This window comes from Podarcis cretensis (assembly GCF_951804945.1).
Source record: "Podarcis cretensis genome assembly, chromosome: 1".
Classification (NCBI taxonomy): domain Eukaryota; kingdom Metazoa; phylum Chordata; class Lepidosauria; order Squamata; family Lacertidae; genus Podarcis; species Podarcis cretensis.
Window position 1 is genome coordinate 97,073,717 of NC_137170.1, and position 1,063,360 is coordinate 98,137,076.

Here is a 1,063,360-nt window from a genome sequence, read left to right on the forward strand (position 1 = left end):
CCCCTAAATTCCCGCATCTAGTAAGTGCTAGAATTTAATCAAGCCTCCCAAATCCCTGTATCCAGCAAGGGTTAAAAGATAAGCCAGGCAACTTTCCTGATGAGGTAATCACCTGGGAGATGAGCCATTAAGAAACGAAAGGAAGAGTCCCCAGAGGGCTCCTGTCAATTTTCTTCCTGCTAGGGTGTGCACCCCTTGGCAGGTGCCATGCAGACCCTTGATGCTGGACCTGGTCCTGCCATCTGCTTGGCACCTTGCCATGGTCTCAGTCTAAGAATTGCCCATTTAAAAATGTGTCCAACAAAGCCAAGTACAGCTGACCAGCCTCGTTTTATGATCTGATGGGGGCTTGGCAAGCCCCACAGGTGCATTTGAGTTGATGGGTCACAAGTTGTGTAGGCCTTGATCAAGAGGAGAAGACAAAACTTGTGCTTCTCTGGGTTATGCCAGAGATTCATGAAAATGTAGTTAGGGCACATCACTTAAAAGTGAAATGGAAGGGTAGGGCATCTAAAATATCACAAGCCTTAAAGGTTCTGGAATGGGACTTGTATTAGCTCTCTGCCTGTGAAGTAAGACATTCTAGGATGGAGGAGGGAGAGAGAGAGGAGGTAAGGTTGAGATCCTTCTGTTTCCTTCTGTGGAATTCATTGTGTATGTCTATGTAGTGGGGTACATCTTACCTGTTTTAATTCATCAGTCCCTTAAGTCCGGAGGGACAATAAAAGCCATGCTTCTGAAATTATCATTATTAATATTTCACTCAGATCTAGCACTTTTCAAGAAAATTAATTCCATATGGTTATGCTGATATTTCCTTAATAAATTGGGAAGGAAACCCGTGCACAGCATTAATGAATCACATAAAATCTCTTGTGCAGTGCTACTTCCAGATAATTCTCCCCCTAAAAAGGCATATGAATATAAACATGCCCTTGGTAATGGGTACAGAGATAATTATTCTAACTTTGCCTTGCTTCATAATAAAAGCCTTTAGGGTACGCTAATTGGATGTTAAGTTGGGAATAGTTAAAGTCAGGGATCCCCAGGTATCACACTTGATATAAGCATACATAATAGAATCATTATATTTCTGTTTATACTCAATGATTTTATTTAGAATACAAGACCAGCTTTAACCCCCCTGAAGTCTTGCTGTTGACTCAAGTAGCTTTCATTACAAGCTTATTAAAAGGCAAGTAGTCAATGGGTATTCCACACTCATTTAAACCCATTCAAAACCTATTTAAAGGTCACGACCAGTGGTGAAATGACTGCTGCTCTGTGGAGAGCCAAGGCATCTGCAGTGAAGACATCTCAGCATCCTCACACAGCTCCCGTTCCTAGAGTTCTTTGAGGAGAGCCATTACACTTGCATTTGCTTCAACCTAAATCATACTTGAAGTGAAAATACACACTTGGGTATGTGTGGGTCACATTAAAAATTGAAAGGTTTCTGTGCTCTCCCCCACCCTCATTTTAAAAAAACAAATCTGCCTGTAACCTGTAATATAGCACTTTAGAGAGTCCATGGCTACTACCATGATGCAGGCATGGATGTCCTACACCCGTCATTTGCTGTCGGGAGAGGGCTGACAGTGCGGCTCCTTCCCATACACCTGTCAGGCGTCAGAGGATCCAATCCCCCAAGGTTGCCAGAAATGGATAAGACAAGGAAAGTTCTTACCAATGCTTTTTATTCAATATCCACAGAGAGAGGCTTAGAATTGCAGTCTCTTGGCATAATGGTGTTGCTCCAAGTGAAACCCCACCTCCACCGTCTCTCCCACTTCCTCATGAGTCATTGTTGTGGGTGCCGGAAAGTGCCAGAAAGTACCTTTTGCCTTTGAGCTCTTTGCTCTCCTACTTTCAAGGAGGGAGGGTCTGGAATGCTTTCTAAAGACACTGAGTCCATCAGCTGCCTCTCCCCTGGTGCTTCTTCTTCCTTCTCCTCCTCTCCCATTATTTCCTAACTTACCCCCTCGTCTGCCTCTGAGCTGTAACCTCCCTCAACCCCTCTTGTAATTCTGAACTGTCTCCTCCTTCTCTCGAAAGGTCAGGCTGGGGAGGCGCTCTCCACCATTCATTCCCCCTCTGCCCAGTTCCTGACAACACCCTACGGACAAGATTGGCTGCTAATCAAAATGGGTTTCTTTAGTTCTAACAGTTTCGATACAGTTTCCCCCCCATCCAGAAAGGCTCTGCGTTATAAAATATTCCCGTCTTTGGTTTCACCTGCTCTCCTGTAGATTTTAGAAAGAAAATGTAGGATAAAGCTGTCAGTGGCTATTAGCCGCTATGGCTATGCACTGCCTCCAATTTGGAAGGCTGTCTGCTTCTGAATAGCAATTTTTGACATTCACAGGTGGGGAGAGCAGTCCTGTGCTCAGGAGCTGCCCTCAGATTCCCCACAGACAGCTGGTCAGCCCCTGTAAGAACAGGATGCTGGACTAGATGGGCTGATCCAGCAGGGCACTTCTTCTGCTGTTAAGACACTTTCTAAATTTGTCTTCTTCATTTTAGGCAAGGAGTTTATTCTTCCCAGAAAGATCTTGACAGAGGCGGCCTTTAATATTTCACCACCGCCACCATCAATAACCTTCTGCACAACAAAGTGATTTGCTTGCCAGCGGAAGGCCAATAATTGCTTCAGATGACTGCAAAGTGGTGGTGCCAGAGTTGTGTCCCGCTCTAGCTGCCCCCTTCTCGCCAACCCTGCCTCAGGCTCCCCGGGAGAGTAAATTGATGTTTTCTTCTTTGGAGAAACCAGCAGCTTCAGCTAGAACAGAGAGGAGAGGGCAGAGACTGCTCAAGTATGTGGGAGGATGAAAGGCCATTTGAACATATTTCATTTGCTTCGCAGAAGGGAGCAGGAAGAGCAGGTGGGCAGCAGAGACAGCCTGTAGCAGCCACTCAGCAAGAACCGCGGAAAGGCTGGGAAAACAGAGATGGGGGGAGAGAGGGGAGGGCAGGGATGTGACTTAAGACTGAATCTCTTTTTTATATAATTGAAAGGGGCTCGCTTCTTTCCTTTTCCCGTCCTTGTGTGTCCTTTGTTTAGAACGCAGTAGCTCAACGCCCTTTGATAGCCCCAAGGAATTCCTATGGTTTGGTTTGTACAGTGCTTGCTTGCCTGTTCTCACAGTGGAACCAGGGAACCTCCTTTGTCTGGGTTTCCTTTTGCTTTGGTATTAAAAGTTGAGCCCCAGAAGCTTGAGGACCCAACAAAGTCTATCCCCATGCGGAGCCCATAGGTGCCCCCATAGAGGTGGTTGCCATCCCAGGCTGCTGTTTCCATGACCTGCCCATTCCATGCTCTGAATTCAGAGGGAGCCCTCTACAGTTACTTTCTTTCCTCTCAAAAGGTTGATTTTGACACAACTGTGATTATTTCAGCAAAAGGGGAACAAAAAGTATCTTACAGATTTAAAAAACGGAACAAATAACATGATGTTAATTGGGCCTGTTTCTGAGTATTTGAAACTAGCTATAGAAGTCTTCCATCCATTCATTTCTCCCATTGTTTAATCTCTCATTGGCAAATCTAACAGTGATGTAGATTCTTGGGTAGAAATTATACTGCCTTGAGCATGTACTCCAGGCAGGTAATTATTAAGAAACTTGACACAAATGATTATGCTTCTTTTCTAAACTAAGGACTATTTATCAGCACCTTCCACTATAGAACATATAGTAGTTTCCTCTAATGGTAGTTTTCTTCTTGTGCAGCCTGCTTTTTTTGTTTTCAGCAGGAACTCACCAGAACTCGGTTCCAGCACCTCTCAGGTGGTGGCCATTGGCATTCTATGAGAGTGAGGGAGACGTTCATGGTGAATTCTGGCACCTCTTTTTCTAGAAAAATAGCGTTGGAAATATTTTTATTAACATTATTACTTTATTCAGCTAAGCCAGAAAGTCTGGCTCTAATAAAATCTCTTTGCTGTCATTGGTTGATTGATTAGTTAATTTCTATACCACTTACATATTTAAAATATAAGCAGTACACTCAAGCAACAACAGACAACTTAAAACAAAATATTACAAAAATACTAAGTTACTAATATATATAAATCAATATCAATTCACTTTCCTTCTGACACACCCTCCCTCTCAGCCTCACCCAGGGTGCAAACAAACTTTCAACTCACCCACAAAAGTCTCATAACAAGAAGATTTTGTGGAGAAAGTGGACATCACCCCAGTCTCTCACTCTAGACCTGCTTTTTATGGGCAGGGACAAGGTGGATGGGACTTCCTCAGGCTGGGTGGTACTTCCTTAGGTTGCCCACAGCTGTGATTCCACATCCCAGCTCCAGGTAAAGCAGGTTTGTTAAGTTTCCCAGTGGGCACAAATGATGGGGAAAGGCTCACCTTCCACTCACAGCTCTTTCTTCACCCTCTGTCCTTTCCTCCTCCTCCTCCTCCTCCTCCTCCTCCTCCTCCAGCTGTACACCTTTAAGTTAAAGACTTGGTTTTAATTTGCAAAATTATCTTTTGTTTTCACAAGAGGTTTTAAAAACAGTATAAAGAACTGCAGTGCTTTCCCCCCACCTTGGAATGGTTTAATGATAGATATGTTGATCCAGGAGAGCAAGGGTGTATGCACATTCCTCTATGCACGCATGACCACTGAGCTAGTGTAGTCAATCCTCTCTCTCTTTCTCTCTTTCTCTTATGTATGTAGGTTTACCTGCATAACTTTGCCAAGGGCATACAAACTGATCCTCCCCCCCCACCCCATATTGTGTGATTTGCTTGGTATCATGTCCAATCTTCTTATAGGAAATTGATGGGGGATGGGAATCTTTGCAATACATTCATGTCACTTTCAGAAAGTAGCAGGCAAAATTGGCAAAGAGATCTTCTGTTCTTGACTGGGCTGTGCCACCTTCACAAAGTGAAGGTTAACATGCATACCCCCTCCCTAACTTTTAGGGAAATGTACCTCCTGGCAAATAGAAGGGGAAGAAATGGAGGCAGTGAGAGATTTTACTTTCTTGGGCTCCATGATCACTGCAGTTGGTGACAGCAGCCACGAAATTAAAAGACGCCTGCTTCTTGGGAGAAAAGCGATGACAAACCTAGACAGCATCTTAAAAAGCAGAGAATCACCTTACCAACAAAGGTCCGTATAGTTAAAGCTATGGTTTTCCCAGTAGTGATGTATGGAAGTAAGAGCTGAACCATAAAGAAGGCTGATCGCCGAAGAATTGATGCTTTTGAATTATGGTGCTAGAGGAGACTCTTGAGAGTCCCATGGACTGCAAGAAGATCAAACCTATCCATTCTTAAGGAAATCAGGCCTGAGTGCTCAATGGAAGGACAGATCCTGAGGCTGAGACTCCAATACTTTGGCCACCTCATGAGAAGAGAAGACTCCCTGGAAAAGACACTGATGTTGGGAAAGATGGAGGGCACAAGGAGAAGGGGACGACAGAGGACGAGATGGTTGGATAATTTTCTTGAAGCTACCAGCATGAGTTTGACCAAACTGCGGGAGGCGGTGGGGGACAGAGGTGCCTGGCGTGCTCTGGTCCATGGGGTCACGAAGAGTCGGACACGACTAAATGACTAAACAACAACAACAACAACTTCAGTACTGGAGAGAGCAAATGCATAGCTTTCAAAATCAAGCGGGAAGTTGGAAAAGGAAGGAAAATAACTATGAAATGGGAGATGTTTCTACTGTTGCATCAAGGACCTCTTCCTACCAACACACTTGACCAGCCCACAGCAGGTGTGTCCACAGCATGCTAGTCATGGCATAGGTTGGATAAACTTGGCACATGCAACTATTGTGTTCATCCAGTTGTTGCTCCTATCTGCAAATTCTACCCTGTACAATCAATGAGCCACACGGCCCAGTGAAGAGCAACTGGATGAACATAAGGGAGGTGAAGCCCAGAAAGGAGAAGGAATGTTCATCAGCAAATGACAGGAGTCACTTTGCTCAGAGGAAATATATTTATTTGGCTTTTACATACAGCTAAGGGCTCTACTGACAGAGGATCTGCTTTGTGTGTTTTGAGGAGCGGACAATGGCCCCAGCACATATATAAGATAATATGACAAACCTGGCGCTAACATATGCCTTTTCTTCTATGGAGTGAAGGATCTTCAGACAGATAAGTGCATAGATTGGCCCTCTGTAACAACAGTTAATTATTTGTGCTAGTCTCTACCTCCACACTCACATCCAAATTTTCTGGAAAAGCTTGGGGAAAACTCCATGTGCAAAGTAGAATTAGAAGTATGGACCATTCCTTGAAATTATGGTAGAGCAGCCTCTGCTTGCCTGGGGAAATGGGTATACATTATAGTCTAGCTAGATGGTGGACTAAACGCTTACTAGCCTTAAGAGGCATGACCTGTATCAACATGAGAGCATCAGAGAAAGGAGCCTTCAGAGGGAGGATGAAGGCAAAAGCTCACCTGGAAGAAAAGGCTATACAGTAAGTCAAGGTTCATCTTTTGGGTTGAATACTGAAACGTCAGACACTGAGGCAAACTGCCCTTTTCTGGCAGCCACAGACACCAGGGAGAACTTGAAACGTTAAGCATTTGAGTTAGCAGGTTCCTAGTGGACTACAGAATATATTGAGCCTGATGATGAAGGACATTGCAGAGTTATACCTTGAATGTGACTTAAGCGACTGAAATGCTAATAGAGCTATAGTTTTTTATTTGTATTATAATAAACCTATTTTTGATATGGAAATAATGTTAATGTGGAAATGATCTTTGAGTTTGGAATATAATGGAAAAGCTCTTTGACATTGATATCAGGGTCTGCTTAGTAATGCCCATCTGCTTTGTAATTCTGGTTCAGTATTTGGCTTTAAGTCTGAATGTTATTTATGCAGCTTGCTACTCACTTAAAAACAGTAGCATCAACTCAAAGGATAGAAATGATTATTAATGATTTTGGAATTTGGCACATTTATATACAGCTAGGATTTGCACAAGGAAAAGAGAGAGGAAAATCAAACATATATAATCTCCTAGTTGTTTAGACAAATAATTCTGTGCATGTTTTGAATTGGAGTCCTAGTGACTTTTCCCCCCTTGGTGAAGGTGATGCATCTGCCAAGAGCAGTGCTACTCACATCTGAAATGCAAAATGTTAGCAGTGTGCTGGGTATTTAATTCATGGTGCATAGTAATGTTTACAAGCCAAGTTCCCTTGGGATGCTTTATAGTGTGGGACAATGCAGGGAAGCATATTGCTTTCTTTTCATTAGCTTCTGTTTCTGTGTATAAATTCTGTGTTGACTACATGCCCACAGGACAACATCTTCATTAAAAATAAAAGTCATTGATAAACAAGACCTTACCCTGCTATGGTTTGCATTAAAGAACACAACAGAAACACAGAAGAATTCATATCCTGCAGCTGATTAATTTGTGAAATGTACTTAAATTTTCATGCAAATGAGGCCATCAATTTTCGTTGCTTTTATCTCTGGGTCTAGCGAACCAGCTAGGAAAGGTATGCAAACCAGTGTTAGAATCATCACACTGATGCAGGATATACCCCCATGAGCATTCGTGTTGACGCATAAAGGTAAAGGTAAAGGGACCCCTGACTATTAGGTCCAGTCATGACCGACTCTGGGGTTGCGGTGCTCATCTCGCTTTATTGACTGAGGGAGCCGGCGTACAACTTCCGGGTCATGTGGCCAGCATGACTAAGCCACTTCTGGCAAACCAGAGCAGCACACGGAAATGCCGTTTACCTTCCCGCCAGAGCGGTACCTATTTATCTACTTGCACTTTGACGTGCTTTCAAACTGCTAGGTTGGCAGGAGCAGGGACTGAGCAACGGGAGCTCACCCCATCACGGGGATTCGAACCACCGACCACAGCGCCACCCGTGTCCCACGTGTTGACGCATATTCAGCAGCAAATGGAGATTGTCATAACAGGGTCACCTGAAGAACTGTCCCATGTTCTACTATAGCCATCAGATACCATCTCCTTTCTCTCCTCCTACCCACACCATTGTTCCAAATGATGCAAACACTACACTCTGTAGACCAGGGGTGTGCAGCCTTTTTCAGACCGAAGGTCACACCTAGTGGTCTTCACCTCTCTGAGGGCCGCATGCTTTCACTCATGCATACACACTTACAAGCTCACTCACAGAACACACATAGCATACACACACTCAGCAAAGGGGGAACATACATCCAGGCAGATAAGCATACATGCAAATCCAGCCGTAACAGGCAGGGGGAATAGGACCAGCAAGACACACACACACATGCCTAAAGGCAGCCACCACTGCTGCCATAGGAGCTTTCTTCACCCTCTCCCTCCATGCAAGGGCTGGGAAGATCAGCTACAATGCTTCCTGTAGCTTCCTGCCAATGCCCACCGAAGAGAGATGTTCTCTAGCCATCATTTTCAAGAGCAGGCAAAGTGCTTGGCGCTCGTTCTGCGGCTTTGTGCTTTGACTGCTCTGAATAATTTTTATGTTCACCAGACATTGGTGCAAAGCTACAGGAAGTCCCTGTGCTGAAGGTAAATAACTGGGTGTTGACCTCAGCTAGTGGCTGCTCTATCTCCCAATGGCATTGCAATCAGCTGCTATTAGCCCACCTGAAAACTGCAATGAAAGAGGATCAGGAATCATTCTGGGGTGCACTAACTAGCCCTCATTGACAGTGGTCAAAAGTACCTGAGGGCACTTGGGGAAGCCAAATAAAGGTAAGGGAATGCTTAAACTGTAAAAAAAATAATAAAAAATGAGGGCATCATTCCCCACCTTGTTGCCAATTTACTGCAGATTTTTTTGGATCCTTGTGGACCATCATTACAACTTTGATAAACCATATTTGGCCCATCGGCTTCAAGCTAGCCACCCCTGCCCAAGACCCATTTTGCTTGCTATTCAATGCCCATTTTGGAGTCTGCAGCACTAGATATTTAATTTCCTATCTCGGGAATAAAGTGCACTTTCTTCCATCATCAGTTGATCCATGGTTATTTGGTTAGTCATTGGCAAGGATAGTCACTCTCCTGAAGAGCTCTTTGCTTTGAAATGAGTATTGTTACATTTGGGTCTCTTATATCTCTTGGATTTCCATGTTTCCTTGAGTACCCTTATTGACTATTGAATAGTATGTTAGGTGTCCCAGTGGAAAGTCTGGAGTGATACAGAACTTGGTAAGGCTTCTGAGGATAAAGTTATGGCATCTTTAATGTGTAATTTATTACCAGCTGAGATCAAGGAAGCCACAACAATGTACTCTTTTAGATATATCCTCAAGACACTGTAGTTAGCCAGGCTTTTTCTGACTGATATTTTTAATCATTGTCAGCTGATCATCATTTGTTGTTCTACTGTTATTTTATACCTATTTTGGCTTTTTGTACACCACTCTGATATTTTATAATGTGAGTGGTTGATTAGAAAAACAAAAACATTTGAATAAATAAATAAATAAAATTTTGAAGGAAGAAAGGAAATGATCCCGCAGCTCAAAACATTCAGCATGATCTTCAAAAAAGACAATGAAGAAGACAAAGAGTCAGTTGATGCTCAATCAGGGAGGCTGCTGGTTACAGAGATGCGAAGGTATGAGTTGCAGGAGTCAGTGTGGTGCAGGTGTGGTGGCGGAACCCATCAGATTTATTTAATTTATTTCATAAAATTTATATACCACTTTTTTAAAAAACAAAAACCTCAGAGCATTTTAGAAAAAGGATAAAACAATGAAATCATCAGTAAAAACAACTATTTAAAATACTGAGAAAATAATTTCAACCAACAATAAGCTGAAACAGATTAAACCGCAAGCCAACATTTTACATATTTGGGTAGGCTTGCCTAAACATAAATATTTATAGTAGGCATGGAAAATAATACAATGAGGATGCTTGCCTGATGTCAACAGGCAGGGAGTTCTAAAGTGTGGGCGCTGACACAGTGAAAAATCTGTTGTTGTTGTTGCTGCTGCTGCTGCTGCTGCTGTTGTACAAATGCTCCTGCTGCCATGCTGCACCACACTGAACTCCCCATTTTTCCACCCTATCCTCTCCTTGGTAAACGGCACCAATGCTTGGTGTTGGAAAGTCAGAGCATCAACACTGCCTTCCTCTGCTGCCTCACCAACCACTACAGGCATTACCTTCCCCTTCATTCCCCATTAAGCATCAAAACCAAGGAAGGCCTATGTAAAATCATTGCCTGATTACTAGTACACCTGTTTTTTTTTAATATTAAAAAACAGGAATAAGAAATTAAAAACAGTAAGGATCATAAAGGATGGCATCTGAATGCTACTTTAACAAAGTGCTTTTAGTTCAACAAGAGGGCAAGGTTAGGGAGCACTTGAAACCTTACAAATAGAATCTTTCAACATTTCTTGCTTCTAATGTTTAACTAGAGTCTGCTGAACTCACTTGGAATATTGATGCATTAATACTAATAGGCTAATATAAATTGTCCTTGCATTCTTTCAAAATTCACAAAAACAAACCTCTCGCCATTATCTGTGCACCTTTTAGGCTGCATTTTTGGTGTGTTTGATTATTCAAATGTTGTTTGTTTCTTCTCAGAACGTACTTAGCCACAGAATGGGTAGTTTAATTTCATTGTATGGGATGTCATTCTTACATCTCCTTGTTGTTGTTGTTACTGGTAGACAGAACTGTTAAGAATGGATGCTATTTTTATATTTAAGCAAGCAAACACATTGTCATCAAAGAAGAGTACGGCAGCACAGGAATGTTCCTTTGCCTCTGGTTTCTTCAGTTGCATATAAATGAAAACACAGGAAGTGATATTTCTGAGAAAAGAGATGGTGTCTTTCAGTAGCAGTTGGTGGGGTGGGGTGGGGTGGTGCCACCTAGCAGACCACTTGTCAGTTGTGTTACTGCTGTTTACCAGGAGGTAGAAGGGGTGGACCAAGGCAGCAGTTAGGTCAGCATAGTGCAAATGCACCAGTAGAGCCAGTCATGAGCAATTCCTGCTGCATTTGCTTCCTGCCAACCTTCTTTTCTTTGGCAATCACACATAGCCGAGTAAGATTGTCTTCCATAAACACAGTTTTAACAATGAGTCCGTAAGTGACTGTGGAGGCCAATTCTGGATCCACACGTCCTTCCACAGTGGGGATATTGGTTTCCGGGCAGGTTGATCACAGTGTCGATTTGCCAAGCGTGCCTTCCTCTTAGCACATTTCTCCCTTGTGTCCTGAGTTCGAGTGTCTTCAAAGCCCACAACACCTTTGGTAAAGGCTGTTCTCCAACTGGAGCACTTGCAGACCAGAGTTTCCCAGTTGTCAGTGTTTATGCTACATTTTTTAAGATTTGCCTTGAGACAGCCTTTAAACCTCTTTTGTTGACCACCAGCATTATGCTTTCCATTTTTAAGTTCAGAATAGAGTAGTTGCTTTGGAAGATGATCATCAGGCATCCTCACAACATGACCAGTCCAACGAAGTTGATGTTGAAGAGTCATTGCTTTGACACTGGTGATCTTTGCTTCTTCCAGTACACTGATATTAGTTCGCCTGTCTTCCCAAGTGATGTGTAAAATTTTTCGGAGACACCGTTGATGGAATCTTTTGAGGAGTTGGAGATGGCGTTTATAAGTGGTCTATGTTTCACAAGCATATAGTAAGGTTGGTAGAACAATACCTTTGTAAACAAGCATTTTGCTTTCTCTGCAAATGTCCCGGTCCTCAAACACTCTGCACTTCAATCGAGAGAAAGCTGCACTCGCAGAGCTCAACCCTGCCAACCTTATCACCACCTTGCCAACCCCTGCCTTGGTAAGTAATAGCAGCATGACTGACCAGAGGTCAGGTGAGTGGCAGCATTCCACCATGTCCTCTGCTGGTGTGTTTCCTCTGGGCTGTGGGACTCTGGCACACTAAATGAGTGCTCCTGAGACCTTATACTCCCTCTGCAAATAAGGAGCATAAGACAAAACTAGTAAATTTCAATGTTCAGCCTGAACCTGGCTTCAATTTTCTGCCTATCCAAGGTGTCATTATGAGCATCAATCTCTGCTTCCTTTCCCCATTTGCGAAGTGGATATTTGTCTCTTACACAAGCTTGTTCTAACTATACACAACATGATAGCTGTAGAACTTCGTTTGTTTCACATGCCCTGCCATCTTTATTATTGGACCTGACGCATGATGAAAGAAGGTGCTTTTATTGCAGGAGGGGGATCTCACTCCCATATTGGCATGGGGGCGGGGGCTGTAAACTTGGGGGCAAGTGTTTGCTCATTCAAAATAAGGACAGGAAACACTGCCTGATTGGTCATGCAGCATTGTTAGGAAGCTTACTCAGATTGCTGGCACGCTTGCTGTCCTCACCTTGATTTGGCATCACAACAACATCATAATATCTTACACCTGACTCAGTGCCCGATGCAACACTATGATCCCTAAAGAGGAAGTCTCTGTTTTTTGTTTGGTAGCAAGGGAAGGAAGCAGCTGAAAATAGCTGGAAAGCACCATTCAGAAAGAGTGTGTGTGTTGTAATGTGAACCTTCTTTTGCTTACCCTTGCACAGGCAAAAACTCAGCACAGCCTAGTTATTACGCTTAATCCAGGCACCCTAATTGCTCATCGTTTTAGGTGCTCATGATATTGATACAGCATTTCCTAAGATATAATTTTAGTGGTGTCTCTCTGTGTCAGATGTGACAAGCTTGATCAACCCCCACCTGCTGAGTTCCTTTCATTCCAAAAGAATAGGCTTCCTATAGTACCTTTTCGCTTCAGCCTTAGTATCTAATGCAGATTGTATTAGTCAGATGAACATGCCTCTTCATCTGAACAGATCAATTTCTTTTCCTTTCAGTGTTGACTGAACTTTCATGCATGCAACAGGGAAGCTTTTATGGAATATATCCAGGACTGAAAGGAAAAAAAATTGCCTCTGGCAGTAGGCAGCAGGGCAACATAGGCAGGGCGATGTTGCTCTCCTGGCATCCAAAAACTGAGCACTGCTGCTGGTTACAGACAGGTGGTGCTGCAGGGAGCTCAGTGTGACATGGGTGCAATAGAGAGCCAATCCAGCAGTCCTGTTGCTGCAGCCACACTGTGCTAAACTTCTTGCCCCTTCTCCATCTGGCAGCAGTGGTTGGTACTGGGAAACCAGGTGATCAATGCCACCCTACCTTGTCTGCCCTGCTGGCCACTGCTGGTTGCCCCCATGCAGACCTCTGTATACACATCAAACCCCATGTGTTCAGGGCAGCCCAAGGCATTTTGATACTTAAGGCAGAACAGGAATGACGCTTCTTCTCCAAATCAAGGTGCATAGTATATTGGCACCTCATGCAGAAAATCCAAGTAAAAATACAATAATTAAAAATTCTGTTACTAACAATTTGCTGCCCTTTGATAGCATCCCAAACCAGTGCCTGACCTGATTACAACCTTAGGCAACCACTTCAGGTGACCACCATACTCTGACTGATTGCAATTGATCTGACCTGCAAGATTGAAACGCGGGTGGCGCTGTGGGTAAAACCTCAGTGCCTAGGACTTGCCGATCACATGGTCAGCGGTTCGAATCCCCACGGCGGGGTGCACTCCCGTCGTTCGGTCCCAGCGCCTGCCAACCTAGCAGTTCGAAAGCACCCCCGGGTGCAAGTAGATAAATAGGTACCGCTTTATAGCGGGAAGGTAAATGGCGTTTCCGTGTGCTGCGCTGGTGCTGGCTCGCCAGATGCAGCTTCGTCACGCTGGCCACGTGACCCGGAAGTGTCTGCAGACAGCGCTGGCTCCCGGCCTATAGAGTGAGATGAGCACACAACTCTAGAGTCTGTCAAGACTGGCCCGTATGGGCAGGGGTACCTTTACCTTTACCTTTAGGCTGGGTTTCCCCAGTGACTCTGGGTGTCTAGGTTTGTAAGAGCTTGTTTATATTTCTTATGTGTTCATGATTCAAAATTCTAAGCATAGAATAGTTTCTACAGAGATTTATCCACTGGGTATTGCATATGTTCCTTGGGAATAATGCATGAAGCCAACCATTTGTATGATTCACACATGAATCAGCAGGCTGAGAAGGTCAAATTGAAAAAAAAATCCATTTGCCAAATCAATTCAGGACATCAATAAGTTTAATTACAGAACCAAATCACTGAGGCTTACTGTATGGCGAATATGTTGAAAACCTAAGATAAACATTTTAAAATTAGGTTATTTCATTTTCTTTAAAATATGAAGGCTTCATGGATTTTTTTTTGGGGGGGGGGCATGGAGGGGAGAAGATTTCCTTAATAACCAGATGGACAAAATATGATTGTTAAATTATCACTCAGCTGAAGCTTTCCTTGCTACTGTGATAATATTTTCTTCCAGCAATAAAACTTTTGAATGGTGATTAAGGAAAGAGGCTGTGCATGTTTCTGTCAATCATTTTAGTCCCTCTGTCCTGATTTTATTCTCAGAAGCCTCAGGTCTGATTCAGTTCCATTCTGGTGTGCAGTTAAAACAGTGGTAGTTAATGCAGTTCCCTTCCAAGGTTGTTAGACTACAATTCCCATCACCCCTGACCCTTGGCAATGTTGGTCGGGGTTGACTGGAGTTGTCGCTCAATATTATCTGGAAGGCACCATGTGGGATTTGCCTTGTCTTAGAGCTCAACTCAATTCATGTTCACTCAGAAGTTCCGTGAGATATCTTCCCTGGTGTGGACCTGCAGCCTAAGGCTGAAAATAGGGAGCTTACTTCCAAGCAAACATACACAGGATCATTCTGTTAATCCCTAGCCTGAGCGCTACAGAATACACATGATTAATCCAGAGCATGAAGATGTTCTGCAGATAAGGGATACATCTGCTACTGCTGTATCATAGCTGTCATTACTTTGGTCATTTAAAATATATTTAAAGTGTTTTTCTATTTATTGTGCTATATTTACCAGCTAGATATTTTGTTTAGCAACAAAACCCATCAGCTCTTCAGCATGTCACTAAATCATATATAAGCTGCTTTGGGACTACAATTCCCATCACCCCAGATCACTGGCCCTACTAGCTAGAGATGATGGGAGTTGTAGCCTAAAAACAACTGGAGACCCAAGTCTGGGAAACACTGTACTATAGGATTCTACCTACAAGGTACCATAAGGAGAGATGATCCTACCCTTGGGATGGAGGAAATTCTGGGGTGGAGCAACCATTGCACTCATGACCCTGCTGACTTGCTGCAGTCAGAGCAGGAGGTAGGGGACAGAATTTTGCACTTTCCCTCCCATTCTGACCACATGTAATTCCTAGCAACTGCTATTCAGAGGCATACTACCTCTGATGTTAAAAGGAATAAAACAGCCACCATGGGAAGTAGCCATTGACAGCCTTATCCTAAATTAATTTGTCTCTTTTAAAGCCATGCAAATTGGTGGTCATCATGATGTCTTATGGGAGTGAATGTCACAGTTTAACATGTACAAGTGTGAAGAAGTATCCCCCTTTGGACAGTCCTGCATCTTTCCACATTCAACTTCATTGGCTATCCCTGAGTTCTATTGTTATGATAGATGGAGAAAAAACTTTTCTCTAACCACTTTCTCCATGCATCATTTATACACATCCCTTGGCCAATAAAGCGAGATGAGCACCGCAACCCCAGAGTTGGCCACGACTGGACCTAATGGTCAGGGGTCCCTTTACCTTTATCATGTCTCTACTTGATCATGACAGTGGCTGCAATTCTTTCTCCTTTTTTTGCTAGACTTTTATACAACTTTACCAGTTGTTGTGACAAACCACTGGTGTACGAGATCTCAGAGCTACCCATTTTAATTACAACTACATAGGATGTATATTTCAGATCTCATCTTCATTCATCCTGAAGACATCTTTGCTTTTAATAAACTCAATCAGAAGTGAGTGGGTTTTTTTTAAAAAAAAGAAATCAGTTTGCTTCTGCAGCTACAAGCTGAAGTAATGTAGCATTTCATACATAAATGAAAATCCACTTCATTTGAGAAACTGTTTGATTGATGCTGCTAGCATTAAATGAAATAGGCTGAGTTCCTTAAGATGAAGCTTGACTGATAGAGAGGTGTTATTGGTTATAAGGCATTTCATCATCATCGAGCATCTGAGGGCTGTAAATTGGATATGGAAACAATATTGGCCAAGGATTATTCAAAGTAAGCACTTAATCAGTGGTTGGGAGAAGAGAGGAAAGGTGGTTAATTTCACTAGTGACTAATGCTGTGAGATCTGCTGCATCATAAATTATGGTTTCTGCAGTTTCTCTCTTTATATCTGTAGAGGAAATTCTCTCCTTATATCTATTGAAGGGTGAGGTATACTTCATAAACAATTCAGGTGTGCTAGCCTAACCAGCAAGAACAATTTGAGGACTACAGAAAATAGTGAAGATAAAATAATTTAAAAATGAATGTAAAATCTACCAAGTGATACACCTTGAATTCATAGGATCATTTGCTGATAAGTTGTACCATGATCTGAGCCAGGGATTAGCAAGGTTTAACTCACCTGGGCTGGTTCACTCCAGCGGAGATCACACTGTGGGTCAGAGTGCACATGCATGTGAACGTGTGCACCTGCGATTTCCAGCATCTGCGCAGATGCGATTTCCGGTGCCGCAGAGGTGAGTCCCTGCGCCAGTTTAGAGCAGAGTGCAGGGACTCACTGAGTGGGTGGCTTCATTCGGGGGCGGCTTGGGGGCCGGATAAACGGCTCCCATGGGCCACTTGTGGCCCATGGGCCATAGGTTGCTGACCCCTGATATGAGCAGTCAGCTTTTAATGTATCATGTCTAAGTGGTTGGGTGTCATGGGAAATATATCACACCCAACAATTCTAGATGTGTCATGAATGTGCAGCAGTGTCCAAGTCTTCCTTATGCCTGGCAGCTCTTTGGGGACAGATGAGACTCTTTCCACTGCCCCTGTTTTTACACAGCAGCTTGAAGCAGGGGATAACAGGACGGGGCACTGGGAGCAGGTAGGCCTGAGTATATCTTGATGAGTAAGCGTCTTTCTAATTGAGAATGAGGTCTCTTTAAAAATGAATTAATTTGAGTACACCAAGCAGACCATCTCTAAATTCACCTGTTTTAAAATTATCCATTCTCAGCTCAAGATTAAGAGGGTGAGGAACCCAGCCACCACTAAGAGTTTATCCACACTTTGTCTTGTTCTGCTGCTTCCCCCCCCAGGGACAACTGCTCCCCAACACCCATTTAGAGCAAACAGCAATTTGGGTTTTCCCTTGGAAAGGAGTAAGGCAAGGGGAAAACCACTCAGATCCATGCCTAGAAAGTGTGGGTCCAGTGGAAAACTGCTCAGAACTGTGCTTTCTAGACACTGGAGAAAAATGGAAGTGGGGACGAGCCCTAATACTGAACTAATTCAACAGTACTATCAAAAAGCAAGGAAACACCATCCATAGCGTTCATATTTTTAGTATATTTGGAATAAGCCTGAAACTCATGCCTAGCCCAGACATTTGATTTAGCTGGACCTTGTAAAATGTCGACACCTATAATTTCATTAGGCGAATGGTATGAAATATGCTGGCTCTAGCTGAAGTCTTGCCAAAGATTTATAACAACAATAATAATAAAGCTAAACTGCGTCATTTGTCTAGAAATGTTTTCAGTAATCATGACACTTATTTTCCCAACCTGCTGAATTAACTTATATTCATATTAAGCAGGAAATCATGTTAACTGAAAGGCAAGACCAATAACTTTAAAATACAATTATTTCAGTGACAAGAGAAGGCCAATTATTTAATAATTGCTTCATATGCAAGGGGCCTGTTGGAGCGGGGAGTTGTTTTGTTAGACCTACTATCTCAGGTTATATGAACTTTTTGGATATAAAAACTTGCCACTAAACAAAATTGAGAAAATATGGTTCATAAATACAGGCAAGGCTGTGGGCACAATTGAGTTGTTCATTCAATTAAGAATGTGTTTATCTATCCAACTGAAATGAATGAGATTAAAAGTGGCATAGTTGGAACTGTGATGATCTCCCTTTGATTTCCTGCTGCTGCAATATTCACCAGTGGATTTCATTTTGACTAAATTTCTGAGCATTTTCCTTGAATTTTTGCACCTTGAATGCTGCTCTTCCCATAGTTCAGCTCCTGCAGTTTGCTCTACTGAGCCTTGGCTTTTTAAATGAGTTTTATCCAACACAGTGTGAGTGGCATAGTGGTTGTGTGACAAGACTTTTCCTTCCTCTTCTTTCTTTGCATGCTCCTATAATCTATGAACTGCCCTGAGACCTCTGGATATACGGCGGCATATAAATTAAACAAACAAACAGACAGACAGACAGACAGACAAACAAACAAACAAACAGTCTCTTCAAAATGCAGGTTTTGAAATCCTTAAAGAATCAGAAGACAGAGTGCTTCATCTACCTATAAAATCCATATATATGGCAGTTGGGCTTCATTTGCTTCGCTGTATTTCTCTACAGTGGTACCTTGGGTTACAGACACTTCAGGTTACATACGCTTCAGGTTACAGACTCCGCTAACCCAGAAATAGTACCTCAGGTTAAGAACTTTGCTTCAGGATGAGAACAGAAATCACACGGCGGCAGCGGGAGGCCCCATTAGCTAAAGTGGTGCTTCAGCTTAAGAACAGTTTCAGGTTAAGAACAGACCTCCAGACTGAATTAAGTTCTTAATCTGAGGTACCACTGTATTTTGGATATCCTGGTAGTCATGATAGTCCCCATATGTTTGTTGTTTCAGCTTATATTGATGACTAAGAGGATATCTTACCTAACTTATCTCTGCTGCTCTAAAATGTGAAATGCTTATTGTGATTCCTGTATTAGGCTTTTATTTGTCATAGTTTTAGGGTGTTATAAACTTCTTAGACAGTTTCTTTTGAAACAAAACATGGTACATAACATTTTTAAATGCAAATAAATACATTTTAGCTGGCAGATTTTGGAAGTATAAAGTTACTAGATAATACCTCAAAGTTAAAAACCGTTTCTAATTTAGGCAATATATTATACAGTTGGCTGCTTTTCAGGTTAAGCTACCTGCCCCTCCAAAAATTTTACAGTGGAACTTTCAACCCTGGTGTACTCTGAAAAGGATATTCAGGTTAAGGTAGTATAGAAGAGTGAACTGTCACTGGAAAACAATTGCCTGATCTCTGGGCTCTGTCCAGGGTCCTGAAAGACCTATTTTCAACTGCTATTTTTAATGAAATTTTGATCTGCAACAGAACCCAACACACCTTTCTGTTTGTCTTCTTCCTCTGTCCCAGTCTGCTTGCTGGACCTTCTCAGTTAGCTGAATGGGTTCTTCTCTTTGGAACCAGATAACTACATTATTATTATTCATTTCGTTTTGTTTCATTTCTGTATCTTCATATTTTTTTCCATTAAAAAATATGGTTTACAAAAAATATATTAAACATGAAAACATTACTAGAGCAAGTCAAATATAAAGTGCACATTTAAAACAGCATAATTAACAAGATAATAAAATAGCAGCATAAGCATAGAATATATCTGCTGCTGTTGCTGCCAATCCTACCAATGGTGGTTCATGACTGGCAAAGGTGATGGAAGCTTGATGACCTGGGTCCGCACTAAGGGGCAGCCAAGATGATCTCTAGTCATCTCAGCTTTTGCAGCTGGAATTGGTCAGGGCCTCACCCCCCCCCCCAGACCAGGTGGGAAAAGGCCTGCAAGGCAGGGAGCAGGTCTTCCAGGACTCCCAGACAAGATGGCCTGCTTCATTAACATTCAAGCCCCAGCTCCACAGTTCCACATCATGGGTTACCAACTCGCTTGCACCTGTGGATATGTTTTTCAAGGACACCTAAGTGCTCCATGGAAAAGGTAGAAAATTCAGCACAGGCACATGTGTAAATTTAGCCACAGAAAATCTTAATTAATTAATCCACAAGAGATTGGTGTGCAGTGCAATACTGCCAGGTGTGAAGTGGTGGATTTTATCAAAGTGTCAATGATTTACATTGCTTTAAAAAACACACACACATTTTCAGGTGTTTTTTTATATAGGAATTTGAAAGCCATTAAAGTTTAATAATTAACCTTTAGATGCTGATGTTTCATTTTTAATTTATGTGACTAAATGTTTCCCATGGGGCCCAATTAAACCTAGGAGGGCACAATCACCCTTAGATAGCTCCGAAAACAAGTTCCAACAGCAATCAAACATTTAAAAACCCATAATGAATTGTCAATAAGATGCAATTACAAAAAGGTGAAAGGTTTGCTTTGTTTATTCAAACTGCTTTCCTTAAATTTAGGCTCTTCTTTTCATGGTGTAGACCTGTCATTCTTAAGTATTCGTTTGTGGAATGACTTGAAAATCAAAATAGAGGGGATCAGCTGTTGAGGCTGCATGAATGGCAAACAAGGTTTATCAGTTCCACTGAGATTTGAATGTACATCTGCACAGAAGTGTTTCATACTTTACAAATGAGCAAGAAATTTGAACATAAGAATTCTTTCTGGAATCCTATCTACTCCAGTACACTGTCTGTTTCTAACAATGGCTAATCATATGAGTGCTGGAGGAGCACAGAGCTGCAAGTGTGCAGCTTTATTCTCATCAGAACCATGAACTCATTGGGTAGCCTTGGATGAGTCACTTTTGGTCTCTGTCTCCTATCTGTAATATAGATGAAATGACGAAGTGGCCCACTTTTGAGCTGTCTCGATGTAAACAGAGGTGGAATGGAAGTACAGTCATACCTCAGGTTAAATATGCTTCGAGTTGAGCGCGTTCAAGTTGCGCACCTCGGCAACCCAGAAGTAACGGAACGCATTACTTCTGGGTTTCGCCACTTGCGCATGCGCAGACACTCAAACTGACGTCACACGCATGCGCAGAAGTGGTGAAAAGCGACCCGTGCGTAGACATGCCATCGCTAGTTATGTTTACCTCTAGATGCGAACGGGGCTCCGGAACGGATCACGTTCGTATCTAGAGGTACCACTATAAAGTACTGTATTGATGGTGAGTTGCATGCCACATTAGAGGGGGCTGCTGGGAACAGAATTGTTTAGAGTGCTACAGGGCAAGGAGGAAGGGGAACCAAACAACCCAGGAAGTGGTAGACAAGCAGAATGAGAAGCTAATGAAGTCAGCCCATCCTAAAACCCAAAGAGTACACTAGGTAGAAAGCTTGAGGGAGAAGCAAGACAACGCAAGGAAAGTCTGGGCTAAAACCCCAGCAGCAATCATGGGGCCAATACTCCACAAAGACCTTCTAATGAGAAGAGTCCCAAATGCCTAGGAGACATAGGGTCCTACCAAACAAACTCTATGTGAATAGATTCAGAACTTACAGGGTTAAGAAGTTCTGAGTGACGTCTCACATTCCTGAGGCGTGGTTAGGTTTCACAGAGGGGAGTGTTTTTCTCTGTGTCTCTGTTCTTCCGTGCTCTCTCGCCTGGTGATCTATGAGTTGTTTTTCTACACGATTAAAGACTGAAAGAAATACACACTAACGCCTGAGTGTGTTTGATTTGGTACACACACGACAGTTTCTACGCTGCGGAAACTCTGCTACAAGTAGCTGACGGAGGACGGAGAGCTGAGCGGCGCAGAGGAAGTGTGCCAGGCTCCATCCAAAAGCTACGCTATTGCACACTCTAAGGCAGGCATGGCCAAACTTGGCCCTCCAGATGTTTTGGGACTACAATTCCCATCATCCCTGACCACTGGTCCTGTTAGCTAGGGATGATGGGAGTTGTAGTCCCAAAAACATCTGGAGGCCTGCTCTAAGGTAAGGGGCCATTCTGAAGTTTTGAGGGCTCTCATTTCAAGGCAAAATGGCTTACTGTGGCTGTAGCAAACACTATTGAGACAATGCATTCAATACCTTCAGTGGACCACCATACACTGCTGGTGATCTATGTTCAATGTATTTGGTGACAAGTTTCACAGGTGTACTCATGAGTGATTTCAGTGACTAGATTCTCTAAATGAACACATCTGGTCCTTGGGGAAAAACCCTGTGAATATTATCTTGAAAGGCAATTATCAAAGAAGTACACATGAAAACACTTTGTTGCAAGGTCAGGTCTTTTCTTCTGAGCTTGTGGTCTCTCAGCAGCGGGGCTGTGGATTTATATCACAGAGAAGAGCTTTGAGGGGCAGGTGCATGTATAACAGCTGTGCCTATAATGACAAACCCCGAGCAAATCTCTGAGCTCTTTGTAGAATAGAATTTCAAGGACTGTTTCCTGCGGTAAAACAAAGTTCAGCACATCCTAGCCTCTCTTTTTCATATTTTAAGCCTTCTGCTCTTGTGGCACTATTGATTCCCAAACCTTGCTGCATCACTTGCTTAATGAGAGCTTGTGTACAGCCATGCTATTGGTGTTGTGAACTTCCCCCTGATTCTTCCCAGTCTATTTTCTAAATGCTGACCCACAAACTTTCTGCATAGCCAAGCAACTGTCTTTGTTGAAAGCATAGCATATGGTGTGCTTAAGACAAGGTGCCAAATGCCCTAAGAGTAATTAGATCCATAAAACCAAACAGTCTGTGAGATTGCAAATGAACATGCATACTAGGTAAGCTGCCATGGACAAGAATGGCCAGTTTGAGTGTACATCATGTGGGTACCACAACTTGGATCTGCCACAGAAATTGATGTCTGGGGGGCTGATTTACATGCCATCCTCTAATGAGGGGACTGTATTGGCCACTCCTTCCCTCCACCTTTCATGGAATTCTGTAGGAGGAAGCAAAGTGCCTTTTACCACCATGCAAGACAGCAAGTGGAGACTTTCCTGGGAGAGTTATGGAGAACAGAGAAACAGAAACCAGTACTAGAGCTTAGTTCTGCAACATAAGAACAGCCCTGCTGGATCAGGCCAAAGGTTCCATCTGATCTTGCATCCTGGACTGGATCAATGTCAGTGACTAGATTCAAAATGAGCACATCTGCTCATTGATTGCAGAAAAGCTGAATTAATCCCTTGCCTCTATCTTCAAAATGGAAGATGTAGGGCAGATCCCAGTGCCTGGTACAAATCTTGCAGGAAGGGAAATATGTTTCAGATCATTTAAATTCCAGTAAAAACCAACAGGCACTTATTTTAAAAATGCAAGCTGAAATCTTTACTTCCCCCTGAATGTTTTTATGGCTTGTAAATAAAGGGGAAGAGGTGGCATATCTGAAAAGGGGTTTCTGACAGTTCCACAGGGATTTTTTTTTTTATTTGATTAGATTTTTCTCAAAAAACAATAATTAGGAACATAGAAAGCTGCTGTATACCAAGTCAGACCATTGGCCAGTCTTGTCTTGCTCAGCCTTGCCTATTCTAAATGGCTGCAGTTCTGTGGGGTTTCAGGCAAGAGCTCTCCCAGCCCTTCCTGGGGATGTTGGGTACCACAGCTGGGACATTCTCTGTGCAAGGCAGATGTTTCCAATGCAACCATCACATTATCCAAGTAACGACATGTGGATTTCAGGTTCTGGAAGCACTGCCACTCTTCCTTACCTCCACTGTAAAAGTGCTCCTGCTCCTGGGAAAGCAGGCTGGTGAACAAAGGTCGAGGTAACGTCCTCCTTTAGAATGGAGGGGGAAGCAAGGGGTAGGCAGGGAAATGGGCAGAGCATCTTCCAGGTGTGCACCATGGAGTTGTGATTTTTATCTTTAACAGTATTAAAATCCAAATCTGAAAACAGCTTTGGATTTGTTTGACTAGAAGATTGCAACTGTATTAACAACCCAATCCTGTGGATGCCCTACTGTCTTTAATGGGGCTTACTCCCCAGTAAGGGCAAAGGACTGCAGCATCAGTAGGGCATCCTGCAATCAGATATTTCAATGGAACCACCTTTGATTATGGGGAAGACCTTTGAGCTATTTATACACTACAAAGAGATGAACATTGTGCACTTTATTTCCTAAAATATGGAAGTCAAGTAAACATGATAAATTAGATGCAGATTGATTTTAGGACATTGGGGAAATTTTCAGTTCAGCAGCTATTGGAGAAGCCACATGGTGGGGAGGTGCATGTGGCTGAGGTATTCAAGGACAACCTGTCTCCCTGGTTTCCTTTAATGGAGCAAAAAATGCTAGACTAGCCATTGCTCAGTGGTAGAGCATCCAATTTGCAAGACACCGGAAAATTGGGGGAAATGACATCCTGGGAAGCCCTTTCCAGTTAATGTAGGTCAGGGATAGGCAAAGTGGTCCCTTTCAGGTGTCACAGTCTCCAACTTTGTGTGCTCCCCAAGGAGCTGATTCTTCAGTTACATAGTACGGTCCATAAACATCACACAAAAACTGTTCAGGAGTGGGGCTGGGAAATAGGAAGACAGTAAAGAAAAACCAAATGTCACAGTCTGGTAACCATGTTGTCTGAATTCTCCATGAAATGTGCATGAACCAGTGTAGGGTATGGTAGAAGTATCTACACACACACACACACACACACACACACACTTTCAACCAGTGAAGTGAAATGGCAGAATCAAATATACCACTTGAAAACTGCGTTCCACAACAGGCCATGCATTAAGGAAGGTCGTGTAGCCATGGCTTTCAGCTACTGTATGATTCATTTGCACTGTGCACTATCATGAAACTTATTTGGAGAGCAATTAGCTCTCCCTATTTCTTTTTATTCATATTTTATTTTATTTTTTAAAAAATGAAATTGAAAAGAGCTCTGAATTCATATATATGGGACGCAGGTGGCGCTGTGGGTTAAAGCCTCAGCGCCTAGGGCTTGCCGATCGAAAGGTCGGCGGTTCGAATCCCTGCGGCGGGGTGCGCTCCCACTGCTCGGTCCCAGCGCCTGCCAACCTAGCAGTTCGAAAGCACCTCCGGGTGCAAGTAGATAAATAGGGACCGCTTACCAGCGGGAAGGTAAACGGCGTTTCCGTGTGCGGCTCTGACTCTGGCTCTGGCTCTGGCCAGAGCAGCGATGTCACGCTGGCCACGTGACCCGGAAGTGTCTCCGGACAGCGCTGGCCCCTGGCCTCTTGAGTGAGATGGGCGCACAACCCCAGAGTCTGTCAAGACTGGCCCGTATGGGCAGGGGTACCTTTACCTTTACCTTTATGATTCATTTGCACTGTGCACTATCATGAAACTTATTTGGAGAGCAATTAGCTCTCCCTATTTCTTTTTATTCATATTTTATTTTATTTTTTAAAAAATGAAATTGAAAAGAGCTCTGAATTCATATATATATATATATATATATATATATATATATATATATATATGAACAAATGAGATAAGTATTTGGATGGAAATGTTTTCCCACTTGAGGATGATTGATAGAGAATAAAAAGCAGAAATTAACTTCTCTGGCAGCTTAAAACTTCTAGGGAGACCTTTGTACCAGAAAACTATATAAATGCAGCATGCATAAAAATCAATGTCAAATGCTTTTTTCTTTTTTTCGGTAAAAGTTCTAGAATACTTTTCATGTCTAATATGTAATATCCATATCAATACCAGAGAAAACTAAAATTAATAAGAAATATAGCTTCTTTGGAGAACTTAATGGAATCTTTTAAATGTAAAATCTATTTTCATTTATAACTGCTGGTCAGAATGGGCTGGGCATAGGCGTTTGGATGAGAGTCATATGTTCAGCAGTGAGAGTGAAGGCATAATCTTAGCCATTTCTATGACTGTTTAGGAAATCAGCCAAATCTGCAAAGTGCTGCTTTTTATCATGCCTACAGGATTTCCAGGAAGTCCAAAAGCTGCAGGTTTTAAGAAAGCACAGAATTCACTTTGCAAACTGCTCGTTCCAAATGTACATTGATATTGTAGCATGATTGGCTTCTGATAGATCCCTCATTGCATTCTCTCATACAGCAAAACTCAATGTGCAGGGAGGGAGGGAGGGAGGGAGGGAGGTATGAAGAGCCATTTCTCCCCAGAACATTAAATAGATTATAAATATTTTGAGACCAAAAATAAATATTACGAGACCAAATGCTACCTAGCAATCAACATGGATTAATGATCCCATCAAAGATATCCCATGAATGCATACAATCTATAATCGAGCTCATATAATCAACATTATTCTGAAATCACTGGCTAGTTTTCAATAAATTGCCAGCATCTCTGGGCCCACACTCAGCTGAGGAATTTGTTTTTCACACCAAAACTGGGCTTGCAGTCCCTCCACACACACATACTGTGCAAGATGTCTCTATTTCAGAAGCCTACTTTAGAACCACAGCACTTTTTTTTTTTGTTCCTATTATTAATTATTTGGGAATCAGAAACCCTTGTCACCCTACTACAAATTATTGAGAGGTTTATTGATAGGTTCTGATCTTGGTTTTTGAAGGAAGGCCACCACAGTGGCTCAGTGGTAGATCACATGATTAGCATTCCAGAGGTCCAAGATTCAAACTGTGGCATCTCCAGGTAGGACTGAGAGAGAACCCATCCAGAATCTTGCCAGTCAGTATAGATAATATTGAGCTTGGGAGGTCATTGGTCAAACTCTGTCACCTCACCACCCTAGTTACCATCCCACCCACATTGAAAAAAATTCTTTTTACAACCACTCAGCTTTAGGGGAAGGGCTGTAGGTGCATGTTAAAGCACATGCTTTGCATGCAGAAGATGCCAAGTTCATCCCCATCATCTGCAAGCCAGGCTGAGAACGTTCCCTCTCTGAAACCATGGACAGCTGCCACTGATCAATGTGGACAATATTGAGCTCAACGGAACAATGGTTTTACATGCTATTAGACATCTTCCTGTGTGCCTAACTCATTCCTGACTTTCTCTCCCTGCTATATCATTTTATCCTAACTCATTTGTCCTGAACCAGACTAATGGTCCTGCATCCAGGACAGCCCTCCTACAAACTAAGCCTGAAGATTTGGACTGATTAGGTGGACATATGTCTCCTTGTTTATTCTTTCAGGAAGAGCTAGCTGCATTTTAAATGCCTGCAGTTCTGCTACCTTTCCATTATGATTTATTGAGTACATTTGAAGTCCATACAGCATATTGAGCACAATTCCTTTACCGCCTGCAGACATGTGTAAGCCTCCCCACCCTCCCCGCGGCATGTTCTTGTGCTACCATTTCGTGGCATCAGCTTGCAAACCACCATCTGGTCAGATTTTCCTGTATTCTTTCTGGCAGGCTACCTGAGATTAAAATATTGATGAACAGGAAGGAAAACTCAGCTGTGCAGTGCTTGTGTGTGTTTCTGCCGTGTCTTCTAATCAACTTCCCTTTTCAAATGAAGGAAGTCTGCAAACATTCGTTTTTGGACATTATACAACATTACCATACATCTCTCACTGTTCTGAAATAGAGAGTTCTAGACTTTTATATGGACTTTCTTAGGTTGCCGTGCTAAACACCCATCAGGATGTCAAGCATATGAGCACATGGCAGGCAGCCTGTCCATACATAAATGTCAAGAAACAGATACACAAGTGTAGGGCAATAAAAGTACTGCTCCCCCAGCAATATATGGTGGTCTGCCAGTGTTTTTAAAAGCCTCCTGTTTTTGCAGTGTTAGGAAAGAACAAAAACTAACCTATGATGGGCCACCATTAGAGGGATGAATTTGACCAGTGTGCATGTCTATTTCAAGAGCCAGTGTGGTGTAGTGGTTAAGAGCGGTAGACTCGTAATCTGGTGAACCGGGTTCACGTCTCCGCTCCTCCACACGCAGCTGCTGGGTGAACTTGAGCCAGTCACACTTCTCTGAAGTCTCTCAGCCCCACTCACCTCACAGAGTGTTTGTTGTGGGGGAGGAAGGGAAAGGAGAATGTTAGTTGCTTTGAGACTCCTTCGGGTAGTGATAAAGCGGGATATCAAATTCCCCCTCCCCCCCCCAAAAAAATTGTGCAAGCCAATTCTAGCAATTGGTATATCTGTCACTTCTATCTTCTTCTCTTGTGACCTATGGACAGGTCTTTCAGCCCCAGGGGTCATCTAGGGCTTATGGATGTCCCCATGGATCTGATGCATGAATTATTAGGTTGAACGTTACATGAAGATTCCAGAGAGCAGAACTGACTCAAATGTGCTGCTGCTTTCTCTGTGATGAACAAATCACCCCTCAAGTTATCTTGACTTTGGGGAGGTTGCTTCCACAAAATAGATGATAGAAACCGAGATCTATCACTCCTTGTCATTTGTGTCTTATTTTGATCTTCTCAATTTATGCTGCTGATACTCAGCTCTATTTCTTTGTAACTTCTGCATTGGGAAAGGATCTGCAGCCACTCTCTCTTTTGCATCTGAGCCAGTCACACCTCAGCCATCACTGAGATGCAGGGAAGATCTTTCTCAGCAGTTCATGCAAGAGAAGGAAGAAGGAGCCATTTAGAGCCCAATCTATTCATGGCTTTAAAGGTAACCAGGAGTTCTGTGTTGTGTGCCTAGAACCATTTCAGCTTTTGCAAAATGTATCTGTAACTTAAATATTTCTTGATTAGTCCTTTGATGTTGTTTTAAAACTCAGTTGTCCCAGTAAATGTGCACGCTATGAAACTGTGTGCAAATTTAGCTTGACATAGGTTTGTTTTTTATTATTATTTTTTAAAAAATTTAAAAATTATTTTTTATTTACAACATAGTCCACAACAACTCATACATACAAAGAAACCCACCACCATTGACAATTTAATTATCAAAATTAAACTCCTATCCCCTTACACAAAGAAAACATAACATAAAAATAAAAGACTTCCTTTATCCTGCAAATGGCCTCCTTATTTACTTCTTGTGTACTGTTTCTTTTATATGTGATTATTACAATTTTTCCTAATTATGACTTTAAAAACCACAAAGTCTCCTATAGAAATTAATGGAAACAAGTCCAGGTGTATATTTTAGGGCACTTTTTGTTTTGCTTCTTCCAGAAACTTTGTATGGCAACTGTCAGGGCACTACAGTGTTCAAAGACTTTTGGTTTTATTTGTAAACCTAAAATAATAGGAATGTTGGTGGAATATATGTTAGGAGTGCATCTGTACTTCTTTTTTGCGTGGTCGTACTAAGCTGGTGATGCTGTGTTGAAGGGCAGTGACCATACTGAGCATAATTGGAGAGATAAAATCTTGGAAAGGTGGCTTCAGGGAGTTGCCTGCCTGCCCTTGGCCGCTTCATAATAAATGGATTTACTTGGCCTAAGGACTCCCTGCTTCTAATACCTTGATTTCATCTGTCCTACCTTCATTCACTGTGATATCCAAAGTCTCTTTGAAAGCTGCTTCCTTGACCTTGTGGAACTTTACCAAATCATGTGCTTTTTCGTTCTTCTTTGTCTACAGAGATACCTTCTATCAAAAGATCTTCAAGCTCTGTGGCTGCACGGCTTCCTGAATCTGTGAACGCTTTGGTTTTGATGTCTCTTTGATATCTACCCTGTGATTTCTGTTGCTTTCATGTCAAAACACGCCTCATAATTATTTGGCTGCTTCATGTTCCCATGAACCTTCTCTGATATGTACTAAGCTCCCTCAACTCGCTAACCTTCCATTATCTTTCTAATCCCTCAGGCTAGTCCTTATTCATCTGGCTTCATACTTCCTTCTTTCTTCCTCATTCCTTTTGCCATTCTGACATTTATCCTCAGCCTTCTGAGTCTGAACTTGCCAGTCTTTGTAATTTAAAACGTAGCCTCAATATTTCATTAAGGAGCATGGTTGATGCTGAGAACTGCTTTGGTTTAGTAGTTAGGGTGTCGGAGTAGGGCCTTCAAACCCCAATTTAACCATGAAGGTCAGAGGGTTATTTCGGGGCAGTCACTGTCTCTCAACCTAACCTGCCTCACAGATTTGCCATGAGGATAAAACGGAGAGGAGGAAACCACATGACCACCTTAAACTCCTTGGAGGAAAGGTGACACATTGATGTAATAATGAATCAATAAAAAGGAAATGAAATCATACCACAGTTTCCAGTAACACTTTCATCAAAAACAGAGTAAGTTTATTACATAGGAAGACAGAGAATGGGAGGGGAAATCAAGCAGAGGCTGGATATAGTTTTCTTTTTCTTTCATGGGGTCCCTACTTCAAACCAGAAGTATTGCTTGTTTGTAAGATTTTCTCAATAAAAGTTAAAGATTGAAGATCTTTTGTTAAAGCTCCATCTATTGTACAAGTTGAACCTATGCAGTCAGAAGTAAGCGCCATTGACTTCAAGAGGGCTTACTCCCAGGTCACTATGCATAGTGTGTGTGTGTGTGTGTGTGTGTGCGCGCGCACGCGCACATCTGACTGCTTTTTTGGACTCTTCTTGGGAGCACGTAATGATGGACTGCTGCACCTCAGAAATATATCACTACAACTGTTTGATCATGTTCTCCTCCTTCTAGAAAGGATACAGAGCAGAAGACTTTCCTGGACAGTTCCCTTGCACCTAGATTCCACACATATAAAAGCTTCTAAGCCTAGCTACCCATCTATTTTAAACACCATTCCCCTATTAATGGCAATGAGCCTGCATCATTACAGGCAGGCTGCAATTCTGGGTCCAGCCATATACAAGACATCAGTCATTATATGATTTATGTATCTTTCAAGAATGCTTCATGTTTTGTACAGTATAGTGTTTTCCATTTGTGGCGCTCAAGGCAATTGTGGAGAGGCAGACTGTAAACAGCAATATTTAATTCCTCTCACACCATTGCATTACGTCCAGTGAATGAAACTGACCACTTTCCTTGATGTAAAATCCTTTTGTAGCTTCCATACAGAAAGCAACTAGATGAACAGGAGATAAGCTGTTGCATCTGCAGAGGGTTTTTCTTTCTCCCCCCCTTTTTTTTGTTTAATTTACTGCCTAGCTCTTGGTCTTTTCAACTATTTCAGTCAGCACATTCGTAGCTAATAGGAATAGATCTTTTACAGCACTTTAGCAAAATGGAACACTGGTACATTATGAGTGAAAATCTATATTGTCGTTTGTCATTTTTTGTTATTACTACTTCATAATAATTAAGCAATAAATAAAACAAGGCATGCTGACAAGCCAGAGAAAGTGGAATGGAATTGAATGGCACCAGGAAAGTAGTTGACAAGGTGATTTTTAAAACACCAAATACTATACAACAAAGCTTCATGTTGCATTTTTAAAAGGCTGCTATTAACAAAAAATGCTTAGAATTCCTTCACAATGTCTCCTTCTAAATGTGATGATATCCACCCAGGTTTCCTATGATGTTTCCTAGCTACGTTTCATGTATATAGCTAATCTACCAATCTGTCAGCTAAAGAGATCCACTAAATAGATCCGCTAGCGCAAGCACTTTTAGATGAGCAAAAGAACTTCCTCACCCTCTTCTTTTCCTCACCCACCTCTTTCTGTGCCCTAAATCTGCTCCAGGCAGTTGGTGGAATCTCCATAATACAGTGGTACCTCAGGTTAAGAACTTAATTCATTCCGGAGGTCTGTTCTTCACCTGAAACTGTTCTTAACCTGAGGTACCACTTTAGCTAATGGGGCCTCCTGCTGCCGCCGCACGATTTCTGTTCTCATCCTGAAGCAAAGTTCTTAACCTGATGTACTATTTCTGGGTTAGCAGAGTCTGTAACCTGAAGCGTATGTAACCTGAAGCGTCTGTAACCCAAGGTACCACTGTAGATTGGGGAACACAAAGAGAAAAGAGAGGGAGATTGTGGTCTGTTACACAGCCAAAAGAAATGGAGCTATTTAGCTGGATACTGCCCATATTCTGTAGGCCACTTGGACAGTTTCCTCCACTGGAAAAGTGCATAATAATTATTAGTAGGAGTAGTAGTAGTAGTACATTGATATGTATGTATGTATTTAATATATACCCCCCTTTCTATCTAAAGATCCAGTGAGATCAACAGAGTAGATTAAACCATTAAAATTGAAACAACATTCAATTAAGAGCATTGTTAATTTAACTACACATGAGAACAGTCAGAAACTTCATCCTTGTTCCTTCCCGCCCCCAACATCCCCCTAAACAATGTTTCCTTCACTTACCTTCAAAAGGATAACAAAGAAAAATGCCCAGTGTACTTCCCTGGGAGGAGCCTGGGGTCCACTCTTCCATCAAGGCCTTTCTAACATCCAACTATGGGGTGCCCAGAGCAGGCCTCTGTTGACCATCTCAGTACACAGAGAGCTTGGTACAGAAGACGTCTGTTACAGATACTCTGGTTCTGGTCTAAGGATTTGCATGTGTTTAGGTGTTTGTATGCCAATACCAACACTTTGGATAATGCACATTGTGTTCCCATGCTTTTCTAGATTAACAGGCTCAAAGTAGTGAGCCTTGGTTAACAACTTGTCTGCTGCATTCTGAATCCATTGTAGTTTCACACATTTTTCAAAGACAGCCTCATGTGAAGTGCATTGCAGTAACCTAATTGGGAATTTACTAAAGAGTTAGCATTACAATAAGAGTAGTGACATCTTCTTTGCCTGGGACAGAGCACCGCTGGTTCAGCAATTGAAGCAGATGACAAGTCCCCTGAGCCAGAGACACCACCCAGGAACCTAGTACAGGGTCTGGATCACCCCAAGCTAGAAAGCTGATCTTTTAAAGGGAGTGAAGACCTATAAAAAAATTAGGACAAGCAACTCTTCAAAGTTTAACTGAGGAACCCAACACAAATTCTGGAAGATTGATTCACAGCAGACCTTGATAGCAAGGAAAGGAACTGTCAGGATAGTGATAGATGATGTATAAGTACTGAATTGATTGGGGATGCAAGACCAGTATAGGCATGACCTCCTGGGTACAAGTTCTATTGGGGCTTTTTGTGTGTGTGTCTCCATCATTGAATAAGTTAAAGGAGAGTGCTGCATTTAGCATAATCAAAGGCAAGAATATGATGGATCTTGCTGGCATCAGGGAAATGGAACGGCCTGACGAGGCTTCAACGTATACTGACAGTTCCTTTGTGAAACTAGGGGTGTGCATCATCTCTGTATGCAACCCAAATAATTGGGGTCATTTGGGGTAGTTTCTCGCATTACTGAGTTTGAACACACTGTTAACAAGGTGTGTTGAGGAGGATGAGGGAGAGCCCAATCATCCTATTAGCTCTGTTGCCTAAGTTTCCCCCCATAAAGTTAAATGCAAGGTCATTAATTCCCCTTCTTTTATTTCTGAGATGCAAAACCAAGCTGACTGCCAAGTGTCCAATGCTTCAGAGGGGATGGGGTATATAGGAGAAGTGAGGGGATGGAGAGGTGAAGGAATCTTTTGTGTTTGTGTTTTGAATCTTATATTTTTATTCAGTCACAATGAATTATTGTCTCATTGCACTCCAATTACAGTGATTTGGGGGAGGGATATTAAAGTGCACAGTCTTTCCACAGGGCATTAGCAGGCATAAGATGTTAGACTATTGGAGTGGTCAGTCTCTGTCTCAATTGTTATTTTTCTTAACAAGCAATTACAAACAACCTATCTCTTTTCCTGCCTTCCTCCCTCTTCCTCTCTTGCTCCCTTCTCTTTTTTTGAAGCCACTTGCAGGAAGAGTGTGTGTGAGGAAAAAACAAATTTTCCCATTTTTAAAAAAGGGAAGGTTAAATCACAACAGCACAATAACTCCTAGAATTATTTTTCTGTGTCAGGTTTCTTCCTGAGGGACATCCTTCTCATGTCCCCAGATTTCACTCCCACCTTAAAAAAAAAAAAAGGGGGGGGGAGAAAATGTTATTCCATCTCCTCAAGAAACAAAGAAAAAGGCCAAGTCTGCTCTTTTGGGATAAAGGCTGCATCTATCTTTCTGAAATTTGGCAGGCTTTATCCTCTCAGAAATGGTGACCATGCCTGTGATTTGCATCCAATTCTGGCAAAAAATAAAAAGTTTGAGATATTTTCTTCAAAGGATTAAGGATTCCTTGAATGAAAACCTATGGATAGAGCTGCCTGAAATTTGGCATGCTTCATCCACTTTGGAGTGGTTCCTTTGCCTTCAAATTTTTTCCATGTACAGGACAAGTGGGAAGTTATGGCTATTTTTAGATTTTTCAATGGAGATAAAACAGAGTTTCGGAATGAGCAGATCAGTTTGGAACCTGAATGTTGAATTGAACCTGAAACATATTGAGCTGTTTCCAAACTTTATAAGTAAGTATACAGGACAAATACTGTGGTTGCTGCACAACCTGATGTGGAACTTTTCCCCTGACACACATTCGACACCCCCCCCCATGTGTTGATGGCTACCAACATAAATAACCTTTTTTAAAAAAACAACCTGGACAAATTAATGGGATGCAAGGCCATCTGTGGTTATTAGTCATAAATGCAGCTTCTAGGATCAGAAACAATATCACTAAGGAGCAACAATGTGAGAGGGCTATTGCCCTCATATCCTGCTTGCGGGTTTTTCAGAGGCATCTGATTGGCTAGCAAGGAAAACATCATGCTTACTAGATGGGCATTTGATCTGATCCATTGGGACTCTCCTAATGTTCAAAGTTTTACCAGTCCATCTAAAACACATCTACCATGTGTTTTAATTTGAACAAAAGTCCCTGATCCAGTTAGGTGCATAAGTGTGTATACCTACACCAGCCTGGCGTCCTGAGGGTGTTTTGGACCACAACTCCCACCAGCCCTATGCTGACTGAGGATGATGGGAATTGTAGTAAAAAAACCCACAGAGCCTAGGACTTGTCGATCAGAAGGTCAGCGGTTTGAATCCCTGCGACAGGGTGAGCTCCTGTTGCTCTATCCCAGCTCCTGCCAACCTAGCACATCAAAGTGCAAGTAGATAAATAGGTACCGCTCCAGCGGGAAGGTAAACGGTGTTTCTGTGCGCTGCTCTGGTTCACTAGAAGCAGCTTAGTCATGCTGGCCACATGACCCGGAAGCTGTACGCTGGCTCGCTCGGCCAATAAAGTGAGATGAGCGCTGCAACCCCAGAGTCGGTCACGACTAGACCTAACGGTCAGGGGTCCCTTTACCCTTTACTTTTTATGCATGCAACAACCCAGGTTTTTGCATGCGTTGGCATTGGGCTTCTGTTACACAGAGTCAAATAGATTGAAACATTGGGCTCTGGGTGAGATTTTCATTATTTGCTTGTCTACATAGATCAGCTCTGATTAGTTCATTTTTCAAAATAAAAATAAAAATAGTGCAGTGTGTATTTTATTGCTGACTTCTTGCCATCATGTTGACTTTCATTGTTGTGTTCTCTTTTAAAACTCATACAAGACACCTTACAACCTTGTTGCCCTTTTGCCAATAAACTTCTTAGCTGTTACAACTGCCTAGGAACTTGTAAGATAGCACGAAGAACCCTGATAAGCAGCAGGGTCAAACAGTTCTGTATTAGTTCTCATGAAAAGAGCCTTGACATTGTTGATCCCTGTATTTAACTGCAGTTTAAAATGGCATACATACAAACCATGAAATGGCAGTAAAACAGCAGACAGAAACAGCACCAGGTTCTAACAGCAATGCAGCACTGCCAAATGTCTAAAGCAATAATTAAAAAAGAGAGATTACAGAGAGATGTTGACCATCTCTTGAAGTGATGTCTACCAAACCTGGGATTTGTCTTCATCATCAAGGAGTAAATCCAAGCAAATGTTGAAGCAAGCAAGGCGGTTGGGACAGCGGTGGTGTGCTGTCAACAAAAAAGGTGGTCACCAAAAGAGGTTCAAAGACTCTCTCAAGCCAAATCTTTAAAAAATGTAATATAAACACTGACAACTGGGAAACACTTGCTTGCAAGAGCTCCAATTGGAGAACAGCCTTTACCAAAGGTGTAATGAGTTTTGAAGATGCTCAAACTCAGGATGAAAGGGAGAAACGCGCTAAGAGGAAGGCACGCTTGGCAAACCCTCACCATGATCAACTCCCACCCAAAAATCTATGTCCCTGCTGTGGAAGGATGTGTAGATCCAGAATTGGCCCCCACAGTCACTTATGGACTCACTTTTAAAACCATGTTTATGGATGACAATCTTACTAGGCTACGAGTAATCACCAAAGAAGAAGAAAAAGAAGAAGCTAACCTGCTACCAGTGCTTTTAGAAAATACTTTAAGTGTAGGTGGCAAATCAGAAAATATGGTCTGATGCTCAGACGATGTAACACTTTGGGTGATGCCCAAAGATGTAACACCTACAGACAGGCCTTGCAGAAGGTGGGAGCAGACAGGTACACTTGCCCCAGGCCTCAGATGGCTAAACCAGTGGTGTGTAGTGAAATTTTTCATAGGGGAAAAGGAAACCGGGCAGGAGCTGAGTGGGGATGGGGCTTTCAGGGTGCTTTTCAATGCCCTACCACCCCCAGCCCTCGTTGCCAATGGCCAGGAGCTGGCTTCCAATCATGATTCCCCCCCCCCCAAAAAAAGCTCTGATTGGGATTTTCTATCCCTGTGTCCCATATTGTACCCAACCAAAGGTGGCAACCCTAGACTGAAGCCCCGTTCACCCCCTGTACCTGGGGAACAGGAAACCACCACAAACATTTTTAAGCTTCTCTTAGGAAACCACAAAAGACTGCCCTCTCATGGCCTGCTCGCCAATGCAACCCGGCAGCAGCAGTACCCAGCACCCCTGCTCTAGGGGAACATCTAGGGGACTAGCCTAGTCCCCCTAGTCCACTGACCATACACCACTGGGCTAAACCAACCGGGAGATGGGGCTATCAGGGGTCTGCCAGAAGTACAAGAACAAGACTCCCACCCCAGGCCTCTGACAAGCTCTTTATGGGTCTAACCCAAAACAAATGCAGACAAAGAAAAGCAGGTGACCGCCCCCCAAGGAAATCCCTCCAAAACTTCCCCCCACAAAGTTTTAAATAAAACACTGAAAGAATCAGGGTTCCTTCACAGGCACCAGGAGGCACCGTGGTATCCATGGGTGCCATGTTGGGGATGCTAGTTGTTGTTTTAGGTCTGTTCTTAGGCCTGCATCCCTAATCTATTGTATGCAGATGCTGTCCACCAGAGGTAGCCATTGAGGTGCCTCCAGATGCTGTTGGACTACAACTCCTGTCAGCTCTGGTCAATAAGGCCAATGTTCCAGAATGATTGCCCTGCTGTAGAGCATCTCCATACATGAGGGTTTAGGAAGGAGAGCTGCTAGATCAAAGATCTAAATTCCAGAGACTTGTACATGGTGAAAGGCCATAACTTAGTGGCCCAACATTTGCTTTGTATGCAGAAGGTCCCAGGCTCTGGCAGCTCCAGGTCAGGGTGGGCATGTCCTCTTTCTGGAACCCTGGAGAGCCACTGCCAGACAATACTGAGCTAGATGGACCTATGGTCTGACTCAGTAGAAAGAAGCTTCCTATGCTCCTTCCTCCATCTCCTTACATATTAAGGACCGAAGAGAAGCATAATTAGGGATGCATAATTTCTTAGAAATGCTCATCCATGTGCACAGCAAATACGTCCAGCCAGAAGTCAGGGATTCAGCTTTACCTTGGGGTAAGCATCCTTTGATCTGGCAAATTAAGGGCAAGCGCTGCTTCAGTGGGGCAACACGAGCAGGGCTTGCAAGGTTATGGTATAATAGAACCATGTTATCATCATGGGCAAATGCTCCAGTGACATTGCTTTAATTGTTTCAATTTTTTAAAAGATGGAACTGGAATACAGGTCACTAAGGCCAAATGGCTTTCTCAGCCCCTAATTATCCTTCATAGCACTTTCAGTTTTCAGAGGAAGCATGAATAATATTTCCAAAAAAGAACTTATTTGGATAAAATACCATGGATTTTGTTGCAACAGACTCACACTCCGAGTCTTCAAGAAGATACCTCTGTGGAAGGTGTTGGATCTACATCTTCTCTAGCAGCTCTTTGCTTATGGAAGCTTATGCTACAATAAATGTGCCAAGCGACTCTTCATTCTAGATTGGTGTCTCATTTCACTCTCATACTTTCTAGGGTTCTTTACAGCATCCAGAACCACTTACTTATTGCTTTGCCTTCTTCTTTTTAAGTGTATTCTTAAAACAAGTTCATATATAGTACATGTCTGCCGCTATATAAATTTCTGTTATCAATGCATATGCTTTTTCCTTATTCTGGATGAGTGGCACTGTATGACAAATGGATTTGAGAAAGATGAGCATTTAGTTTCCAACCATTTTGGTGGCGTCTTATTTAGCTGGCAGTCAAGGGCTGTAACCAACCTTTGGGCTGCTGGATTCCAAAGCATACACACACACACACACACACACACACACACACATTCCACCTCACTGTTTCATTATCCAACCAGAGAACCAGACAAGGCTCTCCTTTTCATTTTTTGCCCTTTAGATTCAAGTAGGTAGCCATGTTGGTCTGACGCAGCCAAAATAAAAAATTAAAAAATAGCCCAGTAGCACCTTAGAGACCAACTAATTTAGTTCTGGGTATAAACTTCTGCGTGCACGCACACTTTTTTATTTCGACTGCGTCAGACCAACACAGCTACCTACCTGAATCTAGAATCAGGTATCTGAAGAAGTGTGCATGCGCATGAAAGCTTATACCCAGGACTAACTTAGTTAGTCTCGAAGGCTCTACTGGACTATTTTTTAATTTTTTATTTTGACTGCCTCAGCCCTGTTCTTGATGCATAGTCTTTCTCTCCCCCATCTTCCTCTCTCCCCAGGCTCCCCTGTCCAGATCATCTTCTTTCCATTCTTTCATGTATGCCCCTTCCTTTCCCCCACTTCCCAGGTCTCTCCATTGTGCACCTTTCTTCCTCCCTCCTGCTTGTGGCGAGGCTTCACACAAGCGCAGCACAGCATAGGTTTGCATAGATATATATTCCAAGGAGACATAAGCTTGAAATGGGCTGCATAGGTATTTCATTAATGGTGCAATCCCTGTGTATACATTCAATTGCAATGCACTCAGAAGGACACCCAGTAGGTGGCCCCACTAATTATATATGCAAGCCTGAAAAAAAAATCCTTTTCCTTTTTGACTCCAGTGTGAATTTTATAACTTGCCTGCTTGATTTTAATATCCCAATACATTGTGTTATGAAGCTTAGAATTGTGTTTTGACAATTCCTAGGTCACCCCCGTGCTGCACATTTTTTCTTTCACTGGAATAAAATGAATTATAAGCCCCATTTTCTATTCTTCTCCAACTCTTTGTATTTTACCGCACACCTTCTGAGAATCTTTTTTTTTTTTTTTTAAGTATTAGGAATGACTATGTTCTTGTTAAGAAAACAAAACCAAATTCTGGGCATGTTTATTCCTAACAATGTGTCCAGTAAACCTTTGAATACAAGGATAATGCAAAAGCTTTCTTTTGGCATTTTTTTTTTTTACTCCTTCTGTGTGGTAGGCCATGAATTATGTTTGTGGTGAAATGTTATTTTTATTACTTTCATGCACCAGCTTTGCTTTAATTCTCTGCTGTCTTTCTGGGTTGTATTGTGCTATTCTGTACCGCCGTTGCATTGTTAATAGCGTTAGTAGAAACACCGCTGCTATCCAGAGCTATGTGAATGCACCACCCACACATATGAAGCAGAATTTTGATGTCAGTTGCTCATAAGTGTTTTTTAAAAGAGCTCTTCATCTTGACATAGGGACTCCCTGCATGACTGATGTTGTGGCTATTGTCATGAATGAAATGCAAGATAGGAGAAGGAGGGCACAGAGACCAAGGCTGCATACACACAATATATTTAAAGCATATCCCCCGCTCTCCATTCATTGTATTTTCCTCTCACGGTGCCACCCCTCCCCAGACACCTTTCCCCCAGACAGAGTTTCATGCTCCGCATAACAAATACAGAGCTGGTACTTGGGTTACTGGTTTGTGGGATGTGTGTGAGAGAGCTACTGGGGAAAGAGGTTCTGTGTACAGGGGAGAGGGTTCAGCACCCTGCCCTTTTCCCTGTTGCTACTCTGCTAGAAATTGTACCCCCACTTCCCTAATTTGCAAAGGAGAAACAGTAGCCAATACTGAAGAGATAAGGTTAAGGCAGATTGTTTTGTGCTTAGCATTCATCTTTGCCTGCCAAACCAGCAAAAGTGAAAGAAAGCTAAAGCTCTCAGGCCTGGTTCAGTTTCTTTCCCCTTTAATGTCTGAGGAGTGCTGCAGGTGTTGAACTCTCTTTAAGAGGTCACTTCATATTCTAAGGCAGTGGCGTAGCATGGGTTGCCAATGTGCAGGGCCACTTGGGGGGAAATGGACAGAGTACACACTGAGCTGCCTAACGGCATCTACATCACCCAATATATTGCAGCCATAGAAATAAGAAAAGAAGAGACATTAAGGTGTTGAAATTTTGTGCCCCTAACAATTTTGTGTCCCTGTGGCCCCCTCCATGTTACACCACTGTTCTAAGGCAGAACCTGTGTTCCTCCAGATATTGATGGACTCTGACTCCCACCAACGCCAGCCCACATGGCCAATATCCCCATCCCTGTCCTAATGTGAACTCTCTGAAACACCCAGATTCTTGCCAATATTACTAAGCAATATTCCCCGCGCTCATTCACAGGCACTCCATAATTAATCCTAAATGTGCAGTGGTGGAGTGCACTGGTGGAGCTTGTTGATACAAATGATAGCAACGTGACTTGAAAAGGAACAGCAAGCAAGGGCACTTCTTGTGAAATATGTTCATTTTGCTTTCAGGCCTCTCCACATTTTGAAGGACTTGGAAATTCTGTCAGAAACCTGAAAGATTACAAAGTCCAAAACAGGGGGAGTATTTATTTAGACAGGAGCTTTCTCCATTGAGAAGGCAAGACGGCTTTGGAGCTGTGTAATGAACACCAGCACAAAAATACCTTCTTTTCCATTTGTCATTTAACACTCCAGTGGGCTCCAGCTTTTGGGATTCAAGTACTGTGCGGTGATATCCAGGTACCGTCATGGCACTTTATTAGTTCTAGTGTAATCTTTTTATGCCATTGGTAGGTTTATCCAGCTGGTAAAATGCTGTGGCTTTGAAGTGAGCTCTGCTGTTTAGCATTTAATATTCCCCTCTTTTGCTCTGCAATTAGCTTCCCTAATGCAATTTAATCTATCTGAAACATTTCTCAAAAATCATGGCGGTAAACACGAACTAAGCTAAATCTCTTGAACTTTTCCTTAACGCTAATTTCAAATGCCAGCAGGGCACCAACTGCTGCGAAAATTAATGAATGAGCAACACCAGACTGTCTTTCATTTTCATTTGAATGATTTTTGCACTCAGAGAGCATTTGCAAGCAACCAAATGATGCTAACGATGCTGAAGCAACAACCGTTTAGCTCCTGGCCAGGCCATTGTAGGAGGCAGACCTTTCCTTCTTTTCTCTGCATTGGAATGCATTGATCCTTTCAGAAAGACATGTTGTTTTGATTTATTCACAAATACAGCAATACAGTACAGCCAATACAGCCTATAGCTTGTTGGCCCCACCCCATTTTGAATGTGGCAGAGAAATTCCAGAAGTCCTACAAGAGAGGCAGAAGATATAAGGGTATGGAGCAGCCTTTCTCAATATTGGGTCCCTAGATGTTGTTGGACTAAAACTCCCATCATTCCTGACCATGGTCTTGCCAGCTAGGGATGATGGGGGTTGTAGTCCAACAACATCTAGGGACCCGAAGTTGAGAAAATCTGATACAGGGTAACTTTCTGCAGAGCCCCTTGAATTTCTTACTCATCCCAATTCAAGGATGGTAAACCTGGTGCTTTTTTTCTTTAATTTTTTTTAGGGGTACTCTCATTTTCCTACTCATATTGAAATACTGCCCCTCAGTGAGGCCAAACTTAGATTCACGAAATGTTTAGGAGTATGTGTACCCCTACGTCCCCCCAGAAAAAAGCACTGGGTAAACCTGTGACTCTCCAGATGTTGCTGGACTGCAACTCCCCTCAGTCAGTGGTCAGGAATGATAGGGGTTGTAGTAGAGCAATGTCTGATTTCCGACAGCAGAGATTGGCCCTGGATCATGACTGTCTGAAGCAAACCCAACCGTGTTTGTGATGATGTGTGGCAAAGAGTCAGGAAGGGAGACCATTGTACAGTAGCTGCAGAAGAATCTATTATTGGGAAGAACAAATTGGAGATTCAAGTCCTAGCCTTGAGCTAGAACAAGCCAAATGTCTGAAGGAGAGCTCCCACTCTCTCCTAGGCAAATACACATGGAATCAGAACTTGGCTGATGTGGTTTCCAAAGCATTTGCCCTAAGCCACAACATCTAACCAAAAGGAAGTAGTTGCCACTTATGAGGTGTGTCCCCACCTCCTTGAGCTGAGCTGAGCTAAGCTAGGACAGTGAAAAAAAGAATTCAGGGCCTGGGGTGGGGGTATTAATACACTGGGGCTGTGTCCAGTAAAGGTGCTGTTGTCTGGTCCGGTTACGGCAGAAAGGGATAATGCTGTTTGTGGACTGTACTAAATTGCTGGTAAAATATATTTCCTCATACAAATTTTAGTGATAAACCCAACTAAAATCTGAATCAAAGGGACTCCCCCATCCCACTATGCAGGGAACTTGATGCTGAGGTAATCTTAATTCAGCAAGTGTACTTTTTTGTTCTGCCATTGGGAGTCTCTGATAACAAGCATGTGTGCGTGAGGGAGAAATCAGACAGTGTGACCATTAAAATAAGTTTCATTTTCAACTAACTGATCAAATCAGCTCTTTTGCTGGGAACTAGCTTAAAGTATGGTATGGCTAAATAATAAATAATTCCATCTCCCCCACCCCAGCCTTTTCTTGTATGCGCAGACACATGCACAACCCCTCTACATTGCAGCAGTTGCCTTGAAAAGAAGAACAAAATAGGAGGAAAAGACTAATTGCATTTGCACTTGGTAAAAATGCCTCTGCAGTGTTTCCTGAAGTCACATACCAAATGGGAACACTGAGTAATGCTAAATGAAAGCAAGCAAGATGAGGCTGGAGCACATTATTGAAATGATGAGGATTTGCACATTTCCCCTCCTGTCTGCACTTAATATCTAATGGACTTAAACAGCAGTGGTAGGCTTGTGATGATGAGATGTGAGCGGCCGATCCCACTTAATGGATATAAATTAACAGAAAGTTCAAGTGCATCTTTAGAAGATGGAACATAAAGCAGCTTGTAAGCTGCCATCATGCGCAAATGACTTGAATGGGCATCACACCATCTCTGTGGTAGAAAAAGGGCAACTATTCCCACTTCCTGCTTCATGCTGGGGCTGGGCAGTTAACTTTCACTTTCTCTTCTCCCTTTCACTCTTGGTATTCTCCAAGGGCAGGCAAGGTCCTCAGTTGTGTCATTTTTCATCACTCTCCTAGATAAATGATGACATCCTTATTCTCTGTTTGTTGTCGGTCGCAAAAGCTGTTTGCGGGTGGGGGACACACATAATTTATGAGGATGATTTATACATCTAAACACCTGTCAAGCTAAACTTTAAACAAAATAAAGTTTTCAAGCCTACATTGGCACAAACAGCATATCTAATGGCGTAATGTCACGCTTCCTCGAAAGACATCGCTTCTGTCGGTTTGTAAGAATCCTTCAAGTAAGAATCACCATGGCCAGCTCTAAGTCGCAAGGACACTTGTTTCCTTCTGGATGTTGTCTCCATCATTCTCTCAGGTGGGTGCCATAGGTGGGTGGGTAGTAATCCACCACCAAGGGTCACTGCTGCACATAGCGCGCACATGAAATGTGCACAATACCAGACAGATAGTTAGCTGGTGCTTTCAGCTTTGATGGAGTCCAAGCATCTTTCCTCGTCTGGTGCCTGAACTTTATCAAAGATGAAGGCACCAGCTAACTCTCCTTCTGGTATTGTGCACATTCCATGTGCATGCTGTGTCCTTGCATGTTAACAAACACGGACATGAGAACACACATCTTATATTCAATTCAATTAGGATGTTAATGGCATAAAGGTATGCTGATGGATAATAGTCTCAACAATGGGAATAAATGCTGCTCATTCATCTCTTATGGAGATGGAAGTTATCACTTTACTGCCCACTTTATTATTATTATTATTATTATTATTATTATTATTATTATTTACTGAAGGTTGGTTCCATCTGCTTCGGCTCACAGTTCTGCAAAATATACAGTTCAGTATTAACCTTAGAATACAGTGGTACCTCAGGTTACATACGCTTCAGGTTACAGACTCCACTAACCCATAAATAGGGCTTCAGGTTAAGAACTTCGCTTCAGGATGAGAACAGAAATCGTGCTCCGGTGGCGCGGCGGCAGCAGGAGGCCCCATTAGCTAAAGTGGTGCTTCAGGTTAAGAACAGTTTCAGGTTAAGAATGGACCTCCGGAACGAATTAAGTACTTAACCCGAGGTACCACTATACTGATTACAGAAGAGGAAGGAGCAGGAGCTGATAATCTGAATGTTCAACTTGTGAGCACTGTGTTTACCATCCAAAAAGGAGAGGATAATGCAATAAAAATTGGTGGCAATGTTTTTCTTTTGCTTCGACAACACCAGGATAATCAATATTCCGATAATAGATGTATATTTCCTATACAGATATCTATTTATCTAATGGTTTTGTGCATGCACACACACACACACGTCCTAAACACACACAACCTAATACACACACACACACATGCGCGCGCGCACACACACACACACACACACACACACAGACACTATGTATAATGTTTCGTCCCCTGGACTGTTGGCTTAGAATTTCCAGAATGATGCCTTTTTCTATGTTGCATTACCCACAATTACCAGCCAGAGGCAAATGTTAAGTATCACCTCAGAAAGACATTCTCATCTCATTATTAATACAGAAAGCTTTATTCAACCAAGAGATTAAATCCCACCTTTCAGAAAATTGCAAATTGTGAGGAGCAATCTGCATACATTTGAACTTCTGTACTTTGACAGCTGATTCTTTCCCCACTCAAAGCTGTGCTCAAAATTTTTAATAATACAAAAACCTATGCTTAATCTATTCAAACATTATAAAAAAAATTCTCTTGAAATGAAAGCACTGTGGAACATGTTTTGGGATGGGAAAGGTAGATGTTCTTACAGATCCTTTTTAAAAAAAAAAAAATCATGAATATTTTAACTGATCTTTTTGATTAATTTAAAATCATATTTCCTGAGCAGCTGACTCAAAGTCAAGCAAAGATTAAATTTCAATCGGACACTAGTATTTAGATGGTAGTCGTTTTCTGTTTGAAATCTATTTCACAATGCACAGAGAAGCGATTAACAAAGGAGTTCTTCCTCTTGGTTAAGGGATGTGAACATTTAAATATGTGGTAGGCAAACAAGACATTTTAATTGGTATTAGCACACAATCATGGTTATGGCTCTGTCAACATTTCCTTTATTAACCTTGATGTCCAAATGCTTATGACTAGAATGCTGAAATCCATGTCCGGCTAAATCTCGATCTGTTACTTTTGGATTCATCAAACCGTTTCTACTGCAGATGTTTGCTTATTAATTTAAATTCTCCACCCCAAAGGTTCAGTGTTGGAGCAGGAATGCATCATGTGGCTCCCCACCCCCACCCCCCGAATAAACACAGCAGTAGAAATGAAGACAGTACCAAAAATAAAATAATTAAAGCTTCTGTATAAAGCTGGCAGGAAATAAAGTTTTCAGCAAAGACAAAGAAATCAGAGTCAAATATGCAAATAATGCAAGTTGTGGCCCAATGATAAATAAGGTACTGAAAAGTTCAGTTGATTTTATTTGTTTCTTTGTTTATCAGTATTTTTTATACCGCCCACCAATCATATTCCGAGGGCAGTATACAAAAAGAATAAAACAATTAAAATGCAAACACAATAAAGGATGGTAGCCAACTATACTCATACTCAGAGCAGACCCATAGAAGAGCCCACTTATTCCATTGGGTGTGCATTGATTATGACTAAGGTAAGCTATATCACCCAAAATGAACTAGAATCCACAAAGTTAAAATGTGAATGAGTTAAAAATGTGGATATTTTAGCTGCATTATACTTGTGCAGAGCATTCCAGTGAAGGCAGAGCATTCCGAGTCTCACAATGACAGGGATGAAAGTGAGGGCAGAAGGGTGAAGGAGAGGGATCCTCTGATTTGAACTAGGAATGCCAGTTAGGACCCCCTCTATCAATGGTAATGAATTTGTTTTATTGAATACATCATCCACCTGAAGCACACTTGTATTCATGCACTTGTTATGTAGATATGTTTGTGTATACATTTATGAAATGTCCACCCCATTACCACTGGAACCCAGGACAGCCAATGAAGCAAACAACAGAATTGTTTGTTATTGCATAGTATATCCCTGAGCTGTAAATGTAGCATTTGAAAGAAATAGAGAGATCATAGAGACGATCCTATGCAAAGCTAAGTGCATGAAAATGTAGTTTAAATCAAGGTGACCCATATGCGCATAACATCATGTACAAAATCACCAAAGACATTATACTGGAAAACACACTTTGGATGCAAATACCAATCAGTTATTTCTATTTCTTGATTCATTGGGGTGCAATCTCCTATCCATACTATCACAAGACTCCAATGAATCTCCACAACAACAAAATAAACATATCAATAGATGTTCTGTCTACTTACTTCATCGTAGAAATCCATAACACCCAAGCTCAAGGACTGTTGCTGTTTTATCTACAGTGAATAATGTATGAACACCACTGGATGTATTCTACACATTAAAGAACCCAGAATCTGTTGTTAGAGTCATCTATATTCACAACAAACGTTACAGTTGCTCTGAATACTGAGTTTCTCAAAGAAACAGCAATCCCAAGGACATTCTCAGGCCCCCAGTGGTAGTGGGACAGCTGCCAGTGTGGTTTGCAGAACAGCACTTTGGGGGGCAAAATACAGTCGGGGGGCGGGGAATAAATTTCCAGTGGAAAACCGATGCAAGGACATGATTTGGGTTGGACATGTTGGGGCTCTACAATGGTTCTTTCTCCAAGATAACAGTAGACAGGTTAAGCATGCTTCTTCAAAGATGTACAATTGGGCCTTGAGACACAACACGTTTCAGTCTGTGTGCCTTCCCACTGCTGCCTCCTCTTCTGCAAACCCACACTGCCACCTCTTCCCCCGCAGCCTCCTGACTCCTTTGCAGTCTACTCCCATGCCGAAGGCAGCAGAGGAGTAAAAGGAGGCTGCAAACAAGATCTGCCATTGGGGATGACTACCTCACCTCACCTCATGGGTATGGTGACTGTTTCCCATCTATGTTGTTGATCCAGCTCTGCTATGCTTAAGTTGCCACTGAATTCTATAAGGCCCACAACAACAATCCAGGACTAAAATTAGTGTGACAGCAATGGAGAAGTCCAGCCTTTCTGCTGTCTTTGAGGAAGACCAAGAAGCTGACTGCCAGTGTGAGGCTTGGCAATCACTTCCAGGCCCTCTGCCAAACTTTGGCCATTTGGCCACCAGTGCTGTCCCAGTTATTTGCAGAGCCTGAGAGCAATGCCACCACTATCCCTTGGCTCCCTGTTAACCTATTCCTTCTCTTCCTTTCCCTTCACTTATTTTTGTTGCTGCTGTTGTTAAATTGCCACCTGCAATAGCGGATGGATTTGCTGGAAAGACTTCTAAAGCTCAGAGGCTCCCAGACAAAGCAGAGAGCTGAAGGCTGCTGTGTATGGAAAGCAGTGCCTACATGCCACCACCTGGACCTGGCAATGCCAGATTGGGCTACTGAGGGGCCCTTCTGAGTGCCGTTGCCCAACCTGGACAGCCAAGGGTGCTTGGCCTGCTTTTAATTATGCTGTTTCATAGTTTCACAGCTAGCCCTGTCACCTATCATAGCAAGCAAGTGGGGATTCTCTTCAGATTCTGCCTCCAGCCACAGAACACTTGGATTGGCTATTCCTCAACATTAGCATAGCGTAATGTTTCAGTCTCACCATAATCACCTTCCACAATGCTGCTGCATTAGTATTTAATGAGGTCAGAATTAGAGGGAGAGAAAAGGAAATTTCACCTTTCCTGTAAATTGGATTTCTGTTAATTGGATTGCAAGCCAGGTCCCGCTTTGTTCTGTCTGCTATTGTATTCTGGCCCTTTCCGATTGTGCTCTACTGCTGCCCAGATTTATTTGGATTTCTTGCCTATATGCTGTAGTGTCTAACTATTAGTGACTGCACTGTGACATAGCCACATGATGATGTCAAACAACCAGGCAGCTTACCTACCTGCTAATTTTTTCGAGACTTCAAGTAAGTGATATTATAATTAGAGGGAAAACTCTACCCTACAAGTGGCAGTAAAAAAATGCTGCTTTCTCTGAGCTGGGATTTTTGCTCTCTCTCCATCTATCATCTATCTATCTATCCATCTATCATCTATCTATCTATCTATCTATCATCTATCTATCTATCTATCATCTATCTATCATCTATCTATCTATCATCTATCTATCTTTCTATCTATCTATCATCTATCTATCTATCTATCTATCTATCATCTATCTATCATCTATATCTATCTGTCTGTCTGTCTATCTATCTATCTATTTATCTATCTATCTATCATCTATCTATCTATCATCTATCTATCTATCTATCTATCTATCTATCATCTCTATCTATCTATCATCTATCTATCATCTATCTATCATCTATCTATCTATATCTATCTATCTATCATCTATCATCTATCTATCTATCATCTATCTATCTATCTATCTATCTATCTATCTATCTATCATCTCTATCTATCATCTCTATCTATCTATCTATCTATCTATCTATCATCTCTCTATCTATCTATCTATCTATCTATCTATCTATCTATCATCTATCTATCATCTATCTAACTATATCTATCTATCATCTATCTATCTATCTATCTATCTATCTATCTATCTATCTATCTATCATCTCTATCTATCTATCATCTATCTATCATCTATCTATCATCTATCTATCTATATCTATCTATCTATCATCTATCATCTATCTATCTATCATCTATATATCTATCTATCTATCTATCTATCTATCTATCTATCTATCATCTCTATCTATCATCTCTATCTATCATCTCTATCTATCTATCCATCTATCATCTATCTATCTATCTATCTATCTATCTATCTATCTATCTATCTATCTATCATCTATCTATCATCTATCTATCTATCATCTATCTATCTTTCTATCTATCTATCATCTATCTATCTATCTATCTATCTATCTATCTATCATCTATCTATCATCTATATCTATCTGTCTGTCTGTCTGTCTATCTATCTATTTATCTATCTATCTATCATCTATCTATCTATCATCTATCTATCTATCTATCTATCATCTCTATCTATCTATCATCTATCTATCATCTATCTATCATCTATCTATCTATATCTATCTATCTATCATCTATCATCTATCTATCTATCATCTATCTATCTATCTATCTATCTATCTATCATCTCTATCTATCTATCTATCTATCTATCTATCTATCTATCTATCTATCATCTCTCTATCTATCTATCTATCTATCTATCTATCTATCATCTATCTATCATCTATCTAACTATATCTATCTATCATCTATCTATCTATCTATCTATCTATCTATCTATCTATCATCTATCTATCTATCTATCTATCTATCATCTATATCTATCATCTATCTATCTATCTATCTATCTATCTATCTATCTATCTATCATCTATCTATCTATATCTATCATCTATCTATCTATCTAGGGACGCAGGTGGCGCTGTGGGTTAAAGCCTCAGCGCCTAGAACTTGCCGATCGAAAGGTCGGCGGTTCGAATCCCTGCGGCGGGGTGCGCTCCCGCTGCTCGGTCCCAGCGCCTGCCAACCTAGCAGTTCGAAAGCACCTCCGGGTGCAAGTAGATAAATAGGGACCGCTTACCAGCGGGAAGGTAAACGGCGTTTCCGTGTGCGGCTCTGGCTCGCCAGAGCAGCGATGTCACGCTGGCCACGTGACCCGGAAGTGTCTCCGGACAGCGCTGGCCCCTGGCCTCTTAAGTGAGATGGGCGCACAACCCCAGAGTCTGTCAAGACTGGCCCGTATGGGCAGGGGTACCTTTACCTTTATCTATCTATCTATCTATCTATCTATCTATCTATCTATCATCTATCTATCTATCTATCATCTATCTATCTAATCTATCATCTATCTATCTATCTATCTATCTATCTATCTATCATCTATATCTATCTATCTATCTATCTATCTATCTATCTATCTATCTATCATCTATCTAATCTATCTATCATCTATCATCATCTATCCTTTCTTCTTCTTCTTCTTCTTCTTCTTCTTCTTCTTCTTCTTCTTCTTCTTCTTCTATTTATACCCCGCCCTACTGTCTGGGTTTCCCCAGCCACTCTGGGTGGCTTCCAACAAAAGATTAAAAATACATTAAAACATCAGTCATTAAAAACTTCGCTAAACAGGGCTGGGAAGTTTTCTTCCTTCTTCTTTCTTCCTTCCTCAACTGAGGGCAGCATTACAACAGAGATGGGGAACCTGCAGCCCTCCAGATATTACTGGACCAATTCCTATCAGCCCTGCCCATTGGGCCATGTTGGCTGGGCTGATAGAAATTATAGTCCAGTTATATCTGGAGAGCCACAGGTTCCCCACACTTTAACTAAAACATTTAAAAGAGTCATCTTAACTAATTATAGTAATATGGGCAAATGGGCATTAACATTTCCAACTTGTTGCACATTCTGAGGAAGGGGGTACTGTTGAGCAGGTAGAACCCATGCTTTCAATCACACATTCAGTACCTGACATCTCCATGTATAGCTGTGAAGGACTAAAACCCCAAAAAACACTTTTTCAGTCAGTGTAGACCACACCAACCAGGTGGACTAGTTGGTGTTTCATGTGACAGACTATATTCTTCATACATTCAAGTGCTTTGTTTCTGACATCCGTGCCTAAAAGCACCATGACAGGTTTAGAACCAAGCCTGAAGAAATGTGGGAAGTCAGCGAGGAAGATTTCCCATCATTTTCCCTTTTGCTAATTATAGTACTTGCAGGCTCATGGGGATGCTTTGAAAAGTGGTACTCTGGGAGAGGGTACCATTTCCCTCATCTAAATTGCCCCTCCCCAAAAGTAGTTTATCTTCATTTTAGGATCTTCATTTGATGCATTTTCCCAGTGCAGGCGGGGAGGGGAAGCTGACAGCTCTAGGCTGACCTTACTCTAAAGGGGACAGAGGCTCTTGCACTCTATGGGTGATGCCGTGATGTAATTTAGAGGAAAATCACAGCTGCTTAATGATCCATATTTCTTTGCTCTTTAAAGAATAAGCTCTTTTTCTTTTTGGAATAGGATTGTGGATCATGCTTGTGTCAATATTCTAGCCTAATTTCCCCAGTTCAATTATACCATGTGATGCAAGTATTTCACTAACAAACTTTCGTGTCTAGGAAGACTTTTAAAGTTTGGGATATTCTGTGGGTAACACAGCCTATTACTTTTGAGTGACTGTAACAATTCAAGTAATTTTCAATATGGAGTCATGCAGTGTAACCTAATATACAATTAACATCTGTCGGGTAGTTTAGTCCTTTGGCACACCTCCAACTTCTGCTAAGAATCTTAGCATGAAATAAGCCAAACCAATTTGTCCGGGCTCTTCAATCAGGTGATGGCAGCTTGCAAGGCATTAAAACAATTACATGTATTTATGCAAGAGAAATTACCTACAGCCAACAAAATGAGCATTTTATGACATGGCAAAATATTATAATTTACAGAAAATAAATAGATCAGATTCAAAAGCCAATTGTGGGCAACTCTGGATAATGCAGACATTATTTTGAAATGTATAAGGTATTTTCTTTTAAGAGTGCTAAAACACACAATGCATTCGATGTCATAAAGAGGATTGATTTGAAAATGACTACCGACTGAATGGTTTTGTGTTACTAAATCCTAGCCAGATTGGATGGTGAGCACCGGAGAAACCAAGCAGGAGAAATCAGGAGAACACTTGGACCCAAGAGTGAGTCCTTCAATTCTCCCAGTGTCCAGATTAACCCATTACTTTCTTCAGCCACAAGACTTGCAAAACTTACAACTGGTGGTCTAAGGCAGTGTTTTTCAACCACTGTTCCGCGGCACACTAGTGTGCCATGTGATGTTGCCTGGTGTGCCGTGGGAAAAATTGAAAAATTCGAAAGATTTAAAAATAAAGTATTTTATAATTTTTCATATTTCTGTTTACTTACTATTTCATAATAAAGTAATTATAAAATACTTTCTTTGTGTTTATTTGATTCCTATTCAAGAGAATTACTTTATATATAGTCAATATAGGCACAGAGTTAAATTTTTTTAACATTTTCTAATGGTGGTGTGCCTCATGATTTTTTTCATGAAACAAGTGTGCCTTTGCCCAAAAGGTTGAAAAACACTGGTCCAAGGTGTTGAGCAGCCTTGGTCACAGTCTGTTGTAACTGTGGTCTGCCAAGACCCAGTTCTCCTGAGCCAGGTGGAAGAGACCTGTCTGCCAGGCAGGGGGCAGATCTGGAGATTCACAGCCACTGGTCTCAGGCCAGAACAAGGTGGACTCTGAGGCATAGAGAGCAGTGGGAGGTACACTCTAGGAGGTTAAGACAGGCCTGCAACACACCCACATACACATAGCTGCTGTTTTGTGCAAATCTGATGGACTGAGAAATTTGTGTGTGTGTGTCGTGTGCTTACATGTAAACAGATACCAGTGTGCATGCCCATAATGACCTCAGCCTGCATCCTGGCCAGGCTTGTGTCCTGGGCACAGGACATTGCAGGGTGCAGGCTTCTGCTGGGCGAGGGGGCAGAACCTCAGATCATTGACTACTTTCAATGATTTTCAATTATATTTGTGGATCCCACTTCCGCCCCTTGGCTACGCCCATGGGCACAGGAGATGAGGAGGAAAGGGGGAGGATATTAAGCAACAGGTAGCCTTTCATATGAAAAACTCCAATTCCTTTCTAGAGTGAGACATCATTTATTTTTCATTTTTGGACTGCTATTTTGTATAAGCATGGTAGATCACATAAAGTGCATGTGCACATGTATACAAATACCCATGGATCTCAGGTTTCCTGGCTTGGAGCAACACACACACACCTGCTGTTTTGTGCAAATCTGACGGATTGAGAAACTTGTATTTCTTTACAATAAAAAAACCAACTAAAGGTGATTGCTAACAGGTAAACAGATACCAGTGTACATGCCAATAATGACCTCAGACAAGGCAAGCCCATCCATGTAATGGCTTGAAGTATCTAGCTCAAGCATCAGAAGCTCCTGAGGCAGCACCCTCCTGGGCTCCTCCTGCCACACCCCCACCTATGCCAGAGAAGTGGTGCAAGTATCGGTGCTGCTTTCCTGCAAGATCTTGCAAGATCTCATCAAAGTCTTGCAAGATGTCAAGGAGATCAAAGGATCTCATGAGATTTGTGTGAGATCTTGCAAGCTGTTTCAGGGAATGCCAGCACTGCAGTGTTGGTACAGCTGGTGCAGTAACGGCAGGTGGCACAGTGGTGGTGAGTGTCTCATGGGTGGTGGTGGTGTGGTGGTTTGGCAGAGCAGGGTGGCATTTCTTGTTTTGCCTCAAGTGGCAAAATGGGACGTACCACCCCTGAGGTCAGGATTCCAGAACTTACAGCTGTCACTTCTGATGGAAGGCAGGCAAGGACCTACAAAGCAGTTGGGGCTCGATAGCTTGGTGAGGAGGTGTGTGATTCATCAGCTGGAGTAGGCTAAGGACAGGTGAGGGTCACATGCCTCATCAAGTCCATAAGATATAACAGGAAAGCCGTCCTGGCCAGGCGTGCGCACAAAACTATGGCATCAGCTTTTTGGGGGCGGAATCCATAATTTTGGGGTCACATGTTAATGAAGTTCCACAACCACATTATTGCTGCCAACACCTTTATTTAAGATATATTTATAGTGCTTTGAACACTATAAAGTGCTATATGAGCCCTTTTTGTACTCAAACCAGGGTTCAAAACTCCCATTGTTTTAGGTATATTTTGTGACTGGGAATTTCTTTAGCCCAAGCAGTTTCTGAGCTCTGAGCACAATACTGTGCCTAATATTTCAGATTCAAACTGTAGAGTGAAAGGAAAGGAGGACCTTTTTCTGTCTCCTCACTTCCAGCTACTCTCTGAAGACTGGGGAAGAGACCCTCTTAAGAATAATAGGGGGGTTGGGCAGAGGAAGGACTAGACTAGACCATGTGAAATCTGAACATAATATTTTAGGTGCAGTTCATTCATTTTCAGCTATGTATTCTTGTTATTAAAAAGCGCACCTAGACATTCCATTGTTGCGCCTTTAACCTAGGCTTAAGTTGCCATTTAGCTCGTAGCTTTCATATCTCAGTTTTTAATGCTGACTCAAACCTACAGGAAGGCAGTTGTGCTTAAGCCTGAATGGCAGAACTTATGAATAAGGTACAGTAAGTCTGAGGACATAGGAACAACTTTGAGCCAAACTATACATGAAGTTAATGTGCAAAAATCATTAACTATGACTGTTATGTAAAAAGCAGTCATGGGAAATCCTAAGAAGTCTCTGTATAGTCACAGTCCTTATTCAAATCACTCTACAAAGTTGCAGTTTGCATTTAAAGGGAAACCTCTATTGATACCAAGGAGAATGTAAAATGGAATACAGTGGTACCTCAGGTCCGTACTTAACCTGAAACTGTTCTTAACCTGAAGCACCACTTTAGCTAATGGGGCCTCCTGCTGCTGCCGTGCCACTGGAGCACGATTTCTCTTCTCATCCTGAAGCAAAGTTCTTAACCTGAAGCAATATTTCTGGGTTAGCGGAGTCTGTAACCTGAAGCGTATGTAACCTGAAGTGTAGGTAACCTGAGGTACCACTGTACAAACAGCAGCTTCATATAAGATTCTGCCTCTCCCATCTGTAGCAGGGAGGGAAAGTATTAAATTTTCCCTCTCCATTGCCTGCCCGCCCCCTTGCCCAGAGACTGATCAGGTTTTCTCCATTACTGCTGTTTACCTAACAAGAGAAGACTAAAAACATGTAAACAGGAACAACTATACTTTATGGTAAATGTTATAGTTCTTCCCGGTAAGACCGTGTGTGTGCCTTTTGCCTGTACTTGAGTCATTCTCTTTCCGTGCAGGCAAAATAATTAGGATAGCAAGATCAATGGTTGTGACATTTTTTTATTTGCACTACCAACTGTGTGATATCAGAAAGTAATCTCTTATTACAGTTCAGATATTTGAGTGGAAGAAATTATTGATAGCTCTAATGTTGCTTTGCTTTTATTATTCTGTTCATGTTTTGACATGTGGTGAACATATTTTCCTCTCCTTTCATTCTCACCCCCCTCCCTGCCTGTTTCTCTTTTGTCATTAAGGTGCTAGATTCTCTGTGGGATGCAGGGTGTATAGTCTGACTCAGAAAGCCGATTTCTGGAGGTATGGGCTGAAAACTTTGTTAAGAGTTTCCTGTGCAAACCTTTCCGGTGAGAAGAAGTCAAGGTAGCAAAGGGAAATTCCTCTTGGGCTGCAGCCAGATCTACAAGGAGTGGATAAAACACTAAAATGTAATACAGTCGTACCTTGGAAGTTGAACAGAATCCGTTCGGAAGTCTGTTCAACTTCTTAAACATTCAGAAAACCAAAGCGCGGCTTCCGATTGGCTGCAGGAAGCTCCTACAGCCAATCGGAAGCCGCGGAAGCCCTGTCAGACGTTTGGGGTCCAAAGGACGTTCACAAACCGGAACACTCACTTTGGGGGTTGTGGCATTTGGGAGTCAAAATGTCCACGTACCAAGGTGTTCGGGATCCCAGGTATGACTGTACTAGAGCTGATATCCACACCAAAATATTTGGGTTGTGTATCCAACAAAGTCACCTTATTCACACATTGACTTCTGCTTGTGCAGTATTATTTGCTTTCTCTCTCTCTCTCTTTCCTGGGTGCTCTCTGTTTTGTGTTTCCTCCTAGCCTTCTTAAGCAGATTTGAGGGGGTGCACATGGGGAGAGGAGAGGGAATGGAGATTCCTTTGTACAAGCAGAATTAAATACATAATTAAATCTGACTTGGCTTTTCTGAACTTCTGATAACTTCTGATAACTGATAACCATGACTATATTACCTTGGACTTTCTGCATTCAAGAAAAAAATAAATGAAATGTTGTTTTTATATTTGTATGTATCAGGGAACCAGAGGACTAGAAGAGGAACAGACAGTTGGAGGCCAAGGGAAAAATAAATTCAAAGCTGCAATGTTGACTTACCAATTGGGTGACCTTTCTGAAGCCATCATTGTGGGCACCACCAGCCTTGATATTGAAGTGCAGTTCACATTTTCTATGAGAATAAAAAAGAATGCAAAACAAAAAGGGGAAAAAGGGAAAGTTTGTGTCACATTCAATTTGTTGCTTAGCAATACTGTAAGGTTATGCTATTGTTGAAAGGGGTCAGTACTATTATATGAAAGAGCACAACTGCGAATTTTGCAGAAAGATCCTGTGCTCTCTGTGGGATAGCGCGTACATTAATATGTTTTGTGCATCTCTTGGTATATAGCATCATGACTAGCTATTCAGACCAGGTCCCAGTCATGTCTTCCCTTATCCTTTGGATATGGTTAGGTCAGGAATGAGAAACAAATAATCACACCTGGATGAAAAGAATGAACAGTACAGTGATTTCTTCAATGAGAATCGTTCATTAAGCCATCAATCAGAGCCATGTGGGTAACCAAATTCAGCAATGGCAACAATGGGCACCATGAGCTGGGCTGTTGTGGGGACTTTTTAGCCGACCCTTCAAGCATTTTTCTAATACAAAAGTTCCCAGTATAATCCAGCTTGGAATGAAAAGCCAAACCAGCCAATTTCCTGCAACAGATCCCTTTGTGAAGCCTGATTCCCTAAACACTACAGAGAAATGAATAATATGTTCTGTTGGTACAAGTCAAACATCAGACAACTTCCCCCTTTTCTGAAAAAATGGAATTCCAAAACTGCACAAGTAGTACATGTACTGGGAGCCAGGGGAAACGTCTATGGCCCACTGTGTTTGATTTTCCATGATGCCATGGCCATGCAAACACAGCATCTGGCTTAGGCTTTGCCTCTTGAGCTAAAATTTTAAAGTGCTTCACCTGGAAATGAGAAAAGAAACTTGGATTCTTATCATTGAGCTGAGGTACATGGTAGGCAATGAAAAGAATGTTGTGATTATGGAACTGATGCACAAAAGCCTAGAATTTCTTCAGAACTCTTAGGGCACGATTCACTTAAAGAGCCACATCAGTGGAAGCCCTGCATAAGGACTTCCATGTGTGTAATGGGGCTTTCCCCCTCTGCTCCCTCTATGTACACCCTATGTACATTCGGCTTCACGGTCCAAGTTTCTGACCCCATATTTATCGAGAATTGCTGACAGATCTCAGGAAGCCCAAATAATATACTTATTAAACGACGAAGGCACAAGTAGATCCCTTGCAGTCACTAGATACCTGATTAATGTCTTATTTCAAAAGAGGAGAAATGGATCACTGTATGACTCTGACAGCTTAGCTAAACTTAAGAACCATCAATAAGTGCCAAAACTAAGACGCATATGCCCCAAAATCTGAGGGATTTGAATTGCGGTTTACATAGAGGGAGCTTATTGTGTATAGTGTTTATTTAATTGAAGTAAAATTGGTTTTATATGGGTGTTTTAACTTGGAACTGTGTAAATTGTATTGTTTATGGATAAATTTTGATGTATTGTTTTAGATATGGGCCAATGGCCGTAATAAATCAAACCTATGTACACCCTGTACCCCTGAAATTGGTTCAGGAGTGGGAGAACCCCCAGAGGAGGAAGTGTGCAGGGGGAGGCAAGTGCTGATCATTACATCTGGCAAGCTGATATGCTAGTGTAGATGGAATGTTGAATTTCATCTCTGGTGTTTTGAATGGCAACTAATTCATAACCTATACATATCCTTGGCTATCATACCAAAATATTATCTGCAAAAACATCAGCCCAGATGTGAACTGCAAGTATTAGTGATTGATTTTTATTTTTATTTTAAATAAGTTCCTGGTAACTCCATTAGCTTTCCTGGTGACATACCACTGCTCAGTACATCAGGTACCCTGGAAATAGACACCTGCATCCAGCACCAGCACCAGCGTTTGAATGAGTCTGCAACTCAACTTCAAGAAAAATAATACTATCTGCAAAAAGAAAGTGTGATTGCACAGGAATGTAGACAAATAAGATCCCAAGTAAATGATGTTGGGTGTGCCAAAGAAGCATCCCAAACGTGTGGTTTTTTTTTTAAAAAAAGAAGAAGCTGTGCCTAGGGCAGCATCCTTGCAGGCTAAATTCAAATGAAAAACTAAAATGCACCTCTGTCAATGATATTTTATCCTGTATAGCACATGGTAACCCAATCCTTAAACCAGACAACTTTGAATAAGGCAAACAGTAGTGCTGAACCTGTAATTTCAATTTGACACCCAGGAACTTTAAGACAGAGAAAGGTCCTCAGATTTTTTTTCCCCAGGGGGCAGAGGAAATCCAAATTCCTCTGCCAATTTACCCAGTGGATGCATGAGATCTAAATACGTACCTGACTTCATCTTACCAGCAAAGAGAAAAGTTTCAAATAATGAGTGCCTTCAGAAGAAAAATTGAATACAGTCGTACCTTGGAAGTCGAACAGAATCCATTCCAGAAGTCCATTCAACTTCCAAAACCTTCAGAAACTAAAGTGCAGCTTCTGATTGGCTGCAGGAAGTTCCTGCAGCCAATCAGAAGCTGAGGAAGCCCCGTTGGATGTTCGGCTTCCAAAAATAGTTTGCAAACTGGAACATTCACTTTCAGATTAGAGATGTTTGGGAGCCAAAACGTACGAGAACTAAGCTGTTCAAAAACCAAGGGACGACTGTAGATTGAAATAATCAGGATGAATAGGAAGAAGACATAAAGCATATTTAATGTCACACATGCCCAGAAGCACAGTCTGACCACAGTGAGGCACCATGTGTGCAACCGTTTCAATGGAAGCAAAGGTGACACAGCAGGGTAAGACAAGTGATGAATGTTGAAATTTCACAGGAAATGTTTTGGAACAACTCCAAACAGAGATATCTTAAGATATCCTAAAGAAAGAACAATGAAAGGACCAGAAAACTGATCCTCCCATCTCTCTTGCTAGTTTTGAATGGACAACGTCTTGAATCTCAGACCTCAAATTCCAAGACATTATATGAACCCTGGGCTCTTCATAAGGAATCCAAAAACCCACGAGAAAAGACCTGAACTAAATAGGCTGTTGCCACTGTACTGAGTTAGTTTCCCAAGACACAGATAAGCTTATCAACCCTACCTCCTTCCATGGAATATTCTAGGCCAGGGAAGGGTTCAAGACAGCTCTCCTTCTAAAGTTTTCATTATACCTGAGCCACATGGAAACTGGGGCCACATCCACACCCTATATTTAAAGTAGTATAATGCCACTTTAAACAGTTGTGACTTCCCCCAAAGAATACTGGGAAATGTAGTTGAGGGTGCTGAAGCTGTTAGGAGAATCCCCTATTCCCCCCAGAGAGCTACAGTTCCCAAAGTGGATTAACAATCAATTCCTCTTCTCTGAGAATGCTGAAAGTTGTAGTTCTCAGCATTCTTGACAAACAACAGTTCCCAGAATTCTTTGAGGGAAACCATGACTGTTAAAGTATATTATTAATTAAAGTGTACGGTGTGGATGTGTGACCCAGGTATTCAGAATCCCCCAACTCACTGTGGATAATATCTGCTACTTCACCAATGCTGGGTCCCTCTTCAGTTGTAAAATTACATCTGTATAAATGGTGTAACTGGACAACCATTTACCCCAGTTTCTACTTTCCTGCTTATCTGTTCTTTTTCTTGGGATTCAGCAGAGTGCTTTTCTTTAGACTCAGGCTCAGAAGATAGCAGAGAGAAAAAGATAACTCTATTCCTATAATATTTTATTTTTAGTTGCTGTAAGCTAGTCATCACCTAAAAGGCCAGTTTCCTCATATGGCTACTCCCCGCTGTCCCATACACAAATGTTACAGACCTGACATGGAGCCTGGCTCCTTGGATTTAAAGGCAAAGAATGATGGCCCCAATAATGAGGGAGACGAACAGGGAGTTGGTCTCCCCCTTGACAAACTGGTCACATGGAATATATAGGCCTTTGACATCTACACATTAGTAGCAGAAAGATATTCAAACCTGACTTTATTAGGCATACTTTTGAGTAGGCAAAGTAGATGTCAAAACAAGGAGGGTCATTCTGTGGCCAATTAAATGATGTGTTTAAAACCCTTGTGTGTAACTCTGTGGCAAAATGGTGGCAATATGATATATGAACATGTGATTGTTCCCGGTACCTGTGGAGTGCTAGTTCATGTTCCTCTGCCATATGATCACTTCCTTGCCATGCAAATTGTTGCCATGTATCAGCCACATGCAGCCTGGAATCACCTCTGTGGAGACCCTCTGTTTGTCTAATGGCATCGTTTCGGGCAGAGAAATGAACACTTGCACATATAAAATGTAGAGTATGAACAAAACAAAAAAATGCAAAGCATCTGCCATTTAATGCAAGCAATTTTCAAAATAGGTCACCATCAAGGTTCCTTTCTATTCTCGGTCATCAGAAAGGAAAGAAGACGGGGAAATGAAATTTGCAGCGAACGTGTATAATTTAAACTGTCCAGCTGTCTAATTTTCAGCATGTTTGACTAGTTCATTGCTTACACTGCAGCAACACTGTGCATAGAAAAAAGTTATCCAACCATTTATGAACTGTCAGTCTAAAGCTCAAAAAGACTAAGCTTTTGGGGATATGCCGTTCCCAAGCCTTCTGCCTTTTTGCCTCTAACTACAGAGATAGAGGACAGCATCTGGTTGCTCTGATTCCTTTCAAAGTCATACCAAATATGGCTTAGGTAAATTTGATGGGATATTTTGGCCCTTAGGATATAAAATGTGTTCACTTTCTCTTGCGTGGATTTGTATTTAATCCATCTGTTCAAAAATGTCTCATATTTCAGGAGTTTATATGTTGGCCCTTGATCAAAGAAACTCCCATGAAAGACACACACACATCTCGACTGCCCATTCAAAGCTCTCTAAAACATGTAACGTTTTCCCCAAAATGGCAGCCTCAAATATGAGGGATCCATTGCCTATATCTCACAGTGACTTGAGTTGACAGCAGATGAGCAAGATGCTTTGATTTCAGGCAGTTATTTTTCCATGTGGTGTGAAGCCGATTTGACTAACTGTATAGAGAAAATGAGTATAATTTGTAAACCGGATCTGAGAATGTACAGTGAATTCTTTGTTCTAAGTCATAGCCACTATTTATTCCCAGCATCTTCTTCCAGTTCCATGAAGGGAAGGCAGCCCATTGCTGCCACCATCCCATGCTGCATGGCCCCGGTAAAGGAAAAGGTGAATTAACATGTTCATGTTTGACATCTTCCCAGCAAAGCGAGACAATAAGGAAGTTCAAAATGCCAAGGCAAAGAGGGGAAATGTACTCTGTAAATCATGTTATTACCTGACATGATCATGTTGTCTAAAGTGTAGAAACCTAGAATAAAATATTTGTTACATATATCACTTAGGTGATCTCAGTCAGGTCGCTACCTCAAATCCATGATTTTTGTCTTTAAAATAGAAATGCAAGTGATCTTCCCTACTAGGTTTATTGAGAGGAAGGATGAGATAATTATGAGAACTTCTTCAGTATGCTAAAATATCTCACCCTTCTCTACTGTAGAGACTGCCAGCCTGTTGGCCCTCTGGGTGGAAATGCCAAAATCTATCAGTTTTGGGTTATCTTGATTTGTCTCATCTTTTCCAGTTTTAAGTTCAGTTCTCCGCATTTTCACAATTTTTTAAAAAGTCCACATGAGAAATCAAAACATTTTTGTGTGCATTTCACTTAATATACACAATTTAGCTTAGTATACATACATTATGCAATATATGGTATTTCTGTACGTTATTTTCACCAATGCAATTTTTTGTGTGAACAATTTTTTCTAATACTTGCTTTTTAATGCATTTTTGTTGTCGGAGATCTGTATTGCAAAATCTGGAGAAGCGCAATTTCAAAAGATCATGGTCTGTGTATTGTTCCAGGAAGTAGTTAGGTTCACATTAGAATGTGAACCGGATAAATTTCCTCCATTCCTATGTCCAGATATCCAGCATCTGGAGGGCTAAGGTAAAGGTAAAGGTAAAGGTACCCCTGCCCGTACGGGCCAGTCTTGACAGACTCTGGGGTTGTGCGCCCATCTCACTTAAGAAGCCAAGGGCCAGCGCTGTCCGGAGACACTTCCGGGTCACGTGGCCAGCGTGACATCGCTGCTCTGGCGAGCCAGAGCCGCACACGGAAACGCCGTTTACCTTCCCGCTGGTAAGCGGTCCCTATTTATCTACTTGCACCCGGAGGTGCTTTCGAACTGCTAGGTTGGCAGGCGCTGGGACCGAGCAGCGGGAGCGCACCCCGCCGCAGGGATTCGAACCGCCGACCTTTCGATCGGCAAGTCCTAGGCGCTGAGGCTTTAACCCACTCCATCTTTGCTTAGGGTGTCGGTTCCTGACTTCAGTGAATGCTGATGCATTCATAGTATTGTTCCAGCAGTGAATTTTCCAGTGTTCCTTGTACTAACTTACATCTGAATAACTCATCAAGTATGGTGAGGAAATCAGTAGGCATACCATGAGGAAGTAGGGCATTTGCACATTGAAAATACCCCATGCTTGTTGAACGGAGTGTAGAAGCTGTTTGTTTCCTCTGTTCCAATAGAAGAAAGCTAGTGTACTTTTGCAAACTGTTTTGACCTCTGTGACCAGTCCTGTACTAGCTCACCTTCTCAGGCAAACACCACTTCCTACATCACTCCCCTAGGGAGTCAGCAAGCTTTCAAAGACAATTGTGTGATGAACATAATATGAGGTGGGCATAGGGCAAGATGTTTTAAAACAATAAAGAAATGAGCAAATTGTTCACTGCTCTTGTTCATGGCCTAGTTACTGAAATCAATGTGTCTGCAATTGTAACTTGCCTCATAAATCATTAGGTCACAAACCTTAACAATGTCAATGTGCTGTCATTATCCTGTTCAATTACATTACTAACCAAGGTAATATTTAACAGCGCTTTTTTCTCAGAAGAATGTTTTAATGTATTGATGGGGAAGGCTAATAGATGTGGCAGTCAACTTCGTTAAAGCAGCATGAAAGAGTAGAATAGAGGGGCTGCAAGTACAGAGAGAGGAATAAAAGACAAAGGGGTATACAGTACAGTCAATTGAAAGCTGTCATACTGACATACTGCAAACTTGTAATGCAAAGCACATGTAATTATTACAGAGCGGGGATAGGAAGCTGGCCTTTGTTCCAGGTCCTTCAAACAGAATGGAATTAGTTGACTTGGGCAACTCATTCGTATACCCAGCTCTGCCAGGAAAACAGCTCCATGTGATGAGCGTGGCCAGTGGGATAATGTCTTATCTTCACCAAGAGCTGTAATTTCATCACAATTGCTTTCTAAAAAGTCCACTTCAAACCACAAAGCAGCAACAATTAAGTCACTAAGTTATGGAAGCAAATAGCTTATACTGACTCGGATCTGGGACACCTGTGAGTGCAACTGCACTTGTGGGGTGTGCCTCCTGGAAGATGGATGGTGATTTTTCAATGATTCCTCTTATTCTAACTCTGAAAAGCTCATCTGAAGGACTGAGAGACCTTCGCACTAATGCACAAGCAAACCATTTTTTTAAAATTTTATTTTTTACAGCTGTGGTGTTGTTAGTGCAGGCAGAGCTTTCGAACGTTTCAACCAAACAGTGTGGGGGGGAGCAGCTTGTTAAATGGAGTGTACGCATACTGCATTCAACAAGTGTCCAGGGGGGGCTGGTCCAAGACATTTTGCTGCCTGAGGCAAACCAGAAAAAGAGAACCTTTGGGAATTATAGTTTGTTAAGGGTGCTTAACAACGATCCTGGGAATTGTAGTTTGTTAAGGGGACGCAGGTGGCGCTGTGGGTTAAAGCCTCAGCGGCTAGGACTTGCCGATCGAAAGGTCGGCGGTTCGAATCCCTGCGGCGGGGTGCGCTCCCGCTGCTTGGTCCCAGCACCTGCCAACCTAGCAGTTTGAAAGCACCTCCGGGTGCAAGTAGATAAATAGGGACCGCTTACCAGCGGGAAGGTAAACGGCGTTTCCGTGTGCGGCTCTGGCTCACCAGAGCAGCGATGTCACGCTGGCCACGTGACCCGGAAGTGTCTCCGGACAGCGCTGGCCCCTGGCCTCTTAAGTGAGATGGGCGCACAACCCCAGAGTCTGTCAAGACTGGCCCGTACGGGCAGGGGTACCTTTACCTTTACCTTTTAAGGGTGCTTAAGAGAACAATCATCTTGCTGCCCCATTTTCTTTAGTGAACCTCAAAAAATAATAATAATGGAATGGTGTTAGCTTGAGGCATTGCAATCCAAAAGAAATTGTGCATTAGAATTGCTTTCCCTCCCTTTTTCTTTTCTTTTCTTTTTACTAGAGATTTATATTTCTATTCTTGCGACATATCATCAGTATTATGAATACCTTTATTTTCTGTGTGCTGCTATAAAATTGAATACCACCCTGCCTTTTTTCCAGCACTGAATAGAAAACAGTGTTGTACCCTATTGCTGCCACAGTTGTATTTCATGGTTGTTCAATTGACAGTGCCTTTTTGAGATATGATTGCACGCCTCTCCTTTTTTCTGTTTTCAGTTTTGCCAAATGCATTGATTTTCATAGCTATGCCATATTTTCTGCTTCCTAATGGATTCCTGTTCACTCTTCCCATGTCTAAATCAGTGTGTGTGTGCGTGTGTGTGTTATGTTGGAGGAATTAATCAGTGGCGATGACTTTAAAACTTCACACCTATGACAGTTTTCACATTCTCGATCCTGAAAACATTTGGTACATCAATTCCCTTTGGGGTGTACTTTATCTTCTTTTCAGATTGGAAATTATTGCCTCCTTCCTTTCACCGCTTATTATGGAACAGACTCACAGACATCAATGATCCTATTTTAACATGATTTTGCCTCAGATACGCTGTAATCTCCATTGTCCCCCACCCCCGGCAAAAATGTAATCCATTTAATGCCAAAAGAAAATCCTTTTTTTGAAGAAATTTTGATGTTGGCCCCTATCCAGAACCCTGCAGGTCTTCTGTACACACAGCACTCTGCAAATTGGGGAATGTCCCACTTATGCCATTGTTATTGTACACGAACAGCATTCACACATGACACTGAAAAAACAATGAAGCATGTGTCTGAATAGCAGTCATTTCTACAAAATGTATCTTGACTTTAGATGTGTCTATGTCAAGATTATTATTTCTCTGATTCTTGCAAAATGTGGCTCTTTACTGTTTTCACAAGTGCAACCATGCACACTCTGTGTTGTTCCATTGCACAGATAGCCTGTTACAGTTACAGGTTTTAATCTGGTTTTAATCTGGAAAACTCTACAAGGCTCAGGACCACTTTTTTGTATATCTGTTCATGTGCCACTTATGACCAGAAAATAAACCCTGCTCTGTGAGATGCATCCTAAAAACTTTACCTGACAGGAGTAACTTGGTTGAACGTATAGGTTTATGGCCATGCTGTAGTGTAGTGGTTTTGTGACTGTGATAAAAGGTGGCTGGGCTCATTGTCTCGGGGTTTGGGGGGGAGAGGTGACAAAACTGATTCCCAATAAGTGCCCCCCTTTACTTCCATAACAAGTCCTTGAGTCTGTACTCTGAATAGTGACACTAGAGACCTAGAAGGTGCAGGGCTTGTCAGTCCAACCCCTGCACAGTCTCACCAGGGCTGACAAGAAAGCAATTGGAGCAAGTTGGCCAAATTGGTCCCCGCGAGCTGGTCCTAAGGCGGGGCCCACACCAGGGCAATCTAGATGGATTTTATTTATATCTATAAGATTTTGCAGACTTTGGCTGTGAACTGGGGCTCTACAAAAAAAAAAAAATGAAGTTGCGCCCCACTGCTTCAATTTGGACCCCACTGGTAAGCCCTGAGTCTCATAGTTGCTGGGCCTGAGTTGCCCTGCCCTTGCATGAAGTCTTGGGTTTGCAATTTTGGGAGAGGGAAGACTGTGGCACTGGGGAGAGGGCAGGCTGGCAATGTCCCCTAGATTTAGAGGCCCGAGTTGCCCTGCCCTCGCATTAAGTCTTGGGTTTGCAATTTTGGGAGAAGGGAAACTGCCTGCTGGGGAGTGGGTGGGCTGGCGAGGCCCCCTAGATTTAGAGGCCCTAGGCTTCAGCCTACTTAGCCTATACATAAATCCAGCATTGAGATCCACCCCACAGTCTCATTCCATGACTTTGTGCTGCAGGGCATGTGAGAACTGTTACCTGGTAGATGACACTGGATGGGTTTTCTGTTTGTTTTCCTTTTCTTAAAAAAAAAAATATGTACCATGATTTCTGGACATATGAAATGTATACCTTTGGGAGCTTTTCTTGGCTCAGTAAAGATACTGCCCTGATATGAAGGAAAGTGAATATCCCTCCACACCCCACCAAAGTTCCCTGGACTTGCATGTCTACAATTTGGCAGATTTTATCTACTCCAGAGAGATTCCTGACAGTGATTCCTGAAAGTGAAAAAGAATTCTAGGTAAAAAAGAAAAGAAAAAAAGAAGTCTCCATAGAACTGAATGGGGAACACAGAGCTTTGTTTTAAACAGAAAATCTTGGAATCTGGATTATACACTGAACTGGAGATGGCACAGGGTAACCCAGAAGAGAAGACTCCCTGGAAAAGACCCTGATGTTGGGAAAGATGGAGGGCACAAGGATAAGGGGACAACAGAGGACAAGATGGTTGGATAGTGTTCTCGAAGCTACTAGCATGAGTTTGACCAAACTGCAGGAGGCAGTGGAAGACAGGAGTGCCTGGCGTGCTCTGGTCCATGGGGTCACGAAGAGGCAGACACGACTAAATAACTAAACAACAACAATCCAGAAAAAGTTTGAAAACTTTCCCTATTAGCAGTCAAACTGAAGGCACATTTTTCAAAACATCTGAATCTCCAAATCTCTTTGGAGGTCTCTCCTTCAGGGTGGGATGCTTTAGAAAAGATCCTGCTTTGTCAAGCCCTGGATGTTTCCAAACAGGCTTTCTTCACTTCTTGCTTCAGCATTTGTCCAAATCCTTTGCACACACGCCTATTATCTAACTCCCAGAAGTTTCACCTGGATAAAACAGGCTTCTACATAACTTGGTAAAGAGCAGCGCTCGACAAATCTTCCATATTGAAGCATAACAGAGTGAAAACAAGAGTGTGAACGAATACAGTACATTATGCCAACCTAGGGAACAGACAATAACAGCAGCAAAGCCCAGAAACATAAGCTTTCTTAAGTGAGTTTCAAACACAACTACATCTATTGTATCCTAGAAAACTTTTGACAAAAGAATGTTAACGTCTGCTTAACTCAGAATATATGTATATATAATTGTGTCATGACTTCCTTTGAGATTTTCTATGTTTTCTCACACCTGTATATGTACATCAAATAATATATTTTTATTCCATACATTATCACCATCTTAATTCTTGAGTTTCTGTTCAGGGCCCTTTTGCAACTTGTATCATTGTGCGTGTCCTTTGTTAAAGCAACTTTTCAGTGAAGGTGGGGTTGTAAATGGATAGGAATAGGAATTCTTTTGGCCTTCCACAGTTCTTGTCATCTTCAATCAGCATTTTTTTTATAGCTTACGTATTACTATTTCACACCTTTGCTTAACAAAGTTGAATGCAACACAGTTGCCTGATTACGCAGGAAAAACTATACAGAGTGGATGAAAGGAACTCACTGGGCATCAGCAAGTTAATATTTTTCTCTCTGTCTTGGTCTTGGGTATCGCTGCATTTACTTATGGATGTGGGAGTTGAAAAAATCAACAAAGGCACTAGCCAGAAAACTCAATGAATCTGAAAATAAATGGTGGTGTAAAATCTTGGCTATTAAATGAAATGACTTCATATTGATCAAGACTTATATAGAAAAGGATCTTTTCTTTCACCATAATATTTCTTCAGTGCAGTCAGTATATAACTGCTGATTATCTACTCCTAATGCACCAAAGAACCTGACCACAAATAATTGACTTAGTATTATTCTTTTTTATAAGTTCTTCTTCGATTAACTTTTTTCTTGTCCATACCTTTATAATACCTGTGTTCTGATTTCAGTCCCTTGAAAATGCTTCTAGGATACAATCCTGTACACACAATGGCCACACTTACAAACATGGATTTTATAGTACTTGGAAGTTTAGATACATTACCAATCAAGTTTGGAGACTAAAAATTGATTTTTCAATCCGTTTCCAATGAGTCATTGGATCTCCATTTTATTATTGTTGCTATTATTGTTATTAGTTTATTTGACTTTTGTGTTTGTTTGTTTTTCTTTCTCCCATACAGCAATTTCCCCTACTTTTTATGATTTTATGTATGGGCTGCTGTTGTTTTAAACTGTTTTTATATTTATATTTGTTTTTATATGCAATCCTTTCAACTATTTTTACACATGTAACTGTTTTATATATGCTATTATATTGTAAACCACTTCAATATAAAGAAATTTCTTCCTATCTGCCAATCTTTCCTTCTCCCTTCCCCTTAATATGAGCATTACACAAACACCTAAAGTGACCTGCCGGCTTCTTAAAAAGACAATTCAAAGCAAGTTCATTTGTATAACTTCTTATCACAGATTTCGAACAACCTAATTCAGAATCAGGGCTGCATCCACTGTAGCCATACTCAGGTTCAAAGATAGGCAGATATGGACCTTGAGCAGATGAATATCCAGGATGGTCAAATAGTATATTGGGCTTTTGTTGTACCCAAACAAACAAGAGATGGGAGGTGAGAACAGATCACCTTACACAGTTATGCTGTCAATGTTCCAGTGTGCTGATTGCATGTTCTTTGGCAGATTTGATTCCCAGAGGGGCAATGAGGGTAGATGCCCATATGGCCTGCCGTGGCCTAGTTTGTCCACAGGGACTTGTGTTTATTTCAGAGTTTCAATTACATCTTCACAGAGACACTGATTGCTATATTGGTTTGCAGAGCTCTCAACTCTAATGAAAAGTCCCCTTTATAAAAATGAGTATTTGGAATTTTGTTCATGCAACAGTCACTGAATACATCTTCACAAAATTTCTCATTATCTATTTGTGTGTGTGTGTTTAATAATAGGAATACAAGCTGTAATTTAGTTTGGCGTTGTATTGAATAATTCTAAGGCATGCCAAGCCAGTCACATTTCTGAGATGTAGAACAAAAAACCTTAACATGGAGTCAAGAATTTGGCACCACGTTTTTGTGCAAAATTACTATTTAGAAGATATTGTAAGATGCTGAATCAAGGGCTTAGTCTTTTCTTCTTCTTTTGCATATTGGTAAAGGAAGAGAAATTTGCATGGTATGTTAGAGTACACTTCACTGGTGACTGACATTTTGGGAGTTGTTTGTTTCCTTGGCAGGCTGCTTATATCATTGTGTATATTCCAACCATCCACTGTTCAAATATTTATTTATGAATCTTTCTTGCCTTGCAAATCACCTTGATTTGCATATAACAAAAGTAACCCCAAATGGGAAACAAAACTCAAATGACAATAAAGATTAGAGCACAAGCTTAGTTGACGGCGAAATGTGTGTCTGACACTTAAGCACTCCCCTACATGCAGAACTGAATTAAGCAAACTTGAAAGGCCTAAATATTTAATCCAAGGGTACCCAATCTTCTGGTGTAGTTGGCGACAGCACCCATCAACCTTGTCCATTGACTCTGCTGGCTGTGGTTGATTGGAGTTTTCCAGAGGCCAATATTGCATTGGCTACATCTAATGCAATCCATCTGGCCCCTGCATGGGTAGTACATAGAATATCTATACAGTCATATCTTGGATCACGAACGTCTTGACTCCTGAACGAATCAGCTCCCAGATGATTGAAACCCGGAAGTGAGTGTCCAGGTTTTTGAATGTTCTTTTGGAAGCCGAATGTCCGATGGGGCTTCCATGGCTTCCGGTTGGCTGCAGGAGCTTCCTACAGCCAATGAGAAGCTACGCTTTGGTTTCCGAATGTTTTGGAAGTCGAATGGACTTCCGGAATGGATTCCGTTTGACTTCCAAGGTACGACTGTATATGGAAGGAGCTAGATGGAGGGAGAGCCATGTTTTTATCCACTAACCAGGGCATTAGTACAGTGTCATATCATCAGCATAGGCTTTGAGCTCAAAGCTTCTTCACACATGAACGTATCTCTCTATAGAGGTGTGTGTGTATATTTGTGTGTGAGAGAGATTTCATTTGTAAAAAGTCATGCACCATTATTATAAGTCTATTTTTTAATGTAAAGATTATGTAGATATTTACTATGCATATAAACTGGAAGCCATCGTGCACAACCCTGCTTGTTTTTCTGGTAAGACAGGCAGTCATGCCATTCTTGCACATTAAAGTGCACACAAATTTACATAATCACAAATACTGGTAGCAAATCTACATGGCTGCTAGGACAAACACCAAGAACGCAGGGTCAAAGCATAGCACAAATAATAATTCTCAGGGGCATCCCATCCTGTTTTGCCACCTGAGGCAAAATGGCAAGGGATAGTCCCTCCCCCTACTGAAGCGTCGCTTACCAGTGCCATGTGGCTATAACAGTTTCCAGTGAGATATTGGGGAGTTCTCACGAGATCCCACAAGAATTCTGTGAGATATGACCAGATGCTGCCACTACAGCTGCACCATGCAGCTGGTGGTGGCAGAGATGTGCAGTGCTGCAAACAAGGATTGATAACAACATCAAGATGCAATTGTGGTTGGTGTTTTTGCAGTACATGGCACATAGCTGTCAACCATCCCTTATTTGGCGGGAAACTCCCTTATCCCAACGCCATTTCCTGCTGCTGTCCCTTATTGATGATGTCCCTTAAATTTCCTGGGTTTCAAAGGAAGCAGCTCCTCTCCCTCCCTCCCTGCCGGCCAGGGAGGAGGGAGGCTCCAACTGTGTTGCTTAGCTGCGTTCCTCACCCAATAAGGAGTCTAAGAACAACTGGGGGTGCGGCTTGCATGCCTTGTGCCAATCAAATCGGCCATGTTGCCAGTGGAGAGGTGACGGTGGTTTTCCTTGCTGCATCCCCTTTGCCGGGTTGCTGCGCTGTGGGAACCACCACTTGAGGCTTCGTTCGGCTGCTGGCTGGGCTTTCTGGCTTTGGCTCAGAGGGGCTCAGAAGTTGAACATACCTGTGCTCAGAATTGGATGGATACGTCATCAACGGCCCACTCACCCTTGCTGGGGAAAAGGTCTGTTTGGAGCGGGGGCACATGGTGGGGGAAAAGGAAAGGAGCTGGTTGAGTACAATGGCGGGCGGTGGGAGGCGGGGCTTTTGGATTTGTTTTGGAGGCTCCTTTGATTGACTGTTATGGGGGAAAGAAAAGGAGCTGTTTGACTAAAATCTCTTATTTTGGCTGCTGATACCTTATTTTTGAGGCTGCTGGTCCCTTATTTTCAAATCTGTAAGTTGACAGCTATGACATGGCAGACATTTTTAGAAATCTTTGTTGAATTTTTTTGAATTGATACTGCAAGGGTAGCAACCTTGTTTGTAGTAGGGTTATTGTAACATGCCAAAAGATCACAAAGAATATCAATCAGGGTCCAGCCAGCTCTTGCTCTCAAAAGGTCTCCCCCCCAAATAAGCACTGATATACAACAGACGCTATATCTTCCACCTCCACAGTACACTATATCTTCTACATCCCCAGTATCACAAACTCATGTCAGCTGGGCATAGAGAATCCTGCTATACTTTCACTCCAAATACAGTAGACTGAAGGCATCATTTCAAAATGAAGAGCAGTGAATGCTCTTCTAAGGGTAACAGAATTTTACACATTTTCTCCTCGTGCATGTGTTCAAGGGTGGAAGAATCAGTCTGCTTCCAGTCCATGCCACATTTGCACGTGCTTATCCAAAATACAATTCTGCTGTATTTTTCAGCATTAAACTATTTTTTAAAATAAAAAGCTGCACAAAAATTTGCACTACATTTTAAAATATAGGTTTTAATATGTATTTTCTAAGAAAAGAAAGCAGTTTAAAAAGAAGGAAGGGAGGCCATTTTAATTGTATTTTGATACTCTTTTTGAGTAGAAATGTTTGTGTTATGTATGCAGGCATTGTGGGCTGAAGCCAGGCTGTATGCATGCAATGCAGGCCTAGGCCTTAAGGCCTCCTGGAGCTCAGGAGATTCATCTGCATATCAAAAGAAAGAGGATTATAAAATCCTACAATGACATTGTTAGTAGCTGTCAGGCAGCCAATCCCTGCTGAAATATGGCCAGTGTTGTAATTTGCTAATTGCAGCATTAACACGACCTATAACAGGCAAGGTATGTGTTTTGCCTGGGCCAGCTTCAGGTATATATACAGTGGTACCTCAGGTTAAGAATTTAATTCGTTCCAGAGGTCTGTTCTTAACCTGAAACTGTTCTTAACCTGAAGCACCACTTTAGCTAATGGGGCCTCCTGCTGCTGCTGCGCCGCCGCCACACAATTTCTGTTCTCATCCTGAAGCAAAGTTCTTAACCCGAGGTGCTATTTCTGGGTTAACGGAGTCTGTAACCTGAAGCGTATGTAACCTGAAGCCTATGTAACCTGAGGTACCACTGTATACCTTAAGTGACTTTGTTTGTCGGACTTGTTCCTGTTGTTACAATAAATTCTTTTGAGCTGCAATCTGGTCTTGGGCCATGCCTGAACCCACCTACACTTCAGTTTGGAAAACATGAAAGCCAATGGATAACTATGTTCCAGTCTGCACACACTGAAGGCCATTGGTTCATGTTGGAATTTCCAAGGCATCCCTATCATCCAATTCCTGCTGTCAAATTCACAAAACATTGACTACCACTAGCACAGGGCCATCAGTCCTCTCATGTAAATAGGAGGAGAGCTTTACCTCAAGACAGTGGGAATGACTAAGGGTCATTCAGCTGAGTCTTGTCAGCAGAAACCCTGTGCAAACACTTAAAAACTGGCTCAGGGGAGGGATTGGTAGACTGCCCCCCCCCCATGGCATGTGGGAAAAGGAGATTGTTCCATCTGGCAAGATGAGATGCTTGCCCTGACAGAACTATCACCTTAGTGTTTCTCCACTGTTCTACCACTGAATTCCTCCCTAAAGCCCAATCTGCACCATACAGCATACCATTTTGAAAGGTTATGGCTCCCCCCTAAGAATTCTGGGAGCTGCAGCTTGTTAAGGGTGCTAAGAGTTTTTAGGAGACCTCTATTCCCTTCAGAGAGCTACAATTCTCATAACTTCCAAGATAATTCTGATAATTGCATCTCTGGGAGGGGAATATATGGCTGGGAGTCTTGCACCAGGATTGGTGAATCACAAGTTGTGATGGACTGGTCTAGGTCATGGCCTCCAGCTATTCTGTATTACTTTGCAGATGATGGCATGTGAAATACAAACAGCACAAAACACGCTTTGTCCATCAATAACATTATTGCTTAATGATTCTTCTCTCTCTCTCTCTCTCTCTCTCTCTCTCTCTCTCCATGTCTCTACAAATCTATGTACAATTCATTTCCATTTTCCTTTCTTTTTCCGTCTTTGGCCTGCAATTTCCATCTCAGCATGCACAAAATACTAGAGTTTTGGGGAGTTTTAGATATCATGGAGTGGAGTATTGGGTTTTTTTGGTTGGTTTGTAGAACTGAACGGACTATCACCATTGGCACAGGATAAATAATTCATACATGTAAAATTAATGGTTAGCTTGAAAATGGTTATAAAATATTTAATTTGATTGAAATAGCTAGGCTGGTGTGTTATGCATTTCAGATATGAAGGTTTCAATCAAACAATAAGACAGTTCCATTTTTCATGCTGTTCACACACACTGTTCTCTAGTCCTCTTCTTTAATAAACAATTTCAGAACCTAAATTTGATCATTACATGAAGATTGTCATGGCTGATTATATCATTTTGGAAAACTGATTGCAAGACTAGTTGTTTTTTCTCTCTCTCTATTATTCCATATTCAACGGTTCTTAAAGGAAGACATGTGGCTTTAGAAGCAATATTTAAAACACAATAGCCAATTTACTAATGCAGGAGGCACTTGTGAGCATCCCATCCAAATTCCATTTTTTGAAAAATTGCTGGATATTTCATGTGATGTAAAAAAAAAAAAAAGAATAGCCCTGATTCAGATAAGTATGGGGAAACCTGTGGTTTATACTTGAGACAAAGCCTCCTGTTCCCATAATACATCCAGGGCTTCGCTGGTCTTTTGTCAGGAAGGAACGTCTGGCTAAATGGCTGAGCAAGTCTAAAATGGCAATTTTAAAAATGGTGAGCAAAAGCAGTAGGAACCAGAGCAGAGCTCCAGACCCTCCAACACACTTACACGTCATATACACAAATACATCTGACCCAGAGGAGCCATCTTGTCCTCAGGATTGTGGGTGCCTGCCACTACGACGCAGACATATGATGTCATATGCACATGCTGGCGACTCCTTCCTCCTCCTATGCGTAGCCAGCAAAGCACCTTTTTATGTGGGGAGGTGCTTGGAGGCAGAGATGGAAGAAATCCTCTTTCTGTACTTCTCCTGATGGAAACATGCAGATGGGGACAGATATACCCCTGCTGTCTTCCCTTGTACAGTGGTACCTTGGTTTCCAAACATAATCCGTTCAGGAAGACAGTTTGACTTCCAAAACATTTGAAAACCGAGACGCAAAGGGCTGTCTGTAAATTCAATAGAGAAAATGGGGGGGGGGACTTAGCGGAAGTCATTCGACTTCCGAGGCACCTTCAAAAACAGAAGCATTTACTTCCAGGTTTTCAGCGTTCGAAAACCAAAATGTTTGACTTCTGAGACGTTCGAAAACCGAGGTACCACTGTATATTATTTACTACAAAGCTCAATGACTAAGCTCTTTAGCGACGAAACATCTTATTACCAGAACGACATCCGAGCACTGAACCACTGGTATATCAGAAGTGAGCTCTTTATTTACTGCATTTGCAATTGCTTAAGATAAAACAAATTTGTGAGGAAAAACTACTTTTGCCATTTTTATGGACGTTTATTGTTTGTTTACTGATACAGTGGTACCTCGGGTTAAGTACTTAATTCATTCCGGAGGTCCGTTCTTAACCTGAAACTGTTCTTAACCTGAAGCGCCACTTTAGCTAATGGGGCCTCCCACTGCCGCTGCGCCGCCCGAGCATGATTTCTGTTCTCATGCTGAAGCAAAGTTCTTAACCCGAGGTACTATTTCTGGGTTAGTGGAGTCTGTAACCTGAAGCGTATGTAACCTGAAGCGTATGTAACCCGAGGTACCACTGTAGTTGCCTTGGTGATATTACCTTTTGTTGATCTCAATAGTCATTGCATCACCACCGTGTTCATTGTTTTATTGTTAAACTACAGCTCCTATCATCAAAGAGCATTGTCCATGCAGGCTGGGGTTCCCCACCCCTGCTCTACAGAATATAAAAGGATACATCCTGCTTTGCAGTGCTCATGGTCTAAAATTCAATATGTTGTTGATTCAGCTGCACATACTTAGGCTTAGTTGGGCATGAGAACTAGAAGATGCATGTAAGCATCATTGTACAGAAGAGCGACCATGTTTCTGCTTTACTATATAGTCAGATCTTCATTCAACCCAAGTTTACTTCACTGCTGAACAGCCCACATTTCTGGCAGTTCTGTGGTAGCATGACAACCCCATGGTTGTTTGGGCACCTGTTATACTTCTGTTCAACCTTCTTTCTCAACCAGTCAACTGGCTGTTGTGAACTGACTCAGTGTTCTGGAGAAATAGCAAGTGACTGTGGAAGACGACTAATACATCCAGGGCTGATACTGCAGTATAATTAAACACTATGTTTGACAAGAAGACTGTACAGTCTGACACTTTAAAAATGGTCTGTGTTAAATGTAAATTTATAGCTCTTTACGCATGCTTATTCTCATCTAGCTGAGTTAATGTATTCCACTTCTCCTGAATTTCTGCCAATTAACAGATAAAAAGGCACTCTTTACAAGCCTCTACTGTTTCATGATTTTGAGGGCACAAAATCAACACAAAAAGAATTCCTTAATCCACCATTGACCAAGGAAGTTTTATCCATACTCACTTGTTTTTTCCAATTCACTGTGAAGTATGAGAAACAAGTGGGTTAAGATATAACTTCCTTGAGTAGTAGTGGATTAATAAATTATTTTGTGCTAATATTTTATTAATTCCATTCTTTCCCCCCTTTAGTTTAATGGAACAGGAGAATAACACTTATATGTTATTTTAAATGCCATACCCACCAGCCATTTTTGGATTTCTTTTGGTGTGGATGCTGTTCTTTCTGATGTTTATCTGCTTACTCAAACTGTTGCCTGCTCCACTTCTCTCACATGAGCTGAACCATCAATCTGTGTCATGTACCCAGTACATGATAGGGAAATTCATTGTGTCAGTCAACAGACAGTCAGAGAAGTTTATCAGTTTCTGAGAAATTGTGGTATGGTTGCCTAGAAATCACAAAATTCGCCCAAAGTAGGTGGATCTTAAATTTTTGAGAGTATCAGCTGAAAATCAATGAAGTCAGATTTGGAGTGCAATTTGAGAGATAGCAAATCTTGTCTTATGACCCCCCCCCATTTCCCCATCATTTGAGACAGCACCTTGAACACCCTCTGTAAAGTGACTATTGTATCTTGGAAACACAAAAAAGAAGAGCATAGACACAGAGGGATAAACTATCCATTGAGAGTCACCTGCGGTGGTAGATCTATAAAGAGTGAACCCAATGTGTGAATGCTTAAGAGTTAGCCCATTTCTGGATGGCTCACTTTTGAAGGACTTGCCCTATCAATCTGACTAAGGAGTGTTTTCTTTTTATATCCTATTTCAACATGGATATCCAACACATCTAATATACGGATATGTGACAGAAAGTTGCAATTTTATATTTATCCTTGACTGATGCATCCTTATACAATAATGACTCTTCAGTCAACTCACAGGCATAAGAGAAATTACCGGCACAGGCATGAATGTCATTGCTCACATTTCTGAAAAGGGTTCTACGTGAATGTATCACAGAAGAGTGGTAATAGCCATAATCACAAAAGCATTCCCCATCTCAACAAGTTTAAATGGACAAAGCACCACGAGCTGAGGATATTAAAGTCATTTGGTTTGTCCTCTACATTCTTTCAAGAATGCAAAGCTGGCTAGAGTGGAGGGAAAGAAGAGCTGACACATGAATCAGCTCACTTGAACACCACAAAAAGAAACAACTTCCCTGCTCTTCCCACCAGATTTATTTTTCCATTAAAGTGTCTACAGATGCTTCCTTCTGAATAGGCAGTGCGTAAACATCTCTCAAATAATGTGCCTGCCCTTGTACGATTCCTAGAACAGGCAACCCATATATTTGACTAAATTAAAAGTAGTGCTACTGACACCAGGCATTTTCACAACCAGTATGAGGAATACGTTCTGGATGAATTTCTAACATTACCTCAACAGCATAGGATCCATAACAGCACCAAGGGAATGTGAGGCGCTGTGGACCATTTGGGACAAACTCCTGCTTTCTAATCTTATGCATCAGGGCAGCAGCGGAAGCTGAAGAGCTTGTATTGGGTCAGCTTTGAGACAAATGAAATTGCAAAAGGAATGACAGGAAACTGTGGCCACCAGGTTGGGGAGTACACAGGGCAAAGGAAGAAAACAATAAATGAAATTACTTGATCAATCTATTTTTAACTTCAGGTGACTGTCCAGGGTGGCACATTTTTTTGGTTATCTGTTCTGCACATACTTCATGAGCTTCTGCTTGTACCAATTGTGTTGATGTTGCCTAGTGCGGTCACACCATCAAGAGCACTAGATGGGAGCTGCTCAACTCTCACCAACCTTACTGCCACCTTGACCCTCCCTGTCTCCCTCTCAAAGAGCAGCAGTGCCACTGTTGCCAGGAAGCTAGTGTTGCAGCTCCACCCCGCTGGGTGAGTTGTTCCTGCTTTTGTGGCATGTCATGGACCTCCAAGCTATATTTCTGGTTCTTCTCGCTAGGTTCCAGACATGCCCCTGGGACCATCCAGGTTCTCTTACACATCTCTGAGTTTAAAATGTGAGGTAAAACGAGTTTGGATTAGACCGTAAAGAATGATCTCAAAAGTCACAGATTAGTCTGGATAAGCCTCTTGCTTAGTATCTAACCAGGGACTAATATGGATATCTGAAAATACACAGAGACGAGGAGGAAATAAATATTATCTTCAGATGAAATGAGAGTTGCCCTCTGTGTAAAAGTGCCTTCATTACTATCAGGAATACATTTTCTTGTCTCATTATTTTGCTTCAGTATGGAAAGAAACAGAAAGTGTGTGGCTATTTTAGGGGTTTGATTGCTTCATCAAGATATCTCTCATGAGGGTTGACCTTTGGTATTATTATTTTGTCTGGTGAATGAAACAAGACAGTATCATTATCAGAAAATACTCTTTTTTTCTGGTGAGTGAAAATAGAGCCCATGGAGGAAAGGGAAAGGCACTGTTGAGTCTCACATTATCTGCTATAAAGAAATTGTTGTTTCCAAAGTAGCACTACATGAATGTTCCAAGCATTCAAAGATTTCTGCTTCTGCAACAGAACCATTATTCCCTTCTCCTACCCATGCATTCCCTCAATCTGTTGTTGGCATTCTCCCAACCATTTGGAGCAATTGGAGAAGGGGCAAAGGAATACAGGAGGAAGAGAGGATGAAAGTTCCACTGTAGATGTATAAATCCAGGAGGTTCAGGGAAAAGGGTGAAGTGGATGGGAGGTTCCATTTACATATAACACCAGCTATGCTGTAGTTGAAGCAAATGAAGAGACCGTCTCTGCTCATCCCACAATGATCCCAGTCCCTGGAGGAGGCATGTAGGACATTTCATATGCATAAAAATGGGTATTGATTAGCTTTAATGTATTTTTAATCTTTTGTTGGAAGTCGCCCAGAGTGACTGAGGAAACCCAGCAAGATGGGTGGGGTATAAAAATAGTAAGTTGTTGTTGTTGTTACCTGAATGCTTGCTGCCTTTGTGATAAATGGCTCTTTTGATCACCTAGTTAAAGGACATGTAAAATATGTATTTTATGGGAAAGCACATTGAACAATATTGAAAAATATGGGGGGTATTTGGAGGGAAAGGCATACAGCAATGCATGCAATAATACATATAATTTCAAAGCAAATGTTTAATGCATTCTTTTAAAAAATCCACACAAAATGGGAGGCATGGACCTATGACTGAGTGCTAGCAACAATGAAATTGGGTGGAATTAGGAAGATTTGTCCATCGCTACAGTGGAATAAGAATCAATAGGAAAAGACTGAGCTTCTCATTGGAAATATATAAATGAGCTCAGCACCACCAATAGAATTTTATGTATCGTCTTTGATCTGCATGAACTTCTGAATAAATGGTGGGTTTCTCCATTCCAGGTCCTTGTTTATTCTTTCTGGCAGTTAAATTTGGCATGGATTAAAATTCTATTTCTTCCCCAGGCTGGGTGTACATAATGCTCATGAAACTGAGACGAATTACAGTGGCTCAGCTTAGGTGCTGCTTTGACAGGGACCACATGCCAGTTTAAATCACTTCTGAATTGTGAGCACTATTCCAAATGAAGGAGATGGTGCCAATTCTGCTGAACTGTTTAGAGTGTTCAGGGTATTTGGATGATGAAACTAATAAGCCTTCCAGGGTGGTTACTGCCACCAAATGTGAATTCAATAGCTCCATGCATACAGCTCATTATGATGCTGTAAATTAGAATGGATAGAAATGAAACAAAAACTCGGCCCCCAATATTTATAGCTGAATGTCAGAATCGTCCAGGTGCCTAGCTGTCTCCATCAATCTCTTCCATGAGTATCTAAAGTAGAATACACACAGGTGATCATTTCTTCTGGAGTGACTTCATTTGTTGAACATTTGTTTACAAATTAAGGTTACAGAGGTTGTATGAAATGGAAGCTTTTATTGCAGCCGACAGACAGCTCCTAAAGGCCAAGTTACCCCTGACATCATTCACACAATTAGTATCTGAGTTACTGTTTCTGTCAGGGGTAGAATCTGAATTGAGATTGTGGTGTGGGTTTAGGAAGCATCTTTTACTCTGACCGTGATCCCGATAGGCTGCTGTTTGCATCCTGAACAAGCCTGATGACAATGGGAGTTTTCCTTAGCAGCTGTGGGTGTGCTCAGATGGGATCAGCACCATGGCAGAAGCAATGGTATAAAGGCCTCTATCCATCTAGCTGTAGCTCCATCCACTGGCCAAAGGAACAAGAACCACCAACTGCTATTTAAGGAAGAACCAGTGAGGTAAAATCGGCCTGGCCTCAGCTGGGTATATTCAGTCACCTCATTGTTCTGACCATGAAGAACTGGTCTTCCTCATCTGGGTTTCCCACCTGTTTTCCTTTTCTTGTGTGTCTTGTCTCTTTGGCAGCCATCTCTCTCTCTCTCTCTCTCTCTCTCTCTCTCTCTCTCTCTCTCTCTCTCCATGTGAGCCACTTTTGGGGTGTGGGGCAATTCTCTTCTGAAAAGCAGGATAAAAATACAGTAAATAAAAGCATTTACTCTGGTGTTTAGATCACAACTGGTCAGTTCTTTTGGAAACAGCAGCATGGTAAAAGAGGGGCAATTTAACTAGATTAGCAATTTCTTCATGATATAAGCACAAAAACCTACTCCCATGCCTCACATAGCCAATGAAGTGTATATCTATTTAGGTCACAATATTCTATTAATATTTCCAATGCAATATTTGGCAAATCTATGATGAAGTTGTCATTAGTATCACTCTAAAGAGCTGTGACAGACGAGATAATATTGTCCAGACCAATTAAATAGAAACTGTAAAGAGGAAACTGGTGTTTGTGGGGAAGACAGTCCTAACACGGGATAATGAGGTTTCCCCATTCAAGTCTAACCCAGAGGTTCTGACATGAGGGAACACTTCCCACCTTCATTTATTCTGCCTATGCCCCCTTAGAAGTCTGCCACACAGCACCCCTGAAACTCAAGTTAATTACAGGACCACTTGTAAGAGACTAAGAAGTATTCAGATTGGTGCATGGGGCTGCTGCTATGGACCTAAGAAAAAGCACTTTTGAAACTGTCATTTTGACTGCTGGAGGTGGAGGCTTGCCAAGAGCTTCTTGAAATGCTCTTTGTATGTTAGACTTTTGTAACTTGCATTTAATCTTGCACTATGGTTACTCTGCCACCATTGCCTCTGCTGCCTCTTGGTTCACTACTGTTCTTCATGGACACTGTGAACCTGAATGTATGTGGGTTTCATGACGAATTGGTCAGTGGAAAACTGCCTACCAGTAGGGAAGGGAGTGAGCTAAGGATTCTGTGATCAACCGAAGTGTCTCTCAGCCTGGAAAACAATTTTTAACTGTTGATTCAAATGGACCTGCTTAGAAAGTGTTGTTTTGTGGGTTTGTTTGTTTTTTTAAAAAAGAAACTCTGGATAGGAACAATACCTTATAAAAAAAGGAAAGCAATTTGAGGGCCTTTGGTAGAGGGAGAGCGAAAGAGATGGCTTTAATGACAGAGAAATCACTGTGGAAATTTCATTCATCAGCAGCATCACCACCAGCAGCTTAAATGAAGTAGTTAATAACATCCTCCCCTCTCTCGTTCTGAGTCATCTTTCCTCTTTCACATACAAAAATTGAGTTGTTGACTTCCTCAATCTTTTTCTTCCTGGACAACCCCTGCTTCTCCATCAATACATCATTGAGGCATCTCATTTGTATGATGCATAGCAATAATCCATAACTGAAATGCAATTACTCTGACGATAAACCACAAAGTGATGAGGGCCAGCTGCTGGGGCTGTCTTTTGTGAGTCTTACTAACAGTTACACTATTATTTAGAAGTGATTATTTGTGTGGGGTGCACATGGGGGTTTGTGTGTGTGTGCGTGTGCGTGTGCGTGTGCGTGTGTGTGTGTGGTAGGGATAACTACTGGCTTGGAAAGGCTTCTGACTAGGAAATGCCTTTCCTCCAACTCAGCCTAGCACATTTATTCTTGGTTCACAAACAGAGCAATTTAACTGAAGCAAGCAATTGCTTCCCTTCCATGCTGAGGGTTAACCGATCTTTATCTTTGTTACAAAGCACTCACAGGATCACATGATGTGCATCATATCAGGTCAGGCAACTTCCCCCTCTATCTTGGCTTTGTCTATTCTCACCAGCAGCTTTTTTGCCAGGGTCTAAGGCAGAGGCGGCTGGTGTGGCGGAGCACAGCCCAAATCCCTATTGTTATGGTCAGTGGCCAGCATTAAAGAAGCAAAATAAGGAGCACAAAGAAGACACTATAAAGTAGCATAGAGTTAGTTAGTTAGTTAGTTAGTTAGTTAGTTAGTTAGTTAGTTAGTTTTTTAAAGCATCAACGTTCTAAAAGTTATGGTTGTGTCCTGAACTCCAAAGAGGAGAGTTGTAAAATATCTGGGATCATCTCCTGATGGGTTTTGCTTGCTGCAGCGCAGCAGTTGGCCACATGGGGAGTGGTAGATGCATTTTTATCAGGGGCCGGGGGGGGGGGGGGCTGCCCTCCTAATTCCAGTCTCACTACAGTTTACCTGCACTGTAATGGAGTGAGGCAATGTAGCAGTTACACAATTATATGCCCTCCTCTCCTAAGCAGGCACAAAAGAGAACTTTGAAAGGCTGCGAACAGTGTCTGGCAAACAGTGTAACATAAGTGACCCAGAAGTCATTAAAAAAAATAAAAGGAACTTCCATACCATGCTTATTTCATCACCCTCTCATAATTGGTTAAAGTGTGGTGCTGATAACACCAAGGTTGCAGGTTTGATCCCTGCAACTAATATCCCTGCAGCTAATATGGTAGCTGCATATTCCTGCATTTCAGGGGGTTAGACTAGATGATCCTCAGAGTCTATGATTCTATGATAAGAGGAAGAATAGATTCCACCATTCCTTTAAGCTACCTGGTCCCCCATCTGTTCTCCTTTTTGATTGTTTTTAAACACCGTAAACCTTCAGCAGCTTGTGTTGTGCCTAGCTTGTCTGATTTTTGTCAGAGTTGACCCAGAAGTCACCTTGCACATATGCTAAACAAAAGAGAATAAAAGCCACAACTGCATGCATCCCAGACATGGGAGCCCTCTGAATGTTATCTCTCATTTCAGAAGCTTCGTTGGCTTCAGCACTTGGAAGCACTTTGCATCCCTGACTGCCTTTTTAAAGTGCTTTTCCTCCCCAAGCTTGTTCTTCATTCCATGCTTACCTGGAGGATGTAAGTTGACTTTGAGAAGCAGACCACCCAGGTGAACTATAATACAGTAGTATAAAAACAGCAGGTGACTGCAAAATAATATAATATAATATAATATAATATAATATAATATAATATAATTAATATAATATAATATAATTAATATAATATAATAATATATTATAATATGCGATTGTTGTTTAGTCAATAGGTCGTGTCCGACTCTTTGTGACCACTGAAGAATTATGCTGGAATGGAAATTCTCAAGGTTGTTTGCCATCCATCATTTTAATGTTAGTGTTATCATTCCTTCTGACCTGACTGAATTTGTATTGTAATCTCAAAGAAAGCAATCACATTAAACGAAAGACATTTATGTCTAAATCCCCCAAACAATTTTGGATTATAGTTATTTACTGTACACATGAAATTAGAAACACACTAACAGTGATACAAAATGACAATCAAGGATGTGACACAAAGGTGCATGTCATGGCAGTGATAAAAACAAGTTAATTGCCATTTATTTTGAACCAGGGGCTGATCATACTCTAATTACTATTATAATAAGAAAACTCCCCCCACTTTGATAAATGCCCTGTCAAATACCTCTGTCATTAAAAGCTCATATTAAAACCAAGAAGCTAGAATATGAAAAGAAATGCCAGAAGGCCTAAGATCTGAAATCCTTAAGGAAGTTCATATTTTTATTACATTGTGGGTGATTTATATAATCAGTTCCATACTATTGTCACTCTACGGGGATATGCATCACCTGTTAGTTTAATGGGTCTTGGGTTTGCTCCCAAACAAAAAAGTGCAGGGCTACAGTTTTTGAATGTGTACGAAAGTTCATGTGAATATACATATAAATGAGATACTGTTATCATACACTAAGTAGAAAGTAAAAACAACATTGATTTACATTCTTTTAAAAAGAAGCGTTCCAAGACTCTAACTTGCCTCAAAGTCTCTTTTCGAGACTCGTGCCTCTAATCTTAAACTTTAGGAGTGCTGCTTTGGTTTTTGAAAGGGCCTTTCCTGTGGTGGCACCCTGACTTTGCAAAGCCATCCCCAAGGAAGAATGCCTGGCAGTGACATTACAAGCTTTTTTGCATCAGATGAAGACCTTCCCGTTTGTAATTTTAGATTGTGGATGGGTTTTCTATTCTTCCACGTGAGGAGAGCAGATTAAACAGGCAAGACATAAGGCTAGGACCAATTTAGAGCTAGGACCAATTTATTAATTATAATTTGTGATCTGCATAGGGGCAGTGGTAGGCTCTCAAATTTCAGCAGTGCCCTGTGCAGTGCTAAAATTCGACCCCCCTGCCTCTCATGCTCCATTCTACAGCATTGTTTTGGTGCCTCCTGCAGGGTGGCAACCAGTGCAGACACACCCGTCGCAATACCCTAAACTGCCTCCGATAGATGAAACCAATGTGTGGGAAATATTCCAAAATAGTTATGAGGCACCTAAGTCTGTCAAAATTGGGTGAGCCTATCATACTGAGAGGGAAAGTGGCTGTAATTTCACCTCTCCCGCTGTCCTACAAGTCTTCAGGTGATGAGGAAGGCCTTCTTGATGTCCCCTTGGTGCCCCAGAACTTTAAATGAGTGATGCAGATTATCCAGAAACTCTGTTTGCCTGAAAAGTGCCTCAAGGTACTTGCTATCTGTGTGAACCTGTTTCCTTTCCCACACACAGTTGACCAATTCAATTGACTTATTTGACTTGGCCCTCACCCTGACCTACAGAATGGAATACACACACAAAGAAAATTGTCTACTGGCTAATCACTGATAAAGATTTCTAAAATTTACAGAAATGAGAGTACACTAGCATTATGCAAATCGGTGTCCTCTTTTTCAGTCTCTCTCTCTCTCTGGTGATGTGTAACTGGCCCTCCTGGTGGGGGACCCTTGAAGTTTCTCTTGCCCAGAGCCCCTTAAATTTGCACTTCTTCCTTGGGGCTCAGATTTGTTGTGGAAAAAGCGCAGAAGGAATTCTTCAGTCACTGATGCCCCATCTCACAAAAAGTGGTCCAGTTTGGCATTCCTCGGTGCTGGTTACAGTCATGCTCAAAGTCATTTTCTGTGAGAATTGGCTAGTTAGTCTTTTCTGACACTTCGTCAGCCAGTCGTTCAAGTTGAGCGACATGAGGGATTAAGACGGGCATACAAGAATCCAGTGAAGATCCTCTGGAAGACTTTTCTTCTATTCTTCCACGTGAGAAGAGCAGATTAAACAGGCAAGACATAAGGCTAGGACCAATTTAGAGCTAGGACCAATTTATTAATTATAATTTGTGATCTGCATAGGGGCAGATCACAGTAACACTAACTTGTGCACAATCGTATGGGCAGATAAACATTTCTGTTCACCTCATCTCTAACTTCAAATAGATTATATACCATAAGTCCTAAAACTCCAACATTCCAATCTTTATAGCAATAGTCCATTTTCTCTAAAGTGGCATATGCATCAGAACCTGGTCGAAAATTCGATAGGCCCTTTAGTTACCACTCAGGGACAGTTAAATAACAAATGTAGCAAATAAATCCCCAAAACAAAAATAGGCCTGTCAGTTTCACCTTTCGGGGGTGATAGATTATCTCTCTAACCTATACTTACACCACTTCTGAGTCTTATGTGTTTTCCGGTAATTTTTGTTTTCATCTAACCACTTCCTTTTAAAATAAAGGTTTGTCATGTTAACTTTTAGGCTAACATCTGTTCAAATTTAAGGTAAACTTTACAAAATGCAGGACACTTGATGGTGAAGACAGTTCTCCGCTTATCAGCGAGTTAATCAAGACAATCAACATAAGCTTTGTAAGAGACAAACAGCAAACCAGAGCCCCTCACATTAAATATAATAAAAATATTATTTATATGCCACCCATATGACCGGGTTGCCCTAGCCACTCTAGCTGGCTTCCAAGAAAATATTAAAAGCACAATTAAAGCATGTTACCAAGTTCTCAATGAGCTTTGCAAGAGGTTTATTGAAAATAAGCTTTGCTCTGGCTTTGAACTTGCAAAGGTGCTTTGTAGGTAGTGCCAGAGAAAAAGAGGTCCATGTGTGCCTCACAAAACCTTGTCATCTATCCATCCATCCCTCTCCATGCCTTCCAAGAAACTTCTATTGCTTTGAGCATGAAAGGGAAAGACTAAATTGAGATATGGAAGATTCATTAAGACCAGAGCTGGCCCTATCGTTAGGCAGTGTGAGGTAACTGCCTCAGGCTACAGAAGCAGCTGTGGGTGGGAAGCAGCTGCAAGATGATGGAGGACAAAGCTGTGTGCGTACAGCACAACCTGCCCTGTGCCCCCTGAGCTGCCCTCTGATACAATAGTTCGGTTGACTTCTGAATAGGGAATGAAGGGAGATCTCTATCTTGCCCTTTGCCTCAGGCACCAAATTGTCTTGGGCCAGCCCTGACAAAGACACCCCCACTCCAAATTTCCTCTAACTTTCCATTTTCTCCGTGTTTCTCAGTTGCAAGTGGATCATCCCCAATGTTATTCTAAGTGTAACTTTTAAAAAGAGAAAGTTTAAGGAAGAATATTGAATCTGAACACGGTCCGCTCCACAGGTACTTTGACACAGAGAATTCACGAGGCAGTGAATGCCTGAGTCACAGGCCAGGTTTTCACCGCCTCTTTTTACAGAGGATTTTTTATATATTCGATTTTGAAATATGTAAGTGTCCTTCTGTCAGTATATCAGGATTGCAAATATATAACCTGGAACCATATAGATCCTTTGAAAAGCCTTGCTACCTCCAGCAGCTTAAAGGCTTCCAAATATCAAAGACCGGGCTTAATCTTTTCTGTAAACCTTTGTGCAGTTGCTTTAAAGTACTCCCTCCCCACTGCCAAAGACCTCAAAGTATAAAAGTGAAGTCACATAAATACATCTTTCAGATGAACTGCAAAGTGATGTATGGGGGGAAGAGTGCTGTCAAGAAAAATAAAATAAAAAGGCAAGCCATATGAAGCCTCCAAACTCCAGCAAGAGTGTGAATTGAAGTGGACAACCCATTTTCCCCTGAAATACATTTTGCCCATAAGTTTGTGTTGCAGTCTTAAGGCTGAAACAGATATCAAGAAGAAAATTCTTGACTTGATCTTCTCACTTTTAAATGTATACTTTGAAGCAGTGGTGATCCAATTGTGAACAGAGTCATGGCTCCAGAGGTGCATTTAAAAAAAAAAAACCCCACTGTATTGTTATTCCCAATGTAAATCACCTGCTGTTAGCACCACTATGGAAAAAAGAGGCTTGACTTAGGTGCCTGTGTCCCCCCACCCCCCACCCCACAGCAGCTTCAAGTAATAATTGGATTTAGAAAACAGTGTGAATGGAGAAGGTTAAATCCACTGGGGGACATCTGTGGCTCAGAGGCAGAACACTTGCTTTGCATGCAAAATGTCTCAGGGCTGATCCCTGGTATTCCAGTTAGGGCTGCATACAAACTCCTGTCTGAAACCCTGGAGGCTTGTTGCCAGTAAATCAGTGTAGGCTGGTGTAGTTAACATGGTGCCCTCCAGTCTTTTGCAATTAGTTTATTTTGTACAATTCTCTATTCCATTTTGGTTTCAGTAGTTGTAGAAATATATGGAGGTGGTATCCAAATAACAAGTGCAAGGAGTTACACTTGTATACTGGAGCTTCCCCCATCTCCTACCCCTGTGCACCCCGTAAATATTTTGTGAGAGTTCTCCCAACCCTCCCGAGTGAATTTGGGGAGGATGTGGACACATGCAGGTATGAGGGGACAGGAAGTTCCATTGCACATTGGACTAAGGACAGTCCTCCCCTCCCTTTAGTAACTTCACAGCAAGAATTAACAAGCAATTTGTATTTTATAGTCCTTTTTATTCAGTCATCCGGTTGCAAGCAAAAAGCCACATCTCTCCACAAGGAGAGCAGTTGACTACTCTAAATCCTTCCCCTTCCGTCCCCAGCAACATCCTGGGTGCCAACGAGAAGTTCCTCATCCTCTCTGCATTCTTTGTTTCTAATACGGATGAACCTCCTAGTTCTTGGGGAAGGAGGGTTTCCCACACTCTCTAATGACATCTCTGCTGGCTGTTTCCTCCTTTCTGTTTCCCTTTCCATTATCTTGTAACTAGGCAACTCCTGTGGAAGCTGCTCAGTGTCTGTCTCTCTCTCTGCTCCTGAAACCGCTGGAAACAGGAGAGGGTGAATCTTCCCCCTCCTCCTCTTCTTCAGAGAGAAGCTGATCAGCCTGAGAATGCATTCCCCAGTCCTCAGATCCAGACCACTCCCTGACAGGTGACAGTCGTCCATGCCTTCATGGAAGTTGAACAGGTTGGTGAAAGGCAGTTCCCATCTTCCCTGAACACAAGCCACGTTGATGAGGCTGATGGGATTTGTAGTCCAAACCATCATTCACTTGACATGTAGTGAATGCTGACCTAGATAGACTAATGGTCTGACTTAGCTTTAACTTGCTTCCTATGTTCTTTAGATCCAGCCCAATGCCACTGGTCCAATCAAAACTGAGTTTCCAATGGTTTGTGTATCCCGCCACACCCCCCGTAAAGAAAAATGGATAGTTTCAATGATGAATATCTTCTGTTGCATTTGTTCTGTCCCATAATATTTTGAATGCAACGGCACAATTCTATACATATATAGAAGCAACTCCCATTGGTTTTCAATAAGGTTTACTTCCAGAGAACTGTGAACAGGACTGTAGCCTAAATGTAAATCACACATTGAATAACTTTAAATACCATTGCATTCTTCAGTCAGATTATACTTTCTGTATTAAATTTCAGAAACATTTAAGAAATCATTGAGAGTCATCTGAAGGCCCCCTCAGCTCACTTTGGGTAAATCTGGAAAGTGTGACCATGAGACAGGATCAGATATAGATATTCGGTAAATTCTGGCAATTTCTGGATTTCCTATAGATGTAGGATACTTATCCGGAATCTTACAGTGTGACTGATCTATAATATGCAAGTGCCTCTGCATATAATTAAGTATCACTTTCTCATGCATTATAACATCAAACTAGCTTATCAGCTCATACGGAAAAACAGATGGGTATCATGTAATCAAGAATAATCCAAAGTAAGATAAATAGTGGCATATTTAATCATCTCCAATCAGGATTTCTCAAGAAGAAAAATGCCCTTCTGAGAAAGGATCAGGGTTCCAGAAAGTGAATATTTGCTATTTGGATAAAAGACTATTCATGTAAGAAGGCAAGTACTACACCTTGCAATTATCTTTTCATATTTGACTTTGAATAAGAATTTTCAATTCACTATCCAGCTTTTGCCTCCTGCTTAATCCTGAAATTAAACCTCTATTTATGGCATCAGCACCTGTTGCCATGGAAATGAATGTGATGATCCAACATTATGGATTCACCAGAGACGACGGTAGGAGGGTAAGAGGGCTGGGAAAGAGTAAACATTGGTTCATTTGACTTTCTCTCAGGATTAGCAAAGGAGGAAAAAGTAATGGGGACGAGAAACAAAAGAATGGCTTTACCAAATAGATTACATTATAATTGTGAAATTTTAATGGTGTTTGCTCTTCTTGTACGGAGCAACTTGCATTTAAGATGGGAACAGCAAAGCAAAGTGAAGGTCATGGCATCTGCACAGTGTGGTGTGACCACCATTATATTTTAGGACCTCTGATTTTTCAGATGAAACAAAGTGTGTAGCCCAGGAAACTTTGTAGAAACTTCCAGGAATCAAACTTTCTAAAATGTAGGTCAGGTATCTGCCTTCCTCTCAACCTCAAGTGATGAGGGTGGAAATTGTTGCTGATCTGATCTCTTTCACGTTCCTAACCTTTGCCAATTTTGGTGGTGATCTCTGTTTTTGGTTTTTTTCAACAAAAGAAAAAGGAGAGAGAAAGCTCTTTTTGCAAAATACAGTGTTGGCTTGATTTAATATTACAGCTTTGAAAAAGCTTTGTCCCAGGACTGTACCATTTTGGCCTTGGGTGGTAATCAACTAAGTTTTACTCAGAATAGACACATTAATGTGACTAAATTAAGCCCATTCATTTTAACTAGTCTACACTGAGTAAAACTTCATTAAAATGTAGATTGGTATTCTACAGGAGCTTCTTATGAGTAAAACGTTGCTGCTAAATGACTAAGTGTTTTAAATGGGTTTGGGGCTCGCATTTTGATAAAGGAGATATTTCAAGAGAAATGTGTGGTTTGACTTTCATGTGCAAACCAGTAGATAGGGGCTTGATGTTGGTCCATGCTCCTTGGATATCACTATTGGTCTCAGATCTGAGAAATGCCTGGCCCATTGGGAGGGGCAAGCTGCTCTTCCTTGAAAATTCCCACCCCTTTGCCATGTTTCTTGAGCTGGGAACCTTTTTGCTTCTATTTTCTGGGTGCCCCTACAAAATGAGGTCCCTACGAAATGGGAAAAACCCCTTCTTGGAGGTGGCGTCCAATCTCTACAATGCTGTCCCTTCGGAGCCACGCTTGGTGCCTATGTTGGTCATTCCTTTGGTCCCCAACCCTTTAAACACTATTATATCTAAGCAAGAGTGCGCCCTCTTCTAAAAACTTTAGTTTGTGACAACATCTCACTTTGGGGGTGGGGGTGTATATAAACCTCCCCAGTGAATCTTTTCTTTAAAAAAAAAAAGCAAGAAAAAAACTTTATTAAACTGAAACTACTGGTGAGTTAAACCCAGAGAGAACAAAACAGCACCAACCATCAGCAGAACTGCTCAACACTGAAGAGACTATACAGGGTACAGATGAGGCATCTAGGTGGCTCTAGATGCTGCCAGACTCCAACTCCCATCATCCCTGATTATTGACCATATGGGCTGAAGCTGATGGGACTTAGAGTCCAACAATATCTGGAGAACCTCAGGTTAGCTACCCCAGATAAAGGGCATCTGTGAGGTGCCCCTGCCCCAAGCCCAGCCTTGGTCAACCCTTTAAATACTTACAAGTTCCTAGGTGGTCTAGGTGTTGCGGGTTATTATTTACAAATGAGGGAGAAAGGAGCAGATTAGATGGTTCTACATTTTTAAGGTAGCCATGGCCTAATTTAACCAGGCTTCCTCTAGTATTCCAGACAGCTCTGCTGTAAGTGGGTTCAGGCTGACCCAGGCTACACCTCTCCGACTGAGTTAAGCACTTGAAATTGAGTATTTATTTGTTACCCAACACACTGAATGCTAAACAAGAAGCCTGTTTTTTACAAATAGTTTGTTGTCGCTGTGGAAACTCTGTTTGGATGGTTGCTGACATGCCAGCATCATGGGGGACAGTAGTTCAGTTGTGAAGTACATGCTTTGCATGCAGAAAATCCTAGATTTAATACTTCACGTCTCCTGTTAAAACAGGTAGCAGGTGGGGTGAAAGCCATTTGCCTGAGAACCTAGAGTACTGCCACTTCTCAGAATTGACAATAAATACAGCGCTAGATGGAACAATGGACTTGTATCAGTCTAAACTGGGCCATTGTAATATGTTGTGCAGGAATGTCTTCTGTGTATGATGAGAGATGCTACACTTCTCTCTTCCTGATTTTGGACAAATGTAGATGGGAGAAAAGCAGCACCATGTTGCTTGTAGATATATATTGAACCAGGACCCTTGTTTCCTGGGACTTTCTGTATTTAGCCCCTAAAACCTCCTTGACATATGAAACACCATTGTGAAAAATTCTACTGAGTCTAACGTTCTCTGGATTGGCCAGGTTTGGTATTTAACAATAGTCATTAGCCTTCTCTGACCTTTCTTGGTTAGCAGAACAGTATTGTTGTTGTTGTTGTTGTTTAGTCGTTTAGTCGTGTCCGACTCTTTGTGACCCCATGGACCAGAGCACGCCAGGCACCCCTGTCTTCCACTGCCTCCCACAGCTTGGTCAGACTCATGTTTGTCGCTTCAAGAACACTGTCCAACCATCTCGTCCTCTGTCGTCCCCTTCTCCTTGTGCCCTCCATCTTTCCCAACATAAGGGTCTTTTCCAGGGAGTCTTCTCTTCTCATGAGGTGGCCAAAGTATTGGAGCCTCAGCTTTACGATCTGTCCTTCCAGTGAGCACTCAGGCCTGATTTCCTTAAGAATGGATAGATTTGATCTTCTTGCAGTCCATGGGACTCTCAAGAGTCTCCTCCAGCACCATAATTTAAAAACATCAATTCTTCGGCGATCAGCCTTCTTTATGGTCCAGCTTTCACTTCCATACATTACTACTGGGAAAACCATGGCTTTAACTATACGGACCTTAGCAGAACAGTATTAGGCTTGCACATTTGTTTGGGGACAAATGAAACCATTAAATTGGATGGGGATACTTCTGTTCAATTTTTATATATCTGAACCAAATGTGGTAACTTACAGACATGAATAGGTTCCTTGTTCATTTCTCTTATCCATACCTATCCAGACTAGGTAGGGTGGAGATGAAGACTTTTCTCCAGCAGAAACAGAGGACTAGTCGGTCAGTGGCTGCCTCATGGTGCCTCCTACCATTTTCTTTCCCCCAAATGCCCTACACATTGTATTGTTCTGGAATATTTTGGGGGCAGGGGGAGCAGCCAGCTCATACACACATCCTCACCAGAATAGTAGCTGCATGGCAAATATAAAAAAACCCAGTAGAAGAAAAAGAAATACATGAAAACTGGTATAAGTGGCAGGAGCATATGGAATGAATGTATGCATCATGAAACAAATGTGGTTTTGAGAATGAATGGTGAAGGGGAAAATATGTTTAATAAAATAATAATAATAATAATAATAATAATAATAATAATAATAATAATAGAATTTTGGGTGAGGGAGGAAACCTCATTTCTTACACATCCCAAACTCTGCTTGTTGTACATTAGGATCTAATTTCTTGCTCCCCAGTTTGGCAAGTTTTCTCGATTGTCTTCAGTTGCCCTACTCCACATCCAGCAATTTGTTAATAATAATAATATTAATTTATTATTTATACCCCGCCCATCTGGCTGGGTTTCCCCAGCCACTCTGGGTGGCTTCCAACTTAACATTAAAATACAATAATTCATCAGATATTAAAAGCTTCCCTAAACAGGGCTGCCTTCAGGTGTCTTCTAAAAGTCAGATAGTTGTTTATTTCCTTGACATCTGATGGGAGGGTGTTCCACAGGGTGGGCACCACTACCGAGAAGGCCCTCTGCCTGGTTCCCTGTAACTTTGCTTCTCGTGGTGAGGGAACTGCCACTCTGGTGAGACAGTCTGTGGGCAGGTAGGGTTTCAGCCTGCATACCAGGTGGAGCTAGTAGACAGCTGCCCTGGACACAGCATTGACCTGCGCCTCCATGGAATGCTGTGAGTCCAAAATGACTCCCAGGCTGTGCACGTGCTCCTTCGGGGCACGGTTGCCCCATTCAGAACCAGGGAGTCCCCCACACCCACCCGCCCCCTGTCCCCCAAAAACAGTACTTCTGTCTTGTCAGGATTCAACCTCAATGCATTAGCCACCATCCATCCTCCATCCATTTACCTCCAGGACCCCTGGTTGCTCAATACACCGCCTCTCAGTTTAGATTTGGTTATGGTTAGCCACAGTCCTAGTGTGGTCCTGACAATATCCTACAATCCATGGTGCATGCACACATTTCAATCAGAGTCCATAACACACTTCAGTGTGAGCACAGAAAGGCACTTGAATGTCATTGAGATCCTGGTCTTAAATAGTTTACATGGTTTTGACTGCCTCCCCCCCCCCCCAGCATAGCACACATTCTACCCCACCCTCTGGTAAATAATCCACAAGTCATCTATTCTAAGCAACAGGATACAGATGTCTACTTCCTTTGATACACTGCCTAATCTATTGGGGTTAAATAATAGATCACATATCTGTTCAATTAAAGCACTGCCTGTAGCCTGGTAAGCTGACTGATAGCTGGATCTGTTATATTCTCTCTCTTTAAAGCATATGCACACACAAGTCTCATCAAACCGAATGATCTGTCATCTGTCCAGGAGACTTATCAGAGTAAAGAGTCAGTTACTTGAGGTACAATTAAAACATTAACAATGTTTCAATTGCTTAGGAAAGCAAAGAGAATGACCACCATCTTTCTCTGTCTATAAATTTTAAAACAGCATCCTATGATATATTACACTGTTAATTTTTGAGGCAACCTTTTGCAGCACTCATGCAAAAGTGCTCACTGTTGGCATGAACACTGAGACAGAAACATGAGAGGCAGCCCTCTGGGGATATATATGTTTTGGAGACTTTTGCACAGCATTAGACACACAATCAAGCAAGACATGCAATCAGCAGAATGACATGTTGCCATTCGGAACGAAGATGTCCAGATATCCTCCATATAACATTTCCCCAGTATGTATTGCATTTCCCTAGGAGTTTAAGTCTAAAGGTTTCCCCTATTGTTCATAAGTAGGATTTACTGTGTGCTTAGTGATGAAGATGACATTCGACAGGTTTCTGAGCATTCACATATGGAATTATTCACTGGGGCTTTTATGTTGTAAACCACCTGTGGTGTTTGGGTGAAAGGTAGTGCAATTAATTAATTAATTATAATAATTTTGCATTTGTTCAGTCCAGCAAGAGCTGCACAATAAATTCTACAGGATTTATGGGTTAGTCGTTTACCATGAAGGGTAGATTAACTTCTAAATTAGTGGAGTCACCATGGAATAATCTGTTTTGCCACCACAGTTGGAATGAAGATGGAAACAAAACATACAGTGTCAATAAAGGCCACAGCTGTTTTAACGTGGGTTCTGAGGAGATCTGCAGCAATATCACCTCCCTGCATTTCTGTGGACAGAAGATTAATGAGGAGGTAGGATGGAGATTCCTTCCCTTTCCTCATCTAAAAGACACCACCTTGGCTTAGAATTTAGCACCCATGAATGGCAGATGTGAGTCATTACTTCAGTGGCAGACCTTGTGGCGCCCCCTGCAGTGCCCATGAGGCTTTGCACTTTATCATGAAGGTGAGTTGAAGGGTAAAACCAGTAAGGTCCCCCCCCCAGTCTTCCCGGAAAGGAATAGGCAAGGTGAAGCCTACAGGGCCTCATGAGCTTTTCACTATTGTCTACCACCACCATCACCCCTGGATCCAGATGGCAGGGATGGGAAATGGCAGGACCAGGGATCAAATGCAACTCTCCAGGTCCCTCTCTGTCTCTCTCTAGCCCTTGGGCCTCCCTTGGCCAGACCACACCCCTCACCTGCCGCACTTCACACAGTTCTTTTGCCTGCATGGAGAGACCAAACTGAAGAAACCTCTGGCTTTTGCATAGCTGAACTATACCTACTATGCAAAGGATGCACAGACAAAGCAAGCAGAAAAAGCAGCAATGATCCAGCCATTTTACAATGCAAACAATTGTACTTACAACAGCTGCAAAAATCACAAACACAAAGAGCAAGCAGTATTCACAATGAAGAGATTAAGCAGCAAGGGAATCAACAGTTTATATGCCAAGGTAATCTCAGCTGAAATTCCTACAGAATTTCAGTTTCAACAGCTGTAAGGACCCCTGCCCTCTTTTTCACCTGGCCACCTAATGAAGAAACTTACCTAGCTGCAGATGCCATTACCAAATTGTATCTAGCTATCAATATCACAAAAAACAGGTATGACTCCATGTTTAACCTAGAAAGTCTAATGATGGAAGGAGGAGAAAGGGCAGAACCACGGTGATTGCTTCTGAACATTTCCATCTTTGCAATGGCTTAGCAAGCTTATCTTCCACAACCATAGTTAAGTTGCAATTGATTATACATCAGCTGGGGTGACACTAGGAATAATATATATCAATGGGAAAGTCTTCCGATGATATGGAGTGATTGCTGCCTAATGTATGCTGCAATTACTCAAAGGCAGACAGCTTTGAAAAATGATCCCTCAAGCCACATACATGGGAAGGTCACACAGAGCAATTATTTTGCTTTAGCATAACCTTTCACTAGAATGTGATTACCTGCCAGTATAAAATATATTGATGCAAGCAGGTTGGTGCTTATGAATCCTATGGTGGAACCAATGGTAATATGAAAGCAGAATGTCCCAGATATCCAAAAAGAAAAAGAGGGTGTGAGTGATGTAGGTGGCTCAAACAGAGCTTGCTTTCTTGTAGTTGCATCAGTCTCCTCTCAAGAATTTAGCTCTTGCCCATAGAGGTGCTTGTGACTCTATCAGGTATTGCCTTCCTGTATATGCATGAAACCATATGTGGAGTCCTTCTGAATCAGGCCAAAGGACCATTTAGTTCAGTATCATTTTCTCAAAGTGGCCAAACAGATGCCTATGAGATGCCCACATGTAGGACATGAACACAGTATGTTTTTCCTATCATTTCTCAGCTCTTGTTTTAGGTATGTCATAGAATCATAGAATCATAGAGTTGGAAGAGACCACAAGGGCCATCGAGTCCAACCCCCTGCCAAGCAGGAAACACCATCAGAGCACTCCTGACATATGGTTGTCAAGCCTCTGCTTAAAGACCTCCAAAGAAGGAGACTCCACCACACGCCTTGGCAGCAAATTCCATTGTCGAACAGCTCTTACTGTCAGGAAGTTAAAACAAAAAAATTCCTTCCGGTAGCACCTTAAAGACCAACTAAGTCAGTTCTTGGTATGAGCTTCGTGTGCATGCACACTTCTTCAGATACACTGAAACAGAAGTTTCCAGACCCTTCTATATAGTGAGAAGGTGGGGAGGGGTATTACTCAGAAGGGTGGTGGGAATGGGTGATTGGCAGATGGCTGTGATGAGCCTGTTGACGACTCTTAACGACTGCAATAGGTCTTACAGGAAAAAGCAAGGGGTGAAAAGGTGAAAAATGGCTTTGTCATTTCCAGGCCTTTGACCATTTTGGTTGCCCTCCTCTGGACACGTTCCAGTTTGTCAGTGTCCTTCTTGAACTGTGGTGCCCAGAACTGGACACAGTACTCCAGGTGAGGTCTGACCAGAGCAGAATACAGTGGCACTATTACTTCCCTTGATCTAGATGCTATACTCCTATTGATGCAGCCCAGAATTGCATTGGCTTTTTTAGCTGCCGCATCACACTGTTGGCTCATGTCAAGTTTGTGGTCAACCAAGACTCCTAGATCCTTTTCACATGTACTGCTCTCAAGCCAGGTGTCACCCATCTTGTATTTGTGCCTCTTATTTTTTTTGCCCAAGTGCAATACTTTACATTTCTCCCTATTAAAATTCATCTTGTTTGTTTCGGCCCATAGTGTGGTTTATTTAGATCTCTGGGTATAGGGTGGTCTATAAATTCAATAATAAATAAATATAAATACATAGCACCTGTATACAGCCCACAAGGATTTTCAACAAACTTTTGATTAAGATATGCATTTTTGAGAAATCAAGCTTCTCCAAACTAATGCAACTTTTTTGTTTGCCATCTTCAACAAAATATGCACTTTTATTCACACCTTCCCCTAATATAATGCATTTATGTACACATTGTTGGGTTGGCAAACTTCACTGCAAAATTCACAGAAGTGTGAATTTCAAAGGATAGCTGTTTTTTCAGTTCATGTATGTGGCGATCACACACAGGGCCCCTGGATGTTTGACGGTCTATTGACCCTGTGCCACCACTGCAATTGTTTTTTCCACTGCCACCACCCCATATCTCACAGGGACACACGGAGCCCAGACAGTTGTTAACATTAGCAAATAATCAAGTTTATTTTTAAATGCAGGAACAAGCTTATGGTTTCAGTTAATTTTTCTTGTCAGTTTCTTAGATCTTAGTTCCTAACAACTTCAAATTGATTATTCCCAACTATCTATCTGACTCCACCTCACAATTCCTCTCACTCTCTCACAATACAATTCGACCAACCCACTGCCTATTCCTCCCTCTTCCTTCTTCAACTCCTCAAACCTCAGCTGACTTTCAAAACCTCCCACACTAACTTTTACTCCTCCCTTGCATTCCCACTGGCCAATCACATCACACTCATTTAACCCTTTCCTTATGACCCACCTAGGAGGCAAACGCCACAATGTATTGATTCAAGAAGTATGAATTAGGTAGTTTCTCATTAGAATGAAAACAAAACTGAATTTCTTCCCCATCTGTAGGGCCAGGTAAAGGGGTCCTTACCCTGTAGTGCCCCCTGTTCTGGACAGGGCATGGCTCATTTAGGCTAGTTCTCTACACTGTTCATTCCCTGTATGAATGTTTGCTTAAATAAAATGTGGCCCAAGCTCAACCCATTTTACATGCCATTCCTCTTATATTCTTGTTCTGGTCACCAAACTAATTAATAAAATCATGACAGACACACTTTACAAGTGTGATTATCTGAATCTCTCCATACTTTCTTCATCTCCTGGTTAATTTTTCCTATCATTTACTTTGCTTTTTATGCTGAGCACATGCTGAAGCTCTCTTTCTATTTCAGTAATGAAATATAATAAAAGGATTGGGATCTATGATTCATGCTTCAAACCTAGTTCTTAGTGTGCAATGGAAAATCAAACCAGGGGATTATTTGGCTCTATTTAATGCATCGTTTTGCTCATCTTGACCTATGAACATCCCTTGAGAATGTAGATTTCTTCATATTACGCTACAGCTTTCTGGAAATTTGTTGCATACTATAGGAATGTGTTTCAGGATTTATGCCAGTGGCTTTTGCTCCTTGCAAATTATTTATATTACAAAAGCAACCCACCTCACCTTTTCGCCAGCCACAACTGCAAGTGAGTATGTAACTTACAACTCAGCATATAATAAATCAAAGAAGTGAGATTCAACAGAAACCTGTATTAACAGAACCTAGCACTGCAGGCAACAGATAAATAATACACATTCTTAGGGAATTGGGACTAAAGACTGGGTCCTTCACATCCAGAAATGTAGGACTTTATTGCCTGAGTAAAGAAATGGTAACATATCCACTGCTTGTACCAACTTATCATCTCTATGGACCAACAACTGGAGGGCAACATCACACACTTGTGCACACCACATCAGAACATTAGAATGCACTGCTCTGAGTTGTATTGATCATGCCTTCTGTGCCTAAACGTTTGCACAGCAGTGAAAAATTCCCAAGTCCTGGCTCTCGCATGTACTAAGCTTGGAACTTAGATCAAAATTGGGTAGCCATGGCGTAGGTCTCAGTGGATTCCTCAGCCCCTGCACATACACACATTTACTTGTTTCAAAGACACGTAGTAAGGAACCTGGAAGAAATATTCTTAGGATAGTGTTGCTCAGTTTGGAACTCTAATTGGCTGCCTATAGAAAAGAGCCTTTCCCTTGCACTAAGTAAATAAGAACACTGGGACAAGTCTTGAGAACTGATGGTCATGCAAAAGCATTCAACCCTGTAAGGCTCACATTCACTGTTTGTAGTAGATCAAGCTTTATCATGAGCTAAAGTGGAGTAGCTGTTGGACAAGACATTGAATATCTGCATAGTATGAGTGTGATGCATAGATTTGTATTGTGGATTTAACCATCAGTTATCGTTCATCACTTCATTACATTTCTGGGTATTCTTTTTTGCGATCCCTCGTAGCCGAGTAAGATTGTCTTCCATAAACACAGCTTTAACAACGAGTCCATAAGTGACTGAGGAGACCAATTCCAGATCCGCGTGTCCTTCCACAGTGGGGACATTGGTTTCTGAGCAGGAGTTGATCATGGTGTGGATTTGCCAAGTGTGCATTCCTCTTAGCATGTTTCTCCCTTGCGTCCTGAGTCTGAGTGTCTTCAAAGCCCATGACACCTTTGGTAAAGGCTGTTCTCCAGTGGAGCACTCGCAGGCCAGTGTTTTCCATTTGTCAGTGTTTATACTAAAAAATTTTAGATTTGCCTTGAGACAGTATTTAAACCTCTTTTGTTGACCACCAGCATTATGCTTTCCATTTTTAAGTTTGGAATAGAGTAGTTGCTTTGGAAGACAATCAACAGGCATCTGCACAACATGACCAGTACAACGAAGTTGGTGTTGAAGAATCATCGCTTCAACACTGGTGATCTTCGCTGCTTCCAGTACACTGATATTAGTTCGCCTGTCTTCCCAAGTAATGTGTAAAATTTTTCGGAGACACTGTTGGTGGAATCTTTTGAGGAACTGGAGATGGCGTTTATAAGTGGCCCATGTTTCACAAGCATATAGCAAGGTTAGTAGTACAATAGCTTTATAAACAAGCATTTTGGTTTCCCAGTGAATGTCCCGGTCCTCAAACACTCTGCACTTCAATCGAGAGAAAGTTGCACTCACAGAGCTCAGGTGATGCTGGATTTCGGCATCAGTGTTGGCCCTTGTGGAAAGATAACTGCCTAGGTAGGAAAAGTGATCGACATTTTCCAGCATTACACCATTGAGTTGGATTTGTGGCGCTGCAGAGGGGTTATTTTGTACTTGTTAGTGTAGCACTTTGGTTTTCTGGATGTTGAATGATAGGCCAAGCTTTTTGTAAGCTTCTGCAAAGATATTTAGGATAGTTTGGAGGTCATCCTCTGAGTGTGCGCACACTACGTTGTCATCAGCATACTGAAGCTCTATGACGGAAGTTACGGTAACCTTACTCTTTGCTTTCAGCCTGCTCAGATTGAAGAGCTTTCCATCTGTTCAAAAAATGATTTCTACTCCAGTGGGGAGTTTCCCTTCGACAAAGTGTAGGATCATGGCAATGAAAATAATGAATAGAGTTGGGGCAATAACACAAACCTGCTTAACACCTGATCCCACTGTGTATGGTTCTCTTTGAGAGCCATTGTTATCTGTGATTGTTGCTATCATATTATCGTTGAGGAGCCGAATGATGTTTACAAATTTATCTGGGCAGCCAATTTTCAGGACAGTCCACAGAATCAGAATGAATCTGAATCCATTCTCACAATAAAAAGCAAGTTGTAGCCTTGAATAAGATTTATGTATTCACAGTGCTAAAGTTACAAGCCTACATACAAATTATTATGGTGCTTTATGATGATGCATGGTGCTTTATAGTGTACAAGTGAACTAACTGGTCCCTGCCCCCAAGGACTTTACCATTTAAAGTTTGGCATAGGAAACCATGGATGAAGGAAAGAGAAGTGGAGGCAATTGCAAGAATGTGTAATTGCTTCAGTAGCAGATGCTCAGCTTGGTCACAGTCAGTGCTTTTTTTCTGGAGGGACCCAGGAGCACACATACCCCCAAACGTTTTGTGAATCTAACGGGAGAAGATACTAAAACTACTTTTCTGAGTACCTTTCAGAAAATAATATTCCATCATCTCTTATGCCTCTTTTAAACACAATCAAGTACATCCCAATTTCAACCAGTGAGTGTGACCATGGCTTCTCTCAGATGAATTTAATACTGACTCCAACAAGAGCTTCATTGCATTTAAACCCTGTAGCCAACTTAATGTTTATGAAATCGGTAGGCCCTCCTTTGTTTAAGCCTTCAGTGTATGTAAATTCATGGTTTTTGAAAGGACGACATCTGGCGACAGACACCAACAGCAAGCAGAGGAATCGGGAAGATGTTAGTGCACAAAACCTCATGCCAATGTGGAAGTTAGTGTGAGCTGTCAGCTGTGTTATATGAGGTAATGCATGTTCTTTGTACTTTTGTCTATTTACTGTATTTATTTTCCCCGATTTGAACTATAAAATGGTGGTTTTCTTGAGTCAAAATGAGAGTACCCCTAAACATATATTTTTTTAGAAAAAAAGCACTGATTACAGTCTTAGAAATTGTATGAGTATGTTTATTCGCAATGGGCTGAAGCATTCTGTCCATACCTTTTGGCCATTTCAGAGTGTCTGGAGGCTGGGCACAAGTCTGCCCAGTGATGATAGCGCGCGCGCGCGCACACACACACACACACACACGCCAGAGGCCCTGTCGAATAATACTACTTTCTGACAGGCTTCTCATTGCCACTCTACTCCTGCTGGTTGTAGCTCTACCAGTGCTTGGAGCAGGAAGGAAACTTTTTTGTGTCTAAAAAGAAATAATAGCAATGGAATCCTGTACCACCTTGTATTGTAATGGTGAGCCCCAGATACTGCCCCCAATAAATACCATATTTTAGAATCTCCTATGTGAAAGTGGCCAAAAATCCATTGGGGCCCTGGCAGGTAGCCCATTGCAGCTATTTGTTTAATAACATTGTGCAAATCTTACATGACTAAATAAATTGGGATTAACACTCATCAAATCTCTGTTAGAGGCAGAACAGTGCCCCCCTTCAAAAATGTTTTCTTATTCTGTCCCACAAGTAAGAAACTACTGAAAAAGTGGGGTGGGGGTGGGAGAGAGAGAGAGAGAGAGAGAGAGAGAGAGAGAGCGCACCGGCTGGTTGGGAAGGTCATTGAATGTCAGAAGAAAACTTGACACAAAACTTGTGATTTTTTTTTTTTCCAGAAGTAGAAAGAATCTCAGGTGGAGTACCTACATAAAGAGACATTGATTTCTTCTTCTGCGGATAGTCGCATGTGGGTTTTAACAAAGCAATCTCTGAAAAGCAGAGAATGAGCTGATAATATGCAATGCAAACTGGTGATGGAGAAAAAGGAGTAGGAGGGAAATATGCATTGAGTGGGACACACAGAAGCTGACAAATGAAGGTCAGGGTGCAGCCTTAACAACAGGACAAACCCATGAGTGATTAAACAGGCTGCTCAAAAGACATTATGCTTCTATAGGAAACAGGTGGAATAAAGCGGGAAAAGAGATAGAGTGGAATGCCTGAATTTTAGGCTTGCTTTTCGTTCTTTAGAGGGAGGAGCTTTCATGTTGAATCCTTTTCTTTTTTTTAAAAAAAATTAAATCGACAAAGCAGATGACAATCTTTTATAAGATAAACAACTTCCTTTTATTTTTCTCACCAAACATCTTGTCAGTGTGCAGAGCAGATCTCCACCCTTCAGTGAATCACAGATGTCTAGCACACCAGACACTGGCACTGATTCATTTAGATTAACTTTGCCAAGACATCTGCCAATTTATGCCGCCTATCACAGCAAACCCTATTTGATATATTGTATAACCTCAGTTCCTTATGAAAACCTTGGCTTGATTTATGAGTGATTGGTATCCTGCAGGATAAGGGTTGTGTGACAAGAATTAGAATGACTCGTGACATTTAAAGAAGATTTCTTGATGAGAGGGCAAACCGTCTAAACATTTTTTTCCTTTTGGCCCACTGTGAAGCATCTGCTACAACACCATACTAGGATGTTTCAAACAGAATCGTGCCTCTGGGCCATTTGGAAAACAGCAACATTTCAATGAAAGCCATAGGGGGTGTGGGGGTATTGGATATTATTAAAATGTTCAGATAAAAGGGAAACCATTCATATGGGGCAATATGATTCATAGAACCAATAAAATCAAGATGAACCTGAAGACCATCTTTATTTATTTATGAATAAAAATATTTAAAGATATATCACAGTGGTTTACAACTAAGAGAAAAACATAAAAATGAAAAAAAAATCATAGAAAGGGAAAAACAAAAAGAAATTAAAAACAAACATGAATAGAATATTGCATCAACTATTTGCATTGTGGCAAAATTCTCTTATAAGAACTAGGAAGGGGATATTCCCTAAAACCTAAGGCACTTTAGTACTGAACTGATTGTGGGGGGGAACGCCTCTCTAATACATAGTGATGCACACACACACAGAGACACACACACAAACAAACATCATCATCATCATCATCATCATCATCATCCTGGGTGCTTCACTGTTCAGTGGGAGGCTTTTTGTTGTTGTTGTTGCATTTCCACAAAGAGGTCAAGAAAATGTAGCTTAGAGGAACATAGTTAGTAATGAAAGCTTCTGCATATGCTATGGGTTGCTTTGCTTAGCATTAAGCAGGTGGCACTGTGGTCTAAACCACAGAGCTTAGGGCTTGCCAGTCAGAAGGTCGGCAGTTCGAATCCTCATGTGGAGGGAAGCTCCCGTTGTTCCCGTTTTTTCACTCCGGCAGGAAGGTAAATGGTATTTCTGTGTGCTGCTCTGGTTCGCCAGAAGCAGCTTAGTCATGCTGGCCACATGACCTGGAAAAACTGTCTGCGGACAAACACCAGCTCCCTCGGCCAGTAAAGCGAGATGAATGCCACAACCCCAGAGTCATCCACAACTGGACTTAACGGTCAGGGGTCCCTTTACCTTTACGCTTTACCTGCACTCAGGCAAGTGCAGTGTTGCAGAACCTCTTCCTCAATGCATGGGGGACATCACTTGACGTGCCCGTTGATACTTAGAGCTTGAAAAGTCCTCCTTGCTTACTTCTTTTTATGTATAGCCTAACAGACTTCAGTTACAAAGCATTCTCTGAAAACACATAAACTTTGAAAAACATTGTGACAATTATTATTATAGCTTATATCAATAAAATTCTCTAAGTGACTTGTAAAATAAAAAAAGTTATGCAGTAATCATGTATTAATTAAAATCAATAAACAAACAAACAAACAAACAAACAAACAAACCCAACAGCATAAAACCTTCCCAAGTAGACACAGAATACATTTTACAGCATTCTGAGCTGCAGAACAATTTTTTGGGGAGAGAAATAATGGACAGTTTGTGTTGCATCTGAGCATTGAGAGCCAATAAACTTGTATTCTGTTCAGGTACGACGACTTTCAGCAACATCACTATTCAGCAGACAGTTCTATAATCTCACTTCAGCTGCAGAGAAGGTCCTATCTCAGGTGGTAACCAACCACGCTTCAAGATAGTGGGAACAAGGAATAGAATTTCTAGATATTTTCTAAATATATGGCTCACATGCTTCATATGGGAGGTTCATGCTCATCAAAAGTCAAATAATTCCACACACACCCCTCCTCAGTGCTTGACACAATAATTTTGCCTGTTATGGATAAAGTCAGAATGCATAAATACTACTTTGGGGAGAAAAAAAATTGGTTAGGTTATAATATTTTTTAAAACCATATACCAACTATTTGGGGTTTGACAATGGGTCAGTGTAAATGGACTCCCTCCTTACTTCTGCCAAGAGATTGATGTTGATTCATTGTATATTTCCATGGCCCTCTTTGATAAATGGATAGACGTTACGACAACTCTTAAACATACAAATGAATTGCTTTTAAATGCAGATTTTGTATGGATAAATATGATATTTTGAATGTATTTATGAAAATTATAATGACTTGTTAATAATTTTACACTTGTTGGAATAATTGTATTACTTATATATATCATATTGTATTACAATTTCATGTTTTTCTTTCTTTTTCTTTTTTCATTTTCCTTCACTTCATTTCCTCACTGAAAATTTTTGATAAAATATAAACAGGAAAAAGGGGCACATTGTCTGAAACTTGTTATTCCAGAGCATCTCAAATAGAATCTGTCATTCTGGAAACTGATTTGGTTGTCTCCCATTACTTTCTCTTTGGTAGTATGTTAATTTAGAGTATTATAATATTCAAAACTCTATTAAACCTTTCTGAGACTGATGGAGGATTATTTTTCTCTCCAATCTGTTGCTATACAGATCTTGCCAGCAGCAAAAAGATTAACCACCAAATTGACATCTGTAATTGAATTCTTTAAGTAACCCAAAAGGAAAACGTCTGATGGTAGCAAATATCTTGTCATTTCCATAACAAGGTTCCATATTGTATGGAATATTGGACATTTCCAAAATATATGTTTAAAATCTGCTACTGTGTTAATGATAAATCTAGCTCAATCTATGTGGTGTTAGATACTATTGGTACTAGATTTTTTTTGGTGGGGAGAACACACCTTTCTTTTACATCTTTTAAATACCAAATTTAGAGGTATTTCCATTTCTCCTATATTGTGCACTCTGCACATCTCTAGCAAAAGACAGTAAAAGACAGAACTAGTCCCTATCTTGCTCATTTGTTATTTGTAATCCCATAGCATCGTTTGTTGATTCTCAATAGGATTATGATGGTGATGGTGATAACATTTGTATACTCACCACCCAGCCAAGTTCTCTGGGTATTGACAATAAAATACAATTCGCAATAAAAGGTAAAGCCAAGAAATCACTTATGCAAAAAAAAAAAAGCCCAGCGCAAACCAGCAAACACTTAAAATCAATACAGAACCCAGCAGCTAAAACAAGATAAACAATTCCAATCCAGCATGGAAGCAGGGGGACTCGATGTAAAAAAGGGAGCTACCTGCTGTGATTTAAAAAGCCTGGGTGCAGAAGTGGATATGGCTGATGGGCTGGATTTAGACATTCCCCAATCCTCAAGAGCCACTTTGACAGGTGGGTGGAACTGTTCACCTGTCAATCTCTCATGAAGGCAGGTAAAGACTCCCCTCCCCCGCCACATGGTTTGATTTCAAATTGTGCTGGCAAAGGAAGCATCTCCCTTTCTACTTCCTTTGCCCATGCCATCTGAAATCAAAAGGTGCTGTCCAAGGAAACAGCAATTCTCAACGGGAAGTTACAGCAAACTGCACTACAGATTTTCCAGCTGGAAACTAACCTCATTGGGCATGTGGGGTGGAATATATTCACTGCTGTGTTAGAACTGTAAATGAAAGACTTCTAGATAGTTGTACCCCACCAATATATTGGAAACATTTGTAAAATGCTGTCATTGTGTATTGGTATAGTGGGTTTTGTGCCTTATCAGAAAAAGCTCCTTTGTAGAGAGAGGTTGACAAAGTTTATTTTATCAAATTTATTAATGAAGAATCAATAGTTCCAATGACCCCAGCGAGATATGCCAGTATATGGAACAGACCATAGTTGACCCATGTCCCCAGTACTCCTGGAATTACCAGCCATTCTCAGCTAACTCTGTGAACAGCAGTAGAATAATTAGAACAAATAGAATGGAGTCCAAATTTGGGGGGCATTTTTAATTATTATTATTTTTTGCTTTCTTCTTCTTCTTTCTCCCTCTCTTTGTCCTCCTTTGTTTGATTATTCCAGATGCTTTAATGAGATGCAAGCTTTTTTTTTTTTTTGCTTTATAAACTCAATAATGATTTCTTGCACAATTTAGTAAACTCAATGGATTCCCAATTCCTTGAAATTCACTCCTACGACTTATTTACTCTTCCCCACCCTTCTAGAGAAGGATAGATGAGGTAATTTTTCTGAACTCTCAGACTGACTTGGAAAAATGGGCTGCAATATTGCTCCCACCACCACCACCACCACCAGAACTTGGTTAATTTCCAAGAGTCTGACGTGCTCCTTGTTACAATTTTAGGCACATGTTTATGCAAAACTTATGTGTACACACAGAGGAAAATGCAATGTGGGAAGAAGCTCTAAGATACCAACAGAACTAATCTGGGTTTAATCCATGTACTTCAGTCTAACCAGGCTGTGGACTGGGCTGAATGTCACTTTGATACCTTTTTTTATGGAACTAAATGTAAGATGGATAGAGCTGACTGCACTTTTAACAGCTTGTGCTTGCAAAGGTTACTCTGAGTCAGCTGGCAGGAATGGATACCAATTAGAAAGTCGGCTCCATGATAGTCTATTTGTTTTTAACATCAGCTAGCAAATATGACCATCACTCTTGGGGCACCTGTCATGCCTGTCAAAAGGAAAGATTAACATCTGAATGATTTGAAGTGTTGTAAGACTCATGCAGGAATACACCCGCCTATTAAAATATAGAATATACACTAAAACCCAGTTCCAAGAACAAGTTGATTTGTACATATTGCTAAATCAAAATTTATGTATTTTTAGAAATAGAAATACTGTTGCATGATATTTACGGTTTGGATATTTAATAATCAGACTGGCCAAGTTATTTGAGTTCAAAATTGAGTATAGAAAATATCAATTATGAAAATGATGAACTCAAAATTGAGGTTTTGTTACATGGAGATGGATGTGACTTGGTATATTGTTTGAATTTCATCATAGGTTCATAGTTTCCATATTTTTTTTCTTTTAAATGCCTATTGTGAAGTTACTTGTGATCCTTAAAATCTGTGATCAGAATTACATGAGAAAAACCACAGAATTATCCAGTGCTTTTTTTCTGGGGGGACGAAGGGGGACGCATACCCCTAAACATTTTGTGAATCTAAGTTTGGCCTCATTGAGGGGCAGTATTTCAATATAAGTAGGAAAATGAGAGTACCCCTAACATTTTTTTAAAGAAAAAAAGCACTGAAATTATCTAATCTACTTTCTTTTAATTGGTTCCCAATAATATTAAGTACCTAATAATAATATTCAACTATTTATTAGCTATTTCCAACGAGCACACACTCTTCTATCCATATGCTAGACCAAAGTCGCATCCCAAAAGGTCCTGTGTCCCAAATTAGGAGTCCCTTTCTTCCTTGATAAACTACTGTATACACAAGGTCAACTGGGCATCTGATTCTGGTATCTAATTATTATTATTTATTAAATTTGTGTACCGCTCTATATCCGCAGGTCTCTAGTTAGCATTGATAGTATCTACTTGCATGCAATGAGTTGTGATGCCATATGATTGCAGTCGCTCTTTATACTTCTATTCTGTCTTCCCTCCTGTTTACCTATGATCCCCATCCAGACACTGCTCAGGCCGGACCTCCCTGGTCTCAGTAGTGGAACTGATCACATCTCACACCTCTGTTCCTTCTCTTTTTGTTAGGGCAAAAATGGGCACATTCCTTCCTAAACATTTACCTAACGATGCAGCAAGTTCTAAAAAGAAATGGTTAGCCTTCATTATTTTGGAATGAGATACATAATGGATGATTTGCCCAGCATATGTGCTGTACCTTAATGAGAACAGTATCTTAATTTAATCGTCGGACCACATCATCATTATTTTAGTAGAATCCTTCTCTGTTAACTAATTGCTTTCTTTCTTTTTTGAAATGTTGAACAGAGTATTCTACAAGAAGGGGTCAGCAAGATCCAGATAAAAATGAAAACGAAGCAGCACATGGTATGCTTTGCTCTGAAAGCTGCTTTGAAAGTGCCTCCCTTTGGCACCCCCTCCTTGAGTTTCATTTGGTAGTGTCCAGTTGCTTTCAGAATTCTAATCAGGCTGATTAATGTCCTGGCAGCTTTCACAGTGCAATAGCTATTTGCATGGTAGAAGCTGGCAAGGAGTGGTACACCTTTTGGTAATTTAAAAGATAGAGACAAGTTCAGATTATAGCCTGTGCCATCAGTCCCTTTGCCTAAGATTAAAACTGACCAATAATGGAATGCATTTATTTTGTAAACGATCTTCAACCATCCGCAGATCTTGTATTTCACTAAAGGCAAGATACATCTAGAAAATGTAGCCTCTCACAGGAATTGTGCCTTATTTGTTTACAATTAGTTTTAAAAGTAAAAGAAAGTGATCCAGCAAGCGGACAAACAAGCAAACACTGGGTTCCATTTATATGTGTATTTTTATTGCATTCTCTTCCTTTTAATTAGAAGAATAACAACTACAACCAAGGGGTGCTTTCTGCAATTCAAATGTTAATACCGAGAAAATATGTGTCTATTTGTGATATGGATTATTTTTTACTAACAACAGCCTATTTGGTATTAGGTGACAATAATATACCTAATTCTCTTTTATGAAATATGATTTTAAAATAAATAAACATTTTAATGATGGTGAGCTGTTGCCCAGAGCAGTCTGAATGAAACTGAGGGACTAACTTTGATGCATTGATTTCAGTGGGTCTACTCTAAGTAGAACTTAGTGGCATCCAGCACTGTAAATTTAAGTGTGAGATTGGATTAACATAAGTGAGTATCAACTATGGTTCCAAAGCCCAGTGGAGTTCAGCTCATTCTGGAAGAAGGTGGTGAGGAAAAAGGATCTCTTTCCTCTATTCAGGTGAAATGGGCTGCCTTTCATAAATGAAAGGAGCCCTTCACACAACAGCCAGACTGGATCCAACCCTGTTTAACTTTGTCATCATTACTATTAGCATTTTTAATTACGGTAATATGTTCAATAAATTTGTCAATGTACTTTAGAATTATTATTTTTTTAGAAAAACAACAACAACAACCTTGGGATACTAAGCTCTCGGTGGTCAAAATCCACAAACTGAGATTAACAATGGTATCAGAAAAGGAAAGGAGATCATCATATCATTCCAAGGGAGGAAGGTATTCCCCAACACATTATAAAGGGAAAGAGGACACTGAACACAAGCCACATCCCTACTCCTACTCCCTAGGCAAGTCATGGACTACCATCTCTTTTTCCTTCTACAAACTGAAACTAAGGGATTCCATTCAAATGACAAGGAGGCAGCCTTTGACACCCACCTATAATCCTTCACTGGGGAAGAGGCAAATTGTTCCTTCTAGGGTCTTTATTAATAAGTGATATTTTATATTAAAATGTTTTTTAAAAAAACAACACCACACACCTGGTATAGAAATATCTCATATACACATTTGTAAGATTAGGTAAAGGTAAAGGACCCCTGACAATTAAGTCCAGTCATGAACGTCTCTGGGGTTGCAGCGCTCATCTCGCTTTACTGGCCGAGGGAGCTGACATTTGTCCGCAGACAGTTTTTCCAGGTCATGTGGCCAGTATGACTAAGCCGCTACTGGTGAAACCAGAGCAGTGCACAGAAACGCCATTTACCTTCCCGCCAGAGTGGCACCTATTTATCTACTTGTACTTTGATGTGCTTTCAAACTGCTAGGTTGGCCTAGGAGCTGAGACTGAACAACGGGAGCTCACCCCTCCGTGAGGATTCGAACCGCCTACCTTCCGATCGGTCCCAGCGCCTGCCAACCTAGCAGTTCGAAAGCACCTCCGGGTGCAAGTAGATAAATAGGGACCGCTTACCAGCAGGAAGGTAAACGGCGTTTCCGTGTGCGGCTCTGGCTCTGGCTCTGGCTCTGGCCAGAGCAGCGATGTCACGCTGGCCACGTGACCCGGAAGTGTCTCCGGACAGTGCTGGCCCCTGGCCTCTTAAGTGAGATGGGCGCACAACCCCAGAGTCTGTCAAGACTGGCCCGTACGGGCAGGGGTACCTTTACCTTTTTTACCTATATGCATACATTAGACACAGAGCTCTTCAGTGGCCGGCCTTCGAGGAGCAAAGCCTGAATGTGTGTGATCCCTGCTGAAGAGGGTAACATGGGAGTAGATCTTGCCTTCACTCATCTTGTCACTCGTGAAGGATGCACACCTGCTCAGGTTTTGTAAGTTAAACAAGCTTTGCTGTTTTGTCACTGTGTGCTTTCAAGAGTTACAATAGCACTGCGCATTTAAATGTTAGTACTGTTCAACATGCTGACAGTTCAATTTCTACTTGTCTTCACTCCTCTGTCTCCTTGTCTTTCCTCTGCTCAATATACTGGCTTAACACACTTCCAGGTTACCGTTTCAGTTATCACATGTAATTATTTTCTTAGTTCTGTTGTATTTAGTTGAAGTCTAAAGTTCATGGAACAGCAGCCAAATATTTAAAGCCTCAGCAGGAGAACCTGAGTTGAAAACAGAACTGGAACTAGCAGTTTCTGTGCCCTGGGCAGACTACAGTTTTAACATCTCAGAGTGGGTTTTTTTTAGGATTAGGAAACTGTCTTGATTGACCAATGGTCTGCCTCTGTATAAAGCACTTTCCTATATTCCTGCATGGGTCTTAAATGTTCTCAGAAGTTCTCCAGTTCCTAACAACCAATAAGCACCTTGAATTCTACTCAGAAATAGAGAGGAACGTCCAGTAGAGCTTTTCAGCAAGTTACCATTTGAAAGCCAAACTGGTGTCTTTCAAACCATCTGAAGTTTGCAGGAGGTCCTCAAGGACAGTCCATGTAGGACACATTGTGTTAGTCAAGCCTGCTACTTCTGACCAGCACCAGCCTGAGCTGGCAAAGAGTGCTTTGTAGCCAGAGTAAGGTACTCCAAAAGAGCACTCAAAACTGTGAGCCCCATACTTAAGAGAGTGTGCGATCCCATCCAGAACTTTAAACATCCTACCACCTCAGTAAGATTGACCATTCAGCCAGACACATTTCCAGGCTGTCTGGATTAAGCATCAGTATAGTATCCCTCATTTGGTACGCTGATGATTCTGTTTAGGTTGGATAGTACTGTTTCAGGGGGCATGGGCTAGAGACTATATGGCAATAACAGAAGGGGCTGAAGCCAGTTGTGGGTGGGATCAGAGACCAAAATGGGAAGGGCCACTCACCCACCTTCTCTCTCTCTCTCTCTCTCTCTCTCTCTCTCTCTCTCTCTCTCTCTTCCTCCTCCTATCTTTCTAAAAACTGGGGGTCTGCTGTTCTTGGGGGGATTACTATATCAAGCTGAAACTACAGTAGTACCTTGATTTTTCAAAGAAACAGCTTTTAATCATAGCTACTTAAAATGATTGAAATTGCACTGAAAATGTGGCAAGAAAAATAAAGAGCATAATTTTGTCAAAAGATGAATCCCACCGAGGCTCTTCATACTCCAAATGGCTTAAGCAGCAAACAGCAGAGCTGTGTTTTCAGTTAATGAAATGGGTAAATCACAGTGGCAAAGGCAAAAAGAAAACCAGGAAAGAATGGTACAATCATTTTCCTGTTAAAAGCAGACCAGAATTGTAGAGTCTTAGAACACTGCAATTACTGCAGTGATATTTGGTCTGTGTGCATTAGCACAATTTATTTATTTATTTATTGCCAATATATAAGTGAAAAATGAGGCAGGAAATTATTTATTTATTTACCTGTTTTCCTGATTTTCACAAAACAAGAATTGGGAAAGATGCAAAACTATATTTGGTTCTGTATTAACCAATCAACTCCGGCTCCCATCTAAGTCACAGTGGTAGTGTCACTTGCAACCATCAGACAGCAGTTTGAAAATGGATGCACTAAGAAGGAAGAGGGGCTCCTAAATGCTCCTAAATACATTTAGAGTGTCCTCAACAGACTCTGAAAAAGAGACTGTGGAAGCATGACATGTGGAAAGGAAATGTGCAAAGTGTGAAGAGGAAAAGGAGAGAATAGTATGTACAATAGGGAAATGAAGGAGTAGATGCCAGGGGTGACCTTTAACCATAAGGACTAGAAGTTTGAGAGTAATTGAAAAGTGAGAGGGACCTGGTGCAGAGATGGGAGGAAAGGGGGAAATGGCTTAGCCACTCAGGAGCATTGGGATGAGTCAACTTGATGCAGTAACAAAATGAAAGCTCATCAAGTAACATCTGGAATCCACAGGCAGGCATACAAAGTAACGTCTCATAAAAAGCAGAGCGAAAGTCCTCTGATATTCTTGGTATACAATACATGCTGACTTCTGCAAACAGGCTGTCAGAACCAGATGGAGTGGAAGCTCTGTTAATATTATGGAACAGTGATGGATGCCCACAAGGGCATTTGCTTACAGTATGTTGCATTCAGTACCTGTGGTGCTGATTTTATAATGCATAACAAACTTTCTCAACATATTGCTCATAAGCAGTCCTGTCCGGGTTAAGCTGTAAGCAGCTATCAGGGAAGAGCCAAGTATTGTGTCAGGGGAGTCAGAGCTGGGGAGAGGCTCAAGGCCTACAGTAAATGAAATATACTCGGAGTCGAAAGTGGATTTCATACTCTTTATTCAGCTCATAGTGGTGAGGAGGAATGGAAGTTCCCCCAGGATGTCTGCTTTATATACATTATTTACACAATGGGCGCCACGTGATTGGCTAATTCCCGGATTCACCTGTAGGCCAATCAGGTTGCGGATTCACTTCCACCTGGAGCTGGATTGGGTGGCTCCTGTGGACCAATCAGACTGCTGCCTTCTGGTCCTATTGTTCGAGGACCAGTCAGACTGCTGCATTCTAAATCCTATTGTTCTAGGGCCAATCAGACTGCTGCATTTTGGATTCTATTCAACTCAGTACATAACAGTAAGAGTGTTGTGAAACCCTCATCTTTACATAGCTTTGCCCTGCGTGAAATTCTGCTAACAAATTCTTTAAATGCCAACGGTCCATAGGCAACGGTCCATACCCTCCTAGGGTACAGAAGCTTCTAAATGGGAACCAAAGTTATTCCAGGAAGAAGAGAGAGTGGAGACTGCAAGGAGAGTAGAATGGAAAAAGCCACTGAGTTTTCCTGAAGGAGGCATGGAAGGGCCTAGCTATGTGCGAGTGACCTGGCTGTGAAGTTGTGTGACTGCAAGCTCCGTGTTGGCATATAGACTTGAGGCTATTCATGGGAACTGGCAGGCCACAATGGCTTACACTGGAAAGCTCTCCACACAGATTTCCATAGAAGTGGAAGAACTACCTCATGGACATGGACCCCAATGCAAGTTTTTACCTTTGCTGTTTGGTTTCCGAGACTACTTTGCGTACCGTATGTAGTACCTGTAATTTCATTTCGCATTAATGGCAGAGCTGGACCATGCTGCACTTCAGCAAATGTCTGTGTTTGGGCACCTCCAGACAATGACAGATATTCTCCCATCAATCTGCGAGTGAACCTTCCACTGTGTCACGAGGGCTGTTGTGATGTCATCTCTAATAATAGATCCTATCCAGGAAAACTAAAAAGCAACTTGGCGATTAATGCTCCTGGCACTGTCAAGATTGATCACACTTCAAGAGACAGGTGCTTCTAAGAAAGAAACAGCGGTGACTTTCATGGACAGTCATTGTGGAGTGACAAATTCCTCCTCAAGTTTCTAGAAGTTTGGAGCTGCTCTTAACACTTGGTTCGGCGCTTTGAAGCATGCAAATCATGCCCACACACCTGCTTTGTAATATATTTACCCCAAAGGTCTTGGAATCTTTCTCAATAAAGTTTGCAAAAAAAGAAAAAGAAAAATCCTACCAGGCTATCTTTCCTTGCCAGCTTTCCCCCAAGCAACCCAGAAGCAAAGGGAAAATGCAAGAGTGCTAGATGGTGCTAGTTTATGGGCCTGAAGAACACAACTGCCATCTCATTGTATACTCTATTTACTCAGACATACACACAGCACTCAGGTGAACCAACTGCATTTTCCGATTAATATAGCGGTGACAGAGAATGTAATTTCCCCAGCGAAACACTTCTTGGAGTATGCTGGATATGTGAATAGGGGCTACAGCTCATCAGGCACACAGTGCATTATACTTGGACAACGTAATTTAATTCCCAATCTGTTCCTAACAAAGTAAAGAAGCGAGTAGGCAGACATTATAAATTAGAGCTCAAGGCAAACCCAGTGTCATTATTATAGCTATATTACAGAGTCATTTATCAAAATGGATTAAATATTAATGAAGTTTTAATTGCTACTGCAGAGTAACACAGGAGCGGTAGCCAACACAGGCACAAAAACTGCAGGTTGCTTCTCTGCCAAAATTTGACTGGATTGTTTTGGTTACGTGTGGGCGTTTTAAGCTTCTGTGGTGCATTCCAGAATTAAGAAGAATTCCCTTGAATCCACTGAAAGTCAAAGCTCTTAGAATACTTTAATATAAAATTACACAGTCTTATTACAGATATTCATGCAAACTGATGGTGCATCACTCTTAGAGCTAGCTCATGCAGTTAGTTGTCTCAGGGATGGGGTTTGTATTTTTATTTGTTTGACTTCACTGTTGCTCTTATAACAAAAGATTAAGATCAAAAAGTGGAAACCACATCCTTAAATTAACACTCTGAGAAAATTGGCACCCTGTTGAGTCATTTTTGTTAGTTCCAGGTATCCGTCCAGCAACATCTGCAATTAGCTCAAGACAACAACATTAGTCTTGGCTTGTTATGAGTGGCAAGAAACACACTTCAAAGTGGGCTGCTTTCTCTCTCATGCTTAGCTGAGCTGTTGATTGAACTTTTACAGCAGCTCTGTCCAGCAATGATAGCACATAGCCAGCAAATTGTACCCAAACGTTTCCAAAGTTGGGAAGCCTTGAGACTGCCAAACTTTATGAGCATCAGCAAAATGGGTCCCGATATTGGGAAATCAGTGAAGCAAGGGAAAGAAAAGAATAACCATGATGTGACAGATATATCACATCCACACATTTTGCTATAAATATGGTACCCTCCAGATTTTGTTGGACTGAAACTCTTATTGGTCCCAACCAGCATGGCCAACAGCCAGGGGTGATGGGAATCATAGTCCAAAAGATATGGAGTGCACCACAATGGCTATGCCTCTTATAATAATGTTACATCAAGCTATTCCTCATAGTAAGGATGGTGCAGAATTTACATGAACTCAAGTTCATTATGCCTGCAGAACACCAGCCCATCCAGCAGTTTAGGATTCTGAGAGTAGTTAAAAGGTAAAGGGACCCCTGACCATTAGGTCCAGTCGTGACCGACTGGGGTTGCGGCGCTCATCTCGCTTTATTGGCCAAGGGAGCCAGCATACAGCTTCCAGGTCATGTGGCCAGCATGACTAAGCTGCTTCTGGCAAACCAGAGCAGAGCACGGAAACGCCGTTTACCTTCCCGCCAGAGTGGTTCCTATTTATCTACTTGTACTTTGATGTGCTTTCGAACTGCTAGGTTGGCAGGAGCAGGGACTGAGCAACGGGAGCTCACCCCGTCACAGGGTTTCGAACAACCGACCTTCTGATCGGCAAGTCCTAGGCTCTGTGGTTTAACCCACAGCGCCACCTGCGCCCCTACTGAGAGTAGTTAGGAGGCCCCTATTCCCCATCCAGACCTCCTGCAGTAGTGCCAATTCTGCTGAATGGAGCTGCTGAGTGGGCACATATGGGGTAAGACGATCTTGTAGGTAAACTGGTCCCAAATTGTTAAGGACTTTATATACTAAAAGTAGCACCTCGAACTTTGCCCAGCAGCAAATGAGCAACCACTGCAGATCTTTGAGCGCAGGTGTTATATGCTGACAAGGCCTTTCTCCTGTCAGCAATTGAATTGCAGCATTCTGCACTCATTACAGCTTCCGGACCAAGCTTGAAGGAAGACTCACATAGAGTGTGTTGTGGTAATCCAGTCTTGAAGTAACCAATGCATAAACTACTGCAGCAAGACTTTCCTGGTCCAGAAATGGCCACAGCTGTCAAAGCAGTTGCAGTTGGTGAAAGGCACTTCTATCCCCTGAGGCTACTTGAGCCTCCAGTGACAGAGCTGGGTCCAGAAGCACCCTCAAGCTTTACCTGCTCCTTCAGAGAGAGTGCAACCCCACCCAGGGTAGGCAGCTGACCAGTTTTATGGACACAAGACCTCCTTACTCACCCACAGTGCCTCCATCTTGCCAGGATTCAAGCTCAACTTGTCCTGATACTACTATAAATGTACAGTGCAGATGGGGCCTTAATAAAGATGTTGCTCACATTGCATTTCATTTCATTCTGGTGGTGTGGGGGCAATCATGTGATCTGGACCATTAGCTGGCACTACACTGCTTAAACAATGAATTTGAAGACTGCTGTAATGTTCCCTTTCTAAAATTTTTTTCTTTTGCTTTGGGTTTTCACTCTCTTAACCTATGGCTTCTTTAAATATGTTCTACCATGAAATCACATTACAATATACTTTATAGTTTGCATTTAAATATGAATAGCTTCTTTGTATACCTGGGGTGTGGGTGTGTACCTCACTTATATCTTATCCTCCTTAACTGAGTCTTAGCACCACAAATTGTGCAATGGGAAAACTACATGGCCATCCAAAATTACCTGCTGCATCTTCTTTAATCAGCAGGAGGATTTATAGAAAGGTGATTAAGACCAAGATGCTTCATACTGCTAACCTGCCTAGGTTATATTCTCGATTCTTTATCTCAAATATCTGATAGTAAGATAGAGGAAATTTAAAAGTTAAATGGAGAAATAAATGGTAAGAACCAAGAAAAATGATTAAACCTAAGGAATACATCTTCTACGTTCTGGAATTCATGCAACTATTAAATGATAATTTAAAGGGGTGGTTTTTTAAAGGGACTTCAGGACAGGACAGAGATTGTGTTTTATTGCACAAATACTCCTCAGTTTCTGTCTACTTGCTTTAATTGGCAAGACAGGATCCTAAAAGAAGCCACAGACCATATTTTTTCCAATTAATATTTTCCTCATTCATCTTTTGCCCCCGCTCTTTTGTCACCAAAGCCATCTATCAAATTTCAGTTGACGTCAGCGATGCAAGTCAGTGCCCTTAGTTTCAGCTTTCACTCCTCATTTCTGACCTTTGAACCCCATTGCAGACAATGCTTCTTTATTACTGCCACACGTAGTTTCTGCAGAATGTTTTGGGGAATAAAACAAAGAAAGAAAAACAAACTAAAGATAGAACATTAAAATGAAAATCTATTGACAGTTGTTCCTTCTCTCTTCCTGAACCACTCAGGGTTATGTTCTTCTTTTCCAAAAATGACCCCTCCCCCAGCAAAGACAATAAAAGTTACAAAGCTTTTCATAAGAGTAAAAGGCACACAGGTTGCTGTGCTTGATTTAATAATTGATTTAGCATTTCAAAACTTAGTATTAGACTCTAGAGAGGCAAAAGTTGTTTTGTTTCTTAAATTTAAAGTCCAACTCCATTCATTGCCCAAGGCATGTTTCTGTACCTCAGCTTGGTTCGGTTTCTGTATTCAGAAATTCAGTTTAATAATTCACTTAGTATAACTTGTAAGTTCTTTTAAAAAAAGATGACACTAAGGTAAACAGCACAATATGAAAAGTCTCACAATGCTACTCACATAGTAGACATATTCTTTTGAAGATTTTGGGCATCATCAAAGTATTCACAGAACTAAGTTACTTTTAATAAATTATGCCTTTGAAACATTTTTTTAAAAAATAAAAATAAAAAATCAGTCTTACAATATTTGGCAAACTATGGGTGACATCTATTGGTGGCAGAACACAAATGGAATAGACTTCCACTCGTGCCATAGCACCTACTCTGCTTTTTCTCCCTCCTCCAATCCTTCAAATATGGGGGACCCCATGAAGCGGGTTTGAGAGGTATGCAGGGGCTGTGAGGAGAAGTGGAATGGGGAAGCCATGCTGCTCAACTGGAAGTCTGTTGGGAACTGGATGTCATCTTTAAAAAAAAAAAAGTTCTATCAGTAGATGTACCTAAAGGAAACGCTCGTTAGGCTGGGTTGTTAACTATTGTTCCCTCTTACTGGAGATGTTGTAAAGTGGTATGGAATTTATAAAGCCTTTCTGCCATTGCTTGTTGGAACATCTGCTTCTCCCGCAAATGGTGAGCAGCTTGTGTGGTTGTTTAATCACATACCTGACTAATTGATCATACTAATCACCAACAGATGGAATTCGTGGAATCACAGAACTGTAGAGTTAGAAGGGACCCAAGGGTCATCTAGTCCAACCCCTTCCAATGCAGGAATCTCAGCTAAATCATGCATGACAGAAGGCCATCCAAAGAGGGATTTGACATAAACTTTATCAATCTGCTGTTGAAAAAGGGAACAGTGGATCTCTTACACAATGAACCACTGGCAGAACAACAATTGAAATCTCCCTGCTAAAGATCTTGTTGTTATTTTCCATATGGACAGACTTCCACTGTTACTGAAGACTGTTCAAAAGTATATTTCAAGAGACTTGGACCTAATAAGGTAACTGGCTGAGCTAGTCAGCTTGGATGAAGAATGACCAGACTGAAGACATTATTTTTCTGGAAACCTAACATTTGTCAAGCTTTCTCCTACCATTTTTTAGTACAGTGGTACCTCAGGTTACAGATTCTTCAGGTTACAGACTCTGCTAACCCAGAAATAGTACCTTGGGTAAAGAACTTTGCTTCAGGATGAGAACAGAAATCACGTAGCAGCTGTGTGGAGGCAGAGGGAGGCCCCATTAGCTAAAGTGGTACCTCAGGTTAAGAACAGTTTCAGGTTAAGAACAGACCTCCAGAACGAATAAAGTTCTTAACCCGAGGTACCACTGTATGGCGTTTTAAGGTTGTTTGTTTGTTTGTTTGTTTTGTACTGCTTCAAAGATTATTTGCTTGGATTCAACTAACCCAGCACGCAGGGCAGACTTTGGTAATCTTTCAAAATATGTTGCCCTGTGTGAAGCCAAAATTTGGTGTCCCCAAATGGATTTTCCCAATTATGGATCTTCTCAATTCCGTGCCCCCTTGGCTTGGTGCCCTGTGCTGGGGAACCACCTGCTCCACCCAAAATCCAGCGCGTCAGTACAGAAGCCAGCTTAAAGACTCCTGCTAGTGCAACAGGACTTCTCTTCTTCTGTGCTCCTGTGCCTCCCCCAAATCCTCTCTGAAGGGTCACAGAAAGAGCACAGAGGGGAAGGAAAAGAAGATCATTCCATCTGGCAAGCAAAAACACTTCCGTTGATGAAATGATAATAATAATAATAATAATAATAATAATAATAATAATAATAATAATTTTTATTTATACCCCACCCTCACTAGCCAAGGCTCGGCTCAGGGCGGCTAACAACCATTAATAAAAACAAGTTGAATGAATACAACTTAAAAACAAAATTAAAATACATTAAAATATTGAAACATTAAAATATTAAAATGTAGCCTCATCGCAGGAGGAGAAAGGAAAAGAAAAAAGAAAGAGGGGGAGGGAATCAAATTGGCTCCAAGCCAAAGGCCAGGCGGAACAACTCTGTCTTACAGGCCCTGCAGAAAGAAATCAGATCCTGCAGGGCCCTGGTCTCATGAGGCAGAGCATTCCCCCAGGCCGGAGCCAGTGTTGAAAAGGCCCTGGCTCTGGTTGAAGCTAATCTAACTTTCTTAGGGCCCGGGACCACTAGGGTGTTGCTATTTATGGACCTTGAGGCTCTCCGTGGGGCATACAGGGAGAGGTGGTCCCGTAGGTACGAGGGATCAGAAGTGTGTGGTGATGAATTCTTTCTCACAAATGCAGCTCCCACCCATCCAACACAAGCGTGGACCCCATTAATTGACCATCCATTTGTTCTCTCTTCCATTCATTGGCTTGCATTCAACGTAGCACTAAGGTGAATGTTCCATTAGCACAAGGATTTTTCTTTTTGTGATGGAGCATTCTCCCTTCTCTTCCCCACTTTGCATCCCCTTAAACAGCTCCCTTCTCTTTGTCCAGCAGGAGAAGGATTGTGGAAGTGACAGTAAGGGCGCTGGGGACTGTAGATGGAGGCTGAGGGTCTCATGCAGCCCAAAGGCCGTGGCTTGCCCAACTCTGCTAAAGAAGTCTTAGTGGTGGTGGTAATGAACGAGAGAACTGCTGTACATTCATCTGCCATGTTGGATATATATGGGGGCAGGGACGGGGAAAAGGTATACATTCTCCATCATACACTTTCCTGCTATTTGTTGCTAAGAGTAAACAGCAAGCCTGTCAGTGTAGAAGAGAATCTGTTCAGGAATGACACAATAGATAATTTGGTGCACTTTATAAAGAACTCTGCTATAAAATGGATAGCTATAGGAGGGAAATTTTGATGGCTAATAATGGAAAGGTCAGGGTCGAAACTACCTTCTCTAATGCATAGCTTTAAGTTGTGGTGGAGCAATAGGTTATCATGGACATTTGTAATAGTTTTAGTCTGGAAATTGCTGATAGTTTGGGGGCAGACTATTGCCATTTGGGTCTTTCCATGATCTATTAACTCATCTTTGTAGTGAGACTATAAAAATTATTCTTCCCTAGAAATCATGTAGTCAGGCTATCAGTCTTGTGTTTGTTATTTTCTTTCTATCACAGCTCGTGATTTGTTTGACAATGTTTCTGCGGCCAGCCTTTGGGGAAATTGTTTTAGGTAAACAGATTTGCAAAATCTTTTCTTTTCTGTGCTGTGTCATCCCAATAAATCACACAGAATCTCTGCCCTTCATCAATAAAGTGAGGGAATGTTAATCCCCTTTATGTTCCTGTATACTTTAAAACAACCTACATGGATTATCATGAAATTTTACCACTCATGAGACTCGACTGTACTGCAGTGGCATGTTCATAACTGCCTTTAAAACACATGACAATAATGTGATGGTTCACAACCTTGAAGCTTTTATATACACCGATGTCATACATGTTGGCATTTTTATTCTATTAAATGTTGCAGCCTTGCCGCCCCATGAAAGTCACTGTGGGGCCTCCTCTTCAGTGGGGCATGCTTTCTTTCTAGAACTATGTGGCAGCCATGATCCTTAGCACAAAACAATGTTTTGTGGGTCAATTGCTGTTGATGGAAGTCTTCAGCACTTATTACTCCTTCCTTAAGGTGATTTTTTTTTCCCTTGAGGAAGAGGGGCCAGGAAAGGAGGACACAAAATGATAGAACTGGGTTACGAGTCCAATGCAAGTGGTCACCTGTTTGTTTTTGTGGACATGCATGTCTGTCCATCCATTTGTTCTGCCACAATGTACAAAGAACAGTTTTGGCTACCTCCTGAGAAAGGAGCACAATACTGAGACAGCAGAGGGGTGGTGGTCATGGTAGGGTACGTGGATTAGCTGCGAGGCAGGATTATGGTGAAGGAAGACTTACTCAAACTAACCCCTCAGGCAGATCTGGGAAGGCAGCAACCTGAGGCCCTGGTGGCATAACAGACACCAACTGTTCAATGCCATTTATCCTAAATGGGGGCCAGCAAAGATGATCCCACCTTAGAGGCAGGGTGGTATTGTACAAACAGGATTGTCAGCCAGAAACATCCCTCCAAACTTTCCCCTAATGATAGTGACTACACTGAGAGATGGCTAGGGGATGGATGATAACACCCTGTTTCAGATCTAAGTTTGTGGTGCTGATTACAATCTATAACCCTGCTTTTCGTCTTCATTCAAAGTGAAGGAACAATCAATCTTCCTACCCCCAAAACAAGTGATTGGTGCTCTCAAGGCACTGCAGAAAGTACAAACTGGCCTGGAATTGTACACTCAGTTTCAGTGCAGTAAGGTGCATCTTGCAAGCACACCAATCCGGGAACAAGATGCTGCTTTTACTCTACATCCATGAACACATGCAGCAAAGTTACCTGTGCACCATATGCCAGTCTTGGATGGCCATAGTTATAATGCAAATTTGTAGAATCCTATAGCTTATGTTGCACTTGCTTGTTATTAAAGCAGTGGCACTGTATGTGGGTCACATACACAAGAAAAGAGAAATACTGAGGTTGCTAAAGACTTCTTTAGGGAAATCAGCACTGTATACCTATAGTCTTTTTTCTCCTTCCTTTGAACTGAAAAGTATATATGTGCTTTAATCCATTGACCTGATATGCAAATGAATAGATAACTTTAAAGAAATTCCTTAGAGAAATGTTATCTTTGTACCATGTATATATATTTTCCTTTAAAAAAGGAGAAATAATAGTTGCAACATGCCAGACCTTCTGTTCATACTGGAATAAATGTGCTTCAGAAATGCTAAATAATTAAGTGACACTTCATATTGTATTTATCTTTTCAAAATATGTTTCACAGCTCCTTTTAGGGTTAGAATTTTATTTTTAACATTTGAATTGTTTTGATGCAGCTGCAGCATTTTAATAGCTCTTCATGGTATCTCCAGGGTAATTTCAGGTTCTGCACAGACTACTTTTGTTGTTCGAAATGAGGGATGTTTGCACAAGACTTTAAAAAGTTTTAGAGCTTTACCATAGCTGCTTGTGAGAGAATCAAATGTTTACTTTTAAAAACATATTAAGGATTTATGATGCTTTTATTTGAAGCATACAATGTCATCTTATTCACTGCTTTCTTGCCTCCGACCTAGAATAAGGAGTGCAATTCAGTGTAAAAAAAATTTGCAACTTACACTGCCCGTTAAAGGATGCAGCCTACAGCCCATTAACTCAATGACAAATGGTTTGGCATTGCACACTATATCACAATCACAAATGTGGATAAATTCAAAATGTTTCCATTGCAAGCTGTTGCTGAATACATCAGCCATTGTCACTGGATGTATTCTATTAAAGTCCACCACAATGCCCTATTTATGAAATATGATTGCTTGAATAGAATGGCTAGAACCACTCTACAAACTTTCAAACAGGCTACCACTCTACAAATTTGTCCTCCCCCTCTCCTGAAGCAGGAGGGTTCAGTTCTGCAGGGTGCCCCTTCGCAAACAGCTTCTCTGCCAGCGAGTGAGCAGATGCAGAGGCAGTAATCCTACAGGGTGTGGTTGTATCAGGCAGGAAGCAGAGTCAGGTAGCCTCAGGCTCCGACCTTCTCCTGAGAAATACAGTCGCAGATCACTCTGGACCATCCAACCCAACCATCAGCAATCCCTAGCTGTCTCAACCCACCTTAACAACGGCCAGAAGAAAATAATTTTTCATCTTACAAATTTTCCACAATAAAAGTAACTATACGTTGATCTTTGACTTCCCTTTCCCTCCCCCCTTCCATGGTTTCCTCCAAATATCCATTTTTACTGCATATTCTAGTCAATCCTTAACCTATCTCATTTTTAACAAAACTTATACTGCTGAATTTACTCTAAACCTGCTAACGTTTTAACCCGTTTACAGCGATTCTTCATATATTCCACAAACATTTTCCAATCTCCATTGAATACTCTTTTCTCTTATTCTTTGATTTTGCTGGTTAGATTTGCTGGTTCTGCAGAACTGGTGTCTATGCAAATTGGCCCAATTTGGCTCAGGCCTTGGCTGAATCCAGGGCACAGCCCTATTAGTATCAGGCTTTAAGTAACTAAGCTGGCCTCTAGGGTGATGCTCATCTTTTAGTGGGGTGGGTAGAACTTGCCCTCATCATTGTGTTATTAGAAGGGCCTTTTTTAAGTCTTTTTTTTAATCAATTCAGTATATTTTCTTTTAATTGTCAAATAATTCTGTGTACATTGCGGCAGCCTTTGGCTATGTGCAATAAAACTGACTGAGACTGAGAAGGGCCTTTGAGGTATTTTGTATGGTACGCAGTTTTAAATTGTCTGGTTTTTGTTATCATGTGTTTATATTTTATCCTGTGAAGTTGCTCTGAGACTTTTTTTAAAACTAAGAAGTGATAACAACAACAACAACGGCTCCCTGGGACTGTAGTTTAACAAGGCTAGCCTAGTAAGAATCAATACATAGACACACACACACATGTTGGGCCCAAGTTGTTTAAGGCTTGGTGAATTGACACCAAAACCTTGAACCTAGCCCAGTAGCAAATGGGCAACCAGTGCACCTTTCTCAGAGTAACATGTTGCCAGAAGTCTGCTTTTGCTGCATTCTGCACCAATTGAATCTTCCAGGTCAGATACAAGGGCAGAACCACATAAAGTGTGTTACAGTAATCAAGTCTTGCTGATTCATGGACCAATGTAGCCAGACTATCACAGCCCAAGAACCATCACAGCTGGCCTATCAGCTGAAGCTGATTAAAAAACAACAACTCCACAGGCCACAGAGGTCACTTGGGAGAGAGATGGCTCAGTTATAGCTTCTATAATTTCAGAGCTTAAACTTCTTATATTGGTTCCCCAAATTAAGTACACAAGGAGGTGTTTCATTTTAATTTATTCAGTCCACTATGGTTTCACAATACTTTGCGGGATGGATTCAGTTAACCCAGTGCACTAGTGGAAGCCAGTTCAAGAGCTCTTGCTCATGCAAAGGGGCTTTCCCCTCCTCTTCTTGCCCCGTTTGGATTGTGGGGGTGGGTCTGGTCAGGAGTATCCCCAGAACAGTGCACAGCAGGAGAGGGGAGAGTGTTCCATTAGACATAGCATTTCTGCTTGCCTGGTGGAGCAATCATATTAGCATGATGTTCAGTTCCACCCTTGGTGACCTTTTAATGCAAGATATAATTAAAAACAAACAGCAAAATATGAATTGTTAGACTGTATTCTTTTTGAGCACCTGGATTACTGTATCTGAACATCAGTTAGAAATTAATGTTATCAGTTCAGCTTTGGCCATTCAGAGGTGTTCAGCAATCCAATAAACAATGGATAAAATTGTAGCACTAAATGAAGTGCTATAGCTACAGCAAAAGCACCCCATATAAATACACATTAACATAAGAAATAAATGCTAATAATTCTACAAATATATGTTTTTTGAAGGGGAAATGCCCAAAAGGAACATGAATTAATTTCCACAATATAGTTCTTTTGGAAACATCATTTTGCAGCTAGCAAAATAACTTGAGAAGAGCCATTTGCTGTCAAAAAACCAAAACAAAACAGTTAACTTCAAGGATTGCCTAGGGATCCCATACTAGCAAATAAAATTAAAAAATAATGGGAAAGAGTTTCTGTTTTTCTTCTCTGGCTTTATCATTCTGAGCTTTCAGAATTGTGTGTGCTTATTATTTCAGTAAATAGCCAAACACGTCAACACTCACACAGTAGCATCTTGAGGGATTAACACCCCCTTTTTTTGGTTTCCATTTCATGCATCATTTAAGCTCGGAAGATAGACGCATCCTTAACGCAAGGTTAAGAAGTTTCCCCAGTGTTAGGCCTGTTTGAAGGTTTTTCCAAGAGAAAGACAGATCTGTGTTGTCATTCCCTGTTTTAAGTCTGTCATTCCTACGGCACTATATGAAAATAAAATAAAAGCAAAGCTACAAAACAAGTACAACTTTTAACATAGCGGATCACACTTCTCCTCTTCATGTTATGAGTCTCGGGGAGTTTTGCCTGTCTGTGTGCTTCAGTGCTCTGCTGCAGAAATGTCTGACATTCTAAGAAAGAAAATGCCCGGAGCCAGAACCTTCAGAACCTCCTGAGCATCTCTGTATTGTAAACCATGTACTCACATCCATGTTGTACCAGCCCTGGTTGAAATAGAAAGAGGTTAGGTCCCATACCTGCTGTACTATACAAGGCCACACCTGTTTTGTTTGTTTTGTTTGTTTGTTTGTTTGTTTGCTTGCTTGCTTCCTCAATACATTCTCTTCACATTTGTATAGACTGCCACTTATGTGCTAGACTTGGAAGGCACTTCTGTTCACAGGAGCAGGTCCTTCCATGAGGGGAAGTGGCATGGCTCAGTCAAAGAGCATCTGGCTTGTGTGCAGATGGTCCTGTGTTCAATCCCTGACAATCCACTGGTAGGGCTGCATGAGACCCATGACTGAAACCCTGGAGAAACTGCTGTCAATCTGTGCAGACACTGCCAGGCTACATGGGCCAATGACCTGACAGTAAGGGTCCTCCCATGAGCATAATTCTCTTTCTGTGAATGGCAGGAATATGGATCCAAAGCTATATCTTGGTTTAAAGAGCGAGGCACCACTTTTCATTCCAAAATTACAAAAGAATGTGTTAATAGAACGCCATCCCATGTCAAACGGAAACCAGAAAGTCACAGGTTAGCATCTTAACTACATTTCTGACACAGAACAAACCACAAAAACATCCTACCTCAATGAAACAAAGGATCAAACACTATCTAAATGACCATAAGGTCCAGTGCCAGCTCCAGTTTTGGGGAAGTGCTTAGAGGATGCCCTCAAGTAGTCTTCTCTCCTCCTCCATGCAGTCACCCACTTGCTTTCATGGTGACTCTGACCTCAGTCCCCATTACTATCCAAAGCAGGGCAGATGACTGTGCAGCCAGTGGAAGTTGCTCTTCGTTTACATCACTTCTGCCCCATACTGACACTAGTAGGATAGAGTGGGCAAGCAGGAGACAATGGCAAGAGGAAAAGCAATGAGGCCAATGAGCTCTGCTGGTCTGAATTGGGCTCTGGTGGTCTGAGGAGCCTGGAAGACCTAATCAGGCCAATGGGCAGGCACATTTCCACTGCTGTGGAATCTCATTTCATTGCTATTTTCATTTCAGTGAAAATTCCAGAACTCATCAGAGATTCGCTGATCTGAGCCAATGAAACCAGCCCAGGAGTGGTCTATAGACAAATATCACCACATGAAGCAGTTGGGTTTTCATCATTTGATCAACAAACCACTGAAAAGTCACCTAGCAGCAGTATCAGGCTGCGGAGCTCAGGAAGAGAAGAGCAACAGGGCTAGTTGCTCATCTTTACCTAGAGATCAGCTACCCTCAGCCTCCTGCAACTGCAGCAACCATTCCGTTAGAATACCCGAACAGTTTCCAGCTTGTCATTATAACAACTTTAAGAATTGGTACCCTGGCTTGCTTTCTGCTCTCCTCCCTCCCCATTTCTTTTTCTTTCAGCCCCAGGAAAGGGATTGCATTTATCGCTGATTTTCATGAGCAGCTCTGGGAGCCCTATCAGTTGAAGGGCAGGTTAAAAGGGCTTTAAACAAACAAGCACCTGGACCTTCTGCTTCTCAGAATTCCACCTGCATATTATGTTAATGGAACCTTATTATTTTTGAATGCACCGCATTTCCTTTTGTCCAGTTAACCATGTTGCAGATTAGTATTGGATAGCTTTGATGAATATGCAAAACTGTTCAGATAAATGAGGTTTTTCTACATATACTTTAGGATATTTGGCACATTAAGAAACTAGTGCTTTTCTTAAAAGAAAAATAAAACCCCATAAAGTAAAAATTATTAAGCTAATAATCTATTCAGCATTTTGACAGGCACATTAATCAGAGTAGTTAGGCAATCCTTTTCCAACCCAAAAAGACATTTTAGGCTGTTATTCTACAGCATAAAATCCTACTGGCTCTTAATTTACTTTTGTCAAGAAGAATGTTTGAATTCTTCTGGTTGCTTGTATTATTTTGATCTCAGGGGCAGGAAACCTGCTGAAACCTAACAAATCTGTGTTAGATTATATAAGTGCTGAAATGTCAAACAGAATGAAATGCATCACCAAAGCAATGCTGTAGTTATGGAGTGACAATCCGGAAAATCAATTATTCATTGAACCACATCTCCACACTTTTTTGTTGGTGCAATTCCCTCACAAGTGAATACAGCTTACAATTAGCATTAAGGGCTATGAATTGTATATCTGAATGTATATTTCTTGCAGCGCCCTTAAGCTTTTAACTAACAAATAGTGCAATCTTACTAGCAGTCATATATGGAGCACTGCCTGGGAATTCTAAGAAGAAAAAGATCAGTGAAGTTTTATCAGGATGAGGAACACCTTACATTGGCCAAACGGTCTGCATGCCAAAAGCAGGTGGAGCCAATCAGGACTGGCCCAGGACATTTTGAGGCAAAATAGAAAATGACAACCTCTGTCACTGCCTCCTCTGCCTCTGCCCCCCATCTCTTCTGCCCTCCCCTCTGTTGCTGCTGCCTGAAGGTAGCAGTGGTGGGTGGTGGCTGAGGGGGTGCGTTCTTTGGGGGCCTGGATCTGCCACTCCTCCCAGCTGTCCCCAGCCTGCCACGTGACGCAACTGCCTCACCAAGCCTCATCAGCGTGCTGACCCTATAGACAATGCCCAGAGTGGCTGGAAGGAAAAATAGGTGTGGCCACACACAAAAATCATGTGTCCTTAATGTACACACAGGGACAGTGTTGCACCCAAATGCAGTCCTTACACACACTTAGCACAAACACATAGGGACAGAGAGAGATTGACTTTCACACCCACACTTAACACAAGCACACATACAGTATCTATTTCCCCATAGTAACTTTCTATTGGAGCATTTTTTAAGAAGTCTAAATTAGAAGCCTAGATGTCAGGACTACCCTGCTGTTCTGATCCCCTGGCCTACCTGTCAGACAGTGTGCCAAGACAAAGTTCCAAGTCCAGAAACCAATCCACACAACAAAGTTCCAAGTTCAAAAGCCAATCCGCACAACGAAGTTCCAAGTCCAGGAGCCAATCCACACAAGCCAAGTCCAAAGATCAGGACATGCAGTCCAGGGTCAGTCCAAGTAAGACAAATTCAGCAGTCAGGATACAGTCCAGAGTCAATCTCGAAGTAGAAACCCATGAAGGTCCAAGGAGAATCCCAGGCGAGGTCCCTCAACATGGACAGTTGAGCAAACACAGTAACTCAGCTCTGCTGCCTTCTTATACTGTGTCTGCTGATTGCAGCATCTGGGCTTGATGAGGCAAATGACCCTACCTCTTAGGACCTGCTGTGTTCATGGGAATGGGGGACTCTCTGGCTCTGGGGAGGGGTCCCGCTGCTCAGCTTCCTGTGCATTAGCCCCTGTCCCCTCATCATCCTCTGTCACCCTGTGAGTATTCAAAATATACTAATACACCACTTCAAAATAATGTATATATCATACAGTACATCTCACAAAATATACAAGTGACTGTAAGTTGTCGTATATATATGAGTCAAATGAGGAGTCAAACAAGTCAATGAATAATGAGGAACGCCAAGCCGTCTCTCAAAAGAAGATGATCTATAAAAGTCTCAAAGGAAGACATCTCTCAGAAATCTTAAAAGGAAGTCTCAAGAGGACAGTGTATCCGGAATAGTTCACTGTTTCAGAATAAAGTGCTATTTTAAGTCTGTCACTTTATGGGTTGCCTTTACATCGTGATACCATATTGACATACTGTCCCTTTAAGTTTCTTTACATTGTCTTCAATTTATTGTTATTTGAAACACCTGTGGTCAACTCTATATGTCCTATGCATTTGTGTTGTAAGCATCAGCAGCTACACTATCCAGTGAGCACTGATCCACTAGCAAGATTCCCACTAGTATGAAAATTTCCCATTGATAATTATTCGGTATGTACCTCTTTATAATTTTTGTTTTACTGTATAACATACATGCAGGTTGCTCAGTTTTGTTGTCATTCATTGCTAGCAATGCCTTCTATTCCATTTCCAGCTGATGAATACTTTATTCCAAAACAGTGAACAGTGGCGTATTAGTATATTTCGAATGACATTGTAATTAATTATATCTCCACTACCAGTTATTAGCCAGTGTGTTGTGTTTGCATTTGTGTTGATTGTTACATTTTGCAACACGCCCTCCTTCCCCATCCCCAGCTTGCTCCTGTGTGACCCACTCCCAGCTGCACCCCATGCCAGGATCCTCTGCCTTCCCTTCCTCCTCCCTGAAGTCCTGCCAGTCCATGACACTTGGTTGTCCGAGCAAGCAGAATCCATATTTGCTCCAGCAAATCATACTTTGCCTCAAAATAGGAAAGGAGGGAAGGGCCATATCTCAGTGGTGAATCTTCTACTTCATGGCAGGTTCAATACCATGTTCAATCCCTGACATCCCAAATTAGGATTGAGAATGTACCCTGTCTAAAATTCTGGAGAGGCACCATAAATCAGCATAGATTATACTGAGCTAAGTGGATGCCGCAGTGTAAGGGAGCTTCCTATACAGTGGTACCTCGGATTAAGAATTTAATTAACTTAATTCGTTCTGGAGTTCCATTCTTAACCTGAAACTGTTCTTAACCTGAGGTACCACTTTAGCTAATAGGGCCTCCCACTGCCGCCGCACGATTTCTGTTCTCATCCTGAAGCAAAGTTCTTAACCTGAAGTACTATTTCTGGGTTAGCGGAATCTGTAACCTGAAGTGTCTATAACCCAAGGTACCACTGTGTTTCTATGTAGGAATTGGTGTATGCAAGGAAAGAGAAAGGAAGGGGAGAAAATAGACACAAGATAACCTCTAAATGTTTTAAGTCATTCCATATAGAGAAGGTGCTTCATGCCTTTATTCGTTTCTGTTGCCCTTTTCCATAACCAAAATGGAGATAACTTCAGGTTAAGGGGAAAAGATATATGTACCCAGTCACTTATGTCAACGATCTTTATTTTATTTTACCACAAGTACACAGATAGGTGGGACGCAGGTGTCGCTGTGGGTTAAAGCCTCAGCGCCTAGGGCTTGCCGATCGAAAGGTCGGCGGTTCGAATCCCTGCGGCGGGGTGCGCTCCCGCTGCTCGGTCCCAGCGCCTGCCAACCTAGCAGTTCGAAAGCACCTCCGGGTGCAAGTAGATAAATAGGGACCGCTTACCAGCGGGAAGGTAAACGGCGTTTCCGTGTGCGGCTCTGGCTCTGGCTCTGGCTCTGGCTCTGGCCAGAGCAGCGATGTCACGCTGGCCACGTGACCCGGAAGTGTCTCCGGACAGCGCTGGCCCCTGGCCTCTTAAGTGAGATGGGCGCACAACCCCAGAGTCTGTCAAGACTGGCCCGTACGGGCAGGGGTACCTTTACCTTTACCTTTACACAGATAGGTATGTTGATATGTAAGCTTATACCTGTTCTCTCTTGGTTTATCTCACATTTCTGCAGCTGTTTGTTTGCATCCCCAGTTCCAATATGAAAGCTGAGCTTTCCGTAGCTATAACAGTTCCTCTTAAAAGTGATTTATAGCATCCAGTCAAAGAGACTTTGGTGCAAGAATATTTCAAAGTAATCAAGCTGGCATATTTTATAGCCAGAGGTCTTGACATTTGCAAACAGCCAAATGTGTCCAGTATATTAATGACCAAATACGTGTAAATTAGCTCTCCAAGTTTTGATGTCCTATGTTTTCCTTATGAATTCAAAATATGATTCAAGATTAAATGTGCAGCAGAAGCAAGTGCACGGCATTATTTTGCCCATATAAAATACTAACAAAATCCTACCAAAGTCTCTAGACCATCTGATGTTTTATGGCAGTATGTGACTCTCACTCAAAAGACACTTATGCTAGATCTTCTGTCCAAAACAACTTGCTCTGTTTGGGTCTTACTCAGATGTGTGCATAGGTATCTTGTGATCCAGCAGGCATCCTTCAGCTGTTATCTCACAACCTAGCCCTAAATGCAAGTCACAGAACATTGGTTTGAAATGATTTAATTCCAAATAAAGCGTACAGATTCAGAGAGCAAATGACACATGACTAAATATAATAGTCTCCTTTCCTTCTGTACCCTTGACATCCATGGAAAATAACTCACTGTTATGCTTTTTCCATGCACATGTTTTGGAATAAATAACATGTACCTTAAAACATGAAATTGGATAAAGAAATTCCTGTGTTCATGTTCCTTCATTCCCTTCCTTGCCTGTTTATAAACAGGCATTCCCATCTATTGTAACCAAGTTCTCCTTGTTAATTTAAACAGCTCCAAGCTTACTGTTTTATGATTATTATAAGTATCATATTATTTTCAGAACAGCATCAGATGATTATAGAGCAGTATGCATTAATACATAAAAGTGAATACCATACATTTTACATCATAAAACATGCTAAGCAACAGACATCACAATGAATTCTGAATAGCCCATATGACATCAAGCTCTTTCCAAAGCTGGAATGCATCAACACACTTGGGGAAAGTGACAAAAGGAAACTGTTTGTATGTCCAATAGATGGGAGTTTCATTTATTGAGATGCCATGATGGTGAATGTCCTGCTGCATTCCATTGTGTACCAGGCAACACCTGTCACTGCTGCACCTACAGGGTCCCCCCAGCTAATCTTAAAGGCTGCAATGGGAATCATAGAATCACAGAATCAGAGTTGGAAGAGACCACAAGGGCCATCGAGTCCAACCCCCTGCCAAGCAGGAAACACCATCAGAGCACTCCTGACATATGGTTGTCAAGCCTCTGCTTAAAGACCTCCAAAGAAGGAGACTCCACCACACTCCTTGGCAGCAAATCCCACTGTCGAACAGCTCTTACTGTCAGGAGGTTCTTCCTAATGTTTAGGTGGAAATTACTGGGAGTTACTGGGAAAGGTGATCTATCAAGGGTCTTGCTCCTGACCATTTGGGGCTTTATTCACTACTCCCTTCAATAGAATTTCAAGACATAATAGATTCAATTCTTCCGATACCTGCAATGATGTTTGTCTAGAAATGAATTCCCACCTGACCTGCGCTGTGAGTGCTGAGCTGGTTGAAGGTGCAAAGGCAGCATAACTTCCAATTCTGTCATATTGCCTTTGGGGTATGTCACAGTCTTCCTATGTCACTGAAGGGCTGGCGACTGCTAATAAAGCATTCTCAGAAGAATTACTGCTGAGGACTGGTCTTATGAAATGTGCTCTTCTTGCCTGCATACAAAATTTAGAACACATTATGATGATACAGTGTAAAGTGTTTCATTTAGGATCTTGAGTTTGACTGTATATTCTTATTCCCTGCTCTTTCTCTTCCTCAGGTTCTTTTGTTCTTTCCAAGGTTCTTATCTTCATTTCTCACACTGCATGCTTCTTTGAGAAGGGACCTGTTGGTCTTCTCCTTTGTCAAGCACAAAACATGTGTCAGTATGCTGAAGGGATGTAAAAAACAAGTTTCTCAGACTTTAGTGCTTAAGAACTAACTAGCTGAAGTCCCATTTAAACTTTTGGGGCTATATCCCATTGAGCTTGCTCCCAAGCAAACATGGCTTGACTGGAGCTGCATAGCAGTTCAATAGTGACTAGGAAGTTCTTCATGTTGACAATATTCCTGAAAATTTAGCATCACATGTTACTTATGGACTTAAGCAATGTCATGCTTAAAGATCCGTGGGTACCAACTGCATCTCCAGTAGCTAGACAGCAACCTCGCCACTAAGTGACAATGCTATGCATTTCTTTATACTAATGATGGTTGAGCTCACCCCAGTTTATGAGTGATTGGGTTGGATTGCTTTGAAGTGCCCTCCCCAGCAAAACCTGCAAGGGACCCTCTTGCCCAAAGAATGCTCTGTAAATAGAGAGCTTTTGCTCCCTGGACCAGTTTTTCTGGGGATAGCCCTTCAAAGCCGCTTTCCAAACAATGCAACAGAGAATTTCACATTTGCTTTGCCTGGGGGCAATGTCTGCAGACATCTGGGGGTGAAGAAAGTGACGTGTAGTTCTTTAGAATTACAAGTAATGCACAGCCCTAAAGCCACTCGTTCCATGTACTGGATTGAATTACATTCAACAGATGATAAATGATCACATAGGCAATGAAAAACCTGAAACAGGATTGGCACATATCAAGAAGTCCAACTCCAAATAAGCTAATGTGTTTGCCTATAGAACACTACAGAGATGCTGTGGTCTGAAATTGAGGCCTCCATAAGGTCCCTCAGGAAAAGTGATATTTTAGACTAAAGATGAGTGATATGAAATGAGGGCTATCTGATAAACAAAATGAAACAAGGACAGAGCAAAAAGAAAACAACATTTTACCTTTTTTCTACTACAGAAAAACAAGCTGAACGGTTTAATCTTCGAAGTATAAAAGGATACTCTGTTTCTCACAGAATTGCGGGGGAAATGGAACCATTTGGCACTGTCAGAAAGATTCACATGCATTTGCACTGCTCTCTTCTGGGAAAAGAGTCCTCTTCGGCAAGCGACGTGCTGCCTCCCAGGCAAATGCTTTGCAGCTATGCCTAAAGTGACCTATGACTCAAAACAGACCTTTAATGGTAGCAGGGAGAAGTTCTTCTTCACTGCAAATGTTCGGACTGGCAAACTAAGTCAGGAGTTATTTTATCCTGATTATTCTTACCCCCATTTCTTTAAAGAGAGTGTTCTGTAGAAAGTTTCTACTTACAGTGAAGTGATTATTCTTTCCAATCAGGCCAAGAAAAATGTCAAAGGTTCAGAGGCTCAGGACCAGCTTTTTGTATTCTGGCACTACTTTTTGAATAGAGGAAGGTGCTTCAAACAAAAAGAAAACCCTTGGCTGAAAAAGAAAAGAGATTAAATAAAAACAGGGGTCAGGTGGAAGCAAACTTACAGCAAAAGAGCAGACCTAGAACTTTTATAAAACATTCCCCAGGCATCTCTATTAGTCTGAATCCCCACTGGTCAGAATCCGATTGCTGAGAATCATAAAATAGAAACAGGAATTCAGGAACTATGCTGCCATACCCAATCATTCAACAATCATACTCCCCTTGCACCCACAACAGCATTCCATCCACTCAACTCTCACTTCAGTAAAACACTCAAGCATTTATTAACCAATAATCATGTGGAGATAGATGTGTCCACTGAATAAGAACAATCCAACAATAGGCAAAAAGCCAAAAAACCTGACACTCATTTTCACCCCATCTCTCATCTGAAGTGATACAAACAAAGACCCTCTTCCCCATCACTCACCTGTAGAGAATTGTCCTTCCCTGCCAACAGACTCTGACTTTGTGGGGGGTTGGATACAGCCACCAGTAGACCTGATGCTTAGTACCTTCCAATCAATCAATCAATCAATCAATCAGTTTCCACTGAAGAACAATAACGCCCCAAGAACATCAAAAGTGGACAGCTCCTTGAATCTACACACCATTTGGCTGGGCATCTTGTCATTAAGATGCCAATCACAGCGATAACTTCTTCCATGCAGCTCTTTGTGAGCTTCTGCTGACTTTATGAATATTGCCCTACATGTATTAAGAGGGTTTGTGTGAAGAATCCACTATGCAGAAGCTGTTTATGGCTACTTGTATGTCATGGAGGTCTTGTGCCGATTCTCCAAAAAGCTATCAACGTCTGCTAGCTATGATGGCTGAGTACCAATTTCAGCATCTGAGGCCGTATACCTCTGAACATTAGTTGCTGGGAATCACAAGTGGTGAGAATGGTATTGATTTTGTGTCCTGCATACAGGACACATGGGCATCTGCCTGGTCAACGTGAGAAGAGGATACTGGACTAGATAGGCCTTTGGGGGGGTTACACACACACACACACACACACACACACACACATTCTTATGCATACATTATGATGCTAGCTAATCTGTAGTTAGATGATCTATACTTCACTAATGAAGAAAGGGGCTTTTAGTGTTGTGACGAACATTGTCAAGGAAGGAATTCAATGTTGCTCTAAGGCAATTGCTCCATCAGGAAAACCACTTTGTCTTGCCATATGGAGTGATTCCCCACCACCACCTTCCATGTGCTGTTCTAGGACATCTCCCTACCACCCGCCCTAAAAAAAATCCAGGAGCATAGGGAAGCCCAGTCCTTTTTTTTTTTTCCATGAGTTACTCAAGGGTACACAGTACCAGCACCTCTTTTTGTTGTTGATGAAAGGTGTGGCACTTACCGTAACAACTTTATGGTGAGTACTGGCACCTATTTTTCAAGGGAAAAAAGCACTGGGAAGCCCCATTGCATAAGCAATGTTCTGGGCTTCCACCAATGGGACTCATTAGTGGAGTCCCATGCTAGCACGTTTTCCTATGGAGAAACATTTGAATCCTGATCAGATTATGAGCATCCATGCATATGCCTAGATTTTCATTATTCTACAAAGAATTCATTGGGGGGTAGGAAAGGTAACAGCTACATCCTACACTTATTTATACCACTTTAATAGCCATAGCTATAGGGATGCGGGTGGCGCTGTGGATTAAACCACAGAGCCTAGGACTTGCCAATCAGAAGGTCGGCGGTTCGAATCCCCGCGACGGGGTGAGCTCCCGTTGCTCGGACCCTTCTCCTGCCAACCTAGCAGTTCGAAAGGACGTCAAAGTGCAAGTAGATAAATAGGTACCGCTCCAGCGGGAAGGTAAACGGCGTTTCCGTGCACTGCTCTGGTTCACCAAAAGCGGCTTAGTCATGCTGGCCACATGACCCAGAAGCTGTACGCTTTAAACATGTCAGACAGCAAAACTGAACATTCCAAAGTACGGCCAAGAAAGCGAGATGAGCACTACAACCCCAGAGTCGGTCACGACTGGACCTAATGGTCAGGGGTCCCTTTACCGTTACCTTTAATAGCCATAGCTTCCCTGAAAGAAAACTGTAGTTTGTTAAGAGTACTGAAAGTTGTTACAAGACCCACCCCACACATAGCTACAATTCTTAGCACCCTTAACAAACTACACTTCCTAGGATACTTGCTCTAGTGGACACCATGACTGTTAAAGCGCTTAAAATGTTTGGTGTGGATTTGACCAAAAAGACTTGGAGGGTGCATGATATTTTCTTTTTTAATCAGGTACCTCAGACACTCAAGCAATGAGGCTACAGTGAAGCCCCAAGGTCAACCTTAAAGTGAGTCATTATTTTATAGGAACTTTATAATGTCCCACTTACATTTAAGAGTTGATAAAAACTTTTGTGAACCCTTTAACCATTTTGGAAGTATCACTGAGTTTCTTAAGCTCTTCTTGCCGGTTCTGAAACTCACACATTGATTTTCTTAAGATTGTCCTCAAATAAAGCACAGAAAATAGGTCCATGTCTGAAATTCATGTTCCTGCCAGACACAGTTCTTATGATATGTTGCAACAATACATCAGAGAAAAGGAGCCCTGTTGATCTATTGCTGCGCTACAGTGCACCCATAGAGAAGAAGGAGCAAGCAGAAGCTCCAGCTTTGAAAAACTGACCCTGCTTTTCAAAAGTTGTCTGCTGCTGGCAAAGGACTTTTACTCGCCCTTCCTTCCAAACTTCTCATTTAAACATGTCAGACAGCAAAACTGAACATTCCAAAGTACAGCCTTTGCAGGTAATTTTTTTTAACTGCAGGTTTGTTTTTGTTTTCTGCTACTTGGAAAGCATCCAGAAGTTCTTCCTAAGTGCTGTAAAACCAATCCCTTAGTTGCAAAGTGTATGAGGTTGGTATAAATCCATTTAATGGACACACTCTCAATCTGAAAATAGGACAAATGCTTAGGAAATGGTGGAGGGTGAATATAACCGAGAAGAACATGCTACCATAAAAGAGCACGCAGGAGGAGAAAATGGAGCTCTTTGGTTGGATATTTTGCTTGAAATCAGAAAGAACAACCTTTTACAATTTCGTTTCCCTGAAGAATCCTTCCTGTTTCAAACCAGCATCTTAGAGATTAAATTTAATTAACTTTGTTTCAGTTGAAACAAAAGATGACCCAGACTTTGTAATTAGCAGTCCATGTCCCACATTAGTGAACTGCCCAATGGCAAATAATGTATCTCCCCTCCACCCCAGTTTCTTTCTTTCTTTCTTTCTTTCTTTCTTTCTTTCTCTATCATCTATCTATCTATCTGGCATTTGCAGTCCAAAGAACTTCAGTTGTGTGACCTATAAATGTAATTGCACCATTGCTTCCTGGGTCATCTTACTTTTCCTTCCTTCTTAACATTTTCTTTGATTTAAGCATGCAGTGAAGATGGCTCATTTAGTACATCTGCCTTGGCTTCCTAGTAAATCCTCCATATGGCCCCTAATTCATATTTTTTGGAATCTTTCGCAGTCCATAAAGCACATGCTCCTTCTTCTTCTCTTTAGCTAGACATAAAAGGGTAAAGAAAGACTGCAATAATTCCTTGAAATATAAAGTTAAACAAATAGATAGCAGCTAGGAATAAATGTCGTGACTTACTTGCAGCGGGTTCTTCTCATTTCTCTTTTGAAGTTCATGCTAGAGCCTCCCTTCCAAGGTCTCCCCTGCTGAGAGAGTATGAAATGCCTAACATGTTGATCAGGTTCAGATCAAAAGACAGGGAAAGGGACTCTAACTTTGACTCTCAATTACTTCAGTGCACAAAGTTCCATTTGCGTTAGGAAAAGGTATTTCTACTGAAATAGGGCATCTTTGAAAACTGTTTTTGTTTAAGGAAGCACATTTTTTTTCAAAAACATAAAGGGGTTTATACCACTTTCTTGTTGCCTTTAAACTCCTTGGGTCCTGAATGTATATAGTACTATACTATGCGCCCTTCAAGATGGGTCCCTATGTTGTTTTTATCTGCCCTCTGCATAAGAGATCATTTGTCCTCACTTGCCTTACCTTGGTTACATTTTCCCTGTCTTGACCTAACATTTCATGTTGTGACATGGGTTTTTCCTTCCTTGTCCAGGCTTTGCCTCCTCAATCTGACCTTCCCTACTGTGACTTAAACTGTGTTTACCTTGACCAGATTTTACCTGCCTTGATGTGATTAGACACTACTGATTCTCTTCGAACTAGATAGCTAACAAGTGTAACCACAGCAACAGTGGTGGACCTTGGCATAACAAATTTCAGTGGCACCCTGTGCGACGCTAAAATCCAGTGCCCCCTTGCCTCACCTTTCATTGGACATAACAGTAGTGGCATCCACTGTGGTGCCTCAAAAGCTTCATATCCAGTTCAACTGCACCGGTCTCGCTCCCCTAGAGCTGCATTTGATAGCAAATTCACCTTCTTCCTACACCACTGGGAAGACAACTGGTACAACCATAGTGATATATGATAGTGCCTTGAAAATGAGCATATAAACACTGTGGGACCCGACGAAGAACATAGGAAAATGTGCATGTAGTGTACCCCCTCTTTCTTCCACTTTATATGACAATGAACACATAATATATTCATTATTGTCACACTGTAAGTTTATCTCTGAATGTTGACACGGCCTGTCCAAATATGTGACTTCCAGTATTTCAAATGCAAGAATGATTTGAAAAATTAAAGGCAATAACTTGGGAGAAGCCAGCTTGTGGTGATGTATATCTACCCATCAGAGTTCAGTGGCTCTCCCCTGAATGGGGCAATTGTACCCCTGAAGGACCAGGTGCACTGCCTGGAAGTCATTTTGGACTCACAGCTGTCTATGGAGGCACAGGTTAATTCTGTGTTCAGGGCAGTTTCTGATTGAGGGGCTGGCATGGGTTGTGTTGCAGGGGTCACTGGGTGCATGCATGTTATCTTTTTGCTATTTTTGTATTTTCTGGTTTCTCTCCCCCCACCCCAGGTTTGAGGACACTTTGAATTTGGTGGCAATTCTGACAGCATAGCAGTGGTGTATTTACTTGAGCTCTTCACAACTAAAGAGACATTTAATTATACCACAAAACCAGCAGACTTTAATTTAACATCTGTTAGCTATGCGTCCATGCCAGTAACTATGTTTGGAAGTATTTGCCAAATATTTATTCAACAAGCTGCCTTGTAGAACCAAATAATTGATTTGGTAGATGCAAATTGATTTTAAATGTTTCTGAAATCTGATTACAAAATGAAAGTTAAAGAGGTTGTTATATACGGTAGTTAGATCATCCTTCAACATTCACCCTCCATGTCTTGGTTAAGTATAATTTAGAACAAGTGAGATTTGGCTTGTGCTTACTTTTGCATGTAAATATAAAGGGCATTTCCTGATCTGTCTAGCAGTTCTTGAGAGTCCATCTGGAAACTGCCATGAAATTACTGGAGGTTCTACAAAGTATCAAGCCATACTGTTGTTCAATTTGCACTTATCTCAATAGTGCCGCACATGTCTCTTTTGTTTCTTCAATTTGGGTGATGTCCAACCAAGTCATATGCAATAGACTAACTGAAATGAAAGCTGATTAATGTTGGCTATTACCCATAGTCTGTTTACTTGATGTACTTACAGACTAGAAGAAATGAACCTCCAGACCATGGATCTATATAGATTCAACAAGGATCCCAAACGGTCAAGGTGACCACTTACTCCACTCCCATGTCCCCTGCACCTGACATCATATGTGACGTCAGCCATGAGACAGGTAAGGACACTGATCCAGAGGAACAACTTGGATCTCAAAGTGAGCTCATTGTTTCTTTGAAAGTGGGGCTCACTGACAGTGCCAGTCAGTGCCTTGAAGTTCTAGAGTAAATTGGATTCTACAGTGTTTCAGGGATTGGTTGTTTCAGGCTCTCGATGACAAAATTACTGTAGGGATGCCTGACCCATGAAATAAACATTTACTGAGTAAAAAGGAATTCCTGCCCTCAAACCAAGTACCACATTTTAAAGGTGCTTTAAAAGTAAAAGCCATATTCCATGCTTAGGAACAGAAGGAGGCTTTTTAAGCAGACCGACCTATTACCAGTTTTGATGTATGATTCCTGCCACTATAATTTATGAACCAAGTAGGGAAGCCTGGCAATGAGTATTCCTCCTATTGCATTATTTCAGGCCCTTATGAGTTCCTTTGATTAAGCTGGGAACCGTCAGTCAGAAATGGTTATGTGATATGTACATTGTTATTTATTGATTCATATATTGCATTTCTCTAATTCCATACAATAAATCCCACTGGTGTTATTTACTGAATGTTTGCTGAGTCCCATCAGCAAGCTTGATGTACTCCTGTGCAGAAACATGTGTAAAACTTTACATCTCAATTATTCTGCAAATTTACCAAATGCACATTATGTTTCCTTTAAGAGAAGGGGGATACGGAACAGATCTGAAACAAATATTCACTAATAAAAGCATGGGGAACCTGTGGCCCTCAAGACACTGGCAGTCAACACAGCATGGCCTATGGTCAGGGTTGATGAGAGCTGGAGTCTAGCAAAATATGGAGGGCCACAAGTTGCCAATTCTTACACTGATATTTGATATGAATTCTTGGATCCTCCTTTCAAGACATTCTTCTGTTTTCATGGCCCACCATAAGGTATTTTATTGTAAATGGGCATTTGGTAAACACATAGCAATATCTAGTATTTGGTTTTGGTATACGCAAATAATAAGGACTTTTTATTGACCAGGGTCTTTTCCATGCTGTTTTATCACATGTTGAAATTTTCATGGGCCTAGTATTAGTTATAAAACCTATTTTAAATTAAAATGACATAATCACTTATTTTGGTTCTCTTTGGTTATTTTTAATTTCCTGTGAGGTATTAGCTACACTGAAAACCCTTTGGGGTTGAACTGCATGTATAAACAAAGTATCTGATACATTCTAAACTATGCTTCATGGATCACAGAAACATCTACATTATTGATCCTTGAACCATCAGCTCATGTTTGATACTCATTGGTAGGGTATTTTTGATCCAGTAGGATAGAAAAGATTATATAGAATGCTTAAAAAGTATACTCATGCATGCAGGTGCGCATGCATGTGTGGTATGCACATGCATACATGAGTATACAGTGGTACCTCAGGTTAAGTACTTAATTCATTCCAGAAGTCTGTACTTAACCTGAAACTGTTCTTAACCTGAAGCACCACTTTAGCTAATGGGGCCTCCCACTGCCGCCGTGCCGCTAAAGCACGATTTCTGTTCTCATCCTGAAGCAAAGTTCTTAACCTGAAGCACTATTTCTGGGTTAGCGGAGCCTGTAACCTGAAGCGTATGTAACCTGAAGCGTATGTAACCCGAGGTACCACTGTACTTTTCAATCATTTTGGGAGTATGTATAATGTTTCTCTCCTACTGCTGGGTAGGTTGGCGCATCAGCTGCTTTAGAATGCTGTAGCCCTGTGTGCATAGACAGGCTACACAAATAAGACCCACCCCACAGTTCTCTCTCATCCAGTTAGCAGTCTACCCAGAGCAAGGATGTCCATTGCAAGACAAATGGACACCTGACCATGTGATTGAATTAATTCCACTGATATGTCCTATAGTGTAGGGTCATACCAGGAGGAATTGGTTCTCATGCCAATGGGCATGTCTGCAAGGGGGACAGGGGGTCACAGAGATGATAGTTTCACTTCCCTCCAATTGTTCTTGCCTCTCATGTGAACAAAGTCAAACCAAAACAGTTTGTGAGCAGAGTCAGCTGAAGATATTTAGCTGCCTGAAGTGAAAGATTAGATGGTAATCCACACCCCTATTCCATGGGCAGAAACCAACTGGCAGCTGGATCTTACTTTGACACTAGGGAAAGGACATCCTCCTCCACTATGCCCAAGGGCACCAAGTTACTTTATGGCAGTGGTAACCAATGTTGTGTCCTCAAGATGTTGCTGGAACTTATCTCCCTATCATGCCCAAGCAGCAAAGCTCAGAGATGATGGGAGTTGGTGGCAGTATGATAGGGGCAATACTGGCTCATATACAAAATGTATGGGCCAAAGATACCATAATCAGCCACTAAGTAAATCCAGCCAACCAACCCTGAACTCCCCACTCAAGAGAACATATTGTCACCCCAGACCTATCAGCTAGTAGAAACAAAGAAGATAGAAGAAGAAAGGGGGGGCAGAAGACAACTTGGATTTCCCAATGCAAGCATCACAGTGGTGCTATCCATCTATCATCTATCTATCTATCTATCTATCTATCTATCTATCTATCTATCGTCTATCTATCTATCTATCTATCTATCATCTATCTATCATCTATCATCTATCTATCTCTATCATCTATCTATATCTATCTATCATCTATCTATCTATCATCTCTCTCTCTCATTTATCTATCTCTCTCTCTCTCATTTATCTATCTATCATCTAGCTATCTGTCTATCATCTATCTATCTATCCATTATCTATCTATATCTATCTATCATCTATCTATCTATCTATCATCTATCTATCTATCTATCTATCTATCTATCTATCATCTATCTATCTATCTATCTATCTATCTATCATCTATCTATCATCTATCTATCTATCTATCTATCTATCTATCTATCTCTATCATCTATCTACCTATAATCTCTCTCTCTCATCTATCATCTATCTATCTATCATCTATCTATGTATCTGTCATCAGAAATGGCCCTCCCCCCCAAAAAAAAAAAAACTCTACAGAGTATGGAAGGCATCAGTGTGTTTCATTTATCAAAGGGAAAGAAATAATATGCCAAATGGAAAGAATGCATGCTTTCTAAAAACAACATCACCCACAACTATAGTGAATAGCATTCATCAAATATACTGCAAGCTTCCACAGCACTACTCATAAACAAAGGAAAGATGAAGAATTCTAAAACCTTTTCAACAATCTTTTGGAATTATTCATGAACAAAAGCATTTTCAGGGAGAAAACATTAACAAGCTTTTTAAAGGTAGTTTTATTCAAGTCACCTGCCATGCAGATGTAGCCTACATACACAAGAGAGTTATCAGCAAACCTGGGATGTCTACAGGAGTATAAAAAACCAAGGGGGGGGGGCTAATGAGAAAGGGAATCTCCCTATATAGTCCAGTAAGGACTAATGACCACAGAATGCTGACTGACTGAAAAGAAGAAAACAGAGAGGAGGGTGGGGCTCAAAAAGGAAGATGGCAACAAATAGAAGAAGAAGAAGAAGAAGAAGAAGAAGAAGAAGAAGAAGAAGAGTAGGAGTAGTAGTAGTAGTAGTAGTAGTTTGGATTTGATATCCCGCTTTATCACTACCCGAAGGGGTCTCAAAGCGGCTAACATTCTCCTTTCCCTTCCTCCCCCACAACAAACACTCTGGGAGGTGAGTGGGGCTGAGACACTTCAGAGAAGTGTGACTAGCCCAAGATCACCCAACAGCTGCATGTGGAGGAGCAGAGACGTGAACCCAGTTCCCCAGATTACGAATCTACTGCTCCTAACCACTACACCACACTGGTGGTGTATACATGGGTATAAAAGAGTAGACTGAAAAATCAAATTGTCCCTGTAGCTTTTCGGTGGGAACAAGGAAACAGCCTATTTTTAAATACTGTTCCCAGAAAATAGAATTAAAATTTCCCATTAAAATCAGTGGAAAATCAAAGACACTCTACTCCCCCTGCCAAAAAAGGAAGTCCAAAATAGCCATCAAAAGTAGCCAAACGTAGACTGAGCATGCTTCTTGGGCATGGAGCTGATAGGAGCAAGTGGCAGTGAGCCCTGAATATTTTGTATGTACCATTACCAATCTCAGCTCTCTGGGGTACCAGTTGGTAAAACATCATCACCTACACACTAGATGGAGAAATATCTTCATAGGAAGCACAACTGTAGAAGTGGCAAATACCTTTATGACCACCATCATCACCACACACAAACACATATACACCACCAATGAAGCAGTTCTCTCCAAATCAGCCCAATGAGGACTGAACCACCCTGCTTGGTGTTTGGGGAGGTAAGCCAGTGGGATGGGAAACAGAATGGAGCGTCAGTAACCCTGAATGTCCATACCATTATCTAGAAAGTGACAGACCATCACTCAGGCACATAAAAGTTCTTTGGCTATCCTGGCTACCATGCAAATGGTATCTGGCATTTTGTTTAAAAGAAGCAAGATGGATTTCTGAAGTCTTTTTATTCTTCCTTGCAATCTTGCAAATAAATACTCAACACATTTTCAATAATCATGTTCTGCATTCTCTGAAGATGGCTGGTAGTTACCTTGTGATCATTAAATTCTTTTCAAATTTTAATCTTTTCTTCACAGCTTCAAGAAACAGTAGATAACTCCTACAGTAGGTTAGTAAATATTTACCATACAAATGAAAGGAAGGTTTTTTTAAGATACTGTATGCCTTTTTAGTTATTCCATCTGGGTTTGGGTTTTTTAGGGTTGAGGTTTCATTTTATTTTTGTTTTGTATTCTTACTTACTTTCTATGTTACGCAGTTCTTTTTAAGGAATGCAAAAATAACAAGACAGATGAGAAAAACTAGTTGTTAGGAAAAGTTAAAAACAGAACAGCAGGGTAGATGCAGAAAGAAAATATTAATACAAATATTTATCATAGACTTTAAGCTTTCAATAGGAAAACTTGCAGCCGGATCCTATTTTACTTAGAAGCAAGACCCAACCAAGTTAAATTTGGCTGACTCTCAAGGGAGGGTGTGCCGCTTTGCAGGCAAACCTGGGCTGTTTTATTTCTCCAAACAACAGCAGAAAGAGAAGACAACCACAGGATTGATTTGAAGTTCACCCATTTTATCCTCACAACCACCTGTGAGTTAGGCTTGGATAAGGAGTCACCCAGTGAGCAACATGGCTGACAAGGCATTTGAAACCAAGGTGGAATCTACACACATATAAAAAAACGCTGTGAAAAATGCTTCTTTTAAAAAATGTTTTGAAAAATACATTGAATTTTGCATAGCTCACTGTCACCATCTAGTGTCACATGTGTATATTGCACTTTACAAAACATTTAAAACATTTTATTTACAGCTGTGTAGCTGAATCCCAAGTCTCTATGGTAGCAGCCTAGCATTCTGATGACCACACCATCTGGCTAATATGTGGAAGTATGTACCTGACTGCTTATGCTTCCTGAACTTAAATGGCTGTATGGGAGGTGTTTACCTCATGATCTCATTATCCGGTCTTTGACTGAAGCATGAGCATTCAGGCTGGCTAATAAGTGCAGACCACTGGTGAGATTATTAGTGAAATGAAGAAAGAACATTCACAAACATCCCCTCAAAGTAAGATAAGTGTGGCAATCTAGTCATGAGAATTTCTCCAACATTTCTCTTCCCTTTGATTATTTAACTTTCTTTCCTCATTAACTGATGGGAAATGGGGGGCGGGATTTTTTTTTTTTAGTACAAGAATAATAGCAGCTGGTGTCTGGTCTCTGATCTCTGACGTGGCTGAATTTGGTGCTGACTGGAAGTTTGTAGTCCATTGGGTAGATGGCTCCTACTTGGAGGTTCTGAAAACTGCATGGTCTCTAGTTCTTAAGTTCCTCTTGAAAATCGTCTGCTTGTACTTCCATATCCCAGTTCAAATGTCAAGACTCACAGATATTACACCCATGTTTGAGATGACCTGCAGAGCACAGATACCCTGCAGGTCAGTTCTGTAGGGGGTGACAATACAGTCCAAGTATGGCAAAAGTGGTTTCCTGCATTCCCCGGGGCGGGGGGGGAACCTCCTATGCCTATGATGACATGAAAAGGCAAAACAGAGAGAATGAGATCAAAGATCACCATGCAGGTAAATGGTACTGACTTGCATTGCCCTTAGGGTGATCTTAGAGTACAAGAACACACGTAGGCAGAATGAACTCAGAAAGCTAGAGAGAAAATGGAGCACTGCAAAGGGTCAGAGAACTTTGCTACTAAGAAAAGAAAAGAAAAGAAAAGAAAAGAAAAGAAAAGAAAAGAAAAGAAAAGAAAAGAAACTACCTCTTTTTTTAAAAAAAAAAGATTCATCATGGAAGAATATTTTTACTTTCCACCTCTATATTCTATTCACCCCCACCCCAGTGGTTGAAATACTGGCCCAGTACTGGATTAAATACTCTAACTTCAAATCCCTGCTTGTTTTGACTCTTACACTGTGATAACTGAGCACATTTAAGGCTAATTCCTGTTGGAACCAAATTATGTAAAAGTAAAAATTATGTGTGTTATCAGAAAGAGGCCCACAACATACAGTAAAAAGAAATGGTTAATTATCCCAAGGTACTGTTTAGAGATGGGGGGAAATGCGATATCAGTTCTCTACTAGAACATCACACAGTCCTACTACTGGGAAGCAAGATAAGTATGTGATCACTCAAAAAGGTTTAGTAGTGCAATAACCATACATTTGCACTACAGCCCTGGGGATGATATAAAAATTCAAGGAAGAATATTCAGCTTCTTATAGAAATGATGTTAGCATATAAAACCATGCTCGATTTGAATGACTTTTTCTCAGGTACTAAAATAAATTAAAGGAGCTGCCTTGAACCAATGGCTTATGCTTCACACTTTATTGAGTTGGAAACCTACAATTCATTCCTGCAAACGTGAATAGCGGATGGCTTATTTGAGCATCATTGTTCCTGTGGTGGTGCACATGGGAAGGAACTGCCAAGCAATTCTTCTTCTTTGACATACACAGGCTTCCATGTGGCATCTTGCTGGAACAAGCCAATGGCCCATCTAGTCCAGAATCCTGTTCTCACAGTGGCCATCCAGATGCCTGTGGGAGACCCTCAAATAGGACACAAGCACAAGAGCATTCTCCCTTCCTGCAGTTTCCAGCAACTGGCATTCAGGTGCTATTGCCTTTGACCCTGGATGTAGAGTATATAGCCATTGTGGCCAGAATTTGTCTAATCCTCCTTTAAAGCCATCCAAACTGGTGGCCATCACTGCGTCCTGTATGAAGGAGTTCCATTAGGTTAACTATACACTTGTTGTTTAGTCATTTAGTTGCATCCGACTCTTTGTGACCCCATGGACCAGAGCACACCAGGCCCTCCTGTCCTCCACTGTCTCCCGCAGTTTGGTCAAACTCATGCTGGTAGCTTCAAGAACACTGTCCAACTATCTTGTCCTCTGTCGTCCCCTTCTCCTTGTGCCCTCCATCTTTCCCAACATCAGGGTCTTTTCCAGGAAGTCTTCTCTTCTCATGAGGTGGCCAAAGTATTGGAGCCTCAGCTTCAGGATCTGTCCTTCCAGTGAGCACTCAGGGCTGATTTCCTTCAGAATGGAGAGGTTTGATCTTGCAGTCCATGGGACTCTCAAGAGTCTCCTCCAGCACCATAACTCAAAAGCATCAATTCTTCAGCGATCAGCCTTCTTTATGGTCCAGCTCTTACTTCCATACATCACTGAACTATACACTTACAGGGAACTATTATAGGGAGGGAACGCAGACTGAAACCTATGGAAGACTTAAGGAGTCAAGTCATGGATTGGTTACAATACCACCAGTTACATGAGATGTTTAAGTCAGATTTTAAAATTGGATTTTTGGACCAAAGCTCACAATTTGAAAGAGAATTATTACAGAACAAGGATAAACATTTGTTTAAAATTTATAATTTTCTATTGGAATGGGAAGCAAAAGATGAGCTTGTTAAAGCTTCAGTGACACACTGGGCAATAGATGTAGGACATAGTATAGACTTAAACCTTTGGGAGAAACTTTGGAAGTATGATTTGAAATTAACTGCATGTTTTTCACCGAAAGACAATTATATGAAAATGATTAATCGATGGTATCTAACTCCAAGTAGGTTGGCCAAGATGTATAAATCAGAATCTGATGTGTTGGAAATGTAAATAAATTGAAGGTATTTTTTTTCATGTGTGGTGGACATGTAAAAAGGTAAAAGAATATTGGAAAATTATTTATAATAAGGTAAAAAAAATGTTTAAAATAACTCCCTGCCCCCCCCCAAAAAAAACCAAAGAGTCCTTTTTGTTCAGAATAATCTGGACAGAAATTCCCAGATATCAGAAAAAAATATTTATGTATGCTACTACGGCAGCTCAAGTTTTGTTAGCCCCAAACTGGAAAGTGAGAGAGGTCCCAGGTAAAGAGGACTGGAAACTTAAAATGTTAGACTATGCAGAACTTGCAGGTTTAATGTATAGAATAAGAGAGCAAGAAGAACATATATTTAAAGAAGAGTGGAAAACATCTAGTGACCATATGGAAAATAACTGCACACAGCTAAAAACGCTGGCAGCATAAAGATAAAATCAACAGTGCAATTATTGTTTGAGGGATGTAAAAATGGAGAACTGACAAAAATGGTTTTAGTAAAATATGCAGGAAAAGAAGATAAATAAAATGAACTGAGGAAGGAGAGGGAAGTCATTGGATATTCAATGGTATGTAAAATGTTTGTTTGGTTTGTATAATTGAAAATTCAATAAAAATTATTGTCAGAGCTGCCCGAGGTCCCAGCTCACAAAGGACCAACGCCAGTCCGTTGTTATATATAAAAGTCTTTATTGAAGTGCAGTTTCGATTTCAAAGCCGCGGCATGCAGCTCTACGTCTTAAACTCTAGACCTCTGAAGCTCCGTCTGAATCTCCTCCCCCCCAGACACCAGTTTAAGACTCTAGCCTTGTTCCACCTCTTCCTTTGCTCTTTCCTCCTCTGGGTCCGCCTGTCCGCTGGGGTCTTGCCCTTTCTAGACTCTTCTGACGCTGAGTTCCCTGAGTCTTCCCCCTCCCTCCGGCGGGCTTTAGGACCTGGTTCCCAATCCGGGTTTCCTGCTGTGCCGCGCGCCTGTACATTCGAACTTGGCGCGCGCGCCCAGCCGGCAACCTTCCTTCTGACCGTTACACTGCTCCTGTCACTGCTTCCCCCTTCGGAGAGGCTAGCTGGACCTGACTTCCCCTCCATTCCCTCACTCTGCGATAGAGGCGTGGCCAGCCCTGATTCATCGTCTCTCCCTGCTGGAGGAGAAGCTGGCCCTGATACATGGGACTCTTCCCCCCCACTACGCTCTGGTGGAGGAGCTGGTCCCGATCTCCCGCTGCTGCTTTGGGAGTCCCCGCTGGCCCCTTGCTTCTGGTGTGTCCCCCCTGGGACCCCCCTTGCCCTGGCCATAGGCGCCCCCCTCTGGGAATCTTCTGAATCGCTGGAGAAGCTCATGGAATCTCTCGGGCCACTTTCATACTCCTCTACGCTGCCCTCCGATTCTTCCCCTTCGCTCTCCATTTCCTCTCTCCCCTGTGCCTCTGCTCCTGAGCCCCTGACAATTATTATTTAAAAAATAGCTCCATAGTACAGGTTGTTGTGTTGCTCATGCAAAGGCTAGGAAGCCAGGCAACTAGGGAACTCCCTGCTCCCCCCATGTTTAGAAATGGCAAGATAAAAAAGTATTATTATTACTACTACTACTACTACTACTTTATACCCTGACCCCTTCACACACAAACATTTTCCTCATAAGGCAAGCTTATAGACAGTTTCAGTAGATTCTTGTCTACAGCCTTTTTGTATGTCTAAATCACTGACATGCCAGATAGTATTTCAGGAGTGCACATCAGTTTGTGCAACTCATACAGATACCGCCAAGACACCGTGCCTCAATTTAGAAATTGAGATTTGTCTAAATCCAACGCACCCCAGTAATAATTATGTCCCCAATGAGGTAGGACATATTGTGCAGCCTTGCAGTCAGATTCTCATTTATACAATCCTTCACACCAAAATGGGTGAATGTATCCAAACTGCATAAACCATAAACCCGAGAATGTTCTCAGTGATTGTGCCCTTTACCATAATACCTGGAAAAAACCCTTGTAGACAGGAAAATGCTTTATATTTCATGAATTGTAAGGGTTGTATATCTCAACAGCATTTATAAAATCAATGCAACGTAATTTCATAAGAGGGAAAGACAAGTGAAAAATACTGCCATATAAATCAAAACTATGAGAAATAAACATGTCACAGACATCCTGGACTGAAGGACAACTAGAATTAAAAACAAAATAATGGCTGAACACAAACCACAAAGTATTATACTCATGGGACAACTTAAGTAGGTAGGCATCTGTTAGATGCCAAATGTAGTAGCACAAATTTACAGAGGACAGTGTTGTGGCCCAGAAGGCCCTCAAGAAGTCAACCACCAAAATCTCCACCCTATTTGTGGGTGATGAAATTGAGTGGATGGTAGGGTGGGGAGAGGCATTTTTAGAATATTATTGGGGGGGGGATTGATTCACGTAAATATATGGTCCAACATATATATATATATATGGATATTATATGGATATATATATATATATAGTTATATATATATAGTTATATATATGTAGATATATATATATATATATATATATATATATATATATATATATATATATATAAAATGTCCAACAATATCTGGAGGACCAGGTTCTTGAGACTCTACCTGTAGTTCCCAAGGGCTTTGAGGTTGAAGGAGGGTCGTAATCACAAATTTTGAATGGAAAAATTACAAGCAGCTCCATTCAATCACACTTCAATTGCTTTCCCAAGCTAGTCATTAATGGTTTCTCCATCTTCTTTTTCTGGGAATCCCCTGAAGTGTGCCAAACATAGCCTAAACACCTGAACCAGAAACACTGCTTAAAACCCTATAAAATAACCAAATCTACACTCAAGAAATAACACTTTAAAACTTTTGGCTTCATAAAACAAACATCTCACCTGGTGTTCAATGTCTTGGAGTTAACATATAAAGCTTCTTGGCGATCACTCGTAGCCGAATAAGATTGTCTTCCATAAACACGGTTTTAACAATAAGTCTGTAAGTGACTGTGGAGGCCAATTCTGGATCCACATCTCCTTCCACAGTGGGGACATTGGTTTCTGGGCGGGAGTTGATCATGGTATGGATTTGCCAAGCGTGCCTTCCTCTTAGCATGTTTCTTCCTTGTGTCCTGAGTTTGGGTGTCTTCAAAGCCCATGACACCTTTGGTAAAGGCTGTTTTCCAATTGGAGCGCTCACAGGCCAGTGTTTCCCAGTTGTCAGTGTTTATACTACTTTTTTTTTAGATTTGCCTTGAGACAGTCTTTAAACCTCTTTTGTTGACCACCAGCATAGAGTAGTAGCTTTGGAAGACGATCATCAGGCATCCACACAACATGACCAACAAAGTTGATGTTGAAGAATCATTGCTTCAACACTGGTAATCTTTGCTTCTTCCAATACACTGATATTAGTTCACCTGTCTTCCCAAGTGATGTGTAAATTTTTTTTGGAGACACCATTGATGGAATCTTTCAAGGAGCTGGAGATGGCATTTATAAGTGGTCCATGTTTCACAAGCATATAATAAGGTTGGTAGTACAATAACTTTGTAAACAAGCATTTTGGTTTCCCTGTGAATGTCCTGGTCCTCAAACACTCTGCCATTCAATCAGGAGAAACCCGCACTCGCAGAGCTCAGGCGATGCTGGATTTTGGCATCAATGTTGGCCCTTGTGGAAGCTTCTGCAAAGATATTTAGGATGGTTTGGAGGTCATCCTCTGAGCGTGCACACACTACGTTGTCATCAGCATACCGTTCAATGTCTTGTAGTTAACATATAAAGCTTGTACAACCTAGAACCAGGTTATCTAGCAGATAACCTTCAATATATGCCAGGGCCATCACAGAGATAATCAAAGGGGAATTTTTCTGACCATGCCATGACTAGGGCTGGGCGATATCTCGTTTTCAACATTGTGATAGATCAGCAGCTAAATACTGTGAAATGCGATGCAGATATCACGATGCCTGGAATGTATCTCAACTGCTTTCTCCTTCCCACCTTAGCGGAGGAGGAAGCAGTCAAAATACATAGCCCAACCCTGCAGCTGAGCAAGCCCCCATACCGCTCTGGCTCATGTGAGCTGAAGGGGCATGGAGGCTTCCTTAAATGGCTGACCTGGGAGGCGGGAAGTTTGCTTATGTTATGTTGTCGCTCTTCACCCTGGACCCAACCCTTTTAGCACAGGCATTCTTGAGAATTGGGGGAATGGTTCCACCCCTTGGTAGTTTCAGCTGGTCACAATCTGGAAGCTCCTACAAGGAGACCCTTAGCACCAGCTTCAGGGGACACTGCTGCTCCTCAAGGTCCTCAATCTGTGGAGTGTCTGCTTCATCATCCAAGGACTGTTTCTGGTACCAAGTTGGGGCTAGGTGTGACATATATTTATGTTGCACAGCCATGGATAGAGGGCATTGGGGGGTGTATTAAATTTGAGATTTAACATTTCTAATGTCAGCTAAACAGTGAATGCTATGTTAACAGGAAACAAAGATTGTCACAAGACAGGGACAGATCCTAGGCATTAATGGCACATCTTAACAATGTCATCATTTTTCAAAGCTTTGCTTAAAGAAGAAATAATCCTTTCATAACACAGAAATAGATTATAAAAAGATTGATCTATGTCTTTTGATGAATAACAAACCAAACGAGGTGACACTACATATTTATCAAACCTTATCAGCCAACAAGAAAATATATCTGGCAGCTCAACTGTTTCAACTTCTAAGATAATATCTCCATGGAACACAATGTCGAAAAATACCATATGTCTGTCAGTGCCATTTGTATACAAGACTACAGCCACTGGGTGCAACCTGTCCTGAAAGGAAGCAATAGCACAGCTCCCAATGAGTTTCTGGATTTAGGTTTTCACAATGGATGAATTGTGGCTTATTATTTAATAATACATAGCACAGAAGCTTTTATTTTGATTTTGACAGTCTTGAGAAAGCCTAGGGCATCCTTGCTTTATTTAATGCAGGAAAGTTAAATACAGTAGTACCTTGGTTTAAGAACAGTTTAGTTTATGAAGATCTTGAATTAAGAACGCTGCAAACCCATAAGTAGGTGTTTTGGTTTGTGAACTTTGCCATGGAAGCAGAACATGTTCCACTTCCTGTTGAGTGTGTTCCATTTGTAAATTGAGTCCCCCGCTACTATGGGAAAGCACGCCTTGGTTTAAGAATGCTTTGGTTTAAGAACGGACTTCTGGAATGGATTAAGTTCATAAACAAAGGCGCCACTGTATATTGTTGCACACTACCCCAATCTTGGAATGATGCAAGATTCTAGGGATTCCAGGCGCTTACCCAGGGTTTGGTTTCCTCAGAATGAGGGACAACTGAGACTGGGTGTCTTTATGATATATGGTTTATTTACACATATATTCAACCTGAACCTATGATTCAGGGGCTCACAGCATTAATACCTCAAGAAGGTATTGCTACTCCCATGGCCACAGAACGACAACAAGGAGGCAGCCAGTCTAGCTTCTCTAGGAAGGGAGTTCCAAAGTCTGGGAGCAGCCACAGAGAAGTGCGTAGTTTTATGAACATTGCATAACTTGAAGGGAGTGCCAGAGTGTCAGATAAAGAGACTAGGTGAAGAAGAGGTTGATCATACCTGTGCAAGGACTACAATACTAACTATATTGTTTTGGGAATGTGTGCGAATGATTTTGGATACTTACCCTTCCCCATGTTTTCCACATGGATTTTTTTCTAATTCCCTTCTTATTCCTTGATCTCATTGGAAAGCGAGTTAATGTTTTTTACTGTTTCTGCAAATAATACAAACAATTTTAGTATATTATTTGTATTAATATATATTGTACTATTATAACCATATAGACCTACACACACACACACACATGCATATATATATTAATACTAATATAGCAGAAAAATAGTACTGGGTAGAATTTGTCTCTTTTTTACATTTATTTAAACATTTTAAAAATATACACATAACTAAACTATATGCACATGACGTATTTGTTTTGTTGTTTTGTTAATAATTATTTCCCATGTGCTTTACCAGTAATTTTATCAGGCACACAGCTTAAAATGCCTTTTAAATTAATTGTTCTATAATTTTTTCTAAATAATAAAACAATTTTACATATGATACATATAATATACATATTTCTATCAATTTGCATGTAATTAGACAATACACAAGCAACTCAGACCTAAGCAGATGCCTGATACAAGAATTGGTCCAATGTGGCAAATCTTAATCTGAGTCAGAACTGCCAAATTCCATATACTGTATATAAAACCATTTAAAGTGGATTCCTCCTTCATCTCTGTGTGTAATTTTTATTTTTTCTCCAAGACCATATCAAATTACCCATAATTATTTCCCCTCCTCCCCCATCACTTTTCAACAATAAAAAGTGGAAGATTCTTTTGATCAGACAGTGCTCCATTTCTCAAATTATTACAACAGAATCTTCATTTATTATTTTATTATTAATAAAGAGCTTAATGCCTAAGCCCACTTGCCTCTTTTTTAATGTTTCATTTCAGCCTAGCTACTATTTTTTAAAAAAGATAATACCTTGCATCTTGCATCTACCATTTTGGGATCTGGGATCTTAGAAAAACAGATGAGCCATTGAATGTATCAGACACAAATAAAGAAAGCCAAACTCTGGCAGACATGCCCATATTTACATCAGAATCAATAGGACAGTTGGCTGCATTTAGCACGGGACAGTGTTTTACACAGCCAGCATGATGGTATAATTGCTAAAATGTCAAAGTCAAGTATGCAATGGTGACATATCTGATGTTGTACATCTAATGAAGCACACTTTTATAGACAATTCCTTTGTCATCCGACAAAGACACTGATAATTTATTTTTAAAAAAACTTGCTGTACTATTAACGACCTCTTCTATTCCTACTAAAGTCATTGGCAAAATTACCTTTGACAATGACCAGATCTAAGTCTTCTATGAAAAGCACTCCTCCATTCTTTGGGGATTGCTTAGATACATGTGAATTAACTTTCCTTATACTGTTTGAGAAGAAACAGGAAAATGGTGCAACATACGTTTTGTTGCTGTTGTTGTTGTTGTTGTTGTTGTTGTTGTTGTTGTTCCAAGGGTTTGATGTGTTTTCTTTCTGTTATCATTCATTTGAGTTGCAATCCACTTTTTCTCAGGTCTGTTTCTCAGGGGTGGGTTTTTTGTTTTTTGTTTTGCCCTTTAAGGACAAAAAAATGTGGCATACCTTGCAATCTGGCATTATGGTTGATTGCTTTGCCAATTATCATAACCACTAATTGTATTTAGCTTTTTAAAAGGCAACCAGTGCCAAAATGCCCTTGCTGCATATGCATCATATCACATAATTAGGGTTCTTGTTTATTTGTTCAGAGATATATACACCACCTTAAAATATAAAGATTTAAATAAAAATACTATTATATCATGTATACCACCCTTAAATAAGACTATCACACTGTATGCCCTGACCTTAAATATGAACATTATCACGTTGAATATCCTATCTTTAAATATGAATATAGTACAGACTGGTGGTGGTTCAGTAACTGGAGGAGTTAATAAATTCCATTGTCATGGGTGGACCACTTCCTGGCGATGTTTAGACTGGGGGCAGTATCTTCCTCCTGTAGGAGTGGGGGACCCCTGAAGATGGTCTGACCCCAGAGACCAGTGAAACCAGATGGATTCCTGAATCTTCTGGGGGTGCTTACAATTGACACAGTTGGCACTCCTTGTCTCACTACAGAATGTTGAAACAGAGAGAGTCATCAACATTGTTTTCCCTGTGTGCCCTCTCCGTGGATCCTGGAGTGTCCTTGGGTTTATAGAGTGCAAATACTTGTTCTGGATTGGTGGATCCATCGCTGGCATCTCCCTCCACCTTCCAGCAGATGTGGATCAACAGAAATTACTGTTCAAGGATATAGAAAAAGTCAACTAAAGATAGTCCCCCTTGGGACTGTTAGTAAGTGTTCTTTGGCTGACCTCAACATAAACTGAGGAGACATAGTTTGTCAGGCCATCTGAAAATAACCAGGAGCCCAAACTTTATACAGTTTTATAGATTAACTCAATTCCTTGAATTGCACCAAGATACAATCTCAATAGGCACTAGAGCTGAACAATAAGGGAGGAAAACAACACCCAGCTATAATTATCTTATGCCTCTTCAATCTTCCCATTTATAAGGAAAGAAATCCAACCATTTAGTGCTGAAAAAGGAATCACTTCTTTTAGAAGACTTCATAGTCTTCACACAAGCAAAAGTCTAATTGTTCTGGGTTGTCTCCCACAGAGAAGTGTACAAACTTTGTCCACCTGTTTGCCAATGATGAGCAATTTTCTGCCAAATGATTGAACAAGAAACACTGCTTTGGCAGTCCACACTAGGGCTTGGGGTGGGGGGTTCATTCCGAAGCATGCTAATGATGCAACAGTAATGCATAAGTGGTGAACCATCCAGGTGGAATCCTTGTCAAACCGCTCTTACGGGCAGAAAATTCTTCCTGATGTTTAGTCAGAATCTCCTTTCTTGTAAATTGAATCCATTGATTCAGGTCCTAGCCTCCGGAACATACGAAAACAAGCTTTCCTGGTATCAGTGTCAAGCTCACAGTACTGTAACTAGTTACCTGGGTTTTCTTTTTCCTTCTTTTTGAAAATGGGAGCCAGGGCTTTTCTTCAGCCAGAACTCACCAGAACTCAGTTCCAGCACCTCTCAGGTGGATGCCATTTATATCTATGACATCCAAATGTCATAGACCAAATGGAGCAAAAAGCACGCAGACCTAGTGGTGGGAGGAAAAAATCCTTAAATAAGAGACACGGGGGAATGATTAATGGACTTCAATGTCTGTACACTAATGCGCAAAGCATGGGTAATAAACAAGATGAGCTTGAGCTCTTGGTACAGCAAACTAAATGTGACATAATAGGCATCACTGAAACCTGGTGGGATAAGTCCCATGACTGGAATGTAATAATGGAGGGTTACGCTGCTCGGTCCCAGCGCCTGCCAACCTAGCAGTTCGAAAGCACCTCCGGGTGCAAGTAGATAAATAGGGACCGCTTACCAGCGGGAAGGTAAACGGCGTTTCCGTGTGCGGCTCTGGCTCGCCAGAGCAGCGATGTCACACTGGCCACGTGACCCGGAAGTGTCTCCGGACAGCGCTGGCCCCTGGCCTCTTAAGTGAGATGGGCACACAACCCCAGAGTCTGTCAAGACTGGCCCGTACGGGCAGGGGTACCTTTACCTTTTTACAATCTATTTCAGAGAAACAGACCAGACAAGAAAGGAGGAGGAGTGGCGTTATATGTCAGGGATGTGTATACCTGTGAAGAGATCCAAGATTTAGAACCTCAAAACCAAAGTGAGAGCATTTGGGTCAAAATTAAGGGAGAGATGAATAACAGGGACCTCATTGTGGGAGTTTACTATAGATCCCCAAGCCAAACGGAGGACATAGATGATGCCTTCCTGGAACAGATGGCCAAGCATGCAAAAGGAAGGGAGATAGTAGTAATGGGGGACTTCAATTACCCGGATATTTGCTGGATGTCAAACTCAGCCAAGAGCATAAGGTCAAACAGATTCCTCACTGGCCTTGCAGACAACTTCATTGTCCAGAAAGTGGGAGAAGCAACAAGAGGAACAGTCATTTTAGATCTGGTCCTAACCAATGTTGATGACCTGGTTAGTGGGGTAGAAGTGGAAGGATCATTAGGCGCGAGTGATCAGGCTCTTCTGAAGTTTACTATACAGCGGAAAGGAGCAGCCAAGCATACTAGGACTCAATTTCTTGACTTTAAGAAAGCCGACTTCATAAAACTTAGGGAAGTGCTGGGTGAGATCCCATGGGCAATAATATTAAAAGGAAAGGGAGTTCATGATGGCTGGGAGTTTGTTAAGAGGGAGATAGTAAAAGCACAACTTCAGGCAATACCAATGAGACGGAAACATGGAAGGTGCCTAAAGAAGCCAGGGTGGCTATCTAAAGAACTTTTAACTGAGTTAAGATTAAAAAAGGATGTGTACAAAAAATGGAAAAGGGGGGAAACCACCAAAGAGGAATTCAAACAAATAGCCAGCACGTGTAGACACAAAGTCAGAAAAGCTAAAGCACAGAATGAACTCAGGCTTGCTAGAGAGGTTAAAAGCAACAAAAAAGGCTTTTATGGGTATGTTCGTAGCAAAAGGAAGAACAAAGAAACAGTGGGGTCACTCAGAGGAGAAGATGGTGAAATGCAAACAGGGGACACAGAAAGGGCTGAACTCCTCAATGCCTTCTTTGCCTCAGTCTTCTCAGATAAAGAAAACAATGCCCGACCTGAAGAATTTGGAGTAAATGATTCAGCAGAGGAAACACAGCCCAGAATAACTAAGGAGATAGTACAAGAATACTTGGCTAGTTTAGATGTATTCAAGTCTCCAGGGCCAGATGAACTGCATCCAAGAGTATTAAAAGAACTGGCAGGTGTGATCTCAGAACCACTGGCAGTCATCTTTGAGAATTCCTGGAGAACAGGCGAAGTCCCGGCAGACTGGAGGAGGGCAAATGTTGTCCCTATTTTCAAAAAGGGAGAAAGAGAGGACCCAAATAATTACCGCCCAGTCAGTCTGACATCAATACCAGGGAAGATTCTGTAGCAGATCATTAAGCAAACAGTCTGTGAGCACCTAGAAAGGAATACTGTGATCACCAATAGTCAGCATGGCTTTCTGAAAAATAAGTCATGTCAGACTAACCTGATCTCATTTTTTGACAGAATTACAAGCCTGGTAGATGAAGGGAACGCAGTGGATGTAGCCTACCTTGATTTCAGCAAGGCATTCGACAAGGTGCCCCATGATATTCTTGTAAAGAAGCTGGTAAAATGCGGTCTTGACTATGCTACCACTCAGTGGATTTGTAACTGGCTGACTGACCGAACCCAAAGGGTGCTCATCAATGGTTCCTCTTCATCCTGGAGAAGAGTGACTAGTGGGGTGCCACAGGGTTCTGTCTTGGGCCCCGTCTTATTCAACATCTTTATCAACGACTTGGATGATGGACTCAACGGCATCCTGATCAAATTTGCAGATGACACCAAACTGGGAGGGGTGGCTAACACCCCAGAGGACAGGATCACACTTCAAAACGACCTTGACAGATTAGAGAACTGGGCCAAAACAAACAAGATGAATTTTAATAGGGAGAAATGTAAAGTATTGCACTTGGGCAAAAAAAATGAGAGGCACAAATACAAGATGGGTGACACCTGGCTTGAGAGCAGTACATGTGAAAAGGATCTAGGAGTCTTGGTTGACCACAAACTTGACATGAGCCAACAGTGTGACGCGGCAGCTAAAAAAGCAAATGCGATTCTGGGCTGCATCAATAGGAGTATTGCATCTAGATCAAGGGAAGTAATAGTGCCACTGTATTCTGCTCTGGTCAGACCTCACCTGGAGTACTGTGTCCAGTTCTGGGCACCACAGTTCAAGAAGGACACTGACAAACTGGAACGTGTCCAGAGGAGGGCAACCAAAATGGTCAAAGGCCTGGAAACGATGCCTTATGAAGAACGGCTAAGGGAGCTGGGCATGTTTAGCCTGGAGAAGAGGAGGTTAAGGGGTGATATGATAGCCATGTTCAAATATATAAAAGGATGTCACATAGAGGAGGGAGAAAGGTTGTTTTCTGCTGCTCCAGAGAAGCGGACACGGAGCAATGGTTCCAAACTACAAGAAAAAAGATTCCACCTAAACATTAGGAAGAACTTCCTGACAGTAAGAGCTGTTCGACAGTGGAATTTGCTGCCAAGGAGTGTGGTGGAGTCTCCTTCTTTGGAGGTCTTTAAGCAGAGGCTTGACAACCATATGTCAAAAGTGCTCTGATGGTGTTTCCTGCTTGGCAGGGGGTTGGACTCGATGGCCCTTGTGGTCTCTTCCAACTCTATGATTCTATGATTCTATGATGCTGTTGCCATTATAAGAAAACAAGGGAGGCGTTCCTGATAAGTTCCAGCACCTCTTTTTCCAGAAAAACAGCACTGATTGGGACAACAACTGCCCGCCTCCAGTCTGCAATGCTGTGTGGTTGGACAACTTTTGAATGCACAAAAAGATATTGACCATCTGCACTGCACTTACAACAGAAAGTGAGTTTGGATATGCAGCCGTATCCTGTCCTGGCTAGTCAAATAAATTGTGGATACAACTGTATGTGGTATCCACTCTTACTTACTGTGTGAATTAGTATTTTTAAAATGAGGATTCTAAGAAACAAAAATGGCTTAGCAATGAGGACATGTTCCACCCAGCACACTGTAAAAAAGGAGGGGTGAGAAAAATCAGAAATTACATATTGAGAGACAATAATCTTCATCAAAATGTATACCAGCCCAGCTACCCAGTTTCAGCTCAACACTAAATGTGTTTCTGTAGCACCCTGCTTGTGGTTAACGCTTAGCTGGAATGAAATATTCAACGCAGCAATAGAGAAATTAAAATAATAATTTATTTGTCAGACAAATAAATGAGAGGCACAGTGGTATATGGTTACCAAGCTCTGGTCTGGCCTCTTGCCATTCTGGCCAGCACTTATATTTCCTTAATCCAGCCCCCTTGCTCCTCCTGTGGCTGCCTCTGTCCAATCAGCCTGGTTGAAATTCCTATTGGCTGTTTGCTAGAACCAATCACAAAAGATACACCCATTTCCTTCTGCCCTTTTATGGGAAACAAAAAGATATATATTCTTCTATCTATAAATGACAAATAAGTAGTAATATATCTTACATGTGTCTCAACAAGGAACCTTAATTACCACCTCACCTCGCCCTATTGCCCTCCAAAACAGATGGTTAATCTTAAATTTTTATCTTAAACAGATGTCAAGGATCATCATTGAAAGATCTCCTTCCTTTGGAGGTCTCTAAACAAAAGCTTGACAACCATATGTATGCTCTAATGGCAGGGGGGCTGGGCTGGTGGCTGACTTAATTTCAGGATAGTTACAACTCTTACAACTATATGAAATAAGAATCCATCATTTCTTAAATCCTTTGCATATTACATTTAAGCCAATATATTTAATACATAACATAAATAACCTTTTAAAAGGAAAAGAAATCTTAAAAGGATCTCAGTTTAAGAAAGAAACAACTTTAGAAAAAGACTTCCCAAAATACTCTCTTCCTTTCTGCCAGCTAGATGCTTTTCCATTGCTCTTGACCTTTGAACCTTAGGAAAATATGGCTCAAGTTTAATGGGAGGCACATGGTTTTATTTTACTATTTACCCACTCTTAATTATGTTTATCTCTGCTTTTTTATCTTCTGTAATATGTAGGGTCAGTGTCCTCGCTCTCAGCCTGTAATTCCCTTTTTGACTTTGAGAATTGTTTTCTGCTATAAATCAGGGGGCCCCCTTGTCTAGGAGGAAAAACATTGCCAAGGTTCTTAGGCAGCTGCTCTTCTGCCTGGCATGAACATTTGAAAATCTTTAAGCTCATTTTAAGATACAGGCCCTGATCAAAATATAAGCTTGATAAAAATGCAGGCTTATGATTAGATGCCTCATTTCTTTTTCCTCTTTTGCATTTAAACACAAGAAGCTTTTAAGCCATGTGTTTAAGTATGCCTGCCTACTTCAAAACACTTGCTGAGTGAAGTGAAGTGACATGAACTCCCTTTACTTTACAGAACAGATGAACCCACAGCTTTTGAAATGAGACTTACCCTAGGAACCGCGTTGCAAAGAGATAGCACAGAGATTCTTCTGGTGGCAGTGGGTTAATGTACTGTCTACCCACCCATAGAGGCCTGGTCTTAAATGCCAGTTTAGATCACACAAGTGTATTTGATAATGCTACTTGCAATTCACATCTCAAAATGGCCACGAAATTAGACCCAGCAGGGAGTCTTTGTTCCACCGAAGGCCTCGTCAAGGTTTAAGGTACTCTGGAGGAGCTGCCTGGGAGCACACCTGCCTGCCCTGCACTATGCCGCCTCTTCCATTTCAGAAGACCCCCACAGAGAGACATACACTTCAATTGCCACGAATCGCAGGCAGCCATTATGTGAAGAGCTTTGGGAAAGGGTCTCACCAGCGATGCTCAGCGTCTCCAATCTGGCACAATTTTCCAATGAGCTTTCCCCCCCATTGTTTGCAGTGCAAAAGGCACATTTTGCAGGCTGCCCCTGAAGGACAAAGCCATCACTCGGCGTGAACTTGGCAGAAGGGCCAAGGATAGGATAGGAAGGGTAGCATTGCAGCCCCTGCTGCTGATGAAGAAGCCTGTTTTTAGGAATGACGAGTCTGTACAAGCAAAGATGGGAGTGCTTAGGATAACTACCGATATATAACATAATTTGTATCTCAGGTTTAAACCTTGCCAGATACAGTACTGATAAGTACTTACAAAAGAAGAGACTATTGCTGTGCTGTCCTCTTCAATTTTGTAGATTATTTTTTTGTTTATGCACAATATAGAATGTTGTGGGCAAGCAAGCAAGCAAGTAAATAAATTCTTCTGTGTGTCTGTGGCTGGGTGTGCTGTGCTGTAATTTGTGCAGGGCTGCCTGCAAGCACTTAATGCAATCTTCCTCAGCCTTGGCCCTCCAGATGTTCTGAGGCTACAATTCCCACCATCCCTGACCACTGATCCTGCTAGCAAGGGATCATGGGAGTTGTAGGCCAAAAACATCTGGAGGGCCCAGTTTGAGGAAGCCTGACTCAATGGATGTGGCCTTGAAGATGTTTCGGCTCCATATTCACCATACACTTAAAGCGCATGGCTTCTCCCAAAGAAGCCTGGGAACTGTAGTTTACCCCCACAGAGCTACAATTCCCAGCACTCTAACTACAGTATGGTGTGCATGCAGTTTTAGACTGCAATCCTAACCTTGTCTGTTCAGAAGCCAGTCCTCTTAAATTCCACAAGGCTTACTTCAACTAAGTGGGATAAGGATTGCTGCCTTAATGGTGAGTATAAGAAAAAGAGCAGAGAGTTATGTTCATCGTGTCAACATTTTGCAACATTTGGCCAGAGAGCCTGAAGCAGCAACACACTGGAAAGCATCAGTAAACGTCACCAACTTCAACAGCATGAAGCCCACTAGGGCTCAGCAATAGTGAAGGAGCTGGTGTATGGAAACCAAAGGGCAACTGGAGCATTAGAGATGGTTGGTGGAGCACTCTGCTTCATAGCACAAAGAGGCACCCACTCTTGCCCACTTCTCTAGGCAGGGAGGGAGGAAGAAGAGCACCGAAAACCAGCGGTGACTAAGGCACATGGAACACCACTGCACCAATCTCAGACTGCCCTTGCCAGACCCCACTCCCTACCTTCCTACTTACAACAAACCCAGGCAGAGGGCCCTGACTGTCAGCTTTCTCCTCCTGTCAGTGATGCCCTTGCAGAATCCAGCAGGGAGGAGTTTGGGTGCAAAATTGTAATGACTTGGCTCTATCTGTCATTGGCTCTGGTTGCCTCTGCTGTTTGGTCTCCTTGCCTTCTACCTTATCAGTCCAGTGGGCACCAGTCACAACTGCTGACAATAGCAAGCAAACAAGCACCATGGCAGCAGAGAGGGAGGGCAGTAGTGAGGCCCCCAGGATAGCAAGGGAGCACATGGAAGCCACATTGCCCAATACCTCCTCAAAAGACATCTGTTAATCTCCTTTTAAATATCCTGATCCAGCAGAAGATATGTCTATTCTCATCCTACATATGTGACCCACACCCTTACTGCTTGCTGTGTGGTATAGGTTGGAGCCCTGATCAATTACAGCACATCATGGAAGAGGAAATGACAGGTCTGGGTGTTGGGGAAAATGGACAAGGACTGCCTATGACTGCCTTAACTCCTGTTGCATTGAAAGATTTCAAAGTATCAGTCATCATACCACTACTACTGGTTAGAGTATATTGTGGAAGAAAGACCAGAGAAAAGTCTGGAGGCAAATGAGACATTCATATTGAGCAGGTCTCGATGTGAAACTGCCTGGAGCCATGTGTAAGAGAAAGCAATCAAGGGATGGCATTGGCAGAAATCACTCTGCTCAGCATGTGTTCACCAGCCACCTGCGCCCAGTTAATATATCTATGCATGACATAGATCAGCTTAATACTATCCAGATTCCAATTTCAGAAACACAAAACAAGAGCCCTTTGGAGTGAGCAGAGAGGTGTGTTTCTATGTAAGGTATATAAAGCAGCCATAGCAAGTCCTTTTCAGGTGACATTGTGATTTGCAATATGCAATTGAGTCTGATGCAGTGTAGGCCTTTGACCCTTGCATTACATTCCACATGCAAAGCCCAGTACAGTAGTCAGTGGGGGATTTGGGGCTCTCAAATTTCAGTGGCACCCTGTGTTTCACTAAAAATTGGCAGCCCCCTGCCTCTCTCACTCCCTTCTATAGCATTGCTGTGGTGTCCCCTGCAGTGTGGTGCCCAGTGCAGCCAAACTGGCCTTGCCACCCTAAAACTGCCTCTGCAGCAGTGGTCAGTTAGTACTTTGCTTGATGAAGCTACTGACGGCCTTTGTATAGCAATCAAGGGGGAAAGGGAATCCTGTCTATGCTTTAAATCCAGTGAGGTGCTGACAGAAGCAAACAGAGATGCCACAGCCAGCTCCATGCAAGGGCACAATTGGTGGCTGAATGGCTGCCCTGGTGACATTAGCAGTCTGTGTCTACATCAGGACAACTGCTCAATAACATACCTTCAGATATGAAGCAGCCCCAAACCAGGACAACATCTTTCGGGACCCCCCCTCCCACATGAGTCATGTGACCCATGCGAGATCGCAGCCACCCAAGAAGAGCTTTTTCTGGGCACAGCATCCAAAACTACATATTTTGGGGTGCTGTGCAAGATCACCGTCTCAGAAAAGCAGTTTTTCAGGGTGGTGATCTTGCATAGTGCACCAAAACACATGTTTTTGGGTGCCTGCTGGAAAAAGTGAGGCCCGTAATCAAACAAGATCACAGTGGTCATTTGGGCTACTGTCTTCTTGTGAGCAAAAACAGGATGTCCTATTTTTCCAGAGCAGTTGACAGGTATGCAATAAGCGACTGTGCACCTGCATCAATCTCCATCTCTTCCTCCCAGCTGTGCTTAAAGGGTTGGGATGGGATGCCCCTCCTCCTTTGATATAAAGGCAATGGCTGTCAGCAGTTCTGCTCATGAAATCACCTCACCACCTGCTGTTGTCCCACTATAATCTGAAGAAAGAACTCCTGAAAACAGCTTCCTCAATATATTGCCTGCACTCCCCACTCACTTAAAAAAGGACTGTTTCTTGTTTTCTTATTAGTTTCTTAAGTTTCAAAAAGCCGACGCAAATAATGGTATCCAGTGACAATGTTTTTATTCTTTATGGCCTGTTTGTGTTATGAGTTGAAGCTGAAATGGGTAGAATTTTTACTTTGATTGCTATTCATGTTGGGGCATTTCGAATCCTGTGATGTGGGAGTTTCAAATTATATCAAAGTCCCCAGCTATCACCTTGATCTGTGGACTGATTTTCCTTTCCCCTAAGGCATCAGTTCCTTCAAGTTCATACATTCTGCCTCTGCATGTCATAAATATTCCCGTGCGTCACATTTCTCATTACCACAGTTTTGGCTATTGGTGAATAATTTTATTCGGGGATTTTTTTTAAGGGGAAGGGAGATATAGTCCGCTTTTTGTGTTGTGCATAATGGCAAAAAATGGCTATGATGAGTATAATTTTTAGGGGTGTACTCTGAGGACAATATTTGGTTCCGATCCCACTTGAGAAAGTGGGTTGGTTTAGCTCAGATCAATTCAGGGGATGTGGGTCCAAATTAGAATCTCACTTCATAAAACCTGAAGCTTTATATGTCTCCCCATTGACTTACAAGGGGAAATGGCTGTACTTAGATGAAAGTCGCAGGCATAACAGCTTGTTCTGAATGGTCGAAGACTGGCAAATTTCATGCTAAAGGTGCAGGCAGTTTTATGCAACCAGTCTTTAAATTTTGATATTTTAAAGAAGAGGAATGCCTGTAATGCTACACTTCAAACAACCACAAAATCTCTTGAAAATACGGTATCTCACTTCCATTCAGGATTCAGAATTCAGAATTCATCTATACTGAATGCATACCCCTAGCAAAATTGTTCTACAGAAGAAGAAAACTTGGGAGTTCCTGATACTGATTCAGAGGCCCATTTTTATATTTTCATGTTATATACAACCAGCATACATTTGCTCATTCATTTTTTCCTCTATTGATTTAAACATTTACTTATATATTCCTTATTAAATATCATACATTATGGGGCAGTTTTTTTCTAGATTACATAAGAACTATGTCTGGGATGCAACTGCGGTCCTTGTTCTCCATATGGAACTGACAATATTGAGCTAGATCGGGGTAGTCAACCTTTTAATGCATCTTTCTTGATGGTAAATTTTCCTTACCGCCTACCAGTGCTCGATGGAAGGAGGATTCAGCTTGTGCCATAAAACCCCCTACTGCCCATCTAGAATCCTGAAACGCCCACCAGTGGGTGGTAGGGACCAGGTTGACAACCCCTGAGCTAGATGAACCAATGGTGTAATTCACAATATGAATTCCCTGATTGGCAGTTGCTATCTAAGGCCTCAGCCATTTCCCTTTAATCTGGGAATCTTTTCAAACTGGAGATACCAGGGATTGACTTTAGGCACAGTGTAAGCACCAACAGATGGGACGCGGGTGGCGCTGTGGGTTAAACCACAGAGCCTAGGCCTTGCCGATCAGAAGGTCGGCGGTTTGAATCCCCGCGACGGGGTGAGCTCCCGTTGCTTGGTCCCTGCTCCTGTCCACATAGCAGTTCGAAAGCACGTCAAAGTGCAATTAGATAAATAGGTACCACTCCGGCGGGAAGTTAAACGGCGTTTCCGTGCGCTGCTCTGGTTCGCCAGAAGCGGATTAGTCATGCTGGCCACATGACCCTGAAGCTGCACGCCGGCTCCCTCGGCCAGTAAAGCGAGATGAGTGCCACAACCCCAGAGTCGGCCACGACTGGACCTAATGGTCAGGGGTCCCTTTACCTTTACCTTTAAGCACCAACAGATGTCCCCCTCAGGTGATAGTCTCCTCTAAGCTTCTTTCTCTTCTCACCTTCCTGAAATATATGAGAGGAAATAACTAGCATCCAAGGAAGCTGTCTTATACTGAATGAAACTATTGGTTCATTTAGTCCAGTACTGTCAGCACTAGCTAGCAGGGTTTTAGGGAGAGCACATTCTCAAGCCTACCTGGAGATGCCAAGGACTAAACCTTTTGAATCCAGAACAGATGCTCTACCACTGACCTACAGACCTTTCCTGGGCGTGAGCATATAAGTAACAGGGGGAATGCTCCTCTTGATGTCATGTCCTCCCCCTTTTCCAGAATTTGAAATGAGAATGAGGCCAAGTTGTGCCGGAGGGAAAGAAGTCTTCCTTTCCCTTAGCACAGCACAGTCTGTCACTCCTTTCCAGATTTCCACCTGGGGATACTGGTTGGGAAAGTAGAAGGAGACAGTGATGATGCATAAGGATTGTCACCAGCTCTAATGCTGTCAGTAGTGGGAACCAAGCATCTGGATGTGCATACATTACACACATAAAATTACACAGATTTATTGCCAGTATGGGAGTGGGTGGATAAGTATTACAGGAAAAGAAATGGGATTTGCATGTGGGAAAGGATCTAGGCCGTATTTTTTTCAGTGCTTACAATTGCCTAAGAAAGTATGAAAATACTAACACAGGATCATACTTTGCCAAATCAGTGAAAGCTCATTATCTGTACTCTTCCCCCGCCCCCCATTTGGGTCTTATAAGCCTAGAATTATTATTTTTAAAAATAATATATTGGCAGCTGCCCACATTACATACTTCATATAGCCCCATTACAAATGTTGGGAGAAAACATTAAATCATAGAATCATATTTACATTTTAGTAAGGTCAAATATTGTTATGGCTGCTGACAGACCACCCTTTTAAAAACCGATTGCTTGCAATAGTAAGAGATAATCTGTTCAGATTCCTCCAATGGGAGCTAATTGTGAGGAGAGGCTTCTTTAAATGGATTATTCACCTGCAGAAGTGATATATATGAATCTGCAGGGTATGTGCATGAGAGAGTGACTGATTTACAAATTTACAAAAAAATGAGAGAGCTGGGAATTTCTAGCTGAAGTTGGCTGAAAACCAAGGATGTGGCCTGGGGGAATCCCAAGAACTTCAGAGTTTCCCTCTGGTAGTATGATACAGGCTGCTTGTATTAAGAGTATCTGTTTGCATCCCAAAGCACCTTGTTTGTGTTGGCTATTTGCAGTATGGTAGCGCTACAGAGAGCTTGCTGGGGAGATCATGCATTAAAAAGAAAGGGACTCAAAAATAACTTAAGGTTTTAATTACGAAAAAACAAAAAACTCCTTATACACTAAATACATTAACAACAAACCAGACCCAACCACCAACCCAACCCCCAGGGTAATGGGAGAGCTAGGTGCTGCTCCTTATATACTACATGCAAATGCTGACACACCTTAATCAATGCAACTCGGCAGCACCTGCTATGTTTCACAGCTGTAAAGCTGGGTCTCGTTATCTTGCTCTGGCCCTTGCTCTGGCCCCTTAAAGACATACACATTAGGTGGAACAATGATGAACCTTTACATTTAAAGTAACCATTCAACAGTTTGTACAATTGTAAATAAACCAAATATTGCAAGGACACAATAGATTTCAGCATCCAAAAGGAAACTAAGACCTAGGATAGATGCCACTCTGCTCTTGGGTGGGCAAGGTGAGGGTAAGAAAAAGAAATAGTAGTCATGGATTGGGACAATGGCACATACAGATGGAGAATCTGATTCTTCCCTCAAGTCCTTTCCCTCCTGAGAATCCCTCCCTGCAAGCTGCCATTTACTCCTGAAATATGCCAGGAAAACAGCATTTGTGGAATGGCTTTTGATAGGAAACAGTATACATGCTTCACCTCACCAAGCACCATAATCTTAACAGGAAATGGTTCCTCACAGCTACTATTTGTATTCTTTTTCTTAAAGATAAACCCTGGCTAGGTTGATGATCACATGACAACTGCACCATCTATTCTGGGTCTCATCCTGAGGACTAACTTCTATAATGTCTCACCACTCAGGAACATGTAGACTATGTAATCATACTAGGTAAAGGTAAAGGTACCCCTGCCTGTACGGGCCAGTCTTGACAGACTCTGGGGTTGTGCGCCCATCTCACTTAAGAGGCCAGGGGCCAGCGCTGTCCGGAGACACTTCCGGGTCACGTGGCCAGCGTGACATCGCTGCTCTGGCGAGCCAGAGTCGCACACGGAAACGCCGTTTACCTTCCCGCTGGTAAGCGGTCCCTATTTATCTACTTGCACCCAGAGGTGCTTTCGAACTGCTAGGTTGGCAGGCGCTGGGACCGAGCAGCGGGAGCGCACCCCGCCGCAGGGATTCGAACCGCCGACCTTTCAATCGGCAAGCCCTAGGCGCTGAGGCTTTAACCCACAGCGCCACCTGCGTCCCATACTAGCCAGGGATTAAACCTTAAGGTGTAGAGCTTTATGGAGTTCAGCAATGTGAGTTCAGATCCACAGAGAAATATACTTAAAATAAACACACACACATATGCCCTTGTCTGATTTGTGTTCCCAGGAGAAAATACAGTAATGGAGAACACGGAGCCATTTTCGTTTTTAAGGAATTTTGGCCAGGCAGGGTTTAAAATACATTTGTTCAACACCTGTGTAAGAATGAAATAGCCATAACTCCTGCAGTGATTGTCAACAATAGCCATTTCCAGGCTCATAGGAAAACACATGGGTGAGTTTAAGCCTCCTGTTCCGATCCTATATTGTGTGCCACCTGTTTTTCCCCACCATCACCCCCACTATCTACATGTGAGCAGAAGGCAACCCACAAAAAAAATAAAAAATAAATATTCTACCAGTAGGAGCCTCTGTTGGATCTCAGTCCCTTGTGTTCCAAAAGGGGACACTGGATCCCATCCAGTTTCTTGAAGACTAGTAGGTTCTTAACACAGTTACCTTGCCTTGACAATAGAATCAAATTCTAATCTCTCTCTCTCTCACTTTTTATTTTGCTATGCCTTTGCCATTCCAGTTATAACTGTATCCAGCTCCGAATTTATACCATTATTGCATGATGTAACCGAGGTTTAGTACTTCCAGGTCCCATTGACTTCTGGCAGAGATGAGCATGGGTTTGACTCTCTCTCATGGTGGGGGTGTGAGGGGGGGAGAGAAATTAAAACTTCATAAATTTGGTGGCTTAGGTTCCTAGTCCTGAATAAAACATTAAATATATTTGAGCAAGAAGAAGTCTAAAATATTTAAAATCTTTCTGCTGTCTGATCTTATGTTGTTTTGGTTGACGGTGCTTCTGATATTGCATCTTGTATTTCAAATGTGCAAACTGGGAAATGAGCAGCACTGTTTATTAAACCTATTTGTTTTAGAAGAAGGAGGCTCATGGTTAGCCTATGTCACACACACAAAATTATAAAGTGGATTACTATAATGGTATGGTGCAACAGAGTTCAAGCATAAACACATTAGTTAAAAGCAGAGCCTGTACAATACATTTCCCCACAGATAAGTGTCCAATTCTAACTGATTGAAATTCTTTCAACTTTACTGCAGATGTTTGGCCTGCATTAGACCATCAACATTCAATAACAACTCTAAGTAAAGGTAGACTCCTTACATCTCCCAGAATTACCGTATTTTTCGCTCTATTAGACACACCAGACCACAAGACGCACCTAGTTTTTGGAGAAGGAAAAGAAGAAAAAAAATATCCTGAATCTCAGAAGCCAGAACAACAAGAGGGATTGCTGCGCAGCAAAGGCAACGATCCCTCTTGTTGTTCTGGCTTCTGGGATAGCTGCGCAGCCTGCATTCGCTCCATAAGACACACACACATTTCCCCTTACTTTTTAGGAGGAAAAAAGTGAGTCTTATAGAGCAAAAAATACGGTATTTCTCCTCCTTTGTGCATGTTGCTCCTTTAAAGCAAGTTGTTATATTATTGCTGCTTTATAAAATCCATGGGGTTATTTGAATGAATGAAGATTTGAAAGGAATATTCCTTGAAATTTGTAGGAGAGGGGTGGGAGAGACATCATGGCACTGATTTTGAAGCACTTTCTCTTTCCTGTGAACCAGAGAGGTTTTGGAGGAGACTATAACATGGGTTTTATGGCTCTGCACATCTGCAGGTCTTGTGGGCATGCTTGAAAAGCATGTGATCTTCATAGCAAAAGATGCATATACAGAATAGCGTCCCTATATTGCATCTTTCAAAGTGCAAAATATGTGGCTATAGAAACCTATACACAATACGGCACGTGTATTTAAAACTTCATGACTCAAGTCCCTAGACATTATGTATCAAAGCTGAATTGCTAAAATGTTCCAGGGCTTTACTTTTCTTTTAAAGACTGGTGCTTTTAGAATCTTATAGGAATGTTTAGATCATTTCCCTCACAGGGTTTCGCTCCATAAACATGAAGGATAGAAGCACCCTGAAATGAAATAAAATGCGTTGCTAAAGGATTCGTGAGTTTAGTAGCAGAGCTTTAAGAAAAGCACCAAGCAACACCCAAGGTTGTCAAGGGTAATAGGAAGATTATAAGAAATGTCATGGCCAAAAAGAATTCAATCCTTGCATGCCCACACTGGAGGACTCTAGAACTGGAGCTCAGGTCAAGGGACCATGAGGATGACTAGGGGCATCTGGGTTCTTAAGGAAACAGGAATCCAAGCAGCTAGCTGCTTCTTAGAAACAGAGGCAGATTCTCTGTCTCTCTGTTGGTGCTGAGGGATTGTGATTCTGGTACAGTCCCTGCTAATTCTCAGATGCTAGTGTATTATGTTGGAAACTCAGCACAAATCAATAGGTGGCATTTGATCACTACAAATATTGGGATGGACACCATCAAATTTTACTTGGTTCAGTTTTCAAAGGGTGTGGAATTAATTTGTCATTCTTTGCCAAAATTACAGTCAGTCATGGAATCTGTAGCAGTTTTTTCACAACTATCCTGTAATTGAGACTGCTAGATTGGGGGACAGGAGGTCTAGCATAGGCATGTGACCTTCGATGCAGGTAAACAGGAACCTTACCATACTGCCTTCCCAGAAACTTCAAAATAAATATGACTACTACCTGCTTGCATCTTAGGCTGTGAGATACAGTATATGCTACAGGGATCTAAAACAGATTTTTAGGTGTGCTATTCCCTCTGCCTCCCACCCTCACATCTGGCATTTTCAATTGAAGGCATGGGGTATCATAAAAAAAAAAACCATTTGGAGCACTTCTTTGCATCAGAGGAGACATTCTGGTGGAGGGAGTAAAACAAATAAATATAAATGATCACACACAAGTACACTGACTGAATCTAAAACTGTCAGATATGAGATTAGGGAGATGTATCACAGCTAGGGGGCTGAGGTAGACTTCTCTGCATTTGACAGTCTGAGAAAGCAATCTACCCTTCTGCCTGTATCCATGACTCTCTGGTTCTGGCAGCCCCCAACTCCTGTGCATAGATCTCTGAAAACCTCAGATGAAGGCACACTCGTGGGTTCAGTTCTGTGCTGACACTGGGGCAAGGAAAAAATGGCCACTCCACATTTCTGAGAATATGAAGCCTGACTTGTAATCAGTGATGGAAGAGAAATGCCATTTTGTTTTCATTTTAATGAGAAACAACCTATTTTCCACCTTTTTTTTTTTTTTTGAACTAATGCAAACCAAAATACAGCTGTGCTTCAAAATTCACAGGACTCTGTGAAACACAAAAAAGGAATTAAAGAGCAGAGAGAGCAACTTTTTATTTTTCACACACACACACAAACATATAGGAAATAAAATAATATGCCACCTGGTTGACTCAATAGAAGCAGTCATTCATACAACCGTTAAAAGATTCCTGTTGTGAAATAATTGAGTCGTATTCTGTGCTGCTCTTTCAAATAGTACATTCAGGTTTTACCAGGGTTACTACAAAACGATGGGTCCACATTTCACTTTGCTGAAGGCTTACTTTAAAAAGAGCACCTATCAAAGAAAGCCCTGGACTGACAGGGAGGGGAAGTTCTCTCAATTTGTACTGTGTTGTTTAAAATGTTTATTTTTCCCATTGTTAAATTATTGACTTTGAAGCCACTTTCTTGCCTGGTAGTGTCATCAGATGTCAGATCCCTCCCCACTGGTGTCCATTGTTCTTGAACTGCAGAGAGGAAATTGCTTTCTCTTAGAAAAGGAGCTTGCTGTCAGGCAGCTGTTAAGTTAAACAATAGCGGTAGGTGAAGCTTTTTGAGCCCCCAATTTATATTCTGACATGGCACCAGGAGTGTTGTCAAGGCTTTGAAAGAGAAAGGGAAATAAGAATAATCACCTTAGATGTGTGCAGTAGAGTTGTAGCGCACTGGGCCTAGAATACAATAGGAAACAGAGAAAGGGAAGGGTGTTTGGGTAATATCCAGAATATTATGTGACCACTCCGAAATGACCTACAATGATACAAAGGAAAAGTCAAAGAAAGCACATACTCGAGTTATGTCAAAGGTTAAAGAGAGCACATACTAGTGCTTCAATACATATTAGAGGTGTGCACTAAGCAGGAGATTCAATTTGGACAATGATTCAATGCTTTGGAAAACAACATCTCTCAGTCTGAAGCTCATGGGAGACTATCTAATTTGGGTCAAGGTATGAGGCCAAGTCCACTTCAGGAGGTGGGGAAAGCACCTCTTTGGGGATGATATTTTATAGTCAGGGTGTCCATATTGAAAAGAGCCTCTCCAGACAAGTCCCTCACTTCATTTGGCTTGGCCACTCAGAAGAGGACTTCTGAAGCAGATCTTAAGGATTGGGTAGACATTTACAGGAGAAAGTGACATTTTGCTTTTGCTTAGTCATTAAATTTGTATGCCATCCTTCATCCGAAGATCTCAGAGCAGTTCACAGTATAAAAATACAAGATAAAAACACAAAATACATAATAAAAAGAAGAAGAACAAAACAAACCTGTTAACTTGCTCTTATATCTTTGAGGATAAAAATAGCATGGTACAGTGGTACCTCAGGTTAAGAACTTAATTTGTTCTGGAGATCCATTCTTAACCTGAAACTGTTCTTAACCTGAAGCACCACTTTAGCTAATGGGGCCTCTCACTGCCACCACACAATTTCTGTTCTCATCCAGAAGCAAAGTTCTTAACCCGAAGCACTATTTCTGGGTTAGTGGAGTCTGTAATCTGAAGCGTCTGTAACCCGAGTTACCATTGTATACTGGAACCAGGAGGCACTGTTGTTGATACAGCACAAGTGAAAAATGGCCAAAGCAACCAGCCCCAGTTAATAAGCTTATGGGCCCCATTTTGAACCTACTTCAGTTTCTGAATTTCTTTTAAAGTCAATTCCATTTCTAACACATTGCAACAGTCTCAATATCAGGGCGCCAAAGATGAATCTGATAAAAGGGGCTTCAAACCACAGAGGCTCCTTTAATGTCTGCGACAACGCTGATAAAAAAAGCACCCAGATTTCAGACCTGATCCTTTCAGACCTGGTCCTGCCACTGTCTCGTCTGGATTGAGTTCCAAGTTTTTCACCCTCGTCCCATCCAAGCACTCATTTCTCAATGTCTATAGCGTCCCACCTGATGAAAAAGAGGTAAATCTGGATGTGTTTGCGTTGATGACACCTCAGACCAAATCAGACTGAACTCCTGGTTGTTGTTTAGTTGTTTAGTCATGTCCGACTCTTCGTGACCCCATGGACCAGAGCACGCCAGGCACTCCTGTCTTCCACTGCCTCCTGCAGTTTGGTCAAACTCATGCTGGTATCCAACCATCTCATCCTCTGTCGTCCCCTTCTCCTTGTGCCATCCATCTTTCCCAACATCAGGGTCTTTTCCAGGGAGTCTTCTCTTCTCAAGAGGTGGCCAAAGTATTGGTGCCTCAGCTTCAGGATCTGTCCTTCCAGTCACGTAAATGCTGAACAACATGAGTAAAAAATAGAACTGTGTGGATCCCCATAGCACAGCTGTAGAGGTGTTGAGCAATGGCCTCCTTCAGGAATTGCCCATCCAAGGAGGAGTGGAACCATTGCCAGGCAGTGCCTCCCACACCCAATTTAGACAGCATAACCAGAAAGATGCCATAGTTCATGGTATTGAAAAATGTTGAGAAGTTCAAAAGCAGCTCCAATGCGATGTGTTTTCAGGAAATAAAAATACCGTCCTAGGGGACACTCCTATAGAACAAAGAGGATGCAGTTATGTTAATAAGTTGAGGTGACATCTGCTTATAGAGAAATGCCATGTTTTTAAAACTCCATGTTACTCTGAGATGTCACCTTGGAATAGGCAAGCTTATTAAAAACAGGTGTCAGTCGCCTAGAATGAAACCTATTTCTGAATATCATTACCTCATTCCTATCTGTGAAATTCAATAAGATGGGATTTTATTTGACATACAGTACATGCAGTTTCACAATGCCTTCCCCTGATTGCTGTGCAACACAAGTGAAAGATGGCCTATTGTAATCAAACGGAATGTGACAGAACAATGTTTTTTAATGCTGTTTTCAACTTCAAATGCTTTCTTTTTTATGCATTTATCCTACGGCCAGCTTCTTTACAAGATCATGTTCTATTATTTTATTATTTACATCAAAATAACTTCATTTCAAACTGATCCAAAAGTAATCTGTGTCTCCACTGTAAAACGTGCTTCTAACCACCCATTTTCTGCCAAACCCTTAAAAAAAGAAGCACCGGGTGTGTAAATATATCGATCATGACACTTTTTGAGATTGTTTCCACTCCTTATGAATTGCAACCTGCCCCAGAAGTAGAAGTAATGTAAATCAGAACATTAAAATTTTTATTCTGTTCATCTGAAGGCAGCCCTGTTTAGGGAAGCTTTTAATATTTGACAGACTATTGTATTTTAATATTTTGTTGGAAGCCACCCAGAGTGGCTGGGGAAACCCAGCCAGATGGGCGGGGTATAAATAATAATAAATAAATAAATAAATCATTATTATTATGACAAGAATCCAAGAATCACAATAAGAAACAACCATTTCTCTATTGTCTCTGCCTTTTATTCTGAAAGCGCATGATTCTTGAAATATGTACTGATGAGTAATGATCTTTGAACATAGTGGAATTTTAATTTATATTTGTTCAGGTTGGTGTGAAATATCGATCTCTGGTCAGTATTCAAAAGCTGAAAATATATGACATAACCACCTGTCATATACTTTGTCAGATCATTGGTCCATCTAGGCCAGTATTGCCTTTGCTGACTGGCAACTGCTCTCCAGGGTTTCAGACAGGAGCTTTCTTTCTTTTTCCCAATTATTTATACTTTTCAGTTTGCAACAAACACGAAATATACATTTAAATTTAAAAAAGAGAAAAGCCAAAACTCAGGACACCAGTCTTACTTGTAGCTAGGAAATCTCACTCAGTCACAGGCCCTCTCTCTCCTAAGCAAAAATAAGGAAAAAACTCAAAAAAGAGTCCAACTAGCTGAGTATTGTCTACTCTGACTACCAGAAGGCTCTCCATGGTATCACAAAGGTGTGCATTTATGAAAACTGAGAAGTGGGCTGTACTTTTCAAAAACGCAATGTATACATAAGTTGGTGAGTTTACATATTTCAAATAATTATATCATTCCTTTGGGTTACATTTTTTATATATTGTTTTATAAATTGTTCTTAACATTGCATATTATTTGAAGTCATAGGAACTGGAGACATATGGGTAAAGTATGTTTTTTTAAAATTGCTTTATGGGCATTTAGAGCTCATATATACGGAACTTCTGTATGAGAATGTATGCTACTAAGGGTCACTGACCAGGCTGAAATGCATTTGGCATTCAAAGGATTCAGAGAACTTCACTGAAGGACATTAATAATTTTAACAGATCACACTTAACCTGCCATGTTTTTAATACATGTTGTTTACATCTGACTATTATTACTATCTTATAGTTCATGGATTCAGCCTTCTGAGGTTTTTGAATTGAACAGGTTCTGTGGAAGGTTGTATTTACTAAGCTTTTATCCTTTTGTATCTTTGTTTATAATCTTTGCATATATTGCGTCAAATGCATTCTTATCACATGCTTGTATAAGTATTGGAAATGTCAGTAGGTTGACTTTATTAAGAATTGAAAAATACGATATATTCTTTATTTGCAGCTGTTTTACCTTGACTTGGGGGCTGTTTCTCAGGGATATTTTCTCTCCATTCTGGCTTGATTTCACAGGTGGTTCCTGCAGTACTGGGTTTTCCTCTGCAAGTTTGATTAATGTTAATACAAGCAGTTCACACATTTCAACCCACCAACATGCCTTTATTTTCAGCCATTACTGCAAACACACAGGTACAGTCAAAAATCACTTTTCTCCAGGTCTAGAATTCTTCTTCTGGGCCTGAACTGCTAAATTTGATATTCTAGAAAGGAAGGCAAAGATTGCGTGTCGAGGTCCCCAGGTCCACCCCAATAACTCACACATCACACAGAAATTTTTGTTTAAGATTTTTGGCATAATTTTGGCCACAACTTTATTAAAACACAAATTTGTGAGTGGTTGCGTAGGCATTGGTTGCGACTATCTGCCCCCACCATGGGGGACAGACTGACATTCCGTACGATGCAAAAGTCAGAATGGGGGAATACACTTGGGGGTTACGCGGAGCAGGGAACCTGCCCTCACCCCAAATGCAACCAGGAGCTCATTGCTATGGCCCGAGCCCCCTTGACAGAGTGGACAAGCAATAGTTAGCTCCCAATTCCTTTAACGGAATCCCTTGCAGCAGCAGCATTAGAGGGGCAGGCACAGCCAATCCATGCCCCTCAACCAACCAAACCATAAACCAATGCCTAACCGCGAACCTTACAAGTTGTGACGATTTGCTATGCAGTAGGCAAAAACCAAATGACCCCAGCCAATCAGCCAGATGGACAAAATTCCTACCAGGCCCCCGCTCCAAAGCAGACGACCCCATGACAGGCATAGCAAGGTCAAAGCGAACAACCCTATTCTAGGGAGGGAGGAACGGGCAATCCAATGCACAGGCGAAAAGAGGAAGCCCTAGCCTTGTGCAAGGAGTTTTACTATTTCTGGCTGTCAGTCAATAAATGGCAACATTAACTTCTTCCCAACAACAAGGGAAGCCCCAATTGCATCAGTGGCCAATGATCAATTAGCCCGCCCCCCAACTTTGGAGTGTCCTGGCGGCCCCCACCGCAACACGTGCTCTCCATGAAGGAGAACACGCTTTGCAGGAAGCCATGTTGGCCTAATACCTTTATTAGGACAAAGTGAAGCATCACAAAGAGCTGCTTTGAGTTTACCAGAACTCTTATTTAAGCTGAGTGTTAAGCAAAAAGAAGGGGTGGGAGAAAGAATGTTGATGGCCATGATGATGGAAAAGCCAAGTCTGCAACTGTAATAGCCTTAAGACAGAATGAAGGTGTTCTGCAGACTTGAATAGGTTAGACTGTGCCTAGTGTAGAAATTACCTGATTTGTCTTTTATTGACTCTTCTTCTACTGGATTACCTAAAATGAATGTCTATCTCTGCTGATATATAAACAACTACATTTTTCTTTACTGTTGCTGTTTGCTTTAGAAGTGTCATGTGTGTTTAGTTAGCTCTGAATGACTGATGAATGCTACATTTTGAAAGGGAGAACCATCATGGTGTCCACCTGCATCATCTCCCACCCTCCCCAATCTCTTTTTGTTGCTGCTGCTTAACACTGTTCCATTAGCATAATGCTGGGGAACTTGAAAGCTTGCATGCAGCTTTGTGGCATTTCAATTGGTCTGACTAAAGATACTATACCACAGCAAAACTGGCAATGCCACCTTTAGCTTTGGGTCAAAGCAGAGGCGGAGGTAGCTGTGCACCTGGGGGCGGGGCTAGCCGCCTGCCGGGGTGGGGCTAGCAGCCCACGGCAAGCATCCCGGGGGGCGCCACCCGCAGCGAGCATCCTGGGGGGGGGTGTGGCGATGTCACCCACCTCAGGGATGACACCTGGGGCGAACCGCACCCACCACACACCCCTTCCTCTGCCAGTGGGTCAAAGGCTGCAATAATAATAATAATAATAATAATAATAATAATAATTTATTTATTTATACTCCACCCATCTGGCTGGGCTTCCCCAGCCACTTTGGGTGGCTTTCAACAAAATATTAAAATACAGTAATGCATCAAACATTAAAAGCTTCCCTAAAAAGGGCTGCCTTCAGATGTCTTTTAAAGGTCTGGTAGTTGTTGTTCTCTTTGACATGCCCATAAAGCAATTTTTTAAAACATACTTTACCCATATGTCTCCAGTTCTTATGACTTCAAATAATATGCTAACTAATGTCTCAAGATACCACGCTTGCAGATAGCAAAGTCAGCATCTTCAACCGGAAAAAAATTTGCAATGTTAAGAACAATATATAAAACAATATATAAAAAATGTAACCCAAAGGAATGATATAATTATTTGAAATATGTGGGAGGGTGTTCCACAGGGCGGGTGCCACTATCAAGAAGGCCCTCTGCATGGTTCCCTGTAGCTTTGCTTCTCGCAGTGAGGGAACCGCCAGAAGGCCCTCAGAGCTGGACCTCAGTGTCTGGGCAGAACGATGGGAGTGGAGACACTCCTTCAGGTATACTGGACTGAAGCCATTTAGGGCTTTAAAGGTCAGCGCCAACACTTTAAATTGTGCTCGGAAACATTTATAATGAGTGCGTTCATTCATTCATTTAACAAAATGCATATACTGTACTGCCTTATTGTAACAAAACCTCCAAGTGGTTTACAAGAAATATGTAAAAATAGTCGGATGTGGATAATAACCTTTTCCCCCTTGATCTGTGCCTGAGACAGTGTTCGGGGAATTGTTGGATGTGGCATCGGATGTCTTTTACTGTTAATTTTAAGTACTGTGTTTTCTTTAGGGATGGGGAGACATTTGATTCAGCTTGCATTTAAAGCGGAATCTATCAAATTTTGCACTTTCCAAAAGTTTGAGAACTGAAACACAGCCATCCTTCAAAATGCGCACTTATCTAAATGTTGCAATGTAGTTCTTGAACCAACATTCATAAAAAACATTATTCATTCATTTATTAATTATTAAGAATATTTATATTCCACCTTTCCAGCAGAATACTGCTCAGGGTGGCTAAGAGTAAAGGGAAATTGCATCAAACCAGAAACTAAGCCATATTAAAATACACAATGAAACTCACACACTAAAAAAAAAAGTACGTAAACACAGAGAAGTGTGAGGCACAGCTACAAGCAGCAGAAAAGAATGTAAAGCCCAACTACATAACAACAACAACAACAACAACAACAACAACAACAACAACAGGAAGTGTGCATAAAAATGAATATACTTGTGATGCATTATATTTGAGCAAATTACTTGCAAAAATGTACGTTATTCAAAACAGTATATGAAACTGTGTTTATCAGGGGAAATTTGTACTAAAATGCCAAAGAATTTTCAACGGTCAGAGGTTGCAGCAGAAATGTGGAAAACTGAATTTAAGTTCAGAAAAATATGAGAAACTGGGAGAAGAGAAAGCAGCACATTCTTCCATCCCTACCTACCTTCAATTATTGGATTTTAAAGAATCGGATTGCATGGTATTCAGCTAGGTTTTACTCAGAGTAGAACCACTGAAATGAACAGCACTAACTTAGTCGTGTTTGTTAATTTTGATGACCATTCAAAATGTAGGTTGATTGCCACCCATTGTGAACTGCCTTGTAGACTGATTGTGGCAAAGGGCAGGGTAGATTTTTTAAAAATAAAACAATAATCCTTAAGATAAAGGTGACTGGCCTTGCTCCTTCAGAGCACAGCAGTACAATGGGCTTCAAGGAATCACAGGGAAGGGGCTTCAAGGTATCACAAGGAAGAAAAACCTGATGAACTCTCCAGCCTGATCTGGGAACATGTAACATCTATAGCAGGGGTCAGCAATCTGTGGCCCATGGGCCACAAGCGGTCCACAGTGGTAAATTAAATGGCCCACGAGCCGCCCCCAAACCAAGCCGCCTCCAAACCAAGCTGCCTGCTCGATGAGTCCCTGCGCGCTGCACTAAACCGGCACAGCATGGAGCAGGGACTCGCTTCCGCAGCGCTGGAAATCGCGTCTGTGCATGCGCAGACGCAATCCAGCCCACGGAATGATCTCTGCAGGAGTGAACTGGCCCAGGCGAGGTAAACCTTGCCGACCCCTGATCTATAGAAAAGGAACACAAATGTGCACTTCCGAGGTCAAGATAAATGAGGTTACACTTTGTAGCAACATGGTTGACTTTTCCATTGTTATTTTTCTTTGCAGAGGCGTTTTGGTTTCAGATAGAATACTGGAGGGTGGAGGAATCTCCCTCTCATCCCTTCCCCAAAAGAGATAATAAAAGGAGCATCTCAGTCCTCACTGCAGCATGTTACCAAGATGAATACTTGGTAATAAAACATATAAATCACCAGCATTTTGTATTAACAACTTGACAGGACATTCTGTGCTGCAGACACTTTCAGTAAATGTCATTGCATGAAACTCGTTTGAACACTCACCTAATTATAGCCATGCATAATACACCAGGCAGAATACTGAGTAGGTACCTCAGATAGCACTTGAGTCTGCAAAGGCAACTGGGCCCGAATGTAGGGAATTCATGATCTTAGTGCTTCTGCTATGTGAGGGATGGGCATTTTTAAGGCCATTGCTTTTTCAGAATATTAGCAGAGAAGAAGAAAGATCTCTTTTCAAGGTGAGGGTCATCATTACCTCATGAAGTTGGCAACCATTTCAAGGTTAATGATAATGAACTGTAGAAAATCTGGCTTACGGTTTGACCTTGTGTCCAGCGATATAACCATTTGGTGACACATATGCCAGAGTAGGTGTTTACCACTGTCCCCATTTTCTTAGACTGCCCTTGGTAACAAGCACACTATCTCCACTGAGCACAGAAGTATTAATTCCTGCCTGACCATGCATTGGATTGAACTCTTAAGGTTCAGTTTGCTAAATACTCTAGGAATACCTCTAGTTGACTGTGCCCTGCCCATCCACCATTCCACAATGGAATGAACCATTGAAGGAAAAACATGGATGTTAAAACATGTACAGAATCTGCTCACACAAGTGCCTTCCTCAAGCATGGTAGTTTCTCATTACTCTAATCACACCATACAATTTGAGGAGGGGGAGAAATTTAAGCATCTTAATATACTTTTAGTTAACTCACAAATATGAAACCTTTTCCCTCTATTTGAAACCTACATGCTATACTGTTCTTCATAGGCTTATATAGCTAAATGTGATACAGCGGTACCTCAGGTTACAGACACTTCAGGTTGCAGACACTTCAGGTTACAGACTCCGCTAACCCAGAAATAGTACCTCGGGTTAAGAACTTTGCTTCAGGATGAGAACAGAAATTGTGTGGCAGGAGTGTGGCGGCAGCAGGAGGCCCCATAAGCTAAAGTGGTACCTCAGGTTAAGAACAGTTTCAGGTTAAGAACGGACCTCCAGAATGAATTAAGTTCTTAACCTGAGGTACCACTCTATTCCATGAATTTAATTCCCTTGCAGACACTTGGAGCTATGTATGCTGAGAGGACCAGAAGCATGATGGGAACATTACATAAGCGGAATATTCATGTACCTCCAAATGTGTTACTTGCTTAAATTTTTTTTTAAAAGGTAGAATGCAATGCAGGTAGAAAATCCTGCAGTATCAAAAGCTAGGTAATAGTAGGATGTCATGACCTACTGCAATGAAACACTGAACTCTGTAAGTACTTTCCTACAATGAGATTTGGGATTCTTATTTTTTGGTACTTTGGTCCTCCATTCCCTCCATTTTCCTAAATGCACACAGTGACTGAGTTTTGAAATGCTATTTAGCCTCTTCTTAAACACCTCCAGCAAAGAAGAGCCTAATACCTCCCAAGGAAATCTGTTCCACTGTTGAACAACTTGCATTACAATGTTTCTCACAATATTTAGACAAAATCTGCTTCCCTTCTGCTTCCACTCATTGGCTTGCTCTGAGGCAGACTTCAGGTTGTCAAAACACCACATATCAATGCATAAATGTGAATTTTGAGAATTTCTCTGACATCCCTACTTGAGACCTCCCTCAGCTTTGACTCAGAGCCATTGATAAGCACTAACTGGGTTGGATTGTCCAACCAGCTGTGGGATCCATCTGAGGGATGTATGGTCCAGCCCACATACTACCATCTTGTCAACAAAGGTGTCATCAAAGACTTTGCCAAATGCTTTGCTGAAACAATCCACTAGGAGAGAACAAACCTATTTTTAAAAAGCCTAAAAAAAAAGTTGGTCTGGAATGGCTTGTTCTCAATAAAACTATACTAGCATTCACTAATCATTGCATTATTTTCCAGATACAGGTATCATTTAATAATACCATTTAATAATATCTTATAGAATTTGGCCTTGTATTGACATCAGGCTGTCTGGAGTGTAGTTCTTTGGATCCAACTTCCCTTCTCCCAAAAATTATACAAAATTAGAGTTAGTGACTCTGAAATAATAACTGCAATATACAATGTGGGGCCAGTTCATACATGCAAACCAGCCTCTTACTTTCATATAGTGCAAGAACCAGGAGGAGGAGGCAGTTGTTTTCCAGGGAAGGGAAGTTCCATTATGATTTTCAAGTTTTTGGCTCCCCAGAGAAAGGAAATATGTAACAGCAGTACATAACACCCTGCCTGTGCTAAACCAATATTTTAAATCATACCCTTATATTTGTCAGATTCCCACATCCGGCAGTAGGCATTTTGTAAGCATTTCTCTCTGTTTTCAAAACAGCATCCCTCCTGTTTCTCAGAAATGAAATGTCACAACACTTGACAATCACTCTTGCAGCACTATGCGTATAAAAAAGGACAACACACTAAGCTTGAAGTTGAAAAGAAATCTCCTTAGGTAAAATGCAAGTAGAGGAACCAACTTGCCACTTCATAAGAAGTGGGAACCAAGGACGCAATATACCACAAAATAGAAAAGAACAAAATGCCCATTCCCCTCTAAAACAGATAAGCAAGAGATTGTTAAATATTATGTATGAATGACAGCAGCATAAGAAATCCTGTGCAAGCGGCCAGTATTTTTACAGTACAAGTGGACAAGGAAAATTATTAAGATCAAATTCATTTGTTTGCCATATACAAAGAGAACAATTGCTCTCATAATGTACCAGTGGTGATCATTTCCCCATCTTAGGACATTTTTTCCAAGAGATTCTTTAATCAGTTTTTCTATTTCTGCACCCTTGTGATGATGTTCCACGATACCATGCCTGCCATTTTCTTCTCTGCTTCCACTTCTCTCCAGCAAAATAAAGAAAATGGCAATCAGTGACAGAAATCAGCAACCAATAAGGCATTTCATCTAAAGGAAAATGCATATCCATCAGATTATTTGGATTAAAAATACTTGGCTTGCACTTTGCACACTATATTCATAATTCATACGTACAACTTTACCAACCAACGAACTCCCAAAACAAAAATGCATCAGATACCCATTAGAATGAGCAAACCCAGTGGCAACCGATGAAGCAGAAATCTGATAATAATAATAATAATAATAATAATAAATTTTATTTATATCCCGCCCTCCCCAGCCGAAGCCGGGCTCAGGGCGGCTAACAACATTAAAACAGTGTGATATTATAAAACATTATAAAAATGAATTAAAATCAAAATTGATGGCAACCATAAACTAAAGCTTTGTAAAGATTGCCAGAGGAGGGGGTCAGGCTGCGCCCTGACCAAATGCCAGGTGGAACAGCTCTGTCTTGCAGGCCCTGCGGAAAGATGTCAAGTCCTGCAGGGCCCTTGTCTCTTGTGACAGAGCGTTCCACCAGGTTGGAGCCGCAGCCGAAAAAGCCCTGGCTCTAGTTGAGGCCAGCCTAACCTCTCTGAGGCCTGGGACCCTCAAGGTGTTTTTATTTGAAGATCGTAAGTTCCTCTGTGGGGCATACCAGGAGAGGCGGTCCCGTAGGTACGAGGGCCCTAGGCCGTATAGGGCTTTGAAGGTTAAAACCAGCACCTTAAACCTGATCCTGTACTCCACCGGGAGCCAGTGCAGCTGGTATAGCACCGGATGAATGTGATCTCTAAGCGAGGACCCCGTAAGGAGTCTCGCTGCGGCATTCTGCACCCGCTGGAGTTTCTGGGTCAGTCTCAAGGGCAGCCCCACGTAGAGCGAGTTACAATAATCCAGTCTGGAGGTGACCGTCGCGTGGATCACAGTGGCTAGGTCAGGGCGAGAGAGGTAAGGAGCCAACTGCTTAGCTTGGCGGAGATGAAAAAATGCCGCCTTTGTTGTAGCTGCAATCTGCGCCTCCATGGAGAGGGAGGTATCGAAGATTACACCCAAACTCTTAACGGACGGTGCTGGCACTAATTGCACCCCCGCAAGAGATGGGAGTTGCCCCCTCAGTCCCACGTCGTCCCGTCCCAGCCAGAGGACCTCTGTCTTCGAAGGATTTAACTTCAGCCGGCTCCCACGTAACCATCCAGCCACAGCCTCCAAGCATCTGATCAATGTGTCTGGGGCCGAGTCCGGGTGGCCGTCCATCAACAAATAGAGTTGGGTGTCATCAGCATACTGATGGCAGCCCAGCCCAAAACTCCGGACAAGCTGGGCGAGGGGGCGCATAAAGATGTTAAAAAGCATAGGGGAGAGTATTGCACCCTGAGGCACACCACACACCAAGGAGTGGCGGGATGACAATTCCCCCCCAAGCGCCATCCTCTGTCCCCGACCAGAGAGAAACGAGCGCAGCCATTGAAGGACTGTGCCCTGGATCCCTACGTCGGCAAGGCAGTGGTCCAGGAGTTCATGATCGACCATGTCGAAGGCTGCTGACAGGTCTAGAAGAATCAGCAGCCCCGACCCGCCTCGATCCAGCTGCCTGCGGAGATCATCTGTTAGGGCGACCAGAGCCGTCTCGGTCCCATGACCAGCGCGGAAGCCGGACTGGAATGGATCCAGAGCTGATGTTTCATCCAGAAACCTACCAAGCTGTTCAGCAACCGCTCTCTCAATCACCTTACCCAGGAATGGAAGATTCGAAACCGGGCGGTAATTGGATAGATCTAAGGGATCTAATGACGTTTTCTTTAAGAGCGGGCGCACCACTGCCTCCTTCAGTTCCCCTGGGAATGTCCCGGTGCCAAGGGACAGATTGATGATATCCCCCAGGGGGGCCCGCACCTCTTCTGGACACGCTCTAATCAGCCAGGACGGGCACGGGTCGAGAGGACAGGTGGTGGGCTTTCCAGCTCGGAGGAATCTGTCTACATCAGCTGGGGATATCCAGTCAAAGTGGTCCAATACTGAACCCGAGGACAGTCGAGGGGCCTCCAGTTCCTTTATTGTATCCAAATTGGCAGGGAGGTCATGGCGGAGCAACAAGACCTTCTCCGCAAAAAAGCTCGCAAATGCCTCACAGTCCATCTAAGTCCATCTAACTGAGCATCATCATCATCATCATCATTTTTACACAGACTGGCAGCAGTACTCCAAGGTTTCAGGCAGAACTCTCTTTCAACTCTACTTGAAGATGCTGGGCATTGAATTTGGAATTTTCTGCATGCAGAGCAGATGCTCTGCTACTGAGGCTGAGCTCAGGTTGAGTGTGAAACAGTAGGCTGCCACAGAGATGCAGCTAAGAAAAGCATGGGAACTGATACCATTACTGGTAGACACCTGTTAGAGGCAACCAAGCCAGTGATAGCTCATAAGAACATATGGAAAGCTCTGTTGGATCAGATCAAAGGCCCATTTAGACATTCAAGACTGTGCAGTGTATTGTTAGTATACAGTGATTAATCCCATGGTAGTGCTGCTGGCTAGATGCCTGAAGTGAATTGTGTGAGCCATCTCCTGATTTAGCTGCCTCCCACAACAGGCACACAGGGCTTGTAAGGGTTTAGAGCAGGCATAGGCAAACTCGGCCCTCCAGATGTTTAGGAACTACAATTCCCATCATCCCTGATCATCCCTGAGCTAGGGATGATGGGAGTTGTAGTCCCAAAACATCTGGAGGGCCGAGTTTGCCTATGCCTGGTTTAGAGCTTCCCCTCTTCTCACTGCCAGTTGCCGTTTGACTTCTCTCACTGTCAACCAATGAGTAAGCCCTATATTACCACAAGTTGTGCTAAACCACCAAGCCTCTGATAGTGATTCTAGTCTTTTAAGAACAGGCATTCCAAGTGGGGCATTGAGTTTTCAATCTTATCAGCAGGGATGAAAACACATGGAAGACATAGGGCTCTAATGCAGAACTCAGACTTGTATGGCAAAATAATAATAATAATAATAATAATAATAATAATAATAATTTATTTATACCCCGCCCTCCCCAGTCGAAGCCGGGCTCAGAGCGGCTAACAGTAAAATGATACAAAACTGATCTTGGGCCTTTGTAGATGCTTTATGTGGCTTGATAGCTGAGATTTTTCTTCACAGGGTGTGCCAAACCAGGGAGCCCTTTAGTGGCACAGCTCTACAAAATAAGTATTTCCGCTGGGTCAACATTGGGACTGTGTTGAAACCATGTTCATGAAATCATAGTAATGGAAGTCAAAATTCTAGACAGAATTAAGCCTCTGACTTTTATTTTTGTATCATTTCCATCATTATTATCTTTACTTACTTATTTTTATTGAATTATTCATTTTCTGAATAATGTTTCATTATTCCGTATTCATAGTCTTAATGTTCACACTCACTTTCTCCCAGCCCTTGCCTTTTTAGCTGCATGCTAAAAGAAATCTGGGATTCTTGACAGCCAACCCAAACCTCTCTTCTTGATTGTTGTAAGTTGATCCACAGCTACTTTCAGGTGCCAAAATGACCTCAAGCTGTTTGGATGTTGCTTTGGTATTTTACAGCATCTGAACACTAACAATGTATTTTTGAAGCATGTAATACGATTTCAAACCTGGCTTTCCTTCTGGGGAAAGATTTGCTGCTGAATAACCTACAAAAAGGCAGCGATATGAAGCAAACGCAAAAGGAAACACATACAACACGACAAGGAATGCATTATGGATGCATCATAATTGCATGCACAGTTCTGTGCATCGCTGCAGCCGAAGTGTGATTGTATTATTTTATAGTAGAGAAGAACTGACTGGCATTTTAGAAAATCCTTGTTTATTCCTCACTTTCACTTATGGCCAGTGTGCATTTTTGCTTCTAGGATGAAATTTGTAGATGTAGGAGGAGACCCCATACTGTTATCATCCAAGTCATAGTAGTATGATGGCTTTTGCAGGCACAACTATGACAAGGTGAGAGGAAGGAGTAAATAGCAGCAGTCCTAGACAGTTATTTCACAGACACTGAGGTTGCTGTCAGGCTCCAGTAAGAGTATATGGGAGTAAGTTATTGCTCGTGCAGACTTAAACACTAGTGTCCACTATTAAGCCATTGCCTCACGTTGTATGATATTAAACTCTGTGTCCATACAATGTGGCCTACTCGTTTTATAACCACATTGAATAAACTATGGGGTTATCTGATAACACACGGAATATCCTGGGGATATGATTATTAATGCTTCTTCTTTGAAGCCAAACAAGGCAACTCAAGAACCGTGCCACTTCATTATCAACTATATCAAAGGCTGTAAAGAGACCACAATGGGATCAATAGGGTTCAATTACCATGATTGATTTTTTAAAAAAAAACAAAGATTGTCAGCAATAGGTTCAGACTCAATGAAATATTTGGACAGCAATCCAGTCTGAAAGGGGAGTGTGAAGTTAATAACATCCAGTTGTTAATGAGGTTAAGAACCACCCACTACTCAACCACCCCTCCAAATGGTAAGGCTGGAAAGGGGACAGTAGCTGGCTAGGAAGTCAGTATCAAGAGGTTGGCTTCTAAGCACAAGACAGAATGAGCATCAATTGTGGCTGTGTGTATATTCCACATGCCTTTCCAAATGAGTGACTGACCAAGCCAGCGAGAAGAGTACCCAAATTTTCCATGCCAACCTTCGCCATCCTAGATGAATGTGGGCCCCAGCTGAAACCAGTACAATACCCTTCTGCATCACTTAAAGCTACTGACCAAGACTTATATAGATAAGACCAATCTGCTTACTGCAGTATTCTGATTTGCTATTGTTCCACTTCAGTTGACTACCCCACCACCTATAAAGCTTGCGGTGCAGCTTTCAGAATTTTGGATCAGGTACTACACTCCTTATACCTGGCATGTCCCCGTGAACTAAAACTGGGAGATGGCCAGTTCTCCTGGACAGGGACATCCCTTTGCATTAGGGTGTGCCATATAAGAGGCTTGGGGACAGGGGCAGACCTTGGTAATATGATGCCCTGTGTTAGGCCAAAATTTGACGCACACATCCCAGCCCAAAGCTACCTCCCCAAAGCTGGGTAATGGAAGTGCAGGGCTTTGGGAAGGAGGCATGAGGCTCTGGCAGGGTCCTAGAGACCTCCCACCTCCTTCCCAAAGCTGGGCTAACTAGGCTTTGAGAAGAAGGCAGAAGGACTCTAGGATCCTGTCAGAGCCCTCACACCTCCTTCCCAAAGCCCAGCACTTAATAGGCTTGGGGAAGGAGACGAGAAGGCACCCCCTTTGCCCCTGCACCATGTCGGGGGGGGGACAAGTAATGCGACCCTAAACCCGCCTCTGTTGTGGACAAGGATGAGGGAGGATAGTCTGAGAGGATAGTGACAGTACTATTGTACAGTGTAGGTCTTATGGCTCTTAAGGTTTTATTCCATGTCCCCAAAGTCAGCAAGAATATGTAGTAAGGGGGCTGGGATGGAAATGAAAATACTTGGGGGGGTGTAGTTTTCACTTACCTTTTATTATAGGCTGCAACTGTTTTTACTGCTGAGCAAAGCTCTTGCTCGCAGTGTGGCAGCTACAGGTGGGAGGATCGGGTCAGGCTAGCCAGCTGTTGCCTATGATTATTCCCTATACTGTCACATCAATTACATCTTCTTGTATTGTAAATTATGCATGTTGTAGTGGTATAACAGAATTTGTTATCATTCATCTCAATTCTAACTGGCATGTTACCTTTTACTCCATAAATGCCTATTACGAATATGACTCCGGTGAACAGTTATAGAGAAAGAATTTACTACATAGTTAAACTGAAACATATAAAATCTGTTCTCACTTATAGGCGGATTTAAACAGTGGCCGTCTGGTGCTATTTGCATTTTATCTCGCAGGTTTAGCACAGTACACTGTGTAACTTAATACCATACTGAGCTGTGTGCGATTAAAAATGGCATATTTTGACAAAACATGGAAGTCTAAATTATTACAGAAAGGGAGAAAGAGACAAGGATGTGCCGCCTTTACAAAATTCACAGCGGTGAAATTGTAAGGTACTGCTCAGTGCAATGTTTCCCACTGAAGAAGTTGATCCTGTACTCCAGTTCATTTAAAGTGCATTTATCAAAGTCCCCCTTTTACTATAACTGTGAAATTGACTTATTTGGTACAGCCCATAATACCTGATTAACCTTCCTAAAGCCATTGTGAATACATATATTCAACCCTAATCTTCTGCGTGATTTCCCAAGTTGCTCTGCACTTGGCATTCTGCTGTAATGATTTTTGTTCCGCCTGCATTTTAACTAAGATAAGAATGCCACACATAAGTGTGAGGCCTTTCATTCATTTATTTGCTTTGCCTTGAGCAGGTAGCCAGTAGAATCAGACATACTGTAGGAGCCAGCTATCTAAATGGCAACAGGTTTAACCATGTCCTCACAAACAATAGATGAAGTTGAAATTACGTCCCTCTTCAATGTGTTTGGTGTGTATGTGTCAATAGGACTGAATGGCCCTACAAATCAAACAACAAAATCCTTGCAGCTTGAAAATATCAAGGAGAACATTTTTAGACTAGACTTTTCCTCAGCAAGCTAAATTTCAGTGAAAAGGGAATTTGGAGGGATGGAAAAAGAGAAGTGACCAGAAGGGGCAGTGCCCACGGCACCCATTCCCAAAATCTGAATGTATCCACAGGCCTAAAAAGGTTGGCAACCCCTGCCTAAAAGAAAGGTATCTCACAGAAAGTATATCCTTAACTATGCCTGTGAGTGAGAACATTATATGCAAATAGTGGGATTCAGTTCTCCATTAATTTTCACTCCTCTGTTTTGTGTTCTGATCTCTCACCAATTCTGTCTGTCAAAATGTCATTGATTGATAAAACAAGGATATAATATAGCTCTCTATTAGGAATGATAATATCAACTAGTTGATTTTTGTCTGAGCTTGGAAATGTGAAATCTTGTAAAAGGATTAAAGATTATTAGAGGTAATATAGATGCAAAGAAACAGATTTCGTTGAAAGATGGGTAAATTGCCATTATTCCTTGCAACGCTTTTCTCTTTCTTGTGGTGTCAGTCTAGAAATTTATTTGCAGTCTATTTAGGTACATGAAATAAGAATGATCTCAGTAAGATGGAAAGGGTGTTTGGGGCTTCTGATTAGAGCTGGCCCTACCATTGGGAAGATCAAGGTGACCATCTCAGGTAGCAGGTGCCTGAGGCAGCAAAATACCTTGGGCTGGCTCTGCTTCTGATGGTGCCAGAGGAGGCATCTGTTTGGACAGGGTTGCACTTGTAATGAAACAGTGAGATCTACTGGACCCATCACTATATAGAGTTCATTACAGTGATCGACCTGGCACAGCCAGGTTCACCTTCTGCAAGAAAAAATGGGATCCTGAAGAAGTTGGAGCTGGTGATGTTATTCATGCCTTGGTCTGTAAGGCAATCTGTGTGGAGCTGCCCTTGAAGACAATCAAGAATATGGTGCAGAATATAGCAGCCATACTTTCTTTTTTGGAACTAGCATGATAGATCATACTATGCTGAACTTATAGCTTCTCTGGCTATCAATTTGTTTCCAGGGTGAATTTGAGGTGCTGGCTTTTGAAGCCTTGATCAGTTTAAGGATGGGGTATCTCAGAACTCATGTCCTTCCACACGAACCTGCTAGAAGAACTTTGAGCACTTCTTGCTATCCCAACACTGGCAGGTATTCAGATGGTAGGAACAGGAGTGCTGGCCATTTTTGAATGCAGCACCCAGATTATGGAGTGATCTTCTCAGAAAGATGCATCTAGCTCCCTCATTACCCATGTTTAAAATTAGCTAATAAGGCTGTTTTTGCAGACTTTTTGTTAATTAAGACATTCTAGGCTTATGTTTTAGTGCTTCTATTTGCTCTTACAGTACCATTATCAGCTTTATTTGAATTCTAATTAAACTTTTCATATTTTTTTTGCTGTTGTATTGCTTTGTCCTGTTTGCTCTAAGCCATCTTGTGCCTCCCCTGCAAATACAAAAAGGTGAGATATACAATTTATTTAAAAGTTTAAAAAATATTAAATTGAATTATTTAATTAACCGCACAAGTTTTAGACTGCAGCTTGTATCTGCAAGATTCCTACTCAATTCAGTAGACCGCCACATTGAAAGCAATCTAGGGTTTCAGCTTGTTCTGTTCAAAAACGCTTTCCCACACATTTTAGGACAATCTAAAGTTTCATTCTTCTTCAATGCATTCTCAGTGGATAAAGGCAAGATTAGCTGACGCTCCAAAATCCTTGGGATATTTTCATAGCAGCTTCATTTGTAAATCACTTGATGATTAATCACTTATGCAGTGATTAATATTTGAACTGTAAATGACACACAGAGCTTAATTTTCTGCTAGGAAAACTACCTCATGATCCTCAACTGGGAATTAAGCTCTGTGCATAATTTCCATTGCAGCTAAGGAAAGGTGGGGGCTCTCTCCGAGACTTTTCTGCTACTGTAGTCCACTACCCCTCCCCAAAGTGAGGCTTTTGTGGGAGAGAGATGGAGAAGTGGGACTGTTAGAGAAGATGAGAGCCATGCAAATATGTTGTGCTTTTTGAGAATCACTACCATAAAGGTGGGACGCGGGTGGCACTCTGGGTAAAACCGATCGCATGGTCGGTGGTTTGAATCCCCGCGGCAGGGTGAGCTCCCGTCTTTCGGTCCCAGCTCCTGCCCACCTAGCAGTTCGAAAGCACCCCTAAGTGCAAGTAGATAAATAGGTACCGCTTTATAGCGGGAAGGTAAACGGCGTTTCCATGTGCTGCGCTGGTGCTGGCTCGCCAGAGCAGCTTTGTCACGCTGGCCACGTGACCCGGAAGTGTCTCCGGACAGCGCTGGCCCCCGGCCTCTTAAGTGAGATGGGCGCACAACCCTAGAGTTGGACACGACTGGCCCATACGGGCAGGGGTACCTTTACCTTTACCTTTTTTACCATAAAGGTAAAGGGACCCCTGACCATTAGGTCCAGTCATGACCGACTCTGGGGTTGTGGCGCTCATCTCGCTTTATTGGCTGAGGGAGCCGGCGTACAGCTTCCGGGTCATGTGACCAGCATGGCTAAGCTGCTTCTGGCGAACCAGGGCAGTGCACGGAAATGCCGTTTACCTTCCTGCTGGAGCAGTACCTATTTATCTACTTGCACTTTGACGTGCTTTCGAACTGCTAGGTTGGCAGGAGCTGGGACTGAGCAATGGGAGCTCACTCTGTCGTGGGAATTCGAACCGCCGACCTTCTGATTGGCAAGTCTTAGGCTCTATGGTTTAACCCACAGTGCCACGCACGTCCGTAATTACTACCATAGACATACCCAAAAACCTACCTTCACAATTCTTGTGTATACCAGTTGTTGATCCTCTTTGAGGGCTTCTCATAGGCGTCTTTGTTGGCCACTGTGAGAACAGTTGGACTCGATGGCCTTTGGCCTGAACCAGCAGAGTTATTACTATGTTCTTATACTTGCAAATTCATTCAAAGTTTTTGAGCATTCAGCAGGAACATGTGAAAAGCTCAGTTGGCCTTCAGGGCACATTTGAGGGGCCTCTCACATTTCTACTTGTGGAGCTGGCCTTAAAATGTACTTAGAATATATGGGGTCCTTAAAATTTACAAACAAACAAAATCATTCCTAGAAGTCATGTTTATCTTATGAACTTGGGAGATGATCGAGTTAATAGTCAATGACCTTCTTCTTGCCATTCATTTAAATACTGTACTCCCTAGTTGTATGTGTGATGTCCTAGCACTGTATTAATCAGGGAAATATTGCAATAAAATTTGTGTATGAGCCAAAGCTGCTTTGTGCACAAAATCTGACTGTCTACATGAAGAGAGAAACACTGGGCTAAGTATTATCCTTGATATACACCAGATTGAGATATATTCCAAAGATTTTAATCAAGTTGGGCTTTCATACTTCCCTGCACCCCAACTGAATTAAATATGACCTTGTGCTATCACATGCACAGTCACCAGCACTCTCTTTATTTATTTGGTGTATTACTTCATTTTTAAGGTCTTCATGAGCTTTTACTCCATTTCATGATATGCCCAGGGTATTTACTGTGAACACAAAAGGGATCCTCAAATAAATTTCTCAGACAGGTAAGTCTGATCTAGAAGAGGAATTTTCTGTCTTCCTTGTGAGGGAGTTATGTATTAGAATTATTTATTATTTTAACAGGGCTTTTGCAAGTCAGTCTCCTGTATGGCGACTCACTAAAATAAGACTTTCCACAATTCCAGTGGTCCAACCTATTTGAACTCCTATCCCTCCACCCTTTTGAAGTGTTCCCTATTCAGCTGCTGTTCTTGTCCTTCAGAGATAATTGTCCATCAGGGAACCTGCCATTTCATATTCACCTCACCTTAAACCTCTGAGTAGGTTTCATATTTGAAATCATTTACTTTTTGGATCACTTCTAGAACTTATTTCCTCTATATCAATTCCTAAGTATACATGGCCCTGTTGCTTGCTTATGAAACCAACATTTGTCCAGTTGCCCAGGAAACACATGGCTGCATGCAAATTACAACAGATTGCCAGCTTATATCCATTTTATTAGCCACACCTTTAGCAGATGTAAAGAATTATAATGTAAGACCAAATTAGACAATACAATAAATTTGTATTTTGAGTATCTTCACATCTACAAATTTACCAATTTCCCCCAAACAACCTTCCTTTTAAGTTATGGTTTATTAGTATTGAAAATAATCCAATGAAAATGTGGGTGAAAACAAGAGCTGGGGGATGAACTGCTTTGGGGCAAATCAGTTTGGGCCCCTAAACAATGAATTTTGGAGCTGTAGCTGTCAGCTGAACTGTGTTGAATCCTTTCTGGCCAGGAGTTATATTCAACAAGCCACTGCTAGAAGCATCATTTGAGTAATGCACTTTGGTTGAAAATATTGATGGCCAGCAACTTGCCTCCCCAAACAGCTTTCTGTCTTGCAGATAATTTAAAAGTTTGATGAAAGAAAAAGGCTCCTGAAAGAAAAATGTTTGTTGAATTTTGCCAGCAGCTGAAAAAGTTGCCAAAATGGGCACACCCCGATGGGATGGCAAAATGAGAAATGACATTTCATCCTATCCATATGGAAACAGACAATTCCTGCCTCTACAAAAAAGAGAGCATTGTTATCCTTATTTCTGAATGCCAGAATGTTATTCCAGACTAATGTTCCCTGAAGTTGACAAACCAAGGTGTGATATATGACTCAGTAAACCAAATCTGTTGAGCAATGATTGTTTTGGTTTGGTTTGAGATTCGAAATTTAGGTGCTGTTTCCCCTTACTACTGCTCATAGGTTAACTATAAATATGCCAGATTTCATTTCTATAACTTATTTGGTGAATGGTTAGTGTTAAGGTAATTTATGTAACCTCCTATATAAGTCAACATCAGCAATTATTTGTAATATAATATTGACAGGCACGCTTGAAAAATATATGATATTCTGTTCCACAGAAAGCTGATAGATGAACACAGGAAGCTACCTTATATCAAATCTGACTCTTGGTCCATCTAGCTTAGCATTTCCCACACTGACAGGCAACAGCTCTCCAGAATTTCCCTCAGGAGTCTTTTCCATCTCTATCTGGAGGTGCCAGGAATTGAACTGTATGGAAAGCAGATGTTCTACCATTAAACTATGGCCCTTCACCAAATGCGTATAAGTTGAATGGTTTGGAAATTAGCAAAAGGCAAATGAAACCCATTGAAATAAATGCCTATTGTGTGGATTACACGATTTATCATACCCCCAAATCTATAAGAATTATTTAAGTCTACCCCTTAATTATACATAATGTCACTTTTTCCTAGGAAAGCATTTTTTTCTTTCACTCTTCCCAAAAAGTCCATGGCTGTCATGTTTCCTGATAATTAGTCACTCCTACAACATAACATCTGGTAATCGTTGGATTTTCTGCTGGTTAAATGAGCTGCATCTAATGCTGAGACTAAGAAAAGCACCTCAATAAATAAAGAAGTGCAGCCACCTTGCAGGCGCTATTAACTGCTCAGTGCTGCCGAACTCTCCAGGCGGACTTGGACAGACTGTACGTGGGCACAGCTACTGGGTGCCTGAAGAACAACAGATGCTGTGGAGCATTAGAGACAACAGGGTTAAAGAAAGCCAAGTTGACACTATACATCTCAAGAGGATTCAAGAATGAAGATTTGTTTCTGAACGCACATTGCAAACATCAAGCTGCGGTAGGGAGGGTGCTCGGATCAAAGAAGATGCACATTTTGTGAAAAAGCAGAAACTACAGTCCTTGCATAAAATGCTGATTCATGACAAAGCCTGCTCTGGGTAGGGTGGACTTAAGAAACTCCCTCTGAAGAACCAGGTTCACAATCTGAGGGTGATCCTGACTGCTCAGGCTATGGCTGTGGCTCGAAGGTCTATGTGACCACCATCACCTTGGTTGCAATCTGTTTCAACTACAGTGGATGTTTGGTTTGCGAACGTGATCCATGAGGGAAGCACGTTTGCAGCCCACAGTGCTGTGCGGGTTGCAATTTGGCACTTTTGCACATGCGCGACCACCGAAACCTGAAAGCAACCCGTTCCAGTACTTTTGGGTTTCGGCGCATCCGTAACCCGACAAAGCACAACCTAAAGCGTCTGTAACCCAAGGTATGACTGTACAGTGGTACTTCTGGTTGCGAACGAGATCCGTTCCGGAGGCCCGTTTGCAACCTGAAAGGAATGCAACCCACATCTGCGCATCTGCGATTCGTTGCTTCTGCGCATGCATGTGATGTCATTTTGTGCGTCTGTGCATGCGTGAGCGACGAAACCTGGAAGTAACCCTTTCTGGTACTTCCAGGTCGCCGCGGGATGCAACCTGAAAACGCTCAACTTGAAGCAAACATAACATGAGGTATGACTATACTGCAAAGCGCTATATGTGGCACTGCCTTTGAAAAGGCTTTAGAAACTGCAGCTGGTGCAAAATGCTGGGGCAGGCTGATGATGGGGGCCCAGCTATTCAGAGCATGTAACTATATTGTCATTCACTCTGCGTTGACTCCCAGTATGTGTCTGAGCCCAATTCAAAGCCAGTTTTCATCTTTAAAGCCGCACTGAAGTCAGTGTGACTTACTTTTGAGTTGATGTGCATAGGATTGCACTGTTAAAGGACTTCCCACTTCCATATGATTCTACTAACCCACTGATATCTACCACGGGCAGGGTGGGGGGGACTTCCTCAGTTTTCTACTATTGTCTAGAATTTGGGCTGGAATGAAATCCCTCAAATGCCACCACCTGCATTTGGAAAACTGGCAAAGGAGAAGGGCTATTTTGGTCCCACAGGACTGGCAAAGGAGAAGGGCTATTTGATTCCCACAAGAAGGGGCACTTACTATTCAGTTTTAAAGCTGCTTCTGGTTCTGCTGGCTGATGCCCCTGCTTATACTGCCATGCTTCCTTCCTAGGAGGTGTTTTATTGTACAGTTAGTATTTCACACCTGTGTGCATGAAAGGGTTAACCTGGGCCCTAAGCTCAAGATTCCAGTGGGTGGAGCTTGGCAGGTTCCCAGCAGCCTTTGCTTCCTCCCTTTCTTCTCTGTGCTCTTTCCTGGAAGAAGCTGCAACATAGCTCTCAGGAGCAAGAAAAACCATATGAATGGAAAACTTCTCAAAAATGAGATTTCTTTCCTAACTCAAAGACTGCATGGTACTTTTGAGATAAAACAAGGAAGCAAATGCAAGGAAGCCACTACTACTACCATGGGGCAAAATCCCAACCCAGTTGGGCAAGTTAGCATCCTCAAGGTAATTAGAGCCTTACTCTGTATTATTATTATCATCATCATCATCATCATCATCATCATCCCACCTTTTATCCAAAGACCTGTTCCTCCCACCTCCATTTTAAGAGCAACTTTGTGAAGTTGGGGTGGCTGAGAGATGGTGATTGGTCCAAGGTCACCTGGGGAGGTTTATAGCTCCAAGGTTCCACTCTAACCCCCTTGGTGCTCTCATGGCACTCCCTCCCATCATCCCTGACCATTGGCCATGCTGGCTGGAGCTGATGGGGGCTGTGGTCTGAAACAGGTTGGGGGGTCTGCATTATTTAGACAGGCCTTCAGTTTGGAGTAATCTGCCACTTAACAAGGTAGGAAACTGGCGTGTGTGGCTTGTTTTGCTTTGTTGCTATTTTTTATTTTTATTATTGTTTTATTGAGTGTGGAGGGTGTTTTTTTTGCGAAATATTTTGCATGCATTGCCACTTGGGGGGCTTTCTGAAAAGTGGCTGTTAAATCAAAGAAAGAAAGAAATGTAGTAGTCTGATGGTAGCCATAAAGTGAAAGATGACAGCTTTGTTTAGGCTGGGACTCAGACTGTAAAATTTTAAGTGTTGCTTAGTTCACAAACATACATTTTCCAAGAAAGCAATTCTGTGAATTTTAATCTCAACGTGTCTCCCAGGTTCCGTAACAACTTACTTTTGGCAATTTCAGATGAACTTGTTCTAAAGAAGGGCCCGTATGTCATCCTAGGGAAGATGGGGAAACAAGCTCTGATTTTGTTTTCTTTAGTTTCACTTTTAATTTGTATACTGCATTTATATACAGCTACACACAAGGTGGTTTACAAATAACAGAAACAATAGGTAAAGGTAAAGGTACCCCTGCCCGTACGGGCCAGTCTTGACAGACTCTGGGGTTGTGCGCCCATCTCACTTAAGAGGCCAGGGGCCAGCGTTGTCCGGAGACACTTCCGGGTCACGTGGCCAGCGTGACATCGCTGCTCTGGCGAGCCAGAGCCGCACACGGAAACGCCGTTTACCTTCCCACTGGTAAGCGGTCCCTATTTATCTACTTGCACCCGGAGGTGCTTTCGAACTGTTAGGTTGGCAGGCGCTGGGACCGAGCAGCGGGAGCGCACCCCACCGCAGGGATTCGAACCGCCGACCTTTCGATCGGCAAGCCCTAGGCGCTGAGGCTTTAACCCACAGCGCCACCTGCGTCCCTAACAGAAACAATAAAGACATCCTATAACAATCTGATCCACGGGATGTGATTTGATGGGATGTATTTTCCATGTTACTGCCACAATGTGCAGTATGGTGGCTTGCCTTGTGTGTGTTAGGATGCTTAAATCAGGAGTCACCAATATGATGCCCGTGAGTACAAATGTGCCTTACAGAGGCCTTCCCACAGGATCCTGACCTTCGCTGAAATTAGGCTTGAAACATAAGAAGAGCCTGCTGGATCATGCCAATGGTCCATCTAGTTCAGTATCCAGTTATCACTGTGGCTAACCAGATGCTTGTGGGTTTGAGCACAAGAGCACTCGCCCCTACTGTGGTTTCTAGCATCTGCTATGCAGAAGCATTGCTGCATCTGACTGTGGAGGCAGAACGTAGCCATCATTGCTAGCAGCCATCGGACAGCCCCCTCCTACATGAATTTGTCTAATCCTCTTTTAAAGTCATCTAGTTTGGAGGACATCTCCTGTGTGGGTGAATTCCATAATTAAACTATGCTTCTGTTGTAGCCAACGGCATAGGTTGCAGTGTGCATTTGGTTCTGTGGTGTGTATGGTGTCTGCAGCTGTTTCCCTAGTTGTCAAATGTGCCTCTATGAGCCCCCATGAGCCCTGTCTTAGATGGAGGGCTCCCCCTCACCCTGCTTTTTAAAAAAAATCATCTTATTTTGTCGTGTTTGATATTACATTAAAACTGTCCTTGTTGTGTAATAATAATAATAATAATAATAATAATAATAATAATAAATTATTTGTACCCCAGCCACTCTGAGTGGTTTTCAACGAAGATTAAAAATACATTAAAATGTCACACATTAAAAACTTCCCTGAACAGGGCTGCCTGTACTTCTAAATGTCAGGTTATTGTTTAGCTCTTTGACATTTGATGGGAGGTTATTCCACGGGTGCCACTACTGAGAAGGCCCTCTGCCTGGTTCCCTGTAGCTTTGCTTCTCGCAGTGAGGGAACCGCCAGAAGGCTCTCGGTGCTGGACCTCAGCGTCCGGGCAGAACAATGGGGGTGGAGATGCTCCTTCAGGTATACTGGGCCATGGGGCAACATACAATGCTTGGGGGCCAATTACACTTCTTATGGTATGATAACATGGTCACAGTAGCTCATTCATTGGTAACCTTGAGACAGGATTGCTAAAATGTGCTCCATGTGGGGCTGCCCCTGGTCCTGGTCTGGAAGCAAAAGCAGCAGCCAGTCGGCTGATGGGGACAGATGGCCAACAATGATATGACAGTACTGTTTGCACATGTGTAGCCAGTGTAGAGGTTTCGTCAGTAGAAGTTCAGTGTTCTTAGGTTGATATACAAAGCCCTGAACAACTTAGGTCCAGAGTCCTGACCCAGAGAAACACTGTTAGTCGTACCCCATGTTACAGAGGCCCAACAGGCCTCGCCATTTAGTGTTGCCAGAGGAAGACTCAGAGATTGGGCAGGCACCCTTGTTAAATTCACTTTCATGTGTAACTTGAAGACTTCCTTTGTGGCAGCAGGCCTGTGCTTGATTTCTTTTCTGAGTAGCCAGTCATTTTAATGATCATTCTGTACTGATTTTCAAAAAAAGTGTTTTTATATTGCTTTACCCCTACCCCTGATATTTTACGAGAGAATGGAATATGCTTTTATAAACAAACGTGTAAATTGGCTCCCTCACAGTTACCTCTGTCATCCTCCACATACTTTTACAATTCCACAAAACAGGGCTGCTGAGTACCTTTAACCGCTCTGGAGCAGATCTACATTTTCGATGTGAAATGTTCTTAGAGACTGAGTAGTAAGAGACGAAGCCAGCTTGTTACTTTGTATTATGTTGACACTTTTTTTTTTTTTTAAAAAAAAGTTATTTTATTGAGATGTAAAAGAAAACAAGAAGTCACAAAGTCGTAACACTGAATGGACCATGAAACGAGTCACTAGAAAGGCTGCGTAAAGGAATGAGGTAAGTCAAAAGGCAGAACAGTGTGCCAGGAAGAAGGCCCCAAAATACTGGGCTTCAGGGGGGGATTTTATAAGGAGGGGAAATAGCAATAAGGAATCATACTGTACTGTATTGTGAAATAAAGTACTGGTGTTTGGTTTTCTTTTTTTAAGGATGTCTGGCATGGTTTAATGATATTCTGTGATATTATTTGTAAAACCCATTATTTGAACCTATTATTTGAACTTTCTTTGGTGAAATATTAAGATTGTAACTGAACAGTGGCATGAGTAAAAAGATGCGATTGTGCACATTCACTTCACTTATATCTTTAATATAATCCAAAAACTCTCCTACAAATCACATGCATTTGTCATTAGCCATGCTCATAAAACCACTATTATTATCAATTAAGTTAAGTGATGGCTTTATTTTCTGGGCAGAAGGATGTTATAAGCAAATTTGCCCCATTATGGTGCCTATTTCCTTATGCAAATGGACTTTAAAATGTGATGATAGCCACCACGTTCCAAAATTGTGCAGTCATGTGGACTGGAACTTATAATGCCACTTTTCAATTAGCACACAGTCCATCAGCATCTAATGCCTTTTTTTGGAGTGCTTAATGCTATCTGTTCTATTACTTTTTATTGCTTATCAGTACTGAACAGTTGGGAGAGTGGATTTGATTTTTGTTTAAATGTTATTGTTTAAAGGGCAATTAAGAAAGGCAACAGCAGAAATGTACTAGGGCTGACCTTGTTTACAAAAAAAAAAAAAACCCTTACGATTGATTGTACACATATACCTGTTTATTGATTAACCAAATTGCTCATAAATTAAATGGCTCACAAATATCCCCATCAATTTTGGGTACACTCCTCACTTCACATGGCCCATTAAGCGTTAGCTCCCCGGAGGTTTACTGTTTTAAAGTGTCTATTTTATTGGATGCAATTTCCTCATGAGTGATTGTTATGCTGTAGGAAGCTTCATCTGTATCAACTAGATGTTTATATACTACAAAAAGCCTTGAGCAAGGTAATACCGTTTGCATGATAATTATATATGGAGGAAATAGATTAATTAACATAAGTGTAGCTATTCTCATAGGGCTTACTTCAATGTATATGATCCGTGACCTCTTCCTGTTATTTGTTAGACAGATCATGATTCGCAGTTCAAGCTCCTTAGCAGACAATGAAGCTAAAGATGTTTTGCTAAAGTGTTTAGGAGAATGTCAAGAGAACTTGTGAGATCTCTAAAGTATTTTGTAAGCATTTTGTTGCTTTATTGTAATAGGGGCATATGTTCGTGGCTCCAAGTATTGAGAGGAAGGGATTACAACTGTATGGATTGATCTCATGCATAATGAGTGCCCATGAATTGACAACACACTGTTTGTAGGGTATAGATGTGATATCACTATAGATCTATTTGCATTATTTGTAGACTGCTTTTCACCACTGTGTAGCCACAAAGCAGTTTAAAATGGTCAATAATACAGCGCACATTTAAATTTAAATCAATAAAACCCTATTAAAAACATCGTAGATTCAACTAGGAGCATACCAAAGTACAAAACAAACCTGAGATCCAGAACAGGCTTAATCAAGCCTGGATGAATAAATGTGCTTTAAGTTGGTGATGGAAACTCATCAAAGATGTAGCCATCTGCAGTCCAGGGCAAGGGAGTTCCACAATTGAAATTTGTCTTAGCCTGTATTCCCCTGGCAGTAAGTAACAGCTGCTTGGTGGAACAATGGGGAGGACCCTTCACCCATCTCAGAGCCTGGGCAGGCTGATATAGGTAGATAATGCATCACATACCTAGGTCCCAGGTATTTCAGGGCTTTGTAGACAGTTAATATCAGCACCTTAAATTGGGCTCAGTAACCCATTAGTCCAAGATCTCATTCTCCTCATAGGATACCTCACCTTCTAGTACCAAGTAATTCAGCGTATGGTGAGGGTGTATCACAGAAGAGCAGCCATTACCTTGGCATCCTTTTTGGAGAGAGCCAAGCAAGATCGGCCTCAGCCTACAAAATCCATAGCCAGGTCATGAACAGGTTAATCTCTCACAGCTGAGTTTTGGAACGGATTGGTGGGGTGAGGTTAGGCACTTCTGATTAAAGGACCAAAGGAGAAGGCGGTCCCTTGAAAAGGTGAAGCATCTCTCCTTTCTAATTGATCATGTGTAGGTTGTAGCATTGGGTCTCTCCCTCCCTCTTCAACCACTCCCAGTACAAGGTGGTTGAACTTCATTTTCTCAGACAGTGCAAAGGTTTGATTGATATGTTCATCCATCTACGTGTTGTAGCACCTTCGGGGAATATAGTATGAAAATATAGCCCTCATTTTGTTATTACCTTTCTGAGATTTCAGTGCTCATCTTGATTCCTTTTCAACGTGTTGATGAAAGTAGGCTCCCCCCCCCCATCTCCTCTCTCTTGCAAAGGACTCTGTATTGTGGAAATGAGATCCAAAGGACATCATGCAGAAAAATCTACTTTGGAAACTCAATGGGTTGCTATTGATTTTCCTTTTTCAAAACTAGGTTTGCATGCTTTAAATGATTTATGGTTCATTAGTTCAGGTTAGATAAAACTTTTACTTTGTTATTTTGAGCTGGAGAATTCAATAAGAGAAGGGAAAGCTATTGTGCTTGTCACTCAGGTTTGAGGGGGGTTGGGGGTTGCAAAGAGGAGTTCCAGTGTATGGGTTCGGATTTTGAAATGGTAGTTAAGAATGAAAGGCACATTTTCAAGTCTGATTCTTAACCTATTTTGTAAGCACAGACTGCTATAATCTATGTGCTGCATTGGGGACCTATGTACGTAATTAGCACTTCAGCCCCTTTACCTGTGTTTGTTTGCTATGCCATGCCATTGCAATCACGTTGTTGTGAGGCAGGCAGGCACAACGCAAGACCCAGGGAGTGATTTCAGTAGCTATTTGCAGTCCCTAGGCAGGAGCCAGTATAGCACCACTGCACCACCTGAGAAATGGCAAGAAAACCTCAGCCATGAAGATGTCCATGCTGCTGCTCCAAACTACTGTATGCTAGGGTTTTGCATCAAAAGAATGCTTAGAAGCATGCTTAGGGTCATCCCAGGTGGCATATGGTTTCTGAGTGACATCTAACTAAGCGCTACACAGAGCAGGCCCATTGAAATTATGGGACACAAATTAGTTACGTCTACTAATTTCAATGGGTCTAGTCTTGGTATGGGACGTGGGTGGTGCTGTGGTCTAAACCAGAGAGCGTAGGGCATCAGGTCGGTGGTTTGAATCCCTGCGATGATAGGGTGAGCTCCCATTGTTTGGTCCCAGCTCCTGAAAGCACATCAAAGTGCAAGTAGATAAATAGGTACCGCTCCGGCAGGAAGGTAAACGGTGTTTCCATGCGCTACTCTGGTTATCCAGAAGTGGCTTAGTCATGCTGTCCACATGACCTGGAAGCTGTCTGTGGACAAACGCTGGCTCTCTTGGCCTATAGAGCGAGATGAGTGCCGCAACCCCAGAGTCGTCCGCAACTGGACCTAACAGTCAGGGGTACCTTTACCTTTTTTAGTCTTGGTATGGTTAATGTTGGATGCAATCTTCTTGCATTATCTTGGTGGTTTAGGAAGGAGCCACACTGTAGCAGTTCCTACACTGACAGCATAATGTAAGAAGGCCTGCCAGGCAGATGAAAGGGTAGAATAATATTTGCATCACTACATCTAATTCAGCGATGTTACAATAATTTAAAGAAGGTTAGTTCCTGTCCTTGGCAGGAAGAAGTACTCTGCCAATAATTGCCCCAGCCATCATCTTTCCTGCTTACTTATCCTGCCCTAGTATTGGGCCCTAAAGAGATGGCAACAGGTCCCATGTTTTGATCACATATTTGGAAAGCCCCTTGAGGGTTTAGCTGAAGTACTAGGAAAGTCTCAACACAGAAGGGGACAGTTGTCAACCCTTACCTCCTCCTCTCCATTGTTTCAGGAGCTTGTGATGAAGTTGGCTTCAGGCAGTTCATTCTGTTGCAGTCAGTCATGCCGCACAGCCCTCTGATGTCCTCTTCAATGAGTTTTCACTAGAAAAGGGAAAATATTGTGTGCTGCTGCTGAATTTAAGAAAGAGTGCTGGTGGGGAGAAGCAGGAAAAGAAAGGAGAAAAAATGCATTGAGATTAACAGGAAAATGAAAGTGGGGGAAGGCAACAAATTTGGAAGATGAGGGCAAGGGGGGGGGAGAGAGAGAGAACCCAGGACAGACTGGATCTATGTACAGGAATCATTTTAATGTGAAGACTTGTGAAGGTGACAATTGATGTGCATCAGCCCATCTGCCTTTCATTAAATGCCTTAACTGTGCAGCTGTAATAAATGATCTTGAATGCTAATTATTAAGGACAGAAAAAAGCAACTACTTGTACTGAAAAAGGACTGATAACTTAGCATGCAGTTAAGAGTCCCAGTTATGTCAAAAACTGAAGATTTTCAATATAGATCCATTTCTTAATTAATTCAACTATTTAACAAAGACTAGTTCTGAAGACCAAATCTCACCAGATGAGAAACATTATTATTCTGCAACAAAAGTTGCCAACATTCTTGAACCAGTTGGCACATTTCAAATTTTGAGAGAGTGCTGGGGCCACCAGTCACAAAAAAAGTTGCTAAATGGGAGTGTGGCATGGTGTAAAATGCCTGCCATGATGGTGATGATAACAACAGCAACAACAACAATTTATTTATACCCCGCCCATCTGGCTGGGTTTCCCCATCCACTTTGGGCGGCTTCCAACAAAATATTAAAATACAGTAATCCATCAAACAATAAAAGCTTCCCTAAACAGGGCTGCCTTCAGATGTCTTCTAAAAGTCTGATAGTTGTTTTCTCTTTGACATCTGGTGGGAAGGCGTTCCACAGGGCGGATGCCACTACTGAGAAGGCCCTTTGCCTGGTCCCTGTAACTTGGCTTCTCGCAGTGAGGCTAACTGCCAGAAGGCCCTCAGCACTGGACCTCAGTGTCCAGGCAGAACGATGGGGGTGGAGACGCTCCTTCAGATATACTGGACCGAGACCATTAAGTATGGCATAACGCAAAATTAAAGAGACTGACCCCCCCCCCCTTGTGCTTACTGTGGGAAGTCAGCTATATCCAGCTGGTCCTGGTTATGGCGATCACACAGTATTGATTTTATACACACACGTCTTGGCTTTTGGATGGAGCCCGGCACACTTCCGTTGCGCCCCACTGGGCTCCCTTGGATAGCTCTCTGTCAGCTCCCTGTAGCAGAGTCGTCGCAGCAGTAGAAAACTGTTGCAGTGTGTGTGTAATAAATCAGACTGCATGCAAGCGTTCTTGCTTATCTCTTAACAGTCTTTAATCGTGTAGAAAAACATTATAAATCACCCGGCGAGAGAGCGCACATCTTGCTGCCTCGCCGCAAAAGCGAAAGGAAAAAAGAACACAGAGAAATCACTCCCCTCTGCGAACATGCCACGCCTCAGAATGTGAGACGTCACTCAGAACTGTTTAACCCTGTAAGTTCTGAATCTCCTAACAACATGTACACATCCATGCACGTGTGTGTATACGTGTGTGTGTGCGCGCGTGTGTGTGTGTGCGTGGGCACACACAGATATTGCTGCTTAATAGCAACACGGACCATTCCTCAGTGCCAGGAAAAATAGACAAGGTGGCCACAGCAATCACTTAGAAAGTATCTGCACATTTTACCCCCTAACCAAAAGAACATAAGACGAGCCTGTTGGATCAGGCCAATAGCCCATCTAGTCCAGCATCCTGTTCTAACAGTGGACAACCAGATGCCTGTGGGAAACTTGCAAGCAGGACCCAAGCACAAGAGCACTCTCCCCCTGCCCCACATGGTTTGCAGAGCGTAGCCATCATGGATAGACTTTGTCTAATCCTTTCTAAAGCCCATCCAAGTTGGTGGTTATCACTGTCTCCTGTGGGAGCGAGCTCTGTAGTTCAACTGCGCTGCATGAACAAGTAGTTTCTGTTATCTCTTTTATCTGTTACAAGAGAGGGAGTAAAGCTTTTCTTTATCCATTTTTTTCTATGCCATGCATTATTTTCTAAACTTCTATGATATCACCTCTTAATTGCCTTTTTAAGTTATAGAAGTTCCCAGTACTGCAAACTTTCTTGATAGGGGACAGGTTCCTCATGGGGTGAAGTTTATTTTAGGAGGTCTTGAGACTCTTCCTAATTGAAAGCCTTCATGGGCACTGAGTTGGCACCCCTTGTTCTAAAATAATGTGTCCTATTATGTTCAGAATACATCCCTGATGTATTATGCTAACCCATGTGACATTTAAGTAACACAATTATACTCTGAGAATGATTGAAATGCAGGGGCAATCTTAAACATGCATAGCAATGTTAGTGAACCAGGACCATTATAGTACCAGATATTTATTTCATGGGGATACATGTATTCAACCACAATTTCATAGTAATTTATTTCCTATGAGGCATCTTTTCAAGGCAGTCACACAGCTCATTTTTGGAAGGTTCGGACTGCCATCTTGTTTCAAAATGGCATCCAACTGTATCCAAGCATAGACAAAAACCATCCTTCAAAATTTGCCTTTGATAGCTTAGGGGGTGCCCAAATGCATAATGGAAGAAACCAACTTTACAACATATATAGCAGATTTTGTTTTTTAAAACTCTTACTAAGAGTCTATTGAATTTCTGGGCGCTTTCAAGATACTCTTTTCTGTTGCCTTCTGGAGGAGTGAGAGTGGGAATGGTGGTCAGCCACAGGCAACACCCTTTATGCTGATAAAATTTCAGTCCTGGGTCTCACCTCTTTCTCCTTGGTGTGGATGCAAATGCTGGAATCTGTAAAAATCCATCATTGCAGAACCACAAAACTCTCGAGGTTCTGATAAACCAGCAATTACATGACGATACCCATTCTTTCATCACTCTTTTGTATATAGTGATAATAAGTGATGCATATCTACAGTGACATTGCTGCTTCTGGAGTTTTGTTCTTCTGGGCAGACGTTTTCCGTGCTGTCGATTCTGAAGAGACCACATTAGCTCCAAGTGGCAGTGATAACTCAAGTTATTTGCAAGAGGCCCTGCAGCATGCTGACTTGCCACCCCTCTTGACAAACTGCTGGCACAGTCCATCTTGCATGTTGCCTTGGTGACACTCACTTTGGAGACCGGCAAGGCAGAGCTGTTAAAATGAATGATTGCATAAACTTTGCAAACCGATTAATGTGCATGGAACACTGAAAATATTAAAATCTTTAGTTAATCATGATGCCGGAGGGACCAAATCAAGACTAATGTTGCGGTTCAAACTGCCTTCCTTGTGTTAAGAGATATAGTCCTATTTACTCTTATCGGGCTCTGGAATTTCATTCAAGCACTGTTCAGACTGTTTCCAGCCCCTTAATCAATAAGCACTCATTTCTGAAAATGTTTAATCTTCCAAACTGTAATGTGATACCAAATGACAAAACAAAACAAAGCCACCCCTTTTCAGAACAGGATTTTCTGTTCTGCCACTTCCAAAATCATGGAAATATACTGAAACAAATGCAGGGCAAATTGTTTTTTACCACTTAGTTTGCTATTCCTTACTGTATTCCTGTGCTGAGTGAATCAATAGTACAGATGACTTCCAGCAATCCTTCCAATGTTTGAGTGTGGAAGTCTGCAACTGTAAGTAAATTACACAATTGTTGTTATCCTCAAGCAGAACACTGTCAAGTTTACCAAAGACAAATCTGTGGACAATCTTTATACTGGAAGATAATAACTGCACACCAGAATGGTATTTATGACTAAGATACTTCAATGTACAATGAACCTTTCAGATATCTGTTTGCTACATAGAGCTGGCACCTACTACAGTTTAAATCTTGGTATATGTAACAGATGGAGATAGAAAAGAAGTGGAAAATTATAGAAAGGGGGGACACATTTATTATTTCCATTTATGAGCCATATAATAAAAACTATTCTCTAGGTGACATACAAAAGGACAAACAAAACTAAAAACACAACAAAGGCAGTTCAGCAATAAAACCAAACCAGGAACAATGCAGCAATAAAATCCAACAAAGCATAAAACAAACACAACTTGTGATCATAAATACTGAGAAAATCTGTAGTCCTTACACAGGTTACTTGGGAATAGATCCTGTTGAACTCAGTACAATTTACTTCTGAGTGAATGTACATTTTTGGATTTGGCTGATGGGAGTTGGAGTCCAACAACTTCTGAAAAGTGACGTGTTCCCTACCCCTTTCCTAGAGCTGAGTTCTTCAGCCTTGGATTTCCAGATATTGTTGGACTACAATGCCAATCATTCCCAATCAGCTTAGCTAGTGGTCAGATGATGAGAATTGTAGTTCAACAACATCTGGAAACTAAGGTTGAAGAAGACTGACCTAGAAAATCTTAAGGAACCCAAAGAAAAACTAGGAGATCCAAGTGCAATCTGCTGTACACCAAAACTTTGCAGAACTGAAACACTTGGTTCCACCCACCCTTACATTGGGAAACTCTGTACTGGCAGCTACTCACACAGAGTCAATTAAGGTTTGGCAGACAGCCAGAAGGCAATCTGAAGGTCTGCCTGGTGATAACAGAGACATGGAGACCGCTCCCTGATTGGTCAAGCTCTCTCAAGGGAGTGATAATTAATGGCCTACTAACTGATAGTTCAGTATTTCAGTGTTCAGAGTTCTGTGTCAGTGTAGGAGTTGTGAGTCGTATCAGAGAGAGCTAGCAAAAGATCCATGTTCTGTTCCTGTAAATAGTCCACTGTATGTAATAAACACCTAACTACAATTTCCTGGTTTCTGCTTCATCTATCCTGTCTGCAGCCAAGTCACCAATTGCTTCCATGGATTCTGTGTATACTCTGCTAGGTCTGGCTAAGGTCCTGCAACTAGTCAGAAAGTTGTGAAACACCAATAAGTTTTACCAATACCTTATTCATGAGTTTTTGCCTTTGGTGAACAACTTTTGCTAGTTTGGGGAATATTTGCATCATACATTTCATCCTTGGTATGTAGAAGCCCCCCCCCCTCAACTGAAGAGAAAGTTAGATACCACACTGTCTCCTTCCGTCTACAGAGATTAGTAATTTTTTGATGTAGGCAATTTAACAGAGGGAAAATGGAAATTGATGAGCAAGCTCAGATGAATAAGAATTATGTGCTGCTGCCTAAAATACACTGCTCTTGCAGAATTGCTGGTTTCTCTTCCCAGTTAACACACTGCTGCTAAATGACATGACCAATTGACAAACACAATCACCCAGGACACAGACATGTCTAGTGCATTATTAAATTATCGGCAGATTAAAGTCATTATCATGTCAATCTAAATCAATGTGTTCAAAGGCACGTGTTACCTTAGAGGAATTAGCAAGGCTATTAAAGCTGGCAAGGAGATCCATCAGCAAAACAGGTGCTAATCAGCTCTGAAGAAAGATCATTGCATGAAGAAACAGATGCTGTCATAGCCTAAACTGGGACAGCTTCTGACAGACGGGGAAAGTAAAAGCTGGAATCCAACAAATGTAGATTAAAATACTGAAGGGAGAAATTACCATCTAATGAACAACGCAAAGCATTGCCTAGATGAGTTGTGGTTCAGAAAAATGTGCCATTGAGCAATTTATCTTACAAAGGCAGAAAAGCTCAGTGCCCAGATTTTTCTTGAGCCAGAAACATGAGAGACTAGAGGAGGTACTTAACTATAGTTTCAAATGTTTATCCCAACAAAAGCAAAATATAATCCTGTTGAATTCAAAACAGGTAATGATTGGCCATCTGTCCAAATAATAGTGGAACCATTGGTAGAAAAGCCTGCTAAGATTCAGCCCAAACAATCTGATGTAGGTGAAGAGAAGGCAGCCATATGGTCTAAGAATGATAAAGTAATTTGAACAGTCTTGGCCCTGAAAAAATACCTTTGGAATAGGATGCAATGAATGTCTCTTTAAACTTAGAACAGGGATGAGGAACCTATGGCCCACAATATGTTGTTCAACTGGAAATCCCATCAGCCCCAGCAAGCATGGCCAATAGAGAGCCAGTGTGGTGTACTGGTTAAAGAGCGGTAGACTCGTAATCTGGTGAACCGGGTTCGCTTCCCAACTCCTCCACATGCAGCTGCTGGGTGACCTTGGGCTAGTCACACTTCTCTGAAGTCTCTCAGCCTCACTCACCTCACAGAGTGTTTGTTGTAGGGAGGAAGGGAAAAGGAGATTGTTAGCCGCTTTGAGACTCCTTAGGGTAGTGATAAAGTGGGATATCAAATCCAAACTCTTCAATGGTCTGGAAATATGGGAATTGTTGTCCAGCCACAACAGGACAGCATCCATCCCTCCTTTAATTCATCCCTAATTAATGAAACTAAAGTCAGCATCCACTCTCTCTACTGCACTCTTTGTTGTTATAGCCTGCTAACCTGTCATTATGAAAAATTATTGGCTCTACACAATTCTCATTTTAGGATGTCTGTTCCTTTTTTTTCTTCCCCTATCTTGAAGCCTACATTGTTCCAATTATCTTGAACCTGACGAGTCATTAGCAAAAATCATTGTTGCTGTTTGTTTGTCTTCTTTATTAATGCAGCATCATGTAATGCATTGTGTTTGGACTAGCAAATTAATAGTGCTATCAGATCACACTTATCCTGTCATTTTAATGATGGATGCAATTTAGGAGTCAGGGAAAGAAAACTTAAGTTCAGTTTGCTGGGGCATTATCCCTTGTATCACCCAGCCTCCTACATCAAAGCCCTTGTTTAAAGAGATGCTCTTGGGTACCCTCCTGATGTCACAATTTTCTGGAGACTTCCAGGTTTTTAACATCAACATCCCAGGATATTGTGTCCTGGGAGAGTTCAAGAAACCCTGCACACAACAGTAATAGAAGAGGATCACAGAGGTCCTGTTTGTGCCACTTTATCATTGTTTGGATGGCAAGAGCTGCTAGCTAGGAGGGCTGGCATACTTGTCTCTCTCACCCTATGTGGTTTAAGGGACAATGTCCTAAATTTAAACATGGAGTAACTAATAATAATAAAAAGCAGACAGATGCATTCCTTATCCCTCCTGTTTTTTTATGCTAGTAAACTCTTTACATTCAACTGATTTCATTTAGAATTATTATAAGCATGGTTTCTGTCATCTGGGCCTCTTCCTCTATCATAACTGTAAGTCATTATTTCATTTGTTTTGACTGCATTATATCCATTCACTCCTGTTCTTCATATCTTTTATTTGATATTTTTTTTCAGAGCAGCATCAGTTTAACTAAAGAATGCTGATCTCATCTCATATATATAGCAAAAGTGCTGTTTGCATTAATGCATCTCATTAATGCTAGTTCCAGGAAGGGTTCTGTCATGTACAAAATAATAATATGAATCATGTGTATAGTATTTACTGCATGTTCAGAGCATACATCACACACACAAACACCATTTCAGAAAACTGTATTAGTCTTGCAAGGTATGGGTCAGTATTAAAGCTGAACTACAGGCAGTTGCAAGTAGTTTAGGGTCTGGAGTGCAATTTAAAGGGGAACGTTGCCCAAGATGATAAGGTTGAGCACCCTTCCCCATGCTCCACTTTCCCAAGATTACAGATGGCTACAACAGCTTTTTTGTTTCGGGGGGAAATAATTGAAAAACGTTGTACATAGGTTTGCATGTGCTTTAGCTCTTTTTATACCCATATTGTGGAAGAAGAAGGGAATTATTATTGAAAGCGAGAGAGCAGTTTTCCTAAGGTCACCTGGTGAATTCATGCCAGATGAGAGATTTGGCATCCTGGTTCAAGCTCTGTTTCTACACTGGAACATATTTTTTAAATAAATGCCAATTTCATGTGGATACCTATTTGGACATCTGGAGGGCTTGTGTTGACTTATTTGTTTAATTTCAGAAAGGAATATTCATGGCTATTGTGTTCTTAGTGTGAGCTGACACTGTGTATAGTTATTGTGTGTGCTTTCTGTAATTTGTGGTTTTTTTGTCCATTTTTGTCCCCCCCCCCACTTCTTTGTTAAACTTGACACTTAATAAAATAAAAGCTCAGCTTCTTATCCAGTATGTTTCTCTAGTTTTACAGAACTTTCTAAAAAAGAATTCCCTGGGGGGGGGGGGGAAATCCAAGCAAAGCATCTAGGACTAGTACAGGGGAAATCCAGCGGTGCATTTCACACTTCCATTTGCATCATTTTATAGGCCTGGTCACCATTTTAATCCTGCCCACTATAGATTGAGCTTTCCAATCTGCACTGTTGATTTTCCTGTTGGTGGGAGTACTGAACCAAATTGGGGATGGATCGAGATCACCAAATTGGACCCCAAATCGTATGGGTAATGCCTTGCACATCGCTACTTACACATATACTGAACTCATATATCACAAGTCCCATGTATTGGTGTTTCACTTGTACTCTGTTTGTAATTATGTAAAAAGATGGAGAAGACACGATGGACAAACAAACTCCATAGAAATTTCAGGTGCTGGCATACTATGGGCTACTGCAATGAGCTATGGATGGCAATGATTTGTTTTCAGTCTCAGAACCAGACTGAACATGACATTAAATATGTTTTTGCAAGGGTGTGCACAGGCATCCATGGCAAGAATGGTGCTCTCTCTGCTTCAATATGTTTTTCAGATTCTGAGCTGCTCTGTGTAAGACAGAGCTCTGTGTGTCCCCTTTCACAATAATGGGAAATTGGAAAAAGTATAACTCCCTCTGCTCTTGTGGCCAAAGTAGATTAAATTTACAGGCAGAGTGGTGCGTTAAGTCAAATTGCAGACAAATAGGTCCGGGGACATTTTGTGGGAGAAGTGAAAGGGGGTTGTCTTTTTCTTACCTGAAAATAATTAAGAGGTGATTGTGTGATGTGTATTCATGTGTGTACTTAAAAAAAACAAAAACTCTGCAGCTTCACACTGGGCTTTCTCCCTAGTGGTTCTTTGTTTCCTCCAACAACCCTTATAAGCCTCTTGATAGGCCTCTGATAGGCCTTACTGTGTGAGAGATCGGGTCCTCCCTTAAAGAGGGCACATGTTGCTGTGACACCTGGCAACCAAATCCTGTGTTGTGAGTGGGAATGATTGGATAGCCACAACACCCAATTGGTAGGTCCCTTGGTGCAGGGTTTAATCAGGCCAATGGGGCTCAGGCTTAACGGATCAAGGGACCTATATATACCTATGCACGTGACCCAGAGCTTCCTCTTTCGGTACGCGCATTGGAACACCCGCCCACCTCCCCCTATATTTAAGGATTGTGCGCTTGACATTGATATGTCGCCGTATGTCATCTGTCATTGGGACAAGGGCACGGCAGGAATTTTCCCCACTTGGCTGGTGCCATTGGGGTTTTGTCTGCCGTGTAGCAAATTGTTACAACTTGTAAGGTTACGGATAGGCTCTGGTTCAGGGTATAGGGATGGGAGAACACTCTTGCCATCCCTATGTGAAGGGTATTCTGTTAAAGGAATCCAGGGACTCAGTGGTTTGGTCAACCCCTGTAAGGGGGTTGTGCCCGTGCCTGAGTCCAGGGGTCATTTGGGTGGTGGAGATGGCCTGTTCCCGGCTTTCTACTTATCCAGATGTTCACCCTTGGCTGACCTATGCTGGTGCCCTGGGTCAGCGCTACCTGCAACGGTGCAGGGAGCTAGTCAAACCAGAGCCTATGCAACCATTCACTTACTGTAATCAATAAAGATGTGGCCTAAATTCTGCCAAAAACCAAACCAAAATTTGAGTCTTGTCTGAATTTATTTAAGGCGGAGGTTTAGAGGTCTAAACACACAAACTTTAGAATGCTAACCATGGGGTTTTGAGGAGCTCAGGGGCTGAGGCTGTTGCTGTTAAAGCAGAATACTGTAGGATTCTTTTTGAAAAAGATTTTAACTTTTTTTAAAGGATCCTCCTTTTCTGTGCTTCAAAAACAACAAAAAGAGGTATTCGGTATTTTGCAGGCAGCATTTTTGATAGCCTCCCTTATTGCAAAGTGACTTAGAGAAATGAAAATGTAGGGCAGTATACAGCACAGAAGCAGAAGGGCAGAGCGACAGTAGCAGACATGCGAGCCCTGACCTTACTTGGAGCAGGGGCTACTATTATAATGTTTGGATTTGCGGGGAAATGCCCCAAATCATCTTCACACAGATCTAATGCACACACACGCCTCCCACCCTGGGTTTGCATTTACTCATAGTAATGTAGAGTTGGAAGGCACCCTGAGGGTCATCTAGTCCAACCCTATGCACTGCAGGAATCTCAACTAAAGCATCCATGACAGATGGCCATCCACGATTTAATCTTTTCCTTCCTTTCTGCAGTCCTCATGAAAACTGCACTAATGAGATGACTCCATTGGATACAACCCACTGTGTTTAGTTTACTTTCAACATTATTACTGCTTGAGTAAGGAGAATATATTGCCTGGGTTGTGCTGATACAAGCAGAGGAACAATATCTGCAATATTTGCAGAGCTATTGGGATGGATTTTATATATGTAAATCAGCCTGTAAAAAAGGAATATTGAGAGGGAGACTCCATATTTTGCTTGTATCACACAAACAATGCACTTCTCTCCCTTAACACTTGCATTGGTCTGAACTGAAAAAAATAAGTTATAGCACTATTTTCTGGAGGAGGAAGGGGAAGGAGAAAGAAATTTCCCACTGCAGAATGTATTCTTTAAATCAAAAAACAAAAAAGTATATCACAGAATTTAATCAGAACTTTAGCTCATCCACTATATGGAGACATAAGCTAATGCCCCAAACCTGGAACCAATTTATCACATGTCTTTGTCAATCTTACCTGTTACAATCCAAAAACCAACATTAATTAACATGAAAACGCAGCTATCTAAGGAAACCCTTTGCTACCGAAGCCACTCTTTCATTACAAACTTGGTTTGCCTCCCTTATTAATTTCGACATCTTGAAGTGCCATATACTTGAACATGCCGCTGCTACATTTCAGAAAATGCCATTTTTTTTGTAATAGGCTTGCTGATTTAATGCTGTCACTGAAGCACCACTTGATATTTCAGCATCCTGAGAAAAACAGAAGAGTCCACATTGGGATTTTATAAGCATTATAATATTTCTAGCCTAAGCAAGAACTTGTCAGGAATCCAGTCACTGGGAGCAAATCTACACTCATATGGCTACTTGGCAAAATTAAACACCAAAAACCTGCTGATCTTTTTATTTTCTCCAACATAGTGATTAATGCTTAAGAGCAAAAACACCTCAGGACTTCCATTTAATGAGTAATTTACAGGTCAGAACACTTCAAGTGTTATAAAAGCAAGAGGAACAAAGGAGAGGATGTGCATGAAGTGGTGCTTAGCCCTTAAACATAGGGAGCATTTTAAAAATAATCCCAGTTTGTAAAAGAAAATCTGCAGAAGGCAACCCTTCCATAAGTGTCATGGCAATTCCGTTCTTTTAAACTTGATCGTTTTCTTTGGTTTTCATGTTATGATGGTGGAGAATGACTTGCCGGAGTTGCTGCGGCCATTGCCTTTCATTTCCATGTAAGTTTTGACATCAGTGTTTCTTGTTCTCCAGCTCCCAACCCAGCTGCTCTGAGTTGTCCTCAAAAGAGTGTGGTACAGATCAGGGGTGGAATTCAGTGCCACGCTGTTGTGAATGTTCCATCTGAATGTACCATTTCAGCTTCCCAGATGAAAAGACCCCCTCACCCATTTGTTCCCCATGCATGCTGTTCTGGGGGTTCTCCTAACTCTCCAGAACCAATTTTGGTGGGGTGTACAAGGGGAAGAGAGAGCTTTGTTGTTCAGGCAGAAGTCCTTCTTGCAGGGCTTTCATGTCTTCTGATGCTTCCTACCCTAAGTGTGTGTGATAACTCCCCTTTGATAACAGTTGATTTGGATGTGGCCTGGCTGGCCTTGATTTCTATCTTGATGTCAAAGTCCCCTACATGCAGTGGCGTAGCGTGGGGGGTGCAGGGGGGGGCCGGGCGCAACATCCGGAGTCGCCGAAGAGCCTCGGGCGCAGGCTGTAGCAGAGCCCCATGTCTCGCAGAACCGACGAGCTGTGCGTGCGTCCGGGCTGAAGGCGTCCGGCAGGCAGCGGCTCTCAGCACTTGCCGCGGTCCCCGCGCTTCAAGGCTGCGGAGGGCGCGCCAGGCAGCCCCTCCTCACAGCCCCGCCGCCGCTGCTGCTGCTGCTGCAGCTGCTGGGCCATGTTGCATTTTCCTCGCCTCTCTGCCCTCCTCCTCCTCTGGGCAAGTGGCAACATTTGGGCGCCAGCGGCAACTCGCCTCAGATCACCTGACACGGACCTGCCGCCGCCGCCGTGGCTACCTTACTGTAAATACCCCAGCCCAGGCAGCAGCAAGAAGAAGCTGGCAGCGGCGGCAGGTTAGGGGTTAGGGGCGCAAATTACTTGCCTTGCCCCGGGTTAGGGGGTGCAAATTACTTGCCTTGCCCCGGGTTAAAGGTAAAGATAAAGGTACCCCTGCCCGTACGGGCCAGTCTTGACAGACTCTGGGGTTGTGCGCCCATCTCACTTAAGAGGCCAGGGGCCAGCGCTGTCCGGAGACACTTCCGGGTCACGTGGCCAGCGTGACATCGCTGCTCTGGCCAGAGCCAGAGCCAGAGCCGCACACGGAAACGCCGTTTACCTTCCCGCTGGTAAGCGGTCCCTATTTATCTACTTGCACCCGGAGGTGCTTTCGAACTGCTAGGTTGGCAGGCGCTGGGACCGAGCAGCGGGAGCGCACCCCGCCGCAGGGATTCGAACCGCCGACCTTTCGATCGGCAAGCCCTAGGCGCTGAGGCTTTAACCCACAGCGCCACCTGCGTCCCTTGCCCCGGGTTAGGGGGCGCAAATTACTTGCCTTGCCCCGGGTGCTGACAACCCACGCTACGCCACTGCCTACATGTTCCCTAAGTGGTTATACTTTGGTATTTAGAATCCATTTTATTGGCTTATGACGTTCACCAAGGTTAGGGGCGGGTCAATTTGGGGTTCTCCCTCCCCCCTCTCTTTGTCTCTGGATTGTAAATTCAAATCTCCAAATTGCATCTGTATGGTGGCTCCTGGCTCTCTTTTGAGGGATGTGATACATTTTTATCTGACTTTCCATAGTCAAGACTGGCTCCAATTTACACTGACCTACTGTGCATGAGTTTTAGTGCACGAAGTGATATTAGGGTTGCCACAGGTCCGGAATTTCCTGGACATAGTCGGGATTCGACAATTGAAAACAGTGTTCAGGCGGAAATCGCTGAAATGAGGAAGTGTAGATTTTGGTGAATTTCCTTTAAAATAGCTCAACAACCTTTGTGTCCATATTCTTCCTTTTTAAATATGGCAACCCTATAATAGATAATAAGTAGGAAGGTCAGGTTGTATGAAGTCTTGAAACATCCTTAATTGGGTTCCAATGAATTTCTTATTCTGAATCTAATTTGGATATTTGGCCTTCAAATGACTCTTAGAAATATTCTATTATTTATTCAGTATCACTGAATTCAGTATTCAGTATTTATTCAGTATTATTCAGTATCACACAAGGCATCTTGCACCACAACAGATAAACACTTTTAAAAAAACAATAAAATATTGAACCACCCCACCCCCATAAAACCCACAACAATAATAAATACACATTTCAGCCCATATAGGAAACAAAGGGGTTTTTCCCTCCACAAGTCCATAAATCTAAAGGACCATTACAGAAGCATAGAGAATCACTTATGAATAAGCTAGTGAAAATGAGTGGGTCTGTATCATGGAAGATATGCTATTAACAGCTACTTGCTATGATGACTATGTTCTGCCTCCAGTGTCAGAGGCATCATGTATCTGAATGCCAATTGCTGGCAATCACAGTTGGGCTGTGTGCAGTTGCATCCATGTCCAGCTTGCAGGCTTCCCACAGGCATCTGGCTGGTTGCTGTGAAAACAGGATGCTGGACTAGATGGGCCATTGGCGGAGCTTCCGGGTTGGCGCCATCGCCAAATGGCGGACTCCCTCCGAGCTCCGGAGGGAGTCTGCTCGGCAGGGGCTGGGTTCTACCGCGCCGGCGACGCGGGGACCCTCAAAAACCATGGGCGCTGAAACCCATGGGCATGGTGACTCGGCGGGCACCGTTTGCGCCCCCCCCCGACCACACGAAGGAGCCTTTTTAAAGGCTGCGGAGCGGGTGACGGGGGGGGGTGCTGTGAGTCCTCCGCTTCCCCTGCCGAGCGAAGCCGCATGCCATTTGGCGGAGAGCGCTGACTTCTTCCATTGAAAATCTGGACTTAAAAGAACAACCCGTGAGTAATTGGAACTTGGATTAAAAAGGGGAATAATTTTTTTCTTAAATTCGGAGCGAGCAGGGGAGGTATAAAAAGGAAGTCAACCTCCCCCCTGTTGTAGAGGAGCTAAAGCAAAGGACCTGACAACTAAGATCGAGCGCAACCTTTTCTTTTGATAAAGATATTAATTTCGCGATGGAAAATTATAAGCTGGGCTGGAGGAGAAGAGTGGAATGTGAATTAAAATACAACCCCCCCCCCCGGAAGCCCCGGAAGCGATCCGTGAGAGCGCCTGGAGAGGAGAAATAGAGGTTTTGACAGCTGTCAAAGGAGCTGCCAAAACTGAAGAACAAAAAGAGAACTTTGTTACGAGGACTTTGCTGGTTACATTTGTTATAAATTGGATATAAACTGTTTAAAACAAGGAATAATAAGTTACTTTGACTGGTGGGTGAGATCGGGAATGAAACTGAGTTACTATAATCCCTCTAGAGGAGCTGTGGGTTATTACAAGTATCGCTGGCATGGAATTTGAATCGGACATTTTATCTCCTGGGAAACTGCAGAAATGGAACACTATTTTGTCTACAGAGGTCTACACACTAAAGGAGACAATAGATTTATCTATTGAAGAATGGAAGGGACTTGACGTAATGTTTTGTTCCTGAATAACAAAGCCTCTGTAGAGGAATTACAAGCTTTTTGGAATTAGAACATTTGTGCAGGAGAGCAGGGGGAAAAAAAGGAAAAAAAAAGAGGAGAAGAGAGAACATCAAGAACAACAAGAAAAACAAGAACTGGACAAAGTTGGAAGATAGACCCTTTCTAAGATTGGACATTTGAAATTAAAGATGATTAAAAGACGGTAAAGATTACTAAAAAGACGGCAAAACGGACTGGTGAAGGATTATGGCTTAGATTATGGTTCAGATGTGGGAGCTCCAGGAGACAGTGGATTTGATGGACATTGGGAACGCAACTGGGAAAGGGGGGAGGGAAATTTGGAATCCAAAGGGTGTTAAATTATATTTTATTCTTTTTTAAATTCTTTTATGTTAATCTGTATCTTATATTAAAGAGGGGAACTCGTGGAAGGGAACAGGTCGATTTTAGGGGATGGGAAAATATTTTTTAAATTGGGTTAATGATAATAATTTTAAAATTTGGGGTAAGAATTTGTTGAATCTATTTGAAAGAATTGGAATACAAGAGGGGGTGGGGAGGGGGAAGTCCTGGAAAGATGATATTGAAAATAAGGCCTTAAATTTGGATGTTTTTCTTTTTTTTTGTTATATTTGAAAATCTTTAATAAATATTATTAAAAAATAAATAGATGGGCCATTGGCCTGTTCCAGCTGGCTCTTGCTATGTTCCTCTGACCTTGCCTGTCAGTACTGTCTGTGGCAAGCCGTTTATGCTATCATGTGTCAAGCTTGGCCTTGCGGTTGAGGAGCAGGGTGTACTTGCACCTGTCTCATGGTGCTTCTGTTTAACAGGGCAAAATGAATTTGATAACTACAACTGTTTCTAAGACCCCACTGACCTACTCCTTTGTTATCAGCCCTTTAATAAAGTCATATGCAGTTTAAATCCAATTTTGTTGTCAAGGTCTTCCTTCCACCTCTGCTCGCAACCGTAATGCCTGAGCAGCCCTCATGTGCCTTCTTTCCTGCTCACGTCTCCCTGTCAATAATATACAGTTTTCCTTTTCCTTTGGCCCTGTGATATTTCCCCAGCCTTTTCATCACAGTTTGACTACTTTGAATCTTTCCTGAAGCCGCGGTTGAAAATGGATCTTTAACTTGCCTGGCGTTAAACTAATTTATTGGCCAGCTGGCACTTCAGTAACGAGAAAAGTGTTTCCTTCTTGTAAACTGCAGGAACACAGCACCAGGGATATCTCTGCTATCACTTGTTAGTGATTGGTATTGTTTTCTTGCAAGACTGTAGGGCCCCTGAATAACTTGAAATAAATCCCATCATAATCAGCAAGCAACTCTTTCCCCCAGCCTCCTTTGCACAAAATGCCATTCAGTTTTATGTTCCTTCCTGGGGTATGTAACTGAATAGTAGAAGCAAAATCAGATATGAGCCATGGCACTTCCTGTTCTAATAGCTTTGATTACTAATGAGTCTATTTCCTGATTTTTGTCGGCTGCAGATGAATCCCGAAGAAGTCTCGAGTCATCAGAATTTGCCTTCCAAATAACCCGATAGTGTCCTTTTCATCTAACGTCAATTAGATTAGCAAGCAATATACTCTAATGCACCACAAGAGAATAATATCCTTCAGCACAAATGCTGTCCTTTTAAGACTTCTGATTATTTGTGGTAATGAGCAGTCTATGGTCTTTTCTAATGTACTTTATCTTCTCAGTTGGTAAAAGAGTTGGTTCAATCTCCTGCAGAGCTATTGGTCAAGTTCAGAAAAATAACAGCTTTTCTTGTTTCTTTAGCTGTTGAAGGTTGAACCATTCTAGCATCAAATCTGAGTGGCTTTCTTCACTTGCAAAATAACCAACCCAGATAAATAGTTGTTCTTGTTAATGTCTTTGAAAGCTTTTGCCTGTGTTTGTACTCTGCATCCAAAACTCTTCCCCTCTCATCTGAACTTCGGTAAGCTCAGGCATTTCTCTCTCTCTCTCTTTCTCTCTCTCTCTCTCTCTAACTGTGGTGTTGAAATGGTTCAAAAGTGTACTCTGAATTCGTCCAGCACAAAGATATCACCACTTGTTATTAAGGATGTGCAACTTGACAAGAGACAAAACTGCTGTTCTCTCCACTTCACATGGATTTAATTCTCGGGTACCACTTGAGCTCTTGCTGCAGTCTGGAGATGCCGTCAGGAAAAGTGCACTTACTACTCACTGGTTTCTTTTGTGGTGCCTCTCATTTTTCCTTAAGGGTCCTCAAAAGAGTCCAAGCCGTTAGCATAAATCATTCTTCAGGAGATACCTTCTCTCAGAAGCCTAGAGTGGTCTGTTTACCTGGTTCAATAGAGGTAGCTGCTCTGCGGCATTTGGCATGACTCCTTGCTGTAGAAGGTAACAGAGCAATTGAATAAAGTACAAGCCATCATTGAGCAGTTACGCCTTCCAAAGTAATCAGTCCTTTCAAGTGGAAGTGTTTTTTTTTTACTAAAGAACTAGTGTGTGGTGCCACAGGAATGCCTAATTTCAGCAATGGTGTGAAGATCATATGTGAGACTGTGTGCACATTCCCTACTTACTAAAGCTGGTGTAGCTCCTTGAGAATACAGAATTTAAAAAGTTTTCATTTATTGCATTGTGGCCAGAAAATCTAGTGTGGATGTAGTATCACTTGCATCACTTCGATGAGCCATGAAGTTGAAAATGCAGGTTTGCTACATTCTTCGTGTCCCTTTTTAAGTCTTCACATACAATATCTTCTTCCTACCAAGCAATGTATGAATCAGCTGATCAATAACAAGGCTGTTCACTCTGATAATAAGGATAAGAATTTCAGTTTATAAATAAGTAAATAAAATCACTGCAGATTTCTAAACTTCAGTTCAATTACAGAGAGAGAGAGAGAGAGAGAGAGAGAGAGAGAGAGAGAGAGACTCAGCGCTCACTAGAAGGATCATTAAAGTGGGGTGGGATGGGTTGCGGAAAACCTGCTCCATTAATTCCTATATTTAAAATAAGTAATGAAATCTGACATCTTGAAAGCTAGTTTATATGATTACATCAGTACAGTTTTTCAAGCTGGAGAGTTTGAGCAGTGGAAGTACTTGATTTCTTTTCTGGGCTTGCTTCATAATTTTAATTTGTATCTGCATTTTTAAAAGAGATTTCAACAGTCCTGTTACCTTTTGAACATATTTGTGACCCCCTTTCTCCTTTCCCATGTATTGTGATGCAGATAGTTCTGTTGCAAATAGTAAGGTCTAGTTGCTTCCTTTGAACTTTTGTGCACTTTTCTCATTTCTGACTTGAAGAATAGAATAGCCCTTTGGGAATCTGAATGTTATATCTTAAAAACTACAAATAGATATGAACAATATTTTCTAAAACATTCTCTCTCTCTCTCTCTCTCTCTCTATATATATATATATATACACAATATAGATGAAATGGTGCTCCACAGTCTATATAGGCTTAATCTGTTGCCATGCACTCCAGAGTTCTATGGCCCTTCCAAGACCTCACTCTTGGTTATTGCTTTTAGCTAGAAACTCCCTTCTTTTTCTGCCTCTGCTAATTCCAGTTACAAACCATATTGCTGTCTTGCTGCTTCCTTGCCTCAACTTTTCCTAGCACTGTTTGGTACAGTGTTTTATTCCAAATATTCATGGGAGATACCCAGTGTCACTTGTGCGAGAGCGCAGCACCAAAAAATGTGTGTCTTTTGCAAGCTCCAGCTCATCCTACTCCCTGCCAGAGGCAGCAACGCTGGAGGGAGAAAATGGGACATTCCAGGATCCAATGAGAAGCTGGGATGGTGTCTGTAATTCCAGAATGTCCCAGGAAAATTGGGACAGTTGAGGCATGTGAAACAGGAGCCAGTCTTCCTGGACTATTAGCCAGCAATCAGCCTAACATAGGAGCCATCAGCCAACAGGATTCACCAAAGAAGAGGGTTACAGAGTTAGCGATTTGTATTGCCTTGAATATTGAATTAACAGGTACTATTATTCTGCTGCCATTCTGTAACCCCTGACAAATCAGAGAGATAAATAAAGCCAGTAAAAGAATATGAGTTTGTATGTACTGGATGTTTCTAATACAGAAATGGATGGCAGTTTGGATCTTCTGGTATTTGACTTGACATACAAAGCAGACAGACAAGTAGCACATTGATTCTAGGATGGTGTGCAACAGCAGTGCAAGAGGATCAGAAGCCTTGTTTTGGGATTAATTTGAACTCTCTGTACTATGCATTTGTGTTTAAAGTAATCCTACATTTCTCTCTCTTTTGTTCCTCCTTCACTCACTTTGGTGCTTGGCCCAGAAACCTTTGATTGAGCTTTAGGCCTTTTTATTTTTGCATTGATTTTGTCTGGCTGGGCAAACACTTTTGCTCTGGGAAATCCTTGCTGAGATTCCATGACCTACAGTTGTCTGGTGATGCAGAGGGCAGAGATCCAAGAAGATGAAACTGTGCTTCAATCAACACCTGGAAAAAGGGGTCTTAACATTTTTGTGCTCAGCAACTATTTCTCCTGGAAACCTTCCTTATAAAAAAGGACTGAGCCTAAAGTCATGCAGAGAACTTGGGGAGGGGGGAGTAGACCTAGAATCATGTCCAGATTTGCTCTTGCATTTGAGTTGGGATTTTGATTGATTGATTGATTTTTACAAGTCCTGGGATCTTAGGTATTGCACTTAAACTCATCATTAGGAAGTTGCTGAAGATTTGTTTATTTTTCTCTAGTGGGTAGGATCTTTTATTCCCGGTTGACAGCTACAGTTATTTCTGTGTACAGGACGATCCAGGTCTTTGCTTAAATGTACACATTTGTCTGTATCTTCCTGCAATCTTGTCCCCACAAAATACATTTGAGATATCAAAGAACAATTGCATCAGATGATACACCAGAGTAACTGAGACTGTTCTTCAGGTTGTACTGCCAAGGCCTATTTATCTGTTGCCTTCCTGGGAGTAATATTATTTTGGCCACTTTCAAATAATCAAGCTGGGTCCTGAAGCAAATATTTCGGGTGGTGAGGGAGTGCCAAGATGAGAAATAATGGCTAATAAGTGTATATTTGGTTCTGCAGACTTATAAAATGATGCCACAGCAGACTGAACTGTGGAACAAGCACCCTTTGGAATGCTTCCTTCAGGTGATTCTAAGATGGCTGCTAGTTCCTTGCTAGTGTTCCTCAGAATTGCTTGTCTCCACAATCCTATTCACAGAATACTTTTACCCCATTCCGTCATTAGGGCTCCTCTCCATGCATAGGATGAGTGTGCAGGTGGAAGCCCTCCACTCCCTCCCCTACATACATCAAGACACACTTCTGCAATATGTATTAAAGGCTCATCCAGACTTCTGTTTGCCCTGCCAATTTATTGCGAGAAAACCCTATCTTTACCACTGAATTGGAGCAAATGCCAAACAGGTTTTCCGCAGTTTGACATTTATTCGAATTCATTGCTAAAGAGTGGGTTTTCCCAGTGGGGCTAACAGAAAACTGCTCAGACCAGTGGAAAAGCACTCAGACCCATGCCTTCTAGGCTTGGAAGTGTAGACGAGCCTTAAGAGTGCTCATGTAGGCAAGTCGTCAAGTGAACTATTCTTTCAGGTTTCCTGATCACATGGAGCCGTGCCACCATGTGTATGAATGTATGCGTGAATGCATTTTGCAGGACTGCATTTAAATGTGTGGATGGCAGGAGGTGGAATCTACCGCTGCCTGCCATTTGCATGTTCATTCCGCACCTGGACAGGAGTCTGAAGACATGAAAGTAATTTTTGATTTCTCCTTTCCTTACACTAGCTGTAAAAGAGCAGAAGCGATGCATTTTATTTTGGGGAAGTGGTCAACAGTGCTATGAAAATAAGCAAAGAAGGACACACAGATACAAGGGCGTGCCAACCTAGGTTTCGCTGCTATAAATGATGTCCTGGAGAAGTTGCTTCTGTTACAGTTTTTGGAACAGAAACTGAGTACAGTAGTTATATTGATTTGTGTTGAGCACAGTGCAAATGAAATTTGTGCAACTCTGTTACAATGTGATTACACAGAGATAAATCCACAGGTTCAGCCTTCAGGAGGGGTTGTAATCTGTGTTCAGCAATACCAGGTTACTTTGACCAATTCTGGTAACAGAATTGGAGGGAAATGAACAGAGTCTCATGAAATACCGTATTTTTCGCTCTATAACACGCACCTGACCATAACACGCACATCGTTTTTAGAGGAGGAAAACAAGGGAAAAAACATTCTGAATGAAACAGTGGATGTATCATTTTTGTGCTTCATGCTGTGGCCACAGACATGTGATCTGATGGTGAATTTGGGGTGACCCAATGCAAAAATCCTGAGAATCCCTGTGGATCCATGCTTTTTAACCACATTTTTGCACCATTGCAGCCCCAGGCAACAGTGGGTGCGTGATTTTTGGGGGGCAGGCTGTAGCCATGGACATGCTATGTGATCTGATGGTGAATTTGGGGTGACCCAATGCAAAGATCCTGAGGATCCATGTGGATCCATGCTTTTTAACCACATTTTAAGTGGGGAGGGAAGGAAAAACACAGAACGGACAAGGAGCACGAGAGGGGTGTGCAGAGAAGCAGCTGGCTAAGAATGCAGGAGAGGGGTATAACGGGAGGGAGGAAAGGAAGGCAAAAGTTTTCCCTCACCTACCCACCCAAGCCAGCCAGCTCTCTCTCTCTCTCTCTCTCTCTCTCTCTCTCCCTCCCTCCCTCCCTCCCTCCCTCCCTCCTGCATGTTTTCAGCAGCACGGAGCACAGAGACGACACTCTGCTTTCCCCTCTGCTTGCCTGGAGGGGAGGGGCTTTCCCTGCTCTTTGTTCCGTTTGACCAAACACAGCAAGGAAACAGAGGTGGGTGGGCAGTAAGACCCTGAGGCAGAATGCAGGAAAGCAGCCGCTTCCTCTTTTCAGGTTTCCCTTCTAGGAGACGTGCGATTTGATTTTTGCCTGATTTTTTTTTGCCTCCCCTCGCGCCATTTGGCTCCAGGGACCACACATTCGCTCAATAACACGCACAGACATTTCCCCTTCCTTTTTAGGAGAAAAAATCTGCGTGTTATAGAAGGAAAAATACGGTACTTAAGTGCTTCCTGCAATGTAATGAGGCAATCAATTTGGAAGTCAGTGACAGTAAAGGTGCTTATTTAATTATTTGTTTTATTTGATGTTGGCTTTTATTTGTGAACCACCTTGATATTTCATCTTAAACGAAAGGCAGTATATGCAGTCCATTATTATTATTATTATTATTATTATTATTATTATTATTATTCTGATGTGGCAATTCTCTGTGTAGCCCATCTACAATTCCTACCAGGACCCTTCAACCCAGACTTTCTCAACCTTGGGTCCCAGATGTTGTTGGACTATTATTCCCATCATCCCTAGCTACCAGCACCAGTGGTCAGGGATGATGGGAGTTGTAGTCCAACAACATCTGGGGACTCAAGGTTGAGATGCTGCTTCAACAAAATATCCAGCCCACTGCACATCACAGAGCTGAGCTCACCAGCTCTTCTAGCTTTCCCCCTATATACATGATAATGATCACTATTATAACTGAAGTAACCTATGCTGAAGGCTGGAGCAAGAAGCTGGATATTGTGTGATACCTATGCTGCATGTAAGCCTCTGAGTATTTGAACCTCAACAGTGTGGTTCTGTTTCATTTGAAGCCTTATGTTTTCAGTGGAAGAGTGGCCAGAAATGGACAGAGAACTGATTAATACAACTGTTACAGCCATGCATATTTACTAGCCAATTCCCAGACAGGATTTGAGAAAAGGCACCATGAGACTTAATGTATTGCTTAAGGTAGCACGCCTGTAACAGCTACTGTTGCTAGACACTTGTAGCTTAGATTTTATTAGTTGCCTTGGTCCCAGAGGCCATAACCTAGTTATGGAAGAGCATTGGCTTTTTAGCATTGCAGCTCTGTTTGGTGTGCCTATATTAAATGGAGTTGCAGTTAACTGGGGCTTGCCTCATGTGGGTTCCTTGATTTGCTTTTAACTCACTCAAGTCTTTCAACGATTGCCAGCATGGGCCCAGTGGAATACCTCACTCCAGGAGATAGGAGTATCAGATGCTGATACTGTCTATATGTTTAAAATATAAACTCACATCTAGTTCATTTTCTGTTTGGGCTTAAATTCCTGTTTCGTGCCTACTAGTACATTTGAAAGTTGGTGTTTAAGGATAAAGAGACTGCCAGAGTATTTTACACACACACACACACACACACACACACACACACACACACTCTTTTGCTGCCATTATTGCTGTTTGAACTGCTTTTGGTAATGGTGTTTTTGAAAGACCAGCTCTGAAATCCATCTCTTAACATTGTTTGTTTTTCCTTGTAGTTTATGTGCAGGTCTATTCCTTTTTAGCTCTCCTCTCCTGCAGCTACTCATCATGACTGCTGATTCACCGTGTGTTTTTCCGCTCACAGATAAATCTTTTATTTACTAAATTGAGCACTGAAGCATTTGTTTGAGGGAGAATTACGGGGAAGCACAATGTGTAAACTTAGCAGCAAATTGAAGAAGAAAGGGTCAGTGAGATTTCTGTGCTTGCTAAGATGGAAAGGAATGAGGCACCTAGGAAACCAGGGAGCAATCACATTGCTCCACTGTGCATTTTACAGCCTTATGGAAGGGGGGAAGGAGAAATTGAAACATATATTAAGAAGGCTATCCAAGTTGGTCATGAGAGAGGACATTTGGTTAATCAGGGGAAGTATGCCAAAACTACAAACATGAAAACAGCAAGAAGCAACCACTACGAGACCGTGTCCAGAATTCTGTTTTCTAAGGTTGAGAGGAATCACAAGCTCATAAAAGGACTGAGTATAGAAAAGGGCAACCAAAATGATCAGGGAGGTAGAGCAGTTCCCTAAAGCAGGATAATATTTCAGACATTTATTCTAGAAACAGGTTATTTATTGTTATTGGCCTTCATTGGCATAAGTTTAAACAATAAAATCATACAAAGTCATCCAAATACATTGATGATCCAAACACATACAATATATAAAAGACTAGATAACCACCACTGAATAAATCAGGCAACTTTAGATTTTGCTTTAAAGATCTCAGCTAAATACCCCAGAACAATCCTGGTAGTTTCAGGAGAATCATCCCTCAACAAATACTGGATTATAGACTCTTTGTAAATTGGTATTTTAAGCTGTATGGGAGTCACTAGGAGATCTCTGCAAAGGGTGTCAAGAAGAGAGTAATCCAGAATTATGTGATGTATTGTATCTGGTGTTTTCTTATTATCGGAGCAGAATCTGTTCTGGAAGGGGATTAGTTAAGGTTAGTTAAGAGGCGACTTCCTTCTCCCATAATAGAGGCTTCTGTTTTTCTGCCTCATTTGCAGGTTGCATTAGAAATCTTGAAAGGTGCATGGACTGAGCGTACCTCTTTGGCCCAGGGTGGATTGTGTTCTCTTTCCATTAAACATTTGTCCAGCGTTCTGCACGTCCTTGTCTGGGAATGCCCCACAAGACAAGTTGCCTCATGATGTCTCCCCCGCTCCAGCAGGAAGCCAGAGACACCAGCTACAATCACACCTGAGGTTTCTGCACTCACTTATTTTGTTTGTTATAGAAGTCCTTCCTTTTACCTTTTAAAGGCTCTATTTCACCCTGATTTCTTTAAAAGCTCCTGGCTGTTGTTAACAGCTTCTCATGCCCAGCCAAAGATGCCAAAGCACCCAGGAACACTGCAAAATGCAGGCCACAGGTGTGGTGACATGGAGTGCAAGACAGGATGCTATAAAAAAATAACAACCTGCCATCTTGAAAGCAAAGTAGATGCAATAAAATTTGTATTGCTTTCACCCCATTGCTGAGTAACAAGAGATTCACATAAGAAAATAGAGGAAAGATTCACATGGGGGGGGGAATAAGATGGGTTTTACTTTTATACTAGGTAAAAACACAATTCTCAGTGTCCCAGCCATGTCCCATCATGGTTGCTGCTTTGATCCAGTAGGTTCCAGTCTGGTCTGAGGCCTACAGGCAGTGAAGTATCAGTACAGTGGTACCTCAGGTTAAGTACTTAATTCGTTCCGGAGGTCCGTTCTTAACCTGAAACTGTTCTTAACCTGAAGCACCACTTTAGCTAATGGGGCCTCCTGCTGCTGCCGCGCTGCTGGAGCTCGATTTCTGTTCTTATCTTGAAGCAAAGTTCTTAACCTGAAGCACTATTTCTGGGTTAGCGGAGTCTGTAACCTGAAGCGTATGTAACCTGAAGTGTATGTAACCCGAGGTACCACTGTATTCAACATTAGTTTGCAAGAAGGCACCCGGATTCAGTGCGAGAAACTTCTTTCCATCAAAACAGCTAAACCTTAAGCAGTATGTTTCCTTTGCAGACTAATAAAGCTGAATACAGTATATGTATTCCTTTTCAGTGGTTACCCAGGCTGTGACTGAGGCTCAAACTACACATTTCGCATCACCGCTTTTAACAGTAGTCATTTAAAAAACAAGACATCGTGTTTTTGTGTTAGTAGAGAAACAACCAGAAATGCTCAGTCCCATTTCATGCCCAAATTACCAATCATCCATTCTCCTCTCCTCAGTGGCTATTCTTTCCCCACTTCCGACCACTCTTTCCCCATTATTTTCACAATTTCACCTTGTCGCATTTCTTGAAGGCCACATTGGCAATGGTGAGAATGGCGATTCTGGTTTCTAACAGTACCTGTGACATACACACACTTCGGCTAGTAGGTAGCTTCTGAAATATTGCTTGAATATCTTGTTATTTCACCCCATCCCCTTATATTTTCTTGTATTTGGCTTCTCCCGCAGAAGATGTTTCACCAGACTTAGATGTCTCCAATTTCACCTTGAATGACAGCTCAAGATGTTCTGCAGGCTTCATTAATGTATCAGGAAGCCAATACTCAATAGGACTTCGTTTCATTACATTCTAGTTTCTGGGGAAAGAGTTCAGTATTTTTGCACCTTTATCACAAAATTCGTTTTCTCTTTCCATCCTACTTTGTCTTGTATGAAAGTGATTCACATCTCTCCGAACTGAAAGAGATTTATTGGCAAGAAGCAGAGATTCCAGCCTTCTGTTCATTAGCACCTGTGGAAATGAGAGAAATGTCTAGTCACTTTAATGACTGAGGCTTCAACAGTCCTTTTAGTATGAATACATGGACAACAAACCTTCCCTTTCTCTCCTCCTCCTCCTCCTCCTCCTTAATGTGTATTGCTGCTTTGGACATGGAAATTCTGCATTTATTATCATTTTCACGCCACCAGCCACTGAAAGGATCTCATTACAGTCAGAGTTACACCAAGGAGGGAGAGGAACATTTTCTCTTTGGCGTATCCTCATCTGTAAAAAGATTCTGGTGACATGAAAATGATTAAGCGGTGACTTATTTGTCTTTCCCACTTATTTAATCTTCTTCCTATTGAGGAGAGGAAGGAGGGTGTGTGAAACTGTGTTTTTAGAGATGCAATGGTTCAAAACTCTTAAAGCAAATGCTTTAACTGTTTTTATAAGTGCTATTGTTTTATATGTGTTTTATTGTATTCTGAAATTGCTTTGAGATGCTTCATAGGAAGCAATTCAGGAATGAAATAAATAAGAGTAATAACAATAAATAACCTCCTGCCCTGTCAACTTTAAAGAATTGCAGTGATTTAAAAGCAGTCTTGAGATATTCTTGTTAGTAGTGCTCTTCCCTCTTAAGTTTCTGCCAGCAATTTATAATTCTTGCATTGGAAATCTCTCTTGTGCCACCCCCTCGTATACCCTCACTGCCCCTTCAGACTTAACCTTGACCTTAACTATATGGTGCTGGAAATCGAAAAGCAAAATAACATTAATTTCTTTAGACTCAGCATTCTGTTGCTGTTGTTGTTTATTTTTTACAGTGGATGACACCCCCATTCCCACTACCCAATACTACAGTTAGTGATACAGGACATATAACATTAGGCCCCCATTTCCCATGGCTCCTCCCACCCCCCAACGCTTCAAGTCACTGGTGTCTGAAGTTCCATAACTTACATACTGTAGAATTGACAGCTGTCATTTTTTACAATCTGGCTATTCATATATATGTATGTGTGTGTGTGTGTGTGTGTGTGAGAGAGAGAGAGAGAGAGAGAGAGAGAGAGATTCTTTTAAATAATGTATAGCTTGTTACATATTTTTGTTTTTTATATTGTAAAATTGCAGGTGTCTGTTCATAACTCCCTGCGTTCTCCAATTCATCTGCTCCTCTCAGTTCATTACTCTTTGCTTTAAAGTGTGAAGGTGGACCTTCTCCCCACCCCCACCCCTATTTGTCCTCTTCTTATTGTTCTCACGGTGCACTAGTTCACTAGTAGGTTTTATTACATGCAGACAGATATTTGCATTCCCCTCTCCCCCTGATCTCATTCCAGGGGATGTAAAAACAACCACTTTTGGCTTGCTATATCATACTACCACCAAGGTAAGAAAACTGACACCTGCTTTAAAAAAAAAATCCCAATGGAAACCTTCAAATTTTGTGATTAATAAGGTGCTGTGTGGAAATGTGATGGCGTATTAGTTGTTTTGCAAGTCAATCTGTTCAAGAGCCACAATCCTAAGCACGCATACTGAATAGTAAGCCCCATTGAACTCAGTGGGATGTCCTTAGGATCATGCAGTAATAGCAGCAAAATGTAAATTCCATGATTTAAATGGAAGTGCCACATTTCTGACAGTTTCGATTAGTCTTAGCGGTTTTCTTACTCCTCAAGATGGTGTGTACCACCACATTTTTAAAAAATGTGCAAGAAGAGCATATGCCAAAAGACACTGTCCCCTGAGGCTTTCATATTATTTTCTTGCATTTTCTTGAAATAAAATGCGTCAATCATGCGCAGGCAATTATTTGACAGTTTCTTTAAACATATTTCTAAGCTTTCTTAAAGAACAACAGTTAACATACCAAAAGCCCATTGGTTTGATTCATAGGCTAGTTTCTGAAAGAGGTACAATATGCGCAGAAGTGCCCCATTGTAGTGGCTGAAAAGTGTTCTTTGACCCCTTCCTTGCCTTGCCTCATTCACCCTCTGACACTATAGCATCTGCTCTTGCACTGCAAAACAAGGAAGTTACCCTCTGAAATTATTCTCTCTAAAATTGGCTCCTTTGATTTTCAAGTTCTCTTAATTTCAGTAAAACGCTGTGATGACAAATTCTGATAAGTCTGTCTTTTGCCCTTCTCCACCAATCTGAACCTGCAATTTTACCAGCATGAACTCTTAATGACTTTCTCCTCCTACCTTTATCTAGGAAACTTTCTTCTGTTCTCTCTCCACTTGCTATCCTTTTTCAAGATGCCACCATGCTTTGTCTTAAGCTATATGCCTTCAAATAAGATCTGGATAGCAGAATATTAGCATAATAGCTTGCAACAATGGTCAGGCCAAGACAGTATTTGCATCTGAAGAAGGTCAAAACAGATACTCCATGAAGGAGGGACTTAAAAGCTTAGAGATCCAGGAAAGGGAGTGGGATACATGTCCCTTTTTGTGATATAATAAAGGATAATAAAAAATGCCCCTTTGGTTCTTCTTTCTTTTCCTGAAGGAATTTGTATTTATTTTTTTCTAATGTATGTGATTTCTCTGAAATGCTTGTGAACGCTTTACCCTTTTCATATTGTATGTGATATTCTCTTTTTCAGCTTTCCCCTTATGAATGCATGTCCTTTTTTGGTTGTCCTACATTTCCCTTGAGTGTAGGATGTAAACTTTTACTATGTTTCAGATATGTGGATTACTCTGCTTAAAAAAGTTTGCTGTCATGGCAGTGTTATATATTGTCAAACATAAAGCTGAAGAGAGGAGGAACTATAGGCCAATTATTCTGCTGTTGGGATGTATATAAGCAAAACTCCATCAATTTCAGAAGTGGTTACTGGGTTATATTTGCTGACGAGCTAGATATAAAAATATACACCAAACCATATTCAGTGATTGTTGCCAGCACCACTGGAGGGGGGAGGGGAGAGAAGTGAAATAAAAATTAGCTTGAGGAAATTCTCTCCCATGCAAGCATATGGAACTGAGTAACCACAGACAAATAATATATCCTCAGCTCTAAGGAGAATGATACCATTTTCCATAGAATTAATATTCTAATTTATTTTAGCCCTTCATTTGTTGCTTTAGCTTATATTTGCTGCCCTTGAATCATACAAAAAATTCTGTGTTAGGCTTTTTAAAAAAACCCATGCTGAAAGACCTACTCGCATATATTTATACATTGATTTTGAATGGAGGCCTCGCACTCATCTGCTTTGCTCTTGTAGCCTTGAATATGAAACACTGCTGAGCTCTTAACTCTGTTTATCTTGAAGTGTCCTTGCCTCTTCTGTGGTGTTATGCGTATTTGTGTTTTGAGTAGAAGATAGCTGAACTTTCAACAGCCACCAAACAGATTTATTTTCTCAGTCTTCCTGGAAGGGGGAACATGATCCACTGCAATGTTATGACATCTGCTTGCTTTCCCAGAGCTTACCTGCCTGCAGTAATTCAGCTCAGTTGAGTAGTTAGGAGGAAAGAAAATGTCCTCATGGCTGGGTAAACTCTGGTCTGGTTTAGATGTTCATTCGCAGCTTCACAAACTGTGGTTTATGACCTTTGGGATGATCATGGGCTCAAAAAGCTTCTCTCTCCTTTTTCTCCTTGTCACCTCCTGGCTCTGGCATGGAGACACAATGAGTCTAGTACAAAACAAACCTGGATTTCTTCTCCAATGTTAGAACACGATGAGAGGAGAGGTGAGGTGTACTAGGGCTTCTGTGTGTATGTGTGGAGGAGTGTATGCAGGGCTCTGGATCAGGAATCATGTGTCTTATTTTTTTTCTTGCATTATACATATACATCAATGTTGCATTCATATGCCACCATCTGTGATGTAATAAGGGATTACAGCATCTGTGGTGGACTTTTTTTTGTTGAACTGTCAACCCCCCCACTCCCAATGATGTATGGGAAATGCTGCATACTTGGAGAATGAGTATGTAGCTTTGAGAGTAAAAACAAGACATTGAACTGTGGCTGACCAAAATGTGCTCATAAAAGCAATAAGATATTATCTTATGGTTACATCTTTTAAACAAAGTGAGCCATTAACAGTAATGAAGGAAATGGAGTGTAGACAGAACTGGCTCAGTCTCAGATAGGTGGAATCCATTGTTTGTGCCTGTTAATGCAACTGAAAATGGAAGTCCATCTTTTGCAAACACCTAGTCTTTGAGTATCTTGACACTGGCTCCGGATGTAGGTTGGATGTGGGGATTCGGTTTCTCTGTTACTGCCTAATGAGTCTGCGATGAGCACAAGGTTAAGCTATATAATGAAGAAGTAGAGTCCATGCATAAAATAGTCGACTAGTAAAATAAGGAGGCATCTGGAGTAGACTGTGTAAGCAGGAGACTGAGAAGTTGTTTGGAATTCAATAAGTGCTCACATAGATGAAAATATTACCTGGCATATGTTGTGGGAAAGGTCAATTATTTGACACCAGTTCTGAGGAAAGTACCATGAAAAGACTGGGGGGAAAGCTCTGAACTGCTCGTGAGTGAAAATCCTATTTCATGCTGTGACTAGCCTTTCATTTCACCCAAGGGAGAACCCACCAAAGGCCACCATCGAAACTAGCTGTGCAGTACTGTTCATTTTCCATGGTAGAAGAAAATTGCTTAGAAGAAAATTCCTTCACTTACTGAAGATGGTGTTGAACGATGGGGGTAATTCAAAGCTTTGCATGTACAGGGGCCTTTCTTTTGTTTCTGTTTAATAAGGGAATGTTTCATGTGCCTTTAGGAATATCCTGCTCTGCATACACAGAGTTACTGTATTCAGGGAAGAGGAAGTCTCAATGTGTGCATATTAACTGCTGGATCTCAGCCAATCATTACATAAACTTATAGTAACTGACAGACATTTTTCATTCATAAATATAAATATTTATAATATTTGGCAGCATTGAAGCATCTCATTTTTGACAGTGTATCCTCAACCAGCTATCTATAGAAAACAAGCCATTAAAAAAGTAAGAAAACCATTTGAGAAACTTCATGTTCTATTAGTTAAATGGAAGGTATTTATGCCTCTCTCTTTTAAACTGTTGCAGAAGAAAATTGCATCTTCTTTTGTGATACATCTTCTTTCTATGCAATTTAAACATACCCAGTAGATATTTAAATAGGACACAAATTCTAACAGTCCAAAACTGAGGAATGCATATTCCTTAGGAAACTTCATGGGTAGAATTTGTGCAGTGCATACAGACAAAAATTTATAGCAATTAAAATGAATACAATTTACAATAGAATCACCAAATAAAATCCCCACAAAAAAAACACACACAACCAACATCAGAATAGCAAAACAGTGGTACAGAAATTCAGTGCACAGCAATGTAGAAGAAGGGGAGGGATCCCCTCAACCAAAGTGTCTCTTGTCAGTCTGAAAGAACTCTAGGAGCTTAGACTATATGGATTGAATGTGCAGCAGAAAATGAAACCTAGGTGACCAAAGACATTAGCTGCCTTGCCTATTCACTGTGGAACTCATTCCATTAGAAAAGAAAAACTAAAAATAAATATTTACATTATATCCTCTCATTTCTAAATAGCTGAAAATCCTTATTAAGCTGTCCCACCTGCTGCTTACTGAAGATGTTCTCAAATATCCCTAGCCTTGGCTTAGAGAGAAAAATGACTATATGAACCTCACAACTGAATCAATCAATCTTACATCTTGTTAGAGCTACCACCACTATAAATGAAGGATTCTGTCATTCCGCCATCCACCCCAAGCTATGAATGATTTGGTTTCTGTCTGCTTCTATCTTAGTCCATCAGTAGATAGGTAGATCTACTGAACAGTAATTAAAATTTTGCAGTAGCCTTTTAAATATGCTGCCAGGTTTTCCTTATGAGTAATGATTTAACTATCAGTTAAATAGTTTGTTATTGCTCATTTTCATGTGCAGCATTTTATTATTTGCAGAAAGGTATCAAATTGTGTATGTAAATCATAATGCTCAGGTGGCTGCATTGATTACCTAATGATCAGCATTTTTAAAAGCTTTTCAGAAGAGCTTGTGTACATCAAAGCACAAAAAAATTGCCAGAAGGAAAATTATGAGCAATTAAGTTTTGGGAATATATTTGTAAAATCAATTTATAATGATAGGTTGAAGAATTCTGCTGAAAATTGAAAAGGAAACAGAAATTACGGCAAAAACTGAAATTCAGAAGAACGGGAACATCTCTGATTATGATGAAAACAAGTTGGAAAAAAGTCAATGCCTTCTTACATCTCTATGCATAATGTACTCATTGTCCACGGTTAATACAGGATTCTCACTACAGATATCTGTACACTATGGTATAAGCAAATTTTGGTATAGCAATGCCTACTGATGCTTCAATACAGGCCTGGTAGAGGCATGAGGAAAACAGCTACATTTTCCAACAGTACAGTGGTACCTCGGGTTAAGAACTTAATTCGTTCTGGAGGTCTGTTCTTAACCTGAAACTGTTCTTAACCTGAAGCACCACTTTAGCCGCGCTGCCGGAGCACGATTTCTGATCTCATCTTGAAGCAAAGTTCTTAACCTGAGGTACTATTTCTGGGTTAGCGGAGTCTGTAACCAGAAGCGTCTGTATCCCGAGGTACTACTGTACTGAGATGATTCAGCCTTAGCCTGTGAACTAGTATGAACTTACTGGGAAAGAGTTATGGCTCAGTGGTGGATCATTTGCTTTGTATGCAAGAAGTCCCAGATTCAATCTTGAGGGGGCTGTGGGAATAGTCCCTACCTGAAGAAAAAAAAAAGGTTAACCACAATACTCAGCTACTTGGACCAGTGGTCTGACTCGGTATAAGACGACTTTCCTAACTTTTTGGATTGTAGTATAAGTTGCAAAAATGGTTGTCCTAAGGCATTGGCTGTACAGTGGCAGTAGTTGTGAAGCAACATGTTTTCTTTAAAGTATTTAAAAAGTGCTATTTTACCATCTAGGAATGCAAAGAAGTGACTGTTGAATAATGCTTGACATTAGAGTGATATAGAGGTGGCATTAGATCAGCTTCAGATAACTGTAATGTTTTGTGAGTGGGTGTTTAACGAAGTACACACCATTTGTTCAGATGGCGCTTAGCAGAAATAGTGAACAGCAAGATATATTTAATCTTTATTAGATGAACTAAGATTTGAATATGATCATGAGATGTCTGACACACTAATTAACTTGCCAAGCATATGGATGCCTTTTGTTATCGTGCCACAATATGTTTCTTTCTAAATGAAATAGAGAGAGGGTTTTTTGTTGGGTTTCTTTTATTTAAAGAAAAAGTTAGGTGACAGAAATTTATAGCCTTTTGAGAGAGAAGGCCTTAGGCATCTATGGTTCCTTACATTGCTGCATGAATTGGAGATTTATTTCTGCTCAGTGAAAATTTATTGCATACATAAAAAGTGGCAACACACCAAGATCCAAGGATTTTAAGATGCCATTTCCCACACAATTTGTAGTTTTCTATTAAAGAATATTTATTCAGTATCAAATGCTAGGAGTTAAACATATACTATTTTTTAATAATGTGCACTTTGGGTTGGTTTATTAATATATTTCAAAAGATTTACTATTATAAAATATAAGATACAAACTCCTGAAAAGCTGTGTGTATGTGTGTGTGTTAAACTATTCTTACTTTTTAAAAGTAGATAGGCCAATAATTAGTTGTCAATTACAGCTTTTGCATAATCCTTCTTGTGTTGACTGCTTCCTACTGGGGTGGGTATTACAGTTCTGTTCTCACAGGCTGGACCATGCTCCAGTTTTTCACATTGTTGGGTGGAATGTGATAGATAGATAGATAGATAGATAGATAGATAGATAGATAGATTAAAAGCATTGAACAGAACTTCACACACAATCACTCAGGATCTCGCATTAAAATAATCTCTGTGTTCCTCTGATTAATAAAGCAAAGCATTTTTTAAATGTTGCATAAATGTTTTGGTTTCTGCTTTCATCAGCTACTCTGATAAAAGGAGAATGATGCAGTTTCCAAGGTAGCAGGTTGAAGACATGCATTGTTAATATGTCCTTAGTCTCAACCTAGAGCAATGCTTGGCTTCAGTGAATAAAGCCCTTCTGAAAGCATTCCATCTTCAAAGCTTTATCACTGCTACCTTGAAAATGGCATTATTTAATCTTTATCAGAGCAGCTGATGATGACAGGAGTCCTAACCATTTCCCACATTAAAAAATAAAACCCTTCTGTTTTGTCGATCACAGCAAACACATAAACACACATTCTCATATACATACAGATTTACGGTTTTCAATGTGCAGTTCCGATTGGAGGGTTTGTGGTGCTGCATCACAGTCCCGGACTTGAAAGAAGTCGGGGATGGGGAGGGGAGCACAAGAGAAGGCAGGTTTTAAAATGGCAGTTCGAAACAACAGAGGGTTGAATAAAGCAGGGCTGGAGGGACACAAATGAACTGTGTAAATATGGGGGGCTTAAAGGAGCTGGGAAGGGATGGGGTTTTGGAATGAAATGTGACGGGAGAGGCTTGGAGAAGTTGGCAAGGAGTGGGAGGTAGGCAGCATTGACAGGCAACTGAGCAGGGACAGCAGCTTCTAGTCTCTCTCTGTGTGTTGGGGGGTTTGTTCTTTGGCCAGATGCTTATAATAACAACAATAATAATGATTTATTATTTATCTGCTGCCCATCAGACTGGGTTGCCCCAGCCATTCTGGGAAGCTTTCAACAAATTACAAAACCACAGTAAAACATCAGATACATTAAAAACATCCCTATACAGACATCTTCTAGAAGTCAGATACAGTCATACCTTGGGTTACAGATGCTTTGGGTTGCGCACCGCACCGAACCCGGAAGTACCGGAACAGGTTACTTCTGGATTTTGGCACTCACGCATGTGCAGAACCACTGAATCGCAACTTGCGCATGCGGGTTGCAAACGCTGCGGGGTTGCGAACGTGCCTCCCGCACGGACCACATTCGCAACCTGAGCGTCCACTGTAGTTTCCTTGACATCTGACGGGGTAGTGTTCCACAGGGCAGGCAGGACTACCAAGATGGCCCTCTGCTTTGTTCCCTGTAATCTCACGCCTTGCAGTGGGGGAAATGGCAGGTTGACATTTCAAATAAAGAGATTCCAGGTGACTAATGAGTAATTAATACTCATGATGTGTCTATGTGTATGTGTATATATATATATATATATATGCTAAGCCTAACTTGCTATGAATATATTATATTCCCCCCCCCTCAAAAAAAGGCTGCTTCAGCATCGTACTGGGCTATATCCTATTCTATGGAAGGCCAACTGAGAATTACCACACTAGAATACTTGAAACAGAGAAAGGAGTGACAGAGAAAGAACATATAAGAAATAGCTGCTTTAGGGACCAAATATGATTGCATGTTTTTGCAGAAATATTTATTTATTTTTAACTCAAGAAATATGCCTTTCTTTTCTTACTATTCCGCATTCTTTCTTTTATAAAAGTTCTTCTTTCTAGTAGTTGGGTATCCTTTCCGTTTTATATTAAAGGACGGTGAGATTTCTCAGGTGTTTAGATGGAATAAAAAGATATTGTGACCATACCTTTTTTTTTTTTTTTTTAGTACTTGGGACAAACTGGGACATCAGGTAAGCTTTCTGCACAAAATTACTACTATGCATAAAACGACATATTCACTGTGTAGCAATAAGAACAGATTGCCTTGCTGGTGCTCTCAGAAACTCAGGCTGTTTGAGATATGCAATTTGAGCTCAATGAGAATTCAGAGTTTCCTATGAAATATTGATTGCAAAAGGTTTCTTTGGCAGAACTCTTCTATCAGCTGGTTAAAATGCTGATGAGGGTCCTCAGAGAACACAGCAATATAGCAGTAAGCGCCATAGCTTTAGCACATGTCGAAAGCCCTGCAGGCTGCAATCCTACACACACACACCCTATGCCTGGGAGTAAAGCACATTACTTTTGAACAGACATGTACTGTATAGGATTGCACTGATAGTAGTCTGAAATCCAATTCTTGAATTAAAGGGTGTGGGGAGCCGAAGAGATTCAACCCCCTTATCCATCCTTGGCTACACAATCGTAACACCTCACAATCGTAAGGTAAACTCAGCCCTGTGCTCTACTAAAATTCTGAAGTACTCTGAAGCAGAATTGGAGGATAGATTTAATGTTGTCACTGTGTTTCCTTGACATTTTGGTATAAAAGAGCCTCATGTTATACTTCAAGCCACCAAGAAAGCCCTATGGATAAATAGTTAAGCATTTCCCCATCACAACGTCACTTCTAGTGGGAGAGTTAAGTATTGTTGCATGTCACCCAGTCTCTGAGCAGTGTGAGATTCCAGGGGTTCCAAACACCCTTGTTCTCAGGCACTCGCCACGGTGTCCCATTGCGCCAGAAGTGGTTTAGTCATGCTGCCCACATGACCAAGAAAGTTGTCTGTGGACAAACGTCGGCCCCCTTGGTCTGAAGCGAGATGAACGCCGCACCCCATAGTCAAGTTTGACTGGACTTAACCATCCAGGGGTCCTTTATTTTTAGCTTTACCCAGGGTCTATGTTTCCTTTTGGAAAATAAGGCACAGCAGAGACTGTGGTGTCTTTATGATACATGGTTTATTTACACATATATACAACCTGAGTCAGTTATGGAGGACCTCCCATCACTACACTTCAAAAGAGTCTTGCCTCTTCCATAGCTGTAGCCTGGGATCTAAATACACCCCAGCCATGGCTCCGACTCTGTGTAGCTTGCGGCATTTAACTGAATACCACTTTTTGTCCATCCTACATCATCCCCAACTGCAATCCTAAATTCTACTCTGTGTCTGCTGATTTAGATCTCAGGGTGCCGCTCCCACCATTTGCCAGCTGGCACACCATCTTTGCTTATGTCCCACCCCCCTGTCTTTGTTCTCTTTTAATGGCTCAGGCGATCACCTGAACACAGGAAGCTGAGACCAACTATTAAGAGTCTGATTTCCAGTTTAACTATCCAGGAATTTAGGGAAATCTAGCACCCACAATTTATAACAGTATGTTGCTTAAGTTTCTCCCATTGAAATAAACTTGACCTAAAAGTGGATGAATCAGTTAAATACTGGGATGCCTTTATCTGTTTTTTAGTGTCTGCCTGCCCCTTCCCTCTCTTTCCCTGTTTTAGGTGATAAAATCTTAACAGGATTTTATTGGGCGTTACGCAACGACATGGTTGCAAGTGTTCTGAAGGCTGCATAATTAGGGTACTTGTCAAATATGTACTATAGAACCCGACAGTGAACACAGAGAACATCTTAGTTTGTGGCTTTTTAAAGAGCACAGTCTATAGGAATACTTATTTTATACTGCTGCTAGGCTTCTGGCTAAGTCAAGGGTCAGCTTTCAACAGACAACAGAAGATGACCTAGAAACAATGGAGCTGCAGAGAATTATAGAGAACAAGAGACTTTGCTGTGAAATGGCAAGATGCATTTAGATAGAAGATCAGGTCAAGATAACATGTACATATATTAGCTTTGAAGAAAGTGAACTGGGGATTCAGTGGACCTTCAGCTGACATTTAGAAAAGTTCACCTGCTTCACGAGCGATTCTTGAAAATTGTAAAGCAGAAAATAGATAGCTAGAGTATCCAGCTGGCACGCTTAGATGAAATGAGGATATGGTTCTTACATTTGGAAGCAAGGTTTCTGTGATAAAATAGTGATTCAATTTTGGACCCATTTTTCCCAAACTAGAGGAGAGTGCCTTCCTATATGCAATTATAATGGCAGCACCCACACGCAAGAGAGAAGTGGGGGGAAACTGGGGAGAACCCCAAGAGTTTCAGAAATACAATGTAATTATGGGCATAACCTAGGTTGGGAAACCACGCAAACCTGCCCCATAATGATTCAGAATGTTGATTTGAGGAGGGGGCTGACAACACATGGAATGAAGTAGGTGGAAAAGAAGGAAGCAGGAAGAAACGCATAGAGATTAAAAGGGTACAGACAGAACAGTATCATTGCCCAGATAAGTCACTTCCTGGATCACACTCAGAAGCTGAAAAAAATCCATGAAGCAATGCAATGTAGGTAGAATTGGGCACCAGTGTGTTTAACATCTGCACCCCAACCCCAAATAGCAGCAAAGAGAATCCATGCACTTTCTCACTTCTTATCTATGTGAAACATTTTTTTTTAAATATTCCATTTGAATGTAAATTACAAAGCAGATGCAGCGGGTTCTCCACATTGAAGGTTTAAAGCAACTGTGATTTGGAAAGTGTTGGCTTACGACAGCTCAGCTCTGAATACAAGATCAGACCCTGAACAGCTTACAACAACCCTGCAGTGGTATCCACTGCTTTTATCCCTGTATTGAAAATTGGGTTGAGAAAGCAGAATACAACAAACCTATGGGTGTAGGTGTGTTTGCTTTTTCATCCATCACATTCATTCTTAGTACTTACAAACAACCTTTCAGGGCAAAGTACCCTCTGCACCACAAGGCAGCTTATATAAAAAAATAATTAGAGTCATACAAATACAAGACAAGTTGTCTCCGTAAACATAGCCGTGGCTCTGAGCTGCAGCGGTATCTATCCAGGCACATTAGAGGGGTGCATGAGTGAGCCTTCCTCTCCCTCTGATGGCCTCAGCAATGGCAGCTGGTAACTGCGGTTTGATGGGGCTCTCAGCTGGAAGCTATACAGTGGTACCTCTCGTTGCGAATGGGATCCGTTCCAGAGCCCGCCTCTGCGCGGGTCGCGACTCGATGCTTCTGCGAATGTGTGTGACGTCATTTTGTGCGTCTGCGCATGTGGCGAAACCCGGAAGTGACCCTTTCCGGTACTTCCGGGTCACAACCTGGAGCAAACGTAACATGAGGTATGACTGTATCTAGTTCAGTGTTAGAGCCCAGTTGCAGGTTGGGGGGCTGTGCTGGCAAAAGATAGCTTACAACAGTGGTGGCCAAACTTGGCCCTCCAGCTGTTTTGGGACTACAATTCCCATCATCCCTGACCACTGGTCCTGTTAGCTAGGGATGATGGGAGTTGTAGTCCAAAAACAGCTGGGGGACCAAGTTTGGCCACCACTGGAATAACCTTGCAATGTAGGCTGTTGCTGATATTTTTCAAGCCTTTAAGCCACATGCTAGGGTGGCACACACACACTCACACCAAAGATACACTTCCAACAGTTTGTTGTGTGGCACTGGTTGTCACCTGTATTTTACTCTGAAATGATATTCTAGAATTGAGGCAGCCTGTGTTGTTTTTGTTTGAAGTGTAGCTATAGCAAATAGATTGGCAGGGGAAGGTGAGGACAGGATTTTCAACCTGGGCTGCTCTGTAATCTGCCTGACTCAATGAAGCAGGTGACATGAAATCCATATATATATTTCTGGGATCAGTAAGATGGTATGGTGAAGGGTTTTCTTCCTTATTGGCATTTCACCCATATGACAGGAATGTTTGCTTATGGGACCTAGGATTTGATTCACTGTCCACTGATGCCTGTTGCAAAATGCCCCAAACTGTGATCCAGTTTTAACTGCGCCAGCAAAATTATTTCTTTCAATGACACGATCAGCAGTTGAACCACAAAGATGCTACTTGACAAACAAAAAATGATTGTATGTGTCTACGTGCACAAAGTTGCGTGCTGCTAGTGGCAATCACACTGCTATAGTAGCAAAGCCTTTTCTAAATAACCCTGGCTGTTCCCTTGTTCTCTTGACTGACCAATATACAGTCCCATGCATCTGTCTTTGTTACAGAATTACTGGTAAGTCTCCTGAGGAGAACCGTGTCATTTCTCCCCAGTAACCAACAACTTAGTCCCTTTCAGAGAACAACATGTTTTTGGGTGGGGTATAAATAATAAATTGTTGTTGTTGTTGTTCTGTACCACAGATTAATTCTATGGCGTTGGGGTGCAGGAATGCAGTGTCAGTTCCCAAACTCGTAGATACACACATACATAATTTTATAGGAATTTCACCTTAGCATAGTTAAAACCATGCTCAAGGCATCTTATATAATTACAAACAAAAGTAGTCATAAACAATAAATAAAACCTAAAAAGTACGCAATAAAACTGAACAATTTCAACAAATTGTAGGAAAAGGCCTGCAAGGCAGGGAGCAGGTCTTCCAGGATTCACAGCCAAGAGGGCCTCTGGCCTCTTTAGCAGCTGCAGCTGGAGTCAGTCAGGGCTCTGCCCTTCCAGGCCAGGTAGAAAAAGACCTACTTTGACTGCAAGTTGAGGAGCCTGCCTTTTGCATGGTCTGTTGAATCTGCTGAACCCACCTCTACACACACATTGGGGGGGGGGGGGGATTAGCAGCCTCATATAACAAACATGCTTAAATCTAATTAATGCATGAAGGAGTTAATACCATAGAGCAAGCTGTTCAGCTAGGCTTAGCTATGTCACTCCCCTTACCTTAAGAGGAAATGGGTAATCAAGCTTATTGTTGCACTCCTGTCCACCTGAGAAGCTCAGCTGTGTGAGGAGGTTTGAGCTGCTTGGCTCTCATCAGCAATTCTTGAGTTCTTACAGCAATAATTTAGGAACTTTCACCACTTTGTAACTAAGCCAAGTTCTACTGCCTGTGCAACTTTTCCGAAGGACGTGAACCTGACCTTTGAAGCGTTTGTAAGTAAACCATTCTTTTATTTGCCAAACACGTGGTCTTTTTCCCATGCTGAGGGAACTGGGAAACTTTGAAGGAAACCTTTTAAGGGGACATTTTTGCAACTCACTTGGAGGGGCACATATTTTAAAGATCTAACAGCCAATATTTCCACACTTTGCTGCATATTTTGTGACTTTAAATCTATGCTGGGGTTCTGTTACCAAAGAGTACATGCCCCAGACTTTGTTCTTGGCATCCAGGAATTCTCCTTTATACATACACACATATAACACCAACAAAATATGACCATTTTTCTGTTCTCTCTGTGTGAAATTTCTGACAAATTTATAAGTGGTGGGGGAGTGGTTGCACTCCCCTTAATAATGCTACAATATGACTGTTCCTTCTTACTACATTATTGATGGATTAAGTGCAGAGGCAAGTTTACTGCGGCGATTCTCCTGTACTATATTGGTGAATTTTCCTTCTAAAATCAGTGATGCAACTACAGTCCACTGGGAAATATGAAAGGAAGCCCTATACAGTGGTACCTCGGGTTACAGACACTAGAGGTTGCAGACGCTGCTAACCCGGAAGTAGTACCTTGGGTTAAGAACTTTACCTCAGGATAAGAACAGAAATCGCATGCCAGTAGTGCAGCAGCAGTGAGAGGCCCCATTAGATAAAGTGGTACCTCAGGTTAAGAACAGTTTCACATTAAGAACGGACCTCTAGAATGAATTAAGTTCTTAACCTGAGGTACCACTGTATATGTAAGGTTTAAATTGGGGGCAGTTTCAAGTGAATATTGATGGCCCAAATTATACTTCTTTTTATCACGGCACAGACTGCAAGAATAATCTTATACCTGCTGCAACAAACACCAAAGGGGATTCTAGAGATTACGCCTGGTCAGGGCTTCAATTTATATCTTATTCAAAAGGTAGCATCTGCTAAAAGTGGTGTGCAAGGGAATTACCACAGAACTGACACAGATGGCAGAGCCTTTCAGCAGCAACTATTCCCTGCAGAGCACAAGGTTACCTTATGAGGCCTCCTACTCAAACTATAGCTAGCTAAAGAATGTGTGGTTTCTGTTAAGATCACAACCTGAGGTGTTACAATTTCAGAATCTTCCTGGTTTTGAAGATACTTGTAAATGATTCACTTCTTATGTTCTGCTCGCAGAGTTTTGATAGCTTTCCTAGCTATCGCAAAAATACTCTCTTCTAATATAAAGGTTCTTAAAGTGTGTGAAATGCGAGCCCTCTCTTTTAGGGGATCACCAGCCTGTCAGTATTTTGGGAGATGGGATTCAGGTGCCTTCCAGAACTTTAGGTTTGCCTATTTAAAAATACGCAAAATAAAAATAAAATAAAATGTTTTGTGGTTTGGAAAGTGATGGGGAAAGGCGTTGAAAAGTATGAGATGCAGGAATGATTGAGAGGAAGGCAAGTAAATACCCCTCAAGCAAATCGGGACGAATGCGAGATGAATGCTCATTGTCTTCTCTTTTTTTTTGAATTTTTTTTTTCAATGCAGAATCATAACAAAAATTACAAACATTGAATCCAAAATAATACTATACAAACAAAAAAACCCGTAACATACAAAAAAAACAGAAAAGGAAAAGGAAAAAAAAGCAAAGGAAACAAAACTAAACAAAAACGAAAAAGCACACATCTACAGAAAAAAAACCATATCATTACGTACATAAACACAAATTGACTTCCTTCCTTTGTTCTAAGACCTCAAAAAAATTACTCTTGCTGTATTGTTGTGTCTAATTAGATTACTTCCACCTTTGTACTTTTCTTTTTACACCATTTTTCTTTTTCTTTAACCCTGTAAAGCATCATTCATTACATACCAATATACTTACTCTAGAACAATGTTTTTTCATATACTCTTTAGCACAACCCCATTCTTTTAATAATTTCTGGTCCGATTGTCCCCTTATGTAAGCTGTGAGTCTTGCCAGATTTATGTATTCACAAAATTTAATTTTCCAATCTTTCACTGATGGAATTTTTCTGCCTTTCCAGTTTTTAGCTATAAGCATCCTGGCAGCTGTTGTTGCATAAAGGAATACTTTCCTTTGATTTTCGGGGATATCATTTGTAATTAAATCTAAAAGGAATGCCTCCAGTTTTTTACTGAAAGATATTTTAAACATCTTTTTGAGTTCTTCATAGATTTCATTCCAGAATTGTTTAATAGGTCGGCATTCCCAACCCCAGAGTCGGCCACGACTGGACCTAATGGTCAGGGGTCCTTTTACCCTTTACCTTTTTATAAAACCCCTCAATTGCAGCTATGAGTTGTTTTGCTTGCTGAATGCTGGAGAGCTGTTTGCCCTTTGAGGTATTCATTACATCAGCCATTAGAGGTAAAAATGTGCCAATATCAGATTTTTCTTATATGTGTTTTTCCCAAAACCCTATTATATCAAATGTCTGGCCTATATCTGGAATGAAAGTATTTCTAACAATGTTGACCCATCTGTGAGTGGAACAGGCAGGTGTCATTGTTGCCGTTGGTGCTACACAACTGAAAGAAATATATTTCTGCCTTGAGGAGTTGTGTCCCCAATTAGCTGATTTCAAACTTTTATCCCTAATTTAATTACTGATATAAAATGTTGCCGAGGCTTCAGCTTGAAGTGGGGGATTGGAAAATTTTCATTGGATCTTTGGGGTGAGGGTATTGAAGGCCTTCTTATCCCTTTTCCCTTGGGATAGCTCTTCTCACCTAAAATTTACCCCAAGCCAAGACGTGGAGAGGAAGTGTATAAGGCAGGCATAAGCAAACTCTGCCCTCCAGATGTTTTGGGACTACAACTCCCACCATCCCTAGCTAACAGGACCAGTTGTTAGGGATGATGGGAGTTGGAGTCCCAAAACATCTGGAGGGCTGAGTTTGCCTCTGCCTGGTATAAGCAATAGGGAAAATAAGAAGGGGTGTGTGTGCTTTGTTCATGATGTCATTCAAATATCCCATTTACTATTCTATGGTGTGGAGGCAGCTAAGCCCCTATAACATGGATTTTCTGGAAACAATCCAGCCAGAGTTACAGCGTGAAGTCCAGTGCAGCATAAGCAGGCTACAATGTGGCTTCTCCTTCATCTACTCCACCTGCAGCCCAAATGCAGAAGTGGGTAGACATCACTGGATGTGGCCTGTGCATTTTGCAAAATGCCATAGGTTTCAAAATGGAATTGAGTATGTACCAGAAACCAGAATATTTTCTTTTGTCTGGATGGTCTCCTTTTGTATGTTGGAGAGTAATCTCTATCTTGATTGTATGCAATGTCCACAGTAAACAGATAATGATTTCTTCTTTATCCAGAATTATGCCATAATAAAGAGATGGTAGCTTATTGACTGTAGCACACAAAACTGTACGGATCAATTTATAGGCAAGAACATAATACTATTTATGTGGCTTTTATGTAACTAGGTTATGTAAAACACTGATTAATAATGAATCATGCCATTGGATTGGCCCATTCCAGTTCCATAAGCAAGTCAAAACCTTATTATAATGCTTGCCATGTTCCTTAACTAACTCACAATCATTTTTTTTAACAAAAACCAGAGGTACAATAAGGTGCTTGAATTAACATTCACTCCGCAAACTCCATCATGATTCTGCTCACTATAAAGTATTGGATGTGCTGCCTTCTCTTGAATTACTTTATTGCACTTAAATTATCACAGCATTTTCCCTCAGATAATAGCAATTGGAATAACTACCAGGAGTACAATCTGGTAACTATATCCTGCTATTTAAAGTCATTGTCTGTCTCATATGTTTCTTTTAAGTAGGCTGAACTGTATGTGCAATAAAACCAAAATAAATAAAGTAAAACACTCACCTTAAAGAGCAAGTCTGAGAACCGGGGAAATAATTCGTCTTTGCAATCCCACAACCTTCTGAGGCATCCTGTGTGAAAGAATATCCTTTGCATGCTGGGGAGAGAAGAACACAGCTTTAGTCAGATAGGGCTACTTCACACTCTAGTGAGAACAAGTTTTTGGATCCCTCATGGTTGTTTTCGTATGTCTGCTTAAGCCTAGTTAATCTCTTTATAATCAGACTTCATCCTACTGAGCAGATAGTTAAAGAGAATGGCATATATCACGGTTGGGATTTTCTTCCCCAGAGGCAGATGTTCTGTGTCACAGTTTATGCAACACAAATGAATGTGCACTCAGAGGATGCAGGTGGTGAAGGAGTGGATATAAGTCATTTTGTATGCACTATTTATGCTTTAAAGGTCTTCCTTGTCTGACTATCGCAAATCTCTGTATTTATATTGGCTGTCTCAGCTGACTGAACTAATTAAAGAGGGTCTTTATCAAAGCATTCATAGGTATATGTTTGGAGGCAGAGGTAGGGAGGCAGGAGAAATTCATGCAGCTTATATTTTCAAGTGAACGAATATAATTCACAAGTCCTAGAGTATATGTGGATTGGAACACAACTATCAACCTGATTACACACTTCTATGATTTTTGTGGTGGATTTTTTGGTGAAAAGATGTGCATAAAACACAGACGTGTATTTTAGGGGGCGTAAATGTATGTTCCATGTGCACAAATGGAGCGATAATTCCTGTGCCTGATGGAATTATCTCCCCTTTCTGACCCCCATGTGCTGTTCTGGAGGTTCTCCTGAAACCCTCCTGAGTCAATCTGAGCAGGCATGGGAGTCACACAGTGGGAGGAAATCCTTTCATATTTTTTTCAGGAGCCATTCACAGAAAGCCTGCATGTGTGTGAGAGAAATAATGAAGAAATAATAGAGCTGAGAGGGAAGGGTTAACTGGAACATGCAATCAAATCTGAAAAGCACCCGTGTCAGCTAAATGCCACTAGTGTCCAGAAAACAAGTACAGTAGTACCTCTGGTTACGTACTTAATTCGTTCCAGAGGTCCGTTCTTAACCTGAAACTGTTCTTAACCTGAAGCACCACTTTACCTAATGGGGCCTCCTGCTGCTGCTGCACCGCCACCACACGATTTCTGTTCTCATCCTGAAGCAAAGTTCTTAACCCGAGGTACTATTTCTGGGTTAGCGGAGTCTGTAACCTGAAGCGTATGTAATCTGAAGCGTATCTAACCCAAGGTACCACTGTAGTGCAAAATGTGGCCACTTGCATGCTAGCAATTTCAAACGATTGTTTGGAAAGTACATCAGCAGATACCAAGTCTCAAGGGAAGTCAGCCTATCCTTATGTCATGCTGCACTTACTGAGTATTTATTGAACTTCCTCTAGTATTTATTTATCCTGGAGAAAACCCAACCCTGGAGATGAGAAACTTTATATATCATCATGGCTTACATTTTGATTGGCAGGCCTCTTTAACAGAAAAATGTATGATATGATACATCTTACTGAAACAACATAAATAGTAACATAAACACAATGCAAATATCAAATAAATTATTGCACTACAACTGCCTGGAAAAACTTACCCAAGTGTTTGCCACAGTGTAGCATTTGTAGTGTGCTTGAGGCAGTTGTTGCAGCCAACCTGGCTTCTCTTGGTACCAGTATAATACAAGTATATGCACTTGTTTTTCCACAATTATTCTTTACATTTTAGAGGCACACCTGAGTTGTTTTTTTAAATCTACACCTTAAAATGCAATATGAAGAGGTCCTTACGCCCCTTTTCTTACTAGCCTCATTAGAAAGCAAATCTCATTGGTCTTAATAAACTTACTCCCAAATAGTTGTGCTTACACGTAAAATTACCCAAACAGAAATGAGGTGTAAAGGGTGAGGTGTAAAGGGATGTGGGTCGGACTGGTGCGGGGGAGGGGGTTGTCCAAGGGGTTGATGGCTAGGGAGGGGGGGTTGGTGAGCAAAGCCAGCAGGGTTGGCAGCCCCTAATAACAAATAGTTTGTGCAAACTGCTTTGAGGGTTTTATTAAACTAAGTGTTGTATAAATCTTCCTAAGGAAATAAAAATAAATTTAGTATTCTGGCCTAGGGAGCTTCAGATAAGCAAGACTGATAAACTGGGAGTTCTTCAAGCAGCCGTGGCTGATTGCAGTGTTCTGGAAGCCTTCCAAGCCATTCAGATATATGAAGTTGTTCTGAAGTCATTTGCAGTGCTTATCACCACACTTTTGAAGGAACTATGATTAAGAATATAAATATAGTTCATGATAATACTGTTAAGTAATAGAATATTGATTCAATATTTTCATAATTGCTTAGTTCGTAGGAAGTGAGCGGTACAAAGGATATCTGATATTATCCCATTTCTTCTAATAACAACTTGCCCATGGGAGATTCATGTTCAACCTAATGCCCTTAATTTAAAAGTCCACCTTATTAAGACTGCAAGCATTAAGCTATGGCGGCCTGATGTGAACCGTCTCGGGAAACAGATAATGCTAGGACCCAAACTGTGTATTCTTTGCAGCACAGAATGAAAAAGACCAAGTGCACATCCTAAAATCAATAATCACTCTAGAAAGAAATGGAAGATCAAAATCAAATGAGAAAGAAAAACGTTCCCTTACACACTCCTGCTATATGAAGTTATTCTGAACATGCTTACTGGTCTCGTGATTAAGAATATAAATATGGCTGCTTTGCATAGTTGCTTCTTAAGAGTTTATTGTCTTAGAGCAAGAATGGGGAACATTTGGCCCACCAGGTGTTGCTGAACTGCATATTCTATCAGCCCTAGCAAGCATGGCCAATGACCAGAAAAGATGGGGTTGTAGTTTAGCAACATCTAGAAGGTCACAGTTTCCCCACACCTAACTTAGAGTTCACATAAGTCTAACAGTTTACTTAGCTTTGCAGCATAAGGCAGTATGATTCTTACAGCTGTCATTAATGAACCAGCCCAAGCAGTAGCTCTTTCCATGAGAAGGGCTGGCATAAATCAGAAGACTAGACCACAAGGAGAGCATGCTAATCATGTTTGTATTCCACTGTGTATTGCTTTCTCCATCCAATAAGGCCTCTCATCCTTGTTGGTGGTTCCCTACTGCTGTGCAACTCTCTTGGCTGCCTGTTGAGCAGCAATAAACAGAGTTGTCAACACCTAGTGTTAACCAGCCTAAAAACCTTTATACCTGTCTGCATCTGTACTGGAACTGATTTTTAACTTAAATGTTTGCATCGCTTTTTATATTTGGAATGGTTTTTCATTGTTTTATCTACAAACCACCCCACCTCTTAATTTAATCATTAAAGGAGGACAACCTCTTCCCTGCTGTTTCTGTTCCCTGTTTGTTTGGAAATAAAGTCTATTGCTTGAAATTGTCTTAAGTGACAAGATTCAGGCTTACCTGTCCTTAATTTTTGTGACCGGAATTATCTTATTTTGGGGTGTGTATCTCATATACCATCTCCATCCGAAACACAGATTTTGCTTTGTTTTTACTTGAAATTCAGCACTTCATGTTTGACATGTATCATATGGGAGGGGTGAATTGGAATACATTTGCTGTTTCCATGGTGGATGTCGCTGCAGGAAGATTTCTTATTCCAAGTGAGAGTGAGCCAGAGTACTTCTGGTGGACAAGGGAGGTCTTGTTTTAACTGACAAGGAGTGATGCCATCTGAGGAAATTCACCCCTTCTTCTTTTTCCTTTTCATTTTTTTAAGAAACCCGCTCACAGCTGAGACATATGCTTACTAAACCCAGTGATATTTCTCCAGTGGAACAGCTATTTTGCTCATGGCAATGCTACTTCTTCGTTCAGCACTGCAAGGCACATCACAGCTGGGTAGTATCCAACAACCATGCTGCCATAAACAGATGGGGAAAGACACCAGCTATACTTGGAACTGATGGCTAAACACTGTTGATAGACAATGTTGGATAAAACAATCACTTATAGAACATTAGAGAGACCAAGCCTGACATTTTATTTAGTAATTCAAAATTTCTACTATAAATTTAGTTGCTTGGGTGTAGCTCTATAGAGTGAATTGCATTTTTGAATGGAGAGTAACACCTGACCCATATTTTATCAGTACTGTAAACTATTAAATGGGACATGGGTGGCGCTGTGGGTTAAACCACAGAGCCTAGGACTTGCTGATCAGAAGGTCGGCGGTTCGAATCCCCGCCGACGGGGTGAGCTCCCGTTGCTGGGTCTCTGCTCCTGCCAACCTAGCAGTTCAAAAGCACGTCAAAGTGCAAGTAGATAAATAGGTACCTCTCCGGCGGGAAGGTAAACGGTGTTTCCGTGCGCTGCTCTGGTTCACCAGAAGCGACTTAGTCATGCTGGCCACATGACCCGGAAGCTGTACGCCGGCTCCCTCGGCCAATAAAGCGAGATGAGCGCCGCAATCCCAGAGTCGGTCACGACTGGACCTAATGGTCAGGGGTCCCTTTACCTTTAAACTATTAAATGGCTCTGTTCAAACTGAAAATGGCAATGTCTAATGACCTAATAAGAGGGGACGCGGGTGGCGCTGTGGGTAAAACCTCAGTGCCTAGGACTTGCCGATCGCATGGTCGGCGGTTTGAATCCCTGCGGCGGGGTGAGCTCCCGTCTTTCGGTCCCAGCTCCTGCACACCCAGCAGTTCGAAAGCACCCTTAAGTGCAAGTAGATAAATAGGTACCGCTTTATAGCGGGAAGGTAAACGACGTTTCCGTGTGCTGCAGTGGTGCTGGCTTGCCAGAGCAGCTTTGTCACGCTGGCCACGTGACCCGGAAGTGTCTCCGGACAGCGCTGGCCCCCGGTCTCTTAAGTGAGATGGGTGCACAACCCTAGAGTCGGACATGACTGGCCCGTACGGGCAGGGGTACCTTTACCTTTAATGACCTAATGCAAAGCAATATATTTTGGACAGAGCTTCCCTGGTGGAAAGGGTATGCTGCTTGATGTTTCACATGAAGCAACATATTATTTTACATATTAACAGAAGCGACATGTTTTCCCCTTGGGAAAAAGGATTGAACTCCTAGGCATTTGTGTTGAAATAAATGGGCTTTAATATACTGGGGAATGAGAGTTGTTGGGTTAAAAAAAAGAAGAAAGACATTTAAGATCCCCCCCCCAAAAAAAAAATAGAGTCTAGTTCTGTGCCCACTGCTTAAAAAGAAGTGGTAATGATTAATGAGAAAAGATTTATGAGGGCTAAGTGTTATGAAAGAAAAAAAGGGGCAGCTGACAAAAGCCTGATGCTCTGCAGTCGTGATTTCCAATTAACCACTCACTTTTAATTATTTGTCATCTTTATCTTTTTTTGACTGTTTTTTAAATTCCTCTGTCACTCTGCGCCCTGTACCTTTACACTTTGCCTCTCTTGTTACACAATGCACCACAAAACAGAATATTTGGTAGTTAGCAAGAATAATCATTTATTTTAGTACAGTGTCATGCCAACCTCCATTAGTTAGTAATAATGATTGGCAGTGCAATTTTTCTTGGCAATGAAACCAATTAACATGCACCTCAATGCCTGTAGCTGAAGTATTTCCCTAAAATTCAAACTTGTTCATGCCTGTTTATCACGAGCCATTAAAAATTTCCATGACCCAGAAACGCAATCCATAACCTGTCCCATTTTAGATGAAAAATAGCAATGAATGGGTGGCGAAATGCATGGTACAAGATCAGCGAAACCTGCAACTGTATTTGCAATGCTCATATGAGAGGGTTTAGAGGGGGGGAGAGACCTTTAATGAATAATCATTTAGAAAGAAATAGTTCTGAGAACCACCTGGCTGGACATTTAATAGCAGCATAATTGTAGCTTCAATTTTTTTTTTAAATCTTCATTGCATTTTTAAAAATTACAGAAAAAGCATGAAAACATTACATCTATTGAAAAATACAAAATACAAAAAACTGAAAATATAAAAAGAAAAAAACTAAAAGGAATAAATAATAAAAAATGAAACAGAATTAGTCAAGTATGCAAAATTGTTCAAAGGATACAAACAGTAATTTGAATATTCTATACGCCAGGTTGAGCTTCGAGGCCCCCCCAAGCCCACTCCTGAGAAATAAAGACACAAGGACACAGAGATTAAAGTTAATGTTGGTGGGCGAATTTAGGCCACAACTTTATTGATTACAGAATGTGAGCGCTATTGGCTTAGGCACTGGCAAGCAAGACTATATCTGACTTCCTGCCTGCTTTGCTGGAAGTCAGGCAAGGGTAAACTCCTGAAGAGGCAGCCCGGCCGCCATGAACCAACTCGAGCACCTCGGGGTTCTCCTGGTCATGGTATGGCCCTAGCCCCTCCGTAGGCTTCGGACAGGACCCAGACCCCTGGATTCCTTTAGCGGCATACCCTAAAGCATGGAAAACTACTTTGAATCCCTGCTTTTTAGTTGACTTCCCTCTATCTTTGCAGCTTCAACATTTCACTTAAGTGACAAATATTCTGTATTTCGTTTATTAAAATCAGTTTTTCCCCATTATATCATAATTGTAGCTTCTAATCCAAATACTGCACATCAACAAGAATAGATCTTTTTTATGGATCTGGATCTGGAGAAAGACAAATCTTACTCATCAAGCCAGCCTTCAAATCATTCAGCGCTAACATAAAGTCTGTGCCATTTACAGTACAGATTCATTTATCTGTACAGTCTATGTGACATCTGAAACGCTCAGATAATCAAAGGATTGGATCAATGGGAATGTTTTCACAGTGTAATACCGACATGGAGCCACACAGGGGACACAATAAAGTCCAAAGGCTTGGAGCTTCAGACACACACAAGAAAAAGATTTCAATAAAAGCTTCATCACTAAGGGATAAATTAAAAAGGGAAAGGAGTAGAAATGTTTATGACTCATGTGAAAGTAATCACATTGGAACATGGACTTAACTTTGGTGGGGTTTTTTGCACAAATGCTAGACAGGTAGCATGGAATCCCTTTTCTCTAGGCCTGAGACTGTATAATGTTAGGTAGGGAGAAGTGGGCCCATGCCTTCTTCCTTATCCCTTACATTCCCAGAGTTAGCAATTTTGTGTACTTGGAGATTATGCGCTTACATTGCCTGCGTAAGTTCTATGCATACAGAAACAATGGACAAGTGGAGGCTGTGGAAGGGGAGAGTAGCTGCAATCCCACTTCCCCTCTGATAGCTTTGTAGCCGAAACAAGTCCATCAATGAACTTGAAAAGGAGGATTCTTTAATTTGGGTGCAACCCCAAGTTATGAAGAAATTGAGCACCCAAAAGGGGAGGGCTTTATTTAATATTTGATATCTGTTCATGCTGTAGTGACTGCTCAGCGTGGTGGATAAAAATGGATGATTTTAAAAAAATAAATCAGATTTTAAAAATTTAAATCAGATTTTTTTTTATTTAAATCGGTTTTTTAATTTAAATTGGATTTTTAAAATAAAATGCTTTTGGAGGAAAAAAATCTTTCTAAAGATAGTTTTCTACTTAAGTTACCGTATTTTTTGCTCTATAAGACTCACTTTTTCCATCCTAAAAAGTAAGAGGAAATGTGTGTGCGTCTTATGGAGCGAATGCAGGCTGCGCAGCTATCCCAGAAGCCAGAACAGCAAAAGGGATTGCTGCTTTCACTGCGCAGTGATCCCTCTTGCTGTTCTGGGATTCAGAATATTTTTTTTCCTTATTTTCCTCCTCAAAAACTAGGTGCGTCTTGTGGTCTGGTGTGTCTTATAGAGTGAAAAATACGGTACATTATAGTCCAAAGGGCATTAGGAAATAAGGATTTGTTTTAAGATTTTCATGTGTGCTGAAACTCAGACTAAGGGTTTGTTATTTAAAAATGTTTAACCACATCAGTTAACAAACATGGATACATATGCTATAATATTATTGTTTTAGTTAAATAAATTGTTTAAATTGTTATTGAGGAAATGATTATTTTTCTCTTTCCAATGAAGTACAGCAAAAAAGTTGTCCAAATATAAACAGTTAACTTATTAAACCTCACAACAATTTCATAATTATCTGTCTATCAGTAATCTTTGATTTAACTGTAAAATCTACTCTGAAAATTTATTATTCCAAAAATGAAACCTTCATCTGGTTGAAAATATTAAGATTATACCAGCAGGAATGCCTTTCTGTTTAAAAAAAAAAGAGATTTAAATCAAGTCTTACTGACTAGTGATTTAAATCAATTTGATTTGATTTTGATTTAAATCATATCCACACTGCTGCTCAGCTCCCCTGACCATCAGAATTCTGGCCTCATGCATGGAAGAATGTAACAAGTGAAGAGAAGTGAAGAGCCCATGAGATTGTGAGAGGCAAAGTTCAAGAGGGAGAGGAAGCAGAGAAGTTAACAATTGGGGAGGGAGAGGAAGAACCACCAGCAGAAAAGAGACATGTTGCGAAGGGGCCCGCAGAACTCCTGAACAAAATTATCTTATAAGGATTTGCATTAAGCCTGGGAATGTCAGGCAACTTTTCTTTTTCTTTTTGGAGGTTCTAACAACAACAACAGCTCACTAGCTGTCATAGCCATAATAGTTAAGTCACATTTTGGGAAAACTGAGCAAGCAGCCCTATCCCATACAGCTTAGAGAAGTACTGAGGACAACGTTTGAGCTTCTGTATTATGTAGAGTTCATCGAAGCTATTAAATGCAGCAATCATGAATGCATTACAGTGTTTACTTTCAGAACTTAATCATATAGCACAAATTCGATGTTGTGGATGGTCAATCAGTAGCCTTTAATACCGTTTCTTCTACCTGAATAAATGATTATTCATTAAAGGGACAATGAATAAATAAAGAGCACCAAAGCAAATGTGTCGCTAAAGGGAATGATTTCCTGTGCAATTGTGGAATTTGTACTTTGTTCCCAGAACAATTTTGAACACAAAAAGATCTAGTCATGTGAATAAATGAAAAGGAAAGAACATGGTCCAGATAATCAGCTGTTTGAAATTGAAGCAACTATTCATAAATATTATTTGGTGCAGTGGTACCTCGGGTTACATACCCTTCAGGTTACAGACTCTGCTAACCCAGAAATAGTACCTCGGGTTAAGAACTTTGCTTCAGGATAGAATAGAAATTGTGCGCCGGCAGCGCGGCAGCAGCAGGAGGCCCCATTAGCTAAAGTGGTGCTTCAGGTTAAGAACAGTTTCAGGTTAAGAACGGACCTCCGGAACGAATTAAGTACTTAACCCGAGGTACCACTGTATAGTAGGGCTGCTGTCCAAATATATTTGCTACAGTATTTTTGCTGCAGTATTGTGTCCTGGGCTCTGTACACACCATGCACTTAAAGCAAATTGCTTTCATCAATGAATCCTGGAAATTGTAGTTTACCCTTTCAGAGCTACAATTCACAGTATCCTTAAACTATAGTTCCCGAGATCATTTGGGAGCTCTCAAGTGCTTGGAACATGCTTTAAGTGCCTGGTTTGTATGCAGCCTTGTTTCTGCCGCATGCCACTCCATTCCCCATCAATTCTCTGGTTCAGCTGAAGTGACTGTTAGTGCTGCCTCTGAATATGAGCTCTTCTGTCAAGCTGTCTGAGCAAGTCTGCGGTCGGAACAAAATGATACTTTTCTGCCAAAAGGCTGGTGCAGCTTAGATGGCATAGGGCTCTGTTTGATTTGTTACCATTTGGTATGGAAGGACCATGGGGAATATCTTCATTTGCCATGGATTGTAGGCCCAGCAAACTAAAACCAGCTTGGGTGGAGCAGAATGGAGCTGATCCATTGAGATAAGTAATGAGGCCAAGAAGTTTGTAGTGTACTCCTGGAGAGCAGAAGTGCTTACATTCTATGGATCTGGTGCAATGAGTGTGCTACTACAGCTGCACTGTTCCATTCGTTTATTATGAAATAGTACTGCACAATGGAAGGGGCCTGTGAAGGAAACTACGTCACAAGCAGACACTTCTAATACATTTTTTTTAATTCTAAAGAATTCATGAAGTTTTGTAAGTATTATTATTAGTATTATTATTACAATTAATGACCCACCCTTCAACCTAAGGTTCCGGGGTCGGCTACAACAATTAAAACATAATAACAAAAACAGTTTAAAGCAAATTCCCTAAATAAGGTGGGTCCTAAAAAATATACATCTAAGTGTCAAGAGCCAGCATAAAGAGGAGCATCTTAATCATTTGCCAGAAGCTGCATAATGAGGGACGCTCACAATTCAGGGGCTGCCACATTTCAAGTTTTGAGCACCTGGACCTGGACCTGGAAACCAGTGCAGCTGTTTTAAAATGGGGGTTATTATATGAGATCTGAAGGGAACTCCAGGCAGTAATCTGGCTGCTGCATTTAGGACTAATTGAAGTTTCTGAGTCATCTTCATGTGTGTTGGTAGCATTTGACTTAGACACATTAAGCGAAGACAACCTTATAGAAACATTGCAGAAAGAAAATTGGAAAACATGAAAGCCTCATCCCAGCTAGCAGGTGTGTAAGTTTGTGTGTGTGTGTGTGTGTGTGTGTGTGTGAGAGAGAGAGAGAGAGAGAGAGAGAGAGTTCCCCCCCCCCCCTAATGCAAGTTTTATCTGTCTCTTTGAGGTCTAGTTTACAGAATGCCACATATTTGAGAGTTAAAAGCTTAGACCATGGGTAGGCAAACTAAGGCCCGGGGGCCAGATCCGGCCCAATTGCCTTCTAAATCTGGCCAGCGGATGGTCCGGGAATCAGCGTGTTTTACATTAATAGAATGTGTCCTTTTATTTTAAATGCATCTCTGGGTTATTTGTGGGGCCTGCCTGGTGTTTTTACATGAGTAGAATGTGTGCTTTTATTTAAAATGCATCTCTGGGTTATTTGTGGGGCTTAGGAATTTCGTTCATTCCCCCCCCCCCAGTATAGTCCGGCCCCCCACAAGGTCTGATGGACAGTGGACCGGCCCCCTGCTGAAAAAGTTTGCTGACCCCTGGCTTAGCCATTATAACTTGATGCATGAAAGCACAACTGCAGCCATTGATTTTTCGGTCTTTCTATCCTGTCTGCACAATGTGCTGAACAGAATACGCTTCTCACGCAATGCAACGTGCTTCCCTTGCATACACATTTTACTACAAACAAATTGTTAAGTGGAGCTCTGTTGGGGAAAAATTTGCCCTTGGGCACTGCAACAAGTAGACAATAGTGAGGTGGCAGAGAATACCTAATTAATAACTTGTTTTGGGATGGGGTGGGTGAACCTTGCTTTGCTTGACGAGGCAAGGATTTGGTTTCCTGCATGGCATAGGCAGGCAATCTTCAGTAATTTCAGTGATTCTTAAGAGCAGTTGTGCTGACAATGCAGAATCTGACAGTTTATCAGAGCCTTCTGACAACTGACAGTCTAAAATCCTTTATTCGCTATAAGCAGGATGGATGGTTGCTATTTGCTTTGTGTTCTTCTGCACGCCATATGTGATCTTTGTAGCTTGAGATATCTAGCCTGGCTATGTAAGAACAGAGAGATGAGGTTTTACTGCCCGAGGCAACCTGTAAATACCTGGAATGTCTCTAGCCACTTTTCACACTATACAGTAAGATATTCTGCTACCCTCCGCGAATACCTCTTCTTCCCTGTGGGTGTTGCTGATGGATCCAATACTGAAGATTCATATCACCACAGAAAACACGCAACGTCTTGACTGGATGATTGGGGGGGGGGAGAGAATCACTTTGAAGCTATGTTATCTCTTACCATAGTCTCTAAATAAATCACCATGCTCTGGAATAAAGGAAATAAAAAAAAAAGCTGCAGGATTCCCGATTAAAAGGAATATTCCTTGGCTTCATCTGACACCCAGCACAGATGAAGACTTAAGATGTCTCATTATTTCTAATGCAACAATAGAGCGGAAAACTCAGAAGGGGAGCAACGGCCACTCTGTTTTCTGTAAACCCTCTAAAGCATGGCGGTGATACATATGGAAATCATTGTCCTAGTTCATCCTCTTTATTGGCAATGTGCAGTTGGGCAAGAGTGCCACAGTTAGGGCGCTGCCACTGAGAAGACCCACTTACACATGCCCAACTCCTTCCAGTCCAGCAATTGCCACCAAGTTGGCTGCTAAAAAATCATGCAGTGCAGAATATTAGCCAAATGAACCCCATCAACAGATACATAGGAATTGTCTGTTTGGAATGTCAGGTTGCCATAAAGTCTCCCATTGTTTGACTGATCACATTTATATACTGCCTTTTTGCCAAAGAGGTTTGCAGTTGTAAAGTACTAAAACAAATGATAAAAACGTAAAATTGGCCAGAGGGGGGAGCAGTCCAGTTGGAGCAGGTTCTCTTGCTGACTTTGCCTGTCTACCTTGCTCAACTGAAATATTAAGACAAACCAAAGCATTTTATCATGGACCATTTTGTATATTTTTCACTGCAACATTTCTAATGGGAATTGTATGCCCTCAGTTGAAATATCATGCTCACTGGATGTGCTGCCAGAGCTCTGTATCAAAGTCTGAGTTCTGCATCAAAGCTTCAAGCTCTGTATCAAAGTCTAGCTGAAATTGTTCCGGGGAGGGGTGTGTGTCATTATTAGAACCTTAAAACAATTAATAACCAAATGCTTTAAAAATGGGTTTATTTTCTACACTGATGCTCTCTGGCCCTGTAGTCAGATCCCTGATGTCACCAGTTCCTGGAAGATATGACAGCTCTTTCTGTCTTCTTGCTGGAATAATTCAATGCCTAATGGTTCCTTTTAATACATGAAATATAACATCCTATGTTAAGAAAAAGAAAGAGAGAGAGAGAGAGAGAGAGAGAGAGAGAGAGAGTGTATATATATATATATATATATATATATATATATATGTATATATATTTACTCAACTGTCAACAATAATACATTATTGCTCAACACTGCTGAAAGTACCATGTATGAGTTTTATGTTGACAGGAGTTTTTAATAATAATAATAATAAATATTAGAGATCATTTGAAAAGGGGAAGGGAAACAACCTGTTAATAACAGAAAGTAATGGAACATATAGTCAAACCAACACTATGGCTTGTCAGAATCAGTGCTCGCTGCAAGGCCGATTTTGTCAATCATTCATTTTATTGAATGTTAAATATTCAGATGGTGTAACATATGGTGGTTCTTCATTATCTAAATAGGAAAATAGGTCAACAATATTTTAATAGAAATCAATATTGTATGCCCTTGAAAATCCCCAAACACTGAATGGGAATTACAAGACAGCTAAAAAGCACAGAGTAGAAATGTGTAAACATATTAATTTAATTTGCCTCTTGTGCATGTCATTTAGGATAATATTCATAAATTTGTAATAATTATGATGTTTGTTTCAGCCGGATATTGTACAAAATTCAGCTGAGATATACATATTTCCCAAGGGCTGTTGGAGATTGTGTATCTTGACTGGTAAATGTGCACAATTCCCTCTTCGTGGAATGATTATTTGCACATTCTTTGTGATGCCTGGTGAATGTGCACAGTGATCAGTAATTATGCCTGTTATCCTCTCAATTTTCATCTTGTTTAACAGATATACAGAAACAAAATAGCTCATAACTGTTTAGTCAGGATTCACTGTAGGGGGTGCAAAATTCCATTGTAGTCCAGATGCTGCTATTGCATTCAATAAGAATATAGGGGTTCATCACAGGGATTATGAGGATCTGGAACAGAAAGTGGGCGCTAAATATCCTTGATCCGTATATGACACACTACTCATGCCTCTTTCATTCTCAGTCCACGGCTCTATACACCCATGGCTACACAAAATTAGGTTCTAAAATCCATTAGAGTTCAATACTAACTTTGCAGCTTTTAACACTAATAAGGACAACTCAAGATGGTTGTATTTAAATTATGCTTCCTTATATTAAAAAAAAAATATGGGACATAAAAACAAGATTTTCCTGGTCATTTAAATCCATATGTCATAAGAATGAAAGCATATCTTCAATCAGTAGAAGAATCAAGCTTCTAAACAGGAGAAGCAAGGCAGCCATTCCAGACTTTGCAGTTAACTCCAGTTATATTTTATAGGAAATTGTATGCAATATTTTTCTTGGACAACGAAAGCTAAGCAGAAGTCATTTGTCTCAACACCCTGTGGTTGCATAAACCAGTAAGGACTCCTGCCAATGACTAGCAGCAAGCGTCAACACACAAGCAGAAATCGAGTTGATACTTTCTTCTCCCCACCCAAAATAAAATTCCAAAGGGCACATCTTGTAGACTGCAAGACAACAGAGAGGAAAACAGATGGCAAAATCATTTGCAGCCTGAGCAGAAGCAGATAAAACGATAAACTGAGGCCAATGGACTTTTCTGCAAACCATCATGCGCTAATCCATCCAAGTTATTAAATAGCTAATTAATTGATCTCGGGCCCATTCTCCTTCCGCAATTGTATAATCAGCGCTTCCTGGCTTACCTTAAAAAGCACCCATTTTGTACTTAGGTGAGTAGAGCTCTTCATTTCTTCTTCCAGACCCTGTGTAGTGGAGCTGAGGACAGACAATCAACTGCTTCATTAAGTAGTCCCTATTTCACTCACTCTGTTTCTAGGCAGCTCCTATAAAGGCTTCCTCATAGATACTTCTTTTCCTAAACAAATACTTACTTTTTGAGAATTCAGGAAACAGATTCCGAATGCAACTCTTCCTTGGCTTTTGTGGTCTGTGCCAATGTGTCGTTGCATCTGACAGGCTGTCAGTTATGTTAGTCTTACCACTGTCTCTGAAAGCATTCTTTGCCACGAGCTGTTTGGGGTGGCAAGATATGAAGTCTGTGCAATGGTTTTCCAAGGCCCTTTCTCTGAGTTAGACTTAACAACACAAGGTAGGTTCAGTTGGGCACATTCAATATGCTACTTGATTTCCTCAGCACCAGACTGGCAGCTGAATGTGAGAGCTGGTGCTGTTAAAAGCACTGGGGTATGAGGTGAAGGAATACAAGCACTTTCTCTGTGGTGTTTCATCTAGGATGGCTCATTCAGGCACACAAGCCACTGGGTATCAAACAGACATGTAAACCAGTACCCCAAACATCTAGAGAACCACAGATTCACCACCTTTAACTTGCAAAATAACATTTCTTAAAGAAGTCAAACAAGAAAAACAAGTCAAAAAATAATAAATTAAGAAGATTATATAATGGCTAGGGTCAATAGGTCAAGGGGCAATTAGATTCCCCATGGTTTGGTGGGGGAAACTGGTGAGGCCTGCACTACTTTATCTGAGTGTTCTGTTTTCCGAGGGTGCTTATCATAGCAGCAATGACTTCCCCTCCTTCCTTCCTTCCTTATACATTTTAAAAGCTACCACCTGTGAAAGTTGAGGAGGTGGCACCTGAATTTAAAACTAAAGCTGTGGTGCTTGGAGCAAGAATTATGGCAACCTTTCTACCCACAGACTGTGATTCCAGGGACAGAAAAAAGGAAAGGGAGGAAGTAATGAAATCCACCGCCTGTCACTGTAACATCACCAAAACTGGGTGAACTATGAAACCTCAGTTCATTTTGGCAGGGGAATCACTCTTCTGGCAAAAAGCAACCACTGAGTAACCATCATTAACAGTAGACTCATCCATGTAGTGTGCTAAAATAATAATGCACCTGGAAAAAATCATGGCAATTTGGTTATTTAAATATTTCCTAATAAAGCATACTGGTTTGTGTTCTCAAGAGAACAAATGCTTCTTGGGCATTATGTATGAACAACATCCCCCCTCCCCCACCAAAGAAACCCACAACAAATCACCATCTAAAACTGAAAGAACCATAATATTTTACTGTAGTTATTGTTTAAATGACCTCTTATAGAGAAATTCAAGGGTCATTCTGACGGAAACTTTCAGAGAAAACTGATGCCACCAGAAATCATTTTAATGGAGCCTCATCTTCACATCCTATTGATTTATCTGTGGAGTATGAAGGAAAATCAATATGCAGAATAATCTTCAGTCTTTTAAACATTTATGCAAGCCAAGAAAATACTGTCAAGTGTAGGCAGGAGTCTTTGGCAGGAAAATAATAATAATTGTAATTAGTAGGTTTTAAATCACTTTGTTTTGTTGTGTATCAGTCTCCTAATTCTTATATGTTCTTATATTGCTCTTTCAGAGCTCTGCCATCACCGACGATCTCCGGCATTGAATGTGTTGGTCTCGTGTGGGGCACCAAGGAGAGCTTGGCTGTCTGGCTGGTGTACCGACCACCCAGCACACCTGCAGCCACCCTGTCAGACCTGCTGGAGGTGGTGGCGGGCTGGGCCTTGGAGTTCCCAAACCTACTGGTTTTGGGAGACTTCAACGTCCATGCCGATGCCGCTCCCTCCTCACAGGCTCTGGACCTAGTGACTTCCATGGCAACACTAGGGCTCTCCCAAGTTGTTTTGGGCCCCACTCATCAAGCAGGCCACACGCTGGATCTGATCTTTGGGGCTGGCATAGATGTGATCATGCTCCCTGCTGTGGAAGTGCCATGGTCTGATCACTACGCCCTGAAAGCCAAGATTGACTTCTCACTCCTCCCTGGCTCGGGTGGCGAACCTATTTGGGCTCGTCCACGAAAACTGATGGATCCTGATAGATTCCGACAAGCCTTGCGGAACCCTGCTCCTCCTGGCGACTCATTAGATGACCTTGTTGAGGACTGGAATAACCGGCTCTTGGCAGCCATTGATGAGATCGCACCTAAGTGCCCTCTGCGACCCCGTCGAAACCGGGCCCCTTGGTTTACTGAGGAGCTCCAGAAAATGAAGCGGGATCTCAGACGGCTAGAGCGAGTATGGCGACGGACTCGTGACGGAGCCTCAAGAACATCTTATAGGACGCTTATGAAAGCCTATGAGACGGCTATGAAAGCTGCTAAGAAATCTTACTTTGCAGCTTCCATTGCATCCGCTAGCTCTCAATCGGCACAACTTTTTAGAATAATTAGGTCAATAACGTCCTTAGGAGAACAACCAAATTTAAGCACAAATTTGACCCACAGCTGTGAGGCATTCGCGAGTTTTTTTGCGGAGAAAGTCCTGTTGCTCCGCCGTGACCTCCCTGCCAATTTAGATACAGTGACTGAACTGGAGGCCCCTCGACTGACTTCAGGTCCAGTGTTGGACCATTTCGATCGGATACTCCCTACTGATGTGGATAGATTCCTCCAAGTTGGTAGGCCCACCACCTGCCTCCTCGATCCGTGCCCGTCTTGGCTGATTAGGGAGTGTCCAGATGTTGTGCGGACCCCCCTGGTTGAAATTATCAATTTGTCCCTTGACACGGGGACATTCCCAGGGGAACTGAAGGAAGCAGTGGTGTGTCCACTCTTAAAAGAAACTTCATTAGATCCCTTAGACCTTTCCAATTACCGCCCAGTTTCAAATCTTCCATACCTGGGTAAGGTAATTGAGAGAGCGGTTGCTGAACAGCTTGGTAGGTTTCTGGAGGAAACATCGGCATTAGATCCATTTCAGTCCGGTTTCCGTCCTGGTTTTGGGACGGAGACGGCTCTGGTTGCCCTAACAGATGATCTCCGTAGACACCTGGATCGAGGCGGGTCAGGACTGCTGATCCTTTTAGATTTGTCAGCAGCCTTTGACATGGTCGATCATGATCTTCTGGACCACCGCCTCGCAGATGTGGGGATACAGGGCATAGCCCGTAACTGGTTGTGCTCTTTTATCTCTGGTCGGGGACAGAGGGTGGCACTAGGGAGGGAAATGTCATCGTGCCACTCCTTGGTGTGTGGAGTGCCGCAGGGCACAATTCTCTCCCCGATGCTTTTTAACATCTTTATGCGCCCCCTTGCCCAGATTATCCGGAGCTTTGGGCTGGGCTGTCACCAATATGCTGATGACACTCAGCTCTATCTGCTGATGGATGGCCACACCGACTCGACCCCGAACACACTGACCAGATGCTTGGAAGCTGTGGCTGGATGGTTTCGTGGGAGCCAATTGAAACTAAATCCTTCGAAGACAGAGGTCCTATGGCTAGGTCGGGATGGCATGGGGATGAGGGACCAACTCCCTTCTCTTGCGGGGGCCCAATTAGTGCCATTGCCTTCCGTTAAAGAGTTTGGGTGTAATCCTTGATGCCTCCCTTTCCATGGAGGCGCAGGTTACAGCAACAGCCAAGGCGACATTTTTCCACCTTCGCCGCATCAAGCAGTTGGTCCCTTACCTTTCCCGCCCCGACTTGGCCACAGTGATCCATGCGACAGTCATCTCCAGGCTTGACTACTGTAATTCGCTCTATGCGGGGCTGCCCTTGAAGCTGTCCCAGAAACTCCAGCGGGTACAGAATGCTGCAGCGAGGCTCCTCACGGGGTCTCTGCCATGGGAGCATATTCACCCAGTGCTTTTCAAGCTGCACTGGCTCCCAGTGGAGTACAGGGTCAGATTTAAGGTGCTGCTTTTGACCTTTAAAGCCCTTCACGGCCTAGGACCCTCATACCTACGGGACCGCCTCTCCCGGTATGCCCCACGGAGAGCCTCAAGGTCCATAAATAGCAACACCTTAGTGGTCCCGGGCCCTAAGGAAGTTAGATTGGCTTCAACCAGAGCCAGGGCCTTTTCAACTCTGGCTCCAGCCTGGTGGAATGCTCTGCCTCATGAGACCAGGGCCCTGCAGGATCTGATTTCTTTCCGCAGGGCCTGTAAGACAGAGTTGTTCCGCCTGGCCTTTGGCTTGGAGCCAATTTGATTCCCTCCCCCCCCCTCTCTCTTTTTCTTTCTTTTCCTTCTCCTCCTGCGATGAGGCTACATTTTAATATTTTAATGTTCCATTATTTTAATGTATTTTATTTTTGTTTTTAAGTTGTAATCATTCTTCTTGTTTTTATTATTGTTTGTAAGCCGCTCTGAGCCCGGCCTTGGCTGGGGAGGGCGGGGTATAAATAAAAAATATTAAAATATAAAAAAATAATTATTATATGCTGTTCATAATTTGTATTTTTAAATGTAACTAATAAGCAGAGAGAAGTGGAAGAAGTGTGACTGATTTTTGCTGATTTTTCTAATTTAATTCAGGTGTTGCTATTATAATTGCAATTAATTAATTAATATACCACTTAATGCCCAACAATTCCACAAAATGCTTAAAACACAGACTCATTAAAAACAGTCCATAATTAAAATACACAATCCTATTGAAATATGAACAACCATTATTAAAATGTGTAATAATAATGTTTTATTAAAGCAAAACGGGAGGCTTGGGTTAAGATATCACAGGCATGCATGTGTAAGCAGCTTCAAAAGTCAGCAGAATACCAGTACAGATGGGGCCTCCCATATATCATTAGGGAATACATTCCACAACACCCGTGGCACTAGAGAACAAGCCTGCCTCTCCTTGTCATCATCAGGCTGTGATGAACTAACTGGGTTCTATTTGTTGAGCTTAATGCCCCTACTGAACAACTGAGGGGAAGTATGTCTTTCTTATAACCTGGTCCACCAGTGTTAAAAATGTGGCTTGTAGAGCTCTCCTACTGGGAGAAATAATAGTTTCAGGTGGTGCTGGTGGGAGTTATGAGTATGGGATGATGGAGGGCAGCATAGAAGACGCAGATAGCCTCAAGCATTGGAGTGGGGAGAGGCATATCATCTCCTACCTCTTCTTGTGCCAGCACCGAGGGATGGTAAATACAGTACCATTTACTCGAGTAAATATGGTAAACCATCACAAGGATTAAGCCAAATGAAGAAAATATCCAACAAGAAAGAAGTTGCTTGATTGGTGGACTGGTCATGTAGTTCACAATCGTCAATGAGTTTCATCAGGAATTAGCTGTTGATTAAATAACTTCTGCCCATGATGCACCAACAGTGCAATTGGCTTTATATAGGTAGTTTCAAACCAAATACACATTTCATCATGATTCAGGGGTTAGCATTAAATAGCTATCTTCTGTATAGAGATCAAACCAATTTTAATATTACATCACTGCACAGTGTAGCAAATATAAATTGCTCTGGAAGCATTTTCGAAAAGCTAAGATGATATTATTTCACTTCAAGGACTGAGGTTCACATATTCCTCTCTGCTAGTAGTTATCCTACGTAACCTTAGATATGTCCTCAGGTTGCTCATGTTATTCCACAGGAAGTAGGTGGCCTGCCACATTTTCCCACTCCAGCCTTTCCTCGTGGTCAGAACTTGTTCTGAAGGCAGATGGAAAGGAAAATATTGAAGGAAATACATTTTACACATACATATATGAAATAGTGTTAACTTTTGGTGCCTCTGATCTTCAAGGTAATAAAATGGGTGACGTGGGAAACAAATGGCAGGTTTTTCTCTGTTCTCTATGTCTAGTGCGCCAAAGTTCAATTACTCTCATCTGGCAGATGAAACAGCTTGCTAATTTCAAATTAGAATTTCAACATGAAGGACAGAGATTCCTCGAGGCTTCCCAAACTATATTGCTATTAAATTCCAATCTCCCTGCAGCTTCTAATCTTTGAAAATCTAATCATGCTTTCTGCTGGTATTATATTGTCACATCAAAGAAATCATTGTTGCTACCACCATTTCAGGTGTGCAGTCTTAAACACTTGAAACTTAAGTTTAGGATTCTTTCGGTGGGCAATCTGATTTCTACATTCAAGCAAATGCTCTTCCTGTGGCCGCATCTTTCCCATCTTATGAACCAAGGAAAAACCATGGGGATGAGGTTCCGCCTCACATCCAGAAAATTGTATTAACTGATCATAGACGCCTGCCTTGTAGCACCAGGGGTAGACTCTTCCTGTGGGTGGAAACTCTGGACTTTCAAGAGAACATTGTTCCATCCAAGAACATTGTTTCACCCAAGGATAACGTTGACAGCAGAGGGCAGGACTTGCTAGGGACTTCATAGGAAGCTATGTAGGCATGGCAGGGAGTGATTGTTAATCATATGTAGTGAATGCTTGACAAGGATTATAGCCATTGTACCACAGCAAGGAAGACTAGTAGTCTATCCTCATGCTCTGACATCAGAGGGGTGAGTCTTGAGGAATGTCCTGCTCTACCTGAAAGCTCATCTGTCAGGAAGACGCCTGTTCCTCTGGGAAAGCATGGGTTGATCCATGTTTCCTTCAGCTTGCCATCAGTCAAAGTGAATGTGCTGATAGTTTAGCTGTGGCTGCAAAGCTGAAAGTAAGCCTACATTGAATTCACTGAGAGCTGCACTCCTTTTGTTGGATTTAAGATATAGACAATCATCATTCATTTTCAAGCCTTTTTCTTACTTCAAAACAGAGCAATCATACCTCCCTGCTTCTGTTTTAAAGGCAGACATATTCAAAGGATCCTTAGGCAAAGACTGGAGAGGGAATTCAAATGTCGTGTCAAGTTGCAATTGATAGTATTTGATGATAAATTACCATATAATCTTAAATGATAGTGATAAATTGGATTTAACAACATAAAATTATAGTCAAATTCTTTTTTGCAGATAATTCACATGACAAAGGATAATAACTAGAAGAGACCTTTTATAGCAAGCTGCCACATCCATCACTTTGACCATTATTCTTGGCAAGGGAAGCACAGAACATTTTTGCTTCGAAATACTGTTGAAACACTGGACATCTTTCTTGAGTTGGATAGGATACTGATTTTCATATATAATTTTGAAGTGGAATGAGCTCGGCTTCCTTTGCCCATTTGCATCAATGTAGTTATCTCCGAACTACAATCTCAGAGATAGGGAACCTGTGCCCCTCCAGATGTTGTTAGACTTCAGCTCCCATAATCTCTGGCCATTGGCCATGCTGGCTAGAAATGATGGGAGTTGGAGTCTAATAGCATTTGGAGGTCCACAGGTATGCCACAGCTGCTCTAGCTGGTTTACAGTGTCTAATTCAGGCATGGCCAAACTTGGCCCTCCAGCTGTTTTGGGACTACAACTCCCATCATCCCTAGCTGACAGGAACAGTGGTCAGGGATGATGGGAATTGTATGCCTGGTCTATTTGAATCATTAGCACCCCACATGTATTGGGCGTGTTCAGTTCTCCTGAAACACACCTCTCTACTTGAGAGGCTGTCAGAGTTGAAGAAGGTACTCCCATAAGAAAGCATCACATGAAGAAAGAAAAGAGAGGTTATGGAGAGGAGGGTGAATTTCCCTTTCCTTTTCAATTTGCAAGAATGTTACAGTAGAGAGAGACAACCCTTGTATTTTAGGAAGGATACAAATATTGTGAATGAATTAATTGGTATTGTGTTACCATTAGCAGCCCACCAAACATTTAGCAGGCGTGTAAGATATCAGATGTTTCAAAGAGCCGTTTTGATGTGATACACTGACTAGAATGTGTGGCTTTGACTGAGGGGATCAGCGTTTAAAGCCACAAACTTATTCAGATAGCCAGTCTTGCTAAACTAATTTATGCACCTGTTACACAGGGTTGTCGTGGAAGTAAAGTGGATGAAACACATATGCCCAATCTCTTTGGAAGCAGTATAAATGTGATTGTGGTTCGAGGACCCGACCCCCGCAATGTGAAATGAATACACAAAGACACGTGATATAAGGTTAATGGGCAAGGAAAGGACACAACTTTATTGATTACAGCAGTGAAAAGGTATTGGCTTAGGCATTGGATCTCTAAAACAAGTGGGTTTATTCATCAGTAGGTGGAGCCTGTTGATGCTAATCCAACTATAGGCTCACCCCTGATGTCACCGAGGGTCGTGCCATGGCCTCCCACCAAGCAGGCTTCGGACGGAATACACGACCGCCAGATTCCTTTAACGGAATACCCAAAAATTGAAGGCATAGGTGATGGCCACACCTAGCACTTCGACACACCACAACACATTATTCCAATGCCTAACCTACCCACCAATACCACGAAAGTTGTGACGATTGCTATGAGGTAGGCGAAAAAACCAAAAAGCCTAATGCCAAATGGAAAAACTCCTACCAGGCCCTCTAGGCAACCAGGGCGACCAACCTAAGGTCCATAGCAAGGCCAATGACCTAACCCTAACTCAAAGGGAGTGGAGGGTGGGTGACTCGCGACGAGACGACGGCAAAGAATGAGGCCGGGGAGAGGCTGGCGCTGCAGCAAAAGGCTGCCGAACACGCCCCCTATGTGGCACCTCGTTGGATGCCTACAGAGGGGCGTGGGCGCCAGCCAGGTGAGGTGGAGGCAGGGGGCTAACGCCCCCTGCTAGGGGCAGTGCTCGGGCTCCCACCCACAACCACTCCCCTCTCTTCCAGGGAGGAGAGTCCTTGTGGTTCGAGGACCCGACCCCCGCATCAGTATAAATGTGACTATAGCATAATTAGTTTCAACAGCATCATGCTGTTCAGTTTCCTGGGAGGGGGCATTGATCATTAAACCACTCTGTGAGTCTCCTAACAACTCTCAGCACCCTTAACAAAGTACACTTCTTTGGGGTGTACAGAGTTTCTTGGGGGAAGACATAACTGTGTAAAGTGGTATGATACTGCTTTAAACGTATAGTGCAGATGCGGCCTGAATAAAGCTCACGGACCCACCATACCAAAAATCCACCTCTGGTTGTAGTGTCACACTGTGAAGTCTTTTGTTATCACAAGGAGTTAGAAATGATATCGGCAATTGCCTCTTTCTAATGTTCCTGTATGAGGTCTAACAAGCCTGGATTTAGCATTGCTTATGTTGTGTTAGTCTTTAAAGAGTTATAAGACTCCTTGTTCTTTTGCAACAGACCAACACAGCTACCCCTCTGGAAGAATAAAAGGCACATGATTAATCAAGAAGATAGCATAAATAAATAAATAAGACAAAACCATATTGTATGAAAATATCAACAGAGCGGTAATGAAGGCAAAGTGCTCAGTCTCAGGAGAATGAGTTACACAGATATTGCCAGAGGCTCTGATCATTAATGGATACTAATGAATTTATATAGCTTGTAGTTAATGGCAAATTTAATCACAACTGCGACTACAAAATGGTCTGAATCTGCTACTGTCAGCCCTAAGACAGGCATTCCACAAATTATCACTTCAAATATACGATGCTACTATAGGCCAACAATACTTAGACACAAAACTTCTTCCACTGCCAATGAACAGCAAGGCTTTAATTTTATTTTAATTTTTAAAAATATATAGTGACACCCAAGTGGATCCCTACTTTTATCAGGGATTGGCTGCACTCGGGGACTCCTGATCGGAAACCTGTTGTCTCCAACTGAATTATTGCAACCCCCCACTTTTGGCAGGGAATGGTTGGAGTTTATGGGGTGTGCTGTGGGTTAAACCACAGAGCCTAGGACTTGCCGATCAGAAGGTTGGCGGTTCGAATCCCCGTGATGGGGTGAGCTCCCGTTGCTCGGTCCCTGCTCCTGCCAACGTAGCAGTTCAGAAGCACGTCAAAGTGTAAGTAGATAAATAGGTACTGCTCCAGTGGGAAGGTAAACGGTGTTTCCATGTGCTGCTCTGGTTCGCCAGAAGCGGCTTAGTCATGCTGGCCACATGACCCAGAAGCTGTACACCGGCTCCCTCGGCCAATAAAGCAAGATGAGCACTGCAACCCCAGAGTCGGCCACGACTGGACCTAATGGTCAGGGGTCCCTTTACCTTTACCTTTACCTCTGAGGGGGCACTTCTCGGGTAGTTTGTCCGCCTTTGGTCCCCACCCTGCATTCAGTTCTCACCTGTGGCTCTTAGAAGCTGTCAGCATGCAACAGCGGCCACACCCCAGGTTGGCTAAACTAGTTGAGGGTAGATGATGAGTCTTAAACTTTCAGTAAGCTAGGGACTTTCCCTGCATGTGAAGACAGGCTCTAGCAGATTGAGCAGATGAGACCAATAGTGGGTCCAAGGGTAAAGAAGGCGGTTTCTGTATCTGCTATAGATGGAAGTGAGGAACAGATGGGGCTTGTCAACCTGGGAAACGTAGCTCATCTAGGAGAAGGAAAACTCTCATCCTAAACCTCAGTTGCCTTTTGGGAAAAGAAAAGGCTAAGGAGTTAACCCTGCACAAATCCAGAGTGGGGTCCCTAAGATGGTTGGATGATGTGTACCTCCTTCTAGCAACTCCTGCTGCCAAGCTGGAACCTAGTGTATTGCTCTGCTTTCCTTCGGACCACATCAGTGAGGCTGAGAGAGGGGTCTTGTTGTCTAGGCAGCCCAGGATCTTCATACACACTGCCCAGGCTTGTGCCCTGGGCAGGTCACTTTGATGCTGCTAACGCAATGGTTTGACTTCACCCCTAGACCTCACCCCTCAGGAGCTCCCAAGTGGAAGCAGTCTCAGTGGGGCTTTTATTTGCTGCCAGATTCAAGCCCCACTTTCCAAGGGACAATCTAGACCACACTTAAAGGCTCCTATTTGTTCACTTTCCTCACACCTACATTGGCTGGGCACAGTTCGGGGAAAATGGCACCATGAGCCTAATTAGGACCCTGACTGGGCCTAATTTGTCTGACAGGCTTGAGGCTTCCCACTGCTGCTTTAAGTAATACATTCTGCGGGATCACATAGAGCATTGGTAGAATAGCAGGCGATGATGGAGTACGATGTAAATCAGGGTCTTGAATCAAAGTATCTAGAAGTATATTCCCAGCCCACTCACATTCTGTAAGCAATATTTTCGTTCTTTCATGTGATTCAAGGGAATGATTCAAGGACCAGCTTCATTTGACAAATACCACCCAGCAAGAAGCACCAACTTCCAAAGGCAGTAAAGGTGACATAAATCCATGCTACTGCTGTGCCATCTTCACTGTGGCATCATGACAAATTGGATGCACCCATTATGCTGCTGGAGATGAACATGAATATGCAGTTGGCATTACTATTTCCTTTCAATGCTCTGCTCAAGCTCAGCCCAGCAGGACGTATTGAAGACGAAGCATGCTGCATTAAGGATAGATTTTCAGCATTATATCCCCATTGATTTCCCTTTTCTTTTGCAAGCTTAAATTGGATCTTTTAATGCTGCCTTAAATATGCTTTTTTTGTGACTTAATTATACTAGTAGTGAAAATCAGATTACATACCCCCTCTTTCCGTCGCTTAGATTGTGGAGGAAAAAGTACTACTACTAAACAAGTGAAAGTGCATCTGTTGAGAATAAAGGAATAAAAGTGATGATCAAGCGGAGTGAAAATAACTGTCCCCTGCCAGACTGAACCAAAGCTTGCTAGATTCATTAGATTAGCTTTAGATCACAGGGAGTCATTTTATTTCCCTATGGCAACTCAAGGAAAATTGTATGTTTTAAAGATCCTGGTATTTTGGTTTTCAAACAGGACAAGGAGAAAAGCATGCAGCAGCAAAGTTTACAAATAACCCCAAGAGTTAATGTCATTACTTTGTTTTGTCTCGGAAATTCCCACAAGAATGTCTGGCTTCAGCATAATGCACAGATTCTGCCAAACAGGCTATTGGGCTGGATCATTTTTGGTGGGGGGGAAGAGATGCACAGGTGTACTACAATCTCTGTTTTTATATTAGCATCCCTCTCTAGCACCCAAGTGAATCAAATACTAATATTTAAGTCTTCCCCCTCCCTACTCACTTGTTTGATTGCTATTATTGTCTGGCACGATGCAGGAGCTGGGCATGTTTAGCCTGGAGAAGAGGAGGTTAAGGGGTGATATGATAGCCATGTTCAAATATATAAAAGGATGTCACATAGAGGAGGGAGAAAGGTTGTTTTCTGCTGCTCCAGAGAAGCGGACACGGAGCAATGGTTCCAAACTACAAGAAAGAAGATTCCACCTAAACATTAGGAAGACCTTCCTGACAGTAAGAGCTGTTCGACAGTGGAATTTGCTGCCAAGGAGTGTGGTGGAGTCTCCTTCTTTGGAGGTCTTTAAGCAGAGGCTTGACAACCATATGTCAGGAGTGCTCTGATGGTGTTTCCTGCTTGGCAGGGGGTTGGACTCGATGGCCCTTGTGGTCTCTTCCAACTCTATGATTCTATGATTCTAGGAGTGGGTGGCACAGTGGGTTAGTGCATGCTAGGTGAAGTAAAAAGGTAAAGGACCCCTGAACGGTTAAGTCCAGTGAAAGGTGACTATGGGGTGTGGCGCTCATCTTGCTTCAGGCCAAGGGAGCCGGCATTTGTCCACAGACAGCTTTCCAGGTCATGTGGCCAGCATGACTAAACTGCTTCTGGCGCATGGAGAACCATGACAAGTGCCAGAGTGCATGGAAACACTGTTTCCCTTCCCACTGCAGCAGGACCTAGTTATCTACTTGCACTAGTGTGCTTTCTAACTGCTCGGTTGGCAGAAGCTGGGACAGAGCAACAGGAGCTCACACTGTCATGCGGATTCAAACCGCCAACCTTCTGATTGGCAAGCACAAGAGGCTCAGTGGTTTAGATCACAGCACCACCTTACCTGTATGCTATCGGCCTCCCAACAGCAGTGCTTACCTGGATGAGGTGGGAGCATAGAAACAGCAAGGTCAGGGCTGCATGGGTGCACTAGCAGAGCCAATCTGGTGTTGACTCAGGGCTGCTTGCACAACCCTGACCACGTGGTTGTCCGTCTTCATTGCAGTAGTGACACAGCTACCTGGGTTGCAGCACCACAGCACCATCCCGCCATGCTGGCTATTCCTGGTACTACTGCACCTTAATGCAGCACACGTGGCTAATTCTGCAGGCAAAGTTAGTCTTCATTCACTCTTCACCACTGATTTCTAATTCTACACTATTGCATAATGTGGCTGCTTAATCCCATTATAAGTGTGCATTGTCTTTATCATTTGCTGTGCTTTGAAAATGCCTTCAATGTAATGTATTTGTCTTAACATCTTGCTACAAGGGTGCCAGCTCCTGGGGGCAGGGGCACTGGGGCCCCCAATCTTTCTTTTGAAGGGGCCCAGGCCCCTCAATGTTCAGAGGGGTGACATCAGGATGTCAGGTGGTGTTACTCGTGGGCCCCCTCAATCCTCTGGTGAAGGTCCTGCCTCTGTCTATAAATTATAATCTTGGTGGCTTATAGCTATGGAAGAGTAACGCCAACAATGTACGTAGTATATGCAATCTTCTGGGGTTGCCATAAGTCCGGAATTTCCTGGACATACCTGGAATACTGTTGTTGGAACCAGTGTCTGGACGGAAATTGGCATAAATGTCTGGGGAAATGTCTGTACGTATGGCGGGCCATGTTGGCAGTGTTGTTTTTGCCAAATTTTCTTTAAAACAGCTCGACAACTTTGGTTGAAAAAGAAAAAAGCTCAACAGCTCTGCCCCCCATCCCAAAAAAATAAGCTCAACAACATTTGTGTCTGGTTTTCACTTTTTGAAACATGGCAACCCTACATTCTTCTGGTGTCACTTGCTCTTGTCAGATACCCAGTTTAAGTACAATTGTATAAAAACCTTCTAAAATGCTGGTGATAACCTTGCTTGTGATATCCATGGATGGGTGCTACTGTACAGCAGAGCTGCTGGAATATTGCTTGGAAAGGATCATAGCCTGGAAAGTCCATTTACTCCCATAGAGTATCCTTCTATCTATCCTTCTAACTTTTCAGAAAAATCTTTTCACTTTGAGGCAGTAGTTCTCCAAAACTTAAGTCTCTCGTAGCATGCTAAGCACATCATACACATCTGAAGCTTTTGCAGTTCTTTGCCATTATTTCACAGTTCATTCGGCATTATTTAGATCAGCTTTATATCTACTAACCGCAAAAGGAAAATAAAAGTTCACAAACGTGGCCACTAAAATTGTGGAATGACAATAATACAACACCGTAGTGCACAGAAAATAAAATGTTATGGTTGCTTTCTAGCACTGTGTTTTGTATTAGACATTCATGGAAAATTGGCAAGCTATATAGTATACAGCAGGGTCTGATACCTCTAGTCGTGTTTTTCTCTCTGCAGATACAGCAACACTGGCTGTTTTGCCCTGCCTCAGTTGCTCATTCAGTTTTTCATTTGTTTCCTATGTATGTGTTGATTTGTTAAATCTTGAAGGCTGTTTTTACAAGATCTTATGCTTCTAAACATGACTAAGTCATGAAGAGATTGCCATAGGTTAGTTGTATAACAATTTAAATTGCGTTATCATCATCATGAATGTTTTAGTAGCAAATGTGCTGAAATGGATTGAAACTTAGAAAGCATGAGACATAGCCTAGTCTCGCACCAAGCCTGATGGAGCTGCTCTTTCAGTCTTACAGGACAGCCCTATTTTTCTTCATTACTTGACAAACAGCCAGTGGAGTCAGAGGTGCTATTCATGAAATAAGCACAAGTGAGGGGGCAGGGGCAGTGTCTGAGTGATAATTAGGTTACGACACTCTGGCCTCAAAAGGATTCAGCTGTGTCAAAAAATATCAAGTACACAATGCTTGATTGGGTTTTAAATTCTGCTTGTCCACCTTCTTACTCCTCAGCCAAGCCAATTTTACTGCATCCCTTTGTGAGACATTGCATCAAATGTCAGAGCTTAAATTGAGTAGAAAAAGTAATTGCGGAGCTGTCTCCGTGACTGAGAGCATTGCAGATATGTAAATTCTATAAAGCAATATTTCTTCTTTTTGGGATTCTTCTAGAAGGCAAAAGCTAATAACAATTTTTATACTGCTGCATCTTCCTTTGTTATCTTGTCACGTCTTGCTGGATAAAGTTAATATCTTAAGCACACAAAAGTGTGTGTGTGTGTGCGAGAGAGAGAGAGAGAACCAGCATTGTAGCTTCAAAAGAGCAAATGGCCTAAGGAAAAGAATAACAGAGCTCCTGTGGCACCTTAAAGACTAACAAATTAAATTTGTTATGAACAAGCCAAGATTCAGCAAAATATTGTGAGTCAACCCTACCCATAGATTTTCAAGTTATTCAGATTTTATATTATTTTACAGTGGGCAGCTTAGGGTAACAAAAGGAAGAAGACTAATCTGTCAATAGGTTGTTGAGGATTTGCATCAATCCCAGTTTGTTGTAACTCTTTTTGGGCACCCACCAGATAGGTGTTTAATGACATTAGTATCTTGCATGCAATTGTAAGCCTCTCTGAAGGGGCTGATGGCTCCTTAAACTACTGGACCCAGGGTCACATAAGGATTCCTTTCTCCCACATGGACCTTCATGGTTATTCAGAAGCCAGATCTCAATAGCCCAATACTCTATTCATTACTAAACATTGACTTTCCCACACAAATCAAATGGGATCAGAATGACAGATTTCTCTCACTAGCAAGAGCACCTATGTCTCAGACTGCTTGTTATCTAGCAACATAGTTTTGTTCTACAAGTTCTTACATTACAATCTAGTAGTCTAGACGCTTGGTAGGGAGACTTCAGGCTTGTAAGATCTACTTTGCTTTTTTACTTAGAACCCCAAGACTACCAACTGAAATCGTGCAAAATTATGGCTCAGGCAGCTGAAAAGATGCTAAGGAATAAGGAATAAGATACACCTGAGTATACACTCAGCCTAGAAATTGGCAATCAGTACCAGAACTAGGGACGTCAGAGACTTCCGATGAAAATGAAAATGGGAGCAGAAATTGCTGGTGTTACTTATTCACACCATGTCTGGAATAGAAATCAGTCTATCAAATACTATCCGTATTAACTGTTGTTACTTTCAGTCTGCAAATGATACATAACAGATTTTGCTCCCCACCCCCGCATTTTCAATATATTACCTTTGCATTGAAATGAGTGGAGTGAAATAACATAACATAATGACAACATAATATATGTAACTTACATAAATGATAACAAAAAATATGCAATTTTTCCACACTGGAAAGTGAGATGAATAACATAGCTTTTGGTGGAGGGTGAACTGCAACTGAACGGAAACGCTTGCAGATCTTCTCTCATCAATCTACCTGTAGATCCCAATCTACCTTCTGCTCTTGCACATGCCCTTGGTCCAGACTATATACTTTAGTCTTTCACAGATAATCTTTGCTCAAGTCCATATGCTCTACACATGTAAAGTATATTTGTGCATTTAGCTCAGATGGCTATACATCCAGCTAACAAGTGTAATCTGGAAAGGGCGGAGAAATCCCATTAACCCCAGAGCCAAGTATTAGACCCTTACAAGACTCAGCATGAATCTTGCATAAATAATGTATGAAATAATCACACTCTGAAATGTAGAAAGTGCAGAATAGTGTGTGCTTCATGAGCTTGCTTCTGCAGTTAGGGAGACAACGCAGCTATGAAGCTATTAATCACTTAAGTGTAAAATTTGGAGTTTCCAATATATCTTGCAGGACAGATCCAAAGCACAGCCCATTGCACAGTATGGAAGACATAAGGTTACACATTTTCAAACATCTTCCTCTACAAACGTTTTGCTGCTGATAATTTACTACTTATAACCTCAGCTAGATTTGTTAGCAACTGGAGATGTAATGTAGTGCCTAATTCTGTGTGACCTATGACCTGGGAAGTCCATTAGTTTCTAACCACGTCCAATACAGGAAGAAGTTGTTGCCATTGTACATCATTTGGCTCACTCTGCTATTCCTGACTCAAAGAATCAGGTCACAAAATTGTGCAACGAGCTTGTGGTGGGTAGGGCTCCATTTCCTGCATCTCTTTCTTTCTCTCTGGAGTTTTGGCTCCATTTTGATCTATCTTGTACATGTGGGCAAGGCTCTAATAACAAAAGTTAAAAGTCACCTCCTGCCATAGAAGGTTTTTGATCCAGTGGACCAATCTCATTGATGGAAGTGAGAGAAGGCCCTTTCCATTCACAAAAGGCAAGGTCTGGATCAAATCCCTCTATCTCACAGTAGTTAAGATTATACCAGTTAGTATCCCACCCCTTATTCCCTTCCTTTCAGGTAAGTCTTGTTATACTGCCACAGCACTGTACATGAGCTTGTACTGCCAGCACACTATCAATAGTTGAAGTCTGTCGCAAATATTTGTTTGACAGTCTTAGAGTTCATAGGATTGCCCCCAAAGTCCTCAACTTTATTTTATATGCTTAAATATTCACTTTCAACAGTAGCATGATAGTAGTATGATACCTTGTAAATTTTGGTTGCTAAAATGAATGTGTTAAATTCACAGCACTGAATATCTGTAGTTCTATGAATCCAGAAATTCCCTATATATGAAACAAATGGATTTGATTGTTTTCTCCATTATCCTTTACACTCAAATGAACATTATGTTCCTGAATGGGCATTACTTAAGGCAAGTGATTCTTCTTGGATGTTGGACAGAGTTTTTTAAAGACACATATATCAAAATGAAATGTGCATTTCCACTGATGTTGCATTGAATGATCCTTCAGTAAAAGGTACAGTAAAACAATACATTTTCCCCAACTTTCAGTGTTCATTTTCAAAACAGCCCTCCTGGCACCCTTACAAAACACCTTCATCAACTATGTGTATTTGCAAAAAGAATAATCAGAGTCTGTCTTTAATGAGCATATGGATGTCTGCAAGTGTATAACTTATGGGCATGTCTTATTAAAGGGGTTAGGCTTAGATCTGCAGAATCTTGTCTTCTATTATTTATGCCTCAGCCTCAAGTCCAGCCAGCAGCCAGTCTATCAATCTATCACCATTTATGTAGAACATTCCCCATTTTTTGTGTGAACATATTCACGCCCAGAACACCCTTCTGCAAATATGCGGAATGCATGCAGGGCTTGCTGAATTTGAACATGCCCTTTTTGTTACCACCTTCAAGATGCTGATGTGGTGATATTGTGCATGTATTTTGCATCTCATTGCACAGGGGATTGGTTAAAACAGTAGTAAGAAGAGGGATCCACAGATGTACAGCAATTAGAACTGGTTAACTACGTTGTTCTCTTTCCCAACAGAAACTTAATGCATGAAAGTATGTCACATATTAGGGATGCAGGTGGCGCTGTGGGTTAAACCACAGAGCCTAGGACTTGCCGATCAGAAAGCCGGCGGTTCAAATCCCCGCGACGGGGTGAGCTCCCGTTGCTGGGTCCCTGCTCCTGCCAACCTAGCAGTTCGAAAGCACGTCAAAGTGCAAGTAGATAAATAGGTACCGCTCTGGCGGGAAGGTAAATGGCGTTTCCGTGCGCTGCTCTGGTTCGCCAGAAGCGGCTTAGTCATGCTGGCTACATGACCCGGAAGCTGTACGCCGGCTCCCTCAGCCAATAAAGCGAGATGAGCGCCGCAACCCCAGAGTCGGTCACAACTGGACCTAATGGTCAGGGGTCCCTTTACCTTTACCTATGTCACATATTGAGGAGGAAGGAGAAAGAAGTAATATGGCAATTTGTAACTGAGCCAAGTGAGCACTGCTTGAACAACAATGCCATAATGTTTGCACTGACAACATATTAGTAGGTAAAAAAAGAGGCAAGATACAAGTATGAAGGGTTGAATTGAGGCCATGTTTTATTCAATCCAGATCTCCGCAGAAGGTACAACAGTATTGCAGGAGCAACCATCACTCAACCAAACATAGGTGAGCACCATTTGCTCAGGGCTAGGGCATGACTTGCTCATAACCCCCTAACTTGAGCCTCTCTGTTAAGGTGACTAGGATGTCTTCCTGACTCCAGGCCAGGGCCACATAACTCTGGGTAGGTGGCACTGGGTAGCCCCAAAAGTATTCTGTATCTAGCCCCGCAGGTTGCACAAGCCAGAGGGGCTAGCCTAAGAGTGCCAAAAGAGTGTTAACCCTCTCATCTTACAACCCTTCCTTCCCACATACCCACCTGCCAAAATATTACCAAATCAACCTATTTATGCACACCAACCATTTGACACTTTCCTCACCACACTTCCCCGCAGTGCAGTAAAGAGTAAATGAGAGGGGGAAACCTGCCCACCAAAGCCAATTCACAGAAAAGGAAAAAAATTGTGACTCAGTCCTGCAGCAATTGGCACCAAGACCTGTTTTAAAATATAAAAAAGCACAGCACATTTTGTGGTTATTAAAAAGGGAAACCAAATTTCTGGGATGACAAATGCCAGTGGGAAGGGGCTTCAGGAAAAATTGCCACCCCCTGCCACATAATATAGAGACTTTACTTTCAGAGGTGAGCATTCAGCCATGTTTAACAAAGGAAAACACTGTCAAATAGCCTGGCAGGCAGAGAAATAAGGGAAGATACAAACCAGAAAAAGCTGCTATGACAGAAATTATTTTATGGAAGGACATTTAGCATCTCTGCTAGGAACTAGCTTGTTGGAACTGATAGCTTTAGATAGATTTTTTTTAATTGCATTTTTTAAAATTAAATTTTAAAGATTAAATTTATCCAGGAAATTTAAAGATTAAATTTCTCCAACAGTTTCTCTGGAGTGGGGCTGACCCTTACACAGCTTCTTTCTCCTGCCATTCCACCCTCTCCTCCCAGCACGTCTGCAGAAGATAGCAATAACAACTTTTGAATCCATTTTGCAGCCTCCACAAAGCATCATTCTGGGCATTGTGTGCCTGGAGGAGAGATGGTGCTCCCCCCCCCCCAATTGTAGGGAAAATTCTACAATGTAGTCTTCTTTTATAGGGGGTGAGGAAAAGGAAAACCTCCACATGGTATCTAGTGTGCCTGTTTTTCTAGAACAAGGGACGTACACTGTGGTTGTATGTTGTGAACCGCCCTGAGATCTGTGGGTATAGTGCAGTATACAAATTTAACTAAATAATACTAGCACACTGGTAGAACAGAACCTTTCTCTCTTCACTCCTGCAGCCCCCTATTCAGTCTGAAGACCAACTCTGCAGCACTAGGGAACCCTCCAGAGAAGATTTGGGGTGGGGCACAGTGGGAGGAAAGAAAACACAAATATCACTGTGACAGCAGAACTCTGCTGGTGCTGGTGCTTTGGATACAACCCTCAGAAAAATGTCTTCTGAGGAATTTTGACTCAGCTCTAGCAATTACAGGCATAGAAATGTTGCAGTACCATGAACCCTCTTTGTGGTGAGCATTGATCAACTAAGACAGACATTATACACATCTGTGGGTTCCTTTCTCATAAATGCAACAGTCCTCCCACACTCCTCTTACTATTTAGTTAGACAGTTTATATACTACTAACTTTAAAAAATAAAATGTGCTTTACAATGTATTTTAAAACATAGTAACAAATGATCAGATAACACACACACAAAGGCAAACAATTTAGAATATCGCAATAAACAGAAAACGGCATCTTCTTAAAGATCAGAATAAAACACTGAATGTGAAAATCAGCTACAAAACATACCAATCACAACTCCATAATTTAGAACATAATTACCGGCTTTTTTTGCTACTAGACAAAAGAAAATAATTACAACAATTAGCACAACTGAAACACACCCTTCCATAATCAACGCACGTAAACACTATATGGCAAGATACTCTTCCAGCACACTCTCCAATCACATTATCAACACTCCGCAACCCCCCCCCCCTTTAAGTCAATCTCACATCCCTAACCAACAATCCGCTCGTTATGTCTGTACCATATGACCTGGAAGAACCTAAACAAATATTGCCAAACAAAGAAAACAGCAATACAGAAATACCCTCAGTAGAAAACATTCATACCAAGCTCTCTCTCCTCTCACTTGTGGGGAAGGAACCTGGAATCTCTCCCCAAAAGCAAGCAGGCAGCAAAATGGGATATGATCAAGTTTTTGGTGATCCACATTTCGATGGCTACAAGAGCGGAAAGCCAATGCAACACAGTACACCACCTCAACTGATTGTGGTCATTGCCTGCTCCTCCTCCATTCCCCCCACCTTTTACCTCCCCTCTCTCTCCACTGCCTTTTCCTTCATCATCATCTTCCTCCTCCCCCTCCTCTTCCTTCCTGCTGTTGTTTCCTGGCTGCCCTGGCTCTTTGAGCCTTCCTTTACTTCTGCTTGTAAGTTCATACCTGTTTTTAGCCATCACATGCTGGTACAGTGGTACCTCTGGTTATGTACTTAATTCGGTCCGGAGGTCCGTTCTTAACCTGAAACTGTTCTTTTTTTTGAAGCAAAGTTCTTAACCCGAGGTAATATTTCTGGATTAGCGGAGTCTGTAACCTGAAGCGTCTGTAACCTGAAGCATATGTAACCTGAGGTACCACTGTAGTGTCATGATTCCATGTCCCCATAATCTTGAAAACCCTTGATTAGTCAGGAAATTGTGTGTAATCCATGTACCTGTATGAATACGCACATACTATTTTAGTCCTACTACTGGCGGCAAAGACAACTGACACAGGAAAAAACTGAGGACAGTACTGAGAGAGATGAAGTGCTCTGTGAGTCGTGTAGTCCGTTTCCCTTTCTTTGGGATCCCTGTACCATTCATTCAAAGAAAAGCAAGTGTCAGCAGGGTTGAGGACAGCTCCTTCTGGGGACACCCAATGCCAGTAGCTGGCATTTGTCTTACCTGACAAATCTAGCCATCAGCTAGATGCTTTGGAGCATCACTTTGGGGTCTTTAGCAGCTAGAAAAGAAGTGCCTGCCCCTAACAACAAAAAGTGTAATACTGGAAGCAATTCTCTGTGCATCCATTGCCAGATTTATTTAAAGAATAAAATAGTATTCCTGCTGCCCTAAATGGTGCCAGAGGACCAATGCATTCTCCAATTGTGCTGAGGAGGTGAAAAAGCGATGTCTAATCTCATCCTAATGAGACTTCCTGTTTGAGTTTACAGAACCAGAGGAGTTTATGATTCAGTGTGCAAAGTTTCCTTTAAAAACAGACTTCGGGGGCCTTGTATTTTAAAGCTCAAGTTTCATATTTCTGCCCTCCACATAGAACAAGACACTTTCATAGCAGATGCCTGTGGTGACAACATACATTTAAAACACTCTTATACCACTTTAAACAGTTTGGCTTCTCCCAAAGAATCCTGGGAACTGTAGTTAGTTAAGGGTGCTGAGAGTTGTTAGGAAACTCCCTATTCTCTTCACAGACCTACAGTTCTCAGAGTGATTTAACAATCACTCTGTGCATTGTAGCTCTGTGAGGGGCTCTGTTTAAATTGGCATGTCACTGCTTTATATGTATAGTGTAAATCGGGTCTCTGTTATAAGTAAGAGTGTATACAAATTTAGAAAAACTCATTCTAAAGCAAAGTGCATGTCTTTTATCCCTGGATAGGGGTAGCTTAGCCACTGTGATTTTAACACTGGTAACCACCTGATTGGATTACTGTAGTGCCCTTTATTAAGACTGGCCTGGAAGATGCCGCTGGTGAAGAATTCAACAGCCAGCACCTTGGTTGGAGGCAAGCATTATGCCTGTGTTGAAAGAACTGTACTGGCTGCGTATTAGCTACTGAGCCATCTTCAAGGTCTTGCTATTAACCTATAAAGCCATGAGCAACTTAGGGCCAGTTTACTTAATGCACTGTCTTCCCAGTAGATCATTAAGATTGTCAGAGGAAGCTTACAGATAGTGCTGTGACTCGTTGAGTGTCATCTGCTGGGAGTAAAGAAAGGGAGGCCTTTTCTGTGCTTGCACCAATACTCTAGTATGCCCTTCCCTGTTATTCAGGAGGCACAGATTGTTAGGTGCTTTCATCATTTTATAAAAACCCTGTTTGCTCAGACTTTCCTTGTCCAGCGACACTGTACCCTTCTGCACGATTATCAGTTGTGTGGTTCCTGTGCTTTAACTTGTTTCAATATTTGTTTTTACTTTGGTAAACTGCTTGTGAGATTTCTTTTAATATAAGCAGTACAGAAATATTATATCTTATAAAAACACACATGGGAGCTCTCCCCCAGCCTCCAAACCTGAAACCTTGGGCCAGATGTTTATAAGAAAGCATTCTTTAACTTCTGGCATTATATAAAACACAAGACCTTTCCTTTGCCACAGAATGTGACATTTTTTCCTGCAATGGGGACACTGAAGTTTAAAAATTCAACACCAGGCAGACAACAAACAAACAGCCATGTGGCATTGCATGCAGCCAACATCTCATTTCAACTTGCTCCTGGGCAATTACATGTGGTGGCGGCCATGCTTTAGGTTGCTAACACTTCATGTTGGTTTCAACAATGTGCTAGCCATGTGCAATGCCACATAAGTGATTTCTCTTTCATTAACTGGGGCCACAGTTAAATGAGGCCTAAGGATGATCATCTTCTTCTTCTTTGGCAATCACTTGTGGCCGAGTAAGATTGTCTTCCATAAACACAGTTTTAACAATGAGTCCGTAAGTGACTGTGGAGGCCAATTCTGGATCCACATGTCCTTCCGGGCAGGAGTTGATCATGGTGTGGATTTGCCTTCCTCCTAGCATGTTTCTCCCTTGCGACCTGAGTTTGAGTGTCTTCAAAGCCCATGACACCTTTGGTAAAGGCTGTTCTCCAACTGGAGCACTCGCAGGCCAGTGTTTCCCAGTTGTCAGTGTTTATGCTACATTTTTTTAGATTTGCCTTGAGACAGTCTTTAAATCTCTTTTGTTGACCACCAGCATTACGCTTTCCATTTTTAAGTTCGGAACAGAGTAGTTGCTTTGGAAGGCAATCATCAGGCATCCGCACAACATGACCAGTCCAACGAAGTTGATGTTGAAGAATCATTGCTTCAACACTGGTGATCTTTGCTTCTTCCAGTACACTGATATTAGTTTACCTGTCTTCCCAAGTGATGTGTAAAAAATTTTCGGAGACACCATTGGTGGAATCTTTCATGGAGTTGGAGATGGTGTTTATAAGTGGTCCATAGCATATTGTAAGGTTGGTAGTACAATAGCTTTGTAAACAAGCATTTTGGTTTCCCTGCAAATGTCCCAGTCCACAAACACACTGCACTTCAATCGGAAGAAAGCCGCACCTGCAGAGCTCAGGCGATGCTGGATTTCGGCATCAATGTTGGTCCTTGTGGAAAGATAACTGCCTAGGTAGGAGAAGTGATTGACATTTTCCAACGTTACACCATTGAGTTGGATGTGTGGTGCTGCAAAGGGATTATTTTGTACTTGTTGGTGCAGGTTTTTTGGATGCTGAGTGATAGGCCAAGCTTTTCGTAAGCTTCTGCAAAGATATTAGGATGGTTTGGAGGTCATCCTCTGAGTGTACACACACTACATTGTCATCAGCATACTGAAGCTCTATAATGGAAGTTACTGTAACCTAAGAATGATATTCCCTGCATATCTCAAGTGACCTGGAGGTCAATTCAGTGGGTGCAACTGACCAGCATGAATTTCAAAACACAGAAGCAAGCAAAAAAGTTGGAACAAGGGAGTCATCAGTTTCCAAGAAGAGAGACATAAGCAATTAGTCAGTGAAGCCAAAATGGAGTCCATAAAAGTAAATCACTATGAAATGAGTACAAACAACTTGATAAGGTCGGGATAATGCACAAGCCCACTTATCATTAAGTGCAATAGTTGCTGCAGTGATGATAAATAGCATTGTAAATGCCCAAATTAATTTACCATGAAATATTCTGACTTTCTCTCCAAACACAGTCGTTTATTCAAGAGACACCCACAAATCTCTCTGAATAGCATTTGTTGTACAATTAATTAGCTGTAAATACCATGAAATCTTGATTTTAGCTTCTAGGAGAGCTGCCAGCATTCCATTGTTCCTCTTAAGAGCTAATTACCAAAATGTTATCTTTCAGATCTTCTTCCACAGGGGTTCTTGTATTGCTTCCACCATGTAATGTTCTCTCTCATTGAATTTTTGGACATTGTATACATCAATATTCAACGTAGACATGCAAAGATAACCTTCAAGAGACACAATAGCAACTAAGACAGTTTGGTGCGTATTTTAATCCAGACATAGTGTCAGATAATACTGCTCCATTATCAAAGCCCATTAAAAACACAATATTTGTATTTACTGGTACTTAGATGTCAGACAAGTAAATTTGTTTAGTTAATAGTCAAAAGGCACACATCAATATTCAAGCAATTGTTGCCACCCCTGGAGAGCCAGAAGGAAGTAGATTTCATTACCAGCTGTATGACAACTTAATCATCACATTCTTCTCAAATTCCAGAGACAACTATTTTGCTCGTGCATCCAAATGGCTTTCTGAATAGTGGGTGAACAGATTGGCTGGTGTTTTCTTTTTCTTCTGAGGATGAATGTTCTTGTATGGATGGATTTTGTATTTCTAACAGCAATCCACAGTGGGATTCCAACTGGGAGAAAAACAACAATGCTGTGAAATGCGGCACAACAACACAAGAACCTCTGTGTGTCTAATTTCCATAACATATCTTGGGCAACAATCCTCACAATGTCAGGTCGATCAACAGAAGGCCTCAGAGCAGGAATTGGGGAAACAATTTAAGAACTTCAAATTTTGAATGCATAATATACCATCACCAACTTCATATGACAGTGGCAGATGGAAGGGGTTTTCCCATGTATCTGGAAAGATTTTCCTGTTCTTCCACTAGCACTCTTTCAATGCCTCCATCCCCAGTAAGTGCACTCCAGGCAGTATTTAGCAATTCAGTTATCTTCATTCACATTAACCTTGAAGCCAATAGCAAATACACAATATGGCTGGATCAACTTTAAAAAAAAAAATAGAGAGGGACAAACTTCAGAATCTAATGAGTAAACTTTAGCAATGGGATGGATGCTTCATGATACATCCAATATTTATTGGCACTCTTGGCAAGAATTTGTTGAATCTTTTTACAACCCTTATCAATTTTATATGTTTGAATTGCAGGTACTGCATTTCAAGTAAGACCTTGCAGTGTTCTTGGCAAAGGGAAAGCTGGGGCTGCCAGATTTCTATCCATATATATTATTTAGCATTTTTCATGCTCCTGGTTGTTAGGCAGTTTTCATGCCCGGTGTACTCATCTCATCTTCACTGGCAAATGACCTGAAGCTACCATTTTCCTAACCTAATGGGGGAAAGTCATTGCTCTGTGTGGCCATATTATGCATACAAACATGAAGCCCGCCATGGCCATCTTCAGAGGATGGGGTGGAGGTGGGATGTTGCTCTTTCATCAGAACCATAGCCTCCCCAGTCCCAGCTTTCATTTTAAAATGTGTAAGAAGTTTCTAACATTTGTAGAACCTGAGATATGAGAGAAAATGTACAGACATTCTTCTCAATTTTTTTGTGAGAGAAATTAATGGTTTAATTTGCCCTACCTGTATAAATTCTGCTACCACCCCAGAAAAATTACTGTGGGTGCGCATGAATCCTACATAATGAAATCTAAAGCAACTCTTCTGACACATGGCCAATTGTCGAAAGAACTCACATTGCAACATATTTTCACCTTTAAAAGGTTATTGTAGAGTTGGAAACGGTTCAGAAAAAGGCAACCAAGATTATGGCTATGATAGAGCGAGTCCCCTATGAAGAACTTTAAATTTTAGAGAAAAGGTAAGAGGTGACATGATGGAAATTTATGAAATTATGCATAGCATAATTTCTCACTATCTCATAACACTAGAACTTGTGGACACCCAATGAAACTAAATATTCGAAGGTTTATGAGAGACAAAATAAAGTGCCATATTTTTCACTCTATAAGACACACCAGACCATAAGACGCACCTAGTTTTTGGAGGAGGAAAACAAGAAAAAAAATATTCTGAATCTCAGAAGCCAGAACAACAAGAGGGATTGCTGTGCAGCAAGGCAACGATCCCTCTTGCTGTTCCGGCTTCTGGGATAGCTGCACAGCCTGCATTCACTCCATAAGACGCACACACATTTCCCCTTACATTTTAGGAGGGGGAAAGTGAGCCTTATAGAGCAAAAAATACGGTATTCCTTACCCAGCACATAGTTAAACAATAGAACTTGTTCCCCCAGGAGGTAGCGATGGCCACCAAACTAAATGGCTTTAAAAGAGGATTAAACAAATTCTCGAAAGGGGAGGGCTATTGATAGCTACCAGCCATGATGGGTTTGCTGTGCCTCTGCTGTTGAAGGCAGCGTTGCCTCCAACTACTAGTTGCCGGAAACCAAAGGAGGGAAGAGTGCTCTTGTACTGGAATCCTGCTTGCTGGTTTCCCACAGGCATCTGGTTGGTCACTGTGAGAACTTGAAGCTGGACTGGATGTGCCATTGGCCTGATCCAGCAGGCTCTTCTTATGTTCTTATGTGTACTTTCATGACATCTGCCAGCAATGCTGAGCGAACTCCATTCTGCAGTGCTCCTGGTGTCTTGTTCCCAGACATAATAGCATGCTTTGAAGTCAAGGAGAATCCAGAAGGTCACACTCCATCAGGCTGACTGAAGTTATTTCTGTCCCCTCAGCAAATAATCCATTTAATCTACAAGAGCTTGGAGTTAGCTAGCCACCACCCTCTCAAGTGTTGTTGTCTAGGAAGGGGGTATTTGTGACGGGATAGTAATTGTTGCGATGGTCTGGATCCAGAGAGGTGCTCTAAAGGAGCAGTTGCTCCAGCACTTCCTTCAAGGCACCTGAAACTGCCCCCTCTCTCTTGAAGCGGGGATTGCTTCCTGGACCCACATAATTGTTAGAATTCTTGCTCCATGATTGCAGTCATGGGATTTTTGTCTTTCACATGACGGTATATGTTTTGACTCCACAGAGTGGGAAGTGATGGTTACAGGATGTTTGTGTTCCTGTGTCCTACTGGGTCCTACTCGAGTGTAGGCTGAACTCCTAACAATAATCAGTACCTTTTTGCTAGGTGTATATAGCAAATGGGAGATGAACTGAACCCCTCCACTGACCTGGTCTGCATCCTTAGGCCATAACAACTACTATAACTGTTGACTTCACAAATCCAAAAGGATTTGTCTAATAAAATATACAACGTACAATGGAGAGTACCCTTCCATTAAAATGAGCTTCTTGCTATCTTGTCACTTTTCTTCATATATCTCTCCCATGGTGTTTTCATTGCTAAGATGATGCAACCATTCAATATTTCATGACTGAACTGTTTTTAAATTAGTTGGGGGGAAAAATATGGACAAAGCATGGGAAATTTATAATCAGTGCCACCCACTCTGGCCTCGGTGACAAAATAATGTGAAATAGATTTTGTTACTGAAAGTAATCTATGATAGGGTTGCCATACATCTGGAATTTCCCAGACATTGCTGGGATTTGGCCATCAACAACTTTGCCAAAAAATGCTCAACAACTTTTGTGTCCAGATTTTCACTTTTTGAAATATGGCAACCCTAATATCTGTATTTTTTCATTATAATTTATTTTAATGTTGTTGGATTTGAATTCAATCACTGAGTATAACATTTCATTTTTATTTGTATGTATTTTAGCTTTAAGGGACGCAGGTGGCGCTGTGGGTTAAAGCCTCAGCGCCTAGGACTTGCCGATCGAAAGGTCGGCAGTTCGAATCCCTGCGGCGGGGTGCGCTCCCGCTGCTCGGTCCCAGCGCCTGCCAACCTAGCAGTTCGAAAGCACCTCCGGGTGCAAGTAGATAAATAGGGACCGCTTACCAGCGGGAAGGTAAACGGCGTTTCCGTGTGCGGCTCTGGCTCTGGCTCTGGCTCTGGCCAGAGCAGCGATGTCACGCTGGCCACGTGACCCGGAAGTTTCTCCGGACAGCGCTGGCCCCTTGCCTCTTAAGTGAGATGGGCGCACAACCCCAGAGTCTGCCAAGACTGGCCCGTACGGGCAGGGGTACCTTTACCTTTACCTTATTTTAGCTTTACAGTTTTCAGTTTGTCTGAAAGCCACTAGGAATCCTCTTGATTGGAAAGCTGGTTAGAAATGTTAAGGAATAGCTAATTACAAAGAGCTAATACTTTAGGCTGCAACCCTAGACATAAGGAGTGAATGTGGATACAAGCAGATACATTGGAACTTACTTCTGAATAAGCATGCATATGATTGGAATATGACTGGGATTCTGGAAATAGGCCATGTCTTCAACTCAGAGTAGACCCATTAAAATGAATAGGCAAGGCATATTGATGCCAGTTTCAATGGCTCTACTCTATGTAGGACCCATTGGGTGGTACTTCAACTCAGAGTAGACCTATTGAAAATGGTTCTTAGTTATGCTAGCTCTTTTACTAATCTGGGTCTGTCTGTTTCGGAAAAAGCCAAGGTTCACCCAACACCAATTCTTTTCTTTTTGTAAAAGCAGGTGAACTTTGCAAATCTTTCTGCTGCTTGTACCTGTGCCTTGTGCTCTTCTTCGTTTCATGTGTGCTGCTTTCTCCTTGGTGTGTGCTTTTCACAGAGTATTTTAATCTGTTTTAGTTTCCAGATTGGTACATTTTCCTTTAATTCTTTAGCTACCTTAAGCAACACTCTGTTGGAAAGGTGTGATATAGATATTATTATAATTAATAAAAATAAGTAATGTGTTTATTAATTTTAGCAGCTATGGGTAAAATGTTGTTAAATACCACCCATTAATTTTAATGGTCCTTACTAGTTTCCACCATGTTTGCTTCCAGTAAATAAAGCCTATAAAATATAGGCTGCAGTTCTGTATGCAACTACCTGTCAATAAGTCCCACTGAAATCAATGGCAGTTGATTAGGCATGCATAGGATTGCACTGTTGGATACTTAAACATTACATAAATGACTGAAAGTCCAATCCATTGAAATTATTAGGAGGACTTGGCATCTGAAAGGATAATAACCTTTTGAGGAGATTTCACCCCTCCCATATCCAAGAATCTCCTGATGAGTCTGCTGATTCTCCAGAGAGGAGGGGGCGTGTTCTGCTCTCTACTTATTCAGCTCCAGCACCACATCAGTCAGTCAGTCAGTCAGTCAGTCAGTGTGTGTGTCGGAGAGAGAGAGATTGAGTGTTAGATATCGTGTGTATAGATAAGGTTGCTGCTAAGAGCAGCTGCAGACACTCATTGCAGTTCAGCATTCATTTATGTTTAGACCTCATTTAGCTTTGTGTATTATAGCTGTAGATAGAATAAAGAAGATATTCTACAGAGCTGCTCTCCGAGTCGTTTATACTCTGCTAGAATCTGCTAGACTCTGCTGTGCGACGACTGTCTTCTTGTGAAAGTGAATCTGGTGCTCACAACTCTAAGCTGTCCACAGCACTTTGACCTGTTCCTGTGCAGAAGGTGGTCTCTGGAAGTGCTACCCAGCTTGCCTAGTCCAGTCGGGGCTGAGTGGATGAGTCCAGTTGGTGGCACTGGCTCAGGGGCGATGCTGACACCTTTTAGGTGTATAAAAAAAAATAGCACTCCCTTTTGCAATGAATGTGCAATAGATAAAGCCACCAGGGTGTATTTGATCATTCCAGCCTGTTCAAGTGTCTTAAGTTCTGAAGGAATGTGTGCCTTTCAATATGAACAGTGAGCTAATAGCAAAGTTGAAGAGATGAATAGCCTGTTCCTGAATCTTGTGAATTCCAAAATGGAGTATGTTGTGCTGCTGCTTCTCACCATTTCTGTATATGAAGGCTGGAGTAATTACAGTATACATTAGTGGGAAGCATAGGTGTGGGATGGGGAGGGGGGCTAAGTCCTCCAGCCCCCACAACATTCTCTTTGAAGGGGTGGGGCACTCACAATGTTTTGCTCCGGGGCCTGCAGGCATGTGAGATGTCAGCAAGGGCCTGGTGAGAAGACAGAGATAAAAGTATTGGACTTATCTGATAAGCCACAGTGAACTGTAGGTTTTCATGCTCCCCCCTGCTTACCCTATCTCCAGGATGACTGTGAAGAGAAGGCACTTGAAAGCTTTCATTTCTGGTTTAGATTAACTGCACCTTCTTGTGTTATGCAAACCCTACAAACTGTGGTTAATATTAAGTATGGTTTGAACAAGTTGGCTTGTATTAATAAACCATAGCTGGCATTAGTCATGGTTTAAAATGTGGATAAATTGAAATTGAAAAAGAAAGCTTCTGAATTGCTTCCTGTGACCATTCCAGAGGAGGAGAGGTGGGGAGTCAGTGCACAAACTGAAAGCTCAGTGTGGCTCATTGTCATCATGCTAAACTATGGTTTAGTGCAGCAGTGGGAAACCTCCAGCCTATGGTGCTAATTAGACCTGGGTAGAGGTCCTAATTTTGCCTGTGAGGTTGTTTTCCTCAGAAACATGCCAACCTACTCCACATCTGATGTCATTTTTATGTCCTCAGATGTGGGTGGGTAAAGATGCGGATGTAAAGGAACAACTGGGAGCTTACCATGCGCTCCCAATTGTTCTACGAAGCTCCCTCTCAGCAGGGACTATGCCCTGTGCAAGACCAAAATTTGATGCCCCGCCCCCCGCTCTTGCACCACCTTCCCAAAGTTGTATAAGTGAGGTGCTGTGCTTTGGGAAAATAACTGGATCTTACAGGCATCACCAGAGTCTCTTCTCTGTGTGTACCTTCCAAGAGAGGCTCAGAGGGTGGCAACATGGGACAGAGTCTTGCCATTTTTAAACACACACCCCTTGTAGTGCTAGCAATGAAATCCTTTCTTTGTCATGCTTAGACTTTACAGACATTCACTTAGGGACTGCTCTGTGTTAGTCACCCAACAGTCAACAACATAAGTAGCCTCACAAATAACACTGTGATATAGATTAGACTGAGAGCCAGAGTCTTGCCCTGAGTCACTGAGGAAACTTCAAAGCTGACAGGAGAACTTAAGGTGCCTTCCATGTCCAAGACTATAGTCACTGAGTTGCACTGATTCAAGTTGCCAGTCTGCTAATTTTTGAACGTTGCATCGATTTTTAACCTAAACAAAATGGAAAGCTGCCTCAGAATACATTTCAGATATCTTTGGGTGCTAACGCCATGTCATTTCCTTATCAAAAAGAAGAAGAAGAAAGAAATTATAGGAGTTTTAATTTGTTAGAGATAAAAAAACAAAACTTCACTGTTAGGAAGAAAATAATCAACCATCTCGGTCAAAGAAAACATTGACCTCATGCTTATCTTCATTCAGAGATTTGAAGAGTGATATTAGCAGCACTTCCTTCAAAGGCTGATCTTTTCAGAATTAGTGTACGTATTCAGCTTTCAATTTTTCTCTTCTGATAATGGGCCACCTAGTTAGTTACCTTTAGTGCTTATCTTTCTGCCCTCCCAGGATCTTCAAGCTGCGTGGATGAAGTCAGAGAATATGCAAAACTTACTCTGACAGTTGAGTTCATGGATTTACTGTTTAATGAGCAGGAGGCTGGGGTCAACCCATTTCCTTTCAAAAATATATTTCCATCTGTTCACATTAGGCTGTAAAATGACAAAATATATTTATAGGCTGCCAGAACTTTTGGGAAAATTATTGCAAGTTGTCAGCAAACCCTATACTGGGAGCCAAAAAGAACTTTTCAACATTAGACTGTTTGGGGCATCTTGTCCTTTGATAACCCAAAAGTGTAATGTTGTCAGGACTTTTGGCTTTATTATTTCATCAGTGGAAAGTAGGCCTTTATTTTATATATATATATATATATATATATATATATAAATAATTTTCATTCATTTTCCAATAAAAATCTTCCAATTATTAACAAATCAAATCAAATCAAATCAAATTATATACATCATCGCCAATTATATATTCCAAATTCAATTCAATTCAATTGATTTCCAGGGACTCCCCATGTTCTGGTTTCTAGAGGTAATGTCTTTTATTTATGTTCTGCTTTCTTGTTTATTGGTTCCAATTTCAAAATTCTAATTGTCCATCTTCATCTTATCAATCTGTCAGTCTCTGGTATATGACTCAAAATCTTGTTTTAACAGGTCCTTATATCTAATTAGCATGCCTTTGTCAACATTATATCTTAAAGTGTGAGTCTTAAAAACAAAAACAGCTGAGGTCCTTTTCAGCTTTCTTAAATGATAATTAAAAATGTTATGTTTCACTTACATTACATTATATTTAAATTTAAATATTAACCCTTGAGTTCCATAGCCACCTTCATGAATATAGCAACATAATAAGTATTTGCATCATTTAAGATATTTTGCCCACTCTGTGTAGTGGAGGAGTAAACAAAAAAAAGTAATTGTATAAAAAATAGTGTGTGGAGACAATTATTAATTTTCAGATGGGTAGCTAAATTAATCTCTGTTCCAGTACAACCAGTTTAAGGCCAGTTATACAGTGTCCTGGGAGGCTGAAATGCCACTCCCCTGCTTTACTATATTGCCGTTTCTGGTGGCAGATTCATGCCCATTTATTCTTTTGCATAGAGACTGACCAATTATTCCTGTGCTGAAGAGTATTGTTGGCAGATAATGGCACTGTGGCCATTGGAAGGTTGAGCAAGTGAATGAACTCCTCGTGTTGTTGGGCATGACATTGTTTTGTGCTGTTGCAAAAGTAGATATGGGGACTGAGTTGGTATCTGTGTCTGCCATAGGGAGTGCAAACATCAGAGTGGGGAGAGGGTGGAGGGAGTGTTTCTTTGTGACTGGCAGCTCAAAGTTGCAATCAGAGGCCTCACTCTTCTCCACATTGTATTAATGGTGCAGTTACACTAGACCTAAAATGGTGGTCTGCATAGCTCACCGAGGCCTGTCTGCATATTGCCACAGGTATGAGCACCAGCTGTGACTGCAGTTCTTTTTGTTGCCTCTCTGAACTGCTGATACTGTTTCTCCTTGCCACACAGTCATGCAAACATTTTTTTCCTTCTATTACAAGTGTTCCTTTCAGTTAGTAGACACTTCTGTGATCGTCACAGCTATCACTCTCTGCCGTTCACCATTGTGGATTGTTCTTCTTAGCAGCTTTTATTTTCTCCCTTCACTTCCCCACCCCAATTCTTCCCCACCCCAATTCTTCAGCCTTCTTATGATCAGTACAGTATTTAAGGATATGCCTCTTGGAAGCACTTCAGTTTTTATCTTGATGGCCCAACACTCTGGGTGGATCAGATTTGTTTTCTCCTATTCTGGAGGCTAGAACCTGAATCAATGGATTCAGGTCACAAAAAAGGAGATTCTGACTAAACCTCAGAAAGAGCTTTCTGACAGTAAGAGCTGTTCAACAGTGGAACAGAGTCCCATGAGAGATGGTGGACTCTCCTTCCTTGGAGGTTTTTAAGCAGAGGTTGGCTGGCCATCTACCATGTATGATTTAGTTGAGATACCTGCATTGCAGGGGGTTGAACTAGATGACCCTCATGGTCCTCTACAACTCCATGAATCTGTGACAGAAAAGAAGAAGCCAAGAGAAAAAGAATAAGTTGAGTGTGTTGCTGTGAATTCTACAGTTTAAAATTATACTTGGGTTGGAAGGAATGTGCACTTTTACATGCCCAAAGATATAAGATGCAGCTCAAGAATTGCTGCCCAGAAAGAATTTGTCCCAAAGCCTGTCCTAGCCTATAAGAAATCATTTACAGGAATGGGCCTGGCTAAAACCCAACAACAACTGAAACTGCAGCCATCTTATAACCTTAATTTGTCCGAATCAGGTGTTTCCAGCTGAGCACAGGCTCAAAGAAAAAATTATACTATATACTCATTAAGACAAAGGTCACCTGTAATGCTCATTTGCGTGCATCCGTAGAGAGAAATCTGATTTTGTTAAAGAGACTTTTTTTGTTTCACCTGCAATACAAAGGTCACATTTCACATTAGGGATTCTACCCCCCCCCCCTTCACCAGCACATGCAACCCAGTAATAAATGAGTGCAGCTGAATTTCAGGAGTTTAATCTCCCCAGGAACACAGAAATTAACTGCATGCCATTCACTCAGTGAATGATGTGTTACCATCAATTTGTATTAAATGTTTTAGGATAATGATAATAATAATGTTTGTGTGAAGTTACTTTTCATCTGAGGGTTTCAAAGTCCTTTACAAACATAAATAATAGGGCTTCCGGCAGTAATTGAACCTCACAACAGTCCTGTGAAACAGGTATAAAGCAGATGGGAGAAAATGAACCATGGAAATGCTGAGAGACTGTCTCAAGGTCACCTTGTAAGTCTGAGACTCAGTGGCGGTAGTACATGAAGCCATTGGATTGTATCCATCATTTACATTTAGAGCAACAAAGCCCTAGTGATAAAGCTTCTTTATTCAAGGGCGGGACCACTCCTTTTTACAAGGGCATGCTAATATAAAAATATTAGTAGCTTAGAAACTTAAAAGGCTCATGTATGCAGATCACACAATTTTATTTCACAGTATATCACAGCAATGTTAAGACAAACAAAATATGATTAATTAAGGCCCAGAATAGGTTAAAAAAAACCAGTTGTGGTGTACAACTTACCTTTTAACATTTGTTAAGGCAGAGAGGATTTTCAAATACCACTAGTTAATCACACAAATTTATTTTTTTTGGCCAAGTTATTAGAGTTTATTTTTTCAAGATTGCAGACCAGAAAACACACAGAGTGTGTGCCTTGTCCTTCTATTTCCTTTAAATATATATAGAAGCATCAAAATGGAAGCCAAGAAAAGGAATAGCAATCAGTTTTGTCCTTGATTTATAATTATGGGGGCAAACAAGAATTGTTTTAGGCAACAGCTGTCAAACTGTCATAAATGTTACTCTCAGGGGAATGGTTTTTGCTTACCCTAAAAGCTAGAAACTGAAATATAATGTTAAAGGGAGAGCAGAGGGAAGTTGTGTTTTTTTAAGAGGAATTAATTACTTAAGTGGAAGAGAATCATGTTGTTCCTTGTCACAAAGGAAAGGTAATAGGAGTGGGTGGTGAGTCAATAATCCCTCTTCTGGAACTGTTGCTAACTAGAATGAAGGAAGGAGAAGCATTTTCTACCACCATATTTAAAGTGTGGGGGGCTGGGGATGAGCTGAACAGCACACTTCTTCATTATTTCCCAGTTCCTTTGGGAAGTTTTTAGACATCTCTTTGTGTAGTAAAAAAGGTAAAGGTAAAGGGACCCCTGAGCAGTAGGTCCAGTCATGGAGCTGTCATACAGCTTCCGGGTCATGTGGCCAGCATGACTAAGCCACTTCTGGCGAACCAGAACAGCGCACGGAAACACCGTTTACCTTCCTGCCGGAGCGGTACCTATTTATCTACTTGCACTGTGATGTGCTTTTGAACTGCTAGTTTGGCAGGAGCAGGGACCGAGCAACGGGAGGTCACCCTGTCACGGGGATTCGAACCGCCGACCTTCTGATCGGCAAGTCCTAGGCTCTGTGGTTTAACCCACAGCACCACCCGCGTCCCTCTTTGTGTAGTAGTTGGACTTAAACTAAGGAGATCAGATCACTGACACAGCAAGCACACTGGTTAACCCTATGTCAGCCTCTGTTTTAGCCTCACATACTTTGCAGGGTTGTTCTGGAACTGGGAGACCAGGGACCTACACTGCCCTGAGCTCCTTAGAGGAAGGGTAGGAGAATCATCATCATCATCAACAACAACAACAACATCTAAGCTGGAGGAGGAGGGCTCTTAAGTGAGAGAAGCTGGGTGTACTAACACCAGATTCGTTATCTGCTCAAAAGCACATGCTACAGAGTTCAGTGGGATTTATTCCCAGGTAAGTGGGTAACGGATTGCAGCCTCAATTTTGTAAAAGCTTCAAACTTTCATAAGAATAATTTTTAAAAAATCAGAGTGCACACAACCATCCAGGAGAGCAAAATAATTACTATTCTTTCTATGATTTATTAAAGAGTAAGTTTTTAAAAATGCTTTTCTCTTTATTGCTCTTTCTCCTTTCTTTCAAAAGGAAGCACACCCATAGCAATTCCCAGTATTCATCCTTGAATGTGTGTAATATTTGGGATTGTAATTGTTTTGACAACAATGTGAAATGGTAAAGAGATTTTTATATGCATGATGTTTTGTCCTTGCCATAGCAAAACATTTGCACCTGGATCAATATTGGCTTTTATTCTTGTGGTTTCTCATTACCAACTCAATGAATCATTGGATGGTTGGGAATCTAAAGCCCTTGACATTAAGATATGTGATCTGAGAAACCATACCTTCTGCAGCATGGATTTTCTGTTGTGTAATAACACTGGGAGTTATGAAGTATATCAAGCCAAACGGAGGACATAGATGATGCCTTCCTGGAACAGATGGCCAAGCATGCAAAAGGAAGGGAGATAGTAGTAATGGGGGACTTCAATTACCTGGATATTTGTTGGATGTTAAACTCAGCCAAGAGCATAAGGTCAAACAGATTCCTCACTGGCCTTGCAGACAACTTCATTGTCCAGAAAGTGGGAGAAGCAACAAGAGGAACAGTCATTTTAGATCTGGTCCTAACCAATGTTGATGACCTGGTTAGTGGGGTAGAAGTGGAAGGATCATTAGGCGCGAGTGATCATGCTCTTCTGAAGTTTACTATACAGCGGAAAGGAGCAGCCAAGCATACTAGGACTCAATTTCTTGACATTAAGAAAGCCGACTTCATAAAACTTAGGGAAGTGCTGGGTGAGATCCCATGGGCAATAATACTAAAAGGAAAGGGAGTTCATGATGGCTGGGAGTTTGTTAAGAGGGAGATAGTAAAAGCACAACTTCAGGCAATACCAATGAGACGGAAACATGGAAGGTGCCTAAAGAAGCCAGGGTGGCTATCTAAAGAACTTTTAACTGAGTTAACATTAAAAAAGGATGTGTACAAAAAATGGGAAAGGGGGGAAACCACCAAAGAGGAATTCAAACAAATAGCCAGCACGTGTAGACACAAAGTCAGAAAAGCTAAAGCACAGAATGAACTCAGGCTTGCTAGAGAGGTTAAAAGCAACAAAAAAGGCTTTTATGGGTATGTTCGTAGCAAAAGGAAGAACAAAGAAACAGTGGGGTCACTCAGAGGAGAAGATGGTGAAATGCAAACAGGGGACACAGAAAGGGCTGAACTCCTCAATGCCTTCTTTGCCTCAGTCTTCTCCGATAAAGAAAACAATGCCCGACCTGAAGAATTTGGAGCAAATGATTCAACAGAGGAAACACAGTCCAGAATAACTAAGGAGATAGTACAAGAATACTTGGCTAGTTTAGATGTATTCAAGTCTCCAGGGCCAGATGAACTGCATCCAAGAGTATTAAAAGAACTGGCAGATGTGATCTCAGAACCACTGGCAGTCATCTTTGAGAATTCCTGGAGAACAGGCGAAGTCCCGGCAGACTGGAGGAGGGCAAATGTTGTCCCTATTTTCAAAAAGGGGAAAAGAGAGGACCCAAATAATTACCGCCCAGTCAGTCTGACATCAATACCAGGGAAGATTCTGGAGCAGATCATTAAGCAAACAGTCTGTGAGCACCTAGAAAGGAATACTGTGATCACCAATAGTCAGCATGGATTTCTGAAAAATAAGTCATGTCAGATTAACCTGATCTCGTTTTTTGACAGAATTACAAGCCTGGTAGATGAAGAGAACGCAGTGGATGTAGCCTACCTTGATTTCAGCAAGGCATTTGACAAGGTGCCCCATGATATTCTTGTAAAGAAGCTGGTAAAATGCGGTCTTGACTATGCTACCACTCAGTGGATTTGTAACTGGCTGACTGACCGAACCCAAAGGGTGCTCATCAATGGTTCCTCTTCATCCTGGAGAAGAGTGACTAGTGGGGTGCCACAGGGTTCTGTCTTGGGCCCGGTCTTATTCAACATTTTTATCAACGACTTGGATGATGGACTCAAGGGCATCCTGATCAAATTTGCAGATGACACCAAACTGGGAGGGGTGGCTAACACCCCAGAGGACAGGATCACACTTCAAAATGACCTTGACAGATTAGAGAACTGGGCCAAAACAAACAAGGTGAATTTTAACAGGGAGAAATGTAAAGTATTGCACTTGGGCAAAAAAAATGAGAGTTACAAATACAAGATGGGTGACACCTGGCTTGAGAGCAGTACATGTGAAAAGGATCTAGGAATCTTGGTTGACCACAAACTTGACATGAGCCAACAGTGTGACGCGGCAGCAAAAAAAGCCAATGCAATTCTGGGCTGCATCAATAGGAGTATAGCATCTAGATCAAGGGAAGTAATAGTGCCACTGTATTCTGCTCTGGTCAGACCTCACCTGGAGTACTGTGTCCAGTTCTGGGCACCACAGTTCAAGAAGGACACTGACAAACTGGAACGTGTCCAGAGGAGGGCAACCAAAATGGTCAAAGGCCTGGAAACGATGCCTTATGAGGAACGGCTAAGGGAGCTGGGCATGTTTAGCCTGGAGAAGAGGAGGTTAAGGGGTGATATGATAGCCATGTTCAAACATATAAAGGGATGTCACATAGAGGAGGGAGAAAGGTTGTTTTCTGCTGCTCCAGAGAAGCGGACACGGAGCAATGGATCCAAACTACAAGAAAGAAGATTCCACCTAAACATTAGGAAGAACTTCCTGACAGTAAGAGCTGTTCGACAGTGGAATTTGCTGCCAAGGAGTGTGGTGGAGTCTCCTTCTTTGGAGGCCTTTAAGCAGAGGCTTGACAACCATATGTCAGGAGTGCTCTGATGGTGTTTCCTGCTTGGCAGGGGGTAGGACTCGATGGCCCTTGTGGTCTCTTCCAACTCTGATTCTATGATTCTATGATTCTAAGACAGATTCATACAGTTACTCTATTATTATTATTATTATTATTATTATTATTATTATTATTATTAATGTTTCTAGAGCACCATCTATGCACATGGAGCTTCAGAAAGCACAGGTTTGACAGATTGCTACTACAGTGGTACCTCAGTTTTTTGACATCTCCATTCCTGATTGTTTTGGTTTTTGAACGCCGAAAATCTGGAAGTGAATGCTTCCGTTTTTGAACGGGCCTTAGAAGTCAAACGGCTTCCGCTTTGTGTACCTGTTGTTTTTCATAGTTTTCTCTATTGAATTGGCAGACCACCCTTTGTGCCTCAGATTTCGAACGTTTCAGAAGTCAAACGATTTTCCGGAATGGATTACATTTGAAAACTGAGGCACCACTGTATAAGGGGCTCATCATCTAAAGTGGACATAAGTAAGCTAACAGAAAAACTGAAAGAAAATAGGGAGGAGTAAGGCATACTCAGCCTTCACCATGAGTCCCTGCATCCAACCCAAAACACTTGACTGCAAAATATAGAAAACTAGAGATATTCAGGCAAAAACTGGCTTGTTGCCGCTAATGTGTATGATTCTGCCCCCCCATCATGTCCTCTCTTGGGTTTCCCTACAACCCAGTTTTCCTGCTGTCCAAACAACCTTGTGTTTCTACTCAGTTCCTTTCAAGAAAACACAGGTCTTCTTCTGTCTTAGACCTATATGCAGCATTCCACAAGAGGGAGTTCCACATTGACACTTTCTTTCCTCTGCTTTTGACTCCTCCACACTTTATATTCCCTCAGGTTCTATTCAGGTTCCTACTACTTTGCACTTCAGTGTGTAACAGGAACGTCCCCTCCTTTTGATGCCTTGCCTCCTCCTTGCTGTGTCCCTCGCATGGGAGGACATGATAGAGGCAGGGATGGTTCTGTTCTCTCAGTTTCTCATTTTTCCAGTCTTGAATTCAGTTCTCTACATTTCTGTAATGCAATTTGCACTGAAGGAAATTCTCATGGAAATTCTCCAGTACAGTAGTTTAGTGTGAGTTTCTTCTAATAAACACATTTCCGTGTGCAGTTATTACATGCCCATCTCAAACCAGTGCCTCTAGCTTCTCATACCTCCTAAACTTTATTGCTGGTTACTGCCATTCATACCCTGGGGTTCTGTCTTTTCCCCCAACAGACCTCCCTCTTACGCAAGCCAAACTGTCTGTTAGCATTCTAATACAGTGGTACCTCGGGTTCCAGACGTTTCAGGTTACAGACTCTGCTAACCCAGAAATAGTACCTCAGGATAATAACTTTGCTTCAGGATGAGAGCAGAAATCGCGCCGCGGCTATGCAGCAGCAGTGGGAGGCCCCATTAGCTAAAGTGGTACCTCAGGTTAAGAACAGTTTCAGGTTAAGAACGGACCTCCAGAACGAATTAAGTTCTTAACCCGAGGTACCACCGTACAGCACTTTGCCACACTGTCATAACTGCAGTTCGGCCAATGGCTAATAGGAATTGCGGACAAACAAAAGGCAACAGTGAATCAAACAGCAGGAAGGTTTTAACACATCCAAAGGCCAAACTATCCTGTAGCTGACATTTGGCTTGCTTTGATCACTCACTACCACAACTCATGTTCTTGCATTGCACTGCTGACTGATTTCTGCTGATTGAATCAGACGGATACCTGACAGCAGTCACCACCCACACCAGTTTCGGAAAGGCTGCTCAAGGCCTGATATTAAGTGACCCATAGTAAGGTTAATTATGTGCTTCCCTTTGTGTGGAAATATAATTTAGAAGCGATAAGAGAACCGCTTACTGTATATAGTTGTCTGATTAAATCTTTGTATTCAAACAGAACAAGAACAAAGATAATTAAGGAAAATTGTGTTATTTTGTAGTTTTCAGTGAAACAATGATGACATCCTACAGATAAATCAAAGGGATTTATTTAGATTGACACCAGATTGAGTTTATCTTTGGAGAACTAAATTAAATACAAGGAGTGGAAAACATACCTGACAAAAAGACACTGACAATTTAGTTCTTCTCTTTTAAAAGAATAGCAATCAGTACAGTGATCGGTAATCTAATGACAGGTATTACAAAATGATCAGAGTAAGCTATTGAGCATGTGTGGTTTACACATTGAACAGATTTCCGTGACATCAAACAAATAATCGAAACCAGCGCCAAGCCAAGGCAATGATTGTCATGTTGTAACCCTCAATGTCATGTGTTGCATTGTGATCCAGTGACTTCATGTTCTGAGTGCTATATTTTAAAGTTCTTTTTTCATCCCAAGAGGAAGAAAAGTTGGTTGCAAGTAATGAGAACTTGCAGGTTAGACTAGATGAACCTTGGGTCCCTTCTGACTCTCAGATTCTATGAGAAGTTCCAGCGTTCATACAGGGCAACTTCCTCTTAATTATTCATCATCATTATTACTACTTGTATGTAGTAGGCATAGTATGTCACATAACTTTTGGGTTACAGTCATGGGCCCAGGGACAGAGCCCATTATATATAAAACCTACCATTCAAAGAAACTCCAGTCAAGTAATCACAAATGGCAAGAAGATTGTTTGCATGCCGCATGAGTGGCTCTGGCTGGATTAACAATTTATGAAAGCGTCATATACTAAGGCCACCAGTCCAGCTAGTTCAGCACTAAAGGCTCTCATTGACATTGCCTATTCAGGTTCTTTCCCAGGTCTTCTGCCTGTGATCATATTTTAACTATAGACATATGAGGGATTTAGCCTAGGACATGCACTCAGCTATGGAGCAATGCACAGTCAGCGACAGACAATCTGTGTAACTTGATAACTGTTTGGAAACCAGGAATTTGGAAACAACTTAGTAATTCTGGACTAGAGGCACAATTGCTTAGTCACAGAGGAAAGTCTTAATCTTCTCTGTGTATCTAGAGTCTGAGCCTAACTCAAGAAGCCAACCATATCCCAAAGGGGCTACATCATTAGAAAGTCATGGCAAATGACCTGGGACCTGAAAATAGCACCACATCAGAAAGCATGTGTATATAAATATTGGACTGCAGTGGTTTTAAAAAGAAGGGTAGATGGTGAGGTGGCGGGGAATCTTATTTACTGCTTAAAATGTTTCCTTCACATACTTCAGGAACCCAGAGGTCATTTATTGTAGTTGTAACTAACACATTCATTTCCACTGAGGATAATAAACATTGCAAATTAAGTTGAATAATGACTGCACTATCTGTTTCATTTCCACAGGAGAGAGGCACTTGGGACCAAATGTAAGACAGTATTTATAATGCAATATATAAGTTTCAGTCAAAGATGGAATTGCAAGAAATGTGACAAACATTTATTTATTGTTACTGCCTTAGGAAAAAGAAAAACTTGTACGTGCCACTGAGGACAGAACTAAAAAATGAACAATTTTCCTAGCAATTTATAACTTTATTTGAAGAAGAGGGTATAGAGCAACTTCAGGAAATCAAAAGTGAGAAAGAAATGAGTTACAGGCAGCCAGTTCACAAGGTTTTAACTAGGCTAGGAATGAACTGCTTATTTTTGCATACCTCTTTTAAATATTTCTATCAAAAATAATGGTAGAGTTGAAAACAAAATCACGTCTAGCCTTGGCAGAAAAGAATAAATGGGAAAATAGTATGTCACTGCCATAAATAAGCATCTGCAGAGCCAATTCTCCAGTGTGTTCTAGGTTGCTGACATGCAACGCGGTGTTCCCACCTCAGTTTTCATGATTTGTTCTGACATAAATGGAGTGTGCAAATGCTACAGACCCACCATTCAAAGTAGTTAGATATGTTAAGTAGGCTAATGATGGATGGCTTCCCTCTTGTGCGGGGTGGGGGGGGGGAACTGGGAAACTGGGAAAGGAAATATGACTGGGAGACTCAGATGAACTTCTGAATGAAGTTGGAAGGAGATAAATGCTTGAAGAAAGAAAGATGGCAGTCCAGTAGAATAATTTATTAGAAGCCCAGTGGTCAACATGTGTGGAAAGTGTACTTTGGACACGTATTAGTTAATATCGCTCTAATGCATATTAGAGTAGTTTTACCTCAAATCTACTGAGCCTGGAAGCACAACAGCATGGAACTGTGTATTGTTTCAATCCTAGGCAAAGACTCCCTTCCCACCCAGGATTTGAACACCACCAATGATTGGGAATTATTTTATTCTGACCATACATTTAATATGTTTATGTATCTTTATTATTTCTTTTTTTCTTGTTGAAATCAGGACTTTTTGCTGAAGGAAGTGATAAATTCAGTATACATAAACCTAATACAAATAAACGCCAAAGGTTGGAACTTTCCCATCTTTCATCCTGTGGTTTATCTTCTACTCCCCTTGTGTGGTATCTCATAATGAACTTGATACAGAGGAAGTGTAATAGCTTAAGCATGAATGTGTTGGGGTGTATGCAGGAACATGGTATGTGTTTGTATATTTTTGTCTGTTTTACAGATGACTACAGAAGTCAGACAATTGAGTAAGAGTTTCCTTAAATCCATTATTTGGAGCTGGTATGGTTGAAGAGAGCAGGGCTTGTTGACATCTTGTGCTTTATCTGCCATAAGCGTGTGTAGTTCGTATGTTTAGAAACCAGGGACTAAGACTGAATAAAATTTGACAACTGAGAGATACAAATACATTCTTTAAATCAGGAAACCCAAATTGCAGCCTGCCATTTTAAAATGGAGGTCATTCCAGTAGGCTGAATTTGAGTGGCATACTTTGAAGTTAACCCTTTAGGATACAATAATGGTTTTCAGTGAAAACTCCCCCCCCCCACCCCAGGATGCCAGCTCACCTACTAAAATGACAGGCCATGTATCAGTTGATGATTGTCATGGGGGCATAGCCATTTTCCAAAGGTGATGGATCTCCCTGTTCAGCAGGGAACATCTGAGTGCGGAAAGAACGTTGATTGCAGTATGCAGATTGCAGCTCTTTCATTTGCAAGGAGACCTGCTGCATGAAGATCAATGCAGAGAGGGAACTGTGTCAGCAGAGAGGCAGACTTCTGTTCCTTGAAAAATCTGCAAATGGTGTCCATGCAGTTAACAATGGCATACATGCAATTTTGAGGATGCAGCTGGATTTTGAAGTTTGAGCTTCGAATAGCTTTAAGGCAGGGCTTTCAGTTCAGTTGTGTATTTATTGATCTTGTTTGCATTTTTCTGGTGAATTTCTTTTTCCTGAAAAATATTTCCCTCGCTTGTCCTAGAGTAAACAATGGCATTCAAGCATGATATTATTATGAATGCAAGCTACATTCTCTTATTGTGTGGCCGGATACAATGTACTTGTAGTTACCTCTGGTGCAATGTAACCTGTTAAAGATGCTAATCCGTATTTCACAGTGATAAAAATATATTTGCCGCAGCAAGCACCTTGAAGCAAAAGACCAAAGAGGATTTTTAAAAAATGAAGTTCCTCAACAGTAACCGTCCCTCGCCAGGAAACCAAAGCCAGCTATCCATTTTAAGAAGATTAAGAAAATATGCCAGCTGGTCATAGAGTAAAGTATAATTGTTACAATGGGGACTCGTTCCAGGTTTCATAGGAAGCTTCCATTTGTGGCAACATGTCCCAGCAACTTTTCATTGCTGTGAACAGCAATTGCATTTAAAAGACACTGGCCCTTGGAGACCTGCTCTATAGAGAATAAAGATGCCCTTTTATCACAGACGATGTTAATGAATCACAATGCTGACATGGTGTAAAGAGCAAACACAGTGGAGCATATTAAGAAAGATTTGGGAAGATTCATCCTTTATGCACTAAGAATAGTGTTGGACATGAATTCTGAATGTCATTTCTCAAACAATAATTAACTACTTGGGTGCACGCACAAAGGTGGTGCTTTCTAGAGGTTTGCAGCAGGCCCAAAATCTGCCTTGTATGTATATTCCAAACACACTCCACTGGGGCAGTGCACTAAACAGGAAGGTCAATAGTGGAGAGATATAAGTCCATCATGGACAAATCCTTAACAATGTCACATTCAAAATGCAAATTTGATTTTTGTATTTCTTGCTCAGAAAATTGGATGAGAAAATCTGATAAAATTAATAATAATAATAATAATAATAATAATAATAATTTATACCTCACTCATCTGGCTGGGTTTCCCCAGCCGCTCTGGACAGCTCCCAGCAGAATATTAAAAACATGATAAAACATTAAAAACTTCCCTAAATGGGGCTGACTACACTGTCTTCTAAAAGTCAGATAGTTGTTATTTCCTTGACATCTGAAGGGAGGGCATTCCACAGGGTGGGCGCCACCACCGAGAAGGCCCTCTGCCTGGTTCCCTGTAGCTTCAATTATTGCAGTGAGGGAACCACCAGAAGGCCCTGAGTGCTGGACCTCAGTGACCAGGCTGAACGATGGGGGTGGAGACGTTCCTTCGGGTATACTGGACCAAGGCCGTTTAGGGCTTTAAAGGCCAGCACCAACACTTTGAATTGTGCTCAGAAATGTACTGGGAGCCAATGTAGGTCTTTCAGGACCGGTGTTATGTGGCCATGCCCAGTCACCAATCTAGCTGCTAAATTTCAAGGTTCATTTTGATGGCTCTAGACATTGCACATTTTCTCTAGAAGTTGAAAAGGTGTGCCCCTTTGCCACTGTTCTTTGCCCCACTTCAGTTTGCTGTTCTACATCGCCTGCCATCAAAGATGAAAAATGGGATCTAAGTAGGGTTCCTCCACATGCCAACCACTGCTGTCACCTTCTGGTCATACTACAGACAGGCAGTAAAAAGTAGGAAATGGGTGTCATCAAAATTTCTATAGGAAAAAACCCTTCTTCGACAGAGGGGAAGGTTTCAGAGCATCCCTGATCCCACTCATAAACATTCATTTTCACAATGAGCAGGAAAACACTGGAAGGAACCGAAGGCTGTTAATGTGTCATTGACCTTCAGTACTAGTGTATTCCCTTCTCCCTAGTGCAGTGCTGATGCTGAGCCACTGCCTTTTATTAGGCAACCAGGGATTAACTTGGCAGCTATCATAGTTCACAGGACTATTCTGCCCTCCCTTTCTCCACACACATAACCCTAAAATGTCAAAAGCGGCCACATGCACAGGTTGATAAATATGATCCAAATGCCATTGGTGTGTATTTTCAGGACCTCATTTTGCTATTATTTTAGGAAGCACAGTAAAGAGACAGTGACATTTTGCTGGGAATTACACTCAGGCTCCTGTGTATGCTATATGGATTTTCTTTTGGGACACAAATGGCAGAGATAATATTGCATAGATCTCCACCTAAAATGAGAAACAAAGGCCCAGACCAAGGCATTTTGCTTCCTGAGTTTTCGTGGGAAATGTGTTTTTTTAAAAAACAACAACAACAACTCACTACCACACACAAGTTAAGTTGTGCTGTACCCAAAGCATGCCAAATTATTTTGGTACTTGATGCAGAAAATCCCACAAGGACTGGCTTGTAAAAAGAGAACAATAATAAATTTAAAAACAGTTTGTTGTCCTTTCATGACACCTAAAATAAATTTCCTGATATAGCCTTCTACCTCTTCCTAACAGTAGGACTGGTCTTGTGGATTACTGAGAAAACATATGTGAATTCTCTGAACACTTGTTATAACACTGGACCAAAGAAATGTGCATTAGCATTGCCAACATAAGAGATCTGTGGCAAAACCAAAATGTTTGGGGGTACGCTGAATGTTGAGATTTGTCTTTTCATAATTTTGGCATTTTGGGAATTAATTAGCGATATTTCCCTTTTCATGCATGACTAACTAATAAAGAAAGCAGCAGTTTCTAAGAAAGCTGTGAAACATAATCACTTCATTGTTTTCCAGTGCAAAAGAACATCCAGCTTTTCTTTAACAAGTATACTCCATAGCTAATTAGCTGAGATAAATACATAGTACATCTGTCATCAGAGTTAATCTTCATTTCCAATAAGGTTTTTAGAGATGTAGGCCTTGCCTCAAGACAGATGAGGGGATGAAAAAACAACTCTATATGGAGCAAAATATCTTGTTTGTTGCCCAAATAAATTTGTTTATGTTCCAAAGAGTTATGTAGTTGACTATTCTCTTAGCACGTGCATATGTCTGCCTCATAATAAATAAACAGAGATATCAGTCCGTGATTGGACTGATAACCACATTCACGAACAATCATACTGCATGTATGTGGCAGTTTTGAAGATGAAAGAGAGTGAGACAAATTCAGTGGCTATTGATAGCAGAGACATCACCTTGCCAACAAAGGTCCATATAGTAAAAGCTATGGTTTTTCCAGTAGTGATGTATGGAAGTGAGAGCTGGACCATAAAGAAGGCTGATCGCCGAAGAATTGATGCTTTTGAATTATGGTGCTGAAGGAGACTCTTGAGAGTCCCATGGACTGCAAGAAGATCAAACCTATCCATTCTGAAGGAAATCAGCCCTGAGTGCTCACTGGAAGGACAGATCATGAAGCTGAGGCTCCAATACTTTGGCCACCTCATGATAAGAGAAGACTCCCTGGAAAAGACCCTGATGTTGGGAAAGATGGAGGGCACAAGGAGAAGGGGATGACAGAGGACAAGATGGTTGGGTGGTGTTCTCGAAGCTACAAACATGAGTCTGACCAAACTGCGGGAGGCAGTAGAAGACAGGAGTGCCTGGCGTGCTCTGGTCCATGGGGTCACGAAGAGTCGGACATGACTAAACAACAACAAAAACCCAGGATGGCTGTGTTCTGCATCCACATTTTGGAGGGTAGTGTTTCTGAATACCCCTTACTGGAAACTGCAGAAAGATAGAGGGCTCTTGTGCTTGGGTCCTGCTTGTGGATTTCCACAAGCATCTGGGTGGCCACTGTGGAGAATTGAGTATTGGACTAGTTGGGCCATTGGCCATTGGCCTGTTCCATGCATCATTTTGCAATTTCATCTACAGTTATTTAAGTTCATCTCCAGTTATCTTGCCCCATACATCCCAGTATGAAGACTTCGTTGTTTAGTCGTTTAGTCGTGTCCGACTCTTTGTGACCCCATGGACCAGAGCATGCCAGGCACTCCTGTCTACCACTGCCTCCCGCAGTTTGGTCAAACTCATGCTGGTAGCTTCGAGAACACTGTCCAACCATCTTGTCCTCTGTCGTCCCCTTCTCCTTGTGCCCTCCATCTTTCCCAACATCAGGGTCTTTTCCAGGGAGTCTTCTCTTATCATGAGGTGGCCAAAGTATTGGAACCTCAGCTTCAGGATCTGTCCTTCCAGTGAGCACTCAGGGCTGATTTCCTTCAGAATGGATAGGTTTGAAGAAAACTCCATGGACAAAGACAACAGGCATATAAAAGTTATGACACTGGAAGATGAGCCCCTCAGGTTGGAAGGCATCCAACATGCTACTGAGGAAGAGCAGAGGACAAGTACAAGTAGATTCAGAGCTGAAAGGTCACTCAGTTGCGGATATGCCTGGAAGCGAAAGGAAAGTCCAATGCTGTTAAGAAAAATATTGCATAGGAACCTGGAATGTAAGTATGAAGACACATAACAGTAAATACAGTGGTACTTCTAGTTACAAACTTAATTCGTTCCGGAGGTCCGTTCTTAACCTGAAACTGTTCTTAACTAGAGGCATGCTTTCGCTAATGGGGCTCTTGCTTCTGCTGCGCCACCGGCACACGATTTCCGTTCTCATCCTGGGGCAAAGTTCTAAACTCAAGGTAACTCTTCCAGGTTAGCGGAGTTTGTAACGTGAAGCGTTTGTAACCTGAGGCGTTTGTAACTCAAGGTATCATTGTAGATTGAAAGATGAGCCATGACTTTATTAATTTAGACATATGATCTGCCAATATCCTAATCTGTTAAATGTAGAGGGTGGGCACCTGCAATCTCATAGGGATGTGGGAGGCTCCTAAATTTCAGAAGCCGAGGACTGTTTCTTGTCTGTCTCATAATAAGAAATTCAGAGATGTAGTTCCACAATGCCATATGTTGCTAAACCTCAATTAACATCATATTTTTACCAGTCCTTGGAAATATCCCCCCCCCCCCCCATTTGCTGATCTTTCTGTTTCATTCCCCTTCCCCTTGGTAATGGTGTAAACAGCAGTGACACAGAAATTTGCATAATTAACTGTTCTTCGGTTTTAGTTTAACAAATGATACTTGTTGAATGGGTGATGTTAACTTGTACAACAGGAAGAAAGACTAAGTGCACAATTTCAACACATGATTAATGAACGACATCACAGGACTCATCCAAGCATTTACAAAGGGCTGGGACATTTCTGCCATTATTTTGGAATGTGTTCCAGCACTTCATTAGCCACTATTAGCTCCTGAATATTTCAGAGGGTTTATAACAGATTTTGATTCCAAAAGATGACACCCATTGGGAAAAAGAGAGCATGTTCTGAAATAGCTAATTCATAAGGAGGTTGTATGAAATCCTAGTTTTTATTTACATGGAGAATGACAAAGCTTCATTAATTGTGGTCTACATTTCTTCCCATGAGACGCAACTGTGTAATAAGATGATTATGGATTTCTAATGCATTACAAGATAGTTGGGAATTCATTTGGTATTTTGAGTCCATAAAGAATTTGCATATGTTTTAAGTATCCATTTTCTTTTGGTCTAGAAACAAAGAGATCTCTGGAGGCACAAATCTCACAGATGTTTAATGAATATGCGAAGGGTCAGTATGCATACCAATACAGTCTTATCACAGCCTGTCATGGGGAAAAACAATAGTTTAAGCTAACCCAATTTGGGCTCTGTGTTAAACAATGTGGGAGGGGGAAGTTTTCATTTTCAAAGAACTATGAAAGGATAGCTAGCAAGCTTTGTATTTTCTAAATTACTTAACTTATGCTAATTAAACAAAGGACAGTATGTTGCAAATAATACTGTCGCTCTGTGCTCATTCAAGTTCAAGGCCAGCCCAGGACATTTTGCTCTCTGAGATGGAAGAGCAGATTGGACATGTCCTCCTCCCAAAATTCCCTGTACCGTTCCCAAGGTCAGCCAAATTATTTCAGAACCTGAGGCAGAGAATCCAGCAAGATGCCTCACCAGGACAACAATTTGTAAATCTAGGTCAGCATGATCTAGTTGGACAGGCAGCAGATCTTTAGTCTTAGAGAGATGTCAGTTAACAGCTAGTTGCCCGAATCTTTCCCATCTGATAAGCACTTGGCAAGGATTACAGATTTTCTGGGGAAGGCCCAGGTGACTGGCCCCTTCATCCACTCACTGTCTCCAATGGCATCACATATTGGAAGAAGCCACCTGTGTCACTGAGGCAGGCCAAGAAGGTGCTGAATTTTCTCTGTGTTGCCACTGTAAGACTAGGACTTTCTTCACAGGAGACATGCCAAGACATTACTTCAGAATTTTATGTACAAAGTGAAACCCTTTTGAGTCCACTAGGCTGGTATTGACAGTAATTGATGTTCTGCTTCCTGTTTTATGTTGTGTTTTGAACCCAATCCTATGCAAGTTTAGTCAGAAGTAACTCCTGTTATCTTCAGGGCTCTTAAAGAGCAATTCTAACCATAGAAAGTCTGTGCCAGCAAAATTTGCACAGGCATAAATTACCCTCATGCCAAGCTTAATTCAGGAGGAATTTGACTTAACCACCTTTATTTGCCGGCTAAGTTCTGCTGACTTGCTAGGTCATGTGACCCAACAGAAAAGGGTTTGAAATAGGTGTAAGTCTCTCCTTGCCCTGTCCCATCCCTGCCACACACTCAGAATGCCCCTTTTTGGAACTTAGGTTGGTATAAGTTCTGCTGGCTGAACCCCACTTAATGCTGATGCATTTCCAGCTGAATCCAGCTCAGCCTGGAAAGCCCCAAATCTGCTACATTAAACTCCCTCATCCCAGTAGATCTTGGGGGTGCATTACACTGTTATTGTATTTCTCTGTGTGTGTTGAGCTTGGATTCCACAGGTCTGGGCCCCAGTATAAAATAATTTCCCTTTAACACCACTTAGAGGTTTTATTTACAACTAAGTGGTATACCATTTTGTTCTTAATTAAGAAGTGCAAAGCTGTTGCTCTTCTTTATGCAATAATTCTTCCTGATCATGTGCATATTCATACACCACATTTGCAAACAGAGCTGATCTCATCCAGTTCTTCAGCAAGGCTCCCTTATCTCCACTTAGCTGTGATTCAGAAATGGCAAGAATGATTCTCTGGCTGCATTTTTATTTGTCACCAATGTCTATAAGAGAAATGCAGAAAAAGTCCTTTTTTTCTGTGGCTGGCTAAAAAGGTCCATGAAAATGTGCCCACATGAAGCTAATGTTGATATAAAAGGCTCACAGAGTTTGCACCTCTCGCTTCAATTTTCTAAATGGGCAGGCTGGCATGTCTTAGGAAGTACCAGCTGTGAAAGTGTTATGGGAAATTGAGATGGAGCTGAGTGGATGCCCACCCAGGGAGGCTACATATGCCTTATAAAATAGACATTTAGTTATTTTAATACTGAAGTTTCTGAATTCATTCCAGAAGCTTAAGACTTCTGGAAGGGTGATTTGGGGTGTGTGTGTTACTTTCCTCTCCAACCCCGCCCCAGTCTCTGCAATTAGAGTGCACCGTCAGTTTCCCCGGATTATTTAGAAGCAGAACATTTTATGCTTCCCTTTTCTCCTGTGTTCATTGCTCAGACCTTGTGCAGTGTACCTAGTCGAGTTATTGGCAGTGAGAGGTGCCAAAGTGAATGCCATACAAAAGGAGGATTGTCATATTGTAATCATGAAAGAGACAGACTTCACATTTTAGGCACCAGCCAGAATAGTAATTAAAAAAGCAAAAAAAACCACACACCAAACTTCATGTTTACGTAGCACTTTTGAGTATACTTCAGATACATTATCTTGAGTAGTCTGCGCAACAGGCTTGTAAGTAGGTCACCACATTTGTCCATGTTTTGCAGATGGGAGGCTGCAGTTGAAAGGCAGGAGCTTGCCTTAGAGTCTACTGAGTCATAGGCTCAGTGGTGTAGGGCTGTAGCTCAGTGGCAGAACTTCTGCTTTGCGTGCAGAAGGCCCCAGGTTTGATCCCCAGCATCTCCAGAAAGGACTGGGGATGACCCTCCTATCTGAAACCCTAGAGAGCTACTGCCAGTAGACAATACTGATCAAGATCGGCCAGTGGTCTGAACCAGTAGAAAGCAGCTACTTGCTTTTTTCCTAAGAGTTTGAAACAAGAAGGAAGATTTGAACCAGAGATTTTTCTGGCTCAGTTTCTTAATCATTTCATTACAATAGCTTTGAGATGGCAATGCATTTTTCAGTCCCAATTAAAAATAGGGATACACATATAAAAGATCAAATTCACCACCTTGTACTTGTCTACTCATAAGAAAGTCCCATTGACTTCAATGGGATTGACTTCTGGGTAAGTGCAGCCAAACAAGGGAGTCCTGTGTATGTTTACTTGGAAGCAAGTCCGACTGTGCTCATTGGAATTTACCTTCATGCAAGTTTGTTGGTGTTTGCAGCCTAGGGTTATAATCCTGTACATCAGTGATGGAGAACCTGTAGTCTTCTGGATATTGATAGGCCATAGCTCCCATCGCTCTTGGCCATTAGCCATGCAAGTTGGAGCTAATGGGAGGATCACTGGTTCCTGTTGCTATAATGGAACTGACTTATCAGCAAATGTCTAGGTGACTGGGTGGTATGAATCCAGCTGACCCCACCAAGACCTGTTTCAGTTATTCAGTTTGTGAAGAAATGGGTCTTGAAAGGATCCTCACCAGAAGCACACACTGCTTCCAATATGTGCTTAGCTTGAAATTCTCAAGTGGCAATTTTCACCTCATGCCCCACAAGCACACTAACCGAGTTTCTGGCAGACTAAAAGGCCTGCGTGAGTTGTTCCTTAGTATCCTCAGTACATGCAAACTTTGCTACGGATTGTAGGTGTGAAGTAGCCTAAGCACAAGGGAGATAAGAGGATGGGAATAAAGATTCTACTTAGCAATGGTAGCAGCTGCTGCAAATCTCTCAGAGGTCAAAAGCAAAAGGCACTCTCCTTCAGGAGTACTGTACCTGGATGTTCAGATTCTGAGAGATTAGATCTTAATCCTTGTTCCTGTGCTTACCCTTATGCACTGTGAATGGACTTGGTGAAAATCAATGGATCTTCTTTGACCATGTTAAGCATGCAAAGATGCCTGTAAAATGAGGAGCTATTCAAAAGCACCACTGTAATTCCAGCATCTCTCTTTTCCTTTACACCACAAGAATAAGATTTAGAATAAAGAGACATTTCCAAATGCACACCATTGGCACAGTATGAAACAAAAAATTATAGATACTGAAGAGAAGGCAAGGAACTGGGGGAAGGACTAAAGCTCAGAGTTACTGATAGAGCAAATGGGGTGTACTCAGAGTAGACCCACTGGAGTTAATGACATGACTAGGTTAGGCCCTGTAATTTCAGTGGTTTTACTTTGAGTACAAAGTTGAATGCCACAAATTACTTGCATGTAAAAGTTCCTAGCACCTCTAAGTAATTCAGAGAAAGACCCCTATCCCAAATTCTGGAGAGCTGTTACTGGCATTGAGCTGGATGGACCAGTGATTGACTTGGTATAAAGCAGAATCATATATTTTTATGAGGTCAGTAGGAAGCTGCCTTAAACCAAATCAGACCATTAAACTGCCTAGTTCAGTTATCATGGAAGGGTGATAGCTCAGAGACTGAGCATCTGCTTTGCATGCAGACAATCCCTATCGCCAAGTAGGGCTATGAGTGTCCCCTGTCTGAAATTCTGCAGAGCCACTGCTGGTCAATATAGACAATACTGAGCTAGATTGCCCAGTTGTCTGCCTCAATATACGGTAAGGCGGTTTTCTCTGTCACTGTGTTCCTGCTGTCTACATGGACTAGCAGGGACTTTCCAGGAGTTTCAGACAGGAGCAATTGCCAACATTGCACGGAGAGTATGAACCTCCTTGCATATAAAACATGCAACACTACACATGAACTATGGACCTCTTTTCCTCTAGCTTGCCTACATATTGAACCCAAAATGAGAATCAAGTAACACTGAGAAAATTCTCAGATAACATCTCAGTGCAGAGATGTTTGCATAGGAACCTTCCACACCTGAGCAGCTTTCCTTGTGCAGAATTCTGTGCCAATGCACAGACCCCACCTGAAGAAGCATGTAGATTCTACACATGAAGAATACCTGGAAAAAAAGCTATACAGTGGTACCTCGGTTTAAGAACAGTCCTGTTTACGAACGATTTGGTTTATGAACTCCACAAAACTGGAAGTAGTGTCCTGGTTTGTGAACTTTACCTCGGTCTACAAATGGAAACCGAACAGTGGAAGGGCACCAGCTGTGGGAGGCCTCATTAGGGAAAGCGCGCCTCAGTTTAAGAACAGATTCGGTTTAAGAATGGACTTCCAGAACAGATTAAGTTCATAAACCGAGGTACCACTGTAGTGTGAAAGACGCCTGTTTTCTACTTGGAAAAAAACAGATAAAGAGAACCATAACGTTGATATGAGGTAGTGGTAAAACCCTGCGTTCTACATAAACAAGTAGTTACTTATTGTAGAGAACTTGTGGGAAATGTGTACAGTTTCACTCTAGAAATAAGTAGTCTTTAGGGATGGGTTGAAAGGATTCCAGGGAGTTTATTAGAGTGTTCTAAGCTTAGTACAAAAATATTAATTTTTGACTGCTAGCTGCACATTGCAGGTGAGATTTGTACGTTCATGGAAGTTTGCCACCCACGTTGAAAGCTCAGTTTCATACATCCCAGATCGTGTAAGTAAAACTCACTGAGGGAAGTGAAACAACATAGGAGTAAATTTGCACAGTAGCATCAAACTTTGGTTATCCATATATTTCCATGCACATGAAAGCCTGCTGCAAAGGTGATGCAGTTAATGTGAAAAGAACGTGGTGGCCTTATTTTCACAGGTATTATGGGCCTCCCCTTCAAATGTTAGCACACCCTCCCAGTGAGCATTAGCTTCGTGAAGATCCAGGATAAGTGTGAGAAGCTGTTCTCGCACACTGGTTCTGTTTCCCCATCCTAATAAGATCGCTGGAGTGCTAAATCTCAAAATGAAAGAGAAGTACACTATGTGAGTTGGTGAAGAAGCATATTGTTGTTGTTTTTAATAATTTTTATTCGGGTGAAGAAGCATATTGAATATGTTTGAGCATCATCTAAAAAAAAAATACTTCTTTCATCTTTCCTGAACCTGCCTGCTCATCCCCTGATGACACGTTGTCTAGGTATATGTTTTCGTTGTTGCTTTAGTTTGCATTGAAAATAGGTGTAGGGGTATACTGTTCTTCATTCAAAGTGGAGGTCAGCTAGCTATTTTATATCTGCTCTGCTTGTCATTTTTTATGTTTCAAAGTAAAGACTGGCTTGCTGCCAGATACCTTGTGAATATATAAGACACCTGGACCACTTGTGACAAGAAATGTTCAGACTATTTCCTAGATGCATCCTTTCTTGTGTTGGGCTGAATTATTTGGTGCAGGTATTTTCAGTGATATTGGGATCAAAGTGGGCTGAATACTGGTGCTATTTTCAGGGGGTAAATAGTATGCATGGAGGGGCTGGAGACCTTTACACATAGCTGTCAACTTTTCCCTTTTCTTGCGAGGAATCCTATTCGGAATAAGGGAATTTCCCTTAAAAAAGGGGGGGGGGAATGTTGACAGCTATGGCCTTTGCATGACTATATAAGGCTGTAAATTCTCCAACTTTTCCCTTCTTTGCACATAAAGAGGCTAGGTGGGGCAGCACCCCCCCCCCAAAGCAGCAAGGCTCAAGGCGGATTACAACATGGGGGGAAATTATATGGTTCCATTGGGCAAGCTGAAACATTTGCACTGATGGAACTACTGGAAAAGCACAATGTGGAATTCCTCCCTTCAGAATTAAAATTTCCCTGTGCACCTGGTAAAACCTGATTACAGTGGTACCTCGGGTTACATACGCTTCAAGTTAGAGACTCTGCTAACCCAGAAATAGTGCTTTAGGTTAAGAACTTTGCTTCAGGATGAGAACGGAAATTGTGCTCCAGTGGCGTGGCAGCAGCGGGAGGCCCCATTAGCTAAAGTGGTGCTTCAGGTTAAGAACAGTTTCAGGTTAAGAACAGACCTCCGGAACAAATTAAGTTCTTAACCCAAGGTACAACTGTATCACCAAAAATCTCCAAATTTAGCTAACAGGCCCTCCATTATCTGACTCAAATCATGTAGATAATCGGTAGGAGGAAACAAGAAAACACCCCAAAAAGTGTCAGTTTAAACCAATTAAAAGCCTATCGCAGTGGCAAAAAAGGAACAGTGTATTAATCTCTCAAACTTCACCACCACCGATTGTTCCATTAAGATGCACCAAATGGAGTGGCGCCTTCTGGGGACTTGAAGCAGCAAGAGCAGCCGCTATACTGTAGCTGAAGGCAGACAGGGCCTTGCCCTCCCAGACCAGAGGGAAATGACAAATGAGCCAGAGAGAGAAGGTCTTGTCGCAGAAATCACAGTGAGATGGTCTCTGAGCACCTTCATGCTTGGCCTGCTGACCATTTTGATTTATATCACTGCAACCTTTTGCAAGGAGTCCTCACGTAACTGGAAGCTTAAAAAGGGCCAGCTTGAAAGAATGTTGTCAAGGTTGCCAGGCTAGAAGCTTGCCTAATTTAATTACATATAAATATACAGTGGCAGCTTTGACTCGTATTTATAGCCGGGTCACTTGAATATGGTAGGACTCGACTGGCATGGACATAAATAATGTTACGGTGATAGATATATACATACACTAGAAGGGTTTATCTCCCTGCATGCGAGGCTAGTGAAAGCTCATAGATTATGGCCAGAGTCCAAAGGGCTTTGCCCTAAGCAGAGGAGAACCTTCTTTCCTCCTAAAAAAAAGCAAGTTCCTGTGCTGACTGAAAAACTGCCCACAAATTTTGGAAAATTATCCTATGCAAGAGGAGCTGCTGTTTAGAGAGCAGAAAAGTTAAGATAAATTCATATATGCAAAGGGGCTCTATAGATCTCATATTTGGTTACTGCCTTGCATTCTGGTAGAGAAGAATTCTTCACAAAAGCAAGTATCTTGTTCCACACCCCCAACTGGTTTGAGATGTGCGCCACAGATTCCAACCCCCCCCCCCCCCCAAAGCATACTTTGAGAGTGTCCCCAAATATTTTGTAATTGATTTGATGCATTTATGTCTCACTTTTTAGGAGGGGACACCTCACAAAGTGACACACAAATGCCTCATCAAACTGCCCCCCCATGCAAAACACCATTTTAAATTTTTTAGCAATATCCTAATAAGGGTGGATTGAGCAGCCTACTTCTGCCCCATTTCTATTTCACTGGCAGTCAGTCACAGTCAGGTGGCACAATGGGTCAGAACATCTGGCTGTTAATCAGAAGTTAGGTGGTTCAAGCCCACCATGGGTGGGATTCCTGCACTTCAGTGGTTTGGACTAAATGACCCTCTGTGCCCCTTCCAACTCTATGATTCCATGACTTCTAAGTCCACCTTGTCTCACTTTGTGTAGATTTTTTTTTTAAGAACACAGGAGAGGTCCACATTTAAATTGTATTCCCTTTGTATATACTTTTTGCATTAAAAACACATTTCCAATGCATTTTCTTGTAAATTACGCAATCTGTACACATTTCTCGTATAAAATACTGTATATTTCCGTGTATAAGACTATAATTTTTCCCAATTTTTAAAAGTTTAAAATTTGGGTCATCTTATACACAGAATGTTGCAATTAATTATTCTTAATTTTGGGCTCAAAAATTCGGGGCCGTCTTATACATGGGGTTGTCTTATACACGGAAAAATACTGTACATATTTTGTGCACCGAAACACCAGAGTAGCATATAATCTGACATTCTGATCTGCAAGCAAAATTGGTCGCATTGAATGGGGTCAGTCCATTGCAAAAAGTGGACTCAATGAATTCTTCCTTCACTCTTACTTTTAATAATCTTGAAAATAGCTAGCATACAGACAGTCATCAGCTTAGTATTCTACTGGGCACACCATAGGCAAAATGAAAATAGGAACACCATTGTTCTGTTGCTCTGCTAAAGTCAAACCACAAGAGCAATGGAGAAAAGAGAGGTTTTCAAAGCCTGTTTAAAATTTTACACTGATAGGGCTTGCCTGATCTCACGTGGAATTGATATACAATGGATACATAATACATGGGCAACTCCAGGGCCAGGCATCAATGAGCAAATTCCTCTTGGCTAGATTTGGAATTGGCTCAGTATTTACAAGCTTCCTTTAGCTAGTATTCAGAAAAAAGCTTGACTGCTTCCAAGAGTTCTGAAAAGACTCTATTGATGACGCATATGTGCTGACTATGCTCCATCCATGATCATTTTTGTATTACTCTCTGCCATAAGAGAAAGGCACCTGGAAATTCACCCTCTTTCCTGAAAAGCACACTTGTGGAACAGGTGGGGAGGTTAGATCAAGGATAATGAAGGTGGTGCTGGCCAAGTGGTGTTGGTTTCATCAGCCTCGGCCAGCATGGTCAATGGTTAGGAATGATGAAAGCTGTAGTGCAACAACATCAGAAAGGCACCATATTGACTATCTCTCTTTTCATATCGAAGAGATACAACAGCAAAATGAAAATATTTTCAAGGGAGAAAAAATCAAGACAACTGAATAACGGAAACAGAAAATACATAAGGCTGCTTAGACAGGTGGTTTGATCATGGATCATTTATTCCTCTGCAAGAGAGGCTTCCATTTTGCTTTTTTATGTATAATTTTGGTGGTTGCAGGTTTATGAGCTTAGGCAATTGTTGTGAGGTTGCCAAGGATGGTGCATGTGTTTTTCTTTGCAGTAAACGCTTCTCCAGCACTCTGCAGCCTCCCCAGCTGTGCATATCTGTGTAAAGCCCCATGGAATAATTTATGTCACAATGTGTTGCCCTGGGCTTTGATTGACGTGCAGGTATGCGGTAAGGTGGCAGAGTGGACTATTGATGAGATAATTTTCAGCATGAAAGAAATGACATCACAAACAGCCCTTGTTTGCCTCAAAAGTACGGTAAATACAACAAAAACTCTGCATCCCTTTCCCACCCATGAGATTTTCACCAACATTTTCTCTTCCCTTTCAACATTATTTCAAGCAATTTCTTTTTCTCATGAATTTATGGAGATGGTTGGCAGGGAGAATTGACCAGCACAAGTACTAAGTGAGGCAGAAGAGGTAACAATATTTTAATGGCTGTGTTCTTGGCCTTCCTGTGGGTCTTCCAGTTTTGTCAAAATTCGAACAGCTCTGTAGCTGTACAGAGGCCTGCGGCACCATGATGAAAATGTTGAAAAGATCCATATTTTGTGATACTGCACTAGTATACTTGTTTACAAACCTCTTGTTCTGGCTGAGCAAGCTTTCCATATGGCTATTTGTGAGGTTTCTGGAGTTTGTGATTTACTACGTGTCACAAAGTGGGCCAAATCTTTACTTTCAGAGTCACTGTACGGGCTAGATTTTGTTTTGTTCTGTTCTGTTCTGTTCCATATGCATGAACTGTGAACATTACTATGCTCATTCAGGACCCCTTTTCAATGTTGAAATCATAACATTTCTCCCTTCTTTATTTGACAGCATAGATTCCCCTTTTTAAGAAATCACTGTAGTTACCAAGCCCCTCCTGCCCCACATCCCTAAACTCCAGAAGACCATCATTATAATGCAGTACATCATCTGCTAAGCCTGTAATTGAAAGAGCTTCTGGTGCATGGAAAATGAGATTCAGGTGTATGAAGAAATCTGATGGGACATCACAGCACAGTCCCTTTAAAATGTCAACGGTCCCCTCTGTCTTCTGCCTGCTCTGTGTGACATTGCTGCCGAAAGAGTATAGATTGAGGGCAAGCTCATCGTAAATGAGTCCAATAATGGTGATTGATTTAGATGACAGTGTACTCAAAGGACCAGGTCCTAAGTGGGTAGAACTTGGCATAACACCATTAAATTCTGCATCTCATATTGGAGTTATAAATATCAAGAGCCAACGTCACACCTAGAGCAAGTAGGTCAGATTTCAGCGACTAGACTGGTATCCATTTTTACCATAATTATACAGATATCCACTAATGTTAAAAGTTATAGTGCATTAATTGTTCCTATAGCTCTGAAAGCAAACGGCAATGTAAACAAAAGAAAGATAAATTGCAAACTTTTCATTTCTGAAGTTATCTTAATGCATAAACAGGGTTTGGTTTTTTTAGACAGGACTCAACCCCCAAACCTATTTCAATGACTACACTCATCCTCAAAATATTAGCACATCTGAATGATGCTATCTCCCAGTTCTTCCAAGCACATTCCCTGGATATTGCCATTTCTGTTACGTAGTGAAAAAGGATGTTCTGTGAATTTGCAAAATTGTTAGTGCAGAGAGTGCCGTAAAGCATTTGCAAAGAACCTTTTCACATTGGTAGCTACAGGCTGATACCATGAAAGTGGAATGAGCTAAATTGAATTATTTAGTTTGGTCTAAACTAGTTTAAGAATCAGTTATTAATTTATGACCTACAATTCGCAGATAACCCTGGAAAATGTAGTTCTGCAAGCACTGCTGGTGGTTAGGAATCTCTGAGAATTGTCTGCACCTTACTACTATTTCAAGGATTCTTTGAGAGAAGCCAGAAAAGTTGAAGTGGTATAAAATATGTGTTAGTCAGAGGCTCCATTTTGTTTTTCATTCAGGACTAAGGATATGTGTACATTTCTTCCTTGGTCAGAACATGGATTCTTATTTACATGTTGGCATTTATAATATTTGTACATTACTCTATTGAGTTTTGTGTCTTTTTAGTAGAATGAAAGCAGGTTTATACAAAAATATGATGGACGTGTGGGCGGACTACTCTGCATTGCAGTACATGGGAAATTAAGGCAACAGCTGTTTGCCATTTTGTCTGCTTAATACATTATAAATGCCAGTTGCTGCAATTCTGTGGTCTCAAGGCACATTTTTAAATCTTACTACTGTTGTTGGAAATCAAATATTACTTCGATAATGCACGCCAGGCTTAGGGAATGGGCCATAGCTCAGTGGTACAGCACAGAAGGTCCAAGTTTTGAGGAAGAGCCATAGACCATGTGCCACTACTTCAGAATACAGCTAAAGGGCCACATCACTGAATTGTTTCTCTAGCCACATAGAACTCTTCCAAATAATTGGTATATAAAGGGAAAGCTGTACTCAGGACAATGTACGTGATGTGCTATCATAGAATTGTAGATTTGGAAGGTGCTCTGAGAATCATCTAGTCCAACAATGTATATTCCTGCAATGCATTATGTTTATATGGACTGTTCTGCACATATTGTATATGGGCATTATTCAGTTATGAAAACTCATCTGTGTCTTCTGCAGAAGTACAATCCCAGAAAACCTATACCCAGTGGTTTTTGTGTGTGATGGCGTTCGCCATTATGGAGTACTGTCACCTCTTTTTTGCTGTCCTGGGCAGCCTTCCCCCCCCCCCCCAGCACCCATGGCATTTTTATGAAGATATGTACCAGCACCTCAGTTTTTATCAGAAAAGGAAAACACTGCCTGTGCCAGGTTTTGTTTCTTAAATTGTAGATCACCCATAAATAAATCCCATTGAACCCAAGTTTGCTGATTCACTAGTTGCAATGCTTAAGAGAAGGTTCCTTCATTACTATGATGTAGCGAAACAAGCCTCCAGGCACACATCTGCAATATATTGGTGCTTTGCGTTAATCAGTTCCCAAGATCCCATAGCTATATTAGGAATGGCATTTGCGACCACAGTAGGGCAATGAACGAAATCAGTAGCCTCTTCTAATTTGCAGTAATCGGACTATCCCAGTTTAACTATTCACATATTATGGTATTCCATGATGGACTCAAGCAGCAGCACTAATTAAAGCACAATGTGCAATCAAGTTTTAAATAACATTGAAATAAACTGTTTATATAGCACTTTATGTAACGCACAATGAATACACTAGGATCATGCTCTTAGTTAATTTGATACGGTGAATGTTACATTGCATACAGCTGGAAAGTGCTCATAAAGATCGGGCATTTTTCAGTAGATATTGTACAACATGGGATCTTCATTTATCCTTTTTATCCATTTACTTTACTTCTTATATCTGCTAGCCACTGTATTGCTAAGTTCTCCCCTATAGACTTAGCGAAGCCTGAAATGTCATTAATGAAACACGACTTACAATAACAATAATAAAAATCCCAAGAGGGTAAGATCAAAATTGCAAATAGAAACAGTCAAACACTACTTTGGGGCATTGCATTATTTCAATTGCTCTTGCTTTTCATAAAATGTGAATAAATATAAATTTTATTAGCTTTTCATTCATGATTTCCCTAATGGGTACAGATTGTAGTATAAATACTTTGTTACAATATTTGTTACTTAGAAGGAGAGTTACATTTGAATTAGCTCCAGTTTAATCAATGAAATTAATCAAAAGTTGCTTCTGAATGAGTTTCAAACTCTAGGGATAAAAAAGAAAGTTGCCATAATCCAAAAACCAATGCTCACACAATTAGTGGCAGGGGGTGGGTATCAAGGGATGTGTCGTTTTCCCATTCATTTCTACAGAAGCAGAAGCTCCATTCATGCCTTTCTCTGCACTCAAATAGCCCCTTCATCCAGCAACATGAATGAGGTTGCCCTTGTGGTCAGGAGAGGGTGCTGCACCTATGGGAGACAAATCCAGAGATCACTGGATCAACCTGTTTACTAAATCAAATATAGTGTTTTCTTATGTTGTACAGATAAAGACAGTTGGCATTCTCTTTGCTGCTGCAGTAAAACAGTAGCATTCCAGACCTAGGGTCTAATTACTTTACCATGCCAGTGGGACAATAAACCTGCCCTCTTTCCCGCTTTTCAAAAATCATGTGCAATTTGCTTCTTTCGGGAGGTTGCTACCAGTAACATGCCTTGGAGGCAGCAGCATAATGCTTTGCAGGCACAAATGTGAGATGTACATCAGTAAACTAATTTTGGCATCAGAAGGAACACTCAGTCAGCCTGTTGCCTTATCAGAATGCTTGCAGATATACCATCTCCAGAGATCCTAATATGTATATTTATATCATCTCCTCCCTCTGTCGTCAGAGTTTGCCAGTTATGTGCCCAACTAATCATCCTCAGCATCGGTAAGAATCATCCTGCCCTCTGCAAAACACCACAGGCTAATCTGAGATTTTAGTACATCACAAAACAAAAATTCCTGTCTTCAAAACAGATGCCTGCCTTAACTAATAAAAATTGAGATGTCGGACATACGCATCCATTGCCTCCCAACCCATCTCAAGTGCAGCTCAATCATGGCTCTGTCTTCTGCTTAGTCTCTTCGGCGCACTTTGCATCCCACTAGATGTGCCTTGTTTTGCACGAGGTCTTTCCCTGGAGCAAGAGGCTGTGAGATGCCATCAAGCTGATTGAAAGTGACTGGCTGCTTGACAATTCAGCCTGGCTGTTTCCAGGGGGCATGTGCGTGTCTATTAAAATCACACACACACGCAAAAGTTAATATGCAATCCAGATATAGCTGTTAAATCATTCATTTGGAAGCAAGCCTCTGGTCTTTCAGGCTGTGTGCGTAAACAAGGCCTTTTCTGATGCCTCATTCTGCCCATCCCACCTCAAAAAACCCCACTCATCCAGGTGGCATTAAAAACATTACATTGCAGTAGCAGTGAAAGAAGGAGCAGTCTTCCCATAGATGGACAGCCCTTCTGCTTTCTCTCTCTCTCTTTAAACAGAGTGGGAGAGGACCAATTCTACCGTTGGCCTCATGCCAAGAGATGGGACAGGGCTGGCTGTAAGGCCATATGGTGTCATGGTAGAAGCTTTGTTGAGTGAGCTATTTATGGCCAGGCTCCACCTCCTCTAGACATAGTCAATCAGTCCAGCACTCATCATTCCACCCTTGGTACAACGTGAGAGGTTTCTGCTTGCCAAGTTTTTTTTTGCCACATAAGAATATATATTTTTTCTTTTAAAGCTATATGTTGGTCCTGAGACTGAACTGGTGAGCACCTTGAGGATAAGGACAGAGGCACTGGGAGACTCACTCACCAAGGCTGTGGGGCTTGGAGACAAGGACAGGAATAGGGCTGGACAGACCCATAAAATCTGTTCTTTTCCTGGAAATATGGTGGCCATACCAGCTCTCAAACTGGGGTTGAGACCACAAATGCAACAGCCTGATACCCCTGACAGGAAGCAGAGTGCCCACCCCCACCCACCCCCGTAGACACAGACCAAAGCTTCCCCTGACTGCAATAGAAGTTGTGACAAATTATATCTTCATTAGTTCCTAACTGCAGTATTGCTACTAGGAAAGCAAAACCTCCACAACTCCAAGTCTCCGTTGTCCATATGAGTAAAATTCCTGCTCAGCCTTGTCAATCAGTGCTTAACTTCTGTTCATAGCAATAACAAACAGCTCTTCTACAGAAGCTGGGCCAGGAAGTTTGTAATGGCCATGCTGAAGCCAAAACCTTGGCTCTCCACTTGTGACCAAGGAGCAGAATTACTCTCGCACACACAGAAAGGGAGAGGTTGGTGCTGCTGGTGCTGCTCATTGCCTTTGAGGAGCAAGGCCTGCCCAGCCTACATGTATTTGGTCATGGTATAAGTGATTCTGCCTGCCTCTATGCAGACAAGGACCCATGCTGCATCCTGTATAATGGAAAACATAGGTTAACAGCATGAATCCTTGGGGCAAGATGTGTAGGTTCCTTATAGCAATTGGAAATTTATTGCACAGTAACATGATAATCTAGAGAGACTTTAATACTTCGGATCAAAGCAGATTTAAGCTGAACTTTCTCAGTAGTAAATGATTTACAATTGGCAATAGTTGAAGCTCAAAGCCAGAACAGTGTGTTGAGCGGGGATTACACTGTGATCCCAAAGAATACAAGGTCAAACAAATAAATTCTTCATTCAAACACAGTCAGGAAATTGACTTTGATGAGTAAGCACAAAGAGCACGGAAGAAAGCATGTGCTGTCAGAGTCTGAACGCCAACCAGTCTAAAATCAGGATCAGGAAAGCGCTGGACGGCTTCAGTGAAGTTGCAAATATACCTCCAAGATTTGCCTTCCCTGCCTTTGAAGATGTTATTTAAAAGTCTGATGTGTCTTCACTACAAAAGCAGAGGTTTGCCATTATGCTCACTTCCCTCACCCTTAAGAAAACAACAAGGTTGCCTGTAGGTACAACTGTTCAATTCATTAATGATTTTCTTTCATCTACCACAAAGCAAAGGAACCAGAACGGTTAGTTGCTGTATACCCTTGTCTGCTCAGATCAGTATTTACAGAATCCCATATTTAAAGTTGGAACCCTACATACCACTTTCTGGCAATCTGAGTTTGTACCAGCTCTTCTGCTCAGACTTCACTAAGGCAAAGTGCCATAGGTCATCCTTGGTTACACATTGCTCCCAGGAAGCAAATACTCCTTGTGCCTCTCATATCCATGCAGATTTTCATTTTTCATTAGCACATCAGTAGTTCATGCCATCTCTTTCAGCAACAGAATCAATCATTTGCATTCAGAAACCAGAGTGAGGTATACCCCTCCCACCTGCAAGCATCTTCTCAACCCACAGGGGATGGGCTATGAGCATAAAAGAAGTGCTGAGAGCAATAATTTAAAATTATCTTGGTGAATCAGTCTACTCTTTTAATGAACATTGTTTTCTGTTCCATTGGGAGAACACCAGCAAGGGAGGAAGATAACAGGGCATCTTACATTTTATGTCAATGAGCTCTCCTACTGTAACCGAGAAGTAAATGAGGTGTGAAAAAGCAATGTTTTTGTTTCTATCTTTTCCCTTTATCTGATTGAATTACAGCAGGAAAGGTGTCTTGGGACAATCCAGATAGGGAAGTTTCAGGTTTTATAGTTCCGGTCCGTCATAGACTATTACACCGGTTCTCTAAGTAATACAACTAAACTGCAATAGCAGCAATAGCAATAATGGGGTCACTGTGTTTAAAATAGGGCTGAGAAAAAGGAAAAAAACCCAACTGTTTCCCAACCCGTTTTTTCTTGTGTTGGAAAGTGTTTGCTGAACTTAAAAACTGATAACTGCTTTATTTCCATTCTATGAGTTGCTATTTCCAGTCTTCCTGTTCTTTGCAATCAGCTGGTAGGACACAAGACTCTTCTTCTTGGGATCATGGGTTCAAGCCCCATACTGGGCAAAAGATTCCTGCATTGCAGGGGTTGGACTAGATGACCCTTGTGGTCCTTCCAACTCTACCATTCTACCCTTCTATCACTGTTTTCATTTGCCCTCCATTTGCCTTCGTGGACATTTAATTTGATGATGTTGCACTGAGCACATAGCTGACAATTGAATGAAAATGTATTGGCACAGGAGAAGGAAGGCAAGTCCAGAAGATCAATATTTGCCAGATTGGGGAAGGGGGACATTAGGACTGGAAGGAAGAAAGACACTTAATAGCTATGGATAGGCTGTTCCAAATTAATTGCACCAGGTGATTAGCATAACTTGTTAATTACTTTGAAGGTGGCCAATGTAAGTTGCGAAAAATTCCAATAAAATACAAATTCTCTCAGTCATCAAGATTTAATCTTGAATGAAGGCTTGGACCTGAGACATAGAGGTCTACTGTGACAAACCCACCCCACATATTTTTATGCAGAACAAGAGTACCATCTGCAGCATCTTGGATCTGGCACTCATCCTGAATAAGCAGTACCCTGGGTTTTTTACCTCCAGTGCATATTCTGAGTTTAATCAATTCCCACCCCCCACCCCTCACAATAACTCAACTGGTCTGAAAGTGAAAGTTCTTCTGTAATGAAAGTTAAAGACTAAGTACATTTCTGGTTGGCTATCACTATCCTTTACATCAGATATGAATATTTTCTCCCCATTGGACCAAATTACAATTCATCTCCAGTCAGAGGCTGGCTTTTATTGGTCTTGGATTCCCATGACCCTGTAAGGCATCATCCCAGCACTTTGAACCACCCAAATCAGGAATCCAAAGATGCTCTGTAAGGATACCTTTCACAACCTCTTTCCTAAAAGCAGGTCTGCATATGCCCTGACATCCAATGTTCTACTCAAAAAGTTCTTGCATAACTGGCTATGTCAGATTGTTTCTATTGATGTTTATTTGCAAATTTATGTGTGTCCATAGCCTTCATCCCCACCCCTACCCGCACCCATACACAAATTGCCCGTTGACATGTGTATTCATTGGCTTAAAAAAAAGTAGAAGCTTTTCTCTGAAATTTCTCACTGAAATCTTCCCATGATTGCACAGCTGTTAAGGTATTGTGCACTGGGTTCTATAAGATCTCTCATCCTCTGGGATTTAGAAAAGTAAACTTAAAATTACTTTATTTTTACATTTTTCAAGAGCTGGGCTAAAGAAGAACCCTTGTCTGAAAGGCTTAGAAAGAAACACAAACAGCTTTCATTATCTTGGTCTAATGACAGCCTAATATATCTATATATCTATATCTGTCTATCTATCTATCTCTATCTATCTCTATCTATCTCTATCTATCTATCTATCATCTATCTATCTATCTATCATCTATCTATCTATCTATCTATCTATCTATCTATCTATCTAATCATCATCTATCTATATTGGGGGGGGGGCTACACAAAAAACCCCTTGGACTGAACTTGGTGAGGCAGTGCCTCATGTGTCCTCCACTGGTATAGCTATGGGAGGGAAGGTTTCCTGTATTTTCAGAAATTGTTTCTGTCCCCAGCTATTCTATCATCACACCAAGTGCAAAATATATATTCCTGGTGTTAGGCAGTAGCACTTCCAGGATTATTAAGATTCTGGCTTTAAAATGTTGGATCAATTTTATATTTTTTAAATACATTGTGAGTCACATTGGAAGGGGGAGAGCTAATCCCATAGAAAGTGACCTGCAAATACTGATATAATAAAAATTTAAAAGGATCCTCCCCCCCCCCCAAGGCTTCAATTATCTATTTTAATGGAAGTGTCTGCTTTTAATGATGCTTCTTCCTGTTGTTTTATCCGACTGGTTGTTTCAAATCTTATTACAGTGGTGCCTCGCAAGACGAAATTAATCCGTTCCGCGAGTCTCTTCATCTAGCGGTTTTTTCGTCTTGCGAAGCAAGCCCATTGACGGCTTAGCAGATTAGCGCTATTAGCGGCTTAGCTGCTTTTAGCGGCTTTTAGCGGCTTAGCGGCTTAGCGGATCAGCTGATAAGCGGCTTAGCGGCTTAGAAAAAGGGGGGGGAAGGGAAAAAAAGCGCAGGAACTCGCAAGACATTTTCGTCTTGCAAAGCAAGCCCATAGGGATATTTGTTTTGCGAAGCGCCTCCAAAACGGAAAACCCTTTCGTCTAGCGGGTTTTCAGTCTTGCGAGGCGTTCGTCTTGCGGGGCACCACTGTACTTGGCTTATTATTTTGATACCCTGTATGCTATTTTATTTTTTAACGTCTACAGAGGCCTTTCTTTGACTGGCATGTAAGATATAAGTTAATTAACTAATAATAGTTAAATCAATCACTGCTTGTCCTTTTGGCTAAGATCAACTAATAATGGTTAAATCCATCTTGTTTTGCAGGTTGTGTGATGACACCACCTCTGACATGTTATTTAAAGAAAATCCAGGTCTGTCGCCGCACTCAAATTTTGGCACAGCAAAATCCAGATTAGCTAGCAACATAGCTTGGCAAAGCTGCTGACAGTGGAAGCAAAGAAGGAAAATGGTGCCAGGAAGAATCAAGCAACCATCAGAAGAACAAAAAGGCGCCAGGCGGCACTGAAAGAATGTCAGCCTTTCGGTAAGTCATGTTGAATGTGCTACTTTTGATGCAAATATCAAAACTAGAGCATTTTGTGCAGCTTTCATTTTCAGCCTCAGGGCTCCATTCCCTACTGGGCAATGTGCCATGTGGAAGTGGTGGATGGAGCCAAAAGTGGATGGGGCAGGGGATATAAGATTTTAATCTTGTACAGGAGACTAGTGCCTGCACACAAATATCCCTCTCTAATCTCCAGCCTGGCAAAAGTCATCATCAGCGTTCAAGGACACATTCCAGCTAAGCCAAAACATGTACGGCCAGTGTGAAGCAAGGTCCTGGTGAGGGATGTGCCCAAGGGTTGGACAGAGAGATCTGGAGGGCCACGTTTGGTCCCTGGTCGTGAATAATAATTAATAATAATAATAATAATAATAATAATAATAATATATTATTTATACCCCGCCCATCTGGCTGAGTTTCCCCAGCCACTCTGGGCGGCTTCCAATCAAGTGTTAAAAACGATACAGCATTAAATATTAAAAACTTCCCTAAACAGGGCTGCCTTCAGATGTCTTTTAAAGAGAAGATAGCTGCTTATTTCCTTCACATCTGAAGGGAGGGTGTTCCACAGGGCGGGCGCCACTGCCGAGAAGGCCCTCTGTCTGGTTCCCTGTAACCTCACTTCTTGCAATGAGGGAACCACCAGAAGGCCCTCAGTGCAGGACCTCAGTATCTGGGCTGAACGATGGGGTGGAGACACTCCTTCAGGTATACAGGACTGAGGCCGTTTAGGCCTCACCCCATCATTTCCATATTTTGCATTGTTTATGTTATGATAATATCTGTGTTATGGGAGGTACATTTTAAATGCAGGGTCTGCTAGGTTCAGGTGCTATTTTCTTCAATGGCAAAGAAAGTTTTACATTTCATTTTGAAAACAGAGTAGGAAATTCTATTAAAGTGCAAAAAGAATCCAGCCATTGCTAATGAACATTTTCGCAAAACAAAAGATAAACTTTTTCCACATCTCATTTGATTTGTACTATTGCCTTTGCACTCTTGAGTGCACAAAGACAGCAGCTTTTACCTGCCAACCAAATAATTTAAATGGCATAAACGTTAATCATCAAAACAAACACACACTATTAACTGCTTGAGGGAGTATCTTAAATGAGTGAGATGGTGAAGAAAACAACAGCATTTGCTGCTACTGAACTTGCAAATCCTCTGGGGTTTCATCAGAAGCCTGTATGCATGTTTCCGACTGCAGTATCTGACGTATTACATGCAGGCAGAGGACTGGAAGAAAAAGGGGAAACACCCTATTTTGTTCTCTGTTCTTCATTCCCCTTTAGTTCTCAGTGGAATATTCATGGCTTATAATTCCTAACTCAGTTATAACATGCACATATGGATGATTAATAGGAATCAGTGACACTGTAATGCTAGTATTTAATTAAACTTCCAATGTAGCTTCTCTTGGGAAGACTATAACGAAGGGCCATATCTCACAGATAGAGCCTATGCATGGCAGGCAGAAGGTCCCAGGTTCCATCCGTGATATCTCCAGCCCCCAAAAAATTAGGAAAATAAAATTAAAAGAGGTATAGTGTCAGGTGATGATAAAGACCTGTGCTGGGAAGCTACTGCCAATCATAAGAATATAATATAAGAAGTACCTGCTGGATCAGGCCAATGGTCCAACTAGTCCAGCATCCTATCCTCACTTTGGTCAACAATATGTCTGTGAGGACCTGCAAGCAGGACCTGAACACAAAGCATTCACCCATTCACTGTGGCTTCCAGCAACTGCTATCAAGAAGGGTTACTGCCTTCAACCATAGTCATCATGGCTAATTTGTTGTTGTTGTTTAGTCGTTTAGTCGTGTCTGACTCTTCGTGACCCCATGGACCAGAGCACGCCAGGTACTCCTGTCTTCCACTGCCTCCCGCAGTTTGGTCAAACTCATGCTGGTAGCTTCGAGAACACTGTCCAACCATCTCGTCCTCTGTCATCCCCTTCTCCTTGTGCCCTCTATCTTTCCCAACATCAGGGTCTTTTCCAGAACTCTTCTCTTCTCATGAGGTGGCCAAAGTATTGGAGCCTCAGCTTCAGGATCTGTCCTTCCTGTGAGCACTCAGGGCTGATTTCCTTCAGAATGGATAGGTTTGATCTTCTTGCAGTCCATGGGACTCTCAAGAGTCTCCTCCAGCACCATAATTCAAAAGAATGAATTCTTCGGCGATCAGCCTTCTTTATGGTCCAGCTCTCACTTCCATACATCACTACTGGGAAAACCATAGCTTTAACTATACGGACCTTTGTTGGCAAGGTGATGTCTCTGCTTTTTAAGATGCTGTCTAGGTTTGCCATCTGCAGTGATCATCATGGCTAATAGGCAATATCAACTTTCCAGGTAACGAGATACTTATATGCCATAGGAAACACTGAGGAAATATACAGACAGAAACCAGGATCGTTAACCAAGTCAATACAGCTTCACATTTCATGTTCAGGTGGATGAAGGTGTTCTCCCTGAAATCAAAACCAGTTTGCTGTGTATCTCTAGCTTCAGCTGTACCTTCATGCATGTTTATCTGACCCAGGATGTCTTTTTCAATTTCAACCTGTTATTCTAGCCCTGAAGTCAGTGTTGATGCTGGTTTTTACTTCCAAATAAACCACCAAATCAAAGAAGCTTACTAATGGGTAGTTTGTGATCACTGATTAATTTCAGTCAACAAACCTGCTGTCAAAACACATTAAAGTTGAGTTCAGCTATTTTTAGAAGAAGGGTTGGGCCAATAAAATAGGGGTGAAGGTCAATAATTACATAGGGAGTACACTGAAAGTGATAACCGGCAATATTTTCACATGGCAAAGATGAAGGGAAACTGTTGATTCATCTGCAGCGCTGCCTCTAGAAAGGATATTGATTCACCTGCCAGCTGAATGCCTTTGATATAAGGTGAATGCTTGGCTTTTGCATCTGTAGCCCTAAGCACTTTGATGAGTATGATTCAGTGTTATGGCTTTGGAGGCATCACAGCTAGGTTTGGTTCTACTGTTTTCATTCTCTCACAGTGAAAGCAGGGACACGGCCATGACCGAGGGAAGGAAGCAGTCTGTGGAGCAGTTTTCCAACAATCTGACACATTTAAGGACCATTCCAATGTTACTTTTTGTGGCTTGGGAACTCTACAACTTGACTTCTGCCTGTTGTAGGAACTGAATAGGAGTGGAAATCCATGGTCACACACTGAGGAATCGTGCTGTAGCTTCTTCCTCTGCGAACATGGGAATTACCCTAAATATCACCTTGAAAAATGCATGCAGAAACAAAATCCAGTTGAAAAACAGGTTCGGGGATGACAGTATAAATGTCGCCCCTTTGTAATGTCGGGAAGAAATCACTATGCAGTCAAATGCCATCACATTTTGAGTTTCCTTCAAAGGGGTGGAGAAACTCACAGTATAGTGATGGGATCACATCACACAGCTAAATTACCAGGTGTTACAAGTAAAGGGGGAGAACAAATCACAGAACAGGTATTTTCAATAGCAGCATCTTGCCTGTTAGAACATTGCAGGCTCACCCTCCAATTAAGCAGACTGCAATCCCCCTTCGTCTCCAACACCTTACCCTGGCCCTCATGCCAAAATAGGACATTCACACCTCTAATATAAAATATTTATCCCATACATTTGCCACATTCATTGTGGCTGATTATTTTTAAACTGTTTTTTGACCCAGACAAACAAGTCAATCCAAAATAAGAGAACTATCCAGAGCGGATGCCATTTCCCCAATTATTATTCCAAGGGGCTTCTTCTCATCTGACACCAGAAATGGACAAATGCAATTAAATGTGCTGAAAGTCAGGGTGATAATCTTACATAATACCCAATTTGTTGTTGCTTAGGTCTAGGGTAGAAGGATTAGTAACATGAGTGACATTTCACTGTTTTGAACCACAGGCTTCTGCTTGACAAAGGTGCTTTCCTCCTGCTACATATCACACCAGAACACATTTGCGCTGCTCTGTAATGTGTTGAAAACATCAACATTTTTGCTCCGATAATGTAGTAACATACTGGTAGCAGCATGATGGAAGACCCACTTTGTCACATGCTTCAGTATCCTTGTGCCCTATTTTTATAGAATGAGAAACATTTCCAATTATTTAATGTTATATTAACTTCCCGTTTGCCTCATCCAGCTTTGATTTATTGTACAGCTTCTTGCCAGAACTGCTGATTCCCTATAAATCACTGCATGCAAATCAATAAAATGAAATCAAACAAATCAAGGGACCAAACAATATTTCATTACCTCCATTTTTACTGTTTCATATAAACTTAATTAAAGTTTCAGATTAATTAAATTTAGTTGTCATCCGCACTGCTGCATATAAACGACTTAGCTTCTATTTCTTCTGTGGCACTCTGTGGTGGGGGGAATAGCAAAGCAGCGCTGGCAATTCTGCAAAAGAATGCTTAGTAATTTCTCTTCTGCTTTGGCCTCTTGAAGATAATTGACAGCAAGCTTGGAGCTCGACATCTCCACAGCTCCACAGCACAAGTTCTGCTACTGGCTACTTATGTACATACCATATATCTCACCTGTGCATTTTCTCTGGTCTAAAAAAAAAGTAAATTTTGTGTGGGCATATGAATGGCAGATTAAACAACATGTTATATGCACGAATGTCCGAGGTTCGTTGTCATGCTCTTCCATACTCTATTCTGCATACCTAGGTTTGTAAGTTCTGGCCTATTTTATTCCTCATAGGGAAGGAATATTCCCTACATATGATTTGTAGCAATCATTGATCTGTTATGTCAAGGACAGCTGCCACTGAATACAAGATACTAGAATTTCAGTGCGGAACATTTGGTGTATCTCTCACCACCTGACTGATTGCCATCTCTTGGAGAAAGGAACATTTCTGCAGATCCATTTGACTCTTGCCCGGAATATATTTTTATTTCTAATGTTCCTTATGCAAGACAAGGCTTGAATGCTGGCTTGGCTTTATGCCATTTTGCTGCTTTGTTGTTTCTCTAGAAGTGTGTAGAGGTTGGTGGTTGGATGGACCCACCTTCTTCTGGGCTCCTCAAACTCTGCAAGATGCAAAGACTTGCAACACTTGGAGGGGCATTTAGAAAAAACCAGATGGAATCCAGCAGATCTACCAAGGAAGGATTGAATACACCCCCAACTGACTTTTGGAGCAAATTTATTCTGACAAATCAGGAGGAAGAAAAGTTGATCTCTTCCACCACCCCATTGCATTTGTTGTTGTTATTACATATCTTTCAACGTGTAGGTACCTTACAACTATCACTTAATCATCCTCACACTGAACGATGAAAACATGATTACGGTATTTCCGTTTTACAGAAGGCTGGAAATATTGCTTTTGCTGAGTGGTCTGGTTGACACCTAATGCTACAACCCAATACACTGTTACTTGGAAGTAAATCTCATTGACCTCAATAGGACTTACAGCTAGTGCATTTTACAGGGGGTACTCAAGGGTACGCAGTACCAGCGCCTATTTTTTTTGTTGGTGTTAAAATGTGTGGCACTTACTGTAACAACTTCACGGTGAGTACCGGCACCTATTTTTCTAGAAACCAAGCACTGCTTACACTCGAATAGCAAGGCATAGGATTGTGCAGTACATTAGCTGAAGAAGCAACTTCATGGCTACCAACTAGGGCTGGTATATGGATGGCTTTGCCCTTCTTCTACTGTTGAAGCCAGTATGCCTTAATACCATACACTCAGATCCTGGCTTGCAGGTTTCCCATACACAATTGGATGCCCATTGTGAGAAAAGGATGCTGGATTAGAAGGTTCTCTGGCCTCATCCACATCAGGGCTCTTAGGTTCTTGATGCAATTGCTACCACTCTCAGCACCACCTGTGTTTCACCCCACATTATTCGGAAGGGTCCCATGACCTCCTCACTGCTGGAGAAGCTTCTTGGTAGTGCAGGTATCTGCTGTGGGGAGAAGGGGACAGCAAACTTTCCTTCCATGGTCTTCCTTAAGTTAACCCCTATCCTAAAAATACAATCCTATACACACTTACCTGGGACTAAGTCCCATTGAACTCAACAGGGCTTACTGCGGACTAGATTCATATAGGATTTCATTTTTAGTATCCAAATCAAAGCCATTTTGATGGCCATTTACAAGAGCTTATTGAAACGTTTTGCACACAACTTCTTAGACTATCTGATTTTGAGCTGGTTTGTCATTTGAAGTTGAGCTGCACGCCTGTTCGCAGTTAAAACGCTTAACTCCACCTGACTGCTATCCATCTTCTCAATTGGAGTCTTACAACTTAAAACACTTTCTATTGTGAGGCAAGAGGGGGAATGGCCGGATACATTGGAAGCCATAATGGAAAAGATAAGTGAACTCAAGCATCCACATATTTGGATAGGAGAGGCTAAGGCGAGAGAAAGCCTTTGTATACAATTTCCTTACCAAGAAAAACCCCCAGTCCTTTCGACATTATGTGGTTAAGCTTTCTGGGGAGTTCTATAAAAATAAAATGATGCAATTTGAAAGCAGGCAAATATTCTCAACTTCCCCAGGAACAGTACATTTGCTATGCTTAGCTATTTTGGTCGATCTAATTTGGTTCTGTAAATGCAAGGAAGCTGTTCAAATACTACCACCATTTGCCTACAATTCTCCGCATTTAGTGCTATTTGTTTTATCCTTAAATTCTTCTAGCTTTGAAGTTGCCCTATATGTGCATGCAAATGTACACTTCAGGAAGCAAACACGGTAGCTGTCTATCAATGTAAATCTGAAAACGAGGGTCTTGAAGAGTGGAATTCTCCCCCTCATTTGAGTTTAATGCACACTTACCATACATTATTTTTAAAAATGTTGACATTCCGATTGACATTACTTTCATCATTTCCTGCCCCCAATGCATCCTTGCTTACAATTAAAAAGTACAAGTTTATAATGCTAAATAATTTATTCCCTCATCTCTCCATCCTTCTCTCTCTTGCCTTTATCCTTTACTTCCCATCTTGCCGATACGCCTATAGAGAAGAAAATGTTGCATTAATGCCCACTCTACCTCTGTGCTCTTGTTTGCTACTGCTTTGGGGCACCATCTTTCCTTTCCTTTTTCTGCTGCCACCTCTTTCCATACCAAACACATTTAATATCTCTCCTTGATGCATTAGGAAATTCATTACTGCCACACAGACCTGCCAAGATGCATCTTTTAATGCAGATAAATACGTGCAACCCCCCCCCCCCAGGTTAGTACTGATTGCATGTTATCTAGCTGTGCACAACTACAGCTGGATTGGAGTAATGACATACAGCGGTGTTGTAATTGTCGCTGGGCTGATATATCACCAACGCGCCCCCCCAAAAAAGAAAAAGAAAAAGCGTGAGATGGTAGTGGGTTGTGTGGTGTAAAATGTTCCTCCAGGCTCATTGTACTTGTTTTCCATTTCTTTTGGAGTCTTGATGATCCACCTCTCTGCTACACAAGTTTGCCTCAATGTGAAGGAATGCTTACTAGTTTCTTTTTTTTTTTCATATAATATTTTATTAAATTTTACAAATGAAAAACAATACAAAAAAATACATATCAAACATACAACAGACATCAAAACATCAACAAATACAGACAATTAAAACACAGCAAAAAAGAGAAAATATAACAGAAGCAAAAAGATTAAAGATTTAACAAAAAAAGAAAAAGAACCTCTTTTCAAATTCTTATCATTCATAAACATATTTTCCTGACTTCCACCCACCTTCCTTTCTTGTATTCCACTTTAAAATTGATTAGCAAGTTCATTCTTATTAGTTTTATCCTTAAATAATTTCCCTCACTTATTGTACTTTCCAGATTTTCATCCAATATCTATCCCTTCTTTCATACTCTTATTTACTTTGTTTACTAGAACCCCTTCATTTCATTTCAATGTCATCAACATTCAAAAAGGTTTTAAACTTCTTCCAATCTTCTTCTACCCGCTCTTCTCCTTGATCTCGTATTCTGCCGGTCATTTCTGCCATTTCCATGTAGTCCATTACTTGCATCTGCCATTCTTCCAAGGTGGGTAGTTCTTGTGTCTTCCAATGCTTTGCAATAAGTATTCTTGCTGCTGCTGTAGCGTACATAAAAAAAGTCCTATCCTTCTTTGGCACCAATTGGCCGACCATGCCCAGGAGAAAGGCCTCTGGTTTCTTCAGGAAGGTATACTTAAATACCTTTTTCATTTCATTGTAGATCATCTCCCAGAAAGCCTTAATCCTTGGGCACGTCCACCAGAGGTGAAAGAATGTACCCTCAGTTTCTTTACATTTCCAGCATTTATTATCGGGCGAATGATAAATTTTAGCAAGCTTGACTGGGGTCATGTACCATCTGTACATCATTTTCATAATATTCTCTCTTAAGGCATTGCATGCCGTAAATTTAATTCCAGTGGTCCATAACTGTTCCCAGTCAGCAAACATAATATTATGTCCCACATCTTGTGCCCATTTTATCATGCTTACTAGTTTCCATAATGCTTACTAGTTTCCAGCCAGGGCCTAGGGCTGCAGATTGCTCATGTGATACAGGGCTATACTCCGGACTCAGCACGGGAAAGGAGAACATGTCCTAGGCAACACCTTTAACACCTTTCCTTCTTCCTGCTCTGTGCCATAGGCAAACTTTGCCTAGTTGCCATAGGCAAACTTCTCTACTGCATCCCACCTGCCAAATGCAGCTTGGTCAACAAGGGGACGCGGGTGGCACTGTGGGTTAAACCACAGAGCCTAGGACTTGCCAATCAGTAGGTCAGCGGTTCGAATCCCCACGACGGGGTGAGCTCTCATTGCTCAGTTCCTGCTCCTGCTCCAACCTAGCAGTTCAAAAGCACGTCAAAGTACGGGACTTCCGGGTTGGCGCCATCGCCGAATGGCGGACTCCCTCCGAGCTCCGGAGGGAGTCGGCTGGGTAGGGGTCGGGTCCTGCCGTGCCGGCGACGCGGGGACCCTCAAAAACCATGGGTGGAGATGCCCATGGACTTGGTGACTTGGCGGGCACCGTTTGCGCCCCCCCAACCCGCGAAGGAGCCTTTTTAAAGGCTGCGGAGCGGGTGACGGGGGGGTGTGGTGCTGTGAGTCCAATGCTTCCCCTGCCCAGCGAAGCCGCATGCCATTCGGCGGAGAGCAACGACTTCTTCTTTGAAAATTTCGGATTTGGACTAAAAGGAACAACCCGTGAGTAAATTGATTGGACTTAAAAGGGAAATTTGATCTTTGAATTTGGAGCGAGCGGGGGGAGTGCAAAAAGGAAGTCCGCCCCCCCTGTTGTAGATGGCTCAACGCAAGGATTTGACAACTAAGATCGAGAGATGAACTTGTTTACCTGAAAAAAAATTTTAACTTCACGAAGGGAAATTACAATAATTGTGCTGGAGGAGAAGACTGATTTGTGGGAACTAAAATGCAACCCCCCCGGGAACCGGGAACGATCCACTATGAGAGACGGGTGAAGAGACACAGAAACTTTGACAGCTGTCAAAGTAGCTGTCAAAGCAGGAAAATAAAAGAGAACTTTGTTACGATGGCTTTGCTGGTTAGATTTGTTACAATTTGGACATAAATTATTGGAAATAAAGGCAACAAGTTATTTGACTTTTGGGTCTGATTTTGAAAGAAATTAAGTTACCATATTCCCTCTAGAGGGAGGCTGGGACATTGCAACAGTAGCAGCAAGTGGAAAAATACTATGAATTTGAGCAGGATCTGTTATCTCTTGGGAAAGCTGCAAAAACGAAGCATTATTTTGTCTACAGAGGTTTCTATACTAAAGGAGACAATGGATTTATCTATTGAAGAAAGGAAGGGACTTGACGCAAGTTATGTTCCTGAATAACAAAAGCCTCTGTGGAGAACAAGAAGTTTCTGAATTAGAAGGTTTCTGCAGCAGAAAAGGAAAAAGCAACCTGAGGAATAAGAGCTGGACCAAATTTGAAGCCGGAGTATTTGGAACATCCAGACTTTAAAAGGACCAAGAAATAGAATTTAAGTTAGACTCTTAAACATAGAGGTCTGGATGGAAGAACAATGACTTTTTCTGAGAGTTTTTTCGAGATTGGACTTTCTGAAATTAAAAGCTATCAAAAGACGGCAAAGTGGAGTTGAGATATAGTCCAGGAAAGATGCCACTGGCAGTCCAGGAAAGATGCCACTGAAACCAAGTGTAAATCATATTTGTTTTTTCTTTCTTTCTTGCTATCTTTCCTTTTTATTCTGGAAAATTTTTAATAAATATTATTAAAAAAAAAAAACAAAAGCACGTCAAAGTACAAGTAGATAAATAGGTACTGCTCCGGCGGGAAGGTAAACGGCATTTCCGTGCGCTGCTCTGGTTCATCTGAAGCGGCTTTGTCATGCTGGCCACATGACCCGGAAGCTGTACGCCGGCTCCCTCGGCCAATAAAGCGAGATGAGCACCGCAACCCCAGAGTCGGTCACGACTGGACCTAATGGTCAGGGGTCCCTTTACCTTTTACAACAAGAGTTTCAGTAGCTGTCTATTTTAGAAGGCCGCATTAAGGCTTCAGCCCCCTAATCAAAATACACACCAGATATATAAAATTGCTTCTTACTGGCATTGATCCAACAAACATCTTTTCTGTTTTTTGTAAAGTCTCCCCCTCCAAAAATGCCCCACTTCCAGCTAAGTCATACTGGTATGGCACATGGAAGTAGAGGAGGAAACCTGTGTCTCTGTCTGCCATTGATACCTAAACATGAGAGATAGTTTAAGCCCTGCTGATGTTAATGCGTGGATTATGTATATGCTTTCAAAAAGTTGATACTTCTGTTACATCTACTTGTCTGTTGACTTTATTGGTATTTTTTTAAATGAATGTTTTATATTTTATGTATAAACCACTTAGAAGTTTCTTTAAATTATTAAGTAGAATATAGATTTTGCTAAAAGAAATAAGTTCCCCACTAAATGAGAGAGACTTGAAACTGCTCACCTTTGACTATGGCATGCCCACAGGTTTTTATTTTTTATAGAAGCTGGGGCGGAAAAATACAGCCTTGAAATATTACAGAGGTTGTATGATATTTTGTGTTCGAGACAGGGGGAAACAGCTGTCAGTGGAAAAAGACATCAGCAGGAGATGTTTACCAAAGAGATAATGGAGCTGAAACTGACAGAAGCTTAAGGATGAGCAGCGTCTTTTAAAAGTCTACCTGTTTCATCTTCCCCTGATCCCTCTGTGTGAAAGAAAGTCCTTCAAAGGCATACTAATCCCTTAAGTAAGTGAGCTCTTGCACTTAAAAAAATGGGGAGAAGCCAGCAAGTATGGTACAAGGGAATGATGCTTTGATGGGCATTGGTGGAAAGTGACATATTCCTACAATCCCTCATCTAAAGTGGTCTCACTGAAGCCACTGAGAGTAGATTTACTGGGATTTCGGGTCATGCATTCATTTTCTCAGTCCAGTAGGTTAAGTTTCAGCAACAGCTAAATGAACTGGGGGAGGATGGAAGGAGAGAGCTGGTTTCATGAGTTGCTTGTTTGATTAAGTAATGATATTAAATCCAGTTGTTAAAAGCCTGTGTGGTGTATGAAAGCAGACGTTTGCCAGAGTTCTTGCAAATGGATTAGGTAGTCAAATAGGATGTACGGGACGGTGTGTGTGTGCGCGCACACATGCACACACACTCCTATGTTGTGGACTTAACCATCTTCTTACGCATGGTTATCTTTTTTTAAAAAAACCGCCTTCCCCATTGGTTCCAGTGGGGGGTAAGGTTAGAAATATATAAACATGGGGTTAGGGGGGAACTCCCCTAAACCCTAGAAATTGATAGATGGTAGGATTTTGGTTATTTGGGATATGAAGGGGGAAATACCAGCTGCAGAGGAATTCCTGAGTTAGCCTATGCAAAACCAACCTGGCCAAGCTAGGGCCATTAAGAAACAATACAAGGCCATTAGGGCTATTGGCAGTGCAAGAGAACAGTGCTTCCCACCTGCCCTGAGGTGTGAACAGAGACTGAGGGGTTGGAAGGTTGCCAGAGTAACTGGGTGTGATGTCACTGGAAGAAGTTGGGGCCTTTGGCGCAAGGCTTGGAATACGAGAAAAAAGACAGAGATCCATCTTGGGCAGGCTAGCTGAAGGCAGACTGGGAGAGATGCTTTGGACTCCAGTTCTGCACTGCTGGGGGCAACAATCCTCTCTTGAGATAACCATGCTGTAAGATCTGAACTCCCTTCATCTAAACTTAGGTGTAAATATGTGAATAAATCACATTTATTAAAACTATGACAGCCTCTGTGTGGCTTGGCAGGGATTTGGATGGTCAGCAACAATAGGAAGCTGCCTTGTCCCAAGTCAGACCATTGGTCCTTCACAGAGTCAGACAAGAGCCTTTCCCAGAGGCACCGTGATGGAACCTGGAACCTTTTACATGTGCTCTGCCACTGAGCTATGGCCCTTCTTCATATGGCTTCAGGTTGCCATGAGGTGTAGGCCTTTTGTCTCGTAGATCCAAAGCTGCCCCACCATGTGTTTTCCACCACTACCCTGGGGGTAGCTATTTATTTTGTATCGTAGATCCAAAGCTGCCCCACTGTGTGTTTTCCACCACTACCCTGGGGGTAGCTATTTATTTATTAATACTATTTTATGTGACTTGATATACATGATACCTAAGCAGTTTACATAAGATGTTAAAACCAAAATACAAATACTTATCACCAAAATAAAACAGTTAGCACACATCAATTAAAAAAAACATGTTAGGAGGTCTTCATTAAAAAGGGTGCATTTCCAAGGCACATTTAAAAGTAGCATTTTAAAATGCTCTCAGATGAATCCTGGGACTGTATGTCAAACACCACAACATCCTTCTGAGATGGGTTGACCAGAACGCTAGGTGGTATTCCAAAGAATTATGATACTGGTTTTCTTGTTTTCAATCTCTAGCATGCAATTTATCTTTTCCATTGCCACCACACACTGAGTTAATGCTTTTCACTTACCTGTATCCATCACCACCCTATGATTTCTTTCTTGGTTGCTGACTGCATGTTCAGATCCCATCTGTTTATGTGTGAATTTAGGATTTATTTATTTATTTTGCGCCACTGTGAATCATGTTTCAGTACTTCTACCCTGAACCACTTTTACAAGTGATGATTTTACACTTTCACACTGAACCTCATTTGTCATTTTGTTGCCTGTTGCCCAGTTTTAAGAAATGCTTTTGGGGCCCTTCGGTGTCCAATACCAGACAACATATTAATAAGTTTAGCAGCATTCGCCTCAATACTCAGAAGTAGTTTAAACTGCACGTTATGCCTGATAATACATGGTAGTTATGATTCCCAGCACCCTTAAGAAGCTACAGTTCCCAGGATTCAGTGGAGGAACGTGTGTGCTTTAAATGCACTTCAAGTGTATGTTGTGGATGCGAGCCTTGTCAGCTAGGGTTCCTGTCCCCATGGAAAGTGTGTGTGTGTGTGTGTACATGTGCTGCACATATTTTGAGAGCATGAGGTTTCAACACACAATGAAGCAGTTATATGAGATCATGACCACGCGTGTGTTTGGCATGCATTTTTACTACATGGAGTGGTATCAAGGATGAAATTTCACTTAGTCTGAAGACAGACAGATATCAGGATGACAGCACACAGGGATGGAGATTTATTCCTTTCCAGCCATGACTCCCACCAGCCACACAGCTTAATAAAAAAAAGTTCCCATCGGCACTTAAATCCCATCAATTAAAGAAAAACAAGAGGCATTGCCACATCATCTGCATTAACCTTGACGAGTTACCCATTAGAACACTTCATTTATATTGTCCAACAGCAGAGAGGAGTTAGAATAACTATCCTTCACAGTTTCTAAATGGGTAACAACTGTTTCCTTCTCTGATATATATATATTTAAACAAAGAAATCATTTTAAACTGTACACTGGCTCTAAGGCTAAAAACAGCTGGATGTTCAAGGCCCATTTCCCTGACTATAGAATTTTGAGATTAAGAAGAAACTTCTTGAAATTGTTTGTCCACCACTCAATTGCAAGGAAACATCTCAGCAGTTTATAAAGCTATAGAATCAAACTTTAAAATTCTTGATAATTTCACCAGTTTAAAACAGGTGTCCGTAAAGAAAGTATAGTATCATATACGGTCACCGTTGTGTAAAAGCCATTGTGACAACAGCTTGACACAGCATTGATAGTGCCCAGAAATGACAGAAGTGAAAAAAAGCACTTGGTGAGCTTGGACTGGCATGAGAAATGTCAAACACGCGCACTGAAGGATTTGACATCTTTGTCAGGAATATTAATGGCTTCTAAGAGAGGGGAAAGCACTTTAGCCAAAAAGAGCCCGAGTCACTCTAAGATGAAAAGCAAAGTCATAACCTTCAATCGCAGCTGATTTTTTTGTCTATTCAAAGATAGATAGTGCCTGAGTTTTCCTGTGCAGCTCTCCAGGTCCAGACTCTGTTATTTTAATCTCAATTCATTTTATCTCTATCATGTATTATCAGGTGCTATTTAAAAAGTGGGTGTGGGTGTGCGGACTTTGTTGATATCCGTCAAACCATACCAATACACACTTAATAAGAAAAACTTCTGTGGCAAAAAATGTGGTGGCAGAGGGAGATCTCAGGGTCTGGAACAGCCCTAACTGTTTCCCCACAAAAATATTCACCACCCACCAATATCACCACCTCTCCTTGGTTTCCCCTTGAAAGTCAAGTCCACAACTTCACCACTGTAGGTTAGAGATGGCAGATTCTGCCAGGTGCCCAGTTGCAGCCTCAAATCTTACGTCTTACGCTACTTTGCAAGAGAAACTTGCTGTAGAGTCTAAGGGGTGTGGGTGTGCATGCACACATTCTACTAACAACGGCCGTGGCTATGCATGAAGCAGTTAGTATTCCAAGAAGCAAATTTTAGACCAAATGTTTAAGTAAGACACTTGCTGGAGCTAGCTGTACATTAGCACTCCCACCACTATTCTAGTAACTAACCAGGAGTGGAGGTGAGGAAAAACACCAGCCGACATGTAGAATCAGAATGGCACTGCGTAGCTGGGATACAGCTCAACCATCTCATTATTAGGTATGTCAGTCCCAATAGGTAAGAATTCCCAGTCAACAAAGATGTTATTTGCAATTCAACACACTTTGAGCTGTGTGTGCCATCATTGTATGCAGCCTTTAACCTAAGAACATTGATGGCTTTGTAGTTAAAATTAAGCCAAAATTTGGTCGTTTTAAATGAGAGTGGGAGTAGCAATCTGACCCCAATGCACACAGTTCCCTTTCCTTAAATGTGGCTCCAGGTTATTCTTCTGCAAAAGGGCATGTCTTCAGTTATCAGACAACAAACCAAATATGGGTTTACTGAAAAATAAAACTAAACACAAAAAAGAGTATTCCAGTTGTATAAAACAATAAAAGAAAACAGGAACCCACAAATCAAAGAATGCATAAATTTGATTTTATTTGTATATAATAATTTTTTTTTTTTTTTATAATAATTTTTATTAATTTTCCACACAGATAATAAACAGCAATATAACACAATATAACTTCATACTCATCGGTTCATAACCTTTTTTCTTTGACTTCCCCATACCTCCCCATCCCTGCATCCTTGTTTAATAATTCTTTAGCAACCCTTAAGTCCATTGTCTTAATTCCTTTTCGTAAATATTTCTTAAGTTTTTTTTTTTTTGTTTACTGCTGCAATTCTTTACTTCTTACCCCCTGACATCTTAACATTCCTCAATTTTACAATTATTTTTAAGATATATTTTGAAATTCTTCCAGTCCTCTTCCACTGTCTCTTTCCCCTGGTCCCGGATTCTGCCCGTCATCTCAGCCAGTCCCATAAAATCAATCACCTTTGTTTGCCATTCTTCCAGAGTAGGTAATTCTTGCGTCTTCCAATACTTTGCCAGTAGGATTCTTGCTGCTGTAGTGGCATACATAAAGAAAGTCCTATCCTTTCTTAACACCACTTGGCCCACCATACCCAAAAGGAAGGCCTCTGGTTTCTTAGGAAAAGTCCACTTAAGGACCTTCTTAATTTCATTATAGATCATTTCCCAGAAAGCTTTAACCTTTGGGCAGGTCCACCAAAGGTGGTAGAAAGTGCCTTCAGTCTCATTACATTTCCAACACTTATTATTAGGCAAATGATAAATCTTTGCTAGCTTGACTGGGGTCATGTACCACCGGTAGATCATTTTCATAATATTTTCTTTTAAAGCATTACATGCAGTAAATTTAATACCGGTGGTCCATAATTGTTCCCAGTCAGCAAACATGATATCATGACCTATATCTTGTGCCCATTTGATCATAGCTGATTTCACCGTTTCATCCTGTGTATTCCATTTTAACAGCAAGTTATACATTCTTGATAAATTCTTAGTATTGGGTTCCAACAATTCTGTCTCTAATTTTGACTTCTCTTTCTGAAATCCTATTTTCCTGTCCTGTTTAAACGTCTCATTTATCTGATAGTAATGCAACCAATCTCGAACCTTAGGTTTTAGTTTCTCATAACTCTGAAGTTTCACCCTTTCACCATCGTATTCTATGATCTCATGATATTTTGGCCATTTAGAATCCATATTAAGCTTTTTTACTTCCCTAGCTTCCATTGGTGACACCCACCTAGGGGTTTTACTTTCCAACAAATCTTTGTATCTAATCCAAACGTTGTACAATGCTTTCCTTACAATATGGTTTTTAAAACTTTTATACACCTTTACCTTGTCATACCATAAATATGCATGCCAACCAAAACTATTGTCATACCCTTCCAGATCCAAAATGTCAGTATTCTCAAGAAGTAGCCAGTGTTTCAACCAGCAGAAGGCTGCTGATTCATAATAAAGTCTTAAGTCCGGCAGGGCAAACCCCCCTCTATCCTTTGCATCAGTTAAAATCTTAAATTTAATTCTGGGCTTTTTGCCCTGCCAGACAAATTTTGATATATCTTTCTGCCACTTCTTGAAACAGTCCATCTTGTCCACAATCTGCAACGTCTGGAATAAAAACAGCATTCTAGGCAATACATTCATCTTAATAGTAGCGATTCGGCCTAACAAGGAAAGTTTCAGCCTTGACCATATTTCCAGATCCTTTTTAACTTCTGACCAACATTTTTCATAATTATCCTTAAATAAGTTCACATTCTTGGATGTTAAGTTTACCCCCAGGTATTTTACCCTTTTTGTAATTTCCAAACCTGTTTCATTCTGAAAACTCTCTCTTTCTTCCATTGTTAAATTTTTTTCCAACACTTTCGTTTTTTGTCTATTCAACTTAAAACCTGCTACTCGACCAAATGTTTCAATTAGTTCTAATACTCTTTTAGTACTAGTGTCTGGCTGTTGCAAAGTCAATACTAGGTCATCTGCAAATGCTCTTAATTTATAATGTCTAACTCCGACCTGAACTCCTTTAACCAACTGGTCCTTTCTAATCATGTTTAACAAAACCTCCAGGACCGATATAAAAAGCAAAGGGGATATTGGGCAGCCCTGTCGTGTACCTTTTTCTATAAGTATTTCTTCTGTTACCACGTTATTTACAATTAATTTGGCCTTTTGTTGAGAGTATATTGCACCTATACCGTTTTCAAAACCTTGTCCTACCCCCATCCCTTGGAGATTCTTTTTCATAAAAGTCCAACAAATGTTGTCAAAGGCTTTCTCCGCGTCCACAAAAATCAAAACTGCTTTCCTGTTAATGTCCACGTCCAGCAGCTCCAAAATGTCTATAATGTTCCTCACATTGTCTGACATATATCTACCTGGGAGAAAGCCTGTTTGGTCCTTATGAATCTCTTCTGCCAACACTCTTTTCAATCTTTTTGCCAAAATGTCTGCAAAAATTTTGTAATCCACATTGAGTAAAGATATAGGGCGGTAGTTTTTAACCTGGTTCTTCTCAGTCTCTGTTTTCGGTATAAGTGAGATGAAAGCCTCTTTCCACGATTCAGGTGCCTTTTTCCCCTTCAAAATTTCATTGCAAACTTCCTTCAATGGTTGTATCAGCCATTCTTTCAGCATTTTGTAGTATTTGGCCGTCAGGCCATCTGGTCCTGGTGATTTTCCCAATTTCATATTCTGAATGGCACCCTCTATTTCTTGTTCTGTTATTTCCTCGTTTAAGATCCTTTTACTTTGTTCTGAGATTTTTGGTAAACCGTATTTTCTGATGAATTCTTCTATTTCTTGCTCGTTAGTTGGCCCTTGTGCATACAATTTCTTAAAAAAGCTTTGAAAACAATTGTTAATCTCGTTGGGTTTGTGGATAATCTTTCCATCCATTTCTAAACTTGTTACCGTATTCATTTTCTGCCTTTTTTTCAATTGCCATGACAGAAGTTTCCCACATTTATCCGCTGATTCAAAAGTTTTTTGTCTCATTTGCTTTATCTTCCATTCTATTTGTTGGTTCATGAGTTCCATGTATTGCATCTGATGAAACTTTATTTCTCTCAAAATCTCATGGGACTTTGGTTTGGACCTCAACTTCTTCTCTCCTTCTTTTATTTTTTCTAAAATTTTTTCCTTCTTTTCATTTTGTTGCTTCCTCTTAATAGAATTTTGTTGAATTAGGAAACCTCGCATCACGGCTTTGCTTGCGTCCCAAATTATTCTTTTTTCCACATCTGTTTTCCTGTTGATCTCAAAGTAATCTTTTAATGTTTTAAGGGCCTTCTTATGGATCTCTTCATCCTTGAATAGGGTGTCATTCATTCTCCATCTAAAGGAACCAGTTGTTGTTAGTTTCATCTCCATCTTGACCGCATTATGGTCGGAGCACGTTTTTGGGCAGATTTCTACTTTTTTTGTTCTTGACGCCAGACTACTAGAAATCCAAATTTGGTCTATTCTTGTCCATGTCATTTTTGCTTCTGAGAAGAAAGTTCCCTCTCTCTCTAAAGGATTCTTTGTTCTCCAAATGTCAATCAAGTCCATTGTTTCAGTCATTTCAAAAAAGATCCTTGGTAGTCTCCCTTCTTTCGAAATCACTTGTCCCAATAGGTAAGAATTCCCAGTCAACAAAGATGTTATTTGCAATTCAACACACTTTGAGCTGTGTGTGCCATCATTGTATGCAGCCTTTAACCTAAGAACATTGATGGCTTTGTAGTTAAAATTAAGCCAAAATTTGGTCGTTTTAAATGAGAGTGGGAGTAGCAATCTGACCCCAATGCACACAGTTCCCTTTCCTTAAATGTGGCTCCAGGTTATTCTTCTGCAAAAGGGCATGTCTTCAGTTATCAGACAACAAACCAAATATGGGTTTACTGAAAAATAAAACTAAACACAAAAAAGAGTATTTCAGTTGTATAAAACAATAAAAGAAAACAGGAACCCACAAATCAAAGAATGCATAAATTTGATTTTATTTGTATATAATAATTTGGCAAGAAATCACGTTGCACACATTTAATTGTGCGTATGGTTTAAAGTCTTTTGTTGTGAAAGTCAGATATGTGGCATGCAATAATAAAAAGAATTCATTGCATGTGGTGGTGTTACAGCACAATCCAAATCATGTCTCTTTAGAAGTATTGAATTCAATATGACTCACAACTCTTGGGAAGTTAGGAGTGAATTTAGCCTGCAGGCCTATCCCCACTTACCTGGGAGACATCCCTTCCCCACTGAAGTCAATAGATTTCACCTGTGAATAGGCTTATGTTGTTAGTCAAACACACTTCTCCCACCTGTAACCTCTTTTAAAGATCTGCAGCTGTGTTAACTAGCTAATGCAGCTGTGAGGTGGATGAGGAAAGCAAGCTGAGCTTGAATCCTGGCAAGATGGGGGCACTGAGGGTGAGTGATTCCCATGTCTGTGAAATTGATCCTGGTTGCCCTTCCCCACTAAAAGAGCAGGTTGGGGGTCACTGGTATGACAGCTATTACTAGTCATGGACTGGGAAAGCTTGGCCACAGCAGGCCATGATTTGGATGAGTGCAATGTGGGACACCACTCACACTTGATCCGGAAGCTGTAGCTAGTACAGAATGCTGCAGTACGGTTGCTGGAAGGAGTGAGACCCAGGGGAGGCCCTGCTGTTGGGGCTGCCACTTGGGGTTGCCCAGGAGGTGGTGATACGTGCCGGGTTCTTCTCAGTGCTGGTTCTTTGTTTCTGGAATGCCCTCCCTAGTGAAGTGTGTCTCTCTCCCTCATTATTAATTCTTATGAGAAATTGAAAACGCATCTCTCTTTGGGTGGCTGAAAGTCCTATCCCTGGCAACTCTGAATTTGTTAGCCTGAGAGCAGGTGATTGCCTTTATGTGTGTGTTTTTGTTGCTGCTTGTGGAAGTTGGTTTTTTAGAAGATACAGTGGTACCTCGGGTTACAGACACTTCAGGTTACAGACTCACTAACCCAGAAATAGTACCTTGGGTTAAGAACTTTGCTTCAGGATGGGAACAGAAATCGCGCAGCAGCAGGAGGCCCCATTAGCTAAAGTGGTAACTCAGATTAAGAACAGTTTCAGGTTAAGAACAGACCTCCAGACTGAATTAAGTTCTTAACCCAAGGTACCACTGTATAATTATATTCTCTTAGTATTGACGTATTTGCCACCCTGAGCTTCTTTGAAGGATAGATGGGATATAAATTAAGCAAGTAGCAGTTAGCTGCGAGATGCACAGATCTGTGCTTTGCAAACACGTGGTCCTTATAGGCAGGTGGGATGAACCTCTCCTGTTCTGTGAGATGAGACAGCATTGCAGAAACAAGCAAACCTATGAGGAAGCCAAACTAAATCTACTATGTAAGAAATGGAAATAAAAAATGATGCAGGAAAGGTTTTCAGCCATATGGATTTGAATACAAAAGACCCAGATAGAAAGTAGATGAGGTGGAGAAAGTCACGAGGGTTTCTCTAAAACAATCACCATTAGAATGGGAACCATTCCTGGAGGGTTTGGCATAGAACCCTTTGCCATACGCTATTAACCTCACCTTCATAAATGTTTATTTTATGGTCTCTATGAACATTAGAAGGGCATTATTTTCAGTAAGCAGCAACAAGGCAACAGAAGCTAAGTGAATGCAGTGATATATGTCTAGTTGTAAAACTGAACAGCTAAGGCTTTTCTGAGCATATTTTTCCCTGTAAGGGTAAGAATGTCATTGTGTGTCCCTCCTCGCTTCCTTTGGGACCGTTTCCCTTCTGTGGGTGCTAACATGATGTAGAGGGATTTTTGAAATAATTGACACATTGCATTCACATCTTTAATCAGTGTTGCTCTTGTATTCTACTGGGACAGATTAGATAAAGAATTGTTCTCAATTTCTAGTGAGGATTACTCGCTAATATTCAGAGATGAGCTAATTGCTTTTCACACAGTGTGGGGAACTTTCTTTAGACTGTGGAAAGAAAGGCACTGTATTTGATCAAGAAAATATATTTCTCATTGCCATTTATATTCCGGATGGAGAAAACAAAAGTTAAAGCTTATGTATTAGCAAGGAAAAATGAAGGAAATAACTTCATATGAAAGTCTTCATAAGAGTGCACCAACAGGAACCAAATAAATATTTTTTAAAAAAAAAATTAGTTTGGTTCTAGAGTATGAATTTATCAAACATACAAAACCCAGAATAAAGTGTGGGATAACCAACCTCATATAATTCATGAAGGTGTTAATACATAGAATAAGATGCCCTGCCAGGATTAGCTATGTCCATCTCATCTTGGGAGGAACTAGGTAATTAAACCTCCCTCAGTCTACCTGAGAACTTCAGCATGTGAAAAGGTTTGAGGTGATTGCTCCAGCTCAGCTTTCATCAATCATTATTGAGTTCTTATATTAATAATTTAGGAACTTTAACCACTTTGTAAGTAAGCAAAGTTTTACTGCTTGTGTATTTCCCCCCCCCCCCCGAATGCTGTATGGAAAAACAAATCTGACGTCTAAAGAGTTTATAAGTAAATTACCAAATGTTTGGTCTTTTTCTATGCTAGGGAGCAGAGAAACTTTGGAAGGAACTTGAAATGACCCATATTGCTATGCTTTATTTTGCTGCCTATTTTGTGATTTTAAATCTCTTCCGGGGTTCTTTCACCAAGGAGTACTTGCACCAAACCTGGGTCTTTGCATCCAGCAATTCTTGTGTGTGTGTGTGTGTGTGTGTGTGTGTGTGTGTGTGTAACCAACAGAAAGAAGTAGCTGTGAATAGTTTTCTGAACAGAAATTCCTCTCTAGGGCCAAAACAACTCACCTTTCTTGGTACGGGTTCTTTCGATAACAATTACAGCCAAGCTAAGCAACTTGTTCCAAGATAGTCCAAGATGGCGGCGCGTGCAAACGCTGCGGTTGAGAGCTCCCGGGAGGGGAGTCAGGGTTTGTTAGGACGAATTATTTATAGCTGTAGTATAGTGTATTTTAAAATGGGGTTTTAGAGTTTTTTAGGGTTTTTTGAATGTTTTATGTAGTTTTGTGGTAGTTTTATGTAGTTTTTCAATTTCATTGTTCCGCAAGGGACAATGACAATAAAGATATCGTATCGTATCGTATCGTTGTTCTAACCCTCTGATTTAATCCCTCCTGCACTATTTGACAAACTGTTTTTCTGCTGTTATTTTACAGTCACTATACTTAATTCTGTTACCAAAGTTTTCATTACTTACAGACTCCTGCAGTTCTTTGTAATTTCATGGTGTAAGCATTTTAAAATGATTTTCTATTGCAAATGTTGTTTCATTCACGTAAATGCACCAAGAAAATTAGCTGGTATAACCCCTGTCCTTAAACACAATGTAGATGACATTTCAGCCATCAAGTAAATTAGTTGTCTCTTGCTATAATTTCTGATGATGATGATGATGATGATGATAATAACAATAATAATAATAATAAATAATAAATAATTTTGGAAGCCTTTAGAAACCAACCATAATGCACAAACAGATGCCCCGATAACTTTTTTGCGGTTAAGTTCAATGTATGTGGCTCTCCTTTCCAACTGAAAAGAAGCAATCCAACAGAACAGAGGAATCCTAAGTGAGCAGATATGTCAGACGGGGGGGGGGGGGGGGAGAGATAAATTAAGCTTATTCCTAACTGCTTCTGGCCAGAGTTAGGTCTGTGTGTGAGGGCAGTGCAAATGTTTGCTTTCTCTGCTTCCATTGATTCCTGTGAGGTGAATTACACCTGCATTTTGGGTGGTGTAAGTTCCACCTAGTTCTACATGCAGTATCAAAAGAAGGAGGGGGTTAGAATGAAGCATAATTCTGTTCATCCCTCGCTCTACCCATTCTTTGCCCTTGGCATCTTTACAAAGGCTTTATGACAGCAAGGTTAAGGTTATTTGTTCCAGGGTGCGTTACAACGTACTGCAATTTTGACTCATCTTAGAATCATCTATCCCTGGGGTTGGGAACCAGTGGCCCTCCAGATGTTCTTGGGACCCCAGCTCCCTCCATCACCAGTCAGCAGGGCCAATGGCTAGGAATGAGATGTGGACTCTCAATATCTGGAGGGCTTCAGGTTGCCTACCCTTGATCTAATCTGTTTCTCATTTTTTCAGAAGAAATTGGGTAATTTGCAAATCTCTCTTCTTTCCATTGGACAGTTTGCTAGCTGCCAGAGCACCACATCCACCACTAGGTACAGCCCTGCTGGATGTTTACAGGCATGGCCCGCAAGTTTGCTAACATTAATGCTTCCCGTGATCACATTTTGTAGACAAAGCTGTCCGTCTATGAGCATCTTTCTTAAAGGATAAGCTGAGCACAGCAGTGGACAGTGGGGCTGTTGCAATGCTTGGCCTCAGATCAGCAGAGTTGCTGTTGCTTATTGAAAGGTACAAGGGACAAGGTAGTTGGCACTGGACTAATGGGCCAGTGGCAGCAGCAAATGGGCTCTTCTGCTGTGTCTGCATTGTGTAGTGCAAGCATAGGCAAACTCAGCCCTCCAGATGCATTGAGACTAAAATTCCCATCATCCCTGACCACGGGTCCTGTTAGCTAGGGATGATGGGAGTTGTAGTCCCAAAACATCTGGAGGGCTGAGTTTGGCTATGCCTGGTGTAGTGGAACTACACTACTACTGCTGCTAGTCATAAAAGTTTGAAAAGTCCACACATACAAACTGAGGTTTCTGGGCAGGGTAGGTTTCTCACAAGTGGTGTGCCTTTGCATAATATATATGTGACATATATATGTGTGGCGAACCTACATGAGTTTCCCCACCATCTTCAAACAGCAATACTAGATAAAGTGCTTTTTAGACACAACTGCTTAGAAAGGGCATAGAAGATGAACCATCAATCCAGTCAGACATCCATTGGAAACATATTGGAAACCTTTGCTTCCATGTTGAATGGAATGTAGTCTTTCAGATATCAGATGGAAGAATCGTAATTGCCCAAGGCACTTTGTTAGGATATTTTTCAAGCTTAATTGCCCTGTCATTTACAATTAGGGATGTTAATGTGACTGTTAAATGTCACAAATAGCTTGCAGCTTTTACTCCCCACTTGGCAAATGGGAATGTCCGGCTGCATATTTTATTTGGAAACATTTTGATGCATTTTAAAACTATGTTCAATGACAAGTTAATCAATTTAATGCTACAATTAGGCATTGCCTAATTTTTTTCTGCTGAACTATTTCAGCTGCAGCTACATTGGGTGGTCATGCATGATAATGTGCAAACAAACTTCATTTTGTTAAGGTGGCCGGCTAATTGGGACAAAGATGGAGCAGGAGCAGCATTCTAAGTGCATCGCACAAAGCTGATATATGACTGCTAGATGCTTCTTCAGTTTCCAAGCTGTGTGCTCATCTGCCAATTTCTGCAGTCATCTACTGCAGGAAAAAATCCATTAGGATTTTTATTTATTATATTGATGGACAGTTGCAATTTTGTTCCAACAGAATAACTTGTTTTGCAACCACGCAAGAAAATAAAGAGGCAAGACAGAAAGATTAGGTGCACGGAGTCACATTTATTTATTTAACCTCAAATAGATCTGTATAGGGAAACAAAGGTCTATGGTGCATGAGCCAGCTCTACCAACAGTGAAGGGCAGCTTTTCTTCTAGCCTACCTTACAGCTAGGGATTCCATCCTGCTGCACCCACTCCTGCGGCGCCACAATGCCAGGCAGGTGTTACAGGTTGGCACCAAAAGCGCTTCCTAGCCATGCCAGCCCTGAAGGCAAGCCTCTGGACTTCACCTTTAATGATGCCCATGGGTGTTCAGCTAAATCAGCTCTCCTCCTTTAGTATTGGAGCTGTGTGTATCTACATGCTGAAACTACTTGCCAGGCCCCTTAATTCCCTAAGTAGCTGCAAAAGCTTTGGGCACAAGAGGGCCATGAGATTATTCTACCCAAGGACATTTAAGTTTTCAATGTCTGTAAGCTGCATATTTTATATGAACTCAGGATCCAGAACCAAGAGATACCTATAATGCTCACAATTCTGAATTTCAAATGTGACACGGGATCTAAGGCATGCATTAACAAAAAAAATCAGCACAATTTTGATTAGACAAACTGGGTGCCATCATCCTCAAATGATACATTCATAATGGAACAGAGCAGGGTTCCTCTGCTATGGCTACAGTTCTGTTGAGTGTCCTTCCTGAATTCTTGCTAAGGCACAACCTTGCCAATGTTAATGGTGAAAAGAGTAAAACCCTGGGAGGAATTTAGTGTCATGCTTTCCTGGCTATTCCATTAAAAAGGTAAAGGTAAATGACCCCCTGACAGTTAAGTCCAGTTGCAGACGACTCTGGGGTTGCGGCGCTCATCTCGCTTTACTGGCCGAGGGAGCCGGCGTTTGTCCGCAGACAGTTTTTCCGGGTCATGTGGCCAGCATGGCTAAGCCACTTCTGGCAAAACCAGAGCAGCACACGGAAACACTGTCTACCTTCCCGCTGGAGCGGTACCTGTTTATCTACTTGCACATTGATGCTCTTTCGAACTGCTAGGTTGGCAGGAGCAGGGACCAAACAACGGGAGCTCACCCCGTCGCAGGGATTCAAACTGCCGACCTTCTGATTGGCAAGCCCTAGGCTCAGTGGCTTGTCAGATGCAATGATTCCGCCCTCTCCTCCTCCCAGGCACAGTTCCTGGGCTTCTTCTGATTTCATGGGGCATGGGGGGAAAGAGGGTAGAAGCATATTGTGTCTAAACTTGGGAAATGCTTCTCTTGAAATAATAGAGGTTGTAGTCCCCTACACTTAATTTAGTCATGTTAATTAATTTCAATGGCACTGCTCTGAGTAAACGTTGGTTGACAACCCCCTTGTGTTTAAGGTGGTATGGAAGCTGTGATGAAATCATGATTTGGAGTGTAGTATAGATGATTTGGAGTGTAGATTTGGAGCTGCAGTGATTGCAGCAATGAATGTTAATTTGTGAATTGTATCTTAATTGCCGATATGGCAAGATTTAGGACTGGACAAGTCAGCATTTGGTTTTGGAATTGTAGTCTTTGAAAGGACCCTTCATATTGTGTATAGACTAGCCAATACAAGGAGTCAGAAATAGCAGTATTTACAATTTTGAATTACTTACGATGGTTTAAAGATAGTGGCTAAACTCCAAAATAGTTAAATCACAATCAAATTTAGGCATTATCTTCAAAAACTAAATTTATATGCAGGAGGAGAAGGATCTATCAAAGTTGTAATTATTGTAGAGAGGTTGTGCTAAAATAAGTTTGTGATCTATACACTTTCCGCTCCTTGGCCAGTTGCTCTCGAGTTCACAAACATCACTTACCTGTCACAGTGGCTTGAAACATTTTGCTCAGATACGAAAAGCTAAGGTTACTTTTTATGGGCAGAAGCTCAGTTTCAGGGGATGTGCTTGGCATATAGAAGCCCCAAGGTTCAATCCCTAGCAATTATAGGTAAGACTGAGAAAGAACTTGGTCCGAGGTACTAAAGAGCTGCTTTCAGCCAGTATAAACTAGGGCTGTGCCCTGGATTCAGCTGAGACCCAAGCCAAATCAAGCACCTTTTGAGGGAGTCAGGTGCAGGACAAGTCAGGTACAGGCAGTCATAGCTTGCTACAAGTCGGGTTGGATGGCTGGCCCAGAATGATCCATGGCTGTCAATGACTGGGGCATCAGGCAGGAAGGAAAGACAGGCACTGGGTGAGGGGGGGGGAACATCTGAAAATACCCTGATCACCCAGAAAAAGTAGGAGCCCACCACTTAACTTTCTTTCCCAGCATGGTGCAGAGTGCTCCATTACAAATGGCTTTCCTGAATGGAAATTGCTTGCAAAGGAGCAATATCTGCCAAGCAGAATTGAGGTGTCTGGTGAGCAGCTCTTCTGCAGAGGCACCGATCCTGCTAGCGAAGCCACCTGCAAAGGAGGACCCACAGAATTTTCCCCACTGCTCTCAGTTGGGAAAGGGGAAACTTTTCCTTCCTCCTCCTTCTCCCTTCCTTTTCACCCTCCCAGCTGTATTTATTTTGACCCTAAATAGACTTTGGGACTGTATCCGTAACAGGACTCGTGGTCTACAGGTTAGCCCAGGGCTGGTTTGGGGGTGCATTGTGGCCATGGTATGGAGCTATACACAGCCCTAGGGTGCACAGTGCTTAGCCAGACTGGCCAATATTTTTACTTTGTATAAGGCAGCTTCCTACAATTGGAGCAGCCCAGATGAAAAAAGAAGAAATTGGATATAGCTTCATCCCCCTTCTTTGCAGAATGATTAATATATTGTTTTAATTTATGCAAATATATCCAGATGTTACAGTGGTGTGCAGATAAATTATTGTATAAATAAGCAAATATGTCAACAGTGGGGATAATTAGCTCACTAAGAGAACATGCTTCATGATAAGACAGGTTCACCACCACTGGTAGCCTCAGTGACAAGATTGATAACATGCCTTTGCAAATATTATAGCCTAACCTTTTGCATTCTGAATTGAATTCATCAGTGGTTTGCACTAGGCTCTGGATCAATAGGAAAAGCCTAATGGTGTTATAGATACATGGCGGCAGTGCTTACTTGATAGTATCTATATTGTTTGCACCTTCAAATTATGGTCGAGGTCCAGATGAATGTGTATGTAATTATCTTGTGCTTCCTGCTTTTTTTCCCTTTTCATCTTAGCGGCTGCCTCTGGCTCCGATATCAAACTCTCAAACCTAAAGCTATTTGTGTAACAAACTATTTGGAAGGCATCAATGGCTGTTCCTATTGAGTGGTGTCCTAGCAAAAAACCATATACAAGAGAGAAAACCCAATGTAGCTCTCCAGCCATCTATAGTGATCTGCCAGGTACTTGATAAGGACTGTCCCCCCCCCCTTTTTGGAGGCAGTAAAAACTAGAATCACCCTCCCAATAGGCTGCTCCACATAGCTGGCATGGTGCACTCAGCTTAGCATGTTAAACGTTCTTCAGGCCTTTTTAGTTTTGAGCAATGGAACTAGGATGCCAATACAAACCAGCAATTGTTTTTTGTTGTAACACCTTTTCAAAAACCATCTTCCATCCTATATTCATTTTTTCCCCACTTCTATTTTGTTGTTGCCTATTCTTCCTAACGCATTAATGGAGTATTTGCTCTATTGCTAGTAAAACTCATGATTTGAGGGCATGGAGCTACAATGAAACCTCCCAGATCTAAGCTGTAAATGAGTTAGGGAGCATCCTGGGAAAATTATCGCACTCTTGTACATCATATGAGCCTAGAAACCAAACTCATATGATGGGCCCTGGCATCCCAGGCAAGAAGCAAAGATACAAATATTATCAAGGTACTAACCTATGGCTAGCAGGCCATATTTGATTTCGTAGTTCAAAAGTTGCACAGGACTAAGGTACAAAAAATGTTTGCTAAGGCACACACTTCAAAACTAATGTGAATGCTGCAAGGTACTCAAAACAGGAGACAATACTAATGAAGAAAGCCTGATTTGCAAACTATCCCTTATCTAGTAATTGTAGCTATTTAAAATATTGTGTCTATAGATCAGATTTCTAAACTATGACCCATTATGTCAGGTAGTAAAATGTTTTGACACAAATAAAATTTTAAAGTGGGATATTTTCAAGTAAGTATTTCCCCACATAAAGTGGATTACTAGGCACACTTAAGGAATTGAATCTGAGTGCTGCTCTTTGTGCTTTTTCTGCTGTTTTTGGTTTGATAATGTGTGTTTTAATCAGGATTATTGCTATTTGTTAGCTGCCTTGAGCAGCTCCTTTTCTAAGAAGGAAAGTAGGATATATATATATTTTTTAAAGGAAACAAAATGCACAACATTGTGGTAAAAGCTATCAAGGCCATTCAGCTAATGCATTTAAGTGCAGTCTTGTAAATGTATTGTGTGAACAAAAAAAGGAGATAAATTTGTGTTTGCTCATCATCCCAGTGAATTAAAGGATAGGGCTATAGGACTAGTTTCCATGTATTCATCTACCACATTTCTCTTGTCGTTGGTTGAATGTTCTTGCCATTCTTTGATGCCATGAACAGCAGAATATGGACCTGAAGAGACAGCTCTGTGACCAGCTTGAAGAGCACATTAGAGTAATATACCACAAGAAGTTGTAACTTCTAACAGTTTGAGGGATTCATCTGCAGGGTGTAAGGTACAACAATATTGCATGTCAAAGAGATGCTCATCTAATAAAGATGAGCCAGGCTGGCCCATTTTTACCACCTTATTGGGAGTGGAGAAATGGATACAACATTGGCCATTTTTGCCCCAGGAAGAGAAAGCGCTACAAATTATTTCAGGCAACTCTGCTGTCTCAAGAAACTCTACAATTTTGTTTCTTTACAACTTAAAAGGTGGGCTTTCTTTTGATGCACAGCAAGAAATAGATAGAGCATCCTGAGTGTTGAAACAATGCTATAGTACTTGTAACCTGCTTCCACAACGAACACAACCCCCAATGCATAGTGCTTTTAAAAACAAAAAGTGAAATACTCAGGATCAAAACTCCGAGGGACAACAAAAAATTATTTGGGTTGGACCCAACCAACTTGCCTCATTAGCACAGGTTGCCTCTGCCTGCACAATGGAACTTTCCCTCCCTCTCCCTCGCCATGTGTCCCTCAGTCTCTGCTGGGTTTTCCTTGCCAACTTTTCAGTGTTCACATGAGGGGCAGATGAGAGTTTAGCTGTGCAAGCAAAAGTCCTTGTGCAAGTTGGCAAATTTCTTTGGATGAAACAGCGTCTTAGAATGTATCTAAAATTAAGAGAATACAGAACTTCAACCGTAGAAGTTAATATTCTGATGGCCAAAGTTGAGTGGGTTGTTTATTTCATAGTGTGATTTGTAGGGCTGTAATTCACCTTGACAATACATTTGATGCATTTCAGGGACTTCACCTGAATAAAATAAAAATTTTAAAAATCATTCATCAGAAGGCTCCTTTAGAAATAAAACAAATCATTTCCCAGGCTGAATTTAAATCTTCATGTAACAGCCTAGGCAGCTGTGACACACCAAATAAAAACTGACAGACTGTTCTGTGATGCTCTACCACAAGTTGGCGTTGAAGTTCAGAATGGAATCTCAGCCCATCTGCAAGAACCAGCTTCACAAATGATTCATCAAAGTAGTACTCAAATGGCTTACATTGTTAATAAAATCTCTTTATCTGAAACTATAATTTAATATTCATGTATCTAATTTACATGTGACAAAGTAGCATATTCTAAAATTAGAGTGTAACCAGCAAACTATTGACTACTGTAAACAATACGAAAAAACACAACCCAAATATTTCTTAGTAAATGAAAAGATACAACTTTTAACCAGGGAAACTATTTTAGTTGTTGATACTGGTTTAAACATAGCTGTAATCATGGCTTGAAAAAATTGTTCAAGCACACAGACATTTTCTGTGGAAGGAGTTTTGTGTATATACATAAAGTCCAAGCGTATACTACCAAATTTCTGCTTATTGAATTATAGTTGGTACAGTAAAATAGTGAATGCTTGAAAAACTTTTACAGGGAAGGGAAACAAACTAATATGTGTATTTATCGGACTTAATCTGATATTGTTTCCCAATGTAAATTGAAACAAAATGATCTTTTCTCAATATTTTGAAGCTTGACAGTGAAGAAATTGCACTAATTGAAAAGTTGCAATAGTTGGTTAGGCTGCAGCTCTCCTGTGCAAATATCAATATTTATGTCAGGTGTGCATTATGCTGAAATTGAGAAATCATGTGCATTTTAAATAAAAACAGAGCAACTACGTACAGAACAAACAGTGAATCTTAACAGAATCAACATGCACTAACCCTACTCTTATGCAAAATTAATTTCTTCCAGGAAACTGCATCTGACCATTGGCCTTCCACAAAGGTATATGTTTTGTCCCTTGGTAATACATTTGGACTTTTGTATTCAAATCCCAGTTTGTTAGCTCATTGTGACCAAATGTGCTGCTCCACTGGTATATCCTTTAGCTGCCCTTGGGCTTCTGTAGAATCTGTTCTCTCACAGTCACTTTTATTTATGGTTTCAGTGAGCCTCACTGAAAATCTCCTCAGTTCTGTACAAATAGCTTCCTTATTCATCTTCCTCTGGTTCCTGTGATAAAATTGGCGCTTCCTCCTTTAAACAAGCACTAAAGAAGCTGAGAATTGTGCTATAAAGGTGATATTTACTCTTCTCTGATGTGATGTAATGACCTTCATCTGGGTAGATCTGGGTGAGGAAATGTAAAAATAAATAGGCTTTAAAAACCAAATGATAGGGGTCTCTGATTTGTTTTAAATGCTTTTGCATCAACACAGAATTAGGCATTAGGCAATGTTATGGCGTCATTGAAAGCTCATAAAATTCAAACTAAAATTCATTTTCCTGATATTTTAAATAAGCATTTCATCACCTACACTGAAAGTTTTAGCAATAAAAGTATTTACATATATTTATTTAAAATGGCCTTTCTGATTTGGATTTTCAAAATGGTTTAGGGGGAATAGATATTTAATTTCTATAAATTATTGTATCAGCCTTATATACAACCTGGTAAAAATGTGGATCTAGTATGACTTCAAAACTAATCCAGAAAGTTTATTGTACAGTGGTACCTCGGGTTACAAATACTTCAGGTTACAGACTCTGCTAACCCAGAAATAGTACCTCGGGTTAAGGGTTTAGAACTTTGCTTCAGGATGAGAACAGAAATCGTGCGGCGGCAGCAGGAGGCCCCATTAGCTAAAGTGGTGCTTCAGGTTAAGAACAGTTTCAGGTTAAGAACAGACTTCCGGAACGAATTAAGTTCTTAACCCAAGGTACCACTGTACCTTGTTTTGAGTCTGGGATCCATTCTGGAGCCCCGGATGCTCAACAAAGTGCTGTTTTGCGTCCATGCGGTTTTGCACTTCTGCGCATGCACAAAGCACGATTTAGTGCTTCTGCGCATGCGTGAGCAGCAAACCTGGAAGTAACCCAGAAGTAACTTCTGGGTTTGCTGCAGACATTCCACGAAATGGATGCTAAACAGGGCAGACTCACAACAAGGTACTACTGTACTAGCAATATTAATGACATGGAGCCCAGATAGTGGGTGGGATTGTATATTGCTGCTACTTGTAATATTTGGACATAAACATGGGTATTGATAATGATGCTGGACTACCTCTGTGGTTTTACTTAACTGACAGCTGATAGGAAATGAAAACTACTATTACTGTACAGTTGCCAAACCACATTTCATAATTAAAATGTTTAACGAACATATTTTACTTAAACAACAGTCACACATGTTAACTGGTGTCTCCAAATATATTGTTCCAAAATATTTCTGTTCTCTATCTTCTACATGTAGTCTACATTTCAGTAGTGTTTCACAACCTTAAAAAAAAAATTAAAATGGCTTGGCTACTTCCAAGCATTTCATCCTTTCTAACCAGCAAAAGCAGAGTTTTAATTTCCAACTTAACCTTATAACAGATAGGAATAATGCACTTACGAACAGCACATAGAAGTATGATTAAATCATTAGCTTTGATCAGTAAGAGGTCAGAGCTTATCTTTCAATGTCACTATAAAAATAGTATTGTGCTTCTAAATACTTAAAAGAGCATCAAAGAGGCCAAGATGCTCAAGAAGCAGTGATGTTTAGGCACTAATACCACTAAAGCTGTCTTCCTGCAGTGGAGAGTCCTCTGTGCAGAAATCAGTCTGGATCCAATTCTCTATTTTTCATTTTATTTTTTAAATAGATTCATTTTTTGAAGTTATTCAACTATACATAGTCTAGACAAACATGGTGCTATTTTCTTATATATTGTGTACTTGCAAGGTAAAGAATAACAAAAAATTCATAATTAAAACATACTGAAGGATGCACTATTGATATCTGACCATTACATACCTGCATAGTATAATTCACTCCAGCTTTTATTAGATGTTTAATTAATTCTGCTGAATGCTGGAAATGAACTTTAGCTGTGGGACAATAACATGTGTTAGCAAAAAAGCATTATTAATGTCAATCAGATCTTACAGATAAGCTGCAATCCTGTTCAGGCTTCAATCTAATATGCTCATACAAAGGACCTTATTATATTTCTGCACTTAACATGTGAAGGTCAGGGACACTGTAATGACGGGGATCTATCAGTGAGGCCACAAGTGCATCTTCTCTGTTGCTGTTGTGTGTGAGTGCCCTACACACAAATAAAGTGGGTAATTCTGCTGAATATTCTTTCCTAGCACTTCCAGAAATATCTTCTTTCTTCATAGCAGAACAGCTATAGCATAGTAGCTAGGGATAGAATTCTCTGAAACATCTCAACGCCAGGCTTGGTTTTTCCTATTTCACAATTTGATCTAAAAAGTGAATTTTTTTTTACTGGTTTGTCTATTTTTTCAAACTATATGTATAATATTATATACACAATATTATATTGCATTTAAGTATTTTTATTCAGTTGTATTCATTCTGTATACAAATACTTATAAAATATGGTGCAGAAATATAGTATTGCATGGGTCTTATATGTATTATATATAGGATATACATATTAATATGTTTGGGTAATATATGCATTATTAGACACATTGACTGGTGAACTGCATCACAAAATTCACAGTAGTATGGATATTTAAGGATAGCTTTGTTTTTATTTGTGTGTTGGTTTAAGAAGGGCAAATTAGATTCTGAAGTGAAACTGAACCTCTTAGAATTAGCTGATTTTTCCAGGAAAATATATTCCTTCCTGCCTCCATTCAATTTTAGTTTTGCCTTCACATTGCAGGTAGTGATTCCGGGTCTTCAGCTGGACTGGCTGAATGATTAGCCTTTTTAGCTGTCCAATGAGGTAGAATGGTTGTACCCATCCATTGAATTGGAACAAGGTGTTCCAACATCATGAAAGTGTTGGAAAACCCACTCCTCTGGAAATATTATTCCCATACTAGTTAAGCCTGTGTCTGAACATATAAATATAAGAAATCATGCATTGCTTAGCAGTGAAGAGCAGTACACTGTAAATGCACTGTAGAAATTAATCCACTACAATCTATTGTACACTATAAGTCCCCCCACCCCATTTATATTTTGCCAATGGTGGAATCAATAATAATTTGAAAGCTGATTAAATATTGAGGCTGCCATTTATTAATATATGTTGCCATCTACCAATGACATGGGTGTTTTATATGATTTAAACAAATTGGTACCTACAGCTGCTAAGAGTTACAAATATTCAGTTATGAGAAATGTCATCTGTTCAGATGTAAAACTGCCAATTGACTCTGACAACAGGCTCTCTGGGGGCAGACAAAGCTCAGTATTATCAAAAGAACACACACACACGCCTCTCTTTCACTGAATTTAGCTGCGCCACTAGCTACAACTGTAAATGGAACTATTTGTGTATCTACTTACTATCAGCTGTCCCGTGGACAATTAACAACTTTTCTTCTTTAAAGCCATGAATATTGTGTAGCACGCTGGATGCCTTTAGGAGAGAAACACACACACTTGTACACCTCTACGAGTGATTTGCATTTCAAGTGCCCCTGCAACACCATAAATATCTAAAGTACAACTTGCTTACCTGATAAGCATTTTCTTCTTTAGATGGAAGGCCAAGGTATCTTTCTGAAAAAGCTGATGCTGCAGGGGAAACAGGATTCTTTTTTATTTGTTTCTGTTAAATTGTTTCCAGATTAAATGAGTTAACATTTAGGGACCTAATCACACGTAACTAAACCCAAGGCTTCATGGGTGCAGAATGGGTACAGTCCCTTCCAGTGTAAAAGATTTGCCACGTCTGTTATTTTTTAATCCGTCAGAGGGGGGAAATTGGGTACCTGCCTAGTAGGTAAACTGAATAATACAAAATACTCACCATACAATCTCATGTCTGTAATTGGTGCAATCACTGCTCCACACTTGAAAAGCCTTTCATTGGACTTGAGAATCATTGATGCAATGTATCCTCCATAGCCCTACAAAACAACCTAATGTGAGTTAAAATGTGCCCATTATTGCCTTAATGAAACTGGCTTTTTTGTTATGCAGTACTGTAGCAATTTCATCTATTTCTATGGCCTTCTGATCTTCTGTGAATTATAAATTGACAATTAAAGAGAGACTCAAACCTGTTTTAAGCCATTTTTTTGTCTTAAAAGGGTGTTTTGAGCCAATATTCACTACAACAGAGTGCCCTGAAATTATTTAAAGTTTATATGTAGTGGTAAAAATGGCATTTTAGCTTCCTACTTCTCAGTAGTATGGTGGCTTGGGAAGCATAGGAAGATGCCTTATACAACCAGTATTGTTGACTGTGACTGGCAGGGAATAAGCCCTATTATTCAAAGGTTAAGTCATGTTTTTTTCTTATTTACTTATGAATAAATATTTGGAGTCCAGAATCAAATGTTACAGGAGATGTGTGATGTACTTAAATATTTGATGTATTTATTCATTGGTGGAAATGGTGTGGGGTGGATGTTAATGATGGGACACAGCACTTGTCCCAGCTTTCCTTGGCATTTCATGGGCTGGGCAGGGTCAAAATACACTGTAAATATTTATGAGATATTTTACAAGGGATTTCTAAGACTTCTCAACCGGCACGGGGGTTATGAGGTAGCTGAACCTTGTTGTTGTTTTCTTCTGCAGATCAGAGCCACCCCTTATGGAATGAGGCTATATCATGATGGGCATTCAAGCAATAGTAGAAGAGAAAAATCAGTCACCCCAGATTAAGGTAAGAATTAAGAAAAGGGTATGTCATGTGAAAGTTCTTAGAGCCCCACTCCCCTGCGAAAGGTAAGCAAATATAACCCCCTCCCCACATTTTTTCAGGGGAATGGGCCTTCCAAAGTGGTGATGGGGAACTATTTGGTGTGTGTGTAGAAATTCTTTGGCTTTTGGCTACACACTGAATGTGGCTATGGCAACCTATATAACACCTTACGTTGATTCTCAGACTATGCCATCTTAATAGGCAGGAAGTTCATGTTTAAATGTTTATCTGATTTATTTGTTTTTTTAGGAGGGAGGAGTGTATCTAGAAAAATAGCATATAAGGAGAAATATCTCTCTCCAACACATGCTTTTGTGCAAGGGGTTTATGATGCAAGAGGGAATCAAACAATTTATCAAAACTCGGACAGTTGCAGGAATGCTGTAGCAAATGATATTTTTTAACATACAATAGGCTCTAAAAAGTAAGCACTGGTTTGCTCTTCACAAATTATCTCCAGTGTCAGATGTCCACCACAATGAACATTATGCCCACAAAGCAGCTTATGATGGCCAACACCTGCATCACTCAAAATTTATAAATTGTTCTTTGTTGGATGAAGATGAACTGTTGAAATAGCTGTTTGTTTGTTTTAAAAAAACAAAGCCTGCTTGTTTTGTTTCCATATAAAATGCTTGCCAATTGATTCCAGACTTCTAAGAGAGAGAGTTCAAGGTCTAGCAATCCTAATTTAAGACTTATATAACCAACAGCAGGTTTCTCCAAAAAACCTGTGTCATTCCCTACTCTGTGGGAAGAAATCCATCCCTTTTAAACCGAGATAATAATTTATTAATCATTATTATTATGTGCAGAGGATTTTTTGAGTCCTTGACAATATGGACTTTCACTGTGCTCTGTGTATGTCTACCTCAGAATAACATAATTTATTTAAAAAACAGATATCCCTGAAAACTACAATAAAATTTTATATAACCCAAGATAAACAAAGTTTATGCAAAGCACACAGTTCAAGATTTGTAAAATAAATTACTTATAACTATAAAATACAAATAAAAAGATTGGGGGAAAATTCCTTCATTCCATTACTTCATTGATCTGATCTGCCACTCTCAGACGAACGTGGAAATCAGAACATAATTATGTTTTGGATTTTGCACTTTTCCGAATTTTGTGATATAGCTGTTGACATTAAATACATTAATAATGCATTTTAATGAATAAAATACACTTAGGAATTTAAATATTTATTTTATCTCAATGTACACATATCCAGGTCTTTTTTTCCAGCCAGAACAGCATTCTAACACCTCTCACCCTGGCCCTGGGTGAGACCTGACCAGTGTCAGCAAAACCCCACTGCACCTCTGGCTCATGAGGAAACCCTCCCCGGAGCCCAAATGGGATATCCTCTATGGGCTCTGGAGAGGCAGAGGCACAGCGGGGCTTTGCTGAGGCTCTTTGGCCTCCCAGCTGATGTGGGGGGAAGCCCTGCTCCAGCTCACGTGAGCCAGAGACGCGTGGGGGAACCTCATTAAGCTCCTCAGTTAAGCAACCTCAGCAATAGGCCTGGACGATGTATTGATACATCACCCAGGACTGGTATGAGGGCCAGAGTGTGATGGTGGCTTCACATGGCAGTGTATCACAAGTGAAACTGCTGCTGCTCCTAAGCCCCTCTGCCACCAGGGCGCCGGGGGACTCAGGAGTGGCAGCGTTTTCACCAGTGATGTACTGGCTGGGTGAAGCAGCCATCACACTCTGGCCCTCATACCGCAAATGGACTGTGTGGGCAGGCAGCTTCTTTAAACTGCTCCACTCAAGGGCGTGCGGCTGGTTGCATCTCAGCGGAGCAGTTCAACAAATTCCGTACTGTGCTTCTGGCTCACATGTGCCAAAGGCGGGGGGGGGGGGAGAGAGCTTTGGCAAACTGTTCTGTTGAGGCATGGGCAGCCTGACAGAAGCTGCCTCTGGTTCACAAGGAGATCCCCAGCCCAAATATATCCTCCTTGGGCTCTGGGTGGGTCTTCTGAGGGAGGTGTGTTCTGGCACCTTTTACTCTAGAAAAAAAGCACTGCTCGTCTCGGAGCTTGGCTGAGTGCTGCATACCAATGAAAGTGCCATGGGCTTATAAAATAGCCCAACCAGAGATGGTAAAAGCGGGGGGCTATTTCTGTTATACAAGGGGGGGAAGCATTAATTGAAGTGGTAGAGCAGGAACCTTGCTTTTGGACATGAAGGTTGTGTGTTAATAGCCACATAATTAAAGATATATCTAAAATGTCAGCAATAAAGGGGAAGATATATAACTTGGACTGCTAAAGTAATGACAGATATTTTATTTGATACTGATGGATACTTGATGCTGAATGTGTGAAGTCTGTAGTACACTGTATGTGTGTCTGCGGTCACAAATTGTTACAGCATTCACAATGAGATTTACAACTAGGAAGGGCACAAAGAATAGATGTCTTAAAAGAGTTGCTTCATCTCTTGCATCCAAAAGAAGCAAACATCGATATCTGAAAACTACAACTCTTTTTGTGGTTAAGTTCTAAACACGGTTTGAGACAGAGCAAGAGAGATGGTTGAGAATCTATTTAACTTTTTGCTAAAGGTGAAAGTATTTGTCTGGCTCTTCTATTTAACGCCAGAGGCAATAGCATCCAACAGCTGACAGACTAACAAAGGATATCTTGAACAGATGGCACAAAAAAGGATGTTACTCATAGCACAATAGGCTGTGAATGGGTTTGCATGTAAAATATGTATTAAAAAGGGAATGATGAAAGTAATAGCAAGCCACATTTGCATTTTTGGAAGGAAGGTTTTTTAAAAAAGATGTAGGATAACTTCAAATGCAGGATTGTAACCATGTTGGTCTGATGCAATTGAAATAAATAAAAAAATTTAAAATTGTTCAGTAGCACCTTAGAGACCAACTAAGTTTGTTCTGGGTATAAGCTTCTGTGTGCATGCACACGTCTTCAGATACACTGAAACAGAAGTCACCAGACCCTTATATATATAGTGGGAGGGTGGGGTGGGGTGGGGTTTTTCTCAGAAGGGAAGTAGGAGATGGGTGTTTGACTCAATGGGTATGGTAAACCTGTTGATGACCGTTAACGACTGCAAATGCAGGAAGTTAGTCTTTACTTCTACCATGACTTCTGTAACCAAGCACCTCCAGAAAACATAAATATAAAAATGAAACTGCTTGATTCAAAAAAATTGGAAAATGTTATCTATTAAAGGCACAATGAAGTCAAATGTCATACTTTCAAGTCTCATTGATTTCCATAGGCAGATTGACCATGTATTTAACCTAAGTGGACTTTAAAGTGATTAACTTTGGCTATATTGAGTTCTCAACATTTGTTTTTTTCCTTTTCAGATGACAGTAGCACTTAACTCTTCGTGGTTTGAAGTTAGCACTCAAGGCTGCATTCCTAGCTTCACCTAAAATTGGCATTAGACTTGTGCAGCAATCTAATTTATTGTCTGAAATAGTATGGTGTTCACATTGCAATACCGGCTCAAGTTGCCTGAGCAGGTCGGCTGTGTCTTTCCTCTTCGGGTGGTCACTTGCTCCAGGAGGAAAGATGCAGCCCACCAGCTGGGGCGAAAACAGGCAGGCACCTTTGAGGGAGCCCTGGTGTCTCTCGGCTCCCTTACCGTTGCACGGCTGGGCAATGTATCTCGGCTGCTTCTTCCTCCCATAAGGTCGGGAGGAAGAAACAGCCGAAATACATGACATTGTGATATATCAGCATGTAGAATGATGTTAAAAACCAGATTATTGTCCAGCCCTAATTGGCATATTTTATTTTTAAAATGTCCACTCTATATAGCACTCAGAATGTCACAATGAAAACAGCAACAAGTCAAATAAAAAGGTACCCGTATTAAAGAAATCCTAAGAAGCCCTGTCCCAATCACTACCTATCTGACATGATGGTGGGGCCATTTGGAGTAGGGCTGCTGGTGCTGACGTCTGAACATGGACTGGCAGATGTACATTCCTTCAGTTACACTGATCTCAAAGTATGCAGGACTTTAAAACAAGAATGGGTAACCTGGGCCTCTCCAAATGTTGTTGGACTCCAATTCCCATGAGCCTGAGTCAGCATGGCTAATGGGAGTGGTTGTCCAGTAGCCTATGTAGGGCAACAGGTTTACCCATTCCAAAGTTAAGCACCAGCAATTTGACTTGTGCTCACAAACATTTGTAATTAATGCAGAAGTTTAAGAATCCTTCTGATATGGTTCAACCTATTGGTCAAAAGCTTTGCAGCTGTATTTTGAACTTGCTGAATTTTCCAAATCATCCTCAAAAGTAGCCCATGGAAGCAGCCTACCTGGAGGTTTCACAGCATGGGTAACTGTAGTTATCAATCTCCAGGCACACCCTGCCTGAGACAATGCCCCTGAATCTCCCAACATCAGCATGGCTGAGTTTCAGTTTACTGGGCCTTATCCACTCCATTATGAATTATAGGCACTGGTCTAAGACTTCTAGTGCTTCAGCTGACATGGATGTGAAAAATAAATACCCTTGGGTTTAATAACCATACTGATGCTGCCTCCACAGCTGCTTCATATAGATGCCAAAAGGAGTGGGAGAAATAATGGAACCCTGCAGGATCCCTAATATAAAAGCCAAGCAAAAGTCTCACTACATCACTTCTTGGAAATGCCCCTACTCCAAGACCCACCAGTCCCAACTGCAGAGTGTCTATGGAGAAGGTTACCCAAGTCCTCCCCCTACATACCACTCATAGGTTTTTCATCAGGGTTATCAAAGCAGTATCTGTGAGAGTTCCAGGCCTGAAACCAAAGTTAATTTAATCTAGATAATAAGAAATAAATAATCAAAGAATACCTGGAGTTGTATTACCACCACTCCTAGAGGGGGATATTAGTAATTGTTTGTAATGAAAACAAAATGAAAACATAAAAGAATCAGAAACTGACGAAATGCTATTTAGGAGCAAGTTGCTACATCATATTCATTCCAGAATGTTACCTTTCCAAATATGCTCAGTCTCTTGGAGTCAACGAATGGTTGTTTTATCAAGTATCTGTAACAGGAAGTTTATATCGTATTACAAAAAAGTTGTTTTTCATTAAAGTTATTTCCTGAAGAAGAATGTTCATATTTATGACTACTGTGCTGCAGATAATTCAAAAGAGGATATTAAATAAATTACGCTTTGTTTTAAGTCTTCCACATTTTTTCTTGATCCCATTGATAATACATACTGTAGTTCAACATAAAAATAAAAGCTGCAGTGTTCACAGCAGGATAAAATATTAAAGACATTTTGTGAGCTTAGGCCACAATTCTTGTTGTCCCTAAATGTGGGATCCCAGGAAAGAAAAAAAGCATTCAAGCAACCAAAACTTCCATACTCCTGGCATTATAGATGGTGTCAGGCCCTAGGAAGGTGGGTGTGGCTTATCCAAAATGGCATGATATGATAGCCTCCAAGACTTGGTGGGCCTTCATAAGATTACTGTTGTAATACAATTTGATGCATTTTTAGCTATTATTAGTAAATAACACAATTTTTCAAATCATTCAGACTTTTGTATATCTTAAACAGGATTATTCATTAAGCTATTACACTGATTAGGGATGCATTTTAAGATAAGTTAAGAGTACAATCCTGTGCATGTCTACTCAAAATTAAGTTCATTTTGTTCAATGTGACTTGCTTCCAGGAAAATGTGTATAGTATTACAGCCTAAATAACTTTGTCAAATGAGTGTGGGATCTGATAAATCAATTTGATTTATTATGCTGAAACAGGATCCTTAGCCCAGAAGAGGGATAAGCAGAATTGTACTCTTCATAACTGGGATACATTGCAATTGTCTGATACATTTTAACCTTTTATGCATAACATATGGAGCCCATTCTCCATTATGTGATGTTTAATTAGTCAATTAAAAAGCCCAGTTAGAGTAGACCTTGAAGTTTCCTTTATCAGGAAATCCCAAAACAATGGTTCAGTGAATTTTATTTAATTTTCTTGCTATCAAACATTAAACATTTTTATATTGATCCATTACAGCAAATATACATTTCCAAAATAAACACTGGATCAACCCAAATAGAATAGAATATAGGAAATAGAATAATATTTTGCACATACGTACTCTACAGCTGCTATCTGGTCCTTCACTTCCACTGATCCTAAGGAACGGTGGACTTCTTGCAGAATCTTTAGACCTTGAAATCCACTCCCTCTTCCATCAAACTGAGCTACGATGACATTATCAGAGTTGACAAGCACAGAATCCCAGTCAATGTGAAACTTATCTGTAACCAACTGGCTGCCTGGAGCTTCATCGCTGTAAATACCAACATACCAGACAGAAACGAAGGCTATTGACAATGTGATGCACTTTGCAGTTCTTCAATATTTTATTTAACCTGGATGGCAGAGTTCACTAGGAGTTACGCAACCCAGTTGAATTATTGTCAGTTTAATCTATAACAGCACAGTAACCACTGCTGTTATCACTTATGGAGAACAGTAAACACAAATAACTTCTTGAACTGTACAGAAATAAGCTGTTAAGATTAACACGTTGTTTACTCGTCTCATAGCCAGGAAGGAAGGCACACACGAAGATGCTTTGTACCATGTCAGACTACTTGTTCATTTTGAAAACATCTCCCCAAGGTTTCATGAGAGATACTTAACCTGACACTTTTAAATGAAGAGACTGAACGCAGAATATGATGGGGTGGGAGGATAACAGTGGCCAGGAAAAAGGCATGAATAAATCTTAACCTGGACAAAACCACCTGGACAAAAACATTTTAGATACAATTAGAGCCCAACTGTTTTATTTGCTGCAGTGTTTTCAGGGAAGGGGAAGGCAACCTACCTGCATTTTAGCCAGTTCTATTTTCATTTTCCAATCAACACTACTTTTGCAGGTGGCTGGTGGTGCAGGAGGAAAAGTACATTTGGTGACATCTATCAATCAACTTAAACTTGCACAACCAGCCACCTGTGAACCATCTTTCTTTTTTTAGAAAAAATAACCATCCTATTTCCAGTTGCATATTTTCAGATTTGCTGTGCATATGAAATAAAATCAGCAAAATACTATGTGTGAATAATAGATGTGCCTTCCTCCCTTGTTCACTTGCACACTCACGATTTGTGTGCATCTTACCCAGGATAGATAATATGTGATTCCCCCATAAAAGATGTACAGGTTTTAGCACAGGAAACCGATAAGCAAAGAAAGACGATGTGTGAGTAACTCATAGCACTTGCTTCTGTCCACTTACATAATCTCCATAGTTTTGATGAGTTTACTAGGCATAAGTACAACTGCTATTTGGAGGATTCATAACCACACAGGTCTGAAAGTGACGGAAAGGCCAAATTCCTGCACTATAATTTATTTTTCTTTATTAAATTTATAGTCTTCTCCAGACAGGCAAATGCCCGATTGGATTCTATAATAACCTCTAGGAGATTTAGGAAATGCTGTTGAGAAAAACTCTTTTCTCCTTCCAAGTTAGTAAGATACAGAAACAACTGTAACTTATTTTGTGACTATAAATACAAATATTCTAGGATGGGGTGAAACACTTCTACTGACTATTTTCATTCAACACTGCTGCTATTCATATTTTTTTCAATGACAATTAAATGTCAGTTTTGAGAAAGGTTTGTTATTTTCCCCCAGCCACACATGTCATAAAACCAAGCAATCTATCAAGAAGTGGTATATCTCAGTGAAAACTATATATGCCAGTAGAATTAAAATAAATGTATATTTGCTTGTACCTTGTGTGGAAATTAGATTGGACAGTATCTATGAGCTCACTGTTCAGGGTTCTTGAAGAGTAGAGTAAAATTAATCACTGTGGGAGTCTAAATTTAAGAGACATAGAGGAACATACTAAAAATTACAACTATTCCCTTCAATCATTGTTCTTTCTGGGAACATGGAGGAGATCATCTGACAGTGTTGCTTTGCCAATTTACAGCAAGACAAGCATATTGCATTCCATGATGTCATGGTCAATGACAGTAAGTCCTACTAGGTCATAATCTTTTAAACTACTTCCAAAGAATAAAGAAGTTTCCATTTATGAACATAATTCCAGATCGCAACTGTTCACAAAACTGTCGTTTATGTGAATTACAGGAGCTTTATCTCTCACCCATTACATAACATCTTGGGTTCTTATTACCTCTTTGTTTATTTTTTTGGGGTTCTTTGCATCTAAAGATGTGACACTTCGCTTTTTTTGAGGAAGATTTAACATGCCTCCAAAGGACTAAAAGAGGTATAAATACTGAACACTATATCTATCTATCTATCTATCTATATCTATCTATCTATCTATCTATCTATCTATCTATCTATCTATCTATCCAGTTATCATCTATCTATTAGAATTGATTCCCCACTGTTTAGCTGAAAGGCTATCATACACGGTTCCTGGCCTCACAGGCATTTACTTTCCAAACCTTGCAAATTTTTGATCCATGTCCTGTGCATATTCGTCAATCAATGGTTTCAGCATTAAAAAACCCAGACAGAACTTATATTATCACCCGTTGTTATATCAAATGCTACATTTCCCCCCCCCCCCCCCATGGAGGCTGCTCACATATTTCGCAGCCATTCATCAAGCGCTGAGTAATAAAGGAATAAGAAGTGAAATACACACATGCAGAAACCAGATCTTATCTGAATCCCCACAAAAAGAAAAGTGCATTCTGTTCTAGTAAATGAAATAGCAGCAAAAAATAGCTCCCACTCAACTGATAATGCAGATTTCTGCAGATTTCACAGTTCAACCACAGAAGGGAAATTTGCAGAAGATACCCTTGCTTCCAATTTTTTATTGGCCACTTCTACCCAAGCAGTACTACATTGATTTTAGGCAGGGACTAGTTTTCCTCTTGTCCCTAATCCTTATGAAGTCCATGTTTTTATTTCTGCATTAGCAGTATCCTCCAACAGTGCAGTCCTATAACTTCATTGGTCTACAAAGTTGACACCCACCAAGTCTGTGCCTGCAGATACTAATGATATATATCTTATGAACTTGCAGTGTTAGCAGGATGTATTATGATTCAGAACATCTGCCAAAGCTGATGTGCCTTTTAAATATACAGGAGATACCAATTACACAGCAAAATGATGGACCTCAGCAGGTAATTTGCAGGCTTCCAGCAGTGCAGTCCCTCACACAATAGATATTCAAGAGGGAGAAAATGGCAGCCCATCACTTGGTATTTGAAATCTGAAGACTAAACCATAACTTCTGCTTGGAGCTCTGAGGGAAATATGAACTCCATTACTACAATTAGTATCAGATCTGACAGTTCTGGACTCTGCATCTTCACTTTCGTACCAATCAAGAATGCAATGAAGTTTCCCAGCCTCTTTTGTCTATTGGACACTGTATCACTATATACAAAAGGCTAATTAATTTCAGTGAATGAAGCAACAAAACAAAATAAGCAAAACACAGTCTTCTAAGACTTGCAATTTCAATTCAATTCCTCTTCCTTTCTCTTAATAAACTCTCTTATGCAAATGAACCTGAAACAGCTATGCAAAAGAGATTGACAATAAAATGTGTAGCTACTATCTACTATGTCACTATTTAAAAATTCAAGGATTGTTTAATTTATTCATATAAGAATTTTAACCTGACCTTCTAACACAAATGGATCTGTCAAGGCAGCTTAAAACATTTAAAAATCTTAGTTTAACAATAAAGCAGTTGTATTTTTTTTTTAAAAAAAAATCAATTGAGGGAGGCAGAACAGAGATAACTGAAAACCTTTGCTTAAAGCATTATTTGCCTGACAGCTGTCAAGGGAGTAAACCCTTGAAATTTCATGAAGCAGGGTGCTCCAGAGTTTGGGTGTAGCCCCTCTCCTGTCACAGCCTGCCATGCTTCTGTCATAGGTAGGACTGAGGTTCACCAAACTCTACCTGCCTAATTCCCAGAACAAATAATCTACCAAGAGGACCAAAGCTGCCTGAAACCCCAAACCTAGGCCTGAAGACAGATTGTCTAGCCCCATTTAAATCTGTTTCATCCAATCACCCTTGGATCTGAGATGCCACCACACCTTCAAGCACCTTCCCCAAGAAGAGTAGAGCAGAGGCTGGCTGCCCACCCAGAGAGAGATTTTCCTATAAAAGTTTCATGACAGCCACCTTAAGGCTAAATAGACAAATAGACAGTCTCCACTCTCTGTGCCCACTCAACCAGACCTAGCTTCCTTAATGTGCCAGGAAGGGCAGGGATCACTTGATCTTGCCCATCTCCTCAGACTGTACAAATGAAATGAATCAAGTACAAGACATGCAGGAGTCAGAGATACATAATTAGGATCTGGTACAAACACGGCATATAAGTCACAGTAGATGTGAGCAACTTTATCTGCAAAATGTCTAGCAATACTGTCAGAATGGGAAATCACATCCTTTTCCTCAATTCTTGATGCAACATACTATTTAAAACTCATAGTTCAGCTAGGTGCCTCTCGATAGAGGCAAAGTGTGGGGTTTTTTTCATCACCACAGCAGAGGACTCAACATGGGCTCTAGTCCATGTCCAGTCATGTTGTCTTGAGTTTTCCTCCCACTGTTGCTCAAATAATTGTCTCTGCCACATTATCACCCTGAGTTCCCCAAAAAACAAAGGAGGCAGCTGGCTCCATTATCAGCTGCCTGAACCCATCAGTTTGGGTTAAATTCTGTCAACCACCTAGGTCATTTTCCTATCCCAGAGACAGGCCGAGACTTTGACAGAATCACTGGTTGATATAGCAGAAAACTCAGAGCAGTTAGGAAATGATTTAGATCCATCTTTGGACCTTTATAATGGGTCATGTACCACTCTGAGCTTAGGAGCTTATTTAAGCCTAAACCCCACAAGGTAGGAATCTATACATGACAATAAATCTATGACCCTAAATCCAAGTCCATACCTAGCTCACCAACCACCCCATACAGAACCAAAAAGCCAAGTCAAGAATCTGTCCTACAATATGAATGGGCCCTGATATCAGTTGGTAAATTCACACAGATGCCAAGTAGTCCATGAAGTTCTGAATGTCTACTGAAAGGTTCGCATCAACATGGGCATTGAGTCATTTAACCACTAATCAGAGAGACTACCACTGTGCTCAATACTACTCTAGCTAGCTCAGGCAAGGAGACTGTTGGGCAGCAGGGAGACCTGAACCCAGGGGCAGCGCATCCTGTTTTGCCACATGAGGCAAAACAGGAAGTGCTGCTTTCCCCTGCCCTGCTACTCCTGTTGCGACTGGCATACTTGTTGCCACTGGCATATTTATTGCCACTGGTACTGATTCTCTACCTGCCTGCTACTTCCACTATTTCGGGCAAGAGTTCACATGATTTCGGCTGATACTGGCAGCACTTCTGCACTGGTGGGACAGGGGCGGCACCTGTGGGGCATCCAACTTGGGGGCTTCTGCTGCCTTAGTCTGCCTCATGGCAGAGCCAGCTCTGCCAATATCCCAGCAGAATTTCCTATCCTCATGTATAAACAGGAAGATGGTTTAATTGGAATCTTGGTTATGCTGATGGAACTTCAACACCGCAGCAGCTCTGCTTCCCTACCCACCTCCCTAGCACTTGGATGGGTGCTATAGAGAGAATCCTGGAGGAGAGATCTCCCTCACCCAGGATCAAGTCCTAGATGGCCATGCCCTTCCTATTTATGGAACTACCTTCTAAGATAACCATCTTCAGACTAAGAGAGATGCCACCACAGCCCCAAGGAATGTTTGACCAAATGAGCTGGAAGAGAAGGAAAATACTACCTAGTCACCCCTGCTTTTCCTGTAATGATTAGTCTACCATTCCTCCCATTGCATGCAGCTCTTATGACCATATATGGCTCCTAAGGATATCTCCAATACTGGACATTAATATAAATCTTGACACATGCCTGTAAACCCATTCCAAGTAACATTTACAAATGCAGTAAGTTACATCATTATGGTTGTCCGGCTTGTTTTAAATATACACCCCCATTTTTCTTCTTACCTTTTAATCAAGTACATAGTTATAGCTCTGCCTTAAAAAAATAGCATGGCATTATAAAATGTAAATCTGCATGTATTAAAATAAGTTATGAAAATGGATGATTCTCCTATCCTGCCATGTTGTTAATCCAAAACGTAATAATTCCTTCACTCTGTTCCTAGAGAAAACCTCCAAGGACAACACTAACTGTACACAGTGGGTTCTCTTTTATGCACCTATATTTCTAGATTGCAGACTATACAGTTTTGTGCAATAGAAAATACCACATGTATTGTAACTTTATACTGAGCTGTGTGTTCTTCCATTATCATATGCATCACATATTGATCAAAGCTAAGAATATCCTTGTGGCAAACAGACCAGAGGAAATCAATAAGTATAAGAGTGCTATATTTAAAGTAAAATTGCAGCTGGATAGTTCTGCTTTCCTATGAACTTTCTGCTGTTCATATTTAATATAGCATAGTCTGCGTTATTCTATCCTGCTGTTCTATGCAGCTAAAATTCACTTTATCATGTTTTAAAAATCCAATATGATAATGAGTAATCTTTTATAGGAAGCTTGGTAGCCAATGACTGAAATTAAGCCAGATCTGAATTATTTTCCATTTGCATAAAGCAAGGATGGAGAACCCGTGACCCTCCAGATTTTGGGGTACAGGTTTGGGGTACATAATTATAAAATTAACAATATATTGCCTTTTGGGGCATAGGCTACCCAAAGCAGTTCAAAATTTCAAAACCCACAATGAATATGACATTCTAAAATAAACTCTGATCACTGGCCATGCTGGCTGGAGTTGATAGGAATAGGAATTCAACAACACCTAAAGGCCACTGGTTCCCCAACCCTGGCATAAGGGAGGCGGAAAAGAGTGCAATCCAGTGGGTGCCCTTGTACTCATGGAAGGGAGCTGGAAAGGGGGGGGGGGTAAATAATTTACATTACCTACTCCACCCCTTCACCTCCACCCCCCAGCTTAAACTCATATCCAGAAAGTTGGAGGACTTTTTAGATCATTGGCTGCAGAGGGAAAGTGGGCTTGGCAAAAATTGCCCCCCTTCTCTTCCGTAAGTAGATGCCTCCACTGTGAATGAGACGGGCACCAATTGGATTCTACCTGCTGCAGAGAAACGGTAGCTTATCCTGGTGATTTAATTGTTAAGATTACTGGAGACATGTGCTGATTCACTTCTACTACCCAAATTTTCAAACAGTATTAAACAATGGATGCTACCATTTAAGATGCATTATCTACACATTTCAAGGAAAGAGGTTAATTGTGTCAGAGAGAGAAAAGAATGATGATCACCTCTCACTTTTATTATACAGATTAAATGCTGCTGCCTTCACTCTACTTAATTATTTCCTATGCAGCCAGGGAGTGTATCTTCCAAATCTCTAAATGAATAAGGTGGACATTAATGAGGAAAATCAAAGATCTGAGAGTTAAACTTTGATCCTAATTATATAGAAGAGAGATAATAATCAGTCTTTCAGGCAATTATGGTACATCTCTCTAATCTATAGAGTACAGTATATATAATGTAGTTAAAGGAAGTTGAACATGAAGCATATTAGAATGGGAGGACCAAACTGAAGAATTAGAATTTACAATCTACTTAACAATTTTAGTGTATGCATCAAAATGAGAGAGGGGGGGTAAGTACAGATAATTGTAACATGTGTAAATGTAGAGGCTAACACTTCTGCTATAGTGGAAATACAATATATACACATTTTACAACTTTCCTTGAAATATCCAAACCATTTATGTTGAAATAGTCCACAGAATCAGTGTACTGAGAGTAGACTAAATTATACTTTGAAAAGGAGGAATGGCTCAACATGGGGGTTGGGTCTTTACTGAATATACACATCTGATGCTACACCCTTTAAAAGGGGCCCAAGGGAGTTATTGGAACAACGCAAATGGAAACTGCATCCTTCAAAGCAACCACATCAAACAGCTGCAACAAAAAGAAAGGCTTTAGTAGCTGAGGGAATCAGCCAAGACATATCTGAACTTTGCTTGACAAAACGAACCTAAAGCCTTTCTGGGAAAGTCAGTTGTTGTAAAGGATGAGACTTCACAACATTAATACTAATAATATAGGGATCATTTCTCCTTTATTTATTCATTGTTCCTAAACCACCTCTCATGCAAATGAATCCCTGGGCAGTTTACAAACAGCAACAACAACTGCAGATAAAAATATAAACTATAAATAAAGCAAAAAGGACAAAAGGTAGCATAAAGTAGTAGATTTAAAAAAAAAAAAACTGCAAAAGGCAGAATACTGCTCAAATCATGAAACCTTGGAGATACTAATCAGTACCACTGAAAGTGGGACATGGGTGGCACTGTGGTCTAAACTACAGAGCCTAGGGCTTGCTGATCAGAAGGTCGGCAGTTCGAATCCCCGCAACAGGGTGAGCTCCCAGTGCTTGGTTCCAGCTCCTGCCCACCTAGCAGTTCGAAAGAACGTCAAAAGTGCAAGTAGATAAATAGGTACCACTCCGGTTAGGAAGGTAAACGGCGTTTCTGTGCGCTGCTCTGGTTCGCCAGAAGCAGCTTAGTCATGCTGGCCACATGACCCGGAAGCTGTCTGCGGAGAAACGCCGGCTCCCTCGGCCTATAGAGCCAGATGAACGTGCAACCCCAGAGTCATCCGTGACTGGACCTAACGGTCAGGGGTACCTTTACCTTTTACTACTGAAAGCCTGCTTGCAAACATATAGTAGCAGTACCAGTAATAATAATAATAGTTGTTGTTGTTGTTGTTATTCTGGGTGGCCTACAACATAATATATAAATATAAAAACACAATGTTTTGACTTGGTACTGGAAATCTATTGATGTAGACTAACATACCCCTAAAGGTAGAGGGTCAGATTCAAGTATCCCACTACACTAGCTGAAGGCAGTGCAAGGACTCCTGCTAACACAACAGGTCTTCCCTCTTCTCCTTCCCCCAGATTTGCTCTGAAGGATTGTGAGAAGCCCCAAACAGCATGTGAGGGAGGGGAGGTAGTTCTGTCTAGCAAGCAGAAATGCTTGCACTGATTGAATTATTTTATTAGTGCAACATGGATTCCCTCCTAGGGAATTCCATAGTCAGGGTGCCACCATAGAGAAGGCTCTATGCTGTGTCCCTATACAATGAGCAGTCTTCATCCACAGGGCACAAAATGCTGCCTCTGCAGATCTTAGAGCCCAAGTTGACTGGTACAGGAATCCCAACATAGCTCCTTGCTATGACCTCTCTCACCTGAATCTTAAAAGCAGTGCATACACATAACATAGTATGATTCTAAATACAACTCAACTTTGTTTTAGGTTACGAATATATGGGCCTTCCATATATGTCTTCCATGTAAGTAGTTAAGAGCCGTTCACAGGCACCATGCTGATTGTCAGAAACTCATATGACAATGTCTTTTGGCACTGTAGGCTTGCAATACACAGGCCTCAAGCCAGGCCCTTCCTCACCCTCCTTTCAGAAAGACTTCATGACTTATTTCCAACCAATGAGGCATATTCAAGCAATCCATGTTGTAGCTATTGCTGCCTGAAGAGAAATAGAAGGTGATAATATTGGCTGAACTGATGCTCAGGTATTACTAAGTGTATGGAGGGGGTAGATTCAGCCATGCTCACATAACACTATCTGGCTATCTTCTGTCTTCTCATTCTTATGAGCACTTGGGTACCCCCCCCCCAAAAAAAAATGCCTTCTTCAATAACTAGTTGCTATAGAAGTGACTTTTCTTTGAGACTGATAAAAGGATAATTGCCAATACTGTGTTCATTCTAAAAGGAGGAAGTCCTCTTCATGCCTTACCCAGGATTACTCAGGTTTCTAAATCACATGGAATGCCTCTGTGTGTAGATAAAGCTCCCTGCTGCAGAAGCTATATTCAGTGTAGCTAAATATACAATCAAGATGCTTTCATTATGTATCTGAATACCAATTACTTGGGATCACAAGCAGGAGAACACTTTTGAATTCATATCCTGCTTGTGGGCTTCCCATAAGCATCCATCTGGCCTCTGTTATAACAGAATGATAGAATAGGCCCAAGCAGGGCTCACCTAATATTTTAATGTTCTTTATATGTGAGCAACGCATGAAGAGGGCTACAGATTCTTAATATTGTCCTCTTATATCTAATGGCCCCAAGCCCTTCATATCATGCCCACATTTAGACGTGGAGCTTTAAATTAATTGAAGCTACAGTAGCTGCGGCACTGTATCAAACTGCAAACAGTGTAGAAAAACAAACAAGACCAGGAACGTTGGCAGAGTTCTGAAAATGCTTTCAGTTAGGTGTGTTATTGTAAAGGGGAACTCCTGAAAGAAATTAAATCTTCGAAGAGTGATACAACTGTCTGAAGCTTCCAGCCCTTCAATATCCAAGAAGGTGCGAACTACGCTGATTTGTAATCAGGAATAAAGCATTCTGCAATATCATCTGAAAGGAAATTAACTGTTTACCATATGTGCACCATCATACAAAAAGAGATTGCACACAGAGACCTGGTGTGATAGGACCTTATGTTAATTGCAGAACTACCACTTTCACAATGTAGAGCTTTGATAATTGACATCATAAAAGGCATCTATATCACTGCTACTTGAAACGGTGGGAAATTTATGCAGCCAAACATATCTATACATAATTGTCTGTAAGAAAGGGGTTAGGGATCCCAGAGTTCTTAACTGCTAGAAAAGACTCAGGTTGGTCATGACCTCTCTCCTTTGGGCTGGTTCTTCTCTTGCATGCAATTCACCAGATACATGAAGCTGGAGCTCCCAAGCAATGACTCCATATCCAAATATACTTTTTTTATATTTTGTAACTTAAGAATACTTTATCCATGCTGATTCTGCTGGGGCACAGAGTTCTCATTACTACAAGTAAAGCATTTAAACTTAAGGTTGTGGTCTATTCACTCCAAGGTGGGAGAGTACAATTGTAAGTGCTTAATACTGGGGCATATAAAGGTTTAACCACACATATTCCCCACACTTTGCAAATGCTGCACTTATTTCTGTTTTAAACTCTGCTGGGAGCTCCGAGAGTGAGTCAGGCCCCCACACTTTTGAATTCAGACAGTCACCCATTTTTCTTCTGCTGTTTCCTACACAAGGGACTTCAGAATTAACTTATATCCCCCTGATATTTCCCAAAAGAAACAACATGATTCAGTATCTGAAATAGCAGTACAGTGGTACCTCGGGTTACTTAATTCGTTTCGGAGGTCCATTCTTAACCTGCAACCGTTCTTAACCTGAGGTACCACTTTAGCTAATGGGGCCCCCACTGCTGCCACACCGCCGGCGTGCAATTTATGTTCTCATCCTGAGGTAAAGTTCTTAACCCAAGGTACTACTTTTAGGTGAGTGGTGTCTGTAACCCAAGGTACCACTGTACAGTGGTATCTCTGGCTGCAGATGGATCCCAAGGTTTTCACAACCTGAGGACCGCTTCTGCGCATGCACAGAACCTTTACTGCTTCTGCGCATGTGGATGTGGTGAAACCCAGTAAAATACTCCCGGGTTTGCCGTGCACGCATCCCGAAGTTTACGTAACCAGAGGGTTACATCAACATAGGATCGACTGTATTTTTTTTTAGAGCAGGTACTTCTGGTGTTGAGAAGGAGGAAAAGGTCACTGCTTGGACATGAGAGGGTTTTTTTGGTGTTTTTAAGTGCCAATCTATATTTCCCCCACCCCAAACCAGATATCTGAAGTCTGCACACAGTTCAATGGACTTAATGCTGTATTCATTCTGGATAGAAGCAACATGCGAACCGCAAAAGTAAGTTCTGTATTCTCAGGTACAATTTGGGCTTATCTTTAATTATAAGAGGATACTAATTCGGCATTTTCAGGGTAGAGGTTCTAGCAAATTGGAATGAGGATTACCACCTCCTGCTCTTCTGAAAGATCCAAGACAAATTAAATCAGCCCCAGAAGGTCTCTCCTGACAGACTTTTAGTATTGACTTTTCATTATATTGTGAAGAGATTTCTAAAAATAACTTCTCTAACACCAGCAGTGAAAATGTATAACTGAAAAGGTAAGGGGTTCAGCAGAAAGAAAAGAAAAATGGTTTACTGTTAGAACAACATAGAAGTGTCAATGTGTTCCTTTCGCCCCACTTCTTCTTTCCTTGGCAGTGAGCACAACATAATTGCATTTGAACAGGGAGGCCAATATGGTGGCTCCCACAACTTGTTATACTACAACTCCTATCTGCCCAAGTGAGACTGGCCAATGGTCAGAGATGTGGAAAGTTGTAGTCCAGCAACATTTTGAGGGTACCATGTAAGCAACCGCATGCCTCAGAAATATAACTATTCCCATGTTTTAAGATTAAGTCAGATGCGTGAACTGTGAAGCTTGCACTCTCAGAATTAACACTTTCCCAGTACCCTTCTGTTAATTCAGTTGTCTCAACTATTATTTTCCAGATCTCTCTTCTTGCTTCTATGTTCTGATCGTTCTTTAAAACGACAACCTGGTACATCCCCATATACAGTTACACCAGAGTCTGTCACCCCTGCTTGCTCCACTCACCAACCCCTTTGCTAACTCCTCTCCCCCTTGGCTACCCCCTCACAGCTAGCTCAAACCTCTCCTCACCCTATAGCCTCACAACTCATCCTACCCCACCCCTTAGAGTAGCACGAGTTGGGTCTAGTTGTTTAGGCCATTACAAACAAAGGCCTGGTCTCATTAAAGATTATACGCACAGTGGAAGACGGGATATGTTTGAGTGAAACCAAAGTTCACTCCTATATCCCATTCTACATATCACGGTCACATGTGAACTGACTAACAGAGGTTTTCCGACACTGCTGGAAATCAGTGCATGTCTTAAAATACCATCCTGGATTGAAGAGGTTTCAAACTGTAGCTCTTTGGTTTACAATTGAAGACCCGTAGGTCAAAAGGCAACTAGCAATCCAAGAAATAAATAAAATGAGTAGAACAGAAAATAGCAGCCACTTAGACATCACCAGAAGAAAAGACTAAAGAGAACACCGATTTCTTAAAATGTGCATATTTAGATGCAAATTTAGTAACAATTGCAATACTTTAAATAGAAATACAAGACATCTCACCAGCCTTCTGCCCAAGTACTAATTGTTGATGGACAACTTCAATGCCCCAACCCTCCCTTCTTATTGTTCTTTGTTTTAAAATTATACTTGGACTATACAGTCCTTCAAGTAGAGGACTGTCTTCTGTTAAAGTAGGACACATGACAACCCAAATCTAGAGTAGTGTTTTGTTGCCTTACTGATAATTATGGATGCTTCATCTTATACAAACGATTTATGTAACCATACATAAATATATACTTTATGACGTAACTTAACTTGCTCAACGGTGTTCTAATGTTGCAGACATGTGCAACTGTAGAAACTCTTCAGCCTTTTAAAAGAGTTCATAACTAGCATACTAGCAAATAGTACCCACATATACTAAGTAGCAACCCAGTTGTACTAGCAATAATTTAAATATTGTAAGAAAGAAGGAAAACTAAATGGACAGCAAAAACAGAATATTTGGAGAAAAGTATATGAGGCAAACTGCCTGAAAGCAGCACAACCCACAAGTGCGACAGCTCTTTTCAGTTTTAGGTGTTCTAAAGGGGTGGGGGGAGAATATGATAAATTCAGTCTTATCAATAATCAAAGGTTAGCAGATGCTGAAGGTTCTTCTGTGCACTTCCCATTCATGCTAATGAGATTCCTTGCTAATTGCTATTTCTTTTCATATTGCTACACTGGGAGGTGGGGGGAATCTGAAAACATTCTGTAACATTATGTATAGTTTAGATGTGCAACTTTCTGATTCATTAACTAGAATTTCCTTTGCACTGTGAGAGCTTTATGAGAAAAAGACACGCCGAGGAATCTAGATGACGATGTTCCAAATTTCAAATGTGCTATACTTAGCAATCTGAGCAATCCTAATTTGGCAGGTGAGCTAAAGACTGTATAACACAGCTCTGTTTGCCATTTCCCAACACTGGAGCAAGAGGATGACAAGTCATCAGCGAGCTGTTACAAATGAGGGTTATGCAAGGAGGTGTACAGGCCAAGATATAACTACATAAGCCATATATATCTAGTAGGGTAAAAGTAAAATATCATAATAAGTGAAAAGTGGTCCAGTCCAGATATAACATTAAACCATGATTTAACATTGCCAAAAAGGGCCTTCTCTAGCCTTGAAGATCAGAAGCAACCTCATACTGAACCAAACCATTGGTCCACCTATCCTAATATTGTTGACACTGACTGGCAGTGACTCTTCAAGGTTTCGGGTGGGTGGTATTTCCCAGCCCTTCCTGGAAATGCCAGGAATCGAAGTGCAACCTTCTGCGTGCAAAGCCTGTGCTCTACCACTGAGCTACAGCACTTGCCCCTAAATGCCCATAAATTATGAAACCAGGCCACTATCTAACCAAACAGTAAGTTAGGAATCCTTGATGCAAATACAAATGATTAATTGATGATGGATGCAGTCTGAGAAGCCATTCTAATTCCCCATCTGAACTATGTAGATCTCTTAAGCTTGGAGGCCTTCCATAACACTCCCACTACTTTCTGAAAGATATCAGCCTTCAAATAGCACATCTGTGTTAAAAAGGTAATTGTGTGGTGGGCCCTTGGCTTCACACTGATGGCCACGTGTGAAAAGCAGCTCATACAAACCAGGTGATTTTTAACTACAACAGAATCCTCCCCTTTCATTTCCCCACTGGTAAGGACTCTGATCCAAGCGAGTCAGAGGTAGGACAGGTGATAATTGTTGGTCTGCCTCCCTGCCTGCAACTCCCAATACCACTTCCAACACAGCTCTGGTTTTCCAGTGCTCCAGAGCAACATTTTGGAGGAAACAGAAAAGTGGAGGGGGAAAGGGAAATCTGCAAAAAAAAATCTCTTCTCCTTCCTGCTTTCCACCAGCAAGAGCAGGGTTCAAAGGAAATTAGGATTCTATCTATCACAACTGTTCTGTGCTATTCTTTTGATTGATAATGGTTTAATTTTGCCTTGTTTAATTTTTGCATTTTTAAAGAATTGACCACTTTAAGTTTTTGGGGAAATGGTACAATATATTTAGATAAATATATATAATGAATTAATGAATTCTTTGCACACTTTTGAATCAGACACTTTTATTATGGCCAGTGCAGTTCTGCTGCCATGATCATATATGAATTCTATTAGCACAGTGACCTCCAGGTGCTACTAAACTTCACTCCCAACCACTGACTATGCTGGCTGTGGATGGTGGGAGCTTTAGTGAGAATGTGGGTGTAATTTTAATCTGCTTTAGTATATTAACTTCTGTATGTTTTAAAGTAGAGTTGTAATTTTATTCTTGGTTTTAGTCTTTCATCTTTTGTAAACTGCTTGGAGGTTTGTTTGTTTTTTACTATCGAACAATACATAATTTTTTATGAAACAAGGAAATAGTTAAACAACATCTGGAGGGCACTTGCCACACATGCATCAGATGCTTAAAAAGTCAGAAGCAGATTATTGTGGTATGTGCTCACTACAATTTAAATCAAATCTGATATCATTTTTCAGCTATTACATATAATCAAAATCCTTCTATCTTGAAAAGATTGTAGGACAAATTATTTTTAACCCAAAAAGCTTTACTTCAAGAAATTTCACCCAGGTAAAATACTCAGTTTGGCACACACACACCTGTGCACATTTGCGTGTGTGCACAAACACAGACCGAGCCTCAATGGTGCCTCGAAAACCCAGATAGCCCCCCAACCCTCATAGCTACGGCTCTGGCTATTATTATCATGAACAAAAAAAAACCTGTGCAATCCCTGCAATGGTCAAAGCATACAGGAATGTTTTCCATGTTCAGAAATAGAGAAACTGCAATATCCTGAGCCTAGTCACTATGGGAAAAGTAGTAGCGACTTGTGTAGATCCCTTTGGTTTTCTCTCAACATTTGAACAGTTTCTGTGAAAAATCTACCATCCACCCCAGGGAAGATATTCTTGGGATAATCAAGTGGTTATTTTGTTTAACATCTGATCCCTTCCAAAGGTGGTGTGCGCATGAGCGCATGATGTGAACCAAGCAGATAGCTCCTCTTATGGACAGCTGTACCTATATCTTTGGGCAGGATTAAACTAATGAATGCTGTCACCAGAAGCCTGCTCAAGGACTTCTGCTTGCAGTTCCTTCAAATTTGGCTCTGTGGTGTTGGGGAGAGTCCCTGAAACAGCACATGGGAAGAGGGGGGATAGTTCCATCCAGCAAGATTAAATATTTGCCCTAATGGAACGATGGTCATATCTATTGATATATAAATAATTTACAGGATGTTTAGTGAAGCTCTTCATACAATGACAATTTCATGTGACCTAGAATAGCATGCAAACAAACCATTTCATAAATCAATTTAACTAATTTTAATGATTTATACTCACACTATTAAGAGGACAGGATATGCACTCCGTTCTGTGAAATCCTTTGGAAATGACAACTGTAAAGGAAGTTCTTTTAAGAAAAGAGTAAAACATTAAAGGCTGGTAGTTTCAAAGATGAAAAAATATATTATTTGAAAATGTTCTGTTTGGTTCTCAACAGCATTCAGATATATTTACCATAGTCATCAATGTGAAGCATTTTAGTTTCCGTCCTGAATGTTCTTTTCTTTAAGACTGCTTCATTTAATACAGAATTATTTTCTAGTATATAAAATTCTGCAAGAGCAAATGACAAGAAAAAGAAACGCATATGTGTGTATCAATTGGTATAGCATAAAAATAACAATCCGTATTTTTAAGGAGGCTAAACCCAAACCAAATGCATGTCCTAAAAACATATTTATATAATGGATACTATGAACACTCTTTAGCTCAATTTGTAACACAATTGAATTTGATCCATTGTTAAATACTGATGGTTACCTAACTAAGCCTGTTCTTGGATGGATCAGGAATAATATTATCTATAGAGTATAGAGAGAAAGGATGTTCAGCTGAGTAAGGCCACAAATGATTGCCTTGAGTATTTTCCTATTTCCACCTTTCGATTCCCTGGGGTAAACTAAACTACTGTAGGCCAGACCTGGCTGAGGTGTGTTTGGAACTGCCCTGCAGCCTCCCCACCTCAATCCCAAATTAGGCTAAGGGGGAACAAAGTATCCGTTGAATCCAGGACAGGGCAGGTGATTTTCAGGGCAGTAACAGGGCATAGAGAAGGTCCAAAATTCAATCCCTGACATCTCCAGGTAGGGTTGGGAGAGCCAGGTGGACCAATGGTATAATGTGGCATACAGCAAAGTCCTCTTAATTAAATGAACCAGTGCAGAAAAAGCTATACATCAGGGAATAGCTTGCCCAGCATCCCAGAATGAAAAGAGAAGTTAAACTCTAGTAATGCATTTTTCCAGTGCTCAATTCAGAATGCCACAGAACCTTAACATTACAACATGGTTTGAATTAATATATTTTTAATCCAGCTGTATCTGGATAAATATTTGATTGGTTTTCTCTCAGCTTCAATCTTCGTTTTTCATTTTTTATATCTCTCCTCATTTAGGGCAACAAGGGATAATCTAGGAAGCTAGGAAGTAATTTCTGGGCAGTCAACCAAAATATTGTAATCATTGTTTCAGATACAGTAATTGAAGTAAACTTCAATCGTGTATTTTCTGCTTTATTAATAGAAGAGATTATCTAATTTTGCATTCAGGCATTAGATACGTCATTGGTTTTATCGTAAATGGCAAACAATGATCTCTAGACATTATCCAATTTTCTGCTAAAAAATGCTCTGAACAAACGAAATCTTTCCTTTGAACCTTTGCAGATGGAGACTCTAAAAAGGATCAGAGCCAGTCATTGCTTCTTTGTACAAGTATCAAACCATTATGCTGACAACTGCCTAGTCCAGTTAACATAGACAAAAATATTGTACTTTAAAGAGAAATATCAAAAAGACTTGAACAAGGGATCATTTGGATCCAAGTCTTCATCAATTAAAGTGCATTAGTTACATTATCCAAATGATGCACAGCTGCATGGAGTGGACTGAAGTCTTTCCAGACATACATTTGAAATTAAATTATATTTAATGCCAAGAATGTTCAAACTAAATGCAAGCAGTAGAGTAGTGCTAAAATTAATGAAATGTTGATATTTATTTTTGAGATTTCAAATAAAAAGGTAAGGAGAACACTGCAAATCGCCAGCTCTGCTGGCTGAAAGAAGTTAAGGAGGAGAGCAGGTGCCTGTTCACTGATAGAAAAGTGTAGAGCAGAGGTTCCAGTATAGGGTTCCATAGCTACACTAGCCTGGCCCCAAATGGAACCAAATGGGATAAAGAAATAAAAAGAAAATCCAGCTGGGGAAGCTTGTCCATACTTCCTGCTTTGGCCAGGATGAGCCAACAGGGTTTGGGATGTGGCAGGTAATCTGTCACTTCACACAGTCCCAACCCTACTGGGCTTGTACTTTTATATCATCTGTGGAAATTAGTTATTAGAGTAGAAAGAATACTGAGGAATTTGTGTGGGTGGGTGGGTTTTTTATTGGATATATCTTACAGTTTTGGAGAAACACACTGCACATTTTTAAAGAGTTTTGTAATACTGCAGAAGATTAAGAAAAGCAAAATTTGGTTTATTAAACGTAGGTTGAATTAGACAAGTAGCACTCCTAAAACAGCACCTTAATCCAAACTAATTGGATTACAGCTTTAAAGTATTTCAAAGCATATAACAGAGTCCCTGTAACAGGAACTCAATTTGCATAGTTAGTGAAAGGGATCGTGCCATTGTGCCACCTAATTAACGCAAGCATTAACAGGAGTTAAAAGATATACATCTAGTATAACATCAGTCTGCAAAATCCCTGGTATGTTATAGTCACTTGATTAATTTTCCTCTACTCTTATCACTTACAGGGATGTTTATTGCTAGGCTGTAATTAAGATGGGTTTTCATAAATTAATTCTGTGAAGGTCTAAAAGTAAGAGAGAAAATCCACAATGAACTAGTAGTGTAGACTTACTTTCAGGATTGCTTGTACTATGCACACTGACAACTGGAACACCAGGTCCTATAACATCAGACAACATACACATACAATTATTAAACATAAAATTATAAAATATAGAGGCATCAGCACTTCAGTAGAAAGCAAGCATCTCATGATGCGATTTAGCTGCTCTGCACTCAGTCCTCCAAACAATTAATGCATGTTCTTCAACACTAAACCCATGAGTAGTCTCGTTAATGCCAGTGCATTACTAGGATAGTCTCATGGCGAATAACACAAGTTTGAGGCACTATTATTATTATCATCTCAATTTTACAGTTGAGAAACTGACACATAGAGCGATTAATAGTCTGATTATAAAAAGTATGGAACACCTGCAGCTACTATTAAATTCAAAAGAGAACAGTGAGTATTCAGCACTTTTCAAAGTCATTTGGAGGCTGTTAGAGATTTAGGGAAAGAACTCAAAAGTAATGTGTCCCATGCTCAGTTCAAGATTCAAGGGCCAGACAACAGTATCACAGTCAAGGACAGCCTGACCTCAATTTATGTTCTGGCTGCTGCGATTTCTACTTTCCAACAGTCAAGATGGCTTCTGAATCTGTTTCTTTCCAACTGTGGACTGCTAAAATGAAAATAGGAAAACCACCCACCCACTCCCCTCTTCATCAGCAGAAAGATCCTATGCTCTTTCCTGAGATTCCTGATAATGAAGGTAATTTGAGGCTATAGGACCAGTTCTCACATAACACTAAGCGAAACCATGGTTTAGTGCAAATGAGCAAACATGTAAATGGCAGCAGCAAAGATTAGACTGCTTTGCTGCTCCCACAGTCCTGCTCCTGCTCTGCTGTGTCCATCAGAACCCAGGCTTGCGCTTTTTATCTTCCAGACAAACTATGAGCACTAAACCAAGAACAAACCTTGATTACACTTTGTGGTTTCCTTGGAGTGACACAAACCATGAGCTGTGTTCGGACATATCGCTAAGCCAAACCATGGTTTAGGCCTGAGTAGAGCATTAGAACTGAGGGGGCATCAGTCTTGAGAACCTGCACATTTGGTTTGCCTTAGCTTTATGTATTAACTGGGCTATAGAGAGCTTATGTTATTTTAGATCTTTTAGGGACTTAGTGGAGTCTGGTAATAACAAATCCCAATATTTATTTCTATCAAATACAAAATTTGGCATCAGGTTGAGAACTGGGAAATCTTCTATGCTATCTATGCAAATGTGGCTCCCTGTAACCATGGCTTAGGCTTTAATGTCATATACAGACTGTTGTCTTTCCTCTACCAATACATATACATATGCACTTATATATAATTCTAGACATATTTTCCATCTCCTTGTCATTGAGCTTTAGCAGGGTTGGGGGTGGGATTGGAAATAAAAAATGTTAAAGCATTGTCCAAGAACGCTAGTTACATAAACCAGCTCTGAGCTGAGCCACAAGGAGCTTATCCATCACTATTTTGGATGAGTCTGGAACAGAGCTTGCAGAGTGTCCATACTCTTTTACAGGAAGGGGGAACCTATGGCCCTCCAGATATTATCATACTCCAATTGCTATTGGTTGTATAATTGCATATGGCTGCAATCCTGGGATAAACTTCCATTGACTATTGTGGGACCCACTTCTGAGAAAAAATGCATACGATTGCTCTGCTGCCTTTTTATAGCTTCCACCTTCCCTCATGTTCTCTTCTCAGTTATGCTCTTAGCCGATGCCACATATTTTTATTTCTTTTCTGCAAGGTCTGAGTTCTTTAAATGAACAGTGTAGTATTGTGCTGTGCAGTTGTGACTACCACATCTGCTGCCAGCTCCTTCCCACCTCTATTCCATAAACTTCCATGGATTGATGGCATGAAGCTTATGGCAAGATGACAAATGGATAATAAAAAGGCAAAGTGTTGGTGTTTAAAATAAATTGAAATACAACTAACATCAAACTGAGGAGGCTGGCTTACCTTTACATTGCAGAATGAAATACTTGATAGTTGGGCTAAACTTTGCATTGAAATACGTGCACTGATCTTTCATGAAGTTGCATGAAAGGCATTGGCGATTCAACAATTCAATCGTTGACACACTGAAATGCAAATATATATGCATATCTTGACAAATCACATGTCAACATTTAACAAATATATACAAAGAAGACATTACGATAGCATGCAACGTAAGCATACACTAGGTTGTATGCAATGATGGTGTAATCAGAGTAGACCCATTAAAATTAATGAACCTAAGTTTGTCATGTCTATTAATTTCAATGGGTTTACTTTAATATTAGCATTGGATACAACTATGAGGACCAGTATCACAGGAAACTAGCTTAAAGGGGACAAACTTTTTGTAAATTACTTCATTCCCCCAGTCCCATTTCTATTTTCCTGAAATGTTTCAATGTATACAAAACATTAACTAGACTCGGTATCAGGATCAGAAGAGAGACTGAAAGTGGCACTCGTTTTATCACAACATACATCACATATATAAAATAACATCCTTTGTAAGACCACAGAATCGTATTGTCTGTTTCTCAGGTAACTAATGGCACATGAATAAGAATGCATGGAGCTATTTCTTCAGACATTAAGGATAACAGGTTTTATAAACAAAGAGGCACAGGTCCTGTCAATCAGTTGGAAAATATGCTGCTGTTGTTCTGCTTACCTATGTAGCTGTCTTCCTCTTGGTGAACTCTCAGTACTTAAAAAATAACTGGCAATGAAAAAGAAAATTAAATACCTTTAGCTGAGATAATAGTAATTTGTTATAAAGATAAACAAAATGAGTATCATAACTGCAGCAGATATATGCAGTAGAGGATATTTTGTAAATGAATTTTTTTCCTATTTTGACAAACTATCTCAGAATCTATTGGTACAATTAAGAGATAGATTGCAACATTATTGCCAATAGCACTGAACTGCTTTATATGGAATGTGACCTAGCTTAAAATTGTCTGTCTCTCTCTCTGTGTAGTATAATGTATAAATAATGTGTTCTCTTAACCGGGCAGATTAATTCATTCTTACATCAGGTACTGATAAAGGGCCACGTTATGATGTGGAAACCTCAGCATAATAAAAATTCTTAGAAAATTAACTAGGGGAATCTCACAAACCTAGGGAGCAGTCCAAACCAAAGATCCACCAGGATGAGTAGAACAGGCATAGGATGCCTGAACTCAGCCAGGGATATGCTGGCTAAAGTGCCTCATCCCAGCTCAGCCAGATATATGCCTTTCTAAGAACTAGATCCTGGCTCTGCTGAAGAAAGGGTGTTCTAGTAGCATAGTGGTGGCGAAACAGGGCCACCTCTATTTTGGACTCATTTGACCTACCCACCTGGTGGAAGCTACACTAGCAAAAAAGGGTGGTATAATTCAAACTCCACTTTAAAGGGTTGTTTTCCTTCAGCCAGGCTTGGGCAGGCTCAGCTGGCAGCAGCCCTGCTCCTGAACAGAGTTTGAAATAGGCATGTAAATTATGCTGGCTTCCTACAGTTTGGATTGCTCTGCCTACCGTATAGAAGAATTACAATCATAGAAACATTTCTTACTCAACCTTCGAAAATGCTTCTTTCCCTTGATAATACTGCAAGGGTGGCAGACAAGTCCTTTTATAAGCAAAACGCCCCCAGCACATTCATCCTTACCGACGATATCCGACATTTATCCCTAAGTATTCTAAGGAACACAATTAATCTGTAGGAGATTTGAGAATGTAATCCAATATATTAGCTTTACAAGTTGTATTCAAGTTATGCTCCTTATTTATTAGAGCCTAGAAAACCCCATTTTTTATTTTAATTTCTGTTATTTCTGCCAATGTAGTCAGCCAGAAGATGTCACAGTCTATCTCTGCTTTTTATCTGAGAAAGATTCTTCAGTACATTGACAGATGAAATGAATTAGGACTGCAATCCCTGTCTGGGGATTGGCATGGCTTAATGGAGGCTGACAGGGCTGGAAAGAGGGGTCCTTTGCCCAATCCAATATCCGCCCCCAGCCTAGTGTAAAGTGGGATGGATTGCAATTTAAGTTTCCATTTATATTTAGGGCTATATCTTATGGTAGTGCTTGAAAATTAAAGAAATAGTTAATGTGGTTTCCAACAAAACAGATTTTTATCTTGATAACACATATATTTTACCTGAACAGACAAAGAAAAATAATGCTCACATCTTTTGCGTATATTCGTCATATGCCAAGATTTTGATAACTTCCCAGTTTCCTGATGTCAGATGTCTTATACTAAATTGTTCACTCTTGGTCTGCAAGAAAACAAACAAAAAATAATAATAATAGGTATGTCAATGTCCCCACTCCTCTTCCCCCCAAATGATTTTCTGTTGCCTCCTGAATTACCTTTAAATATGATTATAATGGCATTTTCAAATGTACAAGTTTAATGTACACAAAATGCACATTAGGAAGACGGTGATCATGATCCTGTGCATGAAAGGCATTGCATTCCAAGCCTAAATATGTAGCTTGAGCCAGAGTCAGATGATCAAAAGTCAGCTTGTGAAATGAGGGCTTTCTTGGGTTGCATGCAAAAATGCTACTCTGGCAGGACTTTTGAGAACAGCATTTGATGGGGTATTGAGGAACTGCTGCAAGATATGGAAATTGGGGGAGGGAAATGGGAGGGGCTACTGTGAGCAAGTTTCTGCTCTATCTGCTTCTGAAAAACATCCCTGGATACAAGCCAGGCTGCATTTTTGAAGGCTGCTAATATGAAGTTCAAGTGTGTGTGTGTACATGTGGAGTGCTAATTCATTTCGTCAAGGTTTTAATCTACAAAAGTCTGGATATGGTAAATGGCAAGAAAACAACTGACCAATTTATGGGGGCTACCTATGATCTGCCAGTAGCTGACATTCTTTCAAAGAATGCTAAGCTTGCAGGTCTTACTCTAATGCAGCAAGACATTTCCTATGTTCTTATAGAAAAGTAAAAAGAAGAGAAATGCTTGTGGTGTCTTAAAGACAATCAGATGTACACAGAGAGACAAAATAAATAAATAGTGAATTAAAATGGCACTCAATGACAATTGATGTACACAAGGAGGGGAAAATCCCTGTCTCCCATGTTCCCCTGGGTGTGAAGGAAAGCCTTCTCTGCCAAAGCAACTATGGAAAATATTAATTGGTTTTTCAAAATCTGTCCTGTCCTTCCCTTCCCCTTCAAACTAAATGTGGAAGAAAGTGGACTTAGAGCTGGTAATATCTTTGGGTCTGTCCCTCTTGACTCTTGAAGAGATTTGGGAAAGAGGTATGTTCAGAGACAAGAATGCATTCCATTTGGTCACGTTTGAGAAGTGGGCCAAATGTGTCACTTAAAGGATAAAGGGACACTTAAGCCAACCATGGTCAGAAAACCCAAGCTGAAAAAAATAATAATTCAAGGGCATAATCTTGTGTTAATATAATAGCAACTTATTTTTATGCACAACCATGCATTTACTGGAAACTGCAGAACTGACACATACGCTCAAGCCTTGTGTCTTTCTGAAATGACTCACTATTAATTTCCTTCAATCCTCAGTGACACTCTGGCTACAAGCCACAATGCTATGCGCCCTTAAAATAGCTTATTCCTGTGGGATTCAGTGGAACCAACATTACACTTTGTCAGTCATTTCTTTTTATTTTTCATGAAAGTGATCTACCTATGCAGAGGAACTAGAGCAATTTCCAGCACCAGAGAAGTATACTGTAGGTATCCTGATCACGAAAATTAGGCAACCGCACCATGTGAGCTACTTGTTCACACAGCAGGGTGTTCACATTACTCATGTGAGACTACTGCAAACATGAGAGGACAGCAGTGGAGAAATAGCAGAGAAAATGTGATCTGTAAATTAACCTTAAGTAAGTCTACTCACTTTGTGGTTTGGGAATATGTTTCTTTTTGTACCTAGTTCTATGTGATAAAAGTCTAATGAAAATAGAATTCTATTGTATACAGATATTTTAAATTCCATATACATTTTAATTCCTATGCATCTCAAATAAAATCAATATATGATGCTAATTTTAATCAGGACTACATAAAGCTTCTCTGAGGCCTGGGCCAAGACTTTGCTGGTCTCTTCCTATCCAAGATATAAGGCACCTATGTACATGGAATTCTATCATACAATACTCCTTTTAAGCCCCACGTGGAAGGCATGAGCTAACACTGGTTCCTCGTCCTATTTAAAGCAGCCTTATTTCTTATTGCAGCAACAGTGAATTGGTTAGGGTGGGAAACGATTTGAAAGTGTTGTAGTTACTGAAAGGGAATTATAATTACCTCCTTTGTCAGTGGCTTTTGAAAAGGATCATGTAACCCCAGATGTAATATCAACCCAGGAAAAAAAGTTTTCTTACTTCTTCCTTAGTGTTTAATGCAGCAAAGGTAAACAGTGGTCTAAATATGATAGCAATTTGACTCCACCTCTCTCTCTCAGTCCCAGACATAGATGAGTAGTGCAATGTAAAGAGGTTTTCCATCACTACAACCCCAAGCATCCCTCAAAACTGTTGCTGCTCTTGAAGTTCTCCCTTGAATGTCAAGTGATTGGGCCATGAGAGGCTCACATGGAATGGAGAAACTGTGAGAATTTGGTGGGGCTGCCACAGAATCATGGAATGGGAGAGTTGGAAGGGGCCGCAAAAGACATCTAGTCCAATCCCCTGCAATGTAGGAATCTTTTGCCTAATGTGGGGCTCAAACCCATGACCCTGAGGCTAAGAAGGAGACTTGGATCCAGATTGTGGCAGCTAGACTGGTGACTGGAAATGGCCACCAGGACTATATAACATCGGGCCTAAAGGATCTTTGTTTGCTCCCAGTATGTTCCCGAGCATGATGCAAAGTGTTGCTGCTTTAAAGCTCTAAATGGCCTCAGCATCTCCATCTGCATTGTTCAGCCTGGACACTGAGATCCAGCTCCAAGGGCCTTCTGGGAGTTCCCTTACTGCGAGAAGTGAAATTACAGGGAACCAGACAGAAGGTCTTACTGGTAGTGGCACCCACCCTGTGGAACGCCCTCTCATCAGATGTCAAGGAAATAAACAACCATTTGTCTTTCAGAAGCCAACTGAAGGCAGCCCTGTATAGGGAAGTTTTTAATGTTTGATGTTTTATTGTTTTTAATATTTTGTTGAGAGCTACCCAGAGTGGCTGGGGCAACTCAAACAGATGGGCAGCTTATTCTTATTCCCATGCTTTACCAAATGAGCTATCAGGTGGATTATGGCAGAACAGAGTCTCAAACAAAGACGTGCGCTCCCAAGACCACATTCCTAGCATGTTCACACTCTTGTTTCAGCAACATCTATGCTGGCTTGGTCATGTCCACAGAATGGAAGATGGCAGGATCCCCAATGAGGTGTTCTATGGGTAGCTGGCTTCAGGCACCAGGCCTGCTGGCCAACCAACTCTGTGTTATAAAGACATCTCTGGTTCCAAGCATTATACATATACATTTTTATGAGATTCCATCCAGAAGGACTAACATTTCAGTAAATGTTAATAGGATCTGAGCAACTGAGATTCACCCTGCCTATGGAAAGAATGCTAGAATATCTCTTAATTGCTATTAAAAATGTAATCAACTTAATAAAAAGAAAATAAGGTGTTCCAGCATTATCCAAAGTATAAAACACAGGGGAAAGCATTAGAAGCATTCACTGACAGATCACGATAATCACGCAAAGCTTCAGTACTGCCGCTGTGGCTTCCCATGGCTTTTTAAATCCCATGACATTTCACAGAATGTTCCTCTAATTACTACAGAAACATTAAATGAAATGCCACAGACAGTTGTCATATATTTCTGTCAGTACAAATGTATAAAGTACAATAAATGTGCACTTTAAAATCTACAATCTCAAGATCAATAGCATGGTATATAGGAGCAACATATCAGGCGGTGGGGAAACACACTGAAAATACAAATCCAGCACATACATTTCAAAGTCAAGTCGGCACATTCCCCAACAGACCTTGGCTGAGTCTAGACTTGCAGCACAATGAAGTGGGTTCTTTAAACTACTGGTGGGCAATAGCACTTTTGATAGTGACCTCATACAAAGCAAAAACAAAACAAAACAACCCTCCACATATGACCCCATAGCCTCCCCTCTCCAAGTCTGCTCTGGAAGGTAGAGTGGACTCCCAGAACAGTGCATGTGGGGAGGACAGGGGAGATTATTTTGGCAAGCAAACAGAAATGCTTGCACTGATCAAACATTCTTCTTAATGTTAGGATGAATGTCTCACAACGCTTCTAGCTCAGCTCTCTGCCTTTTTTTTTGCTGGTTTTCCTATTTGTGCTACATTTTTAATGTAAGGAGGCAATAAAAAAATGTGATCTCCAACTAGTAATACATCATTTCACCATACTACCACACACTGCACCCTACCGTCTCATTCTGCTGAATGTGTAGACCAGGTCTCTGTTTCTTCCAAGTAAGTACAACCAGTGCTTTTTTCTGGGGCTACTCAAGGCTGCACCTTACTACAGCCACCTTCCCCCCCACACACACACATGTTAAAAGTGTGGCACTTACTGTAACAACTTCAATGAAAGTACCAGCACCTTTTTTTCCAAACAAAACAAAACCAAAAAAAAGCACTGAGTACAATGTCCTGAGATACTCAAAATGGTTCCAAATGCTCCATTCACTGGCTTCTTTGCAAGTGCTCTTTCATGAAACAGCAAAGGAATCTTTAGTCATTCACCAGCTTTCTTGCCAAATCAAATCACCACATCAACCTGCTGGGAACATGCTTTTCATCATTTCAGAGGACAGAGCTTTGCATCATTTGTGTTCTGTGATTACGACTTTTGTTAATACCTACAAATCAGTGACTAAAATCAGAATATATTTGGAGTAGCGTGCAACTCAAGGCATCGTACGTCGCTTCATAAGACATTTAAGCAATGGTATAATTAATTACAGACTTGTGCAATTATGAACTTGAAATTGTGAAATAAACTTACCTGAACATTAAACATAGCAATATGATGGAATTCACCACGACCACCTTGCTTAACAGGAACTGTCATAAAGAATTTATTGCCATCTTTAGAAAAAACTGGCTCTTCATTCTATAAAAATGAAATAGAATCAGAATTCTGAAATTTTCTGTTAAGCACTATGCTTGCCCAAGGGATCATATTACACCAATCCTGTAGTAGCTACACAGGTTACCAATTTACCTCCAGGCACAACTGATAGTATTGGTGGCTCCCTTTAAAGTCCTAAATGGTTTAAGTCCAAGATAACTTATGGGCCCCCACCTACCATTCATCTTGCTATCTCCCTAAGATGAGAAATAGGGAGGAATACTCCTAAGATGGAATCACATCACTATGCATGTGAAAAGCCATGTGATTCTTGCCTGGTACATTAAATTTTATTAATTAAGATCAGACAGCTGTATACACCTGACACTGCTCCTATGCACCTGTTCCAGAATATCTGCTTGAAATGCCATCCCAATACCCTTGCGAGTTCAGTGTACTTCCAGAATTTGTAATACTTCTGCAGTTAATCCAATGCTTAAAAACCATTTTGTTTGCTTCTCTTAAATTAACCTTTAATTCTTTTTCAGATTAATGGATCGACATAGTCTAGTTTAAAATGCAGACATTTACCAACATTTTATTAACAGCCAAAGTATTAATGATACGTTATTAATTGCTTTGAATGGAAAATGTGTAAGTACCTGTTTAGAAAGCCACACTTCAGATGTAAACTCATATTTCTAAAAAGAAATATATATAAAGTTATAAAATACATATACAAAATCTTGCAAATTGAAAATCATTGCATTTTGCATTTTCCTCTGTTACCTATTTAAAATGCCACACAAACAGGAATAGCAGCAGGTTGCACTTTGAACCACATAGTTCCTATAACACAGGCAATTAAGATGGCCTTTTTTAGAGAGAGCGCACATGCAATTTCTTTGTTGAAACACTGCCTTTTGATTTATTTCCAGGCATCAAAGTGCTGCTGCTGACCTTTGTTTAGGATGTTGAAGAACCACTTTCCCCTGCTGGAGTCTGCTTGTCAATTGGGCTAATCTTTGGAAGCTCTCCTGTGTGTCTCAACATCCCCAGAAATATGCTTATTTGAGAGTGAGGGAGGACTCTTTTTTTGGTAGCTGCACCTAGGCTTTCAAACCAGATTCCAAGGGAAACCCATGTTGTCTCCTCAGCAGTGACCTTTCAAAAACACCCCCTTTTTTAGAAGGGGTTTTGGCTGTAAACTGCTGGAATTGGTATTAACTGTAAATATTTGATTTTTTTTTAAATTGATGCATTATGTTATTATATCCTGCTGCTGTTTTAATGTTAGGTTGTAAAGTATAATTAAAAATTTAACATGTTTCTGGCTAATTTATGTTTTTATTTTCTTTTGGAAGGTGCTTTGAGCTCTTCGGAAAAAAGACAGGATAGAAATATTTTAAAATAAATAAATGAAGTGGTATCCTAAAGAAGATTAAATTAGCTACTGACCCTCTCAGGTGCTAAGACTGGCAGGAGGGCTTTCTTTGTTGTCTGTCTGTCTCTCCATCTCTCTCTCTCTCTCTCATTCTCTCTCTCTCTCTCTCTCTCTCTCTCTCTCTCACACACACACACACACACACACACCCCTACCCCTGTGTGCAGGGAATAGTGGCCTGGAAGAGGGCTTTCACTGTGGAACCCCCAAATTGCAGAACTCCCTTTTCATAGAGTTGCATCTAGCATCTTCTTTGTATAGCTTTGGCTGTACGATGAAGAAACATCACTTTTTCCTGGCTTTTGACAGTTAAGGGGTTTTGATTTATGGGACCTTGTTTTGCTAATTTTGTACTGTTCTGGCAATAATGGTTTTACTTGCTTTTATAACCGTAACTGTTTTATCTGTTCCTCTAATTGCCTGTTATAGCTTATAAACAACTGAATAGGTAAATTAAATAGCATGTACTCTGTACTCAGCTCTGATCTAACTCCTGGAAAGCTTTTGATTGGTCACCACTAATTTGAGTAGGAAGGCTTTAAAAACCTATGTCATTTGTTTGGGAGTGAACGTGTATTTTGATAGCTAGCATTTCAATGTTAGTATATCGGAAGCATACAAACAACGAACAATACACCTATATACAGTGTCTTTGTAACATAGCTCCGTCACACAATATCAAATAATGTTTGATTTTATTAATTATTTCAGCCCATCATAACTGAATATTTATTTTATGGTTCTTTTGGTTAACAATTATACATCAAAATGAAATATTTAGATTAGCTGACTGTTCAGTGAAAAAAGTGAGCAAATGTGTGTGCTTGAATAATATTTACAAAAAGTGTGTTATTAGGAAACATTTCTAAAATGCATGTAAACAGTAAGGCTGAAGTTCTAAATCTCCTGCTATTTTTTATGATTCTCAGCCTTACTCTGAGAGTTGAACTCAAACATTTTGCTTAGACATAAATCACACTTATGTCAATAACTCTGATAATGAAGAGTACTCTTGTGGTTACTAACACTGCTGGAACACAGATTTATCTTTGGCTAAAGGGCCAATTATTGCTGCTGCTGTTTGCTAAGTGCTTCCAAAGACCCTACTGAGAATCCAAATGTTTCCTCGGTGTATTGAGTTTTGGCAGGTAGAAATCTGTGTGGAACTCATGCTTCCTCTCCACACACCCAGCAGCCCTCCCTACTAGATTATCATGCCCAACTTTTGAGAGGAAGTAAAAGCATGGCAGCAGGGCAGGTGTTTGTGTGTTTTTCCATTCAGAACAATGTGTTCCACATTATTTCAACCACTCGGTGAATTCTAACTCATGGAAATAAATTGGCCTCTGGCACTGGCAGTAAAACAAGCAAACAAATTAAAAATAAGGACCAAAAGCATGTGCTCTGCATACAGGGACAATAACTGTAAATCTATCCTATGAAAACGATAACAAAAATAAATTGCATACCATGCTACAAGCACCAGTTGTCGTCTCGCACACTGTAAGGATGGACAGGTTCTGAGGTCTGTTTAACCACCGCACGACAGTTTTAGTATTGCTGACCCACTTCACCATCATTATGTAATATTCTCTATGGTAGATACACATTTAAAAATACAGTGGTTATATTGTCCCCACATAAGCTGTGAAATTATATCCTGCGCACTGCGATAAAGGACACTGATCCATTATTCCACTCAGCATTATACTGGTAACAAACCACATTCCAAGAGCACATTCAGATTCAACATGCAAGACATACATAGCGAAATTATTGCACAGTGACTGTACAGTGGTACCTCCGGTTATGTACTTAATTTGTTCCGGAGGTCTGTTCCTAACCGGAAACTGTTCTTAACCTGAAGCACCATTTTAGCTATTGGGGCCTCCCGCTGCCACCGCACTACCGGAGCACGATTTCTGTTCTCATCCTGAAGCAAAGTTCTTAACCAGAGGTACTATTTCTAGGTTAGCGGAGTCTGTAACCTGAAGCGTATGTAACCTGAAGCATATGTAACCCGAGGTACCACTGTACTGTATTTTACAAAATTGGCATAACAATTGGTTTACTGGTTACCAGCTGTCATGTTGCTCTTAACAACTTAGGTTGCCTTATGTTTTACAGTTTTGCTTTAGGTTTTGTAACAAACAGTAGTGTTTTCAGTGATATGAAGTAGTCAGAAATAATGTAAAATGCCAAGGACATTCTGCAAACACTCTGTGCAAAAAGGGTAGCCGACAAAGCAGCACAGATACTTGCTTCCATGGAAAAAAAGAAAAGAATAATAATAATCCCCAGCACTGTATTGCCAAATAGATTGCCTGCCTGCAAACATTTGTAGCTAAATCGGTTTTATCAGTGGTACAGAAAAATGCTCTCTCCTTCTAAATCCTTGTTAGATTGCCATGATGAAACTGTTACCAAGACCACCTAGTACAATCTGTCATGTCTAGGCAGTTCAGTACATTATTTGTGGCTACTGACAAACAGCTATCACCTATCATACTCTACTAGCTGACTCCTTACCCACCAGACCTTCTATGGGAAATGTGGGCTGTTGAGGAGGTTGCGACACTCAGTGCTAATACTGGGGGCGGGGTTAAGGTAAATGAAGGATACGCATCATTGTAACCATATTAAGTATCACTCCCAATCCACACACCCCAAAATTTCAGGGAATATCTTCACATTTTCTCTCATTTTTACAGGAAATTCCCAATGTTCAGGGGTGATGACTTTTCACCTTTCTCTTCCACATAAAAGCCTCAGAATCAGCACACCCCTAATTTAAGCTACTCTAGGAAGCTGGGATGTAATTTTCAAGTACTGTACTGAATGAAGCAAAACTCCATTATCTTATACAATGCTACTCAAAAGACAGTGGCTTCAAGAATGCAACTCTAAGCACATTTTAGCAAGAGGATCATAGCATATGGATAACATGACATTAATGTAGATTTGATTAAATGTTCATTATTGTTTTTACTGAAATATATATACCTATATTTCCAAACTGTAGGAATGATGAATCACACTATGTATAGATATAGGTATAAACACACACACACACACACACACACACACACACACAGAGAGAGAGAGAGAGAGAGAGAGAGAGAGAGAGAGAGAGATTTCTACAGATGTGCATGCAAAGACTGAGAGATACAGTTCAGAACAACATAGTTGAATGAATGAATTCATAGTTGAATATGCCCTGACATCTGTAGCATTTGGGATTGTTTTACTACCCATTCCATCTGATGCTTAGCTCCTATTTGATTAGCAAGGAACTTTAACAAGTCATCTTTCTATGCATCACATACCATCTCTTTGGGAAAGTATGTTTAGTGCTTTTCCCCTTTTAATTTGATGATTCAAATTGTTTGTATTAAAATGCATTCTAATACATTTATTAGAATAAAAAACTGTCAGAATCCAGCCTGGGTCATCCAAACCCCAGCAGCACAGAGCAAGACCAAGAAAGAAATTTTAACATACACAGTCATTTGAGTAAGGACTGTTTTCAATGTATATACAATAACACACAATTTATGTGGAGTGGGGGAAGAAGAGATAGAAATTGGACAATATCTATCTCTCTCTCTCTCTCTCTCTCTCTCTCATGCACACACACACACACACAAAAAAAAAAAAACCACACACCATATATATGAATGGTTTATACTGCTTTGGAGCAGCAATATTCAGTAACCAGAGCATGATTTCATAGATAAAATGGATTTTCCTAGAAATGTACATGGTCCTCAAGGCTTCTGTAAAGTAACAGCAGAATGGATTTTTAAACAAGCTCCAGCTCAAAGAGAATATCTCAAATGCATGGAGCTTTTAGTAAGAATGTATGAACCACCGTTTTAAAAACAACTGTTGTCACTTTGATCTGCAGCATTCTTGCAATCTTCCAGCTGGTGGGATATTACTTATGTGCCTACACTTGGTTGAAATGATTAGAGAAAGCCATGTTTAATAGTCAGAGCCAGAAGGATGAGTTAGAAGCATTTCCAGGTATGACTGAGTTTTGGTATGGTACAATCAGGTCACATCTACACTATATGTGCACATTACTACCACTTTCACAGGCTTGGCTTCCCTCAAAGAATCCTGGATGGGCTTTACTAAAGTAATGGCTACAGGTTCTAGTTCTGGGATTGGTCAGTTTCCATAAAGAACTTTGTGCTTAAAAGAGAAGGGAAGCATCAATGTTCTAGGAATTCTATAAAAACTTTATTGGAAAGAAGCCTATGAGTGGGATTACCAGTTTAAAGAGAGTGTCAATTTTGGGCATTAAATATGTGAAGAATTATTTGTGTTTCCAAGTAAGAAAAGAGATGGAACAGAAACTGGCAAGCTGTAACTTAGTAGCTGTAGTCTCCTGATACTGGTTGGCTATGATGTCTAATTAACACCAGTAACTTTAAATTCGTTCAGTTCGAAATTTAAGGGTATTTGTGAGCTGGGTGTGCCCCTTAGATCCTATGGGCCCCATGCATCTCACACCCATATGCTGTTTATGACAACCACTAAATCTGGACCAAGTTATTATGCAGAAAGGATCGTACTTTAGTTCCATTGCATTGTTATGCACTGGTCATTACAAGCCTTATAATAAAGATACAGTCTATTTAAACCCAAGCTGATAGTCCTGCTGTTTTTTCCAGCTACATGTTACTTCCAGAAAACTGCTGCAGGACTGTTATCTTAAACCGAGATTAACTTCAATTTATTTGTGCATGTAGAGAGTCACAGATTGTTAATTTTCAGATAATATAGCTGCTTACCTTGATTTAAAGCCATCTGGTGGCATGAGTTCCAATGTATGTGTTGGTCCATACAGATTGACTACGTATAACTTGACTGTTGGATTCATTTCACCTGCCTTTGAAAAGAATGGATGAATAAGTGTGATATGTATTTGCAGAGACACAGAGAAGAACCACAGCTGTATGTGAAAATGTTAAAGATGGATAGCATAGCTAACCAATTGTCATTGGATACATACATTAGTTGAATTCATGTGTCTTAACCAAATGTTGAGAATGCCCAACCCTATGCTCCCTGCTATGAGGCCATGAATGACTACATACAAGAAAACATATATTCCTGTAGGCCTGGTGGAATGCATTACATATCCAGAGTAAAATGATTTAAAAACATGGATTTTAATCTAAAATGGGGGGAAAGAACAACTATTATTGAAAACATTTACTTTCTGGATGGACTATTCTGACTCCTGTCTTTGTAGTTTGGGGAAGATGTGTACTGCATACACAAAACATTGTAAAAGTGGAGATCAGGCTTTCAAGTTAAGCTGTGTAAAAAGAAAGAAAAACACCTAACCTTAGTTATCACTTGCTTGCAGCCCAAATATGCTGCTGTCATGGTGTTACTTTGGTGTGTTTTTTTAATCTTCTTCGTCACTGACTGATTCTAGCTAATCAGGAATTATATAGTGACTACATTAACAAGGCATCAGAGAGCCAATCAGGACCACTTCATGACAACACTGAGGGTAAATGAATCTCTCAGATTGTCCTTATTCTGATGGGGGATGGATGTGTCATCACTGCTGCAGAAAGCAAGCAGTCTGGCATTCTTTTCTCATTGCATATGTGTTTTCACTGAAATAATTCAAGTCATAGATGGCCAGCTGCATGGCAGAATTTGGACAGAACCTGAATGTGGATGCCATCCATATGCATTTCATTCCTTTCACTGAAATGTCCATTTGAATGTGCAATGCCATCCCAATAATGTTGCACTGAATCAACTACATATGAGATTAGGATGAGGGAATGTTGCCACAAGAGGGATGTGTTCTGTCTTCCCTGACACCCATCACCTTGTAAACACTTTTCACAGGGGTATGTCAAAGTTGCTGAAAAGGATTGGTGCTTTTTGTATGGGATGAAAGCATTTGTAAAAAGTGCCATGGAAACTCTATTTTGGCTCAGCAGCAGTCATAAATATTCCAGTAGTAATGAAGTGGAATACTGTACTGCAATAACAAAGTCCTTTGTCAATATTACCAGATCACTAGCTTCATAATTAATTATGGTGAATTGAAAGCTAACAGAAGTATTAAATAAAGGTAAAGGTTTTATTACCATAATTCTGCATTGCCAGTGATAAATGGAACTAGACTTTCATTTCCTCTTCCCAAAGCTTAATTTTATTGTACAGCTTGTCTTTAATTTTGTTTTCCTTTTGGCACTATAGAATAAGACATTGCTAAAGAAAACTAACAAAGTGATTCTAGAGATTAATTTTCCTGCTACTGAAAAGAAACAGGATATCAACTGATTTATTAAGTAAAAATAGTGTTGCCATTCAGTTGTAGGCACTGTCATATCATTTAACAATTTAATTTAGTTAAATGAAATAATTGTAACTGTCAAACAGATCCTATTGCATGATAATATTATTAACTTGTTATGTTTATATTAGTTTTTATTTATGATTTACTAATATTGATAGGTGAATTCAAATATTCACAGCAAAAAAATATCCTTGAAATCTTGCTGATCCAAATGCTTGTAAAAAATACCCAAACCCTCCAGATGTGCATCATATGTAGTTATATTAATATATTAAGTTATTTTGTCCTATACTAAACAAAAGAGCTTTTGTTTTATTCTTTAATCCAGAAAAGAACAAAGCTTTTGTAGCTTTTTGAGAAAACAGTGTGTACAGTAATTTCTGTAAAAACCATGACAACAAAAAATGGCTTCCTTTCCTTTTTGAAATAACTGTTTTGGTAACACTGAACGCTATACCTTATGCAAGTAATGAAGATTGTATGTAAAGCTTCCTTACCTTTGGATAAGGGTACTGTTTTCCTCTGGGATACAGGAATCCAGTAAATCGGGGAATAACCATGTTTGGTACCAATGAGTCGTTTATCATAAGAAATGCCAGCCTCTCTCCATCAGGTGACCACCAGTGAGTTATGTGAGAATGAAGGAGCTCCTCTGGGGGAGGGGAGGGGAAATGTTCTTAAAACCCATGAAATTAACAATTGTCATATATAATTCAGATCCCAATCTGAGGGAAGAATCCTAATCCACTGGCTGCCCACAACAGTTTCACCACTTTCTCCACTGTCGTCTAAAATCTGACTGAAGATTGCTTTATATACACATTTTGCTGCTGTTGGCAAACTTCCTACTGTTAAAAATAAATCAAACAGAGCAAACAGACAATGCTACATTATTTTGTACCAGTTAGGCCATAGCACAGCCCGGAGGCTGTGATTTTGTATATTCAACTAGATTAGTACTGTTTTGAAATCTGTTCTTCAATATCTCAAAAAAATATATATTTTTTTACTGCAAAAAGGCTTTTCTTTTCCTTTTTTGTAGATCTCATTCTCAGAATACTTAGAATTTCTGTGATTGTGGGGTTTCAGCTTACTTTATTCTTTCGAGCTGACCCAAGGTGGTGTGTCTGTTTCCTCTCCAGTAAACCTTTCTGCAGTCTCCTTAGCTGCTCACACTTCCTGATCTGAAAACACTCAATTGGAGGAGTAACCTCATGATATCTTTACCTAGTCTTCATCTGTGGAAAGCTGGAGAGGCTGCAGAGTGAAGACCACTGGTGGGATGATTTAATGAATGAAAGAAATAGACACCTGAGAATTTCATTGACACTCTCTCTCTCTCTCTATATATATATATAGAAGTGGCTGTATCTCCTTCCATAGTCTTGTGAAAAATATAAATTGAGATGCTGCAGGAAGAAATGTAAAATGCCAACAACTTTTTAGCTGCCTTGCATGAACCACAATTTCTAATGCTTGTCTTTATAACCACAGATTACTTCCAGGGCACTGTTGGGTCCCTTATTATTCTGCATCCCTATATTTATTTGTATCAGAATAGTTATATGCAACCGAAGTATAATATTTGTGATGCAATACAAAACTAATAGTCATATTTATAAGTTGAGCATAATCATATACAATTTCTGCAAATATGCCAATGAAAAATAGGTGGAGTAATTTTCAGGGCTGTTATGCAAAATAATGTATGTTCTTGTTCTGTTCCCTTCCCCATACAATAGTTTTCTTCTTGAAACAAGAAAATAAGGATTTTGACAATTTAAATGATCACAAACAAAAGCTTATATATAGGCATCCCTTTGTTATAATGCAGACAATTTTGCAAGAAAACATTAAAAAGAAAAATCAACAGCATTGTCCTATAATGAACAGATTGTTCTCAGAAAAATGGAATGCATGTATGTCCTCTGAATTTCTAATAAAGTTGCATCTGTGCAATTTACCTTCATATAACCAGTCTGCAATTCCATTAAATACAATTCCTTCTTTTCCAGACGATGTTAGTCGCAATGAGCTACTCTTTACATCAGGCTGGTAGTAGATGTTGTTTTCAAAAATGTAAATCTAAATTAAGTAAGAGGGGGAAAGGTTTAATGCAGAAGCTAATGAATATTTTCAAGTTCAGTGACAGGGGGAAAATATGCAGTTTAATAATATTATGTACTGTAAAGCAGTGTTTCCCAACCTTGTGCCTCCAGCTGTTTTTGAACTACACTCCCATCATCCCTGACTAGCAAGACCAGTGGCAAGGGATGATAGGAATTGTAGTCCAAAAACAGCTGGAGGCACAAGGTTGGGAAACACTGCTGTAAAGGATAACTCTTTCTAGTTTCCCACCAGCCATTTCCTTCCATTTACTGCTTTTTATTGTGATGTAGATTCCAGACATTACCAGAATGTGGAAATGGATAGAAGCTGAATAACGCACATTCACATTCACCCTGTTGACCCTCTCACAACTCCAAAATATTCTCATTCATCAACATAGCAAATGTTGTTTTGCTTCATGCTGTTCCTGAGGGGGACCAAGATAGTAGGCTGTATGCTGAAATAGGACTGAAACTGAAGGACATAGCTGATATCCACAAGCTAAAGCTTATTTTGCTATTTCATCGTCTCTATATTCTAGTTTTCTGGAAGTCCTACAACCTGTGTTACGGCCACCCAGCTGTGTCAGCTGTCCTGCTGTCATTGTTGGACCATAAATATTCAATCTGTTAGTGGAGCTGAGAGTTGTTAGTGCACAGTAGACCTAATGCACTTTACAGTTTAGTTGCTGAATATCCCGCCCCTCTGTGAGCTGGGCCCAGCAAATCCCCTCAGAACCCACCTCACCAGAGCAGCTCCCTCTGCCTCTCCCTTCCTTGCAGCTGGGCCCCAGCTCCAACCACGTCACAGCGGAGTGACCCAGCAGCGAAATGTGTAGCCCCACAAGAAACAGGAAGGGAAGGGAGAATGCGCAGTCATTTCCTAACCTCGCCCCATGATGTGCTTGGCTTTCCTGCTCTGCCCTTGCCACCTTAGATCAGTTCCTCCTCTCCAGATATCTGGTAAACATATCCATTCATAATTATATTTATTAATCTACCTGTGCTTTTTTCTAGAAAAAAAGGTGCCAGTACTGTGTACCAGCACATACCGCCAGAAAAAAGAACTGGTCCCACATATATGACTTTTTAGTTGCCATTCTAATTCCAGGGTCCACCAGCCACCATATGCATATAAATTGATTTGATGCATGTGTTCTTGTTGTTTTGCTCTCTCTCTGTATACTTTTTAAAAAAGTATTTATGGAAATATTGTAACTGTTTATATGTTTTCATTATATTGTAATTCGCTTTGGGATGCCTCGTGTGAAGAGAATCATAAATGAAATAAGTATACATATATATATATATATATATATATATATATATATATATATATATATAAAATCTCCAATATGGATACTAGCACTCCAAACCAGAACTGTGAATTCTCATTTCAGAATAAAAAAACTATAGTTCCACACAGGCATTTGACACTGTGTACACAGTATACACAAAGGGTTGTATACTGGATCCCTTATGGACAGGCCATGAAGTGTTACAGCATTAGACCAAAAATGGTGGTCCTCTAATAAGTGGCTATTTTTTCCTAGGTTTTTAAAAACATTTATTCCTTCCCTTATTTATTTACTGTATATACTCGAGTATAAGCCGAATTTTTCAGCACATTTTTAATGCTAAAAAAGCCCCCCCCCCCCCCATGGCTTATACTCGAGTGAGGCCGGTGGCAGTGGTGGCGGAGGGACGAGCAGCCCGGAAGGAGCCCTTTCTCACCGCTGGTCCCGCCACCGCCGCCCGCCTCTCGCAAGAGCAGGCACAGGAGCCATGGTTGGGAGAGGTGCTGCGCTGCACTGTGCCTCTCCCAACCGCGGCTCCTATGCCTGCTCTTGCGAGCAGCAGAGGCAGCAGCGGAGGGACGAGCAGCCCAAAAGGAGCCCTTTTGGGCTGCTCCTTCCTCCTCCACCGCCTTTGCTGTCACCACCAGGTTTGTGGTGTGGTGAACCGGCATATACTCGAGTCAGTAAGTTTTCCCAGTTTTTTCTGCTAAAATTAGGTGCCTTAGCTTATATTCGGGTCAGCTTATACTTGATACAGTGGTACCTCGGGTTAAGTACTTAATTCGTTCCGGAGGTCCGTTCTTAACCTGAAACTGTACTTAACCTGAAGCACCACTTTAGCTAATGGGGCCTCCTGCTGCCGCTGCGCCACCAGAGCACGATTTCTGTTCTCATCCTGAAGCTAAGTTCTTAATCTGAAGCACTATTTCTGGGTTAGCGGAGTCTGTAACCTGAAGCGTATGTAATCTGAAGCGTATGTAACCTGAGGTAACACTGTATCAGGTATCTTTTACAGTCTCTTACTATTTTACTCTCTTTTGGACTCAAAGTTACTCATTAAAGTTGTCCTTTCCTATGTGCTTGTAAACAGCAGCCACAAACAGCTGTGTTTCCACAGAACTTAATTACTTTTTATAATGTAATTGCATAACAGAAAAGAACGTACTAGCGATAGTGTAAAAAACAATGCACTTCTGATACTTTAAAAATACACAGGTATCTATCACTATAATCAGTTTAGGAGAACACAAAACCTTCTCATCTTTACACATAACAGTATGACCTTTGCTCCTTCAGCTCAAACACTCAGGGCTTCTGGGGCACAGCACTCCCACAGAGAATGTCAAGCAATTTTGGTTTAAAGAAACATGCCCCCTAAAGCTCAAAGCAATACACTCTTTCCTGTCTCTCACACACATTTTATACTTTTATTTGAACATTTCTATCAATCTATTGTTCTCTGGCCAATCAGGTCTATACAGCACTCAGTGTATCCAAATCCCAAAGTACAGAATGACCCAATTTCTAAACAAGAGGAATGTATTTAGAAGGACTTTAAATGATTTCAACTTTTTGAATAAATCCATGAGAGGCACTGTTAAATAAATGAGAGGACTGTTAAATCAGTAGTTCTACAAATATTAAATAAAAGAAGTGACAGCATCCAGTTTTAGGAAAGATGTGAAACTCATGTAATAATTAAAATAATGAAAGGCTACATAACCTACAGGCATGAAATGGAAGTGTTGCTTGTTTCTCTAGCCTTCTAAAAATATTTCTACGTATATTAGATTGTAGCCCCAAGGTATAAGATTCACAGGTTTAAGACTGAAGGTTGTGTAAGCAGACTTCCACCTGTGCCGTGGGACTTCACCTTCCCCTTCTTCCCCACTGTACCCCCAAAATCTGCCCTGGAAGATCTTCCAAAGATGAGAAATCCATTCCACCAAATGTGTCCATTCCACTGGTGGGCACTGTTGAATTGCACCCAAAAGTAGTACTGTATGTTATTTATAGGGCTAATGAAGATAATATTCATTATTTATTTTTAATACTAATCTCAGATACCAAGCTACTCAAGAAAAGAATTGTTTTCTGTTTCTCTACTCCTGTATGATCTTGGAAAAGATGCAAAGCATGCATAAACTTACACTTCAAAGTTCTATTAGCTATGCTTACACAACAAACATATAACACAGAGACACAAACATATGCAGGCGCCTACCATGTTAATCCTCATCGCAACACTGGGTGTAATTTCTCATTAAAAAATACTTTAAGGCTGACACTATAATTTGCTTCACATATCATTGTAAGCCAAGCTATGACTTATCAGATCCACATAAACATGCTGTCTACTGGAGAAAATATTACTCCTCCATGGTCCTTTTAGCATAGACAGCATGCTGCAACAACTAAGCCAAAGTCTGACTGAACCCTGGATTGTGGGGTTAAGGTCTCTCCTTCCTAAACACAATCATGAGTGGTGGTGGAAGAGTGGAGCCTGTACTCACTTGGCTCCTCTTTGGGAGCAGGCTAAGAATGGCTGACCCTTGGACCATTCCAGCTGAATTTGCTCCCTTTCGGCTGCTCAGCGATTTATGTTAGCTGGCTTGAATTGCACTGCCAACCTGCACAACACAAGGAAAAATATGCTACCTGACCAACAAACTAAAGCCAAAGACTAAGTAGGAATTTTTTTTTTTAAAGTCTCCCTCTGTTTTGGGACTACAATTCCCATCATTCTTGACCACTGCTCTTGCTAGCTAGGACCACTGCTCTTGCTAGCTAGGAATGATGGGAGTTGTAGTCCAAAAACAGCTGGAGACCCAAGTTTGGGAAACACTGGTCTAATTGATATGATATAATTCATGATCATGAGATTACTACACAAAAATGTCACTAATAGGTATAGGAAGTTGTATTATTCAGGTCACTGTGCTCAATCCAATATAAATTTTGTGCATCTTCCAAAGCTTAGATATTTGACTGTCAGCTCACCGCTATAATTGTATATAATATTTAGAAGAATTTCTCGTGTTTTCCTTACCCAAATTAGTCTGAGTGTAATTTGCATTGCCAGCACTTCAAAGTTGTTGTTTGCTATGTTATTAATAAAGTTATGGCCCTTTAACCTCACTATTAGTAAAGCTATGGCCCTTTAACCACTTTCATGGTTTTTAAAGTGTTTCACAAACATTATCAAGTTGTAATTCTTACAACAGCCCTGTAGGGTAAAGCATCAAAACAATGTGAGGTATATATTTCTTTTTCTGTAATTTCTTTCACTGTATCAATACTATATTGCAAGTACTGAATGTTCAGTGCAGTCCTATATATTATGATGATATATAGCATAATTCTGAAACTGCAGTTCTCTTGAAAATAGTTGAAAGAGAAATTGCTTACATGGTATCATATATAGATTCAAGTGTGTTCTCATAAATTTATTGGTGGCTTTGTGCCTAAAAAGCTTTCCCTGATTTTTGGCATGAAGATAAGAAATAAATTGAAAAAGGCAAGAGGTGGAACCAGGCTATATTACCTTGCATGAAAATCCTTTTTAAAAAAAGAAAAAAAAAGAAAAAGCTTTTCTCCTAACTGTCCCTCTGTGAAGACTAATACCTTTGATTGCAATTTATTTAGTGATTAGTAAATTTGAAATATTTACAAGCTGGGACACAAATACATGCACACACATGCATATTTCCATGTTACATCACAGAGCTCTTATCCTTTGGCAGACCCATTCATGTACCATTTTGTTATTTAATAAATATATCTTTGGAAATTAGGATTAGAGGGGGCTTAAGAGTTTATCATAATCACATTTTTATGATACTGTGAAGAATTAAGGACGCAGTCATATTAACATGGTACCTCTGTAAGGAAGCCTCCATGATACTGTATATTTATAGTTTCATAATAAAATGAAATGTTAATCATCCAGCTAAAGTAATTGTCATCTCTATGATGATAAAAACAAAGGTTTCGGGACCCAGTTACTGGTTCACATGCCGTTATCGGAACAGACATTAATGGAATTGCTGATTTCAATGGTTTGGCAAGAGCTTCTGATACTTCAAGGCAGTGGTTTTCAACCTTTTTCTTCAAGTCCAGGGCTCCCTTGACCAGCCACGTTCTTTCTGTGGCTCCCCTGGGAATCCCCACTTATGCAAGGGTTTCATTCTGGACCACTGTTCACATCGCCAGGATGAGAGTAAGTGGGGATCCTCTCTACTCTGTCCCTGCCCCACCCCTTTCTAGTGCCATTTTCAATGTGTGTGTAAGTGGGAGTGTGCGTGCTGATTGTACACAAGTGAGGATTCCCCTGTACCAGGTAAAAACTTGTGTTGTTTTTGCCATTTAGTGGTTTTGCATATTTTTGTTTTGGGGCAAAGGTGCCCTGCCTGACCTCACCTTTGTGTTTGGTCTGGATCTCCCCCCCCCCCCCGCCGCCTTTGATGCAGCAGAGAAGGAGAGCTAGGAGGGGGAATAGAGAGAGAAGCCACTGTTTCTGCAGAGGCATGTACATTTTATCTTTAATGTGGGGTTGCAGGGTTTGTTTGCTTTTTAAAGAAGAGGGTGTGAGAGGTAAGGGCACACACATGGAGAGAGAGACGGGGGGGGGAGGAAGAGGGAGTGATACAGAAAGGAGCTTCTACGTAGCGCACCAGAATTGTACAGGGGGAAGGACTAAGAATCTTACTTACTTACTTATCAAACCTTTATTAGGCATTATGCAGGTAAAACCATAAAAGGAAAATAACATATAAAAGCCTTGAGATATATATAAAAAGGCAGGAGTTGGCTACATACAAATATAAATATATACATATAGAATCAGTGGTTTTCCTTGTTAACCTGCTCCTTGGAGGACTGCTGCCAAAAACTCGGCTACCCCCGCCGTTACCCTTTGGTCAGCGTCGGATAGGTAGAGTCCCACACATTCAGCTTGCTGGGGTTCCAGACCACCCGAAAGGGGGGACAGCACGCGTTGACGGAGCGTACTGTACAATGGGCAATGAAAGAGGATATGCTCTACAGTGTCCGGGACATTCATAGAACATCTGCAGAATCTCTTGCTTCTGGGAATGTTTTGATATCTTCCCCAGACAAATGCTGAGGGAAAAACATTCAAACGGGCCAGCATAAAAGCCCTACGTTGGGCTGGGATTATTAATTTAGAGACGTAATTGGCTCTGCAATCTAAGATATTTAAATCGTAGAATCTGGGGGAGCAAATTTTGTTTACAGCTGCCATAATATTTTGTCTCTCGACATCCTTTAGTCTAGTTAGGATATTATGGAGAATATATTGCTCATTAGAATTGTACAGGAGCTCCAGCTCGATGCCTAAAGATTCAATTTTTTTTTCAAGGTGCTGATACCATCTTGATTTATAAGGGTCTTTGAGCAAATCAGCGAGCAGACTTGATGGAGGGCAGCGAAAATGGCAGCGTAACCAATACTTTATTGAGGTGGACCATGCCCAGTATTCCATTGTGTGTATGCCTATTTCTGCACACATTGTTTCATATTTGATCATAAGAGGGAGTCCAAGAATACGTCTCAAAAAGCTGGAGTGAATCTTTTTTATATCACTGTTATATGCTTGGACCCATAGCGGGATACCATAGAATATCTGGGATTGCACTTTTGCTTGAAATATCTGATTGGCCGCAGGAATAAATTGATTACCTTTCTGATAATAAAAACGGGCAACTGCTGATGAGATGCACTTTGCCTGTTTTATGGCATTTGTGCGATGGGTTGCCCACCCTAAGTTGCTCTGGAATAAGATTCCCAGATATCTATGGATTTTCACTTGTTGGATTTCTTGCCCTCTTATTTTCCATTTCTCTAATTTCCAACCATTCGAGAAGACCAAAATTTTTGTCTTCTCATAATTTATAGAGAGTTTGTTACATTCGCAGTAAAGGATCAGTGAAGATATAAGACGTTTCAGACCCAAGCTCGTTAGTGATAGTAAGACAGCATCGTCTGCGTATAATAAGAGAGGAACGGGTTTCTGATTGAGTTTAGGGGCATGTGATTCTATTTTTTGAAGGTAATCTGGCAAGTCTGATAAAAATAAATTAAATAGAAAGGGGGCAAGAATACACCCTTGTTTTACCCCTTTCTTCTAGAGGTTATATATTTGAATCTGCAACATGTTTGTTTGTGTGCGTGTGTGATGAAAACATCTTAAATTTTTAAAGTTCCTTTTTAAAAATGTGTTAATGGTGTTCCTAATTGTGTGCTGCAAGAATGGCTTTAAAAAAGCCTGATTTATTTTCTTTTTTCTTTCCTTTTCAAATGTTTCCTTTATCCAGTGAGGTTTTTAGGAAACACAAGTGCAAATTTACTTCCATTTCACATTACAGCCCTTTTAAAAAAAGTTTTCATTTTTTGTTACTCAATACTTGAGCTGTAAATTAGACATGGGGGGAGGGGGGGCAGCAGCACGTGAGGGTTCCGATGTGTATGCTGGGTTGATTTTTCCCCCCGTTGCCCCGTAACTTGAATACTTTTGTTTATGTTGTAAGACATTGTAGAGTTTATCCTGGAGCTGTTTAAAATTGTAAATGTACAAAATGTGAATAGTCACTTATCTAAAAAATATGGGTAAGTTTTGTTTTGCCTATAATAGTAGATGTTTATAAAGAAAGTGAAGGACAATGTTTGTCATTTTTCTTCTTGCTTGCACAGGTTGCACTATTGAAAATTTGAGATTGTATAAACCTGTCCACAGAACTGCAAGATACCAAAATCTTGTAGGTGTCAAATAAATAAAAAAGCTATTGTAAGAAAACGACTAAGAATCTAGGACATATCTGGGAGAAGGCGGTGTGGATTGGCGAGAGTAGGCAGGAACAAGGAAGGGGAAGGGGAAGGCAGTGGCAAGGAGGAAAAGGAGGAAAGAAAGGTTAGCTGTGGCACCTCTGAACATTCTTCGAGTCTCCCCAGTGAGCTGTGGGTCGCCAGCTGAAAACCACTGCTTTAAGGAGAAGAATTCTTAGTGCCCACTGCAAACATTAATCAAATGAAGAGAATAGCAGCACTATTTCCAAGCATGTGCATGCACACACACTCTCTCTCCAAAGACAATATAAAAAGGCAAGTTAAAAGACTATATTATTATAAGGCAGTTTGAGCTAGAATACCATAGCATGATATCTCTAAACTATTTTGGCTCCATTGTCTTCTTAAACTCAAGCAATCAGTACTCATCTAGGAACAGTAAGCTTATTATTATGCAATCAGGTTACCTCACAAGTTCTTGACAAACACACCCCTTGCAGATAAAGGACAAAGGAAATTCTCTGCCACAATGTACTTCAAGCCTTTTCCTCTCTAAAAGTACTGCATAAGCTTTATGCCATGAGGTGAGATCGCTCAGGGATGGTGTTTATGTTAGACACACTCACAAGAATCAACGGGTTGAATGAGCAGGTGCCCTTCTGTAAGCTGAAGGCCTCTTCTGCATGCAAAAGAACTTTTTCTGCCTCTGTTCAAGACCACTGTGTAAGAAGAGAGAAAGACTATTGAAATGTAGAGGTGTACGTACATCTGTGCCAGGCATTGTGCTTTCTTGCACAAGGTCTTTTTAAATTCTCTCAGAATTTTTTTATTTTTATTATTACTTAGCAGCCCTTTTTGTGGCTTTTTATATGCTTTTAAATATTGCCCAACCCCAGGCTTCTTGAAGTTCATCTTTGCTGTGGCGAATTTTGTATTGTAACTGTGTTCCCATGGTTGTGCATTATGTGTTACATTTCATGTTACAATTTTACATGCTCTACCCAGAGCATTTTGGTTATAGGCCTGTGCACTGGGATCTAGCCGAATCCGAAACTGAGTTGGGCACGAGTTGATAGAGCTCAGGGTCGGCAAACCTGAAGCAATCTGGGGTAGTCTAAGGCTATCATAAGATGGGACATCAGGTAGCGGGGGGCGGGGGGATAAGGAAAGGCAGGCAGCTTCTGCAAAGAGTAGTGCAGAGCCATTTGCAAAGGAGCTTTCAATCAGTCACACTCTGCACTTGGCTTTGTGTGCCTGTTCCCAGTAGGGGAACATCAGTACACAGTCAAACTGAGCAAGACTGAACCCAAAATTAAGTACAAAAATGGCTGAAAGTCATATTCCTTTTCAGGAGGTCAATACAGATGGGTTGTATTTAGGCACTGAAGGCGGCAAAATGTTGAGCAGAGGCAGACTCTCCAAGTGCCCCTATTTTCCAGGGATGTCCCTGATTTAGAGAAGCCACCCCGGTTTCTGAATTGATCCTGGAATGTCCCGCTTTTCTTTAGGATACCCCTATTTTCATTGAAGAAATATTGGAGGGTATGGAGTTATCCAACACCCGAGCTGTCTGAAGGAAGCCCTGTACAGTGGTACCTCAGGTTAAGAACTTAATTCGTTCTGGAGGTCCATTCTTAACCTGAAACTGTTCTTAACCTGAAGCACCACTTTAGCTAATGGGACCTCCTGCTGCCGCTGCGCTGCCACTGCACAATTTCTGTTCTCATCCTGAAGCAAAGTTCTTAACCCGAGGTAATATTTCTGGGTTAGCGGAGTCTGTAACCTGAAGCATCTGTAACCTGGAGCGTATGTAACCCGAGGTACCACTGTATAAGGATTTTTTTTTATGTTTAATGTTTTATTATGTTTTTTAATATAGGAAGCTGCCTAGAGTGCAGGGGCAACTAATAAGATGTGTGGGGTATAAATAGTAAAATTATCATTATGCAATAGGACGTCCCTATTTTCATCAGAAAAATGTTGGAGGGTATGCAGAAAGCGAGGGAGGGATAGGCATAGGCTTTTGCAAAGCATCAAAAGCACAGAAGAGGCCCTTGGGATTCCTAGGCTGAGTGTAAGTGTGAATTTAGCTAGGTTGATGGCAGAGGAGAAAGATTTTTTATCACACTGTTCCATCCGTTAGATTACTCCCACCAAATGGCTTTTAATACAAAAGTCACAAATGCAGTAAAAACTATTCAGACTCTTGCTGAGGTACTTTGGACCCAAGCCATTTAGGGCTTTAAAGGTCAGTGTCATTTTATCAGCTGATTGATGGGAAAAGAGGATTGCAATTGGATAAGTAGAATGCACCATCAAAGATAATGGAATTATTCATTGTACGTTTCAAGGATCAGTAGGTTTTGTGACAATTTACCCTCTGCAAACCAGGTTTGATAACCTCCTTAAAACTTAATGTTCTAGACTAACAGATAATAACAAATGTCTGATGTCTTGATGTAGTGAGTACACAAGAATTCACACCTCACTGAAACTTTTTTGTGTGATTTGCAATAAACATATGGGAATATTCTAACCATAGTATATTACTGAGAATATTAATCTTGTATTCTTGTCAGTCCTGCTTGTTTATTTTATTGTCTTATTTCTTATATTTTTTAACTTTTGTGTATTATATAATATTGTAAGACAGGACTAGTACTGGGCCCACAGAAAAATGCAGCAAAGTGCTGAAAAGAAGTTGTGTGTCAAACAGTGGTGAAAAATCAACCCAAAAGATCACATTTCACAGCCAGGTAAAATGTTCACAAAATGGGTATTTATTAAGTCAAAATAAAGCGGCAGAATCTTTGGTTCCATCAGACTAAAATCTAGTTTTATACAGAATGTGGACTGCGCAAAAAATATAAAAGGGTCAGTAAAAATATTGTCACCCCAAGAGTGTAAATACTGAAAGACATGTAATAAAGGTTCTCATTGTTTAGCTTGCACTCTTCCATTTTCCTAAAAATGGAGAACAAATAGGAACATCAAAAGGAAGTGAACAAGGCCAACGGAGCATGGCAAATCTAAATGGTGAAATCTACTGCAACATGATGAAGATCATTTTATTATTGAAATTACTGGATGGTTACAAAGTGAAATATACTCCATGTTGATTTCCAGGAATAAATGTTGTCAGGATATCCTGCTTATATTCAGGTAATCAGCTTCTCTATCATCCATGACACAAATAACTAAAGATCCAATTCTTCAGCTCCCATTACATTAAAAGTCTAGCCTATATGACATCTCTCCTTGATGTGATATTGCCAGCTAATTAGCTGAATGATTTAAAGCCTTCAAGATGTTTTCCCATATGAACAAGTTGCATATCCAATTAATCCATCACAAGTAAATGGACAAGAATCATGTTGTCCTGGTCATCAATATGCAATGCTCAACATTGAGATAAAACATGAATTTCTTTGAAGTCTGGAATAATTATTAACATGTTTCTTTACCATGCAATCCATAATACACATATACTCAGAAGTATATATTCAGAAGTATGCTGAAGTCATCTTGAGTCCCATGAAGCTTAATCCAAGGTAAGTGGGTATCAAATTATAAACCCAATGTAACAAAATAAGAAGAGACCAACTTTTATACAGGTGGTAACCATTTTAGGCGTGAGCATGATTGCTTACGTCCAGGTCCTTTTGGACCCAGAAGGGAGCAGGGTGGGGTATAATGGGGCGGGTCACACTTATGTACACTCCGCTGATGCACATCTGGGTCGGGAACAGAACCCCCACACAAAATGGCCACCACCTGTACTTAATATGTGCAGATAATTCTAGACATGCAAACTCAGATGCTACTCCCCTGAGTTCAATGAAACAGAATTCTAATGAAATGTGTATAGAATCACAGCCTAAGCCAGCAATCCAAACCTGATGTGACCACTTAGGCTCTGCTGATCAACCACTGCATCCACAGTCCAGACATGCACTCCTTGCATCACTAATTGAATACATATGCCACGCTAGACAAGGGAGAGTAAAAGATAAAGAGACAAAGGAAGGCTGGCTGTGTAGATCACAATTTTCATTACTAAGCTTTCAGCCATCACTTGACATGCACTTTCAAGTTTTTCTGTTCCAGGCTGGAAACATACATCAATACAATTAAAGCTGAAATTCCAAAGAAGCTATGTTCTGAATCTGAATCAGATGAGATTCTGAATCTGGATTTGAATCTGAATGTTTATAATCTGAATCTGGATTTGTTATATCCTATACCCCCAGAATTACAACCTTTATCTTAAGACCGAAGTGAATGCTCGACATTCATCCTTAATATATTTGGGGCAACCCATCATATCCTTATTTATAATCAAAGTATTCCTCATAATAATAAAAAAGCACCATAAACAGGAAAAAATGTGATACCTTAATTGTGGAATACTCTCCCCTTTGAAATTTAGCAAGTATCTACTCTTTCACTCAGATGTACCTTAAAATGTGGCTCTTCAGTCATACCTTTGAAAGTAATAATGCCCAGCTGGAATGACAGTTTCTGTGATGAATTGTTAGGTGCATTTTATTCTGCTCTTAATTATTAGGGAGTGTACATTTTTAGACTGATATTCTTTTCACCAGTCACAAAATCTCTGGATGTAGGGTAGGGTATAAATGATACAAATAATAAAAAAATAAATGAATAAATAAAAATATCCTGAAGGACTTTTAAACTTCTGAAACATGTCATCAAATTCAAGTGATCTAAAAGGTTAACCTTAAAAAGGAGTGTGATCAACAAATCTTCCCCTTGCTTCAGAAATACAGAGATAGCAGAAAACTTGTCCATGTCTTGTATGCTTTGTGTTCAAAACCTACATGTAACATTGACAGTGACACCATTATCAAATAACAATGCACAATCATAATAAATACCAGCAATTATTTCACCCATTCACCAGTGGTACTTCTTCTTCTAAGCAATGTGAATGATACAATTACAGCTTGTCACAGTGGGAGTCCTTAATTAAGACAAAAACATAAAATATATGGGAGTGGGAGAGGTGTATTCAGATAGGTTCATTAAAGGTACTTTGTTTCTTTCTCAGAATCTCATTAGTCTATCACAGCTCATTGGGCAAAACCCCTAAATGTGGCTAGGATAAGTGTGGTATATAGAATCTTAAGAAAACGGGAAAGGGCTCTGTATTATCTCTGCTCTGCTTGAGTTGCAGCAATGCCATTATCTATCTGACAGTTGTGCTTTAGCATTATAATTTTTACAACTGCACATTACCTAGAGGACTATTACATCTCAATTGGTGTTTCATTGGTTACGCATATCCGGGACATGGAATGACACATATTCATCAGAACACAGCTAGAAATGTCTCTCCCCACCCTCAACATACAGACATACTTTTGAATAAGCTGAGTTGTGGCAAGAACTGACATAAAGCAGGTCCCAGGTGGTCTCAGAATTGCTTGTGCAAATAAATATACTCCAAAACTTTGGAATTGGATATGAGACAGGCCACTGTTGTTATAGCCAAAACACAGCCATCATTATAAAGGAGACAATGTATGGCATGCAGTTTGAAGCAAATAAAAATAAAAATACTGTTTATGGGGGATGCTCTGAGTTAGTCATGCAGATGCAATTTTTTGCATTTAACTGTGGTTTGAACATACCGTATTTTTTGCTCTATAAGACTCACTTTTTCACTTCTAAAAAGTGAGGGGAAATGTGTGTGCGTCTTATGGAGTGAATGCAGGCTGCGCAGCTATCCCAGAAGCCAGAACAGCAAGAGGGATTGCTGCTTTCACTGCGCAGTGATCCCTCTTGCTGTTCTGGCTTTCGAGATTCAGAATATTATTTTTCTTGTTTTCCTCCTCCAAAAACTAGGTGCGTCCTGTGGTCTGGTGCGTCTTATAGAGCGAAAAATACGGTACATCTGGTGCTCAGGGGGAAAAACCACCTAGCTTGGAATTCAGTGACCCACCCTGCAAAATTTAGGAAGTATTTAATGACATAGTTTGAAAGAATTGATGCAGTGAAGGGGCAAGAATCAATGCAGAAATGAAATCAGGTCTCTAAAGAATGCAACAAAGTCCACATTCAAAGCTGATTTCCCTCTGCAATGGCAGCTATACAGATTTAGCCTCCCAAAGTAGGAATTGCTGGAATTGCAGAATTTCTGCTGCTACAACAAGGATCTGCTTGCTTTGTGTTATTTTCTTGTGAAAGTCAATGCTTATATTAAAATGTGAAGCTCTGGTAATTAAGTAAGTAAATGATGAATTCACACCAAACTGGCTTTGATGTATCTGAAAGGAACAGTTGCAGACTCCTTAAGGGTTCTTATTAGATGAGCCTTCGTCATCTAACCATGCATTTTTCTCACAAATAATCCCTCAGATGCCCCAATAAGTCACATATAAAGACAAGTGCACACAAATGCAATTAGGGAGCGTGGCTGGAAACTCTTTACCCACATCCATTAAAAAAAAAATTCCTGGGGTTGATTCCTAATTACAACTCAGTTATCAACACATGGTTTTCATAATATATTCAATAAGCATTTTATCTTTCTGTCACTGCTATTACTATTTGTCTCATTAGGACAAGAATGAAAAATAAGTATTCAGGAAATCTTTTGATAGTTCTATTCATGATTTAATGCTGTTTCATCTAGCAGCTTAGCAAAAGGCTTTGAAAAAAACACCACAAATAAAAATAGCACCTTTAAAATATTTATTTATAAAGAGGTTTCATTATCATTAATTAATTTCCCACTTGGCTCATGAACTTTGTCATATTTCCCCCTCTTTACATTGCAAATAAATTTAAAAAAATCCCAACAGAGTATTCTAAAAATTCCAAGGGTACTAAATACTAATTATGGTGATATAAACTTGTAACTCAGTATTTTCCCAAAAACCCCCACAACAGATGTGTTACATTGTGTGATAACTATATTTTGAAAGTTGAAATTTGTTATATAACTAATAGGAATTAGGCTTCTACAATGAAATGATTTATCCAGCGTGCTATTCCACCATGATTCCTAAGGATGCAAGCAAATGCAAGAATCAGGGACGCTAAACCTTTTATACAGGTTGATTGGAGAATTTCCAAAGATTTAAAAAATGAACAGAAGTAGACCTGGTTTTCAGCTAACATTAAGCCAAATGGCTAAACATAGGCACATGAGAATGTGGTTACTAACAGGCAAATTCACGGCTGTTTTGCTCCTCCTTCTGAACTGCTCCTGTACTACTGGACCTAAGCCATCATTTGGCTTAGCATTACATTAAAACTCAGGCTTGTGGTTTATCTCTCCGAGAGACAAATATTCATATCTGCTTCTGGGTGTTTCTTCTAATCCAATTTTCCAAACTGGAATGGAGCAATTGCATTGGGATTTTTTTTAAAAAAGTGAAACCTTTCCTCCAGTGTTGTTTTCCCAATTTATATTACCACCTCTGCCTGAAAAGCTGGTATTTGTATCTATTCAACTATATACGTCTTATATTTATGCTATTCCTTTCTTATTATCCTATGTTTGACTGTAATATAGCATGTGTTGATCTGATTTAACAGAAAAGCAAACTTTAAAAAAAAATAAACAAGGGCAGAGTTTAGAAAATAAATATGCAACACCAATGAAAAACCTAAATGTTTGAGAGACCACGAATGCTCTTAGAATAGGCCAGAACTCACACCAGAAGAAATATATGCTTAGGATAAAGGAAGATTGGAAGGATGGAAAAGATCCCATTCCTGAGACAATATTTGTTGTTTAGTCGTTTAGTCGTGTCCGACTCTTCGTGACCCCATGGACCAGAGCACGCCAGGCACTCCTGTCTTCCACTGCCTCCTGCAGTTTGGTCAGACTCATGTTTGCAGCTTCGAGAACACTGTCCAACCATCTCATCCTCTGTCGTCCCCTTCTCCTTGTGCCCTCCATCTTTCCCAACAGAGACAATATACAGAAGGCAAATAGCATATACCTGTCTTGCTATTGTCTTCCCTGTAACTCAGCAACTGCCTCAGCGCTGTGGAGTGAAGATGGGAAGAAGCTAACTGTTTCCTTGAAAACTTGCTTTGGGGACAACTGAGCTATTAGTGTTCCCTAAAAAGTGACAATACTTTCTGCAACACATCTTCTAAGTTGTCCCCACTCCCCTTTGCTAGCAAACAAAACCAAAGACCAAAAGAGCAGGTAACATGGAGAAACCATAGCTTAATGTGGCATTACCATTTGCCAAGTGGTAACTTACCACCATATACATATAAAAGCTGGTTGTCTGGATTGCAAGACCAGACGCAGTGAGCCCGGGTTCACGGGGGGCAGGCGGTGTGAGAATACCAGTAAAGATAGGAAAAGAGCTTGAGATAAATATGGCCACAACTTTATTGACCACAGGTGTAAGTCCTAGCCCAATTGCTGGTTGATTGCTCCTTTAGGGTTGATTCTGTTTCAGTGTATCTGAAGAAGTGTGCATGCACACGAAAGCTCATACCAAAAACTGACTTAGTTGGTCTTTAAGGTGCTACTGGAAGGAATTTTTTTGTTACAGTATCAGAAGCTCATATTTTACACCAACACAACTGTGCACCTCTTAGACAATTGCATAAGGTTATGATTCCAAGTCTATGTTTAGCCAAAATGCATGACATCAGCCTTCTCCCCCCCCCCCAGGAATCTTAATTCCTAGCCATCTTGTTTATCTGTTCAAATATTTCCCTACCCTTCCATACGTAACAATTAGACAAAATCATTCTTTGCTTCTAGTGCTTTTACACACACACACACACACACACACACACACAGTCTTTTTCAAATGTTTCAGGGATGTGCAATTTGATGAAGCAACAGTCACAAAGGGTGTTCTTGGTTATGTTCCATTATATTGTTAGCTGCCTGTGTTATATAGCCAAGTGTGAAGAAAGAAGCCCACTCTTCCTGGTAACATCTTGCAGTATATATAGGGAAACCTTTATGTCTTCTGTACTTTTACCTGCCTTTCTGTCAAGAGTGCATGCTTCAGTTAGTTGCTCTCCTCATATTTCCGACATATTTAATTCTGTCGTTATGCTCTGATGTATTGATAAATTAGCATAGTTAATTATTTAAACATTACCAATCATGTTCCAGATGGATGCAATTACTTCTCCCTTCAGCACTGTTTCCTGCCCCTATTTGTTTAATGTGATACATCCTAACCAGAGGCATTTTTCACCATTCATGCAATCTTGATTAACGATACATGAAGCAGTATATCCTTACCAAGTGCTTGACTGTATAGACTATTAGAAAATTTCTGTCTCTTATCAGAAGCTGCATGTGTGTGCCCAGCTCCAAGATCACAACCCAAGGCAACAATAAAACATACTCATTTTTGAATATGTGTGTGTTTTCACCAACTCCTAAGGGCCCAGGTCCCTTTGGCCCACCTCAATAAAATATTTGACCTACCCACCTCCATTGATGGGTATTCCTTTCTTTTCAACATTTGGACTTAATTTCACAACAAGCCCTGCAAAAGAACTTGTAAAAATGTTGTTGGATGGCAAGAAAGCTGGGATTGGGCCAGCTGATGACATGGTTCACCAAATCTCTTTTCTGATGAGAGCAGCTTTTGCATCTCATTTGGAAACCAAGGACCCAGAGTCTGGAGGAAAAATGGGGAGGCACACAATGCCAGATGCTTGAAGTCCAGTGTGAAGTTTCCACAGTCTGTGTTGATTTGGGAAGCCATGTCATCAGCTGGTGTTGGTCCACTGTGCTTCATTGAGTTCAGGGTCAACACAGGTCAACACAGCCATCTACCAGGAGATTTTGGAGCACTTCATGCTTCCTTCCACAGACGAGCTTTATGGGGTTGCTGACTTCATTTTCCAGCAGGACTTTGGCACCTACCCACACTGCCAAAAGTACCAAAACCTGGTTCAATGCCCATGGGATTACTGTGCTTGATTGGCCAGCAAACGTGCCTGACCTGAACCCCATAGAGAATCTATGGGGCATTAACAAGAGACAGATGAGAGACATGAGAACGAGCAATGCAGAAGAGCTGAAGGCTGCTATTGAAGCATCCTGGTCTTCCATAACATCTCAGCAGTGCCACAGGCTGATAGCATCCATGCCACGCCACATTAAGGCAGTAATTGATGCAAAAGGGGCCCAAACCAAGTACTGAGTACATTTGCATGCTTCTACTTCTCAGAGGTCCAATACTGGTCTATTTGCAATCCTTGTTTTGCTGATTTCATTTAATATTCTAATTTTCTGAGATTGTTAATTTGGGGTTTTCATCAGCTGTACGCCATGATCATCACAATTATAACAAATAAAGGCTTGACACATCTCGCTTTGCATGTCATGAGTCTATCTCATATATTAGTTTCACCTTTTAAGTTGAATTACTGAAATAAATGAACTTTTCCACGATATTCTAATTTTCCAAGATTTATACTTCTTTGCAATTATACTCTCTTTTCCTCCCTGGGAGCACTCAAGAGATGTCACTTAGACAGTAAATGTGGAATCCCTAGACTTGTCTCTCAGAGCTACTGAGCTCAAAATAAGGACAAGGGCTTGTCTACTTCAACAAGAAAAAATAATAAGCCCAAAGGGATGGTCACTGGATATGTGAGGTGTGAAGGATACGTGGCTTGCTCTGTGGGCAGAGGTGCCATTCAGCCAACTACATCACAAGTTCATGGGGATGCTGGTAGATAGGTATATATATCACAACCTACTGCAGGTTAATTAATGAATAAAGTTGTTTATTTAATCTGAAATCTAGTGTTTTGTCTCCTTATTCTCAAATGTTTGTGCAGTAGATCCTTATTTGAAAGGAAACCTCAAGTGGATTAGAACATATAAAAGGACTAAATGCTTAGAAATCCATAATAATAACCATCATTCCTTTATATTTTATCCCCCCACTTAACAGCCCCTTTAAAGCACAACCGCAGATAAATATGAAAATTATTTGTCTTACCAGTTGCTGGCCTTGTACACCCCATGCTGCATACTGTAAAACTGAATCCTCTACCTCCGGAGGGTTTAACTCCCAAACTTCCCTTGAAAAAAGGTAAACATTTTACTTGAACACATTTGCACCATTACATGGCACAGAACAGCATCTATATAACACCATCTTACCTCGTACGTATGTTGTATATCACATATGAAGCCGTATACGAGTAATGAAAAACCTGTAAAACAAGGAGAAAAAGTAGACATGAGCACCGTCATGGGATACATTTGGAAAACTTGGGGAGAAGAAAACTTATTCATGATGTTAGATATCCCATTGTCTAAATTGACATGGCAGGCTTGCATAAGTGGGCTTGGTCTGTGCTAAGCTGTGCTATCTTTAGCTGTTAGTACTCTTTGTTCCAGTTCACAAGTACATGTTTATTGTCACTTAATGAGTATAACACCATTCAGTGACATGCATCTTTGAATATGCACCACAGATCAAATACTAAAGATTGAACTTTCAAACATTATCATGAGCACAATACTTCCCAGTGGAATCATACATTCAGCTGTGTGAGTTATGAAGCATTAAATAATCACGGAAGGAAAAGTCAAGAGAGGTACTTGCATGTGTGTGAATACGGTCAGGATAAAGTGTCACCGGAGACCACATGATTTTTGTGTAGAGACCACATGATTTTTGTAGCCTAGATTTTTTTTTCTTGTTTGTGCAGTTCAAACAAATAAACACAAACACCCTTGGGATCTTAACATCCATAATTCTACCTTTTAAAACATTTTTTAGTTCTAAAACCACTATGAATCATGCCTGCAAAACTGCAGTAAAGATAAATAACTGCCCTTGGAAACCTGCTTCTTGTACTTTTGATTCAGAATAATTACTTTATACAAACATATTTGGCTAGGGGAAAAAACCCATTTGTTACACTGAATTCTTACTAATTATTATAAGGTTTTCCAAAGCTTAATCTAAATTTCAGCTGAAGCAGGGAACTACAACCACAAATTAATAAGGACAATACTCCATCAAAACTATTTCTGTAGGCCAACAAACTAAAAATAATTCCTATATGAGATGTTTTCAAACCTACAGGCACATCATAAATTAAGTACTTCAAATATTTTTCCCCAGAATGTTGATATGTACCGGTAAGCAGTATTTAATAAAGCACAGAACTGTATTAGCATTCAATTAAAATAGAGGCTGATCTAATATATGCAATACATGGACAGCTCAGAACAACTACAAAAAAGCAGACACTCAAATTTCTGGAACGAAACTCTAGATACAATTGTATCGCCCAATTTCCCACCTTACCTGGAAATTCCCAAATTGCACCCAAGCACGGTGAAGGTGGGAAACACTGCTGTTTGACTTCAAACAAGCATGGCTTTACAGCCACTGCAGCAATGAGAAACAGCTGGGTTGGAATGTGGACAAGCCCAACTTCAGGTGGGTAATTGGCTTCAGCTTGGCTTCCCAGGGGAGGGGAGGCAGGCCTGGGAGTGGATTAGCTTTTCTCTGGTTGGCTCATGGTCTAGTAAAATAGGCCCAGCCCAGTGTGATAAAGACTTCCCCAGTCTCCTTCCCTAGTTACAGAGGTTGTGCTTTGTTTTTGTTTATCTGGTTCATTTTGCTGTTTTGTCTGTTCCTCAAGATACACTGTGCTATGGTATTAGACAGACACTGGTTACTTTTACCTGTGGGCTTTTTGCATTCATTATAGTAACAGTGCTATATGATATTGATATATATTTTTCTTTCACAATTTCCCTTAGCAGTAGAGGCATTGGCCAAGTTCTATTGTTGAATAAAGCAAGGGATCAGCTCCCCGCTCCCCAGTGGAAGATCTTCTTAAAGGCAGTGTTTCTCAAACTTGGTCTCTAGCTGTTTTTGGACTACAGGTCCCATAATCCCTCACCACTGGTCCTGCTAGCTAGGGATGGTAGGAGTTGTAGTCCCCAAACAGCTGGAGACCCAAGTTTGGGAAACACTGCCTTAAGGGATAATGGGATGTTGCCTTGTGCTGGGTTGCAGCACTCCCAAACTGCTTGGGACTAGACTATGCTGATGTGGGCCTATATACTTCAGCCCATGAGCTAGGGGCCGTGGACACTGGACAGCAAGGGGGCTGCACATTGAATAGATCTTGTACTCTGCCATGGTTGTTGTAACCAAAATAAAAGTTGTGGCATTGTTCAACCCATCAAAGCCTCTGTCATTTACTGCTCTGACACCCTATTCTGGGCATGCAAACATCAACACAGGAGCTCAAGGTGGTGACACATTGACTGGTCCAAGGTCACCCAGTGGGCTTCATGCCTCAGTAGGAATTTGAACCCAGGTCCAACACTCTAACTGGCAGTCCAACAACTAAAGTAAGTAAATTTTTATGTATACCCCGCCCTTCCCAGCCAAGACTGGGCTCAGGGCAGCTAACATCAAATGTCAAATACATTAAAACACAAACAATTGATTAAAATACAGCTTAAAAATTAGAATCAGGATAAAATTAAATGACTGCCCATGAAATTACAACCATAGGGGTCGGAAACCTCAAGTATGCACCAGTGCCAGCTATCCATGTATGCAATTATGCTAATGAACTGGAGTTCCAATGACATTCTGCAGCAGGCTTTAAAGTCATCGTCTTCTTTAAAGTGGTGTGATACCAACATAAAGCCACTGAATTTGAAATTAATTAGGAACGTTTGAGTAAATGTTCATTATAAGAACCCCAGTCTGTGTGGAAACTGGTTCGTCCCCACATGGTGAGGAGAGCACAGTGTCGAATGAGACAACATGTTGGTGGGACAATCATTTGGGTCAATGGAATGCAAAATAGCATTCCCATGGGAGGAAGTTAAAGGTTCAATGACAAAGACCAAGTGTACTCACTTGATCATGCTCACATGATTGCGGCTTTCAAATGAACTCTCAAGTCATATGGAAAAACATCATGGAAAAACAACTCCAGCTATCATAGAAAAGCAGCCATACTTGCAAGGATGACTGCAGGTATGATTTAACAGGTAATTAGTACAGTATCATCAGTAATATAAATATTAAAGTCAAAGGAAGATTACATGCATATTTTAATATGGTGATTTTTCTAGGTTTAAATATGGAAATAAGAAACTTACTGTATTTACAATAACATACATTTGCATGTTTATATTTAGTTTTTCTAAAAGGCTGCTATTATATTGCCAACAACTTATATTTTAAAAAGTATTAGTTGTCAAATGTGCTTTAGAATCAATTATATTTTATATACATGCAGTAAGGTATTCTATATTCCATTTAATTAATCTGCATTTATGTTTAGTGAAAAATCTTTTAAATATTTATGAGGCTTTTGCTGAAAGTACCACTTATAAACTAAAAAAATGCAGATTTTATAGATATCCTAGAATTACACTTCAGCCCTGTGTGAACAGTTGTTTATTTCAAAGCATTACTACAATAGTTAAACAAAGTCTAGGTGCCTCCTTTTCATGACGTCATGCTGAATATAGGGTTGCAGTACCCTGTGCATTGCAGGGGGTTGGACTAGATGAACATTGGGGTCCCTTCCAGATCTACAGTTCTAAGATTCTATGATTCTGTACTTCACTGATACACACAAAGAAGGCATCAAACCTTTCTGTTGTATTTGCAAATAATTTCACTAAATACAAAGAGTGTTTATCTAATTAGAGGTTCAGTAGTAAGTGTAAAATGGACAGACAGATGTGTTATAGAAGTAAGAAGCTATTAGCTGCTGATGCAAAAAGGAATGAAAGAATTATAACACTTCCCTGCAGTTTTGTTTAATTAATATATATAGTGTTGATATTTTTTATTTTCAGTCAGTTAAACAGAGATTACCAAATCTGTATCTTAAGGCACTTCAACATTTACAGTAGACACCCACTCTCAATTTCTCAACCCTTTGATTTCACTCGATTACAAGCACCTTTAATCTTTACCCAGGCAACTCAAGTGCCCTGATCACATCCTCTATATCTGTTGCTTAGCCTCTGATCCAATTTCCCTGTTATTTGATCTCCATTGGCTTGTGACATGCAGCTGACGCTTGCTTATTCCATTCCGGTAGCAGACTCATCCGTGTTGTCCAGTCACCCAGCAGTACCAAGGGTGAAGACAACCATAACACTCTACAGAGACAATCCTGTAAACCCTGGAGTAAATCCCATTGGACGCAAGGGGGCAAATTACATTTCCCTAATACCATACTAAAAGGAATTAGCAATCCCTCAACAGACAACCTTATAATAAAAGAATATACAAATTTATTATAGAAAAAGAGAAAGATTGATTGATTGGCAGGCAAGTCCTTAAATAAAACATTTACGATTATGCTCAGCAACCCTCAGAATAATTTCAAGGTTCTTGGAGGGAGATAGATATCAGGTGGTGTCTTGTACAGGGGTGTTAGACATATTTCAGCCTGAGGGCAGTATTTCTTTCCGGGCAGCAATCCAGGAACCACATACCAGTGGCCAGAGGAAAAATGGGTTGAATGATTGATGTAAATGTTATCTTTGTACAGCAAGCTGCTTTCTACACAAGGCCAACATACCCCTCTCTATCCACTACCCAGGCAAGGAAGGGGCATCATCGGAGTTCAAGGTCACATTGCAGCCAGGCAAAAACACTAAAAGAAGGGAGCAAAGCAGGACCAGTGAGGGGTGTGGCTGGGGACGGGGTGTGGCCTGGGCAGAGTCCTGTGGGCTACAGCTTAGCTTGGAGGGCTGCATCTGACCTCTGGGTCCGAGGTTCCCCACCCCTGCTGTATGGGAATAAAACAGTGATAATCTACATCTTAGAGAAACACAATAAAGTTTAAATTAACTATAGTTTATATAGTTATGTAAATGCATGGCATTTTTGTTTTTACTATTCTAGGAAGAGGGGGTGGGGGGAATGGAATAATCCAGTACAAAAAGGATGAAGGATAGGGAAGAGGGTTGAGTTAGGTGGGCAGAGCTGAAATTGTAAATTAGCCACAAACTCTTCTGGCGTATCTGAAACAGCTCCCAAACTCAGCAATTTACATTTTCATAAATACCCTGACCCCAGAGGATCCCAAACTAGCACTCCAGTTTTATAAAACTCAGCACAGGTCCAAAACATTCCTGTTTCAGCAAATGTCATTGATGGAGCTGTAGGAGATGCCAAGGTACCAATTAATCCTGACTAGATGGGATTGCAAATTCTGCCTCTGATCTGAAATCATTATACAGAAGACAGAATCAAACATAAACATGTGATCACAAAGGAAGCATTATCATCCCCCCATGATTCAAGTTTCCACTATCAATTTTTCCACATAACTGTGATGAAAGAATTGCACCTGAAAATCTACATATATAAGTGCTGATGGGATATGATGCTGTTCCATTTTTATACTGATACAAAGAAGAGTAACTTCTTGATATATAAAATGATGTTTGAATGATATATTTTGAGTCTAACATGAAAGAGACAATGAAACCCTTTGGTGTTGGCTTAGAAAACTAAACTCCTACACCAAGAACAAAATACCTACCCACATCTCAAGATTTTATTGGCCCATTCCATTCCTACAACAAAGCAATATTCTATACTTACTCAGCTTTAACTTATAGATATCTGACACTGCTAAGATTGCAGTATAAAGAAAATAGAATCCGTACTTAATTTGCCCAGAAAATTTTCAAGCAGCAATAAAAATGACTTATTTTTTTACTTGTTCTGTCTAAGGGAGATCTGTAGCTTTCCTGTTACTAAAACATCTGATGCAGTTAATAAATTGAAATTAGTAGCAGCATGTCAGTTGCCTATGGCAATGTAGAATTGATAGATAGTAAGAAGAAAATCTCCACTCCAGTTCACAGTGCATCTACTAAATAAATTAGTAAGACCATCAATAAAGTTTAAATTCATTTTATGTTGAAGCACCATTATCAATATAAGATGCAGTCCTTGGCTTGGTAGACTCATTGGGGCAAATAGTCCCATGAACCTCCAAATGTTGGGTTCTAGAGAGAGAACCATGACACACAAGCACTCCTTTGGTGAACCTGAGAATTCTCATATAGATATTGGTTTCCAATGCCATGACTCTTCAATGCTGAAATCATATTGTGCCCTCATCAGCACAGAAATAATGTATGAAGTTCTAAGACTTAAAATTGATAACCAACAGATTTAATGCCATATACCTTGCCAGAGAGAATGCATGGGCCCTAAACTGAAGCTGGCATTCTTTATTTTGTCTGATTCTAATAATTTACATGTTTCCAATAAATTAGAATTATAGGCAGTGCTCAATAGGATGCTTGCATTTAAATGCCACTGTAAGCTCTGGTCTGGAAGCTCCTTAGTATTTCCTAATTTCACATGGAGTACAGTCACAAACATACTGCTCCATGCGTGTCTTGTTATTAGGCTTATTCACCAGTCTTCAAGCTGCTTGTTTCTGTACCAACTGGAAGCTTTCAGAGAACTCATAGAGTTTCTTGTATTGGACAATAGACATAAAGCAGCATACAGAAAAGTTCATTGTGTTACATTCACTGAATTGAATTCCATTCAGGATGCTCCCCTTAACAGAAAGAGGGGAGGAAGTTTCACCAATTTCCCCTTTCTCCTGCAGCCTCGGCATCACACTATTTCAGAAGGATATTCTGGAGAAGACATTCAATAATATAGGGAGCTACAGGGAAGGCGCTCAACAAAAATAGGCTCCCTCTCCGTTCTGCTAATAGGGTTTATCAGACAGATCAAAAGCCTTTCACGGATGAAAGCCCTTCCATTTGTGGAGAACAAAGTCTGGATTCAACCCACTGCACTCAACCATACTGCAGGTAGGGTCTCATTCATATTTCTATACTGAAAAAAATAAAATGTAAGTTATTTTATCTAACTGGGGAAGTGATTAGCTACATTAGCCCATTACATAATATATTGCCTCAATCCACCTAGAACAGAATGCATGAACTAAAAGAGTTTTGAGGACCTTTTTTCAAATAGAGAACTACCATGGTGTAGTAGCTAGATCAGAACTTTCCAAACTGTGTGTCACAACTGTTGACTATTTGCAGTATGGTAGCGCTGCAGAGAGCTTGCTGGGGAGACCATGCATTAAAAAGAAAGGGACTCAAAAATAACTTAAGCAAGGTTTTAATTACAAAAAACAAAAACTCCTTATACACTAAATACATTAACAACAAACCAGACCCAAACACCAACCCAACCCCCAGGGTAATGGTAGAGCTAGGTGCTGCTCCTTATATACTCCATGCAAATGCTGACACACCTTAATCAATGCAACTCAGCAGCACCTGCTATGTTTCACAGCTGTAAAGCTGGGTCTCGTTATCTTGCTCTGGCCCTTGCTCTGGCCCCTTAAAGACATACACATTAGGTGGAACAATGATGAACCTTTACATTTAAAGTAACCATTCAACATTTCCCCTGCGGTTCATCATTGTGGAACAAAAACATAAAGCATACTTTGTACATGTCTTTCATGTGTAACCTTTGGAAGTGCTTTTGTAAAAATGTCCGCAATTTGATTGTCACCTGGAACATATTCAAATACAATCATTTCATCAGCAATTAGTTTCTTTACAAACTGCAAACGTAATCTTAAGACTCTGGTGCACTGCGTATTGGTCTCTGAGCACAGGATAGCAAGGCCGCTCTGGGAATCAAGGTAAACTTTTACTGGTAGTGTTACTTGCATCTGTAGGTCTGTGAATACTTGCAGATACCATTCTACATCACGAGTGGCCTGAACACATGCACATAATTCACTCTCTGTTGTGGAGAGACAAACAATGGTTTGTGTCTGGGACTTCCATTCAAAAGGACAACCGTTATAACAAAACACCATACCAGACACACCCCTGCAATTATTTTGTTCCACTGCATGAGATGCATCGCAGAAAATTTCAAAACCTTTGTCAATACTTGATGTAAACTGCAACCTATAATGTTTGGTATGTTTAAGGTACATTACCACTCTCTTAAGAGCAGAGAAACATTGTGTAGTGGGCTTTTCCACAAATTTTGCCAGAAAGTGGTCTTGAGATTCTTTGAATGAAATTTAGCTTGCCTATGGCAGAACGATACAGAGTTTTATTAGAGAATGGCTTATCTTCACCTGTAAAGGTGTAACCACACACCATAGGCGTTTCCTTCCCATTTGCATTTTCTAAACGTAGCATTTCAACAAGATCATCAATTTTTGCAGTTTGATGAACCAGAAAAGATCCATTTTTGCCTTTCTCAATTTGCATGGATAAGTAATTTTTAGCTATGCCTAATTCCACCACATCAAATTTCTTCTGTAACTGTGAAACTACCTCTTCATATTCCTGTTTAGTTTTTGTAGAAATTAACACGTCATCTACATACACACATATCTTTGTTACAGAGTTTGCCCTTTCCTTTATAAACACACAGTTGTCTGCCTTTCCTTGTGAAAAACCAATATCCAGCAATTCTTTTGCTAAAGTTTGGTGCCAATTCCTTCCACTTTGGTGCAGACCATAAAGGGATTTATTTAATTTGCATACCAAACCTTCAGCGGCGTCTATGCCTTCAGGAACACGCATAAAAATTTGTTCTTTTAAATCTGCAAACAAATATGCAGTTTTTATATCTAGGTGATAAACAGAATGTCCACGTTGTGATGCATCTTTTAACAAAAGTTTAACTGTTTCATATTTTACACTTGGCGAATAACACAAATCATAATCTTCGCCTGGAATTTGTTGAAAACCCCTAGCAACTAATCTTGCCTTGTACCTTACAACTTCATTTTTGTCATTCATTTTAACTCTATAAACCCATTTTGAATCAATAAGTCTCATATCTGGGGTTTGTGGTACAAGAGACCAAGTGTTATGCTCTTTTAAAGAAGCTATCTCAGAGTTCATAGCTTTATACCAATTTGCAGCTTGGTGCTTAGGTAAATTCTGAACATCATTGTAGCTTTTTGGCTCAAAAACCGCCTTATTGGCATACACAGTATTAAAATGTTCATCTGCAAAACGTTGTGGCTTCTGCCTCTTTCTATCTGAACGTCTTAGTCCAGAAGGAGAGTCAGACTCCTCAGACTTAATGGGACTAAGTGAACCACTAGTTTCAGGTTGTAAATCATCATTGTCAGACTGAAGAGGTGCCTGTAGGCTAAGCTCACGGTCAGAAAACTCAAGAGAATCTAACCTCCCCTCGGGTGCCTGTGACTTTAAATCATCAAACAAATTATCAGATTCAACAGGCTTTTCGTCTTTTTCCATTAATTCAGAAGCACCATTTCCTCCTGCTGCTGCCTCTTCCTCCTCTTCCTCAGTATTATCTATACCATTAGTATCTTGGAAGACAGCAACTCCATTCCAATTTACAGTTTGTATCATGCTTCTGGTAATATGAAATTTGCCAGTTGCTGGTATGTAAATTCTGTACGCCCCCTGCTGGTAGCCCATTAATTTTCCCTGAACACTACGCTCACCCAGTTTCTGCTTAGCGGGATAATGCATAATTACATCTGAACCCCAAATGCGTAGGTATTTCAGATTAGGGCGTTTTTTAAACAGCTTCTCATAGGGGGTGACATCTAAACCAGAATGATAACTGCGATTTCTAACATAACAAAACGCATTAAGCGCTTCAGCCCAAAAGTCTTTGGGCAGTTTAGCATCATGCAGATAAGTTTTAACCCCTGCCTGCAAGTCACGCTGCACCACTTCAACAAGCCCATTTTGCCAGGGACTTCGGGGGCAAGATAACTCATGAGTAGTCCCCTGCGCTTCCAGGAAATTCTCAAAATCCTCAGAAACAAATTCCCCGCCCCGGTCAGAAAACAGGTTCTTAATTGGTTTGTTAAAGTGTGTTTTTACCCAGTTGCAAAAAACTTTGTACTTCTCAAATGCTTGGGACTTCTCAGCTATTGCATAAGTCCAACAATATCTACTATACTGGTCTATGAGAGTGAGCCAGTACTTAGAACCTCCTAATGATGGCGGGAGTGGGCCAACTAAGTCACAATGTACACGCTCAAATGGCTCAGTTACTTTCCTATCTGAGCACCTACCCTTGCGTGCAACCTTAATCTTATTCTTGCAACAGGATAAACATTGCATAAAGAATTTACATGGTTTTAAGTTGAGGCCATTAACAATATTCTTCGTCCTAATTACATCAGCAAAATTCAAGTGTCCCAGAATTCTGTGCGCCTCATGGACACACCCAGAATGTGGCCTTACATTCCTCAACCCCTGGCTTGACTGTGCTGCTCTGCAATTTATAGGCGATTGGGAATAGGTGCGAAAATACAGTCTATATAAACCATCAGAGTCCCGGGCATACAATAGACGTTTGTTCCCCTCAAAAAACTCACACATTGAATTTAAGAAACGCACACTTATGCCTTGACGAGCAAAACACCTTACTGATAATAAATTGTCCACTGATGGGCAGTAAATGCAGTTCGCTATTGTAATGTTTAAAGAGTCAAGTTTAACAGTACCTCTGCCAAGTGACTGCAAGACTTGTGAATTGGCTAAATGTACATTACCAATTTCCTCTTCGAAAGAAATAAACAAGCTTCGATTGTTGCAAACGTGGTGAGAAGCTCCTGAGTCCACAATAAAAGAATTCCACTTGGCACCTTTAATTCTTTTATGATCTGCAGTCCGAGCATGAAAAGCTCGCGGCTCATTTCTGTCTTTACGGTGCGATGTTGGCTGCTGAGATGACAACCGTGACTGACGAGCAGAAACAGGCTTAGGAGTACTTTGCTTTCTTTTGGATCTGCAGTCCTTTGCAAAATGTCCTTGCTTATTGCAGAACCAACAACGCTTTGCAGCTTTAAATGCAGTCGCATCACCAAAAGGTTGCATATGGCGTTCCTCATTACTTCTGGAAATAGGAGTGCTTATGGCACAAGCCTCCCTTCTATCCAACTCGCCCATTAATCTTGCCGTCACCCCTTCCACAGTTAATTGTGCTGGTGGGACGGCAGATATCTGGCTAGCTATACCATCAAAGTCCTCATTAAGGGAACAAAGAATGATAAAAACATACTGAATATCAGGCATGTCCATGTCCCTTCGAATTAATTCGCCACGTATTGCCTCCAGACGTCTCAAGTGTGCTGCCAAATCACCACCAGGCTGCAACTTCGTCTGGTACAGCTGCTTGAAAAACGTCAATGCAGACGCTGACTCTTTTCTAACATGCACTGCTGCAAGACTGTCCCACATTTCTTTGGCAGTTTTCTTATTCCTTATATAGACTACTTGCTGGTCGCTAACTGCCAAATTAATTATCGCCCTGGCTTTTGCATCTCCTTTCGACCAAGCATTAGTTACAGGGTCAGGAGGGTCATCAGTCACATAGGTCCATACTTCCCTAGAGGTCAAAAGCGCCTCCACCCGAAAAGACCATAAACTATAGTTCTCACCTGTTAGCTGTGGGAAGACCAGAGCCTTCTCAGCTTCAGGAACCCGGTCAACCATTCTGGAAATCTTCCAGACCCACAAAAACTACACTAACAGGAGAAGGAGTTTTCAAACCTTTCTCAGAGTCCAAAAATATGCAGTCATCCACTCAGCAGCTGGGCCCATAACCAAAGATGTTGGCTATTTGCAGTATGGTAGCGCTGCAGAGAGCTTGCTGGGGAGACCATGCATTAAAAAGAAAGGGACTCAAAAATAACTTAAGCAAGGTTTTAATTACAAAAAACAAAAACTCCTTATACACTAAATACATTAACAACAAACCAGACCCAAACACCAACCCAACCCCCAGGGTAATGGTAGAGCTAGGTGCTGCTCCTTATATACTCCATGCAAATGCTGACACACCTTAATCAATGCAACTCAGCAGCACCTGCTATATTTCACAGCTGTAAAGCTGGGTCTCGTTATCTTGCTCTGGCCCTTGCTCTGGCCCCTTAAAGACATACACATTAGGTGGAACAATGATGAACCTTTACATTTAAAGTAACCATTCAACAACAACATGTTAGTGTTAGCTCGTCCCAAGGCTGGAAAAGGATCAATTTAACCTCTGGTTTGCTAGTAAAACTGAATTACTGTGTCATGAAATGATGCATGTCTGAAAAGTGTGTCACCAACATGAAAAGTTTGGAAAACTCTGGAAATTAAGAGAACACTGTAAACAACTAAAAACCCTGGCAGTATTTGAGTAATGCTTATAATGTATGAAAAAACATGGAAAAATGGATTGCTATTCTTTTAACAAATTAGAGAAAATATGATAAGCAGTTGGAAAAAAAGATTGATAATGGTAACCATGGAAGGGCAGCGGGAAGTCAAAGGATTCAGGGAATCCTAAATGAAGAGGTGAATGATTTGTTTGAATTTAAATTTGTTATGTAAAATATATTTTTAAAAAGGGCAAAAAAGAAAAATTTGGAAAGCTCTGGGCTAGAGTGTTCAACTAAATCCAGGGAAACTGAGCTTCAAATATCACTCAGAGCAAATATCGCTAAGCTCATGGAGTGATCTTGAGAAAGTCAATGTCTCTCAGTCTGAGCTACCCCACAAGATTGTTGTGATGATAAAATGGATAATGGAAAATCGTGTATGTCCTTATGACCTTACACAGCATATTGGATATAACACTGCTTGCTTTATATTTAATTTCAATTCCTGAATCCAGATAATTGGTCAGCTGCCTGGTTTGGAAGTGGTTGTACTCTCCCTGAAGTACTGTTTGTTTTGAGAACTATTTCATTTACTAATAAGCAGCACTCAGAATTGCAATACAAAGATCACACAAATAATCCTCTTAGAAACTGTTAGAAGTTTCAACATAAGAATGAAATTAGAAGATCAAATTATTAAGGGACCAGTTCTATATATTCTATATATACCAGTAATATATTCATCTCATTGAGTAAAACAAGATGGTATCAGTACGAATTACTAGCAGATCAGTTGGAGTGTGGCACTTCTGATATTGTTTGCTATTCAAGAATTCCTTCTTATGAATAGCACCCAGCCAATAGTTACCCAGCCTAGCAAAAAGAATCAATATGCTTTGAATTAGAAAATCAGGGATAAGAACATTGAAACAGAAAACACTGCAAGAAACAGACTATTTTGCTTTTCTCTGCCATTTTGTCTACTGATTCAATTTGATGGCCTAAAAAGTGCAAACTAGAAGTTTTTTTACCTTCACTTCCAGGAATTTATAAAGTTATGTGGGTTCCTACAGAAGCATTATTGGGTGTCTTAAAGCACAGCACCAATTCGAAAAGAAAAATAAAGAAAAGAAAAGAAGTAAGAGAGGTGATTCCAAACAGATACAATGAAGTTAAATGACAAGGTCATAACCTCCTAAAGCATCACATTTATTTTATTCAATCAACATCAATTACTTGTCATGATTGATGGCAACTATTGCATATCATTGGACGGAATTTATGGATAGTATTAACACTTTTGGCTGTGAAATATTGCTACCATAACAACGATATGCTGCCAAGCCAAAATAAATATAAGAGAGGGAGATTTCTAGACATCTAATTCATCTAACAAGAAAAAAGGCTGTCAACCAAGACTAAACAAAAAAAGCACATCTAGAAAATCTGTTTAGGCTTATGCTGCACTACTTATCATTTTTCACTAAGATTAATTATCTCATGAAAAAAGTCATCTTCTTTGGAGTGTTAATTAATTCACAATCAATTAAACTCAATGCAGCTAACCAAACTTTCAAATGTGATACACACTGCAGATGAATACTATTTTAGAGAAACCCAACTATGCTTGCAACTATTTCTACCAGCATTGAGATCCCTAGTCCTGTACAGTATTTGAATGCACATTTCAATCATTTCTCTTTTAGTACCTAAGCATTTGAGATGAGTGAATTACTCAAAAAATGTTTCCCATTACCACATTTGAAAGCGTCATATATCACTGTCAATGGAAATTCTTTTACTACATTATCTTGTAAAAAAATGCCTCTTTTGGAGTCTCTGCAAGAAAAATAAAACCAAACCATAAAATATGGAAATAAGTTTAATGTCAAGTGATATAAGAAGCACCGCCCATGACAACATTCACAGGTGTTGTTCACAAATTACTTTCTAGCAGAGATGGAGGAGATTTTGTTCAGTCTAAATTTTTCAGTGAAACAACCTGATGATGATGATGATAAATATTGAGACCATATTTAAGAAGTTCAACTTTTGTTAATCATTCAGTGTAGCACTAATTAAAGTGATTGTAATGAGAAAAGGTTCTAATTCTAGACCATCACTTCCCTTTCCTCCCTACCACAAAATGTGACGGAGTACAAATTGCAGGGAGAGGAAGAAATCCCCATAGAGTGAAAATAAGGAACAAAAGCAGCAGCAAAACAACAAGCATTCCCTCTAGAAATTCAATAGATAAAGAAAACAGAGTTGTTTGATTGCAGCAAGAAAATGAAGATACTGTACAAGTGCAAGTTGTGAGCAAGCATGAGGATGCCAGAGTCACATATGCTAGGAAGGGAAAAGTATAGTAGGGAAGGGGTAAAGTCGAGTGACAACTTGCATGAGAAGGGTCAGAACTTCAAGGGGATGAGTTACAGGGTAGGAGTAGCAGAAGGAGCTATGTGGATGTGATAACCGAAGCACACACATCACAGGAAAAAGCTGCAGTATCCCAAGAAAGAAGGCTGCCTGCAGCACATGGAGCATCATCCTGTATCTATAGAGAATAAAGTCAGAAAGCCAGTAGCAGCCAGCCAGTCCATTTGCACCCACCAACCTCCCCGTTGCCTGCCTTCCTCTTTCAAGTAAGCTGTAGTGGTAGAATCACCCAGAGCTCACTATGCCATCCACTACTGCATGAAGCGGAACCAGAAAAGAACTTGCTCTATTCCTCTTCCTTTGATTGACAGTCTTCAATCAAAGACTGGCAATGAAACATAGTACAGATTATGAGCACAATCATTTCCCATTCCCAACAGCGGTGCTCTGTGGAGTGGCAGGACCACACAGAAAGTGGGGTAGCAGGACCATTGGGTTTGATGCCGTCACATGACAGCACTGTGACCAGCTCAGGAGCTAATGGATTTCAAATTGGCTCTGCCCATCTCTCTACCAGACTTTTAATTGCTCCACTTCAGGGCCATCTGCTATCACTGGTGGGCATTCTGCCAACAGCACTCCTGTCCACCCACCCATTTGACAGCTGCAAGGGGGAGTGTTGCACCAGCAGCCTGCAGAGGGCCCGCTTAGGCAGGAGAACTGGGTGGAAGGAAACTCCACCCCAAGCCTGGTTTAATGAGGAGGAAGGTTGGATTGTTCACTAACAGAGGAGTTTGAATCACAGTGGTATTTTGAGAGGAACTCCTCCACACTATTTTACCATACTTTAACAACCCCAATTGCCTAATGTAAGGAAAAGCTGTTTTAATGATTGCCTAACCTGCATTGCATAATGACAAGTATGAAAACGTTGGCACTAAACCATATGGTTGGTTGTAAAATCAGAAGATGGATGTATCATTTATGTTAATCTGGAATAAGTGGGAATATGATTTTGCTAATTACCATCATGCCAGCTCAAAGAAGGATCAACATCAGGCATATTGCTCATATATTTAGAATAAATTGTAATAGTGCTGGTATCATTAACCAGGACTCTGGTTTATCCATTATGAAGATTATTTTCATGACAGTTTACATAATAGCGGAGAGATTAAATTATAAGTTATAAAATATTATTAAGATCATATTTATTGACTAATTCCTGGTAATAAGCTCTAAAATGACCCTTCTAGAGATGAACCAGGGTTAATTTCCAGTATCTTACTCTCTTTGTGGTTCCAGATTAATTTAAATATAATTACTCAAGCTTCTTGGGAAATACTAAGGAGCTTCCAGACCAGAGCTTCTTGTCTCACAACCAATAATATGGATTAAATTAAATGTTTCTATACTAAAATTAAATAATAATATTAAAATGATATGGATTGTTTTAGTTGTTAAAATACATGCCTTCTGGGATACCATGCACAGTTCTGGTCACCTCACCTGAAAAAAGGATTTTGTGGAGTTAGAAAATGTTCAGAAAATGGCAACCAAATTGCTGAAGTGGATGGAGCAACTCCCATACAATAAAAGGTTCCAGCATTTGAGACTTTTTAGTTTAGAGAAAAGGTGAGTAAGAAGTGACATGATAGAAGTTTAGAAAATTATACATGGTATGAAGAAAGTGGATAGGGAAAAGTTTTGACCCCTCTCCATAACCCTAGAATCCTTTAACATTCAATGAAGCTGAATGCTGGAAAATTCAGGACTGACCAAAAAACAACAACCACAACAACCTCCTTATGCATGGAACTTGCTCCCACAAGAGGCGGTGGTGGCCACCACCTTGGATGGCTTTAAAAGAGGATAAAGGTATCAAAGGCTACACGCTTTCTCCCTGGATGGAGGCAGTATACTTCTGAATACCAATTGCTGGTAAATGGAGGAGGGGAGAATGCTCTTGTGCTCAGGTCCTGCTTGTATGTTTCACACAAACCTCTGGTTGGCTACTGTAAGAACATGATGCTGCACTAGATGAGCCATTGGCCTAATCCAGCAAGCTCTTCTTACATTTTTAGGTGTTCTTAACATGCATCTGTTAACAGTTCTTGCTGAAACTAAGCACTGAAGTTCAGTGTTCTACTTATTAGCCCTGAAAGTAATTGACCACATAAATGTAGCTGAATAATATATCAACAGTCAAGAATGGCTTACTTGTTGTATTCTGCACTTCATTAGTAAAACAGGAGAAGAAATATGTAGAGAAGATGCTAGGATGGTCTATAAGACGTGTGTATTTTGGTACACCCATGTTTCAAGCCTGAGTCATTTCAATTTAAGACATGATTATTGACCCTTGGGTCATTTTATTGCTCTTATTGTTTTGTGTGTCAACATTAGTCACAAAGGTACTGTAGAAAGACATTATCTTAAATATCCAACTTGGAGAAAGGATATTGAAAAAGAAGTCAGTGCTAAGCTACGACAGATCTTTCTGCCTGGGAGTAAGCTGGTCACTGAGTGAAGAAGACTGAAGCCCCATCCCAGAGAGAGTTTGCCAAGTGGCAGAGGGCTGGTGCTCAGCAGCCATTTCTGATATTTTTGAATCAGAGCTTACCATAATCCAAAGATGTTATTTTAGGCAGCCTTAATTGTTATCTGAGCCAAAAGAACTAAGAACTCTGCATGACCACATAGCCATGCCAAATCTCCCAATAAGCATGCTGGAGTGTAGGGACCCATTTAATGAAAAAGGACTTACTGGAATATAAGCTAGAATGGTATCTAAGGGCAGTCAAAAAGTATTTCATATTCATTTCAGAATGAACAAAGAACTTTGCAGCTGATGGGAAGTTTCTCGGTATGAGTCAATTTGAAATAAGGAAATGTGTGTTATAGTTAATGTCTATGTGTAGCTATATCCAGTGAATGACACACAATGGGGGGGGGTGTCGTACACAAAATAAACATGTTTAAAGGAAGGTATCGGGCTTGGCAGATTTATAACCCCTTTTAACTGAAAGCATATTTTTTAAAGAAATCAATAGACATTTTAGACATTTTAGAGATAGTACAACTTATAGCCAACAAATCAAACATCCTCCTTTGTCTAATATAGCATATTTTCTCTACCTTTGGTGCATATAGTTTAAAACATTTCTTATACTGGCAGATCTGATTTAAAAGGATTTGGCTCTGCATTGCATTTCAAAGTATTCAGTCCTTTTTTGAAAATCTTCAGAAACATTTTCGGTTTATCTACAGCACAGAAATGGAGCTAACTGTTATTCTCTTGGGATTCCCCTATTCAACAGTTCCTTTTTCAACAGGTCTCTTTTGTATATTCAGGTATGCAGTGTTTAGAAATGCAGAAATAAAAGTGTATAGCAGCTCCCTCCCCCCCCCCCAGGTTTTGGGAATAGTCTTTTATACTAGCAAACAGAATAAAACCAGCCATCATTAAGAGGCAATCATGGCCTTCCTATATCTGAAAGAAAGGGGCTAGCTCACCAGGACAGGATTACTTATTTTTTTACAAAGAAATTGGGAGGAAGGGAGCCACTGAATCACATTCAAATGCCATGCCTGCAGCAACTTTGTTCAGCAGTGTAACTCTGTTGAAGTCTTTAATTTTGCTTCCTCTTTTTCGTTGTGCAGGACATCCCACAAAAGGGTTCGTGATAATTTGATTCTTTCCCACGCACCCAAAAAGAAATTAGTACATCAGGAAGCTGCCATAGTTCCTGTTAAATAAAGAATTAACTGTATAGATTTCAGTTACCCAATCTGAGGATGTGGACAAGGTTCTGGGAGAGATGCAGCCTGCCACTTGTGAGCTTGACCCTTACCCTTCTTGGTTCATAACACTGAGCACATAACATTCTGAAGGCTGAATGTATCCTGCTGGTGTGCCTGCCTGCTCCTCCCCATTAACATCCCAGTACTCGGCAGGGACTCCACTGCCAGGAGGCTTTGTCCATGGTGTTGCACCTCCCCCAGTGGCTACTCCTCCTGGAATCAGGTGTGTTGAACCAGCCCTGCCAAGCTTAAAGAATCCCAAAGTAGCAATACAGTGGTACCTCGGGTTAAGTACTTAATTCATTCTGGAGGTCCGTTCTTAACCTGAAACTGTTCTTAACCTGAAGCACAACTTTAGCTAATGGGGCCTCCTGCTGCCGCCGCGCCACCGGAGCACGATTACTGTTCTCATCCTGAAGCAAAGTTCTTAACCTGAAGCACTATTTCTGGGTTAGCAGAGTCTGTAACCTGAAGCGTATGTAACCTGAGGTACCACTGTAATGAAATAAGATGGGTAACAGTAGTTGAAAAGGTCAGCTCTGTGTAAGCTTTGTGGAGACTTAGAACTTGCAAGGTGGCCTCACAGAGTAGCACCACTTCCAAACAGGAACATGCACAAAGAGGCCAGTTATGCTATTTTGTACATGCCCCCCAAAAAGTATCTTAAAAAGTAGAGACATCACCTTGCCAACAAAGGTCCGTATAGTAAAAGCTATGGTTTTCCCAGTAGTGATGTATGGAAGTGAGAGCTGGACCATAAAGAAGGCTGATCACCGAAGAATTGATGCTTTTGAATTATGGTGCTGGAGGAGACTCTTGAGAGTCCCATGGACTGCAAGAAGATCAAACCTATCCATTCTGAAAGAAATCAACCCTGAGTGCTCACTGGAAGGATAGATCATGAAGCTGAGACTCCAATACTTTGGCCACCTCATGGAAAAAACCCTGATGTTGGGAAAGATAGAGGGCACAAGGAGAAGGGGACAACAGAGGACGAGATGGTTGGATAGTGTTCTCGAAGCTACCAGCATGCGTTTGACCAAACTGCGGGAGACAGTGGAAGACAGGAGTGCCTGGCGTGCTCTGGTCCATGGGGTCACGAAGAGTCGGACACGACTAAACGACTAAACAACAACAACATATGCCCAAAGTGAGCAACATAAGGTATTTCAGATTCTGTGTGTTATTCTGGAGTTTTCGTGTGCTAGAATGAATAATTTATACCAGAGGCATAAATATTTATACTAGTGTATGTGGCCCTCCAGATGTTGCTAGCCAATGTTCAAGGATAAACACACATTTAATCCAACAATATGGAGGTGGGGCAGTTTTTCCATATCTGGCTTAAAGACTCTCTATGAAAACTCTGGTGGAATGAAGACACTTGATTTAGCTCAGTTCTGCTCTAGTACACTAATTCTGCATAGTATGCACTCAAAATGTCAAAACTACTGTATCTCAGAGGCTACTCCAGTCATTTGTCTAGGGACCAAGAGCATCTAACTCCATAATGAAAATGGCACCATCTCACAGGAAGGTCTTCATATTTATGGAGCATATACACTCAGTCATAGAATTAGATATCAATATGTATGTTTGCATATTACATACAAAATCCAAGAAAGTAACTGTTACTTTTGAGTGTAACTCTTTACAATTCTGGTATGGCTATCAGCATCCAGAATAATTTCTTTGGAGTTGCATCTGGTCCATGGACACCAGTTGGCCATCGCTGACCTACACCTTATACAGTTTGTATGATGCAAGATGTTTAGAGACTGTGAACCACTTACGGTATATTTTTTGAAACATCTGTGAAGGCACCAACTCTTTTCATTTCCTTTATTTATTGCCTTGTCAAGCCAGAGACAAAGGTGATTTAAACATGAGTTTCTAGAGAATAGAACAACTGTCTATGTTTTGTTGTGCCTTCATGTTAGCTGGTCCTGAATACATTATATCAAATGTGTAGGTCATAGGTATTTCAGCACAAATTGATAGTGCAGATGGTGCAGCCTATATTAATATGGGGCTCAAGGGAATTAACTTTATTTTGCTCCTGTTCCTTTGTCTTTCAACATTTGATAATTTTGTTGATGTATTTATAGAATCTGAATTTCCCATCTGTCAACAGGCTGGTTTCTTGTTTCCATCAAGTGAGATTGGTTCCAAGCACATTAATGCAGCTATTTTATGAAGCCGCGTTCCATTGTCACAGGATGTTTATCAATACATACAAAATCCACTGGTGGCCACTTCACTTATCACTTTGCAATGCAGTATCCAGGAATGTTTTAAACTACCTATATTTATTAAATAACCAATAACAATTTCATAATGTTTAATGCCAAGAGGAATTCCAAGGTTACTCTGCCAACTGAGTTGATAAGCACTCAAGGATAAAGCAAATCTATTTCGTTGATTACCCTTGAAAAATAATTTGCAATCATCTATCTGGGGGGAAAATCAGTGTGTGTAAAAACCAGCTTCAACATTATAAGTAGTTCACTAAATTTGTATGGAAAATCCTTAGTAATATTAACTGCAAGTTTTTAACGGATGGGCTGAATAAACCCTTTTTTTATAGCTACATAATGAAGTTATTCTGCTGGATGCAGAATATAACTTAAATAGATATTGCTTTGCATTTATTTTTTGTTGATTGACCCACAATCCTTTGCAGGGTGAGACAGTGAGTTTCATTTATATGAAGTTCAGGTAGTAGGGCCTGGTTAATAGAAATAATTAAATAATTTAGTTTCTCGTTTGCTTTGATAAAATAGTATGAGATACATTTATTGAATTTGCTATTAGCAGCTTCAGCCTTCCTAGTAACAGTTCAGTACAATGGCAAACAAAATTGAGATAACCAATGAAGCTTTGTGTGTGTGCCACATTTTATTCAACCACTTAAATAATCAAATGTGTAGGAGAGCTGTCATTAACGTTCTATAGCCAATATTGCACAAGCTCTGAACGCACCAGATTCCATCATCATTCTTATTAGAATTATCATAAACTATACTGTTTTAACTAAATTATACTAACTTCTTTAGTACTTCCTATGCCAACATGGTAGCAGACTTTCAACAAACATGGTCATTCGGTGCACTTTTCATTCAATATTTCTGTCTATAAGTACTTTCAACACAACTAATAATATATAATCCATTTGATCCTTGGATTCTGCAATGTTGCCAATAGAATCAGAACCAGAAAGAACATCAGGATGATTTTATTGATATTTTCAATATTTATTTCATCTGTCAAAATGTGGGAATGAAACATTCTGGCTCTGTCAGCCTCATTCTGTGCAAACAGGTTTAGCAAGGAGGACTGTAAAACAATGTAATGTTGCTGACAGATTTAGATTTTAGGAGCAAAGAGTGAGTTCAGCCTAAATCTCAAGTCTAACAAAAACACTAGATAAAGGACCTACAGAGGAAGAACTAGGAGAATATAAACAATCTCATCTAGGATATCAGTGGGCAGTTTACATTGAGAACTAGGTCAAATTAGATAGATAGGTAGACTTCCCGTAGCATGTTTTCCTCCATGTTGAAAAAGTCTTATATTAATAAACTCAAACTCAATTTAAACATGGCAAAGGGTCTGTATGGTGAAGTGAGTTTGAGTTTGTTGACCTTTATCCAGCACAGAAAAAAAGACTTTCTTGTGAAGTGAGTATCTCATAAGAAATAGTCTGAGCCCTTTTCATCTCATGTATTCTTGCGTGATCAGTACCATGATCAAGCAAGGAGTGGTTCTGTTCATTTGTACAATGACATGACAGATGGACCCTAGAAAATGAACCTAAAGGACTGAACTGTACAACTCGTGTGAGAATGCCAGGAGGGCCAGGCTAGAACTGAACATCTTCCATTCTGTATGCAGTTGCCCCGTGCACTGCCATATAAGAACTACACTTTGGAGTAACTTCATGGCAGTGAAGTATTCTCTGACTCTAGGCTAGCCTGACCCACCTAGGCTAGGGAGAAGGGGGGGGGGCTATAAAAGGTTTCCTGGTAGGGATTTTGTTTGAGAAACAAGATCTTCCTAGCTTTGGTGTGCTTCAATTGATTTGGACCTCACAGAATCATAGAATTGCAGAGATGGGAGTTGGAAGCGACCTCAAGGATAATCTTGTCCAACCCTCTGTAATGCAGGAATCACAGCTAAAGCATCCATGACAGATGGCCATCCAGCCTCTGCTTAAAGAATCTGCAATCTATTGAGGGAGTAAGGACTTACATCTGAAACTCCTTATAGCTCAACCTTGGGGGCCAGGGCAGAGAGATCTTATACCTTATTTTACATATTGTAAAAAACCGAAAGTATTAGGATTGAGGTGTGTGTTTGCATTATACAGGGATATTTTAAGACAAAGAAAGCACCCCTTTCCCTTTGCAACTCTCCTGAGTATTTCCTTTTCCATCCTGCTATATATGTTGGTAGCCACATCAAATCTGAGCCCTCTATTCCTAAGTAGCTCAATAAGGAAAGAACTGGAAATATGCGACTTCCCAATTCCTTTTATGACCCCTCTCTCCAAATAAATAAAGACAGACTTCTGTTACAGGGTATGTAGAGCTCTGAGCAAATGCAGTGCTTTGGGGGATTGGGACACATTACAACAATTCATGAAGGTTGCACTGATTTGACAGTCAATTCACATCCATTATTTCAATATGAATAATTAAATGATTAAACCAAAGTAATTATATATGTAATGAGGAGATGCATGTTATCAGCCCCTTACAAAATTCAATTTAATTGGTGGGAGTTGTAAAATTGGTAAAGTACTATTACTTTAATTCACAGTTGTTTTCTTGTTCTAGTCTTAATAAAAATAAATTACTCATCAAATCAAATGAAACTTCTCATGCTTTTCAGTAAGTTCAGGCTAATTCATTATACATTATTTAAAACACTATTTGATGGTATCATGTAGAACCACGTGCAATTAAATTTCCTACAAAACTGGTTCACAGTTTGTTCTTAAATATGCTGCTGTAAGAATGGGGATATACCGTACATTATTTAAAATAGATACTTTGAACCTGTATTTCAGAAATTGCTTCAACTGAATCATAACCAATACTATTATGTAAACAGATGAGAGATTATCCAACTCTAGGGATGAATGAGCAACATGGTGGAATTAATATGATGATGATGATTGAAATTATTTCCTACCCTTCATCAGCACATCCCAGGACAGTTAACCGCTATCTAAAATTCAGCATTAAAAGCATTTAAAACAAATCACAGTCACAAATATAAGGTGGACCACAAAAACACATATCTCAGGGTGTCTAAGGCTTGTGGAAAGAGGCATGTATTCAGCATATAACAAAAGCTATATAATGAAGGTGCCAGATACATGTCTGTAGTGAGGGAATTCCTAGGAACTACTACAGAGAATGCTCTCTCTCAGGCAACTCTCTTCCCAAAAAAACTTTTGAGGGACATGGAATTACCAAGCCCCACCCCCTTTGCTGATCTTAACACTCAAGATGGTCTGTAAGGAAGGAGACAATTTTGCAGATATTTGGGGCTAAGTCATTTAGGACTTTCAACACTAACATGACCATCTTTAATTGGGCCTGGAAAAGACCTGGCAACCAATGTAGCTGTTTTAAAACAAGTATCATATGAGTTCTAAAGGAAACCCCATCCAGTCATTTGGCTGGTGCATTTTGAACCAGCTGAAGCTTCCAAGTCGTCTTTGCGAGCAACCCCACAATCTTTTTTTAAAAAAAATAATATTTATTAACATTTTAAAGACTACAAAATAAAGAAAGAAAAAAGATTTAAACAAAACAATACAATACAATACAAAAATAAAAACACCACACAACGCCAACCCCAAAACATTAAATTAACAAAACCAAACAAACACAATTTAAAACACATCTAATAAGTTCAATATCTTAACTTTCATTTACTTGTTTCAACGACCTCCTCACACCTCCCTTTTTGTATTCCACTTTAATTAACTGTTTCAGCAATTCCTTTCCATCTTCCTCTGTTTTCTGTCCTATAATTTATCTTAACATATTCTAACCTTATTTTTCCCTTTAATATATAACTGTCTTAACATATTTTAACTTTATTTTCCCTCTAATACTCTAATAATCTATTTGTACTTAATTCCTTATAACATTTCTACTAAAGCCATATAGCTCCTTTCCAACATTTTTCTTACACTCATTAATTTTACAATATTTTTATAAATAGTCTTTAAACTTTTTCCAATCTTCTTCCACCGACTCTTCTCCCTGGTCCCGGATTCTGCCAGTCATATCTGCCAATTCCCTATAGTCCGTCTTCTGTCCGATGCTCTTAACTCTTTTCCAAGTCCCTTCTGCGAATCTTCTTCATATTTATACATGAGCTTTACTTTGTCTTCCACTGATCTTATTTTCCTTTTCCTTCCTTTGAGGCTAAAGAGTAGATCTCGGGGAAACTCCCACCTAAAAATGATTTTATTCCTTCTCGACAGGGCAACCAAATCTCTGTACTTAAATCTAAGATCCAAAAGGTATTTCAGGACGTCTTTCAAAATTTCCACTCTTGACTGTTGTTCTTCTAAGTTCCTCTGGTAGTTCCAACAGTCTCTTATTTTGTTCTTCTCTTTTTTCCCTCCTCTTCCAAATCCGAAAGCCCTCACAGTTTTAATCTCTTCTTGACCCAAGTCCCGGTCCCAAAAGTCATCAAATTCCTGTGTGAGGAAATCTATCAAACTTTACTTCTCCAGTTCAGGTAGGGCTCTGATCCTCGAAATCTGATTTTCTTTAAATTCAATCATAGCAGGCATCAACTTATGGTCATCAAATTGCATCTGTAAGGCTGGGACTCTCTCTCTCTCCAATTGTCTTACTTTAGGTTCAACGGCAATAACTTTCTCCCTAGCCTTTTCCGCAGTTTGCCATGTCAAAATAGATTCCTGTGTCAGTTTCTGAATAGTTTCTATATTGGTGTTCACTTTTTGTCCCAAATTGTCGATTTTAGTAGTTACCACATCCACCTTTTTGTGAAGCTGTTCCAGTGAGTCACTTATCTTACATAATACAACCACTAAGGCCTCTTCTGTCAACATTCTTAACCGATTCAAGGTCCCCGGAATCTCACAGGTTTTAATCTTGCAGCTGGAAATTCCCCCAGCTCAACTCTTGTGACAGTTTCAAAGGCTTCCTCTAGAGGGAAACAGTTCCTCTAGAGGGAAACAGTTTCTATTTGTATTAGTCCTTTTAAACTCAATTCAAACAATAAAGTTAGTTTCAATTTTCTGTTACTTTTACTCCTTTTTAAACGCAGACGGAGACAATGGAAACAATGTATTCCTCTTATTTAAAGTTATTAACATCAGTGAATGTTCTAATCACGGTCAGTCCTGTTGGCAGCCCGTTTCCAGGATCGGAGCGGTGGAATATTAACTCTGTTCGCTCTCTCCTGCAGGTATACTTAGTCCAAAACTTCCCCCCCTCTTCTCCTGCCACCAAGGGGGGTTTAGTATTTTTTACTGATGGAAATTTAGTCCTTTACAATAGGCTTTCCGAGACTTCAGCTTGCATCCTCATTGCTTCAATCTATTTACAAAAGGGGAAGGTGGACTTCCTGTTTTAGACCTCCCCGTTTCGGCACCAAATTAAGACGTTTAAAAATCCAATTCTCCGCTCTACTCACGGGTAGTTGCTTTACGATCAAATTGTCCACAGGAAAAAGTCAGCGCTCTCCGGCAACAGCTATGCGGCTTTGCTCCGTGGAAGAAGCAGTCAATTCGAAGCACCGCGCCGCTCACCCCACGTCGCTCCGGATCCCCGAAACTGGGTTTCCCCGCGAGTAGGGGAGGCGCAAAAGGTGCCAGCCGAATCCCACATTCACAGGCTTCACCCGCCTGTGATTTCTAGTGGGTCTCCGCCTTTGCCGTGGCGGCCAGACCCAGATTTCCACGAGGCAAATTCCTCCCGATCAGAGGAATTCAGCCATTACCGGAGGCGCTAACCCGGAAGTCCCGCGAGCAACCCCACAATCAAGCGCATTGCAATAATCCAAATTGGAAGTTACCAGAATGTGAAGTATCATGGCCAAGTCATCTGTCCAAAAAGTTGGTGGAACAACTGGAGTCAGAAATAGGCACTCCTAGCCCTGAGACCACCTGAGCCTCAAGAAACAAGCTACAAACAAGTAGAACCTCACCTGTAACCATCTTCTCACCTCCAGGACTCAAGGACTTGGAACATATAACACCACTGTCTTTTTGGGACTGAGCTTCAGTTTTTAGGCTCATATCCAGGCTATCACTACCTCCATCTACTACCTCAGCTGCCTCTCCTGATTCAGATGGAATGGAGAGATAAAGCTGGGTGTCATCCACATATTGGTGATGCGCCAAATTTCCAGTTGCCTACTCCCAGTGGCTTCATGTAGGCGTTAAATAACGTGGGAGACAAAATGGAACCTTGCAGGATGTCACAGGAAAGCTCACATGGCAAACAGTTCTCCCACCTCAGAACTACTTTCTGGAAATTGCCCTGGAGGTAGGAGCAGAAGCACTAAGGTAAAGTGACCCTAACCCCCATATCCCTCAGCCACTCCATAAGAATACTGTGATCAAATGGTATCAACAAAGGAAACATCTCGCAAGTTAGTGAATATGGGATTGCAGCTTTATTTGTGACTGTGTTGATTTCAATGGAACTTAGTTTCAGGTGACTTTTGCTAGATTATTCCCTTATCTATTCATAAAGTACACAATAAAACTTTTAAATTACAATAAAGAAGTAGTTTCCGGCACACATTTCCCTTCAAAAAATGTTATCAGAATAATACTATCTCTCTGCCCCCTTTCATTACACAGGGACACGATAAAGAGGAGACATCACTGTGATTGGGTTAGCATAGGAACAGGGTTAAGGGAGAGAGGAATTCTGTATTTCTAAGTTGCCTGGAACTGCTCTTATGTTTCCACTGATATTTCTCTAAAATAATATGAAAAATATATTACTGGAAGCAGGTGAAATGACAAGATCAGCAGGAAACCTAGATACTAGTAAATCATTTCCTTGCTCCATCAATCTCAGCCACTCTAGGAAGCAGTTTGTGCTTGGAAAAGGCAATCTTGCCATGGAATCCTATATTATGCCATGTTTCAAACTGCTCAGTTAAATATTTCTAATAGGCAGCATATACTACTGTACCAAAATCTCTGAAGACTTTCATTATTCTAGGTTGGCTTTGTCATGGATTAAAATTGTGACAATTGCTTTAAAAATATATAGTTTGTTACTCAGATGTCTTTCTACTTTCTGTAAATTTAAGGTGATTATATATTAATATTACTGTAGTTTTCATATCCTATGTACACAAAAATGCACTTCTATGAGGTACCATTCTCTTTATGTGCTACTTATTGTGAAAATCACAATACAAATGGATCAGTGCATTTATTTCCATATACTATCCAGAAGGCTGCTCAATATCTTTCCACCTCAGTTAGAAAAGTGACTGAAATTATGATCTCTTCAACAATTTAAAATCATTATTTTGCATAGGCAGTAAATACATGGCTGTTAAAGAATAAGTGCTGAAACCCATTTTGGTTATTACACCTGTCAACTAGGCATTTAGTTGCTTTTTATTGTTTTCAAAATGCCATATAACATTGCATCTTTATAACTATGGAAGATAAATAGAATGACTGATTTAGAACCAAGCTTGTTGATACTTCATAAAAAACACCCAAAATGTAAATTGATAATATGCATGTTAACAATAATCATAAGAGAGTATGGAATGATTAGACAGTTTCCTAAACCTAAGGAACTAGGCCCTATAACCAACTCAGAAGCCAACTCAGGACCTCCGGATTCTATTATTAGGCCGTGTTAGAACATCGACCACATCCATTTACACATCTTCCAGTGAACAGATATCACCTTCTTTAGAATTTAAGCTGTATTATGCACCCATGTTTTTAACTGGACAACTGGTGTTTTAACTTCTTGCCTTAATTTCACATATGCTTTGTTATTGCTTCTTTTGTAATTTTTTTTTTAAAAAAGAGTGTTGCTAAAGAAGCAACATGCAAATATGTTTAACAAATGATTAGAGAACACATTTGATATTTGAATATAATAAATGAGCTGAAAACCATGAGGTAATGTTTGATGAAAACTGATGGTAGATAACTAATAATTATTCTGCTTGTATTTCTGTATGAGGTTGTGGGCACACACAAGTTTTCAAAGAGATTCAAGATTCAAAGAGATGCAAAATCTCTCATTGAAATCTAAATGTCCCTTAGTTTTCACTTGTCAGCCAAAAACACGTAGCAAAAAAGGCAGCTTCTTCTAACACACATTTCATAAGGGCATGTTATTATATTGTTATCCTCAAGGTGCCTGCAGACTGATTGCTTTATTATCAGCTTCAGTGAAAAATCCCATGGCGAGGTTAAAGTAGGTGATTTGTAATTTTCAGAATCTGTCAGTATTCTCTGAGTGACTCCTTTTGTTTTCTTGCTTTTCTGATATTTATATCCACTTTGTTTCTTTCCTTCCATTTTGTGACTTCTCTGTGGCTGAGTATCTGGCTTCATCTGTTAATTGTAGTTTCATGTCCTTTTTCTACAAATTTGATTTTCTCCAGTTTTATTTCTGGAGGACAAGGCAAAGACATCATTTCATCCTAAAATAAATTAAAACACTGTGAAGGAATTTTTGCCTTGGAATCTAAATGCTATAAAAGCAGAAGGCAGCTCTGAGCAGACTTTGCCTTTCCCCCAGCAAATGGAAAAGTCTATTCAGAGAAGAGGTGCCCTGTATGGTGCCCCCCCCCCAACGTTGGACAACAACTCCCACTATCCCTGAACACTGACCAGGTTGACTGCGGCTGATGGGAGCTGTATTCCAACAATATCTGGAAGGCACCACACTGGCTATTGCTACCCTAGATGATTTGGAGGACCTGAACATCATAGGATGGGGTTTATGTGATCTGGAAACTGATGAGGAGGTGGGAATTTCATAAACAACATTTTGCAGAGGGAACTGTGGACAAAAAAGCCATCTTCCATTATCTTCCATCTGCTCATTGTTCTCAGGACCCAAGTCATTGAGATTGTCATAAAAACAAAACAAAACAACATTCCAAATATATGGGCAATTTGATTTTTAGAATTTTCAGGAGTCTGCAGCTGGGCTTACGAAATATATCCCTTGGTTTGTCTAAGATGTCTTAAAGCACTGGATTCCAATTTGTCTCTGAGCTGAATCCTTGTCACTTTGGCTGAAAAGAAAGGAATCAAATGGTGATGGGGAATTTCTTTTCTCACCTCCCCCTTTTATTTACTTGTTAAAGGCACTGGCTCTGCCAGAGGTATGGCAGCACTAGCCACTGCCATCTTCCTTTCCAGAGCCAATATGCAGCCAGCATTCTGCATTTTGATCAATTTTAAAAGTAAAGATCCTGATGTGTTTTAACTGGTGGAAGTCACCAGATGAAGCCTATGACACTCATCAATCAATCAATCAATCAATCAACAAGCTAAATCAACTCCACCATTAATCAACAAATAAATGTACAGACTGAAAACAAATAATAATCATCCAGAAATAACAATATCAATAACTCGTGCTCCAGGGCTCCCCAGACAGTCTGTTGGTGTGGTGTTTGGGTCCACAGATGCAGCTTGGAGGCTGGGACTCACAGCCTTTGTATGAAGCTCAGGGAAGGAAGGAAGCAATTCGAAAAGTTTGCTGCAGCGTCATTTTTGGGGAAACGCTTGGGAATTAGTAGCAGAACCAAAAGATAAGCACTTAAGAGGTAAATCAAATCTTCACAGATGCAGAGATGCTGAGACAAGATATTTTCACACCTCTACAGTGCCCACAATCTGTTCTGCCAGCAGCAGCTTTCTGAAGCCCAAAGAAGGAAATTAAGCAAATCAAAGCACTATTTGGATAATTTTGTAGCTTAAAAAGTTGGGTGTATGTTTGAACACTGATTAAAGGCTGAGGCTGAATCATCATTAGGTTTCAGGCAACATTATTTGCAAAAGACATTTCTTAAACACACACACACACACAAAAGCAACAAAAGACATGATATAATAATTTGAGTAGAAATACTCAGTGGTGTTGTAGTTAGTACACTTCTTCACTTTGATAACATTTACTGGTACTTCACTTCTAGAAACCTTCACTATTGAGATTAAAGCTGAATACTGAATATGTTCATATTCAATTTCAGCATGATGTAAAAATCTACCATTTACTAAGTATATGGAATGCTAATTTCCCATGATCTACCAAAATGTACATCTAATTCTCCATTGAAGAGTTAAACACCTCATTTTTCTGCACATTCAGCAAAATTTTTATGCAAAGCATTCTATTCTCTACAAATACAGTCACATACTTTGATTTGTAGAATGACTTTCACTTTTACTGCCATTAAGAACAGCATAGATTTGATGTAATATAGGTATGATTTTTAAAAAAAATATAAATATTCTAAGGTTCTGATACACATTGGCAGCATTTAACTAACGAGTCACATTAGCAGAAACTCTACACAAGCACTTTCACTTGTGCAAAGGGATTTGACCTTCCTCTCCTCCTGACACACACCCCAAAATTGGCTCTGGGGGGGGGGAGTCTCCAGAATAGCACATGGAGGGGTGAGGAGAGAGGGAATCATTCTTTCTGGGAGCCAAAATGCTTACCCTGAAGGAATGATTGTCTTGGCACAAGTATAGGTACATAAGTATAAGTACATATTGATACAATTTACCTTTACAACAGCCTTTACAACAATGTCAATCTTTATTGCAGATATTAATATTGCTCAGCTTGAAGCAACAGGATTAATAAAAACTGACTCCTCTTAGAATAAAAATTGTCCAGTCCCAAAATAGGGCTTCAAAGCTTTACTAACAGAACTTTCTTCAAAACAGAACATAAAATAATTATGCTATATCCAGATAGTTGCATAAGATCATGTGCTTGTCCAAGTACAGGTTCTTCTTCTTACAAATATGAAATACAGTACTGTTTATAATCTGAGCTGAGAGAGTTCTGTCTCTCCCAGAGACTCCATTATCCTGAAGGCTGTTTTCTCTCCACACCTTTGTCTTCTGTGGCTTGGGAAAAAAAGGCTCACAGAAAATGGAGATTTGCAACAGAATAACATGTGATCTACGTTAGACACACGGAGGGCCAGAAGAGATACTTAAAGTTAATTATCAACCTGGTGGCACTTAGACAGCTCCTAGTTTAGCTCAATGGAATATTTTAAACCCTTTTAGCAATACACATACAGAGCTATTTTCCATTTCAACAATTAAACCATCATATTTAACAATCTTTTATTAAACTAAGGGCTGCCCAAGACATAATGGTTTGTAATCTTAACGCTTTGTTATTGTTAACTTTACAATTTTGAATTCTTCTCTGCTCATGATGGATTCCATAGAGCAAATGCTGATCCCTCTCCTAAACACATTAAACTTCAAATATCACACGCACACACGTCAAAGATTGGTGGGAGGTCAAAACTTTTTTTTCTCCTGGTATCAGCCATACTGCTTACATCAAATTTCAAATGAGTAAATGATATTTTATCTGCTGGTAGATTATTAATCAAACAGAAATATTCAATTGAAGTTTCTCGTTCTAATTAAACTTTCACTTTGCATAATATGCCATTTACTCCATATCTACAGTTGCAATCACTGCTACATAAAAGAAATGTCAACTTCAAAGTAAGTGTTCCTTTCAGATAAGGAATTCTGCCTCTGTGCATTATGTGTAGCTGACTCTCAAAATAATTTAAACTTGGATGAACTACATTTTTCATTGCATCGAACGGACATTATGCTCAAGATGATAACATCAACTAAGGCCGTTAGATTTAAAGTAGAAATAACATGCACATCTAGAAAATTATGAAGCTAATGTATAATAAAACTCCAAAACATGTATTGAGTATATGCCATTTTTTCCACAGAGACTTGCACCCATCATGGGTAAGATCCAACTATTCAACCCTACTCCTTTGCCTCAGAAGACATCAATATCTGTAGCAATACAAGTGTACAACATTTATATTTTTCCACAGCCACCATTGCATAATTAATATCATTTGACTCTGGTTGCACAGTCCTAATATTTATTATTCAATCTGAATGACTCCTGAACTGGGTGGCTAAATTTAATTCAGAGTGGAATAATTGAAATTAATGAATGTGATTGACTTTGGTCCAATAATTTCAACTGTTCTAGAGTAAAACTTAGTTGAATATCACCCACAGTCTCCAAAGTGTTGCAATTATTATTCACAACACCATTTAAGGGGAATGTCAGGGTAGGGAGAGAGGTAGTAGGGGAACTGGACTTCACTCATTGAAAGCTTCCAATCCAGGGGTAGAAGGTCAGTCAACACTTTCCAATCACTGTACTTAGGTGGGAGGGATATAATCTGTGCTATGTTTTCTGTGTGTTAGTAGTCTGTCTTCTGTTTGTGTCAGTAGGCCTTGTAGGGAAAAAGTAGCATATAAAAAACTCTGGCCTGTCACCCAGCCCTGCTACTTCAGAGAAACCAGTCCCATGCAGGCAGGCAGGCAAGTGGGCACTGGCATACAGAGGCAGGCAGACAAGGGAGAAATACTCTTGCCAGGCTGGCATCCACAGACCCCATACGGCAGTGCTGAAAAAGCAAGGAAAGTTGAGCTACTATACTGGAGCATGAGAATTGGCAGGATTGGAGTGCGAGAATTGGCAGCATTGGCCAGTGCAAGTGATTAGGAATACCAAAGATTTGGATTTGTAGAGCAGGACAGAACAATTTTTGTGCTGAGTCGGGGATAGATCTGGATGTATTAATTCAATCCCAAGCAAGATCAAGGAGGCTTGCACAAACAATCCCAATAAAAGGAAAAAAATGCACTTAATACAAATACAAATTTACCACATTTGTATTCCAATGTTTACCAAACACCACTTTCTAGCCACGTTATTTTATGAATTAAAATGAAGTGCCATTATTTGTGTTGATTGGAACTATTCTGGCATGTAATGGGAGAAAAATATAACGGCAGAAGCCCTATTTAAGTCAGATACCATAATCATTGCTATGAAAAGAAACAGCTATAAAACAGTATGCCTCCAAGCGAGTGTCCAAGACAACATGTGATCCATTACTCTTTTCAGATATCTCTTCCCTGGATTTTGCATGATACAAGGGGAGTTCAGGCAATTTTTCCATTTCACTTAGATCACCTCAAAAAGACACTCTAATGTAGGCATTTGAAATCCTTAAATAAAATTATATGTTTCCCTGTATTTCTCTCTGGGATAGAAATTCTCACAGCATGCTAGAAGCAAAACCCTCTCATCCTTATTTCACCAGGCAAGCACAAAATCACACTTTATATACAGAGAAAACCATGCACTGGATTCTCTGTTACTTTTATTCACAGCAGCTTGCTTAGATTCTACTATGTACTTCTGCAAAACAACCCAAGGTAATTTTTTATGGTAGCAATAGCATCCCTATCAAACTCTTCCTTTCTTAATATGTTTTCCAGGGTATATCAATAGGAAAGCAGGATTCCAATCAATAAAAATACCTACCACTCATCCTATCTTTTTATCCTGCTGTTATATACTTTTAGAAATATAGTTTCATATTCCATTCCAAGTCCTGTTTTTAGTTTGGGTTCTTTTCAGTCTGCAAATAAACAGTGGGTAGTCGATAGGCCATTATACTACTCGACAAGGCTAATAATGATGATCCAGCTCTCTCTGCTCCCTTCTTATAACTTATTCAGATAGTTTCATTTATTATTTTCCCCATCTTATATGTCACACTCAAGAACTGGTTTCGATCCCACTAAAAGGTGAATACAACATATCCCTTTGTAGCTAAATCCTTCTGTATCTGCATTATGTACTCATATCCCAACAACATAAAAGGTTCCTGTTAAAGAATGCTCCTTTTCCCCAATCACAAAGACTTTTTTTATTGTGAACACAGAACAGAAAGAAAAGCGTAATATTACCACTTATATGATCCTACTGTTCCAGTACCTATCTTTGCCCAATTTTCCTTAATTTTTCATAATTATATTAAATATTAAATATTAAAATAAAGAAAATCCTGTTTTTTAAAATAATAATTCAACTGTTGAGGAATTGTTGAGAAGATTTATTTTTGTACTGAAAGGATCCATTTGTAATGATAGCATCAGTCCTTGTGGAACTCATGTTTGTTGGATATGTGTGATATGTAGGTCTGGCCTGATTTTATTAGGGGGAGGGGAACACAATGCTACTTCAGTTTAACATTTTAATACATACTTAGGGTCCCACAAACCCTTCCTTCCATGTTCCTCCTTTCTGCAGCGATGGCTTCTAGGCAGCATTTAGGCCTTTTGGCTGAACATTCTAAGCTCTGAATAAAGGTTTTACAAAGCTGTTACTGGCTGTAGCCTCCTTCTCCTTGGATGAGAAAGAGTAGACCTTGCCCTTAACTACCGGAACTTCCTGGCACCTCCCAGGAATAGTAACCCCCTCAGGCTGTATCTAGTAATTATTTCCTTGTTACAGTGATAGTCCAAACCTCAAGTCACTTGCATTTAAACTTCTGCCTATTGTATCTAGGCATTCAATTTTTCCTGATTACCTAGCACCTTTTTTACTTCATAAAAGGCAATTTTCCCACCTATATCCATCTCTGAAATAATAACTGTCTCAAATTGAAGGGTTATGGCTCTGCTTTGCATGCAGAAGTTCCTAAGTTCAGTCCCCAGCACCTTGAGGTTAAAATTAATGCTCGCTAACAGGAGAAAAACTTGTGTGAATGTGATTATTGCTGTTTGTTATTCAAAAGCATTTAAGACTACCTGAACATTTTCAATGTAATGCTTTCTTTGAGATGGTTATTATATTGTCAATAACTTCCTTTGAAACCACCCGGTATGAAGAAGGAAACTTTATTTTTATTTTTCTATCGATCGGTCAGGTATGAATCAATATAGAAATATTTTCCTTTGTGAAACAATAAAACAATTATTGCTCTCTACTGTGTAAACAGGAGAAGGAGAAAGTGAAGGAAGAGACGTTTCATATCCAACTTATTGGAAAACTAGTCTTAATACACATAACAACCATTCAGGTGAAGAAAAGCACACCTGTAACTTAAGAGAAACCACAGAGAAAAGTTGTACAATTCAGCAATTTCACAATACTTCGCTCTAATTGTTATAGGTGCAAAGCGTTCCCTAGGGACAATATAAGAAGAGAACGGATCTTGGTAACCTGTCTTTAACTCCTGGGGGAAAGCAGCTTTTTCAGTTCACCTTCAAATCCAACTCAGAAAATAAAAATCTATGTCAGGTGGTGTCCATATATTCCTTTCCATGAGAAGAAAGGCATTTTTTGACAGCCTTGTGTTAAAAACACAGAATTAAATTTAGAGGTGTGTTTACATTTGTGCAAAACATTGCTCAATATTTTCTACAGGGTCTCTTAAACAAAGTCCCAAGATGCGTGCTAGCGCAAGTTATTTCACAGCAACACGAAATAGTTTCCAAGGTATTTTCCTACTATGGTACTCAAATCATTTGGCTATGCTAGCAGATATCTAAAAATCCAGAGAGCCACTGCCACTCAGTGTGGGCAACATTCAGCTATATGGACCATTGGCTAGATTCAGTACAAGGCAGCCTTATATGTTTCTATGTTCTAATAGTCTAGGTATTTTAATTCTGGAATTTACTTTAATTCTTAGCTGCAAACTTGGTATACTCCTTTGTAATCCAAGATCAACTTGCAAGCACTCGTGATCTCTGGCTGAAAACACGGCCAGCTTCCTGCCACGCAGGACATTGGACAATCTCTAGTGTTTTTTGGCAGGAAGGGAAGGATCTTGTATCCTTTCCCTATTCATCGTTCCACTTGACTTCATATACAGAAAGTGGCATTTGTGAACTCCTAGCTCCTCAGAGAACATTGTGTTATACATACAAATGCTAAGAATAAATAATGAGTAGGAGAACAAAAACAATCTCCATCCTGCTGAGGGCCTCTTACCCATTCTCTCCATGTAATAGGCCCTCAGGACCTTTGTTGGCCTGAGGGTATTATTCATTCATGGGCAATTACCTAGACCACATACCAGTTGTGGAAGACCAGAGATAAAATTGGATAAAGCAATGACGTGATTCTTACCTTATATATTAATTTACATTCTAATCACAAGACAATAGCTAGCTAGCTAGATAGATAGATAGATAGATAGATAGATAGCCAAGGAGGGTGTAGAGCAGGGCTGCTGAGGGGTGTGGTCCAAAGGCCAGACGGAGAGACCTGGAAGATGTCTTCATCTCCTGGTTCTGAGGTTCTCCATCTCTGCCCTCAGGGGCAGCCCATCCAATTTCATCATCCAAAGAGAAATGGAAATTACTATCTCCTGCCCCACTTGCTGTGCTAAATCCCACCACCAAACCCACCACCACCATACCCTCCTTATGCTGAACTCAGCAGGTGCCAGGGCATTCCTCAAAGTATTGTGTTCCTCAAAGAAATGTCACATGCCAGAATGCCTCCCTTGTGGTGAACAAAGCAGTGAGGTGGATGCCACTTCTTGTACCTCTGCTGCCTGAGTCAGGTGCTTCACACCGCCTCATGGGTGGACCAGAACTGCCTGCCTTATAAGGACACTCGAAAACTGCAGGGAACCATATGCCTTCTGTGGCCATAGATCTGTTAAACAAACTTGCACAGCCAGTAGATAACACAATAAAAGAAAAAAAATTCCTTCCAGTAGCACCTTAAAGACCAACTAAGTTAGTTCTAGGTATGAGCGTATCTGAAGAAGTGTGCATGCACACGAAAGCTAATACCTAGAACTAACTTAGTTGGTCTTTAAGGTGCTACTGGAAGGAATTTTTTTTCTTTTATTTTGTTTTGACTATGGCAGACCAACACGGCTACCTACCTGTAAGTAGATAACACATTAGTCTAGGCTTTGACAGTCAAGGATGGAAGCCACAGACACACAGTACTTACTCATGGAAGGTTAGCTTCATGTGACCAGTGGAGCTCACATGAGGTCTCCTCCTGCTTAACATTTAGCAGCCAAGAATTGGAAAGGCTTGTAAATTTGTACAAATATAAATAAATTTGACTGATATATGGAGACGGTCTCCTAATTTAGACTGTCTTGCAAATGTCCTAGAATCTCAAGGAAATGGCTAGGTTTAGTTCCAAGCCAATCTGAGGCATGTCACAGGTCTGTCAGTTATCTTTGAGAAGAATACAATAGAAATCAGATTTTCATTTCATGAAACAAATTCAATAGGCAATCCTGAGCAGTCCATACAATGGTACCTCTGGTTATGAACTTAATACGTTCCGGAGGTCTGTGTTCTTAACCTGAAACCGTTCTTAACCTAAGGTACCACTTTAGCTAATGGGGGCCTCCTGCTGCCACCGCATCACCACCATGCGATTTCTGTTATCATTCTGAGGTAAAGTTCTTAACCCGAGGTACTACTTCCAGGTTAGTGGAGTCTGTAACCCGAAGTATTTATAACCCGAGGTGTTTGTAACCCGAGGTACCACTGTATAATAAAGAGAAACCTCCTGTACCAAAATAATTTCACAGTGTTTGCTTTACAACACAGAACTCTTAATGTTAGAAAATATGAATAGCCTGAACATTTTAAGGTGTTGAAGCACTTAAGATCTGAACTTTATTGTTGTTTGCATCAAGCTCCATTAACTCCTCTCCATGGGATATCTCAGCATGTTATACTAGGGATCTGTTACGCAGTGTGTGGTTGAAATAAACAATGAATATAAGTGTGGAAGTGCTCTTGGATGTTTCTTCTTTCAATAAATTGTTTTGGCAGAGTTTGAAAAACTTCAGAACAATCCCTGTTTTTCACAGTACCCAAAACATGGTAAAACTATTATTCTGTTGTCTGTGAAGCAAAAGAGGAGAGGGAAAAAGTGCTAGGATTTAATCACTCTTCTATTTTATGCTACAGTAAAGCTCTGTACTTAAGATACTTCCAAGCTTTTTCTTTGAGGCTGAGGGTATGTGAAAGCCACAATGGATCTTGATTTGTGAAAATGTCAGGGGAAATAACAGACAACCCATGATTTGGCCACCCATATGGGATTCCACAGCCAACTACAGATGAGACAACTATACACATTCAATGGAATGCAATACTGAAACTGCCTCCCTAAAACTTGGTGTGTACATCAGACACAGCATAGGGGAGGTGCACTTTAGGAGCCAGCAATCAAATAGGGCCTAGTCCAGGCTACAACCCAACTACTAAAGGAGGTGGGTGTGGTGGGTGTAGGATATTTAATGAAGATTATTTCCCTGAGTCTCAGTTCTTAGAACGAACTAGTTCAGTTAAACATAAACAACAATATCTGAACTACACCCTGACCAACTAAAGATGAATTAGGTTCATTTTGGGGTAGAGCTTCAATAATTTCAAGTTTATTTTCACATCTGGCCTGAAGGAAGTTGCAGAAGTGATGGTAGCTTGCTATTGCTCGTTTGCAAAGCACTTTGAAGGTAAAATTGCTTGCATTCACTGGAAGATTGACTCCACTGTTACAGCAGATGATCTCAAGGGTGTCCAGACCACTGTCTAGTGCTGGTGTACTGGATGTGTTTGGGTCAGGGAGGTGATTGATGGCTCCCTGCAAGATAGGGTGGTCGCTGCCTGAAGGAGGCAGTGGTAAGACCACTCCTTAAGAAGTCATTTCTGTTCGTGGGATGCTTTCCCTAGAGAGGCTTGCCTGGTGCCTTCATTACATATATTTAGGTGCCAGACAAACAACATAATGAGGCAGATACTGTATATAGGTACTGCTGTTAGTAAGACTGATTAGTCCCTTAATCACTGTTGCTAAGCAATTTAAGGGAAGAAATCTGAAGCATTTCATGTATCTTTCCTGCTGAAGATATTTGCACTCTTCCAACAGGAGCAGATTGCAGTAAGAAGTACAGATAAAGGAACAAAATGAATTATGCCCTGTGTCTAACAGCTGTGTGGCTGGCACATATTAAATTGGGTAAGTTCTTTTCCAGTTCTCTTGGCATTCTTTCTGTCAGAAATTTTATTACTTGTGTGTGGCCCCTAATTTACTTTTGCCCCTACACTTCAGCACAGCAGCTTGTAACATTCTCAATGCTATATTTAATTTTGGTGTGGTTTTTTCCCTTTTCGCTATGGATGATCTTTTTTGTGAACTAAAATGTTCATCTGGATGAACATGTACTGAGCTAGTTTCTTTTAGGGAATCTTGAACTGCAACTAGTTCCTTTGGGAAAATGAATGTTTAATGAATTCCTATTTTAAAAAACCACCTAATTTTCCAAGCATTTTTGTATCTATAGGTCTGTTGTCCAGATCCTATGAGTGAGATTCACCTAATGAACCACAGCAGTAGAAGCCCTTGCCCTTGGGCCTTTCCAATCTTTCTTCCCCACCTTCCAAAATTGGCTTGGGGGGTGTCAGGGAGATGGCTTCAACTAGCAAGCTAATATGCTTGTGCAGATGAAATTGTTGTAATACCGCAATGTTGAATTCTACCCTGCAGTCAGCAGTAAGTTGAATACTCTTGACACAGCTTAAGCCAGTAGTCGCTGGCAAATTGTCTGGCAATCTGCTGAGCGTTGCTCATTGCCTTTCTCAGTGCAGCAAGTGTCTTCTCACAGGACACACATTTGTAGTTCAAAGGAGCCTAGCACTATGTAGTGACAACAGGTTCAATGTCTTTAATGCCAGTCAGGGATCTGCTGCTCTCTTTTGCTGAAAAAGGGCATAGCTGTATTATAGGTTGCCTCTTTGATGTACTTCCAGCTGATTTTGACACTGTCTCTAGGGCACTTCAGTAGTGCTGGTTAGATGGAATCAGAGGAGCATTCACAAAGTTCAAGTATGACTGCTCTAGAAGTGTTGATTCGAGGCCACACTTTCTGCTTTGTGCTATAGGCCATCTTTGGCTGGAGAAGGATCTTGCTCACCACCAGGGAGGGATCCTTGTCACAATCAGCACTGTGATAGCATATGTGACATGAACACAGTTCAATGCCAATTGCCTCGTAACAATCAAGTCCAGCTGGTGCCAGTGGCCTAACCTTGGATATCTCCAGGACACTTGCCATTTTGCCTTGGCAAAGAAGAATGTGTTTGGGATGCAAAGGCTGTGAAATGAGCACAACTCAAGCAGACTTTGTCCATTCTCATTCATGCTGCCAATACCAAAGTGCCCTGTGCAGTTGTCCCATGTGTGATGATTGTCCCTAACTCTGGCATTGAAATCTCCCATCCAGAATAAGTGTTTGCAGGCCAGAGGTTCATTTCATAAACAATGTGATCTGCACCTGTCCATGAGATGTTGTGGATGTGTATTGAAAGCATATAAGTGACACTTGAAATATAAACGACACTTGAAATGACTGATCAATCCAATAAAAATCTACTGTGGTTTCTCTGCTACGCTCTGCCCTGTGTAATCCATTATATCATCATTACTGCTTTAAAAGGGCACCTACTTCCTTATAATCTATCATCCCTCAGTGTAGTGTATCAGAGAGAGAAAGGAAAGAGCAGACACAGCCTTGGGAAACAATCATGTTACAATACCATGAGTAGCATCTCCTACGTAACTTGAACAAATAAAGTAACTATTATCCATAAAATTTACTTCTCTGACTTGAATTTTAGCCAGGATATGCACTCTTCCACAGATTTCAAATTTGGGCTTGAAGGGAGCCAATGTACCTTTGCTTGAAAATCATTAGACAATATCCTTCCTTCTATTAGCTTAGGTTAAAGTGTATATCAAATTATACACTTACAAATTAATCCATGTCATATTGATGACAGTGAAGAAGATTTATTGCTCAGATAAGTCCTGGCGTCCAGCCCACTTCGGCTGCGCACTTCGGAGGCCAGGCCTCCGCACTTCAAAGGGCCACATTCCGATGCTCTGAGCAAACGCAGAGTTAAGCAGCGGTAAGAGAAAGCTGCAAACTTCAGTGCTTTCTTCAGTGTGCTTAAATAAAGTCCACTCAGGATATTAGCAGCTAGAAGCAGTTTTTATTTACAGCAGACTATCCATTGTCGAACAGCATCGTGAAAACACGTCCACTCTCCTCAAAAGCGAAAGTAGAAAGAACAAAGAGGTTTAGACTCGCGGATATGACGCAGAATCTCCCCCCTCCCAATAGTAGGCAGGGCGTACACTCTGAGCTGTTTAACCCTGTAAGCTCAGGTTCTCCTCACAGACAGTGTGCCAGAAGTCGAAAAGAACAGTGTGTCTGTTACAAGAGCTCAGATATGACTGAAAAGTGCAGTTATAGTTAAGGTAAAATGCTTGTTCTTCAGAGATGAAATATCTACTTTAAACCCTCAAAACATGTTATTATACTTCAGTTAGACACTTACAATAATTAATGTAGCTGGTACCCAGTCTATCTTGCCTGCGAACTTTATTTCTGACCTTTTTTGAGACTTATAATTTCAGTCTACTAACAACTGTTGATGCTGTTGCTGCTCCTGCTGAGTTTACTCATTAAGGAAGACTATTGCCAACAGTTTGTTTGATTGTGTTCACCTTTGATGGTCAGGGGGATTTACTATGACTAAATTATAATGAGCAAATAACACTATTTTCCATCCTTGTATGAGTGCTTATTATGTTTGATGCAAGATATAAAATCTCCACTTATACAAGCCCTGTTAATTTTAATTATTTTATCACTTATTTTATTGCTTTATTTAAAAGCATTTATATGCCACTTAACATTTCAAAAATCTCTAGGTAGTTATTATACCCCCAAATCCTGTTGTAAACATGGTCCTTTCTAAGTAATGAGTGGGGTTGTTACACGAAGCCAGTGGAATTTATATCACAAACAGTTTAGCTGTGGGAATTCCAACAGAAGGGTATGTACAAAATTTTGCAGCAGGCTTGAGGAACTAATGTTTTAGAATCTAGACGTTGATACATGCTGCCAACCTACACCATCACTGCTCAACCATATTTGTACTTGAAGCAAAATAACCCCTATGGTTAGAGTGTTACATGACTGGGGTGCTATCACACACACAAAAACCTTTTATTTGGCAGTCATTCAGCTCACCATGGATGACAGTGGTGTCATTAGAAAGCCCTCCAGTGAAGTTATATGGCTAGGTAAAGATGAAGGCAGGTGGTACTTCAAGTACTCTGGTCATTCACTTAATAGTCCAGAACAGACTGGTAAAGTACAGCTAGCATAGTATAGGCACTAACTGCTGTTTCTCAACAGTCTTCAAAGGTAGTTTCACACATCCCATGGTTGTCTAATCTGGAGACCACTAGAGTATGGATAATTTACAAAATGATATATATTACTATTATCTCTTAATGCAATAAAAACATTAAATAAATACAAAATACAAAAGTTATTTTAGACTGTTGTATCAAATTAAAGAATGCTACTAACCAAAGTATGCATAAAAAGGAATGTTAGCAAAGCTATACAGTTGTTTTTCTTCTTTAAATGCAAAAATTATCAAGTTTGTTTAGCAGAGGCATACGTATGGGTCAGTGAAACCTGTGCACGCCCAGGGTGTGGGTGTGTGCAAAATTCACCTATCAGACTATAGACTACTGAATATATGACATATATGTGAGTGCCGACGCACCACTGCTATTGTGGAATTGTGATTTTTTGTGGAGGAGGGGCTCTTTGCTGGGGGTGCCAGGGCCTCTAGGTACACCTCTGCTATTTAGTACCCCATGGTGCTTCTGTATAGGCTGTCAATAAGATTAAAATTCAGAATATTGTGATTCAATATTTTTTTAAGATTAAGTGCTCACTTGCAGCTAAATTCATCAATACTAATGGCATATTGTTTAAATATTTAATGCACGAGACATAGTACACACCACATTCTCTGCCGCAAGCTACTGCAGATTTTCAACCACAACACAGTATTTATTGACATATTTAATTTAAAAATGCATTTTCTAAAAAAATTGGATTTGCTAAAAATGTTTCGTACATTAAAATGGAAAGGTATGCTGTTGTTAGTGAGGGCAATTTTCCACGATTGCCTGGCTTTGTGCCTGTAGATAAAGGGAAAGAGTTTGTGGGGGTCGTTAAAATGAGCTCTGATGAAAAGGATTTTGTAGAACACTTTAGCACGCACAGTGGTGTCACTGAGTCCTACCAAAAGCAGCTCCCCTGACTCTCAACATGGTGCTCTTGAAAATCAAGAGGATTAAGGAGTGACTTCAGATTCCCAATGGATGTACAGTTCTAATTATATCATGTAATGGCTTTCAAACACACTGTGTAAAATCATTTTTCAGAGTCCCATATGACAATGTAGATATCTTGTGTAAATTATTGATTTATTCATCAGCAGACTTTGTTCATCTGACCTCCCAGAGTGTGGTATGTATGCATGAGCCAAGCTCACCAAACTTAACTGAGTATGATCCATCAGTAAAAGACTACTAAAACCCTATAGAACAGCTATAGAAGCCAACTCTACTGTATCTAAAACATCGAGAAAGTATACAAATGCAAAACACAGCAGGGCTAAAAGGTAATTCCCACAGAAAATACCAATATATTTTCTGAGTGTTAAGAAATACCATTTAGTTTGTACAGTATTTGAAATACATTTCAATACCCAAATTTTCAGTACTACCCACCTATAAAACACAACAAAAGTGTTTATCCAGTAGAATTATTAGTACAATTTTGACACTGAATGTGTTATTTGAATATCAGGCCTAACATACACCGTTTTGTTATTTTTTTGCTTAGTTAGCCAAACAGCAAGAGGTTCTACTGCATTCTATATTCACTATTGCAGGGGTTCAAATTTTGATTCTTAAGTGTAACTATACTCTTGTGCTAATATAATAGCAAATTTGAAACATTCAAGATGGACTTAGTTCTAGCAATAACTTGCAGCTTTACTCTGCATCTTACAGCCACTTACCCGGAAGTAAATGTCACTGAACTTAATGGGACTTAATTCTTGTAGACATTTATAGGATGGCATTCCATCAGCATTTAAAAAAGGCACTTATCATAAAGTTTTGGTAGTATACATATTTAGTGAACTGGCTAGTGGCTGATAAATTATTATTTAATTGATTTACAGTACTGATTACACTAATAATGTCATTCTTCCCTGAATTATTCTATCATCCCTGGAAACCTGATATTGACAAAACCGTCTGCACAACTGAAAGAAACAGGTTATGTCAAAGGACATGGGTTTCAAAACAAGGACAGAGCTACAGATAATCTCTGTGGTATCCATGGAGATGGAATGTCCAATATCAAAATCATTGTTCAACTTATTATTTCCCCAGGGGACAGACATACAGCATCTGTAAGCATTTGTGCTTTAGCTTACAGAACCACGAGGAAAACAACACTGGAGAAACCATGAATCAATTAGTAGTTTTAGGAAGTCAGCCATTGTAATTGCGTACTTCACATTTCTGTATCTTGGTAAGTGTGTCCACTATATAACTAATTGGTACTTCAAAAAATATGACACCAGTCTCCACTTCTCCTTCATTGGAAAGTCAAGCAAGAAATAGCTCACTTATGCTAATATGGATAGTTTGACTAAATAGTAACAACTAGGCCACATGTTGAATATGGCAAAGGAACAAGAAACAATTGTGCCTCTAATGGCAGACCCAGTTGGTTAGTTCTAAGCATTTATAAATCACTTTCTGGCATACAGCCTTCCCAAGCAGTTTACAAAATGTCATAGTACCATAGCAAATGAGGCAATCCCATCTCTCCAGTTAACTGATCTAAGCCTGGGCCATTTACCGTGATGTGCAAATAGTGTACTTATCTTCGGCAATTGTCTCAGAGTCTTAGCTAGAATACTTATAGGCAATGCTATTTTTCTAGAAAAAGAGGTGCCAGAACTCACCATGAACGCCTCCCTTGTTCCCTTATTTTCTTCATTTTTTCTTGCTGTTAAAAATGGGATTCAGAAACCATTGCTGAACTATTGTCAATAGCCAGCAGATCTGCCATTAGATGCTGATCTACCTTCTGTCAACCTCTGGTGTGGGAAAATACAGAAGGATCTCAGCTGAGAATCTTAATACCAGACAAGTTATAGGGCTCTGAGGTTGGCCTCTTCTGGCATACCTAGTCTTAAGACAGACAGTGTATGGATGGCTTTTTTGAACTTGCCTTTTGTGATAAAGGAGTGACTCAGATTTCTGCCTGTCTTGCCATTATTATGGCCAGTTAAGAACAGCAAGGAGCTGGCCACTTCTCAGAGGCAGCAGTAGATGTGTATCAAGAATGAAGGAAAATTTCCCTTCACAAACAAGGCCAGTCTAACTAATTTACCTGGGCATTTGCAATATTGCTGCTGGCTTTAGTCACACTGTTGATGTGCAAAACATTTCTTGATAAATGTTTTGCTGCTAGAATGTCTGCAGGGGATAGGCCCAGCCCTACCCCTCAACTACACAATAGAATCCAGTTCTGCTAGGATGGGGTAAGAAAATACTCTCCCATTCCTTCCCCACTCCCATTGTAAAGTCTGAAAATTGTTAGATATTTTGAGCTGTAGATTGGCCACCTTGTACCTAAGTACCTTACATTTTATACCAGCATAGCAGCTTATCTGAAGAGAGAGCTGCTGGCTTGCTATCCATTGCACTTGGATGCCTCCCATAAATAAGTGTTCACCTGTCTCTGCAAAGCCTTAGTATGTATCCCTGGCCCTCCAAGAAACTTTCTTTTCTTTTTTAGTGAAGACTAAGCAAGTGCCATACTTCATAGTGTCTGCACTATCTATCTATCTTTTCTGCACAGGACGTGGACTAATTTGGATTTCAGGCTAGCTACTCAAAGTCTGACAGTCCTCCACTGAAACCACAGTGTTACCAATACTGAAGCAAAGTGAGGCTTTAGGTCTAGCATTGCCACTTGCTCACATACAAACTATAGTGGGTGAGGTGAAGTGGAAGGAATAAAAAGACTCAGAAGTCTTCTAATCATCACCGCCATCACCACCTGCCAAAACTGATGAGCCTATTACAGTACAGAATTATGTGGATGGAAAAATCAGCATGCTATAAATAGTTTCTATAAACAAATTATTCTACTATTTAAGTAAGTTCAACCAAAATGGTTGAACTTGAGCAATGTAATTGGAAATTTATTACTGGGTTTTGGGATTTTTCTCAAAGATTCTTCAGAGAGCATTCTGCAGTTTAGTAAGCCTGTCAATATGATTGAAAGCAAATGCTTGTTCTGTGAATAGATGTATTTTGTAAAAAAATATCTTTGACAAATGACAAGTAGCTTTCAGGGGGGGAGGGTTGGAAAAAAAGCTAAAACTAAGTTACAGCCTGAAAACTGTTTTCTCAAATTGTAATTATAAGAACCTGAGCAATTAAAACAGAAATTACTGAGGTGTGTATGAAAGGAAGGCTAGCAGCCATATTAAAGTAGAAAACTGAAGTACAGAACATCTCCTGAGGAGGTAGCCTCCTCGCTGTTGGAACTCCACTTCTCCTGCCTATTCCTTCTTTAATCCATGAACAACCACAAAAGTATCATGCCACAACTCCCAAGTGGTGACAGACATTGAAAATTGTAGTGAAGTATCAGCTGGTATTTTATCATCATTTTATTTTCATCTGCAGTTGTGGAAGAGACCGTGAACATTAACCAAAGTCTGTTCTAAAGGTGCACCAGCATGCTAGCTTGCTAACTGTAAGCCAAAGTTTGGCTTAGCTTTATGTGTGAAATGAGTCACTAAAAAAAAAATATTTCATTGTTTGACAGTGGGAAGAGATAAAGTGAACAAAGGATTAATAACCAAAGATCTACTATTTCCAACTTGCTTCAGAGGCCTCATTTGCCAATCCGTGTACAGACCACATGATAAAAACTCCTGAAGCCTTACCACACTTAATCTGAAGAATGGAAACACAATAATATATCTGCCCTACCTAATTGGAGATATTTCCTAGGTACCTAAATATTTGATATCAAATCCTTGAAAAGGAAAGGACTGTGGGATGATGTCTGTCGTGCTCAAAGTCACTCAAAGTTTAATTCATCAGTACCTCATGTGTGAAAACTTTTATAACCAGAATCAAAGTCTTCCATGACTAGTAAAGCAGAATGTCATACACACATATGAGGGATGATGTTTAAAGAATCCATAAACTGGGCTCCAGTAATCTGAATCCTTTATCTCACCTTTTCACTGCCGATCTTACTTATAATACCAATTAGGATTACTGTGGCTACATTTAGGCTGTATTAGCCTTTTTCAGGGCCATAGAGCTTCCAGCAGCAGCCTCAGAGGACTACCTAGGTAGACCCTTGCCTTGAGATGGTCCTTCCATTCCAGGTTTGACTGCTCAAGTGTCAGACCCCTGCCAACAGCGGGCTGAAAACAGAGCCTACCTACATCTAGAATCAATAAAGTTGTGGCCAATTTTAAAATCCCAGAACATTGTCCTGTGCAGTTTTTTGTATCTGTCTTAGACTAGGTCTTTGTTCCCTGGGGGCAGCAGGAGTTGTGTCACTGTCATTGGATCTGCAATTATGGCTTTCTTCTGTTAGAAGGAAGAGCACTGTTTTGTACAGGGGTGGAAATGGTATTGGGCAGGATCAACATAATAAAGGAGGGAGGGTGGCCATAGTACACCCAAGCTCAGGGTGAGGTCTCTGTCTGGCTGGAATGCTCACCCTGGTCACACAGCGAGACCTTGCCAGCTTGACTTGCACCATAACAAGGTTCAACACTGGCCAGCTCCCAAGGAACAAGTCTAGTATGGTTCAACCCCAGCTGATTCTATTCCATCAGCATTGGGTGGATGGAATGAAGACCTTATCCTGATCCTACTGCCATGCCAGTCCTTACCCTGCCTGCTCCAGTCAATACAAGATTTGGTCAGTTTGTTCATAGCAACACCTGGTGTCCTGTTTGCTTTTCTGGGTCACATAATGCTCCTAAAAATGCAAAATGTAGCTAAATATCTGTATGGGGGGGGGGAATGACTTCAGATCTGGATACAAAAGCTGAAGTGAACTTTTCCCGCTAAGAATTAACATACACATATTTTAATAGCCCAAGTTTATAGAGCAACATCACAACAACTGCAAAAGCATGCATCTAACAACTTTCCTTATTCTATCGTATCCAGCATGATTTAAATGATTCATTCAATTATTACTTTTGTATTCAGAAAGCTTATTTTCATGCAAATTTACATCCCGTTATGAATAAAGGATATTCTTAATTGTGCTGAAACAACTTCAAATTTAATTAAAGTTTGACTTTCCAAGCAGAAAATAGATTAAAGAAAATGCTGACAACATAAAAATAAATATTCAACTATTTAATTTAACTCTGCATTTATTTTTAATCCAAACATCAAAATAGCTATGGCTCTAATTACAATTTCAGGGCAAATGTTGGGTGGAACATGTGTCCTCATTTTTTTATTCAATTTGTTTAAACTTTTCAGTCGTTTTCATGCAATAGTTTTGATGTAAAAATTGTCCACTCTTTTATGTAATGTGTATTACCCAAGGAACTATAAGATTTTATTTAGAAATCTCTATTTCTAAACTGTCACTAGGAGGAAATAAGGAGGGAAGGTAGAATATTATTTTCTAACAAGTCCACCTTTTCTAAAGATTATTCATATTCAAATGACATCTCTTGCCCTTTGAAGACTAGTGTGACTTTGAAGACAATTACCTAACTTAATGACAATTATGAACAGGAAACTAACTCTGTGATTTGTAACTCACTCTGATGTTCTTGGAAAAAAGGTACAACAGAACATGATAAGGAAAATTTGACCTGCTAGCAGCAATGGTGATGCTGCTGACACACATTGTAATTAGTTAACATGCAATCCACTGTAACCATGTAAATGGAGAAATAAGCAAAACTGGGAATGAAATGGCAACAACCATTTCATTCATGTCACTCTAGGAAATTTGTTTGGCCAATATGAGCTATATACACTTGGAAGCTGCCCAGAATGGCTGGGGAGGCCCAGCCAGATGGGAGGGGTATAAATAATAAATTTATTATATTATGCTATAGAGTATATGTTCTAAGTTCCATCCTATTTTTCAAAGAACACATATATACATGCTAAAACCTGACAAAGAATTTGGTAGCAAGTTGTTTTCAGTTTTTGCTTTTGTTTTTTTAAACATGACAGCGTATTCAAACATGCAATCTCTTGTAGCATTCCGAAGTGGCCAAAAGAATTGCAATTAGCCTAAGCAAGCTGAAATATATTCAGTAGAGTGGCCATTATCCAAGGGTCCTTTACCTATATTGTATAAGAATAAAAGCTCAGCTCACAGACCTCTAACTTAATGACACTATAATTCCACCTTAGGTAAAGGTAAAGGTACCCCTGCCCGTACGGGCCAGTCTTGACAGACTCTGGGGTTGTGCGCCCATCTCACTCAAGAGGCCGGGGGCCAGCGCTGTCCGGAGACACTTCCGGGTCACGTGGCCAGCGTGACAAGCTGCATCTGGCGAGCCAGAGCCGCACACGGAAACGCCGTTTACCTTCCCACCAGTAAGTGGTCCCTATTTATCTACTTGCACCCGGGGGTGCTTTCGAACTGCTAGGTTGGCAGGCGCTGGGACTGAGCAGCGGGAGCGCACCCCGCCGCGGGGATTCGAACCGCCGACCTTTCGATCGGCAAGCCCTAGGCGCTGAGGCTTTTACCCACAGCGCCACCCGCGTCCCTAATTCCACCTTAGCATACTCATAATTTTCATACTTTAATTCTTTTCTTTCTTTGTCACTTCAGCCTCAGCCTAAGACCAGAGAGATGTCAGGTAAGTAGCACAGTTCTACCATGCCATTTCCTAATGTTTCAATGCATTTTTCAAGGTTTATATTAATTACTTTACCTAGCTAATGATGGTGATATTTATTTATTTGATTTATTATCCTCCCATAAACATAAGGCCACAAGGGTGGGGGGGACATCAATTTAAAAACACAATATTAAAACCAATTTCAAACAATTTTCAGTAGGATGAATCCTAAAAATATATAACTCAGTTGTCAAAGGGCACCTAGATAATGAAGGTGCCAGATGTACCTCTATGGAGAGGGCCCCCTCTATTGATCTTAAAAACCTGACCATGTCTATAAGCGATTTGGTGCCAAGTTGTTTAGATCCCTTGGAAAAGTCAATCTTGCATATGCACACATTCTTGCCCTCCCTAGAGTTTTCATCCTGATCCAATTCCCCCCATCCAATACATTGCCCCCTATTGCCCTTAATTTTTTAAAAGCAATAGATCTTGATTATGGATCTTTGGAATGGCATATGGTTTAACCCACAGAATTACGCTACTGTAAAAAAAAGTTATCCAAATGTAATAAAGAATTGTTAATCCATCAAGACAACCTTACAGAAATGTCAGTAGTAAGAAATTCTAACCAAAACAAGCTTAATCCAAAAAGCAAATGGGACCAACACTTTGAATCCATCCTATTAACACAGGATGTCATCAGTATTAAAAGAGTTAAATATATATTGTTTCATAAATGAGGATGTTCTAAGTATAATTTTCTGCATATTACTATGCTAAGACTTCTAACCAGCATGTATTCTAATTTTATTTTTGGCCAACTGCTAGCTTACCTGTTTGATGTCATATGCAAGGAGAACATATTTTAAATCTGGGGAGACTGAATATCTTGATGCTTTGAAAGTTACCTAAGAAAGGAACACAGTGTTGGTAAGTTTGTTACGTGAAGAAAACTTTGTCTTAGACATTTCAATTACATTGTATATATATATTACATTTTTAAAGACCCCAGAGAAAGGTTACAGATAGGTAGCCGTGTTGGTCTACCATAGTCAAAACAAAATAAAAAAATTCCTTCCAGTAGCACCTTAAAGACCAACTAAGTTAGTTCTTGGTATGAGCTTTCGTGTGCATGCACACTTCTTCAGATACACTGAAACAGAAGTCACCAGACCCTTCTATATAGTGAGAAGGTGGGGAGGGGTATTACTCAGAAGGGTGGTGGGATTGGGTGATTGGCAGATAGCTGTGATGAGCCTGTTGACGACTCTTAACGACTGCAATAGGTCTTACAGGAAAAAGCAAGGGGAGAGAAGGTGAAAAATGGCTTTGTCATGTATAATGAGATAAGAATCCAATGTCTTTGTTCAGACCAGGTCTCTCCATGGTTTTAAGAAAGCTGCTGAATTGCAACTTATTACCAAACTTAAAACCATGGAGAGACCTGGTCTGAACAAAGACATTGGATTCTTATCTCATTATACATGACAAAGCCATTTTTCACCTTCTCACCCCTTGCTTTTTCCTGTAAGACCTATTGCAGTCGTTAAGACCTATTGCAGTCCCCACCTTCTCACTATATAGAAAGGTCTGGTGACTTCTGTTTCAGTGTATCTGAAGAAGTGTGCATGCACACGAAAGCTCATACCAAGAACTAACTTAGTTGGTCTTTAAGGTGCTACTGGAAGGAATTTTTTTTATTTTTTTCCCAGAGAAAGGGATGTTTTTAAAACAAAACAAGTATTAAACAAAACAAGTATTAAAGTACATTAAAGTACAGTATTAAAAACACCAAGAGAGTTTAAAAGCAATTGATGCAAGAAGCAACAAGGCAGCATGATTTCTTGATAAAAATGCAGATACATATATCATGCAGTGAGATTTTTATTTCCCCTGGTCCAAACATTTTACACAACACCTACTTTTTATTTAAGAAAATGCTTTACAGAAGATTTAAAATCCTCAGTGGTGTGGCAAAAATGGAAAAGGAGAAGGGAACATTATCAAACTAATAACACTTTATGTCTAGATAAGAATACATGACACCCAATTGAATTCAAGGCTATAATTTAATCAAGAGGTAATGGTGGTGTCAGAAAGAATTTAATGGAGCTGATGTAGAGGAAGGACCAGAGCATACTTGAAGCAAAGGAACCATTGAAGGGATTTCTTTTTACGTGGATATGAAGATAGTTCCCATCTGAAGAACAAAGAGTTCAAGCACAAGGCACATCAATCGTGCAGGGAAGATGGAAAGAGTATTTATCTGTAGCTGAATTATTTATTACAACTAAAATGGAAAGTATAGTGGGGAAATGTCTTGCGCATGAGCTTATGCCCCTCTTTGTCCCATAGGTAAAGGTAAAGGGACCCCTGACCGTTAAGTCCAGTTATGGACGACTTTGGGGTTGCAGCGTTCATCTTGCTTTATTGGCTGAAGGAGCCAGCGTACAGCTTCTGGATCATGTGGCCAGCATAACTAAGCCACTTCTGGCGAACCAGAGCAGCGAACGGAAACGTCGTTTACCTTCCCACCTATTTATCTACTTGCACTTTGACGTGCTTTTGAACTGCTAGGTTGACAGGAGCTTTGTCCCATAGGAATGGGAAATTTGGAATACACAGCAGTGAGTTAATTAGCACAAAATAGAGCATTTGTTGGAATTACCAATGAATTACTAACGTGTTTAAACAACATTTTGTGAACTGCTGCAAGTAAACTGTCAAAAATCATAATGCTAAGTTAAACAAGCAAATATATTCAGGTAGGTAGCCGTGTTGGTCTGATGCAGTTGGAAAAAAAATAAAAATAAAAAATTGTCCAGTAGCACCTTAGAGACCAACTAAGTTTGTTCAGGGTATAAGCTTCTCTGTGCACGCACACTTCTTCAGATACACTGAAACAGAAGTCACCAGACCCTTATATATATATAGTGGGAGGGTGGGGTGGGGTTTTTCTCAGAAGGGTAGTAGGAGATGGGTGAATGACTCAATAGGTATGGTAAACCTGTTGACTACTGCTAACGAGTGCAATTAGTCCTACAGGAAAAAGCAAGGGATAGTATGCAGATGACCAAAAATAGCATTAGCATACGTAATGAGACAAGAATCCAATATCTCTATTCAGACCAGGTCTCTCCATAGTTTTCAGATTAGTAATAAATTGTAATTCAGCAACTTCTCTTTCAAGTCTATTTAAGCAAATATATGTTGTTCCTAACAAAAAACCCAAACCATTACTAATTCTTACAAATGATTGTTCCTGCCCTGGAAACTGTCACATAGATTTGTTAGTTCCAAAGAAGCCTCAAGATAACATTAAAATACATTATCATATTTGACCAAAAAAAAATCACAAGGAATTCAAATAAAACAAAGTTAATAAAATCATAGGAATGGAAGACTAAGTTCTAGACAAAGTCATTCATACTTGAGTGACTTCTAGATAGTCCATTGATCGTCAAGAAACTTAAGTTTGGGCAGAATGTCGCAGCCTGGCTGTTAATATCCTGGAGTTGGCATTCTCATATTACATTCCCCATCCCCCCCACAAATAAATTCCGTCAGCATCTTTAGTACCATTGTGTTTCTAGTGTAGCTGTTTCCAGAGCTAATTCAAGATGCTGGACTTGACATATAAGGAAATAAAAGAATACTTGTGAGTAAGCTACTCCTCGTGAGCAAAGCAAATCTGTAAGCAATGTGCAGCTGTGTTCTGAGTGGGGCTCTGAAAACTCAGGTTTAAAAGTCTCCTTTCCCAAGCACAGAGGACTAGTACAACATCCTTGAACTAGCTCCCTCACTTGTCTTTGCCTGCCACCTAGCTGCTTGCTGCACAAGGGGGAAAACTACTACCCTAAGACAGTTTCTAGATCTTTCGTCCTGTGTTGCCACTGTGTTTAGACTTTGGACTGCTTTTTGGCCTGGCTTTTTGGGGTTTTTTTTTTTGCTCTGTTTGGACTTTAAAGGTAAAGGTAAAGGTACCCCTGCCCGTACGGGCCAGTCTTGACAGACTCTGGGGTTGTGCGCCCATCTCACTTAAGAGGCCAGGGGCCAGCGCTGTCCGGAGACACTTCCGGGTCACGTGGCCAGCGTGACATCGCTGCTCTGGCCAGAGCCGGAGCCAGAGCCGCACACGGAAACGCCGTTTACCTTCCCGCTGGTAAGCGGTCCCTATTTATCTACTTGCACCCGGAGGTGCTTTCGAACTGCTAGGTTGGCAGGCGCTGGGACCGAGCAGCGGGAGCGCACCCCGCCGCAGGGATTCGAACCGCCGACCTTTCGATCGGCAAGCCCTAGGCGCCGAGGCTTTAACCCACAGCGCTACCTGCGTGGTTTGGACTTTAGACTGCTGTAAAACTGTGATCTCTGACTCATAGCTGCTCTACCTGGGCATCACTTGGAGCAGGAGAACAGTCCCTAATGAAAACTTTACATATGGGCCCCCATGCACACCTTAGTGAAGTTACTACTCTACTGCTCTGTGGGACTACTCACAGCTCATTTCTGAGACTTGGAAAATACAAGTATTCAAATTGAATGCTGTATCAACACCAGCTTAAACCAAAGATCTCCCAAATACTTAAATTCAGGCTGGAGGCAATCTCGAAGAAAACAGAAGCAAAGAGCAGTTCTGGAATTTATATGATTTGATAGAACTCCTTCATGGATTAAAAGCATTTAATGTTCGTCAGAGCGCATATTGGAGAGAGGTCTGGGGCAGGAGGCCCTAAGAGCCTTATGAGATCTACCAGCTTTTCATACTAAGCCTGGACCACATAGTCACTTGAAAGTAAGCACTTTTCTAGTTTTTGGATCGTTTTGTGCATATATTTATAGTTCAAGTGTCAAGCAGCTGGATTTTCCTGATATAACAGTACATTTTACTGTTATATAATATATAGTAAATAGATAATGCCACCCCACATATAAAAATATTTGCCCGAAGTCATCTCAGCAAATAAATATTTGGAATATTTTCAAAATTCACAAGGTGAACAATTTATAGAAACCTGAAGGGAGCTCTCCATGTATGCCTAATTCAGTTTTAGGCTCTCTTTCAAATCCCTGATTAAATAATTTGGCAACTGAAACATATAGTGGATTGGAAGCAAATTCAAGAACAAGGTCCAGAAGTAGTTTTAAGGATATTAACTACAGAGCAGTTTAAATAACAAAACAAATAAAAACAACAAAATGCTTCACTTTTTACAGTACAAACACAGGTCTTTCTATCTAAAAAATATATCTAACACCCCCCCCCCCCAATATATATATATATATATGCTAGCAGGTCAAATAAAAACAAAGGAAATCATCTATTACGTCTGATTTTGCTTTCTGTGGTGCATGATTGTCTGCATCAACCAACTTTAAAGTTACGTAATTCCATCACGTATATCTGGGATTATTTTGGAGATTATCAAACAGAGAGTTGTTGGCAATAACATGTAAAGACAACAACATGTGATTACCCCCTTAACTAATGTATATCTTCTGTTGTTTTGTTAACACAACTCTTTCCCAACTTATCTGAAGTATCCCCAAAATTTTATTTACATAAAAAAATATGAAAAGGGAATCATAGATTTTTTTCCCATATAATTTTTATTAATCAACATCAGCAAACAAAACAAAACAAAATACATTAATTTCACATCGTTTTCATAACTTATTTCTCTTTTGGACTTCCCTCAGCTGTTCCGTAAATCATCCATAGTCATAATTTTAATTACACATTTCTCAAATTTATATTGACATTATTTATCTCTTTTTTCCTATTCCCTTTAGACAATATTTCTTACTTTTTTACAGTGCTTCTTTAAATCCCTTAAGCGTCATCTGTCCTTCACTTAAATATTCCAGATATTCCACAAATTTCCCCCAGTCCTCGATGAACTTTTGGTCTCTTAAGTATCTAATCTTCCCTGTCAATTTATCTAGCTCTGCGTAATCTAACAATTTCATTCTCCACTCTTCCACGGTCGGTATTTCTTGCTGTTTCCATTTCTGGGCCAGTAACACTCTTGCGGCTGTGATTGCATATCAAAAGAATTTGCAGAATCATAGATTTAATTAGTTGTCATTTAAAAAAGGTAAAAGTTTGTTCTTTTCAGATAAGAGGATTCTCATTCTACTGACAGCAGGATTGGGCAAAACTGTGTAAAACGATTTGCAGATTGAATTTCTTGCCTTTTCTCGAAAAAGTGCCTTTCATGACCTGAGTTTTAATTCTCTACTTGACAGTGATACATGAGGGTGCGATGCTCCTTGGACAAGCAGCACCAGCCTCTTCTCTGCGCCCAAGAATGCACTTGACAACCGTGACCACAAGTATTGCCAGTACCACCGATGACAGGGGTGATAGTCAAACGGAGACAGAAAGATAAAACACTACAAAGAAGGACTCCCACCCCCTCCATTCTCAACCTTTATTGTTTCACGTATTCTAGGAACACAAACATTAGTTTTTGCTGAAAGTAAAAATTGTTCTGTGCTCTGAAACAATCTATCAGTCACTGTGGCCCTGAGACTAGAGGACCATGCAATCAAATGAGGGGAACAGAAAGAATGTAACTTCCATGCCCCGCTTCAGTAAACAACTTTAACATGTCTCTTGACATTTGTGTTTGCCAAAAGTATCCGTTCTTTTCCAAGCAAATAAAGCACACACTCATGTACCAAAAAACAGTATAATTAAGGACACATTGTTTTAATTTTCCCACAAGTTAAGTGGTAAATTTCTACAATATCTGAGATACTGAATTAGTTTTCAAATCAGCCTGCAAGAACAACTTAGCTCCAGCCTTTCTTGTTTACTGGTAATTGTGCTTCCTGACTAAATACATACCCTGTGTTGCTGCTGTTGTGTGGCTGGTCCTTTAATCTTTGCTCAACAGTCTCATTTGCTATGCACTACTACTGCATCAATTTTAATTGCTTTTAAAGTACAGTTAGTGTCCTCCCCCCCCCTTTCAACTGAACATAAGAAATGGGGGGGGGGGGAGAGAAACTGCACCACATCCACTGTTTAAGAAACAAAGGCTCACTTCTAAAATACATTCATTTGTGTAGCAGCCTTCAACCAAGACCTACCTTTAACCTCAATCTACAACACTGGATTATTGTCATGGATATTACAGAAATTTCACTTTTGCTCCTCATACTATATTCATTTTAGTCCCAGCAGCCAGCCTCTACATCTTTGCTCAGGGCTATACATCTAGGAGAAGGAATTTGTTACAATGATGAAGAAAACTAAATTTATAGTGGGGGGGGGGGCATCTTCCTGAACTTAGTAATATTTCTGCTGTCTAAACAGCCTCTTGATCTTTTAAACAGGGAAAATGATAAAGTTATGATAAAATTATGATATGATAAAGAAGTAAGATTTCTAGATAAAGAAGTAAAATTTCTAGTTATGATAAAGAAGTAAGATTTCTAGATACTCTAAATGACTGTGTCCCAGAATAGCTGGCTATGGAACTGACAAAGGGAGGAGACACTGAACTTAATCTTATGTGGTGCCCAGAACCTGGTGTGAGATACGTGTTGTTGAACTGACTAGGAAAAGTGACCACAGTGCTATCAAATTCAACTTACACGTAAGGAAGTCCAACCATTACATTTTACTTTAAATGTCCCCAAAAATGAGGGGACTGGTAAAAAGGAAGATGAAAGTCAAAATGAGGAAAGTCAAATATCTCTGGAATATTTGGCATTATTCAAAAGCACATTAACACCAGCTCAGCTAGAATGTATAATGCAAATCAGGAAATACATCAATGAGAGTGTCTGTATAGTTAATAATCATAATCAAGGAAGCTATTACAGGCAAGAAGGCTTCCTTCAGAAAATGGAAATCTTGTCAAATGAGGAGAACAAATAGGAACACAAACTGGGAAATGGGACACTGTTGTTTTTATATTGTGGGAAATCTATTGTGATATCTTTTTTCTTTAGTATTTATAGGGCACAACTGGAAATGGTTTTCTGGGGTTTTTGAATGGCTTGTCATCACCATCCAAATAGTGGAAGGAAATTTACCTGGGACATAAAAATGCACATGTGTGCATTAGGGAAAGCTGCATATAAACATAGGTATATTAGGATAAATTCACACTAAGAGCTGGTGAATTTTCTTGAGAACTAAAAATAATAATCACAAACTGATGTGGCAATGTGGAGACCTGTACTTAAGACAGGAAAAATTAGAAGAAGAGAGGAACCCAAAGTGACAGATTCCATCCACCCCTGTTGGGTGCACGTCCTGAACTACTGTAAATGTGTTTTATATGACAATGCAAAGGGTTGGACTAAATGATCCTTGTGGTCTCTTCCAACTCCACAATTCTATGATGCTAAGACTTTGTTGTATCCACTAATAACCTACTTGAAAACAAAATTATTTATTTAAAATATTTGTATTGCACCACTTAATCACAAGGATTCTTTAGACATTATAAATATATGTTTTAATATCCTAAACGTTGTTTTAAAAATTAGGAATAAAAATCCATAACAAAACTGAACAGATAACACAACCAGCACATTCATTTTATCAGCAGCACCAATCAAATTCATTAAAAGTTAAGAGAAAGATAATCATTTTCAGTTGTCTTCTAAAATTCATCAAAGCCTGAATGACACGGTCAATGGAGAGAGTTTCAGAAGCAACAAGAACTAGAAGGCCCTGTGTTGTATCATCACCAACCTAACTACAGAGTGATGACTTCTGCTTAGGACTACCAAAGGCCAGGCTTCTGTGGGAGCAGGTGGTCCTTCAGGTAGCCACAACCCAAATCCAGCACTTTGAATTATCTGAGGAAACTAACTGGTAGTCAGCATAGTTCTCTACAGGTGGCATGTGTTCCACACTAAAAGAAGAGCTAGCATCCTTGGTAATAACGTTTTCCACATCTTGTTTACAGACAAATGGAAGACAGATCCAAGTAAGGAAGACCCACATTAAGCAGACTGCAATAATATAACCAGTTATCAGGTCGTGTTTGATAGTGGCTAGGCCATTCCATCTCCCCCACCACCCTCAGAACAGCATAGCTTATAAAGCAGCCAAAGCTTATAAAAATCACATCACTATCTTCAAGTGGAGTATAAGCAGAAAATCTAGCAGTTTTATTCAGAGAAAGGACAGAAATAATCAATAATCATGGAAAACCAGTGTCTACATGTCCATAATCTGCTCTGCTCTACATATCTAGAATTGCCTGGAAAGAAGGTGAAGATGTTCCACAAGTATGGTGAGCAGTTCCACCATGTCACATTGCTAACCATCTGTACAATTAAGCTTCAGGAGTTTGAAATGAAGGCGGGGAGGGGGAGAAAAAAAGAAGCTGTATTGGTATGCATTTAAGATATGTGGTTCTTTGCCAAACATAGTATAGTAATTTTACTAGGTCTGTGACTGTATAATAGAACTTGTTGTTGCCATAGTAATCGTAAAAAGAGTTAATACTTACAAAAGTTGCATTTTCCAGCAATAACGTACTTGTATTTGTTTCTACATTCAGTTTAACAACATGCCCATGTCTGCTTTTATACACCACTTCTGTATCTGTTAATAGAAAAACACATTAAGGATCAGCAAAGGCAAAACATTTCACGCAATAGCTTCTTAGTTAATGGACCTATTCAACGAAGAAAAGACATCACTGACCATCCAATACATTAAAATGTGCTTAGGTTGAAGTAATGAATTCATTAGTAGCATCTAATTTTGTTGATTTGTCCAGAGATAATTGGAATGCTCAGTGCTTCTAGTCTTTCTGACCTTGCTAATGGAGGTGGTTTCATCAAATCAGTATAGCCACATCCTACTCCTTTGTGTAAAACAAGTTCAATTGTACTGTGTAAAAAAAGCAGCAACATTGGCCATATGGTCTTAACCCTTGAACCTTTATTTGGTTAAATGGCTGTTAATCAAGAATGAATTCTGATTGCACTTGCATGAGAAAATGGATACGTAACCAAAACATTTACAAGAACATCCAACAATTTCATTGCTTTTATTTGTTTGTTTGTTTGTTTGTTTGACTGTATTTATAACCCACCTTTTTCTCCCAGTGGTGCAGCAATAAAACTGCTAGTACATTTAGCATTTCAAGCTATTGGACTAGATGACCCTTGAGTTCCCTTCCAGCTCTACAATTCTATGATTCTCCAAGGAGTTCAAGGTGGCATACATGGTTCCCATCCTCCTCATTTAATACCTATAACAACCTTGAGAAGTAGGTTAGGCTGGGAGGCAGAAACTAGTCCAAGGCCAGTCAGTGAGCTTCATGGCCAAGTGGGATTTTGAAACCTGGCTTCCCAGGTCCTAGCCCAACACTTTAACCATTATGCCACACTGATTTTCAATCCATCTTTCTATCCATTTTTTTAAAACAAAAATAAAAACACTGAAGCATGAGAAAACTTTTACTGTGGTTTTATCATTCAACCTAAACAAAGCCACTTTAGCATATTTCATAAATAGTGGTTTAGTGATTTTTAAAACCCTTGCGCTGTTGGTAAAACCTCAGTGCCTAGGGCTTGCCGATCGCATGGTCGGCGGTTCAAATCCCCACGGGGGGGGGGGGTGAGCTCCCGTCCTTCGGTCCCAGCTCCTGCCCACCTAGCAGTTTGAAAGCACTCTTAAGTGCAAGTATCGCTTTATAGCGGGAAGGTAAACGGCGTTTCCGTGTGCTGCGCTGGTGCTGGCTCGCCAGAGCAGCTTCATCATGCTGGCCACGTGACCCGGAAGTGTCTCCGGACAGCGCTGGCCCCCGGCCTCTTAAGTGAGATGGGCGCACAACCCTAGACTCGGACACGATTGGCCCGTACGGGCAGGGGTACCTTTACCTTTACCTTTTTTACATACCATGGAAATGAAACAGTGCAGAAGGAAGAAATTTACAGAAAAAGTACAATGATGTAACATTTTCTTGAGCAGAAACATAATACGCAAAACCTCTGTTAATGTATATTAATTGTTGCCACATGTTCTGGCCACATGCTGTGTATTTTTCTGTCTCTCTTCATTCGAAACCCATGTATTCTGTGAAGTCTAGTTGTTCTGGTCCTTGTACCTGATGGCCTGCAACCAAGCCTAAGCAATTGCAACTGGAACATTTGCTAATTGCTTCCCTGTTCAATTCAGCCTCCACCTGCCTTCCTACGTTACTTTCTCTCTGTCAAATTATAGATCATAAGCTCCTTGGTGTGGTGACCTGCCATTTTGTACTCTGAAAAGATATGCAGCTGATATGTTTGCACATTAGAATCAGATGAATAGGAAAGGGTAGGTCCATTGCTTATTTCAAGAAACTTTTATAGTACTTCAAGAAACTACTTTGTAGTTGTCATTTCCCCTTATGTTTGAATAGAAAGTTTTAGAAGAGAAAAATGGAATGACACAAAAAGTCAATTCTTTTTCATTGTCAAAAGTATGATGTTTGCAAACAATGAAGATGTCTGCTGAAGAGTCATACAGAGACCCTGGTGTCACAGTCACCTTGCTATAAAGCAGAAAACCTCATTGCAGTGAGTGTGAACAGATAAAAATCCTTGAAGTTTTGGAGATACTAAAATAAAGCTGTGCATATACATAAGTACTAAGCAAGTGCTGAGAGTAAGTATAGTAATCATGAACAATCACTATTAATGTCTATTAAAGTGTCAATCCAATGAATGACATTTTGTGTGATAAAGAACACTTCCTAGACAGAATAATGGAAGCATTTTATGGCCACTTGACAAAATGATGGATTAAAAAAAAAAAATCTACAGAGCAACTATGGGCATTTTTTCTTCAATAACAGGGGGAAGTAAGGGAAGTGGGCAAAGGTAGCCAGAAATGATACTTGGCAAGTATTTAAACACTTACAGATACTTTCCTTTCCTTTTTGTTTCAAAGAGGCTGTCTCCTTTTTCATAGGCATAATACTTGTAATACTGGTACTGTACAGCATTCTGCCTCTGCTGCTGCAACCCAGTGATGATTTCTGGCAATGGGATAAACACCCTTGGTGGCAACTCATTTGCATCAAGTAGCTAGCTCTCTCCGAGCCCCATCCAAGCAAGCTTTAAGCCAAAACACAGGAAACATGTGGACATCTAAGTAACATTGGCTCCTAGGCTGGAACTCCAGCTATCCTTCAGATGCCAGCCTCTTCCTCTGTTCCTGGTTTCCAAAAGGCTTCCCTGATCCTCTCCTTAGCCTATTCCTAAGTCTCTTGCTATTCCACTCTAACTGAGGAGCTCCAACAGGTACTTTCCCTGACCAGTATTTACACCAGCCAAGCTTTTACACCCAAACGTAAACCTTGGATGAAATTTCATCCTCTTATTGGTCTATAATTATGAGCTAATAAGAAGAGGATTTCAGCATTGCATTCTTCTGATCTTTCCCTCTGACTCTCCAGAGCAGATTTCAGAGCGGTGCACGGAAAGGGGGAGAGCCCTGTTGCACTAGCGAAAACCCTTGCACTGGCTTCTGCTAGTGCAATGGGTTAGTTAGTTGAATCTGGGTTATGATGTCCACTAACTGGCCAGCTAAAGCTGACCACCCCTTTGATTCCAAACATAAAGCCAGAGATCTTCCCATTTGTTGAATTATAGATAAATTATGCTGAGGAACAGTGCAACTGAAACAATAAACATGAAGGGTGACTAATATTGGGCTTAGGCCCTACAAATATTTGGATTCTTTCTGATTCAAATGCAAACCTATTTTGAAATAACATTTAAAAATAAATAGCCCTTTAGTTAGCTGGGAAAAGAGACCTGTCTAACAGTGAGCAGCATAGCGTGACTGGCAAGAATCATGTTTAAAAGCATGGGCATTCTATGCCCATGCACTGACTTGAAAAGCTTACGTGAGAAGTTTCATCTAAATATGAGCTGATTTGTGATGGTTTTACAGAGTATGAATCATAATGCAAAGCATTATAGACAGCTGTGGGGAGAATGAAAAGCTGACCTTATAAATATAAACCAGATGTAATTGACAAAGACAGTACAGCATAATAAAGATTTTAACAACATGCACCAATCTTCAATGTAATGAATATGTATATATAGTTTGCATCATAGCACACAGTGTGTTTGCATGTGTGCAAGCATTGATTAAATTGATAGGAGGTTGGTTTAAGCTCAGTTAGCACAGTGCAATGATTGCTGAAGCCTGTCTTAGCCCCACATCTCCACAGGTTGCATGGTTGCCGAAGCCCCACACCAAAGAATATGCCACAGTTTCCCTGCCACTCAGCTTCATTGGCTTATATGATGTGGATAAACCTTTAGCATCACAATTTTAAGACTAAGTATTACCATAAGAACATAAGGAAGAGATGTGACTTGCCAAGAAAATGTACAGCCTTCAGACAGGTAAAATGAAACATTTGTTTACTGGACTGCATACAAATTAATGAAGGAATACACTGTCTGTAAGGTGTAGTAATGGTCACTACCCAAGATTGATTTTAAAATGATTTGATTGATTAATGTTACCAACGATAACGTTCAGATGCAGTAGTACCAGAACCTGATTTTGGGCTCCTCAACACAAACTAGGGGCAGGGGTAGCCAATATTGTACCCTCCAGATGTTGCTAGATTAAAATGTTAGGATTGCTTTATAATGAAAAGAGGATAACAAATTTAATAAATGAAGAAAATGCAACTCCCATTATTCCTTCCTATAGTTCATATTGGCTGGGGCTCATGGGAATTGTAGTTCAGCCACTTCTGATGGGCACTGTGTTCGCTACCCATGCTAAGAAGATCATTATCATCAGGCCCTACCTGTGAATTTCAAAGAGGCAATTGCCTGGCTGCCGCTAAAGACAGAATACTGGGCTGCATCAGGCCACTTGGCCTGATTCAAAAAGACAGTTCTCAGAAAATCAGCAATGATTTGTTTTCTCAACTAGAAAATTGAGGGTTTCTTTATGGATGCTGTGCTTTTCTACCTGAGGTCCTGCTCATTTTGCGCAGCTCAGGCTTATAGGGGAACTTGTGAAGAAATGACAGTTTGGTGACAGTATGACAAATGAGGGTCACCACCTCTAAAATTGTGTTCACTGTTAATGATAAACATCAGGATGCACAGGGCTACTGTATGTCTAGCCTCCTAGGTACCACTGCTCAGAAGGCTTCTATCCAAAATCAAAAACAATATGCAACAAAATGAAAAGGAATCAATCTTTCCAATCTTTTTGTTCTCTCAGGTATAGAAGTCCATAATATACAAAACAAAAACAATACATTTTCAGTAGGGAATATTGTGGGCTAGCTTATCTCCTGAGTTACATCTGTATGGCTGAAGAGAATAGGACTGCATTGGAAAAGACAGTTATACAAACATATAACTATGACAGTTTGTTGTTGTAAAATTATCTGAAAGCACTACAAAAGTACCTATCCTAGGTCACAGCCCACCTTGCTATAAATAGCTCAAAGTATTGAAAAATGCCTCAAAGATCTTAATACCTGGGCAGGTTTGTGCAGAAAGAGATAATCCTTGAGGTACTTTTAGTCCTAAATTCTTAAAGTTAAAACCAACACTTTAAACTGAGCCCATAAATTGACTGGGAGCCAATGAAGCTGTTTCAAGACTTGGAAATGTTTTCCATATGCCCAGGCCTAGTTAGTAACCCTAGCTGTCACGTTTCGTATTAACTATAGTTTCTAATTTTATACAGTTCTTCAAGGGCACCCCTATGGAAAGCACTTTACAGTAGTCCCGAAGGGATGTTACCAGAGTGAGAATCACTGTGGCTAGACCATCTGTGTCACCAAACCACTAGTTACGGTCAGGTCTAAAACCACCCCCAACCTATGAACCTGGTCCTTAAGGGGCAATACAACCCCATGCAGAACAGGCTACACAGCATCTCCCAAAACATACAAACCACCTACCAATAGCATCTCCGTCTTATCGAGATTGAGCTTCAGCTTACTGGCCCTCATCCAATCCATTACTGATCTCAGACATCGGTTCAGCACTTCGACAGCATCACCTGAATTTGATGAAAAGGAGAAATAGAGTTGAGTGTCATCAGCAAACTGATGACACCACACCCCAAATCCCCAGATGACCCCATTCAGCAGTGGCAAGTAGAAGTTGAACAGCATGGGAGACAGAATATAGCTCTGAAGAAGCCTATAGCATAGCTGTCTTGGGACAGAGCAGTAGTCCCCCAGCATTGCTTCTGGAACCGACTATCCAGGAATGAAAGGAACCAAAGGAACCAATGAAGCACAGTGCCCCCAGTTCCAACCTCAGGTAACAAGTCCATAAGGATACAATGACTAAAGATATGTATCAAAAGCATCCAAGAAAACTAAGAGAATTAAAAGAAGCACATTTGTCTTGCCTTTCTCCCAACATGTCATCCATCAGTGTGACTAATGCTATTTCAGTGCCAAAACTGAGCTGGACACTTGGCTGAAATGGATCTAGATCATCCATGTCATCCAAAAGTGTTTTTAGCAACCATTCACTCAGACAACTTGCCCCCAAAGAGTATCTTTGCAATTGGCTCATAGTTGGAATAGTTTTCATGGTCAAAAGACGCTTTGATAAGGAGAGGCCTTATGACTGTCTCTTTGAAAGTGGCCAGGGCCATTCTAATCAAAAAGACTCAGAAATTAACTGAATTTAGCATTATTATTTATATAATTTATGTGGGGAAAAATAAAGTTTTAATAACTTTGATGAACATGTTCAAAAAAGCTTTTAACTCTGTCATTTGCCTATTATATAAGCAGATGTTAAAAATGTCCCTGAAAAATAGGTAATACTTATTATATCTTTTAAAAACCCCCACTAATTTTAGGGTTCCTGTACAAACAGCAACAACCAACAAACATCAGCTTGAAGGCTCAACACTCCTTTCTTTCTGAAACACACCAAAAAACCACCAAATCTTTTAAATGGCAAGATTTTAAATTTCATTACTGAAGACAGCAAAACAGAGACACCCAAAAGTACACTTCTGGAATCCGAAGTTTCCAATTTATATTTAGTGCCTTCTTAGAAAACACTATGCTTGCTCATTCACACTTCATGTACATTTGGTCTTGTCAAATGGTACACACATAATCTATCCCAAAAACTAAGGTGAGAATGTAGCTCAAGTGATGTGCTCTACCATTCACAAAAAAATGATTATGACTTGTGATTTTTATGCCTTATTTGACAACCTCTTTCTTTTTTCTAAAGACTTAAAAGGTTGTTTCACAGCATGGGAAAATGTGTAGTGATGTGACACAAATTATTTTGCCAAGAATAATCATGTATTCTGGACGGGGGGGGGGGGGGGGGAGAAGACTCACGGTAGCATTATGTGAACCTGTCATATGAGTGTGGCTACATTTGTTAGTGAATGCATCAGTAAGCAGTGCCAACCAGGATCACAACAGCATTACTTTTCCCAAGTTCAGATGTTATCTAGAGAGCATCTTAGAAATCAGTAGAAATTCCAACACTGGCTTATCTGTGATCATGAAGAACAAAGTAAAGGGATCTTAAATGAGAAAATAACAGAACAAGAAATAGAGGGTGCCATTCAGAATATGAAATTGGGAAAATCACCAGGACCAGATGGCCTGACGGCTAAATACTACAAAGCGCTGAAAGAATGGCTGATACAACCACTAAAGGAAGTTTGCAATGAAATTCTGGAGGGGAAAAAGGCACCTGAATCATGGAAAGAGGCTTTCATCTCACTTATACCGAAAACAGAGACTGAGAAGAACCAGGTTAGAAACTACCGCCCTATATCTTTACTCAATGTGGATTACAAAATTTTTGCAGACATTCTGGCAAAAAGATTGAAAAGAGTGTTGATAGGGGAGATTCACAAGGACCAAACGGGCTTTCTCCCAGGGAGACATATGTCAGACAATGTGAGGAACATTATAGACATTTTGGAGTTGTTAGAAGTCGATATTAACAGGAAGGCTGTTCTGATTTTTGTGGATGCGGAGAAAGCCTTTGACAACATTTGTTGGAGTTTTATGAAAAAGAATCTCCAAGGGATGGGGGTAGGCCAAGGTTTTGAAAACGGTATAGGTGCAATATATTCTAAACAAAAAGCTAAGTTAATTGTAAATAATGTGGTAACGGAAGAAATATTTATAGAAAAAGGTACACGGCAGGGATGCCCAATATCCCCTCTGCTTTTTATATCAGTCCTGGAGGTTTTGTTAAACATGATTAGAAAGGACCAGTTGGTTAAAGGAGTTCAGGTCGGAGTTAGACACTACAAACTAAGAGCATTTGCAGATGACCTAGTATTGACTCTGCAACAGCCAGACACTAGCACTAAAAGAGTATTAGAACTAATTGAAATATTTGGTCGAGTAGCAGGCTTTAAATTGAACAAACAAAAAACGAAAGTATTGGAGAAAAATTTAACAATGGAAGAAAGGGAGAGATTTCAGAATGAAACAGGCTTGGAAATAACGAAAAAGGTGAAATACCTGGGGATAAACTTAACGTCTAAGAATGTGAACTTATTTAAGGATAATTATGAAAAATGTTGGTTAGAAGTAAAGAAAGATCTGGAAATATGGTTAAGGTTGAAACTTTCCTTGTTAGGCCGAATTGCTACTATTAAGATGAATGTATTGCCTAGAATGCTATTTTTATTTCAGACGTTGCAGATTTTAGACAAGATGGACTGCTTCAAGAAGTGGCAGAAAGACATATCAAAATTTGTCTGGCAGGGCAAAAAGCCCAGAATTAAATTTAAGATTTTAACTGATGCAAAAGATAGAGGGGGGTTTGCCCTGCCAGACTTAAGACTTTATTATGAATCGGCAGCCTTTTGCTGGTTGAAACACTGGCTACTTCTTGAGAACACAGACATTTTGGATCTGGAAGGGTATGACAATAGTTTTGGTTGGCATGCATATTTATGGTACGACAAGGTAAAGGTGTATAAAGGCTTTAAAAACCATATTGTAAGGAAAGCATTGTACAATGTTTGGATTCGATACAAAGATTTGTTGGAAAGTAAAACCCCCAGGTGGGTGTCACCAATGGAAGCGAGGGAAGTAAAAAAGCTTAATATGGACTCTAAATGGCCAAAATATTATGAAATTTTAGAATATGATGGTGAAAGGGTTAAACTTCAGAGTTACGAGAAATTAAAGCCCAAAGTTCGAGATTGGTTGCATTATCATCAGATAAATGAGACATTCAAACAGGACAGGAAAATAGGATTCCAGAAAGAGAGGTCAAAACTAGAAACAGAATTGTTAGAACCCAATACTAAGAACTTATCAAGAATGTATAACTTGCTGTTGAAATGGAATACACAGGATGAAACGGTGAAATCAGCTATGATTAAATGGGCACAAGACATCGGCCATGATATTATGTTTGCTGACTGGGAACAGTTATGGACTACCGGTATTAAATTTACTGCATGTAATGCTTTAAAAGAAAACATTATGAAGATGATCTATCGGTGGTACATGACCCCAGTCAAGCTTGCAAAAATTTATCATCTGCCTAACAATAAGTGTTGGAAATGTAATGAGACTGAAGGCACTTTTTACCACCTTTGGTGGACCTGCCCAAAGATTAAAGCTTTCTGGGAAATGATCTATAATGAAATTAAGAAGGTCCTTAAGTGGACTTTTCCTAAGAAACCAGAGGCTTTTCTCTTGGGCATGGTTGGCCAATTGGTGTTAAAGAAGGACAGGATTTTCTTTATGTATGCCACCACAGCAGCAAGAATTCTACTGGCAAAGTATTGGAAGATGCAAGAACTACCTACTCTGGAAGAATGGCAAACAAAGGTGATGGACTTTATGGGACTGGCTGAGATGACGGGCAGAATCCGCGACCAGGGGAAGGAGACAGTGGAAGAGGACTGGAAGAAATTTAAAATATATCTTAAAAACTATTGTAAAATTGAGGAATGCTAAGATGTCATGGGGTAAGAAGCAGAGAATTGCAGCTGTAACTAAAAAACTAAAGGAAATTTAATGAAAGGGAATCAAGATAATTGACTAAAGGGTTGCTAAAGAATCACTAAACAAGGATGCAGGGAGGGGGAGGTATGGGGAAGTCAAAAGAAAGAAGGGCATGAAATTATAATTTAGAAGTTATATTGGTTTAATTGTTTTGTATGTTTTCGTTTGTGTTTTGAATTTCTTGGTTTTTTTGTTTGTTTTGTTCTGTTTTTATTATGTGTTTGAAAAACGAATAAAAATTATTTTAAAAAAAAAATATCTGTGATCATGAAGTGCCTTAGTATACCTATTTTTTTCTAACTATAGCCTGCTGTACAATGAGCTATTCTAATGCTATGTTGCCATCTAGGATGCCACAGGAAATAATATTTGGAATTAGGTTTATTGTACGGATTGCCCAAAGCACAAGGACAATCTCCATGCCACACATTTCTGGTCACTGCTATCTCTAATATAGCAACAGTCCATCTGCTCAGGTAATTCAGATTTTATGCAACACTTATACATTATGGACACTGCTTGACACATCCATAAGTCTTTCTTAAAACATCCTATGTGACAGCCATAATATCTTTGTTGTATTTGATAATAAAGTTATCAATGGTATGTGGTGTGTAGATGTTTTAAAGGAGATTGGCTATAACGATCACCTCTCCTATGACTCACTGAATGGGATTTGTGTTTGTGCTTTTATTTCACCAGCTGAGTTTTGCAGGGGTGGGAGGAACAACACTCAGATCCATTCCTGTTTGTTAACTGTCTAATAAAGCAACAGTTCTGCAGAAGTCTGCTGGGGTGAATGGTTAACAGGGAGGTGTGAAATCATCTGAGTAGATGCACAAAGCACCCATGTAAGAATACCACATGGTGTCAAGAGTTGGGCCTATTCCACACTGGTATCTGAGCAGTGTGGTTATGGCAGAAAGAGTGCCTTTAGGAAAGTTGCTGCTTCCAGGCAGCACGGCCAGCAAGAGGAGGAAGCAGAAGCAAGGCATTGACGTTTATAGCATTGCTTGTGGTGTAGATGCAAAAGATGAAAGATTCCATACTATTTCTGTTTCTGCATGTGGTTGGAGAAGAAGCCGGGGAGGTTTTCAAGAGTTCCCAACCTTTTACTGAGAGGCGGGCAAGCAGAATACCACAATTGTTACTGTGCTCCAAAAAAGAACGTGACAAGTACTTAACCAGAGCTGGAACAGAAGAGGGAAATAATTGATCCCCATGTTACATAATTAAAGCTGCTTTACAAACTTGTGATTTGTTTTTTTTTTTTTTATAAATATTTATTGAGATTTTTTTTAAAATACAAAATACAAAAATAATAAACAATATAACATGGATCATAACACATTTTTCAGAACTTCTTTGAACTCCCTCACGTCTCCCACTCCCACTTACATCGTTATAAATTTTTTCCAGCAATTTATCATCTTGTTTATATTCTTAAGTTTTGTTCAGTTAATTTAGTCTATTCTCCACAAATTTTATGTTTCCCTCAATCTCACTTATCGTCAGGTTCAATCTAATTCAGTGGTAGGCAATTATTTATGATCTAGCATCCTTCTTAGCATTCAACCAAATTACAATACTTTTGTAGATAAATCTTGAATTTCTTCCAGTCTTCTTCAACCCTCTCTTCTCCCAGGTCTCGGATTCTGCCAGTCATCTCGGCCAGTTGCATATAGTCCATCAGCTGCATCTGCCATTCTTCCAGTGTGGGTAGATCTTGAGTTTTCCAGCTCTTGGCAATGAGTATCCTTGCTGCCGTTGTTGCATACATAAAAAATGTTCGGTCCTTCTTTAACACCTTCTGGCCGACAATGCCCAGAAGGAAGGCCTCTGGTTTCTTAATAAAGGTATACTTAAATACCTTTTTCAACTCATTATAAATCATTTCCCAGAAGGCCTTCACTCTAGGGCAAGTCCACCAGAGGTGAAAGAATGTTCCTTCATGTTCTTTACATTTCCAACATTTATTATCAGACAAATGGTATATTTTGGCAAGTTTAACTGGGGTCATGTACCATCTATACATCATTTTCATTACATTTTCCTTCAAAGCATTACATGCAGTGAAGTTCAGCCCAGTGGTCCACAACCTTTCCCAGTCCTCAAACATAATATTATGCCCAATATCCTGAGCCCACTTTATCATAACCGATTTAACCATTTCGTCTTGTGTATTCCATTTCAGCAGCAAGTTATACATTCTTGATAAAACCTTAGTTTTTGGCTCTAACAATTCTGTTTCCAACTTCGATTTCTCCACCTGGAACCCTAGCTTTTTATCATTTTTAAAAACTTCTTTAATCTGAGCGTAATGTAACCAGTCTCGCACTTTATCCTTCATTTTCTCCAAACTCTGCAATTTCCAATTGTCTCCATCTTTTTCTAATATTTCCCAATATTTTGGCCAGTTGGCCTCCATATTGAGTCTTTTTCGGGCCTTAGCTTCCAGAGGTGAAAGCCACCTCGGAGTTTTATTTTCCAATAAGTCTTTGTATTTTGTCCAGACTTTAAAAACTGCTTTCCTGACAATATGGTTCTTAAAGACCTTATTAATCTTAACCTTATCATACCATAGATATGCATGCCAACCAAAGGCATTATTAAACCCTTCCAAGTCCAATACGTCAGTGTCCTCAAGAAGTAGCCAGTCTTTTAGCCAGCAAAAGGCTGCGGCTTCATAATACAACTTTAGGTCTGGCAGGGCAAAGCCCCCTCTTTCTTTTACATCAGTTAGTATCTTGAACTTAATTCTGGGCTTTTTGCCCTGCCAGACAAATCTAGATATATCTCTCTGCCACTTCCGGAAACACTCTGTCTTGTCCACAATCTGCAATGTTTGAAACAAAAACAACATCTTTGGCAATACATTCATCTTGACAGCAGCGATTCGGCCTGACAGAGAAAGCTTCAATTTTGTCCAACTATCCAAATCTCTCTTAATTTCAGCCCAACATTTTTCGTAATTATCCTTAAATAGACTCAGATTTTTTGCTGTTATGTTTACCCCTAGGTACTTTACTTTTTTAACCACAGTTAGTTCCGTTTCTCTCTGAAACTGTTCCGACTCTACATCTGTCAGATTTTTCCCCAACACCTTAGTTTTCTGTTTATTTAGTTTAAATCCTGCCACCCGACCAAAATCTTGAATCAGTTGTAATACTCTTTTTGTACTAGATTCTGGCTCCTGCAGGGTCAAAACTAGGTCATCTGCAAAAGCTTTAAGTTTATATTGTTTCGCTCCGACCTGTACAAACTTGTGATTTGGAGGCATGGGTGACTCACTCATTAGATATTGTATTATTTATGGTATTAGATCAGACCAGATGAGGGCTGGCAGGCTGACAGGCTGTTGTCATTTATGGGGCTGAAGAAGAAGAGGCATAGCAGTAGCAAGCTCTTGGAGCTGCAGAGAGGAAAACACATGCAGTGCTCAAGAGAAAAAGAAAGTTATAGGAATACAAAAAGTAAGTAAGTTTCCTGCAAACTCCAGCACAAATGGAAAGAGCAGACCCAGGAATTGCCAGGCGCATAGAGCTGTTTGTTTTTATTGCTGAGGAAAACATCACTTTGCAAGACCGTGCAGGGCTAAGCAAACAACTGAGCTTCAGGATATGGACCTGAATGCTCTGTTTGTAGATACTGTATTTGCAAGCCAGAGAGCGGAGCAGAAGGCATCTACTGACTCCTGGCATGCTAAGGTTATTGTTCTGGAAAGCCCAGTTCTTTCAAGCTTGGCACTGGCGCAAAAGCTAGGACTCTTCCAGAGGACATAGATTAATTATTGCAAATAAAGGTGCAAAACAAAACAAAACAAAACCCGCCCAATAGTTGTCACTTTGATTTTGTTTAGGGGTGCTAATAATCATATCCAGAGGTGTGTTTACAGCTCTATGCGAGAAAGGTGCACTTGAGGAAGATACTACATTATTGATTACTGCTAAAGGAGATCCATCACTCCAGGGTTATGCTGAATGTGTGATGCGACTTGGCCAGGCATGTGCATGAAATCTCATGTCAGTGACCCACAATTAAAGATGATTTCTTTGCTGCATATTTTGATGTATTTGCAGGGCTGGAATGCTTTCGGTAAAAAAAACCAACAGTCTACCTCCAGAACATTCATAGAAAAATGTGAATACAGTACTGCAAAGACTTCTGTTACTCAGAGACCAATGGAAATATTCACTTTGATGCTCCTATTTAGATACTAATTAATTCCAGGAAATGTTACTATGAGCATCATCCAGCACACACCTTCCCCAGGTGGTTGGATTTACATTGCTTGGCAAACAATTCCACCTTTATTCTTTCAGAACACTTTAGAAAGATGACAGCTCTCTAGTGGAAAAATTATATTGTGATGTCTGATGACAGCTTATTACCTGTATTCATTGTCATTTAATGTCCCTTCTAACTAGGCCTGTCCTTAACAAGACTGCCTTTTGTGTAAGAGTTAAAGCCTGATAGGACGTTTCTTTCATATAACTTTCAGTCCCCACTTTGTGCAGCCAGGAAGCTATTCTACACTATTCTTTTCCAAGATGCTCCAATCAAGGGGTCGCTGTGAGAGTCAGACTTGTTTAGCTTCCGCGAGACACCCCCCCCCCCCCATTACCCTGCCTTTACACTGTGTTTGTTATTTTCTTTGGGACTAGTCAGGAAGCAAAAGCCAGTGTCGACTGAGGATAAAACTTTCTGAACAGGATTCAACTAATGAGTTCTATCAACAGAAGTCACAAAGAAGGACTTAACCTTTGTAAGGGAACATTCCCTCTTCCTCTCATGCATCACACTGCTCAAAAACATGTCCTTCCCAACAGTGGAGAGCAGCATCTCCCACACAGGGGAAGCACTGTCTCTTTATGCAGTTAGTTCTTGGCTGGCAATGGCTCTTCCACACTCCACCAATTACCAGTTGCCCAAACATGCATGAGCACTTTTGCCTTTCTGGATCACAACCTAGACACATTTTCAGGATGGATATAATATATCCATAAACTGTTTTACTTGAATGATAGGGCATCCCTCTCTTCCTGTTCCCATCTCTAGCTCTCTACTGAACTACCTTCAAGTCTAAACTTATTTAAGTAGAGTTGATTTCTATAATTCTGAATATCACCCCCTGCACACACACATAGCTCCCTTAGAAACCAATACATATTTTGACTAGCAGCAGCAGGAAGTTGGCCATCATCACTCAGGGAGAGCAATAAAAGGCAAGAATTGAACTCCACCATGATGAAATATTTCCACAACTGAACTATGCCATTAAATCATCAGGAGGATATTAAGGTCTGTCAAGAGCTATTTTGAGTAGCACTGTATAGCTTCCATTCCTGATATACTATACATCTTTCCCAGTTGCAAGAGGAATTCTGAATTCCTTTATCATTTGATAGCAAGAAGTGCCTTAGGACAACTTTTTTTTTAATGACGCATTGTGCAAAAAGATTTCCAGTTTGTTCCCTAACACATGGCAGTAGAGTCAGAAGAATAAAAGGAAATCAAATTGCTCTTACATTTCTTATTCTTATTCTTTTCTAAACTTCTTTACTAAATATCATAAAAAGTGATTTTCACTGTTGCTCTGAAGTTGATGCACTACGATGGAATAAGTAACTCTACGATTTCCCTCTTCAATAGGGAGAAGCTGGAATCATATGTTCTAGAGCTGTGGATCAGATTCATCTGAATACCAAGCTGAACTGTATCAATTAATCAAGATTCAGGATTTCTCTAAAGCAGCTCATAGCAAAACAGGAGCCTGATGAGGATGGGGAGGGAGAGCTCTTTTGTGACTGACTAGCTTCGAATCAGAAGGGCTGATTTAAGAAGGCTCTCCAATTACATTGCCTTGATGGAGGGATGCTGTGGTAATGTACAGTGCTCTTTGTATCTCTGCTAGTGCTGCTTACTTGAAAAGTGCTTGACCTTCATGTCATGCTGCTTCTGGAGTTGTTTCCTCCTGCCCCATTTATCATAAATCCCTACCCTTCTATGATACATAATATTTTCATAGTGAAGTACCCTAATTGCCTGCAAAACTACAGTGAGGAAAGTTAATCCCTGTTAAAAGAAATGTAAACACAAGAGTATGTTAAAATGTCACTAGTGAAAACAAAAGTAAGCAATTTGTTCTATACTTATAAAACCATACCACATTTTATTAACATCCTTTTATTAATCAACATATGAAAACTAAAGTTTTTTTCCCCGCATGGAATACTGTACGCCACCTGTTTTAACTTTATATTTCACTCTTCTTCTTCTTCTTCTTCTTCTTCTTCTTCTTCTTCTTCTTCGGGGTGGCCGCCGAGACCACATAACACCGGTCTTGAAAGACCTACATTGGCTCCCAGTACATTTCCGAGCACAATTCAAAGTGCTGGTGTTGACCTTTAAAGCCCTAAACGGCCTCGGCCCAGTATACCTGAAGGAGCGTCTCCACCTCCATCGTTCTACCCGGACGCTGAGGTCCAGTGCCGAGGGCCTTCTGGCGGTTCCTTCATTGCGAGAAGCAAAGCTACAGGGAACCAGGCAGAGGGCCTTCTCAGTCGTGGCGCCTGCCCTGTGGAACGCCCTCCCATCAGATGTCAAAGCGATAATTCAGAAGACATCTTAAGGCAGCCCTGTTCAGGGAAGTTTTTAATCCGTGATATTTTAGTGTATTTTTGGTTTTTATGGAAGCCGCCCAGAGTGGCTGGGGAAACCCAGCGAGATGGGCGGGGTACAAATAATAAATTATTATTATTATTATTATTATTATTATTATTATTCTATCTTGAGTGCCTAATAAAGGGCTTTGTTTTAATTGTGTCCTTTCCACGGAAGGCAATGGATGCTGAAGATGATTTGTATTTTTGAAAAATCTGCCACTTAGTATTCCCAAATCCAACTACAAATGGCAAGCCCAGACATAATAGACATGTTTAGCAATGCTAATGTTGTTGATATTATAATGTTTCATTGTGTACCCTCAGGCCTTGGGATTGGGCAAATATAAATCTAAATATTTATATTTTTATATAAAAGTAAACAAATCCATCTTCAAGATGCACCTTTCCAACTTATTCCCCATATGCATTAACGTTAAAATATTAAGACATCATGAATCTGTGTTTTTCTGGAGATTAACACACCTCATTTTACCTTAGATTCCTAGGACTCTGAATATGTTTTTAAAACAATGTAGTGTCCTTCAAAGCAAATGAAGTCACGTTGATTTCAGTGGGGTGTAATGAAGCATTCAAATTGTACTGGATTGTAATATAGTTTGATTATAATAAATCTTGAGGTACTGAGGAAATTTTAGGAAGCAAAATTAATACAGCTGCCTGTTTTAAACTCCAGTCAAACCTGATACAGAGTACCAGGTGTAGCACAGTTTCAGCACACAACCTTTGAAGAGACCAATTAACTTACAATATTCTGTAACACACTGTAATTTGCTTGTAAACCAGAGCTGAATGCAGATAGTACAACTGTCTTGGGAACAGGATAAAGAGCCCCCTGTTAGTTTGACCCAATTAAATCAAATGTTTGCACTCTGTGATATCTCCAATTATAATGTATTTTCACACTATCTCCATTAATACATCATGAATTCTTGTAACTACTATACTAGTAGCAATAATTGCCAATGCTAAAGATTTACTATGCTATAGATCCCAATCTTTATAGATTTATATTGATCACGAAAGGTATGGTGATGTTCCACGATAAACATACCACTGTGGGTAACATATTTTGTTAACCTTTAGTTGAAATACTCACAAAGTAAACTAGTGTTTTAATGGCGTGTCCCACTCCAAACCTATGAAACCTGAATGTTCTTCTGTTATTCAGCTGATATGATGCTATCTACACACTATTTATTCAGTAAGTTGCGCAAACATTGATCATGTCACGCTACTCTAAACAGATACAACATATTGAAATAACACAGCAGACAGAAAATTTCAAATAGAAATTTGCTGTGGTTTTTTTTAAAATCCTCAATCCAATTCATAGTTGTAGAATTGTATTACTGAGGTTTTACAAAACAAACAGCACTGCTTAAAAAATTAAAACTTAAGCATTCCTCTGTTTTAAATTTTCTGTGTTGTGTGGATTTATATGAATCATGTCCTTAAGGGCGATAGGGGAGAAAGGAAGCAGTACTACTAAGAGTTTACCCCAGACACTCCTTTGAGTTTACCCCACAAATGACAATCTGCTGACATTGTCAGCCTCCAAATAAATAGACTTCCTTCCTTGGAAGTCAGCTACAGTTAAGGTAATGTTTTTGTTCTTCATGGGTGGATCTAGCTGATCAAACAGTCTGGCTCCTCCAATAAGCTGCTGTTCCCTAACTTCAAAAGAACCGTCATGGTACTGTGCGCCTGCATGCACCTTATTGTATTGTCTACTGCAAATTTTTCATTCATAGCATTTGCCATGGTGAGGAACTATATGGAAATCAAACCATTCACTGCACAAAATCAACACACCAAGAAACAAGAGAAGCTCTTAGATGCTGGAGTGATGGGACTACATAAAACACTTGCAAGCAACAGTAAAGAGAATTGAGTGTAATAGAAAATATACTCCACAAACAAAAGGATGATTGGTCTAGTAGCCAGCTCCCATAGTTCACATAAGTTGAGTATGCAGTTAACAGAAGCCTTATTCAGGCATGTACCCTTTTCAAGTGGGGACTGCCAAATGCATAAACTAGCCAGTGGGAACATACGACACTAGCTTTGCTCCTTTGATGATATTGTGCTCCACAGCAGTACTCTCAAGCCAACACTTCATGCCACATATGAATGATTACCTCTGCATCCGTATTTAGTAGGATTTCCAGTACAACCAACATTTACACATGCACAACTAATTACTGCATTTTGTATACAAGAACAAGATCTAGAGTACATAAAAAGTTTCTCCCACACTTCTTATAGTTTTTTTTTTTGGGGGGGGGAGTTGATAAATGATTGAAAATAGAGTTTTGACTGTAGCCTCACTGAAACTATGGAGTTACAACATGAAACTAATGCTGAAGGGATCTCCATATCAAATCTGAAGTGTTTCAACATGGCCTTTTCTAGCCTTGCACTGAATTTAACTGTGTTAGTTTCAATATGAATAATTTTTGAACTGTACCATATAACATGCCCTTGACAAGGTTTGTCTTTAAAGACTCCATTCCAGTCTTCTTAATATGCCATGAATGACATGGCTGGTGAGTCTCCTCATTACACAAGGCCATCTGAACAAAGTTAATACACTTGTCTCATTCTAAACTGCTCAGTAAATTTCTTAAACACACTGGGTGGAATCCAACTGAGCTCACTCTACTTACAAAAAGCACCCAAAAGCAAAACAGAGAGAGAAGATTTTTGTTGAAAATCCATCGTCTTCCCTGCAGCTCCCCAATTTGCCTCAAAACATATTCTGGAGGATTGCAGGAACCTCCAGGGCAAATTGTATGTGGGCAGCTGAAGGGGTTGAGTGGGGAGAGAAATTGGCAAAAAATGTTTCCATTCCCACTGGTGGAATCTATTAATTACAGCATTACAGCTATAATGTAGTTGTATAGGATACAACAGCTTACCAAAAGAAGAAAAACAGATGGCTTGGAAATTAAACATGTCTCAACCCCCCTAAGCATACTCAGTAGTTACCACAGACAACAATACAAAATACAGACAAAATTACAATATCTAGCTGATCTCTGGTATTTTGGGGGTATATAATCTGGAACCTTATAACAAACTACAGTATTTAGTCAAGCTAGTTCAGTGTCTGGTTTATAGAGAGAGGCATTTGCATAATGTTGTTCATTATATAAAGCACAGTAATTTTTCTCAGAAGGGCCTGGAATGGATTCTCTTTTTTCATGACACACATAGTAGATATATAGATAGAACTTTATCCACGGGTACAAGAAAAACGAGCATAGCTGTGAGAATAAGAGCAATGTTGCCACTGTAATGTACCAATTTGATTCCTGTCTTCATTTCTATAAAGCAAAAAGATAAAAGGAATGAATGTACATAAATTCTAGAAAGTGATATCTACCTTCTTTCATGATTCAGGGCTATAATCAAGTGATTATAGTTGCCATTAAGCAGAATAGTCAAAGAGTACAAATGGCAAAATTGTGTTTGAGCACATAAAGTGTGGGTATGAACCCTTCTAGGAACAGTTTCTTGACACATCTTTAGAACATATATAGCATACATTATCAGTTTTGTAGTACACTGTATAATTAAGTGTTCCAATTTCCAAATGTATAAATAATAGTATGACACAGTGATCCTATTTTTGCGCTTGGCAAAAATCATTCTGACTACACTGAAGAAAACACCTAAATGGATAAAAAGTTGTACAAACCCTTATGTTTGCAAAGCCCAGGTCATTTTCAAGGGTGTGACTTCTGTTTACAAGAGCTTTAAAGATTTGCAATGGTCTACTGGTGGGCCACAGTCCACCTTGCAGATAAGCTGTATTAATAACATATGTATGTAGGGTTCATATTTACCCTACATGGACTCATGTCTTGATATTGCTGTTGGGGCAAATGTCATTTCTTTTCCTTGCAGTTCAAAAGCTTTAGTTAGTAGACATATTTGTACCGTGGTACCTCGGGTTACAGACGCTTCAGGTTACACACTCCGCTAAACCAGAAATAGTACCTTGGGTTAGGAACTTTGCTTCAGGATGAGAACAGAAATTGTGTGGCGGCGGCGCGGCAGCAGCGGGAGGCCCCATTAGCTAAAGTGGTACCTCAGGTTAAGAACAGTTTCAGGTTAAGAACAGACCTCCAGAACGAATTAACTTCTTAAGCCAAGGTACCACTGTATTATCTTGCTGTAAATGAGTGGTTATCTCCAGTGCTTTTTTCTAGAAAAACAGGTGCTGGTACTCACCATGAAGTTGTTACAGTAAGTGGCACATTTTATCAGCAACAAAAAAGAGGTGACAGTACTGCGTGACCTTGAGTACCCCCTGGGGAAAAAGCAGGCGTAGTGGTAGTCAAAAAGGTGCTATCCAGATATTGTAGACTACAGCTTCAACCAGCATGGCCAATGGTCAGGGATTATGGGAGTTGTAGTCCAAAACACCTGGAGTCCAGCACATTGGCTGCTGCTGCTCTAAAGAGACAAATTACAAAAATAATAAACTTGAAGATTAAATTGTCAAATTGCTTTGTGACTCTGAAAAAAAATGCTTGAAATAGCAATATTCCAATTTGTTCATCCTATATACTAGCTGTTTCTCACAAGGCTTGAAATCAAATATATATTGTCTTGTAGTTTAAACTAAACAGTGCCATTTCTAGCAAATGAATAAAAGAGAAAGGTGGTAGTGGCAAGAGGAGTAAAATAAAAACTAAACATACAACCCAGTGAATTGGAAGTGAGGAGTGACATTTGAAAGGTGTGAGCCGCTAGGAGAGGAAGAGAAACAATTAAACTTTCCCTATCCCCAAATGCCAAACATTCACTTTCAGCAGGAGTTTGTGACTTTCTGTCACACTCGATTTTCCATTCTTGGTTAAAGCAAGATCTAGAGAAGTAAGAACAAATAAGAAAAACAAAATAAACCCCAAGAGCAGAGATGTTAGAAAAGATGAATTCTTATCAGTAAGTAGGATAATGCATTAGAGATAGAGATACATTTGTTTTATTTTGTAATAAAATTTCTTTATCACTTTATAATCAAAGGAATCTCAAAGCAATGTACAGAAACAGAAATCAAATCCAACAGAAAAGAATTTCAGAACAAAGTAGAGGTCCAGCTCCATACAAAATTTTATCAAAACCATGTACAACTTAAGAGATACAAAAAAAAGCCAAAAGTGAATGTTTAATTGAGTATTATTGAATATTTACTACTGAAAGAATAGGAAATTCTCAGCTCTACTTCTGTAGGTTTTTTTTTAAAAAAAAAAAACTTTTTTAATACACCAATTTGGAATATGGGGAGCAGCCATCTATTTTCCATACCCATGATCTCTTGGAGGATGGCATGTTATCATATACCATCCTTCCCAGAGATACCTGCTGTCACTTTTTGAACAAGGGCACGCCAGTTTCTAACATGCTTGCAGTAGCAGCTACCGGCATGGGAAATATTTTCAAAGTTTTCTAAAGGCAGTCCTGCTTTCAGACTACTATGCAGAACTGTGATTGTTTCTGTCCTCCCAATTTTGCTGAAGTTAAAAACAAAACAAAAAAAATCACTGGGAAACAGGGCATAACAGACCAAGAAAAGATCAATGTTTAAAGTGATACTGACTAGAACTAATCCATTCATCCCTAGATTTAATACGGAATTAGTTTATGTAATTTGCCAATGGAGTTTTGAAGTGGCAGAGTTCTAGGAGGACTATCAACAGTACTACAATCTCATTGGAATTCAGCTGTAGTTTATCTGTCCTCATCCAGCTTCTCACTACCTCCAGGCAGTGTTCTAGCACATCTACGGCCTCACCTGATTCAGATATAATGGGATGGCCACTGGGTGCTGTCCAGTAGGCATGACTGGGCTTTCTTGGTGGCAGCTCCTTATCTAAGAAATGTCTGAGGTATGTCTCCCTCCCTCATTATTAACATTCAAGAGGGATTTTTAAATAATCATGTTCACCCAGGCATTTGATGGCTGAACTTCTTTACTGCTCCTGACAACTTCAATATGATCAACTGTGAGGGCATGCTACTGTTTTAAAATGTTCATAATGGGTTGTATTCAACTACCTTTTATGAAGAGTAGACCCACTGAAATTATAGGACACCAGTTCATCATAACCATAAATTTCAATGAGTCTACTCTGAATAAAAAATAGTTCAAAACAATCGTTTCTAAATGTTTTTAAATGTTTTAATTTTAAAATCTTTTAAATATGCTTTTGTTTTTATGTTATTTGTATTTACTGATTTGTTGTTGGCTGCCCTGGGTTCCTTTGGAAGGAAGGGCAAAATAGAAATTATGGGTGGATTTCAATGTAGCACTAAGGAGATTGTTCCATCAGCACAAGCAAGTTTAGGAGGTCTAAACTTCCTAAACTCATATGTGGTCAGTGCATCACTGGCTTGCATAAAAAACCAGTTCATTATTTTTTCACATTTTCAGTGACCGAACGCTGCCAGTGGAATATGATTTAGAATTCTGCATGTAACCCAAAGGCAATTTTCATTGGTAGGGAAGCACATCTAATAAAAAAAAGAACAAGAGCACAACTCCAGAGAGAAAATTATGATAAACTTCACAGAATCTTCATAGAGGAATATATTTTTTATGAATCGAGCCACAAAGTTCCAAAATTCCAATTACTACAATCATCTTTAAATCAGATTTACTTGTACTTGCAATTTCTGTTTCCCCCTTTTTTCCTTTCCGGAAAGTAGCAGAGGCCACCATAGCTTTTACAATATGAATTACAACACAGATTATGAGCTAGTGAAATGTGGATTACTGCAGCTGAGGATCTAATCAAGACGATCATTTAGAAGAATCTAATAACCTAATAATTAGACTCCACAGTGTTCCAGACCTTGCCAGAACATAGGATGCATGGAAGGTCACAGATTTTGGCTGAGATTTCGGTGCTGCCAATTCAAAAGAAAAAGAAAAAGAAAAAAAAGAGTGCTTTTAAGTATCTGGTCTCCTGCCCTCATGAATCTTCATTCGTCAAATTATTGGCAACATTCCCTGACTTATTCAGTTTCTTTTTTTACTGGCTCTCAGTTTTCATTGCTTCCCACTTCACAGTTTGCTATAATTATTGCACTGAGGACATCAATAATTTCAATAAAATTTTTCCTCCATTACTTTACTTTTAGTTACAGAAGGTACAAACCTCAGCCAAGGAGGTCCACTTAAAATGTCCATACATAATGTGTACAGCTGCCTTTTAGCATCCACATTTTTAGAAACATTTAAAACCTGCAAGCTACTGCTGCCACAGTCCTCTTTAATTTACAGGATGGCTGGCTCCATGTTAGCTAGGATGAGTTTGTGGGAACACTGAAGAGGAGGAGGAGGAGTTAAGTAGCTGCTAGGAAAGCATCCAAATATGCCTTATCATTTCCTGATCAAATTGAAATTGACAGAGAATACTTGGCTAGCTACCTAGTAGCTTCCCTGTGATGGTCTCCACTTCCTCACTCTCTTCCTAGAATGCAGTGCTTTAGAGCATGGAGCCAGCTGCCTACTATGATGCAACAGCTATAGCTGAGGGGATGTTAACCAGTAATTTACATAAGTAGCTGCTCTGTGCAGCCAAATCTAGTAGGCAAGGAGCCCTTGTGCAGTTGCAAGCACTGAACAAGTGATGCAATTTACTCCAATGAAGACATAAGAAATGAATGCTGCATCTAACCAAAAACTATATTTCTTTTACCAATTTTAGTGCCTCACCTTAAAACTCTTCATAAGGGTGACTCAGCACTGGTTTTTAAAATTAAGATTCCTTCACCTTTTATGTATATAAGATCTCTATATTTCATCATTTATATTGTACAGCTCCATTTTTTAAAAAAAGCATAAAGCAATATGTATTCTTATCTTAGGCATGGGGGATGAGTCTCTGGCCTGTGGGATGGAAGAAATCTTCAGGGCCTCCTAATATAGCATGTATTCATTCTTTCTTGGCCATATTAAAGGGCAGTTAGGCTTTATAATAAAACTTCTCACATAATTCCAAGGGTTATTTTTTAACTTAAAAAATAAAATAAAATCATGATTAATCTTTCTCTTTTGCTAATAAGTACCATAACTCCTAATTTCCTTCACTTTATAAAGAGCATTTGTATTTTGGTGATCTAGTCATTGAGATCTTGTACATTTTATGCCTTTGTATAAAGAGAATTGTTCCTCTGTATTTGCTTCTAGCAAGTCCAATGGTGTCTCAATACCACTCTTTCATTTCATTACACAGAAGTTGTTATCTTCTGGGGAAGGGCCCAAAGCTTGAAAAATCCTGCTTTTAAAAGTTGCCATTCTAGCTTCACCTTCATCTGAGTTTTTTGCAGTCTCCTTGTAATGATGAGACATAGCCTTGTTTGAGAAATGATGATGGAAGGAAAATGATTCAGCTGTAACCTCTGTGGGTGAATGATCTCAACAGCCAGTGCTAATAACCCTAGATATTGAAGTATTTTATTGCTTTTAAGTTCGGCATAAATTACAAAATAGTATACAAGTTAATAAAGAAACACGATTACCACTTTATTTATGCTTCACTTCTTATTTTCAATGATTCTATGCTAAATTCTATGCTAAATGAAATCTCGTAAACAGTAAAGTAATATCCAGCAAGACTTGGATGCAGCATTTTTCCATTTGAAGTGTGCAAAACAAATGCCTTTTAAAAGGTATGACATTTTGGTAATGTGCAAGTGCCATTTAAAGCAACATCTAGATTTCTCCTTTTCTAAATAAGCTACAAGTTTTATACTTATAGGAAGAGGAATATAATGCAGGCATCAGAATGTGGGCAACCTGCATGTACCGTAGTTGTTATTATCAGAATCACTGTAACATTTGTATTTTCTCCAGTGCCTTTTTTTGGGGGGGGTGGGGGGGGTACGCAGGGGTACGCATAACACTAAAGTACAATTTGTTAATCTAAGTTTGGCCTCATTGAGGGGCAATATTTCAGTCTAAGTAGGTACCTCGGGTTAATAACTTAATTCGTTCTGGAAGTCTGATCTTAACCAAAAACTGTTCTTAACTTGAGGTACCACTTTAGCTAATGGGGCCTCCCGCTGCTGCCGCACCGCCGGAGCACAATTTCTGTTCTAATCCTGAAGCAAAGTTCTTAACCCGAGGTACTATTTCTGGGTTAGTGGAGTCTGTAACCTGAAGCGTATGCAACCCTAGGTACCACCTTTTTTAAAAGAAAAAAAAAGCACTAATTTCCTCCTTCCTCCAAAGATGCATGGGGTTTAGACGCTTATATGTTCAAAACAACCCTGTGAGGGGGATTCAGCTTAGAAACAGCTACTCAGAAGAATTCATATTTAGCTTTGAGGAAGGATTTGGATCAAAGTCTCCTCAGGCCAAGGCCAAGATTCCAACTAAACTCCATTGCTTGAGACATAACAGTTGGAATTACAGTAGTACCTCTGGTTACGAACTTAATTCATTCCTGAGGTCCGTTTTTAACCTGAGGTACCACTTTAGCTAATGGGGCCTTCTGCTGCTGCTGTGCTGCCGCTGCAAGATTTCTGTTTTTATCCTGAGGTAAAATTCTTAACCCAAGGTACTACTTCCGGGTTAGCGGAGTCTGTAACCCGAGGTAGTATGGTAGAAATCTGCATAAACTCTTGGGCCATCCTTCTCATCTCTTTTCTGGAAGGAACAACCCATGTGGTTCCTGGATGAAAAATAAATCAATGCACATAAGTGTCGTTTCTGCTGGCTTGTGTAAAAGGAGCCAACAGGGGCAAGTTAGCAGGAAAACTAGGAATTAATCTGAGTGATCTAAAAGGAACAGGAACTAAGAGGAACTAACTAAAAGGAACTAAAAGGAACAGAAAATTCAGTGCCTAGCTATGTTGGTAGTATGTACGGTACTTTACTTTCCTACTAGGACAGAGATCACTTCTGAAATTACAAAGCACCTCCCGTTTAGAAAATTTCTTCCTCCATGGTGCCTCTCACAGCCAGAATGTCAGCAGCATACTATTAGGGAAAAGCAGAACACAATCTTTTTCACTTCAAAATATTCTTTTCAGTAGAGCTGTTGGGCTGATTTTAAAGGGTGAATGCTTTTCAGTGTATAGAAATTTACAAGCTGATATAATAAAACCATGCACTCAAGTTTTAGCACTGTGCAGATATTGTATTAATTTATGGGAGGGGAACAGGATTGACCTCATTACAAAAGTAAAGTGGCAGCACTCGCCCTTTGGAACTCCTGCCCATCAAATATCAGATAGTATTTTGGGTACCTATTAAATACCTTTCTATTCCAACAAACCCTTTAAAACAGAGATTTTCCCTCTTGGCTTAAATATTGTATTTGCACAGATTTTTATTGTAGAAATAACTTGCGTTGTCAAGTTTTCAAACAAGTCTCAAAGAACCTTCACACATGCACCTGCATGGAGTCTCCTTCTTTGGAGGTCTTTAAGCAGAGGCTTGACAACTATATGTCAGGAGTGCTCTGATGGTGTTTCCTGCTTGGCAGGGGGTTGGACTCAATGGCCCTTGTGGTCTCTTTCAACTCTATGATTCTATGATTCCATTCTATAACCCTTTCCACACATTCAGGAATCCTGAAAAACCAGGATTCCTCATCACATGCAAAGAACCAGTGACATGCGCAGCTGTCCACAAGAGGCTCTTCCAGGCCTTATAAATAATAGGTAGAGGCTGTGCATATGTGATCCTACTCTCCCTCTCCATGTATTCATATAATTGTCTGAAAAGAGATCTTGCTGAACAGTGACATTTATTTTCCTCCGTTACAGCAAAGTGCACCTCACCTCTTTTAAAAGCTTTTGTTTGTTTGTTTGTAATTGGCACATAGTTTCACCAAAGCCCCATTGTTTTTAATGGAGCTTGTTTCCAAGTAGTTGTTTTTTTACATCTATGAGATTTAAAACCTAATACTGTACTCTATAAAACTGACAAGGCAAGGTGAAGTTCAGTGCACACACTGTCAAATGCCATTTACGGCTTTGCATGGTGTTTCCACACTGTCTCTTTAAGGCTTGTTGAATATACGTTGCTGATGTTAAGGAGACTGATTGAGACTGGTTATGGCAGAGTAACTAATTTTTAGAGGAGAAACCAGGTAAAAGCTACCATGCTGCAGAAAGAAATTTATATGTGGCAGATGAAAATTCCAGCATGGAATGGATTATAGGAAGTTTGCCAATATGAATGTATGTATGTCAGATAGAAATAGGAGCAGAAATTGTTGATGTGCACTTATTCATCCCATGTCTGGTACAGGAATCAATCTAGCAAATATTATTGGTACTCACTGTTGTTTTTAGTCCACAAATGATATGTAATTGATGATGTTCCTGTCTCCCCACCCACATTTGAACTGCACTTCCTCTGCATTGAAATGAATGGTGTGGAATCACACAAACATAATATTGTTAATTATGTAAAATTTCACCACAGCATACTAACTTAGTTTTTGTCAGAAGCCAAGCTGAAGTGGAAGAGAAACTGTGCTGCATGTGATGAGCACAGGTTGGAATGGAATCAGTGCCTTTTTACACTGTTAACAAAACAAAACAAAAGTTTTACTGCTTTCCTTGTGTTAATTCTTATCTGATTGGGAGAGATTTTCTGGATTTCAGAAGGCTTTTAACCAGGTTGAGGAGCGGTTGTTTTTCCTTTTACTTCTTTAGGAATATTTATTATGCACATTATGCCTGCCTTTGTAATGTCTTTGTTGTTGTATCTACTTTGTTTGGACAACAAAGAGAATCATTTTTATCACCTATTCTTAACTGTTCCTCAAGACAATCCCCCCAGGAAGTGATGGCCGAACTCTTAGCTGATAAAGATCCACAAACTACATACCTGATAACCAAATCTGCTCCTGCAGAAGCTCCGTTCTGGATATGTTGATACTATAATTTTAAAACTATATGCTGTAATTTTGTTATGCTGTAATTTTTTTATAGGTTATTGTCAGAGCTGCCTCTAGGTCCCAGCTCACAGAGGACCAACGCTAGGCTGTAGTTATGTACAAAAGTCTTTATTGCGATTCAGTCTCCATTTTAAAGCCGCAGCGTGCAGCTCTACGTCCCGACCTTAGACCGGCGAAGTCCTGTCTGAGTCTCCTCCCCCTCCACACCAGTTTAAGACTGTCGCTTTGCTCCACCTCTTCCTAAGTTCCTTTCTCCTCAGGGCCCTCCTGCCCGCTAGGGTCTCATCCTTCCTGGACTCCTCTGACGCTGACCCTGACGATTCTTGCCCCTCCTTCCGGCGGGCTTTAGGACCTGGTTCCCTATCCGGGCTACCTTCTGTGCCGCTCGCCTGTACCTTTGAACTTGGCGCGCGCGCCCAGCCTGCAACTTTCCTCTTAACCGTTAACTCGCTCTCCGATGGAGGCGTGGTCAACCCTGACTCATATTCTATTGCTGGTGGTGCATATGTGGGCTCTGACACCTGGGGCTCCTCCCCCCCACTACGCTCTGGTGGGGAAGCTGGTCCTGATTTCCAACTGCTGCTCTGGGAGTCCCCGCTGGCCCCTTGCTTCTGGGGTGTCCCCCTTGAGTCGCCCCTTGCCCTGCGCATTGGCGCCCCCTTCTGTGAATCTTCCGATTCGCTGGAGAGGCTCATGGAATCTATCGGGCTGCTGTCATATTCTCCTACACTGCCCTCGGATTGCTCCCCCTCGCTTTCCATCTCCTCTCCTCCCTGCGCTCCCGCTGAGTCCCTGACATCCATCCCCCCCTCGAAGCCCCCCCTTCCCCCCTCCCCCTCTTCTGGCGTGGGTTCCGGGTGCTCCAATGCTGTGGGGGTGCATGCCGGATACCGGTCTTCCCCCCTGGCATGCTGCCAGTCCGTGACGGGTACATCGACGTCGCTCTCCTCCGCTTCCATCTCATTGCCGGCGTGCTCGAAACCAGGATCCTCCCCCAACCCGTCCATGCCCCCTTGTTCCCCCATTTCCTCTGGGTAGTCTGCGTGCCAGGGCCCTCTGAGCAGTCTCCTGCGCCACTCCTCCTCGGGTTGAGTGTCCCACCAATAAGAGCGTTCCGCACCCAAGTCTGAGACCGACCCCTCCGGCGAGGTAGTCTCTGGAACCGTCTCCTCAGCCGAGGAGAACCCCTGAAACGTACTGGCTGAGAGTGTGGGGGTGAAAAGATATTCGTCAAAATAATCCTCCGGCATGGGCCTGTGTGGGAAGAGTGCGTGGAACTCGTCTTTGAGGTAGTGCTCCTCCACCGCATAGTACGGCACCCAGCTGTTGGCGCTGGCCGGGGCACCTTCCCTTGCGATGAGATATTCGACCCCCTCTTCCCCCCATCTCGAGTCCAAAATCTCCGTCACCTCGTTGAGTGGCCCCGCCCTCGGCGACCCCCCTGTCATGGGTGCATCTCTAAGCGGACTGGGAGCTGTCCCTGGCTCCTGAAACCTGTGAGGTGCCTTGTAGGGCGTTAGCACCGATCTATGAAAGACCGGGTGCATTCTGGAACCCTCCGGTAGTGTCAAACGGAAAGCCACTGGGTTGATCTGTGCCTCGACTAGGTAAGGGCCCAACTGCTTGTGTCCTAGCTTCTTCTTAGCTAAGGATCTGGCCGGCACTGCCTGGGCCGCTAACCAGACCCAGTCCCCTACCCGTATGTCCTCCCCCACTCTTCTGTGTTTGTCTGCTTGCATCTTGTATACGTGTTTTGCTAGGTCTAACTGTCTACGGAGCTGTTCATGGACCTCCTGTAACTCCTCTGCCAATGCCTCTGCTCCCTGTGGCTCCCCCTCCCCCTCTTTCTCTAAGCCCGGGAAGGTCCTGGGATGTCGCCCGTGGTTGGCAAAAAACGGTGTCACCCCCGTGGACACGTGTTTCGTGTTGTTGTAGGCAAACTCGGCCAGGGGCAGATAGTCCACCCAGGTCGAGGGCTGCTGGTTGGCGTAACATCTCAGGTACTGCTGCATGACGGCGTTGACCCTCTCCGCTTGTCCGTTGGTCTGCGGGTGTCTTGCTGACGCTAGGTTGACCTTGACGTTCAGGATCCCCATCAGCTTCCACCAGAAACTCGAGATGAACTGGCGCCCCCTGTCGGACAGGATAGACCGTGGCAGGCCATGTACCTTGAACACGTGGTCTATGAACAGCTTGGCTGTCTGTTCTGCTGTGGCCACCTTCGCGCAAGGAATGAAGTGCGCCATCTTGGTGAACATGTCGACTACCACGAGTACTGCTGTTTTGCCCCTCGAGCTGGGCAGGTCAGTGACAAAGTCCAAGGCTACCCTCTCCCACGGTTCGGACGGGGTCTGTAGCGGTTCTAACAGTCCCGCCGGCGGTCTGTGTACTGGCTTGGCCCTTTGGCAGGTGTCGCACCTCGTGACGTAATCCGCGACTTCTCCCCGCATCTTGGGCCACCAAAAGTCTCTGGCTACTAATTCCACCGTCTTTTCCTTGCCGAAATGTCCGGCGCTGGGTGCGTCGTGTAGCTGTTGCAGTACTGTCGCACGGAGTTCATCTCCCGGTACGTAGATGGTCCCCTTGCGGAGGAGCAGTCCGTCGCGTATCTGGAACTCGTCGTCCTTTGCCGTGCCGCTGCGTACCTCCTCCATCTTGGAGCGCGCGAAGGAATCTGTTCGCAGCTCGCGCCGTATCGCTTCCAGGTCTACTGTGGCAGAAGCGCATGCCCACGCCTTGGGTGCGAAAATGTGTTTGGCCGCTACCGGTGCTGCTTCCTCCAGATACTGCGGCTTCCTGGATAGCGCATCAGCCATGATGTTGTTGTCTCCGGGGATATATTCTATCCTGAAGTCGAAATCCGCAAAGAACTCCGCCCAGTGGATGTGTCTCTGGTTCAGGAACCGCGCCGTGCGCCAGTACTCCAGGTTCTTATGGTCCGTGCGAACTTGCACCGTGTGTTTGGCTCCGATGAGGAAGTGCCGCCACGCCTTGAATGCTGCATGAATGGCCAGCAACTCTCTGTCCCAGATGGTGTAGTTCTGCTCCGACTTGCTGAGTTTCCTGGAGTAGAAAGCACACGGCCTCCAATCCCCTTGCGGGTCTCGCTGCAACAGGACTGCCCCCACAGCTCTGTCGGAGGCATCCGTCTCCACCCTCATGGGCTTGCTGGGGTTCACATGCAGCAGTTGTTCCTCGGAAGCGAAAAGACGCTTGAGTTTCTGAAAGGACTGCTCCGCCTGCTCCGTCCAGATGAACTTCTTCTTCTTGGAGCTGAGGGTGTCCGTGATGGCCGCCGTCTGCATAGCGAAACCCTTGATGAACTTGCGATAAAAGTTAGCAAAGCCGACAAACCTCTGGACCTCCTTCCGATTGCGCGGGCTCTTCCAGTCCAGTACTGATCGTACCTTGGCGCTGTCCATGGCGATTCCCTTGTCGGACAGCTTGTAGCCCAGGAAATCCACCTCCGTCATGTCGAACTGGCATTTCTCCAGTTTGGCGTAAAGCCTGTGCTCCCGTAGTCTTTGCAGGACTTCCTTGACATCTCTCTCGTGAGCCTCCTGCGATTCCGAGAAGATCAGAATGTCGTCCAGGAAGCAGACGCACTTCTTGTAGAGGAGCCCCGCTAACACGTGATGCATGAAGGCTTGGAAGCAGTGGGAGCCATTTTGTAAACCGAAGGGCATAACCCTATACTCATAGGTGCCCAAGGGCGTGAACATGGCCGTCTTCCACTCGTCGCCCTCCCGCATGCGTATAAGATTGTACGCCCCTCGTAGATCCAGCTTGGTGAAGATGCGTCCCTTCCTCACCGTCGCGAGCAAGTCGTCGATCTTGGGCATCGGGAAAGCCGTGGGCTTGGTTTTCGAATTTAAAATTCTGAAATCAACTACTAGCCTCTTCTGGGGCGTGTCTTTTTTCTTCACAAAGAACACAGGACTGCCCCCCACTGCTTTGGATTCTCGGATGAATCCCCGCTTCAAATTGTGATCTATGAACTCCCTGAGCTCTTGCAGTTCGTCTTCAGACATGGAGTACAGTTTTCCGGTCGGCAGCGTTGCCCCCGGCAGGAGGTCAATCTTGCAGTCGTAGGGTCTGTGGGGAGGCAGCTTGTCCGCTTCCTTCTCGCAGAAGACCTCCAAAAACGCCTTGTACTTGTCGGGTACCGCTTGCAGCATGCCCAGTTGTAGCTGTGGGTCATCCTCTTGCCCCTCGTCCTCCTGGTTAGTCATGATGCAATGTTCTGCGCAGTAGGAGGAGCAGAAGGTCAATTTACGCTGGTACCATGCCAATGCCGGGCTGTGCCTGTCCAACCAGCTCATGCCCAACACTATGGGCGTGTCTGACAGTTGGGTGACGTTGAAGCTGATGACTTCGCGGTGATTTCCAATGCGCATCACCATTGGCGGCGTTTGCTGTACCACCTGTCCCCCCAGCAATTCTCTTCCATCGACTGTCACTACTTTCAGGGGCATCGTGGCAGGCAGGAGCGCTATGCTATGTTGCTTGATGAAATCCACTCCTATAAAGTCTGCATTGCTACCAGAGTCAATGGTAATAGGCACTTCCATGGTGAGCCCATTGGGAAGCTGGAGTGTTGCGGTGAGCTGCACCACTGGTTTGGGCGGGAGGGGGTCTGTGGGCTGTAAGATTCCTGGGGACTGCTTCACTGATTCGTCTGGCTGGACCCCAGCGGCTCTGCTTCCAGCCAGACTTCGTCGTTTCCCTGCTGCGGTTCCCTCTGCTGAGCTGCTTCTGTTACTTTTGCTGAGGCTGCATTGTGCTTGTGGAGCCTCTGGGGGCACTCTTTTGCCATATGCTGAGCACTTTCGCAGATGTAACACTTCCTGTTCCCTCTAGGAGGCTTCACCTTGGCTGCTCCTGGTGTGAGGGCTCTGGTCGCTGACTGAGCCTTGGCACCACCTATCTCCATCGGCTCCTCTCCCCCTCCCAGTGGAGGCGTGGATTGAGCGCGCGCTGAGTCTCTGGGAAAGAAAGGAGGTGCCCTTGCTGGCGTGCGTCCCCAACGCCCTTCATCCTTGCTCCAGGGACGTTCTTCTAGCCGCACACCAATCGTCAACGCCTTCTGGACCACTTCTTGGGTGCTCCTCCTTGGGTCGCCCCTTGCCCTGCCCATCGGCGCCCCCTTCTGTGAATCTTCCGATTCGCTGGAGAGGCTCATGGAATCTATCGGGCTGCTGTCATATTCTCCTACACTGCCCTCGGATTGCTCCCCCTCGCTTTCCATCTCCTCTCCTCCCTGCGCTCCCGCTGAGTCCCTGACAGTGATGTTGTGTGATTTCAGAGGGAAACTTTGCTCTTGCCGCCTGTTGTACATTGTAAAGGCCTTTGGCTATACACAATAAATTGATTGACTGATTGATTACAGTATATCTACTTTGCATGCAGGTCCCAGATTTAATCCACAGTACCTTGAGGTAGGACTAGGAATGCTTGTTTGGACCAAGGGTCTGAGTTAGTTTAAGACATCTTCCTATGTTTTCAATTATTGTTAGTTGCCTTGTGTAATATGTATGTATTAGAAGGATGGGGTACTTTAGATAAATCCACTAAATTTATATTGATTTCTCTCCTTAATATTTTATATAATTTCAAATTTTAATGTTATTCCATATTTATGGAATTCTATTTTTTTACTGCAGCCATTTTTTGTATAAAAATACATTATAAGATAATTGATATTTTCTAGGAAAACGAAGTACCACAGCACTAGACATGGGGCACTTATAATATATCAATATAAAAGTATATTTTGCAGTAATGTTGGCTCATGAATCACAGCATTGCCCTAAATGATGTGAAGCTTACAAGGATTTGTTGAAGTGCTTTAGTATTATAGCTGCATGCCTCCTCCTTCCTCTGTTCCACGTGGTATCATTTATATTTCACTAAGAAATGGATAAAAGTTCCAAAATGATCGGCTGACGATCTTTTCTTCCTCACAGGATAATGTCTCTTTTCATGTTTCATTTTATTTTAGTAATCTAGAGTTTTCCTTCTATTCAGACCCAAAAGAGAGAATAAGACAAAGAAACACATCATAGATCTTCTTCATTGTAGCAGCTAGTATCAAGGGCACCATACAGGGAGAGCAATCCATCATACCACATTTTTCAGACCACATGTGATCACTCCACATGAGAAGCTATATATCTGGTTATTTTGAGCAATTGCAGGAGGGGAAAATAATACTGCAGAGCCTCTTAAAATACACTACTTTAAAAAGAGAATTTTTTATGTTTGTTTAAACGGCATTTATCAAAAAATATTTTCAATTTTAATAGGAAAGACAAATTAACATACAAAAAAATTAACATATGAAAACATGGTAGTAAAGTTAACCACACTCTAAAAAAAAGAAAGAAAAAAAGGAGGTAAGATACAACACAGAATGAATGGCCCACATTTATTTATTTTAACACAACAAACCGGCAGTGGGCAAACATTACGTGGAATACAGACAGCTCATAATCAGCTGTGGGCCAGCCAACCCTGCCAAGGGTGAGGAGGAGTGTTTCATCTACCTGTTACCTGCCAGAACAGAATGCTGGACTAAAGGGGCCTAAGTCTTATGTAATTTAATGGGACAAACCTCCAATAAGGTGTGCATAGGATTGCACTGTGATGTGGGGGGTGGGGGGAGTGTATCAAGTGTGCAATATTTGCAATAATATATGTGCAATAATATGTGCATACTGCCTTGGGGCACAACATTAAAGTCCAGCTCTTGACAATCCTAGCTGTAAGGGAAATAAGCTTGCTATGCATTGAAGCCTTATTCACCCCCCCCCCCGCCCCTTCTACAAAAAGAACTATGCACAATAAAGAGAACATAGCAAAACACTGGGGGGGGGGGGGGGAGAGAGAAAGTCTTTGCTGTGACTCTTGGAAGCCCTGCTCCATGTCTTGCAGGCCTTTCTCCACCTTGTCTGGGAAGGCAGGGCTCTGATTCCAGCTACAGAAGCCAGGCTGTTGAACAAACTCTTGGGTTGGAGTATTGTTTTGTGGTGGGGCTTGTTGCTGTTTTTGATATTTTTATACATAGTGCTTAGTAACAAAAGCTTATAATATAGAAGCCTTAAAATCAATAAAGAAGTTATAGCTGGTGAAATGTGTGTCCTGTCGTGAGTGGTGTCAGGTTACCTGAGGAAATTACTTCCACTACTACACTAAGTCTTCAGAAGAGACCAAGGTCCAAATTTCCTGAGATCTAACTAGCAGGGTTAAGGAATAGAGCTTTCTCAGGGATTGTGTTCTGTCAAGGGTTTCTCCCTTAGGGAAGCTTGTATGGACAGATGTTGCAAAAACTGGTGAAATCCATAAAAAAAAGCATTCCTTCAAGCACTTAGAGGGCTGCTGTTTCTGATACAGTACTTATCTTATCCAGCCGTGTTACTGTTTGTAGTTTTAAGTGGATTTTAATTATTGATGTAATTGTGGAGTTATTTTACTCTAAATGTTACTGTTTTTAATTGCTTTTGTTACGGATTATGATTTTGTAAGCCGCCCTGAGGGCTCATTGGGCCATGTGGTAAGATGTAAAATATTATAGCCACTTTCCACTAGGTGCACAATACGGTCTTAAAGAACTGTTTTTAAAGAATCGTTTTCATAATATTGAACAATACTCTAGGAACATGTATACCATTCAACAAAATATGGTAGCAACCTGTACTGAACACTTCCTGAAAGCTGCTACATTCATTTGCCTAAACGAGACTGTATAATGAGCAAATAAAAATACTATTTTGGAGGGTTTTTATACAACTGAGGTTTGTCCAGGTTTCTAATGGCAGACAGTGTTTGAAAATCTCTCCCTAAAATATTAACTGCATAGCTAAACTGGACAAATTGACAGGCTTGATACATGTAGGGTGGAAGAATTAACACTGAGGTTAATAAAAAACATTTTGTCCATTACTGAAACTGCTACTGCAAACGTTTTCTCTTAGGGATATTTACTCTAGTAATTTCAGTTAGTGGTTATGTAAGTTTTTACTATGATATTTGTATCATATTTCTACTTTTCCTTCCCAGAATATATTTTAATAAGAGCATATTGTGTACAGGAACTCCCAAGTTTCTTACCCAAACAAAAAATTGAAAACATATAACCACACCCAGAATCAAGGACCAACATGGCCTCAAATGGGCTCACCACCTAACCGGCTGCCAACTCAAAATGAACAAACCTTCCTTCTTTCGTCTAACCTTTATAAGGCATTACAAATATAGGCCATCATAAAACATCCATATATAAAATTTTAAAATATACACAATAACAGCCATGTAAAATATGCAATAACGAGGATTTTCATTGGAGTTTCTTCCTGCTAAATAATGCAATTCACCACTCTAAGAGATACTACTAACAAAAATTCAGCCACCCTTGCAGTTACTTCCGGGTTAATGTCAGACAGATTAGAATATGATATTTTCATTGTGCCATGATGTTAGATTACCCAGAAAAGGAGATAGCATGTATTTGTGTAGCTGGTTATACAATGGACAGTAGGAAAGAATATGTTCTACAGTGTCGGGCATATTCAAAGAACATCCACAATGTCTATTGTTTCTGCGGGTGTTTAAATATCTGCCCTTGACAAAAGCTGAGGGGACAACGTTCAGTCAGGCTAACATAAAGGCCCTGCATTGGACTGGAATTATGAATTCTGAAATATAAGTTACCCTGTTATCTGTTGTATTTAAACCATAGAATTTAGGGGCACAAATTTTGTTTACAGCTGACTTGATGTTTTGTTTTTCAATGTCCCTTAATCTAGTATGAATACTGCGATAAATATATTGCTGACTTGAATTACACAAGAATTCCAAGTCAATACCAATAGATCTAATTTTGCTATGTAAGAGTTGGAACCATCTGTATTTATAAGAGTCCTTAAGTCAGAAAGCAGACACGAACAAAAATGGCAATGCAACCAGGATTTTATAGAGCTAGCCCACACCCAATATTCCACCGTGTGTATACCTAGTTCTGCACACATTATCTCATACTTGATTGAACTTGGGAGCCCCAGGATACGTGTCAAGAAACTAGAGTGTATCTTATCTAAATCACTATATGCTTGTATCCAAAAATCTGAATAGCAGCTGGCATAAATTGGTTACCTTTCTGAAAATAAAAGTGAGCTACTGCTGAGGAGGTAAACTTAGCCTTTTTTATAGCACTTGTGTGGTGGTTTGACCAACATGAATTGCTCTGGAATGAAATTCCGAGATATCTGTGCATCTTTACTTGCTGGATTTCTTGTCCTCTTATTTTCCATTTCTCTAATTTCTGAGAATTAGAGAAGACCAGAATCTTCTCATAATTTATTGAAAGTTTATTGGTTTCACAATAAGAAACCAGGGAGAGTAAAAGACTTTTCAGACCTATCCACGTCAGTGATAATAAGGCTGCATCATCCACATACATTAAAATTGGGACCGGGTTTGGATTGATTTTTGAGGTATGTGATTCTATTGTTTGAATGTGCACTGGAAGATCTGATAAAAATATATTGAAAGGAGGCAAGAATACACCCTTGTTTTACACCTTTCGTATTAGGGATGTCGGAAGAGAGGTGAACTTTGGCATTGAGTTTGATTTCACAGATGTTAAAGGAATATATAAATTATGTATTAAGGTCACCAAGCGTTGATCGATTCATAACTCTGCAAGCTTCTTCCACAATATCACATGATCGACTGAATCAAAAGTGCCACAAAAATCTATGAAAGCTACATAAATCTTGGATTGGTTTTGAAGTCTATATTTTTCAACAATGGTCTAAGATAGAGAAGCCTTTGCTCTTTCCCTGGTCAGTTTAGATTTTTCATCCAGGTAAGTAATTTAAGTAAAAGGTGCTTAGAATAGATTTTCCCTATCACAATGGACAGCTCCAGTACTAAGCCTGGGTGGCCATAGATGGTGTCCACTATTTTAGTTCCTCTAAAATGCATCTGTGGCCCCAACATATTAAAATGGTGGGCCAAGTAAAACTGGCAGAGCTTGCACCTGCACAAGATTTATTTGCTACTCACCTGCTGCTACCAAGCTGATGGAAGGGCCCAACCATAAGGATGAACAAAGCAGACATTATGTCAGGCCTGCATAAGCCACCCAGTGTGTGTTTACAGAATAACTCCCCAAATTTTACAGCAACTTGAATTATTCTATGAGTGTTTCAGATAGTCAGAGAGCCTTGAGTTTGATTAAATCCTCATAACATTTCACACCTTGCTTCTCCCTGGCCAGCAAATTAAGTAGACAGCAAGAGAAATATCAAAAGACTACACTAGGTCCACAAAGGATAGGAGAAAAGTGGAATCAGATCAGACAAGTGCATGCTAATTTACATCTGGCACAACATTTTAAATTTATTGTGCACATCATTTATTGTGCTTCTCAGGTGGGTGGGATAAACAGGACAGGTTATAGAAAACCCAGTAAAAGACATGTGAAAGTAGCTTTCTGAAAGTAGCTTTCAGAAAATGTATCTAAATTTCATATTAACTGAAGATTAATATAGTTCAATTAATAATAATATCGCTCTTGCTGGTCAGAACCTTGTGGAAAATGTTGCAAATAATATACACTAAAATTGGAAGTAATAATAATAATAATAATAATAATAATAATACCCCACCCATCTGGCTGCGTTTCCCCAGCTATTTTGGGCAGCTTCCAGCACATAAAAAAATAATAAAACATCAAACATTAAAAACTTTTCTACCTAGCTACTCAGACTCCTTGTCCTGGTATTTGCTGTAGAGCACTAGAATCACTGAAATGTTGACACCTTGGAGTGCTGACTATCAAAGATTACATGTATAAGTTTATATGGAACCTTCCTCTCTTGGGTACTGTTTGCAACCTGAGTTCATTTGGATACTTCACTGTGCATAAATGGTTTTCAACAGCTTAGAAAGTTTGTTCAAACAACTTTGAAGAACATGTTAGGATTTCAAACTCCTGTAGCTCATATTGATTTTCTTTAGCTTTGGCACATTTCTTGTTTATTTTTGATTTAAACTCCATCACTACCCCAACAGATAAAACAGTACCTTGGGGGAAATAATAGAAAAAAGCCTCAGATGTACAGTTGAGCCAATAAAATTAATCTATTAAGGCAGCACTCTTCAAGCTGTTCTAGATAAGAATAAAAAAGCCACAAGAAGCTTAACTATGGCCTTGTGGCATTAGATCATGTTTGTACAAATACAGTATGATCTGAAATACAATCCATCAAGACTGTAAAAATGTTTTGTAACTAAAAATGCAAGAAACACAATTTACACAACATTTTTAATACAGCAATCTGCAGTACACAATGGCTCACAATGTTTGTTTTGTAAGCAATTGAAAATAAAGCTATCAAGAAAGATACAGAAATTAAAAGTCAAAATCCTGTCACTATTGGATTTAGGGATCTTCTGTCACAAACTGCACTGGAGTGTGCCAAAAGGACTTCTAGTTAAACTTACTGCTGCATGACAGGACTATGCACCCAAAAACCCATATCCCCAACCACCAAGTTACTAAAACAAACCATATTTATGGAGCAAATAGCTTGAGGTAGTGATGATCAGCAAAGAGGGTGGCCTGCACCTGCCCTCTTAAATACACCAGGGGTAGGCAGGGAGAAGCCCCCATGTCCCTGCCCCAGTTGGCCTTGTGGGCAAGGCCTGCCCCCCAAATGAAGAGGAACATGGCTGAGGTGGGTGGCACCAGGTGACCATTACCTCCCCTGGCTGCGCAGGAAGATGACGGCCTCCCAGAACCAGCTGCAGATGCTCCATACGTGGCAAATGTTGTTTAGAAACTGATGAATTAATCTAGTTTGTGCCATAAAATTTACAAATAAATAGTTTGTAATAGGAATAATTTATGAATAGAATAGGAATGTTTATGTGATAGGAATAGTTTATGAAACAAGTAGGAACCCAATGTAGGAAAGTATTTATCCATCACTGGAAATATAATAAAAATTGTGCCCAGGTATTCTATGAAAGTATCTAGAACAACAACTGTGAATGGAAATCCAAAAATATGGGGTCAAAAATTATAAAAGGCTATTTTTTTCTTCCACAGCTCTTCCCAAAATATGAATATTGGAGAAAAAGATTGTGCAAATGATGCTCTGAATACAAGCATATCTATTCTGCATAATTTATTCCAAGCCTAGCATTTTTATTGCCTTTACACAGAATATTGGTGGCAAAAATAGAGAACTTATGTCAACCTGGGCATTACCAATGATTTTTGAATATTCTGCGGGGGGGGGGGGGATTTCACCTGCTTGCCATGTCTTATCTTTCTTATATATATATAAAAAATAATGTTGCTATGACTACCTTTTTATGTAGAAGACTTTAATGCTGGTGGATGAATAGGATTTGACTATTTTTTTTAATAGCAGTGTTTGGTTGGAGATATTGTGTTTGAGAAATCTGTTGTATTGTGAGAGGATAAAAATTGCATACAAGAGGAAGGATGTTTTTCTCACATTTAAAAAAAATTGTGTGTGCGTTTGTGTCAATGAATGTGTTGCTGTAAGAAATCATGAATTCAAAAACTTATTTCATGTCATATGGCTTAATTCTAAATAAGAGGCATGGATGTATGGAGTCAATCATGTTTGAAAATCATACTGGGGCCCTCTTACATAGACGCATGTGCAGAAAATAACTGAATTTTTTGGAGAGAGGAGAATGTCACAATTTCCTACTTAAGGACTTTACAAATCTTATTGCGATGAAAACAGCAAGTCTGAAAACTGCAGCCCTACCAAGTCAACATGTTACCAGCTGCCACTCCCTGCAACTATGCAAGAAGACACCTTAACAACATGGTGGTTAAAAGTAGTGTGTCTGTGCACATGCATGAACACACAGTGATTTATCTTTGATATTGTTAAACATAACAAGATCTACTATAATCCATGCCTACTGGACTGAATAAATATGGACATTACATGAGGAAAATTTTCTGTATGGTTGGCTATTGCAGCTACCCCTGTGGAAATTGACCACAAATACTATTTTATTGTTCTTGTTCCCTATCCACACCAAGCCCTTCCTTCTTTCTTTCATCCATGTAGTTTTCGATAATCAAGTAGAATAAAAATGGAAGAGTCTGGGCAGTAAGCATAAACTATTCCCACCCCCACCCACTACCGCCCCAGACCTAGGTATGGTATCATCTGAAAAAATAACAAGGAACAGCAGTGGGGGTGTAACTTGTCAATATACTTTTAGGAAAAAAATATTAGTTGCTGTCAAGAAAAGCCTGATCTCAAGTTAGCCATGAAATGGATAAGTTTAATGGAACAGCTATTTTCCTGTCAGCCAAAGGAAAATAGAATAAAGACAAGAATGCAGTGGCGTAGATAATCCCTGAAAATTTGAGCTAGAAGAAAGCTAATTTAAACACTGTAATTCCGTGTTTTAAACTACACGCTATATCAGTATCCGAAGTACAGTGGTGCCCCGCAAGACGAAAAACTCGCAAGACAAAAAACTCGCTAGACGAAAGAGTTTTCCGTTTTTTGAGGTGCTTCGCAAGACAAATTTCCCTATGGGCTTGCTTCGCAAGACGAAACGTCTTGCGAGTTCTTGCGAGTTTGTTTCCTTTTTCTTAAAGCCGCTAAGCCGTTAATAGCCGCTAAGCCGCTAATAGCCGTGCTTCACAAGACAAAAAAACCGCAAGACGAAGAGACTCGCGGAACGGATTAATTTCATCTTTCGAGGCACCACTGTACAAGTAAGTCTGAGTTTAGTGGACTCATTCCCAGGGAAGATTTATAAATGATAGAGAGGAGGGAGGAAAAAACAGGCACAATTGTAATGCCAGCCTATATAGTCCTACACATATAAGGTAAAGGGACCCAGTCGTGGCCGACTCTGGGGTTGCGACGCTCATCTCGCTTTATTGGCCAATGGAGCCGGTGTACAGCTTCTGGGTCATGTGGCCAGCATGACTAAGCCACTTCTGGCGAACCAGAGCAGCGCACGGAAACGCCGTTTACCTTCCCGCCGGAGCGGTACCTATTTATCTACTTGCACTTTGAGGTGCTTTTGAACTGCTAGGTTGGCAGGAGCAGGGACCGAGCAATGGGAGCTCACCCTGTCCTGGGGATTCGAACTGCCGACCTTCTGATCAGCAAGTCGTAGGCGCTGTGGTTTAACCCACAGCGCCACCCACATCCCCCTATACGTATCCACATATAGAAAAAGCCTGAGTCTACAATGGATAGGCTCACAGCAGCACTAACATCCCAGAAAATCTTGCTTCTCCCATAGTCACAGCTTTGGATTCAAGCAGAAAACAAGCATGGCTCTCACTATCTGGCCTCTGCCTGCTTCTAGCCCAGCTTTCACACACACCCTTTGGTTTTATCACTACATAGCCAGGTGAGAAAGGGGGCAACCCATTGTTTCCTTTGTTATACTAAGGATATGCCTAGGCCCATTAATTCCCAAGCCTCACAACATTATTATAAATGGGAACCAGGTAATGGCAGCAGAATTTTTTTTAAAAAACATCACTTACCCACCATTCTCATTTTAAAAACAAAGCAAGAATATAACCCCAATAAGTGCTTTTTTACGGGGGTACTCAAAGGTACACAGTATTGGCACTCCCCCCCTCCCCCCGCAAATGTCCCATGCAGTTCAATGGAGCTTACTCCCAGGCAAGGGAGTGTGATGCTGTAGAATCAGATATATTTTGCTTCTGCTACCTGCCTAAATTTCACATAGCGTTTACTGCATCCAAATCTCTTTACAACAGCCAGATCTCTTAAGGAAAATACATGTATATTTCTTTAAAATAAAGCTTTAAAAATATAAATGGGCATTATTTGTTTCTTCAAAGTCCCATGCTAGTGCCAAAAAAGAAAAGAAAATATAAGAGGCTGAATCAAGCCATAGTGTTTGATACTTATAGTTAATTTCCAATGACATTCTAATCTGGCAATGGCCATTTAAATGACTGGGGTTTGTGGTGGCAGAGAGACTGAATTAGTAGGGAAACCAAAGCCATCAAACCCAGGGTGGACATGTATTCTGTTTTACAGACATCAGTCCTCTGTTTGAAAGGCTGTCAGAGAAAGCGTGTTCTCCATAACAGAGAGCACGTGTTGCGGTTGGGGAAACAGGCCACCCTGCAGTGACTAGGCAAATTTGGTGAGGAACCCAAGCCTTTAAGTGGTTAACTTTGGGTTGCTGGGGAGTTTTGATTGTTGTCAATTTGGAGGAGGGGTCAGAGTCTTTAAATACAGGGGCCAGACGTAGGACGTCCTCTTGGCCATTTTGCACCGGATCACCCGCCCTCCCTCCCTTTTATAGGGTGGTTTTTTCATATCGCTTGACCTTGCTATGCCTGTCATGGGGTCGTTCGCCTTGGTGCGGGGGCCTGGTAGGAATTTTGCCATCTGGCTGATTGGCTGGTGCCATTTGGTTTTTGCCTACTGCGTAGCAAATCGTCACAACTTGTAAGGTTGGCGGTTAGGCATTGGTTAAATTGGTGCTTGGAGGGGTAAGTGCCTATCCCTCCAAATGATGCGAAGGGAATTCCGTTAAAGGAATCCAGGGGCTTGCCATTCTTTTCGTCCTTGTCCCCGGAGTCGGACTTGGGCCGTGCAAGCCCCACCGGAACATGAGGGTGAGAGGTGAGGGACTGTGGCCCAGCTCCATTTTCTCACCCAATACTTGTTTCCCACGCTGGCTTCCGATGGTGGCCGGAAGACCAGCTCTGTCCCTGAGGGCAAGGACAGATAGTCATAACCAATGCCTAAGCAACCACTCACATTTTTTGTATTTTAATAAAGTTGTGGCCAAAATTATGCCAAAAACCTTAAACAAAAAATCATGTGTGAAGTGTGAATTTTTTGGTGGGTGGCATTGTGGGACTCAACACGCAACAGCCTTCTATTTGAAGAGCTGTCTCGTCCAAGGCTGGTTTAAAGATAAATAACTCTAAGGGAGAGCAGGGGATGATGGTGGTATAAGTAGTGTATCAACAGTTAACACCTGGACAGCAAACTGAGCAGATACATAGGTCACCCAGCTACAGTATTCTACAATTATTTCTAAACTTCCAAATATACATATAAATCAATGTGTACAAATTTTATGCAACTCTGGGTCATCCTATGTTCTCTTTTTTGGATGCATTTTCTCTGTATTTTGTTTGTTTGTGATAAGTACAGTAGCCACCCTAAACAAAATGGACCTAAAGTCACTACTGATTTAATTTAAACTGTTAACCTGGAAACTTGGGCTCATACTCGACCAACATCATGCAAAATTGTGCAAATCAAATGTAAACAGTTAATCATCAAATAAAACTCCTATAATTAATTAACTGCAGTTTTAATTAGTCTAAATACAATACATCTGCATACACTGGTACCAGGACATTTTACCTTTATGTATCACTCACTCAATTTAGGACCAGTTTTTGTCTTCATTTATATTCTTCTTCTCAAAGCATCACATTTTCCATTTGTGTGCACTGAATTTCATCTCAAATCTTACTGCCAGAGTCACATAGTTCTTAACCCACAGTATTTTATTGTGTTTCTCACTAAAGTGTGTTGTTACTCTTGTCTCTGAACTCTGCCAAAATGTTTCCGTGGAGCTTCAATTATCTTGTATGTTGCCCAAAATTGGGGGAGGGGGGGAGAGAGAGCGAGAGAAAGCGCAACTGGGCATTAAATCTGTTGAACAGCCAAGAGCAGCCAGAATTTCTTGGAAGTAAGGTTTTCTATCATTCCTTATGTTAAAGTGCCCCATATTTCTAAGATGCAAGTACAACACACAAAACCCAACTCTAATACTTTTTATGTTTAACTTTTTTGACCTTGAAACTCTAACAGAAATCCCGACAAAGTGTTTTATTTAAAATGCTTGAGGGTCAGGCATCCTAAGCATGTTTGCTTTGAAGTAAATGCCATCTAAATCAATGCTACTTATTTCTAAGTAAATTAAGTTAGGATTAGGGTGTTAATTTAAGAAAATGTTGGGGAAAGTCTGGCCATAATACAGCATTTCAAATCCTATTGATTACAGTCCTTTTAATGAACAGGACTTTTTAAGTCCTTAATTTAGGTTGAGTCACACTCATTTATTCCTAGTTGACTCTCTCCCACACACCTTTTAATACACAGATAATTCCTAATTCTAAAATCAAGGGTGAATTTACCACAGAAGAACCAGAACACAAGGCTCTAATCTGTGGGAGAGGGGCTGTACTCAGAGTTTCTTGCCACAACTCATAAAAAATAATTCTGGTGCAATAGTAGTGAGGGCCATTTCACACCCACCTACACCCACACCAGAGTTGAAACCATTTCAGTGAAATATTATATACTGTGGGGATACACATGTGAATAACATGGTCACCTGAACAGGGATTTAAGGGGTATTTTTCATAGTCATCACCCTTTCCCCCAAGCTAGGGAATGCCCCATTGAAAATATATGAAAGTACAGCACTCAAAATAGACTCCCATGCTGAGTGGGGGGGGGGGGTGTATAGAGGAGCAGATTTATTATAGAAAATGTGTATTTTATCCTTCCACAGTAACTTGGCCTCCTATGCATCACCAAAAAAGACAAAAGATATATTTGTTATAACAAGTGTTCCCAGGTGTATGAATAGATTTCTGCCATAGGTGCCCATTTTGTATTTTTTGAAACTTCACACATGCTATTTTTTATTTATCTATTCATAAAATGTATTTCCATACCACCCTTTCATGGTGGTACACAGAATTGCTGGTACACAGCAATATAAAAACATTTTTAAAAAACCATTAAAAGCAGTACTGAACTACAGTGGTACCTCGTGTTAAGTACTTAATTCGTTCCGGAGGTCCGTTCTTAACCTGAAACTGTTCTTAACCTGAAGCACCACTTTAGCTAATGGGGCCTCCTGCTGCCGCTGCGCTACCAGAGCATGATTTCTGCTCTCATCCTGAAGCAAAATTCTTAACCGGAGGTACTATTTCTGGGTTAGCGGAGTTTGTAACCTGAAGCGTATGTAACCTGAAGCGTATGTAACCCGAGGTACCACTGTATCAGTGAAATGGCAGGCTATTCAATAAAACTTTTAACAACTACATAGGTGCAAACTCAACAAGGTAGGAGCAGGAATAAGTCCAGACACACTTAGGCACCAGAAATGTTCCAAGGGTCAAACCAACTTTGATTAGAAGAGCTTCAAGGTGCCCTCTAAGCACAGTTCAGGGATAAGCTCCTGGACTGAGGATTCCAGGATCAGCAGCTGCAAGGTGGGACTGCACAACAGCATGAAGTTTTTCTTACGTTAGGCCTCACCTACACATTGCACTTTTAAAAGCGGACTGGGAAAATCCAGCTACTCACACGCATGCCTGCCTCACTAAGGATTCTTGGCATGAAGCTAAGTGCTACTTCTTGCGGGCTTGGTCTGCTCCTGCCTCTTGACGCATGGCCATTGCCTCTGAGGCAAGGCATGGCTTTCCTCTCCCTGCCCCAACATCAATCCCCCCACTTCATCGCCCAGGGTGAGACAGGTGCAACAGAGGAGCTTGGCTGTGAGTCAAGGGCTTGAGCAGGAAGGCCTGTCCTCATCACAGTGATCTGGGAGGCTTATGATAAAATATTCAGCTAGATGAATGACAGTTGTGTGTGAAGACCCCCCAAACCACCCCCAAAATAAATGCACAATAGACATAGAATTTTAGTTTAAGGTTTTTGGCAATAATTTGGCCACAACTTTATTGAATTATAGCATGTGATTGGTTGCCTAGGCATTGGTTCCCAACTACCTGACCCTGCACGGTGGCAGGGCAGGACTGACAACTGGACTCCACTAGAGGTCAGTAAAACATACAGGCTCCAGTTCACCCCATAAGTTCCCATGGACTCTGGTGTGGCCCTAACCCCTGAAAGCGGATCAGACAAAAGCAAGGCGAGCCCCTGGATTCCTTTAATGGAATTCCCTAGCAGCAGCAATGGAGGGGCAGGACAGCCAACCACTTCCCCTCCGCAAAACATTGAACCAATGCCTAACCACCAACCTTACAAAGTTGTGGCAATTTGCTACACGGTAGGCAAAAACCAAATGGCGACAGCCAATCAGCCAAATGGCAAAATTTCTACTGGGCCCCTGCTCCAAAACAGACGACCCCCTAGACAGGCATAGCAAGGCCAAAGAACAGCCCTAAATATAGGGTGGGAGGGCAGGTGATGCACGTTGCAGGAAAGAGAAAACTCCCAGCGACATGAAGCTTAAATCGCCCCTCGGTGGCCAATAGGCCAAATTTCTGCCGCAGCAACCGAGGGGCAACTATTGGGGTGTTGTGGCTATCCAAACGGTCCCGCCCCAGAACAGGGAGGCAGTTTAGGTGATCTCACCGCAACACGTGCTCTCCATGAGGGAGGACACAATCTCTAGAAATAGGAGAAGATTCCTCTGTAAGGTAGGAAACAAGCCCACCCTATTGCACTGGTAAAAAAAAAAAATTCCTGTGGTGAGAATTTTAAAAATATTTTAACTTTTATATAATTTCAAGTATAATGTTCCGTTGTGCCCCCCCCCCTGCAATTGTATTATGCTGTTCCATCACTGCTAGTTCTTAGGCAGCAGGCTAAGACACTTATATCTACTCAGGCCATTGATGGTTAGGTTAGCTTCTACTGTGGTAGTTATTTCAGTGGGGTGAGGTAGAACTTGTCCTTTTTATTGTGTTGTTTGATTAGTATTTTAGATATTTTGTATTGTACAGTTTTCTGATTTTTAATTGGTTTTATCCATTTGGATTTTATTTTGTTAAGTCAGTTTGAGACTTTTTATATCAAATAGTATTGTGGGGGGAATTAATGGAGAACAAACCAAGGAAAGATGAGACTGCCAAGACTTCCATTTTGTAAATGTGATTTTTGTAAATGGATTCTGTATTTTTCTGAGCACTCACTTCTACATTGGTTTAAAGGGTGATGCCCATAAGGATCAGACAACAATAACTAAAATTTTGGGAATCACTCTTCGTTTTATAGAATTTATGAACTCCTTTAATTAAATATCCCCAAATGGTATACATTAATAATAAAATAATACAATCTTTAGTCCATAGACAATTGAAATTCCATACATTACAGTATACATTAGCATTATGCAACTGCAAGAGAGTTCTGAGGTTGGGAGAGCAGACCAGTTTTAAAACTGAAAAACGTTAGAAATTGAAAGTTTTCTCATAATAGGCCATAAAGAACAAAACACTGAGACCAAATACTTTGGATAGAAATAAAGGCCCAATCAGTGTGGAACACCAATACTCCAACTCAGTCCAAAACCTGATTTTTTTTTTTCTTCTTGATTTCAATGTTTAGCAATTTTATTTTAACAAAGTTCCCAGAATTTAATTATCCCACTAGAGAGAATATGAGTTTGTGTAGCCCCATTAATGGATGTAAATCAATCTACATTTACTTATTTGGCAAAGAGAAACATGGCTGCTATAGTCATTACTAGTTGGCAAATATATCCCACAAATTGCCTGGAAACTTTGTCAGACTGGGATAAACAAAAACATACCAGTTGCCAGTGGTTCAATTTAATGTTACTCGGTATGTGCACCACGTCCAACTTTTGCAGCAGTAAATTAAAAATGTAATTAAGTCAGACCATCAAAAACATAATCAACCAAACCTCATAGTACTTATTTTGTTTTTGTAGCACATATTTCAAACCAAGGGTTAAATTGCATCTGTGTACCCAAGACCCAAGTGTGGGATGTAATGCCTAAGCAGCATTTCCTGCAGGCAATTTGTCTAAGCGGAGTGTCCAGAAAAAAATTATTGCAAGGCAGTGATAGAAGCTCTCTATCAAATATCAGGCAGAACTGGCTATGAGACAAGCACATTTGTAATTTGCAGAAATATATCCTCAAACTCTAGGGATTCATCCATCCATCCAGACATATGCTTTTAATATCCGCAATTCTCCCGCTTCCTGCCCCCTAAGATTGTGATAGCAGCTTCTGTACTATAGTTTAAGTACCATTATGAGGGTAAAGGTAAAGGACCCCTGGATGGTTGAGTCCAGTTGGACTTGACTATGGGGTGTGGCACTCATCTCACGTCAGGCCGAGGGAGCCAGTGTTTGTCTGCTGACAACTTTCCAGGTCATGTGGCTAGCATGACTAAACCGCTTCTGGCACAATGGGACACTGTGACAAGTACCAGAGTGCATGGAAATGCTGTTTACCTTCCTGCTGCAGCAGTACCTATGTATCTACTTGTGCTGTTATGCTTTTGAAATGCTAGGTTGGCAGCAGCTGGGACAAAGCAACGGGAGCTCACCCCATCACATGAACTTGAACTGCCAGCCTTCCAATTAGCAAGCCCAAGAGGCTCAGCGGTTTAGACCACAGTGCCATCCACTCCCTTCTGTTATGTATCAGCAATGGTAAGAAAATGGTACAGTAAGGACTGAAGTGGTCACCACACAACTATAAAAACTTCCCCAACCAATTCAGTGATTTCCCCATCTTTTCCATATATGTCTATAGCTGAAGGTGTTTTTAAACAGAAATTTATGACGTAATATGGGGGTTATTCAAAATTACATGAACAGAGGATCAAAGCCTGTGGCCTTGTGAAAGACATCAAGGACATTTGTTGCAAAAATCAGGACTGCCAATACAAACTAGAGTCTATGTCAGCCAACTGCTCTCTGAATCCATTTCAGATGGAATAATACCACCCTCCTCATTTGAAAAAGTGAACATTATTTAATCTAGAAGATTGCCACTCACCTGAAAAGAATAATGTTGTTGCCAGTTGGACAGATAAGCAGCAAACTATGCTTGTTATGCCCTCATTCTGTACATCTGCTATTTCCTCATACTGGTACAATGATTGGCCAGATTTGTGAATGGAAGAGTGCAGCTGTTATAATAGGATACGGTTTCCCCATGTCAGATGGAGATCAAAGGAATGCTAAAGCAACCATGCACACATTTGCATGGAAGCATTGTCATTCACCCTAACCAATCCCAGAAGAGTTCCACCAGCAGTCCATCTACATTCCGTACTTGGATTATCTTATTACCACACGAGGACTCATTTCAGTAATGAAAACCAGCCTGTGGAGTTTGCTGAAACTACATACATCTCAGATACACTGCACTGAAGAAAATGACTTTTGAGCCAATGCCAATTCCACTCAGGAACCTTATAAATTTGAAAACTTTGGGGATCAATCCCTTACTTTGTAAGAGTTGTGGGTAAAAAGACATACCAAAGAAATTCACCCGTAATAATCTGGCATATCCAGCATGGGTCTTACTGAACTCTTGGACTACACCAAAAGCTCCCTGTTAATAAAATGTCCTCACAGCTCATTCCCTCCCAGTTACAATATACACAAGTGAATGATTTTAGCACTTGGGACAGGGTGATGATGAGTGAAGATCGATTATTATTTTTCATTTCATTTCTATACCGCCTTATATTTTAAAGAAAAAATATCAAAGTGGTTTACAACACATTAAAATATTGAATAAAATAATCTTGAATAAAATAAAATAAATTCAAGCTTCAAGGAAAATATTTCAGATCCTTCTCTAAGTAAACTGTCGCTTTCCCCATATTTATTTACCTACTTAATTTAATTGCTTGGCTTGTATTGTTGCGTGTCCATAAAGAAAAGTTTAACACCTATCCCAATGAGAAATTTATAGAAGAAATTATTGACTATTTTGTTTAAGACCCTCAGAGACTCAAGTTTTTGTTTAAAGAGTGTTTGACTTTGTATTATATTTTCCTTTATGGATAGACAAGCGTTAACAAAAGAAATTCTGTCTGGTTTCAGAACTTATGTCTGACATTCACCACAACCAAGGCAAATTCTAGGTAGTGAAATTCAGCCTTAGGGTTTTAAAATTTGGTTTGGAGTAGTATAGTTCAATGGGCAAACTAAAGCTGAGCAAACTGAGCCCGGCCTTGGCTGGGGAAGGCGGGGTATAAATAAAAATTATTATTATTATTATTATTATTATTATTATTATTATTATTAATGTATCTTTGAATAGAGTTCAATTGGTGGAGAGAAAAACTATTTACAAATAAAAACTTTCACTAAACTTCTCCTCAGGACTTAACAGCCAGTTGAGATCCTTAACTTTTAATTACAGTTTCTGTAAGCCTCTGTAGGTACTCTAGAAGGTTCTGTTTCTATTATTTACAGGGACCTCCTAACATGTGTTATGGGTTCTAATATGAGTTTGAAAGCAGTATGGGACACTGACAATGATACTGGTACAGCAGAAGATCAAACTTGACAAGCACTGTGGCAAAAGCATCCAATTAGAGTTAGATATTATATATTTCAGAACTAACTTGTAACAAATTGCTTCATTTGTCTGTTTAACAATAACAGGCACTAGAAAAACTCAGCTTTATTAAACAAATTATGTAACCTATATAGGCCTTTGGATTTTTTCCATTGTTCATATTGAGCGTATTTGATAGGGTATTGGGGTGGAATTCAGTATTGAGTTCCTACATTCATTCCGCCTCTGCAAGCATTGCAGCTTACCAACTGGAATAATCCCCTTCTCTGGCTCTTGTGTACTGTTTTATGGTTCTCCCCAAAAGGACAGAGCCCTGTCCTCTGCCTGCACCTCAAAGCAGAGCTGGTACATCACATGAGGCTGGGCACCATTGGCAGTAGCCTCCTTGCCCATTCTCCAGCAGCTGCCCAAGGAAGGAGACCGACAGCAGCTGTAGTAGGTTGGATATACCTAATTTACCTTCACTATGATGTGTGTGCATTGTTCTTCCCATTAGTAATGTGACTATTGTTTTTACCATTGACTTTATTCCTTTAGTAGTTCAATAAAAAAATTAAGGTTCTGGAACAGGTATAGAAATTTAGGCACAACGTTCACTTTTACTGCTCATATCTGCTCAAACCAAGTCCATTTGCATGCTTTGCATCTTTTAAATTGAATCAAATCTTTGGGGAGAAGAATACCAAGGTATTTAATGCAGCTATCAACATTCCTTTAATCAAACAATTATCATGGAAGTTGACATGCAGCTGGTTCCTGGAACATTTTTTTCAAAGCTTTCTCAGACAGTGCAGTGCAGGTGCCATGCTCTGAAGGTGTTCCTAGTAGCTTTACACTGATAAATAAGGAGACAAGCAAGCAACCTTCAGACAACCTCATAAGTAGGATCCATAATATGTTTCTTAAAAATTTTGTGTGATTTGTTTAGCTTTTTCGCTTTAAAAATTCACACAGAACCAGGATAGGATGAGAGAGGTCAGTTTTCTGGTGTATTCAGAAACAAGATATAAAAGATTTGGACCTGGTTGTTAATCGCTAAACAGAGGATCATGGTTTTGCTTTGTTGCAAGGGCTCATGGAAACTTTCCAGGATTAGACGTATGTATTCTTCAATTTTCACTACCAATGTCTATGTTTTCCTTCATGCCACAGCAATTGGCAGGTTATGGTGCTTATTTATGAATGCTCTGGCTGCTTGGCTGACTAGATAAATGTACTCTGACTGCCTACTAGATCCGTGTGTTTTCCTCTCTTATCCCTGGGCTTTGTCGTCTATGCATCCTGTTATCCTTCCTCATTCCCATTGTAAAGTGAACACTCAAGCTCTCCATCCATCTTGGCCTGAAGCTTGTGCACCTGGCCCTGTGGCTGCCTGCCCTACATTTCTATCTGCAGTCCAACTTTTTGGTTTCCCATCCTCAGGTCCTGCTGCAGTCTGCTTACTGACTACACCACAGCCAAAATCATTTCTCACAGATCTGCTGCATCCTCTAAAAGCTCTCTTTCGCTCTCTTTGCCTGCCAATATATCATCCTTCCTGTTGCTTTTCTCATCCTCTACATACTGTCACAAAGAGCTCTACAGGATCAGCCTTCTGATGCCACATTAATCATTTTTAGCTCCATGACTTCTTCCATGCTTCTCACTGTGCTTTCTTTTTTTAAAAAAATAATATTTATTCAAAGTTTAAAAGTTACAGAAAGCAAGAAAAAAGAAAAAAAAAGAAAAATACAAAATACAAAAAAATACACCAGCAACAAAAAAGAAAATACACTCACTTGAAAAAAAGAAAATAAAACCAGATTAAACCTTTACCTGACTTTCTTCCTTTACTTATTTCCTTGACTTCCCCACACCTCCCATTTTTGTATTCTAGTTCAAATCGTTATTTCTGCAAATCCTTCCAACCTTATTTTCATTTAAGTAATTTAATCTATTTTAGAAAACCACTTTTACTTTATCGAATCTTAACTCTCATCCAAACCTATATATCAATACTGTGCTTTCAACAATTGCGTCCTTAATGTTTATCAGGAAACATTTTACTTTTCCTGTAAACCTTCCACCCTGTATGTTGGGACTCTTAGAAATATGCACCTGTATTCAGACTATACTTAGTTTATTTTAGAGCTGCTTGCTCGTAACTAGCCAAATGCAGATTAGCATGCTTCTTTGTGAATCTTCCTTACTCCTGTCTGTTTTCTAGGCTACTTGGCTAATTTTGAATTTTGAGAGAATGGTGTGGGCACCAGTCACAAAATGGTTGCCATGGGTGTGTGGCACAACACAAAATTAGAGACAGTACAGTCATAGTGAAGTTTTTTCCAGAATTGTATTTCTGCACTGGAAAAGCTTTGATTTGTTGAACTTTTGCCTGCCATATAGCTGTTAAAGGGACAATAAATTACAATGTTAGGTCAGAGCGAAACAATACAAACTTAAAGCTTTTGCAGATGACCTAGTTTTGACCTTGCAGGAGCCAGAATCTAGTACGAAAAGAGTATTACAATTGATACAAGACTTTGGTCGGGTGGCGGGATTTAAATTAAATAAACAGAAAACTAAGGTACTGGGAAAAAATTTGGCAGATATAGAGTCAGAACGGTTTCAGAGAGAGACAGAACTAAACGTGGTTAAAAAAGTAAAGTACCTAGGGGTAAACATAACAGCAAAAAAACTGAGTCTATTCAAGGATAACTATGATAAATGTTGGTTAGAAATTAAGAGAGACTTAGACAGTTGGACAAGACTGAAACTTTCTTTGTTAGGCCGAATTGCTGCCATTAAGATGAATGTATTGCCAAAAATGTTGTTTTTGTTTCAAACATTACAGATTGTGGACAAGACGGAGTGCTTCCGGAAGTGGCAGAGAGATATATCTAAGTTTGTCTGGCAGGGCAAAAAGCCCCGAATTAAGTTTAAGATTTTAACTGATGCGAAAGAGAGAGGGGGCTTTGCCCTGCCAGATCTAAAGTTGTACTATGAGGCCGCAGCTTTCTGCTGGCTAAAAGATTGGCTGCTTCTCGAAGACACTGACGTATTGGATTTGGAAGGTTTCAACAACGCTTTTGGTTGGCATGCATACTTATGGTATGACAAGGTTAAAATCAATAAGGCCTTTAAGAACCATATTGTCAGAAAAGCAGTGTTTAATGTCTGGACAAAATATAAAGACTTATTGGAAAATAAAACTCCAAGGTGGCTTTCGCCTCTGGAAGCTAAGGCCCGAAAAAGACCCAATATGGAGGCTGGATGGCCGAAATATTGGGAAATACTAGAAAAAGATGGAGAAAATTGGAAACTGCAGAGTTTTGAGAAACTAAAGGACAAAGTGCGAGACTGGTTACACTACGCTCAGATTAATGAAGTTTTTAAAAATGACAAAAAGCTAGGGTTCCAGGTGGAGAAATCGAAATTGGAAACAGAATTGTTAGAACCTAAGACTAAGGTACTTTCAAAAATGTATAACTTGCTGTTAAAATGGAACACACAAGACGAAACGGTCAAATCGGCTATGATAAAGTGGGCATAGGACATTGGGTATAATATCATGTTTGATGACTGGGAAAGGTTGTGGACCATTGGGTTGAACTTCACTGCTTGTAATGCTTTGAAGGAAAATGTAATGAAAATGATATATAGATGGTACATGACCCCAGTCAAACTTGCAAAAATATACCACTTGTCTGATAACAAATGTTGGAAATGTAAAGAAAATGAAGGAACATTCTTTCACCTCTGGTGGACGTGTCCTAAAGTGAAGGCTTTCTGGGAAATGATATATAATGAGCTGAAAAAGGTATTTAAGTATACCTTTCTTAAGAAACCAGAGGCCTTCCTTCTGGGTATTGTTGGCCAGAGGGTGATAAAGAAGGATAGAACTTTTTTTTTGTATGCAACAACGGCAGCAAGGATACTCATCGCTAAATACTGGAAGACCCAAGATCTACCCACACTGGAGGAATGGCAGATGCAACTGATGGACTATATGGAACTGGCTGAGATGACCGGCAGAATTCGAGACCTGGGAGAAGAGAGGGTTGAAGAAGATTGGAAGAAATTCAAGATTTATCTGCAAAAATATTGTAATTTGATTGAATGTTAATAAGGATGCTAGATCATAAATAATTGAGCACCATTAAAATAGTTGGAATCAGGATGTTAAGGTGAGATTGAGGAAAACAAAAAATTATTTTATTTTAAGAAAATTACTAATTATATGTAAAACGAAGGGGACATAAGAATGCAAACAAGTTGATAAATTGCTGACAAAAATTTTATTATTGAGGTAAATGGGAGTGGGAGGTGTGAGGGAGTCCAAAGAAGCTTTGAAAATATGTTATAAAACATGTTAAATTGTCTTTTAATTTGGTATTTGTATGAAAAATCTCAATAAAATATTATTCAAAAAAAAAATAATTACAATGTTAACCCTAAATCAAAGCCCATTTGCCTGGATGCAAGCTCCATTAAACACAGTAAGACTTACATCTGAGCAAGTGATAGTGATTATGATTCTTTTTCTGGCCCTGACTTTCTTGTCGCTGCCTTACCTGCTGGTTCTGGACTTCTTAATTCTGAAATTGATCTGGCTTTAATTCTGAATATATATAGCCATAGCCATGAGGAATAAGACAAAGTATCTGGAAATTCCGGGAGTGGGGTGGAGCCATTCTTCTCATACATTCTAGTGCTGGCATCCCCAAACTTGGCCCTCCAGATGTTTTGGGACTACAGTTCCCATCATCCCTGACCACTGGTCCTGTTAGCTAGGGATGATGGGAGTTGTAGTCCCAAAACATCTGGCAGGCCGAGTTTGGCCATGCCTGCTCTAGTGGGACTAAATTCATTTCCGCAGAGCAGACTTTGGTAAATAAAATTCTGAATACTTGCTGTGCAGCAAGATGCACCCATGGGCTAAAGATATTTATAACAAGCAAAAGTTATAATGATGGGAAATAGTGAGTAGAATGTGACAAGAAGGGGAAAACAACATATTTCTTTTCCTTTTCCTCTCTTCCTATACATCCCAAGGACATTCCAATGCAGTTGTTTGCACGCAAGACAATTCTGTTAATAGTCAAGTAGGGACGGGAAAGCATCTCCCCATTGCCTCCAAAATCATTAATATTTTGCAAGCATTCCCTTCAAATATGCACAGAACCTCAAGGGCTTTGCAAGCACTTAAAATAAATGCTTGCAAAAACAACAACAACGCACCAGTGGCTCTCTTCCTTTTGCAAGTCGAGGGAAACCGTGGGAATAATACAACTTTACCTTTGTTAGAAAGGTGGGAGAAAACCACTGGCAGAGGAAACACACCTTACTGGCTGCACTTGGTGAAATTGTTGCCAGGGGTGGTATGCCCACCCACTGAAGAGGACCCTTGGAGCAGGGCAACCTCCTTTGCGAAGAAGTTTTTCGCCCATAGCAGATAATTTTCACAGTTTAGCCCTTCAATGCATTTCTCTGTGTACATGTTGCTTAGAAGTGTTGCACCTGAGAAAAATGCTACTGCATGTGTGTGGCAGAGAGATCATCCTGAAAAAAGACTCAGGGTTGTCGGTGGGTGGGTGCCTCCCAGCAAGTTTCGCATCATAAAATCATCTGGGACAAGTCAGACCTTTACAGGCTGATACCCTGTTCCCCCTTCATGATTATTATTATTGTTATTAATCTTTCTTTCTTTCTCTTATAATTTGCAGACATCTGAGTAGAACTGAGGAAGGGAGATCTGTCTGAGGTGGGCTGTGTTAAACTGAATTCTGCTTACAACACTTGAGCATTTTCTCTTCAGATTGCAACCCCATCCCTACAAAGTAGCCACCTGCAAAGTAGGCAATAGTATATTGTTAGAAGAAATAATTATGATAATCATGATATTAAATCAGAAACAGGAAACTGGGTAGCTGCTATAATTGAATTCAGCCCCCCCCTCTTTTTTTTTTAGTTTCCCATTCTGCAAAAATATCAACATAGCAGTGTAAGTCCACAAAAGTGTCCCTTTAATTATTAAAAAAATAAAACTTTCTTACACTAAGTATTAAGTATCACGCATTTAAAAGATGCAGGTGCCTTCACTTTAGTCTTTTCAGTGTCTGCTTAAAACATTAATGAGAGGTTTAAACAAATCTAGTGCATGTTTACTCAGAAGTGTGCATAATGGGATTTGCTTTCTAGTATGTGTTTGGTATAGCAGTTGCCAGCATAGTTCTGCATGTTTACTCAGACTTAATTCCTATAGCAGAGCTTTCCAAAAGTGTGTGTGTCGTGCCACGTTAGTGTGTCAGCTGCAGTGAGTAGGTGTGTTACACGAAAGCTCCTTGCACTCCAATGGGGCTAGAAAGGGGTTAGTTTAACCTCCGGTTTGCTAGTAAAACTGAATTACTGTGTTATGAAATTATGCATGTCTAAAACGTGTTTAGAAAGTTCTGTCCTATAGTATTCATTGGTGGTGTTTAACTAGTGGTGGTGATTCACCTATCCAGCTCCGTCAGCAAATCTGCAATTGCACAACATGGCTGTCCCCCCTCTCATCCCCCTGTGCAACCCCCTGAAATTTGGTTTATGGTGGTGGGGGATCAGGAGGGACCCCCTGAACAAAGTATGAAGGGAGAAGGTGGATCATTCTATGTGAAAAGCTGCAGTGCTTACACAGAACAACTGGAAGAGTATGGCACTGATTTCCAGTGTATTTAGAACTACAGCAAAGCACTCTGTTGTGTTCTCAGATGAGAATAAAGCTGAATTTACCCCATAATTGCAATATATGAGGTCCATTTCTTGTTATGCCTCTTGTCCTCTGCTTCCCTGCCCAATCAGCTTTGTTGAGCATAGGGAACTTCCTGGTGACTTGTTCACTGATCCTTCATCCTGGTTTGTTTACAGGGAGATTAGTCAGTATTGGAATGAATGCTGATTAAATAGCCAATTTGTTTGCCTGTGGCCTTATCTGATCAATTAACTATTTTATGGAAACCTTCACATACATATTCCTGGCCAAAAGAACAGCTTCTGAGTACAAGAAGCATTCAGGCCACAATCCTAACTCAATTTACTTGAGAGAAAGCCGAATTTAATTAAGTTGGGCTTACTTTTGAGTAGACATGGTTAGGCTAGTACTGTGGGTGGCTAAAGATACTATAATAATAGAACCTGAAGTTTGGCCAGTTTCCTTTGTAGGCATAGGAGACTAATGTGTATAGAGATTACTAGTTAAAATGACTTTCAAATAGCGCAGCATTTGTGTATGTTTCAGGGGGGAAACCTTACCAAAAATATGCCTGTAGAAAATAAATATGACAGTGTTTCAACAAGTATAGCCAATGATGAATTTTCATGGCTTAAACAATTATTAAAGTAAAAATTTATATTAAGAAGTTAGAGTCACTATTCTTGTAATATAGTGATTTCCAAAGATCTGATACTTTCAAATTAATTAGAGGAGCCCTAAGATGGATCATGCACTGAACCAACACTTGAATGAATTATGGGGTCCCAAGATCCAGCACACATCACTTTCCCCAAGAATACTACCCCATGTCCATGCCAATTTAACTGTACTTTACAAAGATTTTTGCAACTGAATTCTCATGCATTCCTTTAATAGCCTTGCCTTTTTGTAATTCCAAACCATCTGATAACCATTTTAATACCTCATAATTCAATGCAGCAGTGTAGCTTAAGCAAATTAAGGCCATTTCCTCCCATTTCTACTTCTGTGGCATAGCCTATACTTCTCTTTCAATGTGCCCTTAATCTTAACACATTTTGTATCACTCACTGGCAGCGTTTTAAATTTTCACTTTTTAAAAATTAAATGTTAAAAATCAATACTACTAAAAGTAGATGCACTCTCATTTAACATCTTCAAAAGCCTGACAGACATCTAGACCTCTTTTCAGAATCATATTAGAGAACAGTGGCTGATCTGATAGAATTTAATTATAGCATAAAAGACATAGGCCACAATCCAGAGAGCCCATTTACATGCTCTCAAGGGATTGTTCATGCAGAGCCAGGCTTTCTATAGCTCTCTTTTGGTGCATTAGGCATCAACACCTGTAACCAACTTGTGGGGAGTGGGAAAGGGAAGCTCTTTCAAAAATCTGCTATAAAATTTGTGTAAAAATTAAGAACATACCATTTTGTGTAAGAGGTTCTAGCATGCTACGATAATTGTGACTGAGATACAGTGAAAATACCAGTGTTACAAACTCAGTGAAATGATATTGCAAAGAATAAATGCTGCCGCTGTCTTAAATAGAATTGTGAAATATAATGCACTCATTAGTATATGTGGCTCTCACTGAGAAACACTTTGCTGAATTTATCAGTATGAGAACTTATTTCATGTCAGTGTCATGATCATTTGATGATATGCCACAAGGTAGTGACTGAATTGATATTATACTTTATATTTGAATAAGAATTAAGTGTTATTGCCATAACTATTTGAATGTGCAGAAAAAAATATGAACATCAAAATCTGAATTTACAAAATATTATCTCTGTCGTATACCAATTATTGCACTTTTCTTGTCAACCCTTCATCCAGTTCTCATAAATAAGTGCTGTAAGAAGATATCCAACATGCCTGACTAAATCAGGGTTTACTCCAGCATATGTTATTTATAGCCTAGAAAGAACTGTTTACAAAACAAGGCTCACATTATTATTTAATCTTACTAACCAGAATAATATCCCAAAGACAAATACAAGGCCCACATACTAGTATGTTAGATTTATGTTCTAATATCTAATAGATACAATATCATCACACACATACAACCCTTCTCATCCCTACAGCACTGATGCAGAGAAACCAATATCCATGTACAATTCTCCAAAGCACTTCCATCTACTGACTACAGTGTGTGAATTATAGCATGTATGAGTTTGGTTTAGGAGGAATGCTCAAAGGTGTGTGTGGTGTGTGTGTGGTGCATTTGAGTTCTTTACTTTAGAACTGAAGCTCAGATTATTCATATTTAAGCCAGTCCACTTAGATCAGTTTTACTTAGTTTAATACTAATGTTTGCTGTCTCCAAAGGGACTTTCATCCTTATAACAATATTAATTTCAGCCTTATAGTTCTGCTGTGCACACATAAAACAACTTTACAACATTATTGAAATCCTGACGTGTCAATGAATTACAACATACCTTGGTGTTTCAGAATGGCTTCTTTATCATACCTTTCTTTTTCTGCCTGAAGAATGTTAGCTTGCATAAGTAATTCTGAACACATGTACCTCAGACTACAGCTTTGGCAATATATTGGCCCTAACTTTAACCCATGCTCCCATTCCCTCTTGAAAACCATTCTCAGTTCCTGCTTCATTTGAATATTTCCCAAGGAGCTGCGGCTCCTATCTTTCAGTTTTGCAACTATTGGGTACAACCCAATCAATAGTATTAGAAAAACAGGTTTCCAATATTTTGCATAAATCTCAGCCATTGTTATGGATACAACATGTGCAAAATCTGCACATCAATCTACAAAACACGTAGTTCTACTTTTTATTGCTAACATAAAAGCAAAGGCCATTCTGTATCTATTGGTGGAGCGAGCATAGGCATAGTGTTGATACATAATCTAGTATTAGTTCCCAACCCTAATATGTCACAAAGATAAATTCTGAAAATATATTTTTTCAGGGGGAGCATTAACAAACAACAAGAAAACAACTACAAAATCAATTACAAAAATCCTCAAAGTTTAACTACTCAAATCTGTCTACTCCATATTTCAAGGTCTCCATTGTATTAACAGCATTCCCTGTCATCTAAACACTGTTGCTGTTTTTTAAACTATCAACAAAAAATACTGCCTACAAACTTAATGAGCACCACAGGCAGTTATTCATAAGATCCTAAGAAAGACAACATAGTAAAAGTGCCAACCTTTTTGTCTATCAAATGAGAAACAGGCTAGGTAGCCGGCCCTGGAGAACAATTTAAGCAGCAACACCTGGAACCACTCAATACTACATCTCCCATAGAATTTGGCAGTTCACCACTGAGTCAAAATAGATGCAGTAAAAAGATGAGAGGAGGAAAGAAAGGAGGAAGGTGAGAAACCAGGAAAATATAATAGTGGTCTAGGGATAGAAGAAGCAAGTGGATAAGACAGGAGGAAGCAGTAGTATATACAGTGGCTGGGAAAACCCAGCCAGATGGGTGGGGTATAAATAATAAATTAGTAGTAGTAGTAATAGTTGTATATACGGCCTAATGCATGAATATTGTGAGATAAGGGCTATATAATGGTAACAGTGACCTCATCTGACAAATCTCAAGTCTTCTGGCATCATTAGGACATCTGGGTAGAATCTACACACATAAAAATGCTGTGAAAATGTGTTGGGTTTTTTAAAAAAAGTTTTGAAAAAAGATAATTGAATTTGCCATAGCTCGCTGTTGCCATCTCGTGTCAATTTGTATATTGCACTTTACAACACACTGGCTATCAAAGTTTACCCACCAGATCCAATTATCAATCACTGCTGTAGGTTGTGATTGATGGATTCAGAGAAGAAAGCAGTGGCATAGGTTAAAGTTATGTGATTTTACAGTTGTGTGTTTTGCTGTACTGATTTTAACATTATTTCAATACCCAGAGGCAAAAGAAGACACCTTTAATAGTTGTTAAGAAAAGGCAACTTCAACAGATACAGTGATCATGCAAGCATATCAGTTTGTGAGAATTTTTTATTAGACAATTATATGTTTCTTTCAGCCTCCTCTTCTCTGCACTACCTGTGCCTAATCTTCCTTATGCATCAGGACCTTTTCCCAGTTCCAAACTTGTTCCAGAAGATTTATTCACAACCAAACTCGCAGCTTTTCCTCATCTCACATAAGATGGTCTGCAAGCTGTTTAGTTTCTTGAGCCATACCTCAACTTATTGACAACAATCAGTACCAAAATGAAATAAGTTTTTTTCATAATTCTTGTACAGATGAAGTTATGGTGGAATTATTTGGACATGGGTACCTGAAGTTTCACAACGTGATAAATCATAGGTTGTCCAGATCTTAAGATCAATCCTCAGTAGGAAGAAAATTCTCATGTGTAGACCTCATCAAATTAAGAGTTTGGTTGGTACAGCAACTGATTTCCCCTCTAATATCGCCATTCCCATATCTTTCTATATAGTACTAAAAAGAGTATGTGCAACATACCATTGATCCATTTGGCTTCTGGATTGTGAACTATAAATTCTTTTCTGAAGAGATCTTCTAAAGACAATCTGCTTTCTGATGAATTTGACAGTTCATCTAAAGAAAAAGAAAAGAAAATTGAAACAGCAAATCACACTTTTTTATATAGAAAACCCTGATTAGATTACCAAAGGCTTCACACAACCCCAGACCCATACTGAAAGCTGAATCCTTCCCATTCATGAAAAATACAGCAACAGTCAAGTAAAGGTAAAGGGACCCCTGACCATTAGGTCCAGTCGTGACCGACTCTGGGGTTGCTGCGTTCATCTCGCTTTATTGGCCGAGGGAGCCAGTGTACAGCTTCTGGGTCATGTGGCCAGCATGACTAAGCTGCTTAAGGCGAACCAGAGCAGCGCACGGAAACGCCGTTTACCTTCCCGCCGGAGCGGTTCCTATTTATCTACTTGCACTTTGACGTGCTTTTGAAATGCTAGTTTGGCAGGTATGTGGGAAAGCCCTCTGGTTGCTGGATGCAGCCAGCTACAGGGTCAAAGCCTGCAGGAAACGAGAGACAGTGTTCCCTCTTCCAGTTCTGCAACCATATCACCTGCTGCAGGTGATGCCGTGGTCCAGGGGACATTATTGCTTGCTTGAGCATCTTTCCTGACATTTTAAAGCCATAGACTACTAGGTAATTTGTAGAAGAGAAATTGCTATTTTTATTTTTATTTTATTCCTTGAAGCTATTTTTTCTCTCCATAAAGGCAGAATATATAGAGATATATGGTATTCAAAACACAGGTCACAGCATTTCACTGTAAGAGCTTAAGACAGACAAGTACAACCTTTTCTACAAGCTCATGCTTGTCTTTCCTGGCACCCACAGGGTGCCCCCCCCCCCTAAATTAGGGCTCAAAGAAACATTCTAGTGTGGTTCCTCTGGTTTGCAAATCAGCCCACAAGCCCTAAAAGGTTGGTGCCCAATGGAGTAAAAGAACGATTAGAAAGTTTGCTAAGTTTCTCTGTGAATATACAGAGGGGATAAAAACAGCTGAAACTGGCAAGTCCCAATTGAGATGATATACCATTTACCTTTACCATTATATTTAGACTTTTAGATGACAAGTTTACAAAGAAAGAATATATAGAGAAAGACAACCAAATTATAGTACAATATATAAAAAAATGTTGAACTCCTCACTGCATCTGCATTTACACTAATCCTACCTCCTTTGAAGCATACAACTCTTCATTTGAAAGCCTTAATTCCAGTCCAAATATAGCTTATGAATCCCCCAATAAACATGCAGTTTTGCCCCTTACATCCCATCTTCAACAGTATTAATACGCCTTCCACCATGCACTATCAATCGAATACTGAATGCTGCTGGAAAAGGTAGGAGGCCCCAATTTCCAAAGGATGTCATGAGGCAGTGGCCATGCTGATACCATGCACTATGCGGCCATTTGCCACCACACTGCTCATGTGCCTCCACTGCCTCTTCATTGATGCCCTCCAGTAAGGCTACTGGGTTCCCTCCTCCATTCAGCAGCGGTCAACAGCAGAAGCTAGTAGTCTACTGGGATTTCATAGAATCATGGAATCTTAAGAGTTGTAAGGGACCCAAGAGTCATCTAATCCAATCCCCTGCAATGCAGGAATCTCAATTAAAGCATCTAGTTCAACCCCCTGCAATGCAGGAATCTCAGCTAAAGCATCCATGACAGATGGCCATCCAACCTCTGCTTAAAAACCTCCAAGGAAGGAGAGTTCACCACCTCACATGGGAATCTGTTCCCCTGCCAAACAGCTCTTACCTGCCACCTGATCATTTTGGTCCCTAGGAAGCATTAATATTCACAATACATGTAATTAATGAGGTGTTTTCCCCCCTCTATGGCAACATTTTCTGATCTCCCTGTTTCTTTGCTATAATCATCTTCAAATCAGGATTCTGTAAATTTATTTGAAAATCACTAAATGTTAAATAAAACTGGCACTTTTTTGAAACCCTAAAAGAATCTCATGAAACCACTGAGAGTGGGGAAGAACCCTTTAAACCATTAGACAGATGTAGCAGCTTTGTTGAAGATTCTGAAAAGCTGGCTTTGTTGCATGTTTTTGAAAATATACTTTACCATATAACATTACTGAAGATGGTATTGAGAGCCACCCATTCTCTTGAAAAATGATGTATCTTTTTGTATGTAAGCTAGAAAATTCACATCACATCACTGTCCAATCTTTTATTTTTTGTACTAAATCTATGTTGCTACCTTTGTCTAACATTTCAATAAATGTTGTTCTGGCTTCAGAAATCTCACAAATTCACAATGCACAGTTTATACAATGCAACAAAAGTATTTCCCCTTCACACTGCAAAAACTTTCTGAATCTTGTAACCAGGGGAACTTTTCTTTTGATACCTTTGTGAATTCATATGCATGCTTTATATTTTTTGCCTCTTACTGGAGCATATTCCTTTCTCCTTAATGTTTATTCTCACATTTCACAATAGGCTATCCATTTTCCATCTCCATTCAAGATTATATTGAATTATTCATTGACAGTATGACACTTCCCAATTCCTTAACTGGCTGATAGATTTTTTTAATTTGAAGATATAAATACTGAGTATAGATTGCAAGCCAGAATAGAATTCTGAGCTGTTTAAAAGCTCCACCAGAATCCAAAATCATGATTGCAGAAAATTAAGCAGGAGATTTAGCTAATGTTGCCCAACAGGAAAGTGTTCATGTACTTCACTATGACTATGATCCAGTCCTTCCTCCACAGTTTATAACCCTCCTGTCACAGCCCATGAAACAATGGGCCCACATGGACTGTGTGTGCACTACAGTTATCCCTAATTTGCTAGACATCATTTCAGGGCCTGGAATATGGTAATGTAATCTGACATAAGCAATCGTGAAGACTGAGCATCAAACATACAACTAGAGTACTTGGAGTGTCCTCCTGCAATCTGTTTTATTATTCCTTCTTGCCGACTCCCAGACCTTAGCAGGCCTAGTGAACTACTTATATCCAGTAAATGCTGTATTGAGGCCCTCAAACTGGTGCTCCTCGGGATTTGATAAGACACAAGCTATGATAGTTATAGTTTTGATAATTATTTTGCTTTATGCCTAACAGTGCAATTGTTCTGCTGCTGTTTCTTCCATTCTTCATCCCATCACCGAAATTCTTTCAAATCTGTAAATCAGGGTTTGGGCTGTAAAGATGCCATTGATAAAGGTGTTGTCAGGGGCTCAGGAGCAGAGGCACAGGGAAGAGAGGAGATGGAGAGCGAAGGGGAAGAATCCGAGGGGAGCGTAGGAGAAGAGGACAGTGGACCGAGGGATTCCATGAGCCTCTCCAGCGAATCGGAAGATTCACAGAAGGGGGCGCCAGTGGCCAGGGGTAGGGGGTTCCCAAGGGGAACGCCCCAGGAGCAAGGGGGCAGCAGGGACTCCCAGAGCAGGAAGCTGGAAGGGACAGACATGACCCAGAGCAGTAGTTGGAAATCAGGACCAGCTTCCCCACCAGAGCAGAGTGGGGGGGAAGAGTCCCAAGGATCGGGGCCAGTGCATTCCCCACCAGGGAGAGAAAATGAGGCAGGGCTGACCACGCCTCCATCAGAAAGTCGGACAACGGAGGGGAGGTCAGATCCGGCCAGTATCCCGGAAGAGGGAAGCAGTGACCGAAGTAGTGTAACGGTTAGGAGAAAGGTCACTGGGTTGGCGCGAGAGGCAAGTTCAAATGTACAGGAGCGTGGGACAGCAGAGAATGAGGATTGGGAACCGGGTCCTAAAGCCCGCAGGAGGCAGGGGGAGGAGCTAAGCGACTCAGCGTCGGAAGAGTCCAGAAAGGGCAATGCCCCAGCGGGCAGGAGGACCCAGAAGAGGAGAGAGCAGCGGAAAAGGTGGAGCAGGGCTAGGATCTTAAACTGGTGTCAGAGGAGAGGAGACTCAGACGGGACTTCGCCGATCTAGGGTTTAAGATGTAGGGCTGCGCGCTGCGGCTTTGAAATGGAAATTGAACTTCAATAAAGACTTTTGTACATTACGACAGCCTAGCGTTGGTCCTCTGTGAGCTGGGACCTAGAGGCAGCTCTGACAGGTGTCCTCTATCAACAACACATTATAAGAAGTTGTGCTGGAGTGCCTCTGCCTAGCAGGTATTCAAGCTCAGTTTATTTTCCCTCATCTATCCCACCATTGTGTCCAGGCCTTAGTCCAGGTCCTGCACAACCTCTCCTGATTCAGATGTTATGGAGAAATAGAGCTGGATATCATCACTGTACTGATGGCACCTTGTCCCCAAACTCTTATTGATATCTCCAGCAGCTTCATGTAACTATTAAATAACATTAAAATAGTGCCCTGCAGCACCCCAGGCTGTGAAAAAGCACTCTCCCAATGCTAATCTCTGGACTTTGTTCTGTAGGTAGGACTAGAACCACTATAACTGATATATTTATAAAGAGACTTGGTTGTCCTCTATCAATCAAACAAGTTTCTGACCACACAACCCAAAGCCCATAGTTACTTGGCCAAACCAGACTAATTATCTGCATACCTCAGATGCAGATTCTTGTTTATAACTGGCCATAGCTGTCAAGTGTCCCTTATTTGAAGGGACAGTCCCTTATTCCAGCGCCATGTCCTGCTGCTGTCCCTTATTGATTGATGTCTCTTAAATGTCCCTTAAATGATGTCCCTTAAATTTCAAAGGAAGCAGCTCCTCTCCCTCCCTCCCTCCCTCCCTCCCTGCCGGCCAGGGAGGAGGGAGGCTCCAACTGTGTTGCTTGACTGTGTTGCTCACCCAATAAGAAGTCTAAGAACAACTGGGGGGGTGGAGCTTGAATGCCTTGTGTGCGGCTAGTTAATGCAAGCTGAGGGGGTTTTTGAATGCTGGATGCCATTTTGTTGCACGTGCTGCTGCAAACTTTGCAGTGCAAAGCCAGGTCGGGGAGCCATCTTAAGTTGAGGCTGCATAGGCCTTGTGGTGCATGTGATTCAGATTCTATTCAGTTGAACCTCTGGTTACAAAGTTGGTTGGACAGTGTTCTCGAAGCTACCGGCATGAGTTTGACCAGACTGCAGGAGGACAGGAAGACTGGAGTGCCTAGAACAGGTGAGGCTTCAGGTCCCTTATTTTGGCTGCTGGTCCCTTATTTTCAAGGCTGCTGATCCCTTATTTTCAAATCTGTAAGTTGACAGCTATGTAACTGGCCCAGTTGTATGTGTTCTGTGTACTGCTGCAAAATAACCTATTTTGATTGGTTGGGTCCAGAAAGTTGAGTATGCTTCTTTGCATGAGGGATTGGTGCCTATCACCTTAAAGGAGGTAGTGGCACAACAACAACTGAAAAAGCCAGTCCTGGATCCAATTCATTGTAACAACTATCACTCAGTCACAAATACTTTCTTTCTAGGGAAGTGATTGACAAGGTCAAGGTGGAACAAATGCAGACATTTCTGTAGACTGATTATTTGGGTGCCAGTCTAGTTTCAGTTTGGTTTGGGACCAAATTAGCCTTATAGTGAGACTGGCAGGCAGAGTAGAACCCTGCTCCTTCTGCTCTTCTAAAATTTTGTTCAAAAACAAGCTCCCATAACTTTTGCTTGGATATCAGAACTCTAGCTGCTCATTGCTACATAACTATATCTGAAGAGTGTGTGTGTGTGAGCTGGGGAGACAGCTTCAGAATATTCTCCTTGACTTTACAATAATACTAATGCCAACACTTAGGTTAAGATGAAGTGTGCTTTATATGTTTGTTGGTCACCAGATTCCAGGGTAGGGTTTGGGGTGGCACACCTCACTGGAGACCACCTCTGGGTGTCTCTAGTCAGGTGTGCTGCTCAAGCACAAAGATTGGCTGCTCCTGCTCTATGCAGTGCAGCTGGCTTTTTGAACTCCTCCCATCCCTTTATTCCATGGTTGCCCTGGTGAGGACGTTCCAAGGACCTTGCTATTCAGGGCCAGTGAGGAATTTGCCTGCAGATAAACTGGGCCTGTCTGGGGTTTTGTCTACTTCATAGCAACTACCAGAACTTTCTGGCAGAGAAGACATTGGAATTGGATCCCTGGGCTAGCTGGAAGGGACAGACATGACTCTACCTCCCCTACACAACCCATGTTTTGGGGTACCCCCAGCAAAGGGGTGCTCTGTCCAGAACACCAGATGGAGGTGGACAGGCTGCAGACTCCCACACACAGAGACCTAATGGCTTCTCATAGCACTGTCTTGATTTGATGTGCATCATAGGGTGGTCCATAATTTAAGATTGATCCCAACATAACTACCAACCAGTGGACCAGGTTGACTGATTTGGGATGCAAGCCCAATGCCTAGAGACAAGACCTTCTGACATCTGTAATAAATAAAGTTGATTTCAAGTGGTTTGTCCTGTCTATTACTAATTCTATCAACAGCCTTGACTCCTGCAAGCTCAGTGTTCTTGGGCCCACAAAACAAATACAATACATCTGGTTCAATAATAGGGTAAGTACATGATGAATAAATCCTACCTGGTGTTAAAAGAATTACAGACATTGTGATGAGTGAACATACGACTAGGATCACCAGCAGTGCAATTGCTATTCCCTTCCAGTTCCTCTGTGGTGGGCTGTTGCTTCCAAGTTCCTGGAGGGAGGGAGAAAAAACAGTATTTCATAATTCACACCAAACAGTATGATATTCAGTTATCAGAGCTCCTTTCTCATGAGTTCATTTAATTATTTATAGATGTGTAATTCATTCTAAATAACAAATAAATCTCACCTACCCACCAACCCCAGACATGCACACCAAAACAATAATCAAATTAAGGGTATAAGAGTGCTGTCAAAATGTGAATAGAGATCTAATGTACTGAAGATAAACTTCAGGACAACATGAACTAGCATTTCACCAGATAATTGGGGAAATAAAATACAGCAATTTACTATAATTCCACCTGAAGTGGTGTAGGCCATAATGGTTTAAATACACATGGCTTTTAATGTGCAGTGCTAAATGTCCTATTCAGAACCAAATAAACATTTGTTGCCTGAGGTTCTGGTCATTCCATTTTAAATTGAACATCATTTATTTATATCATGATATGTTTTATATGCTGCTCTTGTATTACTCATAAAAATCAACATTATTATGTAGTAGCAATGAAGAAATTCTAGAACTCCAAGGATATAGTTTCCTCTAGGATTTGTGTGTGCCCCAACTCCTACACACACTAGACAATAGAGACCTAAATAAAATCCTGCAATAAAATAAATTCTCTCTGCCCATCTTAAAAAAGACAGCAAGAGAAGAATAAGAAAGTTTGTGCTAGATTTTATATTGTTATATCACTTTAACATGCTATGAAAACAAAGAGCTAACACAAATTTTGTTACATTCTTATAGACCAAACAACCAATTAACCAATTAAAATTATCATCTGTGCTATGATACAGAGCTAGCATTATCAGGAGGCAGACTTGCTAAGGACGGGGGAAAGTTGCAAATTCTGTTGGAGCCCTAAAAGTTTGATATGGAGCTTGCTAGTGGTTTTCAGACTTACAGGCGCTACAGGGACTGCTTGGTTAAAAGTAGCATGTAAAAGTTTAAAGTTCTTCATACTTCAGGGCAGAGGCATAGCTAGGTTATCTTGCGCCCTGGCAGAACGGTCCAGATTGCACCCCCTAGCCTTGGACAAATTAGCTTTTCTTTCCATCTCTCCCCCAACCTCTACCCATTCAATTCACCCTCTATTTAAAACCTTTTCTCATGAGGCAATAATCAGTATTTTTATAGACATATTTATGGACGTATTTTTAAGCTGATTTTGCCCCCCCCCCCGCCTGTCCCCCTAGGTGAGGCCCACCTCACCACCCCCTAGCTACAGCCCTGCTTCAGGGGTCCTTGCACAATGACAGAGTCTCCTGGGGTATACTGCACCACTTCTAACCCTACTAAATAGTAGATAAACTACTGACTAAATGTGGAAATCCAAATTTTGTTATTGGGCCCAAGTGTGTGTGCATGCGTGTGTGCATGCACACACACACACACACACACACACAATAAAACAACATCAGTGTAACTAAATGTCACTGGTGCCAGCAGCCTGTGGAGACATTCAAATTATGTTAGATATTCTAGCATGTCACACTAAATTGCACTCACACTAGTGGGCATGATGTGACACAAAAAAGAATACCATTGGATGCTGCTACTCCCCCACCCATTCTGCACATGCATGCTTCGGTTCCACTATAATTCATGCATGAAAATGGCAAGAGAGAACAGTATGCTAGTATAATAATCCAAGATTTCATCACTTTATTCCTGTGATTTTCTAGGTTAATGTAGTTGAAAGCAGTTTTTTTCTGCAAGCAATTAATTATATTGTCTATTATTATTATTATTATTATTATTATTATTATTATTGATATACCACCTTTCATCCGAAGATCACAGGGTGGTTTATAACATAAAAGCACAAAATACCACCTGCTGCCCGCCAACACGTTTAAAAGGCCATAAATTGTTTAATCAGCTAAAGATCTGATTGAAGTGGAAAGTTTTTACCTGGTGCCTAAACATATGTAATAAAGGTGCCAGGAGAGTCTCCCTGTGGAGAGCATTCCACAAATGGGAAGCCACCACAGAAAAGACCAATTTTCATGTTGCCACTCTCTAGACATCTCACGGAGGAGGCACACAAAGAAAGACCTCATGATGATTGCAGGGTTCATAGAAGGAGACGCGGTCCTTGAGTATTACAATCCGGAGTCATTTCAGGCTTTATAGGTCAAAACCAGCACTTTGAATTGGACTCAGCAACTAATTGGCACCCTACTACAGTTGGACCAGGATTGGTTTAAATGCTCAATTCATCATGCCCCAATAAGCAACTTAGCTGCTGAATTCTGCAAGCTTGAAAATTAATATACTGCATATTCCAACTCTATACAATACTTTCTCTTATATGTCATTAACAAACCATTGCTATAGAAAATATGTAAATTTATGTTTAAATTAGTTATTGGTCATGATTACAAGCAGTATATTAAATGCACCAAAACTGCAATTCTGAACATGTTTATGTATATCCAATTCCTTTATAGAACTTACACAGCATAATAATGCATCATTCATATCATTACAAACTATATACTGAAAAATCTGATCACACAATTCACCCATTATGGAAAGTATGGCCATTATTGTCTTTGCTAATTAAGTCCCAATCCTAAAAATGTGGTACCCCATTGCTTTTATTCAGGTTCAACATGAATTAATAATGTAGTAGGACTAATGCTTTCAAAAATATTTATGCTACAATTCTGAATCACCAGAATCAGAAAACAGATACAGAGTTACCACTAATGCTAACATTTCAGTATCCCTGACTGTTGTGCTATCACCATTCCCACATCCTGGCCATTACTCAACCCTTTTTATCATGCTTAAAGGAGAAGAGCACCTATCTAAAAGCTGGTACTGATTTGTCGATCTTGCATTGATATAGAGCTGCCTTAGAGCAATGGCCTTGCAGATTCCCAGACCTATAAATACCACCTTAAAACCTCCCTTGGAGTTCTCTATTCAGTATTGACAAATGCAGACATAAACAGGTGATGAAAAAGATGACTGTAAAGACATCATTGGGATGGATTTAAAGTTTGATTTGGTGTACGGAGTTTAGAAAGGTGGTGAAGGGGGAGCTTGCCTGTTCTACAAAGAAGTGTATGAAAGTTACCAAGCCAGAGAAGTAATGACAGACACTGTATTGACAGATCTTGTTACATGTGTTTAAAAACGCAAAGACACTGCCTTTCACTTTGTAAAATTGAGGCCATTACTGTGAAACTGTAGGGTGTTCAGATGACACCCCCGCAACACATCAAAGCAGTGCCTGAAGAATGGGGTTGCATAGGCTAACCTTCCCCACACTGCCAATGTGACCTGGGACTAGATTGGTAAAGAAAAAGTGTTTTGTAAGTGTTGTATATGTGATATAACACTGACACCAGATGGCACTTTCCCTACCAGATTTCCCTGTATGAGTTTACAACATGTTTAACTGAATCGCTTCTTTGATGCGTCTACATCCAGCCCTGCAGTCATGTCCTCTATCAATAGTGAGAAGCGTCAATCTCAAGTGTGGGTGGACAGAAGATCATGCTATTCAACACAAATATCTTTCAATCAGGCCCATTTTATTTTGGTAAATTATATACTATTTGTAACCAATATAGAAGAAAAGAAAAATCTGAAACAAAATAATTTTCCCAACTTTGCAAAGGACTAATTGAAATTTATGTGTTTTTACATCTGCAACTCAGTGAATCTCTTCACTGCTTCAAATTTTGAAGTTCATTAAATGTATTTGTTTTTCTTGTGTGTGTATTCTACTGTTTGTTGTTCAGTTTGGAACTATGAATTCTGTTAATATTGCTTGTTGCTGCATTACTCTCCCGACTGTTAGGGCAAGGAGAACAAATTTTTAAGTACGATTTCATAAAGAAGAGTTTTCAACTACTCATTTTTAATGTCTCTGACTATTTTATTTGCTACGGAGATACTTAAATAACCATATTTTGATGTGATTTTTAAATAATATATATAAACTGTCTTCTTGTTCTTTTGATTCTTGGCCTAATTTTCTTTTATTTATTAAATGATTTCTGTATTGTTTTGTGTATGTATGCATTGTGCATAGAATGCATACCAATAAACCCATGGAATCTTATTTTCTTTGTACACACAAAACTTAAAGCTGGAGACAGGCATAGAAAGATGGGCTGTCCTTGCTCTGGCAGCTACTTGCCGATGCAGCGGCTGCTAGCACAGTATCAAAACCTATTCTCTGGTTTCTCAAAAAATATGTTGCACAACACAAAATGAACTTTAGTCATGACCATGGATACGCTGAGCATGACTTTGTTGGATACAACCCAGTATCTCTCCCAAGAAGCATGCCACTAACAGAAACCAATAAGGTTATTTTTTACCTTCCATTAATCTGAACGGTAAAACACATTAAATAATCTGCAAAGAAAAATACTGAACTTGAGGTATCCTAAAATTGTTGTAATTGTATAACTCAATGTCAATATAGATGTCAAATGCTTTTAGATGAAAGTATCACTCCAAAGTGGTTCCTCCCTCCTTTAGCCTATTCTCATGTCAAACAAGCTCTCACATTTAAAAATCACACATAAGGAGTTTTGTAAAGACCATTTTACTGTATCGGTGTTACACTCAAATGTTGACAAGTCTGTCTCAAAATTATTGTGTTATTTCGCTGGGTTTTAAAAAATAATTATATTTCTAATAAAAATGTTTCTTTGCTCATGGCTTCCTTTCTGTAATGTTTACTCCAGGAATAGTAATGTCCAGTCACCAGACACTGACTATTAAGACTCAAGAAGGCTGGATTCCACTGAGCAAACTTGAAGAAAAAGTGTCTTTTGTCCATTAGAAGAATATGCTTCTTGGGACAGATTGGCAGTAAAGCTATCTGCTGGCATGAAAACTTTCATAGTAGTAAAGTACAAGTGCATTTAAAGGTTAAACACATTGACCCAAAGGAAGAGAATATTTCTTTCCTTTTCTCCTGAGTCCATGATGAAGGAAAACATCTTGTAAAATTGACTTTTTGGAAGAAACTTTTTCAATCGAGGTGGCTGACCTTTTGTGGTCTAAGGGCTACATTCACCCTTAGACAACCTTCTGTAGGCCACATGGCAGAGAAGGATGTGACCACCCCACACTCTTACATGTACCAGATGTGCACACAACATATATTTGGGAGGAAGTTTTCTTGCTAAACCATTACAAATATCTCACTGATCTGCAGAAACAACTATTGCTTATACTTGGTAACACAATAATATATGAGGTAATTTTAGACACAAGCTTTCTAAAATAACAATAAGTAAATTGATAATTAAATCACTTCTCACAAACTAGCAAACTTCAGTGACAGACACATTTTATTAATTTCCTTCATTTTTAAGTCATGACCAATTGTATGATAATAACTTACTACAAACAAAAAAGTGATTATTGTTGTCCAGAAATAGGTTTATCATATGCAAGTCAGAATACTTAATGTCAGAGTATTTCACTGAACAAAGATCTTATGCCAAAATCCTCAAACCTAGTGGGTTGCCTCAGAGCAAAAAGCAAATGTCCGCAATTCATTTCGAAATCATGCTTTTGTATTAGGCCGGGGCACCAGGTAGGGGCTGAAGGACCTTGCTCCCTCAAAATTTTCAAGGAGGAGGATAGGTTCCTTCAATATCCCATGGCAATGTGCACACACTTTGCATTTATACCACACAACATGCTCACGTCACTTGCACACACCACTTGACATGCCCATGTCATGCACGCAAGCTGCAAGGCATGTATGCAACACAAGTGTGCGCGTGTGGTGTGAGCATGTTAAGTGGTGCCAGCCCCCTCAAACACAGGGAGCAAGCGGCTGGGCCTGTATTAGGCAATTAGCAGTTTTCATGGAAAATAAGAAAAGAGGTGTTTGCTACTTCTTATCTCTTTTCTATCAAAATTAATGTACATATTTTAATCTCCTTCCAGTTCTGAAACGGAAGCACTTAGTCAAGCTGTACAGTTTGGGGAGGGTGAATAATGGTAACCTAATTCAATTAAGAGCATATTTCAGGTTGTATGTCTGTAGAAAGGTTTTATCCTTTTATTTTATTGTATTGAATGTGCTTTTTGCTCAGGATTGCAGCCTTAGAAAGCTAATAATATGCATCTTCCTGGCATTACCGTAAGTTATTATTATTCTTTATATATGCCACATTTATATATGATGGCCAATGTATAACCATATGAGAAGCAGATTAAGGGCCCCCTTGATTTTCTGTTAGAGCAGAGGGATGCATTTCCAGCATAAGAAACCTATTTGAGTAGATATACTTCACACCCCACACAATTGCTAGACTAACAATGTGAAGTAAGTTGAAATTTTCACACAACTATGTGTGCTTAATGGTTAGTGACTGACTGGATCGTCCCCTGTGTGTGGTTTTGCAAGTGCTTCTGACATGGTCTAGTATAGGTAAATTGGAATAAATCTGAATTGATTTTGTATCAAGTAATGTATTGTATGTCTGAATGATGGTTAAAAATACATTTAGTGAATATATGAGATAATTATTGTTTATTCAATGACTGAAGACAAAGACCATAGCTAAGTGCCAAACTGGTGGAGAGAACCACAGAGAATTTGGAAACATCTGCTGTAGGACAGAAAGCCAAAAATCCAGACAATTGTCAGATTAAAACAGAGTATTTATTTAAAGGTAGATTTGGGAAACATTCTCATATTTCTTGTTTGGATCAAACCATTAACAAGGTATTTCAGGTTAGTTCAGAGACTCACAAAGCTTCTAAGACAATCAGTGGTCTCAGCAGAATGAAAAATGTACAACGGTTTTTTTTATTTTTGAGAGTAATGAAACCAAGCTGATTTAGGAAATACCGAGAGCTCAGTAAACAAATTGGGGGGGGGGGGAGAAGTGAAGGAATCTTTCATTTTGATTAATTGATCTAGTTTTCAATCTTAGTGAATTATTTTCCTAGGGCAGTCCACTCCCAATCAGTTGCAGGAGGAATTAAAAAAATTAAACTGTACAAGGGGAAGGGCATAGGATAGGTTCACCACCACCAGTAATGCTTGGGGTAACAAGGTCCTTGCTAGGAGACTGACATTTTCCCCACCACAGTATTTCCTGCAGATCCTTGGTCTTCTCCACTCCGGACTACCAGCCTTCCTCTTTGCAAGCCAACTGAGAGATGTCTCTGGCTTAGGAAAAATCTGTATCCCCATAGGTGGCAGAAATCCAGCCCCACCAATGACGTGGGACATAGTGTCCTTACTAGGGGAGGAGCTACATTTCTGCCATCACAAACTTTCTTGGGAAGTTTCCTGTCTCCCCCCACCCCCAGAACCACCATTGCCCTCTCTGATTGTATCAACGAATTTGGCAGGCTTCCTTCCAGTGGAAGGGGTAGCTATGCTTGTAAATTTTCTGTCAATTCTAGCTGAAAATGTGTACGTTATAGATGTAAATTCAAATTACGATTTATATACATTTAAAAGCGCCCTGCATTAGCATGCCTGGATGTATTTATTTATACATCCAGGGGCTGCCCTGGCTGTAAATTTCATCTACTTCTATGAAAAGGAACCTTAAAGCCATTCTAAAGGGGTGTGAAAAATATTTTGGGGGCAAACTTCAGATCTAGAAAGGTGTGGCTTTCTGATAGGTGAGTTTTTTGTTTAATTGCTGGACCTAAAGTTTCCCTCTTTAGTCTACAACTTAAAGGAAGAATAAATTGCACCGGTGCACACCCAGTCCTAATTACACAACAAGTGGTCACCCAAAATTACTCTTTTTTAAAAAAAGGTAACACAGAAGTACTTTTTAGGTAGTTCTGAACTGTATGCAGAGTAGACCCATTGAAATTGATGGACTAAACTATTTTAAGTCCATTGATTTAAATGAGTCTACTCTCCGAATATTACTTGTGTTGTGTATAACCCATTAGTCTTGCTACTGAAAACAACTCTTTTGTAAATTTACACAAAAATTAACTATGGTACTTCCAAAAAGGTAAAATGCTGTGGTTTCAATTCTAGCTGTTTTATTTATCATAGTTCCATACCGTATTTCATAACAGATAGTCTGAAAGTACTTACAGATACAATATGTAACTTACTGGGGAAGGTAGAAGAAGCCAAGACATTAAACCAAGCAGTTTTAGGTACATCTGTTGTATAATTATTTTTCATATATAAATATCCTTTGTAATAAATTAACCTTCTATGAAATCAAGGGAATTGCACCAATATAAAATGTTTTTAATGTACTTCATTGTTCTAAATATATTAGTAACAGCCAGGAATGCTGAATGACTCAGCTAATATTTGTATGAACTCCTGACCTTCATCTTTTTAATTAATCATCAGCTCCCTAAAGCTATTTGCAGGTTACCTAGATTCATGCCAAAGACCATCTCTCTTCATCTGCAGTTCCCATTTCTATTAATACTGCATATGCTTAACATAGCAAGTCTTTCTGAAATTCCTAAAAATAATGAATAGTAAGCCATTTTCGCACCAAAATGGTAATTAGTCACAAACTGGCAGTGAATGCATTTAGACTATTTCACAGTCTCTCGCCTCTCTAGGTGCCAGCAAGAATATAATATTGTGTCCAAATACCACATCTATCACATTTCTTTTTACTTTTATCCCTATATTATTTTCTTTTTGGAGCAATTCATACTACCATAAGCTACCAATTCCCTATTGAATAATTTCTCTGAATAATGCAATAAGCAAGAACTTCAGCGTGTAAACATTTTATCAGCTTTTTTTGGACAACAAGTCTACTCTGCAAATCACCAGACTAGAACTTTGGACAGTTATAAAATCACCTGTTGGGGCAAGAGCTTGGACAGAACATTCAAACTACCAGATACATAAAAACTCAAAAAGTATCTGCACTTACTGAACACAATAATAAAAGGGAGGAATTGTGCATTTGATATTGCAATAATTGGCTTGCTAATTTTGGTGTCAATCCAGGCCCCCATTTCAGCACACCATGTGTGGGGATGGAGGAGTTGGATGAGGCAGAGGTCTGAGTGAAAAAAATCTTCACCAGCCTCTGCCCATGGAGCTTCCTATTATACACACTCTCTCCATCTCCATTGTGCCCATAAGTAATGAATGCCAAGCAGTAAAAAGAACCCCAGCCACCATCGATAAATTTGTCCCTGTAGATAAACTTGCACCCCCCCAAAAAAAATATCATAGGACAAAATGCTTTGTTCCATCAATTTTCAGCCCATTCTTTATGCCAATCAATAAATGTGTTTATTTGAACCCTTAATATTTCATATTCCAATACAGACTATAAAAAAGGGAAATTCTATAATAAAAGTAATATAATAAAATATTGCCATCATGTGTTATGCCCAGAAGCAGATGTGTAGTGTGGACGGGAAATATGAGACTGCACACAATATTTGTCAGACCACTAAAGGTAAAGGGACCCCTGACCATTAGGTCCAGTCGTGACTGACTCTGGGGTTGCGGCACTCATCTCGCTTTATTGGCCGAGGGAGCCAGCGTACAGCTTCTGGGTCATGTGGCCAGCATGGCAAAGCAGCTTCTGGCGAACCAGAGCAGCGCACGGAAACAGTGTTTACCTTCCTGCCAGACTGGTACCTATTTATCTACTTTCACTTTGATGTGCTTTCAAACTGCTACTTTTTATTAAATTGTGGTTCTTATCCATATTTCACATACCAAGAAAAGGGACCCAATAACTTTGGAAGATGTCCTGATACCAGTAATACATCCCAACCTGACCACTGAACAAATGAACAGGAAACAAGGCCAGCACAGAGAAGGAAATAGCTTTTTCCAGCCACCATGACCAACCCAACCCCCCTAATGGACCCGAAGTGAACCACTGTTCCCAATACATTTTAAGGATGCTCCAAGGCAAGGGCGTGCTAAGTGCCCATTTTTGTTCAGCCCAGGTTGCAGCCCTGTTTGATGCCCAGAGGCAGTCCAGAACTAGTTTTCTGAGCATGATAAAATTAATGTTTCCTATAAGGCAGGCAAAAACTCTGGAACTGACTAGCTAGTCAGGAACACAGATACAAATCCAATTCAACTAGCAATGAACAACCATCCTATAGCAAAGCAAGCAACCTGTAAAGAAGGTTGAACACTAAAAGAGTGAAGACAATTGGGCAAGAACACACTACCCTGAACACACTACCCTGAGTGAACCAGAGGTTTCAGTTTGTGGATTACAAGGAGGGCATGGTCCTTCCAGTTTACACCAAATCTCTCATCAAGGGGTGTCAGGCTTCATCAAATGGCCTGGGAAAATGGGAAGATGCAGCCAAATGACCACACTGAGCCAGCTCAACCCGTGTTCCTGCTCACCACCCTGTAGCACTGGACAAAATTGTGGTGCAAAGTGGGAAACACAACACCCTTTCCCCCATAATAAATACTGCTAGTTTTATATAAACAACTTTCAGTCCATTGTCTTGTCTTTAGATGTCTCTAAATTATCTCTGAAATTTCATTTTTGACAAAATTTTGTAACAACACTCTTCCACCAGAATTAACTACCGGTATATTAAAAGGCCTTGGAGAATTTTTTAGTCTTTCCTGATGCAAAAAATGACATTTATGTGGCTCACAATTATATCTAAATTGTAGTTTCATACACAAGATAAGAGTGAGATTCTCAGTGACAATTTGTTATGCTGAACTTGAGGGTTTTTTATTGTTCCATTAGGGGAGAAGGATGCTTCCACTCACTCAGAGTTGCTTATATAAAATACTAAATTACACAGCACTGCTAAGTACACTATGTACGTGCAATTTTGCATCACAATTTAGTTAGGAAGTTTTTAGCACGCTAAAACTGAATGCAGTATTTCTCCTAGTTACATAAGTGCACTGATGTCACTTGGACTTATTTATGCATAACTGGATACTGGATTGCAGCAGATACTACACATTAAAGGGGGTTTTCTTGCCACTGACTTTGAATTTTGTTCGATTTGATATTTTGCACCAGTGCCCAACATATAGCAAAACAAAACCGCTGGTTCTACATGCAAAATATCAGACTGCATTCTCTTTCTTTATTGAAATGCATCAAATATTTGGTTGTAAGAACTTGTTGTAAACAAGTTCCCAGACTGTGTAGTAAGACGCTTCTTTTCACCCCTACTAACAATCTCTGCAACATTCAGCGTTATGGGGTGTTAGAGGAGCGGTAGTACCTCTGGTAAAGGTAAAGGTAAAGGTACCCCTGCCCGTACGGGCCAGTCTTGACAGACTCTGGGGTTGTGCGCCCATCTCACTTAAGAGGCCAGGGGCCAGCGCTGTCCGGAGACACTTCCGGGTCACGTGGCCAGCGTGACATCGCTGCTCTGGCGAGCCAGAGCCGCACACGGAAACGCCGTTTACCTTCCCGCTGGTAAGCGGTCCCTATTTATCTACTTGCACCTGGAGGTGCTTTCGAACTGCTAGGTTGGCAGGCGCTGGGACCGAGCAGCGGGAGCGTACCCCGCCGCAGGGATTCGAACCGCCGACCTTTCGATCGGCAAGCCCTAGGCGCTGAGGCTTTAACCCACAGCGCCACCTGCGTCCCTAGTACCTCTGGTAGGTTGCCTTTAAAAAATAGATTTTTTTGACTTAAATTTTGTATTTGCATGTTGTCCTCTGTGAGTCACCTTAAGGACCTTTCTTATTTTTGCCAAAAGGCAGCAAAGAAATAAACTCTAGCCAAAGCATAAATCATAGGTAATACAGTAGTACCTCAGGTTACATATGCTTCAGCATACAGATTCCGCGAACCCAGAAATATTACCTCAGGTTAAGAACTTTGCTTCAGGATGAGAACAGAAATTGTGCAGCAGCAGCGCGGCAGCAAGAGGAGGCCCCATTGGCTAAAGTGGTGCTTGAGGTTAAGAACAGTTTCGGGTTAAGAACGGACCTCCGGAACGAATTAAGTTCTTAACCCAAGGTACTACTGTATATAAAATATGAATATTTATTGCATTAGGCACTGGTACCCCAGTATAGGCCCCATTGGCTAAAGTGGTGCTTGAGGTTAAGAACAATTTCGGGTTAAGAACGGACCTCCAGAACGAATTAACCCGAGGTACCACTGTACATAAAATATGAATATTTATCAGTATTAAAGGGATAGTACGGGACGCGGGTGGCGCTGTGGGTTAAACCACAGAGCCTAGGACTTGCTGACCTGAAGGTCGGCGGTTCAAATCCCCGCGACGGGGTGAGCTCCCGTTGCTCGGTCCCAGCTCCTGCCAACCTAGCAGTTCGAAAGCACGTCAAAGTGCAAGTAGATAAATAGGTACCGCTCTGGCGGGAAGGTAAATGGTGTTTCCGTGCACTGCTCTGGTTTGACAGAAGCAGCTTAGTCATGCTTAGTCAGCCTATAGAGCGAGATGAGCGCCGCAACCCCAGAGCCGGTCACGACTGGACCTAATGGTCAGAGGTCCCTTTATCTTTACCTTTTATGTTTGCTCAAGACTTGAGTGGTGAACCAGTAACACCAGGATTGTGTTATGTCTCACCAAGGTTCCACTGATATCAATGGAATTTAATTAGTCATGATTAACTGTCTGCATTTATTTCAATAAGACTTAAATGCAAGACTTAAGCCTAATATGATTGGGAAATTGTGCATTAGTTATGTTGGTCAGGGACTACCTGGGAAGAGTCTGTCTTTAAAGTTCAAAGGGCTGACCTATTGCTGTTTACAACTATCTTTAGAAAGGCCCATTTTTTATTACTTGTGAAAGTGAACAGAACCATTTAGGTACTATATCCCTTGTACAAATGGGACAACTTCATTGGATACAACCCTATATATTTAGTAAATTAGAATTGCACCAAGCTGTAGTATACAGGTATTTTATTATTATGTTTAGCTCTCAACTCCAGGTAATTGCTAACTTTATGACACACACATTGGACGTAAAGAACAAAGGCAGCTTCCTTTCAGATGAGACTTCTGGGAATAGGTGCATTTGTCACATGAACGTTATCCCACTTAATGAAAGTCATGATTTTTGCCATACTGTTTCAGAGTAGTACCTATGGTATAGTACTAGATACATCAAGTTAAGCGTTTTAAAATATCAGGAGCTAATGGAATGATTTCCTTCTTTCTTTCAACCTCAGCTCCTGAAATAATCCTAGTAAAATATTGTCTTAGGAAACATGGCAGAAGCCATATGTCAAGGACCGGCTAGATAATGAGGAGTGGTGAGAGGTACCAGCACAATGGGTAACATCCACTGCCACAAGAGTAGACTTCCACTCAGTAGACTTTCCTCTCCTCCCTTCCAAACTCCCACATCACCTTAGATCTGCTCTTAGGTACCCTCCAAATTTTGGGGACCTACAGGGAACTGTAAGGGGACAGGAATCAGTTTCACCAATGCTATCTATTATTTTGGGGAACATTTTTTTTAGTACATTTTACACACTATGTCATTAATTGCAATATTGCAATATACAATATGTTGGGAATAGTTTGAAATAGTTTGGATTTCTAAGCTTTCACTTCATGTCTAGAATGAGTTTATATTCAGGAAAGTCATTTCACATACAAAAGGGGTCCTTCTCTGAACTGAAGCTCCTTCATGACTGGAGCAAAACCTCTGGATCAATTCCAAACTAGTGTTGGGAATTGTAAACTAAGTTTCTCGTCTCTCAATAAAGAACACTCAAAGAGGCCATTTCAAGGGCATATTCTAATTATAATTTTGACATAGTTTTTTTTTTCCTTTTGAACTAAACATGAATTTAAAGTATACATGCTTCACTTGTCTTGTCTACTTCCTGTTTTAATATTCAAATTTTAATGGATTAAAGCGGTCAAGGATAAGATATTTAAACGTAACCTTTTAATAAAACATTGCAGACTTGTATAAATAAAAACAAGTTCTATAAATAACTCAGTTCTTTTTAAAGTTTGCAAGAAGACATTATTTATTTATTTATTTATTTATACATACCCCGCCTATCTGGCTGGGTTTCCCCAGCCACTCTGGATAGTTCCCAACCAAATATTTAAAACACAATACAGCATTAAACATTAAAAACTTCCCTAAACAGGGCTGCCTTCAGATGTCTTCTAAAAGTAAAAGTAAAATGACTACACTAATGATTTACACAACACTTTTAATTTGTAAAGCAATTTGCCATCTCAGAGTAGCTTCTAAAACAGCTACTATGAAACAGACATTTTGTGGAAAGCAAAATGAGTTTTCATTACACTGGGACAATTATAACGGTGACATCTATATATCCCTCGTGTTGAATAATCCCAAACAAATGAGTATTTTAAAAAATGCCCTCCTCCTCCTCCTTCCTCATTTTGAACAATCCCAGAAGGGAAAACTTTCAGAAAAGAAGCACAAAAACTTCCAGTGAAAATACAGGGACCAAATGTGCACATGGGCGTTGCCTTCCATATAAGGAAGGGAAGGCTTTTATGCATCTGTAAAGGAAATTATTGACGTGGGTGGCGCTGTGGGTTAAACCACAGAGCCTAGGACTTGCCGATCAGAAGGTCGACGGTTCGAATCCCCGCGACAGGGTGAGCTCCCGTTGCTTGATCCCTGCTCCTGCCAACCTAGCAGTTCGAAACCACGTCAAAGTGCAAGTAGATAAATAGGTACTGCTCAGGTGGGAAGGTAAACGGCGTTTCCATGCGCTGCTCTGGTTTGCCAGAAGCAGCTTAGTCATGCTGGCCACATGACCCGGAAGCTGTAAGCCGGCTCCCTCGGCCAATAAAGCAAGATGAGCGCCGCAACCCCAGAGTCGGTCACAACTGGACCTAATGGTCAGGGGTCCCTTTACCTTTAAAGGAAATTATTATTATACATTCCACCTTTTTCCCTGACCAGAAAATAGTTTCAAATGTTCAATTTCTTGCAGTTGCTTAACAGCAGTATAAAATAAAGGTCGCAATATTTCCAGATTAAGCCTAAAATAATATATTGTGCCCTCTGCAAAGTTGTCTACAATTTAAAGTACTCAGCCAAGTACCAGAAAGCACGTCCAAGTTTGAAATAGTCTTCAAGTTACAAAGGGCTTAGCTAGATCCTGGCCCCATATTCTGTTTCTGAAAGCAACATCAGCTATCTTTTTTAAAGAAGACTATGTAGTCTTATCAATAAAAAATTCAGTGTGGCGCAAGCAAATTTGATTCTGAAAGTGTGTCCCAGAGAAAAAAGATTGAGATAACAACACTGAATTCAACCATTCATGCTAAGTCCTAACACTAAAAATACCAGAGTATAATCCAAATAACTACAAAACCGGGGAACCCACATCTTAACTAAAACCATATTACCCTAAAACAACAATCCCTAAATCAGTCAGAGTCCCTTGCCTCCCAGCTAAGTGAAATTGAATAATCCAGGAAAAAAGAAAGGGACTACATCTTGCAGGATTCACAGTCAGATATTCAGTGAATGATTAGAACATTTTCTCATTTTTGGAAGCTATGTTATCAAGTGAGAGATGAAGCAGACTGTGCAGTTGAGAAATCTTATTTCATAAAAGAAAATCCTTCATAAATGGTAGCTACTTGATATGCACTGGAAATTATTATACATCTATACAAAATCTCTGCTTCTCCTTTTTCACATCAAATTCTGATTTTTAGTTAGTTCAAGGTCTGTTTCTTTTGTGAAGGCCTCAAAGCATCTCTTCGCATTCTAGCATTGATTTCAGCATTGATCTCCATAGCCTTCTTTATTTAAATATTCATAAGAATTTGTATGATATTTAGCTTCCTCTACATATATTGTAGCTTAATTTAGCCTAAAAGCAGTTTCCATAAAACCGCACTGGTGTCCGAAGCTACTGCAATAACCTTCGCAGTTTATTGACTACCAGAAATTATGGAACACAAAAAGATAAAAATGCTCTGCTGAAGTTGTGGCAGACATAATATCAATGATGCACTGAAACAGCTTTCAGACCAGAGTTATTTTCACATGATGGACTGATGATGAAAACAGATTTTTATACTAAAACTGATTTGAGGATTTAATGCAACTTCTGAAGGTTAGGCAAGATGAGGTCAAACAATAATTTGGCTATAACAAAGAATTATAAGGTAAACATCAAGACAAATGTGACTCAGTACCAGTTTATTTTTTTATTTTTATTTTTTTGCCAACTGCTTACATGTCTACTCAGAAGTAAGTCCCACTGAGTACAATGGGACTTATGTCCAGGAAAGTATGCACAGCAACCTTTCCCAACCTGGTGCTATCCTGATGTTTTGTACGACAACTGCCATCAGCTCCATCCAAAGACGATGGGTTGGCAAATGATGAGGTTGTGAAACATCTCAGCACAGGCTCAAATAGCAACATGGGCTAGAAGTTATTGTAAACCAGAGTTTGGGCGAGGACTTCATGATGCATTTCTCTTACAATATGTTTATAGCATGATGCATCTGCACTCAATAATAGGAAAGCAATTGGCATGGAGGGTCTGCTCCAGGTTTGAGGGGACCCTAGGTATCTTCTAGTTATCCCCTCCTTTGTAAGTGGACTGTGGTGGCAGTGCTCCAAACATTGTTTGGTGGCTGCATCTAACCACTCTCTTAATTTCCAACAATATCGCAGAACAAAGCTGGGTTACAGGCATTGTGGTAAGTTTGGGGCCCCAAAGGCAGTAAGGTACTGACAGACACCTGATCCAAGCCAAACTGCTTTAGAAAATCACCAGGTACTGAAGTGATGTGAGACGTGGCTTTTAAATTTTGGCAAAAGGCAAATTAGTAAGGGAGGTGGAAGTAACTAGGATGGCACTTATCTAGATAATAGTAGAACCAGTTCATAAGATAATAAATCAGTTCATTGAAGTCCATTATTAGAAACTGAACACAAAGTACATTCTTTCATGTGCATTATACCCCACGTATACTTATCACAATATTGTTTTTCTTTCTTTAGCTAGACTACACTTTATTACTGTATGTGTGAGAGACTGACTATATCTGGTGTCCACTGAGTGACAGGTAAGATTAGAAGGTAATGATGGACTTTTGTCACCGGGAGCCAGCTGAAAATATGATTCTTGAGAAAATGTACCAAGTAGCTAGTTTCTGAGATAGTGAACAAAAATAATCAAAATGACCTCTATCTTAGCAGAGCAGAGTTCAATTTTCAAAAGGTTCAGTACAGTAGTGCAATGACTTTATACCAGCCTAATATGACCAAAGCATGGGAAAATGCATCCAACACACAGCTGCCTCTAGAAGCAAACAATAAGAACAGTGACTGTTTTATTAAGGATGACATTTGCAGTAATGAAAAAGTGCAGCACAGTGCAACACATGTAAACTTACAATAAATTATTATTTCATATTTAGGGGGAAAGATAACAGTGTATTTCCCTTGAGGCATTTAGTTCAGACTGCTAATGATTTCAAAATAAGATATATATCAATTACAGCTCTTTTGAATTCAATGACACATTCCCTATTTGTTTTAACAAGATCAAGATCTCACACTGATCTGGCAAGGGTTATTTTTTAAATGTGTTGCCTTTCATCTGTTTTCCGGAAGCATGGAAGGCTAAGACCCTCCATCATCTTTTCACAAAACAATGTGTTTAGAACATGTAAATCAATTTCCTCTAATCATTTATTCTCTCCCTAACTACATATGAAGCAACAGAAAAACATGTTCAAAAACCCTTATTCTTTCAGATGCGTATCTGAAATGACCCATCCATAACTTAGCCATCTATTTAATGTCATTGTATATGACTATGACTTTTTAAGGAAACTAGAAACTATGCAGTTATTGGTATAAAATCTGTTTGTTTCACCATTGCAAAGAGTGAAAGGATATTATGGCTAAATGTCTTGTTTTTTGGCAGGAGGATCCTGCTTTGGAGTGTTCTCCTCCCTACCACCTGCCTTACTATGGCAGGAAAAAAAATCTAGGAAATGTCTAACCAGATGTTGTAACACCCCACCAGCTGACTCAGTAATGTTTTGAATCTCTCATATCACAGGGTTACAAAGCCTTCCATTTAAGAGAAGAGTCCTTACACATTCATTAATGTTTCCAAGGAATGAAAACTGCATGAAAGAGGTGCAGTCCCATACCTTCTTTAGTCCCGTTAAAGTAGACATGTATAGGGCTGTGCTGTAAAGCACAGGACAACTTCCGGTACTTCTGAGTAAGCATATATGACTGGGGTTCATTACCAACCCACACTAAAAAAAATAATGTTTGTAGCTCACAAAAAAGAAAAAATATTGTATGTCAATATATATCTGGGTGTCACTGGGTGATTTGAACAATTTATTCACCTTGAGGAAACTGTTATCTACACCAAGTGACTTGCCAAAGCAAAATTATGTCTAAAACATATTGAGGATCCTAAACTTCTTAAGAATATAAGAAATTGCATTTAAATGCAAGAAATTGCATTTTTTTAAAAAGAAAAAAGAAAAAAACCCCACTGTTCTGGTTGATAGGAATTGGGTGATTCCTATCAACCAGATAGGACTTGTAACATGTGGTGAATATTGTTAGACACCACCCCCAATTCCAAGGAGTTCCAGGTGCAGTTACCCATGGTTCATGTTTCCTTTTGGAAATGAGGCACAGCAGAGACTGTGGTGTCTTTATGATATATGGTTATTTCCATATATATAGAACCTGAGCCTACGATAGAGGGGTTCCCAGCATTATGCTCCAGTGAGGTCTTGCTTCCTCCATAGGGACAGCTCTGGATTCAAATGGACATCAGCCATGGCTCTGCCTTTTCTGCTTTCTGCTTCTCCATCACATAACTCCTAATCCTAACTCACTAAACTCTGTGGCTTGATCTGTTGAGGGAGGGATGAGGCCCATTCTTTGGCCATCTCAGAGTCCCTTGATCCTTTGTTCTTCTAAATGGCCCACCCAAAGGCTGGCATCTCATGAGGGTTAGCCTTGCTCAATTAGCTTTCAACACATGCTGACTCCAGGAGATTAGAGAGGGCAGCTTAATACACATGATCTATCACCTCACACAGGAGACTAGCCTAGCTTATAATTTAATTAAGGCTCGGTGTGTCAAAAGGGAACACCTACTGGACCCATGATATTAGGGTGTCTAGCACCCAAAAACTTATAAAAATCTGTTCGTCCTAATTCTTCCAAATTATTTGGAGAATTTTGGACACAGACACACTTTAAAGGCTAGCAAAGTACACCTGCATGCATATGCATAGGTCAAATGATAAGAGCAAAAGGGAATTTTCATGTCCTTGTGCAAGCATATGTAGATTCCCTTTCATGTGGTGATTGGATCAACACATATGAACACTGAAAAAGTGTTGAAGATATGCAAGATGCAAAATCAACTTTAGAAATTCTCAGGCTGAAGACAGAGATGAATGACATGGAATCAGAGTGCCTGAGAGGTTGACTTCTCCCATATTCATATCTCCATTTTTTTCTGGTGATCATCTGGCACCTGCTCTGTACCCTCCTACCTTCAGAGGGTCGGTGGGTGGCTAATATGTATAAGGACTCTTCTGTGGTGGCACCACTGTTATTTATTTATTATTACCACTCATTCAACATAACTACCAAAAGCATCCCTTCCACTGATCTTAAAACCCAAGAGCATTTGTGGGGTAGGAGGCAATCTTTCAGATATTTGGGCCCTAAGCTGATTATGGGTATATTTCCAAGACATTCGTTAAATACCCAACCAAATGGGGGAAAGCTATTATCAGATTCTATTATAAATTAAAAATATTTTTAAACCTAAAAATACTATATATCTGTGAAACTTATCATTGTACTGGTATTCTTTCTATTCTGATTAAGCCAACATTAGTTTTCCAGCAGTAACAACTGGAGTAGGTTCAAAACCAGCCCATCCAAATATGAAATTAGTGCAGAATGAAATGAAATGAAATGGCTGGTGCCAATATCTCACTGTTCGTTGCTCTGGAAACACAAAAGGGTTGTAGTGAACTCTTTGAAGGTACAATATTTATGCCATGCTCTTTATTCATATGCAGCACTTTCAACCGTGTTAATCAGTCTCAACAAATAGTTCTATCAGAAAGCTCAGGGCAATCCTTTGATGCACAATCTGGTTTTGTGAAGGAAGTGCCATGGGGACTGAATTTAAGATTTTTAAAATAGAATCCACACAGAGAAGGCAGCTGCGCTCAAGGGCTTAGCAACAATGCTTATGGAAAAGTTATGTTCCAGACCATGATTTTTTCTCAGGCCCCTGAGACAGGTAGATACTGACATCAAAGAAACTTTGGAACTTGTTGCCTGATTTCTAGCATGCTGCTAAGAAATAAGCAGGTCTGTGCCAGGATATCTGACAGAGTTCAACATGCTCTTGCTTCATCCATTTTAATTAAGCTTTATCACAGAAGCAACTCTTACTGAGCATTTCAGATTCCCAGCACTGTCATGCACTAACTTAGTCCCATTTCCCCCATCATATTCTGATTCAGTGTTGGGGGGGGGGGGAAGCTCAACAAGAGTACAAGGACAGGAATATCTAGAAATATAAGAAGGTTTTTAAAAAATAAATGATAGCAGCACAACAATGTAGTGATAAAGAAAAAAATATCTAGGATGTATTAAATAGTTTGCATGCTTGGCCACAATCCTAAACCCAGTTTCCTGTGAATAAGCACCACTCAACTCAGTAAGTTTCACCTCTGAAGAGACATGTATACTGCTAACAGAACTCAATGACATTGTAAGACGAACTATTGAAAATATCAATCTATCTCCTCAATAAATATGTGATGTAGCTAGGAATTTGGCTATAGCTTGCATTTAGCAAGCAGGGAGATTAACTATGTACCCATATTCAGACAATTTGCTAAGCCAAACCAGTGCAGTGCGGGAATACAAATACCAGGAGAAGCAAACAGACTAAGAACTCCCCTCCAGGGCTCACACATTCAGACAGTCCCAGTAAGCCATAGTTTGGTTTGCCATGCCATGCCATGTGAACCAGGCCATTAGCTAAGATTATAGTACTGTACTAAAATGTATTTTGCCACTTAATTAGTTCCACATTTTAAATGAGATTCAACCAGAAGCTAGAAGGGTTATGTTTTTAATACACAAAGGGAATCAAATGGGATTTCAGGACATTGAAGTTGCCTTTAATGGCTCGATCTGGCTCAGGGATGTGAGAATATTACCCAAATCAGCCCTGTTTCCCTTCTAATTCAGGTGGTAGTAAATGTTTCATGTAACAGAACATGTAAGGTTTTCGGTAAGAGTTGAGACTGTAAGAATAACTTGTTAGAAATAGGGTTCCTTCTGGGTGCAGTATGACTTGGAGAATGATGTTATGATATGTGTTAGGTTGGGCCATCAAAAAGTTAAACATTTATGCATTCTTTTCAATCATAGTAGATATTAAAACTGCAGTGGTTTGAATTCCCCAGATTTGTTATATGAAATTGGCCACAATATACCTGGACAACTATACTTCCCTACAACTATCTCCATGCAAAACTCTTGCTAAGCATATGCTCACAAAGGATATCTGAAATTGAATATGGGTGCATCTTCACTCTCTCCCAACAGTCTATTAAAAGTATCACTATGTCTATTAACCAGCCTTCCTCAACCTGGTGCCTTCAAGATGTGTTAGACTGCAATTCTCATCAACCACAGCTGACAAGCTGAGGCTGATGGGTGTTGTAGTCCAAAACTTCTGGCAGCACCAGGTTGGGTTAAGACTATACTACATATACATCATAGAAAATTGGAAGACATTGTACCAGGTTATTATTGCCTTCCTTACTTACTTACTTAAAACTTTGTAGGCTGGATCCAGAGAACAATTGGCAAAACAATTGACTTTCACAGCCCTCATGAACATGCTGAATGGGGTGCTATACAACATCTTCATGCTTCCTAATAATAAACTCATTATTGCTTATGCCTTATTGTGAGCCAAATCAATCACTGTTGTTTGAACCTTGGGTGGGTGGGGGGAGAGTACTGTACCACATTTGAAAATAATGTGTTCAGTCGGCATACAGCAAAGAGATTGCACATCATTGTTTTCTGAAACTAAAGCAATAAATAGCACAAATACAGACAAAAGCCTGACAGATGCAGCTTCTTGATTTTGCAGCTTTCTTTTCATTCCTCCCTCATTTATTCTCGGGGGAGACTGGGGGCAGAGAAGAAAAAGCAGCTGTGCTCCAAGTCTTCAAGTTGGTGCTCTGGCAGGTAGTACAGGCAGGCTGAATCAGTACAAATTCTCCTTTGAGTGTATCCAGTGTTTGAAGGAGAAATGCACTCATAACAACTTCATCTTAAAAGATGTACAGATTCTGACTGGATGTCAGAACCCAAGCTTAAACAATTTGCAAGTTAAATTTTAGAACAATGTTTCATTTCTAAAGTTTGTGAACAAATGCAATTGCTCACTGTCGACTACACTATTATACTTCTCTGATGCATTTCATCACATCTGCAAAGATACCGTACATAAAAAGTCCCAGGTGGAGCTTACGCTTTGTGTCTCTAGAGGTCTGTTGCTGTGGAACAATCCACAAATATGGGTGGTCTTGTCACTTAAGAGCTAGTGATTTGATATCATCAGCCAAACAAATATTCACAGCCTCCTAGATGCCAGGTTTTCCAATTGTATTGAGAATAAGCACCAGTTTGCTCATGAATCTATTTGCCATAGGTAGCTAAGGTAGCCCCACCTGCATCAAGCCCCCTTATGGCTGCAATTGATTAACAAAAAGAATTCCTGTCACAAGACCAATCTTAGTATGCAGAGAAGTGTCAAAGACATGCAGTGTTAAGAACAGCCTAGAGAGATCAAATAAATGTTTCCTAAACAGAAAGACATTTTCTGTACATTGTTAAGGTGTACACTTAAAAAAAATAAGCACAGTTTCTTCAGAATTTGATTGTTGTCTTGCCAAGGACCAAGCAATGCTTCTTGGATTTAGGTAGGTGATGAAGGGAGCACCAAGCTGGTTACTTTAACAGATTTATTTGCAGGTAAGGCAAATAACAGGTAAGGAAACAAAGCTCAGTTAACTGGCTTGGTGTTCCCTTTATTGCTTACCTGAATCCAAAAAGAACCCTGTGGCAAGACGATAAGCATTGTGGACAGGATCTGAAACTATACAGGGACACTACTGGAGTTTATATACTATTTTCAACATCTTGTAATGACATCACTAGAGTTTTCTACTCTCCTAGCTATTGACTGCAAAACCAACATGGGACTTCAAAGAACTGGCTAGTGGCCAAGGGAGATAGCTCACTTTATCTTGATGGCCTATAAGGGGATCCCACCACCCTAATTACTGTACTTTCTCACACCCTGAGTCTTACCAGAAGCTCACAGCTCCTCCTGATGACATAACACATTCCTAAACAAAATCAACTCCTTAAAGACGGATTATTAATTTAACAGGTTCAGGATTATATATAGCCCCTGAATAAAGCATCAAAGAGGTAATCTGTTGAATGCCACTTTCTCCCCATAACACAATTTCCCACATATTCCATAACACATATTTTCTGTTTTTATCCAACAGCTTGTAAGCCAAAGGAGGAGCTCCAAGGAATATCTTAACACGTTAATGTGGAAAAGGAAATCCATATAGTATCCTGAGCTCAAACTGTTTAAGGATTTATACATTAAAACCAGCATTCTTGATTCTGCTCTAAAGGAGCTACTGCAAGCTTCCTCAATCAAGCTTCAGGAAAATATCCTGAAAGTTTCACAGAAGGTTGAATGAGTTTCTGAATACCACTACCTTGCTATTTCAATTTGATTAAATCAGTAAGAAAAAGGTGTCAACCCTGCAGCTCATGTTTCAAGGAGAATTGCAATTTATCTCTCTTCATTTCTTCCCCAACGCCTCAAAATTACTATAGCTGTGAACTCAACTATACTATACCATAACAGCTAAAATACAGCATAACAGAGGTATAGGTAATGTGTTCAGCAATACTGTATAAGCTGCTGGAAAGGAACAGAAAGCAGTTCTATGGGGAAATAATAAAATTATACACAAAGCCCTGAGAGGGTGGAGATCAGGAATTCTAAGAAACATTGCTAGGTATATACATAACAATTTGATTTGAACATTTTAATCAGTAATTAAAACAGTTTCAGAAAGAGTGCCAGTTGGGATAAAAGCTAGTGTTGTACAGAGTTTTCAGCCACCATCAGATTTAAGGCTATTAAAAATACTATTCGTTCATTTATATTTGACATTTTATTTGTCACCCATTCACCAATGTTGGGACTATCCCATACCTGATTAGAAGGAACAATTGGCAACCCTTACCATGCAAGTAGTGCATAAAACCACTCAAAGACAAATATGTACCGGTAGTTATAGCTTGAAGTTTACACTGAAATATTGCAGATGTTAGCATTTATTAGTGGCGACATTTTGAACTTCCACATTTTGTAAGTTTTGTGTTCAAGAATAAGGCAATGGCAGCAGCTACTAATATGCTTCTGGTTTAAACCTTTAAAGCCCTAAATCAGGCTTTCTCAGCCCTCCAGATGTTTTTGGCCTACAACTCCCATGGTCCCTAACTAGCAGGACCAGTGATCAGGGATGATGGGAATTGTAGTCTCAAAACATCTGGGGGCCTGAGGTTGAGGAAGCCTGACCTAAATGATTTGGGTTTGAGTTACCTGACGGTCCATCTGCACCTATATTTTCCTGCCTACGTTCTAAGATCTACAAAAAAACCCCTCCTTGTTTGCTTGCCACCTGAGTCAATGAAATTGGCAGGTTCAAGAGAGAAAGCTTTTTATTTTATTTACCTGTTGATATCCAAACTTTTGGGGAAATTTTCTGGTGGCTTTTAGAAGGCCAATCAATGTTATTCAGCTGTGGGGAAGTTTTACTGATTATAGAACTTGTGAACTGAATTGCTCTTTAGGACTTTAAGAGGTGCTAATTTGTTCAGTAATAGTTTGTGTACTTATGTTTTGACATGTAAGCCACCCTGAAGGATTTTTTATTTAGCAAGGTGGCATGTAAATATATATAAATAAATGGTTCATGCAATTCTGAACTTTTTGGTGTCTGTACTAGACTTTCATAGCAAATGATGGCATTTCAAGGTATAGTCAAATGCAGTGTTCCAAATCTCTTTTTCATAAAAAGAGGTAAGGGGCGGTGGAGATGAAACATGGACACCACTTTAAAAAGGCCAACAGCAAAACTGAATGGCACTAGTAATTTCAGCTGAACTCTAATTAAATGAACCAATACAGCATTTTATATAAAAGATATTGTACCCCCAAAATCAATCTTTCTTAAAGTGGATCTTTTCAAACTCAAGACTATTCTCTAAACAGCACGCTTTGCTTATTCCTAAGACGGGGTGGGATCAATACTGTCGCCTACAGAATTTACCACGACAAACAGTGAAACAAAGGTTTAAATAAATCTTAACAGTTGCAGTTGCAGGATTGCAATTCCGCAATACAGGATGCCCCCCCTTTTGAGTAAACATTAGCAATTGTAAAGCACCTCATGACTGAGCATCAAAATTGCTTTATTAATGTTTTCAAATATATCACTGTAGCTGCTCTGTGAACAACACACCACAGATTGAAAAAACAAGACCCTAATGTAAGAGATTACAACACCTTAAAAAAGAATATGCTAATAATTACAAGGAATAAATAATTACTGTTGTTTTCACACTGCTGGCGCAATACATTTTGCTTGCTAGAGTAGAGTTCAAATCTCTTCCCTGCCCTGCTCCTTGCTGCAGCAGAAAAACGCCAGTTCCTGCTTTCCTCTCACAGTTCCACCTGAAGCAGGTTGCTTCACCTTGCTTGCGAGGCAGGACTACTCTGTTGTTACTTATGTCCATTAATTATAATGAGTCTGCTCTCTAAGCTTTGCTCAGAGTAAGCCCACTGAAATGAATGGATCTAAGTTAGTCATGTCCATTAATTTCAATGGGTCTATTCTGAGTATTGCTACTGTTGGACACAATATCCTATGAGCATTATTACACAGACACATCTGCATACTTTTAATCAGGAGCAGTGAGGAGGGGCAAGCACTGCACATCTGGTTTCCATGGTACATATCCCAATATGTCTGTTGGTTTCCATTCAGTCTAGATACAGTCTATTAATTCTAAGCATTCAACTCTGACTGGATTGAATAAGGAGGTTTAGAAAACACACTTCAAAATTTATGAAGTGAAAATCCTCCAGCTCTCGGAAGGGTTTATCCCCACCTTTAATTGATTTAGTGACAATTCCCTGCTATCATAATTTAAGATATCCTGAAAAATATTAGATTGATTTCTGAAGGCATTGCTTTCCAGATGTCATTTTGTCCGGTGTCAGTAAAGTTTCAAATGTAAGATTTTGCAGAAAAGTATCACATAGGCTTCAGTATATTTAAATATTCACTGCCATTTATTCATATTAGAATGGATAGTCAAATGATAGTTAGCTGACCGTGTATCCTACTCTTCAGAGGATAATCATTTCTTTAGGATTTAGACAATCCTACTGTCAGAGAACAGTACTCTGCTTGAAGGTATCCTCTCTTTGAAGACTGTTATCCAAGTCCAGTTTAAAGATGAAGATCCACAAGCAGAGAGAAGAGGAGCCTTAATGTTGGTCACTGTCATGAACCCCTGGCCTACCTGACAGGAAGTCAATATGCCAGGGACAAGCCACATGCCCAAAGTCCAAACCGAAGCATAGTCTCACAGAGCATCCAAGCTGAGGTCCTTCAACACAGGAAGTTGAACAGACACAACACCTCATCTCTGCTGCCCTTTTATACTATGCCTGCTGATTGCAGCATCTGGACTTGATGAGGCACCTGCTCCAAGCCTACTCAAGAAGAGAAATCAAACAAGTCCTCCCAGAGCTAGTGAGCCCCACCTGGCCAGCTAGGGAGCTTAGCTGTGGGCAAATTAGCAGATGATGCACACACATGTGCCACTATATTAGGATATAAATTTTATTGGAAGCAAATACTGAGACACAGAGAGTAGAGATCTAGAGCTATCATCAGACACCACATAGTTACATATGAACAAAACTATATCAGAAAATGACACCACCAACTTCAAAACTGTTAAGGATATATCACGAGTTCAGCTACTGAACGCTATAACTTAAAAACAACCATGAATTCACTTGCTGGGATTCTGAATGATGTCAAAGTGTACAAAATCTTGATATTCTGTGAGATGGGTGTTAAAATTTTCAGTTGCCAAACTGTGTTATTTATGATGCATTATTCCCCTTAACATAGAACTCTTCTGTTTTGAACTGCTTCTTTGCCATGGAGAACATAATGAGTTCTGTAATATTAATTCATTAATGACAAAGCTAAATATCTTTAACACACTGTCAGAGCTGCCTCCAGGTCCCAGCTCACAGAGGACCAACGCTAGGCTGTAGTTATGTACAAAAGTCTTTATTGAGATTCAGTTTCCATTTTAAAGCCGCAGCGTGCAGCTCTACGTCCCGACCTTAGACCGGCAAAGTCCCGTCTGAGTCTCCTCCCCTTCCACACCAGTTTAAGACTCTCGCTTTGCTCCACCTCTTTCTAAGTTCCTTTCTCCTCTGGGCCCTCCTGCCCGCTAGAGTCTCATCCTTCCTGGACTCCTCTGACGCTGACCCTGACGATTCTTGCCCCTCCTTCCGGCGGGCTTTAGGACATGGTTCCCTATCCGGGCTACCTTCTGTGCCGCTCGCCTGTACCTTTGAACTTGGCGCGCGCGCCCAGCCTGCAACTTTCCTCTTGACCGTTAACTCGCTCTCCGATGGAGGCGTGGTCAACCCTGACTCATCTTCTCTCGCTGGTGGTGCATATGTGGGCTCTGACACCTGGAACTCCTCCCCCCCACTGCGCTCTGGTGGGGAAGCTGGTCCTGATTTCCAACTGCTGCTCTGGGAGTCCCCACTGGCCCCTTGCTTCTGGGGTGTCCCCCTTGGCTCGCCCCTTGCCCTGCCCATCGGCGCCCCCTTCTGTGAATCTTCCGATTCGCTGGAGAGGCTCATGGAATCTCTCGGGCTGCTGTCATATTCTCCTACGCTGCCCTCGGATTGTTGGGATTCAGAACTTACTGGGTTAATTTTGTTCTGAGTGTGCCTCCCATTCTTCTGACGTTTGAAAGGAGGGAGGAGCTCTACTTGTTGTTCTCTCTTTGTCTCTGAGAGAGACGGACGCCATGAATGCTAGCAGTCCAGGAGAATTTGAGAAATGCTGAGCTGTAAATATTTGCTGCAATAAAGAACTGATGAATTTGGACTTACAGGTGCTTCGTGTGTTTGTCTGGATCTGAAGCAGACTGCAACGGTTTTGTTCCGCTGTGTGTTTACTCTGCAAGGCGAAACCGGAGAGAAGAAGGTCCGCGCAGCTTGGCTAGGAAGTGTGCCGGACCGCATTATACTGGGGCTAATTGCGGCCATAAAGCAATTAGCTGGCTAGTGCCAATTAAGATCTTATCTCAGATCTTCACAGGTTATGGGGGACCTAATTACCGCTAATAAAACTGTTGCTGAGAGTCTGCCGGTGAGCTTTGAAGTCAGCTTTGAAGAGCTGGGAGGACGCTAGACGGAGCGGAGGTCTGCGTTCTGTGTTTTGCCTGCTGCAGAGAGGCAAGAGTTGCTCAGAGCTGAGAGAGCAGCTGAAGAATCGGGTGCCGGAGGGCTGACTGGTGATACGTGAGTACAGCTGGGGCCCCGGGGAAGAGGAGAAAATGGCAGACAGCCATGAGTCATTCGTAGTCCCGTTTGAAAAATTGGACGGCAAAAATTGGCAAGAGTGGAGCAGAAGGCTGAAGGCATGGCTGGTAGCGAAGGGGCTGTGGGAGGCTGTTCAGGGACCTCCACTACCCACACCAGCGGCAGGAGCTTCAGCTGCAGAAATTGCAGATGCTCGTGCTTCACAGAGAAAAAACCACAAAGCCCTGGGAGCTATTGTGCTTAGTGTGGATGGCTCACAGCTGCCTTTGGTAGAGGGGCTGGAGAATGCATGTGAGGCCTACCAAGCGTTGGAAAGGGTGCACCACAGAACCACGGCTGGGGCAAAAATACACACCACCAGACGCTTGTTTGAGATGAAGTTACGTCCTGGGGATAGCATCAGGAAGCATGTAACTGATATGCTGGCTGTGTTTAACCAGCTGAGACTGTTACAAGTCAACTTCTCAGAGGAGCTGAAAGTGTACATTTTGCTCAGCTCTCTGGACAAGAGTTATGATAATCTGTGTCTAACTCTGGAATCGATGGATCCCCAAACGCTGACTTTGAATTACGTCACAGGACGCTTATCAGATGAAGAAGAGCGCCGCCACAGAGAGGGCAAAGCTGGCACCGGGGGCTCTGGGTGTAAGGGCGGAGCCAAGCCAGCGGAATACACGGTCCAGGCTTTTTCCGTTCGTCGTTGTTACATCTGTAATTCGACTGAACATCTGCGTCGCAACTGCCCCCACCGGAGCAGAGAGGCAAGGCAGGATGTTGCCAAGGTCACTTCCCACGGGAACCAGCCAGGTTTCCATGGCAACCAGTCTGGCAAGGCAGCCAGACGTGGAGCTGAGCAGAGCGGACGTGCTAAACGCGAAGAGGAAGCTTATCAGCTGGCTGCCAGTATGGTTTTGTTTGAGAACAACTCTGAGAGACACACTAATTTTCGTTTTTTAATCGACTCAGGAGCTAACTGCAACCTGATCCCAGAGACCCCTGCAGTCGAGATGTGGAATTGCAAGGCAATTCCGGCTGGGAAAACTGTTCAGTTTGCAAGTGGGGAAAAGAAAAATGTGAATAACATTGCAAATGTCTTTTTTTCTGTTTTGCAGGAGCAGATGGAAGTTTGCATTGTGCCAGGAGTGCAACACTGTATTTTATCTGTGCCTTATTTGTTGAAAAAGGGGTTTAAGGTTTGCTTTGAACACGATGTTTGTACAATCTCCAAAGGAGGGAAGCAACTGGTTAGAGTTGCAAAGGGGCAGAATGATCTCTTCATTCTTAAAACGTCTCTGGAGGGTGAGGGGAAGGTTGAGAAAGCACAAGCCCTGCGTGCTACAGTTCCCACTCATGTTTCATGTTCTTGTGCGTGGCATAAGAAGACAGCTCATGCTTGTCATGAAGAACTACAGGTGCTACCTGAGGTTTCCAAAGGCTGTAGAATTGAGGAATGTGCAAGAGTCCTAGATTGTCAGGCTTGCAGACAGGCAAAGGTAAGAGGGTGCAGTTACCCCAGGGTGGAGAGGGTAACCACAAAACCTTTTGATCTTGTGCACATAGATCTGTTGGGTCCCATGAAGGAACCAAGTTTGGGAGGAGCCAGGTTTCTGCTGACGCTGCAGGATGATTTTTCGCAGAACACCTGGACACATGGTCTCAAATCCAAGGAAGATGCAGCACAGCTGATTAGTCGTTGGATTGAGGAGGTGGAACTAAGGTTCTCCACCAGAGTCAGGGAAATTGCTAGTGACAGAGGTTCACAGTTTACTGGGTCTGCTTTGCAGAAGTTCTTTCACAAGAAAGGGATAAGTCACACAGTGACTTCTCCTCAACAGAGGGGGATGGCAGAGCTCAGAAGTGAGGCTCTGGTTAAGGCTGCACAGGTGATGCTGTCAGATTCTGGGTTATCTCCGAGGTTTTGGATGGAGGCAGTTAAATATGTGAGCTTCACCTGGAATCGGTCCTACAATTCAGTGGTAGGAGACACACCGTTTTTCATGCTTCACGGGAGGAAACCGCAGGTTCATTTCCTCCGTGCGTTCGGATCAACGGCCTCGCTGCCGGTGCCTGAAGCTTTGCGAGGGCCAGGTGAACCCAAGTTCCAGAAAATGATCTTCTGTGGGTATGAGCCAACGGCTCGTGCATGGAGGTTTGCGTACCCGTCAGGTGATCAGAGTAAGCTGCTGATCAGTAAACACGCTGAGTTCTGTAAGCAGGAGGAAAAGTCAAAGACCCCTGCCAGACGCGATATTCTTTCAGAATGTCTTTCTGATTCAGAGCAGGAAGGTTCTGATGAGGAGGAAGGAGAGCCAGGGGCTGAGTCTGCTGATGACGATCAGCTCACTGACCAAAGTCAGGAGCAGGATGGGGCATCTCCACAAGTTGTAAAAAGAGAGCCCAAGAGTGAGCCTAGTTCTCCTGTGAGGGTACTTCCAAGGGTTCGAAGACGTGTTAAGTCAGAGGGGGAATCCCAGGATGCAGAGGACACACCTGCTGACCACAGTGAGTCAGAGGAAGTGCCTGAGTTTGTGCCCAGGCGGTCCAGTCGCACAACGAAGGGAATTCCACCTGAGAGGTATCAAGCCACAGGTGCGTGGGTAAGTTTCGCACAGTGCGAATCTGAGAGTTGTGAGGATGTTCCACAGATGCCTGACAGGAACGCCAGGAGAGGGCGCAAGGCATTGGGGAAGGGATTGATCTCACAGAGGTCTGCAAAGGTACATCCACAGGTCTTGTCAGGAATGGAGGCAAGAGGGGGTGTTGGGATTCAGAACTTACTGGGTTAATTTTGTTCTGAGTGTGCCTCCCATTCTTCTGACGTTTGAAAGGAGGGAGGAGCTCTACTTGTTGTTCTCTCTTTGTCTCTGAGAGAGACGGACGCCATGAATGCTAGCAGTCCAGGAGAATTTGAGAAATGCTGAGCTGTAAATATTTGCTGCAATAAAGAACTGATGAATTTGGACTTACAGGTGCTTCGTGTGTTTGTCTGGATCTGAAGCAGACTGCAACGGTTTTGTTCCGCTGTGTGTTTACTCTGCAAGGCGAAACCGGAGAGAAGAAGGTCCGCGCAGCTTGGCTAGGAAGTGTGCCGGACCGCATTATACTGGGGCTAATTGCGGCCATAAAGCAATTAGCTGGCTAGTGCCAATTAAGATCTTATCTCAGATCTTCACACGGATTGCTCCCCCTCGCTCTCCATCTCTTCTCCTCCCTGCGCTCCCACTGAGTCCCTGACACACACATTTCAAATGATCTATTTAACAGAAGGAGAAATGTTCAGCAGTAAGTACACACTGAAGGCTTTTCTATATGATATTTCCATTTTCCTACTGTCTACAGGCTTACAGCCATTATGGAAAACTATTAGAATATAAACATCCAAAGTTCTATACGGCAAGCAATTCTCAAAGATGCTTCATCAATCATTAACAGGATAATATTGTCAGCTGTTTCTGTATGAATTTTCCTTCACCACAGTTTAATCAACTTCCATTCTAATAAGCATTCATAAAAGACTGGAACATCCAAAGTTATAATTAGTTTTTAAAACGTTTTTTAAAAAAACACTTGCTGAAATAAAAGTTCAGCAAAACTTATAGGCAACATCTTTTTAGATTCGATCTGTGGGCCAAATCCAAAATCTTAACAATAAATATTATTTTAATACAGCTTCAGTTGAAAATATTTTATTCAAAAGAATCATATGTGCACATCATTCCGTCTGACAGCACATCATCAGATTACCTTAAAAAAAATGGATTAAAAAACCAAACCAAAAATGTTATTCCTAATGTACTCACAGTTCTAAATAATTGCCTTTTGGGAGCTCAGGATATATTAAAACTACCAACATTGAGATTAAAATCTTGCCCCCTCCATGGGGGGGATAGTATGAAACATTCCAATTTAAACAATGAAGAGTCTTTTGGCACATTAAAGGCTAACAAAATTATTTTAGCGTAAGTATCTTTGGACAAAACAGAAAACTATGTTTAATTAAATCCTTCATGGTTTAACCACAGTGTGTAGTGAAGGGAGGAGCGAAGGAGTTCAGTGTGGCAACTTGATGTGTGAAGAAAAGGCATGCACAGGGAAAAAGTTTGTTCACAGCTCCATTTAATAAAATGAGATACAGGAACATGGGAAGCGAACATATACAGATGGTTGGTCCATCTTACTTTCCAGCATTTCAGGTAGCTATTCTTTCCCAGCACTACCTGGAAATTCTAAGAAGTGAATTTTGGACCTTCTATATGCAAATAATTTGCTCCAATGCTCCCAAACCTTCCAAGCATTGCTATAGTTTCTGTGCAAATGAGAAAACAGAAAAGAATGGTGAGGCACCTCCCACAATATCTACAAGAGGGATTTTATTATATTTTCCACACTACGGTAGTTTGACAACTACCTTATGTTACAACTAAGGCTAGATTATCTGATTAGAGAGAGTTATGCAGCCATCAAGAGATGATTGCAGCAGGTACATCAAGGAACGATTATCCAAGGAACTTTACCAAAAAGGGAGGCTGTGTTTCTGGATAAGGATTAGCAGGACTTATCTGGGTGTTGTTGTTTTTTGCAGCTTTGGTGTAATTTGGCTTGGGCTGCCTCCTGAATTGTTTTGTGGGAGAAAGCCAATGAAGGGCAGAATGGAGTGACACATGTGCAAAGTGGAATTGCTTCAGAACCACTATGTGTGGAAGATCTAGACCAGGCATAGGCAAACTCGGCCCTCCAGATGTTTTGGGACTACATCATCCCTAGATAACAGGACCAGTGGTCAGAGATGGTGGGAGTTGTGGTCCCAAAACATCTGGAGGGCCGAGTTTGCCTATACCTCATCTAGACAAGCCAAAGAAATAATGCATGAAGCTTCTAACTTGGATGGACCCAGAGAAAGCCTCTGTAGGGCAATGGATAGAATGCAGGGCCGTCTTAAGCATATCCAGTGCTGTGCTGCAAAGATCCCTCCAGTGCCCCACCCCCCATTTCCCAGAGCTGTCAAGCTTTTCCCAAGCCTCTGCAGGGATCGCTTGGGAAGGAAGCTACACGCCAGCCAGCCATATAGTTGGTGGGGCGCAGCTTCCATCCTAAGCCTCTGCAGGGATCGCTCTCCTTCCACAGAGGCTTGGGAGGCAAGCTGCACGCCTGCCAGCCATATGGTTGATGGGGTGCAGCTGGCGGGCGTGTAGGAGGGAAAGGGGAGGCCGTCAGCAAAGCTGTGCAGCTCCCCTACTCGCTGGGGCTGAGTGCCCTGAGCGCAACGCGCCAGTAAACCCAATGGGAAAGACAGCTCTGATAGAGTGTTAAACTAATTGCACCTTGGATGTAAATGCTCCACTACATTTAATATGAAACAGCTTTTCCTTCCTACTCAGCCACTTGTAAATATTTGTTGAAGAAGATTTGGCTAAGGACAGAACAAACAGTCAAAATGTGAACCTTTATGGTGAACCTATAGCTCCTTTTCAATTACTATGGAAGTAGTAAGAGAAAAAAATTAAGATATTCCCCATATTATTGACAATTTTAGTACTTGGGTTTGAAATGTTGCACTGTAAATCTGAGGGAAAGTGTGATTTTATATGCATCCACAAAATGTGAAAGTGTAACAGAAATTCCACTAAACCTCTGGGAGAATAACACTCTGAAGGGAAGGATATTTTTTTTCTTTAACATGCTGAAAAATGTTCCCATGTTGACATGATATATTGCTTTCCATGTGTTTTTTTCACAAGGTGTTTGTTATCTTGGCACATGTGCTGTTAAGATACTAGGTTACCATGGAAAGCACACATTTTTTATTGAACTTGGGGGTAAATAAAATAAAAAGATGTGCCATGTGTTGGCAACTCAAGTCAGCAATGCTTAAAAGCTGCAGTAAATTACACACTTAAAACTGGTTCAACTTTCACTTTTCCTAAATAAGAAACTTGACATGTTATATGGGAGGTGAGAAACATCCCTGCCAAGTGCTTGTGGCTAAACTCTACTGTATTTAAACTGATTAGATTTTAAACATAATATTTAATGTTATATACACTGTATATACATAATACTGTGGCTATAAATAAATCTTACATATATACTTCTAATGAATGGATTACGTGCAGTGAGAAGATTATTTTTCAGTTTTGTCTGGTGTGCACTTTCTTTTCAAAAGGAATTGCATTGTGATTTACAATGCTACTTCTGCCTTACGAGTATTTTAAGTAATAATACAAATTTCAACAAATCTTTAAAAAATAAGACTAGTGTTTCACTGTGGGGGGAGGGATTCATCTTTTACCAACTGATCAATAAATTGGACTATTCCTCTGTTTGCATATTTTATAACTCTGGCACTATTTAAATTGTGTATATATTGTCCAGTTACAACAATTCAAAGTAATATGCCTAGGGATTCACATGATGGAGAAAATAGCTGGCTATATTTTAACTGAAAAATACTATTAGTAGTAGTAGTAGTAGTAAATAATAATAATAATAATAATAATAATAATAATAACAACAACAATAAATTATTTATAACCTGCCCATCTGGCTGGGTTTCCCCAGCCACTCTAGGTGGCTCCTGACAGAATATTAAGAAGAAGAAGAAGAAGAAGAAGAAGAAGAAGAAGAAGAAGAAGAAAGAAGCAGCAGCAGCAATAAAACATCAAATATTAACAACTTCCATAACAGAGCTGCCTTCAAATGTCTTCTAAAAGTCAGAGAGTTGTTCATTTCCTTGACATCTGATGGAAGGGCACTCTACAGGGTGGGCGCCACTACCAAGAAGGCGCTGCGCCCCTCGCTTCTCACAGTGAAGGAACCACCAGAAGGCCCTTGGAGCTGGACCTCAGTGTCCGGGCTGAACGATGGGGGTGGAGACTCTCCTTCAGGTATACTGAAGGGGGAGCACCTTGATCAATGGAGGGCACTTTTCTTCTTATCATATCTATGGCTGTTCTGGAGCAGGAATACTTTGTGACCTGAGAGCAAAGTGACAACTGTATACAAGATGTATTATAAGAAATCCCTGTTATGTAAGAAATGCCCAGTGTTCTATGTATGTAGACATTGGAAAGTGTGTCTCACAATCTGATAGCGGAGGGCAGGAAGGCAGCTCCACTGAGGCCCATGCTTATCCTTCCTGCAAAGCAACAGTATCCACATTGGAGTGAACTGTAGCCTAATAATTTGGAAAACAGAATACAGTTTACAGTGAATAATTGAGTGGCTACAGGGTTCTGACTGTAGTTTCAATCCAATCATGGTCTCATAGGGCAGCTTCTTCCAGTACATTTTCTGCTTAGTACAGATATATAAACTGAGTGAAAATACAGTGGTACCTCGGGTTACATACGCTTCAGGTTACATATGCTTCAAGTTACAGACTCCGCTAACCCAGAAATAGTACCTCGGGTTAAGAACTTTGCTTCAGGATGAGAACAGAAATCGTGCTCCGGCGGCACGGCGGCAGCAGGAGGCCCCATTAGCTAAAGTGGTGCTTCAGGTTAAGAACAGTTTCAGGTTAAGAACGGACCTCCAGAACGAATTAAGTACTTAACCCGAGGTATCACAGTAGTGTTAATATTAATAAGCATGATAACTTAGTATACAAGTGTATGTTGCATCTTTTCTAGGCTCATTAAAATAGCTGTTATTTAAACATGAAATATAGAATTGTGACTAATTTCATTCAAGAGCTGGTTAGCATGAGCTTCAATTGGGCTCTCTTTCTGCCCTTCCTCAAACTAGCTTTCCATTGGCTACATGGATACCACATTGGCCATATCTTACAAAGTCTGCCTTCCATGTATTCATCCCACTGTTCCCATCCCCCAGACTAAGTCCCTGCTCACAATGTATCAATCCTTAAGGATGGTAAGTATTGTTAAGTATTTTGAATTTTCTTCCCCACTTTAAAAATGTTTGTGGTCACCAACAGTGCTATTTTTCTATAAAAGGAAAAGCTGGAACTCACCATGAATGCCTCCCTTGTCCTCTTATAATGGCAATGGAGCCCATCTGAGAGGTGCCAGAACTGTGCTCCCGTTGAAAAATAGCCCTGGTTACCAATATGGTATTCAAAATTTAAATGTTGAATTGTATCCTGAACATGAATACCAAATTTTCATTTTGAACAGTCAAACAATGTCTATCAAGTTAGTACGTAAAACTTACTCAGCCAATTTCTTAATGAGAGAATGCTTGGCCATTCATTATGAAATGATGTGTCAATGTATTCTTAAAATATGTTCCAAAATTCTAGAATATATTATAATATTTAATGTTCATAATAGTGATTTTGATAGCTATTGAATGAAGGTATGAATAGCATACTGTTTCCTTTTCTATTTTTCTTGTAACAGTTGGTTAGAACTGGAATACTCTTGTTTAGTAAATTAAATATCAGATAAAGTAGATGGCAAGCAGAACTAATTTAACTAGTTAAATATTTTATCATGGGAACTGAGAGAAATAGTGAATGAGAATGTGGTGGGAAGCAAAGAAAGAAGCACAATGGAATCAAAATATATTAACATTGCATTCATTTTCAGAATCATCCCTAGCTCAATGTGAAGGATTATCATTATTTAAAGAGAATGAACAATGTGAGTAGATAGTAGGACATTAGTGGGGTTCATAATTTGCCATAACATGGAACTAACAATTACACTGCATGGAGGGCTTTGGCAGATATTATTTCTGGGCTGCTGAATGGCAGCAGCAGAGGGAGTCCCCCTGTACCTGGCTTAGCTGTGGTCTGCTCCAGGTTGCAGCATCCAGAAGTCAGTAAGGGACACCCAGGGGGTTTGGGCTGGGCAAGTGGACTACACAAGGAACTTTCCTATACCACGTCTTTAGAGATGAGCAAGGACTGTGGCACAACCCTTTCACCTCACCATCCACTCCTCCACCCTCAATTCTCAACCATTGATTTGGATGTATATTGGTTGCCAATTATTTATTAAATTTATATACTGCCCTATACCTGTAGGTCTCAGGTAGGCATTAGGCAGGATCCATAAGATAGAAATGGTAGATCCTTGAGGATGTTGTATTATGGCAGTATCCCCCTTATGGAATTTTGTCCCAAAATATTACACACTTCATGTGCTGGAAATTTTGAACTACATTATCTGAAAAATATTAAGCGCTAAGTTCTCTTTTGTTTTCACTTTATCCCCTGAACGTAAAAAGAGTATCAAAAATAATTTAGCAGATGTACTGAGATATTAGTACCAGAGAAGCTGTGGGGATCCACTTCTTAACCATGTTAAGAATGATTAAGGAAGTTCTTAGCTTCAGCTCCTAAGACTGTAGGCCATCCAATTGTCTTTTGTAATGGATAAATGCAGTAATTTATCATCATCAGTCACCATCAGCATTGTTCTTTTTTATTATCTTATATTCATGAATATTATTCTATCTAGCTTAGTGGGACATAAAAGAACTGCATGTTTAAAAGTTAAAAGGAACAGATATTGAGATAGCTCATGTTTCATGGTTACTTGCATAGTCCCAAAAAGCAACACAGGCCTTCTAATAGTGAGGGGGGGGGGGAATCTGCTATCACATTATGTCCACCCCTTGCAAGGATTCAAAAGAGTAACAGTGCATACCCTCCAACATTTGTAGCAGACTTTCTATCAAACTCCTTCAGTGCAAATATAATATATGAAACAAAGACTCTCCTCCCTGGAAGGGAGGGGAGTGGTTGTGGGCGGGAGCCCGAGCACCGCCCCTAGCAGGGGGTGTTAGCCCCCTGCCTCCACCTCACCTGGCTGGCGCCCACGCCCCCCCCCCGGTAGGCATCCAACCAGGTGCCTCGGAAGGGGCGTGTTCAGCAGCCTTTTGCTGCAGCGCCAGCCTCTCCCCGGCCTCATTCTTCACCGTCGTCATTAGATAGGAACTAATGAAAAACAAAACCTGAATACCAAATCTAAATATGACTGTTATCTTTCTAAACATTTGACTCAAAACAACAGTACCATGGGGATTTAAAACAACAATATTCTATAAAAGTCTACGTATTGCTTATGTTTATTCCTCTGCAGCAGATTCATTATGAGAGTATGTTAAATTTACAGTGCAGTCCAATGAATATTTACTCCGAATCAAGCCCCGCTCAGTCCAAAAAGGCTTATCAAGTAAGTGTCCATTGCAGCATTGATACAAAATTGGGGAAGGGGGGGGGGAGAGAAGGGAATGCTTTTTAAACCAAAGAATAATGATTTAACTTTAAACTTCCAATATACTTGCTGCTCCTAAATATTATAAATTATATTTTGGCCAACAGAGCAAACTAGCATTTTAAATTAAATCATTTTAATGTGGAAATTATGAAGGAAATGCATTATGCATTGCTCATTGTTAATTGGTTAATTGGTATTGTTTATATTTAACCTGAAGAAAGAAATGCAGTGCCCCTTTTATGATTTCCCTCCATCACATCTGTCTGTCTGTTTATCTGTTTATATGTCTGTCTGTCTGTCTGTCTGTCTGTCTCTCTCTCTCTCTCACACACACACACACACAAAGACAAAGATTCTTTCATTCTGCAGAGTCTTTCTGCATAGCACTGTCAGAGGAACAGAAACCAATTTGCTGAAAGCAAAAGAATGAGATATTATTTCCTTTGCATTTTGACTAGGCAAGTTGGGTTGAAATTTTCTTTTGGAAGAAAGAAGGCAATTGTAGATAAACGAAGGGTCAAAAAGTCATGGGCAAGGACCAAAGCCCAAAAAGGCACCGCAAACCAACCAAGTATCAAAAGCACAAAACTGAGTAAAGTCACCCTGTATATTGTAGCTTTAATAAAAACCAGGTTTGCCACTGCAAAAATATTATTTGCACATTTTGTGAGAGTTTCTACATATGTTGCATAAATCTGGAACAAGGACAACATGGTACCATGAATGCTTTACCAGGCACAAATGCTAACTGGTAAGCTATCCACCAGCTTCTCTGCTAACATCAGCATATCCTCTTCTGTTAGTCATTTTTGGGATATTCACCGCTACCACCTTTAGCTTGAAGGTGTGAAGAATCATCGCCTACTACACAGTAGTAATTTTTCATGATACCCAGCATATATTATGATACTGTACATGGTTTTGTCTGGGATCTGAGTTATAAAAAATCAGGCAAGGGGTTATTTTTGTGAATGGAGAATAAGAAGAATTAGGACTATCAATACACTTTTTTGTCAACAACAATATACACAAGCAAGCTGAACATAGCTTTGAGAGACTACTTCAATTCTCCATATTACTATTTGGGAAGTGATAGCCAGTGGTGTGTGTTCCACTAATGGAATGAATCTGTCAGTGGAATTAGAAAGGGAGAGAATTTTCAGTGATTCTTCTCACCCTCAAATTAGGGAGGCAAATTAGGGGGAATGCAAGGGAAATGCATGGGGAAAATCACTAAAAATTGTCTCACTCCCCCATTCCTATGACAGATGCTTTCTGTCAGCAGATATCCATTGGATGCCATCCTTTATCAGTATAAAATATTTTCACCTTGTACATCAGCAACTTCTGCCACACATCCTTAGACACGTTGCACCGAATCACCAAGCACACAGAAAGTTAGACAAAAATCTCTGAACCACCCACAGGCATCTAGATATAAGCTCTAAAGTATATAAGGAAAATTATTTTATTTGCCTCGTTTGTTTTATAGAAATTAGTGGGGTGTATCTTTTGCCAGAAAAGGGCTGTGATGAGAAGCCAAACAGATAGTTAGCAGCCATATTGCAGAGGGAAATGGTGGAATATTTATGCAACATCCATGATAAACCCTACCCATGTAGGTAAAACGTAAATGTAAAGGACCCCTGGACAGTTAAGTCCAGGCAAAGGTGATTATGGGGTTGCAGCGCTCATCTTGCTTTCAGGCCGAGAGAGCCGGCGTTGGTCCACAGTTTTCTGGGTCATGTGGCCAGCATGACTAAATCGCTACTGGAGCACGGAGAACCATGATAAGTGCCAGAGTGCACAGAAACACCGTTTACCTTCCCGCCACAGCGGTACCTATTTATCTACTTGCACTGACGTGCTTTTGAACTGCTAGGTTGGCAGGAGCTGGGACAGAGCAACAGGAGCTCACCCCGTTGCGGGGATTCAAACTGCCGACTTTCCCGTCAGCAAGCCCAAGAGGCTCAGTGGTTTAGACCACAGTGCCACCCGCGTCCCTCATACCTATATACGAACATAGGAAGCTGTCTTATACAAAGTGAGACCATAGGTCCATCTAGCTCAGCTTAGTACTGACTACTGTGACCAGAAGCAGTTCTCCCAAGATTTCAGACATGAGCTTCTCCCTGCCCTACCTGGAGATGCTGCAGGTGGAATCTTGAACCTCCTGCATTCCAAGCAGATGCTCTACCACTGGACTCTGGAGATATTAAACTAGATGACCCAGGTGACCTTTGAATCCTCATTGCTTTTTGACAACCTATGCTTTTTTATGTTGTTACCCATTAACTTTTAAACTTTTAAGACTCTAAAATGTGTCTGAAAGTATACAGTCATTTGTCAAGAAATACATGATTTATGGCAGAAGGAGCTATTAAAACATTCATTTGATCTATGAATGTTTTTAATATTTCATTCCAGTCCTTTAAAGCTGCTGGGTCTACTTCTATTCTTGTAGTAACACGATTAATGGAAGAACTTGTTCACATATTTAAAAGTCCTAGTAAGCTGTAATTCATTGACTTGAATTAAGAAATACAAAGTTTTAACATTTAGGTTTCTAGAACGGAAATTCAGCTTTGGTAGGCAATGTAACCACAATATCAGGTTTTGTCCTTCTAAATAAAAATGTTTTGTCTACTATTATTTATTTTCACAACCTATGACTATACAGTGGTACCTCGGGTTAAGTACTTAATTCATTCCGAAGGTCTGATCTTAACCTGAAACTGTTCTTAGCCTGCTGCCGCCACGCCGCCAGAGCATGATTTCTGTTCTCATCCTGAAGCAAAGTTCTTAACCCGGGGTAATATTTCTGGGTTAGCGGTGTCTGTAACCTGAAGCGTATGTGTCAGAGCTGCCTCTAGGTCCCAGCTCACAGAGGACCAACGCTAGGCTGTAGTTATGTACAAAAGTCTTTATTGCGATTCAGTCTCCATTTTAAAGCCGCAGCGTGCAGCTCTACGTCCCGACCTTAGACCGGCGAAGTCCTGTCTGAGTCTCCTCCCCCTCCACACCAGTTTAAGACTCTCGCTTTGCTCCACCTCTTCCTAAGTTCCTTTCTCCTCTGGGCCCTCCTGCCCGCTAGGGTCTCATCCTTCCTGGACTCCTCTGACGCTGACCCTGACGATTCTTGCCCCTCCTTCCGGCGGGCTTTAGGACCTGGTTCCCTATCCGGGCTACCTTCTGTGCCGCTCGCCTGTACCTTTGAACTTGGCGCGCGCGCCCAGCCTGCAACTTTCCTCTTAACCGTTAACTCGCTCTCCGATGGAGGCGTGGTCAACCCTGACTCATATTCTCTCGCTGGTGGTGCATATGTGGGCTCTGACACCTGGGACTCCTCCCCCCCACTACGCTCTGGTGGGGAAGCTGGTCCTGATTTCCAACTGCTGTTCTGGGAGTCCCCGCTGGCCCCTTGCTTCTGGGGGGTCCCCCTTGGGTCGCCCCTTGCCCTGCCCATCGGCGCCCCCTTCTGTGAATCTTCCGATTCGCTGGAGAGGCTCATGGAATCTATCGGGCTGCTGTCATATTCTCCTACACTGCCCTCGGATTGCTCCCCCTCGCTTTCCATCTCCTCTCCTCCCTGCGCTCCCGCTGAGTCCCTGACATCCATCCCCCCCTCGAAGCCCCCCCTTCCCCCCTCCCCCTCTTCTGGCGTGGGTTCCGGGTGCTCCAATGCTGTGGGGGTGCATGCCGGATACCGGTCTTCCCCCCTGGCATGCTGCCAGTCCGTGACGGGTACATCGACGTCGCTCTCCTCCGCTTCCATCTCATTGCCGGCGTGCTCGAAACCAGGATCCTCCCCCAACCCGTCCATGCCCCCTTGTTCCTCCATTTCCTCTGGGTAGTCTGCGTGCCAGGGCCCTCTGAGCAGTCTCCTGCGCCACTCCTCCTCGGGTTGAGTGTCCCACCAATAAGAGCGTTCCGCACCCAAGTCTGAGACCGACCCCTCCGGCGAGGTAGTCTCTGGAACCGTCTCCTCAGCCGAGGAGAACCCCTGAAACGTACTGGCTGAGAGTGTGGGGGTGAAAAGATATTCGTCAAAATAATCCTCCGGCATGGGCCTGTGTGGGAAGAGTGCGTGGAACTCGTCTTTGAGGTAGTGCTCCTCCACCGCATAGTACGGCACCCAGCTGTTGGCGCTGGCCGGGGCACCTTCCCTTGCGATGAGATATTCGACCCCCTCTTTCCCCCATCTCGAGTCCAAAATCTCCGTCACCTCGTTGAGTGGCCCCGCCCTCGGCGACCCCCCTGTCATGGGTGCATCTCTAAGCGGACTGGGAGCTGTCCCTGGCTCCTGAAACCTGTGAGGTGCCTTGTAGGGCGTTAGCACCGATCTATGAAAGACCGGGTGCATTCTGGAACCCTCCGGTAGTGTCAAACGGAAAGCCACTGGGTTGATCTGTGCCTCGACTAGGTAAGGGCCCAACTGCTTGTGTCCTAGCTTCTTCTTAGCTAAGGATCTGGCCGGCACTGCCTGGGCCGCTAACCAGACCCAGTCCCCTACCCGTATGTCCTCCCCCACTCTTCTGTGTTTGTCTGCTTGCATCTTGTATACGTGTTTTGCTAGGTCTAACTGTCTACGGAGCTGTTCATGGACCTCCTGTAACTCCTCTGCCAATGCCTCTGCTCCCTGTGGTTCCCCCTCCCCCTCTTTCTCTAAGCCCGGGAAGGTCCTGGGATGTCGCCCGTGGTTGGCAAAAAACGGTGTCACCCCCGTGGACACGTGTTGTGTGTTGTTGTAGGCAAACTCGGCCAGGGGCAGATAGTCCACCCAGGTCGAGGGCTGCTGGTTGGCGTAACATCTCAGGTACTGCTGCATGATGGCGTTGACCCTCTCCGCTTGTCCGTTGGTCTGCGGGTGTCTTGCCGACGCTAGGTTGACCTTGACGTTCAGGATCCCCATCAGCTTCCGCCAGAAACTCGAGATGAACTGGCGCCCCCTGTCGGACAGGATAGACCGTGGCAGGCCGTGTACCTTGAACACGTGGTCTATGAACAGCTTGGCTGTCTGTTCCGCTGTGGCCACCTTCGCGCAAGGAATGAAGTGCGCCATCTTGGTGAACATGTCGACTACCACGAGTACTGCTGTTTTGCCCCTCGAGCTGGGCAGGTCAGTGACAACGTCCAAGGCTACCCTCTCCCACGGTTCGGACGGGGTCTGTAGCGGTTCTAACAGTCCCGCCGGCGGTCTGTGTACTGGCTTGGCCCTTTGGCAGGTGTCGCACCTCGTGACATAATCCGCGACTTCTCCCCGCATCTTGGGCCACCAAAAGTCTCTGGCTACTAATTCCACCGTCTTTTCCTTGCCGAAATGTCCGGCGCTGGGTGCGTCGTGTAGCTGTTGCAGTACTGTTGTGCGGAGTTCATCTCCCGGTACGTAGATGGCCCCCTTGCGGAGGAGCAGTCCGTCGCGTATCTGGAACTCGTCGTCCTTTGCCGTGCCGCTGCACACCTCCTCCATCTTGGAGCGCGCGAAGGAATCTGTTCGCAGCTCGCGCCGTATCGCTTCCAGGTCTACTGTGGCAGAAGCGCATGCCCACGCCTTGGGTGCGAAAATGTGTTTGGCCGCTACCGGTGCTGCTTCCTCCAGATACTGCGGCTTCCTGGATAGCGCATCAGCCATGATGTTGTTGTCTCCGGGGATATATTCTATCCTGAAGTCGAAATCCGCAAAGAACTCCGCCCAGCGGATGTGTCTCTGGTTCAGGAACCGCGCCGTGCGCCAGTACTCCAGGTTCTTATGGTCCGTGCGAACTTGCACCGTGTGTTTGGCTCCGATGAGGAAGTGCCGCCACGCCTTGAATGCTGCATGAATGGCCAGCAACTCTCTGTCCCAGATGGTGTAGTTCTGCTCCGACTTGCTGAGTTTCCTGGAGTAGAAAGCACACGGCCTCCAATCCCCTTGCGGGTCTCGCTGCAACAGGACTGCCCCCACAGCTCTGTCGGAGGCATCCGTCTCCACCCTCATGGGCTTGCTGGGGTTCACATGCAGCAGTTGTTCCTCGGAAGCGAAAAGACGCTTGAGTTTCTCAAAGGACTGCTCCGCCTGCTCCGTCCAGATGAACTTCTTCTTCTTGGAGCTGAGGGTGTCCGTGATGGCCGCCGTCTGCATAGCGAAACCCTTGATGAACTTGCGATAAAAGTTAGCAAAGCCGACAAACCTCTGGACCTCCTTCCGATTGCGCGGGCTCTTCCAGTCCAGTACTGATCGTACCTTGGCGCTGTCCATGGCGATTCCCTTGTCGGACAGCTTGTAGCCCAGGAAATCCACCTCCGTCATGTCGAACTGGCATTTCTCCAGTTTGGCGTAAAGCCTGTGCTCCCGTAGTCTTTGCAGGACTTCCTTGACATCTCTCTCGTGAGCCTCCTGCGATTCCGAGAAGATCAGAATGTCGTCCAGGAAGCAGACGCACTTCTTGTAGAGGAGCCCCGCTAACACGTGATGCATGAAGGCTTGGAAGCAGTGGGAGCCATTTTGTAAACCGAAGGGCATAACCCTATACTCATAGGTGCCCAAGGGCATGAACATGGCCGTCTTCCACTCGTCGCCCTCCCGCATGCGTATAAGATTGTACGCCCCTCGTAGATCCAGCTTGGTGAAGATGCGTCCCTTCCTCACCGTCGCGAGCAAGTCGTCGATCTTGGGCATCGGGAAAGCCGTGGGCTTGGTTTTCGAATTTAAAATTCTGAAATCAACTACTAGCCTCTTCTGGGGCGTGTCTTTTTTCTTCACAAAGAACACAGGACTGCCCCCCACTGCTTTGGATTCTCGGATGAATCCCCGCTTCAAATTGTGATCTATGAACTCCCTGAGCTCTTGCAGTTCGTCTTCAGACATGGAGTACAGTTTTCCGGTCGGCAGCGTTGCCCCCGGCAGGAGGTCAATCTTGCAGTCGTAGGGTCTGTGGGGAGGCAGCTTGTCCGCTTCCTTCTCGCAGAAGACCTCCAAAAACGCCTTGTACTTGTCGGGTACCGCTTGCAGCATGCCCAGTTGTAGCTGTGGGTCATCCTCTTGCCCCTCGTCCTCCTGGTTAGTCATGATGCAATGTTCTGCGCAGTAGGAGGAGCAGAAGGTCAATTTACGCTGGTACCATGCCAATGCCGGGCTGTGCCTGTCCAACCAGCTCATGCCCAACACTATGGGCGTGTCTGACAGTTGGGTGACGCTGAAGCTGATGACTTCGCGGTGATTTCCAATGCGCATCACCATTGGCGGCGTTTGCTGTACCACCTGTCCCCCCCAGCAATTCTCTTCCATCGACTGTCACTACTTTCAGGGGCATTGTGGCAGGCAGGAGCGCTATGCTATGTTGCTTGATGAAATCCACTCCTATAAAGTCTGCATTGCTACCAGAGTCAATGGTAATAGGCACTTCCATGGTGAGCCCATTGGGAAGCTGGAGTGTTGCGGTGAGCTGCACCACTGGTTTGGGCGGGAGGGGGTCTGTGGGCTGTAAGATTCCTGGGGACTGCTTCACTGATTCGTCTGGCTGGACCCCAGCGGCTCTGCTTCCAGCCAGACTTCGTCGTTTCCCTGCTGCGGTTCCCTCTGCTGAGCTGCTTCTGTTACTTTTGCTGAGGCTGCATTGTGCTTGTGGAGCCTCTGGGGGCACTCTTTTGCCATATGCTGAGCACTTTCGCAGATGTAACACTTCCTGTTCCCTCTAGGAGGCTTCACCTTGGCTGCTCCTGGTGTGAGGGCTCTGGTCGCTGACTGAGCCTTGGCACCACCTATCTCCATCGGCTCCTCTCCCCCTCCCAGTGGAGGCGTGGATTGAGCGCGCGCTGAGTCTCTGGGAAAGAAAGGAGGTGCCCTTGCTGGCGTGCGTCCCCAACGCCCTTCATCCTTGCTCCAGGGACGTTCTTCTAGCCGCACACCAATCGTCAACGCCTTCTGGACCACTTCTTGGGTGCTCCGTGGCCTCTCCCCCCTTGCGATTTTGTCTTTCACAGCCCCGTTGAGCCCCTCCCAGAACAGGTCCCTGACGGACGCTGAGTCTTTTTCCCATCCCAGCGCGTTGACCAATGCAAAAAAGCGGGAATGATATTGCCTTACAGTGGCTCTGCCTTGTTTCAAACCGTGAATCTCTTTTCTAGCGACATCCACATCTATCTCCGATAAAAAACAATTGTCCATCGCCTTAATGAAGGCTTTTGCGTTTTGGAGGGCTGGATCATTATCTCTCCACAGATTGCGCAACCACGCTTTAGCTTCTCCATGGAGATGCGTTAGTATGAAGCCTACTTTCTCCTGCTCATCTCTAAAGTCCTTCTCCAGCAACTTTAGCGCAAAAACTACGTCTGCTCTGAAGTTAGGATATTGCTGCAGACTCCCATCGAAATGCGACACCAGGCTCCCCCCTCTCTTCCCGAGCCCGATCCCTTCTGATTTGGCTGCCGGTGGCCCCTGTTTAGTCAACATTTCCAACCTGTTTTGCAGATCCTTGCAGACAGCATCTGATTCCTCTTCTCTCCTCCTTGCCGCTCGTATTTCTGCGTTAAGTTGTACCACGGCATCTTGCAAAGCTGCCAGTCGTTCTTCTGTAGTCATCTTGTGCTGCTTTTGTGAGCTCGCGAAGCACCTATCTTCGCTCCTCGCTGCGTCCTCTCACGTTGCGAGGTTCTTTGAAATCTGAGACAGGACTTACTGTCAGAGCTGCCTCTAGGTCCCAGCTCACAGAGGACCAACGCTAGGCTGTAGTTATGTACAAAAGTCTTTATTGCGATTCAGTCTCCATTTTAAAGCCGCAGCGTGCAGCTCTACGTCCCGACCTTAGACCGGCGAAGTCCTGTCTGAGTCTCCTCCCCCTCCACACCAGTTTAAGACTCTCGCTTTGCTCCACCTCTTCCTAAGTTCCTTTCTCCTCTGGGCCCTCCTGCCCGCTAGGGTCTCATCCTTCCTGGACTCCTCTGACGCTGACCCTGACGATTCTTGCCCCTCCTTCCGGCGGGCTTTAGGACCTGGTTCCCTATCCGGGCTACCTTCTGTGCCGCTCGCCTGTACCTTTGAACTTGGCGCGCGCGCCCAGCCTGCAACTTTCCTCTTAACCGTTAACTCGCTCTCCGATGGAGGCGTGGTCAACCCTGACTCATATTCTCTCGCTGGTGGTGCATATGTGGGCTCTGACACCTGGGACTCCTCCCCCCCACTACGCTCTGGTGGGGAAGCTGGTCCTGATTTCCAACTGCTGCTCTGGGAGTCCCCGCTGGCCCCTTGCTTCTGGGGGGTCCCCCTTGGGTCGCCCCTTGCCCTGCCCATCGGCGCCCCCTTCTGTGAATCTTCCGATTCGCTGGAGAGGCTCATGGAATCTATCGGGCTGCTGTCATATTCTCCTACACTGCCCTCGGATTGCTCCCCCTCGCTTTCCATCTCCTCTCCTCCCTGCGCTCCCGCTGAGTCCCTGACAGTATGTAACATGAAGCGTATGTAACCCGAGGTACCACTGTATCACAAATTACTACCTATTTTTTTAAAAAAACCAATATTTTATATAAAGCTGAGTAATATTACTAGTGAAATATCCAGTAAGATAGAAAATACAGCGGGTGGGAAGGAGGAATGCAAATACAGTTTTGCTTATGTACTGGAATATTGCTTCTTGTTTCAAGCATATGCAAATATAAAATAGAATCAAGCCAACCACATAGAAACAGTTCCTAAGGCAATTGTTAACCAAGCTGAATTGTTACACACAGTAGTGAAAGTATTGAATCAGGCAAAGTGGTACATGCAGTATTCAATCATGCAGGCTTGCTAAGAAGCAAACAGCAGCAGCAGCAGCAACAACAACCCTCAACATCAAGTACATATTATAAAATGTCAAGTTTCTGTGTTACCAAGCAGCTCAAGATTAATTCCTAGTGAATAATACAAAAAAGTTATTAGATACAGTATTATTAAATAAGATTAATTAATATTTTTGTGTTTTTTGTGTGCATGTTTGCATTTAATAGATTATTTGTTTTATATAAATAGGCCTCTGGTCAAATCTACCAGAGCTCTTTTTCTTTTTGAAAAAATTTTTATTGAGTTTTATAAATGAAGATCATGGGGTAGGTAAGGGATAATAAACGGTACAAAAAATAGAAAAAGTTTTCACATGTCATTTGTATATCACAAAAATAGCACAATAATTTTGCAGCAATGTCTATGACACATGGTTCATTATTAGTAGTCAATGGTCTTGGTTTGTGAATTGGTTTAAACTAAAACAATAACAAAGGGGAAACAAGATAGAACAGAGTTAACATAACAATCAACACACATAGCCAAACACCTAACCAGGAGCCCTTGTGGTTGTTCTTAGATTAAGTAATAGTTATTTTTCCTCTTAGGTTACTAATGAAACAATATAAAGTGTTGGTATATTGATGAACATGGGAGGGGGGTTCAAAGCGAAGATCATAATTAAGGTTAAGATTCAAATTTAGATCTAGCAGAGCTCTTTTTATGTTTGTATGTATTTAAGGGGGAAAGGGATTTTTTGCCCCCCAAAAAGCCCACATACCCACCTGAAAATGTGTTCTAAAGGATTGGAAGCTCCTCCAGAACAGTGCAAGAGTCTGCAGGGGAAGGGGAGATTGACAGAAATTGAATCCCCTTCTCTTCCAATGTGCAGGAGTGTTTGCTGGTTCATATCCCCTTCCATTTGTAGAAGCGTTACTCTGGATTTAAACCAGTGTAACTTGTTGTGAATGTATTTTGAAATGCCCTTGGATTGTGACTGAGAAATGGTTTATGAATGGATTTAAATCTTTGTCACGCAAACCTATCCAACCATATAACTCAATGCACAGCTGTAAAAACACAGCATTAAGGTTAATGGGAAATAAAGCTGCAGCTTCCAGTTGCCTGGAGAATGGGCACCACTGAGATGACTGCTACTGCTATGAAATTTGTGGCAGAAAAGAGAAGTCAACAAGGGTGCCACCACAACCAGAAACCTTTCAACTTAGTTATAACTGTGACAGCAGAGAGTGAGAGGATGGAGCCATATAGGTAACACATTCTAGATCTGCCCCTATGATATCCTCACCTAGTTCTCTACTTTTTTATGCATATTCTGTGTTGAGCAACAGTTTTGCTTAATACCAGTTGATCTCATCCCACAATGGTAGCTGTTGGTGACAAGTCTTAGTTTAGTTGTACTAATCCAAACAGTCTTGGTAGGTTGTCATAGGTTGTGAAGTTGTACTGGTGTCAAACTGAATACTTATCTGAACACTAGAATTCTTCATCCCATAAGTCCCATAGAAATGAGGTTCTTACGTAATTTATTTTGATTCAGTTGTGAAAGAATTCTTGAACAAAGTAGAAAAGGTTATCTAAAGTTCTGAACACTGTTAAAATATTTTGGGTTCATTGCATGCAATTATTTTGTAGGAGTAAGTTCTCTGACATGAGGTTTTTGGTTCATGTGGTTTATCCTACCTGCCCCTTTGGGCCTGCTTGCAAGAGCAATTATTATGAGTGTCATGGGATGGCATTATGCCTCTGGAATCATAGATGTTGCAGACTTGATGAAGCCTGATGACATATCCAGGCTATCCAGTACATTTCAACCTAGTAAATTATTCACTTGAATAGCAAGCACATCGGCAGTGGGACTGACTATGAGGCTCTTGACTACGAGTGCATGAAGGTAATAACAAGCTAGGTATCATTTTAGTGTGAAACTACCACAAAGCATTGGGGCATAGGAGAGAACCCTCATCCAGTAGGCAGGATTCAACTAACAAGCCTTCTCAGAGGAAGCCCATGCAAAGACTTCTGCTAGTATAAGCACGGTGGAGAGTTTGGGAGAACCCCTAAAACAGCATATGGGAGGGAGGAGAGGGCAAATCATTCCATCAGGCAAGCAGAAATGTGCTGATGGAGCTATGTGCTTAGCACTACACTGAATTTCTATAGAAAGACAGACAGAAATTTGTTGTTTGCACATGCCTCTATTGGTTCCATGAAGAAAGAAAGACAGGATAGAATTGTAAAAAAGAAATTAAAAAATATGATATTTGTAATCAACAAATTACTGTGTGTGTGTGTGTGGAGGGAGGGAGGGAGAGAGAGGGAGAGGGAGAGGGAGAGGGAGAGGGAGAGGGAGAGGGAGAAAGAGAGAGAGAGAGAGAGAGAGAGAGAGAGAAAGGGAGAAAGAGAATGAAAGCCTTGAGTCATGAATGAATCCTATGCCAAAGAACATACAAGGTATATTTCACATGCTATGGAAATCTGCCTAAATATGTATAAAATGTATGCAAATTTGATATCATCGTTAGGATCCATTAGAATAGATTACTCGTATCAATGAACTGAATGCTTGTTTATTTTTAATCTTCAGATAGTTTGCATAAACAGCAATAACCTCTACAAGATGGTACCGCTTAACTGCTTTTTTGTAAACAAACTAGTCTCTCACAGTGTTCATACCTGTAGGGATTATGTGAGTATTCTCATCTGTGGCAAAATAGAAGCATTCATCAACTAGCACCCCACATGGGTACATTATATTGAATGGCTGTAGTTTCTCTTATGCTCATTAGGGGCTATTGTTTGATATATTGTGGAAAGTTGCTAGAAGTGAGAGGCGGATAAATGCCATTTGATGAATTCTTCAAGCAGATTTGAGGAAGGTTAATTTAGGTTCAGAAAGAAGCATTTAGGTATTTTATAGTTTTTTAAAAAGAATTCAGTTAAAGTCGGAGATGTAAAACAGGATGAGCTGACTTTCTGTGTATGTGAAATATTATTGTGACATCTGGGATGTATTGCCAGAGTGTGGGTGTATTGGGGGACAGAAAATTTGTGTTTTCTTCAAATTTCAGCATTTCTCTCTCTCTCTCTCTCTCTCTCTCTCTCTCTCTCTCTCTCTCTCTCTCACACACACACACACACACACCTCTACATGCATTCTCTGTATCTTTTTAGTATTAAATCTGGCATGGAATGTGGTATCCTAGGAACCTCAGCTTTCATTTGAGGGTGGGGGAGAGGAGAGGACAATAGCCATGCTTTCCTGCTCTTATGGTTTTCCAGAAAATCTTGCATTCGTTTGAGCCACATCTGCAGATAGCTAAAAACAAACAGTTGAGTTTGACAGTGACCTGGAAGTATATTTCAGGAGCCTCAACAGTTTGTGATTTTTTTTCCTATGGTTTTTTTTCTTTCTTCATTTTCTTATATTCTTAACAGATGAAAGGATAAATCCCTGCTGGGATTCTATAGTTTTGCCTCTCTGTTCTTCGTGGTCATAGCAAACGTGGATTTTGAAGAAAATATATGTGAGTAGTTATTCCACACGTTTATAGCACTGACATGTGAAGGGATATTTAGAGAACAAAACAGATGCCAGTTTTGCCAAACTACTCTGCCTGCGAGCACATCTGTGTGTGCCATTTCAGGAAAAGGGGGCATGAGTGTGCACATCCTTCATCTTCACCAACTCCACTTATCCCACTATCACTCTGAGCAGAAGGAGTTTACTAGATAGGAAGTGTGCACATACCTCATCTTCTGTAATGGCCTGGCATGGTATGAGAGACAGGAGTAATTTTGTGAACCCCAAATATATGGAAACTGGAACTACCTGGGGAAGGATTGTGTCACATGTCTAAATAAAACCAAGAAATTTTCTTGAGCCCTGGGGTGAAATTCAAATGCAGAAGGGAGAACCTTGTCTGGTTGCATAAATCTAACTTGGTGGATCAAGCTGCAAGGGGAAACAAGTAGTATTTGGGATTGAACCAAGAAAATGGTGTATAGGAAAATTAAACCAATCCCAGTGCCATTGCCCTGATCCAAACTGCCCACTCCACTGATACAATCAATAATATTGCCTGTATTTTTCTTTTCAGGAGATGTAATCACATAACTCCTGTCACATCCAATAATTTGTGTGACATCTAATCATTTGTACCTAAGTGATTCCACGTTCTCATGCTCCTGTGAGAGCAAGAAAGTTTCTCTCTACCATTGATAATCATATGAATCACTACAAGTTTCTAACTAAACCCTAGTCATCTTCCCTGCTCCCAAGTAAAATCTCAAATCACTTTACACTTGGGTGTTTGAGTCATTTAATCATTTTAGTTGTTCTTGTCTATACTTTCCATGAGATGTGTAAACTATTGTTTTCCAAATATGTCAAGAGCAAGAAGTTATATTTGGATACTTTGGAGAGCAATGGGGAATGGGTGTTTAAACCTCTCTTGCCTAACCATTTTCCTAGTCTAAAGTGTGCTGCCATTACTTTCACAGGGGGAAACATACCTTATGTTTTTCCCTGCATAGTTAATGATAGCTTCAGCAGCTTTGGTGAGTGAGAAAGCACAATTTAAATGATGGAAATGGTGTTGGAAAAGCACCTACTTTCACAGCATAATTTTCTGCTCTCCAAAGTAGCAGCAAAAATCCTCATCACGGATCTCTGGCTGCTGGAAAAATTCAGTTGGTAGAGCATGAGACTCTTGATCACAGGGTTATAGGTTTGAATCCCACCTTGGGCAAAAGATTCCAGCATTGCAGGGGGTTTGGACTAGATGACCATCATGGTCCTTTCCAACTCTACAATTCTAAGATTATATGTCTAGCTTGGCCCTAAATAAGCCTTTTGTTAATGAAACAACATACTGACTTTATATATTCAGTTAGTTATCTAGCACAGGTCTAACATCTGTCTTCCATCAGCATATATTTTTTATGGGAATAAAAAGTGATGGACTTTACATTTTGCATTTATTTACTTTAAATCATAGCTGATATTTAACCCAGCCCTGCAGGGTTACCCTGCAGGGGTACCAACTTGAATAAAATATTGGGGGAGCCGGTAAACCCCACTCTGCATAATCAGTCACATGACATGGCATGCACACACTATTTTAATGACAATGCCCATCTACTGGGGTGGCATCTCCCTAAAATATTTTACTGGGAGAGCAAAGGGAGTTGGCTCCTACAAAGCCCTGGGAGATACTCCTTTGAGGAACTCAACTGTTCTGCTTGCGATTTCACCTTTCTGAATAATATCACCAACTAGGCAGGTTATTTCAGTGTGAATATTATTTTTCCTCCCTATTTCTATCTAATACAGAAGAAAGCAATGCTGTTTTTATGTTTATACAGTGGTACCTCGGGTTAAATGGGACGCAGGTGGCGCTGTGGGTTAAAGCCTCAGCGCCTAGGACTTGCCGATCGAAAGGTTGGCGGTTCGAATCCCTGCGGCGGGGTGCGCTCCCGCTGCTCGGTCCCAGCGCCTGCCAACCTAGCAGTTCGAAAGCACCTCCGGGTGCAAGTAGATAAATAGGGACCGCTTACCAGCGGGAAGGTAAACGGCGTTTCCGTGTGCGGCTCTGGCTTGCCAGAGCAGCGATGTCACGCTGGCCACGTGACCCGGAAGTGTCTCCGGACAGCGCTGGCCCCTGGCCTCTTAAGTGAGATGGGCGCACAACCCCAGAGTCTGTCAAGACTGGCCCGTACGGGCAGGGGTACCTTTACCTTTACCTTTACCTCGGGTTAAGAACTTAATTCGTTCCAGAGGCCCGTTCTTAACCTGAAACTGTTCTTAACCTGAGGTTCTACTTTAGCTAATGGGGCCTCCCACTGCCACCGCTGCCATGCGATTTCTGTTCTCATCCTGAAGCAAAGTTCTTAACCTGAGGTACTATTTCTGGGTTAGCGGAGTCTGTAACCTGAAGCGTCTGTAACCTGAGGTACCATTGTATATGGATTTACCAGCAAAATAGTAACTGGAATCAAGTTGTGAGTGTTTACTGATCTGCAGAAGCTGAAAGTTATATGCATGTTATACATAGGAAGCTGCCTTATACCAAGTCAGGCAATTGTTCTATCTTATCTGACACTCACCAGCAGTGGTTCTCCAGGGATTCAAGCAGGAGTCCCTCCTCCAGCCCAACCAGAGATTGAAGCTTGGACCTTTTGCAAATGCTGTACTATGAACTACAGCCCTTCACATTGCATTGAGACACCTGTGTCCGAATGCTGCCACAGCTAGGCATTAGTCACTACATGGCCTAGGCAAAAGCGACAGCTGCTTAGCTTGAAAAATGGAAGTGTGACCAACATAGCAATGCAAGGACAGTAGTGAGTAAGATGAGATTTTAGCAGGACAGGCTGCAAACCCAATTAAATTAATTACAAGGAACAAAAGTAGTAATATTTTATTCAATACAGAACTCTGTAAAATTTCAAAAAGCCACATGAATCTGTCCTCCACATAAGCATTAAGTACTGACTGAAATAACCCAATCACCCTCTCCCAAACAAGTTTAATTAATGCATCGATTTTACTCAGAACATTAAAAGACTTCTCACAACAAAGCTGCAACTTACTAATTAAGTTTAGTGTTTCAGAAAACAATGCCATGTAATTTGAGATGGAGGGCCACACTTAAAAATCTAACTTGGTCATTACCTTTTTGTGAATAATTCAGAAAAGAAACTAAATAGGTAGTCAGTGCAAGATCTTCTACTGAGAAAACTGACATTATAAAATATACTGAATATGTAGTAAATGTTATAGAGAGAGACAGAGAGATATAAATCTTGTCCAACAGTTTTCACAAAGACAATGGGGGGAAAATCTTATTGCAAGTTGAAATATGTTTGTGAAAAACATTCATTGTACTTGTCATTATTAGCCATACATGGCTTAGAGCAGATGTGCCTTTGTCAATCTCCAATATGTTTTGCTTAGCTCCCCTGTTCCTCCCACTTTCTCAAACTCTGCAGTGCCTTTCGAGGTAGTGTCATGGGTTAATGAAAAGAAGTGGGGGGGGTGCATGGAGAACTCACAGGAAAATTGACAGCTAATGAAACAGTTTCTGTGATTCGTGAGCTACTGTAAGATACAGCTGCTTACTGTAATGAAACCTAAGATATGTGAATACTTGAAAGGATATATCTGTAAAAAGACATTCCCATCTTGACCACACTTTACACTTCAGAAGCAAATTGCTCCAAATTGCTCCTTTCCACCTTAAAAATGGTAGAGACATCTTAGTGCTGCAGGCAGTAAGATTTACTAATACTGTATAAACATGAAGCATCCCAGAAAAGGGGGGGGGGGAGAGATAAATATGTATGTTAGAAGTCATGATTTGAAGTACAGTTTTGACAACTGAGTACTTTGTAATTGCTTTGTTTAGTAAAAAAAAATAATACCACTACAGTATCTCTGTAGCATGCCAGTGAATACTTTTGCAAGTGTTAACTGGGAGCAAAGGACAAGCACCAATGATGAAAGCCCCAAACGGAGCTCTAGAGAATCAATAACATTTTCCTTCTGTTTCTTGTTGTGGGTATTGGGCTGGCACAAGTTTTTGCATCTCACTCCCAAATCTCTCTCTACACACACCAGTTTATTTCACTCCTTTCATCCCTGCTTCTGGCAACAGAGTAACTGACAAGCAGAGAGAATTTCACAGATTCCTTGTGTCTATACTGAGCGCACAGCACCATCTCTGGTAACACCAGCCAGCCTTTTCTCCTCTCTAGAATGCCACTATTAACCAGTGACCTGATAGCTGGCAGCCTCTTCTGAGGGCCATTAATTGATGTAAACACAACACATCTATAAAAAGCCTGCACATTTTCTATTTGCTGTCTTTGTTTAGTGCAACTTGCGGAGAGAAAAAAGCCCACAACCAAAGACAGAAAAACCAAGGGAGAACAGCAAACATTCCTTAGGATGACAACAGAAGGCTCTGAATATGATGGTCTGCATTCTTCCTCATCTCCCTGAATTTCCTAGTGCTGTGCCTTCTCCTCCCCTCTGCACCTGTACAGCCATATCATCTCTCTCTTGCACACACCTATTACTTCATCCGATAGTCTTTTCCAAAGAGGAGCACAACACTGGACTCTTGTCTTCAGACCTCTGCATCTTTTCCCTTCTCTCCATCGAAGCCAAAAGCCTTCTGTTTCCCTTTGACTGCCCCCTCCCCTCCCCCACCAAATCTTCTCTGACCCATAAAGGTCAGTGGGCTGTACTGTTATTAGATGCATCTAAAAGCAGGGCTCCCTTTAGTACTTTGCCTGCCAAAGAGGGAGATGCACTCAGGTTCCCTTGCTCCCCTCTCAGGCCATGGCTCCCTTTCCCACCCCACCCACCTCACCTCCTTCCCCCAGCCATTGCCCGCCAATCCCCCCCCCCCATCACTTGCAGCCTGGCTGAAAGGATCCTTTCCGCACGCATAAGCCACAGTCTCCGCCAAGTGGGAAAGTCTTCTTTTCCAGGGAAAGAGGCGGCAGCAGCAGAAGCAACAGCACCTGGCCCCATATTGTGCCTTCCTGGACGCTGATGCTCGCGCGCCAAAGCGGACTCTCATCTCTGTTTCTTCTTCCTCCCCCCAATTATTTGCCACAACTTGGGCTGCCATGCTAGTCCTCAATGGGCAGGAAATGGTGGACGAAAGCCGCCCCCCCCCACAGGAAAGCACACACACACACACACACACACCCCAGACCCCCGCCCGGGCTGAGGCGGCGGAGTTGCTGCCAAGTCCTACCTGGTCTTGCTGGGCAGCCTGGCTCCCCCGGCTGCCCGGGTTCGGTGGCGCCTGCTGCTGCTCCTTCATGGCTGTCATGGTCGGGGAGGAGTGGGGGGGGGGGGAGAGAGAGAGAGACACGCGGGCACTTCCTCTCACTGGTCCTGCAGTCCGAGAGCCGCTTCCCTCGGCCCCGCTGGCATGACAAAAGCTGCCCGCTCTCTTCCCTCGGTGCGAGCGAAGCAGCAGATGACGCGGAAGATGAAGGAGAAGAAGAAGAAAGAAAGAAAGAAAGCCGGCGGAGGGACGCGGCGGAGAAACCCCCACCGGGCAGCGCGGGAAGCAGCCGCCTGCCTCGTCCTCCTCCGGCGTCCGCAATTCCAACCCCCTCAAGCCCAAGCCGAACTGAGGGAAGCGAGAGAGAAAAAGCGCGCCCCCCAAAAGAGGACCGGAGCGGCCAGCTCCAAAGCCAGGGCGCGGGGGGGGGGGGCGGCTAATGAGCGAGCGGCAGCCCCAAAGCGGCAGCCACCTGGGACGCGGGTTGGCTCCCCTCACCGGCACTGTCGGGCATTCCTACAGTGTGCCCCCCCCTCAAAAGCAGCAGCAGGAGGAGGTCCAGTGGCAGCGGCGAGCGGCTGTGGCACCGGTGGTCCCAGAGTCCGAAGTGCTTCCCTAAGGGCAGGTGGAAGAAGGGGGGAGAACAGCAGCTCAGGGCGCGCGCGCTCGCCTTTTCCCCCGCTCGCCCTCTCTTTCCCTCGCAGCAGCAGCAGCTGGATCCCGCAGCCCGGCGCCACAGCGAGAACGCAGGGGGAAAGGAGCACAGCGCGGCTCCCTCAGACGGCCCATTCGCTTTCCCTCCTCAGCTGGAGCGGACCATTCGGAATCCCGGGCATAGGGGACGCTGCTGCTGCTGCTGCTGCTGCTGCCTACCTGGCTGATGAAGAGCGCGCCTCTTTCCCCTACCCCTCCGCCTTTCTCACTTCCCGGTTTTTGCACGACTTCTGAAAAATGCCGCCTCCAATCGCGCGGCTGAATCCGTCACCTTGGGGAGCAGGCAGGGCAGGGCGTTCACTCCAAGGGTGGATCGAGCGCTTTGATGGGGAACGAAAGGAAAAGGTGGGGAGAGGTGAGATTTGCCTTGAGCATCAACTGTTAAGTTATTATGCTTCGGCGTGTGACTTCTGCGGACACGCACAAACGCACGCGCTCGTGCAAACTGGCTAAGTTACAAATCAGCCCCTTGATCTCCTCTCTGAAATGAAACATTCCAAGCAGGGGGACTCATCCGCAATCCAGTAGCCTTTCTGAGAAAGGGAAAGGTTTTGTTTCCGACTGCCATCCATTTATACAGAAATGCACAGTGCCAACGGCATTGCTGGCTCTTTATGCTTTTTCTCATCTGATGTCGATAGAAATATTGTTTTGCAAGGTGGAATAGTTTTTGCACAGAGAAAGAAGGGTGGTGGGGTCCAACGTTTACTATACAGGGTGGTAGTCAACTAAGCTTTACTCAGCAGACCCATTAAAATGAATGACCATGACTAAGTGAGATCCATTAATATCAACACCTGACCTTCTCTGAGTCCAGAGTTTCTTTCAAATAAATAGACTATAATTCTGTGTCTACCTATGTCTCCACTTTGGTGGTGGTGGTGGTGGGGAGCAACAGAGACTCTGCTGATGTGCATGAGTTAATTTAATTTGAAATGTGCACTATAGGGTTCAATGAAAGCAAAATCTATTTTGAGAATAAAAGTCCTTTATGTTTCCTAAAGGTCATATTCATGCTTTAGAAACTCAGGTGGCCCCCAGATGTTGATGAGTTCTAACTCCCATTGGGCCAAGAAAGCACAGCCAAAGGCAGTGATGATGGGTGTTGTAGTCCAACAGCATCTGAAGAGCCTATGAAAGTGAAGCAGGTCTGATCTGGTCAGTTTTCAAACTTGCTGAATTGGCCTATTGAACCAATGATATCTGTGTAATCATTATTTAGCACTTGAATACTGAGCAGTTAGGCATAATCTAATCCACAGATATCTATGAGGAGTTTAGTCAAGCCCCAAGCCAGTATCCCAAGACCCAAGCATATCTATGGAAAAAGTTGAGCTCAGTTTCCTAAACACTTGTCTGACACCATCCATCTACATGTATCTTGGAAACAAAAGTTACTGAAACAATTTGGTGTTCCATACCTATATATCTCAGGGACGCGGGTGGCGCTGTGGGTAAAACCTAGGACTTGCTGATCGTATGGTCAGCGGTTCGAATCCCCGCGGTGGGGTGAGCTCCTGTCGTTCGGTCCCAACTCCTGCCCACCTAGCAGTTCAAAAGCACTCTTAAGTGCAAGTAGATAAATAGGGACCGCTTTATAGCGGGAAGGTAAACGGCATTTCCGTGTGCTGCGCTGGTGCTGGCTCGCCAGCTGCAGCTTCGTCACGCTAGCCACGTGACCCGGAAGTGTCTTCGGACAGCGCCGGCTCACGGCCTCTAGAGCGAGATGAGCACACAACCCTAGAGGGGTACCTTTACCTTTACCTTTTACCTATATATCTCAGTGAAAGAACATGTTTATTAAAAGCTGATTACTTATTTTCTGTTTCTATTTCTTGTTTTTTGCCTCCCAGACTTAGAAAGATTGTCCAGCTGGGAAAATCAACATCTCTTAACTTTCCATTTCCCTGATTCTAAAATTGGATTATTTATTTATTTATTTATTTGTTTTAGTGAATCCATAGCACTAATTTTCAAGATTAATGAAACACACAGCCAAGGACTGTGTTTGCTAAATTTGCTACATATACAGTATATGAATAATAAACAGCTAGCAGGAAGTTTGCAGAATTTGTAGCTAAGGTGGTCAAGTACAGTACCACTGTACAGTGGTACCTGGGATTAAGAACTTAATTCATTCTGGAGGTCCGTTCTTAACCTGAAACTGTTCTTAACCTGAAGCACCATTTTAGCTAATGGGGCCTCCCGCTGCTGCTGCGGCGTCGCTGCACAATTTCTGTTCTCATCCTGAAGCAAAGTTCTTAACCCGAGGTACTATTTCTGGGTTAGCGGAGTCTGTAACCTGAAGCGTCTGTAACCTGAGGTAACACTGTATATGCATCTGGAGAGTACCCCTAAATTCCCCACTGACTGACACTTCAGATGATTTACAAGAATTACATACTTTAGTAGTACAGCGGTACCTTGGGTTACAAACACCTTGGGTTACGAACTCCACTGAGGGGCAGGTGGCAGGCAGACTGTTTGGGTCAGCGTGGAGCCTGTGGGTGCCCAAGCCACCGCATCACTCCCAGAAGAGACGCGTGGCTCGGGTGTGTTGCAGGCCCCATGGTGAGTGCCACCCAGCATTTTGTCACCCCCTTCAGTGGTGACACCTGGGGCGCACCACCCCCACCGCACCCATTTCCTCCGCCTCTATTTAGGATATTGTGGGATTGTATTTTTGTCTGTTGTTATGCACAAATTAATCCCTGTCAAAATGATACAAACACCTACTTGGTCATTTTATTCTGGCTTGTTAGAGCAACATCTCCATCTTATGAAGTATATTGTTGCCTGAAAAAATCACATGCCATATTAAGGTAGTTACAGTCTTCTCTCCAGCAATTTCCCGTAACCTCAACAGCCTCTCTAATGTGCGCACACACACAAAGGTGCTCCAGCCACAAACATGTCTATAGTCACTTGTATAAACAGCCAAATTTTGCCCCCACAAGGAAATCCTTTGAACTACTGCATGTTAGACATTTCGCAATGCATCTGTCTGAAATGTGGCTGTCTATCATCTCCAACATGTAGATAATTCATGCAGCTTTCAGAAAGTTTGGACAGACAGTTCCTATTTTATTAACTTTTAAGACTTCAAACTTTGTAATGGTGGGATGTAGTTGGACCTGTTTAGGTTAAGTACACAGAATCAAAACAGTGTTTCAGATTATATAAACAGACACTTGTACAAACTGGGACAACTTTAGGCTCTAAGATGCCCTCTTGGCAAAAAGAACAGCTTTGAAACAGAATCCATTTCATATATATATAAGTTGGTTTTGACTTTCTTCTAGCTTTCAAGAATATAAATGATTGATTTAAATGCTTAGTTACAGCAAAGTTATGGAATACTCCTTAGAATTTGAGTCAGATTTAATAACTAGCTAAAGGAATGAATGACACAAATATATATTTGCAATGTTGAAATGTTTTATCCTCCCACCAAAAATCCATTTATGTCAGCATGGAAAACATCTTCTATATAATGTACCTTTTTAGGATCTGAGCTAACTGACAGCTGTGCAGTGAACCAGCTTAGGGTCTTACTAGGACAAACGGCTAAACTAGTTCACCTATGGTGTATTTATGGAATGCATGTTGTCTCTCTAGCAGACTCCAACCATTCGTGTGCTCTTAATAAGGATATAATATAGATGGGCGGTTGATTTTATCCAACTGACAATAATTTAATTCACAATTGACTCAATTATTTCATAAATGGTTTCGAATATAATATCATTTTAATAGTTCTTCTGTTATCCAACAATTATACTCTGTGGGGTGCTATAACTAAGCATGTCAGTGATGGAGAAGAAAGCAAAGGAAATTTAGCAGATCATTCATCTAAATTGATTTGTGAGTAGGCACCTGGATACTACAGATAAGCATGGTTGCGCTGTAGGCATGTGGAGTGGGAAATGGGCAAGTCTGTCTTGCTCTTGGTGACTGATATTTGGAATGCTTCCACTTACAAAGGTTTGTACCTGACATTAGGAGCAAACACAGGTGCCTTGCCTTTAGGATGCCCTGGAGAAGGTCTTAATTCCTTTCCACCTACATCAAACTAATGCACCAGAGCTCTACTGAAGTGACGTGCTCAGCTCAGCCACCTAACAAATCCAAAAGGTTCAATATTGCCGTCATTATGCTACATGCTAAACAATTATTTGTTAGTGCAGTGTCTGATGAGTCTGTTATTGTCTGAATTTATTTTGTACCTCTTAGAATGTCTACTTATATGCCGATATCCTATATAGATATTTCTTCCTTGTACTGTAGCTCAAGCACCATCAGACATACATTTTGGACAAGATGCCAGAATTAACTTGCTTCTGGTCAGCGAGTGCCAACATTTATCTTAGTTAACACTAGATGTAATAAGTGGCAGGGTGACACATATCATAGCATGTATGCAGTACCGGCTAATAAGAGCAATATTCTGGGTGACTGGCCATTCTTTTTTTCTGTGATGTATTAAAATGCATGCAATACTCAGAAACAAAGATCTAGTTCCTAGAAGGGAAGAGACACAGGGCTTTAACTTAAAAGATCTGAAGTAGGAATGGCTGACCTTTGGCCCGCCAAATGTTATTGAACTCCCCAGGCAGCATGTACAATGATGAGGAATGATGGGAATTGTAGTACAACAAATCTGGAGGGCCAAACATTCTCCATCCCTTCTGTAAAGAACCTAGTCATGGAAGTCCTGCTTTAGAACTCTGAGAGGTGGGTGGGAAGAGACTCTAGGCGTCAAGATTAAAGAGATGCTTAGCACTGGAGATGCAGGGATCTGTTAGTTTTGGTTAATTCAGTTTCTCATTTTTCTGATCTTTAATTCAATTCTCCACATTACTGCAGCAATTTGTGTGTGTGTGTTTTAAATATTCATTATGAAAATTCATCAGCATCTTAGTGTGTTTTCTCCTAATAATCACATTTTCGTATGCAGTCTTGATTACCTGAAGGAGCGACTCCACCCCTATCATTCTGCCCGGACACTGAGGTCCAGTGCCAAGGGCTTTCTGGTGGTTCCCTCACTGTTTGAAGTGAAGTTACAGGGAACCAGGCAGAGGGCCTTCTCAGTAGTGGCACCCGCTCTGTGGGACGCCCTCCCATCAGATGTCAAGGAAATAAGGAGCTATCCTGTTTTTAAAAGACATCTGAAGGCAGCCCTGTTTAGGGAAGTTTTTAATATTTAATGCTGTATTGTTTTTAACACTCGATTGGGAGCCACCCAGAGTGGCTGGGGAAACTCAGCCAGATGGGAGGGGTATAAATATATTATTATTATTATTATTATTATTATTATTATTATTACTACATACATACATACATACATACTTTTGCAAGCAATTTCCCTAATGCATTTGTGTATGTTACTTTCACTAATTGTTCATATTTATGTACACTTCCCCCTAAAGTAGGCATTTTTGTAAACCTTATTTGGTTGGACAACTGCATCACAAAATTCAGATCGGTGTTAATTTTGAAGGATAGCTGTGTTTTGGTCTGCATATTGTTTCAGAAAGTGTGACTTTGAGAGATTCACCTATAAATGAGAGCTAAATATTCCCTCAGTCCTGCATCCCTATCATATGCCAGTGGCTTCTTTTCTCAAATGTCCATCATTCTGCCAGCTTGTTTTTGCTCTAACTTGTGATTGTTTCCCCACTTTTACCTGCTTAACACAACTCAGTAATGGAAATGCTGAAGGGGAGAGCAGAGTACACTCTGCTCAATAACAATCTTCATGGGCACAGCAATTGTAATGGGCTGGAGGGGGGAGAGAGGGCTGAATGGGACCTAGAGGTTATCCGACATATCAGAAGGCATTTACCTTGCATTTAGAAGATAGCTTTTTAAACCATAGAGATCAGTTTGCTGCTAACATGTGAATGTGGCAGATTGTATGTAGCAGGCCTGCTGAAGAGCACTTCTGTTCAATTCACATCCTCATATCTAACGATGTGTTTACCCTACAGCACTAAACAGGTAGCCAAACTGTACGCAAATATTTTAATCTGTCGGTGGCAAAGCTTGCAAAATTATAGCATTCGAACTGTAAAAACTATGTTGGCGTCTGTTATTAAAGCTGTTTGCCAGAGCAAAAATAATGATTTTTAAATGTTTCAGTAGGAGTTGTTAAAAAGCTAGAAGTATTTCTACAAATAACTCCTTCTGAGCGTATGTGCTGTTAAATGGCATTGTCTCGTTTTTCATAACAATCCAAGAGATCATATAAATGAGCTTCAAAATAAGAAAACTCTGAAGGATATTTGAGAGACACCACACACAGCAAATTTCCAATACAATACAAATGAAGTTTATTCCGTGTAGGATTTTGCATGAATGTACAATTATCATGCATCATAGGAACCAACTCCTAGGGGCCGAGGTCCCTTCGGCCCCCACAATAAAATATTTGAGGGAGCCAGTCGTTCCCCCCGAGTTGACAGGCAATGCCATTCAAATGATGTGCATGTGCTGTGTCTTGTGATAAATTATGTGGGGTGGGGCTTACCTGCCCCCCCCAATATTTTATTCAAGTTGGCACCCCTGTCATGCATCTGTTTTGCTGCATATATGTGCAGCCCAAAGGAAACCACAGCAGGCACTGACCCAGTGAGGTTGTGTAGATTAAAATAACTGTGTTTATTTTTCAGGGTTTTTATGCTCTGAATACATAACCCAATGACTATGGAGAGCATCACAGTAAGAGGGGTGATAGTGTCCAAGTGTTGGGACAGTATATACCGCTTATGACCTGGTGAGTGCATGCAGTGGCGTAGCGTGGGGGGTGCAGGGGGCGCCGGCCGCACCGGGTGCAACATCTGGGGGTTAGGGAAATCCACGGGTTAGGGGGCGCAAATCCACGGGTTAGGGGGCGCAAATTACTTGCCTTGCCCCGGGTGCTGATAACCCACGCTACGCCACTGAGTGCATGATCTAGAAGTTCTGTCGAATCCTCTAGATATGGATTTAGAGCCTAATTCTGGGCTACACTGCATTAACTGACTCAGTCCAGGAACAGACTTTGGTAATCTTTGGTAATATGGCACCCTGAGTGAGGCCAGAAATTGGTGCCCAAAATGGATCTTCTCATAGCTTGGCGCCCTATGCAGGGGAACTGCCTGCACCACCCTAAATCCAAGGTAGCTCAGTCCTAAATACGCATGCACAGAAGTGAAGAATTAGACTGGCTCCCCCGCAAGACTTAAGTAAGTCTCACGTATTAACATTATATATATATTAATTTTAAAATGGTCAAACATAGATTCAATATATGGTGGGAGAGGGCTGATTTTGTAGAAGAGTCCTGACATATCAGTCTAAAAGTCCATTTGTTATATCAACCTGTCCCCAGTAGTGGCTAATGGAAGCTCTTAGGAAGCTTTCAAGAAGGGATTGAAGAGCATGGTGTTCCCAGGTTGCCTGTGCACTCACATCCGGTATTCAGACTTATATTTCTTTTCAGTGTGGAGCTTCTATACAGCTTTTGTTGTTAATCAGTCTTAATAAATGCATTAGCCATGAATTTCTTTAATGTCGATGAGGAGATTGGGATCTGATTAATAAAACCTATTCCTGCATCACATCCTTACGAAATACTATGGGTCGGAGCCTGACCACCTCTGTAGATGGAAAGGCTCCTTCCATTAATGGAAGGTTCTTGATTTAGCAAAGGAGTTCTGTAGGCAGGTGAGGAGTGACTTTTGCTGTATCTCCACTTGCCAATTCACTGTAGGGTTAAGGAACCCTTCACAAAAGTGTAGGAGGTGGGGCAGAGGGCCACACTGGGAGGGGAAGTAACCAAATCCTACTTCCTCCTTTTACCAGCAGGTTCATCCCATGAGTGAAATTCTGTTCAAGAGATGCTCCCACTGGCCTGTGTGAACTTTGTGTCCAATCTATGATCATTTGATATGAAAGAACTGATTTTTATAACAACAATTTATAAAAATTAATTGAGCTCACTGCTTTAGGTCAAATGTACATATTTCAGTCCATGTACATATTGCCCTTTTAAGATACAGTGGTACCTCAGTTTAAGAACTTAATTCGTTCCGGAGGTCCGTTTTTAAACTGAAACTGTTCTTAACCTGAAGCACCACTTTAGCTAATGGGGCCTCTCGCTGCCGCCACGCCGCTGGAGCACAATTTCTGTTCTCATCCTGAAGCAAAATTCTTAACCTGAGGTACTATTTCTGGGTTAGCAGAGTCCGTAACCTGAAGCGTATGTAACCTGAAGCGTATGTAACTCGAGGTACCACTGTACATGCATTTATCCTAACCCCTGGAAGGGCATCAGGCTTTGCTATCATCATAGCAAACAAACATTCAAACAAGAAAGACAGACAGACTTCCAAGCTAGTGAAGGCAATGTTCTTTTCATGTCATGAAGGTGCATCATTGGCCCAGAACTTCGGCTTATCTACATAATTGAAATTTGTGTCAACTAGTTTCAGTGGAACAGAGTAGAAGGAGGGAAAGGGTTGATTTACAGAATTGAAGGACCTTATGGGGTGGGGAACCATTTCCCTCTATTCAAGAACATATTTCATTCAAGCTTATGCCACATTTTGTTCAAGCTTTGTTCCAGCTTCATTTGTGGGCTAATTTATATTTTTTATCTCCTTGCCTATTTTGTGTGGGGGTTTTTAAGTGCAGACATTATGCACAAGAGCCTCCCAGCCTGGAAAATCACGAAACTTATTAAATACTTTGACAAACATTCCAGCATGAATGCAAACATCTAAGGCAGAGTTCGGAAATAGCTGTCCTTACCCTAAATGCATAATCAGCACACATGACTGTGTGTCTTTGGGAAAGCGCTGGAAGGAATAATTTATTACTGGAGGATTCGGAAGTCACAGCTTCATTAACATGACATTTGCCTCTCATTAAAATAAATAATTTATACTTTCAGAAGCAATACTATATCATCTTTTGACAAGAAAAAGTGATACAAAGCCAGACAGCAACCAGATGAGCCAAGTATCGGGTGATCATTATTTGATTCAGTCATGTACCACGTTCACACAAAAGTCACATACAATTGCAATGTATATCATTACTTGGAAAAAGAATTTCATTATAGCATAGCCTGCATCATCTTAGGTCACTAGGCAAGATTCTTGGTGCAACAAAGGAATGTCTGTTTCCAACGGTGGCAGTTGTTCAATATAAGAGTTCAATATATCTTCAAAAGTTCGGAAATGAAGAGAACAGAAGACAAAAATGTATGTATTATTCTATGTAATTTCCCAAGTGTTTATATCTCCCCACCCAAGACATTGTCCACTTTGCAATCCAGAAGCTCCCCATCAGTCACAGAACTGAACTTTGTGTTTTGGACATTGTAAAGATATGCAAGGAAAAGGGAGACTCTTAACTGCCCTGCATTTTTGCAATTAGCATATGCTCAAACCTGTTGATGTTGAAAGTGTCGTATTTGTGTTCTAACAAAATGAACACATTAAAAATCCATGACCAATAGTTGACTGGTCAATTGACCAGATCTTTTCTGACTGGTCTAATGCCCAAAGTGAGACAGGTCACTTATATATGGTAACTCAAGGTCAAACTACATATTACATAAATCACACCTTTTTTAAAAAATCTGCTTAAACTGACCACTTTTATTTTGACTTTTCCCCCCTCCTTCAGGATCAACTAGTTGGGGAAAAATAAATATTTGGCAGAAAATTAACACAGATCCCAATCCAGGTTGGTGGCGTTTTCTTAAAAAGAAAAGTGTCCTCTTCAAGAACATTAAAAAGAAGTATGAGCAAGGCAATATGTATACTGGATTATATGACCTATTGGTCTGATTCAACAGGTTCTCTTAGTAACTATATCAGGATATTTACCTAATATATAGTATCTTCTGGGCGAAGCTATTATTTCTGTCTCATAGCTGATAATCAGGTCCATTTCAAACTGATATTTTAAAAAATGCTTAACTGCTTTCTGCTGGTTGGATGGGTACTTGCCCATACGCAGGAAATGCTTTTATACATGACATTTAGATTACTTCCAAAACTCATTCAACTGCATTGTTTATGCAGCTGTGCTCATACAAGAAAAGTGAACTAAACATATTGCATATTTACAGAAGAGAGAAATTAATTTGGAAAGAAGGAGGAGGATAATTAGAAAGTCCAGAACAAGACTTCCTAAGAGACAGGGTGGGATACAGTATTAGCTAGGTTTCAGCATTGGGCTGAACATAAGACCAGTCAATTTCCCCCCCCCCCCCTTTGATGGCATATTCATCTAAAGGGAGTTTAAAATAACATCATGCATTATTACCATTTTAACAGAAATTCTCTTTTAACATGACTTCGCTTTGTATATGAGGTATTTCTTACAAGAGAGAGCAATTAAAATGGGTTACAGACATGCTCTCTGAAGTGGTACTGGCCTTTGCCTGCACACCTCAGAATGTAGACTCAGCAAAAGAATTGGTCACAATTTTATTAATAGTACAGAAGGATCTGCAACAATGATCTAAACACCTGAGGGCTGAATTTTTGCAGAGAACAAGGAAATGTCAAAAGCCTTGCTCTCAGTGTCTGGGCAGCAACACCCTGGCTCAAACGCAGACTTGCCCTTTAGAACAGGGAGAAGCTCCCATTGCCACCCACCAAAAAGATGAGCTGAGAGGGAGACTGTTTCCCCACCATCTCTCCACTGTACAGTGTGAAGCAGGGCAGGGAACCAGGGCCCAAGACCATCAGGCCAAGCAAACCATGAGCTGGTTAGCAATGAGAGGCACCTGGTCAAAGAGTCTTCTCAAACTGACATTCCTGAGTTAGATAGACTAATGATATAACTTGCTACAAGGTAACTTCCTATGCTTAGTGTCTAAATGTATGATAGTATTATATATATATATATATATATATATATATATATATATGTAAGTAATTAACAATTTTGTCCATTTAAATCACATAGGTTGCCCTCTAAAACATATGGAAACAAAAGCCTTCAGAGTTGCCTTATTAGGCTAATATAATCCGTGCATATTTTATTAATACTTTATATGATATTGGACATTGTCTTGGATCCTAAAACCATGAACACTGGAAAAAGTCTGCTAGTGAGAACTGTTCCTGGTCCTTAGTATACAAATAATTTATATTTAAAATGAAACACCAGTAGTTGGCTGTAATAGGCCATTATGCTAAATTAGCTTCATCTGCATCATATCAGGAAACTAATCTATAGTAAAGTGGATAGAGTGTTGGACTTCGACCACAAATGCTTTCAGTTCAAATCTCCACTCAGCTATGAAGTTCAGAGGGTGATCTCTGGCCATTCATTATTTTTCAATCTAACCTATTTTACTGGGTTATTGTGAGAGAGTGGAGAGTTATGTATTCTGCCCTGGGATCCTTTGAGAAAATGCAGGATAAATGAAGGATGGATGAATGAAATATTAAACACATTTTGAGAGAAATAAATATGATAACAAACATGATAGAAGCTGTTTGGTTGTATCCAGCTAAATCGTACTCAAAATAGACATGGTTAAAATAAGCACATTGATTTTAATAGGTGTACTTTGAGTATGCCTTAGCTGGAAACTGATAATCTAGAAATGGTTATTTTGAGTGAATCATGGTAAATAACCCAAGGAACTATAGACAATTCAAGACATATAATTTGATCTCTTAAGTACCACCTTCTAGAAAAAGCAAGCAGAAAATTTATTAAACACAAGCAGGGGCTATTATTCATTTAACCCTCTAGAAAGACCAACCACAAGTGAAAGTTAAGCATTCTTATATGATGTGCAGAACCAAAGAACTGTGATGAAATTTTATGGGTTGGCATCTTCAGCTCGTTCAGCTTCTAATTGCATTATCTTTCTGTCCCTACCCCTCAATGAAATAATGTGGGGCTGTGTCATTAACTACCCCACACATAACAATATACCCATAGTTTTATTGTTGTTGTTTAAAAAAATGTAAGTTACTTTGGGAGCCAGTATTGGATGAAAAGTAGTGTATGAACAGAATATAACAGGATACAGTATATCATTTCGGATGCATAATGGAAAGGCAATGCAGCAAGCACAATAAGGCAGATATTGCCACTGTAACCTTTAGAAAATTCCAGTAGGTACATTTCTGAAGGAAGCTTTAAAATAACTAAATAACACACACACATAAAAATTCAACCCCACCCTTATTATTGCAAGATGCAGAATCATTTTCTGCTTTCCTAATGTTAGTGCACAGTTCTCTCCCTGGGCAAATGCCCTTGTATTTAACACAAAAGGACCATTTTCAAGGAAATCATACACTAGGGAACTTGTACAAAGGTAAAAAGAACCACACATTCTCCTTCCTCCTTTATCTAAAGGACAGTGCCTTGTGAAATTATCAGAAATTCTAAGCATTTGCAGCATCACTGCTAAAAGTGACATTATCAGTGACATGCAATTGACAAGAAGAATGGTGAAGCTGCAAGAAAGACAAAGTAATTTGCAAAAGTACAGTAGGCCATCACAATGATGCCAAAATAGCTTTAGGTGATGGAAATTATATGTATGTTCATGTATTAAACACTTTGCAGTGGCATCTCCCAGAAGATGTCTTTCTTTAGGCTGGTCCAGGTTTTCAAATTCATATGTGGCATTAAACATCAGAATAAAATGCTACATATTAAATCTAAATACAATTTGCTTTAGGTATATTTGTTCCTTTTTACTCAGCACTGTGTTCAAGCCACCCACCTATCCTCATCTAATTACCATATTTTTCGCCCTATAGGTTTTCCCCTCCAAAAATGAAGGGGAAATCTGTGTGCGTCCTATGGGGCGAATACAGGCTTTCGCTGAAGCTTGGAGAGTGAGAGGGGTCGGTGCGCACTGACCCCTCTCGCTCTCCAGGCTTCAGGAAGCTATCATCAAGCCTGGGGAGCCCGCGGGAGTTCCCACAGGGCTCCCCAGGCTGCGGATAGCAGCCTGCCGCCCAGCGCACAAGGCGCCCTGAAGCAGAGCGCCCCTCGCACCGGGCAGACATCGGCCAGCCCCACAAGCTCAGGGGACAGCGGGGAGGTGGAGCGCTGCCATACCACTGTTCCCTGACCTGGTTTTGGGGGAGAAATAAAGGAATTTTTTCCCTTTATTTCCCCCCCAAAAAACTAGGTGCGTCCTATGGGACGGAGCGTCCTATGGGACGAAAAATACGGTAGCTGATTCAGTTAATTAAAGGGTTCTACGTAAAACAATAGCTTAAAAACACTGGGTTGGGTACACTGGTCTAGATAAATGGAAGTTCTTTATTTTTTTGCACCGGATAAATGGAAGGCCTCCATTTTTTGCACTAGAACTTCATTTCAGAGCAATCCCATGGAGATATGGAACATTTCCCCCCACTGATGATCCTTTGGACTATTGGGATTTCATTCCTTCCCACTGCTGATGTGTGATTGTTTTCATCACATATCTGTGTTGACGTTCCACACTGTTGGAGTCAGTTCAGTTACACTGTTCCGTTATGATATGCTTTTGCATTTTCCGTTCTCTCTCGGACAAGAAGGAGAGAGGAGCCATGTTTTCTTTGTTCTGTAACACTTGATCTTGTACATAATAAATTAGCTTAGTATTCTACACCTCAAGTCCAGCTTCTCCTTTGAACTCTGCTATGTTTGTGTGTGAATATATCTTTGGATATATGTCTCAGTAGTGACTGGGGACAGAAGAGTGATAAATCATTCTGAGGGGCACTTTGGAGGGAAAGATGCAGTTCCCTGGCATTTTCCTAACTTGTAGTTTCAGGCCTAGTTCCATGTGGGTGAAAGAAACTGTCTATCAATACCATCCCATCACCTTCCAAGTGGTATCTTCCTTGCCCTTCTGCACAGGGGAAGGGAAGAGGCAGAGGAAGCAGCAAGTGCCCTAGTAGATTCATCTTCACTAAGCTGTTAAGATCCAGATATCCTGGACTATAAGTCTCATGAGCCGTGGCCCGCACATGATTTGTAGCCCAGAACATCTTAAGGACACCAGGTTGGTGAAGGTTTTTTGTAAGTGAGCACTCAAAAAACATTTGGGCAGGTTTAACACAAACAAGAAGATGACCAACCATTCGCTTTAGAAGAATAAGTGTTTCTATCTGCCTACTTAAAATGTTCTCACTATAAAAGCTCCTATACAAGCATGGAAATCACTTGCCATAAGGATTAACACTGACCCTTTTGCACAGAATGAATTTAGCATATGAGGTAATCTTCACATTACCATAGTCCATGGACCAACGAGGTGGAAGCTCTCAGCCACTCAGCAAATATCCTCATTGACCCAGCTTATGACTGTAGACCAATCCATCAATTCATTTCTGGACCCCTAAGGAGAATTTAATTTATCACCTTTGGCAGCCTGGCAGTGCCTGACACGTAAGTAGCTACATTTGGCCTAGATGCAATTTGTGCAGCAGAACCTCCAGATGCACAGCACCTGTTCCTCTCAGCTGCAAAAGGAACTCGAGTACATATGCATATGTTATGTTTTGTATCCATAAGTACTTCCACAGTTAGATAGGTATTCATTCAAAACAATGAAAAGATCAGCATATTTATTGTAGTGTAAGCTTTCGTGGACTAGACTTCACTTTAACAGATGCAAGAAGTGTTATTCTTGGATGGAACATATCTCTGTACAAACATGCACACACACACACACACACACCACAAACACAGGTGAAGAAAAATGGTAAACAATGTGATCAAATGGCAATGAAATTTTCAAAGTACAGTATGTAACAATTCAATTAAAGTTTCGATTCATGCAAAATTAACACACTGACCATTCAGATGCTCTGGGGAATGCTCTTTACCCAGGCCTTCAGCCATTAAATAATATTTGACCTGTTAAATGTGTGACGGGGGATGTTTTAATGATTATTTTATTATTATGTTTTGTATTATGCTTTATTATTATGCTCTGTAAAATATGTTTATTAATGTTGTACACCACCCTGGGATCTTTTGATAAAGGGAAGTTTATAAATAAAATAAATACAGAAATAAATAAGCACCCTATATTTTCTGCATTAGTTAACACTTCCAGTGGAACATGAAACATTTGGGTGGTATTCAGGCATGAGCGGAATAACTTCCACTTGCACACTGGAACTTTCTCCCTTCTATCTCTCCCACCACAAACCTATTCCAGAAGGTTGGGGAAGACTTCAGAACATATTTAGAAGATGCACTGGTGAAGAGGAAGGGGAAACACCCCACTGCACAAGGAGAAGTCCTCCCCCTCTCAGAAAACCTCGAATTTTTCTCTCCCCCCCCCCATTGCTCCTTTCAACCCCTGTAGCCAGACTCAAGACCTTTGAAAGCACGTAGTATTGTCTCAGTTTTACTGCTCAAGGTTTCACTATTGCCTTTCTTGTCTGGAGTTTCAGGGTGTCAATACTTCTCTTGCATGCAAGTTTGTTTGTAGGGTCAACATTACATTGTTGTCCTCAAAATATCACTTTGTATTTTGTCCCTACTTAATCCAGATTTCCCCTTTTTTGCAAGTCGGGGTGGAGCCAATAAGAAAAATACTGTTGCCAAAGACCCATCTGCAGTCTCTCAATGACCAATTTACAATATTAACCCCCTGGTGTGTTTTTAGCACTCCTGGTTAATGTAGCTAATAGATGAACTTGCAGGACAGATACTTTCCTTGTTGGTGGTATGGGAACCTTTGACAGGGTAGCTATCGACCTAGTGGCTCTGCTACAAGCAACAGCGACAAACAGTAGCTAGGCATATGCATATCCTGTGTTAACTGACTACATGACTAACATTCCTGAAGCAGTGGCAGTGCACAGGTTGAACACCAATAATGTGACGAGTGATCCTACGAATGTTTTTATTTTGGGGTAGTGCAAATGATGTAAGGTGTATTATTTATCTATATTCATATAATTTAAATTGTACAAGCACGTGGCATTTCATTTAAACCCTTTTAATTAAAAGGTAAGTTACGGAGGAGACTTTGCTTTGCACATAGCTTGAGTAAGGCTACTGAGATTATAGAGAATATGGAGCTGCTATTCTTGCTTTACAAAAAGAAAAAAAGAAGTGTCAAGTACTCCACCGCTGCCAGCTCTGTCAATGGCATAAGCCTACTTAAATAAGAAGTGTCTGAGTTAAATGTTGTGCATCTGTGTGTATAGCACACATTAGTGACTACTGAGTGAGTACACAGTATATTCGCAGACTCTTTACTTTGAAGAAAGTGTTTTCATTTCAGATCATCCACAGAGGTTGCTTCTTTGATTGCGAGTTAAACAGGAAAGAACAATTCATTTGATCTGATTTGTATTCTAATGCTATTCTTTGTTTACAACACCTAGTAGGGCTGTGCATAGGAGCTGCATTTGGATTCACAGCATTATAATTTACTTACTGCTCAGATTTAAAAACATTTCTAAAGGATCTGCTCAGACAAGGCATCAATGACTGCTAAAAGTGTTTCATTATTCCAGTTTAATATACAGTATTTCCTTAAAACAACAAGAACATAGGATTTGATCCTGCTCTGATGTGAGTGAATCACCTTCACACAGAGGATTTTCATAGATACTTGTTTCAACTGTATTCTCCTCACCGATGCCAAGGCAGCGCAAGAGGCTGGGTCATTTTAAAGGGGAATTAGATTAAATTAATTAGGCTATCAGTGGTTACAGGTCATGATGACTACTAGGGATGGAATTTTCTATGCATCTTCATGTTGAACTTATCCACATGGATTCCCTCCCCCTCTATAATTCCAAACTGATTCCTGGACCTTATTAAGAAGGGAGTTGTTATTATTTTTACTGGTTCAATTAAATTATGAGCAATTATTACATATTACATGCATTATCATATACATGATATTATATGCATATACACTCTGTGTTTTCTTAAGTTACCAACACATAAACAGGTGGAGGTGAAGAGAGGGAGCTGCCCTTTTTATCCTCCTCCCCATCTCTTCTCAAGCACTGGCAAATGCCTGCACTCAGCAACAGGAAGTGACTTCATGACCCACTTCCACTTTGTCTGCACATGTGCTCCCATCTAGACTGCTTTCCAGGGGCACCATCTCGCCATCTCACCCTCAGGATTGTGGGTGCCCGCCACCATAACACAGATAAGCTCCCCCCTCAAACAAGAGTGACTTGCTGGCTGGCTGTGGAGGGCGAAGCTGAACTGCTCTCTTGGAGGCAGCACCACAGAGGTTGTCTGGCTGCCTTTCTCTGGCTTTGCTCATTAACTTTGTGGGTGCCCGGCCCCCACAATTATGGTTTTGTGGGTGCCCAACCACCCAGGGTCCCCTGGAGTTGGCTCCTATGCTGCTTTCAGTGGTGGATGGTAAAGAGCAATATAATGCATATAACCATGTAAAAATACTCATACGTAAACACTTACAAAATTATGTTGCAGAAATACATTATCACATGGAGCTTGACTCTTTTATACATATTGTTTTTTATTGGTCTGCATATAATATTGCCTATAATTAGTCAGGCTTTTTTTTTTTTTTTAAAGGCTAACACAGGAATGGCTTGAATGTAAGTTCGCACTTGATACAAGAGGCAGTCCAATGTGCGGAAAGTTCAGTTGTGTCTAAACTACCAAATTCCATGTATAGATCCATTTAAAATGGATTTCTTCTCTGTCACTAATGACTGTACAGTGCCACCACCATTGGAGGCAGTAGATCTCTGAATATTTGCTGCTGGGAAAGATGACCAGGGAGTGCTGTTGAGCTTCTAAGTTCTCCTGGTGGGTTTGTCATAAGCACCTGGCTGGCCACTGTGGGAAAAGAATCTGAACCAAATGGAACAGAAGTCTGTTTCAGCAAGGCTCTTCTTATGTTTAAGGAAGGAGGGGTCTATGTGCACCTCCCATTTCCCCATCTGACTCTTCATCTTTGTATAATGACAATTAATTTCACTTCAGAGCACATTTCATTTGCATAGAGCACAAATGGAGGCTGTTTCAGGATAGATGTTTTGGCCATGCATTGATTTAAGATGCAACAATTCTAACTCTCTCTCTCTCACTCTCTCTTTAAAAAAGGTAAAGGTTAAGGACCCCTGGCAGTTAAGTCCAGTCGCGAACAACTCTGGGGTTGCGGTGCTCATCTCGCTTTACTGGCTGAGGGAGCCGACGTTTGTCCACACAGCTTCCAGGTCATGTGGCCAGCATGACTAAGCTGATTCTGGTGAAACCAGAGCAGCGCACAGAAATGCTGTTTACCTTCCCGCCAGAGCAGCACCTATTTATCTACTTGCAGTTTGATGTGCTTTCAAACTGCTAGGTAAGCAGGAGCTGGGACCCAGCAACGGGAGCTCACCCCGTCGTGGGGATTTGAACTACCAACCTTCTGATCAGCAAGCCCTAGGCTCAGTGGTTTAGGCCACAGCGCCACCCGCACACTCTCTCACACACAAACACAAGCACCAGACCCAGCTGTTGCTGCTACTTCTGCACTATTAGGCTATTAATAATAGAGACATTGGTCTATTAATAGAGAGGTACAGAGAGAGACACATGTCCTAATGTTTATAATATCAAGAGTTAATGATTAAATGAGTTACTTACAGCACTCCCAGTTAACATTATTCATTACTGCAATGGAACTTTTTAAAATAGCTTGAAAGTCTGGCACATTTTGTGCTTCTGATCTTTTTTGCACCTTAATTTAAAACTGGAGGCTTAAAAAGTGCATGCAAGTGTGAATGCACCCGAAATTAAGACAACAGTTCCTTTTGCATTCCTATTAACTATTATTCGACTAGAACAGAATGCATGAGAAAATAAATGTGACATTTACACAAACAGAAAACTCTGTGAGAAAAGATAAATCTTTATTCCTCTCTTAAGATTCACTTTCTAAAATAAATTGTTGCTCCATAAATCCAAGGATTTTGCCTAGAGTCCAAATTAGCGATAGATGTATATGTGTAATTGGAACTTTTTATTCCAGAGGAGTGTTTTGAAAGTGGAATTCTGCAGCTAAACAATAAACAAAGCTCCATCTGTTCTCATTGGTTTCCCCCACCCCTGTTGCTCACATATTACAAAGACATTATGGTTGTTGTGTTGAAAATATTTATGTAGTGGGGGGGGGAATGACACTTGGCCATTCCCCACTTGCTGAATAAGATACCAAGTGGCTTGGGTAAACACACAAAGCTTGAGAGGTTAGCGATGAAGAGATCGGGGATCTTTCTGATTTAACTTACTAGGCTAGCTTTTTATCACAGTTCATTATTTTCCAAAAGCACTTACTTCAATCAACATTTTAAAAGTTACAGATAGGTAGCCGTGTTGGTCTGCCATAGTATCTGAAGAAGTGTGCATGCACACGAAAGCTCATACCAAGAACTAACTTAGTTGGTCTTTAAGGTGCTACTGGAAGGAATTTTTTTACATTTTTAAAAGGTAGGGATAGAAGAGGAATCCACAGAACTCCCAAAGCAGAGTTTGCTTCTACTCCCATGTAGGGATAGAAGGACCTGTCAGTTTTTATCCTCTCAATTTTTAGTTCTTCTAATCTTAAATTCAGTTTTCCACGTTTTCCAGCAAGTTGTGATTTTTAAAAAGAATCCTCATGACTATTAGTATGTTAGCATGAATTCTTCCTAATAAACAATTTTTTAATATGCAACCAGCCTAGTTTAGAATTTGAAGTCCCAATATGAAGAGATCCAATTGCTCCAGTGTTGTCTCCATCTGTTTTATTTGTTCCCCTTTTACAAACCTTTGGAGATCATCTAACTGCTCACAAACTGGAGTAGCTAGTGTGTAGGTCTTCTTGCTGCACTTTGAATAGAATAGAAAAGTCACTCTGGGAGCAATGGGACTAGATGATATCCCTTTGTTCTCAGAGGGATTTGTATTAAAAGAAAAAAGGGCTGTGCCCAATGCTGGTCATTGGAGAGTTGTATCCACTGTATCTCCAAAACTCCAAGTGGGGGCAGAAGCCACATGGAAAAGAAGTCAAGAAAACGGAAGCTAATAAACAGTATCTATTAGGATTTTGGGGTTTTTCATGTTTCGGATAGGCAAGCTCAGGACTACATAGATTTTTCTTCCCTAAAGCCTGGAAGCTTCTCTGGAAAATCCTAGGCTTTTCTAGGCAACATACTTTTGTGCATGCACTTGAGAGGTAGATTGAATTCTAGTTTGTAGGCACATATCCAGAGTCTCATCGTACTTTCTGAGTCAATGAAGAAGCCACTTGTTTCCGAATACATCTGAACACTATAAGCTGTTCATATTCATGTTCATGTTCTCAACAAACTCTTATGATATCACTATTCTTGACACATGTAGATGTCAGTGGAGCCATCAGGTTTCCATTTGAAATAGAGACAGAATATATCTGCTGAAATATTAAATAAGCATGGATATAGAAATATTTCTCCCCACCCCCGTTATCCAATTGTCCTAAGGAACCCACAGTGCCACTTCCCCTCATGAAGAATCAACATTCTCCCAAAGATATGTACACAGTATGAGAAGTTACCTTCATAAAGATACAAAGGTGGTTGAGGGAGACATAAATAAGAACTACGGTGAATGGCAGTAGCTCAATGATGGCACATCTGCTTGGTATGCAGAAGATTCCAGGTTCAATTCTCCGCATCTCCAGGTAGGACTTGGATTGTCCCCTATCCAAAATCCCCAAGAGCCACTGCCAGTCAATGGAGATTATACGAAATAATACTGGGTCAATTATCTGACTATGTGCAGAGTGGACCCTCTGGATACCAATTAAATTTGTTCTGGGGATCCGTACTTAACTTGAAAAGTTTGTAACTCGAAGCGCTGCTTCTGCGCATGCATGCAGCGCAATAGAGCGCTTCTGCGCATGTGTGCGGAGCACAGAGCACTTCTGCACACGTGTGCGCGGCAAAACCCGGAAGTACACACTTCCAGGTTTGCCGCGTTCGCAACTCGAAAGTTACATATCCAGAGTAACTCAAGGGTCCACTGTATCAGGTTTCTGTGCTGACAAGAAAAGAAGCAAGCATTTGCTTAATTTGTAACCTCTTGCTATCTAAGGTAAGCATCCTTCCTCCTTCTTGCAAGCCATTTCCAATGAACACAGTTTTATACTGGCATGCATGCCACTGGTTTCCCCAAGGAAGGCCTTGGCCCATAGGCTTAGATAATTAGGCAAGTGGTAACCTAAACAAATATCCTAATTCCACTCCTGTATATTTTAGGCTAATTGTTTTACACCTCAAAGGCAAACATGTATTTAAATTTAAAATTAACACAGTGATATGTTTTAAGATACTCTTTGGATTAGGCTTATTATTTAAATTATAAACAATGTGAAAATAATAAGTGATCTAGTAACTCTTGCCATCTAATTATTCTGCTGCGTGGTCTGTTGGCTAGGTTTGAGATATACAGTGAGCTAAAAGAGCACAGAAATAGGTTTAATGGTTCTGGATTAATCAAACTCATCAAATCGGTTACAGTAAATCTAAACTCCTCTTTCTGCATATTAGATGTAGAAAGAGTCAGGCAACAGCGAAAGACAGATGGCAATAGCAATAAGACAGATGAATTGATTTATGATTCTGTTTCATGCCACCCACACTCCTAACACTCCATTTGTCTGCAACATTCATTTAAGACAATTCTTTTGATACATATTATGACATCTGAGCTAATAAACTTTAATCATCTTTCAGATGGTAAGAATGATTAGAGAATGAAGAAATGGGAGGGAGGGGGAGAGGAGGAGTATGGGGAACTCTAAAGCCTATGAAGAAATTGACAATTTCTTATGTGAGCTGTCAGACAGAAATAGTGGCACATATACCATTTTTCATCCTTACTGATTGCCTGGTATGTATAATCTCAATCCTATGGAGTTTTCATGTTCCTCTTTCCATGAGTGAGGGTGAACACTGGATATCTACACCTGATAGTTTATTTTGCATGCAAATTTTGTTCAGCACCATTAACTGGATTAACTGTTTCCACAATAAATATTGATTAAATTGGGTGGAGTGGGGGAGAATATAGGATGGCATTTTGTTGACGATGACATCATGTGGATGCTGTGAGAACCTTGCATGAATGATCAGCACAGAGTCCTCAATAACCTGCTGTGTGGAAGTGACCTTTATTATAGAGAAATTAAGGTCAAGAAATTAAAAACATCATTAGTCGTCTTTCCATAACTCTGTTTCAGTGCGTAGAAAGGATATGTACTGGGTGAAGATGAAACCAGCATTCTTAATTGAGCCAGGAAACAAAGTGAGAGACAATGGTGGCGTTCATGATTAGTTTTTGTGAGATAGAGAAAAAGCAATCTTGACTGAATTAAAAAGTTGCCTCTTCTGTTCCTCTCATTCAAAAGCTATAAACACATAGATTTGGAACATCTAGCTAAAAAGCACAAACCTATGCAGGTTGGCTCAGAAGCAAGCCCTGCAGAATTCAATGGAAATGACTCCCAGCTATGTGGGTTTAGGATTCCTTAATTACTCAAGCTCTTTCTTAAGGCCAAGGGTCTCCTTTCACCCTTAAGTACATTTATCGTCTGAGGCACAGAGCTACTAGTTGGTACAGTTTTAGCTGAGAAGTCATGTTTCTTATCTACATTTCTGATTTTAAACTGAGCTCCAGGCGACAATGTACCTTCAAGCTATTATTAAAAATAAAGATCTTCTGTTAATTGGGCCAACTTTCTAAATGTACCAATGGGGTCAGCTTTCTTTTCCCTGTACAATTTCCCAGAGAGGGACAGGACAGCAAGACGTCCCATCCCTCCAATACTTGTTCACCCCATTTTCACCATGCACAACAGCAGCCATTTTCTGACCACTCCAAGCAGTTTTTAACCTGTACGAAAAGGAAAAAATAACGCTTTTAAATGCATTATTTGACTACCTTGAAGAATTTGGAAGAGTGCAGTTTCCACTCTTCTCCACATCCGATCCACATTCTGATCCACATCTCAGTTTGGTAGCCATAGATCAGATGAGTTCACTCTAGTGTGTATGTGTTTTCCTCATTGTTTTTTTTAACAGGTAATAAATCTATTACTAATTTCCCCACATTATTCTCATGCTATAATACCATAATAGAGGGGGCGCAGCAGGAACTCATAATGCAATGATTCCAAATTTGATAGCTTATGTTTCTGAACCAACCATAGCGAATTGAACATTACAAATGGGTGAATATCATCTGAGAGTATTACGAACGCATCATCCCCCTACCAGTAGAATCAGTTCAGTACAAGTGCCCCCTTGACTTAACTATAGACTATGAAGTGATAAAACTGTTTGCTATGATTCTCAAAATTAGATACATTTCTGAATTACACCTAATTCACTTTGGTGCCCTTTGTTTAGAAGGAACACCTATTTTCACACATTCTCATCTTCATGTTGTTAGCAAATGTAACTGATTAATGGAAAACTGGTGAATAGAAGCCAAATCTTAAACTGAAATGTACAGTGTTCACAACAAATGCTCTCATAGAAATTCAAATGCCGTGCACAAGAAAATCACAATGTGTATGATAAGCAGGAAGCATAGGCCTTCCACTTCCTTAAAAAGGTAAAGGGACCCCTGACCGTGAGGTCCAGTCACGGACAACTCTGGGGATGTGGCGCTCATCTCACTTTATTGGCCAAGGGAGCCGGTGTTTGTCCGCAGACAGCTTCCAGGTCATGTTGCCAGCATGACTAAGCTGCTTCTGGAGAACCAAAGCAGCGCACTGAAACGTTGTTTACCTTCCCGCCGGAGCAGTACCTATTTATCTACTTGCACTTTGACATGCTTTCAAACTGCTAGGTTGGCAGGAGCTAGGACCGAGTAACGGGAGCTAACCCCATCATGGGAATTCGAACCACAACCTTCTGATCGGCAAGCCCTAGGCTCTGTGGTTTAGGCCACAGCGCCACCCACGTCCCTCCTGCACTTCCTTAGTATCACCCAAAATAAAAGCTCATCTACCTCCTTCTGTATGGAAAAGGGCCATAGCTCAGCAGTACAGGATCTGTACAGAAGTGTCCAGGATCAATTCCAAGCATCTTCATATAGGGCTGAGAGGGACCCCTGTCTGAAACCTTGGAGAACCACACAGCCTGTTATATGGCTCAAAGGTCTGTCTCAGTAGATAGGCCAGCTTCCTATGTCCCTCTCTCTGCATGAGAAAAGGGGGAAGTGTAGGGCATTTTGCTTCCTGTTTACAACAAAAGCCGTCATATCTCAAGCTTGCCATAATCTTGCCATTTCAACTACAATTAAGACATTGAGAATGTTGTTTGACACCTGCTGCACACAAAATATTTGAGATGGCGGCATTTTCTTACAGCAGTTCTGTTGCTCTGCTCCAAAGCAAGGTGTTAATTTAGCACTTCAGATTCAGAGGGTTGGTTGCCTCCCACTAAGCACTGGGAAAATAATAGCCACCATAACACAGTTAAGTGTACTGCAGACTGCTGATTCAAGAACGTATGGCAGGAGTCAGGTGGATGCAAAGCCCTTGTATTCATATCTGCACAAAGCAGGAACCATGCAAGGCAATATGGTAAGGATGTCTCTATGAATAAAATATAAACCAAGGTTGTTCCCTTAAAGAAAGTGAATCTATCCTGAATCTTAAAAGCCGACTACTGCATACAATCTTAGATTCCATTTCAGGTTAGCACTTCTGTTTATTGACGAGGTTTTTAATCCTACCTAGTGCACTTCCTGCTCAGTGCAGCTGCTATGCGGATTAGAGCATGTCATGTTAAAACTGTGTAAAGGAAGCAAAGATGATCACCATGGCTATAAATCTATTTTACCACTTGCAGAGGACTTCTTTGAGTGGCAGGGAAGAATTCTGCTTTCCTACTTTGAAGTAGCTGAAGTGTTTCAACATTATTCATGAGATGTGATTATCCATTGAAAATTTAGGGCCACTTCACACTATATCCTTTCATGGGCACACATTGTAGGTTTGGAGCAGGAATTCCCTGAAATTCCCTGTCAATCAATCTGTTCTTTTCATATATTCACTGTAGGAAGCTGAAAATGACTGAGGCTTCCTACTGCATGACTGAGGCTTCCTGCAGCAGACCTAGAATGCTGGACTTTTGTCTAGACACAAGCACATAGCTGTTGCTTTCAGTATACCCAAGCCATCAAATAGAAGATGTATTTGGATGATACAGGGGAAACCATAAGAACCCAGATTTTCACTTTTCATAAGAATATGTGCAGGGCCGGATTTAGATGAAGAGAGGCCCTAGGCTACTCCACTTGTGAGGCCCCTCCCAATCGCCCATGCTCACGACTAGAAGAAAATGGAAGAGTGTTATAAACAAAACTGAGTGAAGCCAAGAATGATGGCGGGTATTTAAAATTCTGCAATTCACAATTTCTCCTCTAAAGGATATCGGCCAGAGCGGTCGTCCTCTTATATGCCTGCTGGGATTGACAAGGCATCTGACCCTCACCTAAATCTCATAACTCTCCTGACAGGTGATTTGGTCTGCAGTTACAGTGTAGCAATAAAGGATGAGGTTGCCCACCAGATACCAGGCACTCTACTATTCAAATTAGGCCCCAGTGTTTTTCTCACAATCCCCTTCTCAATGAAATAATCAATTTTAATCTAGCATTTAAATTCTCAAAACTTTCTTATTTGCTAATTTGAGCAAGTAAACTACTGTTCTTGCTTCATTACAAACAGTATTTCTACCTGCAACACACTTAAGCAAACCTGCTCCTCTTCCTTTCACATATATTTTGTTGCGTTTTGCAACTGTAGCTGCCTCTGATTAGTTATCATTTAACCCTTTGGGGAAATAATTAGCATCATACGTCATGCGCATGGAGGTTGCTAAACCAATTAACCAACTAGAAAGATTACTGTTCATAGCACCAGTTTTCCTATACAGTGGTACCTCGGGTTACATACGCTTCAGGTTACAGACTCCGCTAACCCAGAAATAGTACCTCGGGTTAAGAACTTTGCTTCAGGATGAGAACAGAAATCGTGCTCCGGTGGCGCGGCAGCAGCAGGAGGCCCCATTAGCTAAACAGTTTCAGGTTAAGAATGGACCCCAACTGAGCAACTTGGCCACTGAATTCTGTACCAGCTGAAGTTTTCAAACCAACTTCAGAAGCAGACCCACATCTAATGCACTGTAGTACCGTAATCTAATCTAGAGCTTACCAGAGAATAGACAATAGAATTTAGGTTATCCCTGTCCAGATAAGGGCACAGTTATAAGTATTGGGATTATAAGTATTGATTAGTTATAAGTATTGGGATTATCAATATTAATAAATGAGGATTGTGCAACTTGTATAATTTGTTTTGAATTCAAAGCATGAATTGTAACATGTCTTTGTGTGAACATTCCTGGTGTATTCTGAATGTATTAAAAATGTTCCTCTTCTGAAGCACCTGAATTTTGTTTTAAAAAATCATTCTAACACGGGAATACTCGATTAAAGCTTAACCATGTTTTATCTATAATATTTGAAGGGAATAACCAAACACTATCATGTACTGTACAGCAATTTATCGCATCTGAATTACTTAACATGGTTAAAATGGAATAAATAATCTGTTGGCCTTTCCAAGGATTGTGCTGGAGTTCACTATGCACTAAACACTGATGAAAGGTCAGACGGCAGTCTATGTTTAGTTAGCTCCAGTTGAATATAAGATGTATTACAGTACAACCAAAATTAAATGCAAATAATATCAATATTTTAATATTTCTGTCTTCTGTCCCAAGAGCATTAAAGATGAGTGGATTATATTTGCATAGCCAATGAACATATAGTAATATTAAGAAAGAGCAGAAGGATAATGTCACATTTACATGAGATAATATCTGGTATAAATAGCTAACGTCTTTCTCATTATCCACTTCCATGAGCCTCCATTGCAGTCTTTTTAAAAGAGTCTCATGGTTTTCACAATAGGTTATAAAAATAAAAGCCGCATGTAGGTAATAAGCACAAATGTTAATTGCATGTACAAGAGCAGAGTGGTAAAGGATGACAATCACAATGCAAGGAGAAGATATTTCACCCCCACCCTGTGAAACCTCAGTAGATAGTGAGTTTGTTTAATAAGGAAAAGAAGCCAATGCCAAACATTGGGACCAAGATATTCCTTACAGCCAGTAGAAACCATATTATGGAATCCAAATATTATCAAAACCAAAAAGAATTTGGATCTTGCTTTACTGGACATGACTGTAGTTAGAAGAAAAATAAATGCTGGAGGAGTGGGAAAGTGGCACATCTACCAGCACAAGGGTCTGGTGCATAGTGATATTTATTAGATTGGATTCCCACTGCCCTCTTCTAACACAGGTATGGGGAAACTTTTTGTGTGTGCCAGAGGGTCATGTTCCTTTCTTGGCAACCTTCTGAGTAGCAGATGGGGCCAGAGGTAAAATTGGCAGAGCAATGGAGATACCTTTCTTATAGTAGGCTATTTACTATATACACTCACACATTCCTTTCTATCAGTGGCGTAGCGTGGGTTGTCAGCACCCGGGGCAAGGCAAGTAATTTGCGCCCCCTAACCCGTGGATTTGCACCCCCTAACCCTACCCCTAACCCTAACCCCCAGATGTTGCGCCCGGTGCGGCCGGCCCCCCCTGCACCCCCCACGCTACGCCACTGCTTTCTATCCTTCATGCAGAAATGCTACACGTTATTGAAGACACATTCCACCCATCTAAAAACACTTGGGGTGCAAAGCAGAGTTTGTGAGGGGTGTGGCCTGGGGTGAGCTCTGAGGGCCAAATGAAGAGGTATGGAGGGCCGTATTCACCCACTCCCACAGCCTTAAAGGATAGTCACTATGCTCAGCTTTTGCAGTGTCAATAATTTCCTGGGATAAGTAAGGAACTGAAAGCACACTGTGTCAGGGATGATTGGTGGGTGCTAGAAAAGATCACAGCCCAGGCCTCCAGCCAGCTTTACAGGATTTATTGAGTCCATTATCTTATTTACACTTCGGAGCTCTCGAAAGCATGTCCGGCTTATTCGGTGGCAGTTGCCGAGACTGGACCCTCCTTTGGTTTTCTCCAGCATAACCATTTCCGGAGCCCTCCCCTCTTCCTTCCTCTTTTACGTGAAGAGCTAAACCCTGGAAGTTGCTCCCCCCTCCCTGATTCATTGCTTCCTGACAGCCCTTCGTCATCCTCCCCCTCTGATGAGGTGCAGCTGCTTACGATCGGAGGCTTCTCTCTGTATTTCCCCTTCTCAGCCCCCAGTTCCCTGACACACTGTGTATGTGAAAAGGGCTGCCAAAAGCTGACCTTGCAGGCTGAAAGAACACAATATCTTGCATGTATCAATATATGCATAGTCAACCAAATGACAGTATATAAGCATATAAAAGAATCTGAATGCTTCTCCCTTCATGCTCTGGTTGTCAGCTTTTCAAAGGCACCTGCATTACTACTATTTGAAACACTAGAACAGGAATGGGGAAACTGTCGCCCTCCAAATGTTGGTGGACTTCAATTCCTATCAATCGCAGACAGCATGGCCAGGGATGATGTAAGTTGCAGTCCAACAACATCTGGAAGACCACAGGTTTCCCACCCGTGGATGAGAGAATCTGATCCACCATGGCTCTTTTGTAAAAGCTTCTGAGTGATTAGTAGCAGTAACATAAATATAAACACAAATTTATATGCATAGGACATCATCCTAAGTTAGGAACATGTTTTAAATTCCTTCTAAGCCATGAGTGAAAAAATGACTTAAATTCTTGACGTACCTAAATATGAAACAGCTTGAATGTGAGGGACTGAGACAAATTTAATGAGCACATGTTGATGCTTCTAGTCCTACAGGCCAGATGGCCTTATTTCTACAAAGCTCAAAGATGGTGGGAAAAGAAAATGCCTCCAGGTGTCTACTGTACATTTCAGTGTGATAATAGCCATAAAATGGTGTTTGATACACTGAAATCCTAGGAAGCCAAGGCAAAAGCAAAGGCAATACAAACAGTGATGTAATTTATATAAAGAACCAAGGATGCAAACTAGCAATTAAAGCTATCATCTGGAGTGGAGGAGCTGAAGCAAGGAAAGGAATTGTGGGTAATTTGTTGATTTAATTTTTCATTTCATTGCTAATCAGGAGAAAAATGCCGTTTGTTCTACAATGCTGCCTGATTTTTATATTCCATCATTTAAAATTTCTATTAACTAACATGCAAGATTCAAACATTTGTATTTTGAATATAATCTCTTGGTAAATTCACTTGCACAAATGACATTGAATTTAAAATGTACAGATGTAATGTAATAAGAATATAGTAAGACTTTCTTTCTTTCTTTCTTTCTTTCTTTCTTTCTTTCTTTCTTTCAAATTGACCTTAACGTAGCCCAGAGGCTATAGGACAGTTTACAATGCTTTTAAACTTACATTATTTTCAGAGCCCCATGCTACCTGAACACTCCTATTTCATTCAGGATTAGCAATATATTTTAATTGGATTTTATGCAGATTTTATGCTGGAGGGGAATCAAATGTACTGTACTAGCCTTCAAGTTATTAATCTTTTTATTTTATTTTATACAGAACATCTGTTGAACTAAACACAGCTAGAAAGAGCTAACAGACAGACTATATTTGAGACCTTCTGGGTGGGTGGTGTTGCAAGCAGGCCTACTCACAAAGAGGACTGGATCAGCCCCCCCATCATTGGGAGGGCCCCGGCTCTGTAACGGACCCTGGCTGACCATTCCTGTAAGCTGGGGGGCATGGCTTACTCAATTTAAACTGCAGCGCAGCCAGAGAACGTCCTTTCTGGCTCAGCTTTGCGGATCTCCCCCCCCCCTCCCTTTTTACGTCTTCGACTTTGGCCTTGCTATGGACCTCGGTTGGTCGCTGTTGAAAGGCCTGGTAGGAATTTTCCCACTTGGCAAATTGGCACTGGCCATTTGGTTTTCACCTACCTCATAGCAATCGTCACAACTTTTGTAAGGTTTGGCGGTTAGGTTCTGGTATAATTTGGTTTGGGGGAGGGGAGGTGTGGCCATCACCTGCCCCTCCATTTTTAAGGGTATTCCGTTAAAGGGATCTGGGGGTGTGGATCTTGTCCAAAGCCCGGGTAGGGGCTAGGGCCATGCCACGACCCCATCAGGTACCCTGGGGGAGCTCGAGTCGAAGTGCACCGAGAGGGCTCCCCCTATTGGTGGTTGACCCTTACCAAACTCCCTGCATGGCGGGCAGGAGTCAGATATAGTCAGTTCAATTCCAATGCCTAAGCCAATACCGCTCATACTCTGTAACCAATAAAGTTGTGGCCTAAAGTTTGCCCATTAATCATTAACCTAATATACTGTGTCCAAGTGTCTTTACTCATCACAGGGGAGGCCTCGGGGACTTGACGCACAAGTGTCCTTTAACTCCTGTACTACCTTTCGGAGTTGGGTAGAGGTTGAAATAAACTACCTTTAAGCTTCTTGTGATGAGAGCCACCTAAACAAATTTGGTTTGAAATGTGGTTGTTCTTACATTTCAAAGCTGTGTATTTAATATTAGAGAGCAACACATCTCAGTTAGTAAATATTTGACATTCCTGAAATGTCCTACATTTTGTTGTTACTGAATTTTGTTACATATTCAGGTTATTACAGGATATACAATCCTTTCCATCCTGACAGTGGTTGTATTGAAACAGGATAGGGATCTTTTAATTTCCTACCCCTGTCTGTTATTCTTAAGTGATATTCAGCTAAGTCATACTCAAAGACCCACTGAAATTAGTAGACATGAACTATTTAATGACCACCATTTCTAGTGGGTTTACTTCAAATAAGAATAATACATGGTACCTCCCATATACAGGTTGAATGCCAGAATCTGGGACATGATGACAACAGATGAGATCATTGGACATGTCCAATGCCTTTTCTTCTGGAGATTACCTTCACCATTAGTTCTCTTTCCTCTCATGATAACCAGATACTGACTCTCCTAAGTGGTCTGTATTTACTGTATTCATTAGAGTTTAAGAGAATCTAAATCTAGAGACTTGATTAATGAGCTTTGCTGGGGGGAGGGGAGAACCCATTTTCTTTTCCATCTCTGTGATTATACTCATCTTATTCAACTTCCATACAACTTAAAACCTTGACTCAACCTTTCTCTTTCCTTTTGCCTTTCGTTTTTTTCATCTTTGCTTTCCTTTTTATTTTGAATATATTGTCATGCCATTTTCATTTCATGGAAACTGCAGCCCATTTTGCATTTGCACAAGAGGGTTGGGGAAAAGAATGAGAGGTGCAGGAGGAGGGGGAAAGAGAGGGGAAGTTCCAATGTGCAAACACAAGTCCTTGCACAAATGGCTTGACATCGTTGGCTACAATCCAAAGCTTTTAGAATTAGGACTGTAAAGCAGGGGACCGGGGAAAATTTCTGTCCCACACACTTGGCCCCAGGATCTACAGCTTGTCCCATTACTTCAGCCTTGCGTCTATTACAACTTTCAAAGGTAGTGGTAGTTCTTACCTATGTAATTCAGTTTGTATAGTTACACACTTCATGCTCTGGCAGAAGCAACAAGAAAAACCACAGAGCAATTGAAATGTGGCATAATGCAGCAGGCAAAGGAAGAATCTCATCCAAATCCCCAAATATGTATCCAGATTGTCCACTCCAGAGTTTTCCTGAACCGATATTCACAGGTCCATTGGTGGCTGTGGCTAGGAATGGACAAATCTGACAATTTAATTTCTCCTCAATATCTCCTTTCCCCAGTCTTCATTTCCATACATTTCCATAATACTTTGTAAAAAAAATTGTTTTAAAAAATCCTCATGGAAATGCATTAACTGTTGTTTGGGTTTAATTATTTACTTGTGCTTTATCTTGCATTTTATTCTTTGAACCGCCTTGGGATCTCTTGAAGAAGGGCAGTATATAAATTTTAATAATAATAATATACATTTTAATGAGAATTTATCCTAATAAGCACATTTTTAATGCAATTTTATACACATTTTAAAAAGCAACCTCCCCTAGTATAATATGTTTTTGTATGTTAGTTGCACCAGTAGACACATTTTTATACACACTTTTGTATACATTATTTGGCTGGAGAACTGCATCACAAAATTCAGAAAAGTGCTAATTTTGAAGGATGGATGAGTTTGGGTTCAAATATTATTTTGAAAAGTTCAAATTAGGTAGGTTTATCTTAAAATGCAAACTGAATAAAATTTCTTTCCTATCCCTAGTTGTGTGAAACATTAATATATTATTCTCTTGAAAGAGGAAGGCAATATGAAAGGAAGGTGATGTGAAAAAGTGAAAGCATGTTTACATTCTCTGTAAGCAGCATGCTATAGACAATCATTTGCCTAATTCCCCCCAACCTCCAAATAGTCAAAGGGGGTTTTTTGCTCATACTGGTGGCCAAGAAAAATATGCATTGGTTGGAAATACCAAACTACAGCAAGGAAAAGATCAAAGTCAACCTCAAATAAGAAAGAGAATTGAGAACTTGCCTCTGTATTTTCAGCAAGCTTATAGAAATGGAAAAGTTAATTCAGGCAGTGGTCATAAAAATCTACTTCTCACATAGGCAATAATTATCATTTCTCAAGTGGATTGTGTAGAGACACCAAAGTGATAGTTGGATATGTGGCTGGGAACAGAATATCATTCCTAAACCATAGGTTGTATATATTCTTCAGTACACATACTGAAGGCTTCCACTTCAAAGCAAGAGATGTTTCCGTACATACAAGTATATAAACATGTGCCATTCAACTGAATGGGAAACTCCTCATAGACATATACCTTAAAAATACAAATATTTTCAAGTACATACAAGCTCAGTCAAGTGCACAGGCTTCCATCAGAAAATGTTTTCACTTTGTATCTTTGGAATTTAAAAGGGGTGGAGTAGGAAAGAGTGGCTATTGATTCACTGATTTAAGGCAAAGCTGTCTGAGTTGTGACATGCTTAATTGAGAGTAGTATAAATAAGGTGTCCAGAGAGCAAGATATTTATTTTATGTCCTCAAGCAGGCAGGAAAACACACTCTCAAGCTTATTGAAAAGACCCATGTGAGCAATCTTATTCCAATCTTCATGCTTTCAAGTTTCTATAGTGAAGTTTTACAGTGTTTCATCTGTGTAGTGTATTTATGCTTTAGTCAAAAAAGCAATGCAATCCATATTAATTACAAAGAGCCATCTAGTACAAAGATATTACTCTTACCCACACTCTTTATACTGAATTGACAATAAATATTTACAGGAAATATTACAGTGTTTTCTAGGATGTCTTCTCAAATCACAACAGGGATATTATAAGTCACTATAGGCCAGACAAGTACTCTGTATGAGATGAGACTGTGCTAAAGATGGGGTGGGGGGATGTAGAAGCATGCTAGTTAGAATCTTAAGAGTAACTGCCCTGATTGGTGCATTTCATAACCCTGAAGAGCAGCAAATGGTGAGACAGGACACCATATGTTGGAATTAAATAAGGCATAGGCTTTATTGACTACAGCAGGGAGGGTTGGCATGGCAATAGGGCCGGGATCAATTCATCAGTCCACCCGCCCCTTGCTGGGAATGGGATCTTCTGGGATTGGACCATGCCAAACCCATACAATGGGGAATTGGCCAGTGCTGAAACATGTTGTAGTGAAAGCCCAGCTTCCAGGGTCTCACTGGGAAACCAGGGTGAGGATTCCAACCAGGACCCTGAGCTTGGGAGGTTCTATGGCTAATCTTCCCCTCAGGCCCCTCATATGGGGCACATTTGACTATGTTGATCCTGCCTTGTGCCTATACACCCTATACACATTCAATGCTATTCAACCTAAAAAAAGAATGTAATACGTTTCACTGAATGGGAATGGGATCTAATACATGGGTAAAATTACACCCACTCCCTTTCCAGCTCGTCCACCCCCATTTCCAGCTTCATCAGGTCACTCACCACGAGGCAAAGCAGTTCCACACAGATTGGGCCTGAAACTGTTATGATTATTGCCCTCACGCTCTTGAAGAAGACTTGTTATATAACAAATTAGAGAAATATAACAAATTAGAAATATAACAAACTTGAAATATAGCAAATTAGAAAACCCTGCACAAACAAATCAACCAGATTAGCCAAATCAAATTTATCCAGGCAGAAGAGTTATCCATTAAGGAGGGGTTTGATCCCTGTCATCTCTTGAGCATGTTTGTGGCTGCAATCTGTGGCCACACAGGATAGGATTGGAAAAAGATTATCCCTCCTTGGTATGTAAACCTGACTCCACTCCCCAGCATTCACCTTGGTGTACATGCCAAGCCTAAATGGCACTCCAATGACTCCCCAAGCCAAAGGCACTGGAAGGTGACTGGACAGACACCTGAGGCATTACTTGGTTAAGGGGTCTTAAATTCTCTTTCCTGTCTGGACTTAATGCAAATTAAATGGGGGGGGAGCCACTCCAGATCACCTGACAGTGTGAAGCAAGCATAAAAGTGGAATCCTAAAGGCCAGTCAGGGGTTGCCCATTAAATTCCTACTCAGACTTCCCAAATGGGTGACCTAGCCCACACCTTCCTAATTGGGCTAAGCAGCCCTCATGCCTAACCCTATTCTTCCCCTGGGACAAACTGCTCAGGGGAGGAGAAACGTTGCAGATTTGCTGCAAAGTGGTAATGGGAGATACTTAATCCTTTCCCCAACAAGACAATCAAAACAATCCTTTCCAAGCTCCTCTTTCTCATGCAGATGAAATGATCTGGAGCCTATATATTGTCCCTAATGGGGGGGACGACAATTTTAATTGTGGGAATGTGGGGACAGGTGACACGATTAAGGATCGAGCACTCTCACCCTGCTATTGCAGCTACAATCACATCTGAAAAATTCCTGCAGCTTCATTTCACTGGGAAAAAAATAATAATAAAGGAGACGTGCACATGGATATATCTCACATGCATCTACCATGACTCTTTATTAAAAATCTTTCCTCTCTTATGCAGTAGTTAAAAGGGGGCTCTGTACATTAGATTATTATAGCTATTCCAATATTGTTTAATATACGTCTTTTAAAGAGCTATCAAGCTGGTCAGACCAAAGGCCAAACCATGCAGACTCAAAACGCAGAATTTCACACAGCAAAACATGTGAGCCTGTGGTGGTGAGACAGGGGAAGGCAGTAACTATCAAGGAGGAATGTGACTGGAAACCCAACACACAGAAGCAAAACATAGCCTCCAAGGAAGAGCAGTGACAAAACACTGAGCAGAACCAAGCTAGTGAAAAAGAGAGCTTGTGTCACTTTGAGAAGCTCCACGGAGGGAACATGAGTAATCAAAGGAATGAAACAGCAGCACTTCTCGTGGTTATAAACTCTGGGAGAGGGATATCTTCTTTCTTTGTGCCCTTAATCAATGACTTGAAAACTCCAGAGGGAAAGTAAGTGAGATGGATCACAGTCGCAAACACACCTTGAGTGGAATGTGGAACTAATTGGTAAGGGTAACGCGTGTATTGCAGACAGCAATGAGGAAGCAACCCCAAGAGCTGCCTTTGGGAGAGTGTCTGTGCAATGCACCTGTCAGCTAAAGGCAAATGATATAGAGCTTCTTTCCTCTGTGGTTCTCAATTTACCCAGCTCCTTTTGATATAAGGCCTCTCTGCAGTGACAGCCAGCTTCGCCAACTTCATTATTCAGTAAATAGATGCTACTTTTATAACTCTGCTCTTGATAGAATATGCAAATCTCATAATTCTCAGGAACACGATGCGAGAATGTGCCAGAATGTTGCTTAGATATTTATACATACATATACAGTCTACCTCTGAGACAGAAGATGCTCTTTTTTCTGAAACTTAAGCTGCATAAAAACACCATTTTGAAAAAATTGTTTATAAAGGTTCACCTTGGTCTTTCTCTAAACTTTTTTTGTCATTTCTCTGTGTAGATTGCAGTGGAGACAATGCTTATTTCACGGGCTGTTGGGTGATACAAAGGTGATACAAAGGACAAAGACAGATGATAGCAACATGAAACACAGGTTGGAGAAGCCCTGAGTTGTTACATGAGTATTGCATCATAGCTTTGTATTAAAGCAATGACAAACCTAGACAACATCCTAGAAAGCAGAGACATCACCTTGCCAACAAAGGTCCGTATAGTTAAAGCTATGGTTTTCCCAGTAGTGATGTATGGAAGTGAGAGCTGGACCATAAAGAAGGCTGATCACCAAAGAATTGATGCTTTTGAATTATGGTGCTGGAGGAGACTCTTGAGAGTCCCATGGACTGCAAGTAGATCAAACCTATCCATTCTTAAGGAAATCAGCCCTGAGTGTTCACTGGAAGGACAGATCCTGAAGCTGAGGCTCCAATACTTTGACCACCACATGAGAAGAGAAGACTCTCTGGAAAAGATCCTGATGCTGGGAAAAATGGAGGGCACAAGGAGAAGGGGACGACAGAGGACGAAATGGTTCGACAGTGTTCTCGAAGCTAACAGCATGAGTTTGACCAAACTATGGGAGGCAGTGGAAGATAGGAGTGCCTGGCGTGCTCTGGTTCATGGGGTCATGAAGAGTTGGACACGACTAAATGACTAAACAACAACAATTATAGCTTAGACCTCTAGTGGTGGTGTGTGGCAAGAAACATGCAAAAATGATCACATGTTTCATTCTCATGCTGCCTTAATTCTTTTAGCATTAGCCATGATAAAGTGAGCACATGTAGGTTACTGAGAGGAGCAAAGCACCTGGTCTAACCCGCAGACTACTCTCAGGAAACCAAGCATTCAAAAAGCAGCGAGGTTTCCATGCTTCATAACCAAAGTACATGCTTACTTCAGGTGTGACTCAAAAGAAAAATGTTAATTTTTCACTTTTTGTATGTTGATCAATTAACCTGAAGGGTTTTGGGGGGGGTTGGGGAGGGGACCAGCATTATTATTTTACATTGTTCATCAATAAATTCTTTGTTTACCAGCTGAGCCATTCTGAAGTGATTTAAGAAGTACAGCTATGGCTGCCCTTAAAGCTAGAGTTTCATCTTAAATCAACTTTTCTGACAGATAAACTGGTTATTCAAAATCCTGTCATTTCTAACACTAATAGTCTTAAAAGTTAATAAGAGACATCCTTAAGCTCCAGTTACTGCCCTCGGGCAATTTATCATACCTACGGCACTCTATATGGAATGTTACTGTCATCTTTCATACTCTACAAATGAATGAATGATCATATTATCAACTATGGCAGCATTCTGAAAGTTTTTTTGCTGACAGAACGTCTAGTGAAGGCAATAGGAAATGAAATAGGATTTGTGTCTTGGTGGAGATATTTACTGTTTGCCCAAAATTGTTCAAGTATCCAGAAGGACCTAGAATTCACTTCAGTTTAACATGTTAAGAATGGAAATACAGATCATTATAAACACCCATGCCCAGGGTTTTCTTTTTTTATTCAAAACAGTTGCCATTTAAAATGAAATTGAGGGAACAACATAGGTGCTACGTTTGACATTTCTCCCCAAAACAGTAGCCCCTGTCTGAGTGGAAAGCTGTGACTGGAATGAAGGTGAAATATGAATAGCTTCTCTTCATATAGCAATACTAGTAATATCTATTTTTAAAGCAGTAAATACTCAGAAGTCCATAAGCATTTTAGAGCACCTACAAGTGCTTTCTGAGGGTGCCCTATGAAGTTTACATGCAAGAGGATGAGTTTATCCAAGCCATCTAGGCTACTTCTATCGCACTGTAGTGTGTGCATGCTTGTGGGGAGTGATTTTTAATTGCCATATATATAGCTGAATCAGAGAAAGGGGAAAGGTTAAGAAATGTAAGATTCTTGAAATATTTGTTTTTCATCTTGTGTGAGAACAGAAATACGGAGTTTAAGAACTACAATTACATGATAATTTGATTGCAAAAGCTGACACGTTCTGCACTTTTCTCACACCTTGTTTAATAGATCATCCCTGTGATTAGACAAGTGGCACACTAAATGACTCATTAAGTATTAATGTCAGCAGAAACACGTTAAGATTTAATTCCATTTTCTTGATATGCATTGACTAGTCATCATGGCCTTCTTCCCCAGCCTTCCACCAACCACAGTTAGCACCAGTAACTGTAATTCTGCAATATCCAGAATATTTCTGGAACATAACACTGTTATATTCTATCTTCTGTAGCTGTTTTTCTGATCATATCTAGTTGAGAGTAATTAGCACTCTACAAACTCCTGGATTGCAAATGGTGCATCATTTATATGAGAGAAGAACTGAAGAAAGGTCTACAGAAAAGCAATCTTTCTTGTGAGAGATTCTGAAATTTGGTATGGCATGTTTACCTCAGCCAAGGCCTGTTCAGCTAAGCCATACCCAGTGTTTTACTACTGAAATCAATTAAGTGAAATTATTTCAGTGGGTCTGCTGTATGACTAATATCGGATTATTTCTTCCCTCAAAAACAGCCTTTAATTCAGTGTTCGATAGTCATCATTATTCAGTTTCATTTTAACTCTAGATGCTAAAAAACTTTGGTATTAAATTCAGATTTCCATTTAAAAAGTGTGTTTGTAAAAACAAAACAAAAACAAAACCTATATTTGAAATTTTACAGTTTTTTTGTAAACAAAAACCATTTTAAATGTTTGAAATCTAATTTTTATATAAAGAAACATCAAATTGATCTGTCCCCAAACCTAAAATGGGGTTTGTGATGCAGACAGATCATTAAAATTCTTTCAAGAAATTAGATTCAATTAAAAGAAAGTACTCTAGATGCAAAGTTCAGTAAATTTCTACCCTTGTCTTGCCATCTACCAATGGAACAAATTTCTTAATACACCATATCTTGCTTATTTAAAGCAGACATGGTGAATGCTGTGGAACAATGGAATCAGATACTAATTTATTCCTGTTAGTGCATAATAATGAAAAGTCAGCGAGATTAATGTGCTGTTACTGTTTATTCAGTGCCACATTGCTCGTGACTAAGTACAATGGATGGGACCTTCTTTCTGCCTCATTAAATAAGTTAATCATGTAAATCAGGAGAAAAAACATTTTGGATAGTATGATAGTTGGATGAATATTAGAAATGCATTTTTCACAAGACAGTGTGAAAGCAAACCTGACAAATACAGGAATCCCCATTTCCAAACTGCTTTATCAAAACCTAAACAAAAAATCAGCTTCAAAAGGTCGAACTTGAATGATTACTGACTGAAATGTGGAAAGGTTTTCGTTTCGTTTCAGAAGGACAATAATTATCAAAGCCGTAATGGCCAATCAAGTTATCAGGAAGAGAGCATTTTAAAACTGTTTGAAAATGCCTTTTCCTGTCGCTTACAAAATGTAAATGAAACGTACCAATTAATTTGTCTTTCTAGACACAGTGATAAAATGTTCACAGTTTGTCCTTCCAAGCAGAGTTAATATGAAAAATTCAAGAACAGTTTCATTTTGGTGCTTGCCTTGGCTGCTTATTACAATGTTGTCAATACTTAATTCTACTCGTATTGTTTTATTTGAGTTAAAAGAAACAATATAAGTATAACAGAATATTGGCAAAAATTTAATGAACAGCCAAGCTAAGCACCAAAATGGATCCCTGTAATACAATATTAGTAAATGTGAGCCTAAGTCACATATTCACAAGATTAAAGGTCAGAGTTGTTAGCATGAGGCAATCAACGTGCAATCAATACAAACCTTAGGTTACAGCCAAGAGAATAAATGTATGGTTGCGCTTCCATTCAATAATGTTTGGAATGGAGTAGCATTTTTTTTTTTACCCAGACAATAATGAAACCAACCACAAACCACCCAGAATAAATATGGAAACACTTTTTCTTTTCTCAAAAGAAGAAGTATGTTATGCAAATAAAGATAAGCCCGTGGGGCCTGTAGCAAGTGGGACCTCTTTAAAAACAGTGGCGACCACATCCCCTTTCAAGGGGACTACCTCCAAAATCCAACTCTTCAGATCCAATCTAGCCATTATTATTACACAGGTTGGTCATAGATTTAGTTGACAAGTAGTGAGTCTCAGACCTCCAGGCAGGATGTCTACATCCTCAAGCTGTAGGAGCTGAATACTATCCATAGCAACATGGCAAATTCTTAACAGACACAGCCAGTAGCATACAAACTGAACAAACTGAATTCATTAATATTATATTTAATGAAAAATGAAGCTACATTTGTCAATAATCTGCAAAATCTAATAAATGGAAAGGGTTTTTTTAAAAAAAATATGCATAAATTATATACACTAGGTAAGTGCTTTGATAATCTTCAATTTGTGCTGGGGGTTTTGGAGAGTGAAGAGCACTTTTGCCCATGTATGGTGGAATGGTAACCTAGTTGAAGATGAGGGTGGGATGAGGATGACTGAAATAATTTATAAATAATTTGATGATGATGCTTATTATTAATGTATTGATAGAACTGTTTTTAGCTTTTAACTTTTGCATGGTGTGGATATTATGTATGTTGTTTTATGTTGTTTATTAAGCTGTATGGCACAGCCTTACTCATTTCTTGAAAAATAAATAAAGGAAACCAATTTCTGGAAGACCATGATAATATAGTATCCTTATCTTATCCATCCCCAACTTTGTTAAAAGCATGGCATCCAATTAGATTAAATGCAAATGATTTTAGATGCAAAAGTTAAAGCAGATTTGTTTATCTGTACATTTCTACCGCCTGTTGTACTTGCCTCTCTCCCTTTTCTTAGTCTGTCCTCTCCCTTCCTCTATTGCTGAGTTCCCTGCTAGTGTAATGTTTGCAGAAATAATAATGACGGCATAATGAAGTTGTGTCTACTAACAGTGACATTTTCATTACTTTGGAAGAGAGTAAGCCTACATGCACCCATAATACACACCAACAGCACTTGAGCAAATCCCCATTTGAATAACATAATTGTATAAGCATGGGTGAAATCACTGAGGAGGTAATTTGGAGCTTACCTGTAAGATCTGCTCTCAATTACTCCTATATTACTTTGATTGTGAACAGGGAAGGCACCACCATTTTAGTGCAGAAATATCCACAAGATCCTCAGAACAATTTTACACTTAGAACTGTAGTCTGCTCATATTCTCCATTGCAAACCCAAAATATCTTAAAGCTGAAAAAAAATATTTTTAGGTTTGACCTGCCTGACTTTGCTTTGCTCATGCTGCTAGATATGTGGTGTAGAATATAGAAAAGCTATCTAGTCTTCTAGTACAATGAATAATCCAAGTCTTTCTTCCACTGAGAAATATATGACACTAACACGAAGGTTAGAAGGCGCAAGAAAGGGGTTAGAAGAAGCTTCTCCCACCCTTTTTAATGCCATGCTCCATAGTTCATCTTTTGGGGGGAAAGGATGTTTTGGTTATTGTATTCCAAGTTTCCCTAGTGCCCTTTTTATGGTCAGATATCTTCCCTCCTGCCAACCTAGCAGTTCGAAAGCACGTCAAAGTGCAAGTAGATAAATAGGTACCGCTCCAGCAGGAAAGTAAACGGTGTTTCCATGCGCTGCTCTGGTTTGCCAGAAGCGGCTTAGTCATGCTGGCCACATGACCTGGAAGCTGCACGCCGGCTCCCTTGGCCAATAAAGCGAGATGAGCGCCGCAACCCCAGAGTCGTCCACAAATGGACCTAATGGTCAGGGGTCCCTTTACCTTTTTATCTTCCCTCAAATACTGTCCTTCCACATGCATTGCCACCAAGATATCTGTGAAGCTAACGAAGAAGAAAAGCAGAGAAATGTGTGGGGAAGGGAAAGCAATACAACAGAGGTTCGGCTGCCATTGGAGCACTAAGGGAATTATGTTTTGCAGAGAGAGAGGATAGGAACTGGGAAGCAAAAGGGCTTTCAAATACAGGTTGTTTTGAAAAAGAATAGAAACAAGGGAAATTTAACAGGACTTGGAAAGGTGAGAAGCAAAATCAACCGCATTGTTACTGAGAGCTAATTCATATTCTTCTAGCAAGACAAGGGTTGCATGAAAATGAGCATTTATTGGCAGATCAGGACAAAAGATAAGCTGTGCTGGATCAGGCCAAAGGCCCATGTAATCCAGCATTCTGTTCTCACAGTGGCTAAGCAGATGCTCATGGAAAGTGTATAATGGCTATACTCTGCCTCCGCGGTTGGAGATAGCAATGCTTTTGAAAACTGGTTGATGGAAACCACAGAAGGGGACAGGGCTCTTGCGCTCAGGTGCAGTGTGAGGGTTTCCCAAGGGCATTTGGATGGCCACCGTGAGAACAGGATGCTGGGCGAGATGGCCCATTAGCTTGATCCAGCAGGTCTTCTTTTGCTTAGGTCCACAAGCAAGGCGTGAGTGCAACAGCTGCAAAATGCATAGGAAACACTGGAGTGTACTGGGGTAGCAGTGCCTAATGCAGTAACTGTACATTGTACAGCTGCTCTGAGTTGTGTAATTTCAAAAATTTTGGTTGACTATAGACCTGTGAAAAAATCTCTGTGATTATTAAGCACTATGGAACGAGTCACGTATGAACAGCCAAATCAGTAGGAAAACACTGCAACCTAGTCCTAGGTTGTGGATCTTTTTTGAAGGGAGAGGATGTCTAAAAACATCTGAAGTAGGTAGCATTCTTCTGTTTCTAAAACATAACAGAATGCTCTCCTTCTCAGAAATCTGTGACTCAGTTCACAGAACCAGTGAAAACCAAATACATCAACTTTACAACATTATTTCTTTGCCAATTAAGGAAAAATATCACACTAAACATCCCAGGAGTCCTTGCCTTTCTTTAACATCTTATTTATTCTGTATGTATTCATGGGAACTGACAAAATATGGAATGCCACAGGCTGTAACAAGGCATAGGCACAGAGTTTGATGAATATGTACAATCTTCTAAGAATATTTTTTAAAAAAATAATAATAACAAGTACATTCTATCCACTAGATCTTTGTGCTGATCTTTAATATCACCACCATATTCATAAAATATATATCCTGCAAAAAACCAAGTACACTATGATTTACTGCTTAAGAGATCAATTTTAGTAGTAAACGAATATGATTTCACCAAAGAATGAATGGTGATTGCAGCTTGCCTCCAGTCATCAGTGATATATTCAAAATAAATTAAATCCCTCTGAAAATATACAAACCCAGGGCAGCCTACTTTCTATGACTTTCTATGACATCTATGACTTTCTTAGCGCAATCTAACACCTGCATACTCAGAAGTAAATCCTACAGAGTTTATGATGGCTAGTTTGTTATAGCGGAACATGCGTAGTAACTAACTGGGAGCACAAACATGTTTACTCTTAAATAGGTCCACTGGAGCTTACTCCCAAGGAACGCATCAGACTGCAATCCCAGGCACATTCAGCTATGAGTAAGCCCTGTTGAACATAGTGACACTTTTTTTCTGTGGAAATGTGTCTAGAATGGCACTGCATATAACATAGGAAGCTATATGACACCAGATCAGGCTATTTGCTACCTTGCCCAGTATTGTCCACTGTGACTTTCCAAGATACAGCCCTTTCCAAGTGCCCGTTACCTGATCTGTGTGTTTTAAAATGTATATCCCACGGATTGAACCTGGAACTCCTGCAAACAAATCATGTGCTCAACCACTGAGTTATGTGGTTCCTCTTCAAGGCCCATTGAGTTCCATGAGATGTATTTCTAAATAAATATGTATAGAGTGCAGAGGTGAAATGACATGTGAGTTTTGGTTCTCTGTGTTTTTCAAAATTTCTGGACATAGATTCAGTTTTGTACATTTCTGCAGTTGTTCTTTTTTTAAAAAAATTCTCATGAAAAAAATTCAGCATTTTCTTCCAAATTTCTCCTAATACATATGTTGTTATGTGCAGTTTTGACTAATGTATACATTTTTTGCAAGTATTTTATCCTAATATGATGCATTTTTGCATGTCATTTTTATTAATATACCGTATTCATTCCATGCACACTCCCCTCCCCCATGCCTGCATTTTGTAAACACTGTTTGGTCAGAGAGCTGCATCACAAAATTCAGGAAAGTGTAAATGGACGGCTCTGCTACAGTGCTCATATTGATTCAGAAAGTGCAAGTCTGATAGAATCAGTTTTACATGCAAACTGAATCAAATTTCTTGCCCATGCCTAAGATATTCAGAGCACTAGGTTGCAGAAGGATACTCATGGAAGCTTTGCACATGACCTTACCATGCCAAACGTTTGTACTTCTTTTGAAAACATAATGTTCTCCGCTATGAACACACATATATTTGCAAACCACAGTTTCCAGGATGAAGTGTGTAGTGGTGTGCTTTAAATAAATGTAAAATGCAACTAGGGCCTTATTTGTGACTTTGAACTGTAGCCCTTCCAGACCCTTCAAGGCAGGATAGGCTTTATATATTAACAAAATAATGTTGATACATCTACTCGATATTCTAAGGGCTGATGACCCTCTCTGCAATGCTGAAAGAATTTAGGAAATTGCTTGTTTCCTTTTGCACCTGCAAAACTACCATTGCTCTAATCAAAACAGTTGGGCTGCTATGATTGTACAGCTGGTGGAAATGTTCCCCACAGAGTGCAAGGTTATACAGTGCAGACCACAGTTTTATTCTTAGCTAGGAAACACTGGCATCTGTGTGGCAACTTAAATATATAGGCCGAATTCCACCGCAAGCCTTGTTTTATATGCAAGGGATAAGACTGCCTATGACCCAAGACTCAGAGGTGACTATTCTGTTTTGGAAGTGTGAGGATTTATATGATAATTCCAGGAAAAGAGAGCATATTTTACGAATTGACTTTTCTTTTTTGAGAGAAACTCTGAATCTGATAAATAAATGGGATGAATTATTTAGGTTTGTCCCAGTTTCTGGATGACACCCATTTCCATCAGACATAAGTGAGTTTGTGGGTGGACTGGATGAAAGTGAACAATCTGATACACATTCCAGGCAAGTTAGAGATACTGCTGATAAGTAGATTACCCATTCAGGTAAATTGTACCCAACCTGTTCTCTAAGGGGTTGCATTTCCCCTAAAGGGTCCAGTTCACAATTTGATGGTGCTTCTGGGTCCAACATTGTCATTGTCAAGTAGTTTCTGTGGCTTTATCAGCCAGCTGATATGGTAAAGGTAAAGCGACCCCTGACCGTTAGGTCCAGTCGCGGACGGGTAAATTCTGATTATATTGGATCATTGCTTTACAGCTGTGCTGGCTTCTTTGGTCCAATTTAAAGTGCTCATTTTAACTTATAAATATTACTTCCTACATATGCCTACCTTAAGACCCTACCTTAAAATTCTATTTTGCATCTCTGCTCTGGGTGCCACTGTCAAGTGAATTGGGAGTGGTGGCTACCAAAGAAAGGGCCTTTTTGGTAGTGACACTCCAGCTCTGTGATAGCCTTTCCCAGGGAGATTTCCATGGCACTTTATTTATAGTCTACACTGGCTAGCATGGCTCTCAAGGGGTTCAGCCAGGAACCTTTCCCAGCCCTACTCAGAAATGTACAAGACTGAAACAAAGATAATTTGCATTCAAAGCATGTGCCCTACCACAGAACTATACAGAACTAATTTTAAAATAATTCTATCATCCAACCAGAAACAGGACACCATTTTTTAATGTGGCAAAATAATCAGAATCTTGAAGACATGATGCTGCAACCATTTTACTTCCAAAGACATCTGAACCATATTATGACAGCCATCTTGTTTGTTAGAGTGTACATTTTAACTGATTCAACAAAAAACTGTGAAGGCTAGCATATACAGTTGCAGACTGCTGAAATTTGCAAAATAAGTATGTGCTCCATATTTCAGCATCATGTTTGATGTACAGATTTGATATGTAAAACATTGAAGTGAAATAAATTGAACAGCGTGAGTATACCACATGGTGTAATCAGTGAAATACTTTCCTAATCCAAGGTTTTTTTTTATTATTCCTGGTCACAAATCCAAAGTTATATTAGTTCAGACACTATTCATAAGGAGGGATTCAAAGATTAATTAGCTTCTAAGATAATATTAAATACAATGAAATTTGGAAATCAATAAATGCACATGCCAGCTAAGCTTTTACGATATGACATCTAAATATAATGGAGCCTTAAATACCAAGAATTATGTCAGGATTTCAATAAATGCACCCTAATTAAAATGACTTTAATGGAAAAATGGAATCATTCAGTAAATTTGATTTAATATTATTAAAAGTTCATTTTTTCACATTTCTCCCCAAAGGCATTTCCCCATAAATCTATTTCAGCCTGTCTGAAATATGGGAGATCTGATACTATAGCAGTGAAAATTAAAAATGGTTAAAACTGTTACCTCTGCCAATCAAGTTCCAACACTGTGTACAGTGGGAAGCACAATATTGGTGTCAGTGTAACATTGTTGGTGGTGAAGCATGCATGTGTGTGTCTCTGCTCCCTGTCCAAAGTTTCAGCTTTGCATATTCAGGCAAATATCTCCCTGTCACTCAGACTAACAATCAGAGTGCGGAAGGTGAGTGCTCCCGAGTTTATCAAATGCATAATGCATCCGAAGACTGGCCCACATAGCTAAGTACCATCTACACTGCTTAGCAGTAGCACCCCATAATTCAAACAGAAATCCTATCTGGAGATACTAGGGATTGAACCTGGGACCTTTGCATGCGTAACATGTGCTCAACCACTGGCATCAACATTTCCCATCAACATTCTGTTTTGCTGTACATTGGTACTTCGGCTTACATACACTTCAGGTTACAGATGCTTCAGGTTACAGACTCAGAAATAGTACCTCGGGTTAAGAGCTTTGCTTTAGGATGAGAACAGAAATCGTGCAGCAGCGGCGCGGTGGCAGCAGGAGCAGTGGCGTAGTGTGGGTTGTCAGCACCCGGGGCAAGGCAAGTAATTTGCGCCCCCTAACCCATGGATTTGCGCCCCCTAACCCTAACCCCCAGATGTTGCACCCGGTGCGGCCGGCCCCCCCTGCACCCCCCACGCTACACCACTGAGCAGGAGGCCCCATTAGCTAAAATGGTGCTTCAGGTTAAGAACAGTTTCAGGTTAAGAATGGACCTCTGGAACGAATTAAGTACTTAACCCGAGGTACCACTGTATTTTCAAAACATCAGGGGAATGTAGACATGTACCTGGTTCTCTTTGGTTTACATGCATGCACATATTTTCCCTACTTGGAAGTTGCAAGCAGTTCCCCTGCAAGTATCTTCCCACATTGCAAATCACTTTTTAAACTCCCATATCTGGCATATAGCTCTAAGATTAAATTGGTTACGTAGCAGTGGCTTTGCCACTTATAATAAAAGAAAATACACGCACACACTTTGTATTTGCTCAAGGGGTTTGTTTGTTTGTTTGTTGCCTTGTTTAGTCACTGTCATTGAACATGACACTTTGCAGAGAAACATAAAAAGATAAGATCTCTGCTTCAAGGCACTTACAATCTAAATTTAAATAGAGAATGGAAGGCAGACAAAATGGAAGGGTGGAAAGAAAAGCAAGAGATGAGAGATTCAAGTGCAAAACAGGAAACCTTTGTTTGCACAATTAAACCGCATTGTCTCCCTAGCACAGCAAATCCACTTTAAAAAAAGAAACTGTCCTTTTGCCATTAGAGAAGTGATGGGGAAATGTATTGACAAGTGTGGAATGGACAGCTGATTAATAGGAAGTTGTATAAACAACCTGCAAGCAAATAAAAATGAGCACAAGATGAATGCTAATTGTTGTATAACCTCCCCACAAACAGATCGGAACAAATGCTTAGTGAAAACTAAATACAATCTGACATCCACATAAGCAAATCAGGACAAAGCTCAATAAATAGGCCATCTGGAGGAACTGTATGTGGAAAAAATATATTCTAGGAACCTATGGAGTCTGTAATACCATGGGCACAGATGCATTCTCTACAGTTGCCTATGGAGAAGGGGGGTGCATGCATGCGCGCGCACACACACACACACAAACACACAAACACAAACACCTTAGAATGCTTGTGCCAATATTGAATGCTACTTGCCCACAGTCACTGGTGTGCATTTTAATTCCTTGTGGAAAACCGTGTTCCAAATCTAATTTCATATTTAGTGCAGTGTTAAGTGTTAAAAATTCACACTATTTCTTTCCACATTCCTTATCTTAAAGCAAGCATCCAGGCCACTGGTTGCTCTTGTTGCCATGGTGAATGTATACTATGTGAATAATACAGTAAATTGTCGCTTGAAATCCCCGATACAATAAACTGATAGTTGAAATTAACTGACCCCAGCCATCCTTATCATATACAGTGACCTTCGAGAAGCAGAGGAGTTCCTCCCTTCATTCTAGCTTTAATGTTGTTGGCCACAAACACCATTAGGCGTTTAATGGGCCTTGTTTAGTGTGGCAGGGAATTGGGGAGTGGTTTAATGAATCTCAGTGCTGCATAATTTACCTAGAAATAGCCACTTCTATATACTTGAGCATAAGTGTGTAAAATTCATGAGTACATAAAAGTTATGCACCAAATGGAAAGGCTATCTTTTCCTTCTTTTCTAAATCAATCTCGTGGCATCCATTCTGCAAGTAAAGCTCTGAGCTTGTAATGGGTGTTGCATGAGAAGACTACAGGATGCTGCTATCAGACGACCAAAAGGTCCACTCTTGGAAATGTCAGAAGCCTCCCTTGTTGTGTCCCGTTAAATAAAGTTCACAGCGACTGCATGAGAAGACGTCACAATGGGTGAATGTATTCACACAGACTGTAAAATAGCCAGATGTGGACAAGACAAATGCAACTCAGTGGCTATCTTTGCCTCAGTCACTCTCACTTGGAGGTGGGCATAACCCCACCTCCCATATGATCTCATGAATGATGGGATTCAAATGTGGCACACAGAAAAAGAAAGGGGAGAAAGTCTAATACTTGCTTTAAGGGTGTGGCATTGGCAGGCCTCTTGCTCTGGGCATTGCGGCTCACCCAAAACAGTTCAGTGATGGTAAACAATAAATGTGACCTAACTTTATGGTAAACAATAAATGTGACCTAACTTTATTACAAGTTGGGGGGGAATGGGGAAATGGGTTGGGATTTGTTAGGCAAGGGGAAACATTTGCATCAAGCCTGACTGGCACAAAAGGGACAGGCTCAACTTGAACTGAAACTGGTGCTCACTTAAACAAAAGAAAAAAAGGTTGTGGAGCAGCTTTAAACTGCCCCCTGCCCCCAGGGAAAAGCTGATAGGAGCTGGGGAACATCTAGTTCAGGGTGAGGGTGAAACTGTTTCTGTTTGTCTAATTGAGGGTGGAGTAAAACTAAGCAATGAGTGAGCAGTATGACATTGATAGCCAGTCAAATAGGTCTAAGGACCTGAGCAGAAAATGCACACAACAGAGATATTTGAGGAGGGATGCTTCAGTGCTAGAAGCTAAACATGACAAAGTGGTAATTCCTTCAGATGCACAGTATGAAGGATATCTGAGAATTCCAATGAAACAGGAGCAGAAATTTCCAGTGTTTGCTTATTCATCCCATGTCTGGAACGCAAATCAATCCAACAAATACAATTGGTATTTGCTGTTGTTACTGCTTTCAGTCTGCAAACTATTACATCCCCTCCAGTTGTTTTGAGTCTCCTTTGCTACATTATTATTAAATTTCTATACTGCCCTTCAACCAGGGATCACAGGGCAGTTTACAATATAAAACCACAAAAATGCACAGCATAGCAACAAACAAAAACGATACCTCCCACACCACAGTTTAAAAAGCCATAGATTATTCAGTAACTAAAGGTCTGGAGGAAGAGGAATGTTTTTGCCTGGCATCTAAAGATATGTAACAAAGGTACCAAGCAAGCCTCCCCGAGGAGAGCATTCCAAAGTGGGGAGCCACTGCCGAAAAGGCCCGTTGTCGTGTTTCTGCCCTATCTACCTTACATGGAGGAAACACACAAAGAAGAGCTTCATTGCAGGGTCCGAGTCGGTGCATTGAAATGAATGTGGTGGAGTAACCTAATGACAGCACAATACATAACACTATTGCAGTTCACCTTCCACCAAAAACAACTCCATTAGTTATGCCACATAATTTTGCCAAAATGATCATTTAGACTAATGGAGTTGTTTTTGGTGGAAGGTGAACTGCAATAGTGAGTATTGCACACAATGAATACAAGACACAGCAGAAAGCAATGGAAGAAACTACTTCAAACTTCCAAATTTTCTCTCATGTTTATCACAGGCTAATATTGTGCTGCCTATAAAACTGCACACGTTTTTCATATAATTGATTCCAAATTATAATTATAGGCCTACTTTTCAAGGATTGTTCTCAATCAATCACTGTTTCCCTTTCAGAGTCCACAGGTTAAGTGGCACAAACATAATGAACAATTGTTTATAAATTTCACTTTTACCTGCTTTGCTTGTTAAAATATAGCAGTATTATAAAGTGTTTTACTTGCCTGCTTTGTGTAGCAATATTCAAGGATATAAGTGGCATGAAATATATACCACAAGCATGATACCAACACAAGCCAGAATTTAAAAATGAAAACCTGAGCCCAGTAATAAAAATTTTTAAGCCTATGTGCCCATCCTATGGAACAGCTTAAGCCTCAGCAGAGTGATTTGGTTGCCTTGAACAGTGACTCTGAGATTGAGAACAGCCAATTTAAGGCAGTAGGCATACATACTGCATTCTTTCCATGAATGTAGCTTACGTTTAATCTCTTGATTTATGACATCTGAAGTCACTTTTTTTTATTAAACTCATGCCACACATCTGAAATACTCAATGCAGAAGATTCCCTCAGGAACAGGAAAATTTAATAATATTATGAATTCCAGCCTATGGACTGAATGAAAGTCCATTCATTGGCATTCTTGTACACTTCCTGAAAACAATTAAGGCTTTTTCTCCCCATTCCTATTGTATCCAGCTGCTATTATAATTCCAACAACAGATGCTTTTCTTATAAACCACTGAATTTGTGCAAAATCTAAATGTCAGGCAGACTAAGCAAGTGCACAATCCATGAACCTGCTATGGGAGGAAAAGAACGCACATCTGTCTTGCTGTAATCTATTAGAGTCCTATTTAATTTACTTTTGCTCTTCAGTGTAATCACAAGCCATTTACCACCACCCCTCCCATGTTAAAGTGACTAGCATCATTCTGGTGGCTTCATTTTCTCACTCAAGGTGAAAAATATGTAACTGTTGCATGCTATATTCTAGTTATACTTTGTTCTTATGAATGCATTGTTTAATCAGTAAGCAATGCAACATAACGGCAGAAACGGGGAAGGAGCAGGCAGTAGCACTGATGAAAAAAAAACATTGACCAGGCACTAGAAGAAAATAACAAAAAAAGAATAAACATCACCTTAGTGGAACTGAATCTCTCATATATATGTGTGGGTGTGGGTGATATGCTTCAAAGCTCCTACTTAAGGGTCCCCTACCATTTGAACCAAGTTGGTGGTCCCTTTAGCAAGCCTTTCAAACTCCTAGCTGGAGAATTACAAACTACTACCTTCTGGTTAAGACAATTTTATTTCTGGGAGTATATGGGACCATTTGTGACACTATATTGGAGATCATGTGCTTCTGCTGCTGGCTTATATTTGTTATTCATTGCTTCTGTCTTGTTCCTTTGCCATTCTATGCTTCAGTGATTGTTTTTGTTTCCATTTTAAGCCGCCTTGAGTTTCTTTAGAATGAGTTGGCAGATTTAAATAATTTTAATAATTCAATTACAGTAATATAGGATCCATGTGTGCTTGGCAGTGGAAGTTGCTGCTATAAAAAAAACATCATTCCAATAGCTAACTGTGATTGTGGATCTTGCCTTCAAAATCAGTGGATATTGCTTAAATTTTTAAAAGTCTCTGTTTAATATGCATTAATATTTAAAATCTCCAAGCATTGTCCTTGGGAATAAAATATAACTTGGGGAATGTGCCATTAGTAAGTTTTACTCATAGAAAAGAACTACAGTTATAAAGTTTTGAACAGTGTGGTAAAAACTTTGCAAAGGGAAATAAATCTGCACAGTTAAAAGTGTCTAGCACGTTAACGTAAAATTTAATATTTATCATATTGGATTAATCGCCATTTCATTTCAGTTCATTGTTTAATGATGAATGATGAAGTCTTTGACTTTTTCTTTCTAACCAATATTCCCCAAATACTACAGAAATCTGCCTAGATTTACAGCGACATTGGTCTCCTGAGTAAGTCCAAATGCTGAAACTTATTTGAAATCGAAAAACTGCAACAACCGTAGGGATTTTCGTGTGACTGCCACAAAAGCCGACAGCCTTGTTTTGTACAATTCCATTTCAGTCTATCCTTTTTCTTTTACGTAGTTCAGGGCTGTCAAGTTGCTCTCTTTTTCTCTGAACTCTTGAGCAGAATTACTGCTTGTTTTTGTAATAAAATATGTGCCTGTCCTTTAGCTGATTACACTATCAGTGAAAACATTACAAGATAATTATATGTTTCCAAAGGTTTTCACATCAAACACAATGTAGCCTGTTTGTAAAATGGTCTTGCCTTGTAAGAACTTCAGGCGTGTAACAGAGACAGAGAGGGACTGTTTCAGTCTTGAATTTTATATGTTGAATCATGTACTATGACAAATGTCACCTATATATGTCAAATAGTCACATGCAACAGGACAGAATTAAAATGTGGACCACCATTTCCGCGAGGAAAAGCTTTAAGTGACTCCCCACTACAGGAACAACCTTATTGGTTTTGGGGAGAAAGGCTCACTTTTTTATAGAATGGAGTTGAACTTTCTCTTAAGACATGTTTCTTTTTAAAGTAAAAAATAAAAATCTCCCATTCCAGGGGGTGGAGGGTAGGAAATCCACTTGATGTCTGGATATTCTCTCCTATTTTTTCCTGGTGGCTACCACTCAACAGCACTGCCATGCCACAGTAAAACTCAGTGTTAGACCTTGCAGAGGATTCTTCTGCTATCAGCTGCAATGGCAGGTGACAAAAAAACAAAAACAAAACTGACCCCCCAAAAAAGCCGTGTTAACAAAACTTCTGCTGATGAGACCCATTCCAGAGAAAGAGAATTTTATTTCATCCAGGATAGAATTCTCTACTCAGAATTAGGGTGGAGAATATTTAGGGCCATTTGAGCAGAGCTCTGTTATAAAGTGTGTAGAGGTGAGTTTGGTAAGTACTCTCAACATTCTACTAGGCTTGAAAATTATATTTATCTGTTCTAGAGCCGGAGAGGTGGAGTATTGCCTAAAGAGATTTTGTCCTTAAGAGGTTCTGCCATTCTATCACAATCCAAATTCATGACCTAGGACAAGTTATGTAGTCCCCCTCACAAATTTTTAATGTTCTCTTTCCATTTGTATTTTAATGTGCTTGGCTTGGATCCAAAGAACCATGAGCTGAAAGATGAAATACGGTACATTAGTGTGGTTCTGTGAACTCTTGGGCAAGCGGTAGCTAGAAAATTATTGCACTGCAGCATCACAAAACATCAGGGGCTCTGTTACAGCAAGGAAGATACAGGCTGGAGCTATATAAAGTGATCCAAAACAAAAATCAAGAAAAAGCTTCAATAATTTGTGCAATTTGCATGAACAGAGGGAAAGGGTTCTTAACCATAACCTGGTAGGTTTCAAGGGGTATGCAAACTTGGTGCTCTTTTTCTGCAAAGAGTGTCAACAGCTTTCAACAGATTTGTGACCCACAAAACATTAAGAACCACTAGTTTACAGTCACTTTTTACAGTCACTGGTTTACAATCACTTTTTTTATGCCTTAGTCTTTTCCTAGTTTCACAACAGCCATTTGATGACCAGAAGCGTCTTTCTGCTAATAGAAGAAAACCATTGGAAACAAGTCTTCATGTTTAATTACATTTGTAAGCCAGAATGGCCATTTTGGGAAGGTAGGGTATAAATATTTAAAATTAATAAACGAGCAAGCAATCAGTCATCTAACTATGAACTCTCCTGCCTTCTTTATGGGATACGGGGGCAGGATAGAGTTGCAAAGGTCTCTGGCTGCAAAAGCCAAATGGCCAGGCCAGAAAATGTCTCCACACTGCACACTGAATAGCCAAGAGCTAAATCTGTGTTGGAGCATCTAAAGGAGATTATTTAAATACCTTGATTTTGATTAATACAAATGAAATACTTCATTCTACCTTTACATAAGCTACAAAGAATAAGGAATAATTCCACTCCTAAAACCACACATCTGCTGCTAGTCAAAAGAGCAGGAGTAAAACAATTAAAACTCAGTGGCTTTAATAGCTACGAAACAGAAATTTCCTACTTATAAGTATATATATTCCCATTTTAAAAAAGAAAGAGCATTTTGGGCACAATCTGGCCAACTGTAACCACTTCTATATTCCATTAGATTCAATGGGAGAGGTTTAAGTGTGTGCTTAACTTTCCTTAATATTGGTTTAAAAGTGTTTAATTTAGCTGGATTGTGGCCTTGGTAGGTTAGAAGAACATGGAACAGCCAAGTGAATCTTCCACAATCCATCTCCTTGTTTTTTCCACAGGGGTGGACCCAGCTTTCTTTGACTGCCATTCCAGGGGTAAAAGGATATGAAAACCTAGTAAATTCAATGAATCTATTTCCAGATAACAGTCTATAGGAGTGCAGCCTAAATTACATTTCTAGATTGTTGTTGTTGTTGTTGTTGTTGTTGTTGTTGTTATGTACCATTAAATGTGTGCACATTTGCAATGGTTAAAATTTGCAACTTTTACAGCCACAAGAGCATGACAATTTTATTCTGTAACAATGAATTTCTCCTGTCATCAAACTCCTTTCATAGCATAGCCAAAACTGCTACCTTCAGAATATCTCATGTTTTAGATGACCTTTAAGCACAAAACAAGTGTTTGCTCTGTATTTCTGTACTCTCTTACAGTCAAGGCTAGTGCAAAACATTGTTCTGCCTGAGACGATGTAGACCAGCCTTTTCTTCCTGCACTGACCTCAGCAGCCTCCTTCTGCTTTAGTTTAGTTTTGGGGGTTTTGCCACTAGCAGTGACAGTGCAGGCACTCCTTGGGTCTTCTATGGAACAATACATTGTGAGTAGGGTGGCCGTGGAAACACTCTGCAGCAGCAAATGTTATTTAAGGTTTCACAGTAGTTAACTGTGACTTCAGATCAGTGACAGAGAGTTGGCAGGGGCGTAGCTGGCATGGGTCCCAGGGGCGGGGTGCATGTCCCGGGGGCATGTCCCGGTGCCTGCAGGGGCGTGACGTGTGCCCTGGGGGCGTGGCGCGCCACCGGCGGGGGTGTGGTGCCCAGTGTGCGGGGGCAGCAGCGATGGCACCCTGCTGACATCGTGCCGTGGGGGGGGGGGCTCTCCCCCACCCCTTTTCCTCCGCCAGTGCTTCAGATAGGCATTCTCCAGGCCTACCCCAATCACAACGCCTTGCTCTGAGGAAAGAGCTTCCTCAGATAAAGGCATAGCCAACCCAGACTGGCATTTAGGCATGTCACTGCCACTTTGTTGCAACGGAAATGTGGAAGTGGTAATCCTAGCATTTTAGGCAGTGGTTGTTGGGCTGGGGTTGCAGCTGTTCAGTTGGTGGTAGCAGTGGCAGATGCAGTAGCCACCACAGTAGCAGGCAGCCCACAAGGTGGTGGTGGGCAGCTCTGCAGATGGGCAGAGACAGCAGCAGAGAGGCTGGGAGGGGAGCACTGATTTGCCACTACTCCTGATCTGTTTAACAAACTCCTGATCTGTTTAACAAACTGAAGGACATCATCCTCTTTCTATACTCCTCCCAATGGAAACATGCAGATGGGGACAGATATGCCCCTGCTTGAAGTCGTTTACATACAGTCTTCTCTTGTATATTATTTACTACAAAGCTTGATGACTAAGCTCTTAAGCGAGGAAACATCTGATTACCAGACCGAGGTCTGGTATACCACAAGTGGACTCTTTATTATTGTGTTTGCAATTGTTTAAGATAAAACCTATTTGAGAAAGAAACTACTTTTACTGTTTGTTTACAGATAGTTGCCTTGTTGATATTATCTTGTGTCAATTGCCAGCTGACCCTGTGGGCTCACCCTGGCTCATGGATGGGCTGATGCTGTCTACGTTTTTCATATAAAAAAGACATGTGTTGATGAAGGGACACTGCTTTCACTGTTGAGTGAAACATTTTGGGTTTATAAGTAGTCCAAGTATGCATCTGGAAACAACTGTATACATCTTCACAGGTGTGGCAAACCAAGGTGGCTGGAGGGTTATTGTTGTTGTTTTTTTAAAAAAGGTCTGTTGGAATTTACATCTCAATTAATGTTAATGATAACAAATTCTATCTTGCCTGTTAGAAAGAATCAGGTTACTTAAAACTGCTACATTCTAAAATGTGCTTCACTGATCATACATATGGTTAGAGCCAGGCTGAAGCTATGAATGGTGGTCTCTGAATCTAAGATACGTATGCCATTCCTGAAGCCTGTTGCTAGATATAGAGGCTGGAAAAGCTGGCGTATGGTAGTTAGAAGGAAACTACTTCTTACGCAAGCTCTATGTATTTATTTACATACAGAGGTTTCACACTATCAGCTTCCAACACGGACCACCACTGAAGCGTGGAAGGATGCAGCACTCTACCAGTGGACATCAGTAGGAGACAGCCAGCACAGTAACAAGGCCATGTCAGCTCCATGCAGACCCCCTGAATGCCCTGAAATGATGTTACATTATCACAAAGGAGTTCTGCTCTCGACTGCAAAAAAGACCTTTCTCCCCACAACATCATCTGCTATGGCAAGACACATACAAATAATAAAAAAGGGAAAAAAATACCTGCCACTATAAATGGCGATGCCAAAATGTTCCCATCACCCAATTTACCTTCTGCAGATGGGGCAATAAATTCAGGACAGGGTTTTACAAAATGCTGACTAATGTATCTAGCTGCTTCCTTCGCAACTTTCAGTACATTTATAACAAATATCAACGGAGGAAGAAAGAGCTATCAGGATCTCCCTTTGATGCAGCACTTTTATTTCACCTAACTAGTTTTGCTGGTAGAAGCCTGTGCAAAGATTTCTGCTAGCACAATAGGGCTTCCCCCTTACTGCCCTGTCACCCTGCTGCTCTGTCCCTGAAATGGGCTCTCAGGGGTGGGGTGTCAGGAGAACCCCTAGAGCAGCAGGCAGGGGTAGGAGAAGGAGGGATCATTCCACCTGGAAAGCTTGTGCTGATGGAATGATTTCCATAGCGCTACCTTGAATTCTTCCTGTTATGTTCTGAGTTGAATAGGATCCAAAATGCAGCAGTCTGATTGGTCCTAGAACAATAGGATTCAGAATGCAGCACTCTGATTGGTCCTAGAACAATGCAGCAGTATGATTGGTCCACAGGAGCCACCCACCTCCAGGTGGAAGTGAATCCACAGCCTGATTGGCTTACAGGAGAATCCCGTAATTAGCCATTCACGTGTGGCCCATTGTGTAAATAATGTATATAAAGCAGATATTGTGGGGGAACTTTCATTCCTCGCTACTATGAGCTGAATAAAGAGCATGAAAGCACACTCAACTCTGAGTATATTTCACTTCTCTTAGTATATTCAGTCCTTTCTAGCCTTTACAACACACACCCATCCTTTGAGACAAAACCGCAACATCATGTTATTTATAGCCAGAGTAGTTTGTAGGACTGCCAAAAATATTAAGATAATATTTAGACTTTTAATGGAAATAGTGCTTACATGAAATTCACATGAAATTGGGTAATGGCGTGGAACTGCACTGAGAGAAGTCAATTTACCTTTGGATGCCAAGCTTCAGATAAAGGGGATTTTATTTTGCCTGGGGTAGTAGCTTCTTTTGTGCATAAGAGCCTCAACCTAGTAAAAATGCACATGAAACTAATATGGTTTGTATTGTGCCAGCTGCACACTGTGCTCTGAACAGCATGCTATAAACTAACTACTTACATGCAATAATACCTGAAGGATAACAAAGGTTGCCATCCTCAGAAGGGTTCGTAAGACCCATTTAACATCTTCTCACAACTTTATGAGATTCCATTGCTTGCAGGTGAAATAATCTTTTTTTAAATATAATATTTATTAAGGATTTTTTAATTACAACATACAAAACAAAACATACAAAAATATCATATATCATAACATATTTTCTTGTCCTCTTTGGACTTCCTCACATCTCCCGCTCCTGCGTTCCAAATTTATAAAAATTAAACCAGCAATTTATCACCTTATCCCCACCTTACAATCAATTTTTCCAATGTTATATCTTAAATTTTAGATATGTTTATTTCACTCTTTAATACATTAAACTTAGCCTAATAGTTATCTAAAAATTTGATTTTTTCATGAATTTAACTTATCTTCATAATTCACTTCATCTGTTTCGATGGTGCCAAATTGTTTATGATCAAACATCCTGCTTAACATTCATACAATTTACAATATTTTTGCAAATAAATCTTAAATTTTCTCCAATCTTCTTCCACCGTCTCCTCTCCCAGGTATCGGATTCTGCCCGTCATCTCAGCCAGTTCCATATAGTCTATCAGTTGCATCTGCCATTCTTCCAGTGTAGGTAGATCTTGAGTTTTCCAATGCTTAGCAACGAGTATCCTTGCTGCTGTTGTTGCATACATAAAAAATGTTCGATCCTTCTTTAACACCCCTTGGCCAACAATACCCAAAAGGAAGGCCTCTGGTTTCTTAAGGAAGGTATACTTAAATACCTTTTTCAGCTCATTATATATCATTTCCCAGAAAGCCTTCACTTTAGGGCAAGTCCACCAAAGGTGAAAGAACGTTCCTTCATTTTCCTTACATTTCCAACATTTATTATCAGACAAGTGGTATATTTTTGCAAGTTTGACTGGGGTCATGTACCATCTATATATCATTTTCATTACATTTTCTTTCAAAGCATTACATGCGGTGAAATTCAGCCCAGTAGTCCACAACTTTTCCCAGTCCTCAAACATAATATTATACCCAATATCCTGTGCCCACTTTATCATAGCCGATTTAACCGTTTCATCTTGTGTGTTCCATTTTAACAGCAAGTTATACATTCTTGAAAGTACCTTAGTCTTAGGCTCTAACAGCTCCGTTTCTAACTTCGATTTTTCCACCTGGAATCCTAATTTTTTATCAAGTTTAAAAACTTCTTTAATCTGAGCATAGTGTAACCAATCTCGCACTTTGTCTTTCATTTACTCCTGACTCTGCAATTTCCAGTTGTCTCCATCTTTTTCTAATATTTCCCAATACTTCGGCCATTTGGCCTCCATATTGAGTCTTTTCCGGGCCTTAGCTTCCAATGGTGAAAGCCACCTTGGAGTTTTGTTTTCCAATAAGTCTTTGTATTTTGTCCAGACATTAAACACTGCTTTTCTGACAATATGGTTCTTGAAATTCTTATTAATCTTAACCTTGTCATACCATAAATATGCATGCCAACCAAACACATTGTCAAAACCTTCCAAATCTAATACATCAGTGTCCTCGAGGAGCAGCCAATCTTTCAACCAGCAGAAAGCTGCTGATTCATAATACAGCCTTAAGTCTGGCAGGGCAAAGCCCCCTCTTTCTTTCACGTCAGTTAATATCTTAAACTTAATTCTGGGCTTTTTGCCCTGCCAGACAAATTTGGAAATGTCTCTCTGCCACTTCCGGAAACACTCTGTTTTGTCCACAATCTGTAATGTTTGAAATAAAAAAAGCATTTTTGGCAATACATTCATCTTTACAGCAGCGATTCGGCCTAACAAGGAAAGTTTCAATCTTGTCCAACTTTCTAAGTCTCTCTTAATTTCTGCCCAGCATTTCTCATAATTATCTTTAAATAGACTCAGATTTTTTGCTGTTATGTTTACCCCTAGGTATTTTACTTTTTTAACCACATTTAACTCTGTCTCTTTCTGAAACCGTTCTGACTCTGTAACTGTCAATTTTTTTCCCAATACCTTAGTTTTCTGCTTGTTTAGTTTACATCCCGCTACCCGACCAAACTCTTGAATCAGTTGTAATACTTTTTTCGTACTAGATTTTGGCTCCTGTAAGGTCAAAACTAAGTCATCTGCAAACGCTTTAAGTTTATATTGCTTCACTCCGACCTGAATTCCTTCAACCAGCCGGTCCCCTCTAATCATGTTCAAGAGCACATCCAGGACCGAAATAAATAACAATGGGGAAATAGGACAGCCTTGTCGCGTTCCTTCTTCAATTTTGAACTCTTCTGTAATCACATTGTTGACTATCAGTTTAGCCTTTTGTTCTGAATAAATTGCGTCTATCCCATTTCCAAAACCCCGTCCCACTCCCATCCCTTCCAAATTTCCCTTCATAAATTTCCAAGAAATATTATCAAAGGCCTTCTCCGCGTCTATGAAAATTAACACTGCTTTTGTATTGATATTTGTTTGCAAAAGTTCCAAAATATCAATAATGTTCCTTGTATTAGCAAACAAATGTCTACCTGGGAGAAAGCCTGCCTGATCCTTGTGAATTACCTGATTTAAGACTTTTTTAAATCTACTTGCTAAAATGTCTGCAAATATTTTGTAATCCACATTTAGAAGGGAAATGGGGCGGTAGTTCTTAAGTTGAGTCTTTTCAGTTTCCAATTTTGGTATCAATGTGATAAACGCTTCTTTCCACGATTCCGGCGCCTTCTTCCCCTCCAAAATTTCGTTGCTAACCTCCAACAATGGTTGTATCAAATAGTCTTTCAATGTCTTATAGTACTTGGAGGTGAGCCCATCTGGCCCTGGAGATTTGCCCAGTAGCATGTTCTGAATGGCTTGTTCAATCTCTTGTCGTGTTATTTTAGAGTTCAGGATTACTCTATTTTCTTGTGACAATTTTGGTAGTCCATTCTTTATCAAAAATTGTTTTATCTCAGCCTCATCTTGCGGCCCTTGAGTATATAGTTTTTTGAAATATCTCTGGAAGCATTTTCTGATATCCACAGGGTTCTGAATGTTTCTTCCTTCAATCTCTAAATTTGTAACTGTGTTTAGTTTTTGTCTCTTCTTCAACTGCCATGCTAGCAGTTTCCCACATTTATTCGCCGATTCAAATGTTCTGTTTCATTAGTTTGACTTTCCACTCTATTTCCTGGTTTATCAATTTGGAATATTGTGCTTGATAGAGTTTAATTTCTCTCAGAATCGGCTGTGACTTCGGATTTGATCTTAACTTCTTCTCGAATTCTTTAATTTTCTCCAAAATCTTATCTTTTTTCTCATTTTGTGTCCTTTTCTTTACAGCATTCTGTTGTATCAAGAACCCCCTCATCACGGCCTTACTTGCATCCCAGATAATTCTTTTTTCCACTGTGGTATTCAAGTTTATCTCAAAATAGTCCTTCAGGACTTTTTGGGCCTTCTTGGTAATCTCCTGGTCTCTAAACAAATTGTCATTCATCTTCCATCTAAAGGAGCCGGTTGGTAGTAGTGTCATATCCATCTTTACAGCATTATGGTCGGAGCAAGTCTTTGGGCAGATTTCCACCTTTCTGATCTTAGGTGCCAGACCTCTAGATATCCATATTTGGTTGATTCTCGTCCATGTCAGTTGGGCTTCAGAAAAGAATGTTCCTTCTCTTCCCAAGGGGTTCTTTGTCCTCCAGATGTCAATCAAGTCCATATTGTCGGTCAGTTCAAAAAAAGTCTTAGGTAGTCTGCCATCTTTTGTAACATTTTGATTTTGTGACTTATCCATGTTGGTTGATACCACGCCATTCATATCTCCCATCATAATGATGTTGTCATAGTCCAGATAGTCCAGGATGCTCTCATGCAACTTCTTATAAAATTCCGATTTCCCCTCATTTGGTGCGTAAATTCCTAATATCAAAAACTTCTCTCCTTGGTATTGTATCTCGATTGCCAAAATTCTTCCTTGCTCATCTTTGAACAAAAGTTTAGGTGACAGGCTCTCCTTTGCATAGATCACCACTCCTCTTTTCTTCACTCGATCCGAAGAAATAAATTCTTGGCCTAATCTTTTATTTATTAGCACTTTTTTGTGGAGCCTAGTCACATGTGTTTCTTGCAAACAAATAATGTCCAATTGTTCTTTTTTCAATATATGAAATAACTTCCTCCTTTTTTCCGGGGAGTTACACCCATTAATGTTCCAGCTCAACAGTTGCAGGGACATCCTGAACAATTCTGTTATTTCTCTGGGGGTGGTATCTTTTTCTCTGAGTCTTCAGGTTCCAAGGGTAGAGGTGCAGCAGATGCTCCAGGCCCCAAAGGTGTTTCAATTCCTTTCTGAAGATCCTCTCCGTAAGCAATCAGAAATTTATCTCTGTCTTCAAGTGTTTTAATTTTGACTTTCTTCCCTCTGAAGGTGAAAGATAATCCCTGAGGAAATTCCCACCTAAAAATGATTGAGTTACTCCTTAGCAATCTGACCAATTCAAGATAGACGGATCTGAGGTCCAGCAGTTGTTTCGGGATGTCTTTGTAAATTTCAGCTCTTCTATCCAAAATATCCAGTGACTTTTCGTAGTGTAAGCCCAGTATCTTGTCCCTTTCCTCCTTCAATCTCAAAGTTATCAAACAGTCTCTGGGCTTATCTTTCTTTGCAAATTTTCCAAGTCTGAAAGCCGACACAATTTTAAAGTCCTTTTCTTCCTGTATAGGCCAGAACTTGGAAAATTCTTTGGTCAGGAACTCAACTAAGTTTCCTTCTTCAACTTCTGGTATTGACCTTAACCTTAAATTATTTTCCCGGTTCCGCAGTTCTATCATGGGCAAATACATCTGTTGCTCTCCGACTTGTTTATAGAATGGTTTTACCTCTTGTTCTAAATTTTCAACTTTTTGGCTAGTAGCCTCAGCCAGTTTACGATTCTCTACAGTGGCCTCAGTTAACTGCCCAATTGCTTGTACGTTCTGTGCCACCTGTCCAGTTATTTTATTTAGACAGGCTGTATTTTGGTCGATTTTGGCTGTTTGTTCATCCGTTTTCTTGTCCAAAGATTCTACTCTTTTATCCAAAGACTCCAATTTTTCATAGATTTTCTCTAAAATTGAAGCAGTTGCTCCTGAGGCCATATCTTCCAGCTGTAACTGCTCAGTTTCTTCTTCCCCTGCCAACGGCAGAGTAGACACAATTTCTTCTTCCCCTGCTGACGGCAGAGTAGGTACAGATGATCTACGTGTCTGTAGGGCTGAGGTTAAAGTTGTTTGTCTAGATCTTGCTCCCCTTTTTCTTGTGCCGCTCATTCCAATTTTATCTAGGAGTCAAGGTCAAGCTGAGTTGTTCCCATGAGAATGCAGCAGCCCAAGAGCAAACAGTCAAATAGGAGGAAAGGAAAGAGAAAGTAAAGTAGTGTCACTGCTGTAAATCCAAAATCCTCTAGAGGGAGCTTAGAATGTCTTGAGGGAAGAAGTCAAATCAAATAAAATCAATAAAGTCAAATTTAATGTCCAAAGACCTTCAGTAACTAGTATTTAGCAGAGTTGATGTTAACAGCATAACATTGTTTCTGACAAGTGCCAACTGGTATTTCAAAGTAGCAAGTTCAAAAAACGCTCAGATTGTTGCAAGTCCAAATACACAATAGCCAAGTCTGCAAACTGACAGTTCTGCTGTTCAGGCAGCCCAAGCCCTGGGCTTCTCAGTCAAAATTTGTAGTTCCCAAAGCAGAAGATTAACACAGTCCAAATAAAAGATGAATCCAATAAATAAATTATGTCCTTACTTTACCTAAAAGCAGCTTCAGTGAATGCTCAAATCAGATAGTTTAAAAGCCTCTTCAATGGCTCCACACCTCCAGCTCTTTTTGCGTTGAAATTTAAGTAGCAGCGGAAGACGGACTTCCTTTTAACATCTCTCCGCTTTCAGCCAAATTTCCCTTAATTTAAACTCCAGTTGTAAAAAGTCCCTCCTTACTCACGGGTTGCTGCTTTTCTGTTCCGAATATTTTGAGGAAAAAAGGTCAGCGCTCACCGACAGCAGCTGCGCGGCTTCACTCTACAGAGTAGCGATCGACTCACAGTGCCGCGACCCCCTCCACGATCCGAGGCTCCTTACGGGGTCTCTTCTGCGTTTCAAGGGCCGCTTCTGGCACCCGCCGAGTCCCACGTCCCCAGGCTCTTGCTGCCTGGGGTTTTTCAGCGCGGGTCTCCGCTTTGCCGTAGCGGACGACCCGTTTCTGTAGAGCTTCCTCCTCACAACGCGAGAAGGACCGCCATTGTCGTTCGCGCTGCCTCCGGAAGTCCTGCTTGCAGGTGAAATAATCTGAGGTTTACATGGTTTGACAGCATACCTTTCAGCTATCTCTGTCTGCCCTGTTTTCTCTCCAGTGTAAGGCACCACTTGCTTACATGCATTTAAAGATTAATTCCCAGCTCAATCCTATTCATGAGTATTTGTAGAGAAGGCTGTAGTTGGATAGCCCAATTCTCTGCATGTTTTCTCAAAAGGAAGTCCGACTGCATTCCAGGAGGGTGGCAGCCTTGGGACTCAAGATTGAATTAAATGCACCAGAGTGCACAAGTTCTCTGTACTATGCATTCTTCTAACTATTTGGGGATGAGAATTCAATCCCACAATCCCGTCTGCAATAGGCATGAGCTGCTGCATATCCTTACTTTTCCTTATAGCTTAGCATGCCTGATTCAACCCAGAAAAGCACAACAGATGTTTTGATCCCACCAGATTCATCACTAGGAAGCTAAAAGATTCAGGGCACAGGTCTGTGGCACATACTTGCATATCATGATTTATATTTATAGAAATTGATGTAAGTCTCAGAGCATGGTAAAATACTAAGTGGGGTCTCACCAGCACTGCATTTTGTGGCAAACCCAACCACCCTGTAAGTCATGGATGGGGAACCTGGGTTCTCCAATACCCATCAGCCCAAGCCATCATGGTCAATGGGCAGAAATAATTGAAGCTGAAATCTAGCAACATCTGCAGGGCTACAGATTATGAATCCCTGCTGTCACCCAAGATTTTAATAAAGTATTTAAGAAGGAGGTAAAGGATATCTGGGACCCAATACCAGAGACCTGGGTCTCAGGCCATTCCCTAACAATATCCCTGGACCCCACATAGTCAACTGAATTCATGTATAAATTCTCAAAAATACATGAGCCACCAGAATATGTGTCTATTAATATTATTAATATTAATAATTAATAATTAATAATTAATAATAATAATAATGATAATAATAATAATAATGATTTATTTGTACCCCACCCATCTGGCTGGGTTTCCCCAGCCACTCTGGGCGGCTTCCAACAAAGATGAAAGATACATTAAAATGTCACATATTAAAAACTTCCCTGAACAGGGCTGCCTTCAGATGTCTTCTGAATGTCAGGTAGATGTTTATCGCTTTGACATCTGATGGGAGGGCGTTCCACAGGGCAGGCGCCACTACCAAGAAGGCCCTCTGCCTGGTTCCCTGTAACTTGGCCTCTCGCAGTGAGGGAACCGCCAGAAGGCCCTCGGAGCTGGACCTCAGTGTCTGGGCAGAACGATGGGGGAGGGGACGCTCCTTCAGATATACTGGACCAAGGCCGTTTAGGGCTTTAAAGATCAGCACCAACACTTTGAATTGTGCTCGGAAACGTACTGGGAGCCAATGTAGGTCTTTCAAGACCAGTGTTATATGGTCTCGGCGGCCGCTCCCAGTCACCAGTCTAGCTGCCGCATTCTGGATTAGTTGTAGTTTCCGGGTCACCTTCAAAGGTAGCCCCACGTAGAGCGCATTGCGGTAGTCCAAGCGGGAGATAACCAGAGCATGTACCACTCTGGCGAGACAGTCTGCAGGCAGATAGGGTCTCAGCCTATGTACCAGATGGAGCTGGTAAACAGCTGCCCTGGATACAGATTTGACCTGTGCCTCCATGGACAGCTGTGAGTCCAAAATGACTCCCAGGCTGCGCACCTGGTCCTTCAGGGGCACAGTTACCCCATTCAGGACCAGGGAATCCTCCACACCTGCCCGCCTCCTGTCCCCCCAAAACAGTACTTTTATCTTGTCAGGATTCAACCTCAATCTGTTAGACGCCATCCTTCCTCCAACCGCTTCCAGACACTCACACAGGACCTTCACCGCCTTCACTGGTTCTGATTTAAAAGAGAGGTAGAGCTGGGTATCATCCGCATACTGTAATAATAATAATAATAATAATAATAATAATAATAATAATAATAATTTCTTATATGCTGTCTATCTGACTGGTTTGCCCCGGTCACTTTGGGCTGCTCCCAACAAAATATTAAAACCACAGTAAAACATAAACCATTAAAAACTTCCCTGAACAGCGCTGCCTTCAGATGCCTTCTAAAAGTCCAATAGTTGTTTATTTGATTGGAGGGCATTCCACAGGGCAGACGCCACTACTGAGAAAACCCTCTACCTGGTTCCCTGTTGTTTCAATTCTCACAGTGATTTAACTGCCAGAAGGCCCTCAGAGCTGGACCTCAGTGTCCAAACTAGATGATGGAGGTGGAGACGCTCTTTCAGGTACATAGGGCCGAGGCCATTTAGATTACATATATCATTTAATCTAGTTTTTAATTATGAATACTTGGATTCCCCTCCCCCATATTTTCCTAAATATGAAACGTACCCATTATTTCTTTCTTTTCAATATACCATGCCAAACTGCATTGGTAACTTTCTTCACCTCACAGAGGCTTTACTAAGGGAAACATGTGGAAATGCAGGTTGATAAAAGGGGCTGACAAGGAATAATGGGTTTGATTTACTGAACATACAGCGAGACGCATTTGTTTTGGTATAGGAATCTCATAAAGATTATTAGCTGTGTAAGGCAAAAAAAAAAGCCAATTTAAATACCGCAGATGCCAAAATCAGTCATGTAGCACATTTTTTCCTGCAGTACATTAGAAGAGATTCGCAGGGAACTAACAAAATAGTATTAGTATTCTTCAACACACAAAAGGCTGGTTTAGGGAAGACTTGAAGAATTAATGACCAGATATGGTGATGCATATTAACTGCTCAAGAAGCCCTAATATGTTATATTAGAAACAGAAATAGAACAAACCACTTTGAGTATAAAATATGAACTGACCCTAACAGTGCTATTATTTCAAGGGAGGAAAAACGAATTCTAGTTAAAACAGGCTTACAAAATTCTATTTGGGCAGCCACTCATGAAATACCATTTTTAGTTATTTTAGCCACCGAATATAATGTTTGTTTTCCCCGTCTTGGTGGCAAAGGTGCTGAATATATTTTGTGCTTGGGCTGGTCTTTTTAAAGATGAATTCACAAACTTGCATGCTGGTAGAGTGCACACATCATGAACAATATGGGAAAGTAAATTATCATTCTGTGCTAAAATTTATGTCAAGCTGGCAAGTAAAAGAAACATTATTGTGCTATTTTCTCTAGTCACAGAATTTTGAAAGTGCTAGCTTTGAATGGGATAAAGAAGTGATTGCAACACTCTGATGGAGTGATAGATGTGGATGGGTTAATCTGTCAATTTCAGTTTCTCTCACTTTCCTTTCCCCCCAATGTTAAGTACATTTCCACATCAGTTTGCATTTTTTTAAATAAAAAGGGTCCTCATGAAAATTCACCAGCATTTTCATGCAAATTTTGCCCAATATACACATTGTTCCTAGCAGTTCCCTGCAGTTTATCACATTTTTCTTGCAATATGTTGCATTTTTCTATCTTATTTTTGCCAGTATATATTTATATGCACACATTCCCTTAATACATGCATTTTGTACACATTTTGTTGGCTAGAGAATTTTGAAGGACAGCTGCGTTTTGGTCCGTGTATTGTTTCAGGACATTTGAATTAGGTAAGTTTGTACTAAAATGTGAGCAAAACTGACTTTCTTTTCCTTACATAATAACAGATAACACATCATCTCTCTTTGCATCATGGGGACAGAGAATCATCTCAGTGGTAATGCCTCAAGGAGGAATGAGAGATCCACCATTGCTCTACTAGAGCTCTATCTATGGGCAGCTGACCACTAACGCTCCCAAAATGAAAAGGCAAGCATGCATGTTGTCAGAGGCAGAAGTCACCTAGGTTTCCAGCTGCTCACTACTTACTTCTGGAATGCTCTACCTGCTCACTCACCCTCTCTCTCTTTGGGCAGTGAGCTGGGGAGGACTGGGCAAGGAAATACCACTTGGAGTAAGAGAAGAGAAGCTGCAGTGTAGCTTGCGGGGAGACACGGGCAGTTTCTCTGGGTGGAAATTGTTAGGGCCACAAAATTGCACTGCTTGGTTATTTTCTGAATGTTGAGCTGTTTCTAAATTTGTTCATAAATAAATAAGAAAAACACGGCCCTCTCTTCATGGTGTCCAAAGCCACTTTCAGATAAATTGTAAAGCTTAGCTCTATTATGGAAGACCAATGGGTGAACTTTTGTAATTTGAGTATGGCAAGAGAAGCAGTAACTCTGTGGTCTAAATTCTGTGCTTTAGGAAGGCATGAGTGGTCCTGTGTGACAGTATCTATAAAATATCTGAAACTCTGCCATAAGCAAACAATCTTGGGGTTTTCAATCAGACCTGACAAAGATACAAGCCTTTTTCAATTCTTTTTTAAGCCAGCATCTACTAAGGTGCCAAGAAGATGGCTAATGGTAAATGTTTGATAGCAGCATTAGCTAGGATGGAATCACCAGATACAATCAAAAGGACACATTATTTAATCTGCAGTGCAGGGAATCTCTTGCTACCAAGGCTAAGGAATTCTAAGAACTGGATCTTATATTCTAGTTACCTTAACTAGAAAATGTCACATCATTTGCGAATATGATAAGCAAGAATACATTCAGAAAGGACAAAAGCAACACAGGTGGTATGCCTTTCATCACGTTCCTGGAAAGACTTGCACCAATACTGCAAAGGGATCAGCAGTAGTTTGTTCTATTTTCTTGGAAACAAGATGGTCTGTGGGTGATAAGTGCAAAAGCAGGTTGATATGAGCAGCAGCTTAGTCCTGAACGCTAAAATCTCTATAAAAGTGAAAGCTGGTCTACAGAGATAGCAGCCAAAATGTCATGTTTCAGCAAATGGCATTCTGGGAGGGTGGTAAAGGGGGTTAACTAGAGGTTCCTGGAAATGTTATTACCACAGAGAAGGCCCACTATTAAGAGGGAGCTAACTCAGTGATGATATCCTTTTTTCATGCTGTACAAGCTACAGGAGCACTAGTTAGAAGTCATTTCTGTTTATCACTAAGATATTTCTAAGGTGCAGTAATCATGACATTTCAAACGTTTGCCCTACATGTTTCCTTATTCTTGTGGTGAGCCACTTCTACATGGCAAAATTTCCCTAATATCTCTTGCCATTTGGATTACCTATAGAAATTATCTTCCACTGGTTCTAAATGTTGCTGTAATCAGTGGCATGGAAAGTCTCTGTGTAATCAGAGAAAATTGTAGGCAGGGCCAATAATAGGGAAATGACTTCTCATGGTTAAAGGTAACATGTAGATCAATGCTCAGCTATCACTTACTATAGGAAGGTTCTGTATTGTCCCAAAACATCATCGCTGCATAGCAACTGGGGCAGACCAATATGGTTCAGGTTGAATCATTTCAGTTCAAAACCAGTTCATTTCTGGCAACCTGGGCTGGCCTGCCCATGAGACATACTGAGCGAGGCAGCTGCCTGAAGAGTCAGAATCCAAGGGGTGCTCACCACCACAGGAGGAGAAGCAAGATTTCTAATTAGGAAATTTCTCTGAATGTTTACCTGAAATCTTATTGCATGTCATTTTCACCTATCAGTTCTGACCCTGTCTTGGGGGGGGGGGGGGTAATGTGCTTCAGCTTCTCTGTGACAATGTTTCCATTATATTTAGCCTTCTTTTCCAGGTTCAAGACACTTCTTCCAACTGTTGCTCATTATACTTGGTTTCCAGACCCTTCAGCATCCTGGTCAGCATTCTCTGCACATACTCTAGTTAGTCAGTGTCCTTCTTAAAACACAGCACTCAGAACTGGCAACTGCAAGCATGACTGGCTGAATGCTTGTGAGAATTTTTTGTGTGAAAGCATAATAATGCTTGCAGCTTACTATGAGCAGGGTGTGCAGAGCTATGTTTATCCTGATCCTGCAAATTGCTAGTATTACCACATCTCATTTCTCTGCCTAAAGGTTGAAAAACCCCCACCTTAATTGCAGTCAGGTGAAGGGAAAGACAGAAATGGTGGCAACTGCAGGCGCTCTGCATCCCAGTGGAATGTTGTTGTTTCTCCTGCCTACAAGTCCCAATATATCCAGTGGGAAAGTGTGTCAAGTGGGGCACACAGTAGCAGTTTCCAGCCAATGATATCAAGAGCTGTAGTGGGAAAAGACAACTGGGAGGGGCACTTGCCACAGGTACCCCCTCTGCCTTTCACTTTCATCTGCCCCAAAGTAAGTTTCTTTACCTGCAGGCAGGGAAAGAAGGAGGTGGCTGAGGCACCTTTAGATGCTTCTCGACCACCTTTCAGGGGTTCTTGCATGCATTCACTTGCAGCATGCACAAAGCCTTGACCCCTTTCTGGTTAAACAAAGGAGTGTTAGTGAATTTCTTCCTATTTACATCATCCCCACCACCACTCCATTTGCAAAGATTAATGCTTCCAGATGACGTTTGTTTCAGCAATCATCCTGATTTGTTTGCTGGGAGGCTAGATGATGCTGTGCCAAAGCAAGTGGTGCCCCACACTTTCCACTTCATTTTCCTTATTGCAAATTGCCCAGTTGTTGGGGGAAGTGGGTTTATTGTGCAATATCTTCCAATCAACTATAATTGCACAACCTGAATTTGCCAGTGTGTGACTGAATCTGACCTGAAAATAGCAACAACCTGGAAGCACCCTGAATCTTCCCCTCCCAAACTATGCTCTCATGTGTGCAATATCACTCTGGACTGGACTCCTTTAAGCTTAACATTAAAAGGTTCTGTATTCACATTTGTGCCTTGGACATCGTCCCAAAACTTGTGCATGCTGCAATGTTTTCCAAAACACTTAGAAGCCCTTTGATGAGAAGGCAACAACTGTTTCCTACCATCCCATGTATTGGGAGGTTGTACAATCTTGCAGGGGCAGCTTTGAGGTGAGTGGAGTAGGAGACTTCTGAAGTATCTGAAAGCAGTAAGACCAGCCAGCAGCTTACAGAGTGACAATAGCTTGCAATCTTTCTTAAAAAATAAAAAAAAAATTGCATAAGATACTGCATAGGAGTGAAGTGGAATCTTTTCCCTTTAAAAGGTCAACTTCAAAACAAAAGGTGCTGGAAGATGTGGAGAGAAGATGCCACGTATGGAGTACAGACTCCCAGAGAACTGAAGAACAATGGGCTATATATAGAAGAGTCTGCCAGTCTAGATATAACTTGCACTCTCCTGAACCCTGGAATACTAAGACACTAGAAAAGGAAATGAAATAAAGACTAGCTATCGGTATAGAATCTCAGGAAACGGCAGGCCATAATGTACAGAGAACACTCTGTGCAAGGTCTGCTTTAGCATCGCTTAAAGGGGACGCTTGGAGGAATTGTCCTCCCAGCTCTTAAGCCATTCAAGTGCAGCTGTCTCAGTGCAAACTATTTGTGGAACACTAACTTCGTGCTATCTTTTATATGTGACAGATTGTAATTATGCTAATGATATGCTTGCAGCGTATGGACCTAAAGGGGGGGAAATGGCAAGATCTGTATTTTAACATCACAATAGATTCAAAAGTGTGTCAAAATCTTTGGGGTTGTGTGTGCTGCATATTAATCACCTCATAAATTTATTCAGCATCCAACAATAGCCACTGACTGAGACCATCTCCTGGTTAATTAACTAACATGGAAGCTGCCTGAGGAAGCAAATGTCTGTCTCTTATCCATCATTCTTTTATAAATTTTTATCAGGACACGGTTCAACTCTTTGAGAACCAAAGGCATGTAATTTAATTCTAAAATTTAAAATGTGTAAACTGCTGCAATTACACACACACACACACACACACACACATTAAAAAAACATTTTTCCAGAGTGCATCAGCCAAGAGTGCATTGTAGCAGAGGTGAGAAGCCTCAGGTCCCGGGGCCAAATAAGTCCCTTCTGGTCTCTCTGTCTGCCCCTTGGAATTCTCCACAGGCCACGCCCCTCACTGGTCCTGCTTTTCAACCTCCTTGTGTGTTTTTGCCTGGCTGGCATGTGTTCTTTAATTCTCATAAAGCCTCATGCTTTTATAGATGGAGGAGAGAGAGGGGTGTGGTGTATGAGTGTGTGCAGAAAGCAGCCTGCTGTACAATCTCTGAATGCAGTTTCTCTTCGCGTTAATGGATAGGAAATGGTTTTAAAAAGGCATATATTGTTGGCATAGCAGTAGCTATACTGCTAATTTTCCAGAATAAAGGGGGGGGGAGAAATCCTTTCCAATCATTGCCATCTTAGCAAAGTGGGGTTCTCCTCTGTGATGAAACACTTTCTGTCTACACTTCTAGCCTAAAAGAAATGCTAAACACTTCATTATTTGCAATTTTGTGGGTGATAATGGGCAAACACTTTTTTTAGTTTTTAGCATTAAATAAATAATTCTTTTTTTAAAAAAAATGCTCAGAATTGTTCTTCTCAAATGGCTGCTCATGTGGACCTCTTCATTCCCCACACATAGCACCTATGTAATGCCCACCGGTTTGTACAGAACATATATAAGGATGAACATACATAAGTAGTACAATATCCCCAATAGGTGCAAAAAAAACACACAATTGCAATTCTGCTTGCAGCTTGTAGCAGAGGAGCAATGATTTATTAGCACTAGAAGCCGCCCATTGGGAAACAGCCTAGGAGAGACAATGAGCAGTGGGGGGGGGGAGAGAGAGAGCATCTGGGCAGGAGCTCCATCACTGAGGAAGGATGGAGGACATTTGAAATAGGCAGCCACACCTTTGGTTATTGTCCTGTAGCAGGACAAAGCAGAGAACACTTATTTTCATGTCCTATCTGTAGGGAAGGCTTAACTTGTAAACTAGCCTCAAATGATTGGCCTTCAGATGGTATACTGATCTTGCTGCTTTCACAGTATGGGCAGCTAATTAGGAGAGCAATACCTATAACTCTCCGAAATGGGTCTAAAAATCTCCCACAGTGTATTTTCAAATATGGATTTTATTTTAATGTACACTAAATAACAGCAATAGAAACACAAGTATACATACACATATTGAATGTGTGCAACACAATGGCATGTGTGCAATCATGCCACATGTTGGCAATGGGTCTCACATGTAAGGCAGATAGGTGGTGCCTGGGCAAGAGAAAGAAGGGCAAGTGGAGAGAGAAAGACAGGTAGCCTTGATTGAGAATAGGCCTCAAAGACTGGGTGATAGAGAAACAGAAGGGAGAGTAGATGGGTGGGGGTTCACAAAGTGAACTGATTTAAATGCTTGATTTGGGGAAGTGCGGGAGAAGTGTGTGAGCATTGGAATGTACCATCCAAAACATCAGCTGCAGACCTTAGAGACCAAGGGCACAAAAAATGGGAATAAAATTAAATTTAGAAAACCCAAATAAGAACACCTTGAAGGAACAGAGTCCCAAAGGAGAAATGCCAGATAAATGGGATGTCTAAACTAATTTGTGCAAATTTGGATTAAGACTAGCATGCCGTCAACTCAGAAGATGAGTTGTATTGACATAACATTACGTGATTGTGCTGACAATGCTAAACCAAAAAACCATCAAACTGTAATTGTATATTTTTTTTGCCAGACAAGATTAAGATCTGTGTCACAAACTTGCATCTTAAAAAAGCAGATTTGAAAAGTGACTTGGGATTTACATAAAAGTCATTCAAATTCAATACTTTTAAGTTTTATCTTGCTTAGCTGACTTTCAGACATTAGTACAGCAACATGAATTAAGCTGATCTTTGACAGGAGCAAATACGATATCGCTCTCGCTGTTTACATTTGACTGTTATCTATTTGCATTACAGCTGTTGATTAAGGTAGTCGTGCAACCATCATCTGGAATAATATTTGGAAAATGACACTTTGGGAATAAATTTTATTTGTAAAGCATCCTAAAAGTGTTATGACGTTGTTTGGAAATTGATTTTCAGCAGGGTGCGTTTAGTAAAGGGATTTTGCCCTAATGGAGACTGTCTCCTAATGGAGACAGAAAAAGAAAATATATCTTCCTTTGTTTGCAAAGGTATAGAATGCTCAGGGATCATGTACTGTATTCAAAGCAGAGGACTCAACAATCTTTTCAGTCATTCTTATTTAACAGCCGGGATGGCATCAGGAGTAAGCATCACCAAGCACCAGCTGAAGCAGGGGGACGACTGCTGACCATTAGAGACCCCTGGCCCTGTTTCTGCTCCTCCTGTCAATTACCCCCTGCTCTTTTATCCTTTTCCTCTGGTCCAGAGATGTAAAGTTGCAGCAAGCAATAACAATAAGCAGAAGAAACAGCAGCCTGCTCAGTTGCCTGTCCATTCTGAGCAAGGGTGAAGACTGGGATTAGAAGCAGAAGGGCAAGGGGACGGTTGCAGCAAGAAGAGGGGCTTGCTGAAGCCATATTGCCTCAGCCTCCTCCCAAACCTGGGCATCTTCTGTAAGCGCCTCTTCTCTTTCTTGCAGTTACCCAACTTGCCACTGTTTAGTAGGTCTTTTACTAATGTAACATATTTTGGCTCTATTTTGTCTTTTGAAGAGAGATTGAGGATATCTGTATAAATATGGCCCTAGAACTGTTTTCAGTTTATGAATTTAAAACCCTTCTCCTCTTTGGTGGTACAGTGAGACACTCATTGCAAAAGCAAATTGAGATTTGTTTGTCCTTTTCCTGACAGCAGCATTACACCAGAATCTACTGTGGAAGAAGCTAGCTGGGTGTACTTGGAAAGACCTAACCTGGAAGCCACGCAGAAGTCACAGTTCTCATTCTGGAACACAGTTGCTCCAAGGACTAAATAGTAAAGACCAATTACCAAGAAAGGAACATGTGCAGCTCAGTGGTAGAGAACATGCTTTGCAAGCAGAAGGTCTCAGGTTCAATCTCTGCTGATTCCTGGTAGGGATGGTAAATGCCCCCGCCTGAAACCCTGGAGTCATTACCAGTCAGTGTTGGCAATATTTTGCCAGATGGGTAAATAGCCTGGCAGCTCCCTATGTTTCTGCTTGAAATGGCACCTGTGAAAGCAAGGCAGCAATGGCAGAGTGCAGGAAGGGCCTGGCTAGACTGACAAGAGTCTTCCAAGCATGCTTAATGTATAGTTGGACTCAGAACAAGGCTCAAGATTCACAGCAAACCTAGCTAAACAATGGTGGTGTTTTGTGCGAGTTAAACCTTCCAAGTGGCTCAAGAACTCATATTATCCCTAAGTGTTTTGCTGGAGAGCGAGGAACAAAAGGCGGGGAGGGGGAGATCTTTTGCCTTGAGAAAATTATATGTAACATCAATAATGAACAACAGCAGCATTTATTGCTTTGCTAATAGGCTACTATGGGACATTTTATTCCACTTCTTTGTTTCGACAAGCTCATTTTCTTTTAAGGGGACATTTACATTAATCTTCCCTGGTGTTCTATTCTTTTTATCTATAGTTAATACTAAACTTCCTTGTGCTAAACAGTGTTACTGAAATTATATGATGGTACTGATACGGCTATTCACATACATTTTAAAGCCAACATCATTAGCTCTCCTGCTGCCTAGAAACCCAGGTTACCAAAGAGACTCTGAATGTGATTGCTGTCCCTATAATACTGCCAGATTTGTTAATGAGATGATAATCTCTCTCTCTCTCTTGTCTTAGACCAATTTTTGTCATTGTCTTTCACACAGTACATTGGAATGATTAACATTTAAATAAGCTCCAGTATACTGCACTGTGAATCAGGTTTATGAAAATATACCTAGCATCCTGATCTAGAGGCTAAGCCACATCCCCAATGATGTGGTACCATTTCCTCTGGTTTATATCTGGAAGCAAGGATATCTTTTTAGTCATATGTAGAGAGAAAGCAAAAAGAAATAACATAACCAGCATAAAATATAGTGCATTAGCCTAGTTTCTGGAAGTGATGGCAACAGTGTTGAGTTGTGTAGAAGTTTCAGGACCTGGCCCACCAACAATTAGTAGAATCTGTTATTGAAAACAATGGAATGCCTGAAATCTTAGAGAAGTGGGCACCACTAAACACAGTGTGGCTTACTTCCAACTAAATATGCTCAAGACTGTGCATATTTCTCTCCCATGCAGAGTGACCAAGGCAGTTTCTGTACCAAAAGGAGGCCTGAAACCTGATTGAAATGGATCTAGAAAATCTGTGTCCTCAAGAGTACCTGGATCTGATTGGCAATGATCCTCTCTATGACCATGCCCAGAAAGGGGACATTTGCTACAGATCTGAAGTTATTAAGATCTCCTGGGTCTAGGGAAGGCTTCATGAGCCAGTGTGGTGTAGTGGTTGAGAGTGGTAGACTCGTAATCTGGGGAACTGGGTTCGCGTCTCTGCTCCTCCACATGCAGCTGCTGGGTGACCTTGGGCTAGTCACACTTCTCTGAAGTCTCTCAGCCCCACTCACCTCACAGAGAATTTGTTGTGGGGAAGGAAGGCAAAGGAGAATGTTAGCCGCTTTAAGACTCCTTCGGGTAGTGATAAAGTGGGATATCAAATCCAAACTCCTCTTCTTCATCATCAGAAATGGTCTTACTATCATCTCCCATGTATTCCCATGTGCAGAATATATAAATGGAAGCCGCCACCACTATCACAAGCATAAGCATGTTCATCATCAAAATTATCCAAACCTCACTTAATAATGCCAACAGAATATGACTTACACCTATCTGGTACGTAGAGTAATTGTATTTTAGAAGAGGTGACCAGCAGGATGATCTTGGAAAACCCTAAGGCATGGTTCCAAGTGTCCTTAAAAGGCCCCTGCTTATTATTTTATTTAGCAGCAGGTTTCTCCATGCACCTCAACCTGATTTTTTGAATGAGTTGAGTGTTTTATGTTTACTGTACCTAACATCCAAATTAAATATTGCTTGTTTATTATTTGACATTGGGTTGGATCCAGAGTGTTATTTCCATTAATGGAAGGACTTCAACCCTTTGTGCTTAACTCTACTTTTCTTATTGTTAGAAGACCATGGAGGAACAAGTCTGCTTCAATATATTTTCATGTCCCAAATGGCACCACCCACTTGACATTAAAAAGTTTTGCTGTACAACAGACATCAGCATCTGCCTTCATCCAGCTTACTAAATTATCTTGCTTGGAGCAGCCTGCTCTGACTTGTTGCATGGAACAGTTAGCAGCTGTCCAAGGAATCTATAGTGCACTTACCAACAGAAGTTGAGTTACAGATAATACAAAATTACTCTTTTCATTCTCTCATAACATACATAGTAGCAACACTTTCAACTCTCGGAGGTGAAAATTTGAAAGCTTTAATGAAAAGGACAGAGGGATTGAATGCAATTGGTATGATGATGCAGCAGTCACCAAGTTGCAGGCAGCAATCAAGAGAGTTGAGAACAAATTACTCTAAATGTACCACAAAACTTAATAGAACAGCTGCCCAAGGAAGCATAATTTTGAATTTAATTTTATCTTTGCAATCCCCAAACCATTTTTAAGGCATTAGCTTGCAAGTATACCAGAGTAAAAGTGACAGACAGCACCACTCTGCTGACCACTACAATGTTTTCTGAAAAACAAAGAAAATGGCATTTGAACCAAACATCCATTTATAAGAAAAAATAAAGGGATAACTATAGGAGCCTTTTAGTTAAATACTTTCCATAAAGCTGATCCACTGCAAAGAAAATTTCACACTAGTCTATGTCTATTAATTCCCTGTTGTTCCATGCAAGCACTTAAAATATTTACTTAGCAAAACAGGTGGCATATAAGCTCCTTGATGTCATCCTTAGATTCTCCCTCTCCCTTCATTCACATTCTCTTAATCTGGTTTAACAAGTATTCGAGTGGGTCAGCTCTTTACTCAGCAATGATGCCTTTTAAAAAGTTCTGCGGCCTCAAAGTTCCCACCCTGTGGCTTTGTGAGTGTTTTCAGTTAACTTCTCTTCTGCCATCTGCTGCAGGCAGCAGGACTTTAGTTCTGCCCCACAGCAGGCAAGAGAAATGGGTAGTTTCTTCCAAGCTGGTTCTGTGTGCAATGTCTTATTCCAAGGTATCACTTGGCACCACATTCACCAGAAGTCACTCTTTATAGCTTCCCGGTGTGACTGCTCCTTCTTCTCCCTCTGACCACTCATCACTGTCCCATCACCAATCCCCTGGGCTCTGAGCCTTCTTCCCCTTGGGGGTCCCTAGCTGGTGGCTCCCACCGTTCCTCTTAATCCAGCTGGTCCATGACACATATTGAGACAGGGTGTTTAAGAACTTAAACTGAAAAAAGCTACCAAAGAAAATCATGCCAGCAATGCATCTCTTGAATCTTTAAAGAATGCATAACAGTAGCGGAATATTGGATCCTTTCAACCAAGTAATAGATTAAACCCTATAATCCAAACACAAATAAACAAAGCTATTTGTCAGCTGGCCCCCTTGGATGTTGTTAACAGGCAACCAGCATGCTAGTAGCCTACAGCAAGCTACGGGCCCTGTGGAATCCTGACAGCTAACAGATGAATTCCTTTGGAATTCTATTAAATAAATTAATAATCTGAGCAACATCATTAGAACAGGAAATCTATCTTCTACAACAGCTGTTGTTGATCAACTGATTTTTCTTTCCTAGCCATTGCAAGGCAATGCAAGTGTGCCTAGGTGTACAGGGAAGGCAGGCAGGCAAAGGAGACACCCTACACATCATTACAATAATGACACCACCATCTTTTCCCACCAAGTTAGGTTCATATCGCAAGAGAAAATGAACAGAAATGATTTCTATGGATGGGGAGCAAGTTTCTGTTCTATCTTCACAGCCCATTGCTGGTCAAATGTAGCCTTCAGCTGCATATGAACGTGAATATGATTTGGCACCTAGAATCCTCTGTACACAACCCTATGCATATTTACTCAGAAATAAGTGTTGTTTGTGTAAAATGGCTCTTCCCCATTCATTGACATTGAAAGGGCTGCAAGCTGGTCAAACTTCACTCTTGTAATTACTCCGTTAACACCAGAAACTATTTACCACAGTTTGCTGTGTGCAAATGCCTGTAACTTCGCAAAGCTATCTGTTGTTCACTTCTTCATAATTATAATGTGTTTAAATTCCATTCCCATCCCTTTTTCAACTTATCTATTGTTAATGAAACAATGCTTCTGTGTTGGTTGCCTGCATACCTTAAGTAAAATTACAGTTTGTGAAACAAGTACAGAATGCATCCTTTCCTTTTTTTCTAACTTTGGATGTTGTGTTGTTTACAACAAATCTGGGGGAAAGTAAGTAACAGGAGCAAGGTTGGTAGCATGGCCACCCTTTTGCATTTTGTGGCCACCACAGCGCCCCAAACATCATGCAAGTCTGCTTGGGGGGGGGAATGACACATTATTCTACACATCCCACCTTTAATTCATGCTTGGGAAATTTTAAAAAAGCATGTAACTTTCCCCTTTTGACAGAAGTGTGTGGAATTTGCAGACATACTAACCCCTCCACAGGGAATACAGCATGCCAAATTACAGGTAAATAGGTTCAGAATGAAAATACATTCACTTGCCTCACCTGAATCACCAGGATTGGATAAAACCATTCTCTCTACTTTCAAGTTTGTCATGTCAGTCACAACACAGGTCTCCCTCTTCTCATCCTGGTATTTGCTCTATGCACATGCACACAGCACATTTTCCTTATATAATGAAGCTGGAGACTTGGCTTTCACTTATTGCAGACATGTTTTTAGTTTTGCTGTTTTTGGCATCTAAGTAGATAAGGCACCACAAAGCTCTTCAAGGATCCCCAGTTCAACTCGGGGTGTTTTCACACAGATCCTGCTTTGCTTTGCATAAGGCCCCAAACCCTTTGAAGTACCCTGCTTCAGTTTGGGGTTCATCTGAAGCCACTACACACTCCTAGCATCTGGGAAGGAACATGCATATCAAGAAGACATTTTGCATTGTTGAACACTATTTAGGAAAGAAGGATTCTTCCATTGAAATGCTTCTATAAGAAAACACCTTATTCACAATGTCTTGGGCTCTGTGAAATTATTTTCCTCTAAATCCCCAGCTATTTCCTGGATCTTTAGAGAGTTCACTGCAATTCAGCACAGAGTCAGCTTTTCATTTGTATTTCCTTCATTGTGGAGATTAAAACATATTTTAGAAACTGCTTTATCAGTATAAAACAGTGTGAGCTATTATGCCTTTGTCACTTACTAAAGTCCATGTTATTTCCATGGGCTTTCATTGTCTGTGGCAGATAATGTTTTTATATTTGGTTTTAACTGCTGATCATGTCTCTCCTCAGTTGATTGTTTTATATTGTTGTTTTAAGAAATCATAATTTTAAATGTTGTGAACCTCCCTGAGGGAAGCTTTTGCACATGGAAGGGCTGGATATAAATGTTTTAAGAAGTAAAATAAATAAATAAAAAGGATTATATTCTTCCGTTATTCAAAGTTGTGTTTTCTAACTTAGGGACTAGAAAATCAGTCCACTTCCAGCCTGTAACGCTTTGTACTTGTTCACTTTAAAATCTGTTTCAGACAATTTCTTCATTAATCTGTAAAGTTTATATTAAACTGCACCCAAAAATCACACTGAAATACATTATAGAAATGGTATTTTAAAAAACACATTTTATCTGAAAACCTTTATTTTATTTTTAATCAATCCTTATTTAAAAATTTATTTCTGATATGATTTTCCCAGGCAAGAATTGCATTTGTGCTCAGTCATTCAGGAACTGTAAAAGCTGGTGGGAAACTGAGTCTAGGTGGATAACTAGTCTAGCAGATGAAGACCTCAGTTAAGGTCAAGTGATTCAAGCATCTCTATTTCCAGCACACTGACATTAACCCTCTTCTCAGATGTTGGGAATGCCTAGAGTGTAAACACTGAGGGGTTGTGTTCATTGACTTTGTGCCGCCTTCCAACTTCCACACATTCAGCATTAAGTAAAAATAGGATCTATGCATTTTGGTTTTCTGTACGCATCAGTGGAAGCCCTGGTATAATCAGAGATCCCCATTGCAAGGTCCTATGTTTTGTGCTCTGTGGGGCCCCTTATAACCTTTTGCTTTGTAATGTAATATGCATTGTAAACCAGAAGGCCTTTAGTACTCCACTGCTTGCTTAAACTGCATGATCAGCTGAGTTCTTGTGAAGATGAGTGAGATACAAGCAACATCCCCCCCCCCTATTCTGGGAGTACTCTTTGAACTGTCTATGTCAAAGGAGGCTCAGGTGGCATCCATGGCTGAGAAATGCCTTCTACCAGGTTTGGCTGGCTCTCCAGCTATGGCTGTCCTCTGTCTGGAATCTTGGATAGCTGCTGCCACTCGGTGTAGACAATACCGAGGGAGATGGACTAATGGTCTGACTCAGTGGAATGAAGCTCCCTATGTTCCTACGATCACTCTTGATTACTCTATGTCTAACTGCTGCCAAACCTGATGAGAGCCAAGTGGTACACAGTAACTGCCTTTGGTTTCCTCCTGTGTGTGGTTCTTCTATTCTTTCTACTTAGCGTTCAAAGCTATCAAAACAGCATGTGATGCTCACAAATCAGCATGTCGTAGGAAACCTTATTATGAGCCTCCCAGTTGTTGTCTGTGGCCTGTTATGCATTAGCTTTCAGCAACATGACACATCTATTTTTAAAAAAATTGTCTGGAACAGAGGTCCACAAACAATTGTGCAGATGGTTCACAAACAAGAGAACAGTTTCATCATGTCAACTGTCTTCTCTTACTTAAAGACATTCTGTGCAACACGTGGGCTGGGTTTATTTATTCCTTGTTATTTTTTAAAAAGCCCCCATTGTTAATACTTTCTCAAACTAACTACATTTCACATTTAACTGTGGTAGGACAGAGCGATGCCTGTAGTGCTGTGCTAAGTCTGGCAATGTGTTTGCAACCAAAGCCACCACCACCACCCCGAAAGTATGGAATGAGACAAATAACAGCTTATGACACAAATATTTAATTTTGTGGAACTTCAGACTGGGCTGAATGGCAAACCAACCACAGGAATGCTGCCAGGAATGGCATCCCCATGGAGAGCTTTCCCCTTTCCTGCCATAATGTCTAAGAGTGCTTACTAAATGATGCAGCTTCATCACACTGTAACTTTTGGGGGGATGCTGCTGGCATCACTGCTAGCATTACTTACATGTAGCCAACAGCCAGAAGGGAAAGGGGATCCATTTAAGCCTATGAAGATTCCCTTCTGTGTGTGAAGGTCTGAAATTCAACATCCCCTCTCCTATAGTATGGGTGTGTGCATCCTCTTCATGCATCCTATCATGATGCAGCTCTTCGTAGAAACAACTTATCTCAAATTCTGGAAAATATAGCCATAACATGGGCTCAAGGTAGGGATCTTTGGTGGTAACTTCACTTGGGGTGAAGTTTTCAATTTTGTGCTTGATAATGCAATATATGTTGGGCGGATACTCTTGATGGCACCCATCCTGATCTTATGAAATCTGGTCTTCAGGAATGGATGCTAAGTGTCCTGCTGACTGCTAAATGTCTAGTCTTAAGTCACTGGAGGGGGTTTAACTCATCCCAACAGACAGCTGATTTTGCTGTATGTTTATGAACTCTCAGCTTGCTGTAGGCATCACTGAATGTTGATCAGGCTATTTGGATTACTCATAGAAAGACATATGCTTGATGTGCTGGTCAACTTGCAGATGAGTGACATTTCTCATCCACAGAATATGAAGTCAGTTTGATCCTTCCCTCTCTACCCATAGGGCTCTTCCTCCCTCATGTATCCACTTTATGTTTCATGTAAGTTATAAGGAGAGTAAAAAATAAACAACCAATAAATTACAGTTAATATAGAAAATACAAATGAGACTTGCATCCAGTCAATGCAACTGAATCTGTGCTAGATGAAAATGGATGACTGAGTTGCCACTGAACCCAAAGAAAACTTCTTGGTTCAAATATTATGTTGAAGAACAGTGAGAGAGAATGCCAAAATCCGCTTTGCAAATTTCTGGGGATGCTTGAATTATTCACATGCTTCAGGATCAGAATTCACTAGAAACTGGTAGAAGACTTATTAATTTATTTACTATTTTTATTTTATTGTAAAACAAACCTATTTTGTGGCTGCTACAAGCAACAAACATGGTGCTTCAGCAGCCATCCCCCCCCCCCCCCCGATAGCCATGTCCTCCCATAATACTCCACTTGGAACAATGCTACCTTGTGGCATGGATCATCCCATGAGCATTGTGGGAAGAATGACAGCTACCAGCAGAACAACTGAATAGGAAATACAGTGGTACTTCAGGTTAAGTACTTAATTCGTTCCGGAGGTTCGTACTTAACCTGAAACTGTTCTTAACCTGAAACACCACTTTAGTTAATAGGGCCTCCTGCTGCCGCTGCGCCGCCGGAGCACGATTTCTGTTCTCATCCTGAAGCAAAGTTCTTAACCTGAAGCAATATTTCTGGGTTGGAGAAGTCTGTAACCTGAAGCGTATGTAACCTGAAGCGTAATAACCTGAGGTACCACTGTACCAAGATAAACACAAAGTGTGAGTATTTCTGTAGGACGGGAGGCACATGCAAGCTAACACCTATTGGAGCCTAAGACATTATCTTATGGACAGTATTGTAAATCATACAAATGGTGCAGCCAATCAGAAGCTTAGAGCTGCAACCATTGCACGTGCAGAATTACTTCTGCTAGTACAATGGGACTTCCCTCCCCTCTCCTACTCCCTAGGGCCTGGAATCTGTTCTGGGAGTTACTCAAACCCTCTGTAGCACATTTGGTGGCAGTGCAGGGTGAGGAGAGCTCTGTTGTGCTTGCTGAAGTCATTCTGCATGTACAATGATTTAGCTGGATTCAACCTATATTAAGCTACTTTATACTGAGTCAGACCAATGGCCCATCTGGCCCAGTATTGTCTACCGTGACTGGCAGTGGCTCTCCAGGGTTTCAGAAACCAATCACTTCCCCCTTGCTGGATTTACGATGCTTTGTATTGGTTTCCATCGCACATTGATATTGTTTTAAGGTTTTTATTACATTTCCATGTTTTGTAATAAACTGCTGAGAGTATTTGGCTGGTGGGGCAGTATGGAAATATCACTGATGAATACATTAAATTATACAAGTAAAATTCTATCAGTGTTTAAAGCGATTCTTTGTGTAGTTAAACAGCGTAGGTGATAAACAAGAAAGGGTATTTATAAAATGTTCTTTCCATGTTTTATTAGATATTTTAATGGAAGCCATTATTATTATATTTTCTGAAACTTGTTATATCTAAAGTATCTGAAACTTTTTTTAAAAAAAATCACCATTTGTTTCATATGCAGTAATTTTTAAAAAGCTTAAACCACACTCTGTAAAAATTCTCAGTAAATAAATGTCATGCAGTTTTGCAAATTTATTCTGACTCATTTTCCTTTAAGAAGGCTACAAATATGCAGGAAATGGCAGTCTGAAATATGCTGTGCCTTATTACTTTATTAACTTGCATCATTTTTTAAAAAACACAACACATTGATCTTACTGTAATTAAATTTAACTATTTAGATTACAAGCAACTTCCTTCCTCTGCCAGTAATAAAGCCGATCACTGTACAGAGCTTTACTCTGCCAAAACATTAGTAACTCATTACTGAATATTTCATTATTTAGCAGAGCAATGTTCAAATATAAGGCTCTTGTTCTTTCGGCATAAGCAAATGACATATATTCTGCATGGTGCAGTGGTTAGACTGAACAGACTGAAGTTCAAATCTATCCTTAACGCCCAAAAACTTAGGTAACATGGAACCTTTCACTACCTCTCAAACTAGACATGGGCTCATTGTGCAGATAGAAATGGAGAGAATCTTATATACTGCCATGAACAACTTGGAGGGAGGGCAGGATGCAAAACAGTAACATAAAGAATGCTCATTCATAGATTATTGTGTTTTTATAAGGAAACACCACCTATCAAATCCTGATCAAAAACTGGATCTCACACAGTCAATGGTGAGCTACTTCAGCATTGCTAATGACAGAGATGGAGAACTTGAGGCTCTTCTGTTGTTGTTGAAGTATAACTCCCATCATCCTTAACCATTGGCTGAGGGTAACTTAACAGCATCAGAAGGACCACACCCCTGGTTTCCCACCCCTGGTTTCCAGAAATACATTAGCTCTATCTGTGCATTCTGCACACCTGTATTGAATAAGCAGTACATATCTTCCAAAGTCTGCATATACAGTGTGTATGCATGGAACCATGAATGATCTGCATTCTGGAGAAGGCATCAAGCATAAAGACTGGAGCATATACCTGAATGGGGATTAAGACAACCAGCAGAAGAATATCAAGGGAAGCAACAACAACAAAAAGAGGAGGGCACCTATGCCCAGTGCTCAAAATGACAAATTATCACAACATATTATGTGTCCAAAGTGTTGTAAAAATAGTCTTCAGAGCCAAAACCATATTGATTTATTTTAATTGTTAAAGCAAAAAGCTAAATTGGTTTTAGACTACAACCCATATAACATTATCCATATGGACTGTTTCAGTTGATGGTATAAGAAAAAGAGATTGCTGCAGAAGAAGTGCATAATAATGAATGTCTATCTTCGTTGTGGAACCTACAAGTTGATTGTGCTCCCAACATCTGGTGCAGGTCTACTGCTGTTTTCCCTTTTAATATCTCATTTTAAGAGGGGGGTTTTCCAGGGACATGTCAAACTGAAAGAGCAGAAAGAAAAGTAAAAAAGTAAAAACAAAGAGAGACATATATTGTACAGAGAATAAAACAAGCAGGGAGATATTAGGTTGGAGGAAGAATTTAAAATGGTTCCCACACTACAGGTTGAAGTTGAAGGTGGGTCAGAAAAGACTGAAGCCTAGATCAGTGTTTCCCAAGCTTGGGTCTTCAACTGTTTTTGGACTACAATTCCCATCACCCCTGACCACTGATCTTGCTAGCTAGGGATGATGGGAGTTGGAGTCCAGAAATAGGTAGAGACCCAAGGTTGGGAAACACTGGCCTAGATTGAAGGGTTAGAAAACATGTTCAGTAAATCTAATCTAAGTGGAACAAGGCCTTTTAAATGGAATCATTTGAAGAAGAAGAAAAAGCTTGAAAAATGCTAATTGCCGTATTTTTCACTCTATAACACACACCTGATCATAACACGCACGTAGTTTTTAGAGGAGGAAAACAAGAAAAAAATATTATAAAAGGAACAGTGGATGTATGATTTTTGTGGTTCATGCTGTGGCCACAGACATGTGATCTGATGGTGAGTTTGGGGTAGCCCAATGCAAAAATCCTGAGGATCCATGTGGATCCATGCTTTGTAACCACGTTTTTGCGCCATTGTCGCCCCATGAAACAGTGAGTGCGTGTGTGTTTTTTGGTACAGGCTGTAGCCATGGACATGCTATGTGATCTGATGGTGAATTTGAGGTGACCCAGTGCAAAAATCCTGAGGATCCATGTGGATCCGTCCTTTGTAACCACGTTTTAAGTGGGGAGGGAAGGGAAAGCACTCAAGGGACAAGGAGCACGAGTGGGGTGTGTGGAGAAGGATGCTGCTAATAATGCAGGAGAGGAGTTTAAGGGGAGAAGGAACACGTGTGTGGGGTGTGGAGAAGGAAGGTGCTAATAATGCAGGAAAGGAGTTTAAGGGGAGAAGGAAAATGCGTGGGGGTGTGGAGAAGGATGCTGCTAATAATGCAGGAGAGGGGTTTAAGGGGAGAAGGAACACACGTGGGGGGTGTGGAGAAGGATGCTGCTAATAATGCAGAAGAGGCTCCTCTCCCGCTTTGCTCCTTTAAAACAAGCAGGCTCTGCTTCTCTCCCTCCTCCCCGGCTCGGCAGCTGCCGAAATGCTCACACTCACACTTAAAGATAATTAAAAGCAACGCGCTAAGACAAACAAAGGAAACCACGATAGTAACCACTCTGAGACAAATCAAGAAAAATTGCGACCAACACTCTCCCCCAACAAGCGCAGTGAGGTCAAAACACACAGAGAGAGAGAGAGAGAGAGAACCGGCCCTAAAGTCGCAGGGGCGCTGGAAGTCGCAGGGGCGCTGGGGGAGTGAACAGGAAGCAAGAGAAGGAGAATGATCACACACACACACACACACACACACACACAGAGTATCAATCCTAAAGTCGCAGGGGCGCTGGGAGAGCACAGGGGCGGTGGGAGAGTGAACGGGAAGCAGGAGGCGGAGAACGATAACTCAAGCACACACACACACACAGCCCCTACAGTGGCTAATCCAAAATCGGACAGCAAAAAACTGCAGGCAGGGATAGAGAGCACGGGGTTGTTTTAAAGCAGCCAACCCCGCTCTACTTCTCTCCCTCCTCCCCGGCTTGGCTGGCTGAAAAGCTTTGCTGCTACTTAGCGAGCTCGGTGGGGAGGAGAGAGGGACATAGAGCACGGGGTTGTTTTAAAGCAGCCAACCAGACAGGAGCCGCTTACACTCATGTAAGCGGCTCCTCTCCTCTCCCGCTCTGCTTCTCTCCCTCCTCCCCGGCTCGGTTTGGTGACAGGAGCCGCTTACACCTGCTTTGCTGTTTCAAAGCGAGCCACGGACTGCTCACGACTGCAGCAGATTCCCCCACCATCCTGCTCACGACTGCAACAGATTCCCCCACCATCCGTAGGCATTCGCTCCATAACACGCACAGACATTTCCCCTTACTTTCTAGGAGGAAAAAACTGTGTGTTATGGAGTGGAAATTACGGTACGTCAGGCCCTAAATGCGGTCCTTTGGAACTTTCCAACAAAAGGAAAAAGTAGCTAAGTGCTATAGTTCACATCAGGCATATGTTCATTCAAATTAAGACAGTCATGCAATGGAGAACACATCGATATTCCCTTCTTTGTAGCCCTCCTTAGGCTTGTTCACACATTACTCTGAACTAATGTATAAGCTGTCTACATATGTGGACAAGGGTTACGGGTGGTGTTGTGGGTTAAACCACAGAGCCTAGGACTTGCCAATCAGAAGGTCGGCAGTTCGAATCCCTCCCGTTGCTCAGTCCCTGCTGCTGCCAACCTAGCAGTTCAAAAGCACGTCAAAGTGCAAGTAGGTACTGCTCCGGCGGAAAGGTAAATGGCATTTCCATGCGCTGCTCTGGTTTGCCAGAAACGGGTTAGTCATGCTGGCCACATGACCCGGAAGCTGTACGCTGGCTCCCTCGGCCAATCAAACGAGATGAGAGTTGGCCACAACTGGACCTAATGGTCAGGGGTCCCTTTACCTTTACCCTTTACATATGCGGACAAGTGTACACATGTTGATTTGTGCAACTCAGCTATAGTGTGCATAGGTACACAGCCTGTAAACTGACTGGATATTACATGTGATAACTGTATGAGTCACCAACTCAACTATTTGTGTACACAGGGAGACAAGATTGTACACTCATTGAATGTAATGTGTGACTGCCCCTTGTTTGCTGGAGGATAAAGTGCTAAAACAAAGAGACTCAAGAAGCCCCCCTGCATGTGTTTAAAACTCTGGAAGGTCAGAGTTCTGAAACACATTGAGTGCATCCATCAGTACAGAGTACTCTCTTTAAAGTTAGGAAATAAAGCTATCAAAATGCAAGGTAAGGCAAAACCTGAGGAACTGAAGAGTAAAGCAGAATGAACAACAACAATCTAAAATGCTGAAATGCCTGGTCAAAGCACTGAGAAGCCAGGCATGTCTTGGGGACAGAATTCCAAGGTTGGGGCACCACAGCAGCCATCTCCCTTGTGCATGAGAGACTACTTGGAGCTGACCCTCTGCAGAAGATCTTAAGACACAGGCAGGCAGAAGGGAAGACAGGGTATTTGGTACCTGCAGCACTTGTTGTGGCTTTAAAGGATAAACGCTGGCTTATGTTTGGCTGAGAAGCAGATAGGCAGACATTTCAAAAAAAAGTAGGATACAGCGTGGTCTGGCTACACCTGTCAAAATTCTAGAAGCTGAGTTCAGACAATTAAAGCTTCCAGATTGCCTTTAAGGGTGGCCCTACATGTAATCCAATTCAGCAATCCAATCCAGACTCAGCTCTAAGCATCCCACCTCCCCACAATTATCATTTTTTTATATACAATCACCATCCATTTCTCTCACATTCTAAATGCTGACAATATAAACCATTATGAAGTATGTGTGATTAATGACATTCAGCAGCACTGGCCTATTTATTGTGTAATAGAATATTTGTCCTCAGTCCTAGCCTTGACAGAGACACCCTGCAGCTGACTGATGAGCCCAGTAGCATCACTCATTATTGGAACATGCTCACATAAAGTGATTATGCAATTTTCACAATGCTGCTCTGAATCAATAGCTCACATTGCAAGAATTTTGTGATCTGCACGTTGTTGAATTGTACATCGTGATCCCCGCTCAAAAGCACAGACCTCTCTCTAATAAGTGCAGTGCACAGCTGAATCACAACAGCACTTCATATCTATCTTATTGAGCATATTGGCAGACAGATTGCTGGTTAATAGCAAGGGATGGTTGATTGATGCTTCTCTAATCAGAGTGAATATTAGCAGACAGTTCAGGGGTGGAACTCTAACAAAAGAAGAAGATGAGTCTCCACTGATGTTGTGAGTCACTCAGTATATTATATCAAATTGCAGATCCTCGTGGGATCCTCATTCAGAGTGAAGCATCCAGGGCAAAAGGCAAACCTAACAAATTTGAGAGGAAAAATGTGAACCTTTCCAGAGCTTGCTACAGTAATGATATGTGTTTGTAAAAATGTTTTGATGAAAGGTTGTTTTTTTAAGTTTGCTTTCAAAAGTTTCACTTTCACACACATGCAGGGCCACTGCTCTAAGTTACTAACCTAGATCTCCCCTGACCTCACTGTGAAGTCTGAACGTTTCTAATAGCATAATGTTGAATTGCACCTTATATATTTCAAGTAACTATTGCAAAAACACCATGAGCCTCCAGTGCTCTCCCTTCAAATGGAATCCAATCCTGGTATTTCTTCTTTCCACTCATGAAAGTAGGGAGTGTGCAATAATATGAGCCATCTTAAAGTTGGAGTGGGACACGGGTGGCGCTGTGGGTTAAACCACAGAGCCTAGGACTTGCCGATCAGAAGGTTGGCGGTTTGAATCCCCGCGACGGGGTGAGCTTCTGTTGTTCGGTCCCTGCTCCTGCCAACCTAGCAGTTTGAAAGCATGTCAAAGTGCAAGTAGATAAATAGGTACCACTCCGGTGGGAAGGTAAATGGCGTTTCTGTGCGCTGCTCTGGTTCGCCAGAAGCTGCTTAGTCATGCTGGTCACATGACCCGGAAGCAGTACGCCAGCTCCCTTGGCCAATAAAGTGAGATGAGCGCCACAACCCCAGAGTCGGTCACGACTGGACTTAATGGTCAGGGGTCCCTTTACCTTTTAAAGGGTCTGTCTGTCTGTCTAACTATTTAGGGTTGGTTTTAACCCCAGTGATTAAAGGCTACCAGATCAGAAAGGAAAAGATCCAGAATAGCTTTTTGGTAGAAATTAAGCATTGTTTGGGGCATGCACATCTAAAAATTGTCTTATTTATATGGCTAAGTCCTTCGAGCACTGTCAGCTGATCTATTTATCTCAGTATTCTCTACAACGACTGGATGCAACTCTCCAGGGTTTCGGGCATCCCGATCTGGAGATGCTGGGAACTGAACCTGGGACCTTCTGCATGCACAGCAGATGCTCTTATCAGTAGGCTATGGTCCTTCCCTTGTGCAACAGTTAGAATGCTGGAAAGCCAAGAGTCCTGGACTTAAAATCCCATTAAGCAATCAAACTCAGTAGTGGGCTTGTTGGCAAGTCTCTGTCTTTTAGCGTAACCCACTTCACAAACATAAGACCGCAAGAAAATAATGCTAGATCAGGCCAGTGGTACATCTAGTCTAGCATCCTATTCTCACAGCAGCTAACCAGATGCCCATGCTGTTGTTTGGAGGGCGTGGAGAGTAAAACCTCAAATATGCAGCACAAAGTTGAAAGGGTGTGGTACAAATGCAATAAAGACAGTCATCACAGTGCTTATTTTCAAGTCTCCAAAAGAAAAAGAAAATAAGAGAGAAATTATGGAAAGCCAACTAATCTGTGCTCCAGATCGTGAAAATATGATTGTTAAAAGATTGATACAAAAAAGACTACCCTCATCTAAAAAGTGGTTATAGGAACAAATTATCCCACGTTACTCCCCAAAGTTGTATTCATTAAAATAAAATAAAAGAATTTCTTGACAATCCAACCTATAAAATGCCTTGGTGGTGGTACTCTGTTCCTTTTGCCTTACTGCAAGATGACCACCACACCCACAACATCAATGCCAAAAGATTTCTCCCACCAGGAAAGCAGTGGCAAATGTTTAACCCCTCTGGGGGCACTATGCAAGGAGACAGAGGCTGCAGTTTTTCCAGGCTATGCTGAAAGAAAGAAAGAAAAAACTTTGAAGGTCCTCTGCAGCTTGTCATGCTCCATTTTTTCTCTTATTGGTTCATGTTGAGCAATTCCTAGGATCAGCTTTCTGATCACATGTCAGCATCCACTGCTGCCTTGCAGCTTTGCCTCTATTGCATACTAGCAAATCTCTACCAGATGCACAATTTTTAAATGACAGCCAAAGAGGCAGATGGGGGGGACCTTTGGCCATATGAGAGGTGAGTTGGTCCCAGCAAGCCCTATCTTGGCTACAAGCCTGATTCTCGCAGCTCTTCGTTGGGGTAAACACAATGACAATAATATAGTCTTCTCCGTCAGAAGTCTGTGTGCTTATGACAGGCAATTGTTTAATACTGGTCACAAAATGGGGAGCCATTGCCAGAAATGACAAGGGCACAGACCACAGCTTCTACTTTCCTGCAGCGACAAACAGAAAAGCTGAATAGAGCAACACTGCTTGAAGTTTAGAGCAATGCTGCTTGAGTCCTTACAGTGTCTCAGTTTTAATGATTTATGAAGCAGAAATGAATGGTGGCTGGATGATAGTGATGCATTCATGCTGAAAGCCATATATGAACTTCATGCTGAAAATATTTCTTGTATCTCTGAATGTGCCAAATTTCAACTTTTTAATTGGCAACAAGGAAAAAAACACAAACAAAAGAACCTCACCAAAAGCTGGGTGATCTCTTCCTCTCAGTTTATAACATTCACTCTCTTTAGTAAGTTAACAGTATAAAACTATTTCTGTCCATATTTTTGGACCCCCTGATGGCAGCCATTAACTGTAACATTTCTTAACAAAACTTTCTATTCACTGGTGCTATAGATGCTATTTCCATCGCCTGAAGTGATGTACCACAATAAACCCTTTATTGGGGGAGGGGGGATGCCATAAAAACAATACCGCAATAAATGATTAAAACTAAGTTCATTTAATCCACTTTAAAATTCTCTTCTGATTCATTCATCCTGAAGATCAAAGTTGGATGGGGGGGCAGCAGAGGGGGGGGATAGGGCAAGTGACAATTATGTGTCTTCCACCTTTCTTTTACATTTCTGAATGAGTCACACCAGCTGAAGGCAGGTTTTAGAAACAGTTTTGTAAAAAGGATGCTAAATCTTTTTTCAGTGCTGTGCAGATACTAAGAGAACGCAGGACCATAGAATTAAAATGAAAAGCTCTGTGAGAGGTATGGGGAAAACAGGAAAGTAGATTTCAAAAATCAGAAAACAAATACTACCAGCTGCCAACTCTTAGATATTCTAGCTACCTAAGTCCATTGTTGCACACCAGGCATAGGGGTTATGTGTGCATTGTTTAAGTATCAATAGAATCAAAGTTCCATGTTATTTACTCCCAGGGGAAAAAAACCTGTTTGCAAAAAGTGTGGTCTTGAATGCTAAATGTGATCCATATTCCACTTTTCTGCCTGAATCTCCAGTATTTCTAACAGTTAAGGGAACACATATTTAGAAAATAAACTGCCATGTGAATGCAGCCTTTGAGTTTTTGCAGACACTGGCAGTGTCTCCAGAATGACAACTGCTTATATTAACCCAGAGACAGACAGACAGACAGACAGACAGACAGACAGACAGACAGACAGAAAATATTAAGGGATGATTTGAGATAATTTTAATTTATAGTACTGAAGATTTAGATTCCACCAGGGACAAGTTTCCTTGGTGTTAGAATGATTTTGAGATGAATATTATGAAAATGATTTACAGGTGGTACATGACCCCAGTCAAACTTGCGAAGATCTATCATCTGCTCAATAATAAATGTTGGAAATGTAATGAGACTGAAGGTACCTTCTTTCACCTTTGGTGGACCTGCCCAAAGATTAAAGCCTTTTGGGAAATGATTTATAATGAAATTAAGAAGGTACTTAAATGTACTTTTCATAAGAAACCAGAGGCATTTCTCTTGGGCATGGTCGGCCAATTGGTGTTAAGGAAGGATAGGACTTTCTTTATGTACGCCACTACAGCAGCAAGGATCCTTCTAGCAAAGTATTGGAAGACACAAGAACTCCCCACATTGGAAGAATGGCAGACAAAAGTGATTGACTTTATGGGATTGGCAGAAATGACTGGCAGAATCCGTGACCAGGAGAAAGAGACGGTGGAGGAAGACTGGAAGAAATTCAAAGCTTATCTTAAGAACTGTTATAATATTGATGAGTGTTAAAATGTCAAGGGGAAGGAAGATGCAGAATTACAGCTGAAAATGTTTGATGAATTAAGGTGAAATTGAGAAAGATAACAAATTTAAATTTAATTGGCTAAAATGGTTGCTGAAAAATTGTAAAATAAGGATGTAAAAAGGGCGAGGTATGGGGAAGTCCGAGAAAGGAGGCTTATGAAAATGAGGTTAAGAACTTATATTTGTGTGTTTGTTTGTATTTGTCGATGTTTTTATGTTGTTGTGGTTGTTTGTTTTAAAACTGGAAAACTAATAAAAATTATTATAAAAAAAAAATAGAATGATTTTGAGATGAATTCATGTGGAAAGCTGGACAAGAATCAAGAGGACAATGCATCTGTGAAGCAGCCAAACAGTGCAGAAAGAAGTTTCAAATCATCCATTGCCTCAACTACAACAATTTTCAGTTTAAACTGCAACCCTCACATTTAGCTTAGGTCACTGAGTGCTGACTCACTGACTCATGTACACACATGGATGAATCTGCCTTAGGAGGATGTCAAGAACACTTTCTCAATTATTAATCCAATGCTTGTCAAATGAACCAGATATGTCGGCAGGTGTATTGACTTTTCTTATAGTTGTGGTGAAGATCACATGGTTTACTTATGGTTTACTTATACCTGACTTAAGGAACCTTAGCTTGAGCACAGTGTGGCAATGTCTTCATGCTCACACTTTTCAAGCTTGAACAACTGTCATTTGCCCATGGTGAAATTTCACAACCTATAATTAGTTTGAAACACCAGTGTTTCACATGGTGATATGTTCTTAAGTATATGACATTTTAATATATAAACTGAACAGCCATTAGTAGGTAACAACTGCTCTAGTTGTACTAACAATGTGCATTAAAAAAAAGAAGCAGATAGCATATCTTAACGTTCTGTCATTTACATCAGATTCTGACTACACAGGGGTGGGGGCACATGTGTATCATTGCGCTGAGCTCCAAATGCCCTTGGGGAGCGGTGAACACATTTTCTATTCCTAGCATAATACAACACGTGTGCTAGAGAGATTAACCAGAATTATATAGATAGAATTAGCCAATGCATACAAATAAACATTTGCATGTTCAAATATAAATATATTTGGGCTATGGTTTCTTAAATTTCTAAAGACTAACTAAAAATACCCACAATTAATACTTTTTTGCTGAATTATACTGAGGAGAGTTCGTCTAACATTCTTTCAAGTTCTGATATGCCGCCTATTGACGAGGGTGGCTTGCTGAAATGCTAAAACAAAGTCCACCTCAAAAAATATAAAACAGTAGAGGCAATTTATTGATATCAGCCAAGGAACTGACCCAGTAGTATAATAAGCCTCAATTTAATTTCCAAATGCCAGTATATATGTGTGAGTGTTAAAAAAAAGAAAATACATCTTTTTCTTTCCTTTTTTAAATGAATATTTAGCTGTCTTGAACAGCAACAAAGAGTAAAACAGTACCTAAGTGGATCTTGGATTTTCTGAAGTAAGGGAAAATATGTAAAGATTCAGACTATATATGAAATGGTCTTCAGATAAATGAAGCAGGTCACTTTGAGTAAGTCAGTCCCTGAGTGAACTTCAACACCCTTTGTGAAAATGAAGTCCTTGTGATGTTACTATAGCTCCTTAAGGAGCAGCATCCAGAATCTTTGCCATCTACTGAAAGTCTAAATCCTTCCCTTACGTACCTTTGGGGAAAGGCACTTATTTCTGCTCTAGTTACTGAAGATAATAATGCTCAACCAGCTTTACAGAAAAGTTGCAAACCTAAAGCACAAGATTATTCTGTATTGTTATTCATAGAATTTATAGCCACCAGGCACCATTGTGATCATTGAGTCTGACCTCTTGAGTAATGTAGACCATAAAATGTCCCCTAAAATTCCTGTATCAGCCCTATGAAATGGAGCAGCTCTTTAATAAAAGTCACCAGATCTTGATAAAAAGACTTCCAACTGACAGAGAATCTATCATTCCCATTAGGTTCTAGCAGTTAGCTATTGCCACTATTAAAAGTGTGCATGATATATACTCTTTGACTAGGTCTGGTTATCTGTTGGACTCTGTTGTTTTACGACTTCTGAAGTATCAGATGGGCTTTAAAATTTAGAAAAGAATATCAACATTTCAGGGATCTGAAAGATGGCAGGTGAGAGCATCACTAGAGATATGCACATGCTGGTATTAAAGAAACTTAATGCAAAACCTCTTATACAGAATACAGTATAACACACACAAAGGTAATGCATTTTTTAAAATAAAAAAACACACACACCACCTTTTCTAGTTATGAATCTACCTACCCACTTCATGGCAGAAAGACACTTGGAAATGCAACAGCAGTCTTCAAAGTCACCCAACACATTGTTATGTACAGCACTGTATTCTTACATATTTCTTGCTGTGCATGTTATCCATAATCAAACAACGGCAACATTAATTATTAGGTCTGGCTTACTGTGTAGTCATAGACTACTATAACTGGATCTCATGAGATTAAAGACATCACAGAATGTGTTCTAAAGTGACAACCAGGGCAGTTGTGACTTTCTGAGGGTCAAACTGCACATTATAAACAAGTTTTTAAATGCATTTTTCTTATACAAAAGTAAACATTGAGGGTGGGTAATCTGGACTGAAACTTCAGTACATGGGGGGGGGGATTAATTCTTCCCTACCCATTCATTAACTCCACACACACACAACCTACAACACTTACCTAATGATAATAAAAATAAAAATAAAAATAAGAAAAAGCTATTGGGAACTTTTCATTATTGCTAACACCTGCACAAAGTGGGAGCTTTAGAGAAGGATTAGGCCCCTACTCCAAACATACTGCACTCTCAGTCCAGATGGGGTGTGCACACTTCATTTTGAATAAGGAAAAGCACCTATGTAGGCTCAGACTATGTGTTATATAATGTGAAGTTTGATTCTGTTCTATATCATGATGCCCTCGGAGATTACTGGCAGTTTCCAGTCAGCAGCTTCTTGCTCAGATTAATTTATACTAATGTTCCTGGTCACTTTAATGGCTTAATCAGGCAAAATTCAAAACATTGACCCTAAATGTTCTGTCAGATATACTTCAAAAGCTGTCTTGCTCCCTACCTCTTATCTTGATATACACTGACAGAGAATAAAGATGTGTTGAGCATGTCAGAAGGTGAATAAACTGCATATTATTCCAATTCATCATGTCTATGGCATTTTTAGTATGTTTGCTGAGAACAAGCCTGTGAGGTAGGCCATTAATATTCCTATTTTATAAATAGGGAATCAAAGCCCAGGGATTACTTTGCCAAAGCTATCCATCAAATTCATACGAGATCAGACAGCAATCCACTCTTCCTAACCTCGAGACCACAATCACTTGCCATAAAGCCTCTACAATTGTTGAGCTGATGTTCATGTCTCAGAACCTCTTAAACCAATGTACAGGTTTGTTTTGAACTTGAACGGAGTTGGTGTTTTATTAAAGGTATAAAACTGACTTATTTGATGAAAGTTAGAGAGTTAGCAAGTTAGGGAAGAAAGAAAAAAAGTGTGATTTTTTTCCCCAATTATTGCAGTAGAAACTCTAAACTCACTGGTATGAATTGGATGAAACTATTAATTAACCCTAAAGATATTTCATGGGCTGAGATTGCCAAACTGACTTATAAGATTGTGTGTGTGTGTGTGTGTGTGTGTGTGTGTGTGTAAATACACACACAGAGAGAGAGAGAGAGAGAGAGAGAGAGAGAGAGAGAGAGTACAGTGACATTTTGTGCAGGGGTCTGTGTTCTGGTGTGTGTATGCAAAAACACATATATTTGAACTGCCCCTGTTTTAATCACCCCTGTGTGAGCATTCTTGCCTTCCAAGGAAGGCAGAGCACTTTTAACCCTCCACCTTGCTTACTGAGCTCTGGGATGCTCATGTGAGATGTTGTGGGGCCATCCGAGGTCCTGTAAAATCTCACCAGAGCATCCCAGACCCCATGTGAGAGAATCCCAGAGCTCAGTAAGCAAGTCTGAGGGAACAAAAGCTCTTTCTGCACTGGGAAAACCCACTACAAAGAGCTTTTAACCCTCTGACTTGCATGCAATTAACTCGCATGATTTCATTCAGCCGGCTTTCAACTGTGCAAGGTTGAAATTGTGTAAGTTAATCATACCACAATAACCTAATTTATACTAAGTCCAACCATAGTCCTAAGCTGTGGTCCTTGAATAGGAAACTGGAAATCCCATATAGTAGTGAGATATCAAAATAATAAATTTTTAAAATAAGAATAAAATAGGATTGCTTGAATATTTGTAACACTTGCCTTATCCACCCTCCTTTCCCTACATATTGCTGGTCTGTTCTCTGCCTGCTGTGAAATATATTGATCTATTACACAGCACCCTGTCCTGCCTGGATTCTGTAGCAAAGCTGTGTTACAAAAATGGCGATCACAATTTCTTTATTTTTATATTATTATTATTTTTTAAAGTAAGGGGAGAGGAGAATATTTATTAGGATGTTTATTCTCACAGCAGACCTTATGTATTATAGAATAATCACAGAAATATTTACTGTTTGGATTGACAGTTATGGGAAGTAGGTTGAGATGAAAGTGTTGCACTGGCATTTTGTGTCCATGTTTATGCATCTATATCTATATATAGATATATGTACAGTAGAGTCAAGATGCATCTGCCCTTCACCTAACGAGCTGGGGAGACACCTACAAGCTACAAAGGTTCAACACATTTAAAAAGGGCCCCCTTAAATCCTTAGCAAAGGCAAAACAGAGATAGCTATCTAATAAAATATACATAGCTAAAATATAGATAATAACATAATATAAATAAAAGAAATTATTGCGGCAGACTACAGCCTTCTTTTTGGGAAGTAAGCTCCACTGAACACAATGGGACTTAATTCTGAGTATGTATGTGTAGGTTTTCACTATCTGAAATCTACTTTCAGCACCTGTAATTAATTCATCTTACAATTTATGTTTGGGGGGATCATATTCTTTATTGGATCCGGCTTGAAAATCGGACTCAATAAATAGTGTGAAATGCCATCCAATTTTCAATCAAGTTTTGCATTTGGCTAATGAATGTAGCTTTCCATCTTTGCAAGCTACCTAAGCAGTAAACATCCATTTTTCTCATTTTATTCATGGCAAACTGGTTCACTAGTAAATAATGAAAATCTAAGAGCCCATTTTTAATATGGCTGTCATTCATTCATTTCCTATTCTGCCTCAAACCAATTAGTATGCAGAAGTAAGTGAATTTAAGCCTTAGTGCCACATATATTCTCCATAGTTCCATGCATGCTATAATGAAATCATATGCCTCATAGGGAGCATTATAACTTCAGTGCCACTAATGCTGACAGTGTCATTTATAATAAACCTACAATTTAAAACAGATGCAGTGTAAGGTGTCCAGATATCTTAAAGAACAGCAGCTCCTTGCTTTGTAAATGCAAATCAGTGAGGAAATGAATGTACTTAGAAAAAGAAGGCCCATGACACACCTTAAAAAGTCAGTTTTAACCCACTCTGCTACAAATGGTATATGACAGAGGAGGTGGCATATATCAAATCAATTTGGAGCTCAGTAGTTAGAAATGCCATTATGGGATAATATCTCATTAAGTTATTCGTAGGAGTAATGGTCTGGCAGAATGAATCAACCCTCTAAGATCATGCCAAAGCTATAAGGTAAAGGTACCCCTGCCCGTACGGGCCAGTCGTGTCCGACTCTAGGGTTGTGCGCCCATCTCACTAAAGAGGCCGGGGGCCTGCGTTGTCCGAAGACACTTGGCCAGCGTGACGAAGCTGCTCTGGCGAGCCAGCACCAGCGCAGCACAGGGAAATGCCGTTTACCTTCCCGCTATAAAGTGGTACCTATTTATCTACTTGCACTTAAGGGTGCTTTCGAACTGCTAGGTGGGCAGGAGCTGGGACCAAACGACGGGAGCTCACCCCACCGCGGGGATTCGACCCGCCGACCATGCGATCGGCAAGTCCTAGGCACTGAGGTTTTACCCACAGTGCCACCCGCGTCGCTGTTGCTATAGAAAACAGCAATGCAACTCAATGCGGGAAGTCTGATCAAGTGGGGGGGAAGCACTTCCAGAACAGGTGCAAAGATTGGTATGTGATAGAAAGTTCTTATTCTCAGCCTGTATTGAAAAGGTTTGTAGTGGAAGGTAAAAATTAGTTTCTGTCTCTGGTGAACAGCTTCAATCACCCAGATCCAGTGGGCCAAACTACAACAATAATGTATTTTTATAAGCTCATCAGGGTCACCTTCAGTCCTAGTCAATTCCTGGGCATCTGTACAACAAATAACCAATTATAATTTGAAATATAGAGGTTTTTGTGGCTCATACAAATCAGAAATGATGCTCAAATATCATTTTCCCATATATGATCCAAGGATTTCCCATTTACCTCCTCACTAAGCAACACACAGTGCAATGCAATCCTATACATATCTGCTCAGAAGTAAGTTCCACTGAGTTCAACATAGCTTATTATCAAGGAAGCATCTATAGAATTACAGTCTTAGGCACCATATGTCTAAATATTGATTTTTTTTTAGTATACAGTAATCATAAAGGTCTTACACATGAAGAATAAGCAAAAATGGGCCACTCAGTTGTGGGAGTGGGACAGTTACAGGGCCTGTGGCTAGCCAGCTTCTCTGCTAAAATCAGGTTTTGTTGAACAGGCCAAGAAACACTTCACTGCAGTTTGCAGGAAGGACAATTAAATGCTACAGTTTAAGTGGGGTTTGGGGATAAATCTGATTTGCATTTAAAGTCACACCTGGGATGAGGCAGTGAACCCAGAATGATGCAGGGTGGGTCAACCTGATACCCCAAAATCAGAGTCATGGGGTGGATGGTAGGTCCCTTGGTGGAGTCCCATATAAAGCATTGGCACACATCCAAAAGACATGTGCATGCTATAAGGCATATCAGCAGAGTCAGTGAAACCAGAATTGTGTAGGAATTGTGGCATCAAGTATTTTAATATTTACAACAAAAGAAACATGGTATTCTGTGTGAGCTCCTTCCCACACATCTTCTCTAGCTTTCTAGCTGGACAGACAACAAAGAGCGGATGTTTGTCAGCTTGACTTCCGCTTACACACACAGTGATAAGAAATGAAATCATCCGCTCATGTGGCCCTCTGCAATAGTGACAGGGAGTAGGGGCTGTACACAGCCCAACCTTTAAGTCCCCTTGATGGGGAAAAGGAAGACTGTTTACAGCAGAAAGGGAAGAAGCTCTCCAGGGCATCTCCTGGCTCTCTGGCCACCATATTGAGGAGGAGACGCTTAGGAACAGATTTTCTTATCCATCCAATTTCTCCTTGACCAATGGGAAACTGATGCAGTATTTTCTATCAGGAACACACCATTAGGCAGAATGTGAGACAGCCAGACTCTGGCAGTGAATGCTAGAGGGTGCAAAGTGGCAGAGTTTTGTGTGCCATGCAATCACCCTACAGAAAGTTAAAAGCATTTATTTATTTATTTATTTATTTATTGGGGGGGGATATCCAGAACAAGTCATTTTATACAGAGTATAAAAACAAGTCATTTTTATAAGAGTAGCTCCACCCAACATTCCATCACACTCTTCTGCTGCCCAACATTCTTCTACTCACTCTTCCACTGCGCATGTGATGATTCTTGTGCCTCCATAGCTATGCTATTGCCTTCAGCCGTGATGGTGGATGCTGTCCAATCTCCAGTGCTGAAGTCACATTCAGCAGCTTCTGTACTTTTATAGCATTTGCTATCACAGAGCAATCTCACTGCTCATGCAGTCAAGGGTCCAATTTCACAGGTGTTTACAAGGGTACTCCACCATTCTTCATTTAAAGCACAAGCAAGAAAGGGTGGCAATTAAGTGATAAATGAGAAGGACCCAAGACCTGAGACACTTTATTGCAGGGGAAAGAAAAAAGCTGTTAGGCGCCCATTCTTCTAAACATTTTAACTCTTCAGAAAATTAAAAGCATTCCTATCTATATTCCATTGTCCCTTGTATTTTTAGTGGCACTGCCAGCAATGACAAGTAGGACTGGAGGGATGCTTTACTCTGAAACACTTCACAGCATTGCAATCAGTTGAATTTAAACAGTGAAACTCCATACCTTTGCAATGATGAGTTTTAACATTATTCAGAGAAGCTGGGAATCAGAAATCTCTTGTGCACTTTAGGTTTGTGCTGGCTGCTAACTCATTGCTGTTGACAAATAATAGAGTTTTTGTGCCTATTTAATACAGAGAAGAAATGGAATGGAAAAGTAATAAATGCCATGAATGTGATATATAGCTTACCCTTTAGGCAATTCCCGTAGTTCTGCTAGGTAATTACACAATGCAACTCAGATCTTTTCAGCTAGAGTCAATAAAAATCTGTGAAGTAAAATTCTAGAAGAAAACAGCAGAAAACTATCATCACGGGGCTCAGTATTATTGACCCTGCTGTGATATGGCTTATAGACAGCTGTGCCTCTGTGGGTGCAGGAGTGTGTGCATGCAATGAGATTATATTATGCCTTATATATATACATACCCACTATAATTTGGGTCACCACCTTTTCTGGTCTGGCCCCCTTCCTATGTCTTTAACGGAAGCTCAATACAAAGATACCCAGCAGGCTACATTTTTCCATGATGGGGGGAAAACTCAATTTTCTCAAGTATCTAGTATGTCTGACTGCTGCTTGTCATTCAGGTCATTTTGAGGCGGAACCTGGGTACATGCTGAGGATGATGGGCCAGAGAGCTATGAAGCGGAATAGAAGCAAACTTTGGTCAAGAAACTCAAGAGGCACTCAATGTCTTTCTTGAGGACAGAAATATCTTTGCCTTATCTCTGGAATGAAGGAGACAGAAATGCTGACTAAGCCTTAGCCAAGCTAAGACAATACACCATTGTGAAGAAGATACAGGATTTATTACTCCTTACAGCTAGCAGCTCTGAGTGACCTTCATGGGCCTTGCATATACCCCAAGAACACATTATTCCTAAGTTCTCTAAAACAATAGAAAATATTAAAAGCCTGCTCCTTAGCAACTCAGAGCAAAGCTTTCAGCTCCATTATGTGAAACAGGATCTCTGCTGAGGTATGACAAGTGTCCACTATTTTTGTTTTAGTTTTGACGAGCTTTTGCATCTAGATGAGAGTGGAGAGCATAATTATTTTTAGGTCTCTGTCTTGGATGTTTATTTGCATTGCTTGAAAACCAATTTATGTTGTTTTTGTTGTGTGATTGCAAATCCCTCTGAAACTTATGTGAAAGGTAATTCATAAATCACTAAAATATTGTTATTATTAAGTAATTGTTATGGTATCCTGCTCTTCCTTCCAAAGGAGTCCAGGGCAGCTGACAAAGCCATAAAAAGTTTTTAAAAACAGTTTTAGGAACAAGGGAGAGATTCTCCTGCAAAAGGCAGTGACCCAATGGGTATTGTAAAGGATTAGGCAGTCTCTTAAGTATCCTGGTTCCAAGCTATATAAGGGTCATATACATTAGTATCCAAACCTTGAACTTTGCCCTGTAACAGATTGGAGCCAGTGCAAATCCTGAAGATAACTGTAGTTTGCCCCCACCCACAAGCAGCCTAGACACCACATTCTGCAGTAGCTGCAGCCTCTGAAGGGTAGCCACACATACAACACACTATATTAATCCAACATTCAAATTACCAATGCACGGGCAAAGGATGGCTGTGACATTACGTAAAATGGAGATTGTTCAAACAGTGGGTCAGGTGCAAAGTTACATAAATGGAAGGCAATTTGTGCAATAGTTCTTTTATGTTTTCTTTATACTCCTGTGGTTCCTGAAAGTTCCCACCGGAAGGATAGATACCTGTCCTGAACAAAGGGAGCTATTATACCACAGTTTGAAAGAAGAGGAAGCAATGACCCAAATTTGTATGGAGGCAGCTAGCTTTGAGTGTTACAGAAGTGCAATACAGTGGTACCTCAGGTTAAGTACTTAATTCGTTCCGGAGGTCCGTACTTAACCTGAAACTGTTCTTAACCTGAAGACCACTTTAGCTAATGGGGCCTTCTGCTGCCGCTGTGCTGCCGCTGCATGATTTCTGTTCTCATCCTGAAGCAAAGTTCTTAACCTGAGGTACTATTTCTGGGTTAGCAGAGTATGTAACCTGAAGCGTATGTAACCTGAAGCATATATAACCTGAGGTACCACTGTACCAGGAACCGAAACTCACTCCTACTTCCTTGAACGTGCAAACATACAGTGCCTTAAGAAGTTTCATTCATTTAAAATAATTCTGCTATATATTTCCCTTAATAAAAAATATTGAATGCAGCTATCAATTGAAAGCAGTAAAAAAACAAAAAAAAAACGCTAACACCCAACAGTAATATTGTACTGTGGCATCAGAAAGGGAAAGATGAACAGGCTTCAGGAGTCTAATGGCCTACAGCTGAGGCACCAGATCAAATATTCCAAAACCTCTTTCAAAAGCATATACAGATCTGTTTGGCTGTTTACTTCAGATCAAAGTAAGCTATGTATGAAACAATGCTGAAGAAACAAAAAATGTACCTCTTATAACAATCTAATGCAACACAAAAATGTGAAAAGAAAACATAACTTTAAAATAAGCAACCTACATCAAAAAGTAACATTCAGCAATCATTAGAATAGTATTAGATAATAACATATAAAAGTTAAACAGAAATTCACTCAACAGTTACAATAAATAATTTCTAAACTATAATCAATAAAACAACAGCAAACCATAGTACATAAAATAATACATTACAAACTGAGAAGCAGAGACTAGAGGGTGGGGCAAGGCAGGTGGAAGGAGGCCTTGCCTGATGAAGTCTCTGCCCTCACAGTTCTTCCTCCAGACCAGCTCCCTTATGAGGACTCCTAGGGTTGGAGGGTGGGACAAGGCAGGTGGAAGGAGGCCTTGCCTGATGGAGTCTCTTCCCTCATTTTTCATTTTAAAAATATTTTTATGGAAATGATTAACACTATTGACATGATCCTGATTTGTTTTATGTAGGTTTTATGTTGCAACCATCCCTGAAATCATTACAACGAAGGATTGGTTTATAAACACAAAGAAATCAATTGAAGGAAGGAAATATCATAAAACTTTGCTTTTATCATCCTGACTGACATTGCATCATGGACTAAACTAGTGCAACATATCGTTGTTGAATTTGTTATTTGTCCATGGCTGAATTCGCTCCAAAGCAATGTACTATAACTAACGGTGAGAAAATTAAACTCCTTGCTTTATCTGTTATTGCACCTAAATGCCTTCCATTGTGGAATGGAATTTTGTTCTGACACACAATAACTGCTGTCACAACACACACAATAATAATGTGCTATCCCATCATTAGCAATTTTGCACAGTTAGGGTAATTAGATTTCCCACCTGCTCAATACTGAGGATCCAAAGAAAATAATAAAAGTAGTATTATTCAGAACCCACAACAGCCACAAATAATATAGTTCAGCACTGCAAGTTAAAATAAGTGTACAAAGTATCTAAATAATCAGAAATACTATACACCATGCAATACAGTGAAATTCAATTTGTCATAAATTTTAATTTATTTTGATGACACTGAGACTCTAAAGGAATGACACAGGCATTCCAAGGTATAGATTTTAATTATTTTCAAAACAAGACTTATAAAGATAAATAGAAAAATATATTTGAAAGAGTAATCCAGTGTGGTCTCTGAGTAACTTTAGAAGTCATACATTAATGCAGTAGGACCTTCACAGTTGCATGTCCATAAGCCAAGCCTCAGTGATGCTGAAGATATGACAGTCCAATTACAGTGTATTCACTATGGCTATGGGATACTGGTGTAAGTTACTGACAGCACTCGATTTTATGTGAATGTCTGGTTATTTAAATAGTTTGGATATTCCACAATCCATTTAGATACATAAAACTGTAATCACATTATAAAGTCTTGATTATCTATAGCCTCTTGTAATTGTATTGCCATAATTACATTGCTGTAAAAAGACTTAATTGCCTACAAAAATATTTTAAAAGGTTAAAAAAGTGTAGATTTCACTTAGCTGCAATATTCTAAGAGTTTTAGGCATGCTTCTATAATGTTCAGTTATAATGTTTATGACAACTTCCTCTGCCTAGAGATAATCTAATCATATATATGCAAACCTCTGAGCTGCAGTTCATAAGAGACGCATTCCACATACACAGAAGACTCCTGAGTGTCTGTAGCAGCTGTTGATCATAACAACTGCTACAAGCACCTATGATTGGAGATCCTGTTCTAAAATTCTTATTATCTTGTAACAAGGCAGCCCATGATAGCCTATTATTTGGTTCATATACTGGACAGAGATCTTCCATACACATATCTGAGATCCAAAATCTTAGAAAAATATGAAGGTTTTGGTCCTTTCATCAGTCTTTTTTCTTTTTCTCCACCAACATCATTATCACGGATACATGCAAGTGCAATACACCAGGCTGAGAAGTCTTGAAGTGAGAGATCCTATTACTAAGCTTTTTCTTTTGTTGTGACCTTAACTCACAGGGGATGCAGGGCAGAACAGACATCTTAGGAATGGAGTTCCTAGCCTAAGCTTCTGGTTCTTAATTTCTGCATGTCCATGCACATACTCACACACATTCATCATCATCACTTAGCAGCTGAATATGTTCCTCAGAGTACTACATAGGCAACTTTGAACTCTGTTCTGTTTTCTGGAGTTTTCGTGCCAAACAGGCATGGTCCAGATCTTCTTCTTTTTCAGTTTCTTTCATATAAGCATTCTTATTCTCTATTTTCAAGGCATTCATACCCATGGATTAATACCCATGCTTAGTTACTGCATCAATTGCTTACTGAATTGCCACCAAGTTGTTTAAAGTGTAACTGAATGTTCATCCCCCAACCTCCAGTAATAAATTGATGATTTGGGTTTGACTTCAATTTTTGGTGTGGGTGTAAATTACTGGATTCAATACACCTTTCTAGATGCATTTTCAGGGCACCACATGGCTGACCAATGTAAAAGAACCTACTGACATTCTTAGAGACAGGTAACAACTACACACCCAGAACAAGATCTCTGCTTGTTCACTCAGAAAAGGAGGAAGTTGTTCCAAGTTGTTTCCCTTCCTTGTGCTCTACTACTATTCTCTACATTTCCCAATGGTAGGCAAGCCTGGTCTGGGGTATTTGGCTTTGTGAATCACAAATTATTCAGGTCTTTGACATCCTCTGTACACTAGCAGAGATTAGTACATGGATCAGCACAATCTCTGTTTCAATAAGGGCATCGGATAAGCTGATTTCACACATTATTCAGAGAACCATTACAACTGCTACTGTTTAGCTCTACAGATCATCAATGGACATGCAATACCACATACATTCTATGGTAGAACAGGTATGCCAAGGAATTCTGACAGGATGCACCAGCCAAAAAGTCATATACAAATCCTATTGTCTCTCTTAAGCAATAGCAGAACAGATCCGGGGAATGCCTGACACCACCCAGATACAATTCTGTCCGGTGTCACTTAGTGACTAAACTATATAAAGGCACTATTCACATAGGGGATATTCTATTCATCAGGATGTTTAATCCAAGATGTTTGCCCTTCTTTTGTTTTGTTGGCAATGAATACTGAAGTTTCAACAAAGAAATATTCATTGAAGGAGCAATTTTGCAATCATTCATATTTCTTTGCCTGCAGAGTTAAATTAAAGATCTAAAGCTGCAGTGCTGATGTTAATGTGTAGGCTAATTGAAGGTCTAATATGAATCCATATACTCTATTGCAAAATTGATAAAAGCTGCCATATTAAAAAGGAACACTTAGCCAATATATTTGTTCCTTCTTGATAGGTTTCTTGCTGAGATTCAGCAAAGAAAAGGAACAAATTAACTACCAGGGCTAAAGGGTCACATAAAAAGGACAAACATTCTTTAACTAAACCATACTCTAAAAAATACAAAAGTTAAAATACTAAAACAGATTAAAATTATCTCAACTTCCTAAGCATTACATCCATTTTCTAAGCATCTGGGTAAGCTTGTCTAAGCAAGAATGTTTTTAGCAGACACCGAAGGGAGTACAGTGAAAGTGCCTGCTTGATCTCATTAGACAGGGAGTTCCAAAATGCAGATGCTGCCACACTAAACATGGAATAGGTATTACGTGGCACCTGTAGTGGTGTGAGTTCCACTGACTGAAGCAGTCAAGTGGGCACATGGGATAAGGCGATCTCATAGGTAAACTGGTCCCAAGTTGTTAAGGGCCACATGTTATAAACTACATTAGCTTTTACATCACTGGATGCTGACGGTCTGGAAAATTTGCTTAATAATGCAGCCCTGCATGTTTTGTGACTCTTGAGTGGAATACATCCCACCGATTGTAGATTGCGGCCAGGCATGTGCTTGAACAACTCCAGTCCAAACAAGCTAGCAGAACTAGGAGGTTTATTCAATCACCATGTATGGCTGATGGATCTTATTCAGCCTAGTGGGTGGCGAGTTTTGCCAACAAGTAATGACATATCACAAAATGTGCAAGTATTCCTAGCACTTTGTGCTCTCTTTTAGAAAAGATCCTTTAAATTGGAAGCCTTTCCTTTTTTCCTTCCTACCTATTAGGTCAAGTTGACTCAGTTAAGCGACAAGTCCAGCTCTTGTCCATGACCAGCCATCTGTCACTCCTCTATTCCTGTAATGAGAATTTTTTAAAGCAATATTATCTATGAATGCGAAAAAGCGCATAAGCATGCATTGTTGGGCTTAATGCCACAAACTCACAAAGCATGGCCAAGGAGAAGATTGCTATTGTGATGTCACACCCATGATATATTATATTGTGGTGGCAACAAATGGTTCAAGGTAATGAAGCATCATTTTAATACATCACCAGCCAAATGCAGAATAATGATGTAGCTCATTGATAGCCCATCAGATCATCATCATTCAGGAGATGTATCACAGTTAATACATTATGATAATGATCTGCCCTAATGAAGCCCTGTATTTTTTTAAAGCCAGCAGGAAGTAATCTATTCAACCAGTGTAATAAGTGTGTACTTATGCTGCTATTATACATAGCATATAAAGAAAAGGAAACTGAATATGTTAAAGACATGCCCCAGGGGCTTCCGTTATATCAGTTCATTGGGATTCCATAAGGTGTGTAAGTGTCTTAAATGAATTCAGTTTTGCAGCTTTAATGTGCATTTTTCAAAAGGAAATGTACCAAAATATGTAGCTTTGATTCCCATTCACAGAGGTTTACATTACGATAAATGTAGCATAGATGCATTCAAACACTCACAAGCCTTCCTTCTCAGCATGGTGTAACTATAAAAGCAAACCTTTTTTTAAAAAAAAAAACCATACACATTTTAAAAATGATTGATAATATAGCACTTACTATGCTATCACACCTCTCAGTATCTAAGAGCATCTCTTCACACATGCCTGGGTTGTCAATCTGCAAAACTCTTCACCTTCATTTTCCACTTCTCACTCCATAAGAATGTGCAAGGCAGATGTACTGCATAGACACAAGATGCAGAAGGCAGCTACTCAGGCATAGGGTTGAAATTTTCTTTAGAACTGTTGAGCCATTTCCCCTCTCTCCATTTGCCTGTATATTAGTTTCCCAGAGGAAAGCTGTGGCTTTGTGATTCAATGGCACAAAGTAATGATTCTTCTGTAGAGGACAATCAAAATCTATCTAGTTTTGGGGCATCTGCCTTGATTGCCATCAAAAGGGAATAAGGTCTCACACTGATGGACTTTTGCTCTACCACTTAGAAGTTTAACAAGGCCTAACATGCAGCTCTCTTAAATGGAATGGGAAAAGATCAGAGAGTCTACTTCTAAAATAACAATGGAATGACTATATTTTATGTTCAGATCTTAAAATCCATCAGCAGAATAGGCTGAAAGCTATATTCTATTTCCAGTTTTATGTCCAAAATACATTTAATTCCGTACAATTTTTCAAATTGCTTCTATGTTCACCTGTGATTCAGTTTCCATAATAAATAAATCCACTCATAATAATTCAAAACCATAAAATCTGGTTTGAATACTCACACAGATGTTGAGTGATATGGATGACTAGTCTGAAAGACGCTAGGGGAAACAGAAGCAATCAAGATGCTCAGCTGTTAAATTAGGCTCTCAAACCCCACTCTTTCTTTGTTACTTCTTTCACAACTGCCCAGTAAGCCAATGGTCATCATGGTACCAAGAGATCAAGAAGGGCTTGGTTCCTTTTAGAGGAGCAAAAAGAATTTGACTTAAAGGCTAGCTCTTAATGCATTATTCCAAAAAGGGTACCAAAGGCAAAGAGAAGATGGTTCAAGAACAAGGTAGGAGGAACACATTAGGTAGCAGAGCTCTCTAAAACCCTTCAGATTTCTCCTATCTGTGAAAAGAAATGCAGATGAACTGCTCAGAATGCCAAAGGTCAACATAGAAAGTCAGTTTAAGTTCTGATGAATTCCAGAAGGAAAGACATTCCAAGGTAACCAAATGAGGAGACATAGGCAAGAAAGGGGCATGACACTTTACTCCATATATGACCTTGCAAAGTAGTACAAGAGTTTTCCGTTGATATGATTGACAGCCATCCATAATTACGATTCCTTTTTTGTGGTGGTGGGGAGACTCATGCATCCACAAAAGTTGGGAATGTTTCACGGGTTGACTTTTTCCCCCCCTTTGGGAACTGAAAATTTTTGTAGCATTAATAATCAACAGTATCATATTCATTTTATATATTTGCATTCATAGTTAGGCATTTAAAGGGGGTTAGGGTGAAAGATGGTGACTTCTCGAAGGCAACCCATTATGATTTATGACTGTGACAATATTTGAATCTGAATTTATACCAAAACCCTACCCATCACTGTCTTCTCTCCCCACGACACCCAGACACATATCACCCAGACACATATATGTCCTAAATAAAGCAACTATTGATGATTTGTGAATTCTTAATAGATATGTCACAATCAAGCCAAAGTTAAATACTTTTAAATCCCATTGATTTAAATTACAGAGTTAACCATGTGCTTACATGTCTCCATTGTAAAGATGCAACAAAAAATAAATATGCATAATTTTGCTTACTGTGTATTTCTAACACAAATTAAAAGAATGCCTATTCATTTAAAATCCTAGGTTACTGGAGAGCAAACACTGTATTTAACATCCTGATCCATTAAAATGTCTACCAAAGCCTCTTCGCTGAGGATTTGCTAAGGCTTTGAGAGAATGGTCAATCATTGTTCTGATATAATTGTGTCCTGTTTTTCTCACTCTAAGCAAAAAGACTGTTATTCCAAATCTCAGTGATTTTATCTCACTTATTCTCCAAGGAGCTCTAGGTGGTATACATGGTTCTCCCCCTTTGCATTTAATCCCCACAACAACCCTGTGTTGTAGCTTAGGTTGAGAGGCAGTGGCTGGTCCAGGGTCACCCAGTGAGCTTTATGGTCAAGTGGGAATGTGAATCCTGGTTTTTCAGGTCTTAGTCTGACAATCTAACCACTACACAACACTGGCTCTCCAGTTTCCCACGGATTACCTGCATTTCTTCTTTGATCCTCAGAAATGCAGCATTTGACCTTAGCAACCCTATGGGAATCTGTTTGCTTTGCCCCCTGAAATATTTGGCACACCGTATTGGAGGAAAAGGTTGTAATTATTAAATATAACAGAACAATAGGATCTGCAACTTCAACCAAAAAATTAAGTATAGGCAAGCAGACTCTATCACATTGTTGACTCCTCAGCCAAGGAGTAGGAGAAGATTCTACCTCCTTGCTAAGTGAGCCTTGGGTAAGTGAAGTCCAACTTGCACACCACTAAGGTGTTCGAGCCAGACCCTAAGTGCACCCCAAAGTACTCCTGAAGCCTCACACTATGGGTGGAAACCCCAAGGTGCCCCTTAACCCAATAATGCTTCAGAGTGGCAGTGCCATAAGATTTTGCCTTCTTTTACTTGCCCACACTGAATTTCAGATAGCCAGTTGACCCAAAAGAGCACAGGTGTGCCCTACAGTATAAAGTAGATGAAAACGCAGTCCCAACCAGGGGTTCCCCCAACCTTCCTTCTCAGCCCAAAAAGGTGACTAGTCAAAACCCACAGTGTAAAGTTGAGGAGGGAGGGCATTGCTGCTGCAATAGGAGGGAGAAGAGGGGGTGGTGCAGCCCTAAATGCTGATCTGAATTACACACTCTTTTGGGGTTCTTCTTTTCCCTCAGAGATCAAGTCTCTTTCAAGGAGAGAGGGGGTGGGACAACAATGCCCTAACATGATCTGTCTAGACCAGTTATAAACTATTACCTGAAGTCTCTCTCCTTTTTCCCTCCTCCTCCTCCTCCTCCTCCTCCTCCCCCTCCTCCTCCTTTTCTCTTTGGTTCCCCTTTCTCCTTACCTCACTCCACCTCCTCCATTTCTACCTCTCCTTACCTAGAACCAAAATCTGTGGGTATACTTCTAGAAAACACACAAAGAATCAGAATGCTATTTAAACATATTAAGATGCAAACATAATTACACATCTCTTTATACTCCACTGTTTCTTAGTGTTTGGTCAAATGTTTCCAATGTATTTACTCAGCATTACACTTAACTATAGCCATGAACACCAGCGATTTAATGGATGTTACACCATGTACTCCTGGAATTTCACAGTGATTGAACTCATACATTCCTGTGCTTAAAAAGCATCATCCGTTAGCTTTGTGAGTCAGAAGAAGCCCTACTCACAAATTTCATCCACTGACTAATATTGTGCAGATATATCCTTTGAAGTAGAAGATATGAAAGGTTCAAACTTACTTTACTATTATTAACAGGTTTGCTAATTCATCCAAGAATAGTACAGAAATTAAGCTTTGAAAATCTGGGAATAATTTTGAGATGATTAACCATTATAGGCATACATAGCCATAAAAATAATGTATGTTGATGGATTATGTTAATGGATTGCATTTTTGTTTAACTCTTCTTGGCAGAGTTGGAGTAACATATTTTAGCTCTGTCCAGTTGGTTTACTCTGTAATCAACTGGTTTCAATCACAAACCCCAGGTAACATTTCAACTAGTTGCAATATAACTGGGAGCTGGAAGTGGGACATGCCGTGAAGGTGCTAATTCTCTTTCCCTTGCCAAATGGTTTCCCCTAGGTATCACATGACTGATTAAATAAACTGTACGCAAGCACATATATGTTCTTCCAGACTCTACTGGGGTTCTGAGCAACGGGAACACATGTCCCACTACTTGCACATACAATGCCTGTTTGCATGAATTAGGGTTGTAACATCCTGAAACTCTCCCAGTCTTTCCTTATCATGCTATTTAACCAAGTTTTGCCTCTAGCTCCCATGTGCACTGACCAAAGCACTGATTGTGCATCTTCCACTGCCTACTGTATACTCTAGAACAGGGATAGCTGACCTGATACTCCCCAAACACTGTAGAACTATAATGTACCTTAGTCCCATGCCTCACCACCATGGCCAGCAATCAGGTATGATGGGACTTGTAGTCCTGCAACATCTGGAGGGCACCATGTTGCCTACCCTGCTTCAGCTGAGTTAAAAAGGATGGAAATTGCAGCGATGGTGGGAACAGCTAGTGTGCTCATTCGGACTGTACTCTTCTGTGTTTATTAACACATTAAAGCAATGTCCGAAGAGGGCCATAGAATACCAGCATAATGAAGTGATTCCACATTACCAGTATATTTATCTAGACACAGCAGTTTAAGAGATGCATAAAATAAATATTTTTTTGCTGAACAGAGGTAGCCTGCACAGTAAGGAAAAGAACTGTAGTGATGCATCTTTCCACTAGAGATGCTGTAATATATTTAGTATAACAAAACAATGACTTTAAAAATGTCATGGATGCTCTAGCTTGGAATTCCTACACTAAGCAGGTGTTGGATTAGTAGATAGCCCGTAGCCCCCTCCAGTTCTATGGTTTTATGTCCCTTATTTGACCAGAAATAATTAGGGGTTGGAGGAGAGGAAATACTCTCTTCATGTCTTGGCAGAAAAGGAAGATGGTACAATGGTGACTTCCTCAGGAGGCAGGAACATTTCTGCAGCTCCTACCTCCTTTCATTGTGTCCTGATGTTAGGGAATTATTTTCAGTGGGCCAAATACTAACGAACTGAAGAAACAGTGGCAGTATTTATACCTGACAATGGAAAGAGAGAGAGAGAGAGAGAGAGAGAGAGAGAGAGAGAGACCGACCAGCAAGTAGATTAAAAATATGCTATTCACTAAACAAAACATAAGGGAAATTGCTGTAAAAACTGCCACCGACAGAAATAGAAGCGTATTTCCATAGTCCAGGATCCTACCTTCAAGTAGTTTCAAGGCTGACTACTGAGCTGCACAAACTAGAACTGCAAGATCTCCAACACTGAAGGTCAAGTTTGCTTCTATTATTTCTAAGGGACCTGCTCTTGATGAGACATGCAGTGCCATCTAATTGCAAGTTGTCAACAAGATAGCAGTGTACCACAAGTTTATCAAACACAGCAAGCTACCATACTTGCATCTGGTGAATGCTATGCTGAAAAGTGGAATATATTTCTGAAAAATCTATTGAGATTTATGGCCTCTGTAATACATAGGGCAGTTTGTAATTGCTGAATTTCATGAATATATATTCAGTATATAAAGAATGGGTTTTGATGCATTTTGGACATGTACATAATCATTGTGATTATGCCTTTCATGGTAGCCATATTGATACAAATTCCACCTGGTTGTAGCAGAGGGAGAGATGGGAAATGAGGCCCACTCAATTAGCTTTCCTGAGAGTGTGGCTCCAACCAGGTGCTTCCCTCCATCAACTGTTACCTGGTAGCAGCCCTCTAGCTTGGCTGCAGCTGAGAGAGAGATGGGGTAGCAAACTACTCCTTTAGATGTGATGAGAGAATAGGTCCATTTGGTTCCTCTTCTCCATGTTTTGATTCAAGCTGGTCATTATAAGAACTTCATAACATTAAGAAGTATCATCTGCATCTGCCTATTTTCCTCCACTGTTCCTACTTTTTATGTTGTGTCTTTTACATTACAGGCCTCCTGACAGGGGTTGACTTGTTCATTACTGCTCTCAGTTGTTCTGGGCACTTTTTAAGCTGAAGAGAGGTGTAAAATGCTGTCTAAACGTAAGACATTATTGGTACCTACCCTTGAATGTGTTCTGCCTGTAAGTGGAACAATGGTCCCCTACACTCTCAGAGGGGATGATTAGGGACTGGGAGACATAAATGATCCATATACAACTGTTGTGATTTGGGATTCAAACCTTCAACAGATGCTATATCGCATTCTACTCACATCCCTTAATATCAGGAGCCATCATGGCATTCTGTGATCTCTTCGTCCCATTTTAACATTTATACTGGCTATGAAAGCTTTAGGCTGTCATGAATTGAATGTTGCCTATAAGAGGCTCTTTAACATTCCTGAACAGTAGTAGGGTTTCTGTATGTAATTTATTTTGATAATTTTATCCTATATCCCTTTTCAGCAAGTGTCCATATCACATGGTGAATGTTTCTTATTTCTCAGCAATACAGATATATAGAGCAGATACTGAAGCTTCAGAGATACATTTATTTTTGAACAGTTGATCTGGGAATAGTGTCATTGAGCCAGAGCAAGTACCAGTTAATCTGGGGTCTCAGAAAGGTTCTCCTCTATTGACACAACAATGTGAGCAGAGCAAGCATGTCAAAATATGTGACCAGTGTAGAAGAAAAGTCATCATGAAACAGTAGCCTTATTTAGCACATCTCTATTCTGCTATACTATGTGAGGGAGGAAATCCTTGTCATTTTGAATGATAGTTTTGAAAACACCCATCTGTTTTAATTGACAGTGGAGCCAAACAAGGACAATGTCAACATCTAGTTGATATTACTAACTTTACATATTGCCTAGTACATAAAATTGAGCTTATGCCTTATGTCAAGCGAGACACTGGTCCATCTAACTCAGTATGGTCCACATGGACTAGCAACAGCACTTTGGGGTTTTAGACACAGCCCTTTCTCAGTACTTCTGGAGATGTCAGGGACTGAAACTGGGAGTTTTTGCATGCACACCATGTGATCTGTCAGTGAGCTATATTGCTTCTTCACTTAAGACTGAATGTTAAATTAAATTAAAAGCAAAATAGCAAAGAAACTCTAAAGTGCTGTTGCCAGTCAACATGGACAATATTGAGGTAGAGAGAAGAGTGGTTTCACTAGGCATAAGGTAGCTTCCTATGTTCATGGTTCAGAACGCAAATGGGAACAACCAGCTATCTGACAAGAGCTACATGATCTGGATTTGATTGTATTGAAAGTGCCTTAGACTAAGTCAACCTGTTGGTACTCCTAGCTCCTACACTGGTAACATTTTTAGGGTTTAAGGTGGATTTTCTAGGGTCCCCCTCCCCATATATGCTAAGGATTGAACCGGAAAAACATATGCCACTGCTTATGTATGTGAATATTCAAATCTTTAGCTATTTCATAAACTTCTAAGCCTTAATTTCATCTGTCATTAAATAGCATTTTGATTTTGTCTTCTGATGAGTTCTTATGCTCTTGAATCCATGGAACAAGCCTTTGTGCAGAATATCTAATTTTCTTTCTATTTCCAATAGTCTTTAGGGCTTCTTTTCCTCTGACTTTCATAATGATAACAGACACAGAAATAACACAGTTGTTCTATTTTCCTAGGAACATAGAGCCTACAATTAAAGCCGATAGTCTGCAAAGAATTCTTAGATGTGGTGCCATGCTAAATAGGATTGAAAATAAAATGTGGCATTTCTGTGTCATTTAGGAGTTGATTAAAGAAGTCAGAGCTATGTCTACAGTTGGGAAATCTGAAGGGCAAATTTCAAAACCATCATCAGGAGGATAAACTAGACCTGCATAATTTAATACACGGCAGAACCTTCACTCTTGCCCAGCTCAGCTGTGAGAATGCACATCATTTTGGGTGAAATATTTGGCATAAAAATGACCCAATATAATAATAAAACAAGGCCTTCTGTAGATACAATAAAATGACCTCCTTGACCCATACCATAATATGCACCCAGGGCACTTCCATTCCAGCTGTAACTTCTCCTGGCACATTGAATACAACTAAGAGAGTCCCCCAAGGTTTCAGGGACTGTTTTGGGATGTTCAGACACATACAGTATTAAAAGGTGACATTGGTGCATCACTTTAGATGTCATCCTATTGGTATACAAAGCAACATGGAGAAAAAAATGATAACCAGGTGGTGGAAAGTCAGTGGCCAGCACTGCATTCATTTATGTATAATAAATTTAAGTCAACTTGTTTATATACTGCATTTCCTCCAAATAAACTATGTGTTCAAAGCAGTTCACAAAAATAAGCAGTCTGCTGTACAGTACATGCCAATGTGCCTACATATTCCAGGGTGGGATAAAACATAACAAAGCAAAGGATATAAACACCTGGCCTTTTCAGCAACCTACCTAAGACTTACCAAGGGTATGCAAAAAGTGTATGTGTGGCATTACATCTTTCATTTTTGTTGTTGAAAAACATAATTCTTACCTTTAAAAAAACACATTTGTGTCAAATTTTATTTAGATAGTATTTGTTAGGTTAACCATATTTGTTCTTTCCACTTTCAATTCTTTCTTTAACACCCCCCCCCCCCCAATCACCTACCAAGCTGCTATCTTGCAGTTAACCAAATTCACATAGCATGATGTTGGCCACTGAGACCTCCATGTTGGCCAAATTTGTATTCTGATAATATAATCATATTTACCCAATGCTGCTAGAGCAGTTGTAGTGAACCTTGGCACTCCAGATGTTTGGGAACTACAACTCCCATCATCCCTAGCTAACAGGACCAGTAGTCAGAGATGATGGGAGTTGTAGTTCCAAAACATCTGGAGTACCAAGGTTCGCCACCACTGTGCTAGAGGGATGGTAGCTGGAGTGTGTGCATTGTTGCATTGACAATGGTGTACGTACTCTTCATCTTCCATCACTGCACTTTTATAGCCATTTGATTGCAGCCACTGTCTTCCAAATATTTGGTGGTGCTTAAATAATTTCAAAACAACCTGGAATATCACTTGTGCTCCATCCATTTCACCTGTAGTCATCTAACACAGTTCTATTTTAATATATGTCAAAACTGATTAAATCAATTCAGCAAGTTGATTTAGTTAGCAGAACAATACTGCTTAAAGGATCTATTATCTACTGAAAATGGCAATATGCTTTCTGGATATTAAAGCCCAATAATGTTAAAGCTTCACTAAACATAGACTTACCAAATATATGTAATTATTGTAAAGACAGAATGTTAATTAAAAGCCTCTCTGGTCTGCTCTGAAGACCAAATGTGAAATAGATAATTAAAGCATGCAATGATGAGAATAAATGTAGATTTTATTTCAGTGGAGCCTTCAAGCCACTTAAGACATCTGGAACAATTTTCACAAGTCTTTTGCATTTGTCAAGGAACTATGTGAGGAATTTTCAGAAACATTACAGAGATCTATAACACACACTGTAGGGAATGCTTTTACATTAAAATGAATGCATTTAAAAATTCTAGCAGTCATTAAAATAAGTATCCTTCCTTTTTCATATTTCTATGCTCAGTGTAGTGACATGTACAGTTAATGATACCAGCTTCACAAAAGATCTGTTGATGGGATAGGTACTCATATTTTGCAGGAAAGGTCTGCTGCATTTAAAGCCTTTCATTTTCATATTAACATTGATGAAAAGCACAATTAAATCAAAATATATTTTACATGACAGATTTCCTGTGAATTTCTAATTCTAACTGATGGCAATGTTTTTATACAACTGCAAGGTATCATATTGGTTGGTAGTGGGGAGTGCAAATTGCATGAATCTTTTGCAATAAGAAGTATATGAGCAGCATAAATTTGGTCACCTTAGGGACACCTTTATTTCTGAAGTGGGTGACAAAATGTGAAGCTTTCCATATATACATGGGATTAATGTAACAGTGCATAAATGCAGCAGATGAAGAAGCCAGAATTATTAGAATAGTAGTCTCCTAATAACTCCCAGCACCCTTGATAAATTACAGCTCCCAGGATTCTTTGAGAGAAGGCATAACTGATTAAGAAGACATGGCTCTTTAAAGCAGTGTAATGCTGCTTTAAATGTAAAGTGCAGCTGGGGCCTCAGAGGGAAGGAGGATGTAAAAACAGAATTAGTTGGCTCTAACTGTCATTAGAAGCTACCAACATGAGTTTGACCAAACTGCAGGAGGCAGTGGAAGACAGTGCCTGGCGTGCTTTGGTCCATGGGGTCACGAACAGTGGCGTAGCGTGGGTTGTCAGCACCAGGGGCAAGGCAAGTAATTTGCGCCCCCTAACCCGTGGATTTGTGCCCCCTAACCCTATCCCTAACCCTAACCCCCAGATGTTGCGGCCGGTGCGGCCGGCCCCCCCTTCACCCCCCACGCTACGCCACTGGTCACGAAGAGTCAGACACAACTAAACAACAACAACTGTCATTGGCTCTGGCACTACAATTGGTCTCTCTGTCACCTGCTCTGCCAGTCCCAATGGGCTGCAGCCAGCACTCTTCTGAAGTAAGAGGTTTCAAGCTGAAACAGTCTGTTTTACTCCTCCTACCTTCCTCAACTATACCAAGCAAAAAAAACCCCCAACCATTCATTATTATTCTCACATTTCTTAAATGCAGAAACTCTATATTGTAGATGAGATATCCATGATATCACACCAGACTTTTATACCTTTCAGAAATGTAATACCTAATATCTCTCCTTCATCAGGCATGCTCTCATTATAAAGGGCAAAGGAGCAGCACTACAAGATGGCTTATCTCCAGGCCAAAATGGAGAATGATTGAAATTTTATTTCATTTCCCACTTTGTTATCTTTGTCATATGCAAATGAATTCTGTGTCACATGGGAACCCAGTTACCGTGGCACTTTAGGACATATCAGATGAGGATATATATCATATGACAATGACAAATTTCTACATACTTTGTTCCTTCTTTTATAACTTATCCCCCACTAAGAGGCTTCCACTTTTAGATATCAATTAACAGATGTGAAACTCAGACAAAAATGTTGTGTGAAATAAAAAAGGCTGCCAACTAATCCTGAAATGAGGGTGACTTTTTTTTTAATGCCTGCCTTTTAGACTACCTGTTCCCAGGAGGATAATAAAGCAGTTAAAAGCCAGCACAGTGGAATGGCTACTCACATTAAACTATGTAGAAAAGGTCAAAGCAATACAGCACATCAATATAATTCACAGTTCATTCATGACATAAAAATCCAAATACCCCATTCTTTAGGAAAAGAGTATAAAAATGAAGACAAGGTTGCAGAACATTAGTTCTGCCATGTTAATATTTGTGCAGAAAAAAGCTTCATCATATAACAAAAGCTATGCATTCTAACACTTGCCAGATGTGTGGTTACGTATCTAGACTTTGGTTTTTCAATGCTAAAGTGATGCCAAAAGACAATGGACAAGTTTTCAGATTGATGACAATGATATTTCAATATGTAAAGCAAAACTGGAGAACCATTTGCAGCCTGAAGGACACATTTCCTCATGGGGAAATCTTGTTGGCTGCATGGCAGTGGTGAGTGGTACTAGAGACAAAAGTGGGCAGGGATATGGGTGTGACTTTTACCTTTGTACAGTGGGCTACATTCTGGCCATGCAAAACTGGATATTCCCTCGCTCCCTCCCATCAATGAAGCATTCCAACAGCACAAAAGGACTCAAGGGGGTTGCAAAGTTTGGGGCATGGCCTAGAGAGCGGGTGTGGCATTCAGAAGGTCTTGACCAGATAGAGAGGATTTATCTGTTAGATCAGAACTCTTCTGTGGCTGGAGCAGTCGTTCCTTCCATGGAAGGCAAAGTCCTAGCCCAACCTACCAAATGTCCAATTTAGACAAAAATGTAAACAAAAATGGAACATATTTCTAAGCTGTTACATTATTTGTTTTTAAATTATAATACAGCTGCAACTAGTCAAGGGCATGAATAATACTTTCTTACAAGGCATGGTATATTCTACGCTGCTACCAACAACTGCATAGTTCACATATAGAATATTACACTATGCATGTGACAAATAGATTATTTCAAGCTGTGTGTTCATTTTGGTAAGACCAAGTGTAATATTTACAGTTTACGATAGCCATTATTCCTGAAGTGATAAGTTACCATGAAAGAGATAATAACTGCCATATAATTGTCTTCTGGGCACTTAGGACAATAATATTGGTGCCATAATGACTGGTTGTGCTATGTATATAACGGACTTTATGGGAATTACAGATACAGAGAACGGCATGCAATTATTAAGTTAATAACGTAAAATCTGTGGCCACTTAACATTATATGTAGATCTCATTGGGCTTAATAACTGAGAAGGTGGGAGAGTCTGGTACCTGGAAGAGCAAATGCATTTCTTGTTCTTTTTACTCTGCAGAAAAAAGACCCTGTGTTAAAGTTTATCCCTATGTTTCTAAATCCACCTGTTTGTTGATAAATTGCTAAGGTTTCCCAGAAAACAATTGTGTTGGGAAGGCGAAGTCAGACACAGCGTAGATGAGTGTTCCTTTCCCCCACAATTCAAAGCTAAACTAGATGGTACAATAGCTATGTACCTATGTCCTTATATGCAGGATTTGGTTTTTTGCTTTACAAAAAGTGCCAGTGCAGTGACACCAATCCAGATCAGGGCCCTGACCTAGGGAATATGGGGCTTTAATGCTTTGCTTCATCCCACCCATGGTCTCAGTCTTGATCACCTGCCCCTGCTCAGCACAACACATTTCAAAAGGAGGTTTCATTCAAATACACATTTCAACGCATAATGGGGCAATCTGGATGGAGACTGCAAAGGGTGAGAATACCTTAAACTGCATGCTAAGGTCCCATTCCTGGCCAGGGGCCCTGCATTGGCAATTTGTGTAAAAAAAAGAAACATGCATTTAAGAGCATAGATACCCAGTTAATATTTCATCTAGTTTGGTTCTACAAAAGTGACAGATAGTGGAATAACTTCCAGGTTGCTGCGAATTCAAGTAACTGTTCTTTATCACCATCAAATCCTTGCTTGCCATGGAAGATGGCTGGAGGCTATCAGAGCCCACACAAGTGATAAAATCAAAACAAGCTTTTGTTGTGCAAATTCTGCAACTGTTATTTGATTGTACTGATTCTTGCACTTACAGTACAGAGCTGAAACAAATCAGAGATCCATGATGAATCATTGGGTGGGGGAAGAGAAAGAAAATGGGTAACATCCCTCTCCAATAGTGAATGGCTTTCTGCACATCAATGCCTGTACTTCAGCAGTTTAGCACCATGCACAGCTCCTTGGAGGAGGCTGCAATACACACCTGTGCACAAACAAATCTCAGGGTCCAGTAATAAAGAAATCCAGTCTCCAACTGACCACCCCTGGCCTCATACAAGGGCAGGAAAGGGCCACCTCTTTCCAGTTCACCCCTTGTTCTCCAGCACTTGGTGTGAAGTCATTTGGACATTGACTCCCCCCCCCCCCTCATATTGACACAAGTGCAATGGTACTCCCAGGCAGCCCACAAAGCACCCCTGGTTTCAGTCTGGATCAGCAACTGCTGAGTGGCACGATTCATTTCAATAGGAGCTTTCAGTGAAATACAAGTTGCAAGTATCACCTGAGCAATGGAGCTGTGGCTGGCCAATGCAATTTTTGTGCTGTGATTGGCCAATGCATTTTTGGTTGCAAGTTCCACTGCTAGCTGCCTTTGCTGTCCACTTCCATTTTGGATGGCTTATTACATCCACCAACCTCCCTCTTGCAGTCTAGCCTTCCACGGTGCCACAGGTAGGCTTACTGTCATACAGGGTCTCAAGCCTATATACTCCTCATATCTTAAATCATCCTTGGAGGAGTGATTGATTAGAATTCAAGAAGGCAGCTTTCCTCCTGTCCTTATAATCATTCTCCCCAGGCATTTCAAGTGATCAGAATCCTTAAAATCCATCTGTTCAGGCTGGGTAGGTGGGAAAAAAGACTTTGGAAATGTGCACCTCACTGAGCCCTCGGGGACTTCAGTAACTGTGGCAATCCCTCAGCCTTTTTTTTTTTTTTAAAAAAAGGTCTGCATACCAGAGAGCAAAGTGTATTCTTGAAGTTCACCATTACAACAATACAGGAGAAACCTGGAGTTACTTACAGGACTGGTTATGAAAAAGAAAGCACTAACCATTTAATCTAAGTATGTGCTGTATTGCCTATAAGTAAGGCCCTACAGGACATGATGAACATCTGTGAATGGTTCAGATTGCAGGCAGCAGGGCTAGCACTGCCATGAGCCTTGCTGAGGCAGCTTCTTCAAGCCACATTCTACAGATTGCTGGGAGGGGCTTCATTTCAGCCAATACTTATTATGACGGCACCCTAAAAGCCATTTTTCAGCATCAGGCTTCAGCTACAAAATAATAAGATAAACTACCTAGGAAAATGTGTCTTTTCCTATTATTATTATTATTATTATTATTATTATTATTAATTTATTAATCACCTTCTAAACCACTGTCTCAAGACAATCTGCATATTACATAAAGACCGTTAAAAGAAGACAAACACAATTCACTCAAGGTAAAGTCCCATTTATCCAGCTGGGGATGCCTCTTGGCTTTCCTTGCTGCTGAATAGCCACAACCAACCACAGAAAACACTATGACCACTTGAAATAAGTAGGGATTGTCTCCAGTTTAAAGATATGTTGCAGCCAACTTAATCGTCCTCAAGAGTAGACCCATTGAAATAATGTTACTGATTTCCTTTTACCAGTAGCAATTCACTGGGGGGGAGGGAGTGGCTTGACTGCTGTAGGATATAGGAATAGGATACATTGTACATTCATATTGCTTGGTTGCAGCAAAGAGTGGCATTTAATGTACACTCAGTTAAATCAGTGCAGATAAGTCAATAATCAAGAGTTCAATCATCACTACTGAGCACCACCATGCTAAAACTGTTATGTGCAAGGAAATCAAGAATCAATGTTGCCCGTAGCCACAATTCTGAACCTTCATGCATATCGCTTGCAATATAATTTCAGTAGTTTATGCCAGCAAAGGGTTTTGGAAAAACTGCTAGTACACAATGAGGTATTGATTTTGACACCTAGTTCAACTGTTTATCAGTTCTCCAAGTTCTAATACATACTTTGAAAAAGACAGCTGACAAGTTGACTATGGGCAAGTTCAATGCTCAGTCCGCTTGTTGTAAATTCTGCCACAATCCCTAGGATGGTGTGAATATCTTTCTCCATGGAGAGAAAAGGAGTTTATGTTTTGAGATGAAAACTATCAGAGGAGAATGGTAAGTTGCCCTCCATTTCTCTGCTCAAATCCACTGCTTTTGGTTAAGCAAAACCAGGGATAAGATTTACAGTATGTGACTATGTGTCAGGATTAGTTTAGGACTCAATTGCACTGAAGCACAGGTTTAGAAAGAAAAGGAATGAAGGCTGCAGCTTGGAACTGTTAAAGTCACCTTCTTCAACTAATCCAATGCATGTTCCTTGAGAGTTGTTCATCCAAGACATATAATGACACTGCATTTTCTTCGACAGGAAAGGAATGGCAGCACAAGGTGACAGAAATATGACGGGAAGTCACACTGACCCTCTTTGTGCCAAGCAAAAGCTAATTAGCTGATACTCACAGAATGTGGAGAGAAATTGGCCACGCTGACTGAGGCTGATGGGAGTTGGAGTTTAACAACACCTGCAGGCCCACATGTAATAATGTTACATGTATAGAATAAATATTCTTCTCCGTCTGTTTAGGTCTTCATAAGGGGAAGATCTCTTTCACACAGGACATTTTCATCTGAAAGCACTTTTAGCACTCTTTCTTCCTTGGGGGGTTAGTTCTAATTCTATCAATGTTTAGTTATATTTTATTGATTGTCCCCCACTCCAGGCTTTAAGCAGCTCTTATTTTTATCTGTAAGCTGCTTTGAGTACCTATCAGGGAAAAGGTGGGGTATGTATGTATGTATGTATGTATGTACGTACGTACATACGTACGTATGTACGTATAAATCAATCCAATCCTTGCTCATTCTGATGGTGTCAGCTCTCAGGGGAGAAACAGAAGGTGCCAGAGCAAATGAAATGTTAAAGAAAAAGATTGCAGATGCAGGTACACTGTGCAATGGCAGCAGAAGATCCACCAATGCTTTCTGGAAATATTCTCATCTTCTCTATATTACAGAATTCAGCAAAGGCGACATAAGAATTAGATCTTAGTCTCTACTCACCTTAAGACTACATAAATGTTCTTCTCTCTACTATTTATTCTCCCCCTCAGTTTGCAAATGCAGAGCAATTTAGAGATTGGCTTTGCATCAGCTGTAACAGTGCACATCTCCAGTAACGAAACGCTGACATTGCTTTGATACCCATTTGAAAAGCATTGCCTTCCTCATTTTTGAAACACTAAGTAATTAATATATAGCACTTGCACAATTTCACCAAGTCATTTCACCCAGCAGTGCTCTTTCAAATATTTAAAACTCTCTTGATGTAATATATCAACGTTCTAAGATAAAAAATAAGGGAAAGAACCTCATACTATTCCATATCTCAAATTTTAAAATGAAATAGGAGTGGGGAAGGAACAGTTACAGCACAAGTCCTTAGAGAGATATCTCAGCGAGCTGTCTTTTCTTTTCTTTTTCTTTTCCCCCCCAGAGGAGAATTTTTAAACTTCAAAGAAGTGGCCTCTCATACATTTCCTTGGGTGATGACCTTTTGTCTTAAGCTGCTAAATCCCAGGATGCTGTTGGTCAAATAATGGCAACAGAACTATTTCAACACTGATAGATCCTTTGCAGTAATTTAAGGTCCATCTGAAATCAAAGAAATTCTCTCTCTCTCTCTCTCTCTTGCACAAAAATGATTTTACTGTACTGATGCCGCTGTGACAATCTGGGTTATTTGAAGAAACCATTTTCCAGTTATTGTATTGGACGTCAGTAATTACTTTTTCAATAAAGCAACTATAAACTGTTAAGAGAAAAGTGGGAAAGCAAAATAAATTAGCATAATGGCCTATCCTCAATTAAACAAACATAGTAAGAAAATAATGATTTAAGATAATTTAAGGAATGAGATTCTACAAAGGGTGTCCTTTAAACTACCCTAAAATCTATTTTTTAAAAAGAAGCTTTAGATGCATGTATGCAGCACTGGTGAAACAGACAGGCATATTTTTGTTGTCATATTTTGGAAAATATTATTCTTCATTACTCTTCCCTCCCCAGCCTTTTTTTTTTTTGAACAAATTTCACAGCAAGAATTGTGCAACTCTGCTTGTTCTGTCACTTGTGAGCCAAGTCACAAGGAATGGGAAAGAACAACAGGAAAAACCCAGAATTATAACATCCATAATATATTATTTTCTCTTAGGGGAAACAAGCTAATATCACATCCCTTCACATTAGCATTTAATTGTCACTAATGTATTATGAATTGTTGAAATCCTTCTGCTATACTGCATTAGGGTAAATGAAAGAGAAAGTGATGCAACTGCATATTCTTAATGTCACGTAACATACCGGTAGGTGTTATAACACAATTCAGTGGGAGGAGCTTCTCTTACAACATTAATTAAAAGTATACGCCTGTGCTGTATGCTTTTCACTATATGCATCGTGGTACAAAATTGCTTTCATATTATGACTAAAACATGCCTGATTTAATAATGCTAAATTCAACACAGGATAGAAAGGCTTACATTATCCAATGATTCTAGCTTCAAGAAGTGTGTGAAACTGGGTGGCTGCACCAACGGTATTATTTGAGGCAACAAAGCCATGTTCCATGTTTAATCAAAAGCCACACTGTCTGGAATTCCTCCAGACATAAAATGAGGCATCTTCGGCTGCTACTCTGCTCCTTGAAAAGCTTTTGAACACACTCATTTCTTCCATCAGAATATTGCACAGTGAATTGTCACGCAGGTCCAGTCATGCCAATGGAGTTGTGGTAACAGCATTAGAGATGAACATAAGTCTGAGTTACATCAGACCACCACCTGTCCCCAGGAGCAGATAGCTGTTAGTGCTCTAAACAGATGAGATCAAAGAAATCTGCACTGATGAGCATGTGGTAGGGCAGAACATGTAGGTTTAGGTAAGGTCTGACTAGGATTTTTCTTTGATTCAAGTCTTTCAACCTATTTATAAACAGGTACCGATGCAGGAAGAGCCTGAAATTGGTGTCTATTGCATAGAGCAAAAGGAAGCACCGGGAGCAGGAAGGGAAGAAGGTGCCATCTTCTCAAATCCCCATTCAATAGCTCTGGCATGCACTTGGCACAGACTGTGTGTGTGTGTGTGTGTGTGTGAATTTATAAAAATACAAAATACAGAACTGAATAAAAGAAAAAAGTTAAAGAAATAGAAAAAAGAAAAATAGATACATTACATCAATCCATAATACTCCATCGAATTCCCATCCATCCTTCCATGGCTCCACAAAGTTTCCCATTCCTGCTGCATATTCTATTTTTTTCTAACTATTCAAACATTCAAATTCTACTCATAAACTGTAACTGCTGAGTTTACTCCAAACTGACATTTTTACAATGGTTTTTTAGGTAGTCTACAAATGGCTTCCATTCATCTTTAAAACTTTTATCCTCTTTGCTCTCTAATTTTGCTGGTTAAGCTTGCTAATTCTGCGTATTCCATTAATTTCATCTGCCACTCTTCCTTTGTAGGTACTATCTCCTCTCTGCATCTTTGTGCATATAGATTGTAAATTCTGCGGCACTTTACATTATCCTATCCTATTTTATATACAAGCAGTGAACTCACTCTTCTTATGTAGCAAAAGTGGGACCATCCATACACAAGAGTGACCAAATAAATCACAGTAGGATAGCAAAATATTCAGGGGAAAACAGCCCAGTGAGGAATGAGGATGTTCAGTGAGCATGGAATGCTGAGTTCCTATTACGGAGCAGGTGTGTGAAAAAATAGGAGCAGAAAGGGATGAAAAATCCTGGAGGAGGGCATCCACGGGCTGCATGTCCAATGCAACATTTGGTGGCAGGTACCACCTGTTCCGTTCTATTAATTTTATATTGTTAAACAACAGTGGCAGCTTTTAGCAGCATTTGGTCATAGTCTTGAAAAAACTGTTGTGGCTTAAGGCAAATTGTGTGTCTCATTCAGATCAACTTTTTTGACATGTGCAATATGGGTGGACCTATTACTTTTTCCCTCCATGTAGCTACTCTTTCAATAACTAGATCTCCTCCCTCACCCCAGAATAGCTTCTTCAGTCAATGGAATATGACAGTGAAATAAATGTGTTAATGATTCCTGATGGCATTACCTTCTTGTATGTGTTGTGTAGTTGAATATTTAATACACTGGCATACTAAGAATAGCGTGACATTTTATGATAATCATTTTGCTGAAATGTTGCTCAATATTTAAATACCGTTTCTTGAAGTGAGACTGGCAAATAAGTGTGTTGCCAGTTCCCAAGGGAATGTGAGACAAATTGATTCTGACTTTAGGGGGAAGATTTGAGCTGAGCACAATTTGCGTAATTAAACCGACCTTCTAGTTTCTCACTGGAGAAACACAATAAAGTCTGGAACAACTCTGCAGACCAAACTTTGTAATTCATCAAATTGTGCCTGCTTTGAAATATGCACTGTTAGTTGAAATTTCACTGATTCACATACAATATGAAATATAATGGAGTTTCTTTCTTCTCCTTTTTTGAGTTTCTTTCTTCTCCTTGCACCTTAATAATGAAAGAATGTGCATATCCCTAATAATGCTGTTGTAGTCCGATTCCTATCAGCCACAACCAGCACAGCCAATGGTCAGGAATGATGAATGTTGTAGTCCAACAACAACAACAACAACAACAACAACTGGAGAGCAGTATGTTGGCTACCCATGATTTGGGGAAATGGTGCTATTGTTGTTGCTGTTTTGCAGGTTATTACTTAGAGCAGCATTCCCTAATCCTGCAGACGGATTGACTACAACACCCATCATCACTGATCATTGCCTATGCTTGCTGGTGCTAAAGAGGGTGGAAATTGGTTGGGGAAGGCTGATTTAGACTTTTAACCTGCAGCTATTAACAACTGATTTAAAACTATTTTTTTGCAAATTAGGGTTGACGTACATTATAAGTAATCAGTATGACTATTATTGTACTTGCTTTTTTATATATTAAAGCAACTGAAGTGACTGTCCACTCATCTGTTGTAGTTCTGAATGCTCTGCTGAAACTGTTGACCCCAAAGCAAGGCGTGTGAGCCACTATGCCTCTCTTTCCAGATCAGACACCACAGGACTGGCAAACAATATGTAACAATACGTCACAGCAAGATATAACATTGTTTTCTATGTGTCATAATCACAAGAGCAAAATCACATTTTCATGCCTTTGGAAATGGGCACATGACAACCTTGCTATAGTTTTTATTTCTCAAAGCATTTCAGTGGATCATATTGCAAGATAATTTGGTTGGTGCCAAGGAAGGGTTTTGACATGCATATGGCAGCCAAGACCCTGCTATCATTATGTACAGCTGAAGACAATTTCCACACAGAACACTGTTGTTACCCAAAGGTCTCCAAGCATCACAACACATTAAAAATGTACATACGTACTGGGAATCCAGAGAGGCATATTACTCTAACTTATGTGCTAATCCTATGGATCAGCATTAGATGCTATGGGGCAACCAGTAGTTCATGACACAGCAGCTGAAGTGGCATCTTGTAACTGGAAGGTTATCCACTTTTCTTTTCTTTTTTTTCCTTGAATTTTTTTCTATTTTCAATGCAGAATCATAACAAAAATTACAAACATTGAATCCAAAATAATACTATACAAACAAAAAAACCCGGAACATACAAAAAAAAAAAACAGAAAAGAAAAGGGGGGAAAAAACAAAGGAAACAAAACAAAACTAAACAAAAACGAAAAAGCACACATCTACAGAAAAAAACCATATCATTACATACATAAACACAAATTGACTTCCTTCCTTTGTTCTAAGACCTCAAAAAATTTACTCTTACTGTATTGTTGTGTCTAATTAGATTACTTCCACCTTTGTACTTTTTTTTTACACCATTTTTCTTTTTCTTTAACCCTGTAAAGCATCATTCATTACATACCAATATACTTACTCCAGAACAATGTTTTTTCATATACTCTTTAGCACAACCCCATTCTTTTAATAATTTCTGGTCCGATTGTCCCCTTATGTAAGCTGTGAGTCTTGCCAGATTTATGAATTCACAAAATTTAATTTGCCAATCTTTCACTGATGGAATTTTTCTGCCTTTCCAGTTTTTAGCTATAAGCATCCTGGCAGCTGTTGTTGCATAAAGGAATACTTTCCTTTGATTTTCGGGGATATCATTTGTAATTAAACCTAAAAGGAATGCCTCCAGTTTTTTACTGAAAGATATTTTAAACATCTTTTTGAGGTCTTCATAGATTTCATTCCAGAATTGTTTAATAGGTCGGCATTCCCACCACATGTGAAACATTGTTCCTATTTCTTTTTTACATCTCCAACAGGTATTCGATTTTAATTTGTAAATTTTAGCCAATTTTACCGGAGTTAAGTACCATTGGTACACCATTTTCATAAATTTTTCTCTTATTGTATAACATGCCGTGAATTTAATATCATATTTCCATAATTTCTCCCATTGGTCCAGCTGAATTACATATCCTATATCTCATGCCCATTTAATCATAACTTCTTTTACTTCTTCATCCTTTAATTCCCATTCTAATAATAAATTATACATTTTGGATATATATTTTTTTGAGTTTTGTAATAATACTTTTTGTAATTTTGATTCTTCTTTTTCAAATCCTATTACTTTATCCTAGTTGAATATTTGTGCAATTTGGTGATATTGTAACCATGTGGTACAGTATTGGGTCACCTTATCGTATGGTCTTAGTTTTAATTGGCCCTGTTCTTCCTTTAGGAGCTGCTGGTATGTTGCCATTCTGGAAGGTTATCCACTTTTCATAGCCTCCTATGTTAAAGAAAAGAGTGGTGCTCATTTCTTCCGGTGTTCCTTGCTCTGAAGGAATAGTGATATTTATTCATGATCAATATGGAAGGGTGTGTGGGCCCATCAACCTCTCCCTCTCACTTACATGCTTTTCTCCTTGGTATGGTTCGGTCACACTAGGCAAGGGGAATGCAAAATTCCTTCAGATTTGCAGAATTGGAAGACACTGAAGTGAGGCCTTCTGTTAGCAGCAAGCCTCTATTCTTAATGTCCCAACACTTTAATAAGCTTTGAATCAGACTTGAAAGAGTAGGAGTACTATGTAATTATTATTACTGAAAATATCCCATACAGTCCTAATGATCAGGCCTGGCTTGAGTTATCTTCTACCAACTGGAACAAATTAGTTTGATTTACTGTATGCTCTACCGAAAAGGGACGGTTTGAACACTTAAACTGTTCTGGTTGGAAGATGATATACATTTCTTAAGTGAAACATTGCAGGAACACACATTAAGGATTTAGCCAAATCCATTTTCCCCTAGATGATAGCATACTATATAGCTAGTGTTCCATGCTACATTTTATAAATGGTAGAAAAGTCAATTAAATATTTATGGCTTCTTGGTTCACATTTATTGCTTATTACCAAATTCTAATATGAAGGATACCAAATTTAAAGGCTGAATTCCATCCATGTGTAGAGATTATACAAATCTTTATTCATTTCATTGTAGAACCATTTCTTATAGAAATAATCAAGTACATATAAAAATCATAGGCCTCTGTCTTCACTCCAATTCTTTTTTTTACTGCTGCTACTAAACATTGGTTTTGTGCCAACAGCAAGCTAGGTAATGTAATTACTAGTTAGAGATTTTGGGAATTGCCCATTTTGAATATGTTTAACACTACAGGTTCAAGAACATATGTGATATGGCTAATTGATGCAATTGATGTGTGCAGATGAGCTTTTTTGTCTTGGATGATGAAGGAAAGTAAAACAAAACTCAGCTGGGGTAGTCTGGGAAACCTTTGGGTTGTAGCCAATTAAGTAATTCTGCTGCTCCATATAACTCCCCCCCCCCCACTTACAAATATGCTTTGGTGATTCCCCCAACCCCAACATGTTTAAACTCTTTAAAACAGTTTCAGGATTTTGATACATTGGACTAAACCTCTCAGGATGAACTACAGAACATCATGGCTGATATGGAGAAATGGGAGGTGCTGCTCATTCCTGTGCAAACTTTTTGGAACCACATCCCATAGATCTCACTGTGTTCAGAAACAGTGAATTTGCTCCACTGCCACTTGTACCTGAAGGAGACTCTGAAAGAAATTTATCAAGGGAAGTGGGTAAAGAGGTCACCTGTGGTGCAGTCAGAAGCCACTTGAGAGTGGGCTGGGCCAATTTAGGGCTGCTCCAGCCCTTCACTGTTCCCTTTCTGTTCAGTGATACTCTCTCTGTACAGTGTGGTCTGCGGCTAGCTGGGGCCACAGAGAAATTGTTTGGGGAGAATTTTCCCTCTCCCTTTTTTTCACCTACTTCACATTGCAGGGTATTTGTTAGCTCATTTCATCGGTGAATCTCATCTGATTGACAATATTTCCATTGCTCAATTTGGTTTATCTGGTCTAATTGGCAATTGCTCACAGAACTGAGGAAAAATATATATGATTGGCATAAGTTATCATACCTTGATTTGGTTAACCTGGTTTGATTGGCATTGGCGTGCTTAATTAAATCACTCAATGTGGTCTCACTGGAATTAGTTGAATTTGATCAATTTCTTCTCATTGACATTTAGTGCGAGCAGATGAGCAAATTAAGATGTAATCCTATGCCCTCCGAGTCAATGAGGAATATTGGGTTTTGGGCAGTTAGCATTTATACTTGAAGGTTGGGGAGGGGGTTCTCCAGAGTGTTCCCAGGGATGAACAGGTACACATGGGTGAACACCTGGCTGCAGATTCATGGTGTACATGCTTAGCCCTCACACCCCAAGGTTCATCTAGCAAGAAGGTAGAAGTTCGTTCAATCAAATGAGTACAACAGCTGACATGCCCAGGGGATTATAAGAGGGGTGCTCCCCTTAATATGATGAATAGACAAACCTTCTCTCCCTTATTAACTGGCTTTCAATAAACATAACCACTGTGCCAATATGCTGGTTTTTGAGTCTTCTTTGGCAGTGAGAGTGCAACAGACACAAGGATTATAAAACCCATTTTGTGCAGGACTGCTAGTCTTTTACACATTTACCAAAAGCATAAACAGTTACATGCATTCTGAGAAATGAATATCAATTCACTGGGGCGGAGGGAGGAATCTAGGTAAATTCTGCGTTGAGATATTGGCATTCTGTATAACAATGGAAGGGTGTCATCACAAGCATTTCTAAAGTACTGTTCGGAAACAAAAGGTCAGTGTTAGCATATTGATGCTGGAAAGTCAAAGAGGAGCTGTCTGTCAGTTTTCAAAGATCAAGCTGATATGATCTGAGGATTCCCCCTCCCCCTTACTCTTTCAAATACATGGAAGCTATGATCCTAAGCATACATTATTTGGGACTTATTTATTCACTGGGAATTATCTGTATGCCAGACCCAATTCAAACATCCCTGTTGTGGTGTGTGCTGCCACCAGAAATGAAAGCTGTGATAAAATAGACTCCTAAAAGGTGCAGAACTGGCACGGGTACTTCACACATGATTCAGTGGACCAACCTAGAAGGGAAAATTATTTGAATAGTTTCACAATAGTGGCTGATTTTGGTGGACAGCAACAGTACAAAAAACATTGCAATTAGTTACTTGAAGCACTCTGTAACACTTTGAAGAGAAGCGAAGAAATATGAATGCGTCTCCACAGTTGTTCTTCACCTACTGTATAGTAATAATGTTCACGACTGGCAGCCAGCCTTATTTTTGAGCCCTCTAATGCACAGTTCAGGAACACATTGGGGACGGGAAAGAAAAAGGTTGTCATTTCCACCCTTCCTTCCTCTTAATCCTTTTCTATATCACATATGGTGTTTGTCATCTTTGCACCATCTGAAGCAGCCAGTTCCTTCCTATAAAGGCACTGTGGAGTCTTTGATATCCTGAAGCATTGATATCTGCTGGACCATTCTCAATTTTAAATCTAAAGAAACATAACATAAAGAAGCAAATGCAATTTTCCATTTAGCTGAATAGAACACTCTCCCTATTCCATTTGTCTCTGAGATCCTAAACATCCAATTCACAAAATACCAATCAACATTTATAAGCAAATATTATGAGTTTGGCTTTCCACAAAGCTCCAGATATTTCCTCTAACAACATAAGAAATGCCAAAGAACTCAAAGCTGACAGTTCATAAATAGACACCACGAGGAAGGGACCTTGTAGAATCAAACAACAGGTGTTTGGGGTTTGATTCCACAGATCATAAAAATAAGTAATGAGTCACAAAGCCTTTTCCATGAGAAAAAGTAGTAGTAGACAAGATGTAGTGAGGTGCTTATAGTTTCTCTGGCCACTTTGTGCCTACTATGTCTCACAGTCCTGAAAACCACTGCTTGGCAGAGTGTTCTGCTAAAACATGGATGGCTAATCTATGACCATCCTACACTGTTGAATTTCAACACAATGCCAATAAGTCAGGGATGTCCAGCAACATCTGGAGGGTTTATAATTTATTTGGCAGAGTGGTTATTATCTAAATCCTCATTGCTTTCTGCCACCTTCATCCCAATGCTAGACTTATTATTATTTATGAAATCTATATACTGTACCTTCCTTCATCAAGAGACTGGGGGGGGGGTTACAACATAGAACACACAACAACAACAACACATGGACACATCACTTTAAAAGGACATGGGTTGATTAACAGCCAAATGGAGTAATGTTCCCATCATATTCAGCAACTAAAATCCAATTCCAACAGAACAACCCCAGCCTTTGGGGTTATGGGCAAGAAGAAAGCCCATTAACACTGGGAGAGGCTTTGAGAGTTGGCTTTGTGACAAGCAAACATGCTGTAGCCAAATCTGAAACCCGCAAATACATAATATATGCAAAGTAGTTCAGTAGTATAATATGCAAACATCATTTGCTCCAATGTATTCATTCAGCGTTTTAATTTAAATCCACTCCTTGTGGCTATGGTCCGGTATGAATAGCTCAGCTGCCTTTGCGTTTCAAATCAAGTCATTTGTTATTATGATGATGGACTGTCCTAGGAGGTTTTTTGCCAGAAAATTGAGAGCAGCAACAGAGAAGCTAATGAGTAAAGCAATAAGGTACAGTTGGATCCCCTTCACTGCCATGTATCTCTCAGGAGGGAGCATCTTCTTGCTGAAAGTGACTGATGCCCACATTGGAATACAGCATATATCAAGCTGCTATCATTTCACAAGTGTTCATATTTATTTCAGATGTTATTATCATCTTATCTGACAAAACAATCTTTCTAAGGTATTCAGAATTGCCAGCCTTCACTCAGTTAACATAAATTTCATATGAAGCTAAAACTGTTTATGAAAGTTCAGTAGTTCAATATTCCACTGTTATTGCTTTTCCTTCAAAATATTCTAAATGAATTAGCTCTGGAAAATGGGATTGACTGGCCATAATCACAGTGCATTTTTGTAAGCAAAAGTGCACATTTTTACCTAGCTCTCACATTTGGGTAATTTACTATATTTGAATTGGTATAATAACTTTCCCCTGCAATCATATATTTTCATTTTATTTTGTAACCATTGAAGTAGCGCTAAATGCAATTATAATAGAGGGCTGAGGAACAACAAAGTTTCTCCATTTCCTAATGCAGAAGAGTGGAATGAAAATCCTGCCTGACAATTTGAAGGCAGACCCTTCATACCAGAAAAGGCAATAATCCTGGACAAACCATTCCATTAGGCTTTGTCCCTTAAGGCTGTTTAACTCATTACAGTAGATGTGAGAAAAGTAGTCTGCACTAGCTTGTACCCAGTAAATTTACTACTGCTGTTTGCATTTATATCTCACCTCTTTTTCCCAAGGATTTCGCAACTACCCTGTGAGGTAGGTTTGAGGAAGAGGCTCTGACTGACTCAAGGTGACCCAGTGAGCTTCATGGCTGAGTGGGGGATCTGAACCCTGGTCTCCCAGGTCCTAATCTGGGGTTCTAGCCACCACACCACGCTGGCTACAATGTGTGAGGTGGCTGTATGAAATTTCCATTGCATGTACATAATGGAAATACAGTACAAAAGGGGGGAAAGTTCAGTGTAGAGCACATCATCATCATCATTTGCTGTATGCATGCTTTGTGATGTGTAATGATCACATTGTGGTCCCAGGTTCATCATACCAGCTGCAGATCTGAGGGGAAATTGGCCAGCAAAATTTTAAAAAATCAGGCAGTGGGATAAGAGGCACTTCAAGACTTGTAGTACCTGACAAACTTTGGAGTTTATGGGATTTTACGAATGGGTACATTTCTTTGTTTAAACACACACAATATATATTCACCAAACACACACACAAACACAATAGCACTGTCCCACTGTTGTTTCTCAGCAACTGGTATTCTATGCCTTTGAACAAGTAGATTCAATTCGGCCATCAAGGCTATCACGGGCTGCTATTTCCGTTGTTGGAAGCAGCAAGCTTCTGAATACAAGTTGCTGAGCCATGCAAGTGGGGAGAGTTGCTGCTTCACTTATGGGCTTCCGATGGGCATGTGGTTGAGCACTTTGAGAACAAAATGCTGGACTAGATGCTTCTTTGGTCTGATCCAGCAGAACCCTTATTACATTTTGATGTAAATTGTCAGTGATATGCCCAGCATCTATGAATTCCCCTTCGAAGCAATCTAAGCTAATAGTCTTCATCAGTTTGTATGGAATAGAACTCCATAGATTAATTACCCATTGTGCAAAGAAGTACTTTATTCTGCCCCATGAACCCCTAGAGAAGGCTTGGATGATAGGAATGTCTGTTATATTTTAAACTTAATTGTGGGCTGTTCTTTCTAACGTAATGTACAGAGAGATGTGTCTACCATTCCACTGAATCTCCTTCATCCCTCTATAAATATTCACCTAACATTACTGCTCTCCACTATGTAACCAATTCATAATTGAATAAACTCTGCTCTAAAATGTGATTAAATGTTACTTATAAGAATCTGTCCCTTCCTGATGTATCGTATTGGTTTATTACTTACATACCCGCAGGCGAGCCTGCTGAAAACTAATACATAAATTCCATCTTGATTCATATTGCTTGATGCGGCTAAGAAATACAGTCCCAAATAATAAGAAAAGCATGGGTAGGTGACAGTGTGCGACACTGTCAATATTTTAACTGTATCTCCAAAATGTACATGAATAGGTGAACTAAATTGTTATGCCGTGGAGGTAATATTACTCAGAAAAAAACAAGTTTACATCCTTACATTTATTGTTACATAACTAAATGCACAGTACCTGTCAGTAATAAAAAGCACCAAATTTATCAGGGGCATTAAGACACAACTTTAAATCAACACATCTTCATAAGGCTTCTACAGCAAACTTTAAAAGGAAAAATTATGTACATGCCTTTTAGGAAGGTACCATATATTACTGTGTCTTTCAGGTGCTACGTGGAGGGTTAATGTGGCGTTCTGACTTCTTATGGTTTCGCAACTTGGGCTCAGTCTGGAAACCATCTCCTAGCAGAAAACAATGCACCATTCTATCAGAATTAGGGTTGCCAGCATTTGATGAAAGGCAAAATTTTGGAATCTGGGTGCGGCCTAAGTTAAGGGGCCTGTGATTTAAGAATGGGTGAACGGGCCAGGGCCTGTGATAAATGGATGGACTGTTGTTGTTTTAAAAAAACAGCAACATAGAAAAGCAACTTGGGGCTGGGTGTTGAATGTTGATTGGGTACGAGTGGGTACATATGATGGGTTTCCAGAAGCTGTGGAGTGAGGGATGGAATGCAGAAGAACTAGAGGCTGGGGAAGCAGTAAGTATCCAGACACTAAGAATTATGTATTGGTAAAACTGACAGGAACTGGAAAATATATTCTTTATCTCTGTGTTGGTCGCCTCCCCTCCACTTGTCAGACTACCTGCCTATCTCTCCTCCCCCACTTTACTGCCATAAACCACCACCTGATTTGCCAGTTCAGCTCTGAATTCACTGGAGGAACCATGGACCAGTTACTTACAATTCCTCTGTCTCAGTACAGTGGAACCTCGGTTTTTGAATGTAATCCATTCCGGAAGACCGTTCGAGTTCCAAAATGTTCCAAAACTCAATATGGAGCCTCAAAACGAAAAAATTAATATGAAAAACTAAATACGGAAGCCGCCTTGGAAGTTTGACTTCCAAGGCACATTCGAAAATGGAAACATTTACTTCCGGGTTTACGGTGTACGAGTTCCGAATCGTTCATCAATGGAGGCATTCGAAAACCTAGGTTCCACTGTATCTTTTTGGACTAAAAAAATGACCTATTTCATATTTGGATAAGAACAGATTTCAAATCGTGCTAGCTTGCTGTGTTAATTAGGAATACGAGCAGCATCCCGCAGCTCCCACAAATTTAGTAGCTCTACATCTATGGCTGAAATTTGTCTTATTTGGAATCTAGGCAGAATACATTTCCTTTGGTTATGTTGCTCATTTGCTACAATTAGGTTTAATGGAAGCTTTGCCGCACTCCCAGGACTGAAGACACAAAACAATAAAAGGGGGTTAAAAGGTCATGGCTTTTTTTTAACGTATAAGGATGTACAAAAAGTAGCAGCTACACATAACTTTTCCACCCATGTGGGCATCCTGCAGACTTACAGAGAGAGCTGAAATAACCTCCTACTCTCTTCCTTAGCCAAGTGAGTCCAAATGCTGAATCAGTCAATTAACGGATCTGCGAACAGTGTTTCAGCGGCTCACCTTAAAGGTAAAGGTAAAGGTACCCCTGCCCGTACGGGCCAGTCTTGACAGACTCTGGGGTTGTGCGCCCATCTCACTTAAGAGGCCAGGGGCCAGCGCTGTCCGGAGACACTTCCGGGTCACGTGGCCAGCGTGACATCGCTGCTCTAGCGAGCCAGAGCCGCACACGGAAACGCCGTTTACCTTCCCGCCGGTAAGCGGTCCCTATTTATCTACTTGCACCCGGAGGTGCTTTCGAACTGCTAGGTTGGCAGGCGCTGGGACCGAGCAGCGGGAGCGCACCCCGCCGCAGGGATTCGAACCGCCGACCTTTCGATCGGCAAGTCCTAGGCGCTGAGGCTTTAACCCACAGCGCCACCTGCGTCCCTTACAAGGCTCACCTTACAGGTGAATAAAAGAGGCATCTGACTGCTACATCTCATCCTACCTGGACAGCTTTAGAAAAACTCCCTTCTCAAAGTGGGATGGCAATGAGAGATAGCTTGGGTAAGCAACCCTTCACTGTCAATATGCCTCAGAGTACTCACTACTACAGCCTGTCTTAACATCCAAGCCAGCCCACACAAAGCTGTCAGTTCTGATCAGCAGTAAGTTGATACATCCACTTAGAGTGAGACCAAAGTGCAAAACCATATTGCTGTACACTTTTGCAGTGTGGAGTAGTAAACACACACACAAACAAAATTGGTGAGAATCACCCCACCCCACCCCAAAAAACCCTACTCAACTGGCAAATGGACAACTCTTTAAACTACACTGCTGTATATTGGGGTTGCAGGGCCCATAAAACCCAATACTGTAACTAGTTCTAGTTCCCCAATGGAAATATGTACTCAGTGTCTGTTTCTCAAAGTGAAGAGATTTTCAAATCCAATTTGAGATATGACATAACTGGCGTAAAGAGTTGGAAGCTTCGAAAAATAGCAAATGTGAGGCTTATCCACATGGATTTCCCCCCAATTCCCTTGATCTTGATAAAAAGTGAGTTTTAAAAACCCTGTTCTGCTAAAAATAGAAACAATTCTCATGTGTTATAAGCATTATTATATGTATTATGGTACGTGTATGCATCAGGTTTCCTAAAGAAATCAGATAAATACAACAGTACATATAACTCTGTAAGAACACACAGAGAATTATGCTGCAGAAATACAGTTACACATGAAGCTTGGCCCTTTTCTGCATGTTACTTGTATAGCACACATTTCAATTGCATATAAGTAGGTTTTAAAAAAGCAATTAACAAGTGGCTCAAACAATGCATGAATGATAAGTGGGTACTTGACGCAATAGTTGGTCTGAAGCAGGCAAAGATCACTCTGCTTGCATCTGCCAAAGTCTGTGTATAAACTTTGAGGTGCCTTACAGGAAGTGATTCATAAATGAAATAAAAAACAATTCTCTTTAAGTCAGAGTCCTTTTCCATCCCTAGTGGAGTGGAGGAACAAATTTCTTCAAAGAAACAAAAATCAAATTTAGGATGTCCTTTGCTAGCCAAAGAAGCTATTTGGATATTTTATCTTCTCCTGCCTACCCCACCCAACTATACTGCTACAGCTATATTTTGAAACCCTACTGAGTTTCACATGTGGCTCTTAATGCAGAGGGCAAAGGTTGCTATTAGGCAAACAAAGATAAGATCTGCTGAAGACAGATCCAATTGCGTGCCTAACTGCATTGCAGCTCAGGTCTCCATCATCTTATCACCTGCTCCAGCATAGGTGCGCTTGCTCTTAACGTTTCCAAATTACTTTCTCTCTTATCCTATGTTATGGAAGTAATGTGGACAAATTGGTTGAAAGCCTTCTCAAACTGATGGATTTTTGATCAGCTCAGCAGGCCACGGTATTTGCAGAAAGGTCAGTTTGCTGCAGCCATCAAGCCCACACATCGAATGCAAAAATCCAAGGCAGAGTGCCAGCCTTAGACATTAAGCAAAATATGGATTTTCTCAGGACTCCCAATTCCACACAAAACACTAATGACACACCTACATGAAATTAAAATGCAAGGGGGAAACCCTGTAACTATCTGTGGCCAATAATTCCAACCACATTCCCTATACTAGCAACCAAAAATAGCTAATAACTCAAGTCACAATCTTTTGGCTATCACCCTCCAGCAAAAGCTGAAAAATGTGGGAGCCAACTGAGCAGACGGCACCAGGAACTACGTTCATCTGCAACTAGGTATCAAAACGTAAGGGAAGTTGTCAGAATTATGTGGAATAGACAAATGCTTCACCCTGCTGCAGCAAGGGTCTGCTGTTCTTTGTCTGTGGCTAAAGACGAGCCTTAGTTTAGAGAGCCTCAGGGAAACTTAGGAACAATTCACCCAGCCAGTTCACAGAGCCCCTCCATTTTCAGCTGATAAAACAGTCTTAAGAAAAGAGTCCCAAGTGGCACTAAAACAGCGGTTTTATAATTATTTCAGCTTCAAGAATGGTTCTGTGAACTGACAGTCAGTTAAGCATGTATTATTAGATTTCTTACCCATGCTTCACCACAAGGTCCCAGAGTGGGCTACAACAAAATATGCAATTATACAACAACTAAACCAGTTGCAACCAAAAAACAAGGGTAAAAACCATTCAAAACAGTTCCACATATTAAAAGAGTTAAAAATAGCTCCAATAAAGATGCAGCCTGGAATAAGAAATTAACTATCTTAAAAACAAACACTAGGAACAAGAACTGGCTACTATACCAACTAAACCCTGGTTAGTTCTTGGTTACAGCTAATGGTCAGTGAGAAGATAACTTAACCACAAACCCTTTGTATGACATGGTAAGTGAAATCTTGGTTTTGCACAACATGGTGCAACAAATAAAAGGACAGGGGAAGAGTGAAGTGGTTGGGAGCCCCTATCTAGCACCCGGCATATCTGTGCAGTCTTGCTAAGCAAATGCAAATCAGGCCATTGTTTCATTTAGAAATAAGGTAACGTGCACATCTGGCAATCTCTTCTGTCTCTGAAACAATGAGCATGTTTTTATGCTTAACAGAAATCTGGACAAATACTTTGCACTTTCTTCCCAGCTTCCACACTATGACTGTAAAGCCAAAGTGCTTTTGATTCATTTTTATTCCATGTTGTTGTTTAGTTGTTTAGTCGTGTCCAACTCTTCGTGACCCCATGGACCAGAGCACGCCAGGCACTCCTGTCTTCCACTGCCTCCCGCAGTTTGGTCAAATTCCTGCTGGTAGCTTCGAGAACACTGTCCAACCAACTCATCCTCTGTCGTCCCCTTCTCCAACATCAGGGTCTTTTCCAGGGAGTCTTCTCTTCTCATGAGGTGGCCAAAGTATTGGAGCCTCAGCTTCAGGAGCTGTCCTTCCAGTGAGCACTCAGGGCTGATTTCCTTCAGAATGGATAGGTTTCATTCAAAAGTCCCCCCTCCCCTGTTTTCAGTGAACACATTGAGAGGGATACAGAACTGCACCCTCTGGCTCCACCTTCAGCAGGTATGGCTCTTCCAGGTGTAATATCCCTGGCCTCTACACATTTTCTTTCTAAAAGAGGACCTTACTTACCGTACATAGAATTGTATGAACGTAGAATCCTCCAGAATATTGGTGTGTGTGTCCAGTTGGGATTGCCTATCACATGGGCAGCTCTACATACATGTTGGCTCCCCCCTTCATATATTCCACTGAATGTATGGTGGTAAGTGAAGACATAGCTGGCAAAGACATGCATGTTAGTATTTGAGCCAGGGGGCCATAGACCTCCTTTCGTTTCCACACATTCAGTAAAGTGAGCTTCACTGCCTAAAACTAAGGTTAAGCCTACTAAATAGACTTAGAAGAAAGACTGTACCCTTTATATTCTTAAACAGAAATATTATATATTCAGTGTCTGCATTTTGCTCCATTTTGATATCAGATTGATTTCCTACATTATGAAACTTTCAGGAATAATGAATTAGTAATCTGTGAGACTTCTAAATATAATAATTTTGGGGGGGGGATATATATTTCATTTTCTTTAGCTTTCTTGTCTGAGAGTTTAAGGTTAATTGGGGTCATGTTTTCATGTTTCCCCACAGCCAGGAGGCTAGAAACCCATCTTTTAAATTAAATTGAGGACTTTTTTATATTCATATCATTTCAGGAGCTAGAGATGGGGTGGGGAAGAAAGAGACTATTCCTTATTGTTAGCCTATTGATAAAATCATTGGTAAATTGTCTCATTTTGGACAGATATACTCCTCATTTTTATCAGTTTCTTCCTGATACAATGCATGTTTACTTACTATATCTAAATCAAAATGCACAAGTTACATTTCAGTTAAATTCACTAATTTCAAATGAAATAAATGGCTAAACAGAGTGCAAAGTTCCTTTAAAAAATATGCCATTTTAACACTCAGTTTTTGCACACTGACTAGTTAGGAAGAATAAAGCCTGGTTTCCCCACCCCCGACAATGACCCAAACTGACACAAACATAATTGTACTCAAGCTATGGAGATTCTCAAAAAATTAACCTGTGTTCTCAAATATAACTGCTTTCTGGAGAGGATAATTGCAATAGATGGGGACGTTTCTATTTTAAAGTGTTCTTTGACCACTATTATTGGAAAGGCCACTGGAAAATTGGATACCATTCAAATAACACTGCGGAACAGCGATGAACAAACTCTGCTACCACTTTTGCTGATGCACTGCAGAGAGCTGTATTCCTGAAGTGCTGTCCTACTCTCTTTCTAAAACCATTTGCTCTGGGAGCACCATTACCACACTGCTAAAGACATGTGCTTTACAATATGATGCAGAGTATTGCATCCTTACATTTATATCCATAACGTAATCCAATATAGCATACATGTGGTTCTAAGGTGGCCACCCATCCAGGAACTCATCAGATCCAGAGCTGCTCAGTCTCAAGAAGGTGGGGACCTCATGTGCCTGCAGGCCATATCCTGGTTGCATCATACACCTTCCTTTCTTATTCCCCTTCTACGCCCTCTTCTCAAAAGCATTCCACAGCTGAAGTGCATTGCATCAAATGTTCAAAAACAGAATACCCCTCCTCCAAGTATTAGTCTTGTAATGCCAATGGGTGCTGCTGTTGTGATGAACTCAGGTTGCAGAAGGTTTGTGGTGGCCACTCTGCAGAGCTACATGCGTGTGAAGAATGGTGTGTATGTGCAGAACAGTTGGCGCAACTCCCATTCAATGAAGTTGTTTGTGCATTCACAATGCAGGACTGAAATGTCACCTCAGCTTATCTGAGACTTACGTTTTCAAATCAGAAGTTGGCTTGAGGAAAAACACATCAAAGAGCAGTATTTCACATGAAAATACAGGATACCCATGGATTGTAGCTAATGTCATGCATATGCAGCTTCATACACCAGCAGTGGGATCGCACTGGACCCAGAGTAAATGGTAATGTGCACATAGCCTCAGTCTCTAACACAGGCTGTTTCTGTCTGCCAAAAACACGCTTCAAGATGAGCAAGCCAAAGCGCTATTTACACACAGCTGAATGTTTGGCAAATAGTTATTCAAGAGCAGTGACCACTCACAAGGAAATGAAAATGACAGGGAAATGCTTCAAGCGCCCTGCTACAGCATGGTAAAACACAGATCATTTTAAAGTGCAGTGAACAATCACTTGTGCTGGATAGTGCTCACAGCATATGCACACACCCTACTTGCACATAAGCACATGTACACATTTAATGAGGTGGTTTAGGTGGAACTGCAGCCTTTTTACTATGTTTTCTAAAGTTGCTTGTACAAATAGAAAGGCTTGTTATTATAAAGGATTGAGGCTGCATCAAAATACCCTTATTTGCAGGCCTCTCTTGAGATATATGGTGGGATGGCAAACTGGGGGTGGGTATCATCCCTCTTTTAACCAGCAAGAAACCAGAGTAGGTACCGGAAGCATTTCCCTCACTCCAGTTAGTCTTCATATATCACCACATAGCTATATCTCAGGAAAAGCCAAATCCTAGTGAGGGCAGGAAACATGCTGCTTTTTGTAAAATAGCAGCAGCAACAATAAAATCAATATTTTTTGTCCAGCACAGAATGCAACCACTGCTTCTGCCAGAACTATATTCAAGTAGTGAAAATGGTTAACAAGGGTGGCAATTTCACAAAACATGAAAATCTTTCTTCCAAACCAAAAAGTAAAAGAAGAAAAAGAAAAAGCTAGCAAGCTTCTGTCTCAGCCCTTCAAAGAATTCTATAGTTCAAAACTGGTAAAATGTTCTGTTACCTTCCTTTCTCCTAGTACTTACATATTTTACACTGGAAACCTTTTGAAATAATGGTGAAAGTAACTAGGGCATTGAAAAGAAAGGAGCATCCAGACCATATTCACAAATTACTATTTTCCATGTTCTTCCCCAGAAACATTGAAGATTTGTTAAGTAGGGCACCGTAAGTGGGCACCATCTTCTTTATTCTCCCAAGGGTTGAGAAAATGTTCTGTATCTGTTTGCTCCATGACACTAAAGGGATTTTGCAAGTTCCTACTTTTAATTTTAATAAGCAAATCTTATGAGTAGAAATCTTACGAAGACAGAACTATCAAGTATTGGCTGAATGCGGCTATCTCTGTAAAACATGGACTCATTGCAATATGCTCTCAAAATTTGATACAGGAATTTGTGGCCATAAGATTGCTACACTCACTCCATGCTGGGGCTAGGCAATTTTAGCCTCTGAACCTGATGGTCTTAGTTGGAACACTCACCTCACTGCTAAGTATTCACAAGATCTCTGCTGGGATAAATTCATCCAACCTTAGTCAGCTTGGCCCCTTCCCCTTCTACTTCCTTCCACCAGGGGATGCCTTCCAAAATCCTTGGATGCATTGCAAAACAGAAATGTCACAGAGCACTGACAGCATCAGCCCCTGATAAAACTCTCACCTAGGTAAGAAGATACAATGGTAGTTTCTCGAATCATAACCTCCTCACGGTCCCTCAATGGCAAAACACCTCCATGGTTAATCTTGGTTATCAATTGCTTCTAAATTGAACCATGGGTAGGATTCAACTGAGGGCCATCAGTAGAAGCTCTGCACAATCACTTACATAGCAAAGACAGAAATTGTCCTTCCAAGATGGCAAGATAATACAAATGAGCAATGTAGTTTGGTTGTCTGTGTAGTCTCAACATTATCTGGTACAATCTGTCTTCAAACATTCTTCTGTATTAATGAGTTTCTGTGGATTAAGAAGCTCACATCTGTATACAGTTTGGAGCTGTTACGTTACCTTTGTTCAAAAGTTAAATGTTTTAATGAGCTGAAAGTGACTACTTAAAAAAAAACTGGAGTGAAAAAAGGTCAGGTAGCAACTACTAGCTCTGTAACTAGCAAAAGAAGTTCAAGTACATATTTGGCATTTTAGAGAACCTTCAGGCTTAGTTTGATGAGTTATTAAAATTATGGTTGGCCTATGGGGAGAATCACGATAATTGGTAGAGGTCATAGATAATCAAAAGTGTCTCTCCCAGTGGGATGAAACCTATTAAAATCAGATATTTAAATCTCTATACACTTAAGTATTCCAGTCATGTGCAAAATGACTTGTCCCAAATCTTAGTCTCCAAGGAAGAATGCAGACATTTTCCATTGTTCTTTATTTGGTGCTAATTAACATTTTCAAGAGGTTTAGAGATGGAATGTGCTTACTATACCCCAAAGAAATAATTCTTTATAGCTGCCAGATCCTTGCATTATCTTGTTAGAAGAATTCACTTTCAATATTCTGAATGTTTAGATTACTTTAAATGACATCTTGAAAGCTAATAGCACACACACACAAAAGAATACAAAATACAGCCTATTATTACTATTGTGAGAGGCTGATTTTGAGAATCATGTTAATCAAATCAGGTTTTGTCAGTGTCTCAGAAAGCCCACTTTGAAACCAGAATGACAAAGATTATGATTGCTGTTTTGTTACTAATATGAGTGTCATTTTTCCCCAATGTACTAGCCATGTAAAAACAGACTAAATTAAAATACTAAACCTTTCAACTCTGATTTATTTATTCATCATTTACATACTTAGATTCCTATCTCACTCTTTTTATTCTGAGGCCTGCATAAAAATGTAAGTTACATTTTTAAAATCAGACTAATATAGAACATACTTAAAAACTTTATATGCAATCAACATATGATATCTTATGTCTTGGCTATAACAAAAGCCACAAGGAACAGAACAATCTTGGAATACTTTGGGAAATGGTTCACACTCAGTGAGTTTCTAAAGAACTGGATTCCATAATTATAATGCTACATGCCTAATGTGGCAGTTCTTATGTTCCTATGGGGTGCGGCACTCATCTCGCTTCGGGCCGAGGGAGCCAGTGTTTGTCCACAGACAGCTTTCCAGGTCATGTGGCCAGCATGACTAAACCGCTTCTGGCCCAAAGGGACACCGTGACAAGTGCCAGAGTGCACGGAAACACTGTTTACCTTCCCACTGCAGTGGTACCTATTTATCTACTTGCACTGGTATGCTTTTGAACTGCTAGGTTGGCAGAAGCTGGGACAGAGCAACAGGAGCTCATCCCATTGCACGAATTTGAACAAACTGGCAAGCCCAAGAGGCTCAGTGGTTTGGACCACAGTGCCAACAGTTTTAATGTAACAATGCATAATGCAGGCTGGCATTTACAGCATGGATGAAGAAGGAACTCTTATAATATCTAACAGATTTATGAGATATCCACTCTGAAAAACTAGTCCCTAACACTTCACATTTGGCATTCCAATTGTTGCTGGACAGCAACTCCCATCATCATTGACCAGTGGCCATGCTAGCTGGGGCTGATGGGAGATGTAATCCAACAAAAACTGGAGATCACAGGTTCTTCATTCATAATGAAGTCACAGACAAAACAGCTCTGAAATATACTCGGAGTCGAGAGTGGATTTCATGCTCTTTATTTATTCAGCTCATAGTGGTGAGGAGGAATGGAAGTTCCCCCAGAATGTCTGCTTTATATACATTATTTACACAATGGGCCCCATGTGATTGGCTAATTCCAGGATTCTCCTGCAGGCCAATCAGGTTGCAGATTCATTTCCACCTGGAGCTGGATTGTGTGGCTCCTGTGGACCAATCAGACTGCTGCATTCTGGATCCTATTGTTCTAGGACCAATCAGACTGCTGCATTCTGGATCCTATTGTTCTAGGACCAATCAGACTGCTGCATTTTGGATCCTATTCAACTCAGTACATAACAAGCTCATTTCCATTTGACTAAAAGCTGCACAACAGAAGCCAGTTAAAGCAATGCAAAACAGAACTAACAATCCTGAAAAACACTAATCCTTGCTGTAGATCAGTTGTGGTTCCTTCCTTGAGCACTTTCTATAACGTTTTTCACTCTAAAGATCACCCTTCAATACCAGCTTTCAGAGTGCAGTTAAGTATGCTATTTAGGCTTCATAATGTCATTCTAAACTTAGATGTGATTAGAATTGCTAGGTCAATTATACAGTATTGTTTGTTGCTCATTCATGTAGCCATTCAATCACTGGAAGCACTGTGCTATGTACCTCTCCTCTTGAGGTGTAAAAATAATTTATCTCCTGGAGTTCAGAGTGTTTATCCACCAAAATGAGGGAGAGAGAAAAGGCATGGTTGGTTGCCAATCAAGTCAGAATGGGAAAACAGCCCTACACAACTTGACTAAGTTCCAACACTAATATTGCAGTCAAACCATGCCCATTTGCAATTATTCCTCTTTTCATCATCGGCATGAAAAAATGTCATGAAACAGTGTTAGATCCTTGCAGTTTGAAATAAAGCAAGCCTGGATGTGCATTCCATATGTGCCATAATAAAATGCAAATAAGGACTAGGGAAAATTTTATGAGCGGTAATTTGTGGCATAGTTTTCAAATCTACCTGGAGTGAAATGTTCTGCTGTCAAAGCCTAATTTAACATTTTAGTTGTTGCCCTGGGAATGCCTTTTATATGGCTTTATAAGCTCCTTTTAAAAACTGTGCATTGCATGGGATTCATCTTCACCAGCAAAGGAGAAAGCTCGCTAATGAGGTTAGGTCAACAGAGTGACTGATCTGAAGGCACCTGGAACAAAAACGGAATGAGCCAGGCTTGGTGTGGCTTTCACTAATAAATGGCCTGTGCTCTTCTAACCACAGTGACTCCTATTAGGAAATATATTTCTACGGCTCTCTGTGTGGGCTCTAGGAAGAAATTGATGCTGAACCAGCATGGTTCTCTGCCCTGAAGCTCATCTCTAGCCAGGTTGAAAGAAAAGGGCAGCCAACAGTACGGCGGCCATTGTCCCTTCTCCCAGGGACGGGATATTGTGCAATTGTCATGAGGAAAAGATTTGCCAAGTATGCTGCAAAAGCTAAAATGGTTTTATTTCACTAAAGCACAAAAAGCTGTGGCAATACAAACAATGTATCAGGTCCATGCCCTAGAAACAATATTTTAGGGCTCTAAAAGGCCTTTTGATAATATGTGGAAGTTAAAGACATAGATGGAGAAGATAAGGGAACAACAAGAGAAGCAGAAGTGCAAATATCAAAATATGCACCTGCAAGTACAATGCAAGTTTCCAGCAGAGGACTTGGGGCTGCATTCTGATGTGCAGTTTATTGCATTAGTTGCACTGGTTATAATGCTAACATTTGTCCCGTTTCTAACATTCCTTGTAAATAATAATAATAATAATAATAATAATAATAATAATATATTTATACCCCACCATAGCTGTCAACTTACAGATTTGAAAATAAGGGACCAGCAGCCTTGAAAATAAGGGACCAGCAGCCAAAATAAGGGACCTGCAGCCTCACCTGTTCCAGGCCCTCCAGTCTTCCTGTCCTCCTGCAGTCTGGTCAAACTCATGCCGGTAGCTTCGAGAACACTGTCCAACCAACTTTGTAACCAGAGGTTCAACTGAATAGAATCTGAATCACATGCACCACAAGGCCTATGCAGCCTCAACTTAAGATGGCTCCCCGGCCTGGCTTTGCACTGCAAAGTTTGCAGCAGCACGTGCAACAAAATGCCGTCCAGCATTCAAAACCCCCCTCAGCTTGCATTAACTAGCCACACACAAGGCATGCAAGCTCCACCCCCCAGTCGTTCTTAGACTTCTTATTGGGTGAGCAATACAGCCAAGCAACACAGTTGGAGCCTCCCTCCTCCCTGGCCGGCAGGGGGGGAGGGAGAGGAGCTGCTTCCTTTGAAATTTAAGGGACATCATTTAAGGGACATCCATCAATAAGGGACAGCAGTGGGACATGGCCCTGGAATAAGGGACTGTCCCTTCAAATAAGGGACACTTGACAGCTATGTACCCCACCCATCTGACTGGGTTTCCCCAGCCACTCTGGGCAGCTTCCAACCGAATATTAAAAACAATACAGCTTCAAACATTAAAATCTTTCCTAAACATGGCCGTCTTCAGTTGGCTTTTAAAAGTAAAATAGCTGCTTATTGCCTTGACAGTACCTGATGTGTTACAAACCTGTGGCTTTTTTATCGAAATACCTCCATGTCATGCTAGATTTTAAATGCCGACAAAGAAACGTATGCCAGGATACCGCCTTAATTTTCAACACATGAGTGGTGATGGTGTTAAGATGAAAACTGCAGGGAAATTACAATGCAAAAATCTCACAATTTCCTGAGCAAATTGATTTTTATCTGGAAACAATTAACATGGTAATGAGCACTAAACTTCTGTTAGATTCCACTAGATTTCCAGACGTGCCTTTTCTGTCATGTGAAAGGAGGGCCCTTGATGTTGCCAGCAATAGTGAGTATATGGACAGCATATACACAAGTCACTTGATCAGAGTCTCCCCCACTATGGCAAGATTTATTGTATTTCTGCTTCAAATTACAGTAATTATTCCTAAATTTGCATCTATATATACACATTTGAATAATATATAAACTTGCATCTTCTTTTGTCGCTTTTTTGATGACACATTTCCTCATTTTGTCATAGTGTGTAAGTGTCCACCCTAGTTCTGGGAGAAAGTTCCAGGAGCCAAAAAGCAGTCTTATTCATGTCAAAAGTTCTAAGGTGCATGGGCAGGGCCCTTGCAACTCATCTGAATGCTTGTTACTGTCAGGGGAGACACTTGCAAGAGAGGAATGTCAAAATAGGTTCATTCACAAGGCTCTGTACATGAGTCATGAGAAGAGACTATGCTGCAGTGGCCTTAATTAGTGCCCAGACTCTAAAATAGTAACACCTTCAATAAGGAAGGACATGGCATCTCATCTACGCTCTCCTTTTGCTCTCTTTCCATTTTTTAGTTATTTTTGACATTTATATGCTATGCTTCGATGTCCAATTGATTGGATTGGAATCATTGAGACACCATGCCTCCAGTTCCCAACTCAGGCAGCCTATCCAAAGGGATATCCTGGGTGATGGGACTGTTAATACCACTGAACCATCTGGCAGAATCAATACAGTCACAATCCCCTTGTTCCTTTCCCAGTATGAGTCACCAAGGCATCAGTTATTCTAGAGTCCCACCTGCCATGTAGAAGATCCTTGAATAAACTGATGGCTTCTCTTCTGTATCAGTCAACTATCTGAACAAGCCTCTCCTTTTCCTCTCTCTTTTTTGCTATTACTTATTCTGGGGTACCATCTACCACATCAATGACACGGCATGAAAGAATACAAAATGAAGGATGTTGTCCACTTTGATACAGTATGTGTCCAGTGTGTATTGTAGAAGGTAGCAGAATCCTTGCATTATGTTTGAGATAAGCAGTGTGTTGTGCTGCTCTATTAGCTATAAGTTTGTGTTTTATAAGGTGCGCCCCAAACCAGATCCAGAAGCTGAGGGGGAAGACAGGAGAAGCAGAGCAAAATAGGCAAAGAAATAGGCTGAACACGTGACTGGATGTGATGAATAAAGATGTCCTGAAGAATCACTAAAATCTATTTTTCATTGCTAAAGGGGTAGATACAAAACAGTAGGCACGTTTCTTCCCAAATGAAAACAGATGCTCATTTGGGATATGTTAAATTTATCAAGACTGAGCAGCTGTTTTGTAAAATTTAGGCTACCAAGTTTTGAGACTAGTAATGGCATAATATCGGAAGCTACAGTTCTCAGACCATACACTAAACTACTGTTTTGATCTGGTTTAACTAAAATGTATGTTTGCCTTATAACATTTGATCTGTTGATTAAAATATATATATAACTTGGACGATTTCCAAATGAGGTTTAGCCACACCATTGCCCTCTTCAGGCATTCAGAAATAATGCAAGAGGCTCAAACTGGGGAGGGGAGAATGTGCCAAACGCACCTTGTTCAGTCTCAGCAGGAACTATCCTGCACTGATGCAGGAAGATGCTTAGAAGCCTGTGACTGAGAGCCCTTTCAGACTTTCCTGCTCTACTCAGCAAGGTTGTATGTGGTGTGTGTATGTGTGAAGATAGTGTGACTTGTTGAATTAATGATCAAACTGTGCACTTGGGGACAGGGGAAATATTTCAGCGGCCTCTTTTAACCCAAGGCTTTCTGGCCAAGTTTCTGACAGGCGATCTCTTCTGCATCCCTCTCAGGCATTTGCTCATCTTTCCGTTCACTGACATTGATGGTTGGGAATGCAGGGAACAGTCACAGTTATATAAGGCAGCTCCCAGCTTTTGTCTTCTTAGCAAGTATATTCACACTGAGTTTGTGGAGGCGGACTTTCACTAGTTAAGAAGGATGTAGATCATAAAGGGGGAAATGGCACATGCTGAAAGCCATTCAGTGTCTGGCAGTGCCATCATTCCAAGGCTGTGGGGACAAACTACAATATCCTCTGTTACTTGCACAGAAATCAACCTCCCATTTTTTTAAATGTATGGTAGTCCCTTCCCAAGCTGGACATACTTTGATTCTTTTACATGTGGAATTCAAAGGAGCCATTTTGAACCATATTTCTGCCTATGTGAGAAAAATACAACAGTTGAGGGAAATCGCTTGCATGCAGGGGGTGTTGGCGAAGTTGTTGTGTCTGTCCAGCTGTTACTTCACTGTAGATGCTCCCCTGAACAGATTGAAAATGAAAGTTGCCTTAATTATACTGGCAGGCAGCATTGCAAATTGAATTGGAAGTTGGAAAACAAAAGTTGTGTGTAGTTCATTCTATTAGTGGTAAAGAAAATCTTTTCTGATTTAGAATTATCTAAAAGGGAATGTGTATTTTAAGCAACTATGTGACAGTTTGAGAGAGGGAGTGATATTGCTGCAACAGGCTTCTCTCCTGACCTGTGCACTGTTGGAATGTTCAGAGGTGCATGAGAGGATATATTGTGAGATTATATCCTAATCCGACTTGTGCTAACAAGTTTCCAAAACATCAGCAGAGTTTATAGACATTCCCCTTTAAGTTCAGGAATTAGAACATTTGTGCAGGAGAGCAGGGGGAAAAAAGAAAAAAAAAAAAGAGGAGAAGAGAGAACATCAAGAACAACAAGAAAAACAAGAACTGGACAAAGTTGGAAGATAGACCCTTTCTAAGATTGGACATTTGAAATTAAAGATGATTAAAAGACGGTAAAGATTACTAAAAAGACGACAAAGCGGACTGGTGAAGGATTATGGCTTAGATTATGGTTCAGATGTGGGAGCTCCAGGAGACAGTGGATTTGATGGACATTGGGAACGCAACCGGGAAAGGGGGGAGGGAAATTTGGAATCCAAAGGGTGTTAAATTATATTTTATTCTTTCTTTAATTCTTTTATGTTAATCTGTATCTTATATTAAAGAGGGGAACTCGTGGAAGGGAACAGGTCGATTTTAGGGGATGGGAAAACATTTTTTAAATTGGGTTAATGATAATAATTTTAAAATTTGGGCTAAGAATTTGTTGAATCTATTTGAAAGAATTGGAATACAACAGGGGGTGGGGAGGGGGAAGTCCTGGAAAGATGATATTGAAAATAAGGCCTTAAATTTGGATGTTTTTCTTTTTTTTGTTATATTTGAAAATCTTTAATAAATATTATTAAAAAAAAAAGTTCGCAACAGTAACGTGTGCACAGGTTCGCTAGAACCTCTATAATAAGTACTCTGGTAATTTCCCCTTTTGTTCCCTCTTAAAATACAAGACATGACACAGTCTTCATAAAAGTATAAAAGAGTTTACTCACGTTCTGTTCACAATATGATCCCAGAAGGCAGACAGCTTAAAAAGCTTACATACATTCAGAATCTATCTTGTAGCAAGATAGTCCTTATCTCCTCTCTTGGCTGGGAGCCAAGAGAGCATCCTTAGATGTTTCCTCATCGAAGGAAGATGGCAGAGAGAGAGATATGGCTGCCTGCCCTGTGCTTTTATCATTTACCTGCACAGGTGAGGCCACACCCACCTCTGGTCACATGTGGAGGAAGTCCGTCCCAGGAAGTTTACCTGCTTGCTGGACTGACATCCCTCCCCATGTTCTAACATGTACATTCTAGGAATGTTGTCATTGACTGCTCCTGTGTTTACATCCCACATGCACAACAACTGCACATTTATTATAATGTCTGTAAAGAAGTGGTGAAGTTGCCAGTTTCACAGTGAGAGAGCCCTCAGCACAGAACTGTAAATCCAAGGGTTCGCCATATATTCTAATGAACCCATGTAAAACACTGCTTCTTTTTTCACACATACTCATTTAGGTCTAGATTAAAGTCTCAAAATGGCTTTTCATTTCATACCTTTCATTTATTACAAGGTATGTGAAATCACAGTATTCCAACCTCTTCACTTATTCATTAACTTCAGATTATATGTAATAGTGTGGGGGTCTATTGTGCTGTTTCACAGATCATTAATAAATCATACCTGAACTTTCATGCTTGGTTGTGATTTTCTTAAACTTCATGGGGGGTGGGGAAGCTTTCAGCTGAAAGCAGCTGTAGCAGAGTCAGTGCCAAGCCTCCAAATGACTATAAGAACATAAGAAGAGCTTCTTCCGGATCAGGCCAATGGCCCATCTAGTCCAGCATCCTGTTCTCACAACAGCCAACCAGATGCCCGTGAGTAACCTGAAACCAGGACCCAAGCACAGGAACCCTCTCCCATACTGTGACTTCCAGCAACTCGTTTTCAGAAACATTACTGCCTCCAAATGTGGAGGCAGAGCATAGCTTTCATGGCTAGCAGCCATGTATAGCCTTACCCTCCATGAATTTGTCTGGTCCAGATTACTTACGTTGTAAATGTAAAAATGAGTCTTAAGTAAGGTTGAAATAGGGATCACATTTGGATTCTTCTCCCCCTTTAAACCGAGTTTCCATTTTCATGTAATGGATATACTTAAATACATAGCTGTGTCCAGTACCTCAAAATAAATTCAGTTTTCTGTAATATTATTATGACACCGCTTCAAAATCACCCACATTGTCTGGGTTTATATATAAGAAAGACGCATGTTCATTTAGGTGGCATCCTTGCAAAGCAGGAGGCCTGAGAGGGACTTTGAAGGGAGGGATTCAAGGGAGCTCGAGCCTTTGAAGACCCACAGATGGGAAATGTAGTCAAAGATAAAATTAGTCAGTTGTCCTATAAAATCTTTCAGGACCTTGATGCTTAATACATTTTCAACAAATGTATGCAGTGTTTTCTAATATTCCTGAATTAAAATGATAAATTATTTACCAAGCTTACCAACTAGTCAATAAAAGATGTAATTAAAGCTCCGAGTCTTTATAATTCAGACTACTGTTATCTGCTTTGGGAAACTTGAAAACACTAGCCTATGTGAATTCATGCAGAGCTTTTCCACTTCCAGTTTCTGTCAAACTCTTTCAGCAAACACTACTGCCACCTCCTGATGATCTGCTGTATATATGTGTGTGTGAATGTGTGCGAGAGAGATATATAATATTGGAAAGAATCTGAATTTTAAACAATAAGGAACAGAAATGCATATGGTAATCTGATCCTACATTTGACCTCTGAAAGGGTTGAGTTCAGTGAGACTTAGGCTGTGTACACGCTTGTGTTTACTCTCCATCCAATGTGCTCCCTGCTGGTTTGTGAAGTAGTGTACACACAATGTTAGCCACAATCTATATCTGTTGTGTATCTGTCCTGTTGTTTCTTATGAAATGCTGCATTTTCATGCATTTCCCCCCAAACCAGCTTTGATCCAAACTGAGGAAAAGAACAACTTAATTGCATTTTAAGCTGCTAATGTGTACACAGTCTTACTTGCTTAGTTTGTTTAGGATTGGAGCCTAAACCTCCACACTACTGTTTACTATCATATACATTTTGTTTAGCCAATGGAGTTTAGAATACCAGTTTTTAGCATGGACCTTTCCCTTAATGGCTGCTCCAAGCATCCTCTACCATTGATGCTGAAAATTATCTGCAGTGTTGTACCTGGACCCTGCGCTTGTCATCTGAGGCCCTTCTCTATGTCCTCTATACCAGAGAGGTTTGGAGGGTGGCAACAAGAGAAGGGCCTTTTCCATGGTGGTTTCCCATTTGTGGAATGGTCTCCCCAGAGAGCCTTGACTGGCACCATCACGGCAGGCATAAATATTCCCTTCTACCGATGCCTATGGCTATTAAACAATCTATGGCCTGTGAAAGTGTGGGGAAGTGAATTGTTATTATAATGATTATTTTTAGCATTAGGCTCTCTGTCACTATGTTTTTATTATGTTTTTATCATTGATGTTCTGTAATGTGCTTTTAATGTTGTACAACACCCTGGGATCTTCTGATAAAAGGGTGGTAGTGATGATAATAATAATTGAGTATAATAATATACTAATAATAATAATCGACAGCATCATCTGATATATTTGGGAAACTACATCTTTAAAGCTTTTGCTATTGCAAATTGCATTACATCAATAAATCTTATGACTCCAGATTAAACATAACTGGGTTGTAAGAAGGCATTATGTGCACCTTTTAATGTTCACCTTAGTATGACCAAGGTAAATAAGAGAATCACTAAGTAAAGATGGACAGATCAGTCTATTTCTAGTCTGTTCTCCCTGTGTTCATTCACAAATCCATTACATCCCATTTCTGAACCACTCTTTTTTAAAAAAAAAATGCACAAAATTCAGCATTTTTTAATATGTACCTATGTCAAAAACACATATTTTTGAATGCATTTTATTTTACAAGATGCATTTGTATACACATTTGAACCTAAAATATGCATTACATATACATTTTGGTATGGTTTTTAGAACCAAAAACTGTACTGTAGAATTTGGAGAAATATGGAAGCTGAAGAATAGCTCCATTCTGATCCCTCTGTTAGTCCCAAAAGTACATATCAAGGCAGTTCACTTAAACTGAATATAATCCTCAGACATCCCTAGCAGTAACCCCCTTTTGTAATTATTAAGAAGGCTGCAATCCAATATACACTTCCCTGGGAGTAAGTCCAATCGAAAAACTGGTCTCCTAAAAGAGCAAGGAATGAATTAGACTTCTTGTTTCACAACCCCCACCAAATCTATGCTTCTCTAAAAAGCAATTTCCCAAGAAGTAGCAGCATTAGCAGATTTGAAAGAATATGCATCTTTAAGTGGAAAGCAGGAAAGGTTGCTATATGAAGCACTCACCATATTTTACAGCTTCTTTTGCTGCAAAACACCTTTTAATTACTACAGAAGATTTTGGCATAGATAGCTATTTCAGTGGTGGCTGATATATCTACTAAATTGCATTTTTCTATTAATGCAGTTGTCGTTGCTGTATTAGTAGCAGAGCTTTCACCTTCCTCCAGGAAGAGGAATTGTGATCTCATTCAGGGGTAACATGAGGAGGAGATGTGGAAAGTCAGTATATAATTTATTAAATTTATACACCGTCCTTCATCAAAAGATTGCAGGGCAATTCCACAGAATACATATAAAAAGTGATAATGATGAAGTTGATGTTGTATATGTGAATGAATTGTGTAGGCTTTATTTCCACCTTGGAGATATTTAACCGATACAGACAAGGGTGCCATCTTGCCCTCAGGATTGTGGGTGCCCATGTCACATGCACACGTCTGAGTGTTACGTCGCATATATGCAATGCGGGGGCTAGCAGCAACAACTCCTCTTCCTCCTCCTCCTCTCCGCAGCCAGTGAGGCACCATTTTCCACGGGGAGGGGATCGAACTCTGCCTCCACGTCTGAGCCTCACCCCCTAGAATAGAGTGCCTTGCTGCAGAGGGCAGATCTGAACCGCTTCTCTCTTGAAGGCAGCGCTGCTGTCACCTGCCAGCTTTTTTCATTTACTTTGTGGTTTCCCAAGCACCTACAGCCCCCTGGAGTTTGCTCCTATGGATACAGATGTAAAGAAATTATTCTGGAAGATACAGAGGGAGAGAGATAGAAAAAACCTCAATGCTATACAACTCTAGTAATTAAAAGTTTGTTCTGTTTTCAGTAAAAAATAATAATAATTAATGCCTTTCCAAATGGGCGATTTTTAAGTATTCCCTCATGGTATATCAGTTTGCTGCTACCACAGATAATGCATATTGACTTAAGAGAGAGGATGCTCTACATTTTTATGAGGCTTCAGCTCCCCAGTGCAATTATGGACCTTGAAGCAAATTCTCTTTGGAATTAGAGCAGAGACACCCTGTTAGGAACAGAGCAGGATAAAAGAAGCAGGTTCAAAGACCCCTTTCATACTGCCATTGCCTGGTGTCATGTTATGTTCCAGCAATGGCTGTGTTGCAGTATGTGAAAGGACAATGAGAATGTGGGACAGAGAGAAGACCTCTCTCTCTCTCTCTCTCTCTCTCTCTCTCTCTCTCTCTCTTAGCTTTTCAAATATTCTGATCCACAGAGAAACTTTAGTTGTTCTCCTTATAACTTAATTAGAATTCTGTGCAGTGATGACTTTGAAATGGAATGTTTACCCTCCCAAGATGTTGACAGGATAATCTCTCTTGAGGCAGGAGTAATTATTTCGCTAAGAGCCCACAGAAGTGTGAGGTTCAAAAATATGATATGGTATAGGTAAAAATAATAATAATGGGTTTGCACTGTATGATGAGTCCATACATGGCTCAATTATCCATCAGTCCATCCTGCCAACTACATATGGTGGAGATATTTTTCTTTAACACAAAAATGTTCAATGAGTGTAATGAAGAAGCTAAGAGGTCTGGTTCTTCGGCAGATTGTTAGCGTTAGATTTCATACTGAAATAAGAGCTGTAAAACATCCCAAGAACTAGTACAGCACCGCCCAAGCGTTCAAGATTTCCTGAACAGTAGGTGTGGCACTCCGTATTCTGTATTTGCATTAAAGCCCCACCCCTTGCAAAGCAACCAGGGTCATGGGGTACAGGCTATTTGGACCACACTTGAGTGATTTCTTTTACTGTAAAAAATGTTAGAGCTGTTCACAGCATGTAACTAAGAGTGGCATATGAGGCCTTTCTTCGTGTTCCTTTATTATCTGGTGGTTGGGATAAGGTACATGGCCTTCTCATTGGGGGCAGCACCCATCACTGTGAAACTCCCTCTGAAGAAATGTCCATGAGGGTAGCCCTTTCCCTCCTACATGTTATAACTTTTAAACACTCCAGTAGTAATCATAATGATAATAATTTTATTATTTGTATGTTACCCATAGGCAGCTCCCAACATAATATTTAAAACATGATAAAACATCAAACAATAAAAGCTTCCCTAAACAGGGCTGCCTCCAGATGTCTTCTAAAAGTCAGATAGTTGTTTATATAAGTCAGTTAGTTGTTTATTTCCTTGACATCTGATGGGAGGGTGTTACACAGGGCAAGTGCAACTACCGAGTAGGCATTGAGAGCAGGCCTGGCATCAACATCTGGCATCCTAGGAAGCTGCCAAGATCCCAGCATCATATAGCATGCAAGTTTGACTCCTACCCTGCTTCTCCCAAAAAGGAAACTGGTTCTGAGAGCTGCCATTTTAATTTTCCACCATTCCTCTCTCAATCTCTTTGAGTATTGTGGAATATCAAAATTACCACTTTAGACGCCCAGGCCCCCTGAAGCTGGTAGCCAGCTCTGTTGAGGAGCATGACCTGGTATATCTTAATATGCCAGTTACAGAATACCTGGAAACAGAGGTCATTTTATTGCTGCTTTAGACTGCATACACACCATAAAATTAAAGCACATTTAAAGCAAACCCACCCAAGAATCTTGGGAACTGCAGCTTGCTATAGGTGCTGCAAACTGTAGCACCAGGAGGAGTAAACTATACTTCCCAGGTTTCTTTTGAGGGGGGGGTGCTATAAAATGTGCTTTGAGTGAATGGTATGTATGTAATCTTATGATGATGTTGGTGGTAGTTTTGATGACTTTAGTTTTTATATTGTGATGTATTCTGCTCCTGTCACTTTATATGTGATATGGCCATTTGTGGTGGATGCTTTAGATGAGTTTCCTGCAATGCAAAGGATTGGACTAGATGACCCCTGGGGGTACCAACTCTACAATTCTATGATTCTATGGTGCAAGAAGCTTCCCAGAGGGTGCTGTGTAGCCAAATGGAAGGATATGAATTGCAAAGCAGAATAAAAGCAGGCTTGTATCTGACTGATTAACACTTGGAGGAGACCCAGGATGGATCTAGACACATCAAAAAAGCATTTCAGGAAAACGCGTTGTAAACTTTATTATGAGAAATCACGTTGGCAAAAGACAGGACTCCACAGCACCATCTGGAGTCACAGTGTTATAAAGCATATAAAACACTTTTACTTTATCAATGTAGCTGAGTCCCCACTGGAAAGTTAGTCAAATTAACTTAGTCGGTTAATTTAATCAGATTAGAAAGAGACATTCTTGAGGATCCTTTGTTTTTGGCATTGCCTGCAGACGGTGAAAACTGTCCTTAATTTTGAAAGCAGGGCAAAAGGGAGCTCACCTACTCCTACTTTGAATCAAAATAATAAAATAAAATAAAATAAATCCTTCCAGTAGCACCTTAGAGACCAACTAAGTTAGTTATTGGTATGAGCTTTCGTGTGCATGCACACTTCTTCAGATACACTGAAACAGAAGTCACCAGACCTTTATATATAGTGAGAGGGTGGGGAGGGGTATTACTCAGAAGGGTGGTGGGAATGGGTGATTGGCTGATAGGTGTGGTAAACCTGTTGACGACTGTTAACGACTGCAATTGGTCTTACAGGAAAAAGCAAGGGGTGAGATGGCTAAAAATAGCTTTATCATGTATAATGAGATAAGAACCCAATGTCTCTATTCAGACCAGGTCTCTCCATGGTTTTAAGTCTGGTAATAAGTTGCAATTTAGCAACTTCTCTTTCCAGTCTATTTCTGAAATTCTTTTGTAATAATACAACTACTTTGAGATCTTGTATACAATGTCCTGGGAGACTGAAGTGTTCTCCTACTGGTTTCTCTGTCTTGTGATTACTGATATCAGATTTATGTCCATTTACCCTCTGGCGTAGGGTTTGGCCTGTTTGTCCAATATAGAGAGCTGAAGGGCACTGTTGGCATACTTTGTTGCTGAAGGATCCACAATAACTTGGAACCCATTCTGACAGCACCTTTAAAGCCTTGGCTTCATTACCAACCTCTGGCAGAAAAAGTAACTAGCTAAGAAAGAAAGAACACATTCTGCATGTTTATTTTTGTGCTAGGGCTCTAATGCTCCTCTCTCTTAAAATAGATCTGTTTAATCAAAAGAGTGGCATATGCTGGCCCTTGGGTATTTGGAGATTGCTTTCTTGCTTGGTTCATGTTTATCAAAGGAGCTGCAGGCTCAGTTATTTTAGCTAGGATTTAAAATATTGCAGGGCAAGGACAAGACGTCACTGGGCTTGAGAGAAGTTCCAGCCACAGTTTGTTCTCCCAAGTCCAGAATAGCCTGAGTAAAATTCATGTCGTGGCCATGAATATCCCAGTCACATCAACAAAGTGCTGGTTTGGATGGCTGAAGAATAGCTTGTGTGCTTTAACAGGCATATGTGTGTGAGCTCATAGTTGACTTGCAGCAAATAAATAAATAAATAAATCTCAAGATCATGTAATCAGATAATGTAATATTTTGTTTTCAGGGCTTAGAAATTGACAGGCCTTTGCAACAGCCTCACTCTTTGTGCACAGTATGATACTGGGCAACCATGGAAAATTATGTGTTAAATCATGTGTGTGAAGGTGTGAACAGAGGCAACATGTCTATCATTTAAATGTGCAGAAGCTTCCCCATGTAATCTCATACCATGCAAAAAGCCAGCTAACATATCCTGCATGCAGAGCCTGCATGTGCACAGTATGTGCATTGGTAAACTAATGGAGATTGGAAGCGAGGGCTGCACAATAACATTCCCATCTCCACACATTACGGTAGTTATCCATGATATTTCTAACATCTCAATTGCACTGCTGATCAAAAGAAAATAAGGCTTTCCATTTAACCTATAAAACATAGTTAAAAGAAAAAGAATCAGAAAAAGAGCAATCCAAGTAAAGTAAGGGATGTGGGTGGCGCTGTAGGTTAAACCACAGAGCCCAGGGCTTGCCGATCAGAAGGTCGGCGGTTTGAATCCCCGCGAGGGAGTGAGCTCCCGTTGCTCAGTCCCTGCTCCTGCCAACCTAGCAATTCAAAAGCATGTCAAAGTGCAAGTAGATAAATAGGTACTGCTCCGGCGGGAAGGTAAATGGCGTTTCTGTGTGCTGCTCTGGTTTGCCAGAAGCGACTTAGTCATGCTGGCCACATGACCTGGAAGCTGTATGCCAGCTCCCTCGGCCAAGAAAGCAAGATTAGCGCTGCAACCCCAGAGTCGGCCACAACTGGACCTAATGGTCAGGAGTCCCTTTACCTTTTATTCAATTCAAAATGACAAAGTATGTGGCTAGTCCCACTACATTCAATGGGGCTTAAACCCAGGACTGCAAACCAAAGTATGTAATTTTGCATGTATATTTTCCAGCGTTCATATTAGACTGTGATTTTCCAATTACAGTGGTACCTTGGGTTAAGAACTTAATTCGTTCTGGAGGTCTGTTCTTAACCTGAAACTGTTCTTAACCTGAAGCACCACTTTAGCTAATGGGGCTTCCTGCTGCCGCTGCTGCACAATTTCTGTTCTCATCCTGAAGCAAAGTTCTTAACCCAAGGTAATATTTCTGGGTTAGCAGAGTCTGTAACCTGAAGTGTATGTAACCTGAGGTACCATTGTATAGTGACTGTTAATTGCATAAACTCTGTCTGATTCTTCTGTAAGGAAACACTATAGCCTACAGAAGTTGATGTGGACAGACATACTAAAAACTGCCATTCCCCAACCTGATGCTCTACAGATGTTTTGTACTACAGCTTCCATGATCTCCCATCACCATGACTGTGCTGGCTGGCACTGATGAGAGCTGGAGTCCAAACATGTGGAAGGCACTAGCTTGGGGAAGCCTACTCTTGCCTATTATTTTTCAGATAAATAGGTATTTATTTCCCATTTTAAAACTACTGGGTTTTTAAGTACTTGATCTTGTGGAGTACTTAAGTTATTGTCAGTGTGATTTTCTCATTCTCATCTTTCTAGAATAAAAAATTCTGAAGCGCTACTACATCCAAAATAAGCCACATTCAATGTGTCCAATTGCAATTATAAATAGCCTACATGCCCAGATGCAGCCTTTGATGCAACCCTTACCTTTTATAAGAGCTGACCCAATTCGATTGGTTGCAAAAGAAAAGAAAAAGCTACAATATCTGGGTGGAAAATTATATTTATCTTTATGCCAAAGGAAAAAACTCCAGCATTTCATATGTCTTATCACACTCTGCCCCTTTAGTCAAATAGAGGCAAAACCTGGAAATGATATCAGGTTGCTAATATACAATGCCATGAGAAATGTTATCTTTTCCTATGCTATAGCTGTCAGGCGGCTCAGTTTAAATTCTGAATAGCGACTTTTCTTCCATTTTCAAGCTTTAGCCACTCAGTTTCATTTTGTGTATTGGAAAATCATTAAAATTTAGAACAACCATTATGTTGCTGTTGTTGTTCCTGCCGCTGCTGCTGTTACTACTATTAACTTTTCTTTCATGATTTTGGTGCAAATCACCCTATGATCTTTTTTTGCTGAAAGGTGGAATAGAAATCTGTCAATAAATAAATACATTAATTAATTAATAATAATGCAAAAACTGCAGGCTGGCCAAAACAAATGGCAAGCAAAGTTGAATCATTCATATAAGCATTTTATCAATTTGTTTGTCTGAACCCACAATGCCTAGCTAGTGAGAGCAGCTCTCTTTGTTGATTACCATACACAGAACAGCCAATGCCAACTATAATTTTTTCACCCTCTGTGCCTGAGCTTTTGCTTTTGCTTTTGCTTGAAACAGCAGCAAGATGGAGCTCATTGGCAACAGCAGTTTTATACAGATGTCAATGCACATGGGAAAATAGGATAGAACCTATGGCACCCTATAACCTAAAGGCCAACAGTGCCAAACAGCATTCCTTTAGCAGCACCTTCTGGGACCACTATCCCGCCTACCCCCCAAAAGCACCAGGGCCAGACTCCCAGTTTTTTATTTACTGCCCTTCCTCTGTAAGGAGCCCAAGTTCCCACCTAGTGAGCCATGACAGAAAGATACCATGACCGATAGTAATGAATCCTGCAGATAAATCCAAGAGAATCTACGATGTCACACTCCCCATTTCTGTCCTCCAACAAAGGACATGCACCAGGGCAGCAAGACAGTTCCCATTTCAAAATCAGGGCACAAAACATACTGGAATAGATCTAACAATATCAGATTGTTGGGATTCTGATATTCTTGCCTTGTTAACATCTCACTTTAAATTAACCTATGCTCTGAAGTGAATGTGCAGGATTCTGGTGCATACTGCACAAAAATCCCCACAGTCCTCCTCCCTTGTTCCTTCCTTCAGTGCACTGGGGAGAAAACAGGTCAGAGGCTGGATTGCTATCTTACGTGAACCAGCAATGGCTGTTTGTTTCTCTGCTGAGAAACCACAGTGACAAACCATTGTTCTTAGCTTACCGTTGTAGTTTGTAAGGAGAGAAACAAACCATGAGTACTGGTTTGAATATAACAGGCCACTTGTTTGTTTGTTTTCTCCACGTGGAAATGGAAGGAGCAGGTTTGAAGTAATTCATTTCTTTTGAGTAGTGTACACCAGCATGCTACACGTTCTTGCAAAAACAATAGTTAATTTTTAACAATGGTTTAGCATTATGTGTGGACTGAGGCTTCAAGTTGAATACGAATGCATATTATGTGCACTTCTCCCTTTTTACTTTTTTAAAAAAATGTACCTCCTGGCACCAGTTATATTTAGCTATCTGCAATTTTGCTTGAAGTTGCATGCCTGTCAAAGGGATTGAGCCCTCACAAAAATCTCAGATGATGCAAAGGGAAACCTGTTCCCAGTCTCTAAACTGTTGAAGTCTTGTCATTTTGGTAGAGCTGAAGATGAAACACAACTCCATGAAGTTCTGTACAAGCCTCTCACATGCTGTGTTAGTTATTTTGGTACCTTTAATAAAATAATAATAATTGGGGGCAGGGAAGTGTATCCTTTGCATCAAGATGTTTCTCAGCTCCACATTCATACTTTGTATTTGCACAGTTCCTTCTACCATTTGTTTTCTACTATCGCACTAAGAGTAAAGTAGCCCTCACAGCCTTGCAGAAATGAGCATAATCCACCCCACAGAGCGGGGTGGGGTAGGGAAGCTGAATGAAATACTAAAAAGTCAAGCAGTATAGTTTGACTTTCCCACTTTAATTTCCTGTCTCTCTTTCAAACTAGAGTGAGATTACAGACTAAAACAACTGAAATTAATGGATTTAATGGGTCCACTCTGAGTATGATTTACTATGTTGTTATCACCCATTGAGCTATTCTTTTAAATAATATCCTTGCATGGATTTGCTCCATTAGTGCTAAAGCTGGCTTCTCATGACTGCTTTCTATCCAGTTTTATAAACACAATTCCTTGAAGTATTTGTGGTAATTAACTTTAACCTGAATGCAGCTGTGCAGGCTCTGAAATATCTCTACCTTGGGATAATAGTGACACTGTTTTTAAATAGATGTGATAGCTTTTTAATACCTGGATCTCTTCTCTTAATTAGGCTCAAAAGCCACTTATAGCTTCTGTTTGATAAATTAAGACTTCAGAATTAATAATTAAAATATAGGTTCTAAGTACTGGCTGATTTTTTAAAAAAAGGTAAGCATTTTAATGGAGACTGTGTCATGGAACAGATTGCAGGGCATCTAAAAAGTGATCGTACAGGAAATGATTGAGAAACCAAACACTGGAATGAGATGGGCTCGTACTATCGAAAGTTTCCATTGAAATGCAAATTATGCTGCTGATGTCACTGGGAAGAACCCATAACATGCCAGCTAGATCTATGACAGACTTACCAGCTCTACTGATTTTGGTTGGAAACAGTTAACTAAGGCGTGTTTCCCTCCTGATAAAAGCAGGCATACCTCATGTTATTGCACTTCACTTTCTTGCATTTGTAGATATTGCTCCTTATGAGGACGTGGGTGTAGCTGCAGGAGCCTAGCCGCTTCCAGGGGAAGGTAGCCCCCTGCCACTACCACCCCTCTTCTGGCCATGAGAGTAGAGCTGGCTACGGCTGGAGCTGGGTTTTTCCCATTTCACCCCTGCGGCTGGAGGGCCTGGCTTAATAGACTACAGTTTAGTGTAAACATAACTTTTACATGCATTGGGAAATAAAAACAAAAAAAGTGTGGCTTGCTTTATTGTGGTATTCACTTGATTGTGGTGGTCTGGAACTGAGGTGGTCTCCAAAGTATGCCTGAGCTAAATTTGTGCTGCTATAAGCCAATATTCATGCAACTTACAAAAATGTTGTTATAGGATATTGTATGAGAAACGCTTTGGACACTCTGATATATGCCAAGTATAACTATAATTAAATACAATACAAAACATAATGGCAGTTAATGGACTATAGCTTGTGAGTCAAAGGTCCTCCACAGATAGATCAGTTTAATTGTCCTAGTACAGTTAGTCCTATATCTACAAGACAGGTAAGGAAGGTCCATAAAACTAGATCAGCACAATACAAGAGAGACAGTAATGTATTGACTTCAGTACAGGCTTACAGAGTTCCTGGCTTATAGAAGACATATTGACAATGTTTAAGGGAAAAAATCAAAGAAAGCGAAAAGGTGCTTGTGCATTTGTTGCTCCACTGGGAGATATTGAACCTTCTTTTCAATATTACTTAAAGCACCTGAGTGTTAAATAAGCTCATTGACATATGGTACTTTTAATAGAACCGGCCCTTTGCACTAAGGCACAGCAAAATTCAACACACACTGTATCATCAGCTACCCCTTAAGAATAATATGTTATGCTCTACTGCGACATTACTAGGAGCTGGGAAACAGGGAACATCATTATGAGGCTATAACTCACCTTAAAACAGCCTTTCACAACCTGGTGCCCTCCAAATCATTTGGGCTACAATTCCCATTAGCCATAGTCAGCACAGCTGATGAGAGTTTTCATCCAAGACTGTCAATATTTTGTGGGAGGGATTCAAGTGTATACTACAACTGGCATTGAAGTGCTATTTTACCCCAAAATACTTCCACTTTAGTAAAGAAAGAAAAAAACCCTCAGTCATTTTGCAGATTGGAAAGTGATGGAGAAATTCATTGAAAAAGTGTCGGGTGGATGATTAAGAGGAAAACATGTAAACACCCTGCAAGGACATAAAGATGAATGCAGGATGAATGCTCACTGTCATATAACCATCCCATAAACAAATCAAATGTATGGTCAAGACAGACCAGGCATAATATAACCACTTTTTAAAGCTTTGTGCAAGCAAATCAGGATGAATCCTGAATAGATAGGTCAACTGAAGGATCCCCTAGAAAGCAAAAAACTGAGGAAGGCTCCCTTAAAATTCATGTCATGTTACAATATGCTTTGTTAGGACTGTGCCAGAGGAATATAACTAATATAGCTGAAGTCTGCATTTGCACAAAACAATTGTCACAGATCACTTCCTGGTGCAACTGGACTTCTCCGCGACCCTTCCACTCTGCAGGGAGGTGGGACCAATTCGGATGGTCCGCCCCCCCCCCCCCACTTAATGGATCCAAATGGTTTCCAGAGAGTGGTAGGGGATGCTTTATCCCATGTTGATGGCCTTTCAGCTGGTGGCCCGCTGGAATGCGGAGTTAACCAGGGCTATCGACTGTCTGGCTCCGAAGCGCCCTCTCCGATTGCATGGAGCCCGGACAGCTCCATGGTTTTCTTCGGAGCTGAGGGCGATGAAACAATCGCTGAGACGGCTAGAGCGTCGGTGGCAAAAAACTCACTCCGAATCTGACCGGACACAGGTTAGAGCTCAACGTCGAGCCTACCAAGTGGCGATAGCAACGGCGAAGAAGACTTTCTTCACCGCCTCTATTGCATCTGCAGAAAATAGTAGCAGGAGACTCTTTCAGGTGGTTCGTAATTTAACGGAACCACCTTTACCACCGGGGCCTTGTAAAGACCCCAAGATCTCCTGCAACGATTCTGCAAAGTTTTTTGCAGATAAAATCACTCATATTCGGAAGGACCTAGACACCACCGTGGGAGCAGTGCCGGGGCGGGAGAGTGCTAGAGCTCTGTCTGGTCAAGTTGCATGGAATCAATTTCAATCCGTTACCCCCGAGGATGTGGACAGGCTGCTTGGACGCGTGAAACCTGTCTCCTGGATCCTTGCCCATCCTGGCTAATAAAAGCAAGCCGGGAAGGGCTGGGCAATGGGCTCTGCGGGGTGGTGAATGCTTCCCTCTGCGAGGGAACATTCCCAGATCCGCTGAAAGAGGCGGTCATTAAACCGCTTCTTAAAAAACCATCTTTAGACCCGGCCAGTATGGCCAACTATCGCCCAGTCTCAAATCTTCCTTTCTTGGGCAAGGTGATTGAGCGCGTGGTTGCTGAACAACTCCAGGCACGCCTGGAGGATGCGGACCATTTGGATCCCTTCCAATCAGGATTCAGGCCTCATCATGGGACTGAAACTGCCTTGGTCGCGCTGGTTGATGATCTCCGGCGAGCTAGGGACAAAGGTGAGAGTTGTTTCCTAGTTCTGCTGGATCTCTCAGCGGCCTTTGATACAATCGACCATAACATCCTTCTGGACCGTCTAGAGGGGCTGGGAGTTGGGGGCACTGTTATACAGTGGTTTCGCTCCTTCCTCCTGGGCCGTGTTCAGAAAGTGGTGGTGGGGGATGAGTGTTCAGACCCCTGGGCCCTCACTTGTGGGGTGCCTCAAGGTTCCGTCCTCTCCCCCATGCTTTTTAACATCTATATGAAGCCGCTGGGAGAGATCATCAGGGGGTTTGGACTGGGTGTCCATCAATATGCAGATGATACCCAGCTCTACCTCTCTTTCAAATCAGAACCAGTGAAGGCGGTGAAGGTCCTGTGTGAGTGCCTGGAGGCGGTTGGAGGATGGATGGCGGCTAATGGATTGAGGTTGAATCCTGACAAGACAGAAGTGCTGTTTTGGGGGGACAGGGGGCGGGCTGGTGTGGAGGACTCCCTGGTCCTGAATAGGGTAACTGTGCCCCTGAAGGACCAGGTGCGCAGCCTGGGAGTCATTTTGGACTCACAGCTGTCCATGGAGGCGCAGGTCAATTCTGTATCCAGGGCAGCTGTCTACCAGCTCCACCTGGTACGCAGGCTGAGACCCTACCTGCCTGCGGACTGTCTCGCCAGAGTGGTGCATGCTCTAGCTATCTCCCGCTTGGACTACTGCAATGCGCTCTACGTGGGGCTACCTTTGAAGGTGACTCGGAAACTACAACTAATCCAGAATGCGGCAGCTAGACTGGTGACTGGGGGCGGCCGCCGAGACCGCATAACACCGGTCTTGAAAGACCTACATTGGCTCCCAGTACGTTTCCGAGCACAATTCAAAGTGCTGGTGTTGACCTTTAAAGCCCTAAACGGCCTTGGCCCAGTATACCTGAAGGAGCGTCTCCACCCCCATCGTTCTGCCCGGACGCTGAGGTCCAGTGCCGAGGGCCTTCTGGCGGTTCCCTCATTGCGAGAAGCAAAGCTACAGGGAACCAGGCAGAGGGCCTTCTCGGTCGTGGCGCCTACCCTGTGGAACGCCCTCGCATCAGATGTCAAAGCGATAAATAACTACCTGACATTCAGAAGACATCTTAAGGCAGCCCTGTTCAGGGAAGTTTTTAATCTGTGATATTTTAGTGTATTTTTGGTTTTTATGGAAGCCGCCCAGAGTGGCTGGGGAGACCCAGCCAGATGGGCGGGGTACAAATAAATTATTATTATTATTATTATTATTATTATTATTATTATTATTATTTTCCTGTGAATGATTCCGATAGTGCAAGAAACTAGGGCCTGTATCTAACACTCCCATTTCGCTTATGCAAGAAACTTGTGACAGTTCCCTGCAGCCTCCCTCCGCACCCTCAAAATCATCTCCAGGGGGCACTGAGGGACCCTCTAGCGAAGATTTTGGATGTACACAGACGGAAGAGTTCTGCTGCACCAGTGTGACTCTGCTGGTGCTGCTTTCTGTACAACTCTTGGGTATGTATAGTTTCTGGTGAGACATGGTTTATTTCCTGCCACTTAGGATAACACCTGCCTTTTACAGCAGTTAAAACAAAAACAAAAAACCTCAACTATGATCCTAACAATGGTCTTTCTCCAACCCCCTGTACCTTCACAGCCCCCACTGCAGCAGTACACTACAAGAGAAGATATCCATAAATCAGTCAGAGTTCTGGAACTAGAGCCATGCTCATTGTCTGCCAGTAGAGAAACATGACTATTATGGCCAGAATCACTTTGTAGCAATTAGAACCTTCCTCTCCAAGGCCTACTTGACTTGATAAATGGTTTCTTTTGCAATACTAGATTGTGAAAGTTATCTTAGAAAAAGCCAAATTGAAGTAACGGCGGCGGCGGCAGGCGGGGTGAGGGATTCCTAGGCACAAAGCTCTCAGCAGCAGAAGCCTTGTCAGCATTTCAGCTACTCACTTTAACAAGGATTTCCATTTTATCTCATCTGTTTTCCTTCACCTCAGTCTCCTTTGCAGCTTCCTTTGCCCTTGCTTGCCCTTTTTTCTTTACAAAAATACTACTAAAATGGAAGCAATAAGATTTATAACTTCTCAGAAAAGGGTTTTTTTCACATCAACCATCTGCATATGCAATAATTGAAGAAGTGAGCTGGTGATGTGGCAGAAGGTTGGCCTTTTAGGAAGATGTTTGACCTGTTTTGAATCCAGTGTAAATACAAGCAAACATACCACATTTTTCTCAAACCAACCTCATTCAGTTGCAATTGCTGGAGTACACTATTTAAGTTGCCATCAGTATTAACACCCCAACTAAACGTTGATATTTTGATCTCATGGCTTTTTTTTTTTTACAACATATCAGAATTATAATTAGGGGTTCCATAATGCAATATTGCACTGAAATAATTGAATATCAAAACTTGAATGCTTGAGAACTGAATATCTAAACTCCTCTGCCCCATCTTTCCTCAAAATGACAGCCGCAATCATTAGTGCTAGTGCCCTTGCACTGTAGCGGTTTTACATACTAGATGTTTTATTTGCTCTGTAATATATATAATGAGCATTTCATTTGGATTATAAAAAAAAATGACAAATGAATAACGGCTTATCGATTAGGCCTCCACAGCAGAAGTCTGTAATCATTCTGCTTTCCAAGCTTTCAGGCCTACTGAACAGGAGGTTAAAAATGGTTTAATTAGAATGTGGGAAAGTATCCCCTTCAATCAACATCTGGTAACAATGAAGATAAAGGGTCTAGAGCAGAAATGTCTAATGGCTTGCTATTGGAAATGTTAAGTGATGAATGATTCCAGCAGTTGTTTCTCAATCACTCCCTCAAGGTTAATATTAAGCAGTTTTGTTTGGTTTCAAACCCTTCCCCCTGCAAATTAAAGTGATCATTATTGAAACCATCTACAAGGCAATGACTTTAAAAACAACAGCAGCATTTCATTTGAAAGGGAATAAGGGAAAACATTTATCACTGGCTCTTTTTGAACATAACATTAAATCAAGTTTAGCTTTCTATTTAGAACCTGCACTGGCCCCAGGTTCAAATGCTGCCCCTACCCACTTTTAAGGCTGAAATACTATGGCCCCTGGGAGTTGGAAGGGACCCTGGGGAACATCTAGTTCAACCCCATGCAATACAGGAATAATATGCAGCTGTCCCATATGGGGATTGAGCCTGCGACCTTGACGTTATCGACACCACACTCTAACCAACTGAGTTAGCATAGATTGGATCTCCCTCTCCAGCATCTGAAAAGGAGATCAGATTTCTTGTCCACTCCCTGCCATTGCAAAGCATTCCAATGCTTTGTATCAAGAAAAGTTGGAGCTCCAACCGCACAAGGGCTAAAAGAGTATATCAAGTGTGTGCCAGGAAGGGACCATAAACAGTTGGGACTGAAAGGACTAAAAGCCATCCTGATTGGCAGTCCTGCCTTCAAAGCAGGAAATAATTTAGAAACACTCAGAAGCATGTTCACTTTCCCTACCATTGCTTTCAATAAGAAGAATATATGGACAGAAATGTATGAGAAAGATTTTCTGGCCTCATTTCTCCCCTGTTGGTTCAAGCCTGGCAGGGTGTAGAATAAGGCAGTTGAAGCACCTTCAGACCTCCCTATCCTTGGGTGCTTTAGGACTGCTGCCCAAATGAATCAGATTTCCCCATTATTTCCAAACACAAGAAACTCTAGCTAGTTTGAACTAGGATCAAATCATAGATCATGATCCTGGCTTGTTTCACTGATCAGTGTCCTGATTTTGGATGTAGTGGGTAGCTGGTCAATTATCTCTTCATCACAATCATGCCAGAGGAGAGGGAAGGGTGAGCACGCAAGCCGAACACCTGTACATGTAATGTTAAAATACAATTCTCATTATGGATGAACTGAAGCAGTGGCTAACAATATTTGTGTAATTTTTTTTTAATGAAAATGTTTTTCTCATACATTACTAAAGTATCCCAGTATGGGATATCTATCCATTATTTGGGACCAGTTTGATGGTGTATGGAATGAACAGCACATGCCAAAAAGGACATTCAGGTTAAAATCACCTCACATTTTCTGACTCTCCTAATCAAGTCACTCCAGTGTCTTAAAAAGGCTAGATGTATTGGACTGTCCCCAGAAAGAAGAGCAGGAATTGCAGGGAGCAGTAAAGAGAGGTGTGAAAAAGAGACCATTCCCAAGTGCCCTTCTATAGCCCTGCTTCCCCAATCTCTATATTTATTTATAAGCTTCTATTTCACATGTAGCCCTTTCTATCTCGTCCTTCTTCCCTAGTGTAACAAAAGAGGGAATGAAAAGTGGGTAGACATATTAGCAAGCCAGTTCATAAGGGGGGACTTCTTTTTCCCAACTAAAGTGGCTGGCTGATAAAACCAGATTAGTTGCCAACCAAGGCCTTGTACTAAAGTTTCAATATTTCCCACCACCACTGCTGATCTGTTGTGAATATAAACACACAGGAAGCCTTAAAATCAAGTCAGGTTTTAGTATTATCCCATCCAAACTCATACTGGGGAAGTTCATTACAGCCCTGAATCAGTTTGGTGGTTTCATTTTCCTGTACTACAAAGAGCCATTTTTCACTATTCCATCTTTCCAGAAATGACCTCAGCTATATGGTAATAGATTGCATGACTTGTAAAACATGAATTCACATTGTACATGATTATATTTCTCTTGTGACCATGTTCTAGTCTAATTCAGGACTATTACAAGATGTTTGGCTGCAGAAGTGCAGCATGTTGTACAAATGTGTTAAAACTGGAGATCAATTGAACAAAAGTAACAGGCGCCCTCGAACCAAGAGAACAATGCTTTATATGGGAAGTCGATGATCTGAACCTTCAGTCCCTCATGTATTCCTACAAGATATTGAAAAGCACTGTTCAGCAGGAAAGTGTCAGAGATTAGAGCTTTCAATAGTCATTGCATGACTGCACTTTTCATGACGAGGAACAGACAAGAACAAGTAGCACAATTTCAGGCTCTCTGATAGGGTAGGGAATGGAGGCAGGATTCTTGTTATACTTCTGCAGCCTGATATCTCAGTCTAAGCGACACCTTGTTCCCATCCTTCCCTCTGCAGACTCCTTGTCAGGTTTTAAAGCAGAGGACAGCAAGGGGATAATGTCGGGAACCTTTGCCGACTCAGCTAGTGTGAGAAAATTCATCTCAGCTGAAGTTGAGTCAATAACCCTACTAAACAGAGGCCAACATCATATATGGGATCAACACGTGAACAGCTGAGTAGCCAATATTGAGGATTACCTTCTCCAAATCTTTCCAAATCAGCATGCCATATTTTCATTTTTTTGCCAGATGTTATAAAATAGAATGTTATCAAATCAAATATTGCAATTATGTATACCAAATTCACTACATTTGTATAAATAATGTTTCTTAATGTCCAGCAATTGCTCGATATATTTGCCTATCAACTTAGTACTGTGGAGGAATGTAGGGGAATTCTGCTCAATGACCTGAACAATTAGGGAAAAGAAATTCCATATTTTCCTAATCACCAAAGGCCTAGGAAAATTGAGCATCCCATAACTTCATTTTATCAATTATCCGTTATTCCTGCCTTGGATGGAGGGAAGCATAGAAGCAGGCTGTCTTTTCTTTTTTTGTAGCTACATTATAGCCTAGTTTGTCAAAATGAAATTGCCTTCCTCCCACATCATGTGCAAGCTGCAATTCACAAGTACTTCTAATAGGAGTATATCTGTACAAGGTTTTCAAAGCAACATTTGTTTGGCTTTGTAGCTTTGTGAATGAACTCTCACAAGCCAAAGTTGCTGTCATACATGTCTTGTAATAATTATGTGATCCTGTAAATATTATGTGCAATTATGTGGTCAATATATGTGGTCCAATATGTGCCTCATACTAAATGGGATATGTCTACAAGATATAGGGCAGGATTTACCGTACCTAACAAGTCCCAACAGTGGAAGTCTTGCACAAGGGCTTTCACTTGTGCAAATGATTTCTTCGCCTCCATCCTCTGTGGTGCTCTCCTGTGATGCCCCCCCCCCAATGGTTCTTTGGTGTATTGGGAGAACCCCAGTGTACAGGCAGTGGAGAATGCGGAATAATTTCGTTACTTACATTGATGAGACATATACCATAGTATGGTGTTGAACAGTAACTACCCAAAGTCATCATCATTGCATTGAATTACATTGAAGTTTCAGGCAATGTACCTGCTTTAGAGAGCAATACCACAGAGAGAAGATTCCAGGCCTGCATCCCTCACACCTAACCCTGTATTTGCTTATTCCATAGAAGCATATATATTTCTAGGATACTCACGGCTTTACACAATAACTGATTATGATTAGAAACATTTAAATGAGCCCATGTAGGTATACGCTCCAAAATAAATGACTTAAAATAGCTAAGGGTTTCTTCTCCAATGGACTTGGATAGTGGTCCTCTGCTTTTTTCTTTTTTTGCAAGTTTATATTGAATTAATTTTAAATTGTTCTTCAAGCATTTATGGGAATTGTTCCCCAGCTACACCACTGAATTCCAAAGGGGATTTCTGCCTTTACTCAAACACACACAGACTATGACCTGAATGCTACAGTTCTTACTTCCATGGTTTTTGAGTTATTTCATAAGAGATAGCACAATAAAGCTTCTATTCACTTTGCTCTGGAGGCAAAGTAAATGATTCCCTGACCTTTTATTAAGGAAAGGACCACATTCTACTGTAACTGAGCTGCAATAGAACTTACTTGTTTACCCCATTGGCAAACCCATTACAATAAACCATGGAGCATTAAGTCTACATAGATACCATAGGGCAGGACACACAACAAAATAGAAGGCAGGAACATTAATGATGATATGTATATATACATAACATGGCTGATTGTTAGTTGTCAAAAGAGGGCTGGGTTCTGGAGCTATGTTTGAAGAAATGAAAACTCATACAACAAAAATATGGATAGGATTTTAAAGTACTTAACTTTTCAATATTTAGCCGGTCGGTTTATTCAAAGAATGCATTTTAATTTTAGAAAAGGAAGCAGTTCGAATAAACACATGCCCTGGCCCAGATGATCTGGTCTTGCAGACAACTTCATTGTCCAGAAAGTGGGAGAAGCAACAAGAGGAACAGCCATTTTAGATCTGGTCCTAACCAATGTTGATGACCTGGTTAGTGGGGTAGAAGTGGAAGGATCATTAGGCGCGAGTGATCATGTCCTTCTGAAGTTTACTATACAGAGGAAAGGAGCAGTCAAGCATACCAGGACTCAATTTCTTGACTTTAAGAAAGCCGACTTCATAAAACTTAGGGAAGTGCTGGGTGAGATCCCATGGACAGTAATACTGAAAAGAAAGGGAGTTCATGATGGCTGGGAGTTTGTTAAGAGGGAGATTGTAAAAGCACAACTTCAGGCAATACCAATGAGACGGAAACATGGAAGGTGCCTAAAGAAGCCAGGGTGGCTATCTAAAGAACTTTTAACTGAGTTAAGATTTAAAAAGGATGTGTACAAAAAATGGAAAAGGGGGGAAACCACCAAAGAGGAATTCAAACAAATAGCCAGCACGTGTAGACACAAAGTCAGAAAAGCTAAAGCACAGAATGAACTCAGGCTTGCTAGAGAGGTTAAAAGCAACAAAAAAGGCTTTTATGGGTATGTTCGTAGCAAAAGGAAGAACAAAGAAACAGTGGGGTCACTCAGAGGAGAAGATGGTGAAATGCAAACAGGGGACACAGAAAGGGCTGAACTCCTCAATGCCTTCTTTGCCTCAGTCTTCTCCGATAAAGAAAACAATGCCTGACCTGAAGAATTTGGAGCAAATGATTGAACAGAGGAAACACAGCCCAGAATAACTAAGGAGATAGTACAAGAATACTTGGCTAGTCTAGATGTATTCAAGTCTCCAGGGCCAGATGAACTGCATCCAAGAGTATTAAAAGAACTAGCAGATGTGATCTCAGAACCACTGGCAGTCATCTTTGAGAATTCCTGGAGAACAGGCAAAGTCCCGGCAGACTGGAGGAGGGCAAATGTTGTCCCTATTTTCAAAAAGGGGAAAAGAGAGGACCCAAATAAGTCTGACATCAATACCAGGGAAGATTCTGGAGCAGATCATTAAGAAAACAGTCTGTGAGCACCTAGAAAGGAATGCTGTGATCACCAATAGTCAGCATGGATTTCTGAAAAATAAGTCATGTCAGACTAACCTGATCTTGTTTTTTGATAGAATTACAAGCCTGGTAGATGAAGGGAACGCAGTGGATGTAGCCTACCTTGATTCCAGCCAGGCATTTGCCAAGGTGCCCCATGATATTCTTGTAAAGAAGCTGGTAAAATGTGGTCTTGACTATGCTACCACTCAGTGGATTTGTAACTGGCTGGCTGACCGAACCCAAAGGGTGCTCATCAATGGTTCCTCTTCATCCTGGAGAAGAGTGACTAGTGGGGTGCCACAGGTTCTGTCTTGGGCCCGGTCTTATTCAACATCTTTATCAACGACTTGGATGATGGACTCAAGGGCATCCTGATCAAATTTGCAGATGACACCAAACTGGGAGGGGTGGCTAACACCCCAGAGGACAGGATCACACTTCAAAACGACCTTGACAGATTAGAGAACTGGGCCAAAACAAACAAGATGAATTTTAACAGGGAGAAATGTAAAGGATTGCACTTGGGCAAAAAAAATAAGAGGCACAAATACAAGATGGGTGACACCTGGCTTGAGAGCAGTACATGTGAAAAGGATCTAGGAGTCTTGGTTAACCACAAACTTGGCATGAGCCAACAGTGTGATGTGGCAGCTAAAAAAGCCAATGCAATTCTGGGCTGCATCAATAGGAGTATAGCATCTAGATCAAGGGAAGTAATAGTACTCACCTGGAGTACTGTGTCCAGTTCTGGGCACCACAGTTCAAGAAGGACACTGACAAACTGGAACATGTCCAGAGGAGGGCAACCAAAATGGTCAAAGGCCTGAAAACAATGCCTTATGAGGAACGGCTAAGGGAGCTGGGCATGTTTAGCCTGGAGAAGAGGAGGTGTAGGGGTGATATGATAGCCATGTTCAAATATATAAAAGGATGTCACATAGAGGGAGAAAGGTTGTTTTCTGCTGCTCCAGAGAAGCGGACACGGAGCAATGGTTCCAAACTACAAGAAAAAAGATTCCACCTAAACATTAGGAAGAACTTCCTGACAGTAAGAGCTGTTCGACAGTGGAATTTGCTGCCAAGGAGTGTGGTGGAGTCTCCTTCTTTGGAGGTCTTTAAGCAGAGGCTTGACAACCATATGTCAGGAGTGCTCTGATGGTGTTTCCTGCTTGATCTCTAGACAAAAAGCAAATGTCTTGTTTTCCAACCCTAGAAAACAAGTCAGATGCAACACTAGTACAGTCTCTGCTTACTCAAAAGTTTGAATTATATTTGGTGGTGGTTGTAATTCTATGCCTGCTTACTCAGATGTTAATGGTACATACAGGGCTTACTCTCAGTTAAGTGTACATAAGATTGCAGGCTGTATTAAACTTTAAAGAGACCTAACAAGATGTATGTCTTGCTAGCATTTTAAACTGAAATAAAGACGAGTTGACCTTTTATCACTGCTCTGCAGTCTTTTGTTACTTTGTCTTCTGGGAGATCGATATATTTGTCAGGATGTTTGTGAATGTGAGATAATTTTTCAGGTGTTCAAAAGACAGCTGAGTCTGTTGACCTTTCCATCAGGTAAGTAGACATCCCCTCCACCACCACTACCAAAGATAATTCTACATTTCCTTTACTTCTCTTTCTGATTAGGAGGTCTTTCAGTAAATAGATTCTACTTTCCTTTCTTTTAACAGACAGCTGATGCTTTGAAAATGGGGTGAATATTTTTATTTCCATTACTAGATTTCTAAAACTGTTCTAAGTCATTATAAATTATGAAAGACAAACCCAGTTATCACTGGCCCTTTGAGAATTTAATCCAAGGGTTTAATGTGTCAATGTGACAAATATTTGTTGGACTACAGCTGTCATTAACCCTAGACAACATAGTCAATGGTCAATGGCCAGGGGTTGTGGGAGTATAGCAACATGTGGAGAGCAACAATTTTCCCACTCCCTGTATAACCTGCACTGAAGGTAATGGATTGACTCCTAAGATGCTGTGAAAAGAGGTTTGCTTACAGAATGGACACTTTCAGAACCTGCTAAGTGAAGGGGGAGGAGTGATTGTCACTTGATTAGTATTGTGCAAGTGACAATTGCCTACAATGTCTAGGCAACGGGTCTGTGATTGTTCAAATTCTTCAGTGAAAAGTGCACCCTGGGTAGGATTTTGTTCCACCATAGTTTAAAACTGTCCATGCAATCAGTATCTGCTTGGTATCATTTCTGTGGCTGCAATCCTATGTACATTTCATTGGAACTAAGCATCATTAAACTCCGTGGTGTTTGCTTGTGTCAATAGGCAAATTCAAGATTGGACTGTATACCATCAATTTCTTCTCTAGCTGCATATTCATTTCATTTCTCACCCAAATCTATATTACTGCAAGAAAGTCAGTCACTGCTTGTATCACTGGGGTAATTAATGTACTCGTTTAAATTTACATTCTTGTTCTTATCTATTAGCTGCTCTTCCAGTACAGTGTTTAAATAAAGATGCTACTGCCAAGAATAATAAATAATTAAGAATTTCTTTGAGCACCTCACAAGGTATAAGTAATTGCTCTTTACAACAGATAAGCCTACTAGTGGGAGACAGGGAAATAATAAATTTCAAGGTGCATTGCTGGAAGTAGGTGCTGATCCTGATGCAGTTACTGGTGATGGAAGTATTACTCAGCTGCTGGTGCTGGTGCTTTTTCTAAGAAAGCATGTCTCTTAGCAAAATTAAACAAAACACGTTCTTAAAAACCCAGATACTTTCTAATAAAAGGAATCTAGACCCTTACTGCACAAAATATTCCTGAGATCCATGCTTCATATTATCTGTGGTTATACATCTGGAATGGTTTCCTAAGCAGAAATGAGATAATAGTGATAAATGATAAGATAACAACACAAAGCAAGTATGTAGCCAATAGATATATGCCCAAGATGTTTTCTCCTTTGTTCTTTACACTGAAGAAAGAACACTAAACACTAGGGGGGAAAGTAAAAAATATAGCAAACATTCGGTAGTTCTACATGACATTCATGCCTCCATTGTTACCAGTACTGAAACAAGCTCTTTCTAAGTGGGGAAATGTACATCATTGTTTGCCCATTTCTAGTTTGAGGCTTATCACTTTAGAATAACAGAAACCAAACTGGGATTTACTGAGCATGCATGAATATTCAATAAAGGACTTGAGGATTCTGTAGCTTTCTGATTTCATTATCATTAGAAGTATTCTATTCATTCGTCTCTCCCTCTCTCTCTTTCTCTTACACACACACACACACACACACACACATTTTAATATTTCAAGTAAGATATCATCTCCATTATGTTTCAAGAAAAATGGATATCTAAAGGGAATTGTAAAATAGGATGAAAAGCAGAATAATGAATGATTAGACTTGAATCAGGGCTTTCTGTGCTGCAAACATGAAAAATTCACTACTATTGGAAAGAATGGCAGCAGCTCATACAATCACAATGCATTTAACATAAACTAGCAAAACACCGATCATTTATGGTCAGGACAGAGAGAGGCCTATATGGCACAGAGATGAAGGTTGCACACAGAGACATGGAATCAGGGCTGGTCACTGAACTGAGTTAAGTGAATGTCTCAGCTCGCAGTTTTGGGTGTCATGAAAGGGCAGCAAATGATTGCCTTTTGATTTTTTTTTAATACATTCTTACCCCCTGGTAGTACTTGTGGAATTTTCTGGTTCAGGTGCCAAAATAACTTGGCGAGTCTTCTGTGCTATGCATCTTAATTGTGTGCATGCGGGGGGGGGGGAGAGTTATTCCACCTTGGACAGCCAAAGTCTTATACCAGCCCTCCACAGATCACACATTCCTTCAGGGTCTCTGTGGATTGAGTTACCAGAGGTCAAGGTCATGCCCTAGACCCTGGGGTTATCCTGCAATCTGCTATTCACTCCAATGGTAAAAAAAAATGAAACAAAATAATTGAAAACACTGCTGTGGAGAGGGTGTGGGGCAGGTTTTGCAACTGTGTCTCAGACTGTAGCTTACGTACTATAGAACTGGATTGGAACTGCTGAGAATTGAGTCAAATCACATCCAGATAACCAGATATCCAAAATGTCATATTATTGCTCTTCTTACCCTTTGTTGTTTTCTATTCTCAGCTGCTATGGATAGGCATTTGTCCAGTAAATTATCCTAATGTTTTAAAAAAATGTAAGTAAAATATCATGGCCAATGTAATACAGTGGTACCTCGGGTTAAGTACTTAATTCGTTCTGGAGGTCCGTACTTAACCTGAAAGTGTTCTTAACCTGAAGCACCACTTTAGCTAATGGGGCCTCCTGCTGCCGCTGTGCCGCCGAAGCACAATTTCTGTTCTCATCCTGAAGCAAAGTTCTTAACCCGAGGTACTATTTCTGGGTTAGCGGAGTCTGTAACCTGAAGCGTCTGTAACCTGAAGCGTCTGTAACCCGAGGTACCACTGAATCTGAAAAAAAGTAATGCCTGCCTCTCTGCTCCCCTGAACAGGAGCATTCCACAATCCAACACATTGTTGCAAGCAGCCTCCAGCTTTTCATCCCCATTCCTTCTAATATCCCTTATATTCCTTCCAGCATTCCTACCCTCCATTCCAACTCTCCATCCATCTCCATCTCTATATAGGCCCATTTCAATCACCAGCACAGCTTTGTCGTACCCCCTGATAGCTTGCTGTTGTTACTGTGGATAATGAACACCTGGGTGTTTTGGAAATATATATGTTATTAAGTAAAATTGTTTTATGGTTTACATTAGAACCTGTGCACATTGCTGTTGTGGCGCATGCACTGCAAGGCATTTTGTACTGCTGATAATGTAAGGTGTACTCAGCTGTTTAGTGGCCTTCTCCTCTTCAAGACCCAGCAGGCGTGCTCTTCCCATAATAAGTATGAGTCTGTGAGACACTTACGGTCCTGGAGAAGCAAATGATGTGAGGTACAAGTGGTCTTAGATCAGTAACAATGCTCAAATATTTTTTTTCCCAACATATCTGTTGTGGAGCCATCATGGAGTGACTGGAGAGCAATCTTTAGCTAATTTGCTATTGAGAGCCCATCTACAAATGCAAAGCATGGTATGGAGCTTGAATAACAAAAAGCCATTACTTGTTAGTGGCTAAATCCACAAGGATTTTTGATCCTCTATTCCCTTACCTTGCTCTGCATTTATAGATGGGAACTTAAAAACAAACCAGCTAAACTTTAACCCAGTAGATGAAGACAAACAATAGGGCCTTCCCTTTTGCGGCTCTCCTGGCAGCGCAGATGGCAGAGACCTTAATGGGCTTCCACCACTGGGGCCGCCATTCTCACTGATCTCTGGACTGCTGCAGTAATGTTTTGAGTTTTATTTGTCATTTTATTAAAATGTGCTTTTCACTTAGTTATTTTATGTTTTAGAAATTGCCTTGGTATTATTAACTGATGAAAAAATAAGCATTTGTGCCCAGTTTCCACAATACAAATTAATATAGTGGCATCCTAGTTTGGTAATGTGCTGTCACTCTGCTGGTCACTTGTCTAAAACAAGAGCAATGTGTTTTTATTTACAATCATTCATAAACTAATGTACAACCTTGAACATTTTCCATACTTCCCAGAATGCTTTAGTAAGTTACATTCCTTTGAATGTAACTGTGCTCAACAATAATTCTGTTCATTTCATTTTAAAGGTCAGGGCTGTATAATTCTGAGGGTTTGTGTGTGTGTGTGTGTGTGTGTGTGTGTGTGTGTTTGCAAATAGGAATATTTTCAAAAGATCATGTCTAATTCCAATTGGCATACTTAAATATTCATAACTCTGTCTGATGTTCAGATATTTGTAATTCAAATCATAAAAAATTCTTTTTTTCTTTACAAGCAAGGCCATGCTCAAAAGTGTCATAGTTCATCTGCAACAAATTAAAAATTTAACAACTTGCAACCTCCTTGACTAAACAGAACAAACTCCTCAGTGACACACATAATTCAGATGACCCAGCTAAGCAGATCTTACTTTATTTCATAAGGTTTAATGCAGATAAGTGTTATGCAAGCTGTAAATGCAATATTGGTATTATAGTTCACTGTAATATGATAATTAAACAGTATTTACCCTTTTAAAATATGGTCTCCTGATGGTTTTGCCCCAGCCATTTTTAATCCTTCATAGTTTGCACTTGTATGATTAATATTAAATAAATGTCTCTCTTCATGTGCACAGAAGTAACCAAAGTAGATAGTTTTTAAATGGAATTTGGAACTCATCCTCTCCTACAAACAAAATGAATTAACTTGCTAAAAACTTAAGGATGAAGACAAGGTTATAGTGGGAAATTGATATTGATTTTGACTAATACTCTTGCCAGCACATACACATATAGAAGTTGTGCTTTCTATTGTCCCTAACCATTGGTCATGTTTGCTACAGCTGATAGGAGCTGTAGTTCAGCAACATGCTTTCTATGTGCTTCTTTTCACTTTTTATGATGTGCTGAAAAAATAAGGTAAAAGGTAAAGGACGCCTGGACAGTCAAGGTGATTATGGGGTGCAGTGCTTATCTTGTTGCAGGCCGAGGGAGCCGACATTTGTCCACAGCTTTCTGGGTCCTGTGGCCAGCATGACTAAACTGCTTCTGGTGCAACGGAACACCGTGACAGTAGCCAGAGCGCACAGAAACACCGTTTACCTTATATATCAAGAAGTGACTGCCTGGCAAGGCAAAAAAATAGGCCTACCTATCAATCTTCAAGAGTTTGAAGCTAGAATGTCTTCAATTTGTGAATATTATTGCTTATTCTGTCAACATCAGAGATGAATGAAAGTCTCGTTGTACCAAGTTCAGAAAGAGTGAGAAACTGAAGGTCAATGTAATGACATAATTCTGCCACATGAATAACTCTGCTGAAGATACCTATGGATTTCTGAACTAATTTTATTTTAAAAGCCTGGAAATCAGTCAGTAAACAAGAGGACAAAGATCAGCAGAAAATAACACTTGCCAGCTAGATGACTGGGAAGGAAATATGGGGGACTGAGGCATATGCAGTGAATAGTTAGGTGAACTTAAATCAATGTGTTGGATTGTAGCTAAGGAGTCTCACAGTCCGACACTTAAAAAGAAATGGTGGGCAACCCTCTCTAAAGCAATTAAATAATGAATTTTTATTTCTAGGATTTCCAGAACAGCAGAGCACATTTAAGCCTTCATCACAGGACAGTTATCAAATGTCATTTAATACTGAGTTGCAAGGGAAACTTGGCATTCTGCTGTCTGAATGACTGTAAACATTAAGTAATGCTACAAAAAACTGGGAATCCAAAGTTTTTGGACTTTGTGAACATCAGAAGAAGGGAAACAGAAATGTTTCCTTATGAGGGAGGAGCTTTTACCCACAGGCCAGTGTTACTGTCACTTTTGTATAGCTAACACCAACTATATTCACAGTAGAACTATTAGTTTCTTATAATGCTTTAGCCTAATAGCTGTTACAAATAACTGCATGAAGTCACTGCAACACTAAGTTGAAGACATGCAGCCTAGCCCTACTGTATTTATTCAGAAAGTTTCAGTGGGACTTATTCTCAAGTATGTACATAAGGGGAATGGTATGATAAGCCTAAGAGGAAAAACCTCCCCCTCTACACATAAGCTCAAGGGTTACATGAGACCAGAATGTTATAATGCCTCATAAAACAACCATTTAGTTGGCCTTGACTAATAAACCACCCTAGGATTAGGGCAGGTATTATGACAATGATATTGGTTTCGTACAGAAAAAGCATGAAATGAACATGGATTTGAACCCAAAGCCCAAATACAGCCTTTTTCTACTATAAAGAGAGCATAAAAAGTCAATAAGTTTACTGAAAGATCATAAAAGCATGTGTTTATATGAATCCCAAGTGCTATGCCATTCAGTGACCCTTCACTGCTTAGGAAGCATACATACAGTACTTGTTTTCTTGAAATACAGAACTGGTTAGATGAGCAATAGGATATACTAAAATTCTTAATCATAAACAGCTACAGGGGAAGTAAAAAGAACATTTAATGCAATGGCCACAATTCATCACCAGTACAGTAATATGTTTACTTAATGCATCTGTTTCTAGTAGATTGGATTTATCTATCATTTGCCACAGCTTTAGGCCACTGAAACAAAAACACATATCCAACAAACATATCCAACATATCCATCAAAATATATGACTTCTGTTTAAAAATACTGTAGAACAAAACAATAAACATACCATATACAGATAGCAGAATATTAAAATATAATCAAATCCCCCAACTCAAAACACAAGATACAGGAATATATATCTATATAGAGTAATGTTACTATTACAGAAATCAGAATGAGCTAAAATGACTAACATGTTGATGTTACTATTTTTTCCAGATATTAATATTACTAAGCTGTGTCCTCAGTTTTGTTTGGCAAAATGCAAAAGCTGCCCTTGCATCAGTAATTTAGGTGATATTGATCACCCTCAATTTTTTTAAGGAATTTGGCAAAAGAAAACATTTTCTAGAAATGGCCACATGTACTTTCTCACAATAACAATAACTATTATTATATTTATTATTTTGTTTATATCCCACCCATCTGGCTGTGTTTCCCCAGCCACTCTGGGCAGCTTCCAGCAAAATATTAAAAAATATAAAATGTCAGACATTAAAAACTTCCCTGAACAGGGATGCTTTCAGATGTTTCCTAAAAGTTATGTAATTCTCTATATCTCAAACATCTGATGGGAGGGCATTCCACAGGGAGGGTGCCACTGCCAAGAAGGCCCTCTGTCTGGTTCCCTGTAACTTTAATTCTCGCAGTGAGGGAACTGCCAGAAAACCCTCGGAAGTGGACCTTAGTGTCCAGGCTGAATGATGGAGGTTGAGACACTCTTTCAGGTATATTGGGCTGAGGTCACTTTGGACTGTGCTCAGAAACATACTGGGAGCCAATGAAGATCCTTTAGGACGGGTGTTATATGGTCTCGGCGGCCGCTCCCAGTCACCAGTCTAGCTGCCGCATTCTGGATTTGTTGTAGTTTCTGAGTCACCTTCAAAGGTAGCCCCACGTAGAGCGCATTGCAGTAATCCAACTGAGAGATAACCAGAGCCTCTACCACACTGGCGAGACTGTCTGCTGGCAGGTAGGGTCTCTGCCTGCATACCAAATTTAACAAATATACACTTAAATTAGCAATAAGTTCCAACCTGTTCTTAATTAAATACCTATGGATTCCAATGAAGGAAAATCACTCTTTATAACATAATTATACAAATGGAATATGTAAATTAAAGCCAGATTGAATAATAGCTTCCATGATGCAACCAGGCATTTAAATTTTCTATAATGTAAACATTCTGGAAGCTAGTTTGTTTCCAGTATTGGTAGGAACAGACAAATTTGCAGATTTAAAGTTTTTGGAAAGTGGAATGTATTGCGTGAAAGATCAACTGTGAAAAATAACAAGAGAACTATGTAATTTGATTTATATGTCTGGTTAACCATATGCAACTCAATGAAACCCTATAGATGCAGCATTTTGATTTATCAGAATCTTATTACCAAGCGCCTTTTGCTCCTGGTAGGTGCCTCAATAAATAATGGTGCATTCCCTTCTCACCCCCCCCCCCCCACAAAAAAGATACATGACTCCTGTGGATAGTTAGCAGACTCCTTGTTTATCAGGAGAGACCAGGGACTAGTACAGCATCCTGTTTCCAACAGTGCCCATCAGGGATGAGCGAGAAGTTTGATTCCATATGCATTTTAAATGATTTTGCACTTTCTGAAATATTATGTGAACTGAAACACATTTATCCTCCAAAATTTGCAAGGCAATGTTTACAAAAATGGATATATTAGGGTAAAGTGTGCATAGGAAAGAAGATATTCATGATGATAACATACCAAAAAAAAATGCATGGTGTTGTTAAAAAATCTCAAATTGAAGAACTGAATTTAAGATGGGAAAAATGAGAGAACCAGAATGCCATACTGCAATTGTTGATGTACTTAAACTCACACAAGTGCCTTCTATTATTTCAAGTCTAGGAACAAGCCTTTATCACTTCCCATAAATATTGCGCAAGGATCATTTCTCTGAACCACTAAAGCAAATGGGTTCGGCAATATGTGGGTTTTTCATTGCATATACCCACTGCCAAGAGTGGAGAAGGGGAAGGGGATACATGACATTCTTCATTTATAGAAGACATTGTCTAAACCAGATTATAAGTAGAATGTTAATTGCTATTAGAGTTAAATATGCCATTTAATTTATCCAAATGCCACTAACAAGGCAAATAAAAATAATGAGCACAGCCATGAAAAGAAAACAGATAATAGCCACGGTGCATATTACTTACAAATCCTATAGACAAGAAACATGACATTTCCATTTACCATGAGTAATCCATTTATCACAAGTAATGCATAAGGTTTTGTTTTTTTTTATAAAATTTTTATTAGGTTTTCACATTTTATAAAACAAAAACAAAAACAAAAACAAAACATATATATTTTTTAACTCTTATTTTCATTACCCCCTTTCCCTGACTTCCCCCCACCCCCTCTTCATACATCCCAATTCCAAAAATTAGTTCAGCAAGTTCTTATCTCCCATCTTTAACATATTATTGTTATTTTTAAACTTAATCCTTTTTACTTATCCAAATTTAATTTATCCAATTCTCTTTTAAACATTAAATCTTTTTTTTTTTCTAAGGTCGACCTAATTACCCTTCCACGAATTTCTCCCTTTGTATTTTTGTTAATTATATGTCATAATGGCCAAATACAAAAATCATAAAATTTTGAAATTCTGTTCTCCCCTCCCTCCCTACCCCCGTTTCCATCCCTTCCCAAGCAATTATCCTAGCCCGGGTTCCTCACATCAGAGGCCTTCAAGTCTCTGTCAGTCTCTCTCTGCTGATTTTGTTGGTAGCCCTTTTTGTTGGTCCTCAGGTCTCGAAGGAATTCTATCTCAGTCACATCATATTTTCTTCCATCCAAGATACTTAATAACAGTTGCTGCAAAAAGTCAGTTGATCTCCCATACTCAAGGAGGAAGTCCCAATCATATTTCTTTACTCTTTTGAATTCCAATATTCCAAGTGCTCCCGGGACTTCCTCCTTCATCTTTTTCATCTTTCGCAGATTTGTAATCCAAAGATCTTCTTCTTTATTTCCTGACAATATGGGCTTCTGATTGATATTTTCCTGCACTTTTTCCATTCCTTCTTTTCTCTCCACCGGTTCCAAAAAAGTTTTTTCTGGTTCAGCTGCAGATTCCTTATCAGGCAAATCCTTTATGCATTCAGCAGAGTCGTTTGTTTTGGAATTCAAGGTCATAAGTTCTTTGTTCATAGCCGTACTCTGCTCTTGCAGGATTCCCACGAGAAAAAACATTCTTTCTATCTCTACCAGTAATTTTCCCTCTGCAGCCATTGTAATGTCTCTAGTTCCCCCTAGGGGGATTACAGTTGCTTGATAGTCCTTTTCCAACAGCCCGTTACTTTGTTGTTTATGACTATGTTGTTTCCAGCCACCTCAGTTCAAAAGCAACACTTTTAGTTCAGAAAGTTATTAAATAACAAAGTTCTTAAATTTTAGCCGCCCGTTTGACAGCTCCTTTGACAGCTGTCAAACTCCTTGTTCTTTTTCCTCCGGCTCACACACAGGACGCTCCCGGGTTCGGGAGGGGGGGGGTTTACACAAAAGCTTCCAAAACTCCTCACTTTCTCTCCAGCACAAAGACTTCTTCTGTCAAACTCATGGAAATATTTTTTATCTAACACCAAAAACAGTACTCTCCACCTTAGTCCACCGATCCTTGCTTTAGATCGTTTGTAGATAGGGGGGTGCGGACTTCCCTTTAGCACATCCCCCGGTTGTACCGAATTCAAAGATATAGATTTTAAAGTCCAAATTCCATTCTACTCACGGGTTATTTGTTTCCAGTCCGAATTTTGGGGAAAAAGTCAGCGCTGTCCGGCCATGGCACGTGGCTTCGCTCCACTGAAGTAGCGGTCTACTCTCAGCACCACGCCGCTCCCCGTACCCTCTCCGTAGCCTTTAAAAAGGCTCTTTGTGGGTCAGGGAGGGTGCTTAAAGGTGCCCACCGAGTCACCAAGTCCGCAGGCTTCCGCGCCTGCGGTTTCTGAGGGTCCCCGCGTCGCTGGCGCGGTAGGACCCGTCTTCAGCAGAGCCGATTCCCTCCAGAGCTCGGAGGGAATCCGCCATTAGCCGATCGCGCTAACCCGTAAGTCAGTAATGCATAAGGTTTTAGGGTAGAAGTATTGATAATTAGAAATACATATTCTAATGTGATTTGTTCACTTCTAAGGAATGGCTATTCATTGAATGTAAAACAGGAATACAGAAGCTGGAATCAAATGCACATCTAAAGTACTGAAACAAGTCCACAGACTTCATTGACTCCATTTTCTTTCCGAGCAGTAGAGAAATAAAGGACAAGCTGGTGGCTTTATACATTTAAGCAAATGAATGTACATAGTGGACTTTTCAAAAGTGGATTTTCTTCAAGCAACAAATGCACACAACCCCTATTGAGAGCAAGAGTTCCCCCACCAAAATGTCTCTCTCTTAATAGCCCATTATTCCCACATAAAATGATTATTATTGAATCTTCATCATGCTATATGGAAATGAATTAGTAATGCAGCGGCATCTATGTATAGGACCTTATTAAAAATGAGAGAATATGTTGCTGCCCCAGGAGGCTTACAATTAAGATTAAATGACTCAAGGGAGCCAACAGAGCAATGCAGTGAAACAAATGGAAATGCTATTATGCGCATTTAGACTTAGTTACGGTATGGCCCAAGAATTGATACTTTTGAATTATGGTGCTGGAGGAGACTCTTGAGAGTCCCATGGACTGCAAGAAGATCAAACCTATCCATTCTGAAGGAAATCAGCCCTGAGTGCTCACTGGAAGGACAGATCCTGAAGCTGAGGCTCCAATACTTTGGCCACCTCATGAGAAGAGAAGACCCCCTAGAAAAGACTCTGATGTTGGGAAAGATGGAGGGCACAAGGAGAAGGGGACGACAGAGGACAAGATGGTTGGACAGTGTTCCCGGAGCTACCAGCATGAGTTTGACCAAACTGCGGGAGGCAGTGGAAGACAGGAGTGCCTGGCGTGCTCTGGTCCATGGGGTCACAAAGAGTCGGACATGACTAAATGATGAAAACAACAACAGTATGGCAGCGTTTCACAAATTGCTGCTCTCTAGACATTTTCAGACTGAATCTCCCATTAACTCTTACCAGGACAGTGATGCTAGTCTGGGCTGATGAGATTTACAGTAGCAGCCAGCATGGCAGATTGTTGCTGCTCACCTGGTTTCCTAATGCAGATGTCGCAAATGGCAGCTGAGAGGGAGTAGTGGTAAGGAACAGTGGCATAGCGTGGGGGGTGCAGGGGGGGCCGGCCGCACCGGGCACAACATCTGGGGTTAGGGCAAATCCACGGGTTAGGGGGCGCAAATTACTTGCCTTGCCCCGGGTGCTGACAACCCACGCTACGCCACTGGTAAGGAAGTTGGTGCAGTGAGGGTGCCTCAGGGGAACCAATCTGAGCCTGCTGCTGCTGCACCTGCACTTTACCATCCCAACCACTGCCTTATGTCTCCCCCCTTAGTCACTGGCAGTGACCTCCACACTGGGAAGGCAGGTAGCAACATCCCCCTCCCCGTCTACTGACCACGACTGGGAAACTGTAGTCCAAAATATCTGGAGGACACCAGGTTGGGGAAAACTGCAGCATGCTATTGGGATGAGGGAGCTGTGTCAAAGGCTTCACAGATTAACTGAAAATTTATGGAGGATTTGAAGACAGTATGCAAAAATGTTTGTGCTCAACTTGCCTCTTCTTCTGTTTCCCCCCAGAGCTCAGTCTCCAATCTTGTCCCCCTCCTTCAGGCATTTCACTCTTGCCACAAACAAAAGAAAAAAAGACACAATCTTTGCACAAGTTAGAGAGGGAGGAGCAGTTTTTGCCGCCTTGGCATTACTTTTTAGCATTGTGCCATTTATTTTGAGGCACAGGGTATGTACTTCCCCAATCACTGTTTAGAGTCTGAATTCTGACCACTCATTTATGAGTGGACCATTCAGGGACTGGAGAATCTGTGGCCCTTCCATATATTGTTTTATGGAAGTGGGAATATGGAGAAGGAATGCAACACAAGAAATACCTTTACTTCAGTTTGCACAATGGAAACTGGTCCACTGGGGGAAATGGGGACCTGCCCCACCAAGCTTAGTTAGCCCTCATCCAGACCCTGTTTGGCTATCTCCTTACATACCGTATACTGTTTCAGCAACCTATATATTCAGATTGGAATAATGCTCAGTTTCCCCCACTATGCATCTCATAAACCCTTCAGGGATCAGGGCTGGTTCTTAAATTAATGATAAACCTAACTTGGAAAAACTGAGCTTTGCACACTCCCTAGAGAGCAATCTAGCTACATGTGATTTTATATGTCTGTGAGCTACTCCAGAAATCCAAGAACAAAATTCAGCACTGGGGAACATTCTGCAGATTTGCAAGTCTCCCAGGGATGAGTGCCTTTGCAGAACAAAATAATAGTAATAATAATAATGCTATTTTTCATATGAATCTCTTTGATGTAAAGCTTTTCTGCTTTTATGGTTTACTTGCACAAAATTTCTAGGCAATTTGATTTCCAGCAATCATTGGGTTGTGTATTTTGGTTTCAAGAAGTGCACTGGAGCAAACAGTGTATTGTAGGATCTGACAGGTACAGCCAGTACCTGTTCATATTACACCTATTTTGAAAGATCTGCACTGGATGCCTATTCACTTCTGAGCCCAATTTAAGGGCTGGCACTCACCTTTAAAGCTGATGCTTACCTTTAATGCCCTAATCACATTGCAACCAGAATACCTGAAGAAGTGCCCCTTCCCATGCCTGCCAGCCTGTGTTTTTAAATCTCTTTGAGATTTAAAAAAAAAAAAAAAAAAAAATCTCTTTGAGCTTTATTGCCCCAGTTCTACAAAAGCTTAAAAATAAACCAGAACTCCTATGTATGAGAGCCTTGGTAGAAGATAAGGTCCCTGAAATTACGATCAATGTTGCCAAATTCTGTGTAGCTGCTATTAGGCGCAGGAAACAAGAGCTTTCCAATGTCAATATGCAGGTGAAGGCAAATATTTAATTTTATTTATGCTGTCTAATTTTAAATTGTTGTTATGACCTAATCTGTATTGAAATTGTCCTTTGTTCTTCTGGTGTTATCTTTTGCTGACTAGCTGTACGAGTTAATCTGGTCTGTGACCGTTTAATAAACTTTGATTTGATTTGACCTTAATCTCTTTGAGAACTCCTGTTCCAAGTAGAGGCACACCAAGCTTCCAAAAAGAGGGAACCCTTTGGTGATGGTTTCTCAACTTTGGAATTAAGTGCCAGCAATGCAAGGCTCTCCCTGTGATTTATAACCACCCTGGATGGAGTGGGTTGGAGTGGAGGCAACAGGGTTGAACTTAATAGGATGAACAGATTATGACCAATTCAAAGAATGAAGATGACCCAACTGACAGTGTCTGTTATCAATCCAGAAGCTTTGAATTACCAACCTGCATAGATGTTTTCTAGACAGTCCTTCCCATGCTTAACTCCTTATCCATGTAATATATTATCAAAGGTGATGTGACCTGTAGCCTGTGGTTTTGGACTGATTACTTTCTTGAGGAATCTACTTTACACGCAAGTTAGTTCCTGGTGTTTTTTGTTTTGTTTCAGTGGCTTGCTTTTGTAACTCAGTTGTGATCTGAACTCTCTTAGTCTGCAATGGCCTAATACTGCATGAGGATGGTATCACTCAATAGTATGGAAACTGGTAAGGTATTTGACCCAGCAGTTTCCACCTGTAGACTAAACAGGCTACACTTCCTGATCTAGACCCACTCTGTTGGAAATGCCTTAGCAGACTAGATGAACTTGTAGCAACCACCAGAGGTTACAGGCATGTAGAGGTTAAGTTTAAGAAGAAGACCAGGATAAACTGAAGCAAAGTAGCTGCAAGTAGTTCTTGCCACAACTATTAGAAATATCACTGTTCAATGAGCAATGGGGAAGTGTGCATTTGAATCCACAAAGATAAATTGCCCGAAAGAAAGATTTTTTCCTCCCCATTATCTATAATCTAGAAAAATACCCTACAATCCTACAAGGTAATTTCTTTGACCCTAATCATCAGTGTTGCCAAATTCTGGCTGCTAGTCATGTCTGGCCACTGAAATTTAACAAGCTTTCCTGCATCGACAAAATTATGTCTTGTTCTCCGCAGAATCAAATATAACGAAGTTGCTCATTAAAAATAATGAGCTGCCTTAATAATGAGCCCTGATCTACAGCATCTATCTGCAAAATATCTCCTTTTCAATTGAAAAATAATTAGATTCAATCAGGGTCCTCAAGCTAGGATATAAAAGGTAACCAGAAAATTCATACTTAATTATAATAACTGGATACTTTGAATTTCTGAAGGTGCATGGAAGATAAGTTACAAATCAGCATTTATATCATGGATACAGCATGCTGTATGTTAACTGTGAGCTTTAGACCAAATGCCTGTGCCAATATTGCATAATATATCAAGTTCAGCTATTTTGAAAGTAGTGTTCTAATATATACTGAATGCTTGGACCTTCAGTCTGCAACAATTCACACTTCGTGAGCCAATATAATTCATATTTCTGAGAGCCCGAAAGCTTTGAAAATGCCATAACATGCAATAATGGGTGTATGCAGCATCCCAGTTACTACATGACCCTGGATCAAAGAAAAACTACCAAATAAAAAGCACATTCTAATATATGCTGAAAATAATAATAATAATAATAATAATAATAATAATAATATTCCACAGTTGGAGACTTTTGTGTTCAGGGTTTTGAGACTCTTGGAAATAAGAAATTTGGGTGCCAGAATTCTGGCTATTATACTTCGATGGAGTCATATTCCCTCATTTCTAAAGGAACTACATTGGCTCTGTATTCACTATCTAGTCTAAATCAAAGCGCTGGTGCTTATTTTTAAAGCTTGACTCCAAATAATTGAAGGAGTGCTTACTTCCATACTAACCTGCCTGTGATAATCAGAAAAGGCCTTCTTCCATGTTATGTTTGTAGCATTTCTGTACAAAAAAGAGGGCCTTCTCTGTGTTGACAACCTAACTGTGAATCACCCTTATGGTATTTATAGCTGGTTGAGCAGTTTTTATTCATCCTAATTGTACAGCATGGTTGTAATGTTTGTTTTACATTGTATTTGCATTTTAAAATTTATTTGTATACCACCATGAAATAAACAAAGAAGCAGCATGATAAATCCGAACAGAATATGGATCAGTCATTACGGAGCTCTGTAATATTTTGGTTCAGTTATTATGCAGCTTGTAATGCTAGTATGAGACAGCAGATGGCAGCATTTCAAAAGCTCCTGCAGCTTCTCCACTGAGTTACATCAATCTGAGCACATACACAAAAAGAGTGAGCTTTATGAACTGCTGGGGTTGCTTCACATATTTTGAAATGCTTTTGCTCTCACATATATGCTGTCTAAGGTGTTGCGACCTAATACCGAACTAGACGTGCTGGAATCTGTGTGTGAGCTTAATTTATTTATGCAGCTGTCCCATTCACATCTAAAATGAGGGGTGGGGGGGGTCCTACTTTTTGCAATAAAAGGGCTGCATGGAGCGAGCCAGTTCTATCAGTGTGCATGGCACTTTATCATACAAGAGGATAGGTACTTGTTTCCAAAGAGTTGAAAATTTATAATTCTCAACGTAAAAGAGTCTAGAGATACTCAGGTTATAAGAGTGAAGGTGTGATAAGGCCATAGAGAGCTGAGTTTTGTTCCTAACAGTGTTACTTCCAGCAAGTTATGTGCAAACCAGAATGCCAGGGGGAAGGCCAAAAGTCACCTGTCGCCATGTCTGCCTAAATCTGCCCCCTGTCTAGCTAAATAAGGGGTGTGTGTGATTGAACTTATGCTTGGTATGCATCACTCATTGCCACTTCAAATATTTTTCATATTACAGCCAAGTGTTGTTCTGTTTAAGTGCTTCATCTGAAATGCTCCTAGGTGTTAAAAGCTCACACACCCTTTGTGTTTTCTGTAGAGCTGCTGTATCTGCATCAGACTCCCCAGGCATACCACACAAAAGCATACATGCTAGAATTTACCAGTAACTTTATCTTTTCATTTCTCCAAGCTACCTTCAGGCTAATCTAAAGATAGGGAGAACATAAGGCAATGTTGACCACAATAGACGCACCCACGTGGCAGCACTGTTACAGAGCCACTCTCCATTTCTGCTAGGTATACTAAATCTAGGGTCTGTATCTGTGCTACAATTCTAATAGGGGAGAAGAGTGGGGGGGAGAAAGTGGATCTGTGCCTGATACTTCAGTACTACTAAAAATATGTGCTAACTACCAAATGATCTTAAGAGGACTAACTACAACTGACTCTCAAGCACATTAAGGACAGATTTCCTCCTTCAAGTATCTGCACGCCAAAGAAATTGATGAGGGTGTTTGGTGACCTCTTCTGTGCCATAATTGTGTTGTTCAGCAGTCACTCTGTTTTGTTTGCAGGGAGATTAGACAACATTGGCTATTTAATGGGCATCCATACTGATTTCTTTGCAGAGAGGTTAGATGGCAATGCATCAAAGTGAGTGTTTCGCTCACATTTCCAGTGTACTTTCACAAAAAGTCTGATCTTTTGGGGGAAGGTGGATTTGTTGCACAAGACTTCCCAATCCACTTTAATTTCACAACATGAATTTGATGGTTAGTGATTGAATCTCACCCAAAATAGTAACAGTCTAGAAGCATTTATTGCTGAGCAGAAGGAATTTTTTTAAAAAATGTTTCAGAAACTCTGGGTTGGAGGATTCTTGTCTTCATTATTTATAGCAATATTTCATATATGTACTGTGAATTCCTGATATTTAATACACTTGGTTTTAGTGATAGGGAAAGCACCAAGAGATAGCCTTGTTATTAGCAGGAAAGCCTCTACTGAAGAATGAATAAATCAGAATTGACCAGGAGATTAGACTTCCAGGAGGTAAATCCTTAGCCAAAGCAGTCAACAAAGCTCTTTAAAAGTGGTAGCTGTCAATCTGTTTGTGTGACATAGGCACCTATATAATGGAATAAGAATGAACATTTTTTCCTACTCCTAAATTTCCAAGACTCTATCTACAAAAGAAAATGTTATTCACAGAATGTTCGTTGTTGCCCAAATTTAAATCACAGTTATGTCTCAGAATTTTCATAGCTCAAGCTTCTAACATATGGTTCTTTAAAAATCAGAATCTAAACACTGGGAAAGCACAGAATTCTAATTCAACCCTGACTGACCAATGAACTGGTTATGTGTACACCTAAATTATATTGCTTTCTCTGGATAGTCTTATAAATTAGTGGAAATTATGAGCTGGCACTCCAAAATTATTGATTTGATTCTTAAATTGTCCTGTCTGGTTTCTGAAGAGAAAAAGAAATCCTAAAGCATAAGAAAGAGAAGTATGAATGTCAGGGACAGGAATTTATAGCTGAACATAGGCTGAAGCTGCAAAATTCAGTTTTTCCCTCACGTAAAAATGATTTTCACAAGCATTTGACACAGAAGGTATTTTCTCAAGCACCTCACATATGAAAACATTCATAAGAAGCATCCAGCTCAGGTTTATTGGAACATTTCAAAAGGCCCAATGGATCTCCACTAGCTTTACAGGATACCTTTTTAGAGCTGTACAATTGTTTCTGTGATCCAGATCTGCCATACTAAGAGAGGATGATCAGTGGAGCAGTCACCCAGGTGATTCCAATCTAGTGGTATGAATGATGCCCAAATATATTTAAATCAAATTCTTCATACCTTACAGCATGTGCACATTGGCATTATTACCACATTAGGTAATGTCATATTAGGGTTGTTCAGCATGGCTCAATCCTTGTTCTTCCACGATTATTTGGACTTGGAATTAAAATGACAATTCTATACAACCCAGCAAAATAGCACTATTCCCCACAACAACCCCATAGCGCCAGCCCTGCTGCGTAGCATCCTCTTTACTATTGCATCCTATTCCCATTGCATCCTAGAAAGTATGCTTAGGAACGCAGCCTTTGGCCAGCCCAGATGTGGTTTCAATTAATTCCTGTTTCTCCTAGTCATTGGCATTCCTGAAATCAACTTAGCTGGTTTTATAGCAAGAGGCTTAAAGAATCTGGTAGAGGTGGAAGGATCATTACAAGCCCCTCCTATGCATTTTCAAAAGGTCGTTTTTAATGTTTTTGTCCAGCAGATGGTAATTATGAATTCCAAAGCCACAGTTGTAGAAAATACAATTTTACCTGTTTTAATATTCATTTTTCATTCCTCTTTTTAATCATTTGCTTCATTGACCACTTACTTGCTTAATTTCATTGAATTATTATGCTGCATCAAAGAATATTGTACTTTTCTTGGTGTGCTTGGAAAGGTGCCTCATTAGAAGATTTTAATAACTTTAAAATAGACTTTGGCCGCGGTCAAGAAAGCCTATAAAAATGTTCAACAGCATTTACTGTGGACTGAAAAGTGAACCTCTGCTTATTTAACTAATTGAAATGCTAGAATAAGTGAACGAAGAAACACTTTCTCTCTCTCATGAACACACATTTATAAGAGCAGGAGAGAAACATTACAATTATGGTCAACCCCCTCCCAACTGAAACTTTTAAGTTCCAGATGGCCTTGTGGAACATAACAGCACATTGTTGTGGTGCTGGTTATGTCGATCCTGAGAAAAATACCTGCATCTGCTTTGCACACAGAAGGACCCAGTTTCACTCTCCAGCATCTCCAGATAGGACAGGGAGAATTCTTTGTCTGAACCTCTGGAGAGCTGCTGCCAGTCAGTGTAGACAATACTGAGCTAGATGGACCAATGGTCCGACTCAGCCTATGAATTATAACGCAGATGCCAGCCCAAGCAGATGTGGGGAAATCACAGAAGAGATGAATAGGAAAGCTCACATCATAAAAGGCAAGATGGGCAGAGATATATTTACACACATATTAAGGGCAACATTTAAAAAGTAACCTAGTATGAAATGAAATATGATTTTCATATGAACATGCTAAAGTCACATTTGAAATACACAAAAACTAGTTCCGTGTGTGCCTCAGATTGTATGCAAACAGCCAATTAGACATGAATTCATGTCACATTTGCTCACATCTCTGTACGTTTACTAAAGTGTCCTCAATGACAAGTTCAGTAATGCAAGACAAGTCTGCTTGAAAGATACCTTTCCATCAATCCCCAGTAGTGAACAGCCAGGGGATTTATTCTAGGCCTAGGTGGAATCTACACACATATGAAAAACGGTGTGAAAATGCTTTTTAAAAAAACATTTTGAAAAATATATTGAATTTGCCATAGCTCTTGTCACCATCTACTATCACATTTGTATATTGCACTTTACAACACACTTAAAACGTTTTATTTGCAGCTGTATAGCTGAGTCCATAGTCTTGGTTCATGTGAGAAAACAATGGGGCTCAGTAATAATGAGCACAAGGTCTTTTGCAACCTGGAAATGGACAGATTTCTAAGAACTCCTTGCAATGTGCAGTAAAGGTTCCCTGTCAAATGTGCAAAGAAGTCCTTGACAGACAACTCAATGTAGCAAGCCCCCCGCTTCTGAAGATATTAAAACAATTGCTCTAAGCAGATAATGCACTCTGTTAAAAGACATACATAGGTTTTATAAAAGCTTCGTCACAGAGCACCTACATGTTGCAAAGGATTCTAAGAAATGTTTTCAGAGTACATGCTCAGTTTATACAAAGCCTTGTCGAGACTTGTCGAGACTCACTGACACCCTGAGCATATCTAGTACGCACCCATGACACTTCTGTGACTGTTTATCGCAAGGAAATATCTATTTGCAATTAAATGAGCAAGAGGTCCTTGGCAGGAAAAGTACTGCTCTAAGCAGATAACTCAGCACTTCAAAGGGCATGTGTTTGTGTGCTGCATGGCCAAAGTTCTGAATTATTGTATGCAGTTGTAGAAAGACTCTTTCAAAGTACAAACCGATGTGATGTAAGTGTTACAGCAGGCAATTAATATGCCTGCTTCTTCAGAAAATATACTAAACATAAAATGAGAAAAATTACTGGAGTTTTCTTTTTTTAATCAACAGCCATACTAACGGAAACAAAATTAAATTGCCCTGATTTAAAATCAAGCCACCCTGCTAAAGCATAAACTATTCAAGGTGGAGAGGGTTAGTAAGATTCTAGCCCACAAAAGCATGTGTCATGATGAATGTGTTAGTCTTTAAGGTGCTACGGATCACTTTATTCTTTTTGAAAACTAAAAGGATGTAGTGTTACAGCACTGCACACTTACAAATTGGCTTGGGAGGCTTAAAGGGGATTCATCTCCATTTGTAAATTATCTGAGATTCAGTACCTACCTTGAGCCTCTCTGCATTCTTTCTTTTCTGTTCTTCCTGATATTGTGGCAATTTCTTCTCCCTACTCACACTTGCCAAGCTTTAACAGCTAGACAACCACAGGGCACACTAGGCAATTACTTGAAGTTGCAGAAGCAGCAGTTGCCTTTGCCAGTGTGGACATTTTATCAAAAAGTGCATTCTCATCTGAACACCACTGAAAATCTTTGACGAGGTTAACATGGAAGTGTATCACATGGCACTTGTATCACTGTATCACATGAACTCTGTATCACAAAGAATCAGCTGCTTGTTGCTTTGTTATCATTGTATCAGAGAATAGGTACAAGCCAAAGTGCTAACTATCTTCCAACTAAGACAGGGACAGAAAAATGTTAGGTGCTAGATCCTATACTATCTGAAGCAAGCTCCACTGTGTTAAATGGGGCTTGTGTTCTAGCAGGCTTAGAGTTGCAGCCTTAAGAGTTCAACTATACAGGTAGCAAACCATTGAATTTCCCCACTTTTAGAAATGTGCAAAGGGAAACACTTTGCTAAGGGGAAACCACCAATAGAGACATTTTCTAATAAAATATCCGCTTGGACAACATTTTATGGTCCTGATCTACAGATCCCTATGTGCAACAGATGACTCACCCTGTCAGCCTTGCCACTGCTGGTTACCTGTTGATTCAGAAAGAGGGAAATAATGCCCAGATTTCATCCTTACTCCCAAAACATCAAGAGCAGCATGGATCAGTGGTTCTGGACCTCAGGCCTCAGGGCCAAGCATGCCCCTCCAGGCCCCTCTATCTAGCTTGCATAACTTTCCCCAGGCCACACCCCCCACTAATGTTGCAGGGATAAGGTACTTAAGCCCCAGGGGCAGGGTTGCCATATTTTGAAGAGGGGAAAAGGAGGACACATTTGCCAACTTCTACTTTTAACTATGGATCACTATGAGGACTCTACCCATGAAAAAGAGGACGTGTGATGGAAAAAGAGGACATATGGCAATCCTATAGTCGGGGCCAAATGCAGCCCTCCAGACCTCTTTGTCTGACCCTTAGAACTTACCCCAAGCCATATCTCCTCTTCAGTCACATTCCTTCTCCTTAGGTCACACCCCTTACCAGTCCTACTTTACACCCTCTTGGAATGTTTTTGCCTGGCTGAAATGTGCCCTTGGACTCTGATCATGCTTCTTGCTTGGCTGGATGGAGGACAGAGAGGAATGTGTGGGTACATAGAGACTAGACTACTGCACTGTCAGGGAACTGCCATCAGCGCCGGAGGGAGAGAGCGGGCTCCGGAGGGGTTCCAGAGAGCGTCCCGGGATGGGGAGAGGCAGCCCATCTTCTGGGGAAGAGAATCAGCGTGGCACCAGTGGAGAAGGGGGGCAGATGGGGGAATTGGCGAGGCGGTCCCATGACTCCTTGCCAGGGACCAGCGGGGAGAGTAAGGGTCCTCCACTGCCCACACCCTCCTTGCGCAGAAGGCTTCCGCGCAGGGAGAGTAGGAGGAGACTAGGCGTCAAAGAGCTTCTTTGCTGGAAGAAGTTCAAGAAACGCCCACTGACGGATTCTGCCAGCGATTGAGACAGCCACGTGTGAGTGGCTGTCCGGACAAAAAAGGTACACTCAGGCAACCCAGCCAGGTGTTGCACCAGTTTACGCACGAGCAACCCCTAGAACCATTACATGCACAAAGGCAAAATTTATTGCTCCACCTACTTTTGCCTCTGGTCCTACTCATCCCTGGAGGGATGCCCAGAAGGGGATGTGTTCCTTGGGTTGAAAGCATTGCCCTCCCTCTGCTATGATTGTGGCTTCAAATACTGGGCGTAGTTTTCCTCCAGTACAGCACCCGTTTGTTTGTGCCGATATCCTGTTCACTAGGTGGTCAATCTGCACAAACCTGCTTTCATGTGCAGAACTGGGCCAGAATGCTCGTTTTCAAACACAGATGGCATAAAAAAATATGCTTCATGCTTGCTATTCTTTGTGTTTTAGTGAAGTTCTTTAGAAGCTTATACTCTGTGCAGATGATTGTTTATTCAAATGCAAATACTACTAGCAAAACTATTTTAAAAATCCAAGGGGTATCATCAATGGACTGCCTAGATAATATATTCTACCACTAAATATGAAGAACATTTCACTCAACATGACTCTAATTTGCTAACCACATCAAGAAATCAAATGTAATTTTCATTATATATCTCACAACAATATCTAATTAGTGCATTCATGTTATGATCAGTGTTGATTTTGCAGGGAGGTGAGAAGGAGAAGGAAGCCTATAGTCTACTATCTGAATCCACCACAACCCCCGTAAAATTAGCAATACAATAATATAATGGTTACCAATTAGTCAAAGTTATTTACAGCATTTTAAGCAAATGAAAATCAAAGCTGGAAAATTTCCCATTAACAGAGAAAGTAATCAAGTGGGGGAGGGGAAACTATTCCAGGGGAAAAACATTGCTTGCTTAAAAAAGAAAAGGTGGGGAATTGTTCTGTGAATATAAATAATATTAACTAATTTTATATTGGAATATAACTATGTTAGAACAAATTTTGTTTAAAAAATTGCCCTGCACATTTTCACCAACGTAAATTTTATTGGAATTTTCTGCAAAGTACAGAGAGGAGATACTAATAGAAGTTATTTTAGCTGCCAGCAATTTCTGTCTATTGACTTCTACCCTCCTTTTGCCACAGGGTCATATATCCTTGTGTGACTCTTTTAGTATGGCTAATATGTGTAATTTAGCTTTATCTCACTCTCTTGTTTTGTGTAACAGTGGTAACTAAAGTGTTGTTTGAGGTCTAATTTACAATCGCTAATGAAAGCGTAATTTTCCTATGCTATATTTAATACAATCCTTTCTTTTTTCATCACACCCACTGCATTTTTTTCTAATTGACCAAATTCAATTAGATTTCAATCATTGCCAGTTTATTAAGCCATTTCACTGTTAAATTAAAGAACATATTCCTCTGAGATACCAATGTGCAAGTAGGCTTCCACTTCAACAGCTGTGCTTTCAAGTAAGACCAACAGCTCATCAGATCCGGAAAAAGTGCTTGCCTTAGCTCATTCATAATGTGTAAATAAACTCACAGTGCCATCCAGATGGCATTAAAAGTGATAATGGAGCTTAGCTGAAAGTTTTATCAGTAAATTCCACTGCAACTGGAGCATAGCAGGAAACTGTCTCGGTTGTCACAAGAGCAACCTAAATTGTTTAACTTAACAGTAGCTATAATCTCTTTGGTAACAGCCAACGCTATAAAGCATCGCTGGCAATGCCTGGACACCTCTACGGGAGAGCAGCTGAGGAGCAAAGAAGGCAGAGGAAGGATATGCATTGCCCAGTTTCGTCTGGATGGTGGTGGCACATCATCAGTTGATACTGGTGCATGCATTTATACGATTCTGCATGGCTGCAGGGGGCTCCACAAGTGTGCCATATGAGGTTCCACACACATGTAAAGCTAAAGATATGCTTATAGCGCTACCAGGAGGACTTCTGAATGTGATTACCCTGGAAGCTCAGTTGCCTGTTTATGAACATCAGAAGCCGCCATGTACCAAATCAGAACACTGTTCCATTTGGCTCAGTATTGTCTACACAGACTGGCAGCAGTTCTCCAAGTTTTCAAACAGGAGCTTTTATACCTACAGTAAAAAATGATTTGGATGGTTGTTCCCTGGTGCCTATCTTCTCCAGCATAAGGCTATAGAGAGACCACATCAGAAATTACCCATTTTCCATCATTCAACTGGCATAGGACAGATGGTGAACCTTCAAAAGGATGTCATATTTTTGAGGATGACAAACTAAGGCAGTTAGCTCATGTGGGTATGCATTCACTTTTGAGTTCCGCCTTCCCAAATTAGGTTGGCATAACAGGATTCTAAATAAACTTCACTATCCAATAGGTATCAGGTTGTAATCTGCTGCCAGCAACTACCCAGTTATTGACTGTCGTGACAGAAAAGACTCCACCTGTTTCTGGATCCTCTCTCTGGGATTTTGTGCACACAAACCTCATCCATTTGTGCCCTCAACCAAGAGTTGTACCTCACCATTTGATAGCCAAGGAGAGAAAAATAAGATTAAGCTCTTAACAGTATTCATAGTACTATAGCCTCGTTACTTACATCTGAACAGCCTCTGTCGTTAAACAGTCTTGGGTTTCCACTGGTGACGACAAATATATTCAGGGAATAATGTGAAGTCCAAAAAGACATGTAGCAAGACTGCTGTTGTGGAGCTGATTTGAATGGCTATTAGATCACCCTCAGAGGATAAGTGAACTGAATAAATGTTGTCTACTATGGAAGCTGTAAACATTCCACAAATCTGCATTTATGAGATCAGTCCTTTCATACTGAAGAATTTACACCACTGGTATTTATTTCTTCCCATAAAGTGGGTCTTTATTGTCCTAATACTCTGTAGTTTTATGTGTCATGAATAATAAATAATCAACATCTCTTTCTCGAGAGGCGGCTAGTTTGCAGTCCTGTATTTCAAATGCTTTAGGTGGCACACACAAATTATCACAATTGTCTTATAGCTTTGTGATAAATAAAACAACTAATAAACAAGAAGCTCAACTGCAGCAGCAAGGCTTACCAGAAGCTGATGGTGACACAGTCCTCAAGTTCTGCTTTATAAATTTGTGATATAATAGCAAGCTATCCTCGCTAAGGAAGCCCGCTGCATTAAACATCAGGAGTCAAGAGACGAGAAACTATGTTCACGGAGAACAAATTATGCCATTCCACATCGCTTATTATAATTCAACGTCTACCACAGATGCTCAATCAAGTAAGTGTACTGCAAGCATTGCACATACTGTACAACCAAGAGATGCAGAGGTGCAATGTTGGACTCTGTTGGTCACACTGAGAGCTAGTGCTGTGTGGTGGATAGAAGGCTTGACTAGGACAGGGAAACTCAGGTTCAAGTCTACACTTAGCCATGAAGTTCAAGTAGGGTGACCTTGGGCCAGTGACTGTCTCTTAGGGTCATTATGAGGATAGAATAGGGAGGAACAACAGACCCCTTGGAAGAAAGGTGGGATATAAATGCCAGGAAGGAAAGAGTAAGGTTATATTTATTTGGAAATGTATAATATGCTTTTCTTTATAAATATAAAATCAAACTGTCTTACAATAATTAAAAACATACCCCATTTAAAACTGGCTCTTTATCATCAGATTGATTTAGAGAATGTCTCCATCCCCACCCACCCCCAATAAATAACCAGATGCATTCCAAATTGACAGGGTTTATATGAAAAAGAATATATTCTTATTCGATTTCTTTGTCACCTTTCACCATGAGATGCAAAGGTCACACCAATTTAAAACTACAGTACTGAAACAGTTAAAACAGTTTACAATGAAGAGAATAGGGTAGGTCCTAAAAACTTTGTCTCAGGTGTCAAAGGCCAGAGCAAAAGAGATCTCTCTAAAGCTTGTACACAAAGAGTGGCTGAGCCATGGCCAGTAGTTTTATGTGTTCCTCCAAGCCCTCCCCAAATTTGTAAGTTTTTTTATTTATAAAATTTGACTCTCCTCTGGGGTTGCCCCCCAAATTGTCCCCCATGTGCCCCCAGATTTGTCCATTAAAAAAAAAATTAAATAATGACTGTCCTCATGGGTATGTCACTATGATGCCCAAGGTTTTCTGTGGCTCTATATCTAGCATCTAGCATCTATCTATCTATCTATCTATCTATCTATCTATCACACTTCTTAAAAACTTTTTACTGACCACTCTAATGCGTCTCCTGATTCTGTGACAGCAAAAGGTTTTTCTGACCCCAACCTCCAAAACGTGTCATTATTATTATTATTATTATTATTATTATTAAATGTACCACCCATTTTATGCTTTAGCCTCAGCCACTTTTACTGCCTAGAGGGCTGCCCATGGGTCAATGCAGTCCTTGGACCAAATGAAAGGTTAGCCAAACCTGCTGCACACAGTAAGCGCTTGCCCTCTTCCCTTCCCTTCCTCAAACACAACCAACTGTAGGGATGGCCTTGTACAGAAGCTTCCACCAGAGGTCCTGAGAACTAGAAGCACTGGGAAGCACTGGGAATGCAATATAAGGCAACACCAGTGTCCCTAGAAGAAATGAAACACAAATCCAAAGCAGCACTATTTGTGCTCACAGCATTGCTCCTTGCAGAAAAGCAAGATGTGGGCTGGACTTCAGATTGTATCCACAGCTCCATGAGGATGGCTAGTATTGCATGTTTATAGACGGGATTCTCCAGCCACTGCACACAATGAGAGATTCTCACTTTTTGCAAGAAGGAACATGGTTGGCTCTGTTTTGCTAATATGTATTTGTGAATACAGTTAGTTAATTATGCACATCGTTCTACTAAAGCCTGCACAATTATTCATTTTGATCGGGAGGCAAGCTCATCTACCCACAAATGTACTAAGATCTTGACAAGTCTGTATTCTAAATTCTAACCTTGTCTCTAACCTTGCTATAAAATCTATTTTTAAAAGTATACGGTTCTCATTTTCCTTTGATATCGGCATTTCATTGCATTCCTACTTATTGCTGCCTTTTCTTTTTCTTCTTTTGCCAAATAAGGATTCAGTCTGCTTTTATCTAAATTAGGTTTTAGAGCAAAGCATTATATGGAAATATCAGAGCCTTTGGTCTTTTTACAAACCTAGTTAGGATTCTCTTGCTACAGTTTTATTTCTCATAATACACTCTGAAACTAAATCACCACCTGAAATAATAAAAAGCAGCTTTAAAAAGGGGATTAAGCAACCACCCTGGCATCTAAGGGTATGTATTTTTCAGTTTTGTTCTAATGAAGTCCTACACATGGCTTATGCCTTCTTTGTCTGTTTCACAAGCTTATAAAGCTGAAATAATAGTTAATATGAGGAACAAGTCTGAAATTTTCTATTAAAATCCTGTGTAAGGCTTCCTTTAGATTGTTTAAATTAGCATAAAGCAGACACCAAATAGAGAGGAGAGGAATATGTAAGGATGGTTTTTATTGGACAGAACTTTCACATTTACCTTCAACTCATTTAGCTTCAAATGCTTTAATGAATGGAAGTAAGATTATACCACCATACCAATGGCTTTACCACAACTGAGCAATGCTGAGCATGTTTTTTACAAGTTTGGCTGGCAACAAAATGTTGCATCATAGAGGACTCCTGTCTGTTGGTTTCTGCTCTCTTCACTGTGCAGCGAAAGGCTTGTCACAAGACAATGTTTACATTCCACAGACAGCATTGCTGTTATGTTTCCCACGGGAAAGGGGAGGCTGGATGTGACGTACACTGGTTTCCTGTTTTTCACTGTTCTTTGCAGTTCAGTGTGATTCTCTCTGTGCTTCAGAGGAGAGAGGATGCCTTTTTCTGCTTCGGCAGAGGAAAGATGCATTTCTGTAATCTACCAGCTTTGAAATGTAAATAAAGCAATATAGAGCATGTTGGCACGTATTCCTCATCATTCCGCTGTGCACTTGGATGCTACAAATCAACATTATGGTTATGGGCCCAGAAGACGCAGTCATTGGAATTCCGGAAAAAGGATCGGAATGCAGAGGGACGGATCGGACGGTATCTGCGCGTCAAGATGATTGATGAGGTATGTGCTACTGCTCCGGGCAGCCTGCCAGCTTCTATTTAATGGCTTTATGGCTGGACTTTGAACTTTTATGTCCGTTTGCCGGCTACAGGCAGCGGCTATGCCTATGCTGGGGAAATCGAAAGTAACTTTTAAAAGTGCTTTTGGGCTGAAGCAGCTGCTGATAACAGTGACGCAGCATGATTTAGGGCAGAGAGAAAGCTGTTTTGAACTTGCCTTTGGAATGAGGCTTGAAGCAGCAGAGAAGCAGCTTGTATAAAGCAGCTTGTTTAAAGCAGCAGATATGATGCAGAAGGCTAATGCCAGAGACATGATGGCCCTTCAGGATGCTTGTGGGATTCCCAAGCTCAATAAGAAAAATTATACGGACTGGGTTATCTATGCAGAGGCTATTCTGCGGAAAGAGGGTCTGTTTGAAGTTATTACAGACACCCCCCCAGCTCCAGTTACAGATGCATGGAAAGCTAAAGATTCCAAAGCAAGGGGGACTCTTACATTGATAGTATCCCCAGAAGAGCTCTGTCTATTGCGTGATAAGACCTCAGCCAGAGAAATTTGGGACGCTTTGAGGGAGGCACACTTGAGGACAGAAGCTGGGTCTACTATGTTTTATTTTAACAAGCTGCATAATATGGCTCTTGCTGAAGGTGGAGATGTGCGTACACATCTGATGGAGATGCAGAATCTGAGACATGAGCTGCAACAGAGAGGACTCAACTTTCCAGAGGCTGTGTATTCCTTCATGATACTACAATCTTTGGGTTCAGGTTGGGAGTCTGTTGCGACTCAGATTGCTGTACAGCCTACCGCTCAGCTGACAGTGGATTATGTTACTGCCGTGATTCAAAATGAAGCAGATCGCCGGGGTGCTGGCTGCATGGGAAAGGGGGAGACTTCACAGACGTCATCCCAGAGTGCAGTGGAACCACCAGATGGCGCCAAAGCTTTGAAGGCAGTGAAATGCTACTCGTGTGGACGTCTAGGCCATATGAAGAGGGAATGCAGATATCCCAGGGCCAAGACAGAGCAGCGCAGCGAAAGCTCATCGCGTGGAAAAGGCCAAAGCAGAGGCAAAGGTCCGGTGTCCAGGACAACGCAGCCCAAAGCAATGGTCTCACGCTTCACTCCAAAAGTTGCAGAGGTCCAGAAGACGTCTAGATCTTTCTTCGTTGTTGATTCAGCGGCAACGCACCACATGTGCAACGATAAGCGACTGTTCGTGTCTTTTACACCGCAGGAAGGTGCGATTCACCAGGCGGATGACCACACAATTCCCAGTAAAGGCTACGGAACTGTTGTTCTTCACAGTTTGGACTTATCGATACAGAATGTACTTTATGTTCCAGATGCCAAACATAATTTGCTCAGCGTTGGACAGCTGAATGAGCGGAACATTGACGTTTCCTTTAAGAACAAAAGGTGCATCATCACAAAGAAAAATGATTATGTATTGTATGCTGAATATGTTGATCGTTTGTATGTTTTGTATTATGATGATGTTGTGCAGGATGACACTTGTTGCATTGCAGGTTCTAACAAATGTTTGCATGCAGAATGTATTCATGATTTTCATCGAAAATTTGGTCATTTGGGTTTTGAGGCAGTATCTAAAATGCCTGCCTTGGTTGAAGGTATGACTATTAAACCCTGCAGGTACCACATGAAGTGCAAGGCATGCGCAGCAAACAAGGTGAAAATGGCTGCGAAAGGTAAGGTGTCTAGTAGGCAAGCTACAGAACCATACCAAATTGTTCATGCTGATTTGGTTGGACCACTAGCGCCCTCTTTGGGTGGTAATAGGTACTTCATGGTTCTCATTGATGCATTTTCCAGATATATTTATGTGTACAATCTCAAGCAGAAATCAGAGGCTTTTCCTAGGTTCAAGGAATTCTGTGCTTGGTTGGAAAATGTGCATGGTAAGAAGGTAAAAACTCTTTTCAGTGATCGCGGAGGGGAATTCACTTCTCAGCAGTTTGAAGCTTTTCTGTCTGAGAAAGGAATTCAACACGATTTGTCTAGTCCTCGCTCGCCATGGCAGAATGGACTTGCAGAACGAGCAAATCAGACATTGCTTCAAGGGTTAAAAACCTTGCTGCATGATGCAAATCTTCCAGAGAGTTATTGGGCCGAAGCTCTCTCATGTTTCACTTACAGTTATAATCGCAGGTTATCTTCAGCGATTGGTTGTACCCCCTATGAGAAGATGTTTGGCAAGAAGCCATACATCAAACACATGAAAATTTTTGGTTCTGACATGTGGGTTCACTCACCACAAAACTCCAAGTTAGACAAGCGTGGTTTGCATGGTATCTTTCTAGGTTATGAGAAAGGTTCTTACAGAATAAGGATGACTGACTCTAAGACCATTAAGCTCACAAGAAGTGTTGAGTACAATGCCAAGTGGGGGGAGAATGTGGGAATTTTCCAATGTTATCCTGATGACAGTGATGAGACTGAGGATAGTCAAAAGCAACCACAGCAACCCACACCCACTGATGAAAGTTCTGATTCTGAGTCTGAAACTGAATCAGGTGATTCAGAGGATTTCAAGAGTGCAAAAGCCTCTATGCGACCCTCTGAAAGCTCTGATCAAGAATTGGAGGAACCATTGTTCACAATAGGTCGTTTTTCTCCTAAGAAGGAAGAGGAGAGTGTTGAAGACCTAAGGCTAATTCGCAGGTCACAAAGAGCCACAAAAGGTAGACCTCCAAAGAGATTTGCTGATGAGTTTGCTAAGATAGCAGTAACAGCTGTTAAAAGCTCCAAGAAGGTATTTGAACCTTCAAGTTTCCAAGAAATCCAGGATTTGGATTCAAAGGAAGCTGAGCCATGGTTAAATGCCATGAAGGCTGAGCTTGATTCCTTGGAAAGGAACAAAACATGGGAACTTGTTCCAGTAGTTCCAGGAATGAAACTGCTTGGAAGCAAATGGGTCTTCAAAGCGAAGACTGATCAAAATGGCAAGATAGTCAGACACAAAGCCAGATTGGTAGCCAGAGGTTTTGCACAGGTACCAGGTGAAGACTATCACGAGACCTACTCACCCACAGTGAGGTATGAGAGCATTAGGCTTATGCTCAAGCTAGCTGCAGAGGAGAATTTACACATTAGTCACCATGATGTGAATACAGCTTTTCTGTACGGATCTCTAAATGAATCACTTTATATGCTTCCACCTGATGGCGTACAGGTAAAACAGGGATTTGTTTGTGCTCTGAAAAAGTCCCTTTATGGTCTCAAACAAAGTGCACGGTGTTGGCACACAAAACTCACTGAAGTATTGTTTTCTCTAGGTTTTAAGCAAGGGAAAGCTGATCCATGTGTATTTGTCAAAGAGGAGGGGCAAAAGAAACTGTATTGCTTGTTTTATGTTGATGATTTATTATTCTTTTGGGATGATGTCACAATGTACAATAACGCCCTAGCTCAACTGAAAGAGCACTTTGACATGAAAGACCTTGGTGAGGTAAACAACTACCTATCTCTGGAAATAGAGAGAGATCAAGATGGTAACATTCTAGTACACCAGTCATGGAAAATTGCTGATGTGTTAGGCAAACTAAACCTGATGGATGCTAACCCTGTAGACACACCGATGATAACAGGTTATCAGGTAGATGACACTGAAGAAGCATTTTCTGACACTACACTGTACAGAAGTGTGCTAGGCAAGCTAAACTTCATTGCCAGATGTTCAAGACCAGACATTGCTGTTAGCTGTAATTTGCTAAGCAGACAAGTCAACAATCCTACTGTTAAGGATTGGAAAGCTCTGAAACGCATAGCGCGGTATTTGAAAGGCACTATGCATTACAGACTGAGATTTAACAATCAGAAGTCTGGTGGTCTTGAGATATTTGCAGATGCAAGTTTTGGAGGTGACACAACAGACAGGAAAAGCACGTCTGGAGTTTGCTATATGTACAATCAGGGTCTATTTGATTGGTCATGCAAGAAGCAAACAACAGTTAGCTTAAGTACTTGTGAAGCTGAACTGAATGCACTGTCTTATTCACTCAAAGATTGTGAATGGTTGTTACAATTGTGCAAAGACATGAAAATTCCTGTCAAATGTCCAATCCAGGTTTACCAGGACAACAAAGCATGTTTGGCTTTGCTGAATTCTGAAGGTTGTAAGCAAAGCACGAAGCACTTGCAATTGAAGTTGCAACATGCTAGGGAACGTATTCAGAAGGGACTCGTAACGGTGTCCTATATGCCAGGTAATGAAATTCCTGCTGATGTATTGTCCAAGATTGTATCAAGGGATCAACACTGTACCTATGTGCAGAAGTTGGGTTTGTACTGATATTGTACGAACACGCTGCCCAGTGGTGTTCACAGAAAGGGGGAGGATGTTGGTTTCTGCTCTCTTCACTGTGCAGCGAAAGGCTTGTCACAAGACAATGTTTACATTCCACAGACAGCATTGCTGTTATGTTTCCCACGGGAAAGGGGAGGCTGGATGTGACGTACACTGGTTTCCTGTTTTTCACTGTTCTTTGCAGTTCAGTGTGATTCTCTCTGTGCTTCAGAGGAGAGAGGATGCCTTTTTCTGCTTCGGCAGAGGAAAGATGCATTTCTGTAATCTACCAGCTTTGAAATGTAAATAAAGCAATATAGAGCATGTTGGCACGTATTCCTCATCATTCCGCTGTGCACTTGGATGCTACAAATCAACACTGTCCACTGCTCAAGCCAGCCAGCCATGGGGACCTCCTGCATCAAAGTCCATTCTGTTACTCATTTTTCGTTTCCTCTCCAATAGTTACTGAGCATCCTCTGTCCACTGAACAGACTGAGGCCACGTTCACACCATACATTTAAAGTACTTATCACACCCCTTTATTCAGCCATGCCTTCCTCTCAAGATTATAGGAGCTGTAGTTAAGGGAACTGAGCATTGTTCGGAGACCCTCTAGTCCCCTCTCAAAGTTACAATTCCCAGAGTGGTTTAACAATCAAGGATTTGTATAATGGAAGAAAGGACACTCACAAACACTTCACAGCCAACTCTAAAATAAAGTAAATGCATAAAAAGAAAGTCTGCACCCACCCATGATAATTTCATTCCCTTCTCTTGTTTTACTCCTGGTCACTCTTTGGCTATCGAAGTCTCATGGCGAGGGGGTTTTGGTGCACTCTTCACCAAGAAGCAAGACATTGAAATGTGTGAGGGACCAGTTCTATTTCTGAAGCATGACAAAACTTTCCAGAACAGTGGGCAATATTTGAGGGGAGAAATTAGCCTAGAGTAATAAAGCCTGTGTGCTTACTACCAGAAAGTCCCACATTTCTTCCAGAAAAGAAAATGAGAAGAGTCAAAACAGAAGCTGCCAAAACATGGAGGGGTTGTTTTTATTTTTATGCAACTAATTGGAAAAGCAACCTATGTTTTGAAGATAAGCAGATCTGTGGGTTACCTAAAATATTAAAATGTCTAGGCTGGACACATTAGTGCAATGCTTTTGAGAATATATGGCAACTGCTGACTGTAAGAAATACCTAAGTCACTTTTAGCTGATGTGAATATCTTCCTTTGATCATATTGATGTCAGAATATGAGGAGGCTTTTGGTACTATGAATATTATTATCTCTCCAGTAAGAAAGTCAGTATTACCGGTGACAGCATCTTGTCTGATGAGCTAGCTGTGTAGACATTAAAAGTGCAACATCAGCCACCACCATCCGCCATGATTGGCAGGCAGTATGAAGCCTCTGAAAAGGCCTGAAAGTTATCAGAAACCCACAATCTGCCTGCTGCACTTCAGATGCCAGCTCAAATCTTCACACTGCTTGCAGCTCCTGCAGTTTTCCTCAAGAGCCATGAACCAGGTCTGGATATGAATAGAGTCACCCATGACCCTAGCCAGGTTCCAGTGAACACTCTTTGAAGGACATAGCAACTCCATGCTAAGGGACGGTAACAAAAGCTAGTTACAGAACTCAATGGCATTAACATGAAATAAAGGGATAAGGTATAAACCCTTACTGGACTTATTTTCAAAAGGTCTTAATCATAGAATCATAGAATCATAGAATCATAGAATCATAGAGTTGGAAGAGACCACAAGGGCCATCGAGTCCAAGCCCCTGCCAAGCAGGAAACACCATCAGAGCACTCCTGACATATGGTTGTCAAGCCTCTGCTTAAAGACCTCCAAAGAAGGAGACTCCACCACACTCCTTGGCAGCAAATTCCACTGTCAAACAGCTCTTACTGTCAGGAAGTTCTTCCTAATGTTTAGGTGGAATCTTTTTTCTTGTAGTTTGGAACCATTGCTCCGTGTCCGCTTCTCTGGAGCAGCAGAAAACAACCTTTCTCCCTCCTCTATGTGACATCCTTTTATATATTTGAACATGGCTATCATATCACCCCTACACCTCCTCTTCTCCAGGCTAAACATGCCCAGCTCCCTTAGCCGTTCCTCATAAAGCATCGTTTCCAGGCCTTTGACCATTTTGGTTGCCCTCCTCTGGACACGTTCCAGTTTGTCAGTGTCCTTCTTGAACTGTGGTGCCCAGAACTGGACACAGTACTCCAGGTGAGGTCTGACCAGAGCAGAATACAGTGGCACTATTACTTCCCTTGATCTAGATGCTATACTCCTATTGATGCAGCCCAGAATTGCATTGGCTTTTTTAGCTGCCGCGTCACACTGAAGTCACACCGCGTCACACTGAAGAACCACTCATTTAAAAATTTGATCCTCAAATTGGTCACTTTCAAAAATCACTATGCTTACAATTCCCAGCCTTGCCTTCCCATTAGTCTCCCACCCCCTTTTGGGGGGCCATAATGTAGAAAACTGGAGTAGGCGTTATATCCTCAATTATTTCATTATGTGATTAAGGCTGAAATCATACAAACATTTACCTGGGAGTAAGCCCCACCTAAATGAATGGACTTTACTCAATGGGGTAGCAATACACTATTGGACTTCAGAGTTGCCTGCCTTATAATACTATTCTAATAGAAATTCAGCTTCATTTCAGAGGACGTGGAAATTCAAGGCGATATTTACATGGTGCATACTATCAGATATATATGCTTTAAAAAGGTAAAGGTAAAGGGACTCCTGACAGTTAAGTCCAGTCGCGAACGACTCTGGGGTTGCAGCACTCATTTCGCTTTACCACACCCCAAAGGCCTAATGTGAAGATTTCTAAAGTTTGTTTAAGCATTTCCTGTGCCAGATACTCAGCACTCTCTCCATCTGTTTGCTTCCTTTATAGAATAATGATTAATTCAGCATAGCATAGTGCACTGTAATGTATGCGGAAAGCATATAAAGCTAACATTACTACTTGCAAATTTCATAGACTGTTTGTACAACCTAGTGGGGAAAGCTGGCCAGTGCACCTTTTTACTTACATGTTCAGTGCATGCAGTTTACTCATTAGCATTCAAAAGTAGACTTCTGCAGACACCATATGGGAGCTACGTTTTCCATTATAGTAAATAATGAATTCATTTGAAGAATATTTCTGTACACAATTGCACAGATTAGAACTTCTCATATCCAAAGACCAATACGGGGTTTAATATAAACAAACCCTTACACACCATAGATTTAAAGCAAAATATTACCAAAAGACACAAGCTACTTGCTGTTAAAAGAGAAGCAATAGGGGAGTGAGTTTAACTCCTATTTCTCCTGGAATTGGGGAATCTGTTCTTGGTGATTCTGGTCTGGGAAGTGACCATATTCACCCTCTTAATCTGCTTCCTTCAGACGCTACCAGACCAGTGTAAGAACAGCTATGTCGGGACTTGCATTCCTTGATGTGACTTGCTTTGTTGGGAATAGGATCATCTTTATCCTAAATTTAATAATTACCAGAGGTGGAAAGACCACTGCTATTGAGGGTCCCAGAAACCACAGGCATGCTGCAACCAGAAGCACTTTTGCAAGTCATTTCCTCAAATATAATGCATTTTTATGTGCATTCTCCTTAAAATAAGGCACTTTCATAGACATTATTTGGTTGAAGACCTGCACTGCAAAATTCAGAGAAGTGAAATTTCAAAGGCTAATCATGATTCAGTTCAAACATTGGTTATATAAGTGTGAATTAGGCAGCTTCTTATTAAAATGCAAACGGAATTGAAATTCTTCCCCCTCCTCACAGACATGATCACCTAAATAACTAATCGGTACTGTCAAAGGTGGCAGTGCTAACCAGTTGAAAATCCATTACTGAATCCCCGTTGCTGCACACAATGATCCCCAGGAACTATGCATGCACTGCCATTTTTGTACACAGGTCCACATCTACCAGGGAATGACTTTGCAGATGACTGTTTCCACATTCACATCATTCTTCCCTAGCTCAAGGTCAGCTATTTTTATTTTCATAGTAAATCAATAAAAATATTAACTCATCAGGTGTGGGGGGGCATCTTGTAATCATAAATTCAGAAGCAGCTCACCAGGTGGGGCAGAGCCACTACAGTAACTTGATGGCAGATAGATCACTGTTACTTACTGGGAGGGAGGTTGAGGTGGTGCAAACACAGCAGCAAGAGCACCAGATTGGCTTTGACACGGTGTTTGCACCATGCTGACCTCACTGCTGCCTCTCCCTCCATGTAATCAACAGAGACCCACCTACCAGGAAGCTAGCATAGCAGCTCTGCTGTAGCTGACAAGCCACTTCAGCATGTACCGGTAAATATGTATGCTAATTAATCTATTCTTGCAGTTCACAAGCAATGCATGGCAAAAAGGGTTTTAATATAAATGCTTTGATAGTATTTCTCCCCTTTCTCTTTTTCCAACATCTGGTGGTAGACATATTTCTAAATGCTCTCAACAGTGATAAATCTGCATCATATATGTCTCATAAGGTAATGGTCTAAATATTTTTTCTTTTCTTTAACAAGACAGCCTCTTAGGTTCTATGCTTCTAGTTACTGAAATTTTACACTATAAAATAATGGTGCCATTTGTTTACATTAGAATCAAGGTTCCATTTTGAAACTTAATACTGTCATCAATTCTCAAAATAAAAGTGTGCCAACAGTGTGGAACAAGGCAAATTAGAACTATATTTTACTGATGTATGGTGTCTTGAAGTTTTGACAGCAGCTTCACAGAATTTACAAAGCAGAAAATAAGAATGTGACATTTAAGACTTGAATAAGTTCTATTTTAAAAAACATAGAGACTGTTATTAAGTTTCATGCAGACTAATTCTATGCATGTTTACTCAGACGTAAGGCCTACTATGCTCTGTGGACTTAACTGTTCAAAGAATTGCAGCCGTAGAAAAATACACATACAGGGACAGTCACTCAATTAGAAATACAGAGCTGGAGAAGGTCTTGCAGACTATCTAGCTCAGCCTCTGCTCAGTGCATGAAATCTAGAGCTAAAGCATCTTCAACAGAGGGATATTCTCCATCTTTTCCCTAAAGACTTGGTTTTGTGCAAGACTCAGTTGGATTTAACGTATTCCATCACTTGGAACTCTGTTTCAGTATTTTAATCCCTGAAATTAATGTGGAAATCAGAACTTAGATATCCACTAGATTTTTGCATGTATTCAAATGTTGCAATAAATTTTGTCAAAATATGGAGAAAATATATATGTTTAAATATGTATTAACTTATGAACTAAAATATGATTTTGGAGAGGGCATGGACATCAATAGGCAACTTCCTTAGAGACCCCTTAAAACCTCTGGAATCCTTAAGTCTCATAGATATGATCATCTTAGTTGCTCTGTCACCTTTAAGTACCTGACCAACTCAGCTAGAAACATAGAATATATTATGATAAAATATGAGCATTAACAGCTTATCAGGTGGGATAGACCATTACAATAGCTTCCCAGCAGATGGGTCACTATTGTTTATCAGGAGGAAGAAGGGACAGAAGTGGGGAGGTCAGCACTGTGCAAATGCAACAAGGAGCAACAGGAAGCAATAGTATCCCTCCTGCTAGGAAGCATGCATTGTGTCTCCACTCCACCTGGTGATATGCTTCCGTATATGAGTACTGATAGTTAGCTTTTACAAGGGTTTTTGTTTGTTTATTTTTTAGAGGGGGGGACTAAATAATGAACTAGTAAGGCAAGAATACAAACACACACACACAAAGAAGATGATCTAAAAATTTGGGTTGGAACATATTAGAAGTGATGATGGTGGTAGTGATTTTGCTAGTCTAGATTTTAATTGAATTTTTGTTAATATTTTATCAAAAAAAGTTGTAAGGCAATAAACTGAAATGACCAAAAAACCCCAACATTTTAAAACTCCAGAAGAAGTTTGAAATGGAGAATTATGCAGTAATGGTACAATTAATAATACAGAAGAAATCTTTGGAATAGAATACCCATTACTGATAACTCGAGAGCTAGGGCAGAGTACAAAACTTTTATCTTGGTTTTCATGAATATGATATGCGGATACATTTTGTTAAAGTGATTTTGATTTTACTGAATGCAGCTATGTCTTAAAGCAATTGAAGATATCATTTTAAAAGATTACTATTTTAAAAAAATTGAACATGCTATCCTTAAAAAAATACATAAAAGAGATGAATACTACATATTACAATCTTTGATAATGACAAAGAAAATGAAAATGTAGAAAATTGTGCTTTAAATCTTAAAAAGGACAATTTTTTTGGTGCAGCAATGTGATGAGAAATGAAGAGAGGACTATTTACATAGCAGATGTCTGGAAAATTTGTTTTGACATTTTAGATATGTGGTGTTCATCAGGAGACAAAAGTTATCATGTAAGGTGTCTGCTTTGTCATCTAATTCTTCAGCAAAATTAAATCATTTCAATTTTAGCAAGTCCCAATCATTAGTATCCTCTGGCAAAGAGATATACTAAGACTTTATGACTCCAGACCCAGAGCTCTAAGCACTATCCCTGTATTTAGCCTTCCCAAGCCTAGTGGCCTCCAGGTGTGTTGGACTACAACTACCACCATCCCTGACCACTCTACCTGGGGCTGAAGGGAGCTGCACTCCCAGATATCAGGAATGCTGCTCTAGTTACTTATTTTCCTTTACCTCGGGATGGACTTCTTTGCTCAACCCAACCTGATATCCCCTCTCCCACAGGCCAGGACCACTTGTAGGGCAGGTGGCTATGGCATAGCCAAAATGGCACAGTCCTGCTAGTTGCTCCTGCATATTCATGCAGAATTTTCAGGACCCTTTAAACACCACATAGTTTCAGTTGTGATAGATGCCCATTTGAAATGTCTGGATGGTTTTCAAAATGAACTTGTTAGTTTCCTGTGAATTTGCTTTTAAAGCCAGATGCAGAACAGTAAGTAATGTTATATAAGCAGAAACAGAAATAACTCCTTTATCTGGTTGGAAAAGACACTTAGGAACCAACCCTAACTTAACTTTGACAAACCTTTCCCACAGTGCATTTAAGGGTCATCGGACATGTAAATTTGCCAGTAAATTTATACTGTACTGAACTGGCAGGGAGTGAGATTACAATAATCTCTGATAATGACAGAAGATAGTGTAACAATTTAGGGTCTCAGTAATTCTGCCATAAGAGCATCACACATTTAGACATTTAATTCAGGGGCAAAAACATGTCATGATGAAGTTCAGTTTGACTGATTAATTTTAACTGTGCAGTTCTTCACTTGGGAAAGAAGAAGGATGACTATGATAAATTGTTATATTACCTTTTTGATTAATGGTTACTTTCCATTTCATATAATTATCAAGTAATAGTTTCAATGGAAGATGCTGGGAAATGAAACTCCACTCTAGATAACAATATCCCTGTCTGGCAAGAAAAATGGGTCTCCATTTTCTACACATTGCTGTGCAGCAAGACCAACAGAGAGAAAACCTACGGTTTGTGAATTTTGAAGGATAAGATGGATTTGCGAAAGCACCTGTCCAAATGAAGTTGCAAGTAGGGTGGGCCAACATGGATTCCATGGCCACTATAGAAATAAAGTAGAAGTTTAAGCCAAACATTTCTGAGATAAAGATTCAGAGAATACTATAGATACTGTGGTGCATATCTCCAGCTATACAACAGCTACTATATAAGGCAAGTGTGAAAGAGCTTTCTACCTGCCAATTCTCTCTGGCTGTGACATTAGGATTAGATCAGCTCTAAACAGTCGCCTGACCTGCAGAAACCAGCAGTGAAAATTTTCACACCCTAGAGATAAACATTCATTAGGGATAGGCAAATCAGCCGGTTTACATTCCATGTAGGTTCTGCAAGTGTTCAGTTCACACAAGGACCTGCGCTTGCAGAACAGAACTTCCCCTTCTTTTCCTCCCTCTGCATGTCCCCTAGCAAAATATCTGCTCTAGGGGTTCCTCAACTTGCAGGAACAGATTTTTTTTTTGGGGGGGGGGAAGTCAGGGATAGGAGATGGAGGGGAAGTTCCATTGAACAAATGGGACTTCTTTGGAAACAACACATGTTATATGTTATTCCTTTTTTAAAAATTCCATACTGACATGATGATTTTTACATGTATGGATAATGAGCTGTATATGTACTTTGGTTTCCTCCACACACACACCCCTTAAATTACTGGTATTGGATTTATTGCATATTTATATACCTGGATTCTTTCTTTTTTAAAATATAAGGCGCTTTGAGACATATTGATAGTTAAGTGGTCTATAGTTAAGTGACTTTTATGATTGTTTTTGCAGATTAAAACCAACCATAAATTGCAATTTAAGTGCATATATCTTTTATGCATCTTGAACTTATTATTCCCCTAAAATATGTATTTTTTTCATTTTTGCAACTTTTTGGATTAACTGTTTTTACCAAAACTGCATTACAAAACTTGAGGTATGTAATCCAACTAGTTGCTGCATTATAATCTGTTTGTGACTGCAACCAATTAACTCAGTTCACTTTGAAATGCAGACCAACTGTTTTTTTCTTCTTCTAATATCTGCAAATCAAACTGTTCTTAAAGGCATAGGAGGAAAGCTACTGAGCATACCAGGACACCCTACTTTGCACAGATGTAGGGAGTTATGGCTATGGACTTTATAAATCAGTGATAGACATCTATACTCCTTCCAGATTGTTCCTGTTCCCCCAAAAAGTCATATAGAATTTTTTTATATATATATAATGCACTTGAACTATAATAAAGATAATTGCTGTTACTGCTGCCCAGAGCTAAATCCCATGCTTGCTAGTGGATTTTCAACACTTTAATTATTTTCACGAGCTATTAAAAAATCTCATTCCAACTCTCTCTCAATTCACTGTGCAAACATCCTGTGAGAAAGTTACTTCCACTCTCAATTTTAGTTTTGCTGAGTTAATTGACAGCCTATTGATTGGTACACAAATATTATAGCCTCAATTAAATACATCTGATACTATATTCATAATGCACTTTGATCATGTATTTCTCCTTTATTTTCAATTAGTCTTGCCATACGTCAGGAAAATTCCCGACATGTCCTAGTTTTCAGGTGTAAAAATGGTGTTAGGAGGGATTTTTGCTGAAGCGGCAAAGTGTCATGGAAAACCCAGATGTATGGCAACATGATGGGAAAAGCAGTGAAAACAGCTCTAAAAGCTTAAAACCACTATTTCTGATGGAGGCTCCCCCCCCCCAAAGCTGAATAATTTTGGTGGTTTCCTTTAAAAAGCTCAACAATTGTGCGAGTGTATATTTTACATTCTGAAATATGGCAACCCTATTTCAATGACCTCCCTCCCCAAAGCATGATCATCATTTTACATTCTATCTCTGAATTTCAAGAGAGGGTGTCCACCATTATGCAAACAAAGTGGCACTACACACACACACACACACACACACACACACACTGATTTGGGTGAACCCCTGAGGTTTGCATGAGTTTACATGGGAAATTTTAAAAGGGAAACCTCAAAAACAACCCTCTAAGTGTTCAGTGGCACAGAATGCTGGGAAACTGTGAAGAGGGGAAATAGCCAAAGGGAGAGGGAAAGATATTGGAAAGGCTGCAAAGGGGTCATATTGATATAAGAAAAGTGCCCACATATTGTATGGGCAGGCCATTTCCTGTTCTACACTAAAGAAGCATTTTTAAATGTTCCCAGGGATATAAGGGAAAGCTCCATTCCCATAAGCATTTGTTGATTTATTTATTTAATTTATTTATTTCATAAAATGTATATACCATTTGCTTGCAAAGAAACTCAAAGTGGTTTACAAAGTATATGTGATTAACATATGCTCACATTTAATATTTGTTGCTGGCCTTCCCTCTGTCGTTTTTGTCCACTGTTGTGATTACATTAATAAACCAGCAGTGGAAGTGTCTGTTTCTATTTTGGGCTGTCTTCAATGCAGCACTAAATTAAAGTCACTTAGTGGTACATACTGTATATGTATTGGTTGGCAAACTGTTTTGTGCAACACTGTTGTGCAAGGGAATAAGCAAGCAGGTTGCTTGCAACTTTGTTGCAATCTGTTGCACAATTACAGTACCTTTGCTAAGGCAACTGTTGCTTTGGAGTCTGATGTGCAACATTAAAACTCATCTAGCACAGGCCAACCTAACTTTCGTTTAGTGCAGCACAGAAGTTTTTTTTAAAAAAAGTCTGAGGGTGAGCAAAGTAGCTCCAAGTCCTTCTCTTGAAACTTTTGCATGGTTCCTGCAAGCGATAGTTTGGGTTACTGTGGCATGCGGACAAGGGCATTGGGATAATTTTTATTGGTGAACATGATACAAGATTTTAAATTTAGCAAAGCCCTCTCCCATGAATGTGGATGTTGAAAAGGTATCACTGGGCCTATTTTACCATGTCTAATCTCATGTAAGAGTTTATGTATCCAGGCAATTTCTAATGTATTTAATTTCATAACAATTACCTGACTGAATGACTTTAGCCAATGGATTTTTAAACAATTAAAAACCCAAGCAAGCATATTTTTGGCACAAATTCAAATGGTTGAACACTACAAAACCATACTAGGCTAGAAGAGGTACTTTAGCTTCCCCTGAGATAATTATTTTTGCATATAAATATTCATGCTGAACAGGAAATAATTAGTTTTTGGTGCATGTCCTTAGTCTAATTTGTGGATAAAAGCACATTTTTTTCCAAAAAAGGAAGGCAGAGAAAAGGATGTGAGATTTGTGGATTTAAAATATTTTGGATATGATAGAAGGCTGCTAATAATATAATTTCTTCTGTTACAAATCAAAGGAAACTTCAGGAAGACTAAATAGTGTTTAAAATCATACATAAAGAATTACTAGTAATGTATGGCTCCATCCAGCTAGGGCTCTCCCATGAAGATATACTTGGTGACTGAACCACCCATAAGCCTGGGTGTTTTATACGTAAAATAAGCTGCAACCATACTGATCAGGAATTGAGAGGGTAAGTGGCAGACTAGATTTAGTTCCTCCTGCGTACCCTGTCCCCAAAAGTGATTGGTGTAACTGAACGTCATTCTGCAGACATCAACATATGCAGGTCCAACATGCTGTTGGATCAGGGCTGCTGATGTGCATCAAAATATACACATCATTTGGAAGAAGAAAAATATGGGTTTCATTCACTTCACTTTGAAGCACCTGAATGCAGAGGTATGTTCACAGAGCATAACAAAGCACTTGATGCACTGGTTGTTTATGGGGAATTGGGGGCTTCTGTGTCCCTCCCCTATCCATGTTCAGCTCTCTCCTTTCTCCACAACAATTGTGGCCTTGATCAAATGGACAGAGTAGCATGTGGGACAAACAAATGGCCTCAAGTGATGCTTATGCATGTACTGCAGGGGAGTGGGGGGATGCCTGTAAAGATGCTTCTGCTCTTGATGAACTGGAGTGTGTCTCATATGTTTGATTACTAGCTCACTGTGCCACACCACTGGTGATATAACAAACATTAGTAATGTCTGAGAAGAAGATTATTTTCTGTATGAGGAAACTGTGGTTTAATTCTCCATTCATTCTGCCGGAGTAAAGAATTTCTATCTATACCCATATGCCAAGTTGCGATGCATAAACTATAGCTATTTATTACAGCACTGTGTCATTTGTCACTTTTATAGAATTCACCATATTTTCCAGGCTATAAAATGAAATAAAATTATGCAGCAATGATGTATGCCATCATTACTTCTCATTTCCAGTGTTTGGATTATATTCAGCTTCACAAAACAAGCTTGATTTATAAAGTGAATAAATAACAATAGCCTTCAACTCTATATATCTACTGAGGCTTCATTAGTGGCCATAAGATTCTGCAACATTATTCAAAGAACACTCTTGGATCAAATTAAATCCAGCCTCCTACAAGTAAGAAATTTAAATGAAGGGGCAGTATCAAATGTAGTCTGATAGACTAATGGCTAATCTGCCTCTCTGCATGTCTGCATTTGCTTTTTGTTTTGTTGGGGGTGGGGGTGGGGTGGAAGGTGCTTAAAAAAACTATACAAAGAAAATACTGCAACCAAAGTGCCTTAGGATGAAATGCAACTCACCAGGCGAAGTACAATGCACTAAAGCATGAATGGAAATGAAAGTAGCAGCTAACAAGATTAGAATGAGATAGAAAATGGGGAAGGAAATAAGGTAAGACAGAATTAGATTAGATTTTTGGTAATATTTCCCAGCAAAGGTATATTATCTTAAAGGTTTCAGTACAGCTTATATCACGGTGTACCAGGAAGCAAAGGGAGGAAAGGATTTCATGTTTCACTCAAAAACAATTTTGAGCATTACTAATGATTTTTTTAAAAATGGCAAAATGCTCAAGACACTTTTCTGCATTATATTACTGCTGAATAATTTCTAGCAAATAACCTCTCTGTAAGCATTTTGAGCCATCATATGTCCTAATTTGTAAGGATTCTCAGAGTAGCAGATTGGATCTTTCTAAGTTGCATGGACTGGCTTGTTTTTACTCCCCAGTCACCTCTGGATAGCAGCCAAAGCTTTATTTTTGCCTCTGTGGGTTCATGTTTACACACAGCTTTTTGGGAAAGATTATTACGATGTTTGATTTAGGTTTTCAATCTACCACCTGCTTCTCCCTGATAGGTCTAAAGGGGAGTAGCAAGGGAGGATGAAAAAGTAGGAGACCATCTGGAAACTGTCAAAGAAGCAAAGATATCACAGCCTCAGGAAGGTCGCCTTTACAATGCTTTATTTGTCAACTTTGTCAGGAACATTCCCCCACCAACTCACTGGAACTTCTTTAGCATAGTGCTAAGCACTTTGTCCTTCACAGTGAGCCTTGAACATTATCAGTCAGGTACAGCATCTGAAGAAAACTATTCAATATCCCTAAGAAAAGAATCTATCTTTGTGGTCCGTTCCATGGGATAATTTCTCATGGGATAAAATAATTATAATTCTTTGCTGTTATTCATTAGACTTGCTAGCAGCTTGTTATTCAAAAGCATCCAAGCAATTTACAACACATTTCAAAACATAAACACAAATCCATTAAAGAAGAAATGCATACCCAAAGGCAAAGGCCTGGCCAGGGCGGTTGTCCTCTTATATACCTGCTGGGATTGACAAGGCATCTGACCCTCACCTGAATCTCATAACTCTCCTGACAGGTGATCTGGTCTGCAGCCACAGTTTGGAAATAAAGGATGAGATTGCCCACTGGATATCACTCTACTATTCAAATTAGCCCCCAGTGTTTTTGTTACAATCCCCTCCTCAATTAAGTAATCAATTTTAATCTAGAATTTAAATTCTCAAAACTTTCTTATTTGTTAATTCAAGCAAGTACGCTACTGCTCTCACTTCATTACAAGCAGTATTTCTACCTGCAACACACTTGAGCAAACCTGTTCCTCTTCCTTTCACATATATATTTTGTTGCCATTTGCAACTGTAGCTGTCTCTGATTAGTTATCATTTAACTCTTTGGGAAAATAATTAGCATCACACATCATGTGCATGGAAGTTGCTGAACCAATTAACCAACTAGAAGGATTACTGTTAATAGCACCAGTTTTCCTATACAGTGGTACATTGGGTTAAGTACTTAATTCGTTCTGGAGGTCCTTACTTAACCTGAAGCACCACTTTAGCTAATGGGGCCTCCTGCTGCCGGAGCACAATTTCTGTTCTCATCCTGAAGCAAAGTTCTTAACCTGAAGCAGTATTTTTAGGTTAGCGGAGTCTGTAACCTGAAGTGTATGTAACCCGAGGTACCACTGTAACTTGATATTGCTGGATAGTTTTGATGAACTGCAAAAGCATTTTTATTTTGCTTTTTGTTGCCACCCTGGAACTTGTCTTTATTAGTGCCACTTTGTTTCGTACGATTCCTTGCAAATGAAGGAAAACAACTTTTCTGCTTGTATATGTTGATAATATAGTTTTGGTTACTGAGAATGAACAAGATTGTACAAAAACAAGACTGGGCATAGGCCTGGCTAGGACATAGGTGTCCTGACTGTGACAAAGGTGACCTGTGTGCTTGCTTGCTTGCTTGCTTGCTTGAGTAACAGCTGTTGGGAACTTCAAGGTCCCTGCTCTCCCTTCTTATGGTCTTTGTACTGGACCTGGAGATTCCAATAGAGAGCATTCCATGTCAAGAAGGAGGGCAAGTGGGCACCCTATCAAATGACAGTGCAGGAGCTACCTTTTCACTGGTGGTGACCATTGTATGCCTCGTTATTCCCAGACCTGTTCTCTTTGGGGCTGTATTTTAGAGCTTTATAATTTAGGAAGGCTTTGGAAGAACTGGTTGACAAGTCTTATCAGTCGCTGACGTATGAGTGGATTTTCTTTGCTGCTATTCTGGGCTTCTGGTGCACCAGGGTTTACACCAGTGTAATAGAGTTAGCCAGGATGCCAGAAGGGATACAATTTGCGAGCTTTCTCCATTATCTGCACAGCAGGGGGTGTTCAGTCAACAGTTCAAAGGCAGAGCTGAAGGGTTACCTGCTGGTTACCTGCTTTCAGCAATAGGGGTCGCTGTTTGGTAGTACCCAATTGGTTAGCTGTCAGATTCTAGAGCTCCCTATTGGTAGCTCTTAGGTAATTCACAAAATACAGACTCCATTCATAAAACACAGTGTTCATTCATAAAGCAGTAACATAAATCTCCATTGCTACATATTGGGTGTATATTTCAGCAGTTGAACGTACAGGTTTATGGCCATGCTGTAGTGTAGTGCTTATGCGACTGTGAATAAAAGGTGGCTGGGTTCATTGTCTCAGGGTTTTTTTTCGGGGGGGGGGGTGACAAAACTGATTTCCTTCATTTCCATAACAAGTCCTTGAGTCTGTACTCTGAATAGTGACACCAGGGACCTAGAAGGTGCAGGGCTTGTCAGTCCAACCCCTGCACAGTCTCATCAGGACTGACCTTAAGGCAATTGGAGCAATTTGGCCAAATTGGGCCCCGCGTGTTGCTCCTAAGTGAGCCCCCACACCAGGGCAATCTAGATGGAGTCTCATAGTTGTTAGGCCTGAGTAGCCCTACCCTTGCATGAAGTCTTGGGTTTGCAATTTTGGAAGAGGGGAGGTTGCCTGCTGGGGAGCAGGTAGGCTGGCAAGGCCCCCTAGATTTAGAGGCCCAAGTTGCCCTGCCCTCGCATGAAATCTTGGGTTTCTAGTTTTGGAAGAGGGGAGACTGCCTGCTGGGGAGGCCCCCTAGATTTAGAGGCCCTAGGCTTCAGCCTGCTTAGCCTATACATAAATCTGGCACTGATGATGGCTGCCAATTTACGTGGCTTCAAAAGAGTATTGGATTGATTAATGTAGCATAAGATTATCAATGGGTACCAATCATAATCAAGTGATATGCTCTCTCCAGGCTCAGAGCAAGGCATGTACCTCTGGATTGCAGTTTCTGGGAAACAACCCAGGGAAAGAGTTATATTGCCCTTGTATTCTGTTTGTGACATCTGGTTGGACACTATTAAAAGCTGGACTACAGCTGGACCCTTTTTAATCTCATTATGCTGCAGGAGTTAATGAGAAAACCCTCAAAGTTGCATGAACAGCTATAAAGAATTCTCTTTTAGACACCCAGCTTTTAGTGACAACAATGGCAGCTTGCTTCCTCAGCCCAATCTTAAATTTAAGGAATTGTTATATTATTATAACAATTGTTATATTGTTATATTGTTAAAGTGGAAAACTTGTTAATGAATATTAGATTTCATTTTTCTTATTGTTGCTGGTAACCCTGTGATCATTGGATGGAAGCATGTTTTTAACAGTAATTGCTTTGAAAATGTTTTGAACTGAAACTGCTTTTAGATACTTTTAATTCTAATTGTTTTCAAAATGTTTCAACTGTTTTAGAGTGTACTTGTTTTAAGTTGTTTATCTGTTTGCTGCCCTAGGCTCCTTGGGGAGGAAGGATGGGGTATAAATTCAATAAATTGAAAGAGAGGAGGGAGTTGGCTTTTTCCAGCACTGTCCCCACATAACTAGCTTCGCTTACGTGTTTGGCATTCCTATTTTGCCCCCTAGACCTGCCTCTTACAAACATACCAACACCTATTTCCAAAAGAGATGGGGAAATGGGGATGGGGAATATGTGCCTTGTAAACTGTCTGAATGAAAACCAACAGAAAAGAAACAAGAAAAACTATGAAAAGGTGTGTCAGTAGGGGTGCTCTTTTGGTGTTGCAGTGATGACTTTTTCTGTATTTCATATTATATTAGTACTTGTTTCAGCATGTCTAATGTGGTGGTAGTGTCCACATTATTGTTTAGGATAAGGCTGTGTGCCTCTGAATATCACTTGCTGGGAACTGCAGGTGCTGAGAGTGCTGCTGCCCTCAGGTTGTGGGCTTCCATTTGGGGTACCTGGATGGCCACAGTGAGAGAAGGCTGCTGGACTAGATGAGTGTTTGACTTGATCCAGTGGGACATTTCTTATGTTCTTATTAAACCCCATTTAAACAGAGAGAGTACTTTTTAAAGTGGTAGCCCAGAAAGTAAGAATGACACAGAGCAGATGATATATACCAATTCCTTCAGACCATTTTTCCTGTAGTCTAGAACATAGGGACAGCAGAGCATTCTGCCACTCTACAAGTGTACTGTATGAAGTGGTTTTATCGTAACGATCAGTATTTTATTCACTTTCAGAAATGACAGGGAGTTCCCAACAGAGCACGGTTCAGTTCTTTTCTTCTTGAGAGGTTTGTTTTCTTGTGTGATCTGACAAGAAGCAGTCAAGAGAAGCCAAGAAATCCTCTTCAAAGCCTTATTTTCTGTATGTAATGCTTGAAATAAATACAGTAATTGATTTGCTCAGCCTCAGATCACAGAACTGGAAGAATTTTTTTAAGTTATTTTAAAAAGAAAGAAGAAATCACCTGGATATGTATTTAGAATTAAAGAATGTGTGTTCTCACAATGGTAGAATGGGAAAATACAACACACTGTCTAGCCACTAGGACTGGGCATCATTTACTGAGCACCAAAGTTGCAAACCCCAAGGCCCTCTCAACCACTCAACACACAGATATCATGAACAAACAAACAAAGCAAACAAACAAACAAACACTCAGCAACTTTTCTCCTGGCCTTTTCCTTCCTCAATTGAGGGCTTTGGTGCCATCTTGCCCAAGTGCAGGGCAGGGTTCTTGCCTATCTATGATAAGATCCAACTAAGTACCCCACCCAATCAACCTCCTCATGCTACAATGTACATCCTTGGAGAGTACCTTGCTTTTCAAACTTGAAAAACCAAGAGCAATTGACTGTTCAGAACTGTAACTTGTTCTGTTATTTGCATTCCCATTTTCAAAAATTCTAGCACAAAACTCAACCACAGTTTCACTGAGATCAAAGGGTATCATCAACATTACATGGAAAATGCTTCAGCAATAGCTGGAGCTTTTAGTGCTTAGTATGATAAATACAGCTCATGAAGGCACACCACTGGCACACATAAAACCCACAACAGTCTCAGTTTAAATTGTGAGCAGAGGAAGAATTTAGGGAAATGGAGCTCTCCATGAAATACACCCATGCCTTATGAACAGGATGGAAAAAACCTCAAACAGCTGTTATTTTAGAACTTCAGTGGCATCACTGCAATCTTAGCAACTGCTCTTCAGCTCAGAAAAGCTTTGCTATTTTTTCAATATGATTCAGTAAATTCTAAGGGAAGAATTCAATGCTGCATTAAATTAAAGTCCTTTAGTGCTATACTAGTTGTGCTAGGGAATGATTTTCACTAACAAAATTCTCACACTAGTGCCCCAGCCCCAGCACTAACAGTCAGAGAATATTGAATCTGGGCTTAAGTCTCTTTCAATTGTAACAGAAGACCTATCTGTTTAGGATATATTTATGGACCAGTTTTCTGTTGGGAGATATATAATGTATCTTTAAATGTATATTATTTGATTTTCTTGTTATGTTTACGTATTTAAATTAAATTTTAGACCATGTTTCCATGAGCCTGTAGCTACTCTCATCCCATGCCTCTTATTCCCAGTTCATGTCAGGGATCAGCCCTAAAATAACCCAGTGAAAGGGTGGCAGGAGTCAACCATACTGAATTTACAAGCTAACCCAGACCCAGTGTTCATCGTCCAAGGTCCTCCTCTGAGGGAGATCCAAAGGGTGTCAGCATGAGGACAGGCCTTTTCGATAGTGTCTCCCTACTTATAGAATGCCCCCCCCCCCGGAGACATGCCAGGAGCTATCACTGGCTACTTTTAAGCACCAGGCAAAAACATTTCCATTCAACTGGGCTTTAGGCCTTTAGAAACTGTGGCCTCTCTTGGTGAGTGAGATTTGTTTTTTTATGCACTAATATTTTAAGCTTTTATTGTTTTAGATTTATATCAGTTTTAATTTTAGTATTATATTGTAAATTACTTTGAGTTTACATTTCATTCAAAAAGTGACTAATAAGTCCAAATAACTACAACTGCAACTACAACTCAATGCATTGTTAACTCTGTTGAAATTCTCATAATTTTTTGAAAGCAGTTTGCAGTGTTGCACTTCCATCTCCTGTTCTGAAATCAAATACAGAATGTAATTAAGTGCCCATTCGATTTCACTCATGGTCACATGAGAACTGCTTCAGAATGTTGCTATTCCACATAGCTGCAGAGCTGTATGAATATTGCAACCACATAGGTGAAGCAATTTGAGTGGGAAAGACCCACCTGATTGGTTCCAGCCATGAGGCTTGGTATGCACTTAAATACCGCAGCTGCATGATGCAAGTACACTGTGAAGCAGATACCATGCAGCTGGATGAATGTGCAGAAAGTCTTAATTTTGCCATCTAGATCAGGGTAGCCATGCAGAAATTGTGTACTACAGCTCTCATCAACCCAGACCATTGGCTACACAAACTGTGGCTGATGGGAATTTTAGTCCAATATGTGTAGTACCTCTATTTCTGATCATGCTTTTACAGCACAGTCTTCTCAAAAGTAAAACCCATTGAGTCCAGCAGGTATTACTCCCAGCTAAGGGGGTGTATAATTGCAGCTTTGGCTTTGTTTTATACATTTAAATAAATGGCAAGGGGAGAAGGTTGCTTAACCTGCTTTCCATTTTTCTATAACAAGCTGCATGCAAGAGCAGCCACTTTTAAATTTCCTCAAGTGAAAACGAAAGCAAACTTTCCAGCATGATGGATAGCAGATGACTGAAATCATTCTAGCCTCTCTGTAGCAATGAGTTTTAAAGCCCTTGGGAACAAACTGAGAAGTATTGTCTTTAGAGGAACAAGATTGCTTCTTCAGAATGAAATGACAAGACAGCAAACACACTTAGAGACCCAAGTAGGAAAGCTAAATTTCAAGTTTGAATTACTTTCTAAAGCAGGACATTATACACAGCTATCAAACAGGGCCCATGGTTTCCATTGTGCTCATAGGCCTTTCACTCTGTAATTATGTTTAAAGTTTCTTCTCTGTAATTATGTTTAAAATTTCATCTCCAAAGAAGTTGCATGGTCGTAAGTAACTACAGCAATAGGGCAATAAATAAGACCAGTACCTGAGCTTATGGGGCTCTTAGATGAAGTCTAGCTCTGTATGGCTACTAGGAAGATGAGGTTATTGATGGCTCTGCCTACATTGCTAAAGGCAGTAATGCTTCTGAGTACCAGTAGTTCTGAATACCAGTAGGAGGGGAGAGTGCTCTTGTGCTCAGAACCTGCTTGTGGGCTTTTCCACCGGCATCTGGATGGCCACTGTGAGAACAGGATGCTGACTAGACGGTCCTTTGGTCCAACCCAGCCGGCTCATCTTGTGTTCTAACAATCTGTGCATCCTTAGCTTCATCACTTGCATACTCTGGTGCTCTCTGCTTCCTACCTGCTTGCTGCATTACTCTGACATCTGTATCCCAGATCACTGAGACTGCCACATAATATTCAGGGTTCTTTACAGATATTGCTACCTCCCTCCCCACCACCAATAAAGATTTAATCCTTTCGTTATAAGGATTATAACCTCCTAATCATTTTCTGCTGCAATCCTATACCCATTAACATGGGATTAAGTCTGGCTGAAATTAACAGGGCTTACTTCTGTGTAGAGATGCACAGGATTGGAAAGTTAGTCTTTCTCTTCTGTGACATCTTGGGATATAGGGAAAGCTGCTCATGCAGACTTTTGGTCCACCAGTATTGTCCAGCTCAATATTGCCTATACTGATTGGCAGGAGTTCTTCTGGACTCCAGACAATAGCTTCACTCAGCCTTACCTCGAGATGCTGGAGATGGAACCTGGGACCTTTTGCATGCAACACAGAAGCTCTACCACTGAGCTTCAGCCCTTCCACTTTTGCATTTTTCAGGAACTTCAGCGTATATTTACACACACACACACACACACACACACACACACACACACACACGAACAACTAGAATTACAACCAATTTTCTTAAATGTAGAGAGAGTAGAGACTTGGGTAATAGCATTTGACATTTTGTTTCTAATTCCTTTTCCTATTCATTCTTAACACTCTGTTTGCTCTGCTGATTGTACCAGATAAAAAATGTATCTCTTCCTGATCCAGCCCTTCCACATGGAACAAAGAGCACCTGCCCTTTGCAGTCACTAATGATTCTTGCACCAGTTCTGACATTGCTAAACATCCGTGCAAAGCCATAACTCTTCAGTACACACCACACATTGGCCCAGATCATGTGACTGATTTTCCATATTCTGTTCAATAGATCAGCTATGCAAAATCAGTCTGCACACCTTGGGTTGTGGCCAACTAAATCACTGTGCGTGCAGAATGGCTTCTATGAGTACAGACGCTCCAAGTGTGAGTTAGCCCCCATTGAATCAATGCAACTGTAGCCATATTCATGTATTATAAGCCTTACTTATTAGCAGAGGGCAGGCCCTGCCCTGCAACCAACACCCTAGTGCTAAATAATGTGCACACATGCACACACAGTGTCCACAGGTACAGTGTGAATGCTTGCATTTTAGTGTATTTTTGGTCTCTGTTGGAAGCCGCCCAGAGTGGCTGGGGAAATCCAGGCAGATGGGTGGGGTACAAATCTATTATTATTATTATTATTATTATTAATTAATTAATTAATTAATTAATTGTGAGAACTGCCAGGCATCCAACTGAATAGGACTTCAGAATCAACCTATCAGGCCTATCAAGCAAATATGATGCAATTCTGTGTGTTGTTTTTTTAAAAAAAGGAACTACAAAGTTATGGATTTCTAGTCTGGCCCTTAGTAATTTATTATAAGGGAACGAACAGACATTTTTAATTCACTCAGAAACAGTTATTTGGCAGAATGATTTGAAATGTAGCAATTTCTGTTTACAGAAAGACTTCTGTCAAGACTTCTTAATTGAATAAATACATCAACAATGCATTTATACATTCACTTCCCCAGCTGGCATCAGTTTCTAGCTGTCTGGAGTATATTTTCAATCTTTTTTTCTCCCAGGCATGCCTGTGGAACTTAACAAGGTCGACACGCGTATATTTATTCACTGTGTAGAAAGCGTGAGACTCATTCCGATGACGGGAAATTGTAAGTTTTCTGAGAGACATGCTATTCAGAAATGATTAATGAATGCATAATACATACATAAAACCTATTATCCTGCAAGGCTTTTAAATCCTGCTTTTAAACTAGTGTATGCTTTGGCTGACCAAGGACTTTTTGAAAAGGGGGCAGAGCTAAGAAGTGCCTTCCCTTCCACAACTGCCCATGGGAAGCCCTTTGAAAAGTGGGAGGAGAAATTATTTCTTGTTCACAGAGACATTAAAAGGGGAGGAGAAGCACAAGGGGTTGTTTGCCTCCTCTTTGCTTTGCTGTGTGCTAGACTTGTGGAGCAAGCAGAAGGCAGCTGCTCTGGTAATGGAAGAGTCCTTTGAAAGTATGTGGGTGCACTGGTGGAGGGAGAAGCATAGGATCCATCCATTTGCTGCTCTATGTCTTTTGTTTTGCAGCCTGCCAGACACATGGGGTAGCAGGCAGGCAGCTACTTAAAAAAAAAGTGAGGGGGGATAATAATAGTAATCACACATCAGTCATTTTCTACCAGTCATCCACATGGCTGGCAGCTGCATGAGGGACTTTTTTTAAATGCAGGAGAGGAGGGCTTGGAGGGAGAAACAGGGGACTCATTGCCTTGCTGCTGTGCTTGTTTTGCTGCCTGCTGGCACTTGGAGCAGGCAGCTGGCATGAGAAGGATCTCAGTTGAATTTAAGGGGAGGATATGGCAACTCTTGTTTCTGCTGCATGTCATACAGCAGAGATTGTTCCAAAGCTGTTTGGGGGGGGTGCAGTCCAGTGCAGAAGTGGCGTCGGCGTCATCATCATCATCATCATCATCATCATCATCATCTCCTCTTTTCTTGTTCCCCAATTGCTTTTGGTGGGGTGAGGGCGCAGTGCTGAAGTGTTACATTATTATTATTGCACCAGGGGCCATAGAGTGGTGTATCATCCTGTTGTTTTTTGCTATTTATCATTTGTTTACAGATCCATCACTTCTCATAGTGGTGCCGGTCATGCTTTTGTCATATTCAGAGTACATGTCCCGACAGATGACAGGATTATCTTGTGCTCCATGTATCCAAAAACAAGAGACCAATATATTCTGCCCAGCAGACAAAGATAACCGACTCTATGTGAGAATGTGAAAAATGTTGCACTGCATAGCACATTTTTCATCCCACCTGCAGACTAATTACAATGAATTTGCCCACTTTTGCTGCTATATTATCTATTCAGTTTATAGTAACTTTGAATACATGGTTTAACCACCAGGAGGCACCATCTGTTTTACAGAATAAATCTACTTGCTTCACTGCTTTGCAATGCTTCCCCAGGTAGTCAGATTTAATAAGAGTGCCATTAGAACACACTTTCAATTTTGTTCCATCCAGAGATTGGGGAGGGGGATTAATACACCAAATTGGTTACTAAATTTCTCATTTCTATTAGCACTGAACTATAAACTTAATCTGCCATTCTGCTTAGGCTTCTGGGCTGCTGTGTAGCCCTGAGCTAAGATCTAAGTCCAGTAGGTAAAAGAACAACAACAAAAAGATTTCTGCTTTAAGCGCTGGATTAAATGACTCCGAAAAGATGAAGGCTGCTGATCACTTGTGAAAGACTAAAGAAAATTGTCATAAAATTTTGTGCAGATTAATCAAAACGTTGAGGACATTATATGGAAAAGAGAAGGAAAATTATTCAACAGGAAAGAATTGAAAGGTTTATTATTACAGCTATTACTAATAACGATTTTGAACTTTTGATGCTGATTAGGAAGAGCTAAATTGTGTTCGAATCAACCATCCATGTGTCTGTATGATAATGATTTTCAACCACACTATGCAGTTACCTGTAAAAATAAAAAGAGATTTGCCTGCTTTTTATTTCAATTGCCAGTGACAGATGGCAACATTGCAGTTTGGTGCTGGCTTACAGATGTAGCCAAACCACTGGCTAGCTGGTTAAGAAACATTGCTAGATCAAGAATGGCAAGAGACTGAGTTTGTAGAACCCAAACACAGGGCCAAACGACACGTTGCACTAAATTTTACATTACATTAAACTTTCATTAAAAAAAACAAGAAAATTGGAGTTCCCAATTTTGATCGCAATCATAGCACATGGGCTGCAGATCGGGACAAAAATCCTTCCAATACAGCTAACAGACATAGGAAAAAAATGTTTTCACTGATGCCAATGGGAATATTTTTAAGCCTTTTAGCTATGTTGCAGGATAACCTTTGTACAGTTCACATTAATTAATTAATTAATTAAATTTATATTCCATCTTTCCTTCAAAGAGCTCAAGGTGGTGCACATGGTTCTCACTCTTCCCATCTAATTCTCACAACAATTCTAGGACGTAGGTTAGGCTGTAAGATATAATAACTGACCTAATGCCACCCAGTGAGCTTCATGGCCAACTTGGGATTTGAACTCAGGGCTCCCAGGTCCTAATCTTACACTCCAACCACTATAGCACATGGGCTCATTGGTTGGGGAGGAAAGGGATACACTTTCCCTTACAAAATACTGTGGTCTAAAAATCAGAATTGGGGATACCACCATGCCTGTAATTTATTAGGAAAATTCTAAATGTAGCTTCATACAATACATTTAGCATATTTTCCATTTGGCCCTAAGGCGAAAGATATGAAACACCACAAGACAGCATGCGCCAAAAACACATTCTAACACACATGTGGGCTTTTTCACCGGTAGCACCTGTGTTGCAGAATGTGCTTCCTGATGGAATATGAGGCCCCATCAGTATTGGCATTCCACTGGATCTTGTATATACATCTGTTTAGACAAGCATTCCCCTGATCTCCTAACCTGAACCTCCTGAACTAGTTGCTTTAATTGCTGTTATGCTGTTTTAATGTGTTTGTTTTATTGTACATTGTAACTACATATTAATTTTTTTGATGAAATCGCTTTACTGAGTATTTTACTTAGGTGTGGATATTTTCCTATGATTGCTTTTACATTTGTGAACTGCTTAGAAGCCATTTTCACAAGCAACCAGTATATGAATATAACAAAACAGGTCAGCAACAGCAACAATATTGCACACATATTTCTCTCCTCCAACAGAGGGGATTAGCTTGGGAATTTAGAAAGAACAACAAAGCGGGGGCGGCTGCTCCCAGCATTTGCCACTGAGGTGGTTGCCTCACTTTGCCTAATGGTAGAGCCAGCCTCAGTAGTACAGGCTGCAATCCTACACACACTTCCCTAGAGGTAAACTCCACAGTGGAATTTACTTCTGAGTACGCACATATAGAAGTGAACTGAGATCCACAGGGATTAAAAGAAGAAGAAACATATTGCAGAGTAAAGGTGGTTGGTTTTAAAGTTTGAGCAAAGCTGTGGGTATATTTTCAGGGATTTACACACAAAACATGAAGGCTTATAAGCCAGCTTGCTTTAAAAATATGGTGGTTCCTCAGGCTTTTCATGAAGCCACCATATTCGGCTGGAAATAACCTGATTCCATTGTTTGATATCCCTTATTATACTTCAATATGCTTGTGTAGTCAGAGGTGCAGCTGCCCTAAATCCACCACAAATGGATGCAGACTTCATCTACAACATTGTTTCTTTGCAGAGAAAAGCTGGAAATACTGTATAGTGCTGCGCCTTAAGGCCTCATTTCTTTTCTTTTCATAACTCCATAAAGTTTGCACAAAGAACAAATTTCCCCTAAGGAGGCAGGTGACGACACAGATGAAATGAGAAGTCACATCACTTGGCAAATTTAAAATTAGACTAGAAAGGCAGTCAAACAATCCTGGCCGGAAAGAGACAGACTAGATGAACTAATTGGTCATTTCCATCCCTCACTCCTCTTCTGCTTGTTATTAATGTGCCCAAAGCCTTAGCTCATCACAATACATCATGGAAAAAATACCTGAGACATCAAGGCAATTTATACACTTAATTGTCCAATATTCCCTTAAATGTAAAATCAATTTTGATCTGCAATTTACAAATGAATTGATTTTGCATAGCAGACAGTCATTATTTATTAATATCCACCGACCTTGTAGTAGAGTTATAGTAAACAAAGCAATGCTCACACATCACCTAAGATTATTTTTCACATATTTAACCATAATTTTGCAATAGGAACACAGTTTTGTGCAGGGATGCGAACATTTTAAAGCCCACTGATATCAATGTGACTTAGCACTATGCTGGGTTGCTCTTTAGGGCACTTTCCAAGATGCTATGTGTTCAGTGCACAGGTGAGCCAAAAGCATATATTGTTAACTTCTGACAACTGCAAGTGGGAGGAGAAAAGGATAGAGAACTGGGACTCTACATGTAATATTTTTCACTTGGTTAGGGCACATAGTGTAGTGTACTACTGTTCCACTGTCATCCATAAAGATTAGCGATCACACTGGGTGAAGTTGATCGCTGTAAAGCTATTTACCCCAGTAAAATGATATGTACACAGTGCTTTTCAAAATGTATCATTTCTCTCTCCTGTGAATATAAAGATCCTGCTTGGAGAATCAGAATAATTGATCCAAGCATTTCATGGTTTGGTGAGTGTGTTTTTTTACACTTTGAATACAGCATACTCCCTGTAGGTAAATGGGGAAAGACGCATTCGAAATAAGAACACATACTTATTTCCCTCCAAGTACTTTTTGCTCTACACCCACACACTGCTTCTGGTACATATTTTCTTCCCTGCTCAGCTTCACTGCTAGTACAAACCTCTGATTTATCTTTCATATCTCTAACGTTTTAAATGGGGGGGGGGGAATCACATTCAGATATAACGACAGCGTTTATGCACACTGGGCACTATGGTCTTGATAGGAGAAAATAATGAATGCAATCACTCTCTTTCCTTCCTCTACTTTTTCTTTTCTTTTCATCTTTAGGAATTACATACATTAGTGTTTTTTCTAATGCATTCTCCATAAACCAAGACTTCTGCTGGGGTAAGCAGATAAGTGCTTGACAATGAGTTCATCATCCCAATTTTTGTTATTTCATATGCCCACTCTTTCACAAAACTGTGCTCGATGTGTCTCACAACATCTCAAATAGCTTACAGCTGAAAATGATTAGAAGCAATTATAAATACTATCAACAAATACCCCAAAAGCCCACCAATATATACAACACAGTGTATATAAAACAATGCAAATAAGCAAACCAAACTTAACAGCTTCAGTTCCATGATAAGCAAGCCAAATGAGTTAATGATATTGCCATGACTTCCTATCAAGGCTTATGGTAGGTGGTTGAGTGCTTACAGGCACCTGCGCACAATCAGCATTTGCGCTCCCACTGATACACATGCCAAAAGGGGGGGGGCGGAACGGGTCAGAGGTGGAGTAGAATGGAGGAATCCCCATTTGTGTGTGTCCAACCCAGAACACAAGGATTCCCTTGTACTTTGCTGTGAAACATTCAAATACTTTCCAACCTCCAAACATATGCCCCCATAGGAAGTCATTACACAGTTATTCATATCTAAACATCCCACCCTTAATTAAAAGTCCCAGGGTGGGGGCTTTTGCAACACTAAAACAATCCATAAATGTATGCTTCAAAGTGTGCCTCTCATAGAATCATAGAGTTGGAAGAGACCACAAGGGCCATCGAGTCCAACCCCCTGCCAAGCAGGAAAACAAATTGCTCAAAACCATGCTCTCAAAACAAATTGCTGGGAACCACAAGTAGGGAGTGTGCAGACACTCTCAAGTCCTGCTTGTGGGCTTTTCACAGCATCCAGCTGGCCACTGTGAGAACAGGTGCCTGGACTGGATAGGCCTTTGGCCTGATTCAACAGGGCTCTTTTTATGTTCTTATATCAATGATGGCGAAACTTGGCCCTCCAGCTGTTTTGGGACTACAATTCCCATCATCCCTGACCACTGGTCCTGTTAGCTAGGGATGATGGGAGTTGTAGTCCCAAATCAGCTGAAGGGCCAATTTTGGCCATCACTGTCTTATATGAATGTGATGGCAACCTGACTCATACACGTGGGTCTAAAATCACAATAAGGAATTTTGTCCTCAGATCCTTCAAGCTATATTTTTAAGAAAACAATGACAGAATATTAAAAAAATATCCCTGGGTATACTGTATGCCAATTTAAATACTTGCCTTTTTAAGGCAAAAGGTAAAGTGACAACATATTTCACCATAAAGAAGTGTGACCATGCTTATTTACATTGGTGTGCATCCCATGAAGCCCAGAAAACACACCACTGTCACAGGTTACTGAAAACAAAATGCCTGCAGTTTACTGATAGCAAATGGTGTGTATTAGAAAATAAATTTTCTTTTGATCTGAGTAAAAGAAAATAGCAAATATTTTACTTACTGCCAGGGAAATTCAAATAGTGAGCTACTCTTTTAAAGTAGGCTATTTTTGTGGTATGTGCTTTTATTTTTATGCCCATCAGCAGCAGCTTTGATGTCTGTTCAAAGAGCTAGTGAGCAAGTGATAATATGGTTCTTCCTGCCCACTTCGTATGCTAGAAGAGAGGAGGTATGGAAACATCCCATGTTCCAAGGTATAGAAAGAAAATCTCTGCTATCAGTGGAATGGGATTATCATATTTTTAAAAATAAAATCTTGTTCTAAGGTCTCATCATTGAAACAAACACCAATGTTAATAGCAGATGGCGTGGTGGGACACGGGTGTTTACCTGACCTTCCAGTAGGTTAACTACTGCTGATTACTGGGAAAGAATGGGGCACAGAGGTGGGGGGGGTAGCACAGTGTGAAAATGAATCAGAAGAGACAATCCCTGCACCACAGCCCTTCCCTACTTTCTTCTGGTGAACAGCAGTGATTCACAGGCCAGGAAGTCAGGTAAGTTTATCTGCCCCACCATGCTGTCCACTACTGACCTACATGTGAACTAACTGGACAAAATAAAGGAACTCAGCTGTCGTTACTGGTATTGTTAAGATCACCATCTACGAAGTTTTCTAACTTCCATATTGAAGTGCACAATACAACCTGCTGCTCTCACCTTTAAACCCTTATTCGATTCAGAACATAGGATTTTTTTTGAATCATTTTGGAGAACTTTTGAGATAAAATTTGTAAACCCCACCCTTGGAGAGTTGCTCCACAACCTGATCCCTTTCCTTCCAGTCTCCCTCTTCCTACTTTCCTAAACTTGGCAAGCTATAAGGAGGTTTGGTGACACTGTCTTAAACTGTAACTTGAGGGACCCATTGCAAAAAAAAGCTCACTGCTGATAATAAGCATGGTTACATTACACAAACAGGTCATGTGATACATCTAGCCCCCTGAGGAACTGGTTCCTCATAAATTCCTGACAAATTTAGAGAATAGCCATTCCTACCCCTGCCCTCTCCCCAACTCACAAACATATGCCCAGTTGCTGAACATTTAATATTTAGCTCACCACTTCACTAGACCAGCCATCAATAAAGTTAGTACAGCAACACAGGCAGTGGTAATGGAGTAAGTGGTCATCTGTTTACACACTCAGATTGTATGGAATGAGCCATGAATGCTTAGCAGGTCTTTCTGCAAGCCATTCTCCCTGGATTGTACCATAGCTTGCACCAGCAGTGGTGTATGGTGCCGATTCAAACTGGTGGGGTGTAAAATAGGAGGCTAGGAGTAGGTTCAGCCAGAGCCAGTTTTGGCCCATCCTCCTCCCTGCTGAATTCTACAAGGGCAACCCTGAGACTAAGAACGAGAAAGCTAACTGGCAGTGCCTCTCTCTGGCCCAGTTGTAAGAAGGCAGGTAGGTGGGGTTGGCTGAAGGCAGACTGAGGCATAGCTGTCAAGTGTCCCTTATTTGAAGGGACAGTCCCTTATTCCAGCGTCATGTCCCGCTGCTGTCCCTTACTGATGGATGTCCCTTAAATGGTGTCCCTTAAATTTCAAAGGAAGCAGCTCCTCTCCCTCCCCCCCTGCCGGCCAGGGAGGAGGGAGGCTCCAACTGTGTTGCTTGGCTGTGTTGCTCACCCAATAAGAAGTCTAAGAACGACTGGGGGGTGGAGCTTGCATGCCTTGTGTGTGGCTAGTTAATGCAAGCTGAGGAGGGTTTTGAATGCTGGATGCCGTTTTGTTGCATGTGCCGCTGCAAACTTTGCAGTGCAAAGCCAGGCCGGGGAGCCATCTTAAGTTGAGGCTGCATAGGCCTTGTGGTGCATGTGATTCAGATTCTATTCAGTTGAACCTCTGGTTACAAAGTTGGTTGGACAGTGTTCATGAAGCTACCCAGCATGAGTTTGACCAGACTGCAGGAGGACAGGAAGACTGGAGTGCCTGGAACAGGTGAGGCTGCAGGTCCCTTATTTTGGCTGCTGGTCCCTTATTTTTAAATCTGTAAGTTGACAGCTATGGACTGAGGTTGATGGGGCAGTGCCTCATTTGCCACAATGAACCAGCTACCACAGACTCAACAAACCAAATTTTCGCTTCTTGTCTGGAAATGTCAAAAGAGGGAAGTTATCAAGCACCCAATGCGTTTCCTGATTCATTTATTCTTTTGTGAACGAAAAGTGACACATACGACTTCCGGGTTAGCGCCATCGACTAATGGCGGATTCCCTCCGAGCTCCGGAGGGAATCGGCTCCGCAGGATCGGGTCTTGTCCGTGGCGGCGACACGGGGACCCTTAAAAATCACAGGCCCAGGTGCCTGTGAACCTGGTGACTCGGCGGGCACCATTTGCGCCCCCCCAAACTGCGAAGGAGCCTCTTTAAAGGCTCCGGAACGGGGACGGGGTGCGGCGCGGTGTTGAGAGTACATTGCTCCTCCTGCGGAGTGAAGCCGCAAGCCATTGTCGGAGAACGCTGACTTTTTCCTTGGAACGATTGGACTTTAAAGCAACAACCCGTGAGTAATAAGGAAATTGGAATTTAAAGAAAACTTTCTTGAATTAGGAACGAGCGGGGAAGGGTTAAAAAGGAAGTCCGCCCCCCCTCTTCGTAAATAATCTAAAGCAAAGGACCTGTCATCTAAGGTCAAGAGAATTCTTTTTTTTTTTTTAAAGACTTTAACTTTCACGGTTTGATATTATAAGAAATTTTACTGGAGGATAAAAGATTAACTTTGGAGCTGAAGTTTCACCCCCCAGACCCGGGAGCGTCCCGCGAGAGAGCCTGTTGATGAAGTATTCAAGAGCTTGACAGCTGTCAAGCTAGCTGTCAGAAGGATAAAGAGAACTTTGTTCTGTTGCTGCTGGTGGTTATATTTGTTACAATTCTGTGAAAATAAGAAAGGGTGGATACAAACTAACTTGATTTTTGGACTTTGAGCTGAAAGGTACATTAAGGAACTAAAATCCCCCTAGAGGGGGTTTAGGGACATTACAATGGCTGGAGGAGGGAAAATCCAGGCTGAGTTGGACAGAACATTTGTTCTCTTGGGAAAGTTACAAGGCCAAGTCGATGCTTTGGCTAGAAGCGTCATAACTCTGGACTTAAAAGTAAACAATGTGGTTGAACCTGATAAGGATTTGAAGCAGGAAGCCTATTCAATTGGACAATTAGAGAAACTTGAGAGCTCTCAGTTACCAGAGAGCCATGAGAGCATGGAGGAGACATATGTTCCCCCTGAAGAAAAGGAAGGAGGAGCTGTAATTTTGCAGATGTTAAAGGAGAGTTACAACTTGTGATCTGACATGATAGCAACAAAGGAAAATAAAAATTTGATGTGGAAAGCCTGGCCTGAATTGGAGTGTGGAAAACTGAGAGATCCCCTTATGTGGAGATCTGAAGACCGAAGGATTACAAACTTGAACAAGGTGGAAGCTGGAGCTTTGGGGATACTTGGACTTGAAAGGAGTATGAAACAAGATTTGGAGTACCCCATAGGTCTTGCTTTTAAATATGGAGGTCTGGCTGGAAGAAACATGGATTCTGTTGGGCCGGAGCCTCTCCGAGATTTGGGACTTAATATTAAGGACTATCAAAAAGACCGGCAGAGAGGAATTGAAAGAGATTTAAGAGCCTCAGATGTGAGATCTCCAGGCTAAACAGTATATTGAGACAGATGGACACTTGTTGGGGACTGAAACCGGGAAAGGGGTGGGAAAGGAGTCTGGGAATCCAAAGGGTATATAATTATAACTTGTTTTGTTTTTATTGTCTTTTACTATCTGCATGGAAATTGGGAAAGCCGTGGAAGGGAAATATTGGTCGACTTTAGGAAAATGTTCAAGAATGAGGAACGAGGTATAAGTATTTATGTTTAAGATTGGACAAGTTAAAATCGGCTCTCAAAATGGTTTAAATTAAATGAAAATAAGGTTTGTAAAAATAAATTGAGGAAATGGAAGAGGAGGAAAAATAAAATAACAATATGTTAAAATAAATTATTAAGCTAAAGTTGAGAAATAAGTAATAAGGACTTGCTGAGTTAACAATTTAAATTGGAATACAAGAAGGGGAGGTGTGAGGAGGTCTGAGAAATAAGTTAAATGAAAATAAGTAATTGAAATTTTATGTGTTTTCTAAGTGTTTTTTTTAAGTTTTGTATTTTTGTATTTTTGTTATTGTATTTTTGTCTATTTTTGTTCTCTTTCGAAAATGCCAATAAATATTTAATAAAAAAAGAAAAGAAAAGTGACACATACATTAAAAAAAATATATACCCTGGAAAAAGCAGAGACTACAAATTCTGCAGAAGCCTCAGCTGGATAAAACGTACTGTACTAAATATCTTTAATTTGACTGTATATTTTATACTTGTAAGCAACCTTAAAAAATAATAATTCAAGGACACCACAATTATTTTTCTTCAAACTTGGAAACCAAGAAGTTGTGATACACACAGGTCCATCTTTTGAAATCCACCAATGATCCCGGAGTCCAGACACATTATTTGTGGGCCACACTCCCACTAGTCATTTCATGCTAGAGAACATTTGTACATTATCAACAAACCTCAGCAATTGATAAGCGACTTGCATTAGTGCTCCTGTCCCCACTCAATAGCCACTCAATATTCTATTAAAGCAAACATGTTGCTTTCATCTGTCACACTAATCTCTTCATTATGCTTCTCCTTGGTGGCACATATATTATGTGGTGCAATAATTTGCCACCATAGGTTATTAAAAACCATTAGCCTGCTTCATTTTTAAATGGCAAGACTATCTGTCTAAATAACAAGCAGTGACAACTCTACAAAAGGGCGGGGAAGATGCGGTACCTGTCATGAATGCAGAAAAATATAATGCTTCATCACTAGCATATTCTTGGAGTCTAGAGTGCTGAAATGGGCTTCTAACAGCAATGAAACCCAATAACTGATAAAGTACCTTTTGCCTTCTCATTGTCACCATGACCCTTATTTCTGCCTAGACAACTTATTCAATTATTTGCAGATTTGAGGGCTGTCACCAAAGTCTACTAATACTGAAACTCTGGTCAGAATGGCTATGTGGCCCAAGGCAAATCTCAATTAAAAACAACAATAACAAGCAAAGACTTAAGGTTCTCATATGGCTGGATCTCTACTAGCACCCTTCCATGAATGGAAGAGCTACTTCTTTTTGCATTGAGACCGAGACCCAGTGGCAACTCCCATTCAAGGACTTGGGAAACCAATTTTTGCCAATTCCCATCTCTTACGTTGCTCCATCCCCCAGCTCTATAGGGAATACAGGTGACTGCAGGGATATTTTCCTTTTAAAGTGAGAGGTATTTGCAGTGTCAGTGGAAAGAGATGAAGGTTTTTGTTTTTTTAAAAGAAACCAAAATTTAAAACAAAATGATAGTACATAGAATGCTATACAAATGAAACAACAACAAAAACAAAATCCAGTTTAAACTTCACTTGTGGAAAAACATTCTTTAAAAAATAACTCCAAACAAGGAAACCAAACACATGCACTAATAGTGGCGAAAACATTAATGAAGGAAAAGCAAAAAAAAGGAAAGAAAGGGAAACTAAATTCACAGAATGATGCTATAATTGTATTTATTTAAAAAAAACCAAGGAGGCTTAACACATCTTAAAATCACAGCACAGATTCAATCAACAAAGCATCAGTATTAACAATTATTTAAAAGCACAGACCAGTTAAGGGATAAAATGATATAAATCTGAGCAGTAATTTTAAAAACTGTACATTTAAAAAAGTATTTACAGAGCTTTTCAAACAGCAGTCTATTGATGCCCCTTGAAAAACCTCTTTAGTAACTAAGAGAAGTTTCCAGTGCAGTTTGTTATACTGGACTGGGCTCCATTTTTCCATTAAATGAAGTCAAAAATTTATTTGGAGAAGCCTAAAGTTCCTGCTTCAAACAAAGCCATTATGTTTGAAGCAGCTGAGCGAAATTAATCTCACTGTTGGAAAAAGTAACCTGTGGAGGAGCCTATAAGTCACACCTTAAAAGATAAAATTTTCTCAATCCTCTAATTTTAAATCTGCTGAAAGGAAGGTCTGAAGCCATCTAAACATGTATTTCCATATAGTGCATTGCTTGCCGTTGCAGATCTTTCCATTCATATCCTATTGAGAATGATGATCTGCTGACAAAGCTACAGAGCTTGGGGAGTGGTCTTTAAAAGCCTTTAAAATGTAGCACACAGAACTAAATAATTCAACAGTTTCTTGAGTGCTCCTTACAAGGCAATTTATGACTTGATTATTTTCTGGAATGCTCACCTGTACCACAAGCTGAGCTCCTTGCACTGTGCATTCCCTACACACATGCACTTCTCTCCACACCACCACACTATTCCAGAAGTTCCCTCCAGACCAGATTTTTCTAGAGTTACAGGGGGCTGCAGAAGGGAAAAATGGAATTTGTAGAAATTGCCTTCCCACTTTCTTTTCAGTGGGAACATGCAGTGCATGGGGTGCCATGTGCAGAAATTTTGGATCCAACAAAACATCCACACTGTAGTGAGGCTTTGACAATCACCTGCTGTGGTTGGCTGCCACAACAAACTCTAGGTGGGTAGGCAGAGAATTTTCATGCATGAGAAGAACTGTAATGTATATTCCAGGAATTATCTTAATAGACCAGTTTTTCCTCAAGGGGATCAAAGTTGCAAGGTCTTCTGTTTTTCCTTGCCTCTGTGCTGACTCAGGAACACTTGCTGGTTTTTCATTGATATACAAGTCTTATACCAAGTGCTGCCTATTGATAAGAGTCAGCAACAAAAACTATGAAAGAAATCTTGGAGGAACAGAACTCCCCATATTAATTAAAAAGGTCACCATTCTGCTAGTAAAGGCGTGATCCACTTTGACCTCAGTTTTACTGTGTCCTCCCAGTTTATAAGACAGAACATAAACCCATCTGTGTAGAAAGCACCAGTGGAGTGACTAGATTTTTGTACGAAGAACAGTATACAGGTTGAAGGTGAACTGCTAACTTTTATTACTGGTCCCTCATAAATTGTTGTTGTTGTTTAGTCGTTTAGTCGTGTCCGACTCTTCGTGACCCCATGGACCAGAGAACACCAGGCACTCCTGTCCTCCACTGCCCCCCGCAGCTTGGTCAGACTCATGCTGGTAACCTCGAAAACACTATCCAACCATCTCGTCCTCTGTCGCCCCCTTCTCCTTGTGCCCTCCATCTTCCCAACATCAGGGTCTTCTCCAGGGAGTCTTCTCTTCTCATGAGGTGGCCAAAGTACTGGAGCCTCAGCTTCACAATCTGTCCTTCCAGTGAGCACTCAGGGCTGATTTCCTTCAGAATGGAGAGGTTTGATCTTCTTGCAGTCCATGGGACTCTCAAGAGTCTCCTCCAGCACCATAATTCAAAAGCATCAATTCTTCGGCGATCAGCCTTCTTTATGGTCCAGCTCTCACTTCCATGCATCACTACTGGGAAAACCGTAGCTTTAACTATACGGACCTTTGTTGGCAAGGTGATGTCTCTACTTCTCAAGATGCTGTCTAGGCCTGTCATTGCCCTTCTCCCAAGAAGCAGGCGTCTTTTAATTTCGTGGCTGCTGTCACCATCTGCAGTGATCATGGAGCCCAAGAAAGTAAAATCTCTCACTGCCTCCATTTCTTCCCCTTCTATTTGCCAGGAGGTGATGGGACCAGTAGCCATGATCTTCGTTTTTTTGATGTTGAGCTTCAGACCATATTTTGCACTCTCCTCTTTCACCCTCAATAAAAGGTTCTTTAATTCCTCCTCACTTTCTGCCATCAAGGTTGTGTCATCTGCATATCTGAGGTTGTTGATATTTCTTCCGGCAATCTTAATTCCGGCTAAGGATTCATCCAGCCCAGCCTTTCGCATGATGAATTCTGCATATAAGTTAAATAAGCAGGGAGACAAAATGCAGCCTTGTCGTACTCCTTTCCCAATTTTGAACCAGTCAGTTGTTCCATATCCAGTTCTAACTGTAGCTTCTTGTCCCACATAGAGATTTCTCAGGAGATAGATGAGGTGATCAGGCACTCCCATTTCTTTAAGAACTTGCCATAGTTTGCCATGGTCGACACAGTCAAAGGCTTTTGCATAGTCAATGAAGCAGAAGTAAATGTCTTTCTGGAACTCTCTAGCTTTCTCCATAATCCAGCGCATGTTTGCAATTTGGTCTCTGGTTCCTCTGCCTCTTCTAAATCCAGCTTGCACTTCTGGGAGTTCTCGGTCCACATACTGCTTGAGCCTTCCTTGTAGAATTTTAAGCATAACCTTGCTAGCGTGAGAAATTAGTGCAATTGTGCGATAGTTGGAGCATTCTTTGGCACTGCCCTTCTTTGGGATTGGGATGTAGACTGATCTTCTCCAATCTTCTGGCCACTGCTGAGTTTTCCAAACTTGCTGGCATATTGAGTGTAGCACCTTAACAGCATCATCTTTTAAAATTTTAAATAGTTCAGCTGGAATACCATCACTTCCACTGGCCTTGTTATTTGCAGTGCTTTCTAAGGCCCATTTGACTTCACTCTCCAGGATGTCTGGCTCAAGGTCAGCAACCACACTACCTGGGGTATATGAGACATCCGTTTCTTTCTGGTATAATTCCTCTGTGTATTCTTGCCACCTCTTCTTGATGTCTTCTGCTTCTGTTAGGTCCTTTCCACTTTTGTCCTTTATTATGGAAATCTTTGTACGAAATGTTCCTTTCATATCTCCAATTTTCTTGAACAGATCTCTGGTTCTTCCCATTCTATTGCTTTCCTCTATTTCTTTGCATTGCTTGTTTAAGAAGGTCTTCTTGTCTCTCCTTGCTATTCTTTGGAAATCTGCATTCAATTTCCTGTATGTTTCACAATCTCCCTTGCATTTTGCTTGCCTTCTCTCCCCCGCTATTTGTAAGGCCTCATTGGACAGCCACTTTGCTTTCTTGCATTTCCTTTTCATTGGGATGGTTTTCGTTGCTGCCTCCTGTATAATGTTACGAGCCTCCATCCATAGTTCTTCAGGCACTCTGTCCACCAAATCTAAATCCTTAAACCTGTTCCTCACTTCCACTGTGTATTCATAAGGGATTTGACTTAGATTGTATCTTACCGGCCCAGTGGTTTTTCCTACTTTCTTCAGTTTAAGCTTGAATTTTGCTATAAGAAGCTGATGATCTGAGCCACAGTCAGCTCCAGGTCTTGTTTTTGCTGACTGTATAGAGCTTCTCCATCTTTGGCTGCAGAGAATATAATCAATCTGATTTCGATGCTGCCCATCTGGTGATGTCCATGTGTAGAGTCGTCTCTTGTGTTGTTGGAAAAGCGTGTTTGTGATGACCAGCTTGTTCTCTTGACAGAACTCTATTAGCCTTTGCCCTGCTTCGTTTTGATCTCCAAGGCCAAACTTGCCAGTTGTTCCTTTTATCTCTTGACTCCCTACTTTAGCATTCCAATCCCCTATAATGAGAAGAACATCCTTCTTTGGTGTCACTTCTATAAGGTGTTGTAAGTCTTCATAGAATTGGTCAATTTCAGTTTCTTCAGCACCAGTAGTTGGTGCATAAACTTGGATTACTGTGATGTTAAAAGGTCTGCCTTGGATTCGTATCGAGATCATTCTATCATTTTTGAGATTGCATCCCAGTACAGCTTTTGCCACTCTTTTGTTGACTATGAGGGCCACTCCATTTCTTTTACGGGTTTCTTGCCCACAGTAGTAGATATGATGGTCAACCGAATTGAATTCACCCATTCCCGTCCATTTTAGTTCACTGATGCCCAGGATGTCAATATTTATTCTTGCCATCTCATTTTTGACCACCTCCAACTTACCCATGTTCATGGTTCTTACATTCCAGGTTCCTATGCAATATTTTTCTTTACAGCATTGGACTTTCCTTTCGCTCCAGGCATATCCGCAACTGAGCGTCCTTTCGGCTTTGGCCCAGCCGCTTCATCAGCTCTGGATCTACTTGTACTTGCCCTCCGCTCTTCCCCAGTAGCATGTTGGACGCCTTCCGACCTGAGGGGCTCATCTTCCAGCGTCATAACTTTTATATGCCTGTTGTCTTTGTCCATGGAGTTTTCTTGGCAGGGATACTGGAGTGGCTTGCCGGTTCCTCCTCCAGGTGGATCACGTTTGGTCAAAACTCTCCACTATGACCTGTTCATCTTGGGTGCCCTGCTCGGCATAGTTCATAGCTTCTCTGAGTTCTTCAAGCCCCTTCGCCACGGCAAGGCAGTGATCCATGAAGGGGCCCTCATAAATACCAAGAGATATTAGATGTCAGAATATTGGCAACACCAAACTGCAACTAGGGATAGGTGAATCTGTCGATTTTGGTTTCTCACGTTTTCATTTTCTTTTCCCCAGTCTTAAGTTCATTTCTCCACATTTCCACATTATTAATTTTTTTAAGTCATCATCAATAAAATGCATAAACTGAGATTAACCTGGCTGCAACCTTGCTTTGAACAGAGCTTGAGTACCCAGCACTAAAAAAAAATATTTTTGTGCAATCTTCTAAGATCTATACATCAAGGTAGAATGATGGTTGGCCACCGAGAGGACAGGATGCTGGACTAGATGGGCCATTGACCTGATCCAGCAGGCTCTTCTTAAACTTCATAATCTAAAGGCTATTCCCTTTCATCTATAAAGTCACTGAAAAAAGTATTAGTATATTCATTTGAAAGTTCATTTGCATCTGAGGTGTGTGTGACTTTCAAGCTTTCCCCACAGCAACATGGATGTAATTAGATTTAAGAATGAATTCAGTAGTTTCTTAATTAGCCAAACGATGGAGCATTCTAATTGTTTGTGCATGTAGGCACTGGGATGAAAAGAAATTGCTTTTTCATAAGAACTGGTAGTAAAGATATGGCTCTGTGGGGAACACATCATTCAACAGTGGGAGGGGGGAACACAGAGAACAAATGCAATGCCTGTGTTTCAACAATGTACAAGCTTAACAAAAAGATAAAAGGACCCAATCCAGAGAAGCAGTAGAAAGTGGTGTACCCAAGTAGAATCTGGGAACATAGGCAGTGAGAGGAGGACACTGACAAGATAAATAGCCATTCACATCTGATCCCAGCATTGAATTGAAAGCTATAGTGCACTCAGTTTAAATCTAATAACCTACACAAGTACTGTTCCTTCTGCGTGCACAACACCTTGTGATTTACATGTAGAACATTAGATGGGATCTATCCTATATGTCCTGCTTTCCAACCGCCTGCTACCCTTCCCTATATGACCAAGTTTCTTTCTTTTTTGAAAATGCATATTAGGTAGAGAAGGACAGCTCCAGGGTAGACACCACTGATGGGATCCCCACCGACCTGGCACTGGTCTGCCGATATCAGGTGTTTGCATCAGTACTGATGTACAGTGCAAAACTGCAATTTCAGCCAAAAGTTAGACCAGGTCCAAGAAAGAACTAAGGTATCGGTTTAGACAGCTAGTAGGATTGCCTTGGCAAGCCTTCACTTTGGCTCACAACTGTGTTGGCATGACCAAAGTTGCATTAGGGGTACCTACCTCTCAATTAGGGACGCAGGTGGCGCTGTGGGTTAAAGCCTCAGCGCCTAGGACTTGCCGATCGAAAGGTCGGCGGTTCGAATCCCTGCGGCGGGGTGCGCTCCCGCTGCTCGGTCCCAGCGCCTGCCAACCTAGCAGTTCGAAAGCACCTCCGGGTGCAAGTAGATAAATAGGGACCGCTTACCAGCGGGAAGGTAAACGGCATTTCCGTGTGCGGCTCTGGCTCGCCAGAGCAGCGATGTCACGCTGGCCACGTGACCCGGAAGTGTCTCAGGACAGCGCTGGCCCCTGGCCTCTTAAGTGAGATGGGCGCACAACCCCAGAGTCTGTCAAGACTGGCCCGTACGGGCAGGGGTACCTTTACCTTTACCTTTACCTCTCAATTATCTTCTTTTCTGAACTTTTACATTACCTGTTGGACAGACCTGGGAAAACTGGGTTGTAACAATGAGAATAATGTGACTATTTGAGTGTCAAAAGAATGTTAAATGCACACACTATATGTAACTGATCTACAGGCGTGGGGTTCACTTTAGACAGGAATCTCACCTAGGTGTAAATTGAAAGGATGAGCAAAACAACAGGTGTTCATTTCAGGTATCCTGTCAGACCAGGAAACTATATGCTGAACCTTCGTTTACAAGTAGATGATGTATTCAAGGGGCTATTTCAGAAATAAAATCCTCTCAACGTACATGCTGTCATGACCTTTCAGATATAAACTAGATTTTCCCACCTAAAAACTACATTTTTCCACTTGGTTCTGTCTTCTTTTTTGAGCCCATCTACTTATGCATCACCAAACCCTTCATTTGACATCTTTAGACTCCTTCTTAGTTTCCTACACATCTGCAAAATTTTAAGATCAGTTTTTTGCAATGTTTAGCTAGCTCCAGTCATTTCCTGCTCCTGCTCTCAAGAACCAGTCCTATCATCTTCCATTGTGCTAGGATTGCTCTATTGAGAGCCAGCATAAGTAAAACTTTGCTCCTATCACTATACTCTTGGGTTTCCATGATGAAGTGGTTCTCAAACCACTTTGTTTCCTTTTGTTGATTAGGGCTCTAATTCATTTAGATTTAGGTGTATATGAATGTATTAGTTATAAATGCTGCCTGCATATCTCCATAAGGTCAATTCACATTAGTTAATCCCGTGGTTAGTTCTGTTATTCTTTTCTTCTAATAAACCTATCTGTGTGAGGCTGTGTTTGTTGAATATATAATGATTTGATCAGGGACACATTTGGAAGAGTGCAAGGTTTGACTCCACACACAAGATGTTGTTGCTCCCAAAAAATTGTGCATTAGGTATTGTGGGGGAGGGGGTGGACACACAGAGGGGTTTCCCATGTACATGTGCAACAACTTGTATATAGCACAGCAATGTTGTAGGTTCAAGGGTCAGGGGGATGCAATGTGGGGGGGGGGAGCTTAGCATGCTCCTCCCCACTCTCCCTTCTCATGTGTAGCTTTTACATGCAAGCAGGACACCCATTATCAGAGACTGGTTTGGTGACCTGATTTCTATTCTCACCAAGAGAATTTTCCCAGAACATTAATGCATCCTTACAACTATTCTCATGCTTTAGCGAACTTGTGCTTGCAAAGTTTATGACTGCCTCAGGCTTACATTATGTGTGTATATACACACATACATAAATGCAATGCATATATGCTTTTCTTCAGAAGCTATTCAGTTCAGCTTCTTCTGCAAATTTAGATAGGGCCAAATGCATTTCCAAGAGCACTGTTTCTTGAGATTCGTCCACATTTGTATTTATTTTAAACATTCTTCATGAGGCAATATTCTATACATACACCAAGAAATGCTATGTGTATTTGTTCTGGTTTTTACTTTTGCTTAGCTGTTGTGTATTTTCATTTACAGGCTAAAGAACTTTTGGTCCATTTCTGTCTCAGTGTTGTGGACATTTGTATTCCAAAGAGCTAATTACAGAGGTGACCTGAGGCTCTTGAAATGCATTATTAATGCATTTTCTTAGTGATGGAGAAACACTAATGTGAACCACTTCTTAGATGTTTGTTTGCCATGCTTCCTAGAGTGAATTAATTTGAGGGGGAAGGGGGGGGAGGGAGAGTCAAAGAACCCTCTTCTACCATCACTCTATAGGACATGCAGCATCCAAGCAGCAATTCAGGGTCCTTATAGACCAACATCAGTCTCATCTATAGAAGCAGCTTGTAGAAGTTGTTGCAGTTGTTACCAGAGAAGAAGGGCAAGGTTTTGAGTAGATCACCGCAGTGTAAATATGTTGGCAGGAGCACCAAATTGGCTCCACTGGTGCCTTTGCATCATACCAACCTCACCAGTGCCTCATCTCTCCCCTTCTTCATTCTGGTAGCTGCCATGAGTAAGTCAGAGGGAGGAAAGGTTATCAGGGTAGCCCCACCAAACAAGTACTGTTTGAATTGCAAAAAACAAAATAACAAAAAAGCTTTGGCGAGGATGATTTAAAAAAAAAAAAAATCATGACTGTCGTAGGGAAAGGAAGATTGCAACTCCACAACCCTACCACCATACTGCCAAGACTGTCCGATGGTTACTGTTTACATAACAACAACAAAAATGTGCACACTAATTGCATTCATGGAATTACCATCAAATCTGGTTTGGACCTGTGATAATACTGATGCCAGTTCATACAACATTTCCAAGTGTTCACCACTGGATGATTGCAGCAGCAAGTGATGCTTTTAGTGTTCGAGTGACCCATCACAGCTAGAAATCCAAGCGGAGTTGATACATCATTGAAATGCAAAGGCTTTCTAATGGTGCTCATTTACAGATTCAATTCATAGGACACACATATTCATCAAATGCTGTACATATGTGTGAAGTGTAGCACAGTCGGAGAAGACTGATACAGAAGTGTGCGTGACTCTTCAAAAATAGCCACTAAATGACAAGTCCTCTAAAAAAACTACAAAACTTTGTGTGCCCTATCTTTCTGGATTGTGACCCTGCAGGAAAAGATCATCGTAGTGCTGGCTTTTGTAAGCCACTCTGAGAGCCTTTCTGGCAGAAAGGGAAGTGTATAAATGCCTAAAATAATTAAATATATAAATAACACTCTGGTTAATGCTTACATATGCCCTTCTTGTTTACTTATTTAAAAATTTTATATGCTGCCATTTGTCAGAAAGGCCACAGGGTGTTTTACAACACAGTTTCATAATAACATAATATATGCACATAACGTAAGATTCATAAAATACAAAAAATATTAGAACATAAGCAATACATTATACATAACAGACAGCACTGCCAAATTATTCACAGTGTCAACTCAGCAATAAACTGCACCTTAAATTGTACATAGCCTTCTCATGATTGCATAGAATAGCCTGCTAGAAAATAAGTCCCCAAGTACTCAACTAGAATATCTTGCTGTATCAGAATATCATCATTCCGACTCACAGGTGCTGAAAACGGTCACTGAGTTGGTAATTCACCTTGATTCTATTTGACTTTCAGTCCTCATGTACCTAAATTCTAGGCTCTTATTCTTCTCATGTATTCCCTTGTAATTCTTACTAACCTCCTATCATTGTAGCTAAACGTATGTGCGCCTCTGAAGTGGTTATACAAGGTTTGAAATTTCAAAACCTTATATTTGGGGCATCCAAAACCTGCGGCAAACACTTGACCTTTGACCTGAAAGTCAAATATATGCAGTAAGCTATTGTACAGGTTTTAGTTCCTGCAGAAAATAAGTAGAGATTATGCAGAGAAATAGATAACCAGCCTGCGGGAAAATTCCCATTGAGTCAGGCTTGGAACCTAGCTGAAAGATCCAAAGCATTTTCATTAGAACTCGGAGAATAGCTTTTACTTATTTCAAGTCCAGTTCTGAAACAAATCAAACTCTGTTCCACCCTCAATGATATCACTGTGAGTGCATCAGAGTCTGATCCCTTTGCCAATTCCCGGCCCTCAAACCCTCTCCCACTCATTCACTTACATAGCTAGCAGTGCAATGGAGTAAATATGGAGTCATTCTCCCCCCCAACACCCACTGATGCCTGACATGCTGTTCCAGAGCCAGCTCATCACAGACTCCATTTTGCAGAGCTCCCTTCCTCCCCTCCATTGCCAGGGCTGCAAGGGAGGTAAGTGGGTGTGTGGGCTGATGGATAGAACGAAAGGAGGAGGGCAGATGAAATGGAGGAAGGAAGGTGGGAGGAAAGAAGGAATATTTACATAGTTTATGTGGATGAGATTTTATTCTAAACTTGAGAAGAACTCAGCTGCTCATGTTGTATTTGAGGCGAGCATTATGAGCCAGTAAACATGAAAATTTCTATAGATAAAAAAAATACTAACAGTATTCAGTGCCCTCCTCAGTAATGTTCTGCTATACAATCCAGGAAGAATTACTGAAAGATAGGAAGAGAAAAAGAAGCTGCTGTGTCTTTTTGCTCTGTTCAACTGATGTCTTGTACTTGGAGGTGATGCTGGATTGGGGTTGGGCCAAGAAGCTGGATTCTCAATAGACAGATGTGTTGTGTATCCCAAGTTCTCATGTCTGGGAGGTGAGGACTGCTCTCCCCTGGAAGAAACAGTCCCATACTTTGGGGGTGCTCCTGGATTCAACACTGTCATGCCTCCAGCTGGTTTGCCATCTCTGTTGGACAGAGTTCATAGGGCATTCTCTGTGGCAGCCTCTAAGTTGTACCACTCCATCCCACGCAGTTGTATACCTAGTGCCTTCATTATACAACTTTTGGCAAATGCTGAAAACAACCTGTTCACCTTGGCTTTTGACACTGAGATGCATATTTTTAGGACTTCCCTGAATTTTGAAATTTTAAATTGCTTTAAACTGTTTTGAAACTATTTTAAATATTGTGTGATCTTGTGCTTTATTAATAATATTGAGTTAGGGTGAAGGGTGAGTGATAAATTGCAATCATAAAAGGGTGGTGGCACTGACTGAAAAGTGACAATAAATGTGGCAGCCTTCTTCTGTGCGAGCAGTCCCTCCTTTCAGCAACAGCACACTATCCAAAAGAAGAATGCAATAAAATGAACTCCTTCCATTTCTGGTGCTTACTAGCAAGGGCTCACTGCAAGAGAAGTTTCATCTATCGATTAAAAAGTAGAATGGAATCTTCAAATACTGTGTGAACTAGTGCAGAACAAATAGTAGAACCATAGTGTCATTGTACAGTATAGCCAGCCAATTTATTTGTTTCATGTCCTAAATGCAAAACAAAGTCTACATTCACATAGCTATTATCCGTTATTTATTAATTATGCATCACACCTTCAATACATTTCAACAATTACTCCAGCTTTAAAAGATGATGCTATCTATATTTGATAAGAGTGGGACCAAAGCTTACATTAATCGTATTTGTATCATTCTTCTAATTCCTTCAGCGTTAAAAACACCCTCAAGGATGTTATTAGTCAAATCTATTATTGTCAAATCTAAGAACACAAAGATCTGACAGAGTTATTGTTTCACTAGCTTGCCTTTGATACCATCTACCCCCCTGAAGAAATGAATTTAGAACAAAGGATTTATAATTTAGCAGTATTCATAACTTCAAAAGAGTTCTTTTTTAATGACAGTCTAAGAACTGCATGGGCCAAGGTGACTGATAATCCATGCAGTCAACAGGGACCTGATATTTAGTGGAGTGGAGAAAAATTCACTTTTGGGGTGGGGTGGGGACTTCATTGCCCAGGTTCCAGTCTGTTGGAGAAACAACACATTTACCAGCTTCCCGCAAGACCACGTCTGTTACATGTCATGAACAGTTTGTTTGTGGTTTAATTGTCTATTGCCTTGAACAGTTTGTTGCAAAGGGGACACAGAAGCTTTATGAACAAACAGATTATCATATTTATACCAACCTAAAACCATGCAGTTTCAAAAGAAACACAGCGCCAAGTGCATCAGCACAATAGCCCACATCGGAACTGGGTAAATAGGTTTTGTCTAGCTTTGGATGGTGCACTAGTTGTGCCTATTTCAGGTACAACTGGGCTTGGCCAAGTTGCATCTTTGACTACTGGGGCACCATTTATGTGGGCTGCCATTGAAAACCACTCATAAACTTCAGCTGGTGTTAATGCCACTACTAAAATTATGAGTAGGGCATATAAAATAATTCCATTAGATGCCTTATTTTTCTCTTTACTCCTTCTTATTTTGTTTTTCACTCAAGACCAAAGAGTACTGCAAATTATCCAGATCATCTGCACATATTTTTGCACCAGTTGTATTTTTACACACAAGAACTAACTCTTGCCCTCAAAACTGATAATGATAAGCTAACATTTTAGACATGTGAAAAAAGCTTTGGTGATAAATATTGCCACTGTCATTTTTCTTTGGCAATGCTAAATGTCAGTATCAGATTAAAAAATATTGTGGCAGGGGAGGGGAGAGTGTGAGTCATACAGGGAAGTATAATGTGAAACAATTTGTTTGCTACGCAACATGCCATTACTGATCTGCAACATTTTGCATTGGCTCAGATTTGGAATAAGGCATGATGTGACCTGAGTTATGAAGGCACTTCCAATTTCTGTCACACCATGGCTTAAATTAGGGTATCTGCAAAAATGTCCCACATGGCTCAAAGTGTACTATAATAAAGACTTTTAAGCCTAAAGTGCTATCCCCATCACCCCATGGCTATTTTCATTCACAGAATCACCTGCTGGTGGAATTTGCTTAGTGGCTCAGTGCTCTCTGTGTTATCATTCTCTGACAAACCCACAAGAAAACCCACATGGGAAATTAAAGCTAAACGCAGCTCATGCGTTTCCATTCCACTCTGCCAAATGACCTCCACTGTGAAGGGAGTAGGCAGCATGCACGAGTGGGAGAGATATTGACAGACAGGGCTACGCAAGGAACACATGGGCCTAGGGGTCACTTGCATGGTGCCACAGCACCAGAAGAATGTGTGGGCTATAAGCCTCTAGAGAGGGAAGCTCTAGAGTTCCTCCACAGAGAGCTGACCACAAGTTTGGCAATATTATTTTTACTGGAGGCAAACTTTCAGTTTTGAAAGCACTTGCCTTTCGCAAAGAAACAGAGGCCAATGCATTCAACCCCAACTGAACAAAGGGTGCATTAAACAATCAAGCATTTCTGAACCTCTCCTGTTTCCATGCACATATAAAATCATATGCCTCACTAAAAGGTGTATTATTCATTCACCCTGGAGGAGTTTCCAGCTCTATGGGAAATGCATCTTTCCCACTCTCCGGCTTCATGTTGTAGATGAGGTGCTGCTACCTCCCTGAATGAATGAATGAATGAATGAATGTACAATGGGAACTAGCACAAAGCTGCTCCTGAGAAAATCAGAGAAATGAGTCAAGCTAAGCTTATCCATCACTAAGTATTGGGGTTTAAAAGTTTCGTAGCAGTTATAAATGTTAGCATATTAAAGGTAAAGGTACCCCTGCCCGTACGGGCCAGTCTTGACAGACTCTGGGGTTGTGCGCCCATCTCACTTAAGAGGCCAGGGGCCAGCGCTGTCCGGAGACACTTCCGGGTCACGTGGCCAGCGTGACATCGCTGCTCTGGCGAGCCAGAGCCGCACACGGAAACGCCGTTTACCTTCCCGCTGGTAAGCGGTCCCTATTTATCTACTTGCACCTGGAGGTGCTTTCGAACTGCTAGGTTGGCAGGCGCTGGGACCGAGCAGCGGGAGCGTACCCCGCCGCAGGGATTCGAACCGCCGACCTTTCGATCGGCAAGTCCTAGGCACTGAGGCTTTAACCCACAGCGCCACCATGTCAGACACTAATCCAGCAGCTGCAGAAATTTAAAAGAAGGAAAATGGGATGAGCACTGAAAGGAGGCATGGTTCTCTAGTAAATCAGGAATGGCTCACCAGATGCTGTAGTTAAAACTCCTCTCAGCCTCAGCTAGCACAACCAGTGATCAGGAATGATAGGAAGTGGAGTCCAACAATTTCTACAGGGCTGCAGGTTTCCCCACCCCTGTAATAAATTAATCAGGAGCAACAAGAAGTACCAGGAGTAGCCAGCATGCTTGGATGGTCCCATGCAGCGACCCTTCCAACAGTGGTCTCATTGCCACTTACTTGGGAGGTGTGGAGGGTAGGGTGTGGTTGGAGGTGTGTGGGCACAGTGTTGGGAAATTGGCTTCACCAGTGTGGCCATGTAGCCCTGACCTCACTGCTACCTTCCCCTGATAAGCGGCAGTGACACTACTATTGGAATGGTGGATCTGCCGCACTGCTCTGCTACCCCAGGTTCTATTGAAACTACACTTCCCCAAGAAGCCAATGAAGGCTCCAACGATGCTCAGAAATCTCAGAGTGAGGAACAGTTTAAAGCAGGATTTTTTTCTGTCACAGTATTCACCGGCGCAAACTACCAGCACCTCCCCGCCCCCTCGCCCCCAGCAACTATTTGCACTGATACCCACAGCACTTCTATCAATCTATGAGTGTCAGCACATCTTTCTTTTTTACATAGAAAAAAACCCACCCTCACTGGTTTAAAGACTAAAACTGTAGTGTTATTTTTAAAAATACATTACTCCTTCTTGTGAACAATGAATCAGATTTTACTTTGTCAATGTCTAAATGACTTTAAAGTAGCCCTCCATTTTAAGCTTGGCTGAAATTTTTCCACCTCTGCCCTCACTTCCCCTCCCCAGAGAAGCTGGTAAATTTGGGAAATGTAAGGGGAGAGAACTTGGCAGATGGGTGGGCTTGCTCTGAGCCTTTTGCAAGCCAAGGAGAGAATTAATTTAGAAGAGTGTTGGGTCAGCTCATAATTGCTCTGGGATTTCTCAACTGTGATAATTCATCTGCAGCCCCACTTTCCTGCAAGTCTTGTCCATCTCAATGAAGCTAAAGCGAATATTCCAGTTGTGACTTTCTCCTTTGTCTCTGTCTGTCTGTCTGTCTGTCTGTCTGTCTGTCTGTCTATCTATCTAAATCTCCCATGCAGAAATGGTGCAGTTATTATGCTGTGGCCCTTAGTCACACAGCAAAATGTCCCAGATGAACAAGTGCCAAGTGTACAAGCCTATTTTTTCCTTTGATTCAAAACTGAACAAGAATTAACAGTACAAATTATGTGCAGAGGTAGTACACAAGTACCTTTCCTTACTGATGCAATTTCCTTCCTCTCTTTTACTTTGTGAAAGGCACTATTCTGTGGAGACCTTAGAGACAGCACCCTGCTAGAACTAATGAACAAATTCATGGAATGCAGACGTCTATTTCAGCAAGCCACTGAAGTGGAGAACAGTAATGATCAAGTTTGAATCCTGCTTATAACACATCCTTTGAAATTTACAATAGACCGGATGGCTAATTTTGGCTTAGCTTTACATGATTTGAAAAAGGGGATAAAGGTATATAATTGCTTGCCTGTCCACCTGCTACGTACTCCAGATGCATGCCGTGAGGGTTCAATCAATTTGTTAATGTTTATAATGTCCTCTAAAAATTATGCTGCAAACTGTGCAGCCAAATCTACTGTGCAGCCCTATCTCAATGGCTCTGTTTAAGTCTCAAGACCTCCACAGTGTGGCCCACTGAGTTGAGTACAGCCCACCAACCACATGTAGTGGTGTGCTGGTGCTTCCGATTGCCCCCGTTTTGGCAGTTTCACAAAAGCATCATCATCATCATCAACAACAACAGAATAGGCACCTGGTAGCCCCAATTATGTGGTTGGAAGTCTATGCTTGGTTTGTTCAATCATATGTGGTGCAAGCTATCTCAAATAAGAGACAGTGTGGTGTAGTTTTAAGACCATGAAGACCTAGATTCAAATCCCCACTCAGCTATGATGAAGCTCACTGGATGACCGTGGGCACATCTCTGAATGTCGGCCTTGCCTACCTCACAGGGCTGTTGTGAGGATAAAATGAGGAGAGAGAGAGAGAGAGAGAGAGAGAGAGAGAGAGAATCATATGTGCTGCCTTGAGGTCCTTGGAGAAACGATGGGATATGAATGTAGTATCATAAACAAAATTGCTATTAAATTAAATGTTAATTATCTTGATTTAAAAGCATGCAAATGTTATGCAAAGAGCTTATGTTTTGTAATTTACAAAAGAATAAGATTGGGTTCATATGTCACTTGGCTTGTTTAACGCTCCTTACTGTATTCTAAATCGAGCACACTTGTAGGATACACAGTGCTGGATTCTGATGAACATCTGTGGAGAGAGTGATCAATAGTTTTAGCTAAAATCTTTATTTGTGTCAGTCACAAGCCATAGCAAAGGACTCAAATACAATAAAATACAGATGTAGCTAGATGGTTGCTACTCAAAATGGGTTCTGAAAGTTTACAACTATAAAAATCAAAGAGCTAATATACAAATTAAAAAACTAATACAAATAAATATATAAATAAAAGAGTCAACTCTAATAAAGGCCTCTTATGATAAGGACACTTGCTTTTTCTGGCGCACAATATCAGGTTTTCTAGAGAGTGCATATAATGCCCCCCACCCCACCCCGTGCACTATCGGACCCAAGGAATGGATGCAATATTACTACTCACTTTACTTTGTTCACGATGATGAGGCCAATCAAATAACAGAATATTCACCACACTGACCTCTTGTTTCCATAACCCAAGCCAAGAACCTCATCTCACAGTTAAAAAGTAATAAAAAGTAATAAAGCACCAGGCAGAGACTACCTGCTCCCAGACCTACTAAAATCTCACACCAACTGGTGGGCTGTCCTGTTGGCAGTTATTTTCATTAATTGACTAGTCGGGAATAATGCCTGATGTCTAGGTCACAGCTATAATTATCCCTATATTTAAAAGGGGTTCAACATCTGACCCAGCTAACTATCATCGAATCAGTCTGCTATCTACAATTAGCGAATTATATGCAAAACAGCTCCATAATAGGTTGGTGGGCTGGTTAACTGATGAAGCTATCTGTGCCGACGAGCAGCCAGAATTTAGACAAGGTAGATCCACCATAGACCACTGTTTTGTACTAGCCCATCTAATATGCTAAGAAACCTGGTGGTTAATTCGTTCTGGAGGTCTGTTCCTAACCTGAGGTACCACTTTAGCTAATGGGGCCTCCCGCTGCCGCTGCGTGATTTCTGTTATCATTCTGAAGCAAAGTTCTTAACCCAAGGTACTATTTCTGGGTTAGCGGAGTCTGTAACCTGAAGCGTCTGTAACCTGAAGTGTCTGTAACCCGAGGTAACGCTGCATGCATGTTTCATTGATGTGAAAGCTGCATTCAATTCAATTTCTCAAGGAAGACTGTGGGACAAATTGAATTCTTCAGCTGACAATGACTTGTGCCAGCCCTCTCAAATGCCACTTTTCCTTCTTTGCCAAGCTCCATAGGCTTGCAAAAGGTTGCTTTTCACATGCATGTTCAGTATTTTACTGTTTTGAGAGAATTCAGATTAACCATTATATGACTTAATCAGCCAAATTTCTGGGGGTGGATGTTCACTCTATTAGGCATAAAGCCATTTGGGTCTTCTCCAAAGTTGCCATTTAAGGAAAAGTCCAACATACATTATCTAATATCTAATGGTGACACTGGGAAATGCAAAGGCAGTTAGGCATCCCAGCTAAAAAATTTTTTTTAGTTGCAGTATTTGTAAAAGTGTCATGTATAGATTTTAGATATATTATCAGAACTACATAAATAATTGGATGGATGCTACTTATAACCAAGCATACTCTTATATAAGCATATACACACTTAAACATGAAATGATGTGCATATATGCTAACGTTTTCCCCCTTACAGAGTTAAAATAAGCTGGGAAAGTGTTTTATTTTTAATAAATGACATGCAATATCTTTCCTCATAATACAAGCATCTCCTTGCTGTGCTCATTTCAAAAAACCTTCTACTTTTTGCCTGCAGCCGTCAATCAGCTTGTTCACTGATTTTAAAGTTTTTGACATGCTTCATTCTGGATTTGGTCTTTAGTTCAGTTTATCACTGTCCCTAGATCTGCACGGTTTTGTTTATTTGATGTGTCTCTCAAGTACTAATGTTACTGGGATCATTTCCCCTTTGGCAAGTAGTCACACACTTTGGCACACTCTGACCAGGCCCAAGCAGTGGGGGTGGGCAGCCAGATGCACTTGCCCTGGGCCTTGGAGGGCTAAGTTGCTTAGGGCCCCCCGCCAGCACTTATGCTGTCATGCTAAGAACAAGACTCCCACCCGGGGCCTCACACAGGCCTGAATATGACCAAAGTGAGTTGAATGGTAGAGTTAATGCACAAGTGTAAATTCGTCCCACTGATGTCAGTGGGACTTAACTTTGCCTGAACTTTGCCCATTATGGTTCCACAATTTCAGATTCACCTTGTTGAGCAAAACATATGAAGCATAGCTAGTATCTCCTCACCTGGTATGGATTTGAAAGCTGAATTAATTTCTCTCAGTTAAATGGTATTGCTCTTTGGTTTCATAAATCTAGGCTAGTAAAAGACAACAGACCAATTTCCATCATGATTGCTTTTTTAATGTAAGGAGCTTCCATAGATGTGGCAATGACAAAGGTCTCTGCACTGTACCTATGAGATCTAAACATTGGGTATGGGGATTCCAGTAAACCTCCAGATGCTATGCCAGATATGGATATCTGAGATTTACTAGTCACATCCTTGAAATGAAACCTGCTTCAATTTTTAACAGTAGCAGAATAAAAGAAAAGAGTAGATAATAATGGAGGTGCAGTACTATTTTCTAGAGCAGTTAAGCTTTCTAGATGGGCTGTTTGAAAAATGTGTTTTTAAACAACAAAACCACCAACTGCACCATTTTTAAAAGTCCAAAAATACTGCAGTGTTTGCAGGAACATTTCCAATATCTTGTGAGACAGGTTTTCTGCAGTGAGTGCAACATTAATCAAATGAGAGCATAAAGTGCTTCCTGGGTCTCACAGTTTAACAGTGAAACATGAACTTCTAGACTCTCAAATGTGCCTTTTATTTTCTCAATTAAGCATCCCTTTCTGTTCATTTTGCATATCATCCACAGGGTTTGGGAACCACTGCTCTAGAATATCAAGTGTGGGTCAAATAAAGAGCACTAAGGAAAAAAAGAAGGCACACTTGGGTCTAAGAGTAAGAAAAGGACAGTTTTACAATTTTCTACAGTTAAACCTCTAACTTTCCAACTTTTCATGGCAATCCTATTGTTTCTCTTTCTGAATAAATATCCCACCCATGTACCGTACTCTGCCCCTTCTGTGCCCCCTCCCAATAATTTTCAAGGTGTGCTGCTACCTTCTGTGTACAAAGGAAAAATGAATCTCATTTCCATGGCAAGCACATTCCCTTGTACTATTTCAGCCTCTTATGTTTATCTTCTACCTTCATTTCATCCTCACCCACCCTCCGCCAAGGAGTGCTACTATACTTTGCCCCCAGCCTTGAGCTCCAAGTATTCTCCTCACAACTTACATTGTGCACTTTAGAGAGAGAGAGAGATTACTGCACAGCATCAGGTCCTAAATTAAACTGCCTGCTGAATCAGGTGTAAGAGTCAGTCTAGAGGAGGCCAGCTAATTGCGGGAGCTCTATTCTGGCTGTTGTGATCAATACTACCAGGACCTGAGTGCATTAGAAATAGATAGCGTGCTCTAGACAGCCCCACCTCACTGTCAAATAGGTCAGGCTCCTAGACAGCTAAAAGTTCTTGAGCCTCTTGGCAGAGACTTAATGTTCAAAGATATAAATGGGCTAAGTCTTAAATGACCATGACAAATGCCACCTACCTTTGCAGTAGATGGTTTAAGTTGACTCATAAATAGTTTCTAAGACTGGCTATGTACTTCCCAAAGCAACAGCAATAGCAGCACCCCTGCACACATTTTGATGGGAGTTTTGTGGCAATCATAAAATGTAGAACCATTACCAAGGTTTTCCAAGGAAAGTTTGGCTCTTATATATATAAAAAAAGGTTGAATTTGTTGTTGTTGTTTGTTTAACTGCCCCACACAACTGAAGGCATGAAACGAGAAAGCAAATAAAAAATAGCCTCCTGGTGTAATTATTTGTAAAAAAAATACTAAGAAAACTGAAGCAAACATCCATAACCAATTCCATACATAGAATTCATATGAACTGCAGATTGGCACTGTGCAAACTGTATTATAGAGAAATGGCAATTCCTTTTAATAAAGGAATACTTTTTTATCATGCATAAGTCGGGGGAGGGGGGTTTGCATCGTGGAGCCATTTCCTCTCATGGGAGAAAAAGACTATAACAGCTTGTGGCCTGCACTCTCGCTATGCCACCCATCTGTGGTTCAATAAAATTTTGGCCTGTTATTTTAAACTAGTGCATGCCTGATTTCAGTGATGGTCCAAAATGCTGGGACCTGAAGCAGAAGTCCAAGTACACCCACATAAGCGTGGCAAAAGTATTTATTTTTTAAATAATTTCTGTACTGCTTCATACGGTAGTTTCTAAACAGGTTACAGCCTAAATAAACATTGGTTAAAAGTAACCATAAGATCAGAAAAACTTACTTAAAACGGCTACTAAAATAAAATTAAAAATCATCACCAAGTGCCAGAAATTTGTAAGGGAGGGCACTGGCAGAGGAAGGGGGGACCCCGGGTGTCATCCCTGGGGGGGGGGGGTGACATCGCCATGGGCAGCACCCTCCTGGGATGCTCACTGCTTGCCACGACGCCCCTCTGGGACGCTCACCACAGGCATCACTGCCCCTATTGGCGGTTCGCCCTGCCCTCAGGTGCACAACATGTGCACCGCTCTGGGTGCCGGAGCAGCCAGCTCCGCCTCTGAGGGAGGGTAGCTGTCTGCTCTCAGTCAGGAGACAGTTCCACAGAATTTGACCTGCAATACTGAATGCACAGCTACTGGCAGATATGAACTCTGCATCTGAGCCACAGTGGACAACTAGCACTGACTCCCCTGAAGACTTCAATGATCAGGCAGGAATATAAGCTATCCTTTTATAATAATGAACTGCCAGCTGAAGCGGGCTGCTTCACACTGCCTAACTGTAGGACTAATCCTGCCTTTTAAAAAATAATAAAAGAAAATAGAGCTTAAGAGCTTTTCAGTTTGGCTAGGTACACAACCAGTTCAGATGAAATGGATCGGCATGTCAAGACAATAATGGCGGAACTGCAGCAGCCCAGGCCACTTAGCCAATGTGCTTGCCCCACCACCAAGATAGATGCTCATCTCTTTGGACATTACTCAGACAGGGCCTTCACAAATATTATTCATCATTCACAGGCCTGGATTAAACAGTTAGTTCCTATATATCATATGCTCCAACATTTCTCTGATGAAAATAGGAACAACCCATTCCATAATGATCATTTTACTATTTATACCCCACACATCTTACTGGGTTGCCCCAGCCACTCTGGGCAGCTTTCAATATATATATAAACATAATAAACCATTAAACATTAACAAAAACTTCCCTATACAGGATTGCCTTCAAACAGCTTGGGTGTCAGATAACTCCATACCCTCCAACATTTCTCCAATGAAAATAGGGACATCCTAAGGAAAAGTGGAACAACCCAGGATCAAATCAGAAACCATGACAGCTTCTCTAAATGAGGGATGTCCCTGGAAAATAGGGACACTTGGAGGATCTGATATCTTATGAGTATAAGAACCACGTAGCTCAAACAAGGCATGTAGGCCTTGTCCAAACATTATATCAGATGCATAATGATGCTGCACACAGGCTGCATTGCTTTTAGAATTTGTCCAAACCAACCTGCGTTTCTGCTCATGTCAGATGTTTGGGTTAACCACAGCAGGCAGTTTTTCACATACTAGAATTCTAAGTAGGTTGATCGGTGGCATGAAAAATTATGATCCATGCCTATAATTAACTGTTGACGTCTGGTTGAAGCAAAAGCATTTTTTTAAACGCTCAGGTGGAAACGAAGCTATTTCCAAGCAGGTTTACCATTCCTGCAGTTTGTAAATGTGATTCTCGAAAGACTTACAGCTACAGTATAAAGAAGGGATGGGGAACCCTTTTCAGCCCAAATGCTGTATACCAAGGGGCTCTCGGATGTCTGTGGTGGGTGGGAACTTAAACAGAGACAGGCAGAACCAAAGTGGGCAGCAATGGATGATATTCTTACCTGTGTTGAGTTCTTTCCTCTGTAAAGTAGGCTACATCCCAGTCACACCAAGGTAAGAGGTTTCCAGGCATACTCATACCCACACATCTTTCTCTCCACACTCAGGCAAGCAAGAGGCACTGTCATATTCCAGACAGGGAAAAGCACCTGAGGAGGGTCTGTGAGGTGTGTAACCTGAGCAAAAGGGGAGCAGCTAAGAGAGAGTCCCAAAGGTCTGAGAGAAACGCATGGAGGGCCCCATCCAATCCAAGGCCTGAGGTTCTCAACCCCTGAAATAATATCTGTATGAAACAGAAAGTCCCCATAAATTTAATTACGATTACACAAGAACACGCAGACTGATGCTGGAAGGTAGGCACAGTGAGTTAGCCAGATGATTCGACCCTAATTTCAGTGTTCCAAACAATTTATCCCCTTGCCCTCTTTATTCAAAGGGCAACATGCGTAATTATTGATATTTGAATAAAGTAAGTAAGCAAAGCCATTAGTCTGTCATTTCCGAGCTTCTAAAATGCTTTAATGATTTTAGATGAAAATGGTGGAGGGGTAGGGGACTTTTACAGGGAACATAAAGTAATGCATCTCAGAAGGGAGAAATTCAAAGGCTTTATAATTTCCTTTTGACCTCTCTGATGAACAAGGTTAAGATACAGCTTTGATCTGGAATCTCTGTGTGTGATCACATCCAAGATTCTGCTATAAAAGAAACTATACTTTGTCCTGGAAACAGAGTTTCAAATTACATAAATGCATAGACCTTGGAACCACCCACTCCAGTGCCTCTGTCTTAATCAGGATTCAGTTTCAGTTTACTGGCCTTTATCCAGTCCACCACTGCATCCAGGCATCAGTCTAGGTAGTAACTGCCAGGGGTCTGAGGCACAATTACCCAATATTACTCTCTGGAACTGGCCCAGGAACCAATGCAGGAGGACACCATGGACAATGGTGTCAAAAGTCACTGAGAAATCAAGCAAGAGTAACTTGGTGGCAGCCTTGCTGTCCCTTTCCCAATAAGCATAATCTGCCAAGTGATCAAGGTGAATTCCAACCTAAACCTGGGCCTGAGCCCAGACTGGAATGGGTCCAGAAAACTAGTATCTTCCTAAAACATCTTGCCCAAAGAAGGGGATTTTTTTGCAGGTGGTAGTTATTGTAAACGTCTGGGTTCAATGACGTCTTCTTTAGGAGTGGTCGCATAATTGCTTCTCTTCTCATAATTTAAGGAGCAACCAAAATACTGTAGTAATGCAGGCATAACACTGCAAGAAAGGACGACCTTTACAGAGCTGTGCTGTTCAACACATTGCGAATACAGGGGTGGGGGGCGGTCTGTAAGGCTGTGACTAAATGCAAGGATATTCAAGCCTCAAAACTTTGGCAGTCTCAATCAGAAATTGAGCTGGCAGCCACAACCTTCTTACCTGCATACATCTTCATTGTGTGGGTTTCCTGGAAAACACATTACTCATGTATATCGAGTCAGAGCATCCTAAAATAATTGGATCATTTTCAATGTAAAGTAAACCCAGACTTCAATAATGTTGGTCTGTAACCTTGCCACACTCTTGCTGCAAGGTTGTTTTTCTAAAAGGCATTTACTGGATGTGCATAGGATTGAAGCAAGACTCCTATTTTCCACATGAAGCAGGATTATCAGTGATTGGTAAGTAGGGTATTTGTTTCATTTTTATCTTCTCCTTTCTCCAGGCTGCTCAAGGAAGCATCTCTTGCTCCAGCTTTCCCTTACAACATCCCTGTGAGGTGGGTGAGATTGCGAGATAGTACACAGCCTAAGTTCATCCAGTAAATTTCATAGCTAAGTGGTCCAACTGGCATCACAATATCGCTGGCAGCTTTTCTTTCCAGAGTCAGTGTGATGTAATGGCTAGAGTGTTGGACCTAGGAGACCAGGGTTTGAATCCCCACTCATCCATGAAGCCCACTGGGTGACCTTGGGCCAGTCACCATCTCTTAGCCTAAACTACCTCACAGAATTGTTGTGAGGATGAATTGGGAGAGAGAGGAACCATGTACACCACCTTGAGATCCTTGGAAGAAAAATGTGGTATATAAATGAAATAAATAAATAAATATGTTGGAAGCAACCCAGAGTGGCTGGGGCAACCTAGTCAGATGGGTGGGGTATAAATAATAAAATTAATTATTTTTTATTATTCACCAGCTGGGGCTGAAATGCTTCTATTATCTGCCAGAAGTAAACAGTGAGTTAACTGGGATTGTCCAGGGGTTGGGTTTGACCTTTGAGCTGTTGCCATATACTGTTGCAATAAACCATTTTCAGTACTTCTGCTCTGTCACAAGCTCCTCCGCCCACCCTGTATGTTGGATACATTATTTAGGAAAGCAATTCAGAATTACTCTACGGCAAACAAACTGCTAAATAACCCACTGACAATCTAAATGTTCTAAGCCATTTAGTGAGGTGCATATCACTTGCTATCATTTTCATGTCCAGGAAATAAACTGTTACTGCAGTGCTGTGTTACAATTCACTCACAGGAACAGTCATTAAGTGTGTGTGGTTTTTTTTAAAAAAAGAAAATCTAAGAAGCTTTTGGCTATTTACTCATCTTGGGATTTCTTGTTGGGTGGTTTGCTTTCTATTTTATCATGTGTAATATAACACATAAGTGACTGCGAAGAATTTGTAGTGCTAATCTTACAAGAGTGGAATACAAAAAGGTGAACAGTTGTGGTCGATGTAAGGATCAGTTTTACCAGGTACTCAAAATGGAGTGTGGTGGTGAGAATGCCCATTGCCAGAAACTGATGCTAATCTTTGGGAATTCATTGAGGGCATAATCTCAGCACACCCAAAAACACCACCCAAATTTGATGCTGTGACTGTGGTGGTATGGATCCGCAGGCAGCCACAATAGGAATCCAAGGTAGCACTAGAAGCACTTAACTCAGAAGTGTCCCCCCTCTTCCCTTCCCTAGCAGATGACTGAGTCTAGATTCTTCAAGTCGGGACACTCCTCTGCCCTAGGGCCAGCCCAGCTAGACAAGAAACCATAGGGCATCACCATGAGGGTGGGACAGGTGAAGGCAAGACTTCTTATAATGTTTGCCCTAGCACGGCCGTGGGGGTGACACTGGCCTCTTCTTCTTCAGGCAGCCAGATATCTTGGGCCGGCACCAACTTCCTCTCAACTCCAATTTCCATCCCACTTAACAACAGACTGACTGGCACAGTGACAGTTTTTCTGCAAACCAGCCCTCTACTGGCTCCGCGATGAGACTGTGAGAGCAGCAACAGGCACGGAGCCTTTCATAGTTCTTTGAATTCCAGCCAATGTCTGAAATCATCTTTAATGAAAAAAACAAACCACTTAAGCCCGTTTGTTTAGAGCAGACACCATATATGCACACAAACACATTACAAGCTGTATAGGCATGCCGGGAGTGGAGGGAATGTGCTCCCCTAAGGCTCTCTCATAAAATAATTCAGTTTTGATCTAGAAACTGCCAACCCTGTAATAATGTGGCATGGCACTGAAGCATCCTTATTAAATTACTCTTATGTTGTGGCTGGGTTTCTTAGCGCTTTTTTATGGGGGAAACACAAAATATAGATCAAAGCAGTGCTCACTATTATAGACTTTGGTGATTTTATTTTTCAGGTTGCCACTGTTACTGCTTAAATTGCTAGGTGATCTGAAATTAATCTGGCACTTTTAGCAAACACAAGCTCAGATCTCTTGAAGCATCCGAGGATGCAGGTTAAGCATTGTGAATACTTAACAGTGATTTTAAAATTCATTTTCGGTACTGGACCTTCAGGACCATTTATCAACATAAACTGAGAAAACTTTAAAAGCAACAGACTTAAGACTCTCTCGTGCAATCAAGTTCCCATCAATCACTTCAGCGTAGCACAGATGACAATGTCTTACGAGGATAATTTCACATGCTTCATTCTACTTTACAGAGAAATACAGCTACACAAGGAGCAGTGTATTTCTTCGAAATAGTGATGTAAACTAAATCCCCAAAATATCGACTGGCTGTTCAAGAGTGATTTTAGCATTGCTTGATACACATTTCTATTTAGTATTTCATTGTGGATAGAAAATATAACAAATATAACATATTTGATCACTCATGTGATTTCATCTACCCCATTAAAAATCAATAGATCCATCTTTTTAAAAAATATTTAAATTGGATAATGATTGCACTTATTAAGTTTTAATTAAATTTATGGTCTTTCCAGACAATCTGTAGCATAACAAAAGTACAGTTATTATTGATTTATTGCTCAGTATCAACATCAAATCCCTCAAATGGTTCTTTCTGACTCTGATTATTTTACTGTTCCAGCCATACCTCTTGCTTGTTGACAAGTTCATTTGCCTGTCTGACATCTAAAGGTAAAGGTAAAGGTACCCCTGCCCGTACGGGCCAGTTGTGTCCAACTCTAGGGTTGTGTGCTCATCTCGCTCTAGAGGCCGTGAGCCGGCGCCGTCCAAAGACACTTCCAGGTCACGTGGCCAGCGTGACGAAGCTGCAGCTGGTGAGCCAGCACCAGCGCAGCACACTGAAACGCTATTTACCTTCCCGCTACAAAGCGGTCCCTATTTATCTACTTGCACTTTAGAGTGCTTTCGAACTGCTAGGTGGGCAGGAGCTGGGACCGAACGGCGGGAGCTCACCCCGCCGCGGGGATTCGAACGAAGGGGAGGAAAAAAATGCACATCTAGCAAAGTCTGACATCTAGCAAAGTTCAACAAGCTTCTGGGAAGATCAGGCAGGTTTTGTGTAAGGTGCTTCCAGAATCCCCCATGTCCAATGACATTCTGCTAGCCTTCTCTATGATAGAAACTTGATTATGAAATGCACTTCCACTGGAAGCACAACTGGGACAGAATATAAGCCATACATTCAATTTCTCAAAAAATCCTGGGAATAGTTTGTTAAGGTAATTGTGGTTCTGTGGGCAGAAACTGTAATTCCCATAAAACTTTTGGGGAAGTGATGTGTTTTGAATGTATGATGTGTACACACCCTGGGGGCCAAAGATGTTTTTGTTTCAGCTCTAGGGTAATGACTCACATTTTCTGGGCTTTTGCATCTTAGTTAGGAGCAGTGAACCCTTGGCCCACCAGATGTTGCTGAACAACAATCCGCATTAGCCCTATGGCCTAGAACCCCTGGAATCTCACACCACTCAGAGTTGGGTGGGGTGCAACAATATCATGGCTGTAAATTGTAGCCAAGAAGTACCCAACAGGATGCCTTGTAGTTGTTGTTGGACTATCACCACCCTTATCCTTGGACGTGCTGATGAGAGTTGCTGTCCAAAGACATCTGGAGGGCACCACATTGGCTAGTTTTGATGTATATAGCCTAAGGCAGGGCTAATGTCTCACAAATCAGTAGAACAGAAGAATCCAGTATTCCTTCTGAGACTTAGCCATCCAGAGAAGTCTCAAGCACCTTAAAAACACACTGAGGTTTTGCAAGTGTCCTTCAGTTCAAAATACAAAAGGAAACAGTGTGGAAACTGCTACCACATATCATAGCAAAAGTAATTATTCAAAGGTCATTTTTTATCTTTACAAAATGATTTTTTATGTTTGAAGGCCATCACTGCAGCAACATGAAATGAGTTTTTGGGAGTTACTATACTAGCCAATACCAGGTTTTTGTTTTGTTTTGTTTCTTACAGCTGAACAATCTTTTATGCTTTCCCACAAAAGCTGTTGTGCAGAGGAGACATGATACAAATGGTTTAATCAGGAAGACAGGCTTCCTCCCACCTCAGCAATTGATTATATTAAAGAGATGTACAAAAATAGAGTTGGGGACAGGGCCAAATCTCCCTCTCCTGTTCCCCAGTAGGAATCTACTCTTCATTTGTAGCCAAAGAGTTCGCCAAAATAATATAACTTTGTCCCTGTGCAGTACTATGCAGCACAAGTGACTTAAATAGACAATAGGTATACTCAACAATGGTAGGCATCTCATGGGGGAAAAACCCTCATATATTACCTATAGAACAGATACTTAGTCAACACTGATGGCTGGGATTTAGAACTTTGAAAATGGAGTCCCCTTCATGTGTGCATCACAATAAAGGGACTCATGCATGGAATAGAACTGCAGGGGTATATCGTCCACACATCTGGAAAGCAAAGTTTATGTGGGGAGCCATAGCTTAGTGGCTGTGCACATGTGGTGTCTACAACAATGTCCCAGGCTGAATGTCCAATATCCCCTTGTACAGCAGGAAATCCTGGTAAATCCCCGGAGAGCCTCTGCTAGGCAGTTGAGAAAATATTGGATGGCATAAAGTAGCATCCTAACGTCTGTACATGTAGGTTTTCTCTACGTGCTGGAAGACTGCATAATTGGTGTTCCAGAGCACGGAGACAGCTTCACGTGTGGATCGCTGGTCCTTCTTCCATAGTATCCTTGCTCAAGTGTCAGGAAGAACATCTTAGTGTCCCTAAGCATTTCAGCATCACTGAGTGCCACAAGCCAGGACAACTACATCCTTCCAAAAGTATTGGTCACAACCTGAAGATCACCTAAAGGTAGGGTACATAAGATTTTTGGCAGTACCCAAGAGAACTGTGCAAACAACAACAAATAAATTTAACTCAAAGTCATGGATTCTGACTGTGTGCTTTGGAGAAGAGCATTATTGGATTTGTGAAGTGCCCATAGCTCCCATCCAATGAAGCAATCATATTTTCAAAATATATTTTGTTATGTTTGAACAAATGCAATTTGTTTTGTTACAGCAGGTACATATGAGTGCAGAAGCATTTGCCCAGACATATATTTGATCATAAGCTGTCCAAAATGACATAAAAAATAGCAGCTTAGTAAGGCAGATGATGACCTATTTACATCTAATATATAAATAATTCAACTGTCATAAGTCTTAAAAAAATTATAATTTTGCATTCTAGGAACAAATCTGTCTATTTTCAGAGTGTGCCACTTTTGTACATTTTTACCCACAATCCATCCCTTACCCACATTCATCTGCATTAAAAAACACCTCTAAGTACCTATGTAAATAAGTATTTTAACATATCTATGACTACTAGTACCAGCTACCTTATAGCGGGAGTTATATGGGTTAATCTATGCAGAGCTAAAGTGTATAGCTTCCTCTACTGGAATCAAGTGTTTGGAAGAATGTTTTCTCTATCCCTTTCACAAATTCACTGTTTGTGAAATATCTCTGTATCCTGTGACAGTTTTACATTTATCTGAAAGATCAAAGCCACATTTTTAATTGCTACTGAAGTGATCTCTTTAAGAGTTAGGAAATAACAAAAAACCCACTAAGAAGGTCCATAGCACTTAGAGGTGTAAACAGTCAGATACAAAGGCAATGCAAACGGACAGATTTGATACTTGAGCAGCAGTATAGAAAAGTTCACAGTCAAGGCAGATTATATTGCTTTGAAGAAGAAAATTGCAATCAAAAAGAATCCAGATCAATATACCAGTCTCCACACAATATTAATTACTGTTGATATTACTGTCCGCAAAAGCACAATACTTGGGGGAGGGGGGATTTCACTGTAGTGTTGCTTTACTATATTTGCAAAGAAAATATTTCATTGCCTTAACATCAGTTCTAGGCATCTTGCAAAGAAATGCAGTAAACTGAAATTCTCAAAATTCAATTTGTGCCCTCTTAGCAAACTATCTACAGACTCAAAATATCTTATAGTTTCTTGCTGCGAAAGTAAACACTCCAACTGTTTAAGGACTCAGCTACATTAGTCAAATTACACCACTATAAATGCATTATAACACTGTGACACCCAATGGTGCTGTAGAGCTGAAATAGCAACTCAGTGATATTTTCCATTGCGAGCTTTACAACGGTTTTTTCCAGAGCATTTTTTATAACTATGTAGTGTAAGACTACCTGTCCTTGAGCATCAAACTCCAGCATGAATACACAAGACAACCTGCCATTTTAAAGCCATTTAATTAGTTCATTTAAGTCAGAAGTGGTGAAGCTTTTTCAACCCAAGAGCTAAATTCCCTCATGGGGAAACTTTTAAGGGTTGTATGACTGTGGTGGGTGGAGCCATAGGGAAATGTCCATAGGTAGAGCCAAGTATGCTACTCTTGCCTCTACTTGTCTTCAGCGGACCAGCCATGCACAAGTCAAGAGATGCCCACATAGGTCTTTCCATTCTACATCAATGCAATCAGCAAGCACATTATCACAGCTCAAGGCTAAGCAAGAGCTCTTGAAGAACAATGCCAGTGAGAAAAATGCCTAAATGGGCACATTCAGCCCCCAGAGGTTTCCCACCCCTGGCTTAAATACAGCTGCTGTCCACTGACAAAGAGAACTGAAACCCCATATTCACTATACATTTAAAGAAGCAGCATTCCACTTTATGGCTTACCCCCAAAGGATGGTGGGAACTGTAGCTTGTTGAGGGTGCTGTGAATTGTTAGGAGTCCTCTATTCCCCTCAGGAAGCTACAATTCCCAGAGTTAATAATTGTAGCTCCAAGAAGAGAATAAAGGTAAAGGGACCCCTGATCATTAGGTCCAGTCACGGACGACTCTAGGGTTGTGGCACTAATCTTGCTTTACAGGCTGAGGTCATGTGGCCAGCATGACTAAGCCGCTTCTGGCAAACCAGTGCACCACACTGAAACACCGCTTACCTTCCCGCCAAAGCGGTACCTATTTATCTACTTGCACTTCGTGATTTCGAACTGCTAAGTTGGCAGGAGCAGGGACCGAGCAACAGGAGCTCACCCCATCATGGGGATTCGAACTGCTGACCTTCTGATCGGCAAGCCCTAGGCTCTGTGGTTTAACCCACAGTGCCACCTGCGTCCCTTCATGAAGAGAATAGAGATATCCTAATGACTTTCAGCACCTTTAACAAACTACACTTCCCAGCATTTTTTTTATTCCCTCGGGATTTTTTTGAATTTTTTTAGGGGGGGAACCATGAGGGGGGAACCATGATACTGCTTTAAATGTACAGTACAGGTGGTGGGGTCTTAACAGCTGAAGGGTAAAGATGACAAATAAAACACCATTCCTCTCTCATATGGAACAGAACTTTGTTTTATAGCTCCTTTATATTCCCCATCATTCCCTGTGGGAAAGAACTGGCACATTTCCATGCTCTACTAAATTAGGAGTTTCTTCTTCCCCTGCTTCTGACTTCCAGTTTCTTACAAACTTGCACATACCGCTTGTTTAATTCAACATGCAGTGTGCGAAAGGAGAATCTAGATCAGTGCCTAAAAGAGCTGCCGTAAGTATATTTTACTTGGAAACAAGCACTGACTCCTGCAGGCAGGGGTCTTTCCAGGAAACACAGGAGGCTGCATTAGTCAGACCACTGATCCAACTAGAACTGACCGGCAGTAGTTCTCCATGAAGTCTTTCCCAGCCCTACCTTGTATTGCCATGGATTGAATCTGGGACATTTTGCATGCAAAACACATGCTTTCCCACTGAGCTATGGCCTTCCCTCTGTAAATAAGCATGTTTAGGATTGCAGCATAAATCTGACTCTCAAGATGCTTTAGTGACAATAATGGGAGGAAAGCGGGGGTACAACTACAATCTACATTCCTCACAGGACAGAAATGGAACCTGGACCTGTAACCTGTCTCCATTATTAGCTTGCACTAAATTGCTAAGAGAGTTGAACTGATGGGAAGAGATAAACAACAGTGGTTGCAGAATTTTCCTGCAGAATTTCTGGCAGGTGTTTGATCCATCTCATAGTTTTATGAGACAGGAAAGCAAGGAACCCTATAGCCCGCTTGTCTGTGACCCAGCCATGTGCCCATTTTCATCCTTGGAAACTAATACCATCTGCACTTCATTTTCAGGCAGAAGGCAGGTACAAAAGAAAAGCTGGTAGACATGTTGAAATTCATTGTGTTTTGCATCTTTTGTTGCACATATGTGAGGCACGTACCTACGTCAGCAGTTCAAAAACTGATTGATATGTGGACGTGGAAATATTGAGAACTGAAAACAAGTTTTAGCCTTTGCAAGGTATATTACTGTTAGCCCCATAGTTATTTTGAATCCTCTGAATTCTAAGAGTACCCTGCAACCATGAAAAAAAGAGTCTGTATTAATCCAGTCTTAAGTCAATTACACCAAGTTCCAAGCATCTGTGTGGGATGTAATAGTAGACCTTTCCTTTTAAAATCCCCTTGCAGTTTCTGGATAAGAAACCAGAAGTGAAATGAAGCACATCTTTTACTGCACCCCCCCCAACTCAACTGCCAATGTAGAAATCCCCTAGAGAAGCAGGCATGATGTAGTGCAAGAAAGCCCAGCAGCAATATCGCACATTGATTTGCGCAGTTTGCACTGTCCCAGCTATGATCCATTTCTGATCATAGCTGCATTTTTGATCATCTGCAGATGGCAGGGGGCTGGTCTGGGCTCCAAGCAGAAGGGTGGTGTACTGCAGAGGACCAAAATTCATCAATCTAATCTCTACCCCCCCCCCCCAAAAAAATGGGCTTATCAGCATCTATTCATTTATTGCTATTGTTACTATTATTGGTACTATTGGTACTATTACTATTATTCTTTAAATTTCTATACTGCCCCTCATCTGAGGCTCACAGGACAGTTTATAATACAAAAGCACAAAAATGCATAACATAGGAATGAACAAAAACAATATCCACACAAACAGTTTAAAAGGCCATAGATTGTTTAATATTATGACCCTTTTTTTCTTTTCATCCCACTGCAGTCCATTTCTGCAGCACAGTTTGTATGGACTAAGAACCAAACTAAACACAATGTTCATTGTATGAATACAAGTAATATACATTGTTTAATATATTTTTAAAACTCCCTTTGGTGGGAGGGTGGCTTGAGTAGGACTGGGACCATAAGGAGTAGGGATGAAAGTTAACCCTTCCTTACCCATGCTGTAGACTGCCTTGCCCCAAAGCTCTGAAGTACTGTGAGGGAGCTTCCATTAGAACCAATAGGAATTCCCACCCCCACAGGGCTAATACCAGCTTTAAAGGCACAGGACATGTGGGCTGTTGTAGCCATGGCAGGGCACAAAGGCTTGAACTCTCTTCCCCAATCCACCATGATCTTGACCCCACTCTGTCCCCAGCACAGCAGCTATTGCATTTTTTAAGTGCAGGTTATTTGCTTTCATACAATCCATGTCACACCTGGCTTGGCACTTAACTCAGAATGGAGGTTTGTGGGACTGCGAATCAAAACAATGGAGATGCATCTAAATCCACATATATATATAACAATAGGTGCAAATCCTGACTCCATGCAGAAGAGCATGCACTGGCTCTATACATATGGTAGACGTATGTTCAAGCATATACGTCACAACATATACAACTTTCAAAACCAGGACTGGTTCCAGCAAAAGCATTTTTGCTCCACATAAGAATTCCTATAGAGAAGAGATGTTGATGCCACACCCTAGACCCGGCCTACCAACCCATTTTTAATGGCTTGCCAGTCCTCCTGACAAACATTTACTGATTTTACCAGTTTTCATCCATTTCATAGAATCATAGAGTTGGAAGAGACCACAAGGGCCATCGAGTCCAACCCCCTGCCAAGCAGGAAACACCATCAGAGCATTCCTGACATATGGTTGTCAAGCCTCTGCTTAAAGACCTCCAAAGAAGGAGACTCCACCATTTTACTGATTCCAACTGTGGCTCTGGGCAAACCACTACCATTGTGAGAGTTGGTTGGGGTAATCTAACCTACACTAGTGTTTCACAACTGCTGGATGCATCTCCCCCCCCCCCCCGGTGGCTCTCTCCAGAGTGCTTTAACCAGCTGTCAACCACCAAATTCACCAAAATGCCCAAGCACTGAGGAGCAGGGTTGATGAGAATGGGTGGGTGCACTGTATGTGTAGAAAGAGGGTGGCTGTATGCAGAGCATGGCAATGAATGTGCATTATCTTTGTGGGATGTATACATGTGGTGAATGCACTGTGTGTCTAGCATGTGTGTGGATATGCATGGTTATGGGTATGCTGTCTGCACCTACTTGGCCCTACCCATCACTGACTTGCAGCCTTCAGAGAGTTAGCCAGCTCTTGATGCAGCTCGTGGACTAAAATGAAATAAAGGTTAGGGGCCCTCTTTGCTATTGGTGAATGAACATAAACCGTTGTTGCCGTGCACTATCTATGTGGAGCTTACACTGTGACATATGTTTTCATACATGTTTTCTCAAATGATATTTCTCTACAGAGGGGAAAAATGTAAGATTACAATTAGCCTACAGAAGAAAGCAAATAATAATAATATTTTAATGTAATAGCTGTTGTTCCTTCCTTCAGAGGAACTATAACAAGAATATTAAATCTTTTTCATAACTCTTTTGTACAGCTGGCAACTGTTCTGCATTCTTGGCAGAACAGAACCCTGCAAGGGGTACTTAACATATTATAATTTTAAATCGAAGTATGCTCAAACTGCTCTGTTTTCTGCAAACATTTAAAACAGCGCTGAAAAGCTCCTGACTCTTCTGAATAGTGGGAAATAGTACTCCTGGTGGTACCACTGGATTATTTATTCATATTGCCATCACTATCCCATAGTGAAGTTATCCTATAGCCAAACCTGACTGGCTTTGGGGTGTTTTTAACATTATCCCATTCATTACCCCTAGTCAGGGGTTCAAAAGACTACATGAGTGCTCAGACTATATAGCAAGCCTGACAATCAGTTGTGGTGCATGTGATGGCCCTAACCTAACTCTCCACATCCCTTGGCATGCCAGCTCCACCTCTCCTCTCTTGACATGTGCAATGAACAGATCTTGCACGGCGAGTGGAAACTTCTGCAGAGTCTAAGCATGTTAGAATCTTCCTTCAGATCTTCACTCAAAGGCTGGAGGAGCAGTAGGGATTGGGGGTGCCTAGGGATACTGGGGGCATGGCCAGTGAATACACTCCTGCCCCCCTCCCTATGCATGCCTAAATAGAGGTACTGCATGCTCCCTAACAAAGCAGGATCACACATTTGACTAATCCAGAAAGGGAACAAAAGCAAGTGGGTTTGAGGTAGAAATTCTACCATGCCAAAAATCCTATTTTCTGTCTAAAAATTGAAATTGGAGTGTATTGAGTACAGCATAAACTTTATATGAGCAGATGTTGCAGACCTGCATAATGCATGCTAAACCTCTTGTGTTTAAGGCATTGTGCCCATCTTTCACCTTTGTAGACCACAGGCACCAAGTAGACATGGCTGGCATCAGCTCCTTAGCCCATGGGTATGCAATGTACTCATACATTTAAAATGTAGGCACATATAAGCAACACTGTTCGGTAATTTGTGCTCACTAAAGGCATGGTGTGCGGAACAGCTTTGTGGGGACGGGAGGAACCAAACCCATGACGACTGAAATAGAAGAACGGCTGGTGTTTGGAGAGTCATTTCATAAGTTCCATTAGAAAAGGCAATTATATATAGTCTCATACATTAGGCTTCTACAAATCACCCAGGAACATAGTATCAATTTTTCTCAGTGGTAACAAGGATTTGTGAAAAGCAAATTTAGCTATGATTACATCCCAAGAAACTACTGACCTTGCTTTAAATAAGGTTTGTTACACCTTTCGTAAACATTTGGTGCCTACCTGCTTTAAAATAGCCTTTTTTCAACCATGCCATTAATCTAAAAGCTATTAATGACCAGGGCAATGCTCATAGTGCATGCAGTTCATGCCCAGGACAAGTAATTGCACACGGCCAGAGTAAAGATCCTTAAGTGCGCAAAAATCTCCAGTTATTTGACAGGAGTGAGGGGGGCTCACAGTGCTTTATTAATTTTTTCAAAAAATAATTGGAAATATGTTTGCAAAAATAGCTAGGAAAATTTAAAATACTCAAGCTTTACATTGACAAATGACATGGTAGCAACTGGAAGTCCAACTAGTGTTGATCTATAAGGATTTGAACCTATATCAGGCTGGATCCACTTAAGCGCATTACACTGCCAGTGGGACCATTTACATGCTCTTAAAATGCTAAACAGATTACAGTGTATTCATAGGATGAGGGTAGGGAGTTCAATATATTGCAGTATTGATCTCTAATAGATTAGGTATAGTATAGCATAGCACAGGAAAGAGAGGCGATGGGAGTGAGCCAAGCTTTCAAGTTATTTGCAGGCAATCTTTCCCTTCTCTAGGTGTCCTGTCTCATCTACTTTTACATACCATTTCTATTTTTGTGTTCCCAGTGATGTTTCTCTGCCATCTGAATGCAGTCAAGGACCACAGCACTCAAAATAATCTCTATTTATTTATATCAAGTCCAACTCTAAAATACAAGAGATACTTGTATCATTTTGAAGATAGAAGGATTTCATGCATGGATGTGTCTGCATAGATAACGGTTTTACCATTTTCTCTTTTGAAATTTTTTAATGATGTCAAATTCAGACATGGACAACAATGTAAATACATCCCAGAATCTAATCACAATCTTCTTTTCCAAACTCTTTTTTTGAGTGCATTTAATTTTAAGATTGCAAGCCTTTGGGGAAAGCCTAGTGCCATAAAATTACTTTTCTATGGCACTTTGTAACCCGCAGTGCTCTCTAGAGCAAAAAACAAAATTAAGATGGTGCCCCACATGCCTAGTATTCTGCCTCCTTTATCTTGAATAACCTTGTCCAGATGCTGTGGGGAAAATGGAAGACCAAAGGGTAGTGAAAGCCTTGATATAAAGATGCAGCTAGCAGTGTGTGTGGTGGAGCAGAGACATTGGGCCTCCCAACCCCCACCACCCACCATGGCCACTGCTGCTGCTTACTTGAATGGGGCTGGGCTGGGTCAGGGTTGAAGGTTGGAATCACATGGTTACACAGATGGGAGTTGCCATGACCAATCTGGCACTCCTGTAGCTACAACAGCCTTCTCCACCTTCATGCTGCTAGATGAAGCTGCAGATGGGCAAGAAAGCCAAGGGATAAAGAGAAGGGCAAAGGAAAAGAAAGGTGAAAGGAGTGACATTCACTCATTTCCTCAACTCTAGCTCAGTTTTGTGGCCACATTTTTCATACACGCACCCGCACATTTGTTGTCCTCCTCATGGATGATTTTTAGACATCAGCTTAAAACGCAGTAATAGAATCCTAGAATCAGGGCTGGGTGTTCATCAGTATGCGGATGATACCCAGCTCTACCTCTCTTTTAAATCAGAACCAGTGAAGGCGGTGAAGGTCCTGTGTGAGTGTCTGGAGGCGGTTGGAGGATGGATGGCGGCTAACAGATTGAGGTTGAATCCTGACAAGACAGAAGTGCTGTTTTTGGGGGACAGGAGGCGGGCAGGTGTGGAGGATTCCCTGGTCCTGAATGGGGTAACTGTGCCCCTGAAGGACCAGGTGCGCAGCCTGGGAGTCATTTTGGACTCACAGCTGTCCATGGAGGCACAGGTCAAATCTGTGTCCAGGGCAGCTGTTTATCAGCTCCATCTGGTACGTAGGCTGAGACCCTATCTGCCTGCGGACTGTCTCGCCAGAGTGGTGCATGCTCTGGTTATCTCCCGCTTGGACTACTGCAATGCACTCTACATGGGGCTACCTTTGAAGGTGACTCGGAAACTACAACTAATCCAGAATGCTGCAGCTAGACTGGTGACTGGGGGCGGCCGCCGAGACCATATAACACCGGTCTTGAAAGACCTACATTGGCTCCCAGTACGTTTCCGAGCACAATTCAAAGTGTTGGTGCTGACCTTTAAAGCCCTAAACGGCCTCGGTCCAGTATACCTGAAGGAGCGTCTCCACCCCCATCATTCTGCCCGGACGCTGAGGTCCAGCGCCGAGGGCCTTCTGGCGGTTCCCTCATTGCGAGAAGCAAAGCTACAGGGAACCAGGCAGAGGGCCTTCTCGGTAGTGGCGCCCGCCCTGTGGAACACCCTTCCAGCAGATGTCAAAGCGATAAACAACTACCTGATATTCAGAAAACATCTTAAGGCAGCCCTGTTTAGGGAAGTTTTTAACGTGTGATATTTTACTGTATTTTTGCTTTCTATGGAAGCCGCCCAGAGTGGCTGGGGAGGCCCAGCCAGATGGGCGGGGTATAAATAATAAATTATTATAATTATAATTATAATTATAATTATAATTATAATTATAATTATTATTATTATTATTATTATTATTATTATTATTATTATTATTATAGAATCATAGAATAGTAGAGTTGGAAGGGACCACAAGGGCCATCCAGTCCAACCCTGCGATGCAGCAATCTTTTTGCCCAATGAGGAGCTCAAGAGATAAAGATTCTCATGCAGGGATGGGGAAGTTTTCTCAACCTAAGAGCCACACTCCTTTCTGGGCAGTCACATGCCAATGGTGAATGGAGCCGGAGGCAAATGTGGATAGAACTTCTACCTTTGTGTCCTAGGCTAGTTTTTCAACAGCTTCTCACACCCCTCTCTGTTCTCTATGCAAGCAAGCAAGGGGTGCTATCAAAGACACATTCTAGCCAGACAAAAACACTTAAGGGGAGTGCAAAGCAGGGATGGTGAAGGCTATGGCTTGGAAACAGGTCTAGGGTGTGATAGAGAGGCCAGAGAGCCACATTTCCCCCCTGGTCAGAGGTTCTCTGCCTCTGGTTTAATATGCATATTAACAGACATCTTAATTTTATTGTTATGCTGTTTTTGGTTGTTTTGTTCAGTACCCTATGATTGTATGGGATGAAGGGCAGCAACAAAATAATAATAATAATAATAATAATTTTAAAAATGCCACTGGCTCATGGGAATAAATGGGCATATTTTGACCAGACCTGGTTAATGCCAGCAAGAGATAAGCAAAACAAAATGACAGAGCAAGTGGGGGAAATGGAAGAACCACAGGTGATTGTCACAGTCAGCCGTTTTAGTTAGAGAATGGCAGGCTGCTGATACTGAATGCTCAAGTCAATCCAATAATGTATGTGTTTATATGCTTGTTTTTTCTGACTGTGTAGCATGATCCTAGGTGCATTTACTCAGACGCAAGTTGCACTGTGTTCAGTGGTGCTCATCCCTTAGAAAGTGCACCTAGGATAGCAGCCTTAAATTCGTTGTTCCTAAGCGTGTAGGCACATCGCGGCACGTCTCTCACAATATTGTCTCACCTCTCAGAAAATTCTGTCTGACAAATGACATTACAGTGTGCAAGAGTCAGGTTTATGGATAGCATCACTGAGTAGAAGAAAAGTCTAATTATCCAATGCTGAAAATGCCGACAGGGAATTGCATCGCTGCTGGGACAAAATAGAGCGGTAAAGCCTATACAAGGCTATTAGAGTGCTAAGCGCTCAGACAGTCTTCCCATTTGATGTCATTAGCTCATATTAGTGATGTGTGACATTTGTTACACACTGTATAGAATAATTCTTAATGGACCAAGCAATCAGGCTATTTCTCAGATATTGACTTACATTATAGCACGGTACATTTTGGCAATGGTCTGCTCCAGTTTATTAAACAGCTGGAGTGGGGGGAAATGGTCATGTATTTCTAAAATGCTGTATGCATTTAACTGATTTGCTCGTGCAAATCTTTGCATATAAAATAGAATTGTGGAGCTGAGAGGGAGAGGGAGAGGGAGAGAGAGAGACTGCATCCACTTCAGACATGCATATATACACTAGGGATGGGTAAATCTGTCAGTTTTTGTTTCTCTTTTTTCCAGTCTTGGGTTAAGGGCTTCACATTTCCACATTGGTCTGAATGATGCAATAATATCCACATCTGAATGCACCCTAAGAAAGCTGCAGTATTGCGTGGGCAGTTTGGCAGTTCCACCCCACCAAATGGGCCACTATCGTAAGAGTCTGACTTATTTGGGGTAGGAGTGGATTTATTGCACAAGAGTAATATTTAGCATTTGCTATTAATCACAATGTACCCACTTTCTTTGTGGTGTGTTCTCGAAGCTACCAACATGAGTTTGACCAAACTGCGGGAGGCAGTGGAAGATAGGAGTGCCTGATGTGCTCTGGTCCATGGGGTCACAAAGAGTCGGACACAACTAAACGACTAAACAACAACAATGAAGGTGCAAGATCTGTGCAGAAGTGCTGCCGTCTGACACAAAGACAGAGACCAGATCTAAAGTGCTTCCTATCATAACATCTGCTGAGCTGTGATGGTATGAGAAGAAGCTTCCAAATTGCTGTCCTACCAGAACTTCAGACTCCAGTTCTGCTTAAAAATAAAACTGGTCTACAATCCAATCAGTTGCTTGCTTTCTTACTATCAGAAATATGCTAATAACTTTGGTACAGATTTTCTGAACTTGTACGCATACATGAGCCATAAACATGTGGCATATATTGAGGGGGGGGGGGAGAGTAGTCTTTATAATGCTCCTCCAGACAGCAGATTCTGCATTACCGGCTTTTTGCAGCTGCAGGTGAGTATTTCAAAGTAATTCATGTGCCTTTCCAAATGGATATTTTCTGATGTGCTGCTATAGTTCCATGCCATGCCCCTGTAGTCTAGCATTATTCCAGCTTGATTAGTGTTCCTCATATGCCTGGACTTATTTGAAGCACTAATCACACATCCAGGAAGGAACATTTTGGGGTGAGCTCAAGAGCTACCCAACCAAAGAGGAAACGACAATGCACGGTGTTCAATAACAACAGGAAAGTCTCCCAGTGCTGCAAAATTAAAGATTCCAACACCAAAACAAGAAAAGTAGCTTAGTAAATTGCTCTAACCACTCCCTATTCCAGGGTACCCCTTGATCACTTTCCTGCATGTAACACCAAGTCATATACATTCATCAAGGGGTGTAAGGCAGAAAGCACCACCAGGAAAATGTCAAAAGTATGAAATGCACAAATTTTCATTGTGTTTTTTTCCAGGTAAATTTAACAGCTTGCTGCACAAACAAGGTGGAAAATACTTCTACTATGCAGTGTTCACACTTTGGAAGATGTTATATATTCACACTTATGTTATCAAGAGATTCAAAGTTGTTGAATTTATCAAGCCCAAGCTATGGAATTTTTTTTAACAAGATGAGCAAAGCTTTAGCAGTTCTCTCCCTCTGTGACACAATCTTTCCATTTTGCCATTAGTAAAGCATAACGGTACACCCAACAGTGGTGAAATTCTGCGACAGGATCTAATTTACTTTCAGTGTTACAAGATGAGCCAACAGTGTAAAGAATAAAAACAAGTCATTTGCCCAAGGGGTGGCTTCTGAAGTCAAGGTTGTAATGAAAGAGAAATAAGGTGGGTATTTAGCATTCCCAGCTAGACCCTAAAAAGTTTTCTGTATTACAGATCTAAGTGAAAAATCATTAATTCAGAGAGCTGCTTAGCTCTCTAAGATTTGAAAGTGTTTCAGAAAATGCAGTAAAATGAATCTCAGTTAAGAGAGGGTTTCATTAGGAAGCTGGGAACTTTATCTAAAGTCAGCTGAAATGCTTTTGCATCCTCTCTTCTGTTTTCATTGGAAGGAGACTTCACTGACAGAGTAGACAATCCGAATGTTTTGGAGTACAATTTCTCTCACCCGTGACTATTGGAAATGCTGGCTGAGGTTGTAATCCAAAACATATGTAGGGCACCAGGCAAACGAATGCTACCATAAAATGACTGTTTAAAAAAGAAATAAAGAAACCCAGAACCACACATTATTCTTCATGTAAATAAAATGAATTTTATTTATTGACGTTTAGAAAAATTTTAAAAAATGCCCATAGTTATGCCTTGTAGTGATCCAGACCAATTGCTCTAGCTGGTTCACCATGGCTTACCCTGTCTAGCAAAGGCACTGAGGCAAAATTATTTTTATTGGAATCACCTTCTAAGTTTAAGCTTCAAAATTTATATATATAAATTACTGAGTTGACTCATGGGCCCTTTGCAAGACAGGTTCCCAACAATTGTACTTTAGTTTGAAAAAGAGCTATGGGTCAGTTTCTTCAAAGCAGCAGTCACCACCATGGCAGATTATGAATACAACTGGGAAATGTGCAAATTAAGTGAGAGATGCAAACAAAATAACCCCAAATTACATTCAAAATGTCTTCCGATATTTGATCAATGTTGCATATATTTCCTTTCATCCAGTAACCACTCAGCCCTTGTAGTGTTCAATTACAGCTCAAACCACTCTCAGATCAGCTGCATCCAGCACCATTTTTTTAAGGGCTTATATTCAGACTAACAGCAATCATATATTACAAAGCTGTTTAATAGCATAAAGTTGAGGTTTTTACTTTCAAAAATATGGGCCAAAATCTAGCCCCACCATTTGAGAACTGATCACAGTTTCTTATTTTTGCAATACACAGGCATGAAAATTGGCAAATCAATCCCCTGCCAGTCTGATACAGGGTATGTTTTGTCTGCACAAAAATATAGTTAATATAATAATCCAGTTTCAAGGTGCTTCCCAAAAAAATGTATCCATAGTTTTATTAGGTGTCATGTTGCACTTTCAAACAATATATGCAACTGCCTGCCAGCCTTGCCACTGCGTAAGTAAAAGCAAAACTTCACCTTGTTCTAGTACTTGCTTTATAGTGCTACACAGGGAAAAATGATTATTCTTATAAAACATGGATCAAACTGGAAATTTCACTTGCAGTTCAAAGATTCTAATAATGACCTTTTTTGTGGGAGGAAGATTGCTCTTGCTATTCTTATTTCCTTGAAATGGAAGATGCTATACAGTTGACTGAAGCTAATGAACATGCAAACATCTCCAAGACCACTATGTTTCAGAAACATTGACTATGGTTTGTCTGTGGAAAGTGTGGCAACTTAAGATTTGAATTCATGCCATCCTCCTAAGTTGATCAGCCTTTGCTCATGCATTGTTTGCCAGAAGCCCCCAACCAGATTTTGCACTGAATGGTCTGTTTCCATGTTTTCTACCACTTTTTGCCCCCTTTATCCTCCCCATTTGTGTTGGATGGAATGTGTGGAATGGAGGCTGCACCTGGGAGCTTGAAAAAGGTGAGAACACAGGGCACCGTGCACAGAATTGTGACGATGACAGTCTCAGGATCACAATGGCACAGGACATCCTTCTCACATGACTGCAGACTATCATGATACACAAGGAATAATGATCATACATGTTTGGTACAGCTTTTCCAGAAACACTAGGTGGTGGAGCCCGGGCAGAATCACTGCAGGCAGAACCCTGGCAGAAAAAGGAAGAGGGCACCATGCATCTTCTAACTCTCAGCTCCAATGCTGTTGCAGATCCAGTTGTTCCATCAGCAATTCAGGCCCCGACAGACAGCAAACTACCCAGAATCCATGTTCATCATGGCCAATGCCTGTCTTCTCTCCATTTCATTTTGGATCCAATCCTAATTCCCACTGCACCCCAGTCTGATTCCACCAAAGGGTACTACAACAAAACCTTTTCACAGTGCCCTGTAGCATGCCAGATACCCCAGCTTGTAGACTGTACACCTACAAAGGCTGCATTCCTAACCCTGCTTGCCTGGGAGTAAGCCCCCTTGAATTCAATAGCTTTATTTCCAAACAGACGTGCTTAGGATTGCAGCCTAGACTATTAAGCTACTCCATGTACAATTTAAATGTTTTTGTCACTGTCTCGCAGTACATTCCAGCTGATTGCTGAAAAAGGGATTAGCACTTCCTCCCTACCCCCAATTTCTATTGGAAACACTACATCTAAGAAAACATGCTAAAGAGCTGGTGTTTTTTCAACTACTGAAGCATATTGTATCCCAACTTCATATTTATGTCAGCTTCTGCTACCATTTCCTTAGCACTGCAGTATCTTGAAATGTTTTCAAAGCACATAATACACCTGACATCATAAACATAGTGCAAAATATCAAAAGGTTTATCTTGGGCATTGTTATTCTTATGACAGCTGTAGCACAAAGAGTCCATGGCTAAACACAATTCGCTGGTGTTATTTCTTCTCTCCCCCTCGCTTGCTCGCTTACACACACACACACACACACACACATATTGACCAATCTGGGTTTTTAATGTGACACTAACATTTTTGTGCTTTCTTCCTGGCATGTGGTCAAGTGCATTTAATAACTGCTGCCAACAGTGAAAAAAATAGTTTCAGCTGTAGCAGATATGATACAGGTCCCATACTGCATTGCACAGCCTTCGTTTAGTACTCACAGGGTTAGGACTGCAGATCCTTAAGAGGAGTAGAAGGTGATTTTATCTTAACTGCAGTATGATCGGTTTAAATGCAATTCATAGGATTTTGCTTACCTTTATATGCAAACATGAAACAAGTGGTCATTTAGTTTCTATAGATACCATTACAATTTGTGTGGCTGATCATTAAAATCTTGTGAGAAACACATACCTTATGAATTACTCTTCGGAAATGTAGCCCATTTACACACACAAGAAGATTAAAGCTGAAATCCTATGCACACTTACCTAGGAGTGAGCCCCAGTGAACTCACCTGGGATTTGTACTGTATAGGATTTTACTATGTCATGTTTCCTATATTGTGCCCAAAACAACTAACAAAGCTAAATTTGTTTTAGAAACTAGTTTCATTGTAACTGTACTTTACATCATTCATTTCTTTAAAGAGCCTAGATCCTCACTGTTCATAAGAATGCAGGAAGCCGCTGGATTTTGCCATATCACAGGGTGCCCAGCTGTGTGCACATTTACTTGCAAGTACGGCTACAGTCCTTCAGATACTTATTTGGGTGTAAGTATCACTGAATGCAAATTGCATAGGGTTACGCTCCATGTCCCACTGCATTCAGTGGAATGTAGTTCCAAGTAAGACTGAGCCTGATTGCAGCTATAGCATTTTTATGCCCCTTCTGGCAGAATTTCAAACTTGGCATTCCGTGTTGTGCTCTATATGGTCTTTCATATATATTGCTAAATATATAAAATACCTGCTTGTGATAGAATGACTCCATAATACAGCCCAGAAAATAGCATTATGCAGGGCTCCCATACATAGATGTAATTGTAATGTAAAGGAAATAGATTAAGAAATCCTTACACCACCATACAAAAGTCTGTGCCTTGCCTGAAAAGTTATTTTCACTGCTATACATTTACCTTGCTGTAAAGGGTAGATAAGTTTATACAGAAACCACTGCAGTCCTTCTGTCGGCCCTTTTCATTGTAATATTAGCAATATCTATCATTTGCCACACATCGAATATGTATGCATGTGGCTCAAATGCAGAGTAAGGAGAATACAAAATGATGAGAGAGCTTATTTCATGTTGTTATTAGATCAATCCACGTCAGTCAAGACCGTTCACAGAATGACAGGGCCATCAATAAAAGTTCAGCTTTCCACAATATCTCTAGGCTATCCCAGCCACCAAAAACATTTTCAATTAACAAGCCAACAGCAAGCCAACTATACTCTATTTCATTTCAACTTGGCTCACATATCTATTCATACAACTGATCTGACCTTACCATTAAAATGATTGACAAGAATTCAAAATCCCAGTGCCTGAAGCATTCCATACAGTACTCAGAGAACACAAGAAACTAACGGAAAAAATCAAACAGGTTGCTAACTGTGTGTGTGGTGTTTTCCTTGGCTGTTTTGCCCCTCATTGTAGAAAGTACTGCCAAGCCTACCAAACTTGCTAATCATTATAACCCATTGCTAATATTTAAACTCAGAAAGCTCACCAACTTAGTTATCCTAAGTGAAAACTAGAAATAACAATGCAAGCATTATTCAAAAAATTCAGAATCAAAAGATTCAATACTCTTCTTATAATCCACAAGCAATCAAAATTAGTCAAGCAGATATGTCAGAGTTTCTTAAATATGCAAAATAATGAACACCACATATTCCTATATATATGCACAAAGAGAGAGATGCACACACAATCTGCAACAATAATGAATTGTCCATACCTTGATCGTCTTGGATGACTGGCATTTGACGTGATGGGACACTGTTGCAGTTTGGTTCATGTTTCAGCACCCAGGATAGCGCACAATTCCACAATGAGTTATGGAGCAAATGGCTAGAAATCCGTCCTTCTTGCTCAGACTTCTGCTGTTGCTCTCTCTCTTTCTTTCTCTCTCTCTCTCTCCCCTCCTACGAGTGCTTATGGCTCTAGAGGCTGGGATGCTGTCAGATTTGTACAAGTCTGAATCTCAGCCTTAAACTCGAGTATTCATTTGATTCATCGTTCTTCAGGTTTCTGAAGCCTCTGCACACAGAGAGCTCAAATGCTGCTTCCATTCACTTGCACTGCACCTCTCCAGCACTGAGAATGTGACAGCTCCTCAGCGCAGCCAATGATCTCGACTCACCAATCCTTTGAAAAGAACAGAATACCAGCAAACTGCATCAGTATTTACTGCAGCCCAACACACTCTCTCCTTCCTTGAAATTAATCTAACTCAGGGGGTAATTACAGATTAGCCTTCAAATCCTAACTGCACAAACACAACGCACCACAGACACATACATACACACAATTTCAGTGTTATCAATTAATTTCAGTTTCCTGAGGTAGTGCTTGGAAAAGTAGCTGAAATATATGCAGACAATGAGACATCCCATCCAGATGCTTGCATCAAAACTCACTCCTAATTTCTCTTTTGGAAAATCTGAAGGGAACCACCTGTTCTTTAGTCACACCATACACATTCCTGTGTTGAAATGGCCCCATCCCTTGGCATTAGGTTAGTACCTGGACTGTATTTTACTACAGAGTTCTCATGTTAAAACAGGATGCTGATATTATACCTTTGATCCTTTTCAAGTAGGTATAAGGGTTACACTATGCAGAATCAGATCAAATCCCTGCAGTAGTTCCCCACTTCTCCATTTCTCTTACAAGGGCTACAACAACTTGACTGACTTTCTTGTGGTCATTTTCTACAGTTCCTATGGTGCACAGAAATGCACCAAAAATGAGGCAGCTGTATTTGTAGACATGACAATCAATGCCACATATGCTGAGATGTAAGTGTGAACATGACAAACAGAGACAAAGGGAGAGGGACAGCATAGTTGACATTGTTGACATTGTTTCTCTTGTAATGCTCTTCACTGAGCTAAATCAAGTCAAATATCTTGATTTGCAACTTCATGGAAATCAGGTAAACCAGCACATTCCTGCTTTATACACTGAGGTTGCTTTCATTTGATGCATTTATTTTCTTGATATCACATGCTTAGCTCATCACAATGGGTGATATGAAATATGAGTCATATTCAGAGCAGACTCTGCTTTGAATATGACTTAGTCAGATTATCACCCAACATCTATAAGGATGATCTTGAATATTAATGTTTTCTATTATGCATACAGTCATCCATATCTATACATGAGACATTCAATGAATGGGAATGTTGATGTAAATATTTTATCCATGCTAATCATCAGGTGAAAAAGTAGGAATAAATAAGAAATTCTGTTGCCCATTTAGTAAAATTGAATGTTATTACCCTTTTCTGTCATGAGCAAAAGAAATGTGGCAGAACAGCCTCAGCTTTGTTTATATACAGGGTGGCCATGCTTTTAAAGCTCAGAGGTCTCCCGTGCCTTGGGAGGTTGATGATGTCACTGCATTCCACACTAATAGCTCTAAGTGGCAAGACCTATCATAGCCTCACAACTTAACAGAAATCAGCTTTTTGTAAACTGCTTTGAGGCTTTGTTGCACTCAAGTGGTAAAGAAACCTCGTGAAAAAATTTTTTTAAAGAAATTTAAAGAAATCAATGATCTGTTAATGGATTCTGATATATCCTGGTCATGATTCAATTCCACCCATAACATGAACTGTATATTTTGGAGCAGATTCCATTTGTACAGAATTTGGCTGCCTTTCTCCCTGGCAAAGTGACATAATTCACTTTGGTAACATGTCACTCACTACTGCCATTTGTAATACCAGCACTAAACATGGCAGATATGTCAAAGCAGAATGGACCATTGTGTGTGTAAATGTGTGTGCTTGTATGCGCAGCTAACATTTCCTCTGTGGGTAGCCTATACAAAACAGAAAACCTGAGAAACAAAGCCTACATTTTCCATATCACTTCTATGAGAAATTACATGTCACATCCTATGAGGCTGTGCCTATGCTGGAACCTTAACTAGTAGAGGCTAATAATACTATATAGTGTTTGTTTGTTATTATTGTATGTTTTTGTTATTATTGTATTTTTTGTTATTGTATGTTTTGTTATTATTGTATTATTTTGTGTTTTTGTATTGTAAGCCACCCTGCGATCTTCGGGTAAAGGGCAGTATAGAAAAGTAATAATAATAATAATAATAATAATAATAATAATACAAGCATGCTGATTTCCAGAAAACATGAGTCCAAGCAAGACTGTGTCTAGATTCAAGAGAAATTGATGAAAGAGTTCCCACAGGAAAACCTAGATCTAGGATGAAGATCTGCCTAAAGACACGAGTACTAACAGGAAGAGCAGTCTAGAGCAAAAGTCTGCCCAGTTCCAATGAGTCCATTTGGAAGAGGTTTGACCAGTCCTGAGGATCAATGAGGAAAATTCCAGGCAGGTGGATGAGCAAACAGAGAGATCCAAGGGTGAGCAGACATGGCTGGAGTAAACTGCAGGAAGTTACTCATACGTGTCCTTGCCTTTGCCCCCAAGAAGAGATAATGGCTAAATGCTTTTCCCCTGAACTAGAAAAAACATCATTTCATATTTAACAAACTGTGGTGCACAGTATTTGAAACTAATGAAATTCATTGCTAAGAGTTTGAGGAGGACTAAATATGCACTGAATTTTATGAGACCCAATAAGAACTTTATTGGAGTCTTTATGTCTTGTTTCATGCTTTGGCAAAAACCAATTTTCTGTGCAAATTTCCCCAAAAAGGCACCTAAATTAGACACCTTGAAGCTGTCAAATAAAATCCTTCTTTAGACAACAAGAGATGAGTGGGAGGGGGAGCAGACAAAGACATACAGCGTGATCAATAACTTGCTGGCGTTGTGTTTGGATGGACTTCTACAAAATGTTAATTTATCTGTCCCTAGGAGGCATAAATTTCACTGATTAACCTCTCAGTCTTATTTTATCTGACCTAATTATAATATAAGCCTAACAAGGGGTCTCAAGAATGATAATGACTCTTTAAGTGGATCATTTATCAAGATAAAACATCATAGGGACAACTCCAATCAATAGGATGGGATTCCATAAAACGCTGCCTAAAATTCTCTGCAGGGCTGTTGTGGCGCTCACTCTTTGGATAAATGCCATCCACTTCTAGTCTTTTCTTTCTTTAATGCAACTTTTAATCCTTCGTAGTGCTTGTAATCCTCTTTGGTAACTGGCTGCTTAACTAAATTCAGTTCTTCTTAGCATTGCACCTCGTTTGCTGCCTGCTAATGTGCATATTTGCCGTTGGCTTGTTCCAGAAGGAGGAAGAGGACAGATTGAAAAAAACGTTTCATAGCCTTCAGGGTGCAACTAAATAACAAAGTGGATTCCAAAAATGTACTGGAGAGCATACAAAAGCCATGGACAGCTGCCTAGATTTCACATTACAGTACAGAGGAGGAAATCATAATGATGACTCTCCTCCTCCCAACAGCCCTAACAGCAACATAGGAAGCTGCATATCCTCAGACCATTGGGTCCATTTAGCAGTGGCTCTGCACGCAGGGTTCTCTCCCAGCCCTACCTGGAGATGCAAGGGATTGAACTGGGTTCCTTCTGCATGCAAGGCAGCTGCTCCACCACTGAGCAATGGCCCCTCCCAAACAGAACCTCAATCATTCTGGAAGAAGGGCAGAATTGAAATACAATTAATTAATCGATCAATAAATCATCAAACAAGCTGCTTCCTTTGAAGGCAGAAAAATCTTTAAAGAACTCCCATAAGTCCAGAGGACAGCATCACCAAAACTTACGTTGTTCAAAGCCCTGCAGTTAAAACACATCAACAGCAACTGCAGGACACTAATACCATCATTGCAGCCATCTAATTAGAGAGACTATTCCCTGCAGCACTTGATCGTTATTCAGATCTCTCAGTACCCTGTTGTTAATACTCTAATTCCCAGTATTGTTCCCTTGCCACACATATTTGCCTCAGCCTTACTTCCAAAGCCTTATGTTCTTCCTTACCAGCGCTGCCAAAGTCAAATTTTTCAAATTATGATGCATCTAATGGATGTGATAGCAAAAGAGATGAGCAAACCAATATACTAAAGTTTTGATAGGCAAGGAGCACTCAAGGGACGATCCCAATTGCTATTTTGCTTTCCTTCGACAAAATGCTCTCAGGCAGTATTTTTTCCTTTTATTGCTTCTTATACGCTCTGTGAGCTGGACCATGGACTTACTAAACACTAGCAACTACTGATATCAACTGAGCATATTCTAATTAGAAGGGGTAGCAATAAGCTTTTATGAACAAGTGCAAGGCAGATTTCTGAGTGATTGGTAACTCCATCCAATGGCAAAGAGCAAAACCTCAGAATCTTGACTAGTGTTAGAAATGGAGGGGGGGCAAGTTTTGATCCTACGGGGCGGGGGGCAAAGGAAATGGCATTGTTTCCACTTTACATTCCTTCAGATCTAGACTCACAGTTCTATTCATGTGAGGGTAAAGTAGGAAATAGGAAGGCCAAATAATCATTTTTTAAAAAAAGTTGAAGTGTGTTAATTAAGAAAAAATTAAAACACTCACAAAGTTCTTAAGGTTGGTTCTGCTCATATCACATCATGGAGTACCTCACAAGAAGTGGCAATGGAAGTGACCATCATCTAGCCTACCCTATTACCAGTGGGGCAGTATACTCCATAACCAAAATACACTGACATGCAAAAAACAGAAGAACATAGTATACTAAGATGACAGCATGCCACAAGAGAAGAGCAAAAGGAATGAAGTTTTACATACCATGGATATATGTAAGACAACAAATAAGATTATTCCCAATGGATATGTTAAAGACAGGCTACCACACATACACACACGCTTGGCAGATCACCAGCCAATGTTATACAGAAAGCAGGATAGAAATTGAATAAATAATTTAAAATATAATATTTTATATGTTATTTTGTAAACTGCTTGGCGAATGTCTCAGTGGTAAGTGGTGTGAGTGGGTGTAAGAGAGATTTATAAAAATGACACTTATCTGAGCTCTCCATAACACAACAAAGAGCATGCAGGGACCATTTATTTTGTCTGTCTGTTAAGTTATCCTGCCTTTTATCTATCAAACAAATGACCTTGTGATTTGATGGACTGCTTGTACATGTGACTACAGGGAAACACAGTACTTTTTAAAAGTGTCAGCTCAGTAAAATTTCTTAATTTGTCTTTTACTTGTGGCTCCCAAACCGATGACGACTATTTTTTAAAAAAGCAAACAAACACATAGATAAATGTGATCATACACTAGATTATGTTTGCAAGAAAAGCAAAATAAATTTGAGCCGGTTGCTTAGAACTGGCTTCATGATGTTTAACTTCAACCAATATTGAGGGGAGGGAAATAATGTAGCACTCTGACCCACTAGAAGAATTAAGTGGGGTGGGGGAGAAATAGAAATAGTTTAGATTGTTCCTCACTAAAAGATATACTGTCACCCACACATCTCACTAAGTGTTTGATGCTTTGATCAGAAAATATTCATGGCACTCGGTACAATTCTAAGGTTTTCTCACATTATGCATTTCCACATTAAGCTTTTTAGTAACTGTGTTTCATAAACAGTAGGGCATCATGAAGCTACGCCATTATCTAAGCACTTGAGGTTATTTTAATTTCAGCAAACCCTTATTTACACCAATCACCTCTAGTTAGATTCTTCTTTATAGCTCTATTCAGGTGTTATAATTCCCCAGGTGAGTAGCACTGAGGGGGGAGAGCAGGGGTGAATGCCTAAAACTCCACCCTGGTCCCACTGTCCTCCACAAGTTGATTGTCTGAAGTGGGAGGAGCCGCTGGTATTTATGGAGACTATCAGCATGGTTCTGAATGCCCTTCTGACAGCACAGGAGACACTCTGCTTCAGAGGTTCATTCTCCAACTCCAATGGAGATGGGATACAGCTTAGTACACACATCTGTGCTCCTACACATATGGTGGTACTCATGTGGGGGATTGCAGCACCTGAACAAATCTAACTTCTGCATGCTTTGTGTCATACAGCACATTGCTGGCCTCTTCAACCCATTGCAACAGAACATTCATAGTGGAAAAGAATCCAAAACAATGAACCAAATTTCATGTAAGAGATGAGCTGCTACCAATATTTAAGGCACTCCTACATTTCCAGGCTATCGCGAATGGCCAAAATATAAAAATTACAAAAGGGGTCATTCTGTTTATAGCTTTCTATACTTCTTCCAACAGCTAAATTTAACTAATATGGGTGACAATGGGACCAACACATTATTAAGTAGCATGGCAGCATTCCTTATCCACCATAAAATGAATGGAAAAAACAGGTGGGGCAGAAAGAGAGAAATAATGTGTAGAAATTTTTGGTCATTTCTCCTCTCCTCCTTCTGGATTTCCACGTGTTCCTTACATGGTAAGTGGGGGGGGGGGATGCTGAGCAAAACAATGCAACTTTCCAAAAGCTCTCAGGGTGTGATGCTGGCCTTTTCCATAACCCTTTCCTTGGGCCTCAGGTTGTTCGCTCCCCTTCCCCTTCAGCCCTGAGAGAACTGCACAAGCTTGTCTTGGAGATGATCATAGAATGTCACATCCATTCCCTACACATAAGGGACCCTGGCGATAGATTCAAGTCAGGTCACTTGCTCCCATTTGCCAACCTCAGCTGCGAGTGTCTGCTGACAGAGGACTACAGTCCTGTGTGCATTGTTCTATATGGCAGAGATTTTCTCTGGCAGTGTGTTTGTATAACCCTCAGCCCATGACAGTTTTGAGTGTCTACTGAGGCAGCAGAGGAACTTTGATGAACTACAAAAATCTAAGATGAAGTTTGCCTTTTTGACAGAAACATTGGGCCCTTGAGAAAAGCAATACCTCTGGACCTTTAAGACATGCACCATTCCACTGTCAGTTAGAGAAGGGCTCAACTAGCACAGAAGACATCTCTCCAACCTTTCTGAACAAAATTGCTCAAGACAGCATTAAGGACTGTTAAGAGGGAAACAGGATCCAAAAAAGGAAGATTTTGTATAAAGAGTGGGGTAGATAATTTGGGGGGGGGATCAGGCATGGAGAACTTGTGGTGCTCTAGCTGTGGTTAGACTCCACTTTCCATCAGCCCCATCAATGTGGACAATGTTCAGGAATGATAGAAGTTGTCATTGAGCAACATCTGGAGGACCACAGGTCTCCCATCCCTCCTTTAAACATTATCAGCAACCACAATGGCAGAGAGTGCAGCACAAACAGACCTCCTATATCCAGGTTCATATTAACATACAAATGCTGCCTAATTAAAAACAAACACTGGGTTATGTCCAGAGAATCTCCAGCTCTTCGCAAGGGTACTTCCCCATTGCCACCTTCACGCTTCAGCCCCCATCACCCTCAAAGCCTGAATAAAACTAACTCTTGAAGGTGCTCTCCAGAATGTCATGGAATGGGACATGGGAGGCTGCAACAGGAGAAGAGAATCAACAGAAATGGAAAGTGTGTTAGATAACTTGGGATCAAACATATTAACTAAAACTAGGGTTAATTTATTTTAGATCTTTTGTTGAGGGCTGCATGTAGAGGCCCATCATAGTACCAACCCAACTCATTATGCTGCCCCAATTTTCCAGTAACTATTCCAGCAAATGGTTTTAAATTTGGAAAGGCAGCATACAAATAACATGACTGACTGATTGATGGGATTTCCAGCAGCTAGAAATCCCAAATGTGAAGAGTGCTATTGCGTTCACGTCCTGCTTGTGGATTTCCTAAAGGCACCTGGCTGGTCACTGTGTGAACAGAATGTCAAGCCAGATGGGCCTATGCATGGCCTGATGCAACAGACTTCTTCTTATGTTGTTATGTGACACAGTCACATCCAGGATACGCTACAATGTTTTGTTAAGGGAGTATAACTTGTTAGTTGAATTATCCAATTTAGCTAATGGAGGGGGGGATCCCCTTTTCTTCCTAAGAAACGCATACAAACAAAATCCAGAAAACCTTTTGCAAAGCTGCAAAGCTGTTAGGAAGCCCACAAGCTAGATGGAACAGGAGTAAATGTCCTGAAGCTGGAAATATTGCTCAACTCCAATTCAAATGGTCTCCACCAGTGGTCCTAAAAATAAAAACAAATGTGAAACCTGCTAATGGATGCTGGTCATACAACCAGGTTTCTTTCTTTCTCTTCTGCTTTTCGTGAAACAGATATTTACAGTCAGTTCTGGAGAAATGTTCCCTGGGTCTGCCATTGTAATAAAACAGTTTATCTGGGAGTTTTCCACAACCACTTTGACTTTACAATACAATTTTTTCAATATTTGCTGGTGGGTTGTATTTTTTATTTCAGGTCAACACCTTCTGATATATGTTCGGTGTTGTACAAACAGGGAGTGGGGAATGACAGATATTTATAGTTAGCATGGGAAGAGGGTATTCCCTTGCAATATATATAGAAAACATATAAGCTATATTTGGGATCCAGACACAAACACACCACCTCAGCCTTATATTCCAAATTTACTGTTTATGTTGCTGGGAAATGAAAGTCAATCTGATGGGAAAAGCCTGGGTGGCAGGTGGGGGAAGGATTATAAAATCTCACTACTTGACAAGTAAATATAATTGTTTGTCCTTCCACAGACCTGTTTTCTTCACTGGTTTTAAATTGGTGGATTGGGGACTCATAAATAGGCAGTGTCCCAAATTTAGGTGAGTCAAAGCAGTAGATTCAATGGCATTTTCATTTCTTTCGATTTTGTTTGAAGGAGTGGGGTAGGCACACAGACCCAAAACAACGGAAGACAGAACTAGTTTACTTTTCATACTTGTATAGAAAGGGGAATTTTGCCTGGTCCATCTTGTCATGTAGGATTGGAAAGATGCAGCCTTCTACACAAATGCATCTTGTCTCCCTACAGAGAAAAACAGAAAGATGACCATATGGCAAAACATTACAAACATGCCCTTGGATTGCTGTTGATGTCATCAATCAATAAACAACTGATTTGGGAGTGAGTTCCAGTTAAGGATGGGGCAGAAATTTGATTTTGTTTGCATTTTATTGGAAATTTACCTAATTCACACTTTCCACACCAATACACAAACCAAAACATAGCTATCCTTTGAAATTCACACATCTTCACACTTTGTGCTACAGCCAAAGCGTGCAAAAATTCACATGTTAGGGGGAAATATGTATTAAAACGAATATATTTATGTGGGAGGGGAATACAAAAGTGCAAAATATTAGGGGAAAACTGCAAAAATGCTTATATTAGTTAAAACTGCATTAAAAATTGTGTTTACTGGGAGAAATTTGCACTAAGATGCTAATGAATTTCATGAGGAGCTTTTTAAAAAATGCTGAGGAAATATAGAGATCTGAAGATTGGAAAATAGGGAAAGCCAAATCTAGTCCCAGAAAACTCAGTGTCACTAACTTCTGAATGCAATATACATTGTACTGGACATGTATCTTGGTGACTCCAAAAAAAAAAAGACTGCAGCTTGTTGACAGACAAAACAGTAGACAGAATGTGAAAAAGAAACCTGCAGGATTTGTCACCTGCAGCAACCCTCAGTGCTAACTGAAGTTTTCTTTTGGCAGAAATATAATTTTAATTGGATTAGACATTATAGGCATATATAACAAGGCAAGCTGAAGAGCACTGAGACACAACAGAAAGGTACAATTCAGGAAGTGGCTTGTAATTCCCTTGGGTCTGTTGGAAGAAAGTGGATTTACATTTCAGGACATTCAAGTTAAGGTGCTATGAATTGGCAGCCATAGACTGTAGACAATCAACTGAGCTCATTGTCAGTTCAGTAGGAAAAAGATGAATGAGAAGATATGAAAAAGAGAAATGTGCTTAGAAAACTAGCAAAAGAAAAGGTAGTAATAATGGTCAACAGGGTCTAAAATGTTGCAAAAATAGAAAGCTGAACTGCACCACACTTGAGTATGAGAATATTAATATTTCCTCTTTAACTTGGACTGTCAAAAGCATTGCAATGGAATTGGATATCAGTTTTAAAAGATCTAAGTAGGAACTAGGAGGAACCTCACATGACACAGGAAATAACACTGACATAATTAACTCTTCATCTGTAAAATGGATGAAATATGGTATTACTACCTTGCAAGTCAATAAGGTTTATCACACCAATGTATGAATTAGAAGAGCCCTCCTGGATCCAGTACAGTGGTACCTCGGGTTAAGTACTTAATTCGTTCCGGAGGTCCATTCTTAACCTGAAACTGTTCTTAACCTGAAGCACCACTTTAGCTAATGGGGCCTCCCGCTGCCGCCGCACTGCCAGAGCACGATTTCTGTTCTCATCCTGAAGCAAATTTCTTAACCCAAGCTACTATTTCTGGGTTAGCTGAGTCTGTAACCTGAAGCGTATGTAACCTGAAGCATATGTAACCTGAGGTAGCACTGTACCATGTTTCCTACAGTGATCAGCCAGATGCCTTCAGGTGCCTCACAAGAAAAGGAAGAGTGAAATCAGTTTTTCCTGTTTTCTGCCCCCCCCTGCCCCTCCCCCCTACAAAATGCTGTCTCTGAGTCTGGATGTAACTTATTGTAATCATAATTCATTGCCACTGGTGGTTTTATCCTCCATGAATTTGTGCAAGCCTAACCATACGTCCTACTGAATTCAATGGGGCTTGCTCCCAGGTAAATTGAGTTAGGAATGCAGCCTAATAGTGGCATCACCAGGAATAGACAATGTAGTGGAACAGTGACACACACCAAGGGTATCATAACAGCAGTGCCATCACTGCTTATTGTGATGGTGCAGAATAAGGGCTATGTGATGCTGAGGTTGTGATAGTAATGTGGACACACAGGCAAGAGCACTGGATTGCCTCTACCAGTGTCCCCCACCCATTCCTGACCACACCACCATTCTTCCCTGTCCCTGCACAGTGTTGATAAGTGGCGCAATGCCGCTGCTGGGAAGGTGGTGCCGTGGTACTGCCCTACCATATTGGCTGCTCCTGGGCATTATCTCTGTGGAAAAGTACTTCCTTTCATCTGTTCTGAATCTTTACATAATTCATATTTAATAGATTATACCAAGTTCCCAGCATGCATAAATTTATGCACATCTACCACCACCACCCCACTATGCAGCTTTTTCTAAACTAAAAGTCCTCCAAGGACATATTTTTTTCCAGTTACTCCCTGTATAAGTGCAAAGAACACTACAAAAGCACCACACAAATGTAAGCATTACTGTATTGCTATTTTATTTGCTAACATGGGTGGATTTGTAAACATGTGCCTCCTGCAAGCATCTCATCTTGCTAGTACTCTAGCAATATAAACCTATGCAAACACTTGACATCCAAGGAAAGTGTGATTCAACCAAACTTGTGGGTTTATTTACCCCAATGGCTGCAGAGTTTTCACTTACATTAACACTGGCTGTTGCTTCAGATTTGTAGGTTTTGCCAGCCACACACAAATGTACACCAGCCCCCTTAACATATTGGTGTTAGATGGTGCAAAGTTGTCAGTCAACATCAAGGCTGGCTTACCAGTGCCATATTGTTATAGCTCTTCTGCATCCTGGCTACAAACCAGACTTTCATTTCAACAAACATGATTCAGCAAACTAGGTGGCTAAAATACCACTCAAAACAACTGAAGACTGTTTAGGTAGGCTTGCAAAAGCTCTCTGTTTCAGTGACCAAGATAAATTACACCACAGAAGCTCATTTTCTAAGTGTTCAAGCTGTCTTCCTTGCCCTCCTACTAGTATTCAAAAAGCAGAATGAAAAACCTTAAGTCAAAGCCACAGCAAACACTTCCCCACCCCAAATTGAAACCATCTCTAGCTTTAAAACCCAAATGCCCAATTAAATGCAAGTGGAATGTAATTATTAGCATTCCTAAAGCAAAATAAAACCAAAACAACAAGAATATGTTAATTCAGCAACCTTAACGAAGAATCTCTATGGAAGTTCGTGGGAAGAAAAAATCCATTGTCTGTCAAAATATGGTTATACACTGAAACAATAAATGTCAGTTAAACCACAATTCATGTGAATAGCAATTTCCAACACAGTTCTTTGGCATTTTAACACACGATAGTTGGGGCTGTTTAACTGTTCAGATAGCCATATGAGTGTTGTCAACTGAACTTTCAATGAAAAACAAAGTTTTATTTCATACAGTCAAGCTGGTCATCCTAACCTGGCTGTAATGAGACATTACGGAATTCAACAGACTTTTTTTTACTCCTAGCATATCTTGGTTCCACAGTGAACCTGAAAAGCACCTACAGTTTGTGCCACTTCAAAATCAAAAAGCAAATTGATCAAGTATTACTTTTAATTCAGAGCATTCTGCTGGCTACGTAAAGAATGATAACCAATTGTGTATAAAGGACTTCCATGAGCAGAACATGACTCCCCCTTTCTCTCCTGACCCTGGAACAGCAAACAGGTACAATACCATAGTAAAGTTCTGGCCATTTTCAACCAGTATTTGGACTCCTCGGCAGCATCCTACCACTATCAGTAACAGCTTCCAGAACTATATATATGTGTGCAATTTGAGACTTTTGCAGAACTATATACTCAGTTTGCAGAATCAGCTGAAGAGCGGCTAATGTCAATAAAAAAGTACTTAACCACAGAAGAAAAATCCAGAACGACATGCTTTCACCACCAGCAGTCAATTTATGCTCTGAGCCTAAAAGCGCCAAGCTGAAAGAGGCATGAAATCTACTTTGCATGTATTTCCTTTGAACATTATTAACGCTGAATATATATGTCTTCCAAATCCATATCCTGTGGACTTCATCCCTACCTAACCCCACCTTGGCCCAACGTCATTTTTCCAAATTAGAGTTGAAATGCATACAAGTTTGCCTTGAGGTTGTGAATACTACTTTGACAGTGTGCTTACATGCGAGTCCTTTTGAGTTAAATTAGGCTTACCCACAGAAAAAAATAATGCATAGGAAATGTCTAACTAAAACTGAAAAATGCATTCAGTTCATTTGGCAACTTCCTTTTTATTTTATTGAATAGTGTGATAATGATCAGGTGGCACACAGGGTTGGTTCACAGATGCATGTTCTATTGCTTGATGGCTTCATCATCAAATAGAGCCATCACACATCAAACAGTGTCCCCCATCATATATTTGAGCAGCTAAGTATAGAATCTTACATTTGTCCCTGCTGAAATTCATTTTGTTCTGGCCCAGTTCTCTGTTCTGTTAAGGCCATCTTGAATTCCAGTTCTGCAATAGCTACTCTTTCCAGTTTAGTGTCATCTACAATTTTTATGAACATCCCCTCAATTCCTTCATCCACATCATTTATAAAGTCGTTGAACAACAATGGGTCCTGGACAGAACTCAGCAGCACCTCACTTGTCGCTTTTTCCAGTTACTTCTGGGAATATTCCCTGCCTGAAACCGGGGAAAGTCACTGCCAGCTGATATAGATAATACTGAATTTGGTGGACCAATGATCTGACTTGATACAAGACCACTTCCTCTGCTCCTAAAAGTAGCATTTTAAAAAAATGTTAATAATATTTTCTGTTTCCCAAAATTTCATCAAAATTGGTCAAAATAAGTGGATGTCAGCCCAGCCTTCTTGGCTCCTACCCTTCTATTAAGTACAGAAAGGAAGTGCACATTAAAGGAAATACCTAAATCAAACAAATTCCCCTCAAACAACCTCAGAAGTTGAGAAATCTCCCTGACTAGACTGTAGCTGTGTCTGGGAGCTTTTTTAGCTCAAAAGCAAGCTAAATGTTTTTCACATTAATCAATCAATTATAAAATGGCTATTTCTCATGCCAATATTGGCATATAGTCTGTGTCTTGGAGGTCAGAGTTTTTACAGACGTGTCTATATGCTGGTGGTTCCATTCAGAGCAAGCTGGCTCATTTCTAGCCATGTGCTCAGCAGATGGGCTGCACTTTGCTAAGCGTATTTGACACACAGCATTACAGAACTTGCTGCATGAGGAAAAACTATCTGCAGTGCCCAGAGAAGAGAGCCCAGCTTCTATAAACAGTGACCATCCTGCATTCTCATAGGATGGCAAATTTTAGATACATTACTCTGTAAGTATAATGACTTTAGAGAAAATCCTTCCATCCAAGCTGTGTTCCTGTCACACTTCAATCGTGCTGCTCCCTATCAGTTACGGTATGCATATCTTTCAAGGCCCCTGTTATTTATGAAAGTGTCAACAGAAAAGTGTGGGGATAGGGCTTTATATGTGTAATTTCCCCGTTGGTGGAGGCTGATGGTGGTGGCCCAGAACAGTGCTCTGGCTGCTGCTGAATAATTCTGAATTGTTACATTGCAATTCTGTATGTTCTGTAACTCAGACATAAGGTCCACTGAGTTCAATAAGACTTTGCTTCAGAGCTATGGCTGCAATGTGTATAGCAGAGCTTTCCGAACTTTTCAAGTTGGTGACACAGTTTTTGGACATGCATCATTTTGCAACACAGTAATTCAGTTTTGCATAATTTCATGACACAGTAATTCAGTTTTACTAGAAAACCGGAGGTTAAACTAACCCTTTCCAACCCCACTTCAGCCAACACACCAACGTGTCATGACACACAGTTTGGAAAGCTCTGGTGCATAGGATTGTACCCTCCAGGGTGCTTTTTTCTTTCTCTCAATGCCATGAATTGTTTTTTCCTTAATGCCTTCACCCACCATAGCTGTCAACGTTTCCCATTTTTAAAGGGAAATTCCCTTATTCCAAATAGGATTCCTCGCAAGAAAAGGGAAAAGTTGACAGCTATGTCACCCACCCCAACAATATACAATATTAAATTTATGTATCTACTACAGATTTTCCTTAATTTCCTTAACTTAAGTTTAGGAATTTTTACAATCAGCCAAGTGTAAGAAATTGTACAAATGATTTATTTATTTTTAAGCACACATTTCATGTATTGCTCCATTGTTGTGTGGATGTGAACCCTGATGGTTTTCCCATACTGTGAAATCAGTCATTAAGTCCAAACTGGAGACAGGGCGGTGTTATACCACTGCAAAATTCCTGAGTTAAAACCATGAGGTGAAGACTGAGTGCAGAAGAAATTGCAACATTATATTATATTATATTATATTATATTAATAATTACATTATAACTATTATTATATTAATTAAATAGATATTAAACCCCATCTTCAGTTGCCTAAGTCAAGCCTACAACAGATACTTTCTTTAAAGTCCCCTTACGATATTGCTTCCAAAAATGAGCTAACCAAAATGGCCACATCCAAAGTTTAGGCTTTGTTTGCTTTTTTAAGGAGCAGGGGGGACCTGGAATACTTTTTCCACCTCTGGGGCTTTCTTTTAATGGCCTTTGCAGAATAGGAAAAATATTTCCGCTTCTGCGGTCCTCAGTAAATAGCTTTCCAGTTAATTGTAGAATTTTTCCAAATAATATTGTTTTGCTCCCTGTTAACTTGGTTTCCAGCTTTACACAATTAATTATGGAAGCATTCAGAGGCCTCCATTTTACACCACTTAGTTAATAAGGAATGAATGTTTAATGGGTGCTCCTTTCAGACTATTTAATTTAATGAGAGAATTTGCAAGAAAAGGAAGTAAGGAGGATCAATTTAGCATGTAGCTACCTGCAACAGAAAAAAAGCAAGACAAGAATGTCAAGGGAAATAGCATATGCATTCATTTATTATTCAAATGCACCACAAGTCCCATATTGAGAGCTTGGGGTGTTGTATAATCACAAGATGTACAATTTATTAGGCCAAACAGGTTTTCCATCTATCAAAAACAGAAGGGAAAACAACTTTAATTTTAATACATTCCATCAGTTAAAACTTGTAAACACTGTGTGTTCTGCAGGGGAATAAATGTAGACTATAGTAGGCCCTGGCTGAGTAAAGCAGAAGCCAAATTAGCTTTCTCTGGGGGTGATATGGGCAATGTAAGCCACATGTGGCACCATTCATCTCAAGGATGCAAGCACATGGAGAGAAGAGAATCATACTACAAATCTGCACTCAATCAGAGAAATGGGATAGTGGTACACTTCTCTTCACAATGTGGGTGAATGCTTGAGTCAAATGGTTCAATGGTTAAGAACTTTGCTTCAGGATGAGAACAGAAATCGTGCAGCGGCAGCGCAGCGGCAGCAGGAGGTCCCATTAGCTAAAGTGGTGCTTCAGGTTAAGAACAGTTTCAGGTTAAGAACTGACCTCCGGAACGAATTAAGTACTTAACCCGAGGTACCAGTGTAAGTCCAGTACTTAACTTCAAAGATAAGTCATATGGATTCAACCTCTGAGATGTTGCTTTCTACCAGATTAAAAGCCACAGGTTTTAAAACCTCTGTCCATGATCCAGAGAAAGGCACAGCACACCCTCCTTCAGAATCACATGGCAGGCTACTTTTCAAAATAATGGTCAGAAGTAGGCTTTGGTGCAGAGTTGTGGTTGTTGTTTTGTTTTTAAAAGCCGTAATTTCTGCTAGATACACATACTGCCTTGATACTGATGTTGGCCCCTGCCTTAAGGCCAATACACACATTACTTTTTAATACCAGTTTTGCATACTACAAATCCATTATGAAGATCAGAAACTGTAATTTTAACTTAATGGTATGCATTTGATCACCTTGTTTCCAGGGCAAAGTTAAACCAAACATTTCTCAACTTACAAAATACATGTACCCCATGTATTTCTGAACATGCACTTGGAAAACTAGCACAAGAAGTACAGTAGCTCATATATCTGGGTAGTCAACTTACAACTTCTTTGTCAATTTTGTGCATCAACAAGGAAATCCCTGTTTAGGGGAGCTTTTAATGTTTGATGCATTACGTTATCTTAATATTTTGCTGGAAGCCACCTGGAGTGGCTGGGGAAGCCCAGTCAGATGGGCGGGGTATAAATAATAATAATAATAATAATAATAATAATAATAATAATAAATTTGCCACCTAACCACTTAAAATGTGGTGCTGAAGGATTGTAAGACATGGGTCTTAAGAGCTCTCTTGATCTAAAGTATGCATGTACCTGCATCTTATTAAGCCCTTCATAATTTACCCTTCTAACTCCCCATTCAATACTTTCTACAATCATTATCCACGTGTACTCTCTCTTCTTGCAATTACTGGGCGGTTTGGGGATTATTGAATTCATGCATTTCATTAAACCAGTAGTGCCAAAGTTGTGCACAAACACCTATAGATATTGCTGACATATTTTGTTAAGGGGCAAGAAAGGACCGAGGAAACATCTTTATACCATTGCAAAACAGCTGAGAAGATTGCCTCTTCACCATAAAGTGGGTGAATTAGTAAGAACAAGGTGTCTGAGGGAGATGGATATATAGGCTGTCCACTGAAAGCAAGGGTAGGAAACCTCTAACTTGGGACCTGAATGTCTGGTGGAATGCAGAGAACAAGTGGGAAACAGCTAGGTATCTCTGTATATTCATTATAGGGAAGCTGTACTGTAGGTGGTGTCACTCGGTACATCAAAGAGGGCATTGGGCAGTCAACTAGAAATCCCCAAGGGGTAGACATGTTGTGAGTGGTAATACTGGGCCCCAGTAATAGTTTAGTTCTGGGGATGTGTTCTCATCCCTTTGATCAAAATGCTCAGGGAGATCTTGAGCTGAGGAATGAAATCAAGGTAGCATCCAAAAGAGGAAATGTTGTAGTCAGTGCTTTTTTTCTGGGGGTACTCAGGGGTATGCATACCGCTAAACATTTTGTGAATCTAAGTTTGGCCTCATTGAGGGGCAGTATTTCAATATGAGTAGGAAAATAAGAGTACCCCTAAACATTTTTTAAGAAAAAAAAGCACTGGTTGTAGTCATGGGTCACTTCAACTATCCTCACATAGACTGGCTACATATGTGTTCCAGTCATGACAAAGATGTAAAATTTCTAGATACTCTAAATGGCTGCACCTGGGAACAGTTGATCATAGGAGGAAGCAGAGGGGAAGCAACCCTGAATCAAGCACCTACTGTGAAATATAAGTGTTGTTGAGCCAATTGGGAGCAGTGACCATAGCACTATTGAACTAAACATACATGTAAACAGCCAATAGCCAAGAAAATCCAGCATGGTCACATTTGACTTTAAAATTACAGGAATGGCAAAAAGGAAGTTGAAAGGCAAAGTCAAAATAGTCAAAATTGCCAGGGAGTTGTTTAAAATCACAATATTAGAAGTTCAGTTGGAGTGTATAGCACAGATCAGGAAAGGTACCACAAGAGTTGAAAGGATGCTGATGTGCTTAACAAGCAGCGTAAAACATGGTATTAGAGGCAAGAATGCTTCCTTCATGCAAATGGAGAGAACACACAGAAGTGCAAGCAGACAGTAAGGTAAAGGTAAAGGTAAAGGTACCCCTGCCCGTACGGGCCAGTCTTGACAGACTCTGGGGTTGTGCGCCCATCTCACTTAAGAGGCCAGGGGCCAGCGCTGTCCGGAGACACTTCCGGGTCACGTGGCCAGCGTGACATCGCTGCTCTGGCGAGCCAGAGCCACACACGGAAACGCCGTTTACCTTCCCGCTGGTAAGCGGTCCCTATTTATCTACTTGCACCCGGAGGTGCTTTCGAACTGCTAGGTTGGCAGGCGCTGGGACCGAGCAGCGGGAGCGCACCCCGCCGCAGGGATTCGAACCGCCGACCTTTCGATCGGCAAGCCCTAGGCGCTGAGGCTTTAACCCACAGCGCCACCTGCGTCCCTACAAGCAGACAGTAAGCAATGCTAAAAACATTAAGACCAACAACCAGTGCTTCTTTTTCAGCTGGAACTCAGTGGAACTCAGTTCCGGCACCTCTCAGGTGGATACCAATGCCATTATAACAGAACAAGGGAGACGTTCATGGTGAGTTCCAGCACCTCTTTTTCTAGAAAAATAGCACTGCCAACAACAGAAAGTTATTTAAATACATTTGTAGCAGGACACATTCTAGGGAGGGTGTATGACCCTTGCATGACAAAGGAGTAAAAAGTGTGCTAATTAGGGGCAAGGAGATTGCCGAGAAGCTGAATGAATTATTTGCATCTGTCTTCACAGTGGAAGGAATAGAGCAGATCCCAGTGCCTGTACTAACTTTTGCAGGAAAAGAGTTTGAGGAATGGAGGCAGATAATGGGCTTTTTTATTTCAAAAAAATGAAAAATCTTTCTGACAGTTGAGGTGGGAAAAGGGTTATGAAATATATGCCTGGATTGTGAAGAAAGCGGATCATAATTACAGTGCAAAAATAATCTAAAGTGAAGTTCTAAATGGGAGACTGCCACAAGATTTTGTGTCAATTGCATAAGCTCTGTCTGGTGTATATTTATTGAAAGAGATCGTGCACAACATGTCAGAAGCAAACCCAGACTGCTCTACAGTACAAGATCCTGCCAATTAATATTTGGAAGCTGTTTTCTTGAGAATAAATCTAGCACAAGTAGAAACAGTGCCTGCAACGTGGCCAGTATCCAAACTAAAGGCGGAAAGATTCTGTCCAGTAAATATTAGTGCTTTTCCATGTCAGAGATACAAAATGTACGCAAGTGCTGCATTCCGTAGCTTACCCTGTGAGGAGAAGGATGAAAGAGAGAGAAGCAGCTTTTCCCTCATCCTTTGGATAGAGACTACTGGAGAGACTGCTGGAGGAATCTGCCCCCGCCAATGGGATGCTGGTGTGGGTGCTATTTTAAAGAGCTACTCTTCTTCCAGGGCTTCTGCTTTGGTGCCATGACATCTGGCCTTCTGATAGGGTTGAATGAGGCAGCTGACACATGTAGGCCAATTTTTTAAAAATGTTTTGCTATGCTCCCCAATTGGTTGAAAAGGTGGGAAGGTCTTTTTTTTTTTTCCTACCCTGCACTGACAGATGGTTGAAGTGGCACTGTATCCTAAGCAGGAATAACTGGAGTTTCTGTGCAGGATGAATGGGAAGGAAAAGGAATGAAAGAACAATGAAGGGTATCCTAATGTATTGGAGGGGTAAAGGGAGGCTTACCTAAAGAAGGGCTCTCTCTTTTTGTAAACTGCATTGAGGGTTTATTACAACCACGTGCTATATAAATATTGTGAAAGAAATAATGAGAAGGGCACAACTCTTTTGTGCTCTTCTTGAGAGAAGCATGGAAATGAATGAACTTTAGCACTTTGATGTCCTCATTGGCCCCAATGCTCTGGACCAGTGGCTGCAATAGGTGGTGCCCTCCAGATGTTTTGAGATGTGATTTCCATCAGCCCCAATCAGCCTGATCAGTAGTCAGGGGTCAGGGGAGTTGTAGTCAAACACCTGGAGAGCATCACATTGGCTACCTCTGCTGTGGACTGCCCTAGTGGCTTTTTTCTCATACAATTAAGTGGGGGGGGGGGCAAAGAGTACTGACTAGTGTGATCCTTGGAACCAGAGTAGAGTCACCCATCCAAGGTGAGTGAGGCAAGTGGTGGGTTTTCTGTATGCTGGTGGCTCCTAGCCCTACAAAACCAATCAGTACCAGGGCTTGTGACTCTGAATTTATTTAAGGTCAGGTATATCTCGCCTACCCACTCTGCTTTGGTGAAGACACCTAGAGCAGCAGGATTCAGTTTGATTTTCTTTCCACATGCATATTGCTATTGTTTACTTGTGCCAGGTATAAGTAACCTTGTTTTATGTGCTTGTTACTTTCTGTCACAATGAAAGCAGAGGAGCCTCCCTGACCCCATCTGGCTGTCTCAGGGTGGGATTAACTCTTGAGCCAAGTTTGGGGTCAACTGCAAAAATAAAATTAAAAAACAGAGGAGTACTGAACACCTCATGAACACAGAAAAATGACCCAGGATTTAGGAAATGACCATGTTGAGTTTATTAGTAACAAATATTCTAAGACATTGGCAACAGCAAAGCTCTTATCCATTGCTATTAATCACTTTGTTAATGCTAAGAAATCCAACATTATCGATTGTTGGAATTCATCATGATAAGTACGTGGTTATGTGCATGTTTTTTCCTGCTTACTTTGCCCAACACATCCTGTGCATGTCACATTGAGTTGTGTCAATAGTATAGCAAAATGAATGGTTTGGCTAGGCTTAGGCAATACATCTGCCAACTTCTTGCAAGAAGAGATTGGCTGCAAATACACCAATTCTTAGGGCGCAAGTCACCTAACAACCTGTACCTAACAATCTGTGCAAGGATTTGAAAAATGAAGCTTTCTTCTCCTCTCCTCTCCCTGCACCCCCTGAAATTGGCTCAGGGAGGTTTGGAAACCCCCCCCCCCAAAAAAAAAAAAAAAAACAGCACATGTGGAGAGGAGAAGGGGGTTCCAATTGTCCAATTGTCAAGCTGAAATGCACAATTCATAGCACAATGTTGAATTCCACCCTTAAAAGTTTTATTTGCTGACTATAACTTATGATTTATTGTGGGTTTCTTTAATGTTACCCCATCCTGGGGTTATTTTTAATGAAGACCAGGTTAGAAAGCTTCTAAATAACATAGAATAGCTATAATGAGACCCAGCCAATGATAGCTAAATATCTGTAAACTGTGCATTAGGAAAAACCAGTGAGCTGGATGTACTTTAAAGTTTTTTTCAAAGCTTTAGTCAGCATATAAAACGTACTGGACATGCTTTCATCGGTATTTGCATTGGAATTATATGGATAGATGTCTCCACAAGGGATCAAGAGCAATGAGCAGGGTCTTTATGACTGCATGAGTGATGCCAGTGAGGGATTCCCCTGGTGCCTCTTTAAATAGAATGGTCTCTATCCCTTCAACTGCAGCTTTATTATTTACAGTGTGAGCACAGGAAACAGAGAATTGGCAGGAAGCAGAAAAGCCCAAAGAGCACTTTGTAAAACCTGAAGATCACTTTTAGGAAACGCATGCTTTCATACCACTATGCTTTGCTGACTGTATTCAGTCCTAGAGGAATGGGTTTGTTGGCTTGTAAGCTCAATGAACTTACAATTACACACAATATTATTAGTTTAACTGATTGTGGCTCTGCTGCTCTGAATTAATAGAACAATTTGCTTCTTTTTACTATTCTTAACTGTCTCTACTGTAAGGAGTGGCTAACTGGGCAGTCCTAAACATATTTCTTCTGATGTAGTTCTGATGTAAATTTCTTCTCATGCACCTGAAATTTACACCACTCCAAAAACAAAAACAATGGCCCTATTTTGTCACCGGAAAATAATTTGGGATGTTATTTGGCTCAGCACTTACTGTGAGCCCAGGAGGACTTCTGAATTTACCTGTTTATTATTTTTAAGTTATATATGGGATAATTGAAGAAAGACATTTAGAGAACTGCATTTCTTTACAAGTAAAATCCCAGATGATATTTTGAACTACTGATTCAGTAGATATGGTCCCTAGAGGGCTAGGGAATACCTGGCTTCCTTATTAAGTAGTGAGAGAAATGCACTGTGCATACATTAATGCACTTCCCTGCCTGAAAAGTCCAAAACAATGCTAACACAGCTATTTTATTTTATTAGTAATTTATAGTCTGCCTGTCAGTCAAAAAGATTCTTAAAGTAGAGCATAGTTACAAAATTAACGCTATCATTAAAATCAAATTACATGGTCACACTTAAAAGAAGGAAGGAAGGAAATTTTTGAACAAAGAAGTTTATTAATTCCAGTTTCACCTTACAAAGAACATTTATTTTTATTTTTTGAAAAAGCTAGTAATTTTGGTAGTGATGATCCCTGAAGGTGGTACAGGATTTTATTTTATTTATTCTTAAAATTTCTAACTGACCTATCATCATAAAAAAAATCTCAGTATGGGTACCAACAATTTAAAACCCAATAAGACAAGACAAACACAATCAACAGCTAAAGCTGCCAATGTAGCTCATATATGGGATGGCCCTACAATGTCAAATGTCTGGCAGAAAAGGTAGATCTTCAGCTGGTGCCAAATGATGGATAATATATGTGCCAGCCTAACCTGGAGGGCTGTTGCAAAGTCACTATGACATGGTTAAGAAGGCACTCTGGTGGGTCACAGTCCCTCTGGCCTCAAAGATGGTGCTACCCCTCTGACATTCCAAGAGTGTATTGCCAGAAGGCTCTCACAAACTGGCTGTGGGGAAGAACAATGTGTCCAAAAGTATGTACAGGTACAAAGAAAATACACAGGTGTGCTAAAGCTGTGCTTGCTTGATGCATAAATAATACAGAAAACACAAATGCTATTTCTACAGTGCCCCCCCTCCCAAAACTCCAAAATTTGCTAGCCATCACTGCAGTTTCACCGAACTTCAGAATCAAGAGAGAAGCAGGCAGAAAGGCAGAATCAATCAACTCTGATTGGGTGAAATACACAAGGCTTCTCTTCCTTTTCAGAGCAGGAAGTTGTCATCCATGAAATTGACAAGGCTTTCCCCTTGACCTTGTCAGAACTTTTGCCAAAGGCCAGAAAGATGAAAGGAATAATGATGAAATGTGTTGGCAAGTAATGCAGGAAGGCTGTCATGAATCACACTGTGATGGATTGCATCAAATCACAAGGAAATATGGCCCAAAATGTCACGGTAGGTGTGGGGAGTGTCTTCTTCTGCATTACTTGCTGTGGCGATTGATGCTGTGGCAATTAAAGGAGGAACAACGTAACTTCCAAATGGCAGAATGTATGCATTAACTGGAGTAGGGGAAAGCTTCCCAAGCAATCATGAAAGCATTTGGATATGTGTATGTGATTTTGGCGTACATGTTTAATAAGCGAGCTGTTAATAATTGGCTTTCTACCAATTTAGAAAGTAAAACTTCTGGGACAGAAGTTAGGCTGATAAAGTGTAGGCAAAGAAGTCACTAATTTCCTGGATCCCCTCTGGATCCCTGTTTTAAAAATTGATGTTAGATTGGTTGCTTCCCGTTCCTCTGGTAAGGATGCTGGTTTTTAATGCCAAATTGCATATATTTGTTAAAAGATCAGCAATTTCACATCTGAGTTCTTTAGGAACTCTCAAGTGAATGCTATCCAACCTGAATTATTTGCTAATTTGTATTTTGCCAATTAGTTCTAAAACATCAGTATTCCTCTCCACTTGGCATAGCTGCTCAAGTGCTTTCATGTAAAACTATTGCTCATATGTGGTTATTGCTTCAGCATCTTCCACAGTGAAAACTGATACAAAGAATTTAGCTGTTTTGCAATCTATCCTTCCCTCAGCACTCTTTCCACACTTCTCTTGTCTGAACAAGTCAAGCCAATGCAAAATTTAGACTTCTGTTTTCTAAAGACATTCAAACTTTGTTACATCTATAATTACCTATGAGTAATTACTTGTAATTGCAGAATGTTATCATTCATGCAATTACCACTTTTGCCTGGGTTTTAAATTGATATGAGTCATGCATCTCCCATTTGGAATTTAATTTTCCATGTGCATAGTACTTGCCAAGTAGACTTCAGTCCCAAACAGAGATACATGGGGGTCTAATTTATCTTTAGAGTGACTCCATTAAGTCAATTGCATTTCCTCTCCATATAAATGGAGGTCACTGAATGAAGGCTTCCACAAAAATGTGCAGAAAAGAATAAATGGCCACATATAATCACAGGTATATAAATTTCCATTGGTTCTACAGTGCAAATAAAAGTTGAGAAGAAACCACTGGCCTCTCATCTTTTTTCCATTTGGAAAAGGTTCTCTTCTAACCTCTGGCTAACTGGACACATGGCTAGGATCCAGACTTTGCCTCCCATGAAGCAAAGGAGTCATTCTGTCTATAGCAGGCTTTTTGGTGCAGGGAAGAAATCTGGCTGGAGGAACAAGGAGGGCATGTTTTTTGTATTTTTTTCCTCTTCCTGTACCCCATTTTGTAGTCCCCTAAAATATCTGCTTTGGAGTAAGGATGAGTCAATCTGTCAGTTTCATTTCTTTCAGTTAGCTTTCCCTGCTTTCCGCCCACTCCCTGTTTTCTGTAATATCTTGGCTGATGACGAGTTTTGGAGAACTGAAAAAGTTACCATGATTTTGTGACTTTTTGGTGGTCTTAATCAGGAATAGATGAATTTCAGTTTTTCATTTTTCCAAGTGTAGTTAATTTCCACATCAGTTCGCATTTTAAAACAAGACCTTGTGAAAATTCATCAGCATATCAGGGTAAATCTCTCATAATCCATATACATTTGTGTGTGCAATTTTGCCTGGCATACATGTTTCTTCAAAGCAATTTTCCCTAACAGAATGCATTTTTGTATGTTTTCCCCAAAATATTCATGTGTATACACATTTTACCTTAATATAAACATTGTGTACACAATACTTAGCTGAAGAACTACAATTTAAAGAAATGTGAATTTCAAAAGGTTTCAGTTTGTGTATTGTTGCAGAAAGTGTGAATCAAGTTGATTTACTTTTAAATGTGAACTGAAATTTCTGCCTCATCCCTGCTCTGGAGAGTTGTGGTGATGGGGCTATAGGAGGAAAGAGAAGTGGCAAAAATCACATTCTGTTTTGTGCCATTCACTCACATGAATGTGTTTTGTTGGCATTGGGTAATGGTTAAATGCCTCTGTTGTACGGCTTGGTCTAAACATGTGGTGTGTTTTCATGCTGTTATCATAGCTGCCCCCAAGTATTTTGATCTCCTCTCACAAGGAGAGTACAAAATAACTTCTTAGCATTAAACTGCAACCACTGGTAAATTGTGGGAGTTGCTTTGTAAGTTCCCGTACTGTACCTCAAGAGTGTGCCTATTTTTGTGAACATCCCCCAGTGGAAAATAAAGAGCTTTACTCATCCACCAGGGGACCAGCAACCCAGCAGAGGTATATAGGCAATTCAGCTGCTTTTGGCAGAATACAGTTCGTTGTCACTGTGCCAATGATATTCTCTGCTTGAAAGGAAATAGCAGAGCTACAGTTCTCTAGTTCCATGGGAGACATGTGCCATACCGTGGGAAACACTAAAAGCCCCTTTCCTCCAAAAGAAGTCAGAAGGCTAAAGTTCGGAACAAAGCCATCAGCTGTAATTGGCACAGAGATCATGGAAATCCAGTCATGCTCAGCCTGATTGCTAACTTAGTCTGAATCCAAGGCAATGTGTAAACCAGACCTTATTTAAACATTAGTCTCTTTTCTGACTATCTTGGCAGGGAGTCTCTCTTCCCATGTCTTAGCTTACTCAAGCTATATATTTTTGTGGGAGCAAGAGCGAAATCTGAAAGGAAAAAACATTGTCACTTTCTCTCCAATATGACTCCAGACATGTACAGATTTTCTGTCTATTATTTGAGGGAGTCCTCCTAAACTTTTGAATGTGGATTATGCAGGTGGATGTGTATATGTCATAAGTATGAAACAGCTTTTGGAAATAATGCTTTCTCTACCAGGAATGGATTTAGTCATAAGTATAGTGCAATGCATAAGCCATGTTTAGACATTTGAGTGTACAGGCTGCAGGTCAGACCTTTGCATATTTATTGCAAAGGTCTACAGGGTTTTTCTAAGGCCAAACATACCTATGTTCCCTTGCTCCCTTGGCAAGGAGAGGTATTGGCACCTCCAAAGCAGGAGAAACCATGGACCAGAAAGTTTGCTTTTCATCACCTTTCACGCTCCACCAGTGACTTCCTAGACAACAGCCACCAGCGTAGGGTCAGGGCAGCTCTGCTCTGCTCTGCTCCTTCCCCTCTTCCTCTGTCAGTCTATCTACCTGCCTCCCTCCACCCTTCTGTCTCCTTACTCCCTTCCTTCCTTTTCCCTCCTCCTGCAACTCTCACCCACTCTATCTTCTTCCCTTTGAGCCCTACTGAGCACTCTGCTCACACTTCTCATAGCACTGGGGACAGCCCCTGCAGGGCTGCTAGGACAGCCCATGACAGCAACTGGATTTCTCAAATGAGCAACGAAGAAGCGGCCCAGGGAATGGATAGACTTGGTTCCTAGCCACTCTGAGCCAGTTTTGTGCCCCCTGTGCCTGCACCCTTGGCAAGGGCCAACCTGCATTCACGCCATACATTTAAGGCACTATTATACCACTTTAAGCAGCCATAAAGGTAAAGGTACCCCTGCCCGTACGGGCCAGTTGTGTCCGACTCTAGGGTTGTGCACCCATCTCACTTAAGAGGCCGGGGGCCAGCGCTGTCCGGAGACACTTCCGGGTCACGTGGCCAGCGTAACGAAGCTGCTCTGGCGAGCCAGCACCAGCGCAGCACACGGAAACGCCATTTACCTTCCCGCTATAAAGCGGTACCTATTTATCTACTTGCACTTGGGGGTGCTTTCAAACTGCTAGGTGGGCAGGAGCTGGGACCGAAAGACGGGAGCTCACCCCGCCGCGGGGATTCGAACCGCCAACCATACAATCGGCAAGTCCTAGGCACTGAGGTTTTACCCACAGCGCCACCCACGTCCCTATAAGCAGCCATGGTTTCCCCCAAAGAATCTTGGGATCTGTAGCTTACTAAAGGTGTTGAGAGTTGTTAGGAGGCCCCTTATGCCCCACAGAGAGGTGCAATTCACATATTTTTCTGTGAAGAGGGACTGATGGTTGAACCACTGTGGAAACTGTAGCTCTCTACGGGGAGTAGATGTTTTAAATCCTAGCAGCCAAAGAAAGAACACTTAGTTTTCTCGAAAAGTTTCATGTGCACAAATCATAAAATGCGCAAATATTAATTGAAAAATAGTATTTTTCAATATCAGTTTTGATTTGTATATCATTTTTTCAAAGTAAGAAGCAAAATCCAAGGAGGGAAATTGCTTAATTCTGACACCAGGTGTTTCAGTGGTAGTGTGGCAATTTTGAATGGAAATTGGAATTGTTTGGTGCTTGATGTAAGGTCAAGAATCTCCATGCTGTAATACAGTTGCATGGGAATAAATGGGTTTTTATTGATTTTTTCCCCAGGTTATGCAGGATCACTCTGTGTATCCTATTATAGCCACCCACCCCAAGGAAACAGTGGGATATATGTAAGTTGTAACTACCTTGCCCTGTTGAGTTCAATGAAACAATGCAGTCTAATGCATTCTCAGTCAGTATGTCCATGAGTTACTTCCAGGTAAGTATAAGCCTGCTGCCTTAGCATAACTAACATTCTCTGAATTACCAAATATTATTTGATAATGACTACAGAGTAAAAAGAACGCAGAGTTTGAAGCTACTCTCAATTATTCAAAGCAGGACATCAATGAGCAGGCCATGAGGAGAATTAAGTGCTCTGGTGCCTTAGTTTCACTCTCAGATGTGTTTTAAAACTTTCTTCTCCCACGGTCCAGAACCTTTAAATATCAGCTGAGGGCTCCAAAGTATAATAAAATCCAGTCAAATCAGAAAAAGCACCCATTCACTCCCGCATACACAATTGTTTCCTGGCTTTTAACTCAAATCTCCACAATGAATGCACAGCCTCTAATTTATTTGATGCATTTGTATTGACTATGTAAATTCTCTTATCATTAGCTCATGCCTCAATTGTCAGATAGCACCTATTGAAATAAATAGTCAGAGAGTAGATAGTAGCTATTATGTACAGTAACTAATGGCTGTAGACATAAAATTAAAATACTTATCTCAGGGTCAAGTGCTCTACTTGTACCAAGCATTTGACCTCTAGAGCTAAGGTTCAAATTTTAATCATAGTATCCAAACTTCAGTATTTCATGCTAAGGAGGCTGCATGTCTACTTACATCATGGTCCAGGAATTTCAAGTACTATTGGTACTATCCATCACTCACAGCTTTGTTTCAGCAACATGCTTCCTAAACAAAATAGGTACTTCATATAGTTCAAACTTTTTGGACGAGTGGGCACATTTGGAATTTTTTGGGGGTGCTGTGGGCTCCAGTCATAAAATGGCTGCCATTTGCCATTGGGGCATAGCATATCACAAAATAGCTACCATGGAGCCATGACAAATACTGTAGGAAATGGCTGCCATGGGATATGGCATGACCCAAAATCGCTACTGTTGGAATAGTGTCTTCAATGTAGGAGAGGCTGAACCCGTGTAAACAGCAACTGACTATGAACACATAATTTTGAGGAAATAGTTACTTTTGTGGGTGCCATAGGAAGTATTGGTGGGGTCACTGTTATCTGCAGGCACCACACTGATTACTCTGATTATAGTCGTTTTTATGCATGATGAGAAGGATCACACACCCCTACCTAAACCTATAGACTTCTGGCACGCTAAGTAGAGATGTGAAGTAGTCCAATATTCATCCTTAGGATTATAATCAATTAGTAGCAGCAGCAATAAATAGGCCAGTAATATTATACTACCAAAGTAAGTTATTATGATTGTAGCAGATTGCTGACTAGGGAGGATAGGTTGAGGCTGAGTTATTCTACAAGATTTGAACCAGGGACTTCTCAATCCACACTATACCAGCTAAATGAGCAACTTTTACATATGAAATGTATTTCTGTTCTAAAGAGGAATTAAATGTAAACACTTGTTAAGTAGCCTTCTCTGAGTGACAAATGAGAAGAAACTGACAAACAAACCAGATATCGGATTCCAATGTGTGGTGGCCTGGAGAATATTGATTGACTCTCTCATAGATCAAACTTGCCAATGGTTATTGGGTTAGAGTCACTAGAGATTCTGCCAGCATATCTGACCTCTAATTAAAGAATGAGCTGGTAATAGTGACACTCCATCACAAATATGCCACACTCTGGATGACATGTCAGGTTTGAAGTACAGTACCAAGGGAAGAAAAAGGGAAACAGACACATATTCTCAAAGGCTGATATAGATGTAGTTTTGTGATATCAGTAGTCAGTGCTTTTTTTTCTTAAAAAGAATGTTTAGGGGTACTCTCATTTTCCTACTCATATTGAAATACTGCCCCTCAATGAGGCCAAACTTAGATTCACAAAATGTTTAGGGGTATGCGCCCCCTGCACACACACCCCAGGAAAAAAGCACTATCAGTAGTGAAACATCTGGTAAACTGCTGTTCACTGCATTGCAGTGCTTAACAAAAATAGACTTTTATCCTAGGCTGTGTGCCTCTTTTTTATCCTAATACTTATTGTCTGTTAAATAGTACCAAAAACAAAGTACAAAGATTCCTAGATACGCACAAATTTAATCCATTGTTACATATTCAGTATATAATTTGGAGGGAAGACATTGATACACCTTTCCTAAGATGAGGTAATGGAACAATGTCTGCCTAAGATTGGTGCCTAACCCACACACCTTTAAATTGTTATGTTATTACTCTCTGCATTCAGATTTCACATTTCCAATCCTCAAAACCATGATGTGAAGGATCAAGAAGCCCTGTGCTCACAAGTTCCCTCCTCTTCTCTCTTCTGCACTTCTCCCTGCATGTGTGCAATTTAATATATCACTTACTGGTTTGATCAAACCATAGTTTACTGTTGTGTGTATATTACGATTTGAGCAAGCCCTCCAAACCAAGATTGCAAACCACAGTTTGATCCTGGTCTGCCATCCCATGTTGAGGGCTCACTCAAATAATTGTTTTACAGTTCAAACATAACTTCAAGCACATTGAATGACCATGCCAGGAAGTATGAAGGAAGGAGGCATGGAGAATTAAAAACATGATGTCGGAATGCAGCCACTTGGTGGCATTAATTATTGGTAGTACTGGAGCGAGCACCAAAGAAGCATCATGTTTAAAGCACACTCTTCAGCCTCAATAAAAATCAAACCCATATTTATAATCTACAGGTTTACAAAAATGAGCAAGTGAGATTCAAAGGAGGAAAACTATCCTTTGAATGCAAGGATTCTGTTTTGAACTTTTACAAGAACCTCATGTGGACAGTATGTATCTAAATACATTTAATCAGCTTTAGAACTTGAAACTTAAACACATCAACCTCATAGCTTCCAGGAGATAAGTTCTGCTGAAAAAAAGTTGTTTTCTAGTCATTTATAATGTATAGTTTATAGGGAGGGAAACTGGTTTGCAAAATTTATGACCATGGGGGCAAGGGGTGTTTTTCTGTTTAATGGATATGTTGTGATCTTTAATGTGTCCTACACCTCAGATTTTGCCTTCTGCTGCATGCAGCAATATTCATCCCAAAAATACTCAGAATGCTATTAAAGAAATACAAGAAATCCAGTAGGGAGTCGAGTTAAAACTGCCCCAGCTGTAATTACAGATTGGAAATATCCTAAATCCCTGCTTTGCATAATAGTGCTGGCCATTTCTAGACTGTAGAAGTGCCTGTGAATTTTGATGCAAATAAAGCATTTATGTACACTGAGGCAGAGGTTCTTGTGAAGCAGCCTGCTAGGTACATTTGGGCAATATTATAATGACTGCATAGAATAGAATCTTGATACCTGTGTTGTGTTTGCGTATATGAGCAGGATGATTTAGGGCACAAGCAACCTGTACTTGCCTCATTGCATATATATGAGCTTTGGCTTATGCAGACTAAAAATAATCACCTGCCTTGTACATCTTTGAATAAATCATTCAACCAGAACTACTATTAATGTTACATTTACTTTTGGTTGTTTTGAATGTCAAAGTGAATTTAGGCTACATACAATTTTTATTCAACTGCTTCTACTTAGCTTGATTCATTATCATGGGAGACTTCTGAAAGGATCTCTTCCAGCTTCAGTGGGATAGTGGCAACCACTTTCAATTGAAAAGCAATTCCTATAAAGTACTAGTCATCATTTTTCCCTCTTGATCATTTGTAGCGGCTATCCACGGAGCAGAATTTAATGAATCAGGTCACCACTTCTGGATGTTTCTAGATCTTATCAACATGGTTAAACTCCACTGAGTCCTAAGGAGGCACTCTGTGGTCCAGCTTAGCCATAATAGGTAGACATATTTCCCTGATATAGAGACAAGTCTCTACTGAAAGAGATCAATAGCTTCCCCTTTATATAATCATAGAATTGTAGTTAGAAGGCACTCTGGTCCAATCCCCTGCAATGCAGGAATCTTGCCCGTCTCTGGGTGGGCTTAAACCACCAACCTTCTGGTTAACAGCCAGAAGCACTGACACGTTACAACAACTTTTAAACAAATCATAGTTCTCCTATTAACTGCAGTTTGTTTAAAAGTATCATCACATTCAACCCAGGATCAAATAGTTATTTCAGATTCTGACTTGTTCTCAAACCATAGCTTAAATAAATAACTGTAGGGAACTGTGGTTGTTAAAAGTGAAATGGAAGTTTTCATCAGTCTCATCTGGAAGTAAAACAAAACAATCTGCAAGTTAAGGGGTGGGTGGGGAATCCAGTGTTAAAGTTTGACTTGTATCCTGTAGCAGAATGTTGTCATTGTTAAAATGTGGTCTTTTCTGTTCCTAGGAACAAGGTGAACTAAGTATAGAAATAAAACCTTACATTTCATGCAGTTCACAAAAGCTGTATTTCCCTCCCACAAAACAAAGGAAGCAAAATATTCACAGCCCACTGTTCTCCTTACATATACACAGTGGTACCTCGGGTTACATATGCTTCAGGTTACAGACTCCGCTAACCCAGAAATAGTACCTCGGGTTAAGAACTTTGCTTCAGGATGAGAACAGAAATCGTGCTGCGGTGGCACGGTGGCAGCGGGAGGCCCCATTAGCTAAAGTGGTGCTTCAGGTTAAGAACAGTTTCAGGTTAAGAACAGACCTCCGGAATGAATTAAGTACATAACCAGAGGTACCACTGTACTTCAGTTACAAAGCAGATCACCTGGATTCTGGGGATTGTCCAGTGATCACAAAATAACATTAAGACACATGCTAGATTCCTCCCTGCCACCATCATGTATGTTAAAAACCTCACTTGAGATCAACATTTTTTTATCTGTGCAACCCAGTAATTCTCCTCAAAGTATTTTCTGTAAAAAAAAAAAAAAAAAATGTTTTGCTAGTATCCTAATTACACTGGCTGCCGAGTGAGGCTATAAATGCAGTATTTCACATTGCAGACATGCCGGCTGAACATCCCCTGCATGTTCATCTCAACTAGATCATCTCTTGGGCGACTCACTGAGACTATGCAGGGAAACTGAAAGGCAAGGTAAAGAGGATGGGTGAACTAGGTCACATTTACTAATATAGCACAACAAATCTGCAGCCGGAACCATGGTGCAAGAGACAAACAGCTCATAACAAACTGTAGGTGAGAAATCCATTCCTGTTAGCTCTGCTGCTAAGTCTGCTACCAATTTAAAGCACAAGGGCATGGGAGCTATTGGTTGTTGACATAACTCAGTATTCTCTACAATGACAGACAGTGGATCTCCATTTAGGAGACATTCTCAGCCCTATTCAGATATACTGGGAATTGAAAGAGGTATCTTCTGCATGTAAAGAATGTACTTTCCCACCAACCTATGGTGATTCATTGTTATCAGACAAGAATGTGCTATTAATTAAGACTGTCACCAAGCAAATTTGCATATTTACAAGACAGCAGGAAGAACAAGTAGGTAAGTCATTCATCCATTCACATTTTTTGCTTACCTTACAGGATTGTTCATAAAGGAAACGTAAAAGAATTGGTGTGTTTTAATAATAATAACTTAATTTATATGCGACATTCAGCTATTGGACCCTAAGTAGCTTCCAGAATATGGATAAAAACAGTACAGTATAATCCTAAATGTACAAATGACATTGATTGATTGATTGATTGATTGATTGATTGATTTACTGAATAACCAATATGAAGAAAATCAATAGTACAGAGGCTAAAATGGTGTTCTACTCTTAAAGGGGGGGGGGACCAGCAGCAACTAAACGATATTATACGCTAAAAGCCAATTCAAACAAAACTATCTTCAATTTCTGATGGAAATGATGTACAGAAGGATGGATTTAGATGAGGAAAGCACTTAAAACTCTAAAAGCACTACATAAATGCTAGGTAGCATTTATTTCTCCACTGCTTGAAACATAGAAGAACCTCTTAGGTACATGCATTATGACCCTTCTATCTAATCACAAATTTGGTGTATGCCAGCTCCACCTTTTTGTAATCCCATGCTGTGCCCAGCAAGGAAATTCCCTTAAGTGTCATAGCAGGAGTGCAGGAATCTGCAGCTCTCCAGATGTTTGGGGGCTTCAGCTCACATCAGTCCCAGCCAGCATTGGTGATGGTCATTGATGAGGGGAGCTTTGTTGCCCAACATATGGAAGGCCACATGTTCCCCATCCTTGGTCCTGAGGGATGATAGGCAAGGCCAATGAGAGGCAGGAAATTCTGGCATGTGCTGTGGCTTCACATGATTAATGCAGAGCCATCTTACCTGCATTGTGATCAAATATGGCTAGAGGTGCAACCCAACAAGCTTGAAAATCTAAACCAAGAAGGTACTTTCAACAGTGCTTTTAAGAAATGTTTACATTCAATCTGTACTCTTTTAAGGCAGTTTCACCGTAGCTCCCAAGCTAGAGTTCCCTTGCATAGCAACTTATATTTAGCATTGACTGGACTGACCTAGACTTCCAGCCCCTAGTAAAATAAGCTTCCAATAAGATATGTGGTACATGTCTATATAATCAAAGCTTGACTAACTTGAAGCTCTTCACCTGCTTTATTGATCAAAAGGAGTTTCATTTAATACTGTCTGAAATATAATCAAATTCAGCCGGCAATATACCATGATGGCACTTGCTGACCATTAGACAAATTAAACTGCAATGGCTGATCATTGATCAATACTGAACTTCTTGTTATGGGCTGGTAATCCAAATAATGCAAAGAATTAAAATGCAGTGTTGGCCTGGAAGGTGGTGTGATGTATAAGAAGGGCTAGGAAGAGACCACCAATGCTAAATAGAGACTGAAGAGGAGGAGACCCCCAATACTTTATTAGTTGAGATTATATGCCAGCACAGTCAAAGGATCACCAGAGTCGGCATCATTTGAATGTACAGCTGCTGACTCACTATGAGTCCCCAGTGTGACAATAGTAGCATGAATGTGTAAAATGCTCACAACATGCAGGCTGTCTGTTGATTGGCTAGGAGTTCCAGCTGCTGACATTAGCAACCTGCACTGGTGGTAACTCTTAAAAATGATACAGGCAGCCACATGCCTGCATGGTTGTGAGCATTTCCCATATTAACTGCAGGGTGTGCATATGCAACCAAAATGAATGAACATGCACGCAAAGTCCACAATACTGTTTGAAAACTAGGAATATGTATGTAAAACCATACTTCCCTGCTTATGCTGTACATATGTGCGCACTACATGGTGTTTTATGCACATTTTCTATTCAGCCCATTTTAACTACAACAGATACTAGATCAGATTCAAGGCTTCTTCTGTCCACAGGAGTCTTTTGATCCAGTGGCAAAATCCCACTAGTAGGAAGGAGCAACTCGTGCTGATTTCTCCCTCCCTCTGCAGCTGACACCTCCACATCCCACACTGGGAATATGAAGGGTCCTCCATTCATCCAGGACACTGTGTGAGAGGTAGGGACTGAGAAGAAATTCAATTCAGTTCACAGTTAAAGCCATATTAGCACATTGTTCAAAATTACCACATGGCTGAATTTTACGATGCAGTTCTCCAAAGGAAGAATATATACAAAAATGCATATATAGTGGTACCTTCGGTTGTGGACAGGATCCATTCTGGAGCTCCAGTCAGATCCTGAGGTTTCCGTAACCGGAGGGACCGCTTCTGCGCATGCTTGCACAGCGGTAGAGCGCTTCTGCACATGCTTGCACGGCCAAACCCAGAAAAATACTTCCGGGTTTGCCGCGTTCGCATCCTGAAGGATACACAACTGGGGGTGTGCGTATCCAGAGATACCACTGTATTGGAGAAACTGCATATCAATATGTTAGTGAAGATAGCATACAAAAATGCATTATATTATGAGGAATTGCTTGCAAATAATTGTACATTAGTCAAAGCTGTATGCGTAAATGTGTTTAGCAGGAGAAATTCACACTAAAATGCTCCAGAATTTTCATGAGTATTTTTTTATAAAAAATCACAAATTGCTGGTGAAATGTGGAGAACTGAATTTAAGTTTAGAAAAATGAGAGACTGAAATTGACAGATTATTTCATCCCTAGAAAGAGGTGACAAGGGGATCTGAAGAGGGGGAGAATCAGAATGAAGTCTGGATCCAGCACATATTATATCTGTTGTACTGTCTTGACCATGATTTTCAGGAATAGTTTTCACATGTCAGAAAATTATTCTGCATGCCAATGACTCTGGACATGAGTTTTAACCTTTGAAAGCTGCTCAGCAAGTAGATTTCCTTCATCACATGTAAGTATTTAGGCCACCAACAATGACCACACAATAACTAAAAAGGAGATGAAAAATGGCAAAAACTCACATATCTATTTCTACTGCATCTACAGTGGTACCTCTGGTTAAGAACTTAATTCGTTCCGGAGGTCCGTTCTTAACCTGAGGTACCACTTTAGCTAAAGGGGCATCCTGCTGCTGCCGCGCTGCCGCCGCGCGATTTCTGTTCTCATCCTGAAGTAAAGTTCTTAACCCGAGGTACTACTTCCGGGTTAGCAGAGTCTGTAGCCTGAAGTGTTTATAACCCAAAGCATTTGTAACCCGAGGTACCACTGTAACAGGAAGTAAAGTGATGGGTGTATGTTGACAAATCTACAACTGACATTGGGGAGCAGGAAGCTGTCAACATCCCACTGGAGCTTGAAGAGAATATTTTTACCATGATAAGGAATTAAGGTAAATGGTAATGGGTGGATTAAAAATTGTTTTCATACTAACTTCACTTTGACATTCAAAACAACCGCAAGACAATGTAACATCAATAGCAGTTCTGGTTGGATGATTTATTCAAGGTATACAAGACAGGTGATTATTTTTCATCTACATAAAAAGCCAGAGCTCATATTCACACACATAATAAGACAAATACAGGATGTTGGTGCTCTAAATCATCATGCTCATATACATAAACACAATGCAAGCACTAAAATTCAATTCTGTGCAGTCATTATAACCCAGCCCAAATGTACTTGTCAGGCTCTTTTGCAGCATGAGCCTCTGCCTTGGTATAAACTAATGCTCTGTTTGCATCAAAACCCAAAGGCCCATAGAAGGTTTGAACTATTATGCAAAGCAGGCTTGAGAATATTTCCAATCTGCAATTACAGCCAGGGCACTTTTAGCTCAACTCCCTACTGGGATTCTTGCATAACTTTAATGGCATTCTGAGTATCTTTGGGATGAATATTGCAGAATGCAACAGAAGGCAAAACCTGAGGTGTAAGGCACAATCTATATCACATCATATCCGTTAAAGAGCAGGGTGGGGAAACTAGTCCAGGAAGACATAAATTTTGCAAGCTGAATTTCCCACCCTGTAATTCGGCGTTCTGCAGTATAGTTGATCAATGTTCTCTGCTGAGCTGATCAGTCCAACAGGAGAGTGCAGGGACAAAACAACTCCTGAGTGTTTGGCACACCATTTCTAGATGCTTTCTTGTGTTAGCATAGTGTTGCTTTGATGAGGCCTGTACAACATATGGCCTACAAAATGCAACATGTGGTCCATCTATGGCTTGCAGTGCATTCCCAGCATGTTTACTTAGAAGTATTTCTCACTGTTCAATGGCGCTTACTTCCAGGTAACTATGCATAGGGATTACAGGCTTTATAATTGTTTTTGTTTGTTTGCCCTGCAAACCCAGGGGGAGGCAGTGTTGGCTCCATACAATATATGTGGCTGGTATGCTATGGTTGGCTTGGTGGTGCAGGTCTGCTGTTTGTGCACATGCTCACTCTTATCTCTAGGCACAAGGTCCACAGTTTTGAAATCCAGTTTCAGATGCTACACACAATAGCAAGAGATCCCTTCCATGTCAACTTTTCACATTTTATGCGTAACATGCAAAGTGAAAGTTTGCTGAGCTTCTACATGCATCACAAAAGAGTTGCATGGTTTTCCCTTTAGAGGTGCACACTGAGGAAGGAGGAGTGATGGGGTTCTCCTGTTGCCACTGATAACATCAAAACATCTATCCTAAGGCAGGGGTCACTAACATGGTGACTGTGAGTGTAATGTCACCCTCAATGTCTTTCCCTGTCACCCAGAAAGACTCTGAGCCCTCCCACTCACTGTCCCCTCTGTCATTGGATGGTGAGGGTGGTTACCCTATTCTCCAGAGAGGCTGATGGTCACTCAAAAATCTAAGTGTGTCCCTGGGCCTAAAGAAAGTTGGTGCCCTCCCCCAAGGCTGAAGATGCCCCCCAAAGACTTAACACTCTCATCATCTCAGATGGTAGCCTGGCCAATATAGGTCACAAATCTGACATAATAGATTGCTTCAGAACCTGTTATAATGACCACCAAACATTATTCTGTCCTCCTGCATCAGTTACTTCCTTCTGTTTAAACTGCCTGGTGTCTAGTTCTGTATTTAGCAGCCAAAAGGTCCGTCACACATCACCTTCTTATTTAAAAGTCATCTAAAATCTGCTCATGTCCCCATGTTAATTTTTGACAAGGTTGTTCAGCTATATGCAGCTTCCCCATTTTATTTAGACATCCAGCAATGACAGATGCAGAACTAAATGTCTGTGTTCAGGGTTATATCTGCCTTTTTCCAGATGGACTGTTTTCTGAGGTTTTTATATGGATTGGAATTTGGAGATATGGAGAGGGAGAAAAGCATCTCTTACAGTCCCATCATAACACTTCAAAGAAAGAGAATTTAAATCAGGCTTTTACTACATTCAGCCTGCACTAAATCTGTCTAGGGCTAAAATATTAAAATGAAGGTAAAATTAATTATTGATCTGCATTCTTTATTCACTGACACTTTTTGTCAATTAAATCAGGCTGCATTTTGCTAGGTGCCCTATATTATATCCCATAATAGCCACTAATAATTTTTCTACACTTTTCTTTGTTGCTGCTGTGGATTTAGCAAACTCCCTTAACTCTTGGCTGACCAAGTTAAAGTGCCTTGAGACTATTAGGAACAACACAGTGTTATAGGGATGGTGTGAAAAGATAAATAAATATAACAAGTCACTTCATTAAATACCTTCCACTTCTAAGGTGTGACTTATTCCCTGGTTGTAATTCACCTTATGTGGTCTAGCACAAGGATTACCATTCATACCTATCTGAGAGCATGAGAGAGATAGAGATTCATACACACCCCACATAGTTAATCAATAATTTTGACACCACACATTTGCCATCCTCATGTACTTCTCACCTCACAACTTTTCAGCAGTCTCAATACATCAAGAGCAGCTTCTCAACACAACTTTCCCCCCACCAGTAAGTTCTACAAACAGACATCTAAACCAAAGTCATCCTGTTGTTGCCTGACAGCTATTGTTACAAAAACAAGCTCTCAAAGTAGCACCTAATGAGCAAGGGAACAAGTGTAAATGGGGTTGACTCTCCTTTTACTGGATAGCTCATTTATAACCACTCCACTACCTCAGGAGAGATGACACAGTTATGAGGCATCCTTCACTTTGTCCTGACAAACCCGAGAAGCTTGTGCCCATTCATTCAGCAGATGGGCAGCAGTGCTGAGAAAAATGGTGGGCTTCCTGAACAAATGTAGTATAACGGCAAGACAACAATACAATAGGAAGTTGGAGGGAAGCAGAGCCGGCAAGTCCTGGAGGATGGGGGTTAATGAAGAGAATTAGCAATGGTTGGCAAATCAGGCTGGACCACAGGAGCATTTTTTAGCACACCAGCACATACCTCGCAACAGTCCAGCTGTCAGGGCAGGCCTTTGACTGCATTCACCCAAAGCAGAACTGGCTTACCACATTTTGAATGAAATGAAATGATATACATAGCTATCTCAAGAGGGGGTGGTCCAGACTCTAACACTGCCCGTCTTTATTTCCCATGGCATTTGGAAAGTGCATTCATGCTTACTTGCGGAGGCAGGTAGTGTGGTGGAAGAGAGCTGCAGACCCCAGCATCTCTGTAGCTTACCTGGGTGCAGGCTTGTGCAGAGCTTGCATGAGGTCCAGGGCAGGAGTCCTGTTAGAATAAAGTTATAAATTCAAACAAAAATGCAGCCAGCCCCTGGCAGGGCTCCCCGTCCAGCTTTTCCCTCCAAGACCCAGGGCAAGTTTACCTGGCTGCCCCACCCTGTGCACGGGCCTGCCTGGATGGGGCAGGGCAACTAGAAGTAGTTCAAGTGCATTTCTGCTAGTGCATCCACACAGCTATGACTCCATTGCCACTCTGGATTACTCCAAACAAGTCTGAAGTGCAAGGTCAAATTCATTTGAATGTTTCCATAGTCTATCTAGGAGAGTGATTCTCATTACATTCCCCACAGTTTGCACACTGTCTTTATGTGTCTTCTGACTTTTTGTTCCGTTTCAGCCAGACATCTCTGGATCCAGCACTTGTGATTTATTCCACTGATGTCTTATAAACCAGACTGTGAAAATTATACTATGTTTGATGCACCAGACTTTCCAGAACTACAAAATCTCAAGGTAGTCTGGAAACTATAGAGACCCAAGGAGCACTAAGTCTTACCACAGAAATAAAGAAGCTTCATTGCATTACTGTAAGCTCCAAATGATTAAGAACTGCAATTTGCTTTTAAATACTCATGCACTTGCACAAGTTAATCTGTTAGCAGTATGATTCCAAAGCCTCTGTAAAATAGATTGGCTAAACTCTTGCCCACATGCGCAATTCTGTACAAGATGTAGAGCAAAAGCATGTTTCCTCTCTTTCCAAGCAAGCCTGCCTCATCTCCAGTAGCCATCTATCTACACTTTGAACATATTTTTAATAAGGTGTATATGCATAAAATCAGACACACATAGGGTGCAATATGAAGGGTGAAATCTAGGGCTGTGTATTTTGGATTCTGCATTTAAGAATATTACGTGTGTGTGTGTGTGTGCATGCGCCTGCCTATTTTTATGATTATTTCAATTTGTAACTGTTAGTGAAGCGTACAAACTTTCTGCTGTTGTGAACTACCGTGAGCATAGTTCACTGTGGAAAGGCAGCATACAAATAAGTACAATATACCCAGTGTGTTGCAATGAAGGGCAGATGTCCTAGCTGGCTAGGCAGAAAGCACATTTTCACTCCCAAGCATGTGTAGGATTCCACATTGTCCCATATGTCTCTCTGTGATAGCTATCTTATGAACACTTTCAGATACTCAAGGGGAACTGGGCTATCAAAGAGGAAAGAGTAATGAAACTGCTTGTCTAGGATATGTGTGGAAGTGGCAACTTGCTGCATCAGAATCAGCCAGAGCCAAGACTGTGTATAGCTAGCCAAGGTCATAGCAGGTAATGTGTCCCAAGAGCCATTGGAATAGGGTAGACAAGTAGGTTAAGCCGTTGAGTCAGAGCCAAGACCAGTTGACCCTAGCATAAGACTAGTGAGTAGAAGATAGAATGCCAACATAAAGACAAGAACCACATTTGTAGGACTGTCCTCAGTACTGAAATGCTTGAGCATTATCTAAACAAGGAATTAAACATAAACTTAAAAGCCAGGCTCAAGGAACTTCGTGTGCATCAGCTCTAACTGAAAATATATATAATTTAGCATGAGAGTTATTTAAAGGAAAAAATGGTGTCAGTTCATGCATGGCATTTAGCCCCTAATTTTCCTCTTGAAATGGCTCGAGCATCAAACTGCTACACTTATTTGGCAATCCAAGGAAGTTTAAAGAGCAATTTAATGATCACTGTGAGGAAGAAGTCTTGAAAACATAATAAACAAATAATAACAATAAGACATGCACAAATGGATGGACCAGTGGTCTTATTCCATGTAAAACAGCTTCCTATGCATGTTCCTGTGCACAAGATTCTTGCCTACTTTCCATTTGCCTAAAGTGAGAAGCCTAGGAGAAGTGTGGGACACCGTCATTGCTCCATGCCATACTGCAGCTGCAGTCAGAAGCTAAATGGGAAAGTACTGTCCATGCCCAACTGGTTTAGCTAGAGCTAAATGTTGCTTTGCCCAGGCACAAAACCCATATGCAGGACTGCATGGAGACTATGAAGAAGAATTGGTGTATAACTCCATCATTGCTCTTTCCCATATTTACCAGGACATTAAAGTGGCAGTCCCTAAATGTGATAATGCATTTGCAATTAGTGTATTAAAGTACCTTCTTGCCCTACTGCACAAATCCACACCAACCCATACAAAACCAGACCTTTTTTTCGTTTAGGAAAATGACAAGGAGGTGCACTGAACAATTTTTCAATGCTAATTCTACTCAGAGCAGAGCCACTGAAGTCAGTGGACATGACTAAGGTTCCTTAATTTCAATGGGTCAACTCTAAGTAGAACTTAGCTGAATGTGCTCAATAAAAAAATGAACACAATCTAAGCAGCCTGTAAGATTTCTGTAAGCAAATAAGGATAAATGCTGAATAAACAAGTAATCTAGAGGAATTCTATAAAATGAGTGGGGACAATAACTTGTGATTTCTTTTCTACTTCTACAATCATTAGATAATTCCTTTTGACCTCCCCCTTGTGCCAACAATAGGAATAAAGAATAAAAAAAATTAAAAATGCCAGAAATTATTTTTGCATGCTGTAAATTGTCCTCTCAGCTTTATAGGAGAATGAGTTTACATTTACACTCAGAGGCCGTGCTTTCATGTTGTGTTTGTTAACAGGAAATTCAATAAGGAATAGCCAGTTATGAGCCAAGCCACTCAATAAAGACGGAATTGCCACTTAGCTGCCAACTGCTTTCTATCACACAAATGGTTGTTCAAATCTGGAGAAAAAATTTCAGGGCCATTCATACTTCAACTCTGACAAATAGGACAAGGAAATTCCAAGGTACTAAATAGCTCCAACTGCAAACTAAAGTAAAATAAAAAATAAAAAATAAAAAATGAATCTTATATTAAGAGATATGGAAGATTTATTCTGCTTCCTGCTCATTTCTCTCCTTGCTCTCAGTTGATGAGAGGCTGTTTTCTATGTTGGTGCTTCTGCCAGCAAAGATAATATGCTTGTCAGATTACCTGTGCCTTTGGTAAAAACACAGTTTGATTAAAAGAGGCTTATAACGTATTACCTTCAGCAAACACTTGTCTCTCCATACATACCACACTCATGGTGGATGTGATTTCGTTATGAAATCATCAACTCCTTCCTGTAACCTGGAATTTTCAGGATGTACAACTGTCTGAGAGTTCTGGCACATAAGAATGGTTCAATGGCTCAGAGTATACATAACTCTTTAATGCTGTGCCATGTGCCTTCTCCTCAACAATAACAGTAACAACCTCCCCCCTCTTCCCCCAAAAACTATGGGGCAAATGTACACACACACACACACACACACACACACACCAGTGAAGCTTGCATTATAGCATCATGCTCATGCCTCTATGTCTTCTTTGTTCTTCTGCAAGTCTGCAACCTAGGGAACATAGTTTAGTATGTGTTTTACCATTAAATGATGCGGAACACTGGGCTAAGGGAAGCTGCTTTATACCACTGGTCCCTCTAGTCCATCACTGTCCTTGTACTGGTTACACCCAGGATTAGCCACACCTGAATTCAAGCCTAGAGTGTGTTTTCTTCAGCCCAACATCCCTGAGATCCGTTGTCGGCCCAGGCTCTGAAAAGCAGCTTACTGCTAGGAGGATCTGCTTTATTGAGATTGATACTAATACTATCAGGGAGTCCAGCCACAAGAGACTCACAATGCCTGCCAGTTACAGGTCAATGCTGCACTCTTCTCCTTTCCATATCTGAGGTGGGATGCTGCAATCCAATGGTTGTTCACTAGGCTAATTTCAAGCCTAACGAAGCTCCTGAGGTTCCTAGATCATGGCTCCAAGTCCCTGGCATTGCGAGAAGGTCTTGCTTCCCCAACAGCCACAGCCTTGGAATCCCTCAGAAATCAGGTATATAGCTTTGCCTACCAGCTGCCCAGCCTGCAGACTTGCTTCTACCTTCGAGCTCACATAACTCAAACTCTCAACTCTAGCCTTTGTCTTTCTAACAACCAGCGAGTGGAGGAAGAGTGACCCACCCATTTGTCACCCTGCACAGAGCCACTTCCTTTGTTACCTTACTGGCTCCTACTCAGAGGGCCATTACCTCACCAGGAAGCTAGCATGGCTATTCCAGGAATTGAATCTGTGCTGGATCTGGTCTACCAAGTTTGTAATCAAAACCCCAAGTTTGTAATCAACTCCCAGCATGAAAGCTGCCCATAGCTGCAAATGGTGGTGGTCTTTTCCTAGAAAAAAGGTGCCAGTACTCTATCATGAGCACCGACAGCGAGGCAACCAGGGTGCACACAGCCAGCAGCAGGGAGCAGAGCCTGATAGGGGAAGCACATCAGATGCTGTGCTGCCCACTCTTGCACTCCTCAGGGAGTGGCACTCGTACATTCCACCAGCCCTGGGAGGTGGCAGCAGTGGTTAGGCCTGAGGAGGGCTTTGTTCATGCCATGGCTCCTCATGAGGCTGAGTGTTTCAGGGCGGGGGGGTGGAGTTGTTGGTTCTGCATACCAGTGCATACCACAAGGAAATAAAACACTAGTTGTAAAGCAGTGAGATGAAAGACCAACCTTATCACTTTTCTGGCATGTGCCCACCAAACCAAACAAGACACTGGACCAATCCAGGGTTTTGTTTTCTGGTCTGTTGGCAAGCCCACATAGATAGCATCTCTTCAAAGCTGCTCTTTACTCGGATGATAATTCTGCCTTCTTCAATAGTTCTTTAAAAGCTGTGTTGTGGTATAAAGAAATCTATTAGCATGCGTCCTTTTCCTAACATGATTTTCACTGGGTTGCTGCCTTCATTTAATTTTATCTTTTCTGTTAAAACACTCTTAAGACTGAGATAACAAACATAATTCAGCAATTTGTACTTCAGTTCATTCTGACTGATAATTTTCTAATTAATTCCCTCACTCAAAGGGGAGAAAAAACCTTCGGTGATTTTTATGTTTCAATTTAACATTCAGTTTAGCGATTAGATTAGTAATAGAGTCCATTTTAAAAGATGACACTCTTCAAGGCGAAGTGGGAATGCCTCCCAAATCACATCTTGGTACAGTGGTGCCCCACAAGACAAATGCCTCGCAAGACGGAAAACCCGCTAGACGAAAGGGTTTTCCATTTTGGAGGTGCTTCGCAAAACGAATTTCCTATGGGCTTGCTTTGCAAGACGAAAATGTCTTGCGAGTTCCTGCGGGTTTTTTTTCCTCCCCCCCCCCTTTTTCTAAGCCGCTAAGCCGCTTATCTGCTTATCCGCTAAGCCGATAAGCCGCTAAAAGCTGCTAAAAGCTGCTAATAGCGCTAATCCGCTAAGCCGTCAATGGGCTTGCTTCGCAAGACGAAAAAACCGCTAGACGAAGAGACTCGCGGAACGGATTAATTTCGTCTTGCGAGGCACCACTGTAGATATCTAGCTTATTATTATCTAGCCTGCACTAATCTTGAGACATTTACAGGATCGCAAGCAGAATGATGTGGGCATAAAGTTACTAGTGGATTAGATGACCCCAGGGGTCCCCTCCAGCTCTGCAATTCTAGCCCTCTGCCCAACAAGGAGGTATGCAATTTAATATAAGCGAGACAAGAGACATGCATTTATGTTCAAGTGGCTCAGTGGCAGAACATCTGCCTTGCATGCAGAAGGTCCCAGGTTCAATCCCCAGCATCTTCAAGTAGGACTAGGAAAGTCCTTGCCGGAAACCCTGAAGAGGCACTGCCAGTCAGTGCAGGCTATACTGAGCTAGAATGGTTTGACTCAGTATAAGGCAGCTAAGTGAGATGAACATAAGAAGACTCCTGCTGGATCAGGCCCGTGTCCCATCTAGTCCAATGAGAAGCCTATGGGAAACTCACAAGCAGGATCCAAGCACTTTGCGTGGCAAGTCCCCCTCCCCCCTTGGGAAATAAAGACACAGGACACAGTATTAAAGGTTAACGAGTGGAAAAGGCCACAACTTTATTGATTGCAGGAATTGAGCGGTATTGGCTTAGGCATTGGTCCTAACAACTAACCGGCTTCAGCCCGATTGCATGAAGGCCGGTAAGGGTTAACCACCAGTGGGGGGACTCCTGCTGATGTAGATCAACTAGGAGCTCCCCCGGGGCCACCGCTCGGGGGCATTCCTTAGGCCCACACTTCCATAGGCTTTGGACAGGGCAACGCCCCCCGGAATCCTTTACCGGACTACCGGACTACTTTACCGGGTCAGCTGGAACAGCGAAGAGAGGGCGGTCCTCAGGCGCGCCGGCCATAAATAGCTCAGGCCACGCCTCCCTGGCCAGCCCATTGGCTGGACAGGGCGATGACGCGCCCGAGGATTCCCTCATTCTCGCGGGGGCTGTGAGTCAGCCCCCGCGTGCGTGGGGAGGGCGTGGGCCCGCAACCCCACCTCCTCTCCAGCTCGGAAGTGGCTTTCTCCTCCTGTGGTTTTCAACAGCATGACTGCCTCCAGCTGTGGAGGCAGAGCACAGCCATCAGCAGCCTTCTCCATGAATCTGTCTACTCCTCTTTTAAAGCCACCCAAGTTGGTGGCCATCACTGCCTCCCGTGGGACTGAGTTCCATAGTTTAACTATGTGCTGCATTAAGAAATGCTTTATTTTCTGTCCTGAATCTTTCAAAATTCAGCTTCATTGCTTTTCTCCATCTCTCACAACACTAGAACTCACTGACATACAAGTTATCACTGTTCACTTAAATCTAAAGCACCAGATGTATTTGTGCATGCAGTTCTACTCTCAGGTGCAATCTCATGAATGTATTTATCACATGAATGCTTATTTTGCTCTATGCTGCACCTAATATTATGGAATCTGGCGAAATTACAGGAGGCAATTTGTAGCAGAGCAGTGAAAACATTGTGAGAAATCAGATTCTGCAAGAATTCTTAATTGTTGTTGATACAAATTTGCCCAAAACAAAGACTTCTTGGTCTTGAGTAAACATGCAGGACATTTATTTAAAGCATGGTGTATATCACTGTAGCTGGATGAGAATTCAGATCAGCAATATTTGTTCTGCATTCTAGTTCTTGCTAACTTGGGTGGCACAATTTTATTCTGTGAACTGCCCTAAGACCTCCAGGTATAGGGCGATATATAAATTCAATTATTATTATTATTATTATTATTATTATTATTTAAAACCCAAGTAGAGTCCAACACTTACTATGGATGATAAGACATAGAGTAGACCCACTGAATTTAATGGACTTAAGCAACTTAAAACCTATTGATTTAAATGGGCATGTTCTGAGTATGACCAATACTTGATATCTCCCTTTATTAATAAGTAATTTAGAGGCACTCCCAGTCTGCAATTTTTACATGATGAGCACTCTCATCACAGTTTGCAATTACACATTCACACAAAGAGGTTGGAGTAAAGGGACATATCATCACATACAAGCAGCCAAGGTAGCTCCAAAGTTCTTCAAGAAGAAGCAGATCATTAGGCATTTTTTAATACCAGAGCAATTTCCCCACTTACATCACTCCTAGGAGCAACATCTGGAAGCTGCCTTAATCTCAAGAGATGCAGCAAAATGAAAGAAATAGATTAAATATGTTTATGTATATTTAAGGAATAATACCAATGAGCACCAACATACGTCTTTGAGACATTTCCCGACTTCAGGGAGAAATAAATTAAACATGCAATAAAAGTTTATTGCTGTTGGGAGATTTCACTTTGGAAAACCTGCTAGGGATAAATTTAATGGCATTGTAAATTTTATTTTGCAAGGAATGATTATTTGGGCCTGTAAGGACTGACAATTCTGTGTAAATCTAATCAGCTAGCTAGCAATTAATAATATTAAACTGCCTCGCATCTTTTGAACGCTTGAATGACCCACAATGTGCTGAGGAGTCTACCCCTTAAAAAGCCGATTATTCACAGACCAATTAATGCTTACTTGGCATGTTCAAAAAGTAAGCATTCCCCACCGCTATTATTATTATTATTATTATTTTAAAAAAGGAAAATCATCCCCTCCTGTCATAGCAAGATACTACTTTCCTTTGATGCAGCTGAAAGAGCTCCCAGAACCTTTTCCCAATTCAGCTTTCCCAGATTAATTTCTTACATTTTAGCAAGAGAGAAGAAAATCATTCATTCTTGTGATTTATCCCCTAGTAAAGCACTCTCCTAATGTTCCTCCTATTTTGACTTTTAGAGGGGCTTTAGGCTTTAAAAATTGTCAATATGCTCAGCTGGGCACAGTGGCGTAGCGTGGGTTGTCAGCACCCGGGGCAAGGCAAGTAATTTGCGCCCCCTAACCCTAACCCCCAGATGTTGTGCCCGGTGCGGCCGGACCCCCCTGCACCCCCCACGCTACGCCACTGGTTGGGCACTGGAGTTACCATGCTTATGATTTCAGCCACATGAAATATACAGCCTACTGTGCTGCCCTCCCCCCACCCCAATTTTGGAGCAGGTTTGGGAGGTGCACAGAGGCTGCAGGAAAAAGGGGTAATCTGTTCCATCAACTATGTCTATTTCACTGATGGATAAACACCATTGGATGTCATGCTTTAAAACACACACACCATTACTAGAAGACTTCTCCTTGCTCTCAGGATACTATACTTAACCACCATGAGCCCAGTGCATATGCATTAAAATTAAGACACCACACATCATACATAGCCTCACATTTCACATGCTGAATCAATTTAGGCTCATTTTGAATGAATGAGAATGGTGACATATCAAAGGACAAAATGAGCCTTTAACTGGAAGAACAAGCACACAGGAGAGGTTGTGTGATGCAGTGGTCAGAGTGCTGGAGTAGGATCTGGGATATCAGAGTCTGAATATACAGTCAGGTCACTAAGTTGAGACCAGTCACCATCTCTCAACCAATGTAAAAATATTTACATTGCAAGTAGAGGACTCACCAGAAAAAAATGAAAGAACTTTTTTCCTAAGGTCACTAGGACTGCTTTCTTGACTTTGAATGAATTAATAAATGACTAATCAGTTATGTCAACCAGTCAGTCAGTCAAATTTATTTGTTAGAAACCATTGGTCATCAAAAAAAAATTACATGCTACCATTATTCATACCTTAAATGTAAATGCCCACCGCTTTCCATACTTAATGTCATATATTTACATATTTAGAAGGACAAATGTAAGCATTAGCCAGTCATCAAAGATATAAAATTAATGAGCTGAACTAGGGCATTAAAAGGAGAATAATAAAATTTGTGCACTCATCACAAATTTTTAAGATGGATTAGTTGTGCAATAGACATGTATGCTGACAGCACAAACTCAGATTCATGCTTGCCGCACAATAAGATTTTTTAACAAAAGTACTGTTTAAGTTGTGGTATTTTATTTTACATGTATTTAACCTGCTTTAAGCTAGACAAGGAAGACAGCATTTTTATGATGTTTTAAAACTGCCAACCCTGCCTCTTTTGTAATTGTTTCTTACAGTTTAATGAAAATATGATTTTATATGCTCTAAGCTGCCCTAAGTGGAAGGCGATCTTGCTCTAATAATAATTTTTAAAAGAAAAAAGACACTGTTTATTGTCAACAGAGAAAATCACCTTGAGCAATTTACACTTGGGCAATACTTTAGTTAGGGTAAGCCAAAATGTCACAAAATACAGAGCAAGATTTTATGTTCACCACACCTCTTAATCAGGTTGAATGCTAAGGGTTAGGAGTAAGAGGGTATAGCTAAAAGGGGGGCGGGATATTAAAAAATCACTTGAGGAGGTAGTCTCAAGACAGAATGAGGAGCAGATTGCACACTTAATTGGATTAGTCTCTGCTGGTTTTAAGCAGGTGTCAGGTTACCCTCTAGAAGTATAGGGAAAAGAAGCATTGGCTGATCTCTACATTTTAAAAATGCAACAGTTGCCCAAACTTAGATTTTGGAATTAAGCTGCATATGTTATTATTTCAACCTTACTAAATATAAACAATATATAAATAATTGTACACATACATGCATACAAATGTTTTCTGTTGAAGCACTGAAGACTAAAATCTACTGTTTAAAGTTTGCCTTTGATAACACCATCCTTTTTTATAACATTTTATTGGTTTTGTAATAAAATGATAAAATCTTCGGTTCCTAGGAAAGTTGGCAAGTTATTCTATCATTAAATGAAGACAAAGGGAGAATACATATATGCTTTCCATTTTTAAGACCAACTTGGTTTAGAACCAGCCAGAAAGCCAAGATAACTTGTTGGCACCCTAGCTCCAGGTATGCTTGGAGGAAATTGTGAATCTAAATCTTTTAAAATTTGGATTTCAAGTTTGGTTTTGGGTGTAATCCATTATAGTGCAATCTTGTGCATGTATACTCAGAAGTAAGCCCTACTGAGTTCAACAGGACAAATCCCCAGGTATCTGTGTATAGGTTTGACCTTTAGTTTGCATTGGGCATCATGAAGAACAGTGTACACTGGGATATTGATAAGGAGGGTAAGATCCCATTGATTCTGGGTCCATCAATGGCTTTTTCAGTATGTCAGCTTTCATATCCATCTGATCCACCTTGAAATGAAGGGCAAGGGCACCATACTTCGGTGGCTCCAATCATTCCTGGAAGGCATATCCCAGGATCTCTTCTCCAGGTACCCAGAGTTTTGGAGGGCTTTGTCTAGGGTGACATCCAGGGAAAACCTTAGACGATGGCCCAGGAGGTTCAAGCTTCAGCCCTTTGGCACTGGTGCCCAAATTTCTAGACCCTTCTACCCTTATCTGCAGCCTACTGTGCTCACCCCCTGCAGCCCAGATTAATACTTTAAAAAATAATACAGGATTTTGATTTTTTTAAGAGAAATATTGCACATTGCTCAACTTCATACTATGTTAAGTATTAATGTCAAGAAGAAATTAATACAGGAAACATTATACTTTACAGCTGTGCTATTACATTAAATATTATTGTCTCAGCAAAACCAAACATAATATATCAAGTAAATACCTATGATCACGTGATGAAGGTGTCCTTTTGTTCCGCTAGTCAATGAATAAAACTCCAATTCTGTGCAAATCTATTGCATTTCTGCTTTCTTTCTTTTACTTTTAAACCTTGTAAGCTGAGCTATTACTGATTATTGTTGGCCTTGAATTTTGTTTAACCTGTTCTTATGGCTATATATTTATTCTCTTTGCTGTATGTATATATATTTGTCAGTAAAAATAAAGCATGTTCTAAATCTAGTGCTGCTTTTGTTTCTCTCTTATATTCTCAATCGGAAATCAATACTGTTTTGCCTTGTGCACAACCACCAGCTACTGAAGTCGCTTCCAAGACTTGGCTCACATTTCCACCATTTATAATTTTTGCTTATCTGATGTAGTCTTTCTGGAATCATGTACCATCTGGATGTAACCTTATGACAACTTTCACATACATTTCCGTAGAATGAAAAAGTTATGCACACTTTCCCATATATACTTCCTATATCATGACCCTACTGTAACATACTCATTCTTCTTCACAAAATAGGGAGAATTAAACTTTAATTTTAGGCATCAAATGCTTTCCATCTGCCACAATATATACGTATATTGTCAGTTTTACTCAGAGTAAATGGTATTCAACTAAGTTTTACTCAGAGTAAACTCACTGAAATTAATGAACATGATTACGATAGGTCCATTGATTTCAATGGGTCTCCTCTGAGTAAACATTAGTTAAATGACACCCAGTATACTTTGGGCCTTATCTTAAATGAAGGCTGCACAATTTGTAACCCACCAAACTGAACTCAGCCGTACTTTGGCACCTGCAAATAATTTGATTGCATCCCCTATAGTTGCAGGTACAGGGAGACAGGAGGAACAGGACGTTTGTTAGGCAAATTTATCACCAATGATCAAACTCTGATTGATTTTTGAAGTTGCCATACTTTGGAGGGATTCTGAGTGTGCACCCAACAAGGCATGCAAACTTTAAATAATAATAATAATAATGATGATGATGATGATAATAATAATAATAATAATTTAAAAAAAAACACAGGATTGAGGACTTTCTACGAGTGTGTGTGTAGAAAGTAGCCCACTGTGCAAAGGTAAAAACTGAATTCATTGCTCCACCCACTTTTGCCTCTGGCTCTGTCCATCAATTGCATGTGAGTCTTTGAAGGCTGCCCAGGAGGGAATGTGATCCACAGGCAGGAAAAGTTTTCTCACCCGTTTTAAGCCCTCATTGCTACATATCCCAAAACTTTCAACAGCCCGTCTACCAATCCTTGCCTGTGCCTTTTATCATTCTGTGTTCAGCTCTCTTCAGAATAGTATACAACATATACAGTTTTTAGTTTGCCTTGCAGAGTGCTTGATATATCTACTGCATCTAATTCCTTTGCTTTCACTTGAAAGTAAGTTTCAATTTACCCATCCTTTTGAGGCATACTGGAGCAGAGGTGTGAGAAGCAATCTCTGTTTCCAGAGCTAATCATCAGAGAAAGGTGGTAGGTTGCGCAACAGGAGAATTTCTTAGGTTGAGATCTTATGGACTGACAAGTTTCTGAATTGGTATCTCATGAATATCTTTTAGCCTAGTATTTGTTGGGGGTATTTGTAAAACTGCAAGGAACTCTGTAGTGATGTTGTTCAACTTTCTTCCAATGAATCCAGCTGAGTAACATATAACACCTCCAACAATTTCAGCTGCCAGGTTTTAGATCTTACAGAACCAATAGTGCTCTTTCACCAAAGTCATTCTCTGCTCCAATTAGATTACAGTCTTACTCCATTATCAATCACAAGCCAAGAAAGCTATGTTCATTTCAGACACAGCTGCATATGGTATGCCATCTCTCTATCTCCCGCTCTGCAAATCAGTACTTCATGAAGAAAAATGAATGTATGTGTCTTCTTTCTACATAAGAATCCCTCAGAGAATTGGTTCCCTTTGGAAATGCAATGACACTGCAGAAAACAAAGCCGTTCTGTTGATCTTACAAGCACAAAAAGCAATGTCATAAATGAAAGTGGAATGGAGATGGATGCACACAACCCCTAATGACATCTGGTCTTGAAAGAGCCAAATATGTAAATTTTTCATGAGAACAGGCACGGCACCATCCAGTACAATGGTTCATCCTTGGATATCTTCCCTATAAACAGCAGTGTGAAGCAGGGCTGCATTCTTGCAGCAACTCTCTTGCAGCATATTCTTCTCTCTGTTGCTCTCCTATGCTTTCAGTTTGACCGAAGATGGTATGTACCTCCATTCAAGGAGAAACGGGGGGTCTGATCAACCTGGCACATCTCCACACCAAGAACAAAGTGCAATGGGTTCTTATCCAAGAGATGTTGTTTGAAAATGACAGTGCACTCCAAGGAAGCTCTACACAGACTCATCAACCATTTTGCCCAAACCTGCAGGGAGTTTGGCGTTACCACCATCCTGATGAAGATCAACATCCTAAGTCAGGATGTTGCCAGCACCTCACGCATCAGCATTAAGGTAGTAAATGATGCTGTCTACCTGGACTCCATAATAACCAGCAATCTCTCCATCAACACTGAGCTTCACATGCGTATTGGCAAGGCAGATATGGCAATGGCTTGCCTCTCCAAAATGCTATGGGAGAAATGTGATGCTTGTGACCAATACCAAGATGAAGGTCTGCCAGGCTTGCGTGTTGAGCACATTGCTTTATGGAAGTGACTTGTGGGCAACTTACACCCACCAGCAGCAACACCTCAGTACTTTCTATATGCACTATATCAGGGAGATTTTGGGAATGGCAGGACAGAGTCTCAAAGAAAGATGTGTTCTCCCAAGCCCACATTCCCAGCATATTTGCATGTCTGTCTCAGTGATGTCTACACAGGCTTGGTCAGATCTGGCCCAGTGAGCCAAAAATTGTTCCCCATAGCAGATGTACAATAAATAGTATACAATTACAGCATAAGGCGGTAAGTCTGTTAGAAGTTATCTGCAGCCATCTTGAAAGTCACCTAGCTTGTATCCAATGGTTATGCAAGTGGAAAACAACTCAGGCAACCCATCCTGCCCTGCAGCCCCTCTATCCTCCAAAAAGTCTCTCCCGAGGGTAACATGGGGATCTACTGAACAATGTAAACTGCATCATATAAGCCTACAGTCCCAGGAGCGGGAGGGAATTGGTCAATATTAGGTGCAGGAAGGAACACTGGGCAAATGGAATGGACAGGTCCATCAGTCCTACTATTCTGGGCATCTTTTCAACAAGATGGAGGATGATAATGCTTTAATTAAATAAATAGTACATTTTTTGTTTCTATCTGTATAGTGAATGAAGAGGCCCAAACAGAATTATGGATCTCTTACTTTAGGACTGATCCTGTTTAGCATATTTCTATAGTAAATTATTCTATTCGGAAACAGTTCTGGACCTGCTCAATTCATGCTACTTCATGTGAGAGATTGCAACATTTTCCAAAGAATATTCATTACATTTTGTGTTTGCTTTGTTTTCAGAAAGGTCATCAATCTCTGTTAACTCCTGTTTTGCTGCTGTTTAATAAAAGTCCTGCAGCTGCAATTCTTTGTGATGTGTGTTTGTATATGTATGAATAAAATATGTTATATAAATATCACCAGCAGGACAAACTCAACCTTTATAGCACCTCAGCTTTGGAATGTGCTATTCTAATCTTATTTATTTTTATTTATAAGATTTCTCGCCCACCCTTCACTGCAACAATCCAGGGTGGTTTACAACACTATAATACGGAATCTTTTTTAAAAAAAGACCAAGCCAGATAAAACTATTACAATTATAAAACAAGTAAAACCATTCCAGATGGAACAGAACAGTCCAAGTTCAATAAAAGAGACTACCTCAGCTGTCAAAGGACAAGATAAAAAGGTGTGTCTTCAGCATATGGCAAAAGCTGAGGAATGATGGTGCTAGGATTTAGGCTGAGTAGTGAGGGAGCCAAGTTTGCTGATGACACCAAGTTGTTCAGGGTGACAAAATCCAAAAGGAATTATGAAGAGCTCCAAAATAATTTAATATATTAGGTATAATAATAGAGAAAACAGTGGAAATAAATGTGATGGGGGTTTTTATAGTAGCAAAGCTACGTGTCAACTTAAATGGTGTACTATGGAAAAAGTCAATAGAAGCTGAATTAGGTAGCCTTACCTGGAAGGAAGGTTCCTCTCCTTTACTGCACTGGAAGTTCTGAATACATTTGCAAATGGACAAAAGGATGATTGCCAGAGGTGGAGAATGGTCAGCAAGTTTGTTGTTGTTTAGTCATTTAGTCGTGTCCGACTCTTCGTGACCCCATGGACCAGAGCATGCCAGGCACTCCTGTCTTCCACTGCCTCCCGCAGTTTGGTCAGACTCATGTTTGTAGCTTCAAGAACACTGTCCAAGCAATGGTCAGCAAAGAGCTTTGTAAAGAAACAATTTGTGGACCCTTGATCAGAATATGTGTTCCCCTTGCTATCTTCCCTTTTCTTGTGTGTCTTTTTTCAGTATCAAGCCTCATGACAGGGCCTGTCTCATTTCCTTTTCTTGGCATGAGCTGCTTTGGGAGATGATGATGATAGTCTGAAAAGTGGAGTAAAAATATCATGCATAAACAAACAAACAAGCACAATCTATTTCTATATTTAATCATTTTTTCTAGTTTTTCAGATGGTCCTTTCCTTGCTTTAAGCCCTGTTTCATGCTCACAGAAATAAGAATTAAAAGGAGTAAAACGTTCTTTTAATGGTCTTCATTTGAACCTGACTAGAATAGGTAATTGTGCTCTTTCCCATGGTACCTTGCTCCACCATAAGGAAGGTCACGTCCTCTCTAAAAATCAGGACAGATAACTCTTGAATGGCCTCATGTGCAGTTTAATGAAGGGGACAGGTAAAAATAAAAAATAAAAGCCTCCCAAAAGAGAAGCAAAATATATTTTGACCTTTACATTGCCACACACTGCATTTTCTGGAAACAATGTCCTTACTTCTTAATTTAGAATTGAAAAAGATTTGCCAGGTCTGAACTAGTTATATTTCTTAACCATTCACCACTGCCAACTGCCTATAGATTTCCTATAAGTAAGACTCATTCATTGTGCAAATTAGATCAATCTCTTTGCTCCAAGGTTGTAATCTCAGCAGTGATACCTGCCTGTTGCCATGACAAGTAATTTTCCAAGTTAGGGGCTAGCTTCCAGAGAATTCTGTTACTCATTCAATTTATCAGCTCATCAGAATACTTTATTGGTTCACAGAGATTCGTTAACCTTCCGCCACTTGTTATTCTTCCCATATCACTATTACCACTACTGCTATCTCAGAAATGATGTTTTTTAAAAGGTATGAGAATAGACTGCAGTCCTGTCAAATGCAGCAAAACCAAATCACTGTCATCACTCCTATTTTCAGACCACTAGGTATTGATTACATTGCAGGTATTCCAAAATAATTACTTCTGAACAAGTTGGAAATCCATAACGAGCACCATCAAGCAAATTTACATTTTAATGCTACAAATATTTCCCATTGCATTGACATATCGGTGCAAGGGGTTAAAATAAACTGCTTTTACCTTTCCCATTAAAACTCTTGAAATAAGATATTAGACGCCAGATACATCTCAACATATGCTTTCTGGGAGTGAGGATAAAATAACATTTATACCCTTGCTGACCTTTCTATAAATATTTTTAAGTAGTTCTGTTTAAAGAAAGGTGCAGTAGTGGTCTGGGTGACAGAGCAAATGCTAAAGCTCTATAAATTAGGAATGTGCAAAAGATTTGGATGAATCCCAAATCAAGTACCAAAGCAGGGCCGTTCTGAGAAGTTTGGGCTTGTTCAAGCCAAAGTGGAATTTCTTCAAAGCACCTCAAAGTGAGGCAGGAAAGTCCAAAGAAATTACGTACAATGCATTTTTTTCCAGTGAACGAGTCTAACAGATTCAGCACATTCATTTCCCTTCCACATGCTGACAAGAAAAGGTAACAGGCAGTGCTTTTTTTCTGGGGGAACGCAGGGGTACGCATACTCCTAAACATTTTGTGAATCTAAGTTTGGCCTCATTGAAGGGCAGTAATTCAATTTGAATAGCAAAATAACAGTATCCCTAAACACTTTTTTTTTTTTAAGAAAAAAAGCACTGGTAACAGGTCATTTATGTGTAGGCCAATTAGCTTGCCTAGAACAAAGAAATAATTTTGGGATGGGAAGAACGAAGCTATAATTTTAAGGTTTTCTGTGTTTTGTCTTTCTCCAGTCTTAAATTTGGCTTGCCACATGGCAACATACATTTGCTTTATTTTATTTTTTAAAAAATGAAAGTCTACGTGAAAATTGATACGTGTTTTCCTGGGCATTTCTCCTCAAGCCTGGATTACTACAAATGCACTCTATGCTGGGGCTAATAAAGTGCATTTTTGTACATTACTTTCATGAATATACAAATCTTCTAGAGCACATTTCACATAAGTAAGCATTTCTATAGGAATTCTTTGGACAGAGAACTACTTTGCAAAATTTAGAGAAGAGCTGTGTTTCAGTTCCTATAATGGTTTAGAAAGTACAAATTGGGCAGGGTTCTCATAAAAATGTGAAAAGAATTACAGTGGTACCTCGGGTTACAAAAACCTCGGGTTACAGATGCTTCAGGTTACAAACTCCGATAACCCAGAAGCGGAGTACCTTGTAGTACCTTGGGTTAAGAACTTTACCTCAGGATAAGAACAGAAATCGTGTGCCAGCAGCGCAGCAGCAGCGGGAGGCCCCATTAGCTAAAGTGGTACCTCAGGTTACGAACAGTTTCAGGTTAAGAACGGACCTCCAGAACGAATTAAGTTTGTAACCAGAGATACCACTGTATTTTCCTCTCCATCTCTAATTGGGAATTTAATACAATAATTCTTAGTGGCTGTCAGACCTTTATAGGTGGGATGGTGTTGCTCACCTGTCTTCCCAATGCTGTATGCCACTGCTTGTTACGGTGGCTGTGAGGAAGTGAGGAAGCAAGAAGCCTGGCACAGGGCAGGTGTAGCAGCAGAGCAATCCAATGCTGCACCAAGCTCCCCGCTGCCTTGTCCTTCCCACTTGGTAACCTGCCATGAGGCATGGCTTTGCGAAGCCAGATGAACACCACCACCCCACAAGCCACTACTGACCATCCTTGGCTTCCTCATTTGTCAAGAGACGTAAAACAGAAATACAATCTGTACAGATTTTAAGAATGATGTACAGTGGTACCTCGGGTTACATACGCTTCAGGTTACATACGCTTCAGGTTACAGACTCTGCTAACCCAGAAATAGTGCTTCAGGTTAAGAACTTTGCTTCAGGATAAGAACAGAAATCGGACTCCGGCAGCACGGCGGCAGCAGGAGGCCCCATTAGCTAAAGTGGTGCTTCAGGTTAAGAACAGTTTCAGGTTAAGAACGGACCTCCAGAAGGAATTAAGTACTTAACCCAAGGTACCACTGTAAATGCAAAACACTTCCATCAGAGAAGCCACTGACCTGCACATACTGATGTGGTTCAGGTTGGCCAGAGCAATGAATCTGACACCACAGATGCCTTGAAGGAGTTGTCAATGCTTCTTAAAAAGCAGCTAATTACAAGCTGTGACTCTGTCATCCCAGTATTTTTCTTTACAAATTTGGAACAGTTACAGACAGGTAGCTGTGTTGGTCTGCCATAGTCAAAACAAAATAAAAAAATTCCTTCCAGTAGCACCTTAAAGACCAACTAAGTTAGTTCTTGGTATGAGCTTTCGTGTGCATGCAGGTATCTGAAGATTTCGTGTGCATGTAGGTATCTGAAGAAGTCTGCATGCACACGAAAGCTCATACCAAGAACTAACTTAGTTGGTCTTTAAGGTGCTACTGGAAGGAATTTTTTTATTTTGTTTTAAATTTGGAACAGTGAGGTGAGGCAACAAGGAGGAGGCGGGGATCAAAGAATGTAAGAAGCCAACTCAGTAATTATACTGATTTGTGGGGTATTATATTTTTGCTTAAGCCATTGCTTCAAAACAAACACAGCCTTAGGCAAGAATGGATGGACATGTCAGAAGAAACAATAAAAACCAGAATGGGAAATCAAGTAGATATGGGGAGGGTGGCGAGAGAAAGATACATGGCACCCATTTTGAGGACTTGAAAAATAAAAATAAAATTGATGCTCTTTATAATATTAAAACAACTCCAAAGCAAAGAGGTAATGTAAAACTGTATTTCTCTAGATTAGTAAATATTTTTAAAATATTTTCAAATAAATAAATACACACACACACACACACACATAACATTTTTTATTTTTAAAAAAATCACATATGTAACAGAATAAACTTGTGATAATCTATTTTAAAAGCAGGACATAATTCCAGGTCAGAGATTTATTTCATCCTCCAAGCTAGTTGCCAAATAAGGTGCTAAAAAGTAAAATATTTATTCAATTAGTTTTAGCTAATTGAAATGCAAACACGGTACACACTTAATCTATGCAGGCAGGAAAAGCAGCCTACTGTCAGATTTTATTAAGACTTTTTGCTGTTCTGTGAATAGTCAATAACAAGTGTCTAAACCCAAGAAATGATGTAAAGGTAATGTTCAATGGCAAGGATATGATAAGGTAGTGTTTGCATTCAGGATAATATGAAAGGGTCCAACACATTCCCTGGAAGATTTCTCTCCATGTCAACTAATTAGCATGTTTATTGGGAATATTAATTACTGTGACAGCCTCAGCAATTTTAAGCACATTAACTCTTTAAGCACTATCTACTATCTTTTTCACCAAACATTGCCAAACTCATTTTTTATTACATTAAATATACAACTTCAACATCTCATCTATCTCTTAACTGAGCTATTAAGAAACTTCAGGCGATGCTATTTCTGGGCTCCCCTACACAGAATGTGGTGGTGTGGTTCACTTACAAGAGTCACTCATCCAAAGCCAAAGGTGCTACTAATACCCATGGAGCCTCTCTGCTCCCTGCTTGAGGCCCTAAACACTGTGGTCTGAACTGCGTAGCCAATTGGCAGATGTTTCAAAGGAAGGGTTTGTATTGAATGACTTCCAACTCTATAGTTGTATACAAACAGTTATTTGGAAATCACTCTGAAGCTTTCCATGTTAAGTGCCCAGTTAATCCTATCTCTGAGAGGTAAACCTTCTATAGATCCTCTTCTTTGTTGTTGTTGTTTAGTTGTTTAGTCGTTTAGTCGTGTCCGACTTCGTGACCCCATGGACCAGAGCACGCCAGGCACTCCTGTCTTCCACTGCCTCCCACAGTTTGGTCAAACTCATGTTCGTAGCTTCAAGAACACTGTCCAACCATCTCGTCCTCTGTCGTCCCCTTCTCCTTGTGCCCTCAATCTTCCCAACATCAGGGTCTTTTCCAAGGAGTCTTCTCTTCTCATGAGATGGCCAAAGTACTGGAGCCTCAGCTTCAGGATCTGTCCTTCCAGTGAGTACTCGGGGCTGATTTCCTTAAGAATGGATGGTTTGATCTTATTGCAGTCCATGGGACTCTCAAGAATCTCCTCCAGCACCATAATTCAAAAGCATAAATTCTTTGGCGATCAGCCTTCTTTATGGTCCAGCTCTCACTTCCATAGATCACTACTGGAAAAACCATAGCTTTAACTATACAGATCCTCTTCTTCGTCAAGCTTTTTTGGACTCACACCCAGTCTTGCAAAAGGAATCATCCCAGGAGCAATTGCATCTTTTAGAGGCTGGCTGTGCAGAATACAAAAAAAAAGAAAGAAAGATTTAACTGGACAAAGATGATGACTTGAGAAAAGCCCAAAAGCTGTCTTCTGGGGCAGGGGGAAAAGGACATGTCATCATCAGAACCAGGTACTCAGAGTTCAGCCCATGGCAGGGCAAACCCCCCCACACACACATCTAAAGGGAGATCTTCTCAACTCATTGTATTCCATGAAATATGTCACTATGTCCTTGAAGCAACAGAGGCCATCACCATGTTAGCAGAGCTAAAATTAAAAGGAAGACAGAACATTCTGAGAATCACGGCAGTCGTGTCCATTTCTATGACACAGGCTAATGTGGCCGATGCAGCAATAAAAGTCACAACTTGTGCTTCAGCGACTGAAAAATGCCTACTGAATCATCTAGCTGCCCATTGGGTCAGGGGGTATGCTGTGAGAGCTGGGTGTTCTGAAAATGAGAAAATATCAGCTTTGAAAAGTGGCAAAGGCAAGAAGGGATAGCAAGAGCAAAGGCTTTGATGGAAGCAGTCCCAAACTGAGAAAGGAGTGAAGTCCATAACAGGGCAAGATCCCATTAGTAATAAAGTCCAGGGGCACGTGTTAGCTGAAAGAGATGGAACACTTTAAAAATTATGTAGGAATCAATGAGTTGGGGTGTCATTAATAATACTGTGCGTAGGACACTCATAAGTTGCACTGCAACCCTAATGCCAATTGTACAGATTTCCAAAATCCATGGATTGCAATGTATTTATGTCAAGTATTATTATTTCAAGGCAAACAGTTGAAGGTCAGCCCTGCAGTTCAATATTTCCTATCACATTTGTAACCTCAGAGCTGGCTAATGAACAAGCACAAGGGCCTGGTTATGAATCTCTGTGATTCATTACTGCGGGGAAGAGAAAGATGAACTGGGTGATCCTTGGGAGGCACATAATGGCAAACGACAGAACATTTCCAATGTGAACATGCTGAGTATTTAAAAGCCACCACCACACGATTAGCAATTTAATTAATCTTGTTACACCAGACTTATTTTAATGTCTAAAGAGACTTGCAGCGGCACTTCCATTCTGCTGGTCTTGGAACTAGCATTATCCTTACAATCCAAACACATAAAAGTAACTTAAGTTCATATGAATACAACCTTTGGATTATATTATAGAAAATCGTCTCTTTTAGCAATTCTGTAGAACTACAGGGTGGCTTACTAGCTGGAGCTACCTATCTGTATGGTATTATTGTATTCTTCTCACTTTACAAAGGTCAGGGATAGGGAATATGTGCCACTTCAGAAGTTGTAGTTCTACAACTCCCATAGTTCCTGCTTATTTGCCATTCTGGTTGGGCTGATTGGAGTTGGAGTACGACAACATCTGGAAAGCCCGTGCTATTTTTTCTAGAAAAAGAAGTGCTGGAACTCACCATGAATGCCTCCCTTGTTTTCTTATGATGGCAATGGCGCCCACCTGAAAGATGCTGGAACTGAGTTTCGGTGAATTCTGGCTGGAAAAAAGCCCTGTGGAGAGCTGTGGTTTCTTCATTCCTAACACTGGTACTTATCAAATATAGAACCATTTCTCAGTTTCTTACATACTATAATCTCAAGTAAACAAATTACGGTAATCTATGAGAGATTAATATTGTTGGATTAGTGTATGCCAAGTCCTTTTCTGATGTGCGATTTTTCTCAAATTAAGATAATCCCAGCATGTGATCCAAAGACCTATGACGAAGCAACCTTGCTGGAGCTAATTGGGCTTGGCTCTTGGGAAAACCCACATCTACTGCCTTCAAAGGTAGAAGCACAAGATAGAAACCATAAATCAATCTCTACATATGTAGCATTGGTAGCTCTTCTTTCTACTAATAAATCTGAACAACAAGTGCTCAGATTAGGAATTTGCATCTGATCATACAAGCAAATGACCTTTATATGATCACACCTGACCTCCACAAGGCCAGACAGTGTGTGAGGAAAGGTATATATTAAATAACATTGTGTTCCTCAGATTCAATCCCAATGCAATTTCCACAATTGGAACACCTCCAAAATAAATAAATAATAGGTGGAACTTGCCTAAGGAAGATCTAAATCTTGCAGGATGGTGTGGACGGGAAACAGTGTCAACTCGGTAGCTTGGGCACTGCTTCTCACACTGTGTGGACACTGCAGGTAAGGGATCCATGTATGCTTTGAACTGTGTCTGTATGGTTTGCAAATTTCATACAGAAAATTACTTCCTGATACACACACACACATCCCATCATGTTGCACCCCACGTATTGGGGCTTGGCGTTGTCAGATGCAGGGGTGAAATGATACACAGACCACATGCACAACATGAAATATACAACTCAGTTGATGCTCAAAGACCAGCTCTAATATTGTTAAATGATTACAGTAGTGCAAGACTGGAGACTCCCAGCATGTTATTGCCTTATGTATTACCACTTCTCTATTTACTCCCATGGTTATGACGGTTCGAATTTTTTATATATATATTGCTGTGCAGGGCACTCAGAAGAGCCATTCTGAGGAATGCTGCCCATTAAACTTTTCTCCCAGCAAAGGCAAAGGAGATTTGTTTTCTTCTTTTACGTTTATGTCATACATTTCAGCCTCCTTTGGCAGAGCAATAATAAATTATGAGGTTTTATACACTCCTTTATTTGCTTTCTCTTATTCACTTCCACTCTCTTCTTTTATCATCATTTTTTCCCCTGCCAGCCTTTCTTTCCTCCTCTCATATTTTTCCAATTCTGCAAACCAATTTCCACCTGGGATTGGGTCCCCATTGCAGCTTTGGTTCTGACACTACATTTATCAATTTTCTTTTTTATATATAATATAAAAAACTTCAAAAAAACAGCCAGTTCAAATCTTGGCACAGCCACAGCAAAAACTTTCAAGGAGCTTTTTAAGAAAGTATGGCGTCTTTCAGCAGAGCATTATTTTATGCACTTTTTAACTTTTATAATGTTTATGCAGAAAAGCAACAAGAAACATATTGTGTGTGTTTATATTTCTTTTACCTTTGCTGGCTTTAAAAATGTTATCCCACTTTTACAGTTCTTATAATGGAACTTCTCCAGTTGGCTTACAAAATATAAGAACATTAGAAGAGCCCTGCTGCAATAGGCCAAAGGCTCATCTAGTCCAGAATCCTGTCCTCACAGTGACCAACCAGATGCCCATGGGAAGCCCAAAGTCATATCCTCCAACATGTTGAATCCCCAAACCAGGAGGTGCATCTTCCTGGCCATGCTTCCTTGCAAGTCACGTGACCTGCATACAATCATAGTGCCCAAAATGGCCACCATGCTCTTGTGGGAAAAACTGGGATGTCCCAGTTTTGCATAAGCAGGATCTGAGTACAACAGCACTCTCCCAACTTACAATTCCCAGCAGTAGTTAAATGGAAGCATGCTGCCTCCAACAGCAGAGGAATAACACAGACATATCCTCCATGAAGTCTTTAAAAAAAGACCATCCAATCTTTTTCCTTCACATTTTAAAAAGCTGCTGGTCTAGCATATACATCTAATTATAGATGGGTGCTTGAGCCTTCTGTCGCACAGAGTGCAATTCAACAGAGATGCATGCAATATCAAAACCTCAATAACTAAAAATTATGTTGAATCTTATGGTGGGCTCAAAGTCAGGTTTACTATCAAGGAAAGTTATTTAAAACAACCCTGTAGAAATGCAGATGGCCGGGGGTAACTGGAAAGATGTTAACAAATAACAGTGTTTCTTTTGAAAATGCCAGAAGCCCATCTGGGGCAATTACACTAAATGGCATTTCGATGGCTCTTTTCCACAAATTTGTGCAAACTTTGGGTATGGCTTAATGCAATTTCTAGTTAATAATTTAGAGACTTTGCTTTGAAAGCCCAGGGCTCTTTTTCTGCAGCTGAGACACTCCAAGGATCAGACAAAAACTACAGCAGTTCTCTTAGCCTTTAACCTGTGATTATCTGTTTAGCCTACCCTTCCTGGAAAATGAATGTAAATGGCAACACAAATAAATGGCTAGCCAGCTGTGGTCCTTGGCACAATCTCCAGGGCACAGAGGATGCTGTCCCTACTAGAGAGCTTACAGCCTACATTATTGCTATCAATATTTGTAATGTCCATATGCAGTCATTCCAAGGGTCTAAACTGGGATAGAGGGGTGAGTAGGGATGGATGGGGATTGATTGATTGATTGATTGATTGATTGATGGTTGTATTCAAGGTAGCACTAAAGAGCTCCGTGCACAAGTGGATTTCCACATGTGCAATGAGACTTTCTTCCTGCTCACCCACTAAATCTCTTCTAGGGATGCCCGCAAACTTTCAGAGTAGATTTCGGGATGGTACAAGAGGTATAGTGGAGTGAGGGACAAGGAAGGAAAGTCCCATTACACAAGCCAAAGTTGCTCTGCTCATGTAATTATTAGCTGAATTATTAGTTGAATAGCCAATATTACTACTATATAGGCTGTCTTCTAAAAACAGTTCTCAATGTTGTTTTCAGAATATAACCCACTGAGTTAGAAACAAAAGCAATTAAAAGAGAAATGCAATAAGCCTGCAATTGCAAGCACATGTACTGGGAAGTAAGATCCACTAAGTTCAATGAGACTTCCTTCTGAGTAAACAGGATTACACTGTAAAATTCAATGCTGCATGAAAGGCTACATCAAGATTTAAGTTCTGTGGAAATAAAAATACCTTTGCTTGATACCAAAAGGACATTAAAGTAAGCACCCAGCAGGGCTCCCCCAAACTGAAGTGTTGGACATTCGAAGGGACTGATGTGGGAGATTGGCAGAATAGGATCTCTGCTGCTCTACCATTGCGAGAAACCTCATTTTTTCCATCAGGAAAAGGTGAAGTCTGATTGACACCTGCCTATCTCCAAACCACTTCCATATGCAGGTTGCATATACTGCCTTCCTTCATGCCTCTAGGAACTTTCTTAACATTCTAGAATCATTTTCATCCTGAAAATCATCTAGTTCAGCCTTTCCCAGCCTGAGTCCCTTAAGATACCATGTGCTACAGCTTCCATCATCCCTGAACATTGGCTATGCTGGCTAGGGCTGATGGGAATTATGGGAAAACTGGAAGGTGCCAGGTTGGGGAAGGCTGATCTAAGAAATGCACTCCTACACCATCCTTAATAAGTCTCTTTCCTATCAGAACACATTGCAGAAGCTCCAGTCCTGACTCAAGCCTTCAAAGTGTTTTTGCTGGGGTTTAGAAACAGCACACCCTTTGATGGATTGTCTATTCCCAACGGTTGCTTTAAACTTGAAGCAATTGCAGGGAGAGAAAACAACTAAGTTCCAAGACCACACATGCCCCCTTTGGTCCCATGCTTCTGAGTCCATTTCTCTGTCTTCCAAAGCAACCACTCTGGGAAAGGTTTCTTGAAGCCTACAGCTCCATTTTGATTCATTGCCATGGGAATGGCAATATATCCCATGACTGACTTGAGATTCCTGCTTCACCCCAGGGAACGCATATTCGTTCTGGCATAATGTCAGTATATTGTAACAAGTACATGTTGATTTGTTTGGAAGGCATTAACCAAAGCTCCCGGTTTGCACATAGTAGGAAGTGACAACTAACAAGACTTCCTGATTTGTATCTCTGTTTGCACAAAGGATGGCGCAATGGCACTGTCTGCAACTTCACATATCTTCATTTATTAAGTGAGGATTTGTCTTGACTAATACTTAAAAGAGGCTTATAATGATATGTACTAGGCAGAGAAAGGGTGGTGTGGGGTTGAGAAACAAAGAGAAAGGAAAATGGAAATCAGTGGTTTACAATGACTAGTGAAGACTCAAGTGGCATTGAAGATACTCCATCAGAGACCTCAGTGGTGCTGCAATAGTCTCCCTTAATGCTGCACTGATTGTTAAATTATTAATTTATTCTTTGTCTTTGAAATACTCTGTGGACATAAGCCCATAAAGATTGAAACAATCTTCTTCCCAGGCAGTGAGAGATACACCTCTGGGGATGCACAGAATTATCTTTAAATGACTAATTCACACATAAGCATGAACTCAAAGGGGACTTGTGTGAAAACAAGTCCTCTTTGATTATCAGAGTGAATATGGATTCCCTCCTGTGCAGCACATTGAAAAGCTCTAAGGCAAGGATAAAACTATTTATAAGCAAAAATGTTCACACTTTTGAAGCAAGCCATTAACTTATTTCACATCTGCCCTATACATTTAAAGCAGTACCACACCACTTTAAATAATAATAATAATAATAATAATAATAATAATAATTTATTATTTGTACCCCGCCCATCTGGCTGGGCTTCCCCAGCCACTCTGGGCGGCTTCCATAAAAACCAGAAATACACTAAAATATCACAGATTAAAAACTTCCCTGAACAGGGCTGCCTTAAGATGTCTTCTGAATGTCAGGTAGTTATTTATCGCTTTGACATCTGATGGGAGGGCGTTCCACAGGGCGGGTGCCACTACCGAGAAGGCACTCTGCCTGGTTCCCTGTAGTTTTGCTTCTCGTAATGAGGGAACCGCCAGAAGGCCCTCGGCGCTGGACCTCAGCGTCCGGGCAGAACGATGGGGGTGGAGACGCTCCTTCAGGTATACTGGGCCGTAACTTTCCCCTCCTCCCACACAAACAATCTGGGAACTGCATGTTCCAATACAAAACCATGTTCAAGGAGATCTGGAGTTTAGGACAACTTCTGCATGCCCGTCCACTACATCATGATGGACTGGACTGGACTGGGTGGTGTAGTCTCATTCTGGAGGTACCTTCTTTGTGGCCAAATGCAGAGGCTGATGATGAATGGTGGCAGCAGAATGGCCTGGAATGCTATAAGGTATGTCCATTTCATTGCTGTACAAGAAATTATGGTCACCTCTGCTTGAGATTAGGATTGTTGACTACATTTGTGCTAGCATTAGCCTTGCCAGAAGAGCTGTGCAGCATAGCAGGACTATAGGATTTCCATATTTAGAGTGTGATACTGGCAAACTTAACTTATTAAAGGTTTTGCAAGTGTAAGACCTTTCATACACTTATATGTGGTTCCAAAATTTGCATGTACTGATTTTAAACAGCAGCAGCAGAGCCATTACTAATCACCTGAGGCTGGCCTTGTGTGCCACTGCATTAAATAATGCAGCATTGTGCTGAGGCAAGCAGGCCTGGTGAAAGATTCCCATCTCATTTTTTGTTCCACTGCAAGACTCTCTTTTCTGCCCTCGCATCACAAAATGGACACAATTCTATTAACCTAAGGCTGTATACAGATTATTATGTCGGTAGAGCAACAAGAGCACTCCTGCAGTAGCTCAGTTCCACCATTGGTAGCTTGATAACTGCACAAATGTAATGGCATGGGGAAACCTTGCTGCACTGCAGAGGAATGGCCAGTTCAGTCTGTTTTCCTCATTATAGCTACTTCCTCTTATCCCACACAAACTAATAGAGTGGTAAAATTGAATAGACTGGGTTGTAAACAGCTTTTTTTGTCCAATCAATTTCACTCCAAAGGGAATCTTCTAAAAGAGGGAAAGGGAGAGGGAAAGAAAGAAAGAAAGAAAGAAAGAAAGAAAGAAAGAAAGAAAGATCTTGAGTGTTCTTCAGATGCACTCTAAGCCTTTCTGCACAAGTGACCTGTAAGACCAGCGTATCAAAAACTGGTTCACATCAACAAGTTGTGACCCTCCTGGTAACTTGCTCCTGCTGCTTTCCACTGGGTGGGAAAAGTTAACATAACATTCTGCAACTGGTCTGATAACCCTGTTTGAAGGCAGCATCACAGCTTGACTGAAGAACACGCTGGGCGTCTTCTTTTTTATATTATATCTGCATTCTCATTAAGAACAACTCTGAGCGGAGAATTCTAAGACAGGGATGGGGAACCTGTGGCCCTCTAGATGTTGTTGACTCTCACTCTGCCCAGGAAGGCTGTTGTGATTTGTGAGAGATGATTCAGCGTGGCTGTGTGATCTCCATCTCAGTGGAAGAGCTGCCCTTAAGGGGCAGGATGCATAAAGCTTTTCCTATTCAAATGACCCCCTCCTGGGCAGCCTCTTCTTTTTCTTTTTCTTTTTCTTCTTCTTCTTCCATGAGCACTCTTTTTTCTGATACCTTCCTAAGACTGCAAAGCCTAGGAAGACCTTTAGGTTGTGCATTTAAGGGAAACTGCACATTTGGCTTCCATTTCCCTCTCCCTTCTCCTGGCAGTTGTCTCTCTCCTTTCCCCCTTTTCTATTGTTGGTGCAGACGCACATTAGGTGTTGGAAGTAGGAAGGAAGATGAGGGCTTGCTTTCCCTCCATTGACACAAGTAAATGAAGAGGTGTGTGAAATAGGGGGATGGCGGAGGACCTACAGACTCTCTTTTTTTCCTTCTGAGAGCGAAAGATGGACAACTTTGCAAGAGGTGCAGCAACAACAGCAGCATTGTGACTAACCTCAGTCAGTTTCTATGACCTGAGTAATTCCCATAAATGTGGCAAATTATTTTCCAGAGCCTGGCAAGAGATTTCCTATCAGGGATCCTGCAGGCATCTTTGAACTAGTTGAGAATTTGTTGGCACCTATTGACACGTTATAAGTAGCTATGGGTGGTGCACAGACTGTCTGTGGGAATCATAAGTGGGGCAGGAGCTGCCCTGTCATCTTGGCCTGGACAGTGTCACCTGCTTTGATCCTGCATCTGAGTGGGAAAGCAATAGTGCTTCTGGGAATTGACACTGGTGAGAACTTGCTGTACAGGCAGAATTATATAGCTCTGTTTTCCCAACATTTCCTGACCTGATAACTTTGACATTTTATGTGTTCTTTCATGAGATGTAACCTAGCAGTTCGAAAGCACCCCCGGGTGCAAGTAGATAAATAGGGACCGCTTACTGGCGGGAAGGTAAACGGCGTTTCCGTGTGCTGCGCTGGCTCGCCAGATGCAGCTTTGTCACGCTGGCCACGTAACCCGGAAGTGTCTCCGGACAGCGCTGGCCCTCGGCCTCTTAAGTGAGATGGGCGCACAACCCTAGAGTCTGTCAAGACTGGCCCGTACGGGCAGGGGTACCTTTACCTTTTTATGTATCTAGTGGAAATTTGACACTCATTTATGTGTATATTCCGTGGTGCAGTGGGGATTCATTTGCAACCCATGAACTTGGAAAATCACTGGAATTTCACATTGTAATTTCACATTATAATTTCCCTGTTTAGAGAAGTTTTTAATGTTTGATGTCTTATCATGTTCTTAATATTCTATTGTGAGCCACCCAGAATGGCTGGGGAAACCCAGCCAAATGGGCGGGGTACAAATAACAAATTTTATTTTTTTAATTATTATTATTATTACTGTCCTGCCACTGAAAATTTAGCATAACATGGCGATACAGCGATAGAAAAGCCAGTTCCATAACACAACAGGTATTGCAATGTAAAAGGTGCATTAGAAATCAGGACATCTATAAGTGCTAGCATTATAACCAGGGAAACTAATGCAAGAAACCCCACGTCTGACTATTGTCTATAAGAACTTGTGCTTGAGCTTACTTTTCCCTTTTTCCTCCCATTTCTTTTTCCTTGTGTGCCCCCTTTTCAGATTATGAGCTGAAAACTGGAACCACCTTAGTACAGAGTTTTGTAAGCTGCTCTGAAAGGCTTTTTGGCTAAAAGGCGGAGTATAAATGTCTGAAATAAATAAATAAATAGTGTTAAATAAACAAAATTTTATCAGGCCCAGTCAGCAAGGCTAATAGTTAGGGATGATGGGACCCGTTAGTAACATTTGGAGAGCCAGTTTTTCCATCCTTGTTCTAAGATACACCTATCAGAGTAATCAAACAGAGGGAATTGTCCCATGTATCCTCAAGTTACATTTGAGCCATGATTATATAAACTGCCCTGGGAATTTCTCTTGAAGGGTGGCATAGAAATGTCTGTAATAATAAATGGCAATGGCTGTAAAAATGTGTTATCAGTTTCTTGAGTTAAGACTCCTTCTCATTTGACATTTTTTTACCTGAGCATACACATACGCATCCCAAAAATATTTCTCACTAGCCATATGTTCATGGCAGCCATTTTGTGGAACTGTCTATAAAACTATTTTTCAAGACGTGCCAGTCAGCCAAAATAAGGCTCTAGTGATTAACTGTAAATTTAATTATTGGACCCCACTTATTGATACCCAGTTCCAAATTATAGCTGAACTACATCTCCCATCAACCCCTGCAAGCATGGCCAATGGCTGGGGATGATGGGTGTTGCAGTTCAGCAACATGTGGCAGACCAAAGCTTCTCCATACCTGACTTACTGACACTGCTTAAAATTACTTCAGCATATTCATAAGTAATCTTTCCTTCTCACCGTTAACTTTTTCCTGGATTGCTTTGGAGGGGTGTGTGTCTGTAAAGTGTGTTCTGTATAATGCATTAGGTAAAATGTCAAATGAAAAGACATCATTGCTACTATTAACATTCTGGAACAACAGGGAAGACAATTTCTTGCCTGATGAGCGAAAAGGTCATTTCATATTAATCATGTATTAAGTATAAAACAAAAGCTCATTTGTCAAGACGTTACAAGGTAATGGTCACAGAAAAAGCCTCTTTTGCAGAAGTGCCTTTTAAAAGAATTACTTTAATATCTCCATGAAGATAATGATTTAAACTGAGACAAAGAGAGAAAGTTCTTGCGTGCCTTTTTCTTTTTTTAAATGCTTTACTGAAATAACTGCAGATCTTTTTGAACAGATTCATAGCTATGCAAAGACAGATTTGATTTTTCTTAAAGGAAGTGTGTGTTAATTATATGGCATTTCATTCAGGTGCCTCTTCTAAAAAAATTAGCACAAACCCTTTACTTCTCTTTTCTCTAAAGTACCTCAAGGTTGCTTTAGAAAACCCTTAAGTACCAAGGAACTAATTCTAATTATTTGTCAACTGGTTTGCTACAGTGGATGCATCCTGAGGTGGTCTGGTTAGCTGATCAGGTCAAGTCTCTGCGGATCTGCTACTGTAAACTTCAAGACCTGATGCTAATGCTGATGTTGGCATTAAACAAAACAGGAAAAGTTAAAGTAAGGGCATTCCCCACCCCCACCCCACCTGCCATAAACAAAACAAATATGTCAACTATTCATGTACAATATGCATGTTGTGTTTGTCCATTTGCCACATAATGCCTCCCCCCCCCCCATATTAATTTTGGCCTTTCAGTGCACGGGGAGAGGGGGCTCTTGAAATGGTTCCTGATTGATTAGTGGAAGTATGTTTCTTTTGAAAAGCTAAGCATTTCCTAGTGCCTTTGATGTCCTCAGGCTAGCAACAACAACAAAAATGGAGAAAGGGGATGGCAGGCTTCCATTAGAAAGCAGAGTGCTCATTTTTAAGGATGAAAGGAGACAGATGACTCTCTTGTGTACTGAGTCATATATAGCACAGGCAGAGATGAAACAGCTGAGAGAAAATAACAGGAAGAGGAAGAAAAACAACAGTTGGGGACCCAGATATGGAGTTTAGAGTGAGTAAAAGGCTTAGTCTGAAGTAGTATGAGGAGACAAGAGTCATTACTATTAGTATTACTACTACTACTACTACTATTAATTACCACCCTTCACTCTAAGGTCCCACAGTAGGTTACAACAATTAAAGCATTATTTAAAACACTATAAAACTTACAATCACAGAAATAAGATGGGTCGTAAAAATAGGCACCTCGGGTGTCAAAAGCCAGGGTAAAGAGGTGCATTAGTAGCATTCACCAGAAACTGCAATGAAGGTGACAGACACATGTCTGTGAGGGAAGAATTCCACAACTGCCACAGAGACTGCTTTCTCCAGTAAGGCCTACAGCACAAGGTTATGGAATATATATATATATATATATATATATATATATATGGGAGGAAACAGAACTGAGGGGAAATTGTTGCCCAAGGCCTCGGAGCAGCTTTACCACAAGTACACATGAGCCGTCTTGAGGGGTTCAGCCTGGCACACAAAGTCAAATGTTTGTGGAGGAACTGGCCATGCCTATAAGATCTGTGGTTTGCTCCGCCGCAGCTGCCACCCTCTAATATGAAGAGGTGCCAAGCCATATAAGTGCTGGCAAAACCACTTAAATAGCAGAAAAAGGAATCCTGACATATTTTTTTCTGTGGATACTGAACAAAAGCAAGGTACAATATGAAGAAAAATAAACAAGAGAGGTTTTGTCTTCCTTACCTCAGGCCTTTTACACAGCAGGGGGACATTCAACCAAGCATGCAGAGGAGGGTGGCAGGTGGGCGTGAAGGAGGCCAGCTCTGCGGCCTGAGCTGTCTCACCTCGCCTCACAGGTGGGCTGACGCTGAGAGCAAATTCTGACCCTTCAAAATTCAGTGAATCAGCTTGAGCTGAAAGGGGTCTCGCAAGGGATTTTAATTGGCTAAGGATGCACATGGCACTCTCCCTGGGAAACCTGGCAACACACAAGGCCTCTTTCCACACCCTTCATAAAGAGAATAATAACTCCTGGCAGTTAGGTAGCCCAATTCAAGTTTGACATGCTACACCAGGAGAGCATTGTATGGTAGATCAGGGACATGCCTTTTATGTATGCAGGCATTGTAGACCGAAGCCAGGCTGTATGCATGCTATTGCAAGCCTAGGCCTTAAGGCCTCCTGGAGCTCAGGGGTTTCACCTGCATAACAAAGGGCAGAGGGAATTCTAAAACCCTCCAATGATATTTGCTGGTAGCTGGCAGGCAGGCAGGCAGGCAATCCCTGCTGCCAAAGAGCCAGTGTTCTGATTCGCTAGTCGCAGCATGAGGCAACCTATCACAGGTAGGGAGGTGTTACCGTATTTTTCTGACGATCCCTATTTTTTTAAACCCTAAATTAATAAATCAATTATTTGTTGAGTTGTCTAGCTTTTTTGCAGAGGAGCTGAGCTTTTTAGAGGGGAGTTAGCCAAAGTTGTTTAGCTTTGTGTTGCCACCAATTGCTCACCCGCCTGCCTGCCTGCCTGCCTGCTTGCTCGCTGCTGAATTGCAGCTTTGTCCACTGGGCTACATCTTTATTTTTGATTTGCATACATTCTTCCATCTAAGCTACCCATTTTTGTTGCATTTTTACATCTGTTTAAGCATAAACTATATACTTTTAATCAAAAATGTGTATTAAAATAATTACCTTTTTTATTATGCTCAAAACCAGCATGAAAACCATTAGATCCAAAAAGTTGAATGACTATAATGGGTTTAATAGAGCGGTGCTATTTTCCATAATGCCCTGCTAAGTCTTCAGATTTTCTATTATGATGGCGACATCATCATGAACTACATTTTCACTGCTTTGTCCTACTATGTTTGAGCTTCAAATAACTTCAGGCTTTTATTAACTCCGCTCATGAGTCCTATTCATCAGTTGGGCAGCTGTATTGCCTGATAGTGCAATAATCTCTCTCAGATGTATGAGTTGTTTTATTCCTTTTTATTCCAGTAATCAGTTCTGGGAGCATAATAAAACAAAGGTTTATTTCTTCTTTTCCTAGTAGTGCAGTTGTAAATTATCATCCATCAGCAATAAATGTGGCTATTTAATAAATAAAAAGTCCCTCTTGACTCTCATAAGGGACATAAGAGATAAAAATAAACACAATATTTATTAAAGCTAATGACAAAATGAGGGATTAACAGAAGGCAGAGTGAGCAGGGAAGTTATTTGTATAGGTGAAAATGGGATAGCATTTTTTATTTTAAAAAATCTTACTTAGATGTTGCAAAATGGATATTCTATAAGCAATTTCTATGAAAAATCACACCATTTCAATAATCTTATCATTCCCTTTTATTCATCTTTCAAATGCGACAAAGTTTTTTTTTGGGGGGGGGGATTGAAATAAAAATGGAAAATCTCCCTGTAATCCTTTAGTGGCGTAACGTAATGGTTAAGGGTATTAACTGGATGCCGCTGATTATTGGCTCGCCAACTAACTTACTGAAGGGCCTTAGTAAAATATATCCTACCTTTCAGAATAAAAATTACCTCAAAGCTGTGAAGTACAGAACAGAAAACCTCAATAAATTTCACATTAAAACTGTACACCACAGAATACTCTTCCTTCCTGGGAAGAACAAGGGATCTCAGTGTTTTCTGAAGAATGTTGCAGTTGTGTTCAATATTAAATATCTAAAAGGCATAGCTATGCAATTTTCATTCAGGTTTCACTAATAAAAGAGGTTTGTTTTAGCTTCAGTGCTGTTCCTGTTTTAAAAAAATCATTCTGACCTTAATAACTGTGAAGCAGATACTTAGGGAGACTCAACCCTATTCCCAAGTGTAGTGACTACTTCAAAGAAAAATAGAGTAAACAATATCAATTGATATCAAAAACATATCAATATGACCAGAGACTGTATATGGGTCATTTCACACAATGGCCTGACTTTGGGAAGTACTTACTTCTTTGTATCTCACAAGAGCAGATGGTTAAATTAACAATACCAGGATATTTATCAACACTTCTTTGTGAATGGTCACTGTAATTATTTTATACACATTTAACACAGTGATCAATGTCTGCTGTTGTTGCATTTTGTTTCTCTCTGGCCTCACTGCTCCCCCCCCCCCATTCTTCCTATATATTTATACATACCAGCCAGTTCAGAATGACATTTCATGCTTCTGGTGAAGTGAATTTGAGTCTACACAAGCTTGTTCTGTATGAAATACAGAAATCTGTTTTTAGGATGCTACAAGACTCCTTGTTATATTTATGCCACTGTTTCAATTAAAGGTATCCTCTACTCCCTGTCTGGTTTCAGTAATGTACAATATGATATACAGTACCTATGATATTAGAGGGATATATACAATAGCAGGTGTGACTAACTTACCCCACCCCCAGATATTGTTGGACCACAAACCCCATCATCCCTGACCATTGGTTGTACTTTCTGGAGCTCATGGGAGTTGGAGCCATAAAACTTAAGGCCAAAACAGTAAAATTAGATTTTAATAATTTATTAAATCTTAATAACAACTGAGTGGAAGATTAATAGCCAAAGTGGCACTGCCAGCAAACATTCTGATGACCTGTGTCTTTGACTTAAGAAGGATGGTTGTCTTCATAAAGCAAAGTAGGGAAGCATAGATGAGGACTCAAGAAGTGGAGCAGAAGATCCCTGTTAGCAGTTTGGAAGCAAAGGTAGCCCTGGGATCATTCCTATACCAGGGCCGGCACAACCATTAAGTGTTGTGAGGTTGCCATCTCAGCAGGTGGAAGCTCCCAAGCTCATGGCATAAGTGCTGATTTCAGGCAAGAATTTGCTGATTTCCAGTAAGATATTGCCCAAATCATGTGAGAACTTGTGGAGCATGTGAGATCTGGAAACTAAGCCTTATGAGGAGCACTTGAAGGAGCTGGGTATGTATGTTTAGCCTGGAAAAGAGCAGACCGAGAGGAGAAATGATAGCCATTTTCAAATATCTTAAGGGCTGTCACATGGAAGAAGGAGCATGCTTATTTTCTCCTGCTCTGGAGGGTAGGACTCAAACCCATGGCTTCAAGTTACAAGAAAGGAGATTCTGACTAAACATTTGGAAAAGCTTTCTGACAGTAAGAGCTGTTTGACAGTGGGACAGTGGAACAGACTCCCACGAGAGATGGTGGAATCTCCTTCCTTGGAGGTTTTTAAACAGAGGTTGGATGGCCAGATGCTTTAGCTGAGATTCCTGCATTCCAGGGGGTTGGACTAGATGACCCTTGGGTCCCTTCCAACTCTAAGGTTCTATGATTTCGCCGAAAATCGGCAAGCTCTCATGTAAAACTGGTGCAATGATGGCACCACTTCTTCAGAGGTGGCAGAGCAGGACAGCACTTCTTGTTTCACCTCGGGCAGCGAAATGGGTTGCACTGTCCCTGTGTTATACATACTGAATCTGGGGAGGAAGCCCTGGAAAATTAAGACCTCACAGATTGCTTAAGGTCTATAGGCCTATTGTTGAACTGGCAAGAGGAAGAGGGGAAAGACGCTGGCAGAAAAGGGGAAGAAAGGGTTGGCCTACCCACAGCTGGGTGTTGCTGGTTCTGGCCTCAATTACCCACAACAGATTATGCCAAGGGAAATGTGGCCTCAGGTTAAAAAACAAAACAAAACCTCATCCATGCTCTAGGGAATCCACAACAAGAAATATTAATCCTCCACATCTGTTGCTGGTATTATTTGCATAGCATAAACACACAACACATCATAACAACCCAACAGCTCAGACTCCATCCACGCTATACATTTTAAAAAGTATCATAACAATTTAAACATTTATAACAACTCCAAAAGGATTGTGGGGGCTGTAGTTTGTAAAGAGTGCTGATTTTAGAACTACAATGTTCAGAATGGATTAACATTCAATACCAAGAAATTTTAGGAACTGCAGCGAATTCTCACAAATGCCCCCAGAATGCACCTGGATTGAACCCAGACTACAGAACTGACCACCTCTGCTCATCAGCTGAAGCAGTTTGTCGTTCGCATGAGGGTAGGGGCCCATGCAAAATAAAAGGTAAAGGACACCTGGGCGGTTAAGTCCAGTCAAAGGTGACTCTGGGGTTGCGGCGCTCATCTTGCTTTCCGGCCGAGGGAGCCGGCATTTGTCCACAGACAGCTTTCTGTGTCATGTGGCCAGCATGACTAAACCGCTTCTGGCGCAACGGAACACTGTGACAGAAACCAGAGTGTACGGAAACGCCGTTTACCTTCCCACTGCAACAGTACCTATTTATCTACTTGCACGGGCATGCTTTCAAACTGCTAGGTTGGCAGGAGCTGGGACAGAGCAATGGGAGCTCACCCCGTCGCGGGGATTCGAACCACTGATCTTCTGATCGGCAAGCCCAAGAGGCTCAGTGGTTTACACCACAGCACCACCCACATCCCTAGGGGCCCATGCATCTCTAATACACTGAGGTCAGAAGAATGGATTACAGTGGTACCTTGGGTTACATACGCTTCAGGTTACATACGCTTCAGGTTACAGACTCCGCTAACCCAGAAATAATGCTTCAGGTTAAGAACTTTGCTTCAAGATGAGAACAGAAATCGTGCTTCGGCAGCGCGGCAGCAGCAGGAGGCCCCATTAGCTAAAGTGGTGCTTCAGGTTAAGAACAGTTTCAGGTTAAGAACGGGCCTCCGGAACGAATTAAGTACTTAACCTGAGGTACCACTGTATTAGATGAAGGAAATTTTGCGAACGGTGGCAATCTACTCAGAACACGTGATTGAGCATAAAGAGTACAGAGACTCATTAACATCATTAGTTTTAGCAGAAGATGATTCTGGTAAAGGATTTTATACTCTGAGGTACAAATCTCAGTGTTTATATTATATAACATTACAGTAAAATGGCTTCCTATAGATGGGCCACAGTGAATTCATTTAGCAGTTTCTAAAATACTATTGCATGCTTCAAAGATTAACAACATATTATGATTTTGGGGGGAAAAAACACTCTTTCATATTAGCTGCAGCAATTCTCCTGTGTTATAAAAGACTTAATAAAAAAATACTCTGGATTTTTTTGCCTTGTAAAATGAAAGAGTATAAGGCAATTAGCTGCTATCTATGGAAGGCGTTGAAATCATTTGCTCGACATACCATTCAAGTTACAATTTAGATTAGCAGGTTGTAAGTGATCAACTTATCCTGAAACATCTAGCAAAGAATGCACACTTTAATGGCTAAGACTGAGGAATAAAAATACAGCTATCAAAGCAGCTTCTCCCCACCCTCCCTGCCCCATCCCCTGAACACTGAAACTTTTTTTACTTACCACTGATGTGCCAATTGTTTTATGCTCAAGGAAACAAGCAATGGCGAAATGAAAGAATTATCTGCCTGCCTTGTGCATTGCAGCTGCCTTGGAAGCCAGAGGGTAAAGGCGTTTATATATGAGATAAGCTCATTCAGTAGAACAAATTAATGCTGGATTGTGAATTAAATGGCATGTCTTCGGACAGCTAATTAGCTTTGTGCTGCTCAATTAAGCTTTGAAAGGACATGTTGTGTTTCTTGATGGAAAGGGAAACATTTCAAGGCTGTTTCAAATTCTCAGTGTTTTTCCTCTTTGGAAAAAGCAGGAGGGGAATAGACCCAGAAACATCTTACAGAAAAACAGATCTTGCAGCATTAGCTCCCGTTTGCTATAATCTAAACTACAAAGGTTCTGTAAGCCAGAAAGCAAAAAAGGGAAAGTCTACTTAGTCACAAATACTTCTATAAAACTTTGATCTCGGGCCAAAGCATTTAAGACATGGAAAGCGGAGAAGCAGGAATCCTAATTTCTTAACATTTGTGATATTATATTCTCATCATAGAAATAGCAGGCGTGATTCTACAAACCTACAGCAATCTCAGGGCACACAAGCCAGTTATAGGATGAAGATTTTCTCTCTAGCTTTTGATGTGCCGCTCTAACTGGGTGGAGTTACTTATCATGCTTCCCAGAGCAGCTCAAGGGTACTACACGAAAGGTGGAAATATTTCCACATTTGGTTTTCTTGAGCAAGATTGCAAAGAGCAAGATTGAGACTTGATAACTAAATGTTGTCAACAAACTCAATCCATCAAGAAACTCCAGAGGAACACAAAGTGATAGACAAGGGGTGGGAGGGACTTATTCACACAATGGCTCACCGAAAGCCAATGGAAGTGATTGTCCTTTTCACTGATTCATTTACCACAAGCTGCTGTTTTGCACCCCCACCAAACACGCTCCTCAGAACAGGCTGAATGGTGTGCACAGCCACTCATAACAAATTAGTCAGATGATCTCTTGGCTGTAACCACTGGAAGAAGATCTAAGCAGCTGACATGAGACTCATAGTCATGCATCCCCACAATCTCGACTAAACTTGGTTCAAAATATGTTGCAATCTGCATTTACTAGAAGAAACAGGAGATGAGTAGCATATGCATATCCATAACTATACAGCAGGGCTTTTTTTAGGGGGAACTCAGTTCTGGCACCTGTCAGGTGAGTTCCAGCATCTCTCATGTGGGTGCCATTGCCATTCTAAGAGAAAAAGGAGGCATTCATGGTGAGTGTATATATTCTGTGTATTTTAATAATTTAATGCATCAGCTATAGAAGTCTGATTACAGAAAGATGGAATATCTACTTTTTCAGAAATACCCTCCCACTACACACACACACACACAACTTTCATCACATGGTGTGATCCATGAAAATCATGGGGAAATTACAATGCAAAATTACCACCATTTTCTAGCAGGGTTGCAAATGTAGCTTTAATGAAAGCAATTAACACAGAAATGGACACTAAATTTCTGTTAGAATCCACCAGATTTCCAGAAGTGGCTTTTATAGTGTGTGAAAGGTCACAAAAAGCACATAAATTTATCAGGAAAGCAAATATGGGGGAAATGGTATAAAGTGCTGTCTCAATGCAGCCAAAGACATTTAATCCACATTCACTATGTCTTTGGCTGGATTGGCCTCTCTTTCCACGGAGGTTTGTAAGCAAAAGTTGGATGGCCATCTGTCATGGATGCTTTTGCTAATGCACTGTACTGGGTTGGAGTATAAGACTCTTGGGGTCTCTTCCAGCTCTACAATTCTATCATTCTATGATTGATTTAAAGTATTTCTTAACTGCCGGTTAACAAAAGATGCCAGGGAGGGTGTCCAAAAGTGTGAATAAACAGTAATTCATGCCCAACATGGAAATGCAGTTTGAAAACCAACAAAGAAATGTAATAAAATACAATAACAGGCAAGCAAATAAAAGCCCTGAAAAACAAAAGCAAACAAAAAAGCTGCATCGGGAAAATAAAAAATAATTGAATATCCAAAATACCTATATCTAAAATGCTTAAATGCCTTTGCAAATTGAAAAGTCTTCATCTGGTGTGGCAAAGCTTGTAATGTTGGAGCCAAGCATGCCTCCTTAGGGATTTGTAAACTGTCCCTGCTGCACCAGTATTCATGGGTATCAGCTCTAGCTGGACTATATTGGTTCCACTAATTTCTTAGTTCAGTTTTATTGCTGAGTAATTTGCTGCAGCTCAGGGTGGTGGGGGACCATGAACAAAAGAGCTTAATGCCTTCAAATGAAATCAAGATAGCCATACGGAGAATATAAACAACCACTTAATCTAGGAAATCAGCAAGTGGGCAACCTTATACTAAAGCAACATGGTAATGATGATTCAGTTCTTTTGACTGCTGTTGCAAAAATGGCCACAGCCACCAGAGGGAGGTAGGAGCAAACTAGAAGGTTTGAAGGCAATACAAAAAATCTTCAGGGGTAGAGAAAAACCCTGGGGGTGAAACCCTCCAAAGCAGCCAAATGAGGACTGTACATGCCCAGTGTCAACAGACCCCAGCCTACCCTGGCATTAAGAACTCCTGGAGATTCCCTGCTCCAAGTACTGCTTTAGTGAAGATACACAAGGAGAGGGTGTTTCCCGTGGTGCCAACCAGACTTTGGAATGCCCTCCTTCAGCTCTGACATTACAAGCTTCTTGGCACCTGCAAAGCCCCTCCTATTTGCATTTGGATTGTAAATGCATTTCTTAAACGGTGTTTCATTCTGTTTCTATCTGTTTTGCCTTCTTGTATTTTGCTATGTTTACTTGCTGGTTTTAAACAGTAGGTTTAGGTTGTGCGTATTTTATTCACATTTTTGTACACCATCCTAGCATCTTTTGATGGGGGGTGGTAAATAAATGTTTAAATAAATGCTCACTTGACTATTGGGGGAAAGCCTGAAAGCTAGCTGGAGGGGGAATGGAATGGGTGGGAGAGGAAAAGAGCCGTAGACATATATAAAAAACCCTGAGATAACCACCTCGTTGTATGAATAGTTCATGACTCTGTTCATATTATAGAGATTTATCCAGGGATAGAAGTGAAAGCTGCCCATAGAAATCAGCTGGAATCTGGCACCCAATTTCCCAAAATTCTCCAGAAATTTGAGGGAGGGAGAACAAAACAAAACAGTGGGCTGGGGACCACCAGTGGGCCTCAGTGCACTTTCAAGTGGGCCTCAGTGCCAAAACCTGCCCAGTACTCACTTACCAATGCCAACTCCTAGCCATGCTATAGCCTTTCAGCTGGACTGATGGCAGCACCAGAATCTGCCCTCATGCTGAGTAAGGGACACTGGGAGGAAAACAGTTGGGTGGAGGAAGGGAGGTCTTCTTCCTCTGAGGTAAAAGAGCCGTGGGACCTATTAAGATTAATGGACCTGACTAACTTACTTAACTGCATTACTTTTAATTGGTTTGCCCTAAGTAGGGCTAGGACTGGATAAATCCCATAGGAAGGGATTTGGGTCCTGGAGGCTTTAGATTACTGAATACTGTCTAACAGTGGTGGGATGGAGCAGAAGGGCTTCTCTTGGCTCTTCTTTCAAGGTGATCAATCTATTAAAGTCACTCACCAAGATGCTTCTTGTTTGAATCTTGCATACAGGGTGAATCAAAGCTACCATCTCTGCCTTGGAGATGTTCCTGCATTGTGAAGGAAACATGTGCTTGCATTATTCTGAGGCTGCAGGGGAAGGAATCTCCCAAATATGTCGTGTTTTGAATGTTACTTCGCTTTATTCAGTGGCTTTAATAAAAAAAGGTCTCAAGCTTCAGAAAATAAAGGTCTCATATCACTACTGCATTACAGCTTCCTAACATATGGCTATGATAAGCCATCAAGCTACACAGGGGCAAAAAAGAGAGAGACTTGGATTTGCAAATGAATAAAGAGCTGAGGAGAATAATATAGACTTCAATCTCCATTTGTAACAATACCGTTGAATTTTTAAAATTATGAGCAGATGATGCATAATACCATGAAAGCTTAACCATTTTCAGAAGACATGGTCAGTTTATACAAAAGGATTGGTTTTACCTAATGGTAATTTCCTAGGATAAATGCCTACCAGGGAAACAATGGGTGACATATTAATTATAGCCCACATACATCAAATACCTAATATGCCATTCTCTAAACTCTTTTATTTATATGGCCATCCAGAAAACTTGCAACTCACTTGTCAGCAGCAAAATTCATCCCTGCAGAAAGCTGGGGAACAAGTTCAGTTTAGGAGACACAGAAAATAAATCCAGCCACCAGATAAGGCAATTGGGGAGAATAAAACAATTGAGGCATTGTCTCCAAGGAAGTTTCCTAGCTGCAATGAGCCACCCGCTCCGATTTTGCTAGGGAGCATAAATATACAGAAGCAGTTTTTCACAGTTAGGGCTTCTCCACATTTGAGCATAAATAAGTTCAGAAGAACCTACTCCCATCTAAGCATATGTATGGTTGCAGCCTAATTATTTAAAATGGCATGAAGACTTGCAAATGTCGCTCAACAGTGTTCCCAGGCTTAAATCAGGTGTGAGGAACCTTTTGACCTCCAGATATTGCTGAACTCCCACTCACACCATCCCTGGCCATTGGCCATGCTTGCTGTGTTTGATGGTGGTTGTAGTTCAACAACAACTGGAAAGCCAAAAGTTCCCCATCCCTGGCTTAAGTGAAAACAGCATCTGCTTTACTCACAGAAACATAGCTCACTCTATACAGAATGAAAAACATCACCATACAGAAATAAACCAGAAACAGCAATTGCTTTGCAGAAGCTGCTATAAGTTATCACCCATAAATAGACAAGAGCGAAGCCAGCTGTAAGTGTCCACGGATCTTTTCTCAATCAAGGTTTGTTTCAATGGTTGTTGTTGTTTAGTCATGTCCGACTCTTTGTGACCCCATGGACCAGAGCACGCCAGGCACTTCTGTCTTCCACTGCCTCCCGCAGTTTGGTCAAACTCATGCTGGTAGCTTCGAGAACACTATCCAACCATCTTGTCCTCCATCATCCCCTTCTCCTTGTGCCCTCCATCTTTCCCAACATCAGGGTCCTTTCCAGGGAGTTTTCTCTTCTCATGAGGTGGCCAAAGTATCGGAGCCTCAGCTTCAGGATCTGTCCTTCCAGTGAGCACTCAGGGCTGATTTCCTTAAGAATGGATAGGTTTGATCTTCTTGCAGTCCATGGGACTCTCAAGAGTCTCCTCCACCATAATTCAAATGTTTCAATAGTAGCTAGTCCCAAAATCTTTAGTAGGATTTCGGTTCCAAATGCTCACATCCACCATTATCAAGATGGCACCACCACTTAACTACATGGGCCAAATCTGGTTAGTTCTTCCTAGGTGCTAATAAAACAAAATCACGTGTCATCCTTCCTCAGGCGTTCCAGGGTTAGTCTTGTGTTTGCTAACAGGCTTTTCAGGAAATCAGCACCAAGATAGCTCCACTTTCTGTTTCCTGAGTGAGCAGCCTTGGCTGCAGCAGCCATGCACATATCTTCCTATGCTTTTGCAAGATGTTAGAAAGTAAGGAAGAGGCAGTAATGTATGATCTGCTGAAATCTGCAAACAAACTGTGGTTGCTTTCTTTTTTCTTTTAGCGGGTTTGGAGTCAGCATGTTGCTGGAAATTACAAGTGGGAAGAGCATCATTGTACTCCGGTCCTGTTGTGGGCTTCCCATAGGCATCTTGTTGGCCACTGTGAGAACAGGATGCCTGGACTAGATGGGCCTTTATGATCCAGCAGGGGTTTTCTTCTGTTCTTACAAGCTAATTTTCACTAATTATCATTTCAAAATAATGTTTTAATGTTGTTTAATGTTGTTTTTCATTTCCATCCACCACAGGATATTTATGACTACTGAATATTTGCCTGTCTGCTTTCGGCAGGAGTTGAATTACAGCTATTTCTTATTTTGTGGGTTGCACAATAATTTTACTGTAAACTTTTCCAAAGTGAGTTTGTCGTGGTGAGCCTTCTTACAATCTTTTCCTGCAATGAAACCCTGCCTTCCATGAAAATGCAGCCATCCAGGGCCAGGAAACCGACCCAGACACCAATTTGTCTTTTGCACGAATTGGCCCCATAAGATTAAAGAGGGCAAAGAAAGACACAAAACATCCTTGACTTCATCATCTCATCCAATGCCATTGCTTCGTCATTAAGAGTAATGATACTTTCACATCCTTGAAGCGGGCTTTATAGAGCTGATATAATAAATTAGCTGCTTCGTACAGCACTCTCTCGAATGACTTGACCTAATTTAATGGCCTTTTAAACTAATCACCCAGAAGGATTATACTAGAAACACATGTAGATCTACACAAAATGTGGACAAAGAGTGTAGACCTGTCAAGGGAGGGGAAAATCTGTTTATGTATTATACTCCTGCGTGTCCCTCCACTCCTCTATATCCCATCCCCTTCTGTTACTGTAAAGCTGGATTTTCAGATTCATATACATGCTTTATCTACAGTTTATTTCCTATGAATGCTTTTTGTGTTGTGTTCGCATACCCTGCAACATTTATCTGATGAAAATAGGGACCTAAGGAAAAGCAAGACATTCCAGGATCAAATCAGAAACCAGGAGGGCTTCTGTAAATTTAAGACTGTCCCTGGAAAATAGTGACAATTGGAGGGACTGTGTTCAGAGCCAGCCCTACCATTAGACAGAGTGAAACAGTAGGTGCTGGGGGTCAGCAGCAGCCTCCAGCTGTTCCTCCATTCCCTTCTGTTGCTGACATATGACCTAATCTGGCCTGTTGCCTCAGGTGTGGTAGAGAGTGTTATGCCATCACCAGTGTTGATATAACATTCAACTGCCAAGCCACTCTTCTTCTTTATGTGATGAAGGAAGGACACACCATCTCGTCCTTCATTTCAGGTGGCAAAATGTATTGGGCCATCCTTGGCTGCGTTATTACACACTTAAGTGTTCAGTTCAAATACAAAAATGCCACCTTTACCTTATCACAGATAGATACAGATCACACCTAAGATATACCGATAATAAGCAAAAGCGATTGATGTCCTGCAAGCCGCATTAGGCCTCACCACACATGATCTGGGAATTCTGGAGTATCACAGGGTCAATGACATCATTGGTACATTAGTTTCTTGGGTGCTTCAAAGTACTTATGGGAAAACTCTACATGTTCTCTTCATAACCATTGAAAAAGCACTTTATCTTGCTCCATTCATTTGAATGAAGCATCACACTTTGATGCCTTTGAACAGTTATAATTTTCCAGAGGCTGCAGTAGCTGCTTAAGCATTAACAGCAAGGCGCCATCAGGTAGTAAAATCAGAACATTAGATTTTAATTGGGTGAAGTCATTTACACAGTAATAACAAGAATCAAGGCAGAGATGGCAACAACACATTTTCATAAGCCTTTAAACAGCTGGGGACACAACAGGAGTGATGGACACACAGCTTTCTCAACGCTTATAGTTTTCAGAGATTTCTATTGTATTTTAACTAAACAGAGCTACTACTATATTTTTTCTTGTTTTTTGTTGTTTCAAACCTTGCCTTGTTTATTTATTAGATTAATTTATATTTTCCTTTTCTCGAAGGAATTCCAGGTGGTCTTTGTGAGGATTATTCCACTTTAGTCTCACAACAGCTTGTGAGGTAGGTTAGGCCCAAGCTCTTAGTGCCCAAGATCATTAGGTGAGTTTTACAGCTAAATAGTTCATGTTTCTCCAGTTCAGGTGCAATACTTAATCCAGTATGGCACACACAAATGGGTGAGAGGCAATCTTAGGTTCTTAAGACAGTGCCAGATAGCAAACCAGTTGTAATGTGAAACTCGGCCTATAATGGTTTTGCACCTCTTCTTTTGACAGCTGTCTAGAGAGTCACTGGCAATCTGTGAAGTAGACCATTCTGAGACAGGTGGGCCAATGGTCTGTCTGTTTTCAACCTTGGGTCACAAGATGTTGTTGGACTGCAACTCCTATCATTCCTAGCCAGCCTGGCCAGTGGTCAGGGATGATAGGAGTTGTAGTTCAAAAACATCTGGGGATCCAAGGTTGAGAAAGTCTGGTCTAAAGGATAAAACAGGTTCTTCCTATCTAAGATGTACCCACTGTGAATTGAACAAAGGTCCTTAGTCTTTAAACAGTATCCCTTTGGTCTGTATTGGGGACTTTTCCTAAGACAATTTGGAGTGAGATGGTGGACTTAATGGGAAGTGTTATCTCCCACATTTGTGCAAGAAATCAAACTCTGTAGAATTGTGGATGCAGAAAGAACCCAAAATACTCATTTGTCATATCTGCACATACTGTTATACGGGGCAGATTTTCTTCAAATGTAAGGGAATTGTTCTGTTTCTGGTCTGCCAACAATAGCTAAACAACAGCATACAACTAGCTTTGATACAAGCAACTCTCTTTGTCTCTTATCATCTGTTCTGATTTCAGAGAACTCAGCTTGTGTAATATACACCAGCAACAGAAACTGTTGTGTGCACATGTGCCAATCAAACATGGATTTGTGTCAGGCTTGTGCCATTTCAAGATGGCACTGCATGTGGAAGCTGGGTCCGTGTCACACAGGAAGACTTAAGGCACTTGCACACCTCACATTCTAGGTGTTAGCACCATTATTTCATTGTACATCAAGCATCAAAGGAGGGAAGATGCATTAGCAGATGTGTTTGACAGCCCCATCATTGCAGGCACATCTTTAGGACATACAAATAAGACAGCAACCTGTCTGGGCATCCTAAAGTGTCACCTGCTCTTTACGCTGCCTCTCTTCATGCTTTCCTGATATTTCTGTATTACCAAGTGAGTAATGTGATGTCACATCAGATAAGGGATGTTACTAATGTATATAATGACTGAGAAAGGTGACAGTTAAGCACAGTTTGGAGCCAGCCTTCTTCACCCATGTATGAAAGTGGTCAGCAAATGTAAAGCACATAATTCATAGGAATACCTTCTAATTTCCCAGCAGGCAAGTCAGAAAGAAAATGGTACTATTTAGTTGTTACTATTACAAAAAAAGGGGGAGCCTATCATGATTTGAATGATTTATATTGTCTATGTTGTTGTTGTTGTTTAGCATTTAGTCGTGTCCGACTCTTCATGACCCTATGGACCAGAGCACGCCAGGCACTCCTGTCTTCCACTGCCTTTCGCAGCTTGGTCAAACTCATGTTAGTAGCTTCAAGAACACTGTAGTATATTGTCTATACTACAATGCAAAAGGAGTTATTCAGTACCACCCTTGAACAATGGCAAGGAAAAATCATGTGTCTTTGGGAACATGAATCAAATGTATTATATGTTCTCCCTCCCATTTTATTCTCCAAAAACATCTGCAAAGTGAGTTGGCCTAGGCACCCAAGTTCAGCTTCCTGGCCAAGTGATGATTATGAACCTGAGTTTGCATCTAGTTGAACCCTCTAACTACCACACTTGCTAAAACTGGGCCCTCCAGATGTTACTTAACTTTAACTCCCATCATTCTCCATTCCCCTCATAGAGGTACAATTTGCAGAGAACCACACACACAGAGAGAGAGAGAGAGAGAGAGACAGAGAGAGAGAGAGAGGGAATCAGAAGGGAGGCAGGAAATCTGTCTCAGAATAAATCCCTCAGAAACATAACATGCCACAGAGTTTTTACATCAGGGAATAAAATAAAATGTTCTGTGGTGGGGAAACACCCACAACAATCTGACAGAAATCAGATTGATTTCTGAGTAAGGTGTTGCTATAATATTTCAAATGCAATTTGGTATCAAGCAACACCCACTTAGTGTGGCATAAAAATACTCCAAATGCACTAGCAAGCTAGAAATAATCGATCTTCTTCACAACTGTTAATGGTTCAACAAACCCAAAAGAAAATGTTGACACTATCTCCTATTTGCCAACAACCAGTTTTCCTGTTTTATAGGAAACAGGTTTTATAGGAAACTACCGTAACTACATGAACACCTGAAGATAGTTTGGGAATTCCTGGAAATCTTGCATTTCCCCATGCTGTAGCATTTTTTAAACACATGAATAAAGTTGGGAGACAATTTATTTTTGTAATATGGGCTTTTCTCTTATTATGAAGTTGTCAAATCCATATGTAACCCATGCTGATGAAGGGCACATGGACAGCAGGCTTGCTATCAGTAGTTACGGTAGCAGGGTGGCCATGCAAGTTTAGACCTCCATTTCTGATTCAGTTGTCCCCCAAAAATTGGAAGCCAAACTTCTGAAGATGAGAGCCTCTAATACTCATGGAGGCTCCCAGAACATTTTAGAAAACCGTGGGGGGCAGTGGAGGACAGGAGTGCCTGGCGTTCTCTGGTCCATGGGGTCACGAAGAGTCGGACACGACTAAACGACTAAACAACAACAACAACAAGGAGGCTTCCTGCTTCAGAAGTTCACCCTCCAACTCAGAGAAGGGGATATAAATAATTATGGAAAGGAGCCAGTGTTCTCATCCCCACTTCACATGTTTACTTAAGATGTCTGCCCTCCAACTCTGAGAGGGTGACTGGAGACGAGCTAATAGTAAGGGAAGGAACACATTTGCCCCCTCAAAAATATAACACCTGAAGAAAGTTCCTCATAACACAATTTCAACATCACCTGTTTTTGACAGGAAGGCACTGTATAAACAGGGTTTCAGAAGGATAAAAAATAACCCTTCACAATCCCTTTTAAACGAATGAACGCCAAAGGGTCAATGGTACCTAACTGGCAACAGAAGCCAGCACCATACCCAGAGAACAACACTTTCAGAGCCACCCACCCCGCCAGGTCCCCACAATGGGTTTGGGAGCAAAGGGTGTGATAACATTGCACCCTCTCCTTTTCAATTCTGAGACCATTGCAGAAACTTGCCTTGGGCTGAAGGGGACAACGTGGCATGCCAAATCCAAAGAGCTCTGCCTCTCACAATTAGTTTGGTGTGTGAGAGAAAGCTAACTTCGCCCTGCCCACAAAAAAAGAGATCCAAAATCCATACCGTTAGGGCTTTTACCAAGTTGCTTCTTGCTTACCTTCATCTAGCAAACTTCAAGCCTTGACCAGTGTCAGAGCACCTGTGTGCACTGTTTTCTGCTGTCATTGTGTCCTCCCCCCCCCCCTTTTAGTGAGTGGGCATTATGTAGTTGTTGGTTAATGAGAGTTTAGTGTCCCTTGCTGTTTGGAGGAAAAAGTAGAGAGAGACTGTACTGCGGATGAAGGCCCTCTCCTCCACCACCACCTCTACCACATTTTCCACCTGTGAATTCTGTGTGGAGGGGGAATTGGAAGTCTTTTGGAAATGCAGGACACTGTGCCTTTGAAACATGGAGTATATATTTCACAAAAAGCACATGCTCATTTAACCAGACCAGGGTGCTTGGTATTAGCACTGCTGCCTGCTTCAGAAGCTAAGATTGCACCCATGAATTATCAATAAATCAATGTAATCCATCCCATTTGCTAACTTCTATGAGATTCCTCTATTCCTCTTCATGAGATGAGTATGTAGCCCACTTGCTCATTTTGAGGACAATCTATTATTTCTGCAATTGGCAGTGACATTAATCCTGAAAAAAAGTACTACCTTGAGTAAATAATGATCAAATGATAGACTAGGAAACTGTTTGCTGTGCTCAGCATTTCCGTAAAATAATGAAAATTGCTCAGCTAAACCATACAGCTATTAAAACAAATTCACAGTTGAATATGGTCAAGAAGAATATACTTTGCAAAGCCTGAGTGCTGCAGCTTTGACAAATGTATAATACTTTGGAAGTTCAGTGTGTTGCTGCCATATTGATCCCAAAGGAGCTAATACACATAACTAGAACTGCTGATGTATTTCATTGGACGTATCTATGAATGTAGGGAGAAAATAATACATTCGCTGAACTCAGACATCAAGCTGATGATGAAGCTGAGCAGCAAATTGATGTCTTGCATAAGGAGTAGCCATTGTGGGGCTTTAAAGATGTTGCTGAACTACACCTCCCATCGATCCTAGCCAGCATAGTCAGCTGTGATGGGAGTTGCAGTCCAAACATATCTAGAGTTCCATAGGTTCCTCACTCTTGAATTAGACGGATGTGATTGACCTGAGGTCTATCAAAACCTGAAGTGTTTCTCCCCAGAAGGTTTCACAGGACAAAAAATACAGTCATAGCTCAGGTTGAATATGCTTCATGTTGAGCGCGTTCGAGTTGCGCTCAGCGGCAACCCGGAAGCAACAGAGCGCGTTACTTCCGGGTTTTGCCGCTCACGCATGCGCAGATGCTCAAAATGACGTCACGCGCATGCGCAGAAGCAGCAAAAAGCAACGCGTGCGTGCGTGCACAGATGTGCCATCACTAGTTACGTTTGCTTCTGGATGTGAACAGGGCTCCGGAACGGATCCCATTCACATCCCGAGGTACCACTGTAGTGGCGTTCCAAATTTACACACACATTATTATTATTATTATTATTATTATTATTATTATTAATCCCCAAACCTGCCAGATTTCATTGTTTGAATTATAGATGGATATTAGGCATCTGATATATTCTTTTGTGGGCTTTGTTTTATTCCCCCACCCCTTTTATTACTTAATGTAGATGAGCGGCATTCAAGCCAAATTCTTTTTTCCTTTGTGGGTAAATGTTAATGGGAATATGTCCCTTGAATAAAATTCTAGTGATGCCCCCGCACCATGTTTTACTTGCAAGCTGCAAGGAATGGATAGATTGAATTTTCCATGATGTAGAACTGGTTTCGAATATTGAATTAACCATGCTGCAAATGCTGCCCCAGGCCGTGAAGCATCTCCTCGTGATTTATGGAATTGTTCAAAGGGCCTGCAAGCGCTGGGCAAGCCTCCAGTTTTCAAACAGGAGGGAATAAGAGAAAAGGGGAAAGGGGGGAGAAGGAAGGAGGACTTGAGCCAATAAGTTTCAGCAACATTTACAAAATGAGACACGAGTGATTGGACTACCACAAAGTGATCCCTCCCCCAGTGTGCTGTGAAGCAATGGTAGAACCAAGATGGATAGGGGCCCTGCTCATTCCTAATAGCTGGAGTCAATCAACCATCAAAGCATCTTTTGGCTGAAATTTGAAATGCTTTTACTAGGGAGTAAGTCCTATTGAAAATAGTATGGCACACTCCTGAATAGGATTGTACTGCATATTCTTTAGATATTCTGGATCTCTTTCTGAGGCTGCATTCAGACAAGGGGGGGGGGTGTTATTTCATTAGTTATAAATGTTAGTGCTTCTGTCCTGATGGAACTATGGCATTTTGATTGCTATAACCACTATGCCGTACTAAATTTTAAACAGTGGACAAAAACTATATGCTAGGATACCACCCCAAATTTCATCATGTTTGTGGTGGCATGATCATGAAAATTGTGGAGAAATTGCAACCCAGAACTTCCATGATTTCCACAGTTAATGCAAATGGATTCTTTTCTGCAAAAACATGAGCACTAAACTTCTGCTGGATTCCATTAGATTTCCAGAATGGCTTTCATGTCATGTGAAAAGTCATATAAAATGCAAAAATTGACAGGTAAGGAAACATTGAGAAGATGGGGGGAAGGGTAATCTAAACGCAGCCTAAGTATGGAAGTACAGTGGTACCTCAGGTTAAGTACTTAATTCGTTCTGGAGGTCCGTTCTTAACCTGAAACTGTTCTTAACCTGAAGCACCACTTTAGCTAATGGAGCCTCCTGCTGCTGCCGTGCCGCCGCAGCACAATTTCTGTTCTCATCCTGAAGCAAAGTTCTTAACCCAGAAATTAAGAACAGTTTCAGGTTAAGAACAGACCTCCGGAACAAATTAAGTACTTAACCTGAGGTACCACTGTATTATGATGGTTCTATATTATTTTATTTTAAATATCTAGAAGCTCTGCCCCAACCTCAGGAAATTTTTCAAAGCTGTCCCCTCTGAATAGTAATAAGAATATCAGGGCAGGTGGCTCTAGTTCCCTGTCTCTCTCCAGCTGACACACAAAAAAAACTGCTTCCAACAATAGTAAGACATAGGCTCTCAGTCTGGAGTTGGCATTGCAAGTAGGAAGATCTGTCTGCTTGGCAAATATATTTTAAGATTAAATCTTTATATTTTTATTATTTCCCCAAGCTTTCAGCAGCACAGAAATGTTATAGCTCATATCTTTTAAGAGCTGACATGCTGCAAAGCATTTATGGCTGCCTTTCTTTCTGTGACATGCCATGCAACTGACCCCAGAGCTGACAAGCTGCAGGGAATTTGAACTTTGCAGATTTACTGTCTGAAGTTGCCTGATCCACACTTCTCAAATAGGGATGGACGGACCTGTTGAAGTCTGGTCCATCTCAGTTCTAGACAGGGATGGGACTAAGTCTGTACCAGACTGTTCCTGTGCAGATGTTAAATGGGAAATCCTTAACAATCCACACAGAAACGTGGCACTGTGTGGCATTGTAGTTTTTTAAAAAATAAGCTACCATATTTTTTGCCCTATAGGACGCACTTTTTCCCCTCCAAAAATGAAGGGGAAATGTGTGTGTGTCCTATGGGGCGAATGCAGGCTCCTTGGCTTCAGCGATAGCAACGCAAAGCCTAGGAAGCCTGCGCTCCGGAGGCTTCGTGTTGCTTTTGCTGAAGCCAGAAGAGTCTGCGCTTTGAGGCTGGCGGTGGGGGAAAGCAGCGCTTCCCCCCATCGCCAGCCCCAGAGGATCGGGGGGGTCAGCGGGAAGGCACACGACGCCTTCCCGCTACTCTCTCACCCAGCTTTGAGGCTGGTGGTGGGGGAAAGCAGCGCTTCCCCCCATTGCCAGCCCCACAAGCTGGGTCGAAAAGCCCGCAAGAGCCGCGCGCTCTTTAAAGGGTGCACGGCTTCTGCGGGCTTTTCTATGAGGTATTTATATGGTATATAAATAAAAGTTGTGATTTAGAAAGGCAATCCAATAAAATGTGTGTGAAACCATTTCGGGAAAGGATTAATTCAAGAGCTTGGAACTGACAGGGTTAAAACTCCATGGTGTCCTGTATCTGGGAGGAGTTTAATGCAGAGAAGCACGTCACAGTCTGTGTCACGGTTCAGACTTGCTTTCGCTTCTGCCTGAGACGCAGCTCAGCTCCGAGGCTGCAGGCTGCGTGTGTGTGCTTTTGGAGCACGGAACATGTCGGAGGTTTCTGATGGATTTACTGCTTTGTAAATAAACGCTTCTAGAGATAAGAACCGAACTGTCTTTGGACTTGATTTATCCCTTATCTCACACGGATGCAGGACCGCTGCTACTCTGCTCACCTGCCAGGTCAGCTCCCAGCAGATCCGCGCAGGGGAAGCCTGACTGGACGCAGGTTTTGTTTACCCCAAAAGGTTGGTGGTGCACCTTGCCACTGATGTGAGGACAAGCATTGCAGCTCCCACCATCCTTGACTATTGGTTCTGGTGGCTGGGACCGTTGGAAACTGGCCCATCAACATTTGGAAGACACCACCTTGGCCACTCTTGCATAATGCATTTAAAATGGGTATACACTAAATGTTGTATGGAGCCAGAGTTAAATCCTGTGTGGAACTGCAGCTCATTTGTCATAGCCATGACTCAGCAACACAAAATGGCTTTAGTGTGGAAAGAGTTTGTGTAATCTGTTATTCTGTTGCAGACCATTTAAGTATTTGCTTCAAGGTCTATTCCGATGCTTCTCTAGAACATCAAGGCAGGAGCATAGGGAAGGGCAAATCAATCAATTTCTGCTTCTCCTTTTCCCAATCTTATATTCAACACAATCTTTTGTTGATCTGATTGACGTCCTATAACCTTTAAAAATGTGGTTCTTTTTTTTGGGGGGGGTGTTATTGGGTGGTTGTCTTTATTTTGATTATATATATTGTGGTTTTTTATGTTGATCTTTTTTGTGAACCGCCCTGAGACCTCCAAGTATAGGGCAGTATATAAATTCAATAAATAATAGTAATAATAGTAATAAATATTCAGTTTCCCACATTTCTATATCAGTTTGCATTTTTTTAAAAGTCCTCATGAAAATTCAGCTATATATTAGTGTGAATTTCTTCCAGCATACATATTTTTGTATGCAGTTTTTCCTACTAAAGATGTTTTTTGCAAAACAATTTCCCCTAATAGCCTTTACTTATATATTCAAATATTTATAAACTACACTTTCACATAAAATATCACTAGATGATATACAGATATAATATGATACATTGTGCATTACTGTATGTGCTATGGTCTGCCGTAGTCGAAACAAAATAAAAAAATTCCTTCCAGTAGCACCTTAGAGACAACTTAGTTGGTCTCTAAGGTGCTACTGGAAGGAATTTTTTTATTTAGTTTCATACACAGTGATATACACACATGCATTTCTGTACATGTTACTTGGCTAGAGAAATGCATTGCAAAGTTCAGAAAACTGTACATTTCAAAGAATGGCTGGGTTTCAATTTGCTTACTGATTCAAAAAGTACAAATACAGTAAGGTCATTTCTAAATGAGAACTGACTCAAATTTCTCCCCTATCCACCGTTGGGCCAGGTAGTGTCACAATCTTGGAATAATCAGGTCACAGTTAAGTGTTCTTAGATCTCCCTGGTTGCAAAGGAAAAGTAAGGTGCATGCTTGGATTTCTCCCACTGAAGTGCTTAACCTTGGCTGAATTGCATCTCTTATTACTAAAATGAAGACAGTTAAGCAGTAAGAAGCGACATAGTAAAATATCACAGCAGCAATAAACCACAACAAGCAACATATTTCTTGCCGCCAATTGAAGCAAAAGGAATGAGACACAGTGGATTATGTGTACTAAATATTTATTGCAGGGCCTTGTGAAATTGGAGCTCTTCTTTACACAAGGTGAGTGTTTTCTTCCCAAGTCTTCTTGCCAAATTAATTCACACAGCAAAGAACTAACAGAATTACATCCCCATTAATGCCTGTTGCAGCACTCAGTAGGCCTGCTTCTCCCATGCAAGAAATTATCCTTGCCCGTGGATAATTCCATATCCACAGTGATTACTTACTTATTTTAATCGCAAATGTGCATACGCTATATAAAGTTCAGTGACCTGACATTACTGGAGTCATCTATCATATAACAGAAGATTACTAAAGTGTATGTGCCAAGCGTTGCATGGTTTCACTTAAATGCTTAATGTCCTTGAAGAGAATCTGTAACTCCTGTGAAAAGGAGATTATACAGGCATTTTTACACATAGCAGTTCAATCCCCTGGGTCTGCTGTGGCCACAGCACCGACTTAGTTAAAAGTGACACTTACATACTCAATAAACTTTCTGCATGAATACCTAGTGGCAGGAGAAAATGAAAGCTTGATGGTGAAACTGGAGCAGGAAAAGAAGCAAAAGTTCCCAAGGATGTGTACCAATTGTGAGAAGCAAAAGAGCACTATGGGTTAGAACCAGACTTTGCCTTCTGTGCATAGGTGGGCTGCTTCCACCTACAGAAGGTTCCTGACTGAGTAGAAGTTTCCACTAGGAGAAGCAGAGAGGACTGAGGCAGTATAAGGCAGCTCCTGCTGTTCAGGAGGAGCCCCGAAATATCCTTATTCTTGATGCAAACTCAGAAGATTTGTATCCTGACTCATTTGTGTAAAGGCAGGTATTTGTATCAATATTGGTGTCTAGGTTTGCACCACTTCAACTTCTATCTTCTATGTATTAACACTACATACAAACAGAATGCCATAGAATGACAGAAATCAGATGAACTGAGAGAACAGCAAGGAAAGGTGTGTTGCTGCCGCCGCGAATGATGAGCCCTGCCCGTCAAGGAAATCTTCAAGAATTCTTCTTCCTCCTGGAGAATATTCAGTGAAATGGTTCCACCCAACCATTTTGGCATCCGCTAAAAGGGTGGAGGATTTTGGGAGTCTATTTCCAATTAACATGAAACTGCATCAAAGTTGCCGTGCATGCCCTACAGAGATTTTAAATATTTTACGTTGCATTGCATTTCTTTTATTTTTGTAAAGGGCTTTCTAGAATATTTCTTCTGTAATAATGTAAACGGTGTTATTTCCAAGTCAAAGCAATCTCTCTCTAGATGATTTCACACAGCTGTTGCTTGAAAATAAAATTTGTATAATTGAAGCAGTAAAAGCGTCCCCTGTTCCCTAATTCAGGCTAGAAGGAATAGGTTCAAAGCTATGACAGAACATGAATTTCAGAAGGGAAGAGGGGGGATTTTTTAAAAAGTGCTAATGTTTCATATCTAAAATATTATGACTGAACTTTTCTCACTGTTTTAATGACACATAAAATAATAACAGCTAACCATAGTTTAAAACAAGCTAGGGTTTAACATGAACAGGCAGAGTGCTATCAGGGACAGAGGAAGGGGGCGGTGGGGGTGGTTCGCCCCGGGTGTTAGCACTGAGGTGGGTGACAAAATATCAGGCGGCACTCACCACAGGGCCTGCAGTGCGGCTGAGCCACACGTCTCTCCTGGGAGTGACGCACTGGCTTGAATGCCTGCAAGCTCCATGCTGCCCCAAATGGTCTGCTCAGCTGTAGGGCAGCTGAGTGGGAGGAGGTAGGCAAACTCTGGAGGCCTCGCGGAGTGTCCTGCCCCGGCTGGCCCTGCCCCTGGCTGGCCCCGCCCCATGGATGGCTGGTCCCACCCCCACGGGCGGGCAGCTGGCCCCATGCACCCAATTGCTTGCTCCGCTGCTTAGTGCAAGTTCATGTTTGCACATCCCTTCTCTTGCACTCCTGCTGCCACACCACATTCAAAGCAAGCCAGAATTTGGTTTCTTGAATAATTTGAACCCAGGCTTTTTGCTTGCTTCCCCCAAACAAATCCTGAGCAGTAGTAACCAAGATTTGTTCTTGGCTCACTGCCCGTAGTTTGTATTGGGTAAACATACCACTAGCCTAAATTCAAATGACATGATTCTGGCTAGTTTTGTCTGGAGTGCAGCAAGAGTCAGGAAGGGGTGTCCATGTTTTGTTTCAAACTATGGTTTACTATGATGGGCAAAGTGAGCATTAGGCACCTATGACACCTGCCTACAAGGAATAAATACTACTGTCAGGCAGAACTTAGAGATGGCTTTCTATAAAAATTACTACCTGGAAACCTAACTGGGAATTAGATGGCAAAAGTGGGGCGAAGGATGACTGCCCCCATAAATACTCCCTCTCCACCTTTGGTTTCTGAGCCTTAATCAAGCATATCCACATCATGATCTATTCTCTTAGGGGGAGAACTAATTCTTGGTGTTTGCAGGTGAAGAGTAATGTGAAGATTGGCAAGTCCTTGTGAAATCATGAAGCAACTTTTCCATAATGTTTTAAAAGCAATTTTTCAGGTTACCTTAAAAAATGGCTTGGGTTCTCTCTTTGTCTTTCTTTTCTTAAGCCCAACAAAATAGCCAAGGTTCTTGAATGTATGTGTTTAAGGGGCAGCAAACTTCCTTAAAGCATGGGTTAGAAAATAAGAAAAAGAGTAAATCAGAACTGAAAACCTGCAATTATTACCTAAGATGCTTCTTCATGTGCCTCCTCCACAAGAATTCAGGAGGGTGGCAACCCAAGAAAGAGCCTTCTTTGTGGTGACTCCCTGTTTGTGGAAACCTTGCCAGGTTCCTTCATTACATATCTTTAGGCACCAGGTGAAAATGTTTGTCTTTAACCAGGCCTTTGGCTTGGGGTGATTAACTTTCATGTCATTTTAAATGTGTTTTGGGGGGAGGGTTATTGGTTTGTTTTCGTTCTTGCTTTTATTATGTATGCTCTCATTCTGTATTTCAGGTTGTGAATCGCCTTTGGATGGTCTTGCCATATTTCATAGAATCATAGAATCATAGAGTTGGAAGAGACCACAAGGGCCATCGAGTCCAACCCCCTGCCAAGCAGGAAACACCATCAGAGCACTCCTGACATATGGTTGTCAAGCCTCTGCTTAAAGACCTCCAAAGAAGGAGACTCCACCACACTCCTTGGCAGCAAATTCCACTGTCGAACAGCTCTTACTGTCAGGAAGTTCTTCCTAATGTTTAGGTGGAATCTTCTTTCTTGTAGTTTGGAGCCATTGCTCCGTGTCCGCTTCTCTGGAGCAGCAGAAAACAACCTTTCTCCCTCCTCTATGTGACATCCTTTTATATATTTGAACATGGCTATCATATCACCCCTTAACCTCCTCTTCTCCGGGCTAAACATGCCCAGCTCCCTTAGCCGTTCCTCATAAGGCATCGTTTCCAGGCCTTTGACCATTTTGGTTGCTCTCCTCTGGACACGTTCCAGTTTGTCAGTGTCCTTCTTGAACTGTGGTGCCCAGAACTGGACACAGTACTCCAGGTGAGGTCTGACCAGAGCAGAATACAGTGGCACTATTACTTCCCTTGATCTAGATGCTATACTCCTATTGATGCAGCCCAGAATTGCATTGGCTTTTTTAGCTGCCGCGTCACACTGTTGGCTCATGTCAAGTTTGTGGTCAAAAAGTAAAAACCAGGCCACCCCAAAAGTTGTTGATTGATGTATGGCAGCCCTATCTTCGGAGGAAGGGTTATATACAAATTTAATAAATAAATATACTACAAGTGTAAGTGAAAAGGAAAAGTGGCAGCAAGTCATTTTAATGACAAAGAGCTTTTTGCAAAAACTGTAAAAGTCATGCCACCAATTGCATTGACTTCCCTCTGGCAAAGGATATAACTGGCATTCCAGATTTTGCACAAGAAAAAAAACCCAGCATTTTAAAAATATACAAGGATGTCATTCTCCAATCCTCTGTAATTTTTTTATTAGCCTTGAGTATCTTTGTAGTGACATCTAAATCAATTTGCATCCATTAGAATTTGAAATTCATCTGTTCTCTAGGCTCTTAGCCTTTTCTTGCAGGGATGTAGCATTGTACCTTGCATTTCAATAGATGAATGCATATCGGATACAATTAAACATAATGGGTCTGAAGATATCATGTATTTGAGTTAATCTGGATAGCTGTACAGTAAAAGGCTATTAGAGAATTAGAGAGGATGGACATGTTCAGAAGCTAAGATGGATTTTGTTTGAAAAAGACACCCATATATTAAGCCTATGGCATTGGTTAACAGCATGTCTGAAGGCAGAATTCTATCACTAAGTACAATGGGTAATAAAATAGATTTGAAAATAAGATCTTTATAATGCAAGAAAGTCTTGAATTTCATACACTTCTGATTTACAGCACTTTATTCCTTGGCTCTAATACTAGGAAATAATCCTCACTGCCACAACTGCTGGTGCTCCATTCTTTGGAAAAGACACTCAGGTCCTGCTTGAAAGCTTGGCCATTATGGTAACAGGAAGTTGGCCGTTGGCCTGATCCAGTTAGACTTTTGTCTTAATAAAAAAAAAAAACAAAAAAAAAACCTGAACAATAAATGTATCACTATTGTGCAGGAGCTTTCACAAAGCATAAAGAATACAGAAAAAGAGATGGTACAGAACCATAAACATATTGGTTGCGTTCAGAGTTTCATAGAATACAGTGGTACCTCGGGTTAAGTACTTAATTCGTTCCGGAGGTCCGTACTTAACCTGAAACTGTTCTTAGCCTGAAGCACCACTTTAGATAATGGGGCCTCCTGCTGCCCCCGCGCCGCCGGAGCACGATTTCTGTTCTCATCCTGAAGCAAAGTTCTTAACCCAAGGTATTATTTCTGGATAAGCGGAGTCTGTAAACTGAAGCGTATGTAACCTGAAGCGTATGTAACTCAAGGTACCATTGTAATAAAATCAGAGAGTTGGAAAGGACTTCCTAAAATGCAAGACTATGCTATTATTCCATATGGGGAATAGAACCTGCAACCTTGGCATTATCAGCACCATACTCTAACCAACTGAGCTATCCAGTCTGATCCCCTTCACAGATAGATAGCCCTGCTTCCATTCTCAGAAGAGATGGGAAGACATCCAGACATCCCACTGGAGGAAAGGGGGAGGTAATATTTCCCCTGCAGCTTTCCCACGCCAACACCCAAACTGTTCCAGAGCAGCTTTTTTAGGGGCTGAATGGGGGGTGGAAAACAACTGGAGGAAAAGATTGCCTTTTTTCCTTTCTTCCAATGGGAGAGTCCCAGGGGCACTGTTTCCGCAAGCTTGTCTGGATCCAAGGCAATAACCTTCTAACCGGGCATGTCTACCATTATAAAAGCCCCACTGGAAATGGAATACTGCCTCATGCATACAAGTTTTCACATATTCACAAGTTTGGTCATTTGAACATTTCTAAGCAGAACAATGAAGCTACTGCCATACATCCATTGCATTAGAATCAAAGTCAAGCCTTCATGGACTGGAAACAGCCTCCGTTCCCAAATTCCATCAAGTGCATAATTCAGTCATGTAATTTCTCATTTTGTAATCAGTGTTTGGGAGCTTTATGTAAGTTGTTAAAATTGATGTTATTAGATTACTGTATTCTGTTCCTCACCTGTGGTGTTTTGTTTTTTAAACCCTCCTGCGTAGAACATTTATCTAAACTTTCTAAAAACACTTCTCTTAAAATAAAAAATGGCAACTTCACTGCAGAATGCTATTGATTGATGGCAAATACCACCTCATCTTCTCATGCTATGAGAAACATCCCAACTAATCCTTTTCAGAAGAATAATATATAGCAAAACGTGTAGAAGGGATTATCCTCTGGTCAGTCAGACTGTTCTAAACTGAATTCAATGTGTATTTTTAGTTTCATTGAGCTGAGCTGAAATAAACTGGAACAGAAAGTCCTAGCGTCATAAAACACATTGCAAACAGTGTGTTTTGGGGACTTTTCACAGTTTGGAAGGGAGGGGAGCTATCTAAAGCAGTGGTTCCCAGTTACCTAAGTACTGAGGACCCCCTGTATTTTCAAAGGCCAGACCATGGGCCCCCTACTTTTGAGAGGCTATAGCAGGGGTCAGCAAACTTTTTCAGCAGGGGGGCGGTCCACTGTCCCTCAAACCTTGTGGGGGGCAGACTATATATGGGGGGGGGGAATGAATGAATTCCTATGCCCCACAAATAACCCAGAGATGCATTTTAAATAAAAGGACACATTCTACTCATGTAAAAACACACTGATTCCTGGACCGTCCGCAAGCCAGATTTAGAAGGTGATTGGGCCAGATCCGGCTCCCGGGCCTTAGTTTGCCTACCCATGCGCGATAGCAAGGCTCCAAAAATGGGATATCCCAGAGAATTGACAGATATGTGCCATGGACCCCTGGGTGGGTTACACTGACCCCCTAAGGTCCGTGGGTCACCAATTCAGAACCACTGATCTATTGCATTCTATTTACCTGTGGGTTCAGAGGGTGCATATATAGGGGGCTTCTAGACATGCATAAAAGGTAAAAGGTAAAGGTACCCCTGCCCGTACGGGCCAGTCTTGACAGACTCTGGGGTTGTGCGCCCATCTCACTTAAGAAGCCAGGGGCCAGCGCTGTCCGGAGACACTTCCGGGTCACGTGGCCAGCGTGACATCGCTGCTCTGGCGAGCCAGAGCCGCACACGGAAACGCCGTTTACCTTCCCGCTGGTAAGCGGTCCCTATTTATCTACTTGCACCCGGAGGTGCTTTCGAACTGCTAGGTTGGCAGGCGCTGGGACCGAGCAGCGGGAGCGCACCCCGCCGCAGGGATTCGAACCGCCGACCTTTCGATCGGCAAGTCCTAGGCACTGAGGCTTTAACCCACAGCGCCACCTGCGTCCCCTCTAGACATGCATACTATGCATTAAATTATAAATGAATTCATAGGGAGAAAATGCTGGAAAAGAAAACAAGCACAGGTCTCATGGAAACTAATGGAGCTGTTTTGGGTGGTTTGCTCTCCAGACACAAACTGATATTCAAGAATTGCTGGCCTTACATTATCATCCCTCGTCTACACCAAAGCATTATTAAAGAGCAGTTAGGGGGAAGGCTGTTCCCCCTTTATGTTCATTAATATACACTTCTTTTTTTTACTACCTCTCTTCATACCAGTACACTGCATTCATCTTCAAAATCCAATTACCATACCCCCTCTGCATCAGCTGCTACCTATATGAATTGATCTAAGTTAAATAACCTAAACTTGGTCCAAAACTTTATTGCCTGTTGTTTGGTAAGAGGTGGACTATGGATAGCTTTACAGAACAGACAGGAATGGAGCTCATATTTTATAAGCCCTTTTATAAGCCATTGGCAGAACTAACATGACATCCATAGAAGCTTTATAGGTATTTAATGAGCCAATTCACTCAAACTGATGGTCCACTCAAGTCAGCATCATTTTTGCAATGGTGGACAGTTCCCAGTGTCTTAAGAGAAGTGTTTAAGAGCACAGGGCATCAGTGGAACACTCTAGCTCTTATCATCTCCTTCCAGTTTTGATAGGTGAAGTTTTAGGAACATCCTCACAAGATAATGTACACAGACTGCCATAATTAATAGCCACTTATTTTATCCTGAAATACACTTAGGAAAGCTCCAGTCCATAATCCTAAATCTTTATAGACAATGCACCTCTTTTTACAGCCTGTTAAGTCTTTCGGCTGTGTAATGTGGGCTTTACTACAACTTCAACACTGGATCTGTTAAGATAGCTGACACTGTGCTACCCTCATCTGTAATTGCAATCTTGCCTCTACTAAAAGTGGTTCCATGCAGCCACTCAGGAACAGTATGTTCAAATTGTGGGGGAGGAAAGGAGAAAACCAGTAGATTATTCTGTACTGTTTTTTACCAACTGTTGCAAAGCTACATGGTCTTCGAGCAAGAAGAGATTGAATTTGTTTTCCCACAGTTCTTATAGCAGCTTTAGAGAACCTGTGGCCCTCCAGATGTTACTGGACCAAAACTCTAATCATCCCTGTCTACTGGCCATGTCAGTTGGGGCTGATGGGATCTGGACTCCAACAAGATCAAGAGAACCACAGGTTTCCATACGCTCCAACTGAAGAAAATTGGGACACGTGTCTTTCACTGCCACACTCTCATGGGAGTCAGCTGACTCACATGAAAGCATAGTACCACAGCAAGCACCAATGCTGGTTGCAAGCTCATCCTTCTCCCCAAGCATGACAACAGCACTGGAGGTGGAAAATGGGATATTTTGGGATCCAATCAGAAGTTGTAATTCTGGGATGTCTCGGGAAAATCGGGACAGTTGTAGGATATGGATTCCCCACTCCTGCTATAGAACATACTTCAGTGGAACTTATTCTAATACAAATAAGCTGTCATTGCTGCAACAGCAAGGTCATGACCAGAACTGTTGGGCAAGACCAGATTATGCATAGTAAAGTTGGAATAATGGCACCAGGGCCCATGACTATAAAAGAATACAACTGTCAGAGCTGCCTCCAGGTCCCAGCTCACAGAGGACCAACGCTAGGCTGTAGTTATGTACAAAAGTCTTTATTGAGATTCAGTCTCCATTTTAAAGCCGCAGCGTGCAGCTCTACGTCTCGACCTTAGACCGGCGAAGTCCTGTCTGAGTCTCCTCCCCCTCCACACCAGTTTAAGACTCTCGCTTTGCTCCACCTCTTCCTAAATTCCTTTCTCCTCTGGGCCCTCCTGCCCGCTAGGGTCTCATCCTTCCTGGACTCCTCTGACGCTGACCCTGACGATTCTTGCCCCTCCTTCCGGCGGGCTTTAGGACCTGGTTCCCTATCCGGGCTACCTTCTGTGCCGCTCGCCTGTACCTTTGAACTTGGCGCGCGCGCCCAGCCTGCAACTTTCCTCTTAACCGTTAACTCGCTCTCCGATGGAGGCGTGGTCCACCCTGACTCATCTTCTCTCGCTGGTGGTGCATATGTGGGCTCTGACACCTGGGACTCCTCCCCCCCACTACGCTCTGGTGGGGAAGCTGGTCCTGATTTGCAACTGCTCCTCTGGGAGTCCCCGCTGGCCCCTTGCTTCTGGGGTGTCCCCCTTGGGTCGCCCCTTGCCCTGCCCATCGGCGCCCCCTTCTGTGAATCTTCCGATTCGCTGGAGAGGCTCATGGAATCTATCGGGCTGCTGTCATATTCTCCTACGCTGCCCTCGGATTGCTCCCCCTCGCTTTCCATCTCCTCTCCTCCCTGCGCTCCCGCTGAGTCCCTGACATCCATCCCCCCCTCGAAGCCCCCCCTTCCCCCCTCCCCCTCTTCTGGCGTGGGTTCCGGGTGCTCCAATGCTATGGGGGTGCCTGCCGGATACCGGTCTTCCCCCCTGGCATGCTGCCAGTCCGTGACGGGTACATCGACGTCGCTCTCCTCCGCTTCCATCTCGTTGCCGTCGTGCTCGAAACCAGGATCCTCCCCCAACCCGTCCATGCCCCCTTGTTCCCCCATTTCCTCTGGGTAGTCTGCGTGCCAGGGCCCTCTGAGCAGTCTCCTGCGCCACTCCTCCTCGGGTTGAGTGTCCCACCAATAAGAGCGCTCCGCACCCAAGTCTGAGACCGACCCCTCTGGCGAGGTAGTCTCTGGAACCGTCTCCTCAGCCGAGGAGAACCCCTGAAACGTACTGGCTGAGAGTGTGGGGGTGAAAAGATATTCCTCAAAATAATCCTCCGGCATGGGCCTGTGTGGGAAGAGTGCGTGGAACTCGTCTTTGAGGTAGTGCTCCTCCACCGCATAGTACGGCACCCAGCTGTTGGCGCTGGCCGGGGCACCTTCCCTTGCGATGAGATATTCGACGCCCTCTTCCCCCCATCTCGAGTCCAAAATCTCCGTCACCTCGTTGAGTGGCCCCGCCCTCGGCGACCCCCCTGTCATGGGTGCATCTCTAAGCGGACTGGGAGCTGTTCCTGGCTCCTGAAACCTGTGAGGTGCCTTGTAGGGCGTTAGCACCGATCTATGAAAGACCGGGTGCATTCTGGAACCCTCCGGTAGTGTCAAACGGAAAGCCACTGGGTTGATCTGTGCCTCGACTAGGTAAGGGCCCAACTGCTTGTGTCCTAGCTTCTTCTTAGCTAAGGATCTGGCCGGCACTGCCTGGGCCGCTAACCAGACCCAGTCCCCTACCCGTATGTCCTCCCCCACTCTTCTGTGTTTGTCTGCTTGCATCTTGTAGACGTGTTTTGCTAGGTCTAACTGTCTACGGAGCTGTTCATGGACCTCCTGTAACTCCTCTGCCAATGCCTCTGCTCCCTGTGGCTCCCCCTCCCCCTCTTTCTCTAAGCCCGGGAAGGTCCTGGGGTGTCGCCCGTGGTTGGCAAAAAACGGCGTCACCCCCGTGGACACGTGTTGTGTGTTGTTGTAGGCAAACTCGGCCAGGGGCAGATAGTCCACCCAGGTCGAGGGCTGCTGGTTGGCGTAACATCTCAGGTACTGCTGCATGACGGCGTTGACCCTCTCCGCTTGTCCGTTGGTCTGCGGGTGTCTTGCCGACGCTAGGTTGACCTTGACGTTCAGGATCCCCATCAGCTTCCGCCAGAAACTCGAGATGAACTGGCGCCCCCTGTCGGACAGGATAGACCGTGGCAGGCCGTGTACCTTGAACACGTGGTCTATGAACAGCTTGGCTGTCTGTTCCGCTGTGGCCACCTTCGCGCAAGGAATGAAGTGCGCCATCTTGGTGAACATGTCGACTACCACGAGTACTGCTGTTTTGCCCCTCGAGCTGGGCAGGTCAGTGACAAAGTCCAAGGCTACCCTCTCCCACGGTTCGGACGGGGTCTGTAGCGGTTCTAACAGTCCCGCCGGCGGTCTGTGTACTGGCTTGGCCCTTTGGCAGGTGTCGAACCTCGTGACGTATTCCGCGACTTCTCCCCGCATCTTGGGCCACCAAAAGTCTCTGGCTACTAATTCCACCGTCTTTTCCTTGCCGAAATGTCCGGCGCTGGGTGCGTCGTGTAGCTGTTGCAGTACTGTCGCGCGGAGTTCATCTCCCGGTACGTAGATGGCCCCCTTGCGGAGGAGCAGTCCGTCGCGTATCTGGAACTCGTCGTCCTTTGCCGTGCCGCTGCGCACCTCCTCCATCTTGGAGCGCGCGAAGGAATCTGTTCGCAGCTCGCGCCGTATCGCTTCCAGGTCTACTGTGGCAGAAGCGCATGCCCACGCCTTGGGTGCGAAAATGTGTTTGGCCGCTACCGGTGCTGCTTCCTCCAGATACTGCGGCTTCCTGGATAGCGCATCAGCCATGACGTTGTTGTCTCCGGGGATATATTCTATCCTGAAGTCGAAATCCGCAAAGAACTCCGCCCAGCGGATGTGTCTCTGGTTCAGGAACCGCGCCGTGCGCCAGTACTCCAGGTTCTTATGGTCCGTGCGAACTTGCACCGTGTGTTTGGCTCCGATGAGGAAGTGCCGCCATGCCTTGAATGCTGCATGAATGGCCAGCAACTCTCTGTCCCAGATGGTGTAGTTCTGCTCCGACTTGCTGAGTTTCCTGGAGTAGAAAGCACACGGCCTCCAATCCCCTTGCGGGTCTCGCTGCAACAGGACTGCCCCCACGGCTCTGTCGGAGGCATCCGTCTCCACCCTCATGGGCTTGCTGGGGTTCACATGCAGCAGTTGTTCCTCGGAAGCGAAAAGACGCTTGAGTTTCTGAAAGGACTGCTCCGCCTGCTCCGTCCAGATGAACTTCTTCTTCTTGGAGCTGAGGGTGTCCGTGATGGCCGCCGTCTGCATAGCGAAACCCTTGATGAACTTGCGATAAAAGTTAGCAAAGCCGACAAACCTCTGGACCTCCTTCCGATTGCGCGGGCTCTTCCAGTCCAGTACTGATCGTACCTTGGCACTGTCCATGGCGATTCCCTTGTCGGACAGCTTGTAGCCCAGGAAATCCACCTCCGTCATGTCGAACTGGCATTTCTCCAGCTTGGCGTAAAGCCTGTGCTCCCGTAGTCTTTGCAGGACTTCCTTGACATCTCCCTCGTGAGCCTCCTGCGATTCCGAGAAGATCAGAATGTCGTCCAGGAAGCAGACACACTTCTTGTAGAGGAGCCCCGCTAACACGTGATGCATGAATGCTTGGAAGCAGTGGGAGCCATTTTGTAAACCGAAGGGCATAACCCTATACTCATAGGTGCCCAAGGGCGTGAACATGGCCGTCTTCCACTCGTCGCCCTCCCGCATGCGTATAAGATTGTACGCCCCTCGTAGATCCAGCTTGGTGAAGATGCGTCCCTTCCTCACCGTCGCGAGCAAGTCGTCGATCTTGGGCATCGGGAAAGCCGTGGGCTTGGTTTTCGAATTTAAAATTCTGAAATCAACTACAAGCCTCTTCTGGGGCGTGTCCTTCTTCTTCACAAAGAACACAGGACTGCCCCCCACTGCTTTGGATTCTCGGATGAATCCCCGCTTCAAATTGTGATCTATGAACTCCCTGAGCTCTTGCAGTTCGTCTTCAGACATGGAGTACAGTTTTCCGGTCGGCAGCGTTGCCCCCGGCAGGAGGTCAATCTTGCAGTCGTAGGGTCTGTGGGGAGGCAGCTTGTCCGCTTCCTTCTCGCAGAAGACCTCCAAAAACGCCTTGTACTTGTCGGGTACAGCTTGCAGCATGCCCAGTTGTAGCTGTGGGTCATCCTCTTGCCCCTCGTCCTCCTGGTTAGTCATGATGCAATGTTCTGCGCAGTAGGAGGAGCAGAAGGTCAATTTACGCTGGTACCATGCCAATGCCGGGCTGTGCCTGTCCAACCAGCTCATGCCTAACACTATGGGCGTGTCTGACAGTTGGGTGACGTTGAAGCTGATGACTTCGCGGTGATTTCCAATGCGCATCACCATTGGCGGCGTTTGCTGTACCACCTGTCCCCCCAGCAATTCTCTTCCATCGACTGTCACTACTTTCAGGGGCATCGTGGCAGGCAGGAGCGCTATGCTATGTTGCTTGATGAAATCCACCCCCATAAAGTCTGCATTGCTACCAGAGTCAATGGTAATAGGCACTTCCATGGTGAGCCCATTGGGAAGCTGGAGTGTTGCGGTGAGCTGCACCACTGGTTTGGGCGGGAGGGGGTCTGTGGGCTGCAAGATTCCTGGGGACTGCTTTACTGATTCGTCTGGCTGGGCCCCAGCGGCTCTGCTTCCAGCCAGACTTCGTCGTTTCCCTGCTGCGGTTCCCTCTGCTGAGCTGCTTCTGTTACTTTTGCTGAGGCTGCATTGTGCTTGTGGAGCCTCTGGGGGCACTCTTTTGCCATATGCTGAGCACTTTCGCAGATGTAACACTTCCTGTTCCCTCTAGGAGGCTTCACCTTGGCTGCTCCTGGTGTGAGGGCTCTGGTCGCTGACTGAGCCTTGGCACCACCTATCTCCATCGGCTCCTCTCCCCCTCCCAGTGGAGGCGTGGATTGAGCGCGCGCTGAGTCTCTGGGAAAGAAAGGAGGTGCCCTTGCTGGCGTGCGTCCCCAACGCCCTTCATCTTTGCTCCAGGGACGTTCTTCCAGCCGCACCCCAATCGTCAGCGCCTTCTGGACCACTTCTTGAGTGCTCCGTGGCCTCTCCCCCCTTGCGATTTCGTCTTTCACAGCCCCGTTGAGCCCCTCCCAGAACAGGTCCCTGACGGATGCTGAGTCCTTTTCCCATCCCAGCGCGTTGACCAATGCAAAAAAGCGGGAATGATATTGCCTTACAGTGGCTCTGCCTTGTTTCAGACCGTGAATCTCTTTTCTAGCGAGATCCACATCTATCTCTGATAAAAAACAAGCGTCCATCGCCTTAATGAAGGCTTTTGCGTTTTGGAGGGCTGGATCATTATCTCTCCACAGATTGCGCAACCACGCTTTAGCTTCTCCATGGAGATGCGTTAGTATGAAGCCTACTTTCTCCTGCTCATCTCTAAAGTCCTTCTCCAGCAACTTTAGCGCAAAAACTACGTCTGCTCTGAAGTTAGGATATTGCTGCAGACTCCCATCGAAATGCGACACCAGGCTCCCCCCTCTCTTCCCGAGCCCGATCCCTTCGGATTTGGCTGCCGGTGGCCCCTGTTTAGTCAACATTTCCAACCTGTTTTGCAGATCCTTGCAGACAGCATCTGATTCCTCTTCTCTCCTCCTTGCCGCTCGTATTTCTGCGTTAAGTTGTACCACTGCTTCTTGCAAAGCTGCCAGTCGTTCTTCTGTAGTCATCTTGTGCTGCTTTTGTGAGCTCGCGAAGCACCAATCTTCGCCCCTCGCTGCGTCCTCTCACGTTGCGAGGTTCTTTGAAATTTGAGACAGGACTTACTGTCAGAGCTGCCTCCAGGTCCCAGCTCACAGAGGACCAACGCTAGGCTGTAGTTATGTACAAAAGTCTTTATTGAGATTCAGTCTCCATTTTAAAGCCGCAGCGTGCAGCTCTACGTCTCGACCTTAGACCGGCGAAGTCCTGTCTGAGTCTCCTCCCCCTCCACACCAGTTTAAGACTCTCGCTTTGCTCCACCTCTTCCTAAATTCCTTTCTCCTCTGGGCCCTCCTGCCCGCTAGGGTCTCATCCTTCCTGGACTCCTCTGACGCTGACCCTGACGATTCTTGCCCCTCCTTCCGGCGGGCTTTAGGACCTGGTTCCCTATCCGGGCTACCTTCTGTGCCGCTCGCCTGTACCTTTGAACTTGGCGCGCGCGCCCAGCCTGCAACTTTCCTCTTAACCGTTAACTCGCTCTCCGATGGAGGCGTGGTCCACCCTGACTCATCTTCTCTCGCTGGTGGTGCATATGTGGGCTCTGACACCTGGGACTCCTCCCCCCCACTACGCTCTGGTGGGGAAGCTGGTCCTGATTTGCAACTGCTCCTCTGGGAGTCCCCGCTGGCCCCTTGCTTCTGGGGTGTCCCCCTTGGGTCGCCCCTTGCCCTGCCCATCGGCGCCCCCTTCTGTGAATCTTCCGATTCGCTGGAGAGGCTCATGGAATCTATCGGGCTGCTGTCATATTCTCCTACGCTGCCCTCGGATTGCTCCCCCTCGCTTTCCATCTCCTCTCCTCCCTGCGCTCCCGCTGAGTCCCTGACATCCATCCCCCCCTCGAAGCCCCCCCTTCCCCCCTCCCCCTCTTCTGGCGTGGGTTCCGGGTGCTCCAATGCTATGGGGGTGCCTGCCGGATACCGGTCTTCCCCCCTGGCATGCTGCCAGTCCGTGACGGGTACATCGACGTCGCTCTCCTCCGCTTCCATCTCGTTGCCGTCGTGCTCGAAACCAGGATCCTCCCCCAACCCGTCCATGCCCCCTTGTTCCCCCATTTCCTCTGGGTAGTCTGCGTGCCAGGGCCCTCTGAGCAGTCTCCTGCGCCACTCCTCCTCGGGTTGAGTGTCCCACCAATAAGAGCGCTCCGCACCCAAGTCTGAGACCGACCCCTCTGGCGAGGTAGTCTCTGGAACCGTCTCCTCAGCCGAGGAGAACCCCTGAAACGTACTGGCTGAGAGTGTGGGGGTGAAAAGATATTCCTCAAAATAATCCTCCGGCATGGGCCTGTGTGGGAAGAGTGCGTGGAACTCGTCTTTGAGGTAGTGCTCCTCCACCGCATAGTACGGCACCCAGCTGTTGGCGCTGGCCGGGGCACCTTCCCTTGCGATGAGATATTCGACGCCCTCTTCCCCCCATCTCGAGTCCAAAATCTCCGTCACCTCGTTGAGTGGCCCCGCCCTCGGCGACCCCCCTGTCATGGGTGCATCTCTAAGCGGACTGGGAGCTGTTCCTGGCTCCTGAAACCTGTGAGGTGCCTTGTAGGGCGTTAGCACCGATCTATGAAAGACCGGGTGCATTCTGGAACCCTCCGGTAGTGTCAAACGGAAAGCCACTGGGTTGATCTGTGCCTCGACTAGGTAAGGGCCCAACTGCTTGTGTCCTAGCTTCTTCTTAGCTAAGGATCTGGCCGGCACTGCCTGGGCCGCTAACCAGACCCAGTCCCCTACCCGTATGTCCTCCCCCACTCTTCTGTGTTTGTCTGCTTGCATCTTGTAGACGTGTTTTGCTAGGTCTAACTGTCTACGGAGCTGTTCATGGACCTCCTGTAACTCCTCTGCCAATGCCTCTGCTCCCTGTGGCTCCCCCTCCCCCTCTTTCTCTAAGCCCGGGAAGGTCCTGGGGTGTCGCCCGTGGTTGGCAAAAAACGGCGTCACCCCCGTGGACACGTGTTGTGTGTTGTTGTAGGCAAACTCGGCCAGGGGCAGATAGTCCACCCAGGTCGAGGGCTGCTGGTTGGCGTAACATCTCAGGTACTGCTGCATGACGGCGTTGACCCTCTCCGCTTGTCCGTTGGTCTGCGGGTGTCTTGCCGACGCTAGGTTGACCTTGACGTTCAGGATCCCCATCAGCTTCCGCCAGAAACTCGAGATGAACTGGCGCCCCCTGTCGGACAGGATAGACCGTGGCAGGCCGTGTACCTTGAACACGTGGTCTATGAACAGCTTGGCTGTCTGTTCCGCTGTGGCCACCTTCGCGCAAGGAATGAAGTGCGCCATCTTGGTGAACATGTCGACTACCACGAGTACTGCTGTTTTGCCCCTCGAGCTGGGCAGGTCAGTGACAAAGTCCAAGGCTACCCTCTCCCACGGTTCGGACGGGGTCTGTAGCGGTTCTAACAGTCCCGCCGGCGGTCTGTGTACTGGCTTGGCCCTTTGGCAGGTGTCGAACCTCGTGACGTATTCCGCGACTTCTCCCCGCATCTTGGGCCACCAAAAGTCTCTGGCTACTAATTCCACCGTCTTTTCCTTGCCGAAATGTCCGGCGCTGGGTGCGTCGTGTAGCTGTTGCAGTACTGTCGCGCGGAGTTCATCTCCCGGTACGTAGATGGCCCCCTTGCGGAGGAGCAGTCCGTCGCGTATCTGGAACTCGTCGTCCTTTGCCGTGCCGCTGCGCACCTCCTCCATCTTGGAGCGCGCGAAGGAATCTGTTCGCAGCTCGCGCCGTATCGCTTCCAGGTCTACTGTGGCAGAAGCGCATGCCCACGCCTTGGGTGCGAAAATGTGTTTGGCCGCTACCGGTGCTGCTTCCTCCAGATACTGCGGCTTCCTGGATAGCGCATCAGCCATGACGTTGTTGTCTCCGGGGATATATTCTATCCTGAAGTCGAAATCCGCAAAGAACTCCGCCCAGCGGATGTGTCTCTGGTTCAGGAACCGCGCCGTGCGCCAGTACTCCAGGTTCTTATGGTCCGTGCGAACTTGCACCGTGTGTTTGGCTCCGATGAGGAAGTGCCGCCATGCCTTGAATGCTGCATGAATGGCCAGCAACTCTCTGTCCCAGATGGTGTAGTTCTGCTCCGACTTGCTGAGTTTCCTGGAGTAGAAAGCACACGGCCTCCAATCCCCTTGCGGGTCTCGCTGCAACAGGACTGCCCCCACGGCTCTGTCGGAGGCATCCGTCTCCACCCTCATGGGCTTGCTGGGGTTCACATGCAGCAGTTGTTCCTCGGAAGCGAAAAGACGCTTGAGTTTCTGAAAGGACTGCTCCGCCTGCTCCGTCCAGATGAACTTCTTCTTCTTGGAGCTGAGGGTGTCCGTGATGGCCGCCGTCTGCATAGCGAAACCCTTGATGAACTTGCGATAAAAGTTAGCAAAGCCGACAAACCTCTGGACCTCCTTCCGATTGCGCGGGCTCTTCCAGTCCAGTACTGATCGTACCTTGGCACTGTCCATGGCGATTCCCTTGTCGGACAGCTTGTAGCCCAGGAAATCCACCTCCGTCATGTCGAACTGGCATTTCTCCAGCTTGGCGTAAAGCCTGTGCTCCCGTAGTCTTTGCAGGACTTCCTTGACATCTCCCTCGTGAGCCTCCTGCGATTCCGAGAAGATCAGAATGTCGTCCAGGAAGCAGACACACTTCTTGTAGAGGAGCCCCGCTAACACGTGATGCATGAATGCTTGGAAGCAGTGGGAGCCATTTTGTAAACCGAAGGGCATAACCCTATACTCATAGGTGCCCAAGGGCGTGAACATGGCCGTCTTCCACTCGTCGCCCTCCCGCATGCGTATAAGATTGTACGCCCCTCGTAGATCCAGCTTGGTGAAGATGCGTCCCTTCCTCACCGTCGCGAGCAAGTCGTCGATCTTGGGCATCGGGAAAGCCGTGGGCTTGGTTTTCGAATTTAAAATTCTGAAATCAACTACAAGCCTCTTCTGGGGCGTGTCCTTCTTCTTCACAAAGAACACAGGACTGCCCCCCACTGCTTTGGATTCTCGGATGAATCCCCGCTTCAAATTGTGATCTATGAACTCCCTGAGCTCTTGCAGTTCGTCTTCAGACATGGAGTACAGTTTTCCGGTCGGCAGCGTTGCCCCCGGCAGGAGGTCAATCTTGCAGTCGTAGGGTCTGTGGGGAGGCAGCTTGTCCGCTTCCTTCTCGCAGAAGACCTCCAAAAACGCCTTGTACTTGTCGGGTACAGCTTGCAGCATGCCCAGTTGTAGCTGTGGGTCATCCTCTTGCCCCTCGTCCTCCTGGTTAGTCATGATGCAATGTTCTGCGCAGTAGGAGGAGCAGAAGGTCAATTTACGCTGGTACCATGCCAATGCCGGGCTGTGCCTGTCCAACCAGCTCATGCCTAACACTATGGGCGTGTCTGACAGTTGGGTGACGTTGAAGCTGATGACTTCGCGGTGATTTCCAATGCGCATCACCATTGGCGGCGTTTGCTGTACCACCTGTCCCCCCAGCAATTCTCTTCCATCGACTGTCACTACTTTCAGGGGCATCGTGGCAGGCAGGAGCGCTATGCTATGTTGCTTGATGAAATCCACCCCCATAAAGTCTGCATTGCTACCAGAGTCAATGGTAATAGGCACTTCCATGGTGAGCCCATTGGGAAGCTGGAGTGTTGCGGTGAGCTGCACCACTGGTTTGGGCGGGAGGGGGTCTGTGGGCTGCAAGATTCCTGGGGACTGCTTTACTGATTCGTCTGGCTGGGCCCCAGCGGCTCTGCTTCCAGCCAGACTTCGTCGTTTCCCTGCTGCGGTTCCCTCTGCTGAGCTGCTTCTGTTACTTTTGCTGAGGCTGCATTGTGCTTGTGGAGCCTCTGGGGGCACTCTTTTGCCATATGCTGAGCACTTTCGCAGATGTAACACTTCCTGTTCCCTCTAGGAGGCTTCACCTTGGCTGCTCCTGGTGTGAGGGCTCTGGTCGCTGACTGAGCCTTGGCACCACCTATCTCCATCGGCTCCTCTCCCCCTCCCAGTGGAGGCGTGGATTGAGCGCGCGCTGAGTCTCTGGGAAAGAAAGGAGGTGCCCTTGCTGGCGTGCGTCCCCAACGCCCTTCATCTTTGCTCCAGGGACGTTCTTCCAGCCGCACCCCAATCGTCAGCGCCTTCTGGACCACTTCTTGAGTGCTCCGTGGCCTCTCCCCCCTTGCGATTTCGTCTTTCACAGCCCCGTTGAGCCCCTCCCAGAACAGGTCCCTGACGGATGCTGAGTCCTTTTCCCATCCCAGCGCGTTGACCAATGCAAAAAAGCGGGAATGATATTGCCTTACAGTGGCTCTGCCTTGTTTCAGACCGTGAATCTCTTTTCTAGCGAGATCCACATCTATCTCTGATAAAAAACAAGCGTCCATCGCCTTAATGAAGGCTTTTGCGTTTTGGAGGGCTGGATCATTATCTCTCCACAGATTGCGCAACCACGCTTTAGCTTCTCCATGGAGATGCGTTAGTATGAAGCCTACTTTCTCCTGCTCATCTCTAAAGTCCTTCTCCAGCAACTTTAGCGCAAAAACTACGTCTGCTCTGAAGTTAGGATATTGCTGCAGACTCCCATCGAAATGCGACACCAGGCTCCCCCCTCTCTTCCCGAGCCCGATCCCTTCGGATTTGGCTGCCGGTGGCCCCTGTTTAGTCAACATTTCCAACCTGTTTTGCAGATCCTTGCAGACAGCATCTGATTCCTCTTCTCTCCTCCTTGCCGCTCGTATTTCTGCGTTAAGTTGTACCACTGCTTCTTGCAAAGCTGCCAGTCGTTCTTCTGTAGTCATCTTGTGCTGCTTTTGTGAGCTCGCGAAGCACCAATCTTCGCCCCTCGCTGCGTCCTCTCACGTTGCGAGGTTCTTTGAAATTTGAGACAGGACTTACTGTCAGAGCTGCCTCCAGGTCCCAGCTCACAGAGGACCAACGCTAGGCTGTAGTTATGTACAAAAGTCTTTATTGAGATTCAGTCTCCATTTTAAAGCCGCAGCGTGCAGCTCTACGTCTCGACCTTAGACCGGCGAAGTCCTGTCTGAGTCTCCTCCCCCTCCACACCAGTTTAAGACTCTCGCTTTGCTCCACCTCTTCCTAAATTCCTTTCTCCTCTGGGCCCTCCTGCCCGCTAGGGTCTCATCCTTCCTGGACTCCTCTGACGCTGACCCTGACGATTCTTGCCCCTCCTTCCGGCGGGCTTTAGGACCTGGTTCCCTATCCGGGCTACCTTCTGTGCCGCTCGCCTGTACCTTTGAACTTGGCGCGCGCGCCCAGCCTGCAACTTTCCTCTTAACCGTTAACTCGCTCTCCGATGGAGGCGTGGTCCACCCTGACTCATCTTCTCTCGCTGGTGGTGCATATGTGGGCTCTGACACCTGGGACTCCTCCCCCCCACTACGCTCTGGTGGGGAAGCTGGTCCTGATTTGCAACTGCTCCTCTGGGAGTCCCCGCTGGCCCCTTGCTTCTGGGGTGTCCCCCTTGGGTCGCCCCTTGCCCTGCCCATCGGCGCCCCCTTCTGTGAATCTTCCGATTCGCTGGAGAGGCTCATGGAATCTATCGGGCTGCTGTCATATTCTCCTACGCTGCCCTCGGATTGCTCCCCCTCGCTTTCCATCTCCTCTCCTCCCTGCGCTCCCGCTGAGTCCCTGACAACAACCCACTGATTCTCAAGCCCTTCTGGAAGGCAGGTTAAGAATCAAAGTGTACAACTGTGAGATTATCCTGATATCGCTACCACTTGCTGTACAGTTTGAAGGAGAGAACTCTGTGAGGTGGTGTGGAAGGGGGTTGCAGGCAATCTGATTTTTGTGGGGGGTTAGAGGGTGTGTAGGGGCAACAGATGCCAAGGGAGTGGTATGAGGGTGCATCCAGTCTGTAAATGTGGATGGGATATTTTCTGATTTGAAGAATTATGCATATAGGATGTCCATTTTTAAAAAAAGTATAACTGTTCATATATATATATAATTTTAAATTTGACTTCACAAAACACCTTAAATTGTGGTCCCATGCCAATGTCTCCTAACATATGCACTCTTCTGTGTAGTTTTGCCTTGTATGCATTTTAAGGCAATTTCCCTCAATATGCAATTTTGTATGTTACTTTTATGAATGCATGCATTTATATGCATACTGGTGTGAGAGTTTTTGTATACATTGCTTGGTCGGAGAATTGCACTGCAAAATTTGAAGAGCAAATTTTGAAACATGTCTTCATTTCGGTTTGTATATTGGTTCAGAAAGTGTGAATTATATATACTCGCCTTTAAATGAAAACTGAATCTCACCTTACTAGGACTCTGTCCAGCCCTTTCCCTTTATTATATACACATTATGAGTTTCTAGGGCTGCTTGTGCCCTGGTAGGATGCCTGCCATATTCTCCACTATAATTTTAGTCTCCGCTGGGAATTTCCAGGTCTTCTTTATATGCCCAGCCACTAGCCGTCCCCTCTAACAGTGTCCAGCCACTTAAGATGCTTAGGTGCCTTTTTGTTCTGGTAGAAAGTCTCACCTGATCCAGTATCCTCAACAACAAGGCAAATCCTTTTGCATGTAGAAAGGTAGGCAGCAGAAAGGAAACTGCATTGTGAACACAGCACATAGCACTAGCCATGCAGACTGCAAGAACAGATTTCCTCTATCAAATGCAGGAAAAGATGATTGCCATTTAAATAAACCTTCTGATGTTTCAGCTTTATCATTAAAATATTGCTGGCTTTTGAAGATGCACCTGTTTACACAGGCATTCCCTTGATCTCTCAACCCAAATCTCTGACTTTAATTACCGTATTGTTTCAGTGGGATTGTTTCATTGTGTTAATTATTGATGTTTCTATTTAAATACTGGTGTAATTGGTTTTTATACTTGCAAGCTGCTTAGAAATGCATTTTGGCACTAAGTGGTATATAAATGAACAAATATTGATAATAACAAACCCAATAGCTCAGGAAGCTGCTGTTTGGATGAAGCCTAAGTATCTCTTCCAGCCACCCAAACACCTCATGGTTGGTGGCTGGTGTCATGCATGACAGCATTTTTCTTTAAAGGGATTGCTCCACCAGTGTAAAAGACAATCTCACATTTTTATAAACATACCAATCAGTGGTGCAGTCTGTCTTTGAATAGCAATGTGCAATCATATTGACTCCTTATGAGATTGTGATGAACAAACAATCAGGATAGAGGCTGAATCCAACCATGCATTGGCAGAATGCCTTAACAGGAGATCAAGTCATGTCTATAAGATGGATATAAATACTGCAGTTCTCCAGAAGAAGCATCTGGTCTCCATTGCAGTGGTGTCAGTAATAATAACAATAAGTAAATCATAATCATAATTTTATTATTTATACCCCAACCAGATGGGTGGGTTTCTCCAGCCACTCTGGGAGGCTCCCAGCAAAACACCAGAAACAGAATAAAACTTCAAACATTAAAAACTTCCCTAAACAGGGCTGCCTTCAGATGTCTTCTAAAAGTCAGATAGTTGTTTATTTCCTTGACATCTGATGGGAGGGCGTTCCACAGGGTGGGTGCCACTACCGAGAAGGCCCTCTGCCTGGTTCCCTGTAACCTCACTTCTCGCAGTGAGGGAACCGCCAGAAGGTCCTTGGTGCAGGACCTCAGTGTCTGGGCTGAACGATGGGGGTGGAGGTGCTCCTTCAGGTATACAGGGCTGAGGCTGTTTAGGGCTTTCAAGGTCAGCACCAACACTTTGAATTGTTCTCGGAAAGTCCATGGCCCAGCTCAACAGAATGAGAAAGACAGCCCCCATGGCTGGCTTATCACATTTTGAAATTATACATTACTCTGTAAAGGGGTGGGAGGGAAATAAGAACATTAAACCTAAAGTCTAAAATCACCTAACTGTACCACTGCTCCATTCCTGCAATGGCTTTTTAATGTTGACATTAAAGGACTGCAATTCAGTGACAAACTGCACCTATTTATGGTTACAGATTCAATCCCTAACACCATCAGGCAAAAAGGTAGCACGACTGATACAGATCTCTTCCTGAAACTATGGGTGGGCAACTTCCCTTGCCCTTAAATGTCCACTATAATTTTGAATCTGATCATTGCTCATGTCTACCGCGCTTGAAACTTTAGATCCAATTTCTACATAAGGAGAAGGCCTTTAATTTTCAAACAGTGTTTTGTTTTTTTTTTTTTTATAATAATTTTTATTAATTTTCCACACAGATAATAAACAGCAATATAACACAATATAACTTCATACTCATCGGTTCATAACCTTTTTTCTTTGACTTCCCCATACCTCCCCATCCCTGCATCCTTGTTTAATAATTCTTTAGCAACCCTTAAGTCCATTGTCTTAATTCCTTTTCGTAAATATTTCTTAGGTTTTTTTTTTTTTTGTTTACTGCTGCAATTCTTTACTTCTTACCCCCTGACATCTTAACATTCCTCAATTTTACAATTATTTTTAAGATATATTTTGAAATTCTTCCAGTCCTCTTCCACTGTCTCTTTCCCCTGGTCCCGGATTCTGCCCGTCATCTCAGCCAGTCCCATAAAATCAATCACCTTTGTTTGCCATTCTTCCAGAGTAGGTAATTCTTGCGTCTTCCAATACTTTGCCAGTAGAATTCTTGCTGCTGTAGTGGCATACATAAAGAAAGTCCTATCCTTTCTTAACACCACTTGGCCCACCATACCCAAAAGGAAGGCCTCTGGTTTCTTAGGAAAGGTCCACTTAAGGACCTTCTTAATTTCATTATAGATCATTTCCCAGAAAGCTTTAACCTTTGGGCAGGTCCACCAAAGGTGGTAGAAAGTGCCTTCAGTCTCATTACATTTCCAACACTTATTATTAGGCAAATGATAAATCTTTGCTAGCTTGACTGGGGTCATGTACCACCGGTAGATCATTTTCATAATATTTTCTTTTAAAGCATTACATGCAGTAAATTTAATACCGGTGGTCCATAATTGTTCCCAGTCAGCAAACATAATATCATGACCTATATCTTGTGCCCATTTGATCATAGCTGATTTCACCGTTTCATCCTGTGTATTCCATTTTAACAGCAAGTTATACATTCTTGATAAATTCTTAGTATTGGGTTCCAACAATTCTGTCTCTAATTTTGACTTCTCTTTCTGAAATCCTATTTTCCTGTCCTGTTTAAACGTCTCATTTATCTGATAGTAATGCAACCAATCTTGAACCTTAGGTTTTAGTTTCTCATAACTCTGAAGTTTCACCCTTTCACCATCGTATTCTATGATCTCATGATATTTTGGCCATTTAGAATCCATATTAAGCTTTTTTACTTCCCTAGCTTCCATTGGTGACACCCACCTAGGGGTTTTACTTTCCAACAAATCTTTGTATCTAATCCAAACGTTGTACAATGCTTTCCTTACAATATGGTTTTTAAAACTTTTATACACCTTTACCTTGTCATACCATAAATATGCATGCCAACCAAAACTATTGTCATACCCTTCCAGATCCAAAATGTCAGTATTCTCAAGAAGTAGCCAGTGTTTCAACCAGCAGAAGGCTGCTGATTCATAATAAAGTCTTAAGTCCGGCAGGGCAAACCCCCCTCTATCCTTTGCATCAGTTAAAATCTTAAATTTAATTCTGGGCTTTTTGCCCTGCCAGACAAATTTTGATATGTCTTTCTGCCACTTCTTGAAACAGTCCATCTTGTCCACAATCTGCAACGTCTGGAATAAAAACAGCATTCTAGGCAATACATTCATCTTAATAGTAGCGATTCGGCCTAACAAGGAAAGTTTCAGCCTTGACCATATTTCCAGATCCTTTTTAACTTCTAACCAACATTTTTCATAATTATCCTTAAATAAGTTCACATTCTTGGATGTTAAGTTTACCCCCAGGTATTTTACCCTTTTTGTAATTTCCAAACCTGTTTCATTCTGAAAACTCTCTCTTTCTTCCATTGTTAAATTTTTTTCCAACACTTTCGTTTTTTGTCTATTCAACTTAAAACCTGCTACTCGACCAAATGAATTTTCAAACAGTGTTTTGTTGGCACCATGAAGAATCACTTTTTGCATATTTTCTTTGTTATAAATTAGATTGCTTTGAGAGGAGTTAATCTAAAACTGGGGCAACCCCTGCTGTGATTTAATGTTTCAAGACTTTATTTCTTCTATAGTAATGCAAAGACACTTCAGAATTCTGGTGCGAGGAAAGAGGGAAAATGAGATTTTGCCGATTATTGCTTTTAAATTGCACACTAAATTGAAATAAAATTGCTTTCCAGATGCATTCCTTTTGATCAGAATGGATAATTGTTCTCCATATGGTACAGAAAAAGAAGAGGAGGAGGAGGAGGAGGAGGAAGAAGAAGAAGAAGAAGAAGAAGAAGAAGAAGAAGAAGAAGAAGATTAATATTCATAGAGTTGGATCCAGAAAGCACGTTTGTGAATGGAGGGGCTTCTTTCATTTACAGAAAGAATGGATATGCAGCAGAGGTTTCCACTTGAGGAAATGGTCACCCAATTCTCTAGAGATGCTTTTCTGGAGACACAGGTCACCTGCAGGGGGAAAGAGGAATCAGCAAAAATTGCGTCCTCATTTCCACTTGTGTGAGCATCCCATGAGCAGCTCCTCAGTCATTGTTAGACGGGATCTAATCCACAGTGCATTCCTTTTAATAATGTAGAATAAAAATGATATTAGGGAGAAATCTTAAGCTTCCAGGAAATGTGAGCGATGGGCTTTGGATCTGGTGTCTCCTCCTCTCCACCGATTAAAAAGAGAACGAGGTCTGGCACAGAGACACCCTTGTGGCGACAGCAGCAGTTTCACTGCTATTGCTCCACCACCGCAAGTGCTGACAGCAAGAGGGTATGAAAAAGATATATTGGTGGGTGAGACAAGGAAGGCTTTGGGTGCCCAGGTTTTCCTAACTGAACATGACAATGGGGAAAAACTATACCAGAACCCTACCATTGAAACCAAAAGAGAAATGAATATAGAAACTTTTTTTAAAAAAATAGATAGACAAGTTGGGAGTGAGGAGGAAAAATCCACCCCTACTTGTAGGGGTTGGGAAGGAGAGATTCCTCTGCCTTAGAGGGTCCTTCCCCTTCCTCTCTCCATATTCAGTTAGATTTCAGATCCTCCAACTGTCCCTATTTTCCAGGGATGTCCCGGATTTAGAGAAGCCGCCTCACTTTCTGATTTGATCCTGGAATGTCCCACTTTTCCTTAGGATGTCCCTGTTTCCATTGGATAAATGTTGGAGGGTATGGAGTTATCCAACCTACAAGCCATCTGAAGGCAATCTTGTATAGGGAAGGTTTTTTCAGGTTTAATGTTTTATTATGTTTTTATATATGTCGGAAGGTATACGAGTGGCTGGGGCAATCCAATAAAATGTGTGAGGTATAAAGAGTAAAATTATCACTATGGAATTAGGACGTCCCTATTTTCATCAGACAAATGCTAGATGGTATGAGATTTTGCTGACTAACTAGAATTTTCATGTTATAATCAAATGTAATATAATAACATCATATTATTATATTGTTGTTGTTTAGTTGTTTAGTCGTGTCCGACTCTTCATGACCCCATGGACCAGAGCACACCAGGCACTCCTGTCTTCCGCTGCCTCCCACAGTTTGGTCAAACTCATGCTGGTAGCTTCGAGAACACTGTCCAACCATCTCATCCTCTGTTGTCCCCTTCTCCTTGTGCCCTCCCATCTTTCCCAACATCAGGTTCTTTTCCAGGGAGTCTTCTCTTTTCATGAGGTGGCCAAAGTATTGGAGCCTCAGCTTCACGATCTGTCATTCCAGTGAGCACTCAGGGCTGATTTCCTTAAGAATGGACAGGTTTGATCTTCTTGCAGTCCATGGGACTCTCAAGAGTCTCCTCCAGCACCATAATTCAAAAGCATCAATTCTTCGGCGATCAGCCTTCTTTATTATATACTGTATAATAATAAAAGTTTGCAAAAAGGAAATATCACACGGATGTGGATTGATATTAAGAGGGAAACGATTAAAATGTTAGGTGAACTCATTTTTATTCTGGTAGATTTGTTCTTTCCGTTTTATGCTGTAAACTTATCATTTAGAAACCTGCTGACTTTTTCACCCCTGTCCTCTAAGCTATCTATTTACTTTTTGATTTAGTGTTTTGAAGCCTTAACAAGATTAGAGGTGCCCACTCCAATCTCTATCTTTCTCTCTTGAAAGGATTAATAGAGCAGAACAATGGCTCAGATAAGACTGAAGTTGGCAACGATGCTAGCTAATTAACAAAAACAAGAAAGAATTATTTCTAAAGTTCAAGCAGGTTAGTATTATAACAAGGTAGAGACAGTGAATTTCAAAGCAAGGGAAGTGAAAGGTTATTCTTGTGTTATAACCTGAAACTTGAACCATCCATTGCTGCTTTGTTTAAAGTGTTGTCTAGATAAATGCCTAATGTTCTATATTTGATGATAAGAAAACTATATAGAAGTAAGAGAGCTTCCAGATGGGGTCTTAATACTGCAACTGGACCATTATGATATTGCAGACAGGTTTCTAACAGCATGTTTTGTTTTGTTTTAAATCATTGGATTTCCCTTAGCAATGGTAAATTCAGTTTAAATGGAGGCAGGGCGGAATGGCATTTTTGTGCCGCAATGTCATGTGAACACTGGGGATTGGGGGGGGGGGGATTCACATTTAAAGGTGTGACTACTTAATTGTTTGAAACAATCTGAGAACTAGAACACAGCCACCCTTCAAAATTTGCAGCTCTCCAAACTTTGCAGTGCAGATCACCTGGCGAGAAATGTGTGCAAAAATGCATATGCTAGAGTAAAATGTCCATGCATTCATGGACATGCATTAGTGAAAATAATGTACAAAAAAGTGTTAGAGGAAACATTTTGAAATCTGAATAATTAATATACACATGCATCTTATACATATCCTTCATATGGTTCATAGCACCAGGAAATGAAGTCTCTCAAACACTCTGATTTGGATAGCAACTAAAGTACTGTCTTTTAATTCTTTGTTTCAGTTAAGTGATGATAATTTTCCCTACTTGAGTTAGGGTGAAAGTGTCCCACTGCAATGGCTTTTAGTGCATAGGAAATAGATAAAAGGGCTGAGAAAGAGTGCTCCACTTGAGAAATCCTTACTGTAAAATTGCTAAATAACTTTGACAATACAGACTAGTGATATCTGGAGAGACATAGACTGCTACTCTTTTTGCTCATCCCCTTTCATTAAACGACTGGTCATTTGTATTCTATGACCACAAAACACATATTTCTGACAGTTTTAAGACTTCTGAAGGCTCTTGCCACCTTTCCCCCCTTTTTAATTTGTTTCCTGGATGAGGACACTATCTTTTTCCATGGCTCTTACTGGAATTGATTTTCAATTCAAATGTCTCCACCTCTGGGTCATCTAGTCAGCTAAAGAGGAAGCATTTCTGGCTTCTCAGTTTTTGAACAACTCCTCCCCAATTGATGTGAATAGAAATTAGCTCCTTATTGCTTCTGCAGGTTGATGAAATTAATAATAATAATAATAATAATAATAATAATAATAATAATAATGCGTTGTAAACCAAAGCAGGGAGGAACCAAAATTCTGCAGAGATTAACAGGCAGCTGCCAACCTAGCAGTCCGAAAGCACATCAAGTGCAAGTAGATAAATAGGTACCACTCCGGCGGGAAGGTAAACAGTGTTTCCGTGCGCAGCTCTGGTTCGCCAGAAGCGGCTCAGTCATGCTGGCCACATGACCTGGAAAAACTGTCTGCCGACAAATGTCAGCTCCTTCGGCCAGTAAAGCGAGATGAGCGCCGCAACCCCAAAGTCGTCCGTGACTGGACTTAATGGCCAGAGGTCCCTTTACATTTACCTAACAGCATAGAGGCACAGCAAAACCAGTGTAGAGGTACAGCTCAGGTTTCTGTTAATCAGATTTAAAGATTGTTGTTGGTTGTGCACAGGTTTCATTTCACTCTTAATCCTAGATTATTTGAAAGCCATAAAGACTTTAGCCTAAAGATACTATTTGTCATTCACATTGCCATCTAAAATGAGGGTATCCCCTTTAAGGGCCAGTGTCCAAAATTACCCTACTGAACCACTGAGCCTCGGCCTTTCTGTTCATAACCACATACGCATTTGGAAAGATGTGAACCTAGCACAAGAAACCCCAAGCTATATCGCACCCTTCCCACATCACTTTACGAGACATTTGATTTGGCTTTTCATGACCTGTGCTAAGCTGGTACAGAAGAGATATGATCCAAAGTGCTTTGAAATTATTGCCCACCCCCAAACTCTTGGGGTTGGATAAGCAAGGAAATTCAATACAATAAATAAACGTCCTTGCTTCTGAAATTTATGTTCAATATGACATTTTCAGACACAAGCACTGGCCTTTTAACAGGGCCAGTTAAGCTTTAATAGATCTGTCACCGCAGTCGTACCTTGTGATGGAAGATTCCAACAATGGAGTTGCTGTTCTTTAAGGACACAGTTCATAAGGAATGTGTCCAGCTCAATAATTATTGAAAATGGATAGGAGCCACATGAGAGCAGAACTACACACTATTCCACCTGCTGCTTGGATAGGAGATTGTATCTCAGTACTTGGTAACTCAATACTTTACTCCACTATCTGTTGATGAAAACTTCAGTGGAAAAGGTGAATCTGTACAGTATTCAGTATATTTGTGAAATGTTGGCAACACTTGCCTCTTCCAGAGGCTTCCTATGTTCCTTTGACTGGAAGAAGCATGTACATAAAATGCAATTCTTTTTCTTTTTCTACTTTTAAATTTATTTTTGAAGACCAGTTCTATTTAACAGATTTATGCATGTATTTTCCACTTCAAGGCATTTCCATTCAATGTCTTTCATTAAAGAAAAGATGCATCACTGGTGCCACTTTCTGCTTCAGGTACTTACTCTGATCTTCAGATATGCTTTGATGATAGAATGGATCGTCAAACGTCTTGGACATGTTTGGATAAAGTGTAAATGCATTGCTGAACACTTTTCCCTGCAGTCTACTGTGCCTGAAATCAACTTAATTATAAGTGCCAGCATACTTAATGTTTAAATTAAAAGGACACTTGATGGTGAGCCTGATATCAAAGTACTAAAATTGCTTGAATGAATTTAGCTGCAAAAGGTGGCCATCGGGAGGTGGAAATGCAGTAATAGCTTATTCAGGTCTGGGAGAATCTTCTTTTCTGGCTGACTTTTTTCTTCCTCTTCTGAAAAGCTCAGATAACAGAAAAAGGGGATTTAATGGTAGGGCACTAATGATATTTTCCATTAAAAAGTCTTGGCAGTTGGGTCTAAATCACTGCCACATTTGTGTAGGAAAAGAATTTTCCTTCCTTGTCAGACTGACCAATTACCCAAAGGGATTTTCATCTCTTGAGGCATCTGTTTACTCAATTATATTTTCTCTGTGAGGGCCTTTGACACTGTGGACCTTGTTCCCTCTTCTATCTGTTTGTGAGACACATTATCAGCATGATATGGTCTAATCTTTTAAGAAGATTTGATCGTGGAAGATCTTGCCCCAGGCCGACAGGTTAGGCTAGATGATCTAATCAAATATCATCTTTCCGCCCATTGTAATTTTTTTACTTTGCTTTGGTATTAAAGATACAAGGCAGGCAAGGCAGGCTGTGCCTCTGCATGAACTGATGCCAAAAAATACACAGTGAGATGAGGCTTTTGGAATCAAGCCCTCTGGAATCAGTATGAGAGCGGTCAAAGTAGTTAAAAGTGCTCAGCACAGTGCCAGTAGTACCAGCCTCAAACTATATCCCGCTCACTGTCTAATATCCCATACACCATTCATTTCAAAAAGCCTGAAAGCAACATTCCACTAGGTTAGATGAAATAGAGATAGAAGTGCCATCAGAATATCGAAAATATTTCAACGCCTGCTTATTTATTAACCTTTCCACCCAGGCACCATTCAAATGAACAGATAAGGCAGAATCAAAGATAGCAAAACAATAACTCCTAGCTAATTACTGCATCCTATTCTGTCATTCCCAGGATGCCTTATCAGGTTCCTTACTTTCAAATAAATCACTGCATAGCAGTTGATTATATTTAGAGATGAAGGTGCCACTGCTTACTGAGTTAGCATACCTCTATAAGAACAAAAAACAAAACAAAACGGATCATGCCCTCACTATGAATTATATATTACGTTTGCACCAATACAGCTATTAACTTTCGCCTTCCTCCTAGCTAGCTGTCCCTTCCCTGCTTATTATATCAGCCAAGAGGGGCAAGGGTCCAGAGAGCAAGGGGTTGCCTTGACCGATCCAGACACCTTGTCCTTGTCCTCGAGCCTTACTAACTGAAACTCATCCAACATAGCATGACTAGACAATGCCCTAGACACCTCTCAAGATTCATCTGCCGTATCAGTAAAGTCAAGGTCCCAGCAGATCTAAGCAATTTTATCCTCAAAATGCTTTGCAAACAAGTCACTGAGAGCTACCGCCAGTTTTTCACCTCCTTTGGGCCAGACTATAAAAGGTCCCACACTTCCCAGAAAGGCTCTTCTGCATAGCACAATGAAGATGCTATGGAGATAGCCAGGGCTTTTGTTCAGCCAGAACTTAATGGAACTCAATTCCGGCACCTTTCAAGTGGTTGCCATTGCCATTATAAGAGAACAAGGGAGGCTTTCATGGTGATTTAAGGCACCTCTTTCCTCCCCTAGAAAATAGCATTGGAAACATCAAAGTATTCCTTCTATGCTGCCTTCACTGCCACTAGGTAGGTTCAGTGATGAGCCCTCAGTAGCATTTTACTGGAGTTTTCCTCAACTCAATGTTCAAGCTGTCTCGCATCTTGTTTCCTCCCCCTAAGCTCTAGTCTAGAGTATACCAGGGAGCCAAGCAGGCTCCACGAAGTAGAGCAACCATGTCAATGACCTGAGCCATTCCAATATTCCAGAGGTCAGCCAGGACTTCAACAGAAGCATCAGTTCTATCAGCAGGAAAATCCTCCAGAGCCATCTGGAAACCAATTGGATCCATCAGCCTCCAAGGGCAGACCATCCTAATAGTTCCTAATAAAGGGGGAAAGGTGCTGAAAGCCTAAATCTTAACAGGAACTGATCTGATCATGACAAGGGACTGATGTCAATACCACCACCACCACCCTACTTTCAGATTACCCTCCTGCTGCCCAGTTGAGAAAACAAGGTCCAGAGTGTGGCTGCCACATGTGTTAGGCCGATGACATGTTGGGAACTGTGCTATTATGCAAATTATGGAACTATGTTATTTAACAAAATGTTACTCTCTTCTCAGATTTGTCATTAAAATAGAAACAATGGATTGTTCTTCATAACACTATCAATTAAAAGTACATCCCAACACTAGTTTTATGGCAACATGAGAGAGTGGAACTTTCACACACAAATATATACGGGGTGGCTTACTTCTTTGGTCCTGAGATGAAAATACAACTAGTTTCCAGCCCTGAGTATAACTTTGCATAAATAACTCTCTTTCTGTGTGACTCAGTTGAACTCATACTCAGCATTGAGAAAATGAAATCATTCCTACCCCATTGGGATGTTGTGAGAAATAATTAACAAGATGTGTGTCACGCTCCCCGTACCTTTCAGATAAAATAACCCCGCGGAGCACCTTATCATTAGAATTGCACTGAGCACCACCTCCAGCCGATGGACCTGTGGTGAGCAGCAGCTGGGATATGCAAGCCCCCAAATAAAATTGTTTCACTTAGTAGATCCCTCCTTCTTGTGAGTTATTAATTTTTCCCCATGCCTTAGGGTACTCACAAAAAAAGGAGTTCTCATCCAATTTGGCAACTGCATGCTGCTGATAAGGGGATTTGCCGATAAAATGCATTATGGGTTGTTTTCTTTTACTCTGTGGTAGCCAGATGACAAGCACCAAGCAGAACGTCTTTCCATTGCCATTTATTTTATTATTCCTTTAATCAAATGGTTGGCGGCTACAAGGAGCCTGATAAATGGAACTGATCAATGTGCTTCCTCCCCACTCCTTCCTTGCTTAACGGACACATTCCTCTCTACATCGCTCAGCCACGTCATCTGCCCCATTATATTACAGAAACAGAAGGCTATGACATCCTGTCAGATTAGAAGCAGATTTACAATAACATGCATACACTTGAAAATTTACTACTTTACCAGCACGCAGTGGGTCCTACTGGATAAATTTCCTACAGTGGCATTGGTAGTAGTAATGCTTTGTACAATATTAAAATGTAATATGCTAATTTTGTCTGCAGGTATACGTACCTGATTGCAAAATATGTATGTAGCCTGTTAAGAGTGGGAAATGCCAAGACCAATAGAATTGTGCAAATTTCTCTAGAACGCTAATAGTGCATGTCTCTGCGATCGCTTGATGAACAGCAGTATATAAATTTAATAAATAATACACAATAACCCTAACAGGGATGGGGAACCTGTGTTCCTCCAGGTGTTGCTAGACTACAACTCCTATCATCCTTGTCCACTGGCCCTGTGGGGTGTTGATGGGAGTTGGAGCCACAGGTTGACAATCCCTGATGTAGATTACTTTAAAAGAGAGAGAGAGCCTTGTCAATAGCACTTTGTGTGATCATGGCAACATTTTAATTAATTTTAATTCATTTAATTTCACCAACTGCGAAATAAAAACCACCAATACTAAGAGTACTAGCCAGAATCCAAAGACTCCATTGTACAAAGAGAAGGCAGCTGCATTCCACCCACCTGCTGAAATTGTGTACCATTCTGAAAAAGTCATCCAGCTCTCAAAAGCATTTTTCCCATGGAATGTGAAGGGTTTCAATGGAACCCCAGTGTTCATCAAGTATTTTGAGACCAACCTTTCTACTAGTGAAATACTCACTATCCACCTCAGTTGTAGGCATAGCCCACAATTCAATACCCACTTTAAGAGAGTGGGCAACACAACTTATCTCTCTTTGGTAACTCATTGTCTGGAAGTGACTTAACATGCTGATAGCAGCAGGAATTTTCATTAGGAAAGAGCCTAAAGCAGTATACTCAAAACATGACAATGTACACGAAGAAGATGGGAGAGATGAATGCTTGGCTCAGACCAGAATTCAAAAGGCCATTTTTTCTCTCTCTCTTTGACACATATTTTTGAAAAGCGCCACTATGGCTAAGATAAATGGGACACCAAAGGAAAGTTGGCTTCCAGCGTCTAGCTATTTTTGAGCCCTTCTAATGCTGCCACACTGTTGCAGATCACAGCACAATACTAGAAAAGATCGGGCCCCTTTAGTAAATTTGTCAAGAAGACGTAATCAACGTATCTACAGGTACATGTGGCATCATTTCTGGTCAATGGTAAGGTGCGTAAATAATGTATCTCATGCTTAGATACATACAGAGCTGAGCGCAGCATGTGTGTTTTTTAAAGTGATTTATTGGATCAAGGGGCGCAACTGGTGGTTCCCTAGAACAGCTGCTGCAAAAGATGTTTTCTTCTTCAATTTCATTTAGCTTGAAGCAAACACAGTTGGATGGCAATGCAAATACTGAAACAACCGTCCTGAGAATACAGCTAGAGTAGTAACCAGAAGGCCTTTTAGAAAGTATATTTCTTTTTTAATTCACAAATACAAAGATCATCTAGTGGGGGGTTTGCCCCACACACTGGGTTGAATATCAAGGAGGATTTACCATATTCTACATTTCAATCCCATGAAGAGTTTAGCACGCTTAAGACCATTGGTTTCAATTGGTTTAAATGCCTATCAACTCTGTTGGGCTGCAGCCAAACTATCCTGCATCTTTAATTTTGATCATATTCCTCCAAAGGCTGATCATAGGATTTACTCAATTGGATTGTTTTTAAAAGGCATTAACAAATCAAGTTTAGTATAATTTAATCATGACAGGCCTTTGCATAAAACCCTACCTATAGTAGAGGGGAAGAGGATGTGTTTGGGTTTGTTTGTTTGTTTGTTTGTTTTGGTCTGGACCTACGGTAATTTTCAGTTTGCATGTGTCCCTGACGACAATTGGAGTACATCTCTTGCCACCAGTGGAGAATATCTGCAAGACAGGGACAATGGAGAAACAGCACTGTATAATGAGATTAATTATCCAATCATTCAAAAGCATGGTCAACAGGTGAACACTTGACTTTTAATGCTTGCCATAAAATTGCAGTGCTGTAATTTAATAGGAAAGTTAAGTGATTATCAGAATCATTGTAGCCTCTGGCTTGATAATTACACAGACCACAGTGCTTCACAGGCCGGTTATCAACAAGGAAGCTTGCCTTTCATTTTGCGTGAATTTTCCTTGCTTACAAGTTCAGAATAATTTAAAGTTTACAGACTTTAAAAGGGCGATTTTATGTGCTTTGTTTAGTTCCAAGCACTGCTTCTCAGGCAATTTTGAGTTTTTATTAAGATAAATAAAATGTCACTATATAAAACTTAATTCAGTTTGTTTTATGTGTTCTATATGCCACTTTGTGGTGCTGCCTCTTTATCCAGAGCCTGACGTATCAAGGACCACTCCACTGATAAAATGTACTGAGGTTTATAATCTTCCTGTAGTTGAAATGACAAGTGATCTACATTGCATGGTACGAAGGACAGCTATTAAGTTCCTATCTTTCAAAGTTGTCAAAGGCCCCCAAATAAAAAAAAGAAAGAGATTGAAAACTGATGGCTGCCAAAGAACCTTCTGAACAGAAAGTCTATGGCTTTGCAGTTGAAACTGTTGCGTTGATCCACCTGACATTCTAATATGAAAAATGCCAAAAGGGATTATTAGAAGGCAATACCGCAAGACTTTGATGCTTCATGCAAAATGCTAGCAAGTCCTAGTCCCTGAGGGCCAGTACTGTATTGTACACAAAAGGGAACTATTTCACATTACAGTGGTACCTCAGGTTACAAGCACCTCGGGTTACAAATGCTCTGCTAACCCAGAAGTAGTACCTCGGGTTACGAACTTTGCCCTAGGATGAGAATGGAAATCGCGTGCCGGCAGTGCGTCAGCAGCAGGAGGCCCCGTTAGTAAAAACACACCTCAGGTTAAGAACGGTTTCGGGTTAAGAATGGACCTCCAGAACGAATTAAGTTCGTAACCCGAGGTACCACTGTAGTCGTGTTCTGCCTTTCCATCGGCATCCTTAAGTTAAGGGTTGTCTGGTTATGACCTGGAAATTGCACTATCCTTTTAATCTATTATGAAAACAAAGCAATTAAATGCTCCTGTCTGTTCTATTCCCAATTCCTTCACTTGTTTTCCTGTTGCACAGCACACGTGTAGCCTTGCACGCTACAAAAGGCAGGAGGGGAAGTACAAGGGAAAGAGCTTTCAATGGTACTGATCCTCAGCTGGGGATCTAGAATCAAAGGAACTTGATTTTTAGTTATTCTCTGTGCTGCGATGGGGGAAGGAGTTTCAATTCCAGGTACCATCCAACCCAGCAGACAGAAACAGGCAGTTCTAAAGCATGGCACAAACCTCACCAACTGTGGCAGCTGTTGTACAAGGGGCACATTCCCCCAAATACTGATGTAGTCTCCATTGCCATTGTTGGGCATGCATCCACCTTGTTTCCTACCAAGTATAGAAAGAAGGTGGGAATGGGTCACCCAAGCCAGGAAGCAACCTGGGCCCTTGCCTGGCACTGCTGCCTCCCCTGTTCACATTTAAAGACAAACCAAACTCACGTGCATTTTCCAAAACAACACACACACTGAAACACAGCCATCCTTTGAAATTTGAACTTCTCTGAATTTTGCAATGCAGCTCTCCAGCCAAGTAATGTGTACCAATAATGAATACACTTTTTGGTAAAATGTGCATAAGAACGCATATATTACTGAAAATAACATACAAAAATTTATTATATTTGCAAAAATTTCCCTTAGGCAGAAATGCATACAAATGTGTAAATTTGAAGAAATTTACACTGAAATGCTGACAAGGACAAGGGGAAAACTATTGAGTCCCGTCAGCAGAAAGCACAAGGACTTCTGCTTTTTCCCCTTCTCCCACCTGCTTCATACACAGCCCAGTTTGGCTCTGGGGTGGTGGTGCCAGGAGATCCTTCAGAACACTTGGTGGCCATGCCAACTCCAGCATGACAACAACCTTAGTATGTAATATACAGGCAATAACTAATTTACGCACGCATTGCGCCGAACCAGAAGTGACTTTGAAATTGGCAAAAAAAAAAAAAAAAGGCCCTAAAAGAGTGTCTAGCAATCCCACAAGCCTTTGGAAGTGCAATCCCACAAGCCCTTTCACTGAACATTGAGGCCTGTGGAGAGTGGGAGTTTGGAGGGAGCGAATGTGGTGTTTGCAAGCTTTTCCAATGGTGTTCCCAATATAAGTGATTTCACTTAAACACATGGTGCCTCAGAAAGTAACCCCCACATAAATGGGGAGTTGCCTGTATATATATATGGGAAGACAATTCTACTATGACTCCTAGAGCTACTGGCATATTAACATATTGTTCTACTTGTTGGTAAATTTGTATATTCAGAAACACCATTCATAGCCCTAACCATGCCAGGTTTTTCACATAATTCCTAGGTCTATTTATAATAAAAATATCAGCAGTATATGAAGCCATGCTATACACAAAATAGTCAGCCTCTGTCCTTTAAATTCCTTTCACATCATCCCTGGCCAAAAAACAGCACATAGGTACCCTTAAGCGTTCTAAAATCAATGAGCTTAAGTGCATAATTCTGTGCTGGACTGGAGATAGCCCATCCAAAGTAGGCATGTGATTTCAGAAGGACTGACCATTATAGTATAGTATTAAAGCACCCCTTAATAAACTGAAAGAATCTTTCAATCTTCTTTGAAATTTCTACAATTTTTGGTCACACGGAGATGCTGTCTGTTCCTCTCACCTCAAGGTTTGTTTTATTTATTTCTTAGCTGTAAATTGATAGCATCTTCTCATTTAGGCTTGGCTTTTTAAAAGCATTTCATTTCATTTAAGATTACAGTAAGAAAGACCAAGTTGCCCCAAGTGTTTGAGAACACTGGAAGCGCTTTTGCACAGCTTACATTCTTAAAATTAAATTTCTTGTAGGAAAGTACCATCTAGTGGATATTTTGAAAAGTGCAGGTGTTTCCACTTAAGAAAGACAATTTAATATCCTCTACAGAAATACCTGGTCAGTAAATTTTCCAATTCACATGAAAAATGCCATAAGGATTCCCTTTACACCAGATTCCTAAATCCTTCTTTTTTAAAAAAAAAAATCTTTATTTAATTTTTCAGCAGAAATGTAACAACACTGGGATAGCTCAGTCAGTACAGATTGAGACTCTAAATCTCAGGGTGGTGAATTTGAGTCCCACGTTGGGCAAAAGATTCCGGCATTGCAGGTTGTTGGGACATGATGACCCTCGTGGCCCCTCCCAAATTCTAGGATTCTATGACACAAGAAATGCAAATTGTAATATAACAGCTTGTGAATCAGTCTGCGTGGATGGAATCAGAACTCATTTTTATAGTTCCAGTCCTATGCACGTTTGCGGCAAGAATTTTAATGGCTCAAAAATGGAAACAAGAAGAATTACCAACATTGGAAGAATGGAGACGGAAATTGATGGACTTTGCGGAACTAGATAAACTGACAGGAAAAATTAGATACCAGAAAGATCACAAGTTCACACAGGACTGGAGAAAGTTTACGATTTATCTGGAAAATATTTGTGATGAACAGACAACGCTAGTTGGATTTAAAGAGGCTTTGTGATGAGAAAGGGTATTGTGGGAGGGATAAGAGTTGTAAAGATTAATTAACTGGCAATACAATTATAAAGGAAATGTGAAATAAATATAAAATTATGAGGATTGTGGAGGAAGCGGGGGGAAGTCCAAAAGAATTTGGCATTATGGTTGATGTGAATGTGTTATTTAAATCTGTAAAAGAAAATTTTTCTAAAAAATTAATAAAAAAAAGGAAATGTAAAAAAAAAAAAAGAAGTTCAATGGGACTTACTCTTAGGTAAGTGTGTTTAGGATTTCAGTCTTAATTGCTTATGCAGCATATACTGTTGCATGAGAACAAGCAACACTATGCCTCCATTTGGTGCCTCTCCATGTAGATACTCTGGCGCAAACAGTTCCCTATAGCTCTGAAATAGGTGTGCTGGCAAAGGCATAAGCTGTGTACACACTCCAGTTTACTCTGCATCCAGTGCACACCCACAGCTGGTTTGGGAAGTAGTGTGTGCATGATCTCAGCTGCAAACCATATCTGCCCTGCATCTGCCCTGTTATTTCTTATGAAATTCTGTGTTTTGATGCATTTGTACCAAACCTGCTTTCATTCCAATTGAGAAGAACGAACTAGCTGCATTTTATGCCAGTAATATGTACACAGGGAAAACCAAGCTGTAGGGTTCCCATGTAAATAGCCACCAGCATCCTGATATTTGCAAGGATCCAAAAAATGCACAATGCCATTCAGAAATATTTAACGCTACATTGCCATTCAAAACAAAGTAAAATAGAAGAGCTGTGGGTATATTCTATACAGATTTTTTTGCCAATATTTTACTCTTCCCCTCATCACAGATCAATTGATCTGTTCTTCAGTTCTTCCCCCCTGAAACAAGTGCTACCTTGCATTATAAGGTGTCCTTCCATTTGCAGCAGAAGTTCCCTGATCTAACCTCCCACACTGTTTCAGAGGGTTCCCCACCCCTCCAGCGCAGATATTTGTGCGGCACTGGAGCCTCAAGGAGAGAAATCAGAGGAAACTCCCCCACTCCCTTTTCAATGTTTTGTTTTTTCAAATTTGTATTTTATTTTTGCCATGGATAGTGGTTATGTAGAAGTAGTTTTGAATTTGGCGAAGAGGGAGCCAATATGGTGTAACTGTTAGAGTGTTGGACTAGGACATGGGTCAGCAACCTTTTTCAGCTGTGGGCCAGTCCACCATCCCTCAGACCATGTGGTGGGCCGGACTATTTTTTTTTGGGGAGGAGGGGATGAACAAATTCCTATGCCCCACAAATAACCCAGAGATGCATTTTAAATAAAAGTACACATTCTACTCATGTAAAAACACCAGGCAGGGACCCACAAATAACCCAGAGATACATTTTAAATAAAGGACACATTCTACTAATGTTAAAAACATGCTGATTCCTGGACCGTCCGCAGGCCGGATTGAGAAGGCGATTGGGCCACACTCGGCCCACGGGCCTTAGGTTGCCTGCCCCTAGACTAGGACCTGCGACATCCAGGTTCAAATCCCCACTTGGCAGTGAAATTTACTGGGTGACCTTGATTGAGTCACCAGCTCTCAACCTAAGCTACCTCATGGGGTTCTTGTAAGGATAAAATGTGGGTGAGGAGAACAGCCTACACCACCTTGAGCTTCTTGGAGGCAAATAAATGCACAAAATAAAACAATTATAACTGCACCAAGATTTTGTATCAAAATGGTGAATGATTCAGTTGTCTTCTTCTATAACTTTGTTTTATCAATAAAAACAGGTATGATGTTGGTTTTCCTTTTTTTAACTCGCTGTATTGAAAATGTGCACAAATGTTTTGTAGTATGGTTTTATGCATTTCATATCCATAGTGTCTCTGAGGAAGAATTCCGTTCAAAACACATTTGGCTCAATAAAAATGCACACTCATGTACACTTGAACGTCTTTGGCCTTTCATCCAACTTAATGGCAAAAAAGCCACAATATAAGCAATATTTTTGAAGTGGACTTCAGATTCAAAACACAGGGAGAGCACGATAAAACAACTGTGCTGTGGGAATCACATGTAAAGGGGGCTTAATCCCTTCCACTTCATTCAAGGGATGAAGCAGTTTATTTGTCAGAAACGACCATTTGTCTAGTGGGTGATATTGAACAAAACATGACTTTTGGGGCCATGTGAAAATATATGGCAGTATTGAACACTGTACCAGCAGAAGACTCCCCCTTCCTCTCCTCACCCCTGCAGCCCTCTATATGCCCCCAATCTTCTCTATAGAGTCCCATAACATTCCAGAGCAAGCAAATTTTCAGGACATGCAGGGGGTACAGGGTGGAAGAGAGGAGAATGATGTCCTGTTGCACAAACTGAAGCCCATTGCACTTGTGCATTAGCAGCATTAGTTGCCACCCATAACCCTGGTGATAGAGCAGGGAAATACAGAGGCATTCAAAACGAAACACCAAACTGATAGCTGAATTCCCAGCATACTCAAAAGCCGCTCTGAAGCAGTGCCAAACTCTTAACTGTCCTTCAGAACATGAGCTGGCTGAAGGAGGAGGGAGAGCCATCAAAAATTGGTGCATTTAAAAAAGTTTTCTCCTTTGTTTTTCCCCAAGTAACTAAATACAGCAGGCATATTAAAAGGGATACTCTCAAGATGAAATCTGTCCTCCAACACTGGTGATCCCTTCACAGTGGAAACCATCAAATAATTCCTCTCAAACAACATCACTGCTTTTATTCATAAATAACCAGAAGCAACAAGCACAAAGAATTCTGATACTTCATGGTGTTGGATTGGGCTCCAACCAGCTGCAATTCCAAGTATGTTACAATGCTACAATTAATTATCAAAATGTGTTGATTATTCTGCAGATAGGGGATACCAGAGCACACCAAAGTACGGTGGGGGTGTCATTTTCTTATGTCTACCTTTCTTGAGACAAAGATATAATGCACACTGTAATTGACTGTAAATAAAAGTATGGGTGTGTTTTTTTAACTTCATGGTTTATTTTGTAAAACTCTCTTAAAATGTTCTACACAAATCACTTGGCATATCCTATAATGACTTTCCTTACTCTACCAGATGTGGCTTGAGCTTTAGTTCTTGAATACTGATTACAAGACCAGCACAGAACAGTACTTACCGTATTTTTTAAGGATCTCTACACCAGGGATGGCTAACCTGTGACCATCGGTTGTCTTTAGACTCAAACTCCCATCAGGATAATGGGAGTTGTAGTCTGTCATCATCTGGAGAATGACAGGTTAGCCAACCCTACTACAGTGGTACCTCCGGTTGTGGATAGGATCCATTCCGGACCTCCGGTCGGATCCTGAGGTTTCTGCAACCAGAGGTGTCTGTTCTGTGCATGCGCGCAGCACAATATAGGGCTTCTGAGCATGCGTGAGCGGCAAAACCCGGAAAAATACTTCTGGGTTTGCCGTTTTTGCAACCTGAAGTTTATGTTACCCGAGGGTAACGTAAGCTGAGGTTCTACTGTTCTACAGAACTCTTTTTCTCCTTCACTGCAGGAAATTTGATACACTATTAATGTTTGTTTTCAAGATCTTGAGCAAGGATAATACAGAGTACTTGCCTCATAAAAAGTGTTTGCCATCCTCTAAAAGCCTTGTCTGGCACGTAAAATCAGTCATCGGTCTTGGAAACTGATATGACAGTGGTCTTATTATTAATAGGGAAGAGCCTGGCAAGAAATTATCTATTCGTACATCTCCTATTATCAGCAAAGGTGACATTTCAAGGGCATAATGTGGTCTTTTGGGCCTGCATCTAATTGGGACACACACACAAAGCTCTGTTTGATCAAGCCATAAAATATGCACTATCTTTCCCGGGCTATATTAATTAGTTTTGGGATGTATTCCAATCAAAGGGTTCAGAATAACTTAAAAACGTATATGATCAACCATTTTTTTATGTTAGGCAAACAACTACAATCCAGCTTCTGTGCTCTCAGAATCCACTCTGTTTGGCAGACACTGTCCTGTTTCTTTTGCTTCACAGAATGATCGCACATAATCAGGTTCTATAATATAGCTGGTGACATCTAGCATTATGGGTTTTACAACTGCAGATCTCAGAAGGAGCATTGTATACAAATATCTGTTTGGAGCTCCACAAATATTTATTGACTTGACAGCAAATCTTAAGAAAAAGTACCTACATTGTAGGCACAATTTTTTTTAAAAAAAAACTATTCTAAGGTACACATAAGATAACAGCAGCAGTAAAACACAACCATAAAATAAATACATGATAGAGCAGTCTGTTATCCTTTGTGGCAATCTGCAACATAAGCCTTTTTTTATTAAAAATACATTCAGGGAATTTTGTTTCCAAACAAGCAAAATGAAACCACTTTTATGTTATCTTACTGCTGCTGGCAAAGAAAAGCTCAATTTTCTAGCCTATATGTGAACTATATACACTGCATACAAAATCTAGAAGAGTGATTTGAAGTGTAGAATACTGTGCTTTGTCTCTTCAGATCTGGTGACATGCCCCAAACACTACCAGTTAAAACGTTGGTAAAATATTTTATTGTTCCTTTGCTAAAATTTGGTGAGGTGCAAATTTGCTTCAAGGGCCAAAGCTATCTTTCTTCAAAAGAAAACACAACAATCTAGGCAGTGCTTGATTATAAAGTGTGTGCAAAACCGATTCCTCCTTTGTTAAATGAAAAGGCCATTCAAGCCAAAAGAAACAGAAAAGCAGAGGCTGTTCTAATTCACTGATGCTGACAGGTAGTTTTATCTTGCCACGCAAAACAAATAAGAACAACTTGAATAAGAAGAATAGAGAAATTCCTAAGAAATATCCCAAGACAAACAAAAGAAATGCTAGAGCTTTAAACACTTTGGCTTGGATTTTGGGATCAGTTCAAGGAAGGCAAGTTTCCCATCCACTCCTTTCCATTTCTGTCACTTGTGTCCTCCCCACAAGTATCTCTGGAGACCTGGAGGGCATTCCTTAACTATGTGAAATGGGCAGTAGAGGACAGTGCAGATATATATAGTTTTAATATATTGGGTCCCTTAATGGAAGACAGGCAGGATATAAATAAATATCAGAACTAAATAGAACTAAACTAGGCCTGAGAACTTGGCCTAAGGCTGCAGCTTCTTACCTATCTATCTAGGAGTAAGCCCCATTGTACACAGTGGGACTCAGCTCCAAGAGACCGTGTACTCTAAGTGTCTGGTTCCATGGGTTTGTAATATAACCTAGCTATGTGGCAAAGTGGCAAAGCATTCTGTTAATATAAATTAGATCTGACAGCTTACTGTGTTATGGTGGATAGGGATAGATAAGCACTTGAAGTAGCAGTGTCTAGTTCCCACTAGGTCATTTGCAGCTAAGAGAGGAGAGACTCCCAACTTCTGAAGGTGGCAGTGGTGAGACCCCTTCTCACATGGTTGTCCCAGGGCCTTAAGGTACTAGATAACTACTGTCAGGTTGTAAATGTCTCCTTCATGGGGTGAGGTGGGTTGATTGAAGCTGGTGGTGACCAGCCAACTCTAAACACATTGAGTTGAAACTGATTATCTAGACCCGTGGTTCCCAACATGGGGCACACGCCTCATAGGGGAGCAATTTTATTTTTAAGGGGGGCAATTTGAGAATGAGTTATTAACAGTTAATGGCCTTTTAGACTTCCTCCACATGAATAGTTCACTTTTTGAATATTAAAAATTATATGTGGGGGGTGGGATCAGGATTTTAGAGATGCTTAGGTGGGGTATGGCCAAAAAAAGATTGAGAACCACTGATCTAGATCCACTTCAATATGGCTTTGGGTCTGGATTTGGTACTGAAATGGTCTGGGACACCCTGATGGGTGACATTTCTTGGGAGACAGAATGCAACCCTGCTGGTTCTCCTTCATGTTTCTGTGGCCTTCAGTGCCTTTGATCATGGTATCAGTTCTGTGAGTTGGGGCTACTGTATTACAATGGTTCTGCCAAAGAGTAGCACTGGGAGGTTTTTGCTCTTTCCTCTGACACTTGTGCTGTGGGGTCCCACAGGGTGCCACTCTGCCCCTGTTACTCTTCAATATATATGTGAAGCCACTGAGAGCTGTCGGTTGGAGATTTGGAACATGTTGTCATCAGGAGTGGCATTGTGGATATTGTGCTAATGCCTGGAGACAACAGTGCATCAGATGGTGACCAATCAACCAAAGCTGAAAACTGATGCGGTGGAAATGTGGGGTCAGAGTCAATTAACCCAGCATGCTATTGGAATCAAGAACTCCCATTAGCACAATAGGGCTTCACCCCACTCCTCCCCGCATGCACCCTACACACCTCCCTCAAATCTGCTCTGGGGAATCAGGAGAACAATACATGAGGGAGGAGAAGCAGATCATTCTGTCTGGTAAGTAGAAATGCTTGTGTTGATCAATCAGAACAGTGGAATACTGAATTCCCCCCACTGTTTGTGAGTTGTTCCAAAGCCCAGGAGTGGGGAAGATGTCCTGTTCTGGATGGAGTTGTGTTTGCCCTAAAGGAGTGTGTTTGTAACTTGGGAGTGTCCTTGGAGCCACCACTGTTGCTTAAGCCACAGGTGAGGTGACCTCAGTGGCAATAGACACCTATGCCCAGCTCTGGCTGGTTAGCCAACTAGGGCCCTCTCTGGACCAAGATCGCTTTGCTATGGCGTTACATGTTCTAGTGACCTATTGATTTAACTATTGCCATTGCGCCCTTCAAGATGACCCAGAAGCTGCAGCTGATGCAAAATGTGGCAGCTAGGTTCCTGACAGGCAGTTTGAAACAGGATCATGTAATATCTATCCCATGTTTTCTTATTTGCTCCCAGGCCCAATTCAAGGTGCTGACTTCAGTCTACAAAGTTCAATACAGCTCCACCCGAAGGATCACCTCCCCTATTACACGCTCTCCTATGCCTTAAATTCCATGGGAAAGGGTCTACTGTTCCATCAACATCCATAGCTTGTGGTGTGGTAATGCAAAACAAGACCCTCACCATTGTTGTGACTCCCTGGACATAGAACTACCACCCTGTAGAGATTCAGATACGCCTTTTACCATCTATCTGGTTAAGATGGGTTTATTTTCAGCAGTTTATGGATTTGGGTGATGTAAGAGAGAGATGCTGCAGGATTTTTTAATGTGTGTGTTGGGGGGATTTATAGATTTGGTTTATTATTTTGGGGTTTTATGGTGCTTAGGAACCTTTGAGCGGAATACCCTAGGAACCTTTGAGCAGAATACAGGTTTAATAAACAACAGTGCAAGACTATGTCTACTCAGAAGTAAGACCTGTGAATTCTATGGGGCTTGCTGCCAGATTAGTGCAGTTAGGATTGCAGCCTATATAAATAAATGGCTAACAGCACTGGACCTTCCTATGTGCCTTAGAAATCCCAGTTTAAATTTCAGTTTAGGCACAGGCTTTATGTAAACCCAATATGCTCTCTCTCAATCTCAGCCTTCTCTCTGAAATGTGTGTGCAGCCTTATGTGCAGGGTTGTTGTAAAGATTATTGTGTTTTGGCTTCAGCTGATGGGAGCTGTAGTACAACAGTACTTGTGAACTGTTACTAAATGCAGAAGGCCCCAATTCTGAGTAAGCATGAAGAGCATTTCACTGCTATGCAGGAAGGCATTTTCATATATCACACAATCTTTTTAGTGAAAGAGAGCTAAACCGAGGCTTATTTCCGCCAATATTGAAAGGCAGTTTCTGTGATGTGGTTCCAAGCAGCGAGACTAGCCATCAAGTTACACCACTTACAATGGACAAAGGGAGATTTTTTAAAGCTTGCCTTTTTGTCAACAGATAGAATTTGTTTTGAGCCCCTTGCACTGGTTTTATTTTGGCTTTATTATGTCTGTTTTTTGTGTTTTAGATTTTGCATTTTTAAGGTGTTTAAAAATACTTTTTGTTCTTAATTTTTTAACTTAGAAAATGGGCCAGAGAACTTTTGATATTGGATGATATGTAAATATTATAATTAAGTACTGTATCAACTTGAACTGATGGATTTATTTCAAATTCAAATTATGCCATTTTGTCTAACTTTGTTAATTTCCATCCTTAATCATAATTTAATGTGACATCATTCCAGCCACTCTCTCTGTTCTGGTGCCTATCTATTCTGGTATATTTTAATTGTGTCATCTATCTTTTTAGCTACTGATTTGGTAAGTGCCTGGAAGAGTGTTTTCACCTTATAGGATTGAGTATTCAAGTATTTCAGAGTATTTCAAGTATTTCAACAGGAACTTGCATTCCATCTACTGAAATTTTGCTCTTTGTAGGAAGGTTTTGCTTTCTGCATAAGATAAATTTAGAACATTCCTTCACTATAGGCTTAATCTGGTTTAACTGGCATTTTCTCTTCTAAGGGAAACCTAAGGACTGTACTTCTGACAGTAGAGCCACTGACCTCTTAGGATTTTCCATGAGTTTTCAGGAGAGGTGAGAATTCAATGGGTAGCAGTAACAATGAAGAGTCATGTCATGCCTTAAAGATGTAACAAATTTTATTATGGCATGTTGCTTTTATGAACTAAGAGTCCACTTCATCGGATGCATGGAGGGTCAGACATCACATATATAATTTCCTTCTTGTTCCTTCTCCCCTTTCTTCCCCTCTTGGATATTTGACTTCATTGGTTTTAAAAAGGGTATTTTTTCATTAAAACCTTCCCCACATTGGGCAACCCAAAGGTCAAGGAGAGAGAACAGAAGACCTACATTCTAGCTCTATCCTTGTAGAATGGACTGTAGCCACCAGAGGATCATGTTCCCTCCTAGGTAGACAACACAAGGTACCTTGTAATATGTTCTCACCTCTAAAATGTATTTAGGAATGTCCTTAAAAATCTGTATCTGACAATTTTGGATCACCAGTGCCTTTTGGTAATGCAAATTCAATATTCTATCTCTTTCTTCTTTTGATCTCAATGTAATTAGGCAGTCCCTTGGTTTTTTGTCCTGCCTTCTACCCAGTCGAAAGGCTGATATTATCTCAAGTTCCTCATCTTCCTCCCATTCCTCCCGCCAAAAAGTTATGATGTTCTCTGTGAGAAATTTCACAAGGTTGTCCCCTTCCACTTCAGGCACCAATCTAAATTTTAAATTCTTCTCTTTACGTTGAAGTTCCAGTAAGGAGAGGGCTGCATCATGCTCATTCACTTTTTTAATAATAGGCCCAAATTTTTCCCTTGTCTCTTCAGCTGTTATTTTTGCACTTTCTGCAATCTTTCGTGTTTCTGAATTTTCCTGAATTAATCTATTTATAGAATCTGTGTTCGATGCGACACTAGCCGTATTCACATCCAACCTTGTTGTCAACTCTGTTAATTTTTTAGAATTCTCTGTCGAAAGTTTTGTCAATGCTTCCAGGGATTGATTTATTTTAAGTAGAGCCTGAGTCATAGGATCCATAGAAGCTGGTGTTTTTTCCTGCACAGCTGCAGTTCCTGATATAGAGGCCCTTTTCTTGTGAGATTGTTTTGCCTTCTGCCTTGTTACTATCTCTTCTGTAGGGGCACTCATATCCTCAAGGTCGTTTTCACAGAGTTGATTCCCAAGTGGAAAATCCCACTGTTACTTTTTCAAGTGCAACAGTTTCAGATAGAGCCCTCTAGAGGGAGCATTCAATTGTATCCAAATGGCAAAGATGGAAAAAAACAAAGAAGCAAGGGAGTATAACAGTAGCCAAAAGTTTCGAATGTCCAAATTATAAAGTCTCTATTTTTCTATGTGGCCAAAATGCAGCAAAGTACATCTAAGGTCCGATAACTTTTTTGCAAACAAGTCCCCGCTTCTCAAAGTTTGACAGTCCACGTCCCAGGTGTCTTGTTTGGGCAGCCCGACCCCAGGGGATTTGGCAATGGAAGGTCTTAATTTCCATTAATTTTCCAGCAGATTAACAACATTCCAATCCCTTCCCCCCTTCTCCTGCCAGTCTGGGGGGAGATTTTAAGTCCGATGTCAGTTTGACAGCTTAAAAAAATTAGAAAGGTTCCCTTTAAGTGCAGCTTGATTTTCGTTGCTTTATTCCTTCTGCAGTTCCGGGGAGGCAGACTTCCTTAATTTTTGCCTTTCCCGTTTTCAGCCAAATTTATTTTTTAAAAGTCCCGTTGCTTTTCCAATCTTACTCACGGGTGTTGTGGTCAAATTCCAATTGCAGGAAGGAATCGGCGCTCTCCGCTCATGGCGACGCGGCTTCACTCCGCTAGCTGGGTGACGACTCTCAGCACCGCGCTTACCCCGATGCCGCTCAGAAGCCTTTAAAAAGGCTCCCTCACAGTACCGGGGGGCGCAAAGGGTGCCCACCGAATCTCCTTTGTTCACAGGCTCCGCGCCTGTGATTTTAGGGGTCCCCCGCTTGCCGTAGCGGGTGAGACCCGAACTAACGGAGCAGTCCTGCCTCGGAGCTCGAGGCTCGGACCGCCATTAAGAGTTTAGTAGACCTGCTGAAGAAAAATACTATACCATTCAGATGGGAATTTCCACAAGGATTGTCCTTTAACTTCAATGGAAGGAAGATTAAAATAAAAACAATTCAGGACAAAGAACTATTTCTAGAGAAGTATCTGGAGGATTTGCAGAAAGGAACCGTGGAGGAGAGGGAACCACCCGATATAGCAAATTTGTCATTTGGACTTTCATTACCACCATCGGAGGAAGAGCAGAAGCTTGGAGCAGTTGGAGGAACAGCTACCTAAATACAAAATGTCTCTGCAACTCCTTAGTTGGAACTGTAATGGTTTGAACCTTCCTCGGAAAAGAAGACAGGTTTTTCACATTTTGAAGAAAGAACAATTAGACATAATATGTTTGCAAGAAACCCATATTGCCAGGATACACAGGAAATTATTAATAAATAAGAGACTCGGTCAAGAATTCATTTCATCAGATAAAGTAAAGAAAAGAGGTGTGGTGATCTATGCAAAGGAAAAGTTGGTTCCAAAATTGATATTTAAAGATGAACAAGGAAGATACCTGGCAATTGAAATACAAATTCAAGGAGAAAAGATATTAATTGTGGGAGTTTATGCCCCAAATGAAGGGAAGGCTGAATTCTTTAGGAAGTTGCATGAGACATTAGTTGACTTTTTAGATTATAAAATCCTAATGATGGGAGATATGAATGGAGTTGTCTCAACAAACATGGATAAAGCACAGAGACAAGTGATCTCGAAAGAAGGGAGACTACCAAGGATCTTTTTTGAAATGACTGAAACAATGGACTTGATTGACATTTGGAGAACAAAGAATCCTTTAGAGAGAGAGGGAACTTTCTTCTCAGAAGCAAAAATGACATGGACAAGAATAGACCAAATTTGGATTTCTAGCAGTCTGGCGTCAAGAACAAAAAAAGTAGAAATCTGCCCAAAAACGTGCTCCGACCACAACGCGGTTAAGATGGAGATGAAACTAACAACTACTGGTTCCTTTAGATGGAGAATGAATGACACCCTATTTAAGGACGAAGAGATCCACAAGAAGGCCCTTAAAACATTAAAAGATTATTTTGAGATCAACAGGAAAACAGATGTGGAAAAAAGAATAATTTGGGACGCAAGCAAAGCCGTGATGCGAGGTTTCCTAATTCAACAAAATTCTATTAAGAGGAAGCAACAAAATGAAAAGAAGGAAAAAATTTTAGAAAAAATAAAAGAAGGAGAGAAGAAGTTGAGGTCCAAACCAAAGTCTCATGAGATTTTGAGAGAAATAAAGTTTCATCAGATGCAATATATGGAACTCATGAACCAACAAATAGAATGGAAGATAAAGCAAATGAGACAAAAAACTTTTGAATCAGCGGATAAATGTGGGAAACTTCTGTCATGGCAATTGAAAAAAAGGCAGAAAATGAATACGGTAACAAGTTTAGAAATGGATGGAAAGATTATCCACAAACCCAACGAGATCAACAATTGTTTTCAAAGCTTTTTTAAGAAATTGTATGCACAAGGGCCAACCAACGAGCAAGAAATAGAAGAATTCATCAGAAAATACGGTTTACCAAAAATCTCAGAACAAAGTAAAAGGATCTTAAACGAGGAAATAACAGAACAAGAAATAGAGGGTACCATTCAAAATATGAAACTGGGAAAATCACCAGGACCAGATGGCCTGACGGCCAAATATTACAAAATGCTGAAAGAATGGCTGATACAACCATTGAAGGAAGTTTGCAATGAAATTTTGAAGGGGAAAAAGGCACCTGAATCGTGGAAAGAGGCTTTCATCTCACTTATACCGAAAACAGAGACTGAGAAGAACCAAGTTAAAAACTACCGCCCTATATCTTTACTCAATGTGGATTACAAAATTTTTGCAGACATTTTGGCAAAAAGATTGAAAAGAGTGTTGGTAGAAGAGATTCATAAGGACCAAACAGGCTTTCTCCCAGGTAGACATATGTCAGACAATGTGAGGAACATTATAGACATTTTGGAGCTGCTGGACGTTGACATTAATAGGAAAGCAGTTTTGATTTTTGTGGATGCGGAGAAAGCCTTTGACAACATTTGTTGGACTTTTATGAAAAAGAATCTCCAAGGGATGGGGGTAGGTCAAGGTTTTGAAAACGGTATAGGTGCAATATATTCTCAACAAAAAGCCAAATTAATTGTAAATAACGTGGTAACAGAAGAAATACCTATAGAAAAAGGTACACGACAAGGTTGCCCAATATCCCCTTTACTTTTTATATCAGTCCTGGAGGTTTTGTTAAACATGATCAGAAAGGACCAGTTGGTTAAAGGAGTTCAGGTCGGAGTTAGACATTATAAATTAAGAGCATTTGCAGATGATCTAGTATTGACCTTGCAACAGCCAGACACTAGTACTAAAAGAGTTTTAGAATTAATTGAAATATTTGGTCGAGTAGCAGGTTTTAAATTGAACAGACAAAAAACGAAAGTGTTGGAAAAAAATTTAACAATGGAAGAAAGAGAGAGTTTTCAGAATGAAACAGGCTTGGAAATAACAAAAAGGGTAAAATACCTAGGGGTAAACTTAACATCTAAGAATGTGAATTTATTTAAGGATAATTATGAAAAATGTTGGTCAGAAGTTAAAAAGGATCTGGAAATTTGGTCAAGGCTGAAACTTTCCTTGTTAGGCCGAATCGCTACTATTAAGATGAATGTATTGCCTAGAATGCTGTTTTTATTCCAGACGCTGCAGATTGTGGACAAGATGGATTGTTTCAAGAAGTGGCAGAAAGATATATCAAAATTTGTCTGGCAGGGCAAAAAGCCCAGAATTAAATTTAAGATTTTAACTGATGCAAAGGATAGAGGGGGGTTTGCCCTGCCGGACTTAAGACTCTACTATGAATCAGCAGCTTTCTGCTGGTTGAAACACTGGCTACTTCTTGAGAATACTGACATTTTAGATCTGGAAGGGTATGACAATAGCTTTGGTTGGCATGCATATTTATGGTACGACAAGGTAAAGGTGTACAAAAGTTTTAAAAACCATATTGTAAGGAAAGCATTGTATAATGTTTGGATTAGATACAAAGATCTGTTGGAAAGCAAAACCCCTAGGTGGGTGTCACCAATGGAAGCTAGGGAAGTAAAAAAGCTTAATGTGGATTCTAAATGGCCAAAATATCATGAGATTATAGAATACGATGGTGAAAGGGTGAAACTTCAGAGTTATGAGAAACTAAAACCTAAGGTTCGAGATTGGTTGCATTACTACCAGATAAATGAGACGTTTAAACAGGACAGGAAAATAGGATTTCAGAAAGAGAAGTCAAAATTAGAAACAGAATTGTTGGAACCCAATACTAAGAATTTATCAAGAATGTATAACTTGCTGTTAAAATGGAATACACAGGATGAAACGGTGAAATCAGCTATGATTAAATGGGCACAAGACATAGGTCATGATATTATGTTTGCTGACTGGGAACAGTTATGGACCACCGGTATCAAATTTACTGCATGTAATGCTTTAAAAGAAAATATTATGAAAATGATCTACCGGTGGTACATGACCCCAGTCAAGCTTGCAAAAATTTATCATTTGCCTAATAATAAGTGTTGGAAATGTAATGAGACTGAAGGCACTTTCTACCACCTTTGGTGGACCTGCCCAAAGGTTAAAGCTTTCTGGGAAATGATCTATAATGAAATTAAGAAGGTCCTTAAGTGGACTTTTCCTAAGAAACCAGAGGCTTTCCTCTTGGGTATGGTGGGCCAAGTGGTGTTAAGGAAGGATAGGACATTCTTTATGTATGCCACTACAGCAGCAAGAATTCTACTGGCAAAGTATTGGAAGACGCAAGAACTACCTACTCTGGAAGAATGGCAAACAAAGGTGATTGACTTTATGGGACTGGCTGAGATGACGGGCAGAATCCGGGACCAGGGGAAAGAGACAGTGGAAGAGGACTGGAAGAATTTCAAGATATATCTTAAAAATAACTGTAAAATTGAGGAATGTTAAGATGTCAGGGGGTAAGAAGTAAAGAATTGCAGCAGTAAACAAAAAAAACTTAAGAAATATTTATGAAAAAGAACTAAGACAATGGACTTAAGGGTTGCTAAAGAATTTTAAACAAGGATGCAGGGATAGGGAGGTATGGGGAAGTCAGAGAAAAAAGGTTATGAACCGATGATTATGAAGTTATACTGTGTTACATTGTTCTTTATTTTATGTGTGGAAAATTAATAAAAATCATTATAAAAAAAAAAAAAAACAAACACACAAGGTACCTTGCTGCTGATATTGCAGCACTGGTCTTGCTGAAACGAAAGCTGAGATGGAGGGAGTCTTTTAACATCTCTGAGTACAATTACTTTGCAAATACCATAAGAAAATTAACAGATCTGGACCAGGATACATTTGTATTTCCAGTGA

General features: G+C 41.0%; 1 protein-coding gene and 6 long non-coding RNA genes across 10 annotated transcripts; 3 read left to right on the plus strand and 4 right to left on the minus strand.

Annotated features, from left to right (window-relative positions):
• Nucleotides 1-55,076: 55,076 nt before the first annotated feature.
• LOC307226554 lies at nucleotides 55,077-57,115 on the minus strand. Its single transcript, XR_013843494.1, has 3 exons — nucleotides 57,051-57,115; nucleotides 56,179-56,251; nucleotides 55,077-55,452 (listed from the first exon to the last, which is right to left on the minus strand). It is a non-coding gene; the product is annotated as an uncharacterized lncRNA (long non-coding RNA).
• Nucleotides 57,116-80,244: 23,129 nt separating this feature from the next.
• Nucleotides 80,245-115,064, plus strand: LOC307226607. 2 transcript variants are annotated; one of them, XR_013843520.1, is made up of 3 exons: nucleotides 80,245-80,443; nucleotides 111,406-111,544; nucleotides 114,722-115,064. It is a non-coding gene; the product is annotated as an uncharacterized lncRNA (long non-coding RNA). The 2 variants fall into 2 exon arrangements; XR_013843521.1 differs by lacking the exon at nucleotides 80,245-80,443 and adding an exon at nucleotides 106,745-106,927.
• A 118,100-nt stretch (nucleotides 115,065-233,164) lies between these two features.
• On the minus strand, nucleotides 233,165-240,005 carry LOC307226599. Its single transcript, XR_013843516.1, has 3 exons — nucleotides 239,916-240,005; nucleotides 236,693-236,875; nucleotides 233,165-233,266 (listed from the first exon to the last, which is right to left on the minus strand). It is a non-coding gene; the product is annotated as an uncharacterized lncRNA (long non-coding RNA).
• Nucleotides 240,006-241,549: 1,544 nt separating this feature from the next.
• Nucleotides 241,550-266,324, minus strand: LOC307226594. The gene is made up of 3 exons (XR_013843512.1): nucleotides 266,220-266,324; nucleotides 251,757-251,850; nucleotides 241,550-241,591 (listed from the first exon to the last, which is right to left on the minus strand). It is a non-coding gene; the product is annotated as an uncharacterized lncRNA (long non-coding RNA).
• Nucleotides 266,325-366,232: 99,908 nt separating this feature from the next.
• DPP10 (dipeptidyl peptidase like 10) lies at nucleotides 366,233-969,422 on the minus strand. Of its 3 annotated transcripts, XM_079993430.1 has the most exons (28): nucleotides 969,258-969,422; nucleotides 917,729-917,824; nucleotides 913,963-914,372; nucleotides 564,342-564,456; nucleotides 557,822-557,917; nucleotides 495,141-495,235; nucleotides 486,495-486,569; nucleotides 435,553-435,605; nucleotides 435,389-435,470; nucleotides 416,167-416,287; nucleotides 414,700-414,854; nucleotides 412,665-412,762; nucleotides 409,335-409,458; nucleotides 407,084-407,122; nucleotides 406,356-406,463; nucleotides 401,540-401,631; nucleotides 400,027-400,074; nucleotides 399,318-399,439; nucleotides 397,356-397,403; nucleotides 394,944-395,042; nucleotides 394,767-394,836; nucleotides 378,356-378,550; nucleotides 377,220-377,274; nucleotides 371,330-371,429; nucleotides 371,036-371,094; nucleotides 370,864-370,936; nucleotides 369,346-369,419; nucleotides 366,233-367,670 (listed from the first exon to the last, which is right to left on the minus strand). In XM_079993430.1, the coding sequence occupies exons 3-28, from the start codon at nucleotides 914,020-914,022 to the stop codon at nucleotides 367,533-367,535; spliced, it is 2,394 nt and encodes a 797-aa protein (XP_079849556.1). In that variant the 5' UTR covers nucleotides 914,023-914,372; nucleotides 917,729-917,824; nucleotides 969,258-969,422; the 3' UTR covers nucleotides 366,233-367,532. The 3 variants fall into 3 exon arrangements, with proteins under 3 accessions (XP_079849556.1, XP_079849555.1, XP_079849557.1); XM_079993429.1 differs by lacking the exons at nucleotides 913,963-914,372; nucleotides 917,729-917,824; nucleotides 969,258-969,422 and adding an exon at nucleotides 621,883-622,828; XM_079993431.1 differs by lacking the exons at nucleotides 913,963-914,372; nucleotides 917,729-917,824; nucleotides 969,258-969,422 and adding an exon at nucleotides 621,644-621,664.
• LOC307226622 lies at nucleotides 485,646-492,281 on the plus strand. The gene is made up of 3 exons (XR_013843526.1): nucleotides 485,646-485,676; nucleotides 486,490-486,591; nucleotides 491,908-492,281. It is a non-coding gene; the product is annotated as an uncharacterized lncRNA (long non-coding RNA).
• A 28,382-nt stretch (nucleotides 969,423-997,804) lies between the features above and the next one.
• Nucleotides 997,805-1,010,806, plus strand: LOC307226503. The gene is made up of 2 exons (XR_013843476.1): nucleotides 997,805-1,000,379; nucleotides 1,009,509-1,010,806. It is a non-coding gene; the product is annotated as an uncharacterized lncRNA (long non-coding RNA).
• Nucleotides 1,010,807-1,063,360: the final 52,554 nt, after the last annotated feature.

What these genes read in the sequence shown, in the direction of transcription:
- DPP10 (XM_079993429.1), bottom strand. Translation starts at nt 621,960, where the DNA reads ATGACAGCCATGAAGGAGCAGCAGCAGGCGCCACCGAACCCGGGCAGC. An exon ending in AGGCTGCCCAGCAAGACCAG is followed by an intron (nt 564,457 to 621,882) that starts GTAGGACTTGGC and finishes CCCTCCCTCCAG; the next exon opens with GAACTTGGAAGCAACAGCCC. An exon ending in TGCTGGAAAATGCAACTTTT is followed by an intron (nt 486,570 to 495,140) that starts GTAAGTATTAAC and finishes TTCCTTTCTTAG; the next exon opens with GTAACTTTCAAAGCATCAAG.